At 43.8% G+C, this 995214-nt stretch overlaps 1 protein-coding gene across 2 annotated transcripts; it reads left to right on the top strand.

Annotated features, from left to right (window-relative positions):
- The first annotated feature begins 328784 nt into the window (after positions 1–328784).
- Positions 328785–974280, top strand: OXSR1 (oxidative stress responsive kinase 1). 2 transcript variants are annotated; one of them, XM_069211068.1, is made up of 18 exons: positions 328785–328877; positions 438470–438582; positions 525143–525251; positions 601458–601599; positions 701404–701459; positions 749109–749218; positions 749476–749577; positions 786283–786416; positions 788186–788234; positions 800071–800136; positions 811542–811664; positions 817989–818024; positions 824700–824861; positions 853741–853814; positions 885709–885761; positions 894302–894370; positions 952067–952131; positions 971031–974280. In XM_069211068.1, exons 2-18 carry the CDS (start codon positions 438568–438570, stop codon positions 971103–971105), a joined length of 1440 nt encoding a protein of 479 aa, XP_069067169.1. In that variant the 5' UTR covers positions 328785–328877; positions 438470–438567; the 3' UTR covers positions 971106–974280. The 2 variants fall into 2 exon arrangements, with proteins under 2 accessions (XP_069067169.1, XP_069067168.1); XM_069211067.1 differs by lacking the exon at positions 328785–328877 and adding an exon at positions 329131–329479.
- Positions 974281–995214: the final 20934 nt, after the last annotated feature.

A 995214-nucleotide genomic window follows, 5' to 3' on the forward strand; every position in this document is an offset into this window, starting at 1 on the left:
ATTTTGGCCTCTAGCTCAGCCGGCACCTAGGGAAACCGACTAAACCTGTGCATTTTTTAAAAATAGACACCTAGGTGAATCCAGGATGTGGTGACTTGTGGGGCTCCCGCCAGGTTCTGTTACCCAGAATCCTTTGCCATCCTCAAAAGTTCACAAAAAAAACACTTTTTCCTCACATTTCGGTGACATAAAGTTCTGGAATCTGAGAAGAGCCACAAATTTCCTTCCACCCAGCGTTCCGCCAAGTCTCCCGATATAAATGGTACATCACTTGCGTGGGTAGGCCTGGTGCCCGCAAAAGGAAATGCCCCAAAACTCAACGTAGACACATCACATTTTTACAAAGAAAATACAGCTGTTTTTTACAAAGTGCCTAGCTGTGGATTTTGGCATCTAGCTAAGCCGTCACCTAGGGAAACCTACCAAACCTGTGCATTTTTGAAAACTAGACACCTAAGGAAATCCAGAATGGGGTGACCTCTGGGGCTCTCACCAGGTTCGTTACCCAGAATCCTCTGCAAACCTCAAAATTTGGATAAAAAACACTTTTTCCTCAGATTTCGGTGACAGAAAGTTCTGGAATCTGAGATGAGCCACAAATTTCCTTCCACCCAGCGTTCCCCCAAGTCTCCCGATAAAAATGGTACCTCACATGTGTGAGTTGGCCTAGTGCCCATGACAGGAAATGTCCCAAACCACAACGTGGACACATCACATTTTCCCAAAGAAAACAGAGCTCTTTTTTGCAAAGTGCCTAGCTGTGGATTTTGGCATATAGCTCAGCCGGCACCTAGGGAATCCTACCAAACCTGTCCATTTTTTAAAACTAGACACCTAGGGGAATCCAAGATGGGGTGACTTGTGGGGCTCTCACCAGGTTCTGTTACCCAGAATCCTTTGCAAACCTCAAAATTTGGCAAAAAAACACTTTTTCCACACATTTCGTTGACAGAAAGTTCTGGAATCTGAGAGGAGCCACAAATGTCCTTCCACCCAGTGTTCCCCCAAGTCTCCTGATAAAAATGGTACCTCACTTCTGTGGGTAGGCCTAGTGCCCGTGACAGGAAATGCCCCAAAAGACAACGTGGACACATCACATTTTCCCAAAGAAAACAGAGCTCTTTTTTGCAAAGTGCCTACCTGTGGATTTTGGCGTCTAGCTCAGCCGGCACCTAGGGAAACCTACCAAACCTGTGCATTTTTAAAAACTAGACACCTAGGGGAATCCAGGATGTGGTGACTTGTGGGGCTCTCGCCAGGTTCTGTTACCCAGAATCCTTTGTCAACCTCAAAATTTCGCAAAAAAAACACTTTTTCCTCACATTTCGGTGACAGAAAGTTCTGGAATCTGAGAGGAGCCACAAATGTCCTTCCACCCAGTGTTCCCCCAAGTCTCCCGATAAAAATGGTACCTCACTTCTGTGGGTAGGCCTAGTGCATGTGACAGGAAATGCCCCAAAAGACAATGTGGACACATCACATTTTCCCAAAGAAAACAGAGCTCTCTTTGCAAAGTGCCTACCTGTGGATTTTGGCGTCTAGTTCAGCCGGCACCTAGGGAAATCTACTAAACCTGTGAATTTTTGAAAACTAGACACTTAAGGAAATCCAGAATGGGGTGACCTCTGGGGCTCTCACCAGGTTCATTACCCAGAAACCTTTGCAACCCTCAAAATTTGGATAAAAAAACACTTTTTCCTCAGATTTCGGTGACAGAAAGTTCTGGAATTGAGAGGAGCAACAAATTTCCTTTCACCCAGCGTTCGGACAAGTCTCCCGCTAAAAATGGTGCCTCACTTCTATGGTTAGGCCTAGGGCCCGCAACTGGAAATGCCCCAAAACACAACGTGGACACATCACATTTTCCCCAAAAAAACAGAGCTCTTTTTTGCAAAGTGCCTACCTGTGGATTTTGGCCTCTAGCTCCGCCGGCACCTAGGGAAACCTACTAAACCTGTGCATTTTTAAAAAATAGACACCTAGGGGAATCCAGGATGTGGTGACTTGTGGGACTCTTGCCAGGTTGTGTTACCCAGAATCCTTTGCCAACCTCAAAATTTGGCAAAAAAACACTTTTTCCACACATTTCAGTGATAGAAAGTTCTGGAATCTGTGAGGAGCCACAAATGTCCTTCCACCCAGTGTTCCCCCAAGTCTCCAGATAAAAATTGTACCTCACTTCTGTGGGTAGGCCTAGTGCCCGTGACAGGAAATGCCCCAAAAGACAACGTGGACACATCACATTTTCCCAAAGAAAACAGACCTGTTTTTTGCAAAGTGCCTAGCTGTGGAATTTGGTATATAGCTTAGCCGGCACCTAGGGTATGCTACCAAACCTGTCCATTTTTCAAAACTAGACACCTACTGGAATCCAAGATGGGGTGACTTGTGGGGCTCTCACCAGGTTCTGTTATCCAGAATCCTTTGCAACCCTCAAAATTTGGCTAAAATCACTTTTTCCTCAGATTTCGGTGACACAAAGTTCTTGAATTGAGAGGAGCAACAAATTTCCTTCCACCCAGCGTTCCGACAAGACTCCTGCTAAAAATGGTGCCTCACTTGTATGGGTAGGCATAGGGCCCGCGACTGGAAATACCCCAAAACACAACGTGGACACATCACATTTTCCCAAAAAAAACAGAGCTCTTTTTTGCAAAGTGCCTACCTGTGGATTTTGGCCTCTAGCTCAGCCGGCACCTAGGGAAACCGACTAAACCTGTGCACTTTTTAAAAATAGACACCTAGGGGAATCCAGGATGTGGTGACTTGTGGGGCTCTCGCCAGGTTCTGTTACCCAGAATCCTTTGCCAACCTCAAAAGTTCGCAAAAAAAACACTTTTTCCTCACATTTCGGTGACATAAAGTTCTGGAATCTGAGAAGAGCCACAAATTTCCTTCCACCCAGCGTTCCGCCAAGTCTCCCGATATAAATGGTCCATCACTTGCGTGGGTAGGCCTGGTGCCCGCAAAAGGAAATGCCCCAAAACTCAACGTAGACACATCACATTTTTACAAAGAAAATACAGCTGTTTTTTACAAAGTGCCTAGCTGTGGATTTTGGCATCTAGCTAAGCCGTCACCTAGGGAAACCTACCAAACCTGTGCATTTTTTAAAACTAGACACCTAAGGAAATCCAGAATGGGGTGACTTGTGGGACTCTCGCCAGGTTGTGTTACCCAGAATCCTTTGCCAACCTCAAAATTTGGCAAAAAAACACTTTTTCCACACATTTCAATGACAGAAAGTTCTGGAATCTGAGAGGAGCCACAAATGTCCTTCCACCCAGTGTTCCCCCAAGTCTCCAGATAAAAATGGTACCTCACTTCTGTGGGTAGGCCTAGTGCACGTGACAGGAAATGCCCCAAAAGACAACGTGGACACATCACATTTTCCCAAAGAAAACAGAGCTGTTTTTTGCAAAGTGCCTAGCTGTGGAATTTGGCATATAGCTCAGCCGGCACCTAGGGTATCCTACCAAACCTGTCCATTTTTCAAAACTAGACACCTAGTGGAATCCAAGATGGGGTGACTTGTGGGGCTCTCACCAGGTTCTGTTACCCAGAATCCTTTGCAACCCTCAAAATTTGGCTAAAATCACTTTTTCCTCAGATTTCTGTGACAGAAAGTTCTGGAATTGAGAGGAGCAACAAATTTCCTTCCACCCAGCGTTCCCCCAAGTCTCCCGATAAAAATGGTACCTCACTTGTGTGAGTTGGCCGAGTGCCCATGACAGGAAATGTCCCAAAACACAACATGGACACATCACATTTTCCCAAAGAAAACAGAGCTCTTTTTTGCAAAGTGCCTACCTGTGGATTTTGGCCTCTAGCTCAGCCGGCACCTAGGGAAACCGACTAAACCTGTGCATTTTTTAAAAATAGACACCTAGGTGAATCCAGGATGTGGTGACTTGTGGGGCTCCCGCCAGGTTCTGTTACCCAGAATCCTTTGCCATCCTCAAAAGTTCACAAAAAAAAACACTTTTTCCTCACATTTCGGTGACATAAAGTTCTGGAATCTGAGAAGAGCCACAAATTTCCTTCCACCCAGCGTTCCGCCAAGTCTCCCGATATAAATGGTACATCACTTGCGTGGGTAGGCCTGGTGCCCGCAAAAGGAAATGCCCCAAAACTCAACGTAGACACATCACATTTTTACAAAGAAAATACAGCTGTTTTTTACAAAGTGCCTAGCTGTGGATTTTGGCATCTAGCTAAGCCGTCACCTAGGGAAACCTACCAAACCTGTGCATTTTTGAAAACTAGACACCTAAGGAAATCCAGAATGGGGTGACCTCTGGGGCTCTCACCAGGTTCGTTACCCAGAATCCTCTGCAAACCTCAAAATTTGGATAAAAAACACTTTTTCCTCAGATTTCGGTGACAGAAAGTTCTGGAATCTGAGATGAGCCACAAATTTCCTTCCACCCAGCGTTCCCCCAAGTCTCCCGATAAAAATGGTACCTCACATGTGTGAGTTGGCCTAGTGCCCATGACAGGAAATGTCCCAAACCACAACGTGGACACATCACATTTTCCCAAAGAAAACAGAGCTCTTTTTTGCAAAGTGCCTAGCTGTGGATTTTGGCATATAGCTCAGCCGGCACCTAGGGAATCCTACCAAACCTGTCCATTTTTGAAAACTAGACACCTAGGGGAATCCAAGATGGGGTGACTTGTGGGGCTCTCACCAGGTTCTGTTACCCAGAATCCTTTGCAAACCTCAAAATTTGGAAAAAAACACTTTTTCCACACATTTCGTTGACAGAAAGTTCTGGAATCTGAGAGGAGCCACAAATGTCCTTCCACCCAGTGTTCCCCCAAGTCTCCTGATAAAAATGGTACCTCACTTCTGTGGGTAGGCCTAGTGCCCGTGACAGGAAATGCCCCAAAAGACAACGTGGACACATCACATTTTCCCAAAGAAAACAGAGCTCTTTTTTGCAAAGTGCCTACCTGTGGATTTTGGCGTCTAGCTCAGCCGGCACCTAGGGAAACCTACCAAACCTGTGCATTTTTAAAAACTAGACACCTAGGGGAATCCAGGATGTGGTGACTTGTGGGGCTCTCGCCAGGTTCTGTTACCCAGAATCCTTTGTCAACCTCAAAATTTCGCAAAAAAAACACTTTTTCCTCACATTTCGGTGACAGAAAGTTCTGGAATCTGAGAGGAGCCACAAATGTCCTTCCACCCAGTGTTCCCCCAAGTCTCCCGATAAAAATGGTACCTCACTTCTGTGGGTAGGCCTAGTGCATGTGACAGGAAATGCCCCAAAAGACAATGTGGACACATCACATTTTCCCAAAGAAAACAGAGCTCTCTTTGCAAAGTGCCTACCTGTGGATTTTGGCGTCTAGTTCAGCCGGCACCTAGGGAAATCTACTAAACCTGTGAATTTTTGAAAACTAGACACTTAAGGAAATCCAGAATGGGGTGACCTCTGGGGCTCTCACCAGGTTCATTACCCAGAAACCTTTGCAACCCTCAAAATTTGGATAAAAAAACACTTTTTCCTCAGATTTCGGTGACAGAAAGTTCTGGAATTGAGAGGAGCAACAAATTTCCTTTCACCCAGCGTTCGGACAAGTCTCCCGCTAAAAATGGTGCCTCACTTCTATGGTTAGGCCTAGGGCCCGCAACTGGAAATGCCCCAAAACACAACGTGGACACATCACATTTTCCCCAAAAAAACAGAGCTCTTTTTTGCAAAGTGCCTACCTGTGGATTTTGGCCTCTAGCTCCGCCGGCACCTAGGGAAACCTACTAAACCTGTGCATTTTTAAAAAATAGACACCTAGGGGAATCCAGGATGTGGTGACTTGTGGGACTCTTGCCAGGTTGTGTTACCCAGAATCCTTTGCCAACCTCAAAATTTGGCAAAAAAACACTTTTTCCACACATTTCAGTGATAGAAAGTTCTGGAATCTGTGAGGAGCCACAAATGTCCTTCCACCCAGTGTTCCCCCAAGTCTCCAGATAAAAATTGTACCTCACTTCTGTGGGTAGGCCTAGTGCCCGTGACAGGAAATGCCCCAAAAGACAACGTGGACACATCACATTTTCCCAAAGAAAACAGACCTGTTTTTTGCAAAGTGCCTAGCTGTGGAATTTGGTATATAGCTTAGCCGGCACCTAGGGTATGCTACCAAACCTGTCCATTTTTCAAAACTAGACACCTACTGGAATCCAAGATGGGGTGACTTGTGGGGCTCTCACCAGGTTCTGTTATCCAGAATCCTTTGCAACCCTCAAAATTTGGCTAAAATCACTTTTTCCTCAGATTTCGGTGACACAAAGTTCTTGAATTGAGAGGAGCAACAAATTTCCTTCCACCCAGCGTTCCGACAAGACTCCTGCTAAAAATGGTGCCTCACTTGTATGGGTAGGCATAGGGCCCGCGACTGGAAATACCCCAAAACACAACGTGGACACATCACATTTTCCCAAAAAAAACAGAGCTCTTTTTTGCAAAGTGCCTACCTGTGGATTTTGGCCTCTAGCTCAGCCGGCACCTAGGGAAACCGACTAAACCTGTGCACTTTTTAAAAATAGACACCTAGGGGAATCCAGGATGTGGTGACTTGTGGGGCTCTCGCCAGGTTCTGTTACCCAGAATCCTTTGCCAACCTCAAAAGTTCGCAAAAAAAACACTTTTTCCTCACATTTCGGTGACATAAAGTTCTGGAATCTGAGAAGAGCCACAAATTTCCTTCCACCCAGCGTTCCGCCAAGTCTCCCGATATAAATGGTCCATCACTTGCGTGGGTAGGCCTGGTGCCCGCAAAAGGAAATGCCCCAAAACTCAACGTAGACACATCACATTTTTACAAAGAAAATACAGCTGTTTTTTACAAAGTGCCTAGCTGTGGATTTTGGCATCTAGCTAAGCCGTCACCTAGGGAAACCTACCAAACCTGTGCATTTTTTAAAACTAGACACCTAAGGAAATCCAGAATGGGGTGACTTGTGGGACTCTCGCCAGGTTGTGTTACCCAGAATCCTTTGCCAACCTCAAAATTTGGCAAAAAAACACTTTTTCCACACATTTCAGTGACAGAAAGTTCTGGAATCTGAGAGGAGCCACAAATGTCCTTCCACCCAGTGTTCCCCCAAGTCTCCAGATAAAAATGGTACCTCACTTCTGTGGGTAGGCCTAGTGCACGTGACAGGAAATGCCCCAAAAGACAACGTGGACACATCACATTTTCCCAAAGAAAACAGAGCTGTTTTTTGCAAAGTGCCTAGCTGTGGAATTTGGCATATAGCTCAGCCGGCACCTAGGGTATCCTACCAAACCTGTCCATTTTTCAAAACTAGACACCTAGTGGAATCCAAGATGGGGTGACTTGTGGGGCTCTCACCAGGTTCTGTTACCCAGAATCCTTTGCAACCCTCAAAATTTGGCTAAAATCACTTTTTCCTCAGATTTCTGTGACAGAAAGTTCTGGAATTGAGAGGAGCAACAAATTTCCTTCCACCCAGCGTTCCGACAAGTCTCCCGCTAAAAATGGTGCCTCACTTGTGTGGGTAGGCCTAGGGCCCGCGACTGGAAATGCCCCAAAACACAACGTGGACACATCACATTTTCCCCCAAAAAACAGAGCTCTTTTTTGCAAAGTGCCTACCTGTGGATTTTAGCCTCTAGCTCAGCCGGCACCTAGGGAATCCTACCAAACCTGTCCATTTTTTAAAAATAGACACCTAGGGGAATCCAGGATGTGGTGACTTGTGGGGCTCTCACCAGGTTCTGTTACCCAGAAACCTTAGCAAACCTCAAAATTTGGCAAAAAAACACTTTTTCCACACATTTCAGTGACAGAAAGTTCTGGAATCTGAGAGGAGCCACAAATGTCCTTCCACCCAGTGTTCCCCCAAGTCTCCCGATAAAAATGGTACCTCACTTCTGTGGGTAGGCCTAGTGCATGTGACAGGAAATGCCCCAAAAGACAATGTGGACACATCACATTTTCCCAAAGAAAACAGAGCTCTCTTTGCAAAGTGCCTACCTGTGGATTTTGGCGTCTAGTTCAGCCGGCACCTAGGGAAATCTACTAAACCTGTGAATTTTTGAAAACTAGACACCTAAGGAAATCCAGAATGGGGTGACCTCTGGGGCTCTCACCAGGTTCATTACCCAGAAACCTTTGCAACCCTCAAAATTTGGATAAAAAAACACTTTTTCCTCAGATTTCAGTGACAGAAAGTTCTGGAATTGAGAGGAGCAACAAATTTCCTTTCACCCAGCGTTCGGACAAGTCTCCCGCTAAAAATGGTGCCTCACTTCTATGGTTAGGCCTAGGGCCCGCAACTGGAAATGCCCCAAAACACAACGTGGACACATCACATTTTCCCCAAAAAAACAGAGCTCTTTTTTGCAAAGTGCCTACCTGTGGATTTTGGCCTCTAGCTCAGCCGGCACCTAGGGAAACCTACTAAACCTGTGCATTTTTAAAAAATAGACACCTAGGGGAATCCAGGATGTGGTGACTTGTGGGACTCTTGCCAGGTTGTGTTACCCAGAATCCTTTGCCAACCTCAAAATTTGGCAAAAAAAACACTTTTTCCACACATTTCAGTGATAGAAAGTTCTGGAATCTGTGAGGAGCCACAAATGTCCTTCCACCCAGTGTTCCCCCAAGTCTCCAGATAAAAATGGTACCTCACTTCTGTGGGTAGGCCTAGTGCCCGTGACAGGAAATGCCCCAAAAGACAACGTGGACACATCACATTTTCCCAAAGAAAACAGACCTGTTTTTTGCAAAGTGCCTAGCTGTGGAATTTGGTATATAGCTTAGCCGGCACCTAGGGTATGCTACCAAACCTGTCCATTTTTCAAAACTAGACACCTACTGGAATCCAAGATGGGGTGACTTGTGGGGCTCTCACCAGGTTCTGTTATCCAGAATCCTTTGCAACCCTCAAAATTTGGCTAAAATCACTTTTTCCTCAGATTTCGGTGACACAAAGTTCTTGAATTGAGAGGAGCAACAAATTTCCTTCCACCCAGCGTTCCGACAAGACTCCCGCTAAAAATGGTGCCTCACTTGTATGGGTAGGCATAGGGCCCGCGACTGGAAATACCCCAAAACACAACGTGGACACATCACATTTTCCCCAAAAAAACAGAGATCTTTTTTGCAAAGTGCCTACCTGTGGATTTTGGCCTCTAGCTCAGCCGGCACCTAGGGAAACCGACTAAACCTGTGCACTTTTTAAAAATAGACACCTAGGGGAATCCAGGATGTGGTGACTTGTGGGGCTCTCGCCAGGTTCTGTTACCCAGAATCCTTTGCCAACCTCAAAAGTTCGCAAAAAAAACACTTTTTCCTCACATTTCGGTGACATAAAGTTCTGGAATCTGAGAAGAGCCACAAATTTCCTTCCACCCAGCGTTCCGCCAAGTCTCCCGATATAAATGGTCCATCACTTGCGTGGGTAGGCCTGGTGCCCGCAAAAGGAAATGCCCCAAAACTCAACGTAGACACATCACATTTTTACAAAGAAAATACAGCTGTTTTTTACAAAGTGCCTAGCTGTGGATTTTGGCATCTAGCTAAGCCGTCACCTAGGGAAACCTACCAAACCTGTGCATTTTTTAAAACTAGACACCTAAGGAAATCCAGAATGGGGTGACTTGTGGGACTCTCGCCAGGTTGTGTTACCCAGAATCCTTTGCCAACCTCAAAATTTGGCAAAAAAACACTTTTTCCACACATTTCAGTGACAGAAAGTTCTGGAATCTGAGAGGAGCCACAAATGTCCTTCCACCCGTGTTCCCCCAAGTCTCCCGATAAAAATGGTACCTCACTTCTGTGGGTAGGCCTAGTGCACGTGACAGGAAATGCCCCAAAAGACAACGTGGACACATCACATTTTCCCAAAGAAAACAGAGCTGTTTTTTGCAAAGTGCCTAGCTGTGGAATTTGGCATATAGCTCAGCCGGCACCTAGGGTATCCTACCAAACCTGTCCATTTTTCAAAACTAGACACCTAGTGGAATCCAAGATGGGGTGACTTGTGGGGCTCTCACCAGGTTCTGTTACCCAGAATCCTTTGCAACCCTCAAAATTTGGCTAAAATCACTTTTTCCTCAGATTTCTGTGACAGAAAGTTCTGGAATTGAGAGGAGCAACAAATTTCCTTCCACCCAGCGTTCCGACAAGTCTCCCGCTAAAAATGGTGCCTCACTTGTGTGGGTAGGCCTAGGGCCCGCGACTGGAAATGCCCCAAAACACAACGTGGACACATCACATTTTCCCCCAAAAAACAGAGCTCTTTTTTGCAAAGTGCCTACCTGTGGATTTTAGCCTCTAGCTCAGCCGGCACCTAGGGAATCCTACCAAACCTGTCCATTTTTTTAAAATAGACACCTAGGGGAATCCAGGATGTGGTGACTTGTGGGGCTCTCACCAGGTTCTGTTACCCAGAAACCTTAGCAAACCTCAAAATTTGGCAAAAAAACACTTTTTCCACACATTTCAGTGACAGAAAGTTCTGGAATCTGAGAGGAGCCACAAATGTCCTTCCACCCAGTGTTCCCCCAAGTCTCCCGATAAAAATGGTACCTCACTTCTGTGGGTAGGCCTAGTGCATGTGACAGGAAATGCCCCAAAAGACAATGTGGACACATCACATTTTCCCAAAGAAAACAGAGCTCTCTTTGCAAAGTGCCTACCTGTGGATTTTGGCGTCTAGTTCAGCCGGCACCTAGGGAAATCTACTAAACCTGTGAATTTTTTAAAACTAGATACCCAGGGGAATCCAGGATGTGATGACTTGTGGGGCTCTCGCCAGGTTCTGTTACCCCGAATCCTTTGTCAACCTCAAAATGTCGCAAAAAAAAACACTTTTTCCTCACATTTCGGTGACAGAAAGTTATGGAATCTGAGAGGAGCCACATAATTTCCTTCCACCCAGCGTTCCGCCAAGTCTCCCGATATAAATGGTACCTCACTTGCGTGGGTAGGCCTGGTGCCCGCAAAAGGAAATGCCCCAAAACACAACGTAGACACATCACATTTTTACAAAGAAAATACATCTGATTTTTGCAAAGTGCCTAGCTGTGGATTTTGGCATCTAGCTGAGCCGCATCCTAGGGAAACCTACCAAACCTGTGCATTTTTGAAAACTAGACACCTAAGGAAATCCAGAATGGGGTGACCTCTGGGGCTCTCACCAGGTTCATTACCCAGAATCCTTTGCAAACCTCAAAATTTGGATTAAAAAACACTTTTTCCTCAGATTTCGGTGACAGAAAGTTCTGGAATCTGAGACGAGCCACAAATGTCCTTCCACCCAGGGTTCCCCCAAGTCTCCCGATAAAAATGGTACCTCACTTCTGTAGGTAGGCCTAGTGCCCGTGACAGGAAATGCCCCAAAACACAACGTGGACACATCACATTTTCCCAAATAAAACAGAGCTCTTTTTTGCAAAGTGTCTACCTGTGGATTTTGGCGTCTAGCTCAGCCGGCACCTAGGGAAATCTACTAAACCTGTGAATTTTTTAAAACTAGATACCCAGGGGAATCCAGGATGTGGTGACTTGTGGGGCTCTCGCCAGGTTCTGTTACCCAGAATCCTTTGTCAACCTCAAAATTTCGCAAAAAAAAACACTTTTTCCTCACATTTCGGTGACAGAAAGTTCTGGAATCTGAGAGGAGCCACAAATTTCCTTCCACCCAGCGTTCCGCCAAGTCTCCCGATATAAATGGTACCTCACTTGCGTGGGTAGGCCTGGTGCCCGCAACAGGAAATGCCCCAAAACACAACGTGGAGACATCAAATTTTTACAAAGAAAATACAGCTGTTTTTTGCAAAGTGCCTAGCTATGGATTTTGGCATCTAGCTGAGCCGCCACCTAGTGAAACCTACCAAACCTGTGCATTTTTTAAAACTAGACACCTAAGGAAATCCAGAATGGGGTAACCTCTGGGGCTCTCACCAGGTTCATTACCCAGAATCCTTTGCAAACCTCAAAATTTGGATAAAAAAACACTTTTTCCTCAGATTTCTGTGACAGAAAGTTCTGGAATCTGAGACAAGCCACAAATTTCCTTCCACCCAGCGTTCCCCCAAGTCTCCCGAAAAAAATGGTACCTCACTTGTGTGAGTTGGACGAGTGCCCATGACAGGAAATGTCCCAAAACACAACATGGACACATCACATTTTCCCAAAGAAAACAGAGCTCTTTTTTGCAAACTGCCTAGCTGTGGATTTTGGCATATAGCTCAGCCGGCACCGAGGGAATCCTACCAAACCTGTCCATTTTTTAAAACTAGACACCTAGGGGAATTCAAGATGGGGTGACTTGTGGGGCTCTCACCAGGGTCTGTTACCCAGAATCCTTTGGAAACCTCACAATTTGGATAAAAACACACTTTTTCCTCATATTTCGGTGACAGAAAGTTCTGAAATCTGAGAGAAGCCACAAATGTCTTTCCACCCAGTGTTCCCCCAAGTCTCCCGATAAAAATGGTACCTCACTTCTGTGGGTAAGCCTAGTGCCCATGACAGGAAATGCCCCAAAAGACAACGTGGACACATCACATTTTCCCAAAGAAAACAGAGCTGTTTTTTGCAAAGTGCCTAGCTGTGGAATTTGGCATATAGCTCAGCCGGCACCTAGGGTACCCTACCAAACCTGTCCATTTTTGAAAACTAGACACCTAGTGGAATCCAAGATGGGGTGACTTGGGGGCTCTCGCCAGGTTCTGTTACCCAGAATCCTTTGCCAACCTCAAAACTTCGCAAAAATAACACTTTTTCCTCACATTTCGGTGACATAAAGTTCTGGAATTGAGAGGAGCAACAAATGTCCTTCCACCCAGCGTTCCGACAAGTCTTCTGATAAAAATGGTGCCTCACTTGTATGGGTAGGCCTAGGGCCCGCGATTGGAAATGCCCCAAAACACAACGTGGACACATCACATTTTCACAAAAAAAAACAGAGCTCTTTTTTGCAAAGTGCCTACCTGTGGATTTTGGCCTCTAGCTCAGCCGGCACCTAGGAAAACCTACTAAACCTGTGCATTTTTTAAAACTAGACATTTTGGGGAATCCAGGATGTGGTGACTTGTGGGGCTCTCGCCAGGTTCTCTTACCCAGAATCCTTTGCCAACCTCAAAATTTCACAAAAAAACAATTTTTCCTCACATTTCGGTGACAGAAAGTTCTGGAATCTGAGAGGAACCACAAATGTCCTTCCACCCAGCGTTCCGCCAAGACTCCCGATAAAAATGGTACCTCACTTGTGTGAGTTGGCCTAGTGCCCGCAACAGGAAATGCCCCTAAACCTAACACGGACACATCACATTTTTACAAAGAAAATACTGCTTTTTTTTGCAAAGTGCCTAGCTGTGGATTTTGGCATCTAGCTGAGCCATAACCTACGGAAACCTACCAAACCTGTGCATTTTTGAAAACTAGACACCTAAGGAAAACCAGAATGGGGTGTTTTCTTGGGTCTCACCAGGTTCGTTACCCAGAATCTTTTGCAAACCTCAAAATTTGGATAAAAAACACTTTTTCCTCAGATTTCGGTGACAGAAAGTTCTGGAATCTGAGACGAGCCACGAATTTCCTTCCACCCAGCATTCCCCCAAGTTTCCCGATAAAAATGGTACCTCACTTGTGTGAGTTGGCCTAGTGCCCATGACAGGAAATGTCCCAAAACACAACGTGGACACATCACATTTTCCCAAATAAAACAGAGCTCTTTTTTGCAAAGTGCCTAGCTGTGGATTTTGGCATATAGCTCAGCCGGCACCTAGGGAACCCTACCAAACCTGTCCATTTTTGAAAGCTAGACACCTAGGGGAATCCAAGATGGGGTGACTTGTGGGGCTCTCACCAGGTTCTGTTACCCAGAAACCTTTGCAAACCTCAAAATTTGGATAAAAAAACACTTTTTCCACACATTTCGGTGACAGAAAGTCGTGGAATCTGAGAGGAGCCACAAATGTCCTTCCACCCAGTGTTCCCCCAAGTCTCCCGATATAAATGGTACCTCACTTGCGTGGGTAGGCCTGGTGCCCGCAACAGGAAATGCCCCAAAACACAATGTGGACACATCAAATTTTTACAAAGAAAATACAGCTGTTTTTTGCAAAGTGCCTAGCTGTGGATTTTGGCATATAGCTCAGCCGGCACCTAGGGAATCCTACCAAACCTGTCCATTTTTAAAAACTAGACACCTAGGAGAATCCAAGATGGGGTGACTTGTGGGACTCTCGCCAGGTTCTTTTACCCAGAAACCTTTGCAAACCTCAAAATTTGGCAAAAAAAAACACTTTTTCCACACATTTCGGTGACAGAAAGTTCTGGAATCTAAGAGGAGCCACAAATGTACTTCCACCCAGGGTTCCCCCAAGTCTTCCGATAAAAATGGTACCTCATTTCTGTGGGTAGGCCTAGTGCCCGTGACAGGAAATGCCCCAAAACACAACGTGGACACATCACATTTTCCCAAAGAAAACAGAGCTGTTTTTTGCAAAGTGCCTAGCTGTGGAATTTGGCATATAGCTCAGCCGGCACCTAGGGTACCCTACCAAACCTGTCCATTTTTTAAAACTAGACACCTAGTGGAATCCAAGATGGGGTGACTTGTGGGGCTCTCGCCAGGTTCTGTTACCCAGAATCCTTTGCCAACCTCAAAAGTTCGCAAAAAAAAACACTTTTTCCTCACATTTCGGTGACATAAAGTTCTGGAATCTGAGAAGAGCCACAAATTTCCTTCCACCCAGCGTTCCGCCAAGTCTCCCGATATAAATGGTACCACACTTGCGGGGGTAGTCCTTGTGCCCGCAAAAGGAAATGCCCCAAAACACAACGTGGACAAATCACATTTTTACAAAGAAAATAAAGCTGTTTTTTGCAAAGTGCCTAGCTGTGGATGTTGGTATCGAGCTAAGCCGTCACCTAGGGAAACCTACCAAACCTGTGCATTTTTGAAAACTAGACACCAAAGGAAAACCAGAATGGGGTGATTTCTGGGGTCTCACCAGGTTCGTTACCCAGAATCCTTTGCAAACCTCAAAATTTGGATAAAAAACACTTTTTCCTCAGATTTCGGTGACAGAAAGTTCTGGAATCTGAGACGAGCCACGAATTTCCTTCCACCCAGCGTTCCCCCAAGTTTCCCGATAAAAATGGTACCTCACTTGTGTGAGTTGGCCTAGTGCCCATGACAGGAAATGTCCCAAAACACAACGTGGACACATCACATTTTCCCAAATAAAACAGAGCTCTTTTTTGCAAAGTGCCTAGCTGTGGATTTTGGCATATAGCTCAGCCGGCACCTAGGGAACCCTACCAAACCTGTCCATTTTTTAAAGCTAGACACCTAGGGGAATCCAAGATGGGGTGACTTGTGGGGCTCTCACCAGGTTCTGTTACCCAGAAACCTTTGCAAACCTCAAAATTTGGATAAAAAAACACTTTTTCCACACATTTCGGTGACAGAAAGTTCTGGAATCTGAGAGGAGCCACAAATGTCCTTCCACCCAGTGTTCCCCCAAGTCTCCCGATAAAAATGGTACCTCACTTCTGTGGGAAGGCCTAGGACCCGTGACAGGAAATGCCCCAAAACACAACATAGACAAATCACATTTTCCCAAATAAAACAGAGCTGTTTTTTGTAAAGTGCCTAGCTGTGGAGTTTGCCCTCTAGCTCAGCAGGCACCTAGGGAAACCTACCAAACCTGTTCCTTTTTTTAAACTAGACATTTTGGGGAATCCAGGATGTGGTGACTTGTGGGGCTCTCGCCAGGTTCTCTTACCCAGAATCCTTTGCCAACCTCAAAATTTCGCAAAAAAACTCTTTTTCCTCACATTTCGGTGACAGAAAGTTCTGGAATCTGAGAGGAGCCACAAATGTCCTTCCACCCAGCGTTCCGCCAAGACTCCCGATAAAAATGGTACCTCACTTGTGTGAGTTGGCCTAGTGCCCGCAACAGGAAATGCCCCTAAACATAACATGGACACATCAGCTGTGGATTTTGGCCTCTAGCTCAGCCTGCACCCAGGGAAACCCACCAAACCATTCCATTTTTTAAAACTAGACACATAGGGGAATCCAGGATAGGGTGACTTGTGGGACTCTCACCAGGTTCTGTTACCCAGAATCCTTTGCAAACCTCACAATTTGGATAAAAACACTCTTTTTCCACACAATTCGGTGACAGAAAGTTCTGGAATCTGAGAGGAGCCACAAAAGTCCTTCCATCAAGTGTTCCCCCAAGTCTCTCGATATAAATGGTACCTTACTTCTGTGGGTAGGCCTAGTACCCGTGACAGGAAATGCCCCAAACCACAACGTAGACAAATCACATTTTCCCAAATAAAACAGAGCTGTTTTTTGTAAAGTGCCTAGCTGTGGACTTTGCCCTCTAGCTCAGCGGGCACCTAGGGAAACCTACCAAACCTGTTCCTTTTTTTAAACTAGACACCTAGTGGAATCCAAGATGGGGTGACTTGTGGGGCTCTCACCAGGTTCTGTTACCCAGTATCCTTTGCAACCCTCAAAATTTGGCTCAAATCACTTTTTCCTCAGATTTCGGTGACAGAAAGTTCTGGAATTGAGAGGAGCAACAAATGTCCTTCCACCCAGCGTTCCGACAAGTCTTCCGATAAAAATGGTGCCTCACTTGCATGGGTAGGCCTAGGGCCCGCGATTGGAAATGCCCCAAAACACAACGTGGACACATCACATTTTCACAAAAAAAAACAGAGCTCTTTTTTGCAAAGTGCCTACCTGTGGATTTTGGCCTCTAGCTCAGCCGGCACCTAGGAAAACCTACTAAACCTGTGCATTTTTTAAAACTAGACATTTTTGGGAATCCAGGATGTGGTGACTTGTGGGGCTCTCGCCAGGTTCTCTTACCCAGAATCCTTTGCCAACCTCAAAATTTCACAAAAAAACAATTTTTCCTCACATTTCGGTGACAGAAAGTTCTGGAATCTGAGAGGAACCACAAATGTCCTTCCACCCAGCGTTCCGCCAAGACTCCCGATAAAAATGGTACCTCACTTGTGTGAGTTGGCCTAGTGCCCGCAACAGGAAATGCCCCTAAACCTAACACGGACACATCACATTTTTACAAAGAAAATACTGCTTTTTTTTGCAAAGTGCCTAGCTGTGGATTTTGGCATCTAGCTGAGCCATAACCTAGGGAAACCTACCAAACCTGTGCATTTTTGAAAACTAGACACCTAAGGAAAACCAGAATGGGGTGTTTTCTTGGGTCTCACCAGGTTCGTTACCCAGAATCTTTTGCAAACCTCAAAATTTGGATAAAAAACACTTTTTCCTCAGATTTCGGTGACAGAAAGTTCTGGAATCTGAGACGAGCCACGAATTTCCTTCCACCCAGCATTCCCCCAAGTTTCCCGATAAAAATGGTACCTCACTTGTGTGAGTTGGCCTAGTGCCCATGACAGGAAATGTCCCAAAACACAACGTGGACACATCACATTTTCCCAAATAAAACAGAGCTCTTTTTTGCAAAGTGCCTAGCTGTGGATTTTGGCATATAGCTCAGCCGGCACCTAGGGAACCCTACCAAACCTGTCCATTTTTTAAAGCTAGACACCTAGGGGAATCCAAGATGGGGTGACTTGTGGGGCTCTCACCAGGTTCTGTTACCCAGAAACCTTTGCAAACCTCAAAATTTGGATAAAAAAACAATTTTCCACACATTTCGGTGACAGAAAGTTCTGGAATCTGAGAGGAGCCACAAATGTCCTTCCACCCATTGTTCCCCCAAGTCTCCCGATAAAAATGGTACCTTACTTCTGTGGGTAGGCCTGGTGCCCGTCAGAGGAAATGCCCTAAAACACGTGGACACGTCACATTTTCCCAAAGAAAACAGAGATGTTTTTTGCAAAGTGCCTAGCTGTGGATTTTGGCATATAGCTCAGCCGGCACCTAGGGAATCCTACCAAACCTGTCCATTTTTTAAAACTAGACACCTAGGGGAATCCAAGATGGGGTGACTTGTGGGGCTCTCACCAGGTTCTGTTACCCAGAAACCTTTGCAAACCTCAAAATTTGGATAAAAAAACACTTTTTCCACACATTTCGGTGACAGAAAGTTCTGGAATCTGAGAGGAGCCACAAATGTCCTTCCACCCAGTGTTCCCCCAAGTCTCCCGATAAAAATGGTACCTCACTTCTGTGGGTAGGCCTAGTGCCCGTGACAGGAAATGCCCCAAAAGACAACGTGGACACATCACATTTTCCCAAAGAAAACAGAGCTCTTTTTTGCAAAGTGCCTACCTGTGGATTTTGGCGTCTAGCTCAGCCGGCACCTAGGGAAACCTACCAAACCTGTGCATTTTTAAAAACTAGACACCTAGGGGAATCCAGGATGTGGTGACTTGTGGGGCTCTCGCCAGGTTCTGTTACCCAGAATCCTTTGTCAACCTCAAAATTTCGCAAAAAAAACACTTTTTCCTCACATTTCGGTGACAGAAAGTTCTGGAATCTGAGAGGAGCCACAAATGTCCTTCCACCCAGTGTTCCCCCAAGTCTCCCGATAAAAATGGTACCTCACTTCTGTGGGTAGGCCTAGTGCATGTGACAGGAAATGCCCCAAAAGACAATGTGGACACATCACATTTTCCCAAAGAAAACAGAGCTCTCTTTGCAAAGTGCCTACCTGTGGATTTTGGCGTCTAGTTCAGCCGGCACCTAGGGAAATCTACTAAACCTGTGAATTTTTGAAAACTAGACACTTAAGGAAATCCAGAATGGGGTGACCTCTGGGGCTCTCACCAGGTTCATTACCCAGAAACCTTTGCAACCCTCAAAATTTGGATAAAAAAACACTTTTTCCTCAGATTTCGGTGACAGAAAGTTCTGGAATTGAGAGGAGCAACAAATTTCCTTTCACCCAGCGTTCGGACAAGTCTCCCGCTAAAAATGGTGCCTCACTTCTATGGTTAGGCCTAGGGCCCGCAACTGGAAATGCCCCAAAACACAACGTGGACACATCACATTTTCCCCAAAAAAACAGAGCTCTTTTTTGCAAAGTGCCTACCTGTGGATTTTGGCCTCTAGCTCCGCCGGCACCTAGGGAAACCTACTAAACCTGTGCATTTTTAAAAAATAGACACCTAGGGGAATCCAGGATGTGGTGACTTGTGGGACTCTTGCCAGGTTGTGTTACCCAGAATCCTTTGCCAACCTCAAAATTTGGCAAAAAAACACTTTTTCCACACATTTCAGTGATAGAAAGTTCTGGAATCTGTGAGGAGCCACAAATGTCCTTCCACCCAGGGTTCCCCCAAGTCTCCAGATAAAAATTGTACCTCACTTCTGTGGGTAGGCCTAGTGCCCGTGACAGGAAATGCCCCAAAAGACAACGTGGACACATCACATTTTCCCAAAGAAAACAGACCTGTTTTTTGCAAAGTGCCTAGCTGTGGAATTTGGTATATAGCTTAGCCGGCACCTAGGGTATGCTACCAAACCTGTCCATTTTTCAAAACTAGACACCTACTGGAATCCAAGATGGGGTGACTTGTGGGGCTCTCACCAGGTTCTGTTATCCAGAATCCTTTGCAACCCTCAAAATTTGGCTAAAATCACTTTTTCCTCAGATTTCGGTGACACAAAGTTCTTGAATTGAGAGGAGCAACAAATTTCCTTCCACCCAGCGTTCCGACAAGACTCCTGCTAAAAATGGTGCCTCACTTGTATGGGTAGGCATAGGGCCCGCGACTGGAAATACCCCAAAACACAACGTGGACACATCACATTTTCCCAAAAAAAACAGAGCTCTTTTTTGCAAAGTGCCTACCTGTGGATTTTGGCCTCTAGCTCAGCCGGCACCTAGGGAAACCGACTAAACCTGTGCACTTTTTAAAAATAGACACCTAGGGGAATCCAGGATGTGGTGACTTGTGGGGCTCTCGCCAGGTTCTGTTACCCAGAATCCTTTGCCAACCTCAAAAGTTCGCAAAAAAAACACTTTTTCCTCACATTTCGGTGACATAAAGTTCTGGAATCTGAGAAGAGCCACAAATTTCCTTCCACCCAGCGTTCCGCCAAGTCTCCCGATATAAATGGTCCATCACTTGCGTGGGTAGGCCTGGTGCCCGCAAAAGGAAATGCCCCAAAACTCAACGTAGACACATCACATTTTTACAAAGAAAATACAGCTGTTTTTTACAAAGTGCCTAGCTGTGGATTTTGGCATCTAGCTAAGCCGTCACCTAGGGAAACCTACCAAACCTGTGCATTTTTTAAAACTAGACACCTAAGGAAATCCAGAATGGGGTGACTTGTGGGACTCTCGCCAGGTTGTGTTACCCAGAATCCTTTGCCAACCTCAAAATTTGGCAAAAAAACACTTTTTCCACACATTTCAGTGACAGAAAGTTCTGGAATCTGAGAGGAGCCACAAATGTCCTTCCACCCAGTGTTCCCCCAAGTCTCCAGATAAAAATGGTACCTCACTTCTGTGGGTAGGCCTAGTGCACGTGACAGGAAATGCCCCAAAAGACAACGTGGACACATCACATTTTCCCATAGAAAACAGAGCTGTTTTTTGCAAAGTGCCTAGCTGTGGAATTTGGCATATAGCTCAGCCGGCACCTAGGGTATCCTACCAAACCTGTCCATTTTTCAAAACTAGACACCTAGTGGAATCCAAGATGGGGTGACTTGTGGGGCTCTCACCAGGTTCTGTTACCCAGAATCCTTTGCAACCCTCAAAATTTGGCTAAAATCACTTTTTCCTCAGATTTCTGTGACAGAAAGTTCTGGAATTGAGAGGAGCAACAAATTTCCTTCCACCCAGCGTTCCGACAAGTCTCCCGCTAAAAATGGTGCCTCACTTGTGTGGGTAGGCCTAGGGCCCGCGACTGGAAATGCCCCAAAACACAACGTGGACACATCACATTTTCCCCCAAAAAACAGAGCTCTTTTTTGCAAAGTGCCTACCTGTGGATTTTAGCCTCTAGCTCAGCCGGCACCTAGGGAATCCTACCAAACCTGTCCATTTTTTTAAAATAGACACCTAGGGGAATCCAGGATGTGGTGACTTGTGGGGCTCTCACCAGGTTCTGTTACCCAGAAACCTTAGCAAACCTCAAAATTTGGCAAAAAAACACTTTTTCCACACATTTCAGTGACAGAAAGTTCTGGAATCTGAGAGGAGCCACAAATGTCCTTCCACCCAGTGTTCCCCCAAGTCTCCCGATAAAAATGGTACCTCACTTCTGTGGGTAGGCCTAGTGCATGTGACAGGAAATGCCCCAAAAGACAATGTGGACACATCACATTTTCCCAAAGAAAACAGAGCTCTCTTTGCAAAGTGCCTACCTGTGGATTTTGGCGTCTAGTTCAGCCGGCACCTAGGGAAATATACTAAACCTGTGAATTTTTTAAAACTAGATACCCAGGGGAATCCAGGATGTGATGACTTGTGGGGCTCTCGCCAGGTTCTGTTACCCCGAATCCTTTGTCAACCTCAAAATGTCGCAAAAAAAAACACTTTTTCCTCACATTTCGGTGACAGAAAGTTATGGAATCTGAGAGGAGCCACATAATTTCCTTCCACCCAGCGTTCCGCCAAGTCTCCCGATATAAATGGTACCTCACTTGCGTGGGTAGGCCTGGTGCCCGCAAAAGGAAATGCCCCAAAACACAACGTAGACACATCACATTTTTACAAAGAAAATACATCTGATTTTTGCAAAGTGCCTAGCTGTGGATTTTGGCATCTAGCTGAGCCGCATCCTAGGGAAACCTACCAAACCTGTGCATTTTTGAAAACTAGACACCTAAGGAAATCCAGAATGGGGTGACCTCTGGGGCTCTCACCAGGTTCATTACCCAGAATCCTTTGCAAACCTCAAAATTTGGATTAAAAAACACTTTTTCCTCAGATTTCGGTGACAGAAAGTTCTGGAATCTGAGACGAGCCACAAATGTCCTTCCACCCAGGGTTCCCCCAAGTCTCCCGATAAAAATGGTACCTCACTTCTGTGGGTAGGCCTAGTGCCCGTGACAGGAAATGCCCCAAAACACAACGTGGACACATCACATTTTCCCAAATAAAACAGAGCTCTTTTTTGCAAAGTGCCTACCTGTGGATTTTGGCGTCTAGCTCAGCCGGCACCTAGGGAAATCTACTAAACCTGTGAATTTTTTAAAACTAGATACCCAGGGGAATCCAGGATGTGGTGACTTGTGGGGCTCTCGCCAGGTTCTGTTACCCAGAATCCTTTGTCAACCTCAAAATTTCGCAAAAAAAACACTTTTTCCTCACATTTCGGTGACAGAAAGTTCTGGAATCTGAGAGGAGCCACAAATTTCCTTCCACCCAGCGTTCCGCCAAGTCTCCCGATATAAATGGTACCTCACTTGCGTGGGTAGGCCTGGTGCCCGCAACAGGAAATGCCCCAAAACACAACGTGGAGACATCAAATTTTTACAAAGAAAATACAGCTGTTTTTTGCAAAGTGCCTAGCTATGGATTTTGGCATCTAGCTGAGCCGCCACCTAGTGAAACCTACCAAACCTGTGCATTTTTTAAAACTAGACACCTAAGGAAATCCAGAATGGGGTAACCTCTGGGGCTCTCACCAGGTTCATTACCCAGAATCCTTTGCAAACCTCAAAATTTGGATAAAAAAACACTTTTTCCTCAGATTTCGGTGACAGAAAGTTCTGGAATCTGAGACAAGCCACAAATTTCCTTCCACCCAGCGTTCCCCCAAGTCTCCCGAAAAAAATGGTACCTCACTTGTGTGAGTTGGACGAGTGCCCATGACAGGAAATGTCCCAAAACACAACATGGACACATCACATTTTCCCAAAGAAAACAGAGCTCTTTTTTGCAAACTGCCTAGCTGTGGATTTTGGCATATAGCTCAGCCGGCACCGAGGGAATCCTACCAAACCTGTCCATTTTTTAAAACTAGACACCTAGGGGAATTCAAGATGGGGTGACTTGTGGGGCTCTCACCAGGGTCTGTTACCCAGAATCCTTTGGAAACCTCACAATTTGGATAAAAACACACTTTTTCCTCATATTTCGGTGACAGAAAGTTCTGAAATCTGAGAGAAGCCACAAATGTCTTTCCACCCAGTGTTCCCCCAAGTCTCCCGATAAAAATGATACCTCACTTCTGTGGGTAAGCCTAGTGCCCATGACAGGAAATGCCCCAAAAGACAACGTGGACACATCACATTTTCCCAAAGAAAACAGAGCTGTTTTTTGCAAAGTGCCTAGCTGTGGAATTTGGCATATAGCTCAGCCGGCACCTAGGGTACCCTACCAAACCTGTCCATTTTTGAAAACTAGACACCTAGTGGAATCCAAGATGGGGTGACTTGTGGGGCTCTCGCCAGGTTCTGTTACCCAGAATCCTTTGCCAACCTCAAAACTTCGCAAAAATAACACTTTTTCCTCACATTTCGGTGACATAAAGTTCTGGAATTGAGAGGAGCAACAAATGTCCTTCCACCCAGCGTTCCGACAAGTCTTCTGATAAAAATGGTGCCTCACTTGTATGGGTAGGCCTAGGGCCCGCGATTGGAAATGCCCCAAAACACAACGTGGACACATCACATTTTCACAAAAAAAAACAGAGCTCTTTTTTGCAAAGTGCCTACCTGTGGATTTTGGCCTCTAGCTCAGCCGGCACCTAGGAAAACCTACTAAACCTGTGCATTTTTTAAAACTAGACATTTTGGGGAATCCAGGATGTGGTGACTTGTGGGGCTCTCGCCAGGTTCTCTTACCCAGAATCCTTTGCCAACCTCAAAATTTCACAAAAAAACAATTTTTCCTCACATTTCGGTGACAGAAAGTTCTGGAATCTGAGAGGAACCACAAATGTCCTTCCACCCAGCGTTCCGCCAAGACTCCCGATAAAAATGGTACCTCACTTGTGTGAGTTGGCCTAGTGCCCGCAACAGGAAATGCCCCTAAACCTAACACGGACACATCACATTTTTACAAAGAAAATACTGCTTTTTTTTGCAAAGTGCCTAGCTGTGGATTTTGGCATCTAGCTGAGCCATAACCTAGGGAAACCTACCAAACCTGTGCATTTTTGAAAACTAGACACCTAAGGAAAACCAGAATGGGGTGTTTTCTTGGGTCTCACCAGGTTCGTTACCCAGAATCTTTTGCAAACCTCAAAATTTGGATAAAAAACACTTTTTCCTCAGATTTCGGTGACAGAAAGTTCTGGAATCTGAGACGAGCCACGAATTTCCTTCCACCCAGCATTCCCCCAAGTTTCCCGATAAAAATGGTACCTCACTTGTGTGAGTTGGCCTAGTGCCCATGACAGGAAATGTCCCAAAACACAACGTGGACACATCACATTTTCCCAAATAAAACAGAGCTCTTTTTTGCAAAGTGCCTAGCTGTGGATTTTGGCATATAGCTCAGCCGGCACCTAGGGAACCCTACCAAACCTGTCCATTTTTGAAAGCTAGACACCTAGGGGAATCCAAGATGGGGTGACTTGTGGGGCTCTCACCAGGTTCTGTTACCCAGAAACCTTTGCAAACCTCAAAATTTGGATAAAAAAACACTTTTTCCACACATTTCGGTGACAGAAAGTCGTGGAATCTGAGAGGAGCCACAAATGTCCTTCCACCCAGTGTTCCCCCAAGTCTCCCGATATAAATGGTACCTCACTTGCGTGGGTAGGCCTGGTGCCCGCAACAGGAAATGCCCCAAAACACAACGTGGACACATCAAATTTTTACAAAGAAAATACAGCTGTTTTTTGCAAAGTGCCTAGCTGTGGATTTTGGCATATAGCTCAGCCGGCACCTAGGGAATCCTACCAAACCTGTCCATTTTTAAAAACTAGACACCTAGGAGAATCCAAGATGGGGTGACTTGTGGGACTCTCGCCAGGTTCTTTTACCCAGAAACCTTTGCAAACCTCAAAATTTGGCAAAAAAAACACTTTTTCCACACATTTCGGTGACAGAAAGTTCTGGAATCTAAGAGGAGCCACAAATGTACTTCCACCCAGGGTTCCCCCAAGTCTTCCGATAAAAATGGTACCTCATTTCTGTGGGTAGGCCTAGTGCCCGTGACAGGAAATGCCCCAAAACACAACGTGGACACATCACATTTTCCCAAAGAAAACAGAGCTGTTTTTTGCAAAGTGCCTAGCTGTGGAATTTGGCATATAGCTCAGCCGGCACCTAGGGTACCCTACCAAACCTGTCCATTTTTTAAAACTAGACACCTAGTGGAATCCAAGATGGGGTGACTTGTGGGGCTCTCGCCAGGTTCTGTTACCCAGAATCCTTTGCCAACCTCAAAAGTTCGCAAAAAAAACACTTTTTCCTCACATTTCGGTGACATAAAGTTCTGGAATCTGAGAAGAGCCACAAATTTCCTTCCACCCAGCGTTCCGCCAAGTCTCCCGATATAAATGGTACCACACTTGCGGGGGTAGTCCTTGTGCCCGCAAAAGGAAATGCCCCAAAACACAACGTGGACAAATCACATTTTTACAAAGAAAATAAAGCTGTTTTTTGCAAAGTGCCTAGCTGTGGATGTTGGTATCGAGCTAAGCCGTCACCTAGGGAAACCTACCAAACCTGTGCATTTTTGAAAACTAGACACCAAAGGAAAACCAGAATGGGGTGATTTCTGGGGTCTCACCAGGTTCGTTACCCAGAATCCTTTGCAAACCTCAAAATTTGGATAAAAAACACTTTTTCCTCAGATTTCGGTGACAGAAAGTTCTGGAATCTGAGACGAGCCACGAATTTCCTTCCACCCAGCGTTCCCCCAAGTTTCCCGATAAAAATGGTACCTCACTTGTGTGAGTTGGCCTAGTGCCCATGACAGGAAATGTCCCAAAACACAACGTGGACACATCACATTTTCCCAAATAAAACAGAGCTCTTTTTTGCAAAGTGCCTAGCTGTGGATTTTGGCATATAGCTCAGCCGGCACCTAGGGAACCCTACCAAACCTGTCCATTTTTTAAAGCTAGACACCTAGGGGAATCCAAGATGGGGTGACTTGTGGGGCTCTCACCAGGTTCTGTTACCCAGAAACCTTTGCAAACCTCAAAATTTGGATAAAAAAACACTTTTTCCACACATTTCGGTGACAGAAAGTTCTGGAATCTGAGAGGAGCCACAAATGTCCTTCCACCCAGTGTTCCCCCAAGTCTCCCGATAAAAATGGTACCTCACTTCTGTGGGAAGGCCTAGGACCCGTGACAGGAAATGCCCCAAAACACAACATAGACAAATCACATTTTCCCAAATAAAACAGAGCTGTTTTTTGTAAAGTGCCTAGCTGTGGAGTTTGCCCTCTAGCTCAGCAGGCACCTAGGGAAACCTACCAAACCTGTTCCTTTTTTTAAACTAGACATTTTGGGGAATCCAGGATGTGGTGACTTGTGGGGCTCTCGCCAGGTTCTCTTACCCAGAATCCTTTGCCAACCTCAAAATTTCGCAAAAAAACTCTTTTTCCTCACATTTCGGTGACAGAAAGTTCTGGAATCTGAGAGGAGCCACAAATGTCCTTCCACCCAGCGTTCCGCCAAGACTCCCGATAAAAATGGTACCTCACTTGTGTGAGTTGGCCTAGTGCCCGCAACAGGAAATGCCCCTAAACATAACATGGACACATCAGCTGTGGATTTTGGCCTCTAGCTCAGCCTGCACCCAGGGAAACCCACCAAACCATTCCATTTTTTAAAACTAGACACATAGGGGAATCCAGGATAGGGTGACTTGTGGGACTCTCACCAGGTTCTGTTACCCAGAATCCTTTGCAAACCTCACAATTTGGATAAAAACACTCTTTTTCCACACAATTCGGTGACAGAAAGTTCTGGAATCTGAGAGGAGCCACAAAAGTCCTTCCATCAAGTGTTCCCCCAAGTCTCTCGATATAAATGGTACCTTACTTCTGTGGGTAGGCCTAGTACCCGTGACAGGAAATGCCCCAAACCACAACGTAGACAAATCACATTTTCCCAAATAAAACAGAGCTGTTTTTTGTAAAGTGCCTAGCTGTGGACTTTGCCCTCTAGCTCAGCGGGCACCTAGGGAAACCTACCAAACCTGTTCCTTTTTTTAAACTAGACACCTAGTGGAATCCAAGATGGGGTGACTTGTGGGGCTCTCACCAGGTTCTGTTACCCAGTATCCTTTGCAACCCTCAAAATTTGGCTCAAATCACTTTTTCCTCAGATTTCGGTGACAGAAAGTTCTGGAATTGAGAGGAGCAACAAATGTCCTTCCACCCAGCGTTCCGACAAGTCTTCCGATAAAAATGGTGCCTCACTTGTATGGGTAGGCCTAGGGCCCGCGATTGGAAATGCCCCAAAACACAACGTGGACACATCACATTTTCACAAAAAAAAACAGAGCTCTTTTTTGCAAAGTGCCTACCTGTGGATTTTGGCCTCTAGCTCAGCCGGCACCTAGGAAAACCTACTAAACCTGTGCATTTTTTAAAACTAGACATTTTGGGGAATCCAGGATGTGGTGACTTGTGGGGCTCTCGCCAGGTTCTCTTACCCAGAATCCTTTGCCAACCTCAAAATTTCACAAAAAAACAATTTTTCCTCACATTTCGGTGACAGAAAGTTCTGGAATCTGAGAGGAACCACAAATGTCCTTCCACCCAGCGTTCCGCCAAGACTCCCGATAAAAATGGTACCTCACTTGTGTGAGTTGGCCTAGTGCCCGCAACAGGAAATGCCCCTAAACCTAACACGGACACATCACATTTTTACAAAGAAAATACTGCTTTTTTTTGCAAAGTGCCTAGCTGTGGATTTTGGCATCTAGCTGAGCCATAACCTAGGGAAACCTACCAAACCTGTGCATTTTTGAAAACTAGACACCTAAGGAAAACCAGAATGGGGTGTTTTCTTGGGTCTCACCAGGTTCGTTACCCAGAATCTTTTGCAAACCTCAAAATTTGGATAAAAAACACTTTTTCCTCAGATTTCGGTGACAGAAAGTTCTGGAATCTGAGACGAGCCACGAATTTCCTTCCACCCAGCATTCCCCCAAGTTTCCCGATAAAAATGGTACCTCACTTGTGTGAGTTGGCCTAGTGCCCATGACAGGAAATGTCCCAAAACACAACGTGGACACATCACATTTTCCCAAATAAAACAGAGCTCTTTTTTGCAAAGTGCCTAGCTGTGGATTTTGGCATATAGCTCAGCCGGCACCTAGGGAACCCTACCAAACCTGTCCATTTTTTAAAGCTAGACACCTAGGGGAATCCAAGATGGGGTGACTTGTGGGGCTCTCACCAGGTTCTGTTACCCAGAAACCTTTGCAAACCTCAAAATTTGGATAAAAAAACAATTTTCCACACATTTCGGTGACAGAAAGTTCTGGAATCTGAGAGGAGCCACAAATGTCCTTCCACCCAGTGTTCCCCCAAGTCTCCCGATAAAAATGGTACCTTACTTCTGTGGGTAGGCCTGGTGCCCGTCAGAGGAAATGCCCTAAAACACGTGGACACGTCACATTTTCCAAAAGAAAACAGAGATGTTTTTTGCAAAGTGCCTAGCTGTGGATTTTGGCATATAGCTCAGCCGGCACCTAGGGAATCCTACCAAACCTGTCCATTTTTTAAAACTAGACACCTAGGGGAATCCAAGATGGGGTGACTTGTGGGGCTCTCACCAGGTTCTGTTACCCAGAAACCTTTGCAAACCTCAAAATTTGGATAAAAAAACACTTTTTCCACACATTTTGGTGACAGAAAGTTCTGGAATCTGAGAGGAGCCACAAATGTCCTTCCACCCAGTGTTGCCCCAAGTCTCCCGATAAAAATGGTACCTCACTTCTGTGGGAAGGCCTAGGACCCGTGACAGGAAATGCCCCAAAACACAACATAGACAAATCACATTTTCCCAAATAAAACAGAGCTGTTTTTTGTAAAGTGCCTAGCTGTGGAGTTTGCCCTCTAGCTCAGCAGGCACCTAGGGAAACCTACCAAACCTGTTCCTTTTTTTAAACTAGACATTTTGGGGAATCCAGGATGTGGTGACTTGTGGGGCTCTCGCCAGGTTCTCTTACCCAGAATCCTTTGCCAACCTCAAAATTTCGCAAAAAAACTCTTTTTCCTCACATTTCGGTGACAGAAAGTTCTGGAATCTGAGAGGAGCCACAAATGTCCTTCCACCCAGCGTTCCGCCAAGACTCCCGATAAAAATGGTACCTCACTTGTGTGAGTTGGCCTAGTGCCCGCAACAGGAAATGCCCCTAAACATAACATGGACACATCAGCTGTGGATTTTGGCCTCTAGCTCAGCCTGCACCCAGGGAAACCCACCAAACCATTCCATTTTTTAAAACTAGACACACAGGGGAATCCAGGATAGGGTGACTTGTGGGACTCTCACCAGGTTCTGTTACCCAGAATCCTTTGCAAACCTCACAATTTGGATAAAAACACTCTTTTTCCACACAATTCGGTGACAGAAAGTTCTGGAATCTGAGAGGAGCCACAAAAGTCCTTCCATCAAGTGTTCCCCCAAGTCTCTCGATATAAATGGTACCTTACTTCTGTGGGTAGGCCTAGTACCCGTGACAGGAAATGCCCCAAACCACAACGTAGACAAATCACATTTTCCCAAATAAAACAGAGCTGTTTTTTGTAAAGTGCCTAGCTGTGGACTTTGCCCTCTAGCTCAGCGGGCACCTAGGGAAACCTACCAAACCTGTTCCTTTTTTTAAACTAGACACCTAGTGGAATCCAAGATGGGGTGACTTGTGGGGCTCTCACCAGGTTCTGTTACCCAGTATCCTTTGCAACCCTCAAAATTTGGCTCAAATCACTTTTTCCTCAGATTTCGGTGACAGAAAGTTCTGGAATTGAGAGGAGCAACAAATGTCCTTCCACCCAGCGTTCCGACAAGTCTTCCGATAAAAATGGTGCCTCACTTGTATGGGTAGGCCTAGGGCCCGCGATTGGAAATGCCCCAAAACACAACGTGGACACATCACATTTTCACAAAAAAAAACAGAGCTCTTTTTTGCAAAGTGCCTACCTGTGGATTTTGGCCTCTAGCTCAGCCGGCACCTAGGAAAACCTACTAAACCTGTGCATTTTTTAAAACTAGACATTTTGGGGAATCCAGGATGTGGTGACTTGTGGGGCTCTCGCCAGGTTCTCTTACCCAGAATCCTTTGCCAACCTCAAAATTTCACAAAAAAACAATTTTTCCTCACATTTCGGTGACAGAAAGTTCTGGAATCTGAGAGGAACCACAAATGTCCTTCCACCCAGCGTTCCGCCAAGACTCCCGATAAAAATGGTACCTCACTTGTGTGAGTTGGCCTAGTGCCCGCAACAGGAAATGCCCCTAAACCTAACACGGACACATCACATTTTTACAAAGAAAATACTGCTTTTTTTTGCAAAGTGCCTAGCTGTGGATTTTGGCATCTAGCTGAGCCATATCCTAGGGAAACCTACCAAACCTGTGCATTTTTGAAAACTAGACACCTAAGGAAAACCAGAATGGGGTGTTTTCTTGGGTCTCACCAGGTTCGTTACCCAGAATCTTTTGCAAACCTCAAAATTTGGATAAAAAACACTTTTTCCTCAGATTTCGGTGACAGAAAGTTCTGGAATCTGAGACGAGCCACGAATTTCCTTCCACCCAGCATTCCCCCAAGTTTCCCGATAAAAATGGTACCTCACTTGTGTGAGTTGGCCTAGTGCCCATGACAGGAAATGTCCCAAAACACAACGTGGACACATCACATTTTCCCAAATAAAACAGAGCTCTTTTTTGCAAAGTGCCTAGCTGTGGATTTTGGCATATAGCTCAGCCGGCACCTAGGGAACCCTACCAAACCTGTCCATTTTTTAAAGCTAGACACCTAGGCGAATCCAAGATGGGGTGACTTGTGGGGCTCTCACCAGGTTCTGTTACCCAGAAACCTTTGCAAACCTCAAAATTTGGATAAAAAAACACTTTTTCCACACATTTCGGTGACAGAAAGTCGTGGAATCTGAGAGGAGCCACAAATGTCCTTCCACCCAGTGTTCCCCCAAGTCTCCCGATATAAATGGTACCTCACTTGCGTGGGTAGGCCTGGTGCCCGCAACAGGAAATGCCCCAAAACACAACGTGGACACATCAAATTTTTACAAAGAAAATACAGCTGTTTTTTGCAAAGTGCCTAGCTGTGGATTTTGGCATATAGCTCAGCCGGCACCTAGGGAATCCTACCAAACCTGTCCATTTTTAAAAACTAGACACCTAGGAGAATCCAAGATGGGGTGACTTGTGGGACTCTCGCCAGGTTCTTTTACCCAGAAACCTTTGCAAACCTCAAAATTTGGCAAACAAAAAACACTTTTTCCACACATTTCGGTGACAGAAAGTTCTGGAATCTGAGAGGAGCCACAAATGTACTTCCACCCAGGGTTCCCCCAAGTCTTCCGATAAAAATGGTACCTCATTTCTGTGGGTAGGCCTAGTGCCCGTGACAGGAAATGCCCCAAAACACAACGTGGACACATCACATTTTCCCAAAGAAAACAGAGCTGTTTTTTGCAAAGTGCCTAGCTGTGGAATTTGGCATATAGCTCAGCCGGCACCTAGGGTACCCTACCAAACCTGTCCATTTTTTAAAACTAGACACCTAGTGGAATCCAAGATGGGGTGACTTGTGGGGCTCTCGCCAGGTTCTGTTACCCAGAATCCTTTGCCAACCTCAAAAGTTCGCAAAAAAAACACTTTTTCCTCACATTTCGGTGACATAAAGTTCTGGAATCTGAGAAGAGCCACAAATTTCCTTCCACCCAGCGTTCCGCCAAGTCTCCCGATATAAAAGGTACCTCACTTGCGTGGGTAGTCCTTGTGCCCGCAAAAGGAAATGCCCCAAAACACAACGTGGACAAATCACATTTTTACAAAGAAAATAAAGCTGTTTTTGCAAAGTGCCTAGCTGTGGATTTTGGTATCGAGCTAAGCCGTCACCTAGGGAAACCTACCAAACCTGTGCATTTTTGAAAACTAGACACCTAAGGAAAACCAGAATGGGGTGATTTCTGGGGTCTCACCAGGTTCGTTACCCAGAATCCTTTGCAAACCTCAAAATTTGGATAAAAAACACTTTTTCCTCAGATTTCGGTGACAGAAAGTTCTGGAATCTGAGACGAGCCACGAATTTCCTTCCACCCAGCGTTCCCCCAAGTTTCCCGATAAAAATGGTACCTCACTTGTGTGAGTTGGCCTAGTGCCCATGACAGGAAATGTCCCAAAACACAACGTGGACACATCACATTTTCCCAAATAAAACAGAGCTCTTTTTTGCAAAGTGCCTAGCTGTGGATTTTGGCATATAGCTCAGCCGGCACCTAGGGAACCCTACCAAACCTGTCCATTTTTGAAAGCTAGACACCTAAGGAAAACCAGAATGGGGTGACTTGTGGGGCTCTCACCAGGTTCTGTTACCCAGAAACCTTTGCAAACCTCAAAATTTGGATAAAAAAACAATTTTCCACATATTTCGGTGACAGAAAGTTCTGGAATCTGAGAGGAGCCACAAATGTCCTTCCACCCAGTGTTCCCCCAAGTCTCCCGATAAAAATGGTACCTTACTTCTGTGGGTAGGCCTGGTGCGCGTCAGAGGAAATGCCCTAAAACACGTGGACACGTCACATTTTCCCAAATAAAACAGAGATGTTTTTTGCAAAGTGCCTAGCTGTGGATTTTGGCATATAGCTCAGCCGGCACCTAGGGAATCCTACCAAACCTGTCCATTTTTTAAAACTAGACACCTATGGGAATCCAAGATGGGGTGACTTGTGGGGCTCTCACCAGGTTCTGTTACCCAGAAACCTTTGCAAACCTCAAAATTTGGATAAAAAAACACTTTTTCCACAGATTTTGGTGACAGAAAGTTCTGGAATCTGAGAGGAGCCACAAATGTCCTTCCACCCAGTGTTGCCCCAAGTCTCCCGATAAAAATGGTACCTCACTTCTGTGGGAAGGCCTAGGACCCGTGACAGGAAATGCCCCAAAACACAACATAGACAAATCACATTTTCCCAAATAAAACAGAGCTGTTTTTTGTAAAGTGCCTAGCTGTGGAGTTTGCCCTCTAGCTCAGCGGGCACCTAGGGAAACCTACCAAACCTGTTCCTTTTTTTAAACTAGACATTTTGGGGAATCCAGGATGTGGTGACTTGTGGGGCTCTCGCCAGGTTCTCTTACCCAGAATCCTTTGCCAACCTCAAAATTTCGCAAAAAAAACACTTTTTCCTCACATTTCGGTGACAGAAAGTTCTGGAATCTGAGAGGAGCCACAAATGTCCTTCCACCCAGCGTTCCGCCAAGACTCCCGATAAAAATGGTACCTCACTTGTGTGAGTTGGCCTAGTGCCCGCAACAGGAAATGCCCCTAAACATAACATGGACACATCAGCTGTGGATTTTGGCCTCTAGCTCAGCCTGCACCCAGGGAAACCCACCAAACCATTCCATTTTTTAAAACTAGACACATAGGGGAATCCAGGATAGGGTGACTTGTGGGACTCTCACCAGGTTCTGTTACCCAGAATCCTTTGCAAACCTCACAATTTGGATAAAAACACTCTTTTTCCACACAATTCGGTGACAGAAAGTTCTGGAATCTGAGAGGAGCCACAAAAGTCCTTCCATCAAGTGTTCCCCCAAGTCTCTCGATATAAATGGTACCTCACTTCTGTGGGTAGGCCTAGTACCCGTGATAGGAAATGCCCCAAACCACAACGTAGACAAATCACATTTTCCCAAATAAAACAGAGCTGTTTTTTGTAAAGTGCCTAGCTGTGGACTTTGCCCTCTAGCTCAGCGGGCACCTAGGGAAACCTACCAAACCTGTTCCTTTGTTTAAACTAGACACCTAGTGGAATCCAAGATGGGGTGACTTGTGGGGCTTTCACCAGGTTCTGTTACCCAGTATCCTTTGCAACCCTCGAAATTTGGCTCAAATTACTTTTTCCTCAGATTTCGGTGACAGAAAGTTCTGGAATTGAGAGGAGCAACAAATGTCCTTCCACCCAGCGTTCGGACAAGTCTTCCGATAAAAATGGTGCCTCACTTGTATGGGTAGGCCTAGGGCCCGCGATTGGAAATGCCCCAAAACACAACGTGGACACATCACATTTTCACAAAAAAAACAGAGCTCTTTTTTGCAAAGTGCCTACCTGTGGATTTTGGCCTCTAGCTCAGCCGGCACCTAGGAAAACCTACTAAACCTGTGCATTTTTTAAAACTAGACATTTTGGGGAATCCAGGATGTGGTGACTTGTGGGGCTCTAGCCAGGTTCTCTTACCCAGAATCCTTTGCCAACCTCAAAATTTCACAAAAAAACAATTTTTCCTCTCATTTCGGTGACAGAAAGTTCTGGAATCTGAGAGGAACCACAAATGTCCTTCCACCCAGCGTTCCGCCAAGACTCCCGATAAAAATGGTACCTCACTTGTGTGAGTTGGCCTAGTGCCCGCAACAGGAAATGCCCCTAAACCTAACACGGACACATCACATTTTTACAAAGAAAATACTGTTTTTTTTGCAAAGTGCCTAGCTGTGGATTTTGGCATCTAGCTGAGCCATAACCTAGGGAAACATACCAAACCTGTGCATTTTTGAAAACTAGACACCTAAGGAAAACCAGAATGGGGTGTTTTCTTGGGGCTCACCAGGTTCGTTACCCAGAATCTTTTGCAAACCTCAAAATTTGGATAAAAAACACTTTTTCCTCAGATTTCGGTGACAGAAAGTTCTGGAATCTGAGACGAGCCACGAATTTCCTTCCACCCAGCATTCCCCCAAGTTTCCCGATAAAAATGGTACCTCACTTGTGTGAGTTGGCCTAGTGCCCATGACAGGAAATGTCCCAAAACACAACGTGGACACATCACATTTTCCCAAATAAAACAGAGCTCTTTTTTGCAAAGTGCCTAGCTGTGGATTTTGGCATATAGCTCAGCCGGCACCTAGGGAACCCTACCAAACCTGTCCATTTTTTAAAGCTAGACACCTAGGGGAATCCAAGATGGGGTGACTTGTGGGGCTCTCACTAGGTTCTGTTACCCAGAAACCTTTGCAAACCTCAAAATTTGGATAAAAAAACACTTTTTCCACACATTTTGGTGACAGAAAGTCGTGGAATCTGAGAGGAGCCACAAATGTCCTTCCACCCAGTGTTCCCCCAAGTCTCCCGATATAAATGGTACCTCACTTGCGTGGGTAGGCCTGGTGCCCGCTACAGGAAATGCCCCAAAACACAACGTGGACACATCAAATTTTTACAAAGAAAATACAGCTGTTTTTTGCAAAGTGCCTAGCTGTGGATTTTGGCATATAGCTCAGCCGGCACCTAGGGTATCCTACCAAACCTGTCCATTTTTAAAAACTAGACACCTAGGAGAATCCAAGATGGGGTGACTTGTGGGACTCTCACCAGGTTCTGTTACCCAGAAACCTTTGCAAACCTCAAAATTTGGCAAAAAAAACACTTTTTCCATACATTTCGGTGACAGAAAGTTCTGGAATCTGAGAGGAGCCACAAATGTACTTCCACCCAGGGTTCCCCCAAGTCTTCCGATAAAAATGGTACCTCATTTCTGTGGGTAGGCCTAGTGCCCGTGACAGGAAATGCCCCAAAACACAATGTGGACAAATCACATTTTTACAAAGAAAATAAAGCTGTTTTTTGCAAAGTGCCTAGCTGTGGATTTTGGTATCGAGCTAAGCCGTCACCTAGGGAAACCTACCAAACCTGTGCATTTTTGAAAACTAGACACCTAAGGAAAACCAGAATGGGGTGATTTCTGGGGTCTCACCAGGTTCGTTACCCAGAATCCTTTGCAAACCTCAAAATTTGGATAAAAAACACTTTTTCCTCAGATTTCGGTGACAGAAAGTTCTGGAATCTGAGACGAGCCACGAATTTCCTTCCACCCAGCGTTCCCCCAAGTTTCCCGATAAAAATGGTACCTCACTTGTGTGAGTTGGCCTAGTGCCCATGACAGGAAATGTCCCAAAACACAACGTGGACACATCACATTTTCCCAAATCAAACAGAGCTCTTTTTTGCAAAGTGCCTAGCTGTGGATTTTGGCATATAGCTCAGCCGGCACCTAGGGAACCCTACCAAACCTGTCCATTTTTGAAAGCTAGACACCTAGGGGAATCCAAGATGGGGTGACTTGTGGGGCTCTCACCAGGTTCTGTTACCCAGAAACCTTTGCAAACCTCAAAATTTGGATAAAAAAACAATTTCCACACATTTCGGTGACAGAAAGTTCTGGAATCTGAGAGGAGCCACAAATGTCCTTCCACCCAATGTTCCCCCAAGTCTCCCGATAAAAATGGTACCTTACTTCTGTGGGTAGGCCTGGTGCCCGTCAGAGGAAATGCCCTAAAACACGTGGACACGTCACATTTTCCCAAAGAAAACAGAGATGTTTTTTGCAAAGTGCCTAGCTGTGGATTTTGGCATATAGCTCAGCCGGCACCTAGGGAATCCTACCAAACCTGTCCATTTTTTAAAACTAGACACCTAGGGGAATCCAAGATGGGGTGACTTGTGGGGCTCTCACCAGGTTCTGTTACCCAGAAACCTTTGCAAACCTCAAAATTTGGATAAAAAAACACTTTTTCCACACATTTCGGTGACAGAAAGTTCTGGAATCTGAGAGGAGCCACAAATGTCCTTCCACCCAGTGTTCCCCCAAGTCTCCCGATAAAAATGGTACCTCACTTCTGTGGGAAGGCCTAGGACCCGTGACAGGAAATGCCCCAAAACACAACATAGACAAATCACATTTTCCCAAATAAAACAGAGCTGTTTTTTGTAAAGTGCCTAGCTGTGGATTTTGGCATAAAGCTCAGCCGGCACCTAGGGAATCCTACCAAACCTGTCCATTTTTTAAAACTAGACACCTAGGGGAATCCAAGATGGGGTGACTTGTGGGGCCCTCACCAGGTTCTGTTACCCAGAATCCTTTGCCAACCTCAAAACTGTGCAAAAAACCCACTTTTTCCTCACATTTCGGTGACAGAAAGTTCTGGAATCTGAGAGGAGCCACAAATTTCCTTCCACCCAGCGTTCCGCCAAGTCTCCCGATTTAAATGGTACCTCACTTGCGTGGGTAGGCCTGGTGCCAGCAACAGGAAATGCCGCAAAACACAACATGGACACATCACATTTTTACAAAGAAAATACAGCTGTTCTTTGCAAAGTGCCTAGCTGTGGATTTTGGCATCTAGCTGAGCCGTCACCTAGGGAATCCTACCAAACCTGTCCATTTTTGAAAACTAGACACCGAAGGAAATCCAGAATGGGGTGATCTCTGGGGCTCTCACCAGGTTCGTTACCCAGAATCCTTTGCAAACCTCAAAATTTGGATAAAAAAACACTTTTTCCTCAGATTTCGGTGACAGAAAGTTCAGGAACCTGAGACGAGCCACAAATTTCCTTCCACCCAGCGTTCCCCCAAGTATCCCGATAAAAATGGTACCTTACTTGTGTGAGTTGGCCTGGTGCCCATGACAGGAAATGTCCCAAAACACAACGTGGACACATCACATTTTCCCAAAGAAAAGAGAGCTGTTTTTTGGAAAGTGCCTAGCTGTGGATTTTGGCATTTAGCTCAGCCGGCACCTAGGAAGGCCTACCAAAACTGTCCATTTTTTAAAACTAGACACCTAGGGGAATCCAAGATGGGGTGACTTGTGGGGCTCTCACCCGATTCTGTTACCCAGAAACCTTTGCAAACCTAAAAATTTGGCAAAAAAACACTTTTTCCACACATTTCAGTGACAGAAAGTTCTGGAATCTGAGAGGAACCACAAATGTCCTTCCACCCAGTGTTCCCCCAAGTCTCCCGATAGAAATGGTACCTGACTTGTGTGAGTTGGCCTACTGCCTGTAAAGGGAAATGCCCCAAAACACAACATGGACACATCACATTTTCCCAATTAAAACAGAGCTGTTTTGTGCAAAGTGCCTAGCTGTGGATTTTGGCCTCTAGCTCAGCCGGCACCTAGGTAAACCTACCAAACCATTCCATTTTTTAAAACTAGACACCGAAGGAAATCCGGAATGGGGTGACCTCGGGGGTCTCACCAGGTTCGTTACCCAGAATTCTTTGCAAACCTCAAAATTTGAATAAAAAAACACTTTTTCCTCAGATTTCGGTGACAGAAAGTTCTGGAATCTGAGAAGAGCCACAAATTTCCTTCCACCCAGCGTTCCCCCAAGTCTCCCGATAAAAATGGTACCTCACTTGTGTGAGTTGGCCTAGTGCCCGCAACAGGAAATGTCCCAAAACACAACGTGGACACATCACATTTTCCCAATTAAAACAGAGCTCTTTTTTGCAAAGTGCCTAGCTGTGGATTTTGGCATATAGCTCAGCCGGCACCTAGGGAATCCTACCAAACCTGTTCATTTTTTAAAACTAGACACATAGGGGAATCCAGGAGGGGGTGATTTGTGGGACTCTCACCAGGTTCTGTTACCCAGAATCCTTTGCAAACCTCAAAATTTTGATGAAAAAACACTTTTTCCTCAGATTTCGGTGACATAAGGTTCTGGAATCTGAGAGGAGCCACAAATTTACTTCCACCCAGCGTTCCGCCAAATATCCCGAAAAAAATGGTACCTCACTTGTATGGTAGGCCTAGTGCCCGCAACAGGAAATGCCCCAAAACACAACGTGGACACATCAGATTTTTACAAAGAAAATACAGGTGTTTTTTGCAAAGTGCCTAGCTGTGGATTTTGGCATCTAGCTGAGCCGTCACCTAGGGAAACCTACCAAAGCTGTGCATTTTTTTAAACTAGACACCTAAGGAAATCCAGCATGGGGTGATCTCTGGGGCACTCACCAGGTTCGTTACCCAGAATCCTTTGCAAACCTCAAAATTTGGATAAAAAAACACTTTTTCCTCAGATTTCGGTGACAGAAAGATCTGGAACCTGAGACGAGCCACAAATATCCTTCCACCCAGCGTTCCCCCAAGTCTCACTATAAAAATGGTACCTTACTTGTGTGATTGGCCTGGTGCCCATGACAGGAAATGTCCAAAAACACAACGTGGACACATCACATTTTCCCAAAGAAAACAGAGCTGTTTTTTGCAAAGTGCCTAGCTGTGGATTTTGGCATTTAGCTCAGCCGGCACCTAGGAAGGCCTACCAAAACTGTCCATTTTCTAAAACTAGACACCTAGGGGAATCCAAGATGGGGTGACTTGTGGGGCTCTCACCCGGGTCTGTTACCCAGAAACCTTTGCAAACCTAAAGATTTGGCAAAAAAACACTTTTTCCACACATTTCAGTGACAGAAAGTTCTGGAATCTCAGAGGAGCAACAAATGTCCTTCCACCCAGTGTTCCCCCAAGTCTCCCGATAGAAATGGTACCTCACTTGTGTGAGTTGGCCTAGTGCCCGCAACAGGAAATGTCCCAAAACACAACGTGGACACATCACATTTTCCCAATTAAAACAGAGCTCTTTTTTGCAAAGCGCCTAGCTGTGGATTTTGGCATATAGCTCAGCCGGCACCTAGGGAATCCTACCAAACCTGTTAATTTTTAAAACTAGACACATAGGGGAATCCAGGATGGGGTGATTTGTGGGACTCTCACCAGGTTCTGTTGCCCAGAATCCTTTGTCAACCTCAAAATTTGGCAAAAAAACACTTTTTCCACACATTCAAGTGACAGAAAGTTCTGGAATCTGAGAGGAGCCACAAATTTCCTTCCACCCAGCGTTCCGCCAAGTCTCCCGATATAAATGGTACCTCACTTGTGTGGGTAGGCCTGGTGCCAGCAACAGGAAATGCCCCAAAACACAACGTGGGCAGATCACATTTTTACAAAGAAAATACAGCTGTTTTTTGCAAAGTGCCTAGCTGTGGATTTTGGCATCTAGCTGAGCCGTCAGCTAGGGAAACCTACCAAACCTGTGCATTTTTTAAAACTAGGCACCTAAGGAAATCCAGAATGGGGTGACCTCTGGGGCTCTCACCAGGTTCATTACCCAGAATCCTTTGCAAACCTCAAAATTTGGACAAAAAAACACGTTTTCCACACATTTCGGTGACAGAAAGTTCTGGAATCTGAAAGGAGCCACAAATGTCCTTCCACCCAGTGTTCCCTCAAGTCTCCCGATAAAAATGGTACCTCACTTCTGTGGGTAGGCCTAGTGCCCGTGACAGGAAATGCTCCAAAACACAACGTAGACACATCACATTTTCCCCCAAAAAACAGAGCTGTTTTTTGCAAAGTGCCTAGCTGTGGATTTTGCAATATAGCTCAGCCGGCACCTAGGGGATCCTACCAAACCTGTCCATTTTTTAAAACTAGACAACTAGGGGAATCCAAGATGGGGTGACTTGTAGGGCCCTCATCAGGTTCTGTTACCCAGAATCCTTTGCCAAACTCAAAATTGTGCAAAAAAAAAAAACACTTTTTCCTCACATTTCGGTGACAGAAAGTTCTGGAATCGGAGAGGAGCCACAAATTTCCTGCCACCCAGCGTTCCGCCAAGTCTCCCGATATAAATGGTACCTCACTTGCGTGGGTAGGCCTGGTGGCAGCAACAGGAAATGCCCCAAAACACAACGTGGACACATCACATTTTTACAAAGAAAATACAGCTGTTGTTTGCAAAGTGCCTAGCTTTGGATTTTGGCATCTATCTGAGCCGTCACCTAGGGAAACCTACCAAAGCTGTGCATTATTGAAAACTAGACACCTAAGGAACTCCAGCATGGGGTGATCTCTGGGGCTCTCACCAGGTTCGTTACCCAGAATCCTTTGCAAACCTCAAAATTTGGATAAAAAAACACTTTTTCCTCAGATTTCGGTGACAGAAAGTTCTGGAACCTGAGACGAGCCACAAATTTCCTTCCACCCAGCGATACCCCAAGTCTCCCGATAAAAATGGTACCTTAGTTGTGTGAGTTGGCCTGGTGCCCATGACAGGAAATGTCCCAAAACACAACGTGGACACATCACATTTTCCCAAAGAAAAGAGAGCTGTTTTTTGCAAAGTGCCTAGCTGTGGATTTTGGCATTTAGCTCAGCCGGCACCTAGGAAGGCCTACTAAAACTGTCCATTTTTTAAAACTAGACACCTAGGGGAATCCAAGATGGGGTGACTTGTGGGGCTCTCACTAGGTTCTGTTACCCAGAAACCTTTGCAAACCTCAAAATTTGGATAAAAAAACACTTTTTCCACACATTTTGGTGACAGAAAGTCGTGGAATCTGAGAGGAGCCACAAATGTCCTTCCACCCAGTGTTCCCCCAAGTCTCCCGATATAAATGGTACCTCACTTGCGTGGGTAGGCCTGGTGCCCGCAACAGGAAATGCCCCAAAACACAACGTGGACACATCAAATTTTTACAAAGAAAATACAGCTGTTTTTTGCAAAGTGCCTAGCTGTGGATTTTGGCATATAGCTCAGCCGGCACCTAGGGTATCCTACCAAACCTGTCCATTTTTAAAAACTAGACACCTAGGAGAATCCAAGATGGGGTGACTTGTGGGACTCTCACCAGGTTCTGTTACCCAGAAACCTTTGCAAACCTCAAAATTCGGCAAAAAAAACACTTTTTCCACACATTTCGGTGACAGAAAGTTCTGGAATCTGAGAGGAGCCACAAATGTACTTCCACCCAGGGTTCCCCCAAGTCTTCCGATAAAAATGGTACCTCATTTCTGTGGGTAGGCCTAGTGCCCGTGACAGGAAATGCCCCAAAACACAATGTGGACAAATCACATTTTTACAAAGAAAATAAAGCTGTTTTTTGCAAAGTGCCTAGCTGTGGATTTTGGTATCGAGCTAAGCCGTCACCTAGGGAAACCTACCAAACCTGTGCATTTTTGAAAACTAGACACCTAAGGAAAACCAGAATGGGGTGATTTCTGGGGTCTCACCAGGTTCGTTACCCAGAATCCTTTGCAAACCTCAAAATTTGGATAAAAAACACTTTTTCCTCAGATTTCGGTGACAGAAAGTTCTGGAATCTGAGACGAGCCACGAATTTCCTTCCACCCAGCGTTCCCCCAAGTTTCCCGATAAAAATGGTACCTCACTTGTGTGAGTTGGCCTAGTGCCCATGACAGGAAATGTCCCAAAACACAACGTGGACACATCACATTTTCCCAAATCAAACAGAGCTCTTTTTTGCAAAGTGCCTAGCTGTGGATTTTGGCATATAGCTCAGCCGGCACCTAGGGAACCCTACCAAACCTGTCCACTTTTGAAAGCTAGACACCTAGGGGAATCCAAGATGGGGTGACTTGTGGGGCTCTCACCAGGTTCTGTTACCCAGAAACCTTTGGAAACCTCAAAATTTGGATAAAAAAACAATTTTCCACACATTTCGGTGACAGAAAGTTCTGGAATCTGAGAGGAGCCACAAATGTCCTTCCACCCAATGTTCCCCCAAGTCTCCCGATAAAAATGGTACCTTACTTCTGTGGGTAGGCCTGGTGCCCGTCAGAGGAAATGCCCTAAAACACGTGGACACGTCACATTTTCCCAAAGAAAACAGAGATGTTTTTTGCAAAGTGCCTAGCTGTGGATTTTGGCATATAGCTCAGCCGGCACCTAGGGAATCCTACCAAACCTGTCCATTTTTTAAAACTAGACACCTAGGGGAATCCAAGATGGGGTGACTTGTGGGGCTCTCACCAGGTTCTGTTACCCAGAAACCTTTGCAAACCTCAAAATTTGGATAAAAAAACACTTTTTCCACACATTTCGGTGACAGAAAGTTCTGGAATCTGAGAGGAGCCACAAATGTCCTTCCACCCAGTGTTCCCCCAAGTCTCCCGATAAAAATGGTACCTCACTTCTGTGGGAAGGCCTAGGACCCGTGACAGGAAATGCCCCAAAACACAACATAGACAAATCACATTTTCCCAAATAAAACAGAGCTGTTTTTTGTAAAGTGCCTAGCTGTGGATTTTGGCATAAAGCTCAGCCGGCACCTAGGGAATCCTACCAAACCTGTCCATTTTTTAAAACTAGACACCTAGGGGAATCCAAGATGGGGTGACTTGTGGGGCCCTCACCAGGTTCTGTTACCCAGAATCCTTTGCCAACCTCAAAACTGTGCAAAAAACCCACTTTTTCCTCACATTTCGGTGACAGAAAGTTCTGGAATCTGAGAGGAGCCACAAATTTCCTTCCACCCAGCGTTCCGCCAAGTCTCCCGATTTAAATGGTACCTCACTTGCGTGGGTAGGCCTGGTGCCAGCAACAGGAAATGCCGCAAAACACAACATGGACACATCACATTTTTACAAAGAAAACACAGCTGTTCTTTGCAAAGTGCCTAGCTGTGGATTTTGGCATCTAGCTGAGCCGTCACCTAGGGAATCCTACCAAACCTGTCCATTTTTGAAAACTAGACACCGAAGGAAATCCAGAATGGGGTGATCTCTGGGGCTCTCACCAGGTTCGTTACCCAGAATCCTTTGCAAACCTCAAAATTTGGATAAAAAAACACTTTTTCCTCAGATTTCGGTGACAGAAAGTTCAGGAACCTGAGACGAGCCACAAATTTCCTTCCACCCAGCGTTCCCCCAAGTATCCCGATAAAAATGGTACCTTACTTGTGTGAGTTGGCCTGGTGCCCATGACAGGAAATGTCCCAAAACACAACGTGGACACATCACATTTTCCCAAAGAAAAGAGAGCTGTTTTTTGGAAAGTGCCTAGCTGTGGATTTTGGCATTTAGCTCAGCCGGCACCTAGGAAGGCCTACCAAAACTGTCCATTTTTTAAAACTAGACACCTAGGGGAATCCAAGATGGGGTGACTTGTGGGGCTCTCACCCGATTCTGTTACCCAGAAACCTTTGCAAACCTAAAAATTTGGCAAAAAAACACTTTTTCCACACATTTCAGTGACAGAAAGTTCTGGAATCTGAGAGGAACCACAAATGTCCTTCCACCCAGTGTTCCCCCAAGTCTCCCGATAGAAATGGTACCTGACTTGTGTGAGTTGGCCTACTGCCTGTAAAGGGAAATGCCCCAAAACACAACATGGACACATCACATTTTCCCAATTAAAACAGAGCTGTTTTGTGCAAAGTGCCTAGCTGTGGATTTTGGCCTCTAGCTCAGCCGGCACCTAGGTAAACCTACCAAACCATTCCATTTTTTAAAACTAGACACCGAAGGAAATCCGGAATGGGGTGACCTCGGGGGTCTCACCAGGTTCGTTACCCAGAATTCTTTGCAAACCTCAAAATTTGAATAAAAAAACACTTTTTCCTCAGATTTCGGTGACAGAAAGTTCTGGAATCTGAGAAGAGCCACAAATTTCCTTCCACCCAGCGTTCCCCCAAGTCTCCCGATAAAAATGGTACCTCACTTGTGTGAGTTGGCCTAGTGCCCGCAACAGGAAATGTCCCAAAACACAACGTGGACACATCACATTTTCCCAATTAAAACAGAGCTCTTTTTTGCAAAGTGCCTAGCTGTGGATTTTGGCATATAGCTCAGCCGGCACCTAGGGAATCCTACCAAACCTGTTCATTTTTTAAAACTAGACACATAGGGGAATCCAGGAGGGGGTGATTTGTGGGACTCTCACCAGGTTCTGTTACCCAGAATCCTTTGCAAACCTCAAAATTTTGATGAAAAAACACTTTTTCCTCAGATTTCGGTGACATAAGGTTCTGGAATCTGAGAGGAGCCACAAATTTACTTCCACCCAGCGTTCCGCCAAATATCCCGAAAAAAATGGTACCTCACTTGTATGGGTAGGCCTAGTGCCCGCAACAGGAAATGCCCCAAAACACAACGTGGACACATCAGATTTTTACAAAGAAAATACAGGTGTTTTTTGCAAAGTGCCTAGCTGTGGATTTTGGCATCTAGCTGAGCCGTCACCTAGGGAAACCTACCAAAGCTGTGCATTTTTTTAAACTAGACACCTAAGGAAATCCAGCATGGGGTGATCTCTGGGGCACTCACCAGGTTCGTTACCCAGAATCCTTTGCAAACCTCAAAATTTGGATAAAAAAACACTTTTTCCTCAGATTTCGGTGACAGAAAGTTCTGGAACCTGAGACGAGCCACAAATATCCTTCCACCCAGCGTTCCCCCAAGTCTCACTATAAAAATGGTACCTTACTTGTGTGATTGGCCTGGTGCCCATGACAGGAAATGTCCAAAAACACAACGTGGACACATCACATTTTCCCAAAGAAAACAGAGCTGTTTTTTGCAAAGTGCCTAGCTGTGGATTTTGGCATTTAGCTCAGCCGGCACCTAGGAAGGCCTACCAAAACTGTCCATTTTCTAAAACTAGACACCTAGGGGAATCCAAGATGGGGTGACTTGTGGGGCTCTCACCCGGGTCTGTTACCCAGAAACCTTTGCAAACCTAAAGATTTGGCAAAAAAACACTTTTTCCACACATTTCAGTGACAGAAAGTTCTGGAATCTCAGAGGAGCAACAAATGTCCTTCCACCCAGTGTTCCCCCAAGTCTCCCGATAGAAATGGTACCTCACTTGTGTGAGTTGGCCTAGTGCCCGCAACAGGAAATGTCCCAAAACACAACGTGGACACATCACATTTTCCCAATTAAAACAGAGCTCTTTTTTGCAAAGCGCCTAGCTGTGGATTTTGGCATATAGCTCAGCCGGCACCTAGGGAATCCTACCAAACCTGTTAATTTTTAAAACTAGACACATAGGGGAATCCAGGATGGGGTGATTTGTGGGACTCTCACCAGGTTCTGTTGCCCAGAATCCTTTGTCAACCTCAAAATTTGGCAAAAAAACACTTTTTCCACACATTCAAGTGACAGAAAGTTCTGGAATCTGAGAGGAGCCACAAATTTCCTTCCACCCAGCGTTCCGCCAAGTCTCCCGATATAAATGGTACCTCACTTGTGTGGGTAGGCCTGGTGCCAGCAACAGGAAATGCCCCAAAACACAACGTGGGCAGATCACATTTTTACAAAGAAAATACAGCTGTTTTTTGCAAAGTGCCTAGCTGTGGATTTTGGCATCTAGCTGAGCCGTCAGCTAGGGAAACCTACCAAACCTGTGCATTTTTTAAAACTAGGCACCTAAGGAAATCCAGAATGGGGTGACCTCTGGGGCTCTCACCAGGTTCATTACCCAGAATCCTTTGCAAACCTCAAAATTTGGACAAAAAAACACGTTTTCCACACATTTCGGTGACAGAAAGTTCTGGAATCTGAAAGGAGCCACAAATGTCCTTCCACCCAGTGTTCCCTCAAGTCTCCCGATAAAAATGGTACCTCACTTCTGTGGGTAGGCCTAGTGCCCGTGACAGGAAATGCTCCAAAACACAACGTAGACACATCACATTTTCCCCCAAAAAACAGAGCTGTTTTTTGCAAAGTGCCTAGCTGTGGATTTTGCAATATAGCTCAGCCGGCACCTAGGGGATCCTACCAAACCTGTCCATTTTTTAAAACTAGACAACTAGGGGAATCCAAGATGGGGTGACTTGTAGGGCCCTCATCAGGTTCTGTTACCCAGAATCCTTTGCCAAACTCAAAATTGTGCAAAAAAAAAAAACACTTTTTCCTCACATTTCGGTGACAGAAAGTTCTGGAATCGGAGAGGAGCCACAAATTTCCTGCCACCCAGCGTTCCGCCAAGTCTCCCGATATAAATGGTACCTCACTTGCGTGGGTAGGCCTGGTGGCAGCAACAGGAAATGCCCCAAAACACAACGTGGACACATCACATTTTTACAAAGAAAATACAGCTGTTGTTTGCAAAGTGCCTAGCTTTGGATTTTGGCATCTATCTGAGCCGTCACCTAGGGAAACCTACCAAAGCTGTGCATTATTGAAAACTAGACACCTAAGGAACTCCAGCATGGGGTGATCTCTGGGGCTCTCACCAGGTTCGTTACCCAGAATCCTTTGCAAACCTCAAAATTTGGATAAAAAAACACTTTTTCCTCAGATTTCGGTGACAGAAAGTTCTGGAACCTGAGACGAGCCACAAATTTCCTTCCACCCAGCGATACCCCAAGTCTCCCGATAAAAATGGTACCTTAGTTGTGTGAGTTGGCCTGGTGCCCATGACAGGAAATGTCCCAAAACACAACGTGGACACATCACATTTTCCCAAAGAAAAGAGAGCTGTTTTTTGCAAAGTGCCTAGCTGTGGATTTTGGCATTTAGCTCAGCCGGCACCTAGGAAGGCCTACTAAAACTGTCCATTTTTTAAAACTAGACACCTAGGGGAATCCAAGATGGGGTGACTTGTGGGGCTCTCACTAGGTTCTGTTACCCAGAAACCTTTGCAAACCTCAAAATTTGGATAAAAAAACACTTTTTCCACACATTTTGGTGACAGAAAGTCGTGGAATCTGAGAGGAGCCACAAATGTCCTTCCACCCAGTGTTCCCCCAAGTCTCCCGATATAAATGGTACCTCACTTGCGTGGGTAGGCCTGGTGCCCGCAACAGGAAATGCCCCAAAACACAACGTGGACACATCAAATTTTTACAAAGAAAATACAGCTGTTTTTTGCAAAGTGCCTAGCTGTGGATTTTGGCATATAGCTCAGCCGGCACCTAGGGTATCCTACCAAACCTGTCCATTTTTAAAAACTAGACACCTAGGAGAATCCAAGATGGGGTGACTTGTGGGACTCTCACCAGGTTCTGTTACCCAGAAACCTTTGCAAACCTCAAAATTTGGCAAAAAAAAACACTTTTTCCACACATTTCGGTGACAGAAAGTTCTGGAATCTGAGAGGAGCCACAAATGTACTTCCACCCAGGGTTCCCCCAAGTCTTCCGATAAAAATGGTACCTCATTTCTGTGGGTAGGCCTAGTGCCCGTGACAGGAAATGCCCCAAAACACAATGTGGACAAATCACATTTTTACAAAGAAAATAAAGCTGTTTTTTGCAAAGTGCCTAGCTGTGGATTTTGGTATCGAGCTAAGCCGTCACCTAGGGAAACCTACCAAACCTGTGCATTTTTGAAAACTAGACACCTAAGGAAAACCAGAATGGGGTGATTTCTGGGGTCTCACCAGGTTCGTTACCCAGAATCCTTTGCAAACCTCAAAATTTGGATAAAAAACACTTTTTCCTCAGATTTCGGTGACAGAAAGTTCTGGAATCTGAGACGAGCCACGAATTTCCTTCCACCCAGCGTTCCCCCAAGTTTCCCGATAAAAATGGTACCTCACTTGTGTGAGTTGGCCTAGTGCCCATGACAGGAAATGTCCCAAAACACAACGTGGACACATCACATTTTCCCAAATCAAACAGAGCTCTTTTTTGCAAAGTGCCTAGCTGTGGATTTTGGCATATAGCTCAGCCGGCACCTAGGGAACCCTACCAAACCTGTCCACTTTTGAAAGCTAGACACCTAGGGGAATCCAAGATGGGGTGACTTGTGGGGCTCTCACCAGGTTCTGTTACCCAGAAACCTTTGGAAACCTCAAAATTTGGATAAAAAAACAATTTTCCACACATTTCGGTGACAGAAAGTTCTGGAATCTGAGAGGAGCCACAAATGTCCTTCCACCCAATGTTCCCCCAAGTCTCCCGATAAAAATGGTACCTTACTTCTGTGGGTAGGCCTGGTGCCCGTCAGAGGAAATGCCCTAAAACACGTGGACACGTCACATTTTCCCAAAGAAAACAGAGATGTTTTTTGCAAAGTGCCTAGCTGTGGATTTTGGCATATAGCTCAGCCGGCACCTAGGGAATCCTACCAAACCTGTCCATTTTTTAAAACTAGACACCTAGGGGAATCCAAGATGGGGTGACTTGTGGGGCTCTCACCAGGTTCTGTTACCCAGAAACCTTTGCAAACCTCAAAATTTGGATAAAAAAACACTTTTTCCACACATTTCGGTGACAGAAAGTTCTGGAATCTGAGAGGAGCCACAAATGTCCTTCCACCCAGTGTTCCCCCAAGTCTCCCGATAAAAATGGTACCTCACTTCTGTGGGAAGGCCTAGGACCCGTGACAGGAAATGCCCCAAAACACAACATAGACAAATCACATTTTCCCAAATAAAACAGAGCTGTTTTTTGTAAAGTGCCTAGCTGTGGATTTTGGCATAAAGCTCAGCCGGCACCTAGGGAATCCTACCAAACCTGTCCATTTTTTAAAACTAGACACCTAGGGGAATCCAAGATGGGGTGACTTGTGGGGCCCTCACCAGGTTCTGTTACCCAGAATCCTTTGCCAACCTCAAAACTGTGCAAAAAACCCACTTTTTCCTCACATTTCGGTGACAGAAAGTTCTGGAATCTGAGAGGAGCCACAAATTTCCTTCCACCCAGCGTTCCGCCAAGTCTCCCGATTTAAATGGTACCTCACTTGCGTGGGTAGGCCTGGTGCCAGCAACAGGAAATGCCGCAAAACACAACATGGACACATCACATTTTTACAAAGAAAATACAGGTGTTCTTTGCAAAGTGCCTAGCTGTGGATTTTGGCATCTAGCTGAGCCGTCACCTAGGGAATCCTACCAAACCTGTCCATTTTTGAAAACTAGACACCGAAGGAAATCCAGAATGGGGTGATCTCTGGGGCTCTCACCAGGTTCGTTACCCAGAATCCTTTGCAAACCTCAAAATTTGGATAAAAAAACACTTTTTCCTCAGATTTCGGTGACAGAAAGTTCAGGAACCTGAGACGAGCCACAAATTTCCTTCCACCCAGCGTTCCCCCAAGTATCCCGATAAAAATGGTACCTTACTTGTGTGAGTTGGCCTGGTGCCCATGACAGGAAATGTCCCAAAACACAACGTGGACACATCACATTTTCCCAAAGAAAAGAGAGCTGTTTTTTGGAAAGTGCCTAGCTGTGGATTTTGGCATTTAGCTCAGCCGGCACCTAGGAAGGCCTACCAAAACTGTCCATTTTTTAAAACTAGACACCTAGGGGAATCCAAGATGGGGTGACTTGTGGGGCTCTCACCCGATTCTGTTACCCAGAAACCTTTGCAAACCTAAAAATTTGGCAAAAAAACACTTTTTCCACACATTTCAGTGACAGAAAGTTCTGGAATCTGAGAGGAACCACAAATGTCCTTCCACCCAGTGTTCCCCCAAGTCTCCCGATAGAAATGGTACCTGACTTGTGTGAGTTGGCCTACTGCCTGTAAAGGGAAATGCCCCAAAACACAACATGGACACATCACATTTTCCCAATTAAAACAGAGCTGTTTTGTGCAAAGTGCCTAGCTGTGGATTTTGGCCTCTAGCTCAGCCGGCACCTAGGTAAACCTACCAAACCATTCCATTTTTTAAAACTAGACACCGAAGGAAATCCGGAATGGGGTGACCTCGGGGGTCTCACCAGGTTCGTTACCCAGAATTCTTTGCAAACCTCAAAATTTGGATAAAAAAACACTTTTTCCTCAGATTTCGGTGACAGAAAGTTCTGGAATCTGAGAAGAGCCACAAATTTCCTTCCACCCAGCGTTCCCCCAAGTCTCCCGATAAAAATGGTACCTCACTTGTGTGAGTTGGCCTAGTGCCCGCAACAGGAAATGTCCCAAAACACAACGTGGACACATCACATTTTCCCAATTAAAACAGAGCTCTTTTTTGCAAAGTGCCTAGCTGTGGATTTTGGCATATAGCTCAGCCGGCACCTAGGGAATCCTACCAAACCTGTTCATTTTTTAAAACTAGACACATAGGGGAATCCAGGAGGGGGTGATTTGTGGGACTCTCACCAGGTTCTGTTACCCAGAATCCTTTGCAAACCTCAAAATTTTGATGAAAAAACACTTTTTCCTCAGATTTCGGTGACATAAGGTTCTGGAATCTGAGAGGAGCCACAAATTTACTTCCACCCAGCGTTCCGCCAAATATCCCGAAAAAAATGGTACCTCACTTGTATGGGTAGGCCTAGTGCCCGCAACAGGAAATGCCCCAAAACACAACGTGGACACATCAGATTTTTACAAAGAAAATACAGGTGTTTTTTGCAAAGTGCCTAGCTGTGGATTTTGGCATCTAGCTGAGCCGTCACCTAGGGAAACCTACCAAAGCTGTGCATTTTTTTAAACTAGACACCTAAGGAAATCCAGCATGGGGTGATCTCTGGGGCACTCACCAGGTTCGTTACCCAGAATCCTTTGCAAACCTCAAAATTTGGATAAAAAAACACTTTTTCCTCAGATTTCGGTGACAGAAAGTTCTGGAACCTGAGACGAGCCACAAATATCCTTCCACCCAGCGTTCCCCCAAGTCTCACTATAAAAATGGTACCTTACTTGTGTGAGTTGGCCTGGTGCCCATGACAGGAAATGTCCAAAAACACAACGTGGACACATCACATTTTCCCAAAGAAAACAGAGCTGTTTTTTGCAAAGTGCCTAGCTGTGGATTTTGGCATTTAGCTCAGCCGGCACCTAGGAAGGCCTACCAAAACTGTCCATTTTCTAAAACTAGACACCTAGGGGAATCCAAGATGGGGTGACTTGTGGGGCTCTCACCCGGGTCTGTTACCCAGAAACCTTTGCAAACCTAAAGATTTGGCAAAAAAACACTTTTTCCACACATTTCAGTGACAGAAAGTTCTGGAATCTCAGAGGAGCAACAAATGTCCTTCCACCCAGTGTTCCCCCAAGTCTCCCAATAGAAATGGTACCTCACTTGTGTGAGTTGGCCTAGTGCCCGCAACAGGAAATGTCCCAAAACACAACGTGGACACATCACATTTTCCCAATTAAAACAGAGCTCTTTTTTGCAAAGCGCCTAGCTGTGGATTTTGGCATATAGCTCAGCCGGCACCTAGGGAATCCTACCAAACCTGTTAATTTTTAAAACTAGACACATAGGGGAATCCAGGATGGGGTGATTTGTGGGACTCTCACCAGGTTCTGTTGCCCAGAATCCTTTGTCAACCTCAAAATTTGGCAAAAAAACACTTTTTCCACACATTCAAGTGACAGAAAGTTCTGGAATCTGAGAGGAGCCACAAATTTCCTTCCACCCAGCGTTCCGCCAAGTCTCCCGATATAAATGGTACCTCACTTGTGTGGGTAGGCCTGGTGCCAGCAACAGGAAATGCCCCAAAACACAACGTGGGCAGATCACATTTTTACAAAGAAAATACAGCTGTTTTTTGCAAAGTGCCTAGCTGTGGATTTTGGCATCTAGCTGAGCCGTCAGCTAGGGAAACCTACCAAACCTGTGCATTTTTTAAAACTAGGCACCTAAGGAAATCCAGAATGGGGTGACCTCTGGGGCTCTCACCAGGTTCATTACCCAGAATCCTTTGCAAACCTCAAAATTTGGACAAAAAAACACGTTTTCCACACATTTCGGTGACAGAAAGTTCTGGAATCTGAAAGGAGCCACAAATGTCCTTCCACCCAGTGTTCCCTCAAGTCTCCCGATAAAAATGGTACCTCACTTCTGTGGGTAGGCCTAGTGCCCGTGACAGGAAATGCTCCAAAACACAACGTAGACACATCACATTTTCCCCCAAAAAACAGAGCTGTTTTTTGCAAAGTGCCTAGCTGTGGATTTTGCAATATAGCTCAGCCGGCACCTAGGGGATCCTACCAAACCTGTCCATTTTTTAAAACTAGACAACTAGGGGAATCCAAGATGGGGTGACTTGTAGGGCCCTCATCAGGTTCTGTTACCCAGAATCCTTTGCCAAACTCAAAATTGTGCAAAAAAAAAAACACTTTTTCCTCACATTTCGGTGACAGAAAGTTCTGGAATCGGAGAGGAGCCACAAATTTCCTGCCACCCAGCGTTCCGCCAAGTCTCCCGATATAAATGGTACCTCACTTGCGTGGGTAGGCCTGGTGGCAGCAACAGGAAATGCCCCAAAACACAACGTGGACACATCACATTTTTACAAAGAAAATACAGCTGTTGTTTGCAAAGTGCCTAGCTTTGGATTTTGGCATCTATCTGAGCCGTCACCTAGGGAAACCTACCAAAGCTGTGCATTATTGAAAACTAGACACCTAAGGAACTCCAGCATGGGGTGATCTCTGGGGCTCTCACCAGGTTCGTTACCCAGAATCCTTTGCAAACCTCAAAATTTGGATAAAAAAACACTTTTTCCTCAGATTTCGGTGACAGAAAGTTCTGGAACCTGAGACGAGCCACAAATTTCCTTCCACCCAGCGATACCCCAAGTCTCCCGATAAAAATGGTACCTTAGTTGTGTGAGTTGGCCTGGTGCCCATGACAGGAAATGTCCCAAAACACAACGTGGACACATCACATTTTCCCAAAGAAAAGAGAGCTGTTTTTTGCAAAGTGCCTAGCTGTGGATTTTGGCATTTAGCTCAGCCGGCACCTAGGAAGGCCTACTAAAACTGTCCATTTTTTAAAACTAGACACCTAGGGGAATCCAAGATGGGGTGACTTGTGGGGCTCTCACCCGTTTCTGTTACCCAGAAACCTTTGCAAACCTAAAAACTTGGCAAAAAAACACTTTTTCCACACATTTCAGTGACAGAAAGTTCTGGAATCTGAGAGGAGCCACAAATGTCCTTCCACCCAGTGTTCCCCCAAGTCTCCCGATAGAAATGGTACCTCACTTGTGTGAGTTGACCTAGTGCCCGCAACAGGAAATGCCCCAAAACACAACATGGACACATCACATTTTCCCAATTAAAACAGAGCTGTTTTATGCAAAGTGCCTAGCTGTGGATTTTGGCCTCTAGCTCAGCCGGCACCTAGGGAAACCTACCAAACCATTCCATTTTTTAAAACTAGACACCTAAGGAAATCCAGAATGGGGTGACTTCTGGGGCTCTCACCAGGTTTGTTACCCAGAATCCTTTGCAAACCTCAAAATTTGGATAAAAAAACACTTTTTCCTCAGATTTCGTGACAGAAAGTTCTGGAATCTGAGACGAGCCACAAATTTCCTTCCACCCAGCGTTCCCCCAAGTCTCCCGATAAAAATGGTACCTCACTTGTGTGAGTTGGCCTAGTGCCCGCAACAGGAAATGTCCCAAAACACAACGTGGACACATCACATTTTCCCAATTAAAACAGAGCTCTTTTTTGCAAAGTGCATAGCTGTGGATTTTGGCATATAGCTCAGCCGGCACCTAGGGAATCCTACCAAACCTGTCCATTTTTTAAAACTAGACACCTAGGGGAATCCAAGATGGGGTGACTCGTGGGGCCCTCACCAGGTTCTGTTACCCAGAATCCTTTGCCAACCTCAAAATTTCGCAAAAAAAGACTTTTTCCTCACATTTCGGTGACAGAAAGTTCTGGAATCTGAGAGGAGTCCAAATGTCCTTCCACCCAGTGTTCCCCCAAGTCTCCCGATAAAAATGGTACCTCACTTCTGTGGGTAGGCCTAGTGCCCGTGACAGGAAATGCCAAAAAAGACAATGTGGACACATCACATTTTCCCAAATAAAACAGAGCTCTTTTTTGCAAAGTGCCTACTTTGTGGATTTTGGCATATAGCTCAGCCGGCACCTAGGGAATCCTACCAAACCTGTCCATTTTTTAAAACTAGACACCTAGGGGAATCCAAGATGGGGTGACTTGTGGGGCCCTCACCAGGTTCTGTTACCCAGAATCCTTTGCAAACCTCAAAATTTGGATAAAAAACAATTTTTCCTCAGATTTCGGTGACATAAGGTTCTGGAATCTGAGAGGAGCCACAAATTTCCTTCCACCCAGCGTTCCTCCAAGTCTCCCAATAAAAATAGTACATCACTTGTGTGAGTAGGCCTAGTGCCCACAACAGGAAATGCCCCAAAACACAACGTGGACACATCACATTTTATCAAAGAAAACAGAACCGTTTTTTGCAAAGTGCCTAGCTGTGGATTTTGGCATATAGCTCAGCCGGCACCTAGGGAATCCTACCAAACCTTTCCATTTTTGAAAACTAGACACCTAGGGGAATCCAAGATGGGGTGACTTGTGGGGCTCTCACCAGGTTCTGTTACCAAGAAACCTTTGCAAACCTAAAATTTTTGCAAAAAAATACTTTTTCCTCACATTTCGGTGACAGAAAGTTCTGGAATCTGAGAGGAGCCACAAATGTCCTTCCACCCAGCGTTCCGCCAAGACTCCCGATAACAATGGTACCTCACTTGTGTGAGTTGGCCTAGTTCCCGCAACAGGAAATGCCCCAAAAGACAACGTGGACACATCACATTTTCCCAAATAAAACAGAGCTCTTTTTTGCAAAGTGCCTACCTGTGGATTTTGGCATATAGCTCAGCCGGCACCTAGGGAATCCTACCAAACCTGTCCATTTTTTAAAACTAGACACCTAGGGGAATCCAAGATGGGGTGACTTGTGGGGCCCTCACCAGGTTCTGTTACCCAGAATCCTTTGCCAACCTCAAAATTTCGCAAAAAAATACTTTTTCCTCACATTTCGGTGACAGAAAGTTCTGGAATCTGAGAGAAGCCACAAATGTCCTTCCACCCAGCGTTCCGCCAAGACTCCCGATAACAATGGTACCTCACTTATGTGAGTTGGCCTAGTGCCCGCAACAGGAAATGCCCCAAAACACAACATGGACACATCACATTTTTACAAAGAAAATACAGCCTTTTTTTTTGCAGAGTGCCTAGCTGTGGATTTTGGCATCTAGCTGAGCCATAACCTAGGGAAACCTACCAAACCTGTGCATTGTTGAAAACTAGACACCTAAGGAAATCCAGAATGGGGTGACCTCTGGGGCTCTCACCAGGTTCGTTATCCAGAATCCTTTGCAAACCTCAAAATTTGGATAAAAAAACACTTTTTCCTCAGATTTCGGTGACAGAAAGTTCTGGAATCTGAGACGAGCCACAAATTTCCTTCCACCCAGCGTTCCCCCAAGTCTTCCGAAAAAAATGGTACCTCACTTGTGTGAGTTGGCCTAGTGCCCGCAACAGGAAATGTCCTAAAACACAACGTGGACACATCACATTTTCCCAATTAAAACAGAGCTCTTTTTTGCAAAGTGCCTAGCTGAGGATTTTGGCATATAGCTCAGCCGGCACCTAGTGAAAGCTACCAAACCTGTGCATTTTTGAAAACTAGACATCTAGGGGAATCCAGGATGGGGTGACTTGTGGGTCTCTCACCAGGTTCTGTTACCCACAATCCTTTGCAAACCTCAAAATTCGGCTAAAAAAACTATTTTTCCTTACATTTCGGTGACAGAAAGTTCTGGAATCTGAGAGGAACGACAAATGTCCTTCCACCTAGCGTTCCGCCAAGACTCCTGATAAAAATGGTACCTCACTTGTGTGGGTAGGCCTATTGCCCTCAACAGGAAATGCCCCAAAACACAATGTGGACACATCACATTTTCCCAAAGAAAACAGAGATGTTTTTTGCAAAGTGCCTAGCTGTGGATTTTGGCCTCGAGCTCAGCCGGCACCTCAGGAGACCTACCAAACCTGTGCATTTTTTAAAACTAGACACCTAGGGGAATCCAGGATGGGGTGACTTGGGGGGCTCTCGGCAGGTTCTGTTACCCAGAATCCTTTGCAAACCTCAAAATTTGGCAAAAAAAACACTTTTTCCACACATTTCGGTGTCAGAAAGTTCTGGAATCTGAGAGGAGCCACAAATTTCCTTCCACCCAGAGTTCCCCGAAGTCTCCCAATAAAAATGGTACTTCACTTGTGTGGGTAGGCCTAGTGCCCGAGACAGGAAATGCCCCAAAACATAACGTGGACACATCAAAACTATCAAATACAAAACTAACTGTTTTTGCGGGGGGCACCTGCGTTTTTGGTCCTGGGCTCAGCAGCCATATAGGGAACCTACCAAACCCAAACATTTCTGAGAACTAGACACCTGAGCGAGTCCAGGGAGGTGTGACTTGCGTGGATGCCCCAGTGCTTTCTTACCCAGAATCCTTTGGAAACCTCAAAATGTGGCTAAAAAAATACTTTTTCCTCACATTTCGGTGACAGAAAGTTCTGGAATCTGAGAGGAGCCACAAATTTCCTTCCACCCAGCGTTCCCCCTAGTCTCCCGATAAACCAATACCTCACTTGTGTGGGTGGCCCAGGTGCCTGCAACAGACAAATGCCAAAAATCTGTAGAGATTGAGTTGATAGCACAGCGAGTTGATAAGCACATATTTTTCTTTTATACATCTTTTAGGCTGACTCTGCTTTGGGGACCCGCACAAGTGAGATATCATTTTACCTGGGAGACTTAGGGGAACGCTGGGTGGTAGGAAATTTGTGCCGGAGCGGTGATCCTACAAATAAAAGTGAGGAAAATATGCTTTTTTAAGCACATTTTGAGGTTTGCAAAGGAGTCTGGATAAGAAAATGTTGGGGGATCCAGTCAAGCCACATCACCCTGGACTCCTTGGGGTTTCTAGTTTTAAAACATGTCTGGGTTTGGTAGGTTTCCCTAGTTGAAGGCTGCACCCGGGACCAAAAAACATAGGTGCCCCCTCAACCCCAAACACAGGCAGTTTTGCAATAGATCATTTTGATGTGTCCACATACTTATATGATGGTTCAAACAATGCAATTGTGAAAAGAAACACTTAGGTTAGGTTAAAAAGACCCCTCACCCACCAACCAAGTTGGTGGCATTCTTTATCATCGGGGTCCCACCCGAGACACCTAGCGTGTCACAGGTGTGCTGCGACGCTGGATTACAGCGGAGCAGGTTTTGTTATTTTTACCACACATACTGGTTGGATTTGGCACGAGGGTGAGTGATATTTCAGTAGATAAAATGTTGTTAACAAGAGATTTCACAAAAATGAAATGCACTGTTAATAACTGAAAGGACAAAAAAACTGAACCAATGACTCACAGCTCGTGAGCTGTAAAGCCACAACAAGGCACCAATCGCTTTACAGTCCATTCACACACCTTTCATACATGACATGCACAAGACCATTCACGCCGCCAGCCACAAGCCCAGCACATTACAAGACTCGCATCGACAGACAGCGCCACTCAAGGGCCCATCACTTACATATGCCCACATGCCTGATACAGCAATCACACCAGCTGATGGGAGTGTTTGGACTAGCACCACTCCACGCACACCGCCAGCCAAGCACCACCCCACACACACCGCCAGCCAAGCGCCACCCCATGCACACCGCCAGCCAAGTGCCTCCCCACATACACTGCCAGCCAAGCGCCACCCCACACTTACCACCAGCCAAACGCCACCCCACGCACACCGCCAGCCAAGCGCCATCGTTCGCACACCACCAGCCAAGTGCCACCCCACACACACCACCAGCCAAGCGCCACCCCACACACATCGCCAGCCAAGCACCAGTCCATGCACACCGCCATCACTTTTTTTGTTGTTTTTAAACAACAAAGAATCCACTAATTATAAATATGTACAAAACTACAAACACAAAAGCTCTAACTGAATACATGACAGTAATGCTAACAGTGAAACTGAACATATGAAAATATAAAACATCAGTTTACGCTCACAGTATTTCCCAATAATTCTTCGGTGTGTGGTAGCTCTTGAAACAGCCACTCACACACAGCCCTGGCTTTGAAGCACAATCAGGGCAGTACATCCTAGTCTCCTTCCTAATACCTCTTCGAGCACAGACTCTACATCTCTTAGCAGGAAAGTTTTTTTTGGCCGTGGGAGGAATGTGCTCAGCAAAGTGACGATCTTTCAATCTAGCCACATCCTCCACCAATGCTTCTCTAGGAACTCTTGCCTGTTCCAGCACAACAAGGCTCGCTATGATAGACTCCTGAAATTTCACAAATGTCATCCTTGACTCTGGAGAACTAGCCATGAGCACAACAAAAGCATTAAAAGTTGCCAAGTGGAAGAGGTGAACCGCTAATTTATTATACCAAACATAAGCCTTACGAGCAGCAGTGTAAGGTTCCAACCTCTGATCTACTCTATCAACACCACCCATGTGCTCATTGTAGTCTAAAATGCACACAGGTTTGCGCACTTCATCAACTTGACCCCAAACAGCCACAGGTGAAGTACTCTCATCATGGATGGTAGTTAGCATGTACACATCCCTCTTGTCTACACACTTCAGAGCTAGCAGCTCATCATTCCGCAAGGCACTGCACTGCCCCTTCTCAAGCTTTTTACAGACAAGCTCTCTTCGATAGCCTTTCCAATTAGAGCGGATTGTGCCACAAACAACAGTGTCCACTCTGGACAACTCCTTGAACAACTGAACTCCAGTGTAGACGTTATCTACATATAAATGGTGACCTTTGTTAAACAGTTGTCTACTAAGTTCCCAGACAATTTTCTCACTAACTCCAAAAGTGGGTGGACAACTAGGGGGGTCAATACTGGAATCCCTCCCAGTGTAGACCTGGAAATTATAAACATATCCTGTACTACTTTCAGACAGCTTATACAATTTAATTCCATACTGTGCCCTCTTGCTTGGAATATACTGCCTAAAAACCAAACGACCCTTGAACAGGACCAAAGACTCATCTACAAATATTTCTTTGCCTGGAACATAGATCTCTGAAAACCGATCTACCAAATGATCAAAGACAGGTCTAATCTTAAAAAGACGGTCAGAATCAGGGTGATCTTGTGGCAAGGCTAAAGCATTATCTACAAAATGCATCCGAAGAAGAAGCTCATACCAGTTACAACTCATGATTGCAGGAAATATAGCAGTTGCCATCAAGGGACTAGTAGACCAATGTGAAGACAGTGATGGCTTCCTTATCAGCCCCATCAAAAAAGTTAAACCCAAGAACTTTTTCAACTCATCCAGATTTGTGGGAATCCACCGGCTAGCTCTAGAGTGTGGCCTAAGTCTGGCAGCGTTGTCCCTCAAATACTTGTCTGCATACAATTTAGTCTGCTCAACAATCTCTTCCAAAAATATATAGTCCATAAACAACTTAAAGAAGTTGACAGGCAAAATGTTTTCCGTATTAGCTTGACACCCTGGAAAACCAGTAAACGCAGGCAACTGTGGCTGCTCCATGTTTGGTACAACCCCCTTATCAGGTCTTCCAATGTGAAGCCTTTCAGCTGCTGGCTGCTGCACCATTGGCACATCAGTGTCCTCCTCTAAAACAGGCACTTCATAAGCACTGAGAGTGGCTCCATCATCAGATGATTTCACTCTGACAGAAAATTCACTTCCAGAATCTTGCACTTCTTCCTCTGCCTCAGATGCAGAGTGAGGCTCATAATCATGGTCAGAAGACGACTCAAAAAGCACAGCAACAACCTGCTGAGCATTCAACCTATGGCTAACCATGATCCTTCCTACAAATGCACCACCAACAACCAGCACTGCGTAAGATAAGTAATAAACAAAGTGTAGCTTTATCACTAAGAGTTATAAACTCAAAAACGAAAGCTTGACTCAGCAGCAACTACTCTGCACAGCCACAGCATTCACCAATGATATCCCACTAAAAAGAAAAAAGAAAAGCAAATTAGACATAAGGCAACACAAATATAATTGTGCATAAATCGAAGGACAATTTCACACACAATCCTGCATTCAGTGCAACACCTACAAACATGTCATTCATGCATGGCAACAATACTCCTTTGGAGTAAATTTATTTACTTAGGTAAAACATGCAACTACGCAAACCGTAGGACAACCACTGCCAAAACAGCAACAAGCCACAGCAAAGGAAGCAAAAACTATGAACTAGAACAAAATGGAGAAATAAACTGTTATAATCATAAATGCAAATACTTCGCCAGTTGACAAACACCCCGCCACCAACCATTTATAAATTTTCCCTGGTGTCTAGTGTTCTCTGCTTGGGGACAGATGGGCCTAAAAAAAATAGGCATAGAATATATTGCCCCCTTTGGTGGGCGACCCTTGCCAAAGGGGCCGCCCCCCCACACAAAGCACACACACATGATCCCTGGCGTCAAGTGGATTCTGCCCCCCTTGGAGGCAGATGGGCCTAAAAAAAATAGGCCGATCTGCCCCCAAGAGGGACAGAACTGCCTAATTGTGCTTTTTGCTCTTTGGGGGTGACCCTTGCCCACGGGGGCACCCCCGAACACAAAAAAGAAACAAAAGAAAGAAAAAAAAATCCCTGCCATCTTTATGGTTTCTGGCCCCCCGGGGGCAGAAGGGCCTAAACAAAATAGGCCAGTCTGCCCCAAAGGGGGGAAGAAATGGCATAGATTATATTGCCTCCTTTGGGGGGCAACCCTTGCCCAAAGGGCCACCCCCCCCCACACAAAGCACATACACACACAAATGATCCCTGGCGCTAAGTGGATTCTGCGCCCCTTGGGGCAGATGGGCCTAAACAAAATAGTCCGATCTGCCCCCAAGGGGGGCAGAACTGCCCAATAGTGCTTTTTGCCCCTTGGGGGTGACCCTTGCCCAAGGGGGCGCCCCCCAACACAAAATAAACAAAAGAAAGAAGAAAAAAAATCTCTGGCGTCTTTATGGTTTCTGCTCCAGCAGGGGGCAATAGGGCCTAATAAAAATGGGCAGAAAAAGCATAGATTATATTGCCTCCTTTGGGGGCGACCCTTGCCCAAGGGGCCACCCTACACACACAAAGCACACACACACACACAAATGATCCCTGGCGCTAAGTGGATTCTGCGCCCCTTGGGGGCAGATGGGCCTAAACAAAATAGGCCGATCTGCCCCCAAGGGGGGCAGAACTGCCCAATAGTGCTTTTTGCCCCTTGGGGGTGACCCTTGCCCAAGGGGGCGCCCCCTAACACAAAAAAACAAAAGAAAGAAGAAAAAAAAATCTCTGGCGTCTTTATGGTTTCTGCTCCCCCCAGGGGGCAGAAGGGCATAAAAAAGATGGGCAGAAATGGCATAGATTATATTGCCCCCTTTGGGGGCGACCCTTGCCCAAGGGGCTACCCCCCACATACAAAGCACACACACACACACGCACACATGAGCCCTGGCGCAAAGTGGATTCTGCCCCCCTCGGGGGCAGATGGGCCTAATAAAAATAGGCCAATTTTGAACTGCCCAATAGTGCTTTTTGCCCCTTGGCCAAGCGATTCCCCTTCCAACCCTGACTGGGGGGGGGGTCGTGGGGGTGGCCCTTGGGGGGAGCACTAGCGCTTCCTCTGAGGGCCGGTACCAGGATGTAATGGTTATGTACATGGCGTCTCAGCGCTGCAGCCACGAACGTAACCATTACGTCCATGACGGGAAGGGGTAAAATTGTTTTTTGAATACATTTTGTTGAAAATAAAGTTTTTCAAAGCTTTAAGAAGTGCCTTTAGAGGTGATGAGTATATTCCGGCAAGAGAGGAAGAAATTTGTTCACCAGAAAATACTCTGGCATTTATCGTGATTGAGGAGAAAGGTACGGGAGCGTGCCTTTGGTTGAAACCCCGGGTTAAGATCACAAAGAAAGAAGGTTGTTTGGCTTTTCCAGAAAATGTTACATTTAATTTGATAATTTTGGAGAACCTGAGGCAGAAAATGTACAGTTTAAAACCTCCTCCGAGACCAGCTCAATATGAAGCTTTAGCGATTTGGCTAAACAGCAACAAGCTTTGAAATTCGAGAGAAGAATGAGGAGAGTAGAAAAGACATTAGCAGAAGCTAGATGGGATGAAGAGCAGAAAGAGTGGAGACTAGCTACCCTACAGGGAATTAGGTTATTTCCGGCAAGAACAGCAGAAGATGAAAACGAGTCAAAATCTGAGAAGAAAAAGAGTTCTTTAGTAAATAAAGAACAAAAATTAAAAGAGATGAAAAGAGTTATGTTTAATGATGATGATGATGAATTGGATGAAGATGAATTAGTTTCTGAGATTATGCAAAATCATCCACCACCAGTTTAAGGAGGTCAAGGATTGAGTGAGACTAGAACTAGTGAGAGTCGAACGAGTGGAAGTGGGATTGGTAGTATGAGTCCTACGGCACCATCCACATCGGGGGTATCACAGAATATCCTGAATAGTGAAAAAGTTCAGATGCAGAGTAGTTTTAATGATTCATTGAACAATGGACAGCAGTTAGAGATAAACATTCCTGAGAATTATCCAGAGGTTTCGATTGTAAGGACGACTACTAATTTAGTGTTGTCTACAGGTCAACAAGGGCTGAGTATAATTCAGAAAGAGCCTGTTCAAATACAGATTCCTCAAATGCAGAGCATGAGAAAAATGCAGATACAGAACGTTGGATCTCTTGTTAGTCCAGATCTGATTTCAGTACCTATTACCATGGGTCAGCTTATGCCACTATATGCCCAGAGTAAAAATAGTGAAGTGAGTTCTTTGGTCCAGTTTCAGAATGGGGTTTTGGAGAAATCGACTCCAAGGCAAGAAAAAAACCTGAATGAGACTGGGTCTTTAATAGATTTGTGTCCTGTTGGGAATTCTGGGATCAGATCCTGCAGTAATGAGGAAGAGAGACTATTGTCTCCACAGCAATGTGTAAGTACAGTGCAACAACGTTTAAGTGCACAGTCAAATTAGATTTCTTTAAAAGGTCTATCTACACAAGAAATAACCAAATGGTTAGAAGACCTAAGTAGTTCAAAGACTCAAGAGAGGCAGAATAGGGAGGAAGACTCAAAAGACAGAGTGAGATTGTCAATGGAAGGAAATGAGCTTCTTGAAGGGACAATGGGTGTGAACAGATTTATACTGAAGCGCCATTCAGATACTTGTGTAAGATCATTACAAAGGGAGCAAGAAAGGTACACCAGCAGTTACAAGAAATAGCAGATGAGTATGACATCGATATTACAAAATTTAAAAGCCTGAAGAGAAGTTATAGATTAGATCTTGAAGAAGAATATTTTGTAAACATGAGGTCTGCAGGGATGAAGACACGTCTTAGGGAATTACTTGAAAGAGTACAAGTTTGGAGAGCCTTAGACAAATGGGAAGGTAGATGGGTCAAGAAAAGAGAAAGAACAAAGAAAGGAGATGTGACGCAAATAGAAGAATCAGTAAAGATGTTACCGATGAGAGAAACACCAGGCGGGGATTTTGTACATGTACCCTGGAGTAGGAGTGATATCTTAAGTTTTACAAATGATTACCCAAAGTTGAGAGAGAAGCCAGTAGAATGGTATCAGCAGACAGATAGATTTGTGAAGCTTGCGAAGTGTCTGTGGGAGGACCTGAATACTCTCTTTGATATTGTTGTTCCAGCAGATTTGTGGATTGAGTGCAAAAGGAGTGTGGATTGGCCAACAAGTGAGCCGCAAAAAGATTTGAAAACAGGTGCACCATCCCCAAAAGTAATGAAATATTACTGTAAAGTTGCTGAGTTCCTGAAAACAAAAGTTTCGCTGAAAAATATTGATTGGCAATGCATATATAGAACTGCACAGGAAGCGAAAGAATCAATTTATGCATATGAAAGGTTGTTGAAGGCATTTAAACATTTTAGTGGTACGGAGACAATTGAGAAACAGGATATGTATAATTTCATGTTTAGGTTAGTTGAAGGATTGAGACCAGGAATTAGCTAGATGATTAAGAATCATTTGATCTGTTGGCAAGCCAAACCGATTGAAGAGGTGTCGCAGTATGCAAAATACTGTAGAGATGAGATTGAAATGAAGCAGAAAAATTTGAAAGAGAAAGCAATGGTGATGCAGGTCAAGGCTGTACAGACAGGAATGCAGGGAAATTTTCAGCCGCAGTCGCAAGGAAATGGCATGTTTCAGAGTCAAGGCAGAGGCAGAGGTCAAGGTGAAATGATGTTTCCGGTTGTCAATAAAAATGTGGATTTGAATTCAGTAGTGATGCAGGATGAGCAGCAAAGAAGAAGAGTGTTACCTTGTCATAACTGCGGGGCAATTGGACATTTTTTGTTAAATCAAGGTGTCGTCGTGCAAAGGACAAATGATGTAAATCCCTATCAGAGCATGAAACGACCTAGAGTGAGAGGTCAAAATCAGAATTTCCAGAATAACGTAAATACAATGCAGTGTTTTCAACCTTTGCAGCCGATGCAGCAGATGCAAAATGCACAACCACAGGTTCAACAAGTACAAATGCCACAGGTACAACAATTGCAGCCACAAGTGCTGATGTAGATGGTGCCTGCACAATAAATTCACATACTGAGACACGTTCAAGTGATACAGGCTCCTATGGATCAACAACAGGTGATGCTTTCGCAGGTGGTCACGAATCAGATGTCAAACAAAAGTGAAAAAACAGTTGATCAATTTCCTTTACATAGTGATAATAATGAAATAAACGATGAATGGCCATTGGATAGTTCAGACGAGGAGAAGTATGTGATGAACGCATAGACGACAAAGACAACAACACGCACAACAGCAAGGAACTTTTTGCCATCATTAAAGAACTCACCAAACCCAAATCCTGCGCCACCGACCCTCCAAACTCCCAAGACCTCTGCAACTCCCTCTCCAACTACTTTCACCGCAAGGTCGTGCACATACACGAAAGCTTCACATCGGCGTCTCCCACCATCACCACCACCGAAACAGCCAACACCACAGCACCCTGCCACACCAACATACTCAACTCCTGGACCCCCACCAATGATGAAGAAACCAGCAAAAGCATGAGGTCCATCCACTCAAGCTCCCCGACAGACCCCTGCCCCCACCACATCCTCAACAAAGCCAACAAAATCATCGCTCCCTAGCTGCGGGCCGTCATCAACAGCTCCTTTGAGACCTCAACCTTCCTGGATATTTGGAACAACGCTCTACTCAAAGAACCCAAAGCAGCCCCTGAAGACCTTACAAACTACCGCCCCATCTCTCTACTCCCCTTTCCCGCGAAGGTCATAGAGAAGATAGTTAACAAACAACTGTCTCACTTCCTGGAAGAAAACAACATACTCAACGTCTCCCAGTCTGGATTCCGCAAAAAACACAGCACTGAGACCGCCCTCATCGCATGCACAGACGACATCAGGACCAGAATGGACAAGGGCAAACCCATTGCCCTCATCTTCCTAGACCTCTCTGCAGCTTTCAACACCGTATGCCACCAAACCCTTCGCACACGCCTCTTCGATGCCGGAATGCGCCACAAAGCCCTGGACTGGCTCACCTCCTTCCTCTCCGAAAAAACCCAAAGAGTTTGCCTCCCTCCTTTCCAGTCTACTGCCACCAAGACCATCTGTGGGGTCCCCCAAGCCTCCTCCCTCAGCCCCACCCTTTTCAATATCTACATGGCTCCGCTCCCCAGCATCATCCGCCCCCACGGCCTCAACATCGTTTCATACGCTGACGACACTCAGCTCATCATCTCCCTCACGAGGAACCCATCTACCGCCAAGAATAACCTACACGCCGGACTCCTCGTCATCGCCAAGTGGATGACAGCAAGCCACCTCAAATTAAACTCAGAAAAAAACGAGATCATAATCTTCGGTCCCAACAAGACAGCATGGAACGACTCATGGTGGCCCACCATCCTAGGGCCACAACCAACACCCACCACCCACGCACGCAACCTCGGCATCATACTGGACTCCTCTCTCTCCATGACTCAGCAAATCAACGCCATATCATCCTCCTGCTTCAACACTCTCTGCATGCTATGCAAGACTTTCAAATGGATTCCCCTAGAAACAAGAATAACGGTCACCCACGCCCTCATAAGCAGCAGATTGGACTACGGAAACGCCCTCTACACAGGGACCACAGCCAAACTTCAGAGAAAACTCCAGCGCATCCAGAACGCAGCCGCACGTCTCATCCTCAACCTCCCTCGCCACTAACACATCTCCGCCCACCTCAGATCCCTACAATGGCTGCCCATCAACAAAAGGACCATCTTCAAGATCCTAATCCATGCTCACAAGGCTCTCCACGACACCGGACCGGCCTACCTAAACGAACGAATCAACTTCCACAACCCAACTCGACAGCTCCGCTCCGCCGACCTCACCCTCGCAACAGTCCCCCACATCCAACGCCCAGCACCTTGAGACCCTACCGAGTGAGTAGCGCACTTAATAAATTTGATTGATTGCTTGATTGATTGATGGCAGCATCATTAGAAGTGTATCAGAAGGGTCCTTATGTAAAGGGTAAAGTACATGATCATAAAGTTTCTTTTCTGGTTGATACAGGATCTACACGCTCAACAGTAAGATCTGTAGAAGTTCCAGATATACCTTTATCCGAAAAGACAGTTCAAATTGTAGGAGTTGCGAACAAGCATTTGACTAATACCCTTACAGAACCAGTTATTGTTAAAATTGGTATTTTCGAAGGTTTGCATAGATTTGTTGTTTGCAATTCCAGTCCAGTGTCACTTCTGGGAAGAGATCTGTTGTGAAAAATAAATTGTTCGATTTCCTGTTCAATTAAGGGAATTGAGATTGAGACAAACAGTGATCAGGAAGATTTAATGAGTACTGCTGACAATGAACGAGTGTCTAGAGAGTTTCCTCTGATTCATTTTGATAAACATGTAAATGAGGAGGATAATTCAGTTGATTTGATTAATTTCTTTCCAGTTTTCGAAATAAAAGATCTTCCAGTCGATTTGCAGGAAAGAGTTAAGTTGAAAGTTTGGGATCTTTCAGGAAAAGACATTGGCTTGATCAAGGCAGGAGTAAAGGTGACAGTGAAAGAGAATGTGGTATTTCCACAGATTGCTCAATACCTGATGACAAATGAAGCAATCAAAGGTACAAGACCTTTGATAAAGCAGTTTTTGGAACAAGGAGTTCTGAAAGAAGTGATGAGTTGTCAGTGTAATTCACCAATAATGGGTTTGAGAAAGCCAAGTGGGAAAATTCGTCTGTCCAGGATTTGAGAAAAATAAATGATATTGTGGTCAAATGTTGCCCAATTGTGCCAAATCCAGCTGTGATCATGTTCCAGATTCCGTGTGATGCTGAATGGTTGACTGTGATAGATTTATGCCAAGCATTTTTCTCTGTGCTTCTTCATGAGGACAGTAGACATCTTTTTTGTTTTAAATTCCTGACCAGAGTCTATTGTTGGTGTAGAATTCCTCAGGGTTTTTCAGAGTCACCATTGATTTTTAATCAAATTTTGAATGCCTTACCAATTGACATTAGTGCAGTACATAGATGATCTACTGATTGCATCAAAGACAAAAGAAGGATGCAAGGAGGATACAATTGCATTGTTGAATTTTTTGGGAGACAATGGTCACAAGGTGTCCCCTACAAAATTGCAGTATTGCCAAAAAAGAGGTGAAATATTTGGGTCATTTGATTGAGAAAGGGTCCAGGAGAATTTCAAGGGAAAGAGTAGTGACAATTGTGAAAATGAAAATACCAAGTACTCAGAAAGAAATGAGGATGCTTCTGGGAATGGTAGGATATTGTCGTTAAATGGATTCCGAATTTTTCAGCTATTTCGAGACCTTTGCAAAAGCTGACACATAAGGATGTTTTACATCCTATAATGATGGATGAATACTGTATGAAAGCATTTACTGAGAGTACCCAGTTCTTCAGCTCATGGCTGGTGAATCGGGGAAGCAGCAGAGCACCCGTCATGCTCTGCGGCTGAAGGCGGAGGCGGCCGGAGGGAGCGCGCGCTGAGATGAGGCGCGCTGCTCTACACAGCGGCGGAAAAAAAAGATTAAGGAAGCTGCCGGAGCCGGGCTGACGGCGTCCAGGGCAATGTAGGTGTTATTGGAGCCATCAGCCATCAGGGACGCCGGCTTGGGGGAAAAAAGGAAAAGAAAAAGAGAAGAGAGTCCCGAAGCCCAGCAATTGCAGACGGAGGGGCAGGAAGGAGGTTGCTAGGGACGCCGAGGCTGGCGTTTCTTCGCTCTGTCAACGTGGGGGACTTCCCTAATCTCTACATCATCATCATCGTTTTACCAGCTGGAGGCACTTTGGTTCGGCTCTTGGTTGGAGGATCTTGGCCAGTTTTAATGGAGAAGGAAAGGTGGGATCAACATCAACAAAGGCACAGGAGAGGAGGTGATTTTTCTGGACTTTTTTTTTTTTCTTTTTTTTTTTTGGGAGGGGTTGCGGCTTTAGGGGGCTGTATAAAGAGCAGGGAGTTGCATTCCTGCATTTTGTTCATCTTTGTTGTTTCCCCATCCCCCCCCCTTTTTTTTTTTTGGGTCTGTTTCCAGACCCTCCGGCTTTATTGAGTACTTAAGTGTTAAGGCTTAGGGGGGGAGTATAAAGTATAAGGGATAAGCAGGGGGTAGGACATTTTTTCCCTCCCTTTCTTCCTTCCCCCCCCTTTTTTTTATTTTTTTTTATAGGTCTCAACTCGCCCCACCCCCTCCACCCCCCCTTTTTTTTAGGATTTCTACGGTGTAATCCGATTTCCCCCCCCCCCCCTTTTTTTTTTCTCTTTTTCGCACCAGGGGAGAGAGGGGGGAAAAATGTGGCGGTCTCCACATTTTACAGGACGCTCAACCGCCAGAGCCCCTAGGGTAACCCGGGTTACCAAACAGAAGCGACCAGCCCCCTCGGATAATCACCTGCACAAGGCTCTGGGCTCTGCCCCCCCTCCTTCAGTTTCAGCTATGGAGACAGTCTCTAGTTTGCCTACACCACTCCCTATCAGCCCTCTACCCTTAGAAGCCAATTCATCCAGTACCCCCCTCAGTCTGGATTGCCCATCTGAAGACTCAGGGGCCCTCCCATCAGATCTGGACTCTAGTTCAGGGTTAATTAAGGGCGCATCATCACTGACTCATCCAAATACTGGCAGCGGTTCTGAGATAGCTGTTGATCCAACAGTGAACACTGGATCTGCTTCTAGACCTCTTTTTCCTTTGTTTGAAAGTGGAAGGAACCGTAAGGAGGATCATCTAGCATTCGGCATTACCCACACTTCCCCTGTACAGCCGGTCGACTCGACTTCACTATCTATACAAGAATTGGTCAACAAAGCAGGGCCCGATGCAGTGACTGAAGCTTCTACCTACATTTCCTTCTATAATGCTCCTCCTATTGATTCAGCCGGGCCCAAGGGGTTAAGAGAAGCCTCTGGACAACGAACAATAGTTAGGTCAGACACCGGTGTTCCTGCTGACAACCTACTTCTGCAAATTCTAAGTGAGTTGAAAGCATTAAAAGTCTCCCAGGATGATGCGAATCAGAGAACAGAATCTCAACTGAACCTGATCTGTAGCAACATCCAGCAGCTCAGCTCACGAGTTACAGGCATTGAACAACGAGTTTCTGCTTTGGAGGATACTCGTGTGACGGTGGAACCCTCTTTGGCAAAATGCCAAGCTGACCTGCTAGATCTACAAATTCGTCTGGACGAAGCTGAAAATCGATCACGTAGATCTAATCTGCGTTTTACGGGAGTCCCAGAAGGGCGCGAAAACGGTCAGACGGTCATGGAGTTGGTGACAGATCTGATAAAAAGTCATGTCTTAGCTGGGTCAGAAGATAAGTATTCAGATCTAACAATCATGAGAGCCCATCGGGTCCCGGCGGTCCAGCCATCCAACTCTAAGTATCCTCGAACTATATTAGTGAACTTTGGCGACTTTCGCATCAAGGAACTGATTTTTCAGAAAGCAATCAGAACTAAAACTTTTCAGATTCCCGGAGATTACTCATTCAAGATTTTTTCAGATATGTCAGTGGTGGCAGCACATCGAAGGAGAGAGCTAAAAGAAATGATTCCAGCTTTCCAAAAAGCAGGGGCGCAGGCAGGCCTCGTGCAGCAATCAAAACTTAAAGTGTTTTTTAAGGGCCACTCGAACTTCATTCATACGGTTGATGCCACTAAATCGTTATTGTATACAATTCAAAACTCCGAACAGCCGGCACAGGAGGGGGGGGGGGCGGGGGAAGAACACGAGATAGACTATAAGTATTTAGTGAATATTAGAAATGTCAGTCTCATAGTAGAGGCACCGACCTCCCCCCCCCTTTTTTTTTTTTTTTTTTTTCTTTTTTGTGTTTAGGCTTATAGGGTTCCCTTTTTTTTTTTTACTTTCTCGCAGCGTGGGGACAGACTACTCTAAATTTCTCCCTTCAGCCTCTAGCCTAGGGTGCTATGACAAGGCACCTTGTAAAGAAAGAAGTTGGAAAAAGGGTGGGGGAGGGATGTGGCCCCGGGTCGTCCAGGCGGGAGGGCTCCAGGTGTGGGCCGCTAAAAAGAGGGGGGAGAAGGGAGGGGGGGGAAGAGGGGAGTTTGCATATTAAGATTTTTTTTTGTCATTGTATAGGATTGTCACAATTAATTAAGAGTTTTGTTCACAGATTTAGCGAGACTACAGGCACACAAGTCCAAAATTTAATTAAATGACACAAATATTTTTGCCATTAAGATTCCTATCCTGGAATAATAATGGATTAAACAATCGTAGGAAGAAGTCCGCTATCGAAAAAAGGGTAATTGATCTCAATCCCTCAGTTATATTTCTTCAAGAAACCCATATTCCATTTCATAAAGCTTCGGGGTTTCAAATGTTTAAAAGAATGGCTGATTTTAAAATTCTTGCGGCAGCCTCAGCGGCTCATAGAGGGGTGGGAGTTTTTTTATCTAAAACTCTGAATGCACAACCGCTGGATTGTCTCTCCGACCCTGAAGGACATTGGTGTTGGGTTCAGTGTACTATCGCAAGGGAGAGATTTATTTTTGTTAGCTTCTATGCCCCTCTGACGGATGATCCGGCCCCATATGTAGACCTGTTTCACTCTCTTCTCCAGTTCACAGGGAAAATTATTATTGGGGGGGATTTCAATTTTCTTCAGGACCCAGCTATAGACTCCACCGTAAAAGGTAAGAGACAGTATAAACCTAAAGTAGCCAAGATATTTAGAGATTATGTTAAGGTTCTGGCATTATGTGACCCTTGGAGGAGAGACTCCCCCGATGTAAGGGAATATACCTGCATCTCTTCCCGATTTAAAAGCTCTTCGCGTATAGATTTCTTTTTGATCTCTGAAACTCTGTGTTATCAATCTCAATACGTCCTGCATTCTGGTCTATCAGATCATGCCCTCCTTCTGTTGGAAATTTCATTCCACTCTATAATTAAGCCACTACAGATCAAAAGGTGGATTTTCAACCTCCGCCTCTTGACCGAAGTAGGGTGGGTACAAACATCGCAGGCGGAAATAAGAGAGTTCTTTCAATGCAATCAGGGGTCGTCAACCCCAGCAATAATCTGGGATGCGTTTAAGGCTTACTTCAGGGGCCAGGTGATTGTTAAGGAGGTAGCTGATAGACGGGCTCTGAAACAGCAAACTGCGGCACTGGAAGAGGTAATCCACAAGTGTCTAATTTTTTATTTGAAGGCCCCTTCGGATATTAATATAAAGGCGTTCGAAGCTGCCAAGGAAGCGTTAGCGGGATTTTTTAAAAGAAAAGTTGATATAGAATATGGATTTTATAAGCAGAAAAGCTATGAAGAAAGCAATTTTACGGGAAAATTCTTGGCATGGCAAGCTAGAGATCGTATTCCTGGCAATGTTATTCACGCCTTAAAATGCCCGATTACTGGGGTCAGGCGTACCGAGCCTCGGGACCTTGATCAAATTATGCTGGAACACTATAAACAAATCTATAGTGATGTATATGTTACAGATTCAAGGACTGCTGAGATATTCCTGTTGAGTCTCAAAATTCTCTCTCTTTCAGAGGAGGATCGCAGGGGATTGTCTCAACCATTTACAAAGCTGGAACTTCTAGATGTAGTTAAGGATCTCCCCACAGGGAAAACCTGTGGCCCGGATGGCTTTCCGGCAGAGTTCTACAAGACTTTCATAAATGTATTTGCTGAGGAGTTCTTAGCCCTTCTAAACGGTATATTACAAGGCGGGGATATCCCCAGAACATGGCACACAGGGAATTTGATTAGTTTTCCTAAGAAAAATAAAGACAGGGAGGATCCAAATGCTTATCGTCCAATTTCATTGTTAAACACAGACTACAAAATCATGACAAAACTATTGGCTAATAGGCTTAATCGGGTTATTAATAAACTGGTGCATCCTGATCAAAATGGTTTTGTGGCTGGCCGACAGCTGACTAAAAACACCCATTATTTAGCAGAGGCTCTTGATTATTTTATGACTAATAAAGTCTCTGCCATTATTCTTCTGCTGGATGCAGAGAAAGACTTTGATTTGGTAGTCTGGGATACGCTTTTTTTAATTTTATCCAGCTATAAGGTACCCACTCAAGTGATCTCTTTAATTCAAAGGCTGTACTCAAATGCTGAAGCTAATATTATTATAAACTCAAGGTCTTTGGGACAGCTTCAAATACAATGAGGGACTAGACAAGGGTGCCCACTATCCCCTATTTTGTTTGCCCTCTTTATTGAACCACTCGCCATTAAAATTAGACAGAATACTCAGGTTCAGGCACCGCTAAAATCAATGGGAAAAATTCAACTTTATGCTGATGATATCATTCTGTTTTTGGACACAAAACACTCCTCTCAGGAAGCGACCATTAATATATTCAAAGAATTTCAGCAAATTGGTGGCTATAAGATTAATAGGACCAAGACCGACATCATTCTCTGTGGCACTACTCCTAACTGTCTTCTCCCTGAATTAAGAGGATGTGTAAACCTCAACCCCAAGAGATATTTGGGGGTATTCTATTCGGCCAATATAAGCGATCTTTACGATCTAAATTTTGCTCCTTTACTTCAGAAAACACAATCTTTGCCTTCTCGTTGGAGGCCTCTCCCTCTCTCGATATTAGGCCGCATCGCATTAATTAAAATGTAAATTTTACCACTCTTTAACTTTCTATTTGCAGCCATCCCGTGTGTTTTGACGCAACCCTTTTTTAAAACACTGGAATCCCTATTTCGTTCCTTCATCTGGCAGAACCGAAAAGCCCGAGCCGCCTTAAGTATATTGTATGCCGACAAAGAGAAGGGGGGATTGGCGTTACCCAATTTCAAAGATTACTATTATGCTTTCTTTGCACACTACTATGCTAGCTTTAAGTTAGAATACTTCACGGGCTCCAAATTTGTTATTGATTTTCGGGTTTTAATATGTCAAGAGCATAATATTCGGAACCCAGCTCTTTTGACCAAATCGCCCAAAAAAGTTCGTTATAAAATTTTAAAATGGTTTCTTAAGAGAAGAGCAGATTTTGCTAGAAAATATTCAATTCCTTCTCTACATTTTTTCACCCCACTCTCACAGATTTCTCTAGGTTCAGGGTCACAGCTTAACGAAATGACAGTGAAAAGGTGGGAGCGCGCTGGATATAGTAAAATTGGAGATTTTTGGGTTGAGGGTAACTGGGAAGCCCCAGGGAAAATTATGATTACAGTCAATAATGACTTTTATAATAATAATAATGACTACCAGACACCAGGACCGCCGGAACGCTTTCACCAGCCACCCGCCCAAGTCCTAATGACAAAATGGGATCCTTCTGAACAGCTGGCCCTACGGCACAGGCTAGGCTCACCTCCTGGCGTTCACTCATGGAACCCTCCAGGACCTGGGACTGGAGCTCGGGTACCCTGGGCCTCAGCCCAACCCCATTCCCTCTCCTCTGAGACTGGACATGGGGTGCCTTACCCGCCCCAATACACTGGGACCTACCTGGGACACAAGCCTTTCCCACCACACCTGGTTGGGAAACACCTAGACCACTCTCATTAGGAACACCCCCTAATGCCACACCAGACCCTCTGGTACGCAACCAGAAGTCTGCCTCCTTTGCAAGCTCCCTGGGGTCAGAGAGCTCACCCACTGACAAGTGTTGCGTAACTCTGAAAAACAACAACGAAGCAGGTGCTCTCTGACAATCAGATTAAACAGCCCTTCAAAATTGTTTACTGTGCTACCCTTCACCCATCCATCTAGTGCAATGCAGCAATCCTCCACTAACTCCTCCCAAGACTGGTGGGGCAGTTTCTTACCACCCCTAAACCTTTTTCTGTATTCCGCAGGGGAAAAACCATACTTCACAATTAGTGCATTGTTTACAGTGGAGTACCCCTCCCTGTTACTCTCTTCTAAAGTCAGTAGGGCATCCCTCCCCTCTTCATGAAAAAAAGCACCCTAGGCCAGTTCCCCAATCCTTCTCAGGGATCCTGCGCTCTACCGGAGCCCTCTCATATTCCTTTAACCACTGACGTATGTCACCCCCCTCTTGGAACCTAGGTACCAGATCTATGGGTATGTGAGGAACATTTTTGCTACAGCACTGTACATTGCTGCCACCACTGGACTCCACCTGCAGCGCTGGTGAGTCCAGAACCTTCAGACTGCGCTCTAGTGCGAGTCTTTCTCTGGCAAAGGCCCTCTCTGCCTCTGCCATTCTCTCCTGTACTAAGGCCTTCTCCACCTCAGCCCTTCTCTCCTCAACAGCTAGGCGCGCTAACTGCAACTTCAGGTCCCTCTCTTCCCACCTATCTCTTAGCTCATCAGGCGTCAAGGAATGAGAGGTAGCTCTGCTTCTTACACTGGACCCACCAAGGGACTCCCTATCACTGGGGCCTTCCCTGTCAACTGGCGTCCCCAACTGGTCATTCTCACCCTCCTGATCAGTCTCTCTACCACTCTCTAGAGATGAGGTCTGGGAGCCCTCCCATTGGGAACCCTCGCTACACTCAGGATCCTGTGGGTACCCCCTAAGCACACTCACTCCCTGGGTATATGTCACAAACATTTCAAAGAAATTCAGAGATCTCCTGAGGTCCCCTTCTACAGGCAGCCATCTCTCTCTACAGAACCTCTCTAATTCCTCCTGCGTGTAAAACGCAGGTCCTCTAAATCAAAGGTAAGGCCCATCTTGAAAAGTTACAAATAACTGAAATGTGACAACCACAATACCCAAGCGTGAGAACTGAAAACAGGAAAAATGACCAAAGAGAGAAAGTTAAGAGAAGCCAAACATGTGATGGTCTAAACGCAATCCTTGTAGTGAAATAATGAGTCACAATGGTATTGTGCAAGCGCAAGTCCTATCCTCACCGCTGACGACCAATGTTAGAAATGGGGTTTCTGGTTGGCTAGGGTATGCACCTCAGCCAGGCAGAACTTATCCACTCTAGTCAGGGTAAGGGAGTTACACGTCCAAGATAACCCCAGCTCACCCCCTTGGTAGCTTGGCACGAGCAGTCAGGCTTAACCCAGAGGCAATGTGTAAAGCGTTTGCACAACACCCACAACACACGTGACGCAATATCCCCACCACAAAGGAAAAACAACACCAGATTATATGAAAATATACTGTATTGTACACAAGGCAATTATCAGACCAAACATCACATATCAGTACTATCCTGCTACCTTAGCAGTTGTCAGAACGTTACACATTAGTTACTCTGCAAACTAGCAGTAGTCACACATAACACACAGGTTACTCAGTATTCTGCAACATAAGCAGTAGTCAGGAAAACATGTTATTACATCACAGCACTTGTCATAAGAATATCATAAAATGCCCATAGTAGGAACATTAGAAAACATATGGCAAGTTAGAAAAACATATTAGCAAGCATGTCCATAAAAGGAACATTTGCATACACATACTGTATGTAAAAACATCAAACGCAGGTAGGTAATATATGAATCAAACAAAAGTCTGTAGAAAGAACTTTGGATTGCACCTATATTGGTCCTTTAAACAGTACCTGGTTGGATGAAGGCAGCTCCAGTGCCTAGAAGGCGAACTATGGGGCCCCCGGCGCTCCTATGCGCAAAACGGGGGCCTCCCTTATACTCTGGGGTCAGAGGAGGGCGACATGCACCTCCTCTCTTTTATAGACTGCCCCCTACGGGGACTGTGATTACTGGGGGCCCCCCAGGGCCTCAACTGGCCCTCACAAGGGGGGCCAAAGCCAGCAAAAACAACTTAGGGCAGGAGGGGGGCACCACGCACCCCCTCCGGTTTAATGACAGGCCCCTCCCAGACCCTGCGATCTCTGGGGGTCCCCCGGGCCTCCACTGGCCCTTCCACCAAGGGGGGGGGGGCACAATAATGCCAGTTTGACCTAACAGCAGAAAAGGAGCGTCCTGCTCCTAACGCAGAGGCCAGGGGGAAGGGGGCACTCCCTGCGCCTTCCCCTGGTCCTGCCGTGAAGCCACAAGAAGATCGGACCCCTCCTGGGGCCCGAGCAGACACTTGCCTGCACCCGATGCGGTGCGCGAGTGTTCTTCCAGCTTCCCGGGCCGCTGTGGTGATCTTATTTAAAGGGGCACAATGCAGCAAGGAGCCTACGAGCTCCCAAGGCTCCATAAGCACGCTGCAATCAGCGCTATGTCAGCCGCAACCACGGAGAAGCACCCCTTGTGAAGAAATGGATGCAGGGGTCAGGGGCCACAGCACCCTGCCCCTGGGGAGCAGAATCTTAAGACAAGGTCCTCAGGTGGAGGGCCCAGCAACAGGCCAGCACAAGGGAAAGGCAGCAAGTGGCAAGTCCTTCACAGTGACCAGGCAGGTCACAGGTCAGCACAGCAGCAGCAGTCCATGGCGGTTCCTGGTGAGTCCTTTCAGCCTTTGGTGTCCAGTTCCAAGATGATTCCAAGAGTCTCCAAATTGTGGGGAAAATTCCCCTGTACTTATAGTCACTTCTTACAGTGTTTTACAATGGTAGGGAGAGGAGGTTCCAGCCAGTTACAACTGGTTCTGGGAGTGCCCCCTCTCTCTCTATTTCAGCACAGGCTCCAAACATCAGTGGGGGGTTAATGACCCTATTGTGTGAGGCCAGGGCACAGTCTTTACAAATGCAGGTGTGCCCTGCCTCTCCCTTCTCTCAGCCCAGGAAGACTATTCAGTATGCAGATGCACCTCTGTGACACCTCCACCCTCCCTGTGTACAGGCTGTCTGAAAAGTATGCACAAAGCCCCAACTGTCACTCTGCCCAGACGTGGATTGGAGTCGAGCTGCAAAACACCAGAGTCATAAGCACAGATAAATGCGCACTTTCTAGAAGTGGCATTTCTGTGATAGTAATAAAAAATACACCCACACCAGTAAGCAGCATTTATTATCACCATCACAACCACACCAAACACGCCTACGCTACCCCTCATAAATCAGACAATACCCCTTACACATAAGGCAGGGCATTTCTAATGCAATCCTATGAGAAGGCAGCACTCACAGCAGTGAGACACCAAGTTAGGCTGTTTGTCACTACTAGGACAGGCCATGCAATATGGCACATGTCCTGCCTTTCTACATACATGGCACCCTGCCCATAGGGCTAGCTACGGCGTACCTTGGGGGTGACTTACGTGTAGTAAAAGGGGAGTTCTGGCCCTGGCAAGTAAATTTAGATGCCAGGTCCCTGTGCCAGAAAACTACGCACACAGGCCCTGCGCTAGCAGGCCTGAGACAGGTTTGAAAGTCTACTTCAGTGGGTGGCGCAAGCAGCACTGTAGGCCCACTAGTAGTATTTAATTTACACGCCCTGGGTATAGAGATACCACTGTACAAGGGACTTATAGGTAAATTAAATATGCCAATTAGGTATAAGCCAATCATACCAACTTTAGATGGGAGAGCACCTGCACTTTAGCACTGGTCAGCAGTGATAAAGTGCTCAGAGTCCTAGAGCCAACAGCGAGAGGTCAGAAAAACCAGGAGGAAGGAGGCAAAAAGACTGGGGATGACCCTGCGTAAGGCAAAAAGTCCAGCAAAAGGGAAGATGATATTTGGATAACAGCGGAAGGAAAGGTAGTTCTGCCAAACAGTTTACTGACTCAGATGGCCAGATACTATCATGGTCAAGCACACACAGGGAGAGATGCAATGATTAGGAGTTTTAAACAGTTTTGGTTCAATCCAAAATTTAGACAAGCTACCGAAGTAGTTTTCCATAGATGCATTGTCTGCCAGCAGATGAATGTTGGTAAAGGAACAGTGGTCAACATGGGACACATAGGCATGGGAGGAGGTCCATTCAGCAGGAAGCAAATGGATTTTATTGAGATGCCTGTGTGTGGTGGTTTGAAATATGTGTTGGTGATTGTGTGCATTTTTAGTCACGGGATTAAAGGTTATCCTACCAGGAGAAATGATAGCCTTACAGTGACGAAGTTACTTCTCAGAGAGTTGATTCCACGTTTCAGTTTCCCAGTCTCTTTAGAATCAGATAGAGGAAGTCACTTCTACAATGAGGTGATAACGTTACTATTTTCAGCTTTAAACATTCAGCACAAGCTATGTTGTAGTTACCGCCCAGAAGCTTCAGGACTTGTAGAGCAGATGAATGGAACTCTAAAGCCCCAACTGGCAAAGGTGTGTGCATCAACGAATTTGGAATGGCCAGATGCTTTGCCTTTGGTTCTAATGTCAATGAGGAGTACTCCTGACAAGAAGACTGGCTTGTCTCCTCACGAGATCCTGATGGGGAGAGCAATGAGATTGCCAGGAACACCTGCAAATGCTCTTGTAAGTATTACAGATGACATGGTGTTAGACTGTTGCAAAGGCTTGGCTGATGTGGTCTGATCTTTTTCTCATCAGGTGGAAGCCACAACAGTTCAACAATCTCAAGGTCAAGGTCACAACTTGAGAGCTGGTGATTGGATCATCATACGAAAGCACATGAGGAAGTTGTGTTTGGAGCCACGGTGGAAGGGGCCCTATCAGATCACCCTCGTGACAATGACAGCTGTGAAGTGTACAGGTTTGCCAAACTGGGTGCATGCCAGCCATACGAGGAAGGTGAATAATCCAACAGAACAAGAAGAGGAGCTGTTAAGATTACCAACAGCTAACAGCATTCCAGGTCAAGAGCAAGAAAGAGAAGAACTGGAGAAAATTACTGAGAATGTTCGAAAAGATGTACCAACTCATATGACAGATGAAAAAGAAAGAAGTTTGGAGGAAAGTGAATCCTCTACAAGTGGAGTAGTAGGAAAATCGGCACAAGAAGAAAGAGAAATACCCGTTGAGAGAAGTTCTGATCAGAGGAGGGTGTCCTCAGAAGAGAGCGATCAGAGCTGACCAAGTGGGAGAAAATCTGCTCAGAGGAGGGTGTCCTCAACAGCAGGTGATTTGACATACCAAACGGAACAAGCGACTGACCCCATTGGAAAAGGAATTGAGACAGATCCCGCCCAAGTGGATTTGACTCTCCCTGAACCAGTTGCAGGAACGTCAGAAGAAAAGAGTACAAGCTTGAGTTCGAATCCAATTTTGAAAAAGTTGCTGACAAGAAAGTCATTGAAAGGTGATAACTGGCCAGAAAAAAGTTCAAAAGGAGAGAAGATAAATGTAGTTCCGCCAATTCAGGAGGAAAGAGAACTGAATAAAGGAGAAAATACTAGTGGAGAAGAAGGTGAAGCTAGTTAAAGGCCAAAAAATAAGAGAGTGGCAAGCAAAAGATATTCTAGTCCAGAATGAGCATACGAAACTACCAATGAATGGCAAGAAGAATGTTTGAGTTATTGTTTTGACAAAGACATTGAAAATTTTCATTTTGGCACGTGAAGAACAACAGTGTATGATTGGGAAATAGCTGAAATAGAAAGAAGACTTGAAAAGTCGTGCTTAAAAGAGACATTGGTAACTGACTTTGACAAGCTGTGATACTGATTTTGACAAGCTGCTATACCGGATTTGACAAGAAGATTGTCCTATGTGAATAAACATTTAAAAAAAAAAAAAGATAATAATTTTAGGAGGGATTTCTTTGCTGATAATTTTTTAAATGTTTTGTTTTTGTTTTGTGTGATTCTTCATAGACCATGAGAAACTTTAGTAAAACTGTAGAATTAGTCGTTGCAAATGTGTAGGTATTGGTTTGGTTGTAGCGAGTGTGTTAATATGCTTATTGATATTTGTAGGAGTGATTGTTTATGAGATGAGTGGAGCCAACCATACTGTAGAGATTGACAATTCTTTAGAGACTACTACATCACTGACAAAGTCTACTTGTGACTTATGCTAAAAGTTGCAGTCTTTTACTAACGCGTTTCTATAACCAAGAGTATATCCAATATTTATTTTCCAACTTTTATGTCCTGTTTTCGTTTGTGCCTGTCATTGGTCATTTGAATAAAACAGCCAAGGATAATGACATAGTCAATATGAGAGATTTCTTTGAGCCTACTTTAAATTTTGGTACTGCTTTTGCACATAGGAAACCTGTTTACTAAGACCTGTAGAGAAGACATTTTTAGATAATACAGAGTATTGGAGGAGAGAAATAAATGCGAAGATAAATAAGGGAATTATTAATCGTAGACCTGGGATTAATTATGCTTATACTGACATTGCTAAACAAGGAAAATTAACACTGGATGCTGAGCATGTGGGGAAGCTTTGTCTATATATAGGCCACAGAGTAGTAGTGATAGGGTGTTCGTGGGTATGAGTGAATGTAGACACGTGTTTATGTTTTAGAGTAAATGGGATTTTATGATGAATCGACAAGACTCACCAGTGCCTGGTGTTTACTATATTTGTGGAAGAAATGCTTATTGCCGTCTTCCTAGAGGATGGTATGGCACATGTTATTTGGAAATAGTCTTTCCGAAAATATACCAGCTGGAAGACTTGAGTCAATTTCCTAAATTGACGAGAATTCAAACTAGACACAAGCGAGAATCAATTTCTAGCATTGTGGAAGACTTTTTTGGAGCTATAATTCCTAGGGTGGGAGTAGTTCTGAATTCAATCAAGATAAAGAAGTTGTCTACAATAGTGGATAACATGTTGACAAGTTATTCTGGAGCTATCATTCTTCCAGATACTGAATTAGCTGCTACAAGAGCTACAGCTCTTCAGAACCGCCTTGAGTTAGATATTCATTGGCAAAAGAGGGCGGAGTTTGCAAATGACTTGTTTTGAGTCATTGTTGCACGTATATACCAGATAATTCTAAAGAAGTTAGAGGTTTGATTAATAAGTAACAAATATCAAAGAAGATTTAAAAGAACTAACTGAAACTACTATCTGGGAGAAAGCTGGCAAGGGAATTGCAACTGTGGGTAATTGGTCTGGTAACTAGGGAAAAGGAATTATATTAAAAATAGTCAAATGGTTTTCAATAATTGTGTTTTGTTTAATTGGAATGTGGGGATCATATAAGTTATTTAAATGGGCGAAAAGGAAAAGGTTTAAAAGGAATCAGAAGAGATTTAGGGGGTCATTACGACCTCAGCGGTCTTTTCGCAAGACCGCCACTGGTGGCAGTATTCCGTGCCGCGTATTATGACCGCTGGCAGGCCGCCGTCCTTTTTCGTATGGAAAGCCGCCAGCAGCCATACTGGCAGACGGCGGGAAAGTGGAGGTTGCCCAACCTCCACCGCCACGTCAACAGAACACTGCCCACTGAATCACGTCCCATGATTCGGTGTGGCGGTGTTCTGGTGACGGTGTTCTGGTGGCGGTGCTGCTCCCATGGGTCCCTTCCCCTCCTGGAGGATCAACAGACAAGGTAAGTTGATCGTCCGTTAGGGAAGGGGGTGGGGGGGGTTGTGTGCGTGCATGGGGGTGTGCATGTGAGAGTATAGAGGGGGTGAGTGAGTGAGTGTATGCATGCGGGGGGTGCTGTGTGTATGTGAAATGTGTGCGGGTCGGACGGTGTGCATGTCTGTTTGTATGTGTGCGGGTATGTGTTGTCGGGGTGTATGTGTGCGTGTAGGTGTGTGTATATGTGCATGTTGGGGGTGCGTGCGTGTAGGGGTGTGTATATGTGCATGTTTGGGGTGGGGAGGGGGGTTGTGCCACCTTTGGGGGGTGGCAGGGAGGTGGGGGGTGGGCGGGGGAGGATTTGTGGGGGTAACGGGGGAGACCCCTATCAGTGCCAGGGAAGGAATTCCCTGGCACTGATAGTGCCTACTGCCATGGATCTCATGGCGGTTCCCAACCACCCGAGATCCATGGCGGTATGCAGGGTCCTGATAACGTCGGCGGTCTAGTGACGACCGCCGGGCTGGAGACCGCAATCTCCAGCCCAGCGGTCTTCACCGCCATGGCGGTCGGAATGGTGAAGTGGCGGATGACCATTCCATTTTTTTTTCCGCCGGCCAGTTTGCGGTCTTACCGCCGCTTTACCACCGACCGCCAGGGTTGTAATGACCCCCTTGATGTCCAAATGGATCAATTTTATGGTAAAAGTAAAGGGAAAAAGAAAATTCATGAAATGGTGAAAGAAATTTTTTTTTAAAATTTGGAGAAGAAAATAAAAACATTTATTTGAGAATTTGTATGATGACATTGTTTTACAGGGTTACAAATGACAATCCCAAAATCTCTCTTGTGTGGTAGTGTGGGCAAGCAGTTAGCTAATTAGAGGGTAGTGCTAAACATATGTTTTACTCACAGAGGCAATAAATGAGACACACACTCAAAACGGAACTTGAAACTGCAAGAGCAGAGCTTTTACTGATGAAATGTATAATTGATAATGTACTGATTATTGTTGAACTAATGTGTGATTTTTTTCTAATGAATGCTAACAAAACAGGTGACTTTTGTAAATGGCCACCATAATGCATTTTGTTTTCTACTTAGGCTAACTTTAGTGGTAATAGAGTGGTTTTTCATTTCCTCAATGCTTACTCAAAAGAGTGTTTTTAATAGTTTATAGATGTGTAAACAGCTACCTCTAGTGGAATTTTCTGTTATGTCTTACAAGGTCAGATTTATTAAGTCATTGCTAGAGTTTGACTGTCCTATTGTTTAGAAAATGTCACTAACGTGTGGTTTTCCATCGAGGATGGAAGTAGATACAACATTGGTAGACGTTTCTTCCTGAACATGAGATTTTGACGAGATGGAACAATGGATCCACAGACGAGACGAGAGAGAAGAAATTGTTATATATTGTGTCGTTAATGATTTCGTCAATGAGAAATTGTCGCATGAGAATTTAGTGTACTATGAATGTGTAACTTTTAATTATCTAACCTTAGTTTTATTGGCTAAATGTACAACACCCCATGCCCTGACCAATCACAGGTTTTGTGGAAGTTAATATAACGTTATGTCACTTATTCTTTGGAGCAGACCTTACAAGATTTTCCAGACACTTTCCAGTGATATTTCCAGAGTTAGATTAATGGGGAGTTTTGCAGTCATGTAGACTTGGGGTATTTAGAGATCGTTCCTACTGATGGTGTCCCCTTACTGAAGCAATCTTCCTGTTGTTATATTATGGGTGATGTATAAATTACGAATTGTTATATGTGTCTTTTGTTTTACAAGTACCAGCTGCAACTCGTGAAATAATTGCTGCATAATAATTATAATATTAATAATAATAATATTATTTTTGATATAACCTGAGTTAGTATTTTTCTAAATTTGTGTTTCTGAAATTTTTACATGCAACATGTTAATGCTATTTAGAGGTTAGTGAGGGATTTTATCTTTACAAGCTCATAATTCATATTGACGTTCTTTGATCTATTGCTTCAATGTATATTATTTCACTGGCGTACAGATTTTGGTGTTATTAAGTTGTATCATAACACTCAAGTTAATTTGTTTACTTGCTTTGATGAAACTTAGATATATAAGGCGTTCTAAACAGAAATTGATGATTCTTTATGTGTATCATTTGTGTTTAATTTAGGATAAATAAATGTATAAACCTTCTTAATAAACTGGTTTGGACATTGCAGTGTAATTAGATTATTGATTTCTTGTTTATTGATGTTTATTGTGAATGAATATGACATTTACTATTGCCATCCCCTCTCATCAATGTCATGTCGATCCATGATCCACTATTTGGCCTGAGGTAATAGTTAGGATTTCTCCACCCTACAGCAAAACCAATTGTTAGAAAAAATTGTTACTTTGTTTATAGTATGTTATAGTATGTTTCAATACCAAAATGCTGTTGAAAGAATAAAAAATTATGCAGTTTGAAAAAAATAAGTAAAATACTTGAAGTGTCTTTAAGGCAGTAATGTAGTCCTATGGAGAAAAACACTTGAATTCCATACAGGCATTCTACAGCAACTTACGGGCTCAGTCGTCAGGAGTTAAGCTAAGTATAGGGCACCAACAGGCAGCAACAACAGGTCACCTCAGGAGAGGTGTTTTACAACGTTGGGTGCCTTGTTTTAATGGGAAACCCTCCTGGGGTAAAGAAGCTGCAGGTGAGGACTAAGTGGCCAGTCTGACTGAACCAATCGGAGGGGTTCAAGTCCTGCAATGATCCGGGACATTGGGACATTTGGTCCTCTTTTCCTTGGTTCAGGATAGCCGGGTGCAGAAGTGTCCTCGGGTGTTGGCTCTTTGTCACCAGAAACGGTCTCAGTAGAGGGGCTTGCACAAAGAGGCTGCAGGTGGCACCGGGGAGACCACAGCTGAGGAACTCTGGGTGGGTTTGTATACTGGAGGGCCTGGGGATCATGCTGGCACCATTGGCCCACTTTGTGGGGTGCAGGGAAGTAGTTCTGCTACTCCACAGGAGATCTTGGTGCTTTCAGAAGTGCAGGCAATCCACCCAGGCTTCTGGAGGCACAGCAGCTGCAGGACAAGACAAATTTGGGCAACTGTCGAGGACTGCAGACGGGCTAGCAGGGTCAGGGCCAAGACAGTAGCTGCTCCTCTGTTCTTGCTTTTCACAGCTCTTCGGTGTCCTTTTTCTTCCTGGGTGCAGAGAACATGTCTTCTAGTGTCAAAGCCAACTAAATACAGAATTAAGGGGTGTGCAGGGGAGTAGCCAATGGGCTCCTTACCCTTGGGGTGCCTACACCCCCTATATAAACCCTTCCTTTGGGGAGTGGGTATATTCGTATCCCAGAAGGTCTAGTCGCAACCAAACACAAGATGGTGGAAACCTTACTGAATGTCCGCCTTGGGTAGCCCGCCTTAGGGGTGTGGTTACCCCAGAAGAGGTACATGCCTACTGACTAACTCATTTTCCCACCTCTCCTGGGGCCAAATGGACCTCAGGGAAGGAGGTGGCTACACCCAGGTCTGGGGAAGCAAGGGGGTTTGCATACTAAAGGTGGCAGGGCCTTTAAAGTCCTTAGTCTTGGTATGCAGGTCTGCTAGCCTTCGTGCTGGAGTGAGTGACAACACCCCTCTCTGGAGCAGACTTTGTGTCTGACATCCAAGAGGACAGGTTCTCATCTCCAGGGGGGTCAGAAACATGTCTGTGGTGGCAGTTTGGTTGAGACAAGTCAGCCAACACACTCGGGACTGGTGGGGTTCAAGTGACACCTCTAAGGTGCCTTCTTGGTGCATCTCATAATAAATCATAGGCTGGCATCATCCAGGATTATTAAGATATGGTGTTTTTATACCAAACACCATAGGGTTCAGTGAAGCCATTATGATACTGGGTCACTTGTGCTGATGAGTGTCCAGCACATACCTTCAGGTGGCTTCCCTTTTCACTTGCAATGCTCAGCAATGGGGCTGGACATCACAGGGGCATTTTTGCTTGTGCAGATATGACCACACATTAAATATAATGCACCCTGCCTAAGGGCTCTAAGCCTGCTGTAGGGGTGACTTACCTACATTTAGATGCAGTGATAGTAATAGGGCACGCAATGGGTGCGCCATGTAGTTTTACCTCCTGGCTTGTACCAGGACACACAGATTGCAATGGCTGCTGTGCGCATCTTTTTTTTAGGGGAGTCTGTGAGAGTGACACAATACATGCTGCAGCCCTTAGGGACTCTCTCCTCTACCCATGCCCTAGGTACCAGGGGTACCACTTACAAAGGACTTGCATAGGTGGAGGAGTGTGCCAATTGTACACATTACCTGTTTTAGGGAAAGAGCACTGGCACTGGGGACCTGTTTAGCAGGAACCCAGTGCAGCTCAGTTGAAAAACCTCAGTACCAGTGAGCAAAAAGTTGGAGTAAATTATGTCAAACACGTAATTTTTCTACAATTAGTCCTTTTTCAGTGAGTGCAAAGAAAAGTTGATATTGATAATTAGTCCAACGTGTGGATTTTCCTTAAGCAATTTCAAAGGGAAAGTAGAAATCCCAAAGTTTCTATCAATTTTTGCATTAACAGGTACACATCCTGACACTTTTTATGCAAGTGCAGCTTAAAGCATCTAATTACCTAATACAAATAAAAAGGTAAGTATTAAATAAAAATGTCCACACACTCATTCCAAATGCTAGTTACAAAAGTCTCACTTTTTAAATTCTTGATTGTCTGTTGGCAAGACCTGTTGCTTCTAATATATATATCACGTACTTATAGCAATCTTTGAGTCACCCCCTTGCGCATGACTGATAGCTCTGTTGCCCGTTTCACTTCCCTTCTCTGATTCAATGGTTTTCCTCCATATTTTTGTGTTTCCCTCTCCAGGAGAATTTCAGTGTCACAGTGTTTGGAATGGATAGTGAATACTTCTGCTGTTGACGTCAGACCTTGTTTTCTGTGCCAGCGAGGGTCATTAATTCAAAATCTTTATTTGGCACAATTACAATGGCCATAAAAGTATATAAAAACACCTCAGCAATAAATGCATTACGTGAACACGATGATGATCAATTTAATACAAATACCAGGCTACTCAATTTATGTCCAATACAATAACTTTCCTTAGATCTATGGCTCCTCATTTATAAAGTGCATTACTAAAACAGACTAGAGGGTTATCAAGTGTAAGAACATGGCATAAAGCTATATTTTAATCTCTAATATTTCGTGCAAGAAAGATTGCTTTCAAATAGTATCTTCTCAAGCCCTCATAAAATCCACAGAAAAAAATAAAGTGCTGTGTGCTTTGCATTGAAACTCCATCACACGGACATACAGATGTAGCTAAGAAGCATTTTTTTCATTTCTGGAAAGGCAACTAAATGGTGGGCAGTGACCAACCGCAGTCTGAGACTGTCTGATTAAAACACAGCGGTGTTGAGTAATGATCACCCACCTCAAATAGGGTTGGCATCCTTCATACAAACCATTTGACATATACGTAACAACAGTAAGCTCCTTGCATTCTTCCTGCATCCTACTTTCCTGTCTGTAACTCAGGAAGGAAGCTTTAATTGTACTCTTCTCTAAAGAAAAAATTTGGGGGGGATCGCGCTCAACTGATATATTAAACAATTTATTTACCAGCTCATTTATGTCTGTGAGCCAGAGAATTCTAAGAGGATAATCTAAGGCTAAACAGTCTAGAATAGCAGATTTAGTAAAACCAGTTTCGTTTTTTGCCCAAATTGACAAGCAAAAAGGGGTTTCATCAAAAGTAAATCTTCCTAAAAATTCAGCCCAGCCTCCTTATGAACTATAAAAGAGGAGGCAGAGGCGGGGGTACATAATAGGCGCCCAAGGAAGGAAATCTGTCCTATCTGAAGGGAAATGCAAGGAACGTGACCTCGGGCCACCGCCAAGGGTAACAGTAGACAACCCTCTTTCCTTATATATTTCAACCATTTCCCTGACTGGCCTTCTTCCAATTTTAGATGCAAACCCAAATACTACCTCACACGATTCATCCTCACACAGGTATTTTGGACCTGTTGTGTCCAAGATCCATAATTGCTAAATAGGATCTCTAAATAACAAAAATAATTGACATTCACAATAGGTGAACCCCTAATGAAGAAGGTCCTAGACTTCTGCAGTTTCTTCCCACAAACATTGTGTACGTTTTTGTCTTATTAATCTTCATTTTCCTGTCTTCCATAAAATTCCCGAAAGCATCCATCAATTTCTGCAAGCCAATGGGCATCCTTGAAAGCAGAAGGGTATCGTCGGCGAGGGTCAATTTCTTCCTACCCCTTCCTCATCCCCTTCCTATGCCCCCATTTCAGCCCCTAACACAGCATAGACTTGCTCCCTAGAGTCCCCTTATTTATAGTTTATTTATTTTTTAGCTTTTCTTCCACCAACTGTGCTATAGGCATGTCTACCTTAAAATGGTTCCTAGACTATTCCATGATGACTGGCCACTGATAGCACAACTACAGTGAGCATGTCTGAATTACTATGTTTAACAAATCCCTTTCAAAGTTGGTCACTGCTGTCACACATGCATACACAATGGCCATTTTTTAATAAGTTCTTAAAAAATTAGACAAAATGCATTCAAATATGGGTGCTGAGGACACGTTCAAATCCACGGTGGCCACCTTGAAATGGCATTTTTAAAACAAAATTAATTCACAGATGGCCACTGTGGATGCTTGCTCATCCTGGTCGCTGTCTCTGAAAGCACTTTGTTTTGTTTTACAAATCCATTTCAAGATGGGAGCTGCAGATTTGCTTGCGTTTTGCAGCAGTTATCTAACACAAAAATAGCATTGGCAAAGCAAGTAGGTTTCACAGCTGAAACCGAAAGGCTTTGCTTATGCTTTTTAGGCATTATGTTAGGCAAAGCAATTTCCCAGGTACCAGATAACACATTACTTTTATTTTCCAGTTACCGTTATTTTGCTGTCCTTTAAATTAGGTGCTGGAATTTCAGAGCACTCCATTTTCTTCACAGTAAAATAAATTTTAGTGTTGCTTTCACTGCTTATGTTCCATTATGTGATATTATTTCTAAGTACTAGGCAGCCATATATACTACATACATACTACATTTTGATAGCTATTTACAGTTGTACTATTTTTATCAGAGATGCATCAATGTCACTTTTTTAGTCTGATCTTGCAAGACCTTTTGCCTTTTAATGAAATATTTTTTGGTGCCAGTTTTGGCTTTGGCCACTAAGACCACCATTCAGTGTCAGAGTGAGTGCACTCTCTCTCTAGAGTGTATGTTAAAATTAGTTACACCTAACTGGCTTATTTAACTTTCCAGTAAGGCCATGGTAAGTAGAAGTTAAATGTCACATGTGGGCTGCAGTGTACATTTACAATACCCACATGTGACTGAAAAATGATGGCACCATATTCATCACTGTGGCCTGGATAGCTACAGATTTACAGCATTGCAGAGACATGTTCGAGAAGGGTGCTCTGCTGAGTAGAAAAGTCTATTTTATCTATTTCATTTGTCACTATATGTGTGTCCTTTAGCCCACATGGTGGGTTTAGGGAAACGTGTCTTTTTTGTATGGTCGCTCTCGTGTTTTTGGACTGTTGCTGCTGTTTCTTTTCGGCTCTGAGAGTGCACTGAATCCTGCTAACCAGGCCTCAGTGCCAGTGCCATGATCTTGAAATGTGTCTGTTGAATTGGCTGTACCAAATTGTCATTAGCCAACTTACTTATAAGTCCCTAATATATGGTGTCTAGTGCACCCCGGGCAAGTAAGTTAGAGGTTCACTCGGGGGTTTGCAGGACTGGTTGTGCCACCCTTGGTGTGACACAGATAAAACATGTCTCCCATTCTGCCACTGTGGACTGGAAGAGCTGTGTATCACTGCTAAATCAACTTCGCCATTTAAAAGAATGTCAAAGCCCAATCCTCCCTTTTTATTATTTACGAGTCACCCCTATGGCAGGCCTAAAGAGCCCTAAGGCAGGGTGCAACATATTTTAAAAGCAGAACATGTATTTTACATGTTGTGGCAGTAAAATACCTAAGTGTTGTTTTTACTGCGGAAAGACCTGTTCGCCAATTGGGAATACAGGGTTATACACTGACATCTCAGCTGTGGTAATTCATGAACAGTGCGACCAAAGTTGATACTCCAAGGTATTAAACAACTTGTTACACTGAGCCAGATTTGATGTTCAAATTGGAATTATTGTAACTTGTTGTATTGAACAACTTTTACCAAAGTTGCCACTTTGTTGCCTTTATTCTCATGTGTCCCTGAACAGTTACAGACTGGGCTTGTCCCCAAGAAGTACAAATAACACCCAAAAACGAAAACAATGGCAGCCTGCATGGGAGAGAGGTGTTATCTCTCACTGCCAGGAAGCCACATGGGTGTTGGGTCATAAGACAAGCTTCAAAGCAGAAGTCGCTTTTGAAAAACAAATGGGAAACACCTGGGAGAGGGGCTTCCCTATTGTTTAGATAGATAAACTGGCACTCTGACAGGAGAGTGGAAACCAGTTGCAAACCAATTTTTCAGGGGTGTGTAGCCCCTTGGTAGCCATATATCTGGGTTGGTCTAGGGAGCTCTGCACACTGAGAGAGAGGTCCTGCCATCTTGAGAGTGGGCAGAATGGTGTATCCTAGGATGGTCAAATCGCACACTTCACCAAAAATGGTCATCAGGAGTGGCGGAAACTTGGTAGCCCATTGGCCATCAACCACAACTACCCTGAGGGCATTTTCTGAGTATAAAAAGGGCGCCCCTGGACTGGAGAAGAGGAAAATAAAAGGGCTGGGTGGTGCACCAAGGACCCAGTGAAGGGAGGCTGCAGGAATGTGGACTGCAATATTTACCCCAAGAAATTGAAGGCCACATTTCCTTCCTGTGTAAATGCCCCATAAGAGTTTAAGAATTCGGTGGTGGGAACTCAAACAGGGGGTATTAACCGGATTCCCCCTCAGAGTAAAAGTCCAAAACTGGTTGAGCCTGGTGGCTAGCAAAGAAGGGACTGTGTCTGCAGTGCTGTACTCGTGGAGAAGTTGTTTCGTGAGCTGACCCCAATCTAGAGACTCCAATGGCCAGTTGGCTGGCATCCTGTTAGCAGTTCAAGGCCACAGCAGCTGGAAATGCCTACTGGGGAACGTTGGCAGTCCAGGTCTCTGAATCACCATCACTTGCACCCGTGAGGAACCAGAAATCAGGGCCCTACGGTCAAAGTTGCATTTGAGTCTGCTGGACCCGGGAAAATGGTCAAAGCACACTTTATCACCACAAAGATGAGTTATCACCCAGGAAAATATTTGGCTATTACAGCGATATGGGGTGACTGGTATCCCAGTGGTGAATGAACTTCTACAAGGACTGGGATGGCTTGATGGGACATTGACACAATTAGCTTTATCATTTATTCCCATCTATTCCATCTATTGTAGTATATTGTCTTTTTTTCCCTGTAAGCTGTCTATACTGGATTGTAGGACGGTCTATCACTTGTTTGGTGACACCTAACTGACCATGCTGATTATTCTTAAGAGCCCTTCTCAACTGACGGGCAAGTAGAATCCAACCATGTATTGTTTGCTCATTTTTGTGAAAACTTGTACTTTTCCAAAACTGAGTTTTGGATTAACACATAAACAAGAAAGACCATTATCCATCAGGTCCCTATACCACCTTAATAGACCTTCTCCCCATTCTCGGACAATATCTATAAACCCTGTTGCCTGAAAAATAATTAAGTAATGAAGATGCTTAGGATCTGTGCTAGGGGTTAAGATCATGGCTATGGGTAAGACTTTTTCGAGATTCGGTGCTTTCCCAAAATTAAAAATAACTACAGGTGGCAAAGGTTGCTGCCCTCACAATGCCATAAAATAAAAGAATCAGTCAGTCCAAACTGTCAGGCTAATACAAAGATACAGTTGATTGGGGAACCATGATAGCCAGGTCAAAAACACTGTGGGTCGGAAGTGTCCTTGATCATGCTCCCATTAAGGCGAATCAGGCCCATCTTGGCCAAGCAGTTTCCCAGCACGAAAATCCTTCTTTGAAGGTGTCCCTCCCCGGAATATGGCTGCAGGCATGTTGTATGGATCTAATAAATCTTGTAGTACAATACTGGTACATGTGGGGATGATCTTTGCATTAGAGTCACCAGTCATAACCAAAATTGTATTTGAATATTTTGACAAAGCATTATTTATAGGAATTCCCAGTTTGTCAATCCAATTACCCCAAATATGGGACACCTCTTAATGAATATACAAGTTCAGTAAGAAACAAAGTTTCCCTTTCTATATTATTTACATGCACTGCCACTATTATGATCTGTGTGCCCCACAGGGACCATCACTTCTCTAAATTTGGTTGATATTTTGGTGGAAATAAGAGCCATTAACTCACCTTATAATCTGCCTCTGCCTCAATCATGCCCAAGGCTAGTAGTAGTAGTATTTCATCAAGATAACCACTTTTTTATGCTTTTAAAGCCATGTACGTTCCAACATACTAATTTGAGGTTGCCCGAGAATTCCAAGATCTGTGAAACATCCCCTTATTTCCCCAAATCATTGATGCCCTGTTAACTCATATGGGCTACATAACAATTGGCAGGTCCAGATCCCTGGTCCCAGCCTGAACGCTGAGGTGACATATCATTTGAAATGACAATACCTGTAGTTCTCTGATACATTTACGGGACACCTGATTGGGTCTTGGATAGCCTACATTGGCTGTTGCGTGGGATGTAATAGAGTCTCCCTGTCTAGAAGACAGACCTTCATGTAACTCAACCCTAGCATTGACATTTGTTCCTTAGCTAGTAAAACCCCTACTAACATTTCCCCTTCAATTGCTAGCCGCAGACCTTGACCTAGGAGATCTCCCTCAGCCCTGCACACAATACTGGCTATCAACAGGAGATATAAAATCCACGCTTGTTAGCCCTAGACCCCATTTGCCCATCTGGAAGCCTATATGTAGAAGGGCCGCTGAAGCTATTTCTCAGAGTGAGGGTATCTGCTTAAAACTGGGGAGCAATTTCAACCTATTCTGAGAACATATTTTTTTTGCCTTCTCACCCTTATGGTTTACATAAAAAAAAAAAGAGAATGACCTATGGATTTTGGGGTAACAGCCCCAGAAGGCAATATGATGGTGGAGTTCTGTAACTTCCCCTGAACATAGGGGGCCAACTTTTACCTGGGTGAGATCGACTAACCCTTTTTTATCGCACATATCAATTCAATGGAAATGAACGTTTTGACATAGACCATCATTTATTGATTGTTGTTGCTCCAATTCTAGTCTGACCAGTTCTCAATCGGTATTTGATATAGCCTGTTTTAGACAAAAACACCATTGTTTAATAGCCCAAATCACTTTTGCATAGACACTGGTAATACACAATTCCAATCAGAAAGGTTGTCTGGGAAGACATTTTCGGAAAGAAACTATGGACTTTAGAAACCTGCCATTTGTTTTAGCTAAGACATTTTGGCCCTCATTACAACATTGGCGGTAAACCCCACTTACCGCCGTGCAGAAGACTGCCTACACACCGCTGCGGAAATCCACTACAGCTATTAAGACCCACAGCTCAGGATCCGCCAAAATCTAGACACCCACACAAGTCCGCCACACCAAAGGTCAGTGATAAACTGGTGATAAAATAAAACTCCACCGTCACGCCAACAGGAAAACGCCCACACTATCACGACCCACGAATCCGCACGGCGGTCTTTCAACCACGGTATTCCATTGGCGGTACACACCGCCGCGCTCAAAATACACACACATTTACAAAACACTACCACATTGGACAATTCCAAATACACACACCTGATACACATTCACACACCACACCCACACACCCAATACAATATAAAACACACACCCACATTACCCACAAACCCTTAAAACCAAAAATTTGCCAGAAGCAGAGAGACAGCAAAGCAAAGACCACACCAGCATACAGAGGCACACAACACCATCACACATACACATCCATGCACAAACACTACACATCCCTAAACATCACCCCACACATCACAACACACACCACCTCACACATCACCCACACCACCCCATGGCACCGGAAAGACTCCCCAGGTGGGGGAGGTGGGCTGTGGGTTCCCCTAGGCTAGGGCGAGCCTTGTAGGCAAGGGCCCTTTGTGAGGCAGGCTAAGTGGCACCCCAACCCCACCAGTAGTAAGAGCCATCTACACCTAGTCAGGCTCCTGTAACTTCCATGTGTGCAGCAATCGGGCATAGGCCATGTACCCCATGTCATTGTGATAAATTAGGGAACTCTAAGTGCATGGCGTAGTGCAGAGGGCTGCTGTGTCTGTAGTGTCCGCCAACGGTAGCGGTGTTGCATGCATTGAACATGTCTTTCTACTTTCTTTCCCCCACCCTCTTTGTGCTCTCCCTGTTCCTCTGTGCATTAGTATCATCAGGCGGAGGAGCTGTGCAACCGGAGCCAGGGGGAGCTGCATCCCACATGGCCCTGGACGGCGAGACTACAGAGTCAGAATTCACCTGTGGGACGGAGGGCGAGGGGAGCTCCACGGCGGGGACTGGAGCAGAGACCAGCGACAGACTCCTCTTATGATGGGAGACCCCATGTGGTGGCGGGCCCCTCTGTGCCCCCCGCATCTACAGGTACAGCCACCACCCCCCCTACCAGCACAGCCCTCCCAGCAGCCCCTCAGCGTGTGCCCCGTGGCCGCTCACCCAGGAGGGTGGGCATCTCCTTCGCCCCACGCACCTCAGGCCCTGCCCCAGTCAGCCCTGCTGCCCTCAGTGAGGAGGCCATTGACCTCCTCAGATCCCTCACTGTTGGGCAGTCTACCATTCTGAATGCCATCCAGAGTGTAGAGAGGCAGTTGCAACGGACAAATGCATACCTGGAGGGCATTCATTCTGGCCAGGCAGCCCAACAGTGAGCATTTCAGACTCTGGCCTCAGCACTGATAGCAGCCAATGTCCTTGTGTCCAGCCTCCCCTCTCCAACTTTCTCCACCCAGACCCAATCCCCAGTACCTCAGCCTATCCCAAGCACACCGTCAGACCAGCTTGCACACATCTCAACACACAAGGGTAGCTCTGGCAAACATAACCACCACACATCCCACAGGCACTCACACAAACATCATACCCATGCACACCTACCAACATCCACTGCCTCCACTGTGTCCCCCTCCTCCACGTCTCCCTACTCCCTCCCTGTCACGTTTCCACTCACACCTGCATGCACTACCTCTTCAGCCACTACGTCCATCACCAGCACGCCCATCACCACACACCGCTCACGTGCAGTCACCACCCCCACTACCATTCACACATTCCCTGTGTCCTCTACCAGTGTGTCTGTGAGCCCTCCTCCCAAAGTACACAAGCGCAGTCACACACCCACCCAACAGCCATCCACCTCACGACAGCCTCCAGTCCATTCACCTTCACCCAAAGTCAGCAAACGGACACCTCCTACAACCACTACCTCTTCCTCCACTCCCAAACCCCATCCATCTACCCGTCCCAGTGTGTCTAAAAAACTTTTCCTGTCCTTCCCTTCACCTCCCCCACCCCTTCCGTCCCCTAGGGCCTGCCTTTCCAGGTCCTAACCCAGCACCTCATCCACCACATCACAAGGCACAGTGGTGCCAGCAATATCCAGATTCTGGAGTGTGCCAAGCAATAGGGCTGCCAGTGTCCCAAGGAGCGAGGCCAAGGGCGTTCCCCCACCTCTAAAACAGAAGAAGTTGCCCACAACCCGGAGGGAGAAGGCCAAAACACCTGCCACCGAGGGCTCAGCCAAGACAACAGTTGGGAGTGGCAAGACAGCTGTGCCACCATCCAAGGTGGGGAAGGGCCTGAAAAAGAAAGGCAAGTCGCCGCCAACCTGCACGGCAGACAAGACCGCCACCGGCACCGCCACCAGCACCCAAGATACTGAGCCCTTCACCAGCACCGCAGACACTGTGCCCTTCAGCAGCACTGAGGTCAGTGAGCCCGCGCCCAGCACCACCGCTCAGGACACCGCCGCCAGCACCGAGGTCAGTGAGCCCGCCACCAGCAGCGCCGCTCAGGACACCGCCGCCAGCACCAAGGTCAGTGAGCCCGCCACCAGCACCGCCGCTCATGACACCGCCACCAGCACCAAGGTCAGTGAGCCCCCCACCAGCACCGCTGCCCAATGACCGCCGCAAGCACTGCCGCTACTGAGCCCGCCGCCAGCACTGCCAGCGGCCACGCCACATCCTGAGCCAGTGGCACCACCGCAGACATGGCTGCCATCCCCAGTGGTCATTCGTACAAGGCTGGTGTCCAGTTCCAGGGGCCTGGGCAGCTTCCATTGTGCCCCACCGTCAGTGGAATATCACATCCACTACCTCAGTCCTTGGCAGGATGAAACACTCTGGGCACAAAGCCCCCTCCAGAACCAGTGGAGAAAGGCATCCACTACCTCAGTCCTTGGCAGGATGAAACACTCTGGGCACAAAGCCCCCTCCAGAACCAGTGGAGTATCACATCCACTACCTCAGTACTTGGCAGGATGAAGCACTCTAGGCACAAATCCCCCTCCAGAACCAGCGGGGAAAGGCATTCACTACCTCAGTCCTTGGCAGGATGAAGCACTCTGGGCACAAAGCCCCCTCCAGAGCCAGTGGAGACTTATCCACTTGAGAGTCTGTGGCTTTGCACTCCCCAGGATGCAGCAGTGCGCAAACCACCCACTGGAGAGACTTGAGAGACTGTGGCTTTGCACTCCCCAGGGTAAAGCAGTGGGCAAACCACACACTAGAGAGACTTGAGAGACTGTGGCTTTGCACTCCCCAGGATAAAGCAGTGGGCAAACCACCCACTGGAGAGACTTGAGAGACTGTGGCTTTGCACTCCCCAGGATAAAGCAGTGGGCAAACCATCCACTGGAGAGACTTGAGAGACTGTGGCTTTGCACTCCCCAGGATACATCAATGGGCATGGAGCCCCCTCATGGAGCTGGCGTTGTGCACTCATCCGGCTGAGGTGCCCCCACTTCCCTTTCCCCTGAGGTGCCTGTTTTATTTCGATATGATGCCCTGTCCGTGTTCTCTCCGTTTGGATCGGGTATCTTGCGTGGGCTTCGCCCATGCATTTTGGGCCCAGTGGCCCACGGACTATATAGGTGCAGTACCTGGACTTGAATTGTTGGTGTATATATTTGTTAATAGTGTATATACATTTTTGAGTAATGGGTTTTTCTTGATTACATTCGTTCAAATCATTTCCTTTTGTCCTTGCGTTCTTCCAGGGAGGGTTGGGGAGGAAATGTAACGTTTCAGCATGTATTTGTGTGTGTTGTGGGTGAGGGTGGGGGTGTTGCGTGTTGCGTGTGTGTGTCACTCTCTTTTCTCTCCCCCCTCCCCTGTGTCGTAGGTGCAGTACTCACCGTGGTCGTCGCTGCTGTCGGTCGTGCTCCTGGTAGAGGAGCAGGAAGACAATCGCAGGGAGGATTTGGAGTTCCGGGTCCATGGGGTCCTGGTTCCTCGTGGGGAGTGTAGAGGTGAGAGTTTTCCCTTTTAAGTCCTGTTTCCGCCATGTTTTTGTTTGCGTTGAATCCGCCCCAGAAAAGGTGGTGGATTGGCCTGTCATAATAGTGTGGGCGGTACATTGTCTTCCGCCTGTCTGTTGACGGTGACCGCCAAGCTGTTTGTTTGTACCGCCGAGGCGGCCGGAGTGTTAAAGTGGCTGTCTCTGCTGGCGGTTTCCACCACGGTCGTGATTCCATTTTTTTTTCCGCCAGCCTGTTGGCGGTCTTGACGCCGCTTTACCACTGACTGCCAGGGTTGTAATGAGGGCCTTTGTGTCTATAAAGGAATACATTCAGTTTAGTACATGAGCATAGCAGGCATGTTCACAAGATATAATTGCAGTACCGCCCCTAGCTGTTTCCTTCCCGTTGCATTAAAGAAATCTTTCAGGACAACACTGCAATTTTGCTTTCTCTTCCACTTGTTTGACATGTGGCAACTATGATGGATTTTTATTACACACAATTCCCAAGGTTATTCATGTCTCGGCCTAAATTGACTGAATGCCAAGTGCCAGAGAAAAAGAAAAAACAGAGTGCAAGATTAGCCAACGCATTCAGGACATCAGACTTTAAAATAATGGGTAGACTATTATACAGTAGCCATACCTGCATATTATCCAATAAATATGATGCTGAAATGTATACTGGGCAGGACTGTTGAATCTGGAACAACAGATATATCTGCCATGTAAAAGGCGAACAAAAACATATAAAAAGTGTTGGAAGTGGCCTCTCTGCAGGGTCACCCCCAAACGTTTTGCCTGCCTCCCTCCACTTTTCTGACACTATTTGTGCTGCCTTTAGGACGTTGGACACTTTACCACTGCTAACCAGTGCTGGAGTGCATGTGCTCTCTCCCTAAAAACATGTTTCATACCCAATTAGCATATTTAATTTACTTGTATGTCCCTAGTAAAGTGCACTACAGGTGCCTGGGGCCTGTAAATTACATGCTACTAGTGGGCCTGTAGCACTGGTTGTGTCACCCACATAATAGCCCCATGTCTCAGGCCTGCCATTGCAAGGCCTGTGTTTGCAGTTTTACTGCCAGTTCGATTTGGCATTTAAAAGTACTTGCCAGGCCTTAAACTCCCCTTTTTCTACATATACGTCACCCCTAAGGTAGGCCCTAGGTAACCCATAGGGCAGGGCGCTATGTAGGTAAAAGGCAGGACATGTACATGTGTGTTTTATATGCCCTGGTGGTGAAAAACTCCTAAACTCGTATTCCACTACTTTGAGGCCTGCTCCCTTCATAGGATAGCTTTAGGGCTACCCTCATATACTGTTTGAGTGGTAGATTCTGATCAGAAAGGGGTAACCAGGTCAAATTTAGTATGGTCAGAATAGTGATAGAAAATCCTGCTTATTGGTGAGGTTGGATTTTATATTGCTATTTTAGAAATGCCACTTTTAGAAAGTGAGCATTTCTCTGCACTCAAATCCATCTGTGCCTCCAATCAACGTCTTGGCTGGGCTGGTTGACAGCTTCCTTGTGCATTTTACCCAGATAACCACAAACACAGGATACTCAGTCACACCAGCACTCATCTGCATACCGAATGAGTCTTGCGGGGCTGAAGGGTGGAGGGCCTGACACTTACATTTCAAAGGCTAGTGGCCTGCCCTCACACAAAAGACTGCCAAACCCCCTACTGGGACCCTGACAGATAGATATGTACTGAAATGGGACATTGTGCACTTCAAAACTACTCTTTGAAGCCTCCCCCAGTTCAAAGGCATTTTGGGGTATATAAAATGGGTTCCTGGCCCCACCAATTCAGACACTTCTAGACCTGAACCTGCAACCTGTTAAGAGGAACTGACTGGCTGCCCAAAGGACTCATCTGGACTGCTTTGCTGAGAAGGACTGCTGCCCTGCTGTTTCCCTGCTGCCTTGCTGCCTTCTGACTTTGCTGAAAAGTGCTCTCCAAGGGCCTGGATTGAGCTTGCCTCCTGTTTTCTGAAGTCTCCGGGCCAAAAAGACTTAGGGGGTCATTACAACATTGGCAGTAAAAGCCGCTTACCGCCGTGCAGAAGACCGCCAATACACCGCTGCGGCCGCGGAAGTCCGCCACAGCTATTATGACCCACATTTCGGAAACCGCCGAAATTCAGTCACCCACACAAGTCCGCCACACCAAAGGTCAGTGGTAAAATGGCTAAAACAAAACCTCCACGCCAACAGAAACACGCCCATGCTATTATGACCCACGAATCCACGCAGCGGTCTTTCAACCGCGGTATTCCATTGGCGGTACACACCGCCACGCTCAAAATACACACACATCTCCAAAACACCGCCACATTGGACAATTCCAAATACACACACCTGATACACATACACCCACACTCCCACACACCCAACACAATATAAAACACACACCCACATCACCCACAAACCCCTACAACCAAAAATTATAGACGAAGGCCAGAGAGACAGCACTGATTAGACAATCCCACCACACAGAGGCACACAATACCGTCACCCACACAACATCCACGCACAAAACACCACACACCACCACACATCACTACACTCATGACCACATACACCACCTCACACATCACACACACCACCCCATGGCATGCCAAAGACACCCCCGCTTTTCCGAAGAGGAGCTCAGGGTCATGGTGGAGGAAATCATACGGGTAGAGCCACAGCTATTTGGCTCACAGGTGCAGCACACATCCATAGCCAGGAAGATGGAGCTATGGCGCAGAATCGTGGACAGGGTCAACGCTGTGGGACAACACCCAAGAAATCGGAAGTACATCAGGAAGAGGTGGAACGACCTACAGGGGAAGGTGCGTTCAGCGGTCTCCAGGCACAACATCGCGGTACAGCGGAGTGGCAGACCCCCACCTCCTCCCCCACAACTAACAACATGGGAGGAGCAAGTCTTGACCATCATGCATCCAGAGGGCCTCGGAGGAGTCGGTGGAGGAATGGATACTGGTAAGTCAAATCTTAACTATCATATCCCCCACCCTACCTGCATGCTATCACACACCCCCACCCTCACACCCTCTCCTATCACTCCAAATCCTCACTAATGTACTAATAACACAAACCACACATCCCAACACCAAGCTCTGCATGACACAACTAAGCATGGTCACCACTCACCAAAGCATGCTCATTGCACATACCCAGAACAACCCCCTAACCATCATCACACAAGCTCCCACACAGGAATGCTAGCACTGGGGTACACAAACACCCACCCATTGCACACCATGATACACACAGATGCAATAATCATGCTCTTATGCCCCTGCAGGATCACGAAGGACTGTCACCACACCGGAGGGTCCAGACATCTCCTCTCCACCCACAGAAGAGGCCCACAGTGACAATAGCAGCTGTGCCCTACTGGAGCCTGATGACCAGCCCGGACCATCGTGGGCCTCGGGACAGTCGGATCCCCTTGCACAGGCACAGACCAACACTGACCTTCCACCCTCTAGTAACACCAGCACAGCACCCACCCAGCGGGCCCAAACCTCCGTACCCAGGACAGGTCAATCAGCTGTGTGTCCACCACTACAGGGAACCCAGGAAAACCCACCACCCCAACAACAGGGACCTGGGGGCAATGGTAGTGGGCACACGGTCCAGGGGACGGAGGCACAGGAACACAAGGGAACTGGGTGGGCTGCTGTGCGACAGGGGACGGACAGGCCAAGGGAACCCACTCTCCACGAGGCCCTTTCGTTCATCATGGGAGCATACCACCACTCCCAGGAGACGATGACGACGGTCCTGGACAAGTTTCAGGAGACCCAGCGCCTGCAGGAGGAACAGTATTTGGGGTTCAGGGAGGAGCTCCGGACCATCAGCTACGCCTTGGGCACCATCGTAGGGGTGCTGAAGGACATACAGCAGACCTTGAGGGACACCGTGGCACTCCAAGGGGCCCCTGACACTAGCATGGACGATGAACTGCCCACCACCTCCGCCGGCACTAGTGGACAGGACGCCCCGCCACAGGACCACCACACCAGCACCCCACCCCCTGCAGACGGACAACCACCACGCAAGCGGTCCCTGAGATCCAGGAACAGGACAGAGCAAGATGGCAAGACCCCCGCCAGGAAATGAGACCACCCTGATTGTCCCCCCACCGTCCCACTTTGTTACCCTGTCCATACTTTAACTGCCCCAGCTCCACTTCCTATGCTCAGATGGGCAGTGCACCTGTGAGACTAATAGACTGGACTCTGCCATGGACATTCCTCCACCATCACCCATCACCATTTAACTACCCCCTCCATTTTTGAGCACTTAAATAAACACCCTTGAACCACAAAACATTCTGGAGTCAGTCTATGATTTTGTACAAATGTATTATCAATGACAGTGTCAAAATGCTTTTTTAGTTGTTAAGGCAACATACCAATGTCACACATCACAAGTCCTTGAAGGATGCATGCAGATGACACACGTTGGTAACCACACCTGTGAAACCGTAATGGAAAGGAACAACTCAGTTACCAAATAATCCCAGTAAATTACACACAGGATAGAGTAAGACGTGTGACAGTGAATGTATTGTTAAAAATGAAAATGTTCTCACCTGTGTCTCACTGGAAATATTGCTGTATGACTGAGTCCCTGTTGTCGTTGTCTTCTTCCTCAGCTTCCTCCTCATCACTGTCCACAGGCTCCACAGGCTCCACAGCTGCCACAACACAGTCATCTGGACCATCCTCCTGCAGAAAAGGCACCTTTTTGCCAATGCAAGATTGTGAAGCATCGAGCAGGCGATGATGATCTGGCACACCTTCTTCGGTGAGTAGAATAGGGAACCACCTGTCATATGGAGGCACCTGAACCTGGCCTTCAGGAGGCCGAAGGTGCGTTCGATCACCCTCCTAGTCCGCCCATGGGCCTCATTGTACCGTTCCTCTGCCCTGGTCCTGGGATTCCTCACTGGGGTCAATAGCCAGGACAGGTTGAGGTAACCAGAGTCCCCTAATAGCCACAAACGGTGCCTCTGGAGTTGACCCATCATATCAGGGATGCTGCTATTCTGCAGGATGTAGGCGTCATGCACTGAGCCAGGGAACATAGCATTTACCTGCGAGATGTACTGGTCTGCCAAACATACCATCTGTACATTCATGGAATGATAACTCTTCTGGTTCCTGTACACCTGTTCACTCCTGTGGGGGGGACCAGAGCTACATGGGTCCCATCAATAGCACCTATGATGTTGGGGATATGTCCAAGGGCATAGAAGTCACCTTTAACTGTAGCCAAATCTTCAACCTCAGGGAAAATGATGTATCTCCTTACGTGTTTCAGCAGGGCAGCTAACACTCTGGACAACACGTTGGAAAACATAAGCTGGGACATCCCTGATGCCATGGCCACTGTTGTCTGAAAAGACCCACCAGCAAGGAAATGGAGCACTGACAGCACCTGAACGTCAGGGGGGATTCCAGTGGGATGGCGGATTGGTGACATCAGGTCTGGCTCCAACTGGGTACATAGTTCCTGGATTGTGGCACGGTCAAACCTGTAGGTGACGATTAAATGTCGCTCTTCCATTGTCAACAGGTCCACCAGCGGTCGGTATACCGGAGGATTCCGCCATCTTCTCAAATGTCCCAGCTGACGGCGCCTAGGAAGGACAACAGCAAGGATCGAGTCAACTAATTTCCAGGTATGTACCCACAGTTACACAGAACCCGACACCAAACGCAAAACCCTTCCTGTATGTGTGTTGAGTGTAGGCCTAGCTATGTGTGACGCAGAAGTAAATGGAGCCATGTGGGCCCCTGAAATGGCGGCTGCCTGACCTCTAAACTGGGACAATGGGATTGTGGGGTAACTGCGTTGGCGGTGCACACCGTCGCTGTAGCGGTCGTAGACCGCGGCGCAATGCTGCATTGGTTAACATTGGACCCGATGGGTCCCAGGAGCCAATGAGGAAGTGCGCCGGCGGTGATGATACGCACCGCCGCGGACGTCACTGCCATTTTCTATCTGTTCAATCACTAGATACCTGACCTTCGACAGGAGAGGACCTACACTGCAAGTGCTGCTGTGACCTCGGTCTGGAAGCGACGATGGCTGCTGCGTCTGGGGAAAGGGCCCCTGCCTTCACTGCTCAGGAGTTGGAGAAACTGGTAGACGGGGTCCTCCCCCAGTACACGCTACTCTACGGTCCTCCAGACCAACAGGTTAGTACACAGGGAGCACGTTGTATGGGCTAGGCCTGGGTGGAGAGGGCTGGTTGGAAGAGGGAAGGGGCAGAGTTCAGGCAACATTAATGCATGTGAATGTATGTGCCACATGGCTAGGGTAGGGAGGGGGGCCACGCACATTGACGGTGCGGTTGTTAATGACTTCTCTTCTTCCCTTGTGCATGTCATGTAGGTCAGCGCCCACCAGAAGAAGGACATTTGGCATGCCAATCGCCAAGGACGTCCGGACCCTGGGGGTCCACCAGAGACGGGGCACCCACTGCCGTAAACAATGGGAGGACATTCGCCGCTGGAGCAAGAAGATGGCGGAGGCTCAGCTGGGGATGGCCTCCCAACGTGGGAGAGGTGCCCGTCGCCCAATGACCCCCCTGATGTTCAGGATCCTGGCGGTGGCCTACCCTGAGTTGGATGGGCGCTTGAGGGCATCACAGGAGACACAAGGGGGTGAGTACACTCTCATTCTGCTGACTTTGCACGCAGTGGAGGGGTCTGGGTGGGGAGGTGGGCTGTGGGTGTACCTAGGCCAGGCAGAAATACGTAGGCTAGGCCCCTCCGCAATGCAGGCCATGTGGCACCCTACCCCACCTCAGTAGAGTGCCAAGTACAGGTATAGATGCCCCTGTGGCATCCATGTGTGCAGATGTCCACCATAGCCATGTAGGCCAGATCCCAGGAATTGCATCTGTAGAGGCCAGGAGCACGGCGTAGTGCAGGGGGCTGCTGTGTCTGTATTGTCCGCCAACGGTCGCGGTATGCCATGCACTCAACCTGCCTTTCTTCTGTCTCCCCCCCCCTTTTTGTGCTCCCCCTGTTCTTTTGTTCATCAGCATCATCAGGCGGAGGTACAGTGGCACCGGAGCACGAGGGAGCTGCATCCCACATGGCATGGAGGGCCACACCACGGACTCAGAATGCACCAGTGGGACGGAGGGCGAGGGGAGCTTCACGTCGGCCACCGGATCACCAACCAGCGATACGGACTCGTCCGCCGATGGGAGCTCCCTTGGGGTGGCAGCACCATCTGTGCGCCCCACTTCTACAGGTACAGCTGCCACCTCCCCTACCAGCACCGCCCTCCCAGCAGCCCCTCAGCGTTCGCCCCGTGCCTGCTCACCGAGGAGGGTGGGCATCACCTTTGCCCCAGGCACCTCAGGCCCTGCCCAGTCACCCCTGCTGCCCTCAGTGAGGAGGCCACTGACCTCCTCAGGTCCCTCACTGTTGGGCAGTCTACCATTGTGAATGCCATCCAGGATGTAGAAAGGGAGTTGCAACACGGTAATGCATTCCTGGAGGGCATTCCTTCTGGTCAGGCTGCCCTTCAGCGAACCCTGCAATCTCTGGCCTCAGCACTGATGGCAGCCATTGTCCCTGTGTCTAGCCTCCCCCTCCAACCTCCTCCACCCAGACCCAATCCCCTGTACCCCAGCCTATCCCAAGCACACCTACAGACCAGCATGCACACACCTCAACACACAAAAGTAGCTCAGGCAAACATAGGCACCACACAACCCACAAGGCACACACGCAAGCATCACCCACGTGCAGACACAGCAACATCCACTGCCTCCACTGTGTCCCCCTCGTCGTCATCTCCCTCCTCCCTCCCAGTGTCGTCTACACTCTCACCTGCATGCACTACATCTACAGGCACTAGGACTCGAAGCAGTACACCCAGCACCACACCCCACTCACCTGCACTCACCACCTCCACTCCTATTTACACTTCCCCTGTGTCCTCTCACAGTGTGTCTGTGACACCCCCTCCCAAAGTACACAAACGCGGGCACCCACACACCCAACATCCATCCACCTCACGACAGCCTCCAGTACCTGCACCTGCACCCAAAACACCTAAAGTGACACCTCCTACAACCACCTCCTCTTCCTCCACTCCCAGACCCCCTCCAACTACCCACCCCAGTGTTCGTCAGAAACTGTCCCTGTGTAAAGTTGACCTTTTTGCCCCCCCCCCTCCAATTCATCAGTCCCGTCATAGCGCCTCAGCCAAAAAGCCTCCAAAACCAGTGGTGCCTGTTCAAGGTGTGTGGAGTGCACCAGCCACCAGGGCAAGCAGTGTGACCCGGAGCCAAGGCACTAGCAGCCCACCCCCTGTAAAGGCTCTGAAATTGGAAAGTGGCCGACGGGACCCTGTGAAGACTCCTGGAGGCAAAACAACTCACAGGGGCTCCAGGGGGATTGCAGAGTCACCTGTGACTCCTCCAAAGGTGGGGAAGGGCCAGGGGAAGTCTGCACAGCCTAGTGTGAGCAGCACGGCGGAGAAGGGCGGCATCCTTCCCGGCGGTCGGGATGCCACCGCCAGCACCGTCGTCACTGGTCAGGAGATCACCGCCAGAGTCATTGCCCAGGAGGGCCAAAGTATCGTCACTGGTCAGGAGACCACCGCCACCGCCGGAGTCAGTGCCCAGGAGGGCCCAAGTATCGTCACTGGTCAGGAGACCACCGCTAGAGTCATTGCCCAGGAAGGCCCAAGTATCGTCACTGGTCAGGAGACCACCGCCACCGCCGGAGTCAGTGCCCAGGAGGGCCCAAGTATCATCACTGGTCAGGAGACCACCGCCACCGCCGGAGTCAGTGCCCAGGAGGGCCCAAGTATCGTCACTGGTCAGGAGACCACCGCCGGAGTCATTGCCCAGGAGGGCCCAAGTATCGTCACTGGTCAGGAGACCACCGCCGGAGTCAGTGCCCAGGAGGGCCCAAGTATCGTCACTGGTCAGGAGACCACCGCCACCGCCGGAGTCATTGCCCAGGAGGGCACAAGTATCGTCACTGGTCAGGAGACCACCGCAGACCACCGCCGGAGTCAGTGCCCAGGAGGGCCCCGGCTGCCACAGCCCCGCTGGGCAATGAGGGAACGTCATGCCACACACCAATGCCCAGTCCAGAGAACGTTATGCCACACACCAATGCCCAGTCCACAGAATGTCATGCCACACACCAATGCCCAGTCCACAGAACGTCATGCCACACACCAATGCCCAGTCCAGAACCGTCATGGCAAAGCACCGCTGAACAGGGCATGCACCGCCATGGCAAAGCACTGCTGAACAGTCCAGAGACCGCCATGGCAAAGCACTGCTGAACAGTCCAGAGACCCCCATAGCAAAGCACCGCTGAAGAGTCCAGAACCGCCATGGCAAATCATCGCTGAACAGTCCAGAGACCACCATGGCAAAGCACAGCTGAAGAGTCCAGAACCGCCATGGCAAAAACCTTGCCTTAAGATTCAACCTGATCATATTTGTGTTTGAAGAACTAAAAATGCCATTGTATTATGGCATGATCACTCATGTCTGATGGAATAATCAGCTCCTTATCTACTGCTTGATAAAAAGATCATAAAAGGAACTTACATAAAGAACCGAGAGCGGGAGGAATTACGGTTATGAGAGTGGTTACCAGGGGTGTCACGGCTTACTCTACCATTGAGTATAGCAGCTCTTAAATCTAACAAATCATTTAGTAATGAAACTCCTTTTTTGTCAGGTTTTTTGTTTGCTAGTTGTCCCTCTGGGGTATTCCATATCTCCTCTTGGTCCTCCCAGCACACTCTCTGTATTGCATTTTTATTAAAATTAGTTTTGAAGTGTCCTAGATTAAGGAGACCTGATCTTGCCTTGTTTATCCATTTTTTTTAATCTGCTGTAAAATGAGTTATGTTTTGCCGTGATTTTGACATGGTATGATGCAGAAATAACCTTATCTCCAATACAAATAAACCTTGGGAATCTAAAATGTAAAAATTTAAGTCTACACAGTAAAATTACCAGCCCAACGTTCAAATAACCTTTGTTCGCTCTTTGTGCTGGCCGATTAATGATAAAGTAAGAGTTCACTGTGAAGGTCTTGCATTTGCAAGCCGCCTGCAAACAGACATCACCAGCTGTTCTGGTTTTATTACTCTTTTTTTGTATTATTTAGACCAGCAACAATTCAATCATCAATCCAGTTTTATTGCTAAAACAATTTCGGTATAGTCCTACTTGATGTACTGCTTCCTAAGACTGACAGTAGTCAATCCCAGGTTCCTTACTTCTTCCCTCTAACAGGTCTTGTTTTACTGCTGGTTTGGAAGTGAAAGTTGTATTTTTCTTCATTATTTTCATAAATGAATCCTTAAATGCCACACACCTTTAACTGTTGTTTTTGCAGAAGAGAGTTCCTGCCATTGGTCATAGTTCTTGCACTTGTTTTTGGAAGGTATTAAATCCAGAAGGTAGGTCCAGACCGGATTCTGGACATTGAAAATCATATTATTTCCCATCCTTCTTAGATGGTTGAAGTTTTCTGACAGCACCCTTATGGCTGTTATAGAAACATTTTTGGACCTGGGCATTGATAAATTATACATATATTCTCACAGGCAATACATTTTCTAAATTTTAAACCATGACAGATTTTTTACATTATCCCAGTTGCTTCTGTAATTAAAGATACATAAACTTTAACAAAAACTATGAATTTATCTGCAAGTCAGGTTCTGCCAAGCTGGTTTGTTTGGCAAACTACCCATTCTTTTCACTTAATTTGTTATTATTAGAGTTTTGATTATTGAAATCTTCCTTTTGTGTTAATTCTTGTCAATCTGGATTTTATTGTTTTAATTGATGTCTTAGTTGTTTGCTCTAGTCTTTCTCTATTCTCTGGTTTTTCTTTGTCACCGTGTACACCATGGAAGATTTGTGTGCACTACTAAGTTATTTCAGGATTCCATGTTTTCCAAATTTACTCTTGCTGAACCTTTTTTGTAATTCGCTGTTTCAGTTTCTTGCCTTGCGTTTATTTATCTTACTATAATATTCTGTTTCTTGCTTTGTTGAACAGTATCAAATATTGGATAGACTAATTTGGTATTAACTTTAGTTTGAATCATTTCATTTTTATTGATAGTTCCAGATGGATTTCAATTAAAACATTCTGAAAGAAGTGTACATCAGTTCCAGACTCTGTAGATTTGCTTTGGGATAGATTTTCAGTTCTTAATAATTTCCATTGGAATTGCCTTTGTCCCTATTATACTTTCACATGTATTACAAACTACTTTGTGGTTTGAAGTTTTCCTCACTATAACAGGTGGTGATATCAGGATTATGAGACTCTTTTTATCAGTCAGAGTTGCACCCTGATATGTGCTAGGGACCTGTGTCTTTGTAGCTAAGTTATTGGACAGAAACGTCACATGTATGTCACAAGTATGTCACTTACACGTTGTTGTTTGGACGGAAATGTCACAAGTATGTATCCCTGCACTGCGTGCCTGACTGCTTGTGAAACTGGTATCCTCTTTTTAGCCCTGTTGCTATGCTAACTTGGCCTGTCCCTGCTAATGCAACACCACAAACCTATTCTATGACCGGGAATTATACACCAAGTATGCCATCATAATGGGCACTGTACTACTGTCCCTGCCCTGAAAGTGTCACATAAAGTGGTTGTGACAGCACACTGTGTGTTATGAATCTGCAGTGTGAACAGTCCTTTTTCTCTGTGTCAAAGAGAGCATGATCTATTCACTCCTTGTATAAATGTCAACTGTTATGTGAACATCAGAACCATGCACTGACATTCCTTGTCAGTTTCAGTGTGTGTATGCGCAGTGAGTGTGTAGAACATGTATGGTAGCAGAACTCTGTGTGTGGTATTTATGTGAGTACTGGGACCAATGTGAGCAATTTTTGGTGCATCCTGTTTAGTATGGCACAAGATGGAAAAAAGACATCTTCCATTGACAGTGGATATATATTGTCTACATTCCTGTGGCCAGTGGGACAGAGACAGACACTGAAATTACGAGTGATGGAGACAGGTCTCCCCTTAGAAATTCATTGAGGATCTTCTTAGCAATGTACTGCAGATTAGTTATTTCTGAGCTTTGCTATTTGTTAGATGGTCAGGCTGAGAGTGTGTGTAGTTTCTGTTGTTTAAGGTGAGAAAATTTCTAGACAAGGCCAGCACTTACTTCTGTTCTCCACTACTGCTTCAGGAAGGCTAAAGTCAGCCAGGAGTCGTGATCTCACACCTCATCATGCCCGTGATTAGAGTCTGTGCCACTGCTACCTCCTTTGAGAATCATTGTGCATGAAAGCTATATCTGAGGAGCAGGCAGGAAATTACATCTGTAAAACAACCAACCTAAACCGATTCTGATATCTTAGAAATGAATCCCCTGTCCAGGAATGATGTATAAAGTTGGGATCCAAAGCACCTCACTCAGTTCAAGTTACGAGTTCTTTTTGACCAAGGAATGAAATGCTCTCCAAAGTACTCAAAGAGCTGCTGTGTGACCAGGGCTTAGGTCGGCATGACGGACAGTCTCCTAGAGGTGAGGGGACATCACCAGAAGTCTCCACAACTTGCTAGAGGAGCTGAAGGTCTGCCTAACACCTATAGGTGTACCTTTCTGTTCAGATACAGGAGTGTGCTTGGCAACGCAGAGTAGAGACTGCCCAAGAGGAGAACTCAGCTGTGTTCCCAGTGTGAAACACACTAGAGGTTTCTGACTGCTCTAGGAGCAAAACCAGGGCTGACTCATGTTGAGAGGCATCTCCTAGTCTATCATTGAAGCGTCTACTGTGGACCATGTACTGAAATAAAGCCTAGATGTCATCCCATGCTGTCAGGCACACCTGCTGTGCCAAAAGCCTTGGTGGTTCAGCAACCAAACTGACAATGAATTCCCACGAAGGTGCCGTTGCTGACAAAGCAGAAGGCAAACCAGGCTCAATAGTCAAAGAAGCATCCCCTCCGCTGTCTGATCACATCCTGGAGGCCTGGACGAGCACCCATCAAGCAGGCCTGATGTGCTGCTTCCTCAGCCTGCTTCAGTCCTGAGTGAATCTGTTTTCGCAGTCCCATGTCACTGGATATGCTACTGACAGCACCAGCCATAGGAGTGCCTACCAGTGCTGGCTGACTGCAAAAGAGTGGGCAAATAACCTGGAGTCTTATGAAAGACTTTTGTAGACGCTTAGATCATGTTATGCAGCAGGAACAGTGATGTTGCCTGAGCCAGTGGTTCTCAACCTGTGGTCCGGGGACACCTGGGGGTCCGCAAAGCCTCCTAAGGTGGTCCACGACTACTTAGAAAATTAAATAATATTAACAGATTAGGACCCCAGCTTTCAGTAATGACTCAGTGGGGGGTCTCCGGATTCCAATGATGATTCAGTGGGAGTCCCCAGGGTCTAGTAATGATAAAGTGGGGGTCCACAAAAGTCAAAAGGTTTGGAAGCACTGGCCTATGCAATCCTTGGGTTACACTGAGGGAGTAAAGACCCACCGAACTTCACCTGTGCCTAATCTGTGCATATGACTTAATCAGAGTCAAAAATCTATAAACACAACAACCGCTCCTAGAATGGGGAGATGGCGCTAGTGCAGATGGGTCATTTAACTAGAAAACATAGTTGGATTTGCAACTTTGGGTCCTATTGAATTGTGTTGTATTTACTGAGATAACAAAGTACGTTTGTGTTTGTAAGATAAGCAGTAGACTGGACAATGCATTGTGTCTGTTGCTTAACTTTTGAGTTCTGAGGTCTCACCCCACCACATTACCTTCCTGAGAAGCCTTTGAGTACTCTCCATCACTACCTTCTGCGTCAAGTACAGAAATAGTGATCTTGCCTCAGTTTGCACAGCCGAATAGCATGGATGTCATACAAGAAAATAAAATGTGAAGAGCTACATGGTTAAGCCAGCAAACGGTGGGGGGCCAGGGCAGTACATTTTCATAAAAGCACCCATTGGGCCTGGAATGGACACCAAGTGAGAGAGACATGAGTCAGCAGAAGACAGCGTCCTTTTCGTTTGTACAGTTGATTTAATATGCACCTGCACACAGCCAAGCCGTAGAACGGAGGGTGTTTCAAGAGGGCATGAATGTGGCAACCACTTCCATGTTGGTGGTAGATGGAGGAGCTGAGCATTACTATCAAAGCAACAATGCAGAAGATACTTATTTGGTTGGATATGTAGTGTTAATGACTCCATCAAGAGCATATGTAAAAGAAGGGAGCTACAAAGGTGTTGCTTTTAAATTAATGAGACTTACATTTTGAATTTGCTTTCAGTAAAACGGGCAAATGGGGTTGCCACCTGACTGGTATTTTACTAACAGGGCTGCTAATTTCATGCTAAAGACAGTAAAAAAAAATCTGAAAGTTAGCAAGAGTTGGTGTTTTTCCCTTAGAACAATACTTAAAATGTCTGTTGATCAAAAACCAACTCCTGATCAACTCAGAAAATCAAAACATGAAGAAAATAGTGTATTCTTCTTTATGAAAGATAGCAAACCTAAAAGAACTCTGGGGTCCCTGAGGGCAATCTGGGGCATACATGGCACCTTTACCTAAACAAGCAATACAACAAGAGGGGGTTGGGTAAAGTTAATTAATGATGTCCCTTAATCTGTGCAATTGTCTTGAAAATACTTTTCCGGAGGACATGACACACCCTTGACCTACTGACTGTTACCCTTCTGCAAAAACTGCAATCTGCGTCCAATACAGGTTTCGAAAACCCTTCACTAAAGAGGTAGGAAACCACTTCAATGCAGAATAACCTCATCCTTCTCTTAAAACAAAGGTCGTATATAACCCTGACATTGACCTTAAGTTAGCATCTTCTTGACATGTAAGGCCCCTTCTTGACCACATAGCAGGGGACCCCTGAAGGCCCAGATCTTCCAGCAGGATGTCTCAAAGGGCAATTTGTCTTCTGAGCAACACACGCTGCACATTATCGACTGTCCGGTTCAGATCAATTCTCCTGCAAATAGACTCCAAATTATGTGCTCTAGCCACCATTGAAGCAGACAAAACAGCCAATGGTATGCTATTCGGGGTTCCCTTTTTAGGGGTTGTCACTAAATTAATCAGTACTGTCACCTCACGAGACAAAGCTCAGGCAGCCCTGAAAAAGGTCTTCAAATAAACCTTTTTACAAGGTCAGCAGAGACAGAGGGAGCTCAGCGGCCGATCTTCCTTCCTCCTTCAGAGGTTATCCCAGACATCAAGGTGGCTGGGTTTTGTATTTTTAACTCAAGAATGTACAAAATAAAACAGAATAGAGGACACACTTTACTCTATTTAAGTGTCTGCTGATCAAAAGGCAACGGCTAATCAACCCAGAACATGAAAGCATGAAGAAAAAAGTGTAGCCTTCTCTAATAAAAGATGGCAAACCTATAGGGACAACCCTACCACCACGCTAGGAGTAAGTAATTTTTCAAGACGAAAACTACAGCAAAGGCTATGTGTTGCATGTGTACCCTTAAAAAAGCCAGATCAGAACATAATGAAAATTCTATGTTAGGACCAGAGGCTTTGGATTATACATCCTCTTTCCTGCTTCATTCATTTTAATAGCAATCGTACTGAAAGTATAGTAAACAGTTTTAAGAATTACAACACTCATAATTTTTAAATAAATATCTACAAATTCCAGAATGTGATATTAGCCAATCACAGGCCCAAGTATGGTGTACACACTCATCAAAGCTGTAACCCCTACTTCTTCTTGCTGCTCAGGCAGCCATGATAAGCACAATTTTTCCACTTATATTTCAAATGTTTTAAGCTGTTATTGTGTATTATCTTTATTACAAGCAGGGAGCAGAGTTGCGCTGATTTACTTTGGTTAACCCTGACTTCTTCTTTGTTATTTTTCATTTCTATTGTGTTTCCCAAGCAGGGTGACGTGTTCTGTGCTCTTTTATCAATCTACCTCTCCCTCTCAGATGCCTGCAACTGACCATGAGCGCTATTTTGAGTGGTGAACATCACTTGTGCTACAGTCAGCCACCCAGCATCCGGCTCCTCTTGCAACTCAGAAGATCATGTCTCTCAGTTTGCCCTGACTACCCTTTCACAGTCTTGTCAAGTTATTACCCACCAAGTAGGAGGTGCAAGGTGATACATTCCTCCATCTTTACAAATGTAATCCTTCATGCATAGATTAGCACCCCGCTTGACAGAGAGCAGAGAGCCTGGGCTGCAATAATTACTGAACAAGGTATGTGAACCAAAGTGAGTTTTTTTCCTGTATGCATCATATTTATATACATATTTATTAAAATTCACTCATGCCTGTGAATCATAACCCCCCCATCTCATTTCACCTTCTGATGGTTAGAAGTGACTAACCCAAAAATCTTGAGGGTGATTTCTGGGACGAAAACATTATTTGATACTGCTTTATAGGTCTTTAGGAAGCTATCCCAAGGTAATCCCAGCACTACCATAGCTCTCCTCCCCGGAAGAGCTGAGCAATATATATTTACAATAGACAGGCAAATTTTGGACCAATCGATCCCAAACTATATCAACAGGTCCTTTTCAAAGTCCCCGGGTCCTTTAGCCGAATAACTAAAGTCCTTCCTACACCTAGCTCTGAGGGAAATGAAGACAATTCCAAGACAAAAAAGCCCTCTAATGAAACTGTCTTAAAATGTTTTGAATAGGCCTATTTGGATTCCATGCCCATTTATGCACCAGAGGGGGATGAGCAGGCAGATTCTCATGAGTCAGACGCACAAGACATCGAGGAAGACAACTCTGAGGGCGATCTAGAGCATACATGGTGCCCTTACCTAATCTAATAAAACTACAGGAGGAAGTGGGGGGAAAGCTCATAAACAATGTCCCTTAATCCTTCCAACCTTCTTAAAAATACTTTTGATAAAGAGGATATAATCCACCCTCGCTCTTCTGATTTGTTCCCTTCTGCAAAAACTGTAGACAACGTCCAATATAGGCTTAAAAAACCCTTCTCTAAAAAGATGTGAAACCACATAAAGGTAGAATGACAGCTTCCTTGTCTTGAAACAAAGTTCACAGATACCTGTTAGAAATTAACTTTTACTAATACATTAGTTGCATAGAAGCTAGCATATGGTGATTTACAAGTTTCATTTAAAAGCCTAACACAGAAGTTAACATGAGATGTTGTTAGACTTTTCATCCTTGGCGTAGTCTCCCTGAACTTTTTGCCTCTGTTCCCCAGGTTGTTGATGTGTGCTGGACTCTGATTTTACTGTTTTTGTTAATCTGGGCACTTTACCACTGCTAACCAGTGCTAAAGTGCAAGTGCTCCTTTACAAAATGTGTATGTAATTGGTGTATCCATGATTGCCATATTTGGTTTACTAGTAAGTCCCTAGTAAAGTGCACTAGAGGTGCAAGGGCCTGTAAACCAAATGCTACTAGTGGGCCTGCAGCACTGGTTGTGCCACCCGCATAAGTAGCTCTTTAATCATGACTCAAACCTGCCATTGCAGTGTCTTTGTGTGCTGTTTTACCTGTAAATTCGACTTGGCAAGTGTACCCACTTGCCAGGCCTAAACCTTCCCTTTTCTTACATGTTAGGCACCCCTAAGGTAGGCCCTAGGCAGCCCCAAGGGCAGGGTGCAGTGTATGGTTAAGGTAGAACATATAGTAATGTGTTTTATATGTCCTGACAGTGAAATATTGCTAAATTCGTTTTTCACTGTTGCAAGGCCTGTCCCTCTCATAGGTTAACTTGGGGGCTACCTTTAAATCTGATTAAAGTGTAGATTCCCTTTGGGAGCGGATGGACATGTGGAGTTTGGGGTCTCTGAGCTCACAATTTAAAAATACATCTTTTAGTAAAGTTGATTTTAAGATTGTGCGTTTGAAAATGCCACTTTTAAAAAGTGAGCATTTTCTTGCTTATACCATTTCTGTGACTCTGCCTGTTTGTGGATTCCCTGTCTGGGTCAGTTTGACAGTTGGGCTGGTTGCACCTCACACTAGAAAGTGACACAAAGGGAGCTGGGGTGTAGCCTGCATATCCTGATGAGCCATCTGTGCTAGGAGTGGTCACTTGCACCTGAAAGGGCTGTGCCTGCCCTCACACAATGCAGTCTCCAACCCCCTGGTGAGTGTCTGGGGCCTGGCCTGGGCAAGGCAGGATTTCACAATCCAAAGAGACTTTACTTTGAAGTAGGTCTACTTCAAAGGAGAAACTGGGTACAAGAAGGGCACCCAAAACAACAGACTTTAGAACACTTCTGGAAACAAGAGGAACCTCTGCCTGGAGAAGAGCTGAAGAGCTGAGGAGAAGTGCTGCCCTGCCTGTGACTGTGCTTTGTGGAGCTATCCTGCAGTTGCTGCTGCTGCCAGAGTAAGAGGGCAAAGACTGGACTTTGTGTGCCTTCCATCTTGTGAAGAAATCTCCAAGGGCTTGATTTAGAGCTTGCCTCCTGTTGTTTGAAGTCTCAGGGACAGCAAAGACTTCTCTCTGCCAGTACCTGGAGTCTCTGGAGAGACTCCTGTTCTGACAAGTGGTGCCCTATCCCGTCCCTGGGCCCTTGAAAGGAAAGCTGGTGGAAATCCAAGGAAATCAACTTCGGACCGACGCCGCTGCTGAATCCGGTGACGCCACCTGCACCCAACGCCGTGACCTTTGCTGGAACGCGACGATCTTAGCAGGCCCGATGCCGCTGCAGCCCCACTGAAGTCCGTGACTCCATGGAAGTCACTGCATGACGTCGTGACCGACGCCGCTCGAAGTGCACGGATTCAACGTTTCGCACTGACGCCGCGATCCCCGACTTTGCGCATCGACTTGTTTTCACTCTTCACCAAAGGTACTGTACATGGGGGTCTACGCGACTCCGTGTCGGCTAGTTGGGAACAACTCCGTCACGACGCCATGTTAACACCTCATCGAAGCATGTTTGTTTCTAAGCGCTATTTTTGAGTTTAATCTTTAAAAATTCATAACTTGACTTGTGTATGTCGGATTTTTGTCATTTTGGTCTTATTTTGTTTAGATAAATATTTCCTATTTTTCTAAACTGGTGTTGTGTCATTTTGTAGTGTTTTCATTAAGTTACTGTGTGTGTTGGTACAAATACTTTACACCTAGCACTCTGAAGTTAAGCCTACTGCTCTGCCAAGCTACCAAGGGGGTAAGCAGGGGTTAGCTGAGGGTGATTCTCTTTTACCCTGACTAGAGTGAGGGTCCTTGCTTGAACAGGGGGTAACCTGACTGTCAACCAAAGACCCCATTTCTAACAGATGTAAAAATGTGCACGTTTGAATTATGGTGGTGTTTTGCTTTCATTAATGACCGAGCTGAAAACAATCTCTGGAATGCACTTCTTAGTTTAAAGAAGACATTTATTATTATTACTTCACCAGGAGGTTCTTGAGAGAAGAGATTAGTAGCTTGGAGGCACATGATTAAAAGTAGTCACAGCAACTTTTTTAGGGAAATATATCAAAGTGATTCTCAATTGCAATGCACACAGCAAATATATGTGATTATATTATAGCATAACTTCAAAGCAAAGAATAAAAGTCAAAATTCATCACTGTAGGGCCTATCACTATTCTTCATCTTTCTTATGCCTGCAAGTTGATGACTCCTGTTCAACTGCAAGAAAGATATCTTTCACCCATACGGGAGGTCAGACTGCTGACGTCTGCTCCTGACTGAAGTCTTGGAAAATTCCCCCTCGCTGCTGCCCAGGGACACCCCTTATAATGAAAAAGACTGCTAACAGGCCCTTTCCGCTAATCAAAGCTGGAAAAGAACAAGCTGGAGAGTGGCCAATTCTCCAAAGCTCACTCCTTCCCAAGGCTGGGTAGAGAGGAAAACACCAAAATACACGCTCCCTTATCACGCTAGGGTTCGGTGTGAACAAAATACGAAAAACATAGCTTGGTCTACCATGTGGAAAAACACAGCTCATCTGCAAGGTCTCAACTGCAATGTCTAACGCCACAATAAAGCTCATAGGCAGCTGAACTGAATACAGAATGTAATGTCTAATGCTACGTTAAAGCTAATAGGCAGCTAACCTAAATACAAAATGTAATGCCTAATGCCACGTTAAAGCCAATAGGCAGCTAAACTGAATACAACATGTAATGTGCTACTGGTGAACATTGAACAACTAATATGCGCAGTGGTGAAACACAAAGTCAGTGGTCAAACACAATTAATGGCATTACAGGTGGACAATGTAATCTCCACTTGTTTTTCGACATCACATTTTACCAAGAAAGATGTTGCACATTTAAATGTAATGATTTACTGACATGAATTAACATTAAAAGTGTTATTTTTAAAGACACAGTAAAGATGAAAAGTATATTATGAGTATTAAATGAGCATGAATTAATCATACTTATATTGAATTAAAAATGAATTTATTAACATGAGTTATGTGTGTGCAGAAAAATAAAGGCACGTTTAAACAAATAATGATCGTAATTAAATCATTTGCTTTGCATATATGTCAGACTAGGCCTAAAGATTAATTTTACAGCAGTAATGGAAAAGTACAAATTCATTCTGTTTCATTTGACCTGAATATGGTTTCTAAAATGCTGATGTGTTAGTGAATGTCCTGTTGTATTGAAGACAGTGAAAGTTTTTAGTTAATAACAAATGTAACAGTATTTGTTCTAGCTATAGAACAAGGCAGCAAGCATTGTTGTAGTAACATGAGAATTGTTAGAATCATCCTGTAGAAGCTTGGGATAGATGTTCCAGGCTTCAAAAACCTTAAAATTTAATATTTTGGCGAAACTGTATGAACTCATCAAGACGACATCGCAGCATCCATGAGGAAATCCGGAATAGTTGCAAACCTGAGGGGCGTCTACAATTCCAATTGGATATCGAGCCATCTGCGCAAGATGAGTCAACCCTGAGGTCCAAGCAGAAGTTTTTGTATATTTCTAGTTAGAGAGAAACTTTTGAAACTAGGAGCAGGTGCGTGTGAGTCAGTCAGTAGGTGAGTTCTCTTCCTTGAGTGTTTGTGCTGTCACCTTATATATTCCCATTTACTTATGCTGTTCAGTACTAATATGCCCAATCAGTGCTTGTCCTATGTGCAGCTCATGTTCTGCACTGCCCTGATGCTGCTGTCTTCTGATGCTGCGACGCTGTGAGTGTTCTGAATGACAAATCCTTCCTGCCTGCTGTTCCATGACGAGATGTATAATTCGCAATGTTGTTTCTCCTTGTTTCCTTTTCAGCTTTAATAATTACACCAGTGGATTTGTATAGTTATTTATTACCCTAGTTAGGTGAGTTTCCAAATTATTTTTGCCTCTTCTTTTGCTTTTGCCCGCATGTGTTAGTCTGTCCCCACACATGCAAGTCCAAATTTGTATTCAAGACAAGGATGGCCCAGCCCAATTATTTAATGTTATTGAGTTGGATGATTACTGATGTCACCAACATCTGCTTTGAAATCTGATTTTGAGGTGCATATTATTGTTCTGTTGGTTTGTGTTATTGTTGTGGAGTGTTTAATAGTATTGATGTTTAGTAGGATGAATCTATTTTGACTTTTTGGTCAGCCTAGGATTTTCATGTATGTTTATAATTTAGCTTTGTGCACCATTTATGTTATTTTGGCTTTGTGTTTTTAATAAAGCTTTGAAACTTTATTCAGTTTGGAGTCTTGTTTCCTTTGCCAAATTGGTCATGGTGTGTAACATTGTTTGAGTTGTTCATGTTATTGGTTTATGGTGATTGAACCTGATTTCCACATTCTTCACTGAGTCCAAAGATCTGGTTGACCTCTATGTGCGTGGGACGTGTTGTGGTGTCTCACCTGAGTGTGCGTGGTTTCTGAACTTGAGGCGGAAAGAAATCCTTTGCATGCGCTACAGCAGTTTTGGTAGCAGAGTTATGGTTTTACCTCATGAGAAGGTGAGTTGTTCTTGGTGAAGTGTAGGAGTAGATGAAATTCCAGTGTTGGGTTACAGGTGTACGGTATGTGTTCTGAGTAGGGTTTGCATTTGCAATGCTTTTGGCTAAACTGCGGTGAAGTGTAATGCATGAGATGTTTGGGGAGTCATAGGCCCTCATTCTGACCCTGGCGGTCGGCAGAGAGGCGGCGGTCGGACCGCGAACAGACCGGCGGTCAGAAAAATGGCATTCTGACCGCGGCGGTCACCGCCGCGATCGACCGCCACTTCCCCACTCCGACCGCCACGGCGGTCATGACCGCCGGGCTGGAGTTTGCGCACTCCGGCCCGGCGGTCGTCCCAAGACCGCCGACGGTATCATGACCCTGCCTACCGCCGCGGTTTCTTGCGGTCGGGAACCGCCATGCGAACCATGGCGGTAAGCACTATCGGGGCCAGGGAATTCCTTCCCTGGCACTGATAGGGGTCTCCCCCACCCCCCACTACCCACCCGAGTCCTCCCCCCACACCCTCCACCCCCCTGCCACCCCCCAGAGGTGGTACGAACCCCCTCCCCACCCCCACCCCGACATGCACATACATGCACCCCGACATGCACACACCCCCAACATGCACATATACACACCCCCTACACACACATACACAACGGGGACACATACCCGCACACATACATGCAGACATGCGCACCTGCCGAACAGCACACATTACCCATAGACACAGCAGCACCCCCCGCCCGCATACACGCACTCACACACCCCCTCTACACACTCACACGCACACCCCCATGCACGCCCACATCACACAACACCCCCCCTCCCCCTCCCCTCACGGACGGTCAACTTACCTTGTGTGTTGGTCCTCCGGGAGGCGACGGGAGCCATGGGGAGGTGACCGCCAACAGAACACCGCCAACAGAAGACCGCCACACAGATATGTGGGTCGTAATTCTGTGGGCGGTGTTCTGCTGGCGTGGCGGTGGAGGTTGACCAGTCTCCACTTTTCCGCCGACCGCCAGTGTGGCTGCTGGCGGTTTCCCGGCGGAACGCTCCCAGCGGTCGGAATGCGCACAGCGGCATACCGCCGCGGTCGGCGGTCTTCACCGCGGCGGTAACTCGGCGGTCTCGCGAAAAGACCGCCAAGGTCAGAATGAGGGCCATAGTATTCAAAGTGATTGATATGCCATGTCACCCATGCTCTACAGGTTCATCTGTATGGGACAGGAGCAAGCTATGAGAGCACCATGTAGTACTGCATAGCCTATGTCTCGAGGTAATAATATTAGCTTACGAGGATTATCAGCACAAGAACTAACTGAATGGTTAGACAGTTAGGTTGAGGTATCAGCTGTGAGTAACACACTAGAGGGAGAGAAGACATGGAACATGGCTAGACTAAAATTGGAATTCAATTATATGATCGAGGGAACCCCTAAATTTGACAGAGTGGATGCTTACAATGAAAATGAGTTGTGCTTTATGTGCAAGGATGTCACACATTGTGCAGGGCAGATCTATGGGAAATTAGTTGATATGGCAGTAAAATATGAAATTGAGATTAATAAATTCAAATAGTTGAAAAGGAATTAAATATTAGAACTTGATTCTAGAGACATTGAAAACATGAGAACACCTGGTATGAAAATTCACATTAGCGAATCGATTCAGAGCATTTACACATGGGGAGCATTAGATAAATGTGAAGGCCGATGGGCAAAGAAAAGAGATCAGAAGAAAAAGCTGATTGCACCCTTAATTGGTGTACAGCCGGCTGAGAGAGCTGTAAAAATTATGACGATGAGAGAAATTCTGGGAGGGAATTTTGTTCATGACCCATGGAGCAGAAGTGGCATACTGTCATTTTCAAATGATTACCGGAAGTTGAGGGTGAAGCCAGTGGAATGGAACCAACAAACGGAGAGGTTTGGTAAGCTTGCAAAGTGTTTGTGGGAAGATTTGAACACTTCATTTGAAATTGTGGTTCCAGCAGACTTGTGGGTTGAATGTCAGCGGAGTGTTGATTGGCCAGCTTGTAAGCCGCCAGAAATTCATTCACAGGTGCACCGTCTGAAGAGGTGATGAAACGTTATTATAAGGTGATTGAATTTCTGAAAACTAGAGTTTCCCCTAAAGATGTTGATTGGCAGAGAATCAACAGAACAGCTTAGGAGTCAAAGGAGTCAGTTCATGCTTATTATGAGAGATGGTTGCAAGCATTCAAACAATACAGTGGCCCAGAGATTATTGAAACAAGAGATATGATTCCTTTTGTGTTCAGATTTATACAAGGATTGAGGCTTGAAATCAGCAGGCTTGAAAACATGCAAGTCCAAATTTGTATTCAAGATAAGGATGGCCCAGCCCAATTATTGAATGTTATTGAGTTTGATGATTACTGATGTCACCAACATCTGCTTTGAAATCTGATTTTGAGGTGCATATTATTGTTCTGTTGGTTTGTGTTATTGTTGTGGAGTGTTTAATAGTATTGATGTTTAGTAGGATGAATCTATTTCGACGTTTTGGTCAGCCTAGGATTTTCATGTATGTTTATAATTTAGCTTTGTGCACCATTTATGTTATTTTGGCTTTGTGTTTTTAATAAAGCTTTGAAACTTTATTCAGTTTGGAGTCTTGTTTCCTTTGCCAAATTGGTCATGGTGTGTAACATTGTTTGAGTTGTTCATGTTATTGGTTTATGGTGATTGAACCTGATTTCCAAACTCTTCACTGAGTCCAAAGATCTGGTTGACCTCTATGTGCGTGGGACGTGTTGTGGTGTCTCACCTGAGTGTGCGTGGTTTCTGAACTTGAGGCGGAAAGAAAACCTTTGCATGCGCTACAGCAGTTTTGGTAGCAGAGTTATGGTTTTACCTCATGAGGAGGTGAGTTGTTCTTGGTGAAGTGTAGGAGTAGATTAAATTCCAGTGTTGGGTTACAGGTGTACGGTATGTGTTCTGAGTAGGGTTTGCATTTGCAATGCTTTTGGCTAAACTGCGGTGAAGTGTAATGCATGAGATGTTTGGGGAGTCATAGTATTCAAAGTGATTGATATGCCATGTCACCCATGCTCTACAGGTTCATCTGTATGGGACAGGAGCAAGCTATGAGAGCACCATGTAGTACTGCACAGCCTATGTCTCGAGGTAATAATATTAGCTTACAAGGATTATCAGCACAAGAACTAACTGAATGGTTAGACAGTTAGGTTGAGGTATCTGCTGTGAGTAACACACTAGAGGGAGAGAAGACATGGAACATGGCTAGACTAAAATTGGAATTCAATTATATGATCGAGGGAACCCCTAAATTTGACAGAGTGGATGCTTACAATGAAAATGAGTTGTGCTTTATGTGCAAGGATGTCACACATTGTGCAGGGCAGATCTATGGGAAATTAGTTGATTTGGCAGTAAAATATGAAATTGAGATGAATAAATCCAAATAGTTGAAAAGGAATTAAAGATTAGAACTTGATTCTAGAGACATTGAAAATATGAGAACACCTGGTATGAAAATTCACATTAGCGAATCGATTCAGAGCATTTAAACATGGGGAGCATTTCATGAACACTTCATTTGAAATTGTGGTTCCAGCAGACTTGTGGGTTGAATGTCAGCGGAGTGTTGATTGGCCAGCTTGTAAGCCGCCAGGGATTCATTGACAGGTGCGCCGTCTGAAGAGGTGATGAAACGTTATTATAAGGTGACTGAGTTTCTGAAAACTAGAGTTTCCCCTAAAGATGTTGATTGGCAGAGAATCAACAGAACAGCTCAGGAGTCAAAGGAGTCAGTTCATGTTTATTATGAGAGATGGTTGCAAGCATTCAAACAATACAGTGGCCCAGAGATTATTGAAACAAGAGATATGATTCCTTTTGTGTTCAGATTTATACAAGGATTGAGGCTTGAAATCAGCAATATGATTCAGAATCATTTGATTTGCTGCCAGGGTAAACCGACTGATGAAGTACTGCAGTACGCAAAATACTGTAGTGATGAAATTGAATTCAAGCAGAAGAGATTAAAAAAGAAGGCAATGGTGATGCAGATTGTTTTCCTAAGCAGCAGGTATGCAGGGATTGCCAAGGAGGATGAGCACAGGAGGAATGCAGGGAGGACAACAACAGGGCAATATGATGCCTCGGTATAGGGGTAGAAGTCGCTGAGTTCGAGTAGATCAGGATGTCAATGTTGCTGATATTCAGAATATGAAGAGAATGCTTCCTTGTCATACGTGAAGCAACGTTTAACACTGGAAACAGGAGTGTCCATACAGTAATGCAAATAATTTGGTGCAAGGTGATGGTGTTGAGCAGATGGCTAACAACAGTCAATTTCAATCTCAAAAAGTTCAAAGGCCCTGAAATCAAAATATGAATGTTCATGTGGAGCAGTAATGTGGAGCAGGGCAAACGAAATTTCCCCAACAAGTACAATTTCCCCAACAGAAAATTCAGGTCCCACAGCAAATGCAAGTTCCATAAGCTCCAATGGCATAGCAACGGCTAATGGTTCCTCAGCAGAACGCAAATCAGAGAACTAATGCAAATGTAAATCAGTTAATTACACAATACCCACTAATGGATTTCAGTGATGATGAAGTCAGTGAAGGATGCCTGAGTGAGAGTTCAGAAGAGGAAGAATGTGTGTTGGCTGCCTCAATGGAGGTAGATCAGTATAGTCTCTATGTGAATGCAAATGTCATGGGTCATGATGTCTCATTTCAGGTTGATACAGGAGCAACCCTTCCAGTGTCAGATCTGCAGAAGTCCCTATTGTGCCTATTTCAGTGAAAGATAGTGTGCAAAGTACAGTAATTCCAGTGCAGGGAATAACACAATAGGAGCGATATAAGTTTAATAAGGATGAGAGATTGCTTCATTTAGATGGTGCAAAGGGAGCTTTGTCTTCCAATGTGTATTTTAGTCTTCCATATGAGTGTGGGGACACGATGAATGTGTGATTGTTATGTGTGCACACAGATTCCTTTGTCAGTACAAGAAGGGAACACATATCATAGCTTACCACTAACTTATGTTATAAGTTGCAGTCTACTGTTAACACGTTTGTATAATCAATAGTATATTCAGGATATTCAATCAAATTATGACCTTGTTTTCTCTTTCGTTCCCTTTAATCAGCATTTGAGCAGCTTTGCAAAGACTACGGGCATAGACATAGCAGGAGGATTCTCTGAACATACACTAAATTTTGGTACAGCATATGCACATAGAAATAATTTGACATGTATTCTTACACAAGTAGAGAAGCAGTTTATTAATCAAGTTGATGACAGAAAGAAAGCAATAAAAGAAAAGATAGAAAAGGGTATAGTTTCACACGATTACAAAAATAAATCAGTTCACAACACACCTGACACACAAAGATGCTTAGCTTTAGACTGGCAACATGTAGGGAAGCTTTGTTAAATGGGCCGCAATTGAAAAACGACAATAAGTGTGTAGGCACTAGTGAATGCAGACATGCTTTTGTTTCAGAGTGTGTGGGGATTTTATGTTAAATGGACAAGACACCGCTGTGCCTGGTGCATATTACATTTGTGGGAAGAATGCTTATTACAGATTATCAAAAGGTTGGTATGGCACGTGTTATTTAGGTGTGGTTTCCAAATATTTATCAAGTGGGTTATTTTGACAACATAGCAAGAAAGGAGAAACTTAAGATGAGAACAAGAAGATGAGCAAGTATTTCAGAAACTAACCGGAGATTTTTTTAGCTAATATTCCATCAGTAGGTGTTATCTTGAATGACATTAAAATAAGGAAGTTACCAATCACAGTAGATAAAGTGGCAACTGATTTTGCAGGTGCAGTGCTCCTAATGGACATGGAAATGGTTGCAGTAAGATCAATGGTTTTGCAGAACTGTCTTGCGTTAGGCATTCTTTTAGCAAAAGAAGGCTGAGCCTGTCAAATTTTAAAGACACGCCATTGCTGTACTTACCTACCTGATAGCAGTAATGGAATAAGAAAGTCAATTTCTAACTTAACAAGTTTGAAAAGTGACTTGAATGACTTAAAACCTACAAATATTTGGGAAACAATAGGTGAAGGATTCTCTAGAATAGGATCTTGGTTTGGAGATCTGGGAAATAGGTTTGTGAGAATCATCATGAAACCTTTATTAATAGTGGCTGTGCATAATTTGTGCACTTGAATTTTACAAGGCTTACAAGTTCTGGAAGATACAAAGAGCAAAGAATAAACAGAGGAGGTAAGAGATTGAAAAGGAGAATGAGAAACAGATATTTCAAGAACTTGAGGAAAATTGAATATTACCTAAGGCCTATACCTATGTGTTGCCATACTGCAAGGCTTTGAATTGTCTCATTGTAAATGAGAATGTCCTTTTGTGACAACATAAATTGCAGTCAGAGGAGGAACTGTTAGAGATCAAATTTTACTTATACATTAGTGGCATAAAAGTTTGCATAAGGTGTTTTACAAGATTCATTTACAAGCTTAACAGAGAAGTTAACATGAGATGTAAAAATGTGCACACTTGAATTTATTAACATGAGTTATATGTGTGAAGAAAAAACAAATGCATGTTTAAATAATGATTGCAATTCAATAAGTTGCTTGCATATTTGATTTAGATTGTAAGGTGCGCACTAGGTTTATATGTATTAATTTTCATTAATATGTATTTATGTTTTCTTAGACTAGGCCTGAAGATTTATTTTGCAGCAGTAATGGAAAAGTACAAATTATATTTTCCTAGGTTGCTGATGTGTTAGTGAATGTCTTATTGTATTGAAGACAAAGAACGTTTTTAGTTAATAACAAATGTAACAGTATTTGTTCTAGCATGGGAAGGATGCTCCATGTTTCAAAAACCTAAAAAAATATTTTAGCGGAACTGTATGAACTCATCAAGACGACATCACTCCATCCATGAAAAAATTTGGAATAGTTGCAAACATGAGGGACGTCTACAATTCCAATTGGATATCGATCCATCTCCGCAAGATGAGTCAAACCATAAGGCACGATCACAAATTTGTGTACATTTCTAGTTAGAGAGAGGCTTTTGAAACTAGGAGTCAGTGCATGCGAGTCTGTCAGTCTGTAAGAGTCTTCTTCCTTGAGTGTTCGTGCTGTCACCTTATATATGGCCCATTTACTTATGCTGTTCAGTACCAATATGCCAATCAGAGCTGAACTACTGCCGTTGTCCTATGTGCAGATCATGTTCTGCACTGTCCCTGATGCTGCGGCGCTGTGAGTGTTCTGACCGAAAAATCCTTCCTGTCTGCTGTCCCATGAGGAGAGGTATAATATGCAATGTTGTTGTTCCTTGTTTCCTTTTCAGCTTAGATAATTACACCAGTGGATTTTATAGTTAGTGACCCTAGTTAGATGATTTTCCAAATTAATTTTGTCTCTGCTTTTGTTTTCGCCTGCATGTGTTAGTTTGTCCCAGCACATGCAAGTCCAAATTCGTATTAGGGATAAGGATGGCCCAGCCCAATTACTGAATGTTATTAAATGAGTCTGATGATTGCTGATGTCACCATCTTATACTTTGAAATCTGTTTTTTATATGCATGTTATTGTTCTGTTGGCTTGCGTTGTTCTTTTGGAGTGTTTAGTAGTATTGATGTTTAGTAGGCTTAATCTATTTAGAAGTTTGGGTCAGTCTATGATTTTCATGTATGTTTATAATTTAGTTTTTCACACCATTTACGTTATTTTGGCTTTGTGTTTGTAATAAAGCTTTGAAACTTTATTCAGTTTGGAGTCTTGTTTCCGTGGTCAAATTGATCATGGTGTGTAACATTGTGTTTTTTTGTGTCAATGGTTTATGTTGATTGAATCTGATTACCACACTCTTCACTGAGTCCAAAGATCTGGTCAACTTCTATGTGGGTGGGACATGTTGTAGTGTCTCACTTGAGCCCATGCAGTTTCTAAACTCGAGGTGGGAAGAAGACCTTTGCTTGCGCTACAGCATACCCCTGATATTTTCCTCAAGTTTGCATCTTCTTTACATGTCAGGCCCCCTCTCAAACGTTCTTGATTTACCCTTCGTGGCTAAATATCAAGGGACCCCTTTAGACCCAGCTATACTAGCAGGATGTTTCAAGGGCCATTTGTCTTCTGGCTAATGCAAGCTGCACACTATCTACTAAACTGTGCAGACCAATTCTCCTGCAAATAGACTTCAAATTTTGTGCTCTACTCACTAATGGAGCAGACAAAACAGCGAATGGTATGCTAATTAGGGTACCCTTTATAAAGAAAGTCACTAAATGCAACAGTACAGTCACCTCACTAGACAAAGCTAAGACTGTCCTGAAGACAGCCTTCAATCAAGACCTTTTTAACACCACCAGCAGTGGCAGAGGGCACTCAGCTAGCCAATTTACCTTCCAGTGTATCTTCAGAGGTTAACCCAGACATTGAGGTGGCTGAGTTTTGCACTTTTTAGGGTCGAGCACGCAAGCACTCTGGCCTGTTGTAATCTCTCTGTGGGCTTTTAACCACGCCCACTCTTGCTATTCATTCTTTGTTGTGCTTGTTTTAAATGCTTCATTTTTACTGGTACATTTTGTGAAATGTCCCTCCTTTGTGTGCTGAGTTCGCTCCCAGGCGATTTCACTAAGTGAACATTTTTGTTGGCCATCACACTACGTCATGCTTCCTCCTGTTACATCGTGTGATGGCCCCATCTCTGGTTTGCCTTTCACCCCAGCCGCGATCCTTTCTAGACATTCACACAGGGAGCCAATAACACTTGCACTCACGCTCATGGTGGCCGTGGCGCTTTGAATTGACTGGCTTATGTCAAATGTTTTACTTTTCATTTTCAATTTATGTGGCAAGAGAAGTCCAGTTAGGAATTTATAACGCTAATAGCTCTAACTTGCAAAAACACGAGACCTACTACATTCCAAATGCTTGTTTCTCTTACTTAAAAACTATCATACATGCCAACATAGAAGAAAGTGGGGGATTTAAAAAAAATAATCGTGAGAATGTTTATCAGGTAGGAGAAAGCCAAAAATAAATCATTTCTGGTTCCAAAATAGAGAGACTCCCACCTGAATAGGGTCTACTGGCATGTATGAACTATGGTTGTTGTGATTCTTAATGCTGTTTATTGGACTTTTAATATGACTTCTATTAAAAACGCACATTAAAATAAAGCCGGAGAGGACGCACCATTCACGCCTCCATGTCCTTAACAACTTAAACAGAACTGAAAATTCTTGTTCAACAATACTAGCGAATGTCCGACTGTAGTTTCCCCACTTACTGCCATTAGGCTGGAGGAAGTTTTAAAAGTGTGAATGCTAATGCGAAATTTCCTAGCTATCGTGAAGAAAAGTTTCAATTCTATTAAGGACACGGAGGCAAGGATTATGCAGTTCTTTCTTAACTTTTTATTATACAGCAGGTTCAAAGTTCAACAAAAAAACAGAACTGAACCACAAGTCCCATGAGTCAGTTGCCATAACAACCGTAGGCCAAGGAGACTCCACTAACAATGACTGTATAAATGCCCACAGACACGTAATTTCCCCCTCGACTTAACTGCGATGGGAAACAAAGTTCCTCAAGTGGCCGCTGCCTCAGTTCCTACAAAAAACAAACAAATGTAAGCCATGGAAAACTCGAAGTATTAAACAGATGAAATCTGTTAGAAATCACAGTAAACCAAAGTGCAGGTTATAAGAAAACACCAACAACGGAATAATGCCAATACCATCAGTCACAGTAGAGTGCCAAGTCACTACATATGAGCATGCTTGTACAAAATGAAATAAGAATACCATCGTCGTACCTATTCCAAGCGGTAGGTTCCGGGTGGGGAATACCTACCACCTATGTGAACCGCCTTGGAGGCCATGGCACCTCTTGTCGAATGAGCACCAAAAACTTGTATGTCAATACCCGCTTCTGCTAAGATCCATTGGACCCATCGTGCAATGGTAGGGGAAGAAACCGCTTTAAGGGGCTTCTTTAGTGCAATCAACAGCTGACCTACACCCGAAGGACGTAAATCAGCCGTCATTTCCTCATACGCCTTTAAGCAACGAACAACGCACAGTTTAGGAGCAAAAGGGAACGCTGGGTAAGATGCCGACCTGGTATTACATTTGGTCCTACGGACAACTGTAAAGGTTACGCCCTCTGGAGAAAACACTCTACCCGACACATCCAGGGCTCTGACGTCTGAAACCATTTTGCAAGAAATGAGCCACAGCAACATCGCCAGTTTAGCTGACTACTCCTTCCTGGATAGAAGGTGGTTGTCCTGCCACGAGGATAACAAACGTAAAACCAGATTGACATCCCATAACTCCGAATACCTTGGTTCTGGAGGATGGGAAAGCCTGATACCTTTGAGAAGTTTAGACACCCACGGGTTAGCTCCTACAGGTTGATTATCAAGAAGGGGATGACCCGCCAAAATAGCCGAGCGGAAGGAATTTACCGTACAATAAGACAGACCAGCATCCGCCAATTCCGCTAGGAAATTTATGATATCAGTAACGTGGGCCCCCATGGGATCTGTATGCCTGTCCATACACCAGCGAGCCCATCGAAACCAAGCAGATCTGTATCACTTGCCAGTCCCTGGAGCCCAGGCCTGGGCGATAAAACCTTGAGCCTCCTGCGAAAGTCTGCGATCGCACCATCGAGGCCTGAAATCTTCCAGGCCACCAGATGTAGATGGCCCTGAAGGACCAGAGGATGGAACTGACCCATCGGATCCCGAAGGATCGAAGAAGACACTAGAAGACGGAGAGGGAAGTCGCACGAGAGTTCCCGAAGAGTGGGGAACCAAGCTTGGGAGCGCCACAGGGGAGTCACTAGGATGACGGTCGGTCCCTGACGACGAACTGGGCTGACACCCTGGAAATTAGCAGGAAAGGAGGAAAGGCGTATCCCTGTAGCGGGCCCCGGTCCTGCAGGAACTCGTCCATGGCCTCCACTCCCGGATCTGGGCGCCAGCTGAAGTACAGGGGAAGCTGGGTGTTCCACCTGGGCGCAAAGAGATCCACTGAGCAGGGACCCCACTGAGCCATAATTGCCCGGAAGACCGCTGGATCCAGCTGCCAATCGCTGGAATCCAGGAGGAACCTGGAGTTCCAATCCGCTAGAGCGTTTTGGGAACCCGGCAGATACTCCGCCGTGACCGAGATCTGATGTGAAAGGCAAAAGTGCCAAAAGTTTTTAGCTAGATCCGCTAGGGTCCTCAACCGAGTGCCCCCCAGTCAGTTGATATATTGGACCGCCAACACGTTGTCCATCCGAAGGAGAACCACACAAGAGACCCGGTCCCGGGTCAAGGATTTGTTCGCAAACGAGCCCACTAACAGCTCTAGACAATTGATATGCATGTCGAGTTCCAGAGGGGTCCAACATCCCCCGAAGGAAATATCCCCGCAGCGAGCTCCCCATCCATGTAGGCTGGCATCCGACTCTATGACTAGCTCGGGGGAGGAACCGAAGATGGCCCTGCCATTCCATGCCTCCATGTGGTCCAGCCACCTTAGCAATTCTGTCCTGGCCTTCGAATTGAGAGAAATTAGCTCTGAATACGTGAGACCGCGCCGAAGGTGATGTGCTTTGAGACGCTGCAAAGTCCTATAGTGAAGGGGGCCCGGAAAAATGGCCTGGATCGATGAGGAGAGAAACCCCACCACAAGGGCTAGCTGTCGAAGCGAGATCCTGACGCGTCTCAAGACTATCCGCGACTCCTTCTTGATCTTGGAAATCTTCTGCAGCAGAAGACTGAGGGATGCTGCCTGGGAGTCTATGAGGAACCCCAGAAAAACCATTGTCTGCAGAGGCAGCAGATCGGATTTCTGTTGGTTGATGACAAACCCCAGGTCCTGCAGAAGAGCAATAGTCATGTTCGCTTTGGATATGAGTTGCGGCCTGGATTGATCCATCAAGAGGATATCGTCCAGGTAAATAATGAGGCGAACCCCCTGTGAGCGAAGGAATTCTATCACCGGTTTGAGTAACTTGGTAAAGTACCAAGGGGCTGACGACAGTCCGAACGGGAGAGAGGTGAATTCGAACACTTGACCCCTCCAAAGAAACTGCAGGAATCTGCGATGAGGGGGAAAAATGGGTACTGTAAAATACGCATCCTTGAGGTCCAGACGGACCATCCAATCTCCCGGCAGAAGGATATCTCGAAGCATGTGCATACCCTCCATTTTGAAGTGCTGGTATACGACCCAAACGCTGAATGAACGAAGGTTGATCACTGGACGGAAGCCTGTGTCCTTTTTCTCCACTACAAACAGGTTGCTGACAAACCCTCTTCGGTGTAGAAAAGAGGTACAAATGGCCCCTTTGCGCAACAGTCCTTGAACCTCTGCGTCTATAAGAGCAGCGTCTGTTGCTGAAAAGAGTAAGGGTCTGGGAAGATCCTGTTGAACCGGAGGTCCCCAAAACTCTATGCGGAAACCCGATACAGTCTGCAGAACACACGCATCTGAGGTTATAAGCTCCAATTCCGTTTGAACAGACGCAACCTCCCCCCCAGCTCTTGAGGGGAAGAAGGTGTAATCCTTACCCGAATTGCCTCCTGGGGCATTGGAAGCTCCTCTGGCGATCCTACTCGCTCTGCCTTTCCCTTTTCCCCTGTTGGGGAAGAAGGTTCATTGGCGACCGTCCCGCCATCCCGACTATCTGTAGGGCGCAGGACCTTGTTGGGGCTGGCGGCCGGAAGATCGACCCTTACCTCATCCGGCCCCTCCATAAACCTTACCCAGAAAGATCTTTTTAATTGAGGATTGTGCCTTATCTAGGGCCGAAAACGTGGCCACGAATTTCCCAAGCTCCATTACGAAAGGATCTCCAAACAATTGGCCTTGAGCCACCGCCCCCACCGCCGAGGACGATAAGTCTCCTAACTTAGGGTCAATTTTAATAAGCAAGGAGCAGGGCCTCTCAGCCGAAATGGCACAGTTGGTGTTGCCTAGTAGACAAATAACTCTCTGGGCCCATCCTGCCACAACCTCGGTTTGAAGTGGTGTACCTGACTGCTTGGCGCATTCCGCCAACTGAATAAAATGGGTAAGTGGCCCTACGATGTCCAGGAGCTTGGCCTGGCCTGCCCGCCAGGACCGATCTATCCCCTTCTTAGGATCCCTGATGTACTTAGCGAAAAAGGTGCACATCTTGGGTTCGATCTCAGGGGTGGCCGCCACCTTGTCAGGCAAGGTAGGGCGTGGACATTCGGCCTTAAACCGAGCCCGAACCTCTTTGTCCAAAGGCTGGCGGATCTTGCTCACTACATAGTCCGCCACTTTGCTATCCGGGCGCCATTCCGAGGAGCGAGGGTGGTAAATCCCCTCCGGCTCGAACATGTCAGAATCCCACTCCCCTGGATCCTGCGTATCCGGTAGCGAGGCACCCCAAAGCCAGGGACAGCCAGATTCAGCCTCCTCGACCGAGGAAGAGTACCCCTCGGAGTCCCCTGCGAAGCCAGATTGTGACCCCATAAGGAGGTCCTATTTATGGTGGCGCTTCCCACCTATTATTCCGGGTATGGAGCCCTCCTGGCAAGGTAGTGGAGCCTGCGCGCACGCACTCTTGCTGGGAACATCGGATATGGGCTCAAAATCCCCGAGGTGTCCCGTGGCGCGCTTGCGTGATGCCTTGGGTGATGCACAAGGTGCAACCCTGTCACCCCAAACATGCCCAGCCCTTTGGAGACTTGCTCCGGAAGCTGCGCCACGCTCTCTTTGATGGGAGCCAGAGCCTGAGCGATAGCTTGCGACAGCAACAAGTCCACCCCGGGGGGTAGGGCGCGATGTGAAGGGCCCTCACCAGGGGACATGATGGGAAAAGAGTCATGCTCTTGTATGGGCTGCATACCGGGACCCCGAGTACACTGACAGAATACACCCAATAATAATTAGGGTAGCGCCCCCCCAAATCTGTCAAAAGTCCAAACTAGGACCACAAGCCTATAAAAATATATAAGGACGCGTTAGAGCACGTCTGAAGGCTTATGGAGCGACCTCCCGCTCTGGGGTGAATAACTGACTGCAAACACGGTGTAAAATGGGGGGTTGGAGTGATTCGAAAAAGAGCCTAGGCTCTTAAAACCCCTAGCACGCTAAATTTCGTAGCGCCGAGCGTAAAGTGACTCGGCCATGACCCCGCAATGTTCTTTTTCTCTTACTTAAGAACTATCATACATGCCAACATTTTATAAGAAGAAAGTGGGAGATTTAAAAAAAATAATCGTGAGAATGTTTATCAGGTAGGAGAAAGCCAAAAATAAATCATTTCTGGTTCCAAAATAGAGAGACTCTCACCTGAATAGGGTCTATTGGCATGTATGAACTATGGTTGTTGTGATTCTTAATGCTGTTTATTGGACTTTTAATATGACTTCTATTAAAAACGCACATTAAAATAAAGCCGGAGAGGACGCATCATCCATCCTAGCACGCAAAATTTCGAAGCGCTGACCGTAAAGTGACTCGTTCGTAACGAAACGCACCGAAAACGGGATGCGTGCCCTCTCGAGGGCCTGAGGCACCACCGCAATTGAAATTGCTTGAGCTTCAAAAGGAGCCTCCCGGGCTGCGGCAATGCGTCCTACCAACGAGGTTGCTACAACAACAATCCAGTCAGCAATCGCTATCGAGAAACACACCTAAAAGCCAAAGACACACTTCAAACAGAAGACATGCAGAGAGGCAGAAAGGCACTTATCTGTCACTCTGAGCAGTGAAGAAAGAGGGGTAAATGACTTGTCTGTGGGCATTTATACCGTTGAGAGAGAGTAGCTTATATAATCTATATTAACATGAAATGTTTATGAATTAATGTATGATGATGCCACATAGAAACTATAATCATAGCGATTTTGCTTAAACGTCCACCTGAAATTGTGACCATGAAGAGTGGCCACCAATGTATACGCGAACTAATAATGATGATTAAAATGTTTATGTTACGTTTTAATTAAGCTTGTACTAGCATTTGCGTTATTGAAACTGAGCTGAAATATTCATAGGCCTTAAGTTAGCATGAGCTGGAGTTAGCTGCCTGGCTCTCGTATTAAATGTATTTTTCACTTTTTCAGTGTGCTGACTCACAAGGGGCCATGACGCTGCAATGTTCTTTTTCTTCAAGCTTGGAAGATGAATGTAACCATGTTAAATCCGTCCTCAGGCGCCTTTTTTTACGCCCCTGGAATAAATGTTATAACTGAAGTGAAACAGTGTAGATTAATGTAATGTACAAGGTCAATCAAACCGGTAAATACAATGTAACTGCTGACCGAAAGAGGTGGAAAGAATTATCAAGAAATGAAGTCATACCGGACGTGTCACCTCCCAAGACGTCAATAACGAGGACCAATCAGAGACTTGTAAACCAATATGGGGTGAAGATTAGGATTACCTAATATCCAATTTGATAGGTTAAAGATAGTGGGGTATAGGAGATGTCCAATAGAATTTTGGGGGAATGTTCTATGAAAAAGGGATAAAAACCCATGTCACAGTGAGGTCAAAAAAGCAGGTTAAGGAATGCTATTGAATTTATCCAGAAACTCTGTCACTCTGTTTGGTGACTTGAGATTTTATTAAAAACCATCCTCAACCTTTTTACTGCCCATTTTACACTTTTCCTCCTTATGAGGGAAGTGCCCTTTTCCCCCAGAGATGAGTTCTGACCAATAGTGATCTGACTGGTAGCCTGAGGACGAAGACTGAACCTGTGTGCTGACCTAATCCTTGGAGGGTAATTATGACAATGCATTTGTAATTTGTCTGTTTGCTTTTCCTTTCTAGGTACCAACTGCTTGCTTTTGACAAAGACCATAGCTAGATGTTTTCCAAATTGGTGTTCCAAATTGTTTTGCATGAAGCCCAACATGCTAATGCTAATCAGTGGTTAGGACAGGTGTTTACCAAACTGACGCAAATAGACAAACGACCGAAACTATGCTTTGTTGACTGACGCGATATTGACACTCTGCTAAACTTGATCTATGTTCACGCCGTGTTATGTTCTGATGTTTGTGATTCTCGCCTTAATGAAATCTTATCAAAGTTGCCATATCGAGACTATGCTATTATGTTTCTTGGTGTTGAGATTAACGCATTTGCTGCTAGATTGTAATTAATAGGGAATAAAATTCATAAAATTCTACTAAACTGGTGTGGTTATTCATGGCTGAAAGGTCATGGTAGCGCCCTGAATTGATTAATGACTTTGACTAAGGTGAAAAATATTGTTGTAATAAATATTGATGACATTATTGATGTATTGATTGACATGTCCTACGGTGTTACTCAACTGGGTCAAAAGATTCATTGGCCTAAAACGAGTCCTGATGTGAAATAAATTATCATAAAGGGACGCGTTAACAGTTTCTGGTAGCAGAGCGACGGTTTGGTCCTTTGGGGCCCTAGGACGGAGAATCATTGTTTAAATTGTTTTTCTGTGATAATGCAAATTGGAGGTATAAAGTGTTTCTAAATTCACCATGACTTTCCCGGGATCTCGGAGCCTGCCTAAATGAGTTGGGAATGTTCTCGGTGTCATAGCATGTGTGGTATAGGGTTTTGCGCTTGCTCAGTTTATGCCTTTTTGCAGGTGATTGTGAAATCTGTGTGTATTTAGGTCAGGTAAATGTTGTTTTAGTAGGAGTGGGCGTACTCCGCAGTATGAGGGTAGGGAAGTCGGCGTACTTCATATGAGTGTGGCGCTTTGTGCTCAAAATTATCCACGTGGTTGGTTGTTTTGTACGGACCCGTCGTGGTCTAAGACTCTGGAGTATATTGACAAGTGTAGGAGACACTTGGGTTTATGTTGTAATCTGTGCGGTTTAATAGGTCAATCGGGTGTGGTTGACAAGTCGAGTTCGAGTCAAATGTGTGTGTGAAACCTTCGATGGAGATTTGGCAAGTTCTAAAGTGCACTAGGACGAACCACTGACAAGTCGAGAGTGGGATTTGAGGGTCGAATTCTGCTTGCGTATGCGGGAATTGAGAAGGAGAGAGTAGCGGCCGAGGCTTCAAGTGAAATCTCTGTAAAATTCTGAAGCAAATGTGTTACCCTTCCTGTAGTAAACCGGCAGATTGGTGTTGTTGTTAAAGGTGCTCGCAGTAATTTTGCATTATTTTGTGTGAATTCAGTGAGGGGCGGACGAGCCGCAAGACTTTGTCAGCTCCAGTGTGTGAGTGTGACATCAGTGGTGCCGCGCTGAGATAGGTCTGTTGTCGGGAGGGGTCGCGCACGGATTGGCTGCTCTCCGTGAGGGGCAATAGGTTGAGAAAGGTGGGTGAAGAGTGTCCTGGGAATTAAAGTCACTTTCTGATTAAATACAAATAAGAGAAAAACGCAAAGATGAATTTTGTCAAGGCATTTAAGAGCGCTCTGAAAGGAGACGCATACATTATGGCGACTGATGGGGAGCCTACACCGCCTGAGGGTACTCCAGCTTACATAGTTATGGAGATAAAAGGTGTTGCGCCTTGTTTATGGATGAAACAGTGGCGCAAATTAACAGAGAAATAGGGAAGTTTAGCGTTCCCAGAACATGGGACATTCAATACGAAGGTGCTAGAGAATTTAAGGTGGATGTTAAGTACACAAAAACCACCTCCAAGGCCAGCTCAGTATGAGACATTAGCGATTTGGGATTTAATGGCCCTTAAACATAGACAAGAAAGAGTCCAAAGAAGAATAAAAAGGGCAGAAAAGTCCTATGCAGAAGCTAGGTGGGATAATGAGAACAAAATGTGGAGATGGGGAATAGTTGATGGATTCAAATTGTTCCCAGCAATTACACAGGGTGAAGAGACGCAGGGAAAGAAAGCCACTTGTAAAACAGACAAAGACTCTAGTAAGCCTAAAGAAACTAAGAGACCTTGGGAAGAGGAAGACGATTCAAATGATGAAGAATTCATGGATCGGATATTACATGATCGCCCGCCACCTTATGCGGCAAGCGACAATGTCCCGAGCACTAGTACGGATCCTGGGAACGAGACGCAGGAGAAGGGAGTTACTGATACGGTACAGACTAGTGATACGGGTTTGATACAGAATGGTGTCAGTGTACCCACTGCGCCAGACATGCAGATACAGTTGCAACCTCCACCGCAGATAAAGAGAATATATCCAGACGTCCCGGTACTAGAGACTACTACAAATCTAATAGTGCAGCCAGATCCGATATATACAAAATCGAGGTTAGTGCAGATTGAGTCAACTCCGCAATTGCTGCCCCAGCCGCAGCCACAACTGATACCAGGATATAACCCAGTAGCAGGTCCTCCATTAATAGCTGTTCCGGCTTCAGAGAATCAGACCTTTGGAGTTGCTGCTCCACGAAGTTTAGGACCAGGTCAGACACCCGCTGCAATATCATTACCGATTACTGTTGGTCTACCGGTGCCATTGTATGCACAAGGTAAATCTGGCGTATGTGATCAGGGAGTAATGACCCAAGATGCAATAAGAGGAGGGTCCATAGGAACTCCCCAGTTAATGGCCCCAGGAGAACAGGCAATTGAGAAACCAAGATCCTTGATAGACCCTAGCCCAGTTGAAACACCATTAGAGGCAATACGACAGGCAGGACTAGGTCTGTTAACCCCACAGACAAGAAGTACGAATGCTTCAGAATCGCCAATGATGCATGCAGGGAACATTTCACTGCAAGGTTTTACAGTACAACAGTTGAACGAGTGGTTAGAAAAAATGTATGCTTCACAAAAGACCACAGTGTCTGCAGTTGAACCGGAAAAGATAGGGAAAGATGAGTACCTGAAATTTGTAGGACTGGGGGTGGAAGCTGCTGAACTAGTGGATGGAACAATGGGGGTAAACAGATTAGAGTCGTACACAGAAGCAGAATTGAGATACCTGTGCCCTAAGATTACTAAAGAGGTAGGCAAGGTACATCAGAGATTAGCAAACCTGGCAGACAAATACAACATTGATATTGAGAACACTAAACATTTGAAAAGAAGCTACAGGTTAAACTTTGACGTAAAAGACTTTGAGCACATGAGGTCTGCCGGAATGAAAGCGCATCTAAAAGAAATACTGCAAAGTGCGCAAATTTGGGGTGCATTGGAAAAATGGGAAGGCAGATGGGCGAAGAAAAGAGATAAGGATAAAGGAGACAGTCCGGGGTCGAGTCAGGCTAAAGCTTCACCCGATACGGACTCAGTAAAAATATTACCCATGAGAGAAACAGCTGGTGGAGTTTTGATACATGTGCCGTGGTCCAGAGGAGACATCCTATCTTTTACAAATGATTATCCCAGATTGAGGGAGAAACCGATCAAGTGGTATCAACAAACAGATAGGTTTGTGAAACTTGCAAAGTGTCTCTGGGAAGACTTGAATACCTTGTTTGAGATTATTGTTCCGCCTGATTTGTGGCTTGAGTGCAAGAGAGGGGTGGACTGGACGACGAAGGAGCTGGCAAGGGATAAGGTGACCGGAGCTCCCTCTGAGGAAGTGATGAAATATTATCATAAGGTGATTGAGTTTTTGAAGCAGAAAGTATCGCCGAAGGTGTCTGATTGGCAGAAAATCGACCGGACCTCACAGGAGGTTAAGGAATCAATTCATGCTTACTATGAAAGGTTGTTAAAGGCATTCAAACATTACAGTGGTACTGAGATAATTGAGCGGAAAGACATGAACCATCTCGTGTTCAGATTTGTTGAAGGGCTGAGACCAGAGGTCAGCCAGATGATTAAGAATCATTTGATTTGTTGGCAAGCGAAGCCGATTGATGAGGTGTTGCAATATGCGAAATACTGTAGTGACGAAATTGAGCTGAAACAGAAAAAGTTAAAAGAGAAAGTGATGGTGATGCAGATAAGGGCAGCGCAGGCTGGTATCCAGGGAAATGGAGTTCAACAGATGATACAGCAGCAACCGCAAGTAAATGGTGTGTTTCAGGCGCAACAGAGAGGTCGAGGTCGAGGTTTTGTGAATCGCGGTCCAGACTTGAATACGGTTGTGGTTCAAAATGACATGCAGGGGATGAAAAAGATGTCACCATGTCACGCGTGCGGGGGTGTGGGGCATTGGAAGCGGGAATGCCCGAATGTGGTGCAGGATGGTGCCGTTCAACAAAGCACTAATGTAAGAGGTCCAAAACTGAGAAATCAAAATCCGAACTTCCAAAATAACATGGTACAGATGCAGGGGTTACAGCCCGTGCAGCAAATGCAAATGCCGTGTGTTCAGCCAGCACAAATGCAGCAAGTACAACAGCAGGTTCCCATGGTACCTAGACAGCAAATGCAATTACCAATGGCTCCGATGGGACAGCAACAGGTGATGCTTCCTCAACAGGTCACAGGTCAAGTGATGAGTCAAAATAATACAGTACAGCAATTCCCATTACGTGGTGAGGATGGAATGAATGAGGAATGGTCGGATGATAGCTCAGATAGCGAAGAGTGCAGGCTTGCAGCGTCCTTAGAGGTAGATCAGAGGGGACCCTATGTAGAAGGGAAAGTAATGGGTCACAAGGCGTCATTCTTGGTCGATACCGGAGCTACACGCTCTACAGTCAGAAGTGCAGAGGTACCGAAATTACCACTTTCAGGGCATACCATAAGGGTGGTTGGAGTAGCAAACCAGTACTTAACAAATCTGATTACAGTTCCAGTACAGGTTGAGATCGGCAACTTCCAGGGACTGCATAAGTTTGTAGTCTGCGATTCAAGTCCGGTATCCCTACTGGGAAGAGACTTACTGTGCAAGACAAAATGTTCAATTACCTGTTCCAATGACGGAATCGAAGTACTGACAGTGATGATGAAGGGGATGATGGTCAGTTCTCAGAGTTAGAGACAGGAACCACAAATGAAGATTACCCTTTGATTACATTGTTACCGGTGCTTACAGTGATCGGCTTACCTGCCGAACTACAGGGAACGGTGACAGAAAAGGTGTGGGATTTGACAGGAAAGGAAGTGGGATTAATAAAAGGAGTAGAACCAGTCAAAGTACAAGTGAAGCCAAATGCAGTGTTTCCCCAGGTGCCACAATATCATATGGCACAAGATGTTCTTATTCAAGTGTCACAAATAATTGCAGACTTTTTGAAACAGGGAGTCCTGAAAGAAGTATTGAGCAGCCCATGTAATTCACCGATAATGGGTCTGAAAAAGCCTTGTGGGAAGGTTCGAATTGTGCAGGATTTGAGGAAAATAAACGAGATTGTGGTAAAATGTTGCCCCATAGTACTGAATCCAGCAGTGATCATGTTTCAGGTTCCATGCGATGCTGAATGGTTCACCGTTGTAGATCTGTCACAAGCCTTCTTTTCGATACCTCTTCATGAGGATAGCCAGTTTTTATTCAGTTTCAAATTCCTGGATAAGGTGTACAGTTGGTGCAGAATTCCTCAAGGGTTTTCTGAGTCACCATCCATCTTCAATCAGATATTGAAAAAGGACTTAGAATCCTCAGTACTGCCTTTTAACTCAACTCTAGTGCAGTACATTGACGATTTGCTGATTGCATCCAAGACTAGAGATAACTGTAAGTACGACACAATTGCCTTACTGAATCATTTGGGAAAGAATGGACATAAAGTGTGGCCCAAGAAGCTGCAGTACTGCCAGAAAGAAGTGAAATACTTAGGACACGTAATTGAAAGAGGGTCCAGGAGAATCTTGAAAGAAAGAATAACAGCCATTTTGCAGATGAACCCCCCCAACAACAAAGAGAGATGTCAACATGTTTTTGGGAATGGAGGGCTACTGTCGCCAGTGGATACCCAACTTCTCAATTATCTCAAAGCCTTTGATAAGATTTTGAGCCGTATACCATAGCCTTGTCCAAGGAAGAGCTTGAGTCATTCATGGAATTGAGAGAGTGCATGTGCATGTGCAGGGCACCAGCTTTGGGTATGCCTGATTATACAAAGCCTTTTCTACTGTTTTGCCATGAAAGTGATGCTTGTTCTTTGTCTGTCTTGACACAGGTCCATGAAGGTGCAAATCGCCCGGTAGCATATTTTTCAGCTACCTTGGACCCCGTCGCAGCAGCCTTACCGGGTTGTTTGCGCGCAGTTGCAGCAGTTGGTCAGAGCCTTACGCAGTGTGAAGGCATAGTAATGGGATACCCTCTAACAGTAATGGTTCCGCATTCAGTTGAAATTTTGTTGACTCGAACCAAAACTCAGCACATGACAAATGCTCGCCTTACCAAATATGAGACAATTATTCTGGGGTCACCTAATGTTTCACTGAAACGATGTACTGTATTGAACCCGGCAACTCTACTTCCTGCTGAGAATACTGAAGCTAATAATGAAGAGGAAGTTGAGCACGACTGTCTTGAGGTAACAGAATAATGTACCAAGCCGCGACCTGATATTCAAGATACACAGTTAAAAGAAAATAACTGCATTATGTTTGTCGATGGCTCCTGTTTGAGAGATTCAGTCGGAACACTGAGAGCTGGTTACACTGTATGTACCATAGCTGGTATCATTGAAGCTTCCTGGCTCGAGAGAGTGTATTCCGCACAAGTGGAGGAGTTAGTTGCCCTTACCAAGGCATGCCACGCAGCTGAAAATCTGAGAGTCACTATCTATACTGACAGCAGGTAAGGATTTGGAATTGTACATGATTTTGGCCAATTATGGTCGCAGAGAGGTTTCATGACCTCTTCTGGTTCTCCTATGAAAAATGGTGAACAAATTAAAGATTTGTTACATGCGATTCAGTTACCTCTTGAAATTGCCATGGTGAAATGCAATGCTCATGTTAAGTCACAAGACTTTGGGGGTTATTACAACTTTGGAGGAGGTGTTAATCCGTCCCAAAAGTGACGGTAAAGTGACGGATACACCACCAGCCGTATTACGAGTCCATTATATCCTATGGAACTCGTAATACGGCTGGTGGTATATCCGTCTCATTTGGGACGGATTAACACCTCCTCCAAAGTTGTAATAACCCCCTTTGTGTCCATGGGAAACGAATATGCAGGTCAAGTCGCAAGGTTTTGCGCATTGAACTGTATATCGTTCAAGGATCAGTGGGCATTGTTACAGCAAACTGAAAATGACACATGCTTGAACCTTGCATTAAGGGTGGTTGATACCCTAGATGAATTAAAGACACTACAGGGTCGTGCTAGCAAAGAGGAAAGACGCTCCTGGCAAAGAATGCAATGTGCACAAAGGGCTGACGATTTGTGGGTCTCAGAGGAAGGGAAATTAGTTTTGCCAAACAGTCTTCTCTCACGATTCCTAAGCTCTATCATGGACAGGCTCACCTCGGGAGAGATGCAATGATCAGGTCATTCAAAATCGATTGGGTTAATCCTAAATTCAGACATGCTGCAGAGGTTACCTGCCACATGTGCATCATCTGTCAACAGATGAATGCCGGAAAAGGGACTGTGGTAACTTTGAGTCACATAGGGAGAGCTGGAGGTCCATTTAGCAAGTTGCAAATGGATTTCATTGAAATGCCTGTTTGCGGAGGATTGAAGTACGTGCTGGTGATTGTGTGTGTTTTCAGTCACTGGATTGAAGCTTACCCCACACGTAGAAATGACAGTCTCACAGTTGCAAAGCTGCTGCTTACGGAACTAATAGCCAGGTTCGGGTTTCCGGTCTATATAGATTTAGATTGGGGCAGACACTTCGACAATGAAGTGATTAAACTTTTGTGTGCCGCATTAGACATCGAACAGAAGCTGCACTGTAGTTACCGTCCTGAAGCATCAGGATTAGTAGAACAAATGAATGGTACCTTGAAATCAAGAATGGCAAAGATGTGCGCAGCCACCAATATGAAATGGCCAGATGCATTGCCCTTAGTGCTGATGTCAATGAGGAACACCCCTGAAAAGAAGACAGGACTATCACCACACAAAATCTTGATGGGTAGAGCCATGAGGTTACCCGCAGTACCTGCAAATGCTCTAGTGAATATCACAGATGATATGGTGTTGGACTACTGCAAAGGCTTGGCTGATGTGATTCGCTCTTTCTCTCACCAGGTAGAGGCTAACACATTGCCACCGATCGGAGATCCAGGTCACACCCTGCATGCTGGTGACTGGGTGGTTGTCAAGAAGCACGTGAGAAAGTCGTGTTTGGAGCCGTGCTGGAAGGGGCCATATCAAGTAATCTTGACAAAAACCACTGCTGTGAAATGTGCAGGCGTTCTAAACTGATACATGCCAGTCACACAAAGAAGGTAACATGCCCAACTGATGAGGAACTTGAAGTTTCCGGCACAACAGTTCCAGAGAGGGAAGTCTCAGGGCTAGAAAACAGCCAAGAGGGAACTGAGACTACAGGAGAGCCCACTGAGAACAGCCTAGTCCCTCTAACAGTGAATGAGTTCGAGAGAGGTGACAGTGTGCCTATCTCAGTAGAGGCAGCAGGAGAACTAAATCAAGGAGAGGTTCTCCCAGAAATAGACGGATACGGATTAGAATTTGAACCCGTTACAGATCCAGATGAAGAGGAAGAAGAAGGCAAAGTAGTAGAGAGAGATCAAAGTACACCGGCATCCCCTGAGCCAGTTGCAGGTCCATCAAGAGAAAACACCATACTACAAGAGGAGGGTGCTGTTCAGCGTCCTGAAAAGACAAACCGAAAGAAGACGCATAGGGGAGATAATTGGCCAGAGAAACAAACTGCAAAAGTAAGGAGCGTACCAGGTGAAACAATAACAGAAGAGACTGATACATCTCGAGTAGAGGAGTTGAGTGAAGGGGAATTACAAGGTGAACGCAGATTGAAAAGAAAGAGAACCGCAAACAGAAGGTAAGCAGGTCGTGAGTGGGCATATGCAACAACATCTGAATGGCAACAAGAATTCTTAGCGTTCTGTTTTGATCGAGAAGTACCAGGCCAATACTATGGTACCTGAATTGACTCAAAGAAAAGACTTTGTTAAAATCGAAAAATGAAAAACGAAAGAAAGAGATTTATAAATTACCGGATGAGACATTGATAACCTGATTTGACTTTGAAAAACCTGATTATGACAAGCTGCTAACCTGATTTGACAAAGGGGCCCTGGAGTGAATGAAAACGCTGTAAATACACGCAGAGAAAAAGAGAGAGAAGAAAAAGTTTTATATCGTCCTCAAGTTGATTATTATTCTGCTATCTGATTCTATACAGTACAGACATGGCTTATAATAGAGGTAGTAACAAGAACGGTAAGGTGTGTGGTTGGTTGAGTCTTATATTAGGTATTGTGTGTGCAATAATAATTGTGGGAGTAATTGTGGGAATGCCATGGTTGGATAAGAAAGTGACTAACAATGCTTCAAAACCTGAAACTACAACATTAACACAGTGGGAAAAGTTTGAGCAGGATGCAAGACACTTGCATGAGGGAACTAATTCAAAAGGGGAACTTTCTACTAATGTCTTCTATCGCTTGCTGAATGAGTATGTTGAAACTATGGATGCGAAAAACGGTTATGTGTGTACAAAGATTCCTTCATCAGTGCAAGAAGGGGTTACCTACCATAGCTTACCGTTAACTTACGGGATTAGCTGTAGCTTGCTATTAACAAGATTCTATAATCAAGAACATGTGCAATACTTTTATTCATATCTGGATGTTGTGTTTTCTTTTGTACCTGTGATCGAGTTTCTGAACAAGTTAGCTAAGGAGCATAATATAAAAATAGTTAGAGGTTTCTTTGAACCGACGCTTACATTTGGAACAGCTTATGCACACCGCAACAATCTGACCTGTTTATTAACACCTGTACAGAAAAGCTTCTCAGATCACACTGATGATAGATGAAAAGCATTAAAAGAAAGATTAGAAAAGGGGCTAGAAAAACGCATATATGCAAATGATTATGCTTACACCGCAATTAAAACGCAAGGAAAATTAGCTATAGATGCATTGCATGTAGGGAGGCTTTCTATATATAGGCCAAAATCTGATCAAGACACTTTATTTGTGGGAACGAGTGAATGCAGGCATGTGTTTTTGTTTCAGAGTAAATGGACATTTATGTTAAATGGACAGGATCCAGCGATCCCTGGGATCTATTACATCTGTGGACTTAATGCTTATTACCGTCTCCCTAAGGGATGGTATGGGACATGTTATTTGGGAATAGTCTTCCCAAAGATCTACCCGATTGATGACTTAAAGCAAATACCTAAAACATCTGAAATACAACATGCTAGACAAAAACGAGAGACAGCGGCTGCTGTCATTGGAGATATATTTGGAGCCATAATTCCTCCGGTAGGGGTTATCTTAAACTCCATGAAGATTCAAAGGTTGTCTACTATTGTGGATAACATGCTGACAAATTTTACAGGGGCTATACTCCTGATGGATACTGAACTTGCTGCGGAAAGAGCAATGACTCTTCAAAATCGGCTTGCTTTAGACATTTTTTTATCAAAGAGTGGAGGGGTCTGCAAGATGCTCAACGAACGTCATTGTTGCTCATTTATACCTGACAATAGTAAAAAGATTAGAGGGATGCTTACTAACCTAACCAAAGATAACGCAGATTTCAAGGATTTGAAGGAACCTGGAGTGTGGGAGAATTTTGGAAAAGGAATTGCCAGAGTGGGGAGCTGGTTTAGCAATATTTGGAATGGGGTACTTGCAAAAATATTAGGGGGTCTATTAATTGTTCTGGCCTGTCTATTAGGATTATGGGGAGCATGCAAAATTAATGATAAAATTAAAAGAAATTGGACAAAAAGAACCAGGAGGAATGAAGAAAGTGAAAGGGAGAAAATGTTCAACTAAATTTGGGAAAGTTCACATAAGGGACAAGATGTTGAAATGCGCATTATGCGTAAAGTGAAAAATTAAACGAAAAATCGAAAAGGGAAAGCTTATATAATCTATATTAACATGAAATGTTTATGAATTAATGTGTGATGATGCCACATAGAAACTATAATCATAGCGATTTTGCTTAACCGTGCACCTGAAATTGTGACCATGAAGAGTGGCCACCAATGTATACGTGAACTAATAATGATGATTAAAATGTTTATGTTACGTTTTAATTAAGCTTATACTAGCATTTGCGTTATTGAAACTGAGCTGAAATATTCATAGGCCTTAAGTTAGCATGAGCCGGAGTTAGCTGCCTGGCCCTCGTATTAAATGCATTTTTCTATTTTTCAGTGTGCTGACTCACAAGGGGCCATGACCCCGCAATGTTCTTTTTTCTTCAAGCTTGGAAGATGAATGTAACCATGTTAAATCCGTTCTCAGGCGCCTTTTTCTATGCTCCTGGAATAAATGTTATAACTGAAGTGAAACAGTGTAGATTAACGTAATGTACCAGGTCATTCAAACAGGTGAATACAATGGAACTGCTGACCAAAAGATGAGCAAAGAATTATCAAGAAATTAAGTCATACCGGACGTGTCACCTCCGAAGACGTCAATAACGAGGACCAATCAGAGACTTGTAAACCAATATGGGGTGAAGATTAGGATTCCCTAATGTCCAATTTGATAGGTTAAAGATAGTGGGGTATAGGAGATGTCCAATAGAATTTTGGGGGAATGTTCTATGAAAAAGGGATTAAAAACCCATGTCACAGTGAGGTCAAAAAAGCGGGTTAGGGAATGCTATTAATTTTATCCAGAAACTCTATCACTCTGTTTGGTGACTTGAGATTTTATTAAAAACCATCCTCACCCTTTTTACTGCCCATTTTACACTTTTCCTCCTTATGAGGGAAGTGCCTTTTTCCCCCAGAGCTGAGTTCTGACCAATAGTGATCTGACTGGTATCCTGAGGACAAAGACTGAACCTGTGTGCTGACCTAATCCTTGGAGGGTAATTATGACAATGCATTTGTAATTTGTCTGTTTGCTTTTCCTTTCTAGATACCAACTGCTTGCTTTTGACAGAGACCATAGCTAGATGTTTTCCAAATTGGTGTTCCAAATTGTTTTGCATGAAGCCCAACATGCTAATGCTAATCAGTGGTTAGGACAGGTGTTTACCAAACTGACACAAATAGACAAACGACCGAAACTATGCTTTGTTGACTGACGCGATATTGACACTCTGCTAAACTTGATCTATGTTCACGCTGTGTTATGTTCTGATGTTTGTGATTCTCGCCTTAATGAAATCTTATCAAATTTGCCACATCGTGAGTATGCTATTATGTTTCTTGGTGTTGAGATTAACGCATTTGCTGCTAGATTGTAATTAATAGGGAATAAAATTCATAAAATTCTACTAAACTGGTGTGGTTATTCATGGCTGAAAGGTCATGGTAGCGTCCTGAATTGATTAATGATTTTGACTAAGGTGAAAAATATTGTTGTAATAAATATTGATGACATTATTGATGTATTGATTGACATATTGATTAGCTATCTCGTCCTACGGTGTCTCTCAACTGGGTCAAAGGATTCATTGGCCTAAAACGAGTCCTGATGTGAAATAAATTATCATAAAGGGACACGTTAACAGCATTATTGTTAGTGGAGTCTCACTGGCCTACGGTCATTATGGCAACTGACTCATGGGACTTGTGGTTCAGTTGTGTTTTTGGTTGAACTTTGAACCTGCTGCTAAAAATGAAGAAAGAACTGCATAATCCTCGCCTTCGGTCCTGCATTAGAATACAGCTTGTTACTTTAAAAAGCAAGAGACTCAGCCCAAAACCAAATTGTTGGTACGTTTAGTAGATGGCAAATCGCTATCCTCGTCAGCCTTACGCTCAACCTTTAAACTTGGCAACAGTGATACAACTTAAACACGTTAAAAAAAAACCTTAGTTACGTGTATTACTCTAACCTAAATACCGGTGCCTTTCTACACAACGTTAGCCCCTCTCCGTCTTCTATATGTACGGTAATCAATGACACAAGAGGCGTTAGTCCTCCTATTCTTTTCAAAGCCGCCTCTTGTCCCTTGGGAAGTTTCTCTCTTCATGGTAGGCTGATTATTCCTAGAAAGCACAAACCGGAAGTGATTATAAGCACCGCCCACTTGCTTGCTACCATATACCGCACTGAGTTGATGGGCAGTAGCAGAGGTCACGCTTTAAAATGTCTACTTCAGCAAACAACGATTTAAAATTAACTCAACTACGAGTTCGCCGGCAACTTCTATACTGGACCCTCCGCTCCTATACTGTTTACAAGGATCTGAGTTTAGTAGCCCCCTCCCAGTTTTTATCAATTGCTTTCTGCGTTTGCCAAATAAGAAGGGGGGGAACGACGCCAGTGAAGCTGTTGAAGGGCGGGGTTTGGGAAACCGAAGATCTCTTTACCAAGTGCCTAACTGGTGAAAGAAGAGGCCGCCATGCTTAGTGTGGCAGGCACTTTTTATTTTACAGAAGGAATTTACGCTGTATTGAAGTATTGGAAATAAAAGACTGATCACGATGGAGATCTGTTATTTTTCTCCCGCCAGTGTTGTCGACCGTCAACATTGTAAGATAAAATGACGGCCATTATGCGGTATATTTTGAAATAATGTGAGTTTGAGAGACGTTTATTTAACGATGTACACAAAACAACTTAGTTTACGGTATATGACTGCTCAATAGCATCCCTTTAGAATCAAATAATCTCTCTTCACCTCCTCTTTCTACAATCTGCTGCTAAGCAATGCCTCCCATAACACGATAACCACACCTCAGTGGCCAACTTCCTTATAGGATCAACACAAAAACAGCACCCTCCAACCACCCACCCTGAAAGCACTTCCGCACCCCACTTCGGTAGTGAGCACTATATACATGTTACAGTATAGTAAACATTTTCACCTAGGGTACACGTGAGTTGGGTGGAAATATGATCTGAAGGGTTCAAACAGCACACGACTGAGAAGGGAGTGGGGGTACTGGAGATGAAGTATTTGGAGGAGACCTTATGCAATTAATAGGGTTTAATAGAGGTAAAGGATAAGGTAGGCCAGGATATCAGAAGCTGTGGTCCCAAAGGGTGTTTGCCTCTGCAACCTTCCATTTTAACAATGCTTCTGTTAACGCGTCCCTTTATGATAATTTATTTCACATAAGGACTCGTTTTAGGCCAATGAATCTTTTGACCCAGTTGAGAGACACCGTAGGACGAGATAGCTAATCAATATATCAATTAATACATAAATAACATCAATATTTATTACAACAATATTTTTCACCTTAGTCAAAGTCATTAATCAATTCAGGATGCTATCATGACCTTTCAACCATGAATAACCACACTGGTTTAGTAGAATTTTATGAATTTTATTCCCTATTAGTTACAATCTAAAATTAAGCGCGTTAACCTCAAAACCAAGAAACATAACAGCATAGTCACAATGTGGCAACTTTGATAAGATTTCATTAAGGCAAGAATCACAAACATTAGAATATAACACGGCGTGAACATAGATCAAGTTTAGCAGAGTGTTAATGTTGCATCAGTTCAACAAAGCATAGTCTCGGTCATTTGTCTATTTGCATCAATTTGGTGAACCCCTGTCCTAACCACTGATTAGCATTCGCATGTTGGGCTTCATGCTAAACAATTTGGAACACCAATTTGGAAAACATCTAGCTATGGTCTCTGTCAAAAGCAAGCAGTTGGTACCTAAAAAGGAAAAGCAAACAGACAAATTACAAATGCATTGTCATAATTACCCTCCAAGGATTTGGTCAGCACACAGGTTCAGTCTTTGTCCTCAGGATACCAGTCAGATCGCCATTAAACAGAATTCAGCTAAGTGACAAAAGGGCACTTTCCTTTTAAGGAGGAAAAGTGTAAAATGGACAAACTAAGGGCAAAGATGGTTTTAATAAAATCTCAAGTCACCAAACAGAGTGACAGAGTTTCTGGATAAAATCAATAGCATTCCCTAACCCGCCTTTTTGACCTCTCTGTGACATGGGTTTTTATCCCTTTTTCATAGAACATTCCCCCAAAATTCTATTGGAAATCTTCTATACCCCACTATCTTTAACCTATCAAATTGGACATTAGGTAATCCTAATCTTCACCCCATATTGGTTTACAAGTCTCTGATTGGTCCTCGTTATTGACGTCTTGGGAGGTGACACGTCCGGTATGACTTCACTTCTTGATAATTCTTTGCACATCTTTTGGTCAGCAGTTCCATTGTATTCACCGGTTTGAATGACCTTGTAAATTACATTTACCTACATTGTTTCACTTCAGTTATAACTTTTATTCCAGGGGAGTAGAAAAAGGTGCCTGAGAACGGATTTAACATGGTTACATTCATCTTCCAAGCTTGAAGAAAAAAAACATTGCAGGGTCATGGCCCCTTGTGAGTCAGCACACTGAAAAATAGAAAAATGCATTTAATACGAGAGCCAGGCAGCTAAACTCCGGCTCATGCTAACTTAAGGCCTATGAATATTTCAGCTCAGTTTCAATAACGCAAATGCTAGTATAAGCTTAATTAAAACGTAACATAAACATTTTAATCATCATTATTAGTTTGCGTATACATTGGTGGCCACTCTTCATGGTCACAATTTCAGGTGCACGGTTAAGCAAAATCGCTATGATTATAGTTTCTATGTGGCATCATCACACATTAATTCATAAACATTTCATGTTAATATAGATTATATAAGCTACGCTCTCTCAGTCCCTCCTCTGATGACGTTCGTCATCACATAAACCTTTCCCCTTTGACCTTTCACTTAATTTTTCACTTTACGCATAATGCGCATTTCAACATCTTGCCCCTTGTGTGAAATTTCCCAAATTTCGTTGAACATTTTCTCCCTTTCACTTTCTTCATTCCTCCTGGTTCTTTTTGTCCAATTTCTTTTAATTTTATCATTAATTTTGCATGCTCCCCATAATACTAATAGACAGGCCAGAACAATTAATAGACCCCCTAATATTTTTGCAAGTACCCCATTCCAAATATTGCTAAACCAGCTCCCCACTCTGGCAATTCCTCTTCCAAATTTCTCCCACACTCCAGGTTCCTTCAAATCCTTCAAATCTGCGCTATCTTTGGTTAGGTTAGTAAGCATCCCTCTAATCTTTTTACTACAGGGAGTGCAGAATTATTAGGCAAGTTGTATTTTTGAGGATTAATTTTATTATTGAACAACAACCATGTTCTCAATGAACCCAAAAAACTCATTAATATCAAAGCTGAATATTTTTGGAAGTAGTTTTTAGTTTGTTTTTAGTTTTAGCTATGTTAGGGGGATATCTGTGTGTGCAGGAGACTATTACTGTGCATAATTATTAGGCAACTTAACAAAAAAAAATATATACCCATTTCAATTATTTATTATTACCAGTGAAACCAATATAACATCTCAACATTCACAAATATACATTTCTGACATTCAAAAACAAAACAAAAACAAATCAGTGACCAATATAGCCACCTTTCTTTGCAAGGACACTCAAAAGCCTGCCATCCATGGATTCTGTCAGTGTTTTGATCTGTTCACCATCAACATTGCGTGCAGCAGCAACCACAGCCTCCCAGACACTGTTCAGAGAGGTGTACTGTTTTCCCTCCTTGTAAATCTCACATTTGATGATGGACCACAGGTTCTCAATGGGGTTCAGATCAGGTGAACAAGGAGGCCATGTCATTAGATTTCCTTCTTTTATACCCTTTCTTGCCAGCCACGCTGTGGAGTACTTGGACGCGTGTGATGGAGCATTGTCCTGCATGAAAATCATGTTTTTCTTGAAGGATGCAGACTTCTTCCTGTACCACTGCTTGAAGAAGGTGTCTTCCAGGAACTGGCAGTAGGACTGGGAGTTGAGGTTGACTCCATCCTCAACCCGAAAAGGCCCCACAAGCTCATCTTTGATGATACCAGCCCAAACCAGTACTCCACCTCCACCTTGCTGGCGTCTGAGTCGGACTGGAGCTCTCTGCCCTTTACCAATCCAGCCACGGGCCCATCCATCTGGCCCATCAAGACTCACTCTCATTTCATCAGTCCATAAAACCTTATAAAAATCAGTCTTGAGATATTTCTTGGCCCAGTCTTGACGTTTCAGCTTGTGTGTCTTGTTCAGTGGTGGTCGTCTTTCAGCCTTTCTTACCTTGGCCATGTCTCTGAGTATTGCACACCTTGTGCTTTTGGGCACTCCAGTGATGTTGCAGCTCTGAAATATGGCCAAACTGGTGGCAAGTGGCGTCGTGGCAGCTGCACGCTTGACTTTTCTCAGTTCATGGGCAGTTATTTTGCGCCTTGGTTTTTCCACTCGCTTCTTGCGACCCTGTTGACTATTTTGAATGAAACGCTTGATTGTTCGATGATCACGCTTCAGAAGCTTTGCAATTTTAAGAGTGCTGCATCCCTCTGCAAGATATCTCACTATTTTTGACTTTTCTGAGCCTGTCAAGTCCTTCTTTTGACCCATTTTGCCAAAGGAAAGGAAGTTGCCTAATAATTATGCACACCTGATATAGGGTGTTGATGTCATTAGACCACACCCCTTCTCATTACAGAGATGCACATCACCTAATATGCTTAATTGGTAGTAGGCTTTCGAGCCTATACAGCTTGGAGTAAGACAACATGCATAAAGAGGATGATGTGGTCAAAATACTCATTTGCCTAATAATTCTGCACTCCCTGTATTGTCAGGTATAAATGAGCAACAATGACGTTCGTTGAGCATCTTGCAGACCCCTCCACTCTTTGCTAAAAGAATGTCTAAAGCAAGTCGATTTTGAAGAGTCATAGCTCTTTCCGCAGCAAGTTCAGTATCCATCAGGAGTATAGCCCTTGTAAAATTTGTCAGCATGTTATCCACTATAGTAGACAACCTTTGAATCTTCATGGAGTTTAAGATAACCCCTACCGAAGGAATTATGGCTCCAAATATATCTCCAATGACAGCAGCCGCTGTCTCTCGTTTTTGTCTAGCATGTTGTATTTCAGATGTTTTAGGTATTTGCTTTAAGTCATCAATCTGGTAGATCTTTGGGAAGACTATTCCCAAATAACATGTCCCATACCATCCCTTAGGGAGACGGTAATAAGCATTAAGTCCACAGATGTAACAGATCCCAGGGATCGCTGGATCCTGTCCATTTAACATAAATGTCCATTTACTCTGAAACAAAAACACATGCCTGCATTCACTCGTTCCCACAAATAAAGTGTCTTGATCAGATTTTGGCCTATATATACAAAGCCTCCCTACATGCAATGCATCTATAGCTAATTTTCCTTGCGTTTTAATTGCGGTGTAAGAATAATCATTTGCATATGTGCGTTTTTCTAGCCCCTTTTCTAATCTTTCTTTTAATGCTTTGCGTCTATCATCAGTGTGATCTAAGAAGCTTTTCTGTACAGGTGTTAATAAACAGGTCAGATTGTTGCGGTGTGCATAAGCTGTTCCAAATGTAAGCGTCGGTTCAAAGAAACCTCTAACTATTTTTATACTATGCTCCTTAGCTAACTTGTTCAGAAACTCAATCACAGGCACAAAAGAAAACACAACATCCAGATTTTAATAAAAGTATTGCACATGCTCTTGATTATAGAATCTTGTTAATAGCAAGCTACAGCTAATCCCGTAAGTTAACGGTAAGCTATGGTAGGTAACCCCTTCTTGCACTGAGGATGGAATCTTTGTACACACATAACAATTTTTTGCATCCATAGTTTCAACATACTCATTCAGCAAGCGATAGAAGACATTAGTAGAAAGTTCCCCTTTTGAATTAGTTCCCTCATGCAAGTATCTTGCATCCTGCTCAAACTTTTCCCACGGTGTTAATGTTGTAGTTTCAGGTTTTGAAGCATTGTTAGTCACTTTCTTATCCAACCATGGCATTCCCACAATTACTCCCACAATTATTATTGCACACACAATACCTAATGTAAGACTCAACCAACCACACACCTTACCCTTCTTGTTACTACCTCTATTATAAGCCATGTCTGTATCGAATTAGATAACAGGACAACAACCAACTTGAGGACGATATAAAACTTTTTCTCTCTTTTTTTTTTTTTTTTTTTCCTCAGATGCAAAAAGTCTCTTTTTCTCTGCATATACTTACAGCGTTTCTCTCACTCAAGGACCCCTTTTGTCATATCAGGTTAGCAGCTTGTCATAATCAGGTTCTCGAAGTCAAATTAGGTTATCAGTGTCGCATCCATTAATTTTATAAGTCTCTTTTCTTTAGTTTTTCAGTTTTCGATTTTAACAAAGTCTTTCTCTTTGAATTACTTCAGGTATCGTAGTATTGGCCTGTTACTTCTCGATCAAAACAGAACGCTAAGAATTCTTGTTGCCATTCAGATGTTGTTGCAGATGCCCACTCAGGACCTGCGTACCTTCTGTTTGCAGTTCTGTTTCTTTTCAGTCTGCATTCACCTTGTAATTCTCCTTCACTCAACTCCTCTACTCGGGATGTATCAGTCTCTTCTGTTATTGTTTCACCTGGTACGCTCCTTACTTTTGCAGTTTGTTTCTCTGGCCAATTATCTCCCCTATGCGTCTTCTTTCGGTTTGTCTTTTCAGGACACTGAACAGCACCCTCCTCTTGTAGTATGGTGTTTTCTCTTGATGGACCTGCAACTGGCTCAGGGGATGCCGGTGTACTTTGATCTCTCTCTACTATTTTGCCTTATTCTTCCTCTTCGTCTGGATCTGTAACGGGTTCAAGTTCTAATCTGTATCCGTCTATTTCTGGGAGAACCTCTCCTTGATTTAGTTCTCCTGCTGCCTCTACTGAGATAGGCACACTGTCACCTCTCTCGAACTCATTCACTGTTAGAGGGACTAGGCTGTTCTCAGTGGGCTCTCCTGCAGTCTCAGTTCCCTCTTGGCTGTTTTCTAGCCCTGAGACTTCCCTTTCTGGAACTGTTGTTGCCAGAAACTTCAAGTTCCTCATCAGTTGGGTACGTTACCTTCTTTGTGTGACTGGCATGTATCCAGTTTGGAACGCCTGCACATTTCACAGCAGTGGTTGTTGTCAAGATTACTTGATATGGCCCCTTCCAGCGCGGCTCCAAACACGACTTTCTCACGTGCTTCTTGACAACCACCCAGTCACCGGCTTGCAGGGTGTGACCTGGATCTCCGATCGGTGGCAATGTGTTAGCCTCTACCTGGTGAGAGAAAGAGCGAATCACATCAGCCAAGCCTTTGCAGTAGTCCAACACCATATCATCCGTGATATTCACTAGAGCATTTGCAGGTACTGCGGGTAACCTCATAGCTCTACCCATCAAGATTTTGTGTGGTGATAGTCCTGTCTTCTTATCAGGGGTGTTCCTCATTGACATCAGCACTAAGGGCAATGCATCTGGCCATTTCATATTGGTGGCTGCGCACATCTTTGCCATTCTTGCTTTCAAGGTACCATTCATTTGTTCTACTAATTCTGATACTTCAGGACGGTAACTACAGTGCAGCTTCTGTTCGATGTCTAATGCGGCACACAAAAGTTTAATCACCTAATTGTCGAAGTGTCTGCCCCTATCCGATTCTATAGAGACCGGAAACCCGAACCTGGGTATTAGTTCCCTAAGCAGCAGCTTTGCAACTGTGAGACTGTCATTTCTACATGTGGGGTAAGCTTCAATCCAGTGACTGAAAACACACACAATCACCAGCACGTACTTCAATCCTCCGCAAACAGGCATTTCAATGAAATCCATTTGCAACTTGCTAAATGGACTGCCAGCTCTCCCTATGTGACTCAAAGTTACCACAGTCCCTTTTCCGGAATTCATCTGTTGACAGATGATGCACCTGTGGCAGGTAACCTCTGCCGCATGCCTGAACTTAGGATTAAACCAATCGATTTTGAATGACTTGATCTTTGCATTTCTCCCGAGGTGAGCCTGTCCATGATAAAGCCTAGCGAATTGTGACAGAAGACTGTTTGGCAAAACTAATTTCCCTTCCTCTGAGACCCACAAGTCGTCAGCCCTTTGTGCACATTGCATTCTTTGCCAGGAGCGTTTTTCGTCTTTGCTAGCACAACCCTGTAGTGTCTTTAACTCATCACAACCACCCTTAATGCAAGATTCAAGCATGTGTCATTTTCAGTTTGAGGTAACAATTCCCACTGATCCTTGAACGATATACAGCTTAATGCGCAAAACCTTGTGACTTGATCTGCATATCTGTTTCCCATGGATACAAAGTCTTGTGACTTAACATGAGCATTGTATTTCACCACGGCAATTTCAAGAGGTAACTGAATCGCATGTAACAAATCCTTAATTTGTTCACCATTTTTCACAGGAGAACCAGAAGAGGTCATGAAACCTCTCTGCGACCATAATTGGCCAAAATCATGTACAATTCCAAATCCGTACCTGCTGTCAGTATAGATAGTGACGCTCAAATTTTCAGCTGCGTGGCATGCCTAGGTAAGGGCAACTAACTCTGCCACTTGTGCGGAATACACTCTCGAGCAAGGAAACTTCAATGATACCCGCTATGGTACATACAGCGTAACCAGCTCTCAGTGTTCCGACTGAATCTCTCAAACAGGAGCCATCAACAAACATAGTGCAGTCATTTCTTTTAACTGTGTATCTTGAATATCAGGTCGCGGCTTGGTACATAGTTCTGTTACCTCAAGACAGTCGTGCTCAACTTCCTCTTCATTATTAGCTTCAGTATTCTCAGCAGGAAGTAGAGTTGCCGGGTTCAATACAGTACATCGTTTCAGAGAAACATTAGGTGACCCCAGAGTAATTGTCTCATATTTGGTAAGGCGAGCATTTGTCATGTGCTGAGTTTTGGTTAGAGTCAACAAAATTTCAACTGAATGCGGAACCATTACTGTTAGGGGGTACCCCATTACTATGCCTTCACACTGCGTAAGGCTCTGACCAACTGCTGCAACTGCGCGCAAACAACCCGGTAAGGCTGTTGCAACGGGGTCCAAGGTAGCTGAAAAATATGCTACAGGGCGATTTGCACCTCCATGGACCTGTGTTAAGACAGACAAAGAACAAGCATCACGGTCATGACACAACAGTAGAAAAGGCTTCGTATAATCAGGCATACCCAAAGCTGGTGCCCTGCACATGCACTCTCTCAAGTCCATGAATGACTCAAGCTCTTCCTTGGACAAGGCTATGGTATACGGCTCATCCTTGATCTCTTTACCTGTCAATCTTATCAAAGGCTTTGAGATAATTGAGAAGTTGGGTATCCACTGGCGACAGTAGCCCACCATTCCCCAAAACATCATGACATCTCTCTTTGTTGTTGGGGGGTTCATCTGCAAAATGGCTGTTATTCGTTCTTTCGAGATTCTTCTGGACCCTCTTTCAATTAAGTGTCCTAAGTATTTCACTTCTTTCTGGCAGTACTCCAGCTTCTTGGGCGACACTTTATGTCCATTCTTTCCCAAATGATTCAGTAAGGCAATTGTGTCGTACTTACAGTTATCTCTTGTCTTGAATGCAATCAGCAAATCGTCAATGTACTGCACTAGAGTTGAGTTAAGAGGCAGTACTAAGGATTCTAAGTCCTTTTTCAATATCTGATTGAAGATGGACGGTGACTCAGAAAACCCATGAGGAATTCTGCACCAACTGTACACCTTATCCAGGAATTTGAAACTGAATAAAAACTAGCTATCCTCATGAAGAGGTATGGAAAAGAAGGCTTGTGACAGATCTACAACGGTAAACCATTCAGCATCGCATGAAACCTGAAACATGATCACTGCTGGATTCGGTACTATGGGGCAACATTTTACCACAATCTCGTTGATTTTCCTCAAATCCTGCACAATTCGAACCTTCCCACAAGTCTTTTTCAGACCCATTATCGGTGAATTACATGGGCTGCTCAATACTTCCGTCAGGACTCCCTGTTTCAAAAAGTCTGCAATTATTTGTGACACTTGAATATGAACATCTTGTGCCATATGATATTGTGGCACCTGGGGAAACACTGCATTTGGCTTCACTTGTACTTTGACTGGTTCTACTCCTTTTATTAATCCCACTTCCTTTCCTGTCAAATCCCACACCTTTTCTGTCACCGTTCCCTGTAATTCGGCAGGTAAGTCGATCACTGTAAGCACCAGGAACAATGTAATCAAAGGGTAATCTTCATTTGTGGTTCCTGTCTCTAACTCTGAGAACTGACCATCATCCCCTTCATCATCACTGTTTGTCTGTACTTCGATTCCGTCATCGGAACAGGTAATTGAACATTTTGTCTTGCACAGTAAGTCTCTTCCCAGTAGGGATTCCGGACTTGAATCGCAGACTACAAACTTATGCAGTCCCTGGAAGTTGCCGATCTCAACCTGTACTGGATCTGTAATCGGATTTGTTAAGTACTGGTTTGCTACTCCAACCACCCTTATGGTACGCCCTGAAAGTGGTAATTTCGGTACCTCTGCACTTCTGACTGTAGAGCGTGTAGCTCCGGTATCGACCAAGAATGACACCTTGTGACTCATTACTTTTGCTTCTACATAGGGTCCCCTCTGATCTACCTCTAAGGACGCTGCAAGCCTGCACTCTTTGCTATCTGAGCTATCATCCGACCATTCCTCATTCATTCCATCCTCACCACGTAATGGGAATTGCTGTACTGTGTTATTTTGACTCATCACTTGACCTGTGACCTGTTGAGGAAGCATCAGCTGTTGCTGTTCCATCGGAGCCATTGTTAATTGCATTTGCTGTCTAGGTACCATGGGAACCTGCTGTTGTACTTGCTGCATTTGTGCTGGCTGAACGCGCGGCATTTGCATTTGCTGCACGGGCTGTAACCCCTGCATCTGTACCGTGTTATTTTGGAAGTTCGGGTTTTGAATTCTCAATTTTGGACCTCTTACATTTTGCAATGTACCGTCATTAGTGCTTAGTTGAACGACACCATCCTGCACCACATTCGGGCATTCCCGCTTCCAATACCCCACGCCCCCGCACGTGTGACATGGTGACATCTTTTTCATCCCCTGCACGTCATTTTGAACCACAACCGTATTTAAGTCTGGACCGCGATCCACAAAACCTCGACCTCGACCTCTCGGTTGCGCCTGAATCACAGCATTTACTTGCGGTTGCTGCTGTATCATCTGTTGAACTCCATTTCCCTGAATACCAGCCTGTGCTGCCCTTATCTGCATCGCCATCACTTTGTCTTTTAACTTTTTCTGTTTCAGCTCAATTTCGTCACTACAGTATTTCGCATATTGCAACACCTCATCAATCGGCTTCGCTTGCCAACAAATCAAATGATTCTTAATCATCTGGCTGACCTCTGGTCTCAGCCCTTCAACAAATCTGAACACCAGATGGTTCATGTCTTTCCGCTCAATGGTCTCAGTACCACTGTAATGTTTGAATGCCTTTAACAACCTTTCATAGTACGCATTAATTGATTCCTTAACCTCCTGTGAGGTCCGGTCGATTTTCTGCCCATCAGTCACCTTCGGGACACTTTCTGCTTCAAAAACTCAATCACTTTATGATAGTATTTCATCACTTCCTGAGAGGGAGCTCTGGTCACCTTATCCCTTGCCGGCTCCTTCGTCGGCCAGTCCACCCCTCTCTTGCACTCAAGCCACAAATCAGGCGGAACAATGATCTCAAACAAGATATTCAAGTCTTCCCAGAGACACTTTGCAAGTTTCACGAACCTATCTGTTTGTTGATACCACTCGATCGGTTTCTCCCTCAATCTGGGATAATCAATTCTGCTTCTGTGTACGACTCTAATCTGTTTACCCCATTGTTCCGCCCACTAGTTCAGCAGCTTCCACCCCCCAGTCTTACAAAGTTCAGGTACTCATCTTTCCCTATCTTTTCCGGTTCATCTGCAGTCAATGTGGTCTTTTGTGAAGCTTACGTCTTTTCTAACCACTCGTTCAACTGTTGCACTGTAAAACCTTGCAGTGAAATGTTCCCTGCATGCATCATTGGCGATTGTGAAGCATTTGTACTTATTGTCTGTGGGGTTAGCAGACCTAGTCCTGCCAGTCGCATTGCCTCTAATGGCGTTTCAACCGGGCTAAGGTCTATCAAGGATCTCGGTTTCTCAATTGCCTGTTCTCCTGGGGCCATTAACTGGGGAGTTCCTATGGACCCTCCTCTTATTGCATCTTGGGTCATTACTCCCTGATCACATACGCCAGATTCACCTTGTGCATACAATGGCACCGGTGGACCAACAGTAATCGGTAATGATATTGCAGCGGGTGTCTGACCTGGTCCTAAACTTCGTGGAGCAGCAACTCCAAAGGTCTGATTCTCTGAAGCCAGAGCAGGTTTTAATGGAGGACCTGCTACCGGGTTATATCCTGGTATCAGTTGTGGCTGCGGCTGGGGCAGCAATTGCGGAGTTGACTCAATCTGCACTAACCTCGATTTTGTATATATCGGGTCTGGCGGCACTATCAGATTTGTAGTAGTCTCAAGTACCGGGACGTCTGGATAGATTCTCTGTATCTGCGGTGGAGGTTGCAACTGTATCTGCATCTGCAAGTCTGGCGCATGTCCTTAGGCTTGCTAGAATCTTTGTCTGTTTTACAAGTGGCTTTCTTTCCCTGCGTCTCTTCTCCCTGTGTAATTGCTGGGAACAATTTTAATCCATCAACTATTCCCCGTCTCCACATTTTGTTCTCATTATCCCACCTAGCTTCTGCATAAGACTTTTCTGCTCTTTTTATTCTTCTTTGGAATCTTTCTTGTCTATGTTTAAGGGCCATTAAATCCCAAATTGCTAAAGCCTCATACTGAGCTGGCCTCGGAGGTGGTTTTTGTGTACTTTGGATTAAATGTCCCATGTTCTGGGAAGGCTAAACATCCCTCCTTCTCTTTTAATTTGCGCCACTGTTTCATCCATAAACAAGGCGCAACACCTTTTTCCTCCATAACTATGTAAGTTGGAGTAACCTCAGGTGGTGTAGGCTCCCCATCAGTCGCCATAATGTATGCGTCTCCTTTCAGAGCGCTCTTAAATGCCTTGACAAAATTCATCTTTGCGTTTTTCTCTTATTTGTATTTAATCAGAAAGTGACTTTATTCCCAGGACACTCTTCACCCACCTTTCTCAACCTATTGCCCCTCACGGACAGCAGCCAATCCGTGCGCAACCCCTCTCGACAACTGACCTATCTCAGCGCGGCACCACTGATGTCACACTCACACACTGCAGCTGACAAAGTCTTGCGGCTCGTCCGCCCCTCACTGAATTCACACAAACTAATGCAAAATTACTGCGAGCACCTTTAACAACAACAACAATCTGCTGGTTTACGACAGGAAGGGTAACATATTCACTTCAGAATTTTACAGAGATTTCACTTGAAGCCTCGGCCGCTACTCTCTTCTTCTCAATTCCCACATACGCAAGCAGAATTCGACCCGCAAATCCCACACTCAACTTGTCAATGGTTCGTCCTAGTGCACTTTAGAACTTGCCAAATCTCCATACTCCGGAGTCTTAGACCACTACGGGTCCGTACAAAACAACCAACCACGTGGATAATTTTGAGCACAAAGCGCCACACTCATATGAAGTATGCCGACTTCCCTACTCTCATACTGCGGAGTACTAAACCAACATTTACCTGACCTAAATACACACAGATTTCACAATCACCTGCAAAAGGCATAAGTGAGCAAGCACAAAACCCTATACCACACATGCTATGACGCCGAGAACATTCCCAACTCATAGGCTCTGAGATCCCGGGAAAGTCATGGTGAATTTAGAAACACATCATACCTCCAATTTGCATTATCACAGAAAAAACAATTTAAACAATGATTCTCCGTCCTAGGGCCCCAAAGGGCCAAACCGTCGCTCTGCTACCAGAACTGTTAACGCGTCCCTTTATGATAATTTATTTCACATCAGGACTCGTTTTAGGCCAATTAATCTTTTGACCCATTTTAGAGACACCGTAGGACGAGATAGCTAATCAATATATCAATTAATACATCAATAACGTCATCAATATTTATTTCAACAATATTTTTCACCTTAGTCAAAGTCATTAATCAATTCAGGACGCTATCATGACCTTTCAACCATGAATAACTACACCAGTTTAGTAGAATTTTATTCCCTATTAGTTACAATCTAAAATTAAGTGCGTTAACCTCAAAACCAAGAAACATAACAGCATAGTCATAATGTGACAACTTTGATAAGATTTCATTAAGGCAAGAATCACAAACATTAGAATATAACACGGCGTGAACATAGATTAAGTTTAGCAGAGAGTTAATGTCGCATCAGTTCAACAAAGCATAGTCTCGGTCATTTGTCTATTTGCGTCAATTTGGTGAACCCCTGTCCTAACCAATGATTAGCATTCGCATGTTGGGCTCCATGCAAAACAATTTGGAAAACATCTAGCTATGGTCTCTGTCAAAAGCAAGAAGTTGGTACCTAAAAAGGAAAAGCAAACAGACAAATTACAAATGCATTGTCATAATTACCCTCCAAGGATTTGGTCAGCACACAGGTTCAGTCTTCGTCCTCAGGATACCAGTCAGATCGCCATTAAACAGAATCCAGCTAAGTGACTAGAGGGCACTTTCCTCTTAAGGTGTAAAATGGACAAACTAAGGGCAAAGATGGTTTTAATAAAATCTCAAGTCACCAAACAGAGTGACAGAGTTTCTGGATAAAATCAATAGCATTCCCCAACCTGCCTTTTTGACCTCTCTGTGACATGGGTTTTTATCCCTTTTCCATAGAACATTCCCCCAAAATTCTATTGGACATCTTCTATACCACACTATCTTTAACCTATCAAATTGGACATTAGGTAATCCTAATCTTCACCCCATATTGGTTTACAAGTCTCTGATTGGTCCTCGTTATTGACGTCTTCGGAGGTGACACGTCCGGTATGACTTCATTTCTTGATAATTCTTTGCACATCTTTTGGTCAGCAGTTCTATTGTATTTACCGGTTTTAATGACCTTGTACATTACATTAATCTACACTGTTTCACTTCAGTTATAACATTTATTCCAGGGGCGTAGAAAAAGGTGCCTGAGAACGGATTTAACATGGTTACATTCATCTTCCAAGCTTGAAGAAAAAGAACATTGCAGGGTCATGGCCCCTTGTGAGTCAGCACACTGAAAAATAGTAAAATGCATTTAATACGAGAGCCAGGCAGCTAAACTCCGGCTCATGCTAACTTAAGGCATATGAATATTTCAGCTCAGTTTCAATAACGCAAATGCTAGTATAAGCTTAATTAAAACGTAACATAAACATTTTAATCATCATTATTAGTTTGCGTATACATTGGTGGCCACTCTTCGTGGTCACAATTTCAGGTGCACGTTTAAGCAAAATCGCTATGATTATAGTTTCTATGTGGCATCATCACACAGTAACTCATAAACATTTCATGTTAATATAGATTATATAAGCTACGCTCTCTCACTTCAAATAGTTACTGGTATTTTGTATTTGTTAAGCATTTGGAAAATCTATGAGGTTCGTGTTTATGCAGGTCATTCCTTACCCACTGACAACTAAGGTTGATCACAATAATGGGGTCTAGATAAAAAGATGAACTATCTATGTGAATCTTGTTGTTGCTACTGCAAAATAGATGGGCCAGGCATATTGATTAGGGTTACCTTCTCCAGTCTGCATATGCTTTTATTTTTTTTTATTTTAATGTACCTCTCACTGCATGTCTTCCTGTGATGGTAATGCGGGTGCTGTGGTGTATTTAGTGATAAGTTGGAGAATGTAGATGAAGGATAGATAAGAGAATGTAGAAAAGGGAAAGTGAACTCATAAGCTTGGTTAGAGTGTCTGGTGTCAGTTGCTCCTGGTTCTTGATGGGTGAGGTGCCCTTAATAAATACACCACTACTACTCGCCGTAATTGAGTCTCGGCATACTTCATTCATTCCTACCTTGTTACACTGGCGACAATCGATCACTGGATTATTCTGAAGGAGCGAAGGCACCTCAGCATCGGGGAACTGCTGGATTGTGTCCCTAACAGAGTACAACGAGGTGTCAGTTTCCACAGCACACTCCTGCTGAGATATTGTTGACGAAGAGTAGCAGTGAATTTTGGGCCAGACTGCACTGGGTGGTGTTGGGGGGATTCAAAGGCATAGAAAGGTGCTGTCTGGTGTTGGTGCAGCCAGATGAATTTTAACCTAGTGAGGCCTAGCAGTCGAAGCCTGACTGGTAGCTTATTATTGTGCTTTATGACATAGGCAGTGAAAGGGAGCCCGAGCATAGGAAAATGTACCAACTGGTAACCATGAAGACATTGGGAGAAAACAAGGGACATTTTCTAAAGAAAGCACGTATCGGCTGGTAGCCATAGAGACAACGCAGCCTTCGGAAGAAAACAAGGGCGATTTCTTAAAGAAAGCACATAAGTGTGCGCGCTGCCCCTTTGGATGATTGGGCTTACTGCTGTAAGTAAAACATTTTCTAGCTTACGCGTCAAAATTTTTCAATTCTATTAAGGACACGGAGGCGAGGATTATGCTATCTCCTTCTTTACTAACTCGAAACAGCAGCCAATCAAATTACAGAAAAATCAATAACTACATTTCCCATGAGGCATAAGCCTGACATCACATGGCCCAATCACCTCCCATACCCTTTGTCCATAAATTTCTTGACCTTAAACGTCACTTCCTCTTTCTTTGGCTAAATCCGGCAATAATGTACTTCAGAAACAAAACTTCATATATAGTCAAAAGTTCTCAAGCTCTTAGTCTTAGTGTGATCCAAACTCCGCTGGAGCCAAGAGTCTTCAATTGAATCGGATAACAGATCCATAAAACGATATCCTCAGAGGAATTAACCGAAGGTTTCAAGAGTTCTTCTGATCAGAACCTAAGAAAAATAATATATGCAAAGTAATATCATGTAATAATGTGAGGAAGAAAAAACTTTAATGTTATAAATGTATCTCAGGGTGGGAAGAAATAATGCTTAATATACAATCAATAAGTAAATACAAACATTTGTTACTTAACAGCATTGTTTCCTTGGGAGGGATAATCCTCGCCTCCGTGTCCTTAATAGAATTGAAAATTCTTGATGTGTAAGCTAGAATTTTTTTAATTCTATTTCAGGACCGGAGGCTCCGATTATTCTCGTTTAAAGCTGATTAATAACCACAGAGGCAACATCTAAAACTGGTTTCTGATAAAATTTTCGAAGCGTAGATTCTGACGACCAATCAGCCGCTTTCATAATGTCCTCTAGACGAGAACCTAAAGCATATGTCTTGGACGCCATTGCCCCTCGTACTGAATGAGCTCCAAATAAATTAATATCTATGCCTGCTTCATTCATTAACCATTTAACCCATCGAGACAAAGTGGCTGATGAGACTGGTTTGAAAGGTTTTTGCAGAGCTATGAGTAACTGACCAGTAGTATCTTGTCGAAGTTGCTCTGTAACCATCTCAGATTCTTTTAAACATTGAACTACACAAAGCTTTGGGTTATCTAAGAATATTGGGTAAGTTACCAACCTGCAATTAGTCTTTGTCCGTTTGGTAATGTTAAAGGTAACCCCCTCAGGTGAATACACTCTACCTGTTAAGTCCAAGGCTTTGACATCCAATACACGCTTGCAAGAGATGAGACATAATAACATTGTCAGTTTAGCTGAAATCTGTTTACGAGATAAGAATTTATTGGCTGGCCAGGAATCCAAAAATCTCAGCACAATATTGACATCCCACAAAACGGAATATTTGGTTTGTGGAGGATTAGATAGACGAATACCCCTAAGTAACTTACAAATGAGAGGATGTTCACCCGCAGGTTTTCCATCCAGGTGAGCATGGCTGGCTGAAATGGCCGATCTAAAGTTGTTGATGGTTCTATAAGCTAATCCTGAGCCAGCTAATTCAGCTAGAAAATTAATTATCATTTCAACATTTGAGTACACGGGATTGAGATCCCGTCTATCACACCAACTAGTCCATCTTCGCCATGCAGATGCGTATCTTTTATGGGTGCCTGAAGCCCAGGCTTGCTTGATGAATGCCACAGCTTGTTGCGAAATTCCTGGGGCATTCCATCTTGCCCTGAAGCCCTCCAAGCCATCAGTGTTAGTTTCTCTGAAACGATCATTGGATGTTGATGGTTCTCCAGGTTCAAAAGAAGATTCGGGCGAGGAGGAAGGAGAAGAGGTAGAGCGCAGGCTAACTGATGGGCAAGCGGGAACCAAGGCTGAGCTCTCCAAAAGGGAGTCACTAATGTGATCTCCGCTTTCTGACGCCTTATCTGAGACAGTTCTCTGGGATCATTAGAAACGGGGGAAAAGCATATCCCCGAAACTTTGACCAATCCTGCAGAAATGCGTCGGTCGCCAAGGCCAGAGGGTCCTGGCACCAGCTGAAAAACGTTGGTATCTGTGTATTGAGCCGAGAGGCCAAGAGATCCACTTCGCACACGCCCCAAACTTTGGATATCTCTAGAAAAATTATCGGATCCAGTCTCCAGTCGCTGAAATCTGTCAGGTACCTGGAGTTCCAGTCCGCTATTGTATTCTGATCTCCTGGGAAATATTCTGCCATGACAGTCAGGCGATGACTGATGCAATAGTGCCAGAATTCCTTGGAAATTTCCGCCAGTATTCTGGATTTCGTGCCCCCTAGTTTGTTGACATACTTCACTGCAGAAATGTTGTCCATTCGTAACAAGATGCAGCAGTCCGTCTTTTGAGGGGAAAGGCTCCTGATGGCAAAGGACCCCGCAAGGAGCTCTAGACAATTGATATGAAGAGTCTGCTCCCATGTCGACCAACGACCTCCAGTTACTATCGAGCCGCATCGGGCTCCCCATCCCCAACGGCTGGCATCGGACTCTATCACTATTTCTGGGAGAGAACCGAAAATTGCCCTGCCATTCCAAGCTTCCATGTGTTGGAGCCACTAATGAAGTTCTGCTTTCACTTCGTCGGTCAGGGGAATCTTTTCTCAGTAACTCAAACCCTGTTGCAAGTGTCTGATCTTGAGTCTCTGTAGGGCACGATAATGAAGCGGGAAGATTGCCTGAATCGAAGAGGCCAGAAGGCCTACTATTCTGGCAATGTTCCTCAATGAAATCATCTGGTTGGACAGAGCAGATCTCAATTCTCTCTTGATACCTCGAATTTTCTGAGGTGGGAGAATCAGAAGGGAGAGGATGGAATCTATCCTGAATCCCAAAAAATCTATCACCTGGGAGGGATTCAATAATGACTTCTGCACATTGATAAGGAAACCTAAATCCTTCAGAAGATTGATTGTCCGTTCCAGATGAATCAGGAGTGTATGGGGGTTCTGAGCCATCAGAAGGATGTAGTCGAGATAAATTATCAATCTGACTCCCTTGCATCTCAACCATTCCATCACTGGCCTCAGTAGTTTTGTGAAGCACCAAGGGGCCGATGAGAGGCCAAAAGGAAGCGCATTGAATTCTAGACAGTGTCCCTTCCATAGAAATTGTAGGAACCTCCTGTGAGGGTGGAAAATGGGAACTGACAGGTAAGCGTCTTTCAGGTCGAGACGAACCATCCAATCTCCCTCTAGAGGAATGTCCCGTAGCAAGTGGATTCCCTCCATCTTAAAGTGTCTGTATAATATCCAGTAGTTGAATTCTTTTAGATTTAAAACTAGACGGTGACCTCCTCCCTTTTTGTCAACGACAAAGATGGGACTGAGGAATCCTGATGGATGAGGGGTTGAAAAACTCACTGCTCCTTTGTGTAATAAGGCTTGTACCTCTGAGTCTATAAAAGACTGGTCTGCGAGGGAAAAATACATTTGTGTTGGAGGTGCAAGTTGAACCGGGGTTTCTAGAAACTCTAGATGGAACCCAGAAACTGTCTGAAGAATCCAGGGGTCTCCTGAAATTCTTTTCCAATTTTCCAGGAATAAACCCACTCTGCCCCCAAGACGTACTTGAGAATAATGAATAATGCTCACCTGAATAAGTGGATTCTTGGATCGCTCCCTGCTGACCCCTGTTGGGTCCTCGTCTGTATCTGGGGCGTCCCCCTCGATTGCCAGTGGGGTAGAAGGTGGTGTCCGATTGTTCGGAGTACCAGTTGCCTCTCCCTCTAGGGTAGGGATATTGAGAGCTTTGAAAGGATCCTCGGCCGGGCATACGCCCTCCAAAACGTCCGGCCCTGGCAAAAAGGTTTCTTTTGAATACTTTTTTAAGAGACAAATGAGCTTTGTCTAGGGAAGAGAAAGTAGAGCAAAATTTTGCTAAATCTTTTATGAAGGAAGACCCAAAAAGGAGGCCATCAGCCGATGGGCCAGCTTCCGAAGTTGCCAGATCTGTTAATTTAGGATCGATTCTCATAAGAATTGACTTACGTTGTTCCGACGAAATCGCACAATTTGCATTGCCCAATAGGCAAAGTGACCTCTGAGCCCAACCAATCAAGACATCAGTATCCACAGGTGTACCCGACTCTTTGGCAAGAAAAGCCATGTCTAGGATCTTAGCCAAGGGACCTGTGACATCCAGTAACTTATCTTGGCAAATCCGCCATGATCTGTCTAATCCTTTTTTGGGGTCTTTGCCAAATTATTTCATAAAGGTGACCATAGTGGGGTCGATGTCTGGGGTGTCCGTCACCTTCTCTTCTACATCAGGTCTAGGGCATTCTGCTCTAAGGCGTGAACTGACCTCTTTGTCAAAACTCCTTCTCATATTATCGTGGACGTATTGCGCCACTTCAGAAGACGGGGTGCAGTTGGAGGCTCTAGGATGTATGATCTGAGTGGGATAGAAATCCAGGGTTTTAGATGTGGAAGTTTCTTTCCTGGGCTTTTTATTGGGAATCGGGGACGCCGGAGCGTCTGAGTCGCTGGAGTTGGAATTGGAGTCAGACGAGGACTGTGAGAATCCCAGATCTTTTGAGGATGTTCAGTGGAGTGTTTCTTAAACAATTTGTTAAATGCATCTGCATACAATCCAGTGATCGTGTTCTCATTTCCTTCTAAATTCTTGGTTTTGGCTTTGCATTTAGATTTTTTCTCCTTAGAGGAAGATTGTTGTTCATTATGCCAACCCTGGGATTTGGCATAGTCAAATAGTTGCCCTGAAAAGGGTCCTAAAGCTCTTACCAGGGCGTCGTTAACAGATTGTTGGACTCTGTTATCAAGGGCTTCAACTAAGTTTACTTCTAGTTGATTGCCCAATTCCTCAGGGTAAAACCCTGTTTCATTTTCACTCCATTGAGCCATTAGGAGGAGTGGTAATAGTTTTAACTATTAGAGTAATGAGGGGGAGTTCGAGCCCCTAGCAGGCAAGTAAGCCCAGTTATAGTGTGGAGGGAGCAGCCTGTGTAATGCACTCTAGGCAAAGCCTTGTAGATATTTTACAACCCAAGTTCTTTGTTTTAATGTGAACTGGGCGTCAGGGAGCATAAATACAGCACCGGGCGTCAGGAAAAGGCTTACTAGCGCTCCGCGCGTCTGCAAACGAGCCGGCTCATCAAGAAAAGTGATGAGATCGGCTCGAAAATGCGCGCGCGAAGCACGAGCATGGAAATAGAAAGGGGGACTACACAGAAGTGTATTAGCTCCCGCTCCCACTCCACAGGGCTAAAAGCGAGCAGAATCGCGTCGCTACCCAACAGTTTAAATATAGCAAAGTACAGTTATAGTAAAACACTCTAAACATGTAAATATTGAAGAGAAAGAAAAACGTCACTTATCTGCTGCGGAGCAGCAAAGAAAGAGGAAGTGACGTTTAAGGTCAAGACATTTATGGACAAAGGGTATGGGAGGTGATTGGGCCATGTGATGTCAGGCTTATGCCTCATGGGAAATGTAGTTATTGATTTTTCTGTAATTTTATTGGCTGCTGTTTCGAGTTAGTAAAGAAGGAGATAGCATAATTGGAGCCTCTGGTCCTGAAATAGAATTATAACATAGCTGCAGTAAAACGTATTCACTTATTACTAGTGCGCTTCGTCTGTCACGGTGACAGGCACACCTTTATGGGAACAAAAATGTATTTTGAGAAGAGTGCGCTTCGTCACAGTGACAGACACACCTTTTTCAAAGTTAAACAAAAACTTAAAAATGCAATCTTTGAGTATTACCTCCTGTTAGACCTGGTATCACCAGAGTGGCCTTACACCAGACATTTTGCCTTTTACCCGCTGATTTGTTGCAGTAATTTTTTGTTGGCCTTAGGACTCTAAGCACTTTTCCACTGCTAACCAGTGCTAATGTGCTTCTCCCCTAAACCTGGTATCCATGATGTATCACCTACAGACATATTTAATTTACCTATAAGTCCTTCGTAAAGTGGTACACCATATGCCCAGGGCCTGAAAATTGAATGCTACTAGTGGGCCTGCAGCACTGATTGTGCTACCCACTTAAGTAGCTCTGGAAACATATATCTGGCATGCCACTGCAGAGCCTGTGTGTGTATTTTTACCGCCACCTAGACCTGGCATTCAGAACCTCTTGCCAAGCCTTAAACTCCCCTTTTCTTACATATGTTACCCCAGTGTTAGGACCTGGGGAGACCATTTGGCAGGGTGCTATGTAAGTGAAAGGCAGGACATGTACCGTTAAGTTTTACATGCCCTGTTAATGAAAAACTCCCAAAGTCGTTTTTCATACTGTGAGACCAGCCCCTCTCACAGGCCAGTATCGGGAATCCCTTACAATACTGTTAAGATGTAATTACTGATCAGAGAGGAGTAGCTGCATCATGTTTAGTATCATTGGAATGGTAATGATAAATGCTCTTTACTGGTGAAGTTGAATTTAATGTTACTATTTTAGAAATCCCACTTTTAGAAAGTGGGTGTTTCTCTGCTCTCCCTGCCCCTCGTGCCTACAGCCTGTCTCCAATACACATCTGACCTGACCAGGAGCCTATCTCCAATACACATCTGGCCTGGGCTAGGTGACAGCTACACTTGTGCATTCCATCCAGACACCCACAACACAGGACACTCAGCTGCATCTGCATTCATCCGCATACTGATGGGTCTTCCTGGATAGGTGGTTGGGAAGGGCTCCCACTTACATTTCAAAAGGATAGTGACCAGAGCCCAAACAATCAGGCTGATTACCTCCCACTGATAGTATGGAGCCGGGGCTGGGTTAAAAGGGGGACCTGTGTTGTTCACAGAAACCTTTTGAAGTCATCCCCCACATCAAAGGTACTTTTTAGTGTAAGTACTGCGTCTGTGACCTCCAAAAGTCAGTACACTTCTGTTCTGAAGAAACCTACTGGAGTAAATATATGGATTGGTGCATGCTGTGTGCCAGGATCACCACCTTGCCTGGATTGACTGTTCCTATGAACTGCTGCTGCACCTTGTTGTGCTAGCCTGCTGATCTCTGTCGTGAAGCTCAAGAATCAACAGCTAATCTATCCCCCCCAGATCAACCCGCAACCTAGGCCCCACCTCTGTAATAATTGGCTACTGGCACGCAATACTCCGAGCCCTGGGATGGGAGGGAAGACTAATCCAAGTCACCCACCTCTGGGACTCAAAGACACTGGGCACAATGGACAACCTCCCTGGATTTACAAAAGGGGAACTCATCGGGATATCAGAAATCGGGGGCCTTTCACCACACAATGAAGTCATGGCATTTAGCGATCCACAAGAGGAGTATAAGTTAGCTCCCTCTGAATATTATTGGCATCTCTATGTCCGACACGTGTTGTACTCGGCAATTCCTAAGGGGTTGGAGCTCCCAGAATCCTCTCCCCTGGAATGCAGACTACTAGAAGAACACTTACATAAAAATGCCATTTCCTTCACATAAAAGACAATAATGAATAACTCTCCGGACCCGCTCAAACACCTTAAACTACAATGGGAGAGAGATGTGGGAAGCCTAGAAGACGAGAAGTGGGAAGAAGCACTGGCATCCCCGAGGGAGGTGGGAATCTGCTCAAGGTTTAGATTGATACAGCTGAAAGTCCTCCATAGGACATACCTGTCATGCACACGTAGGAGCAAACTGGGCAGAACACCAGATGGCTGTTGCCTCAGGGGATGCGGGCTGGAAGGGTCCTTAATACACATTCTTTGGGAATGCCAGAAATCAGACACTACTGGTCATCATTAATTGAATGCTTAAACAACCTCTGTGATGAGGAACTGTCTCCGTCGATAAAATGGTGTCTGTTAAATATATGGGAAACCACAGATCTCAGAAAAATCGGAAAGGCTGTGGATAACAGTGGGCATGGTGATTGCAAAGAGAAATATTGACAGACTATGGGGATCGCTACAAGCACCATCGCTGAGAGACTGGAAACTAGATATGGATTTGTGCATACTGGCAGAGAAAGTAACATATGAAAGTCGAGGGTGCCTGCAGAAATGGACGAAAATGTATATAAATAGGTAAAGAGTGTCTATTTTCCTAATACTGTGTGGAATCTTTTTGTGGTGTTCTTATTTTGACTACTATGGGGGGATTGCACAAACACCTTCCAAGCCTGCCTGCTCTGTACAAAGCTACCAGAGTGTGAGCACAGGTTAATTTAGGTATTTTTTTTTACTTAACCTGACCAGGATTGTGGTCCCTACTTGGACAGTGTGCATGCCGCTGCCAAGTAGAGACCCACTGTCTAACACCTCCTATAATACTTATTCTTATCTCGATTACAACCCTAATTTCCCTCGGCAAATACATGAGAGCTTTATAGGCTGTTGGAAGATATCCCGTCTTTTTACGCTGGGCCGTTTCTATGAGGAAGATGGTCTTCTTTCTTTTGAGACTTACCTCAAAGACTTCCCTGGTTCTGGATTCTTTCTCTGTATTCAGCTCCGGCCCTTCCTCATGGATCTGAAGCCATATGACCTTAATTGTTCTTTGAACGCCTTTCTCAAATATCTGTGGTGTGATCCATCAAAGAAGGACATTAGTCTGGCCTACAAAATGATTCTAGTGACTGAAGTCCGACGGCGGCTTGATCTCCTCCAACATCTGACCGACAAGTGGAACCAACATCTCGGGGTTGAATTTACCATCAATGACTTAAGGTGCACAAATGTTTTTTCCCTTACAATTCTGAATGTATCCTGGGTTAAAACTCACCAGACTAAAATTATCTACAATTTATATCACACTCCTTACTGTTTGTAGATTATCACTCTTAAGCAAGATTCTAAGTGTTTTTGAAGTGCCAGAGATCAGGCGGATTCTGTTCATATCTTTGCCAATTGCCCTGTTAGTTCTAACTATTGGCAGACAGTTTTCACGAAGCTCAATCGATTTTGCCTGAATACTCTGAGATGGGATCAAAATGAATTGTTTTGTGTCAATCACTTCATATTCCCAGTTATTTAGGAAGGATCTATTTTTTTCACTATCGAATTGGCTCAACTGATTTTGGCCTGTCACTGGCCACTAGTTCAGACTCCCAATCCTATGCTTTGGTGGCATGAAATCGTCAACACTGGCCTTCTTGAGAGCCTGATAATTGATAATTATGAGTGTTGAGCAGTGCTTAAGAAGAAATGGGATACATTGAGGGGACTACTGTCGGGCTTCCAACCTGGCCATGACCACCTATCACCATAGTAGACTTCCTTCTTTATTTATTTTCGCTGTCTGTGCTTCATCCGGATTTCCAGTCACATCCTCCACAGTCTTGTGTACTTGAACGATATATTTTCTTTACTATCTAATGATTTTTGATTGTGCTAGACATTGTATCTTGCTTGTCAAAGAAACAACTTTACAAAAGAAAGATTTCTTTTTGCCATTTTGGCTTAGTTTGGTAGGTTAGTTTAAAAGTAAAAGTATGTGCCTGATTAGATTGCATCAGAGGCAGAGATGGCAGCAATACTAACTCTGTGAGGCAGGAATAGAGCATTTAATACATCTAGGAGTTCTATCCCAGCGTGGGTGGGTATGGAGAGGCCTAAGTGGGAGGCTACTAACTGGGTAGCGGCTTCAATATTAGCTTGCTCTTCTCCACATGGGAGAGCAAAGGGAAACAAGCGCCTTCTGGAAGAGAGAAGGCAGGCTTGTTGATGGGAGAGAAAAAGCAAACAATTTTCTTATCAGTCAGACAGGTGCTGGCAGATGTACAATTGGGAGGCCGTGGGAGAGTGACGAGCCCCAGTGGTCCTCTTTGTGAAGGATGTGCCACACAGGGCCCATATTGTAAGTGTTTATTGTGCATGGGGCAGGCCCCAGGTAAAAAGGACAAGAGTGCTGTTGGCACCTGTATTTATAAGCGGCATGGAGGACTCTGCCAGAAGGGGTACAAGAAAGCAATTTAGCCAGCGGTAGGACATGTGGCATTGCTCAGCAGCCAGCAGGTGTAAAGAGTGCATGAGCATGTGCCATGCACAAGAAAGTGTGGGGAAGAAGGAGGACAAGTAATACATGGACTATATATAACAAAGGCAGCACAAACATTGGGGAACTGAGTCCCTGCACAAGAAGAGAGGGCATTGTCCCCGTTATTTATGGGGGGAGTTGCAACAAGTTGATAACACATCACTGCTTACAGCAAAGCAAGGCAGGCAGAAGTGAAGGCTTCCTTGATCCCTAGGCTTGAAACCAGGGACAACAAGGGTTATGTTGGCACTCAGGTGTGAACAAAGGGCACATGGGCATCTAATTGGGGAGCTAATAGAAGAGGCTAAAAGAAGAGAGCAGAAAGTGACAGACAGCGCAAGCCGTGAATAGGTATGGATACTGCCCAAGAACAATAACAGTGCGATGTGACAGACTGTGTGAGTGCCCCTTTAGACAGGACAATAGTCCCCTTGGTTGGAGTGATATGGGGAACAATACGGGAACAACCTGACAGTGGAGGCCAGGAAAATGCAGCGGCACCCAGTCAGGCCTGAGACAGCCTGGAAACACTGGTCTGAAGGGAGGGAGTGGTCTTGAACAGCCCTCCCAACACTGTGATACATCAAACAACGTAGTATGATAGGATGTGGCAGTTGATTGGACTATTTTTAATGGGGAAGTGAGTAACTGAGAAAGATGGATGGAGAGTGTTGGTGGGGACACTGGGAAAGAACAATGGGCTGATCTTTTAGAGTTGGACTACGAAGAAGATATGGAAGAATTAGGAGGGTGAGATATCTAGTTGGTTTCATGATAAAAACAATTCAAGTATACCTACAGGCTCAAAGCTGAACAAGATTGGGAGTAGGAGACCTAATGAATTTGCCCTGTCTGAAGTTTTGCAGACATTCAACCAGGTTTCTTTTAAAGACTGAGAGAATGGCCTTTGGCAGTGGAAATAGAACAAAGGGGGTGGATGAGCAGCCACAGAGAAGAGAAGTGAGACTATAGTCTGGTGGGTGTTAATGGTAGAATACTTGGGAAGAAGTATGAGGAGAGAAGAAAACAAGGTGTGTGTCAAAACATTCCATTGCGGTTGGGGTGACACTATGAGGGATAAGAATGTATGTGATGGGGTAAGAAGGCACACAAGGCAGTGGACACTGGGGATATTGATGTAGTACAACAGAAGGAGGCATCAAAAGATCTTAAGACGCAGCAGTCTGGAGGAGGTGGAGCTGAAGTAAGTGAGAGAACTGCTGCAAAAAAAGTTGAGCATGTGATACAGGCTGAGCAGGATAAGTATCAAGGTAACAGAAAGGTGAATGTTGCATGGGAAGACAGTAGCAAGAAGGGGGCCAGTGCTAGAAAAAAGTTAACTTACATGGGCATTTCCTTGTCATTGGGGTTACATTTATCAACTACTACTGTACAAAAGAGATGATCTGGAAAGGGAAATCTATAGATATCTTTAAAGTACTTCACAGGGAGATACCGTCCAAAGAAGGGTTGAAAGAAGAGGCGTGGGAACTGGCAAACAGGCCTCGGAATCTGTCACAGCATATACATTAAGATTAGCATTCTTAATATAACCTAGTGTTTACTTTGAAAAATATCCAGACTGGGAGGTAGCCATAATTAAAGTAAGGACACTGTGTGGGAGGCACAGATGGATTTTGGACTCTTCTCATGGTACAGATATGATGAGTAGTTTTGGGCGAGGTTTACCATCACACCAGATAAACCTTGGGGCGAGTTAGATAATGAGTTATGGGTGCAAACAAAAGTACCTACATGACCGGCTCCACTGCATACTGCCAGTGAGTGCAAATGAAGTCACCTACATAACCGGCTTCTTCACTGCATAATGCCAGTGGGCTTCCAGTACCTTACCAGCCTTTTCTGAGGCATCACACCATTGGGCATGGTTGGAGTTGGCAAGCAACAGGCAAGTTTTCAACTTAGCCTGGGGGTCAATAGGGGTTGCCGCAACAAGAACTCTTACATGTATAAGCTTGAATGCTCACGTTGTGGAGGCATTTTTATAGTGTCTGGGGAGTCCACTTTTCAAGGTGTGGGGCAACAAAGAGGAGGAAGTGGGGGGGCAACAATTTATTCAAAAGGGCTTTTACTCCAATTAAGTTACACGTCCTAGAAGAATGGTCGGCGTACTACCCTAAAGGAGAAGATGCAGCATTATTGGCTCGGGGATTCAAAGGAAGTTTTAGACTAGAATACTGTGGCCCTAGATTGAGATGTTCTGCTGCCAACCTAAAATCTGATGTAATGCCACACATTCTCAAATACAAGATCTTGAAAGAAGTGGAAGAAGGAAATAAGGCAGGCCAGTTTTGTGATTGGCCAATGGCAAATTTGATGTTTTCTCCTTTAGGCATGGTGTCTTCAAAAGTCACTGGGTAACTCAGTATTATTCAACATCTATCATGGCCTGAGGGGCAACCTGTTGATAATTACAATAGCCAGAGAAGATGTTATTGTTTAATTTCTGTCAGTTGATATGGCCTTCAGTGTGGTTAGGAGTGGTGGGTAAGAGGGAGAGTTAGCTAAGTGTGACATTAAATGAGCTTTTAGGTTGTTTCCAGAGCATGGTTTGCAGTTTGAAGTCCTCTGTATCTTTTTTGAGGGGGCATTTCTTTGTGGAAAAGGTACTGCCCATTATTGTGCCATTTCCTGCAAACTATTTGAGACATTCAGTTGATTTTGCAGTGGTGTTTCTCATCTGGAACAGCTCATCATTGGGGGGGGGGCCTTACTTGGGCGACTCTTTGTAGGGCACCCTCTGTCTGGTGAATGCAAGAGAGGTTTAACTGAATTTGAGAGAATGGTGCAACATCTGGGTGTGTGTTTGGCATCTGAAATAACAGAAGGGCTAAATATGAGCCTACTGTAGTGGAACTGGGCAGGAGAATTTTACAAGGTTGGGTGCGAGCAAGGAATGGAAGGCAGAAGGGAAGAGAGCATTGTTGACTGCAATATTGACATTGATTATTCAGCAATTGGGTCAGATTTGCCTTTAAGTATATAAAAACTCGCTATTTAAGTTATGTATGTTGTGGCTGTTTTGGGGGAATTCATAGTATCAGAGTTGTTGGGTACTGCCAAGTTCCCTTGTATTATGTGTGAATATTTGGAATTCTGGGGTAAATGTTTGTTTCTGTTCTTGCAAAGATCTAAGATGGATCAGTCAGGGAAAAGAAGAGTAGTTTGGTTGAGAAAAAGTTAAGGGCCTGCAGTGCACTGGTTCATTTTCAAAGTTTCATTGGTTAAGTGCCTGACAGCATTTCAGCTATTGGACGTTTTGCTTAAGATACTTAGGGTGCTGGGTAGAGATGCATCAGGCACTCCTTTCGCATTGTGGTGGTCTCTGAAGCCCTTAGCTCAGATTGTGCAGTACATTAGGAGGCTCTTTTGATGATACTTGCTGAAGTAAATGTATTTCCAGTTTGTTAATTTCATCGCAGGATGTGTGCTAGGCCTTTGACTGCACTATTGTCAGTATGGATCATTGGACACTACTTTATTCAGATCACTGGCAGGATATTGGAAACAAAAATATTGTGTGGACAGAATATTGTGCCAAACATATCGAGGACCAAAATATCGATAAGGTAAGTGCAAATAGATAAGTATATAGTCACTATTCTTAACTCCACATCTACATACCGTGAATATATATATATTGCCAAGGTACATATATGTGGAGTTATATAGGGTAAAACTTTGCTTCTCTATAAAAACTCATCTTCACAATACTTTTGATCTCGATATTCTTGACACAATATTTTGTTCCCAATATTTTTGTTTCTGATATTCTGTCCAAAAATCCCTCTTTGTCAACACCAGGACAGTGTGCGCTCTACGGGCAGCTTAATGCAGAATGACAAACCTTATGCAATGTAATAATTCATGCATTGTGTGCTGATATTGCATACTAACTTTTTGCATTACAGGTATTTATCTTGAAATGTCTTTATCTTGAAATGTCTTTAATATTGTTTGCAATGTATTGTTCATGTTCAAGCCTTTCATGCAGCCTGGCTGGGTGTGGCAGGTGGGCGGGGCTTGGGTCTATATAAGGAACCCAGCCCAGCTCCACGTGCTCACTATTCAGAGGTACCGGTGCAGAGCAGCAGCATTTTCCAGAGATCCTGTTCCGGAGGCCTACTTGGACATTTCCTGGCCCTGTCCTCATTATCTTGCTGATCTTCAAGCAGGGCGGTAAGGCGGAGTTCGGGATAGACCTCGACTCTGTTTTCTAGAAAAGTTTGAGTTTCTGGCTTTGTGATTTTACTGTGTGTGCGGTTTACTCTTGGCACTCAACCCTTGCAGTTTGGATCGGCAGAGTGCGCAATCATTTTCAGGCATTAGAATCTTGATGGTTGATTCGGCAACAGTCTGCGCGATTCATTCTTGGCAATTAACCCTTGCAGTTCCGATTGGCAGAGTGTGCGATCATTTTCAGGCATTTGGATCTTGATGGTTGAATCGGCAACAGTGAGCGCGATTCATTCTTTGCAATTAAACCTTGCAGTTCGGATTGGCAGAGTGCGCGATCATTTCCAGGCATTTGAATCTTGATGGTTGAATCTGCAACAGTGTGCGTGAATTATTCTTGGCAATTCACCCTTGCAGTTCAGATTGGCAGAGTGCGCGATCATTTCCAGGCATTTGAATCTTGATGGTTGAATCGGCAACAGTGTGAGCGATTCATTCTTGGCAATTAACCCCTGCAGTTCAGATCGGCAGAGTGCACGATCATTCCAGGTACTTGAGACTTGATGCGCAGTCTGGCAATAATGTGCGCAGTTACTTCTGGGCAATTGATTCTTGTAATGTAGATTAAACAGAGTGTTATCTTTCTAGACAGAACAAGTTGAGTCAGTTTGCCAATGCTACAGAATCATTCATGAATCATATAGCAGTTACTTCTTTGGGAACAAATGTACTTATTGACTGTTGTTGTGATGTAATTGCTATTTTAGAATTAGCTTGAGAAAGTTCAATGTTCAGAGTATATGATTATAAAAAGGTCATGGTATTGAAAAGTTCTTGATCTCTCATGTTATTAGAGCATAAAGAGTTAAAGCAAACTTAATGAAGATTAATGTGAATTACCTTGCTATTGTGTTCTTAACTCTCGCTTCCACAGGTCTCCTTCCCGCTGTTCCCAACCTAAACCCCATCCCCTGCTTGGCCATTCTTTAACTCTGTGCTATAACCAGTAGTAGAGTTTGGAGCTGCCAAGAGGTGGACATATTGGGAACAGGCGGAAACCCAGAGGATCTGGTCTTGCTGACAGAATAGTGAGCCCACTAATTTTTATTCTCCTGGTTTGTGCTAGGTTTCGAATATGGCCACATTGGATGAGTTACTTAAGATAATTACGCAGTTTCAAGTGGATGTAGTCGAATCTAAAAACATAGCAACAAATCTAGCAGAAAGGGCGGATCAGTTACAAGACAGAGTGGGAAAGAGGGAGCAAAGTAAGTTTAATCCTACTCCTTAAGGTTCAGGAGGGAGTCCTCGAACTAACATATCACTCACAGTTCCCACACCCATTCCTTTGGCTCCCCCAGAAAGGTTTTCAGGAGATCCTCAGAAAGTACAATCTTTTTTCACTCAAGTAGAATTGCACTTCACCTGTAGACCAAACACCTTCCCTGATTCCCAATCCAGGTTGGCCTTCTTGATTTCTTATTTGACTGGAGACGCGGCCACCTGGGCAATCCCTCTTGTGCGTCGAGATAATCCTTTGCTGTATAACTGGAGAGACGTTGTACAGGAATTTGAAATAGTCTTTGATAGAAGAACAGTTACTCTGTCCGCAGACCGAGAACTGTTAGAATTGCGACAAGGAAATAAAGATCTTAGTGGTCATTGCAACCCTGGCGGTCAGTGTTAAAGCGGCAGTAAAACCGCCAACAGGCCGGCGAAAAAAAAAATGTAATTAGGACCGTGGCGGAAACCGCCAACATAGACATCCACTTTAACGCTCTGACCGCCACGGCGTTACAAACAAACACCGCGGCGGTAACCGCCAACAGACAGGCGGAGGACAATGTACCGCCCACAGAATTACAACAGGCCAATCCGCCACCTTTTCCGGGGCGGATTCACCGCAAACAAAAACACGGTGGAAACAGGACTTGGAAGGGGAAACGCTCACCTCTACACATCCCACGAGGAAACCGGAACGCCATGGAACCGGAACTTCAGATTCTTCCAGCCTTTATCTTTCTGCTCCTCTACCAGGAGCATGAACGCCGGCGGCAAAGACCACTGTGAGTACTGCACCTACGAAACAGGGGCGGGGGGAGGGAAAAAACAGTGACACACACACGCAACACTCCCACCCTCACCCACGACAACACACACACTAATACATCATGATACATTACAGTTACACCCCCCAACCTCCACTGGAAGAATATAAGGACAAAAGGAAATGAGTTGAATGATTGTAATATATCCAAAGACAGTAATCAAAAATATATACATATATAAAGATATTCACACTATAAACAAATATATACACCAAGAATACAAGTCCAAGGTATCCCACTATCATAGTCCGTGGACCACTGGGCCCAAAAGGCATGGGCAAGGCCCACACAAGATACCCAAACAAGACGGAGAGAACACTGCTGGGGCATCAGATAGAAATAAAACAGGTACCACAGAGGGAAGGGAAGGGGGGGCACCTCAGCCGGATGAGTGCACAATGCCAGATCCACGAGGGGGCTCTATGCCCACTGTTCAATCCTGGGGAGTGCAAAGCCACAGTCTCTCAAGTCTCTCAAGTCTCTCCAGTGGATGGTTTGCCCACTGTTCAATCCTGGGGAGTGCAAAGCCACAGTCTCTCAAGTCTCTCCAGTGGGTGGTTTGCCCACTGTTCAATCCTGGGGAGTGCAAAGCCACAGTCTCTCAAGTCTCTCCAGTGGGTGGTTTGCCCACCGTTCAATCCTGGGGAGTGCAAAGCCACAGTCTCTCAAGTCTCTACAGTGGGTGGGTTGCACACTGCTGCATCCTGGGGAGTGCAAAGCCACAGTCTCTCAAGTGGATAACATTCTCCACTGGTTTCTGGAGGGGGATTTGTGCCCAGAGCGCTTCATCCTGCCAAGGACTGTGGGAGTGGATGTGACACTCCACTGGTTCTGGAGGGGGCTTTGTGCCCAGAGTGCTTCATCCTGCCAAGGACTGAGGTAGTGGGTGTCTTTCTCCACTGGTTCTGGAGGGGACTTTGTGCCCAGAGTGCTTCATCCTGCCAAGGACTGAGGTAGTGGATGTCTTTCTCCACTGGTTCTGGAGGGAGCTTTGTGCCCAGAGTGCTTCATCCTGCCAAGGACTGAGGTAGTGGATGTCTTTCTCCACTGGTTATGGAGGGGGCTTTGTGCCCAGAGTGCTTCATCCTGCCAAGGACAGAGGTAGTGGATGTCAATCTCCACTGGTTCTGGAGGGGGCTCTGTGCCCAGAGTGCTTCATCCTGCCAAGGACTGAGGTAGTGGATGTCTTTCTCCACTGGTTCTGGAGGGGGCTTTGTGCCCAGAGTGCTTCATCCCGCCGAGGACAGAGGTGGTGGATGTCAATCTCCACTGGTTCTGGAGGGGGCTCTGTGCCCAGAGTGCTTCATCCTGCCCGTGCTGGCCTCAGTAGCGTCGGAATCATTGGCGCTCACTGGCCTGCGGTGCTGCTGGCGGCAGTGTCCTGGGCAGTGGTGCTGGTGGTGGCGGTGTCCTGGGCAGCAGTTCTGCTGGCGGCAGTGTCCTGGGCAGCGGTGCTGCTGGCGGCGGTGTCCTGGGCAGCGGTTCTGCTCGCTGTGGTGTCCTGGGTAGCGGTTCTGCTGGTGGCGGTGTCCTGGGCAGCGGGGCTGGTGGCGGCGGTGTCCTGGGCAGCATGGCTGGTGGTGGCAGTGTCCTGGGCAGCGGGGCTGGTGGCGGTCTTTTCCGCCGTGCATATCTTCCCAGACTTGCCGGTTTTTAATGTGCCCCTTCCCCACCTTGGATGGTGGCGCAGCTGTCTCCACACTCCCAACTGAACCCCTGGGAGCGGCTTTGGTGGCTGATTTCTTTCCCCTCTCCCACCGGGCACTGGCCAACTTTTTATGCTTTACAGGTGGGGGACTGTCCGTGCTCTGGCTCCTTGCCACACTGGCTGCCATGCTGCCTGGCGCACTCCAGAAGCCGGTTACTACTGGCACCATTGGTCCCGCCGATGTTATGGCTGAGGTGCTGGGTTGGGACCTGGAGAGTCGGGCCCTAGGAGACTGAAGGGGTGGGGGAGGTGAGGGAAAGAGGTCAAGGTTGGACAGGAAAAGTTTCTTAGGAACACTGGGACGGGTAGCTGGAGGGGGTTTGGGAGCAGAGGAAGAGGTAATGGTTGTAGGAGGTGTACGTTTGGTGACTTTGGGTGAAGGTGCATGGGCTGGAGGCTGTTGTGAGGTGGATGGCTGTTGGGTGGGTGTGTGGCTGCGTTTGTGTACCTTGGGAGGTGGCCTCACAGACACATTGGGAGAGGACACAGGGGACATGTGAATGGTAGTGGGGGTGGTGACTGCACGTGAGCGGGGTGTGGTGGTGGGTGTGCTGGTGATGGACATAGTGGCTGAGGATGTAGTGCATGCAGGTGTGAGTGGAGACGAGACAGGGAGGGAGGAGGGGGATGAGGAGGAGGGGGACACAGTGGAGGCAGTGGATGTTGGTGTGTCTGCATGTGTCTGATGCTTGCGTGAGTGCCTGTGGGATGTGTGGTACTTATGTTTGCCAGAGCTTCCCTTGTGTGTTGAGGTATGTGCATGCTGGTCTGATAGTGTTCTTGGGATAGGTTGTAGTACAGGGGTTTGGGTCTGGGTGGAGGAAGTTGGAGGGGGGAGGCTAGAGACAGGGACAATGGCTGTCATCAGTGCTGAGGCCAGAGTCTGAAAAGCTCGCTGATGGGCTGCCTTACCAGAGTGAATGCCCTCCAGGTATGCATTGGTTTGTTGCAACTGCCTCTCTACACCCTGGATGGCATTCAAAATGGCAGACTGCCCAACAGTGAGGGACCGGAGCCATGAAATGGCGGCTGCCTGACCTGTAAAGTGGAACAAGGGGATATGAGGTAACTGCGCTGGCGTTGTACACCGTTGCAGTAGGCGGTCGAAGACCGCGGCGCAATCCTGCATTGGTTAACATTGGACCCTATGGGTCCCAGGAGCCAATGACGATGTACGCCGGCGGTGACGGTACGCACCGCCGCAGACATGACCGCCATTTTCTCTCTGTTCAATCACTTGATACCTGATCTTTGACAGGAGAGGACCTACACTGCAAGTGCTGCTGTGACCTCAGTCTGGAAGATACAATGGCTCGTGTGTCTGGGGAAAGGGCCCCTGCCTTCAGCACGGAGGAGTTGGAGAAACTCATGGATGGGGTCCTCCCCCAGTACACGCTACTCTGCGGTCCTCCAGACAAACAGGTAAGTACACTGTGAGCATGCTGTAGGGGCAATGCCTGTGTGGAGTGGTGTGGATGAAAGATAGCGGGGGATGAGAATGAGGCGTGCATGAAACGAGGGTGAGTGCATGTGCGTCTTGATCCAGTTGGACAGAGCTACTGTCATCACTGTGGGCCTCTTCTGTGGGTGGAGTGGACATATCTGGACCCTCCTGACCGGTGACGTTGGGTAGGGGTCCTGCAGGGGTATAAAGGCATGATTATTGCATCTGTGTGTGCCATGGTGTGCAATGGGTGAGTGACCGTGTACCTCACTGCTTGCATTCCTGTGTAGGACCTTGTGTGATGATGGTTTAGGGGGGTGTATGGGTATGTGCAGTGGCCATGCTTTGGTGATGGGTGTCCATGCTTTTTTTGTTGCATGCATGGCTTGGGTTTCGATGTGTAGTTTGTGATACTGGGACATCTGTGAGGAGTTGGAGTGATGGGGGTGATGGTGAGGGTGGGGGTATGTGATGGCATGTAGGTAGGGGGGTGAAAGTAGTGAAGAGTGACTTACCAGAGTCCATTCCTCCAGCTACTCCTGCGAGGCCCTCAGGATGCAGTATAACCAACACCTGCTCCTCCCATGTTGTTAGTTGTGGGGGAAGAGGTGGGGGTCCGCCGCCAGTCCTCTGAACTGCGATGTGGTGTCTTGAGACCACGGAACGCACCTTCCCCCGTAGGTCGTTCCACCTCTTCCTGATGTCATCCCTAGTTCTTGGGTGCTGTCCCACTGCGTTGACCCTGTCCACGATTCTTCACCATAGCTCCATCTTCCTAGCTATGGTGGTGTGCTGCAACTGTAATCCGAATAGCTGTGGCTCTACCCGGATGATTCCCTCCACCATGACCCTGAGCTCCTCCTCAGAGAACCTGGGGTGTCTTTGCGGGGCCATGGGGTGGTGTGGGTGATGTGTGGGGTGGTGTGTGTTGTGATGTGTGGGGTGATATTTAGAGGTGTGTTGTGTGAGGTGCTTGGATGTTGTGTGCGTGATTGTGTTGAGTGCCTGTGGATGCTAGTTTGTAGATGGTGGTGTCTCTCTCTGGCCTTCAGTCGCAATTCTGGTCGTATGGGTTTGTGGGTGATGTGGGTGTGTGTTTTATATTGTATTGGATGTGTGGGAGTGGTGTGTGTATGTGTATCAGGTGTGTGTATTTGGAATTGTCCAATGTGGATGTGTTTTGTAAATGTGTGTGTATTTTGAGCGCGGCGGTGTGTACCGCCAATGGAATACCGCGGTTGAAAGACTGCCGCTTGGATTTGTGGGTGGTGATAGTGTGGGCGTATTCCTGTTGGCGTGATGGTGGAGGTTTTGTTATCGCCAGCTTATCACTGACCTTTGGTGTGGCGGACTTGTGTGGGTGTCTGGATTTTGGCAGATTCCGGGCTGTGGGTCATAATGACCGTGGTGGAATTCCGCGGCCGCGGAGGTGTGTTGCCGGTCTTCTGCACGGGGGTAAGCGGCTTTTTACCGCCAATGTTGTAAAGACCCCTCTTCTATCTTACTTGGCTAACTTTAATCGCCGGGTAGCAGAAACGTCCTGGCCAGAGGAAAAGAGATCGGCCCTGTTCTATCAAGGGCTCAAAGATGAGTTAAAAGACATTCTTGCACAAACTGACCCTCAACCCACGGAGTGTCAAGATCTGATAAATCTTGTTTTAAGGTTAGACCATCGTCTTGCAGAACGACCAGGAACACGTAAAAAGACTGAGAAAAGTTGCAGGCGTGTTCATGAGCATAGAGACTCACAAATTCATGGAGACCATAATCATGAACCAATGGAAATAGGAACCACCAGGCAGCCCTTAACAAAAGAAGAGAAAGATCTTCGTAGAAAGAACAGACAATGTCTGTATTGTGGTAGAAAGGGCCATTTCGCTAAAGAATGTCCAGTAAAACCAAAAAGTAAACAAACCCCTACCAAGAAAGTTGTAGCAAATACACAGGCCAATCAGGAAAACTAGAACACCCAAGATGTAAGGAAGGGTTGCTCTTGGGTGCAACCGTGGACCCTGCACAAGATGCTAAAAGTGTCAGAGTCACCAGATCCTCGGGGTCTGCGCACGTTCCCAACACGTCCACCACTGAACAGCTCCAAGACTCTGATAGATAAATCACAGAGGCTAAGAGAGTTCAAGGGGGGGAGAGGGGATTAGGAAGGGAAGCAGTGGGGAAGGAGACCTGTAGTAAGAAAAAGGTTAGAACACACAATATGAAAATTATATCTCCTGAAATCAATACTAGACTATGATTCTAAGCATAGTCATTCTGAAAACATGAACAATCTAAGAATTAAGTTTAAAATGACTACGTTTCAAGATGGCCGGATACCTGTAAGGGAATCAAGATGGATTAAATGAAAACTTTCTTATTCAAGTACTTTCCTTTACATGATAATCAGAAAAACGTTCTGACTAAATTTTAAACCAGTCATATAAATCCTTTTTTGAGAATGGATTCTAGGACCATACAATATTGCATCTAGACACTCTGATCTTCTGTGTACTCTTAAAATGTTTCAACACAAATTGTGCATATTGTAGATTTATATATATATATATATATATAGTAAACACCATAAAAGGATTGTGCACCATGAATAACACAATATGGATTCAGGAAAAACAAATCACATAACTTGTCAACTCGAATATTACATGATAAATATCTTAGAATAGTGGCATACAATGAACAACATGAATTAAACTCGAGGAGAGAATCGTGCGTCTTGCCGATTCGTAAACCACGATGTAAATACCAAGAAATAACAGCTCACAATGAATAACAAGATCAAAGTACAATTAAACGAATCGTGAGTCTTTTGCCGATTCTTAAGCCACCATGTAAATGTCAAGAAATGGTAGCGCACAATGAACAACAAAGTTAAAACACCATAAAGCGAATTGCGAGTCTTGGCCGATTCTTAAGCCACCATGTAAATGTCAAGAAATGGTAGCGCACAATGAACAACAAAGTTAAAACACCATAAAACGAATTGCGCGTCTTGCCGATTCTTAAGCCACCATGTAAATGTCAAGAAATGGTAGTGCGCAACAGTTAACAAGATTAAATTATCATGAAATGAATCGCGCGTCTTGCCGATTCGCAAGTAACTCTGCAAATGTCACAAACACTCAAGCGCATATTTCACATGCGCAAAGTACTCTGTCAAATCATAAAATAATTAGGCCCAAGAACATGAGAGTTCTCGATAACGGCGTCAGGAGGCCAGCCCAACCACCATCTTACCGCCCAGAACAAGGATCTCCAAATGAAGAATGAAAGTCAGATGTCTGGAAGATCAAATAGGCCACCGGGATAGGAGCTCAGGAAGTAGCTGCTGCTCTGCACCGGGACCTCTGAATAGTGAGCACTTGGAGCTGGGCTGGCTCCTTTTTATAGAGTCTTGGCCCAGCCCACAACCACACCCAGGCATGTTGCAGGGAAAGTCTCTAGAAGGCCCTGGAAAGGGACCACACCCTAACACACTCTGAAAGCCTGCAGCAATACATTGCAAATGAACAGCATTTGTAAGCACATTAAAAATAAGTCTTCAGGATTGAACTCTGCAGTGCAAAAGGTTAAACAACAACATATCAGCACAATGCATAAATTACGTTGTTTTGAGAGTGCTGGGTTTTTGCATTCTAGTCGCCAACAGAGCGCACACTGCCCTGGTGTTGACAAAAAGTGTTTTACTTGAGTCAAGGCTTTTAAAATTAGATCTAGAAGTACTAGTGAAACAAAAGACTTATCTAAAGAAAGCCTTAGTAGATTCTGGGGCTACTGGTAATTTTATCGATGCACAATTGATTAAAAAATGGGGGATCCCATGTAAGAAGAATAAAAAACACCAGAAATAATACAAGCTGTAGATGGAAACTCCTAGCTCGAGGTCCGGTGACTCTATAGACCTTTCCCTTGTCCGTGATGTGCAAAGGGGGAAATCAAGACACCAAACATGTAGAGAAAATAATCTTTGATGTAATCCATGCTCCTCAGTATGGAATTATTCTAGGAATGCTGTTACCATAATCCTTTAATAAACTGGCAAGAAAGGAAAATCACGTTTAAAGCATTTCGGTGTAAAGAAAAATGTGTCCAAACATCAAGTGGCACAGATTCCCACAAATCCCACATAGCCACAGCCGCTGAAAAAGATATAACGCTGCCTTTGCAGTACTCATCCTTCCTTGATGTTTTTGATGAAAATCTTGCCACCGCACAGGCCTTATGACTGTCAAACTGATCTGACTCCTGGTGCTATACTCCCTAGTTGTCGTGTGTATGCCCTGTTTGAACACAAAAATCAATATCTAAGGAACTATTTAGACCAATTTCTAGCTAATGGATTTATCCATGCTTCCAAGTCTCCTGCAGGATCCCCTCTTTTTTTGTTCCCAAGGCTAATAGGGATCTTAGGTCTTGTATAGATTATAGAGGGTTAAACAAAATCACAATAAAGAATCAATACCCATTACAATTGATCCCTGTCCTGTTGGATCAAGTTAAAAAAAGCCAAAATTTACACCAAGATAGACCTAAGAGGAGCTTACCACATAGTCAGGATGAGAGAAGGCGATGAGTGAAAAACCGCCTTTAAAATTAGATATGGTCTATTTGAATACACAGTCATGCCCTTTGGACTTTGTAATGCTCCAGCAGCATTTCAATTCTTTTTGAATGATGCCCTTAGAGAAAATCTAGATCTATTTGCAATAGTTTATATTGATGATATTCTAATCTATTCTGTTAACGAAGTCGAACATGTACAACATGTCCAAAATATTCTCACAGCCCTTCGGAAACATCATTTATATTGTAAATTGAGCAAATGTGAATTTCATGTTACCACCATTGAATTTTTAGGGGTCATCCTTATCCCTCAAGGCATGTTCATGGCAGAAAGAAAAGTGCAAGCAGTGTCCGACTGGCCAATCCCAAAAACCGTTCAAGATGTTCAGTGCTTCCTTCGTTTTGCAAATTTCTATCATAGGTTCATAGATCACTTCTCACAGACAGTGGCACCAATCACCAAGTTACTACGAAAGAAAGAACCATTTGTATGGTCTCCAGAAGCTGACAAGGCTTTTTCAATCTTAAAGGAAGCCTTCTCCACCGCCTCAGTCTTGGCTCACCCAGATACTGAACGTCCATTCATAGTAGAAGCAGATGCTTCAGATGTGGCAATTGGTGCAGTGTTATGACAACCCAACAAAGATAAGGGTCAGCTACACCCTGTAGCTTACATGTCCCGAAAACTAAACGAAGCAGAACAAAATTATGTCATTGCTGAGAAAGAACTTCTAGCAATCCTTGATGCCTTTAAAGAGTGGAGACACTATTTGCTAGGCGCTAGATACACTATCACAGTATACACAGATCATCGTAATCTCCAGTTCATGAGTTCAGCTAGACTTTTGACTCCTCGATAATTACTATGGATGCTGTTTTTTGATGAATTTGATTTTGTGGTAACCTTTCGCCCTGGCAAAGATAATCGCAAAGCGGATACCTTGTCCAGACAAGGCTCTACCATGTTACCCACACTGCAGCCCCCACGAGCTATCATTGCTCCAGACAAAATCCTTTGTATCCTCAAAACTGAAGATTTTTGTAAAAATATTTGTAATTCTTTCACCATCGAAAAATGGCAGAAATGGGTTCAAGCAAACCCCAAAAGATCAATCAAACAAGGCCTACCTTTTCATGATGCATGTTTATTTGTTCCTACTACCAAGTTGCGCAAATTAGTGTTTCATTGGTTGCATGTTATACCTACGGCAGGTCATCCAGGTATTCCTAAAACACTTGAACTAATCCGACAATATTTTTGGTGGCCTACTTTGACAAAAGACGTCAAGCAAATGGTGACTAACTGTGAAGTTTGTGCCAGTACCAAGACAAGTCATTCAAAACCAAAAGGACTGTTACATCCTCTCCCAACTCCGCTCTGACCTTGGGAACACATATCAATAGACTTTATTACAGGACTGCCAGTTGTTCAACGTCACTCAGTAATCCTTGTAGTGGTAGATAGTCTCACAAAATATGCACATTTCATTGCTTGCAGGAAATTGCCTACCTCCAGTGAATTGGCAACAATAATTTTAAATTGAGTGGTCCATTATCATGGATTACCAAAAATAATTATTTCCGATCGAGGATCAAAATTTGCCTCTAACGTCTGGAAAACATGGTGCAAAACACTACAAGTTACATCTACATTATCTACCAGTCACCATCCTCAAACAGATGTCCAAACTGAGGGACTCAATCAAACATTGAAACAATATTTGCGTGCTTACGCTGAAAAATCACTTCATTCTTGGGTATCAATGCTTTGGTTAGCTGAACTGGCCTACGATAATTCATATCATACTTCTACGGGAGCGACTGCCTTTTTTGGTCTATTTGGTTATTACCCATATACCTTACCAATCACAATTCCACAAGAAAGTTCACTTACACCAACAGTGTCAGAAACAATACAACAACTCCATAAAATCCAGAAACAAATCCAACAACATCTGAACAAAGCAAAACAAAAGTATAAAAAATATTATGACAAAAAACATTGTGAAGGACCACAATATAAGCCAGGAGATAGAGTGTGGCTTTCCACACACCACATTGATTTCAAGAAAAGACATATGTTTAATCCCAAATTTATAGGTCCTTACACAGCTCTTCAACAGATCAATCCAGTAGCCTACAAACTACAGTTACCAAGATCACTACGTATTCATCCAGTGTTTCATACTTCTCTCCTGAAAAGAGCTATCCAGAAAACACGTTCTCGACCAACTCTGATACTGGTACAAGGAGAATTGGAATACGAAGTAAAACAGGTTCTGGATTCAAAATTAAGAGGTCGTACTCTCTGGTATCTAATATCATGGAAAGGGTACGGTCCAGGGAATGACTCTTGGGTCTCAGCATCTGACATTCATGCTCCACGACTAGTGCGGCATTTTCACCGCCTAAACCCAGACAAGCCAGGCCCTAGAGCGCGTTCGGGAGGGGGGAGTACTGTCAACACCAGGACAGTGCGCGCTCTATGGGCAGCTTAATGCAAAATGACAAACCTTATGCAATGTAATAATTCATGCATTGTGTGCTGATATTGCATACTAACTTTTGGCATTACAGGTATTTATCTTGAAATGTCTTTATCTTGAAATGTCTTTAATATTGTTTGCAATGTATTGTTCATGTTCAAGCCTTTCATGCAGCCTGGCTGGGTGTGGCTGGGTTTGGCAGGTGAGCGGGGCTTGGGTCTATATAAGGAACCCAGCCCAACTCCACATGCTCACTATTCAGAGGTACCGGTGCAGAGCAGCAGCATTTTCCAGAGCTCCTGTTCCGGAGGCCAACTTGGACATTTCCTGGCCCTGTCCTCAATATCTTGCTGATCTTCAAGCAGGGCGGTAAGGCGGAGTTCGGTATAGACTTCGACTCCGTTTTCTAGAAACATTTGAGTTTTGGCTTTGTGATTTTACCGTGTGTGCGGTTTACTCTTGGCACTTACCCCTTGCAGTTTGGATCGGCAGAGTGCGCGATCATTTTCAGGCATTTGAATCTTGATGGTTGAATCGGCAACAGTCTGCGCAATTCAGTCTTGGCAATTAACCCTTGCAGTTCGGATCGGCAGAGTGCGCGATCATTTTCAGGCATTTGGATCTTGATGGTTGAATCAACAACAGTGAGCGCGATTCATTCTTGGAAATTAACATGTGCAGTTTGGATCGGCAGAGTGTGCGATCATTTTCAGGCATTTGAATCTTGATGGTTGAATCGAAAACAGTATGCGCGATTCATTCTTGGCAATTAACCCTTGCAGTTCGGATCGGCAGAGTGCGCGATCATTTTCAGGCATTTGAATCTTGATGGTTGAATCAACAACAGTGTGAGCGATTCATTCTTGGCAATTAACCCTTGCAGTTCAGATCGGCAGAGTGCGCGATCATTTCCAAGCATTTGAATCTTGATGGTTGAATCAACAACAGTGTGCGCGATTCATTCTTGGCAATTAACCCTTGTAGTTCAGAACCGCAGAGCGCGCGATCATTCCAGGTACTTGAGTCTTGATGCGCAGTCTGGCAATAAGGTGTTGAATTGAATCTTGTAATGTAGATTAAACAGAGTGTGATCTTTCTAGACAGAACAAGTTGAGTCAGTTTGCCAATGCCACAGTATCATTCATGACTCATATAGCAGTTACTTCTTTGGGAACAAATGTACTTATTGACTCTTGTTGTGATGTAATTGCTATTTTAGAATTACCTTGAGAAAGTTCAATGTTCAGAGTATATGATTATAAAAGTGTCATGGTATTGAAAAGTTCTTGATCTCTCATTTTATTACAGCATAAGGAGTTAAAGCAAAGTTCATGAAGATTAATGTGAATGACCTTGCTATTTGGTTCTTAACTCTTGCTTCCACAGGTCTCCTTCCCCGCTGTTCCCAACCTAAACCCCATCCACCGCTATAACGGCTAGTACAATTTGGAGCTGCCAAGAGGTGGACATATTGGGAACAGGCGCAAACCCTGAGGATCCGGTCTCGCTGACACTTATTTACTGGGTGGAGAAGCAAGGGAAAAAAAGACATTTTGGAACTGGCCTAGGCCTACAGTTTGATTCTTTTGATGTGAGATGGTGGGGTAAGAATACCATGGGGTGGATTCAGTTATTGTCATGGTTGTCAGAGATAATATCTGCATGTGCATATCCCGATATATTGCTGATACACCTCTGTAAAAATGACCTAGTTTAGATATTGGGTTTGAGTCCACTTAAAGCTTAAAAAGGAGGACTTGAAAACTATTGCAAAGTCATAGGCAGGTACAAACATTATTTAGACTGACTTGGTTCCAAGAGGGGTTTGGAAAGGTACGAGAAAACAGTTTGCAGTAAAAAAAAAATTGAGACACAAACTAAACAGTAATGAGACGTTTTTGTGAAACGGAAGGCGTGACTGTTTTGCAACACTAAACTACAGGTAAGACGGTATTCACCTATTTTGTTTAGGTAAATGCTATTTGATGAGCATTACAAAACATTGGTAAAAAAGCAGGAGGTTTACTAGTGTATGTTTGGGTTGGTTTAGCGGGGAAATTTGCCATGGTTAATGGGCAGGATTAAGTTCACTTGTATTAGTGTGTTTTTAAGACTAACTGCAAAGTTGGCCCAATAAAGCAGCTAATTGCTTTCATTCTCTTAGTCATCATTGCATGCCAAATCTCCCTATATTTTGTTAAGAGCAGGAAGCATTCTTGAAGCATTCTATCTGGCAATGAGCTGGGAATTGCTGAAAATTGCATATGAGGTGCTTTGCAGTTGCGATAGACCCAATAAATGTCAACAACTACGTTCCCTTAGATGACGCAGAGTAGTGTAGACATTACAGGGGTCTCAGATGTGGACTGTTTTTTTTAAAACTCTGACTCACATGGCGAGAGACAGTATTTCTTCTATTGAGTCACCAGGGAGGAGGAACTATGGCGGTCATTCTGACCGCGCCGCCCGCCATGTGGTCACCGCCATCTGGCCGCACCGCGGTCAAAAGACTGCGGCGGCCATTCTGGCTTTCCCGCTGGGCCGGCGGGCGCCCGCCAAAGGAGCGCCCGCCGGCCAAGCGGGAAAGGCCCTGCAACAATGAAGCCGGATCCGAATGGAGCCGGCGGAGTTGCAGGGGTGCGACGGGTGCAGTTGCACCCGTCGCGATTTTCACTGTCTGCTATGCAGACAGTGAAAATCTTTCTAGGGCCCTGTTAGGGGGCCCACGACACCCGTTCCCGCCATCCTGGTTCTGGCGGTGAAAACCGCCAGAAACAGGCTGGCGGGAAGGGGGTCGGAATCCGGATTCTCCCAGCCGGGGGTAATCCGGCAGGAAACCGCCGGACCCGGCTGGGCGACCGCGGCTAGGTATACAAAAGGAAGCACCACCAGCCTGTTGGCGGTGCTTCCGTGGTCGTCGACGGGGTCAGAATGACCCCCTATATCTTCTATTGTAACTATTTTGTGTTACAAGGCCACAATGTCTTGAGAAGCAGATCATCTAAAAAATCGAGCAGGTCAACCTGAACCTTTTGGAAAAATCTCTGGTCCAAGAGGTACAATGCCAGGAAGCCCTTTTGACATTATAATGGTCTTTATGATATTCAGTTTTAGTCAAGATAATCACAGCATCCAGTGTGAGGACCCCATGAGTGACCTTAGTACGAAGGTCTCCTTTCACAACAAAACAGATGTAATCTTCAACAAATAGAGGGTTTGTCTACGTAGTCGGCAGAGGAAACATTGAATAATCCTGTAGTTGCAACCCACACCACTCAATACACAGTGGGCTTACATCTTACCTTTTGGGTTGCTGAATATGGATATGAGAGCTTGGTGATCACAAGATCAATGAGCAAGACTGTTCCATACAGGAACATAGGAAAATGTTCGCACTCTCTCACAAAATAAAGACTTTCCTTTGCAGCCTGGAACTGTGCTTTCTCATGCTTCTTCAGGGTTTTACCAGCACAGGCAATGACGTGTTAATGAATCATTAGTCAGACTTTTTCCCTATAGACTTTCATTGAAGGTGAGGCAATTTTAGAAGGGAGACTGCAAAAATAAAGCAGTTTTTTTGCTTAAAAATTGTTGACAGGGTAAACGCAGTGGGACAGCATCTAAGAACACGGGATGACATCAGGAGGAGGTGGAATTACCTACGGTGGAAGATGTGTTCCGTGGTATCCAGACACCAGATTGCTGTACAGAGGACTGGCGGTGGACCCCCCACCTCCTCCCCCACAACTAACAACATGGGAGGAGCAGGTCTTGGCAATACTGCATCCTGAGGGCCTCGCAGGAGTAGCAGGAGGACTGGACTCTGGTAGATCATATTTTTACTACCTTATCCCCCCCCACCTGCATGCCTTCACATACTCCCACCCTTACCCTCAAACCCATCACCCCAACAACCCACAGATACCCCACCAACACAACCCACACATCCCAAAACCAAGCCCTGCATGTAACACCAATGCATGGACACCCATCACCCAAGCATGTCTAGTACAGAGACTCACTCATGCACCAAAATCACCAATCACACAAGGACCAAGTCAATAATGCAAGCACTAGAGTAGAGGGTCACTCACCCATTGCACATGATGGCACACACAGATACAATAACTATGCATTTACACCCCAACAGGACCCCTACCCAACGTCACCGGACAGGAGGTGCCAGACATATCCAGTCCCACCACAGAAGAGGCCCACAGTGATGACAGCAGCTGTGCACGCCTGCCCCCTCAGGAAACACCAGCACAGCACCCACCCAGCGGGCCCATCTCTCTGTCCCCAGGACACGTCAATCAGCAGTGTGTCCACCACTACAGGGAACCCAGGCAAACCCGCTAACACAGGACGATCAGGGACCTGGGGGCAGTGGCAGTGGGCACACGGTTCAGGGGACAGAGGCACAGGATAACAGGGAAACTGCGAGGACTGCTGTGCGACAGTGGGGGGACAGGCCCAGGGAACCGACACTCCACGAGGCACTCCCCAACGTCATGGGAGCTTACCATCATTCCCAGGAGACCATGGCAACTGTACTGGCCAAGTTTCAGGAGACCCAGCGGCTGCAGGAGGAACACTACCTTGGGATCAGGGAGGACTTGAAGTCCATTAACACCACCCTGGTCACCATTGCAGGGGTGCTGGCAGACCTTCTCAACACCAGGAGGGACACAGTGGCACAACAAGGGGCCCCTGACACTAGCCTGGACGATGAACAGCCCTCCACCTCCGACTAGTGGACAAGAGGCACCGCCACAGGAACAACAGGACACCAGCACCCCACCCCCCTGCAGATAGAGAACCACCCCGCAAACTGTCCCTGCGATCCAGGAACAAGACAGAGAACATTGCCAAGACCCCGCCAGGAAATGAGACCCCCCTGAATGTCACCCTTCTGTCCCACTATATCACCCTGTCCATCCTTAAACTGCCATTGCTCCACTTCCTATGCCCCTTTGGACAATGCACCTGTGAAACAAATAGACTGAACTCTGTCATGGACATTCCTCCACCATCATCCTAGCCCATTTTACAACCACCTCCACTTATTTGCACAGGAAAAAACACACTTCAATCACAAAACAATCTGGAGTCAGTCTGTGCTTTCACAAATGTGTAATTGTAATAACTATGGAATATAGCAATGACAATTTACTTGTTCACATACCAATTGTAAGGAAATGCCTCCTTGGCATGGTTACCCCCTGACTTTTTGCCTTTGCTGATGCCAAGTTATGATTTGAAAGTGTGCTGAGGCCTGCTAACCAGGCCCCAGCACCAGTGTTCTTTCCCTAACCTGTACCTTTGTTTCCACAATTGGCACACCCTGGCATCCAGGTAAGTCCCTTGTAACTGGTACCCCTGGTACCAAGGGCCCGATGCCAGAGAGGGTCTCTAAGGGCTGCAGCATATCTTATGCCACCCTGGGGACCCCTCACTCAGCACAGACACACTGCTTGCCAGCTTGTGTGTGCTGGTGGGGAGAAAATGACTAAGTCGACATGGCACTCCCCTCAGGGTGCCATGCCAACCTCACACTGCCTATGGCATAGATAAGTCACCCCTCTAGCAGGCCTTACAGCCCTAAGGCAGGGTGCACTATACCATAGGTGAGGGCATAGGTGCATGAGCACTATGCCCCTACAGTGTCTAAGCAAAACCTTGGACATTGTAAGTGCAGGGTAGCCATAAGAGTATATGGTCTGGGAGTCTGTCAAACACGAACTCCACAGCACCATAATGGCTACACTGAAAACTGGGAAGTTTGGTATCAAACTTCTCAGCACAATAAATGCACACTGAAGCCAGTGTACATTTTATTGTAAAATACACCCCAGAGGGCATCTTAGAGATGCCCCCTGAAACCATAACCGACTTACAGTGTGGGCTGACTAGTTTTACCAGCCTGCCACACACCAGACATGTTGCTGGCCACATGGGGAGAGTGCCTTTGTCACTCTGTGGCTAGTAACAAAGCCTGTACTGGGTGGAGGTGCTTCTCACCTCCCCCTGCAGGAACTGTAACACCTGGCGGTGAGCCTCAAAGGCTCACCCCCTTTGTTACAGCACCCCAGGGCACTCCAGCTAGTGGAGTTGCCCGCCCCCTCTGGCCACGGCCCCACTTTTGGCGGCAAGGCCGGAGGAGATAATGAGAAAAAAAAGGAGGAGTCACTGGCCAGTCAGGACAGCCCCTAAGGCGTCCTGAGCTGAGGTAACTCTGACTTTTAGAAATCCTCCTCTTGCAGATGGAGGATTCCCCCAATAGGATTAGGGATGTGCCCCCCTCCCCTCAGGGAGGAGGCACAAAGAGGGTGTAGCCACCCTCAGGGCTAGTAGCCATTGGCTACTAACCCCCCCAGACCTAAACACCCCCCTAAATTGAGTATTTAGGGGCCCCCAGAACCTAGGAAAAGAGATTCCTGCAACCTAAGACGAAGAAGGACTGCTGACCTGAAAGCCCTGCAGAGAAGACAGAGACACCAACTGCTTTGGCCCCAGCTCTACCAGCCTGTCTCCCCAATTCAAGAAAAACTGCAACAGCGACACGTTCAACAGGGTCCAGCGACCTCTGAAGCCTCAGAGGACTACCCTGCATCTAAAAGGACCAAGAAGTCCTGAGGACAGCGGCTCTGCTCCAAAGAAGAAACATATTTGCAACAAAGAAGCAACTTTTAAAGAACACACGTTTCCCGCCGGAAGCGTGATACTTTGTACTCTGCACCCGACGCCCCCGGCTCGACCTGCGGAGAACCAACACTACAGGGAGGACTCCCCAGTGACTGTGACCCTGTGAGTACCCAGAGTTGACCCCCCTGACCTCCCCAGCGACGCCTGCACAGGGAATCCAGAGGCTCCCCCTGACCGCGACTGCCTGCTTCAAAGAACCCGATGCCTGGTAAAGACACTGCACCCGCAGCCCCCAGGACCTGAAGGATCCGACCTCCAGTGCAGGAGCAACCCCCAGGTGGCCCTCTCCCTTGCCCAGGTGGTGGCTTCCCTGAGGAGCCCCCCTTGCCTGCCTGCTTCGCTGAAGAGACCCCTTGGTCTCCCATTGAAACCTATTGCAAACCTGACGCCTGTTTGCACACTGCACCCGGCTGCCCCTGTGCTGCTGAGGGTGTACATTTTGTGCTGACTTGTGTCCCCCCGGTGCCCTACCTAACCCCCCTGGTCTGCCCTCCGAAGACGCGGGTACTTACCTGCTGGCAGACTGGAACCCGGGGCACCCCCTTCTCTATTGAAGCCTATGTGTTTTGGGCACCACTTTGACCTCTGCACCTGACCGTTCCTGAGCTGCTGGTGTGGTAACTTTGGGGTTGCTCTGAACCCCCAACGGTGGGCTACCTTGGACCCAACTTTGAACCCTGTAGGTGGTTTACTTACCTGCAAAACTAACAACCACTTACCCCCCCCAGGAACTGTGGAAAATTGCACTGTGTCCAGTTTTAAAATAGCTTATTGCCATTTGTGTGAAAACTGTATATGCTATTTTGCTAATTCAAAGTTCCTAAAGTTCCTAAGTGAAATAGCTTTCATTTAAAGTATTGTTTGTAAATCTTGAACCTGTGGTTCTTAAAATAAACTAAGAAAATATATTTTTCTATATAAAAACCTATTGGCCTGGAATTGTCTTTGAGTGTGTGTTCCTCATTTATTGCCTGTGTGTGTACAACAAATGCTTAACACTACCCTCTGATAAGCCTACTGCTCGACCACACTACCACAAAATAGAGCATTAGAATTATCTCTTTTTGCCACTATCTTACCTCTATGGGGAACCCTTGGACTCTGTGCATGCTATTTCTTACTTTGAAATAGTACATACAGAGCCAACTTCCTACACCAGTGTAACACAGCTGTAGGCCAGGAGTAAACAGAGCAGAGGGCACAAAGTGGGACCCAGATCTGTGAAATGGAAAGTCAAAGTGATAAGTCAGGGTCCATACACTGGGTGAAAATGACAGACTTATGCTAGCTCAAACAACAGTATGAGATGTGGGAAGCAGTTACATCTTCTTACTTGTGTCTCACTGGAAGTGTTACATGATGATGTTGTTTCGGTTGTCCATATCCTCTTCTTCTGCCTCCTCTTCTTCACTGTCCATAGGCTCCACAGCTGCCACAAGAACACCATCTGGCCCATCCTCCTGCAGAAAAGGCACCTGCCGTCGCAATGCCAGGTTGTGCAGCATACAGCAGGCCATGATTATCTGGCACACCTTCTTCGGTGAGTAGTATAGGGAGCCACCTGTCAGATGGAGGCACCGGAATCTGGCCTTCAGGAGGCCGAAGGTGCGTTTCATTACCCTCCTAGTTCACCCATTTGCCTCATTGTAGCGTTCCTCTGCCCTTGTCCTGGGATTCCTCACTGGGGTCAGTAGCTATGACAGGTTGGGGTAAACAGATTCACCTGCAAATGTCGATGGATATCTGTTAAACACACACTAACCCTTAGGGACAGCCCCATACCCAGACACCTATGTCAACTGTATTGGGACCTTGGGCTCACCTATTAGCCACACACAGTGCCTCTGGAGTTGCCCCATCACATAAGAAATGCTGCTATTTCTCAAAATGTAAGCATGATGCACAGAGCCAGGATACTTGGCATTGACATAGGAGATGTACTGGTCTGCCAAACACACCATCTGCACATTCATCGAATGGTAGCTCTTCCGGTTTCTATACACCTGCTCATTCCTGCGGGGGGTACAAATGCCACATGGGTCCCATCAATGGCACCAATGATGTTGGAGATATGTCCCAGGGCATAGAAGTCACCTTTCACTGTGGGCAAATCCACCACCCGAGGGAAAACGATGTAGATGCGCATGTGTTTCAGCAGGGCAGACAACACTCTGGACAACACGTTAGAGAACATTGGCTGGGACATCCCTGATGCCATGGCCACTATTGTTTGAAAAGTCCCACTGGCCAGGAAATGGAGTACAGACAGGACCTGCGCTATGGATTCCTGTGGGATGGCGGATAGATTAAATCAGGTCTGGCTCCAACTGGGCACACAGTTCCTGGATTGTTGCACAATCAAGTCTGGATGTGACTAGGATGTCTCTCTCTTCCATTGTCGACAGGTCCACCAGGGGTCTGTACACCGGAGGATGCCGCCATCTCATAACCTGCCCCAGCAGACGTGCCCTATGGAGGAGAACAGCGAGCAGAGAGTCATCCAACACTAAGGTATCACAATTTGTTATTTGCAGAAACGTTATTAATCCGCAATGTGCCGGTATCTGTCTATATTCCCGGACCAGATATGAGTGACACAGTTAACATTCATCCCATGTGGCCTCCTGAATTGGCGGCTGCCTGACCTGTAAGGTGGGACAAGGTGATATAAGGTAACTGCGCTGGCGTTGTACACCATTGTGGTGGGCGGTCGAACACCGCGGCGCAATTCTGCATTGGTTAACATTGGGCCCTATGGGTCCCAGGAGCCAATGACGATGTACGCCGGTGGTGACCCTACGCACCGCCGCGGACGTGACCGCCATTTCTGTCTGTTCCATCACTTGATACCTGACCTTCAACAGGAAAGGACCTATACTTCAAGTGCTGCTGTGACGTGTGTCTGGAAGCCACGATGGCTACAGTGTCTTGGGAAAGGGCCCCTGCCTTCACTTCGGAGGAGTTGGAGAAACTAGTGGATGGGGTCCTCCCCCAGTACATGCAACTGTACGGTCCTCCAGACAAACAGGTGAGTACACTGTTAGCATGCTGCATGGGCAATGCCTGTTTTGAGTGGTGTGGATGGAAGATACACGTGGGGGGGACTGAGGCCTGCATGTGCGGATGGTGAGTGTATGTGCGTCAGGGCATGGGTGGGAACTGGTGGGCAATGAGTATGATGGTCCGGACGGGTAAGTAATTTCCTTTCCCCCTGTACCATTCCTCTAGGTCAGCACCCACCAGAAGAAGGGTATTTGGTGTGCCATCGCCAAGGATGTCTGGACCCTGGGGGTCTACCACAGATGGAGCACCCACTGCCGTAAAAGATGGGAAGACCTGCGCCGCTGGAGCAAGAAGATGACGGAGGCCCAGCTGGGGATCGCCTCCCAACGTGGGAGGGGTGCCCGTCGCAACATGACCCCCTGATGTTCCGGATCCTGGCGGTGGCCTATCCGGAGTTGGATGGATGCTTGAGGGCATCACAGCAGCCACAAGGGGGTGAGTACACTCTCATTCAGCTGACTCTGCGCGCATTACGAGGTGTCTGGGTGGGGGAGGTGGGCAGTGGGTTCCCCTAGGCCAGGGCAAACTTGTTAGGCAAGGTCCCTTGTGAGGCAGGCTATGTGGCACCCCAACCCCACCAGTGGTAAGAGCCATCTACACCTAGTCAGGCTCCTGTGACTTCCAGGTGTGCAGCAATTGGTCTTATGCCTCGTACCCCATGGTCAGCTGAAATTTCTAGGAACTGTCAGTGCATGGCGTACTGCAGAGGGCTGCTCCATGTGTGTTGTGTCCGCCAACGGTAGTGGTGTTGCATGCACTGAACATGTCTTTCTTCTGTCCCCCCCCTTTTTGTGGTCTCCCTGTTCTTGTGTGCAATAGCATCATCTGGCAGAGAAGCATTGGCACCGGAGCAGGAGGGAGCTGCATCTCTTTTGCCCCAGGCACCTCAGGCCCTGCACCAGTCTGCCCTGCTGCCCTCAGTGAGGAGGCTATTGACCTCCTGAGATCCCTCACTGTTGGGAAATCTGCCATTGTGAATGCCATCTAGGGTGTAGAGAGGCATTTGCAACAAACAAATGCATAACTGGAGGGCATTCATTCTGGCCAGGCAGCCCAACAGAGAGCATTTCAGGCTCTGGCCTCAGCACTGATGGCAGCCATTGTCCCTGTGTCAAGACTCCCCCCTCCAACTTCCTCCACCCAGACCCAATCCCCTGTACCTCAGCCTATCCCAAGCACACCATCAGACCAGCATGCACACACATCAACACACAAGGAAAACATAAGCACCACACATCCCACAGGCACTCACACAAGCACCATCCCCATGCAGACACAGCAACATCCACTGCCTCCACTGTGCCCCCCTCCTCCACGTCCTTCTCTTCCCTCCCTGTCTCGTCTCCACTCACACCTGCATGCACTACATCCTCAGCCACTACCTCCATCACCAGCACGCCCATCTCCACACACCGCTCACGTGCACTCACCACCCCCACTACCATTCACACATCCCCAGTGTCCTCTCCCAGTGCGTCAGTGATCCCTCCTCCTAAAGTACACAAACGCAGGCACACACCCACCCAACAGCCATCCACCTCACAACAGCTTCCGGCCCATGCACCTTCACCCAAATTCAGAAGACGTACACCTCCTACAACCACTACCTCTACCTCCACTCCCAAACCCCCTCCATCTTCCCGTCCCAGTGTGTCTAAAAAACTCTTCCGGGCTAACATTGACCTGTTCCCTACACCTCCCCCTCCCTGTCCTTCACCTAGGGCCAGGCTTTCCAGGTCCCAGCCCAGCACCTCAGCCACCACATCCGCAGGCACAGTGGTACCAGCAACTGCGAGGTCATCAAGTGCGCCACCCATCAGGGCTGCCAGTGTGCCACGTAGCGAGGGCAAGGAAATTCGGCCACCTGCCAAGGTGAAAAAGGTGCCCACATCCCAGAGGGAGAAGCCGAAACGACCAGCCACCAGGGCTCAGCAAAAACAAAAGGGGATAGTGGGAAGACACCATCAAAGGTGGGGAAGGGCCAAAAGCAGAAGAGCAGGTCAGGAGAGGGCATGGTGGCACCGACTGAGGGACCAGTGTCACACCTTCTGTCCACGACCACGCCAACCTGTACGGCGGCGAACACCGCTAGCTGCCCCGCCATAGGCGTCTTGAAATACGGTGGGCGGTACTTTGTCTTCCGCCTGTCTGTTGGCGGTTACCACCGCGGTGTTTGTTTCTACCGCCGTGGCGGTTGGAGTGTTAAAGTGGCTGTCTATGTTGGCAGTTTCCGCCACAGTAGTAATCCCATTTTTTTTCTGCCGCCCTGTTTGCGATATTACCGCCGCTTTAACACCGACCGCCAGGGTTGTAACTATCTGTTTGAGATCTCTCAGGGTCGAAGGCCGAGGCAAAATCTTGAAAACACCCAGCTTAAAATCTTCTCAGTAATGAACAGTGGAAGTAACATTCGAAGAAGCTGATGATGACATAAGGGTTTCAACTTCCTGGCTGTCTACCTCCTTGTGTAGTGTAAAGATGTGTCCACACAACTTCAGTATAGGCTCTCAGAAACTGCATTTTTTCTAATTGAGTGTGAGTTTGCATTGACTTCTGGGAGAGCACCACAGACTTTCCAAGTGTCTAAAAGGCATCTTTCTAACTTTACATATTTTGTCCCGAAAAGCCTCTGCTGAAAATAAAAACACCAAAGATGAGGTATTTGTTTTAAAAAAAAAACTTTATGTGTGGCAAAAGGGGTGATGCAGATTGGTGACTCCTGCCCTCTGCCTGGTCGGTGTCACACAAGAACATTGCTGTTCGACGGGCTGATAGGAACTGAAGGTCACACCACACAAGAAGAGGCCGCTGTCAGAGAAGCATGTGTGTTTTCAAGGGCCGTCTTTTTTTAACAGTTTTCATTAACCTCTGAAAAAAAATCAGCATTTCACCAAAGTTACGTTTACTTGCAAATTAATGATAAACGGAACAAAATCTCGATGATTTAACTTGCTTGTTCAGACAGAGTATTTAATGCGCAGCAGCATCACTGAAGTATGTCCTTACTTGGCAGCTGTCTGCAAGGGTCTCACCAGCCGTATCCCCATGTTCGAGCTTGAGTCTCCAACAAGTGCGACAGATGCGCATCAAGTGAGATGCTACAGTATCTTTTCTAACAACACAGCTGCTAAAGATGTAAAGCAGCCTAACACCTTTTATTTTTGTTTCTTTCAAAATGTTTTTTTAAATCTTTATTTTACGTTTTTATTTAAAAGTGAGGTAAACTGGCTGCAAACACTGTCATTCAGTCACACACTTGCCACCCATTTTTGTAACTTATGTTTCCCTAAACATGGTTGTTCACCATACGCTCTTTCAAAATATCAGTCCATTCTTCTGCTAACCAAATTTTATTTAAAAATAAATAAATACTACAGCCCAGGTGTTTGAAAGTGTGGGCGCGTAAATAGAATACGATCAAGAGATTCCCAAAAAGTTTCTGTTGCTACTCACATAGACCCCATATGGAAAGGTGAAACACATCAGGCTATTGGAACTTTCCGTGTCTAACTAACAGCACACAGGTGTGGTGATTTCAACCTCTGATGAAGCGCAAGGCGAAATGCATTGAGTAAAAATCAAATTCTTAATAAAATATGAGAGGCTGTAGTATGTGATTAACAGCATTATTTAACTGCATTTAAAAATCATTCAGCGGTGAAAAGGGAATGCATGGTGTATACTCAAGTAAAGAGACCTTGGCCTTGTTGTATCAAAAACTTTTCACCATTCTGTATCTATGGAGAAGTGCGTTGATACAAAAGGGCCCTGGAGTAAGAGTACTAGAGCACCCTAGCATTGCACCCAGAGAAATTGAGAAAAAGGCTTTTCAAAAAGTGTGAGTAGCATGCATTGGCCATTTCTAAAGAAACGTCTAAGAGGAGCAAGTGCACATTTAGGGGCGTCTAAACTCTAGAAGAAAGGCTGGCTGAAGGTGTCATACATGGCATGAAGCCATATGGAAGCTAGTGATTTAGTCTCCAGTTCATCTATGGAAATCTTGGGGCAACTGATGCATTTAAAACACACTGGGTAAGTAACTTAGGCCTTATTGTTTAAATGTCACTTTGAGAGTACCTCCAATAAAGCTTTTGAAACCATTGATGCAAATCAAGAAACAAAAAGAGAGTAGCGTAATAATGGTTCGAGGGCAAGTACAACAAACTTGGGAAACAACAAGTCCACCTCTATGCAAGATGCAGAACTATCAGTAAACAGCAGCAAGTATCCACAAAAGAAGATCAAACTGTTCCCACTATATGAAAGTTATTAGATGTACCGACCGTGGGTAGGTCTAACATAGAGCCCCCCATTCCTGTTGGGGCTATATCGAGTCCACCACCAAGTTAAGGCTCAAGTACCCCCACAGAATGTATCCCCGAAGTAGGAATCGGAGAGGGGGGGGTCCCTATATACACCGGGCAAAACTGCCTAATATTACAGTTAGACCTGAGCCTTCAACCTGTAACAAGTGAGCAGATCGAGACAGCCAGCAATCTGACCTGACTGACGCAAGCCCTAGGACTACACGGGATATAACCAACTCCCTCAGCTACAGGATAGAAATGAAAAGCAAAATGGGAGGTACCATTGCAGCCAGGCAACCATCTGACCACCATTTTCCAGCACCTGGCCACCAATTCAAAACAATCTTCTCACCACTATATAAGTTGAGAGGGAGGCACAATATCCTCAATCTGGGTAACATCCTGAAGCTATTACAATTAGTACCCTCTCTTGACAAGATAACTACAGCTGAAATGGATTAAATGAAATTTCTTGCTCCCCTGAATGGAAAGGATCAAGACTCCATCCTTGTAACCTGGGCAGGAAGTTTACCAACAAAGCTGGTCCTCCAAAAAAAAAGAACGCTTTTTGGCATGGGGTATTAAAATATAACTATGCCCCCTTCTGTAGCCTATGCAGCGCCACTTGCACTATTAACGGGTACTTTATGTGAAGACAATCAAGGAGCATCCAAACAAGCATACTCGATCCTTAGGAATTCTGGAGGGAATTTCTCCACAGCAACACCCTCAGTTAATATTGATGAAGTTAGATAGAGGCTGGCTTAAGCTGCTTTACATGGTAACACCAGTGCATGACACAGGAAAGCCGGCAAAAATAATAAATTCAATAATTTTCAAGTCTTGAATCGATTGGAAAATTTAAACATTTGCTCTTGGAACATTAATGGTGTACAGACCAAAAACAGGAAAAGAACCTCACAGACCTTCTAAAAGGCAATCACTTAATTTGCTTACAAGAGACATAGGCTCTTCAACCATTTGCTGTGGATGACTTCACAGGCTATTTAACTCCTGCGATCAAATCTAAGAAATCAGGATGTCCAAAAGGGGGTTGGCAACTTTTATAGCTGTACATCTGAAGATTCACAGCAAACTGGTGGACTCAAAGGATGAAAACATCCAACAATTAAGCACATGCACTGGCACCATGGAAGCAAGAACCTGCTACTACTGTTAAATTTCTATGTGCGTCCAGTCATAAGAATTAGTAGCATGACTGTAACAAACTCTCAAGTATTCTGTTTGCCGCTCTGCAAGATCAACTACCTCCAGATGTTTTAGTCACAGACTTTAACATGAACCTGCTGGCTGCATTTCTCTGAGATGACTCTATAACTCAGCAAAATTATCTATGGTCCGTCCCCGTACAGTCCACAATGTGCACAAAGCAGGAGAATCAAAGATGCCAAGGCATTTACATTAGTGAAAGATTTAGAATCCCTAGGACTATGGATACTAATTGGAAGGTACCATTAAGACACACACCCTAAATCTATTTACTATTCGGCTTTTTCATCCTCCGTACTAGACTATACCGCCCCAACACTCCCATTACTTTGCCTAATTACTTCCTTTAAGATAGTCAAAACAACTTACAGTGACCATGGGCAACAGCAAATAAAAATTAACGTGCAAAACCAACTTCATGATAAATTGCTCTCTCTACCGGGAGAGCTTGGGACAATCAACTACCAGAAGCTCCATTGGTCTGAGGAGAATATACAAAGTATTGGGCTCTCAGCTCTAAGCCTAGCAATTGACTGTTTTAGTAATTCCCCAGCTAACCCGATTATCAAATGGTCAATGTTCAGTGACTAATTAATAGGCGAACAACACAACCATGGTGGACCATCTTCGTATCGACATAAACAAGTACAAAGCAGGTTCAAGGACTCCACCTTTTATCAGACCATCAGGAAGGAGTGTAACCGTAATGGGAGATACGCTAAGAAATATCCCGCTAACCTTGAATTACACAGATCTTTGAAAAGCTTAAATAAGTTTTATCGGAAAATTATATGGGAGGAACAATCAGCCTGAAAACAAAACTCCTGGGCAAAAGCTCTACATGTAGCAAAAAAAGAAAATGTCAAGGTACTTTTGGCAAATGATTAACAGTTTGAATGGAGCCCCTGTCACGGCAACTAGTTCTAATTCAACAGAAGATAGATGGACCAACTTCCTAAAGGATAATTTTAAATCTTCACCTGACGTAGCCCCTTTGTCACTAGACTAGACCATCAGGACCAGCTTACAAGTACTTCTTTCCATAGTGCGGAACCCACCCCATACACTTTCGTGGAAGAACAAACATGTAGAGTCATCCAAAGGGGATGGGGCCCCAGGGCCTAACGGTCTGCCACAAGCACAATTTAAACAAGCCCATTATGTTGGGCAGCTGTTTTGACAACAGTATTTAACAGTGCCCTCCAACAACAAAACATTCCAGATTCGCGGAAGGGCTCCATAATCAATCCAATTTTTAAGAATGGGGACCGACATCACCCAGTGAACTACTACCTGATAACCCATCTAGATATAGAGGGGAAACATTTTGCTAGCTTATTACTTATGGATTTGTTGCAGTGGGTTGACGATAACCGTATTGTCCCTCCCAACCAAACCAGGTTTACTAAAGGAGTTGGCATGTTGACAAACATTCTGGCACTATCCCTAATAACGGATAAGCTTAAGTATCAAAAGAAACCCCTCTATGTATGCTATGTAGACTATAAGGGTATGTTTGATTGTGTGAACCCCAACCTTCTCTGGCACAAGTTGTCATCAATGGGTATCCCGGCTCACCTTCTTAAAGCACGTCAGCTTCTGTATACGGACACCTGGACAAGGGTGAGAATCTGAGACAGTTCCACCTTGTTCAGGAAAATATACACATCTAAGGGTGTAAAGCATGGTTGCGTTTTAGCTCCATATTTGTTCAACCTTTTCTTAGCTGAGCTATCTCCTGCCCTCGATACAGTAATTCTCATGCTCTCAAACCTGGGTCTATGTTTATTTCAAACTTACTTTATGAGGATTGTGTGATCCTGCTCAGCCAAACTAAAATTGTCCTTCAACTTTAATTCATAGGAAACTGTCTTTATTTTCTTCGGTCAACAGGATGACAATACATTTGAAGAAATCAAAGATAATGGAACTCAGCAGCAGGAACAAGAAAAGCCACAAATGGTTCCCACATGGTGAGCAATTTTATAGATATTTAGGGGTACTCTTCGATGAAAGAGGTTCCTTTTAACAGCAGAGGAAAGATATGCTCAGGAAAGGGAAAACCTTAACTCTCGCTTTTCCTACCCTACAACGAGCTCTGGCAGATACAAGTTTTTTACCTCTTTTGAAAGTAATTGTAGCAAAACTCTTCCCTAGCATTTTGTATGGAAGTGAAGCTCTTTGTGGCGGAGATGGAGCACTTCTAAATCTAATCTTAGCCAAAACCTTTAGATCACTCTTCCACCTTCCCCCAAATGCCTCGCCTGCACAGATAAGGCTTGAGTTCGGCTAACCGAATCAATCTATTGCAAGGAAAGGAAACTACAAAAAAAACCTAGAGAAGAGTCAGGAGTGCTAATGAATGCCAACTGTACCATGCACAGTTGGCATATTTGCAGGAAATGCAAGTAAATTAAACAGCACTAGCCCGCCTTTACCTTGATTCAGCAATAAAGAACTTAGGCATTCGTAATACATTGGAAATTTCCCCACCGCCTAACGCCTTAAAAAAAACTGGTTAATGGCTTGGTGAAAAAATCTTCCATGCTAGCACACAAAGCAATCCTATCCTCGAGATCACACACCTGAACAATACTGAACAGCTATAAGACTCTGAAGCCTCAACTTTATCTAGAGACTGGGTGGCCCAGTTATCTAAAAACTTACTTTATGTGCCATTGTTTTGGCCTTCTTCAAGGGGAATTGAATGGATTGTTATGGAAAAAGTCTGTCTCAAAGGGGTCGTTGCAGACTGTGTTCCTTTGGCGAAGAAAGCATTATACATATTACTTCTCCTTGCCCTGGCCTACTTCAAGAAAGGAGACAATTGCTGAAAGCCCTTTTTAATCAATGAGGGATTCAGACATGTAGGAAGGCAGTAACTGCAAGTCTAAATGGTACAGACCCTATCCTGAATTTTTGCTACACAAAGATCAATATGTACAAACACTTTTTCCCATAGACACAGAATGGGTAAAAAGTCTTCGTACATCTGGCTCACAATTCCTAAGGCTGGGGGGGGGGGTTGTACACTACTATCATTGCCCAGTGATTAATATTGCTTGTACCTTTACTGCATGTTTGGTACTTTGCACTTTGTGATAAACATGCACTCTGCTTTAAGCGTGGTTGTGTTCGTTAGGCAGACCAACCTATAAGGTGGTACGTAAGACGATAATACGCCTTTTTAAAATGTTGCCTAAAATATAATTATATCACAATGCACTGGAATCAAATTTTAAGTCATGTCATATGATCTTAGAATGTATTGCTTCAACATGCTTCTATTAATTTTTATTGTTAAAGTTTTAATTAACTGCACAATAAACTAATGACTACCTACATGATGCAAAGAATGCATTTCATTGAACACTTGGACAGCAGTATTGGTCGTCGCTGGTGGAGTAGTGAGGACTTTTTGAGTAACTGCACGACACATGATACAGCCAGGCCTTCATCATAAGTTTCACGGCACTGGAGGGGTACAAACAACATCACACAAAAGGTAAAAAAAAGAACAATTAATTTACACTTGTTTTAGTTTTTACTGTCTATCTGTGTTAAAATCCCTCTTGGGGAGATAAAACTGCTCACGTAAAGTGAATACGGCGTCGGTGCTTTGCAATTACGAGTACATTTCCAAGGAATATGGATTCACTGGCTGACCCAGTTTTACTGGGTGAAATTCTTCATTCATTACGCTGTTCTGGGTGGTTAACATTCTTAATACGCATATGTGTCACCTACTGTAAGCACCTACTGTGTGGACCGTCTTCGCCCATCATCACCCGGAAGAGGTTGGGCTGGGCACTCTTCACGTCGCTCTAGAAGTAAGTGCTAAATTCAGACTTGAATAGCATTGATGCCTAGTAATGACGGTTGCATAGTTTAGATCCATACTAATGGCCATGGGCAAGCGGAAAGCTGCAGATGCTCTTGCGTATATACGTGGCCCAAAAAAATCCATCAACGCTTAATTAACAAAGCTAGCAAGGAGAACAATACACTAAAGGATATTGACAGCTTGATAGAGGAAGTGGAAGCCATTTTGAGAAGTAATTTAATTACACCTTCTGCAATCTGTGACCTCCAGTAAAAAAAATCCCTGATATGTTCAAGAAAAGGGCTCAGCTACCTAATATCATAACCAAGGCTGGATCAGAGGAGGTAGTCCAACATGCTACTGAAGCATTAACTCATGCATTGACTGCTTACCAGTGTGATGGCTTTATGGTGCCTCAGTGTGATAATGGAAGTGCTGTTGTGGAAGAATTGGCCTCCTGCCACCCCCTAAGTCCTGAGGTTGTGGTGGTTCCTAATCTCTTGTGCTTCAACTGGTACGGCCCACTTGCAGAGGTTGGGGGCCCCTGATGACGATGTTCCTTCTGCTTGCGCTGGGAAGCCAGCTGGGGGTCCCTATGATGATGCTTCCTCTGTCTGTACTGGGAAGCCCGTGGAGGCAAACTCTCAGCCAATACATTCTTGGGCCAAGGAAGCCTGCTGAGACCTTGCTGCAGTCCCAACTTGGCATCTGTACACCTGAAACTAGAGGAAGTCAAGAACCTGGTACTGTTGCTGTTGGATAATGTAATGGGGGGACCTGGTCAGCCTTCTAGCTGCAGGTGCATGGGGCTGTTAGTGAGCAGGCCATTGCCTACCTCAGGGGGAGGGTCCTCTGGCACTGTTGTGCCTGACGTCTCTGGTGATCAGTCCCTGGGTTCTATCACAATCACTGACTCGCCCCCTATCAGCCAACTTGCTCCACTTGCTGAGGGAATAAAGTCCTCCTCTGGGGCAAAATGGTGCAAGTATGATCCTGTTGTAAAGGGGAGTGCTTCTGCTGAGCAGGGCTTCCCTGTTAAGCCTTATTTCGCTGCCCATACAAAGGACCCTTGGGGTGGGCTTGTACTCCGGTGCCTGCTGTGGATGATATATTTAGGGTGCAAGAGGGAAGACCACTAGGGTGTTCTCGGTATTTGTCAGACGTAAGATCATCAACAATAAAGCAACAGACTTAGGGTGAGGGGAAGACAGGTTGAACTATTTTAATGGTCGGGCTGCCAAAGATGTCACCAGGATTCCTGGAAACTCAGGATTCCCTGATAAACAAGGTTATCTATTGACTGAGAGTCCAGTGCAAATGCCTATTTGTCATCAGAGCAGATATTGTAGAAGTTACAAGACATAGGCCCTCATTACAACTTCGGCGGCTGTGGGACTTAGGACCGCCCTATTAGAACTGATTTCTGAATTCTGCCCAAAATCATGTGGAACACCAACACCAGTCGTGATGGCGGTGAAGAGGCACTGCTACGCTGAAAGGACACCACCACCCTGAAATGACCCATAACATGGCATGATGGTTATCCTGATGGGGGGCGCTGCCGGCGGTGGAATCGTCAGAACCCGTCCCTTCCTGGATGACCCCCTCAACGGATTAGGTAAATGGATCGTCTGACAGGGTAATGAGGGTGTGCGTGAGTGAGTGAGTGCATATGTTAATGTCGTGAATACGGGGTTGGTGGGGTGTTTGTGGGTGCGTGTCTGCATGTGTGAGTGATTGTGGATGCGGTGAGGAGGGTGAGTGAGTGTTTGTGGATGGGGTGGGGGTGAGTGAGTGTTCGTGGATGGGGATGAGTGAGTGTCCGCTGTGTTCGAGGTGCTCACCTCCAGCCCGGCAGACCATGGAAAAGAGGTGGGACGGGCAGAGTATCGGTGGTTTGGCTTTGGCCAAACTCATAATTTGGCAGTCTTCACCCTGGGCCTGACGGTCTTTGGACTGCCAGGGTTGTAAAGAGGGCCATAGTCCGCAAGGGTCAAATTTCTATTCTTTTTAATGATAAGTTGCTAGTGACTAACCTTATAGATTTTTAATTGTGCACTCGCTATCTTAGAAATCCTTGTGGGGTGCGCATCAGGCTAAAACTATCTCCGCCTGTTACTGCTACACCTAGATTTCCCAGGGAAATAAAAGATGAGAAGGTTGCTCATGGCCAACCGTACGCTCCTGCTCTGGTAGATAGTAAGCCCCCTGACTTGAATGCTATTGATTGACTATCCACTAACTCTCATGTTGAAATTCTACTGGAGGCCCCTGTGAGTAGGGATGGTGTGTCGTGTGGGTCTGTCGATTGTGGGACAGGGGAGGTAGTCCAGAGTAGTAGGTCTAATACTAGGGAGGATTGTGTTAGACTATCTATCTTGTCTTAGAACTTGGCAGGGCTGAGTAGCAAATTAATGGACCCCAAGTGGGTTGCTTATGTTAATAAACAAGATGTATGCATTTTTCAGGAGACTTGGGCATTTTCTCCACTCTCCTTGGATGGTTATCTACCTTATCATGTAGAGGCCCAACCTTCTCCTGGGGGGCAGTGATCGGGCTAAGGGAGGCCTTATTATATTAATAAAAAATAAGACTTTGCAGTGTAGTCACTCAGCCCTAACAATAGACTCATTGGATCTATGAGGTATCCAGCTTGATTTACAGCAAGGCTTTAGGCTTGCAATAATCAATGTGTATGCTAGATCAGTGTCACAGAGTGTAGAGTCTCAGATCTTGGCCCAGTTGATTGAATTTACAGATACATTGCATCATTCTATTAATCTAGTGGTCGCTGGTGATGTTAATTGTTCCTTTGAACCCTCTCCTTATAGCAGCGATTTGACTCCAGATGAGAATGAGTATTGGGGTATCCCACGATTAATGGGAAAATGACTGCCTATTTATCCGCGTGCGGCCCTCCAGCTAACAGTGCAGTGTCTTAAGCAAGGGCTTAGGGCCTGTAACTGCACGCTCTCCGATCAATGCAACACTTTTACCTTTACGCGTGGCCAGCTGACCAGCATTATTGATTATTTTTTAGTAGATGTTAGACTGTGGCCGATGCTGGATGAGGTTGATTTTTTTCATGACAGCGATCATAATCCTTTACTTCTTGCGTAGTGATCTATTTATGAGAACAAGAATAATCATTCCACTTCGGTGCCTGAGCCATTACTGGCCAATGATTATAAATGTGTTACCTGACCAAAGGTGATGTCAAAGCCCTGTCTGTCAAATGAGATCTATAAATTATGTGTTGTTGCTTTATCTAACAATGAGAGCTTGAGGCCGAAAACATTCCAATTCTTGGTATTCACGAGACCCTGGTTCTTGAACTACAGGGTGTTTTTTATAGTAAAACCACTACCAAGAAGACTGTCTCTACATACACAAAAAATAATAAGTGGTTTAACAAAGATTGTCTAAAGGCTAAATCAGCTTTAAAGACAGCGGTTGTGTCTCATTCACAGGAGTTGATTAGGTCAGCCAGAGCTGTTTACAATAAAGCCTTAGCGCAGGTGAAGAAAAATTGGAGTGATATTGTTTGGCAGAACTTGCTTGAAGCAACCAGCTTAAATGACAAAAGGACTTTTTGGAAGTTATTCTCCCAAAATCATAACGAGGGAGGCATTTTAATCATTATTACATCCAACCAGAGAGTTGGGTTAACCACTTTTCCAACCTTTACGCTTTATATAGTGATAAAATTAGAGGAAACTCTTTTACTCTGAGGTAGATTGAATTGAACCCCTTGTCAGGAGGGCCCGGGGTGGGCCATAGTAGCCCTGATAAATGCATTGTTTTTTCCCTGGGAGAAACTACTGCTGCAATTGCTTCTTTGAAATCTTCCATAGCCCCTGGTCCTGACAAAATACCTGAGGCTCTATACAAATCCAAGGCAATAATCTGGTGTACTTTACATAAATATGTTAGACAATGCTTTAACAGCAGTGGGCCCTATCCCTGCTACCTGGAAGGGTGTTGAAATTATACCTATCTACAAAAAGGGCGAAGTGAGCTCCCCTGCTAACTATAGACCTATCAGCCTTATCAACAACTTACAAAACATTTTTGCAAAGCAGGTCTTGGATAGGCTTTTAGAGTGGGTTGATGATAATCATGTGTTCTCCCCCCTTCAGGTGGGGTTTAGACCCAAAACTAGTACTGTAGACCAAGTCTTCCAGCTGGCTTTTTTATATTGGAAATATTGCCAAACAAAGTTTGTATGTCACTTTCATGGACATTCCGTCCGCTTTTGATTTAGTTCCCAGATGGAAATTATGGGAGGTTTTAGATAAAGTGGGTATACCCAGGAACCTAATTAATCTTTTAATGTGGCTCCACGAAGTTACATATGCCCAGGTGAGATGGGGCAAATGGGGAGAATTAACTGATCACCTCCCCATATAGCAGGGGTTCGAAAAGGTTGTGATCTGGCACCCTTGCTATTTACTTTGTACATAAATGGGGTGGTGCAAGTCCTGTCTTCTTGTCAGAATGAGGCCCCCACTTTAAATGCTCAAAAAACTCATATACTACTCTTTGCAGAAGACTCCCTCCTAATTTCTAAAACTCTGAAAGGGCTGCAGAGTCCTGTGGAGACGTTCACAGCTTTTTGTGCAGATTATGGGCTGGAATTGAATATTAGTAAAACAAAACTGATGGCGCTTAGCCCTGGACCACTCAAGAGATACACAAATCTTATAGATGGTGTTCCCTTGGACAGGTTAGTTCCATAGACTATCTTGGAGTCAGTATCTCCAACAATTGTAAATGGGCGGACCAGACAAGTAAGAGCACTTTTATCCTGTAACATAGATCAGGTGCCATTCTGTGGTTGTATAAGAGTACCAGCGCAAGAGCTGTATCCCCGGTCCTGAAGATCTATACGGCAAAAGCAGAGAATGCTGCTACCTATGGTGCTGAGGTGTGGGGCTATTGGGAAGCTCAGAGATTATGTGTGAGTGAGAATAACTTTGTCAGAGGATTACTTGCATGTCCACAAAGTACTCCTCTGGTTCCTATTTATCTTGATCTTGGTCTTAATAGGATTTTAGATATATTAGTTTTAAAACCCTTGTTATATTGGATAAGGATATGAACTACCCCAGAACCTAGTACTTATACAACCACACTTCTTGCTTTCTTAAAAGGACCTAATGTAGCCCCCATCCTATGGTTTAAGCATGTGTCAAACTGGTTCTGTATTTTGGGTCTTTGGAGTTTCTCAGAGAATCCTCAGGGACTAAGGAAAGCCCAAATGTTATCCCTGAAATCAGCGTATTGGGCCTATGTTAGGAACAATCATCTTTTTATTACAATTCATGGGCGACTGACAAATCAATTTCTTGACCTTTAGTGGTACCCCCGGTATGAGCTCTTTCTAGAAATTATTCTTGATCCCCTTGACAAGAGCTTATACATTAACTTTTGCTATGGGTGTTTGCCACTAATGTCTTTAATAAGTAGCTGGAGGGTAACATCTGTATCGAATACCTGCCCAGCCTGTGGCACAGCCCCTGAAACTGTCGAACATCTTTTGTTCTTTTGTACAGCTTACGCTGTTCCTCGGCGTAAGTGGATAATACCCATTTGCCAGAACCTGGGCAGTAGACAATATGTTACTGCTTTTAGGATCTTAAAAAGTTATACTTCTACTGCTATGGTGTTGGCAGTTGGCAAGTTCCTTGTGGCTGCATGGTACATACGCACTCGTTTTTAAAAAGATTTCAAATTAATTATGTTAATAACCAGTGGGCACGTATGGTGCTCACATGCTAGTTTTGTCTTACGCCTGACAACACTTGTCCCGTGAGGGTGGAAAACTCTTTCTCGCAGTTGAACAGGGGTCAGCAACTTGCTGGCATAAGAAAGATGAAGAGCAGTGACAGGCCCTACGGTGATGAATTTTGACTTTATTCTTTGCTTTGCAGTTATGCTATAATATAATCACATATATTTGCTGTGTACATTGCAGTTGAGAATCACTTTGATATATTTTCCTTTCATTGCTGTGACTATTTTTAAACGTGTGCCTCCAAACTACTAATCTCCTCTCTCAGGAATCTTCTGGTGAAGTAATAATAAATGTCTTCTTTAAACTAAGAAGTGCATTCCAAAGATTTTTGTCAGCTCGGTCATGAGTGAAAGCAAAACATTTTGGCGTAGTTGATTGCAGGATTCGCAGGGGAAAAAATGTTTAACAAGTTAAAGGAATAAAATTGATTATTCTAGAGTGATTGTTTCACGTTTTGCCCTAAACTATCCTGAAGAGCATAGTTCTGAAGTGTGAAGCAAAATATTTTGGCGTAGAGTCATCAGTCTGAGAGGGAATTGGAGATTGGAAGTGCACGATTTAAAAGTGTATTTTTTGTTGTTGTTGTTTAGAGAATTAAAGGAAGCACCGCAAACCATGTTTGAAAATGCATGTGAAGTTAAACTGCCTCATGGTGCTGTGACAAACATGTTTTCTTGATTACCAGGACTTTCTAAGTTTTGGGAAGAGTGCTTGGAAAAAACAAAAGTGTTTTCATATTTAGAAAAGGTGCTTTTTGAAAGGAATGATGTCCCTTTTGTTCTTGACAGAAGGGTTTGGATACTTTTGTCTGCTTACAGAGAAATACATGAGAGATGTAAACAGTTAGAACATGAAAATAAGAATTTACAGGAGCAAATTAGCCAGAACAAATTATTGCAAGATAAAGCTGAAATTCATAAAGCTGTTACAGGAGAATCTGGCTTTTCACATTCCAGTAATGAGGAGGTTAAAAAGGTGGGGCCAGTGTGCGCCTCATGAGCAGAGTGTAGCCCACAGTTTTTGGCAGGAGTTGAAGTGCATTCTTTAAAAGATTTCACTGAACAAGAAGTTGACGATGTTACCGGTATATTCAGACCACTTTTGCAGAGTACGATATGTATAATTAATTCAGACAAGGCAGAGGTACTGTCGCAAAATGTGCAGTTTCTGGGAATTCAGTGGAATCCACAACATAGACAGATGTTGTCACAGGTAAAACAAAAGATTTTGGAGTTTGCTACTATTTGCACTAAGCAAGAGACACCGAGTTTCATGAAATTGTATTGATTTTTGTAAACAGTATAGCCCTCATCTGAGCAAAATCTTAACCTTTTGGTACAAAGTAACTAGGAAAAAACATGAGTTTGAATGGAGTGAGGAGCAGCTGTGTGCTTTTAATTTGGCAAATGAAATAATTCAACAGACTTCAGATTTGTGCGCAGTGCAAGAGGGAAAAACTGAGTTACATGTAAGTGTTCAGGAACAATATGCAAACTTGAGTATGTGGCAGAAACAGGGGAGGACAAGGGTGCCCTTGGGGCTTTGGAATAGAAAACTACTTGACCTTGTGGAGCGCTATATTCTCCTTTTGAAAGCAGCTTTTGACTTGTTATTGGGCTCTAGTGAATACTGAGCAAATGACATTAAATTATAATGTAATTCTGAAACCTGAACTACCAATCATGCAGTGAATGATGAGTTCACCTAAATCTCACCGTATAGGACAGGCACAAGAGGCTAGTATCATACTTTGGATCTGGTACATAAAAGACAGGGCTCAAGTAGGACCGACAGGTACTGCAGCCCTAAATGAACAAGGGTCACAAGCCCCTATACAGGATGAGGAGAGTGTGAAGGGAGTACCACAGGTAAAAGAGTCACCAGTGAAATGGAGTGCCGCGTTTGAATTCTTGTCCCCTGAGGATAGAAAGAGTGTTTGTTTTATTAACGATCCATTGAAATACGTGGGAACCAAAAGACATTGGAAAGCAGTGTTATACAATCCAGTTACTGAAAAGCCGTTGTCTACCACAGGAGAAGGAAAAAGTAGCCAATACGCAGAGTTGTACAATGTGTGTCAGACTTTAAAGCAAGAGCTGCCTGAGACGTGCCATTTTCACACTGATTCTTGGTTCACTGCCAATGGATTAGCCGTTTGGCTTTCCACATGGCATGCGCATAACTGGTTCATTCATTCAAAGGAGGTGTGGAGCAAAGAGTTGTGGCAGGAAATTTGGGAAATGTTAGAACAGAGTAAAGTCATAGATGCTCATTGTCCCATTGACTCATTAGAACGCTGATTCAATTCCCTTGCAGATGTTAAAGACAAAAGTGCAGAGGCAGAAGTGTCAACCCAGAATTCTGACTTGGTGGGGATGGCTAAGTGGGCGCACCAGAAATGTGGACACCTGGGAGAAAAAGCCACTTACAAGTGGGCAGAGATTAGAGGGATGCACATTACCCTAGATTTGATCAAAACTGTGATTTTGCAATGTCCTATTTGTCAGCACACACAACAGAGATCTGTCCCACAAACAGTCAAAGATCAGTTGGGGAGAGGAAAGTTACCAGGACAGATATGGCAAATTGATTACATTGGGTCACTACCGATTAGTAGCGGGTGTCAATACGCCTGCACCGTAGTGGACACTTATTCTGGATACTTGATTGTTGTCTCTTGCAAATGTGCTACTCAGCACAATACTATCAGAGCTCTCGACTTGTTAATGTTATACTATGGAGTACCACTCCAGATCCAGAGTGACACTAGGTCATACTTCAAAGGCAATTTGGTACAGGACTACTGTTCCCAGCACAATATTGAGTGGATATATCATATTCCTTATTATCCACAGGCCTCTGGACTGTTTGACAGAATGAATGGTTTACTGAAAGCTCAATTGCAAAAATTATCTGATGAAACTTTGAAAAACTGGAGAGAGCATTTAAATGAAGCCCTCCAGATTCTGAACAATAGACCATTAACAAATGCTGAAACACCTCTGATGCAAATGTTAACTCCAGCTTTGCAAATACAACCACATGTAGCCACCAATACCATCACATACTGGGAAATAAAACCTGGAGCGTTAGCTCCTTACAGAGCCACACCTGAATCTGCAGGTCTTGACTTACATGCTTTACAAGCTTACAGACTGAAACCCCTAGACATAGCGTTGTGTGAAACAGGTGTTGGAATATAGATTCCCCAGAGCATTTTTGATTGATTGCTTCCAGATCTGTGTTGGCCCTTAAAGGTATTCCAGTTTTAAGGGGAGTGATTGATGCAGATTATCAAGGAGAAATCAAAGTTATAATGATAAATAGTGGACCATCTAATTTATTCATACAGATTGGAGACAGAATTGCCCAACAAGTGCAGTGAATGGAGGTTTGGTAAGGAAGGAGTCTGCCCCAGCTCTTCTGACAGTGCAAGAAAAGGGAAGCTGTGGTGCAGCAGATAAAAACCTCAGTGCTAAGGTGTGGGTTGAACCCCCAAATGGCCCTCCAGAACCTGCAGGACTTTTAGCAAAGTACCCCAATAACATCCTGCTGCTTATAAAACAAGAAAAGGAAAAAGGAGAGCAAATTTCAGATGACAAATGTTATTTGCAAGAAAAGTCATACTTGTTTCTTTTGCAGATCCTTCTACGACTTACCACTGACCATGAGTGTGCTGTGTGGCCTCCCTTTGGGCGTTTGCGTGTGGGGTCGGGGGAGGGACCCCACCTCCAACCTGAACCTGATTGATAACCTTTGTGCAACGTTCTTGCTACTTTTAAAATACAAAACCTATGGATCCATTTTGCGCAACTTGCGCCTCCGGTTCAAGTTCTACATGGGATCAATATAGAGTACCATGGATGTTCTGTAAACTTGTTTGATTACATTCTTCCACTGGAACTAACTCATGGCTTATTATCTGATGACTACTGCCAGTCTCATTAAGCAAAATTGCCAGTTAGCTGTCTGTTTTTCATGTGGAAACCTGAATTTCACTTACATTCCAGCAAAACTTTCAGGTGGACTGTGTACCTTTTCATGATTAGAACTCATGATGTTTCCATCTAATTCTACACCAACTTGCTATATTAGAGACACTATTCCATCAGGTATTATCCCAATTAGAATATATATAAGCTTCAGTCTTTTCATTGTAGATGTGTCTGATTTGAAAGTTTATAAGATCGATACGTTAATCCACTTCCATTGCTTTACAGTGTTTCTTTTATATCATTACATTATGTTGCTGTATGCAATTCAAACCTGATTTGCTTATAATGTTTTTGTTTTTTCTTTGAAATAAGAGAAAAGTAAACAAAAGTCATTGGTCAGAGGGTGGAGATGTAGTGAAAACAAGTATGTTTGACCACTGACTTTGTGTTTCACCACTGTGCATATTAGTTGTTCAATGTTCAGCAGTAGCACATTACATTTTGTATTCAGTTTAGCTGCCTATGGCTTTATCGTGGCGATAGACATTCCGTTTTGTGTTCAGTTTAGCTGCCTATTGGCTTTATCGTGGTGTTAGACATTGCAGTTGAGACATTGCAGATAAGCTTGTGTTTTTCGTATTTTCTCTTACCGAACACGATAGCATAATAAGGAAGCGCATATTTTGTGTTTTTCTTTAGTGCAGAAAACAGATTGACCTTGAGAGGCATGTCTCGAAACAGCAGTCAGCTTTCAACACATTCCTGTCAAGGTTTACCTAAACAAGCCAGCATTTTTTAATAATTCACATCTGAGAGGGAAGGGCCTTTCAGAAGAATTTTTCCCATGATTATTTAATCTATAAAAGGCGTCCCTGAGCAGCAGTGAGGGGAATTTTCCATGACTTCAGTCAGGATTGGACATCTAATGCCTGACAACACTTGTCCCGTGAGGGTGGAAAACTCTTTCCTGCAGTTGAACAGCGGTCATCAACTTGCTAGCATGAGAAAGATGAAGAGCAGTGACAGGCCCTTCGGTGATGAATTTTGACTTTATTCTTTGCTTTGCAGTGTTGCTATAACATAATCACATATATTTGCTGTGTACATTGCAGTTGAGAATCGCTTTGATTATTTTCCTTTCATTGCTGTGACTATTTTTAAACGTGTGCCTCCGACCTACTAATCTCATCTCTCAGGAACCTTGTGGTGAAGTAATAATAAATGTCTTCTTTAAACAAAGAAGTGCATTCCAGAGATTTTTGTCAGCTCGGTCATGAGTGAAAGCAAAACGCCCACTACCAAGTGCATTGTTATTGACAGGTTAGTTAAAGGTTCCCTCTGGTTTTCTTCTCTCCACCCCAACCTTGCAGATGTTACGTACCTGCCTGAGCCATGCTCCTCCAGAAACGTGGCCAAGAGTCTCAGCAGTCCGACGATGTCCTTCATCAGTGTAGCGGTCCCCTCCCGTTTTCCAAGCAGGCTGTACTGCATCCTCGGCTCCTTCAGGAAACAAGACTTCTCCAGCTCACATAACCAGGATGGTCTCTCTATGTGATGCGGTGTGGGTTTCTCCTCTTTCCCTCAAATGCTGCAAGGCATTTTCACTTCCTCCTCCTTGTGATGTGGCGGTGTCTGCCTTAAACATTTCTGGAGGTGTGGCCTTTCTGCATCTGCCTTCTGCCCAATCTGCTCCCTGATAGGACCCCGTCCAAGAAGCGGCTCTCGGACTTTCCGACTGTCAGTAACATTTTAAAGGGCCAGTGGGTCAGATTGCCCTGTAGAGAATGGAGAGCGTCCACCATAGTTTCCATGTTTACCAGGGAGTCCTAAGTTAGGAGATCACTCCATCACATGCTGGTAGCCTATTTTGAAAAAAAAACAGTGCATGGTGTTTGCATGGCTGCCTTGCACAACAGTTGTTAATGGTAATCAAATCAGTGAGAAGTTTATGTTGTTTCTTACTACTCCTTCACTCATTGTTTGCAAGATGTAAGATCCACTAATTATTATACGTATGTCACATCAAGCATCTGTGAAGGTATTCTACGATCACAAAATCACGTTTTAAGATTTGAGGGAACTAATTTCTGAATGCACAAAGTGTTTTCTAGAAAGTGTATACCTTATGCCAGGTTTTTCACGCTACCTTTTGCACTATGAATCACGGGTATTGTATCTAATGGGGTTGTATCATTTAATTTTTTTAAAGTAATAAGCATTTCTCTTGTACCAGCAACACTTTTCCAAGTATGGGTAGGGATTCTGCTACCTTTGATAATTTTATTCCACTACACTGTCACCAAACTTTATAGAGTACAACAGATATTAAGGGCCCGATTTAGAATTTGATGGCAGTGCTCTATCCATCAGGGTGGCAGCGCACATTTCTTCCGCAATTCTGAGGGAGTATCGTCCGTCATATTCAGAAATCACTGTCAGCCCAGTAGTCATCTCTGTACATTTAAATAAACCTCTGTTATGGCGGTTCCTTTCATTGTACAAAAAGTTTGGTGGGTGTGATAGCGCGTCCGAACTTTGATAAGTAAACTCACAAGGAGACACGCCTAGGCCGATGAACCTTTTGACCACGTTCGGAGACTTCCCAGTACGAGATATCTGTCTGGCATCGCAAAATCAATATATCAATAACCCAATCAATATTCTTAGTAACTAATCAACAATCAACAAGTTAATCAATAACATTTAATAAGAATCAATAAGTGAATAAACCATGACCTTTCAGTTAGGAATAACCACACAAATCTAGTTAAGTGTTGGGATATTTATTCCCTATTGGTTACAATCTAATAGTCATCTCCGTTAATCTCATTAGCAATCAGTCTCATTAGTAACTCTTCAGATTTTGTAATTAGAACACAGTAAATCAATGCATAGAGAATATTCATTAAGCATTAACACCTCATTAATAAGAAGCAGCTTAGCAAAGTCTCAGTAGTGCAAGATTCAACAAAGCAAAAACTCAGTAATTTGTCTATTTGCATCTGGTATTTGTGAACACCTTAACTAACCTCGAATTAGCATCACCATGTTGGGCTTCATGCAAAACAATTTAGCAAACACAAATTTGGATAACATCTAACTATGGCCTCTATCAAAAGAGCAGTTGGTACCTAGAAAGAAAAGGCAAATAGACAATTACAATTTTCATCAGATAGTTACCCCTCCAACGAATCAGCAAAGACAGGACAGGGCAATGTCTCAGTATGGCATAGCTAAAGAATAAGGCTCTTCCCTAATATGGAGGAGAAGTAAGCATCAGGTAAGAATTGGATAGAGGATGGTTTAAAGTATCAGGAGGAATAAACTGCAAAGTCTCAAAAGAATCGCCTAAATGCCTCAGTAAAATGGCAAAGTATGGCTTGGAGTGTAATATCTGAATAATGGCTGATTTCTCCTTGGGTTATGTGGTTAATTCAAAACTGTCAAACTAGCCCTTAATTCCCCATTGGATAATATTTGGTGCATCATTATCTCTGTCCAATAGTTCTCCACGCATTTCACTAGAATTTTCCACAGAACACAGTTCTCATGTTGTTGATTGGCCCATGTTATTGACGTCTTCATCGGTTGGAATGTCAGGTAAGAAAAGTTACACTTTACACTCCAGTCAGTAGTCCCATTGTTTCTCCTACTTCAGGCAGCCTTGCACCTGTTACAAATTACACTGTTGCATTCAGCAAGAATGTCTCCTTGAGCAAATCGGTTCCCATGAGGAAGAATTTACTACTGCTACACACACATCTAACTTCTGGAAAAGTACAGCGTCGTGTCCTTCAGGAAGACAGCACATTGCACGTTAGGAAAAACACCGTTTAATATGAGACCAGGCATCTAGGCCCAGACTCTTGCTAACTAAGGCCTAGTAATTTAGTTAACAAACCCCTAATATATGACTCTAATTATAATATGCTAATACAAATTCAAAACATTAGTACATTATTAATTCATCATTAATAAGTTTCATTAGTCTTCGTATACATTGGTAGCCACTCTCCGTAGGCACATTTCAAACACGTACTTTATTTTTCTACGTTAACACATTTTCTATGCAGCTTCATTACACAATATATTGGAAGCTTTTCATGTTAATATGGCTTTTAAAAGGCACACTCCAACAATCCCTCCTCTGTTGACTCTTGTCATCACACAAACCTTACCCCAGAAAGTTTACATATTAAAATTCTTTCATCTCAATTTCCTCTCTTAATCGTTACCCCTTTGATTTTGCCTGAATAATTTTCCCTTCGTTTTTCTTCCCTCCTCCTATTATTTTTCGCCGTTTTCAATTTTATTCTTTTACTAATTTTACATGCCACCCACAATCCAAATAAGCAAGCTATGACAATCAATATCCCCTGTATTATTTTAGACAATATCCCATGCCGAATACTACTAAACCAATTTCCCACCGAAGCAAGTCCCTTTCCAATCTTTTCCCAAACACCTAGTTCTTTCAGTTCCTTCAAGTCTATATTATCCCTAGTCAAGTTAGTAAGCATACTTCTAATCTCATTACTATTATCTGGTATGTAAGCACAGCAGTGACGCTCATTAAGCATCTTAAAAACTCCGCCATTTTTCGCTAAAAGAATGTCTAAAGCAAGCCTGGTTTGAAGAGTCCTAGCCCTCTCTGCAGCAAGTTCAGTATCCATCAGGACTATAGCCCCTGTAAAATTTGTCAGCATGTTATCCACAATAGTAGAGAACTTTCAAATCTTTATGGAGTTTAAGATAACTCCCACTGAAGGAATTATCGTCCCAAATATGTCTCCTTCTACACCAGCAGCAGTTTCTCTTCTCTGTCTAGTACGATTTAATTCAGACAATTTCGGAAACTTTTTCAAATCGTCAAGTTGATATATCTTTGGGAAAACTATCTCCAAATAACATGTCCCATACCATCCCTTTGGAAGACGGTAATAAGCATTAAGTCCACATATTTAGTAGATCCCAGGGATCGCTGGATCCTGTCCATTTAACATGAACGTCCATTTACTTTGATACAAAAACATATGCTTACATTCACTCGTTCCCACAAACACATTGTCATAATGCAATTTCGGCCTAGATATGCAAAGCTTACCTACGTGTAGTGCATCTAAAGCTAGCTTCCCCTGTTCCCTAATTGCACTGTAACCTTCACTACTAGCAAAGGCTCGCTGCTGCAATCCTTTTTCCAATTTACCCTTCAATGCCCTGCTTCTATCTTTTGTGATCTAAAAAGCTTTTCTCTACAGGTGGAAGCAAACATGTCAAGTTAATGCAGTGTGCATAAGATGTACTAATTGTTAATGTCACCTCAAAGAACCCTTTGACTAACTTTATACTATAGTACTTAGCTACCCCATTCAAATCCTCTATGATAGGCACATAAGAAAACACAAGATCATGGTTCGAGTAAAAATACTGGATCTCTTCTTGGTTATAGAATCTTGTTAGTAACAGACTACAACTTATCCCATATGTTAAAGGCAGACTATGATAGGTATCCCACTCTTGTACTGAAACAGGAATCTGTGTGCACACAAAGCAATCCTTTGCATCCATTGTGTCAACATACTCCCTCAGCAAGCAATAGAAAACATTAGTGGATAGTTCCCCTTTTGCATTAGTTCCTTCATGCAAATATCTCATATCCTGCTCGAACCTCTCCCAAGCTGTTAGTGCAGTGGTAGACTCAGGAATTGTAGCATTGTTAGTCCCCTTCTTATCCATTTGCGGCATACCCACAACCACAACTATGATGAATATCACACACCCAACACCCAAACCAACCCCCAAATATTCACAACGCCTACTCCCTCTATTATCCTCTCTAATGTTAGCCATGATCTGTAAAGAATCAGAAAGTGAAGGATGGTTAATTCAAACAACAACAGGGGACAGTTAGAATGAATTTTCCTCTCTTTTTTTTTCTCTTCTTCGCAGCAAAAAGTCAAACAAGCGAAAATCTTCCTATTTACAGCTTGCAGTTGCGTTCCCAGGATCCTTGTCAAATCAGGTTAGCAGCTTGTCAAAATCGGTTTCAAGTGTCAATTCAGGTTATCAGTGTCTCATCCGGTAAATTCTCAGTGTCTTTTCTCAACTTTCTCTTCCCTTTAATTAAGTTCATATGCCAATTCAGTCTGTTTGGCCGGGGTCAGGTACCAAAGTACTGACATGGAATCTCTCTATCAAAGCAAAACGCCAAGAACTCTTGTTGCCATTCAGCTGCCGTTGCATACGCCCATTCAGGACCCGCGTACCTTCTGTTTGCTACTCTCTTTCTTTTCAACTTGCGATCACCTTGCAACTCTCCTTCGCTTAGATCTTCTCTTCTTGTTGTGTCAACCTCTTCTTCTATTACATCTTCGACAACACCTTTCCCTTTTTCACTTGCAATTCTGGCCACTTATCTCCTTTCAGTGTCTCTCTGGTCTTTGATCTCTCCTGTGGCAGCCCTTCACTCTCCTCTGGCTCTATGGTGTTTTCTCTTGATGGACCTGCAATTTGCTCAGGAGGATTCCGAACACTCTGACTCTCTTCCGCCTCAACTCCTTCGCCTTCTGGGTCTGTCAGGGGCTCTAGCTCATTTCCATATTTGTCTGCTTCTGGGAGAACCTCCCTCTGATTTGGCTCTCCTGCTGCCTCAGTTGAGATAGGCTCACCGTCACCCCTCTAGGTCTCTTCTCTTTCGTCTATTACTGGAGTGACCAAGCCGTCCTCAACGGGCTCTCTTTCTGTCTCAGTTCCCCTTCTATCACTCTCCAGCCCTGAGACTTCCTTCTCTGTTGTTGGTACTTTCAACAACTCAACTTCCTCATTAGTTGGACACGTCACATTTTTCGTGTGACTGGCATGGATCCATTTCGGATTTCCCGCACACTTCACAGCAGTAGTAGTCGTTAGTTTTACTTGATATGGCCTCTTCCAACGTGGCTCCAAACACGACTTCCTTACGTGTTTCTTGATGACAACCCAGTCACCAGCTTTCAGATTGGGTCCTGGATCATTTATCGGTGGCAGGGTGGTAGCTTCCATCTGGTGAGAAAAAGAGCGGACCACATCAGCCAGACCCTTGCAGTAGTCCAACACCATATCATCCGTGATATTCACAAGAGGATTCGCAGGCACTGCGGGCAGTCTCATAGCTCGGCCCATGAGAATTTCATGAGGGGACAGTGCTGTTTTCTTGTTAGGTGTATTCCTCATTGACATTACCACCAAAGGCAATGCATCGGGCCATTTCAAATTCGTGGCTGCACACATTTTCGCCATTCTCGACTTCAGGGTACCATTCATCTGCTCCACTAGTCCTGATGCTTCAGGGCGGTAACTACAACACAATTTCTGCTCAATGTTCAATGCTGCACACAATAGCTTAACCACCTCGTTGTTGAAGTGACTTCCCCTATCTGATTCTAAAGAGATCGGAAACTCGAAACGTGGTATCAATTCCCTAAGCAGCAGCTTCGCTACTGTGAGACTGTCATTCCTACGTGTAGGGTATGCTTCAATTCAGTGACTAAAGATACACACAGTCACCAACACATATCTCAAACCTCCACACACGGGCATCTCAATAAAATCCAATTGCATTCTGCTAAATGGACTTCCTGCTCTCCCAATGTGGCTCAAATTCACCACTGTTCCTTTTCCCACATTCATCTGTTGACAGATGATACACCTATGGCAGATTACTTCTGCAGCTTGTCTGAACATTCGGGTTAAACCAGTCAATTTTGAACAACCTGATCATGACATCTCTCCCAATATGTGCTTGACCATGGTAAAACCTCGCAAATTGTGACAGGAGACTGTTCAGCAAGACCATTTTCCCTTGATCTGAAACCCACAAATCATCTCGTCTTTGTACACATTGCATCCTAACCCAAGAACGCTTCTCATCTTTGCTGGCACGTCCCTGCAACAATCTCAATTCTTCTAACGTATCAATCACCCTTAATGCGTAACCTGTGCATGTCTCATTTTCTGTTTCAGGTAACAATTCCCACTTATCCTTAAACGATATACAGTTCAATGCGCAAAACCTTGCAACTTGATCCGCATATCGATTTCCCATTGAAACAAAGGGGGTCATTACAACCCTGGCGGTCTTTGACCGCTAGGGCTCTTTCGGAGGAAGCACCGCCAACAGGCTGGCGGGGCTTCCAGGGGCATTACGACTGCGACGGAAGCACTGCGGTCGCACCACCGGGACCAGCGGTTTCCCGCCACATAAGTCCCGGCGGTTTAAATCCCCCAGGGCAGCGCTGCTTGCAGCGCTGCCCAGGGGATTACGAGTCCCCCTCCCGCCAGCCTTCTCATGGCAGTAAGAAGCGCCATGAAAATGCTGGCGGAAAGGGGAGTCATGGGGCCCCTGGGGGCCCCTGCACTGCCCATGCCACTGCTGTGCACTGGGCAGTGCAGGGGCCCCCTGCCACGGCCCCATGGAGCTTTTCACTGCCTCCTAAGCAGACAGTGAAAAGTGCGATGGGTGCAACTGCACCGGTCGCACAGCCGCAACACCGCTGGCTCCATTTGGAGCCAGCTCCTGTGTTGCGGCCGAGATCCCCGCTGGGCTGGCGGGCAGAAACCAGGTTTCCGCCCGCTGGCCCAGCGGGGATCTCATATTAGTCCCAGCGGGGGTGCGGCCGCCTGGCGGTTCAACCTTGGCGGGCGGCAACGTTGTAATGAGGGCCAAAGTCTTGTGATTTCAGGTGAGCACTGCATTTCACCACGGCAATTTCAGGAGGTAACTGAATCGCGTGCAACAACATTCTTTCACCATTTTTCACTGGCGAACCAGAAGAGGTCAGAAAACCCCTCTGTGACCACAGTTGGCCAAAGTCATGGACAATTCCTAATCCGTATTGGCTGTCAGTATAGATAGTCACTCTCAGCTGGGCAGCGGCATGGCAAGTTCTAGTAAGAGCAACCAGTTCGGCCACTTGAGCAGAATATACTCTCTCAAGCCAAGACGCTTCCAGGATACCAGAGATCGTACATACAGCGTATCCGGCTCGCAGCACCCCTACTGAGTCTCTCAGACATGAGCCATCGACAAAGATAATTTGGTTGTTTTCTTCCAATTGGGTATATCTGGCCTCGGTTTGGTGCACATTTCTGTTACCTCAAGACAATCATGTTCTACATCTTCAACATTTTCAACTTCTGTGTTTTCATTTGGAAGCAAAGTTGCCGGGTTCAACACTGTACATCTTTTCAACATTACATTTGGTGACCCCAATATAATCATTTCATATTTTGTCAATCTGGCATTCGTCATGTGCTGCGTTTTGGTATGGGTCAACAGGATCTCAATTGAGTGAGGGGCCATGACTGTTAGAGGACATCCCATCACTATGCCTTCACACTGTGTGAGGCTTTGACCAACTGCTGCTACTGCACGCAGACAACCTAGTAAGGCTGCTGCAACTGGGTCCAAAGTAGCTGAAAAATATGCTACTGGTCGGTTCACACCTCCATGGACCTGTGTCAGAACAGACAAAAAACATGCATCACGTTCATGACAAAACAGTATAAAAGGCTTCGCGTAATCAGGCATACCTAAAGCTGGAACCCTGCACATGCTCTCTCTTAATTCATTAAACGCCTTCATTTCTTTCTCTGTCAGCACTATGACATCTGGCCCTTCTTTAACCGTCAGTCTCACCAAAGGCTTGGAGATGACTAAGAAATTCAGGATCCACTGACAACAGTAACCTACCGTTCCCAGGAACATCCTAACATCTCTCCGTGTCGTTGGGGGATTCATCTGTAACAGTGTAGTTACTCTTTCCCTGGATAACTTCCTTGACTCTTTCTCAATTTGATGACCCAAGTACTTCACCTCTTTCTGGCAGTATTGCAATTTCTTGGGGGACACCTTGTGCCCGTTCTTCCCCAAGTGGTTCAGTAAGGCAATCGAATCATACTTGCACTCATCCCTCGTTTTGGATGCGATCAACAGATCATCAATGTACTGCACTAGAGTTGATTGAAAAGGCAATTCCAACGGCTCCTTCTTCAGTATCTGATTGAATATGGAAGGTGATTCAGAAAACCCTTGAGAAATTCAACACCAATTGTAAACCTTATCCAGGAACTTGAAACTGAAGAGAAATTGGCTGTCCTCATGAAGAGGCACAGAAAAAAATGCTTGGAACAAATCAATTACTTTGAACCGCTCTGCATCACATGGAACCTGGAACATAATGAAGCTGGATTTGGCACCACTGGGCAGCATTTCACCACTATGTCACTGATCTTTTCAAGTCTTGGACAATCCGAACCTTCCCACAAGTCTTTCTCAATCCCATTATTGGTGAATTACATGGACTGCTCATCACTTCCTTCAAGACTCCCTGTTTCACAAAGTCTGCAATTAATTGTGCAACCTTTATAAGGACATCTTGCACCATGTGGTACTGCGGTACCTGGGGAAACACAGCAATTGGCTTCACACTGACTTTAACTGGCTCTACTTCTTTAATCAGTCCTACTTCTTTTCCTGTCAAATCCCACACTTTCTCTTGGACTGTTCCCTGCAAGTCTGCTGGGAGATCAGCCACTGTGAACATCGGGAAGAAGTTAATCAGAGGATACTCCTCGTCGGTAGTCTCCATTTCAGGCTCTGAAACCTGCTCCTCTTCTCCCTCATCATCACTGTTCATCTGAACCTCAATCCCCTCATTTTAACAGGTGATAGAACACCTTGTCTTGTAAGTCTATTCCCAGTAGGGACACAGGACTCGAATCGCAAACCACAAACCTGTGCAATCCCTGAAAAGTGCCAAGCTCAACCTGTACCGGATCTGTGATCGGGTTAGTCAGGAGCTGGTTTGCCACTCCTACTACCTTGACTGTACGTCCCGAAAGAGGCAGTTTCGGAACCTCTGCACTTCTGACTGTAGGGCGTGTAGCTCCTGTGTCAACCAAGAACTAAACCTTGTGACCCATTACTTTCCCCTGAACTTAGGGCCCTTTCTGATCTACCTCTAAGGATGCTGCAAGTCTACTATTCTCACTATCTGAACTCTCATCCGACCATTCATCATTTATTCCATTCTCACCGCGCAATGGGAACTGTTGCACTGTGTTATTTGTGACTCATTCTTTGACCTGTGAGCTGTTGAGGAAGCATCACCTGTTGCTGTTCCACTGGCGTTAAAGACACTTGCATTTGCTGTCTAGGTACCATAGGAACCTGCTGTTGCATTTGTTGCATCTGCATCGGCTGTAAAGTGGCATCTGCACCTGCTGCATGGGTTGAAAACCCTGCATCTGATTCATATTATTTTGGACGTTCGGATTAGGACCTCTCAGCCTTGGTCCTTTCACATTTTGGAATGCACTGCCATCATTGCTTTGTTGAACAACACCCACCTGCACCATCATCGGGCACTCCCGCTTCCAATGTCCAACGACCCCGCAAGCATGACAAGGTAACATCTTCTTCATCCCCTGCACATCATTTTGAACCAGTACTGTGTTCAAATCCGGACTTCGATTCACAAAACCTCTGCGACCTCTGCCTCTCACTTGAGCCTGAAACATCCAGTTTCCTTGCGGCTGTTGCACCATCTGTTGTAGACAACCTCCCTGCATCCCTGATTGTGCTGCCTTAATTTGCATCACCATTGCTTTCTCCTTCAGCTTTCTCTGCTTCAACTCAATTTCGTCACTACAATACTTCGCATACTGCAACACCTCGTCAATCGGCTTTGCTTGCCAGCAAATCAAGTGGTTCTTAATCATCTGACTAATCTCAGGTCTCAACCCTTCAACAAACCTAAACACAAGGTGATTCATGTCCTTCACCTCGACAACCTCTGTACCGTTGTAGTGCTTTACCGTCTTCAACAACCTTCTCATAATAGGCATGTATCGACTCTGGCTTCCTGAGCCGTCCGATCAATCTTTTGCCAATCAATATTCTTCAGCGAAACTCTCTGTTTCAGGAATTCAATCACCTTATAGTAATACTTCATTACCTCAGGAGACGGTGCTCCTGTGACTCTATCCCTTGCCGGTTCCGCTGTTGGCCAATCCACACTTCTCTTGCACTCAAGCCACAAATCAGCCAGAACTGTGATCTCAAAGAGAGTATTCAGGTCTTCCCAGAGACATTTCGTAAGCTTCACGAACCTGTCCGTCTGCTGATACCATTCTATTGGCTTCTCCCTCAGCCTGGGAAAATCATTCATAAATGACTGAAGATCACCTCTAGTCCACGGCACATGAACAAGAACCTCTCCAGCGGTCTCTCTCATTGGTAACCTCTTTACCGTACCAGCATCCTGTGAAGCTTTTGCTGGCTGCTCTAAGCAGTCGCTTTTCCTCTTGTCTCTTTTCTTCGCCCATCTGCCTTCCCTCCTCTCTAATGCTCCCCAAACTTGTGCACTCTGCAGTATTTCTTTAAGGTGTGCCTTCATCCCAGTAGACCTCATGTGTTCAAAATCCTTCGGCTCAAAGTCTAACCTGTAACTCCTCTTCAGATGTTTGGTATTTTCTAAGTCTATTCCATAATTATCTGCCAAATTTGCCAACCTCTGGTGCACCCTCCTCACTTCTTTGCTTCCGTGTATGACTCTAGCCTGTTCGCTGCCATGATCCCTTCAACAAGTTCATTTGCCTGTATGCCCAACCTTACAAAATTCAGGTACTCTTCCCCTTCCGTCCTCCCTGCTGCTGCAGGAGTAGACTGTGGTGAATTTAACTTATCTAACCAGTCATTCATCTGTTGGGCTGTCAAACCTTGTAGTGAGATATTCCCAGCCTGCGCTATAGGTGTCTGCGGCATGTTCGCATTTGAGATCTGCGGTGTCAGCAGTCCCAAACCTGGTTGTCTCATAGCATCCGGAGGAGCCCCAATTGGGCTAAAGTCTAACAGGGACCTAGATCTCTCAAATGTCGGTTACACTGAAGTCATCCCTTGAGAGCTCCCTACGAACCCTCCTCTTGTCATCTCTTGGGTAATTATCCCCTGATTGCATACACTAGGCTTCGCCTGCGCATACATTGGTACTGGCGGACCAACTGTAATGGGCAAGGATATGGTGGCTGGCGTCTGCCTGTTTCCCAAAACCTGTGGAGTATTAACTCCCATATTCTGGTTCATTACTGGTGCCATGGCTGACTGCAGTCCTGTGACCGAAGTGTAATTCGGAATCATTTGGTGCTGCACCTGGGGCAGTAAAGGTGGAGCTGGATCAGTCTGAATCAGCTTTGGTCTTGTATATGCCGGCTCCGATGGCACCATCAGATTTGTGGTAGTCTCTAAGATTGGGACATCGGGGTAAAGCCTCTGAACCTGCGGTGGATGCAACTGGGATTGCATACCTGGAGCAGTGGACCCACTAATACTCCTCTGCACTGGAACTGGTGTGGAGACCGGACTAACCTGTACCGGATTCGTTGTCACTTTGTCTTGGGTCGAACCGGCAGGACATGTACTAGTACTAGGTCTGTTGTCATCTATTGCATATGGCGGTGGTCGTTCATTCAGTAACTGATTAAGGAACTCATCATCGTCTAAGTAATCCATCTCTGTCCAGGGCTTCTTACCCTTTTTGTCTTTGGAAGGACTTTTATCAGTCTTACAAGCGGCTTTCCCCCCTTTATTTTCACCTCCTTGAGCTATTGCTGGAAACATCCTTATTCCGTCTATTGTTTCTCTCCTCCAAACTCTCTGTGCACTATCCCACCTAGCCTCTGCTAGTGTCTTTTCTACTTTCCTCGTTCTCCTCTCAAATTTCTGTTGCTGTTGTCGTATTGCCATCAATTCCCAAATTGCTAACGCCTCAAACTGTGCTGGACTCGGAGGTGGCTTTAGCTCATTTAGCATCATCTGCAAATTTTCCAAAACCCTTATGTTGAACGTTCCGTGCTCCGGAAACATCAAACACCCTTCTTTCTCTGTCGCTTTGCACATTGCTTTAGCCAAAGACATGGCACGACACCTCTTTCCTCCATTACGGCATAAGCCGGTGTATCTTCTGGTGGTGTAACCTCCCCTACACTCGCTGTAATATATACGTCTCCCCTCAAAGCGCTCTTTAAAGCCTTGAAAATTTTCATTTTTGCATCTTTTATTTCGTTCACAATCGAATCAGGAAGTGACTTCTTTAATTCCCAGAACTTTCTTCGCCTACCTTCTCAACCAATTGCCTCTCACGGACGGCTGCCAATCCGTGCGTGACCCTTCTCACTAACCGACCTATCCCAGCGCGGCTCCAATGACGACACACACACACACACTGCGGCTGACAAAGTCTTGCGGCTTGTCTTCCTCACTCTCGATTCACACAAACTAATGCAATATATTGCGCGCACCAACAAGAACTCAAATTTGCCAGTTTACTACAGGAAAGGGTAACACAATTGCTTCAGAACTTTACAGAGATTTCGTTTAGCCTCAGCCGCTACTCTCTCCTTCTCAGATCCTGCACTCGCAAGCAAAATTTGACCTGCAAATTTGACTCTTGACTTGTCAATGGGTTGTTCTAATGCACTTTAGAACTCACCAAATCTCCATCGAAGTTTTCATTCACTCACTTTGACTCAAACTCGACTCGTCAATTTCACCATCGACCTATTAAACCGCGCAAATTACAACATAAACCAAGTGTCTCATACACTTATCAATAAACTCCGGAGTCTTAGACCACGCAGGGTCCGTACATCACCAACAACCACGTGGACAATTTTTTTAGCACAAAGCGCCACACTCACATGAAGTTCGCCGACTTCCCTACTCTCATACTGCGGAGTGCGCACACTACTACTAAAATCATCATTTGGCCTAAAATCCTCACAGACTTCACAATTCACCTGCTGTATGCATAAGCTGTGCAAGCGCAAACACTACTTCATTCACACTATCACTAGAACGCCAGAAACATACTCAGACTCCCTTCAGCAAGCTCCGAGATTCCGGGAAAGTCATTTGGGACTCAGGGGCACATCATCTCTCCAATTAGCATAATTGAAAAAGAACAATTTTCCCAAAACCCAATTTTCTAATACACCTTGCTTACTTCCAAAATACGCTCATCAATTCATCAATTCCTACCGGACCGCTATAAACTGTTATCGAACCATGATCTTTCACACTGGGGCCCCAAAGGGCCAAACCATTACCTCTGCTACCAAAAACTGAAAGTTTGGTGGGTGTGATAGCGCATCAGAACCTTGACAAGTAAACTTACAAGGAGACACGCCTAGGCCGATGAACCTTTTGACCACGTTCGGAGACTTCCCAGTACGAGATATCTGTCTGGCATCACAAAATAAATATATCAATAACCCAATCAATATTCTTAGTAACTAATCAACAAGTTAATCAATAACATTTAATAAGAATCAATAAGTGAATACACCATGACCTTTCAGTCAGGAATAACCACACAAATCTAGTTAAGTGTTAGGATATTTATTCCCTATTGGTTACAATCTAATAGTCATCTCCGTTAATCTCATTAGCAATCAGTCTCATTAGTAACTCTTCAAATTTTGTAATTAGAACATAGTTAATCAATGCATAGAGAAAATTCATTAAGCATTAACACATCATTAATAAGAAGCAGCTTAGCAGAGTCTCAGTAGTGCAAGATTCAACAAAGCAAGAACTCAGTAATTTGTCTATTCGCATCCGGTATTTGTGAACACCTTAACTAACCTTGAATTAGCATCAGCATGTTGGGCTTCATGCAAAACAATTTAGCAAACACAAATTTGGAAAACATCTAACTATGGCCTCTATCAATAGAGCAGTTGGTACCTAGAAAGAAAAGGCAAACAGACAATTACAATTTTCATCAGATAGTTACCCCTCCAACGAATCAGCAAACAGAGTCAGTCTTCGTCCTCAGGACATCAGTCGATTCACCATCAGCAAAGATAGGACAGGACAAAGTCTCAGTATGGCATAGCTAAAAAATAAGGCTCTTCCCTCATATGGAGGAGAAGTAAGCATCAGGCAAGAATTGGATAGAGGATGGTTTAAAGTATCAGGAGGAATAAACGGCAAAGTCTCAAAAGAATGGCCTAAATGCCTCAGTAAAATGGCAAAGTATGGCTTGGAGTGTAATGTCCGAATAATGGCTGACTTCTCCTCGGGTTATGCGGTTAAATCAAAACTGTCGAACTAGCACTTAATTCCCCATTGGATAATATTTGGTGCATCGTTATCTCTGTCCAATAATTCTCCACGCATTTCACTAGAATTTTCCACAGAACACAGTTCTCATGTCGTTGATTGGCCCATGTTATTGACGTCTTCATCGGTTGTAATGTCAGGTAAGAAAAGTTACACTTTACGCTCCAGTCAGTAGTCCCATTGTTTCTCCTACTCCAGGCAGCCTTGCACCTGTTACGAATTACACTGTTGCATTCAGCAAGAATGTCTGCTTGAGCAAGTCGGGTCCCATGAGAAAGAATTTACTACTGCTACACACACATCTAATTTCTGGAAAAGTACAGCGTTGTGTCCTTCAGGAAGACAGCACATTGCACGTTAGGAAAAACACAGTTTAATATGAGACCAGGCAGCTAGGCCCAGACTCCCACTAACTAAGGCCTAGTAAATTAGTTAACAAACCCGTAATATATGACTCTAATTATAATATGCTAATACAAATTCAAAACATTAGTACATTATTAATTCATCATTAATATGTTTCATTAGTCTTCGTATACATTGGTACCCACTCTCCGTGGGCACATTTCAAATGCGTACATAATTTTTCTACGTTAACACATTTTCTATGCAGCGTCATTACACAATATATTGCAAGTTTTTCATGTTAATATTGCTTTTAAAAGACACACTCCAACAGTTTGCCGCCATTGGTTTCAACAGCTGCTCACCAAATGTTTTCAGGTTTTTTGTTTTTCTGAAACAGACTCCCAAAGAGGGGGTTGGTGTTAGAAGAACAAAAAGGTAGTGACCTCTAGCCCTAGGCGTTTTCTCCCATTGTGTGAGGGCCAATATTTTTTATTGCCCCCCCTTCCAGGTTTTTCCTGACGGTGACACACAGCAAAAAAAAGGCATTACATTGTTCACCCTTAGTAGGTGGAAGTTGCACTGCCCTTCCTTTGACAGCCCCAAATCTATTGGGCTGGTGGGGAAGGTTTCCATCAAGGGGGCAATGGTGGCTAAGTGAACAGAAAATGTCAGACCTGCTCCTCTCTAAATGAGGAGGGCGGACCGGGGGTTTGGAGAAAGAGGGTGCACCCTCTCCTTTGAAATGGAGTACCCTGTCCACTAAACTCTAAATCAGGCCCTAATTTAGGCTTGATGATCAGCTGTGTCGAATCTATCAGAAGGGTTGAAGAGGATAAGAAAGGAGTGCTCATCCTTGCTGACTGTTAGCAGGATGCTGTCTAACACCAGGATAGTTCCTTAGTGCTACATCAAGAGCTGAACTCTGACTGGTAGGGCATGTAAGAGAGTGTTCTTTTTAATTTGTTGATCCAACTGACTGGTGATTACCTGCTCAGTAATCTTGCCAAGGAAATGTAGGTGATGAGTGAGACCATTAGAACGTTAAGCAGAGGGGGGAGGCTTCAGAGGAGATGGATTTATCAACTGAGAAAGGCCAAGGTTGTGAAGGTTCCACAGGTCATTAAAGGAAACTATTGCATGGTTGGACTGGTAGGATGACAGTCATTGAGTGGAAGTCATTGTTGCTCTTTCAGAATCTGTTCATTTTGTCTAAGAATGTTTTAGATGTTTGTCAATTAAACGTTTTGTCAATGAGTCTAGTATGGATGGATGAAGTATTTGATGGCTTTGAAACATGCTCTGATTTAAGCAATGACTGTGTTGAAGGTATGGAAGTATGCAACATTTGCAGCAGTAATGAGTTTCTACAAGTGTGGCAAAGTGCCTTGGGTTTGTAAGGGTTGAAGAAGTTGCATTTGATGTAAAAAGCATCTGTTATCTTTTTTTCTATTTATTTTTTATTGTACCGTACCAGAAATATCAACAAATCTATCTACAAAAATAGTAATGACATCAAGATCAGCTTATCAATGCATCATGGTGTACAAAAATAATATATAAACAAAACATAGAAACAGATTTAATTGAAGAGAATATCCCACAACTTCATGAAGGCTTCCTGAGAAGGATAATGATTTCAACCCAGTCGTAGTCCACAAAACTGTAGCTAAAAAAAATTTAAAAAACATATACACATAAAACAGGTAATTGATCATCATTAAATATCAGCAAACAACTCATACAAAAAAAGATGCTACCTTAATGATCTCAGCAACCAGCTAGAGATCGGGCCCTAACGCTTTTTGTGACTTCCCTTTACAGTCATATAATGAAGTCTCCATATAATAAATAGTCAAAAACCTGGCCCTCCAGGAGAGAAACAATGGGGGATCAGCAATAAACTATTGAGAGGTGATGCATAAACGGGCAACTGCCATAGCCACAAACAAAAGCCCTGAGTTGGATTTCAATATCTCGTTCTCCTCAGCGGGTTCAACCACCCTAAGAATCATCAGAGCTGGGGTAATACGGAGAAGGGCCTCCAAGATTTCACTCAAGAAATTCCCAAAAGAAGTAAAAAAATCATGCAATTTAGAGCTAGTATAAAACATGTGAAGGGAACCCGCCTCCTGGGCACCACATCTACTACAACTGTCACATTTGCCCCTGAACCTGCTACCCCATTCAGCCACCTTTGCCAGGGTGTAATAAAGATTAGAAATTGTCATATAGTGCTGACTTCTTAGATTTGCAGTTGTTACCAATGCCCTATTCCCCAACAACTATCCCTAACCAAGACTCCCACTTGGAATTTTGTACTTCAAGATCGTCAGGAAATACCTGTAGAAGGACATCGTAAATAACACCAATCCTGGCTTTCTGTTTAATAGCTTCCAGCAAGGGTATATTTGTAACTGATTTGGGATCTCTAAGATGTTTCAACAGAAAATCCCGAAGCTGTAAGAACTTGACAAATTCAGATTGAACCGCTACTAAAGAGCTATAAATATACGCATTTGCCCATTACAGTAGAACTCCCCCAATGAAGTCACGCCAGATTGCACCCATTTATTGGCAATAAAGTCTCGGAAAACTGGTGGGAGTAGTGGGTGAGTAGTCGTAGAAGTATCTAAATTGTGCTTTGGAGTACCTACAGACCGCTTTTCCTGCCACCATACTCTGAATGCAGCTTCTATTATTTTAAATCCGGTATTTTTGTAGTAACTGTGTTCAAGATTGCGCCCAAAATAACCACTTGCTAGATTCCCGAGACTGACCTCATAAATCATAGGCGATTCAGCAGCATTAACCCCCTTCAAAATGTCAGAAAGCAAAATACCCATATGTGGAAGCATGCAAGGCCAATAATCAGTGCTTTAAATGGAAAAAAATAAGTGCAGGTACTCACCAAAAAGAGTGGTGGACTGGGGTGGAGTTTGGGGTGGGCATAAGGGTGGTGCTAAGGGCGGGGCAAGGGGCGGGGCTAGGTGTTTGGACATTCTAAGGTTTATATGCCAGAAATCTGCATGCACTGTAAGAATGAACGATGTATCTGTCGATGTATGAGTTATTACACTAATGGCCATTTATATAATACTTATATAAGAAGTGGTGATTGTTAACCAAAGTAATCCTTCTTTAGCAATCTTAGAATAACAATGTATTGAGGAAAAAACAGCAACATTCCCAATGTATGCCTTGCTGTTTTAATGTATTTCCTTGATGCAGGTTCATGAATCATTAAGCTATATCCCAAGGATTTTAACGACAGGTAACACACGGATCTCTGCGGCAAAAACAATAACCAACTGAGCTACCTACATAAACAAATCTGTGATCTGCATGTTTCATTCTGCGCATTATGGCAGACAGCATTATGGAAGACACGTTGATCCAGCCTTCCAGGGGTCCTCTGATAGAGCCAGCTCTGTTCTGGAGAGAGTCTCGCCCTGATGACCTTGACTAATTCTTAAACAGACTGTTTTAAATAGTGTTTTCCTTTAATATATTTTTAATGTAGGTGGTGTTTGCATTTTACAGGCAAATGTTGTGTTTATGTTTAATGCAACCTCCATAAAAAAGTTTATTGTATTTCAAAACAGTACCTCATACATGAGAAAAGGGAGGGTGTCACTGAGATTATTTATAGTAATAGTGAGCTGATGCTGTGTTACAAACTTAAAATCAGGTCACTTTCCCAGAATACTAGATGTAAACACATTTAGAATTTCGCCGAGTGTGTCTGTGCACTGACAGTGTCCTGGCCAAAGAGGGCACAAAAGAGCTGAAACTGGATCATAAATTCAAAGCTGTTCCAAACAGGGGCACCCTAAATACATTTGGCCCAGGGCCACAAAACCTTAAGATGTCCCTGACTTAAACATCCATTTCATACTCTGAATCACCTTCAGTTTCACACAAACACAAGATCCACATGTCATTCTCACAGGCATAACTGTGCTTGCAAACTTGCACAGTTTTGGCTTTTAATTTCCATTTCTCACATGCTTTCTGCTTTCTCCCATTGTGAAGCATTTTCGTTTTTTTCTTCCTCTGCCTTTCCCAAATGTCTCTTTTCCTCGCAGTAAATTCTTGAGGCAGAAAAATAAGTGGCGGCCCTAAAAAATAAGTGCTGGTGCCCCGCACCGGAGAAGAAACCACCGGCTCAAATTAAGCACTGCTCACATGTTGTCTTTTTACACATACACTGCCGGACAGTGGCAGCTCTCAAAAATGTTGTAGATCCTGCACCAGAAGCAGTGCCCTGAAGGATTCAGTATTCACCATTAAAAAAAAACACCAAAAAATGGTCATTGTTGATCTTTGCTGGTAGTCCCAAGTGGCCTCCTATGTAACATTTTAAATCCATCCCCAATTTTTACAATACATGCTTTATTGCTGAGATTTTTTCAATCTCTTGCGTAGGATGAAAAAAAGAACTACAAATCCCAGAATGCACAGGTTTGGCCTCTAGAATTCAAAAATGTATGAAAATGTCACATCTTCCATGGAAAATCTTCCATGTAACAGTTGGTTTGGATCTGGTTTTCCATCTAAAGCAGGAGGTTGCCACTTGTAGAACGCTAAAAAAATCCTTTATTTTGCCTCTAATGTCGTTTTTCTTTGAGGTTAATCGGGAAAGATGGTGGAGAGGGTAGAGATTTTCTTTCACGCAAACGCCTTCACATTAAAAACGCTGATGGGTGAAAATGTGCAGGCATTTTAAACAACGGGCTTACTAAACAAGCTGCCCTGGCCTGAACAATGCTTCCCACACCCCTGCCCATTAGGTTTCACAATCACCTTTTAAGATGAAGATAGCGCCCTGCAGCCACACCCTTCCCCTCCCCTGGTAACTTCCAATGCAGCTCAGATAGCTCACCAAGGCCTACAAACAAGAGCCACTGCTTCGGCGCTCTTACAGCAGCTCAGCCCCGGCTTCCACTCTCCGAGAGGCATTTGAAACTGAAACTGCTGCCGAGGCAGGAATTAATGAGCAGCACCACTTGTCAATACCAGGACCCCTGTGAGTACCGGTCCATTTAAAGCACTGCCAATAATATAATGTAAAGCGCGGGCCAGCCCATCCCATCCGAAGGTGGGGTAGAATCAGCCATTTACCAGCTCTCCTAGGCCTATTATACCCCCACAGAAACCTGCTACATATACTATCTAAGAGAGACAACCAATATTTATTTAATTGTAATGGAATTGTTCTAAAAAAGTATAGAACCTTAGAAAGGATGCTTATTTTCAGTACACTTGCCCGCCAAACAATTGTCAAATGCAGGCGACCTATCTTTTCCAACTTATACTCGATTTTACATAGCATTGGTGCCATGTTTAACTCAACAATCCTGCCTACTTTGATAGTAAGTCTAAATCCCAAATACACCGCCTACGCAACTACACATGCAACCTTTAAGTTTATGCCCTCTGTGCATAATATTTGTGTTTTAGATTAATTTAACTTATGGCCCGGATGGAATCGAAATAGCCCGTCTGTGACTTGAGCTCAAGGAGCGCCAAAGATAGGTCTGTTGAAAGGATATTGATGTTGTCTGCTTATGCCAGAGTCTTCTAACAAATCTGATTAATTACAACAGGTTTGATTTTGGGGCACTCCTCGAGTTGTTGCAAAGCATGAATAAAAGTGGAGAGCAAGGGCTCCCCATGTCAGATTCCCCTTGAAATGATGAAGGTGCCTGACTATTGCCCCATAAGCCTAACCCTTGAGTCCTATACATGACTCTAACAGATTGAATAAACTTGCGAACAAAACCTTTCCAAATTAACACTGCTCATAAAAAACACCATGATACGTGATCAAAAGCTTTCTCAGCTTCGAGTAACATAAGTCCTAGAGGTAGCCCTTTCACAGATGCTGTGTCAAAAAATGTAATCACTCTGCAAACATGGTCAATTGTGCGCTACCAGGAGTAAACCTGTGCTGACTCAGAGAAACTAATGAGGCAACCACTCGCCTAAGTCTAATGGCCAGTCCCTTGCATAGATTTTCCCATCACAATTTAGGAGGGGAAATCAGCCTGTATGAGGCTAGTTGTTCCGGGGGTTTTCCCTTCTTTCTTTCTAAGAACCAGAATACTACTTTTCTCCCATGAACCCAGAGTCCTCCCCAGCTGAGTCTTTTGGAACGTGGCCAGAATATCCTTCTGATTCTCCCGGAAGAACAATCTGTAAAACTCAACTGTGATAAAGAGCCTTCCCCTTGCCAGCAGGCAGATAGCTTCGTAGATCTCCTCAGTAGTTATGGGGGCATCTAACAAGTCCTTCTGCTCTTTAACCTTGGACGTAGGCAGTCCATGAAGAAAGTCTGAGGAACTAGTCTCTGAAGGAGGGGACACTCCAGTGTACAAAGTTGCATAGAAATCCCTGAAGGCTGCCAGAATGTCTGAGGGAGTTTCAAGTCGGAGGCCAGACTGAGCTTCTATAGATACAATCTGATTAGCCACCTCTCTCTGTCTAATACGCTTTGCTAAAAGTACCCCCCATAGCCTCTCCAATTTGTAACACTGTTTCTTATGTAAATGGTACTTGACTGCTGCCTCAGCTCAGATTGCTTATTAATTTGTGCTTTGAGGCCACTTTTTCGAAGGAAAAGCATGCATGTGAGGATGGCTGTTGCTCGCCCTACCGCTCCCACGGACTTCCAGGGGTATTCTCACCTCTCAGTGGCTCCTGCGGGAATGAGACCACCGTGGATCCATACGCGGCTACAGACACCTGCCCCAGAACTCATCTGCGCACTATGAGATCTCCTGCCTGCCTTTGCGATCGGTGATATCTGGAGGGGCCGTAGATTTTTACTCTCTGTGCTTGCACGACTCTGGCCCACACAGCAGTGATGGCGCTTTTGAAGCAAGTGCAGGGATGGAGGGGCCACAGTGGTGGTGCGGCCTGCGCTGAGTCACGCACTGAAATCGGAGTAAGGAAATTAGAAGCACCTGTCATTATTAAAAAAACAGGTCAGAGAACTAGCTCAGGGTCCAAGGAGTCTGCTGAAATAGTGGCAACGAGAGTGCCTGGTTGGGGACCTTGGGCCAAGATTTTTGGGAAAAGTACACATGGCGGGGGCCCAGCGATACACAGTGACACACTGAGTAATGGTCAGGAAGCTTTGACTGCAATAGTGCTGATACATTTTGGCACTAATCATCTGCACCTCCCAGGAGGAGGTGCTCAGGAGGAGGGTGACCTGGTCTCATCTTCTCGTGTACAGGCTCTAGGTATCAATCGGATGCCTCTGCCCTCTGTCACTCTCCAAGATAAACTAACCTCAGAGCCAAGTAGTATGGGGTTCTTCGTGGTTGAAGGGATGACCTTCCCCCACCACCAGTTGGACATATTGTGAGATCAATTAAAGCGGATTCTGTGGTGGTGGCTGATGAATCCACACTGTCGCTATGGGGGGCAGGGGACACAGGGGGTTCACGGGACACCCAATACCTGTCTGCCGCTGCACTAACCCTGGCTACCTGTGGGAGGGAACGTGTCTCTGGAGATATATCTGGCTCCTCAAGGCTAGCGGGGACACAGGAAGGTATACCGTGTTCTTTGACTCATTTGAGCCATCCAACACACTCCTCATCCCAAATCAGGCAGACAACAACTATACTGAAGTACCTCACCTACAATCGGGCTTTAGAGAGCAAACCCCTCTTAAGTGCGACCTGATCCAGAATCCATGGATAAGTTATTTTCCCTCTCAGACTGGTCTGGTGATGCGAGCCAAGACAGCAGCCAGGGTAGATCTAGTCAATCTAGTCTGGCAACAGACATGTGTAGCTTAGGAGAGGATCAAGGTGCCCCATCTACAGATGCCCTTGGTGATAATACTACCAAAGTCAGGAAAAAGGGGAGGAAAGGACCCCCCTCGCAAGCAAAAACTATATCCGCTACAAAAGATCTATTCTGGGATTATTCAGATTCTCCAGGTTGGTATACAGGTGACCTTGGTATAACAGTAGCAGTTTGGCGAGCCAGGAATCTTTCACATTGGCAGTAATTTATCAGAGTAGAATGGCTGTCCGGGACGAGACACGCACAGAGAATCGCACAAATCAGTCAGCATGGCAGAAACTCCAGGGAGCAATTAGGTGGGTTGCTAAAACCTGCTTAGAATTTACATCTCCTTTGGGAGAGGTTGAGAGGAGAATTGTTTTACTGGAGGGAGGTGTAACTTCTCAGAAGATCTCAGTTGGGGCCTTAGAATCCCAGATGATTGATACCCAGTGGAAACTTGAGAACTTTGAGAAAAGGCTAAAACGTAAGAACTTGAGAGTTCTGGGGATCCCTGAAGGCCAAGATGGGGAGGATCCCCGCAAATTATTTGTTACCCTCTTCAAAAAAGCATTTCCGGAGCTGGATAAGTGGGACTGGGATCAAGAAATTCAACTAGCTCACAGTTTTTTTTCAGTTGAATGTATAATCATCTTGCAAAGTAGTAAAACCCAGAGCTGTTCTGATATACATAGGGAATTTCTTGCTTTGTCAAGCTATTTCTGTTCTGGCACGCCCAGACCATAAACGTTCAGGAGAGGGGTGTTCGTTTTTTGTTCAACCAAATTACTACCAGTTTACAGTTGAACGTCGCTGGTGCTTACGGCAATTAATTCAGCTTTTTCAGGCAAAGGGCAAAGGGCCTTCCTCCTGCAGTCAGCTAAATTAAAGGTACTTTGGCAGGAGAAATCTCTTTTTTTTTTTTTTTTTTACTTCTGAGCTAAAGGTGCAGGAGTTTCTTTAGAATGTAGGTGTATGATCGTTATAGGCCTTGAACTCCATAGGTCGCTTATACCCCGAAGTCAATGTTAGTTTTTCTGTTTCAGGCTGTTAACTATATTCAGGGATATCATTAAAATTTTTGATGTTCTATTTTTGTCGGCAGCTGGGGCACGATTGGGGTTATTCTTGTTATTGCTCTGTAGCGCCGAGCTTGTAGGGAGGGTCAGCACTCCATCACAGACCTGGGAGGTCCATCTGTTTTCGTGAGTAGGGGGTGAGGGGTGGTGTTTGAGGGGGTAAGGGTTTCAAGGAAGGGAGTGAGGTGGTAGTAGGGGAGGGAAGATTGGCAGGGTTGGGGGTATGTGTTGGATGTGAGGTACACGAGGGAGCTTTGGAAAAGTACTGTAGCAGTTCAAGGACAGTATTCTGTTTATGGAGCCTGGTTTTGGGTTGGGATAGTAATGCAACCATATCTAAAAGGCCTTGTAACCATGGCATCAACAGATAGGATACGTATTGGCTCCATGAACTTTTGTGGCCTCAATGATAGAAACAAATGGACTAGTGTTGCCCTTACTCTACAGTATATGAAGGTTGATTTAGTGTGTCTGCAAGAGACACATCTCCCCTGGGACAAATGCCTCTGGCTAGAGGACCTGGGTCTCTCCTATCTAGCAGCTACGCACCAGGGCTTTTCATCATGAGGGGTGGTGATCCTGGCTAACAAAACACTTTGCGTGTGTATGCAGGTTAAGGAGGATAAAAGAAGTCTTAGGGCAATTATAAACTGCAAGATATTTGGGAAAGGTCTGACGATCTGTCGGTTTATGGCTCTAACACAGATAAGGCAGATGTCTTGGATTTTTTTAATATAGAATTGGCTCTTTGGCCTCAGCCTTTAGTGTTCTGCGGGGATTTTAATATACATTTAGGCATACATGTAGACGTACTTGGGATGAAGTGTTGGTATTCCGAAAGGTACCAGGTGTACATAAGGCCCTGCACCGCCTGGTGAAGGATCAAGGTCTGGTTGACATATGGCTTAAGCATAAAGCCCCTGAGCCGGGCTTTACATTTTATTCTATCCCTCATAATAAATTAGTCTGACTGGACTATTTTTTTATATTTTCGCTTTGCGCTGGGCAGGCTTCAATTGAGATTTTACTTTGGTTCATATCTGATCATAATCCTTTAATTCTGGAAATCCCTCATGTAAGCAGGGGGAACCCTAAGAGATCATGGTCTTTTGCCAGAAAATTATTATTAGATCAAGCATATAAAGATCATATGTCTAAATGGATTTCAGAATTTGTTATCACTAATAGAGGGAGTGCCTCGTCAAGGTCAGTCTGGGATGCTTATAAAGTGGGGTGAGGATAAAACACTTAGTTTTTCTCTTCATGAGCAACAGGCAAAGTGAGATGCCATCTGAAATATATTTGAAAGGATGAAGCTGGTAGAACGTCAGCTTACTAGCTTATTTGTATTCTGGCGGGGCAGCACTCAACCCTTCTACAGCAGGAGCCAGCAATCCTCAAAGCACAAATTAAGAAAGGCATCTGTTATCTATAGATCCCACATTTACTGACTAAGAGACTAAGATTTCTTGGATTGGCCTACGACTTAGGGTTTGGGATTTTTGAGGTAGGTTTTCATGGTTGTGCCAGTATTTACAGTAATATGGAGCATGAGGTTCAGTGCCTAGTGGTCGGTGGGAATGCCTGACTTAGGGTCCGATACAGCAGTCATTGTTATTGGATGGCATCAGCGTGGTAGGCCTTGAATAAGTGGTATTGCTGCTTAGTGGCCACAGTAGGAAGATATAGGATGAGGGAGTTGTATGGAAATTATGATGTGGTTTGTTCGGTTTGTGGGTGTTAGTGGCTGACAAATGATGGTATGCATGGGGAAAAGATGAGATTGAAGATGATATCTTTTGGGGTTCTGGTTAAAAAATGTGTTTGATGTTGGTCAGAAGATACAGGAGTGCTTCTTTCATGGTTTGAGTCACAGTATCTCCAGGAAGGAGGACGTTTTTTGAAGATGGTATTTGAATAGTTGATGTAGGCTGAGCTGACAGGGTCTGAGTTATTTGTGCTGGATCTGTGCTGAATGATTCTAATTTTACTTGAGACAATGGGAAGTAAGAAGGGAGGAGCTACATTGACTGGAATGTAGAATGTTGTTGCCAAACGATGAATGTGGACTTAGACTGTTCAATGGGTCAATGCATCCACTGTAGAAATGTGCAGGACTAGAAAATCAGTGTTGCTGGTTTTGGTTTATTTATTTGTTTGTGGTGTTAACGCGTCCCTTTATGATAATTTATTACACATCAGGACTCGTTTTAGGCCAATGAATCTTTTGACCCATTTGAGAGACACCTTAGGACGAGATAGCTAATCAATATATCAATCAGTACATCAATAATGTCATGAATATTTATCATAACAATACACTTCACTTTAGTCAAAGTCATTAATCAATTCAAGATTCTACCATGAACTTGCAGCCAGGAATAACCACACCAGTTTAGTAGAATTTTATAAGTTTTATTCCCTATTAATTACAATCTAAAAGGCAGATGCGTTAATCTCAACACCAAGAAACATAATAGCATAGTCACGATATGGCAACTTTGGTAAGATTTCATTAAGGCAAGAATCACAAACATCAGAACATAACACGACGTGAACATAGATCAAATTCAACAAAGTGTCAATAACGCGTCAGTTCAACAAAGCATAGTCTCGGTCGTTTGTCTATTTGCGTCAGTTTTGGTGAACACCTGTCCTAACCACTGATTAGCATTCGCATGTTGGGCTTCATGCAAAACAATTTAGAACACTAATTTGGAAAACATCTAAGTAAGGTCTCGGTCAAAATAAGCAGTTGGTACCTAAAAAGGAAATCAAACAGACAAATCACAAATGCATTGCCATAATTACGCTCCAAGGTTTAGGTCAGCACACAGGTTCAGTCTTCGTCTTCAGGACATCAGTCAATTCGCCATCAGTCAGAACTCAGCTCCGGGCAAAAAGGGCACTTCTCTCATAAGGAGGGAAAGTGTAAAATGGACAAATCTAAGGGCGATGATGGTTTTAAGTAAAGTAACAAGTCACCAAGCAGAGTGACAAAGTTTCTGGATAAAATCAATAGCATTCCCTACCTAATTCCTCGACTCCCCGTGACATGGGTTTTTATCCCTTTTTAGTTGTACATTCCCCCAAACTTTTATTGGACGTTTGTTATACCCCACTATCTTTAAACTATCAGAAAACTCATTAGGTCACCTAACTCTTCACTCCATATTATTTTACAAGTCTTTGATTGGTCCCCATAAATGACGTCTTCAGAGGTGGCACGTCCGGTATGATTTCATCTTTCTGTAATTCTTTGCACATCTTTGGTCAGTAACTTCATTGTCTTCACCGGTTTGAATGACCTTGTACATTACATTAATCTACATTGTTTCATCTCATTTATTCTGCAAGCAAGGAAAAAGGCTATGAGAACGGATCTAACATGGTTACATTCGTCTTCTAGTTTGAAGAAAAAGAACATACGGGGTTGTGTCCTTTTATGAGTCAGCATACTGCAAAATAGAAAAATACATTTAATATGAGAGACAAGCAGCTAAGCTTCGGCTCATGCTAACTTAAGGCCTATGAGGATTTCAGCACAGATTCAATAATGCAGTCATTAGTATAAACTTATTTAAACACAATATAAACCTTTCAGTCATCATTATTAGTCTATGTATACATTGGCTGTCACTCCCCGTGGTCACATTTCAGGTGCACGTTTTAGGCCAAATTATTATTATAGTTTCTGTGCAGCATTGTCACACATTAATTCATAAACATTTCACGTTAGTATAAATTATATAAGCTACGCTCTCTCAGTCCCTCCTCTGATGACGTTCGTCATCACACAAACCTTTCCCTTTGACCTTTCACATTAGTTTTTCACTTTACGCATAATGCACATTTCAACATCTTGTCCCTTGTGTGAACTCTCCCAAATTTCATTAAACATTTTCTCCCTTTCATTTTACTCCTCTTTGTCCAATTTCTTTTAATTTTGTCATTGATTTTGCATGCTCCCCATAAATCTAATAGACAGGCCAGAACAATTAATAGACCCCCTAATATTTTTGCAAGTACCCCATTCCAAATGTTGCTAAACCAGCTCCCTACTCTGGCAATTCCTTTTCCTAATTTCTCTCACACTCCAGGTTCCTTCAAATCCCTCAAATCTGCACTATCTTTAGTTAGGTTAGTAAGCATACTTCTAATCTTTTTACTATTATCAGGTATATATGAGCAACAATGATGCTCATTGAGCATCTTGCAGACTCCGCCGTTCTTTGCTAAAAGAATGTCTAAAGCAAGACGATTTTGAAGAGTCATAGCTCTTTCCGCAGCAAGTTCAGTATCCATCAGGAGTATGGCCCCTGTAAAATTTGTCAGCATGTTATCCACAATAGTAGACAACTTTCAAATCTTTATGGAGTTTAAGATAACCCCTACTGAAGGAATTATTGCTCCAAATATGTCACCAACGACAGCAGCCGCTGTCTCTCGTTTTTGTCTAGCATGTTGTAATTCAGACGTTTTAGGTATTTGTTTTAAGTCATCAATCTGGTAAATCTTTGGGAAAACTATTCCCAAATAACATGTCCCATACCATCTCTTAGGGAGACGGTAAAAAGCATTAAGTCCACAGATATAATAGATCCTAGGATCCTGTCCATTTAACATGAATGTCCATTTACTCTGAAACAAAAACACATGCCTGCATTCACTCGTTCCCACAAATAAAGTGTCATGTTCAGATTTCGTCCTATATATACAAAGCCTTCCTACATGTAATGCATCTATAGCTAGTGTGCCTTGTGTCTTTATTGCGGTGTAAGCATAATCATTTGCATATGTGCGTTTCTCTAACCCTTTTTCTAATCTTTCTTTTAATGCTTTGCGTCTGTCATCAGTGTGATCTAAAAAGCTTTTCTCTACAGGTGTCAATAAGCAAGTCAGATTGTTGCAGTGTGCATTAGCTGTCCCAAATGTAAGTGTCGGTTCAAAGAAACCTCTAACTAATTTTATATTATGCTCCTTAGCTACTTTATTCAGAAACTCAATCACAGGCACAAAAGAAAACACCACATCCAAATTAGAATAAAAATATTGCACATGCTCCTGATTATAGAATCTTAATAGCAAGCTACAACTTATCCCGTATGTTAATGGAAGGCTATGGTAGGTGACCCCTTCTTGCACTGATGAAGGAAAATTTGTGCACACATAACAGTTTTTCGCATCCATGGTCTCAACGTACTCATTCAGCAAGCGATAGAATACATTAGTGGAAAGTTCCCCTTTTGAGCGAGTTCCCTCATGCAAGTGTCTTGCATCCTGCTCAAACTTTCCCATGGTGTTAGTGTTGTAGTCTCAGGTTTTGAAGCATTGCTAGTCACTTTCTTATCCACCCACGGAATTCCCACAATCACACCTACAATTATCATTGCACACACAATACCTATTATAAGACTCAACCAACCCCACACTTGACCCTTTTTGTTACTACCTCTATTATAAGCCAGGTCTGTAAAGAATCAGATAGCAGAACAATAATCAACTTGAGGATGATATAAAGAACTCTCTCTTTTTTTTTTTTCTTTCTCTCTGATGCAAAAGTCTCTTTCTCTCCGCGTATATTTACAGTGTTTCACTCTCTCCAGGACCCTTTTGTCAAATCAAGTTAGCAGCTTGTCATAATCGGGTTTGCAAAGTCAAATCAGGTTATCAGTGTCACATCCGGTAGTTTGTAAGTCTCTTTCTCAGCGTTTCAGCTTTTAATTTCAAATTTTAGTTTTAATAAAGTATTTTTCTTTGATGAATTTCAGGTACCATAGTATTGGCCAGGTACTTCTCGATCAAAACAGAACGCTAAGAATTCTTGTTGCCATTCAGATGTTGTTGCATATGCCCATTCAGGACCTGCGTACCTTCTATTTGCGGTTCTCTTTCTTTTCAACCTACGTTCGCCTTGCAATTCTCCTTCACTTAGATCCTCTATTCGGGATGTATCAGTTTCTTCTGTTATTGTTTCGCCTGGTGCGACCCTTTCTTTTGCAGACTGCTTCTCTGGCCAGTTATCTCCCTTAACACCATATCATCTGTGATATTCACAAGAGCATTTGCGGGCACTGCGGGCAGCCTCATAGCTCTACCCATAAGGATCTTGTGGGGTGATTGTCCTGTCTTCTTATCAGGGGTGTTCCTCATCGACATCAGCACTAAGGGCTATGCATCTGGCTATTTCATATTGGTAGCTGCGCACATCTTCGCCATTCTTGATTTCAAGGTACCATTCATTTGTTCTACTAGTCCTGATGCTTCAGGGCGATAGCTACAATGCAGCTTCTGTTCGATGTCTAACGCAGCGCACAAAAGCTTAATCATCTCATTGTCGAAATGTCTGCCCCTATCTGATTCAATAGAGACCGGAAACCCGAACCTGGGTATTAATTCCCTAAGCAGCAGCTTAGCAACTGTGAGACTGTCGTTCCTACGTGTGGGGTAGGCTTCAATCCAGTGGCTGAAAACACACAATCACAAACACGTACTTCAATCCTCCACAAACAGGCATCTCAATGAAATCCATTTGCATCTTGCTAAATGGACCGCCAGCTTTCCCTATGTGGCTCAGAGTTACCACAGTCCCTTTTCCGGCATTCATCTGTTGACAGATGATGCACCTGTGACAAGTAACCTCTGCGGCATGTCTGAATTTTGGGTTAAACCAGTCAATCTTGAATGACCTGATCATTGCATCGCTCCCAAGATGTGCCTGTCCATGGTAAAGCCTCTCAAATTGCGACAGAAGGCTGTTTGGCAAAACCTGTTTCCCTTCCTTTGAGACCCACAAGTCATCAGCTCTTTGTACGCATTGCATTCTCTGCCAGGAGCGTTTTTCCTCTTTGCTAGTACGACCCTGTAGTGTTTTAGCTCATCTAGTGCATCATCCACCCTTAATGCAAGGTTCAAACATGTGTCATTTTCTGTTTGCGGTAACAATTCTCAATGGTCCTTGAACGATATACAGTTCAATGCACAAAATCTTGCGACTTGATCTGCATAGCCGTTTCCCATGGACACAAAGGGGGTCATTCCGACCCCGGCGGGGATGCGGGAGCACCGCCAACAGGCTGGCGGTGCCCCGCAGGGCATTCTGACCGCGGCGGTTTGGCCGCGGTCAGACCAGGAAAACCGGCGGTCTCCCGCCGGTTTTCCGCTGCCCTGGGAATCCCCCATGGCGGCGCAGCTTGCTGCACCGCCATGGGGGATTCCGACCCCCTCACCGCCATCCTGTTCCTGGCGGTTCCGACCGCCAGGAACAGGATGGCGGTGAGGGGTGTCGTGGGGCCCCTGGGGGCCCCTGCAGTGCCCATGCCAATGGCATGGGCACTGCAGGGGCCCCCGTAAGAGGGCCCCACTTTGAATTCCAGTGTCTGCTCAGCAGACACTGGAATTCGCAACGGGTGCAACTGCACCCGTCGCACCTTCCCACTCCGCCGGCTCCATTCGGAGCCGGCTTCCTCGTGGGAAGGGGTTTCCCGCTGGGCTGGCGGGCGGCCTTTTGGCGGTCGCCCGCCAGCCCAGCGGAGCGGCCATATGGCGGTTCCCTCTCTGAATGACCCCCAAAGTCTTGTGACTTAACATGAGCATTGCATTTCACCACGGCAATTTCAAGAGGTAACTGAATCGCATGTAACAAATCCTTAATTTGTTCACCATTTTTCACAGGAGAACCAGAAGAGGTCATGAAACCTCTCTGTGACCACAATTGGCCAAAATCATGTACAATTCCAAATCCGTATCTGCTGTCGGTATAGATAGTGACTCTCAGATTTTCAGCTGCGTGGCATGCCTTAGTAAGGGCAATTAATTCTGCTACTTGTGCGGAATACACACTTTCGAGCCAGGAAGCTTCAATGATACCAGCTATAGTACACACAGCGTAACCAGCTCTCAGCGTTCCGAGTGAATCTCTTAAACAGGATCCATCAACAAACATAATGCAGTCATTTTCTTTTAACTGCGTATCTTGAATATCAGGTCGGGGCTTGGTACATAGTTCGGTTACCTCAAGACAGTCATGCTCCACTTCCTCTTCATTATTAATCTCAGTACTTTCAACAGGAAGTAGAGTTGCCGGGTTTAATACAGTACATCTCTTCAAGGGGACATTAGGCGACCCCAAATTGATTGTCTCATATCTGGTAAGTCAGGCATTAGTCATGTGCTGGGTTTTGGTTCTAGTCAACAAAATTTCAACTGAATGTGGAACCATTGCTGTCAAGGGATGTCCCATCACTATGCCTTCACACTGCGTGAGGCTTTGACCAACTGCTGCAACTGCGCACAAACAACCCGGTAAGGCTGCTGCGACGGGGTCCAAGGTAGCTGAAAAATATGCTACAGGGCGATTTGCACCTCCATGGACCTGTGTTAAGACAGACAAAGAACAAGCATCACATTCATGACAAAACAGTAGAAAAGGTTTCGTGTAATCAGGCATACCCAAAGCTGGTGCCCTGCACATGCACTCTCTCAATTCCATGAATGACTCAAGCTCTTCTTTAGATAGGGTTTGGGTGTACGGTTCATCCTTAATTTCTTTGCCTGTTAGCTTTATCAATGGTTTTGAGATAATTGAGAAGTTGGGTATCCACTGACGACAGTAGCCCACCATTCCCAAAAACATCCTGACATCTCTCTTTGTTGTTGGGGGGTTCATTTGCAAAATGGCTGTCACCCTTTCCTTCGATATTCTCCTGGACCCTCTCTCAATCAAGTGTCCTAAGTATTTCACCTCTTTCTGACAGTATTGCAGCTTCTTTGGTGATACTTTATGTCAGTTCTTTCCCAAATGATTCAATAAGGCAATTGTGTCATATTTACAGTCATCTTTTGTCCTGGATGCAATCAGCAAGTCGTCAATGTACTGTACTAGAGTTGAATTGAAAGGCAGTACTAAGGATTCTAAGTCCTTTTTCAATATCTGATTAAAGATGGACGGTGACTCAGAGAACCCTTGAGGAATTCTGCACCAACTGTATACCTTGTCCAGGAATTTGAAACTGAATGAAAACTGGCTGTCCTCATGAAGAGGCACCGAAAAGAAGGCTTGTGACAAGTCTACAACGGTGAACCATTTGGCATCACACGGAACCTGAAACATGATCACTGCTGGGTTTGGCACTATAGGGCAACACTTCACCACAATCTTGTTTATTTTTCTCAAGTCCTGCACAATTCTAACCTTCCCACAAGGCTTTTTCAGACCCATTATCGGTGAATTACATGGGCTGCTCAATACTTCTTTCAGGACTCCTTGTTTTACAAAGTCCGCGATTATTTGTGACACCTGGATAAGAACATCTTGTGCCATGTGATATTGCGGCACTTGGGGAAACACTGCATTTGGCTTTACTTGTACTTTGACTGGTCCCACTCCTTTTATCAGTCCCACTTCCTTTCCTGTCAAATCCCACACTTTCTCTGTCACCGTTCCGTGCAATTCAGCAGGTAAGTCAGTCACTGTAAGCATCAGGAATAAAGTTATCAAGGGGTAATCTTCATTTGCGGTTTCTGCTTCCAACTCTGAGAATTGACCATCATCCCCTTCATCATCACTGTTTGTCTGCACCTCAATTCCATCATTGGAACAGGTAATTGAGCATTTCGTCTTACACAGTAAGTCTCTTCCCAGTAGGGACACGGGACTTGAATCACAGACTACAAACTTATGCAGGCCCTGGAAGTTGCCAATCTCAACTTGAACCGGATCTGTAATTGGATTTGTCAAGTACTGGTTTGCTACTCCGACCACTCTTATGGTTCGCTCCGAAAGTGGCAATTTCGGAACCTGTGCACTCCTAACTGTGGAGCGTGTAGCTCCAGTATCAACCAAGAATGAAACCTTGTGACCCATTACCTTTCCCTCTACATAGGGTCCCCTCTGATCTACTTCTAGGGACGCTGCAAGCCTGCACTCTTCACTGTCTGAACTGTCATCCGACCATTCCTCATTCATTTCATCTTCACCACGCAATGGGAATTGCTGTACTGTAATATTTTGGATCATCACTTGACCTGTGACCTGCTGAGGAAGCATCACCTGTTGCTGTCCCATTGGAGCTAATGGTAATTGCATTTGCTGTCTAGGTACCATGGGAACCTGCTGTTGTACTTGCTGCAATTGCGCTGGTTTTTATCACGCGGCATTGGCAATTGTTGCATGGGCTGTAACCCTTGCATTTGAACCACGTTATTTTGAAAGTTTGGGTTTTGATTTCTCAATTTTGGACCTCTCATATTTTGCAATGCACTGACATTAGTACTTTGTTGAATGACACCATCCTGCACCACATTTGGGCATTCCCGCTTCCAATGCCCCACGCCCCCGCAAGAGTGACATGGTGACATCTTCTTCATCCCTTGTACATCATTTTGAACTACAACAGTATTCAAGTCTGGACCGCGATTCACAAAACCTTGACCTCGGCCTCTCGGTTGCGCCTGAATCACACCATTCCCTTGCGGTTGCTGCTGTATCATCTGCTGAATTCCATTTCCCTGCATACCTGCCTGTGCAGCCCTTATCTGCATCACTTTCTCCTTCAACTTTTTCTGCTTCAACTCAATCTCATCACTACAATATTTCGCATTATGCAACACCTCATCAATCGGCTTCGCTTGCCAACAGATCAAATGATTCTTAATCATCTGGCTAACCTCTGGTCTCAGCCCTTTAACAAATCTGAACACGAGATGGTTCATGTTTTCGGCTCAATGGTCTCAGTACCACTGTAATGTTTGAATGCCTTCAACAACCTCTCATAATAAGCATGTATTGATTCCTTAACCTCCTGTGAGGTCCGGTCAATTTTCTGCCAATCAGTCACTTTCGGCGACACTTTTTGCTTCAGAAACTCAATTACTTTGTGATAGTACTTCATCACCTCCTCAGAGGGTGCTCCGGTCACCTTATCCCTTGCCGGCTCCTGCGTCGGCCAGTCTACCCCTCTCTTGCACTCAAGCCATAAGTCGGGCGGAACAATGATCTCAAACAAGGTATTCAGGTCTTCCCAGAGACACTTCGCAAGCTTCACAAACCTATCTGTTTGTTGGTACCACTCGATCGGTTTCTCCCTCAACCTGGGATAATCATTTGTGAAAGATAGGATGTCTCCCCTGGACCACGGTACTTGAATTAGAACCCCACCCGCTGTTTCTCTCATTGGTAGCATCTTTACTGATTCTGTATCTGATGAAGTTTTGGCTTTACTCGATCCCGGAATGTCACTTTTTTCCTTGTCTCTTTTCTTTGCCCATCTGCCTTCCCACTTTTCTAAGGCTCCCCAGATTTGCGCACTTTGCAGTATTTCCTTTAAATGTGCTTTCATTCCGGCGGACCTCATATGCTTGAAGTCTTTTGAATCAAAGTCTAACCTGTAACTTCTTTTCAAATGTTTAGTATTCTCAATATCAATATTGTATTTGTCTGCCAGGTTCAGTAATTTCTGATGTACCTTGCCTACTTCTTTAGTAATCTTAGGGCACAGATATCTCAATTCTGCTTCTGTGTATGACTCTAATCGGTTTATCCCCATTGTTCCTTCCACTAATTCAGCCGCTTCCACACCCAGTCTCACAAAGTTCAGGTACTCATCTGTCCCCAACCTTTCCGGTTCTACTGCAGTTATTGTAGTCTTCTGTGAAGCATAGGTCTTCTCTAACCACTCATTCAACTGTTGTACCATAAAACCTTGCAGTGAAGTGTTCCCTGCATGCATCATTGGTGACTGTGAAGCATTCGTACTTATCGTTTGTGGGGTTAACATTCCTAGCCCTGCCTGTCTCATTGCCTGCAACGGTGCTTCAGCTGGGCTAAGGTTTAACAAAGACCTCGGTTTTTCAACCGCTTGCTGTCCTGGGGCCATTAACTGGGGAGTTCCTATGGACCCTCCTCTTATTACATCTTGGGTCATTACTCCCTGATCACATACACCAGGCTTACCCTGTGCATACACAGGCTTACCCTGTGCATACTCCAAAAGTCTGATCCCGAGAAGCTGGGGCAGGTATTAATGGAGGTCCTGCTGCTGGATTATATCCTGGTATCAGTTGTGGCTGCGGCTGAGGCAGCAACTGCGGAGTTGGCTCAATCTGCACTAACCTCGATTTTGTATATATCGGGTCCCCTTCACTCGCCATAATGTATGTGTCTCCTTTCAGAGCACTCTTAAAAGCTTTGACAAAATTCATCTTTGCGTCTTTTCTTTTGTTTGTATATAATCAAAAAGTGACTTTAATTCCCAGGACACTCTTCACCCACCTTTCTCAATCTATTGTCTCTCACAGACGGCAGCCAATCCGTGCGCGACCCCCCCTCGACAACTGACCTATCTCAGCGCGGCACCACTGACGTCACACTCACACACTGCAGCTGACAAAGTCTTGTGGCTCGTCCGCCCCTCACTGGATTCACACCAAACTAATGCAAAAATTACTGCGAGCACCTTAACAACAACAACACAAATTTTCCGGTTTATACAGGAAGGGTACACATTCGCTTCAGAACTTTACAGAGATTTCACTTGAAGCCTCGGCCGCTACTCTCTCCTTCTCAGTTCCCGCATCCGCAAGCAGAATTCAACCTGCAAATCCTACTCTCGACTTGTCAATGGTTCGTTCTACTGCACTTTAGAACTTGCCAAATCTCCATCGAAGGTTTCACACATACAATTTGACTCAAACTCGACTTGTCAACCACGCCCGATTGACCTATTTAAACCGCACAAATTACAACATAAACCCAAGTGTCTCCTACACTTGTCAATATACTCCGGAGTCTTAGACCACGACGGGTCCATACATGAACAACCAACCACGTGGATAATTTTGAGCACAAAGCGCCACACTCATATGAAGTACGCCGACTTCCCTACTCCCATACTGCGGAGTACGCCCACTCCTACTAAAACAACATTTACCTGGCCTAGATACACACGAACTTCACAAATCATCTGCAAAATGCATAGGCTGAGCAAGTGCAAATTCTACACCACGCATGCTATGACGCCGAGAACATTCCCGACTCACTTAGGCAGGCTCTGAGATCCCGGGAAAGTCATGGTGAATTTAGAAACACATCATACCTCCAATTTGTATTATCTCAGAAAAACAGTCTAAACAATAATTCTCCGTCCTAGGCCCCCAAAGGGCCAAACCGTCGCTCTGCTACCAGAACTGTTAACGCGTCCCTTTATGATAATTTATTACACATCAGGACTCGTTTTAGGCCAATGAATCTTTTGACCCAGTTGAGAGACACCTTAGGACGAGATAGCTAATCAATATATCAATCAATACGTCAATAATGTCATCAATATTTATCGTAACAATACACTTCACTTTGATTAAAGTCATTAATCAATTCAAGATTCTACCATGACCTTGCAGCCATGAATAACCACACCAGTTTAGTAGAATTGTATAAGTTTTATTCCCTATTAATTACAATCTAAAAAGCAGATGCGTTAATCTCAACACCAAGAAACATAATAGCATAGTCACGATATGGCAACTTTGGTAAGATTTCATTAAGGCAAGAATCACAAACATCAGAACATAACACAGCGTGAACATAGATCAAATTCAACAGAGTGTCAATAACGCGTAAGTTCAACAAAGCATAGTCTCAGTCGTTTGTCTATTTGCGTCAGTTTTGGTGAACACCTGTCCCAACCACTGATTAGCATTCGCATGTTGGGCTTCATGCAAAACAATTTAGAACACTGATTTGGAAAACACCTAACTAAGGTCTCTGTCAAAATAAGCAGTTGGTACCTAGAAAGGAAAAGCAAACAGACAAATCACAAATGCATTGTCATAATTACCCTCCAGGGTTTAGGTCAGCACACATGTTCAGTCTTCGTCTTCAGGACATCAGTCAATTCGCCATCAGTCAGAACTCAGCTCCGTGCAAAAAGGGTACTTCCCTCATAAGGAGGCAAAGTGTAAAATGGACAAATCTAAGGGCGATGATGGTTTTAAGTAAAGTAACAAGTCACCAAGCAGAGTGACAAAGTTTCTGGATAAAATCAATAGTATTCCCTACCTAATTCCTCGACTCCCCGTGACATGGGTTTTTATCCTTTTTTAGTTGTACATTCCCCCAAAATTTTATTGGACATTTGTTATACCCCACTATCTTTAACCTATCAGAAAACTCATTAGGTCACCTAACTCTTCACCCCATATTATTTTACAAGTCTTTGATTGGTCCCCATAATTGACATCTTCAGAGGGGGCACGTCCGGTATGATTTCATCTTTCTGTAATTCTTTGCACATCTTTGGACAGTAACTTCGTTGTCTTCAATGGTTTGAATGACCTTGTACATTACATTAATCTACATTGTTTCATCTCATTTATTCTGCAAGCAAGGAAAAAGGCTATGAGAACGGATCTAACATGGTTACATTCGTCTTCTAGTTTGAAGAAAAAGAACATACGGGGTTGTGTCCTTTTATGAGTCAGCATACTGCAAAATAGAAAAATACATTTAATATGAGGGCCAAGCAGCTAAGCTTCAGCTCATGCTAACTTAAGGCCTATGAGGATTTCAGCAAAGATTCAATAATGCAGTCATTAGTATAAACATATTTAAACACAATATAAACCTTTTAGTCATCATTATTAGTCTACGTATACATTGACGGCCACTCCCTGTGGTCACATTTCAGGTGCAAGTTTTAAGCCAAATAATTATTATAGTTTCTGTGCAGCATTGTCACACATTAATTCAGAAAGATTTGATGTTAGTATAAATTATATAAGCTACACTCTCTCAGTGGCATGCACCATATAGGCACTTCTATTATTTTGATTGTAGAAATAACACAAATATTGTCTTATGGGAAGATGTCCTCCCACAAAAATGAGGCAGGGACTTTTTCCAAAATACACACTTTAGACATAACTTTAGTGATAATTTCAATCTAGTTATAGTTCAATTGATAAGCCTCCTGTTGCCCTCTGTGTGTTGTCGACATGTTCAATCCAGAATATTGCTGAGATAAGGATGTTGATTATGTGTGTAAGGGTGAGGAAGAGCTAGGCTTCCAAACTAAAGAGCACATCTGGTTTGTACGTTGATTTGTTGTCTACAATTTCTGCTTTGTGTTGCTCTGGTGAGTGGGCACTGAAGAGTAGAATGTCTTCTTTAGTTTCAGTATGTTTACTGTGGGAGGTAATGATTGGTATATGTAAATGGTTGCCTGGATTCAGTGTACATGGGTGGTTTGTGCAGGCAAAAATGTTTTATGTATGATGATAGTGCTAGATTTATTGCTATAGAAAGAACACATTGACAAATTCCCTGGGACAGCCGTTGGTAGTTAAAGATGCTGGGCTTCTGGTCTTTTACCCTTTCCTGGACCAAAGAAGAGGTTTCCCTTATCTTCATCTGTATTTTAGATCAGACACCTGGGTGAGGACGTTCTGTATAACCAGGAGAAGAGGAGCCTTGCCAGTTAATGCTACTGGGTGTTAAGGCTGCTGCTACCGAGCTGAGAAGTGAGATCTCCCGCTGTAAACGTCTGTAGTGGTGGCAAGAAGCATCCTGGCTTGCGACTAGCTGCTGCCTGGTAGGGGAGTGTCACTTGTTCTCTTAGTCTCTAAATGGGAGGGCCTCCAGTTAAGGATCTCAGTAATCGTAAGAAGTCAAAATATTCCCTGGTAAAGCACCATTGTATCTCTATCGTAGGGGTATTTATAAGGGTATCAAATATGCACCTGTCCTGTGCTTTTATTTTAGAAATCGTCGTTTTCACTTGTGTTCGTTCAATTGGGTCAAATGAAATGAACCAAGGTTACAACGTACAGAAAGTAGTAGGTTGCTAAATGAACACTGAGAACAGAAACACTGCGACCTTGGTGATGTGGAGCCATCTTGTTATCTTACTTATTTGGCATGGTGAGGTGGCAGTAGTACATGAACAATGCTGCCCTTTATCGCCCTCTCCCCGCTGAACATCACAAAGTTCCAGTAAACAGTTGTCATTACATAAACGTCGACATACATTCTCCACCTGACTCCATGTTGGCAAGACACCATGTTTCCAGTTCTGCCTCTTCACTTGCAGCTGTTCTTGCATATGTTGCCTTTCTCCTGGCTGACAGTAGCACTGTTATTAGGGGTGCAGGAAGTACTGCAGCACTCACAGATAACCTTGAGCAGTTCAGGTGGAGAATGGTCCACCGAAAGGACATTTTCTTTTTGGCGCCATCCATTGTGTTATCAAACCCAGACTTTCCAACTGCTGATTACATTGGCAACTGTGTTAGCTTTTCCTCTCTCTGACTCCAAAGTACGGCATTCTGTAACTCGACACCCTGGCAGTGTGGAATGAATGGGCTATTCTGAATTATTGCTTCTTTAAACATGTCATATTTTCACTAAGGATTGACAAAATAGCAAACCACAAAATCATTGTACTTTGTGACATCACAGGGAAGCCCAATTTAATACTGGCAACCGCGGCAATTACCTTCCTTCTTTTATACTGGCAGGAGAAAATCGATTTCTGCATATTGTACCATTGGCAGACAATATAAGTTTTGTGTAAACAGTTTGAGTGATGTTGGTATTGAACAAAGGGAAAAAAACAAAGGTCTTCGGTGAAATGCTTAAATCGTCTCAGCCTCTAGCAGTCGCGTGGGGCCTCATTCCAGTCTGTTTGTTCTGACACCCACGGCGCTTCAGAGACCAGCTGCATCCAAGGCAACCTTGTTGATGCTCCAGTAGAAAAAGACGAGCTGTATATAAGAACACAATGTCTTTTTCAACGGCGTGTTGTGTATAAATCACATTACTGTATCACCACATTTTTTGACACCTGTTTGTGAAAAATCCGCTCTAAAATACTTGATTGGACCTCCATTCCTGTCCCCTCTAACTTAAACAAAGTTTGCGTATTTGGTAACTTCCTCTTTGAGGGATCCTGACACGTTGGCCTGCATTCACCTAGGGTGGCCACTTGGTATGGAGGCAAATTCTGGACAGGACTGTAAAAAAAATCAGGACAAAGGGTCAAATTTCGGGACAAAAATGCAGGACAAAGGGTCAAAATTCAGGACAAATGTCAATTGTACAGACACATCCAAGGAGAGACCACACAAGATAACTTTATCAATACATGTATTTACTATTTTCTACATAGCTTTATTTATTCACTATGGTCTTTATGTGATTGCCTCTAGGAATGCTACATTCAAGTGGCACATTATGTCCTTGTTCAATAGTAAATTAATGCCCTTGAGCATGGTGTCAAGGGCATCTGCCCTATCCAAATTTACCCAATCTTTCTTAGAGAAGAAGCAACAGCTACATTTTGATTATGTTTTTAAACATTTTAAAACCTATGGCAGTGGTTCCCAACCTTTTGACTTCTGTGGACCCCCATTGAATCATTTTTGTAATCCAGGGACCCCCACTGAGTCATTACTGAAAGCTGGGGTGATAATTTGTTAATATTATTTAATTTTTGAAGCAGTTGCGACCCCCTGAGGAGTATTTGTGGACCCCCAGGGGTCCCTGGACCACAGGTTGGGAACCACTGACCTATGGCATACAGTTTGGGAAACACTACTAACTGGGAGAGTGACCTGGCCAAATCTCTGCATGAAGATAACTGGGCTAAAGTATTGGAATATCCCCAGAAAGTATCATGTTGCTTCTGTTTTAAGAATATTCAATTTAAAATTCTGAACTGAGCCTACCTAACAACTGCCGGAATTACCAAAATATACCAGGGAGCCGCATTTGTCCTTACTGTATGCAATTAGATGTCAATTTACTTCATATGCTCTGGTCTTGCCCCACATTCTTTCATACTGCCAGAGAGTTCTCGAGGTGCTCTCAACTGTGGTGGGCCGTGTTCTAACAAATTCCCCAGAAATGGTCCTACTGGGCGTTTTCCCCACCATAAGTTCAAGAAACCCTCCACCAAATTCCTTGACCTGGCTCTTCTTCTAGCAAAACTCAATATCACACTGCACTGGAAGGATTCACTTCCTCCGACTATGGTAAGTTGGGCCAAGGTCTTCCTCGCTTGGTTTAGAACTGAGAGCACCCTGTTACACAGAGAGGAATGAGCAGGTGTGAGGAAATATTTTGATGGAGGGCTTTAAAGACTGCACCAAGGATGATAACACTCCCCCTGTAAACCACCCCTCACATTCACTCTGTTTTTATGTACTAGTTGTTCTTGCCACAACTAGGCAACTACACAAGGCAGTGGTCTAAGGGTGCTTATCTCTGACACACTGTCATGATTTCCCTGCTAGGATACTTTCTTCTAGTATCCACACAGTTCGTTGCTCTGCTTCCCTATGCCAATAGGTAAAGCAGTGTCAAATGGGCAGGGGTGGGGTGGAGGAACAGTTTATTATGGATCAGTTTGTTACACAGAAAAATGTAGAAATAGTGTACTAACTCTTCATAAATGTATGTAGCCCCACACTGTTCTTCTGTAAATATACGATGGGATCAGTTGCTACTTACCTGGCTTCTATCCTGTTATCCAACCTCTTTTGGCATACAACAATAAAATCTTTAAAAAAACATACAGTAGTGTTTCAATTTTGTACATTAGATCACAATATTTACATTTACATGAAGTGAAAGTTTCTAAACATGAAGTTTAAAACATTCATTAACCCTCCCTCTTGACAACACCATGAGTGAACACAGTGAACCAAATATATGGTGCACCTTACATCATGGCCAATATCATTGTTATGGATGGTGGAACATTACAGGCTAATAAAACAAACAAGTGCGTTTTTGTACACAGTCCATCTTAAACTGAATTACTTGAAAGGGCTCTCAAATATCGCTATCAAGTAAATTAGACACAAAATCAATTGATTTAGATCACACAGGTTAGTCATGCAGAGAATCCAGGATTTGAACCCAGGCTTCCCAGACACACATAGTGGCACTTAAGCCACTGACTAGATTAATTTATTTTTCACAATCTCCTTTAAAACTAGAAGACAGTGCTTTGGTACAATTCTGTAAAATTAATAGTACACTATGTTAAATAAAGACATGCCACAGGATAATTTGACACAATAACTAAAAAAGAACAAGCATTGGCAAAGCCAATAGGTGTTGCCTATACAAGAACTATTGGTTTTGGCAATGTGTTTTGCCATGTTGTACACCAGTGTGGCTGCTGTTCAGCATGGCCAAATGTTAGTGGTGTGGAGTGGGATAGTAGAGTGTTGTAGAGTGGTTTTGTTGGAGTGTCGTGGAATGGAGTAGGGGAGTAAAGTGTAATGGAATTCAGTAAAGGGGAGTAGAGTTAAGTGGTTCAGTGGCATAGAGTGTTGTGGAGTGGGGTGGAATAGGGTAGAGTGTGTGTCGGATTAAAGTGAGGTAGAGTAAAGTGGTTTGGTGTGGGGTGGATCGGATTGCAGTGGGATACGTTGAAATGGGGTGAGGTAGATTGAATTGTGGCAGATTTGATTGGGTGAATTAGATTGGATTGGGTGGGTGGTTTGGATGGGAGTGATAGGGCTGGGTTATGGTAAATTGGGGTGGGATGGACTGGATGGGAGTGGGGAGGATTGGATTGGATTGGGTGGATTTGATTGGATTGGGTTGGACTGGAGTGAGGTTAATTGGGATGGAGTGTGGTGGATTGGATTAGGTTAAGGGGGTTGGATTGGAGTAGGGTGTCTTGTTTTGGAGTGGGAAAGATTGGAGTGGGGCAGCTTGTTTTGGATTGGAGTGGGGCAGATTCTTTTGTATTAAAGTACGGCAGATCAAAGTGAGGCAGATTAGAGTGGGGCAGAATGTTTTGGATTGGCATGGGGCCGATTGTTTTAAATTGCAGTGGGGGAGATTGGAGTGGGGCAGATTGTTTTGGATTGGAGAGGGGCAGATTGGAGTAGGGCAGATTGGAGTGGGGCAGATTGTTCTAGAGTGGTGAAGATTGCTTTGGATTGGAGAGGGGCAAACTGGAGTGGGGCAGATTAGATTGGGGTGGGTTGGAGGATTGGAGTAGGTTGGTTGGATTGGATTGCGGTGAGTGGTTTAGATTGGAGTGGGGTAGATTGGTATGAGGTGGAGTGAACTGAGGTGGATTGTAGTGGGGGAGATCAGAGTGGGGTGGATTGGGGTGTACTGCAAGATTATGTGTTAAAGCATAATTTCAGAAATTACACATAATAAAGAACCAATGTGGCTTAGCAATATTTTGAACAAGTTAATCGTCATCTGTTGAGAACAGCGCCCAGCAGCAAAAACAAAAGAAAACATGAGTGCAAAGTGAGAAAAGACGACTCAGCAAAATAAAAGTTATCTCTAAAAAAATAAAACATTACAATTTTGTTTGTCCTGCTGGGCAAATTTTTGCCAGTCAAGCCTTCTGTTTGCAGGGTACTAGAACTTTAAAAAAAACAAAATAGTATGTTAATCATGTCAGGAGAAGTGGACGGGCACTGATTAAGTTGAATCAATCAGGGCTTTGTCCCTGCTCCACACAGAGGAGTGGAAATGATGATTGACCTGCAGTGACAAAGTACGAGGCTTTAAAAAAGAGAGCCTCACAAGCCAACAAATGGTAGGCAACAGGTGGACTCCAAGCCCTTTACTATACACAACAGAGCAGTGCTTAATTTGTGATTTAAAAAAGTGCTGGTGCCCGAAGCTCTGCTCAGAAGCCAGCGGCCGGTGCACTTAAATATCAGTGTGCCAATACCAAGGATGGTAGTCTTTAATCCACTATCAGACAGTTCATTACACTTTTTCTTGCTCTTGCGGGTTCCTGCTTCCTTCCTTTGCAGTGGTTTTGCGGTTTTTCTCTATTTCAGTCTTTCTAATCTGTGTGTGTTTTCACTGTTTCACTCCGTGAATATTTGATGCGGGCAAATAAGTGCGCGTCCCAAAAATACGTGCTGGTGCCCCCCACCGGCAACCACCAGCTTAAATTGAGTACAGTAACACAGTCTCACAAGCGAGACGCATGCACTAGCACATGCACTCACAGGCTCAACTCTAAAAAATGGTACATAATGAAGGCAAGGGAAGGCCGGATACCATATCCTAATAACACTGGCTTTTCTAGGCATTACAGGGCAGACTTAGCAAGGTTTTGCATTCCATTCCGCCACTTAAGGTAACGCAAAATATAGAATTTACCTTGCCACGCAGAGGCACCCCGCATGGCTTGGTAAACCTGTGATAATGGAGAAGCACACATGTTTGCCTTGCGTTACATTACACCAAGATGGTGTTACTTGAGTGAACTTGAATGTTCCCACGCATTCACCAATGTATTCTAAGGATTCCCAGATTTACCAACATTGGTAGACCTAGGAATGCGTTAGAATAGTACACCTTTCCAGGGCAGGGGCAACAAGGAGAAATATCTTTATTTCTCCTTGTTCTTTCCTCCTTCTGAGTGAGCTGCATTTTGCTGCACACTCAGAAAGAGTAACATGCCTCTAAGGATTGTTTTCATTATCCCATCCTTCACAAAAACAATACTGCTTATAAACACAGGCACCCTTACACCATGGTGCAAGGGTACCTGCGTGGGCACTAGGTGGCAGATTGCGCACTAGTACAGATAGAGGACAGCAATGTGTCATACTTTGTTAAGGCATATTCCTGCCCTCTCCCTTCATTCAGCGCTGCAAGTTGTTTTGCTGTGTTGCGTGAACATAATATTAAATCTGGGCCTAGCAAATTATTCAATGGGAAATGCACTATCTTATGTCATGAAACCTCTATTGGTTAATGCAACCACAACAGATGCCTATGTATCCAACCAGAGGCTTATAGAATTGAATCATTTCTGGTGAAGTGGGAAAAAGTGACATATTTGTGGAGCTATGAGGTTCTTGAAAGCACTCTCAATGTGTAAGTCATCATTTAAATGTGCATTACACAGAGTATAATATAGTCTGACACAAAATGTGCCTATAAATTTAGGTTAAGATCAAAATAGCTAACATATATTTCAGTAATATACAGATTACACCTTTTGCAAGCCCTTATTTATAACTGTCCACTATAAGCATGCACTCCACAGCTTAGCTTTTAGCACCCTTACAGTACTTCTCAAAAAGAAAATATTTTGGTCACAGGAAACTTCAAGTGATTCCATCAATGAAGGCCTCTCCTGGCTCCAGACAGGGGTGCAGCACCAGTGGGGGTGTTTGGGTGTTTTGCCCCCAAATATATTTCCAGAAAATTGTTGGGTAGAGGTGCTGTCAGTCAGGTGTGGTGAGGTGTCTGATTTTGAAGGAAATTTGACATACACACAGATAAAAACGCACACAACCTTCCTCACTCTCTGCTTTGAAAGTCTTAAAAAATGTTGGTTATTTTACAAAATATTCTGTTTTCTCTCAAGTAGTACCCCTACCAAACCACATTTGTCTCATTTTCCACTGATTCTTTAAGCCTTCATGTGCTCTGCTTGTTATAATGTATTTTCACATTATGTGCCAGCATGATTGTTGTAAAATCTGAAAAAAACCCTCTCTCCACCGCCTCCAATCTTATAGATCAAGCACCACGCCTGGCCCCAATGGGACTCTTAGGATTGCAGATTTAACTAAATGCAGACATTTGCTTTTCTCTCTGGGAAGCAGGCACCCTGCTAAGAAAGCTTGTTGTTTGTTCATGTGTCTGCCCCTCCCTCGTGAAAACAGAAAAAGAGACTCCCTTCCTTCCACTACATCTGGGGAATACTCATTTTTTTTTTGTCCTTTGGCTCAAAAGCCAAAATTACAGACAAATGCCATCCGTTAAAACTTTTATAACTGGCAACGGACATAAGGATGAAATTACGGGCAGTCTGTGAAGAGTATGGACAGGTGGTCACTTTACATTCACCCCGGAAGTGCTTCCCCTCCCACGACCACACTCTACAATACAATATGCATTTGTAATTCTGAAACTACTGCTGGCTATAAATTAATGGAGAATAACATGCAGAAGTCTGTATTCCAACAGTATTACCTTCATGCTTTTCATCATCTCCGACAAAGAATTTCACCCATGTGATCCACGGTGGTCTGCGAATCTTGTAATCCTGATGGGATATCTATTAATTTGATTTCAGAAATAACAAAATTATTGTTTTATGGGAAGATGCACCCCCACAAGAATGAGGTAGTTGATACATAGCCTAGAGATAACTTTAGAGATAATTTCAGTTTTGGGATAGTTCAATTGGTTGGTTGGTTGTAAATGTTATGAGGAAGTGTATTTTTTATTATTTTTTCTTAGTTTCACTCTTCGATGCCGCCTTCATAGACATTGAACAGAATAGAAGATTTTGAAACCTTACATATGTAGTCTTACATATTCTTGATTACCTATCAAAGGGGTAGGTGAAACATTTTGCTCCACCGACAGAATTCTCAGAGTTTTGCCCTCTCCGGGCTCCATTTTTTCTCAGATGCGGCTCGCTAACTCTAAGTTGGCGAGCAGGACTTTGCTTCTCCCAGAGTGATTTTCAGACACTGGAATGCCTCCCAGCAAGATTGTGGAACTCTGTGGAAACTCGCTGAGTTTTTCTGTAACACCGTCACATTTCATGAAGTAAAAACTCCACGAGATCTGCCCAGGCCTAACCTATCATATCCTAACCTATCATAGTCAGTTAAAGTGCACTCTAGTTTGTACAAGCCTTAGATTTCTGACTTTAACTAACCTATTTGCATTATATTTCTAATTCACATTTCACAAAGCACCTAATGTATACGAGGAGATGGAGCCAAGTAGCCAAGGCTCCCGACCTGGCTTTGACTCAACATTCTGTGATTCCGGGCAAATTACTTAATTTCTTGAGACCCAAAAAAACAAATGTCTGCAACATAGTATTTTTGCTTTGTAAAGCACATTAGCCATAGGATTAGTTTTGTGCTTTGGAGTACTGCAATAAATGTACTTTTTATGTTCAATTGTACTAGAAGTATTAGTGCAAATGTAGCAGTTTACATTACATTGCCTAAACAAAATTCCATCTATAGGTCATGAAATCAACAATAATGTCAGCATCTAAAAGAATGTGAAAGTCATCCCTTATCAGTGGTGCTGGAACACTTTTTATAGTGCGAGTGCTGCTATCAGTGCTACATCAGTGAACTCATAGGAATTGTGAAAAATCCAAGCGTCACACAAAATTTTAAAAATAAGTGATGCCTATTCAGCAGGAAAGTGGTAAGGGTGTGTAGTATGTAGTTGGATGTGCATTTTAGAGCCCACTTTTACAAATATATTACCAAAGCATGGTGTGGTAGAGCAGTGCCATAAACAGATAGCACACCCCCCATTGAAATATTTTAGTGATAAAAACGATGTCGTGAGTAGATAATGTGTAAAAATCAGGTTTCAGTGAACATTTGTCATCAGCACATCACCAAGTAAAGTGTCTTGATTCGTTTCTTTTTTTATTTTATTAAAATCTTTGTTTCCATCACACGTTGGAATTAAAAAACTTGCTTATCTTGTTCTTACTATTAATATATTTTACAATATTTGTACAGTTCATTTATAGGTATTTAAACGTTGTTGTGTATTTGAACCTGTGAGATCCTACAGCCTTTACTCCCACATCAGCAAGATTGTCACATAGTTCACTTTACAAAATCCTGTCACTTTGCAGTGAGAGAAAGACAATTACAAACAACCTCCTTGTTAAAAGAATAAGCTGCACTTTGCCAGAAGACATTCTGACATTTGACTCCTGTCTCTGAATGCACAGCAAATATGACTAGATAAAAATAACATTTAAAGGCATCTTTATTGCTCACTCATCTTCAAACTCCTGCATGGTTATTTTGGGGGTGCTGAAGCACCCCCAGTACCCCTACTTCCAACGCTGATGTCCCTTATTATAGGCATCCGTTTAAATATATGGAAGGGCCTGCCATATTACTTAAACACAACCTTCTTCCACCTCCAGTTTGTTTAAACAATTTTTATTTAGACTTTTTTTATACAGTAGTATTATATATTGAATGTAATTCGTAGAACATACTACAGTACTTCTGCCTTACATTGGCACAGATGTGGTAAAACCGAATGTCACAACAATACCCAGTTAATGTTAAAAGTCAGTTTTAGTCGCATTGATCAGTTTCAATATAATTGAATATGAAAAAGTCTAAAAAGACTACTGCCAAGGAAAAAATGGCCAGCATAGATGCGGTGGTGTGAAGTTATATTTCTCATGTCACAAGAGACATATTAGTGATGACAGACGTATTCAAACCATAGGAAAGTCACACTATGTTTTTCCTCTACATGTGGTATCTCACTAATGCAATGAAGTAGCTATGTACTTAGTAGTAGTGTTTGTTCGTTTTATAAACAAATGAGTCATAAGTGTTGTCAGTATGAGGTTTACAAAGGTCTTGTCTACATTCATGCAGAGGAACCCATATCTTATTAAAAATATTCATAGCATTTTGCACTTTGTATTTCACTCTCTCATATCAGGCTAATTGAAAAAGCTCAGTTAGCCATTTATCATGTGTCGAGGGAATTCTGGTTTTCCAGTGGTGCAGGATGCATACTTTAGCCGCTGCAAGTGAGGTGGTCATCCATGAGGAGGAGATATCCAAGAAAGCAGTTAGATCATGTAACAGGGCCAGTTTCATGGAAGGTCAAAAGGTAATAGGTTATTTTGAGATAGAATGATCCAAATCTCCGACCTATAGGTGGAATTAATGCCAATAAACCTGATTTAGATTATTTATGAAGCCAAAAATGGTTTTACCTTAGCAGTCTCCTGCCTGAAATTGTCTTTGCTTCAATAGAATTCTTAGGGGGAAATACTGCCTCCTGATTTTGTTGTCTGAACTGTTGACATGTTTGAGGTAGAGATGAGTGGGCAAATCCATAGAATATGGCTAGGACCACTGGAATTTTGCCATTATGCGGCTTTTTTCGCATACTTATGGATATGCCATATTTATCACACTATCCATCATCTGCAGCATAATCTGCAGATTTTAACAAAATCTAGCTCAAATGCTTTCAAAAGTTACTGAAAATGTAGCGACATGGGTTTGTGCACAGTGGAAGGCCCTTTGCAAAGTTTAACTGGTCATCTTTTGGTTAGTTACATCTGTATTTGATTGTTAACCTGGCACTAATGAGGTGAAATCTTAGCCCAAACAGTAAAAATGACAAAATAATGAAGTAATTATGCCACATAATTTGCCTTTTCTTGCTGTATAATTTAGTGAGCGCTGCAGCATAATTTGGTGTTCTCTTTTGGTATGTAATTCCAGTGGCCCGGAATATGGCATAGTGTGCCCTCTTCCTGGTCACACCTCCAGCATTGTGAATCTTATGCCAGTCACCACTTGAGTTAGTGTGCTGGTGTCCACTACCAACTGTGCAATATTTTATAGAATGTTAATTTTAATCAAGATTCTCACAGTCCTTGATCATGCTTTTCTAATAACGTGGATTATTCCTCTTCTCTGTGCTCCATGACAGGGTATTTGGCATTTATTTTGGGTGTCATTCAACATTGGAGTGGAGTGTAATTCAATAATCATGGCATTATAGAGTCATTATTTCACCTTTGTGTGTGTCCCTTAATTTGATTTAGGTAAATGGTGGTGAAGTGTTCTTGTGGAATGTGTCTGTCTGATCAGAATATGGGAGGCAGTGTTTTAGTTGTCAGTATCACAAGATCTGATTTTCGGTCTACTCCATATTGGAAAAGTAGTTCCTCCAGTGGGATAATTTTCTTATTTTTGAGTAAGTGGCCGATGATCATAATTCCCTTAGCTGCCTATTCTCCAAATAACTAGGGTGGCCATCTATATTTACCTTGTCATTATTCCAGATCCAGGTGTGGGACTACCTTCATTGTTTTGTGGGCTGATATCCATATTGTTAGTAAGCGTAATGTCCTTGTATTCAAACCTTATGGGTAAGGCATAGTAGTAATATGTGTATCCTCTACACCAAAGTGGTCCAGTAGTGCTCCAACAGGGTCCAAGAATGTGGGTGTGGTGATATATGCAAAATGTGGTCATTTGAAATAGGTATTGGGCTGTATAATCCATTTATATTTGTGTGAGTTTCAATCATGCGCTGCTTAGCAAGTTTAACACAAATTATGGGCCTCATTACGACTTTGACGGTCCTTTCATAGGACCGCCAAAGTCGCTGCAGGCAAAAGACCGACAGTACTGGAGGTCTTTTGGCCTCCATATTAGGAGTGTTCCACTGGCCCAGCAGAACACTCACCACAACATTGACGTCAGCTCATAATTGAGCCGGCGGCAATGTTGTTGTGCATTGGGTGCAACAGCACCCGTCGCGCATTTCACTGCCTGTAATTCAGGCAGTGAAATTTGCTATGGGCCTGTGCATGGGGGCCCCTGCACTGCCCATGCCAAGTGCATGGGCAGTGCGGGGGGTTCCCAGGGGCCCCCAACACCCCATTCCGCCAGCCTTTTCATGGTGGTGTTAACTGCCATGGAAAGGCTGGTGGATGCTTTGCTTTGCTGATACTCCTTGCCCTCATAAACTGGTGCCCCGCAACTCAGCCTCCTGGAAATGTGCGCTATGCAATTGGATCTCACCTGCGCCCCTAACAGTTGAGGAGCATAGAGCTCTACATGAGGGGAAAATGAAGTCAGATCAGGCAAATATTTGTGGCCCAAAGGATGGCAGAAAATTGGAATCTTTTGCCCTTATTAATGTTAGATCGCTCCCCAAGCATAAACTTGAAATTAGTGGGAGGAGGAGCCAAGATGGCGGCCGGGACGGTCGCTTGATCCGAGCGCTCCGTTCCCGGCCACTTCGGGATATCCTGGCAGGCGCCCCCCCAGCGGCCTGACAGGGACGGCCGGGACGGCGGCGCGGCTGGGGGAGACCGGGGCATTCAGCTCGCGCTGCGAGCGCGCTCCGGACCCCGCGGGGCGAGTCTGGGACTCGTCGGCCCGCGCCGAGAGAGGTGAGAGGCGGGGGGAGCTGCGGCTGCGGGCCCGGTCGCGATTTCACCGGGCGCGGCCGCTGCCTGCCTCCCCGCCTGCTTGAGACTGGGAGAGCAGGGGAGGCGCGTCCGGCGGAGGATTGTGCAGTCTTGCACTGCCGGGCGCCCTGGGACTCCGTCTTCAGGAGCTTGGGCGCCATCTTTGATCTCGGCGTCCGGCGCGGAGAAGGGCGGCAGAGGAGCAGTGAGGAGGCCCGGCGGGGCAGACGCGGAGCGGCGGCGGCTCAGCAGGCAGCGGGGAGTCCAGGACCAGAAACTTGGTGTATCTGAATAAAAAAAAAAAAAAAAAAGAATTAAAATATTAATAAGGCGAGGAGGGCGCCCACGAGTAGGGGAACACCAAACTTCGCGGAGGGGGTAAACCTAGGGAGCGCCCCCCCCCCCCTCACTCCACCGCTCCACCCACGCAACTGGGCAAGACAGAAGCGCACTGCGTGCTCCTGGGAGCACAGCTTATCCACCACAGGCAGAATGGACGGCTGGGCTGGACTGTAGATGCGTGGACTGTTCTGGACTTTCTAGCAGTGGGTCCCTGCCACAAGGGTTCCTAGCTGCACAAGGCATATTCGCAGCACCCCGCGAGCGCCCCAACCCGGGACCTTTCCCGTGCCTCGGCACCTCACCCAGCCGTCCAGCAATTCTCCCCTCTATCTGAGGGAAACCTCTGACACCAAGCCCCGCCGCCACACAAGAAGAAACAAGCGCTCTTCCCCAAGGACAGTATCCCCTACACATTTCGACACGCCTGGCGGACAGCCCCATGGGAACGCTGAGTTAGACCTTTGAACTTATCAATGACTGCAGTATTTGTCACTGAACACACAGGCCAAAATTAGCCGAATCAGGACTGGATGCTTCTTTGCTCTACTGTCTAATCGCAAGCACATCAGTGCGAAACCCCTGCGGATTGGGAGGCACCCCCCTGACAGCCAAAATGGCCGGGAGGGCCAAGTCAATCAAGAACCCAGATCGAACAACCCAAGCGATAACGCCAACAGATCAACAACTTGGCCCATCCTTACAATCTCTGGAAAACACACTTCTAGCGCATTCAGCCCAGTTCGAGAAAGTATTGCAGGCAATACTGGACACTAAGTCATCACTGGAGGGCAGAATTGACGCAGTCGTGCAAGACCTGAACCTCCTGCGAGTGGATCATCGCAGCCTAGCCGAAAAAGCAAAAACAACTGAAGCTGAGATAGCTGAACTAACCCCAATAGTGCAAGGGAATCAAAAACAAAGTCAGCGCATGGATGAAGAGCTGAAGATACTCTGGAGAAGATCCGAGGAAATGGAGAGCAGGGCGCGCCGAAATAACGTGAGATTTCTGGGATTCCCGGAAAGTATGCGTCAACCGGAATCAGAAATTTCCCTAGAGCAGTGGCTAATTAAAGAGGTGTTAAGTGGGGCTCCATCCAAGTTTTTCTCAGTTGAAAGGGCTTACAGAGTTCCGGGCAGGTCTCCGGCCCCTGGCCAGCCCCCCAGACCATTGATTGCCAGGTACTTAAACTACAGAGATCGAGATGCAATATTGCAACAATTCCGCAATAAGGGCCCGTTCAAGTATGAAGACTCGAACATCAATGCTTACCCTGACTTCACGCAAGAGGTGCAGAATCGGCGTAATTCTTTTGTTAAAATCAAGCAACGCTTACGAGAACAGAACATAAAATATGCCCTGCTCTTCCCAGCCAAGTTGAGAGTAGTGATGGAGGACCGTACCCATATATTCACCAGTACCGAGGACGCCTGGACATGGCTCCATGCCAAGGGCCTTGCACACCCCCGAGAAGACGCAGATGAGGACGAGAAATGGGGGAGATCCACTGCAGGGACGAGATCCAAACGGCGTACCAGAGGCCAGCCCAATGTCCGGCAAGCAGCAGAGGAAAGAGCAAAAGTGCTTAAAGAGACGCCACTACACATGCAAAGCAGCAATATAACTCCCGGTGGGCTTGTGGAGCTGGAACTGGATTCAGACACAGCCAGCTCCGTATCCACAGTAACTGGAGAACTAGGTGGGCCGAAGGTCACTCCGAGATCTGCGGATGATCTATAAACTAGTCGCTCAGATCCAGAGTGAACACTAGGGATGGCGCTCGTACCAGGAAAACCTGCAGAGACTCCACGACACTGCCGAGTTGCGGGGACAGAACGCTTCCAACAATATACATCTTTGATATAAACACTAAGCTAAGTGACTTGGGGCACTAACAGGTGGCAAGAGGCGGGCGGGTGGGGCCAGAAGGAACGGAAACATGCCAAGGGGGGGCGCCTGAGTATATTGGCAGATTTGGGGCCTGGTTGCGGCGTTGGGGGGCGGTGTTGGACCGTCCCGGGGGTGGTGGGTGTGCCGCCTGCCGTGTTGCGGGTCCATTATATCCTGTGGAACTCGTGGTGCGGTGGGTGGTGTGTCCGTCACTTTTGGGGCGGTTTGGCGCCGTCCTCCGGGGTTGTGGTCGGGCCCTTAGTCTGCGGCATGATGTGAGCCCCTTACAAGAGCCACATCTGTAAGATATGAGAATCCCACTAAGTAAATCCAACTGGATAAAAGTTATGTTACGCATTTTTAAGTTTTGTAGTTTCATTGTAGTTGTAAGTAGCATAGGGGGTTTAACCAGGGGGGTGGGGGTTAGTAGTTTAGTAGAAATGCAGCGATCGGAATCACTTAATGCACTAAAGATGGACCTGCACCCGTTATATCTAAATGTTAGCAGCAGAAAGGCAGAGACCAGATGGGCCAACATTAAAACCCAGGCTCATGTCACAGCAACATATCCCCTGCACCCTATAAGATGTCTTCTAGAAGCAACATGGGGAACCAGTATATTATACTAACATGGAATGTCAGGGGCCTAGGGACCCCGAACAAACGGGCTAGAGTGCATGCTCGACTTAAGAGACTAGGAGTGCATATTGCTATTCTGCAAGAGACACATATGCTGGAGGGGGATCTACGAGACATGCGAGTGAAGTGGGGGGGCCAGCTGATTGGCACAACATATTCGACCTTCGCGAGAGGGGTGCTGATCTGGATAGCAGCGGGAGTTCCATTCCTCTTGTCAACACACAAGATAGACCAGGGAGGGAGGTACGTAGTAATGGAGGGCAGATTAGATGGTAGACAAATGGCTGTGGTCGGGGTATACGCCCCAAACAGCGGCACCATAGGCTTTCTCACCACTCTCACCCCAACGTTGCTGACCAACCCCATACCCCTTGCCATCTGGGGTGGGGATTTTAACAGTACCCCAGTGGCAGCATTAGATAGAACTAGCGCCCACCAGAGCGCATCACCTAATAGGAAGCTCGTAAGTCCCCTGCAAGAATGGGCAAATGTTATGGGCCTATATGATGTATGGCGGTTAGGCCATCCAGAGCAAAAAGAATATTCATTTTATTCGGTCCCACACAATACCCACACTAGAATTGACATAATATGGGGCACTCGCGAAATAGGGGCGCTGATAACTGAATCCGAATATTTGGCAAAGACAGTCTCGGACCATGCGCCACTGCGGGTAACCCTGAATTGGGGCAGGGCACGTCAGGTAATACCCACTTGGAGATTCCAGGCGGAAGCTCTACAGGACCAAGCATTCGCTACATCACTGGGGGAAACTATAGGCCAATATTGGGAAATAAACGCTATGTCTGCAACAACCCGGGCGATAGAATGGGATGCCCACAAAGTAGTGGCCCGCGGAGTATGTATGTCCACTACGTGGGGAGTGAGACGCTCCTTACAGGCGGAAATTAGCAAACTTGAGAAGGAGCTGCGGGATGTGGAAAAAGCGGTAGCACGGGGGGAAATTACCAGTATTGCCCTGAAAGAAAAGCGCTTAAAATATAATGAGGCAGATAGCAGGCTCCGCTGCCACGACTATAAATATTACTTAACCAGGTTGCAAACGGAAGGAGATAGATCAAGCAGAATGCTAGCGTGGCTACTACGTGAGGATAGACAGCAGGCCCCGATAGGGGCCATCCGGGCGGGCGCGCAAGAAATGGCTACTACACAAGCAGAAATAAACGAGGTGTTTAGGAATTATTACTCTAACCTATACACTAAACGTACTGCGTGCACGGCTACACAACTAGAGGCCTTTCTGGCGGACTCCTTCCTACCCCAGCTACCACAACCAGATAGAGATGGAATTGAAACCCCTATAACAATAGCAGAAATAGAACTAGCCCTTGCACAGCTACCCAGGAACAAAGCGCCTGGCACTGACGGTCTCCCTTCGGAGTATTATAAAGCCTATTTACCCAGTTTGAAATCTCATCTGCTAGGAGTGTTCCAAGAGGCGTGGACTACAGAAAGCTTGCCCACATCTCAAAGGGAGGCTCTGATAGTAGTACTCCCTAAACAGGGTCGAGACCACACAGATGTGAAATCTTATAGACCACTATCGCTGCTGAACACAGACTGCAAAATATTAGGCAAAATATTGGCCAACAGGTTGGCCCCCCTCATGCACTTACTGATACATGCAGATCAGAGTGGCTTCATTCCCAAACGTAACACCTTCCTGAATATTCGAAGATTGCTGGGCATAATAGGAGACACCCCCAAGAATGCACAGGAGGAAATGGTGCTCTCATTAGACATAGAAAAGGCCTTTGATACGCTCGAGTGGGACTTTCTGTTGGCCACGATGGCCCGTATGGGAATAGGCCCTAACTATATCCGCTGGGTTCGGACATTGTACTCTAGCCCGAACGCGAGGGTGAAATCAGGCGGGGTGATTTCTGATAGTTTCCCGATCTCTAGGGGGACACGGCAGGGATGCCCCTTATCCCCGCTACTGTTTGCCATAGCAATGGAACCATTAGCGGCAAAAGTTCGCCTCATGGAGCATGAATGGGGAATTATTAGGAACGGGGTACATCACACGATTTCACTATATGCAGATGATGCGTTGATATATATCAGGAACGGCTGTGCAGTTATCCCATCTGTAATATCTTTACTGGCTGAATTCGGAGGCCTATCTGGCCTTGTGGTAAACTGGGAGAAGTCGTGTGTCTTTCCCCTGGTAAAAAGGGCTCCTAATAATCATGATCCCCCAGAGACAGGACATCTTAAGTGGTGCCCTACAACATTCAAATACTTAGGGATAAACATATATCATGCCACGGAAGACTTAAGAGATGGGAACCTGGGGAAGGCGCTAACATCTATAAAAGGCTCCCTACAATTCTGGAACAAGCTCCCTCTCTCGCCACCCGGCAAGGTGGCGATTGCTAATATGTTGATTCTACCTAGGCTTTTATATTACTTTGCGGCCCTACCGATAATTATTCCCAAAAGATTCTTCAGCAATCTAAACACAGCATTGCTGCAGCTCATTTGGGGAGGTAGCAGAGCGCGAGTGGCGCTACCCACACTACAATGTCCGCTGGACAATGGTGGCCTAGGAACCCCGAATTTTGAAAAATACTATGCAGCCGCACAACTTCAATGGGTCCAATATTGGATCCACAGACCAGAGCAAGCGGAACCTATGAGCCTAGAGCCTCGGCGGAACGGGACCCCCCTTTTAAATTGGCTGTCGACGAAGCCCCCCAAAGTGGCACTGGTCAACCCACTGCTTGCAGCTGCGTACGCGTGCTGGGCTAGATACGTGCAAAAAAGAGCGGATAAGCTCCCATACTCTCCACACGTACCGCTGAATTACCTGTTAGTGGGGAACGCAGCCAGAATGCAAGCTGCAAAGCAGTGGAACGAAGCAGGAATACTGACCGTAGGGGATTGCTACGAAGACGGTAAACTAATGACGTTCGAGGCCCTTCAGGCCCACACGGAGATAAATCCGGGACAGTTCCTGACATATCATGCCATATGTCACGAAATCAGGAAAATTTGGGGAATGGGCACCTCGGAACCAGAGATCTCCCCTGTGCTTCACCAGCTTCTACAACACAGCGATCAAACTAAAACAATATCCAATCTATACAGAATCCTCAACAAGACCCCTGTTACACAGACAGGGAAAACATGGGATAGATGGAACGCAGTACTCCCCACCCCGATCCCACTGGAAGACTGGCCTAAGGCCCTATCCCACATCAGAGGTGTGTCAAGGAATCCCAGATTTAGATATACCCAATTCAATTACACGCATCAAACATATCTTTCCCCAGCCAGAATAAAGCGCATGTTCCCTGATGCAGCATCAATGTGCCCCAGATGCAGATTGCCGTCAGCATCCTTTTTCCACATGGTATGGGATTGCCCGAATATACAAACGGCCTGGGCGGAGGTGGTAGAGGAGGTATCTGGGCTTACGGGACTGGCACTGGTAGCAGACCCCGGGTCCTGCCTGTTGGGACTTAGGAAGAGACCCAAAAAACAAAGACATTTACATAAATTTATAGACCTGGCCTTTTTAATGTATAAAAGGTTAATAGCAATGCATTGGAAAGCCTCTATGGCTCCCGATCTGAAATCCTGGCACTCTCTAATAACACGCTGGGCGCGTACTGAATATCAGGTACTAAAAAGAATGGTGCGTGAAGGGCGGCAACACACAGGTTGCTCTACATGGGAGGATATGGTAACAAAGCTGGAGGCCAAAAACGATGAAAAGCCTCCTTAAATTGGGGCGCGCGTATTCGCAACAACCACAGCATAAATTCACCTGCACCCCTCATCACGGGAACAGAATTCATAAGACACCCAGACAACACAGTGCACATGCATCACACCCGCCCATCTCTCTAGCAATAAATGCCCACTAAGACTATGTCACCACAGTGGTGGCGCGGCGCGGGGAGCAGAAAACCAGGGGAGCCACTCGCATACACTAACCTAGTTGATGCCCCTTCCCTCAGACACTCAGGGAACCCATGCACGTAAAGCAAGGTCCACACTGGTCTCCAACGAATGCCTATATAAAATAAACAGTGAAGGATAAATCTAGGGAGGGTGCAGCCAGGAATGATATTGCAAGACCAGAAGCGTTCCGTGAAGCGCATAGAGGGGTTGTGTGTATTTGTTTCAAGACTTAGATAATTAATCATCGTTTTGGTTTATCCTGTGGTTGCAAACTGAACAATTTGTATCATATTTCGAAATATAAAACCAATAAATATATTTAAAAAAAAAAAAAAAAAAAAAAAAAAAAAAAACTTGAAATTAGTGAAGTTATTTCCAACTACAACATAGACTGCCTTTTTATAACTGAAACTTGGGCAAGGCCTGAATCTGACCCTGATTTTATAGAGGCCTCTCTGGTAGGTTACTCCATCTACAGGTTAGATAGGATAACAGGTAGAGGAGGGGGATTGGCCATTATCCGCAGGTCGGATCTCACATGCACTTGGAATTGCACTAGTCCCTTCTCAGATGTATGTGAAACTATGTTTTTTAAAATCCCACAAGGCCACTTTATAGTTTTGGAAGGGCTTCTTATCTATCGCCCTCCTGGATCCCTCCCAAAGTTCATTCAGAGGTGGACCGACCTGATAGAACCTCTTATTATGGCCCCGAAGGCCATTTTATTAGGGGATTTTAATATTAATTTTGATGAAACTAGCAATCCTTTGAGTGCTGAATTTCTTAACCTTATGGCATATTTGGATTGGGTATTAAAGGGGGGTCCAGCCACTCATATAGCTGGCCATACCCTTGATGGGATTTTTACCCGTCCTGAGGAGCAGTAAGAGCTTATGACGATTTCACTAGATTGGACGGCTCATTCTCTCTTAACTTTCAAATCTATTGAAAGGCAGCTTCCCCTGGTACCTAAACCCTCTAATAAACTCATAAGGCAATGGAATAGCATTAAAGTCGAGCACTTGACAGCGGCGCTAGGACATGGTTGGAACAAGCCGAACATGCTCACTTTGCCGCCGCTTGTTCGCTTCAACCAGGGAATAGCCAAGGCCATTAATTCTTAAACCCCCTTGAAGGTTTATGTACCACGTGCTGCAAAAAAAAACAACCAACCATGGTTCTCTAAGGATCTCAAACTCCTTCAAAGGAAATATTGACAACAGGAGCGCTGCTGGAGACTTTGTCCTATCTCTAGTGAGAAAGTGAATTTAAAAAGCACTTTAAAAACCTACAAAGAGGCTTGCTTCAAGGCTAAATCTTTATACTACACCTCAAGAATTAGAGAGGCTGCTAATTCCACCAGAGAGTTGTTTACATTTATCAATGCTCTAACTACTCCCCGCTGGTACGTCTGATCTGGAGAACTCCCAGGATTTTTGTAATAAAACAGTTACATTTTTTTAAAGTCAAATCCTGAATATTCATGCTAATTTTACTCCCTGTAAGGCTCAGGTGATTTCCCCACCTACTGACATTACGATTAATGCTCCCTTTGTCCCACCCCCTGCCTCCCATGACAACCCTCAACTACTCTCAAGTTTTAAAATCCCCTCTTACGATGTAATCTATAAGTTGATCCACAAAATTAAATCAGGCTCCCCGCTAGATCCCTGTCCCCCGGCCATCTTCCAATTGGTTCCTGATTTGATGGCATCTGCATTAGTTCCTATTTTTCAGGATATTCTTTCTACCAGCGCTTACCCGAATGTATGTAAAGAGACTATCATTATCCCCCTTAAAAAAAGGAAACTGGAAAGGGTGATGACTTAACCAATTTGCGTCCTATAGCTTTGCTTCCTTTCCTGGCCAAAATTCTTGAAAAATATATTAACAAAGGACTGGTCAATTTCCTGCTAGAATCGGGGGTTTTAGATGTCTCTCAACATGGATTCCGAAAATCCCACACTACAGAATCCGCTCTTATCTCTTCATCGGATTCCATTTGTAGATTGGTTATTGAGGGTCAGGGTGCCTCTTTGATATTGTTGGATTTATCCACAGCATTTGATACCATCGCACCCCATTTTCTGTTAGAACGAATACATCAGGCAGGTATTAGGGATCAAGCCCTTAAGCTTTTAGAGTCTTTTATAACCAATAGGTGGACGAGGGTAAGCAGTGGAGATTTTAAATCCCCGGCTTACCTTTTGACCTGTGGGGTTCCGCAGGGCTCGGCTTAGTCCAACTTTATTCAATGTCTATGTCGCCCCACTGGCTGAACTTATACGCTCTTTTGGTTTCATCCCTACCTCCTATGCGGATGATACACAACTTATTATTCCAATCAATAAAAATGCGGAGGAAGTTATGGCCTGTTTTAACCCCTTCGCTGCCAGGCCTTTTCCCCCTCCTGTGCCGAGCCTTTTTTTGGTTATTTGGAGCAGTTCGCGCTTAGGCCCTCATAACTTTTTGTTCACATAAGCTACCCACGCCAAATTTGCGTCCTTTTTTTCCAACATCCTAGGGATTCTAGAGGTACCCAGACTTTGTGGGTTCCCCAGAAGGAGGCCAAGAAATTAGCCAAAAAACAGTGAAAATTTTGTTTTTCTCAAAAAAATGGGAAAAATGGGCTGCAGAAGAAGGCTTGTGTTTTTTTCCCTGAAAAGGGCATCAACAAAGGGTTTGCGGTGATAAAATCACCAGCTTCCCAGCTTTCAGGAACAGGCAGACTTGAATCAGAAAACCCAATTTTTCAACACAATTTTGGCATTTTACTGGGACATACCCCATTTTAACGATTTTTTGTGCTTTCAGCCTCCTTCCAGTCAGTGACAGAAATGGGCATGAAACCAACGCTGGATCCCAGAAACCGCAACATTTTTGAAAAGTAGACAAAAATCTGAATTCAGCAAGGGGTAATTTGTGTAGATCCTACAAGGGTTTCCTACAGAAAATAACAACTGAAAAAGAAAAATATTGAAATTGAGGTGAAAAAAACATCAATTTTACTCTACGTTTTACTCTGTAACTTTTTCCAGCAATGTCAGATTTTCGAAAGCAATATACCGTTACGTCTGCTGGACTCTTCTGGTTGCGGGGATATATAGGGCTTATAGGTTCATAAAGAACTCTAGGTACCCAGAACCAATAAATGACCTGCACCCTGCAGGGGGTTTTCAATCTATGCGGGGTATACAGCAATTCATTTGCCGAAATATAAAGAGTAAAAAATAGCTATCAAGAAAACCTTTGTATTTCCAAAATGGGCACAAGATAAGGTGTTGAGAAGCAGTGGTTATTTGCACATCTCTGAATTCCGGGGTGCCCATACTAGCATGTGAATTACAGGGCATTTCTCAAATAGATGTCTTTTTTACACACTGTCTTCCATTTGGAAGGAAAAAATGTAGAGAAAGACAAGGGGCAATAACACTTGTTTTGCTATTCTATGTTCCCCCAAGTCTCCCGATACAAATGATACCTCACTTGTGTGGGTAGGCCTAGGGCCCGCGACAGGATATGCCCCAAAACACAACGTGGACACATCACAGAAAACATAGCTGTTTTTAGCAAAGTGCCTACCTGTAGATTTTGGCCTCTAGCTCAGCCGCCACCTAGGGAAACCTACCAAACCTGTGCATTTCTGAAAACTAGAGACCTAGGGGAATCCAAGATGGGGTGACTTGTGTGGCTCGGACCAGGTTCTGTTACCCAGAATCCTTTGCAAACATCAAAATTTGGCTAAAAAAACACATGTTCCTAACATTTCTGTGGCAGAAATTCTGGAATCTGAGAGGAGCCACAAATTTCCTTCCACCCAGCTTTCCCCCACGTCTCCCGATAAAAATGATACCTCACTTGTGTGGGTAGGCCTAGCGCCCGCGACAGGAAACGCCCCAAAGCGCAACGTGGACACATCCAAATTTGTGAAGGAAAACAGAGGTGGTTTTTGCAAAGTGACTACCTGTAGATTTTGGCCTGTAGCTCAGCCGCCACCTAGGGAAACCTACCAAACCTGTGCATTTCTAAAAACTAGAGACCTAGGGAAATCCAAGATAGGGTGACTTGTGTGGCTCGGACCAGGTTCTCTTACCCAGAATCCTTTGCAAACCTCAAAATTTGGCTAAAAAAACACATGTTCCTAACATTTCTGTGGCAGAAAGTTCTGGAATCTGAGAGGAGCCACAAATTTCCTTCCACCCAGCGTTCCCCCACGTCTCCCGATAAAAATGATACCTCACTTGTGTGGGTAGGCCTAGCGCCCGCGACAGGAAACGCCCCAAAGCGCAACGTGGACACATCCAAATTTGTGAAGGAAAACAGAGGTGTTTTTTGCAAAGTGCCTACCTGTAGATTTTGGCCTGTAGCTCAGCCGCCACCTAGGGAAACCTACCAAACCTGTGCATTTCTGAAAACTAGAGACCTAGGGGAATCCAAGGTGGGGTGACTTGTGTGGCTCGGGCCAGGTTCTGTTACCCAGAATCCTTTGCAAACCTCAAAATTTGGCTAAAAAAACACATGTTCCTAACATTTCTGTTCCAGAAAGTTCTGGAATCTGAGAGGAGCCACAAATTTCCTTCCACCCAGCGTTCCCCCACGTCTCCTGATAAAAATGATACCTCACTTGTGTGGGTAGGCCTAGCGGCCGTGACAGGAAACGCCCCAAAGCGCAACGTGGACACATCCAAATTTGTGAAGGAAAACAGAGGTGTTTTTTGCAAAGTGACTACCTGTAGATTTTGGCCTGTAGCTCAGCCGCCACCTAGGGAAACCTACCAAACCTGTGCATTTCTGAAAACTAGAGACCTAGGGGAATCCAAGATGGGGTGACTTGTGTGGCTCGGACCAGGTTCTGTTACCCAGAATCCTTTGCAAACCTCAAAATTTGGCTAAAAAAACACATGTTCCTAACATTTCTGTAGCAGAAAGTTCTGGAATCTGAGAGGAGCCACACATTTCCTTCCACCCAGCGTTCCCCCACGTCTCCCGATAAAAATTATACCTCACTTGTGTGGGTAGGCCTAGCGCCCGCGACAGGAAACGCCCCAAAGCGCAACGTGGACACATCCAAATTTGTGAAGGAAAACAGAGGTGTTTTTTGCAAAGTGCCTACCTGTAGATTTTGGCCTGTAGCTCAGCCGCCACCTAGGGAAACCTGCCAAACCTGTGCATTTCTGAAAACTAGAGACCTAGGGGAATCCAAGATGGGGTGACTTGTGTGGCTCGGACCAGGTTCTGTTACCCAGAATCCTTTGCAAATCTCAAAATTTGGCTAAAAAAACACATGTTCCTCACATTTCTGTGGCAGAAAGTTCTGGAATCTGAGAGGAGCCACAAATTTCCTTCCACCCAGCGTTCCCCCACGTCTCCCGATAAAAATGATACCTCACTTGTGTGGGTAGGCCTAGCGCCCGCGACAGGGAACGCCCCAAAGCGCAACGTGGACACATCCAAATTTGTGAAGGAAAACAGAGGTGTTTTTTGCAAAGTGCCTACCTGTAGATTTTGGCTTGTAGCTCAGCCGCCACCTAGGGAAACCTACCAAACCTGTGCATTTCTGAAAATTAGAGACCTAGGGGAATCCAAGAAGGGGTGACTTGTGTGGCTCGGACCTGGTTCTGTTACCCAGAATCCTTTGCAAACCTCAAAATTTGGCTAAAAAAACACATGTTCCTCACATTTCTGTGGCAGAAAGTTCTGGAATCTGAGAGGAGCCACGAATTTCCTTCCACCCAGCGTTGCCCCACATCTCCCGATAAAAATGATACCTCACTTGTGTGGGTAGGCCTAGCGCCCGCGACAGGAAACGCCCCAAAGCGCAACGTGGACACATCCAAATTTGTGAAGGAAAACAGAGGTGTTTTTTGCAAAGTGCCTACCTGTAGATTTTGGCTTGTAGCTCAGCCGCCACCTAGGGAAACCTACCAAACCTGTGCATTTCTGAAAACTAGAGACCTAGGGGAATCCAAGATGGGGTGACTTGTGTGGCTCGGACCAGGTTCTGTTACCCAGAATCCTTTGCAAATCTCAAAATTTGGCTAAAAAAACACATATTCCTCACATTTCTGTGGCAGAAAGTTCTGGAATCTGAGAGGAGCCACAAATTTCCTTCCACCCAGCGTTCCCCCACGTCTCCCGATAAAAATGATACCTCACTTGTGTGGGTAGGCCTAGCGCCCGCGACAGGGAACGCCCCAAAGCGCAACGTGGACACATCCAAATTTGTGAAGGAAAACAGAGGTGTTTTTTGCAAAGTGCCTACCTGTAGATTTTGGCCTGTAGCTCAGCCGCCACCTAGGGAAACCTACCAAACCTGTGCATTTCTGAAAACTAGAGACCTAGGGGAATCCAAGATGGGGTGACTTGTGTGGCTCGGACCAGGTTCTGTTACCAGAATCCTTTGCAAACCTCAAAATTTGGCTAAAAAAACACATGTTCCTAACATTTCTGTAGCAGAAAGTTCTGGAATCTGAGAGGAGCCACACATTTCCTTCCACCCAGCGTTCCCCCACGTCTCCCGATAAAAATTATACCTCACTTGTGTGGGTAGGCCTAGCGCCCGCGACAGGAAACGCCCCAAAGCGCAACGTGGACACATCCAAATTTGTGAAGGAAAACAGAGGTGTTTTTTGCAAAGTGCCTACCTGTAGATTTTGGCCTGTAGCTCAGCCGCCACCTAGGGAAACCTACCAAACCTGTGCATTTCTGAAAACTAGAGACCTAGGGGAATCCAAGATGGGGTGACTTGTGTGGCTCGGACCAGGTTCTGTTACCCAGAATCCTTTGCAAATCTCAAAATTTGGCTAAAAAAACACATATTCCTCACATTTCTGTGGCAGAAAGTTCTGGAATCTGAGAGGAGCCACAAATTTCCTTCCACCCAGCGTTCCCCCACGTCTCCCGATAAAAATGATACCTCACTTGTGTGGGTAGGCCTAGCGCCCGCGACAGGGAACGCCCCAAAGCGCAACGTGGACACATCCAAATTTGTGAAGGAAAACAGAGGTGTTTTTTGCAAAGTGCCTACCTGTAGATTTTGGCTTGTAGCTCAGCCGCCACCTAGGGAAACCTACCAAACCTGTGCATTTCTGAAAACTAGAGACCTAGGGGAATCCAAGATGGGGTGACTTGTGTGGCTCGGACCAGGTTCTGTTACCCAGAATCCTTTGCAAACCTCAAAATTTGGCAAAAAAACCACATGTTCCTCACATTTCTGTGGCAGAAAGTTCTGGAATCTGAGAGGAGCCACGAATTTCCTTCCACCCAGCGTTGCCCCACATCTCCCGATAAAAATGATACCTCACTTGTGTGGGTAGGCCTAGCGCCCGCGACAGGAAACGCCCCAAAGCGCAACGTGGACACATCCAAATTTGTGAAGGAAAACAGAGGTGTTTTTTGCAAAGTGCCTACCTGTAGATTTTGGCCTGTAGCTCAGCCGCCACCTAGGGAAACCTACCAAACCTGTGCATTTCTGAAAACTAGAGACCTAGGGGAATCCAAGATGGGGTGACTTGTGTGGCTCGGACCAGGTTCTGTTACCAGAATCCTTTGCAAACCTCAAAATTTGGCTAAAAAAACACATGTTCCTAACATTTCTGTAGCAGAAAGTTCTGGAATCTGAGAGGAGCCACACATTTCCTTCCACCCAGCGTTCCCCCACGTCTCCCGATAAAAATTATACCTCACTTGTGTGGGTAGGCCTAGCGCCCGCGACAGGAAACGCCCCAAAGCGCAACGTGGACACATCCAAATTTGTGAAGGAAAACAGAGGTGTTTTTTGCAAAGTGCCTACCTGTAGATTTTGGCCTGTAGCTCAGCCGCCACCTAGGGAAACCTGCCAAACCTGTGCATTTCTGAAAACTAGAGACCTAGGGGAATCCAAGATGGGGTGACTTGTGTGGCTCGGACCAGGTTCTGTTACCCAGAATCCTTTGCAAATCTCAAAATTTGGCTAAAAAAACACATGTTCCTCACATTTCTGTGGCAGAAAGTTCTGGAATCTGAGAGGAGCCACAAATTTCCTTCCACCCAGCGTTCCCCCACGTCTCCCGATAAAAATGATACCTCACTTGTGTGGGTAGGCCTAGCGCCCGCGACAGGGAACGCCCCAAAGCGCAACGTGGACACATCCAAATTTGTGAAGGAAAACAGAGGTGTTTTTTGAAAAGTGCCTACCTGTAGATTTTGGCTTGTAGCTCAGCCGCCACCTAGGGAAACCTACCAAACCTGTGCATTTCTGAAAATTAGAGACCTAGGGGAATCCAAGAAGGGGTGACTTGTGTGGCTCGGACCTGGTTCTGTTACCCAGAATCCTTTGCAAACCTCAAAATTTGGCTAAAAAAACACATGTTCCTCACATTTCTGTGGCAGAAAGTTCTGGAATCTGAGAGGAGCCACGAATTTCCTTCCACCCAGCGTTGCCCCACATCTCCCGATAAAAATGATACCTCACTTGTGTGGGTAGGCCTAGCGCCCGCGACAGGAAACGCCCCAAAGCGCAACGTGGACACATCCAAATTTGTGAAGGAAAACAGAGGTGTTTTTTGCAAAGTGCCTACCTGTAGATTTTGGCCTGTAGCTCAGCCGCCACCTAGGGAAACCTACCAAACCTGTGCATTTCTGAAAACTAGAGACCTAGGGGAATCCAAGATGGGGTGACTTGTGTGGCTCGGACCAGGTTCTGTTACCCAGAATCCTTTGCAAATCTCAAAATTTGGCTAAAAAAACACATATTCCTCACATTTCTGTGGCAGAAAGTTCTGGAATCTGAGAGGAGCCACAAATTTCCTTCCACCCAGCGTTCCCCCACGTCTCCCGATAAAAATGATACCTCACTTGTGTGGGTAGGCCTAGCGCCCGCGACAGGGAACGCCCCAAAGCGCAACGTGGACACATCCAAATTTGTGAAGGAAAACAGAGGTGTTTTTTGCAAAGTACCTACCTGTAGATTTTGGCTTGTAGCTCAGCCGCCACCTAGGGAAACCTACCAAACCTGTGCATTTCTGAAAACTAGAGACCTAGGGGAATCCAAGATGGGGTGACTTGTGTGGCTCGGACCAGGTTCTGTTACCCAGAATCCTTTGCAAACCTCAAAATTTGGCAAAAAAAACACATGTTCCTCACATTTCTGTGGCAGAAAGTTCTGGAATCTGAGAGGAGCCACGAATTTCCTTCCACCCAGCGTTGCCCCACATCTCCCGATAAAAATGATACCTCACTTGTGTGGGTAGGCCTAGCGCCCGCGACAGGAAACGCCCCAAAGCGCAACGTGGACACATCCAAATTTGTGAAGGAAAACAGAGGTGTTTTTTGCAAAGTGCCTACCTGTAGATTTTGGCCTGTAGCTCAGCCGCCACCTAGGGAAACCTACCAAACCTGTGCATTTCTGAAAACTAGAGACCTAGGGGAATCCAAGATGGGGTAACTTGTGTGGCTCGGACCAGGTTCTGTTACCCAGAATCCTTTGCAAACCTCAAAATTTGGCTAAAAAAACACATGTTCCTAACATTTCTGTAGCAGAAAGTTCTGGAATCTGAGAGGAGCCACACATTTCCTTCCACCCAGCGTTCCCCCACGTCTCCCGATAAAAATTATACCTCACTTGTGTGGGTAGGCCTAGCGCCCGCGACAGGAAACGCCCCAAAGCGCAACGTGGACACATCCAAATTTGTGAAGGAAAACAGAGGTGTTTTTTGCAAAGTGCCTACCTGTAGATTTTGGCCTGTAGCTCAGCCGCCACCTAGGGAAACCTACCAAACCTGTGCATTTCTGAAAACTAGAGACCTAGGGGAATCCAAGATGGGGTGACTTGTGTGGCTCGGACCAGGTTCTGTTACCCAGAATCCTTTGCAAATCTCAAAATTTGGCTAAAAAAACACATATTCCTCACATTTCTGTGGCAGAAAGTTCTGGAATCTGAGAGGAGCCACAAATTTCCTTCCACCCAGCGTTCCCCCACGTCTCCCGATAAAAATGATACCTCACTTGTGTGGGTAGGCCTAGCGCCCGCGACAGGGAATGCCCCAAAGCGCAACGTGGACACATCCAAATTTGTGAAGGAAAACAGAGGTGTTTTTTGCAAAGTGCCTACCTGTAGATTTTGGCTTGTAGCTCAGCCGCCACCTAGGGAAACCTACCAAACCTGTGCATTTCTGAAAACTAGAGACCTAGGGGAATCCAAGATGGGGTGACTTGTGTGGCTCGGACCAGGTTCTGTTACCCAGAATCCTTTGCAAACCTCAAAATTTGGCAAAAAAACCACATGTTCCTCACATTTCTGTGGCAGAAAGTTCTGGAATCTGAGAGGAGCCACGAATTTCCTTCCACCCAGCGTTGCCCCACATCTCCCGATAAAAATGATACCTCACTTGTGTGGGTAGGCCTAGCGCCCGCGACAGGAAACGCCCCAAAGCGCAACGTGGACACATCCAAATTTGTGAAGGAAAACAGAGGTGTTTTTTGCAAAGTGCCTACCTGTAGATTTTGGCCTGTAGCTCAGCCGCCACCTAGGGAAACCTACCAAACCTGTGCATTTCTGAAAACTAGAGACCTAGGGGAATCCAAGATGGGGTGACATGTGTGGCTCGGACCAGGTTCTGTTACCAGAATCCTTTGCAAACCTCAAAATTTGGCTAAAAAAACACATGTTCCTAACATTTCTGTAGCAGAAAGTTCTGGAATCTGAGAGGAGCCACACATTTCCTTCCACCCAGCGTTCCCCCACGTCTCCCGATAAAAATTATACCTCACTTGTGTGGGTAGGCCTAGCGCCCGCGACAGGAAACGCCCCAAAGCGCAACGTGGACACATCCAAATTTGTGAAGGAAAACAGAGGTGTTTTTTGCAAAGTGCCTACCTGTAGATTTTGGCCTGTAGCTCAGCCGCCACCTAGGGAAACCTGCCAAACCTGTGCATTTCTGAAAACTAGAGACCTAGGGGAATCCAAGATGGGGTGACTGGTGTGGCTCGGACCAGGTTCTGTTACCCAGAATCCTTTGCAAATCTCAAAATTTGGCTAAAAAAACACATGTTCCTCACATTTCTGTGGCAGAAAGTTCTGGAATCTGAGAGGAGCCACAAATTTCCTTCCACCCAGCGTTCCCCCACGTCTCCCGATAAAAATGATACCTCACTTGTGTGGGTAGGCCTAGCGCCCGCGACAGGGAACGCCCCAAAGCGCAACGTGGACACATCCAAATTTGTGAAGGAAAACAGAGGTGTTTTTTGCAAAGTGCCTACCTGTAGATTTTGGCTTGTAGCTCAGCCGCCACCTAGGGAAACCTACCAAACCTGTGCATTTCTGAAAATTAGAGACCTAGGGGAATCCAAGAAGGGGTGACTTGTGTGGCTCGGACCTGGTTCTGTTACCCAGAATCCTTTGCAAACCTCAAAATTTGGCTAAAAAAACACATGTTCCTCACATTTCTGTGGCAGAAAGTTCTGGAATCTGAGAGGAGCCACGAATTTCCTTCCACCCAGCGTTGCCCCACATCTCCCGATAAAAATGATACCTCACTTGTGTGGGTAGGCCTAGCGCCCGCGACAGGAAACGCCCCAAAGCGCAACGTGGACACATCCAAATTTGTGAAGGAAAACAGAGGTGTTTTTTGCAATCTGCCTACCTGTAGATTTTGGCCTGTAGCTCAGCCGCCACCTAGGGAAACCTACCAAACCTGTGCATTTCTGAAAACTAGAGACCTAGGGGAATCCAAGATGGGGTGACTTGTGTGGCTCGGACCAGGTTCTGTTACCCAGAATCCTTTGCAAATCTCAAAATTTGGCTAAAAAAACACATATTCCTCACATTTCTGTGGCAGAAAGTTCTGGAATCTGAGAGGAGCCACAAATTTCCTTCCACCCAGCGTTCCCCCACGTCTCCCGATAAAAATGATACCTCACTTGTGTGGGTAGGCCTAGCGCCCGCGACAGGGAACGCCCCAAAGCGCAACGTGGACACATCCAAATTTGTGAAGGAAAACAGAGGTGTTTTTTGCAAAGTACCTACCTGTAGATTTTGGCTTGTAGCTCAGCCGCCACCTAGGGAAACCTACCAAACCTGTGCATTTCTGAAAACTAGAGACCTAGGGGAATCCAAGATGGGGTGACTTGTGTGGCTCGGACCAGGTTCTGTTACCCAGAATCCTTTGCAAACCTCAAAATTTGGCAAAAAAAACACATGTTCCTCACATTTCTGTGGCAGAAAGTTCTGGAATCTGAGAGGAGCCACGAATTTCCTTCCACCCAGCGTTGCCCCACATCTCCCGATAAAAATGATACCTCACTTGTGTGGGTAGGCCTAGCGCCCGCGACAGGAAACGCCCCAAAGCGCAACGTGGACACATCCAAATTTGTGAAGGAAAACAGAGGTGTTTTTTGCAAAGTGCCTACCTGTAGATTTTGGCCTGTAGCTCAGCCGCCACCTAGGGAAACCTACCAAACCTGTGCATTTCTGAAAACTAGAGACCTAGGGGAATCCAAGATGGGGTGACTTGTGTGGCTCGGACCAGGTTCTGTTACCCAGAATCCTTTGCAAACCTCAAAATTTGGCTAAAAAAACACATGTTCCTAACATTTCTGTGGCAGAAAGTTCTGGAATCTGAGAGGAGCCACAAATTTCCTTCCACCCAGCGTTCCCCCACGTCTCCCGATAAAAATGATACCTCACTTGTGTGGGTAGGTCCTAGCGCCCGCGACAGGAAACGCCCCAAAGCGCAACGTGGACACATCCAAATTTGTGAAGGAAAACAGAGGTGTTTTTTGCAAAGTGCCTACCTGTAGATTTTGGCCTGTAGCTCAGCCGCCACCTAGGGAAACCTGCCAAACCTGTGCATTTCTGAAAACTAGAGACCTAGGGGAATCCAAGATGGGGTGACTTGTGTGGCTCGGACCAGGTTCTGTTACCCAGAATCCTTTGCAAATCTCAAAATTTGGCTAAAAAAACACATGTTCCTCACATTTCTGTGGCAGAAAGTTCTGGAATCTGAGAGGAGCCACGAATTTCCTTCCACCCAGCGTTCCCCCACGTCTCCCGATAAAAATGATACCTCACTTGTGTGGGTAGGCTTATCGCCCGCGACAGGAAACGCCCCAAAGCGCAAAGTGGACACATCCAAATTTGTGAAGGAAAACAGAGGTGTTTTTTGCAAAGTGCCTACCTGTAGATTTTGGCTTGTAGCTCAGCCGCCACCTTGGGAAACCTACCAAACCTGTGCATTTCTGAAAACTAGAGACCAAGGGGAATCCAAGATGGGGTGTCTTGTGTGGCTCGGACCAGGTTCTGTTACCCAGAATCCTTTGCAAACCTCAAAATTTGGCCAAAAAAAACACATGTTCCTCACATTTCTGTGGCAGAAAGTTCTGGAATCTGAGAGGAGCCACGAATTTCCTTCCACCCAGCGTTCCCCCACGTCTCCCGATAAAAATGATACCTCACTTGTGTGGGTAGGCCTAGCGCCTGCGACAGGAAACGCCCCAAAGCGCAACGTGGACACATCCAAATTTGTGAAGGAAAACAGAGGTGTTTTTTGCAAAGTGCCTACCTGTAGATTTTGGCCTGTAGCTCAGCCGCCACCTAGGGAAACCTGCCAAACCTGTGCATTTCTGAAAACTAGAGACCTAGGGGAATCCAAGATGGGGTGACTTGTGTGGCTCGGACCAGGTTCTGTTACCCAGAATCCTTTGCAAACCTCAAAATTTGGCTAAAAAACCACATGTTCCTAACATTTCTGTGGCAGAAAGTTCTGGAATCTGAGAGGAGCCACAAATTTCCTTCCACCCAGCGTTCCCCCACGTCTCCCGATAAAAATGATACCTCACTTGTGTGGGTAGGCCTAGCGCCCGCGACAGGAAACGCCCCAAAGCGCAACGTGGACACATCCAAATTTGTGAAGGAAAACAGAGGTGTTTTTTGCAAAGTGCCTACCTGTAGATTTTGGCCTGTAGCTCAGCCGCCACCTAGGGAAACCTACCAAACCTGTGCATTTCTGAAAACTAGAGACCTAGGGGAATCCAAGATGGGGTGACTTGTGTGGCTCGGACCAGGTTCTGTTACCCAGAATCCTTTGCAAACCTCAAAATTTGGCTAAAAAAACACATGTTCCTAACATTTCTGTGGCAGAAAGTTCTGGAATCTGAGGGGAGCCACAAATTTCCTTCCACCCAGCGTTCCCCCACGTCTCCCGATAAAAATGATACCTCACTTGTGTGGGTAGGCCTAGCGCCCGCAACAGGAAGCGCCCCAAAGCGCAACGTGGACACATCCAAATTTGTAAAGGAAAACAGAGGTGATTTTTGCAAAGTGCCTACCTGTAGATTTTGGCCTGTAGCTCAGCCGCCACCTAGGGAAACCTACCAAACCTGTGCATTTCTGAAAACTAGAGACCTAGGGGAATCCAAGGTGGGGTGACTTGTGTGGCTCGGACCAGGTTCTGTTACCCAGAATCCTTTGCAAACCTCAAAATTTGGCTAAAAAAACACATGTTCCTAACATTTCTGTGGCAGAAAGTTCTGGAATCTGAGAGGAGCCACAAATTTCCTTCCACCCAGCGTTCCCCCACGTCTCCTAATAAAAATGATACCTCACTTGTGTGGGTAGGCCTAGCGGCCGTGACAGGAAACGCCCCAAAGCGCAACGTGGACACATCCAAATTTGTGAAGGAAAACAGAGGTGTTTTTTGCAAAGTGCCTACCTGTAGATTTTGGCCTGTAGCTCAGCCGCCACCTAGGGAAACCTGCCAAACCTGTGCATTTCTGAAAACTAGAGACCTAGGGGAATCCAAGATAGGGTGACTTGTGTGGCTCGGACCAGGTTCTGTTACCCAGAACCCTTTGCAAACCTCAAAATTTGGCTAAAAAAACACATGTTCCTAACATTTCTGTGGCAGAAAGTTCTGGAATCTGAGAGGAGCCACAAATTTCCTTCCACCCAGCGTTCCCCCACGTCTCCCGATAAAAATGATACCTCACTTGTGTGGGTAGGCCTAGCGCCCGCGACAGGAAACGCCCCAAAGCGCAACGTGGACACATCCAAATTTGTGAAGGAAAACAGAGGTGTTTTTTGCAAAGTGCCTACCTGTAGATTTTGGCCTGTAGCTCAGCCGCCACCTAGGGAAACCTACCAAACCTGTGCATTTCTGAAAACTAGAGACCTAGGGGAATCCAAGATGGGGTGACTTGTGTGGCTCGGACCAGGTTCTGTTACCCAGAATCCTTTGCAAACCTCAAAATTTGGCTAAAAAAACACATGTTCCTAACTTTTCTGTGGCAGAAAGTTCTGGAATCTGAGGGGAGCCACAAATTTCCTTCCACCCAGCGTTCCCCCACGTCTCCCGATAAAAATGATACCTCACTTGTGTGGGTAGGCCTAGCGCCCGCAACAGGAAACGCCCCAAAGCGCAACGTGGACACATCCAAATTTGTAAAGGAAAACAGAGGTGATTTTTGCAAAGTGCCTACCTGTAGATTTTGGCCTGTAGCTCAGCCGCCACCTAGGGAAACCTACCAAACCTGTGCATTTCTGAAAACTAGAGACCTAGGGGAATCCAAGGTGGGGTGACTTGTGTGGCTCGGACCAGGTTCTGTTACCCAGAATCCTTTGCAAACCTCAAAATTTGGCTAAAAAAACACATGTTCCTAACATTTCTGTGGCAGAAAGTTCTGGAATCTGAGAGGAGCCACAAATTTCCTTCCACCCAGCGTTCCCCCACGTCTCCTGATAAAAATGATACCTCACTTGTGTGGGTAGGCCTAGCGGCCGTGACAGGAAACGCCCCAAAGCGCAACGTGGACACATCCAAATTTGTGAAGGAAAACAGAGGTGTTTTTTGCAAAGTGCCTACCTGTAGATTTTGGCTTGTAGCTCAGCCGCCACCTAGGGAAACCTACCAAACCTGTGCATTTCTGAAAATTAGAGACCTAGGGGAATCCAAGAAGGGGTGACTTGTGTGGCTCGGACCTGGTTCTGTTACCCAGAATCCTTTGCAAACCTCAAAATTTGGCTAAAAAAACACATGTTCCTCACATTTCTGTGGCAGAAAGTTCTGGAATCTGAGAGGAGCCACGAATTTCCTTCCACCCAGCGTTGCCCCACATCTCCCGATAAAAATGATACCTCACTTGTGTGGGTAGGCCTAGCGCCCGCGACAGGAAACGCCCCAAAGCGCAACGTGGACACATCCAAATTTGTGAAGGAAAACAGAGGTGTTTTTTGCAATCTGCCTACCTGTAGATTTTGGCCTGTAGCTCAGCCGCCACCTAGGGAAACCTACCAAACCTGTGCATTTCTGAAAACTAGAGACCTAGGGGAATCCAAGATGGGGTGACTTGTGTGGCTCGGACCAGGTTCTGTTACCCAGAATCCTTTGCAAATCTCAAAATTTGGCTAAAAAAACACATATTCCTCACATTTCTGTGGCAGAAAGTTCTGGAATCTGAGAGGAGCCACAAATTTCCTTCCACCCAGCGTTCCCCCACGTCTCCCGATAAAAATGATACCTCACTTGTGTGGGTAGGCCTAGCGCCCGCGACAGGGAACGCCCCAAAGCGCAACGTGGACACATCCAAATTTGTGAAGGAAAACAGAGGTGTTTTTTGCAAAGTACCTACCTGTAGATTTTGGCTTGTAGCTCAGCCGCCACCTAGGGAAACCTACCAAACCTGTGCATTTCTGAAAACTAGAGACCTAGGGGAATCCAAGATGGGGTGACTTGTGTGGCTCGGACCAGGTTCTGTTACCCAGAATCCTTTGCAAACCTCAAAATTTGGCAAAAAAAACACATGTTCCTCACATTTCTGTGGCAGAAAGTTCTGGAATCTGAGAGGAGCCACGAATTTCCTTCCACCCAGCGTTGCCCCACATCTCCCGATAAAAATGATACCTCACTTGTGTGGGTAGGCCTAGCGCCCGCGACAGGAAACGCCCCAAAGCGCAACGTGGACACATCCAAATTTGTGAAGGAAAACAGAGGTGTTTTTTGCAATCTGCCTACCTGTAGATTTTGGCCTGTAGCTCAGCCGCCACCTAGGGAAACCTACCAAACCTGTGCATTTCTGAAAACTAGAGACCTAGGGGAATCCAAGATGGGGTGACTTGTGTGGCTCGGACCAGGTTCTGTTACCCAGAATCCTTTGCAAATCTCAAAATTTGGCTAAAAAAACACATATTCCTCACATTTCTGTGGCAGAAAGTTCTGGAATCTGAGAGGAGCCACAAATTTCCTTCCACCCAGCGTTCCCCCACGTCTCCCGATAAAAATGATACCTCACTTGTGTGGGTAGGCCTAGCGCCCGCGACAGGGAACGCCCCAAAGCGCAACGTGGACACATCCAAATTTGTGAAGGAAAACAGAGGTGTTTTTTGCAAAGTACCTACCTGTAGATTTTGGCTTGTAGCTCAGCCGCCACCTAGGGAAACCTACCAAACCTGTGCATTTCTGAAAACTAGAGACCTAGGGGAATCCAAGATGGGGTGACTTGTGTGGCTCGGACCAGGTTCTGTTACCCAGAATCCTTTGCAAACCTCAAAATTTGGCAAAAAAAACACATGTTCCTCACATTTCTGTGGCAGAAAGTTCTGGAATCTGAGAGGAGCCACGAATTTCCTTCCACCCAGCGTTGCCCCACATCTCCCGATAAAAATGATACCTCACTTGTGTGGGTAGGCCTAGCGCCCGCGACAGGAAACGCCCCAAAGCGCAACGTGGACACATCCAAATTTGTGAAGGAAAACAGAGGTGTTTTTTGCAAAGTGCCTACCTGTAGATTTTGGCCTGTAGCTCAGCCGCCACCTAGGGAAACCTACCAAACCTGTGCATTTCTGAAAACTAGAGACCTAGGGGAATCCAAGATGGGGTGACTTGTGTGGCTCGGACCAGGTTCTGTTACCCAGAATCCTTTGCAAACCTCAAAATTTGGCTAAAAAAACACATGTTCCTAACATTTCTGTGGCAGAAAGTTCTGGAATCTGAGAGGAGCCACAAATTTCCTTCCACCCAGCGTTCCCCCACGTCTCCCGATAAAAATGATACCTCACTTGTGTGGGTAGGTCCTAGCGCCCGCGACAGGAAACGCCCCAAAGCGCAACGTGGACACATCCAAATTTGTGAAGGAAAACAGAGGTGTTTTTTGCAAAGTGCCTACCTGTAGATTTTGGCCTGTAGCTCAGCCGCCACCTAGGGAAACCTGCCAAACCTGTGCATTTCTGAAAACTAGAGACCTAGGGGAATCCAAGATGGGGTGACTTGTGTGGCTCGGACCAGGTTCTGTTACCCAGAATCCTTTGCAAATCTCAAAATTTGGCTAAAAAAACACATGTTCCTCACATTTCTGTGGCAGAAAGTTCTGGAATCTGAGAGGAGCCACGAATTTCCTTCCACCCAGCGTTCCCCCACGTCTCCCGATAAAAATGATACCTCACTTGTGTGGGTAGGCTTATCGCCCGCGACAGGAAACGCCCCAAAGCGCAAAGTGGACACATCCAAATTTGTGAAGGAAAACAGAGGTGTTTTTTGCAAAGTGCCTACCTGTAGATTTTGGCTTGTAGCTCAGCCGCCACCTTGGGAAACCTACCAAACCTGTGCATTTCTGAAAACTAGAGACCAAGGGGAATCCAAGATGGGGTGTCTTGTGTGGCTCGGACCAGGTTCTGTTACCCAGAATCCTTTGCAAACCTCAAAATTTGGCCAAAAAAAACACATGTTCCTCACATTTCTGTGGCAGAAAGTTCTGGAATCTGAGAGGAGCCACGAATTTCCTTCCACCCAGCGTTCCCCCACGTCTCCCGATAAAAATGATACCTCACTTGTGTGGGTAGGTCTAGCGCCTGCGACAGGAAACGCCCCAAAGCGCAACGTGGACACATCCAAATTTGTGAAGGAAAACAGAGGTGTTTTTTGCAAAGTGCCTACCTGTAGATTTTGGCCTGTAGCTCAGCCGCCACCTAGGGAAACCTGCCAAACCTGTGCATTTCTGAAAACTAGAGACCTAGGGGAATCCAAGATGGGGTGACTTGTGTGGCTCGGACCAGGTTCTGTTACCCAGAATCCTTTGCAAACCTCAAAATTTGGCTAAAAAACCACATGTTCCTAACATTTCTGTGGCAGAAAGTTCTGGAATCTGAGAGGAGCCACAAATTTCCTTCCACCCAGCGTTCCCCCACGTCTCCCGATAAAAATGATACCTCACTTGTGTGGGTAGGCCTAGCGCCCGCGACAGGAAACGCCCCAAAGCGCAACGTGGACACATCCAAATTTGTGAAGGAAAACAGAGGTGTTTTTTGCAAAGTGCCTACCTGTAGATTTTGGCCTGTAGCTCAGCCGCCACCTAGGGAAACCTACCAAACCTGTGCATTTCTGAAAACTAGAGACCTAGGGGAATCCAAGATGGGGTGACTTGTGTGGCTCGGACCAGGTTCTGTTACCCAGAATCCTTTGCAAACCTCAAAATTTGGCTAAAAAAACACATGTTCCTAACATTTCTGTGGCAGAAAGTTCTGGAATCTGAGGGGAGCCACAAATTTCCTTCCACCCAGCGTTCCCCCACGTCTCCCGATAAAAATGATACCTCACTTGTGTGGGTAGGCCTAGCGCCCGCAACAGGAAGCGCCCCAAAGCGCAACGTGGACACATCCAAATTTGTAAAGGAAAACAGAGGTGATTTTTGCAAAGTGCCTACCTGTAGATTTTGGCCTGTAGCTCAGCCGCCACCTAGGGAAACCTACCAAACCTGTGCATTTCTGAAAACTAGAGACCTAGGGGAATCCAAGGTGGGGTGACTTGTGTGGCTCGGACCAGGTTCTGTTACCCAGAATCCTTTGCAAACCTCAAAATTTGGCTAAAAAAACACATGTTCCTAACATTTCTGTGGCAGAAAGTTCTGGAATCTGAGAGGAGCCACAAATTTCCTTCCACCCAGCGTTCCCCCACGTCTCCTAATAAAAATGATACCTCACTTGTGTGGGTAGGCCTAGCGGCCGTGACAGGAAACGCCCCAAAGCGCAACGTGGACACATCCAAATTTGTGAAGGAAAACAGAGGTGTTTTTTGCAAAGTGCCTACCTGTAGATTTTGGCCTGTAGCTCAGCCGCCACCTAGGGAAACCTGCCAAACCTGTGCATTTCTGAAAACTAGAGACCTAGGGGAATCCAAGATAGGGTGACTTGTGTGGCTCGGACCAGGTTCTGTTACCCAGAACCCTTTGCAAACCTCAAAATTTGGCTAAAAAAACACATGTTCCTAACATTTCTGTGGCAGAAAGTTCTGGAATCTGAGAGGAGCCACAAATTTCCTTCCACCCAGCGTTCCCCCACGTCTCCCGATAAAAATGATACCTCACTTGTGTGGGTAGGCCTAGCGCCCGCGACAGGAAACGCCCCAAAGCGCAACGTGGACACATCCAAATTTGTGAAGGAAAACAGAGGTGTTTTTTGCAAAGTGCCTACCTGTAGATTTTGGCCTGTAGCTCAGCCGCCACCTAGGGAAACCTACCAAACCTGTGCATTTCTGAAAACTAGAGACCTAGGGGAATCCAAGATGGGGTGACTTGTGTGGCTCGGACCAGGTTCTGTTACCCAGAATCCTTTGCAAACCTCAAAATTTGGCTAAAAAAACACATGTTCCTAACTTTTCTGTGGCAGAAAGTTCTGGAATCTGAGGGGAGCCACAAATTTCCTTCCACCCAGCGTTCCCCCACGTCTCCCGATAAAAATGATACCTCACTTGTGTGGGTAGGCCTAGCGCCCGCAACAGGAAACGCCCCAAAGCGCAACGTGGACACATCCAAATTTGTAAAGGAAAACAGAGGTGATTTTTGCAAAGTGCCTACCTGTAGATTTTGGCCTGTAGCTCAGCCGCCACCTAGGGAAACCTACCAAACCTGTGCATTTCTGAAAACTAGAGACCTAGGGGAATCCAAGGTGGGGTGACTTGTGTGGCTCGGACCAGGTTCTGTTACCCAGAATCCTTTGCAAACCTCAAAATTTGGCTAAAAAAACACATGTTCCTAACATTTCTGTGGCAGAAAGTTCTGGAATCTGAGAGGAGCCACAAATTTCCTTCCACCCAGCGTTCCCCCACGTCTCCTGATAAAAATGATACCTCACTTGTGTGGGTAGGCCTAGCGGCCGTGACAGGAAACGCCCCAAAGCGCAACGTGGACACATCCAAATTTGTGAAGGAAAACAGAGGTGTTTTTTGCAAAGTGACTACCTGTAGATTTTGGCCTGTAGCTCAGCCGCCACCTAGGGAAACCTACCAAACCTGTGCATTTCTGAAAACTAGAGACCTAGGGGAATCCAAGATGGGGTGACTTGTGTGGTTCGGACCAGGTTCTGTTACCCAGAATCCTTTGCAAACCTCAAAATTTGGCTAAAAAAACACATGTTCCTAACATTTCTGTGGCAGAAAGTTCTGGAATCTGAGAGGAGCCACAAATTTCCTTCCACCCAGCGTTCCCCCCACGTCTCCCGATAAAAATGATACCTCACTTGTGTGGGTAGGCCTAGCGCCCGCGACAGGAAACGCCCCAAAGCGCAACGTGGACACATCCAAATTTGTGAAGGAAAACAGAGGTGTTTTTTGCAAAGTGCCTACCTGTAGATTTTGGCCTGTAGCTCAGCCGCCACCTAGGGAAACCTGCCAAACCAGTGCATTTCTGAAAACTAGAGACCTAGGGGAATCCAAGATGGGGTGACTTGTGTGGCTCGGACCAGGTTCTGTTACCCAGAATCCTTTGCAAACCTCAAAATTTGGCTAAAAAAACACATGTTCCTCACATTTCTGTGGCAGAAAGTTCTGGAATGTGAGAGGAGCCACAAATTTCCTTCCACCCAGCGTTCCCCCACGTCTCCCGATAAAAATGATACCTCACTTGTGTGGGTAGGCCTAGCTCCCGCGACAGGGAACGCCCCAAAGCGCAACGTGGACACATCCAAATTTGTGAAGGAAAACAGAGGTGTTTTTTGCAAAGTGCCTACCTGTAGATTTTGGCTTGTAGCTCAGCCGCCACCTAGGGAAACCTACCAAACCTGTGCATTTCTGAAAACTAGAGACCTAGGGGAATCCAAGATGGGGTGACTTGTGTGGCTCGGACCAGGTTCTGTTACCCAGAATCCTTTGCAAACCTCAAAATTTGGCTAAAAAAACACATGTTCCTCACATTTCTGTGGCAGAAAGTTCTGGAATCTGAGAGGAGCCACGAATATCCTTCCACCCAGCGTTGCCCCACATCTCCCGATAAAAATGATACCTCACTTGTGTGGGTAGGCCTAGCGCCCGCGACAGGAAACGCCCCAAAGCGCAACGTGGACACATCCAAATTTGTGAAGGAAAACAGAGGTGTTTTTTGCAAAGTGCCTACCTGTAGATTTTGGCCTGTAGCTCAGCCGCCACCTAGGGAAACCTACCAAACCTGTGCATTTCTGAAAACTAGAGACCTAGGGGAATCCAAGATGGGGTGACTTGTGTGGCTCGGACCAGGTTCTGTTACCCAGAATCCTTTGCAAACCTCAAAATTTGGCTAAAAAAACACATGTTCCTCACATTTCTGTGGCAGAAAGTTCTGGAATCTGAGAGGAGCCACAAATTTCCTTCCATCCAGCGTTCCCCCACGTCTCCCGATAAAAATGATACCTCACTTGTGTGGGTAGGCCTAGCGCCCGCGACAGGGAACGCCCCAAAGCGCAACGTGGACACATCCAAATTTGTGAAGGAAAACAGAGGTGTTTTTTGCAAAGTGCCTACCTGTAGATTTTGGCTTGTAGCTCAGCCGCCACCTAGGGAAACCTACCAAACCTGTGCATTTCTGAAAACTAGAGACCTAGGGGAATCCAAGATGGGGTGACTTGTGTGGCTCGGACCAGGTTCTGTTACCCAGAATCCTTTGCAAACCTCAAAATTTGGCTAAAAAAACACATGTTCCTCACATTTCTGTGGCAGAAAGTTCTGGAATCTGAGAGGAGCCACGAATTTCCTTCCAACCAGCGTTGCCCCACATCTCCCGATAAAAATGATACCTCACTTGTGTGGGTAGGCCTAGCGCCCGCGACAGGAAACGCCCCAAAGCGCAACGTGGACACATCCAAATTTGTGAAGGAAAACAGAGGTGTTTTTTGCAAAGTGCCTACCTGTAGATTTTGGCCTGTAGCTCAGCCGCCACCTAGGGAAACCTACCAAACCTGTGCATTTCTGAAAACTAGAGACCTAGGGGAATCCAAGATGGGGTGACTTGTGTGGCTCGGACCAGGTTCTGTTACCCAGAATCCTTTGCAAACCTCAAAATTTGGCTAAAAAAACACATGTTCCTAACATTTCTGTGGCAGAAAGTTCTGGAATCTGAGAGGAGCCACAAATTCCCTTCCACCCAGCGTTCCCCCACGTCTCCCGATAAAAATGATACCTCACTTGTGTGGGTAGGCCTAGCTCCCGCGACAGGAAACGCCCCAAAGCGCAACGTGGACACATCCAAATTTGTGAAGGAAAACAGAGGTGTTTTTTGCAAAGTGCCTACCTGTAGATTTTGGCCTGTAGCTCAGCCGCCACCTAGGGAAACCTGCCAAACCTGTGCATTTCTGAAAACTAGAGACCTAGGGGAATCCAAGATGGGGTGACTTGTGTGGCTCGGACCAGGTTCTGTTACCCAGAATCCTTTGCAAATCTCAAAATTTGGCTAAAAAACCACATGTTCCTCACATTTCTGTGGCAGAAAGTTCTGGAATCTGAGAGGAGCCACAAACTTCCTTCCATCCAGCGTTCCCCCACGTCTCCCGATAGAAATGATATCTCACTTGTGTGGGTAGGCCTAGCGCCCGCGACAGGGAACGCCCCAAAGCGCAATGTGGACACATCCAAATTTGTGAAGGAAAACAGAGGTGTTTTTTGCAAAGTGCCTACCTGTAGATTTTGGCTTGTAGCTCAGCCGCCACCTAGGGAAACCTACCAAACCTGTGCATTTCTGAAAACTAGAGACCTAGGGGAATCCAAGATGGGGTGACTTGTGTGGCTCGGACCAGGTTCTGTTACCCAGAATCCTTTGCAAACCTCAAAATTTGGCAAAAAAAACACATGTTCCTCACATTTCTGTGGCAGAAAGTTCTGGAATCTGAGAGGAGCCACGAATTTCCTTCCACCCAGCGTTGCCCCACATCTCCCGATAAAAATGATACCTCACTTGTGTGGGTAGGCCTAGCGCCCGCGACAGGAAACGCCCCAAAGCGCAACGTGGACACATCCAAATTTGTGAAGGAAAACAGAGGTGTTTTTTGCAAAGTGCCTACCTGTAGATTTTGGCCTGTAGCTCAGCCGCCACCTAGGGAAACCTGCCAAACCTGTGCATTTCTGAAAACTAGAGACCTAGGGGAATCCAAGATGGGGTGACTTGTGTGGCTCGGACCAGGTTCTGTTACCCAGAATCCTTTGCAAATCTCAAAATTTGGCTAAAAAAACACATGTTCCTCACATTTCTGTGGCAGAAAGTTCTGGAATCTGAGAGGAGCCACGAATTTCCTTCCACCCAGCGTTCCCCCACGTCTCCCGATAAAAATTGATACCTCACTTGTGTGGGTAGGCCTATCGCCCGCGACAGGAAACGCCCCAAAGCGCAAAGTGGACACATCCAAATTTGTGAAGGAAAACAGAGGTGTTTTTTGCAAAGTGCCTACCTGTAGATTTTGGCTTGTAGCTCAGCCGCCACCTTGGGAAACCTACCAAACCTGTGCATTTCTGAAAACTAGAGACCAAGGGGAATCCAAGATGGGGTGTCTTGTGTGGCTCGGACCAGGTTCTGTTACCCAGAATCCTTTGCAAACCTCAAAATTTGGCCAAAAAAAACACATGTTCCTCACATTTCTGTGGCAGAAAGTTCTGGAATCTGAGAGGAGCCACGAATTTCCTTCCACCCAGCGTTCCCCCACGTCTCCCGATAAAAATGATACCTCACTTGTGTGGGTAGGCCTAGCGCCTGCGACAGGAAACGCACCAAAGCGCAACGTGGACACATCCAAATTTGTGAAGGAAAACAGAGGTGTTTTTTGCAAAGTGCCTACCTGTAGATTTTGGCCTGTAGCTCAGCCGCCACCTAGGGAAACCTGCCAAACCTGTGCATTTCTGAAAACTAGAGACCTAGGGGAATCCAAGATAGGGTGACTTGTGTGGCTCGGACCAGGTTCTGTTACCCAGAATCCTTTGCAAACCTCAAAATTTGGCTAAAAAAACACATGTTCCTAACATTTCTGTGGCAGAAAGTTCTGGAATCTGAGAGGAGCCACAAATTTCATTCCACCCAGCGTTCCCCCACGTCTCCCGATAAAAATGATACCTCACTTGTGTGGGTAGGCCTAGCGCCCGCGACAGGAAACGCCCCAAAGCGCAACGTGGACACATCCAAATTTGTGAAGGAAAACAGAGGTGTTTTTTGCAAAGTGCCTACCTGTAGATTTTGGCCTGTAGCTCAGCCGCCACCTAGGGAAACCTACCAAACCTGTGCATTTCTGAAAACTAGAGACCTAGGGGAATCCAAGATGGGGTGACTTGTGTGGCTCGGACCAGGTTCTGTTACCCAGAATCCTTTGCAAACCTCAAAATTTGGCTAAAAAAACACATGTTCCTAACATTTCTGTGGCAGAAAGTTCTGGAATCTGAGGGGAGCCACAAATTTCCTTCCACCCAGCGTTCCCCCACGTCTCCCGATAAAAATGATACCTCACTTGTGTGGGTAGGCCTAGCGCCCGCAACAGGAAGCGCCCCAAAGCGCAACGTGGACACATCCAAATTTGTAAAGGAAAACAGAGGTGATTTTTGCAAAGTGCCTACCTGTAGATTTTGGCCTGTAGCTCAGCCGCCACCTAGGGAAACCTACCAAACCTGTGCATTTCTGAAAACTAGAGACCGAGGGGAATCCAAGGTGGGGTGACTTGTGTGGCTCGGACCAGGTTCTGTTACCCAGAATCCTTTGCAAACCTCAAAATTTGGCTAAAAAAACACATGTTCCTAACATTTCTGTGGCAGAAAGTTCTGGAATCTGAGAGGAGCCACAAATTTCCTTCCACCCAGCGTTCCCCCACGTCTCCTGATAAAAATGATACCTCACTTGTGTGGGTAGGCCTAGCGGCCGTGACAGGAAACGCCCCAAAGCGCAACGTGGACACATCCAAATTTGTGAAGGAAAACAGAGGTGTTTTTTGCAAAGTGACTACCTGTAGATTTTGGCCTGTAGCTCAGCCGCCACCTAGGGAAACCTACCAAACCTGTGCATTTCTGAAAACTAGAGACCTAGGGGAATCCAAGATGGGGTGACTTGTGTGGCTCGGACCAGGTTCTGTTAGCCAGAATCCTTTGCAAACCTCAAAATTTGGCTAAAAAAACACATGTTCCTAACATTTCTGTGGCAGAAAGTTCTGGAATCTGAGAGGAGCCACAAATTTCCTTCCAACCAGCGTTCCCCCACGTCTCCCGATAAAAATTATACCTCACTTGTGTGGGTAGGCCTAGCGCCTGCGACAGGAAAAGCCCCAAAGCGCAACGTGGACACATCCAAATTTGTGAAGGAAAACAGAGGTGTTTTTTGCAAAGTGCCTACCTGTAGATTTTGGCCTGTAGCTCAGCCGCCACCTAGGGAAACCTGCCAAACCTGTGCATTTCTGAAAACTAGAGACCTAGGGGAATCCAAGATAGGGTGACTTGTGTGGCTCGGACCAGGTTCTGTTACCCAGAATCCTTTGCAAACCTCAAAATTTGGCTAAAAAAACACATGTTCCTAACATTTCTGTGGCAGAAAGTTCTGGAATCTGAGAGGAGCCACAAATTTCCTTCCACCCAGCGTTCCCCCACGTCTCCTGATAAAAATGATACCTCACTTGTGTGGGTAGGCCTAGCGCCCGCGACAGGAAACGCCCCAAAGCGCAACGTGGACACATCCAAATTTGTGAAGGAAAACAGAGGTGTTTTTTGCAAAGTGCCTACCTGTAGATTTTGGCCTGTAGCTCAGCCGCCACCTAGGGAAACCTACCAAACCTGTGCATTTCTGAAAACTAGAGACCTAGGGGAATCCAAGATGGGGTGACTTGTGTGGCTCGGACCAGGTTCTGTTACCCAGAATCCTTTGCAAACCTCAAAATTTGGCTAAAAAAACACATGTTCCTAACTTTTCTGTGGCAGAAAGTTCTGGAATCTGAGGGGAGCCACAAATTTCCTTCCACCCAGCGTTCCCCCACGTCTCCCGATAAAAATGATACCTCACTTGTGTGGGTAGGCCTAGCGCCCGCAACAGGAAACGCCCCAAAGCGCAACGTGGACACATCCAAATTTGTAAAGGAAAACAGAGGTGATTTTTGCAAAGTGCCTACCTGTAGATTTTGGCCTGTAGCTCAGCCGCCACCTAGGGAAACCTACCAAACCTGTGCATTTCTGAAAACTAGAGACCTAGGGGAATCCAAGGTGGGGTGACTTGTGTGGCTCGGACCAGGTTCTGTTACCCAGAATCCTTTGCAAACCTCAAAATTTGGCTAAAAAAACACATGTTCCTAACATTTCTGTGGCAGAAAGTTCTGGAATCTGAGAGGAGCCACAAATTTCCTTCCACCCAGCGTTCCCCCACGTCTCCTGATAAAAATGATACCTCACTTGTGTGGGTAGGCCTAGCGGCCGTGACAGGAAACGCCCCAAAGCGCAACGTGGACACATCCAAATTTGTGAAGGAAAACAGAGGTGTTTTTTGCAAAGTGACTACCTGTAGATTTTGGCCTGTAGCTCAGCCGCCACCTAGGGAAACCTGCCAAACCAGTGCATTTCTGAAAACTAGAGACCTAGGGGAATCCAAGATGGGGTGACTTGTGTGGCTCGGACCAGGTTCTGTTACCCAGAATCCTTTGCAAACCTCAAAATTTGGCTAAAAAAACACATGTTCCTCACATTTCTGTGGCAGAAAGTTCTGGAATGTGAGAGGAGCCACAAATTTCCTTCCACCCAGCGTTCCCCCACGTCTCCCGATAAAAATGATACCTCACTTGTGTGGGTAGGCCTAGCGCCCGCGACAGGGAACGCCCCAAAGCGCAACGTGGACACATCCAAATTTGTGAAGGAAAACAGAGGTGTTTTTTGCAAAGTGCCTACCTGTAGATTTTGGCTTGTAGCTCAGCCGCCACCTAGGGAAACCTACCAAACCTGTGCATTTCTGAAAACTAGAGACCTAGGGGAATCCAAGATGGGGTGACTTGTGTGGCTCGGACCAGGTTCTGTTACCCAGAATCCTTTGCAAACCTCAACATTTGGCTAAAAAAACACATGTTCCTCACATTTCTGTGGCAGAAAGTTCTGGAATCTGAGAGGAGCCACGAATTTCCTTCCACCCAGCGTTGCCCCACATCTCCCGATAAAAATGATACCTCACTTGTGTGGGTAGGCCTAGCGCCCGCGACAGGAAACGCCCCAAAGCGCAACGTGGACACATCCAAATTTGTGAAGGAAAACAGAGGTGTTTTTTGCAAAGTGCCTACCTGTAGATTTTGGCCTGTAGCTCAGCCGCCACCTAGGGAAACCTACCAAACCTGTGCATTTCTGAAAACTAGAGACCTAGCGGAATCCAAGATGGGGTGACTTGTGTGGCTCGGACCAGGTTCTGTTACCCAGAATCCTTTGCAAACCTCAAAATTTGGCTAAAAAAACACATGTTCCTAACATTTCTGTGGCAGAAAGTTCTGGAATCTGAGAGGAGCCACAAATTTCCTTCCATCCAGCGTTCCCCCACGTCTCCCGATAAAAATGATACCTCACTTGTGTGGGTAGGCCTAGCGCCCGCGACAGGAAACGCCCCAAAGCGCAAAGTGGACACATCCAAATTTGTGAAGGAAAACAGAGGTGTTTTTTGCAAAGTGCCTACCTGTAGATTTTGGCCTGTAGCTCAGCCGCCACCTAGGGAAACCTGCCAAACCTGTGCATTTCTGAAAACTAGAGACCTAGGGGAATCCAAGATGGGGTGACTTGTGTGGCTCGGACCAGGTTCTGTTACCCAGAATCCTTTGCAAATCTCAAAATTTGGCTAAAAAAACACATGTTCCTCACATTTCTGTGGCAGAAAGTTCTGGAATCTGAGAGGAGCCACAAATTTCCTTCCACCCAGCGTTCCCCCACGTCTCCCGATAAAAATGATACCTCACTTGTGTGGGTAGGCCTAGCGCCCGCGACAGGGAACGCCCCAAAGCGCAACGTGGACACATCCAAATTTGTGAAGGAAAACAGAGGTGTTTTTTGCAAAGTGCCTACCTGTAGATTTTGGCTTGTAGCTCAGCCGCCACCTAGGGAAACCTACCAAACCTGTGCATTTCTGAAAACTAGAGACCTAGGGGAATCCAAGATGGGGTGACTTGTGTGGCTCGGACCAGGTTCTGTTACCCAGAATCCTTTGCAAACCTCAAAATTTGGCTAAAAAAACACATGTTCCTCACATTTCTGTGGCAGAAAGTTCTGGAATCTTAGAGGAGCCACGAATTTCCTTCCACCCAGCGTTGCCCCACATCTCCCGATAAAAATGATACCTCACTTGTGTGGGTAGGCCTAGCGCCCGCGACAGGAAACGCCCCAAAGCGCAACGTGGACACATCCAAATTTGTGAAGGAAAACAGAGGTGTTTTTTGCAAAGTGCCTACCTGTAGATTTTGGCCTGTAGCTCAGCCGCCACCTAGGGAAACCTACCAAACCTGTGCATTTCTGAAAACTAGAGACCTAGGGGAATCCAAGATGGGGTGACTTGTGTGGCTCGGACCAGGTTCTGTTACCCAGAATCCTTTGCAAACCTCAAAATTTGGCTAAAAAAACACATGTTCCTAACATTTCTGTGGCAGAAAGTTCTGGAATCTGAGAGGAGCCACAAATTTCCTTCCACCCAGCGTTCCCCCACGTCTCCCGATAAAAATGATACCTCACTTGTGTGGGTAGGCCTAGCGCCCGCGACAGGAAACGCCCCAAAGCGCAACGTGGACACATCCAAATTTGTGAAGGAAAACAGAGGTGTTTTTTGCAAAGTGCCTACCTGTAGATTTTGGCCTGTAGCTCAGCCGCCACCTAGGGAAACCTGCCAAACCTGTGCATTTCTGAAAACTAGAGACCTAGGGGAATCCAAGATGGGGTGACTTGTGTGGCTCGGACCAGGTTCTGTTACCCAGAATCCTTTGCAAATCTCAAAATTTGGCTAAAAAACCACATGTTCCTCACATTTCTGTGGCAGAAAGTTCTGGAATCTGAGAGGAGCCACAAACTTCCTTCCATCCAGCGTTCCCCCACGTCTCCCGATAGAAATGATATCTCACTTGTGTGGGTAGGCCTAGCGCCCGCGACAGGGAACGCCCCAAAGCGCAACGTGGACACATCCAAATTTGTGAAGGAAAACAGAGGTGTTTTTTGCAAAGTGCCTACCTGTAGATTTTGGCTTGTAGCTCAGCCGCCACCTAGGGAAACCTACCAAACCTGTGCATTTCTGAAAACTAGAGACCTAGGGGAATCCAAGATGGGGTGACTTGTGTGGCTCGGACCAGGTTCTGTTACCCAGAATCCTTTGCAAACCTCAAAATTTGGCTAAAAAAACACATGTTCCTCACATTTCTGTGGCAGAAAGTTCTGGAATCTGAGAGGAGCCACGAATTTCCTTCCACCCAGCGTTGCCCCACATCTCCCGATAAAAATGATACCTCACTTGTGTGGGTAGGCATAGCGCCCGCGACAGGAAACGCCCCAAAGCGCAACGTGGACACATCCAAATTTGTGAAGGAAAACAGAGGTGTTTTTTGCAAAGTGCCTACCTGTAGATTTTGGCCTGTAGCTCAGCCGCCACCTAGGGAAACCTACCAAACCTGTGCATTTCTGAAAACTAGAGACCTAGGGGAATCCAAGATGGGGTGACTTGTGTGGCTCGGACCAGGTTCTGTTACCCAGAATCCTTTGCAAACCTCAAAATTTGGCTAAAAAAACACATGTTCCTAACATTTCTGTGGCAGAAAGTTCTGGAATCTGAGAGGAGCCACAAATTTCCTTCCACCCAGCGTTCCCCCACGTCTCCCGATAAAAATGATACCTCACTTGTGTGGGTAGGCCTAGCGCCCGCGACAGGAAACGCCCCAAAGCGCAACGTGGACACATCCAAATTTGTGAAGGAAAACAGAGGTGTTTTTTGCAAAGTGCCTACCTGTAGATTTTGGCCTGTAGCTCAGCCGCCACCTAGGGAAACCTGCCAAACCTGTGCATTTCTGAAAACTAGAGACCTAGGGGAATCCAAGATGGGGTGACTTGTGTGGCTCGGACCAGGTTCTGTTACCCAGAATCCTTTGCAAATCTCAAAATTTGGCTAAAAAACCACATGTTCCTCACATTTCTGTGGCAGAAAGTTCTGGAATCTGAGAGGAGCCACAAACTTCCTTCCATCCAGCGTTCCCCCACGTCTCCCGATAGAAATGATATCTCACTTGTGTGGGTAGGCCTAGCGCCCGCGACAGGGAACGCCCCAAAGCGCAACGTGGACACATCCAAATTTGTGAAGGAAAACAGAGGTGTTTTTTGCAAAGTGCCTACCTGTAGATTTTGGCTTGTAGCTCAGCCGCCACCTAGGGAAACCTACCAAACCTGTGCATTTCTGAAAACTAGAGACCTAGGGGAATCCAAGATGGGGTGACTTGTGTGGCTCGGACCAGGTTCTGTTACCCAGAATCCTTTGCAAACCTCAAAATTTGGCTAAAAAAACACATGTTCCTCACATTTCTGTGGCAGAAAGTTCTGGAATCTGAGAGGAGCCACGAATTTCCTTCCACCCAACGTTGCCCCACATCTCCCGATAAAAATGATACCTCACTTGTGTGCGTAGGCCTAGCGCCCGTGACAGGAAATGCCCCAAAGCGCAACGTGGACACAGCCAAATTTTTGAAGGAAAACAGAGGTGTTTTTTGCAAAGTGCCTACCTGTAGATTTTGGCCTGTAGCTCAGCCGCCACCTAGGCAAACCTACCAAACCTGTGCATTTCTGAAAACTAGAGACGTAGGGGAATCCAAGATGGGGTGACTTGTGTGGCTCGGACCAGGTTCTGTTACCCAGAATCCTTTGCAAATCTCAAAATATGGCTAAAAAAACACATGTTCCTCACATTTCTGTGGCAGAAAGTTCTGGAATCTGAGAGGAGCCACAAATTTCCTTCCACCCAGCGTTCCCCCACGTCTCCCGATAAAAATGATACCTCACTTGTGTGGGTAGGCCTAGCGCCCGCGACAGGAAAGCGCCCCAAAGCGCAACGTGGACACATCCAAATTTGTGAAGGAAAACAGAGGTGTTTTTTGCAAAGTGCCTACCTGTAGATTTTGGCTTGTAGCTCAGCCGCCACCTTGGGAAACCTACCAAAGCTGTGCATTTCTGAAAACTAGAGACCAAGGGGAATCCAAGATGGGGTGACTTGTGTGGCTCGGACCAGGTTCTGTTACCCAGAATCCTTTGCAAACCTCAAAATTTGGCTAAAAAAACACATGTTCCTCACATTTCTGTGGCAGAAAGTTCTGGAATCTGAGAGGAGCCACGAATTTCCTTCCACCCAGCGTTCCCCCACGTCTCCCGATAAAAATTATACCTCACTTGTGTGGGTAGGCCTAGCGCCCGCGACAGCAGACACCCCAAAACGCAACGTGGACACATCACATTTTTTCATTGAAAACAGTGCCTAGCTGTAGATTTTGGCCTCTAGCTCAGCCGGCACCTAGGGAAACCTACCAAACCTGTGCATTTTTGAAACCTAGAGACCTAGGGGAATCCAAGATGGGGTGACTTGCGGGGCTCTGACCAGGTTCTGTTACCCAGAATCCTTTGCAAACCTCAAATTCTGTCTAAAAAAACACATTTTCCACACATTTCGGTGACAGAAAGTTCTGGAATCTGAGTGGAGCCACAAATTTCCTTCCACCCAGCATTCCCCCAAGTCTCCCGATAAAAATGATACCTCACTTGTGTGGGTGGGCCAGGTGCCTGCAACAGAATAAGGCCCAAAACTTGTAGAGATAGAGAGGATAGCACAGCAAGTTTATAAGGACATATTCTTTTATACATCTTTAGACTGATTCTGCTTTGGGGACCCACATAAGTGAGGTGTCATTTTACTTGGGAGACTGAGGGGAACACTGGGGAGTAGGAATGTTGTGCTGGAGTGGTGATTTTACGAAGAAAAGTAAGGAAAATATGCTTTTTTAAGCACATTTTGAGGTTTACAGAGGAGTCTGGGTAAGAAAATGTTGGGGGATCCACGCAAGCCGCACCTCCCTGGACTCCTTGGGGTGTCTAGTTTTAAAAAATGTCTGGGTTTGGTAGGTTTCCCTAGATGAAGGCCGCACACAGGACCAAAAACATAGGTGCCCTCTCCCCCCCAAACACAGGTAGTTTTGTAATATATCGTTTTGATGTGCCCACATACGTCCGTGATGTGCCAAACACTAAAATTTTGAAAAGAAACACACTTAGGTTATGTGAAAAAGACCCCTCACCCACCAACCAAGTTGGTGGCATGCTTCATCATTGGGGTCCCACCTGAGGCACCGAGCGTGTCACAGGTGTGCTGCGACGCCTGATTACAGCGGAGCAGGTTTTGTCATTTTTACCACACATACTGGTTGGATTTGGCACGAGGGTGAGTGATGGTTCAGTGGATCAAATTTTACTAACAGAAGAGCTTTCACAAAAATGAAATGCACGGTTAGTAACTGAAAGGCAAAAAACTGAACCAATGACTCACAGCTCGTGAGCTGTAAAGCCGCGACAAGGCACCAACCGCTTTACAGTCCATTCACACAACTTTCATACATGACACACACGAGGCCATTCACACCGCCAGCCACGGGCCCAGCACATTACAACACTCACATCGACAGACAGCGCCACTCAAGGGCCCATCACTTACATACGCCCACATGCCTGATACAACAATCACACCAGCTGATGGGAGTGTGTGGACTGGTGTTTGGCTGGCAGTGTGTTGCAGTAGCCAACAGCAAGTCAATATGTACACTCTCAGCCAAGCCCCACTCCACACACAATGGCATCATTTTTTTTTTTTTTTTTAACAGAGGCACCCCTAACTAAGTAGAAAGAATCAAAAAACTACAAACACAAAAGCTCTAACTAAGAACATGACAGAAATGCTAACCATGAAACTAAACACATGAAAATACAAAACAGACATGAGTTTACACTCATGGTTGTTCCCAGAAATTCTTCTGGGTGTGGTAATTCTTAAAACAAGCACCGACACACAGCCCAGGCTTTGAAGGACAATCTGGGCAGTACATTCGAGTCTCCCTCTGGATACCTCTTCGAAAACACACTCTACATTTCTTAGCTGGAAAGTCTTTTTTGGGTGTGGGAGGAATGTGCTCAGCAAAGTGGCGATCTTTCAATCTAGCCACATCCTCCACCACTGCTTCTCTAGGAACTCTGGCCTGTTCCACCACAATAAGGCTCTCTATCACTGACTCCTGAAATTTCACAAATGTCATCTTTGACTCTGGAGACCTATCCCTAAACACAATAAAAGCATTGAAGGTTGCTAAGTGGAAGAGGTGAAGTGCTAACTTCTTATACCAAACGTAAGACTTACGAATAGCAGCATAAGGTTCCAACCTCTGGTCAACTCTATCTACACCTCCCGTGTGCTTATTATAATCTAAAATGCACACAGGTTTGCGCACTTCAGCAACCTGGCCCCAAACAGTCACAGGGGAAGTACTCTCATCATGGATGGTACTTAGCATGTAGACATCCCTCTTGTCTGAAAATTTCAAAGCTAGCAGCTCCTCGTTCCGCAAGGCACAGCACTGTCCTCTCTCAAGTTTTTTACAGACAAGCTCCCTTGGATAGCCTTTCCGGTTAGAACGGATTGTGCCACAAGCAACTGTGTCCACTCTAAACAATTCCTTGAACAATTGCACACCAGTGTAGAAGTTATCTACATACAAATGGTGACCTTTGTTGAACAGTCGTCTACCAAGATCCCACACAATTTTCTCAGTAACTCCAAAAGTGGGAGGACAACCAGGGGGGTCAATATTGGAATCCCTACCAGTGTACACACGGAAACTATACACATATCCTGTCCTACTTTCAGACAGCATATACAATTTAATTCCATATCGTGCCCTTTTGCTAGGAATGTACTGCCTAAAAACCAAACGACCCTTGAAGAGGACCAAAGACTCGTCCACACTTAACTCTTTGCCTGGAACATAGACCTCCGAAAACCGATCTACAAAATGATCAAGTACAGGCCTAATCTTAAAAAGACGGTCAGAATCTGGGTGATCTCGTGGCAAGGCTAATGCATTGTCAACAAAATGCAGCATCCTAAGAAGAAGCAAATACCGGTTACGACTCATGGTCGCTGGAAATATAGCTGTTGCCATCAAGGGACTAGTAGACCAATACGAAGCCAGTGACGGCTTCCTTATCAACCCCATCAAAAAAGTCAAACCCAAAAACTTTTTTAACTCCTCCAAATTTGTGGGAATCCACTGGGCAGCTCTAGAGTGTGGCCTAAGTCTAGCAGCGTTGTCCCTCAAATGCTGCTCCGCATACAAATTAGTCTGCTCAACAATCTCTTCCAAAAACATATCATCCATGAATAACTCAAAGAAATTGATAGGCATAAAGTTCTCTGTATTGGCGTTACACCCTGGGAGACCAGTAAAGGCAGGCAACTCTGGCTGCTCCATGTTTGGGGCAACCCAGACATCAGGTCTTATAACGGGAAACCTTTCAGCCCCAGGTTGCTGCACTATTGGCACATCAATGTCCTCCTCTAAAACAGGCCCTTCATCTGCACTGAGTGTGGCTTCATCATCAGAAGATTCCCCTCCAACAGAAACATCACTGCCAGAATCTCTGACTTCCTCCTCTGCCTCAGATGCAGAGTCCGTCTCATAGTCATGATCAGACTGTGACTCAAAAAGCATACCAACCACCTGCTGAGCGGTCATCCTGCGGCTAGCCATAATCTCTCCTGCTAAAATTAACTGGACAAATTCACCACCAACAACCAGCACTGTGTAAGACAAGTAACAAAGTGTAGCTTTGTTAGTAAGAGTTATAAACTCACAAACTATACCGCTCACTTGCCTGAAAAAGCTTGATTCACCAGCAACTACACAGCAATCACCAATGATATCCCACTAAAAATAAAGAAAGAAAGGCAAATTAGAAATAAGACAAAACAAATATCATTGTGCACAAACCTAAGGACAATTTCACACACAATCATGCATTTAGTACACCCCCTACAAACATGTCATTCATGCATTGCAACAATACTCCTTTGGAGTAAATTGTTTTTACTTACCTAAAACATGCAACTGTGCAAACTGCAGGTCAACCACTGCCAAAACCGCAAGGAGCCACAGCAAATAAAGCAAAAGCTTTGAACTAGAACAAAAAGGAGGAAAACATTTTTTATCACAAATGCAAAGACTTCTTCAGTTGACAAACACCCCACCATCAAACATTTAGAAATTGGTGCCTAAGTGGATTCTGCCATAGGGGCAGATGGGCCTACTAAAAGAATAGGCCTGTCTGCCCCAAGGAAGCCAGAAAATACCTTTAGTAGTGTGTCCCCATGGAGAGCGACCCTTGCCAAAGGGGACAGCCCTCAAACAAACAAAAAAACACACACAACACTATCCCTGGTGCCTAAGTGGCTTCTGCCCCCCTTGGGGGCAGGTGGGCCTAAGAAAATAGGCCCATCTGCCCCCAGGGGGTGTAGAAATGGCCAACAGGTCAATGCCCCCCTTGGGGGGGCGCCCCGTGCCCAAGGGGACGCCCCCCCACAAAAATAAACAAATTAAAACAAATCCCTGGCGTTCTAGTGGTTTCTGCCCACCTTGGGGGCAGACCAGCCTAAAAATAATAGGCTGATCTGTCTCCAAGGGGTGCAGAAATGGCCTGGGTACATGTGCCCCCAAAGTGGGGGGCGACCCTTGCCCAAGGCCCCCCCCCATCCACTAACACACACACACACACACACTATCCCTGGTGTCTAAGTGGCTTCTGCCCCCCTTGGGGGCAGGTGGGCCTAACAAAATAGGCCCATCTGCCCCCAGGGGGTGTAGAAATGGCCAACAGGTCAATGCCCCCCTTGGGGGGGCACCCCGTGACCAAGGGGACGCCCCCCCCACAAAAATAAACAAATTTAAAAAATCCCTGGCGTTCTAGTGGTTTCTGCCCCCCTTGGGGGCAGACCAGCCTAAAAATAATAGGCTGATCTGTCTCCAAGGGGTGCAGAAATGGCCTGGGTACATGTGCCCCCAAAGTGGGGGGCGACCCTTGCCCAAGGCCCCCCCCATCCACTAACACACACACACACACACACTATCCCTGGTGTCTAAGTGGCTTCTGCCCCCTTTGGGGGCAGGTGGGCCTAACATAATAGGCCCATCTGCCCCCAGGGGGTGTAGAAATGGCCAACAGGTCAATGCCCCCCTTGGGGGGGCGCCCCGTGACCAAGGGGACGCCCCCCCACAAAAATAAACAAATTAAAACAAATCCCTGGCGTTCTAGTGGTTTCTGCCCCCCTTGGGGGCAGACCAGCCTAAAAATAATAGGCTGATCTGTCTCCAAGGGGTGCAGAAATGGCCTGGGTACATGTGCCCCCAAAGTGGGGGGCGACCCTTGCCCAAGGCCCCCCCATCCACTAACACACACACACACACACACTATCCCTGGTGTCTAAGTGGCTTCTGCCCCCCTTGGGGGCAGGTGGGCCTAACATAATAGGCCCATCTGCCCCCAGGGGGTGTAGAAATGGCCAACAGGTCAATGCCCCCCTTGGGGGGGCGCCCCGTGACCAAGGGGACGCCCCCCCACAAAAAAAACAAATTAAAAAAAAAACCTGGCGTTCTAGTGGTTTCTGCCCACCTTGGGGGCAGACCAGCCTAAAAATAATAGGCTGATCTGTCTCCAAGGGGTGCAGAAATGGCCTGGGTACATGTGCCCCCAAAGTGGGGGGCGACCCTTGCCCAAGGCCCCCCCCCCCATCCACTAACACACACACACACACACACACAATCCCTGGTGTCTAAGTGGCTTCTGCCCCCCTTGGGGGCAGGTGGGCCTACAAAAATAGGCCCATCTGCCCCCAGGGGGGGCAGAAATGGCCAACAGGTCAATGCCCCCCTTGGGGGGGGGTGCCCCGTGACCAAGGGGACGCCCCCCCCACAAAAATAAACAAATAAAAAAAAAAACCTGGCGTTCTAGTGGTTTCTGCCCACCTTGGGGGCAGACCAGCCTAAAAATAATAGGCTGATCTGTCTCCAAGGGGTGCAGAAATAGCCTGGGTACATGTGCCCCCAAAGTGGGGGGCGACCCTTGCCCAAGGCCCCCCCCATCCACTAACACACACACACACTATCCCTGGTGTCTAAGTGGCTTCTGCCCCCCTTGGGGGCAGGTGGGCCTTACAAAATAGGCCCATCTGCCCCCAGGGGGTGTAGAAATGGCCAACAGGTCAATGCCCCCCTTGGGGGGGCGCCCCGTGCCCAAGGGGACGCCCCCCCACAAAAATAAACAAATAAAAAAAAATCCCTGGCGTTCTAGTGGTTTCTGCCCACCTTGGGGGCAGACCAGCCTAAAAATAATAGGCTGATCTGTCTCCAAGGGGTGCAGAAATGGCCTGGGTACATGTGCCCCCAAAGTGGGGGGCGACCCTTGCCCAAGGCCCCCCCATCCACTAACGCACACACACACACACTATCCCTGGTGTCTAAGTGGCTTCTGCCCCCCTTGGGGGCAGGTGGGCCTAACAAAATAGGCCCATCTGCCCCCAGGGGGTGTAGAAATGGCCAACAGGTCAATGCCCCCCTTGGGGGGCACCCCGTGACCAAGGGGACGCCCCCCCCCCCACAAAAATAAACAAATTTAAAAAATCCCTGGCGTTCTAGTGGTTTCTGCCCCCCTTGGGGGCAGACCAGCCTAAAAATAATAGGCTGATCTGTCTCCAAGGGGTGCAGAAATGGCCTGGGTACATGTGCCCCCAAAGTGGGGGGCGACCCTTGCCCAAGGCCCCCCCCATCCACTAACACACACACACACACTATCCCTGGTGTCTAAGTGGCTTCTGCCCCCTTTGGGGGCAGGTGGGCCTAACAAAATAGGCCCATCTGCCCCCAGGGGGTGTAGAAATGGCCAACAGGTCAATGCCCCCCTTGGGGGGGCGCCCCATGACCAAGGGGACGCCCCCCCACAAAAATAAACAAATTAAAACAAATCCCTGGCGTTCTAGTGGTTTCTGCCCCCCTTGGGGCAGACCAGCCTAAAAATAATAGGCTGATCTGTCTCCAAGGGGTGCAGAAATGGCCTGGGTACATGTGCCCCCAAAGTGGGGGGCGACCCTTGCCCAAGGCCCCCCCATCCACTAACACACACACACACACACTATCCCTGGTGTCTAAGTGGCTTCTGCCCCCCTTGGGGGCAGGTGGGCCTAACATAATAGGCCCATCTGCCCCCAGGGGGTGTAGAAATGGCCAACAGGTCAATGCCCCCATTGGGGGGGCGCCCCGTGACCAAGAGGACGCCCCCCCACAAAAAAAAACAAATAAAAAAAAAAACCTGGCGTTCTAGTGGTTTCTGCCCACCTTGGGGGCAGACCAGCCTAAAAATAATAGGCTGATCTGTCTCCAAGGGGTGCAGAAATGGCCTGGGTACATGTGCCCCCAAAGTGGGGGGCGACCCTTGCCCAAGGCCCCCCCGCCCCCCATCCACTAACACACACACACACACACACACAATCCCTGGTGTCTAAGTGGCTTCTGCCCCCCTTGGGGGCAGGTGGGCCTACAAAAATAGGCCCATCTGCCCCCAGGGGGAGCAGAAATGGCCAACAGGTCAATGCCCCCCTTGGGGGGGGACGCCCCCCCACAAAAATAAACAAATAAAAAAAAAAAACTGGCGTTCTAGTGGTTTCTGCCCACCTTGGGGGCAGACCAGCCTAAAAATAATAGGCTGATCTGTCTCCAAGGGGTGCAGAAATAGCCTGGGTACATGTGCCCCCAAAGTGGGGGGCGGCCCTTGCCCAAGGCCCCCCCCATCCACTAACACACACACACACTATCCCTGGTGTCTAAGTGGCTTCTGCCCCCCTTGGGGGCAGGTGGGCCTTACAAATTAGGCCCATCTGCCCCCAGGGGGTGTAGAAATGGCCAACAGGTCAATGCCCCCCTTGGGGGGGTGCCCCGTGCCCAAGGGGACGCCCCCCCACAAAAATAAACAAATAAAAAAAAATCCCTGGCGTTCTAGTGGTTTCTCCCCCCCTTGGGGGCAGACCAGCCTAAAAATAATAGGCTGATCTGTCTCCAAGGGGTGCAGAAATGGCCTGGGTACATGTGCCCCCAAAGTGGGGGGCGACCCTTGCCCAAGGCCCCCCCCATCCACTAACACACACACACACACACACTATCCCTGGTGTCTAAGTGGCTTCTGCCTCTCTTGGGGGCAGGTGGGCCTAACAAAATAGGCCCATCTGTCCCCAGGGGGTGTAGAAATGGCCAACAGGTCAATGCCCCCATTGGGGGGGCGCCCCGTGACCAAGGGGACGCCCCCCCCACAAAAATAAACAAATTTTAAAAAATCCCTGGCGTTCTAGTGGTTTCTGCCCCCCTTGGGGTCAGACCAGCCTAAAAATAATAGGCTGATCTGTCTCCAAGGGGTGCAGAAATGGTCTGGGTACATGTGCCCCCAAAGTGGGGGGCGACCCTTGCCCAAGGCCCCCCCCCATCCACTAACACACACTATCCCTGGTGTCTAAGTGGTTTCTGCCCCCCTTGGGGCAGATCAGCCTAAAAATAATAGGCTGATCTGCCCTCAAGGGGGGCAGAAATGGCCCTAAAAGACATGCCCCCCAAAGGGGAGCGACCCTTGCCCAAGGGGGCGCCCCCCCCATCCACTACACACAATCCCTGGTGCCTAAGTGACTTCTGCCCCCCTTGGGGGCAGATGGACCTAAAAAAAATAGGCCGATTTGCCCCAAGGGGGCACCCCCCCACATAAATACACATAAAAATAAAAAACCCTGGTGATCTAGTGTTTTCTGCCCCCCTTGGGGGCAGATCTGGCTAAAAAGTAGCCAATCTGCCCTCAAGGGGGGCAGAAATGGCCCTAAAAGACATGCCCCCAAAGGGGAGCGACCCTTGCCCAAAGTGGCGCCCCCCCATCCACTACACACACAATCCCTGGTGCCTAAGTGGCTTCTGCCCCCCTTGGGGGCAGATAGGCCAACAGTTCTCTGCCCCCTTGGGGGGGCGCCCCTTGCCCAAGGGGGCACCCCCCAACACATAAATGCTCATAACAATATAAATCCCTGGTGATCTAGTGTTTTCTGCCCCCCTTGGGGTCAGATCTGGCTAAAAAGTAGGGGCGCAGAAATGGCCGTAGTAATTGCCCCCTAAAGGGGAGCGACCCTTGCCCAAGGGGCCGCTCCCCGGAAGACAAAAACACGAAAGAACAACAAAACAAAAAAATCCCAGGTGTCTAGTGGGCATTCCTGCTGCCCGATCGCAATGCGATCGGGCAGCAGGAATGCTCAAAGAGACACCGGGGAAAAGGAAAAGCCTTTCCTTTTCCCCGGTGCCTCTTTAGCCCCAACCCCCCACCCACCGGGAAGAGGAACTCACCTCTTTACTCGTCGCCGCACAGGAAGCAAATGGCTTCCTGTGCGGCGAGGATCCCATAATGAAGTCAGCGCGCGATCGCGCGCTGACATCATTATGGGAGGGTGGGGGGGTCGGGGGTGGAAGGGGAAGGGCTTCCCCTTCCATCCCTGACTTTGGGGGGTGGGGGGGAAGCACACAGAGGGAGCGAGAGCACTCCCTCTGGGCTGTGTGCCGAGGACGTAGTGGTTACGTCCTCGGCACAGCAGCACTGTGCCGCGGGACGTAACCACTACGTCCGTGGCACAGAAGGGGTTAATAACTGCATGTTAGCAGTAAATAGTTGGATGAAGGCCACTGGCTGAAATTGAGTTGCGAAAAAAACGAGATTCTCTGCTTCGGTATTAGCAGGAAACAGTGGACTCCGAGTTGGTGGCCCAAAGAGTGTGGCACTCCCCCCATCCCGGGTTCCACCTCAAGGAATTTAGGCTTACTTTTTGATGACCATCTTTCTTTAAAATCTCAGGTCAACCATATGGTTAAAACTTGTATGTGGATTCTGAAGAAACTAAAGAAAGTCTTTCCATATATTCAGAAACAATGGAAAATTACAGCCACTTTGGCCCTTGTCCTGTCCAGATTGGATTACTGTAATGCTCTTTTGCTCAATCTGGACAAGGGATCCATTAATAAACTGTAGCTGATGCAGAACACGGATGCTAGAATGTTATTGAACCTTCCGCAATCGGCCTCTGCCAAAAATAGCCTCAAACATTTACATTGGCTCCCAGTAGCCCAACGGATCATTTTCAAAACTCTCTGCATCACCCATAAAGCCGCCCATGGGATCGGCTCCAAGTATTTGACGTCCAAACTACAGTGGTATAAACCTGAAAGATTGCTTTGATCAGCTGGTACCTATCAAATTCAAGTCCCCCGCACCAATAAGGTGAAGTGGGGTGATAAAGCCTTTTCAGTTGCGGACGCAAAGAACTGGAATCTTCTCCCTCTTGAATTAAGGAAGGAGCACAATTATCTTATTTTTAGAAAACGGATCAAGACTTGGCTCTTTCCACGATAAGTCATGACCCTGATCTCTCTTTCATCCTCAGAGCTTACACCTTCCCACCTTTGTTAGCGATTCGATGCCATTGGGCCGGAATGCGCTCTAGAAATGCGTTATACATACATACCTACATAGGGTCATGTAATCGACAAGGCAGCGCTGCTTGCAGCGCTGACCTGGCAGATTACAACCGCCAGGAACGCCAGGCTGCAGGCTGGCTGCAGCCTGGCGGTGTCGGCGGTTTGACCGTGGGGGCTCCACCACGGTCATAATGGAGCGGTCAGACCACCATCGCTAGGCCAGCCAGTCTTAAGACTGCCAGCCTCGTAATGAGGCCCTATGTCCCCATTCCTTAAAAATGTTTCATGTCTTGGTCAATTTGACTTAATAGTCATTGGGGGCCAGTAAAAGTGAACATACTGAAAACTTGATTATATCTAACAGCAACCATAATTTTAACCAGTTAAATTCAGCCACAGAAAGAGAAATTTAGGGCCAAGTGTACTAACATTGTACTAACATTAGGAATATCAATTTCCGAATTGCGATTCTCTTTGAATCGCAATTATGACATTGGTATTCCTAATGTAGGAAACTCTTCTGAGTTTCATTAGTGATTCTTAGTGGATCACAAATAGACCTACCTCATGCATATTAATGATGTGGGTGCAATTTGCAACCCATTAGGAACTGCAGCCATCGCATAGATGGTTGCCTGCTGGGGTCCGTGGTACCACTGCCTGCTCTTAAAAAAGATTATTATTTACATTCTCAAAGATGAAGGGTCCCCTAGCAACCCCTTCCCCTTTGCACATGAGTTACCACCATTTTAAACCCCTACTCACCCCCTTGTTAGCTTGGCTCAAGCAGCCCGGCTTATCTCAGAGGAAATGTGTAAAGTATTTGTACACACAAACACACACACACTGTAACACAGTGAAAACACCACACAAGCAGTTTAGAGAAATAGACGAAATTTAGCTGAGCTAAAGAAGACCAAAATTACAATCGTCCAACATACTCAAGTAGATATATCACTTTTTAAGGTTTAAAGGAGTCTTAATCCTGAAGAATTAATGGTTGTATCCTTATAACACACAGTACCTTGGATGCGTGAAAAACAAAGAAAATGCGTGCGGCAAAGGAGGTGATGCATTGATTCTTTTCCCCTGGACGAGCGGCGCGTCAATTCTTTTCCCGGTGGGTTCGCGATGCATTAATTCTTATCCTTGCAGGAAAGGCGATGCATGCAATCCTTACTGTAGCGCAGCATTGATGAAGAAAATGACGCCCAGGGTTGATGCATGGAAAATCCAGGAGACAGGCGCTGCCTTGATTTTTCAGCTGCTGTATCAATTTTTCTGCCAGGTGTGTGGATTTTAATTCAGGTCACCAGCTTCCACTAGGAGGGTCCAGGAACTGGATTTGGCACTATTTAGCTAGTCAAGACTCTCAGCAGAAGAGCCCCGGCACTGGCAGACGAAGTCTTTGATGTCCCTGAGACTTCACAACAAGAGGCAAGCTCAGTTCAAGCCCTTGGAGAACCTTGGAAAGCGGGATGTAGAAATCATAGTCCAGTCATTTCAATCGCAGGGCAGATGCAGCAAGCAGCAGGCCAGCATAGCAAAGCAATAGGCTACGTGGTAGTTCCTCCTACATCATCCAGCTCTTCTTTCTGGCAGATCATCCTCAGTTCTGAAGTTGTGGTCTCAGAGGTCCAATACTTAAACTCATTTCTGCCTTTGAATTAGGCAAACTCAAAGTAGAGTCTTTGTGGTGCACAAGACCTTGCCTTTCATGCCCTGGCCCCAGACACACCCCAGTGTGTTGAAGACTGCATTGTGTCACGACAGGCACAGCCCTATTCAGGTGCAAGTGTCAGCTCCTCCCTCCACTCTAGTACAGGAAGACCCATCAGGATATGCAGGGCACACCTCTGCTCCCTTTGTGTGACTGCCTAGAGTTAATTCACAAAAAGCCCAACTGTTATTGTGACCCAAACATGTATTTCACAGCCAGGGAGAGGCACAGAATGGTTAAGCAAGAAAATTCCCACTTTCTAAAAGTGGCATTTTGAAACACATAATTTAAAAACCACTTCACCAAAAGATGTTGTGACAGAGCACAGGAACCACTACATTGCGGGCCAATGATTGGGTCCTCCAGGGGGACTCGAAGGAACCTATTCAACGCTTGCACGGAGGAACGTGCTTGTGTCACCAGAGGATCCAATTCGCCAGGCAGAGCTGGAACGGGAAAAAGGAAGAACGCCGAGAGACAAGAGGAAGAGGAGAGATGCGAGGTGGAACGCCAGAAGGAGAGGGAAGCCCCAGGAGAGCCGGGCCGACACAAAGAAACCAGAGCAGAACAGGAGAGCCGGGGAGCAGCCACAAGGAACGGGGAGAGTGGAGAAGCCAGCCACATCCCTGAAGGGACATGGCTATTCCAGGTATGTGATCGCTTGCGTGGTCAACTATTGGAGCTGGCAGGGAAGGTCGGGAGGGACCGGGGAGGAGGGTCAGTTCAGTGGGAATCATGGGCACAAAGAGGTGGAAGCGGCAAAGATCCCCAATAGAGATTCAAGAAAGGGGGAGGCACGTCCTGAGCACTTTATTTATTTTCTTCTATATAACTGTACCAACTAAACAAACTTAGAAGGAAAAAAAGAAAATAAAAGAAAAAAAGAAAATAAAAAATAAAAACTACTGAAAAACCAACACCGGGCCTTTTGTTATCAGTGATCAGAGAGAAACCTCATGTGTTCACAAAGAGGATTCCCCTCTCCCCCCCACCCAACCAAATAAAAAATAAAAACTACTGAAAAACCAACACCGGGCCTTTTGTTATCAGTGATCAGAGAGAAACCTCATGTGTTCACAAAGAGGATTCCCCTCTCCCCCCCACCCAACCCTGGAATCACCCCCAACCTGAATGTCATACTATGAAAGAAAAGAAATGAAAAGAAGTGAAATACAGAGAAACACTTGCCTGACAATGGCTTGTCATTTGTTTTTCTCCCCTTCTCTCGCTGGCTACTTGGGAGTGGATGGAAGAAGAAACCATGACGTCCTATGGAGATAAAATAAAGAGGCTGTCAAACTGAGAAGGAAATGAGAGACATGAAATAAAATACAGCGTCACAGCATAATCTAATGGCAAATTAGAACTCTGTATTAGGGTACAAATAAAGACCTTCTGTCCTAAGTTGTATTGATTCAACATAATAGGAGGTTATTCGAGTGTCTCACTTCCCATAGAGAATTACGAGCATTAGTGTCTCCATGCTTTGCAGCAAAAAGTGCCTTTGTGTACCTACATGTGTAGTGTGTTACCAGTCTCTTTCTGCAACATAGTGCTTCAGGAAAGTATCTTTACGTCCCTGTTGGAGTATTATGCCCCTGTGTTTCTAACTATGTTATAGAGAGATTGCTGTGATTGCAGATAGTTTGTGAGTATTTACCCATGTCCACCTACAGTGTGAGTCCTACAGAACATTCCCCACTTGCCTTTGATGCAGTCTATGTCCTTAACTTGCACTGGATTAAGCATGCATGGGTTTCAGTTGTCAGAGGACCCAGTGCTCTGAGTTAGGTTCTAGCAGCCCTGAAAGCCCTGTTTTTTCTGGGGTTCAACTCTGTGTCCTAGGTTCCAGTTGTATGCAGTTCACTCCTCCCTAGGCTGGTATTTTCAGGGTGGGCTTTCGTTGATCATGTCTGGGAACCTCAGTCAAGTAAGGCGCAGAGAAACCAGCACACAACTGCTTCTGCCCCTAGACATCCTGGTCCATTGGAGCTGCCTGTCCAGTGTTTTCAATCTCAACACATTTACAACCTGCAACAGCCCCTTGGAAAAGCCACTCCTTTTTGTTGCTGGAGATTCGGGAAGCAGCGCCTTGCAGTTCTGCACAAATTCTGCCTGTCAATGGTGTTAGGCTGGATTTCTGATAGGATCTCTGGTGTGCAAAACACAGCTGCCAGGCAACAACCTGCCTAGAGAACCATGAGGAAACAACCATCTTGCTCCAGGCTTTGGCTCCGCCCCTTCTGTGTCTATTTTTGAACTGTCCAAATATCATCTGCATTTTATACTATTTCATTGTGAACACAACCTTCATACCTTCTTTTAGCTCATGAGTTTTCACTAAGGTTCATAATAGAAGGATGAGCGAATGGTGTTAAGAGGTAAAGGAAGGGCTTTATGTTGAACAGGCCCCTCTGAGTCCCTGACTGAACAGTAATTACAAACTGACACTGAAACTGGTCCATATCAGTCTCTATATTCATGTCCTTAACTTTAGAGGCTGAACAACAACAGTACAAAATGTTAAGGGAATTCATGTCAGCAATGTAGGAACTTTTAACATTTCACATGTTTTACCTAAACTTGCATCTGTTTGATTTTTTCCCAGATGATATGTTCCTGTAGTTTTTTTTTTTTGTGCACCAGTTTTGTTTACTGTGAACTGAGTCGCCCTTAGCTGTCAGTCTGAGTTCAGGCTGTGGATGGGTGTTTCTAAGAGGCTATGAATGAGACCTCTTGAGTTGAGGATAAAGGCAAAGTGAGTTTCTGATGGTGCCTGTTAGAGGGACATGAAGCTGTTCAGAACACAAGCTCATCCAACCCTCTTCCTCTCTGCAGATTGCACAGAGCATTGGTCACGCATGCCAATTGTAATTGTTCTTCTATGTGAAAGTGTGCGAAGGAGAAACACAGCTGTCAAAATACTGGCAGGGCGGAAGTAAAACAAAGTGAAACACTTACAGGTAAAAGGGTATGTTGTGTGCTTAGTGGAAATGGTGAAGGATGTGCACTGACGTATACGTAAGAGGATGAAAAGAAGGTGCTGACGAGGAAAGAGATAAGGTGGTAGATATGCAGATAGTAGATTTCAGAAAGCTGTGGAGAGAAAACGTCATAAGTGCCTAAACATAGAGACTCAACCCTGTCAACTTTCCCAGGTCCATCCGTGAGGTGCTACATCACCAGGCCTGTTTTTGTTTCTTTGAATTCTGGGACTTGTAGGCTTCCTTATTCCGATATAACATAGGACTGCAAATCCCAGGAGTCAAAGTAAAAACCCGGAACTGTAACATTGCGCATGGGTCTGGGAAACTTGGTGGCTATGGACACGCCAGAGGAAAGTGATTGAGCCAAATTTAGTACCCTTTCCTCAGACCTTAGTATTTTTAATTCACAGTCTTATATGTTCAGAAATTTAAAAAGTGTCATTCTAATTTTAGCTTACGTGTTAAGCCATAAGTTTAATTGTACATGACCCTTCTCTTGGACAGGATTCCTATTTGCGCTTCTCAGGCAACACCCTTTTAGAGTCCCTCCACTTTTTCCGTTCCACTCAAAGCCCTACGTAAAGGTTGTTAAGAGGTAAAGGATGTATTGGTACCTCACCATCCATGCAAAGTCCATTAGGCACATCAGACTAATTTACATCGGCTAACATAAAAAAAATGACTTCTTGCACACAGTTTCTTTGGTTGGTAAATAGTTCAAAGCATTTGCAAGCCCAGCAGTTACACAGTTTCACGTTTTTCAGTTAACTTTCCTAGTTTGGTAATTCGCTCTGGCAAACGAGGAACTAACGACGAGAAATGTAAAGCAGTTTTGTTCAACAGCATGGCGCCTTGTACATTGCTGTTTATTAGGTAAGTTCGCGTTCTAGCTTTTTTTATTAGCACGTTAGTTACAATTATTCTTTTTGTGATATGAATCGGAGGAGACACGGCGGGGAGGTGGAAGCTACACACACACACGTTAAATGCTCGCCTCTGCGAAGTCGTCATTTTAAGTCAATTTGCGCTGAGAAGGCAAGGTGGCACCGATGGAAAGACTAACTATTAACGCCCAAGGCCACACTAAAAATGGCGCCTGCGTCCTCCCGTGGCGTCTCTTCGTGGCGTCATCGCGCCGCTGGCAGGGCATGGCCGTGGAGAGGCAAAGTTTGTCAGTGAGAGTGAGGGCGCTGGAGCGGTGCGGGTCGCCTTCTAGGTCTTTCAGGAGCGGTTAGCTGAGGCGCCACAGGCCCAGGGCTAGCCTCTGGAAAGGTGCCTGCTGTTTTGTTTTTAATTTATGCACGTATCTCAATTTTAAAAATCCGGGACCAGTGAGCGCGGCGCCTTCTGGGACTCAAACCCCTCAGACATCTCCTGAGACACAGAAACGACTGCAGTGATGACAGAAGAGTCCAACATTAGTGCTATGCCCTGGTCCATCAACAGGGATGATTATGAACTTCAGGAGGTGATCGGTGAGTACAGGCCGTGACCCCTCCTTCAACATTTAAAGCCTCACAGAATGTGTGACAGGTCAGACAGCTCTGTTATGTTACCAGGGCCCCATCCACACTCTTAAACATGGTCTGGTGACATCCCATTCTAATCCGATATATGCTGCCAAGGTTTCCCACGCACATCTCCGAATATGGGCTGGTGATAGTTATAAAATCCAAATATGTGCTATCAGGGCCACCTGCTGACAAATGACAGCTCAAAGTGTCCCTATGCTGGCCTGCAATGTCCTATGACCTCAGTAGACACACTCTGTGCTGACAAACGTTTCTTATACTGTTTCTTATACACATGGTCTGGTGTCGGGCTCCAAAGCCACCCTGTGACCATGACCTTCCTGCACTCACCCCTACACCTCAGTTGATGATGGCTTAAAGAGGTCCTTCGATACTGGGAGGCTCTGCAACCCCCACTCCTTACACACACCACTTGATGAAAGCCCACATTGCCTTCATTTGTGCTCTTAAGAAATTGACCCTACGTAAAGACCCATGATATGATGCCTGGTCATGTTGCTCCCATCCCTGTTATAAGACTCAATCCCAAAAACGCACCACACCCTTAAAATATGACTGAACTCTTCCTGTCCCACATACCGCTGATAGGGCACCTAGCCCCTCTGTATTAGTACTTCCTAACACCCTTTAAGACTGTAAAAATCACCGTGATAGCGTACCATTTCAGAATCCTTCTTTGTAATTAAGGCCACCACCCTTTGAAACTGTTTGTGGTGACAGATATGGTGTCAACTTTTCCAGACACACATAGGCTACTGAAAGATCTCAGACTTGTTCTGTTCTAGAAGTCCCTTAGCCCCAGAATATTCAACCGTGATACTATAACCAAATCATAACTGTTCTAGCAAGGTTTAATCCTCAACTCATAATCATAACACACACGCTTGTGACAGGCTCAAGTGTATTTTTCTGCAATAGAAAATAGATCCCAATAGCCCTCTAAACTGGCTAATAACATGGCAGTCACTGGTGTGCTACCCGTTCCTTCTCTCCAAATACAGAGGAGAGAAACAAAATATTTCTTGTTGTTGGCTACTGCCAGCATTTCTCCCGTGCATTAGGACAGTGACAGGTTCCAGATCCTGTCCTTGTGCTATTAGGAACTGATGACACACCCCTAAAAATATATTGATGACAGACCACCCTCGCTGTGCTGCTTGATAGTGCTCTTTGTGAGCCCAGAAACGGGCGAAATCAGGCCCCTAAGCTCCTTTGTTTTGTTGGTGTCTACTCCATACCCAGGTGCAGTCTATCTCGTTTCTGTAAAGAAAGGATGACTAGACTCCTGCTGTCCTGTCTTAGTTTGCTCTTCACAGTTGAAGAACTGACAGCTGAAATTCCGCTTTCTCTCCTTAAGTGTTTATTTCCTGCCAACACCACACACGGGATCTAGTGACATGTGATATGCTGTTAATGTCGACTGCCTACTTAAACGTAGACCAGTGATAGTCTTCACTTCACTTCTGGCCACCTCTTCAAACAATCCAATGCTGACTTGTGACTTGTTCTTAAAGTCTGGGATGACAGGGCCTCCCTTCTTCCGCTTCTATACTGCTAGAGTTGAACAGCTCACCTCTTCTCTAAAGAGTTTTAGTGGTAGGCATCAGTCAGTTCTGTCGTTCAGTCGGTCTGTCTCTCTTTCTGCTCTGGTTCTGCTCAGTAGTGTGATATGCTTAAATTGTCAAGGTGCCCATCGTTCTGTTGACTTGGGTTAGCCTCTATTAAATGACATAAGAATTAGTCTTTTTTTCCCTGCACCCCACATTCCCGTCGTTTTCCTAGTGTTTTGCTATCCCGTCGTCAAATAGAGACTTCTTGGAATTTTTGTAGTGTCTGCATGTCCCCCTAAGCTTTAGAAGAATCTGCTGTCTCTTGAACTATGAATTCAAGTGAAACGCTCAAATACTATCAGTCCTGACAGTATACCAGTTCCACCTTCAAGTGCTCGGTGACAAATCTGAGAAGAGCCCTAAGAATTCGTTCTTAGTCCTAGCATAGCTTTCCTCCAACTCACGTAGGGCCTGTGACAAGTCCACAAGGCCCGCCTTCCCTTACAGAGATTATCTTTGCTTAAATGGGTGAGGAGTTCTAAGCAGTCTAGACCTTGCAAACAGTCACGCAGTAACCGCTTTTTGACCTCTGTAACAAGAAACTGACAGTTGCTTAATCATTTTTTGTGACAGTGGTTGATTGTGGGCCCCACTTATGGTTTCGCATTTTACACTTAAAGATAGGACACTGGGATTTTGTAACCCTTCATTGCCTCGTGACACGTTATTATCCTTAAATCAATAGGATGACACTCACCTGGGCTTCCCCAATTCTAGCTTTAGTCTCAATTCTTATACCTTAATTCCATTGATGGAGCGTCTGATAGATCCTCGGGTTTATTTGAGGTCTTGGCCTCCTCTCCTTCTAAGCCCTCTTCCTACAGAGTCTTGGTGATTGGCAGTAAGGATTGCCATTGTCTCTTTGGCCCCAATCATTTCTTCTGTTCATGTTTTCATTTGACACAGACTGGTGGTGTTCTAATTGTACCCACTGCCCAAACCTGTATGATCGGGCTATTGCAATCTCTTGCCTTAACTGTCTCCCTTGTACACGCACTGTTGGCATTCCACGTTCTGTCAGTCATGAGGCACCATATTTCACCACAGCAGTCATTCTCACTTTTCATGTCTCTGTCCCCCAATAATACTTTCTTTTTTAGTTTAAATAATGAAATTATCTGAACTATAGAATATCCATATGCTCTAGTTCCTTTTCTGCTGTAGCCCTACTCATTAAAACAACTATTTGCACTCTCCTGTAAAATTCCCTTCCCGCCCAGTCAGAGAGAACCCTCCACTAAACATTTCCCACTCTTGTGACATAATGTCCTCAAAATAGCGCCTAGCAAGCGTTTCTGAAGGGTTGGCTTTTTAGTTGGCCCTAGTACTTTTCCTCAGTGGCAGGTGCATTTTATTGGCAGTTTAGAGGTACCTAAGATTGCACCGCCTTTGGCAACTTGTTATTTGGACTTGTTAATTTTTCGTGTTCTTTGCCACAACTGACCCGTCAGTGCAAGTTGTCATAAAATAATTGTATAAAAGGGATGGTGGTCAAACTCCAGAACTTTTTGTCTTCTGCATGTAAATGACTGCTGCCTATCGAGTATACCACGATGGAGATGTCAACGCTCAGTTAAAAAAGCGTAGAGCTGTATTTTGGTGTTTTTTCTTTTTTCCAAGTGTCTCCTAGGGGAACGGATACATTGTGAGATGAAGTGATTCATCAAGGCTACGCACGCTTGTGGGTTGTGATTAGTGCTGGGTGGGATAAGTGTAAAACCTGACATCTCATTTCTAGGTGCTACAGTTTTACTTAATAAGGTCCCTGATATCCGGCAGTGGCAGACGGTGTGGGTGGATGTGTTGGGCTCGATAGTAAATGTACAGTCATTGACTCCGTTATCAGGCTGTCTACACTAGCCGCATGGAGATGGAAAGTGCTTCCATCAACATTTCACAGGAATTTCCCCAGTATTATTTGGCTGGAAGCTAAATTGAAATCTTGGGGCTGCTTTGGGCGGGGAGCCGTCGGCAGTCCTTCCTTTTGTATGACTAATACATTCACAGGTATTTTCGAGGCAGTGCACGCTAACGTGTGGATAAAGCTGTATTTTTCAGAATGTTCACGCATATTCATGAGTCTCCCACCAGCCAGCAGCTACATTTTTTTTGTTTGATCAGCAGTCGGTATTCATTCTACAGTCAGATGCACATCTCCCCTGCTTTTCCTGTCTTTGTCAGTGAAAGCCAAAAGTAAAGAAGGCATTACTGTTCTCCCCGATGTTTGCTTGCAAAAGTACGTGCTACGCGGTCCATGTTTGTTGCTTACCCATCAATTACAATATGAATCCCTCATACCCCTGAAAATATGTAAAATATTTTCTTGCTTGTTAGTATCTGTCACCTCATATGTACGGCAGATTGGTAATCTGCGAAATTATTTATGTACACAATGAAGTCTACTGACTATTCTGCAATGAGATGGAATCGTTGCATAAAGCAGATTAACCGAAAATGCGCTTTTTGCCACAGCCCAAATGTTGCTACTAAATACGTTTGTGGAATATGAACTTTGTAATTGCTGTTCCCCCATTATACCTGAATTCGACACAGTTGAATAGTTTGGCACACCTTATTAGTTTAACGAGGATGTTAAATTACCAAAACAGTGGTTTGAAACATGCTTTTTATAGGTGGTGAGCGCAAACTAATGTTTGAATGTGTGTTGCATGCATATTCCATTGCTCAGCAAGCTTTGAAATGCAGCTGTACAAGTAGCAGGTTTAAAGCTCAAATGTGGTGCAGTCCTGTGACCTCAGTGTTGTTTTGATTTTGCCAAGTCCAGGCATGACTGCTCGTTTCCATTGATGGAAACGTTTGTAAAGTCATACTCATGAATACGACTGGAAAACTAAAGGCAAATAGTGCGCTAACTCAGAGCTGTTTAACAATATAATCTATCATTCAGTTACATTTCATATGTGATCAGGTGGGGCAGAAGGATGGATGAGAAGCACGTCTGTTCTGGAAGTAGGTAATATTGGTGTGTACTCCATTTTGCATTTGGGTCCTATGGTAGTGATCTTCTCTCAAGTGACTTTACACACACTGTTGACAAGGCAAAATACAAAGCAGTTGGTTGTGTGGGACAAGTACTAGAAGGAAAACTCACTGTTCCTTCTATTCCCTCCCAAGTCGGGTACTAATGTCTGCTTCTGTACATCTTGTAGCAAGGCTGAAAGGTAGACTTTATAGGTTGCACCTGAAAAATAGTACCTTGACATTTGAATTTTATTCCATCTAATAGCTAGTCTTTCTGAATGAAATGTAACTTTTTAAAATAAACTTTTATCCTCCCTGTGGAGGGCATGTCAAATTTGTGCCATTTTCGTTTCGAAAGTCTTTTAACGTGTGTTGAAACATTGTTACACACACCAGATCACACATACGGGAATTTGTCCGAATATCTGTCACCGTGACTACAATTTAACATATGTAATGCCTGCAGTATGTCCAAGTAAATTGGAACACGTTTTTTTTTCTAAACTCCATACTGCCTGCTTGAGGGTATATTGATTTCAGTTGATAGTAGCAGGAATAATAAAGTGCTCACTTTTCTCTGCCACACTAGGTCCTTATAATCAGTCAGGTCAATTAAACTCTCACACCCTGCCTAATATTAGGAATTCCTTTTAACTGACGACCGTTTACTCCCGAGGGCTTTCCCACAGCTTAGTCAGAATTCCTCCCAGGATATCGCTGAACTCTTCTCAGCTTGTAAAGGAAAGCCTAACAAAAGATAAGGGAAATAGTTAAATCGCATGCGTCACAAAATTTACAACTGTTTTTTGTGCAAGTGTCATAAAAGGGGGAAACTAATCTTTAATGAAAGTGGTCGTCATGATTTGAACATTATTCCAGTTTGCTTTATCAAGGAAGAATTTCATTGGAGATTTTCTTGCTAAATTCCTAACATTTTTTGCACGATTGCAGCAGGTCAAGCATAGTTGGAAGGTAAATGATGAGGAAGGTAGTATTTTTCTGCTTGCAACTTTGTTACCGAAGCATTTATTTTTAGCAAAACCTTGATAATTCGCTTTTTTTTCCCCTTGCCAAAGGGCGGTAATGCTCCATGCATAAGAACGGTCTTTGTAGATTTGCATGTTTCAGACCAGCAATAAAAATTATGTTCTGTTAGTGACGTAAATACTAAATAAAAGGTACGCATACAAAGGGTTAGTCCGCTGCCAAGCCTCCACGTGCGATCACATAAATCTCATTGTATTTTAGCCCTGAGTGCACTCTTTCCATTATGCGTTACGCGTGGTCCATGTTTGCTCTCAGAATCTCATTGTGCATTGTCACATGGTACTGCTTGTTAATAAAGCAGAGCAGTCAGTGTAATGCAAATGAGATGAAATCCGGAAATCATGTGATCCAAAAGACTTGTTTGTGGAACTGGCAACACACCACGCTCTCACAGTGACCATTGTTTGAAGATTAGTAAGTAGTAGGTAGCTAATAAAATCGTGTGTCTGACATGTTTATTTTACACTTTTTTAATACACTTTTGGATTGTGAAAGTTATCACTTCGCTGAAACAATTTGCTTCCCCAAAAGAAGGGTTAAAACTCTTTCTCTAGTAGCTGGAAAATTAATGTTTTCATATGAAATTGTGAGCAGATCTCTGGACAAGTGGTTACTACGTAATCATCCTTTTTCACTTTGAGAATTTGTTTTCTTAGAGTGAAGGTGCTATTTGTACACTTAGATGATAGGCACTGGAGAAAAATCGGAGTGGGCATGTTTTATTTTAAAATCTTTTTTTATTTTACTTTTATTTTTAATACATACAACTTGTGATGGAGGACTGAGATGCACTTATGTTTTCTCGTAGTGGAATAAGATTTATATTTTCCAATTAACACTTTCTGATCCTGTAGCCAAGCAGTGGTTGGCCAGTCGCACATGATTTGGCTGGTTTTTGTTGGATATTGTTTGTCTTGTTTTCTGTAGTACTCTGTAATCCTTCCAGGTAAAGTTCTTAAGTTTGAACTTTATTGGTTCTACTTCTTTGCCTGATTGGAAGTTTCTGTCCAAGTTCACTCATCCTAGCTCCCTGAGGCCTGTAATTGGGGAGGTCAGTAGCACTGCATGAAAACTATAAATAACATAGATGAATCTGTGCAACAAGAATTTACTCCCTCTCCTAGAAATTCTCCGAGCAGGGAAATATTCCAGAGGTGCTGCTGCGGACAGTTTGTAAAATGCATGAAGTTTGCCAACCACCAAAATCTAATGTACTAATTTTTTTGGTGTACCACTCTGGTATTCCCACTTACACACTGAAAAAAAGTCATAGAAATATTTGATGTTATTAGTTCTAAAAACTGCTTTATAATCTAGAACCTTTTTGGCCCTTGCAGAAACATAGACACTCACTAACCCAGATCTTGCATGTATTTTATAGTTTATCCTGGATTAACATTAAAAATCTGATAAAAGTTACTAAACCAGACCCAATTATTTGTTGTAATCTTCACATTTGCTTTATTCTCATTTTAACGACGATTAACTCTAGATTCACAGAAAATGCCTTCTTATAACTGTTGCAGGTTCTGCGGTTTCATAGAGCAGAAAAACAGCCAGAACGCCATGCACTTATTAAGTGGTTTGGGGAAAAAAAGATGGCACTAGTCAAGAATTCAGTGTTGGAAAAAAAAAATGCTTGTGTCAGAGCCACATCAAAATAACTTGTAAGTGTTTGATTCAATTTTTTTTTTTTTAAAGTTGGGAATCAACACAAAGTCGTAATTCCTCCAATGATTTACGTAGATTTCTGACCAATTTTGGGATTTCATGGTAAACTGCAGACTGACGTGGAAATCTGGGATTTCCATTCATACCCTACTGGCTTATATTTGGTATTGAGTATTGCCTGGAAAGCAGGCATTCATCAGAAGTAATAAAGCGGACAAGTGCTTTTGCTCATGGAACGTTTGGTGGAGGGGAGGGGGTAAACATTCACCTGCCCTTCTGGTGTAAATGTTGGCGTCAAATGTAATACATTTTTTAAAAGTAATATTTTCAGTAGATGCAGACTTATACTGCTCAGAATAACGGGGGCAAACAATGTAAGATAATTTTATTGTGCTTTGGGTAGTGTTATTAGGTTGTCTGACTAACTGCCCAATCTATTTATCATAAAGAACGCTTTGCCTGTTAATTTCCCCTCAATTATTCTGATAAATAAATCAATTCACTGTATCAGCAATCTTTTCAGTTTGCAATTGTATGATATAAAACAATACTGCACAGGCTTTTGAAATCAAAATTAACCCTCAGGACACTCTCTAGGTTATTTTACATCTAGGATCCCACTCAATAACCAAAGAGCTTCCTTGGCTACCAAGGTTGGGCTCGTCCATTTACACTAGGTATCTGGACAAGGACTCTATGATGAAGCATGCTACTTGAAATCTAAGTGGGTGATATGTCCTTTATATACCATAGAATGATCCCTTTGGGTTGGTATGGAGAGATAGGTTAAACATGGGAGGGGTTCCCTCCTGGAGTGTTTATTTTGAATAGGTGTTTCGGAAGGTGAGTGAACCCTGTATTACTTCTCACGCCCTCCTTCTTGGAATATAGTGTAAATCTACCTCACTTGCGCATAACAAAGCCTCTGCTTGAGCACGCTCACAAAGGATTTAACACTAGTCGTTTGTGTCCCCAGATAAGCTGGTGCCAGGGCAGGGAGGCAGGAAAATTTCAAGCACCTCTGGGGGTGGAAACCTCCAGAACCTTCTCTCACTCCAGAGTGGGCACAAAGTATACATAATGGACCTTCAGACCCAACTCTTCAGTATACCTTTAGACCTGTGGAAGACTGTGAAGGACCCTTGTAATGCTCTGCAAGACCGACTCCTACTCTGCTGCCTGAGTGAAAAGACTGGACCTGCATCTTGAACCCAGGACCACTAGAGTGACTCTGAGGGCTAGTTGGCTGGCCTCCTGATGAGAGACTGAAGGACAGAACAGGCTCCAAATACCTTGAACCAATCACCTGGACTCTGTCTGTTGTGATTCCTACCATCCCAAGTTGGGCCACCACAGTCCTGGACCCTGGGAAGGGGATGAGAATGTGCTCTGCCAGCCCAGCTGTTTTCCTTTGAGTAGAACTGATGCAGCGTGATGCATCTCCGAGTTACGCTTTGGAACTTCTGCAACGCGATGCATCCCTGCCACCGGAATTTGCATCGCAGCTTTCTTCTGAACCTCATCTGCGCGACATATCCTTGATGCAGGCCTTCACATTGCAAGCCCCTTGTGGACAGCTTCTTCGATGGCGGTGCAGGACTTTGCATTGCAGCCCCATAGATTCTTCTGAGCTACCTGTGCGCGGTACAAGTTGAATGGAGGTCTTTGCATAGCAAGCCTGTCATTTTTGGCATCCTGACGCATTACTCCACTTTACAGCCACACAGTTTCCTCAGAACCGCCGCTGCTCAATGCATCCTCAAAGCAGGATCTCCCAATACTCCGCATCCAGGATTAAAAGTACTTTGTTCAGCGGGCCTACGTTGATCCCTCTATATGGCCCGTGCTTCATTGCAGTCTGCCTTAACCTTTGACTTTGTTTTGGACTGGCACAACCAGATGACCACAGTTGGCGCTTTGTGCTTCTAGGCATTATTTTCAATTAAAACTTTAAAATTGCATATATCTGGTTCCACTGATTGAATTTTTGTTGTTTTGGTTGCAAATAAGTTATTACATTTTTTACATTATTTTTATAATTTGGTATGGGGTTTTTCTTGTGTTGTCTTTCACTTTATTACTGTTTGTATACTGCATAAATCCTTTACACATTGCCTTTAAGTTAATTCTGGTGGCTTTGTGCCAAGCTACTAGAAAGTTAAGCACACACTATTTTGGAAGCTTAATTGTGTTTCAACTTGACAAGAATTATGGTTGCTGCTTGAGTAGGGCTTTACCCCCTCAGCCAGTAACCCAGTTTGCCACACTATCTATCTTGATTGATTCCAGCTTATCTGATCCGTAGACTTAACTGGTTCAAAAGTCTGGTCTCAGATTAGTTATTGGTTTGAGCTAGAGACCACATTCTGCATTCTACATTCTCTCTTCATTGGATGTCGGTAAAGGAATACATACTTTTTTCCCCAAACTTTTTGTTGGTTTTTGTTGCCTTTCCAACTGATCCAATACAGACACAAAATCCAGTACAGACATAAAATCGTAAAGAGGAATCAAAGCGGATATTGGGTGTGGTTTGCTAAAGAACGGTACAGAAAACATAACATAGATTCAAACAGAAGGCACCCGGTACTGCTATTCCCTTATCTCCCTATACACAATTTCACACAGTCCCTGCCCTTCCCTCCCGCTGTTCTCCCCTTCCTAAAATAGAGGAGAAAGTGTTTGCGATGTATCCACCACAGTATGTGTGCTCGTCGCATCCTGTCTATGGTACACAGTGTCATATGTGCTCAGTCCGTTAATTCAGTTGCTGCACTCTAGCAAACAGTGGGATCTCTCTCTGCGAATCAGTGAAAGAGGCCCCCAGCCCTCCATCATGGGGGGGAGCTAAGCTAGGGGCCCCTCTGTTCTGGTATAACCCCAGGGGATGCCACTTGTTTTCAAAGGCCAGGTGAGACCCATGTATATTGCAGATCAAATGTTCCATGGACGAAATATTCTGTAGTCTCTGGTGCCACTGTGTTCATGGTGGGCCATCTGGTTTCTTCCAGTTATGGGCTATAGAGTTTAGTTGCGCCAAGGCACTAAAGGCACATAATCCTTTTGTCTCTGAACGTTAGATTATGAAGTTTGAGGCCTAGGAGTAGCAACTTCAGTGTCATCTGGATTGTGGGGACCTCCTGGAGCAACTTAGACACCCCTGTGTGCTAGTAGTAGCTGCTACAGTGACGAGATGGTGCCTTGTGTGCCAGCTAGTTTGGGTAACTGTAATGTCAAGGGTGTTTTTGATCTAGTGGCTCTGTCCCTCATAGAAGGGTGAGCCACTTAGTGTTTCCTCTGGGAATAGCATAATTGCTCACTTTCAGAAACTCAGTATGTGTCTTTGCATTGCTGAAAGGATTTTGGCATCCGGGGCTCATACATAGCTGCAGTAATTGTAAACCACCCCCACGCCCCTTCAGCTGTGGTAGGAATGACTGTCAAATGCAGGCATGTTTGCCGGATGGCGATGGATTGGAGTGTAAGGGGAAGGATAGGTCACTAGCACAGGTGCACTCGGATATTTATTCCAAGTCTTCAGTGTTATGGCTACTGGTGTGCTAATATAGACGTTTGGATTTCTATTACGCTTCTCCAACCATACCAAGTTTCACAAGAACCTATTGAACTTTGAACTGATCCATTCCCCGCCAGGTTTTCTTGGAGCATAGCAGATCATTCCACCACCACAGGTAACTGCGCAGCAGCATTACTGTGGGAAACACTGGGACTACCAAGCCTTCTTTGTCCCTTGGTTGGGTCCTAAGTTTCTGATGGAGTATCCAGACTTTGCCCTTCCATTAAACGTCATCAGTTTACGCTGGATAGATTTCAGCTAAGGGAGTTCCAGGCAGATCCTGAGTTCTTTGAAGATGAAACTAATCACTGGATGGTGTTCATTTTGAGCATCTTGTTACACCAAAGCCAGGGGAATATCAGGTGCCCCCAGGAATTGATGTCTTAAGTAATAACAGTAAGCAGGGGCGTGTAATTTGCAGTAAAAAGATCCTTCACTGGTCTTGTGAGGTTGACAGCGATATAATGAATCAAAGTTTTAGCCCAACAAAAATGACAGCAGGTATTATGCTCACTACCCCCTCCGTTGCCAGGGTTAAGTTGAGTATCTCAGAAATATAATACCTGATACCTTTTCAAAAGCTTCCAAGAGGAGGTTTTCTACCACCCAGATTGAGGTGGCCAAGGATGCTAAAGTCAAGAGCACATCATTTGCTTAGAGAGAAATTTAAAATTCCCTCAGCCCAAAGTTGATGCCTGTAATGGCACTAGTCTGCTCGATTAAGCACGCCATGGGTTCAAGAAATAAGGCAAACAGGAGGGATGACAGGATTCATCCCTGTCTAGTACTTCTCGTTAAGCTAAATGGTCTGGAGAGGTGGCCATTCAAAGTGACTGTAGCAACTGGATCAGCATAGTTAGAAAAGATCATTGGGGGAACTCTGGTTCCTGGCCTATTTTCTTTAGTGTGAGATGCAAAAAAGACCAATCCACCCTGTTGAAAATCTTACTCTCATCGAGAGATAGTAGAATCACCAGTGTGTGTTTAATTGAGACATTCTCAGTCTGGTGGATGGCTATTCTCATGTTGTCATAGTCCTGGCAGCCCTGTGAAAGCCACTCTGATTTGAGTGCACTAGAGTGGAGAGAACTGCATTTAGCTGGGTTTGCCAAAATCTTTGTATACAGCTTAGCATCGATGTTCAGCAATGCTGTATGGGGTTAGGAGGCAGAGTACCTATCATCTTTGCCAGGCTTCGGGATGACTGTCACCACAGCTTCTCTCACCGGCGGAGCGATGGCTTCTGCAGTTGCACAGTCATTAACAGGGTCATACGTTTTTTAAATTAATTGGGAGGAGTTTCGTAGAATTTGAGCCGTGAAGCCATCAGGCCCTGGTGTTTTATTGGATTAGAGGATTTTAATGGCTCTAGGAGGATCTATCCCTCCAGTGAGTGGTGATGAGCATCCATGAGTCTAGCCAGTGAGATTGACTCAAGGAATGTTTCCCTGGCCCACAGAGGTGCGAAAGTGCCCCTGAAAATGTGCTCATAAAAAGTATGGAATGTATTGGCTTTCTTTTCATTATCTTAATAGTCAAGCTCCTGACTTGACCCTTATTTCATGTACATGCTCTTTTTCCTGTTTGATTCTCAGGAGCTTGGCTAACGAAGTGCCTACTTCATTACTGGTTATATAGGACTGATTTTAAAGGTGAAGTATAGTGACCTCTGCCTTATTGGTAAAATACATTCATAATTGACCCCTGGCTGGTGTCAGTGCTCGAGTGACCTGATGAGAGGGTTGGTCCAGTTGTGCCCGCTCAAGCTCTTTAATCTCATCTTTGAGTTTCTGTACTTTAAGATTATGCAGTCTTGCCCGTACAGTGGCCGCTGCTATGAAGTGCTCTTGTATTACTGCCTTAAATGCACCCAACACTGCTAGGATGGCGAACCCCCCGACTCCCTCATTTTGTTCAAAGTGTTCCTCTATTTGTTGGCCTGTTTCACTTTTGGTGACTGGGTCCCTGAGTAGACATAGGTGCAGTCTCCAATTTCTCTGAGGTTTCCCGCGTTCCAGGTCTAGCTGGATCCTGACTGGTGCATGATCAGAAGCTGACATAGGGCCGATAGCTGCAGCGCTATTAAGTCACTCAGTAAGATGTAATCAATTCCAGAGAGGGTGCAGTGGACATCCAGGTAAAGGGTCTAAGTCTTGTTTTCTGCATTGAGCAACCTCCGGGCATTTTGTAGGCCTTTTTCAGCCCTTTAGAGAAGGCTCCTTTGTTCCCGTCTTGACCCCCTTCCCTTTCTGTGCATGCATTCCAGACCATTATAAAATCTCCGTTCAGGATGATGGCATTTTACGCCACTGTTGCTGGCTACCATAGAAAGTCTACCAGAAACTCCTCGGGCAGAGTTCGGCGCATATGCCGTCAACAGGGTGAGATTTGTCATAGCGTGCCCAACGAAAATCAAATATCCGCCCTCCTAATCCATGAAAGTGTGTGTGATTGATAAGGGGTGATTATATTTCAGATATATTGCCATACCCTTTTGTTTAGTGTTGGCCAAACAATGGTAACTTGTGGGATACGCAGAGTGTTTCATTTTTCCTTGATTTTTATGCAGTAAGTGAATTTCTTGCAGACAAATGATGTCTGGGTCAGATTGTCGAAGTGTGCTCCAAACTGCTCTCCTGCATATTAAGTGAGATGAGTTGAATCATGGATGTGCCTAAGTTGGTGATGTGCAAAAAATAAACAGATTTATGGACTCTTAAGTTACCTCTGTGTGACGAGCCTACTGGTGTTTCCCTCCCCAATTGTTTCACACTTCCCACAAATATTCTAAAATTAATCAGCAAGTGATAACAAAAAGGCATAAGGTACCTTAGACCCAGTGTAATGCCAGGTCGGAATTACAGTGCAGTAGGTGAGGGCAGCCATCATTGATGCCAGGTATGGAAGCAGGAGACCTATCTTCCTGACTCAGCTGAGCCCCACCGGAGAAAAATAGGTTCACTCAGTTCGAGCCATCCCACCAGGAGAACTGTATGGGTCTCCCTCCTCCACCTGCTTGCCTAGTGTCAACTATAATTCACAAGTGTGCATGTCCATTCAGCAAGTGTCACTTCATTGTTTCCTACATACCCTGGTGAGCACCACCCCCTGTCCAGTTCTCCGCGGCACAAATCTCAATACAACAGGGACCTCTCACCACTGAGGCCCACCATTGAGCTCCCCCGGTCTCTCCTAAAGGTCCTAATGCATCACATCAGCAAAACAGGGTCTCATTCCCCCCTCCCACCCCCCCATCATTCTCCTCCAACCACAATACTTGCTGAGCCATACTTACTGAGGATGTCTTCGTGTGGACCTGTAGGTGTTCAAGTGTGCAAGGATTATTGTATACCCACACCTCAAAGGAGAGCTGCGGTCTTCATGCCCAGAGCCATTCTTGATCACCTTTAGTCACTTCCTGAGGTAGACCAACTATGTCTCCATAGGCAGCTCCAGTCTTCCAGGGGCTCCTGAATCCACCCCTCCGACTCACTGCTAGTGTCCATTATTGTCTCTCCGATATGGGGGAGGGGGTAACCAGTTGAGCCTGCTGGTACTCTTCCACCATCTCCCTGAAGACCCAGGCCAATGCTCCCTATTACTGGGCCCCAGAAGAGGTGTCAATCATGATACCCAGGCAGGCATGGGGCGATGTACCATTTGCCTCCCAGCTCAAAGGCCAGGCCTAAAAGAGTGTTAAACTGATCTGTAGCATAGTCCATTCTTGCTGAGCCTCCTAGTGATGGGTTGGAAAGCAGGACTCCTCTGCAGGCTTAATTGAGACTTATCTTGATAGATTGTGCAGGAGTGGAATCAGACCACGCCTACTCTTTTAGTGTGCCCAAGGAACTTATCTTTCTACACGTAGTATTGAAACTTGATAAGGACATCACTAGGGCAGTGGTTCCCAACCTTTTGACTTCTGTGGACCCCCATTTTATCAATACTGGAGCCCGGGGACCCCCACTGAATCATTATTGGAACACGGGGACCCCGAGGAGTCATTACTGATAGCTGGGAACTAATATTATTAAATGTTTTAAGCAGCCGCGGACCCCTGAGGAGGCTTCGTGGACCCCCAGGGGTCCCCAGACCAGAGGTTGGGAACCACTGCACTAGGGCATTGCCTCTGGGTAAGAGTCTGAAGACCCACTCGGTGTGGTGTATCTGTCCGCTATTTCTGGATGCTTGGTCCCCCAGCAGTAAGGACAGCATTCCCACCATGAAGGAGTCGAGTTCAGCATCCAAGACCTCCTCGGTGAGTCCCCAAATGTTTCTTGAGAAATTTTCCAGGTCTTTAAGTTTCTCCACTGTAGTCTTAGGTTGGTCTTCCGTTGCAGCAAATTGCTCCATGGTAGTGGCATGTTGCAGCCATCACCTCCAGGTGTGTCTCTGTCTCTACAATTCAGCACCACACTGTATCCTCATCAGTTCTAAGGTGTGCTATCTTCGTTCCAAGGTCCCAAAGTTATTATGTGGGGCCCTGCTGAAAATTGTGCTGGAGTTTGTCGTGCAGCTCAGACTTAAAGGCGTGGAAGCTCTTGAGGAGGTAGACTTTAGTCAGCACTGTTGTCCTGGTAGGTTTATCACCCCGCACTGTGTCCTCTCCTGGTTGAAGGCTTATTGAGTATTTAAGGAGGGCACCCAGTTAGTGTGTGGGTGTGGGGAATAAATCTATAAGGTGTCACTTCACTATGTGGGCTCCCTGGGTGATCTTAGCTAGGAGGCTTCCCTACAGCCCTTGTCTCCATATGTCCAAACGAGATCTCGGATGTGGATGCATGCATTTTGCCCCACAGGCATCACGCAACCCCATGTCGGGGATTATTCTCTTTTACGCTAGGGGGCAAAGTATTCCCTACGCATAGCTCATGGCCCCCGTTACTCACAAGTCTCTTCAGGGCTTTGCTGGTACTCCTGCCCTTCATTGGGCATTTAATCACTGCCCTCTCTATCAGCCCGTCCCCAGGCACAGTCCTAAAACAGTGGGGCTCCAGAGCAGGCCTCGGCCTTAGAAGTCAAAAAAGGTCCATTCTCCTTAGGTTTCTGAGTCCCAGGGCTCTACCAGCATCCAGGGCAGTCTGCCAGCACAGTCACTCTTCATTGGCTGCCATACCTGACTCTCTGAATCGGGGCCTGCACCCCTAAGCTGCAGCGCTCTACTCCAAGCGATGCAAACTGCAGGGGCCCAGTCCGCCCCCTGATCGGAGGCTCCACATTCACCTGTAACCTGGGCATCCACAGCAGCGCGGCCCAGTACCGCCCCGATCACTCCAGAGGGGATTGCTCCTCCTCTGCTTCTTAGCATTGGGGCAGGGAGCCTCTCTTTGTAGCTCCATGGCCTGGCCAACTGCCACACCCTTCCTCCTGTCTCCTTGGTCTCGGACTCTAGTCGCCACAGCAAAACACCAAGAAGGCAATTCAAGGTCGCGTATGGGGGTTTGTAATGGTGGATGGGGATAGAACATGCTTATTGGGCGGCTGGCCAGTGGGAGCAGTGCTAAAGAGTGTCTCATCTCTCTGCCATCTTGGCCATGCCCACATATATATTTTTCCTTTTTAGTGTACAAAGCTGAATGCACTCTAAAGCAATCTCTGCTTAGAAACTGTTTTGCTTAGTGCTATCAGCCTATCTTTTGAGATCTGGAGATCTCTCTTTCGGGTGTTTGATGTTTTCAGTGCTCCTGGACGCTAAGGTGGCACAAACTACCTGTCCATCTTAAGAGATGAGGGAATCCTAAATCTTCTCAGATTTTAGAAAAATGCTAAAAACCTGGTTTTTCCCATAAACAATAGGGCAAGGTTCATGAGCTGTAGTGTGTTTATTTTTTAACCAGATTGTTTGTTGTTTTTAGGAAATAATATGGTAAGAAATCAAAACTTGCATCACTATACTACCAAGCATTTTACAAATTAGGTAAGTTTGCAATACAAGTGCATACATCTAAAGGTACATGCACCTTGACCCCTGCTGTTGAGTAGTAGTTGGGCCACATGTCCCATTTTGTTGGGGGCAGCCCCTATATTTATTAACACATTCCTAGGCTCTAGCCCACGAATCCATTCCATGCATCCTTTCCTGTATAAGGGAAGCGCTAACACCATGCCAGAGGCACAATTTACGAGAAAGTTTAAGCGCCACTGGGGTTGTGGTAGCCCAAGGAACCCCCCCCCCCCCCCAAAATCATCCATCCGTCCATGAGTCCAAAAGAGTGCCATTCTTGGGTCACTTGTAACCATTTTGCCCACCACTCTGTGAAGCTCGATTAGCTTTGATTGAATGATTGAACCAGTATCCCTGTGTAATAGGACATGTCCCCACCACGTGGTAAATGATAACCAACGCTATAAAATTAACCAAGGCTTTGATCCCCAGTCTTGGATGCAGAACTAAGCCTTGGGGGGCTATAGTAGACCCTGTGCAAGTACTTAAGCTGAATGAGATAGTCTTGCAGAGATCGCCAATATGCGCAGAGCCATTCTTGTCTCCACCCAGTCCACATCTATAGGGCTAACTTGTCGCGCAGAGCCACCACAGCATTAGGGATATTGCCTACCAGAGATGCCTTTGCTCCCTATAGCTAACAGCATGACTTCTTTCACAGGTGGATTATGGTTAGAAAGTTTAATAAGGATGAATCTGTGTGCCTCCAATTCATGGCATAATTGTAAATATCAATTGAACTGTGTGTGATATACTGTATGTCCACACCAGAAACGAGAGGCTTGACAGAGCGCCCTTCTCGGACGTCTACAAGCTTGAAAATGCAGATAACATTTCATGCTTAAAAAATGGCCAGTTTCACCTTACGTTCAAAACATGTTTCCTCTCACAGTTGCGATTCTGCGGTCAGAACTCGGTTATTTTTCATCCATCTAAAATTCTGATTGGAGCATGCCAGGGTTGTCCCGGTAGTCAGGGGTTTTGGGGGGAGAACTGACACATATGCGTCTCATATAATAAGTGTAAAAGGCCATGTGGTTCTGGTGTGCACAAGCTCCACCGCCATCATAGGGTCATCACAGTAGAAGAATAACCAGTCATTCATGGGGAGGATTTGGCTCGCCCAGTAATAGAGTTGGCTTTCAGTACACTATTTGAAGTTACCTGCTTGCCCAAAGAATCCTTAGCATTGCTGTTCATAGTGTTTGGAAAAAGGAAGATGGTATTTCATATGGAAAATTCTGAAGGATGCAGAGTAGCCGAGGAAGAGAGATCATTTTAAATAAAGCCCCCAACCTGGCACATTGATAAGTAGCTAGTTCCTTGATTCTATGTCTTGCTTAATGTATGCAAGCAGATGTGTTGTATTTAAATCTCATGCTCGCTGCTTGTCGAGTGTCAGTTGCCTAGGTACTTAAAGCGGTCTGAGGCCCAACGCAGGTCTTCTGACCTCTGAAGGTCACTGTGGTCATGGGACACTGGGAAGTGGGTAGTCTTTGTCCAGTTCATAGATAAGTGTGACGCTTCTCTGTAAATTTGCAGCATGCAGTTAAGCGAGGTAGAGACTTTAGGGTATTGCTAATATATATAAGTAGATTGTCTGTGCTTAATGAAAGCCTGTCTAATCTCGAGGATGGTCATAAGAACCTGCGCATTTGTGCATCATGGCAAATAACTTCTCTCGAGGTTCTAGAGTTAAGGAGAACAGAAGCAGTGACAAGGGGCACCTTTGTCAGGTGCCTCTTTTGATATTGAAAGGTCCAGATATTATGCCAGTGACTTCTATGTGTGCTGTAGTTTGTATGTAAAGTAGTTCTGCTGATGTGCACAAAACTGGGCCAAAGTTCGCCATGTCCAGGAGGCGGAACATAAAGGACCAATGCACTGGCCTTCTCGAAGTCTATGAAGTCTAGGGCCCGCTGCTCCCTGCAGACCATTTTACCTGGCCAGTACAGTATTATGTTGCCTCAGGTAGATTTGTGTGTCAAGACTGGATATGAAGCCATTTTGCTCATAACCCATCTGACTCTATTACTTTTAACAATCTATTGGTTAATACTTTGGCAAGTATCTTGGCGTCCGGGATAATTAAGTATATGGGGCAATGTGATTCACGGTCGCTTACCTGGCTTCAGTATAACAGATATAGTGGCTCCTCTCAGGTCCTGTGATAACATCCCACTATTATGGTCTTCCTCATATACTCAAGAATAGGCTGCAGTACTTCTCACAATTCAGTATATTTTATGTTTTTGTTGCCAGCACCAGGAAATCTCTCCTTGGGGTGACAGGTTTGTGGTTTCTAAGTCATATAAACGTAATTACTGGATGTACAAGGTTGTTCGGATTTGGTTACAGTAATATAAAAATCATTCCAGTGCCCACTGGATAATTAAAAAAAATAAAAAAAAAAGCCAAGAAATACCAAAAGAAATTCATCATGTGATGTACTGACTGCAGCAAACTTTGTTTCTGTCAGCCTTGTCAAATTGTGGAAAACCTAATGAGAAAAGCTGGCCTGGAAGATGTGTGTGGACTCAAAGTTGGTGGAAGAAACATTAGCAACTTTTGGTATACTGATGACTTACCTCTCATAGCTGAAAGTCACGGAGACCTAATGACCTTTATAGTGAAAGCATTGAATAACCACTAGATTGAAAATATGGCCATAGTGAGGATGACAGGCCAGCATATCAATCAACTTAAATGATGATGGTAAAGAATTAGAAGTGAAGAACAGCATTTGTCTTCTGAGATCAACCATCGTCAATATAAAGGTTCCATGAGTCAAGACATACACAGCAGATGAGCAAGGAACAGAGCTGCTATGAAAGACTTGAAAAAGATTTTCAGAAGTACAGATATGTCTTCAAGAACAGAGGTCAGGATTGTACAAGCAAGGGTATGCCTTGTTTCACTGGGTTGATGTGAAAGTTGAACAGTTAAGAAACCCAACAGGCAGACCATAGATGTTTTGCCTATCGTGCTGTAGTAAACTTCTAGGAAAACCATGGACATCCAGAATATATCCTTGATCAGATCAAGCCAGGACCACTTTAACTCAAACATAGCTTACCAGATGAAAGTCCTCATTTTGGACACACAAAGTGGAGCACCAAACTATTATGCTCGGAAAAACCAGAAGACAATGAGTAAGAAGATGACCAGCATTAAGGTGTTTGGGCTTGGTCCCAACAACGTTGAACACTTTTAAAAAAAAAAAATTAAAATTTGAAGACTCAAATAGAAAACGGGGCATTCTGAGATAGTCCATTTGATCGCCTGGAGCCATCGGCTTGATGGGGCCTTTTGACTGACTTATTGGCTGGCATTGGTAGCACCTATTGATTGAATTCTATTGTTGGTTGGTGATTGATGCAAATAGCACTGATTCTGATAACAACCTTTAGGTTCTGTTTTAACCAAAAGTGTCATTTGGATGTAGACAAAAAGCAAAACAAGCATTGACAGCACCAGTAGGCCTCAGGTCTAAAGGGGTAAGCTATTTGCTTTGCCAGTCCTTTTAATTTTATTGTCCACATGCAAACGCAGTGGATTTGCTGCTGAAGCAGGCACACTTAACTTGGTGGAGGGCTTTGTTGAAACGATAGGTTTAAAAGTGAAAAGAAAGCCTAGTGTGCACAAGCAGTTCATGATGAATACAAGTACTGTAGAGAGCAACTTTTAATGCATGCCTGTTACGTGGAGGCCTCGATATGCGACACGAGTGCTCAATGTGCTGTTGTTGCTAATGATGAGACATGGCAATAGTTTCCTATTTCAAGTTTATATGTAATAGTAATTGTGAACTTTTACAGTAAAAAAGGCGAATTTTATTATGCAAATGTGGAAAAATCGGCCTCTGGTTTGAAGGCTTGGAGACCGTTGTGGCTGCTTAAAAAGGGCATACATTGGCCTTGTACAAGGTAGCGATCCGAATTATTTATCATTTGCTGAAATGGGTTCTATTTCAAGCAAGTCAGTTAATCATATTGTTTTTGTATTTATGTACAAGGGGGCTTTTGGCTTAATTGCCAGTGGTCGGCAATCCTGTTAGAGCAAGTGTTCGTGCTAAAGGGCCTCATTCTTCAAAATGCAACGCTGAAACCTGCCTAGTGTATTTGCAGGCACTTCACACATTTAGCCTTTATGCCCGCAAGACGGCTCCAGCATCAATGGTTAGTCTTGTGAAATTGTTAAAGAACCATTGAGACCTGCTAAAATGAATACCACTGTGTGTTGCCTTGAAATACTTGGGTTCAAGAGATTCAGTCTTACGTATGAATCCTTTTCTGCTGCGACTTACTTACCTATTAAGTTTTTTGTTTTTAACTGTATAGAGCAAACACCTTAGTTATACTTTGAACGATAAAAATAACCACTTATGTTGCAGTGCAGTTAAAATAATTTTTGTCGAAAATAAACACACTGAACTCGGTCCTTCCACTCACTCTCCTGCAATCAAGGCACAGCTAGGAGTGCGCAGATATTCATTGTAAGCGAAATAGTTTTGCTTTTAGAGATGACAAGCAAAGGCAAATGTCATGGTCGATAGGCATAGCACGTTTAAAGTAGCCTGAGAAGTCAAGATGGGTCGGTGAGTTAAGCAATTGCTGTTTATATCTTTGGGTTTAGGCTAGGTTCACAAAAATCCGACAAAATGTTTGCGGGTGTGTAGCCGCATTTTTAACATTGGCTACCTTTGAAGTCAGGAACTCTAGGCAGGAGGAAAGAACAGGTTGCAAGAGCAGCTCCTGCTTGCATTTCTTTCTATCCCTCCTTGTATATGAGAGCCCTGGGGTGTACACCGCCTGCTTTGGTGGTCGTCAGTTCTCATACACCAGGTGGAAAGGAAGCCTTCCTTGTATACAGGCTCAACCCCCTTCACCCAAGTTACTTATGGGAAGCAGCACCCTTAAAAACTGCGTTCATTGCACATCTGAACCAAGCAGCACACAGGACTTAAAATGCCTGACAGAACTTGTGTGTCCCCTATCAGTATTGCTGTTTCTTCTTTAAGCCCTGTACCAACAACGCAGGAATGCCATGGGCTATTTGAGTGTATGACACACATTGTTTTGTGAAACCTTAAGGTGCCTTTATCGGCACGTTTAACTCCAGTTTGCATCCAGGGCATTTGCTGGAAAAATCACACCTTTTTAAACCCACAGAACATTGAGGATTTTATATATAAATTGTGAATGAGTTGTTTGCAAAATGTGCTTCTTTCCCCACGTACAGTAAGGCAAATGAGGAAACATTTTTAATCTTCTCCCTTGTGTGACATATAGGTCATGATTTTGAATCCTGTCGTGCACAGCTCAGGGTTTCATCCTTTTGAGGCTGACCAGGTGAATAGCATTAAACCTGGTAATATTAGTAACCACATTATGTACGGTGCATAGAAATGGCAAAACTGTGGTATTATATGCTATACAAGATCCCGGTAGTTGTCATCACAAATACTGTGACTTACTTGTTTTATTTCTAAGTATAGTTGCTGTCCATATGATAATTTCGAGATGGCAACATAGTTCTAAAAGAAATATTGAACAACTGTTTATTTGTATCATTGGTTCTGTTGATTTTGAAGGACAGTTTTTATATTTGACGAAAATCTTTGTAAAGGTTCACTTTTTCCTACGGTTTTCTGGGGTTTGAAGTAGTTGAGCAATATGGCTGCCTCCAGTCATAAGTCATGGCATTGGTAGTGCAAGTAACTGATGGTAAATCGATGCACATTTAAGAGTCATGGGATATGTGTAACATGTCGACCATCCTTTTCATCTTCTCTAGGCAAATGAAGACGAGGACCAATTTTAACATGGCTTTAAACTAACATTTAAAACAGCCTTTTCATAAATCCTACTAAATGTCAGTAATGGAACAGACGAATGAACTATGTTGAGCATTTTTATTTTTTTCCAGATCCGAGTCCTTATATTAAAGGATGTTGGTATTTTATTGAAATATTATATCATTTTCCTTCAGTTTAAAATCTGACTAAATGTTTAACAGAATTACCCGTACTTGCTAAGATGACAGTTAATACCTAACTGTATACTCTATATGATGGACATCCTAAGAAACAAGACAATAAATGTGGCCTAAAAGTGGGAAGAAGTATTATGCTATGAAGATTTCTTCTGTGACAGTACTAATCTTCCATCTTCCATACTCTATTCTTACTGCAAATAAATGTTTATCAACCCTTAAGAGTAACCCTATCGACAAGTGTACCAGTAATGTTCGCAGTTCACTCTACCTCGTGTTCACAGGGTTCACAGCAGCAGTGATTTTGTGTAACTAGCAAACATTACATTTATTGCAGAAACCATACAGAAAATGAGCTCTTTAGGTTACAAGCATTTAGATTTCATTTGCACAAGAACATCAGTACACACTACTATACATTTTGCTGACACCAGCCAGGGCTTGAGCTGAGTGGGTAAAGGGTGGTAGGGGGGGTAATTGGAGGGTTTCCCGTCTCAAGGTCCACTAAATGGGTGACCTTAAGGATCCCTGACCCTAGTGCAGTGAGTAGTATCCCTAACTATCAAGGCTTCTTAAAACTGGTGCTAAAAAGAACAAGCACTGGAAAAGCCAATACGTCTTTCCATTTTGATTTGTTGGCTTCACCGAAGTTTTTTGCCTATGCTATGTATCATGAACCAAAAAAACGCAAAGAAAAGTGCAGTGACGCAGCTGTTGCTGGTGAGCACATCATTGCATAGGGGCACATGCATGATGAATTATGCGTGTACATCACTACACATGCATTTGCCTGTCGAGTGATGCGGGTGCCATTTTTCTACGTATTGTTCCAAGATGATGTACAAAATCTGGCTTGGTAAATTAAAACAAAAAATGTATTTTGGTTATGTAAAAACATGTATAGCACTGAGAAGCATCCGAGCAGCACATGGAAGCTGATGGGTCTTAAAAAACAAAAATATATATCACAAATCTCCTTTGGGCTTCAGAGTGGCAAAGTAACAAATGACCGCTTCCAAAGCCTCAAAAAATAAAATCAAAGCCTTTATTTGATTTACTGCAGTTGTGGTGGGAGCGGTGGGAGAGGTGGGTGGTGGGAGCAGCAGATGGGAGGGCAGTGGCGGAAAAACAGGAGTGGAGGCGAAGGAGCAACAGAGATCTGGCAGCTGACATGCCTCCCGGGGGGAGGGAATAAAATCTAAGTATTTGCTATGACCACGAGGGATAGGAGCGCAACGGAGAAATGAGTGAGGGAGTGTGTGCTTTTTGTTTTTTGTTTTTTGTTTTGGTGGGGCAGCACATGAAGAAGGCAGGAGAACTCCTGGACTCTGAGACGGCTTAATGGAAAAAAAGTAGTTTATAAAATATGACCAGTGGAAGTATGCAAGTCCGCCAGTCGAAAGGATGGTAACAAGGCTGTGCTCCAGGGGAGGGGCACACACAAGAAGAGGAAGTCATGTTGTTAGATAAGTAGGTAAAAGGGTTACAAAGCCAAGCAATGATAACCAGTGGCAGCCTATAAACCCACTGTAATTTTTTAGTATTGTCCATAAGCGGTCTTTCGCTAACCAGCATCTTAAGAGTTGTCTGAATCCAAGAGCTAAATGGACCAGTAACTCTCCCTCCTCCCCCCCAAAAAAAGGGAGTATGGCACAGCTGCACGGTGTAAGGATTTTGTCCTTGCAATCTTGCGCTTATGGTTTTCACTTGGCCATTAGAACAATGCTCTACTTAGCCTTTGGCCTTTAACAGTCTGCTCCCATTTTCCTAATACTCTCCATTTTTTTTTCTTCTTCTTCTTTTTTTTTTTTTTTTTTTAAATAAGCGGCAAAGTGTCCAGGTAGTTTTGGTCAGCTGACATTTAGAACTTTTCCATGTAGAAATGTCGAGTCATTCTGATTGCAGGTTTGGGCAACATACAGTGATTCACAATATCTTTTCAGATTTCTCCGGGATCAAAAGGCCAGTGAGCACCTCTAAAAGATGATCGATTTTATTCATCTTTGTCTTTTATGACCTGTAGGAATGGCATTTCACTGATTTTCTATAGAGATACAATATAGCCTGTAACTAAACGCCCTTAAGAACAGTGACCAAAAATCCTCATGGTGTCTTCAGAATAACAGCGGTATGAACCTCCACATCTGTATCTTTTGTTTCTTCTGGTAGACATTGTTGCCATTTTGTGTTCAGTCTGGCTTCTTAGTCTCTCTGAACATTGGCTTCATGTAATAGAAATGGTGTTTGTCAGATGGGATGGTGTGTGGCAATTTATCCCGTAAAACAGAGTCTCAACCTTCTTTTCAGATGGCAATCTTTGTTGTGGTCAGATTGAGAAATTGTTAAACAAATTAGCAAACCTGCAGGAGAACATGGAATGTTTTTGCCGTTCTTTTTAGAACTTATTTAGATTTTATTTTGGTGAAGGGAGGTAAAGAAACAGGACGAAGCCTAATAAAAGTAACTTCTCTTTTTGTTGAAAATATATTGAAACAGTTAATTAGAGTGTAAGAGCCTCAAACATAGAGCAGAACCTGCAGGTACATTGTAATGTTTTGGGCATACCCACATTTCCTATTGTGATGTGTCATGGAAGAAATTAAATTAATCCAAGTTCCCCATTTAGTAATACTTGAGTTTTTTTTAAAATCTCTGCGCACACACAATAATTATACTTGTATACTGAGGACTTAGGGTGTCACTTAATGGGATGGAGAGCTGTGCTCCGAGGTTTGAAGGAGTAAGCCTTGTGCCCTTACTATTGAGCCAGGCTACCTTCTGCTCACCAAGCTATGGGGGACTGACCGTGGTGGCATCAGCATAATATTACAGTGTAACTATAGGCCAGTTGTCTGCCAAAGAGTATTGCTTACTTAGCTTCTCTATGTTAAACTGGTCTGCCATTCCCCTGAAACTTGGTCCTTCAATCCATCCATGTAGGACATGAGTGCACATTTATGTCTGCTTTTCCATGTGGTCGATAGGATATGAATGGAATAGATATTCTTGGAAAGAACATTTCAGACAGCAGAGTAGATTGCAGAAGTCCTCCAGAGCATGTACAGATCCTTTATAGTTGAGCAGACTATTTAGTATAGAGGGCAGGAAACAGGGAGTTCCTTTGGAAACAAAGGACTCCTTTGTAGTTGAAGGATAGCCTTTGCCCCCTCCCTGAGACATTCTTCTCCGTGGGTGTTGCCGTGACAGTATTGAGAGGTGGTTGAATGAGAAAGCTTCTCCTTCTTTTCTACTTTTCTTTTAGGTCTTCTCTGATTTTGAGCTTTCAGTTTCTTCCTACCTTCTAAAGATACTAGAAGACAAACTGGCTTGATAATCTGGGAGGAATACATGAAGGTCACAAACTGCATGTAACTGGTCTCAGAGCTGGACATATGGCTTACACAAACTGTCTGTGACCTTGGTTTACATCATTCAGTGTGCTAAGATTTTTCATCAACTAGTGTCTTATAAGCAGTGGAGTCCCATAGCAGCTTATTAGCTGTGGTCCCCTAACTTACTGTCAGTAAGTCTCTTAACCATTTGTGCATGCGTTCTGCATAATCTACTTCTAAAAGAAGTTTTCTATCCTATGTCCAGGTTCCACATGGCTTAACCAAGCCCCTAATTGCATAAAGGGTTATGATCTGATAGTATCTTAGGAAATATTTAAATTCCAACCTGTACGGCCACAGATACCAGGAAATATTCCATACATACCAGTTTGTTGCTAGGGAAAGGAAAAAATGTATACCCGGGGTCTGGGTCCTTCTGTGTGTCCCATACATGAACCAGGCCATGATCTTTGGCTAGTTATTGAACTGCTCTAAACACAGGTGGCTTCCTACCGGTATACATATGCCCGCCGATCTTCCCTCTGCAACAGGTATATCTAGATTAAGATCCCCGCATAAGATGAGGGGCATTGGCCAGGATCGCAACTCCAGGTTAAGGTAATCGATCAGAGTGGGTTCATCTGCATTAGAGCCATATATGGAGCATAGGGTACCTTTCCCTGTGCCTACACATAGTGCCAAGATAACCACCTCCCTAATTTATCATCCAGGCTTCTATTTACTCTGTAGGTGATTTACTTGCAAGAATATCTACACCCCTCACCCCACCCCCTGAGTTATACTGCAGAGAAGCAGGTCCCCAGGTCCTCCAGCAACTTAATTTTCTCCCAAGGAATGTGGGTCTCCAGTATGCAGATAATATCAGGCTTCTTGCTCTCAGGCCCAGTGTCATTTTGACCCTCTTACGTCTGTCATTCAGACCACATGTATTAATCATGCAGATGCGTAGGTTGCTCATATTACTCGGATTGCTCTGAGGCATTTGATAATCTTGCTCCAGGTATCAACCACGTATGGTTTCATTGCTACTCTTCAATTCTCCAAAATATCCTTAATCACCCCATCCTGCCATTCCCAAAAATTCTGCTTAGTGTGCCCTAACAACTTTCCCTGCTGTGGAAAATGCTTGTATCCCAACCCTCTCCCTCCCGCCCTACCTTCACCCCCCTCCTACCCTACCTTCAGCCTCCGCCCACCCCTCCAGCAAGCACCTCTCACCACCCAGTTGGGACAGTTGGACCTTCTATGGCTTGTTGATGGATGTGTCCTCCCCCACAACAGAAAGCTTCAGCTCATGTAAAGTGTGCCCACAAACTACCTTCTGGTGGTTAGCCTCACGTAGTCCCTCCAGGCTGAAGGTCATCACAGTATCATTAAGCTACCACCATTCTTCACATCGTTATTGCAATTCTTACCCCTCCAGGACTTTACTCAAGAAAGTAGTGGATCCCCCCGTCATCTATAGCTTTTCTTAAGGGATAGGACACTTCAGGCTCTACCAGCCCTATATTACCCAAGGCTTTCAAGAAAATCTTTTGCTTTGACCTCAGAAGTGAAAAAGTAGGTTTTGTCCTACCAAATGCTCTTTAACTTAGCAGGGTTCATTAGAAATGCCTGTGCTCCTTTAGATTGGAAAGGCTGGATCATCTTCCTCATGTGCGACTGCCTTTCCACTGTTATGTGACAACAGTCTGGTCTGACAAAAAATGTGTGTCTATCAGCCGTCCGTTTTGAGTCGGGACGGCCTTTTTCGAAAATAGCCTGCCAGAGGAGAAAGTTGCCTAAGAGTACTAAAATTGCCCTTGGCTTGCCACCCTCTTGCACAAGGCGCTGGTGTTGGGAAACCTATGTGCTCTCTGGACCTCCGAGTCCCAATTGCACTCTGTTAGGTCCTGAAAGGCATTCTTCAATAGATCAATAATGAACTTTCGAGCATCGTATTTAACTGCCCCTTCCGCGACACCAAAGATCCTCAAGCCTCAGTCTGTTTTAAAACTTCTCGATCTTCCATTGGGTATCTGTCAGTTGTGCTTCATGCACTGCCGCCACCTTCTGAGTGGTAGTTATGTCTGGCTTTATAGTAGTACTCTATTATCAATTTCAGTCAGTTTGTCAGAAAATTTGGAGCATGCTTTTGCAACTTTTCATATGTTGCCTTGAAGTTTTCTGTTGGTGCCTGTGTCCTACAACTTTCACCTCTATTTTCCTCCTTCTGGGCCATGATTCCGTGATTGCTACCCTCCAAGTTAGCAGAATCAGCTGTAACCATACACCCCACTGTCTGTGAAGATGACCAACGGTTTTCCTGCCTTGGCATTGCTGAATAATCCCATTTTAGGCCAGCCTTGTGTCCATATTCCAGATTCGCCCGGTTGACTTTAACAGTTTGCCCCGGGGCCTTATCGCCAGAATTGTCAGAGAGGGCCTTCTCTCCTTCACTCATAATGCTCCAGCAGCTTACAGTACTGCCTCGGACTCTCCTTCTCATCCCCTCATCTGTGTCTTCACTAGACCAATCAGATTGGTTCGACAGTGAAAAGAAGTGTTCCACTATGTCGACCTCTGCCCCAGTCTTGACCAAAGCATTTTTATTACTGTTTTGTGGCTTTTCATTGCGGTCACCGGCATTCCCCTAAGTAGCTTCCCCAGCCTTCTGACTATGGGTTTGTCCACAGTAGAGCTCTTCAGGTGCTTCCGTCCCTAAGCTATGGATGTTTTTGCCTTGCGCCTGGTTTCAGGACCCCCACTTATTTCAACATCAACCCCCTGCATCGAGGTATTCATCATACTGCAAGGGTCCCCCATGTCCTCCATGTTAGTCAGTTGCAAGGCACTTTGACTTAACACAGTGGGGATGGAGGGGGGAATAGAGGTTTGGGCCAAAGTACTCACTGTTACCATTGTCACCATTGTCACGGTTATTGTTGTTGCCTCAGTCACTGACTCCTCACAAACACTAGGAGCCTCTTGCTGGCTAATATCCAAGCCCTGGTGCCTCGACACTGGCAATACTTCATACATCTGAGGAGGCTGGTAGGGCACTTTATCAGCTGTCAATGACCCTTGTGCCTGGTTGAGTTTTTTTTTTTTTTTTAGAGGTCCTCTGTCGACTGGGCAGAGTCTGGTCCCCTGGGGCCTGACTTTTCTGATGCTTTGTCTTCATTAACCTCCCTTCCTCCCCTATCTAGGGAGAGATTTACCTTGTCCTGCTATGCTCCTGCTGGCGTTTCCTGTCTGGGTTTTCAAGGCCCCCACTGTTTTGGGGCCCATCCGAGCTGCCAAGGGCTGGAAGCTCTGTCGCTGCTTCCTATCTGTACAGGTCCAAAATCGTCCCAGAATGTGCTAGGCCAGCCAAGCAAAGGTAGAAACACACCACCCTCGGACCACAGCTGGTGGACGTCGCACAGCCGACAAGCATAACGGCCGGAGGTAGAGCGATCTCACGTTGGCTCACACTCAACGGAACACGCCAGAGGGAAGGGTCCGTATGGCTACCTCGCAGTCACCACCCTGCTCCTGCTGCTCCGCCGAGTCCAAAGACACAAAGAATGAGTATCCTGAGGTTTAACTGATGTACGCCTCAATGGGGATCATCTGACCTACCAGCTGTTTTTCATGATAGTGCTGGTAAAAGAGTCACGCTACAAGGAATCTCAAGAATGGGAGATTTGTATGTGGGAGATGTGTAATGTTCATTTAGTGAGCTGCAGGATAAATTTGGCCAGAGATAACATTTTTTAAATATCTGCAGATCAGAGATTTTATTGTGAAGTTGGATAAGAAACAATTTTCACCTGCAAAGTCTCCCATCATTGAGGCCATAGAAGATGCTAATATCTGACAGCTTTATGGCTTATTAATCCAGACCATTTGTATGATTTAGAGACCCAGAATATTAAGTGGGAAGAGAGACTGGGGGTGGTGGGATTGCTGCTCGAGTGCTGTCTGGAGGTTTGCAGGGAAACCCTTTTAGCTGCAGGACTGAAAGTTAGCATTACAAAACTGTATTTGATTTGTACTATACCCTGGGAAAGTTATTTAGATGGCATAAGAGAGCCAACTCCAGTTGTCATAAGTGCAGGGTTGATCAAGCAGAAATTATGCATGTGCTTTATGCATGACCAAGGTTAAACAGCTACATCCAAGAAATAGGGGCCTTCACTGGGATGATTCTCTGAAAGCAGATCAGCATTACTCCTCACGTAATGTTGTTAGCATTTAGTAAGGATGGCAGGATATCTAAAGGCGAAACTTATCTGATCTTTGTTGTGATGGCTGTAGCCCACATGTGTATAGCCTCAGGATGGATAAGCTTCGATCTACCAACATTCTCAGAATGGAGATCACGATTTCTAGCTATGTACAATATGGAGAAGGGCTTGTACGAGTATAATGGTCGTAAATCAATGAAACAAGGAGGGCTAATCTGGTCACCAGAGTCAGAGTGGACTAGGAATTTAATTAGGGACCCTATCTCTGAGACAGAATGCAGCACGAGGCACATATGGACGTAAGGCACTTTAAATTATTAAAATGGAGCATGTCATTTGATACCACCTGAGTTGGGTGATTTAAGGCCTTGATCTGATCATCTTAAGACTCCGTATATACGCACTTAAGCATGAGGCCTCTTAAATGTTAATTTTCAGCTTCTTAATTGTATGTATATTATAGGGATATATTCATATGGCACATTGCACTTTAGATTTGAGGCTGTATTCTGAGAGTCTGTACTGTATTTAACAACTTTGCTGCTAAACCTTCAAGCATGGATTCACTGTATTATGGCACCTTATTGGCGAAAATTTTCAGTTTGTATGATGTCTAAGTACCCTGCTGTTACTATCGTGAAATTTGATCTTGCATTGTCCCTTGCAGATATTAAAAAAAAAAAAATCTATACATTTTTTTTTCAAAAAGCAGTGGAGACTGACCAACTCTTCTGTGCTTCAGAAGAGTTACTGCTGCCAACTCCCCTTTTCCAGATTCGGGAGTGGAAACTAGGAGATTTGCGACCTGCCAGGACTCCCTTGAGACTACCTTCAGGGAAGTGGCTGACTGACGGCTAAGGATGTGTGCTAGAGGTACCCTTGCATGAAGTGTGAAAAGGAGTACGGTGAGGAACATGGGCAGGAAGAACTGGAGCAGCCCTGGGAACGATCTGCACTATCTGGCCATGTAGTGAGTCCTTGAGGCCCAGACTCTCCTGCGTACAGTATACCTAATAGCAGCAGTACAGGAAATCACAACCGCATATGGATGGCGGTGTCCACAAAAGAAGCAGATGTGCCTCAGGAAGATTGATGCTATATCCAGATCAAAATTGCAGTCTGCTTTAATCAGTAGTGCTGCCACTGGAAATGGGGAGATGTTCATCAGTGGGTAGTGGGTAGTAGGTTTGTGTTTGGACTACTGGAAGATCCTGAGGTGAGTACAGCTTCCCTTCACATGTATTCTCATAGACCTGCCAGCACTAGCCAGAGATATGCTCTCGTATGCAAGACAGAGGCTGGGAAAGCGAAGGCATTGGTCAGGCCCAGGTAAAGGGCATGCTAGGACCAAGTCAGTGTGCTCTCTCCTAGTGGCCTGTGCTCACTGTGGCAGTGCAGCTAGTACCCACAGCCAGCAAAATCGAGCCCTGCCTAAACAGACTAATTCAGTGTACACTACAACAGTGAGTCGTTGTGAAGAGAACTTACTTTAAGACAGTTGAGAGTCTATCAGAAGCCTAGGTACTTTGGGTGGGGAGGTCAACGGTAGATATATCTTGCACTGATTGTATCTGTGCAGTATCTTTCTAGTGGTGGCAGCCAACCCCCAGTACCAGGTGGTGTCCCCATATAATAATTGCTCCCTTGATAACTACCTACTGTATAGCTGCTATCTGTTTTATGTTCAGTATTGTGATGTGTCTTGAAAGTTTAGTACCGCTTCTTTTAAGTAAAGGCCCTGGCTGGACAATGATTAATTGAATGTTGTTATATGCTTTGAGTTCTGACTTTCAACCCACCTTCCTGAGTAACCCCTTGGACGACACAAATTTGCTACCCTGAGGGTCGGATGCTAAAGGAGAGTACTTGGTGCTCAGCTTTGGGCTCATTAGTATGGTAAGCCATACGCATAGCATGAGTGGTAAAAGTCTTTTGTTCCAGTTTGTGCCCAGTAACTCTGTATTTCTCTAAGACACCTGAAAAAGTCCCCACTAGGCTAATTTCCCCTATTTAGCTATAATTTAACAACAGTTGATGGAGTCGGAGCAGATTCATGTTGCAATTACAGCTGCATCGTATGCTTCATTGAAAGTTAGATTTTATGAATAAATGTGGATTAAGATCTCCAAGGTGTGTTCACATGAAACAATTTGGTGTCCGATTCTATCTCTAAAAACCCAAGTATGACACACACGTGCCACTAATGTTTGTGCTCATAGCTTTTTTTTTTTTTTTAACCACTACTCATACTTTTAAGGAGACACTGGACTAAGTGGAATTGCTGGTCCTGGTTTTGAGCAGCTCTACTAACCATGCAAAGGTAACATTGTGTTGGAAATTCTTCCCTTTCAAAATATAGGTCACTACGTTTCTGTTTTAACGATCTTGTCAATCGTGATTGAGTTGTTGAGTGTGGATTAGATTTCTTGCAATAGGCAAATGTATACGATTTGATAGTAGGGGAGCAAACATTTGTAGTTACTGACATAATGGCAGAATACTACAATGTAATTCAAAGCCTTCTGGTAGAGTTTCTACAGTGAAACAATGTGGCTGTGCAAGAGGGAGATATTTTTCTGTGAATCCCTCCTTAATATCTTCGAAGACCCATGTTTTTCTGCAGGGGAGTCTCCAAGAACAACTCAATTTGATTTAAACTTTTACTCATGTGAGTCCCAAACCTTTCAAGCAGCATTTAAGTGTGGTGCCAACATTTATCTTTCTATACAGAGCATGTGTAGAATAGTGGGATAGTGAGGCCCGTTGCTCTTACAAAGAGATTCTCTGCGTTTCTCCGGCCTAGAAAGACTTAAAAAGCCTTTATGGATATATGGGAGAAAGGTTGTTTGAAAGGTTATAAGCTACAAATAGCAAGGTGTAAAGCGTTAATTTTAATATTGGGTCAATCAACAAATTGTACTCTCTTGGTCCATCTCTCTAAGCCCTTCTAAAGGATATTGCACAAGATTATGTTTATATAAGGTATGTATTGATTTAATTAAACTCCTAAGTATTTAAGTTGCTCAAAATGAAACCTTTTTCAAAGAAAGTCCTTTCCGAAATGTTTCATTGTTTTAGACTTATTTGTAGTTAATTTTAAACCCTGGCATGATGAAATATTCTTCAGTTTTATGTTGCGTGCATCTACGACATGTAATGAACTTCAAGTGTCCTTTGCAGTCCTCAAGCTTTTAATTGTTGTTTTTTTTTTTTTTTTTAATCTAATCCTGCATGCTAAGGCATCTATGTAATATTTGGTGTAATCAGAGCAGACTGGCTTCCACTCTGGATTTGGAACATCACTAAGTCGGGGACTCAAGCCCAGTGAGGTTCCCCCAAGCCACCTGCTGCCAATTCTTGCTACTGATACTGTCCTATTGCCCTCTCCTCTCACTCTTCCGCAGCCCCAGTAAATGAATATCCAGCCAGATACTCGCTTTTATAATAACAAATAGTAGTATTTATATGAGTCCAAAGTGAAATACTGCATAAATAGCCTAAGGATGATAGTGTAATATTGTCTGGTTATTCTTAACACAGATTAGGCACTGCTAGTGAATACAAGTCTTGGAGGTTGCACAATGGCTTCATAGAAATCAGTCTCTCAGTGCCATAGTCCCAAGAGCGAGTTTCCCCAGGGCTCTACAGGCCAGCGATCAGTCTTACCCAGTCATGTTAGCATTACAATACGGAAGCTTTCGGGAGCTTTCAGCAGTCCACCATGGTAGTAGACTGGAGCGAATGCTGGTGATGAGCGATGTTTTTGATGCTGCTGGCAAGGTGATTGGGTGTCCATGGTGCTCCTCCAATAGTCTGGTAAGTTCCTCTGATCCCACCGGAATGCCCTGGGTGGCTACTTGGGTTTCTGATGCTCAGACAGTTACCCTGGTTGCACGCTGTGCAGGCCAATGGCTTTTGCTCTTCACAGCAGCCCCTTCCTGGATCTGGTGCCAGGCTTTACACAATTATATATGCTTACATGTTATATTCACCCGTTTTGAAATGGTATAGCCCCGTCCTGTGAAAATTTAAACTTGCATTTTTGTTTTTGCATTGGTCAAGGGCAGGGTTTCTTTGTTTGGCTCCGTTTCTAGACACAAACACAGCAAATAAAAAAAAAATACTATAGACGTTTATAACAAATAGGAAAGGAATCCATTGGGTATTTTTTTATAAAGACCTTAGAGGTCTGGGAGAAGCCATTTGCCTGTTGACAAAGGTATACCGAACATAAATATTGAATACAGTAGTTTGATCAACTTTACTCTGACATTAATAAATTGCCTTAGCTCTTCTGCTAATATTCTTATGTGCTTTAGGTATGCCTTTCTCTAGTTTGCACAGTTTGTTGTTTGCCCTGCTCACTGCAGCGTTTTGTAGAGCGAAGACCAGCTTACCAGGCACACCAACAGCTTCTTCCCCCACCAGATAAATGTGGATTATGGGGAATGTCACAGACCTGCATGACATTTTGAGAGGCTGCTCCTATCGGGTGGTAGACCAGTCCCCCCCCCCGCCCCCCCCCCCCTCCCAAAAAAAAACCTGCCAAACATTTTGTAGAATTTCACATGGAATTCAGGCGTGCATCATAATTTCAGTAACTAAAAATACCCTCGTTTTTTTACATAGGTGGCAGTGATGAATGGTGGATAACGGGTGCGAATTATTTTTCTTTTGGTAACCTTCCACGCAGATACATTTCACACTTCTTTACTCCATGTTGTCTAGTTACAGTGAATGTGCAAAGTATGTGAACATCCGCTATACAATACTTGCTTGACCAGTGTTGGTTATTGCTTTGATCGGTCACATCTGGGCTGATGTGACTTAATGTTTCAGTAGACCCTTCAGGGTGTGCTGGTTACTTGATGAAATGGTTGGTCATTTGGCTTAAGGCTGACTTCTGAATGCTTCCGTGAATACATGCGTCTTTTAAGGCTTTCATGGAAGGATTCGGCACATTTCCATTTTGCATTGCAAAGCACTTCTAAAGTACATTATATTTAAAAAAAACATTCATGGTGGAACATTAAAGGCATTCAGAAGGTGAATAAATAAAAACATAAACACTGATGTCAGGAAGGCCAGTTCATAAGTATACATTTTTCTGCAGGAGAATCAACACCCGAATGGTCAGCAATACATTCACATATAGTGTATACTGAACTTTGGATACAAAATGAATACACAGTCAATACTTAGAGGCAGTGAGTCATCTGCAGGAATAGAAAGTATGTGGTGTAATATAATTGTGATAGATGGCATAATATTGGTAAACCTTCATAAAAGAAGATAAACACCCCCTCAGACAGTTAAACTCCACACCACTGCCCCCCAAACCTTTCCAGCTGCCTTCTCCGTGGACCTACTCCTGTTCTAAGCCAATTTTTAGATTTTCAAATTGTTTTGGCGGATAATGCAATTCATCACCAAAATCACCTTCCAACACCTCAATTTTCATAGTAACCTCTGTTAACTATGGTGCGCTCCAACATAGCAGGAGGTACACTACGTTTAAAGAGGTTTTTAAGTCCAAGAGCTAAATTAGGATTGATTGTCCAGGAAACAAAACGTTATGGCATGTGTCAATTACTGTAATTTCATGTGCATGTAACTCGTGATTCTGTTATCACAAAACCACATTTGCCCAGTTTTTTTTTAGAGAATTGCAATCTCTCCAGTAATCTTGGTACCAGTGAGTTTATCATCGAGTATTTTTCCCCCTTGCTTCTAAAACGTGCCTGTGCATTGTTTCATTGGCTTGAGGAAGTAAAATGATGTTATCTTGTATAATGTGGAATACTGATGCAATAGAAAAAACTATCCCCTAACAAGGCACTTTCTTCATATAGTTCCAATTTATGTTTACCTGTCAAGTGTCAAAGCTTTGAAAACGTAATTATAGCTGTATGAGGCACTTTTTGTTAATACTATGAGTTTTTTTTAGATGTATTAACAAAGTGTACGTCCAATAATGATGGTGCGAGTATCCTCATGTAGATGGATGGAAAGGATTGGGCAGAGCAGGGTAAAGAGGATCAGATATGTATTTGTATGCTTCTCATAGCCTCACTGTAAGTTTCCAATGAAAGTCACCATGTAAGCTCAATAGAGGCTTACCCCACCATGTAGGCCTCAATTGATCTCATTATCTAAAAGCATTCTCCTAAACCACAATATAAAATTAACATTGATTGAAGCATAAAATATAATAATAATTAAGAAAATTCAATTTTATTATATTGACGTTTTCAATTAGAGTTGAACCTTGCTTGAACTGTTATAGTTAAAATTAAACCGTTATTGCTAACTAGAAGTGACAACTACAATATATAGTTACCAGATTTGAAGATGGTGCTTTAACATACAAAGTTTCCATAATGTTTTGCCTATTAAGACCTTCATATCTTTATTTTTCACTTGCTGGAGATGTAACTTCAATCAGTCAGTGATTGTTCTGTGTAGCTTAGTTATTTCTTTAAGTTTAGCATCTAAACTTGTAAATCTATTCACTAACTTTAGCAGCTTCATTAAAGCTCATCCAATAAATTGGGAAGGAACTATTTTTAGTTATTTTGTGGCCTCCTTGCTCTCTTCCCACTCAGACTGACACCCCCTTTCACATTAGTTGTGTTCTGTTTTCCATTTCTCGACGACTTTTCTAAATACTTGACTTTTTTCGCTCTCCCTTTCCTACTGTTTGCCATATTCACCATATGCCATGATTAATTGCTGTACTGCGCTGTTTTTCCATGTCCCTCCTCTTGCAATTTTTACTGACTGCATCCATGAAGGATTTCAGAAAGACTTTGCTTTCTGCTCTAATGGTTTCCACAACATCATATGGAGGGTTCATAGGTAGTGGTATTAATTTATTTCATTATAGCTCCTAAAACAATTTTAGGTTTGAGCTTGGTGTTCACTTCTGCCTAGGGGGTAGAATTGATTTAGCTTCATAGGTACACCAAATATGATCATAGAGAAGGATTGTTGGGACCTGGGACTGCTTTTGGAAGACGTGTGGTTAACAGACTTGCCAGGTTTTCATTATGATTTTGGATTTGATCACTGGACACTGTGCATTATTTTTGGTCGATACTGTCTTTGGTGCTGTCTCAGGACTCGGTTGCATGTGAAATCCAATGGGATAACCGTGTTATTCACTTTGTCTACTTAGCTTTCTATGATGTAAAAAGTCAGCCACTTAACGTTCACTCTAGAAGGTGGTAGAGTTTGTAACTCTGCTGCATCATGACAAAGATAATTTCAGTTCATTGAAATGATATCAGTTAGAACGTTACTTAAACTCAAGAGCAGGTATTGAAAAAATGTAAAGGTCTTACGTCCTCTGAGCCAAGCTACGTCACACTTGTGGTGCTGTGTGTTATGGCACTGCATGAAAACATAGGAGTTTTATCTTGCTGGGGAACGTTTTTGGTTTCCCGTGCAATCTTAATTAACTCTTAGCTTTACTATTGTCAGTTTATTGCAGCTGTTCAATAGAAAGGTTTACCATACAGAAGGTTACACTACATTAAGTTGGCTATGAAATGTCAGCTCTAGTTCGGGTCCAATTGTGTAAAGATGGAAAACTTGGAGGTCTAACCCTGAGGTGGCAGAGAAGCCACAGAAAATAGCTTAAAACCCAAGTGCTTCAAAATCCTTTTCCCAGAAGGAATAGGGTATTCCATTGCTCATGCCATTGGTAATGTTTAAGGATGTCACAGACTAGTTCACACGCTGAGCTGTCCGGGGTTCCATAGCAGTAATTCACGTGAAACACATTGTTTCAAAGAGAAACTGACCGACTGAAATTAAAACTGATACCAGTGTTGGATTTATTGACTTTGGCAATGCTTGTTTATTTTCATGTTTTCCATAATCTCATTGAAACTGGGTACACTTATTTTCCATTATGAATTTTATGGGAAATACTAGCATGCATCAATTCATTTTACTAAATGATGCTTCAAAGAAATGGTACCAAAAATTTCTTCACAGTTTAGCAAAATATTTTTTCCTAGTTGCATGTTTTTGTGAACCTTTTACTTCGAAAGCAAAGAATCCTCAATCTTGCTTTCAGGCTTCAGCAAATATTTGCATTTAATCCAAGAGCATTTTGGGAGTTTTATACGCAGCCTCTCATTGTTAAACTTTGCAAGCGTGTGTGTACACTATTTTAATTTTTTTTGGAAACATGGTCAATACTGCAGTCTGAGCTTAAAACATTTATTTACAATTGTCATCCTAGTAATAAAGGCGTTGCATTAATGAACCCAAATACAAGTTCGAACAGATTAAACATATGGTCGCAATAATTATCTCAACTGTAGACCATTCCCATCTGTGCTTCATAATTTGGTACTGTAAACTGGCAGCCATAGTGTTTGTGCAGAGGGTGTGTGCCCTGATCACATCCACATAAAAATAAGTGATCTTCAGTGCCAGGACTGGCAGGCCAATACTTAACTTGCAAATGTTTTTTTGTTTGTTATTTTTTTAGTCATACTTTTTGTGCTTAAAATATGTGATTAGGGTCTAGTAACCTAATCAAATAGTGCCTTTTTCTGTGCTCTCAAAGAATGTAAAATATTTAAACAAAAAATGTGTGTGTAACATTTCTAATTAAACCTTATATGTAGTGGTTATGTTTTTTATTGTTTAAATTGTAGACATATGGCTGGCACGTTTAGGTAGTAGCATTTTTAGGTTGAGCCTAAGTGTTCGACCTCGTGTATACTTCTTATGGCTTACAGTGATTTCATTTGTTGGTTGCAGTGTCCTTTAAAAAATCTTTCTCGCTAGTGGTCAGTTTTGCCTTTTCCTCCCTCCTTTTACTGTTTCAGACCAGTGACCAACTACTGTATTATTCCACTTTGGCTTCTTTATCTGTTGCTGTGACTTTTTTTTTTTTTTTTTTGCTTCCTTTTCACTGTTGGTGTTTTAGGCTGGTAGCTGTCTGTTTTATTGCAGTATTCCATTCCTCCCACCTCCTCCCATGTTGCTGACATTTGTTTGGCTTTATTCCAGTGCTCTGCTTGTTTAGCTGTGCCTCCCCAAATAAGCTGATTTTACAAAAGAGAAACCGTTGTTTAGCTACTGCTCACAAAAGCCACAATATGCCCTTTCTCATAAAATAGCTAAACCTAGAAGCAATAATGTGAAACTTGCTTTGTCCCGCAGCCTTACTCTCCCCAGGGATCCTCCCTGTCAGCATTCAGGACATTGCACACAGGGCATTGCTTATCTCCTTTAATGGGGCCATAAATCTTCTTAGGCTGCTCTGCTATTGTTAGCTTCATTTTAGCTTTGTTAAATTTTGAGACCTGAAACTCTTGCAGGACTTTTCCTTCTGTTAAAATAAAAAGAAAAAAATTATCGAGCCTTATTTTCCAATTTCTGTTCATATGTTTCTGATGTCAGTAGCTGCTGGTGACCACCAAAACTTGGAAGGAAAAGAAGAAATTATGAGATGGGTTGACCAGTTTATGTGGCAAGAAAAGTCCAGTTTCTGAATTTACTACGCCAGTAGCTCTTACCCAAAAAATGCTAGACTTATTGCATTGCAAATGCTTGTGTTCTTTTAATGTTTGTGGTATATATTTGCAGTAATAAAAAAAAAAAAGTCAACTGTTGCCCCAGCTTGCCAAAGTCCGATCTATTAACTGTGCCAATCCTTGTTTTACTTACTCCCATCCTGGTTGCCTCTGCATCCTTGCAGCTCTGTTGTATATAGGCTCAGAGAAATATTCCCAGCTAAGGCTGCTTACTCTGCTTCTTATAGGCTTGTTAAAATGTCAACATATACAGTTGTGTACAGCTCAGATCCTCGAGCTGTAGTGTCTGGTGAAGTTGTTGTGAGCAGTGAAGTCAATCGTTTATCTTTTCAGAATAAGCGATAACTAAGCAGGTCACTATTCAGGAATTGGTGGCAACGCAGTATTCTGTCCTCTATTGTCATCCTGCCAGGAATTGCTGTCTTTTCCTTGAAATTGAGCCATCAGACCCCAAATCGCTTTAATGTGAAGTTACCCGAAAATACTACTTTGTCTATTGTCATGTAAGCAAGACACAGTGGTCTAAATAACATAAATGTTCAAGTGTTCTGCAAATGTCTGAAGAAGCACAGCTTCTTGACTACTAGAGAAAGTGCAGCCAACACCTTTTCATACACTCAGCTTTGCCACACAGCCGCTGTTTAGTTCATCCTTTGAAAAATATTAATGCATGGGACCGATTTAATTTGGGTGAGTGTGTTTGTGCTGCACGGCAGGACTGGATGGGGGGCAAATTATGTGCTCTTCAGCACAGCATTGAATGTTTGAACTTGTGGTTTTCGGGGTGGCTTGGTGAACTTTGTGTCAAGTTAAATGTAATATCTAAGCCATGTTTTGTTTTAAGTTAAGTGCAGCATGCTGGAATGACAGAGAACACAGTATTTATATGACTTGTAATATCCCTCACCTTCAAAGCTGTCGCCAGATCCAAGATGTTCTGTACACATAAGGCACAGTCATCTATGCTCAGTCAGCGTCTCACGAGCGGATGTGAAAGTAACAGCAGAGTCCTGTATTTTTATTAATTGTTACAACCTCCCATGTCCTCCAGTAGTTTCTTACCATCTCCTATTTCCCAACAGCAGATTGCCGTTCCCTCACACGCGATTACCAGCACTTCTCTCGTGTCATTCTTGCCACATTGCAAATCATGTTGGCCTCAACCAGCAGCTCAAGTAATTCCATATTCACCAATGTGTGCTCTCCATTCCTATGCACAATCTGCTGGTGCTCTGGTACCAGAGACCAAGGATTACGTTCTTGTGTGTCCATACCAGCACTTTGGCCCCCACAAATTATAGCACTTTGGTCAGGACAGCCATGCCCAAGCACCATTAGTAGATTACCTTCTGGTGGATTGGTCATTGGGAGAGAGGGATGCAGACTTGTGGTTTATGTAGAGCTCAGTAGTGCAAAGTGAATAGTAACATATTTAAAATGTAGAACTGTCTGTTGTCTTTTACCTACAAGACAGTACAAAGTACCCCTTTCCTAACTGCTTAAGAAACGAGCCTTGGCAAAGCCAGTCGGACTCATTTTATAATGCTGCACAGATCCACACCCAAACATTATATAGTGTGTGGAAAAAAACAAAAATTAAAGTGGGAAGTGAAGGTGAACAAAGAAGCTTTTATGGTCAGTTAGATTAGCATGGTGCAGCTTCTGAACCCTCACAAAAGCTGAATAGAGTGGGGGAGCAACAGACGAAGAGTGGTGGGGTGTGCAACCTGTGCCCAATGTTCCACCCTAATGGAACTGATCCATCCTTGCAAAGCATGGGAAAATAAGTTGGTGCTGTAAAATAGTTTAATATTATTGTAATATTATTGCCGAAATGAAAATGGTGCACTTTACTGCCATTAAAATATGCATCACGTTACCTGTATCTTGACTTATTAAAACTTTGTGGCATGTTTCAGTACATCATCTTGCCATGATAGCTCAGTTTTACACCCTAGCACTGTTAAATTGTGGACAAAATTGATGGCACCTTTCTTACTAAATATTGTACCTAATGTTACTTTTAAAGAAAAATCCTAAGATGGTATATAACAATTTTATGGAGTACACTGTCCTCCATTGTGCTTCAACAAACTGCTTTAACAAACTTATCTACATGGTCTTTTGCTGAAATAAGGCAAGACTCAGGTCTGCTGATTTATCCCGGGGCCTTGTTGTCTAGTATACAGAGTTCAGAGCCCCTTAAAGCACTTGCCTCCTAAAGTAATCCCATCGCAAAGAGTATAACACAATGTGTTGTTTGTAAAGCGCACTCATAGGTGTCTAATGTGAAATCTGCGGACACGGTGTTTCAGTGATCCTCATTGTGAAGCTTCATTATTCTTCATTTTGCTATGTGAATCACACTTCCTTGTGGCAAATCATTATTTCAAAGGAATAGTTATGTGGCCAAACCACCTTAAGCAGTGTTTTCAGTGGGGTTTTGTGGAAGTTAAACAAAGTAAAGATCTGTGGTTCCCAACGCCAACCAACACTTTAATGTTCACTGTCATTTCACACTGACTATAAATCAAATGAAGACCTGAGATTCCGACTAATTCAGGTCACACATACTTTCCTCTAAATTATGCATTTAAATCGACACTTTTGTGTAAAACATAATTTTGAATCTCATTTTATAGTCATTTTAGGTCTTGTGTGGATTACTGTAGCTTGTTTGCAGAGCTTATACCATAGAAGCACAGAGAGATTAGGTCAACCCTACTAAGTTCAGTAGTTGTGTCATTCCGGATGCATGGAATTTTCTTACAGTCCTAGCGGGATGCACGCTGTGAATTTAATGCTAGATCAAATATGGCTGTGGCGTCCATTACGTCCACTTCTTCATCGTGGGTATTTGCTATGCCTGTGGTGCAACCTGATTTTTGTGGGTATGACAGTGTCATAACATTTCAGATGGTGGGCATTTTCATGGCGACCAGAGTACGTGGCTTTCTACTATCTGCATGGCAGCACAGTACAGCCCTCACTTTAAGGCCCAGACGGGCTGACAAGATTACGAAAATCAAAAATCGAGACAGTTGGTAAACATAGACAAAGGAACTACAGTTTCATATCAACTGAGGAACACAGGATGACTTAAATGATGGTACTCATCAGCACTGAAACACAGACAACAAGCCACTAAAGGAGTACATTAAATGCTACTCTTAAACCCACTATTGTGTCTGTTTAATGTCATTGTTTCTACTAGAAGCTGCTATCCAGTCCTGCCTTCAAACACACAAAAATGTGCCTCCCTCAGTTTCCAGTCACCCGTGTCTGAAAACCAGGACATGTGCTGAATTTGCAAAATCTGCTGGGGCAGCCGATGACAAATCGGAACCGTCCTGACACCTGGTCACCCTAAGCCCAAGTCAAGGGAATCAGTGTGGCATGGAAAGTTGAAATAAGTGCTTCCGGCCTCATCATAGAATTTAGTATGCACAAACTCCCTTTGCACCCGGTTGTGGTGGGCTTCCTTTTCAGAGCTCGTCAGTTAGGTTCCGTAATTGGTGTGAAAGGAATGTGTCTGCAACGTGGGGCGTAGCAAGGTTTTACCGATCCAATTGTATTGTGTTCAACCTTTGTATCACAACTCCTTATAGACCGACCCTCATATCGTTCATTTGAGTACTACAGTAAGCATTTGCTTTGCATTTAATAGAAGAGTCGCAAAACTCTGTCAAATTGCTCACATTGGCATCCAATTTGATTTTACTGCAAGTTTATTGGATATTGCGTTTTGTTCCTGCTCCAGGAAATTTGTATTAACAGCTTGATTTTATTTAGGTAATCCTAAATTATCTCATTTGCTTTTACCACTAATGGTTCCGGAGATCTTTATACATTGGTCCCCCCTGAACTTTTATTTCATATTTATTTTTAGGTCGAGTGCGCAAGAGTTTTTTGACCTGTTGTAAGTATTGTGGGCTTTTAACAATGCCCATCACTTTCACTTGTTTGTGGGCTTGCCTTTCAAAAATCACTTGATGTAATTGGTAAATGCTTTACGTTTGTCTTGCCTTGAGGCTCTTTTTGTCACGCCTGGCAGACTGCCCCCATTACTTGGTTTATTGCACGATAGCCGATATACTTCAGAGTGGGCAAACTATTTATTTTGTCTCCCCCCCCTTCATGCTGGCCATGGCATTCACAGCGCGGACAGGCACAACAGCGTGAACTCCATTGGCGGTATTGGAGTGCTGGTCACATTGTAAACTGTTACCTAATCACTCATTTCTTGTGGCTCTCCACTTAAAACACTTGAAATTGGTGAATGCTTTATGTAAAAGAGAAATCCTCAAATCAAATGCGGCTCTCCCGGCACAGCAGGAGAGCCGATACTACAATATTCACTGCGCTCGGTAAAACTTGACCCTTAATGCTTTGCAAGGCATTACTTTTAAAAAACATTTTTGCTCATAACTCAGCATGTGGTGGCCCAAGGACAGTGGGGCCACCACCAAAATGTTCATGACAACGTGCTATTTCTGTCTTCATCTTCGAGGTCTCACACTTGGTTAGTTGGGGACTCCAAAATAATAACCACTCCCACTATTCAGCTTCTGTTTAAGCTCTTTCATGGCTGAAACATTTATTTTCACAACTGGGAATAGGTTGTTTTTTAAGGGCCTTGTTTGTAATATAATTGTTTGTTGTAGGCCTGCCACTCCTGAATATGTGTAATGCACAATGTCTAGGGGCTAAATATGTGGTTACACTGCATTATGTATTGCCATTTCCTTTTTGTGTGGTTATGCCCTCTAGGGGCCAACTATATAGTCACATGACTATTTCTTGCAAATGCTATTTTCATTGTGGTGACCTCTAGAGTCTGTTCCAAGTATTATAGTCATCTCCGCATATTAAAATATTCAGCACAGAAACCTGCCCCATAATGCTTTGGAAGTCATTACATTTACAAAATATTGTTGCTCATAACTCAGCCTTTGGTGGTCTTAGCACAATGGGACCACCTTCAAAACATTGTACGCAATGTGCTCTTTCTGTCTGCATCATCTCTGGGTCACCACACTGTTAGTGAGGACTCCAAAATAAGAACCCTTCCACCATTCATTATCTTTTAAAGCTTTCTCATGGCTGGAACTTTAGTTTTACAGCTGGGAGAAGTTATGTTTTAAGGTCCTTGTTTGTAATATTATTGAAATAGTCCTGCTAGCCTTGAAAATGTGTACTGTGCTATGCCCTCTAGGGGCTAAATATTTGGATGGTTGCACTGCATTACTTTCTCCCTTTCTTTTTTTTATGTGGTTATGTTCTCTAAGGACTGACTGTATGGTTACATGCCCTTGTTTCTTCCAAGTTCTATTTTTATTGTGGTGTCCTCTAGGGGCTGTTCTGAGCATTGAAGTCAGCATACTATAATATTCGTGGCATTAAAACTCTGAGCATAATGCTTTGCAGGGCATTACTTTTACAAAACTTTCTTGCTCATAACTTAGCCCGTGGTGACCCTAAGACAATGGGACTACCTTCAAAACACTCTTTCTGCCTACATCATTAGTGGGGACCCCAAAAGAATAACCCCTCCCACCATTAATTTTTTTTCAGTTTTCTCATGGCTAGAACTTTTGTTTTTCAGCTCGGAGAAGGATTGTTTCAAAGGCATCGTTTGTAATATTGCAGTAGACCTAGCTCTAAAATGCCCTCTAAAGGATAAGTATAGGTTTACTCTACATTACTTTCTGCTATTGTTTTTCATGGGCTTATCCCTACTAGGGGCTCACAATATGGTTGCATGACCAGGTTTCTTACTAATGATTTGTTTGTTATGGACATTGCAGTCTAATGTTAAAAGTTAATTTCTGGTAAAGATTTATATGGTAATTGTAATATGTTTGAATAATCTCTCCTTGTTACAATTATGACCATAATGTATGCCAAATTAACATCCTTATTACAGTGACTTTTTGAACGATATTGGTAAGTTTGGGTGACCCTTCTACTTTATTTCTCCTCTGTGGCAGTCTTGTGTCTTTATTTGGGTAATTGTTTTAGCCAACCAGAAACTCTGAATGTGAGGTTGTGAAAGTAGTATTCTATTGGAATTATCATGGCAGATTTAAATTAGAATGCTAAACGGCAACATTTTCATTTTTTTTCCCACAGCTAGAGAAAGAAGGTAAATGGAAGTGCTTTTGTTATATTCAGGGCCGCTGGAACTATATGGCACAACGAAATTTTGAGGCAGGGTTGAACAATGTATGTGGCAAGAAAATTCCAGTTGTTTATTTAGAATGCCAGTAGCTCAAACTGAAGCAAATGTGAGACCTATTGCTTTTCAAATGCTTGTTAGGTTTCTTGTATATACTAATAATAAAAACAAGCCGCCATGAGCATCAGCAATATGGAAAGACACAAAAGGAAAAAGAAGTTCGCTTGCAGTCAAACTTATCAGCAAAAGTGCAATTAGCCATGTAGCACGGTCGATGGCCAACGCAGTAACAAAACCTCCCCAAGGTGGGACAAACATAAACCATTTACCAATGTGATCAAAGAATTTTTGAAGGGCAGGGCCCATGAACGAGTGATAATGATGGGCGTGAGGTGGGCGCTGTTAAAAGCCTAGATACAAACCAACGCGTCGGAAAAGCAGCGCATGCGTGCTGCTATGTTTGACCTAAAAAAATCTAAAAACGGGCTCAGCGCCCACTCCTTACTTACTTATACTCACCATTGGTTGGCTCTGACATCACTCTTTTCCTTGCTTCTTATTGGGCAGCACCTCTTTGTTCCCCTTTCTCTTCAGTTCTTCTTTTCTTCCTAGGAGTTTGGACGAAGTACAGTTTCCACTTGCACAGGTTTTTTTTTTTTTTTTTAATTATTTTTACTCCTACACCTCACAAGTGCATGTGTTTTCAGGTCCTCTCTGTCCCTTCCAACCTTGGTCCGTTCCGCCTATTACCGCTTCCTCTCAGTCTCCCCATCCTGCTTCGTCGTTGGTCCCTTGTTTTGATATTGTCCCTCCACTTTTCTCCACTGTCAATAAAAACCAAGCGCTGTGATGAGGTCAGAGGGAGCCGCGCTGTAGCGCTTTGTTTTTATTTACTTCAAACCATGTTACTCAGCAGCCCAAACTGCTGAGCAACATCTTTATACGGTTGTTTGTTGACCTGTTAGTGGAGCACAAGTATGTTTATAAGCTTCTGCATTACTGATTGCGAGAGCGCCACCTGAAATTTGGATACTTTTTGTCTGCTAAAAAGAAAAGGCTACGCAACGTGATACTTGGAGCTGAAAGTCTCAGCGGGATGTTTGTCAAAGCCTATTTTACCCAGGTGAGAGGGACTGCTCACATGAGATGTGTGGTTGGGTAGCCATGGGCTGGGCATGTTACTAAATACTTTTGAGTTTACCGCTTTCAATATGCACTCCACATAGTTTAAACTCTGCACCCATTTTCATTGTGGTAACTATTTTAGCAGCTGATGAAAATTATACTAACTACCTATCATGTCTGTCAAACTGAGTTTGCTCTTACTCTTTTGCTCGTGTTCGTGGCAGCGTCTGCTTCTGGCCTTAAGTGGTGATTGGACATCTCGGAGATGGATGCGCACTATCAATCGAAACCATGGAATAACTGCATGATCCCATTATAGGGCTTGACAGTGAAGTTCCTGTCCTGAAGTTTCACTCTTTAACGTTATGGATTGATAAGTATGAAATGAGGAAAGGTACGCGGCCCACCCTAACAAGTTCTGTCGCTAGATTGGCAATGTACAGCTACCGCTAGCCTGCAATCATTTAACCAGCTGTCTTAACCTGAATCAACGCTATTATCAAAACGCTATAGAACTGTTCGCATTACTTCTGTGTTAACAGCACCCCCTTTACATCGCTGTAAAACCAAGAAATGCTATATATCCGCTACCTTTCCTCCTCGATGAAAATTAGTTTTTCTTTCATTATTTGCCTCAGTTTAAAAGAGTTATCAGGCAGTTCGTCAGTTAATCTTGCCGAAGACGTGTAGGATGAGTACATCTTTACACATTATCAAGGCTGCTCGTTTGAAATCTCTGGCAGGCCCCTCTGCTAAAATAGATGCAATAAATATGATCACTGCACTGAGAGGTGTTCGGTGGGGACCTTCTGGCGGGTGTTCGGTGGGGGAGGTGGCAGCGGAGGTGGAAGTGCGGCGAGCGAGAGGGAGGTGAGCAGTGCACAGTGTTACGTCGTTGTAAGGTCGTGACATTGTGAGTCTGTCAGGGTGCTACTGTTCCCACAGGCTATACATTATAAATATATGTGGCAAACATTCTTATCACTGTAAACACAAGGTCACACACGACCACTTTAACAACCAACTTTAACCAGACCACACATGTTTCTGTGGCCAGATTATCTATAACCTCAAGGCCTAAGTATGCTGTAATGACCAGACCACATATCCCCTACCCCAGGAGGTATTGTTTGCTTTCTGCCTTTCCGCATGTGCCACGTACAGGAAATACTATTTAACATCTTTTGTTGGTCTGTTTATGGGCGAGCCCAAAGTGCTCCGTCCATTCTGTAATCTCTTTGGGCTTGAAACCACTCTCATGCCAAGCAAGTCACTTACATTGGTTTGTGAGCTTGCCTTTTAAAATCCGCTTGCTTTCATTTGTGAAAGGCATGCGTATGTCATGACTTTTCCGGTATTTAGCCCACCTACACAGCACTGGTAAAGTACCAAAAACATACGAGGCTCAATGTTTACAGCCTGGAGTCCGGACTACTGTATATGTTTATTTTCCATGCAGCGCGATTGCGCTGCATTTTGTTTTTGCTTTACAACGCTAATAGTCCTATCTCGAACAAATGCGAGACCAGTTGCATTGAAACTGCTTGTTTTACTGTTGATTTCCCTTACATTTCCAACATTGTCAGCAGCAAGCACACATGCATGCAGTCTCTCATGCCTTGCAAAACACATATATTGCTTGTCTTTACATATTCAAAGCTGCCCCAATTTACAAATGTACGTCACTTTTTTTAGCCGTCTGATTTGATCGTGGGGGCCACATTTATTTTGGTGCCCGGGCATATTTCTTGTCCCGTTCTGACCCCGCCCACTCGTATGTTTTCCTCAGACTCGTCATAAAGAGCAGATGTATCAGTGTTTTTGCTCCACATGCCTCCCCACCCTAGAAAGGCTCGACGTCCAGAGAACAGAACGTGTTTTTTATATTAACTTAATAAGGCCGATAGTGAGCTCTGAAACCACATCCTTGTTAAAAGTATCACAAAGGTATACCGCAGTTATTTGTTTTAAAGTAGTAGTTGACTAGCACAGCCATTTCAAAATCTTAGCACCTGACCACGGAACAAGGCTATAGGGAGTGACTTTTATTAAATAAGCAGTGTATGATATTTTGAATAGAATGCTTGGGAGTTTGTAAAGAAGAGTTGCAGTTGTCAGAGTAAGAGTTAGTCTGCCATGATTATTCATCCACCATGCCCAGTAATAATTTCACTTCTCCAGATCAAGTGTTGCGCCCTCCATTCCATTTGTCTGTACATTTCCCATTACAATTGGTCGTGGGAAATAGAATAAGTTCCAGCCACACATGCCCACCCTCCCCTTAAACCACAACACAGTAGCAATACCTGGTGTTAGTCCAACCCCCGGTCTTCCAAAAAGTACAGACTTACACCACACACATTGGCAAAGCCAATAAGTCTTGCCTATGAGTACTTTTGGCTTTGGCAGCGTTTTGCAGCCATAATGTACAGGAGTGCTGATGCTTTGTAGTGTGGCTAAAACTAATTTAAAAAAGCATCATGGTGATGTTTATAATTATTTTTAACCATGATGAAAAGCTGCTATCCAATATGGCTACAAAAAATTGCCAAAGTCTTCAATGCCCATGCTGACTGTACAGCATGAACAAAAGACAGTGACAGCGCCAGTTGTCTCCAAGGTGAAACCTGTTGGCTTTGCTTTGCCAGTGCTTGTTTTCCCCCTCACTCTCTGTTTTCCTAATTCTTCAGTATAATGTTCAATATGCGCCTTACCTTGCGTTCAATCAGTTTGGCTAACACCCTCACTCACTTCTTTGTTTTGATTATTGATACTTTTATAACATTAATTTATTGACTCCGCTTTAAGCATGGTACTTCATGATCAGTAGTTTTGGTCTGGGAACTTTAGCACTGCCTCGCCGCCTTCTGAAACATTGACTACATATCAAGTCGCGCTTGTTGAGATGGTCAGCTTTTTCATGTTAAAGAATTGTAAGCTTTGAAGCGTTTACTACGCTTTCCAGATGCAAACCTCTTTTGCTTTTCTGCATTTCATTTTAATTGGACGAACGGTTAGGCATTGGTCATTTTTTTATTTTAAAAAATCGTCCTATTTTTAATCCAAAGGACAACACTCTTGTGATTGTAACATAACCCTGTTAAGTGCCAAGCCTGGTAGAATAGCATCAGAAAACTGACTCCTGCTTATATGTATGTTTTGTCATAGTTCCAAAATGTGTTCATGTGCTGCGATATATGGTGCCTTTAGGTAGCTGTGACATGTCTTTTTGGCCTGGAGTCATTTCAGCACAATAATCTCTGTGTCCATTCCAAGTTGTAGGTGCACTTCACAGACAGGGCAACAAGATTTTTTTTAAGGTCTTTATGCAAACAGCCGCATGTGCTACCTGTTGCAAGATGTATTGTTACCTCACAGTGGGCTTGGAGCCTGACCATTTCTTGGTCTTGTACGGATGACAAGATTGCGGTGTCTTTTATGATGCTTTATTATAGGAACAGCCACAACGCAGTCCTCCCTCGCCAGCCAGCACTGACTGACACATGAACTCCACATCCAGCGTAGGACATTACAATGAATGTGAAATCATCAACATTCTCAACTTGAAGCAACCAACTCATTACAGAATATAGTACATCTTCTTCCCTTATAAATAAAGAAACAGAAAAACACATAAGCACACAATATACAAAAGCCAAATATGAGCATTACAAAATAACTAATACCGTATCTATCATATTTCCTCACATATTCAGAAGACTGACCTATGTGTCCTTCTTTTCTCTTGCCCTGCTCTTGGCTCCATTAATACCCCACAGTTTATTTTTCCCTCAGCATCTACACCCACAGCAATCACTCTTGTACAAACAGCACTGGGATCTCTTCAATTGATCTTTCCTAGAATCTCATTGTCACCCATCAGCATAAATCTCCTACAACCGCTCTCCTTGTTGACACCTATATCTTGTCTGTGCCTACATGACTAGTCTTAGCATAAAATACAGCTCTCCTCAGATTCCACTTCTAATTCTCCAACACCACAATGTACTGATGTCACTCTTTAATAATGAATGGCCCACAAAACTTCTTCAGACCATCTTCTATACGGCCAACTTCTCCTTCACCAAATCACCCACTTCAATACCACTGTCCCATCCTTCCCAGGTGATGAATAACCTCCCCCCCCTCATCTTATAAAGACTTCGTCCAAGCTGGTACCATTTTTGTGCCAGCTTTCCTTACTCTCTTTGTATCAAACATACTTTTTCCAGTTACCTACACTCTTATTCGGGTGATAAATTGATACTAGATCCAATACTGCTTCCTTGACATTCTTGCTACTAGCTACCGTCATTGCACCCATACCCATGCAGTTAGCCCTTTCCACAAAGCCATTGGCTTGTGGATTGTACTGACTTGTACATTAATGCTTGTTATCACACACTACCAAAAAAAATACTTCATTTTGTCAGATGCTAATTGAGTGCCATTATCTAAGATCTATGTAAAAGACAAACTTTCTTCCCTAAAAGCATTTTCAGTAGCTTGATGGTAGCGTTCTAATATTTTGTTTGATAAATTTCACAGTGAGCCGTTTAGAATGAACATTCATCAAGACTAATGCAAATTGAAGAGTCCATCTGAGGATTTGGGGTCTACTATATGGTGTGGCTGGGTAGCCTTACCATGCAGTACATGCACAAATACCGTCTTATGTCCTGTCCGGTACGTTGACTCAACCTTAAACTCACTCTGGGTAGCTGTGACTATGAGCAGTAAGGCTTAGCAAAGGAACAATGTGTAAACCATTTAACACCACCAAACAGTGAAATAAGAAAGTCACACAACAGAGACAAGACACCAGTTTCTGTATCTTTAGAGACCTTGGTCATCAATATATACTGGAGTGTTCCGGAGATTGTCTTTTTTAAAGGAATAAATAACTTTACTGTCCACCTCAAACAAGCTTTGGTCAACAAAAACTTTCGAAAAGTTTAGAAAAGTTAGTTTGGCAACTCCATCCCGAGTTGGGCGACTAAGCCAGACAGAACAGAGGGCCTGTGGCCCAGAGAGTATAGTTAGGGCAGTTAACTGGCCTCCAGAGCATTTTTAGAGCAAGAACCAAACTTTTCAGGATGACCTCCATATACGATAATGGAGTGGCCCTGATGGAGGGATGCAGGCTCAAGGATCTTCAAGGATGCTCCTGATGTTGTGCAGTCCATGGGATTGAAGTCTGGTTGAGTCCTCTGTGTGGGGGTACGGGTGAGTCTGTACGATGCTAGCCACAGATTTCGGAGTACCACACAGTCCTCTTTACAGGCTTTCAATGGCTGCTGATGCAGATCTTGCACTTTTGCAACACAGTGGTCACGGTGCAGATCTCTGGTGGAGGCTGGTGTTTCTTTAGGATTACGAATCCGGTCACCACCAACACTCGCGGGTCTGGCTAACAAGGGTGCAACTTTTGGCTACTGCCCAATTGTCCTTAGGAGTGTCTGACGTCCGGTAGTAGCAAGACTTCTGCAGTGGCTTCCAAAGGTGTGACGTTTTTTCCTGCAGCTTTGATGTCCCCAGTGCTATTCTGGGAGGCCAGCCAACTGACCCTTGGTGTCTCTGCTTAGGTCTGGGACACGGATCAGTGTTTCACAATGCTAGGCATACAGAACAGGGTCCAAACTCCAGCAGGTGCAGTCTCTCCAACCTCTTTGTGTGCTTCTAACAGGTGCAGTGGTCTACTTCTTGTCCTCTTTCCAAGTCCATCGAGTACTGAGGGTCAAAATGCCAGGGGTGCCATATTTATCTCAGTAAAGTGCCCTGAAGGAACCGCACAATCACTAACCAATGGGCAACTGGGAACCGTCCAACCTAGTGACAACGTTTCTGTGATGTGTGGCATCTAGCTAGCTCAGAAGGCCACATTCTTGCCCCTTCCTCGGTTGTGTAGATCGCAATAGCCCACCCTAGAGGAATGACTAGCTAGGGGCAGCGCACCCATGGTATAATTGGTTTTGTGGTGCGTTTCCTGCCTCTGGCCCTGTCCTCTTGCTGCCTTCAAGGACAAAAGGCAACCTGCTCAGGGGTGTTGGGCCAGGTGGCCCACCAAAGGCAGCTTCCCCGTTAAACCATGCCTTGAAATTAATCCCTGAGTGGTCATGAGGTGACCCCTCACTACTGAGGCTCTGCCTTTGTCCTTGAGCCAGGGAATCGTTCACAGGTCTCCCTAAGTAGTCAGAAAGCTGTCTGTGTGTGTGTGTCGCTGTGAGGCCACTGGACGAGCAGAGCACAGAGTGGTCATTTTTCTAGAAGTGACTTATAATTAATTAATATTCGCATCAATTCTCATCCAAACATCAGGTTGCATTTAATGTCACGATTAATTTGAGACCTCTCATTACCTGGCTTGGTAGTCCCAGCCAAAATTTAGCTGGGTGGAGATGCCATGTGCTAGCCAGTGGGGCTACCTACTTCACCCATAGCAATATTACAGTTTGGAAGTGTTGCTTTCAAGACATATCGTAATACATTGCCTTACTTACAAAAGAATAGCTCCCTGCCATAAGTCTCCATAACTATTACTCAGGGGAGACTTGTATATAATGAAAAGGGGCAGTGCGGCTTTGCATAGGTTAGGATGGCAAAGTCTAACTGACAGCAAGTGCACTGATCTTCTAGTCTGCAGTGGCAGGCTGAGAGGCATTTTGCACCTTGTCAAATGAAGGTTGGCACAAGCAGTGCTGCAGCCCTCAGTGGACACTCTGCCTTACATGTCCTGGTTACCATACACTAGTGACTTAGTAGGCAAGGACTTGCCTATTGGGGAAAATCCAATTCAACATATTTTTACATGGGGGGGTCAGAGCAATGGCACTGAGGTCTGGGTAGCAGGCCTTTGTGCACTCTGAATCGAAAAACCAGAAGCATCAGTGCAAAAATATGGGTTTGAACATGCAGAAGAGGCATTTCCTTACACCCTTCAATACTGCTAATGGTACAATTAAATCCATCCACACAGGACAATCAGTCACTATATCACACGCTTGATTACCTGCTTTTAAACTTTTCCCACCTTCCGTGCAATCACTACACTGTTCTATCTATACATCCACGTCGCCATCAGTTCCTGCCCACCAGAAGTTTTCTCTCAAACTCCTCTTTGTCAGCATTAGGCCTAAATAACATGTGCCAACATAAACAATTTCCTTCTCAAACTTTCTGGTGGAACAAATTTGTCCCCTCTCTTGATGACCTTACCATCCAGCACAGATAATTTGTTTACTATCTTAATAAACGGGCAAACTCATGTACACGCTACACTTTCTCTTTTGTTTCTTTTCACAATCAACTTCACCACTTCTTTCAGAACACACATCATTTCTTTGTACCATTCTTCTTCTTCTTCCACAGCACTTTGGGTAGAATCTTTTACATCCCCAACTCTTGCTACACCATCCATCATCTATGCGGTACTCCTAAAGGCTAACCTCGGTTAAAACTTTATTGCGCCTTCCAGTAAAAGTATTTTCTTGAGTGGCTTATGATCTGTTCTGGGAATCACTTGTCTTCCCCAAATATAAGTCCTGAAATAGTTTGTTCCCCGAGCCGGAACCAATGCCTCTCTCTCAATCCCAGAGTAACTTCTCTTGGTGTAAGTCAGATCTTGAGGCAAAAGTGACCATTCTTTCCCCACTGGTATGAACTTGAAACAACTGCTCCGACCCCCATATTGCGTTGGCACCTAATGTAGCAATAGTTTTTTTTTAATGTTCACAAAGGCTTGATCTAACTAACAGTTCTCCCACACAAAATTACAACCCTTTCTCAATGACTAAAATTCTCAGTTTCATCAGCAAAATGTTTGAATATTTGGAGAAATATTCTCTTAGTCCCAAAAAGGACCTTAGCTGATCTTTATCCTGAGAGGCAGGAGCTTCCTCTATAGCTTTCAAGCAAATCCTTTTTAGCTCTCACACCATCCTTAGAAAAAGTATACTCAAGAACCTCAACCTCCTCTACAAGAAAGTCTTGTTTCTCCTTCTTAAAAATTATTCCAGATTCAGCAAGCCTGTCCAATACCTGTTTTGAGGGTAACAGTATGACTTTAAATTGTTTTACCTAACACCAGGATGTGCTCTTGATAAAATATTCCTCTAAATACCTCTTTCATTATCCTTTAAAAGACGCTTGCAGTGGTTGATAATACTAATGGCATCTCATTGAACTGGAAAATGCCCTTCATAATTATAAAATCTGTAGGCGGCTTGGAATCTTCATGTAACTTAATCTGATGGTGTCCACTTTTTATATCAAATTTACTAAAGAATCTTCCTCCTTCAAGCAGTAAAACAAATACATTAATATTGGGCAAAAGGGTACTGGTCAACCACAATAATTTAACACTGCGAAGATCGACACAAATTCATAAATCTCCATTTGCCTTCTCTGTAATTACAACTGGAGAAATTCTGTGATAAGTCTCTATTGGTTCAGTAATGCCTCCCTTCACCATGTCAAGAAGCATTTTCTTGACCTGTTTCCTTGCAACAATTGGTATCTTTCTTAGCTTATGTTGGACTGGAATGGCATTGGGTTTAATGACAATCATATGTTTGTAACTCGTCAGTTCTGTTAAGTATCAGCAAAGACTTGTTTATGGCAGTCAACAATTTCATCCATGAAACATTCTTCATACCGTAATCTGGTTGGTGGCTTTCGGGTTGATGGCTGTGCGAAGATCATATTGATCTAGCCAACCAAAATTGTGGGACTACTTACTGCCACACACACTCCCCCTCCCCCCCCACCCCTATTATTTGTCTTGAATTTTAATACTAGTCTACATTTAAAAAAAAACAAAAAAATCTGTTTGTTTTTAAACACCAAATACGTATAGATACAATTCCAAACTGAATTGTCAATTTGCACTCTTATTATATTTCCCTAGTTGATATTCACTTACACATCAATATTCTTGTGCAATAATAAAATGTTTGTCATTACACGCAATTGAATATATATCTGATAGTAAAGAGGAGCAAATTAAATTTAAGAAAGAAAGAAAGGAAATAGAAAAACAAATTAAATATTTGCTCAGAGGTTGTCGCGCCCCGGGGAGGAAACCTTTCCCCAAGTGGGTAGCCCCGTATATTATCAATCGTTCCAATGATTCGAACTTGATTGACCCGAGGGAAAAGGAGAGATCGGGTACTGTGGGGATTTTCGTGGTGCTTGTATAACGTAGTGTGGATCCTATGGTCAGAGCATGTGTAGCGTGAGCATATGGTGTCTGTACTGATTCTGATTCCCCCTGTAATGTCTGTTGCCTACTTCTCATCGGTAGTGGACAAGGTGTGTCTGTGTCTAGTTTCCCGCTATGACCCCCATGCTGCGCACAGTTTACATAGGTTCAATTTGGTCTGAGGTATTACGCAACGCTGGTGCTCCAGAAACGCGCGGCTAGCGCCCGCTCTTGGGCTTATCCCCGGTCATCCCCCTAGCATTGTGTTTACTTGTCTGCCAGTGTCCCAGGGCGGTCTTGTGTCATCTTTAGTTTCCATTTTGACAATGAAAGTGTTCCATGTATCTAACCCCTTGATCAGAACCCCTTTTTCTTGGAGGGACTGTAGCACCTGTGCTTCGGCTCGCGCCCAACGCAACAAGTCCTTCTCCCATTGATGTTTGGTCGGCACACTTGGTACCTTCCAGTGCATTGCTTTAAGGCGCTTGAATAAGACGTACGCTAGATCAATACATCTGTGTCTATTTCCATCCTCGAGGCCTTCGCCAGATCCCCAGCAAGCAAGATTCGGGCGTGGGGGATAAAGGTACGTCCAACCAGTCAGCAACCTGTGATGTAATGTCATGCCATGTTTTCAACACTGGGGGGGCATTCCCATGTCGTGTGAAAGAAGATGGCGTCAGAGACTCCACATCTCAGACATTCCAATGATGCCTGAGCGAACATACTTCTGAGTCTGTGTGGTGATAGGTGTGTTTGGCAAAGGTAATTAAATTGTGTGTATCTAAGTCTAGGGTTGCAGGACACTTCATTTGTCATTGTCAATGCTTCGTGCCATGCGTACTGTGTCAGCGGTGTTGCCAAGGACCCCGTCCCATCTTCCCTTAGCCTGTTCCTGGTTTTGCTCCGAGTGGGCCATCAGGATCTCATATATCTTAGATATATTAGTAGTTATATCCAGATCGTCAATTAAATCGTGTAGAGTAGGGGCCGTCAGAGGTTCAGTGTACCCACATTTCCATGTGGACCGTATTATCTGTCGCAATGCGCCGTATGCTATGAAGTAACCTTGTCCCAAGTCATAGGTACTTGTCAGTGCTTCATAAGATAGAAAATGTCCTTCCATATAGATGTCCCCCACTGTCTGTATGCCTTTTGCTGGCCATGTTGTCAGGCCTAGTCTCCCTGCTTTCTTTTCTACATTGGTGACCGCCAGTAATGGTATCCTAGGGGAGTATTTCGGGGTCCTATTTCCATCCAGAACAAAACGATGCCATATCCAGCGGGCTACTCTTAATAGAATATTGTGCATGTGCCGCGAACCATCGCTAGCCAGTAGCCAGCGTAATATGTTAGTGTGTCCCAGGCTGGTATGTACCATCTGTGCCTCCGTGCATGTAGGATGCCGTATCCATTGCGTCACCCATTTCAATTGCGCGGCCGCGTAATACAGCTGGAGTCTGGGCACACCCATGCCACCCAGCTCGAGCGGCTGATATATTTTCATTAGTGCGACCCGTCTGCGGCCATTCCCCCACACCAAGTCGGACAACAAACTGGATAGAGTCTTAAAGAAGGAGCTAGGAAGAATCAGTAGTAGTGCTGAGAAAAAGTACAGTTGTCGTGGTAGTACTATCATCTTTGCTATGGCTGTTCTGCCCAGTGGTGATAGTGGAAGCGAGCAACAGAAGGGCATGGAGCCCACTGATGGATCTGATCGCATGACCCAGGTTACCCTCTCTAAGGTCCACAAGATTGTGGAACACATTCCACTTTTAAATATGTGGGGGTGAAGATCACAGGCCGAGGGTTCCAGACGAAGGGGCTCCGGCACCGCTCGCTTCGGGAATAGGCAAGACTTCGACCAGTTCACCTTTAACCCGGAGAGGTCACCAAACTGATCTAATAATCTAAGTAGATCCGGGAGGGACTCATTGTAGTTTCACAGGAATATTAGTGCATCATCAGCATATAATGATACGATGTGGTATGTACCACCATCTAATACGCCCCAGTCTGCTGCTGAGTACCTCAGCTGTGCAGCTAGTGGCTTGATCGCCAGAGCGAACAATATCGGGGACAACGGGCAGCCTTGTCTCGTGCCCCTTCCGATCTCAAACCTATCAGATATTGTTGCGCCAGTCTTAACCCTCGCCGACGGTTGAGAATACAAGACCCCAACCCATCTTATGAACGTCTTCCCAAATCCTATTTGTTTCAGTGCTTCCATCAAGAAGGGCCATCCCAGGGTGTCAAATGCTTTCTCAATGTCTAACAACACTGCCACCCTCGTGTGCTCTCCTACTGGGGTGTCTGCCATCAGTCTAAGGAGGCCCCGTATATTAATGAAGGTGTTGCGGCCAGGTTTGAAACCCGATTGATCTGAGTGCACTAAGGCCGGTATCAATGGGAGACACTGGTTAGCCAGTACCTTCCCCATTAGTTTGCAATCCGAATTTAATAGTGACAATGGACGATATGAGCGGACATCCAGCGGGTCACGGCCCGGTTTGGGTAGCACCGCTATAATTGCCTCCCGCTGGGACTCAGATAATCTGCCTACCTCGAGGGCCTCACTCATCATTTCCAGGTATGGCCCTAAGGTTTGCCCCGGGAAGGTGGTAAAGTACTCTGCTGGCAAGCCATCGTTGCCAGGCGCCTTACCATGAGCCAGCTGCCGTAAGGCCTGTTGTATCTCCTCATGGTCTGTTGGGTTCTCCAGGGTTTGCACTTGTATATCATTGAGATGTGGCAACTGTAGCCCGTGAAGAAGTCCCTAAACTGTTCTGGTGGTATAGGACTCTTTGAAGGCATCATTTATCTAAGGCTGAGTGTTAACTATGACCCCCGTATCCAGTCGGATAGCTCATATGGGAGTGCGTCTCTGCTCGCCCTTCAGTAGCCATGCTAGCAATCTTCCCGAGCGATCCCCCTTCTGCATGCGTGCAAGCTATGTAATGTTGATAATCGTATTGTCTCAAACGGGGGTCTGCCTCATTACACTGTGCCCACACCCGCCCAAGGTCTGCACTCTTTGCAGTGCCCTCCGTGATCCCACATTCAATCACACGCATTTCACATTCATATTTCTGGAGATCCAACACCAGTGATCGCCTCATACACCCCGCCATTGACAAACATCTCCCCCTTACCACCACCTTGTGTGCATCCCACTCGTTAGCGCGGGATGTTGATGTGCCACCGTTCAGTGTAAAGTAGGATGCTATCTGGTCTGCTAATTCCTTGCGGTATGGTGGGTCTAACAGCACACTGGGTTGGAGACGCCAGGATAAAATGCGTGAGTGCGGTTTACCCCATTGAATGTTTGCTATTAACAGACAGTGATCTGATATAACCCTTGCCATGTATGTGGCATTAGTGAATCTGTGTATCAATCCCTGATACCGTGGAATAAAAGGAGTACTCCCTATCCAGCGGGTATAAGTGTCTCCATACGTCCTAAAACCTGCACTCTGAAATCCAAGATTGCAGTGTATGAAAATTCGTCCTAACTGGAGCATCTGTTAACGAGGGGTGGGATCTGTCCATTTCCACATGTGGTACAGAGTTCATGTCTCCTCCCCATATACTTGGTAGGGTAGGATCCCTTGTCAGACGTGAGGTGGTGGACAACAGAATTCACCCTGCTTGACGTTTGGGGCATAAAGTCCCACTATCACCAATGGTTTCCCGTCTAGCAGGCCCTCCAATTGAACAAATCTTCCCGCCTCGTCCACCAAACTACGCATCACCGAGTAAGGAAACCCTGGGGCGATCCAGACCAAGACTCCCTTTGCATATGTTGATGTCCCCGTGCCGTGTACCAGACCTGCCCATCTCAACTCAATAGATTTGAGATCCACTGAGGTGAGGTGCATCTCCTGCAATATGGCTATGTGTATGCGGTGACGTTTCAGGTATGCGTGTATCTTGCCTCGTTTAGCCACTCCCACCATGCCTTTGACATTCCAGGTTAAGACATTGTAAGTAGTCATCATATATTATGAATCATGAGGTATCTCCTTTCATACTCCAAGATGAGTCCGTCTGCCCCTGCCAAGCGGACAGATTGTCTCCCTCTCCCTGCCCTCCGTTCCTCCCTCCACTCCCCCTCCGAGCTTTAGGAAAGAATACTGAAAAGAACGGATTATGCAAATCAATACTAAAAAGATGAGCAAAATAAACATTGTATAACACATGATAAGTCTTCCTGGGTAAAGCCCAGGTTGAAACATTGCGGCACAGCCTGTGCCTAATTGAGTGTCAGTTCAAACTTGATCCATTCGGGGACCCGGGTGGGGGTTGAGGTGATAGGGTGTATGGGCCTTAGCTGTGGCCCACCTCATCCGAATTACGGCCCTGCGCTGCCATAGGAGAACTAGTGTTGATAAAAATTAGAGCTGTCCCACCTCTCCTGCGAGGTCCGTGATATCACCTGCAATTCCCAATCATGTCGGCTGTTGGGCTGTCCGCCATGGGCTACATCTTCTCCAGACGGGAGCTTGTTGTTTCAACCCATCCTTTTCCTCCTCATACTGCTGCTAAGTATTTCAAACCATGGCTAGCAAGGGGCAATCTCAAATGTCGTCAGCCGTGCGTGTGGTGAGATCCGGACCACACCGCAGTGGAGAAGGGAGTGAACTAGATCCACTACGGATTGAGACAGTCTGTGAGTCCTGTTTCACGCCTAGTGGTTAGTTTCAGGCATGCAATTAGGCTAATTTCCTTTAGGGTCTGTGCTTGATCAATTGCTGCTTGCAATTTCAATGGACCTCTCACCGTTCCTTTCTTTTTCTTCCTGCGGGAGCGGGGTGTGACCCACTCTTCCTATTCGGCATCCTCTTTAGAGGGGTCAACCAGGCCCTTGGCATGTAGCCACGTCCATGCATCTTCGGGAGTTGGGAAAATAAGGGATTTTTCACCAGTTACCACCCGGGGTGTGCCGGGATCAAGAGTGAATAACTGATATTATTTTCTCTGAGCAGCTGTTTAACTTTGAAGAACGATGCACGCTTACGTTGTACCTCCCCTGTGTAGTCCGGGTAAGCCGTGATATTGCAGTTTTCCATTCTCACTGGGCCTTTAGATCGAATATTTTGTTCTCCATGTTCGCAATATCTGGCTGTGCTGCATTGAGCGCCAACTCTGTGCTGTCGACCCTGCCTGACAATTTACGGTGATCAGCGCGAAGCAACGTGACCTCCAGCGCGACAGAATCTATTTTCCCCTCAAGCAAAGTTTTTTTTTTTTTTTTTGTGTCCAGAACTGCTTGCAGTAGTTTGTCAAACTGTTGGGAGTGAGCACGCAGCGTCTTCCCCGCCTGAATTAGGGTGGTGACCTGTGCTCCTGGTGTGCTTGTGGCGAAGGAGGCCTCATCCCCCGCGGCATTAGTCGCCTTGACTTGTTTTGGTTTAACCATGCCTTGTCTGGATGTGGTAGCCACCAAGGTGTACGTTGTCCCGAACTCACCCCCTCGGGAGCTCCGAAGTTCGAGATTTATTGGAGTTACTTAGACCGTTCTCAATTATATATCCCAAGGGTCTTGTGTTGCCTAGTGAGCTCAGTTTTCCACCCCGTGGTTCATGCAACCTCTTGTCCCTATCGATCCTCCCGCTCCTATGTGGCAAAGTCTTATGGGATTTCCCGTACCGGGTCGTGCGCGCATTGAGTGTACCCTGTCGCTCACGCTGGTCCGGAACCCGTCAACAGGAAGAGAGGATTGAGCCGTCGGAGCCCGGTGCTTTTTTTCTGTGGTGTTTCTCGTTTCGTGCTAGCTCAACTATTTCACTTGTGTTCCCTTTATTTACATATTCGGGGGTTCTCTGCTTTTCTGTTTACTTCTGTGCGCCCCCAGGCCTTGGCCCCTCCCGTCCGTTGTGTGGAGGGCCTCTAATTCCAGTGCCGTTCGCCTGCTCGCAGCGCCGCTGCCAATGATCGATAAGGCCTCCTGTAACCACAGGCGCTTTGCTGTATTGGGGGGGGGGGTGTGCTGCTTCCCCCCCCTTGCCTGCCAGGTCTGTCGGTGTCTTTGCCCTCACCTATATTGTCACCGTGGGTCTGCAAAAGTGCCACTTCTTGGCCCTCTCGACGTCCCACCGCACCTGCTCGGCACAGCGTCCTCCACCGCCTCCGTTCTGCGTCCCGGCACAGCGCTCGGAGACCCGGTGCGCCACACTCCTCCAGGTACCCCCCCGGACCACATGGTCGCTACGCAGGGGCACTTGCACCTAACTCGCCTCCGGGATTCACCCCGGTTTCGGCTCTCGTATGTGTGATGAGCGCGGCCGTGTGGCCTCGCTCACAGCGATTCTCTCCAGCGAGGGTTTCCGTCCACGCTAGAGGCCCCGATCCGCCCGTCAGTGCCGGCGGCCAGGTCCGCCTCCGTGTCTAATCTCTTCCTCCAGTATTAGGGGGTCCACACAACGTTATTGTTTCTGCAAGGCCACGCAGGTACAGAATTTTTCTCTTTTTGGCAGGCCTCTCCTGCAAGAACAAATACTTGGGGACAATGGTATAAAGTGAACCAGAGTCCTCCATGAGTTGAACACTCATTTTGACTTTAAAATCAACTTTTGATCTGCAAAGTCTGCCAGCTCCATCCTTATTGTCACACACATAATTCCTTCCATTTTCTGACCCACTACATTCTCATTTTTCGTCCACATCATATTTTCTTGTATCACCACAATTCTGATTTTGGAATTTGTCTTACAAATATACGCAAAGTGTCCTTTGCTTCCATACTTCTTACATTCTTCTCCCTTCGCCAAACAAGATTTAGACTGAATTATGGAATATACTGCCATACCTAGAATAACGTGTATTAAATTGTCTGTGCAATGTTCCACCTTTGTTAAAGAAGTTACTCCTGTTAAGCGCATACAAACGTTCTTTGTCATCTTTGTCCACAAACGTGACTTCCTCAGTTTTGTTCTCTCTCCTTTCCTTCTCCCTTATGCAATAGTTAGACCGTTCAACCACTCCAGCTATCTCTTTCAAAGAAAGGTATTTAGCTTCCCAAAGCCTCTCTTGCATTTTTTGCTATTGCACGGAATAATTAATTGGTCAGGTGTCATTTCAACAGCCATCACATCAAATTGACACTTAATTGACATTTTCCTTAATCTGGAAACAGTCATCTACCAATTCACCCTCTTTTTGTGATTGAGTATAAAATGTAAACCTTTTCATAACCACATAGTCCTCTTTTGCTAACCTGCGTTCCAATCTTTGCCTTGCTTCTTTGTAGCCATTGGCAATATGTTGACCATCCTGATTAATGGTGATGGATAATTACTTACAAAATATTTGTCCTTCTTTGCCAGGAGTACTTAAAAGAATAGCTTTTTCCCTTGCCTATCAAGTGTCTCGAAATAGTTCTCACAAATATCCATTCGTCCCTTCCCGAGTCCAAAATAATGGTGGAGGTATTATTCCTGTTGAATTTGCTGATTTCTTGCTGTGTAATATAATTTTCACTTGTAAATCATAGACCTTCAAAGTTTTACATTAATAAAGGAATAAAAAGGTGGATAGACCTATTGGTGTGACTACAGAATTGATGTACTATTACAGAGCTTTGAGCAACATCCAAACAGTGAGAGTAGATGCTCCTAAATTCGAGTGGGACGATTTCACACTGGGTAATCTCCAACTAGAAATTGGAGAACGCATGATAAGCACAGTCACCATCTTACTAGGTGCATTTGCTACACAGCAGCTTAATTAACACCCTGTGCTTGCCCTCATACAGTGAATTGTTGTTCTCCTTGAGCAGTGACTCTAGCCCGCTGACGGAGTTAAACAGCGCTCACTTGCTTCCTCTCAATAAATAAATATTTTTCTAGATGCGGTGTTTACATTACGCCAAAATCTTCCGGCAAGCTTACACTTTCACCAATGCGCCTCATGCAGGTAGGGGTTTGTGGCAAGTAGCACAAAAAACATTTGTGTTTAGGCTTACCGTCAAGGAGTCACACAGTAGGCTTAATGACTTAGAGGCTGTGCTGGTCCTCTTCGTCAAATCTTGTAGGGAAGTCAAGATTGCTGTGTCTTTTCTTTTATGAAGCTTTATGGTAGGAACAGCCACAGTGGTGTCGTCCTTCACGAGCCAGCACCAACTCGCTTACTTGGAACTACCACTCAAGGTTAGAATATTACAATGAATGTTACATCACCAGCTTTCTCAACTTTAAGCAACCAACTCAAATACAGAATATATAGCACTTGGCTTTATAGTTTCTCATTTGTTTGCCTCTCTCTTTTTTTTTAATAAGTTTTCATAAGCTTTCCTTCCTCTTCTGTTTGTCTTTCTCCTGGAGCATGGATGCATTAATGTGTCTTGTATCCACCAATTTTTTAGGGCCTACCTTTTCTTGTTTTTTAAGCACTCTGAGAGGGCAAGTTTTTTTCCAGCTGTCTACCGCATGTACTTCTGCCACCCTCCATTTTCTTCTCCATTCCCCTCTCAGCCGCCTACGTTGTCTGTGTAATTCATCCAGGCATCCTGTTAACCCTCTGTTGTCCATTTGCTTGCCCCAGGCCTTCCTGCCCACCCTTTGTTGTCTGTGTGCTTTCCCTGGCACCTCCCTCCGTTGCCAGTTTGTTTGCCTGAGACCCTCCCTGTCATCTGCAGTTCTGTGTGCTTGTCCCAGCCCCCCTACCCTCTGTTGTGCGTGTGCTTGTTCTAGGACCTCACGTCTAAGCTCCATTGTCTGTGCTCCCTCTAGGCCTTCCTGCCTAGCTTTTGTTGTTTGAGCACTCCCTATCCTCTCTTGCGTGTCCTCGACTGGCACTCCCCTCATACCCTCCCTCCATGTTGCCATGTTCCCCAACCCTCTCCACCATTTGTTGATGGGGTGGGTAGAGGAAAAGCAAGAGGAGATAGGGGAGGACAGGGCTAAATTAATGTATAAAAATAGGTATGCCTTGGCCAGCCTAATGTGCCTTTGTTTTTTGTTTTATTAAAAAGTTTATTAGCGTAGTCAGTGCTTTTTTCAAAACTTATTTGTAGCTACACTGCACAACATGGCTTCAAAAGTTTGCCAAAGTCAGCAATGCTTGTGCTCTAGCGCATGAATTAAATACACTGGTAGAGCCAATAGGTCTCAAAACCTAGACCTATTGGCTTCCAATGCCTTCTAGGTTTGGCTAGAGGCAGAGGCCTTATACGATATGAAGAGAGAGAGAGAGCGAAAGAGTTCGACTGTGTGAGACAGAGAGGGGGCAAAAGTTTAGCATTCCTGAGCCATTGAATGTTGTAAATCATGTAACAGTGAGCCATTGCTTCATTGTAGTTGTAAGCACTATTAGGTGTTCAAAGGAAACCCAGAAATTACTAGGGACCTGGGGCATACATTTTATTCTGGAGGACAGTGGTTCTTAATAAACAATCAATAAATACATTTCTATTCAAATGGTATTTTAATCCAAGTACAAAAATTAAAGTACTATTTAAAACAGCAACGCAGTGGGTGCTTAGTTTAGAAATATGCCCAGTGCTGTCCTATAAGTGATCACGATTTCACTGGTGAATATCAATGTGTGTTTAAACACAGACCCTAGGGGCTCTGTATCAAAATAACTGATTGGCCTATTCTTGTTCTCTTGATACTTACTGATCGCAATGTATCCCTTGTATCATTTATAAGAGCACCAAGCACGTTTCTACACTAAGCACCCACTGTGTTGCTGCGTTTAATGCTGCTTTCATTTTTTTAACTTTAATTAAAATACCATATGGATGTCATTTTCTGGAGTCATTGTTTATTAAGTCTCATGACATGGATTTTTTTCTCCTCAGAGGTATGCAACCACTTTTTTCGCACAATATTTGTTAGTCTGCATCAGGTGGGGCATCCTATTTCTTTCCTCCCTTATGTTGTGCTGATAGGTTCATCATCTGTCCAGAAAATCCCAGAATTGCTCCCTATACGTTCTTTTAAACATCTTTGATTTTTGTTTTTTGCTGTTCTGTGATTACATGCATAATACAGTTAAAAAGGACATTAAAAATCAAAATTCCCTGACTCCCAGAAATCGACGATTTAAACTGTTACTATTGTTCATATCCTGCCAGGTTAAGTCTAAGGTGGTTAGGTGTTGTTACCCACGTACAATTACAAAACGTCCAAAGGATGAGATGAGCATCAACTCCTATTTTAAATAACCTCATCTGTTGGAGGCAATTTCTCAACTTTTGCAATCCTATTATTATTTGTTCGAAAAGTTGTTGATTTTCCAGTTTCTCATTGTCATTTCTTTGCCCAGTAGCAAACGTGTTGTGATCTAAAGTTTCACATTTCTTATAAATGTCCCATGTTGACTTATTCTTCACCATAAAAGCTGGACTTTTTATATTGATTCACAGTTGATATATTTCATCACAGAAAGATTACAACTTTGTGCGGTTAATCATACCTGCATTTTAATTTATGCTCCTGCATGGCCACTTCTGACTACTCATTGCGACACCTGCAATAGAATCAAGCCCTCCGCTGTGTAAAGACAATTTGCATATTAACAGTTGTTCCATGAACACTTAACAAGTACATGTACCAACACTTAACTTATGTTGCATCGTAATTCATTGTTTCCAACCCAGCCTGCACTTGTTTAGCATGTTGATTGACTTTGCTTATCAATTTCTGTATGCTGGATACCAAGTGGAGACTTTTGGATATTCTTGGTGCCTCCCCACAGTGATCCACTTTGTTTGAACCCATACTGCTGATTATTTTAGTATTATTAAAAGCAAGATCACTGTGGTTCTTTAATTCTGCATGTGGTGAGAATATTTAAGAGAGGAAAATGATTTATACTGCCCATTTTCTGTTATCTGATTTTAAGAAGGTTATCGTCTTTAACCAGTTTTCGAACATTCAGGTTAATTAAACATTTGCTTTATCCATTTCCATTACTTGTCTGACAGACGTGTACTCAAAGGAGAAAGTTTCAAACTTGATGGCATCAAAATTTTATTTTCTGAACCAGCATGGCGAAAAAATACATCTTTATCTGCCTAGTCATCTGGAAGTTTCTGAAGATAAGGTATCAGGAAGTTGAAATGCTGACAATAGCACAAAAGCATAATTGCATTCTTTTGAATGGAAAAAATCTGTTAAGAACACGTGCCCTTCCTTTAGGGGTTCTTTCCTAATTACTAACATTCCTTTACATATGAACCTATGGTAAAGCTTCACGACCGACGTCCTATTGATATCCACCTTGACCGTCAGCAAAAATTCACTACGTTATGCAGAAAAAACCTCTCTACCTTGACCACTATTGCATACATAGTACAAAGCACCCTTGAAAAGAATATCTGCAAATGAGAATGAAAGCAATCAAGGTTTCTAACTACAAAAACACTTAAGTAGTAAATTGCTGATGGGTGCAAAAGTATTTCACTCATAATTTAAAGAGCAGGGGTATAAAAGAAGGAGTTTTGTTAAGTGAGACGAAACCTTGGAAATCCAACATGCAAATGCATGAACATTTGCTTGTGTGATTATCATATATCTGCTTATGGATGAGACTCATCAATTCAACAAGTGTACTCCTTAAATCACCCAAATCTCATTCCATTATTCTCGTAAAGCTATGAAAAATCAGTAAAATGGCACTGGAATTACCATTAATGTGTACTTAAAAAAACATTGGTATTATGTTAGCTATTGTAAACTTTGCATTGGTATCATACACACTTCTGTTTGTATACCCATTCTTCGTCATCCTTTGAAATAGAGCATAATATCTTTAATAACTTTTTTCCTTTTTCTCCCATTTTCTTTTTTTCCTCTCTAACATCGTTTTGTCAGCATTTAAATGACCCAACAAACGTGAATAAGCTATTATGAAGCAAACTCATAAATCTTAGATTATTAATGTATTAAAACCCCTTCTAGTATTTTGGTGAATGTTTGAAACATTTTGACTGTGCCTGGCTAATCGGGTATAGTAGTTGTGTAGGATGTTTATATGGGTGAGGGTTACCAGAAAGGTCATTTTGATCCAGAGGCTGCTTTTTGTGAGTATGGTAATGGTATGCAGTTTACGGTGTTACCATAATACCTGTATGGCATTCCATGCTTGAATCTTGATCATTTTAGGTAGTTGTATTCTGAGGAGGTGCTTGTGAGCAAGCTAGTATATCTATGTTGCTTTCATGCTACAGGTTGTTTAAGGGCATAGCTTTTCAAACCCTTTTGGCTATATCTATCATATCTTTGCAGTGTTGTAGTTGCTGGCTGTATTTCATTTAGAGTCTCCTATGTTTGTTTGACTCTGATAGTTTCCTGTGATCATCTCTCACTTGACTGTCATTTACTTCTGTTTTGGCCACTAATGTTTAGCTTGTGGTCGTTATGGCTGCCAGGATCATGTTCAATGTGACCTTCTTTGACCTACCTTGTTGCAGCCTATAGGGTGTCAATCGTTCTGGAAGTAGCCTGCTTCATGGCCTTAGGTTTGCCCTTCTTGGTACATGGCTAAGGGTTGCTCCAGGAGCGGTTTTGCAGTCGAGCACCCCAGCGGCTGCACCTAATCTCCTGGCTGGCTTGATGGGGTGATCCATCATCACTATTTCCACTCGTCTCCCCGTAGTCACTGTGTGCCACACTAATACTGCAAAGTCATCGATTTGAGGGGAGCGCATGTTCACCAGGCCTTTCATAGCATAGTATTGTTTGGGGACCACCTAACTCTGCGAATGCCCACCAAGCTCATCTGTGTCCCAGCCAGCAGCGTCTCTCTCCCCTCATCTACTGAGTGACGAATGGGACGGACTGATTCCAATTCTATACCTCTATAGTCTGCCCATCCCTTTCCGATCTTGGGGTGTTTTGTGTTGGAAATGGCCCTTTTTGCAGGGTTACCCTTACATTTTTTCATTCTTCCTCCATTTTTTCCGATATGTTTTTGCTGATTTTAGGACTCTGGGCACTTTACCACTGCCGACCAGTGCTAAACTGCAAGTGCTCCCTGTCTAAATGGTATTGGTGATTGGCTTGCCCATGATTGGCATATTTGATTTACTAGTAAGTCCCTAGTAAAGTGTACTGTCTCCCCTCGGCCTGTAAATCAAATGCTACTAGTGGGCCTGCAGCACTGATTGTGCCACTCACACGAGTAGCCCTTTAAGCATGTCTCAGACCTGCCACTGCAGTGTCTGTGTGCATTCCGTTTTGTACTGCCAGTTCCATACTTGCCTGACCTAAGCCGTCTCTTTTACTACATGTAGGTCACCCCTAATGTAGGCCCAAGGCAGCCCCATGGGCAGGGTGCAGTGTATTTAAAAGGTAGGACATGTACTGGTGTGTTGTACATGGTCTGTTAGTGAAATACTACTAAATTGCCTTCACTGTTACAAATCTTTTCACTCCCATAGGATAACATGGGGATTGCCTTGAAATATCTTTTAAGTGCAGTTTCCTATTGGGAGTAGATAGTTGTAGAGTTTAGGGTCTCTGAACTCACAGTTTAAAAATACATATTTTGGTGAAGTTGGTTTTTAGATTGTAAGTTTGGATATGCCACTTTTAGAAAGTGGCCATTTTCTTGCTTAACCATTCTGTGCCTCTGCCTGCCTGTGGGATACATGTCTGGATCAGGATGACATTTGGGCTGTTTGTGAATTCACTATAGACCGTCACACAAAGGGAGCTGAGGTGTGCCCTGCATATCCTGATGGGTCTTCCTGGGCTAGAGTGGTGGAAGGAGCCGACACTTGCACCTGAATAGTGCTGTACCTGTCCTTACATATCCAGTCTACAACTCCCTGGAGTTTGTCTGGGGCCAGGGCAGGAAAGGAAGGGTCCTGTGCACTACAAAGACATTCCTTTGAACTTTGCTTACTTCAAAGGCAGAAATGGGTATAAGTATTAGGCATCTGAGACCACAACTTCAGAACACTTCTGGACTGCGGACGTTCCGCCAGGAAAAAGAGCTGGATACTGTAGGAGGATCAAGCACTCTGCCTGGTGCTGTGCTGAGCTGGCTTGCTGCTTCTGTCTGGGAGTGAAAGGACTGGACTTTGCTTTCTACATCCTGCTTTCCAAGGTGCTACAAGGGCTTGAACTGAGCTTGCCTCTTGTTGTGAAGTCTCAGGGACATCAAAGACTTCATCTGCCAGCGCCTGGGCTCTTCTGCTGAGTGTCCGGAGTTGCCAAGTGGTGCCAAATCCAGTCCCTTGGAAGTGGAAGGTAGTGACCTGACGTGAAAATCCACACACCAAGGCCGTTGCGGCAGAAAAATCAACGCAGCACCTGTCTTGTGGCTGCAAAATCAACACATCGCCTGCTTAAGCGCAGATCCATCGTTAACGTGCGTCTGGATTTTCCACGCATCATCCCTGGGCATCATATTTTTCATTGACACTGCACCGCACGCAGAAATCGACGCATTGCCAGCCTGGCTGAAAAAGAATCCACACATCGCCTGTCTGGTGGAAAAAGAATCAGCGCATTGCAAACCCAGCGGTAAAAGAATTCACGCATCGACTGCCCAGTGGGGCAATAATCGATGCATTGCTTGCTTTTCTGACGCATCATCGCCTTTGTGGCCCGCACCATCTTTGTTGATGCATCCAACGTACTGAGTGTTATAAGGTTGTAACTACTGATTTTTCATCATTGTCTCTTTTAAACCTTTTAAAAATAGTGAAAACTTTATTTGTTTATGTTGGATTTATGTGGGTTTGGTCTTGTCCGATAAATATTGGCTATTTTTCTAATCTGGTGTGGAGTACTTTTGTGGTGTTTTCACTGTTAGTGTGTGTGTACAAATACTTTACACATTACCTCTGAGATAAGCCAGACTGCTTGTGCCAAGCTACCAAAGCTGGGGTTATTTTAGGGCTGACTAGAGTGAGGGTACCTAGTTGGACAGGGTGTAAACTGACTGCTAACTAGAGACCCCATTTCTAATGAGCCACCCTTTGCTTTGTACACCGTGACCTGTAATCCCATACAGCGGTCCCTCTCCCACTTCCACACTGCCAAAGCCAGGAGGACCACCGCCCTACACTCCCTGGCCATATCTCATTTGATAATCTCAGTCCCAGGTAAAACAAGGATAGTTTATACCTTTCCCTGCGTACGTCGTCCGTGAGGTGGAGGAGGGAGATTATTGGGTCCCTAGTTATCTGCCACAACAGAACCCTTCCCAGACATATCATCACTCCTACCAGAATGAATCTAACTCTGGACAGCTCCACACTGTGTGGAGAAATGTGCTCTCGCATGTACCACAGCGAAGACTGGCTGTGGAAGCGATCACCCCCATCTGCCCGAGTCAATGAAATGTACAGTAGACCCTCTAAAGATATTTGAATTGGATCAGCCTTACATGGCATCCCCAGCACTTCCATCCAATTATGACGCCAATTTCTTCACCCTCCAGGCCGTGCTGAGACCTTTTTGGCTATCTGGGGTAGTTTACTCGTACAGCTCAATAACCTTTTTTCTGCTTCAGATATCCATTCCAAATTTGCCTCCTTTTTGTTTTTTCCTGTATCCTGGGAATTCTAAAGATACCCAGGGTTCGTGGATTTCCCTGAAGGGGACTGAGAAATTACGCAAAATATAGCAAAGTTAGTTTAAAAAATAATAATAATAAACACGGAAAAAGTGCTCCAGATATCAGTGGTTTTTTTTTTGTTTTTTTGTACTAAAAATTGCATCCATGAACTGGTAACTGTAATAAAGTCATGATCTTCCCAGCTTTCAGGAACATGCAGAACTGAATCAGAAATCCTAAGTTTGTACCACAGTTTTTGCATTTTTGTAAGAGGTAGTCTATTGTCCCTATTGTTTGTGCTCTCAACCTACTTCCAGTTTGTGGTGGAAACAAGTGTGGCACCCATGGGTGATTCCGAAAAGCTATAAATTGATAAAAACTAGACTAAATTCTAAATTACGCAAGGGGTCGACCCCTCAAGGTTTTCCCAAGAAAAAGAACTGTTGAAATAATTAAATATTGAAAATGAGTATGAAAAAAACTGGCATTTGTGACATTTTCATCTGTAACTTTCTGACACAATGACAGATTGACGAAAGCAATATACCATTATGTCCGCTCAACCCCTTTAGTTGCGGGATATATAAGGTTTGTAGGTTCTGTAAGAACCTAAGATACCCAGAGCAAAGAACTGAGCTTCAGTGTACATTGGGTTTCCGTTGAGTACCAAGTATAGACCAGTTCTTATAGTGAAGTAGGCAGAATGACTAATGGTCATGAAGCAGTGTGTGTAGTGACCAGCAGCAAGTCACTACTCACACGCCGCCAGCCACATGCCGTCTTACACACACCGCCAGCCAAGTGCCATTTCACACACACCGCCAGTCCGCCTCCACTGCCAGCCAAGCGCCAGTCCATGCACACCGCCAGCCAAGCGCCAGTCCATGCACACCGTCAGCCAAGCGCCAGTCTAAGCACACATCTGATATTTTTTTTCATTTTAACACAAAAGAAAACACAAGCCAATTGGAAGTAGATGCAAAACTATACTTACAAACACAGCAGCCCTAAGTAAATACATCACACTAATGCCATCAGTGAAATCTGAATAAAAATATAAAATGACCTAGACCAGTCAGTTCACTTTTACTCTCACATTTGCTCCCAATAACTAAGTTGCTTGTGTTATAATTTAATGCATGCAGGCACAAATAGTCCATGATTAGACGGACACTAGGGGCAGCCAGTACAACTCTCCTTCCGCATGCCCACTCGGACACAGACACCAAGTCTCCTACTGGCATGGTTTTTTGGGTGTCAGAGGAATGTAATCAAGAAAAAGTAGACCTCTTTAAATCTAGCCACATCCTCCACCACTCCAACTGTAGGAACACTTGCCTGTTCCATTACAACAAGACTGCTGAAACTTAATATATGTCATCTTTGAATCTGGGGAACAATCCTTGAATAAAAAAAATAAAAAAATTAAACATTGAAGCTTGATAAATGGAATAAATGGATAGTTAACTTCTTATACCAAATGTAAGCCTTACGAATAGCAGTGTAGGGCTCCAACCTCTGTTCTACCGGATCAACACCACCCACATTTATTGTAGTCTAAAATGCACACAGGTTTGCGCAGTTCAGCAACCTGACCCCAAACAGTCATAGTTTAAATACTTCCATCAGGATGGTAGTCAGCATGTAGACAGCTCTCCTGTCTGCAAATTTGACTGCTAGAGGTTCATCACTACACAAGGCACTGAACTGTCCCCTCAAGATTGTTTATAAACAAGCTCTTTTGGGTAACCTTTATGGTTAGAGTGGATTGTGTCACAAAGTGTCCACTTTGAACAATTCCCTGAACGATTGCATGCCAGTGTAGAAGTTATCTACGTATAAATGGTGACCTTTGAATAAAAGTCCTCTACCAAGTTCCCACACAATGTTCTCACTAACTCTGTAAGTCGACGGACAACCACTGAGAGTGGCTTCATTAGGTAATTTCCTTTTGAATAGAAAATTCACTTCAAGATTCTCTGATGCAGAGTCAGTCTCATAATCCTGGCCAGAGGAAGAATCGAAAAGCATACCAACAACCTGCAGTGAGGTAATCCTGCGGCTAGCCATAATCCTTACTAGTAAAAGTAGCTTGACCAATAAGTCAACAATAACCAAAACTGTGTAAAATAAGTAACAAAGTGTGGCTTTAGCAAACGGAAAGTAAAATTACTGGTAATCTGTAAGGAAAAGTCAATCATTACAAAGCACACACAGACCTATATCATCGAAAACTATACCACTCACTTGCCAGAGACAGCTAGACTCCTAATCTGTATAGGCACAGCAAGCACCAACGATATCTCACTATAAAAGAAAAACAAAAGAAAATTACACACAAGACAGCACACTTAACATCATGCACAGATCCAAGGATAATTTCATACACAATAAAACAGAAGCTGAATATTCTACATTAATAATTCATCAAACAAAAAACACATTTGTGCGGGGGAAGTGATACTCATTTAGAGTAAACAGTACAAAAAACATTTACTTACCAAACAAATGCAACTGCAGAAACTGAAGGGGTCATTCCCCTAACAACAAAACAATTGCTGGTAGTCTAGTGTGCTTACACCCCCCCAATATGTAGACTGGTCTAAAAACTCTAATCTGCCCTCAGGGGTGAGGGGAGGGGGAAGGTGAAGTGACATTTGCCCAACAACAAGAAATCCCTGGTGATTTACTGGGTTTCCAAATAGCCCTCTCCTGTGGCAGATAAGTCTAAAAATTGCTGATTTGCCCTCTGGCATTGGGGGGGAAGGGGGAATACCCAAATAACTTCTTCTCAAGGGGAATGCCCCTTTCCCAAGGAGTTGCTCCTGAACAACAAAAATATTCCTGGTGATTTAGTGGGCTTCCACTCCTCCTAAGTGCAGATCTGCCTAAAAATGTCTGATCTGCCCTCTGCGGAGGAATAGCCAAACCAATTCTCCCCCAAGGAGAGTGACCCTTGCCCAAGGGGTCTCTCTCTGTAATCTATTCACCCTAAATAAATCTCTGGTCTTCTAGTGGGTTTCAGTTTCCCTGGGGGCAGATCAGGTGTAAAACAGCTGCTGATCTGCCACCCCAAGGGGGCCAAAATTTGGATACATATATTGCCCCCTTGAGGAGCGACCCTTGCCCAAGTATGTCGCTTCCCCAACACAAAAAAAATCCCCGGAGGTCCAGGAGTTTGAGTCCTGCTCCAAGATTGCCACCCTCACTGCAGTCATGGAGCAGGAATCCACTCTAAATAGGTACAAGAGGAAATGAAAAATGTGTTCCTTGACCTCTTGTCTGTTTCCAACTCCCCCCCCCCCCCCCCCCCCCCCCCAACCAACACCAAATCCCCTGGGGAAGGACTTGCCTGAAAAGGTCTTCTCCCTCAGACGCACGGCAAGCCAAATGGCTTCCAGCACACCACTGCTATATTTGATGATGTTGGCGCGCCCTGCATGCACCGACATCATCGGAATGCTGACAGGGTGGTTGGGGGTTGCAGCGGAAACAAAAGCGTTTCTTCTGCCGTCCCTGGTGAGGGTTTTAAAGCGGTAGGCCACATGGGGGAGTGCCAGCGCTTCCACTGTGGGTGGATGCGAGTACAGAATGGTTCCATCCTTAGCACACTTCTCCTACTGTGGCTGAGGACAGAACCGTGCCGTCCTCAGCACAGAATGGGTTAGTCACAAATGACGAACGTTTTGTTATCTTATGGATTTTTGAAGCCCCTTACATCTTTCTTATTTTAACTTTTTTGTAAATTTCTTTTCTTGGGCTGTTAAACGTTTCTTAATGAACTTCAACCCTAAAATGGAAAATAATACCAGGTGATGACTAAGTGCTGCATGTACATCTTAAATATTTGCAGTGCCTTGTTGCTGAACTAAAAGGCAAGCGTGTTACTTTACACTTTTATTTTTGTGTAGCTTCTAATTACTGCTGTAGGAGTAAATGTTCACAGCATTCAGATAATTCCTCACTATAAACCAAACACACTTGTGGATCTTTCAGAGAATGGAGAGAAGCTTCCTAATCTTGGCTCTCAAGTTTAACTTGGATAGCCTTTCATGGTGGACTCGACGAACATCTGTGCCAAACCCAACCCACTCTGGCTCTCTTCATCCCTTTCAAAAATGTTTGTCAAAGACTGTGCTAACCGAGTTATTTGCAGTTGCTGCAAAATTTGCAAACAGAATCACTGATAGTGGTGCTGTGTTAGTCCACTATAAATGGTGATGATCCTAAAAACCCTTCTAGAGATAAAGATCCAAAGACTGAAATCCACATAGATAGCACTGATCCTGGAGTGAGACTGTTAAAAGGCTGTGTGTGTTCTGCTACTTTCAAGGGCAGCAGATTATCTTGCTGTGCATTGGTTTAGCAGGGGTGTGGAATTTATAAAAATATCTACTTGTCCATGAGACAAGTTGCTTCATAAATCTACTTGTTCCTTTGGTGCCACATAGTGTGGACAAATCATGGCAGCAGTCCAAATAAGGAGCTCTGATACGTCTCTCTGATTATGCCAGGGTTCATACTATAGTAGTTTGAATACTAGCAATTCACTGATTTTTGCCACTTTCCTGCTGATCTGCATACTGGGAAGATAGCGGTAAGCAATAGTCCTAGGGTTGAAGTGCCTTTTTTTCCTCTGTGCAAACCTACTAACTAATTTTCAAGGGGGTTTCTCCAGCTCTTCTCTAATCCTTTTATGATACTGAGAAAGAGTTGAAATGTTCTCCTGACAAGGGTAGTAGTAAAAGGGTTGTAAAAAAGTAGTTTGACGAAAAGTGAACTTTTAAATGCTCAGCAGATTATCCATGAGCAAATCTACACATGTATATTTGCTTATGCTAAAATGTAGTTCACAAATATTTTCAATGAGGACCATTTCTTAGCCTTGTTTTTTAAATTAATGAAAGCTGTAAACCTGCACCTATGCAAGGACATATATCAGGGATGCCCTTCTGTGACTTTCTCTATGAATTGGGCCCCTAACTAGGTCTAGCATTAACCAAGACCTTTTTGTTTTTATTAAAATGTTAACTGTATCAGCTGGCTTCAGTGCGACTGACAGTATTCTGCTCTTTCATAAGGAGCATATCGGCACACAAAGTAGTTTCGTTCAGTGTCAGAAGATACTATGTCAGTGAGTGCATTTTGAGACCAAAAGTATTTTTGCTTTTTGCCAATATTTGTTATAATGGTAAGGGCCTGGTAGCTTCCACAACATTAAGGATTTACAATAACCAAGTCAAAACAAGACACGCATTGCCAAAAACCAAAAAGCTGACCACTAGTGTCAGACCTGTTGGCTTTTCCAATGCTGGTTTATTTTTGTGTTTCCCATAATCTTGTTGAAACTGGTTACATTGATTTTTCTGTTATGAATTTTTGGGGAAATTCTAGTATGTATCAACTCATTTTACTTAATGATGCTTCAAAGAAACGGTACCAAACATTTCACAGTAGTTTAATAAAACATTTTTTCCTAGTTGCATTTGTTTGTACACATTTCCTTTTGAAAGCAATGAATCATCAATCTTGCTTTCAAGCTTCTGCAGATATTAGCAAATAATCAGAGCATTATGGGAGCATTATATTTAGCCTCATACTGGTTAACGTTGCTAACGTGTGTACACATTTTTATACTGGAACCACTGTCAGTAGTGCAGTCTGAGCTTAAAACATTTCCCTAGAGCTCACCATAATAATAAAGGCTTTGTATTAATGAACCATAAATACAAGTTTAAAGAGCATTAAAATGTGGACACATGTTAACTGCAAACAGTGCCCTTCCCAGATCTATAATGTGGTACTTTTAACTGCAGGAAAAGGGTTTGTACTGTAGGAAGTTGGGCCTACTTGTCCCAAGGACAAAATAAACATGAAAACTTGTCCTTGAACTCAAAAAGTATGGCTGAGTACTCGAGCTATAGGAATTCAACACCCCTGTTTCAGGAATGCAGATCTTTCTTGTCACAAGTTCCTTGCTGGTAGTTATTAACGCCTGTAGTTAAGCCATAAATCTCCTGGTATGGGTTTCTGAAAAGGAAAATTCACAGGCAAGGTTGCTTTAAGTAAATAGCTTACAGCTTGATTAAATTATGTATGACACTAACCATGATCTTGATATTTCCCATTGGGCTGTTCACTTGTGACTCAGTTTGAGTGAAATTGCTTTATGTATTTGAGGAATAAGAACATGAAATATGGGTAGCAGGTAATGAAAAGTCTAGGCTGACCGCTTTGCTCCTACACAGGCATGGAGTTTAAAAACATATTTATGCACATTTGAATGTCCTACCTATTGGTCCAGGTGCTACGTCAGATTAATTTTCAAAAATGTCAATCTTTTGTCCATTTATTTCAATGATTATTCTATTTAATTTTTTCTGATGTCCCTGCTCTGGATAATTTTGTTTTTTGCTTTTGAGGACCTTAAACCTTTACTTAGTCCTTTTCTTGTTGTCTTTTGTAACAGAAATCATGGTCGTTAAGGGTACTATAATAATATATGGGCATTGTCGAGGCAGTAACTGTTTTTTTGTTAAATAGTTGTGTTAGAGAACAAAGTCTCCTTAGAGTAAACCTGCGGGTGGAGTATTTGATGCTGTGCTTGAGATTCGCTATATAGTGCAGTCAGTTTGCAGCACAGCCGACACCATGGAGGAAAGCATATGAAAGGGTGAAGTTTAAAATGATCAAGAGGAGAGGGTTAATTATTAAGTGTTATCTGGTAAGTTAGGTGATGTCAAAGAGAAATGGGTTGCCTTCGCATTTACTTGAAAGCCCAGCTGATTTTTTTTTTTTATTTTTTTTTACTTTGCACATTTGGTCAGATTTAAACAGTTTTCTGTGGGTTGGCCTGACTCACTTGGGTTAGGTTCTCAGGGAGAATAAAGGTCTTAGAATTTTATTCATTGTAGTTTTGCTTTCATAAATTGGACATGTACTTACCAGACCGGTTTCCTACTACACTTAGGAATACTCATCTGTTAACTGTTCTGCTAAGCGTGGGCCTAAAACAAATCAGATAACTCGAATATTAAGTAATAAATATCTTTCAAATTAATATTTGTGTAGAATATTTTATTGTGATGCTCATGACTGTACCCTTAAGTAACTTTAATAGAAAAAAAATGCTGGCACTCATGCTGCTCTTAAGATCTTGATGTTTATTTGTATTACAGTGTTCTTAACAAGTAATGTATTTTGTATGTCCTATTTCCTGATCACTGCGATTACTTTTTAAATGTTTTTTCCAGGCATTTGTGTTGGGTTGGAAAGTTGAAAGTGTGTTCACATGGCATCAGAGTTCTCCTTTCCTTGATGAATAAAAAGAAGATCCCTTGTAGATAGTAGTCTACCCTCATAAATATATTGGCCTATATTTCATTTTTTTTAGCACATTGATGATAGACCAGTGGCAGTTTCTTTTAAAACAAACCTTGAGTAACTCTATGAACACTCAGTTGGAACTGGTAGAAATGTACTTCTGGTTTGTAAAGTGAAACCAGCACATTTCCATCAATTAAGCAGTTCACTGTCATTCTTTTGATAATCATTCCATTACTTGATAAAGTTCACCGAACTGCTTATGTATTAAGGGTTTCTTCGAGTTTTGCTTTTTACTTGACTTCCACCTTACTAATTTTCAGGTGGGTGATCTGTTTTTAGTTATATTAAACTAGGGTAAATCTATGTGATTTAAACTTAGTCCACTAATGTGGCCATATTCTCAGCACTCATTAAAGATGGAAACTGCATTCAAATAGGTAATTGAGCCCAACCACCTGCCCCCTCGGCTGACCGACTGCCTCCCTGGGGTATTTTGCCCCTGTCACCCGTCACGCCTCTATGGGGTGGTTTGCTACAACCACCTGTCCTGCATTTGCCCCACCCACCTGTCCCGCCTCTCTGGGGGCGGTTTGCATCACCTTCTCACCCCGCCCCCACCCACCCATCCTGCCTCTCTGGTGGCGGTTTGCCCCCGCCCACCCCGCCTCTCTGGGGGCAAGCCCCACCCATCTACCAGTCCTGCCTCTCTGGGGGCGGTTTGCCCCACCCATCTACCAGTCTTGCACCTCTGGGGGCGGTTTGCCCCACCCATTTATCAGTCCCGCCTCCCAGGTGCGCAGTTTGTCCCACATCTTCCTCCGTGGAGGGGTTTACCATCCCACCTACTCGTCCCTCTCATTGGGGCGACTCCCCCTCACCCTGTTAAGCGGCTTGCCCACCCTCCCCACCCGTCCTCCCTCATTGGGGTGACTTGCCCCCCCTCACCTGTTGGGCGGCTTGCCCCCCACCCGTTCCCCACCCTCTGTGGGGAGGCTTGCAACCACCCACCCACCCACCTATTCCCCCTCTTTGTGGCCACTTGTCACTGGTCTAGTCCCATCGACCTGTCTCCCTCCATGTGACTGCTTCCCTTCACCCACCTTCACCCTGCCACGTGGTCACTTGCCCCCATCCACCCTTGATGCTTTCTTATTTCTCTGTAAATAAATGTGACAATGTAATTATATTTCATGCAAGATGATCCATTGTTTTAAAACGTGATGGCATCCTTTGTTTCGTGAATTGCAATAACTGATTGAGGTCGGCAGGCATGAGACAAGTATGTGCCATTGACCCTGTCACCATGCAGGGTGCCTTTGTGGTAGATAATGATTTAAATAGCGACACTTACCTGCTTTCTGGCCTGAGTTGACACTCAGTAGTATAGGTTTGCCAGACAGCATGCATGTGTTGAGGCAAAAACTGGCACTCAGTAGTTCCTTCCAGGCCTCAGTGGTAAAGTGTTAAGGATGTAGACATCTTGAAAGGGATTGGATCATTCAAGAAAGATAGCACAAGTGAGGTCTCCTATGACTCCGGCAACAAGGCAACTCAGCCCCACATCTGTGAGCGCTTAAATTACCACTGATAATTATGTAGCATTTGTCTTGAATATATAAGATGTATTAACGTTGAAATTACGAGCAACATAAAAAAATTGAAAAAAATGTACGTTATATTAAGTATTTGCCTCTTTAAGAGGTAGAATTAATAGCTGAAATAATGATTATTTTTTGTTTTCTGCTGGGCCTCAAGCAGACAAGGATACCGCGAGAAGTTGTCTATCTGCCAATGTACCAGTAAAAGAAACAATTAGATGTTCTTATGTCTGCTGTATAACAAACTTCTTTTGTTTAAGTCACAAACTTGTTCTGTGCATGTATTAATGAAATGTATTTGTCTCAAGGAAATTGTGCAACACAAGAATGTTTCCACATTATTATGTATCTACTGTCCAGCAGCAGCGTATTTGGAATGTGCCGAACAAAAGGGCCTACTGACTGTAGTCGGAAGCAAGTCTGAGATGCTGCAATTAGTACTGTTTGAAGTTATGTTAAAGGAAAAAAATCCAATTTATGATTTGCCAACTCGTATTGTGTCTTTTCTAATGTATTGTCGATATCTAATGTTTTTGTAATTGGAAGTTCTTTCTTCGACTGATCTTTCCGACCAATAGTAAACGTGTGTACTTTAATTTAATGGACTGCTCTTCTCTTTTGGTCTTTGATGCATTCATTCTGATGGATTCTCATGGTGATCTGTCACTCTGACATTTCATTCTTTACAGGTTAGTCTACTGACGTCTTGGTACTTTATTATTTTCGGAGTTTGTCATGCCTGTTCAATACTGAACTAATACTCTGATGGTTTAGTGATCTTATAGTCCACATTCTAAACCGCCCCCCTTACCCTGCTCCTACCCTAATGCTGACACTGTTGTCCCCCTGACGAAGCTGTACTGCTGACTTTCCTTAGGGATAGGTATTTATAAATGATCTGTGCATTATTTGTCCTTTGTTTTTCAGGTACCAACTACTACTGTTTTAATACTGCTGATGTTTTGATAATGCCATAGTTAGATATTTTCCAATTTAGTGTTATTAAAACGTTTGCTTGAAGCCCCACTGCTAATCTGAGGCTAGTGAGACATTTCTTTAAGCCTAAGAACTGAGATTATTTTGTTTGCTGAACAAATTTATATTATATCTCTTTATCAAATATTGCTGCTGTTTAAATTAGTGTTTTCGCTGTTGAAATGATCGTTCTTGTTGCTCTGTTCAAGTTAAAATTCTTTAATCGGTTTGGTCAGCCGGTGATGTTTCTTTATCTGTACCATTTAATATAGAGTAATATACATTCTAATTGATACCAATGGTGTGTGTATTTGTGGCCAAATTGGTGTTGGTGCGTTCTTTACTGACTCTTTATTATTTTGACTTGTTTATTATTACTGAGGTGCGTTATAATACCCCTCATATTTGAACGAGTCAAAGGGTTTATCAACCTTAAGCAAGCTGACTGCTTACTATTTTAACACACAATAGATAAGCCAAGGCCGTGCTAACAGTTTTGGTAGCAGAGCTTGATCGTTTGGTCGCTTTAGATTTTATTGTTAGGTGTTTTTGAGTTGAGATTTGTTGAATTTAAATTGATGGAGAAGATGTGTCCCTAAACACCCACAGTGACTTTCCCAGGTCCTCGGAGTTTGGCTATGTTGGTGGGGAGTGTTCTCAGTGTTTTCAGTGTTCTATTGTTGGGTTGAATTAAGTAGATTATGGACTTGCACAGCTTTTGCTAATCACAGGTGAATTGAGTTGTTTGTGAGGATTTAGGGAGTTTGCTTACTCCAAATGACTTTGTAGAAGGGGTTTGCGTACTATGAAGTGTGGCAAGTAGGGAAGTCGTCGAACTTCACATGTGTGTGGTGCTCAAAAATTGGTTGTTGGTATACAGCCCTCGCAGGTAGGTCTAAGACTCCAGAGTATATTAAAGGTGTATTGAGACACTTGTTTTTTGTTGTAATTTGTTTGTTTAGTAGGCCAATCGGGCATGGTTGGCAAATCGAGTTTGTGAGTTCAGTCCAAGTGTAAGGTCTTTTCGACTGAGATTTGGCGAGTCCTATGTGCACCAGGTCAGACCATTGATCAGTTGAAAATAAACCTTGCAGCTCGAATTTTGCTTGTGAATCTGGGGAACTGAGAAAGATAGAGTAGCTGCTAGAAAGTGAGCCGTCAGTGAAAATCTGTGAGGTTCCTGAAGTGGTTCAAGTGCTCACAATAATTTCACATTTGTTTTGAGTTTAGGAGGACAAGCCACAAGACTGTCAGCTGCTTTGTGTAAGTGTGACATCATATGTGAGCCGCGCTGACAGATTGGTTAGTGAGAAGGATCGTGCATGGATTGGTGGACAACCGTGAAGCGTAATTGGTTGAAAGTAGGCAAAGAGGATTGTGGGATTAAGTCACTTCCTGATTATTTGCAAAATTTTATGTCAAAAATCAAGTTCTTCGCAGCATAAGAGTGCAATTAGGGGAGATGAATATATTCCAGCTAGAATATTAGAAATATGTCTGCCAGAAGATACTCCTACATATATCGTGATTGAAGAGAAAGGTACCGGAGCGTGCTTTTGGTTAAAGCATTGGTGCAAAATCACAAGAAAAGAAGGGAGCTTAGCGTTTCCTGAAAACTGAACATTTAATTTGCGTGTTTTAGAGAATTTAAGACAAGTAATGTATAGTTTAAGACCTCTCTGCCAAGACCAGCTCAGTACAAAGCGATCTGGGAGTTAGTGGCCAGACAACAGCAAATGTTGAAGTTTGAGAGAAAAATGAGAAGAGCAGAGAGGACACTAGCAGATGCTAGGTGAGATGATGACCAGAGACAGTGGAGATTAGATACCTTACATGGTATTGGGATGTTTTCTGCAATTTCAGAAGACAATGAGAATGAAGCAAATAAAGCTTCTAAGAAATTGAAAAAGAGTTCCTCTTCCACTGAAGAAAAGGACAAAGAAGAAATCAAGAGGCTAAGAAGTCTAATTCCTGATGAGGGGTCGGAAGATGAGTTTATTTTACAGTTGTTGAGAAATTGTCTGCCACCATATGTGGCACAAGAAGGTCCAAGTACTTGTGTGAACCCTGCTGCACTGACACCAGTTGAGATGCAACAGAGTCCAGTACAGTGTAACCCTAACATAACTGAGACCTCAGTACAGGTTAATCTTAATGTGTCCCAGAGTTCAGTGCAGACTAGTCCTCTAGTGCAAGTACCGATACAAAGTAGCTTCAATCTGTTGACTGATTTTGTACAGTTGACACAACATAGTGTTCCAAGGATTTATCCAGATGTGCCTATTGTAGATGCGACAGCTAATCTAATAGTTCCAGCAGGACAGCTTTATCAGAAAACAATGTTGGTCCAGACAGAGCCAACTCCATTATTACTGCCTCAAGTGCAGCCAGAAGCAATTCCGAAGTATACTCCTTTGACTAGTACACAGGCAGATATTTTCGTATTGATGACTCAGAATACAGGTGTAACGCAACTGCTAGACCAAATCCGGATGCTGTATCTATATCCGTCACTATTGGTCCAGTGATACCATTGTTTGCCCAGGGAAATGATGGCATACGTGGTCAGGGGATCTTCAGCCTGAATCGAGTGGGAGGAGGACTTAATGATAATGCCAGAATAGTCTGTACTACCCATACTTTTGATGGAACAAGGTCAATAATAGACCTGAGTCCTGTTAGAGCTCCTCTGAAAGTTAAAACATGGGCACATATTACCACCAACATGAAATTACAGACACCCCAGCCTCCGAATTTAAATGTACAACAGTTGCCTGGTACTCCGCCTAATAACATCTTGTTACAGGGTTTGACAGCTCAGCATTTAACTGAGTGGTTAGAAAAGCTGAATTCTTCACACAATGTACCTAGTGGAGGCAACTATATCAACTGTACTAGGCTTTCATTAGAAGTGAGTGAACTCGTTGAGGAAACCATGGGTATAAATAGGTTGGAGTCTTACACTGAAGCAGAGTTGCAATACTTGTGCCCGGGAATCACAAAGGTGGCAGATGAAGTACACAAAAGGTTCAGAGATAGCAGACGAACACGGGATAGACCTTTAAAAAATTTAACATTTGAGAAGAAGTTATTGGTTAGATTTCGGGGCAAAAGACTTTGAACACCTGAGATCTGCAGGGATGAAAATGCACCTTAGAGAATTAATTCAGAGAATCCAGATATGAAGAGCATTGGACACATGGGAAGGCATTTGGATGAAGAAAAAAGTCTAAGAAAGGTCCTGATACTTCTCTTAAAGAAGCACAGCAAAATAGGGAAGCAGTAAAAGCCATACCAATGAGAGAGATTCCAGGAGGGAACTTTGTACATGTCCCTTAGAGCTGAAGTGCCATTTTGTCATTTACAAATGATTACCCCAGGTTGAGGGAGAAACCAGTAGAATGGTATCAGCAGACAGATAGGTTTGTGAAACTTGCAAAATGCCTGTGGGTGGATTTTAACACTCTTTTAGCGTTAGTCGTTCCAGCAGACTTAAGCATCGAATGCAAGAGGAGTGTAGATTGGCCAACAAGTGAGCCATCAAGAGATCCAGCAACAGGTGCACTGTCTCCTGAAGTAATGAAATATTACTATAAAGTGATAGAGTTTCTGAAAACGAGATTGGCAGCGCATACATAGGACAGCTCAGGAAGCGAAAGAATCAGTTCATGCATATTATGAAAGGTTGCTAAAAGCATTTAGACATTACAGTGGTACTGAAACAATTGACCCCAAAGACATGTTTCACTTTGTAATCAGATTTGTTGAATGACTCGGACCAGAAATTAGTCAGATGATTAAGAGTTGTTTGATTTGTTGGCAAGCCAAGTCGATTGATGAGGTGCTGCAGTACGGGAAATGCTGTAGTGATGAGAATGAATTGAAACAGAAAAAGTTGGAAGAGTAAGCGATCGTGATGCAGATAAAAGCTGCACAGACTGGGATTCAGGGGAATTTTCAGCCTCAGCAACAGCAGGGAAGCATACAGTTTCCGAATGTTGGCAGAGGTAGAAGTTGTGGTGGTATGGGAAGTGTTAATCATGGTCCAGATTAGAATACTTTTATGATGCAAGGAAAGCCACAAGAAAAGAGAATGTTACCTTGTCACGCTTGCGGAGGAATTGGGAATTTGAAATGGCAGTGTCTGATGGTAAATCAGGGAGGTGTTGTTCAGCAAATGAATGATGTCAATTAATTTCAAAATGTGAGAGGACCGAGCATGAGAGGTCAAAATCAAGCTTTTCAGAATAATGTGAATCGATGCAGGGTTTCCAACCTTTACAGCCTATACAAAATGTACAGCAATTACAAGTACAAATGCCTCAGTTACAGCGGATTCAGCCCCAGGTGCAGATGGTGCCTGGACAACAAATTCAAATGCCTAGACAACAGATTTAGGTACCTCAAGCCCCTATGAATCAGCAGCAGGTGATGCTTTCTCAGACGGTCACAGGTCAAAGAGTGAATCCGAGTAATAATAGTGTACAACAATTTCCACTTCATAATGAGGATGGAATAAACTAAGATTGGGTGTCAAAGTTCGGATGAAGAAGCATGCGTGATGGCCGCTTCTTTAGAAGTGGATTATGGATTATGTGGATTATGTTGAAGGAAAAGTGAATGGTCCCAAAGTCTCATTTTTGGGTGACACTGGAGCCATACGCTCAACAGTCAGATCTGCAGAGGTTCTAGATCTGCCCTTATCAGGGAAGTCCGTTCAGATTGTACGGGTTGCGAATCCGAATTGAGAAAGGAACTAGGAAAATTTCCAGAGAGAGTTGCAATTATTTTGCAAATGCCAGAACCAACTACGCAGAAAGGTATGAGAATGTTTTTGGGAATGATGGGTTACTGCTGCCAATGGATCCTGAATTTCTCTCGAAGCCCTCACAGAAGCTGACTCATAAGGATGTTTCCAATCCTGTAGTGTTGGATGACTCTTGAACGAAAGCATTTACTAATTTGAAAGAGAGTTTGTGCCAAGCTCCAGCCTTGGGAATGCCTGATTACACAAAACCTTTTCTGTTGTTTTTGTCATGAACGTGATACATGTTCTTTGTCTGTCCTGAATCAAACTCATGGCGTTGTGAATCGCCCAGTGGCATATATTTCAGCCACTTTGGATCCGGTCGCAGCAGCACTACCCGGTTGTTTGCAGTCCGTTGTAGCAGTTGAGCAGAGCCTCGCTCAGAGCTTCATGGTTTCAAGGAGTGTTTTCAGAAGAAGTGGCGGAACTGGTGGCTCTTACTAGGGCATGCCACACTTCAATGCAACTGAAAGTGACTATTTATACAGACAACCAATATGGATTTGGCACTGCATCATTTGGGTCAATTGTGGTCACAGAGAGGTTTCCTAACTTCTGGTTCACCAATAGGAAACGGTGAGAGAATTCATGAGTTTTTAAAAAGAAATCAAATGCCTGGAAAGATTGCTATGGTGAAATGAAGTGCACATTAGAGGTCACAGGATTATGTGTCAATGGGTAATGCATATGCGGATCAAGTCGCAAAGTGTTGTCCCTTGAACAGCATATCCTACAAAGAAGAATGCAAATTGTTACCTGAAAATGATGATGTTTATGCAAATTATGTTTTGCATGCTATTGACAATTTAGAAGAATTAAAAGCTCTTCAAGATAACGTGCCAAAAGAAGAGCGCAGGGAATGGATCAAATTAAAACCTGTCCAAAGGGACGATGACGTTTGGGTCACGGGAGAAGGGAAAGCAGTGTTGCATAACAGTCTATTGACTCAGATGGCCAGATACTATCATGGTCAGGCTCATGTGGGAAGAGATGCAATGGTCAGATTGTTTAATCTGTTTTGGTTCAATCCAAAATTTAGACAAGTTGCCAAAGCAGTTTGCCACAGATGTGTCATCTGTCAGCAAATTAATGTGGACAAAGGAACAGTTGTTAATGTGGGTCACATAGGCATGGCGGGAGGACCATTCAGCAGAATGCAAATTAATTTCATTGGGATACCTGTGTTTGGGAGTTTGAAATATGTGTTGGTGATAGTGTGCATTTTCAGTCATTGGATTGAGGCTTACCCTTCAAGGAGAAATGAGTTACTTCTTAGGGAGTTAATTCCATGTTTTGCTTTTCTGGTCTCTTTAGAATCAGATAGCGGAACAATGAAGTGATTACGTTGTTATGTTCAGCCTTGAACATTGAGCAGAAGCTTCATTGTAGATACCGCCCAGAAGCCTCGGGTCTTGTAGAACAGATGAATGTTACTTTGAAATCGAGATTGGTGAAAATGTGTGCATCCACAAGTCTGAAATGGCCAGAAGCTTTGCCATTGGCTCTAATTTCAATGAGGAGCACCCTGAAAGCAGGATTGTCACCCCATGAAATCCTCATGGGAAGGGCAATGAGGTTACCAGTTGTACCTGCAAATGCTCTTGTGTACATTACAGATGAAATTGTGTTGGACTACTGCAACGGTCTAGCTGATGTGGTTCGCTCTTTCTCTCATCCGGTGGAAGCTACCACACTGCCACAGCCTCAAGATCAAGGACACAACCTGAAGGCGGTTGATTGGGTTGTGATTCGAAAGCATGTGAGAAAACCGTGCTTGGAGCATAGCTGGAGGGGACCATACCATTTAGTATTAATAACTAGCACTGCTGTAAAGTGTGTGGGGCTTCCCAACCAGATCCACTTAAGACACACTTGGAAAGTGAATAGTCCAACGGAACAAGAAGAGGTGTTGAAATACCTCCACGTAGACTCATTCCAGGGCATGACAGAAGAAGCAATGAGCTGGAGACAGAGCCTGAACATACTCCAGTTGACCTGCTCACTCCTGTAACAGACAAAGTGGAAGAAATCCTGGAAGGTGAGGATGAGATGCCCTGAACACCTTCAAATGAAACAGTAAAGAAACCGGTCCAGAAATAACAGGAGGAAGAACCGGTCCAGAGAAAACCTGGTCAGAGGAGAGTGTCCTCAGAAGCAGATGGTCTGAGGAACCAGACTGAACAAGTGACTGATCCTAGCGAGAAAGGAGTTGAGGCGGATCTAAGCCAAAAGGGTTTGACTCCGCCTGAACCGCTTGCGGGAACGTCAAAGAAGAAGAATTTGATTCCAGTACTGAAAAGAGCTTTAACAGGAGGATCTCTGAAAGGTGACAACTGGCCAGAAACAAGATCAAAGTCGTCAAAGAAGACTAATGTGATATCAGCAGTTCAAGAAGAAGAAGACGACGCCATCAGAAATGAAGATTTGAGTGACGGCGAATCAAACAAAGGTCGAAAATTAAAAAAGAGAATTGCCAATCGAAGATACTCAGGTCTTGATTGGGCATATGTAACTACCAAAGAGTGGCAAGAGGAATTTTTGGTTTGATAGAGGCATTCCGGATCTATATTTTGGCACATGAAGAGAAAATTAATGAACATTTTGTTGAAAAGATTGCGAATTTGAAAAGATAAATGTAAAGACTTTGTTGAAAATATTTTTAAAAGACTTTGATAACCTGATTTTGACAAGTTGCTAAACTGAATCTGACAACTCTATCGATTTTGATAAAAGGGGTTTGGTGTGAATGAAGCTGTGAATATTATTTTGAGAGAAAAAAAATTGGGGATTGAAGAATTGGAAATTTTTGTTTTTTTTGAAGCTCTGGTTTTTGCTGCATAGCCATATTTTTGTATTTGTTTCTACTTTTTGATTCTTTACAGACCATGGATAACCAAAACCAGCAAAACACTAAGAATAGATGTTGTAAATACATGAGTATCGGTTTGGTGATAGTGCAGTTGTATGTTTGGTATTGATTGTGGGTGTGATTGTTTTTTATAAGAATGGAGCCAACCATACCGTAACTATAGAAACTGCATCGTCAGAACTAGTACCTTCTCCTTCTGTAAAAGATAGATTTTAAATAGATGAGACATTTTTGTATGTACAGGGAGAACTTTCTTCTAATGTCTTCTATCGCTTTTTTGCATGAGCATGTTGATATTATGGATGCGAGAGATTGTTATGTTTGCACACGGATTCCAGCCTCTGCTGTGGAGGGAATTGACTATCACACTTATGGCATAAGTTGTAGTCTTTTACAAACACAATTCTATAACCAGGAGTATATCTAATATTTATATTCAAATTTTGATGTTGTGTTTTCTTTTGTACCTATCATTAGAGAGCTTAATAAGGTAGCCAAGGATAATGACATTTCAATAATGAAGAATTTCTTTGAACCTACTTTAACCTTTGGGACCTCATCCACCCATAGGAATAACCTTACCTGTTTACTTTCACCCTTACAAAAGAACTCTTTAGATTACACACAAGATAGAAGAAGAGCAGTCAAGGCTAAGGTAGACAAGGGATTAGTTTCACGTAGTCCTGGGATTGACTAGTAAGTTACTGACATTACTAAATGAGGGAGACGATCTTTAGATGCACAACATGTAGGAAAGCTTTGTGTGTATATATAGGCCACAATCTAGGGTTGATAAAATATTTGTTGGAACGAGTGAATGTAGGCTTGTGTTTTTGTTTGAGCCCATGTGGACATTTATGTTGACTGGTTAGGACCCACCTGTCCCTGGTATGTATTATATCTGTGGGAAAGATGCTTATTACAGTCTTCCTAAAGGATGGTATGGCACATGTTGTTTGGGAATAGTTTTCCCAAAAATGTACCAACTTTTGATAACTTGAGTAAATTTCCTAAAACCAGTTTTTAGCATTGTTTGAGACATATTTAGAGCAATAATTCCTTCAGTGGGAGTTGTTCTGAAGTTTATCAACATTCGACAGTTGTCTACAATTGTGGATAACATGCTTACAAGTTATTCAGGAGCGATTATCCTTTTGGATTCTGAGATGGCTGTGGTAAGAGCTATGACTCTTCAGAACCGCCTTGCGTTAAACATTCTCTTAGCAAAAGAGAGCGGAGTTTGTAAATTGCTAGGTCCGTGTCATTGTTGTTCCTATATATCGGACAACAGTAAAGCAGTTAGAAGCTTGGTTAACAATTTAACAAAAGATGAAACTGAATTAAAAGAACTAACTGAGCCCACTGTTTGGGGAAAAAGCTGGCAAAGGGATGATTGCTGTGGGAAACTGGATTGGCAACTTGGGGAAAATGATGGTGATGAAAATAATACAAGGAGTTTCAGTTATTGTGATTTATCTAATTGGATTATGGGGTATGTATAAATTGTACAATGTGATCAAGAAGAGAAAATTAGAAAAGAAACGGGGGTAGGATTTCAATTGAAAGATTATACAGGGAAAATTCAAAGAAAAAGACAAATTATAAAAATGTGAGGGAAATAAAATGTTGAAATCTGTGCAAAATGTATTTGAGATGCATGTGTGATGACATAGTCATCAGAGGAGGGATTGTGGGCATTGAAATTAACATTGATAATTATTTAGCATTTTTTTCTTGAATATATAAGATGTATTAACGTTGCGATTATGAGTAACATAAAATGTGCTTTTCTTATTGGCCACCATCAAGTGCGAAAACGTGCACTTGCACTTTAAAAATATGTACTACCGTTATTTTAAGTATTTCTGTCTCTTTAGGAGGTAGAATTGATAGCAGAAATAATATGAGTATTTCATGTTTTCTGCTGGGCCTCAAGCAGAAGAGGATCCAGCTAGAAGTTGTCTATCTGCCAACGTACCAGTAAAAGAAACATTTAGATGTTCTCATGTCCGCTGTATAACAAACTTCTTTTGTTTAAGTCAAACTTGTTCTGTGCATGTATTAATGAAACGTATTTCTCGCAAGAAAATGGTGCAACACAAGAATGTTTCCACATCTTTGTAACTCCTGATCAGCAACAGCGTATTTGGAATGTGCTGAACAAAAGGGCCAACTGACGGCCGTTGGAAGCAAGTCTGAGATGCTACAATTAGTATTGTTTGGAGTTACGTTAATGGACAAGGATACAGTCTGTTTTGCCAATTCTTATTGTGTCTTTTCGAATGCATTGCCGATATCGAATGTTTTTGTTTTGTTGGATATTCTTTCTTCGCCTGATGTTTGCAACCAATAGTAAACGTGTGTACTTTAATGAACTGCTCACTGAGAGCTGGTGGTTCTCTTCTCTTCTCTTTTGTTCTTTGATACATGCTGTCCGATTCTCAGGCTGATCTGTCACTATGACATTTCGTGCTTTACAGGTTAGTCTACTGACATCCTGGTACTTTATTATTTTCTGAGTAGTCCAAATTCTAAACCGTCCCTATTACCCTGCTCCTATCTTTATGCTGACACTGTTGTCCCCCTGATGAACTGAAGCCGTACTGCTGACATTCCTTAGGGATAGGTAATTATAAATGATCTGTGCATGATTTGTCTTTTGTTTTTCAGGTACCAACTGCTACTGTTTTAATACTGCTGATGTTTTGATAACGCCTTAGATGTTTTCTAAATTATTGTTAATAAAACTTTTGCATGAAGCCCAACATGCTAATGCTAATCTGAGGCTAGTAAGGTGTTTCTTTATGCCTATGAACTGATATTTTGTTTGCTGAATAAATGTATTATAACTCTATCTCAAACATTACTGCTGTTAATGAGTGCTTTCGCTGTTGAAATTCTTGTTCTTTTTGCTCTGTTCAAGTTAATATTCTTTAGGCGGTTTGGTCAGCCTGTGATGTTTCTTTATCTGTACCATTTGGTGTAGAGACTCATTTTCGTGACTTTAGCGTTGTTAATATAGGGAAATAATCATTCTAATTGATACCAGTGGTGTGGATATTCGTGGCCAAATTGGTCATGGTGCGTTCTTTACTGACTCTTTATTATTTTGAATTGTTTTATTATTGATGTGCGTTATAATACCCTACAATATTAATTTAAATGAGTCAAAAGGTTGATCAACCATAAGCAGGGCCGACTGCTTACTTTTTAAACACACAATAGCTAAGTTAAGACCGCACTAACATATCCACTTGAATTCACAGGGCAAACTCTTCACACATTTATCGTCACCGTACAACTTCCTGCATGTTCTGATGGACAAGAAGGAAAGCTGATCCAGACCGCCTTTAGAACTACGAATTTGTCTTGTTTATTTACATAAACCATGGACAGTTGTGTCTCATACGTTTCTTCCTCCCCAGCTTTACAAGGCTGCCTCAAATTCCTCTCTATGTTCACCTTCCTGAAAAGGATTGTCAATATAAGCTTTCTCTGAGGATGCTACTGTCAGGCATGTTCACTTCGTAGGTAGTGAGCCTGTGCACCTTCATTTTTGCCTCTGTGTGTTCCAAAGGAATCTACTTCAGAGGTTGGCTGTAATCATGACATATAGGGGTTGCCACTAATTTCTTTGTGTCTAGCTCCTGCATGTTTCTTGGTGAGGCCACAATGTCAATTGTCATTCACTGTATTGGAAAGGTTCCTTTTTTTTTGTAACTGGTCTCCCCTATACTCACTTAATGCCTCCTTTCTTTTTGGTTTTGCTGGTCTCCTCCACCCACCTTTTGTGCCTCCCCAGTTGTCCACTGTTAACCGGTTATATAGCAAAACAGTATTAAACGTTGAGTTCCAGGGTCTGAAGTTACAGGATGGGGATGGGAGATGCAGTGGCCGTGATCTCGGTTCTGAGGAACTTGGATGAGGAACTCTTTGTTGACGTAAATAACAAGGGTTGTGCTATCAGCATCTTTTATGTTGGTACTAGTGTGTGCACTGTTTTTTGCACGCAGTGACGCATCATTCAAAACCCCCTTTAAGAGTACATTGCATTATTTCATAAACCGTGAACTTCTCAGTTCAATGTCACAACGTAACTCTGTGGTCTGTTCCTGAAAGGCATAGAGGATACCATTCAGTGAGCTGCCCCTCAAGGTTGGGATCGATATATGCTGCACGAAAGGTTTCCCATGATCTTTTCAGGAGTTTACATCACAATTTTCTGTATTGCTTCTGCTTCTTTTAAATCCTTCACAAATCTGGAAATTATTTCGATAGTTCCCACTTTATTTGCAATCTGCACTGTGATTTCAAAACACGTTCTATCGTTTCATTCTTTTAATTGGAACCGATTCTCTGCGTTGAACCGCTGTTTGGATACAATGAAACTATTTTTCATCACTGCAAACCATATAACAGGAATTCACACACCCAACGTAGAGGCTTTAAAAAAGTTACATAAGCCAGTTCCCTTCATCTTTGTTACCTTCATACTGATTGTATGCCTGTCCGTAATGTCATTAGTTGAAGTGACACTGATGTCAGAGACATCGCTCTGAGATTTTGTTTGACATCATTGAATCTGAATTTTGCATTCCCATAGCTACTGCTTGTAACTTGTATGCGTTGGTATTTATAAAGCACAAATCCAGCTGGGTGGCAGTAGAGCGCTGTAAATCAGTTTGATGAGTATGCATTTACATGCCAGGAAAACAAGTGATTTTCCTAGGATCACTCGTTTTACAGGCACGAACCAGGTCGCCAAATTCCAAAGTTGAATTTTATCCATTAGACCGCATTTACTGTGGTAAAATTCACTATTAAACGACTGCAGAGGGCTGCCTAGCATCTGAATAACCCTTGTTACAACTATGCGGTCACTAAATAAACATTAATTATAGGTTTTATTTACGTTACCACTGGTTTACACCTCTGAATGCAGTGAGGCATGTTTCTCATGCTGGTGTTAGCTAAACATCTTTACACATCTCAACCCAAGTGTAGTGCCCTGATTACGTCGAAGGCTCCTGAAAATCTTTCAGAGAAAGGTACGTAGACACCTGTCTCTGGAAGTTGCTATTGGGTTGAATTATTGTTTGTCACATAGTGAAAATACAGAACACAGAGGAAAAGGCACTGCTTTGATGTGAAGACCTGTTATGTTACTGAAAAGTGTAGAGTATGCTGGAAAACTCGCTCTTTGAGAAGTATAAACAGTTTAACGCTCTTGTGGCCAAACGCTTGGGTACAATACATGTTCCAGTAAGAACAATGTTTTGGTCCACCTAATATAAAAACCTACTTTAGTGAAAATTTAGTTTGGCTAATCTGAATTTTGAAAACGTTACAGCAAGTATCAGTTAATGGCCACCTTATTTTTTTCTTTTCCAAATTCTTCTCTCTCATTTCTTAATCTATATTTTCTTTATTTTGCTCTAAATGGAGTATCGTCCACAAACCGGTAATAAAGGAGAGCATTTGAATCCTCCTGTATACATCAAAGTATATTAGAACATTAAAATGTTTGGAGCTCCTCTGAAAACAATGGAGTTCTCTGGGCTTCTAATTCCCCAGAGCTCCAATATTCCAATGATTTTGTTCACAGCTGTTGCTGTGAGCAAAGGCCTCTTGATGCCCGAGGGGATCCCTTCGGACTCAGTGAGGCCTTTGTATTTTTTTAGAACATTTTGCCCTCTAGTGGCAGACTGTTGTAATAGACATATAACCCTCCGTAGCTGGGGTATGCCGGTATTAATGTCCTGCGCCCTTGTTAAATGCCCTCGCCTTGGGCCTTTAACGCTAGAGCTGACCTTTTAATAGCCGGTATAGCACGCTATGGCAGGGTATGGAGCTATAATGTCATCAGCCATCATGCAATTCCCACTCATAGTATTCTTGTGTTCTTCTCTTTACTTGTTAAATTCCACGTGTCTTCCATTCCACTTAGGATTTCACCATCATTCTTCTCTTGATAAGTTCTTTTTGTTGTCCCCGTAGAATCCGTGTAACTGTAATGTGTTTGATAGTGACCTTCAGCATAATTATTACTCTGTTATATCCTCCCCCTTTTAGTTGGTTAGATCTACCCACTTATCAATGCTTGTAGCACCTGAGTTGCACATACAGTATTCATCTAGTTCTAGTTTATCCATTCATCTCTTTTCTCTTTACTTCGAAGCAGTGCAGCATCTGTAAAATCAGTTAGTCTTTGCAACATTACCAGTCTAGTCTGCCAAGACTCAATACCATTGGCTCTGGTACATTTCATCGGCTCCCTCGCCTGTTATTTCCCATTCCCTTGGCTCCCTCGCCTGTTTTTTCCCATTCCCTCATTACTTTGAGCTAGTGTTCACACTATTGTAGGTTTAGCTAATGGATCGATACGTTTCTGCTACAACATCTTCCTCAGAGATGCTAATTTTGGTCTTGTTTTAATGTTTTTGATTTGCCAAATCGTAGACATAACTAGCCAGCTTTGAAAATTAGATGATGCTGGCTCATGTAACATTTTGGGGTTCTCTGAGCTTTTAGAAGTCAAAAGGTTTTTGGTAATGATTAATCCACCTTTTGACAGTAGCTCCCTTTAATTTATTTATGTAGGTTTTTGTATAGCACCACAATGTGGCCAAGCACTCACTTTGAAGCCCTGGATACACATCAGGATTGGAGCCCTAGTTAGAGTACTTAGTTAACAGCACATATGGGACCTATCCTCTTTCATGTATTCAATTGGTGCCCATCTTGTGGATGATTCTTAGTGAAAATGCTTGCCTTGATACTCTGTGTTGAGTATCTTCCTGAATAGCAGGTGGTTGGATTCTGTCCTCATTCATCTTTCAATTGTACGTCTGTTTGCCACACATAGATTATTTAATGGAGTTAGTATTGAATGCCCCATGTAATCTTTGTTAGAACGCCAGTCTGGGTAGTGTTGTATTATTTATGTATCTAACCCCATGTGATCAATCCATATGCCAGGTCATCATGGCTTCCTTTGGTGCAACTAGTTTGACATCATCTAATGTGATTTGTTTTTTTCATGCATTAAGTAGCCAATTTTGCTTTGCATTAAATGTTTTACTAACAGTAAATAACTGTTTTCAGAACTTTGTTCTGGAGACTTTGATTTTCTCTTTGATATATATCCACCTTCTGGCTGACTTTGCATTATGTACAGAATTGATTTGTCACTGACTAATTAGCTGTTGGATAAACCTTGCAGCTGGTTTGGTTATAGATAACCAACCTGATTATGGATTTTTCCTCTTTATTAACATGCGTAAATAAGCTTTGATGAGGTGTTCTAGGTTATCCCAAGCTTATGCCTGGCTGCGTAATGCTTTTTATGAATTGCACTTTGGATTGCATTTAGGAGTATATGTATTTTTGTTAAAAACTGTTACGCCTAGTATATTGTACACATCTACACCTTCTATTATTTACTGGAGATCATTCTTCTAAAATACTGTACTTTTTTTTAGCGTTGGAAGCAAAGAACCCCTGACATTAAATTTGAAAAGAAAACAATTCTCACCTCCATAACTTGTCGTTGGTTGGAGGGCGCCACAGTAGATGGAGTAACTTCAACTCTCCAACATAGCCTGTGTCATTCTGGATTATATTGGGACATACTTGCCCTCGTCTCGCTTACCCAGTGATGTGGCACAATTCTTACATTATTTGGCTCCATTTTAGATTTTCATAAACACCGGTTTAACTTTTATTGTATTGTCAGCTGCTTAAAAAAAGTAGCAGTAATTCCCTAACGGACTAGCCACTGTCAGAAGGCAGTTTTCTGGACAACATGTTAACTGTAACTTAGTTTGAATCTTACCAGCAGTATAAACAATTTGTTTAATCCTCAATATGTTTAACAGTGGCTGAAATCCATAGATGTTTTGAATAAGAACTCCACAAAATGTTCACAAACTAAGGGCAAGCTTTGAAGATAATGCTGACTCGGCTGTGTAGTGTGCATAGTTAAGGTGTTTAGGGGTACAAGACAAGTATTTCTATAGTAAAATGTTAGGTATATCATCCTGTAATTAAATAGAATGCAATGCGTGTGAAATCTTGAGCATAAGTGCTATGCCCCCTTCAATGACTAAATCACCTTTTAACATAAACATATTTGTGCTCTCAATAGCAACCTTCCCAAAAATTGTTTCTGAGGGAAGAAGGGGTTGTCATCATGTTCGTGGCTGATCGGGCACTGTCAGACAAGTCTTTGTGCGGTAAGACACCGGAAAGCAGAAGAGAACGAGCCACCACGTGGTACTATGTGAAGCTTTGATTGACCAAGGGGATCTCATGGCAACAGGAAAAGTGGGCAGAGGCGAATTTGTTGTGTCCAGCAGTAGTCTGTCTTTAGGGAGTGCAGAACCTAGGCTTAGACCCAGGACATAATTGTGGCTGCCTGCAATGATGGCTCATGCTTGCTCGACCTCTGCCAAGTTGGTGGTCATTTAGAAAGCATTGACAGGAGGTGCTGTCACAGCGGTTATGATCAGTGCATATTGTTGTTTGTGTCATGCTGATGCAACCAGTTTTATTTTTTTATTTTGAAAAAGAAAATCCCAAAATGCGATCTTATTTAAAAAAAAAAAAAAAACTACTCCCCTCACCATGTCCAGTCATCTCCCATGGCGGGTCAAGCATTATTTACATGTTACTAACTCTCACCTCCTGGGTTTGCTTGATGGTGACACGGTAAAAAATGTCTACATGTATGCCCATTTAAGTGGGGCGTGAAGACTTGTTGCCATTTCTCCGACGGCCTTTACTCCCAATAGACGATGTAGTAATTTGGCCACGATGGAGACAGAGTAGTCTCTGCCATAGCCAAACACATGGTCTGTCCGAAATTATTTTTTTAGGGCAATGGTTCCCAAACTTTTGATTTCTGTGGACCCCCACTTTAACATTAATGGAACCCAGGGACCCCCACTAAATCATCATTGGAATCCGGGGACCCCCGTCTGAGTCATTACTGGAAGCTGGGGACCTAATTTGTCAATATTTGCTAATATTTTTTATGTTCTAAGCAGTCACGGACCCCCTGAGAAGGCTTCGCGGACCCCCAGGGGTCCCCGGACCACAGGTTGGGAACCACTGTTTTAGGGGGTGGATGGATTCCTTTGCTGCTGCATTGGAGTTCCCTTCCTGCCAACATATATATATCTGGCACATAGTGCCAAGTGCACAGAGCTTGCAAGCCACTGTATGGCTTAATAAGCTCTGGTAAGAAGCAGTTACTATAGGACTCAACAAACAGTCTTGAATAAGTTATTTATATATATATAATTCTAATACTATGTACGTGTATGTAGATATTGGAAGAAGAGGAGAGAGAGAGATCTGGGTTTCTGGTAGAAGAATCCATGTCTCTAGTCAAATTGTAATCGAGTCTTCAAGGTGGGATGTAGGATCAGTTGGTTCAAAGAACTAACAATAAAAATGTGCAGGAGAAGTTATTGCTTACCAGGAATTTAACATTGGATACGACAGTAGAGACTGTTCAGCAGTTGCGTGAGACCTTTCCATGAACTAAGGCATTGGCGAAGAGGGTCAAACACAAGTTTAGGAAGGTTAGATGCACGGATATAAGATATGGAAATATGAAGAAACAATTTTGTGGTAAACTAGATTGTTGTTCAAATCAAGTGAAATGTTGTGTTATAGGTTGAAGAAATGACAATACAGTAATCAATAAAACATGCCCAGCAGTAACACAAATTCAGAAGTCTAACGGAAAAAGCATATGCACTAGCACTTTTTATGAATTCTCTTTTTTTTTTTTAGGGTATTTTTCTGATCACATTAGAGCTCTGGATATGCTAGTGCTTTCATTACGCCAGTTATAGCACAGATTTGATAGAAACTTCTAGCTGCAGATTCCATACCTTAGAACATTCCCCAGGATTCAGACTGGATCCTGAAGATTTTCGAGCAGTCCCCCTGCACGCCGGTAGGTTGCGTTGAAAGTGACATGCCTGGTACCTATATAGGTGCCACTCCGGTGTGCTGACCTCAGTTCTTTCCTTCCCATGCCTGTAAGCGATGATCTGGTTTGAGCTACCCCATAGTTACTTTTTGAATTACTTTTTTTAAATTTTTTTTAACGTTTTGTTGAATTGTTTTGAGAGAAAGGTTTCTCCTGATGTGAGGTATGTCGTCCAAGACACTGTCTGGTTTCAAACCATATGGGGCCTTTCACAGGTAAATGTCTGACAGACCCCCCACTTAGTGTGTTTGTGGCGCTTGGAGCGTGACCACAGCTCAAAGACCTGCGAGGACTGCTGCGCCATGCATCTGAAAAAGCACTCACTCAACCTCCTCACCCCCAATGTCAATCCACTTCACGATGCTTGATCACACAGAAGGTCCTGGGACCATTTCACAGAGCTCTTCCCGACAGTCATCGCACTCAAATTAGTCCGGGAATTCGCGCAAGTCCCACAAATATAAAAGTCTAACAACAGTTCTTTGACTTTTCCGTGTCTGTCGAAGTCTTCCAGCGAGGCTTGGGAGCGCCGGCCGTGCAAATCAGTGGAACCTGAACCCGGGTCTGCTCTATACTTTCCTGATTTTTTTTTTTGCCAGAGTGACCCCTGCCAGCTCCTATGGAGTGCTTCAGACCCCATGGGTGCGGGAGGGACCCCTACTGCACCCACGCTGATGGGTTCACCCTTGGTGCCAGCCTGGCCCCATGGATCCCCTGCTGGATCCAGAGTGGACCTGCCAGCAAAACCGAGACCTTCATCATTCCTGTGTTGATGCCCCCGTCACTGTTGATGCCAGTCCCCATGGTTATTCCCGACTCAGACACACAGCCGGTTAAGTGTTATACACTGTGGACTCCGGTGCTGACCGGTCCCATGCTTCCCAGGGCAGAGCCATTGCCTTGCTTGTTTGATAGGCCTAGAGGGGGAGATGAATGGAAGGGGTCCATGGGCCCTTGAGGTTAACAGCTCCCTGATGAGGAAGAGGATAACTGGTACAAGGAACTGATGGCGGCCACTGGGTTGGAAACCTCACTAAATACTGGTCTTGTCTCCTTTTACTGTGACTACCTCCCCACTACCACCACTCGTCCCAGCTGCTGCTTCCAAGGCTCTTTTGTTTACCCTCGACCATCAGGGGGATCCAGTGGGGGAGGCAGGATACACCATTACCTGCCCCACTGACAGTAACATCAGACCGCTGGGTCCTACAGATTGCCAAAGGGGCTCGTCCCTCCCCTGTGTGACGATACCACCACCCATGCCACTCAGTTATGATTGGCTGACTGAGGGCCATCTCTGCTTGCTCCGTCTAGAAGTGCAGGCTCTCATGACCAAGGAGAGAGAGAGAGAGAGAGAGGGTGCCTGCATTAGAAGTAGGTTGTGGTTGTTATTCCCGCCACTTTCTATTCTCAAACAGAGGATTTCAACCTATCCTAGACCACCTTCTTAAACTCTTCCTGAAAAAAAAGGAGGAGCTGAAAATGCTTTTGCTTGCCCAAGTCCTATCTACCCTGAACGCGCTAGACTGGATGGTAACATTGAGCTTGCAAGACACATTTTTCTATATCCCTTTCCTACCTTCCCACAGACGTTACCTGCGGTTCATGATGGGCCACAAGCACTTTCAGCTTGCTCTGCTCTCTTTCGGCCTTACTAGTGCCCCTTGGGTGTTGACGAAAGCGTCTGTGGTAATTGCGGCTCATTCAGTCTTGCCCTACCTCAGTGATTGACTGTTGAAGGCAGTCCTGCACCAGGCATTCCTCTCCCACCTTCAGACTACGGCGATCCTCCTGCACTTGCTGTGGCTCACTATCAACGTGCTTAAGTTACAACTGACTCCCTTTTAGACACTCCCTTTCATTGGTGTAGTTATGGACACAGTGCATTTTTTTAGCCTATGCTCCAAAGCAGCGAGTCAAGATTATTCAGGCTATGATTCTGATATTTCAGCCTTTGTCATGGGTTTCCATGAGATTGATTCTGAGATTTTTGGGTCTCATGGCCTCCTGAAATCCTGCTAGTTACTCATGCCCATTCGTTCATACAGGTTCTTCAATGGGATCTGAAGGCCCAGTGGGTGCATCATCAGGGGAATCTCTGACATGGTCCAGATCGCAGAGAGAACTGCAGAAGATCTTCAGAGGCAGACCCCCCTCTTCCCAATCCAGATCTGACTGTAGTGACAGATGTCACTCCTGGGCTGGGGTGGCCCTCTGGGAGAGTTCGAGATGAGGGCACCCTTGTCAACCTTCGAGCTGTTCGCTTGGCATTGAAATACTTTCACCCTTCGATCAGGGGAAGGCCGGTCAGGTACTTACGGCCAACATCCTGCTCATGTGGTAGTGTAACAAACAGTGCGGGATGGGGCGTCGGACCAAGTCAAGAGGCCTCCGACATGGCTAAAATGTAGGTTCAAAACTTGGCATACTCTCTGAATGCCAGAGCGGACTAACTCAGCCTAAGATGCCTAGTGCATCACAAATAGCGCCTCCATCTGTAGGTGGTGCAAGGTCTCTTTCAGCAGTGTTGAGTGCCTTGGTTAGATCTATTTACCACCACAGAGCATATGCAATGTCAGCAGTTTTGCACGGTGGATTTTTCAAGGCGGCTCTTGTTTAGAGGCGCTTTTCATCTTGAGCGGAGCACAGGCCTCTTTTATGCCTTTCCACCAATACCACTCGAGCCCAGTCGTTCCTGATCTTTTTGAGATCTCGGGCAGAAGTCCTTGTGGCTCCGGATTGGGCATGGAGTCTGCTATTCCAAGCTGTTTAGTATGACCATCGGTCCTCCAGTTAGCCTGCCTCTTTGAGAACATTTTGTGTCCAAACCTGCGCACTCTTGACCTTCATGTGTGAAGATTGAGCATTGACAGCTTTTGACCGTCCTCTCGAAGACTGTGATGTTGTTCTGGCAGCCATGCGTCCCTTCACCAAGTCTGTGCATGCCTGGCATTTGGATAAGTTTGTGTCGTGGTGTGCGTCCTACAACATTGACTCCATTTCCTGCACCTTTAGCTAGGGTTATTTTGTTTGATTTATCTTTAGGCCAGCAGGCCTCTGCTCTGGACACATTTAAAGGTCATCACTCAGCCATTTTGGCATTTTTATGGCTGCAAAACAAACTTTCTCTGTTTGTAATCTATTGTGGCTAGGTTCTTTAAAGGCCTGCAGCATATTCATCATACCTCAGTGGAACCTCATCATTTGACTCTTTTTTTTTTTTTTTTTTTTCTGTGTGCGCACCATTTGAGCCTCTGTGCAAATTCCCCCTTAAGCTATTAATCATCAAAACTTGCTTTTTAGTGCCCATAACCTCTCCCAAGAGGGTTTGTGAATTACAGGCACCCTCTGTGCACGCTCCTTATACCACCTTCTTCCCGGACAAACTGGTTCTCCGGACTCGTGCTTTCTTCCCTCTGAAGTTATAAGCCCCTTCAATGTAGGCTAGAGCATCATCCTGCCTACCTTCTTTGCGCTGCCTCATTCCCTCCAAGAAGGAGAAAATCCACTGTCTGAACATTGTTCTATCTCAGCCACACAAAAGCATTCTGTATGGATCATCAACTCTTCATGGGCTATGTAGAAGTTATAAAAGGGAAGGATGTTCTGAAAGAGACCATCCCAAGATGGATCGTTCTATGCATTAAAATCAGCTGCCCATTGACCAAGAGACAACCCCCTGAGGGCTTGCAGGTTAACTCCACCAGAGCCATGGTTGCAACCACTGCATTAGCCTGTGGCGTCCCTCTCCTGCACATCTGTTAGGCGGCAACGAGGGCATCCCTACACATGTTCACCAGACACTACTGCCTGGATAGTCAGGTGCATCCTGACCAGCACTTTGCCTGTTCAGTCCTGCTGGACTTTCTGATTTGTTTGGCTTTACAGACCCAGGAGATATTGCTTGGGTATCTATTCTCATTCAAGGAATCTGCGCCTAGAACTCTTGGTAAGATGAATAAGTTACTTACCTTTGGTAATGCTTTATGTAGTAATAGCTGCAGATTCCTTAGCGGCCCTCTCATCCTTACCGCTCTGCAAACCAATTACGGTGTAACGTGCACCCTTCTCAAGGCCTTCGCGTGTCACTCTGGTAGTCTGTTATCAAAATAGCTCTGTGTGCCTGGTGTGGAAAGTCGTGAAACTAATTGACATGAACACGTCGAGCTGGTACCTATATAAGTACTAAACATATCACTTCTGGCATGGAGCTGAACGACGCCACCTACCGGCGTGCAACTTTGCTGCTAGAAAATCTTCCAGATCCACTCTGACGTGTGGGGAATATTTTAAGGGGAGGAATCTGCGGCTAGATATTCTCTACGAGGTATGATGTTACCGAAGATAAGTAACTTGGTCTTTCGGCTATAGCTGATAGATTGTACAATTGCCTTGTTTGTTAGTGAAGTTTCCGAAGAGTGATCTTGTGAATTGTACTCTTCACTTGATTTCACACAATGTTAATGTAAATAAACCAAGACCCTACTTGCAGTCAGGTGCCTAAGTTGCAACAGAGCACCATTGAGCCCTTTCATTGTGACTGTTTGCACTTCATCACACTCAGTGCCTCAGTTCCTTTGTCTTGGGTGTCACCATATATCAGGTACTATTGTAAATACTAGAAACATACATATTACAACTAGATAAAGTTGTATCAGGATCAAAATGTCATGGACCTGAATCTCAACAAAATTTACAGATTTTTTTTATTTGCCTTACATGTTCATGTTGGTTTTGCACTCAAAATTATTTGCATCAAGGGGCTAAGGTATGTACCACCCTTGAATTGTCACCCAGAGTACCACTAAATTGCCTTGATCGAGACCTTAAGACCTTGCACTTATTCATCTCATTCAATTAATTTAGTTGGTTTTATTTGTATGATTAATAAAACCTATTGCAATGTTTTAATTTAGTTATAAAAAGACGGTGGTACAGTTTGTATCATATCTATCAGCTGAAACAAAAAAATCGTCGTAACTGAATATACTGCCACTTCCCCAAAATTCGGTGAGTACACATTATAACAAATCACAAACACTTGCAATTCATAGGTCTAATAAAGCTTTCTCAAGCTGTTTAATACATGTATATCAAGGCACAGACACCACAAACAAACTATTACCCACACAGTAGGGTATAAACAGCGCTATCCGAATTGCTAAATCTCAAACCACGGCCACGTTTCACTATTGTACACTTTCGAGTCAAAGTTGAAGATACAACCAAGCCGTAGGCCCTTGTGTAATTATGAAGCAGATAAATCAGAGGTGCTGTCAATCTAAATAATGTTTTGTTGGTAATTAGACAAGCAAAATGTCAAACTTTCAGCGTTGTGCCAGCAACATTATGTAACGTTTGCATTTTATAGATAAAAAGATCCGCTCTACATTTCATTTCTAGCCATTACTAGTCCTCTAAATAATCTCCTGCTCTCTGCTTTATGCCAGTGATTTTTGTATATCAAAATTAGTGCTTTGTGTATAAGAATGTAACAGTGCACTTAAGTGTTTTCTCTGGCTAATACTGCTTCTCTGCTAGTTCATCACAGGAAACATGGTTTGGATGTAGTCTTCTATATATTTCAGCATAGGGCTATAATTTCTTGTTGCGGGCGAGCAAAAGGTCACCCGAAAGTGGGGCTTAAAATGCCTGCTTAGCATATAATTCACATGGGGCTATTTCTTGAATTCCTGCTTAAATTTTACAAATCTCGCTGCCAAAATTGGATGCTCTACTTTTGAGACAGGCAGTCACATCGGGTCTAATGGAGCATACGCCCAGTAACTGGAATTGTCATTTTAAAAGTGCCCGCCTTTCTATCAACAGAACTGGGCAAATTCAGACAATTTGTTTTAGTCTGGACCAGTGCCTCCTCTGTTGAGCAGGTTCAAATGACGGGGAGGCGCTTCGTATCTGTTGAACATCTTTATCTGTTTTTCCTGAAAATGGGGATAGGTCTTTGAATTCTGCTTTCTTTTTTCAAAGATAGGATACTTTTTATTGGATAATCTGATCATCAGAAGTTGATTGCCTAGTAGTCTGTTTTTCCTTGCTTTCCGAAATCTTTCGTGTTCTCATTTTATTGGTGGCTTCCTTTGGGCGTCACTTTATGTTTCAGGTTTGAGGTGCTTGTCTCCAGGGGGGCTGCATTGTAGGTTGAGCTCGGTGCTCACCATTTCGTATGTGGCATGAGGAGTGCCTACTTCAGGACTTGTAGTGTTTGTACTCTTATTACTGCTGGTTATGTACCCAAGATCTGGTCGTGCATGTATTTTTGCTGTGCACATCATCATACAGGTGCCCAGCGTTGATGATTGGGAAGTTTTCTGTGATTCAATACTTTGGGAATCCTTTGGTGCGATTAGTGCATTGGGAGCCTTGGTGTGTACCCTTCTACTATGGTTGTTTGTGAGACTGCTGGGCAAGTTGCAATAGCACATGGTAGAGGTGGGAGGTATATAATTCCGTTTTCATTGGCTATTCCACAGACTTGCTTCCATGTCTTCTACCGCACAGAGATGGGGCCATGGTTTGCATCTTAAATCTGTAAAAATTGATGCTAAAATATCTGACAAAGTGGAGAGTTTATTAAGAATTGTTGAACAGGTGCACTTTCCAAATACTGAATACTCCTGGTTAACTTTTCCTGAGGGCGCCACTGACCCTGCATGATAAGGGTGTGATCTGCGTCAAGCTGGTCATCTAGATATTCTATCCTTTTTTGATGTCCCATTATTATTTTGCCCTGTAAGGGATTGAATTATGAGTGTCAGGACCTATATAATTTGCCTTCTTTGCATGTCTGAGTTAAAAGTATCTGTAAAATTGATTTTTTTTATAGCTGAATTTCTTCCTGTAGTATGGTATAACTCCATTGGAGTTTCTTACCCTGTATCACCTAAGGTAGGAAAGCCTATGGTGTCTCACTCCTTAAAGCCAGTGACCGTTACTCTGTTTCAACCAGTTCCTGTGCCATAGATGTTTCTTTTTCAACCATATATCAATTTTAGTGCATCTCTTTCAGCACTGCATGTTGCATTGTGGGTAACGAAGAGCTATTGGCGATTGTTTTACTGTTCAATCAATGTTTGTAAAGCACAGCTACTCACCTGTGAGGGTATCAAGGTGCTAGGGGAGGCCTCATCCAAAGAGCCCCGTCTTGAGGTTCTTCCTCAAGATGGGCAATGAGCTTTGTCTGCGGTGCAGACTGAGGTTGTTCTAGCTCTTTGCTGCGATGTAGGTGCAGGATCGTCCTCTGGCGGTGGTTTTGCAAATAGGAGGGATGGTGGCAAGGGCCAGCTGGGCAGAGCGGAGGGATCTGGCAGGGGGTAGAAGGGGGGACAGTGGTTCAGGTAGGCCGGTCTTGTGTTGTGTATGGCTTTGTACATGCGGGTGAGTAGCTTGAAGGTAATTTGTTTCTCGACCTGCAGCCAGTGGAGGGTCGTCGGTTGTTGGGAGATATGTTCTTGGTGTGGGAGGTCCAGGATGAGTCTGGCGGCGTTCTGGATGAGTTGTAGTTTTTTGATGATTCTAGTTGAGGTGCCGGTGTAGAGGGCTTCGCCGTAGTTGAGCTTGCTTGTGACTAAGGCAGGGGTGACTGTCCTGCGGCAGCTTGCTAGGATCCATCTGAAGATCTTCCGAAGTTTGCGGAGTGTGTGCCAGCAGGAGGAGGCAACTGAGTTTACCTGTTGGGTAATAGATGTGGAGGTTCAGAATTCATCCCCACCAAATGGATGTACCCCATGATCTGTATGACTAGTTGGAGTGCTGGATCTTCTTGGTTCTCCCATAGCCCGTCATTCTCCACCAATAGAATGGATACCTGATAGTGAATAATTTTCCCCATTCTCATGCCACTGTCATATACAGATTATGTACATTTATCAAATTTAATAGGTGGTTGGTAACCTCTCCCCTTACCAGGCTTTCTCGGCCTGCCATGAACCACAGAAATGATCGCTTCTCCCCTTAGTTGGCAAAGGAATTGTTTTCTTGTTGTATATGGGCAATTTTGTAGGGTGTATAGGAGTCTGGACAGTGTATTCATTGTATGAGGTTCTCTGCCAATAATGGTTAGGGGCAATCTACTCCATCCTCTAAAGTCCCGCTCTAAGGTCTCATAGTGAGGCTGTATATTCACCCCATCTCTCTAATCTAAAAAATCATGAATACTCCTAAGTATTTAAAACTATCTACTTTGAATACATCGTTTATTCAGCCAGGCTACTACCAGTTCACATCTGGTTATCAGGATTATGATAGATTTATTCCAGTGAACCATATACCCAGAAATATCTGTGTAAGTAGCTACTGTTTTCATGAAGTCATCTGCCTGTATAAGAGATTCTATCATCATGTGCCCCAGTGGCTGTTTTGTTAAACTGAAAAGAAGAGGGGAGAGCGGTCACCCCTGCCTAATACCTCTATTTTTATAAGCCAGACACTACTCCTTCACTCTCATTGTAGCTTGAGCCACTATGTGCTGCTGAAGTCTTAATTGTATGCGCTTAGTGATCTTTCCATAACTGCTTTAACGTCTTTCACTAACTGTCAGACCCTGTGGTGCACAAGTGTCCGGTTTGTAAGGTCAGTTTGGACCTTCTTTTTTATTGTTTGGGGAGCATAGACGTTCATGAAGGCCCGTTTTCTCAAGTGGTAGAATTTAGTGAGGTGGCAAAGATTGCAGATTTTACTAGAAGACGACTGTGTACATAGTAGCAACCAAAATGATCTTCCAGTAGAGAAGCAGGTTAACAGTTGAAAGAAGAATTTCTAAACGTCGGAATGGTTAACGGATTATTACTTTTGACTAAAGAAAAGGGAATGACATGAAGTGTAAATACTGTGTATACCCCAAACCTTTTAAAAACAGAATGTGTAGTATACTTTTGTTATGTTTTATAGGAGATGTGTGTTCAAGTGGTAGAATGGTGTGTATGCCACTTTGTAATAGAAGAGGTTCTCTTTGGAATCATATTCACCAATTGTCTGTAGGGCCTTCTGATTCTTAAATGAGTTTTTTTTTTTCTCATTAATTGATAAATCCACTTTTAACATCCGTGTTCAACATGAACTTATCTTTAACACGGCCATGGTTTTTGAAGCCATTGATGCAGCATTCACTTAGTAAGAGGAGTAAACTGTATCCGATGCAAGGCAACCAGGTATGTGGTTGCAAAACTGTTGGTTTTGACTAATTTTTCTGAAAAAACTGGACTCAAAAGCTCAAATGTATGTACTGTATATATTACAACTGTAGAGGCCCGTTAATCTCAGCCTTCCTTTGGTAATTCAGCACAAGGTTTAGGTCCGAGAAATGTAATTGAGCATATTGGAAAATATCTGGAACAACTGCTAACCCCCTTCTATAATTTGTGTTCTCTTTCAGGAAGTGGAGCCACTGCTGTTGTGCAAGCAGCCTACTGCATTCCAAAGAAGGAGAAGGTGGCAATTAAGAGGATAAATCTAGAAAAATGCCAAACCAGCATGGATGAGCTTTTGGTAAATCAATTTAGAAATGGCTGACTGTGTCCTTAATTGAAAGCAAAGGCTGTTTAATGTTCTGCACAATCTGCTTGTACTATCCACAAGGACCTCAAAAGCAGTGCAACATGATCTAGTTTTAGTTTGTACCTTCCTTCCGTTGTTCGGTCGAGCGGAGCAGCGTGCAAGCGCTGATTTTCAACGTGTTATCTATCTGTGGGCTTTAACCATGACCACCTCACGCACATCGTTTTCATTGGTTTCTCCGCTTGCCTTTCAAAAATCTCTTGATGTTGTTGGTAGCTGGATCGTTACTGCCTTCCATACTTACCCTGTTACATGGATAATTGCACGAGAGCCAATATGTTTTACTTTGAGCAAACTACTTCTTTTCTTCTTTTGTGTCTCCTTTGTGCTCATAGAGCTTTGACTCGGCTTGCACTGACATCGATCGAGTTTCCCATTCCACTGTGTCCTCAAAATATGCTAAGAAAGAGATTCCTTTCCATGTTAGCTCAGTGCTCAAAAAGTTTGTCGGCGAGTGGTCTAGACGGTATTTTGCATGCCTGTGTGAGCTTTGCAGTTTAAAATTCTGAGCTCATGTAAGCGAAAGCGAGAGAAAATTAATCGTGTGTACCCCAAAACTGGCAGTGATGTCGAGAATTAGGTGTCCAGTGTTCTGAGCGGACACGGTGTGAACATTACTTTTGCGTTCCATTCTCAGTAACTTGGAGGATTTGTGGATGCCTAGGGGCCTTCTGTAATTCTGGGGCTTATCCGAGAACTCTCCCTTTGGTGCTTCCAAATCCTCATAGGTCCTCTGATGGGGTGCCCTGTTACTGGTTATTCCAGAAACTTTGCGCGCTTTCCTCGCCCGCAGGGATGTCCAGCCAGCGCCTTGACACAGTGGGGGCACAGACATGTGCCGTGATGACCTCCCCCTTTCGTGGCTGGAAAAATGAATACAGGGCAGAAGGCAGCAGTCGAAGAGCAGTTACTTACCCTTGTCTGTGATAACAGCGGACTTCGGCCAGATGAGCACCACCAGAAAATACCAGGGATATATACTGGTGAAAGCTGTGTGCACTTTACACTCAACTAAGGTAATCACTGCCAGGAACGTAAAAAGCCTCCCGCAAACCGTTATGATTTATATCATCCTGATGATTGACAGGCATGTGGTTTCACCATAAAACCTAGGCAACAGGTGCCGACACGAGGTGCTTCATTTTACATCGCAGTATTGCAGAATATATACGGGTGCTTAAATGTGTGCGTCTATCATTTGGTTGTTATTCACTTGCTCTAATATGATGACTCTGGAGATTCAGAATTGTACATTATCCGTTTCCTTCAGTTGAATACCTCGTGCCTACAAGTCTGTTATGTTATTAACTTTTGTGTAGCGAACTTGTCGCTTCTGAAGGTATCCAGGTCTGTTTGTTAAAGTGAGGTGTTCTCCAACTTCATTTAGCCCCTCGACGCCCTCATAAGTGTGGCCTTTTAAACGTTTAGAGGTGTTGCAAGTCCTATTTTAAAGTAAAATATCAAAGCAAGTACAATTAATCTGGCCCATTCCCCCTACGATTTACTATGCCAATCTAGGAACTTGTTAAAGGCTGCTAGTTCTGTTATACGATTATGAAAATAATTAGGAAACATTTCACTGTTTTGCTAGAGTGTAAGAGCTATGTTTGTGAAAGCACGTTGTGATCTGTTTTCTTAGTTTTTGAACTTGGTAACCCAGTCCACACAATTACACTCCACACCATGCCACATAATTCCAATCAGCATAATTTCACTCAAAGCCACACACTTCCACAGCACACAATTAAACTCTACACATTTCCATTCCACACTGCATAATTCGACAGCAAATCACATAATTAAACTCAACAAAATTACACTAGATACATCCAAACGAAAGCACAGAATTCCCCATCATGCCACAAAATTCAACAGCACACCACATAATTAAAATGCACTATATACCACTCCACAACACAAAATACCATTCCACGTAATTACACTTAATGACCAGAAATCCCACTCTACATAATTTCAGTAAAATCAATACCACATAATTACTATCCACATAATTCCATTGCAGATCATTGTAGGAGGCTGGCCTCGTTTTTAGTGGGTACCTTGGATACTTACACCAGGTCCAGTTATCCCATATTAGTGAAGTAGTAGTGTTCTAGCAGCTTAGGCTGATAGAGGTAGCTATAGCAGAGCAGCTTAGGCTGAACTAGGAGACATGCAAAGCTCATGCAATACCACTTACAGTTACACAATACGTATACACAAGTACAGACAATACCCAGTGTTATAAAAAATAAAGGTATTTATTTGGGTGACACTGTACCAAAAATATCTTAGAGACAATGCTCCTTCTGGAGATAAGTATTATACACAATATATACACAAAGTTAGACAAGTAAATAGTCATAGAACAAAGCAGACAATAGGAAATTGTATAGAATGCAATGGGAGAAAATAGGTTGAGGGGCAACACAAACCATATACCAAGAAAGTGGAATGCGAATCACTAATTCCCCCCAGACAAGTGTAGTGTGTGCAGAATCGCTGGGAGAATAAGAATACAGTAAAGGTAAGTAAATTACCCCACCCCAGAGCCCAGAAAAGCAGGAGTAAAGTATTGCAAGTTTCCTTAGGACACACTACACCTCGTGATTGGGATTTTGCAGTAACCAACCAAGTCTGCAAACAACAACTGCTGGATTCCTGGACCTGAAGACCTGCAAGAGAAGGGGACCAAGTCCAGAAGTCGAAACAAGTTCCAGGAAGGACCGGAGCCCTACCCAGAAGAGGGTGCATAAGAAGAGTCCACTGTTAGTTGAAGACTGCAGAAATGCACCCTAGGAAGATGCCAGCAGGTTCCTGCGTGATGCAAAGGATGTCCCACGACGTGAAGATGGCTACAGATGTGATTTTGTGTTCGAAGTCACAACAAGCCTTGGTTACGATAAAAGTGCGTTTTGCGTCAAAATGGCACTGGCTGGACCCCGGAGGGAGCTGGGGTCCTCAACTCTGTGTGAGGAGGAAGACGGGGCTCTCTGCACTTTAGAGAGCCCTCAGGATGCCAGACAGCACCCATGGGAGTTCCAGGACATGGGGGACAAAGGAGGGGCAAAATGCGGTTGGTGCAGCACAACAAAGGAAGGTCCCACGCCACTGGAGAACAACTCAGCGAGTTGAGTGTCGCAGGATGGAGTGCTGGGGACCTGGGCCAGGCTGTGCACGAAGGAATTGTGCAAATAGTGTGCAGAGGCCTCAGGAGGTGAAGAAGGCGCAATACACAGGGGTACCGTTGCTCTCAGGGAAGGCAAGGTCTTATCTCCTCCAAATTGCATCAGTAGGACCTCAGGACAGTTTGTCGATGGGGTCCAACCTCTGTGTCCTTAGGAGCATGCTCGTCGCTGTGAGAGGAGTCCAAAGGTACTGGTCGTCGTCTTAGAAGGTGCCTGCTGGTGCAGTGGAGTGACTCCGTCACCCCACAGAAGATTTCTTCGGTCCTTCTGGTGCAAGATGAAAACAGGGAGTCCTCAGAGCGTTCACACCGTGAAAACTGTTGCAGTTGCTGGCGGCTGGAGCTGAAGTTGCAGATTAAAGTATCCCTTGTGGATACTTTGTTGCTTTTACAGCGGTTTCTGGAGCAGGCTGCAGTTGATCCGAGGTCAGAGGAGGATGAAGTAGTTGCAGAGGATTCCTGAAGGAAACTTGCAAGCAGAATGTGAAGAGAACCCCCAGGAGAAACCCTAAATAGCCCTGAGAGGAGGATTGGCTACGTTATCAGATATGGACCTATCAGGAGGGGTCTCTGAAGTCACCTGCTTGCATTGGCCACTCTGAGCCCTCCAGAATGCCCCCACACTTTGCAAAGCAAGATGGCTGAAGTCTGGGACACACTGGAGGAGCCCTGTGAACCACCCCTGGGGTGGTGATGGACAGGGGAGTGGTCACTCCCCTTTCCTTTGTCCAGTTTTGTGCCAGTGCAGGGGACAAGGGGATCCCTGAACCAGTGTAGACTGGTTTATGCAAGCAGGGCACCATCTGTGCCCTTCAAAGCATTTCCAGAGGCTGGGGAAGACTACCCCTCCAGCCTGTAACCCCTATTTCTAAAGGGGGAGGGTGTAACAACCTGCTGTCAGAGAAAATGCTTTGCTCTGCCTTCCTGGGACTGGGCTGCCCAGACCCCTGGAGGGCAGAACCCTGTCTGTGAGATGGCAGCTGCTTTAGCTGCAGTGCAGGCCTCAGAGAGCTGGTTTGGCAGTACTGGGGGTCCATGGTGGAGCCCCCAGGGTGCATGGAATTGGCTCCCCAATACCAGATTTGGAATGGGGGGGGGGACACAATTCCATGATCTTAGACAGGTTACATGGCCATATTCAGAGTTACCATTGTGAAGCTACATATAGGTATTGACCTATATGTAGTGCAAGCGTGTAATGGCGTCCCTGCACTCACAAAGTCCTGGGAACTTGCCCTGAACTATGTGGGGGCACCTTCGCTAGTGAAAGGGTGCCCTCACACTTAGTAACTTTGCACCTAACCTTCAGCAAGTGAAGGTTAGACATATAGGTAACTTATAAGTTACTTAAGTGTAGTGAAAATGACTGTGAAATAGTGTGTGCACTATTTCATGCAGGTTGCAATGGCAGTCCTGTGTAAGGGTTTGTCTGAGTTCCTTATCGGTGGCAAAAGAAATGCTGCAGCCCATATGGATCTCTTGGAACCCCAATTCCCTGGGTACCTAGGTACCATATACTAGGGGCTTATAAGGGGGGGTCCAGTGTGCCAATTGAAATTGGTAAATGAAGTCACTAGCCTACAGTGGCAAATTTAAAACCAGAGAGAGCATAAGCACTGAGGTTCTGATTAGCATAGCCTCAGTGACACTGTCAATCACTACTGACAACACACACATTAGGCCACAAACTATGAGCACTGGGGTCCTGGCTGGCATGATCCCAGTGAGACAGGCAAAACACACTGGCACACACTCACAAACAGGCCAAACTGGGGGTAACCATGCTAGAAAGAGGCTACTTTCTCACAATCATGCCACGTAATTCCACTACACAAATGCACTCCACGCCACACAATTCTACCATACACAATTCCACAAGTAACAAGTCCAATCCAACCCACATATTTCCACTCCACACCACATACATCAACTCCAAACCAAAACAAATGGGTAAAAGACATTGTCATTTAAAATTCCAATAGCTTTACCTCTCACAAACGCGACCCCTTTGCGTTGCAAATGCTTGTTTTTCGATTGTTATACTTTGGCAATTCTGATAACTTAAAAGGTCACATTTGAATGCAGATAGGTGGCACCTGGTACATCTAAGTTTCCTATTTCTGTGGCTACTCGACTCTGGCTTTGCCTTCCATTTCACTATAACAATTGGGTTACTACTTTTGTCTATACAGCATCGTATTCTTTAGTTTCAGGAATAAACCTGAATATAAGTACAGTTGTTGCAATTTATGTGAAAATGTTGGTACAACAGAACATGCATGCATGTATGTGTGTACGGCTCCTTGCTACCATTTTGTCAAAGAAACAGTGAATAGGATAGGGAGTATTGCAGATGCCGTTCTTTATTTTAAAGAGCCATACTTTTCTTATGACTGCTATTTAAGATGTACAGTGGCACAGGCCGAAGTTTAAAAAAAAAAAAAAAAAAAAAACGTATGTATCCTAAAACAAACAAACACCCTCTACTAACATTTCCTGTATTCATTGCAGTCTGCTCAACTGCATTTTGGGGAGTGTGAGTCCTCATCATGATTAATATTAATTCGAATTACGAAAATTCATAAAAGAATAACACATAATAAAGATACAGCGCATTTGTTACAGTGCCTTGTTACAATATATGAAGTCAGCATCATACCATAATCAAATTAAGGAACTATTAACTTTAGCAATCTAAAAGTACATAAGAAACATAAGTGCAAGACTGTTACAAAGTGCAATGATCACCAAGGTTAAAAACAGATAAGTTAAACATATTGCTTTCGATCTTAATCTTAACAATAACATGTCAAAACTGTGGTGAGTACAGATACCTGATCAGACTAGAGTACATGTGGAACAAACAGAATGAAACAATCAGTTAAACAGAGAATCACAAACATAAACAAGCGTTTGCAATGCAACCGGTCTCGCGTTTGCTTGAGCTAGAGAAATTAGCGCTGTAAACTCCTAATCAGACTTTACTTGCCACATACATTGAAAATGAAAATAAAACAGTTTCACATAAGTAACTGGACTTTTCTTCCCATGTAAACTGAAAAGTTAAAGTTTCACATAAGCAAGCTGATGGCCGCCATTAGTGCAAAGCAGACACACAAATGGAAATAAAAGTTATCGTAGTGAAACCTATCTGCAAAAGTGCAATTATGCATGTAACCGGCAAAAGTGCAATTAATTATGTAACAGGGTCGATGTCATACAAAGCGCTTGACTTCTGCCCAGCGAGATCATGCTGCGAAAAAAGAGAAAACGTAGTCCAGAAACCGGACGGAAAACGTGGAGCCTCGTATGTTTTCAGTACTTGGTCGCTGCGCTCGAGGATGGCTAAACACCGGAAAAGGCATGACTTATGCATGCCTTTCACTAATGAAAGCAAGCAGATTTTAAAAGGCGAACTCACAAACCAATGAAAAACACTGGCGTGACGTGGGCGTGGTTTGAAGCCCAAAGAGAGATTACAACACGGGACGGAGCGCTTTGCGCTCGCCCGTACAAAGGAGTCAATTGGAACGCAATATTAAAAATGATCATCACTGTAAACAATCAAGTTGTAAAAATATTCATTTTGTTTCACAGGTGCAATATGAACATTATACTGTGCGGCATCAATGCAAGTTCTGTCAGGCTTTAGAAAGAGATAATTTGTTAAAGGCATTAAAAAAAAAAAAATTTGGAGCCAACCAAGATTATCTCCACTATTCTATTTCGTATGTTAACCTTTCCAGGTAAGTAATAGATTTTTCTCTTGAATGCAAGCGAGATACATGAGGAAACTACATAGCATAAATCAACATCATCTAATTTACATAAAAAGATAAGTGTTTTGCTGCTATTGCTACCATAGGGTTTATCAACCCTTTTAGCTTGTTGATCTGTTGTATCCCCTAAACCCCTATGTTCATCTTCAGTCCCAGTAACCCCCAGTTGTCAATCCTGTTCGCTATGACTATAAAGTGGGGCAAATCTACTAAAATGAATCAAGGGTGTATCCATTCTGGGCTTACATTAGTGGTACAAAGACGAAAACCCTTGATGTTGCAGAACTTTTGCCGGTGGTTTATAGAAGAAACCCAGTGCTCCATCTGTTATCTTCCCATTAACCTTATGCTGTCTACGATGCAGGTTTGACCGAAGTGACTTTAAGACCGCTGGGTGCTGGATGTTGACTACAATGCAGTCACCATGACCTATTTTCCACGAGTACCCAATCCAATTCACCCTTCTCACAATTATTATTTCATGATATAAAAAATAGTGTTAAAGATACGGTCCGACCTCAAATGGACTACTTTGTTTTTTAAGTCCTTCAATTTTTCTATGGAGTTTGAATCAAGCTTGGGGCATCGTTCAAGATCATTATTACATAGGAAGTCGAATCTGGCAGTAAATGTGAAGTATACGGGGGAGGCACTGGGGTTCTTGATTTGGTTTCACTCTGATGCCATGCAGTAGCCACTTCCCAAGGTATTGCTGGAATGATTCACGGAATAATAGGGTGCCCCTTAGGAATGTCTTTAATTTGATGTGCATTATTTGCTCTAGTGAATGGTGGCACATAGTCAAGGCCCTCTGGTACTGGATTCTCTAGTTCATCAATAGCATTCTCTATGGTAGCCTTAGGTTCAATTTGCAATTTAACTCCATTCTGAATAGTGCCAGAGAAATCTTTAACAGTATTCTCCAATATTGTAACTCTTTCCTTGACTTCTCTTATTTCAGGTAGGAGCTTCCTTTCTATATTATCCAGTTTTGCGTGGACTTTTTTTTAATCAGCCCCAGGTTCATTGCTATAACCAAGTCCCTCCTCCTTTTCAGTAACTTTTAAATTGCTACCCTTTTCACTAGTACCTGAGGCCCTAGTGTACTTTAGAAGAGAGGTTATATTTACTACCAGCTTTATGATTATTTGTTTTTGCCTGTGGTGATTTTGAATCATGATTAGGTGAGAGTTCAATTATTTCCAGTGAAAGATTTGAGACTCAGGGTGCCTGTGCAATGATGTTTGAATTTATTTGTGCTTGGACTGCATCGGAAAAAACATGTATCTCCTATAGAGGATGGAATTAACTTACCGGTCGCTTCTACTATTGCACTGCACAAGGCCTTGTTAGCTGTGTGTTTGGTCACAGCCAATCTCTCTTCCTCATTGGCAGTGTCATTACAAATCTTGAAAGTCTGTTTATACAATACTACTTTTCTTCTCATATCATTATACCCATTATTAAATTCCTTGCACATATATTCCGTTACTGTGTAATTTACATATCTATTTATTACTCTAGTTTTACTGTACCAGAGAAAAACAAAATAAAAATAAATAAAATATAAATAATTAAATTAAAGTAAAAATATATGTATTAATAATAAATAAAAGAAAAATATTTTTTTTTTATATATATATATATAAAAAATATATAAATTTACTCTTGTAATCTTTACTAGGTCTCACCATCACCCTGTGTCTCTATCAATCTATCCTCCATCCCCACTTTGACTCCTCCCAAACCCATTCTACTACTTTCATCTCCAAAATAACCCTGCCTAAGCTCTTCCCTCCTCTACCATATCTAGCTCACCCCCAAACCTCAGTTTACTACCATGATCTCCAAACAACCCTACTAAGTTCTCCCTCATTTAGCTCACCTTTGACTCATCCAAAACCCCTCCTGCTGCTATGATCTCCCTAACCCTTTCCACAGACTCTTTCCTCCTCCATTTCTCCTTTACTCATCCCAAGCCTTATCCTATTACTATAAACTCCCAATCAACACTTCTGGATTCTTCCCTCCTCTATCCCTCCATTGCTCTAGTCAATCCAACTAACAAACTCACATATTCTCTGCTCAAATTAACTCGTAATACTAATACTGTCTTCATATTTCCCTATACTAACCTACCACTAATTGCTTTTGGTTTCTGGAGTCGCGTGCTACTCCCCGAAAAGTGCTTCAACACCTCATCAGGGGTAGTAAACGCTATATAAATACTATTACAATACAATTATTTGTTAAGCTCATTGCATCCATTAATTAGTTAAAGCCTCAGTGGTTTTTAAGGACTTCAAACATTTCCCAGGAAGGCCTTAAGTTAGTTTCCGCTTACTCATAGTTGGATTTCCTCTGGGTACTAATCCAGACACTCTACCCTTGGGGAATAATGATAATAAAAGGAAAGTTCTTAATACAATCACAAAAACTTGAGCCAGGAAAGTGGGGGAGGGATGGGCGGTGGCGGCGATTGAGGGTGTGACAGGGTTTGGGGGGGGGGGGTTTGTCTTGGCCTTGTTTGGGTGTGGGTGGGCTGCTCTTGGCTCGGTCTTCACCTGGGAGCGTCCTGCACTGTATGACTGAAGAGTTGATTAAAAGCACCTGTGTGGCATGCTCGTTAAGGCGTGGCAGCCTCCCTCGCTGCTAAGGTCTATGGTGCCCGTAGTCCAGGGCCCTGTATGCTCACTCTCACTGGTGGTCAACTCTTACCCCATTCACCGTCTAGCTTTTCTTGCTTACTCCCTTTCCACTTTATAATCACCTGTCTACAGTTTTACCCTATTGCACTCAACTTGTATTCAAATTCACCCTCAGTCAGCACTGTCTCGCTTCCACCCCCCATCTCTTAGATATCCATAGCATTTATTCCCTCAGTCCACATCATCCATCTTTCTTGCTGCCCACCCACTCTTTCTTTGATATTTGCACACTTTAAGAAACTTCATTAATTGGGGTGGTTGACTACTCACCTCAAGGAATATTCCCAACCCTTGTCAGGGCGAACCCTTAAAGCCACTAAATTAATCTGAGCTCAACTACCTGTTAGTTGCGGCACAGTGCTGACAGACATAACTTGGGCCAATGTGTAAAGTATTGATGCATGACCAAAACAGTTATGAAATCAAAATGCAAAACAATACAAATCCAAAGCAGAATTAAAAGACAGAGTGCCGATTAATAAACGAAATGGAAAACATCCAAGTAGGGGAACCGGAGATATCCATTAAAAAAAAAAAAAAATTAGGAAGAGTATGAAGAAGCATGAAGTGCTAATGATAGTCAGTGTGGTTCTAGGCTAAGACCTAGGCACATTCTGAGGTTGAACATGATGGAGTGCGGGCTGGATACACCAACCAGGTTCATCCTGGTGAAAGATTTTACCTTCTGAGTTTAGTCCTTTCAGGCACAATCAAAGGACCTCAGGGGTTTCACTTAGAGACTCAGAGGGTGTCAGGCAGAGGTCAGCAGCAGGGACCAGTTCAAGTCCAGCTTCCACTTGTCAGCTGGCAGTTGCATGAAGGGCCTCTTGTTGTATCCTTAACGCTTGAACAGGAAGTCAGCCACCTGCATCTTGGAGTCCACTTCTTTGTTCTAGGCACAAGAGGGAGCAGGTACAGTCCTTTAGGGTTCCTCTCAGGTCAAAGACAGGATGTCCAGCACTGATCTGTTCTTCCTCGGGTCCAACAGTGTTCTGAGGTGGGTGCCTTGAGGCACCACAATTCTGTCTGGCACAAGCTAGTGCGTGGGAATGACTTTGGAGCACGTCCTAATCAATGGGTTAAACCTTCACAGGGCTAACCCGATCAACTTTGGACCTCTTCAAGATGGCGGAAGTCTTCGGCCACTCAACTTATGCTCTGTGCGTTGGAGACGTGTGTGGGGAATGTACTGTAATATTACTAATGTCCTCCCAGCCAGACTGTGGATACACAAGAATTGATTTGCCTTGTAAGGAATTGAATTCCAAGTGTGTTGGCATCTGCTTTCCTTTTAATTGAGACCTGTTAAGCAGCGTTTGGCACTGTAATGTGTAAAAGGATGCTCACAGCCCCAGCCTTCATATTCTGTCAGATTCAAGGGAGTAGTTTCTGCTCCTTCAGATCAGCCTTGTTTACTCCTGGGAGGCACTTTGCACCTTATTCAAATGTGAATTACTGGCTAGCACAAGTGGGAGAGCAAATTAAATTTATCATTTGCCTCCAGGAAGTTCAGGCAGGAAAAAAGTAACTTTCTAAAACTTTGTTTCTTTAGTATTTATTGAAATCTGACTGCACCATTGAATTGTATTTTTAATAACTGTTGAAAAAGTTATTTAATAATTTTTTTTAGTGAGTCCCATTCCTGAGATACAGTATTAGGATTTTTAATCTGTACTCTGGTTTTGTGATTAGCACAGCTAAACCCGCCACGCGAAAAATAGCTTTTGGGTCCTAGTTACTGTAAGGACAAGGTAACATTACATTTCTGTGTGTCCTACTTTTAAATACCATGCACCCTGCTGTGTGGGGCACAAGGCGTACATGGGGTGACTTATTAATATTTAAAAGAAAGGCTATAAAATGTCAAAATGGTTTCCTTTGACAGGTTGAATTGTAGCATTTAAACTGGCAACGTCTGGTTACAAAAGTAGTCCTGGGAGTCCTGTTTCAGACTATGTAACACAAGACTAAGATAACCCTGTATGCCCACAAAGACCAGGATCACTATATATTACATAAATATTAGTCCTGTGGGACTCATTCTACATTTTGGAAACCTAACAAATCAACCATCTAATGCAACATAAAGTTCCTTTTACATTACATGAATGTTGAAAAAAAGAACCTGTATTGATAGAGGTTTCTCTAAATTGCTCAGGTAATCAATTCATATGCATTGGTGTGTGAGCAATTGAACACAGTGCAGACAATGCAGGGCGCAAAAAGTGAAATTTTTTTTGCAGCAAATGACTTAAGACACTGTACAACTCCCCCCTGGTTTTGCACATTATTCATGAGCATACATAGTAAAGTGCTGTAAAACAATCCAGAGACCCTATTAATATAATTTCTTTGAAAATCAACAGATGATTGTTGATGTTCCAACCCCGTATGAGTGTTGGAGACTCCTCAGTAACAAATCAACTGACTATTCAAACCACATGTGAGTCCAGATAGGGGTCTAGTACAGTCCATATTTTCCTTATCAATTACTCACAGCCTATTATGAATACTTTTTTTCTCACTTCTGTCGTAGCTGATCCAGTAGTGTTACACAGTACTACAAAATAACAGTTCTTACAAAAAAAGTAGGTATTTATTTCCGCCACTCAACTATAAATGTGAAAAAGATTAGCCTGCCCAACGTGAACACAACCAGTACAAGTCGCCTGTTATGAGGGATTCTGTCTCACTTATATTGTAGCTAAGCCAATAGTACTGCACAGTAACAATCCACAAGTGGTGAATGCATCTGCTTTACAGTCTGCTACCATGAATTCTCAGTATACATCAAGGCTGTTTTTGATGGTCACTATAGTTGATGGCACAATAGATACTGCAGTCCACTAGTGACATTAACTTATAGTCAGGTTAAATATTCCAGTTAGGAACATGCCAATCTTTACACGTTTAAAGGGTGAGCACAGGCACCTAACCACTGATTATCAGGGTTAAAGTGCACACAGGTTGACCAGCCAAAATATCGTGCAAGCAAGAGGCAGAAAATCTCGGGTGAACCACAGAAAAGCCAAATTGGCAAGTTTCAAGTCGAGCTTTATTCCAGCACCAAACCATAAAAGCACACATAGAAAATAATTAGATAAAACATTAACACAGTTGTAAAAATAAAACACAAGATTGGAGCCCAAGTCCTCAATATGTGCAACTGGGTTCACAATCAATAAGAGGAGTCATGGCATGTAACATCACAATCATAAAACAGCCAGAGAATATCAAAGTGGATCATGCGTAAAGCAAAATATTAGAACCCAATTTCTCAATAGATGTAACAGGATACAAACTCTTAATCAACAAGACAAGTCATGGCATTTAACATCACAATCCTAAATCGACCTGAAAATATCAGTGACTTGTACGTGAACATTGTTACCCTAAAATGTTTTATAAAGGATCACCGTCCAATGCAGTGGTGGGATTAAAATTTCCCCACAACTTGGTACAGGGTTTAGAAACTCAGCAGGGTTCAAAGGACAAGGTCAGTGTTGATTTGTAAGATGAGGTTTATGCTTTATGAAGCTGGAGCCTCACCCCCGACTACAAGACTAACCTGCGTCTTTTGTCTTAGAGTCCACATTCCCAATAAAAATCTGCTTACAGAAAAAGAAATTCTACGACTTATCAAATCTTAAAATCCTGGCAGCCTCTTTGTAATTGCTGACTTAAGTTCTGACACAACAGGAGTATCCAATTCCTTCTACAATGTGTCAATTCTGGGCAGAAAAACAGGTCATGCTCAACGGTTTCCTTGCGGTATCGGCACATTACAGATTGGGGCTTCATGGCGGCCCCCTTAGAGTGTGCCCAGGTTGCAGTGAAGTATCCAAGAGGCAGCGTGTCATACCTTAACTGTATGTACAGCCGTTTAGCTAGGGGCGGTTACATTTCGTTCAAGAAATCCTCCCACCTACATAAATCTACAATAATATTTAGAAAGGCTTCTGTCAGAGACACATAGCTAGTCCGGGAAAGCAGGGCTGAGTCTAAATTGCTAATATGCTTGCTTGACCGCTGACTTAGTTATAGATCTGGCTTTGCCTTGGGAGCATCAGACTCTTCAGCCTTATTCCCATACCTTAGCCACGGAATGCTGCTAGAACCAGCTAGAGATTAAATCTCCTCTAGACCCCTGCAGTAGGGAGAGATCGCTGGTGTAAATCAGATTCTTCTCCAATATAGCTGGGTGCACAACCCTAATTTATCTTGGAGGGGGTCTCAGCCCTAAGTACATCCTGAGTGGATGCACGGGGGTGCTATGGGGAGGCCAGTCAACTGTTTCATAAAGCAATTTTCCACTGCACTTAGCATGTTCATGCTAAGGTGCCCCCACTGTTCTGCTTCATGACAAGCTGTTCCCAGAGCCTGGATGTTATAGTTTTGTTGGTCTTGCTGAATAGGGCGGGACTGCGATGGTAATAATGTTTTAATAATGCCACCCACAACTTGTTCTAACTTTAGCCTATGCCTCATAATATGAGTATGCTATCCCGATAGCGTTGTACCCAGATAGTCAAATGTACATACATGTTCTAGTGGGGTTCCCGCTAACCTTGGATTTGCTTTAGATGAACTTCCAGGGTTCAAAATCATATACTTCGTTGTGTTTACGTTGATATCTAGACCACTTTCTTTACAGAAACTTTCACAACTAGCCAAAAGATTCTGCAAGCCCATTGGTGTTTTAGGGTAGAGTAGAGTATCGTCCCCAAACATAAGTGCAGGGACCTTCTGATTTGCGGACGTTGGTGCATCACTATCACATAGGTTTAGATAACAATTAAGGCCATTAATATACAATAAAAATAAAGATGGGCTTAGGATACACCCTTACCCCTCGATTCACAGGGATGGTATCCGTCAGTTCACCTAGGCTATGCATTTCACTTGTGCATAATTATCAGCATGGAGACTCACTAAGATTTCTAATATATACCTTGGTACATCCAAAGCAGCAAGAACCTTCCACAGGGTCTCTGGGAACTTAATCAAAGGCTGAGTGGAGATCTATGAAAACAACATATAAACGGTTGTGGCCCAAAGTGACGTCTTTCCAGTACAGCATTTGCAGCCGAAACACCTGATCTAGAGTTCTAGTGGACTCCCTGAACCCTGTCTATTAGCAGAGTTAAAGCATCATTTGAAGACATCCAGTCCTGTAGCCTGCCCAACACTACCTTGCTAAATAATGTTTGCGCACAATCGATGAGGCTAATTGGCCTGTAATTGGTAGGGGAATTTCCAGAGCCCCTTTCATAGATGGGAATCATTTCTGCCCACGTGGGTAGAATAGGGGCCCCCTTCATAATGGCAGTAAACACAATTGAAAAATAAGCACTCCATACCCTTGGCAATCAAAAACAAGTCACCCAGAATCTTGTCAAGGCCTGGGGCCTTGTTTGGTGAGATCCTACCTATAGCTTTTCGCAGTTCTTCGGGTTGAGATCTCCAATGTCAAGGGTTTGGTTTGTCATTGGAGAAAGGCTGGCCAGGGAGCTTTTGTCCTCTCTTCTAAAAACTTCACCACTCTTTCTATCAACTAGGGGGCCAATTGCTCCCCATTTGGAGAGTAGAGGCCAGAAAAGTGCTTAACCCAGTCACTAGTGAAGATGTTAATGTCCAAGGAATGTGCTTCATCCCGTTTCCCAATCAAAACCAAGTTCTAGAAGGAGCGATTATTCTTGGCTCTAGTGGCCTCTAAAAGGCCTGCTCATTTTTCCCTTTCCCCTTCTCTTTTGAATCTAATAATGCTTTTTTTATAGAAACATCTAGCAGCCAAAATCTGGGATCTATCCTGCCTCTTCACTGTATTGACCAATATGGCTCAAGTTCTTCTGCATGCGTTATTGTACCGGAGATGTTGGAGCCTCGCCCCACTCTCTTGCCCACCCTCTTTACAAAAATAACTATTCCCTTAAATTTAAAAATAACCGATTATTGGTTGATACACCTGCCTCCAAATTCTCCCTATCACCCCCTAGAAGGTCTGCTCTTAACCATCCCTCCAGGCAGTCAGCAAACTGGCTGTGGGTCCCCTTCAAGTCCTGCTGCAATTGCACCCAACTGCACTTCATTCTACGTTTATTGTTTATGAGTACCAGCCTGCTGTCAGTAATCTTATCTAATACATTAGTATGAGTTGCTCTAAGAGGCGGTGCACCGCAAAATGAGCAAATGAATATATAATATAAGAAAGGAACCGAAGTCCAATGTTCCGATAGTGCAGATGAACAGTCCTTTTTTTAATGTTTCATAGCAAGTCCGAAGTGTTGATTCCAATTCCAAGTGTTGTAATTCCACCACTGACTGGATACCGTTGATGCCCTGAAGAAGCCCCTCTGTTGGGTGAAACGCGTTGGCTGTTCATCCCGAGTGTCATTTAATTCGTCTATGGAATTGCAAGAACACATGGCTTTTTTACTTTATCACCCTTGGTCCTAACTTGTTCATATATGGAATTGTGTGGAATCAACACTTCGGACCTGCTATGAAACATTAAAAAAAGGACTGTTCATCTGCACTATATGAACATTGGTTCCTTTCTTATATTATATATTAATTTGCTCATTTTGCGGTGCACCGCCTCTTAGAACAATTTCTAGTGGGGCTGCTTCAGCCCTGTTTAGTTCCTCTTTGCAGCAGGAACTTTGGTGAAGTTGCACGCCTACTGAAACTTAATAGCATTATTGTTGTTTTCTATTTGAATTTTTTCACTATTGGGTACTAATAGGGATTGTGCGTTGCTTATGAGCTTGCTGCAATTCTTGTCTGTCTGTCTTTTTACATTAGTATGAGTCTTAGTAGTTATGGTCAGTGTTGATGACAGGGCATTATGGTCGCTATCATGTCAGTTAAGTCTTTCCAGGCTCTCACATCCAACAATACATAGTCAATAAAACCAGTGTGGTTGACTGTATTAAATGAATGCACTCCTTCCTTCTCAGAGAGAGTTCTCCCATTACATGCATGCAATCCCTGATTTGGAGTAAGGGGATTGATTTGGATCGCTTTGGTGGACCACTTCTTAATAGGGGCAATTCCTAACGCGGGTATATACCAGGCAGTATACTCTTGGCCCAGGAGGGACAGCTGTCAATCATGAGAGGATCAAATTGGCAATTTAAATCACCACCCACTAACTTCCTTGCTGTTGCAGGGATGGAGGACATATGGGCATTCTCTAAAACAGTGGACTCCAGTGTATCACCATCTGACCTTGAATATACATTATAAATAAAATATTGCTGCACCAGAGACAGTGAGTCTAACACAAAGCAAGTCTGTTTAGTCAATCTCAACCTCCCTGAGCTGGCCTGCTTTAGCAGATTTCACCTGTGTTAGGTGTCTGAAGGCCTACCCATCCCCAAAGAAGTTGCCACCTTGGCAAAGTTAACATATTCTGGAAAATACATAGGCTCCAGTCCCCAGGTTTCCTGGAATAAACAGGTGATATAATCATTTATGAACTCACACCACTCTGGATCTAGCATTTTTCAGCCCAAGCCCGCAAACGTTCTGCAAAATTAACTTAGTAGACTCTAAGTAGACTTAGTACAGGTGTTCAATAAGTTCTTTATTGCTGTGTCACCTTCCCTAAGATATTTTAAATCAAATGCCTCATTACTTGTATCCAGATGGTCCGAACTAAAATGCTCCTCTATCACCAGTGAACATTTTATGGAAGGAAGAACACTGGAGAAACTAGAGGGACTTCGCACATTAGGAGGCTTTAATTGCAAATTGTCTTCCATGAGTCATTTACCATCCTGTAAGGATTCAAACTGATTATAAGTGGGTATTGTGAAAACACTACCACCTCTAAGCACAGGAGATTTGGATTGGACAAAGGAAGCAGGCGGTTGCTGCAACTGCCTGGTGGAAGTCACATAATGTTGAACAAAGAACTTGTAAAAATACTCCATGGGAGTGTCTCGATATTGCAGTTGCCCTCAGGGTGATTATGTACTTCTCCAAAAAGCACTGACCGAGCCAGCGAGGGAAACCTACAATTAACAATTATGCACTCCCCTTCACTGTCCACTCTACCAGGTCCTAGCCAGGTAACCCGTCAGGTAAAAAGTATATTGCAGGCCTGAGCCACAGGGAAATCTTTATATCTTAATATTATTAAAAAACCTCTTCCTACAACTCTTTTTAATCAGAGTGCAGATTCTGAACTCTACGTAGAATTGCAACATATGGGCATGAGTATATTGGGTGATTAATTCTAGGTAGTCTTTTTCCCCACCGGGAAAAATACAGCTCAATGGTTAGTTTGAGTGATAGGGTCGTTGCACCCTGCCCTTTCATCACTACACTGTAGCTGTTTTTGTTGTGGTTGATGGATGATAGTGGGTGGGCAGTATCTGGAGGATTGCCAGTCTGCCAGGGAATGTATGATGTGGATCCCTTCACATCTTGGTTTGAACCGACTGGGTGCTTATTGCTATTGATTGGGCTCCAGTCTCTCGCAGACCCTCCCATGATGATCCTAGAGGCACTAACAGACAGATTGGTTCCTTCATTTGACTGCACTCTATCATGCCCTCGCAGTGACAGTTTCAGTTCAGTAGACTAAAGGCAGGCATAAAAAGAGCTAAATTCAGCCCACAGAAGCTCTTTAATACTACCCATACAATCTGTAATAACTCCCTCGATCCATGCAGGTTTATGCATGTAAGAATCAAAAGTAGAAACTTCACTAGAATTCCCTACTGGGGCCTCAATATCTCAAATCGCCTACCAGCGTTTGTGGTGGGGCGGTGGTAGATTGATACAACGTCTATTAGTTTGCTTGGCTTTCCCTGGTTGCTTAGGAGTGCGGCTGTTTCACAGAACCTCGGGATTAGGACTCCTACTTGTACTATGTTCTAGCAGAGTAAAGACTACATGGTGAAATTAACTACTCACTTGGGTTACAAGTTTGTGGGGGGTAAGGTGCCCCCCCCCCCAGGATAGCCCAGCCTGTAGAGAGAGACACCGTTCAGTAAGCCATAGCTCCGTACTAAGGACCCCAGTGCCCTAAAAAGCATTTTCTCAATAGAAGTGCATTTAGGAAAGGGGGGAGCGGCGATGTGGGTCAAGATTCTGCAGCTTTCCTCTTATCAATCCTGGTGACTAAATAATGGGAGCAAGGACACCAAACAGCAGTGGTCTTTTCTAGCTGCGCCCTTTCGCTCTAAACCGTACCTAGTTTACACCAATAACACACCACCTTGCCTCCCACCTTGCCAAAGAAAGTTCCCTATTATTCCTAGACCAGCACAATAATAGCCCTAATTAGTTGGCACTTAACATCCTCACTTGGTCAGTCAGCCTGAGAAGGGAAAAACTACTGAAGCCGGAGCAGAATTGCAATAAGGCAGTCTCTGGACAGGTACCTCAGAAGTCCAGTTCACTAACGGTCAGGCAACGACCCCCAGTCCAGAACCAGAGCTGTCGGACCTTAGGCACCTGTGCAAAATTGTGAGGGTCTCTCACCATTTAAATCGACAGATGTTAGAGGGGTGGCCGAGCCCAACCATGTCTGGCCACGGCCGAGCGTAGACAGGCCTACTCTTGTCCCGGTCTTCACCTGGGCACACGCTTAGCACGTCCCGTGCTGCAGGGGCCTTTGAGTGCTATATTGCGAGGTGATAGATCTGGCCCTGCCTCCCAGCATATTGTGACTCCTGGGGGGCAAAGTCCCACCCCAGGAAAGCCGTGTTTGTGTCCATCAGCATCAAGGCAGATTTAGTGCGTTGACCATTTCCATAGACACCTCTTTCACAGGCTGAAGTGTGTGTCTCAGCTACTTGGCTGTTCACTAGGTGTTGGCCCCATAGCATGAGGGCTGCCACAACAGTTACCTGGAGAGTCTAGCCATACACCTAGCACTCAGAGCCTTATACCAGGTCATTCAAAGGAAAGTAGTCTTTAGCAAGTCTGACATGATCACCATGTTTTACCCACAAAAACTGGGTGAGGCACGCTCACTAGCTCATTGCACTAGCACATGGATTTGGCATTTGGTGATCTGCAACAACATATGGTTCCTAGTAGGACACCTTCTGAAGGTGGACAGGAACTTTGTAGACCTGACCAGCATCAGCAAGTCCACAAGTAGGACCCCATAGAAATGTCCAGCATTGCAGCACCCCGCAAATAGACTTGTTCACCATATCTGAAAAAATAAAATATTCCAACTTTGACTCTAGGGAGTGCATTGTGGATTAGTCAGGGATCTTTGCCTACACTATTACCCTCCTCCCCCCTCCCATGTGGTGAGGCAAATGAGACAAACATTCCTTACACACTCATCCTAGTGTCTCCAACCTGAGCCAGACAACCCTGGTATGCCGTGCTCCTGGGGTTGTCAGTCAGACCAAAAGAGAAGTTGCTGCGCAGGCCAGACCTTCTTACAGACAGACAAGTTTAGATTCGACACCCTGACCCCACAGTAAGCTCAACCTAGCCATCTGTCACTGGCCTAAGGTCTTAGAATTTTGAACCTCTCCTAGAATGTATGGCCATACTACAGGAAGTGCAAATGCCCACTACACAGGCTGATTGTGCCACACAATGGAAGAGGTTTGTACACCACTGTTTCCAAACACCTGGATCCCTTAAAGCCTAAGGTCCGGGACATAATCTGATATTTTTTACATTAGCGAAATCAGGCTTTGCCTACACATCAGCATGCCTAAGCTTAGCTGCCGAAATGGCCTACACACAAACCAGGAACATTCATTCTTATTTAGGTTTATAGTAGTCAAAGCTTTCATGTAGGGTCTTAAGAAGGTCATATCTCAGAGAACCCTCCTGCTCCCATGTGGAACCTTAACGTTGTTCTCACGAGACTTGTGTGGCAACCATTTGAACTTTTACACTTGTGCCACCTCCAGTTCTTTTCCTGGAAGGTGGCCTTCCTTGTGGATCTTACTGCTCTTGGACACATGAGTGAAATGGAGGCACTCCCTTTACAAGAACATTTCATTCTGTTTCACAGCAATAGGGTTATTTTAAGAACTAATCCTAAATTTCTGTCCAATTTCGTACCACTTGTCCAACCTAACCAAACTATGAAGCTCCCACTCCTAGTTCCCTAGCCAGAATCCCAAGCAGAAAAAGCTCTGTACATGCTAGACATTAAAATCTCTCTAATGTAATACATATAAGGGCCAAGCCCTTTTGTAAGTCTGAGCATCTCTTTGTGGCCTTTATAGAGCCTCGCAAAGGCCATCTCGTAACTAAAACTGGCAGAGTTGGAACCGTGCATCCAAAACTGCTACCATGAAGCTAATAGAGATCTGTCTGTTCTGCCCAGGGCTCACTCCTCCTATAAGAAAGGAGCAACCATGGTTTTATTTGACAGCATTCTGCCATCTGCAAAGTGCCAACCTGGTCAACTTCACACATATTTACCAAGCACTATTGTGTGGACATCCTACCATACAATAGGTTATGGTTGGCCAGGCGGTGTTAAGAACTTAGCTCCAGACTTCTACATCAGTCACATGTTATCCATTGCTTAAGAAGGTTAGTGCTTATACAAAGCATGTGTATCTACAGCCCCACATGTTAATCTGTAAGCATCTCTTTGTAGCATATAGCGCTGTAAATTTACATGCGCCTGTCCTCCTCCCTGGAAACCTGTGTTGATTGCAGATCTCTTCTCTTATTAACTAGTTGACACTGTGCAATACACATAGTGTACCATGCAATGCTCACTTTACACTCCATGCACATTCTTACTCGCTGTGTGAAAAACAGTGTAAGATGGAGTCTGTGCCCAGGTGCATTGTCCACTAAGGGAGGAGTCCCAGCACATCTGGTGACTTTAAAGACGACTTCGAGGAAAAGCAACTTTCAAACGTCTGAGGCCAACACTGGATGACAGGAGCGCATATGAATCTACAGTACTACTCAATACTACACGGTGCTTACAGGTTTAGTAACATTTTTTCTCATACTTTGAGACTCGTAAGTACCTTCAGTGTGGTTCATGTACAGAACACGAATGCTCAGTTTCGTACATCTTCGTGAATAACTGAAACTTTAAGAAACCTAAAACATTGCTTGCTTACCAAACTTACTTCTTTTTTTTTTTTTTTTTTTTGTCCTCATTTCGCCACCCATGCTTTGGTTAAAAGGAAAAGGGCAAAAGCCGAGGCACTTATGGTATGAGTCCAGATGTGCTGTCCACATCATTGCTGGGCCGCCCCACCTGTTCTAGATATTGCACTTTTCCCAATCAACTGCCATCGACAAAGTCTTACTATTTTCTTCGAGACCTGATCATAACCAAAGCAACACCCAATAAGGTGAGGGGAGTTCTAATCATTGGACTGAAATTCCAAGAGGAGGAGACCAAACAAAAAAAAAACACAAAACATAAGTTATATAACTGAAACTACTCAACATTTGTAAGCTACTGATAAACATTTTGCCAATCCACCCAAAAATTATCTCTTCTAGTCAGAGGACCGCATTGTTCCACTTTACACAATCGATTCGCTGATGATTGCCAGCCTTTAACAAGGGGGGGGCAATGGATCCACCCATTTACGACATATTTCCCGTCTGGCCAAAAGCATTAATACAAACAACAAGTGCTCCTGTTGTGCTGATAATTTCTGGTAATTTATACCCGGGTCACAAACCCCAAACACCACCATAAGAAGGTTTATTCTTACGTTTACATCAAAAATTGCGCTCAGAATATTTCCTATATCCTCCCAATACTTAGTCAACATTGAACATTGCCAAAACATATGAACATCATCTGCATTATCTTCCCCACACCGCGGACAATATTTCTTGAATTTCCCAATAGCTGTTAATCTAGCAGGTGTCCAATAAACCCTATGTAGTGAAAACAAATGTTTTTTCTTCAATCCCGCAGGTTTAGTAGTAAACCATAGTTCTGAACAAGACTTCTGCCACAAAGCTGTGACTTCTAGGGTTGGAAAGATCCTTCCCCATTTCAACAAAGGAAGGGAAGGGGCGTCGTCTACTGATTCCAACAGAGCATGATACCAAAAGGCAACTTCTTTTTTAATAGTTGTCTGGTTTAATTTCTCTTCCCATGAGCTCCTCCCTAATTCTCCTGCTCGTCGAGAATTAACCCAACTAGATAACTGAAGATACTTGAATTTAGAAGTTGTCCCTCTAGTACACTCCTGAAATGCTGACCAGGTTAACAAACCAGAACCTTCTATAATCTGACCCATTCTTACCATCCCGCTAGTTCTCAAAGGAATTGATAGTTTATTGATAAGACATTCAGGACCGGGAGAATCCCAAATTGGAGCGGAACTACAATAATAAGGTATCCCTAGCACTTTCCGAAGATGGATCCAAACATTACAAGCCTGTTTGGGGAGCTTCCAACGCACCTTCTTGAAATACTTTGGGTGACCAAATTTATATAAGAAATAGTCCGCACCTCCCTCAAGATGTGCCGTCAAAGCTCTCCAGACCAATGAATACTCTTGACTTCTTATTCCATAACATTCTGGTGTTTTTTAATTGAAAGGCCAAATAGTATCTAAAAAAATCTAGAGATGCAATACCCCCCCACACTTTTTCTTTCTACTCATCTTTTTCCAAGAAATCCTCACTCCCTTGGAAGCCCAAACAAACGAGGATAAATCTCCCTGTAATTTTTTAAACCAGCTCCCCTTAAACTCTAGTGGGATTGTGTTAAATAAAAAAGTAAACTTTGGAAGTATACACATCTTCAAAATATTAGATCTTCCTATTATAGAAAGTGGAAGAACAGCCCACGCCTTTAATAGTTTTTTAGTTTCCCTATAGGTTGTGTCAAAATTTAACTTAGCTACATCATTTAGATCATTTGTGAACCAAATTCCCAAGTGTTTGATCTCTTGTTTAACTAAAGGAGAAACATAGGCCAAGTTCCAGCACATAATATCCGTTTTTTCTGTATTTATACTGTAACCTGAAAATCTACCAAATTGCTCCATCAACGTCTTGACAATAGGTAAAGTAGTCGTCACATCACTAGTGTATAGCATAAGATCGTCCGCATACAATGCTACTTTCTTTTCCCAATCCCCTTTCCGAAACGGGGGGATGTCCTTACAAACCTGTAATAAAATTGCCAAAGGTTCAATGTATAGATTAAAAAGCAAGGGAGATAAAGGATACCCCTGTCGAGTCCTAAAATCCTAAATTCCTGTGATAACTGACCATTAACCAAGATTCTCGCCAAAGGGCATCTATACAAATCTCTAACAGCCCTAATAAAAGGAGTACCCAACCCCGCTTTTTCCAGCGCGACCCCCAAGAAGGACTAGTTCACACGATCAAAAGCTTTTGCTGCATCAAAAGTCAGAATCGCTAATGGAGCCTTTTTTTGTTCTGCTAGGTCTACTGCAGCAAATAACTCGTGAGTGAACTCGTAGAGTTGTCTACCCTTCATAAATCCCTTTTGATCCAGATGTATCAAGTTACCCATAACTTTCCCCAGTCTCCTAGATAAGATCCCTGTATACAGTTTGTAATCCGAATTCAACAAGGAAATCGGTCTGTATGATGAACAAGACATTGAGTCCTTACCCGGTTTTAACAATAAACAAATTATAGCTTCTCTCCAAGAATTAGGTATCTGTGCCCCTTCTACAAGCATGGAGTTGAATAACTCCAATAAAATCGTAATAAGTTCTTCCCCCAGTACCTTGTATAACTCATTAGGTAGATTATCTGGGCCAACTGCTTTCCCTTTCTTCAAAGCTTTTATGGCATCGGCAAGCTCAGCCCTACTTATCTCGGAATTCAGTACCAGCTTTGCCGAATCATCCAGAACTGGAAGATGCATTTCTTCCAAAAATGTTCTAATCGACTCCTCTGAATTTACCAAACTTTCTGAATACATTTCTTGAAAAAAGGACACAAATGCCCCCTCAATCTCATCTTGCTCCACACAAATCTGATTCGTAAAATCTGCTTTAACCGATAAAATATGCCTTTTAGAAAGATCTGACTTACCCTTCCAAGCTAACAATTTACTACAACCTTCTCCATATTCGAAATGTGCATATTGACTACTTTGCCACTTTAACCTATTACGCTTCTCCAAAAAACAATCTAGGTCGATCCGAACTTTATCCTCTTGGCGTATCAGCTCCTCAAGTAATTCTTCCTTCCCTTCTCTTCGTGCATTATGAATTAAAACTTGAAAAGTATTTAAGGATGTTTCCATGTCCCCCAACTGCTTCCTTTCTTCGCGACGCTTGTATATTGCCAGGCTCACAAGCCTCCCTCTGATATAAGCCTTATAAGCGTCCCAGACATACCCTAAATTTGCTGTTCCTCGATTTAAATAGAAAAAATCACTTGTGTCTTTCTTCAACACCTCTACTATCGAATCATTTAAGAGTAAAAAGCGATTAATTGTAGTCCTAATGCCCTTACTTACGACCCTGATACCCAAATGTAATTTTACAGCTGAGTGGTCCGAAAGGTGTGCTGGATTGTGAGCTACCTTTATCACCTCTGAACATAAACTCTTATGTAGTAGAAAAAAATCTATTCTAGATCTATGTCCATATTTTTTATTGTGGAATGTGTATCTATCTCCTTCACCCCCTTTCCAGTGCCATATGTCTATGAAACCTAAATCCCGCATGGCTTGCTTCACCTGTGCCCTTGTTTTGGGTTAATTGACCGTACCCCAGGGGGTTGATTTATCAAGAGCGGGATCTAACAGTATATTAAAATCCCCACCTAGTACTACTGGGTACCTAGCTAAAAGTAAGATGCTAAACAGGTCTTGAAAAGGCGTCGGGTCATCCGAATTTGGACCGTAATAACCTGCAACTGTTACCCAGTAGCCACATACACACACTTCTACCACTACCCATCTGCCCCTGGAGTCTACTTGGACCTCTCCTATCTTAAACCTTAAAGAATTTTTAAACAGAATTGACACACTTTTAATCGCGCTAGGTTGGAAAGAACATACACTAAATGAAACCCAATTCAGTCGTTTAACCCAACTCTCCCACTCCTCTCGTTGAAGGTGAGTTTCTTGCAATATAATAATATCCTCCTCAGCCAATCTTAAATATTCAAAAATCTTCCTCCTCCTCTGTAGCACCCTTAGGCCATTAACATTCCAAGAAAGAAATTTTAATCGTAGATTACCATACTTAGTCATACCCAGAAGGAGAAAAAAAGGCTTGAACACAAACCCCCCCCCCTCCTATATAAACAAGTTATAGGGACTTTCCTATTTTTATCATTTTCTACCCCCCTAGCCCAAAACCAACCCCTACACCCAGTGCCACCCTCACCCTCCACCAACACCGACACACACCCAAACCCCCCCCCCCCCCCCCCAAGGGAACCCTCCCTATCTCTCCTAGGATAACCATCCTGTTATCCCTTATTCGAACTCTCCGTCGGACGGGAATTTCCTGGATCTCACTGAGACGCCTTAATCTGTTCTATGAAAGTACTAACCTCTCCCGGATCTCTCATATTATACATTTTGTTTTTCCACATAATATGTAAAGCAGCTGGAAATCTTAATTGAACCGTAGCCCCAAGGAAACGGAGCTCCCGCATAAAATTTCCCAATTCCCACTGCCTATCTAATGTTGCTTTAGAAACATCCGATCTTATGCGGAAGGACCAGTCTCCCCTGGAGAAGGCTCCAACTTTAAGGGCTTCAGACAGGATTCTCTCTTTAGTTGTATATGTACTAAAATTTACCAAAATCCTCCTGGGGTTTTTCCTTCCGGGGTGCTTCTTGAACGGATCCCTATGGACCCTTTGGATATCTTCCTCTAAATTAAGCATTGCTATGCTTGGGATAGCCTCCTTGATTAGAACAATCACGTAGGTTTTGATATCCTCCCCTTCCAGTCCCTCAGGAACTCCAGAAGCCTTACGTTGTTTCTCCTCATGTTGTTCTCCAATGATTCAAGCTTATCCTGCAACATCTTTTCTCCGCGTTTTAACTGAGAAATATCTTTAGATTGTGCTAACAACCTCTCCTCCTGAGCCTCCACCACAGTCTCCAGCTTACCCAACCGGTCTGATAACAAATTCATTTTACTTTCCAAAACTTCACAGGCTTCCCGAATTGTGGCTTGATTATTTTCTGAGATCTCAAATTTCTCCCTAATCTCTTTAGTAAGAGAAATTAACAAAACCTGTACATCTGTGCTGTGAGACACTGGACCGCCAGAGGGGGTCCCCCTTGACTCCGACAATGTTAATGAACTGGAAGAATCCCCCCTCTGTTCTTCTAACTCCTTAACTACTTGATCTGACATATCTTTATCCAAACTCATGGCTTGTTTTGATGCTATCAAATCGGCTAAAATGGGTTGAGTGTTTATCAAAACCTGCGGGGGGGAAGGTTGTGTTCCGGAAATACCTTGTAATCAACGACTCACCCTTTCCCAGAGGCTCCCTTCGGACTTCCTCGAGGTGGAGTTGGGACGGATCTAATTGTGACGCTGAATGCTCAATCCCCCTTACTGAACCGTCACCACAAGTTTCTAAACCTGTACTCGCGATAGCTGCCGCTATGGTCTCTTGCAGCTGGGGATTGATACTCACCCCCCGGGGGCCAGGTTTACCTTTCTTCACACCTACCAAGTCATTTTCCTCTGCCCGGACACCCCTGGGGTGACGCTTGACTGGCGACATACACCGGGAGGTTCCAACGTTGACCCGTTCTCCTCTTATCAAACTTCCATTTAAATTCCTCCTAGTTGAAAACCCCGGAGTCTCTGGCAAGCCTCCACGAAGAGAACAGCAAGAGGTGTAGGATCTCCCGCGTCGCACACCCCTCACCGCCTCTGCCCAGATGTTGGAGACCGATACTTCCTTCCAGCCCACCGCCTCACCTTCTTTCGCTGGAGCACGCGCTTCCCTTCTTCTATCCTCCGTTTTCTTAGTAACCCAACCTGGGCCAGGGGAGACAGTGCAAACAATTTTTTTTGCTTTTGCTAGATCGGTGGTAAAAAAACGCCACAATTATTCTTTTAATCGTTATACGTGCCAATATATTCCGAAAAGAAACTTGTTAAATCCACCAAGAATACATATACGCACTTAGAAGCCCGTAACAGTGCTACAATCTGGAACTAACCGACCTCTTGCATGTCTTTAGGAAGAAGAGGACGCAAAATTTGAGAGTAGTAACATATAGTCCATAGTTTGCTAAATTACACCCAATCTAAAACCCCACCTCTCAAAAATGGGGAATAACCGGTTGAATATCACCTTTGAAAATCGAAAAATGGTTATGTAGCCTTCCTAGTAGCTAGTGGCTACTCTCCGCTCTCTAGTTAACATAGAGCTAAATGCCTATGATATGGTCCTTAATACAGACTAAGTTAATAGAGAGGGAAGAAAAACTTCAAGTTATTTATTCTTGGGTGAAATAGGGTGTAATAGGTATAATATATATTATATGCAAAGGCATAATTAAGTTTCTTAAGTCTTCCCTAGCTCCAACTCGAAAAAACAATAGAACAGCGAGGAGAGAGAAAGAAAAAAAGAAAACCTACTCCCCCGTGCACAGCTTGCACAGCTTACACCGCGGGAGCAGGGACAAACCTCCCCCTCGAGGAAACCACTCCGTTCCGGGCCACACGACGAGAAGACGAGAACATCTACTAAACAAATCCTGCTCCGCGTTGTTTTCCGTGAGTAGAGTTCTCGGCCGGAATCTGTGCCCGTATCCTTTACCCTCGAGAAGCCTGCCGCTGCCAAAGAGCAGCAGCAGCAACGAGCGGCTTCGCGAGCGTCTGCTCAACGCTCCAGGCACAACGCAATGCGGCGTTACGCCTTCCGACGTCTCCGTTTCCCCGTCGGACGAGGAGCTCGCGGCTCAGTCCTCTAGCTGACCGCCATGTTCCCCCCGCTTCAAACGTACTTCTTTGTATTGAGTTTTTTCTTTAACCTTTACTGTAATATCTAAGATCAGAGCAATCCTGTGTTGCATGAGTGGTTATCATAAACATAAGCTCTAAAATTGCTCTCAGGAGTGTATAGTCCACAAAATTGCCAATTGAAAGGTAATTTCAGGAATCTCATATGGAGGCTTTTTAGACAGATTTGTCTTTTCTGGCCTTTTTATTGCATTCTTTGTTCAGGCAGGGAGGAGGAGATTGTGGAAGTGATTCATGTGAGACTCATCCTTTTAATGTCTTATCAGTTAAAACCTATACAAAAATGAACAAACACTGGTGTTGCGCATAATAATTAGAAAACCTTTGTGTACACATTCAGTTGAAACAGTAGATAAGGTACCTTCCTCTCTTTATTGGAGGATGGAGGTTGGGAAGAATTCCTATGGTTCTATAATCGTATTGGACGATTGATCCTGCCAGTGAGCCAGAAATTAATCTGGTGGTAGCTTGGACAGTAATGGAGAGGGGGGAGCATGTATGGGATTAGCTTCTGGGTCTTGAGTAGCAGCATTATCTAAAGGTCGTTTTACCGGGCTGTTGTCCCAGCCCCTTACTGTTAATTTTCTCACTCCTCATCTAGCCAAATGCTCCAGATCACTGCCTTTTTCTGCCTAATTAGTTCATTTGGAACCTTCTACTCTTAATTATAACCTAATGGTTTTCTATTTTTTGGGGATTTTGCTCTATTTTATAGAGGAGACTCGTTTTACTAACTTCATTGCTTATCTCTATATTTTAAAAATTAATGGATTCCCCGGACATTAATGAATTGCTTTTTTGGCCTTTTCCACTCTTTTTCTGTTTTCTGTGCAGGTCATCGGAGAAGGTTCTACTTTGTACTAAACCGTTCAGTTTTATTCGTGTAACCAGTAGTGAGCCCCGGTCTTCACATATTTAATTTTAAAATTGGTTGTTTGCCCAGCGATTCGTTCATTATTTAATTGCCAAGAGGTCTTGAAAACGGTTCTTTTACTCCCTTCAAAAATATTAATCTCCTAGCTTCTTATACTGGAAGCTTTCACTGAAGCTGTCTTAAGTAAAGTATTTAGTCCGAGAGATGATGAGTTACGACAAGTTTTTATTCTCAGGCCAGCAGCGAACGCGTAGGTCCCTAGACTGTTCTGGATCGGTCACCAATCCCACATGGAATGCCGTGACGTCTCCTAGAACACTTATCGGTGTTACCGCTTGATGACAGAGAACGGTACTACACAGGAGACATAAGCAGCCTGGTCTGTCCATGTCTCCTTAAAACCAATTTCCTTTCTTGACAGTAAAACTGATAAAAATATGAAAATCCTATCATTGTCCATAACTTACAAGAGAGATGACTCAAGTGACATATGAAGTCAGAAGACAAAAACATTCTTGCTCTGTCAATGTCTCATAATATCACTGCCCTATGGGTTGAGCTTAGGTAGTGCTCATTCTCTGTCTACAAGACATTTTGTATTCAGTCAGTGGGCTTTTAACCACGCCCATTATTGCCATTCTGATTTGTTGTGCTTGTCAATATTCTTCCTTTTTATTAGTGCATTTTTTCTAAATGTCCCTCCTTTGAGTGCTGATCTCGCTCCCAGGCGATTTAACTAAGTGAAAATTTTGTTGGCCATCACACAACGTTCACGCTTCCTCCTGTTACAGCATGTGATACGCCCCTCCTTACACTGGTTTTGCCTTTAATCCCAGCCACGATCCTTTCTCCACGTGGCTTGTTCTGCTTTGTGTCGTATGTGCCTGCTCCTCTCTTGTAGTCTTTTAAGAGTGTTCTTTTCCACACTGCCAAACTTTGCCCATTTGTCTCTATCCTGTCTCATTCTGTCCCAGTGAGCGATGTCTAAAGTGCACTTGAAATCGCGCAGGCTGTGAGTGAGGACATTTGTACGACAGGCTTCCTGACACACTGGGAAATGAACCAAAAGTGGAATTTGTGCGCGTTTTTGTGCATGTTCCTGCTGCAACATTAGTGCCTGGAATAAACTGCTGACAAACATCTGCATCAAGATAATCCACCTTTATGTCTGAATAAAACTATTTTTCATACTTTCTCCATCTGCTTACGAATTTGGCCAGGAAGTGCCATGATGTTGATCTGTTCATTCATTCATTTATTCATTCATCAGAAGTTGCTGTGAGTGCTGATTTTGACAGCTCACACACCTCCATGTCCACAACTTCAAGCTATTTTTTTTGGTTGGCTTTGAGAGATGATTTCTTTCTCCATCGTCCAAGCTTGGGAGACTCATTGACATGCCATCCACGCCTCAGATCGGTACTTATTGCTCCAGGTCGCCGGATTAATCCTAATACATACAATAGCCCTAATCAGTACTCCAAGTCTGGCTAGATTATTTTACTTGTCACAGTTCTTACTTGTGATGCGGGTCCACCACTCATACAGAAATTAAAACGACCCCATCTCATCCACCTTAGATAGGTTACCCACCTAGAAGTCCAATCACCCCTTTGGAAATTACAAATGCTCTTATGTGAGCCGGGAGTGCTGGCAGTGTTTAAAGATTTTGACTAGGATGAGTAGGGCTAGGTGTAATGATGATTACTGTAAAGTAATCAAGAACATTTCTCTACATCCCTTAACCCATTCTTTTCTTATGATAAGTACCAAAGCTAAAGTGAGCTTACTTCTGGTGCTCACATAAGATGTACCAAACCTAATATGGTGCACACACATGTAGTGACTTTATGCAGACATCATGAAAGAAGATCTAATTTCTGTGTTTCTTCCAGATGCTGTTTTTATTTTGGTGTCCTCTTGGGGCTGTTCTGAGCATTACAGTCAAGATACTATAATATTTGCAGCACTTGCAAATTCATCCCATAATGCTTGGGGGCATGGGGGTGCGGGGGCATTTCTTTTACAAAACATTTTGGCCCATAACTCACCGTGTGGTGGTCTTAGGACAATGGGACCACCAACAAAACGTTCAGCACAACACGTTCTTTCTGTCTAGGTCATCTCTAGGTCGGCACACTAGGTTGGGGGACCCCAAAATAGTAAACTCTCCCACTATTCAGTGCCTTTTTAAGCTCTCTCATGGCTGTAACTTTTGTTTTATAGCTGGGAGTAGTTTGTGTTGAAGGGCCTTGTTTGTAATATTATTGTAGTAAGCCTGAAAATGTGTAATGCACTACGCCCTCTAGGCGCTAAATATTTGGTTACACTGCATTACATTCTGCCATTCTATTTTCCTGTGGTTAATGTCTCTAGGGACTGACTATATGGTTACGTGACCATGTTTCTTACAAATGGTCTTTTTATTGTGGTGCCCTCTAGGGGCTATTTTGAGCATTACGGTCCAGAGACTCCAATATTTTCTGCACTCGGAAAATCGGCCCATTAATGCTTTGCAATGCATTTTAAGTTCTCTCATGGCTGTAACTTTTTTTTTTTTTAACCGCTGGGAGTATTTTGTGTTTTAAGGACCTTGTTTGTAATATTATTGTCGTAGGCCTGAAAATGGGAAATGCACTACACCCTCTGCATTACGTTCTGCCATTGCGTTTTTATGTGGTTATGCTATCTAGGGGTTAACTACTTGGTTACATGACCATATTTCTTACAAATGCTACTTTTATTGTGTTGCCCTCTCTGGGCTGTTTGGAGCATTACAGTCAAGATACTACAATATAATAAATAATGGCAATATTTTCATTTTTTTGCTGCAGATAGAGAAAGAAGGTAACTTGAAGTGCTTTAGTTAAATGCAGGCCCATTGGAATTATGTGGCAGAGAGGACCAAATTATGTGGCAGGGTTGACCAATTTATGTGGCAAGAAAAGTCCAGTTGGCTTCTTCCCCTGAGCCAGCTTATATGAGCACCATGGATCTGCTCTTGACCATATGCCTTGTCTCGCCTTCCTCCTATGGAAGACCATCTCCTGATAAATTGTAAATCCTTAGGCAATCCTATGATGCTTAGTCCCAGATTACCAAATTGCCAGCATTCTTGGTATGACCGTGTCACCCCTGGTGTAGTGTGGACTCCCGCAAAATAAAAAATATTTTCACAGTGTAGACACTAATGGCATTGACACCACCCCTTGCTCCCGGTGTAATGGAGCTAGAATAGTTATTCACCTATTGTGGATACCTTCAGTATGATGCTACCCATTCCTGTTAGAATAATGTACATCAAATAAAAGTGCAACTCTGACATATATAAATAATTTCTAGCATGGTATGGTAATACTTTAGCACTGAAGGTATAATCTATCAAGGTGTGGTAAAACAACTAGTTCAGTGCCGATGTTCAAGCACCAAACACATTTATTACAAATGAGGGATAAATAAATTTCTGTGGTGAGTTACCACAAAGCACCACTAGCTACCTTTATTTTTAAATCTAAACATGAAATTCATTTCTGCTAAAGCAAATGTCAGATCACTGCCTTTTGCCGAAGGTTGTGGTGTACGGAGAGGTTTTTGCTTATCATTCGGCCCTTGAGGTAATTATCTTGTTTGCCAGACATAAAATCCCATGGTTCAACTATGTACCTGGTTTGATAATGTCTCTTGTTCTACAAGAACAGGATTGGAACCCTTGCAATATCTAATTGAGCAGATGAAAAATATTTACCGGAATTATGTTTCGGAAAAGGAAACCACTAGTTCTGTTGAGAAATGCATGAGGAAAAAGTTGACAGGCAGTATGGTCTTATAATGGTGCTAGCGCGCCTTGTCCTTAGTAAGTAAATTTACAAGGGGACGCGTATAGGTTGATGAATCTTTTGGATCGCATACGGTATCCTAGTCAAGTATAGCAAGTAAAAGAAATCTTCAACAAATCAATCCAATCAACTTAAAATACCATGAACTAGTCTAATCAGAAAAAAACACCATCTGAAAGTTACTTCTGTTTATTCCTTATTAGTTACAACTCTAATCATAAACCTTTATTCAACAATATCATGATTTCCCATTTTTATTAGCAACATAAGCAATGAATTCTCAGCACTTTATTAATATACAACCAACGTTAAACAAAGCATACCAATTCATGAGCAATCAAATAATTCAGCAGTATGTCAGTCAGTCTAAGTCAGCCTACCTATCTCCAAATTAGCATCAGCATGTGGGTCTTCATGCAAAAACAATTTAGTCAAAATCATTAATTTGGAAAAATCTATCAAGAAGAGAAAAACATTATAAAACAGCGCAGTTGGTACCTAGAAAGAAAAAGTATTCATTAGTCAGTCAGGTTATAGCTACCTATCCAAGATAGATCAGCAACGAGTCAGTCTTCATCTCCAGGTCATCAGTCATCAATAAGACTTGGGCTCTTATTGAAGCAAGCCCAAGTTTCCGCACTTCGGACAGCATCTCCTGACGTCATCAACTCTCGCCTCTCCGTTCTGATTTTTCCCCTCATGTCATGACTTTTTATTAGGGTTTCTCAGTTTGTCCCACAATTTGCCCATTGGTCAACCTTATCATGGGTTATGACTAACCTATATTTTTTGTTTACCTCTTGTCTACGTTATTTTGAGAGTCAAGTTCCATTAACATGATTGGTCCCCTTGTCGATGAGTACAGCATCTGGTTCTTCGGGTAACAAAATTGTTTCTCCCAAGTCTGTAGCTCTACTGTTCAAGTCCTGGGAAAGTACATTTAGCCTACTCTACACATAATTGTATCAATTTGTTCTGATCGTCTCCTGTCCGCTGGTGAGTTTGCAGATTTTGCTAGCAGTGTTTCATGGTGAACTCTGTACAGTTCAAGGTCTCTTTTCTCCAGTTCCAGTCTGCGGCAGCTCATCGCGTCTCCACGTTGAAGCAAGCAAGGCCCGTGCCGACCAGGCCTCTGGTATAGCTAATTTAAGAATATGAAGCATCATAACATAAATTTATATCTCTAATTTTAACACATTAGTACAACTATTAAACATTCACATTATTTAGTACTGTTAATGCAGATGGTGACCACTCCCCGTGGGCACATTTTGCACATTACACGTTATTTTCAAATACTGTTAATCAAATGTCAAATTTTCTCAGTCAATATATGCAACTCATTAGCATATTCTCATATTAGCATATCTGCTGCAACAATGGTTATATCTAGATATAAATGTTTCCTGTGTGTGTGTGTGTGTATATATATATATATATATAAATAATATATCAACTTTATTCTGTAGAACATACCTTAAATGTACACATTATTCATCACAGTCAATCTCAATATAGAATCACTACCATCAATAAATTGAGTCAAAATAAAAACTCATTAAAAAGTAATTATCACCTATATCAAATAAACTTTTAGGTGCAAGAGTTATTAAAAAAAAATACATTCAGAATAAGATGTAATTATCAATCATCAGTTTTCAGTTGTTGATTACCCAACATGTAATTCATTATTACTGCTGTGGGTACATGGCTCCTAATACGATTTCACCTTATATGTATCTAAAAACTTTGCTTGCTTCTACCAAATACGGAGAAGACAACGACTAAGTGAATACACAGTAGGTTCTCGGTATGTGCAGGGCCATTTGTTATTGGGCAACCCCTAGGGTTAAGCAAATATTTCAGAACCATTGACGTATATCCCGGTAGCCAGGGCACACAATAAAAGTGATTCAGTGACTCTGGAGCTGATTCGCATACTTGGGCATATTACAGAGGCCTGTCTATTGTTCCAGGAACTAATAAATGTTCTCAGAGGCAGACAGCCATACCTAAACCTTAAAAAAAGGCTTTTAGCAAGGGAGGGTGTTTTAGTATCCAGAAAGAGCTCAAATGCCGGGACAAAGTTGATCTAAAAAAACCTATCCGTTAGATGACCTGAATGGTCCCTGCTGAGTTGATGCTGCAGGACGTAATGCCAGTACTCAGATTTTAAAGCCTGCCTATCCGCCTTACAAATTCTCTCTGAAGTATCCCAAAGTTCAGCTAGCTTTAGTCTCTTTCACCAACTGTAACTGAACCTCATCCACGGTACCTTTTTATAACAGGATCCAACCTTATTAGGTCACGTAGACCATCTCTATAAACAAGCAATTCTGTAGTTGTGCAGATACGTACCCAATATAAAAAGGGTTTTGGTGGAACCAAACAGAAGCACAATTAATGCCAAAAAAGCAGGATACGTGGCGTGTTAGTAGCAAAAGCAACTAAGGCCCTGATTTAGTTATTTTTTGACAGTGCCAACTTGTGTGTATCAATGTAGACTCAAATTTTGGTGCAGAAAATTGCAGCGCTCAGGGCCTTAGTGCGATAGGCCACTAGAGCTGGAGAAGTATATTGGTTATATGTTGCTTTATAAAATGGTAAAATTGCTTTAGATCTAAGTTGTAATATAAAGGAGCTCTTGTCAATTTGAAAATCCCACTTACATTTGTCTGACAAAATAACTCCCAGCTAGTCAAAGCAAAACATCTTATCTTTTTCATTACCAGGTTTATCACTTCAAGAAGATCCCTTGCCAAAGACCATATATTTGCTTTTTGAACGATTTAACTGTTAATTCGCAGAATGCCATGAATTTATTCAACAGATTTGAAAACCCATTGGTGTTTTAGATATTAATAGCAAGTCATCAGAAAAGAGGAGATGAAGAATTTTTTTCCCCATTCAGGGAGAGTGAATCTTTTGCACATAGCCTCATAGTCTCAACCACATCATTTATATAGGGTAAACAGAGTACAACCTTGCAGCACTCCACATAAAATTGGGATTTGGTTCATTTATTCCCCCTGCTCTTCCTACTGAACCTGAGCATAATTCCTATTGTGTAATCTAATCAAAATATTAATAAGATCGCTGGGGACACCCATGTTCATTGATACCTGCTAAAGGGTATCACGGGGAATTAACTCAAAAGCTGCTTGAAGATCAACAAAAGCTACATGGAGCTTCTGTTTGCTTAATAGTACCTGCTTCCGGTATAGGAGGGAAAACCTAAACACCTGGTCTGGAGTACTGGTTTTTGCCCGAAACCCCGTCTGTATGGGTGATAGGATCTACTCACTGTTGGCACAGGCTTGTAGCTTAATTAGTACTTGTCTTGAGAGTATTCGGTGGAGATTATTTGTTAAACTAATAGGCCGATACTTGGCAGGACAACCAGCATCCGCTTTTTTTAAACACTGGGATAATTTCGGCCCCTCTGCAGGTATCTGGGATCTTGCCACCCTTTGCAGTCTCTTAGACAAAATGTTCACATAAGCCCAGAGCTGGGTTTCAGACTTGTATAAATCCACAGGAATTCGGTCAGGGCTTGGTGCCTTTAGGAATTTTGAAACGGTCCCCTCCAGACTAAATACAATTGTTTTACCTGTATTGGGAGCAAGAATTACTTGATTAATATTGGAACCTCCCTGTCCCGCTATTAAGGAATGCTCATTAGAGCTGTTTTTCGAGTATAATTCACAAAAGTGATCCTTCCATTTATCAGGTGATGTATGAAAGTGCCTAGGGCTACAGTACTCTCTACCCCATGCACAATTAATGAAAAGAATGCACAATCATTCACGTTAAGGGTGTGCATGAGATCTTGGCAGTTATTTTTGCCCTATTTGCGCTTAGTTACTTTAAGTGCAGACTTATACCTAAGACGCACAGTCCTAATTTTCCCATGATTGCATTCCCTAACAGTCCGTCTCAGCATTTGCTTTGCTTGCTTTGCTTGCTTGCATTCATGGGTGAACCACTTACGGACATTTCTAACTGTTCTGTTTTTGCCCTGAAGCTCCTTATGGAAAATTACATTTAGTTTTCCAAAAAAGATCTTGTGAATGCCTAGAATAGAGAAGGGATCTGTACTAGTTTGTTCAAAACCAGACAAACTGTATAAAAAGCTGGTAGATCTCTGGATGCAATTTCTGATTCGCCATAGAACTGGGCCACACAACTCTACAGCAGGTATTTGCAACAATAGGTTCAGGAGCTTCAGCAACTCTAAAGAAAAAATGTCTATGGAACTTCCCCCAGAAGAGTAGCAATCAGAGGATTATGATCTCTATCTGTAGAACTTGCAACCTTTGTATCACGAAGTACGGCTGTTGCTTGATATCTAAGAAAATGAAATCAATAACGCTCCTTTGACAGCCTCTTTTAAAGGTAGCTGCCCTGCTTGAATCTGAACAGGACAGGTTCTCCCATTACCTCCTCACAAACTATGGTCAACCACTATAGGAGATGCTTGCAGGGCAGTATTAGTAGAGTAATGCTGTGGGTTACCTGCCAGGCTGGGAATTCCCCAGAACTCATTCTCTTCCTACTTTACCAAACTGATGACGAGAATTAAGGCTCAAATTATATATTAAAATCACCAGTGCCTATTACTTTAGCTTCCTGCTGGTAGGTTTCAATAGGGCTATCTAACATAGTTGAAACAGGTGACTCTCAATTTATAGGCATTGAGTAAGCTTAAACATTCAGTAGCACCAAAATCAAGCCCCAAGGAAACTTAAGTTCGATGCCCATTGAACCCAATGAGTCTATATTGTTGGGCTCGTGCAAACAAGCAGCGTCATTATTTACCAAAATCATTAGACCGTCCATTGCCTGTCCAGTTTTTACTGAGGGAATTGCTGCCACACTCTAGGTGGTAAACCCACTTAGGAAGACCTTAGTTACAGCCCAAGTTTCCTGAAAAATACATACGTCATGCATCCCTATGAGAGAAAGCCAATCCTGATCAACCAGCTTAGTTTTAATCTCGACCAGGTTCCACGATCTTAGGTAAAGTTCTGACTTGTCTACAATTTTTAATGGAGAAGAAGAGTCAATACTTCGCTTGTTACCAGCATTGTTACAAGACCAAGCTAATGGTTCATCAATATTAACCACATTTGCCGCTACTGCAGATGAAAAATTCTGCTATGTTACCATTGTACAGGGAGTTGGTAAAGAAAGTGAGCCCAAGGCATCACTACCAGATTGTTCTTGGCCAAGCCAATCCATCATATTAAGATCAGAGACTGCACCATTTTCAGAAGAGGAGAAGGATTCGAAATGAGTAAACTCAAGAAATCGTGCTGCATTGTTACTGAATTGTGCTGCAACTTTGAGTTTTTGTAGCAAATGTTTGAGTTGGGGAGTGTAATTTAATTCTTATTCTTCTGGAGAAGCAACCGCTTTTTGACTAACTCGGAGCTCATATTTAATGAGTTCCTTTACCATCATTAGACAGATTAACCTTTGTACAATCTAAAAAATATATTTCCCCACTGTATTATTCAGCATGCACAATGTCTGACCTAATAATAAGCAACCCCTCCTAAGCTAGAACCAATGAACAACCTTATTAATTAATGAGTCAGTGTCCTCAAAAACCTTCTGTCCAAGCCTTGGTACCGATGTCAGAAATACAGTGCATCTTTGGGGAATGTGTTTGTCAGGCGATGCAGGGGCACACCATTTATCAAATGTGAGCCCCTAACCACAGGGGAGTGAGAAACCGGTAAACTGTTCCTTACATGTTGGGTATGATGATTCAAATCTTGCAAATTTTAAACGCCCGTCTTGAGCTGCATTGACAGTGTCAGATATTAAATTCGCAGTTTGCGGTCTCAGAGTTGCTATTTCCACGATACCCATTGCTTAACTCCGGGACAGTTAGAACGTCTCTGCTTCGCATAATAGCAGAAGAACATGGTGGTCACCTATTAGGAGGGATTAAGATGTTCGGTGTTGCCCATATTTCAAGTTCATTGGTCCTGCCTCGTCAGGTAACTCCTGTTGAAGTTTTCCTTTGCTAATATGACAGGTACAACTGAACTTGTTCTATTTCCTGCGATAATCGAAAAGTAAGGCCTGAAACAATCTCTTTCTCATCTAGTTTTTGGTGAATCATAAAGAATTCCTCGTTTACCCCGACCATTTCATTTCAATGAAAAAGCCTCGACCATCTAGGTCACTCGTTTGCGAAACCCCTGCTTGTACAGCAATCGAACATCGAATGGTTAGCACTTCATTTGCCAGCACTGAATACCTATTAGAGCAAGGAGCATTAGGAAGAACGATTATTTTGGGGGATGTGGCAGTTCATGTTCTGCCAGCTCTGCCACATCTGGGGGTTTATCTAGTTGCGGTTCACAATCTAACGACTGTAGATCAGTTAGGCAATTTCCTCAAGTCCCAAAGCGGAAAATATTTGCACCCTGGTTCTTGTTTGGAATAGTCGACCCCGGCTTAATTTTTCGCATACCCTCTTAAACATATCAGGCACTCTGGAGATACACGCAACCGTTTGAGAAGAAGTATTTAACAGACTCAACTCCTCAAATAAGATGGTCAGTGTCATCCAGGGTGCAAATATTTTCCGCTTTGGGACTTGAGGAAATTGCCTAACTTGACAGTTTCTTTGGCTTCCTTACATTAGCTTTGAGCAGCTCAGGCTGTTCACGCTTTCACATTTTCTCCCTACCGATTCAATAGCAGCAACTGGAACAGCCGAAAAGAGACAGATAAGCCTTCCTTTTCACTTACAGTTAGTAACTGTTACTGTAGAATGTGACGCTATCGCAGATGGCCAAGGTGTCGTCCAGTCTCTGCCAGGCGAAGACGGGCCCGATCTTTGCTCAGGCGCATCCAGCGCTGTGTGACCCACTTGCACTTTTTAAAGGGCCTCCTTGCATGACAATAGTATTGGTGCTATTCTCTGCAGCAAGGATGTTTGGGGCGTGAAGTCCAGAGCCCTCCGGCCACCGTGAAAAGGTGCGTCAAATGGTTATAATTCTGTAATTTGCATCCTTACTCATTAAATTTATTTTGTATGTATTTAGTTTATTGCTAAAACTGCTGTAAATGTTCTAGGATTTTAAGCTTATTTTCAAGTATATTCTGAGCTGGTCTTAGTATTTTTACCGTGAAATTGTGGTAAATAGTTTATTGCTTCTTTGAAGTTTTGTAATTGTATCTTTTTTGGTTTTTAACTTAGTTTTATATACTTTTTGAATTGTTTTTATTAAGTGTAATTACAGCACTGTGCAGTTTTGAGTACATTTTTTGTTCACATATCACAGTAACATGATCCCACTAAAGGTGCTATGCAAGTGTCTGACAACCCTGGGATCAGCAAGATTTGGTTAATGCAGGAATAATTCAAACAAATTAAGCAGACACAAGCCATAAGAGTCAAATCTGAACTTGAAGGGGACATCCTACAGTGAGAGGAGTCCCTCTCCTTTACCATCACCACCAGCCTTGTTCTTCCACCTCCGCAATGGAGATAAATTGATCTCGATCTCATTCCCCCCCCCCACACACACACACACACAAACACACCATCTCTCATCAACGATCCGTTAAGCACAGAAAGTGGGAGGAAGACAGGCCACGACACAGAGGGTGTTGTCCTGTAAAGATCCAAACTGGCACTTCAGTCATGGTGATCTCACCCAGGCCACCTCCTATCTGTCCAGCAAGCCCTCCCAGTCTGCTGCAATTGGTGTCCTATGCAATCCTTGCACCTCTTTCCAACGTAGCACCACTATCTGAACCCTGAACCCTACTCCACTTAAGTGTTGCCACACACCAGTGTCCCAGTGTGGGGAGCACATCTGCCGTCCAGCTCCTGGTGATTAACCTTGCACCATTAGCATTACCAAAACCAGAAAGGGGTTTGCAGCCCTCCCCGCTCTCCTACACTTGAAAAGCCATGAAATAGAGGTCACCTCTCCCAGTTATGTGCGTTAATATTCCTGTGATCTCGAGTCATAAGTCGAGACCCGCAGGGCAAAGCCAGAGCATGTGTGCCATGTCAGTATCTGGGGCCTGACACATTGGGTGATTGGAGGGGGAGCCCAATATTATGTGAACTTTGGATGGGGTGAGGTAAGCTTTGACAGTATGTTAGGCTGGATGTACTGAAATTTGATGTTACTGGAAACTTTGCGCAGGTGAAGAAATGCGCTGCCCCACTCCTGTGTCAAATCTCGGCCTATGTCTCTCTCCCAGGCCCTAAGAGGTGTCAGCAAGGGGTCTTGTGCAGTGTGCGATGGTGCTTGCATGAGCCACCTCATCAAGTGGTGACCGTCGCCTATGGTGTACAGCTTATGGAACAGAGGGTGCTGCTCAGGTTCGGTGTCAGTGGTGCACCACAGACTGCAGAGTTCAACTACCAATCACCCATGAGCCAGGAAATGTCCCACTGGGAGGTCATTATCAGCTTGTAATTGGTCAGAGGGGATGAGTACACCATTGTGGAACAAGGTGCCTATTGTCACGTCAGCTGCCTTCCATGTCTCCAAGCTGTCTCTCCAGACCAGAACTCAAAAGTTTCAGAGGGAGTAACGAGTGAGCTGGCCACTGCAACTGTCACCAGATAATGTTGTTTAAAGTTAGGGTCCCCCAAGGCCCTGTTTTCTCCACTGGCAGCTGCATCCTGTAGAATGCAGTACTGCACCTGCCTTTGTTCCAGAGGAAACCCCCAAACCTAGTGTGTAAGGTGTGGGAGGTGCTCTGGTGTTCACTCACCAGAAGGTTGTGGAAAGTATATAGCAGATGGGGAGGTATCACCATTTACGACAGCAACAACCTGTACTGTGAGTGGAGGGGTGCACCAGAACACTAACTGGGGATGGAGGGAGGCTCGTGTCAGATTGCCATCAATAAGATCTTGGGGGCTGTGACAGATGTTAATTCCTAAGCACGGGAAGGTATGTGGCTCAAAGTGCTTTGGGTACATGTCCGCTACAAGTTGTTGTGGCAGGCATTCTGGACGAATCGCAAATATATAGGTCTTGGACCATTTCACCCCCAGTCCAGAGACATTCAGGAATTCCAATAAGACATTTGTTATGTCTGCAATGTCCTCCCATATGTTGCTAACGTAGATCAGGACATCGTCTACATAGAGAGAAACCACCTGTATCTCCCCCTCCAGTGGCATGCCACACGCCTAGCCTCTGTCTCAGCTGGTGCACCAGTGGCTCAATCGCCAGAGTGAGGAGGAGTTGTGAGAGGGCATCCCTGTCTCACGCCCCTGTTCAACAAGAAGGGGGCAGAGAAGCATTGTCCTATTTTCACCCAGGCTGTATAGGCCATGTAAAAGAGCCTGATGAGTCGCTGTAATCTGCCATCTATGTCCCTGGAGGCTATTGTTTCAAACATCTACTCCCTGTTGACGGTGTGGAATGCCTTCTCTAAGTCCAACACTACACAGGCCACATAGGGCCAGCACGCAGGGGCCAACTCCAGCACCCTATGGAGCCTTTGTATATTAAGGGTGGTTTATGTACCTGGGATAAAGCCGTTTTGATCTGGGCGTTAACTGTGAAGGTGTTCCAGCAGCAGTACCACCACGATTTTACTAAGATTTTTTAATCAATCCCAAGCATGAACAAGGGATAGTACAGTAGTTCCAGTGGGTCTCTCCAGGCTTCAGAAGGGTAACTGACAGTGCGTCGTGTAAATTTTGGGGGAAGCCTAACCTCCATCAAGGCTACCCACTACAAGTCTAGTAGCTTGGGGACCAGAAGGCCTTTGTATGCATTATAGAACTCAGCTGGCAGGCTGTCCAGGCCCGGGGTCTTATAGGTGGGCATCCCTCTAATTGTTACTTGGATCGCTTGCTTGGTTATGGGAGCGTTCAGTTCTTCTCTGGTGGTTCGTTGACAGGAAAGACGACCTAATTGAGGGCCTGATGATTCCCAGGGGTGGCAGGGTGGGAGTAGGGTGGCAGTGTTGTAAAATGCACAATAATGAGCGGTAAGCGCCCTATGGATGTCCTCCTGGGTGGTAACTAACCAGGTCGGGATCACAAGCGTCTTAGTGATAGGGGCAGTTGCCATTGTGTTTTTCAGCAGCAACACCAACAGCCAGCCTGACTTGTCGTCCTTGTTGTGCATTTTGGCCTGACTAGCTCAAAAGTCCAAATGTCGCAGTTGGGCTGCTAATGGTGGATGTTAGTAACTGAGATTTGGCTTGCTATGGTTTGCACCCTGTCTAAGTAGGGACCCTCACTCTAGTCAGGGTAAGGGAGTCACATAGCTGAGATAACCCCTTCTCACCCACTTGGTGGCTTGGCACAAGCAGTCAGGCTCATCTTAGAGGCAATGTGTAAATTAGATGTGTGTGCGCCAAACACCCGACATACACACACACACACACACACACACACACCCAACACACACACACACCCAACATACACACATACACACACACACCCAACATACACACATACACATACACACACACACACACACACACACACACCACACACACACACACACACCACACACCCACACCCAACATACACCCACACCCAACATACACCCACACCCACACCCAACATACACACACACACATCCAACATACACATACACGCACACATAAAACATATACACACACATACAACATATACACACACACACACATCCAACATACACAAGGAAAGATATCAATTTTAAAAGGTTTCAGTGAGTCTTAATCCATAGGAATCAATGGTTGTAACTTTTTAGCACAGAATACCTGAGATGCGTCAAAAACAGATGATTTGGACTGCAGGGGAGGTGATGCGTTGATTCTTTCCTCAAAGGAAAGGCGATGCGTCTATTATTTCCTTGCAGGAGAGGTTATGTGTTGGTTCCTTATTGGCAGGGGAGGTGATACGTTGGTTCTTTCCTTGAAGGAAAGGCTATGCATTGCATTCCAGACACACAGCCTCAGTTCCTTACTGCAGTGCGGGGTCAATGAGAAATTGACGCCTCGGGGATGATGCCTGTAAAATTAAGACACGCTGTGTGTAGGGAGCCATAGGGAAACAGGTGCTGCATAGATTTTCTGCTGTGGGGTGTCAGTGTGTGGATTTTCTCCTTCAGGTCACCAGGTTACACTTACAAGGGCCCGGGACTGGAGTGGGCACCACTTGACAAGTTAGGACTCTGGAGAAGAGCCCAGGCACCGGCAGATGAAGTCTTTGATGCCCGTGACACTTCTTAACAGGAGGCAAACTCAGTCCAACGCCTTGAAGAACTTTGGAAAGCAGGATATATAAAGCAAAGTCCAGTCCTTTCACTCCTCAGACAGAGGCAGCAGGGCAGCGCAACAAAGCAACAGGCAGAGTGGCAATCCCTCCTAGGGCATCTAGCTCTTCTTCCATGCAGACTGTTCTCAGACCAGAAGTGTTCTAACTATGTGGTATCAGAGGTCTAGTACTTACACCCATTTCTGTGTTTGAAGTAAGCAAACTTCAAAGAGAAGTCTTTGTAGTGCACAAGACCCTGCCTTTTCCTGCCCTGTCACCAGGCATACGCCAGGATGTTGGAGACTGCTTTGTGTGAGGACAGGCACATCCTTATTCAGGTGCAACTGTCGGCTCCTTCCACCATTCTAGCTCAGGAGGACTCATCAGCCTGGTGATGGGCTATCAGGATATGCAGGGCTCTCCTCAGCTCCCTTTTTGTGACTGTCTGAAGTGAATACATAAAAAGCCCAACTGTCATGCTGACACAGACCGGCAGAGGCACAAAATGGTTAAGCAAGAAAATGCATACTCTCTAAAAGTGGCATTTTCAAACTTAAAAGTCAAAAAACAACTTCACCAAAAGATGTATTTTTAAATTTTGAGTGCAGCAAGATCGCCTACGGTGTGGGAGACTGAGTCTGACCCACTGCGGGTGACACCTGTTGCTCTAAATCTGGATTTTGCTCTGGCTAACTAGCAGTGCTTCATCGCCACCAAGAGATAGAGATGATTGGGCAGCCGAGCACATGACATATTATACTTCTCAGGGAAGTCGTGGTCACTCAGGTCGCATTCGGTCTCATATAAAAATTACAATAAGAAGCAGTATGAGTTTTAAAGACTGGTTTAATAAAACAACTGTATTTTAGATAGCAAAGCGTGAGCTGCAATAACCAGGACAACACAACATGACAATAGTAAAATGGTGACGAGGACAGTGAAGCATAAGAATAACGCTATCATATTGTCACTAGCATTTATGGACTATTTCCTATTTAAGTCATAATCTGAGAACAGCATGTTAAGCTCTAACTCTGCCTTTCAGGGGCCCCTGGGAGGACATTAACCCTCATACCTGAGCAAAGGCTTGTAGTCTGCGTTAGCATCTGCAGCGAAGCAATCAGCATACATTCGTGGTTCCCTCGCTGGAATCTCCCTCTTAACGTGTAATGGGACTAGGAAGTGTTTTTATAATAACACAGCTGATGTTTTAAGAAAATGTCCCTACATAAGGATTTGTATTTTGTACGAATGTTGGAGACTAAACTTCTACCACGTTACCAGCAATGTACCAAACTGTAGCCTTGACTGAAGCACAAAGTTATAAAGAATGTCTTGTTTGAGAACACAGTGCTGGTCTAAGCAAAAACAGTTAGATAGATTAAAATAAAACTGGTTATTGTAAAAATAACAATGCGAAGCCGAATAAAAATATATCTAGGTTAAAGTGCACAGTGGCCTAGTGTGTTAAATTAACATGCATGGAGCTATAACCAAAATGGCTACACAACACCCTCCCCTTGTCAGTTAAAGTGGTTCAAAGCCAAAACTAAAATTTCATTTGCTAAAAGCTCAACCTAAGATATATATAAAAACCAAGTAAATTTTGACAAGTTAAAAGGACACACAAGCATACTACGTGGCAATTTAAAACATGAGCCTGTGGCTTATAACCGAATTCAACGGACATGTCAATTTAGAAAAGTTCCAAACTAAGTACGAGCCATAGAGAACAGGAGATCTTCCACTTCGGCAGGTGTCAGAGCCGGAAAGTCCCCGCCAAAAATGATCAAGGAGCAAGTGTGTTCCATAGGCCCAGTGTCAACCAAGGCGGCATCCAGTGGAGTGCCCATTGATGAGTTTTTGGCAACTTCCTCCAGGAAGGGTAACTCATAATTAGCTTCACGTAGCAAACGCAACCTCAGTGCGCATGTCCGCTAATGAACCCTTAGCGAGGACATCAACAGATCAGCATCTATTGCCGGGGGGCGCTGCTGTGAAAGACAAACTTCTAGTGCATGTTCCAAAGAGCACCAGAGGCACCGAAACACGGGCTGCACGCAATACAGAACCGGTCTGAATGACAAAGACCAGTCACACTCCAATTGCTCCAGGAGTGTTGCTCCAAAATGCTGCATCATATGCTCACGAAACAGCTGCGCTGATGGGAGAGCTGTCATTTCTCCTTGTTACGGCAGGACAGCCATTGTGCATAAACAGCAACAGCAGGATGCCAGCTAATAAAGCCAAAGTTATCGGAAATCCCCCAAAAATACTTCCGAAAATTGAGTGGATAGCAGAAGGTATCAAACCGAATATGGAGGAGAAGGTGTGAACGGAACCAGAACCAACAGATTTGTAAAAATGTGCGATTCCAGTCGTACTGGGCGCATTAAATATTCGTCCCACGAGTTCACCGAAGTGTCTCGGAAAGTTCGTATTTAACAGGGACTGTATTTCTGCTGATGACCTTTTCACTTGAAGTGTGTAGGTCTTGCGCGCAGATGTAAGGGCCACATGCTTTTGAAACAGCGAAAGCCTTGAGTCTCCTCAACTTGTCAAAATTCGTGTTTGAAGTAGAAATGTAAGGCCAAATATCAGCTACCTCCTTAAATTTAGTGGGGGTAAACAATACGTTCCCGCAGCATGTAACAACCTTAGAGACCGAAACAACATAAACTATTCTGGCCCGCATGCCACAACATCTTTCACTATTGAGAAGGACGTAGCTGCCATTTGAAAGCACCTGGAACGTGGATCTAATCAAAGGGACTGGGACTCCCTTATGATAACAAGCCAAGTTTGCAGTTGAGGCGTTACACGCCCCATGCAAGGACAGCTGTTTACAAATCATTGAATGGCTGACTGACGTCTCTCATTCACTGCCGCTAAAAAAGACCTCTTTCATGCCATTTAAGCATTTGTATGAGAAGGAAGGCTGCCACACCTCATGGATGTAACTATCTCCCAGCTTTTCATATCTGCCTACCAGAATGTGTTTTAAACAGGAGGTGAATTGTAGTGTGGAAATAGGCAGATTAATAACCCCATGTATTAACCACTCAGCCAATGCTATTTCAGCCACGGTAAATGGCAATTTTTCTAATTTCTCTATGTTAAGAATGACATAAGTTGCTTCCTTTTTAGCCATTAGTTGTTGTTGTCATGTTCGATTAAAAGAAGAAAATATCTCTCTTGCAATGACGTGCTGCCATGGAACGCGACCCGCCTTCAGTGTTTAAAGCGTCCAATCTAACTGCATAATGGACCTAATCTGACTCTGTCCATGGTATAAAGAAGACACATCAGATTGTATAATGTCTATAGCAGAAGAGACAGTGTTGTTAATTGTATATATCCGGTCGGACAAGGTGTTAATCCCATTTTCCACAACGGCTAATGCCTTTTTTAGATTTTCCAGATCTATTTGTGTTAACCGGGCAGCAGCATCTTGTTGGGAAAGTTTCCAAATTTCATTGTATACTGCATATAAGAAACGCTTCCTACGTGGTGTTCTAGGGCCTGACAAGAAATCTTGTAGGTCAGTGGAGTTAGACAGGAGACTGAGGTGTCCTCTAACTGCATCTAGTGAGGATGATTTTAGCCACTGCTGGTATAATTTTCCCACACTATATGTTGTAATTATGTCTGCATACTCTGGTGATATATAGCGAGGGTCTGGCCTACTTGTCCTAAAACTCCTCGAAGAGTTAATAAAACGTTAATAAAACGTTGATGACACCCATTGGTATCTATTGGCCACAATAACCACCAGGATGTGTCAGTGAAGCATTAACCGTACCATTCTGGAACCACTCCTCGAGCACATCTTCAGTTACATTCGTATATTTTTGCCATTTGTAAAATTTTGCAGGGGCAGGTATACTGGCATGTTTAATTCCCTGATTGTTGCTAAGCCTAAGCAACTCGTTTGTTGCACTGTTTCATTTAAAAAGATCATTTGAATAGGAATAAGACCTGCTTTAAACAATGTTTCTTTTCCCTTAATTTGCCAATTTTTTGTTCCCCAAACACTTTTCAGATCAATTGATTTGGACCAATATTCATAGCCTTCTATCGATAGCCGGAAACAAGGATTCTGAATATATAAATTTCGTATTGGTCAATAACATGTGTATATCCTTAGTAGGTGGTACCTTAAAATAATATAACTAGGCATTCTTTTGATTGTACCCAGAAAAATATGCAGACTTTTCAGAATATGTTTTTGAACTCCCTTGTGGTGGAGTTGGGCAATGTTCCCATTGCGAGTAATTAAATACAGTTTTGGGACTGCTCGCTCTAAATGAAATGGTGCCCATAGTAATTATAGCAAAACATATCACCATAATTTTCTTTAAATTGATAAACATCTTCGTTTTCAAAGACAGTATAATATTCCAATTCAGTCATCAGAGAATCAACTGTTTTCATATCCCAATCATCAAACAATGCCTGGTATCACTATATCATTCATTGATAATTTGAACACATACGGTATTTGAATAATTTCCGTGGGACCATATATATCAAACATTACTTTGTCCCAAACAATCCCATCAGGAAATGGCACTGTGAAAATGTTCACAAAGGATAAATCTCTTCGGACTTTGTAATAAAAAATGTGGTTTCAAAACCTCCTCCACCAGTTCAACTGTTAATCCATGGAAAAATAAAATGTTTATTTAAACCAGTTTGTTAGCTTACGTGTACTTGACAAATCAGCTATCGAAAAGGTGAATGAGTCTGAGAAATCACTGTTGAAGTCTGCAAAATAACCAGAGGCAGTTCTTGCAAATGGCGGAGCCGTTGTCAGTGGTGGAGTTGGTGTTTCATGGCACACTATAGACGGCACCATCCGTTGGGCTTGAAGTCTAGTTGGCTTGGTCAAATGTTTCTAAGTTAGTTGACGTTAGTGGAACTAATGCAAGATCATCTTCCACCCTCCCCATGCTCAGAGAGGTATTGGTGTTGGTGTAAACTACTTGTAGAGGAACCTCTTCGTCAGTAGTGAGAGGGATTTGGGAACTACTGGATGTTCCTCTTGGTTGTCTGTGCAGGATCGGCCACATGGTATAGTTTGAGATTGAGTGATGAATGTTTCTTGGGCAGTGAATTAAAATGCTCTAGGGTTAGTATGAAGGCCAGAAGCCTGCATAGCTTGGATTACATTCTCTAAATTACCCAGAGTACAGGTTTCATATCACTCTTTGAAAGAGGCGAGGATCCTCCCCGATTTTTAGAGATTAGAGTATGATAGCGAGGAAAAAGGCTGACTCCGAGCAGGCATTGGCCTTGGTGTCCATCACCACTGCTTCAGAGAAGGAGGAGGATGTGGCATCCAAAGCAGATCAGGTGCTGTAGTAGTTTGTCAGTACCAGAGCAGTAGTGGCAGCCTACTCTGAGTGAATGTTGCAATGTACAAGTTGAGTGCCCTATGCTTGTGGTACTTGGAAAGGAATCTCAGAAACAGGTCAGCAAAGGAGTGAGTGGTTGAAAGGCATTATGTTGGCTGAAAAGATGGACTGCTTGATTGTGAATCCGTGAGGCCTGAGCCTGGAGCTAGCAAGAAGTTTGTGCTTCCCCTAGGCCACAGGATTTTCCAAGTGTCACTGGCCGACAAAGTGCTCTTTTGGGACATGTGCATAAAGAAGACTTGAGATATGTTGGAGTCTTTGTTGCAGTAGACAGGGATGTACAGAGGCAGGAAGAGGTTCTGTAGAACCTATGTTACTTGCCTATTGATTAGAAAGTGAAACAAAAGGCACATTCAGTTCTACTGCCAATTGTAGGTGTTTTATTTGAGCAGGTGAAAATTAAAGGCGTTGGTTCATTTGACCCTTCTCCTCCTCACATTTGGCACTAAAGGTTTCTTGGTCCCTGTGGATCATCTCATCAGGTGTCCAGAGGAGGTAATTCTGAGGAGCACAGCTACAAAAGTGGTTAATAGGGCACCCCTCTGGTGCTTTCTTTTTTAGGGCCTGATTCCTAAAACCGATATTTACCACCAAAGATTAAACTGTCTTTTCTTACACAAGAGTTGATGTACCATTTCTCCATGGCATACCACCTGAAAACATAGGGGTTTGTGAACGTTTTAACAAGATACTTAAGAGCACTCTGCCAAAGGGTTATTGGAAGGGAGTAGGATCTTCACTTAAAGGGAAATTCTACAAAAGTGGATAGGGTTACCTTCATTGAAGCGTCTATTTGGCTCTCAACGCATGGTCCACTGACCTTAGCCAGAGGAAGGTGGGAACGAACTTCAGACTCTCCTCCGAAGGTTGTGCAGGACTGTGTGGTTGGCCCTAGGAATTTGATGCCAAATTCCATGATTTATGGGAAGAAAAAGCTTCTGCCAACCCAAGAGTGATGGAGTGGTATGTCACCAAAACAACACTAATTGGGTACCAGGAGCACCATAAGGTGCTGATGCTGAAGTCCATTTGTCCAAGAGCTTGGGAGGATAAGTAGAGTAAGTACTACAAGGAAGATGGTGTGTGCATTTCTGAGTTAAACTATTTGTTGATCACAGGTGCCACAAGGGAACTTAAGCTGTACCTTTGGAGAGATTTTATATTGACCATCATGATGATAATAGAGTTGGTTGTGGAAAAAAGTAAGACCCTTCCTGATCTGCAGCTTGGAGATCTGAGGGATAGTTCAGTGGATAAGATCTATCTTGCCCCTTAATTAACGTCTGAGCAGCAGAAAGAGTGTAAAGAAGTGCTTAGACAGTTTTCCCATACTTCTGGATTGACCCATGTCTGTGTTCAGGACATAAATTCAAGGGATAGCTTGTCCATGAAGGGCAGTATTTACAGACTCTCCAACAGAGTCCAAAGTGCTTCAAAGCAGCAGTTAAGATGTCGAATGTGGGAGTAATTGAGTGTTCCTGTGGTCATTGAGTCAGTCTAGTAGAATAGGTGCTCAAGCAGTGACTACACACTAGAATTTTTATGTGACCTACTGGGCCCACAATGAAGTGACCAAAATAGACGAACACCAGATTCCCATAGGTGATAAGCTTCTGGACCACCTGGATGCGGCACACTTCTTGGGGTCGTTTGGTCTGAACAGTGGCTGTTGTCATATCGCATTTGCAATAAAAATGCATCCTCTATGTCAGAGAGATTTTACTTGATTTAATGGAGATTTCTAGTTGCAGATTCCTCATCCTTGGCATATTTCCAGACATCAGACTGTGTCCCGAAATTTTAGAGTACAGGTGAAGTTATTTGGCTATACATGGCGTGTTGGTGCTGGAAGTGATGTGCACAGTGCTTATATAGGTGCCACACCAGTCGGCTGACCTCAGCTGAATTTCTTTTACTGTTTTATCAGATTAGCACAGTTTGCCTTTTTCCCACTGTTGTTGGAGAATGTCTCAGAAGAAACTGACTCGTTTGAAGCATTGTGGTGCAGGTCACAGAGAGAATCTGTGTATCTGTGGTGCCTGGAACATGACAATGATTGAAAGGCCTGGGAGAATTGCAGGACTAGGAAACCGAAAGTCATCCCTGAGTGGTGGGCCATGTAGCTGCTGGTTGCGCGTCACACAACTGCACACCACTCCATGTCCTGCTTGCGACGGCGGTTTTGTGAATGCTCTCGGAGTTGCTAGTCAGTGCTATTCATTTTTGCAATCTCTAACTTCTGAGGTAGGTCTGACAAGGAGTCCTAGAAGTCGAAACGCCGGTCCCACTGATTGGATGAGGTGCCGGAACAACACCACAAACCCACTCCTTGCTCCCAGGTCACCCCTATGGAGCCCACGCCAGACACTAGATCTGCTCCACACTTCCCCTGAGTTTTCCGGATGCTGAGCAACCTTTGCCCAACTACAAGAATTTAATGAGGCCCTAAGCCTCATTTTTTTGGTAGGCGGACCCCGCTGTAGTGCCTTTGGACCCTATGAGTTTGGGAGGGAATCAGACAGACTCAGTCAGAGGGTCCACCCTCACTGCCAGTCGATCCCTTAAGATCCATGGGTTGATCTGGATCTGCCCTGGCCATGACTTTGGAAGCTCTCTCTAGCGACTGTTCCAGTTGTGCTGTTCCCGACGCCTCTCGGCGGAGCTGACCCCATTCATGATTCCCGACTCTAATACAGAGATGGATTGTATGCCGCCCAACTCTGACCCTGGCAACGACCAGGCTCACATGGCCTGAATCTGAGATGAAGCCCCATTTCTCCAAAGGGCCCTTTGAGGAACACTAAAGAAGGGATCTGAGGATCCCTGTGGCTGTACACCTAGTATGAAGTCCTGGCTGACTCCATTGGTCTGAACACTTCACCGACCCTGGCCTACTCTCTCCTCCCACAGTAGGTATGAAGGAGTGAGCTTACTTTGTGATTGTGATCCGGAGGGCAGCTGAGGTCATGGAACTTCAGCTGCCTACAGTTGAGGTTAAGACCAATATCTTGGCTGTCCCCACCTCAGAACCCCAACTCCCTTTCAATGAAGTACTCACTGACATCCTGCTCGGGGTGCGGCCAAGGCCTGCACAGGCACTCCTGTTCACAGGACTATCTCCAGCTGCCATTGCCTCGCTCCTTCGGACCAACCCTTCCTCACCCGGCCCAGATCTCAACGTCCAAGATAAATCCTAGTGCGTACCACCGGATTGGGAATCCAAGAGGCATGGATACCTTTGTAAAGAGGATTTACTGTTCCACCACCCTGGCACTGTGGTCCGTGAACACTCCATGCTTATTTAGTCGCTATTCTGATGTGTGGGACACAGTTGCACATGTGGGGTCTATGGTCTTGGAGGAGGTTCGAGCAATACTCTTGCAATCTATTGCTGAAGGGAAAGATGCAGCAAAGTACACAATCATATATGGATTGGATACAACTGACTGGCTGGACAGAGGCGTTTTTCCAATGCTGCACTCCAAAATCACAACTGGCTGACGACAACTGGCTTTTTGGAGGGATGTCAAGTCCTTCATTATGGACCTGCCATTCGATGGGACTTACCTTTTTGCCAACAAGGCGGATTCAACACTTGAGCACTTTATGGATAGTAGGGCCACTGCTAGGTCGTTGGGGCTAACCATGGCAGCCACATTCTGCCCCTTTCGGTAGCTATGGGAGGGTCTGTCAGACACATTAGTTCGCCCTAGCCACCTTGGCCAGCATGCACCCACTCATCATGCAAAACAGCGTCCAGGAAGTTAAAGAAACCATGGTGTCGTGCCTTCATTCGTACGTTGGTGTCAGACGGTGATACCTTAAGACATTTTTGCCACATCTCTGGATTTTTTTTAAAGATTCACAGTTAAAAAAAAAAAAAAAAAACTAGCAATACTTCTTGAAAAGACTAAAGTTGCAGCTGGGGCTTCATGTTTTTTCAAGACACTTTCTAATTGTAATTTGGTAGCTGGCTTTTCAAAATACATTGTCAAGTGTTCATTTAAAAAATGTTCACTCTCATAATCTCGAAAATGGTAGGATAGAAGAGTTCTTTGCATCACTGTGGACATCGGTGGCATGAACATCCTTAAAATGTTTATCCTTGGCAGTTCGCATAAGTTGCATTTGATGAAAATAAATAAATAAATTGCCGCCAGTTTCTGTGCAGCCTGGTATGATTGCCACCTGTAGTCGTTTTCGCATTTGCTTTCAGCAATAGAGTGATGAGTCTTTCTTGTATGAACTACTTTTTAATCATGGACTTTCTCATGATATGTAAGTAGGGGAAGTATTTGCGCATAGATTTTAACATGCTCGATCACAGATTTTCTGATGTTTTTCAAGGCCACGCACTTTTCATGTGCATGTAGTGCACCACGTTTTATTTTGATTTGGACACCGAAATCCCTCATGTGGGCGTTTGTTGTTTTTAGAAAGGTGGGTTATGTAGTAATATTAAACTTCTGCTTCTTCTTTGTTAAAGTAGAACTTCACTGATTTTGGTGCCCTCTTTTGAAGGTCTCATACTAACGTTAGTTGAATACACAAGTGATTTGTGACACTATTGAGAATTGATTTGCATCTGCGTGCAATGGCTGCTGTTAGCTATTCACCCTGTAGTTATAGGCCCGAGCTCTAGGATGGGGATGTAATTGCCCTGCAGATTATTGTTCCGCAGGTTAAGGCAGTAGGGCTATGAACACCCCCAGTAAAAACAAGCATTTGCAGTGCAACGGATCTCGCATTTGCTCGAGTTAGAGCTATTAGCCTTGTAAACTCCTAAACGGACTTTTCTTGCCACACAAATTAAAAAAAAAAAAAAAAAAGAGCACAGTCACGCTATGTAAAACGAAGCACGATTGCGCTGAAAGTGAAAATGAGAAAATGGCGCTCGATCGCGCTATGTAAAACCCAGCGCGATCGGGCTGGTTGGAAAATAAAAAGGTAAAGTAGTCCAGAAACCATGATGAAAACGTGGAGCTTCGTATGTTGTCAGTAGTTGCCTGGTGCGCTCGAGGAGGGCTAAACACCAGAAAAAGCATTACGTTTGCATGCCTTTTACTAATGAAATAGACCGAATTTCAAAAGGCAAGCCCACAAACCAAAGAAAGTGACAGATGTGGCATGGGCGTTGTTAAAAGCCCAAAGAGAGATTACAACAGGAACGGAGAGCTTGTGCGCTCGACCCTAAAAGTTGAGATCACTGCTGAGCGGGAAATATGTCCTATATGAAGAGGTTGGGGAAAAAATGGTTCTCTCTGTGATGGTGTATTGGCCTCCTTAGAGACCACCTCTTAATACACGGTTATATGGGCTCCTCCCTTTCATTTTCCAGAGTCGAAAGTTCAATGAGTCAAAACTCAATTTTTCTTAACAAAAAAAAATAAGCTTTAAAACTGTCCCTTATCACATCTACAGATGCCACAGTATTGAGACAGTCGATGTTTTTTTTTTTTTCTTCCCACAACTAGGCTTCCTGTGTTGTTGTGGTACCAGATGTCCTCCGTGGATAGATGTGAAGGTTCATGCACCAAAGAGTATCTTGACTTCCCCTGACATCGCAGTACGCATTTTTGAGTTCCACTAGTGATATGGCAGCCTAGGTTGATGCAATCATATCCGATGCTGGCACCAGTCTCCTCCCTCCATCATGAATCAGTAAACCACAGCAAACCCTTACCAATGCTTGTCTTCGAAGGACAAAAGGACTATCGTGCTGTGGCAAGGAAATTTAGAAACATCCTGGAGACCTCACCCCCAACCATGTTCTTCCTCTGTGGCTGAGCAATTTAAACTTATTGAGAGTACAAAACAGAAACTTAGAATAAAAAATGAAAGCCACTGAAAAATGATAGGCAGAGTAATAGTTGTAGGTATGTTTCATAACGTAGCTGCCTCTTTAAGCACATAGCACCCATGACTCTCCACTGTTCTCCCCAGTTATGTGACCACTGACAGCTCCGGCGATTTTAGGCTACTACCAGAACTCTTTTCAGTGGAGTTTAGATGGGGGATGGAATATTATCTTAACAGTTGCTAGCAGGTTTGAGTCTGACAATTGTCAATATCGTTGCAGTTCTGATGCTTGAGGGTGTGATACAAAAAAGCTTGATATTTCCCCAAAACAGGGATAGTACTGCTTCCATTTTCTCACAGCATTCTCGCCAATAGGCAGAAAAGGTTGCTATGCAGACACATTGGTGTGACTGTGTTTGGTACAGGAGTGGTTGATGCTGGTGGTTCAGCTCTTGATAGTTTCACAGTAGTAAGCTAAGTCATAGGTATGGAACTGTGGCCATTGCTGATTACAGTACCAGGGGAATGGTGCTCTACAAGTATGCAATATAAGTTGAATATGATATTAACAGACCCATATCTGAAAACCTGTACCTGTACCTGAAAATCAGTACCTGTGTGTACTGGGGCACCATGCAAAAATTTTACAAGATTACTTATTACCTCTTAAGTACAGGTGAGGGATAAAATGCAGTACTAATAGCTATTTTCTGGAGAATAATACTGAGTCTGTAGGAGGCATGATTTTACTTGAATCAGATAAAGCCTAAAAGGAAGTCAGAACGTCTGTCACTCGACACCTCTACTGGAATGCAGCCTCCCAAGGATCCATCTATTGCTGTTAGGATTCTTCTTTTGTAGTGCTAAAGATGTTGTTTTTGAAGAGGTTAATCCTGCCTAGGGTGCTGAGGGACAGGACAGGGCAGCTTTAGTGGCTTTTAGAATCTACGTTCTACCTGATGCAAGCAACCTGGTATCAAATGTGCTCTTCTGTATTTTTAGAAAAACAAGCGAGACACCCCACATCTGACATGCCGATATGAGGCAGTAATTCACTTTACTATTGATCTCAAGCTTCCAATTACTGACAAGGCCTAAATAGACAGAAAGTGGTCTGGGTTTGCTCGTGCTCAAAACTAGAGGGGACTTGGTCATGGCAGTTGATAAGGCTGACTTGCACTGTCAAGTGGCTTATTTGGCAATATAACTATTGTCGTTAAGTTCCCTGATCAACTATTAGTAGATGAGAATAATTCAAGCATTCCACTGCCAGGTTTTTGTTTATCTTCCTCCTCAGATGCCCTAAGTGTAGTGGGTATACCGAGACATGCTCAGTGTTCACTGTGTTGTTGAACTCAGACTGCACCTCACTGTAGAGGCCAAAATAGTCCAAAACTGGTCTGGGGGGCTTATGTTCCAGTCTAGAGGGACTTGGACTGAGATTTGACAGGTCTCTGTCTGTTGGAGCAGTGCCAGGAATGATTAGCACATGGCTTGTCTATGTCTGGAGTGGAATAATGGGCAGAAAAATGAAAATAAGGATTGAAATGTGGTCTGAGCAATTACGTTGCAGAGGTGAATTTAAACATTGCATCATTTATTTTTTTGTTTTATGTTTTTCAACTCTGCATTCTTTCAGTAAGGAGTGTTCAGAGGATGTTATCTCAATAGCTCATGCCCACTTAGATAAGACCATTTCACAGTATATGCTTCCATTACTGTTAAGCTGTCTCTTTTGATCCAAGTGATTTTGAATGAAGGCCACTGCTTGTAAATGTAAGCACAGCGTGGTCTGAATGAAGTTCCCTTTCATTCATTCTACCCTCTGTCTTCCTATCTCTATTTAGAAGTCTATAAATGGAGAGGAAAGAGGCAAGGTTCTGGAAGTTGGCAGGCACAAAGGAGAGGTCTTGGAATGGGCTCATAAACTGGCATTAAGGGACCTAAAGACTAGCCGTCCAAGAGCTATGAGTCTATGAAAGAGACTGTCATATACAAGGCCTCTTAATTCAGCCTCTAAACACCCCACCTTTCTCTTTTGCTGCCCTTTAAGATAGTATTTTAGGGCTACACATGGTGGGTAATTTATTACAGCTCCTTTATAGTGTTGTGAATAAAATGCGTGCTGCATAACATTAGTCTGTCTAAGCTCTGGGAAATATGCAATTCACTCCACAACACGGACAATGCTCAAAGTAAACATTGTTGCTTTAAACATGACTTTAACAGCCAGAGACAATTGAAGGTGCTTTTTTATTAATCTTTGTAGTGAATATCTGTGTAATGTGGTTCACATTAAGAGTATGCATGAATTTGCGTTTGTAACCTTCATATAAAACTAGCTCCAAGTCAGCAGAGTGCAGTACAGGGTCGAAGGAAGAAATGCAGTCAGTGACTCATCGGGGAGTTTTGGGGGCAGTGAGCAAATGTGAACTATTTGCAGTGTTGCAATGTAGTTCTTTAAAAAGGGGGTCTTCTCCTAAAGTGAAGAAAGGTAAATTCTTGATGGATATCTGGATGTTGTTCCTAGCTATGTATGTGCAAGTGGAGAGGGCCTGTCCTCTAGTTAGGTCTTGCCTGGACAGCGTGCATGTGCTGTCACTTGAGACGGTTTCTTTAAAAAAAAAAAAAGAAAAAAAAAAAAAACCTCTAAAGGGGCTTTTATCCCACCCGTTACTTACCATTGGTTGGCTTATTGATTAGTTTTATTTTCTTCCTTTTCATTGGTGAACATGTGTCTCCGCATGTGTGCTTTATTTTGTCTCAGTGTTTTTGTTTTCTTCCCTGAAGCATGGACCAAGTACAGAATGATTTCTTGTTAAGTGCCCTACCGTGATGCTTCTGCTTGGATTGTGGTACCTTTTTGTGAGTGTATATTATTTGTTTGACTGTAAATTTTACAGGCTTCCATGCAGTCATATCATTTTTTTTTAATTATTTTTTTTTAACCAAAACTTTCTATTAATTTTCAAAGGTTTAAACAATATATACAGGACTCAAAAATGACCATACAAGTTAACTAGGCAGCCATTATGGAATAACCAAAGTTTGAGTACCGCCTCCCCGGCCCCCATCCCCCTCTCACCAACTGATAATTGACACACCCCTACGGCCAACCTCTCCACCCATCGTCTCGGTCCCTCCTATGTGTCAGTCCACCCCAGTCGTTGGCTCCCATAACTCACACCAAACTTCATCCCCTCGAGGTTTCCCCAGACTTTCTTGTATTTACGCATACCCCCACAATTTTCATATGTCATTTTTTCCATGACCCTGCACAGTTCCATCCCTTTCCGCCAATCATGGGCAGTGTGGGCTTCTGTGATGTCCTTGTTAGCTACGATCTAGCCCAAATTGACCAAAAGCCTAGTGTTTGATGGGATCTCAGAGTCCATCCAGACCCCTAAGCACACTCTGGACACGGTCAATGGTAAGGGTATGCCTACGGGCCTTCACCAAGGGTATTGGTCCCTCTCAGAAGGGACAAAGCGTTGTGCAATCCTGCAGTGAATGAAAAAAGGTGCCCCGCTGACCACTCAGCTGAAGACAATGACCATCCACAGCCCTACCTTTTTTATACAGCAGAACCCAGGTGTAATATGTCCTATGTAGTATCAGGTGAAAGTTGACCCAAATGGCCACTCCCTCCCCCACGGGAACAGTGAGGCATCCCTCCAGTCCTCATCCTGACGGTCTGCCAACATTCCCGCAAGTGTGTGAGCTCCCCCTGCGTGTTCCTCATCACTGTGGCATATGTGAGGGAGAAGGCCGTGGTAGTCTTTTGACCATCCAGCACGCTTAACGTCAGCCGGGAATCTTCCTTGATCTCCTCCTCTCTAAGGATCCTAGCCTGCAACGCAGGGCTTAACTGCAAATACTAAATATTTGAGAGGGGGGCATATCGTATTTGGCTTGCAAATGTGCAAATCGAACCATCCTATTAGCGTCACAGACGTCCTCCAGGTCTCAAAGACTGATCAAGTCCCATTTCTGGAATCCTCACAAAATCTGGAATGGGGCGCATGCTCACCCACAATGCTGTGTGCAGCATCAAACGCCACTAAAAGCCTACAGATAACCCCTAGGTCCCAGTACCTCCCAGTCTATATAGATTGCGGTGTCTGGCAGAGGGACTTAAGTGAATTTATTAACATTCTGCATTTGCGCCGCCTCGTAATACCGTCTGACATTCGGGAAAGCGATGCCCCACTCAAAAAACGATCTCCCCAAAGCTGACATCGCAATCCTCACTGAGCCATCCAATCAGAAAAGGGATCTCTACAGAGATTCTGTGGTCTGGAAGAACGTCTGGAAGTGTAAAGGGGTTATTCTGCAATACGTAGGTGAACAGTGGCATTGCAGTGATCTAGAACAATGCTGCCCTGACGGAAGCGAGAGTGGCAGGGCCCTAGAGTACTTTATGTCCCCACTTTAGTCTATGCAAGAAGGGGCCGACATTATCACTGTAATGTGTATTATACTTACAGGAAACCCATATACAGAGGAACTTAAATTGCGCGGGGGTTTCATGTAATGGTAAGAGGAGAGCGCCTCCTGCCGACCATCCCCCAACGGGGAATACCAGGGATTTTGCCCAGTTTATTCTCAGGCCTGAGTAAATGCTGTAAGTTGTAAATGTATCCCCCAGGCTTTTCACTGAAATCTCCAGGTCCAAGATGTACAGCAGAATGTCATCTGCATACAACGAGAACCAGTCCTCCTGTTAATTGCTCCAAGGCAACCCCACACCTAAATGCCCACCCTTATCAATTCCGCAAGCGTCTCTGACAAACAGCTTTGGTAAGAGGGGACAGATCTGCTGCGTGCCCCTCCCAATAGGAAAATCCCAGAAGAGAATCCCTTGCCTTTATAATTACTTTGGGGCAAGTGCACAAGAGGCGAATCCACCTGAAAAAACAACAAAAAAGGGCAAGAAATGGAGTTGAAAGCTTTACGCGCATCTATTGCAAGAGGGTTCTCCAGCCCTCCTACTGCTGCAATTTGTTATGGAGGCGACAAAGGTTCAGTCTAGTCAAATGGTGAGGGATAAACCCATTGTGGTCTGGGTAGATCAGGTCCAAGATCATATCCTGCAGTCTGTTTTCCAATGCTTTGGCAAGAACCTTGGCATCTGCATTTATAGGAGAGATGGGTCTATACCGATCCCACTGCTCTTGGGCTTACCCTACTTAGGAATCAGAACAGTGGTGGCCGTGAGGGGATCCCTCAGCAGCTTCCCTGTTTTATAGGCAGAGAGTTGCATCTCAAGGAGTGGACCAAGCTATCTTCCTTGCCATCTTCTTAAAAAAAAAAAAACTCCACCAGGTGACCATTTGAGCCTGGGGATCTTACAGTGTAGAGCTGCATGACTGCCAAGAGACCTTTCTCTCGTGTGAGCTCAGCTAAGTCTCAGAACCACCTGCAAGGGCAATCTTGTGCAAAGTCCTGGATATCTGACTCTGAAGCCCCTGATCGGCCCACATAAAATGTTTACATATGGCCGGCCATTGAGTTTGCTATATCATTACTCCCTGTGTTCAGAAACCCATCCGGTGCTATGATACCTGCTATGTGGCTCAGTTCTCGATCACCCTCACTCAGCCGTGCCAGCAGTTTCCCTGCCTTATCCCTCAGCTAATAGATAGATAGATTTTTACTTAGTGATATGCTACTGCTTATCCTCCTCCGTGACCAGGGAATGGAATTCCTCCATTTTGGTCATGATGCCCACCCTCGACTGCAGACAGCTCTGCATGATAGTCTGCCTCTGTGTTCAGAATTTCCTGATCCACTACTACTAGTATGTATTGGTTCCCTGAGGCTGTGGGAGGTTCAAGTGGACCCACTATGTCCACACAATGAGGTGCCCACTCCCTCTTTTCCCCTAACTCGTCTGCGATATGCGATAATGACCCCTTGAAGGGTAGCCTTATATTCCTTCCTTCAGATCAGCACATTTGTCTGAGTTTTCCTTAAAGTAGTGCTCTGTTGCCTTACCCAGATGGGCCACGACTTCCTTGTTCAACAGGTGCCAGGATGTCATCCTCCAGTTTGTTCTTCTCCTCTGCCTGGCCGTTCCTAAGGTAACACTCAGTGAGGAGGCAGTCCGAAATCCCCTGTGCCTGAAATTCCACTGCCATAAACCTATGAAGGGTCAGTAGAGACATCAAAAAGCAATCCAGGCACGAGTGAGTAGCATGCGCCCCAGAATAATGAGTACCTGTCCCCACCATGCAAGGACTACTATATGTCACCCAGCCCCTTGGCCTTTACAAAGCCACCCAGTTTCCCTGCATGGGAATTGCGGTATCACTAAGGATGAGATCTGTCCAGCTTGGGATGCATCGTCATATTGAAGTACCCCCCCCAAAAAATAGTCCGCCCCTGCGGGAGATCCCAGAATAGTTGACCTAGGAATCGCAAGGATTTTGCATGGTGCCCCGAAAGGGTGTGGGGGTGTGTGTGTGTGTGTGTGTGTGTGTGTGTGTGTGTGTGTGTGTGTGTGTGTGTGTGTGTGTGTATATATATATATATATATATATATATATATATATATATATATATATTTTTTTTTTTTTAACTCATTGCAATCATAACGCGAAGTCATTCTGAAAATCTAGTTCACTCGAGGCTTGTGATCATCTGGAACATTGAGACTATGTTTACGAGTGGATGTTCTGGAACGCTGACATAGATATTTTGAAGGAAGAATTATGTGATTTAATCAGGGTTTATGTATATGGCTGCACGTTTGTTTTTACGATTATGTTACCATGCGGACTTTGGCAACATTAACTTTGCAAATATACATAATTCGAACGTGAAATTACCCTGGTGACTTAATTTCATTTAAATCACTCACATGAGTTGAATTAAAAGTGAATGGCAGAGTAACAGTAATCCCCTTGTAACCGTTTTCAGCTGCAGCCAAAGTGAGAACTATAAGTACCAGCATGCCGCCTGTTATTCATGATGGCGGAAACCACTTGAAAAAGATGGATGTCGAAACGCGTTGTGGTGCCAAAATGCTTTATTGTTTGGAATAAATATTCAGCTGATTTCATCTCCGGGAGTGCAGCGTCTCTCGTGTGTGTGTGTGTGTGTGTGTGTGTGTGTGTGTGTATGTATGTATATATATATATATATATATATATATATATATATATATATATATATATATATATATATTATTCACTACTAAAGACTCTGCCTCCCATATGCCTGCGACCACTGTGTAATGGCTTAGATCATCTGAGCATGTCCCAATTACTTGAAAGGGGAGGTATTTCCTGAGCAAGATCATCAGCCCTCTGGATCCCACCGGGGAGCCAGAGTATCCCACAACTGCATATTGTTCCCTGCCCAGGGGGGCTCAGTTGGACCCCTCTAAGTGCATTTTCTGGAGAAACACAATATCCACATCATATTGTGAGTGCCTTGGCCACTATTTCCATTTTGATCGCACTACCAAGCCCATTAAGGTTCCACGTGAGAAAACAAAGGTATTGCGTCTGCAATGCAGGGTTTCTCTTTGTATCACACCTAGGGGAGCTGGTCTCAGGCCGAGGGCGCACCCAAATCTGGACCCTGTTCCCACCTTGGCTGCATGCACAAAAGCAAAAACCACAACAACTCCCCACCCATCACACCCTACCATGCTGTGGTCTTGAAACTGGCCGACACTCCAATGCATGATATGTCTGTTGCCCAACACACACAAAAAATACGGAGCCACATTAAATACAGTCCTCAGTCCCATACTGCTGTGCAGTTGCCGAGTCGGCCCTTCTCCAGCCCACAAGATACCCCGTATTACCGGTCCTCATTCTGCTTCCTCGACACACTGACTCCATGGACTGGTGGAGTTTCCAGTGCCTACCGACCTATCACCCTCTAACCCCAAGAACTCCAACAAATAATAGCACACTTTTTCCTCTGAAGTCATCGAGGTGGCCCAAACCAGATTCTCCTCAGAGCAATCCACCTGGTTGGTCCCTTGGGCCTCCCACCGGTTGCCAGTCTCCAGGAAGGTTTGACGTTCGAGATCCGCCACCACCCTCGCTCTCTCCGTCAGGGCGTGTTCTTTGAGGTGGTTGGCAACCTCTTCTGCTGTGCCTTCCATCGTTGCCTCTGTTCCTGCCATCACAGGACTTGAACACGTTCCTTCTCCGCTAGTATCCCCACCTCTCCAACCAATCCTAGGTATCATCCACTTTAAGAGAGCACACTGGATAGCTAACTTGTGACGGTATTGCTTAACTGCCCAAAAAGATTCCTTTCGACACTTGACTGCAATTGTGTAGTCAGCCGTGCTTAATTTTCAAATAAGAACGTGCCTGTGGCCAAAGCTTTCCTCTGAAACAAGCGGCTGCTGCAGTTAAATGTGCGAGCACAGAATGCTAAAGCAGCGTAATCCTGAAGCCATCTCAGGCCCCTCTAATCCATATACAGTCACTCTCTGCCGCTTCAGCTCACTCTTGCAGTTTTCTGTTTGATCCCTTTGAGACGCTTTTTCGTTTTTCTCTTTCTCCATCTTTACCATGTGTCTTTTGCTCACAGTAACTGCTTTAGGCAGAAAAATAAGTGCCGGCCCGCATAAATAAGTGCCGGTGCATCGCAGCAGAAAGCACTGGAAGCCAGATAACTTGTTCACCTGTGTACCATCCACTGCTTACTGTCCATGTGCTCTCGCCGCCTGCAGTGTGGCATCCCATTCATGAAAGTTTATCCACCCGGGACCATCTTTGCACGAGAGGGGGAGGGGCTCTCTCCATCATGATCCACTTCGAGGCTCCCCTGCAGTACCTCAGATGAAAGCAATTTCTCTAGGCAGTCTAGCTCATTATTTAGCTGTTTTTATTCCATTTAGTTCTTTTAGTTTTTTTCCCATGGTGCTGCTTCTCTGCTTCCTCGTTGTTTCCTTTCCAGATTTTTCAAACCTTGACTTTTTAGTAAGCCGGTTTTCTCCAACCAGTCTTGCCAGAGCCTCATAACAAAACAACACCACGATTTTATAAATTTAAATTAAATTATAGCATGCAGAATTCACTAATGGTGCATTTGTTTATGACTGTCCTAGTTTTGGTTGCATTTCATGTAATGCCGCGTTCCTTCCCAATATGGAAAGGCCAAGGTAAGTTGCATGTTTTTCAGCTGTATGAGCTTTCCTAAATGTATGTGAATGAGTGCTTTTAGCAGATTGTAGCTTGTACACCTCAATCACATGCCTACCCATACTCATACCGTAATTTTATACACAATAATAGGCCATGATAACAAACCCTACCATATAATAGCCGACCATATCATACTGTACAGTAACAGGGCATTGCACACCATACTACACAATAATAGGCTATACCATATAATATACTATACCAGTGGTTCCCAACCTTTTGACTTCTGTGGACCCCTACTTCATCAGTACTGGAACCCGGGGAATCCCACTGAATCATTATTGGTATAAGATGGCCCACTCATTGAGTCATTACTAAAAGCTGTGGACCTAATCTGTTAATATTATTAAATTTACTAAGCAGTCACGGACCCCCTGAGGAGCCTTTGCAGACCCCCAAGGGTCCCCGGACCACAGGTTGGAAACCACTGTACTATACTATAGAGTGACAGATCCCACCATATAATAATTTTACCTCTGCCCTCTCCTGAACCCTCGTCACCCTCCCTTCCATTTACCTCTACCCACTCCTGTACCCTGAAGTTACCCTCACCTCCCTTTACCGCTATGCACACTGAGCCCTCAAGTCACTTTCAGACCCCCAAGTCACTTTCATACCCCCCACTCCCTTACTCCAACCCACCCTTGAGAACTCAAGTCACCCTCGTTTACCTATCACAGAACCCTAAAGTCACCTGGAACTTACTTCAACTCTCTTAAATAAAATAAAAATGATGATGAGACTTTTTTGTTATGAAGCTCTCTAATTTCCTTATTTACTGCAGTATCCTCAGTAGGAAATGCTTTCAGTTTTCCACTTTGATTCCATTATGGTGGCGTTCAGTTGTGCCACATTTTTGTCGTGAATTCAAAATGTTAGCACTCTGTTTGCTCAGTAGTAAACTGAAAGTTTCTGATCACAAGGGAGTTAACTGAAAGGCTGCTGTTGGTGTTAAAAGTGCATGTTTCAGTCCACTTGTCAGAATGTTTAAATTAAATGAAAGAGAAAGATATTTGAGAACTCTTGAAACATGTCCTAATTTTTCTGTCTACAGCAATAGCTATAATTTCTATGACAAAATGAACACCCTCATTGTGTTCCTTTCTAAATTAAATGTTTTGAGTTTTGCCAGTTTTATTCAATCAAGATGGCTGCAGGTGTGCCACAGTTGGATCATAAGTGTTATAAATGGGGTCTCTAGTTGGCAGTGGTTTGCACTTAAGTTTGCAAGTAAGGACCCTCCTGCTAGTGAGGGTAAGGGAGTCACACAGTTAAGATGACCCCTGCTCACCCCCTTGGTATCTTGGCTCGAGCAGGCAAGTTTATCTCAGAGGCAATGTGTCAAGCATGCACACAGACATACATACACACACACACATACACACTCACACCAACAGTTAAAAAAAAAAAAAAAAAAGCCAATATTTGTCTGAGTAAAACAAGGCTAAAATAACTAAAATCCAACATTCACAAGTAAAGATTTGAATTTTCAAAGATTAAATCGTAGTAAGGCTAAAGTAAAAACACAGTAACTTCAACTGGGGCTATCACGACTTCTTGACGGAGTCATTCCCAACAGTCTGACAACACTCTTGAGGGAGTATGGACTGGTAACAGAGTCACAGTGACTCCAAGTAGAGTACATCAGAAAATGAGGAAACAAAGCTGTTGCACAGAGACAGAGAGGTGAAGTGTTGCTGGGGCCGGTGCAGCGTTGGTTCCTTATTGCTACTGAGGAAGTGAGGTGTTGGTTCCTTACTGCTAAGCAGGTGAGGGGAGGCGGTTCATTACAGTTGCAGGGGAGGTGATGCAGCGTTGGTAGCAAGGTGTCTGTTCCTTACGACAATGCGGGTGTTGATGAGCCCAGCAGATCAAGACGCTAGGCGTCGATTCGCAGTGTTGCAGTCATACCACTGGGCCACAGGGGCTGCGGCAGAGTCAGTCAGGTGCCACAGACGTTGGTGACATGGTGCTCTGGACTCGCTCTTTGGCAGGACTTCGGGGGGTGCTTTGGCGCAACTCTGTTTTGTTCACCATCCTAGACCAGGTCACGAAGCAGGGAGTCTAACTGCTTAATCCATGCAGCCGGTGTCTTAACAAATAGATTAAGAAAATAATGTAGCAGAATGGGTAGCATTATCATTTTGGCTAATGAGATCTGAGACATTATCGGTAACTTCAGGGACTTCAAGGAGGACACACAAGATCTGAATGACCCAAGCTCAGTGCTCAGGTTAGCATCCTGTAGATCTGCCAGGGAGTGGAATATCCTAATACTCAGGTATTTAAAGGAGACGGGGGCTCAGACCAACCCGTGTGGGACCATAGGTGGCTGGTGAGTGTCTGCCCCTAAGTGTAATAAATGTTTTGGTGGTGTTAACATGTAGGCCAAAGTACCTAGCAAAGTCCTCCAATATAGACATTGCATTTGCACCCAGTGAGAGCCATCATTTAAATAGACGAGCAAGTTGTCAGCATAGAGGGATATAATATGCTCTTGAACATCCAGTGAAGAGCTCCTGTTCTGAAATATCGCTGCCAGTGACTCAATTGCTAGTGCAAAAAGAAGGGGTGACAACGGGCACCCCTGCGTGGTGCCTCTGTGAATTGCATATTGGGTGGAGACAATGCCGCCCGTCCGCACCCTGGCCGTGGGAGAGGCATAAAGTAGCCCTACCCACTTCACCCATGCTTCGCCCAACCCCATTTTCCGCATAACGGCAAATAAGAGATGCCATCTAAGAGAGTCAAATGCCTTTTCAAGGTTGATGGACATTAGCATCAGTCACAGACTTTGCAGTCAGTGGGGACCACAGCTCCAGTGCAGGCAACGGCCTGGAGACAGACAGCGCACTGGTTCCAAAGTCGCTCTAGAGTCAATGTGCTTGTTTCTTCCTTGGTATGCCAGAACTCACTCCCTGGGCCGAGGGACTGGATTTGGCACCACTTGGCAAGCCTGGACTCACAGCAAGAGAGCCCAGGCGCTGGCAAGTAAAGTCTTTAATGTCCCTGGGACTTCTTAACAGGAGGCAAGCTCAGTCCAAGCTCTTGGAGAACCGTTTGGAAGCAGGATGTAGAAAGCCAAGTCCAGTCCTTTCACTCTCAGGTCAGAAGCAGCAGGAAAGTACAACAAAACAACAGACAGAGTAGCAGTTCCTCCTACAGCATCCAGCTCTTCTTTCTGGTAGAATTACCTCAGTCCAGAAGGATTCTAACTCTGTGGTGAGAGAGGTCCAGTACTTATACCCATTTCTGTCTTTGACGAAGGCTAAATTCAAAGAGAAGTCTTTGTAGTGCACATGACCCTGCCTTTCCCTGCTGTGGCCCCAAACACACTCCAGGGGGTTGGAGACTGTGAGGACAAGCACAGCCCTATTCAGGTGCAAGTGTCAGCTCCTCCCACAACTCTAGCTCAGGAAGACCCATTAGCCTGGTGATGGGCCATCAGGATATGGAGGGCACACCTCAGCTCCCTTTGTGTGGCTATCTAGAGTGAATAAAAAACAGCCCAACTGTCATCCTGACCCAGATGTGTATTCAGCAGACAGAGGCACAGAATGGTTAAGCAAAGAAAATGACCACTTTCTAAAACAGGCATTTTCAAACTAACAATTCAGAAACCAACTTAACCAAAAGTTTTTTTTTTTTTTTTTTTTTAATTGTGGGACACCAGAACTCCATTTCTCTATCTTCTCCCAATGGGAAATTATACTTAAAACATATTTCAAGGCAATTTGCGTGTTACCCTATGGTAGAGATAGGCTTTGCAATAGTGAAAAACAAAATGAGCAGTATTTCACTATCAGGACATGTAGAACACACCATTACATGTCCTATTTTGAAATACCCTGTACCAGGCCCATGGTTCTACCTTGGGCCTACCTTAGGCGTACCTTACAGATAATAAAAGGGGAGGTTTGGTCCTGGCAATTGGGTACACTTGTCAGGTGAAATGGCAGTTTAAAACTGCACACATAAGACAATGCAATGTCAGGCCTGAGACCTGTTTACAGGGCTACTCGTGTGGTTGGCACAATCAGTGCTGAAGGCCCACCAGTAGCATTTGATTTACAGGTCCTGGGCACACAGGATGCACTATGCTAGGGACTTATTAGTAAATCAGGAAGCGTGCTGAAAGAGGAGGAGGAGGCGGCGTCACTGGTGTGCAGGGCAGGAGCCCTTCACAACTTTAATCGCGCTCCCCCAACCGCGGGACGCCCGCGGACGGCGCCCGGGCCAAGGGCAGGCCCGTCTTGCGCCCGTCAGAGGCTTGGCTGGGCCACCCCCCTTTCATCTCCAGTGGAGGGTGACTATTTATATATCTACTAATATTGGGGAGCAGTTTGGAGCTTTTTTAGTGGGTTTTTAATAGTTTTAATAGTTTTAATTTTTATTTATTAGTTTGTTCTGTTTGTTGTTTTGTTATTGAAACTTTTTGTTGTAAAAATGGGCAGGAAAAGAGGTCCGTTAACTGGTCCTATAGCGGGTGGTGGTGGCGGTAGTAGACAGGGAAGTGGCACCACCACATTGGACTCCTTCCTCGCAAGAGCTGTCGGAGTTGTAACGAAGGAGATTGATCTGGCAGAGAGGCGGTTATCCATGGAACTGGAGGACTGGCGTCAGGCCCCAATAGATAGTGGTCCGCGTGAGGTTGTGGATGTTGAGGTGACTTATCCGGGGGGAGCCCAAGGTACTGTTATGGCTGCTGTTGAGCCTGCTCAAATTGAGCTAACAGAGACAACTTAGGGTTATGGTGGCCAAGGCCCCTCCAGAAGAAGCAAAAGACTTTTATTATCTTCTTCCCCCGGCCTGCTCCATGGATAAATGTAGCCCTCCCCTGAGGAAAAAAAAAAGGTCTTAAAGAAATCAGTGCCCAAGTCGAAAACATCTCTCTTGGAACTCCCTAAGGGTACGAGCAGTGACCCTGCACCTTGCCAGCATCTGGGTTGTGATGTTACTATTTTATTGTCAAAACTTTGTGAAATGATCCAGGAGATTTTATCCCCCGTTGTGGCGAAGTTATCGGCCATAGAAGAGGCTGTTTCTCTGATATCTGTTTAAGGAAGTCAGGGGAGGCACTGTGTAGGTAGATGTGTGGCCCCGACCAGGCGATCCCATCCCTGTGAGGAGTTACTCCTGCCGGAGGACACTGCGGGGTCACTGGGGCCTCTGGGAAAATCATCTCAGCTATTGGTTAATCCTGGAAACTCTGGGGGTCAGGTCGCTCGTGCTGAGATTGCGCCGGCTGCACCGACTTCTATATTAAGGGCGGATAGGATTGTCAATAGGCTTAGCTGTAGTAGGCAGCCTGATCCTGATTTTGTGGTAGCTGGGGGGGTTGACCAACAGCTGGTTGGGAACAATAATTTGAATCTCCCGACAGCCAGGCCTTCTTTGGCCTGTTTGGATCTCCCCCCAGCTTGTGCCCCCTATGTGGTGGTGTTGACGAATGTACCTGCTCTTGCTCCTGGGGTAACTGAGGCCACGGCCCAACTCACAAACAAGGTTGGATATTGGCTGAGTAAGAACTGTGATTTCTCATGTAAGGATTTCAAGGATATTCTGTTTGCCAGAAGAATTGGATGGGTCGGGCCCAAAAATAAGGTGGGGGATGAAGATTGTATTATTATAAATGTTAGATACCCAGCCCTGACTCAAAGGCTCCTTTCTACTTATCGACCTGCTGTATTTAGAGCTGGTACAATAGGTATGGCTCCTTTGGGTTATTTTTATGACCACATGCGATTGAGTGCTGGGGTGTCTCCAGGCTCTGGTAGGAATCCCCCCCCCCCGGGTCAGAATAGCCTCCAGGTAACCAGCAGAAGAACTGTCACTAACAGTAATTTATCCTTGGAAGGGGTAGACTGACAATGCGCCGTGACCCAGGCTATACGGGAAGAGGTGCCCCCACAGTGTAAACTTATTTCATGGAATATTGCGGGCTATGATGCTAAGTTATCTGATCAGGCGTGGATTAGGTGTGTGACTAATTATGATGTGATCATGCTTCAGGAAACCTGGTCAGAGGGGTTGTCTGTGTGGGATGGGTATAACAGATTTGCAATTCCAGCTGTGCAGTCTCTTGGTGGCCGCTCAAAAGGTGGTCTAGTTACCCTAATTCGCCTCTCTAAGATAGTGGGTGCTTTTCAAATTAACTGCTATCACCAAGGTATATTGCTGGTATGGGTAATTTTCTCCAATAATTTTAATATTTTACTGGTAAACTTTTATAACGCTGTGTGGGATGTGGGGTGCCAAATTGGGGCCCTGTTCTCAGCTCTTCCGGTTTTGAAACGTAGAATGGAGGAGCTGGGGCTAGAATTCTGTGCTATTGTCTCTGGAGACTTTAATGCTAAGTTGGGGAGGCTTAGTACTGTGGTTAATCCCTTTATTTGTGACTGCGAGGATTTTTTAGTGGATAGTCTGCAGGACTCCAGAGGCAGGGTTCTAATTAAGGAACTCAGGAAGATGGGCCTTCTGAATTTGTGTGATATAGAAGCCGTAGGCACTCATCAACTCCCAACCTATGTGGGAAGAGGATCTGAATCCACTATTGACTATATTTTTATGTCTCCACCTATGAAAGACCTGGTGATTGGGGGTGAGGTGCTGGGGGAGTGTCAGTGATCATAATCCCCTTATAGTATCCTTTAAACTCCCTGGGGCCCTACGTAATTTAGGACGAGGTAGGCCTGTAGTAGTGGAAATAAAGGACCAGGGTAGGCGGCTTGGGTGGAAGCAAGTGGATTCCCCAAAAGTTGTAGAAAGGGTGGTGGGGGAAAATTTACATTTATTTATGGACACACTCCTGACAGAGGCTCCTAATCCTAAAACTGTTATGGACGCAATAACAGAAGTAAATGCAGCAGTGAGAGACTGCCTTTTTTCAGTAGACAGCCAGCGTAGTAAACGTAAAAGTGGTTGGTACGACAAGACCTGCTATGTTGCAAGGGCAAACCTGAAGATGGCCACTAAGAAACATCCTAGAGATTGGGTCCTCGTAAAAAAAGCTAGAATGAAGTATAAGAGGGCCCTGAGAGACAGCAAGATAAAACACAAAGATAAAGCCTGGGAAGAGTTAGAACGTGCCATAGCTCTGAAGCATCCTGGCCTGTTTTGGAGAGTGGTAAATAGAGGTTCCTTTAGAACAGATACATCGGAGGGCCTTGGCTGTAACATCGCCCCGGAGGCATGGGTAATTCACTTTTGTAGTATTTTTGAGGGTACTCCCCTAAGAAATAACCGGGAGAACGAGTATGATATGGCTCCCAACCTAGCAATTAGGTTTTCACTCCAGGAGGTTATGGATGTGATACAGAGTAGAGCGAGTAATAAAGCTCCGGGCCCGGATTCGATCCCTATGGACTTGTATAAAGCTAACCCCCAGTTATGGGCACCTTTTCTCCTAAATGTCCTTAATACAGCAGTTACTGTGGGTATTCCTGCCTCTTGGAGACTGGCATGTATTGTCCCAGTGTTTAAAAAGGGCGACCAAAATGATCCTAAGGCCTACCGCCCTATTTCTCTACTGGACTCTTCTGTGAAGATTCTGGGACGGATTATTTTAAGGCGTCTGGAGTCCTGGATGATAGGGAATGATATTTTAAGCCGGGACCAGTATGGTTTTAGGGACGGTCTCGGCACGCAAGATCAATGTCTCAACCTATTGATGATGATCGGCAAATACACGCAGGCCAGGAAAGGTACGCTCTATGTTGCTTTTATGGATCTTAGCTGTGCCTCCGATAAGGTGAACCGGTCTCTATTATGGGAGAGGTTAAATCAGCTAGGGTTGGATCCCAATATTGTAGAGTTGCTCCGATATCTACATTCTGGGACAGTCGCAAATGTGAGGGTGGGGTCTAATGGGGAATGCTCAGAGGCTTTTAAGCTTTCAAGGGGTGTGCGCCAGGGGTGTGTTCTGGCTCCTGCTTTGTTCCTTCTATATTCAAATGGATTGTCTGATTTTCTGATAGAACATTGTAGGGATGTTCCAAAGGTGAATGATACTGATAACCCTGTGCTGACGTATGCGGATGACGCAGTCCTCATGGCCCCCACTATGAATGGTCTCCGGGAAATAGTTAGAGCTTATGTCTCCTTTATGTCAGCTTTGGGTTTAGAGGTCAATTTTAAGAAATCACATTTTATGGTCTGTGGAAGACCCTTGAGTAGGGTGGGGGAGCTAAGGGTGGAGGATCAAATTATTAGTAGGGTCCATGAGTTTCCATACTTAGGGATTATTTTTGATGAGAAAGGATCTTGGAAACCTTGTATTGCCAGAAGGAGTGCGCTTTTCCACGCAACAGTTGGTGCGACTTTTGACTTTGCTGTAAGGGTAGGTAGTAAACCTATCAAGCCTTTGCTTGAAATTTATAGGCGGAAATGCCTCCCTGTCCTGCTGTATGGTGCTGCACTTTGGGGGTATAGGGACACCCGAGCCCTTACGGTGGAAGAAAATCAGTTCTGTAGAAGGCTATTGGGAGTTGGACAAAATATCCCTGGTTTTAGCCTTCATTTGGAACTGGAGCTTGAGTTTGTGCAGGACACTATTCAGTTGGCTCCCCTTCCTCTATGGATCTCAATTTGGAGTAACGAACATGCCACTCTTAATAGGGATATCTTAAGGGATTGTTTGGCTTGTGACAATGTAAAGAATATTCCCTGGCTGATGCACATAAGGAAGATGGCTCGTGATTTGGGGCGGCCTGAATTGTTTGATTATCCTGAGGGCCTGACCAGTTGTGATGATAAATGGGTTAAGGATAATTTTTTAAGAATCCAGGAGAACAGGAGGGAGGGGGAGACCTTAGGGAAAAAATAGATCAGGGATTTCATCATGTTAAAGATGTGGGTAGGTCCTGAGCGCTATCTCTTAGAGATAAAGGATGTGAGGGAAAGGTCTCTCATAACCCGTTTCCGTTTGGGGAACATCAGAAGTAATCTGTGTTTCCCGTTTGGTCAGTATGGGGACAAATGTATTAGACCCTGCCCCTGTGATGGGGTGTCCCAACAGACCTTGTCCCATTTTACATTGTTTTGTGTTTTTTATGCACCATTTAGAACTCGATTTTTATTACCTCTCCTAAGGCCCAAGGGTTTTGTGCAATATCGTCCTGCTTTTATGTGGTTGCAGATGGCCTCAGATGTATTGGTGTGGAAGGGGCTGGGATCATTGCTGAAAACAGGTCAGAAAAATAGGAGGATGAAGGCAAAAAGTTTGGGGATAACACTGCAAAAAGGGCCAGGTTCAACAATAAGTAAGACTGTTAGCGCCCCTCTGGCGTTTTAACCCTCTGATGCTTGAAGATATTCCCTTCAAGGAGTCATTACTAAAGGCCATTGCAGAACTTTTCGATCACAATCAAGGAACGGCCACTACCAGGCTAACTGAATTGGAGGCCCTGAAAGGGGTGATCGGAGGGCCCTGAATAGGCCAGACCTGGGGGGGGGGGGGCAGGAAATGGCCGGAGGAAGAGCTTAAGGGGCTGGGGGATAGACTTCAGAAGCTATAACCGGCTAGGGCTCAAAGAGAGGTTAGGTGACCTTCTTGGGGACATAAGAGCAGATTACTTTAAAGAGCTAGACCGCCTCCGTTGTTTAGATTACAATGATTACTTCACGAAAGCACACAAGGAAGAAGGCAGAGTGGGGAGGCTGCTTGCCTGGTTAGTTGCATCCCCAACTAGGGGGAAACCCATTACACAACTGTTGAGGGCTGATGGACTCCTAGTATATTCGCCAAGGGATGTTAATGAGACCTTATGAATATACTATGAACACTTATACTGCCACCCTGGGGACCTTACTGAGACGGAAGTGACTGACTACCTGAGCCCGACTGATAAGAAAAAAAAATGATGATCCTGTCACACAGGGCACATTAGGTGGGACAGTGACAGTGCAGGAGATTCTGCCGGACATCAAGGAGATGGTGCATGGGAAAACCCCCGGCCCTGATGGGCTGCTGGTGGAATTTTATACCGCCTTTTCTGCTATGCTTGCTCCCAAACTGGAAATACTATGTGCAGAATCGTTTAAACTGGGGCAGTTGCTGATGTCTACTAATGACGCACTGGAGATACCATTTCCCATATCGGAAGGTCTGGGAGTCTGGCCTCTCCATGCTCAACCTAGACTTCAAAATACTGAGTACGGTCTTGGTCATGAGACTAGCTCCACATATGCAGACCTTGATTCACCTGGACCACAGTGGGTTTATCCCGTTGAGAAACACCTCCCTCAGTTTACACAGGCTATACCATGTCATGTATCACCTGGTAATAATGCTTTTCCCGAATACAATGCTAATGTCCATCGACCTTGTAAAGGGATTTGATTCTTTTAGATGGTATTTCTTATTTGCTGTTGTGCATCAAATAGGTTTGGGCAAAGCATGGGTGAAGTGGGTAGGGCTTCTTTATACCTCTTCCACAGCAGGGTGCGGACGGCAGAGTAGTCTCACCTCTATGGGAAAATCATGAGAAAAACTTTTTTTCTCAAACATGATTCATGAAACCTCGAGAAGGCTTTTTCCCAGGATAAATTCACCCTAGAACACACCACAATTCCCAACATTATTATGGTACTATCAACAAATGATTTATACTGTAAGTTAAATCTGTTATCACCCTTTATATGTTCTCCAATATGTGATCCTCAGAATCTGCCATTCACTACAATGCCTTTCAGCGGGGTGCTAGCATTTATATTGGTCTCAAGATGGCTGCCAGCCATTGCTGGTCAAAGTACTGACAGCCAATCAAATCTCACTGTGAGATCTGTGCTTAGGTTCCACCCAAATATACAAATTTGGTTTTCTTTTAACTATCTCAAAAACTACTGAACCGATTTACATCAATAACAAAAAGGGCACCTTCTGGATCGAGAACTTACCTTTCTGTCAAATTTGGTGTAACTCCGTCCAGCGATTCAGGGTGTAGTCGTATCTAAAATATATATGGGAATTAATATGGTAAACACACTTTTTTCTTTAACCTTCTGCCCCCGCCCACTCCCCTTCACAGCCCCAGCTAGACGGATCACTCCGAAAATGTCCATGCACAACAAGACCCTAGAGGATACTTTTATGGGGAAATTTCTAATGAATATTTGTCAAACGGCGCCAAAGACATAGCCTAGTCAAAAAATGCTTTCCTATGGAAACTAGGTCCTAACTATAGCTACTAACTGGTGACCCCAGTAGGTAATTACTATAAATATATATATATTCAGTTTGGTAAAGACTCCGTGGTAACGTCTGTTTCCCCTCAGGCAGGCCAAAAATGTTTTAGGAGCACTGTTTGTTGTTTTATGTCCTTTAGTATGTTTAGAAGAGACCTTCGACACTTTGACAGTTTGCCCCCTTACTTTCCATCTCCACCGAACCTCCCTATACTTTGTCTTGCATGACACTACATGCACTCACTTGTGAGATATTTTGTTCACTTAGGGGACGTAAGGGGCAAGATGTACGAAGCCTTTTGCATGTCACAAACAGCGAAAAACGCAGTTTGCGGCATGCAAAAGGCCGAACGCGATGCTGATCCCCAAATTGCGAGTCGGTACCGACTCGCAATTTGGGGATGCGACTCGCAATTAGGAAGTGGTGTTCCCTTTCTATTTGCAACCGCATCGCCATTCAGAGTTGCTTTGTGACTGCGAATGCGGTCGCAAACCAACTCGCAGTTACCACCAGTGTCACACTGGTGGTAACTCATTCGCAAAAGGGAAGGGGTCCCCATGGGACCCATTCCCCTTTGTGAATGCCGAAAAAAAAAAAAGATTTCAGAGCAGGCTGTGGTCCTATTCTGGAAAAAAACGAAACCAAATGGTTTCAGTTTAGTTTTCATTTTGCAGCTCTTTTTCCTTTAAGGAAAACGGGCTGCAAAATGAAAAAAAAAAAAAAAAAATGCTTTATTTACAAACCAGTCATAGACATGGAGGTCTGCTGACTACAGCAGGCCACCATCCCTGTGAGTGCAGGGACTCGCTAAGGGGTCGCAAACTGCGACCCACCTCATGAATATTGATGAGGTGGGTCTTTGCGACCCCATAGCGAGTCGCAGAAGGTGTCTGAGACACCTTTCTGCATACAATTTTGCGAGTTGCAAATTGCGAGTCGGTCAGACTTGCAATTTGCAAGTCGCAAAATTGTAGTTTCCTACATCTGGCCCTTAGAGACAGCCCATTGCTTACCATTGGTTTTCCCACCAGCACGCTCACTTCCTTGCTTCTCTTTAATCTTGCTCTGAGTAGCATAACAAGTGTGTTCGTCCCTACACTGGAACATGGCCCAAGTACTGCTTGCCCCTTTCAGAGGTACTTTTTTTCTTTTACTTGCACCACCTTCCTTCCTCTCCCATCCTGCATTGTTGCTTGCCCTGTCCGCAACCCTTCTCCTGTGTTGTGGCTTGCCTGGTCTACCCCTCCCTCGTTGTTGCTTGCCCTGTCCAACCCCCACCCACCTCCCTCTCGATGCATGCTCCCTCTTGTGCTTCCATAACAAAGCACCTGACAGTTATTCCAGTGGGTGTCCCTATACTACCAAGATGCAAATGGCATCAAAAAGGCTCTGCATGGGGTTTTTGGTGCGGTGCTCGTGCAGGGCCAAACTTTTGAACTTAGACATAAGAACATTTTACATTTTTTCTGTTTTTTTGTGTGTGCAGGAAATTAATAATCTCGCACTAAGAAAAGAGATCACTGTCCCTCGTGGTCAGCACTGGCTGAGTCATAGTGCTCCCCCCCCCCTCTCCCTTTTTAAAGTTTCAGCCATGCTACACATGGCTAAAAGAAATGGTGAACTTGTCAGCCAGATATGCGGTTGTACCGTCGTGATGGCTTTGTAGATGATGCCGCTGGTTTTGTATATGGTGAAGGCTGACGAGAGAGCTAGTGGCCTTCCGTTAATGTGGGATGACGGGGTCTTATTTCTTCATGTGTGATTAAATGTGCTGGAACGTGTAGCATGTGATTATAGGAGCTTCCTTTCGTGAAACATTGCCTATCCTTGTTCTCTCAAGTTTACCTATTAAATGTGCTAATAGCTCATTTAGTCCAACATTTTTTGTATTCTGTTACCTGTAGTCCTAAAGTGTATAATGGGGTAAACAGGATTACAAGTACCAGGGTGCTTCGGAAAATCTTGAACTGGGTGAACTTCTATTTGGAACTCTGAAACTTGAGAGCTCTGTGGGTACTTGGTGCCCTTAGACAGCAGAAAACAACCTAATCAACATAACACGTCTGGGCTCAACTGAAACCATGCTCCTCCTGAAAGCCTATTCTTTCAGAAACCATACTCCTTTAAGTCCTAGTTGCTAACCGAAACCGACGCACACACAGACACTCTCACAAACACACACTCCCTCAGGCACACTTGCCCACATACCCTTAGACACCGACTTCCCCATGATCCCTTCCAGCTCCCGCCTCCCCGGGTGTCCGGTCACTGCTGCTTGTCTTAGGGGTACGCTTTTCTGTTTTTAGGAACGTATGGTCAACCATGTTTCAGGATGTGTTTTGATCCATAATGGCTTATTCACGGTAACATATTTACAGTGTTTCCTTTGACCACTTGATTGTGTGGGCTGCACATATGGTTTTCCCGTTGCAGCCTTATTTGCAGTTCAATCGCGTGCCTTAAATGTAACGCTATTGATAGCACAGAAAAAAAGCTTTTGTCCTTGTAGTATCGCATTCTTAATTAGGCGTCGGAGGAGCGTTCAGTGCCTTAGTTTCGAAATGGCCCTTCTCATCTAACATGCACTCTACACGGGCTGGAAATACTCGAGTGTTGACACTATTATTTATTCATAAGTAGGAGGGCGAGTGACAGCCAGTCGCAATTGGGGCTTCACAGCAAGTCTATAAACAAAACATTTTTTGTTTTGTTTGTATGGGTGACGCTCTTTGTGCCTTTGTATTGTGGCACTCTCTAATTACTGATGCTGGAAGTGCATTCTTGCATTGGTTTGCTATCTAACATCATAATTAATTAAGACAAGACCATGAATGTTGTTTGCGTGGTGTTAGGCAGTGAGATGTTTGAAGAGTTTAAATCTTTTGCTTCTGTAAGCATCATGTAGCACAGTCTACATCTTTTTTTCTGCCTACCTCTCTTTCCTTATATTTATTTGTGGCTACGTGTGTCTCTCCAGTCTCTCTTTATACCCCCTCTATCCTTCTCCTCACTCAGTCACTCTCTTATGAATTGGAACACAACGTGCAAATCTTGTGATTCACGTTACTGTACTTATACTAGCTGTTGAGTGCTGTTGCTGCCCTGTAATGGTATTTATACATTTTAGTTATGAAAAGTTACGACTTTTAAGCAGTAGCTCCTCGATGTCGGTTTCTGTTTTAGGTCTCAGCATACCAGACCGTGCAGCTGTCTGGTTTGCTAAAGACATCTTGGGGACTTTCAGAAAGTTGACCTAGGCATCCATTCTGCTCCATTGGCTTTTGTAACTCACGTTTTTAGGCCTTATTTGTCTTATGCTCTCCGGGTTCAGTTAATCATGTTATCAGGCCTTTATATCTTGTTATCTCCTCACATCTGCTGTACATTCAAAGACTGGGGTCCAATGTCAGGCGCTGCGTTCAAGGTCACTTGTTTACTTATCTCTCTCTTACGTCAAAGTGAGAGGATTTATGTGACAAACTTGCTGGATGCTGTGGTTGGGAAATAGTTTTTTTTTCTAGCACACAACAACATTTAAATGAACTTTGTAAGTATTTCAGATTTATGAAAGCACAAATGAAGCACATTTCATTTCTTAAGTGAGTTAGAAACAAACACTTTAATGTTATCAAAACAGATCATTACACTAGATGATGCAGTTTCCACATATTTTCATCTGTACACTAAATAGATTAGTAAACCTGTATGTCTGTGCAAATGTTATGGACATTTCAATTGAAAATGTATTACTTGTAATGGCATAGTGCTACCACACCATGAATACTCCACTCTACACCACTCTACTTTACACCATTCCAAGCCACTGCACTTTGCACCACTCCACTCTGCCACTTCACTTTACTTAACTTCATGCTACGCCTCTCTACTCAAACCTGTACCACTCTATTCTATGCCAATGCATTCTTCACCGCTCTACACCACTTCACCCCTGCACTATACACCAATCCAGTCTAGGCCGCACCAATATACTCTGCACAACTCCACTCTACGCAGGAAAGGTGCTGTCTTGGCAAAATCGGGAGAGCATCCTTTTCCATCTCAAAACGTCTCTGACTTCTATTTGCATGTTTGTGTGTGACTACTCTGGGTACGTGGTTCACATAGACTGGTATTTACAGCTTGCCTTCCTGAGATAGGTTTATGATACAAATTGTGCTCATAAAATGCACAAGAAGAAGGAATATTGGCTTTATTGCTGCTTGTTGCAGATTGTAGCAGTTCATACTTGCATTAGCCTTGATACATGGACTCCAAATGCTAGCACCAACAGAATATTTGTTTGCCAATTTTAAAAGTACAAGACCTAAACAAGTTTAGTTAGCGGTGTGCACTGCAACTCAGAACTCTGCTGGTAATGCAGCAGCATGGCTGACAAAGCTCCCGTTTGACTTGTTTTGTGCCCTTTATGCCTGGAGTGAAATGTCCCTGTTTCAAGGGTCTGTATTCAGTATATTAGACATGCTCAAGAGTCTTGCTCAACACTTGCCCAGTCGGTGAAGTGCCTTGTCAAAGAAACGGATGTGTGAGGTGTCTCAGGGACCTTTCCTCAGTAATTAGCCTCTGTGGCTCCAATAGCTGGCTGGGAGACCCCTCTTCCCCCAACCTGGTAATACTCTATACTTACCTGGTACTCCAGACCTGCCTTCACACACTGGTATCTCCAAGTAGGTGCTGCCCTCTCACTGTGTGCCTCCTGCCTAAAGAAAATATGAGTGACATTGAAGACCCCTATGTTGAGAAGGAACAAGGGACTTACCTCACCATAGATGGTGACTTCTGCAGGATTATGGACGCCTCTATCTGATCGGTGATAAAGCAGGAGGTGGCCCCCCTGGCGCAGGAACTTACTCAGTTCACGGAAAACTGCACCAGACCTCCCTCAGGCAGAAAGACAATTCGGGGCCTACGCCCCCTTTACCTCCAGGTCCAGTCACCACTTCTGCACTGTCTAACCCCAAACATAAGAGGGCCAATGAGTCCGATGTCGACAAGGACGCATTTGATTGCCTGAAGAAGGCCTGTATGGCACACTCTCCTTATGGGATCAGATGCCTCAGTACCAGAGGCCCCAGGGTCCCAATCCCTCCTTCCGCTTCCAGCCCCATACTCTCTCCCTCTTCAAGATTGCCCATCCTCGGATGGGGCCCAGGATATGGTGTGTCGTCCCTGGCACCCTTCTGCCCAAGCTCGTACTCCCGAGTTCCAGGCCAAAGACCCTCCCCAAGGGACATCTGACATGCTGGACCTGGACCTCCCTCCCTCCCCCTTTCAGTCAAATGGACCCTGGCTGACAAGGTAGCGACTTGCATCATGGGGCGGCTGCGCAAGCCACTTGACAAGGAAGTCCACAATCGCCTCTGGGAGGAATGCCACTGCCTATCCCTGGCTGACAAGGTAGCCCTGACCCCTGAGGTTGATGAACGCATGGCCACCTTCCTGGGTAAAGTCATACTGACTCTCAAAAAGGTATAGACCGGTCCTGACGGGCTTGCCAGGACAAACTTCTGGGCATCTCAGGGCCCCTGACTCGTATCCTAGACAAGACGGAGGACGATAAGACCGCCGGCACTCTCATTCCCTAGATGTCCTCTCCAGCTGGGCCCAGAGAGCCCTCTCTTCCTGGGCAGCGCATACTGCGCTATCGCCACCGAGAGGCGGCGTCCACTCTTTATTAAGATTGATCCTAAACTGGGAGATCTTGCCACATCTGAGGCAGGCCCCCTTGCCCAGGGAGGTTTGTTTGGTTACCCATTTGCTGGGCAAATTTTGCAGACCTTTATGTCGCTTGACCAGGCCCAAACTTCGATCAAATGTATCTTTACCCCCTGGGTTTTCTCTGGGGATGGCTGAGGCAGGGGGTTGCTCAGTCAGCCACTCGCAACCCCAAGCCCCTGGCAGGAGCTATGCTCCAAAAAGAGGACAATACTAGGAAGCCTCCAAGTTCAAATCCTTCTACCTCGACCAGGGCCTAACCCAGAGGATCATGGAGCAGCGGCACCCCAACTCCCAAGGTGAGTGGTCAACTATCCTTCCACCACAAGCTGGGGGGGGGGCAGGCTAAGGAGGTTTCTGTCCAACTAGCAAGTTCTTAACTCTGACATGTGGGTGCTCCATACAGTGCAGGGGCTACACTCAATGCAGACCCCCCACGTCAGTGTTTTCGGCTGTAGATATGGCTCGGGTAGATCCGGAGGTGGCTGACCTCTTGCACAAAGGGACGATTGTGGAGACTCTTCTCCACCCAACAGGTTTCCTCAGCAATACCATTCTGGAGGACAAGCCGGACGGAGGTCAGCAGCCGTTAATCAACTTGAAGGAATTCAATGAGTGGCCGATCTACCGCCACTTTAAGATGGAAGGGATCCATCTCCTCCAGGACATCCTTCATTGGATGGAGTCTCTAGACCTAAAGGACGCCTATTCAGCCGCCTCCATCTTTGCCCCCCACTGCCGCTTCCTCAAGTTCCAGTGGAGGGGACAGTTATTCAAATTCACATCCCACCCCTTTGGCCTCTCGTCCGCGCCCTAGTGCTTCACCAAGGTGATGTGACCCATGGTGGAATTTCTCCGGGCTCGAGGCGTCTGGCTCTTTGTCTACTTGGATGACCTCTTTCTTAATGAGGCAGTTGCCCCATATCCTGATGTCACACCTGCGTATGGTGATAGTCCTCCTGGAGTCGCTTCGGTTCATCATCAGCAGGCAGAAATCCGTCCTTACTCCTTCCCAGTTCCTGGTGTTCCCGGGTTTTGTAATGGATTCGGTTCGGGCCACCCCCAGCCTTCCCTCACGAAAAGTCAGCAAGATCAGACACAAATTGCACAGAATGGTGGTCAAACTGTCCACCTCTATCTGGCAGGTTGTCAGGACTGTGGACCTGTTATCCCCCTCCATTCATGCCATATTCCTGTTTCCTCTCCACTACCGAGCCCTGAAACGCCTCAAAGTGGTCCATCCTGGGAAGGGACTGACCTACTCACAAGTGGTTCCTGTTGTCACAGGAGGCACACAAAGAGATACGATGGTGGCTCATCCATGGAGGCCTGGATTTGCCAGGTGATCGTTGGTTCCTCCCCAGACCTGCGGCTCGAGTTGGGGAGCTTCCTGTGGACCCTTTACCACTGGAGGACCATGGTCATCTCGAACACTCAATGCACATCAGCTGCCACATGCTCCTCACAGGCTCGTTCGCAGTCATAAGTTGGACCATAACTCAGGCGAAGTGCTGTGTTTTCCTGAAAATGAACAATGACGCAGGCAGTGCGATACATAAGCCATCCGTGAGGCACTCTCTCCATAGCTCTGTCTGACCTAATGATGTCCTTCTGGGAGTACTGGCTGGCAAACCAAATTTTGGCGATGACAGAACACTTCCCGGGACAGTCCAACCAGGTGGCCGACTGGCACTCCAGGCATCTGAGGGACATGAGTCTCTGGCAACTGCACCCTCTGCACTTCGGCGGCCTCCAAGCCCTTAGGGGTCCGTTCTCAATAGATCTCTTTGCTTCGCCGCTTGATCATCAGATCCCAAGATATTTCAGTTGGAGACTGGATCCAGGACTAATCACCACAGGACTGGCACCTGGAGCAGGGATATTCGTTCCCTCATTCGCCATGATCACGTACCTGTTGATACAGGTTGGGAGACAGCAGGCAGGCCTGGTACTGGTAATGCTGATATGAAAATCGCAAGTCTGGTATCTGGTTCTTCTGGAACTTTCTTGGGATTTTCTAATCCCTCTACCCCTCCGTCCGGATCTCCTCTGGGATCCGGACGGGTATCCTCACCCTCAGGTGAGGACAGGGTCTCTATCAATTATGGTATGGAGGATTACCAGGAATTTCGAAACGGGCTCCTCGCTCCTCTCTAAGGCATGGGTGGACAGTACCATTAAGCGCCATGGGTCAATGTGGTTTCGATGGCTGCGTTTGTGTCGCAGCAGACACCTGGATCAGGTGGGGTCCGATGTTGTCCATGTCCTGAATTTGTTGGCATCAAAGGGCCTGGCCTTCTGGTCAAAAATACTTTAAGGTCTGCAATCTCGGTGGGACATATGCTGTTTGGGGATCATACAGTGGGGGTACACCCCCTGATGAGGAATCTGATACAGGTTATCCACTTCTCTCTTCCACCAGAACCCAGATACTCTACATTGTGGGACGTCAACAAGATATTAAGCCTGTTCCTGTCATAGCACACCAACAAATACCTCTCTAAAAAAGAGCTTTCGGCCAAACTGAGCACCCTCTTGTGTCTTGCAGACTGGTCTCGGATGTATGGGATTTGGACATTACATGGAGAGTGTTTACCCCCAAAGGGGTGACCTTTCACATTTTTTAAAGAACGAAGTGCAGTTCCTGTGTGGCCTCTTACCCTTCATTTTTAGATTCCCGAAATTGTGTTGTCTGCTGTATTAAGGTTTATGAGGCCATGACGGATGAGGTCTGCCCACACAGAAAGTCCCAATTGCTGATTGCTCTTAAGAAACCCTTTTGGGCTGTGTCCTCCAACCGTGGCTAGATGGGTCCGCTGGATAATGCAGGAGGCCGATATCCATACTAAGATATTTGTGGTCCACTCTGTCAGAGGACTATGGCCTCCAAAGCTTTTTTCCTCAGAGCTCTTCTGGAGGACATTCCCAATGTGGCGGACTGGTCCTCAGACTATACATTTGAGATTCTACTTTAAACTGATCCCCAATATGGCGTTGCTGGTGGTGGGGAAGGTTTAAACTAGTGTAATCCTCGCCTCCGGTCCTGACATAGAATGAAACATTTCTTAGTTAACATAACAGAAGGTTTCAATTCTATTAAGGACACGAAGGAAAGAATTAACCCAACCAATAAATGCATGCATATCTCTATCCCGACTCCCCCTCACCCCCCTCCCAGCTCTCTCCATCGTAAAGGTAGGCATCTACGTATTTTGAAATTTGATCATGGTTAAAGGCTGCATTCATTTGCTTCACTATTAATGTTTGCCTTAAGATTCATGTGTTGTGTTCGGGAGAATTATAGTTTGCACAGTCATTGGTGGAGTAATTTTATCATAAGATCTGACAGTTCCAAGCAGGAATGAAGACTTGCTTAGTCGATCTCGGTCGCAGGAAGAAAGAGGAGGAGGTGGCAACAACTGACTATGTTGGCATTAAAGACTGTTGGTTGACAATGTGTTTACTTAACGGTTACCTTTTTTCCCCAAGTACTGATGGGACATGAAGTTTTTCTGTTTATCTTGGCTTGGCTGCTTGCTAAATAAAGTGAGGAAAGTAAAGCATAATCCTCGTCTCTGTGTCCTTACTAGAATTGAAACTTTCAGTTACGATAGCTAGGAAATTTTTCATTATGTCATGTTTTCAATTTTCAAAGCACATTTTGCCTCATACATCAAAAAGAGGCAATTAACATTAAGATTTACTTGTGAAGCAGTTGTAAACTCTTTAACCCCCTTTTCTCCCCCGACATTGCTTTGCTGCTTCTTCTGTCAGCTCCCCAGAAAGATTCCACCCCACAGCTTTAGGATTTCAAATTCATTCTCTTTATAGAATGTGGTTATTCCAGTTTCAAACTTTGTGAAGGATGACATTGCTGCATGCAAACCCCCTGCCTCTACAATGTATGTAATTCATGCACTGATGATGTTCAAACTAAACTAGGACTACTCTTAACTTTGGTTCCAAGAAACTAGTCCACCTGTCTTTTGGTTACCAGTTGTATAGCGGGTCTATTTACTTGATAACCCCAGTTTTAAATGCTCTTCATTTGTCTGGGTTCATACATTTATCAGTAATACAGTTCTTGGGTCTGTTCAGGAAATAGGTGTGCTCATCGCTCTCGTTTCCTAAATTTATAAATTACAATTAATAGTTCCTTTCCTGCCCACCCCTGTACATTCTCCTTCAAAAAATTACTACTCCATATAGTTTCTCAGGCTGTGGTGAATTTCTTCAGCAGTCAACTTTACATTACAGATGGCGTTAATATAGATGGCTTCCTATCTTTTAAAAAAATTCTTCATGTATAATGTGAAAATCACTCCAGATTATATTACAAGTAATTTCTACATATTCAGTTATTAATTCTTGCTACTCTGACCTAGTTATGTTGAACAGTCTTAAAATGATCCTAATGTTCCGACTTGTCAGGGCACTTTGCAGAATATCAATACTGCATGAATTGTCCAAGTATTTTCACTGCCCAGTTGTTCACAACCTACACGTGCAGCACCAGTTTCTGACTATTTAGTAGTGGTTTGCCCTGTGTGGAGCTTTGGTATTCATATGCAGTTCCCTTTTTTAGCCTAATGTCTATGTTTTATCCATTTCGCTTTACAGAAAGAAATTCAGGCCATGAGTCAGTGCCATCATCCTAACATTGTGTCATACTACACCTCGTTTGTAGTGAAGGATGAACTGTGGTTGGTGATGAAATTACTAAGTGGAGGTGAGTGTTTCTCATTCTGGTCATAAAATGTACCCTCCTGCTGCTGTTCTCTTAGAGACAATGTTCTCAAGAAAACTGGTGACGATCACTTTAGGGTATGTTTTAGTCTTTGAAATCGTTTGCCTCTTAGACTTGATCTAAAAGTGTCTAAGGTAAGGATTGCGTTGATAAGTTGTGTGACTGTTTTTATTTTTTTATTTTATTTTTTTAAGTTTTATTCACCACATTCAGGTTGCTCTTTTATTAAATATATTGCAGGGTGCCATATCATCATAGCGTGTCTTCTTTTGTTCTGCATATTCTATTTTGTAGACCTGGAGATCAATATCGTTACAACAAACAAGATTGTTTAAACGTGCCTGTGACTTTGTCAATACTTTCTTTTCATTGTTTTTTGTAAAGCTTTATTGTTGCGGAAACCTAGTGGGCCTTTATCAATCTGAAAAACAAAACATTGACAGACCAGAAAAAAAGTTTTAGGTCTCAAAAAGCACAGATTGCCTTCTTAGTCTCCGGCACTTGAAGGCACTACTTTGTGTGTGGTTGTGCTCTTTGGCAATGCGCAGAATGCCCTCCCCTTCAGGGAAATTAGCCAATGTCTATCGTGGGAAGACCCATTTCCACACGCCTTTGTGCTGTAATGGGTGGAAGAAAAATTTGAATACCACAATAATAGACGAATGGGTGAAGAGGGCTTACTGAAAGCCCGTGTAAACAAATATTTTACAGGTATCATTTTGGTAAAATTAAAAGGTCTCGGCTAACAGATCTAGATCCAAAAAGTAGTTTGCAAATCCTACTTGCCTGAAACACCGTCACATGCCAATAAACCTTAAAATACACCTTCTGGAGAGAGATTAAATAAATCTGGAATGTTCTAAAAATTAACCCGCTTTTGAACAGTTGTAGTTCTGTCTAGCTTTAGTAATGAAATACAGTGGGTGGGCAGGGCAGCCGTTTGTGGAAGACTGCTTAGCACTGCTCATGGCTGTATTTCTTTGTGTATCTAAAATTTGGGGCCTTGATCAAAACTTCTGTGACAGCTCACTGACGTGCCAACTTTAAGTCTCAGAAGGAATACCAAGTGTGGTTGTCATTTGGACCTCAAGGCGCCCCCTTGGTCTGGCCAGCAGTGCTTCAGACTGCATTCAAAGCACTCGGGTGGTAAGATGCTTCTCTGTTCTGGTTGTTGTGCTCAGAATCAGTGTCCTGCTGTCAGTACTACTTTCAGAATTGAGCCATTCTGTCTAGTCTCGCTACATCTCCAGCAGCCAATCCTGGGTGAACATCGGTTGGTTCAGAACTGTCAGCGTAAATTGTATTTAGGCCGGTGCACCGTCTGGGCTTGCATAGATCATTTAATTTGTAACATTCTCAGTGTGTGCTTAAGTTCAGACTTGACATCTAAAATACAATCCACTGAGTGGCAGGCACCACTATTACTGACCAGCTTTCCCTTCTGTGCCCAGAGACTGGGTCACAGTAACTGTGCATGTCCCTGCTGTTTTGCGCTGGCTGTCGGAGCAGTGATGAGAAATCGGGCTGCAGCCTGCAATGCTAATGTTTGAAAGGATTTTTTATTTTTATTTTTTAATAACTATGCCATGGTTTGCTGAAGCCTTGGTCATTGAGATTGATGATAATTTTTTGCAATGTGTTGCATGCATTGTGAGTCTTTGTGTATCACTGTTAGCGTATCATGTTTGTGTGTGGGTGCCTGTCTGTCTAAGTTGTCAGGGTACTCCTAGGCCTGCCAGCGATGCCTTTCTGTGCTATGCTTTCTATTTTTATAGCCTGGCTGATGTACCTACTATTTTATTATAAATATAGTTGCTTATGTGCCTGTCTGTGTGTCTGAGACTTTTTCCTCTGCTCAGTATCCTGGTTGTTTGCCCGCTGCGCCTTCTTATGTGCTTCTGCCTATGTACACTTGGATTACTGCCGCAATGTAGAAATTGAACAGTTTCCCATCATTGTAAAGATTAAGCAAAATGTACATTAATGATTCTTTTGGAAATGGGCAAAAAGGTTAATTTCCGATAGTTTGTGGAAACTGGAACAAAATGTTCATTACTGTAAGCTTTGAGGAAATAATAAAAATACATTCTGATGTGACAGATTGGCGAGCTAATGGAACACAGACCGGTGTTGGTAAAGAAAGAGGATACTAGCCCTTAAGATCAACTGAGATGAGAGAAGACAGTTTACTACTGGAAAATAAAGCTGTGGACAGCGATAGCAACCATAGTCTCACTTGGTATTCTGCCATATTGGCTAGACCATTACTGAAAAGTAAGGTTCTTGTGTAGGATAAAAATCGAGCAATTTCCCATATTGTACAATCTACAAGTGTTTTGAGTTATTGCTGGACGAGATTGGAGAAAAATGGAAGAGGAATCAACAGAAAATTTGTTTTTGGGTTTTCATCTGAGATGATTTGTCAGTGATTTGGTTATACTGCGACTATAAGCAAAGAAGCAGTTGTCAATTAGTGAGATACTCTTATATCAAGTGTAGTATTCTTGGCATGGAGGTGATGTGAGATCTTAGAGTATTTTAACAGTAATGTCCATTGTGTAAAATAAATGTTAGAGAGAAGAGAGAGTCTTGAGGGACCCTTTTTGGAAGTAAGGAAGTGCTTAAGGACTTGCCATTATTTATTTGTTGAGCTCTGTTTTCCAGGTAGGTGGTAAATCATTTAAGGAGCCAGACCCCTAAACCCATTCTTTTCCTACAGAAATTCAGGAAAGTTGAATGGTCCACGTTGTGCCTGGTATGCGCCATGGCCCACTTTAAGCCATAAGCTTCTGTGAAGAACACCTAGGCACAATAAGGAAAGCATGCCTAGTGTTCACTTCTTTGTTTTTACTGCTCAGCTTGTCTTAGGCCAAGTTTGAAGTGGAGGATGATGACGAGTAATTCTCAAAAACTTTGCTGAGCCTAAACAGCATCAAGATGATGTAATCTCCTAGTGCCATCCCAGAGGTTTATCACTACTGAAGAGGATGAATAGCATGCAACTGATAAAAATAATAGTTATGACTTGCATAAGAATGATAGGAAGGATTTTAAAGATGCTGAATAGCAGGTAGGTGGTACTTAAAGTAAACCCTGTGACAACAATTTTGAACGCTACAATGACAAGTTAGACTCTGAGCCAGGAAATAAAGAACTCTATCACATTTGTTAATGTTCTCGCACCTCTCCAGAAGAGCTGGGGGAATTATTGCCTGGAAATGCGGTGGTAATAGGCCTCATGGTGTACATAAATTTAATATATGATGCGACGGATTAAAAATTATTGACTGGCGCAGGAATAGTTCAACTTATACCGAGTGATGCTGGAAAATAACTTTGCACTGATCGTAGATGTTGGAATAAACAAGGAACCCGTGAGCACAGTTGGACTAAATTAGAAAAAATTGCATATTTGCAACTTGTCATGCTTTTAATGATGTATGCTTTGAAGTGATGCTGATCCATTTGAAGTTCCTCTTGAAGCAGGGAGTTCTGAACGTACTTGCTGGGGTGATGAGGTGCAGGCCCATTTGTACCCAAGTACAAATACAAACAACAGTATAGGATAAAGATATGGAGGATGTTTTTGTTGTTGCAACATCGAAAACAGTGACTCTGCTTCAGAGGGAGATGTAGGACCTCTAAACTAGATTTGGGTTATTGCTGTAGAGCACAATTTATGGATTTCCCGGCACAAAGATTACATATTACGACAGTACACTGACTAGATTGAGTCTATACATTTGTTAGGCAATTTCTCTAATTTAAAAGTTATACATGAGGAGGTTCAGCAGTTAAAACTACCTGCCACAAAGTGAGGACTACTGTTTACATTTAATGTGGGTTTGACACAACTTCAAAGGACAGTTTTTTTTTTTTTTCTTTTTATGCTTCAGCGCCCCCACCTCAGACTAACTCCTCTTCTGCATTTAGGGGAAATGTAATGGTTTTCTCACTGCTAGTGACTGTTTTCTTACAGGTTGTGTGTAATTTCAAGTCGATCTGAGACATTCCCTTCTTCAGGGAGCCATTGATCAAGTTACCACAAAAATGTGGCTGATGTTTAAAGATAATTGTGGGGGCCAAAGGGCCGATATCTTCCAAGATAATTGTGCATAGGTGCTCAGAGATTTAACCCCTTCGCAGCCAGGCCTTTCCCCCCTCCTATGCCAGGCCTTTTTTTGCCTATTTGGAATAGTTCTCGCTTAGGCCCTCATAACTTTTTGTCCACATAAGCTACCCACGCCAAATTTGCGTCCTTTTTTCCAACATCCTAGTGATTCTAGAGGTACCCAGACTTTGTGGGTTCCCCTGAAGGAGGCCAAAAAATTAGCCAAAATACAGTGAAAAATTCGTTTTCTTTTTTTAAATGGAAAAAAGGGCTGCAGAAGAAGGCTTGTGGTTTTTTCCCCCTGAAAATGGCATCAACAAAGGGTTTGCGGTGCTAAAATCACCATCTTCCCAGCTTTTAGGAACAGGCAGACTTGAATCAGAAAACCCAATTTTTCAACACAATTTTGGCATTTTACTGGGACATACCCCATTTTTACGTTTTTGTGTGCTTTCAGCCTCCTTCCAGTCAGTGACAGAAATGGGTGTGAAACCAATGCTGGATCACAGAAACTTAAACATTTCTGAAAAGTAGACAAAATTCTGAATTCAGCAATGGGTAATTTGTGTAGATCCTACAAGGGGGTTTCCTGCAGAAAATAACTGAAATAAAAAAAAATTGAAATTGAGGTGAAAAAAACAGCAATTTTTCTCTACGTTTTACTTTAACTTTTTCCTGCAATGTCAGATTTTTGAAAGGAATATATGGTTACGTCCGCTGGACTCTTCTGGTTGCGGGGATATATAGGGCTTGTAGGTTCATCAAGAACCCTAGGCACCCAGAGCCAATAAATGAGCTGCACCTTGCAGTGGGTTTTCATTCTATACCGGGTATACAGGAATTAATTTGCTGAAATATAAAGAGTCAAAAATAGGTATCAAGAAAACCTTTGTATTTCCAAAATGGGCACAAGATAAGGTGTTGAGAGGCAATGGTTATTTGCACATCTCTGAATTCTGGGCTGCCCATACTAGCATGTGAATTACATGGCATTTCTCAAATAGATGTCTTTTTTTACACACTGTCTTGTATTTGGAAGGAAAAAATTTAGAGAAAGACAAGGGGCAATAACACTGGTTTTGCTATTCTATGTTTCCCCAAGTCTCCCGATTAAAAATGGTACCTCACTTGTGTGGGTAGGCATAGTGCCCACAACAGGAAATGCTCCAAACCACAACGTGGACACATCAAATTTTTTACAGAAAACCGAAGTGTTTTTGCAATGTGCCTACCTGTGGATTTTGGCCTCTAGCTCAGCTGGCGCCTAGGGAAACCTACGAAATCTGCGCATTTTTGAAAACTAGAGACCTAGGGGACTCCAAGATGGAGTGACTTGTCGGGCTCTCACCAGGTTCTGTTACCCAGAATCCTTTGAAAACCTCAAAATGTGGCTAAAAAAAACACTTTTTCCTCACATTTCGGTGACAGAAAGTTGTGGAATCTGAGAGGAGCCACAAATTTGCTTCCATCCAGCGTTCCCCCAGGTCTCCTGATAAAAATGGTACCTCACCTGTGTGGGTAGGCCTTGTGCTCGCCAACAGGAAGTGCCCCAAAACACTATCTGGACACATCGAAATTAGCAAATAGAAAACTACCTGTTTTTGCAGTGCACCTGCGTTTTTGGTCCTGGGCTCAGCAGCCATCTAGGGAAACCTACCAAACCCAGACATTTCTGAAAACTAGACACCTGAGGGAGTCAAGGGAGGTGTGACTTGCGTGGATCCTCCAATATTTTCTTACCCAGAATCCTCGGCAAACCGCAGATCGAGCTAAAAAAATCAAATTTTTCCCACATTTCTGTGTGGGATAACTGCACCGGGACAAATTTCCTACCACCCAACGTTCCCCTCAGTCTCCCGGTAAAAATGATACCTCACTTGTGTAGGTGGGCCAAGTGTTTGTGACAGGGAAGAGCCAAAAACACGTCGAAATTGAGGGGGGACCAAAGTGGGTCCAAAAGGTCAGTTTGAAAAAAAACATTTTTAGGCTGACAAGTGCAGCAGAAATTTTATCGGTATAGATGAGACAATGCTGGGTGGTAGTAATTTTGTGGATTACTGCAGATTCCTGAAGGTTCCATCACAAAAATGTGGGAAAAATGTTTGCTTTCCAGCAAAGTTGCAGGTTTGCAGGGCATTGTGGGTAAGGAAATGGTGCGGAGTGCATGTGAAACACACCATCCTGGAATCAACTAGCTGTTTAGTTTTCAGACGTGTCTAGGTCTTGTGGATTTTTGTACATGGCAGCGTCCCAAAGTAAAAGAAAAGTGCAGCTATCACCATTTCAATTGGGACGATTTTGAGAGTTACCAAGCTCTCATGGCCCAAATGTAAAACAAAAAACAAAAATAATCAAATGTCCTCTTGCTTGCCATGGGATAAGATGTTTTAGTGTGCTGGGGAGAGCTGAAAGACTGTTAGCCCCTTCAATTCGGGTGGGGGCATAACCAGGCGCATACTGGTTGGTAGCCACCACCCCACTATTTTCTTTTATTTTTTGTATTCCCTGGCATCTAGTAGATTTTCTGTCCCCCCGGGGTGTGGAACGGGGGGTAATTGCCCAATCTGCCCTCTGGTGGGCAGAACAACTTTGGCCCCATTTATTTGGGGTGGGGTTATGGCCATACCCCCAACCTCTTATATTGAAAAAAAATCTTCCCTGGTCTCTGGTGGGCTTTCTGCCCCCTTGGGGGCAGATGGACCTTCACAAATAGGCCAGTCTGCCTCAAAGGGGGGCAGTTATGGCCAACAGTAATGTTCCCCCATTGGGAGAGACCCTTGCCCAAGGGGCTGCCACTCCAAACAAAACACACACATACACACACACACACCAATCCATGGTGTCTAGAGGTTTCTGCCCGCTTTGCCCAAGGGGTCGCTCCCCAAACATAATTTTTTTTTTTTAAAACAAAATTATCCCTGGTTTCAGTGGATTTCTGGTGATCTCGTCCAAGGCACCGGGGAACCAGCGCCTTGGAAGAGATCACCTCGTCCTGGGCACACAAGTGGTTAAGAGGATTGTCTTGATTTGGCAGTGGTGTTTATGGTCTACATTGAAAACTTTCTCAGAAGGTTGACCAGATTAATGGCAATGAGTTTGTGTATGGGTTAATGTTTGGGATGTTTTGTAAGGGGAATCTCTATTTTTCAATTTTCTTAAATTAATTGAGACCTTTAGAAACTGATTTTTCACTTGATTTATTTCGAGTCTGAAAAATGTCAATGTGGCATTGTATTGTTTTGTTTGTAATTTCTAATTTTAGTTTTTAGGTTTTCCAATTTATCTATAAAGTTGATTGAGCCCCAGTCTGTAGCTCTAAGTTTTTTCTTTTCCTTATTAAATTCTCTAGAGAACCATTGGTCTATCTTTTACTTTATGATTTACTGCGTTTTGAGGACTCTGCTTCAGTGATAAAAAAAAAATGCTTTCTACCTATTGAGCTGTGAGCACTTATCCTTCTTGATCGGATAGAGCGGAGTTATATCCAGTAAAGTGGATGCGTTTCTACGTTTTAAGTAGAATGATCTGACCAGTTCTTTAGAATTTCTAGATTGATCTATGGGACTAATTCTGAAGGAAAGAATAGTGAAGGGGATTAGGAGTGATAGTCCTGGCCCAGTGATGTACCTTAGTAAAAAGATTTTCATTTTTGATTTGTGTTTTTGTATCATTAGAGAAGTAAGTTAGCTTGGGTAGACATTGCTAATCCAGACAGATTTTTTAAAAATATTTTTTGTGGACAACATTTTCGAAAATGGGGGATGTGTACACTGATGTAATATTTCAGGAACCATGAGCCCTATATACCCCATTTTGGTGTCAAAATATAGGTTTTGGTGGTCAAGTAGTCTTAAAGAGATGGAAAATAACTCCCCAGGGCAACCCTTCCGCCATTTTCCAAAATGGCGGCCCTATAATAATGTGTTTTAACCATCATATTGGTAATTGATTTTAATATTGTTTTTGTTTCAGTTTTTCCATTGATTCAAATTCTAAAACCTGAGCAAGGCAGGTGGCATCAGAATATTTTTACCTTCAATAGAGTGTTGCTGACTACAAAATCTGAGGGCTCCTCCAACAAATAAAAATGTGTCATATGCCAAACTAATCCGAAAGAAAAGCTAAAATCAATTACGGCTGGACAGAGGAGAATTTGTGATGCTGCAAAAATATATCAAGGCGAAGTTCACAAGATTGAAACTGATGGGGTGAAGAGGATCAAATATTTTATAATTGTCACCACAAGTGCTACAAATTGTATGGAATGGAAAAAAAGCCGGGAAAAAAGCGTAAAATAGCAGAAACCAGTGCATCACAACAAGAATTCAAGTCTTCGGAGAAAGCGACGACAACCAAACCCAGTGCCCATCCACTTTGAAGATTGATGGCTATCTCTTGTCCACCCTCACAAACTGATCAGGAAGCAGAGTATGTTCAATGTGATATCTGTGACTTCGCCAGACCAGGGGCCAAAGGGAATGATGAAAGATCAAAGTACAGAGTATGCGAGTCCCAAAGGGCAAACATGTTTTTGTCTGCAGCTAGTTTCTTCCAAGATGAAGTTTTCATCCGAGTAGCTGATCTAAACTGCGAGATGGTTGTATTTGCAGCAGATTGTATGCCCACCGAACTGCATGCGTGCGTACATTCATAAATATGAAAGTACAGTGAGCTCCCAGCAGCAATGCAACTGCCAGCCTTCAGTTAAGTTTGCATTTGAAAAAGGAAATCGTTTTAAAACCACTCTTCAGTGCTGTCTACAATTTCAACCTCAGTGAGATCCGAGAAATAATGGTTAACATTAATGAAACTGTATTGATCCATAATAATGAAATTAAGTTTTTCGTGGTGGGAATGTACAGTGACAGAATTTGTTTTTGTCAGTCTAACAAACAATGAGCCACTTATGGTGTTCTCAGCTGATTTAACTCCTGAAGTTCTTCCTGCCAAAATAAGGTCACAAGATGCAGTAAAATAAGCAGGAACCATTTTAAGAAACATCTGAAAGATTTAGAACTTAATGAAAAATTTTGTGATTTCCCCAGAGCTCTGCAAATCCTGGGAGTCAACAAAAATGCCTGATGTGGTCTTAACATTTTTTACATCGTTTAACATCGGCAAAGCAAAACTGTTACAAACTTCTTGAGTTTGGAACAGAAGCCAACAACTTTTGGTGATGGCTTTTACTATATAAGCGAAGAAGTGTTAGACAATCCCATGAACCGTCAGGCTTATGCTGTGCGAATGTACGGTCTTTTCTAAATCATGTTTTATGAATTACATCACGGCAAAAAGAAAACTCCGCTATGCATTGTGACTGTCCATGCAATCTATGACAAGTGCAAAAGTAGAGAGCTAATCCCTTCAATGAATGGGATTGTTGCATCAACAAGTTATAATGACATAGTACGGAGCAGGAACCTGTTAGCAGCTCATGTTGTAAAATCTTGTGACTGCTTCAGCAAACCACTTCCAAGTCACCTCAGACTGTACCAATGAAGTACCTGCTGGAAAGCAAGTTTTGTCAGCTGTAGGCATGAACAAACAAAGCTGCAAATCTAAAACCAAATTGCCTTGTCAACGTGTGAAAAAGTACTACAAGCCATCAACACGTGCCAATCTACCAGAAAGTTTCTAAGTGGCTCCTTTCCTACCAAATGCTGCGATCCGCAAAGCTGATTTAACTGATTTTCTCATATTGCATGTTCGTGTGGACTGAAAGATGAAGAAAAGCCAGTTTCTCCGTGGGCTGGAATTCATGCCCTGATCTCCCAGAATACCATCCAACTGAAGACTGTTGGATTTTTACCAGTAACACCATCTCCAGTCACAAACTCTGCAACAGTGTACATAGCTCTAAAAACAAATTCCAAAATGTGCATGCTTAGCTTGAAGACCAGCCTATCCTACCAGTTTTCTGCGATTAAGGTGTTTTCCTTATTATAGCTGACATTATTTTTATGAGCAGTCCAGTAGAATTTGATTATCTTTATCCATTGTAGGGCGTTTTCCACATAACAAAAGTTGCGTTGCGGTGTGCAGGAGGTTCTCAGTGGATGTGGCATAGACAATGCACTTATTGAGGCTGAAACCTTTGGAAGCAAAACTGTCCTGTCCGAATTGATCAAAACTCAATATATTTGTTCATTACAAGGTATGCTCATCATGTCTGAGGCTTTAGAAACATTATGTTGGAATGCTTTCTGGAACAAGTATGACAAATTAAGTTTTGCTTATCTCAGAAGTGAACAAATCAGAAAACCAAGTTCATAGTTTGCCAAAGAATGTGAAGAAAAATCAGAACTTTTCAAGTAAAGGGGAAATGTTTTACACAGGATGGCTCTAGTGCAAAATTTGGTACATGCTGATTGAGAAGGTGAAAGGGAGCTGCATATGAAGACTGTAGAGTCACTGATTACTGTGTTTTGCGAATTAGCTTGCATAAACTACCTGAGATATAGGTCCTGGTATTTGGAAAGAGTGAATCTAGATGTGGAAAAACATACCTTTACCGAAAATTCATCCAAGGACATTTTGTGGTTAAAGACAGAGATGGAAGGTTGTGCTGTAGCTTCAAATATGAAGCTGGAACAGACGATCCAGAGATCACAGAAAAGCTCCAAGGGAATTATTGGTCAGACACGTAAAAGTGAATATGTTGTGAAATGGCAGTTAGTTTACCATTAAGTCCTTTCTATTTGCAATGTTTTCAGAGAGATGACAAACTAAAAATTATTGGACCATTGTGAACGTGTTCCTCACCACAACCTTGTGGTAACAAGAAGGGAACGTTTTAATAAACATGTTTGATAGCCTTCTTCTTTCATGCAGCAGTGAGGAAACTTCTTTGAAATGACTGAGATTGTGCGACTACAGAACTTCATGACCAAACAATATGTGGATAACGATATAAAGAAACATCTACTAGATGTCCTGGAACATTGATCGAAAATATACGCAGAACGTACGGAGGAGAGATTTGTATTGAAAGAGAAAAAGCTGTTTGACATAATCACTAAAGCTAAACTTCCACGCTTTAATTGCCATAGTAAGAGTTTCGCCCAACCAGCCACTACAAAACAGGTTACAAAAAAGCTTTCACAAGCACATGGTGAAATGGATGTAGCAAAAGAAAGGGGTGAATGTATCTAGGACATTCTGTTACATGATCTCCTTCCAACAAATGCATTGTTGATGGCGATGCTGCAACCAACCCAGTGAAGCACAGACTCGTACAAGAGCTTGAAAAAAAAGCCTTTCACCTGAAGAATTTCAATTTGAAAAGGTGTGCTCATTGTAAACTGCTGTTGTTGTGGACTACGTCACAATTGCAAATGTTCAAGATTTCATCCGTGCGAAACTTTTGAGAGGTCGCTGAGACTGTTCTACAGATATCAAAGCCATTGACAGTTATCTTGAATTTATTGTCAGTGTGTGTGAGAACCAGACTGTCTACAAGTGGAACAATTGACCTAGTCTGCATGAAAAATGTGACATCTATACTTGTGCAACTTCATAAATTCTGGTCATCAACATCAAACGAGTAATTTGGAAATGTTAACTCGCTAAAACATTGCTGATGCTTCTGCAAGCAGAATGATTGTTAGTGAGGCGTTGATGCCTGCAGAAGGTATGGGCCACATTGTTCAAGAACTTAACAACAGATTGGAGGATTCTGACCTTCGTTATGTGCCACATGTTGAGTGGACTATTGGAAATGGTTCTAATCGAGTCATTGTACTGTCAAATTACACAGATTTTATGATTGTGCTACTTAGATTTGCTGCATTGTTCATAAGTCTAGAATTGTCAGAGTTATGGATACGTTATGGAACAAGCATGAAAAGACAATCCCTCTTCATATTCTGTTCAAGAAACTTGACTCAGAAATGCCCAGTGTTTTTATCAAGGCACATATTCTTATGGGTGATGATAGAATGACCATATTGGAACAAAACTTGCAGCTTTAACTGCTGAACCTGTGAAATTTCTTAAAGGATTTGCTGAGGCAGAAGAATGTGAATTTAAAGACTTAGAAAAATAACTTGTGCATGCGTGGGTGGAAGTTCTTACTGTCACACATTTGACTATCTTTGGTACAAGAGTTCAGTTCCACTAAGTGACCTTCCACCCACGTCATATTCTGTGTGTGGACACATTAACAGTGTTGTTCTTGATCAGAAGGTGTGTAAATATTTTGGATCATGTATGTAGAGAAAGATCCGTGTGAATTTGGTTGGGAAGATATTGATGGGGTTCTAAAACCCACAAAGTTTCTAAAGCCTCTACCCACAGAACTTACACGTACTTGGAAATCCTGTGCTACAAAAAGAGGTCCATGTTGATATGCTGTTCTCAAATGTTCAACATTCTGCAAATGTACCATGAGTGTTTGCCGAAACAAATAGTCAACTATGAAAATGTGTCTAAAGCAGGAGTGATGATTTTTTTTTCATATTCAATTCATAAACATAGTTTGGTATATACATAAAGGATTAAAAACCATTATTTGTTTAATTTCTATGTGTCTCTACATCGTCTATTATAGCTGCCATTTTGGAAAATGGTTGCTCTGGGTCGTTCTTTTCTGTCTCTGTAAGGCTACTTGAACCCCCCCCTCCCCCCCCAAACCTTTGTTTTTACACTAAAATGAGGTATATAGGTATCATGGTTCTTGAAATATTACATCACTTCAACACATCCGCCATTTTTTAAAATGTTGTCCAGAACAATTCGGCACAGATTAGCAATGTCTGCCCAATCTAAATTAGTTCCCTAATGATACAAAAAAGACAATCTCTGGACAACATATTTTTTTTACTGAGGTCTATCAGGAGGCCAGAATTATGGTCAGCATGCAAGAATTGGTTGGTGATTTTAATGATCTCACTGCCCAATAACTGAGGTAGGTAAATAAGCCTTTGAGGCAAGTTGACATTGAGTAGAGTTGCATGAGGTCATTGTTTCTTAGCAGTGGAAAGATTTGTGAGACCGGACCAGTTCTTCATGCCTCTCTAGTGTCAGCCTTTCAGAAAGCTGTTGCTATCAGAGGGTATTGTTTATTTCATGATAAAACTCTATCTGATGATTAAGATAAGGATTAATAATCCAAATCAGTCTATCAGTTATTTATTTTTCAAAATCAAGCCCCCTTAGCTTTTGTTGAATCATATCTTATTGTTATTGATGGGTTTGACTAAATACAATTCTTAATTTCTTTTTTGCCTTCATTTTTCCTGCCAAATAACTGGTAAGATATAGCTCCCTGTGCAGTTATTTTCAGTGTTGGCCAATGTTACTGACCACGTGTAAAATGTAACCTTTAGCCATAGCATTTGACATTTATCTTATTCTTTTTTTATGTATTCTTTATTGGTTTTCACAAGAAGCAAACAAGATAATAGAATTTTCCACAGGTTTGCATACCTCAGTTAATGGAAGGATTGTCGACAATAAAAAAAAAAAAAAGGAACATTCCCTCACGCCCTCCGCCTCCCTCCACTTCACTCTCATTATCCTTATGGACGAGGTAACAATCATTCTCCAGTGTTTTGACTTTCCTTCAAAACATTGAGTCAAGGCCCTGGTTCCTCAACCCAGGGTGCATTCTGCCTCAAACACCAGTGATCATTCATGTTGTCCCAGGTCTCTTATATACCATAACGGTCAGATCTTAGCTCCTTTAGTCCTATATTTTAGTGTACAGTATGCTATTGCTCAGTAAGGCTGTTACCCACACTCTCATCCGGTAACACTTCCAATTCTCCATCATTTTCTTGTGCATTCCTCAGGTCTGCCAACATTGCCGCCCATATCTTCAACTTTCTTATCATGCCTTACATGTTTCAGGTGCTCTTCTTCCACCACAACCAACTCTGATACATCCCCAAGCCAATCTGTGAAACTGACGGGGGCTGCATCCCTCCATTTTATTGCAGTACAGCTTTTAGCAAAGAAGACACTCAGTAAAAGGAACTTCCTACTTAGTTACTTACCCTCTAGGATTGGCACCAGGTCCAATAGCACTGTTTGCAGTTTAAGATGTAGATATCACCCCGTTGCCACATTAAGGCTTTCCACCACTGTTTTCCCGTATGTTACTATAGAAGGGCAGTTTCTCACCACATGAATAAATGCCGCTGAAGGGCTTCCGCATCTACTGCACCAATATGGTCTGTGTTCGTAAATGTAATGTAGTGTTTTTGCTGAAAGGTGGGTTTGGTGGATAAAACTGTATTGGATTCATTCAAACGCAGTATTCAAGCTGACCAATTGTGTACCCATACCTGAATTAACTTCCATTGTTTGGTGGATAGGGGTTCACCCAGAACTCTTCCCCCATTTGGCACATGCCTGTGGTATTAGGTCAGTCTTTGTGAAGTGCTCACATGGCATATTAGCCTGCGTCGACCCTCAAGGGGGACACACAATCCTCTGCGCCTAAATATAATGGGTAAGGACTGGATCCCATGGGAACCTTTCAGCAGCTGTTTGATTTCTCAAGAATTTGACATTTTTGGTGACAATTACAGCATTTATTTATCACACATTCTAGTGATCTCCCCTGAATTTGTAGTCTCCATATATGTTAAATTTACAGAGGAAATGCAAACATTTGTAGGGCAAACACCACAAACTAATCTTTTTTTCACAAAAAAGAGCAGAATACTGCACCTGCAGAGCCAGTGTCTTGGAAGGCCACACACTACCCAGAGTTTCCCAGGGAGATGCCTGTCCAGTTAGGGGAATTTTACGACACTATGCATGCAGTCTTCGGGGCCCGACACTCTTGTCCTTCTTAAGTCTCCATAGAGCCACGGGGTACCCTGGCTGGGTTACTGCCAGCTGGTTTGTCCTCAACGCCAGCTGGGCCTTTAGGATCGATTCCCAGATACAGAACAGTGCCTCCCAGGGTATCACCACCTACCCCGGCTCCATTCTGACAGTTGCCTCTTGATGGCGAGGCAATTGTCATTCCCAATGCTGAGCCCATCACCCCTACATCCCTGTCAATTGGTCTTTCCTCTGTTTCAATCATTCTGTGACCCCCCTCATTGGGGAGATTAAGAGGTGGTGTATGGTCCTTTGGAGAAGAACCCTGCTGATTAAGACAACTGGTATCAGGAGCTGGGCGATGCCAGTGGCCTTGACACCTCACCAGACTGGCATATTGTCCCTGTCAGCCCTTGGAGGAAGACCAGTCATTTGCCAAAGTGATGCACAGGGCTGAGGAGGTCCTTGACCTTCAGCTCCCCTCTGTCGAGGTCCAGTCATATGTCTTAAACTAGGTACTTCAGGTAGAGATAGGCACCCCAGAACCATTAAAGCCCTCACAGACTCTCTCCTGGTGCTTCGGCTAAACACTGCACAGGGGATTCTGTGCACCACATGATTGCCAGACTGCATCATCCTGCCACAGGGGAACCAGCCTTTCTTTCCCAGCACTCCTCCCCAGAGAGACAGCCATCCAAGGCCAAAATCAACCCAATCGCGTTCTCTTCCACACCACTAGATAGGGAATCCAAAAGGCTGGATACCTTCGGAAGCGCATGCTTTCTCCCACCAGCCTTGCATTGCAATTGGTGAATGCCGCTTTCCTCTTGGGCCACTATTCCCATGCATTGTGGGATTCAGTCACACAGCTGCTTCCCATGCTGCCAGAGGAGGGCTGTGCCATCCTCAACCAGGCTTTACTGGAATGCAGTGATGATGCTATGTTCGCCATATGGTGTGAACTGGGCATCACCAACTCCCTTGATATGGCCATGGCATCCACAGTGGCACTTTGCCACCACACTTGGTTACGGTCCACTGGGTTCTCGGAGGATGTTCAGTCAGAATTGATTGACATACCTTTCAATGGGTCCTGCCTGTTCAGCGTGAAGGCTGACGTGGCACTCAAACATTTTTGTGCGAGAGCAGGGTCACCGCCTGATCTTGGGGGCCTCTCTCTTTCAAACCTGCCACAACAGCAGTCATTTCTTCCCTACCATGGCCATGTCAGAAGAAATGTTGGGCATCCACAGTAGCAGCCCACCCTGGTATAACAGCCGGCCTAGTCACAGTGAGCTGCCCAACCCCCCAGCCCTTTGGTTGCCTCAGCTTCTAAACTTCTTAAGTGTTCCCTCTCTTGAGCACATGCACCCTGTGGGAGACGGAATCAGATCTCATCAGCCCCAATGTACATCATCCACCCCAGCCCATGGTTGTTCCAGGTGTGTGTGTGTGTGTGTGTGTGTGTGTGTGTGTGTGTGTGAGATATATAAATCTGCTACTTTTTGATACCCAAGTAAGGAGGCCTCCATCCCATCTTAAATCTGCACTCTCAGTTACTTCCTCTGGATAGAGAAGTTTAAAATGCTGATGTTGGCTCAAGTTTTTTTTTTTTGTCTGCCCTGGATGCCAGAGTATCACTTGTAGAGTTGGCTTTGCAGGCTGCTTATTTGAATATCCCAGTATTGCTTGCCCCACAGACATTAAATGCAGTTCACAGTGGGCCACGAGCACTTTCAGTTCGCTATGGTCCCTTTTGGCGTCTGCAGTGCCCCCCTTGAGCAAGTTGATAGTGGTGGTTGCAGCAGTACTGCCGAGGACAATGATCTTCACCCTACCTTGACAACAGGCAATTGTCTCCCACCTCCAGACTATGGCGATTCTCCTGCATTTGCTGGGGTTCCATCAGTGTGGTGAAATCGCAGCAGACTCCTTCTCAAACGCTTCTGTTCATCTGAGCCAGGCTGGACATCTTGCCGCTTCGAGGCTATTCTGTGGAGCGGGGAGACCAGGATATTCAGGCTATGATACCGATTTTTCAGCTTCTAACCCAGATTTTGGGGATGTTGACTCTGAGGCTGCTGGACGTCGTGGCCTCCTGCTTCCTTCTGGTGAAACATGCACGCTGGCATATGCGGGCTCTGCAGTGGAACCTAAAGTCCCAAGGGGCCCAACATCATGGCAGTCTATCTAATGTGGTCCAGATATCAGAGAGCACTGCAGGAGACCTGCAGTGGTGGAAATAAATTGTGTTTGGGCCGATGGCAGACCTATCTCCCTTCCCCACCAGGATCTCAAAGTGGCGTTAGATGCATCCCTTCTAGGCTGGAGCGGCAATCTGGGAGAGGTGGTGATAGGAGGCCTCTGGTCTCTTGCAGAGTCCCATCTCCACATTGACCTTTTGGAGCTGAGGGCGATTCATCTGACACTGAAAGCGTTTCTACCGTTAATCAAAGCAAGATTGTTTCAGGTGTTCATGGATATCACCAATACCATGTGGTATTGCAACAAGCAGTGGGGAGGGGTGTGTGGCGTCGTGGACCCTGTGCAAGAGGTCTCTTCGCTTCTTTAGCTGGCTGGAGCACCAGGGCAGTTTCTTGGTTGTTCAGCACCTGGTGGGCCATTTGAATGCCAGGACAGACGAGCTCAGATGAAGGAGCCTGGCAGATCACAAATAGCATCTGTATCTGGAGGTAGCTCACTCTTTTTCTAGAGTGGGGCGCGGCTTGATCTCTTCACCACTGCCAAGAACATGCAATAGCATTACTTCTGTATGTTGGTATTTCTAAGGAGGCTCTTGCTTGAAGACTTTTCTTCCTCTTGAGGGGTGTTCAGGACTCATGTACACCTTTCTGCTGATACTGCTACTGCCCTGAGTTCTGAAGATTTGGACCGACCATACTCAAGCCATCCTTGTGGCTCCAGGTTAGGTTCAAAGGGTGAATATCCAGATCGCCTGAGCCATGAGTGTTGCTACTCTGATAAGGCTGCCACTTTGGGAGGACTTCCTATCACAGCAACAGGGCAGGGTCCTGCACCCGATCCTGTGTACCCTTCAACTTCATGCATGAAGATTAAGCTGCAGCAGCTGAGTGTTTGATCTCTCTCATGAAATTTGTGATGCAATTTTGGCAGCCATTCATCCTTCTACCAAATCTATCTATGCTTGCCTTTGAGAGAAGCTTGTGGCCTGGCGTTATATATGCAAAGTGACTCCTCTTTCTGTACCGCTGTCAGAGGTTTTGTTACTCGTTCTTTCCCCGTGCCCGGCAATGCCTTGCCCTGGGCACTTTCAGAGTTTATTTGTTGGCCATTTCGGCCTTCCTGTGGCTGCCAGAACAGCTGTCTCTTTGTAAATCACAGTTTGTGAAAGGTTTGCAACCTCTCTTTCCTTCTGCCCTATTTTTCATGCCCCAGTTGGTTCCAAAAGTTAAGCTTACACTTCTGATGTGTACTTCCATAGAAATTCTTAACTTTTATGGCTCCTAACCATCCAGTCTGCATTTCTGGTGGACCTTACATTGGCCATGAGGGGTCAGCGATCTTCAGGCTCTTTCAGTGAATCCTCCATACACTGTTTTGTCTGGATAACCTGGTCCTTAGAACATGGGCCTCTTTCCTTCCAAAAATAGTTGCACCCTATCATGTTGGCCAGAGCATTACTCTGACTGCTTTCTATGCCCCGCCTCACAATTCCCCCCCCAAAAAAGGGAAAACTCCATTGGATACATCCAAATGAGCTGTCGTTTTATATTGATTTCATGAAACGGCTTTGGGTAGATGATCAGCTTTTAATTGGCTAGATTATGCTATGTGCTTGCGAAGAAACAACCACCGAAGGGCTGCATACCCATTCCATGAGGGGCAAGGCTGCCACCACTGCATTAGCATGAGTCCCAGTCCTGGACATCTGTCAGGCAGCTGTGTAGGCTTCTCTACACACCTTTGTCAAACATTAAATCCTTGTCAGCCAGGTCCGGCATGACAGACATTTTGCCTGTTCAGGACTTCTTCGTCTAGGCAATTCAAATTCCACCTCCAGAGAGATGTTGCTTGGGTTCATTTTCTAAGGTGAGGAATCTGCATTCAGGAACCTCTATTGGATGAACAAGTTACCTTCAGTAACGCCTTATCTGGTAAAGAGACTACCTAACCGCAGGGCTCTCACAAACCTTCCCATTCTCCCCACTCTGTGAACTGTGCTCTTTACTAAAAGATCCTGCTAGTTCAGGTACACTGGTCACTACATTGGTGTTAGCATAGCTCTGCTTTTTTGGTTTGGAAACAGTCACCAAAGGAAGTGCTGTCAGCATGCCTGGCTAACCCTTTTAAATGCACTGCAACATTATTTTTGACGTGGTTGATGTGGAACCCATCGACGCCACCTACCGATAGGTGCTTGAGGTATCCCAGGGATAGATGCTTAACTTTGAGTCCTAAAATTCAACTCTAAACTTTTTGTGAAAGTGTATTGATGAAGTAAATCTTGAGATTTATCAATTAGTAACTTCTGTGGACTGCATGGAGATAACCTCTCCCTCCAGTCACCTTCTCAAAGAGGAATGTTTTTAAGCTCTCAGTAGAGAACTTGTTGCTGGCTTTAGTCAGTCTGGAGATGAAGTGTATGGTATTGTTTGAAAGAATTGGCAGATTAGGTGTCCCATCCACTTGAAGGTGTACTGTTCCCGAGAGTTTAGGGCAAAGTATACTAGTGGTTGACTGTTCGTCATCTTCCCATATTCTGTGAGCTCTTGGTGTTATGAATTTGGTCGACTGCTGGTGCAAGGACAATTGAAGGCTTGTTTGAAGGTGATAGAGAGATTGGTTTCTTTGAAGAAGAGTATCAATGCCTTGTATTGCTACAGTGTTTGTCTTGTGACCTGCATGGTATTATCAAGCATGAGATGTAATCTGTGCTCTACGTTAATTTTTTTCATGTTGTGCTGAGAGAGAGCGAGATATCAGAAGTGGTTAGTTTCAGCGGTGCTCGGAAGGTATTTGAGTTTGTGTGAGCCGGTGTGGATGGACCTTGTTGTGGTACGTTAAAGGCACTTCATAATTGCTAGTCTGGTGTCCTAGGGTCGTTGGTGCCTGGAACAGGAATTCCTGTCGAAGCCCCAAAAAGGAGACAAACCTACCTTCCCTTCTGGCTCCTTAAAGATATCCATCCAGTGATTCAAAGGCTCTTGGCGGCAAGTAACACTACCCCTGGAATTAAAAAAGTGTACAACTCTATTACCCTTGCATCCAAATTATTCACGTAGATGGTGCCACCTCTGTGGAACTGCTACTCTAAATAAGGCAGAAATAAAGATTTCGACAATTCTGTAGAAAGCTAAACTAATTCTTTTTCGCTCATCTGCGTTCCTAACTCTCCATTTTCGTTCTCCTGATCACTGAGATATATTCCTTTTTTCTTTGTTTAGTTTGAATGTTTCTTCTACAGAGATGTTTAGACGTATATTTATTGATTAGGGGTCCCTTTGTTCTGTTTCTCTGACGATCACTGCACCTTGAAATCGTATAAAATCCAGACATTTAGTATAGTTAACAGAGGTACTATGTAAAAATCATAAATAGGTGGGATACTTTTTTCGTATTTTACATCACGTCATCGCCCCAACTTTTGCAGTCATTTATTTCCCGCTCCCTCACATGTAAGATTTTCCGTTTCAGAAATGTAGAGTAAATCACAAATCTGTATTGCAGAAATAAACACACTGGTGTGCAGCTTGTAATTTTTTGCAGATGTAGTTTTAACAGTTTATTGTGACTTAACTGTAAAGCTGACTTTGTGGAGTGTTCAGTAGGTGACACAAATATTCATGGTTGTGTGTACTAATGAGCAAGCAGGCCATGCACTTCTGGAACCTGTATAGTTGGCACAAAGCATTACAAAAGGCTAGACTGTGCTGAGTGGGAACTATTGATTTGTATATTTTTGCAGAAACACCAGAGTCATCATGGAAAGGGGTGGGGGGGGGGGGGGATTTATGATTAGATTATTTGATGGCACTTTTCTGATGGGTGGGGGGAGAGTAAGGAGTATGATAAGGTGATACAGGGAACAATAAATGGTGGATCAGCACATATAATGTGCAATCCTACAACGTGCAAAACAGTGAACACACAGCACACCCCTACCCCCGAAAAGATTAAAGAAACTTTATAGTTAGCTGTGATAAAAACAGCCTGTTTTTGTTTACTTTGAAATTCACTGAAAATAAAAAAACAAAGTTTAAAATATCGTAATAGTTAGGGCCACGACTTCAGACAAAGGGGAAGAGGCTCCACGGACCCCTACAACCCGGAGTCTGATTAGGCCCTGGGGATCTCGTCCTCCAGCACCGTTTTATTTACTTATCTTTTTTAATTAAAGGAGATGGGAGATGTTTGGCCTACATAGATAGTTATTAGTGTGGTTTGTGAACAACTTCTTGGCTTCATTCTGAAGGCTTCCCTCTGAATACATTCCGTCCATTTCATACCATTTGCTTTGTATTTTGTAACGCACATCTGTTTGCTTCCTATTCCTTAGCTTTATTTTTTTAGGCTGCCCAGCTTCAGTTCTTCCCACCTGTGGAGCATAACCTATTTTCTGAATTCTTCCACCAGTGCTCACTTTCTGTAAGCAGGCCTTTAAACCTCGTTCTTAGCTTACCACATTTGCTGTGTATTCAAAGACGGAGTTCAAATGTCAGGCTCTATCCTCCAGAGGAGCTTGGTGTTTACTTTTTTTTTCTCGGACTTCGAAGTGAGGGGATTTATGTTACAATCTTGCTGTGAAAAGAACTCTTTTTTTCTAGCTCACAAAATGTAAATGTATGTAAATGAACAATGCATATATTTTAGAATAAGTAAAAAAATTAGGAAAACCGAAATTAAGCACATTTTTGTAATTCTGAAATGTGGAAACAAATATTTTAATAGTCAAACCAAATCAATACACTAGGTTATGTCATTTCCACTTATTGTTTGTGTGCTGTATGGTTTTATCATTAAAACTGTATGTGCAAATATAATGGTCATTTCAATTGAAAATGTGTTGTCTGTAATAGCAGTGCGCTACCACATGCGTACTCCCGGCTACACCACTCCACTCTAAACAATCTACTCCACTTTATGCCACTCTGACACTCTAGAACACACCACTCCATTCGATGACACTCCACTCTGCGCCCCACTCCATGGCAAGCTACTCCACTCTATCCACCACAATGTACTCCACTGTATGTATCTCCCTCTGTGGCACGACAGTCTACAAAATCTACTCCACAACTGTACAGCTCTATGCCCCCCTGTGCCCTTCCAGTCTGTCACCCTATCCTGTGCTGCACTTCACAGCTAAGCTCTGCGTCACCCTGCTCTACTATACAACACTCTAATTTACTCTGACGCTCTACTCTGCAACAACCCACTTTCTTCTACCTCACTCCACATCACTCACCTCCATGCCACTAAAACTTTTGACCATGCTGAATTACAGCCATACTTGCGTACAACATGGATAAATACATTGGCAAAGCCAATAGCTCTTTCAAACGCAAGACCTATTAACTTTGCCAGTGCTTAAGTTTCACCTAGACGTTTTGCCCTGTCCCTGCAAGACTTTTGTTGACATATAGTGGCTTACAGTAAGCCCATAGCTCCACATTTGTTAGTTTCAGCATTGTTCTCATTTGCTTTGCTCCTGTTGGTCACAACAAGTGGACGTCATGTCCTCTGATTGTGTTTGGTCCTCCCCATGGACCAAGTTCGTGTCCATTCATTGCTCATGTATTTGGAGCTACTTTTTTGTGTTCCTCCCCTTCATATGAGTGTGTGTTATCAGTCTGTCTTCCATATCCCAACCTATGTAACTTCTATTGCCTTTCTCAGGGGTGTGGAATTCCTACAGCCCGACGCCCAGGACCTATTGTTTGGGGTCAAGGACAAAATGTTGTCATGTTTATTTTGTCCCAATGTTTTTTTTTGTCCTTGGGACAAATAGGCCCAACCCTTTGCAGCACAAACCCTTTATTTTCCAGTTTACACTACTGTATATATTAGGGAAGGGCATTGTCTGCGAGTTCATATGTTACTGCTGTTCGAACTTGTATTTACGGTACATTAATGCAAAGCCTTTATTATGGTGTGCGCTCTAAGGAAATAATGTAAGCTTGACTGCACTACTGACAGTGGTTCCAGTATAAAAATGTGTACACACATTTACAAACTTTAACAATATGAAACTATATATATAATGCTCTGTTTAGATGCAAATATTTAGAGAAGCTTGAAATCAATACTCCAGATTTGTTGCTTTCAAAGTAAAATGTTCATTAAAAAAAAAAAAAGGTTTTGCTACACTACTGTGTAATTTTAGGTACTATTTCTTTAAAGCATCATTTAGTAATGTGAGATGATGCATGTTAGTATTTGCAATAAATATTCATAATGAAAAATCAGTGTAACCAGTTTCACAAGATTATGATCAGCATGAAAATAAGCACTGGCAAAGCCAAAGGTCGACATTGGTGGTCAGTCTTTAGTTTTGTTCATGATTAATTACGGTTGTGAGAGCTGCCGGGCCCTAACAGTCATAAACATTGGCAAAAAGCAAAAATATTTTTTGGGCTCAAAAAGCTCACATTTCCACAGTGGGTCCTGGCACTGAACAAAAGTACTTTGTGGTGCTGATATGGTTCTTGTGAAAGAGCAGAATGCTTTCACTCAGTTGAGCCGGCTGATAGATAGAGATAGAAATTTAATAAAAACCTAAGGCCTTGGTTAATGCCAGACCTTACTAGGGGCACATTTCTTGAAGAAAATCACAAAAGAGCACCCATAGTATATGTCATTGCGTTAATGCAGATTTACACCTTTCATGAATTTATACGAATTTACAGATGTTTGCAAGGATATTGTACTCCCAGAAAATATTTATGAACTTAATTTTAGCATGAGTCTATGTAGATGTGTTGATTTGCTCATGAAAAAATCTGTTGAGAGTTTATAAGTTCACTTTCCCCTTCAATCACTTTTTCCCCAATCCTGGAAGAAGTTTTTCTTTTGCCCTTATCAGGAGTAAATTTCCAACAGTTCTCAATAAGGGAAAGGATTAGAGAAGAGCTGTGAAAACCCCTAAAGCATGCAAGTTAGGTTTGCACAGACTCAAAAGGGCATTTCAGTCCTGAAACTATTGCTTTTCACCACCTCCAACTCCAGTATGTGGATCTGCTGAAAGGTAGCAAAATAGGGGAATTGCTAGTATTCATACTATGATATAATCCCATGCATAATCGAAGAGGCAATTATCAGAGCTCTTACATAATTAAATTGCTGCTATAATTTGTCGCCGCACTACGTGCACCATAGGGACACATGGAATTATTTACAGGACAAGTATATTTGTGAAGTAATCTGTCCCATGGACAAGTAGATATTTTATTAAATTCCACACCCCTGCTCCCACCCCATGTTGCTTTTTTTTTCTTTCTTCCATCTCCACTTTATTGTTACTTCTTTTCTCTCACACCTCCCCTTCCATGTTGCTTCTTTTCCCCTCTGACCCCCTGCTGCTGCACTCTGCCACTGCATTCTACTGCACTCTGCACCACTACTTTATGCCACTGCACTTCACTCTGCAACTGCAAGCTGCGCCACTGCACTATGCACCCCTCTAACCCACTCTCCTCTGCCACTTTGCCACTGCACTAACCTCGGTACCACTGCACTCTACTCTGTACCACTCTAATCTCACTAGTGCACTGTACACTCTACACTACTCTCCTCTATGCTGCTCTGCTCCTACTACTCTACTGCACTCTACACACACTCCCCTGCTCTGCACGATTCTACCACTGCACTCCACACCACTCTCCTCTGCACCATGCTGCACCACTGTGCCACTGCACTCTACGCTGCTCTACACCCCTCTGTTTTGCTGCACTGTATACCGCTCTCTGCCACTGTACTTTATTCCACACTTTACACCACTCTTCTCTACCACACTGCACCACTCTACTAGGCACAACTCTTCTACAACACTGCACTCGTCTCTTCTCTGCACCACTCTACCTTATGCCACTGCGCTCTACGCCACTCTGCCATTGCTCTCTATGCCACTCAACGCCACTCGTCACCACTCTGCGCTGTCACTCCACACTGTGCTAATCCACGCCATTCTACACCATGCTTCTTCACACCACTGTAAGTCATGCCACTCCACACTCCTGTACAACATGGCTAAAAGACCTTGGAAAAATTCAATAGCTATTATTTTACTGTTCCAAGCTAGGGGTCCATCATCCCGAAATAGGAAATAGTAAAAAAGAAAAAATTGCTTCCAAGTCCTGCTGTATGTTTGCTGATGCATGGTGATGGTATACATAATCCTGCTGGTCCATAGTAGCGTCAAGACATACAGGCATGTACTCATTTTAGCATGAGCCAATATAGATGTGTAGATTTGCTCATGCAAAAATCTGTTGAGAGTTTATGAGCATTTTTTGTCCATGCTCTTCAACATAGAAAAAGAAGCATGTTATAAAGTCGAGCAAAGCAGCACGCAAGTGCTACTTAGCTCGATATGTTGTAATCTATTCTGTGGGCTTTAACCCATCACTTTAATTGGTTCCTGGACTTGCCTTTAAAAATCCCTTGATATCGTTCGTAAATGCTTTACATTTGTCCGTCCTTGAGGCTGGTTTGTTACCGCCTTGGAGAGTGACCCTGTTACATGGATTGTTGCACGATCTGCCAAGAAACTTAGTGTGGCACACTATTTTTCTCTTTTGCCTCTCTGCTTCACACTGCGTGGCTGTATGTTGTTTCTTCCTCTTCCTTGTTTTCAGTCATCTTGCTATTTCTTTGTGATGACAGTGGGCTCTTTTTTTTTTTTTTTTTTTTTGCAGTTTTATATAGCGACAAACTAGATAAAAAGGTATTACAGCGCTTTACATGAGCACCGGTTACATAACTTAAGAACACATTCATTTGTTGGTAGCAAGGGGAGATTAAGTGATTTATCTAGAATCACAGGATGTTGAGCCAATGTTGAGACTTGAACCATGTTCCCAAGATCCAAAGACGGCAGCTCTGGCCCTTTAGCCACATCCCCTCCCCTAGGGTTCTTTGGTGTGTGTTGAGGCAGTCTGGGAATAACTCGTTTTTCATATAGCTCTTGGTAATACAGGTTCTGCCATTTCATAGCGCTGCAAAGCAGCTGCCATTCTTATCAAAATCTCTATAATTCATTAGCATCAACCTTGCAGAGATGAAGAGGTGAAAAAGCTATGTCAGGATTGTAAGATGTGACATTCTCGTTCTGTCAAGACCTTTGCAGTGGGTGCATTAACCAACTGACTTGAGTAGAGCTTAACACTAGGTGATAGCACGTGCTCTTGATAGCCTCTAGAGGGTCACCAAGCACATCGGTTAGTTCTACGGAAGAAGATGGCAAAAGGTGTTGTCTTTAAAATGGTGGAAAAGGAGTCGAGACTCCAGACCCAAGCACTTTACGGCCTCAAGCTTAATTTAAAAAAAAAAAAAAAAAAAAAAAATGTAGCCTTTGAATGTAAATTTGGGCCTCTTCATAGAGTTCAGTTAGTAGAGGCAGCCATTATCCTAAACTGTAGCGCAGAGAAGCTAACTCAGTGGTGCCATAGAGAGCAGCGTTTCATAGTGCTCAAACTCAGTCAAGTCTTCAAATTTTGAGTAGCCACCCCAACAGAGATAATGCTCACTTAGGAATCATCAGTCAGTGCACAAATGTATACACTGAAAAGGCACTGTCAATGTCCTGAGATTCAGGTACACATCTGTTCTACAGAGTCCACTCCTGAGCTGAGGTCTGTCATCATACTATTAAAATAAGGCAGTACTTTAAATGAACACAGAGTACTAGCCTTTCTGTATTTCCATTTAAAACACTGAGCCAAGGTCACAGATGTCGCACCTCTGGAACCTATCCTTTTGGCCCATTAACCACCGAAGCTCTGTTTCACCAATCTGCACACATTTGAAGCCTCATGTTCAGTTAAGCTGCAGCCTCTGTTCTCCTTGTATACAGTCAAATGTTAGGCTGTTATTGCCAATGTAGAGAAATAATTCCATTAAAAGGTCACACACAACTATATGACTGTCCCCTTTGATTTGCTCGTAACTCTTTTGAACCCCTTATTCTCTGGGTCAGATGCTTTGAAGGTGCCTCTTTGTGACTTGTTTGGTGCTTTAAAAGTTTAGGTAAACACACTAGAAAGGGTTGCATATATGAGGAGTCACAGCCAGTCTGTAGGAATGAGGCAAAAACACTCCCAAGATGGCGGCCATGTTGTGTCCTCTCCCAGCGACAGGACTGGGAGGGTTGCTGTGGCACCTGGCATACATCCACTGCACTCCAAACCAAAACACATAGTTAAAACGCATTGTCATGTACAACAGCAATAGCTCTAACTCTCACAAATGCGCAGCTTCATTGCATTTCAAATGCATGTTTTTTTCTTGTGGCTGATGTAGGGAAGCATCAGTCAAAAAATAAATAACAAAGCAAATAGATTTTAAAAGGCTTTACTATTGTTCATGCTGTGCAACATTTGTAATTGGCATTGTTATACTGCTTGAGCGGGTAAGTCTAAAACAGGAAGAAATACAGCATTATAGTATGCAAATAGTAAACAATCCTAAGTATAACACAAGCACATAAAGCTTATCAGGGGGTTCACCGAGGAAGCCAGAGAGCACATATCGTCACCCAACTATTGCTCACACTTAAGTTAGAATACACTGAGGATATATTTCCTTTAGGCCACAAAAGTTACAAGTGGGTGAGTGTCCGGTGAGTTTGTGATAAGCCACTCTATCACAGTCTATTCCATCAGGTAAACCTCCAGTTTTTCCTCTGTAGATATTTTTCTCATATGAATCTCTTCCGACTTTATTTTATCATAATTTTGGTGCTTTGGATTATTACCTATTGACAGTGGAGTCTCAAAAATGAACAACATAACCACCTACAGCCTTTAACGTATCATTGTCATGAAGGTCTGTTTATTCTTCTCCTTTGAATAGAACTTTTACTAAATCCTTTATCATCTTTTTTTTTTCTAAAAGTAAGTCTAAACTCACATCTTGTTAAAGAACTGTTAATTATTTAAAATGTTGTTTTCATTTTGGACATCATATTTTTGGTACTGATATCTCTTGCCTTGTATTTGTACTACCTTGGTAGACGGAACAATTTGAAAGAAGTTGATATATGGACAAAAATAAAAATGGTAGACAGTTGCCTAGGTCTACTATAATTAACTGATAAACAGAACTGAGAAAGAGCGTATAGTGTTGCAACATATATGTACATATGAGCAGTTTGCTGTGTCAGTTGTTTGTCCCATATTTTAGGTCTTTTATCCCTACAGTTTCTTGGAGCGACATGGGATAAAAGGGGGTGGGAAAAAAGTGGAGCATGTCATACAACAAGGTTGAGACTTCTGAATCCATGTATTATTAGCAATAGTCTCCCCGAATTGGCAGGCTGTGTTAAAACCTACCTGGGGCTCACCTTTCTCCTAACTCCCCCACCCCTTCAAAATATGTTCAGTCTGTCAGTACAACGCTCTTAGGTAACTGAAAAGTGTCACCCAACACTTAACGAACATTTTCAAGACGTTTTAATCCTAACAAACCAATATTCATCCTTCTGGCTCTTTTTAATACTTGTATTTCCAGAGACAATGCATCTGCTAACTAGTTCTGTTCTTCCTTTGGTAGGAATGGGTTGGCTGCTAAAATCTACATCCAGGCCTCACTTTTAGTCATCTCTGCAGATTTCTCTTCCCTGCTGTCACATAGGTTTCTCCTCTTTTAATATCGTTTAAACACAAAAACATACCATTGTCAACACATTTACAAATTCTTTGCTACCAGCTATTTCGTGTTTCTTCTGGGGCTTGACGTTAACATTTATTTTACTACAATATGACGGGTGCTGCAAGGCGATTGTAGTGTTCCCTGCACAATCTATCTCCACCCACCTTTTTGACAATTTGGTGCTTAGTAATTTAATCAATATAACGTTTTTTAACTACTTTATTTTGAATCAAGCAGACTTTTAAAGGCCCACAAAATACAGTGTACTGAAATCTTTGTTCTGTGGAACGAGCTACATAGGTGCTGCACAAAAATCTTCATTCTATACTGAATAACAAAAAACATATTTCCTCTACTGAAGCTTCCGAAATAATCTTTACTTCCTGAATATGCCTTTTGAAACTTATCCTTTTTGCATTTTAACAAATCTGTATACCCTTATCCAGTACTCTGTTGGCCCAATAACTTGGACTCTTGCCACTCCATCCCACACACTGTCCCCCAAATGTGTATTCCCAGCTTAGCTCCCCCCTACCCCTCATACTGTTTCTTTTTCGTGCACCAGTGTTTGTACCTTTTTAGGTCTGACATTAACCAAGTCATTTTGAATTTACTACAGTGTTATTTATAATCTGTTATAGGGGGTTTCGGTCTGCACTCTTTGTCCATTGGTATATTTTTGTATCGGCTTACATCATGGAGAATTGGGTCAGCCCACTTTATCCATTGGCTAAGTTCACTGTGAGTGTCAGCATTCTGCTATTTGCTGACAAAATAGTTCCGTTCAGTGGCAAGGACTACTAAGGCAGTTTGTGCTTTTAGCGACCAAAAATATTTTTTGCTTTTTGCCTATGTTTTTTATGTGATAGCCCAGCAGGTCCGCAAATTATGTTGTACAAAAACCAAGACAGTGCAAAAAAATCATTGTCAAAATACCAGACTTATACAGTTTGCCAGTGCTTTTATGCCTTTCAGCTTTGGGCCGTAAACTACTGCAGAATATTATAATGAAATAAATTCAGGACACAGATACTAAAAATCGTATAACCAAAAATTGTGACCTATCGCTGTTTTGTTGAAGAAACAATATCTTTATTTTATGTTAGGTGTATTTGTGAAGTGCACTAGCACCCTTGAGGGTATCCAAGCACTGTGCAGGTGTGTGTGTGTGGTTAGCCCTGGCTAAGGTAGAGATACTATTTGAAGAGCCACATCTTTCTTTCTTACCGAATGAGTTGATGGGAGTGGTGATCCCTTTTCTAGGCTTTGGAGTTTTATGGCTTCTGTTATGGGTTAGTAGCCTGCTGAAGTTTGTAACCTTTTGAAAACTATACATATCCGCTTTGGCTCTGTTCTCAAACACAATGGCCTTTTCCTATAGTTATCTAACAAACTGTGTTCACAAGTGTACATGTAAATTGTCCAGAAGCTCTTTTAATATGCTACAAAACGACCTATAAAGTCAGTTTGCCTGTGGATTCAGCAGTTCAGGATTATCCTGATAGCCTTGCAGAAGTTATTGACTTGGCTTGCCAAGCTCTAAATCCCATTTATTTACCGAGCTGACCACTCTTTGCCACCATTTGATGTGATAGTGTTGCCTCATTATTGTTACATGTACATTGTGCTGAGTTGAGCTGTGAAGATTACTTCAATATTCCAAAATAAATAGCCACCTCAAATTTGCACATAGAAACGTCTGGTGATTGGTGCGGGCGCTTGGCTTTTTTCCACTGTAACTCCAGTTATGATGCTAATTGATATTGCCACTGTCACACTCACTACTTCATTCAGGCACACCTTTCTGTCCTTTCCATGAATAGAGAAGGAGAAAGGAGAAAAACAGAGGCATCCTGTACCTTGTTATTGTACATTAAAAGCCATCTTTTTTCTTGAGTTGTATACATGTACATAATTTTATTTATGCTAGCAATAGGAACTATAGTTAGTTAGGTCAGAGTTTCCATTGATGGCTTTTGTTGTTTTCCTACTGTTGACTCCATTCCTAGAATCTATACAAAAGTTTCTAAAAAACAAACAAACAAAAAAGTCCGAATATGATATGGTCTGGCCTGTTTGCTACATATTTGTCAAGGATTGAAAAACAGCTGTTAAGTGGTGTTTTCCATTTTAGCTTCCAAAGTAATATGTCTGCAAAAGAAAAGTTGCAGATGGCATTACAGTACTCTTGGCAGGAAATTGAACATTATGCAAGGAAGTACTCTTACTTGGTTTGGTGTAAATAGTTATTTTATGTTAGGTGTATTTGTGAAGTGCACTAGCACCCGTGAGGGTATCCAGGCACTGTGCTTTACTTTCTTACCAAATGAGTTGATGGGAGTGATGATCCCTTTTCTAGGCTTTGGAGTTCTAGGGCTTCTGTTATGGAGTAGTAGCCTGCTGAAGTTTGTTCCCTTTTGAAAACTATACATGTCAGAAATTTGTGAGACATTAGCATTTTAAAAACGCCCTCAGGGTGGGCTTGAAAGGGTTAAAAGGTTAGAGACATCTGGACCATTAGTCCTTGAATGGTTCTTTATCTGGGTTTGTGGTCAGTCTGCGGACAATGACTCTTATTCATAACTTGAGTTTTACCTTCACTGCTTCAAAATTCCACCTCTGTCCCATGCGGAGACTGACCTTCATAGGCGTGGAACCAGCTACAAACCACAAAAAGGCTTTCCGCCTTCTCAGAGGATAGTGGATATTTTGAAGAGGTTTCTAAGATTTTTGACGTGGGTCTTATTTATGCATCTGTGTAGCCTCATGGCCTTCTGCATTGTGTTGGTTCCTGGTAGTGGGTGAAGTCATAGTAACTCCACCATCCCCAGCCTCACAGGTGCGGATCTCCCACTCTGTTCATCCGGATCTGAACTGTAGAATGGACCCTCATTCCTTTTTGGTTGATCGTCCTTTTAAACCCTCCATAAGTTTAGGTTACAGTGCTTACAGATGCCTCCTTGTTGGGCTTTGGTGCACATTTGGACAACATGACACTGTTGGGGCCTTAAGTTGGCCTCAGGTCAGTGCCTACAAATAAATGTGCTTACACTGCAGGCGGACAGTCTTGTAATGAAGGCATTCTTCTTTCTATCTCAGGGAGCTACATTGAGATTATATTGGAAACACTGTTGCCATTCATTATCTTAAAAGACTAGTTTGTGAATTATATCACTAAACACCCTGCGCATAAATCCGAATGAATAATCCAGCATGCAAGGAGTTTAGGGTGTTGGGTGATTTATTGTGAGAACTAGTACCAATGGAGGGATGAGATTAACCACTTACCCCACTTTGTAGGATACTGTGTTTGAATGTTGACCAAGGGTCTGTATATTTTTTATTTAACATTTCGCCTTCAGAATGGCCCTGTAAACTGGATAGACGTTTAGGGACCAACATGTCAACGCACTGATAACCACATTTATTCAATCATAAAGAGATTAAAATCCTCAGCCTCTCCAGATGTTTCTTATGGACTGGAAGGAGAACTTCATAGAGTGGGTGATCCCCGTGGCACTCCTGATCAACCATTATAGGACTCACAACTGATGATCTGAGTTGCACTCTAGGAAGTGTGATTTATGGGTATCACTGTTTTGACCCAGTGTTTATTAACTGTGCTGAATGTAATTGTGTTTGAAATCCATGATATAGAGAAATACGTCGTATAACTGAAACAATCTGTTACCTGTTTTTTTGGCATTTACTAAGAATAAAAAAAAAATTCAAAAAACTAACTGGACCCCAGCACGACCCTTCCAACCCCACCCTGCAAACCTCAGCTTTAAGGAAAAAAAACGAAAGAAACTCGACCCCTGCCATGAGCTGTAAAATAGGACCCAAGCATGACCCCCCACCTCCGACCCCCAGACCTTCTAAAAGAAAAAAAAAAACTTGTCCCCTGCCCTGAGCCCTAAAACCGTACCCCCCTCCTGCCTCAAGCCCTAAAACTTTACACCCTTCAGCCCCAAGCGCTAAAATCATAACCCCTCCCACCCCAAGTTCTAAAACTGTTCCCCCACCCCCCCATAAATCCTAAAAGCCCTTCCCAAGCCCAAAAAAACCATAACCCTGTCATAAAACCATACTCCCTTCCCCCAGCCCTCAAACCGTACCCCCACCCTAAAACCATACCTCACCTCAATCACATGACGACGAGCCAGCTCTTCTGAGGCACTGCGCAGGTTGTAAAGAGGAAACTGGAGGGTCTCTAGGTTTCCTCTAACTACGATGTTCGCCTTGATCATGCTGGTGCCTTTACCTTGCATATGCTCTCGCCACCAGTACAACGCCTATCCCTGCATAAATGCTTTTACAACGAAATTCATTGTAAAGGCATGCGTCATAAAGGCATATGTGTTGTTAAAAAAAAAAAAGATTGGTAACGGCCATGTGTGGTGATGGTGCATGTGTGGCAATGGCTCTGTGTGGTAGCCACTGCTTTGTCATGGCTGTTTCCCCCTTCTGTTGACCTTCGGTACTTGGCCACCTCTTCCACTTCAGTGCGAGTCATGACTCCATCCCAATTCCCAAGCTGTGTGGTCGCATTAGTGGAGACGAAGTGATGCCTCTTAGTCATTTTGCTTTTCTGATAAAGTTGCAGATGTCATCTTGGCAGCCAGGAATTTTGTTGCAAACTCAGCGTACACAGATCGCTGGGTTAAGGTAATTTAGAGGTTTATATTATTACATTTATCGGCCGCATTCAATATTGCGGCATTAAATAGTGTGAACCCTAAAATATTACTGAAGAAAATGGGGGGAATAGGGATGGAAGGCAGCTTCTTAGACAGGATGGAGTAATATCTGACTGACAGGTACTAGGCTATTGCGCTCCCCCCCTTTCCAATCTAAATTCAGAGAAAAGAAGTCATGGTGTCCGAAAGGGCTCAGCGTTAAGTCCCATTCTTTTTAATATTTACTTGCAACCACTGTGGAAGTTAATTAAGTCATAGGGGATTACCTTTGTCAATTACGCAGATGATACTCAGATTATTTTATCATTGGACAATAATAGTGCATCCGATCTGGAAAGGTTGCACACCTGTCTGTTTGCGATAGTAAGATGCCTTACGGAAGCAAGACTAAGTTCCTCTCCTGTAAACCAGCCAAAATGTAATTACCCCTCTCATGTAATTTCTGGCCTTGGAGCACATCTGAGAGCATTGACACAGCTCAAAGTGTTCACAGTTTGGGAGCCCTAACAGAAAGTAACCTCACAATGAAAACCTGTATAAATACAATAGTAGCAATGTGCTATGGTTAACTAAGAAACTTCAGGGAAATCACAGCCTTACTACCTCAACCAGCAAGGAAGATGGTGATACAAAGTGCAGTGTTTAGCAGATTAGATTATTGTAATGCACTGCTACTAGGTGTCCATGACTATTTATTGAAAAGATTGGACAGGGTCATAAGAGTGGCAGCTAAGCTTGCGCTCAAGCAATCTAGATTTGACTCCGCCTCAGGGGCCTTAAGAGAGCTGCATAGGCTACCGCTGAAAGAAAGAAATATTTTTGAAGCAATGTGTATTGTTTTTAATTAAAGCTATAAATAGAGTTGGTCCATCACTCCTGTAAAAGACGTTTTGCTGTTATAGGCTGCAGAGGCAGCTAAGGTCTGCAGCTGCAAATCTGATTATGTATCTAGATATAAGAAAGTTCAGCACGGTGACAGATCGTTTCAGGTTAAGGCTGTCCAAACTTCTGGCCTTCCTTAGGAAGGAGGGCAATTTGTAGAGTTTCAGGAGAAAGTTAAAAACCTGACTCTTTACTAAGCTGTAGAATTGCCAAGGGTACTGTGGTATTTCAGGCTGTGCTAATCTCTTTGTGTTTACTGTATGTTTTATCGCCATGATACCTGTGAGGTGACTGTGCGCTTTATAAATGAGTGTTAATAATAATAATAATGATAATGATAGAGGCGCAAGCTGGAAGGTATCTGTCCCTTTAAAATCTCACCTTTTCAACTTCTTGGTATATGCGCTGTTCCTTTCACAGCATGGTTAGGTGCTGTCTTCATTTAACATCCATCTGTCAGCCTTGTCTGGCTTCGTATTTCTGTCTGACCAACCTTCCATGTTCAGATCATCACTAGTGGTTCAGTTTCTAAAGTGATTGTTCTACTGGTTTCCTCTCACTCACATTATTGTTCATCCGTTGTTTTAATTTTCTTGATGACATCCCCATTCCAGCCAGTGTACAGTCACCCACTTTGATTTCTTGGTCTGAAGACAGTTTTGTTGGTGGCAGTAACTTCAGTGCAAAAAGTCAGAACTTCTGGCCCTATCACTTTTTCCACACTTGACCGTTTTCTTCCCGTATATTTGTTCACACCTTACCCTTTTTTTCTTACTCAATGTGGTTGTTGCATTTCATGGGCTCAGTCTGTTACCATTACATCTTTTTAACCTCCTTCACATCCTTAAAAGGAGGATGAGCGTCTGCATATACTTGATCCGTGTTTGCAATATCAGCCACACTCGTTAAGGCAGGATGGATGATCCGCTATTTGTCCTGAGCTAAAAAAGGACAGGGAATTGATCAAGAGCACCATTTTCTGCATGTCATCCTCTGTGCCAAGATCTGCTACCACTTGATCAAGAGCAGGCACTCTAGAGGGCGTGCATGTCCATTTCACTAGAGCCAAAGCTGACTCCACAGTCCTCTCCAAGGTGTCCCATATGGCGACATCTGCCTGGCAGTTGCATGATTTTTACCCAGCACTGCTACCCCATATCTGTCATAGGGAAGCAGGATGAGTACTTTCATGTCTTCTTTGGCTAATTGACAAATGTTCATCCCATTTAGATGGAGATTTTGCTTTGGGCTTGTTTACAAGGTGAGGAATCTGTAGGATGATATATTCAACATAAGAAAAAGTTACTTGCCTTTGATTGTTTTTGGTATGCATAATGTTGTGAAAGATTATTTACCATACTTCTGCTTCCTTTGACGCACCAGTGCCATGGCTAATAAGATCCCAATATATACACACGTTATGTGCTGTTTGTCGCTGTTCTGGCTCTCTTGGTTCCTCTCTGTACACTATGATGGGGCATGGATATAGTTGGAGAACGGATGCCTGTTTAACAGTTCGTACCTAATTTGCTTCAGGTTGGTCATGTCCATAGGCCAAGTAGTAATGTCTGGTGGCACAGCCACAGCACGAACTATATGGTGATACCTGGTGGAACTGGTAAGCTATTACTGGGGAAATGCCTTTCTAGACTAGTCTTAGCTAGTTCATAATGTGAGGAATCTGCAGGAAGGCTGTTTCCACAAAATAATATTGTGACTAAAGTAAACTTTTTTTGTGTGTTGTTGAATGATCATTTTTTGTTTAGTTTAGGAGATCATAATTTCTGTTTTCGTGTGTTATTAATCATAGCTTGGAACTGATGTGGGGCTTTTGAAAGATCCACTGGTAATTAAAAGGGTTTATGTGTAAAATGGGCTTGAAACCACAGAGACTACTCCAGATAAAGAACACCTGATTCAGGTTCTTGAGGCAGGTGTTCTTCGTGTTTAAATTATAATGAGGTGATTGCAGATAACCTGGTATTAATAAACTTTAAAACGTACTCTGACATATTTGCAGGTCTAATTCTTAAAAATCATTATGCTGCTAAAAATTTAATTCTCTACACTACTGGTAGCCCGTAGAGAGTTTTTGTTGTGTTTTCAGGTTGGTCTTGTTTGTTTCTCTTGTAAATGGAGCAGGTGCTGTTGAAGTCTGTCAGTTAACTTGTATTTGTTTGAAGGGCACGTCTATGATGCCTTGCTAATACTGTGCAGCACTGAGACAGTGATTGTTGCAATTGACTCTAGAAGTTCCTCTGGGTTCCGGCCATGCAGTTGGTGGCAGAGCTCATCCCATTTCGAGTTAGAGATGACGTCCTTAAAAAGGTTTTCAAGTTGTTGTTACAGTGTGACCAATGACTAACGGTGATGGTTTTTAAACGTGTATTTGTCTTGAACTTGAGTTGACGCTTGTCCAGATGGTATCAGAACTTAAGCCAGTTTATAATAGGGGCTCATTTATGTGGGTATGCAGAGCCCGATCCCTGCATGCTTTGTTTTTGGCACAGACAATTTTCCATTTGTCTGCTTCACTGAGTCAGTGAATTGCAGTTTGGGTGAGACATGATCTTACATTCTTAAGTTTTGGTTCTGTATCGTTTGGAGCTATTAAAATTGTTCTTGACTTTTGCAATACTGTGCTTTTGAATGTATCAAAGTGCAGTAGGGTCTGTTTCCACAGTCATTTTTGTATTTTATTTTTTTACTATCTGTGTTTACAGTGTTTGTATTCACTAAAAACTTGGGGCAAGTTAAATATTCTAGTTTTTGTAGGCTGCCAAAATAACTTCAGTTTTGCGGCATGAATCTTTTTCTGAATTCAGCAGCTTTGCATCATTCGCCATCTAATAGTTGAGTCCTGATATGTTCTTGTGCCCCCCCCCCCCCCCCCTTCCCACCCCCACTCCATTTTTGTGGGCGTCGTGACTACCACTTGGTGGTAAATCCATCCCCTATGTGACATCAGGCGGTGCCCCTAATGTTCCCATATGTAGTTGCCATCTTCAGATTCGATTTACTGCCGTTTGGTCTGGAAGCATCACTGAGGAGCTCCGAAGATTTTTTTTTTAAAAAAAAGTCAGAAAATCAACCAAGTTGCTGAACACTGCAAGGAAACCAACAGAGAAGGGAGGTGGGGTGAGCCTTCTCGATTTTGATTGGGACGCTCCACACCCCCCCATTAAGAACCACGTGGTCGGAGAATGAAGAGAGGAGAAGCAGAAAAGGGCTGAGGAAAACACTTTTTAAGTTCTGCCCCAATTGCCATCACAAATTTGCACAAAGAGGCCCCCACAAAGTCTGCAACCATTGTCTTCCGAAGGACCACAAGGATGAGTACTGCGAGGCCTGTGCTGAGTTCGTACCAAAGCACTGAAGGTACTATATTGACAGAGGTTAGAACACTACACCATGGCGAGCACTCGGAAGACACAGGAATAGCTTAAAGATCTAGGTTTAGCCAGCGACGAGGAGGAGAACTTAAGGGAGGCCAACACAAGGAGAATAGTCAGATGTTGAAATCTGCGCTGCCGACACTGTAAAGAGGCAAGTGTTAAATAATGCGGTGAAGGAAGCCAAAAAGAAGAAAAGGAAGGTCGCTAAACCGCTGAAAGGTGTGGATGCTAAGTCCCTGGGCACAGTCCTTGAAGGTGGCCCCACGTTCGAAACATTTGTCGACCGAAAGTCAGGAAAAAGCAAAGAACCACGTTGATCCCAACCAAAGGACACTGATGGGGACAAGACACTGTTGAAAACCTCAGTGCAACCATACACTCAAGAGGGAGCGAGAGATCAAGGCTAGGCCTCGGAGACAGGAGGAGACCTGTCGAAAATGAGACCAACGCAGATGCTCCGCGCAGAACAAAAAGAGGACTTGATGCCAAAATTGGTGCCCTGTTACAAAGAAAGGAGGAGTTCCACATACCTAAGAAGCTGAGGACAACCAGTTTGCCTTGGAGGCCCCAACAACCCCAAAAGGAGCAGTGGTGTAACAGAACTTGAGGGCCCCCCCTGCAAAGTTCATGGAAGTGACCCTCTTGAGTCTCCCCACCCAACCTTGTCAGAAGCCCATGCATAGTGACCAGTCAGTGCACAGCGTGTGACTGCGTGCTGCTGGCCCCCTGGACCTTGGTGCCCCCACCCCTCCGCACCACTGGGGCAGTGTGGGTTAATGTTACACCACTGAGCAGGAGGAGTTCTATGCACTCGAGGAGGTCAACAACACAGCAAGGTTTGACAGCCAGAACCAGTTTGAGGAAACATGGCAGGATCTAGATGCCAAGTCTTCAGAGTAGGGGTTTGACATCTTCCCCGTTGCCATCTCCACCAGTTGACCTGTCCCTCTACAACAGTCCCATCAAGAGGTCTGCTGATACATACGTGGTGCAGCTGGAGGAGGAGAATGAGGAAGCATATTTCCTTCTTGAAACATTAATGCCCTCACAAAAGGGAGATGTATTCTTGCCCATGCTCCCTAACATCCTGGACCAGGGGAAGGAGGCCTTTTGTGAGCAAGCCACTGCAAACGTGGTAACATTGAGAGTGGAAAAGAATTATGGGCATTCTGCTCCGGACCCAAAATACATAAAGGGCAATGTTCCAGGATACTCAATTATAGAAGCAACCATTAGGAAGAGAAACAAAGCCCCTACATCCATAGGGCCTCCGCCAGAAAAGGAAAGCAAAAAGGCTTGACTTGGTTGCAAGAAAATGGAGAGAAAAGAAGCGACCCAATGGAGGATTGCTAACTCCATCGCTATCTTAAACCGCTGTGGCCACCAGCAATGGGATGAAATAGAGGGCCCTGTGCAACACCTTTCAGAGGAATACCGCAGGAGGGCCAAGGTGGTAATACAGGAAGGAAAGAACATTACCAATACCTACCCCAAGTCTGCACTGGATGCAGCAAATACTGCCAGCAGGTAAATGCACATGGAGACAACACTAAGGAGATACTCCCGGCTCAGGGTATAATACTTCAAACCGGCGGTACAAGCCTCGGTCGTAAACATGCCATTCACAGGGGACGTCCCGTTCTGTCAGGCGGTGGATGATACTTTGCAAAAGTTAAGGAAGGATAACAAGACGGCAAAGGCAATGGGGGATCCTCAATTTTCTGGTTCCTTCAGAAGAGGAGGTAGTGTTAAAAGAAGACCTACAGACGCCCTTCATTTTTGGGCAGGAACAATAGCAACCCAAAGCAGGAAACATCAGGCCACCCAGCAAACATAATACCAGTAGAGCAAAATCCAGCGAGATGGCCCTATTGAGGAAGAGCAAAGAGAAGAGGCCAACCTCCCAGAGGGGAATGACCAACAGGCAAGTGACTCATGCAGCGTTCAAACCCACCACTATACATCTGTGGGGTGGCATAATAAGGGGATTCCTGCAAGTGTGGGGGGACAATTACATCAGGCAGTTGTGTTTTGAACATAATAAGACATTGATACTGCATGGAGTTCATCAAAGAACTTCCACAAATTCCTCCAAAACTAAAGAGCTTTGGGGTGCAATAAATCCTACAACTCAGGTCAGTTAACTCTTACAAAAAGAGCCATAGAATAGGTCCCAGGAAGAGAACCTAACAAGGGAATATATTCTACCTACTTTCCAGTGCCAAAGCAAGATCAGACTCCGAGACCAATCCTAGACCTCAGATTTCTAAACAAGTTCATCCAAACACAACACCTTAAGATGACAACACTGCCTGTGTAATTGCACTCCTAAGGGAGGGAGATTATACGGTGACCCTGGATCTAAATAATGTTTACCTACACATACCTATGAACCAAAGACACAATGTATCCAGATTAGTTCTGGACAAGGTACATTATCAATTCAGGGTGTTACCATTTGGCATAAAGTCTGCACCACGAGTATTCACAAAGTGCTTAAAGGTGCTTAATGGTGGTAGCAGCCCACTTAAGAGGACAAGGAATCCATGTCTGTCCATATCTAGAAGATTGGCTAGTGAAGGTACAGTCAAAAGAAACATGCGACAAACACATGCAAACTGTGTTTGCCACACTGCAATGCTTTGGCTTAAAAATAAACCACAAGAAATCTTCACCACATCTGGAACAAGTAAAAGTGTTCCTTGGAGCTACCATAAACTCCAGGACTGCGCAAGCATTTTCACTCCAGAAGAGAGCAGAAGCAATTGCCGGGCAGACTCTCCTTTACCAGAAGGGTTGGTCTCGGAGGGTGAGGACGGTCATGAAACTCATGGGCGTGATGGCATCATGCATCCTATTCATACTGCATGGGAAATTGAATATGCGCTCCATTCAGGAATAGATCTGCAGTGAATGGTTGCAAACTAAAGGGGACTGGGAGAATCTAGTGGTTGTCACAGTAAAGGTTACAAGGGAAATACAGTGGTGGCGTTCAACAAATGTAAAATTTACAAGACCATTCAAAACACCAACTTCCATGGTGATCATAACGACGGACGAATCCCACAAGGGTTGGGGAGTGCACACAGGCAACCTGAAGGTACAAGGCTTATGGAACAGCACAAATGTAGTAAAAACATCAGTTATGTGGAGCTGAAGACAGTATTCTTAGCCCTAAATGTTTTCCAGGCACACATAACAGGTCAGACTGCATTGAAAACAAACAACTCAACAACCATGTTTTATCTCAACAAGCAAAGAGGAACAGAATCCTTCACCCTGTCCAAAGTAGCCCAGTTTAATATAAATGTTGTGCTTTGGCACAAATCAGTCTTGCCATTTTTATTTTTTTATTCACCAATCCAGGTGGCACCTGCCATCTTGGATCTGTAAATTAAAAAGCACTAAGGAAATGGTCTGGCACCATTTTGCTAGCTCGCCACACATCACACCTCCTTTTTTTCTTCTTTTTTTTTTTTCTTCTTTTTTTCTTCTTTTTTTCCATTGGTCCACAGCATCGGTAGAAAACATTTTGCTTCCCCCACCCACCTTAGATGCTGTACAGCATTGCCAAAAGTAATTGGCACAGCCAATAGGTTTCAGAGGGGAGACCTGTAGGCTTTGCCAATGATTGTTTCCTATTGTAGCTTTGGTTTTTTTCTCAACAAAACAATTTGTTTTTTAACCAGATACAGATCAGTTACTGTTCCCCTAAAAAAACATTTTACAAAGAATCTTTACATCGGCCAATCAGAACAGGACAGTATAGGCTAAAAAGCATGTATAAGTACATAGTGCAGTGCAGCTTTGTACTATACACAACCATTTCTTAGAGAAGTATAATTGCTAAGCCTCTGCTCCATTGTCTGTTTTGACATTTTTTTTTCTTTTTTTTTCCTGAATTATTTTGTAGGCAGCTCAAATCTACAGCTGTCAAGTGAACCTGGTACAAGTGTGCATATTTGCTTACTTGCTGTTGTCATTAAACGGGATTCACCTGTCCCGTGGTGCATGAGGCCATCAACTGCCTTGTTTTTAGACCCGAAAGGTTCCAGTTTACCTAATTTGCTTGTCTGAAAGGTAAAGGTTTAAAAACATTAAAATGTTTCACGTCAAAACCTTTTCTATGCTTGCACATTGTGTTATGAAGTCTGAGGATATCGAATATGCCACTACAGGGGTCTGGCTTGTACAAAACCCTTAAGTGCATGCTGGTATAGACGCATTTTACCCACTGTAAGGGCTGCTATAACTCTTCGCCTGCCCATTTTGTTTAACCCCTAAGCTGCTAGGCGAATTCAGCAAAAGGCCATATGTGTAGATCCCGTAAGGTTTTCTCAGGAAAATAACTTGAAATAAAGAAACATTGCATGTGAGTAGAAAAAAACTGCCATTTGTGCCGAGATTTTCATCCGTACCTTTTTGTCACAATGGCTGATTTACAAAAGCAAAATACCACTGAGTCTTTTATACCCTTCTGGTTGCAGGGATGTATAGGGTTTGTAGGTTCTCTGACAAACCAAGGTACCCAGGGTCAACAACAAAGCTGAACAGTTCAATGTTTTTTTTCATTGAGTTCAGAGTGTAGACCAATTTATATTGTAAAATATGTAGAGTGAAAAATTGGTATAAGGGAAACCTATATATTTATGAAATGGGCACAAGATATGAAATTTAGGAGCAGTGGTTATTTGTAGATCTCTGAATTTGTGGGTATTTGTACTAGCGTATGATGTAAAGGGTATTTTTCAAAATGTCTGCTTATACACTGACCTACATTTGGAAGGCACATATAGACTGACATCCAGTTGGTAGTAAGTTATCCTGCTGTTTTATGCTCCCACGTGCCTTCTAATAAAAATGATACCTCACTTGTGTCGGTACTCTTGGTGTCTGCAACAGAAAATGGGTCAAAACACAACATGGGCCATCACATTTTTCCACTGAAAACTGACCCTTTATTCAGTCAAGATAGCTCTACATTTTGGACCCTAGCTCAGTTGACAGCTTGAGCAACCTAGCAACGTGTACGTTTTTTAAAACTAGACATCTATGGGTATACAGGGTGGGGTAACTTGCGTGACTATCACCAGGTTTCTTTTTTGCTCAGAATCCTTCGCAAACCTTGACGTTGACTTAAAAAAAAACACTTTTCTCACATTTCTGTGATGCAAAAGTTCTGGAATCTGAGGGAAACTACAAATGTCTGTCCACCCCGCATTCCCCGAAGTATCCCCTTAAGAAAAAGAAAAACGTACATCACTTGTGTGGCTGGGCCTAGTGTCTGTGACAGAAACCGATCAGTCTAGGGCTCGGATTAATGTTAGTTTGAGCTGTTCCTGTTGCAGGCAATAGGCCCAGCCTCACAAGCAGGAATGTGTTTTAATTGACATAAGTGGGGTAATGCAGAGTTGTTGGAATTTTGTGGATTCTGGAGGTTTCCATCACAGAAATGGAAGGAAAATGTATGATTTCAGGCTAAGTTTGAGATTTGCAGAGCATTGTGGGTAGGAAACACTTGTAGGAGCCACACAAGTTTTCAAAAATGTCTGTTGTTCATAGGTTTGCAGGGGTGGCGCCAACGCATGGCCCTAAATACAGCTCCTACCCCTGTTGCTAGTCTCTCAACATAGCAATTTAGTGCCTTTTGTGTAATTTTTATCTTGGCCCACCCACACAAGTGGTGTACCATTCTTAACGGGAGATGTGCGAACTCCGAGTGTTAAGAAACCTGTGGCTTCCCGTACAATCCAGATCTTTCCATCACAGACAAGTAAGGAAATTGTGTGTTTCATACTAAAGTTTGATGTTTGCTGGCCCTTTCAGGTAAAATTACCTGGTGACAGATAACCATGCAACTCATGCACCACTAGACTCCCCTGGTTGTGTAGTTTTCAAAGATGTGCAGGTTTGCCCCGGTGACTGCTGAGCTAGGACTCAAAATCCATAGCTACTCGAATTGTTAAAAAAAAAAAAATCTTAATAAGGGCCATATTTACATTTTGACCTGCCAAATTAAGAAATTACCACCAAGCTAAGCTGGTGGTCAATTAAAAAAATATTGACAGGAGCCGACGAAACGTTAGTTCCTGCTTGTGCCTTTTTACGTTTGGCGCACCATTCCATCAACATAATGGATCTGTCCGCATTTAAAAAAAAAAATAATTCAAAAACAAAATCCCAAAGCTGCATTGTCTTTTTGAAAAGAAAGAAAAATGCTGCTCTCGCCATGGGAGGCATCTCTGATGTAAAGAGAGGCATTAGACAATTATCACTGGCCCTTACCACCATGGTTTTTCAGGTGGTGACGGGTATTGAAAACTGACCTGTATGTCTGCACATCTAAATTAGGTGGGTGGACACAGAGGTCAGACGCAGATGGCCCATACTCAATCGGGACATAGCAGGGGTGCAACCATGCCACAGATGGAGTAGCTTTCCTCACACTCCCCCAATGCTCCATCCACATATATATCAGGCGACCAGACCATTGCTTCACTGTAGGAATACTCTGTTGCCATATCTTACTGCAAATCTGGTACTAATATGTCAACCTTAATCTGCTACTTACATTGGTTGGTTTTAGCACCTCCAAAAATGCTAGCTTCAAAGCACAAATGCTTATCAAATGTTCTGAATATTGAAAATAAGACTACAGATGCTGAGCCCTAAAGCTGCGTCAAGGCACCAACTGCTTTATGGTCTATTCACACGCCATTCATACAAGCTTTTCCTATCCTCGGCAATGGGCCCAGTCTATTAGATCAGTGCACTCACATCAACATACTGCTGCCATGCTAGTGCCGTCAAGTAACCGCCTCCCTTCTGAACATAACCAAATGCGTGCCTAGTGAACCTCTACTAATAGCTCCCATGACAGCCACATGAGGCTCAGGAATACGTGTGTTATGTGTGTCTTTATCACACTTACTGTGGTAAATCAAAATTCCTCCAGTTTGTTGGTGAAAGTTGTGAGTGCCCGAGTATGCTTCTGAGGCCTCATTCCTTGAACTGAGTGAGCACATCCACCTTTAAAACTAAGGTAAACATGCTGGGGAATACTGTCTAAGTCCCCTAAGGAGAACCTCATGAACTATGAAGAACAGTACTTTTTGACACACAGGGTAGTCGGTGAGAGCATAGAATATATCAAGTCCACTGTTATGTGCACTGCTGTGACTGTAATGCACGTCATACATACACTGACGGATGATGAACATGGCAAGCAGGGCAAACATTTTACTCATATGTGTAGCGTTGGGTGCAGAGTTCTCAATAATGTTATGTTTTTTTTTTTGTAAAACGCACCATCGCCTGTGAGAGTATCCTGTTGCTGATGCAAGAATAGTCCAGGCTGATCCATGGAGTAACCTAGTCGAAGAGCCAAGTGCTCAGCATCCAGTGGAATGCACTAATTGTAGAGGCGGTGCTTACATGTAGAGGCAGGTAATTCTGCCCTTTTGGAGCCAGTTAGGAGAAGTCTGTTCTCCTTGTCCTGGTGCTGCCTATGCTGAGCAAAGGTGTCTGGAAGGTTTCTGAAATCTGAGGCGGTATTGAGGTATGCGGGACCAGTGCATTGTAAAACTTTGAATGTTTATTCCAGGAGTTTAGAAAGAGCTGTGGACTGGGAGTCAGTTAAGCTGTTTCAGGTACCAGGTGTGTGCATGTTGGGATGTTGAGAAAGGAGGCTGCCTGCTGCGTTCTTTATGGTTTGGAGTCACCTGCTTAGTTGAATAAGGGAGTAATTCAGTATTGGCTTAACTGTGACGCAAGTGGGTTTGAATCCATCAGTGAAGATGAAGTGCTGGCATGTGTATCTGTACTCCTTCACTATCTGCTTTCTATCTATGCAATGTCCCTGTGAAAGCACACCTAGCCTAAGCTTTTCTTGCTGGTTCATGTCTCGGTCCTCATCAGAGTCCTGACTAATCCTGTATTCTTCTCAAGTGAACCTTTGTCACCAGCTACTTGATACTCAACTCCTTACAGTTTGTGGGTGCAAGTTGGGGGTGTCCGAGTATGCCTCTGATGCCTCATTCCTCAGACTTGAGTGAGCATATCTACCATTGAAACTGAGGCAAACATACTGGTGAATAGTGCCTAAGCTCCCTAAAGTAATAAGCCAAGCAAATGTCCTGTGGGACTCGTTCACAATCACTTATACTTTTGCTTTGAAAGTGTGGAAACGCAATTAGTAACTTGTATCATAACCAATGTTCTTGAAAAAGCGTACAGGACACAATAGCTTGTGAGAGGATTGCTTTCTCATCTTTAATGTAAGGATAATATACATTTCATTATATATCCAAATTAGTGCAGACGACATAGTGCTCAGAGAGTGGACGTGTGTGTATATATATATATATATATATATATATATATATATATATATATATATATATATATATGATATAAAATCTTACGCAACCTTGGGATCTGTGCAGTCTTGTTCTATGTCTTTGTGTGTACACTCACACAAAGACATAGAATAAGACTGCACAGATCCCAAGGTTGCATAAGATTTTATATCAAACAAACATAAGCGGAGATCCTGTATGTTGATGTATGGATTCTCCTGGTGAAAGCAACTTACCGAGGGCATGTTGACGTTTCGACCGATGATTAGTATTCTGGTGTCATCAGAACAAATGTTGGCTGACATAAGTTCCCTAGGAACCGTGGAATCTTGGGAACCTTAATAAGGTGTCCTGTAAACAATATGTGCAAGAAGACTGACAGACTCAGCTATACATACCGGTATGCTCGGTTAGTTGGACAGATCCAGTGAGGTAAACAAATTATTCTTGAGAAGTACAACTTTGTATTGTGTGGGGAAAGTGGTCACACCCACACATACAAGAGTATTCCTAGACAAAGCCAAAAATGCTTAACTGGCACTCTGTTACTTAGACAGTCCCGTAGAGGTAAATGGATTAGTGGGGGAAAAGCACACCTTTGCATTGTCATGTTGCCATATCATCTGCAATCACCCCTGTAGGCCTAGTGGTTTTCCTGGCTTTGGATTGTGGTTGCGCCGTGATCCACTGCAAACCAAAGCCAGTAAAACATGCCAGGAAGGCATCATTGGAAAGGGGAGACTTTTACGAAGTCGCTCGAATCCTCCTTTGCTTTACATTTTTGGTCCGAAACTGAAAAAATATTACACTTGTCAGCACTACTTGTTCTCTGCCCATCTGAGTCTAGGGCTCACTACTCTGTGGGACTCCTCTATTATAGGTATTTATTTCAAACAAGCTGTGAACAAGTCACTGAGCTTCCTTTCACATTTGCAGGATAGGAATCAGTTTGCTATGAAGGCTTATGCATGTATGGTCATAAATGGTTGGGTGCACCCAACCTACCAGCATTAGTAGGACACAAACTCAAACTTTAACTTTGTGTGAGATTAATTAAAGGATGGTCAACTTTCCTTAAAGATATGACCCCCTCGCTGAAAGTTCTATTGGGCATCTGAAACCTGTTGTCTTGTGGGTAGAGACAAGTCTCTATAAGATGTCATTTGTACTTGTTCTAAGTTGATTGACGGACACAACCCCTTTTGCACGAGCACCTTAACATTTTGCAAGTAAAAACATGCAGGCAAACCTTGATTCAGTGTTTACATGAGTGGTATTCACAACAGTCATTACATTTTGTGAGATATGGATTGTTTATCTGTATGTAACAGCCTTGAAAGAAATATATAGTTGGCAGTTTTCCTAAATATTCTATACTAAAATGTGAGTAGTCGTGTAAAAAACAATTTTTATCCTAGCATTTTAGGATTTCCTAATTGTTTTGTAAGTTTGTCACGTACGTGGAATATGTTTTTATTAGTATTATATAGATCAAAAAGGTACATGGAGAATAAGCATTTTATATACGTTATATTAATTTTCATTTTAAGAGTAGGCACTTCATCAGGCCTGCTCGTTTTAGATTCCTTGTGGGGCAAATTTGCTATGGTTTTTAATAACTATGCAAATAATTTTTAATTTGATTTAATTTTGTTTCAACCACTTTTGCTTTTGAATGGCCTTGGCAAATTATTATTTTTTTTAAATATTTTTTTTTATATTTACCAAGCCATGCTTGTACATCAAATGTAATATAGAGAATAATCTCTAGAATAAGGCTAAGTGAGTTGTCCATTTTACTTCGTCAAGGATCGGACACCGCAAGATTCATGCCCCGTGTTCTCTCCTCCAATACCTGCTTGTAAGTGTGGCGTCTTTTGAAAGCCCCACACCGAGACCAATCCAGTTGCTATGACAGATGTGCATGATGATAATGATGTACGTAGCATCTGACACATACAGGTTGTGTCTGTGATGGTATTCGTTTTCTGTGGGGGCCACCTTGTTATGGGTCTGATGTTAATGTTATACGTTAGTCAGTTATAATAATGGTGTCTTTTTGATTCCTGAAGAGCATGTGCTTGAATTTTTTTTTTTATATAATTGGGGTAATTATTTAATGTTACGTGTACTACTTAATATCCAGAAGACTAGAAAATGGCAGGAAGGACTATTGATCGTGCTGCGTAGGTCTTCAAAATCAAATACCAAGGTTTTAGTTTATATGTATTCTTGTGACATTTCAGTAATACTAAATATATGAAACATGCTACATTTTAACTAAGACTAGATCATGGGTATGTGTTAATGTATTTGGCCTATTGCCTTTTAAGTATTGTAATCTGGTGTCACGGGATATCCTTATTTAGTCCTTTTAGGGAACTTTGTAATTTGTAGATCAATTACATTTCTAGTTCCAGTAGAATTGATTTGGAGTTTATTTGGTCTTCATGTATTCAGATATTGTCAATGATAGTCCAGTTTGTCGTTCTCAGAATGACATGCTTCAAGATAGTGATGTGTTTGTTTTGTACTTGACCTGGCATCCCTTATAGTGGTATGGTATTCATTAATACGGACTCTAATTTTTCTATTGGTCATCCTTGCTTACATATCAACCTACACCACACAGACTGTCCTTCATCTGTATTCACTTGCCTATTGATAAATAAGAGCTTTTAGTCTTTCCAGATCAGGCTAAGCTAATGGGCAAGATACACACCTCCTGTGGGTGTCGTTCTACTTTTGTTATAGAGTTCAGACTTTTGGGAGGATTCACAAAGAATGACAGAATAATTCATGGAAATCTCTAATAGAATTCAAGGAGACTCCTGCTGGGGAAAGTTATCTCCTCGACTTCTCAGAGCGTGATGGAAGAAATACTTGCAATAAGTCCTACCACTGGCAGTTACTCAGGATAGCATTCCAACCCATTGTTCTTTTGCCCACCATGTCACCTCAGATTGGACCCAGCCGTTTACAAATCAATTTTGACCCTGCTGCAGTGGGAACAGTTTACTATGAACTGGCAGGCCAGATCCTCTCGGAACCAGAATACAACTAACATATTATTTTTGCTCACTGTGCAGCTGGAACCAGACTAGGTCCAACTGATGAGATTCTAACCAGTGGTTAGACTTAAGGTAAGCATTCCTCCAATCATCTTTTGTTTGTTTGGAAATTAAAATGTCGCAAGAAGTAAAATCCACATCAGAAAATGCACATTTTCATTTGTGCATGGATTATTGTTTTTTTAACTCCTATAGAGAAAATGTTTTCCGGTCTAGGAACCCCTTCATCCTGCTCACCCTTGAAATGTAGAGGTGTTATCGCCCCTTTAACTCTGGAAAGGCACCTAGCGCCTGCTTTTACTGCGTAGTGTACATGTTTTCCCAGGATTGAAAGTTACCTGCAAAATATTTGTTTTAGAAAAAAAAACACATAGAAGCTTTTGTTGGGACTGTTCTGCCCTTCGTGCTCTGTTTCATTATTAATGTCCGAAACTAATCCAAGCTTTCCAACCATCACCATTTTAGGGTTGAGCCTGCGTCGCTAGCGAGACGCTTTAGGTATTAGAAAAGGGCTTGGAGCCCTATTGATGTCACGTCAGTGTTTTTCATTGGTTCATGGGCTTGCCTATTAAAATCTGCTTGCTTTCATTAGTCGAAGGCATGCATACATCATGCCTTTTCCAGTGGCTAGCCCTCCTCGAGCGCATCGACCAAGTACAGAAAACATGCGAGGCTCGCTGTTTTCTGTCCGGCTCGTGGACTACTTTTTCTCTATTTTCCTAGCGCAATTTCGCTTGCCAGAAGTCGAGCACTTTACACAGTTAAATGCACTTTTTCGGGTTACGTACATAAATGCACTTTTGCCGATAGGTGAAAAGTCGGGTTAGGAGTTTACAACACTGTCAGCTCTAACACGAGCAAACGCGAGACCCGTTGCATTGCAAATACTTGTTATTGTTCTTAGTGAAATGCGCTCAGTGCAGCCGGTATGCCCAGACATTGGTCCTGTAGCCTGCTGTGCCATAGGACTCATGTTGCACCTCACTGATGAAGACCATAAATGGTAAAGATATTCAGAAATACTTGTGGCCCTGTGCGGAAGAGGGTGTGTGGTCTAGTGGTTTTGACTGTACTGTGCCTTTGGTGCAAGGTCAAGATGGTCGGTATAATGCTGGCCCCAGTGTGTAGTGGCAGAATCACAAAAAATAAAATAAAAAAATGATTTGGAATGATGACCTGAAATGACCAGTGGTTGAGATCATTTCAGGCATTCCACCCAGTGCTTTCTGTATATTCTTATAAGCTATCCCAGCTTACTTCAGACAGTTTGTGCTAGTGACTTAGTTTGGAGCTGTAGGCTCAGATAACATAGGTTCGAATTTTGAATCCCACAATGCATTGTGTGAGTCAGTTCCAATTAGTTTGCTTTCTTTGAGAATGTGAAAATGAGCTAAATGCCAGTATGAAGCACCACGTTCAAACAAGAAGCTAAATTTGACACCGAGATGTACCCTGTCCAGACACACGTGATAGCTAGTAACATCAAGGAAGAGGAACAGTTGGAATATCTCAAAATATGCATTTTTTTAAATGCTGTAGCACCAGTGAGTGTTAATGTTGAGGGCAACGTTTATTCTGTTTTCCATGTATTAAAAAAAAAAAAATCCCAAAATTTCCAGTGCCTGTGAGTATAACAGAAGCAAGAAAGAAGTGTAAATTTCAAAGGAAGTGATTACACATACGCACTCCAATAATTGAAAATACTTGAAGTGACCTTTTTACACTGATGTATTCACTCTTCGCTCCTCAGATCTGCGTCCTATGCCTGCTACATCCGTATAAACCGCGTTTGACCTATCAGCAAATACCTTCATTTTGGCTAAATTGGGAATGGATAGGGTAACTAGCAGTTGTAAGTGGCAAGGTAGTGTTAACAGAAGTAGGTAGTGTGCAGTGCTTCAGCGCTTTCTGCCAGGGATGTATTCCAAAGTGTTTCTGCTAGCAAGATAGTTGTCTTTCATGGCTCATCAAGGAGCCGTTCACAGTATCTGCCTCTACTGCACAATCCTGCTAGTGCCTAGCAAGCACTCCCGGCTTTTCTCCCACCTTTACTGAATATCTTTCTCAGCCCAGCCAATCATACTGAGGGGTTATGATTGACTGGAGAGGTGGTGCTGTGATTAACAGGACTGCATTATCGCTAACTTTACAACGTCAGAACTTTAGGTTTGGGAAAGAGCTGTTTAACCCTTCACCCTTTCCGTATTGCTAAAGTGTGCCTGGTTGAGTTTCCACAGAGTGTTAGAATTATTCATTTATAAAGTGACAGTTCAGTTAGTGAAAGGTGGAATCTAAGTGGTCATTCCGGGGTGAAGGTAGCTTCCTCTCAGTTCCCTCAATTGACATAATAAGCCATACACAAAGGTGATGCGTGAAATGCTTACAGAATTCTCATTCCCATCCATTGTCTTTACCTTTTTCAGCTTCATGCCAAATAAGTAAAGCTGACACTTTTTACCAATTAAAGGGCCGATTAGGTGAATTGGTGCTATATGTGAGTCCCAAAGGATGACAGCCCTAGACTTAGCATTATATGAAAACCTAGAGAACCCACATAGAAAATCCACAAAGGAGTATCTACACTGGACAACATTGAAGTCCAAAGTATGAAGGTTTATTTAAGAATTACAGTCATTACAGAAAATAAAAATACTGAGTTAAATTCAAAATACTCTATGCAAACAAACGTGAGTTAGAAAAGGCAATGGAAGAAGAGTCCTATTCGAATCAGTTGCCAGCATCAAATATGGTCTAGCACAAAGCAAATAATAAAATTAAGTAGCAAATAGTTATAGGAGTTGCTCAGTTTATAGGGCAAGAGAGAATCTCTAGTTACTACTTCAGTAAGAAGCCTAACATGGAGTCCGCCGTCAAGTTGGGCAAGGAAAAGACCTGGCTCGTATCCAAAGTCAGTACTTGTAGCATTACAGCCGAACGGAACCAGGCCCTAGACATGGTGTGAAGAGGCACCAACATGGGTTGTACTGATAATGATGCATTTATATAAATCACTCAAAATTTACATGAAACATTACATAAAACAAGCTCACTTTAGGAACCCCCTCAAAATGAATGAACAAGTAAGAATTTTAATTTACAAACTAGTGAAAATGGCATTGTATTACTAAATAGCCGCCTGAAAATATGAATAAAATATAGTTCTTCTAGTAAATATATCAACCTTGAGCATTGAAACATTATATATGTGATGTGTTTTTCCAGCAGTAAACAGACTTCTACTGTGAATTCGTAAATTGTTAATTAAATTATAGACTATCGCAGAACCGAAACGTAAAACTGATTGAACCACAACTACTTTTACAATCATACGCAAATTAGTATTGGTCCTGTTAGCCACGCCATGTCCCCTCTGAGGTAGAACACACCAACCTAAGAATGATTTCACCCTCACCTTGGCTCCTTAGTGAGGTGGTGTAAGACAATAGTCTCTCCTTGCTGTCCTCATGCCCTCTTACTTTAAATTGTTGTCACGCCCTCCCTCCCGCCTCTTCCTCCCTCCGGCCTTCACTTCATTCTTTCCTCACTTGGTAGATGCTTAGCTCTGTCCATGCTTTCCCACCTTCTTATGTTCCTTCGTCCACTCCTGAGTTTCCTGTTACTGTGTTTTGAGGTGACCTTTGGGCTACCTTAATAGACTTCGCCTAAAGTCAAAATAAAAACCCTGCCCCTATGCAAGTATTGACTCTCATCACTTAAGGACATATTAATCGGAGAGGGGTGGAGACATTCTGCTGAACACATTTCTTTGGCACTACACAATTGATTGTGATATTTTCAGTGCTTAATTTGTAAATAAAAACGTGCCGGTGCCCAAAGTCTTCCTCTTAAATACGAGGCTGCAGCAATTAAATACGGGAACAAGGAATACTGAGGCGGCGTAATCCTGAAGCCATCTCGGGTCTCTTCAATTTATATAAAGCCACTCCCTGCCCCCTCAGCTCGCTCTAGCAGCTTTCTACTTTCTCCCTTTGCAACGTTTTTTCGTTTTTCCATTCCTCCGTCTTTCCCATGTTTCTTTGCTGCAGCAAAAGCTTGAGGCAAAAGAATAAGCCCCATCCCGCAAAAATAAGTGCTCAGCACCGGAAACATCAAGCACAAATTAAGCACTGGATATTTTTATATTGGGAAACTTAGTCCTCTGGTCGAACAATTTCGGATTCTCAAAAGCAGGGGTGTGAATTCTGGGTCGGGGGTGTTTGGACTGTTACAACCTTTAATAAATTTATTTTATTTTAAATAGTTGGGTACAAGTGCTTTCAGTCGGGCATGGTGAGGTGCTTGTCGAAATTCACTAGGGATTTTTACATATGCGCAGGAAAAAATATGCGCGCACACTCTCTCTTCCTCTCTGCTATGAAAGTCTTCAAAAATGTTGTTTATTTCACAAAATATTGTTTTCACTTGCATAGTACCCGCATCAGTCCACAATATTTTTATTTTCCACTACTGCTCGAGTCCCTCTTGTGCCCCCCTGCTTGTCATACAAGCATTTTAACATTTTATGCCAGCGCCAAATCTGAACGACCCCCTCCCCTAAATGAAACATTTAGCTGGGGACAATATAAAGGGAGTTCCCACATGTCACCCTCAAAGCCCGATATTTTGCACAGAAGGGAATCCCTGCCCTTAAAGTGCACGTAAGATGATAAAAACAAACAAACTACAGCGGAGTTGAAGCCGAAAATATATGCAAAGATTTAACCTTACGTTTCTGTGGTTACCGTGAGCAGGATTGTTCTATGGGATTTCAGTGCCCTTTGTTTTTACGCATCCCCGCCCTATAATTTGCATTTCATGCCGTGGTATACCGAAGTCATGGTAACAAAAACAATTTCAGTGATTCCTAACAGTCTTGCCGCTTTATACAGTAAATATTTTTTGTCGCTTTCCAGCTCAGTGGCGCTCATTTTAGCGAACCTGGCAGGGTGAAAGTCTTCACTACCCCCTCCAGGATTGAGATCTGTGACTCCTCATGCACACACATGGATTTAACAGATGCACTAGTCTTCTGACATTCGGCACGTGCTTTTAGCTGCCGCCAGAAACTGCCGAGAAACACATCTATAAACTCTAAACACATCTATAAACTCTAAACACTGGAATAAAACATGTTACACTTCCAGGGACCTTGGTTCCCTTTTCCTTTTCCAAACATTGAAGTCCACTAGTTCTTAATTAAAATATGAAGCCAGCTCCGAGATATGTGCACGTTGAATCTGATTATTTTGTCACTCATCTGCATTCTTTCCAATTTAGGGTTGTGCCATGGTCTGCTATGCCAATTGTGTATCGTATTTCCGCAATCTGAATGGTCCCTAAGTACTTTCAAACCCAGGCTTCTATTTACAGTTCTGGGATTCTTGATTATGAACCTTAATGGTCTGTTTGTTTTAATAGCGTATAGCATTGTTGGATGTTAGAGGTATTTAGTAATAGCGCAAAATTGTGGAAGATTGATGTATTCTTTAGTTTAGGAATACATATACTGACAAAATCGGAATCATTTTCTTTTAACAAACAGGGTCCTTATTCTTGAAACACATACCTAGTTAATTTGAAACTGCTCAGTTAAAAGTTTCAACATTTGCACATTGTGATGAATTGCTTAATGTATGTTCTTGTGAACGGCGAGATACAAGACTTTGTGTGTAATTTCTCGAGAAAATCACGCAAAATCTAGGTTGCTAGTATCTTGAATGAAAAACTACTTATGATGGAGTACCTTGAGTACAAAATACTCACAACATACAGGCATGCGACTGATGCGAGCAGAAAATGTCTGTGTCGCTGATTACCCGTCCTGGTCACCTTTTCTGAGTGAACCAGACTGCTGCAGGGTGAAAATTATGCTATATTGTGTAATGAGAAGTGTTGCAAATGTGAATATTTCACCACAGCTATAAAAAAAAATTGCACAGACCATTTTTTTTGCCAGCTTTGTAGTGAGTTGATGGCATAGTAACACTTTGGTTTAGTTCTTTAAATACGCTCTTTCATAATGGAGCACTATCTGTATTATGTGTTGAATTTAAGATACTGATGGTTCATTCTTTTTTAACAATGTTATTATGCATTTTCAAGAAAAGGCGGGTGAGCATGACACACTACAGTTCCACTGGAAGCAGTAAGCATAACTCAAGGAAAATGGGAGGCACAGCCCACATACTCATGGTTACACTGAGGAACTCAATTGAAGCACGACCCTGCCCAAATAGGACACTGGATAGAACGAAACCCATTGTGTCTCCTCAGACAATCCTGAAAAGAGGAGCTGGGGGGAGAAAATAAAAGAGGAAAGTGAGGCAATACCAAATGAGGCACTCGTTAAAGTGTAAGTTGCATCCCCGTAGATCCCTCTTCTGAATCAAAGGAGGAAAGATGTGCATGTCAGATGCACGTAGTGATTTTGACACTGTCATATGGAGCCCTTCTGTCCGTTTCAGGCGCTTTATATGAGTGGTAAAGGGACGCCATAGGACGTCAAATTTAGCCATTTGATGCGGATGATAGTCAATTTTTCCCTGATGTAGAGGGACCACACCTTCCCCCACCACATATTCAAAGAAGGAGGTAGTGGTTGTTTTCACATTAGGAGGACATACCGCTGCACCACTAGGAGCAGGTGGGAGAATAAGCTGCCTCAGGTGGGAGTTGTCATGGGTAAAATTTTATCTGCCCCCAGGTTGTCCATGAGGATTGTAAGTGGGTCCAGTGGTAGTAGAACATTTGTGACGGGTCTGTGTTGTGTGCTGGATCTCTACCCCAAATGTCCGAATTGGTGGGCAAGACCAACATTTGTGTAAAAATGTGCCTGGTTCTCCACACCCCCTCCAGCACAAATCTCAACCACCAAACATCTTGGCAAATCTAACAGGCATATGAGGTACCAGCGGGTCAGTACTATATATGCATTCTCCTTGTAACTGATGCAGATTGACAGTTCAGCCTCTCTTTGCAGTATAAGCCCCATGTGTCATCAGATATATCTCAGGGGCCAGTCCTCTTTCCCATCGTAATAAATAGGTGTGTTTTTATGATGGTCAATTATTCAATAAGAAAAAATAGTAAAATGTTTATAAATGATCTACTTCAACATAAATTAACATACTAGTAAATACACAAACAAGAGGATATATCAGTCATGCTTCAAGCATCCTGATATTGAAATATCCGCCTCTTCTTCCAATCAAGATCTACAGTTCACATCCAGGACTTCTCACCTTCAGGAAAGCACTTACATACAATACACGGTTCAATAACCTCTTACACCAAGCAAAGTGCAACCCGGCATTAAAACATATAAAAACATCACAACCCTGTGTAGAGGTGATGAGGGAAATAGTAGAGCAAACAAGGGCCCACAAGGCACAATTGTCTCACACCATGTGGTATCCAATTAATAGCGTCTTCATAGTCTGTTTCTGACCCTGATGCCATAGTCAGCCAAGGGAAAAGACTCCCACAAAGGTGATAGAATTCTGTCATTCCAAAATTGAGCAGATGTCTATGAAAATAACTCGCCTCCGCTTTAACGGAGGAGAGAGAATTTGGAATCGCCAGTGTGGCCTTCTCCTGCTCTCTGGGGCGGAGGGGGGGGTTGTGGAAACTGGTAATGTGACATCAATCTCTGTGACTTTCGGTGTAAGGCAAAATATTTTCTTGTAACCGGACCTGTGACAAGTTGTTCCAGTTTTGGGTGCACTTGAAGGAGATGAATGACTTCTGGGAAAACTGGTTAGTTCACAGATCAGTGGTCGAAGATCTTTCAGCAGAGTCCTGTGGATGTGGCAAGAAAATTTCACCACCTGCACTTCATGCGGAGAGGTCCATTTCTGACATTAGAGTAGGTTTCATATACCATGCGAGAGCATTGTTGAAATCAATTAAAGGACTGCAGTCACACTTAAACATCAAAACTGAGAATATTGCAACATCTGTCAGAGACTAAATTGTTGGGTTTAACGAACAGAGTTCTGGGTTGAGCAAAACCAAGAAACATTGACAATGACGATGGACAACCAAGAAGGAACAGTAAAGACTCAGTGGAGGAGTTTTTTTCTGTAACAGCAGGAGACCTGCAAATTGTGTTATTGCTGCTATAGTGGAGTTCCAGTCTTTGATTTGATCTTTGCCACGTAGCGTGTAGAGATCGTTTTGCTTCTACTTTGAAATATCTGCCTCTGCGCGGTCTCAGGGACATTTGGAAGGCGAGATAATTAAGCCTAGAGCGGTGAAAATACATATGAAGTCCGAGACATACATAAGAAAAGGACTCCGCAGCATTTTAAATTGTATTTTTGTTTGGTTTAGCAGCCCCTATTCCAGTGCATTTATTTTGAGTTGCTCCATACGATAGACATCAGGTAGGACGGTTGGAGATATGTCTGCTGAATTGGTGTAACGAATGTGTTTTGATGGGGTTGCAGATCACTTTTGCATGAGGACAGGATAAGTGGTTTTGCATATTACCAGCATGGTGGTGGTTTATATAGTATGAACATTCACACCCATTTTTATTTGTTTTGAGCACGGGTACAGGCTTACCAATTCCCTGTATAATGGTCACATGATTGATTACATATTCATGTTTGTATTTATGTTCAGATCCAATACATGGCGTAGCGGCCTTTTTTGACATATTGCCCTGATGAAGGTGGCATATATTGTAAATCCACCGAAACACGTGTCTGCAACAGCATCGGCAACAAACATTCTGCATAATGAGGGTCAAAGGCAACGACAAGGGGTACAACCATTAGCCAGATCAGTCATGGCATTTTGATTCATACACCAGGATGAGGCCGGATTTGATATATATGAACTATTCTTTATTACCGTCATTCTGCACCATGATATAGATATGTATTAGGGACATCTATTTCTGAAGGAACTGGAATTCTACCCTTGAATAAATTAGCGATTGATGATGATTTTGACTGTGGCTCAGTTTTGAATAACGAGTCACATAAAACTTATGTTTGGTCATTTGTTTAATAATATGGTACATGAAGTGTATATTGGCTAGTATGTAATATGTTTTATGTGAATGAATTATGTTTGTTTATATGTATGTGATAGTTTGTCCTTCTTTGTTGGTGGTGTCTTGGTCTTATTTTTGGTGTCAGTTGGTTAATATTTATATTTTGTCTTACAGGTTGCCTCATAGTATTATAGGTTTGAGATTTGTCATATAAGGAGGAATTGTTGTATATCAGGTTTTTTTTTGCTGTCTTAAATTTTGTGATATTAGCATGTATGTTTTGTAAAAATAAACTATTGATGTGTTGATATTTGGTTTAATTAGAATATAAAATAAGTACGTGGAGGGGGCGGAGTGTGCCGAGCCAAAGATGGCCGCACCTTAGCTGAGCTCCGCCGGCTACCGTACAATCCTACACAATCCTGTGGACTACGCCCATGTTTTCGAACCCACTGGAGAAGCAACCGATGCCTGATCACCGGGGGAGATAAGTTGGCTGTGCTGGAACGCCGGTGGGGCTCGGAGAAGAGAGCGAGAGAGGAGGGAGGAGGATTGGTCCGTGCGGGCCAAGGCCTAGGAGTGGTGAGGCAGCGCTGGATCCGGCCTGAAGAGACAGGCAAGAAAGCCCCCGTGGCACAGCCCTGCCGGGAACGGTGTTGGAATCACACCGGAGTGTGGCCCCGGCCGGATAGACTTCCACGGAGGTGCCAGGGGGACACGGGAGACACGCGGTAGTGCGCTCCTTACAAGCGGTAAATAAATTAACCAGACTACACGAATTTGAAGGAGCCGTGGTTTGTCCGGGAGTGGCTCCTTAAAGCGATGGATGCGGCCTAAAGGGCGAACAAACAACAAACGTAAGACGACTGCTGTGGGCACTGATTGTGGCGCGCTGGCCAACACCGGGCTGGGACTGGAACGAGAAGGCCAGTAAGGCGGCGCGGTCAGGGAGAAGACGCGCCCCAGTGGAACGAAATAACAGCCAATCTACAAACGAGCTGCGCTGACTCCTTGACAGGGCCCCGGGCGAGAAGTGACTGGGGGGTTGCAATTACTGGAGTCCGCAATACTCACTAGTGCAGTTACGAAGAGCTGACCACGCGGTAAGAACATTTTCTCTTATCAACGTGGGAAAACACGACAAAACCCAACCTAAAATACAATTCGAGAGATGTAAAACTATGAGTCAAACTGGGAAGGGCGCGGAAGCAAGAATAGAGGAGCCCCCTGAGATCCCACCCCAAGATGAGCCTGAACTACGACATATCCTAGCAGCGATGCCACAAAGCCTAGCCCAAATAGACGGCAAAATAGACTCTCTATCATATCGTGTGGATAGAATGTCGGAACGACTAGTTAAACAAACGGACACAGCGATAACTAAATTAGCTACAGATGTTGAGAGATGGATACGTCTCCCACTATCCCTATTGGGTAGAATAGCACTGATGAAGATGGTGGTGCTACCACGCTTCCTTTTCATATTTCAAAGTATCCCAATGGTACTACCCAAGAAATATTTTTGCCACGTTGAGATCACTCCTAATAAAATTAGCCTGGGCAGGTAAACAGCCCGAGTGAAGTGGAGTGTGGTGACTTTGCCATATGAGCTTGGTGGCCTAGGCACGCCTGATTTGGAGACCTATAGCATGGTGGCTCGGGCTGCGGTGGCGCAGACTTGGCTCCATGGCTCGGAAGATACCCCATTCCTTAAGATAGAGCGGGAATTAGCATTGCCTGCCCCGTTGCAGAGTAGACTGCACCAGGCCCCCGGTTAGGCAATATAAAAAGCTGGCATCTCTGAACTCGGTGGCGGGGGCATGGCACGAGATCAAGGACAAACTGAAGCTGGCCACGCTATACTCACCACAAATCCCAAAACATTGCTGTGCCTGGTTCCCACTGTGGCACGACAGTAGACTGATAAATACCCTAAGGGAACTAGGAATCCACACAATAGGAGACCTCTTTGAAAACAGCAAATTGAAGGACTGGGACAGAGTAAGGGAAGGAACCAACGTGACGACACCAGTTTCAATATCATAGGGTAAAACATGCATTAACACAAATACTGGGTAACGATTTGCAAGAACCCCCTGAGATCACATCGCTTACTATGGTCCTACAGGGAGACTGTACGAAACTATTGGTGTCCCATTTATATGCATCTATTCAGGAGGCTAGAGCCCAGGAACTTTCAAAAGCCCGCGTGGAATGGCAGAGATTTAGATGTACAGATCACTGACAGACAATGGCATTACTGCTGCGAAAGGACACGATCTATCTCACTAAATGGCAGACATCGTCTCATTCACTTTAAATTCCTTAATAGAATATACTACACCCCAACCCGTCTACACAGATATGGTTTGCGTGAAAACTCAGACTGCCCCAGATGTGGGGTAGAACGAGACGATTTTTTGCATATGGCATGGGAGTGTGGAAGTGTGCAAACTTTCTGGAAAACAATATTTGACGAGCTGACAGCCATAACTAGTACACAAATAGACACTGAGCCACTTTTGGCACTCGTGGGCTGGGATGCACATTTGCCAAAAACTATTCGAAAATTGGTGGCGATGGGTCTGCTATTAGCTAAGAGTAGAATTGCAATGAGGTGAGACCGGGGACCGATCCCTAAGATAGATGAATGGCACAGAGATATGGCTTATTACTGCACTACACAAACAGACAATTATAACGAATTACTCCCTCCCACAAACAAGCCAGCCAAAGTTTGGGAAATATACAAACAGTACCTTATAGGGAAGGAAACGGGGGAGGCGGAGGACGAGACTACCGATGGATAAGCAAAGTGTGATCATAAATGGAGGAGTGCTTCGAGACCGCTGGGGACCTGTAACCATAACAACGAACCTCAGTGCTGAAGCACTTCAGAAAGAGAAAATGTCTACAGATAAAATGTAGTATGATGCTTGAACTGTATTAGTCTGCAAATATATCTTACTGTACTTGTATCTGTAAAAGCATAATAAAAATTAATTTTAAAAAAAAGTACGTGGAAGAAATAGGAGAGATTCATGTTTTTTACTTTGTGTATCTGGCAAACTAACTTAAAAAACATGGGAGGACCCAGGGATAACCCTTCAAGCTTTATCCTAACGGGGTGAAGTGGAATTTGTGCCTGTATGTTCATGTGCTGCTTTACTTTGGACTCAAGGGACCAACAGCACAGACGTGCCAAAATGAAGAAGGGGTTTGCTGCAATGCAGCACTCTCTGCAAGTAAACATTGCTTCATAAGCTGTGTCAATTACTTACTGTGTGCAGTGAATGGGACCGAAGTCTTAACCTCCCTTCACGTGATCCTTTAGTGAAACAAGTATCAAAACTTCGAAACTGTAAGCCTCTTCTTTTATAGGCACCCCTCTTTAAATACTGTTTGAGATCAAGAAAGCCTATTCTGTTTAGAGCAGCACGTCCACTAGGTTGTAATGTCACGTTCTAAAGAAGATTACCATGGGCTCATAGGTTTTTCTCTTTGCACAATCAAGGGTCTCAGTCTCTGCTTTTTTTCATAGGGGGATCTGGTTGTAGAAAAGATTTCTTTGATCTGTTTGGAGATGTCAGAATGCTGGTGTCAGTTTTAAGCTCCAAGATATTTTACTAGACTAGCCAGTCTTTGAACTCCTTGAAAGTCCTGAGGGGGTCCTATCAACTAATAGTCCAGCAAAGGTGTACTGCATTTACTGGATCATTCATGTTGGTCTCTTGGCCCTTTAGGACTCGCATGAAATAATCATTATTGCCAAATTCTTAAAAGAGCTACTCATGAAAAAAGTAGGTGCCTCACACTCTTGAATGTTATGGCCCACTGTGGCCTACAACTCTTCCGGCTGCTCAAGTCCTAGTACTTAGCAGAGTCCATGAAGTTCGAGGACCATCTGATATTATGCCAGTCTTCTTTCTCACTGCCTGAGTCTCTCTAGGCCATACACTAGATTGGTGTTTGTCAGAACTTTTAGCATTGCATGTGTTTTGCTTCAAAAAAGGATAAACCTATGTTGATAGTCTAGTAGCTCAACTGTGTCTTCCATGTCTGAGACTCCATTTTATTAGAGACATGATGCTAGTAGCCCCTAAAGGCTTTATATTTTTATCTTCAGTTTCCCATGTCCACCAGCTACACTAAAAATGTATGGTACTTTGGACAACTTTTCTATTTGATGCATTTTTACCTCTGCGCATGAGTGGGCTTCTGCCTGTCCGTTTCTACTTGTCTTGGGTGAAAAGATTTTTAGTTGTTTCGTTTGTACCTAAGGTTCCTTTCTTTTACTTAATTATCTAGATGTTTCCAGACCTTTTGCCACATATTCCTGTTAATTCTGCTTGATCCTGCATAAAGTGGGTATAATGAGGGATCTTCATTTCTACTTGGTGCAATTGTACTTTCAGATTGTATAGTTCCAAACCTAGACAGCAGGATGACACATCTTTAGCCTGTTGTATTATGTAATTCCACACCTCAAAGGTCACCATACATGTGCTATTTGCCAAGGCAGTGCCTAAGAGAAGCAAGCTAACTGGACACATTGACCAAACCTCTTATATTCCAGAAGCATTCCGTTCTGGTTTCTCTTTAACCTTTATTTTTTTGTTCATATTAGGCAACTGCATTGTGTTGACAGAGCAAGGGGGTAAGGCTGATTATATATGAACAAGTACATATTGCTTATATGAGTATCCCATTTTCTTGTCTTGATCTCCCTTTCTTTTGTATGAGGCACCTACTTTGGTCTTCACTATTGATCCATTTGGCAGTAAAAGAGACTTGTCACAGTTTCTTGGTACTGACACACTGAGCCTCAAGTAATATGCCACAGTTCGACAATGCCCAAGAGACCAAGAATACCTACATGTCACCATGAATCATCTTGCTGGCCGTGACATCTGTCAAATGCCTGCTCACTTGAAGTGAGAAGTTAGTACACAATTCCACCTTCCCCTTTTGGTCATCTCTTGGGGGCTCCCTCTCACTTAACAAAATTCAGGCTGATAACTCTCCCTTGATGCTCTATATCCACCTCAACCACATTTCACCTGTACAAGAGCTTAATTGTTCATTTGGTTTGAAAGTTTGATTTCATGGGCAATATATTGGTTTAATGTGATCACTCTGGTCATAAGCAGCCAGAGAATGAATTATTCTAGATCACAGATGTACATGCAGATTGATCAAGGGTGATGCCTTTGCAAAAACTCACTGCCATATTGTGATGCCTTTTGGTGACTGGTTCATTCTCAGATTCCTTGAGCACCTAACTGAATGTGATAAATTATAACATGCAAGGCCAGCTCAGTCCTTTTAGGTTCGATCTTTTTGCGAGCCATTCTGAAATTCCCCCAGGAACTGATCTTGATTCATACATTGCACAGATTGCATTCTTTTAATCACTAAGGTCCATATAAGTCTCTACTTCCCTCCCACCTCCTCAGACTTGTCCCTCAACCTTTAGGGATGCTTCTAAGCTTAAAGCTATTTCACTGTCGAGATTGACAGAGCTGGATACTGATGCAAGCAAATGCACTCCGTCAAAGGAGTGAGCTTGAAAATGTAAACCCCACAGAAATGTACTTTCAGTTTTGGAAAAAGCTCTTTTTACTGAGGCACTGGCTCACCTTCTGGGTAATCAGGACATTTATGCTCCGCCGGCTACCTTGATTCATTGACAAAACCTGTGCTTCACATAGAGCCCTACATCTTCATGAAGTGCACAAAACAATGAAAGAAACCCCACTTAAAAAAACATTTTCTACGTATTTTTTACTACAAATACAGGACTCACAAAAATGTGTGGTTTGGGAATTATTGACATATTCTTTGAAGATGAAAACTTTTCCCTCACACAATGATCTAAATAAATCAGTGGTGTCTCACACAGACATGTTAATGATAATGTGATCAAGATGAGCTATAGTTAAACCTTTGCCATTAATTTAACACTGTGCCTTATAGCTGTCCAGACAGATCCAGGAAGAGGAGATAATTAAGCTCAGCACTTTTAAAGAAGTGGCTGAGCAAAAGCTGTTGATGCCCTGCGGCACCTGAGAGGTTGCTTCTTGTTCCATTAACAGAGACTGTATGTCGGCCAGCGGGGTCATTGATGTTTTAAGACTTATGCACAAAACCAATTCTAGTTTTCATTTAATAATTGGGCTATTCCATATTTAAATTAAAGGGCATTCTTTCATCCCAGAGTGAGCTTGGATTGGCTCAGACTCGCAATCCAAGGGGAAGAACCTCAGGAAGACACCAGGTCATGACTACAGGCTTCAGCAGAAGTCCCTGTGATTTCCTCAAAATCCAGGCATCCCTTCCTTTCGATCATAGGAGGCTCATGTCACACCTGTATGTGACAAGAGTGAATTTTTCTGCTATCCACTTAAGTCCGAATAACTATTACTCAATGTTGCTCTCTGTGGTCAACAATCATTGTGCTATATCTCTGTGATGCACAGTGATTATGCTCCAGAGTAGTCATATTAACCGATATTGAGGAAACCTCCACCTCCATTAGTATCCTAATGACTAGACAAATGTGGTGAGGATCGTTATGGAAGAAGGCCAAAGAGCCAGTCCTAACATTAAAGGGGATAGGTTTTCTACTCCACTACTTTCTCATATAAAAATAAGGCCTGAATGGAAAGTAGTGGATGTATACAGTATAAACCAGTTCTTACCTCTGCATCATTTTACAGCGGTGATTAATTACTCTTGCCATGGTAATCTTCAGGGCCATGCTTCCCATTTCCCTTTCTGGTAAGATTACAGATTATCTCACATAAGTATGTTTAAGAGAGAACACTACACCACACACTCATTTATCCCAAAGACTGCCTTGAAAGTTTTAACCTAAATAATGGGTCCATTATTTGTCTTTTTTCATTCCTAGCAACCGGCCATTCTTTCCTGAAATATTACTGGAGGCATTGTCTGATTGTAGTTTTTTAATTTAATTTTTTTAACTTTTGGTGTACTGACGCATTATTCTGCCTTGCACATATTTATGTTTAAAGGTACAGAGAGTTAGTGGATTACATACAACCGTACTAAAGCCTGATTTCAAACACAGGTCTCTAATTCACAATTTCAGCTATTTGTCCACTAGAGCAAATAGCTACTCAAAATAAAGGTCACTTTACTACTTCCATTCCCTAACACCCTCCTATGCATCCGTGATAACACTAGGGTATATTACAATGTATACAATCACACAGATCTTTAAATGGAAAACTAACACGAATACACACATGGAGTTAAAGGTGCGTGACTGTGTACCGAGTGTATTTGCTTGGCAGTGGTGCATAAGCCTTTGTAATTAGGTGTTTCAAAAGTTGTTTATAGCACAGCCACTAGTTATAATTGTACCTCGAGGCTGTGAATAGGAAAGAGCCCATGGATACGAGTTGTGATATTACCATGTTAAGATAAAAGGAGTGACAGGAATTCCACGTATTTTATTAAGTAAGGCTGGACAAGGAGAACAACACAGCCTGAGCCTAACTCCACTTCATCTGTATTCTACCTCTACATTCTACACTTACTAACAATTACTACACACCACAAAGGTAACCTGTTCTTTTCTAGTGCACCTTGGAAGTAGCAAAGTTCCCATGACACTAAGCATGACTTAGTGCAGTGTTGTTCACTCTAAAATAAAATCTGTTCACTTATCTCAGCAGCAACTAAAAATGTCATATTTGTGGCAAATGTGTGACAATCCTAGGACGTAGTGTAAGTACTTAATGATTACATCTGACTTCCAGTCGTATTCTTGGTAGACATTTTTTAACATCATTAACATATCTATTGTGTTCACTCTGATGAATTGTTATTGAAAATCTTTTAGATGATTTTCAAGCAGCTGTATTGTAAATGTCATTTAAGAACTGACACGCACTACCTTCATTCATCAACATTTAATACTAACCCTAGGGTCATAACGCACCGCAAGCTGGCAAATGATTGCTTGTTGCAGTTATTTACCATACACCTTACTCAACCTAAAGTAGAAACTTTATTCCCCAAAAAATCTATACTCGTGGCACATTATTTAGGGACCTACTGTCCCATCTTTATTTTCTTTTGCAGAAAAATATATATTTTTGAGTAAGTTTGTTTTTGTGCAAAATATTTGTGGCTGGACATCTGCAATGATTTGCAAACCAACATTCGTTCGAGAAGCATTTGTGCACTGATTTAAAACTGATTCCTGCTATGTACCGTTGCTTTAGTGTGTAAATATTGTGAAGCATTTTGGATTTCTGAATTAAAATATTTGAATCCCAGTAGAATTAATGAAAAAGCCCAATTGGCATATACACTATAAGGACTGGTTAGTTTGAATTTGAGGAGAAGGCCCTTGAAATAATTGAGAGGGCTGGAACTAGTAGCACTGTATAAAATGTCAAATACTCTCCTAGTTCCACAAATAAGAGCAGTATTTGATGTTATAATCGCCAGAGAACGAGTTCCACACTCGTTTGAGAAGGGAGAGGTTGATAACCTTACTCAAAATAAGCAAAGCGCTTGAGATGGGCGTTTCCTATAATCCTGTAACCCTACTCAGTGTTGATTACATAATCTTTAGGAAAGCTTATGTCACATGTTTGGGAAGGCTGGGTCACAGGTGGTAGCCCCAAATCAAGCTGATTTTCTGTCTTGTGACTTATGAGAGGGTTCACATACGTTTTGTACAAGAAACTAAAATGTACTTTGGCCGAAATCTAGGGTTCGTAAAGACATTTTATACTGGGTTTAGGGTCTGGTTCCATCTTTCTAATGGAAATCTACCACTGCAAGCACACTCCTGGTTGCCTTTGGATGTTTCTTTCTGATTATGTCAATTGTAATGGCCCTATATAAGGAAGTGAATGTCACCTTTACTTGTTGGCGCATTTTTTTACTTAAGAAGCTTCTGTGAAAGTAAAGGGGTGCGATTTACATGAATTCCAGATTTCATTTGTGCTTTGTTACTTTTGAAATTGTAGAACCCATTCCTTTGGTATTGCGCAAATGGCCTCATCAAATGTGATTAACAATTCCTCATATATTAATCTCCCATATCCTTGCTTCCAGATGGAGACATCAGTTTGACAGTCTGTTGAATAGTGGGCGAAACCCACCGGGGAACCTATAGAGCAATAGGGTGTCTTCACCTAATATAGCTTTATATTCTGCCCTCATTTTAAGCAAATATGAACCATCTTCTTGTAACAATTGTACACACACTAAACAATGTGGTTAACAATTCTTTGCTTGATACTTGTTCGTCCCCTAACTTTGTATTTGTACCTTCAAATCTAAGAACCACCCGACGTTAATTGCATTGTCGCCAAGAAGTAGCATTCCATTTCTGGTACCTGTTTAACTGTCTTCATCATATATATATTATAGTGTATCCGGTTTTATTCTGACCCACTATCCTCCTCAGAGAACCAGAGTCGTCATACTATCTAATTCCCAAAATACATACGAGTATGTGATGCATGCTACAGTAAGTTAGGTGGAGAGATCTGAGGAGTATTACACTTTTAATCCGTGCCACATGTCAAGAAAGCGACAAGGGCAGAGACTTGCAAAATATAGGAGATTTCTTTAAGCTTTTGAATCACTTCATTTGTATCATTGCATGCCGACGCTCTGAGGTGACGTACTTAATTAAACCCATTGACACACAGAATAGATCTTATTCAGAAAACAAATAGTAAAATAGCATTACAGGGTTGATGAGTAAGTATAATTAGTTAACCGTGTCAAACATAAGGAGTGGAGCTGTGCAAGGTCACAGTGACATTGACCATGAGTCAGTGAACAAAGCAGTACTACACATATTACTTTGTCAACCTGCACCAGTTAGCATATGAATATGCAGTACATAGAATGAAAACACGATATGGCTTCACTTCCCAGTCAGTGCTGTATAGTAAGATAGAGAATGGGTGAGGTACAGTGTCTCAGTCATAGTCACAATGTCCTTACTGGCACAGCACTGGGATTCAGGACATAGTTAATCAAGTCACTGGTCAAAACTTTAGAAATAATGTACCCAGTGAATGCTGGAAGTTCCTTGGGTATCATAAGCATGTTTAAGGATTTACAAAACGTGTCTTAATGTAGAATTTCCTAGCTTTCATGTAGGAAGGTTTCAGTTCTATTAAGGACATAAGGCAAAGATTATGCTTTGCTCTCCATTTATTTCCTCAGCAACCGCAGAAAACAGCAAATGAAACCATGAATCAAGCAAAGGATTAACAAATCCCAAGAGTCCAACTATAAACTTGAAGTCCACCAATAGCTGGCTCTTCCTCTTTCTTCAAGTCAAAAGAACCATTAATAAGCTTCCTTTAGCGAATCTCTGTTTTCTGGTCCACTCCTGCAAAAACAGAATTTGGGGCTACTGGTCTCCTCAAACGTGCTACAATACAGAGAAACAAACAAACAAGCCATCATCAAAGAAACAGGCAGGAGTCAACACCAGCAGTTAAGATATTACTGAAACAATACTTAGCCCAATGAAGGGTCCATTAACACAACGCTATGGGATGGGTTAAGAGACTCCCTTCTGCTCCTGGATGTGATAATCCTTGCCTCTGTGTCCTTAATAGAACTGAAACGTTCCTTCATGATAGTGTGGAAATTTACCATTGTATGTCAAGCTGTACCCAAAACACCTCTGAATGTGAGCACCTTAGATGCCATAAACGCCCTAGCTGAATGATCTCCAAAATATGTGGTATCAATGCCTCCGATATTATACAATGTAGCCATCTAGCAGTGGTAACTCAACAGTTACCGGATCCTTGGTGGTCTGATCTCTTCTGTAAGAGACTCCTACACCCTGAGACAATAAACCGCACAAAGCTTGGGGTGATCTAGAAATGCTGGATAATGGTTAGCCCTGGTATGGTTACATGATACAACCACGCATGGTGGAACCATGCATGCCTCAACGCAGTCGGAACCACAACCGCCTCTTTTCCACGCATGCCTTTACAACGAATTTAGATGTAAAAGCATGTTTAGTAAAGGCATATGTGGAAACGGCATGCATGGTTGACATACAACCCTGCCTCTTAACCTAAAAAAGTGCCCCCCTCCTCCTGCCCTGAGGCACAAAACTACCCCTACCCCCAATAAGTAAACTAGCCTGACACCCCCAACCAGCCCTGAGCCCTAAAAACCTTCCCCCACCCCATATAGCTAAACTACCATGATCCCCCCCACCTGCCCTGAGTTCTAAAACCTTCCCCACCCACCAAAGCCCTAAAAAAAAATATACGAACCCCCACCCGCCCTGAGCTCTAAAACCTTCCCCACCCCTAATAACTAAACAACCATGACCCCATCCTGCCCTGAGTACTAAAACCTTCCCCACCCCTAATAAATAAACTACCCGACCCCCCACCCACCCTAAGCCCTAAAAAAAACTACCCCAACCCCTAAAAACTAAACTACCCCTAGAACCCCCACCTGCCCTGAGCCCTAAAGCCTTACCCCACCCCTAATAAGTAAACAAACCCCACACCCTAAAAAATAAACTACCCAGACCCCCTCCACTACCGCCCCTAACAAACTACCCTGAACCATCCCACCCAGCCTATGCCCGAAATCCACCCCACTGCTAAAAAACTACCCTCAAACCCTGCCCCAACCCCACTTACCTCACTGCGTCCTCTCCCGATCCTTCCTTCCTCTTCTCTCTCCTCCCGCCCTTCCTTAAACCTTCCACCACCCCTAAAAAAATAAAATATCTTGCCTCCCCACCCTCACCCCTAAAAAAATAAACTACCTGACCCTCCCCACCCACCCTAAGCACTAAATCCAGCCGCACTTACCTCACAGCGCCCTCTCCCAATCATTCCTCCTATCCTCATCATTCCTACTCTCCTCCTGCCCTTCCTTCAACCTTCCCTGCCCCTAAAAATAAACTACCCCGCCCCCACACTCTAAGTCCCAAAAAAATCTACCCCAACCCCCACCTCGCCCCTAGAAAAATCTACCCAGACCCCCATCATAATCTCTTAACCCACCTCCACTCCTAAAAACTACCCCCCCAAATCCTGCCCGAGCCCCACTTACCTCACTGCGTCCTCACTCGATCCATTAGACTGCTCTCTGCCTTTTTCTCTGCCTTAACGACGCATATGCATAGTTTGGCACATGCGTGCTTAAGGCAGGGAAAAAGGCAGTTGTTGTTCAGGCAAGTGTTGTTCTGCTTGCATGGGAAACTTCCCTGGGGTTTACAACGTGTTGCTCTGGACGTTTCCCTCCTGGTACTGGTCTTGTTGTTCCAAGACACTGCAAAAGTTACACCATCCAGCATAAAAATTCTAGAAGATATGTCCAGTGCCTGGATGTCGGACACTTGTTCACATGAAATTAAAATCAAAAGCGTTTCCAACTTACCTGAAAGTTCTTTGCTGAAAAGGAAAACATTGTCCTGCCATGATGGTGAAAAGATGTAGGACTACATTGACATTCCATAGGTGTGTATAGCTGCACTCGGGTGGGGTTGGGGGGGCCTGAAGAGGCAGATAGTCTGACAGCCCTCAATAATTTAGAAGCCAAGGGATACTCCCATACTTAAAATCCATGCCAAGGTTCGTGGCCTGTGAAAATGGTTGACCAAATTAAATTGATCATGCGGTACACCAAAACCGTGTGGTTAAACTCTGAAAGAAAATTGAGCATGTGAACTATGTTTGCCCCCACCAAATCCAAATTCTGACCCAAAGAACAATGGGAACAGTGTCTCCAAGCTTACCTACACTGCTTAGATGTGGAGTCACCCCCTATCATCCCAATGAGACCTGTAGCTGGTTGCAAAAAGGCCTAGGGATCTCCATTGTCTCCTGTAATCTTCCAAGCCATGAGCCTCTCCACGACCAACGGGTGTGAGTTGCACCAAGCATCCATCAGCATGTTCGGGTAAGAAGACTTCGAGAATTCACAAAGTTCCAGAAGAACTGGAAACCATGCTTGAGATTTCTACACCGAAGTCGGCAGTAAGGTAGTTGTCAGCTATCACCTGACCTGGACAGTCATTCCAGTAATCACAGAGAAATGGGGAAAGCGTACCCCAGAAACAGACTCTGTTGCTTTGAAAAAACATCTATTGCCAACGCCAGTGGATCTGGTCTCCAGCTGAAGAAGTGAGAAAGCTGGTGGTCTAGGCAAGAAGCCAACAAGTGCTCCTGGCATGGACCCCATTTGTCCATGATCATCTGAAACAGAGTTAGATTCAATTTGCATGCACTGGATTTCTTCAAGTGTCTGGAGTTCCGAACTGCAGTACAGTGGAACTTCCCCAAGTAGAAGTGTCAAAAGTTCTTGGAAAGGTCTGCCAACACCTTTGAAGTTTGTTCCAAAATGATTGATGTACCAGACTGCTGATACAATGTCCATCTTTTAAACGATGAAGCACAATACGTTGTCTCTTGTGAAAGAACGCATTGCAGAGGACCTAACCACAATGAGCCTCCTCAACATGAAAGGCCTGTGTCTGATTCCATATTACCTTCTGGCACCAAGCCCAAAATGGCCCTGCTGTTCCAGGTTGTCATGTGGTCCAAACACCATTGAACCTCTGTCCTAACTTCCTCCATCAGTTAGAGAGGTCCCTTCTTAAGTCGGCTGCCTTTAACATCTGCAGGGCTTGATAATGTAAGGGGTCCAGGAAAAGGTCCTGAATGAATGAAGTTAGTCGACCAGTGATCCAGACAAGATCTCAAATGGACACAAACTCCTTTACCAAGGTGCACCTCAGTTCCTTTCTTATTAGGGCCAATTTTTTGTGCAATAGACACGGGACCTGTTGTACTGAGTCGAAGATAAAGACCAGGGAACCACATTGATTCAGTGTGAGTGATCTTTGATTTACTGTCAATGACTACAAAACCCAGCTTTTGAAAGAGATCTGATTTCTCGATAGCCAAGTACTGGAGGCGCACCTCCCACTCCTAGTGCAAAAACAAAATATCGGGCAGGTAAATTATCATCCAAATGCCCATGTAACGTCGTCACTCTACCACAGGCCTCATGACCTTGGTGATGCACCAAGGAGTGGCGGAATGTCTGAAAGGAAGTGCTACAAACTTGTACACCTGGCCTTCCCACTGGAACTGCAGAAACCTGCAGTGAGGAGGGAAGATAAGCGTCCTTTAGATCTAACCTCACTCATCCAGTTACCTGGTCGAAGAATGTCTCATAAGAGATGCAGACAGTTAAGAGAAATGTTTCCAGGTCCTTTATTAAAGGGTCTCCAAAGATTCCGCTGTCCGCAACAGGGCTGGTTTTGGATGTGGCAAGTTCCCCGTAGTTTGAGATATATCTTAATTAAGTTAACACCTCCTTTGGGTCAAAATAGTGCAATTGGAGCTCCCAAGAAAACATCTCTCATTATGCCCATCCTGAAAAACCTTCAGGTGATATGATACTACCCATTTCCCCAGCTTCCTCAGCCATACCAAAGTTTGGTCAGTGGCCCCAAGATGCCCAAGAGTTAATCCTGGCATGCCTTCCAGAAGCAGTCAGTCTCCTTGCGGTTTTGGATGAATTTGCCAACAACAGTGGTTTTCTCCCCATCAGTTTTGGGCGTCAACGCAACCTTTCCCTCAAGGGAATGAATGTGGGCATTCTGACTTTAGGTGGCCTTCCTTGTCCATTGGCTTGCAGATTCTATGTCTGTCGTACTGTGCTAATTTTTCTGCCAAAACCCACTCTACTGAGCACGGGTAATTGATATCGTCCAGGTTCAACATACTTACCAAATTCGTGAACCCATCTGGCACCCCTCCTGAATTATCTAGCTAGAGTTGCTTGACACTGCCCTCTGGTCTGCTAGGCCCTGTTTCGGTGTCTGCTGTTGGGAATCAGGATCTTGACGCAGAGACCCATCTGGTTCTTTGGTTCAATGGGGTACATTCAGCCTGGGTGGGGCACAGGGAACTGTTGTGGTTGCGATTCGGCTTTTTAGCAATGCCAGTCCGAGCCTTTCAAAGGTGTCACAAGTTGAAGATGACCTTGATGCGGGCTTAGAAGCAGGTTTAGGCTTCACAGTTGTTCTTGGGACCTCAAGGAATCAAAGGTCTGAGAGAGCCACAGGTCTTGTCCCTTAGGGGGGGGTTCACACTGCGACATGCCCCAACCATCAAAATCTGCCTGCTCAAGGGCATCAAGGCATGAGCAACTGCTCTCTGCACGGTAGCATCCACCACATCTACAAACTCCTCCTCCAGGGTCATGGGAACAGATACCTCTGCCAATCCAGAAACCCCCCACTCCTGCCATTGTAAGATCAGAAGTAAAAAAAAAAAACTGCAAAGTGGATAGAAGGCACCTCCGCAACAATAATAATGATAATATTAATGCAGGGGCAAAACTGGCTTGGTGCAACCGTTTCATGCTTCTCCCTGCTGCAATAATTACAGTGTCAGTGGTATTAAAATGTAGAAAAGGGAAAGTGTAATTTCCCTAAAATTATGCAGAAGAGCCAGAGTGTTGGCTTGTAGTCCCAACCAGTTAATGAAGGAAAGAAACGGGTGAGTGAGGATGCCTCCTCTGCATGATGCGCTCCTAGAACTGCGAACGGGTCACCGCACCTCTCAGCGAGAGCAGAGGTCGGGAAGCAAGTGTCTCCTCACTGCACGCTGTGCCTCTAGAGGCATGACCAAGGCACTGCATCTGCTGGGAGCAGCAGAGAATAGGAAAACCTCAGCGGCCTTTGACAGGGCACAGGTGATGTCCAAGGGCCGGTACGTACCTCCCTGACACTCCTCTAGTGTGGAGGCATAAAGCACTGCGCTCAGAGCCTGGAGTGCGAGAATACCCAAAGAAGAGGTGTGATCTCTGATGGGCATGAAGCCAGTTAAAATCTCGGAAACCCACAGGGAAGTCTTAACAAAGGATTGCCATAGTCACCACCACAAGCAAACCAGCACGTAATAAGGCGCATTAAAATTATAATAGTATACAGCACTGCCATGCCCAAACACCACAAGAGCATTCCTCAAGGAAAAAGCACTTACCTGGTTGGTGAGCAGCGAAGAAAAAGGAAGTGCATTTTCTTGGGTTTGTTCCTATGTTAGGGCAAAGCCAGCTGATTGGTGAGCTTCAAGTTTATGCTTGGTCTCTTGCAGTGGCAGCTGCCACTGAACAGGGGTGGCAGGGGGAAGAGGGTTATAAAAACAAACACTTACCTGCTCCTTTGGGAGATGCGTTAGTCTCCTCGTCCCAGCAGCACACAGACTCCCACACCCCCCTCAGCCATTTACAATGCTGCTGTCACCAGCATGACAGCAGCGTCATGATTGTTGAGAACGGGCTGCTTTGGTGTTCACACAGGGAGTGGGACCATATGCACTTTCTCCTCCCGTCTATGCAATGAAGCCAGGTGGAGAAACGCAAAGTGTGCATGTCTGTTTAACCATCCCAGCACGGCCGGCCAAACAGACATGCGGACTTATAGGTGCACATACCACTCCTTCTCCAGTCCTCATCCAGCTGGGATGCGCCCCGCCTTAACCTGACTCAGATGAAAAATAAATGGAAATTACATTGCAGAATCATTTTATTTTTCCTTTTAGTGAATGCAGTGGGGCAACGCTTCTCCGCCTTCGAAGAGGATCTGTAGCCGGTCTCTTGGGAGTTGTATGCCTTCACTTGTTTCATGGCTTCCTTTGCCGTTTTCTGTGGCTGTTGAGCAAATAAATGGAGAAAGAAAAGCATAATCCAAGCCTCCAGTCCTGACATAGAATTACTGGTATCCACGTGTACACAAATGATACCCGATTAGTCTCATACACTCAGTCTTAAACTAGTACGAGTCAGGAAGTAGGGAAATCTGAATGTGGAAACAAGGTTCCAGACTCTAGCAACATTTTTCATGATATGTACCCAGTTAGATTATTTGTTTATCACGGTATTTACACATAGTGGATGCCCTCTTCTAGTGGCTTTCTTGCAGTTTAGCTCAACAAGGATTCGAGGAACATCTCACTGACTAAAAAACTTTATAGCCGTCTCTTTTAATTTTTCGTGGCTGTAGTGCACACTCCCTGTGGACTAACTTTATGATAACCAAGAGTCAGACCTCGTTAGTCCAATCTTCATTTAAAAATGAGGGAGCATTTTTTTCAGTTCTGTGGAGTTGTTAAAGGAGCAGCTTGAATGTGAAACTGACCTTCGATTTAAGGTTTATTTTTGACTTGGAAGAGCAGGGTTTTTAACCTATTATTTCAAAGTTGTCGTATTGCTAAAAGGCAGCAGAATGCCTACATTGCTCTACTCCAGGTGCATACACTTGCCTGTGTCCTAGATACAGATGCCTCCTTACTTAATGTGCAGACAAAGACCTAATGACGGCAACAAATGTAGAAATAATCTACTGACCTCAAATATTCAGTTTTAAAAACCTCATATTCCACAGTTCTTTCACAAAATCGTTTGTGAATGTGCTTCATAATGCTTTTCCATTACCATGTACCTCTCTCGAATTGTGTATTTTTGTTTTGAATAATTACTTTGCTTCAAAATGAATTCTATTCATACAGTGAATTGCGTTCGTAGTACTTCATGTAGTAAGTGCTGCTTCAAATAATGAATTTGAAAAAACATACTGGAAAACAACGCAAATAAAAGTTTGAGTGATGAGAATTCATCTCGGTTAATTTAGGGACATAATGTGTCACAAGGTGCATAGTTATAGTGCTAATCAAGTACTACATAGTCATCTCGGGCAGCCTCAGTTTAGTTTGCTTGTGTTTGTTATTTATGCTCTGAAATGTATGAAAATCAGCATTTATAAATTTTCAATTTAAAAAGGCTGGCTTTTAAATTCCTACTTTAGCCATATTAGTATTAGCTAGAAAAGCAAAATTATGTTATTATTATGCTTCTCAACTCTAGATATTAAAGTTCATCAGTATTCCAAACTACAGGGTGAGTCATGCACAGACTTTACAGGAATTGCCTTTATCAAGTCTTGTTTACATAATTTTCCTCAAAATCACTTTTTTTTCTTTCCACAGGCTCAGTACTGGACATTATAAAACATATTGTTGGGAAAGGGGAACACAAGAATGGAGTTCTAGATGAACATAGTATCGCCACGATGATGAAAGAGGTGTTGGAAGGCTTGGATTACTTGCACAAAAATGGACAAATCCATAGGTATGAAATTATTACTACACAGACACTGGGGTAGGGAAGTCGTTTTCTAACCAATGTAGTGAAATGTTCATAATGTTCGATTTTTTTTTTTTTTTTTTTTTTTACATTTGTGATGACAGGAGGCCGTGGACAAATCTTTTTTTTTTTGAGAGGGCAGAATATATGGTTTCTACAACTACTTACTGCTGTAGCCAAAGTGATTTTGCACATTTGATTGGAAAATTATTTTTTTCAGAATGTAAACTGTAGAACCTTAGGAATATAGCCCTCACTTTTTCAGATCAACGTTTTGAGTGAAAGTTCAAAATAAGACCTATCCAGGTGATTTCTTTTTTGCAACAAATTACATATTCCATCCTCAAATGGTTCAATTAATTTTAAAGCAGTTCTATGCATGAATCCATGAGTGACTCCAACTTATGGACACGAGGGTGCATTTCGGGCTAACACATATGCAAAATCCCAGCTTCTGTTATTTTGCACTAACAATGCATAATTGTGCTTAATTTTTGAAACATAAATTACCTGTATTCCTTCCCGGACTACTCTCAACATAGATTTGGGTGGGTGGAGGTACTCGCATCAAGATATTTGAAGAAGAAAAGGACCTGGGATAGATGATAATGTCCATTTGTTGAATTACTACAAAAGCAATTGATTGGAGGATTCAATGTTAAATTAGTGACTATGTTCACCTGTGGTGACCAGACCCACCTCAGTGTGTTGCTTTTTGTGGAACGAATAAGAGCACTTTTGTAGTAGTTTTCTGCAAGCTTACCATTCTCAATACACACCTTTACTGAGATGAAGGTGGGTAGCTCACATACTTTATTTTCCATGAAAGGATATGTAGTTTTTTTCTGTGAAAGGTGTTTTTGTTACCTGTATGTCCACAGTGTGAGCAATTTCCTTAACTTGCTTCTTTAGACTGTAAAACTTTTCCCTTCATAGTGGCCCGATTTGGGGGGGGGGGGGGGGGGGGAAACCTAACACAACAGACCAGAACTGCCAAAACTACTCTAACCAGCAGGCCCCAATTGAGGCATCCTTCATTAACCATCATTCACCAGAACTGAGCCTGGGTTACCAAGGAAGGCTTGCAGAAAGTACTGTTCCGACTTCATTTCTTTGAAAACATCCTTTTTCCCTGTTGTCCCCCTACTCAGTCACAGTTATTCACATTGTTTAAATCTTCCTTTATGACCAAGAGGGCTTTCTTTGTAATCACACATTTTTGCACTTATTTCTGGGAACATGAAACACAGTTTTGTCACCCCAAAATATCCTATTCTGTTTGATTACATTTCTCTTGTATCCATTGATTTAAGAGCCAACAACGCATTTCCACCCCTGTTGGTTTCAAAATTCTACTTCCTCGTAGGGAGTCTGTAGGCCCACTGAACAAGGGACTCGGAGGAGAGATGGGCACAAACAAGCTATATATATTGAGTGAATCCTTGACCTGTATCCCCCTCTCTTGTTTGCTTTAAACTCATCCTAAGGCTAACCGCTGTGTTTAGTACATTCTTGTGTTAGAGACAGATCTTTAGTGTGAGCTACTGAAATGCTTCTTTACTGCCCTGAGTGTATTAAATTACTTTAACCCATGAATTTGAGATGATTCCTCTTTTGAAGACTTCTTTTAATGTGTTGTCCAGATGTGTGTTAGAAGCTGAGTACTTTTAAATGTTCAAAATCTTCATTTAAAAGGCAACACTCAAATTTGACTAGGTGCCCTACGATGCAGTCTTTAACTCCCACTGCCAAAAATGTGACTAGCCTTGGTGGTGTAGTTTAAACATTTATGAAACTGGAGACATTCAAGGGGAGTTAATAAATAATAGCCCTGTGTGTGTGATTCTAGTCCTAGTTCAGTCAATATCAACACTAAGGTAGGATACATATTAAGTACCCAAAACCGTTTGCCTAGATGAAAGGCATGTAGATGCGTAACACCATTCTAAAAAGCTCCACTTTACTTTTTTACCCAGTGAAACTGAAAGTTCATGAATAATAAAGACACACATTTTCTTATTAACCGAGAATGCCTTTTTTGAAAATGTGTGGATTATAATGTAATGAAAAAGATTATATATAACTAAGTAATAAGTCTGCAGACTTCCATCTGCGGGTAACCAAGCATGTTAGCGAGGCAGGGAAATCCAAGCTCTTATCAGGTGAGGTGATGTGAACTAGTACCCCAACAGACACCGCCCATAAATCATGTCTGGTCAGTGCTTTTACTTACAAAAAGGGAAAGTACTTTATTGTGCACACATTGCCCAATACTACACATTAATTTCCAAATACATGCATGACAGCTTTTGGAAATACCTATGGTGACATCGTCCTAAGAGTTTACACCTTAGCGAGCCCTAAATCCTAAGACCATGATACCCCCGCCCAATAAACTGGATGCGATATAATGAGGTGTTCAAAATGCAGGCTTTCTAGTTTTGTCACGGGCTCCACATTAAGAAAAATAGAAGTATGTTGTAATAAACCAATGCATCGCAATTAAAATCACTAAGGATGGCAATATCCTACAGTGACATTCATTAGGGCATGTAATGACTCACTGTTAACTTAATTTGTTGATGAAGCATTTCAATGACCTTCATTAATATCTGTAATTCCATTACCACAAATAAGACTTATAATGATTCATTGTTAACATAGCCAATGTCAATAAAAGATTTAAATTAACAAGTGTCTTTCTATTTTTATAGTTACTGCAGTGCAGCTGTCCAATGCACCAACATGGTGGCCTAAGCTCTTGAAGTGCTTGAAAACAATGGAAAGTTCTCCCAGGGTTAGTGATATTCACTTTGCGAGATTTAGAGTGATTAAGAGAGTCTGAAACAAAGAGCCTTTCCACTGAAGGTGGTCTACCTCTGTAAAACAAGGAGAAGGATTAGGAACACCACATGTTCCATTTTTCCCCATTGGGCAGACTTCTCTCCTGGGCCCTGTCTCACCACAGGGAGCATTTCAGTTTGAAAAAGATTGGCTAAGCTGGTTGGTCGTGTGTGGACATCAGCAGGAGAATGCTTCAGCCCAGTTGCACTGAGGACCCTGAATGGCCGATTTTACTCAGGCAGGCCGGGCTAAATCACTTTTTCCTGACTTTGATTGATTGCGTTTGGTGGTTCTGGACTCGGCATGCTCCTGGTGATTGCCTCTACGCACTAAGAGCATGTATTTCAGGCCTCCTATCTTCTGAACCCTTTCAATCCTTGTGAAGCTTTAATTTATTATTTCAATACTCTCCTTATCAGACAGGACCTGTCCTTTGTCTGTGGGCCTGATGCTTCTGCGTGACCAGGTGTCTTCAGCAGCAGCCCCAGGAGTCTTAAAGCACAGAGTGCTCTCCCTGCCAGCACTTGCAAGTACCTGTGGTTTTCTTAACCCTTACAATTCATTTGAGTCTCAAAGTCAGGTTTTCCTCCTTTTGGAGGTCACACACCTGTAGGTCCAGTCCATAGATGATCAGGGGAGCCCTCCAGATACCCCACTTCCAGCTTGCCCATTTCTGCTGTTCCCACAGTTTGTGGCGGGCAGTGCTATTGGCCCTGGAGAAACCAAGCCTGGTGAGAAGTCCTTGAATCTATCCTTGCATTAGGGTTCAAGTGTCCTCTAGCTGGGCATCCCTTTGGCGTTGCTTCCCCCAGTCCAGACTGTTCTCAAAAGCCTCTCTCTTACACATAGGTTTTTAAGTGGGGATGGAAAGTTCCAGATGGTATGCACCTCTGCCCAGTCATAGGGTGACACATTATCACCCTAACTGTAGAGCCTGTTTTCGAAATTTCTAAGATAGTGCCATCAAGTGATCTGTTGAAAAACCTTTTCTTAGAGCCTAATCTTTGCCCCTAACTGCTGCAGCTGCCTGCTCCCTTCCCATCAAAACTTCAAAGGGCAACTCAGCCACTCCTGTGACTGGCTCCAGAGATCTGGCTACTCTGCTTTGCTTGTGTGTGGCTGAGTCTTCCCAGGCCAGGTGCAGTGTGAAAAGTAAATAATACATGCAAATTCCATCCCCCACCCTCACTTCTGCCTGGTACAAGCCTACTTAATGGCAAATGGCCATATTGTGTAGGTAGTCATTTAATCTTCGAGCTGGCTAGCAGAGTAATTAAGTTGGCCCAGCATGGTGGGGGGGTGTGGCTTGGAGAACACAATTTGATTATAAAATGACAGCAATAACATCACTCTGAGATAGTGCACCCATAGAAGTCATCATTTCGACTCCAATCCGAATCCTTTGTTCGATCTCAGCTGTGGCCTGCCATAATGTTACACCTGTACCTGCAGACACTGGAGATCATTCAACGCGAACACCTAGCAAACAGTTCGCACTGCGACAAGACTGGAACACCAAGTAAGAAACCCTCTCCTACACAAACACGATATCTTTGCAACATGCAAATATAGTATATTCTCGGGCATTAGCGAAATGAGTTTAGAAAGAATCACCACATGGATACAAGGCTGCATACTCATTCCAAAATGGTGACCCTTTAAACATGCCCGATCAGGGTGACTTATATGCAGTTATCTTACACTAAACTGCTTGAAATTTGCTGCATAATGACTGCAGGGAGTCCTCGAAGCTATCTCATTCAACTAAGTATTGAAAAGAGAGTGAAGATCATATTAGGTTGTACAGTGACTTTTACGATGGCGGCCCGCTCCTTGCCTGCTGTCTGCTTTACACACTGTAAAAACACTGACTAATAATTGCCTAGCCTTCCTCTCACCAGCGCGCAATGTCTCCCTGGCAATTTTACTCAAATTACACCACAGAGCTGCCTCAGACTTACAAGTCAAGACTTTAATGTCATTCAAAATATCAGACCCCACCCAGCTCCTGACATAAGTTCTGAAGCACGGAATCAGATAATACGCTGGTAGAATTGGTTTTAATAAGTACTTGGCGCTTCTCTCGACTTGTGCACTGCAGCATGTTTTTATTCTATCTAACTACAACATCATTTAATTAAACTGTGCGCAATGCCAGTGCTCGGTACCAAGAACCAGTCACATCTGAATTGCAACTTACACAAAGAGCCACCCAGTGAGTCTCCATCTAAATGCACCAAGTGCGACCTCCTACCTTCCTTCACACATTTTCTGTCAAATGGCTGACTACTGTCTCTACTCACTAGCTCCAAACAGCTCGGAATATGTCCACAGAGTAAGCATACCTTGTGAACTTGTACCTACAAAATATAACCCAGATATTCATTAAAAAACCTAGCTTTGTGGGTCATCAGATGTGTGCTTAACTTATCAAAGATATGGCTCTGACACCCACAGACTTCGTTACGGTCTCTGCCCTCAAATATGGATAACATATAAAGTACTTCACTAAACTGAAATTCCCTACCAATACAACATGAACCTGGGGCCATACATATGAATCAGCATCATTCTCATAGGGACTAACTCTATGCTATGCTTACATTGATGGTTGGAATCTTTAGGGTCACATGCACCATGCAATGACTTCAATCATGTAACTGAGATACTTACCATCTTCCTTAGGTCTTCCTTATTATTTACTTCAATGATTGCCCTCAAACAAACCTCAGAACAATATTAACAGGCTTTACAAGTGGCTAACCTCAGACATAAGAGTAGCTCTGGCTTCCATACTCATTGGCACACCGGTCAGCAACTGTTTGCTGTAGCTACTAGGATCTACATTGAACAAAATGGCATAAAAAGAACCTGAAGCTAGTCTAAAAAGAGTTAAAGCGGGCTTTCTAAATCCTGAATCGCCAAATCAAATCAAAACAAGACTCCACAATGGACATTTTGTCTTTAAAAACTGGCAGATGTTCATGACTTGGCCAAAGCCACGAAGGACAACACAGATGCAGTGCAGAATGAAATATGTGAGATCCGCATGGACATTAAACAAATCAAAACATGGATTTCAGAGAGTAGAATCTGAAATCTAGATACCAAATCACACAATAACATCTCAACCCTTAATAACAGAACCCAACCCAAATCATAGCCAGACGACTTGTCACTGGAAGACAGAAACAGAAGGGGAAACGTTTGCATCTTTGGCATCCCTGAAGGCCAAGAATATTCTGCTGGATCCTGCGTACTATCCCTTGAAAAATGGTCCCTACAAAATGCAGACAACCCCTTTAACAAAGACTTGAAATTTGAACGAAGCACAGAAGCACCGTACACAGCGGCCAGTCATATAACCACTCAGATATCAGCATATAGAATTATTTCTTTCTTGAGGAAACAATCACATACAATGGAAAAGCAACAAGATTTTCATCTCACAGGACTATTCTACGTCCTGTGAGATGAAACAAGGAAGGTCTTTCTGGCCCTATGACCCAGATTGAAAGCAATGAACTGCCTAATCTCCTTTACAGGCCGTTCGAAAATCTCGAGTGATAATACAGAGACCTCTCATATCTTCAGTGATCATCACTCTCCAGAAATACTTAGATGAGAAGGAAGATGCAGACATGGATACATCAACATACAAGTTTGGTCTCACCAAAGGGCAAGCGCCGACTCTTACTTTGGAACAATGTTTGCCAAATAACATGCGTTCAGCTTTACTAGACATTCCATTTCTCATAGTATCATCACATTACTATTGTTCCTTAAAAGACACAGCAGAGCCTAAGCTGCAAAGTGCCCTCACCTGGTTGCTGCCTTCTCCTTATCTAAAACCGTGAGACGTTCTCTCTAACGTGGGTCCTACACGCAGGTATGGACCATACATAACATAATGTTTGAACTATTGTTGGAAGTACTTGCGCAACAAGGGAACCTAATTTGAATGTTTGTTCAAGATCTATGTAGTTGAAAACATTATCTGTAAAATGAGTGCTTAGAACAGTAAGTGGTCAGTTACATTACTGTCTGATATCCAGATGTTACCCCTAACTAATTCATATAATATACTGCATGTTACAAGTTCACTCCATGCTAACCTTCATGTTATAAACTTAAATTACATCTAGGTAGTTGTCATTAATGTTCATTTGTGATCCCCTTGAAAAATGCTATGTTTATGCTAGATATTTATACAATGAATACACAATTGTACGTTCTATCAACTCGTTTACCAATTTTCCGTCCGAGATTACCATTGCTGAATGGAGTTTCACAAATTAATATGCCAGTATTTTAAGCATGTAGGCTCTTTTTGCTGTTAATTTTCCATAAAGAGGCATTTCTTTCTCGCACCATTCCTGTTGTATACTTTAGGGGGAGGCTGTTTCAATAGGGGTGGGGATTGGTTGTTTGTGTTTTTCAGATTTTGTTTTATTATTTTATGCTTTTCAGTATGCCTTCTTTGTGTCGTAATTCTAGGAAAAAAGGATATGTAGTAAGGCGAATGAGTATTCTAGACCAAACATAACGATACACGCAATATGACCAGGGTACACTGCCATACCATGAGCAAAATAATGGAGGTCCATTAATAGCACTCTGTTTTCAACCCAGGTTACTTTACCAAACTATAATCGATATTTGATGACTCATCTATTGAAAAGCTTTCATCTCTTCACACACAAGTCCTCGTACAAACTACTAGTTCCTACTTGGGAGCCATACTCTGTTTATACCAATTTAATGACTAATACTCTGCAAAATATTAAGATAATTTCATTAAATGTGAAAGAGATTATCTATCCAATTAATACAAATTTTTTTTTTTTTTAAAAGGACAATCCTTGACTATTTGTTAGCTTTGTGGAGACCTAATTCTCCTTCAAGAGACCAAGGTCAACTCTACATATACCTCTTCATGCTATAATTAACAGTTCTCTGATATAGCACGCTCCAAAGCTGTTAGTAAAAAAAGAATGGTGTCCCTTACCCTGCGTGCTAAGAAATCGGATATAAATAGGTTTTCTAATTTATCGGACAAACAGGGTAGATGGATCATATCCAAAATCTCCTAAAATAACTATGAGTTCTTTGTAATCAACGTATATGCTCCATCAACAGGCGAGCCTTCCTTTTAGAATGACCTGTCGAACCTGCTCAAAAACATCCTGGTCTCCTCAACTATTATTGTTGCAGGTGACTTCTACCTTCTAACTAAACCTACAATAGACAGAAATTCAAAGTTGTCTTACCGTCCCAGCAAAAGCCATAAAGCACTTTTAAATCTATGTTCAAGGTTCAATCTTCTTGATGCAAGAAGAATTCAAAACCCGGATGAAAAGGACTATACTTTCTACTCATTCCCAAACAAGTCATACTCCCATATTGACCATTTACTAATCTTTGGCCGTCCCATCAGACAAGTCGACCAAGCAACAGTCGAACTTAGAGTGATATCAGATCCCTCCTGCATAACTATGTCCATCACTGACACCTCTCCAGAAGCAAAACAAACACAATGTAGATTTAACCTCTAAGCTGATGGACCTTTCCCTCCAGTGCTGAGCCTTTTTGCCTATTTGGGGCTCCATAACATGTTTTTCTACATAAAGTATCCACGCCAAATTTGAGTCATTTTTTTCCAACATCCTGGGAATTGTAAAGGTATGCACAATTTGTGGATTTCCTTGGAGGAGACTGAGAAAATTGGTAAAATATAGCAAAATGTTGAGGTTTTTTTTATTAGAAAAAAAGAAAATTATGCTCCAGATAAAAGTGGCAGTTTTTTTTACCCCCTAAATATGGCATCCACAAGTGGTTTGCTGTATTAGAGTCACCATCTTTCCAGCTTTCAGGAACATGCAGAGCTGAATCCAAAAACCTAATTTTGTACCACAGTTTTGGAATTTTTCGAAGAGGTAGCCTATTTTTCTGATATATATTTTTTTTTTGGGGCTCTCAACTTACTTCCAGTTTGTGGTGGAAACCAGTGTGAAACCCACGGGTGATCCATAAAAGCTATAGATTTCTGAATAGTAGACTAAATTCCAAATTCAGCAAGGGGGATATGTGTAGATCCCTCAAGGTTTGGCCAAGGAAAATAACCAAAAGAGCCAACAACTGAGGTCCACCATACAATGGTTCTTCGAGTACAGTGTATAGACCAGTTCTTATAGCGAAATAGGCAGAGTGAATAATGAGTATCAAGGATGTCTATGTATTTCTGAAATGGGCACAAGATATGGAGTTTAGGAGCAGTGGTCATTTCTACATCTCTGAATTTGTGGGCACCCATACTAGCATGTGATTTGGAGGGTATGTTTCAAAATGTCATCTTTCTTATACACGGCTTAAATTTCAAAGGCACAAATTCAGCAAAATCCAGTAGGTTATAACAAATGTTCTGCTATTATATGCTCCCACAAGTCTGTCAATAAAAATGGTACCTCACTTGTGTGGGTAGACCTAGTGCCTGCGACAGGAAATGTCCCAAAATGCAACATGGATGCATCACATTTTTCCATCGAAAAGTGGTCATTTTTTTTTTCCATTGTGGGTAGCTTGAGATTTTGGACCCTAGCTCAGCCAGCACTTAGGAAAACCTTTCTAACCTGTACATTCTTGAAAACTAAACACCTAGGGGTTTCCGGGGTGGGATGACTTGCGTAGCTCTCGCCACATTTAATTACCCAGAATCCCTTGCAAACCTCAAACTTTGATTGAAAACACATTTTCCTCATATTTCTGTGATTGAAAGTTCTGGAACCTGAAGGAAGTAGTCACAAATTTCCTACCCCTCAGCATTCTCCCACGTCTTCCAATAAAAATGTTACCTCACTTGTGTGGGTAGGCCAAGTGCGCACATGAGGGAGGGGTCCAAAACTTATTGTGGTGATGATAACAATGGTGAGTGTACTAATTAGCCTAGAGATTGGCAGTCCTGTAGGAAAACCTTTCAAACCCAGAAATGTCTGAAAAGTAGACATCAAAGGGAGTCCAGGGAAGTATCGCTTGTATGGATCCTCCAAGCCCCAGGCACACCAGTGGGGAAACGTTTTTATCGGGACAGGTTAGGGATCCCTGGGTGGCAGGAAGTTTGTGGATCTCTGCACATTCCTATAGTTTACATCACAGAAATGCAAGGACAAATCATTGGGGAATCCACACCTCCCTGGACCTCCCCTGAGTGTCTACTTTTCAGATATGTCTGGGTTTGGTAGGTTTAAATGGCCACTGAGCCTGGGACCAAAAATGCCGGTGCCCCCCATATAAAACCAGGTTGTGTGTTAGATAATTTTTATATTCTACAATATGTTTTGGGCCCTTCCTTTTTGAGGGCACTTGGCCTGCCCACACAAGTGCAGCACTGTTTTTCTCAGGAGACTTGGAGAAAATGCAAAGTTGTTTTTTGCACTAACCCCATTTTGTGCATAAGGCTCAAAAATATCTTCAACTCCTCCAGCAAAGTGGGAGTCCATTTTCATGCCCTAAAACTGGGCCCTAGAGTGCCTCCGTGCTCCCTCAGAAATTGTTCCGCACACAAATTTGTTTGCTACACAATTTGTTCAAGGAAGTCAACATCCAAAAAGAGATGGACTTAGTCAATTGGCAAAAATTTGGCTGTACAGACTTTACTTCCAGCGTCGCCAGTGAAAGGCAGAATTTAAGGCTAAACTAAATTGGGGTGCTGCCAAGAGAGCACTCTCTGTGATTGCCCCCTCATGTGCCTGCTCTCCAGGTTGGTCTAACCTACTACTGTTGTCCCGCTGCACAGACTGCTTGTGAAGGAACAGCACGACTGTCATCATCATGTCCCTCAGAATTGCTGGTAGAGGAGTTGTCGGATGGGACTCTGCCAACTGAAAAATCACTTCTAGATTCTGCTCCATTATCCCTTACTGTGATAGTGTCTCAGTATCATAACCTGAGTTAAGGCTTGAGCAGGTGTCATCCAACGATTAATGTAGCAAGAACATAATTGCAAGAGTTATCTTGACATATTTTATTGCTGCCTAAAAGCTGTACAATTTTTATATATATATGTTCGATGGCATGTGTAGCTCCAGATACACATGCTGTGCACATCCCGCCATCTGGTGTTGGGCTCGGAGTGTTACAAGTTGTTTTTCTTTGAAGAAGTCTTTTCGAGTCACGAGACCGAGGGACTCCTCCCATTTCGACTCAATTGCGCATGGGCGTCGACTCCATCTTAGATTGTTTTTTTTCCGCCATCGGGTTCGGACGTGTTCCTTTTCGCTCCGTGTTTCGGGTCGGAAAGTTAGTTAGAATCTCGGAAAAAACGTCGGTATTGTTTGCGTTAGGTATCGGGTTAGTTACAACAGATCAACACCGAATTTTGAAGAGCTCCAGTGGCCCTTCGGGTTTTTTTTCGATCCCCTGTCGGGGCCTGGTCGGCCCGGCCACGTGTGACTTCAAGGCTGATGGAACGGACCCCATTCCGCTTCTGTCCAAAATGCCATAACAAGTATCCGTATACGGATCAGCATCTGGTCTGTAACTTGTGCTTGTCTCCAGAGTACAAGGAAGATACTTGTGAAGCCTGTCGAGCGTTTCGGTCGAGGAAGAAATTAAGAGACCGAAGAGCCAGAAGACTGCAGATGACGCCGACAGGACAAGAGCATTTCGAGGAGGAAGAGGAAGCTTTCTCTATCCACGAGTCGGACTCGGAAGAGCTCGAGGCCGAAGAAATGCCGAAAACCGCGAGTAAGACGTCGAAACATAAGACTCACGAGAAGTCAACAAAAGCCCAGGGGACGCCACTGCCAACAGGCCATGGCTTAACCCAAAAAATAGGTGACCGATCCAAGGCACCGAAAAAGGGCACGCTTGTGTCAAAGTCATCCGACTCCGGTCGAGATACCGCCACACAGCAATCTCGGACCCGAGACATCGGCTCAGAGAAATTTCGGCACCGGGACAGCGGCACCGAACAAGTTCGGCACCGAGACACCACCACGCCGAAAATTAAAAAGGTTTCTTCGGAGCCTAAAAAGACGTCCGAAAAAGTTTTGGTTCCGAAACATCCAGCCTCGGAGCCGAAAACAGGTTCCTATACAGAGGAACAAGGATTGTCCTCCCAAATGCAAAAGCATAGATTCGGAGAGGAGCTTGAAGCAGTAGAGCCAGACTATACTCAAAGAAGGCTCCACATTCAAGAAGACACAGGGAAAATAACCACTCTTCCCCCAATTAAAATAAAAAGAAGACTTGCCTTTCAAGAAAAGGACAAGCAGCCACAGGCAAAGGTAGCAAGGAAAACCACTCCACCACCATCAGTGCACACATCACCGGTAGCAACTCCTCCACTGATGCACTCCCCGACTCATACTAAAATGAGTCAAGATGATCCCGATGCATGGGACCTTTACGATGCTCCAGTAGCGGACAACAGCCCAGACTCGTATCCTGCCAGCCGTCTCCACCTGAGGACAGTACATCTTACACACAGGTGGTGGGAAGGGCAGCTGCTTTCCATACGGTCACCTTGCATTCCAAACCAGTTGAGGATGATTTTTTGTTTAACACGCTATCCTCCACTCATAGCCAATACCAAAGCCTACCTATGCTCCCAGGAATGCTAAAACATTCAAAACAAATCTTTCAGGATCCTGCTAAAGGCCGAGTCATAACCCCAAGGGTGGAGAAAAAGTACAAGCCACCGCCAACAGATCCAGTTTATATTACAACGCAGTTAACACCAGACTCAGTAGTTGTCGGGGCAGCTCGTAAGAGAGCGAACTCTCATACCTCGGGGACGCACCACCTCCAGACAAGGAGAGTCGCAAATTTGATGCTGCGGGCAAAAGGGTTGCGGCACAAGCAGCAAACCAATGGCGCATTGCCAATTCACAAGCACTTTTGGCAAGATACGATAGAGCTCACTGGGATGAGATGCAACATTTCATAGAACACTTACCCAAGGAGTTCCAGAAAAGAGCACAACAAGTGGCGGAAGAAGGACAAAGTATCTCTAATAATCAGATACGGTCTTCAATGGATGCTGCAGATACGGCTGCAAGGACAGTAAATACTGCAATAACAATAAGAAGGCACGCATGGCTGCGCACGTCAGGGTTCAAGCCAGAAATTCAACAAGCCGTGCTAAATATGCCATTTAATGAACAGCAGTTGTTTGGGCCGGAAGTCGACACTGCTATTGATAAACTCAAGAAAGACACTGATACAGCAAAAGCCATGGGCGCACTCTACTCCCCGCAGAGCAGAGGCACATTTCGCAAAACACCATTTAGGGGAGGGTTTCGAGGGCAACCTACAGAAACCACAACATCACAAACAAGGCCCACTTACCAAAGCCAATATCAGCTGGGAGGTTTTCAGGGGCAATATAGAGGGGGACAATTCCACAAAAATAGAGGAAAGTTCCAAAGCCCCAAAACTCCTCAAAATAAGCAGTGACTTACAAGTCACACATCCCCATCACATAACACCTGTGGGGGGGGGAGACTAAGCCAATTTTACAAACATTGGGAGGAGATAACAACAGATACTTGGGTACTAGCAATTATCCAGCATGGTTATTGCATAGAATTTCTCAAATTCCCTCCAACAGTCCCACCGAAAACACACAGTATGTCAAAACAAAATATAGATCTTCTAGGATTAGAAGTTCAAGCATTGCTCCAAAAAGAAGCAATAGAATTAGTACCAAAACAAGAATTAAACACAGGAGTTTACTCACTGTACTTTCTAATACCCAAAAAAGACAAGAGTCTAAGACCTATACTAGATCTCAGAACATTAAATACGTACATCAAATCAGACCACTTTCATATGGTTACATTACAAGAAGTAATCCCACTGCTCAAACAACAAGACTACATGACAACACTGGATCTAAAGGATGCATATTTCCATATACCAATACATCCTTCACACAGAAAGTACCTAAGGTTTGTATTCCAAGGGATACATTACCAATTCAAAGTGTTGCCATTCGGAATAACAACTGCGCCAAGAGTTTTTACAAAATGTCTGGCAGTAGTAGCTGCACATATCAGAAGGCAGCAAATACATGTGTTCCCGTACCTAGACGATTGGTTAATCAAAACCAACACGCAAATACAGTGTTCACAACACACAAAATATGTCATAGAAATCCTACACAAACTAGGTTTCTCAATCAACTACCCAAAGTCACACCTTCTGCCGTGTCAAACACAGCAATACCTAGGGGCAACAATCAACACAGTAAAAGGGATTGCCACTCCAAGTCCACAAAGAGTCCAAACATTTCACAATGTAATACAAGCCATGTATCCAAAACAAAAGATACAGGTCAAAATGGTAATGAAACTGCTAGGCATGATGTCTTCATGCATAGCCATTGTCCCAAATGCAAGGCTGCACATGCGGCCCTTACAACAGTGCCTAGCATCACAATGGTCACAAGCACAGGGTCAACTTCTAGATCTGGTGTTGATAGACCGCCAAACATACATCTCGCTTCAATGGTGGAACAGTATAAATTTAAACCAAGGGCGGCCTTGTCAAGACCCAGTGCCACAATACGTGATAACAACAGATGCATCCATGACAGGGTGGGGAGCACACCTCAATCAGCACAGCATCCAAGGACAATGGGACATACAGCAAAGACAGTTTCATATAAATCACTTAGAACTGTTAGCGGTATTTCTAGTGCTGAAAGCATTTCAACCCATAATAACCCACAAATACATTCTTGTCAAAACAGACAACATGACAACAATGTATTACCTAAACAAACAGGGAGGGACACACGCGACACAGTTGTGTCTCCTGACACAAAAAATATGGCATTGGGCGATTCACAACCACATTCGCCTAATAGCACAATTTATTCCAGGGATTCAGAATCAGTTAGCAGACAATCTCTCTCGGGATCACCAACAGATCCACGAATGGGAAATTCACCCCCAAATACTAAACACTTACTTCCGAATTTGGGGAACACCACAAATAGATCTATTTGCAACAAAGGAAAATTCAAAATGCCAAAACGTCGCATCCAGGTACCCACAACATCAGTCTCAGGGCAATGCACTATGGATGGACTGGTCAGGGATATTTGCGTACGCTTTTCCCCCCTCTCCCACTCCTTCCATATCTAGTACACAAGTTGAGTCAAAACAAACTCAAACTCATACTAATTGCACCAACATGGGCAAGACAACCTTGGTACACAACACTACTAGACCTTTCAGTAGTACCTCATGTCAAACTACCAAACAGACCAGATCTGTTAACACAACACAAACAACAGATCAGACATCCAAATCCAGCATCGCTGAATCTAGCAATTTGGCTCCTGAAATCCTAGAATTCGGGCACTTAGACCTCACACAGGAATGTATGGAGGTCATAAGACAAGCTAGGAAGCCTACCACTAGACACTGCTATGCAAATAAGTGGAAAAGATTTGTTTATTACTGCCATAATAATCAAATTCAACCCTTACACGCATCTGCAAAAGATGTAGTAGGATACTTACTACATTTGCAAAAGTCAAAACTAGCTTTCTCTTCCATAAAAATACATCTTACTGCAATTTCAGCTTACCTGCAAATTACGCACTCAACTTCATTATTTAGGATACCAGTCATAACAGCATTTAAGGAGGGCCTAAAGAGAATTATACCACCAAGAACACCACCAGTTCCTTCATGGAACCTCAACATTGTCTTAACACGACTCATGGGTCCACCTTTTGAGCCCATGCACTCTTGTGAAATGCAATACTTAACGTGGAAAGTTGCATTTTTAATTGCCATCACATCTCTAAGAAGAGTGAGTGAAATTCAAGCATTTACCATTCAAGAACCATTTATTCAAATACACAAAAATAAAGTAGTTCTACTGACAAATCCTAAATTTTTACCAAAAGTAATCTCACCGTTCCACTTGAATCAAACGGTAGAATTACCAGTGTTCTTCCCACAGCCAGATTCTGTAGCTGAAAGAGCACTACATACATTAGACATCAAAAGAGCACTAATGTACTACATTGACAGAACAAAACTAATTCGAAAGACAAAACAACTATTTATTGCCTTTCAAAAACCTCATACAGGAAATCCAATTTCAAAACCAGGCATTGCTAGATGGATAGTTAAGTGCATTCAAACCTGCTATCTTAAAGCTAAAAGAGAGCTGCCTATTACACCAAAGGCACACTCAACCAGAAAGAAAGGTGCTACCATGGCCTTTCTAGGAAATATTCCAAGGAACGAAATATGTAAGGCAGCAACATGGTCTACGCCTCATACATTTACCAAGCACTACTGTGTAGATGTGTTAACTGCACAACAGGCAACAGTAGGTCAAGCTGTACTAAGAACATTATTTCAAACTACAACTCCTACAGGCTGAACCACCGCTTTTGGGGAGATAACTGCTTACTAGTCTATGCACAGCATGTGTATCTGCAGCTACACATGCCATCAAACGGAAAATGTCACTTACCCAGTGTACATCTGTTCGTGGCATTAGTCGCTGCAGATTCACATGCGCCCACCCGCCTCCCCGGGAGTCTGTAGCCGTTTAGAAGTAGATCTTGAACATTTGTACATTTGTAAATATATTACTTTAAAATTCATTATATACATACGTATTCACTCCATTGCATGGGCACTATTACTAGCATACACAACTCCTACCTCACCCTCTGCGGGGAAAACAATCTAAGATGGAGTCGACGCCCATGCGCAATGGAGTCGAAATGGGAGGAGTCCCTCGGTCTCGTGACTCGAAAAGACTTCTTCGAAGAAAAACAACTTGTAACACTCCGAGCCCAACACCAGATGGCGGGATGTGCACAGCATGTGAAACTGCAGCGACTAATGCAACGAACAGATGTACACTGGGTAAGTGACATTTTCCATATATAGAGAGAGAATGAGATATATGTGTGTATATATACACAAAAATAAATCTATAGAGACAGAGACTCGGACTCTTTCTCTCCATATGTATATGTAAAAAGATCACTTTTATATGGATATGTGGTTTTCCTGGGGGCTGATTGCGGGTTCTCACTAATATATATATATATATATATATATATATATATATATATATATATATATATATATATATATATATATATATATATATATACATATATATACACACACACACACTCACACATTACCTAGTGTTGGTCGCCACTAAGTAGTTATAGTTAGGACCTAGTTTCCAAAGATGGAGCGTTTTTTTGTTTTGCCTATAACTTTGGTGCGCTTGATGAATCTTCACAACATTTTTTAAACGGATACTCCTCGAGGAGCTGCTCATGGCCCTGGGGACTGCCTGCCCCGTGGCTGCGTCCTATGCCCCAGAGTGCACACCCCTGGGACATAGCTGTTTGCTTTCGCCCAGATAGCCCATAAAGGGCAAAATAAAAGGAGGAAAAAACATGGTGAAGGTCACAGAGTTGAGGGTTCGGCTCCAGATGTATCCCTAGTCATCCCCCTCCTTTTATTTCTTTTCAGCTGCAAATGTTTAAGGTTCATACTGAAAGGTCATCTGACTCTTTTTAATTGACAAATGCATTTTTCTTTTCAATTTGTGCAGAAATACCTCAATCTAAGTATATTAAACATTAAAGCCTAAATAACTCTCTATCTCTCTCACTCTTTCTCTCTCTTTCAATCTTTTTCCCCACACATACACCCACTCAGACCTTTAGGCACCCATTCACAGACGCACTCAGCCCCTGGTGCACCCACTCACAGCCCCCCTCAGACCCTCACACCCCCACTCACAGAACCACTCACTCATGCACCCACTCACAGACCCACCCGCTCACACACCCACAGGCTCACTCACGCACCCACTCACTCTCACATACCCACTGACACCCTTATACACCCACCCACAGACCTGTGCAGACACTAATGCATCCAGTAAGACGCTGATGGTTGGATTAACGTATGGTAATGAAAATTACTATACATAAAAAAACAAGGTCACAGAGACATTATAGTTAGGAAATAGAATTTAAACAAACATAGCAATTCACTTTAAAAACCAAAGGTTACAGGGACGTTATAGTCAGGCTCACATTTTGAACGTACCAAGCCATACAAATCATAGCAATTCGCCAGTTATAGTTAGTTATCTCAAGTAACTATAACTTGTGCCCTAACCTAACTATCACTCGTGCCCTTGCCATTCACTGCTAATTACCCCACTAATTATGACACTCATGACATCTTTGGCAACATCATTGATAATATCAATGTAATATTTGCTGTACAAATTTTAAGGGAAAAAAGCCTGCATCTCGGGGGCTTGAGTTATAGTTACTTGAGATAACTAACTGGTGAATTTCTGTGATTTGGTACATTTAAAATGTTAACATAACTATAATGTGTCTGTAACCTTTTGTTTTTAAGGTAATTTTCTATGTTTTTTTTAATACATATCAGTTTTTTTAAAAATAGATGTGTTGGTTCCCTTTGGGGGGGCTTTCGTGGCTGCGAGTGAGACCAGACCACACATGTATTTAAAAAAAAAAGTTGCCTCCACAGTGGTCAGCCCTGCTCCTGGACACTCCTGTCAGTTACTTTTTTTTCTTTTTTTAAAATGTTAACCCCGTTGGTTGGGGCGAGTGGGGGCGGCATTTCCACGAGGCCTGACAGCCACCCTACCCCCAGATGACATCACTGTCGCCTAGTGGGGTTTCTTGGCCTAGGATCGCAGCGCCAAGCTCTTCAGTGTCCCCCCTCGGGCCTTTTTTAATTAACAAAAATAATCCTCTTGTGCAAAGCACCGGACGATTTTTAAAAAACCCAGTGGTCGTGACCCACGTGTGCGTGTGACGGCCATTGCACGCATTAAAGAGGGTAATGATGAGATACTTAAACACCAAAAGAATGTGCAAGCTATTGAGGAATCAATCCAGAACATCCTCAAAGACAGTAAATCTACCAATACCTCTGAGATTACTAGGTGGGAAGCCCTGAATGCTACATTAAGCGGGGTAATTATCAAAATTAGACCTTAAATGAACAAAGAAGTAAATAGGAAAATCTTAGAATTAGAAAAAGGCATCTGAGCTAGAAAAATGTCACATCCCCATTAAAGGGACCACTAAAGATAACAATATAATAATGAGATTATCCAAACAAAATACAAATACAACAAAATAATAAGTACAAGAGCAGGCATATGGGTCCACAATAAAAAAGTATCACTCTGTGAAGCCAACAAAGTGGGTAAAGGTTTTTAGTGTTTTACCTAAAACACTGACTACAGAAGTATTCCTGCAAGGCCATTAAAGACGACAAAGTTGCTGTCCATTCCAACCCAAAAATAATATCAGAGGTCTTTAATCTTTTTTACTAAGCACTCTATAAAAAAAAAAAATCTCCCTTGATCATAAGAAATGTGAAGAATACCTTAAAAAAAAATAAAAAAAAAGCTATCCTTCAGAACCGACGATGAAATAAAAACGATTAATGGACCAATTACAATAGAGAAAATAGCTTGTGTTATTAAGACTCAAAACGTGCTAGGTTCCTGGCTGTGATGAGTTTACTACAATTGTTTTTAAAACATTCTCACCAGCAATCACTCCCTCCCTAGCAAATCTCTTTGCTATTTCGCAAAATCTGCACAAGTGACAGGCATCTCGCAAAAACTACATACCAATTCCATTGATTAATCTAGACTTCAAAATGTATGCCATGATACTCTCAGCCAGACTCCACAATTACATTTCAAAACTCATCCAACCCGCACAGATAGGATTCCTGAAGAATTAATACACCTCTACTTTATCACGTATTAGAAAAAGCAAAGCTGTCAAAGTCCCTGTCAGTTGCAATCACACTCGATGCAGAAAAAGTGTTCAACAAAGTTGCTTGGAAATGTTTATAACTGGTCCTGAATAAGTTCAACCTAGGCGAATCCCTTATTCGAATGATATTGTCCTTATTCCACAATACGATAGCTAGGATAAGAACCAGGGGGCTTCATATTGAATACATTTCACTTGAAATAAGGGACAAGACAAGGCTCTTCCCCCCTCACCGCCTCTCTTCCTCTTAGCTCTAGAACCTTTTCTACACCATCTGCAGGAAAGCAAAGGAATAGCAGAGATATCGTTTGGCTAACAAAACATAAAATTAGCTGCATAAGCAGACAATATATTAATCACTACCGAAGACGCCCCTTCCTCTATTGCCGCATTAATGGCATCAATCAAAGAATTTGCAGAGATTTGAGGCTACACACTCAATAAGGATAAATCCGAAGTTAAACTACTTAATAAGATTGTTAATAAGGATATCCTGTACAACTCAGGCCTCGCATGGCAAACAGGTTGTGTTAAATATTTAGGAGTAATTCTCTATGACCTCATAACTACACTACAGATTAACGAAGAACCATTACTGAAAAAGATTAATAAGCTACTAGATGGATGGTCACCTATGTTTCGGTCATGGTGGGGGTAGGGCAATCTCTAAAGAAGATGAACTACCTAAATAGTATGCCCTATGCCCCTATCTGAAGACTTCCTATCTAAGATAGATAACACCTTCAACAATTTCTTATGGGTAAGCAAAAAACCTAGAATATCACTCAAAAAAACTCACTTTCAAAAACTAAAAGTGGCATAGGCCTCCCTAACTTTAGGAACTACCAAATGGCGCATTTATTCTGAAATGCCACATCCTGGTTTTTGGAAGAAACAAGCTACCTACCTGTCTGGCTACATGTAGAACAGTCAATCCTAAAAAACAAACCCATTATCACATACCTAACAATGCGTAACCCCCACCTTCACTCTCTACATATATTATGGATATCACCAGGAGAGTTACCCTTGGAGTAGATAAACTTGATGGTCAAACTGTCCTATGGACTGATTTGTCAGAGAAAGGAATTGACTTGCTCAAAGACATCCTTGATTATAACTTTCTGCATCCCTTCTTTATTTTACAATCCTGCTTCGGATTAGAAACACAGACTGCTATAAATTATTGCTATTAAGAGTCCAGATATCAAAATACCTTTCGCATAAAAGCAACCCCTCGCTTTCGACCCTCATAAACATTTTACACATCGCAGGTTATGTTGTTTCAAAGGTTCAGTAGCTACTCCTTCCTAAATCATACGGAACCAAATTCCAAGAGAAGAGAAATGGGAAAATGAACCATCCAAAATTAACATAACATTCGATTGGAACCATATATATCGAACCACCTTTTCAAATAAGATATCACTGATGCTCTCACAAACCAAGTACATGGTCATTTATAGATTCTGTTGGACTCCAGAAAGGGTTCATAAAGTGAAACTCTCACAAAACCCCAAATGCTGTAACTGTAACGCCCATTTAGGCAACCTAGCTCATATGCTCTTATATTGCCCAATCCTCCAGATTTACTGGAATAACATTTTTGCATTTATTAAAAACATCCATCATATTACTCTCACATGTGAATTCTCCCTTATACTTTTTGGACCGCTGGACCGTCAATTAAAAATCGAGGGAGATCGGGATCTACTAAACCTAATGTTAAATTTTGCCTGCAAGCTTATTCTCACTAATTGAAAGAACTTTCCCATAATCTCATAGCACGTGTTGCGAATGGCTTGCATTTCTGAGAGGTGCAGACAACATCTCTCTACAGAGCTCCCCTTGGTGCCCATCTCACAGACCCATGTAGACGTCAGTAAATGCCTCAACAACCCACTTTGAACTTCCGTAAACCCAACCACTTAAGATGGGTTACAGACTTGTAGATCTGTGAAAAAACCTGACCCTAACTGCCCCATACTTGCGACCTCCATTAGCTAAATCCAATCAGATCTTGATCTTGAACCACTCGCCACCGCTACTGACAGGAATTTCTGCTCCTGGTGTTGACTGTTCTCACTGCTCTGCATAGAAATAACAACTTCATTATGCGGTTATATGTGCAACGGGGAAATGACTCTTTAAAATAAACCAATCCTTCTAAGGTTTATCTTTCTGATCGTGTATGTTCTACCCAGATGTTTATTTTCATGTGTAATCTGTCCCAGTTGAAACGTATAACATTCTCATGTGATCGATTACGCACTTCTATTTTGCACCTACTTCTGTTTTGTACCTACTTCTATTGTGCCTCCCATGATTGCCTATACCAATGATATACAGATAGTACGCACTTATACTACGTTGACCAACTGTCCCTTTGTTTGTATTATGCATAAAATCCAATAAAAAAATTATTTGAAATAAAAAAAAAACTTGGCCCTGCAGGGTGATTCCTGATGCCCGAATCTAATTGGGATTCGAGTCTGGGAAAAAAAAAAAACTTGAAGTTCCACAAGTAGTGCACATATGTGAAAATTCATGTCATGTCTGCATTCAGTATCCTGTTTTTCCTTAATATTGTTGCATCAACCAAGCCTCTAGGCTTAATTATGGCAACTTAATACTTTGGTGCATTTTACACCCATAGTGTATAATACAATACGTAATAAGACTTGGAGAGACACATCCATGGCTGAAGTTTTGTAAACCAATTAGTCAAAAAAGCAAGAAATAAAATACAAATCCAAGGGGTTTAAATGGGATGGAAGACATTTCTCGCATACACCTTACCAGGAAGTGGGCTTTAAGTGGGGCGAGCTACTGATTCCTTTTGAGGGTGTTGGTTTTGTGCTTTTGTCTATGCCCTGCTTTACACACCCTACACATATCTATAGAAACCTTACTTTTACTTTTGTGATTGCACGATACATGCTTCCTCTCTTGACCCAACCATGCACTCCAACTGTGTTTAAAAAAAAAAAAAAAAATTGTACTGTGTATTTGACTTGGGTGTACCACTATTGTACTTTTGCTCTGTTTATATTTTTAAAGCATATTGGCGCATGGATGCAATTGTTTTTAGAACAAATGATTGCTAGAAGGTCCTCCACTAGTATATGTTTGCTCATATCAGCTGATGGCACTGTGCAGACTAGTTTCTCTGATTATACATTGGTTCCATAATCTGCAAAAGATTGTGAGCGTTTAGAAACAGGTTTGCCCAGCATTAAATGAGACTTAAAAACTTGCATTTACGTTTGAACCTCTCTTCAGAGAGACTTTAATACTTTGGTTTTAATAGGGGAGAACTTTCTTTTGTATAACGTTTCTTACTACAGATGTGAAGTACTGCAAATGGCAAGTATTACTATTTTTTTTTAAATTGCAAATAGCAGGTGTTAATAACTGTGCTTATTGAAGAATCGCCACAATCTTCTATCTTGGCACAAACAGTATTATACAATAATTATTGCACCTGTAATACAGGGGGCCCGTCGACAGACCATAAGGTACCTAAATATATGGGCATATATGTCCACTTTATTTTGATTTAGGAATAAAATTCTCTAAAGGAATTAAACCAATGGCTGACTTAGGTACATCCTCGTGGTAATAAGTGGAACTGATTGGTCCACTGGTAAAGAGCTAAAACTCTTCTCAGGAGGATGCATGTGTGCTTTTTTGATGTAATTAGTGAAGGGGACGAGCTGCGAAGTATTCCACATGTAAGTATCACTTACAGAACCAAGCTATCAACTGCAGACTACTCGAATCATTGATTTAAAAATCTTAATGGGAGAACACAATCTGAATTGCCGCTTGATACTTTGCACCAGCACATTATAAAAAAACAGTTATTTACTCTTTGTAAGATCTGTTACCATGATCATCATTAGATTTGAAAGTGACTGATCCAGGTTAGAATCCTAGTAGCTGGATTTGCGTTTCTGTAACTAGACAGAATTAACATTAATTTCTGAGCAAACAGGCAACGACTAAGATAAGGGTTACTAACAACTCGATGAATGGTTAATGACACTAAAGTCGAATAATGGTTGGATTCTCCCGTATTGCAGAAGTTTCTTCCTGGTTAGCCCAGTATATGATGCATTTGTCGACATCTCTGTTAACCTCTTAGCTGCTGGGCCTTCTCCACCCCTACCCCCCGGCCCACATGCAGAGCCTTTTTTTTTGGCTATTTGGGGTAGTTCGTGCTTAGGCCTTCATAACTTTCTGTCCACATAAGCTATCCACGCCAAATTTGCATCCTTTTTTCCAACATCCTGGCCATTCTAAAGGTACCCAGTGTTTGTGGGTTCCCCTGGAGGAGACCAAGAAAACCAAAATACAGCAAAAATTTTGTATAAAAAAAAATAAAAATAAAATAAAAATGGGAAAAAGGGCTGCCAAAGAAGGCTTGTGTTTTTTTTTCCCTGGACATGGCACCAACAAAGGGTTTGTGGTGCTAAAATCACCATCTTCCCAGCGTTCAGGAACAGGCAGACTTGAATCAAAAAAACAAATTTTTCAACACAATTTTGGCTTTTTGGTGGGACATACTTTTTTACTATTTTTGGTGCTTTCAGCCTCCTTCCAGTTAGTGACAGGAATGGGTGGGAAACCACGACTGGATCCTGGAAAGCTAAGTATTTCTGAAAAGTGGACAAAGTTCTGAATTCAGCAAGGGGGCAATTTTGTAGATCCTACAAGGTTTTCCTACAGAAAATAACAGCTGAAATAAATAAAAAAATTGAAAACGAGGTGAAAAACATCAATTTTTCTCCATGTTTTACTCTGTAACTTTTTCCTACAATGTCAGATTCTTTAAACCAATATACCGTTACGTGTGCTGGACTATTCTGGTTGCAGGGATATATAGGGCTTATAGGTTCATCATGATCCCTAGGTACCCAGAGCCAATAATTGAGCTGCACCTTGCAATGGGTTTTCATGCTATACCGGGTATACAGCAATTCATTTGCTGTAATATACAGAGTGAAAAATAGGAATCAAGAAAACCTTCGTATTTCCAAAATAGGAATAAAATAAGGTATTGAGAAGCAGTGGTTATTTGCTCATCTCTGAATTCCAGGGTGCCCATACTAGCATGTTAATTACAGGCCATTTCTCAAATAGACGTCTTTTTTTACACACTGTCTTACATTTGGAAGGAGAAAATGTAGAGAAAGACAAGGGGCAATAACACTTGTTGTGCTATTCTGTGTTCCCCCAAGTCTCCTGATAAAATGGTACCTCACTTGCATGGGTAGGTCTAATGCTCGCGACAGGAAAGGCAACATGGACACATCACATTTTTACATTGAAATCTGACGTGTTTTTTGCATAGTGTCTAGCTGTAGATTTTGGCCTCTAGCTCAGCCGGCACCTAGGGAAACCTACCACACCTGCGCATTTGTGAAAACTATACACCTAGGGGAATCCAGGATGGGCTGACTTGTGGGGCTCCCATCAGGTTCGGTTACCCAGAATCCTTTGCAAACCTCAAAATGTGGCCAAAAAAACACTTTTCCTCACATTCAGTGACAGCAAGTTCTGGAATCTCAGAGGAGCCGCAAATTTCCTTCCAACCAGCGTTCCCCCAAGTCTCCAGATAAAAATGGTACCTCAGTTGTGGGGGTAGGCCTAGCGCCCACGACAAGAAATAATACCCCAAAACACAACGTGGACACATCACATTTTCACAAGGAAAACAGAGTTGATTTTTGCAAAGTGCCTAGCTGTGGATTTTGGCCTCTAGCTCAGGCGACACCTAGAGAAACCTAGCAAACCTGCACAGTTTTGAAAACTAGACACCTAGGAGAATGCAAGATGGGGTGACTTGTGGGGCTCTGATCAGGTTCTGTTACCCAGAATCCTTTACAAACCTCAAAATGTGGCCAAAAAAAGCACTTTTTCCTCACATTTCGGTGACAGAAAGTTCTGAAATCTGAGAAGAGACACATTTCCTTCCACCCAGCGTTCCCCCAAGTCTTCCGATTAAAAATGGTACCTCAGTTTTGGGGGGGGGAGGCCTAGTGCCCGGCACAGGAATAGATCACACAACGGTCAATGTTGGCCCTTATATAAGGCAACTGTTGACCCTAGGGTGATCCATTTCTTTTGCAGGCACTAGGTATAGGCACTCAAGTGATGTAGTGTTTTTATCAGGACAGGTGAGGAATCACTGGGTGGTAGGAATTTTGTGGATCCCAGCATATTCCTCTAGTTTGTGTGACAAATGCTAGAAAAATAGAGTTTTTATTCAACATTTCAGCTTTGCAGGGTATTCTGGGTAAGAAAACTTTGGGGATTCCACACAAGTCACACCTCTGTGAACTCCCACAGATGTCTAGTTTCCAGAAATGTTTGGGTTTAGTATGTTTCCCTATATGGCCGCTGAACCCACGACCAAAAACACAGGTGCCTGCCTTACAAAACCAGTTTGTTTTGTGATAGATAATTTTGATGTCTCCAGAATACAGTTTGGGCGGTGGAATTTGGGTCCGAACTAAATTGGGGAGCTCCCAAGAGAGCACCCTCTCTGTGCTTGCCGTCGCATTCACCTGCGCTCTGGGTTGGGCTAACTCACTATTGCCCTGTTGCACACTGTGCTTGCGAAGGGACAACAGGACTGCCCTCATCTCCTCCCTCATAATTTACTGGAAGAGGAGTTATCCAATGGGACTCCTCCGACTGAAAAATCACTCCCAGAGTCTGCGCCATTGTCCTAACCCTCAGATGCTGTCTCAGTATCTGCTGTCTCCGATCCTATATCAGAGCTGTCCTCTATAACCCGAGTGACGGTGTCAGCAGCAGTCATCCATCAAGATGCCATCTCTACTATTGGCTAACCTGTTGCTCTAAAACACTAGCCTACGTAGACAGTCACAAAATTGCTGGTGTTTGTGTGATATGTGCAACAGTAGAGGTCACCTTACCTGCGCTTCTTCCCTCAATCACCCCGTTCTTTCAAGACACTCAAATAACACCTTGTCACGTACCATTCGTCACAGTCTTTAGCACCTCCTGTGCCCAGTACAACAATCATTATTGGTGCTCCCACTCCCATGTCGTCCTCCTAGGATGCACTCATTACCACCCACCAAAAGTGCCCTTCATCTCTCCATAGCACCCCCACCCCGCACATACATTTCATTTGTATTATAGCGCGGGTAATGGCTGATTTTACTAATTTGCTCAGCTATTTACATAAAATACAGATTTGCTCTTTGCAGTAGGCATATAAACCTTCTGCACTTCTTTATGGTACTTAAACTGCCACTAGACAAAAGTCTGATCCTTCTGTAGCAGAAACATAGTCACAAGACTTACTTGACTTTTTTTTTATTGCTGCCTAAAAGCTACAGTTGAAATGTGTCAGTTGAAGTATGTGCATTGCCTGTTTTCCGAGGGGGCCGACACCCTCCAAGTGAAATCCCTGGTGTCTAGTGGTGTTTCCTGGCCCTCACCGAGGGCCAGGAAACACTTTCAGGAAGGCCTAGTATGAAAGGGAAGAGTTTCCCCTTCCATACGAGGCCTTCCGGAACGTCAGGAAGGCCGTTTGGGGCCGTTTTCCCCATCGAAGCAGGAAGCGGCTGCTCCGATGGGGAAAGCAACAATGTGATGTCACGGAAGAGCTTCCGTGTCTCCCGGGGGTTTAAAAAAACAAAACAAAAATCCTCTGGTGCGACGCACCTGAGGATTTTCTAACCCCCACCCTGGTGTCGGCCACTGGTCGTGACCCGCACCAGGGAGGTAGTGCGGGCATCGGCCAGTGGCCGAAGCCCGCACCTAATGGGTTAATGTCTTGCAGAGGAGTAGTGGACAAAAACGGGGAGTAACACTCAATGGCAAAAAATTATCTGGGTGGTGCAGTGGAGTGCAGAGCCATAAAGGAACAATGGCTACTAGCTGTTACGGATAGATCATATTTTCCCTAATTTCATAGATCCCTTTATAAAATGCTAATTGTTCATTTTAACAGTCATTTATAGGGTTAGGTTGGAGGCTCTTCAAATTAGTTTTAGAGAAGCAGATTGGAACATATTTGGAATTTGCTTACTAATAGGCATAGTCATAAACCTACCTATACTGAGCAATGTAGCTCTGGTGAGCATTGTATTAGAGCTAAAGGATAATCAGAGTTTAGTTTGTTTTGCAACACAAGACTCCTTTGAGTGAAAGGCCTGTAGGAAAGGAAAGCCAGAGTTAAAGATATGAGGCCCTTTACATTTTTTGGTGTGATCCTGAGATTTGAGTTGCTGGATTAACATTGCTGTTCAACAAAATCCATAAGGCAAGAAAACCACGAGTCTGAGTAACTACTGATATTTCTGATGTTTGCATTGGAAACACCTTTGATAAACGTATTGCAAACACTTTTTACTGCCAACTAGGGAGAAACCACTCAATGTTGGATTGCCAGCCATGGTTTCAGATATGTAATACACATTTCTAACCGGGATTTTGATTATGCATAATAATAATGAAGAACTTTGGTCTGAAGAGAATTATTTTTGCATTCATAAACTTACAGGCCACCTTAAACAACATTGATCTTTTCCTAGCAGGCATCAATATCAAAGTAATAAGACATTGATATCTAAAAAGATCTTGTGAAGACCATATTTGTTATATAATAATAATGCCACCTGTTTTTCTTATGGACCACAGTGCGAAAGTACCAGTTACTTTGAAGTAAACAAGGACATAAGCCGGGGTTGTTTACTGCTCTCTGCCATCTTTAATAACCACTTGGAATTCCATCTCAAACACTTCACACTTCATGTTCCCAAGTAGTTGGGGGGTACTTCTATTGTATGGGTACTCTTTGTTGATGTTGCAGACTTGCTGGCCAGGTCTAAAAACAAGTTTCAGCTTTTTGAATTTTACAATCTCAACAAAAGTCCACAACCCAACAAGTGAAAATGAAAGTTGATTCTAGTTGCGAAAGTATATATCCAGAAGAAACATTTGGTTAATAATGCCAGCATACTCTCTGCATCTAAAGTTTCATAATTCTGGTGTATGGATCTGGTATGCCTTGAAAATTTGCATTACCTTCAACAAATGTGACAGTGTTCTCAGTGGACTTTTTAGTGCTTCACCGCCAGAACCATCAAGTGCAAAATTAGAAGTTAGTACTCGGTATAGGGGTATAGGGCTGACTGTGGAAATCTAACATGAACAACTAATTTTTGCTCCCAGACTAATATATTTGGTCTCAGCAAACTTTACTAATCTCGCACGAGGTTTAGGGGCAATGGAAGGTCTCTGTGTTTATGCGATCGGATGCAAGTGGATCAATGTGCTGCTCTTCTTGAACGCTTACCGCTTTTATTATGAACTAAGAGATTCAGACAGGTGACTTTCTGAAACAATTTGTAATTCTGTCTCTGGAGCGCAAAATAGATAATGCAGTATTGTACAGTGTCTTTTTTTGTGCTGCAAGCCAGGACGTGAATAAGAAGTTAATAAACACTATATAGCTTAGTTGGATTCTAATGGGCAGGCAGCTTTGTTTACTGACTTTGACCTTTGAAATAATTGAGAACTGCATACTGAAATAACACAGATCCTATATCGGCGTGGACCGCTAAAAGCAAAATGTAGCAGATATAATTCTAGTTTTATGAGTGGAGTAGAGATAACAGTTGTACCTGTATATGCAGGCTTGTTTGGCACATATGTACATTTTTATATAATTAGCTGGATGATGATTCTGTAATGTAAGAAAGGTTTCTTAACGTTTGATGTCGGTGCATAGAAGGACCTCACTGTTCCAAAATAACCACTTCGAAAGGTGTAAAAACAAATGGCAGGATCCTACAAGACCTAAATAATGTTCTGATCTTTTTTCATAGCATGACCAAAACTATTGAATGCATTTCACTGAGACTAAGAAATGAAGTGTTAAATGTGGCTGCTAGAAACTGTTTACACGTTATTAAAAAAATATTGTGCTGCATTGTAAAGGACATGATGAATATTTACAAGTTAATATTGCAAGTTATGCTTGGTGGAGTTGAGTCTTGGGATCTCGGGTGAAGACTGCCAATGAGGAATAGCATCTGCTTGAATTCAGTCAAGGTGAAGATGAGAACAGATCAGTTCAGGATATAATACAATACCTAATTTGATTATACCTGAAATAGGTGCCACCTTTCAAACTGTTCACCCATCATCGCATCCTTATTCAATGTAACTCTTGAAAAGGAGACAGATAAACCCAGACGTGAGTCCTTACCCGCTCCATTGTTTTTTTAATTTGGCAATGTTTAATTATGTGTAGACTTATTTAGACATTGCAGTTAAGTTCTGTTACTGTTTTAAAAATGGAATCAAATACGTGATGTGATTGTTAGAAGTGTGGGTTTTGAAGAGTATTTGGAGTCCATGCCCTTTTGACACATTCTTCCAGCTTGGTTATAAATGACAAAACATGTTAGTGATGGCCCATTACAGAGTGGTTTACTGCTGCTCATTTTTTTCTGCTAAACAAAGCCCGGTTTTCAGCATAATGCTTCTTTTAGCCTGATCCTGGCGTCCCCACCCCCATTACTTGAAGCCTCCCCAGTTTGAAAACCCTACACCACAACATGGGGCAGTAGGTCAGCCCACTTCAGCCATTGGCTAACTTCACTGACTGACATCAATTTGCTCTTTTGCAAGGAGCACCTACCAGCACATACAAAGCATTTATCTTAAGTTCCAGGGACTATAATGGCAATGTGTGCTTTTTCAAACCAAAGACATTTTTTGCTTTGAAGCTTCCCCAACAATAGATTTTTGCAAAAGTCTTGCAAAATGAAGGTTTAGCATCCAAAAAGCCGGGGGCCAACCTAATACCACTTTTCCTATTGCACCAAGCTGAATCATACCAACTAGGGCACTTGTGTATGAGTAGTATGTTAGCAGCCTGTGGATCCCTGTATTTCACCACTTGCATAGCGAGGCACCAGCTGCACCATCAATACGCCAGACCTACCCTGGTCCAGCAGGCCTGATACGTAGCCTGAGATTTGGCATGCAGTGACACCAAGGTAAAAGTGGAGCAACAGGTGTGGGAGGGGCTAGAGCCATAGCCTAGACTAAAATGAACCACCTGTTTTTTATAGTCCCTTGGAAATGCTGCTAAATAGTTTCTTTTTGAAACGACAGTGCCCTGGTGTATTTTGGAGACGAGTGTCGAACTTGGTGCTGGAGTTGCACCAGTGTCTTGCTGGAGGCGACTGCCACTCGCTTGGTTCCTTCCTGCACTGATGCCGGTCTTCGGGTGATAGGGTTGAACATGCTGAACTGGTGCCCCTTCTGCATTTAGCTTTCTGGGTGTCCCTTCCGCATTTGGGTTGTCTCAACCATAAAATGCGTGGCTCTTTTTGGGCGTCTCCAGCAGATCTGTTTGTTTTATTTGAGGATGACAGCAAGGTGCACGCTTTCGCCAAGGGCTGGATGTGAATGTTTCATCCTCCAACTTCTGGGCCTGGAGTTTAAAATCATGGGACAGATGTGGAAACAAAACATGCTCCCAGCCCACAGCCAGCGTACCTGTGTTGGTGAATGTGCCTTTTTATTCTTTACAGAAATCAGCAGGCTGGAGAACTGGTTTGGAGTGGATTCTGTTTCAAGTGCCTCTTTACCCTGTTCTGCAGACAGATCCATTATGTGGGGTTATGCTCCTCACAGCAAGGTGGTCTCCAGCCTGGAGCACCCACAAGAGAAGAAAAAAAAAAAGGTGTTAACTATCATCACCTGGCTCTGAACAGTGACCAGGAAGGAGACAAATGGGTCTAAAAAGTCCCTTCTCACTCAGAAAAAGACTGCGACCCCCTTCCCGCTCACCATCCACCAAGTGGCAATGCTATAGGAAGATTAGTCAGGAGCCACTCTTAGCAAAATTACCTAATGGATTTTCTGTGGCAGCTTTGTCTCCCTTGTCCTCACTTCACTGTCTAGGTCTCCTCCCTCCTGCATCTCTCCTAAAACACCTCCACTGTCTGAGAAAACATCACCCTCATCTTGTACAAAAGAACAGGCCAGGGGCTTTCAAACTGGAACTCTCAGGCCTCCATCGCTCTGCAGCACATATATATATATATATATATATATATATATATATTACACACATACATGCACATACATACATATACTCCACATATGCAAACATGCGCAATATGCACCTGGATGGGAATAGGTGACAAAACGGGCTACAAATCTGAATGCGCATTGGCAAAACACACTCAGCCAGTGCCAAATATCTTTTTTTATAAATGGAAAAAAAAAATCCAAAATACAAAAGTGAGGGAAGATCCTTAAATACGACATTTTCCTTTTTTTTGTCTGTCAACTCCTTGTCCATCATACAGACCCCGTATCAAGGTTGGAATATTCCAGACTGTTTAAAATGGCTATCCGATGATTGTCACGTACACGCAAGGGCTTTTAATGTTTAATTAATGTGTGTACACAGCACTGCATGTTTCAGCTGTCCGCCCAGCATTTGGTAGACTCTTTATAAGGTTTCTATCTACAGCTACACCCAATTCCTGTAATTTAACATTACCTAATGTCCTCCAGCTTATTTATCTCAACAGCCATTCACAGGGACGTTGCTTGGTCAGTAAGATTTGAAAATACATTATACGTTGAGCAGGAGACATCAGATGGGCCTGAGGAGCAATGGAAAAGGAGAGGAATGTGGATTGGTAGGAGTGCTAAGGGAGAAAACACAATATTTTGTAAAATAACCAACATTTTTGAGGACTTTTAAAGTAGAGAAAGTGTGGGGCTGTGTGTGTGTGTGTGTGTGTGTGTGTGTGTGCGCGCCTGTGCAGGATTCTGGTGAAGATCAACAGATATTATACCAAACCCGACAGAAGGCACCTGTACCCAATTATTTATCAGAAAATATATTTATTGGGGTTGGTGTAACACCCCAACACCCCTTCTGAAGCGTTGCCCCTAACCAGTCACCTGAAATCACATTCACATAGCACCCATTAATGATCGCATCTAACCAGTACTAATATAACTATCGCAAAATAACTGAAGTAATTGCATACAATATTCTTGAGTGCACGGCTAATCGCAGTAACCACTGGATTAACTGCCAACCTTCGGTTCCGGGATAGCGTGCTACTTGGGGTAAAGAACTTCTACGCCTCATCAGAGATATTAAGTGCTGTATAAATGCAATTACAAGACCTACTGTATCTTGGATTGGGACCGATAATGTTAAAACTTGTATACTACTCTTTGGGCCAGATGTAGGAAAGAACCAATTTGCGACTTGCAAATTGCGAGTCCCTGCGACTCACAATTTGCAAGTCGCAAATTGGTATGCAGTACGGTGTCTCAGACACCGACTGCGACTCGCTATGGTGTCGCAATGACCCACCTCATAAATATTCATGAGGTGGGTCGCAAATTGCGGCCCCATAGCGAGTATAGGCACTCGCAAACATGGAGGCCTGCTGTCGTCAGCAGACCTCCATGTTCGTGACTGCTTTCAATAAAGCAGTTTTTTTTTGTTTTTGTTTTTTAAGTGTAGCCCGTTTTCCTTAAAGGAAAACGAGCTGCACTTAAAAAAAAATCCGAAACCTTTTGTTTCGTTTTTTTTTCAGAGCAGGTAGTGGTCCCTTGGACCACTACCTACCCTGAAAAAATATTTTTGGGTCCATTCACAAAGGGGAAGCGGTCACATGGGGACCCCTTCCAATTTGCGAGTGGGTTACCATCCACTTCAAGTGGATGGTAACTGCGACTCCATTTGCGACCGCGTACAATTGCATCCCACTGCGAGTCGCAAATAGGAAGGGAACACCCCTTCCTATTTGCGAGTCGGAAATGCATTTTGCGAGTCGGTTCCGACTCGCAAAGTGCATTTCTGCATAGCAAACTCAGGTTTGCGACTCGCAAACGGCGATTTTCGCCGTTTGCGACTCGCAAACTGTTTGCTACATCTGGCCCTTTGTTCGGTTTTGCTTTCTTTGTGGCCAAGAAACACAGTAGATAAAACCATCAATTGATAACACAATAAGATCATGTAGGAAAGCAGAGTATTATGTGGTATGGGAGTTAGTCCTCACCATGTAATACTCTCAGTAACCTAGAGATGGTCTTTGGATTCGCACTAGTAACACCTTAGCTCAGTCCTGGTAGTGTGGCAAAGAGCAGTCAGGCTTTACGTAGACGAACATGTGTTAAGCATTTCACAGCACAAACATGGACACAAAGTAATTGATACGACTCAAAAGAAATATGACACCAATTTATGTAAATGGGGTTTAATTTCAAATAAATTTAAATACCAAAATAACACTATAAGTACAGTAGACCCAGGGATGTTGGTTTTAGAAGCAATGGAAAATCACTGCAGAAATGACATTCAAACGTTGCATTGACGATAGCAAAATATCATGTGTTGCAAAAATGCACTTAAAAGATGAGTTGCATGGAACCCTTGGGGGGGGTTAAGCTAGTGCAGTCCCTGGGAACAGATTACAACTATCACAGCAGTTTTACCTGGCCTGTGGCGTCCGGCCGCAGAGTTGTCCTGACTGTCCATGGTGCTGAACGGGACTCACATTGAAGTCGATGGCAGGGATGCCACAGGTGACAAACGACCACTTAGTCGAGTTGCAGGGAACCCTTTCAGGGTTAAGGTGGTGCAGGCCCTCGGACCAGGCCACAACAGTCAGTTCCCTTCCACCAGGTTCTCATGTCAGGTGTGTCCCTTAAATCCAGGATTTAGGGGAGTTGGGGGGTGTGGAGGCTAGTGGCCAAAGGCCAGATAGCTCCTACAGCTATTCCGCCCCTGAGGTGACCACATCCGTTGGGACAGGGTACCTTTACAGGGCTTGAAAAATCTACTCAATTACTTGCTATGGCAAGTTGTATTTTATGAGGTAGAGCTATTTTGAAATCCTACTCGCCCCTTCTGGCTGGTGAGTGGTCAAGAACAGGTGTTCTGTTCAGTCAGAAACTGAATTAGCAATTAAGATGCCTTTAAATCATATTCTTGTCACATTTGCTCTGTGTTCAGAAACAGAGGTCAAAAGTCTGTTTTTCTTCTTGCAATGCAGATACTTTTCCTTGTCACTGTAGAGTTCCAGGATTTTGTAAGGTGAACTCTCTGACCTATGTGAAATAAAAGGCTGTTTGTATCAGGTTTTTCCTAACACACATCATTTATATAACTAAGTCAACTTTACAAACATTTCAAAATATATTTCAGTAGCTGTTAGATCATTTTTTGTACTTCTGTGTGATGGAAAAAAATATTTTAAAAGGATTAAAAAATCTGATCACTTTACCTTTATGATGTGCAAATGATAAATGTGTTCTGAAACTCATTTTTCACAGATTGTTGTTAATACACTATATAGTTTTATCAGTAAAGCTGCAAGTTAGTGGGAAGGTTTTTGGTCCTTTCTTGGAAATTAAAGGTCTGTAAATGACCATGCACTACCACATCATGCTTTAGTAATATATTTATCAAAAGTGAGTGTTTAAACATAAACTGAGAAACACGCCTGCCCTGATGGCAAAGCTATTAGTAAACTAAGAGGCAAGTCATGCATGGATCATGTGTACCCTATCTGTGGGCTGGATTTATTTTACATGTTGTAAACATTTAGTGTATTTAATCAAACAAAAAAGAGTTCTTTTTACAGCAGAAATGTGGAACTCACATATTGGAAGGTGCACTCATATGTGAGAATGAAGAAAAAGGCGACTGTAAAATACAGTATTTGCCTAGGATCACACAATTTGAGACCCGTTTCCAGGTCAAGTACATTACAGTTAAGTAGAGTAGATTATTCAAGCTACTTGACCTGCAGGTCTAGCAACATTTTTGTGATTTTTTTCGAGGCCTGTTTAGCTACCCAGAACCCTCTATTCTGCCACTCCTAAGATGACAGAGATCAAAATTTAGTGCACAGACTGGGCTGCTCACCCTAGAGGTGTGGTAAACCTGCTGGGTGTGCGCACGGTCTTGCATACCTGATTTCCTGCCTCTCCACAAGCAAATGTGCCTAGGCGCAGGGGGAGGGCTATTTCCCCGCTGGAGGACAGCACAGATGGCTATCAGGGGTGATAAATCATTTGAAGCGCACCACCCTGATGGCTCTATTCACTAGCCCGGCTGGGGACGGGAGGTGTGACCTCCTGCCAACCTTAGCCTTTTGTTTCTGACCTCTGGGAGCGCCCAGGTTGCCTTGCAGGAGGTCAGAAACCTGTATAGCGGCAGCAGGCGTGGTAAAAAGTGCAGGCTGCTTGGCCAGAGATCAAAGGAGGGTGGCAAACAAGTAAACTCTAGTGTGCCACCTGGGTGCATGCCAGTTGTTCCTCAACACAAAATTCATGTTGGGGGAAAGAAGGCACATTGTTTGACACCAAACTCGACATATCTAGGCAGTACCATAATAGAGCTAGCAGCCACGTTATCCTATGGACTGACCTGAACTAATAGTGTACCTTAATGGAAAGGATTCTATAGAGACACATAAGCTCGTGCTTAAATGCCTGCACCTCAGATATAATGCACCCTGCCTCCTGGGCTGCAGAGGACTTCCATAGGGGTGTCTGACATATATGTAAGTTAGTGCATGGGACTGTGCCACTCATGGTGAGGGCGTAGTCAAACTCTAGCGGTTTGCAACGCCCTGGCAGTCTGCAATGGCCCTCCTGCCATCAATAGTTTGCCTGGGCCACCTAGGATGGCACAGCCTCATGCTGCAGTCCTGGGACCCCTTTACCACCTGTACCCTAGGTACCATCTACTTTGCGTACAAAGGGCTAAAGTTTTGCCAATCAGGGATTCACCCAGACGACATGACAATTTAGAGCGAGAACTCATACACTGGGGCCTGGTTAACGGGTCACACTGCACTATTAGAGTTGAAAAAACAGCATCTAGGTGTTCAGATGAGGGCAAAAAGTGAGGTCACATCTGCAGAGAACTAAATTTTCTTACAGGTTGTTACATAAAAACAAGAGAAAAGGGCATCTGTGTCCGATGCAAGCCATGCTCCCCAACCAACTTGCCCACAATAAAGCCACTTGTTGACAGATGCTGGCGGTGATAGCAAGGAGTAAAAAAAAAAAAAAATCCTTGACCTCAAACTACTCTGAAATGTGGGTAAATTCACAATTCCACAGTAGCACACAGACAAGACATTTAATTGTATAACTCTTCTGCCAAGACTAGGATGCATTTTTACCATTATATACATGTTTCTTGCGTCTGTAATCATCCTTGACTAGCCTGTGTTTACTCTTCTGATTTTGCTTTTTAGTTCTGGTGTTAGTCAAGATCTTGTGATTTTACTAAGATTAAATGCACAATATACTTATTTGCAGCGGATTCCATCCAGTTCTCTGGAAGACTGTTATTATTATTCATATTTTTCACCCACCCCCTATAGCATACAGCATTGGGCAGTTGGGGGATCCCACTTAACCAGTTGGCGAACTTCTCTGTGAGGGACCGAATTCTGCCCTTTAACAAAAAAGCACATCTACACACAACATAGTTCCTTCCAGTGCAAGTTACTACTATGTGAGGCCAAAAAATAATTTTACTTCTAGCCTATTGTTTTTTTTTCTTTTGAGATCGTAGAGGGACCAGCAGTTTCCGCGGTAATAAAGTTGTGCAAAAACCAGGGCAAAACCAGCTTTGTTAAAGCCAAAAGGCTGGTAGCCTGTATCAGCCTTATTAACTTTGACAGTGGTGGTTGTTGTACTACTCTTGATGCTGCCCAGATGTTGCTTTGCACCTTTCCCAAGTTACGAAGCTTACGCAGGAGCAAGACGTTTATGGTTCTCTTTTTAAATAATCTTCTTTTTCAATTATTTTCTTTATAACTGTTTCATATGTTTGGCATAAATTTAGTTTGTCCTTTAGGTGCTGATAATATCAAAAGGTTTTATTTTGCACGCCATTGTTAATTTGAGCAAGAAATTATTTTGTAGGCGACGCGGATGTACCAGTTACCTGTGATTTTTGAGGCTGCGGCATGTTTAAGAGCATTGTCATTTCTAAGTTAATTGGGACTGCTTTTACTGTACTCGTTTTCCGCTAACTGTTGCAGTGACAGCCACCCGGAGCTATTTTAGTTAATTTAAGATAATATCGTTATCACACTGCTCCTGGTTGGTCGATTGCTTTAGGATCCAGGTATAAACTGTAGTTGAGTAATCGTGCGGCTTCCACTATTTGAAGTTCTAAAATATGAGAGAATCCCATTAACCAAAGCTAATTTCGCATTCTGTGTAGGGCCTTCATCAAATAGGACATTTTTAAATTTTGACTTTAGTTCACTTCGTCTGAGACCAGTGGTGTGCTTGTGGACAGTGCTTTAAATGGGCCAGTACTGAGTACCGTCATTTTTTTTATTTTGAGAGGGCGAGTACCTGCACATCTTAAGAAAAACGTAATTATTTTCATTGGAGAGTACCAGCACTTCTCAGAAACAAGCACTTTAATTTTTCCATTTCAAGCACTGTGCAACATTATGGAAGCACAGCTGAGCGTCTTAGCGATCTGCAACAGAAGGCAGACTGCACACACCAGACAAGAGTCGATCCTTATTAGTGCAGAAATCTGAAAGTGCTAGGCTTTTCACCCTGGACCCCAGTCAACTTAACTTTGCTCCCATATAGGAGTGTATTGTATTGTACTGTAATAGTATTTATGTGCGCTTACTACCCCTGACAAGGCGTCAAAACGATTTTCGGCGAGTAACATGCTACTCCGGAACCCAAAAGGAGTTAGTAGTGGATTGAGTGTAGGGAAATATGAGTACAGTTTTAGTATTATTATGAGTTATTTGAGCAAAGGATATGTGAGTTTGTTAGTTGGATTGACTGGAGTAATGGAGGGGTGGAGGAGGGAAGAAATCCAAAAGTGTTAATTGTGAGTTTATAGTAATAGGATTTAGGCTTGGGTGAGTAAAGGGAGGAGGGAAAGGTCTGTGGAAAGGTTAGGGAGATCATAGGAGCAGGAGGGGTTTTAGATGAGTTAAAGGTGGGGTAAATGAGGGAGAATTTAGTAGGGTTGTTTGGGAGATCATGTAGTAAACAGAGGTTTGGGTGAGTTGGATGTGGAAGAGCAGGGAAGAGCTTAGGCAGTGTTATTTAGGAGATTTGGGATGAGTCAGAGTGGGAATGGAGGGTAGATTCATAGAGACATGACATGTTAATAGGTAGACAAAGTAAAGCTTACAAGAGTTAAGGATATAATTATTTATAATTTATATATATAGGTACACACACATGTTGATCATTATTTTTATTTAATGTATTTATTTTGTATTATTATATATTTTTTAGATTTATAATTTGAATTTTATTTATAGATTTTATTTTTAATTTTCTCTAGTACAGTAGGACTACAGTAATAGATATGTAAGTACATAGTGAGGGAATATATGTCCAGTGAATATAATAATGGCTATAATATGAGAAGACAAGTAGTAATGTATAAACAGACTTTCAAGATTTGTAATATTTGAAGTTAATTAATGATTGTTCTTTTCTAACATTTATTTATCTTTACTCAATTTGTGAATAGCCAAATACCTATAATAATAAACATTTGATCAGTGTGATATAAAATAAGAGCAGGGATTCATAAGTATCTAATATAACAACTTATCTAGGACTATGCAATGACGTAGGAACATGTTAAGCATAGAATAAGATACACACACACACACACACATAAATATATATCTATATATATATATACACACATATTTACATACATATACATATTTAAACGATGAGTAAATATACATTAGTTAAACTGGCTTAGAGTATGTGTGTAGTTTAATGTTATGACGTAGTGATACATATTTTCTAAATTACTATATATAATTAGAATATACAAAATCAGATAAATATTTATCAACACTGGTATATGCAGCCCATAGCTGTTTGAATATGGTGGTTATGAAGGAAAGAGCCAACTCTTGAGTAGTCTTCTGAAGACAAGATAGTTATCTATGGATCTTATAGTTGGGGGTAATGAATTCCATAGTTTGGCTGCTTGAACGGAGAATATACGCCTATAGTCTTTTTCTTGTATGGTGGTGTTCTAAGGCGGGGTGCCAATCTTGAGCGGAGGTTTCTTTGTTGAATGTATTTGGTTATTTTGTTTGATAAAAAGCGGTCCTGTTCCATGTATAGATTTGTGGGTGATACAAAGCAGCTTGAAGGTGCATCTTCTGGCAATGGGTAACCAGTGTAGTGCTCTCAAGGCAGGGGAGATGTGGGCTTGTGGCTTTAAATGTAATAGTAGCCTGGCTGCGGAGTTCTGAATAAGTTGTAGTTTTTCATAATAGATAGAGATGATCCATGGTAGAGGCCATTGGCATAATCCAGTTTGGATAGTACAAGCAAGATAGTAGCCTGCACCTTATGCAGAAATCCGAGGGGGTGGAAGATGCGCCGTAGAGTCTTCAAGGTGATGAAGCTTATTCGTGCTAATTTGTCCACTTGGGCATTCATTGATAACTTTGAGTCCATGGTGATTCCAAGGTTTTTAACTTCCTTGGATAATTGAGAAGGTGGTCTGAGATAGTCAGGCCAGGCGCACAGTGGCTCATAATTTTTCCTGTCACCACGTATGAGTATTTCTGTTTTAGAGGCATTTGGTTTGAGATGGCTCCAAGTCATCCACTGATCAACGGCTCTGAGGCAGCTGAAGATTAGTGGTTTTTCAATATTTTTGGGGCATTCTAATTTAATTAGTATTTGTGTCATCTGCACAGTTGTACCATGTGAAATGAAAATCATTGATAAGTTATGGTAATGATATCATGTAGATGTCGAAAAGCAAAGGTGAGATGATTGATCCTTGGGGGACCCCAGCTTTTTTGGTAGGTAAGGTTTGGACATGAAGTGGGGAGAATAGATGATATTAGTTCTTTTTTGAAGGTAGGATGTAATCCGGTCGAGAGTAGACCCTTCTATGCTGGCTTTGTGGAGTCTTTGAATTAGGGTGTGTTTTTAAGATTATCGCAGATTGCTATGAGTGCCGATTCAGTGCCTCTTCCTGGGCGGAATCCAGTTTGGTAGTCTGAAAGTATAGAATGGTCTTCAATGAATTGTGACATTTGGGTGAATTCTGCGCTTTCTATCAGTTTGCCCAGGAAAGGTCCATTTGTGATTGGTCTGTAGTTCTTAGGGTCTTGCAGGTCTGTTTGTTGTCTTTAATAACGGTCGTATGAATGCCTTTTTCAGGTCTGCAGGAAAAGTTCAAGTTGTTGATGATTGTTCTTACAGGTGTGGCAGCAGAAGTAGATAAAATAATGTTCTTGAAGATGTGTGGTGGGCAAGGGTCAGAAGGGCAACCGGAAGGTCTACTTGCTTTGACCAAATCCATAAATTCACCTTGTGATGATGATTCCTTTTGAGATGTTTTATTGTCAATTTTATGGTCTTTATTGCTACTACTACCTCAGGCAACACACCTTAGCCAAAAGGCTTTCAAACTGAACATTTCCAGAAATATTCCTCACTGATGTACCTATGTCTCTTAATAATAATGTGGGAGTCAAACTAATAGTAAAAAAAGTCTGGCTAGCAAACCAACAAAGGTCCCTAGTATAGCTTTATACCAGGCAGGCTCTCAAGTCATTGTTTAAGGCACTTATATAGATGGCCTTGGTGAGCGTAAAGGAACTTTTGGGGACCAGCCATGCTGGTCCTCGTTGATTTCAGAAAAGTCTTTGGCCTGGTCCTTTGGCTCCTTATGTTTCAGTTCCTCTGAAGGATGAATCTCGGCCCTTGCTTCCTTGGGAACATAACTTCCCTGTAAGAAGAGCCATAGGCATAGGATAATGTCAATGGAATGCACATCTACCCATTCCAAATTGAGACAGGCACTCACCAGAGATGTCCTCTCTCTCCTCTGCTCTTCACTCTAATGAGGGAGGTCTTGGCCAAATGGAAAATGAGGGATGCCCAGCTATTGGGGTTTCAGTGGCTGGGAGGTGAGGAAGGCAGAGTTTTGTAGACTGATGACATGCTGCTATTTGCATAATGACTTATCTTGCTAGTGATACTGAACAGATTCCTGCACGTTTATATTGAGTCCTCCAGTTTAAAGTGAACTGGCAAAAATATGTGGCGCCCATTTACAAAATTTGCCGCAGGCACTGGTGCGTATAGCTGGGGACCACTTTAAATACCTTGGTCTGATGGTGTCTCTTGAACAACAGAAAGGCTGGGACTTAAATATTGTTTCCCCCGAAGCAGCACAGGAGAGGATGTGGGAAATGTTCTATCCCTCCTTTTCCAACACGAAGTTGAATTCCACTGCAAATTTTCTAAAACCATGACCTTTTTAGACTTGAGCTTGTTACCTTCAGTTTCATTACCATCAGATGTCCGATCACCTGCTGGTCTTCTGGAAAATATTGTTGAGTGTGTTGCTCCAAGATTGCCTAGCTAGCTTTTTGCTCACTAAGGTAATACTTGAAAGGAAGAGTCTTTAGCTTACCATGGAATGAAAACTCGGTGGTTGATACCTTTCCAGAATCAAAGTTTTTCAAAAGCACGTGTACCAGTTATTTGAGATCGTGTTAAACCCTGCCTTATTTCATGGAACTCTTGCAAAGAGATTAAAGCATCTTGACTTGAAAATGGCCACTGTTTTCAAGATAATTTTGGCAGTAGTGAGAACCTGTATGTTCGATGGCATCTGTCGCTGTAGATACGCATGTTTTGCATAGCTCGCCATCTGGTGTTGGGCCGGAGTGTTACAAGTTGTTTTTCTTCGAAGAAGTCTTTCGAGTCACGGGACCGAGTGACTCCTCCTTTTGTCTCCATTGCGCATGGGCGTCAACTCCATCTTCGATTGTTTTTTTTTTCCGCCATCGGGTTCGGACGTGTTCCTGTCGCTCCGAGTTTCGGAACGGAAAGATAGCTAATTTCGGAAGATTTTCGTCGGTATTGTTGCGTTCAGGATCGGCGTAGTTAGATTCAACACCGCGTCTAAGATCGAAGAGCTCCGGTGCCCTTCGGGGTAATTTTTTCGATCCCCCGTCGGGGCCTGGTCGGCCCGACCGCGTGCAGAAGAACGCCGATGGAACGGACCCCGTTCCGTTTCTGTCCCAAATGCCACAATAAATACCCCTATACAGACCAACACTTGGTCTGCAACCTGTGCCTGTCACCTGAGCACAGTGAAGACACCTGCGAGGCCTGTCGTGCGTTCCGGTCCCGAAAAACACTCCAAGACCGTCGAGCCAGAAGACTTCAGATGGCGTCCGCGCCAACAGCCCACCGGGAGTTCGAGGAACAAGAAGAGGAGGGAACCTTTTCGATCCAAGAATCGGACTCCGAAGGATTCGACGATACACAAACCGTGAGTAAGACGTCGAAAACCACTCAGAAGAAGACTTACAAGGCCCAGGGGACGCCACTGCCACCAGGCCATGGCTCGACCCATAAATTCGGTGACCGACCGTCGGCACCGAAAAAGGCCCAAACAGTGCCGAGATCGTCCGACTCCGGTCGAGACACCGGCACGCAGCCTTCTCGGGACCGAGAAAGTGCTGGAGACAAGCATCGACACCGAGATGCCGGTGTAGACTCGGCTCGACGCCGAGACAGCGGCACCGAAGAAGATCGACGCCGAGAGGTTTCGGCCCCGAAAAAGAAAAAAGTCACCTCGGAGCCGAAAAAAGATGCAGACAGGGTTTCGGTGCCAAAACAAACTGCAACCGACCCAGTTTCAGGCTCTTATTCAGAAGAGCACTCGCTAACCTCACAAATGCAAAAGCATAGGTTTGAGGAAGAGGTACACTCAACTGATGTAGACCATACGCAAAAGCGTATTTTCATACAGCAGGGGACAGGAAAAATAAGCACCCTTCCCCCTATTAGAAGAAAGAGAAGATTGGAGTTCCAAACTGAACAAACACCACAAACAAAAGTGGTGAAAAAAGTTACCCCACCACCCTCTCCTCCACCTGTGATTAACGTCTCACCAGCACAAACTCCATCACATTCCCCAGCTCACACCACCATGAGCCAGGGTGACCAAGATCAAGACGCATGGGACTTATACGACGCCCCAGTGTCAGATAACAGTCCGGAGGCATACCCTACGAAACCATCTCCACCAGAGGACAGCACTGCGTATTCTCAAGTGGTGGCTAGAGCAGCACAATTTCACAATGTAAGCCTCCACTCAGAACAGGTCGAGGATGACTTTTTATTCAACACACACTCCTCCACCCATAGCTCCTACCAAAGCCTGCCTATGCTCCCTGGTATGCTCCGGCACGCAAAAGAAATCTTTAAGGAGCCGGTCAAAAGTAGGGCAATCACACCAAGAGTGGAAAAAAAGTATAAGGCGCCTCCTACAGACCCGGTTTTCATCACTACACAGCTGCCACCAGACTCTGTCGTTGTAGGAGCAGCTAGGAAAAGGGCCAACTCCCACACATCTGGAGATGCACCACCCCCAGATAAAGAAAGCCGCAAGTTCGATGCAGCTGGTAAGAGAGTCGCAGCACAAGCTGCAAACCAGTGGCGCATCGCTAACTCCCAGGCACTACTTGCGCGCTATGACAGAGCCCATTGGGATGAGATGCAACATCTCATTGACCATCTGCCCAAGGACCTACAAAATAGGGCAAAACAAGTGGTTGAGGAGGGACAGACCATTTCCAACAACCAAATCCGCTCCTCCATGGACGCTGCAGATACAGCTGCACGGACAATTAATACATCTGTAACTATCAGAAGGCATGCATGGCTCCGAACGTCTGGATTTAAACCAGAGATTCAGCAAGCAGTTCTCAATATGCCTTTTAACGAAAAAGAACTGTTCGGTCCAGAAGTGGACACAGCGATTGAGAAACTCAAAAAAGACACTGACACTGCTAAAGCCATGGGCGCACTCTACTCCCCGCAGAGCAGAGGGAATTACAGCACATTCCGTAAAACACCCTTTAGAGGGGGGTTTCGGGGTCAGAGCACACAAGCCAGCACCTCACAGGCAACACCGTCCAGTTACTAGGGACAGTACAGAGGAGGTTTTCGGGGACAATATAGAGGAGGGCAATTCCCTAGGAATAGAGGAAAATTTCAAAGCCCCAAAACCCCTACTACTAAGCAGTGACTCACATGTCACTCACCCCCTCCACACAACACCAGTGGGGGGAAGAATAAGTCATTATTACAAAGCATGGGAGGAAATCACTACAGACACTTGGGTTCTAGCAATTATCCAACATGGTTATTGCATAGAATTTCTACAATTCCCTCCAAACATACCACCAAAAGCACAAAATTTGACAAAACATCATTCCAATCTCCTGGAGATAGAAGTGCAGGCACTATTGCAAAAGAATGCAATCGAATTAGTGCCAAACACACAAATAAACACAGGAGTTTACTCACTGTACTTTCTGATACCAAAGAAGGACAAAACGCTGAGACCAATCCTAGACCTCAGAATAGTGAACACATTCATCAAATCAGACCACTTTCACAAGGTCACACTACAAGAAGTATTACCATTGCTAAAACTACACGACTACATGACAACTTTAGACCTCAAGGACGCGTATTTCCATATACCAATACACCCATCGCACAGGAAATACCTAAGGTTTGTATTCAAAGGAATACATTACCAATTCAAGGTACTGCCTTTCGGATTAACAACCGCACCAAGAGTCTTTACCAAATGTCTAGCGGTAGTCGCTGCACACATCAGAAGGCAGCAAATACATGTGTTCCCATATCTAGACGACTGGCTAATCAAGGCCCATTCGTTAATAGAGTGCTCAAATCACACAAATCAGATCATACAAACCCTCTTCAAACTAGGGTTCACCGTCAACTTCACGAAATCCAACATTCTGCCGTGCAAGGTACAACAATACCTAGGAGCCATAATAGACACAACAAAAGGAGTAGCCACTCCAAGTCCCCAAAGAATTCAAAATTTCAACACCATCATACAACGCATGTATCCAACACAAAAGATACAAGCAAAGATGATATTACAACTCCTAGGCATGATGTCTTCATGCATAGCCATTGTCCCAAACGCAAGACTGCACATGAGGCCCTTACAACAGTGCCTAGCATCACAGTGGTCTCAAGCACAGGGTCATCTTCTAGATCTGGTGTTAATAGACCGCCAAAATTACCTCTCGCTTCTGTGGTGGAACAACATAAATTTAAACAAAGGGCGGCCTTTCCAAGACCCAGTGCCACAAAACGTAATAACAACAGATGCTTCCATGACAGGGTGGGGGGGAGCACACCTCGATCAACACAGCATACAAGGACAATGGAACGTACATCAAACAAAACTGCATATAAATCACCTAGAACTTCTAGCAGTTTTTCAAGCACTAAAAGCTTTCCAACCAATAATAGTTCACAAATACATTCTCGTCAAGACAGACAACATGACAACAATGTATTATCTAAACAAGCAAGGGGGGACGCACTCCACGCAGTTAAGCCTGCTAGCACAAAAAATTTGGCGTTTGGCAATTCACAACCAAATTCGCCTAATAGCACAATTTATACCAGGGATCCAAAATCAACTCGCAGACAATCTCTCTCGAGATCACCAACAGGTCCACGAATGGGAAATTCACCCCCAAATTCTGAACACCTATTTCAAACTCTGGGGAACACCTCAAATAGACTTGTTTGCGACGAAGGAGAACGCAAAATGCCAAAACTTCGCATCCAGATACCCACACAAACAGTCCCAAGGCAATGCCCTATGGATGAACTGGTCAGGGATATTTGGTTACGCTTTTCCTCCTCTCCCTCTCCTTCCTTACCTGGTAAACAAACTCAGTCAAAACAAACTCAAACTCATATTAATAGCACCAACTTGGGCAAGGCAACCCTGGTACACAACGCTGCTAGACCTATCAGTAGTACCCTACATCAAATTGCCCAACAGGCCAGATCTGTTGACACAACACAACCAAAAGATCAGACACCCAGATCCAGCATCGCTGAATCTAGCAATCTGGCTCCTGAAATCCTAGAATTCGGGCACTTACAACTTACCCAAGAATGTATGGAAGTCATAAAGCAAGCCAGAAGGCCATCAACCAGGCACTGCTATGCAAGTAAATGGAAGAGGTTTGTTTGCTACTGCCATATTAATCAAATACAACCATTACACACAACTCCAGAACATGTAGTGGGTTACTTGCTTCACTTACAAAAATCTAACCTGGCCTTCTCTTCCATTAAAATACACCTTGCAGCAATATCTGCATACCTGCAGACTACCTATTCAACTTCCCTATATAAGATACCAGTCATTAAAGCATTCATGGAGGGCCTTAGGAGAATTATACCACCAAGAACACCACCTGTTCCTTCATGGAACCTAAATGTTGTCCTAACTAGACTTATGGGTCCACCTTTTGAACCCATGCACTCCTGCGAAATACAGTTCCTAACCTGGAAGGTTGCATTTCTCATCGCCATTACTTCCCTAAGAAGAGTAAGCGAGATTCAGGCGTTTACAATACAAGAACCTTTTATACAACTACACAAGAATAAGGTCGTCCTAAGGACTAATCCTAAATTTTTGCCAAAGGTTATTTCACCGTTCCATCTAAGTGGAACTTCCAGTGTTCTTTCCACAGCCAGATACCGTAGCTGAAAGGGCACTACATACATTAGATGTCAAAAGAGCATTAATGTATTACATTGACAGAACAAAGAACATCAGAAAGACTAAACAACTATTTATTGCATTTCAAAAACCTCATGCAGGAAACCCAATATCAAAACAAGGTATAGCCAGATGGATAGTTAAATGCATCCAAATCTGCTACCTTAAAGCTAAACGACAGCTGCCCATTACACCAAGGGCACACTCAACCAGAAAGAAAGGTGCTACCATGGCCTTTCTAGGAAACATCCCAATGCAAGAAATATGTAAGGCAACCACATGGTCTACGCCTCACACATTCACCAAGCACTACTGTGTAGAAGTGTTATCCGCACAACAAGCCACAGTAGGTCAAGCCGTATTAAGAACATTATTTCAAACTACTTCCACTCCTACAGGCTGAGCCACCGCTTTTGGGGAGATAACTGCTTACTAGTCTATGCAAAACATGCGTATCTACAGCGACAGATGCCATCGAACTGAAAATGTCACTTACCCAGTGTACATCTGTTCGTGGCATCAGTCGCTGTAGATTAGCATGTGCCCACCCGCCTCCCCGGGAGCCTGTAGCAGTTTGGAAGTTACCTTCAACTATTTGTATATGTATCATCTCAACCTTAAATAGGTACATACTTAGTCACTCCATTGCATGGACACTATTACTACAATTCAACTCCTACCTCACCCTCTGCGGGGAAAAACAATCGAAGATGGAGTCGACGCCCATGCGCAATGGAGACAAAAGGAGGAGTCACTCGGTCCCGTGACTCGAAAGACTTCTTCGAAGAAAAACAACTTGTAACACTCCGGCCCAACACCAGATGGCGAGCTATGCAAAACATGCGAATCTACAGCGACTGATGCCACGAACAGATGTACACTGGGTAAGTGACATTTTCATTCAAAAGATGCCCATAACCCCTTCGCTGTCAGGCCTTTTCCTCCAGTGCCGAGCCTTTTTTTGGCTATTTGGGGCAGTTCGTGCTTAGGCCCTCATAACTTTTTGTTCACATAAGCTACCCACGCCAAATTTGTGTCCTTTTTTTTTCAACATCCTAGGGATTCTAGAGGTACCCAGACTTTGTGGGTTCCCCTGAAGGAGACCAAGAAATTAGCCAAAATACAGTGAAAGTTTTTTTTTTTTAAATGGGAAAACAGGGATGCAGAAGGCAGCTTGTGTTTTTTTTTGTTTCTTTTTTTTCCCCCTGAAAATGGCTTCAACAAAGGGTTTGCGGTGGCAAGATCACCATCTTCCCAGCTTTCAGGAACAGGCAGATTTGAATTGGAAAACCCCATTTTTCAAAACAATTTTGACATTTTATTGGGACATACCCCATTTTTACTATTTTTCGTGTTTTCATCTTCTTCCAGTTAGTGACCAAAATGGGTGAGAAACCAATGCTGGATCCCAGAAAGCTAAACAGTACTGAAAAGTAGACAAAATTCTGAATTTAGCAAGGGGTCATTTGTGTAGATCCTACAAGTGTTTCCTACAGATAATAACAGCCGAAATAATAAAATATTTAAATTGAGGTGAAAAAAACAGCCATTTTTCTCTACGTTTTACTCTGTAACTTTTTCCTGCAATGTCCGATTTTTGAAAGCAATATACCATTACGTCAGCTGGACTCTTCTGGTTGCAGGTATATATAGGGCTTGTAGATTCATCATGATCCCTAGGTACCCAGAGCCAATAAATGAACTGCACCTTGCAATGGGTTTTCATTCTATACCTGGTGTATAGCAATTTGTTTGCTGAAATATACAGAGTGAAAGATAGGTATCAAGAAAACCTTTGTATTTCCGAAGTGGCCACAACAAAAGGTGTTGGGAAGCAGTGGTTATTTGCCCATCTCTGAATTCCGGGGTGCCCATACTAGCATGTGAATTACAGGGTATTTCTCAAATAGACGTCTTATTTACACACTGCCTTACATTTGAAAGGAAAAAATGTAGAGAAAGACAAGGGGCAATAACACTTGTTTTGCTATTCTGTGTTCCCCCAAGTCTCCCGATAACAAATGGTACCTCACTTGTGTGGGTAGGCCAGGTGCCTGCAACAGAATAAGGCCAAAAACTTGTAGAGATAGAGGGGATAGCACAGCGAGTTGATAAGGACATATTCTTCTTTTATACATCTTTAGGCTGACTCTGCTTTGGGGACCGACACAAGTGAGGTGTCATTTTACTTGGGAGACTGAGGGGAACGCTGGGGAGTTGGAATTTTGTGCTGGAGCGGTGATCGTACAAACGAAAGACAGGAAAAAATGCTTTTTTAAGCAAATTTTGAGGTTTGCAGAGGAGTCTGGGTAAGGAAATATTGGGGGATCCACGCAAGCCGCACCTCCCTGGACTCATTGGGGTGTCTAGTTTAAAAAAATGTCTGGGTTTGGTAGGTTACCCTAGATGAAGGCCGCACCCAGGACCAAAAACATAGGTGCCCCCTCTCCCCCAAACACAGGTAGTTTTGTAATATATCATTTTGATGTGTCCACATACGTCTGTGATGTGCCAAACGCCAAAATTGTGAAAAGGAACGCACTTGGGTTAAGAGAAAAAGACCCCTCACCCACCAACCAAGTTGGTGGCATGCTTCATCATTGGGGTCCCACCCGAGGCACCTAGCGTGTCACAGGTGTGCTGCGATGCCTGATTACAGCGGAGCAGGTTTTGTCATTTTTACCACACATACTGGTTGGATTTGGCACGAGGGTGAGTGATGGTTCAGTGGATCAGATTTCACAAAAATGAAATGCACTGTTAATAACCGAAAGGCCAAAAAACTGAACCAAGACTCACAGCTCGTAAGCTGTAAAGCCTCGGCAAGGCACCAACCGCTTTACAGTCCATTCACACACCTTTCATACATGACATGCACAAGACCATTCACGCCGTCAGCCACGGGCCCAGCACATTACAACACTCGCATCGACAGACAGCGCCACTCAAGGGCCCCTCACTTACATACGCCCACATGCCTGATAAAACAATCACTCCAGCTGATGGGAGTGTGTAGACTGGTGTTTGGCTGGCAGTGTGTTGCAGTAGCAAACAGCAAGTCAATATGTACACTATTTACACCCTCAGCCAAGCCCCTCTCCACACACAATAGCATCAGTGTTTTTTTTTTTTTTTTTTTAAACAAAGAAACCCCTAACTTATTAGAAATAATTACAAAACTACAAACACAAAAGCTCTAACTAAGTACATGGCAAATGCTAACCATGAAACTGAACACATGAAAATAAAAAACAGACATGAGTTTACACTCATGATTGTTACCAGTAATTCTTCTGGGTGTGGTAAAACAACCACCCACACGCAGCCCAGGTTTTGAAGGACAATCTGGGCAGTACATTTGAGTCTCCCTCCTGATACCTCTTTGAAAACGCACTCTACATTTCTTAGCTGGAAAGTCTTTTTTGGGTGTGGGAGGAATGTGCTTAGCAAAGTGGTGATCTTTTAATCTAGCCACATCCTCCACCACTGCTGCTCTAGGAACTCTGGCCTGTTCCACCACAATAAGGCTCTCTATCACTGACTCCTGAAATTTCACAAATGTCATCTTTGACTCTGGAGACCTATCCTTAAACACAATAAAAGCATTAAAAGTTGCTAAGTGGAAGAAGTGAATTGCTAACTTCTTATACCAAACGTAAGACTTACAAATAGCAGTATAAGGTTCCAACCTTTGATCAACTCTATCTACACCTCCCATTTGCTTATTATAATCTAAAATGCACACAGGTTTGCGCACTTCAGCATCCTGGCCCCAAACAGTCACGGGGGAAGTACTCTCATCATGGATGGTACTTAGCATGTAGACATCCCTCCTGTCTGAAAATGTCATAGCTAGCAGCTCATCATTCTGCAAGGCACTGCACTGTCCCCTCTGAAGTTTTTTACAGACAAGCTCCCTTGGATAGCCTTTCCGGTTACAACGAATTGTGCCGCAAGCAACAGTGTCCACTCTAAATAATTCCTTGAACAACTGCACTCCAGTGTAAAAGTTATCTACATACAAATGGTGACCTTTGTTGAACAGTCATCTACCAAGTTCCCACACAATTTTCTCAGTAACTCCAAAAGTGGGAGGACAACCAGGGGGGTCAATACTGGAATCCCTACCAGTGTAGACATGGAAATTATACACACATGCTGTACTACTTTCAGACAGCATATACAATTTAATTCCACATCGTGCCCTCTTGCTAGGAATGTACTGCGTAAAAACCAAACGACCCTTGAAGAGGACCAAAGACTTGTCCGCGCTATTTCTTTGCCTGGAACATAGACCTCTGAAAACCGATCTACAAAATGATCAAGGACAGGCCTAATCTTAAAAAGACGGTCAGAATCAGGGTGATCTCGTGGCAAGGCTAATACATTGTCAATAAAATGCAGCATCCTAACAAAAAGCAAATACCGCTTACGACTCATTGTTGCAGGAAATATAGCTGTTGCCATCATGGGACTAGTAGACCCATAAGAAGCCAGTGACGGCTTCCTTATCAACCCCATCAAAAGAGTCAAACCTAAAAACCATTTAATCTCCTCCAAATTTGTGGGAATCCACTGGGCAGCTCTAGAGTGCGGCCTAAGTCTAGCAGCGTTGTCCCTCAAATACTGCTCCACATACAAATTAGTCTGCTCAACAATCTCTTCCAAAAACACATCATCCACAAATAACTCAAAGAAATTGACAGGCAAAAAGTTCTCAGTATTTACTCTACACCCCGGGAGACCAGTAAAGGCAGGCAACTCTGGCTGCTCCATGTTTTGGGCAACCCAGAGTTCAGGTCTTCTAACAGGAAACCTTTCAGCCCCAGGTTGCTGCACTAATGGCACATCAGTGTCCTCCTCTGAAACAGGCCCTTCATCTGCACTGAGTGTGGCTTCTTCATCAGAAGATTCCTCTCTGACAGAAACTTCACTGCCAGAATCCCTCACTTCCTCCTCTGCCTCAGATGCAGAGTCTGTCTCATAATCATGATCAGACAATGACTCAAAAAGCATACCAACCACCTGAGCAGTCATCCTGTGGCTAGCCATGATCTTTCCTACGAAAATTAACTGGACAAATGTACCACCAACAACCAGCAGTGTGTAAGACAAGTAATAAAGTGTAGCTTTATTAGTAAGAGTTATAAACCCCAAAACTATACCGCTCACTTGCCTGAAAAAGCTTGCATCATCAGCAACTACTCTGCACAGACACAGCAATCACCAATGATATCCCACTAAAAAGAAAGAAAAGCAAATTAGAAATAAGACAACACAAATATCATTGTGCACAAATTTAAAGACAATTTCACACAAAGCTGCATTTAGGTCACCACCTACAAACATGTCATTCATGCATGGCAACAATACTTCGTGGGGGTAAATTGTTTTTACTTAGCTAAAACATGCAACTGTGCAAACCGCAGGTCAACCACCGCCAAAACCGCAAGGAGCCACAGCAAAGAAAGCAAAAGCTTTGAACTAGAACAAAAAGGAGGAAAACAATTATCACAAATGTAAATACGTCAGTTGACAAACATCCCACCATCAAGCATTTAGAAATGTGTGCCTACGTGGATTCTGCCATAGGGGCAGATGGGCCTACTAAAAAATAGGCCTATCTGCCCAAGGAGGGCAGAAAATACCTTTAGTTGTGTCCCCAGGGGGAGCGACCCTTGCCCAAGGGCCCACCCTCAAACAAAAAACAAACCACACACACTATCCCTGGTGCCGTCATGGCTTCTGCCCCCCAAAGGGGACAGAAATGGGCAACAGTTCAATGCCCCCATTGGGGGGGGCGCCCCTTGCCCAAGGGGACGCCCCCCCACATAAATAAACATATTTTAAAAAATCCCTGGCGTTCTAGTGGTTAAAAATCATAGGCCGATCTGTCCCCAAGGGGGGCAGAAATGGCCTTGGTACACGTGCCCCCAAAGGGGGGCGACCCTTGCCCAAGGGGTTGCCGCCCCTCCACTAACACACACACACTATCCCTGGTGTCTAAATGGCTTCTGCCCACCTTGGGGGCAGATCAGCCTAAAAATAATAGGCCGATCTGTCCCTTAGGGGGGCAGAAATGGCCACAATAAACATGCCCCTAAAAGGGAGCGCCCCTTGCCCAAGGGGCCGCTCCCCAACGCTAAAAATGTAAAACATAAACAAAAAAAATAAATCCCTGGTGTCTAGTGGCTTCTGCCCCCCTTGGGGGCAGAAATGGCCATTGAAACATGCCCCCAAATGGGAGCGACCCTTTCCCAAGGGGCCGCTCCTGACACACACATCAATACTACAATAAATAAAAATAAAAAATCCCTGGCGTCTAGTGGCTTCTGCCCCCCTTGGGGGCAGATCGACCTAAAAATATTAGGCCGATCTGCCCCCAAGGGGGGCAGAAATGGCCATTGAAACATGCCCCCAAATGGGAGCGACCCTTGCCCAAGGGGCCGCTCCCCAACGTGTAAACAATTCACAATGTTAAAAAAAAAAAAAATCCCTGGCGTCTAGTGGGCATTCCTGCTGCCCGATCGCAATGCGATCGGGCAGCTGGAATGCTCAGAGACACTGGGGGAAAGGAAAAGCCTTTCCTTACCCCCGGTGCCTCTTTGGCCCAAACCCCCCACCTGCCGGAGGAGAAACTTACCTGTTTCTCTGTACTCGCACTGGAAGCAAATGGGTAATGAGGTGATCGCGTGCTGACGTCATTACGGGGGTTGGGGGTGGGAGGTGGTGGAAGGGAAAGGTCTTCCCCTTCCATCCCCGGCTTGGGGGAGTGGGGGGCACCCCACAGAGGGAGCGCAAGTGCTCCCTCCGAGCTCCGTGCAGAGGAGGTATTGGTTACGTCCTCGGCACAGGAGCAATGTGCCGCGGGACGACGTAACCATTACGTCCGCGGCACAGAAGGGGTTACGGAGTTTTGTTAGTTCTTTCATAATTCTGAAGAAAACTGTCAAATTAAGAGTGGCTCACAGTTATGGTCCTTAAACAAAGAACAACAAAACAGATAACAAAGAATTGGGATCCACTTGTGGCTCATGACTTGATACCAACCCTGTTCTGCATTTCTTTCTCTACGGTGAACACACCCATGCCTCAGCTTGAAGATAGGACAGCTTACCCCTGGGGCAGTTGTCATCTTGAGTGCCTACAGTTATGAAATTAAGAGGCTATATGCTGCTTAAAATGTAAGCCTTAGGCTGTTGACATTGTGAGTTTTACAGAGCAAAATAAGGATATAAGAGAAGCAATAAGTCTGTGCTGATCCTTCAGCAATAGGGTAATCTCTTGCTTCTCATTGGGTTGTGATGTTTAGATAACAACACATGCAATGTAGTACATAGGGCAACCCACTGTTTGCTTTCAGGTTTAGCAGAAAAGACAAGTGTCACAGATCCTCTTAACCCATTTTAATTAATTGTTTGCTGGCTTAGATACTTGCACAGACATGTATATTTAAATGCTCTAGCGAGTTGAAGAACAGAAAAATCGACATCAAGAGCTCCATCTGACACTGACGTCTCTATCTACAATACTTGTGTTGATAAGAGCAGAAAAGCCCAAAGACCTCAAAGCCTGGCCAGCGATACATTCTTAGAAAAGATAATTGGTGGCATCTCTGTCGATGAGACATGCAACAATATCACAGTCAACAAGACATGCAACAACTACCCTCAGAAACCTCTCTTAACAGCGTTGCTATAGACAAGACAACAGTTAACGTTACTGTTGACGGGACAACTGTTGACCAGACATCTTCCCTCCCTTTAAATCTGTCTACACTGATGAACCTTCCTCAGCCCAGATAACACATTTCAGAATCTGGGTGCCTTCAAAAAATTATGCTGCATCCGGTTTTTCCTATTAAAGTATCAGAAGAAACAACTACAAGGCTTTTGGACATGATAGGGTGAGATGATGACGGTCCATTTGGCCCTGCGTACAGTCCTGGCCAGTTGAGAGTAAAATTCCAGATATACGATGGGTACCAAGAATATCCTATATCCACACCACATGAAAAGCCACATAACTTGAGGTTGTCTGAACCTTTTGAAGAAGATTCTCACCCATTACGTTGCAGTCAAACCATGAATATGAATCATATTATGAAAACCTACAATTTCATGACCCATATATTATCCATATTTCAATAACCCTTGTGCGGGCTCTGAGGGTCATGTGAGACTGTTATAAACAATTTCCTGATAAGGCACAAAACCAAGTTATGCTTGCTCATAAAGCACTGCAACCAACAATTATAGCAGCAAACTCTATGGCTATTCTAGGCAGTTTCAACGGATATATGTGATCTGATCTGGCACCACTGTCAGACCACTTAGGAAAAGAGTTGGGCTGTGTCGTTTTAAGGGAAGGAGAAGGAATATCTGCAGATATTGATTCATCAGTGGGTGTTGCAACTATATGCTTAAGACATCTTGCCAGAATAGGTTCATTGAAAAGTCAAGAATGGCTTGGCAGGTCATCATTTAGACCAGAGGTGCAGAGTAAAATGCTAGATCTGACATTCAGTATTTAATCTTTTTTGTGAAATATGTGGACCAGGCACTGCAGGGCATAAAAATTATCACTGAAACTTCAAGATAGCTAAGTGTTCAACAACAGCGCATGCAGCAAACCTTGAAGGAGGAGAGGACACCCATTCTGTACAAGAGGATACCAGCAATACAGGTTCCAGCCATATTATATGCAGCACTAATCATATGATCAACAGTACCAGCCTCAGTACAGACTATCCTCAGTGGCATTCTCCAGAACCATTCCTAGATGAAGAAGTGCCACATAGTGCATATCACAGGACACTGGGAGGAGGTGCAGACGACTTAGATGCCAGTCACCCCATTCAACAAATAACTACAATTTCGCCAAATATTTGGGAAAATTTCCTTTTTGCATAGAATGTTGGAGAAGTATTTTGATGTACAGATGGGTTCTTGATTGGTAAAGACTGGCCATACCTTATAGATCGAAGAGAAACTTCCAAGAACACCTTCAACTAGAATGCAGTGCCTGTTTGGAGAAAATGAAATAGGAAATTCTCTCCATGATAGAGAGGGGCAATAGAGAAGGTCCCATATATATGACAGCCCAATGTTCTACTCAAAAAAACAAAAGTTCAGGGTGGATATTCTCCATCTAGTAAGAGAATTAGAATTTATAACAACCCAACACCTACAGGATGTACACTTTCATATCCCTGTTTAATCCAACCACTGGAAATAAGCACTTTTTGTTTTAGGTGGTAAGTTGCTAGCCTCAGTTCAGGGTGCTGCCATTTGAACTGAAGTCAGCCCCAAGAATGTTTACAAAAAGTATGCCGCAGTAGCAGCTTGTTTAAGTGAACGGGGCCACCATGTTCTTCCCTAGTTGGATGACTGACTGAAAAAAGGCCCAAATTTCAGTTCCGTAAGGGATTCAATTCAGGCATGGCTGGAGAAGTTTGAAAGATTGGGCTTCTCAGACAGTAGATAGAATTCAATTCTGGTCTGAATCCACAGACCAGGATCCACTTTCTGTGGGCAACACAAGAAAAGGAAGTGTTTCGTTCCCAAGAGAGATTGCTCAAATTGAAAGATGTAGCAATTCGGATTCAGTCCATGAAATGATTTACAGTACACCAACTCAAACTTCTATAAGGCATGCTCGCCTCCTGTACTGCATTAATTCAATTTTGTGGACTACAGATGAGGTTTCTTCAAGAGGGTCCCAACCTACCAAAGCGTCCAGCTAGAAAGATCCGTGAAAGTTAAGATCAAGATAACATTGATAAAGGAAGCATTGCTATAGTGGAAAAAGATGGTCAGTATCGCAGTGGGACTCAGTTTAATACAACCCGCAGAATTCATTATGGCAATAGACACATCCATGGAAGGATGGGGTGCCCATCCTGCAGGACGTAGCTATCAATGGCCGGTGAACTGAGGAGGAAGGGTAATTGGTTATAAATCTGCTAGAGCTTCAAGGAGTATGCTTGGGTTTTCAATTCTTTCTCCATAGAGTGAGAGCATTGTCAGTGTTGGTACACATAGACAATAGCACAACAATGTTTTATATAAACAAGCCAGGAGGTGCAAGGTCAGAAAGCCTGTCAAAAGAAGCCCTGATCCCCTGGAAATGGACACTTCAACACAAGATAACTTTAACAATGGAATATTTACTAGGACAGGACACCGACTGGGTGTATGCCCGAAGTTGCAGTGTCCAGGAATGTCAAAAATGGGAAATACATCAATCCTAAATTGACAAAGTGTTCAATAGCTGGGACAGACTCTTGTTAGTCAGCAAACAGTATTGTTTTATTCTGTCTAGGGGTTTTACTATACATACTAATACTGCAATCACTGTTTTTAATGCAACTTACACAAATCGGCTGGCATGATTTCCCTTGATACTGAGAAGGCTCTTAACATTCTGTCTGGCCCTATCTTTGGGCTGTTATGACTAAGATGGGATTTGGGGCAAAATATGTGCAGCGTGTACCTTTACTATATGAGGAACCCAGAGCTAGGTTACTTATCAGCGGTGAAGCTTTAATGGCATTTAGGATTCAATAGGGCATCTGTCAGGGTTGCCTTCTTTTACCCACTACTTTTATTTAGTTTATCTGGAACATTTTATAGATAGGATCCATAATAATACTTCTCTCTCATCTATAGAGGTTAATGGGTTTAGGCTGCACATAACTGCTTATGCCATCGGTGTCACCATATACTCAACCAACGCTATTTCTGATGTCTGTTATTGAGTAGGAGGCACTAAATATTGGTAAGATTTCTGGATGTGAATTGAATATGAATAAAACACAAATTATGGTATACTGTCCTATTACTATTCCAGATTCATGGATGATTTCTTCTGCGACTTATATTGGCATTGCAATTGCATGCAATATGCAAGACGTTTTTAAGCTTAATAATGAGGTATTGCTTTCTAAAATCATTCCATCCGTGAAGCTCTGATATCTACTTCCCATTTTTCAGATTGGGAGATGCAACATTGTGAAAATTAATGTGCTGTAGACCGTTCTCTATTTGCTGTGGGCTGTCTTTCTTTGAGTTTCTTATTCTTTCTTTAAGTGGTTAGATCCTACTATTGGAAATTTGTTTGTGGAGTATGAGAGCTAGACTGGTTAACAAATGGCTGAAAACATCATCTACCAGATTTCCAACAGTACTTTTGGGCTGCTTCCAAAGAAGGTATTCATTGCTTTGTGTCATCGAAGTGTGATCCTAAAATAATTTACATTTATGAAATAAGCTTGGGGACAGAAGCGTGTGCTGCTTTTTCAGATTTTACCCCAATTATTTCAAGTGGATTTGATTTACGGTGGTGCAGGATGCTTGGTTTATTTGGATGAACTGAGGTAAGAAATGTAATTTAGGGCAAAGTCATCCCTACACATAAGTTTATAAAAGCAATCTTTCTGCCAATTTTTCATGATCCTACTTGTCGTTTATGAAGTAATCTGGGTCTAAAACCTATTGATCAGTTTTTTTTTCTTAGCTGATACCGTTGGTTCCTTTTCTGATTTGCAAACAGTTTTTGCACTGCCTGCTAAAAGTTTTTTCTAAGTATCTCCAAGTTTTAACCAAGTAATTAACCACTGTAGTCAGGGAGCATAATTTATTTGACTTGATGTTTAAGGGAGAAGACACAAGTGGCACTCTGAGAGCTGTACATTTGTCAGTGAGTCCAGGGAAAATGATCTAGAAATAGTGGCTGGAAAATGTTCTGATTGTCTAGGGTGTGAGGTGGGTTCGCCAATGATTACTTCAGCATTTATTATATCCTCCACACTGGTGGGTCCGGGGGCCCTGGGGGGTCCGCGAAGCCTCCTCATGGTGTCCGCGACTGCTTAGAAAATGAAACAATAGTAACAGATTAGGTCCCCAGCTTTCAGTAATGAGTTAGAGGGTGGGTCTCTGGAGCCCAATAATGAGTCAGCGGGGGTCCCAGGGATCCAGTAATCATAAAGTGGTGGTCCACAGAAGCCAAAAGGTTGGTAACCACTGCTCCACCCATTAGGCTGAAATAGCAAAAATATTAAATGATTATAATGCAATATTATACACCTGAGGGTTTAGCAAAATGGGAGGGTGAATATGAGGGTATAATCCGCTGCCCTAGATGGAACCTTTTGGCAGCAAATATTGTTCATACGTTTGCGGTCTGCTCCACAGTCTATGGCTATTGAGATGAAATTTTCCTTTGGCTCTCTAACAGGCTAGGATTTAAGGTAGAAGTGGGTGTATTGAATATTATACTTGGTTTAAATCGGAGAATACCTTACTATAATATGTCGACTCTACTTTTGCCCATCATTATCGTTAGAATGTGTGTTCCTGGAATGGAAAAGTCAGTCTCCACCTGCCTTTGATTCCCAGCTCATTACGAAGCTCCACGACTTTGAACCAGAAGCTTCTGGACTGACAAATGAATGGATATGGGCTATATTAGGCTTTTCTGTACTTGAGTTGAGGACAAACATGTCCATATGACTAATAGATCATTCGGTGCCTTTCAGGGATGTGATATTTGTTCGGATAATCCTTTGTATGACTCCCTATGTTTTTCATCTTTTATGCTATGTAACGAAGTGTGGACCCTCTCTGAATAATAATTATAATTAAAAAAATATATAGAATCTGGGACAAAACAAACATTGATAGTTTTGCAAGCAGATGAATGTTTCTAGGGCTGGAGGGGAAAACCTTATCAAATCAGGTACATTTGAGTCTGCATTTCTTATGCTGCAAGTGTTGAGAAAGATAAGAAGGAATCTATGTTGAATAATCATGAGTGCACCAACATGACAAACTGTTTTAGTTTAAGGAAGTCCCAGAGATCCCAATGGTGTTGTGGCAGAACCTTCTAACCATGGCCACTGGCCAATCAGATATTTGCAGAAGAATTTTAGTGCAGGCTAAATCTTTCAAAGAATAGAACTGCTGTGCTACATGAACAAACTGTTCTTGGTCTACCTCACAGGATTTACATCCTTTATTCTTTTTTATGCCACATCAAATTCTTCCATACTTACTCAGTTTTGCTCACTCATGACTGGCTCATGCATCTGACAATTTTAATTTAGCAGGTATTTCCACTTCAGGAGGGAACTTAATAAACCCTCCCTTTGTATCAATAGACAGATCAAGGTGTTTGCGAAAGATTTGTTCAGATCTTACCCTTCTACATGGAGACCCCTCATACTTTGGCATCTCTACACAGTACTGTCAAAACATATGCAACAACGATTCAAATCTATACACAGGTCAGGGAGTAGATTTCTCTCATGGCAAGTAGCTTTACTTCTAGCATTGACTTAAGGGTGGAAGGTCAGCAAAATACTGCTCTTTACAATTAGAGCTCTATCTCCAGGTTTGCTGTGACATGGTGTTGAGAACTTACCCGAAGTGTATACCTAACGTGCTTTCTGACTTTCATATAAATCAGCTACTTAGACTAAAAAACATTATTTGCAAATTCAAGTGCAGTTTCAAAGAGAACCTTCTATACTCTAGACTTAAAAAGATTTTGACATTCTACTTAGACTGGACCAAAAATGTTAGAAAGTCAGATCATCTTTTAATTGCCCTTAGGAATCCATTTAAAGAAACTATTTGTAAGCAAAGTATAGCCAGCTAGGTTACATCTGCTATTTTATTTTGCCACACAAAAGCCAGGTGTAGACCACTGCACAGCAACAGAAAAGCTCACTCTACTAGGAATATTGCGAATTCTGCTGCTCTGTTTGATAGAGTTTAATTAATGAACCTTTGCAGAGCTGCAACATGGAAGAATGTACACAATTGTATATATTTCTGTCTGGAAATGGCAGTACAGAAGGATGCAGCATTAGTCCATTCAGCATAATGTCATCTTTGTCATTGGGATGTGATATACTTTGATTTTCCTCCTTCCATGGTCGCAATTTATTCTGAATATTATGTCCTGGTTGTTACTCCAATTCAAGCATGGGAATCTATGAACAATTCAGTACTGGAAAAAAGTTACTTACCTTTAAAGGCAGTTCTCTAGTATTGATATTGTTTATAGATTCACATGTCTCACCTAACAGCATTGGCCTTTCACACAAGTGCTTCAAAATCTGAAGGATGGTGGACTCTCAGGGTGTTACCTTCAGTCTGATTGGCTGAAAGTTTCTCTTTTAAATGATGTGAGTAGGCTACTTCACAGCCTCTGGTTACAGCCTCTAGCCCATGTTTAACATAGACCTGCTATTATAAAGATTGTTTCGGACTCTAAGCTACTTAATTTCATATCCATATCTCTACAGGCTACGCATCCAACGGAGAATGCATCAAAACTGACTGTGCATAAATTCTGACAAGTATTAGGTTCAAGTAAACCTGCCTCATTTTTATTTGAATAGACATCCTCTTTGGACCTTTTGTCGTTTCCTTTGCAAAGTATCTGCAGTGAGGGATGCCCTTTTTGTACACCGATCACTGGTTATCCACAAAATCCCCAATGGTAAAACACCTTCAACAACTTGCTTCCTCCCAAGAATTCTGTTGCTGCTACACCTCCTTCATATGACTTTTATTTTCTCTACTGTGGGAATTTCAGGATTGATCACTAATATTTAGGTTATGGGGGGCTTGTGGCCAAGATTGAGTACATCTCCACTCAATTCTTGTGCAGGATCCCAATGCTACATTGCACCAGAATTGCAGTCGCTCCAATGGCTTTTGACTAACAAACTGATTTTATACAAACACTTTTGTCTTGTGCTTAAGGTGTCCTAGTAATTGTCCAGGTTGATGGATCCCTTCACCTAGAATTTGTGTTGCGGAATAACTTTCAAAGTGAGATAGAAAAAACACAGTTGTAAATTATTAGTAGATTAAGCACCGTACCATCAAAGCACCTTGCTCAAAACTGCTGTTGCTTCAACTGCCAAAGCATAAAACCCCCAGAGGAATAAATGCTGGTGGCATTCCAGTTGAAGACAGGGTTATAATCTGAAGTCCTTTCCACACCTTACAGACGCCTAGATCTGGATACTTTTCCTAAAACAGTGGTTTCTCGCTTGCTGCTGGACAGGGGCGGCTGGTGTGCCCCTAGCCTTTTCTGGCCTCTCTACCGAAGCATATATTTAAATACATTATTAAAGTAAAACCTTTTCTGCATAACATTTTCAGAGTAAAAGTTGTGCACTTTTAAAAGCACCACTGCACCTGTGTGAGTATGTGGCTGAAAGCTACACAGTAGTGCTGATAGGGCTTGCCCACGTAAAGCCCTTACATTTTCTCAGAACGCAGTGACGTCCCTGGCTTATCTCATCCTCCACCAAGAGCACTGAATAGAAACCATCCCGAGCATTTTTCTGTTCAGCCCTGGTTTCTAAAAACTTCACGCTACTCAGATGCTATTACTCCACCCTTACCTAAACACTCAAGTGGTGGGGTGTGGTGAGAAAACCTTATTGACCACACCCCACTCTATGATGTAAAGGTCGGTTGAGAAGCATGTTACCAGAGGTCACATTTTATTAAGAGGCTGTGGCATTTCTCAAAAGAAATCCCCTTTACCAGCATTGCAAGGATTCAGTGGCAGGTGAATGGAATACATACAATAAATATCTTCATCCAGGGCTCTCTGGGAGACACCAGTGTGACCTGAAGACCTCAAGCCATAAATATGCCAAAGACAACCATGCACACAAGTAAGTTGGAGCTCTTTCTGTTTACCGAAAATAAGAAAAAATCTGTTCTCTCAGCTCTCCCGTCCCTTCCCTTCACTGCCTCTGTAGGTGACTGCATCTATTGAAGGCAGTAATAGTTCCAGTAATTTATCATAGCTAGTTATGCTAGTTTTATTTCTTCTGCAGACTGATGTCAGGTGATATGTCATAATAAACATGCAATCTGCAACTCAAAAAAAAAGTGTAGATTGTATCACTGAACTGCTGGATACTGGATGGGTGAGGCTATGTGTGTTTGTTTGAGTAAGTGTTTGCAGGGCTTGAGTGAGTGGCTGAGAAAATGTGGGTGTATGTGTATAAGAGTTGTATGAATGACAGTGGATGGCTTAATGTGGATGAGTGAATGGGGGTAGGCGACTAAAGGCACTGGGTGAGCAGGTGAATGGAAATAAGTGGGTAGTGAGGCTCACTCACAAGGTGCAATTCAGTCTTGTATTTGTGCCCTACCACTGCTTTCAGTCACCAGTTACCACTGCAGTCTGAGTGATGGGACTGAAATCTATGGGTGTGACTCACTCTGCAGGAATATGTGGCTTTTTTTTTAACATGCCAAGACGTTTCACATTTTTAGATGAGATTAGATCACTGAATTAATGGATTTTATTTAAAAAGATAGTTTTTAAATATGAACCTATTAGAAACATTATGCCCCTGACACAACAATAATGCCATTAGTGAATTATGGCAAGTCATTTGTCAAGTACAGCCAATATCTGGCCAAGATTCATGCCCTGCATGGAAAACGTAATCTAATAAATTATACACAAGAGGTTTTTGCAGAGCCGGAACTTCTGTATTTCAAGCATCTCTTATATGTGATAATGAAGAGAGAGGAGGCTTCCTTGAATAACATATCTGCATAGAATCATAACGGTTGGTTAAGTGGGGAAACTGGAATTGGCCCCAAATATTCTGTATTCACAGTATGCAATTCAGGCACTGGATACCTTTTCCATTTTATTTCAAAGGTTAATGATCTGTCTTTAATCCTTTCCACAAGAGGTTCGAATTTATGTGGCAAGCAGAAGCTACAGGAAGGCTTGGTTTGATTTGAACGTCAAGCTCAGCCTGAGCCAGGCATCTGGCTCAAGTCTTGAGTCCCTTGGTGCCCTCAGTTTTATAGTGGTATGCATGCAGCGTAATTCTTCAAGATATGGCCACTCTTTCAGGTTTTTGAATATTCAAGACTACATGGTCAAAATTGCTTTTTCACCACATAAAAAAAAAATAGCTTTAAAAAGCAGCATTTGCCCTTCTTTTTTAAAATTTCTACTCTTTTGAAAGAGCGTGGCCGTTTTCTCTTTAAAGGTAATACCCTTCATGGAGAAAATCTTATATTTGTGATTGTAAATATTGATTTAACAATATGGATGGCTCGTCCAGAGGTAGACATGCCTTTTACGACTAGCCAGATGATAAACGCTTGCCAGCTGGGCTAAAGCTTGCTTACATTATGTTTCAATCTTAAAATACGTTTTTCCTAATATAAAACACTATAATTGTCACTTAATTTTACACCTTCGCAATTATGTTGTCCCTTCAGATTATTTTTATCACACAAAATTGAAAATAGCAATCCTGTTTTTTTTTTTTCTTTCTTCTCGGTGATGTTTTTATTCTCCCTAAAAGGAGCTTTGGCATTGGAATGACAGATTTCTACAGTACAGTTTAAGCTAAGAAAGACAGTTTTGCTGCTGATATAAATTACACTCCTTTGGTAGATGTCTCAACGCTGCTGAGATTACCAGTTTCACATCCCAGAGGCAATATTTCTTCGAGGGAAGACCAACCAAATGAAACATATTCCTTCGTAACTGGGTAAAGCACAGTGCGCTTTTGTTACCCAAGTGCTCGATGGCAAATACTGAAGAGCTCTGCTTGTTTCATCCTTAGGTTGTGAGGCAACATATCAAATTCACAGTGTTTAACCGGTATTAATGGGAGCCTTCTTTCGGTTCCCGATGTTATCGTTAGCCACACTTGCCTCTTTTGTACACCTGGGCCTCCCGTTTAATTCACACTGAGACAGCCCACAGATCACCTTTCCAAGTATAAACTCAGCTAAGTCGGTGTTGTACTCTCAAGGACACATGAGATTTAGAAGACCAAGGGGAAACATTATTCCACCCAAATCGTTTGACTGGTCTCCTGTACAGTACTTAATTACTCTGAATAGGAAAATGGTATTCTGCTAGGCTTATTTCGAGTGCCTTCTAAAGCAGCATGACGTGTTTGTTTCAGCCACTGCATCTGCAACCATGATGCTCTCGTTTTGCCGGTCGACCTTCCTCTTATCAAGTTTATGTGGTTCCTGATCCCTTACCTGAAGCTGAAATCATGGGGGTGTTGGTATGCCAGGTACAATAGCCTCCAAGTGGTTTAAGATTGTGCTGTGTACTATTCAAAGCAAAGTGATTTTAGAAACTTAATATGCAAGTGACTCATGTACATGGAACTGTAGGGCACTCTGTGGTTATAGGGCCGTTTTCGGTGTCGAAGAACCTCAGGTGCTGTCCGTTGTAAATTTCATAACAGATGCCGAAGACAGGCTAACTTACCCCAGAAGGTTGAACACAGTAGAGGGTTTGAAACTTTGTTAATGCACGGCACAAGTAAATACACCACATAGATACAATATCCTCCCAGAGCAATGGCTTTTAAAAAGACATTCCCAGATTTACATTTTGGAACGGATAGCTTAAGTATGGAATGTATCTAAACATAATTTTTCTGCTTACATGATCAAGAGCTGTAGTTCAAATAACAAGGAGGTCTACAGTTCCTGCAATAAAGGTTTGGTGGCTCAAATCTGGTTTCATGAATTTCCTAGTTTCAGCTGTATCGCTGTGGATCGTGTTTACGATGTTATGTCAATGCAACAAGGTGTCACACAGGACAGGATATTACAATATATGAAACTTGATCTCTGCCAGAAGTAGGCCGTGGTTGTTATTCCCGCTACTTTTTGGTGCTCAAAAATACAAGGGCTTACGTCCTATCCTAGACCTTCGGGCCCTTAATCTCTTCCTCAAGGAGGAATTCAAAATGCTCAGTCCCTGTCTGCCTTAGACCCAGGAGACTGGATGGTAACGTTGGACTTGCAGGACGCTTATTTCCAAATTCCAATCCTGCCAGCCCCCAGATGTTACTTTCCACTTGTGGTAGGTCACTTTCAATTTACCGTGCTCCCCTTTGGCCTTAACAGTGTCCCTCGGATGTTCACGAAAATGATGGCGGTGGTTGCAGCTCATCTGCGCAGATTTGGGGTTTGTCTTCCCCTGCCTCGACGACTTGCTGTTGAAGGCTGACTAGCCCCAGAAAGTCATCTCCCACCTTCAGACTACGGCGAACCTCCTGCTGGGGTTCACTATTAATGTGCCGAAGTCACACCTGACTCCTTCTCAGACACTCCCTTTCATCTGAGCTGTTCTGGACACAGTGCAGTTTCGGGCCTATCTGCCCAAAAAGCGAGTCCAGGATATTTACGCTATGATTCCGATCTTTCTGCCTCTATCTTGGGTTTCGGTGAGATTGACTCTGAGGCTGCTGGGCCTTATGGCCTCCTTCATACTGCTAGTGACACATGTCAGATGGCATATGCGGGCTTTGAAGTAGGACTTGAAGTTCCAGTGGGTGCAGCATCAGGGAAATCTCTCCGACATGGTCCAGATCTTGGAGGGGACTGTGAAAGACCTGCAGTGGCGGCTTTCAAATCGGCATTGGGTCAACGGCAGATCCTATCCCTTCCCCAAACAGATCTCTCCATAGTGACGGACGCGTCACTTCTGGGATGGGGTGGCCACATGGGAGAGGCAGAGATCAGAGGCCTCTGGTCTCGAGCAGGGTTTGGGCTCCATATAAATTTTCTGGCGCTCCAGGCGATCAGGCTTGCATTGAAAGCATTTCTTCCCCCTTTCAAAGGGAAAGTAGTGCAAGTGTTCACAGACAGCACTACCGCCATGTGGTACTGCAACAAACAGGATGGAATAGGGTCCTGGACCCTTTGTCGTGATGCACTGCGCCTTTGGACATAGCTGGCACATCAGGACATCACCCTGGTGGTTCAACATCTGGCAGACTCTCCGAACGGTAGAGCAGACAAACTCAGCTGTCGATGCATAGCCGATCAAGAATGGCGTCTCCATCCAGAGGTGGCGCAAGGTCTCTTTCAGCAGTGGGGAGAGCCTTGGTTAGATCTGTTCACCTCCACAGAGAACATGCAATGTCAGCTGTTTTGCGCATTGGAGATTTCTAGGCAGCACTCGCTCTGAGACACTTTTCGTTTCAAGTGAAGCTTCGACCTCCTTTACGCCTTTACCACTTCTGTCCAGAGTTCTCGAGAAGATCAAGAACGACCGGGCCCAAGTATTCTTGGTGGCTCAGGACTGCCCACAAGGAGTATGGTATCGAGAGCTATTGAGCATGGCCACCCATCCTCCACTCAGACTGCCCCTTCGGGCGGATCTTCTGTCGCAGCAGCAGGGGAAGGCTCTCCAGCCGAACCTGTCCCATCTCTGACTTCACGGATTGCGATTGAGCAGCGGCAGTTGATGGCTTTTGACCTTCCACCCGAAGTCCGTGATGTAATCTTGGCAGCCAGGCGTCCCTCCACCAAAACGGTGTATGCCTGTCATTGGCATAAAATTGTGGCATGGTGTACCAGCATATCTGTTGGTCCCCTCTATGCTCCTCTTTCTGAGGTTCTTTTGTTGATTCATTCATTCTCTGGCCCAGAAGGGCTCTGCTTTGGGCACCCTTAAAGATTGTTTATCGGCTATCTCTCCCTTTCTTAGGTTGCCTGATCAGCCTTCACACTGTCTCCTATTGTTAGTAGATTCCTTAAGGGCCTCACCCATTTGTTTCATCCCGCTCCCTTTATCATGCCTCAGTTGGACCTCAATCTTGTCCTTACTTAATTAATGTGTATTCCCTTTGAGCCGATGCACTATTGTCCATTACGGCTGCTTACTCTGAAAACTGTTTTTCTTGTTGCCATCAGTTCTGCTAGCAGAGTGAGTGGGCTTCAGGCTCTATCTTCTAAGTCCCCATTTTTGTCTGTGCACCCTGACAAAGTGGTGTTACGCACTAAGGATTTCTTTCTTCCTTCCAGAACTTGTTACACCTTTTCATTTTGGCCAGGCCATCACTTTGCCTACTTTTTATGCACCTCCACATCGTTCTCATGAGGAGGAGAGACTCCACCACCTGGATCCAACAAGATTGTTGGCGTTCTAGCTCAATCGTACTAAAGATTTCCAGGTGGACAATCAGCACTTTGTTGGATATGTGGGTGTAAAGAAAGGGAAGGCGGTGCAAAAATGTACCATCTCACGATGGTTGGTACTTTGCATCAAAATGTGATACGCTTTGGCAAAAAAGCAACCCCCTGAGGGCTTGCACGCTCATTACACCAGAGCAACTGCTGCTTCCACAGCGTTAGCACACAGAGTTCCTGTTCTGGATATCTGCCAGGCAGCTCCGTGGGCATCCTTGCACGTTTACTAAACATTACTGCGTAGACAGTCAAGTCTGTAGGGGTGGCTACTTTGATCCTTTGGTCCTTCAGGACTTTCTAGTATGATCTTGCTGCGCAGCCCACCTCAGAGGATGGCATTGCTTGGGTATCCATTCTAAGTTAAGGAATCTGCAACTAGAAGTCTCTATAAGATGTACAAGTTACTTACCTTCGGTAACAAGATATCTGGTAGAGACATATTCTGGTTGCAGATTCCTTACTGACTCACCCAACCTCCCCGCTTACGAACTGATTTCTAGGGACAAGGCTTCCCCATTCAGGGCCTTAGCTTTGCTGCACCAATTTTAGTGTTCTTCGCAGCACTGAGCTTTGGAATGAAAAGTCGTGATGATCTTTGGTTTTTGGGAGCTCTGCAAATATCATGCTCAATCTTTCATCCCGGGTCATTTAATGATGTTTTGAATATATTTATTTTTTAAATACTATCGATGTACTAGTTCATTTTGCCCTAATAAATGAGTTCAAAATTGACAGGATGCATTCTTTATTTGGTTTTCTGGCTGCTCATAAGAATCATGCATTATTATGTATATAATTACTTATTTGTTTGTTTCTAATTGACAAGCCATTCTGCCTCATGCATTAAAGAAAGCATTGATTATTGACTCATTCTTTGTGGACCGAATTAGAACAAGTTTTAGAATTTACTTACAAACTATTTGTGCAATCAGTTATTTTGCATCTGAGCACATTTTTTTTTTTTTATTGTAGTTCCTCTTCTGTTTATGTGAAATACTTTACATTTTAAAATCTGCCCTTCTGAATGTAGTGAAACCGCCAAAATCATGATCATATAGAAGATGTCGGGGATAAAGATCTGTCTTGAAAAATGATGTGGGCGCTCCTGAAAAGTGAAAAATTTGTTGAATGTATTGTGTTTGTGAAAGCCTTTGCACATTGTGGTCTACATTTTTTTTTTTATTGCTGGTAGATGTTATTGGGAGGGACAATTCTGCTCTCTCTGTGATAAACTAGGTTGTAATTGAATGAGAATATTTATTCAGGTGATACCCTTTTGTGGGACCTTACGTGGCGATTTGTTTTCTGTAGAGAATCATTCAGTGTTTTGCAAATCAGTTATTTATTTGTATTTTTCAAGGGAATTTCATACACACAGTTGCCACGGAGATGGCCTATTGGTGCAGCCAGCCAGAAAATTACCCTCACCCACAACTCATATATGCAAAGCATTCATGTGCCATACTGGAATTAGATAATTTTAGGCTTCTCCAAAAACAAGGGGGCATCCCATTGTTGCAGTCCAAGCAGAAAAATGTTCTATAACAGAACGACTTGCACTGAAAAAGCTAGTTTGGCAGAATGGCAGTTTTTAATTTTATTTTGGGAACCATTAGGTATTGCAGGTTCACCCTGGAAGAGCCTTTTGTGGGGTGCGAGGGGGAGGGAGGTGCAGTTGGGGACGGCAGGGGTTTGATCGCCTATACACATTTAAATTAATGTAATGCCTGTGCGGCAATACCCTTGTGAACTATACAAATTGCCTTAAACGTATTGTACTCATTGTCTGCTAACCAAGCAAGGCACACAGTGTAAGACAATTTATGAAGTCAGTGTTTTTGAATGAGGTATTGGAGGACTACCAAAGGAAGCACTTCTGATGTAGTCTCTGAGAACCCTTACTGCTGTTACTGTCTGTAGCGTTGTGAGACTACGTGCGCTACGACACCTGTGGTTCTAGGTGGACTTGAGAGAGAGATCCCATAACTTGCTGAGGTGTGGTTATGATGTAATCTGTGAATAATGTGTGATTGTATGCTGAGGAATAAAGATGTCTAATCCAGAGATCTGTGTGTGGCATGTTCTTTGGCATGCTCGCGGGCTGGGGAGGACAGTACAAATGGCGACGACAGTGGGATACGTGCCACAAAAAAACAAGTCTCCTCTTTCTGACAGTTTGCAACAACACAGCAAACTGCTTGTGTATGCCACATGTGCTCAATTCAAAGAGAGAAGCAGGTCAGAATTGCTGTGTGTGGATTTGAAACCCCACCCCAGCCTTTATAAGTTGGTGTTTTCAAAGAAGGTAAAGCTGTGTTTCAGATGTGGTTTTTCATAACCCCACAAAAGTACATGTCTAGCAATAGGACAGGCACGCAAAGGTGAACGAAAAGCAAATAACTTCATAACAGTTTGCAAAGTGAAAGAGAAACCAAACTAGTCACAGCAAGAATAGAAAATAGATGCCTGTAAATTCCAGAGGCATTCTCGCCACCCCCACAAGACCAGCAAGCAACACCAGGTACAGCAAGTAGAAACCAGTCAAAGTTGATCATTGTCAAGCTCGTCCTGCAAAGGCTTTTCAATGTCATTATCAAGTGCCACTGAAGATGGATGTGCGATGATGATGACGCCAGGTGCATGTTGGATTAGCTGCATGCAAGGATGACCAAAAGACAGAGATCTCATCAAACGAAACAAACAGGTTCATTTGGACACAGACCCAAGATACAGAAGGAGTCAATGGTTGCCCTATAACCATCATCGACAGTGATGTGTCAATTAACATTGTGCCCGTCAAGAAATGTAATAGCCTGTCTCTCGAGCCACGCCTCAACCCGTCAAACACGAAAGTATACACGTGGGCTACTTCCAAACGTTGCAGTCAATGGTCATTCACCTAAATGATAGAAAGCGGTGTCCTTCAAGTGCCAATTCATGTACTTCAAGGAACTTTGTTCAGTGCATGCCTGCTCAGTTTTGCCATTGCTGCTGACATGGGACTGACATCTCTCAATTACAACCTACACACTTAGTCTGAAATTTTGGGTCAGTTTCCATCCTTGTTTGTTGACCTAGACTCAAAACAATGAAAGTGCAACTGCACATTAACTAGGACATTCAACCTGTTGCCTAGCGGCGTTCCAGAATTGTCTTCCATTTGCAGAAAGGCTCTTGAGAAAGAGCTGAAAACGTTTTTGAAACATGAAATCATCCAGCGGTACACCATGGGTTTCACTCCTAGCGATGGTGCCTAAAAAGGATGGTGGAGATGCAGTGCTCATCTGTGTTTATAAGTGCCTGGGCAACAAAGCAATTAAGAGAGAAAGACATCCTGGTCCACACATAGTGGACATGATCATTCAACTTAACAATTCCAATGCCTTTCTCACCTTGACCTGAACAAGGGATACCACCAACTCGACCTGGAAGGGAACTGCAAGTGCATCACTATTTTTTTGGCTCGTGTTGGTTTGTTCAGATTTAAAAGATTGAGTTTTGGAGTGTTTTCAGCTGCAGAAATATTTCAGGATGTCATACATTGAATATTTTTACCTGTCACATAATGCTTTTAACTACAGTGATGACATATTGGTGTTTAGAGCAACATGAGAGTAGCATGATAAAGTTCTTACATAAGTGTGCCAATTACTTGCTGATGCAGGTCTCACTCTGAACGCAGCAAATTTTGAGGTTCACAAGAACAAGCTTAAATTGTTTGGGCACATATTCTCTGATGGGGAAATGACTCCTGACCCAGTGCAAGCATTGTCAGCAAAGGTGCACCCCACAAGATGTCACCATGTTGCAATCCTTTTTGGGCATGGCTAGTTTTTGCTCAAGGTACTTTCGTAACTTTGCTAAAGTGAGTTCCCTATTGAGGGAATTGACAAAACAATGTCCCTTTTCAGTGGTCTGCTGAATGTGATCAAAGTTTCAAATGAATAAAATATGAGATTGAAAATGCAACTCTGATGGCCTACTTTGACCATAAGATACCGACTGAGAGGACTGTGGATGCGGTCCCTGTGGGGCTGGGGCAATTCGTGCTCAACAAGTAGACATCCAAATGCTCAGACACATTTTGACCTATGCCAGTCAAAGCCGATCTGATTCAAAATGTGCCTATTCTCACCCGGAGAAGGAGAGCCTGGCTGTAATGTGGACCTGTGAACATTTTCATTTGTTTCTCTACGGAAGATGCTTCACTAACATTACAGACCACCAATCGCTGCTCACTATTTTTAGAAGCCCAAAAGTCAAGATGCCCCTTGCATTGAGAGGAGGAGGTTGCAACTGCAAGAGTACAACTATGTGATTGTACACAAGCTGAGTAAAGATCAAAAGGATGCTGATTACTTTTCAGGAGTACCTCCACAAAAAAACTGTTTGGCATCCAAAACAGTTGAAGAGTACATTAATTTCATTCTGAGGCCCAGCAGTCTTATCCATCAAACAGATTATTGCTGATAAGAACATAATCATTCTCAAAGACCTCACTTCAACTCAGGCGTGGAAGATGAGTGTTTGACCTCTTGCAGACGATATTGAGTTTCAGAAAATCAAAAACTGTCTAACAAAGGAAGATATTGTGTTGAGAGGCTTAAGAATCGTCATACCTGAGAGCACAAGACAGCAAGTCATTGAACTAGCCCATGGAGGACATTGTGGTACTGTAGCCACCAAGAGAGCCCTAGGAGACAGAGTATGGTTCCCACACCTAGACGAGCGAGCTGAGAGGGAACTAAAGGAGTGTCATTGTTGCAGCTGCCTTTGCCCTAAAGTAACGCAGCACCCACTGACCATGTTGGACCTTCCTACACAGGCTTGGGAAAGAGTTAACCTTGATTTCTGTGGGCACTTAGGAAATAAACATCTCATGGTAGTCATTAATGAGTATTCATGTTTTCCTTTAGTCGAGGAATTGTCATCCTCCACCCATGAAAAGGTTTTTGAGAGGTTGGATGACATCTTTGCAACGTGGGGTAGCCCCTCCATTCTCAAATCTGACAATGGCCTGCCGTTTAGTAGCTGAGAATTCAATAAGTTTTGTAGTCAAACTGAAAGTCAAGCACCAAAAAAGGACACCTCTGTGATCCCAAACCAGTGGTGTTGTTGAATGATTCATGGGCACCCTCAAGAGGGTAATTGAATGTGTATTGAAGGAAGGAATCTAGCTGAGTTAAGCCTCCTTGCTTATCACTTGACTTCTCACTCCACAACTGGAGAGAGACCGGTCACCTTGCTATTTGGGAGAGCAATCAGAACCAAATTCACACAGTGGACCTTAAATGCTGATAAGGTTTGTGTTCTGGACATTTCTCGAAATTGCAAGATGAAAATGCATGCCGATCGGCTTCAATGAGCTCAGGAAACAAACTTTGATGATGGTGACTGGGTCCTGGTCAAGTAAAAACAAAAGCAGAAAACAGACACTCATTTGCTGTTGATCCCCTGAGGGTGGTGACGGCCAAATGACACATAGCACCAGCACATAGTCCTGGAAAGTCCATCTCATGGGACTCATCACATTGTTTGTTTTGCCTGTTCAGGATGCAGCGTCTAACACCTAGACACAGCATTGCATCAGAATTGTACTTCCAAAACTGTATGGGTTATTAAATAAACAATGCACTGATCCAGAGGAGGCATTCTGGCCACGACTGACCTGGGACGCATGCTATGCAGCTTGACTGGCGCTAATCTACCAGTCTGCTGAAAAGATTGCCATCTACACCTCAGGCTGACTTCAGACACTGTCTCCAGGTATGGGATTGGGCCTCTTAGATTGGGCTAGGCAGAAGTGTATTCCTGATATGCTCTCAGCGAAGACCTAGTACTAGGTTGAAACCCCTAGAACATCTAGAACGACATACACCACAGTCGAGGGATACAAGGGCGCATGCTGAGGATTTGTCCTGCAGTGGCAGTTCTGATGGGCTTTAATGCAGGTCTTTGCAATGGGTCCAATCCACGCAGCAGTGGTGATTCTGCTCAGGTTTGCGCCACACAATGGAGGAGATACTTTAGTTTGGCTGGATCCACAGTGGCTGGCAGGGCACCTTAAATCCTCTTCCAAGGGTTCAGGACTGGGCTGGCAGCACTTGGCAATGTAAACTAACAGATGGCAGAGCGAAGGTGTAGGTGCAAGGTTGTTTGAAGCCTTTTCTGTCCCTGAGGCTTCAGGTCAAGAGGTCGGCAAACTAGCCCTTTAAATTGCTCTGGAGTTCTGGGTTCAAGAACTCAAGTCCAGTACTTCTCACCCAGGCTAGACGGCAGCAGCTCAGCACAACAAGGCAGCAGTCCTTCAGTTCAGCAGAGTGGCAGTCCTTTCAGCAGCACAGCATTCTTTCTTCCTGGCAGAGTAACTACTGGTCAATATGTGTACTAAAGAGTTGATGTCTGAGATCCTTCTTTTGTACGCAGTTGTGCTTTTGCAGTGGGGAGAAACATCTGGATGCATGCTGTTAAAGTGCACAGGTGCACTGCCTACCTGACCCTGGCTCTGGACTGACTACATGGGCTACACAGCCCTTTGTGTGGAGACAGGACAGAACCTATTCAAGTGTATGAGGGGATGGGCCCAGTGCCTCCCTCCCATCCTGCCAGTGATCCCATCCAGTCACACCTAAGCTCTCCATTGTGTGTGGCTGTCTAGGAGGAATACACACAGCCTAACAGTCAACAACACCCAGTCACGCGACTTAGAGAGGCTTCTGGCGCCAAATGGCTAAGACAAGAAAATGCCAGCTTTCTAAAATAGACATTTTCAAAATTGGAATTTAAAATCTGACTTCACTATGGGTTAGGATTTTTCATTACGATTCCAAAGGCACCAAACATGAACTAGTTACCTGTTCCCATTTGGAAATTACACTTACAAAATGTAGTAAGGTAACTCCAATGTAATCCTGTGGGAGAGGTAGAGCTTGCAGTAGTGAAAAACAAACTTAAATGTTTTTCAGTACCAGAACATGTAAAACTTAAAATTACATGTCCTACTTTTTAAAATACACTACGCTCTGCCCTTTTGGCTGCCCAGAGCCTCCCCCAAGAGTGTCATATATATATATTAAAAAGGAAGGTTTGGACCTAGCAAAGCCTTTATTTTGCCACGTCCAAATGGCACTTTAAAACTGCACACACAGACTGCAGTTGAAGGCCTGAGACATGCTTAAAGTGCTACATAAGTAGCTGGCACAATCAGTGGTGTAGGCCCAATAGTAGCATTTAATGTACACACCCTGGGCACAGGTAGTGCCACCTTACTAGGGACTTGCAAGTAAATTAAATATGCCAATTAAGTGTAAAGCAATTGAAGTTGGGTGGCTCGGTCTACGGCCTTTTCATACCTAAAATCACTGGTTATATTTTCAATGATCAAATTCTGTAAATAACAGCTATTTTTACTGCCTGATTTAATATTACTCAGGGAATCTCCTCTCACCCAGACTATAAAATTAGTTACTTACATCCCCTTTCAGGTGATTTCATGAGAGGTGCACAGTGGAAATATAGAAACCTTTTTATCTGCACATTGTACAACTACTCTCTGTGCCCTCAGGTACACAGGGAGGGTCTAAAAACAAAACAGCTCGTCGACTTTTGGTGGTCGTGTAGAACAAATGAAGATTGGTCCTATTTATCAAATTAATAATATTGTCACAAGGCCTATAGGTTATGGAATAAACTTATCACAAAAAGGAACATACGTCGGGGAGGATGATTTTCTTTATTGAATATGGGTACAGTATATTTTGTATTCATATTTAGATAGCCAGCCCCACATTCCCCTTTGAAATATCCTGTCCCCGTTGACGTGATAATGTGTGAAACAAATACGGATTTATCTAATGAATCTGCTATGTCTGCTGCTTTACTCTCTTAATATTTTAAACCGGTTTGGTTTCCCCTGTCGCTTGCAGAGAATGTTGAAACATGACTCATCAGCCCAAAAAAGATTTCCAGCAGTTGCGCGTGCACACATGGCCTGCTTGTCATTCTAACATGCATGTATTATAGGTAATACAACTTACTTTTAGTTTTCAGAAATAGTTTGTAGTGCATGACTCGTGCAAGCTTCACGCTCTGCTACAAACGCATAAAAACTCTGTTTACAGATTAAACAAACTATATTTATTCTTAGCGGCCAACTTTTGTTCATTCGTGCTACCGGTTTGTCTGCTTTCTGTGTGGTCAGTTGTCCATTAACTTTGACATGTTTATTAGTCACATTTTGCATATTTTCTAGTGGATCTTTAGTACATTGTAACATACTTGCAAGGTAGTTGGTGATTTCCTATTGCTAGTATGTGCTGCTGTTTTCCATAGGATAATTACTACAGTCCCTCTCTCCACATCACCTTTCATTAGCTTCCTTACTGTGCACTAGGAGTCTGTTTTTCTATTGAGACCAAGAGTGCTTGGGATGCCTGTGGTAACGATGGAGGTCAGTCATTGACGCAACCTGGTTCTCATCTATTCTAATGTGTTAGTGATACTGTGTAGATACGACGAGTACCGATGTACACATCTCGTGCACTGAAGCTTTTTTTTTTTTATCGATATGCTGACCGTGAGAACGTTAGTGTAAATAAACATATATTTTGCTTGACTAGGATACGGATGACCAGGTTATTGGTTTGCCCTTAGGTGAAAACCATCTCTTCAACTCATTCAGGAACAAATTCTGATGCTAGAAATTTAGACTAAGGACTCTTACAGCTAAGCCTGTTTATACCATTTCCTAGCATATTACGTTTCATTGCAGTTACACAAAATATGACAGTGTTATTCATAAACATACCAAAGATATAAAACAAGGTGAAGCAATTAGATCTACTGTTTCATAAACTTGGTAATTGCAGTGCTGTAAGGCCTTTCCACCCATCCTCTTGACCTGCAGTCATAAAGCAGTTTAGGTGCAGCAAATGCTGCCCTAATGGTGGATGGTCCTGTTCTTTTTAGGGTCGAGCACGCAAGTGCTCTGGCCTGATGTAATCTCTGTGAGCTTTTAACCACACCCACTCTTGCTATAAATTCTTTGTTGTGCTTGTCTTAAATGCTTCATTTTTATTGGTGCATTTTGTGACATGTCCCTCCTTTTTCACTTTCTTCCTGTTACAGCAAGTGATAGCACCTCCCGGTTTTGGTTTGCCTTTCATCCCAGCTGCCATCCTTTCTAGACGTTCACGCAGGGAGCCAGTCACTCTTGCGCTCATGCTCTTGGCGGTCATGGCGCTTTCAATTGACTTGCTTTTGTCATCTGTTTTACTTTTCATTTTCTATTTATGTGGCAAGAAAAGTCAGTTAGGAATTTACAACGCTAATTGCTCTAACGCAAGCAAACGCGTCATCCATTGCATTGCAAATGCTTGATAAGTATGGGTTTGGACCTTCTTTCAGTGAACAAGCATAGGTTCCTCGGTCTTCTATATAAGACTAGTTTCCTATCTGAAGATGACTGTAGTGTTTTTCACTTCTATGCTTCCTGAGAAAACCCGAAATACCTTAATCTGCCATTTTTGTGTACCAGTATAGTCTAAGTGTAAGTGGCTTATGAAAGTATGAGGAAGGATGCCACCTAACCCTAACAAAGAAGTAACTGGGGCTTAGAGAATAAGATAATCTTTATTTGAAACTGTTGACATTTTTAGTTCCTTAGTTATTTGCTCTCCTCTCACAGGGTTAAATGTTAATGCTTGCAAGTTATATTTAGATGCTATTTAGAAATACAAAAACACAGTTATAGAGTCTTTATGTTGCATCTTTCTCAAGACATATTTACCTGCACTGGATTGCATGCTTCATTTTATGTGGCTGCCAGATTCATAGTACCTTCAGAATATTGGTTTAGTAATTTTGCTAAAATCTCCCTTCAACCACAGAGCTTCATGTGACTGAGGTTCCTGATAAAGAACATTGGCTTCCGAGGGACAGGCCCCTGTGCCTGCAGAACTTGTGGTCTTCAGGCAGACTACTTAAATATTCTGTCCCCTACAGCAAGGGATATCAAGTTCATTTCAGAACCTATACGCTACACTGGCTTCCCATGCACAAACTGGCCTTATTCAAGACTTTGGGATTTGATGATAAAGCCTTGCACAACATAGACACACGGTACCTTAACAAGAGACTGTCTTTCCACCAACTGTTTCAGCAGCAAAGATCCACCACTTCAGCTGAAATCCGCCATACAGCAGCTTGCAACCATTCTTTCGATTTTAGTTGGTGAGAATAGCAAGCAGTCTGCATAATGTTTAGAGTTTAAAATTGCTCAATTAGAAGGGGGCATTTTTGTCATTGATTTTCGATGTTTAAGAAGTACTCAGTTCACAAACATGGGATCAGGCTCTGCATTAATTATTTGTGTACATGCCATAGCAATGCATGTTTCGAAGAAAGGAGCAGTATGTATCTATTTCCAACGTTCCTTGGAAGGCGAATGCATCCTGCCGGGAGTAACACACTGCTGCAATGTTGTGAGGGCATAATTCATCCTACCAATGAAAACAACTTTCTCCAAATTTGTCCTTTACAAAATGCCATACTAGTCATGTAAATCCTGAATGAGAAAGTAGACATTTTGTGGTGCCTCTATATGCTGTGTGTGTATGTATCTGTGGTAGTCTGCCATATAATTGTCTGATGTATATCTTTGTGTCCCTACATTGTAGAAAAATAGTGTGTGTCTCATGAGGGCAGGTTATGCACAAACCATTCCTGTCCTCATTAGATCTTGCCTACCATACAGCACAAATTCAATTTTTGGTCACAGCCTACCAGGCAGTGCAGCTGTCTGGTTTGCTAAAGAGATCTTGGTGGCGTTCAGAAAGTTGACCTAGGAATGCATTCCGCTCATTGAGTACCATTCTCACGTTTGCTTTCCATTTGCTGGCTTTATTTGCTTTAGACTTTCCAGGTTCAGTTTGTCCCTCCCATTACCTAATCTGTGTTTACAGTATCCTTCCCCAAACTCTTTCTGTCAACAGGTCTTTAAATCTTTTTGTTATCTCGTCACATTTGTTGTGCATTCAAAGACAGGTCAGATGTCAGGCGCTGTCTTCAGAGGGTGTTTGTTTACTTTTCTTTCTCTGACTTCATAGTAGGAGGATTTATGTTACAATCTTGCCAGGTACTTGGGAGTGGGAAATCATTTTCTTCTAGCTCACGACAACATTTAAAAGAACTGTTTACGTATTTCAGAATATATCAGAATCATAAACGCACAAATGAAGCACATTATTTCTGAAGTGTTGCAAACAAATACTTTATGATCAAAACGAATGATTAAAATAGGTGATGCAATTTCCACACATTTTCACCTGTGCCTTGTATACTTTTATGAACAAAGCTGTATGTCTTTGCAAATGTAATGGTCTTTTCAATTGAAATTGTGTTGTCTGTAATGGTAGTGTGCTACCACACCATGAATACTCCACTCTAAGCCACTTCACTCTACCCCACTCCACAACACTGCTCTCTACTTTGCACTACTCCACTTTACACCACACCACTGAACTCTACTCCTTATTGCTGTTCCCTTTACCACTCTGCACCAATATATTGTTCGCCACTCAATTCTTCACCACTCCAGTCTTTGCCACTGCGGTCTACACCACTCCATTCTGAGCAACACCAATCAACTATACACAGCTCCCATCTACACCACTGTACTCTGTCACTCTGCAACACCTCACTCTGCCAATACACTCTACTCTGTAAAACTCAATTCTATGCCCATGCACTCTAACTCAATTCACTGCATGCGCTCTAATCTACACTGCACTCTGTTATTGCACTCTACACCACTTTACTCTGCCAATCCACTCTACTCTGAAACATTCTACTCTACACTACTGCACTCTATGCCACTCTACTCCGTTCTATTCCACTCTGTGCCAGACCACGCTATGCCACTGCACTGTGTGCCACTCTACTCTGAACTACGGCACTCTACGCCAATGCACTCCAAACAACTGCACTCTCACTGCACCCTAAGCCACTGCACTCTACTCTGCTTCGCTGTACTGTATGCCACTGCTGCCTTTGCCACTCTACACTAGTGCAATTTGGCACTCAGCTCTGCACCATTGCTTTCTCCACCACTGAATTATAGGCCACTCTACTCTGTACTAATCCACTGCACTCTATGCCACTGTACTCTACTCTGCACCACTCTATACTACTCTACACCACTCTGTGCTACTCTGTTCTGCACCACTCTACGCCACTGCCTTGTATGCCACTCGACTTTCCTCCGCACCACTACCCTCTGCCACTCGACTCTGGCCCACTGCATCACTCAACTCTATGCCACACCACTCTGCTCCATTCTACACCTCTCTGCTTTGCGTTACTCTGCTCTGTGCCATGCCACTCTACTATGCACCACTTTAATCTATACCACTGCATTCTACAACATTGTATTGTATTCCACTGTATTCAATGCCACTGCACTCTACGTCACAGTACTCTGCAAAACTCTAAGCCAGTGCACTCTACATCAGTCCACTCTGTGCTACTGCATTGTATGCCACTCGGCGTGACTCCACACTCTTCACCTGTAACGATTTAATACTCCAGTATATAGTGGCAACAATATTGTGATGTACAACAGATTTTGCACATAAATTACTAAGGATGGGTTCTGACCATAAGATGTAAACGGGGTGTGAGAGCATGAGGATTAAGGGGCACACAGTGGACTTAATAGGCCCTTTCTAAGGTTCTTGTTAGGGCTTTGCCAACTGTGTCCCAGTCCTCTGTGCTGTCAGGCAGGTATGAGGCAATCCTGTATCTTAGGGTTGGGGCTCGTCTTCCAGCACCCAGGGCCCATTGTATGGAGGTTAGTGGATATGAGGATTGCAGTGTGATTATGAACGGTGGGGTTGGAGGAGTACACCACAAACGTAGCAAAGTGATTGGTGCATACTTATCAAGAAGACCTCACCTGCATTTGAAGAATAGATGCTTGGGCAATCTTTCTTTTGTCTCTGGTGTGAATTAGAAAGGACTGCTTTGTGTTCTGGTCAGCTTCATCTGTGCAAAAGTGGGTCTTCCAGTAGGAAAAGATAGCAGCAGCTGGGACAGACAACTTTGCTTTTATGGTTTAGTTCTAGCTTTGAGGAACCTGCAGCTCCATTCTGAAGAAAGCACCCCATCAGAGACCACACAGGTTTGGCACAGATTTAACTCTTCAGTGGTCTGCTGGGAAACTCCGGCAGCTGTTGTAATAAGGGGCAGCAGTCCACTACTACTCAGTGCGTCCTGCTATTTTAGAATCTCAAATCAGTGAGGTTTTCCTGCTTCTAGAAAGCTCTTATCACTGCTGGCCTGTTCAGTCTTCTTGTGCTTCTAGCAGGCCTTGGGAGGGCCATTTGGTAATGGGCTACTAAACCATGGCAGCTTTTTAAGATGGCTGCTCTGGCACTAAATACGTATCTCACAGAGACTTCTAGCTGCAGATTCCTTACCTTAGAATATTCTCCAGGCATCAGACTGCATCTAAATCATTTTGCGCAATCCCTCTGAGTGGCGGTAGGTGATGTTGTTCAGCTCTGTGTGGCATCATTGACATTGTCCTCGCTGGTAGTGACTTGCGCGGCGCTTATAAAGGCGGCACCCCAGCGTGTATACATTAGTTCTTATTTTCCACCAGCACGATCCGGACATGCTCGATTCAGCCATTTTCTGACTGGATTTGTTCAGGTTTTGTTGACAACTAGTGTTCCTATTTTTCAGTATGTCTCTGAAGAAACACAACTGGGTTCAAGTCCTGTGGAGCCTGCCATCGACAAATGTTGGTTGGTGATGGGCCACCCACTTGCTGTGTCAGTGGTGCCTGGAGATGGACCATGACTCCACGACTTGCGCGGAGTGCCAGACCATGAACCGGAAGGCCCTCAGCAAGTGGGCTTTGAAGCTCTTCGGCATGTGACTCCATGCTGCTTGAGGTTCCGTTTGTGAAGAAGGTTTCATGACCACTCCCGCTTGCGTCACTCCTTGCCGCAGTCCTACGCTACTTCTGGTAAATCTCAGAAGAAAAGGTCAAAGAAGTAAAATCTCTCCAACTTCTCTGCATTGCTCCCACTCTTAGGACGACGCAATGGAACAATGCCACAACTCCAGACTCCCTTTGCAGGTTGTTCCTGCACAGCCGGCGTCTGACACTGGGTCTGCTCCACTCTTCCTCAAGTTACCAGGAGCCGGAGGACATCCCCACCTACCCCTACACAGCTCGTGAATTCTACAGGCCCATAGGGCCTCATCTTTAAGTGCCTGAGCCCCTCTGGTACACCGTTGGGGCCCATGGGTTTGGGAAAGCCTATTTTCGTGTGGTGAGAAGCCTAAAAAAAAGTTGTCAAAACCAACAGGTTTCACCATTGGGAACCTAATGGCTTTGCTGATGGTTTTTAAGCCATGTTTTACAGTATCTCTAGAAAAAAAAGCGAAAAGAAGCACTGTGATGCGAAAGCAGGGCTATTTTGTAGGCGTGCTCTCACCATACATGTTTAGGCCTACATCGAGGCAACCACGTTTTTTTTTAGCAGAGATGGATTGGTAAAGTAGAAAAGAAGTAGTGCAACAGAGGCAAAACAGATTGCAGACAAGGAACAGAAATAAACTAGGGAAAAAGCTGCAGGTCTGCCCTCGGTGCCATTTGGCGCCACAGGAGCTATGTGACTCTGTGCTTATCAGGCTCCTAAGGCCTGAATTGGAGATGGATCCCTATTCTCCTGCAGGGGGAACACCGAGGAACACAAATGGAGGGGGATCCAAGGGATCGCTGTGGCTATTTCACACCCTAGCAGAGTTCATGGTCGATAACACATAGTATGAGGTCTTGTCTGACATCAGTGATATTGACACCTCACCAGACACTGGCCTCCTCTTGCTCTTCCTGGCACCCGCTGAGGTACTGGACCTGACGCTGCCTATGGTTGAGGTCAAGACTAATGTCTTAACAGGTGCTTCAGCCTGGGTTATCCTCCTCAGAACCTTTAACACCCTTTCATGTAGCCCTCACAGATGTCCTATTTGGGGCCTGGTCCAAGCCCTGCACAGGCACTCCTGTTCACAGGACCATTCCTCATTACCATCATCCCTCTTCCAGTGATCCAGCACCCCACTTCTGAGACCCTGGTGGTCCAGGCCTTAACATCCAGGATAAATCCTGGTGCATTCCCTACTTCATCATCAGATAGGGAGTTCAGAAGACTGGATACCTTTGAGAAGAGAATTTTCTTTTTCACTAGCCTGCCACTGTGGTCCGTGATCACAGCATGTTTATTGCACTGCGAAAGTGTTGCCCATGGTCCCAAATGAGACTCTGGGCATACCCTCTTAAGCAGTCGCTGCCAATAGAGATGCATTAAAGGTCATGAACAGATAATTGGACTAGGACTGACTCACTGGTCAGAGCCATTGCTTCAACTGTGACACTTTAACTTAATTACTGGCAGAGGACTACTGGCTTTATGCGGGATGTCCAGGCATCCCTTATGGACATGCCCTTTGTTGGGACTCACCTTTTTGGCAGCATGGTGGATAGAGCTTAGGAGCAATTTAGAGACTGTAGGGCCAATACCAAGTCGTTGGGGTTCACCGTGGCCAAAGCCACGTCTCTAGCAGGCATTGTAGTTCTTTTGTGGCTGTGGATACAGCTTCTGCAAACTCCCGTGAGGAACAGAGCCAGAGGTCAAGCCAATTTGTTTCCCACCCCTGGCAACTGCAGCTTAAAGGCGTCTTTAATTTGCCATTTTGTCTCCATGGGCACCTGGTTGGTGGCAGGATATGGTACCACCTGCGCCAATGATGGGACTTAACTTCAGGCAAGTGGGTACTTCAAATTGCCTAGCCTGGCTTTGTGCTCCTATTCCAACAGACCCCGCCACCTTTGCCACCATCTTCCACAAGCATGTTCAATTCCATGTGCTCCCTTTTGGCCTCACCAGTGTGCCTCGGGTGTTCACAAAGGCGATGACGGTGTTTGCAGCACATCTGCAGAGGTTAGGGGTTCCATTCTTAATCTACTTGGATGACTGGCTGTTGAAAGCGGAATCACCCCAGGCAGTCGTCTCCGACCTCCAGACTACAGCAAACCTCCTGTTGAAGTCACACCTGACTCCCTTTCAGATGCTTCCTTTTTATCAAAGCTGTTCTAGATACAGTGCAGTTTCAGGCTTATTATCCACAAAAACGAATCCAGGAAATTCTTGCTATGATTCAGATGTTTCAGCCTCTATTCTGTATTTCGGAGTTGTGGCTGCCATCTGGGAGAAGCAGAGGTCAGAGGACTCTTGTGGAACCTCAACACACCAGTCTGCTGCAGTTGAGAACAATTGGCCTGGCATTGAAAGCGTTTCTTCCTTCGATCAAAGGAAGGCTAGTTCAGCTGTTCAGACAACAATACTGCCATGTTGTATTGCAACAGGCAGGGAAGGGTTGTGGACCCTGTGTGAAGAGGCACTGAATCTGGACACAGGCGTTACATTAAGACATTTTACCTGTGGTTCAGCCTTTTGCTGGTTCTCTAAACACCAGTGCATTCTCGACTGGTAGAAGCCTTTCCACAGACCGTCAGTGCCTTTCAGATTGCAAATGGCATGTTTTATCCGGAGGTGACTCGGGGTCTCTTCAGAGATCGGGGAGAACGTTGGTTAGATCTGTCCGCCAGTGCCGTGAATGTGCAATGTCAGCACCTCTGTGCACTTCAGTTTTGAAGGCAGTCCTTGTTCATATACTCATTGCCTTGAGTAGAGCTCAGGATTCCTGTATGCCTTTCCACCAATACCACTCCAGTCCAGAGTTCCCAAGAAGATCAAGAATGACTGGGTCCAAGCTATCTTGTTGGCCCCAGATTGGCCAGGAGAACTTCTGAGCATGGGCATCTGTCCTTTGATCAGACTGTTCCTTAGGGGTAATATCTTGTTACAGCAGCAGGGCATGGTTCTGCACCCAACCCTGTCCACTTTCCACCTACATGCATGGAGATTGAGTGGTGACAGTTGAGTGTGTTTAACCTGCCTCCCAAAGTGTGTGATGTCATCTTGGCAGCCAGGCATCCCTGAACAAAAGCAATTTATGCCTTCAGAAGGGATACGTTTGTGGCTTGGCGTTTAATCAGATCTGTTGATCCTTTGATGAAATCCTTATCTGAAATTGTGCTGTTTGTTCTATCCTTGTCCTGGCAAGGCTGTGCTTTTGGCATGATTAAAGGGTACCTTCGGCCATTCCGCCTTCCTGCAATTGCTGGATCAACCTTCCCTGTTCAAGTCACCTGTTGTGATTAGTTTCCTTAAAAGTCTGGAACACCTTTTCTCCTATGCTCTTCATTATGGGCAGTGGGACCTGAATTTAGTCCTCACCTTCCTCATGTGCTCACCATTTGAACTGCTGCACAGCTGCTCTGTAAGGCTGCTGACCATCAAACTGTCTTCCTTGTGGCCACCACACCTGATAGGAGGGTTAGCAAAGCGCCAGGAGGGTTAGCAAATTGCAAACACTTTCCATTCTCTATCTTAAGATGTGTTACGCAATGACGAAGAATCAACACTGAGGACTTACAGCTCATTCTACAGAGTTAAAGCTGCAACCTTTCCATTAGGTAGAGGATTCCCAGTTTTGGACATCTGTCAGACAGCGACGTTGGCATCACTGCACGCACGGTTTGCCAAACACTACTGCCTAGACATGAGGTCCAGAGAGATAGGCCCGTTCGGTCTTCCAGGACCTTTTAGTAGGAATAATCTGCAGACCCACCTTTGGAGAAAGACTGCTTTTGTACCTATCCTAAGGTAATGGAATCTGCAGCTAGAAGTCTTTTTCAGATTAACAAGTTGCTTACCTTCAATCTCACCTTATCTGGTAGAGAGAGACTCTGTCGAGTCACAAATTTCTTACTAACCCTCCCTGCTCTGCAGGCTGTTGTATTCCTCATCAACAGAGATCCTTGGAGGCATCACTTGGCACACTAGTCAGTCCTATTCAGGTTGGTTCTGTGCTTTGGGTAAGAAAAACAATCCAGGACGGATAGCAGTGTGATATGGTAGCACCTATGTAGGCACACGTTAGACCTGGAATCCTTGTTGTGGTTTCTCCCAACTTTTTGCCCTCTGACTTCCTGTTTGTCTTACTTCATTTTTGCTGGTTTTTGGATCCTGGGTACTTTACCACTGCTGACCAGTGCTAAAGTATAGGTGCTTTGTGCTCTAAACATGGTACCATTAGCTTTTCCACAATTGGCACATTTAATTTACTTTTAGGTCCCTAGTAAAGTGGACTATACGTACCCAGGGCCTATAAATTAAATGCTACTAGTGGGCCTGCAGCACTTATTGTGCCACCCACCACAGTAGCCTTACAAACATGTCTCAGTCCTGCCACTGCAGAGCCTGTGGGTACAGTTCTAAACTGCCATATCGACCTGGCAAGTGCACCCACTTGCCAGGCCCAAACCTTCCTTTTTATTACATGTACGTCACCCCTAAGGAAGCCCAAATTAGCCCCCAAGGGCAGGGTGCAGTGTATTTAGAAGGTGGGACATTTCCTTTTAGATGTAACATGTCAGGGTAGTGAAAAACTGCTCATTTCATTTTTCACTGCTGAAAGACCCATTTCCTGAATAGGTTAACATTGGGTTACCTTGAGGCACCCTTTAAGTGTAACGTTCAATTGGGAAAATGTAGAAATATGGAGATTAGTGCCTCTGGACTCACATTTTAAAATTACAATTTATGGTGAAGTCGGATGTTAAACTGTAGGTCTGAAAAGGCTGCTTTTAGAAAGTTGTCATTTTCTTACTTTAACCATTCTGTGCCTCTGCCTGCCTCTGGATATACTTATGGGATTGATGACAGCTGGACTTTATGCATTCTTGGGCTAGATGGGTGAGAGGGGTGTCTCTCTTCACACAGAGGGCTGTATACCCTCCTGTGGAGTGTCTGGAGCCAGGGAAGGAAGGGAGGGACCTTGTGATCATTTAAGGCTTCTATGAAGTCTCTTCCACTTCAAAAGCACATTTGGGTATATCAGGGGTGTGGAATTTAATAAAATATTTACCTGTCCATGGGACAGGTTGCTTCATAAATCTACTTGTCCTGTAAAAAAATATATACTTGTCCCTTTGGTGCCATGTAGTGCGGCAACACATTATGGCATCAGTTTCACTACATAAGAAGTCTGATAATAGCCTATGGGTATGCCAGCACTAATACTATAGTATGGCCTGAATACTAGCAGTTTCCTTATTTTGCCACCATTCCACAGATCTGGGGCTGAAGGAAGCAGTAAGCAATAGTTCCAGCGACGGAGTGCCTTTGAGTCTGTGCAAACCTACTAACTTTCTGGTTTTAAGGATTTTCACCAGCATTTCTCTAATCGTTTCCCATCCTGAGAGAGGCTGGAAATTGACTCCTGACCAGGGTAGAAGTAGAAGTTTTTCAAGGGTTGGGGGAAAAAAAGTGGTTGGAGGGAAAATGAACTTGTAAACAGTCAATAGATTTTTGCATGTGCCAGTCTACACTTGCACATTTTCTCATGCTAAAATACAGTTAACAAATGTTTTCTAGGAGCACGATTTCCTGGTCTTCTTTGTTAAATTCTTGTAAATTCATGAAGGCCATAATTCTGCACTAATGTAAAGACATTTACAATGGTGCACTTATGTGACTTTCTTTAAGAATTGAACCCCTAATTAGGTCTGGCATTAACCAAGACCTTTTGTTTTTATAAAAATTCTATTTCTCTTTGTCCATTTATCATCTGGCATTACTGCGCGTTCTAGATAATATTTCTCTCTTTCATTGAGAGCATATTGGCACACAAAGTAATTTTGTTCAGTGCCTGGAACTAATGTGGCAATGTTTGCTTCTTGAGAAAAAGTGCAAAAAATGTTTTGTTTTTGCTTTTTTCCAATGCTAGATACAATGGTGTCGGTCTGGCAGCTCCCACAACAACGTTTTACTAAAGCCATGTCTAAACAAGAAACATATTGACAAAACCAAAAGACTGACCACCAATGTCACATCGGTTTGCTTTGCCAATACTTGTTTATTTTCATGTTTCCCATAATCTTGTTGAAACTGGTTACACTGGTTTTGCCTAATGAATATTTTTTAGAAACACGTTTAACTAAATGATGCTTCAAAAAATTGTTATCTAAAATTTTGCAGTAGTTAAACAAAAGTTTTTTTCCTAGTTGCATTTGTTTTCTAAACAGCTTATTCTGAAAGCAAATTATCAATCTTGACTACAAGCTTCTGCAATCATTTGCATCTAATCAGTGAGCATTCTGGGAGTATTATACGTAGCCTCATATTGTTAAACCTTTCCAACGTGTGTGTACATTTTTTTACTGGAACCACTGTCAGTTGTGCAGTCCAAGTTTACCACATTTAAAGCACTCAACCTAATTATAAAGACTTTACATTAAGGAACCATAAATACAAGTTTCAACAGCATTAAACACGTGGACATAAATATTACCTCAACTGCAGGCAGTTCCCTTCCCTTTCCTTTAAACTGGAATCCAAAGAGTTTGTGCTGCAGGGGGTTGGGCCTACTTTTACCAAGGACAAAATAAATAGGAAAACCTGTTGTCCTGGACCTTGAACAATATGTCCTGGGCATCGGGCTATAGGAATTTCATACCCCTAGGTCTATGTACTGGTCCCCAAACATAACTCTACTGAAACCAAGGACATTCTGCCAGGAAGGACTACTGTGCTTCCAGGAGGGACTGTCACTCTGTAACTGCATTGTTGTGTTGGACTACTGCTTGCTGTGTGTTTTGCTGTAGGAGGGACTGCCTCTTTGCTAGTTTTGCTGTGTTGGCTTGGTGCCTGCTGCTTCTTTCCTGGAGTGAGAAAGACTAAAATTATTATCTACATCCTGGAACCAAGATTCTTCAAGGGCTTGTTGGCTTGCCCCTGTTCCCCGAAGACTCAGGCTACAAAAGACGACTTGCTGGAGCTTATCATGCTGCTTGCAGGTCATCTGGCTGATCAACACTGCCCGTGACACAGGAGGCACCAGAACCAACCACGCGCTGGTCCTGGCGAGGAAAGACTGCTGCGCCAGCCCTTCTCTTCTACCATGGAATGCACTATTGCCTGTTGGGCACTGGTATGCAATATAAAGAGTGCTGATCCAGTACTATCCCTATGCTCACTCTGCTGTGACAGTTTTTGTACAGTGTTGGAATAAAAGTTCCCTGATCTCCACTAATGCTTTTGAATTGAAGGGTACTACCGGGTTGATTATGCGCACACCCCACTCTTTCCAAGGGGCACAGAGCCTACCCAATCATTCCTTTAACCGTGCGCTTGGCCTTTGCTTGTTCTGGTCCTCGTTAACTCTCAATTTCCTTCACGACAGATGATGTTCGGAAGTCCTCCGAAGTGACTCCATCTTGACACTGTGCTGTAAATTTAAATGTGAGATGTAAATTTAAATGTGTGGTTGAAAACAGAAAGCTGATTGGAGGAAGAATGTTTGGGCTACTTATGGGTCAGTTGCTTAATGCCTTTGAATGGCAACTAATGCAAGTGAAATTAATGTCACTCTGAAATCAAAAAAATAATGGCTGTTTTATTGATCTGAAACAATGAGACTGAATTTGCTCGACTAGGATTTGGCACCCTGAGACCCTTCGATCACATGCTGATTTTTTTGCAGCATGTCTTAATGTTGAACTACTTCACTATTCAGCCAAAAATATTTTAAAGACGGTTTTCACAGTGACCTGTGCATTACTAGTGTGTCCTGCTGTGTGGATGGTATTCATGGTTCTCCAGTATTGGATCTTTCATAGATTCACATGCTTGAATCATCCCCGTCATCGAGGTGGGAGCCTCACAGTAACCTGAAATACACATAGCAGTACACTCTATACACTAGGCCCCAAGGGCCTCCCTAGGTTCTTTTATAGTCTATCCATGTCGTTTTGCAAAAAAGACCCAAAGTTGAACCTCAGCCAATCAGGCGTCGACACCCTCTAGAACACTCCCAACAGAGGCTCTTTCCCTCAGATTTTCTAGTACAAGTGTGAAGATAAAAGTTTATATATAAGGGGAGCCTCTGCAGGGAGGAGGTTGGGCCGCATGTGAATCTATGAAAGATAGCAATACTGGAGAACCACAGTTACAGGTAAGTAACCAATTTTCTTCTCCAGTATTGGATCTTTCATAGATTCACATGCTTGAATTAGAGTAGCGAGCAGTAATATAGATTAAATAGACATATAGCCATATTTATACAATCCTAACCAACATGAGAATATCAATAGAAATGAGAACAATAGTACCTCTAGTTAGTGCTCAATGGTAACGTAAGCATGTTACTCTGTAATTAACCATCAGTCATAATAAGCACAGATCACTGCTTTACAACAAATATGTGGCATGCTATGATAATCAGGCTCTAGCATAAACATAAGAAATAAAACAGATTAATCTTGAATAAAATAAGAAAACCGTTGTTCACCTTACCCTGGTTGTGGAGGCGGGATGATCCAAGAGGCTCACCTTACCGAAACAAAAGACTGCTTGGCCCACTGCTGTGTCCATGGTATTTGCTTCCTCAAGGCAGTAGTGTTTCGTGAATGTATGCTGGCTGGACCATGTGGCCGCTCTACAGATCTGCCGTAGGGGTACCCCAGCGAAAATGGAAGCCGATGTGGCTACCGCTCTTGTTGTGTGGGCTCGTACCATGCTATGGAGAGGCTTACCAGCTAGGTATGACGAAATTGGATTGCCAGGCCAATCCACCTAGCTATAGTCTGTTTGGATACTGCAAAACCCTTTCTTGCATTTCCAAGGCTACGAACAACTGGTCTGACTTGCGTATGCTCTGAGTCTTTTGTAGGTAAAATTTCAGACATCTTTTAACGTCCAGGGAATGTAGTGCTTTTTCTGCCACTGTCTGCGGATTAGGAAAGGTGGTTTTCAAAACAACTGGTTCATTTAGATGGAAAGTTGAGGGCACCTTCGGAATGTACTTAGGATTCGTTCTCAAAATCACACTAGTAGTGGTGAACTGAAGAAAAGTCTTTTTAATGGTGAATGCCTGTATGTCACTCACTCTCTTAGCGGAGGTAAGAGCCAGCAGCAACGCCGTCTTCCATGAAATGAACTTTAACTCCGCTCTGTGAATGGCCTCAAAAGGAGGCTTCATGAGCTGCCCCAGGACCACGTTTAGGGACCACAACGGTGGAGGCTTCTGCACTGGTAGTAAAGTACGAAACAGTCCTTTAAGGAACTTCTTTATAATTCTGATGGAACACAAAGAAACCGCATCTTTAGATCTGCGGTATCTTGAAATTGCCACCACGTGCACGCGTATTGAGCGTATGAGAATCCAGACTTTGCCAGGTGTAACAAGTACGGTAATACCTGTTCTGGAGGGGAGGAGATCGGGTGCATCCCTTCAGCTGCGCACCACAGACAAAAACGCTTCCATTTTAGCCTGTTGGTCCTGTTGTTAGTATCCGCCCTAGCCCTGGCTAGAATCTCTCTGCATTCAGAAGAGATGTTTACATTGGAGTACTCATGGAACTCAGGAGCCAGGCCGATAAGTGGAGAGATGACGGATCCGGATGTCTGACTTGGCCCCGGTGCATCGTTAATAAGGCTGGTTTCTGTTTGAGTAGCACATGTGGTTGTTCCGAGAGCATGAGAAGCTCCGTGAACCACACCTGTCTGGGCCATCTCGGTGCTATTAATAGGATTTGACAACCCTCCGCCTTCATCTTGCTGATGACTCTCGGTATGAGTGGGATCGGAGGAAAGGCGTAGGCATAAATGCTGGACCATCTTATCGAAAACGCATTCCCCCACGATCCTCTTTGGGGAAGCCAGCTTGCGTAGTTGGGGCATTTTCTGTTCTCGAATGTGGCAAACAGATCGATGTTTGGCTTGCCCCATAACTGGAATAGCTGATTCAGAATCTCCTGATCCAGTTCCCACTCGTGGTAGGGGATTATTGTCCTGCTCAGGGTGTCCGCCAGTACGTTGTTGTGTCCTGGGACATGCTCCGCTTTCAGAGAAATGGTGTGCTTTATGGCCCATTTCTATATGTTTTGAGCCTGCTGCGAGAGCTGTAGAGATTTTGTGCCACCCTGTTTGTTTAGGTAAAACATGCTTGTGGTATTGTCTGTTCTTATCAAGACATCTGAGCCCCGAAGCCTTGGTAAGAAAGCTTTTAGAGGTAAATCTATTGCTTTGAGCTCCAGGTGATTGATGTGGAGCTGTCTGTCCTTTTGGAGTCCAAGACCCACTTATAGGAAGATCTTGAAGGTGTGCACCCCACCCTTCGAGGGAAGCATCCGTCGTCACGATATAGCGAGGCACCTGATGAAGAAACGTGAGACCTCTGGACAAATTTGCCGGTGTTGCCCACCAATCCATGGCTGCTCTCATCTCTGGTGTGATGAGAATTTTGTCCTCGAAAGATCGCTGAACCTGGTGCCATTGTAAATCCCCTTGCAGGGGCCGCATCTGCAGTCTGGGACCAGCGGAATGCATGATGATATCCTTCCCAGCAATGACTTGTTAGCGCGAACTGAAACGCACTTTTTTGCTGAGAGGTTACGGGCTGACCTGTTGAGCTTTCATTTTCTTTCCTGCTTTCCTTGCATTGGACGGTGTCCAGTACCGCTCCTAAAAAGATAAATGTCTGCGTTGGATGAAGATGCGATTTCTGGTAGTTGGCGATAAGTCCCAGATCGTCGAACAACTGGAGGCAGAGAGATATGTGACGCACCACTTGGCATTTTGAAGGTGCTTTTATGAGCCAGTCGTCGAGATAGGGGAACACCTGTATGCCCGACTGTCGAAGATGAGCCGCTACTGGAGCCAGCATCTTTGTAAAAAAAATTCTGGGGGCTGATTTTAAACCGAAAGGTAGGACCCGAAACTAGATGCATACCAGCTACCTTGAACCTGAGGAATTGTCGGTGGTTGTGGTGTATCGGAACATGAAAATATGCATCCTGGAGGTCTAGGGATGCCATATGATCTCCGGTACTCAGGAGGTGCAAGATGTCCTGCAGTGTTACCATCCTGAACAACTGTTTCTTCAGAAACTTGTTTAGCGACCTTAAGTCCAGAATGGGGCTCCAGTCTCCGGAGGGTTTCTTCACCAGAAAGAAGCGTGAGTAGAACCCCTTGTTCCTGTGAGGAGCAGGGACCAGCTCTATTGCTCCCTTGCGTAGCATCACTTGTACTTCCTTGAGGAGTTGGGCTACTCGTGGAGGTGGAGGGCCCGACGGCGGGACGGCCGGTGGTTTCTGAATAAACTCCAGAGTATGTCCTCTGACCACTACGTCCAACACGCATCTGTCCGATGTTATGACCTCCCAACGAAGGAAGTGAGAAGTGATGCGACCTTGGAGACCCTGATAGTGTAGGAAGCTGGTATGCCTAGCTGGTCATTTGTTCCTGCTGATATCTCTTCCCTGTGGCGCTATTCTTCCTTTCGCCGGGTGCCGATATGCCGCGGTAGGTGGTAACCGGTAATGTTGTTGATCTTGGCCGTACCGCTGTCTGGGTCCTGTTGAAGAGGACTGATACTGGGGTCTATGTTGTTGAAAACCCCCTTGAAAGGAGTAATTTCCTCTGCCTCTTGCCCCACGAAAGGGCTGCCTGCGGTACTGTAAGGTACCAAGCGATCTCGCCGTGTCAGTATCTGTCTTAATAGATTGTAGCATGTCGTCAACATACTTCCCAAATAGACTCTCCCCATCATACGCCATATCAAGGATGCAGCTCTGGACTTCTGGGTGGAAAGACGTAGACTTGAGCCATCCCTGCCTATGTAAGACCGCTGCTCCTGCGAGTTGGCAGAATCCTGTTAAGGAAATGTCCATGGCACAGTCAATGATTTCCGCTGCAATCCGCTCACCCTCTTGCAGCACCTTCCTTGCTTCCACCTTGACATCCCCAGGTAATAAATCCACGTAAGCTGACATGTCCGCCCACATCTGTTGATCGTACATCCCTAGTATGGCCAGGGAGTTGGCCACCTTTACTGTAATCGCCGCTACCGAGGAGAACTTTTTTCCAATGCTAACAAACCTCCTCCCATCCTTGTCTGGAGGCTCTGCGATAGGTGCCGAAGGGTTCTTCGCCCTGCGTTGTGCAGCCTGGGATATTACTGAATCTGGCTTTGGTTGCGATATTAAACAGGCTGGAGTGTTGTCATGGGCCTTGTATTTCTTCTCCAGCTTTGGCATCTGTGAAGGCACTGTGGCTGGGTTCTTCATTGCCTTCAGTCCCTCTTGCCATAGGAAGTCCACTATTGGGATTGCTCTTAAAGATTTCCTTGATTGTTCTTTGAAATCGTATGAGAAACAATCTGTTTCTTGGGAAACAATAGGCAAGTCGAATCTCTTGGCCGCCCTTTCCATTAAATTGTGGAAACCTCCGATGTCCTCGGGGGGCGAATCAACTGGTCTTGCTGGCGGCGGCAACAGCGTGGGAATGAGGTAGTCATCCCACTCACTAGGGGTTGCCTCAGAAATTTCTCCTTCTTCCCTCACTTCATCTGATGAGATGTGTTCATCCTGTGGCGGTGGTACCAATGAGACACTTCTTTGCGGCGTTCCTGGAAGGCTAGTAAAAGGGGCTTGTATTGGTGTCCGTTGACTGTACGGCCTAGATGGGGTTGCCGTCGTTGAAGGTGGGAATCGTCTGGTAGTCCCTGAGCATACCCTGCAGATTTGTCACCAGAGACCTGGGCATGGGGAAAGATGGTTCCTGCTCCCCCGTTGGGTATGAAGAGCCCTCCTGATATACCATTGAGGAATAATAGAGCTGCTGTTGTTCTTCCTCCCGTCTTCTAAGTCTTGGCACTTTACATGCAGCTGAAATGGGCTACTGGCTGCACTGAACATTCCCTCATCCTGGGAATAATTGTCGTCATCATCTAGGAGATGCTGCGGTGGATATGGCAAGACTTTGCTTGGAGACGTATGGGTTGGAAGGATTGAATATGTCCTTTCTCCCATGGAGATAAAGGAAAGAGGGAGGAATGTTGTGGACTCCTGCTGTGCTTCGAAATCTCTGGAAGGGGGCATGATGGTCGACGGTTGCATAGACAGAACTTCCATCCCTGCTGCTGACATTGCAGCATCTGTTGCCGACAGTCTTCTCGTCGACTGTGTTGCCGCCGACGGGACTCTCGTCGACAGTTGTGCATTGACGGATCTGTCGACGATGGTGGTGTCGTCGACGGGTCTCTCGCCGATGGATCCCTCGTCGATGGTTGTCTCGTCGACGGCGCAGGTGTGCTCGTTGACGTTGTTTTTATCTTTCTCGACGACAGGTGCTTCGTCTACGGTAATGCTGTTGTCAACAGGTAAACCACTTCTGCTTCCGACAATGCCTTTTTGAATATCTTGGCCGTTATGATCGTCGTTGTTGACAGCGGTGACGACGTTATAATCATCGGAGATACTGCCGTCGTAAAACGTGGATGTCATCGTCGTTGCTGTGACTGTCGACGGTGTCGTCGACGGGACCTTCGACAAACGTTTCTTGGTGACATCAGGGATAGGCCTTACCGGGTCACTCGTCGGCGATAGTGACAGAGAGGCACTTTCTGTGGGTGCCTTTTTTCCTCACAGGCGTTGTAGGCTCTGAACAAGCCTTTTTTAAGTGTATTGCCTGGTGTTCTGATCTGGCAATAGTCTGCTCTTGATGCCCTTGTTTCTCCATAGATTTATGCTTTGTCTTTTTCAGCATCTTCTTTGGGGGTTCCTCAGGTAGTTTTCCTTTTTCCCCATGACGTTTGAGGGAGCGAGATGATGCTTCACTCATCTGAGGATGGGTTTTCTGGCTTTCTGTCCCTGGAACCACAACAGAAGCCTACCCTCACGGTCCTTGAGGGTTTTCTGACCAGAGGTGCAACAGATTTTACAGTCTCTCACCTTGTGGTCAGGATGGAGGCAGTAGATACACTTTCTGTGGGGGTCATCAACGTGAAGTCTCTTCTTCCCACAGCTGCCACAAACTCTAAACAGACCTGCGGAGACATGCTAGAATTGTAAAAGCAAAATTTTCTGAGAGAAAAAATTCCTGTCAGAAAGGTATACTGAGTAGAGCTCAGGGAGACTCCCTTCACACGATGTGGGGTAGAAAATCTGAGGGAAAGAGCCTCTGTTGGGAGTATTCTAGAGGGTGTCGACTCCTGATTGGCTGAGGTTCAACTTTGGGTTTTTTTTTTTTTTTTTTTTTGCAAAATGACATGGATAGACTATAAAAAGAACCTAAGGAGGCCCTTGGGGCCTAGTGTATAGAGTGTCCTGCTATGTGTATTTCAGGTTACCGTGAGGCTCCCACCTCGACGATGGGGATGATTCAAGCATGTGAATCTATGAAAGATCCAATACTGGAGAACCACAGTTACAGGTAAGTAACTAATTTTCATATGTCAGGAGAAAGACAGATAAAGAGCAGGATAGGAAGATCAAAGAAGACAGGAAGAGCTAAAGGAAACGAGGACATAAGGGAAGAAAATGAAATGAACAAACAGATGGAGAAAGCAATGAAAGTAAGGAATGGAGAAACAATGGGAGGGTTCAACAAACGAAAGAAGGGAGACGGAGAGTGGTAAAGAAAGTTAACGCAGCAGTGGATGTATTGGAAAAGTGAAGGCACAAACGCAGGAGGAATGGGACAAAAGACAGAATGAAATATAGGATGGAAAAATGAAAGTGGCGAAACTTTCTCATGCTATTTTTTTTTACACTTTAATGGTGCATTGGCAGGACTAATACCGAGGCAAACGTAGTAACTCTATTCCAGCCATCACAGTAAAATGAAACTTGTAATTCCAGAGTGATACTCCATAGCAGAACATCAAAACAAGTAAAATTGTTCCTGTTGTGGAATGGTTCTTGCTCTGGTCTATATGATTTTTCTCTCCCTTCATGCTGCTCTCTCGTTTCTTCATGCTTAAGCGCTTCTCAAGGGCATGTTTTCCAGCTGTCACCCTTGTGTGTTTCTCTCCTGCATCCATCACAAATCAGTCTTTTTTTCTCTTTCTTGCTCTGTTCTCCTTATCTGTGTGCTTCTCTCCACATCCCACGCTCTGTTACTCTGTTTTACCGTTGTGCTTTATGGCGTTCTCTCCCTTTTGCTTTTCTCCCTCCACCTTTTATGTGCTCCATTTCCTTTTCCTCCCCCAAAACGTTGCTTCTGCCTCCAAACACGTGTGGCCCCCTTTTTTTCAATCTTTTTTGGCACTTTCTCAATATAATTATCTTTTTTACTTGTTTATTCAAGTGACACCCACCGTCTTGGTTCGGTAAATAAAAAATTAATCCAATTGTGCCCATGACTATCTGTTGGTGTGTGCATGCCTCAGAATATGTGAGCATGTTAGTGGAATGACATGACTGCAATAGAGCTGTTTGGGTTTTTTTATTTTTAAGATGTTGCAGAGTCCTGACGCCGTGCAGCCCACTAAAGGCAATTGGCAAAGCTATTAGGTACCGAAGCCAATAGTTCCCAAAGGAGGGACCTATTGGTTTTGCCAGTGCTTGTTCAAGTTAGTGGAATACATTACATACCCTAACTTTTAGTTTTAGTTGCTTATTGATCAAACCGTAGAGCCTAAATACTAATGTTAATACCAATTATGCTGCTTCTCAGCGTAGAAGAGTGGATTTAGGGAATTGTTTTTGTTAACCTACAGTTCTGTTTCGTGATGACATGCCCCATTTGGCATCAAAGGAACTTCAATAGGTCAAAAGCTCCTGATTTTCTTCTTGTGGTGCCATTAGTAATCCACTGGTAATTATTGGACGTGCTGGTGCGGTGGCCAGAGAGAGTGACTTTGACTGATAAAGCCACAACGATTACTGACCATTTTAAGATTCACTCCCAGGAGTCAGGGAAAATACTCGGGTGCCAGATTTACGGGTCTACATTTTTTTTTGCTGATTCTCGGCCTGTTTTCACACACATTACTGCTGCTTTCAGGAAGGGAATAATATGGTTGAAGATTAAGTAGGTTTTACCTGGTGCATTCCTGCACCTGGTAATACTTGTATTCGGGCGTTTGTGGTATTCCCCCACCCCAGGGGACACCTGTCTTCCCCTTCAACCCTCCCAGGACTTAGCTTCAGGGTGAGGGGGTGTTTATATATAAACGAATGTTGTGATAAATAGTTGGGTACAGGTGCTTTCAGTCGGGTATGGTGCGGTGTCAGTTGGATTTCACTAGAAAAATTGACACACAAAAAAACCCATACCCTCTCTTTGTTTGGAAAGACCTAAAAAAATGTTTATTTCCCAAAATAATATGCTTTCACTCACACTTAGTACCACTACCATTCTGCGTTCCTCTTCCTTTCCGCTGCCACTTAAGCCCCGCGTGTGCTGTGCTGGTCTTATAATGTATTTTAACATTATGTGCCAGCGTGACTGTTGGGAATTCTGAAGCATGTAGAGTCCAGCTGGACTCGTTCTAGTGTTTCTGCCAGCCACTCTGCTGAGGGCTGGTCTTACAGATGTAACCCACACCCACCCAACACAGGCGTCACCAGTGAGGTGACCCTGCCAATAAAAGGGGCCGGGCGCACGTGCCTGAGGCCAGTTTATTACCACCGTGTCTGCGTCCCTTCATTTACAAGCTTGAGGGCCTAGGGCCCCACATTACATTGGCGACGAGTGGGATCTGAAACCCCACGTGGTCGCAGACATGGATTCAGCAGCAACTCAGTGAAGAGGAGAAGTGAGGCCGTTGCAGCCCCAGCTCCATTGGTGCCAAAGAAGGGGGTGAGTGCTGTCGATCACAGCTTCCCGCAGCGCTGCCAAAAGGCATGTGGTGCAGAAAATACTAAAGCGCTGTGAGGCGCGCAGTGCTGGGTCACTTGTGCCACCCCGAAGAAATTGCCCTGAGCCCGCCCCCCCCCCAAAGAGTCGGAGAGAGCGCGGCCCGCAGGGCTGCGGGGTCCGCGCAGCACATGGGGAAATGGCGCTGTTACGTGCTGTGGAAAACTGAAGAGAATGTGCCGAACTATGACTGGGGCCGGTTGCCCCTGACCAAGCTACACCCCTGCTTCCCCCATCTTAAGCCAATCTCTGCTGTGGGGACTCGACTGCGCCCAACTCATAAAGGGTCCCTGGATGACCAATCGTTTGTTAATTTTACAATGTGCCTAAAGGGCTATTAGAAGGGTATTGCTAGTTGCATTTTTCTAAATTAATATATTGAAAAGAAAGTCAGTGTGAGTAACGTGCAAGTTGGAAAATCTCTTTTAAGCAATTGTTAACCCTCATTTTTTTTATTTGCTTATTAGCTTGATGTGTAATTTTATAGTAGGGTGTTTGATGCTGGATACTTTGAAACTCGGGTGCATAATTAATAGTTTTTTTGATTACCTGCAGGGACTTGAAAGCAGGAAACATTCTTCTTGGAGAAGATGGCTCTGTGCAGATTGCAGGTACAATTTCACGTATTTTTTGGCGTGTTCAAATCTTTTGCCTTTGTGTAGCAATCATAACTTAGCTTGAATACTTTTTGAGTCCTCTTTCTCACATTATGCTTTTATAACACATTCAGCATTCACCACTTGTTGCTCAATTGTGTTTCCTTAAGCATGCCTTAGTTGGGAGTGTTTGAATGGCCTGTCAAAACTGTTTGCTCAGCAGTTTAGTTTTCCAGCACCACTACCGTCGTTAATGTAGCTGCTTCACTACCAAGTAGCCTAACCGAGGCTTTTTGGCACAATATAAAACGGAAATAAATAGGTTAGGCATGAAATATTATCTAAATGTTTACTTATGTGCACTGACAACCAAAATAGTCACTTACGAAGGTCCCAACAAAATTGACCGTTTTCTTTTTTTATTTCATTTTCTTTGTATTTTCTTTCATTGTGGTGATAGCTTTTTTTTCGACATAGGGGTAAATTTGAGGCAGCTTAAATTGGCTCGCAAGACTGCTGGTTATTTTTTATTGCATTTAAAGTATATGTATAGAGAGGGGCTTTAATCAGCGGGCTTTATCAATTGGTCAGTTAAATTGTAATTTACCTGTTGCTTCAACCCATACCGTACAACATGGGGCAATGGGTCAGCCCAGTTATCCCATTGACTCCCTTCACTTTAAGTATTTAACCGTTCTTGTGCATATGCTTCACATCTCCTAAAATAGTTGCTTTCACCTGAGTGACAAAGGGGATTCAAAGTGTGCCTACTTTATTTTTACGCTAAATTTAAACACAAGCTATTTATTTTGCCTACGACATGAGTGCCTAGTTAAATTACGATTTATTTTCCAGCTCTTCTAAAATTGTTAAACTGTAGATGCCTGAAATTTGAATTCCTGGTACCATGGTCATTTATTCTTGACTCCTTCACAATCCTAATCAGTGACATTTTTCTTTTTTTTTTAAACACATTTTTATTGAGTTTTGATACACAAGACACACAGGTCTAATTATAAAACAGTTGGCAGCAAAGAGTAATGGAGAGTCAAGTGCACAGTGTACTATAGAACAAGCACAACAAGCAATAAGGTATTACCTCAAAAGCATTATGTCGGTAAGTTCAAGCATACCCACCACTTGCCCCGTATCCATTCATGTTTAGAAAGACAATTCCTGGCTTCCTACAACGGCTTCCCCTGCTGTGTCCACCAGTCCATAGCCCCACACCCTGTCTCCAATGCGTTCGCGTCGGGGGCTTGGGTCTCTTCCATTAGGCGTGAATACCTTCTTGGCCACCATGCTAGCTGAGCCTAAAAATGCTTGATCCGCTCTTGACCACACTACGCCCTTCAAGATCTCCAGCAGCAACATCAATGGTGAAAGGTCCACCTCTCAGTCCAGTTCCTCTGAAAGCTCCCACACAGTGGTAGACCAGTAACTTGGGATCTCAGGGCAAGACCACACCATATGATAAGTCAACTGGGACATGGGGGCACTGGTGGCAAGGGGGACTCGGGAGGAGTCCAGCCTGGTGCAAACGGTCGGGAGTGAGATTTGCACAGTAAAGATAATAGGTTACTATTAGGCGTAGCCTGGATGAGGTCGTGGTGTCTTGAGGGGCCATCAGCACTTCACAGCAGTTGTCACCCTCCAAAGGCCCCAGCCAACCCTTCCTTCGGGTTCTTAGATGGTTAAACATGCCGGGAGCATTATTGGTCAGTGTACGATAGGTATGAGAGAGCCCACACTCACCCAGTGCACCCATGTGGAGTTAAACTTCTAGGGGGCTGAACTCGGGAGGAGGGTGTCCCTTGGTATGTGGGTGTGTAGCCTTTTCCTTAATTGCAAATACTTGTAGAATTGTGAGGAGGAAAGTGTGAATGTTTCTTGAACCCCTGAAAGAAAAATGTTAGTCCCTGTCCATATATCACCCAATTGTGTGATATCACAGTATTCCAGCCCTCAAAGCCTCTTAGCGCTGCCACATCAGACAGGCAAGTTCCGCATCTCAGGGGAATCTGGAGTGTAAGTTTGGAACCTATTTAGTGTGGCAGAGCGCCGCTCTCCAAACGAGGAGGACCACTCAGGTTACCACGGGGATAGTGCTTGGAACTGGAGTTCCATATAGCATAGCCATGAGCTTGGAGGCAAGCTCCACCTGGTAGGTGTGATCCGATCAACCCCTATTGAACCTGTCATTGGTTTTTTTAGGAGTTTTGAGGCCCGGTAGTAGAGATGCAGGTTGACCAGACTCAGGCCGCCATCATATGGTGCCCGCTGACAGTGAGTAAACACTAGGTTTGGTCTAGAGTTGTGCTAGAGAAAAGACATCGCCATTGTGTCTAAATCTCAGAACCAGCAATGAGACAACCTTGGCAGCACCGTTATCTTGTAGAGGGCATTCCTGCCCATCATGTTCAGTGGTACGAATTGCCATTTTTTGAGGTCCTCCCTGTTTTTACGATTTAGTGGGTGTAGTTCTGGATGAAGTGCAATCCATATACCCAAATAGCAGAAGCTCAGTCGTCTCACTGGTATATCCGTCTCCCAGCCGACACAGTTTTGCGTCTGTGGTAAAGGCATCAAGACACTGATTTGGCCGGGTTACGTTGCAGTGCAGATGCTTCTTCAAAAATCTGGAGGCTGCGAGGGCCACTCATTTCGAAGTCTGCCAGAAATTGGAGAACGCTGTCCACATTCAGTGCAACGTGGTCTTTGTGTCCCATATCCCATTTCCACCCCTGCACCTATGCTTCACAGTGAAGGAGTCAAGCAAGAGGTTCAATTGTTAGTACAAAAAGGAGGGGGACAGAAGCAGCCCTAACGGGTCCCACATTTTATGAAAACATTGTCAGAAACCATCCTGTTGATCTTTACTCGTGCATTAGGGTTAGAGTAGAGCATACGAACAAAGTCACAGAACCGGGATCCGAATCTGGCTCTCTTCAAGACACACTCCAGACACCTCCCAGTCAACTGCATCAAGCGCCTTCCCAAAATTAGTAAGGAGTAAGGCAAGTTGGGACTTCCGAAGATGATGACTGGCAAGCACCACATGGAGACACCAAAGGCAATGTCTTTGGCTCCTGGTTGGCATAAAGCCACACTTATCCAGGTGGAGGGGTCTGGAGAACTCGCTTGTGTCGAGTGGCCAAAATTGATGCGGAGATCTTGACCTATCCGTTGATAAGAGAGATTGGGCGATATGCTGTGCATCAGGCCGGAGGAGGCTGCGTCTTCAGAAGGACAGCAATGGTTGTAGTATCAATTTTGTGGTGGAAGGAACCAGCTCCGGATACCTCGTTGTCGAGAGCGAGCAGTCAGGGGTTGAGAACCTCTTTGAATGTGCTGTAAAATTTCGTGGGTAACCCGTCAGGTCCCAGGGTATTCTCCGATGCAATATCCAAAACGGCTGCTCCTATCTCCTCTGCCAATATAGGTTCTGCCGATATGGGTTGGCCCAACATCAGTGTGTTAGATTGTTACAAGTGAGGGAGGAGCACTAACTCCTAAAGATGGGGTTTGGACTCAGTCTCTGGTCCACGGACTGCAGTGTGGAGATGACTGTAGAAGTCAGCAACAGTTTGAGCTGTGTTGCAAGCAGTGTGCTGGAAATGTTTCTTGCCGAGTATTTACGGTTTTACCCAACTCGCTTGGGGTTGGGTGGTGAGCTAGTACAGCAATTTACCATTTTTGTCTCCCCAACCATATACTCTGGCAGTTGAAGTATGCCAAAGTTGTTTTGCTGCTTCATTTAATAGGAGGTGAATCTCAGGGTGCACAGCTCAAGCTGCCAATGAGTAGCACCTTGGGGATCAGTGGAGAGGTGCGCCTCTAATCACAGAGGGCTTGAGCCTCTAGCCAAGTCATGCACTCGTTCTGGGCCCTTTCTTTTTCTCTAAACTTACTTTTGGCATAGCCCCTAATAGTGGCTTTACTGGCAACCAATAAGGTGCCCCTGGTGCATATAGAACAGTCACTGGTTTGGAAGTACTCCTTCTGTTCGGTGTCAAGTGCCCGCGTATAGGCCTCGTCTTGTAGATACCAAGCATTTAGTCTCCACCTGGGATGTGGAGGGTCTGTAGCTGCGCTTAGGCAGAGGAGAATAGGGGCATGTTCAGAATTCCCAGGCAGACGATTCCGCATTTGGGACATGGTGAGACCATCTGTGTCTGGCATTAGAAGCAAGTCAATGCGTGATTGCTTGTAGTGGGCTGCTGATGTATGGGTGTGCTGCTGTTGCTTAGCGTGTCATACCCTCCAGATGTCACAAAGACCCATGGCTGGCAGACACACATCTCGAAAGGAGACGGCCCCAGAGCAATGTTGTGCCAAGGGAGTTGCTGGTGGAGTCTTTCTCCTCTAATCATTGTAAGGCCACAAGAAAGTGCCAGTACCACAAACGCCAGCTCTGTAAGAAAGGCATTCAGTGCTGCTGGAGGGGCGGATGCCCATTCAAAGTTTACGGTGCACCCTGCCATGGTCCCGGTTAAAGCAAGATAACACCGTGACAGGTCTCTCACCGTCTGAGTAGTGGCCATAGGGGAGGAGTGGCTGAGTTGTAGTGCCACACCAGGGGAGCTTCTAGTGTACCCACAGTGGTATGCTCTGTCATAACCTTGGTGCAGCAGGAGGGGGCAGTGACTACCCATAAGGTAGGTCTCCTGGAGCATCCGGACAGAAGGAAGGAACTGATTGACATACTGGAGGACCGCTGATCATTTTATGCGATCCAGCAGTTCATTGACATTCCAGTACATAATGTGAAAGGCCATTGTGTCTTTATGTCAGTGTAGTAAAATCAGATCAGTTGTAGTGGTCGGGTTATCAGCCGAATCGCCCGCAAGGAGTCACTTGGGGTTAGTGTAGTGCAGTGATGTGCCCAATATCGGAACCTGGAGTGGTACGGCTCACTAGGAGGTCTGAGTTTGACTGCAAACAATAAAGAATTCAAACTCACAAACAAAGCAACATAAAAGCCCTCCCCCTCACATCCCCGGCCATACATCAACCCCAGAAGCATATGTCTCCCTTAGACTGTTAACCAAGGCGAAAACCAACTTGTAAATAGGTGTGGGGATGTGGACCCTCATCATTACCGGATCAGAGTCAACCAACAGGAAAGTTAGAATAATAATCATCAGAACCGGTCCGTGTCCCTTGTCACGGGGATCTGAATTAAGGCTGAGAGTCAAAATGTTAGGGCTCTGAGATAAATCAGATTCGGCTGTGGGTACAAGTGTGAGGTGCTTGGGAGGCCCTTGGGAGGCTTCCCCCTCTCGACCCGATAAGGCACCTGGTTCTTCGCCTAGTGAAGATGAGTCTAAGGGGCGCAGTGGTGTCCCCGACACATGGAGATGTAGGGATGGCAAGACCGCTCCCCCATTACCGTCGCCTCTGTGGATGCGGGGTATGGATTCGGTCAGATTTGGGGCTCCACTAGCTCGTGCCTCTACGGGGGTGGAGGGGGTGACCACCTGGCCAGCAAAGCTGTTTCTCTTCTTTAAGCCATTTCCATGTAGTCTATCAAAGAAGTACCTTTATCGAGCATGGATATCTTTAAGCTGTACCATAATCCGCAAAATGGGAATATTCGACAGGCACTTTGATCACTCAAGTCCTGCATGAACTTCAGGAAAATGCTTCCACTCTTGATGAGTTGAGTGGCACTACTCAAGATGATAGCCCTCCCTAGATTGTTATTTCTTTTCTGTGCTACCACTCTGGATTTCTCAAAAAATCTTCAAAGACCTGAACATCTTAACTATAACTTTCCTATGGGGATCAAAACAGAGGAAGGTGGCCCTTTTCAAATTACAACGGCCGCCTGGAGATGGTGGTTTTGCGGTGCTGGAATTTGAATCCTGCTATTTAGCTGCACAGTTGCAGTGGTTCACAGAATAGATTGCAATGTGCCAAATGCCTAATAGACCTGTGAGACGATTTATGCTGCCACTGCAGCGCTTAGTGAGAGTTCTACTGGGAATAGGCCGAACAGTAAAGGGTGAAATGCAGGAATTTGGAATTATCTGGCGGTGCTGGACCTGGTGTCTGCAGAAAACACAGACCTAGCCCCATATTCACCTGATCTATCCCTGACAATGCTGAAAGCACTGCCACACAGAGGTGGTTGGTCGGGGATGACAGCAGGGACGGTAGCAGGGGTAACAAAAGTAGGGGACCTATTTAACAGGCGAACTCCAGCCCTATGGTGCTTTTCTGGAGGAACACCGACTACCCCAAGGACACTTCCTACTCCATAGAGCGATCACAATGGCAGTCCGAAAACACTAGGGGGGCTGACCTAGCACAGCCTCATGCTTGGCTACCAGATATGTCTGTATAGGTGGGCAAGATAATGGCAGTCACTTGCCTCTATAGAACAGTTTGTGGTGATTTGTTCCTACGATTAGACACTCTAAAGTCAAAATGGGAGGAGTGGGCCCCTATACCAGAAAAGGATTGGGTGGACGTTTTACCTAGGACCCTGAAAATATCCTCAAATGCCCTCTTTAAATTAACTATCTCATCCTTCATACAGCATACCTCACGCTGAGCCACATAACTAAATACTCTCACACAATGGGGCAGATTCTCCACAATGTGGGGCGGCAGGACATATGTTCTGGGACTGGCCTCACTTGGCGATATATCATGCAGAAGTTACAAGAGTAATGACAGCCGTCATGGACAGGGAAGTCCCTTGCACAATGAAACATTGCATCCTGTGATGGTTTCCCCACACCTCCAAGACAAAGTAACCAGTACATTCCAAAACCTCGCGTATGTTCTGGTGAAGAGAGAACAGATGCAACACGGAAGGCCCCGGGAGGCCTGCGCATAAAGGTGTGGAGGATGGAACTTGAGAGGTGGGCCATATACAAGGGGGAAGTGCTGCAATTGGAGGTGAGACGAGGACTGCGTCCATTGGACATGGCACATGCCTGGGAGGCACTAGAGGAGAGCTTGAAAGAATGAGGCACAGATCAGAGTCTCATCGGTGGCTCCTTCTTCAGCCTTGACTCCGCCCCAACTTCAATAGGCCAAGGAACAGGAGGGCAAGTGAGAGACCAAGATCTAGGACAACAGAGACACACAGGTCTCCCCCCTCCATCCCCTCACCTACACTTGTCATTATTCCTTACCTTTTGCATGATACTTACAGACCACCAAATAGAGACATAACTCCTTCACATACACCGTGGATGTGACTCAAGGGAGCTGGGAGGAATAGGGAGGGGTAAAAAGATGCAAGTGCACGATCAGCTGGAATATTGCATGACATAATGTATGATGTTATGAAACCTAATAGCAACTGCAGTATGTTTGTAATATCAGAATTTGCAATCAAATCTGTTTAATACAAAAAAAGAAAAATATAAGCGAGGTTAAGTGCTTTGAGTTTTTGTTTTACCACTGGGTAGGAGCGACTCTGCGCCTGTACCTCTCTGATGTAATCCGGGAAAATAAGTATCTTTGAGTTCTTTATATTAAGGTATCATGCAATCATGGGTGAGTGCAGGGCTTCTGGGGCTGTATGGGCATCAAGCCCTGTGGGCTTTCTCAACAACAAACCAGGGGGACAGCTTGTCAGGTGGCATCCAGGGTTTTATCCAATGTTCTATGAATTCCCAGGCTTGTGTTGGTTCCTCACCCTCGGGTAAACCAACGAACCAAAGGTTATTGGATTGTGAACGATTCTCAGCATCCTCTGCACTATGGTGCAGTTATACTGTGCAAGAAAGTAGATGGGAGACCATAGACTTCAGTTCAGATATCTTATCTTCTGCTGTAGAAAGATGACCCTCTGCCTCTGTAATCCTGGTAGTGGCATTGTGCAGGTATGGGTGCAAAAGGGCCACATCAACATGAACTTCGCTGATTTTGGTTTCAACAGCGGCCTGAGATGAATATATGGCCTGTAGGATTGTGGCTAGGTCTCCTTCTTTGGATGTCATTTTGTCTGCTGAGGTCACTTATGTGGCCCTGGGGTGTTTTTGTCGATTCGGACTTGAGATGAGGACGGGGAGTGGACTTAGCTTTCCCCATGGTGCTGGCAAGAAATGAAGAGTTCAAATAGATAAAATGATGAGGGGCCCAGCCCGGTGGTTGTTGGACCCAAGGGAATGCCACTTAACCGCAAGGTGTGTGCCAGGTCACACAGCCATAGAGAAGCTTATCAGGGAGGGCCCAACCCTGCCATGGACACCCTGGGAGGACCCAACGCAGCCCAACCAGCTTTTGATGGTCATATTGTGAGGTGCAGACTGCCCAAACTCACGATGGTGAGTTTGTTTACAGATGCTGTGTAGTCTCAGTGAGGTATGAAGAGTCAGAGAGGGGGCTGTGGCCGTCACAGGGAGGGGCACCAAGTTGTCTTCACAGGGTGAGGATCTACAGCCTTGCCTGGGGGAACTATCCAGGGGCCCTTCACCTCGAGTGATTCTGATGATCTTTTGTTGTTGGGGCCCTAGTGCTCTCAGGTGTGTGTCTTTACCCCAGGCTGGTCCTGGAGGGCCCAGTGTTACGGCACAGGTCACTTCCTCTAAACTTCCCAAAAAATCTTGGAGCAGCAGGATCGTCTGCTTGAATTCTCCCTACTTGAAGGGTAAGGTGCTGGGCCGCAGCAGGGTAAAGACTATCAAGGGGCCCTTTTTGGAACAAAGACTTGTCTCAACAAGGGTGCCCCTTCCTGCCCTAATCGGTCCAAGACTGAGGACCTCAGCCGTGTAGGACACCCCCACCTCCTCAGCCACCGACGCCTGTGGCACTGGCTGAGTCCGATGTCCGTCCTCTCCCACCCCCAGGAACCATCTCTATCCACAAGGCTGCAGCAGTCCAGGAGAGGCGGACAGCGTGTAGCAGCACCATCCCCACAGCAGGCCAGGTAGAGCTCCCCCAGCACCAGGACCAGCTCCAAGATGAGACCGGGAGCACGTCTCCTCCACCCAGGAGTCATGGGCCAGGATCTGGCAGCCGAAAGGCTGCACCATGGGGTCAGATCTCCTCCTCCGATGGCACACAGGGAGATCACAGTGTTGTCTTGTCACTGGAATTCCCCCCGTAACAAAGTCTTCGGGGGCAAGGATCAACAGGGCAGTTTTCGGGATGGCCCAGAGTAGAAAGTCCAGACATGATATGGCCTTTGGATTTTTAGGCCCCCATTGGTGCAATCCGCCCTCTTGCCAGTGCGACCCTTTATTGTGGCTGGAATTAGTCAGGTGCGCTCCTCAGATGGTAGACTTGCCCCTCATTATCCTCCGGAGCACCATGTATTGCCAGTAACAGCCAAGACACTGGGCGAGCGCCTCAGTGGGAGGTCTCACCAGGATCAACAGAGAGCAGCGTGCTCTCAGTGTCATAGCTTCAATGTCTGGAGGGTTGGAAAGCCTGTCTCAGGCTCTCGCTGGTTGCGGGCTAGAGTCAAACACTGATGCCACAGCTCTGGTAACGGTGGTTCAAGGGGCATTTCAGGGGCACTTATTGCCTCAGGAGGTGTCCTGTTTGGCAGCAGAGGGGTATTGTGCTCTCAGTGCAACAAACCTCTTAACGCATCAAGCCACGCACTACACTATCCGCTTTTTTTCATATTTAGTGCAAGCACATGGCAGCCATGCAAACGAGGTGGCATATGTTTTTCCGTTTTAGTTGTGTGGCATATGCTTACAATTGAAAATTAAAGCTAACAATTGCACTAGTTTGCTAAGACCAGACCTATGAGTTGTGCTAGTTTTTGTTTATGGCTTTTGCAGGCTCCTGCCTATGGGCATGTTGAGTTCGGGTATGAGCTTCCTTTTTTGGACCGCGACCTTGTGAAGTTTTATTGTTGTTATAGCATACTTTAAATGTGCTATTTCGGGTAAATATTTCTGTCTGGGATTTAATGTACAGGCTGCATCTTGTTGGGTATTAGCTGTCTTCACATTAGAGATCCTTCTATATTATGGAGGTAATTCATATAGTTCAGGTTCTCTAATTCAATTTGCAACTCTCTAGCCTGCTAACAGACCCGTGCATTGTCATCTTCTTAGCCCCGCGTTAAAATGTACATGTAATATCACTTCTAAATAAGTATTTTACCTTTTCGTTCGATTTCTGTATAACTTTTTGCAACCGATTACAGTTGTCAAACAAAATACAGTAAACAATGTACAAAACATCTTTGAAGTGAATTCGTTTATTAGATATTAATTTATTGTACTTAAAGTACAATGTAAACAATTTTTTTAAATAGTTTTTGAAAATATTGTTTTGCTATCCAGCATTGCGACTCTGCCTGCTGCTTGCTTACGTTCCCCTGTTGAGAGTGCCTGTCAGTTTCCATTGCTGCAAACTGTTATAAGAATGAAGCACAAGTGTACTTGTGAATAATTCTTGGACTACCCTAAATTTAGTTTATCAGATGATTTCCAAGTTCTCTCGCTCATCTGGAGTATCTGGCTTAGTAGGGAAGCATGTCCTTCAGACCGGAAAAAGTCGGATGCCATTTAAGTGAACAAAAAGAGGCATATTTTCTTCAAGAACCAGGATACAAGTATAAACGACAAGCACCTCAATAGGAGTGGCTGTCCTCTCTCCTCAACCTGCCTCTTTACACAAATCTAATGGTCAGCCCTCACCCTCACCTACACACTGCATGCCACATTACCTCGCTAACCAAGGATAAAGTAAGGGCATCTGGCCTTTCCGTTCTCGCTATGTTTGTAACTAGGAGCCTTCGAAGAGCTCAGGGAGAGTGTGGCTGCAGTCAGAGTACATGGCAAGTCGTGCAGAGCAGCCCTGTAGGTTGACTTCTTCACAACACTGATGTCCATGTTTTTTATTTCCTCTACTCCCTTGACGGGCTCTTGTGTGCCGAGAGCTGAAGTCTGGAGTTTGTCAGTGGTGTAAGATTTTTTTGTTGCTCTGTACATCAGGTATTTGTTGTCTCTTATCTGTGGCCTGTCTACGAAGCCTATTTGATGCACAGACTGCCGCGTCCTACTTTTAGAAGTGCAACTTTTATTTTAACAAATATTTATTTTTGCTAGCAAAAAAATTCAGGATCCAAGAGATAAACCACAATGAGAAAATAGGATTAATTTGATATTATTACCTGTACTGCTCAACCATGCTTTCAATTATGGAATGTAGTCTTTGACATTTAGCAGTAGCATTTATCAAAAGGTAATTCACATTCCTTACTGACTCACACATTACCATAGGTTTTCACCCTAACCTAGGATGGCTTCAAGCTCAAATCCACAGTGGACTCGGACAAGAGTGGAAAGGAGCCACCAGCCGTTCCTCTATACCTATGAACGGCTCACAAAACGTCAGAATTAAATTGAGAAGGGAGCTCAAATTGAGAACAGTGGAGCAATACACAGCTTGAAGGGAGGGATAGGTGTGCCCTGTTAGTGACGTATATGTGTTAGTTGAACTTCAGTGGGAGTAACTAGGCCGACCTTGGTGCGGTGTAACAGAAATGCTCAGGCAGCAACAAGCCTTTGGCCCACTTGCTTTTTGATGAAGAACTTTTAGTATATTTTTTTTTCAGGAAAAATCAGTGAAACAGGAACTCTGACTTTTTTTTTTTTTTTTCCAAACAACCTGGATGGGAAAAGCTTGAGCAATTTAGTTTGATTTGCCCCTGGGTCATAACCAGTCACAGACTGGTTTTATTACTTAAATTGTGGTGCTCCACCTGTTCAAAAGAGAGCTGACTGAACCTGAGAAGTAAAGGAAATGTGTACTTGCTGCTTCAAGGTTTTCAGATGTAATTTGTGGTCTGTGTAAAAAGTGGATTGGATCTCTGGGGCTGAAAGGCTGCAATTAGAGTAGTTAGCCGCTTGCTGGCCCCTAAGGAGTTCTGGGTCCAGGTCTTGGTTGTGGAGCACGGTTACCCTGTGAACATTTATTTATTTGGTATCAGAGTGCAGATCGTCCTTTCTACTGGAGGAACTATATCCACCAGGAGAAAAAACTGTGGGCTAGTTGCAGATTTATATTTCTCCTGCCTACCGTTGTGACCACACACAGCTCCCGTTGCTACAGAAAAATCCTACAGACTAAATGCTGTCTGGCCATTTTGATGCGGACCTGTACTAGAGTTGTGATGTTGAATCCTCTACAACCTTTAATCACCTATTTTGTGTCTGAGGATGAGGATTGACATTTCACATCAAGGCAGTGCTTTTAAGTAGAACATTTGCTCTTTGGAAAGCATTTTTTAAATAAGGGCATTGATATCTTTCTGTGCCAGAAACAGATGCACTGCAGTTCCCATTGTGAAGGAAAACCTGATAAATTAAAACTGTGAATAGCTGCTTGCTTAAAAAGAATTGTGCTGCAAATGGTGGCCCTTCTATCGATTTTGCTTACATTTTGTAACACACTACATATTTAATTCATACAACTTTATTTTTCTTATGGAAGCTATGCTGCCGAACTACCAAGGGCTGCAAGGAAATAAACACAAATCTGTTTGTTTCTTTACCCCATAATAACCATGCTGTAACAGACAAATGTGGCAGATGCCATGCTATAACAGCATTAGGTAGCATGAATGTATCTTTTAAGGATGTATCAGGCACCATATTAAGCAGACTTTTAAAGGTTGTCGGACATAATTTTGAAATCAGTCCAAGTCTCTAGCACTGCCCCACCAGAGCCAGAAGATTTATTGTAGCTCAGTTAGGAGTCTCTCTGCTTCTCCAGTGCTGCTATAGATTGACTAGGATTCTAGGAAACCGTCTAGACACATTGGGCAGGCAAACTGACATGACAGTTGAAGGTGACAGGCCACTCACAATAGGATGACAAACGCTCCCCTTTTTACATGGAAACACAAGGGATTGAGGTAAACAATAAAAGTGTCTGGCTAAACCTCTCTAGATGTGAGTTATTTAACCAGAATTCTTTAATCGTGGTTCCAGTCACCTTGAACTTAGCCACCTTCAGGAAAGATAAAATTTGAGTAATGTTAATAATCTTCTAGGAAATTGTGATATAATGCAGTACATAAGTATGGACGTGGAATTTATTAAAATGGCCCATGGAACAGGTTGCTTCATAAATCGTCTTGTCCTGTAAAAAACTACTACTTGTCCTTTTAGTTCCCTGTAGCTCTGGGACAAATTCTGGCAACAAGCTCATTATATAAGAGCTCCAACAATAGCATCCCAGATTATGCCAGGGCTAATACAATAGTAGGGCTTTAATACTAGCAATTTCCTTATTATGCCACCTCTCTGTAAATACTCTGGGCCGGAGGTAGCGGCTAAGCAGTGGTTGAAAGGTTGGAATGCCCTTTTGGATCTGTGCAAACCTACTAACTTGCATGTTTGGAAATTTACTCCTGGACAAGAGTAGAAATAAAGCTGCTTCCATGGCTGGTGAAAAAGTGGTTGAAGGGAAAGCTAACTTGTAACCGCTCAATAGATTTTCACACGAGTTAATCTACACATGCATATTCGCTTGTACTAAAATACAGCCCACAAATACTTTCTAGTAATACAGTTTTCTGGTCTACATCTGTAAATTTCTGTGAGTTCATGAAATGCTTTAATCTGCGCTAGTGCAAAGACATACCATGGGTGCACTTTTGTGACTTAACATAAAAATTGGGCCCGTAATTAGGCATGACATTAACCAAGACTTTTTGACTTATTAAAATTCTCTCTCTCTATCCATCTGTTGGCAGGTTTCACGTGGTAGCAATCTTCTCATTCACAAGGAGCACATTGGAACACTAAGTCATTTTGTTAGAGCCAGGAACAACTGTGATAATGTGTTTTTTTTTATTTATTTTTTTAGACCAAAAATATTTTAGCTTTTCGCTTTTTGCCAATGTTTGGTACGGGGTGAGGTGTTTGGCAGCTCCCACAACAAATTTTTACAAAGGCCTTGTCAAAACAAGACACACATTGAAAAAAACCAAAAAACTAACCACCAATGTTGGACCAATTAACTTTGCCAATGCTTGTTTATTTTCATGTTTCCCAGACTATTGCTGAAACTGGGTACGCTGATTTTCCATTATGATTTTTTTGGGGAAATACTAGCATGCATCAATACATTTTACTAAATGATGCTTCAAAGAAATGGTACCTAAAATTTCACAGTAGTTTAGCAAAACATTTTTTCCTAGTTGCATTTTTTGTGAACATTTTATTTTGAAAGCTAAGAATCATCACTCTTGATTTCAAGCTTCTGCAAATAATCAGACCATTCTGGGAGTTTTATACGTAGCTTCTTATTGTTAAACTTTGCAAACATGTGTACGCTGTATTTATATTTTTTACTGAAACCAGTCAGTAGTGCAGTCTGAGCTTGCAACATTTATTTACAGCACTCATCCTAATAATGAATGCTTTGCATTAATGAACCGTAAATACATGCTCAAGCAGCTTAATCATATGGACACAATTATTATCTCAACTGCAGACAATTCCCTTCTGTGCTCCAAAATGTGGCACTGTAAATTGGCAGCCAAAGGGTTTTTGCTGCGGGGTGTTGGGCTTACTTGTCCCAAGGACAAAGTAAACATGACATCTTGTTGTCCTTGACCTCAAACAATATGTCCTGGGTGTCGGGCTATGACAATTCAACACCCCTGCATGAGGCCTACGAAGAATACTTTGTGATTGATTGAATTTAACTACTACAAAATGAACCTTGTTTTAAATATTTAATCAGTATTGCCACTAAAACCTAAATTATTTATTGTGTATTTACTCACTCTGCATACTATTAATTGCTGAGGTTAGACTCAATTGTATCCTCTATCGGGGTCTAGTTGGATTAACAAAACTAAGGAATGCTGTTGTTCAACTTGATCCTTGACCGAAGTAACATCATAGTAGCTTTTCTCTTCTTAATACTAACTTACCTGTGCTGCCATTATTTTTCTTGGTATTGGGCTTTCTCTGGGCATTTTTTCCAGGGGACCACTGTATTGGGCGGGTAGGTAATACCAGTAAGATCGTGTCTGCCAGACAGCACATGCACAATTTTAGTTTTTAATGACCGATCAAAGTGGCTTCCGACATCTTAGGTAGGTAAACAAAAAAAGAAAATGAAGGAAAATGGCCCCTGCATGTGTGATGACTCAGACTACAGAATGACATATTTGCATGCATCATTGCGTCTTTTTATTTTTTTAATTGCGATAAGGTTTGTCAACATGCATTACATGTTACAATTGTCACCTAAAAATCTGATCAGAGGCTCGGGAAAGCACAGGATTCCAAAGCTTTTATATCAATGTGGATTTTGTCCAGTTCAGTTGGAACATTCTGTGAGGCATGTTTATAGTGCAGTGAATTGGCTGATTTCAGCATAACTTTGCAATGTCCTAGTGTCTGATACTGCATTCATGAGGTCATCATATAAACATTACCTGTCACCTTCTAACCACCATAGACTTCAGAAATCACACTTTATTTAATTGATTTTGGTATTTTTAAGCTCATTCATAAGCTTTTTTAAAATTTAAAATTAACAAATGGGGGCGGAGCCAAGATGTCAGCAAGGTAGGAGCGTCGTGGTGGAGCTCCGCTATCACGATAAGGCTGTGAGCGGCTGGTGCTGCCTAGAGCATCCACTGGAGTGTCATCCAGGGCTCCGGAGCGGCGAAGGGCCCCTCAGGGGGCCAGCGGAGCCCGCGGAGTGACGAGTTGCTTGATGCTGCCCCAATCAAGATGGCCATGTGAGGTGCGAAGCAGACGAGGCGGCTTCGGTGGGGGTGAGTGAGCCCCGCTGGGTTCCCCCTTTTCTTGCGCACAACTGGAGCCTTGCCATGCCCCCACCCCCGGTGCTGTTGATGGGATAAAGGATGGGTGCTGACGGACCTTGCCGGTAGGCCTGGCCATTCGCGGGAGGAGAAGAAGCGAAACACGCACCTCATGGGCCAAATCTGGACCCGAGAGATCTGCGAAGGGGAAGCGGCGGGGGGAGGCTGGAGGAAGGAGTGCCACCGCGTGACACCTGGTGACTAGTGCCTCCCTGCGAGTCTGATGAACTTGCGTTCCCGGAGGACCGCAGGACTTGTGCTGAGGCCTGGAATCGTGTGCTTCGAGGCGTGTTGTCCCTCCCCCTTCACCCTCCCTCCTCCCCACCCCCATTATTGGAGGAGCTGAGTCAGCACAAAGAGAAGGAGTAAAGATAGTGGACATAAAGTGAGACACCTACTGCTTTACAGTGCAGCACTCGCACAGTAGCTTGATGGTACGTGAGCAAGGGTCTGCCTGGGGGAACCGAACTGAATGCCTGTGAGAGGGTCCAGACCCAGATGAGAACTAGACAATAGCTGTAGGGCCGGAGGAGAGCCCACTGGAGAGAGGGAAAAATAGAAAGTGAATGGGCCCTCTTAAAGAGCACCTAAACACCAGCAGAGCCACACAGTAAAAGGCATCCACTTCCCTTGAGGCACTGAGGAGACACTCCTGGCGCTGGGTGGATCGGATTGGCGGTCCACCTTCCCCCACCAACTGAAGCCCACACCCCCAAAGGGAACTTACGGGGTGGTTGGAGTGAGCACCCTAAACATAATTGTAAGTGAAGGGGCATGCCTGGAGTAGAATAAAGGGGGAAAGCTGCGCAGACTGACTAAGTGGCTTCATCCATACACAAGGAATTATGGCGAGGCAATGGCAAAGTAAGAAGGAAGGCAAATCAAAGAAGCTCTTTGTGAAGACCCCGGCAAAGAGGCAGGAGCATATCCCAGGAGGGGCGTCACAAGATAAGACCCAATGATCGCGAGCAGGTGGAGGAAGACACTACCTCAATAACAAAGTAGTTTCTGGAGTATTTGTTCGGCGGACTCCGTGGAGTTATTGCTAATCTTAGACAGGAGATTGCCACTACAACCAAAGAACTCAAAAGGGAAGTAGCTGAACATAAACAGAGTGTGGGCACGGTGGAACGCTCCCATGATGCACAAGTGGAAGAACTGGACCACCACAGACAGGAACTCCTCACACTTCAAGAGAACAATCGTGAACTGCGATACTGGCTGGAAGATCTCAAAAACAGGTCGCGGTGCTCCAATATACCTATAAGGGTGTCCCCATGCAGGCGACACCGGGGCCACTGGAAGACTTTGTAACACGCTTGTTTCGGCATGTTGTCCCGGAACTCTAGGACTAAGAGAATACTGGACTGCACACATAGAGTGGGCCGACTGTCTCTGGCCCCTGGCCAAGCACAGAACATACTCATGTGTCTTCATTATTACAAACAAAGAGAACAAATCCTTGCAGCAGTCCGTGATTTGAGTATAATAAACTTTGAGGGCCACAAAATATACTTATATCAAGATCTCTCACGCCAAAGAACGCTGCGACCTATCAGAAGCCTGCTCCAGGAGAAGGGAATTCCTTATAAATGGGGGCACTCCTTCAGACTGCAATTCATCTGGCAAAATGAAATGCGCATTATTAGGACACTGGAGGAGGCAGAATCTCTCACGGACATGACTGAGGCCCTGATCCGGCCCTCCCCACCCCCCTGATGATTCAGATTGAGCACAAGAGGAAGCTGAAGGGCCGGAATGCAAGATCCAACAACTTAAAAGTAAAGTCCATAAACCAACTGACAAGGAAAGCAAGAGGGAGAGAGCAAACCTACGGGGCAGCCTATGGCGTCAGGAATGTACCTCAGACAATGAAGCAGAACCGTGATGCCAAATGGAGTGGACATACATAGAGTGGGTGAGGGGGCGATGCAGATGAGAAGCCGCCCCTTCTCGCCTCTGTGCTGTCTCTTCCCTTACACTTGCACCCTACATGAGGAAATATCGGGCTCCTTGGACGGACAGATATCAGCACTCAAGAATAATGAAGGTGGGCAAACAAGATGATGGCAGAGTCACCACAAGGTGGAGAAAGAGGAGACGAAGAAGTACCTGGTGCATGAAGGTGTAATCCCCCCCCCCCCCCCCCAACGGACATGGTGTAGCTCCCAGGTCGGGAGCTAAGTCAATGTTTGTTTTTTTGGTTTGTACTGTTTCCTGTTATGTTGCTTAACCAAATCACATCTTATTGTTGGATTCTGGAAATAACACCACTGATCACCACTTCCATTATGCGTGGACCAGACACACACAGCACCCCGTGCTAAATATCCCCACACACATGCATGTCCTTTGAAGTAATTAGCCTCAATGTTTGAGGCCTTAATGCTTGAGTGAACAGGCAAGCCCACCTCCCATATCTCAGGGAATCTAAATGTGACATATGCTTACTACAAGAGACGCATTTGCCTCAAGCAGACTGGAAGAGGCTGAAATCCCGCTGGTTCGACCGTCAGGTCCACTCCTCGGGACCGGGGAAGCAGGGACGAGTGGCAGTATTGGCCACACTCTTCCAAGGGAAAGTGTTGGGCACCCAGGTGGAGAGAAGTGGTAGGCTTATCTCCTTACACATAGACATCCATGGGTACAACATAACTGTGGCATGTATATACGGGCTTAATGAGCGGCAGGATGGGTTTCTCCGGGAGGACTTCGGCCAAGAACTCATGAGAAAGGACGCTGACATCCTTATAGAGGGCGGCTTTAATGTGGTTCCTGATACCCTCATGGACAGGTCAGCACAACTTTATGGGCAGACGAGAGCTTTCAACACTGGTTGCAGGAAGGTGGCCTAACAGACGTATGGCACACTAACAACCCAAGTCAACTGGAGTAAAGATTTGTCTCTGCTGCACACAGACATATGCAAGACATGACCTCTTTCTAGCCACCCCGGCCTTCTACATGCAATCAAATAGACAAAGATTGGAGTGGTGGGCATCTCTGATCACGCCCCACTTACACTGCAACTCACAGTACCGGCCCCACAATGGGGTATTAGGTTGTGGAGACCCAACACTATGCTCTTTATTCATGCAGAGGTGTGCACAGAAATAAGAGACCTGAGTAAGTCTTACCAGCCCTTAATGACATGCCAGAGTCTTCGGTGGTTGCGGTATGAGAAGCACTGAAGTCCGTGGTGAGGGGCCACTTTATATCCCTAGCAGCATATGCTAATGCTGTCAGAAAGGAGAAGCGCCATCAGTTAGAGGCAATTGTAAAAGAATTGGAAGAAAGGCACAGAGGGGTGGGCCCCGGGAAGGCAAGATGTCAGCTAGGAGTGGTGCATAAAGAATTAAGGGCCTTAGATATGGACGCAGTGGAGCATGCCATGTTACGCACAAAGCAGATGTACTATGTGGGCAGGGAACAAAGCGGGACGACTACTGGCCCATAGACTGCATGCTATGGCAGTGCAACGTCGAGTAACTGGGATCCAAACCAAAATGGGTGAGGCCGTCACAGCAGATGGGTTAATTCTGCAGGAATTAGAGAAATTGTATGCCTCCCTTTACACACAGGAGGGAAGGGATGCAGAGGCAATCATAGGCTATTTGGATATGATTCCCCCTTACCCGGCTCTCAACAGAGATAACTGACGCACTACACACAGACTTTACCCTTACTGAAGTTTTACACACTATACGTTGCCTCCCTGTGGGGAAGGCTCCAGGATGGGTTTGGGTCCAAATTCTATAAACTCTTTGGGGACCTCCTAGCGCCCATACTGGCATGACTCTTCAATCATTTAGTGGACACCAGAACACTTGCCCCCTCGATGCTAGTAGGAACGATCCCAGTCATTCCAAAGACTGGGCAGGATCCAGCTCTCTGTTCTTCCTATAGGCCTATCACGTTGTTGAACGTGGACGCAAAACTATTTACCAGTGTCCTGGCGAGCAGACTCGATCCCTACATGCAGGGGCTGATAGACCCTGACCTGACTGGGATTATCCCGGAGAGGACTTGTGTCGATAACACTATACGGCAGTGCCACCTTTTAAATAAGGTGCAGTGAGCTGACATACAATCTCTATTGCTATCACTTGACGCAGCGGAGGCCTTTGACCGAGTTCATTGGGGCTTTCTGTTTGTGGTCTTACCCTGCTATGGTCTAGGCCCGAGATTCTGAAAATGGGTGAGGTGTAATTACAGCTCCCCCCCAGAGTAGAGTGAATGTAAACGGGGGCCTATCTGCCATCTTCCCTATACCCAGAGGGACCAGGCAGGGCTGTCCGCTATAACCCTTGCTGTTGGCTCTCTATAAGGAGCCCTTTGCGGAATCCATACGGCTTAATCAAACAATTCATGGTATCCCAATGGGGGAAACGAATACACAGAATCGCACTATATGCAGGCAATGCCCTGCTCCATTTGTCACAACCGAAAATGTCCCCTTTAGCAGTCCTAGGGGAACTGAGCGCCTTTGGGTATGTGGCCAGCTTTAAGGCCAACTTGTCTAAATGCTCCATCCTCAACTTAACAGTATCTGAAACAGAAGTAGAGGCGCTGAGGCTGATCCTGCCTTTTACGTGTGCTAAGCAAGTAGTGAACTATTTAGGTCTCCAGATCTGCACTACCCCGACTAACACAGTACAGCCCTGCGGAGTGAAACAAGCGACGCACTGGCCAAGTGGAGAGGCTATGGACTCTCATGGTTAGGTCGCATAGCAGCCATAAAGATCACACTCTTACCCAAAGTACTGTTTCTCATACAAAGCCTGCTGTGGACTCCTCCAAGTGGGGCGCTAGACACTGTGCAGAAGTTAATCTGGGAATATATTTTGCCTGGAAAAAGGCAAGAGTAGCGCGGATGCAGGCCTATCTCCTGCAAGCAGAGTGAGGACTTGGGGGGTCCCTCATTTGGCTAGTTATTACCAGGCTGCCCATTTACATTATTTATTGGAATGGTCGAGGGACCACACAGAGAAGCATTGGTGCCTCATTGATCAATCAGTGGCTGGGCAGCACATTTGAACAATGCCCTGGCTTCCCTGGGGGCATTGACCACTGGGAGTCTATATCTCTCCTGTTCTAAGGGCCACAATGGATGCCTGGGACAGGGTGCAGACGCGTAAAGGCTTGTCTTCCCCATATCTCCGCAAATGCTGATTATCTGCAATTGTGACTTCCCCCTAGCTCTCATGGGAACCTCATTCCAAGACTGGAAGGAATCCAATTGTAAACGAATTGGAGACCTCTGTGATGCCCAAGGCATTATGGATTTCGCTCAGTTGCAGGTGGTGTACGGCCTGCCGCAAAATGCTTACTGGCAGTACCTAGCAATACGACACTGGGTATCCATTTCAGCGATCAGGCCACATGCGAGCAGACCGCTCCTCCCCTTTGTGAAATGGCTTATAACATGCACCAATGATAAGAAACTCATATCTGATATATATGGTTTCTTCACCACTCTGTCAATTTTGCTGCAGTCCCCAGCGAAACACAGATGGGAAGCGGAATGTGAACGCTCCTTCACAGACAGGGAATGGGGGGATGTGTTACACCGAGCTCGTGTGACAGCGCGCAACATGAACACTAAGGAATTCTTTTTGAAAATTGCATACTGTTGGTACTTCACACCGGCTTGGGTAACTGAGTGGCGGAGGGGCAGCACGTACCGATGCGGGCGGAGCAGTGGGCAGCTAGGCACGTTGATGCATCTCCTGTGGCAATGCAGCCAAAAAGCCTCCTTCTGAGATACCATATTAAAGGCTGTTGATGATATTTATGACACTACCCTTCCACGATTCACTAGCTATGTGCTGTTGGGGCTTCCCAATCCACAGACTTACCCTCTTAGAACTCTGCCCGGCAGGGCCATCACATTACTGCTCAAGGCAGCTAAACAGCTACTTATAGCTTGGTGGGGTTCCAAGGTGATCCCCACTCTGAAGGATTGGCTACACAAACTGTGGGACTTAATGGGGATGGAGAGGCTCACAGAAAAGGCTACAGCCATCCTGCCCACTTTTGATGAAACATGGGGCCCTTATGTTGCCTACATTGCCGACAAATTCAGAGAGCTGACATGCCCACATTATCTGCGCGTACTATGCCTGACTGCACCAGACACACGCCTGACTATAGCAAAAACAACTACATAGAATACATTGGTTCACTAAGGGTGATAATTATGATCTGATAATGCGGTCATCAAAACTAGAGATGCTGCTATGTTTATCTGTTTGTATGTTCTCTATTCTACTGTTATATCTACCTCCACCGACCAGTGGTTGTAGGTGGTGCTGTTGTATACTGCTAAAACCTTACTGATAATACAAATATTTAACACCTAAAATAACAAATGATTTTTCAGTCTCAGGTGACCTCTTATATCGTCCTCCAGGGCCAGAACTTACATTTTTCATCAGTTTGTCAGAATCCATAGCCCCTTATGCTCTTCAATGTGCTATCATTCATGTAGTTGGAGAGTTTAATCTGTACCGCAATAATTTGAAGTGCTTTCTGCTGTCAATACGATTTATACCCTGGAAGGTATTCGGCTCCTTCAACGGGTCACAACTCCCACTCTTAAAACTGATCACATCCTAGACCCTATTTTTTTTTTTTTACCAACTTTGCAAACATAAGATAGGCCCTCTTCTACTTCTGACATGGTCCGAACACTATGCAACTTTTGTTCATCTTGCTTTGTGTGCTTGGCCTACTTCCAATATGAGATCACATTTCCAAGTTGAACTTTTTGAGTTTGGCAATCCTTTTCGCTCTAAAACATGGTTCCCAAATATTGGGAAGCAACCAGACATGCCCGCTAACTTGTGGCTTTCTGGCACTTATAGGCTGTTGGACTAGAAGTTTCCTCCTGAATTTATGCTGCATTTATTACTTTAAGTACTGTACATTCTTATTAATTTTAACCCAGTAGTAAATGTATGTTGGGAAGAGATTTTATATTTTACATCTGTTTAATTGGTTATTGCTGCAGGAATTTTTCGCTTTTCCATTCTGCATCATTCGTTTTTTTTTTTGCTGGGGACATAATGCTTGAGCCTGCTAACCTGTCACATATTTTAGAATTACATTGGTTTTAAAATATTACTGCTACTAAACATTGAACTTTACTTTGCCTGTTTGCTTTTTGAGGGTAGAACCTTGAGCCTGTTAGAGCTCCTGTTTAACTTATTTCGTCAGGGGTTGTACGTTTTTCTTCCCTTGACTTCCATTTTTGCGTGGCCATGGTGAGAAGCAGGTCAGCTGAATAATGCTGATGCTGCCAATGTGCTCAAATCACCATAAAAATCTGGCCCAGGTGTGGGTGTGCCACCAGCTCACCAAAGGCAAGCCAGTCTGCGCCTGTTCGCGCCCGAACTGCACCTTGCACCAGAACCCATAGTCACCTTCTTCCGCAAAAGTATATGAGGGACCAGCTTCTCCTGTGAAATAATTCAGGCAGGAATGCGGCTTGTAATTTTTTTGATTGTGGTGAAAACTACTACTGTTAAGCATGCAATAGCTGACAGTTTTGTTACATACCGATAACAGCATCCAAAGGTGGTCTGATTAACGCAGGACACACTGCCTTTTTTGTTACTACTCATGATTGTGCAACTAAGCCTTGCTGTGTTTTAATTAATAACTATTCTCTAATTAAACACAAATATGATTTATTTGAATACCTAGACACACACAAGCCAGAGATAGCCTTTTTTATGGAGACATGGATAGATAAAGCGCTTGGCCCTGATTTTGTAGCAGCGTTCCATAAGGCTGTGCTATCCTAAGAGCAGACCGCACTTCAAAGCATGGTGAGTTTTGGATGTAGTATATTGCGATTTCTTGGAGATTCTATGCGAGGCATTAGCACTTAGAATGTGAAACCCTTATGTTTAAATGCAGACTCACTGATAATTGTTATAAATGGTCTGTTAATCTTTAGATCACCGGGTCCTCAAAGTAGCTTTTTAGAGACAGTTAATGATTTTCTTGAATCCTGTACATTTTATTCGAATTTCACCATTTTAGGAGATTTTAGTTTCCACCTAGAAGATTCTTCTAATTTGAAAACTCAGCAACTCATTGATATTTTGAGCTGTTTTGGATTCAAACAAATATAAATGTGCTCACACATTCATTAGGTCACACCGCAGATGGCATTTTTACTAGCAATTCGGACCTTAAGCTAGATACTGTGCTCCCACCCACGTGATCTCACCATAATGCCATCAGTTTCTTCCTTAACCTTTCCACCTCATGTGACCAAGCAGGCTCAACTATCCCTTTTATGAAAACTAGAGCTTGGAATAAATTGAACAAAATGAAACTCATAGCATCTTTGGAAGTTTTGAAACCTTTTACTGTTGACCCTTGCCTAGATTAAAATATTTATTTTAACTGGATCAATTCTGTATCTGCTGATGTAGTCCCTGTTAAAACATAAACACTTTAGAAATCAACCACCTGCCTCCTGGTTTTCATCCAGGTTAAGACTTTTAAAGGAAAATGGCATATGCAGGAAAGAAAATGGAGGAAAAACTATTGTCCTGTTGAGAGAAACATCTATAAACAAACTTTGCAAGAATAAAAAATTGATCATTTTAGAGAAAGCAAATAATTTGACTGAGAGAATTACCTTGGCAAACAACTCAACTAAAGAGCTTTTTTGGACAGCCTTTCCAACTCTAACACTACCAAATCCATGACTCCTAGACAATCTGTTTGTGATAATTTGGCAAATCTTTTTAAATCTACAGGCGAGGGCATATACTCTGAACTTAATTCTTGTGGAAATACTCATCACCCTAGGTTGATTTCTGTATTCCCAGGCACAAGGAGGAAGGTGCTTAGAGATTTCCCTCTTCTGGCGGAAGATGAAGTGATAAAATTAATCAAAATCACCAAGTTTGGGGCACCTTTTGATCCCTGCCATCCGCGACCCTCCCCTCACCCCCCATAATCCTGCAAGAGATAGCAACTATGATACTAGGCCCTTTTACCAAGTTACTGAATGGTGTCATTTTGAGTGGCCTTTTCCTAAGGCCTGGAAAAAAACATCTTATCTTTCCATTGTTAAAAATACGTCTCTTGACACCGGTGAGGCCAAAAGCCATCGTTCCCATCTCACGTCTTACAATTTCAGCTAAAATCCTGGAAAGACATTTTAACTCGGAATTATCTATTTTACTAGATAAATACAATGTACTTGGAAGGTGCACAACATAGGATTGGGAAAAACCATAGCACAGAATCAGCACTCATTTGCCACTGAAGAAGTTTGATCAGTCATTGACAATGGAGGAAAGGCTGAGGTGATCCTGTTGGATCTATCCACATTTTTCAATACAGCCAATCATGCAGTGTTAACAGATCGACTCAATGCCATGGGTATTGAAGAATCTGCCTTCAAGCTGTTAAATTCATTTCTTTCAGCTAGAGAACAATTTGTTTCACTTGGTGATTTTACACTGTATCCTTTCTCACTCCCCTGAGTAGTTTCTCAGTGTTCTTCCTTTAGTCCCACCCTTTATAATATTTATGTTGTCCCCCTCACCAGGCTGATTTGCTCCTTTGGCTTCACCACAATCTCGTATGCAGATGGCACACAAATCGCGGTGTCCAACTCAACCAATGTGGAGGACACAGCCAAACAGTTCAATAACTGTATTAATTGAAGTAGTTTGCTTGATGAGAGACAGCTGTCTTAAATTAAATTCAGAGAAGACAGAGGTCCTTCTGTTTGTGAAGGACACTTCTTTTTTGGCCTTCGTCCTGGTGGCCTAAACATCTGGGCCCTCGCCCAGCTGCCCCCACATTGGGACAAGTTAACAGGTCTTCGCGCCCCAAACAGGCAAGTATCGCCGTTGTACGTTATCCAGGGAATGCACAGGCCTCAGTCATGTTTCAGGCAGTCAGCAAGCAAAACTCTGTTAAAAGTGGTCTGGCTCCTAGACCAAATTCTCAGCCATTTTAGAAGTGGTTGCAGCCTTATAAAATCGTTTATAGTGCCATATAAATGGCTGGGGGCTGATGATAGCCTTTTAATAAAACTATTTTCAATTACTTCTAGGCTACACTGATCTTTAATGATGCATAACCCAGCCCCATAGGAGGTTACAGTGCAAAATCTGGCTTTATAGTTGGCCGAAGTTCCTTAATTGGCTTGTGGCCTTATCTACAGGCAAAGTTAAAAAGAGCCTTGCTGGCTTTAGAAAAAGCAGCGGCTCTGCTGGTCTTTATGGGGCCCCATGCTAAATGAGTATTGAAGGAAATACCCAGGTATGAAAATGAGGGCACATTGCTAACCATGGAACTAATAAATACAGAGGCGGTGCTGACTTTTTTTATCTGAACCAAAAATCATAACACGTGTCTTGGCCTGATTGACCCTCAGATCTAAACTGGTCATAAACTGACCAAAAACTGTCCAGCAAGCATTGTAAGTCAACTGTAGTCCTTGCCATTAGGATAGTACAGTTGGCATAAATGTGGGGGCAGTCGGCCCTTAACTCCATCAGATTTTCCTCTAGGCCATTTTTAAACAGTGAAAATAGGAAAAATGCCAAGAAACAGCCTTGGCGCGTGCCTTTTGTTAGGTTAAAGGCTGAGGTAGGCTCTCCACCTGGGTCGTATCTGACGCTGGCAGTGACCTCATTATGACGCTCTGTCAGGAAATTAACAATATACTGTTTGACCCCCAAGTCGGTTAGAATACTCCTGAGCTTGGACCTGTTGACAGAATCAAAAGGAGTACTAGGTTTAAGAAAAGGGCAAGTACAGCATTTCCTTCCTAGCCACTGTGTACTTACTTATAAATCAGATATAAATTAAGAGACTGCTCCCCAGTGCCTAGACCTGGGTGGGTGCTGAATTGAACCTCTGATAGCACATTGCGTTCATCAGCCCAAATCTGAAGGCGATCCAGCAAGATACATCCGTTGATCTTGGCATTTGAACTAATCAAAGATATGAGGCGGTAACATTACGAGTCACCTTTCAGGCCTTTTTTAAATATTGGAACAATAATGGGATGTGACCAACCTTTGGGTGGGCCAGTCACTAGTTCTTCATTAAGGACATCGGTCAAGAGCGGGCCCCAGAATGAGATATTAGCCTTGAACATGTGAGGGTATCTTGTCTGGGCCTGGGGCATGCCCAACCTGGCAGCTGGCTGTTGCCAGGAGGACCACACTCAGTACTATCTCAGGAGCAGCCAAAGGTGTCACCCGTAGCTGAGAATATACAAGGGACCGTAAGGGCCGCCCAGCTAGATTGTTGATAAAACAGTCCGAGCTCTTGGTCAGGGCCCTCGTAAAGCTTTGTGAATTGAGTGACTTTTAGGTCAGGCGGGATCACAGTATCTCTATCAGGCTACTGGGTTTCTCAAAGAAGTTATGATTAACAATTGCCCACAATCCCTTCATATCCCTTAACTCACTAGCTTGTAATTTGGAAGAGAAGTCTTCTTCTCTAATGGCAATCTTCCTAGCTTTGAGAGTGCTCTTATAAATGGATCTACAGCTTCCAACTACTTCCTGCTCTCTTGGTGTCTCCTTTAGGGCAGCAAGGCACTAGTTATGTTCCTTAGTGCCGTCAGTCGAACCATTTAGTGGGTGGTATGCTGCCTGACTTAACTGGGACCTAAAGCACTTCATGGGCCGTACTGCAAACTTTGTTGAAACTCTCCAGGAGCTCCACACCATTTCCCTACTTAAAATCCTCAACTATACATTTTTGTAAAAACCCAGAAGTGGGGAAGCCACAAGTTGTGTGAGAAAGGTAGTTTCATCAATCTTGGCCCAGCTCTTAATCACGCCACGGTTCCTAGAAAATGCTAAAGGGACGGGGTAATTCATGACAGCCATGGCAGCAAAGTAAGAGGCATGCAGTGAGAGAGCCAGCAGTCTATGGTCACTCAGTGGAGAATCGGCAAGTCTATAATCCAACGCCCAATCTCGTGTAATGATTGTGAGAAAAGAATAGAGTGAATGTAACTCTGGGTCCCCCTCCCAACATAAGTAGGCACAGTAATTGGTTCTGTACTTAAGGAGTCAAGAGAAAATTAGATTGAGTTTGTTCAACAGAATATTGAGTGCATCCCCTTGAGGACAGTCAGCAAAGTGGGTAGAGGGGCCCCCAAAATCTGTCACCAAGCCACAGACCTTAGCAGCATGGAACTGACAGGATCTCATATTAACATCCCCCAGTAGTAACACAGTGTAATCCCTTTGAACGTTTCTAATGCAATTATCAATATTGTCGGACAGTGAGCTTACAAAGTCCATGTTAGAAATATCAACCAATGTTTACCGATAGAAAACAAATTGACTGACACTGGAGCAACATCATCAGGTAGTGCACATAACCACAGTTTGACCACAATACCTGGGCAGGAAAACGGAGGAAAATAAAGGTAACAAGGCCCCTCCTGGCCTGACCCATAGCTCCTGCACTGGCGGTGTAACATAAGTAGTGTATCCATCCATGAAGACCGGGTCTGTGAGCAAGGTCTCTTGTAGGCAAATGACTTCCTAACAGTCAATTCAGTTAATCCAGTCTTGCTTACCCAGCTTGCTTGCTAATGCTTGACCCATGCTCCGTCTTCAAGTTACAAATGGCTTCAGGAGTGGCAACATCAGAGTCAATCCAGCTGGTCCAGGTTTGAAATAGGAGCAAACTTGGAGGTCGGAACAGGGTCTCCGGATGGCAGCAAAGTGGGTAAGCCTGGTTGTCTGGCGAAATATCCAAATGGGAGAGACTCAATTACAGCAGTGGGGGCCTCAGCAACACTTAGCCCATTTGGAATATCAGCAGCCACCGTCCTATCGCTGAAGTTGATCACAATGCAGTCGGAGGCATCAGGCTTGGGAGAATTACCGACCCAGGGGACTCGACTGACCGGGTTGATATGATTGTGAAGTAAAACAAAGCCTTCAAGTCTGATATTGGCCCAATGAACCACCTCATTCACCTGTTGCTCGTTGTCCTCCCACATACCATCATTCTCTGAGAATATCTAGCTGTAGGGCTTCCTCTGCACCAGCGACCCATAGAAGTCTGTTCAGAGTGCAACACCCAGCTATCTTGGGTTATCTTTTTGTGGAGGAAATCAACAATCCTTCTGCTTTTGTTATTTAAACATCCGAGTGCTCCTATGCCGGTACAACAACAAGTGGGGAAGAATCACTCATTTCCTTAGGTCCTGCCACTGGAATTTTGTGAACTGCGCCCTCTTGTCCTATCCCTCCCTGCATCTCCAAAAACCTTGAGTTCATAGTCTTGTTCCATTGATTGCTGGGCTAATCCAGTGAGGGAAAAGTTGTTACAAAATTACCAAGCTCCTTTATCAATGGATCCCAAAAGAGGCCTTACCTACGATTGACTCTGCCTCAGTGCAGGCTAACACTCTGTTTAGGGGGGTCTATTTTAAGTAGTGAAAGGTGTCTATTTATGGACAGGGAACAATTGATGTTTCTGAGGACACACACCGTTCTTTGTGCTCGTCCTATTCAGATGTATGGGGATAGCAGATTACCAGTTTCTTTGGGCTCTTATGCTTATTCTTTGTAAGTTGGATGAGTAAATCTTGCCGCTTATCCTGGCAGACCGACCAAGAAAGTGCTATCCACTTTTTGGGATCCTTGACAAATTTCGTAATACATGTGGTCATCTCCCTATTAATTTCTGGTGTTAGTGCATCTTTACCTTTGAGGGCAGATCTCAGATATTCTACATAGAGGTGGCCCCTTACCGTAGTCCAGTTGCATTCTTATCCTGCTGCTAATATATTGGGCCACTTTGTATGTCAGGGTCCACTCCAGTGAGTGTGGGTAATAGACGTCATCTTGATACAACATGCCTCCGGTTTCCTGGCCCCCGTCTAGTTTCCTGAGGAATCCTCATCTAACCTGGGTCGTATAGGACCCACCCTTCTGTATCCAGGGTCTTCTTGTACGTCTTTGTTTCCTATCAGAATCCTCATCAGAGTCTTGGTTCTCAGAATCTTCCTCATCCCCAAGGTCCCCCCATTTGGGGTGGAGCATACTCTCCATTGGTATGGCCAGGGTCAAACTCGTCCCCAGCGTCCTCTAAGAGCAGCATACGCAGAGGTGTGGAATTCTCATAACCTGACAGAAGAAATGTTGTTTGAGGTCAAGGTCAACAAGATTTAATGTTTACTTTGTCTTTGGGACAAGTAGGCCAAGTCACTGCAGCACAAACCCTTTTTACTGTGCCTCATTAAGGAGTATGGAAGGGAATTGTCTGCAGTTAATGTAATAATTGCGTCCATATATTTAAGGTGTTAAAACTTGTATTTATGGCTCGTTGTTGCAAAACCTTTATTATTAGGATGAGCACTGTAAATAAATGTTGAAAGCTTGGGCTACATTATTGACTGTGGTTTCAGTAAAAAAATAAATGTGTACACACTTTAGCAAAGTTTAACAATATGAGGCTACTTATAAAACTCCCAGAATGCTCTCTTATAAATACAAATATTTGCAGAAGCCTGAAAGCAAGATTTATGATGCTTTGCTTTCAAAATGAAATGTTAAAAAAAAAATGCAACTATGATTTTTTTTTTTTTTTTTGCTAAACTACTGTGAAATTTTAGGTACCATTTCGCTGAAACATAATTTAGTCAAATGTATTGATCCACGTTAGTATTTCCAAAAAAACAATAATGTCAAATCGGTGTACCCAGTTTGAACAGAATTATCGGAGCATGAAAATAAACAAGTATTGGCAAATTCAAAAGGTCCAACATTGGTGGTTAGTGGTTTGTTTTTTTTTCCTATTTTTTAATTTGTCTTGCTTTGTAAAAACTTTTGTAAAATTTTATTGTAAGGGTTGCAGAGCCCTCACCACTGTACCAAACTTTGGCAAAAATATTTTTGGTCTCAAAAAACATTAACACAGTAGTTGCCTGCACTGAACAAAATTACTTTGTATGCCAGTGTGCTTCTTGTGAATGAGCAGATTGCTACCGGTCACAGTGAAACCAGCCAATAGATGGATGGATAGAGAGAGAGAATTTTAATAAAACAAAAGGTCTTGGTTAACGCCAGGCCTGATTACAGGCCAGATTCTTAGAGAAAGTCACAAAAGAGCACCCATGGTATGTCGCATTTCATGAAATCACAGGAATTTACAGAAGTAGACCAGAAAATCGTATTACTAGAAAGTATTTTTGGACTGTATTTTAGCACAAGCAAATATGCACGTGTAGATTTACTCATGTAAAAATCTATTGAGTGCTTACAAGTTCACTTTCCCTCCAAACACTTTTTTCCCAACCATGGAAGAAGCTTTAATTCTGCTCGTCAGGAGCGAATTTCCAAACATGCAAGTTAGTAGATTTGCACTGACTCAAAAGGGCATTCCCAGCTTTGAGGTACTGCTTAGCAGCTACCCCCAGCCCAAGTATGTAGATCTGTGGAAAGGTGGCAAAATAAGGAAATTGCTAGTAATAAAGCCCTACTATAGTATTAGTCCCGGCATAATCTGGGATGCTATTGTCAGAGCTCTTATATGAGATTTCTGCCAGAATTTGTCACAGCGCTACTGGGAACCAAAAGGGGAAGTAGATTTTCTTTTACAGGACAAGACTATTTATGAAGTTACCTTTCCCATGGACAAGTAGAAATTATAGTAAGTTCCACACCCCTGATATGCCTTTCAAGGAAGACCTTTCTCAGTCTTTCAAAGGCGTCAGAAGGGTAAGACTTTGTTAGCGCTTTGGCTTTGGATTTTCTGGGCATCCCGGTATGCTTTGGAGTTGGACAAGTTTTGCAAGTACTTAGCCTTTCCCCAGCAGGGGATTCTTTGTGAGTGTACTGTCATCAGAATCTGTCTGCTCAAGACTCAAGGGCTCCAAAGCAGGAGAAACTGCCCTCTGTAATGATGTCTCTGTAGCATCCAAAAAACTCTATTCCAGAGGCAGGGCCACATGGTCATCCAGCATGTCTCCAGCCTCAGTCTACTTTCTTGTTCCAGCTATAATGTTCTGCTGAAACAAATATTCTCATTCGGATACTATAAATATCTGGATAGTAAATAAGCTCCTTTCTGACCTCAGTCAGTAGACTGTGCCTCCACCCAACTGCACCCTTGGATACACTGGGCAGAAAACTGGTAAAGAAACGAGTTACTAAACTCCCCACAAGTGTTCCCTGGTGACATTATGTATACCACTGTTTGTTTATGCAGCACAAAAGTAAATTCAGTTGGTATTGCTCGGGGCAGTGTGTGCACTCAACTGGTTCTCAGTAGACTGTTGAATACCAGTTAGTGGCGATTCAGTCTGTCTTGGTTGCCACTGCCCTCTAGTGTTCCGCATATCACACAGTGTTCGCTTGCTGGATTCAGTGAATTTGATGTATTTTAAGCAGCTTACGTTGTTCGCCCCTTTTAAAGTTGCTCACAGTGTACCAACATGACCATCAAGTGGTCAATTCCGACTCCGAGACAGAGCAGCAGGATGTTGATGAAAATAAAGCAGCACTCATCTACAGTCCCCTGTGGAATAAGACAGACAATAATAAAACACATGTATCTACCATATAAAAAAACTATAAGCAAACGCACTTATCTGGTTCCCTTGTTTGCTTTTTGATGTTTTGTATAGAAGAGAGGCATTGTTACAGGTAGACTCTTTGTTCCTGTTTAGGACTCATGAGGTTTGTTGTCCCAGAACGTTTCTTGTTGAACAGTGATGGTTGTTGGGCTGCTGAGCTAAAGATGAAGAAAGGTTAATGCATAATTAGAGGCCACTTTGCTTTGATCTAGAATAGAAAGCACATGCACCTGCCTCTTACAGTAAGGGACGCAGTTCTAATAATAAATGTTGCTTTGATAAGTAGGGTTCATGCTGTTTTTATGTAATGATTACATTGCTCTACTTGACTTCTCTGCTGCTAACGTAAGGTTGAGGTAATATCTTTTGTCTGATGTTTTTTATGAGTAAATTTCACCCATTGGTAATTACTCAATTCCATATTGGAGTCCGTACTTTGTGTCCACTTTGCCACACCATACAAGAACCACACTAATGGAAATCCGGTTTAGTCCTGCTCCAGTAGGAACAATCTGGCCAAACTGTCAGGCCAGGTCCCCTCTTAATAGCAAACAACATCGCCTACTGGTTTCAGCCTATCTGGACCTTATCAGTAAGGTGCAGCATGCTTCCTATCGCAAAGAGTGACAAAACAGAAAGTGATGATGAGTTGAATGCTTGAATTGTTCTCAGCCACTGGTAGTCATTCTGGACCATTTGATGTCAGTTGGTCAGTTTCGACTATCGATGTTTTCTTCCTTTTTTTATTTTATTTTATTTTTTTAACAAATTTCACTTTTTGGCTGTTCAAATGATAATCCATGAGAGCCAAAGTATCCTGCAGCTAAAACATTGAATTGACAAGCTTCTGCCAACAGTTTAGGGCACTGAAAAGGTTGCAAAAATACTGGATACTTTAGCGTCTCCTGTAGCTTGAGGCATAGACTTCACAGGAGCTGTCCATTGTGGGCCACCAAAATTGATAACTGAGTAGATTTGTCAAGGCACACATACCGATATGACACTTTAGCTGAATTGAATGACTAAAATAATCTACGTTAGACTGAAGTAGGTTGCATTTCTCTGTGCTGAACACCAATCCTTTTTGAGTCAACATTGAGCAAAACCCCCGGAAGCACCTCATAATGAGACAGTGCCCACAGTGAAAATCAAAATGTTATAATGGAAACATTTAACTCCGTTTTCTTTTTCTTCAAAAGATTGAACTTCCTGCTCTTAGAAAACAAAGGCAGACGAAGCAGGACCGAAAAGCATTCTCCTGAATTAAAAAGGCTTTTTTTTCTTTAGATCAGAAGTAGAAATCACTGTTCTACATCAAGCATGGATGTAATTTTCCTTATCTGCTGCAAAGGATGATTCTTAATGACTATGTATGCACTGAGGTCATAGCACTACCCTTAAACACAGTTCTTGCAAGCACAATGGGTGAGAAGATTGTTTCTTTAGAGATCTCTTGGTCCTTCATTTTCTCTAGAGTGAATTGCAGTTCCTTCCTGATACTAATAGGTACTTCTCTCTGCTTCAGCTTCACAGGGGTGGAACATTTTGGACAGATTCTTTGTCTCCCTTAATTTAGTAGCACACATTATGGAAAGATTGAAAGCTTGCATATTCATGCCGAATTCTTGTACCGTCTGGACAGACTTTGGCATACATGGATGCACAATTATTTGTAACAGTCTCTGGTCTCTCCACCCAAGGGTTTTGCCAAGTGTCCCATCCTACCTGCAATCCTTCCTTAGGGATGGACAGCATTTGAATAATGTTAGTTTGAAAGGACTTCTATTCACATCAGTAACAGTTGAGTTTAGATTCACGCATCTTTTCTTTTGCTACTTCTGCTTTGATATACGTGTTATTGATCATGCACTCTTCCTTAGACATTTTCATTTTTTATTGACTTCCTTTACTCATGAAACTGACTGGTGTAGCTTTCACTGTAGCAGTCACCTCAGATAAGGTAGGATCTCCTTTGACTCAAAGTTGCTCTAGTGTTGACCATTATTTGATCCCTGAGCATCTTGTCTGTTAACTCTTTCTGAAAATGAGAATAGAAGTTTTTCTTTATAAAGGTACACTAATGTGATGTTTAACGTGTTTCTACTGTAATCACAGCCTTATTAAAACTATCATATTTTCTTTTCTCCGCCACCGGAATAGGCCTGCGTAATGTCCTAAAGTGCCTGGAAGGCAAGATGTTCTCTTTATTACAGGGGAACAAAGATAAGGTATAGCTAATCATTAGGCATCTCAAGATCCCAGCATCCCCAGAAGATCTGCATGGACAAGTGGAGAGAGAAAGTCAGGAAAGGACAATACAGCAGATGGACAGGAGAAAGAAAAACAACGAAAGAGGAGAGTGAAAATGCCAGTTGAACACCAGCATAATGAGAGGTTCCGAGGCAAAAGCTGTCTGACTTTCCTGAGACAGAATGGGACTGGTGTTCTGGACACACATGCTTGTGCATGTGCAAATACTTGCCGGGCAGCCACTGTGGCACGCTGAACTGGGAGGTGTGCACATGAGTTCACCCTTAGTCAAATCAGCCAGTGGGAGGTGAACCTTCAGTTTTTTCTGCTTTGTGATTGTTCCCCAGGTAAGGCTTAAAGGCCAGGGGTGACAGCATGGCTGCCAATCCATTGGTCTCTAAAACTATTTACAATACACGGTAACAAAGTTAATCATATACAAATGCATCAGGTATAGTATTTTATTGTCGTAGGTGTGTTCAAGTAATGATAGTACGGTAGGCTGGTATTGACTTTTATTACAGTTCGGTTTCACTGTATTTGGAAAAGGTTCCTTCATTTGATATTTAGCTAGCTGTTGGACTGCAGTTGGATAAAATGACCACTAACACTCGTTAGTAGAAGCTTTTTGTTGATAAAGCAGTATTTGAGATCAGGGTATATCCGCAAGTGAAAACTTAAATTGGTGCTCCCGTTATATTGCTAATAAAATCTCTCATCCTAGTAACAGATGTGAAAGTCAAATCAACATTACCAGTAACATTACATAAGATGACTCCAAGTTTGTCATTAAGAGTTGCAGCTTAATTCTGATGGCGCTGGTAACTGCAGTTATGGTATCTGCAGGAACACTGTAGATCTGTTTACTTCCACCTGGAGACCTTGGCTGCTGAAAGTGTCTGAGATTTGTGAAAATCTAGGCTAAAATGAAGAATTACTGAGTGGTAGTCTTAAGACCCCAATAATTTAGAAGGCCATGTATGTGGCAGTAGTAGTCCTCTGTCGTTTGCAAATAGTAAACCCTTATTTTTATAATCATCACTTCATATAATGCTTTTGTTTGCAATTAAGTGTAGTAAGCGATTGCTTTTGAGGCCAACAAACGTGAGCTCCTCACTACTCCCAACATTGTAAATGCTTTATATCGATTCAGCACACACACATTAGTGGCTAAGTAGTGTAGCGCAGAAGCTCAGCACAGGGTTTGCTGTGTGCTGACAAATGTCAATAGTTGTGAAATTTTACTGTTAGAACATTTCCATACATTCATAGAATTGAATTTCTGTAGCAGAAAATTAGCAGTCAGCTTTGCGATTGCTTTAAAGGCTTCTTTCTGCCAGACTTGAGAAAGATAAGAATCAGTACCTTTTTGAGTAGCTGTCATCCACACAATCTGTGCTCCCCACTATCACCTTGTCTCTATCACTGTCAAGCAACTTCTGCTCATCAACAGTGGGCTTCTCCTCAACACCTGCAGCAGCTTGGCCTGGAAAGAAAGCAGTAGGAGCACCACTGGCAAGAAACCCGAAGGAGCAAGCTGCCGTTGGCAGTATTGGAACACTAATTGTGTATGGTGGAGTGAGAGAGATAGCACTGGCTCGCGCCACCGGTACTCAATAGAATCCACTTCATTCTCGGGCACCAGGGGCATCTAGCTTCCCTCATGGTCCAGCTGAGGCTCACTTCAGGGCCTTGATACTGCCTCTTGGGCTCTAGTGAGAGGGCTACTGATAATTATGCAGCATGGGAAAAATCTTGCCCAAGCTCAGGTGTCCCTCTCTGAGAACGGGGTGTATGGGTTTGAAGAAGGTTTCGGACAATCACTGGCTGAGTCCCTTTAATTTGCTGAGGCATCAACTTACACAGGGGTTCGTGAAGGAAACTGGTGGATACTCAACATGTATATGACAGTGTGTATCCTCACCCGACCTTGACTCCAAAACCTACTAATAACACATCAGTTACAGCAACTGCATATGTGTCCTTTGAGTCTTTTAGGCATTGTTTCAGTTCTACTGTGTTGAAAGGCAGACGCCGATGTATACATAGCATGTGTAGGGCAGAGAAGTGATTGTCATAAAGTTTATTCTTCCATACCCTGTTCTAAGACGAGGCCTGGCTGCAGCAAATGCCTAAAAAAGTGAAACTTAGGGGTAGCTGGATGAAATATACTACATAAGACTGACATTAATTGAACTGAATGCTGCTAAGGTCAAACCTGTCTAGCATTGGTAAAGCTAGTAGGTCTCTCCTTTTGGACCCATTGACTTTGCTTGTGCTTTTCACGTTTCCTGTGCAGTAACAGAGAAACATAATTGTGATGATTAGATTGTGTGGTCAGAGTGTGCATACATGTCATGACACTGTTGACCTCTGTGCCATTCCGTTGGCTGCACATGCTTGATAGATTATGCGTCACCATGCATGCACCTGCCTACCGAATGACATGGACTCTATTTTATTTATTTGTGTATTTATTTTACCATTTCATGATGGTTTAAGCTACTTGGAGTTGATCACGAAAAAACACTTCCATATAAAAGGGTTTTTCTCAAAAGTGGTGTCGGCCTGCAGGCAATGATGGCAGCTGCCCTTCTATCTAAAAACAAAAATTGAAAATATATATATAATTTAGGCCCACAAGGGGTGGTCGAGGAATGGGTAGAGGGGTAAACAAGGGTAAGTGGGTGGGAAGCAGTACATAGGTTTGAGGCCGGGGAAGGGGAAATAAGCTTTTTTTTTTTTTTTTTATAAAGAAAAAGAGGTTACAGGGAAGCAATGAGGCGCAATGGGTGGACAAAGGAGCAACATGGAGTGTGTGTACTGGGGGTGGACGTTGAACATGAAAAGAAGCACACACGGAAGAATCAAGTGAAGGAGGAGGGAGCAACACATAGCAAAAGGGATGTTTATTTGAGAGAGGAAAACAGCACATCAGAGAGAGCAAGAAAAAGCATCCACCCTCATGGAGTGATTAGAGAAAAAAAGTACTTCCCTAAATGCGAGCAGTGGAAGGATTCAAGTCATCCTGTGAAGGGGGTGGTAAAGAGCAGGAAGGCAAGTCATTGAATAAGAAGCAAACAAATGAGTGACAAAGTCAATCAGCGTTGAGCAATGAGTGGCCTCGAACCCCACTGAAAGTTTTGGTATGATCCACCAGACGTCTTTCCGAGAGAGCAGATCTATGCAAAATGCACCATGTACCCTGCACAATGTAAATAGTCTTAGTGCAACAAAGCACCTCAGTTAAGTCCCAGGGGTCTGAAAGTAGTGCTGTTGCACAACTTTGGCAAACATTGGCTCAAATAGATATAGGTTTTGCAGCATGGAGCTTTTCTGGATTCACATACTGTGCATTATTCTGCCATCTAGTGGCTCGATTCGGATTCTATACTGTATTAGCAGTCCTTCTTTCCTGTTTTTTTATTTTTTTTTATTTCCTAATTCAGCCTTTCCTGACATACGCCCTCCCAGAAGCTCCCATGCGAGGTAGCAGTCTTTAGATTCTTTATTTCCTGCCAGTCTGGGAGCATAGCTGAAGGCTTTCTAATGCACCAATAAGAAGCTTTGACAAAAGGTTGTTGAGAAAGTATCAGAGGAGACCACCAAAAAGAGGTACTGGATAACAATTCATCAAATTTACAAGTAAAGAGTGAACCTGAGAATGTCTGGACAGGGGGCTCTCTGTTTCGTATGATATGGAGAAGACACTATTCCAATTCTGTCCTAAGTGCCACCATAAATTCGCCCAAAGAGACAATCAAGTTTCAAGTATGCAACCTCTGCCTTCCAGTGGACCACAAGAGCGATGACTGTGAGGCCTACGCAGACTTCAGGCCGAAGACTTTAAAGGCATGAGGTAAGCACACTACGCCATGCAGAGGCAGAAAGAGACTCCATCGCTGATAGACCTGGGGTTCTCAAGCAAGGCGGAAGATAATATCGCCAAAGTGGCCAAAGGCTTGGATGCCGAGATGAGTATTATCTACATGGAGAAGTAGCAGCGTAAATGCAAAAAGAAACGAGCCCAGACAACTATAAAAAAGTTTACTCGGGGAGAGTCTTGAACATCAGACTCACAATCACAAGGGCCTACCACAGTGTCAAATTTCACCAACTGAAGGCAAGCAGAGACTGAAGTGCCCATCTGGTCCTACAGCAAGGACACAGCAGGTAGATACACATCCGGAAAGATGGTCAAAGCCGGGATGTGTTGATGTCGAAAGACTATCGAAGTTGGGAGGGTCCGAAAAAAGGGTTGAGTGATACCCTGAAGAAGGAAGCCTTGATGGCAAAGAGGAAATCGACGCTGAAGATGAGCCACCGACATTGAGCAAAAGAGGCGTCTTATCACAAAAGGAGTTTGACGCATCCCTTCTAGAATTTAGAATTCCAACAGAAATTTTGATTGAAAACAAATTAACAAGGACACCAAAGAACTAGAATCAAATATGACATCAGAGCTGCAGGAAGAGGAGGAAGAACACAAATTCTGGCAATGATCCTGAGACCATGGATATGTTTCAGGAAACAGAAGGGTCTGATTACATGGAAGCTCAGTGGCAGGACATAGAGACTGATTCCCCTTGAGGGAGGTTATTGACACACATCCATCAAATGCACACCCTTCCTAGTGCGGGTCACAACCAGTGGCCGATGCCAGGGAGGGATTTTTCTTTTTATTTAAAACTCCCTCTGGAGACACAGAAAAGCTTCTGTCTCTTCCCCCACCCACCCCTCTGTGGCGTCAGTGTGCCATGATGTGCCCTGACGTCACAATTTGTTTTCCCCACTGGAGCAGGAAGCAGCAGGTAAGGCCTCTTTCTGCTCCTGTGGGGAAAACAGGCTCAAAAGGGCCTCCCCAGTCTTCAGAAAGGCCTTGTTCGAAAGGGGAGATTGTCCCCTTTCAAACGAGGCCTTCCTGAAATGGTTTCCTGGCCGTGGAAACCATACAGCTATAAAAAAAAAAATATATATATATATATATATATATATATATCACTTTTGTCAGTGTGTTTGTGGTTTCCCGGGGGGCTGTGATCAGCTCCCAGGGAAACCACACCCACATATAAAAGTGATATATATTCACTAAAAGTTGTCTCGCAGTGCGAGTCTTCAAAGTGATGCACATACTCCAACCAATGCGTTTCAACTGTAGCTTTTAGGCAGCAATAAAAAAAGTCAAGCTAACTCTTGTGATTGTTTCTGCTAGAGAAGGATCAGACTTTTGTCTAGTGGCAGTTTTGATCTCATAAAGTAGTGCAGAAGGCTTATATGCCTGCTGCAAAGATCAAATCTGTATTTAATGTGAATAGCTGAGTGAATTAGTAAATCCAGCCATTACTTGTGCTGTAATAAAAATGAAATGTATGTGCGAGGGGGGCTATGGAGCGATGACGGGTATTTTTTCTCGGTGGTAGTGTGGGAATCCGAGGAGGAGGTCATGGGAGCACCAATAATAATAGTCTGACTGGGTGCCGCAGGTGCTAAAGACTCTGACGATGGGTATGTGACAAGGTGAAGTAATAGTGTGTTTTTTGTGTTTTTGGGTGTCTTGCGAGAACGTGCTGATTGAGGGGAAAAAGCAAAGGTGAGGTGACTCACCTTTACTCTTGCACACAACACACACACTCACACCCTCACCCCCCTCCCCAGCAATTTTGTGACTGTCTACGTAGGCCGGTATTCTAGAGGGTACAGATTAGCCAGTAGCAGATATGGCGTCTCGAGGAATGGCTGATACTCAAGCCCTAACTAGGGTTATAGAGGACAGCTTTGACATAGGATCAGGGACTGAGACAGCAGATATTGAGACAGCATCTGAGGGATAGGACAGTGGAGCAGACTCTTTTCAGTCAGGGGAGTCCCATCCAGCATCTCCTCTTCCAGTGTTTCTGAGGGAGGTGATGAGGACAGTCGTGTTTTCCCTTTGCAAGCACAGTCTGTGCAGCGGGACAACGGGTTAGCCCAACCCAGAGCAGGTGCATGCGGTGGCAAGCACAGAGAAAGAGTGCTCTCTTTGGAGCTCCCCAATTTAGTTCGGCCCCAAATTCCACTGCCCAAATCATATTGTGGAGGCATTAAAATTATTTATCACAAAACAACCTGGTTTTGTAAGGCAGGCACCTGCATTTGTAGTCCTGGGCTTGGCGGCCATTTAGGGAAACCTTCCAAACTCAGATATTTCTGGAAACTAGACACTTGGGGGAATCCACGGAGGTGAAATGTTGAAAAAACTAAACTTTTGTTCTTGCATTTCTGTCACACAAACTACAAGAATATGCTAGGATCCACAAAACTCCTACCACCCAGTGTTTCCTCACCTGTCCTGATAAAAACGCTACCCCACGTGAGGGCCTGTACCTACTGCCTGCGTCAGGAATGAATCACCGCAGGGTCAACAGTTGTCATGCTCATGTAAGGACTAACATTGACCGTTGTGTGATCCATTGCTGTCAGATACTAGACCCCCCACACACAAAGCGAGTTACCACTTTTATCGGGAGACATGGGAGATTGCTGGGTGGAAGGAAGTTTGTGGCTCCCCACAGATTCCAGAACTTTCCATGGCTGAAATGGCAGCAACCATGTTTTCTTTAGCCAGATTTTAAGGTTTGCAAAGGGAGTCTGGGTGACAGAACCCAGTGGGAGCCCCACAAGTCATCCTATTCTAGATTCCCCTAGGTGTCTACTTTCCATAAACATATAGGTTTGGTAGGTTTCCCTCTGTGCTGACTGAGCTAGAGGCCAAAATCCACAGCTAGGCACTTTGCAAAAAACGCATCGGTTATCTTTAGAAAAATTAGATATGTTTATGTTGTGTTTTGGGGCATTTCCTGTCGTGGGCACTAGGCATCTCCACACAACTGAGGTACCATTTTTATCGGGAGACTTAGGGGAATGGTGACTGGAAGGAAGTTTGTGGCTCCCCTCAGATTCCAGAACTTTGCAGTACCGAAATATCAGGAAAATGTGTGTTTTTTTTTTGTTTTTTGTTTTTTAGCCCAATTTGAGGTTTGCAAAGGATTCTGGGTGACAGAACCTAGTGAGAGCCCCACACGTCACCCCATCATGGATTCTCCCAAGTGTCTGCTTTCCACAAATGTATAGGTTTGGTAGGTTTCCCTAGGTGCCGGCTGAGCTGCAGCCCAAAGTCCCCAGCTAGGCACTTCGCAAAGAGCACATCATTTTTCAATGGAAAAATGTGATGTGTCCATGTTGCGTTTTGGGTTTTTTTCTGTCGCTGGCACTAGGTCTACTCACACAAGTGAGGTACCATTTTTATCGGGAGACTTTGGGGAATACAAAATAGAAGAGCAAGTGTTATTGCCAATTGTCTTTCTCTACACTTTTGCCTTCAAAATGTAAGGCAGTATGTAAGAAAGAAGTCATTTTGAGAAATGCCCTGTAATTCACATGCTGGTATTGACCCTCGAATTCAGAGATGTGAAAAAAAACACTGCTTCTAAACTCCTTATCTTGTGCCCATTTTGGAAATACAAAGGTGTCCTTGATACCTATTTTTCACTTTTTATATTTCAGCAAATTAATTGATATATACCCGGTATACAATGAAAACCAATTGCAAGGTGCAGCTCATTTATTGGCTCTGGGTACCTAGGGTTCTTGATGAACCTACAAGCCCTACAGATACCTGCAACCAGAGGAGTCCAACAGACGTAACTATATATTGCTTTCAAAAATCTGCCATAGCTGAAAAAAGTTACAAAGAAAACGTGGACAGAAATGGCTCGTTTTTTTCAACAGTATTTTTTTTATTTCAGCTGTTACTTTCTGTAGGAAAACCCTGAAGGATCTACACAAATGATCCCTTGCTGAACTCTGAATTTTCTTTACTTTTAAGAGATGTTTAGCTGTCCGGGATCCACCATTGGTTTCACACCCATTTCTGTCACCAACTAGAAGGAGGCTGAAAGCACAAAAATAGTGACAATTGGGTTTGTCCCAGTAAAATGCCAAAACTGTGTTGGAAAAATGTGGTTTTCTGATTCAACTCAGTCTATTCCTGAAGGCTTGGAAGATGGTGATTTTATCACTGCAAACCCTTCGTAGATCCCATTTGCAGGGAAAGAAAACAGATGCTTTCTTCTGAGCACTGCCCCCCCCTCCCCTTCCCAATCAAAGAAAACGTTTTAGCTTTGTTTTGGCTAATTTATCGGTCTCCTCCAGGGGAACCCACAAACTCTGTGTACCTTTAAAGTCCCCAGGAAGTTGGAAAAAAAGGACGCAAATTTGGTGTGGATGGCTTATGTGGACAAAAAGGTATAGGGGCCTAAGCGCCAACTACCCCAAATAGCAAAAAAAAGGCTCAGCACTTGGGGGAGGCCCAGCAGCCAAGGGGTTAAACATCACACTATACAGATTTTGCATAGAAATGAAAAAGCAACCACCAGCAATGACCAAGGAAAGTGGTCTACACAAAAGAGGAAACATCCATTCTTCTGCAAAGGATAAAATAATAGTTGCAAAATAAGGGAGTAGAAAAGGTGCCCAAGAACGAGACCAGCAAGGGAAACTACTCAACATATTTCTGAATACCAAAGAAAGAGAGGTTCCCTACATCCCATACTAGACCTTTGCTTCTTAAACAAGTTCATAAAGACACAAAAATCCCAAATTACAGCACTGCAAGATGTTATACCTCTGCTACAACAAGGGCATTAAATGGGAACTACAGATCTAAAGGATGCTTATCTACTCATCCCAATGAATCACAGACACACAAGATATTTGTTTTGTGGTGGACAGAACACATTACCAGTTCAAAATGCTGGTCTTTGGAATAAAACCAGCACCAAGAGTGTTTGCAAAGTTCCCCGCAGAAGTAGCAGCACCGTTAAGAAGGTAAGGGTTACCTGTATATCTGTATTTAGATGACTGCCTTGTGAAAGCAAGCCTTCTACGCAAATGCAAAAGGCACTTGGAGATAGTTATATGAATGCTTTTCAATCTGGGGTATTCAACAAACAGAGAAAAGTCATCAGCAAAATCAGAACGAGAAAATAGCTCCCTGGGACCAAGAAATAACTCAACGAAGCAAAGGCTTATCATAGCGAAAAGAGAATAGTGTCAGTACTTCAATAAACTCACTGTTACCAGAAGTTTCCGTCTCTGACAGTGAAGACGGTGAGAATAATGATGGGGAAGATGACCTCCTACATTCCTCTCAAACCATATGCAAGGCTGTATATGAGACCAATCCAGGATTGTGTGCAAAACCAATGGTCACAATCTGCAGAGAGTTCGGAAGATCTAGTTATTGTCACACAATAGGTACAGGATGAGATCCTGTGGTGGAACAGGTACCATTTACCAGCTTGATTACCACTTAAACACCAAACTCTCACAGTAACCAATACCACGGATGCTTCACATATGGGTTAGGGAGCTCATATGGAGGGACTCATTCAGAGGTATTTCAAAGGAACAGGAAGCGGTACAACATACCAATGCACTGGAACTAAAAACAGTGTTCCTAGCCTTTAAAGCCTTATGAAACACTTGTGGAGAAAGTCATTATTATTTCAAACAGACAACTCAACAGCAGTGTTCTATCTCAACAAACAAGTAGAAATACAATCCTTTGTACTATCAAGCGTAGCTCAAGTAATCCTGAGGTGGACCATCCAGAGACAAATTAACATAATGGCAAAACATCTTCCGGGAAAAGGCAATGTAGAGGCGTACAAGCTGAGCAGGCAATCATCCTCCACCCGGGATGGAGAACTCAGTCAAACAGTACTCAAATGGTATTCAAACAATGAGGAACACTAGAAATAGATCTGTTTGCAACACCAGAAAATGCTAAACGCCAATTCTTTGTTTCCAGACACCCACACCACCACTACCTGGTGCATGCTCTGTCAATAGATAGGTCATGGATATTTACTTATGCTTTTCCCCTGATCCTTCTTTTACACAAAGTAATCAGCAAATGCAAACAGTCCCAAATGACGCTGATACTCCTTGCTCCACAATGGATAAGCCAAACTTCGTTCTCGGATCTAATAGAGATAGTGCAGAACAATAGACCGAGATTACTGGGGTAACAAGATCTAATATCTATGCAACTGGGGAGGAGGTCTCCACCCAGAACCAGAAACCTTGAGTTTAGCAGTTTGTCTTCTGAAGACTTTAAAGTATGGACATCTTGGTCTGCCAGAGAACACTATGGCGATTCTCAGAGAAGCAAGAAGGCAGACAACAAGGGAATGCTAAATGGGAAAGGTACTTGAATTGGTGCCAAAACCTTGGCCTATTAAAGGACAATGCAAAGGTCACAACAGTCTTAAAATAGGTCAAGCACCTACTAGACTGGAAACCAGCTTATGCTTCATTAAAGATCTCTCGAGTCATCCCTTAGCACCAACCTCTTCAATACGACGACTCTAGCCGACAGAGTCCGAACCCACAATATCAACATAATGTCCTACGCCAACGACACCCTTCTAGTTCTCAGAGGACTCCATTCACCACCAAGACTAACTTTCACAACTGCATAAAAAATGTTGCAACCTGGATGAAGGACAACTGTCTGAAGCTCAACAGGGACAAGACAGAAGTACTGATCTGTGGTAACTATACCTCCCTCCGGAACAGCACCTGATGGCCCACTGAACTCAGACCCACCACTACACTAAAAGACCATGCCTGCACCCACGGCATCATTCCGGACAGAAAATTCACCATGAAACGACAGATCAACACAGTCTCCTCTACCTGCTTCACACTCTCCTCCTGCTCCAAGAATCTTCAAATGGCTCCTCATAAGCAAGAAAAAAATAGTCATGCAAGCCCTAATCAACAGCTGTCTTGACTAACGGCAATGCATTGTCTGCAGGAATCACCACTGATCTCATGAGAAGGCTCCAGATGATACAGAATTCTGTGGCCAGATTGATCCTAAACCTGCCCAAACTGACGCACATCAGCCAACAACTGAGAAACGTCCACTAGCCTCCCTGTCCAGAAAAGATACAAATTCAAACTACTGACACATGCCTATAACCACCTACACAACCTAGGACCAACACACATGAACCACCGCCCAAACTTCCACCAACCATCAAGAATCCTTAACTCTGCCTCCCTCACCCTTGCACAGACACAGCCCATCTGCCGTAGCCACTGCATTTTTCCCACTTCGCTGCTAAGTCTTGGAACCCCCTCCTCCTCTGAACATCACCCTCGCTGACGAACTTCAGGCATTGACTCAAGACCTGGCATTTCGACTAAGGCCAGCAACCCAGTGCCTACATTAAATGTGCTATACAAATACTGATTGATTGATTGATTAAAAGATACATTTAGCAGCGATAGTGGCCTCTACAAGAGGTCACATAGGAAGGAGTTGCTTAAAAAACCTATAATCCAAAGACTTCTGTAGGGGACAAACGGATAGCTCCACCTTGAAGGGTGCCAGCACCAACTTGGAACTTGAACTTGGTACTAACACAACTAATGAGGAAACCTTTTCACAAGACCTCTCTAAAAAGGATCACTTTGAAGACTGCATTCCTTATCGCAATAACATCTCTTCATAGAGTACGTGAATTGTAGCACTCAGTCCAAGAGCCATACATGTAAATACACCAGGACAGAAGTCATGAGGACAGCTCCACAAATATGACCCAAAGTCATCTTGCATTTCCACATAAATCAATCATTTCAAATGCCAAGCTTTCTCCAAGGACCACAAAAACAAGCTAAGAGAGCATTCCAACCATTAGACGCAAGAAGTGCTATCATATGTATGTATATGTGTTTATATATATATATATATATAGAGAGAGAGAGAGAGAGAGAGAGAGAGAGAGAGAGAGAGAGAGAGAGAGAGAGAGAGAGAGAGAGAGAGAGAGAGAGAGAGAGAGAGAGAACGAACACACAAAACAAAACGATTCAGAAAGGGGAAGCAACTGTTTGTCATTTGCAGACAACAAAGGAAAACCAGTTACAAAGAATACAGTCTCCAGACGGATTATGCAAACAATCTAAATGTGCCATACAACTGCGGGAAAAGAACTACAAACTAAACCAATGGCACACTCTACTTGCAAAAAACAGCAAATATACCATTTACATGTATTTGCATGGCCGCTACTTGGTCATCAGTGCCCGTGTTCACAAAGTGGTATTACATAGCCATACAAGGAAACTCAAGTGGGACAAAAGGTATTAAAACATTTATTTACAAACTCAAGCTCCTCTTCAACCCAACCACTACAAAGATAAAAAAAAATTGTGAATCCAGTAAAGATCAATGCTGCAAAACGAAGCAGTTCCTTACCTGTAGGAGTAGTTTTGCAGCCTGAAGAATTTTCTGGACTCACATGTGACCGCCCACCTCCTCAGAAGATTAGGGAGCAACAACCACAAAAAAAAAAGAATCTGAAGATGGTGCCCACGTATGGGAGCTTAGATGTAGGGCTTATGACATCAGAAGAGACCGGATTAAGCACCAAATAGTAGGACGGTGGAAGCCCAATACCAAAAAAAAGGAAAAAGACAAGAAAAAGTCTACTACTACAGTGGAGAATTACAAACCCAGCCACTAGATGGCAGAATAATGCAGAGCATGTGAATCCATAACATTTTTCAAGCTGTAAAACTACTCCTGTAGGTAAGAAGCAATGTCGTTTTGGGTATCACACCAGTTAAAATTGACAGCTCGTCAGCTGTATCCCATTGTATAAACTGTCACCTATCTTTTTAAAAGCGCTCTAAAAATAATTTACCTCGGAGGCTATCAAGAATTCCTGCAGCTCACTCTTAAAAATGCATGCAAATTAATTACATGTAAACAGTCCTTTCATTTATGGTGGTATTCTGAATATTAAGCCTTACAAGTGCTCACACATTGCTAGAGTATGGAAAGTTTGTTTTATCATTGTCTACTTACTCTTTAATTGTGGCAGCTAGGGTAAAGAATGGCCGCTTGTCTTTGAAGTATACAATGTTGGATTTCCACGTGGCACAAAAGGTGTACCTAAACGGTGTTTGTTTATGTTGGATCTTTCAGACTTCGGCGTTAGTGCTTTTTTAGCAACTGGTGGTGATATGACGAGAAATAAAGTGCGAAAAACATTTGTTGGCACACCATGTTGGATGGCCCCTGAGGTTATGGAACAGGTATGTTTTCTCTTTTATATTACATAACAGTAGTTAATGCCACCTGCTATCCCATCATAAAAAAAGATCTCGTCCCAAAAAAATCAACTGCGTTATGGAAATGTTCTGAAATATTTTGCCATCAATGTTCAACACTGATGCATGTTAAAGTGGAGAGGTATTTGTACCCTCGCACAGGAGCAGCATTTTACCAGGTATAGCATTTGGTTCTAAATACAATTTAAGTGACTGCCATGTTTAATCTGTTTACTTTTCAGGTCAGAGGCTATGACTTTAAAGCTGATATTTGGAGTTTTGGAATAACGGCTATTGAGCTGGCGACTGGTGCAGCCCCTTACCATAAATACCCACCAATGAAGGTGAGCACACCCTTTCTTTTACTAAAATAAACCTTTGCAGAACAGTATTTTAACAGTTATGCAGTTTTCAGTTCAAGAGCATAATGGTGCTCCTTACATGTACCTGCACTCTCACCACTAAACTATAAATCACCTATATTTGGAAATCCTCCCTCAAACCAAACAAAATGTGATACCGAGAGTTTTGGGACACTGTGAACAGAGTAAGTCCTCCTTTATGAATTTCGTACAACATTTGAAAAAAAGAGCCTAGTAGTCCCAACTCGTTCTTTAAAGCGTCAAGTCTGCCTCAAACGTACTGTCACATTGATAAATTCCTATCGCATCCAGAGGTTTGTTAACCATTTGACATTTGTCTGTCATCTTAGCTTGAAATCTTGTTGTTGGAATGTTTTATCCTTTAAGTTCTTTTTTTATTTTGTGAACGCTATGGGTGTCATGTTGGCATCTTTATCCTCCAAACTTTCTCTACAATATAATGAATCACTGTCATTTTACTTCATATATGTATTTTATTATATCTATTGAAGGGTAACGTATGTGCCCAATTTACCAAATCCCCATGAAATTTTAATTTCAAATTTTCATGTGAATGTAACACCTAAATATTTACAATTCTCAACTTCTTCTAATATTGTGATATCTAATTTTCATTTCAATTTATTTTTAGTTTTCCATTTTTCGGATATCACGGTCTTTGTTTTTATGATATTAGTTATAAAATAATTTGCCTCTCAATATTTAGGGAAGGAACCCAGTGACCTTTGGAAACCTATTTGGATTACATCCAGAAGTTCTGTATCATCTTCATAAAAAGATTACTTGAATGTGGGTTCTACTTAGTTTTGGTGGAAATGCCTTTATTGTTCGAAAAGGGTTTAGAGCATCCTTTACTCAAGCCATTAGGTGGGTAAATTATCTTTATAACTGCACCATTAGAACCCAGTTGTACTTGGGTCCATGCTCCAACGTGCAGTTTAATTCTGAATCTTAAGAGGCCCCTTGGTATACTCGATGCTTCCATTTTCTCCCACAGCCCATTTTGGTCTATAGAGTTAAATGCAGCGGATAAGTCTACAAATGCAGTGTATAGATGTCCTAATTTTGTTTTTATATTTTTTCTGCAAGGACTCATAGGGAAGTGCAACCATCTAAAATAGAATGATTAGGTCTAAGTCTAATTTGCATAATTGGCAACATTTCAACGATACAGTTTTCCAACTACTGTTAAAAGTGTTTTTCCTAAATATGTTTCTGAATATATTCGTAAAGGTGTATGAGCCTATACATTCCAGGACCTGTTTGAGCTCATTTTGTATACAATGGTATTCTAATGCTTTCTTTCAAAGTATCTAAAATCCAATTGAACTTAATTGTTGCATGAAAAGAGTGGACGAAACATTTTTAGTTTTCAGATCTGAGGTGGTAATCACATCATGTCTGCTGCTATTCAATCTAGGCCCTCTGCACCTGAAGGTTTTATGCTTTTTATGTATGCTTCGATTTATTTTTCTGATGGTGCTTCATTTGTCGTATTTGCTTTATCATCCTTTAGTTTGTAAACTCGCAGCTCCCACTAGTGGTATCTCAGTGGGAATATACATATCTTTATCAGTGGCCTCCATATGGCTCTGAGTCATATTTCTTTGGATATTAGTACCACAATTATATTTTTATATAGGATACAGATTTCTAGCAACAGATTACTTTACCTTGGATTAATCATCAGTCGTCAGACTGGATCTGGAAATTTTCAAGTAGTAGTGCTGCACGCATGTAGGTGGCATAATTTGGCTCTGCAGAGGCTTCTGCGTTACAAATGAAGTGCACGGGGCCTATATAGGCGCAATCCCAGTGTGCTGATTTCAGTTCTTTTCCTTCTGCGCCAGGCCGCGCCGATTGCGTGAAGAGTTAAACCCAGCTAATTTTTGACAACTTTTTCTCGACCTTTTGTTGACACGTTTTTTGAGAATTTCCTCTCTTGGTGTGCTATTTATGTCCCCTAAGAACCAAGCTGGTTGCAAGCCATGTGGTGCCTGTCCCATATATGTAGAAAATTGCATGCTAGCAATGTAATATCAATGGAGTCTTAGGATTCGAATTCATATCCAAAGGGAATATGTGTATGGACTTTTAACCCTGTCCCTTTGGTGTTGGAAGGGGTACCTCTCTGATTTGTTTCAGTTGATGAGCTAAGCCTCCACTTCCTGAGCCAACCCCAGCAATCCAAGAGGCTGCCCACCATTAGAAAAAAAAAATTCTCTTCTGCCAGCCTAGCACTGCAGTCGGTAAACACAGTGTGCCTTTTGTGCTGTTACACCCATAAAATCTGGGTTTTGGTTACTCAACTTCTGCCTGTGGTCTCGGCCTAGGCCATACTAACTCGGGTTATTGCTGAAGGGAGAGATACAACAAAGTTCACCATCGGGTGTGGACTGAACACAAAAGGCTCGCTAGGCAGAGCAATTTCCCCATTGGTGGTCCTTAGACAGAACTACTGGTTTTGGGGTATGTCCATTCCTTGCTCATGGAAATGCTCTTTGATGGCTCTCGCCTTTTTGCTGAGAAAGCAAACTCGGCACTGGAGCTCTTAAAGAATAACAAAACTATGGCTAGGTCCTTGGGCCTATCCATGGCCCATAGCCAAACCCCAGTCCGCCTTTTGACTCTTCCTTGGCTACAGAAGGAACTTCAAACCACGTTCATTCCCTCTCAACCACCAAGGCCATCAAGCTTCCAAGTCTATTTGTGGCAGAGTGCCTGGTTCCCACAGACTGCGTGGGGCCACTAACCAAAGGCGAGGCCAGTCGCCCGATCCCCCAGCAGCCACAGCTTCCAAACCTCTTTAGTTTCCCCTCACACAATCAGTGGCATCCAGAGGGTTGGGGGAGAGGAAGGAGAATACACCTTCACCTGCACCACTTGCAGTCGATTATATCTGACAAGTGTGTTTTATAGGTTGTCCAAACTTGGCTACTCCTTGCACTTTCTGGGCATACCTCCACCCATGCCCCCACCTACTTATGACCGGCTGACAGAGGACCATCTCTCCTTGCTCCATCAGAAAGTGTTGACTCTCTTGGCAAGCGGAGCCAACAAGAGGGTGCCAGCATCAGAAGTAGATCAGTGTTGCTATTATTGTTACTTTCTGGTGCCGAAGGAGGACAGAGGCCTTCATCCTTTCCTAGACCCTCAGCTTCTCAACTTCATCCAGAAAAGGAAGCTCAGAATGCTCACGTTGACTAACATTGACTGTGGATTCTCAATATTAAATTAAATAGCAGCCTTTGGGTTGCAGGACTCCTAATTCCACATCCCTGTCCTTCATGTCCCCACAGGTGTTGCCTGTGGTTTACGGTGGGTCAAGAGCACTTTGTTTGCGGTGCTCCCAATTGGCCTTACCAGTGCCCTTTGAGAGTTTACCATGGTTATGGCGTTGTTGCAATACATTTGTGATGGTCTGGAGCTGCAGTCTTTCCTTGTCTCGACAATTGGCTGTTAAATAGCCTTGCCCCAGGCAGTAGTCTCCCACTTCAAGACTGTGGTGGACCTCCTGCATTCGCTGGGGTTGACCATCAACATGCCAAAGTAACTCTTGACTCCCTAATAGACGCTCCCTTTCATCTGAGCAGTTATGAACACAGTGCAGTTTTGAGGCTATCCTCCCGAGCGGCGGGTCCAGGATATTCAGTCTATGACACTCATGGGGAACAGGGTCAAGACTGATTTGCATAAGGCTGGGTCCAAACTGGGGTGGCATGGTAAGCAAATGAAGGATGGATTAAACCCAGATCTGTGACTGGGGGTGAGTGTTTGAAAAGTTTCAACACTCCGTCCTTCATCCTTTTGTGTTGCTATGATACTGATGGTTCGGCCTCTGTCCTGGATTTCAGTGAGACTGACTCTGAGGTTGTTGGGCCTCATGGCCTCCTACGTTCTTCTAGTGACACATGCCCGTTGGCCTTGGAACTCTCTGCAATGGGATCTAAAGTTCCAGTGGGCACAGCTTCAGGGGCGTCTCTCTGACATGCAGTGGTGGCTGACTAACCTTGATTGGTTTAGCAGCAGACCCCACTCCCTTTCCCAGCCAGAGTTGACTGTAGGGACAAATGTGTAACCCCTGGGCTGGGTCGGCCTTCTGGGAGAGGTAGAGCTCAGAGGACTCTGGTCTCAGGCGGAGACTAGGGTTCACATCAACCCGCTGGAGCTCCAGGCGATATAGTTAGCATTGAAAGCCTTTCTTCCTTCAGTAAGGGGAAGGCTCGTGCAGGTGTTCTGACAACACCACCGGCATGTGGTCCTGCAACATATAGGGCCGGTGGGGTCATGGACCCCTTGTCAAGAGGCCCGCGTCACTAGACATGACTGGTACGTCAGGGCATTTCTTTGGTGGTTCAACACCTGGTGGGTTTTCTAAACTTAAGGGTGGACAACTCAGCCGTCAATGTCTAATGGATCACGAATGGCATCTCCATCCAGAGATGATGCAAGGTATCTTTAAAAAGTGGGGAGAGCCTTGGTTAGATCTGTTTGCCACTGCCAAGAATGGTCCGGCTGCCTCTTCAGGAGAATTTTTCGTAGCAGCAGCAGGGAAGGGTCCTTTGCCCAAACCTATGACTTCTTGTGTTGAGATTGAGGGTAACTTTCCTCCTGCAGTCTGCAGTGTGATTGTGGCAGCCAGATGTCTCTTCCAAGATGGTCTACGACTGCAGTTGAGACAAATTAATAGCGTGGTGTGCATCTAAGAACTTTGACCCCTTTGTACCCCTTTTCAGGATTTAATATTTTGTTCTGTCCTTGGTCCAGCAGGGCTTTGCTCTGGCACAATTAAGGGCTATTTATAAGCCATTTCGGCATTTTCCAGTTGCCAGGCCAGCCTTACTAGTTCAAGCAACCTATTGTGACCGGGTTTCTCAAAGGTCTCCAACATGTTTCCTCTCAAACTATTTATCAAACCTCAGTGGAACTTAAATCTGGTCAGACATTTCTGATGTGCGTGGCTTTTGAGCAGCTGTATAACTGCCCACTCTGTTTGCTAACCATTAAGACTGCTTTCTCAGTGGCCAGAAGCATCGGCCAAGAGGATCAGTGAAATGCAGGCACTATCTGTGCACCCTCGCTATACCACTTGTACCCAGGGAAGCTGGTTCTGAGAACTTGCTTTTCTTCCACAGGCTGTGACAACCATTCAAGTAGGCCAGAACATCACCTTGCCTACCTTCCTTGCTCTGTCTCATCCTTCTAAAGAAGGAGAGATTCCACCATCTGAACCCAAAAAGAGCATAGTCATTCTACATTGATTGAACAAAAGAGCTCTGAGTGGACAATCAACTCCTTATAGTCTATGTTGGAGCTAAGACATGAAAGGCAGTGCAGAAATGGACCATCTCACAATGGTTAATACTCTGCATAAAGATCTGGTATGCCCTGGACAGTAAACAACCACCTGAGGATTTGTAGGCTTATTCTACCAGGGCAAGACTGCAACCACTGGCTTAGCTTGCGGAGTCCCAGACTTGAACATCTGTCTGGCAGATACATGGGCATCTCTGCACACATTAACTAACCACTAAAGCCTGGATTGCCAGGTCCTTCATGACAGGCATTTTGCCTGTTCAGTCTTGCTGGACCTTTAGGCCTGACATCCACTTAGCAGACCCAACTCTGGAGAGGTAATAATGGGTATCTACCCTAAAGTAATGAATCTGAGACTAGAAGTCTCTATCAAATGAGTAAGTTTCTTACCTTCAGTAAAGTCTTATATCAGAGACACTATCTAGCTGCAGATTCCTTATCAAACCCCCCATTTTCCCCACTCATCAAACAAATCACAGTATAAGGGTCAACCTTCTAAGATCCTTAGACATGCATACCAGTCTGTCAGTGTTCCTTGCAGCTCTGCGCTTCAGACTTGGAAAGTTCCGTAAATAAACTAAGGTCAGAACGCTGGTGGGGGGGAGGTAGGGGTGTTGATAGAAGCCACACACACCACTTCCTCTGCCGACAATGTGGAGCTCAACACTGCCACCTACTGATGCACATGGGTGCTGCTTGAAAATTTCCAGATCCAGTCTGACCCCTGGGGATTATTCTTAGGTAAGGAGTTTGCAGCTAGATGGTCTCTACCAAATAAGGTGTTCCAGAAGGTAATTAACTTGTTCTCTCGTAGGGGATTTCCATGTATAGTCATAAGCACGGAATAGTTCCGCGCGCCTGTGGGGACCCCGGAGCACTGATGTGAAGTATATTCTTAAGTGCAAATACCAGCCCTTTGAAAAATGGTCTGTCAAAAAAACACTTAAGAATAACACTGTGCAGCCTATGTGAACAGCTACACAGGCCAAATTGTTAAAAAGAAAAACAGTTGTAATGTAAATTCACAATTAAACATCTATTTATTCTAGAAATGTAATAACAAATACATTCTCATATTCCATTTACACCTCTCATGAGAATAAAACAATGCAGGGCAGTGTAGCCCATAGGCTGCCATTATACAGAATGTAAATAGAGCTGTGCCTTTAAGAAAATAAAGTCTTCCTGTTTCCCGTCATGCACAGCAAAAGGCAGTTGCCTCAGTTCTTTTTTCCGGCTCCTTTCTGACAGGACCCTGAAGCATTGAGCTCTACCTCACAAAGCCTTTTTGTGACAGAAATTAATTCAAAATCTTTTGAATTTCAATTTCACTCGACGTTTTTAATATTGAGTGATCATTTCCTACTCTTTTCTGTTAAATTCTGACAATTTTGAGGTTTTTCTAGTTTAGAAATGCCTTCACTTTTTGATAAATGCCCTTCTTGTGGCAGAAAAAAGGCTAAAACAGATCCACATCGGGTCTGTATAATTTGCCTTCCATCCAGCCACAAACCGGAGTCGTGTGACATCTGTAAAACTTTCTCCAGAAGAACTCTTCGTGATAGGGAGAAAATCCGACTTCAGGCGAGAGAGGACAGGAGAAAAAGTGGTCATTCTACCACAGAGCGAGGAGAAGGTCAGTCTTCTACCAGGGCCCACCCTGTTTCCTCTATAACTCCTACCAGACCTGCTCAAAAACGGCACAGATCTCCGACTACGTCGAGGGCGTCGGCGTCGAGACAGGGAACGGCGCCAACATGCTCGCCGTCGAGGAGTGGTTCACCGGCGAGGAAGAAGCATAGTTCACCGTCGACAGCCATTTCGCCGTCGAGACGGCGTGGACGCTCGCCGTCGAGAGGATCTGGGTCGCCGTCGACACGGCGAGGACGATCGCCGTCGAGGGAGAGTGCTCGCCGTAGGAGACGTTCCATGTCACCACATCGACGTTGAGGTTCGTCGTCGAGAGGTTCTCAACGGTGAGAGGGATCGACGTCAAGAGGCACTCGCCGTCACCGCACTTCGACGTCGAGGAGTGTGTCGACGTCGAGGCGACAATCAAAGAGACCTAGAAGGGTTTATACCACGTCGGAATCCTCGGCTTCACTCATCCTGCTTCCAGCGTCTCCACAACTCTCTCCTCAGCAGTCGCCGTTGCCGCAGACACCAGTAACACCTACGGCTCCTCTTCCGGCTCCTCCTTCAGAGTCTGTTCTGAGGACTCCAACGCGATCCATAAGGCATTCTGGACATTCCTCTAGACGTTCATCTTCCTCTCGGCACCACCGTCATGAGTCACGGCAGAGATCTCAACATTCACATCATAGACATTCTTCTTCGTCTACACAGGACTACTCTCCAACCCTATCAGACTCACTGTCCCCGAGAGTGTCCCCTATAGATGTGAATACATTCCAGGAGGTCTTAGTGCGAGGGGCGACCAAACTGAATATCCCGTTGGCGGTACCTGCCCCATCGACATCAGTAATCTTCGAGACCTTGCATCAGAGGACATCTTCGAGACCTTTGCTTCCACTGGTTCTGGGTCTTATTGAACCGGCAATGGATATTTTTCTTACACCGGCCGCGACGAAGTCTGCTCTTTCCAGACTTATTAAGAAGTATCGTCCACCGGAACAAGATCCTCTATTCTTGAGGTCGGACCCAGTACCGGACTCAGTAGTTATAGTAGCGGCAAAGAAATTGCACTCTACATCACCGTCTTCATCCTCACCTCCGGATAAAGAGAGCAGAAAAATCGATGCTGCAGGCCAAAAAGTATGCTCTACTGCAGCCATCACAATGAAAGCAGCCAGCGCCACTGCTTTATTAGGGAGATACGATCGGGCCCTCTGGGACTCTATAATGCAGTTTGCGGAGCATCTTCCTAAGGACAAAAGGGAAGATTTCCTGGAGGTCGTGGGTGAGGGAGCCATGGTTTCTACCCAGGTAATAAGTGCTGCGGCTGATTCTTCGGTACTATCCGCACAAAACTATGCTCACGGAATAGCGCTAAGAAGACATGCATGGTTGCGATTAACATCTGTCAAACCAGAAGCACAGCAGAGAATACAGAATTTACCTTTCTCAGGCTCCACTTTGTTCGGCTCTCATGCCGATGACGATATGGCCAGGATGAAGTCTGAGCTAGATACCCTAAAAGCGGTAGGCATGGAACGCCCAAAAGAACAACGAAAGGTGTTCCGTCCATATCAGCGAAGACTTTTCACCCACAGGTATCAGGCACCACACTGGATGTCTTCACGCCCCCAGCAGCAGCAGCATCAGCATCAAAGGGGCTTCTCCACCCAACGAAGGTCTACAAGGGGTCGTTCAACACCTCAAACTCAGACAACTCGACAGGCTCCCGCGTCTAAGCCCTGAATCATCGCTTCCCCCTCCTCCGTTATCCACTCCGGTAGAGGGAAGTATCTCAAATCATCTGGACGAGTGGCTACACATCACATCAGACGCCTGGGTATTGAATATTGTGAGACATGGTTACGCTCTCAGATTCACCAGTCCTCCACCATCTGTTCCACCCAAACCAGCCAGCCACCACCTCGAAGCTCTTCAGTTAGAAGTCACTATTCTATTACAAAAAAGAGCCATAGAACCGGTCCCGATCAGCCAGCAAGGGAAAGGGATTTATTCGAGGTATTTCCTGTGCCAAAAAAAAACAAGCAAGAGTTTCGTCCCATTCTAGATCGAAGGACAGCAAACAAGTGGATTCGCAAAGAGAAATTCACGATGCTATCCTTGCACCAAATTTACCCACATCTTCGTCAGGGCGACTGGCTCTGTGTGATAGACCTTTGCGACGCTTACTTTCATATTCTGGTGACCAAGAAACATCAAATTCCTAAGGTTCACCGTCGGAAAACGTCATTACCAATTTGCGGTTCTACCCTTCGGCCTCAAATCAGCGCCGAGAACGTTTTCCAAATGCATGGCGGTGGGAGCCGCCCACTTGAGGAAACATCAAATATTTGTCTACCCCTATCTAGACGATTGGCTCATAAAGGCCTCCAGTTATCTAGAGGCGCAACAACATTTCAAATGGGCTCTACAGCTGTTACAGAATCTCGGTCTTCAAGTCAATCTCCTGAGGTCCACAGCAACGCCTGTTCAGAGGTTGCATTACTTAGGGGCCATTATAGATACCAATCTAGGAAAGGTGTTTCCTTCGGAGGAACGACGATTATCGATTCTCCAAAAGTGCAAACAACTACAGGAAACTCCACAGACCACTGCAAGAGTAATAGCTTCTCTACTGGGCTCGATGGCGTCTTGTATCCATCTCGTTCCCAATGCTCGCCTCCATATGAGACCCTTACAGGAAAACCTGGAGGATCAATGGTGTCAACTGATGGACGATTGGGAGAGCAAAGTCCTCCTTTCTCCCCACGCCCTACAGTCCCTCAAGTGGTGGTGTTTACCCAACAATCTCTTGGTGGGGATTCCGTTCCAACAACAGCCTCCAGCTCAAACCATCGTTACAGATGCGTCACTGCTCGGATGGGGAGCGCACATGGAACATCTTCGAGTCCAAGGCAAGTGGTCACAGAGAGAGAGTCTCTATCATATCAACCTTCTGGAGCTTCGCGCAGTCCACCTTGCGCTCAAAGCCTTCCTTCCCTCTCTGAGAGCAGAAACTCAACGTGGCCACTATGTACTGCGTAAACAAACAAGGAGGCACCAGGTCCAGGATTTTATCCAGAGAGGCTCAGACAATCTGGCATTGTCTTCTAGCCAGGAACCTGTCGCTAGTGGCAACTCACCTGCCTGGCATCCAGAATGTTCAAGCGGATGCCCTCAGTCGCGTAATGGACGAGAACCACGAATGGGTGCTACACGACGACGTCGTTCGTTCCATTTTCGCACTATGGGGTACCCCCTCTATAGACCTATTCGCAACCCCAGAAAACAAAAAATGCCAAAACTTCGCCTCCAGATATTACCATCCAGGGACACTGGGGAATGCCCTGTGGATAAGCTGGTCAGGAGCATTTCTTTATGCCTTTCCACCGCTTCCCCTGTTTCCGGCGGTCCTCCAGAAGTTATCCAATGCTCAGTCCAAAATGATCCTAATTGCTCCGGAATGGCCACGCCAATGGTGGTTTTCAGAGCTTCTTCACTGGTCACTCAAACCACACATCAGGCTGCCTTATCGTGCGGACCTGCTCACGAAGTTCAGAGGGCAGATATCTCATCCCAACCTCTCATCGTTGAGTTTGGCAGCATGGCTCCTGAGCTAGTGCAATATGGACACTTGAACCTACCTCAGGACTGTATGGAAATCCTGAAAGAAGCAAAGCGCCCTTCCACACGATCGGCTTATGCAAGCAAGTGGAAGAGATTCTGTGTGTGGTGTTTAGACAACAACATTGACCCGGTATCCTGTGAAGAGGAATCTATCCTGCCATACTTGCTAAGTTTGGCAAAATCGGGCTTACAACTGTCATCAATAAAGGTACACTTGGCGGCTGTAACGGCATACAGAAAGAGCCCTTCACAAACTTCCTTTTTTTGGATTCCAATTATTAAGGACTTCCAGGAAGGTTTAAAAAAAGGTCTTTCCTCCCATTAGAAAGCCATCTCGTCCATGGGAACTGAATGTTGTCCTATCGCGTCTGATGCTACCTCCATTCGAGCCAATACATAAGGCATCACTTCAACATCTCACATGGAAAACTGCTTTTCTAGTGGCAATCACTTCAGCGCGTAGGGTCAGCGAAATCAAGGCCCTTTTCGCTCAAGAGCCCTACACGTTTTTTCATTCTGTGAAAGTGGTAATGAGGACTCATCCAAATTTTTTTACCAAAAGTCGTCTCCGACTTTCATGTGAACCAAACCATTTCATTACCAACTTTCTTTCAAAATCACTCCTGCTGAGAGAACTCTGCACTCTCTGGATGTAAAGAGGGTTTTGAAATTTTACTTGGACAGGACAAAATGCTTACGTAAATCACAACAGCTCTTTGTTAACTATGGCCCAGTTAGAACAGGGTTGGGCACGTCTAAGCAATCTTTATCCAGGTGGATTGTTTCATGTATAATGTTATGTTATCAGTTAGCGAACAAATCCCTTGTTGGTAGGCCAAAAGCCCACTCTACTAGAGGGAAGGCAGCTACTGCAGCCTTGATGAGAAATGTCCCTTTTGCAGAAATATGCAAGGCTGCCACTTGGAAGTCGGTCCATACCTTTACTCAGCATTACTGCCTTGATACAGACGCTAGGGCAGATGCGCAGGTTGGACAGGCCTTGCTTAAGAATTTATTTGCATGATTCATGTTTTTTGTCAGTATTCTTCTGTCTACTCCACCGCGGTTATGGGGATGGGCTTGCTACTCTATTCAGTGCTTATGACTATACATGGAAATCCCCTACGAGAGAAGGAATGGTTTCTTACCTGTAACTCCGGTTCTCTCGTAGGGGTATTTCCATGATAGTCATAAGCAACCCTCCCTCCTCCCCGGTGGAGTTGACATAGAACATGTTGCCATAAATATTATCGATGTTGGTACTCCAACAAATGTTTTGTTCCTTCATGTCAGGTTACAAGCCTTCAAAAAGAACTGAGGCAACTGCCTTTTGCTGTGCATGATGGGAAACAGGAAGACTTTACTTTCTTAAAGGCACAGCTCTATTTACATTCTGTATAATGGCAGCCTATGGGCTACACTGCCCTGCATTGTTTTATTCTCATGAGAGGTGTAAATGGAATATGAGAATGTATTTGTTATTACATTTCTAGAATAAATAGATGTTTAAACGTGAATTTACATTACAACTGTTTTTCTTTTTAACAATTTGGCCTGTGTAGCTGTTCACATAGGCTGCACAGTGTTATTCTTAAGTGTTTTTTTGACAGACCTTTTTTCAAAGGGCTGGTATTTGCACTTAAGAATATACTTCACATCAGTGCTCCGGGGTCCCCGCAGGCGCGCATAACTATTCCGTGCTTATGACTATCATGGAAATACCCCTACGAGAGAACTGGAGTTACAGGTAAGAAACCATTCCCTCCTCTTCCATAGATTGTTAATTCATAGGTTCAAGAATATTTTTTTTCTTCCTTTTAAAATTATGGTCATCCCCATAATTTTTTTTTTTTATTGCAGTTTATTTTTGTTTGACCTTTCTGATATTGTTTACAGAACTTAGCTATAGCACAGATCGTTTGAATTTCACTTAACTTGCTTATTTAGATTTAGTTTCACTCAGCGATCCACCACTTCGTTCCTGTAATTTTTACGCTTAAATAAGATTTTTTTTTTTTAACATCATATTGCCCAAATAGTGTCAAACTCGACTTCCCAATTTAATAACCTTTCATTTTAAACATTTTATTCATTTGTCCCTGTTATCCTGTGTTTTCAAATCTCGAGTTTCTGGCACATTTTCCATATATTGTACTTTTGTGGCAAAGACTCTAATATTAACTTGGGACTATGATTACAATTGAGGTCCCCCAATATTTTAAAATATTTTATTCAATGTACCAGATGAAGTGATACTATAGTATAATCCATTAAAGAGCTTCTTTTCCCATCATTAAAGGTATCCACTGCTGGTGATCACTTAGATACCTTCATTTCACTACTAGGAGACCACTGATTTTGCTTAATAAATCTAAGTACTTCCTATTTATTAGTTTTTTATTCATTACTATTTGTGGTAGTATTTACTTCTGATCTTCTTGATTACGTCAAAACTTGTCTTCAGTGAGAAAATAGGGAATTCTAGCATTGAAATGTTCTGTTAACAATACCAGGAGTCATTGGACATTTTAGCTCAAGGTCTTTTAAAATTATGTGTAATTAATTAAAATAACCATTTTAGTGTTTATCTGTGGTTATTTGCATTTTCATTATAATCAGATTGTTTACCATTCCTGCATACATTTTCCTACAACCCCAATTAGATCAGTGATCTTTATTATCATTAATTTGTCTTGCGCTTCATAAAGTTGCGTTACCTTGAGTAGTAATATTGGAATCTGTATCATTAATCCTCTACAATGTTAACCACTATTTATCCTTTTTGCCTCAACACTTAGTTGTATGGGATGGTTGAATACCTGTTTAGACAATGTCCCTGTCTCTTGCAAGACTTTAACTTTATTATCTATTTCCATAAAAAAGGCCCAATACTTTTTTGTTCCGTTTTATGCTGACTAGATTTCAACAGGCTATCTTCCATTGCTTGTTGTTAGGTTGCATAGTGCTTGAGAGGAGGCATCTTGGGGTTAATGTTTGTAGCTAACCAGTTCAAATTCATAAGTACGTTTTTATCTAGATAAATAACACTGTTTCTCTTTTTTCAATTATTCTATTTTGACTTGGTTTCAACTTTTTATCATAGTTTATTGCTATTTGTTTATTAAGCATTGTGGAGTGATCAGCCCGGTTGTCATTATATGTATGTAGCAAGTACATCTGTAGATACACACTGTCTGCATACACTTGCTGTCTACGGTTAGGCTCGGATGTTTGCAACTTGTTTTTCTTCAAAGGGGTCTTTTGTGTCACAAGGAGGAGTGACTGCTCCCTTAGTTGGCAGTGCACGTGGACACTGGGTCCATTGTTAGATTGATTTTTCTGCCATCTGGTTCGGACGTGTAATGATCTTGCTCTGTGTTCTGCGCCTGGTAGTGCTTACCGCTGGCCTTCTCGATGCTTGTGTTATGAAGAATTGTACCAGATTATTTATCCTGCTTTTTCTTCAATCGACAAACACTGAAAAGCAGACTCACTCTGGCGCACATCTGCAGGGACCTTCGCCCTTCATCACTGGTACCCCATTGACAAGAATGGCAGGTCAGTGATTGAAAGGACGCCCTTCCACTATTGCCCCCAGTGTCAGTGTGAGTTCAGCTGTATCAACTGCCATCTAGTCTGCAATCTCTGACATTCTCCCGAGCACGATGACACCATGTGCCAGGTTTGCTTCTCTTTACGGTTGAAGAAAACTCTTCAGCACTGACGAGAGCAGAGGTGGGCCCATTGGAAAATGCTGACCCTGGAGGTCAACGACACAGCAGCATCTTCGGGGACCACAATGTCTAGATGGAGGAAAAGGCCAGTTCATCAGAGTCCCAGCTGGTACAGTCCAGTTTGGAGGCAAGCTAACACTCCTAATCCTAGGGGGAACAGTGACACATGAAGCTCAGTCACCGAAAACTGGAAGACTTCGAACAAGTGTATGGTTGGCACCCACCAACAACCCACAGCCACACAACGAACACGCGGACAGGTACCACCGCAGCTGGGATCAGGAGTCAAGCCCAGAGACTCAACAGCCTGATGGGAAACCACTGCCTTCTGGCCATGGTCAGCTGAAGCCTTCGGATCCATTGATGTACCTCGGTCTGGCTAGGAAGGTCTTGCATACATCGCTGTCCACTTAGGAGGAGACTGTACCCAGGGATGACCCGTGGGGTGAATGTAATATTGATCTCCATAGAGATACAGACCCTGATCAGTATCCAACCAAAACTCCCTCCTCGTTTGCCCATTGACACTGCCATGTAGTCATACAAAGGGCTGCTAAATATCAAGTTGATGTGCATATTGTGCAGAAAGACAACTTTTTGATCAATACAATATTGAAGACCCAATTCACCCTTCAGTTTATTCTGATTCTTAAGATCGTGTCTGAGGTTTTCACAGAGCCACTTAAGGCTATGGTCATTAGACATAGGATGGACAAAAAATATAAGCCCTCACCTAATGACTCTCCCTACATTTGTGACCATGTTCCTCCAGATTCACTCGTAGTCCATACAGTGGGAACAATTGCCAATGCCTGTGGTACAAGGGATGTGCCAGTTCCTTATAAGGAGGGCAAAAAAATAGACTCAGCAGGTAAGAGTGACCGTACAATCAGCCACACACTGGAGGGTTGCGAAATACATTTGCCTGCTCTCCTGATCCGACAGGGCGCATTCAGTTGAGAAGAGGAACTCGTCAAACACCTCCCTGAGTAGCAGAGGCAGTGTGGACAAGAGCTTGTTACAGAGGATAAAACCATTTTGAATGTCACCATTGCTGTGCTGTATGCGCAGCTGACAATGGAGCATACACTGGAACCAGGTAGCTAATTCCCATATCCTGGGCAGACATCAGGTCTGACTCTGCAGCATCTTTCGACGGTGAAAGCCAGGTTTGACTGCAGGTAGACAAGATGTTTCAAAAGCTTAGAAAATACATGGACACAGCTAAAGCTATGGGAGTCATGCAGGCATCCACCTCTAGGGGGGTCCTTCTGGAGGTCACAGTACATGGGAGGGAGTAAGACTTCTTGTCCAGACACTCCTGCCTCCTATCAGAGGCAGCAACAACAGTGCCACCAGCAGTCAACATGGGGGTATTCTAGTGAGGGCTACAGAGGTAGCAACACCAGAAGTAGGGTTAAAGGAGGCTCGACAAAGGGAGCCAATTCATCCACGCTGTGACTCCTTTCTACTTATCCTAGACCCCTGCCCAAATCCCTGTATCTATCGGGCAGAGACTGCAGGGATTTCTTCCTCATTGGGAAGCGATCACCTCTGACCAGTGGATTCCCTCCATCACAGAGCATGGCTACTGACTGGAGCTGGTGCAACCCCACCAAACGTTCCATCCCCAGGCATACCCACTGCAGAACACCAGGTTCTTCAGGAAGAAGTCCAGGTGTTCATCCTCAAAAGGGCTATAGAACCAGTGCCACTGCAGCACCACGCCAAAGGTCTGCACTTCCTATAACTTTCTAATCCCCAAAAAGGATGGGTCTCCGAGAGGCATACTCTACCTCAGGCCCCTTGACAAGTATGTCCTCTCTAAACAATTCTACATGGTCATTCTGCAGGATGTCATCCCTCTACTACAGTTACGCTAACGCATGACTGCACTCGATCTGAAGGATGCCTGTTTCCACACACCCATCCATCCTGCTCATCGTCGCTACCTTCATTTTGTGGTAAGTGGTCAACATTATCAGATCAAAGTTTTTTGCTTTTGGGGTCACCGCTGCCCCCAGAGTATTTACAAAATGCCATGCTGTCCATCTCGGAAGGAGCGGCATTCACATATTCCCCTACATATATCATTGGCCGATCATGGGAGGAAGCAAAAAAGTGTCTGGCTCAAACCCAAGCCACTACATTCTTCCTCTTGAACAGTTTAAGCTTCACTATAAATACTGCCACGCCCCTTCAGGTCAAGCCTTTTCTGGAGGCCGTGCTCAGTTCAGTGACTGGCAAAGCTTATCCCAGTCAGGCACGGTTACAAGCATTTCAGCAGAAACTGCATTACTTTTCAGCTAAATTGTCAATTAACATTCAGAAAAGTTTTGCACCTTCTCAGGATGATGGCCTCTTGTATAGCTATAGTTTCCTACACCAGAGATCATGTGCATCCGCTTCAACAGCTATCAGTGAAATGATCTCAAGTGGAGGGCCACAGGGAGGATTTAGTGTTGATACAGGCCAACACCCATTGGTTGTGGAAAAGCAGCAATGTTTCGCAGGGCCAGCCTTTCATGGACCCTGTTCCGCCTTTGACCATCGCCTCTGAATAATCGCTGTCAAGGTGGGGAGGGCATCTTCAACGACTGACTGTTTAGGAGTAATCAGCTCCACTACAAAGGGACCTCCACGTCAATTACCGTGAGCTCTGGGCCATCCAGCTAGCTCACAAGGCTTTTTTCCAGCAGGTTCAGCATAAGGCAATTCTGATCGACAGACAACATGACCACCATGTATTATCTCCAAAAGTAAGAAGGTACGCACTCACCACAATTATTCAACAAGCATTAGTTGGTCAAGCTGCTCTAAGAACTTTGTTTCAGTCTTTTTTGTCATCCACCGGCTAATAGCCAAGTAGGGGAGTACTGCTTTAAAGCCTATGAATAGCATGTGTATGGATAGTCACACTTGCTACAGATAGACTGTTACCCTGTAAGCATCTGTTTTTAGCATGTAGTGCTGTGGATTCACATGGACCACCCACCTTCCCGGAAGTCTTTGATTGTTGTGGATGTATTTTCTTTCACTACAACTCTTCCTTCATGGTCTGTAAACAGTCCTATCTACTGCTCCATCTTTACGCTCACCTGCTGTACGAAAAATAATCTAACTGTGGAGCCAGAGGCTATGCTATTGCTAACTAAGGGAGGGGTCGTTGTTATACCTTGTGACTCCAAAGACTACTTTAAAGGCACTAAAAGAAGGATGTATGCAGAGCTTGTGAATCTGCAATGCTACATACTATGAACAGATACCTACAGACAGTGTACGTAACGTATTCCTTTCATGTGGAGGCCAAACATCAAAACACATCTTCCTAATATCAGCTTTCAATAGTTCTTTGGTGGTTCTCTGAGAAGAGAAAGTTGATTTGACTTCAAAAATATAATATAATCCATTTTTATTTTTTTGTGAAACATACTCTTCATATAACTCAATCTATGTTCTACATGTTAAGAATAGAACACAGAGAATTTTTTATAACCTTGAACAATTTCCTACCCTTTTCACTTTGATAACCATGCGTGAATCTTCTTCTTTTCTCCTTTATTTAGTATTTTTTATAAAAATTACTATTTTCTTTTTTGTTATTCTGAACCTTCCCTTTACCATAAAAATTGTAAGTTTGGGCCCATTTAATTTATTTTTTTTGTAAGGTCATTCCATTTTTTTCCTTCTCTCTTGTTTTGGAAACATCCCAGCAACTTTGGTGTCTGTTTCCATAAGACCCATGATATCAGTGTTAGACTTGATCTGTCTTGCTGGGTTCATTCATACAAACATTAATAGTTTTAGTATCTATGTTGGCGTGATCTTTATTAGTGCAAATCTATATATAATGTGTTTGTGTCTCCTTATCGTCTTTAAGAAAATCACTCTTTGTGAGAACCTTCAATAATGATGGAAAGAGACCTAATTAGTGATCTGAATCATTTGCAATTGTCTTCAGTACTTTTAACATAGATTCCAAAACACTTTGTATTGATATCAACACCTAAACAGATTACAAGAGTCTATTTCATAAATATTCCTTCTGATGTCATGCACTTTTATTCCTGAAGTTTCCTTTTTATCAAGAAGACAGTTGACGAGAAAAGCAGACATTTTATTTAATATAGCCCCTTTATTAAAGTTTTATCAATTGAAGAACTGCACTTCAAACGCCAGTATGTCATTGTTTGTTTGCAGCAATTTTATCTGATTCATTAAACATAATGGCAAAAAAACTGTCACTTTGATTGTTTCTCTATCCACCTTCAGTGATAGTCCTGGCATTATTGCCATTTTACGTCAATCACATCAATTTCTGTAAAGACAATTTGTAAGATTCCTAGTCGTGTAACCCCATATTTCCTTTCAAATATTTGTTAGGGGCCTTCCTAATTGATGTTGGCATGTTCAGACATTGGATCTTCTTGTTACATTTCTTTCTGCACTAGAAATGCACCTAGTCTGTTTCTTTGAGGTTGTAATTAAACTGATGTTTCATAAGATTAGTCTAACTTTTTTTAATTTTTTTTTATAAAAGACAAGTTTTTAAATGCTTTCAGGTTATGTCCTGTGGTTTGCAAGGGTTAGGTCAACATTTCCCATAACATTATTCTCAAATCTATTCTTATCTAATTATACTACATGTTTAAACAGGATTTTGTAAATGTGAGATCTGTGATGGTGTCTGTAAATTGATCCAAAAATACATAAGTAGATGATTGTGACATGGTATTGAGTAGAGTGTTGAACATGGCGGAGGCTTAGCCATCATAAATGCAGCAGATGTATTGGCACCAGGCCTATCGACGTGATGGGCCTACTGCACTATCTACTGTATACAGTAAATCATTATGTAATTATGTCAGTATTTACTAGCCAACTATGTGAGAGGGCCCTGTTTTCCTTACTTGCATTAGGCCTCATGTCACTGTTGCTATGCCACTGGATCATGAGTTTATGCACTTTAAATTCAGACAATAGCTTGTATTGAGCATTGCAAATCCGACAGCTGCACGTTGCCAGAATGCTGCATTTGATTAGGTATTGGCTGGTTGATATCTATACAGGAAAATAGTAGCTAGTACCAGAGACAAGCCTCATTACAGTATCAACCCACACATATCATTATCCCTTCCTCTAATAGCAGTCTGTGAAGTCCAGATTTATAATAAAGTAGTGTTCACCTAGCGCGTAGAATACATCTGCTCTTAGAGACATGCTCCTAAAAAGTCTGCGTTTGAATAATTCACTGCAGAAAGCTGAGTTTGTTCATATTAATGTTTCTCATCTCTGCAGCTAGCAGGATCACACTCGCTTATAGGGCCATCAGGTAATGGCCAGCAGGCTGGACTCATAGCTTAGCGTGTGGACGTTTTTGTGGCGATTTGTGGGACTGTTTATGGTCTATTGGGCTGGTTTTTAGGTTGAGCGTTAGCAATTGACTTGGTTTATACTTTTAATATGCCTATACGGTGGGTTAAAGCAATTTCGGTTAAAGCAAAGGTCGGTTGCCCTAGTCCTTTAAAAATTATTGCTCACTAGTGGTCAGTCTGCCTTTTTCTTCCTCCATTTTCTGTTTCAAAGCAGTGACCTAATACTGTATCTTTCCAATTTGGTTTCTTTATCTTTTGCTGTGAGGGACTAGTTTTGACATTTCTTTGGGGCTCCCTTTTAGGCTGGTAGCTGCCTGTGTTTTATTGCAGCATTCCGTTTCTCTCACCTCCTCCCATTTCCCGGATATTTGTTTTGGCTTTTTTCCAGTTCTGTCCACTACCCTGCTCCTGAAATAGGCTTATTTCACTAATAAGCTTGTTTTACCACAAAAAAGCTCCTAAAATAAGCTTTTTTTTTTTTTCTAAATAAAAACACCATATGCCCTCGCATCGCTGAGAGTCTGTCTCTGGCTCTCTCGAGGGCCTCTCCCTGCCAGCATTCACGACATGGCACACAGGGCATTGCTTATCTTTATTGGGGACCATAAATCTTCTTCATTCTGCTCTGCTAACTTCATTAGAGCTTTTTTTGTTTTTGCTTGTGTGCGCTGTTGCCAAAAAATGAAAATTAACTTGTTCGAAATGTGCGAAACCTATTGCATTGCAAACGCTTGTTTGCATTATAATCTAGAATTCCAAGTCCATTCTGTAGGAACCATCCTAGTGACGTCGCCCCCTACCATACTGCCTGCTTTTGCGTGTGACATTCTCCTTTGTGAACAGCTCCAAGAGAGGAGCCGAGTCACTCCTCAGGCGTTTAGTCGTGGACACATTTCTCAAATTAAGAAGCAGCAAGGAAGGTTGACGGCTGAGGTGCTAGTGGAACAAGCTAAACAGCTGCTCAAATCTGTGATAAACAGATAGGTGCCTAAAGCCACCACTATGCAGGTCATCGTGCCCTGCCAAGGCACTGCTGTGCTGGAGGGCGACCGCCAAGGAGGCGTGATGTCGCCACGCTCCCGCTGCCTACTGAGAAAACAACCATTAGCGAAGCAGAACGCGCAGCAACCCACTAGAGGCCTTCAGCAAGGCCACTCGAGCGTTTTAATTTAAAAGTACGGGCCGTTAAAGAAAACATGTCCCTCACACAAGTCTCTGAGTAGCACCCCAAAGCCCGGGAGGGAGGGAGGTCGCCAGAGCACCGGCACGATACCCTACCCACATCTTGATTGCATTTTTCACTTGCGGTTCCTCTTTGGCGTTTTGATGAGATGGACGTCTTTCATGACTATCTTTGAAGTCAGCCAGTTGAAAGCAGCAGCTTTATGCATTCCAACATTTCGAAACAGACAAGAGGGAGACCATGAAAAATCGGGGAAATTTATCTTCCCATTGACTACCATTGAAACAAGGGCACTTATAGATGGAATAGCATTCAAATACAGCAGTTTTTGGCATAAAACATTGGAATTCTCTCTCTTCAATCGGGTCTGTTGGCATATATATATATCTTTTATAACACTCAAGGGCAGATTTTGAATTATGGTTATATCACTCTCGTGGCACAGCCTCAAAGTAAAATCATTTTTGTTATTTACTAAACCATGCAAAGCCTCTTTGCTTGTTTTTGCGTGGTTTAGTCAACACAAAGTAATGCAAGGCTTACGTTGGGAAGGCGTTCCATAGGTGGAGCTTTGGTGTTCTCATGCATGGATTGGGGCGCGTTCCCAAATGTACACAGACTTGTAAACCTGGGAATCCGTCAAAAAGCTAATGTCACAGACCAAAACAATTCCTGCAAAAAAACAATCCTGCTTGTAGCACATGCACCCTTGCACCATGGTGCAAGGATGCCTGCGTTGATGCTAGGCGGCACACAGTGCGCCAGTGAAGGGGACTTCAGAAAAGTGCCATATCTTAGTAGATATGGTGCATTTCTGCTGTCTCCCTTTCATGCAACACAGTGCATGCTGCCGTTTGTTGTGTGAAAAAAGAGTAAATATACCCCTTACAGGACCTAGCCAGGAGCCATTGTAATTGAAAACGTGGTATAACACACAGGGCCGGATTCAGTGTTGGTCACAATCATTGTTGGCCCCTCCCCACTGCCTCTTTCTCCATGGATTCCCTCAGTACCACTCTCCTACAGTGCCTCTCACCTTTCCATAGCCCTTCTCTCATTTAATTTCTTTCATAGCTCTACTTATTCTAATGTAGGTTGTCAGAGCACCTTATATCACCGGCATATTATAAGAGACAATGAATCCTACAAGTGTAGAAATCAAATTATAGGAAAAGTTATATAAGGCAATGAGGGTTATAAGGTTTATGTGTTACATATGTTGTGTTCTTGGTGTGGGGAAACACAAACTCACAATTTAAAACATAACACACTGGTTGGGGTTGTATAGACTAACAAGAGGATCTCTTTGGCAAAGTAGTAACCCATTGAGTTAACTACATAAAATACAAACCCGTCATCTGCATGTTACATGTTCTTTACATCAGGGGTTAAAACCCTCAGTGCTACTTCACGATGAGTCAAAACTATGACTATTCACTGGGAATTTGATTGTTTCGTGTAAGCCTATAAAAAATAACGTTGACTGTGGTGAGGCTAGATGTAGTCATTAATTGGAAGATGTATGCTGAGAGTAAGTGAAAAGGTAATCGGAAATGTGTGGTGGAGAGCTAGCTTTGATGAGAAACTTTAATGTCTGATGAGAGGTGGCAAATGATTGACAGGTGCAGCATAAAGTAGTACATGCTAGGTGTTTTGGAAGTGCAAGGGAACATTGGAGCCGTTACTGATTGCCAGCTCGAGCTTGTGATTGTTTAAGAATTGGAGCTGTTAAGTACTTGGCAGGTTTGTTGCAGAGCTTCAAGAACCGAGTGATTGGCATTTGTGCTCGAAATAAGGAGATGAAGTTTGAGACTGCGAGTAATTAGAAGAAGTGATAAAAGTTGGTGCCTGTGTATCATTTTAATGGATGATTAGTGTTATGAGTCAGGTAGTGTTTGGAAGGCGTTGTAACATTTGTTACTGTTGTACGCCTGGAAGGTATGAAGAGATCTGGGCTGGTGTGTGAGTGGGAGGTATGATGAACGTTGTTACTGGTCCATGATCGAAAAGTCTGATGGGAGATGGAGTCAGTGTGTGATGAGGGTTGACGCAGATTCTTCATCTGAAGCTATGATAGTTGGAGTGATTACAGGATGAGAGTGGAAGATGTAATGTGAGTTGGAGCTAGTAAAGGAGGAATTAAGGTAATGGTTGATCTGGTAAGTTATTGGGAACATGTATTGTGAGTTGTGAGTGACTGGGAAAGTGTGATGCAAGTATCAACTTGTGAGTTATTGGAAAAGTTGAACATGAGTTGTCATGAATGATTGGACGTTGTGCTGCGAGTTGTAGACCGTGGGAGATGGGAAGGGTTGGTGAGAGTAGGACATGAGTAAGTATTGGTAAAGTTTGAGTTGTAGCTGGCATGTGGTGGGTAAAGATGCAGTGTGAGTTGTGAATGACAGGGAAGGTGCAATATGAATTATGGTGACAGACTGAAAGGTATCTTGTGGGTTGGACCAGTGAGTGATTGGGAAGGCGTGACATGAGTTGTGGTGCATATAGGGAAGTTGTAGCGTGGTCTAGAACTGGAGACATTGTTAAGTGTTGGTGAGAGTAGGACTGATGATTCACTGGGAATATGTGACTTGGAGATGGTGAGTAATGGTATAGATTCAGTATCTGTTGTGAGTAATACAGAAGGTATAATGCAAGTTAGAGCAGGTGAAGGATATGGAGGTTCGGTGTATATCTGGAAGGATATTTGTGAGAGCAGAGGGCATAAACAATTAGTTTATCTGCTGTGTGTCAAACCATGACCCAAAACCAAACATTTCCGCTGCTCTCATTCCAGTCATTTTGCTGCTACCACAGGACTCTATAATTAAGTACAAAAACCCATCTCACGATCTTCCTTTACTTGAGCTCAGCCTTTCAAAAGCTTCCATCAACCCTCAAGTTTGCTGCCTATCATAATCCTGATCCATCTTCGGGTTTTTCAATGTATCAATGTCCCTACATACTAGGTTGTCCTTTTGACTTACATGGATGTTCTGGTTATGCTTCCCACTGACATACAGTGGAGAGGAGTAGTTCTTGGCTGACCACGGTTAAATTAATATTATTTTTTTTATAGAAAAAAATGCTGGTCCCGTTAAGGTTAATTTCTGAACAAATATCCAGGTCCTTTAAACAATGGTTGTGCTTTTCACAAGGCATCAGGTTTGCTACCCTTGCATTAGTTCCATCGTGATCCATGATTTCATCTCAGATTATTGTTGCTGTTATCCTGGTCTCACTGCTTTTTCGGTCGAGCGTGAAAGCGCTCTGACATGTTGTAATCTATCGCTGGGCTTTTAACCACACACACCTCTTGACCATCACTGTCACTCGTTCATGGACTTGCCTTTCAAACATCCTTTGTTATCATTGGTAAGTGCTTTGTTTCTCCCTCTTTGGGGCAGTTTTGTTACTGCCTTGGCCATTGACCATGTTACATGGATAATTTCACGCTTGCTGATACTTTTGACTGCAAGCAAACTTTTTTTCCTTGTGGGTCTCTCCTTCGCCGTCACGCTAATGGCGACCATGGTGATTTTAATTGACTTGCTTAGGTCAACTGTTTTACTTTTCATTTTCAATTTGTGGCAAGAAACGTCCTGTTAGGAATTTACAAAGCTAATAGCTCTAACTCGAGCAGACGAGAGACCCATTACATTGCAAATGCTTGTTACTTTTGGGTTCCCTGATATTACCTCAAACATTGCTTGCCCCAAGCTCCAATCCATGCAGTCTTCCATACCTTGCAATACACTTACACACACTATCTTTAAAGGTAAAAACTGCCTCAATTTGCAAACAGTGGCCACCTTTTTTAGCAATATAATTCTATAATTGGAGCCACTTTTACTTTGGCGCTTGGCCTATATTCTGCCCCACTCTGACCCTGGCTGCTACAATAAATAGGGCCCAAAATACATAAAAAAATGTATGTTTGCATTGTATATTTTAAGTGTTCCCAGTTTTAATGTATGTAGTCCAATTTCAGTGTTCTAAACATTTGCCTCATTGTTCTGCATGATTTACAGTGTTACTTATTTTAAAATGTTGTAATTATTTACCTTTGAATGTAGTCTTTTAATGAGGCATTTTATAGACATTAGAGATGAAGTGTTTGTATCATTTCCTATTGACAAAAAGTGGGAGAAGTAAAAAAAAAAAAATTCAGTTCCAAACAGCAACTCAGTGAATCTCACTACCCAATAGGAGCACACAACTATTCATTTTCAATGAGCTAAGCCCGCAGTTAGCTTCCTTCGCCTATACAAATATACTACAGTGCAGTTAAATGGATGATTTTAAAAACTGTCTACCAAAATGATACTGTTTTTAAAAATGAAGTAAAAATTAAGGCAAAATTAAGAACCCGAGAACATGGGTGACCCGAGGAAATGTATTTGGAAATGAGACGCGGGACCTAAGTTGGGATCTTTCACTATTTTCACATTTTAAACAATATATTACACATTAAATGTCTAAACACCCGTGCTTCACCGCAAGCTGCAAAGTACTGTTACAAATAAGTAAAACTTAGCATTTCATGTATGTTTTAAGCCCTTAAAGATAATTTACTTCAGCCAATTCCATGGGAAAGGCTTTAAATTCAATATCGCCTATTCTAGGTCTGTCGCACCAGTGAGAGCCTCTATTTTGTCATTAATACAGAATCTTAGTATTCTAATTATTAATTGGAATTCAGTGCTGAAGCTAGAGTAGAAAACTTTAGTGGATCAGCTGACAGACTGCTGTTGGAAGTATTTATTTTAGAATTCTGGAGCTCAAACCATTATTTCCATGACAGAGTTGAACTCCTCGTTTTGTTTTTTGCCTGAGCCACCTCGACAGGAAATGCTTCAGTTTGTTCCGTTTCTACAGCAGCAACATGGTATTCAGGTGTGCCTCACATTTGTTGTGACTATACAATGTTATCTATGTGGTTTTTCATTAGAAGTCTGTAGTGAAGGTATAGTAGAACACTGGGGAATCAACTGGCAGACTGCTGCTGTTGGATAAACATGCATCACTCTACATTGTCAGACTTTTTTCTCACACCTATATGGAAGATGCTTGAGAATTTATGGAAAATATGTTCATTTTAGCTTTTGGAGCTCTAATTTTATTTTCCATGAGACAGCCATCAGAAAAACAGATTTTGCTCACAGGTTAAACCGATCACAGCAGAGAATCTACACTTGTCACATTGTCCATGCGAACCAACACTACACTCTTCGCTAAAACATTTTTGAAACACTTCAAATTATTCAGACGTGCTAACAATTCTAGGCAATTCACGTGAAGTAGACTCTCCTGCCTCGACCATCTTCCTCCTGTCTCTACGTTGTTCAGGCGGACCCACCAACCTAAAGAACTTACACCTGTTTCCGAAATAAACTCTGCCACAATCCTAACAACTGCCGTGCCATTCCAGCTCTCTGGGATGAGAAGCTACCACTCCAGATCTCTTTGATCTTCTGAAGGCAATCGCATTGAATCTGCATCCCATAGACCTTTTTTCAACCTACTGCCTCCATCCTCTGGAGAACTCTGTAGTGCAAGGGACCTGGAGAAATTTCCTGGATCGAGGAGGACAGGAGAGCGATAGTCTTTGCCTAGTCCCTCAGAGTTACTACTCACTTTACTCAAATATCTTACTTCCTTTATCTTTTTCTGAGGCAAAGTAACTGGGTTTGAAGAGTGTCCACCTGAAACCCTAGGAATTCCAGAGATTAACTCGGTATCAAAACTGATTTCTCCATGGTCACGGTGAATTCTAAGGTCTCTAGAAGTTCCCTCGTTATATGTAAATACACTAGAAGTTCTAATTTCACTTGGCTCGTCAAGAGTATATTGTCCAAATATAGAATTCAATTCTTCTCTCTGAGAATAGCTATCACCAGTATTAAGTCCTTGGTAAAGCACGAAGGGGTGGAAGACAAACCAAAGGAAAAACAGCAAACTTGGTAAACAGCACCCCACCATTTGAATCTGAGTTATTTCTGCAAACCCTTCTCCTTAGGAATCGTGAAATATGCATCCTTTAAATCTAGTTTAACTAGCCAGTCCTTTTCTTGTAGTATGTACTGTAGAAGATGGATGCCTTCCTTCTTGAAATACCTGTCAACTAATTATGTTTAGCACTCTTAAATTTATCACAGTGTGCCAACCTTGTCTTTATTTTTTACCCAGAACATTGTGCTTAAAAAAACACCTTGTTAGGATCTACCTTACTCCAACATTTGAGAAAACCTCCACGACCATCAATTCCATTTTTTATTTGTTGAAAACAATCTCTTGAGGTTAAAAAAAAAAATCTGAATAGGGGTTTCCCAAAATACTATTTTGGAACCTGATACATTTACAGAACCCATGGATCGTTTTTTCCTTCTACTCATTTCTGAATAGTTTGTCTCCTGCAAATCTTTGCATGGAACGAACCAGAACATATTGTCCACTTCTGTTGGCCCTTGCAAAAACACATTTACCAAAAACACGCCTCATATTATAGCTTTACTTGCTGTCTTATGTACCTGTGCCCCTGCTGTCTGCCACTCCCCATCATCCAAAGGGTTATCCAGGTCCTTGTACTAATTATGATGAGACTTAGCGACGTTGGCTTACCTGTCACCCTCGAGGGACGCATAAATTCAGGAAAACAGGCCCCTCTGTGATCCTGTGTCCAACAGGACTCGCATCGTCTGGGACTCCACCGGTTTGTCTGGGTATCTGGTCCATGTATCACGGGCCGTGCAAGACATGGATGCATTTTATAAATATCCTCCCAGGCCAACCCCTAATAGCTTGCCCACCTCTGCCAGAGTAATGAAAGTACAGTTTAGCTTTAAGACCCTTGCAGTTCTGCAGTTTCCCTCAGCCCACGGCATTATGTTCATGGAGTCTTTTAGGCGCAAAAAGGGCTTGAGCAACCAGAGTGGGAGCATCTTCGTGTATGAAAAACATTTTAATACATATATCACTGCCCTTTCCAAGGCCAAAGTCACCTGTGACTATAAAAGCTGAGCTCTCCGGGACCCTACGTCCTCCCATCAGGACTTTAGGGAGATGAGTTAAAGGTACCAAGCCCTCCAGCAGCTTTTAAAATTTTTTTTTTTACAATTGGATTCTTCCACACACCATAGCGCAGCATATTGAATTAATCCTGTAATGCATTTGGAGGTCTGGTAGCCCCAGTCCTCCCAGCTTTTGGTCCAGTTTCAAAGTCTCCAGTTTTACTCTGCTGCGTTAGTCTGCCGAAACCAACAACACTAGGAGTCCATCCAGTTTCTGGAACAATGGTGGTGGTAGCATGCAAAACAAGTTCTGCATCATGTAATAAAACCACCTTGGTAATAAAACCATTTTGCCCAGTGCCACTCGTCCCATGACCGACAGCGGTAAGGTCTTCCAAAAATCTACAGATTGGGTAAGGTCCTTCAGCGTATGGCCCATGTTCAGGTCATATTGCACGTGGTCATCATGCGTCACCTGGATTACCAGGTATCCAAAGCGACTAGACTCCCAGGGGAGTTCCACTGCCGAAGGACGGCAAACATGAATGAAGCAGAGAAGATAACATTATGAAATGTGATATTGTACCCCAATGCATTCCTGTAGAACAGCTAACCCTACTACGTTGCTAGTAGATTTTGGGGTGTTTTCACTGGAAGGACATGCTTAATAGTAAATTTTACATGCCATGCTTCTTAATATCACACACCGTGCCTTATGGGCAGTGAGGCCAACTTAGGGGTGACTTGTTAACATTTGAAAGGCGAGTTTAGGCCTGTCAAAGTGGTTATTTCGACCGCTCGAATTTACAGTTTTAGAACTGTACAGTCCGGCTACAGAGGATAGGCCTGCAGGCATTTTTTAAACTCTTTGTAGTGAATGACACAATGACTGCTACATTTTGCTTGTGACATTTAATATACACACCCTGGATACACTATGAACTAAGGTCTTATTGGTAATGTAAATATTCCAGTTAGGTGTATGATTATTTCTTCATATTGAAAAGGGCTGCATAGGCACTTTACCACTGGTTAGCATGGATAAAGACTTTTATGACCAGTAATAGCAGTCACTACAAAAATCATGGGGTACATTATGCAAAAGATGGTCATTTCCAACAAATACCTAACATAAGTGTAAAGAAAGTTAAGTCAGAAGAAATATTACTATTGAAAGAATAGCTGCATTGTATTTTGTGTCACTAGTCATATGGAAAAGTATTTCACACCTGTTGCTGCGGTCCAAGATGGCCCTCAATGGAACAAGAAAGCTCTGTTCAGCTAAATGCATTAATACCTTCCCTGCCATGAACGTAACGGTTATGTCCTTGGCTGAGGTGCCAAGGCCGTAACCGTTACTTCCCTGGACTGGGTCATGGGGGGGCAGGGATGGAAGGGGAATCGCTTCCCCTAACACCTCCGATTTCCAAACCCCCTCCAGGTTGACGTCTGATGACAGCTTGCAATCGAGTGCTGACCTCATTAGAGGCCGCCCCATCTCGCTGGAAGCTCAGCTTCCAGCGCGATAGAAAGAGAAATGCATAGGAAGAGAAATGCTTTGCATTTCTCTTCCGATCCTAGGGCTGGGGGGGCGGTATAGAGACGTGAAAGGAAAGGCCTTTCCTTTCATGTCTCTTTGAGCTTGCCCACTAGACACCAGGGATGTTTTTTTTTTTCCCCCTTATTTATGAATAAGGGTAGCGGCCCCTTTGGCAAGGGTCGCTCCCCAGGGGGGCAATATATTATTAGGTCAGATCTGCCCTAGAGGGGGCAGAAGCCAGTAGACACTTGGGAGGTTCTTTTATGTTAGCAAGGGTTGCTCCTCTGGGGGGCAATTTTTTATTAGGCCATTTCTGCCCCACGGCAAGCAAGAGGACATTAAATTATTTTGGGCTTTGGTTTTACATTTGGGCCATGAGAGCTTGTCTAACATCGTCCCACTTAGAATGGTGAAGGCTGCACTTTTTGGACTTTGGGGCGCTGCCATGTAGAAAAATCTACGAGACCTAGACACATCTGAAAACTAAACATCTGAGTGAGTCCAGTGTGGTGTGCTTCACATGCTCCCCACACCATTTTCTTACCCACAATGCCCTGCAAACCTTCAACTTTGCATGAAATCACACATTTTCGCCACATTTTTGTGATGGAACCTTCCAGAATCTGCAGGAATCCACAAAATTCCTACCACCGAGCATTGTCACATCTATACCGATTTAAAAAAAAACTCTGCCCCACTTGTCAGCCTAAAAACGTTTTTTAACCTTCTCCAAACTGCCCTTATGGGACCCGCTTTGGTTCCCCTTCAATTCCAACCTGTTTTTGGCTTTTCCCTGTCACAGGCACTTGGCGAGAGAGACTGAGGGAGAGGTTGGGTGGAAAGAAATTTGTGCTAGTACAGTGATCCTACACAGAAATGTGGGAAAATTAGGGTTTTTTTTTTTTTAGCTTAATTTGAGGTTTGCTGAGGATTCTGGGTAAGAAAACACTGGGGGATCCACTCAAGTCACACCTCCCTGGTCTCCCTCGGGTGTTTGTTTTCAGAAATGTCTGGGTTTGGTAGGTTTCCCTAGATGGCTGCTGAGCCCAGGACTAAAAACACAGGTGCCTTCCCAACCCTCCCCCAAACCCCCTCCCCACAGCCCCGCAAAAACAGGTAGTTTTGTATTTGATAATTTTGATGCGTCCAGAGTGTGTTTTAGGGCATTTCCTGTCGCGGGCACTAGGCCTACCCACACAAGTGAGGTACCATTTTTATCTGGAGACTTGGGGGAACACAGAATAGCAGAACAAGTGTTATTGCCCCTTGTATTTCTCTACATTTTTTTTCCTTCCAAATGTAAGACAGTGTGTAAAAAAAGACGTCTATTTGAGAAATTACCTGTAATTCGCATGCTAGTACGGGGACTCCAGAATCCAGAGATGTGCAAATAAGCACTGCTTTTCAACACCTTATCTTGTGCCCATTTTGGAAATACAAAGGTTTCCTTGATACCAATTTTTCACTCTTTATACTTCACCAAATGAATTGCTGTATACCCGGTATACATTGAAGACCCATTGCAAGGTGCAGCTCATTTATTGGCTCTGGGTACCTACAGTACTTGATGAACCTATACGCCCTATATATCTCCGCAACCAGAACAGTCCAGCAGACGTAACAGTATATTGCTTTTGAAAATCTGACATCATAGGAAAAAGTTAGAGTGAAACGTGGAGAAAAATTGCTGTTTTTTCACCTCAATTTCAATATTTATTTCAGCTGTTATTTTCTGTAGGAAAACCTTCTAGGATCTACACAAATGACCCCTTGCTGAATTCAGAATTTTGTCTACATTTCACAAATGTTTAGCTTTCCGGGATGCAGCATTGGTTTCACACCCATTGCTGTCACTAACTGGAAGAAAGCTAAAAGCACAAAAAAAAGTAAAAATGGGGTATGTCTCAGAAAAATGCCAAAATTGTGTTGAAAAATTTTGTTTTCAGATTCAAGTCTGCCTGTTCCTGAAAGCTGGGAAGATGGTGATTTTAGCACTGCAAACCCTTTGTTGATGCCATTTTCAGGGAAAAACCCACAAGCTTTCGTCTGCAGCCCTTTTTTCCCTTTTTAATAAAAAAAAAAAAAAAAAGGACATTTCCGCTGCATTTGGCTAATTTCTTTGTCTCGTCCAGGGGAACACACAAACTCTCTGGGTACCTCTAGAATCCTTAGGATGTTGTCAAAAAAGGACGCAATTTTGGGATGGGTAGCTTGTGTGGACAAAAAGTTATGAGGGCGTAAGCGCGAACTGCCCCAAATAGCCAGAACACAGGCCTGTCACCTAAGGGGGAAAAGGCCTGGCAGCGAAGGCGTATTAAGAAGAGCATTGTTGTTTTGAAGTTTGCAGTTGGGTATGCTTGTGCTCACTCTTCTCGTCATACAGTCATGCATTTGCTATTCTCTGTAGCTTTCATACTTGCCCATTTCTGTTATGGTTCGAGGAGATGAGTGCGTGTACAGCAGCGTGTCATTACGGCACAACAATACGTATGGACTGGGCCACTTTGTGTGTCACAGCTGCCTGGAAGAGGAGGAGGAAATTGGTGCAGCTTGTCGTCCTATGAGCTGAGCCAGTGGTCTTAAGCCTTTTCACTTCTGAGGACCCCACTAAATAATTACTTGAACCCGGGGAGCCCCAGTCAATCATTATTTGAATCCAGGGACTCCCACTGCGTCATCACTGGAAGTCAGGACCTCAGCCTAAGCATTTTCGATTATTTTAACCACAAAAAATACAGAAATGAGTATTCATCAAAACAATACAGAAATGATTAAATTTTATGTAATTCTCAAACGGTTGTAAAAAAATCAAATTCTTAATTTTAATAGGTAGCTTGAAGGTTTTACAAATTCATTTGGGGCCATTCATTGTCTGTACTGTTTTGTGTTGGTGCACTTGCAATGCTTCCAAGAATCAATCAGAGTGTACTAAATTAGTTTTTAGCCTCCAGTTTCAAATTCCTTCACATTTACAATACTTTTTACATTTTTCAGTTGTACATTTTGCTTCTTTAAATTTCTATGAACCTGTTTCTATTTAGTTTTCTTAGCAGTCACAGAGTAGGCTTCGTGGGCCCCCCATAGTTCCCAGGACCACAGTTAATTTCCACTGCTCTAAGCATTTCATTGCAAGGAGATGAGAAAATGAGAAAAGTTTGGAAAAAAGTTCCTGAAAGGATTTGCAGCAACACTCAGTTGAGCATGCAAATACTTTTTGCTGTTTTCCTCACTCTGCAGTACACTCTGCAGTACATGTGACTGCAGTAAACTCTGCAGTACCTTAACACTTTACGGTGCCCTACTACTCGCCTCTTGTACCGTTGTAATGACTCAGTAATTGGCTTCTGGCATCATGGATCCATGTTTCAGCATATTGTAGTGCCTGATGCTGGGCTAGATTTGTCTCATGTAATTTATGTGAATTTGCTGTTTTTTCAGTATGAACCTGAAAATTTAAGCTTCGATGATGACTGTGGTTGACAATTTGCCACTTAGATGAAATGTGGAAATACATCCACTGTTGCCAACAAAGAAATACAATGTTAACAGCACTGTCCAGGTGTGCCACAAGAGATAGCTTTGTCATTGGGCAAAATGCAAAGCAGCCTCCACTTGCCTCATACTGATAATAATTTCATATTTCCTCTGATTAGTCACTTCTCACGACAATTTTAATCAAAGGGCTTTTGAGGGAGGCGAGCTGCAATATTCTCCATAATATATGCTTGGGAAAAGTCCAACCTGGAAGGTTGTGTAGTGGAGGCTTTATACTCTACTGCGCTAAACTTCAGGCCTATCGCCTAATAAGAAAAAGGCTGACTCCAAGCTCCTGTGTAAGATCCTTATTGAACATTGCTTCTCCCTCATCTGTAAAGGTTGCAATTGTAGAGCATGCTGCCGCGCTGAAGTGATTTTGCCCTTCTAAATCATTTGATAATTGAATCCAACACTCTGCACGTGTAAGGCAGGTATTCCTTTAGGGATTCATTTTTTTATCCCCTGGAGGGCATCAAATTCCTTCCTTCATGCAGGATCAATTAGAAGAAATCTCTGACAAATTTTGAAGAGGTATGCGGTCGTCATTCAGTGACCCTGGTAATCATCTGCATGAGTTACCCATTTATGTGATCCTGCTCGCCTCTATCTATGAAAAACGTCTTAAGGGCTATTTTGCTGGAAGCATTACATCTCATTCAGACTTTCTTAGCACTAGCGTGCCCAAAGTGATCATTTAAGTTCCTACTCTATCCTCTTGGATGTGTTAGTCTACCATCAACATAACTCAAAAGACGGAAAAGTAAATGGCCTTTTTCCATATGAATGCAAACAATCCAACACTAGATACTCGATGTGCAGTAGAAAAGTGTAACAACCTTCCAATGGTCCAGCCCCATCGGCCAATAAGAATTGTATTACTCTGTGCTCAAATATTAATAGGCCTGCTGCTGATCTTAAACAAAAAAGAGTGAAACTGAGTTATACAGATGGTAAAGAACAACATTGAAAGTGTTGGAAAATCTACTAATTTAAACACCAAGTTGCTTCAGTCTAATAAAGTAACCTCGCGGAGCTCACCTTCTTCCTGTCTATCCATTTTCATTGTTTTCACAATGTCACTTCACACATTGAGGCGTTTCGAGCAGACAAACTATTCCAGAGATAATAGCCGTGAGAACAAATCAGCCCTAATCTTTGTCACATAAGTTATTAATTTTCCCAAACCACTAACTTTGAACAGGTTTAGGATTCTTGTTCTACTTAGGTTAATACTGCAACTAAAAGTTATCCGTTCATCGAACACAGACTTGTCAGCTTTCCTAAAAAACTACATCATCATGTCTTGGAATCCTTCGTGGTCAAATTCTTTCCAGCAACATTTCTGAATAGGATTTTGAAGCATTTTGGTAAGTTATGAGTGAATGGTGGTGACGCACGCTTCCCATCGAGGTTAGCTGTCTCAGTAAGCAATGGATGAAAGACTGCTGTACATCCCATAAATAACAAAACATCATATTGAAGGATGTCACTCTGTAACAGACTTACCTGTTGAGTCCTACACCCATATTTGTTCATGGGCCTTGGTAAATAGGCTTGTTGAACATTTTAGTGATGATGCAGCAGGCGTAGTGCAACAGGATAAGCAGAGCACGCATCAGTCTGCATCGCTTCACTTAAGACCTTACAGCCTTGTCTTGGCCAGATGCTGCTTTACTTAACTGTTCTGAAAGTGACTTTGCTTTGCCTCCCAGATAGAAGTATCTTTTCCGGGAATGTCGTTTTGATTTTGAATGCACCATAGAAATTAGAGACCAGTATTTTTTTTATTCTCAAATTGACATCTGTCTATGTTAGGATGCCTGGCTGATTACACTGTAAGTTGTTTGAACTGATCTTTTTCCGTTGGGGCAAAACAGAATTTTAATCGATTATCTCATCAAATCAGATATGCTGACCTTATTCGTTTTAGTAACGAAGATATTACCAAGCTCAGCTGGCAATGTTTACCTTTACTCTCATTATTTATCTATTTCCTTCCTAGCTTGCCCATTTCGAAAGTGATTGAAACACTTACCATATTTTTTTTATTGTGATTAATCGTTCGAAGTGCCCCTTTAATGATAAAATTATTGATGGGGGTGGTCCTTGCTGGTTGATACTATGGAACTTTTTCATATGCTCCAGTATTGAATTTTTCATATATATTTAGCAGTAAATTATGTTAACATGGACATAGACTTCAACCTGTGTTTGTTTAGTAACACGTCCACCTCATTTTACACAACTTGAACTGCAACAGTCAATGAGGTGGAAGTGCTGGGCTCTCTGCTCCCCTTTGAATGCACCATAGCTCAGATTTCTGAAAAAGACACAAAGATTAGCTCCGGTAATACTCTAGCCTGATTTAGGCTCAGTTTGCATGGATGTTTATAGAGAAGATTATTCATTTTACCAACAAAGAAGAGTTAATTCTGCCATATAATGATTTACCGCTGCGAACTAAGAATAGTTGCAAAATTATACATAGTTTGAGAGGCTGTGTTAGCAAAAATATTACTGCCCCTGGTCAATCCAGAGTTTTGGTAAAATCTTGAGTTAGAACATAGAGCTTAAGTATAATAAAAGCACAAGACAAAAAGAGACAAAGGGTTAAATGTTTAACTTCTTTAAAGACCATGGCACGCCTGTGTTTTGCCGTTTAATGACTGACTGCATGTCTCCAATGAACAACTTAAACCCATCCAAGAAAGTTATGACTGTACTGGGAATCTCACTTTAGCACTCTTCACAATATACAGGTGCGTTTTAATCCACTGGACTTTTCAATGCAAAATATTTTTGGAGTATTGATTACCATTATGCCTTTGAAGTCAACTAAGCAGGGTGACTGAATGGCCTGGGATCGCCTTCCAGCGTTTTCCAGAATGATGGGAATTAATTGTATATGTAGTTTTTAAAGTAATCTGATGCACACGTCATATATTGCAAGCCTGGTTTGGCTCAGTTTTCGACCCCTTTTATAAAAACTAAGAAGGAAATCCTCCACTGTACTACTGTTAATTGAAAACGGTGTTCCCATCCAGTAATAAAGATCAGGCCTCTATAAGCAATATCCATCTTATTCCAACTGTCTGTACTTGCTCCATTCATTTGCGATACACACGCTAAAACACTTTGCTGCCAAATCGGGATTGCGAAAAGAATTTATTATTTAGCTGTAGCTAGCTCTTTTTACTGAATTTAACTGACTGTTGTAGAGTCCGTCTCAAGACTGGTGTTGGTGCAGCCATGTTTGAGACTAATAGTCTTTACATTCAAATTGTGGTGCTGGAGTGTACTGTGGTGGTGGAAGAAAGACTCATTTATCATTCCTCTGTTAACCAAACCACTAACCTACCTGAAAATAAGAGGAGTTCCTTTAATTACTTACCACCCCGTTCTAATCACCCTCACCCGCCCTCAATTTCTTTACCCTCAACACCCTCTCCTCCTCAGCGCCCTCATCCTCTTCCTTACCCTCACCACCACCACCGTTTTAGGTAATGGAATGTGTATTTATGCGTCTTTTAAAACCTCCAAATTATTTATTAAATTGGAACTGAAATGTTATAGTTTAATGCATCATTGTGCAAAAGGTAGCTCTATAGCATTTCGTATACTGTTTCACTGCTGGCACACTTTGCCATTGTGGCTGTCCTTGTCTAAATTAGACTAAAGATTTCAAACAGATTTTGTACACTTTTTTTTTTAGGTTTTAATGTTGACGCTACAAAACGATCCTCCTTCACTGGATACTGGTGTGCAGGATAAGGAAATGTTAAAAAAGTATGGAAAATCGATTCGAAAGATGATTTCTTCATGCCTTCAAAAAGATCCCGAGAAAAGGTAAGAAATGTTTGCAAATGAGTTAAAACGCAAAACGTATGTGGTCTCCTAAATCATTGAGAACCCAGCACTTGAGAATGATGTCCTTCATTTATATGTCGGTGTAATTTGCTGGTAAACCAAGGGCTAACTGCTCTTCTCACTTAGCTCATATAACTGTTTAATTTGTCCAGTGTGTTGTTACCTACCGCACATTGGCACTATAAACTATTCTCATGGAGCCAATTCAGACTGCCATTTTTAAATACTCCCTCCTATGATGTCTTTGGCGGGATAAAACTCCTTATGTGTGGGTTTTATTTCGGCAAAATGATCTTGTTAGCTGATTTGACATCATGCAGTGATTGCTCCCCCCTTGATGAAATCACTGTACTCATTCCTTGTTCTGCCATCAGCTCATCAGTAGATCAGAATCCCTGCTACGGGTCTAGGATAAGGGCAAAGAATGTAAACTATAGAAAATAAACAGTGCTTTCATAGACTTGTTTGCTTCCTGCCACTGCCTTCATGACCGAGGACCAGAGGTAGCACTGGGAGAGGCAACGGTTCCAAAGAACAAGCCACAGGAAGCAATGTCTTACCCTGGCTAAACGTATATGACGTCCATGTTGAAGCGTCCTCTTTTACATGAGATTTTCTGGTAACGAGTAATGGTGCAGAGAAAAACCATGTAGGAGGGTACTAACAGGAACTCTTTGTTACTGGTTACATAGTTAAAAGGTATATGTGCAGGAACGTCTACTACAACAAATAAGATGAAGAAATGAATGCTTGAATTCATCTCAACCACTGGCAATGTCTCAGGGATGCATTCCATTCTATCGTCGTTCATTTATTATGCCACTGTAGACCGAGTAGCCAAATGAAAGTCAGTTTTATTCCTAATCCAGTGGTAACTGTCCAAAAGCAGATCTTCGATATAGCAGCCTCTATCGCAGTAAGGCAAGGCACTAGGCCAGCGCGAGTCCGGGTGCTTCTAGCAGGCCTTTATCTCGTCATTCACACGGATGTTCTCCCGAATTGCCTATTAGTGGCTCAGGACAAACAACGGTTGAATCTCAGTGCAAGTGCTGTGCAAACACTTCAAGTCAGTTCTCATTTTACATCTGTCCCATAGCAAAAGTCTAGAGTATAGTTCTCAGCCAGGAGCAGCCCCACCTTCCCTCCTCAGCATTTACACCAGTTCTGACCGACTACCAGGGCATTTCTCTTTGGATTTCGAACACCACAAGCACTCTCCTTCTCGAGTGGATGTGTCACAGATATTACAACTTCACCTGTATTATTTAATGTCCCAGCTCAGTATCCAGAGGCTGGCTGGGGTGGGGTTGCCATCAGTTCGTGTCCGAATATCTGTTTATTTACCTTACTTCTTAAACACGCTAGCGCATTTCGACTATGGCTCTTCAAACGTTTTTTAAATGTTATTTATTTTATTTTTCCCCCGTTCACTGCCTGTTTCAAACTTAATTTTGCCATTTGTTTCTACAAACCCCTATATTGAGCTACAATCTTAGGCTGGCTGCTCGATCAAGATTTAAATTTCCCGACCTGGAATGGAATTGTATATTTATTGTTTCATAATATTTGAGTTGCAGTAATTCGGCGTTTTGTAAGACGCAGGTATTGTGTTTTTCCGTGATGCGAATGGTTGTGTTGGAGCAGTAATCCTAGTGCACCCCCAGATTGTCATTTCGTAATCCAGAGTGGTATGCCATACTGAGTTGTTCACTGATTGTAGCCAGTAACATGCATTTTTCACTCTCCAGGCCAACTGCAGCAGAACTTTTGAAACACAAATTCTTCCAAAAAGCAAAGGTAAGACTGAAGCATTAGATTTTTCTGTATAAAGAGAAAGAATTGCTCATTTAACAGCAATAATTTATTAAGCAACGTGTATCTGGTTGCTATATTGTATTGTTTAGTTGAACGCGATCTCTCTGCACTTGAAAGTGTATTGCTGCATCTGAAAACTATCAGGCTCATGATGTATTTACACTAATTAAGGTGCACTATTTAAGTCGATGCTCTGTCTCCAGTATAACATTTGCGTGCTGACTACTGTCCTGCTTGTGAATGAGGTAGGTTTCTTGTTAGTCGATTTAAATCAATTATAGTTATCATAATCTTCTTCCTCCATACCAGTCTGACCAGAGGCTGCGCAGCGCTTTACGATGTGGGAAAAAGTCATTGTCCGTCCCAGTAACTTAGGGTGTCCAGTCCTACGAGGCAAATCCTGTTTCTGTAGAATCAGAGGGATGCGCAGGCAAAAGTCGAGCGTATTCAGTGTCTAGAAAGCAGCATGCAGTGTTATTATCCAGACACTTGCTAGTTCTTAACCGCAGTTTCTTCTAATCATAACATTCCCTTTTACTTTTAGTCTTATATGTTCCATGTGCTATAATATTAAAGCAAACATGAACAAGCAAGTTATAGCAAGATAGTAATGTCACAGTTTCCCACCTTTATTTCTATATACATGGAGCAGCTGAGGCATCTGAATACTGAACTGAGTGTCCGGGTTCTCCATAATGCAGGTAACAGCCAGCTTTCCCTGTGGTTGTCATCCCTGCCTTTTAAAGAATATTTTATTGGTTTGTGCTGCACAACAAACATGAGAAACCCGTAAACCTATCCCACCCTACCCATGGTACATTATCTTAAGTTGCCAATATATATTGGGTTTTATTGAGCTTATTGCAGTTTTTTTATGTTGAAGTGAGCTTCCAGTGTCTATTGAGTCCAGCCCAGAGTATCCCTCTCCTACTATGTGTTCCACCGGAGGGACCATAACCTCCCATTTGGGCGACTATTTTACCCCAGCTCAGTGTCCCAACCACCCCACATCTTTTCATATTTCAGTTCACGGGCCTCTACCTCGATATGTTTTCTTTTCAGTATCCGACATTGGTCCACACCCTCCAACCGTTCCTGATGTAGAGGAAATGTTCCCGATCCCCATTTCCTGGCAATATCTTGTTTGGCTACCATATTAGCCTAGGGTTAACCAATAGTTTAAGATATCTTGGATTGGTCTGTTTGACCCGAGATTCCCAGCAAGGCCATTCCCTAGTGAAGCTCCAGGGGAACCTCAGTGGCACCCTCTAGTGTCTGTCTCACCGCCCTCCTGAAGGGCTTGATCCTAGGGCAACTCAAGAACTTGTGGTAGATTATACCCTCCTGTCCGCAGCCCTGCAGGCACTCCATATTGTCCAGCTCTACCCAACCTGTGAAGCAGGGTACGGATATAGAAGACCTGATGTAGAATTTTAAGCTCAATTAGTCTAAAAGATGTAGGTATAGCCACCTCTGCTGAAAACATAAGTGCCTCCCTCCAGTCGTCCTCCACAGTGCCCCTACAGTCTCGTGTCCATCGTTCACAAAGGTCATCTAAGAGGGGTTGTGTGTTTCTCATCAATGTATTATATGTTAGGGATAACACTTTTTCTGGCACTACACATTCCATTATATCGACCATAAAGGGCAACATTATTTCGTGCCTTTGTGCTGCCTGAGCTCCCAGGAAGTGTGACCGTTTGCCCATACTTTTGCACAGGGCCTTTCATAAAGCAAGCTGACCCATCTCCGGAATTTGGAGTCAAAGCCCATCTTCTCTAGGGCTCCGAACAGATACGGCCACTTTACTGAATCAAAGGCCTTATTTGCACCAAATGAAACTATATCCCGTCCACTGTTGGAGGATTCCAACAGCACCAAGATGTTATGGATCCATTAAAGATTCAATGCAGTTGAGCGATCAGGGATAAACACATTCTGATCCAGATGCACCAGAGTTGTTATGACCTTCTTAAGTCTATTAGCTTGGCCAAGATTTTAGTGTCCACATTTAACAGTGAGATCGGGCAATAGGATTTGCACCGATCACTGGGTTTGCTGGGCTTGGGGATCAAGATAATCGTGGCAGACTTCCTGCCTGCGGGGAGTTCTTCAGTCTTAAATGCCTCTTAAAAGGCTGCACATACGTGGGGAACCTTCCATTTATTAAGTTTACAAAAGAATTCCACTGCGAATCTGTTGGGACCCAGGGACTTTCCGGCTTGTAGTTGACTCATTGCTAAGGACAGCTCTTCCTCTGATATGTCCACCTCCAGTCCAGCACTTTGATGGGGGACAATCTCACCATAGGGCAGTCAGCGATAAAGCTCTGGGGGCAGATTTATAGAAAGTTGGTGCTGCTTTCCCGGCACCCCTTAGCGCCCCCCTACTGCCACCATGTGTGCACTGTATTTAAAATATGGTGCACCATGGCGCAGGGTAGGGAGCAATAGCGTCGTTCAGTGTGACGCTATTGATGTACTCTGCAGGAGTAGCGCCAAACTGTTGGCGCTACTCTTGCAGAGTACATAGGGACCGATTCTAAAGAATGGAAGCCCAAGCCCCCTTTTAATGCCTGCTCTTGCGACCTCCCTAACGGGGGAATGCCCCCTTTGTATACGTTATGCCTAGCGCAGGCATAATATGGCGCAGAGGGTTACAGAGTGGCACAATCCATGCAGTGAGCTACTCTGTAAATACAGCGCAGGGATTTTGGCCTTGTTGGGCCACATTAACGTAAAAAATAATGACGTTAATGTGGTGCAAGGTGGTGCTAGGGGGATTATAAATATGCTCCTGAACGTCCTCAGGAGCTACCAGTTGGGTATCATAGAACTTGCCAGCTGTATTGCTAACTCCTCCTCTATGCTTCTAGAATCTCTCACCGTCCCTCTTGTGGATGTACACAGTTGTCTAATATATGTACTGTCTCTCTCTACTCCCTATCCACTCCAGTAATTTACCTGTCTTGTTTCCTGCCTCATATAAGCGTTTTTTATTTTAATAGGTACATCTGCTTTAATTCGTCCTGGGCGACTACTTCATATTCTTCCTTTTTTAGGGCCTCTGCCCTTTTCCCTTCAGGAGTTGGGGAGGCCTCATGGCTTTTTTCCTAATGTCAATAATTCACTCTCCAGGCTAGTCAGCCTCTGTTGCCTTTTCCAACAACCCCTGCTATGAGGACCCCTCTTATAGTGGCCTTATATGCCTCCCAGAGAATCACTCAAATCTGTACCAATGTAGCGACCCTTTATTTTCATCAAAGTACTGTTGGGAGGCCTTCTCCAAGCCTTAGGCAGTCTCCTTATTCATGAGGAGCTAGGTCTCCGTCTCCCCCCAGGGTGATTTAGCCCCAATTGTCATTCGCACTCCGATTGGGGAATGGTCTCTAATAACTTTGGCTAAATATTCTGCTACCCCTAATCTAGACAGAATCCGTTGTAATGAAGAAATAATCTAACCTGAAGTGGACGTCAAGGGAACCGGAGTAAAAAGAGTAGGCCCTATCTTGCCCGTGTAGGACTCGCCACACATCAGAGTCCCAGAGCCTGTGCAGGCCTCCTCAGCCTACCCCTCGTCCTGCCATTTAAATATAGCCCCATTTTTTGTCTGTCTTACTCTGTGTCTGTTTGCTTATCAGTAGGGGTCCAGAATTGTAAAGCCAAAAACTACGACATTTCCCGAAAATAGGACTACAATTTTACTTCATCCAAGCGCACAGAATGGCAGCGCTCATCAGCGTAGAATTACTGTAGAGACACTAAGAGCATAAATAAAATGCAATTTTTAAGGCCAGTGTAATGCCTGTTAATTAAATTGATTTCTGTTAACACCTGCTAAGCATCTCTGCTTTGGAAAGTGAAAAAAAAAAACATTAACTCCTACCGTTTTCAAGCGACCTTCTTTAAAAACCAAGACGGGCTACATTTCCTGAAATTTGACAGGACAGGTGGTGAAAACCCGGTATTGTGTCGGCAAATCTGCGACGCCTGGTCACCCCACAAGTGTCTGCTCTATGACTGACAATATGCACTCAAGCCAGTCCTCTTTTCACCCGTACGGGTCATTTGGGTATGACCTGGACAAAATGGTTAAGTCTAAGCTCTTGTCCCCAGCTATATCTATCGCCAGATCCCTTGATGATAGTTTGTCCTAAGAGCGTGCCTGCATTCCATGGGTCATCCGGTTGTTTTAAAACAGTGTACACCTAAATAATGCCATGGCACGACAAGAGTCCACCCTGTTCTTTCCTCTGTAAAATAATGGAAACTGCTGCTAAGGGCCAAGAGTGTTTGCGCCATTATATTCATGTGAAAACACAGCAAACTGCAGTTTTTCTAGCATATCTTGAAGCTAAATGAAATGCATGGTCTAACGTGTGTAGGTCTTTTAATCCAATAAAATGATTTAACTCTAAACTTTTGTCATGAAATCTAATGTTAGTAGTCAAACTACGAGGTGCTTTTCAGACTGACCACTTTCAATTACATGCTGAATGTGGTAAGTGAACCTTGTACCCCATAGAATCTTTTCTAAATTAATGACTTTTCGGTAATGATTGCCTATATACGTGAAGAAACCAGGCAACAGGTTTAACAGTTATCTGATCAAAACAGTATAGCTGCAAATATGGTGAGGCAGAGCAGAGGATTTTTGAGTAACAAACCATCGCATGTTGGTAGTGATTCTTTGATCCATCCAGGCTGTCTCTGGTTCTCCTAAAGAGCTCCCTGAGGGAGGTGCAAGGGCCTCACTAGCATTGCTTTGGTGCACATTAGATCAAAGGTTTTTGAGACAGCGCAGGGAAGCCTTCTGCAGGTGTGTTACAGCAGCTTTAATTGTGTTAAAGAGATTAAGTTGCAATTCTACAGTTTGGACAGGCGGCTCAGGATCATCGACAGTGGTTTCTTAAGCGATCAGATGTGATAATCGCAAGTACTTTGCAAAGTTATTTGCTTTGAGAAGCAGTGCTAAGGTGCTAACCACAAACCTACAGATAAACAGCTGCATACTGCCCAGATCTGAGAAGGCCAGAGATGCCATTGCCTTTTCAAAGCAGTTTTTATTTTGACCAAGAACAGGCGCTGCACCAGAAGGAGTGTTAAAAACTCTCGTCTTCCAATGATCATCAGTTATCCATCTTTATTCGACGTTTCTTTTTCCATAAGCTATCCCTTTTTATTTTTATTTGTGTCTAATTTGATGTTTGTGCAATAGCTGCGTAGCCATACATCGTTCTGTCGTCAAGTTTAAGAAGTGACAATGTAGTAATATGTTCTAGCTGTGCCCTGTAACACTATTAAATGATTTCTTGACTTTATAAGCCTGTTGGTTAAAGATTGCCCTATACTCGCTATATTTGCTGTATATTAGTTGACAGTGAATACCAACCAGCTCTAGCACTTAAAACGATGGAGGCAGAAATACCATAGTGAAATAAGATCAGCTTGAATATGTTGATACGGAAAGGTGGAGGTGCGTGAAGAAAAATAGCCTCTGCATTTCTTTAGGTGTTTATTATTCTTAGCCACCATGGCTGTGTACACCCCAAATAACTCAACTGTATCATTACCCTGCTGCCTTTGGCTAGTTTTGTGCTATACAAATGCGACATACATGCATACATATATTTTTAACCTCAGCATAAATATAGCAGTATATATTCAGCTTTGGCTATTTCGCACATACACATTCTTGAATTATTCCCTGTTCCTGTCCTCTGAGTTCCATAGTGAGGTTTCAATGGCAGTAGCAAAAACATTGCACTGAAAACATTAGAAGTTAATTAGTAGCACTATTACATTATAGGAAAAGAGCCATTCTCCAGACATTGAGGTGAAAGTGCACAGACTTCCACACATCCCAGAAGCTTCCACACTTCAGATTTGTACTGCACGTTGTGAGGAAGGAAGTACCTCTCTCTGCTGTGCCCAGGGACCTTTCAATCAACTGATTTTACCATATTGTCACCTAGGTTTGACCTCCTCAGGCATCATTTTGAAGTATCCCCTGGAATTCTGCCTGCAAGACAATATTTTCTGTTAGAATGGCTGAATCACTGAAGAAATCCTTTTAGGGCGTGTGACAAAAAGGCTTTTTATGTTTGACCCACACTCAAACTGTATTTACTGTCTTCACGTGCAGCATAAAACAATACTGCAAGATTTGCTGCAAATGTTCAACTGAAATTCTGAATAACACGGACGGCATCTTCTCAGGTGGCTGCAGAAGGAGGCCAGTGACCAGTTACTATTCGATGAGTCTGTTCTAGGACCATCCAAACAAAGTTTTAAAAAAAAAAAAAAAAAAAAAACACAAAAAGACAATTTTAGGGAGAAAAATTGCTTACAAACCATCTGGAAAAGGATTTCCAGAAAAGCCACCTCCATTGACTTTGAATAAATCCACCAAGAAACCTAAAAGACTCCCCAAATAGTCTTGTGAGGTACAATCCAAAAGGAAGGAATCTGACAAACTTTTGACCACTGTCCTGCAATGGCTCCTTCAACGCATTCAGCCACTTTCGCTTCACCCATGAGTTAACTACCATTGATGGTCTTATCGACAGCTCCGCCGTAGTGGTCCCATCTGCATTGGATCTGTAACAATAGTTCTTCCTACAACAACAGCACCAGTAGCTTTCCCAACAATGACACTGTCAACACCTGCCACCTCATATACCTCGGTGGCACAGATAACAATACCACCATTGACACATAAGAGAAAGGCTGGTCCTAGCCAAGAAGTCCTTGCCCCCACTGTGAACATGTCACTTAGAAAAATAACGGATTAGCTTCCTAAAAGTATGTACACTCAGAAGGTGCATTGCAGGATGAAGGACCTTTTGAAACGGCCACTAGTTTTGTAGAGTACTGTGAAAATGTGAAGACAATGACCGAGATGATGACTACTGCTATCGGCAGCTGGATGAAGCTGACTGCAGATATTTACAGGAAAATGACTCTGGAGCTATGGGCATTCATTACAAAAGACATTATGACAGGGACTTGAAGGATCCATCCGACCAGGAACCACCCATGGCTGAGGTTCAGGTGGGCCATATTAATCTGTATCAAGTGATGTAAGACATAACTAGGGGTTTCAACATCCTACACTTCATGTGGATGTTCCTTGGCATCACCTCCATCAGATTTAGCGCAATTAGCGCCTGCTCCTCGACCACAGATTCATCCTTCTCCACAAATGTTGCCTACACCAATATTGCTTCTGAACATGTATACAGATACCTCTGATGCACAGTATTAGGACAGAAGGAGTGCTCTTTGAATGTGACTGCGCCCTCTGATGAGGGGGATGACAAAATTGGTCAGGTAACAAGTGTATCTAGTCTCATGCTGGCTCACATTTGGATAATATTGCCTGTTTAGTGGAAATGGTGTCAAAACTATTGACTTTTCTGAAACTGATTTTCTGCTGCAATTGGCATCCAAGACATTGGTGAAGGCAATCCCAGTTGTCGCCCACGAGTGAAAAGAAGCTATACCTGCTTCAGTTTCAGAGACAAATCCCTACATTGGACAACAAATATAGAGTCCTGGTCAACTCAGCAGCTTGCCACGTCTGTCACCCTAAGGGTGATTTGAAGAGTGGGAAAATGGGCAGTTTTTGGGGGATGGGGACAGTATCAACCGTGGCTGTGACATTGTTTAAATGTGCAATTTTTGGGCATTTTGTTTGATTGCAACCTCCTCTCTGGAAGCCATGCAGAGGAAGTCCGAAAGCCTCAAATCTGACACAGAACACTTTCTCCAGAGGTGCTGCAGTATCAACTGTAGCCTATTCGCGGAGGAAGGTTCTTCTAGTGCAGAGGTGGTCCATAAACATACATTTCCTACAAAATCAACCCATGTTTTGTCCTACTAATGTAGAAGCCTTACTTTTTGATTTTCTCCAATAGTCCTGCCTTACTGAGGTTTCACTTCTTAGAGATCTATAAGGAAGTCCTCCAGATAGATTAAACAAGATTCATTGTATCGTAATTGACTCAATGCTCGCCCCAGCTAGCGTAGTTCTCCTTACATTCCGCTTGGCCCTCTGGATGATATGATTTCTGACTTCTGTGCTCAGTAGTAAAAACATAACAGCAGACGGATGGATTTTGGTCTCAATGGAATATGGATACTCTGATTTGTAGAGCTGTCACTGCAGAGGATCACTCATCATCTGCACTCCTTGCAGGCAGTGATGCTGTCAGTACTTCCCAAAATGGCCCTGGAGCCCGTTCTTCAATCACAGCAAAGAAAGAAGTTTTATTCCAGGTTCTTCAGAAAAAATTAGGAGAGTGGCATCCCATCCTGGTCCTCCAGCAACACATCAAATACCTAAGGAAGCAGCCATTCAGAACGCAAGATTGCAGACATCTGAAATTTGTGAGATTCAAAATAGCCTGGCGCCATTATCAATTTAAGGTACTTTTCTTTGGTCTCAAGACAGTGACACAGATATTTATATAGTGGTTGGCACTAGTGTTCCTATGTCATGAAAGATATCAAATCTTCCTGTATTTGGACCAGTGTTTGTTCAAGGAAGATAGCTTTTGAGAAGCAGACATGTCCACAAAGGAGTATATGAAATGATCTGGCAATCTCGGTCTGACAAACAATATAACGAATTTCAGCCTAAGGCCCACATCTTTAATCCTGTTTCTAGGGGCCCTCCTTAACATCGAGCATGGCAAAGCCTCTCTGTTGGTAGAGGATTTGTGTCTTCAGTCACTTACCTGCTTGACCCAAAAGTTGAAAACCTCTGTTCGTCATTGCTGGGTTACATACAACTTTTTGCAGGCTGTGGATGTGACCTCTATAAAAGTAGTTGCACCTTGGCCAGTTGCCCGAAGTTACCGATGTTCCAACAGTCCAGTTCAAGTCTCAGTTAAGTTCAAAGCTGCCTTGACTAGTGATTGGAGTGATTAAATCTCACAAAGGGTTTACTCTTTCACCTGAAATAACCCAATTCATCAGGATATTAGACGCATCATGGAAGTAGTGGGTGCCCAACTTCAGGAACTGGAACCAAGGGGTTGATGGGCGATCCAGGAGAAGAATCTTGCCACTGATGTCCGGGAAATCTGAGCTGTCCAAAACTAATTACAATCCATTCTTTCCAGATTGAGAAATTCACCAGTCCTGTTTAGATGGTAAGTAAAGACAACACCCCTGTGGTGTTCAATATCAGCAAATAGGGTGGCACAAAATACTGTCCACTGTCAATGGTACCATCAAACATGAAATTCTGATACTTCGCCAGCAAGCAGTTGCATTAAGCTGTTTAGGTTGATATTTTTTTTAAAACTTATTCCAGAATACTTACATATGCCTTTCCACCTCTTTTCTTCATCATGATGGTTTCCAGCAAGAGAGCATCCTGCTGACTGGCTCTAAATGCTTCCGCTTGGGTTCACCAGTTTTGGTTCACAGACCTCGTTTAACCCTCAAAAGGTCCATTTATCCTTCTGAGAAAACAATCTCCTTTTGAGGGGCAATGGACAGATTATACATCATGACCCTGCATCTCAGAACTTATGGGTATATCTACTGAACACCTGGAGTTTGCACTGTCGGCCATTCAGCAGGATTGTTGAGATATTCTAGCCCAAGACGGGGCTGCTTCCACTTTTAAAACTTATCAAGCCAAATATGATCATTCCTGTCTCTTGTTTCAGAGCCCCAGTCTGCATCCAATTTCAGTACAACTGCATCACATTACTCCATAGCTCCTGCATCTAGCTCTAATAGTACTTACATATGCCTCCATTAACGTGCATTTGACAGCTAAATCGAGGTTTAAGCGATCCCCAGATGCTCCATCTTTTTTTTTTTTATCAGCAGTTAAAATCAAAGAATTCCTCATAGGTATGTTCAGGGCCTGTACACCTATCGGGGATCTTCTTGGCCACTTAACAAAAGATTAATTAGAACCTGTATACAAGACAGGTATTACGTTTATGTTATGAAAAACAGCTGTTTTGCTAGCCTTAACGTATGCTACACGAGTCAGCAAAATGCAGGTGGTTACAGTCGAGCATCCTTTCTGACGATTTTGCAAGGTCAGTGATCTTCTGCGTACCATCCCAAAGTTTATACTCAAGTGTGGCACTGATTTCAACCTAAATGAGCCAGTTATGCTCAAAATATTTTTTTTCAAGATCCAACAGAAGTGCAGAGGAGAGGCACAGCACTTCTTGGATGTATGTAGGTATTCGAAAATCTGGTGCGACCAAATGTGATCTAAACAATCTGACAAGCTTTTTGTAGCCTTCGGCCATTGTCAAGAATGGTGCCAGCTCTCAAAATACTGGCAAGTGAGCTGAATTGTTATAGCTGTTATTTCCTGTCACCTGGAAGCTGGTTGTCCCTTCTGATCTATAATATCAGCTCACTTAACCTGAGATGTTGCAGCTACAAAGTGCTTTATGCAGAAGTACATCTATCTGACATATGCTGAGCAGATACATGCAGAATTTGCATTACCATCACAAGTCATTACTGTCTGGATACTGATTCTGCATTAAACTCCGCTGTCAGCTAGGTGGTGTTTCATCTATTCCGTTAAGGTGAGCCTCTTCTTTGTGATTTTAGTTTGAAATCGTGTTGCACAGTAATATATGCATTGCATATGTTTTTAAATAGTGTATTCAGTACTGCTTGTTATTCTGATTCAAGCATGTGAAACTAAAAGATCCAATGCTGCAAAAGAAAATAGTCGCATGTGACCTCGGTTCTCAAGCATTAGTATCTTTCACACATTCAAATGTGGCCCCCTTCTCCCTGTTTAAAAGCACTAAATATTGCTATCCTTTCACACAAATGCCTTCGAACTCGGATGTAAGGAAGACCTCTAGGGTGTGATTGGAGTTTAGTGCACTCTCAGCACAATGAGTGGAGCTCAGTTTTTTTTGTGTTTTTTTTTTTTTTTTTAAATGGGATGGTGCCACTAAAGTGCCTGCTACTACTGTGCCCAATGCAATCTCTATGATAATGCTATTGAAAGATCACTGTGGGACTCGAGCATCACCACTGGGAATGATTCAGTCACGTGAATCTATGAAAAATGCCCTTGCTAGACAACAGTAGTTATAAGTAAGTAACTTTTTCTTTCAAATCACCTCCATATCAATATATAATTTAAGAAATAGTGTGACTGTTTAAAAATATGGAGGACAGTAAATGTGACCATCAAAAAAACTCTTCTCTCACCTTGCCGCAACAGCCCAAGAACTTCACTGATCTGATAAGATGTCTTAATGCTGCTGCTTTTGAAGCTTCTTGTGCTGTGCAAATCATCCCCAGGCAGGATCCATCTTAGGAAGTAGTCCTTGGGTTTTATACATCAAGTGCTTCAAATGTTAACTGGGATTCACAGATTACATAGACTATAGTACACGAGTAACGTGCAGCTTTTGAAAGATTTGGAATGAGTCATTTAACAATAGTACTCAAACTGTTTTTAGACATCTGTGTAATGTAGTACCTGAAGGATGTTATAGGTTGAACTTTTCTATCCCTCTTTGTTGCACACAGATCGGCGCCTCGGGCTGAGTTCACATCACTGCTCTTGGGCATATTTTTATAACCGCATTCAACCACTCCCTAAACTGTTTCCAGTGATTTAAATAATAAAGGATTTATTGGGTCGGCAATAGGTCTTGCATAAAAAAATATTTATTTCTTAGAGTATATTGAAAGATTTTGATCCTTATTTTGTTTGAACGTTGATCCCTAACACACATAAATGTTGAATTTCTGATGGGACATAATACACGTATGTATAAAAATGCAAATCTTGTTTTATATTTTAGAACAAAGAATTCTTACAAGAAAAGTTAATGCAACGAGCTCCCACTATTACAGAACGTGCCAAAAAGGTATGGTATCCATTTATACATTGTTTACTTTTGAAAGTAGAAATAAACAATTGCTTAATAGACAACATTTTTGTGAAGTACTTACGAGATTATTTTCAGTCTGTCATATTTACTTGTACAGGGGTGTGGAATTTATTAAAATATCTACTTGTCCAGGGGACAGGTTGCTTCTCAAATCTACTTGTCCTGTAAAAAGATCTACTTGTCCCTTTGGTGCCATGTAGTGTGGCGACAAATTATGGCAGCAATTAATAGCCTCTCTGATTATGCCAGGGCTACTACCATAGTAGGGCTTGAATACTTGGAGTTTCAATCCCTACTGTAGCAATTTCCTTATTTTGCCACCTTTCTGCAGATCTGCATACTGGGGCTGGAGGAAGCAGTAAGCAATAGTTCCAGGGCTGGAATGCCTTTGAGTCTGCAAACCTACTAACCTGCATGTTTTAAGGATTTTTACCAGCTTCTCTCTAATATTTTCCCATAATAAGAAAGGTTGGATATTTACTCCTGACCATGGCAGAATTAGAACTTCTTCCAGGGTTGGGAAGAAAGTGGCTGGAGGGAAAATGAACTTGCAAATGCTCAATAGATTTTCACATGAGCAAGTCTACACATCGTATTTACCCACGCTAAAATACAGTTCACAAATATTTTATAGGGGTACGACATATACCATGGGTGCACTTTTGTGACTTTCTTTAAGAATTTGGGGCCACAAGTAGGTAGGTTCAGATTTGTGACCTGCAAATTGTGAGTCGCAAATCCGAATGTAGGATGGTGTCCTTGACACCATCTGTGATTTGCAAGGGCTTCGCAAATGCCCACATCATGAATAATCATGAGGTGGGTCGCAATTTGCGACCCCCTCACAAATGGTGGCCTGCTGGAGACAGCAGACCACCATGTCTGTGACTGCTTTTCAATAAAGCAGTTTTTTTTGTTTTTTTTTGTAATGCAGCCCGTTTTCCTTAAAGGAAAACGAGATGCATAACAAAAACGAAAAATGAAACGTTTTCGTTTCATTTTTTCAGAGCAGGCAGTGGTCCGCAGGACCACTGCTTGCTCTGAAAAAATGTTTACAGTGACATTCACAATAGGAAAGGGGTCCCATGGGGATCCCTTCCCTTTTGCGAAAGTGTTAGCACCCATTTGAAATGGGTGCAAACTGCGATTGGTTTGCGCCCGCGTTCTCGGTCACAAAACAATCCTACATTGCACTGCGAGTTGCAATTAGGAAGGGAACACCCCTTACTAATTGCGAGTCGCAAACCCGTTTTGTGATTCGGTAACCAGGTTACTGAATCGCAAAACTGGGCTTGTGCATCGCAATGTGCTTTTTGCACGTCGCAAACAGTGAAAGTCGCTGTTTGCAACATGCAAAAAGCTACCTACATGTGGGTCTTGGTCCCAAATTAGGTCTGGTGTTAACAAAGACATTTTGTTTTTATTAAACTTCTATTTCTCTCTCTTTCGGCTGGCTTTACTGTGAGTGATCGCATTCTGCTCTTCCACAAGGAGCATATTGCCACACAAAGTAGTTTTGTTCAGTGTCAGGAACTACAGTGGCAATCAGTGACGTAATGAAACTGGAGGGTGCCCCTTTGCAAAGAACATGGAGGAGCCCCCTCTCCAGACTCACTCAGGGCAGGTGCTGTGCTGACGGGGCCCCCTGGAGGGCGGCTGCGGGGCCTTTGTTATGCCGCTGGTGGCAACGTGTGCTTTAAGAGTTCAAAAACGTTTTGGGGGGGTTTTGCCAATGTTTGTTACAATGTTGAGGTTCCTGGTAGCTCCCACAACAATAAAGTGTTACAAAAGCCATGTCAAAAAAAGACACGCATTGATGAAACTAAAAGACTTATAAAAATATGTCAGATCAGTTGGCTTTGTCAGTGTTTGTTTATTTTCATGCTTCCCATAATCGTGTTGAAAATGGTTACATTAATTTTCCATTAGAAATATTTTTGGGAAATACTAGCATGCATCAACACATTTTACTAAATGACACTTCATTTGCATATAATCAGAGAGCATTCTGGGAGCATTATACTTAGCCTCTTAGCCTAAACTTTTCAAACATGTGTGTACACGTTTTTTTTTTTTTTTTTGTACTGGAACGTCAGTAGTGAAGTGTGACCTTAAAACATTTATTTACAGCACGCACCCTAATAATGAAGGCTTTCAAATAATGAACCATAAATACAAGTTCGAACAGCATTATCTTTTGGAAACACATTACCTCAACTGCAGAGAGTTCAACTCTCTGTAAACAGGCAGCCAAAGGGTTTGTGCTGCAGGGGGTTGGGCCTACTTGTCCCAAGGACAAAGTAAACATAAAAACTTGTTGCCCTTGACCCCAAACAAGATGTCCCGGGCGTCGGGCGATAGGAATTCCACATCCCTGCTTGTAAGTGGACCCCCGAACAAGTTGCTGCAGTGTCTTTACTTTGGTCTCATAGGTAATAGGTCAAACTTTGAGTGCAGAAATAGGGACATATGCATATATTGACTCCAAATAATGACCTGAATGTGCACCAACTCCAGAATATCAACTGCCGCTGTATTGTCAAAGTAAGTATTTTAGGGAACAGTTAATGTAGTATTTTAACTTAACATCTACTAACCTTGACAACATAGTGCATGTCAATATTTGGAGACAATATATGTGCAGGTTGATATTTAAAACTCAATATTTTGTCACAACAACAAGCTCCCTGATACCGGATTGTAATTCTGGGCATGGATGCATCAGTGGTGATTATGGTGTGGGTGCTCATGGCTCTCCTAAAAAGTCATGGTGAAAGAAATATTTCAACATAAGAACCCCACTTGCATGACAGAAATGGACACACCTCAACACACTAGTATAAATTGTGATTTCATATCCAATTTTGGTGCTTTGTCCTTAGGGTTGAGCTGCCATACAACCCCCTTGAGCACATGTAGTTAAAACTTAAACGAAAGGAACCATTCTTAGGTAATTAGAGGCCATAATCCACCTGTTCCCACATGAAATTGAGTACTTCCTGCAGTCTTCGGTGCTTAGTTGGTGTATTGCTGTGTAAAAATCCAAGGAATTTAGACAAATGTTATGGGAGTTAATTTTAGTTTTTCAATCTTCATTGGAAAAGATAGTGTCAGCCCGCCAAATTTGTTTCATTCCCACATAGGACTTCACAGGGATGCAAAGAACATATATAACAATATTTACAATTAAAAACATCCAAATCACCTAATCCCACAATTCTAATAACACTCAACAAAACATTCCCAGCTATAATCGGTAAACCTAGAAATCACATACAAGGTTACTGTTATAAAGACGACACAGAGGGATTTTAGAAGTAGACTTCTTTGTTAGGGTCTCCACACTCCACTTCAAAACAGCTCCCTGACAGTTCTTCACAGGATAGAATTCTCATGTCCTAACATTCTAAGGCAGGCTGCATTCCTCAACAGGAGGAATATACCAACATGGGTGTACAGGTAGGGGGGGAAGCAATAGTGGACAAACCAATGTGCAGGAAGAGTGAATAATGACTAATATGTTTGAATTGATTAGAGGAAACATTTGATGAACTATATATATAAACTAATTTAACACATTATAACACATGCTATCCTCAGCATCTTGATTAATCTTCTCCAAAGATTGCAACAGATATTGCATAATATCCGATTCTCAATCGGACCCACCATATAATTATTCCCCATCTATAATATTCAGATCAGTGGTAGTACATTACTTACATCGGCTCAGAGCATCAGTTTATGTATTGTAGCCCCAAATGGCTTTAAAAAAAAAATCAGTGTTGGTACAAAAGTGTCTTAAAAGAAATCTACATACATCAATTCCTATTATTGCTTCCCTCAAACATATCAATTGGAGAAGTGTTTTCATTATTTAACTCAATTTTTATTGTCCCCTCTAAATTAAACTGAGACACCTTTCCAAAATGTATTATCACCCCTTGAAAGGTCTCCTGTCATTGACCTTAAAAGTAATTTTAGCCATTGCTATTTGTGTGTGTGTGTGTGTGTGTGTGTGTGTGCGTCTACTAACTGTATAAATTTGCCAACATAACAGTATCCTTATTGCTTAGTTTCTTTAATAGATTAATAAACTTCCTCATTATCGTCTTGAGAAAAATGTAACACTGTAGCATCCAAACATTGTGTGTCTAAAAATCAAGAGAATGCACCTTTGTCACTGTATGTCCTAACAATGACTGTTAAGAGATCGGTACAACAGTTTCTGCCAACTTGAAATATGCAAGTACCCACCTTTAGTATCCTGGCATAATACCAAGTGTCCAATAACTTTATACATGTATCAACTAAACGGTATAGCCAATAATTCAATGTCATTATTGCATAATAAACTACGTCAGTGTCATTTATTGTATCAGTAAAAATAGAGTCCCAGAGTTCAGCAGCGACCAATTTAGCAGTATTACTTACCCAAGCACTGACCACCTCTGTAGCAACCATCCTGGTTTCACACCCACCCAATATCACATTACTTATATCTAGCAAGCCGCAACCACATAAACTATTTACCTGTTACACACTCCACACAAACGGACTGTTAGTTTCTGAGTTCCTCCGTTTTGTGCTGTCTCCTAACACCGATCAACAAATCTGAATTTCTCACCATCATAGAATATTCCCTCATCTATCATGAGTGTAACCATCAAAATTTTACCCAACCTATATACCATCAATGCACTGGATTATACAAAACATAAGTGTGTCAAGTCATGTCCCAAAGCACAACATTGGATATAGAACACTTTTCTGAACACCTCCATCTACTGCATTCCCCAAGGTTAAATTATGTTTACACAGTCTCCTGACCAGCCATCATCAACAAAACCACACCCCAGAGCCATAGACAAGCATATTTGCGAAGTGTTTCAAGGTTCAGCCATATTGGAATGTCTCACCTTCATATTCAACAGATCCTTAGTACTTCACATATCCTCAGTATTCTCTCTTCCATCCATGGACATCAAGTCACCCAAAATGCCAGGGGTAGCCAAAGTGGCATCAGACACCATTTCATCTTTACTTTCACTCAAACATGTATCAAATCAAAATCATATCAGGGTTTATGAGGCTTGGCTACTCACCCGTAAGGGTCTCAAGGTGCTAAAGGGGTTTGTCCTCTGAGCTTCAGTCAAAGCGGCAGGTTTTAAGGTCCTTCCTGAATTGGGGTAGCGTTGGTGACTGTTTAAGGTGCAGGGTGTTCCAGCTCTTTGCATCGACATAGGCGAAGGATGTCCCACCAGCCGAGGTCTTCCATATGTGAGGTACGGTGACTAGTGCTTTTTGAGCGGGGAGGTCTGGTGGGGGAGTAGAAGGTGATGCAGTGGTTGAGGTAGGCGCGTCCTAGGTCGTGGAGGGCCTTGTAAGTGTGGAGGAGGAGCTTGAAGTAAATTCTCTTCTCTATAGCAAGCCAGTGGAGGTCTCTTAGGTGATTGGAGATATGTTTGTGGATGGGAATGTCCAGGGTGAGCCTGGTGGAGGTGTTTTGGATGTGCTGTAATTTTCTGATGTTCTTTTGAGTGGTACTGACATAGAGGACGTTGCCATACTAGAGTCTGAGGGTAAGTAGAGCATGGGTTACGGTTTTGCAGCAGTCATTTGGGATACATTTGTAGATCTTCCGGAGAAGTTGTAGTGTGCAAAAGCAGGAGGATGTGACTGAGTTGACTTGGTGGGTCATGGTGAGCAATGAGTCTAGGATGATTTCGAGGTTCCGTGCGTGGTTTGTTGGGGGTGAGTGGGTGATGAGGGTCGATGACCACAGGAGTCGTCCCAGGCATGGTTACACAAGCTCACGTTCATACATACACACACACTGTCTTTTACGTGTGCATACTCTCACCGCAAGCATGCACACAACATACACTTAAAAGTGTTTTTTTTCTTAACTCAGTTACCAAGGAGGGTCATATTCCAGTTAACTGTACTCCATTTTGTATTAAACAAATAGTGAATAATACATCATTCACTATTAGTGTAACCCAAAAAACTGAGTGAAAACAAGGCTGTGGAACCACAAGCAAGGTCGAGCTACCCCTGTGTTCCTGGTACTGATGTCGCACCTCTGAAGACAGGGGTCGCAGAGGCAGTGCCAGCGGTCGCAAGGGGGAAGTTAGGGGTCGCAGCTGCGACCCCTCAATGACTTCCATGAGACCATCATTGAAAAAACAAAACCCTAAAACCGCAGGTGAGCCTGTTCACTGCCTACTTCAAAATACTGCCATATTTGAATGTCTCCTCAATACATTATAGACTGATAAACCACCTGCTGGTTGATGATTGTGAGGACAGCCATTCTGCTCCCAGCTTCATGCTTGAGGTTCGCAGCTCTTGAGGAGCCCCGTCCAGTAAAGGTTGTCTGCAGGGACCTAAGGCCATATGTACTAAAGCATTTTCCCATAGACACAGAATGTGTAAAATCCTTTGATACATCTGGCCCTTAGTGCAGACCGCTGTGGTGTAGAGGGCTCCCAAATTCTTCAGGGAACCACCAGACCACTGGGGCCCTCCTATTCAGTCTAATGCCAGTGAATCTCTGTGAGATATGAAATGCTCTATGGGGCGGTGGGGGCTTTATCACAATCTTTAGGTGGGCCCCCATCACTTTGCGTTGCGTCACTGAGTTGTCTGTGTATACCCCAAGGCATCACATGCTGTGTTTTAGAAAAATGCCAGAAAGCAGTGTTTGTATCTCAGAAGCTGTGCAGAAGTGGCTCTTCATATAGACCGGTTTGGTAGTCAGTGAAAGAAATGAGCTCCTTTCTCGTGAGTGAGAAACAGACAATTTTTGATGTTTGGCTGCTTCTTAGCGAAGCTCTGAGCAGCCTCATTGCTGACGGGGGAACTAAACCTGAGAGCAGTACAGGATGAACTACAAAACTGCCAACGAGTGGATTTCGTTTGGATGAATTTTCAGATGGAGCTCATTATTTAAAATGCATGGACAATACATTTCCCATTGTTGCCTTTTTCCTTCTGTGTTGAGCAGAGGCGATTTTGAAAAATGTCATCGCAGTTTGCTCTTGCATAATTATAATAATAAAACAAAAAACATCCCAGCCCTACTCGCTAGACCCTGAGATTGATATGGACTGTTTTGAATAATGCATCTCACAAAGTGATAGCAACGCTGTCCTCGGTATAATGGGAAGGTTAAACTGTTCATCTGTATCTTACAATAGGAATTCTCGGCTGCTACTAGTACGTTGGATCAACACCTGTGTCCGGCGGGTGTCGCCTCAGGCACACAAATTGTTTTGCAGAAAAAGAACAAAAACTATGATTGAAACTTAGGCATGTGCACGGCAGAATTTATTTTATTTAATTTTGTCTGTATCTTATGGACTGTTGAAAGAGCCACTGATGCAATTAGGTACAGGGACCACATTTTCTACCATGGGGCGTATAAGACATATACCCATGCATGATGTGGTGTATTGCAAAATGATGCACCACTTAACCCCCTATGTGGCTAGGGAGGGGTCCCTGATGTCCTCTTTAGGTGGCACGAGTGATTTTACTACCCAACTTCAGCCTTGTAAGGAGGGCCTTCTCACAGATAAACATTGGGCTTCAGCCATACTGCCCCTCCTTCCCTTCCTGGGATATTAGTACTCCTACCTACATGCTGCAGTTCAATTTGGCTTTCATATTTTCAGGACATGCATGCAAACACTCAACCAAAGTTGTAAATACTAACTATGAATGAGATCACAAGTTTACGCGTTTAGTATGTTTTGTTTGATTTGGTTAATTACATTATAAACTGCCCTTTTATATGGATACATTTAACCAGGGAAACACATGAGCTTTAACTTGACCAGTGGGAATTTTATCACAATTTGCTGCAAAACACAGCCATCTAGTGTATTTTTTATTTTTTTTGTATAGCTTTTTAAAAAACCAAAACAGGTTTGGTAACCTCGGTAAGGAGTGAAGTTGTGCTCTTCCTGATCCTATACTTTTACAATAAAGTGTTTATTCATATATCACTTACTACCCCTGTCGAGGTGTCGAAGCACGTTTCAGCTGGATTAAATAGGATAATGGAGGGTTAAAAGATGGCAGAGTCTACATAGTGTTATTTGGTAAATCATAGTAGTAAGATGAGGTTTGGGATGAGTAAAAGGAGAGCTGTAGGGACGGAAGAGTCTTTAGAAATTGATTACAAAGATCATACTAGTAACACAAGGTTTGGGATGAGTCAAAGGCGGGATACATAAAGGGAGAATTTAGAAAGGGTTGTTTCGGAGATCACAATAGTAAATGAGGCTTTTGGTGATCAAAGGAGGGATAGGCAAGGGAAATTCTGGAAAGAGTTATTTTGGAGATCATAGTAGTAGAATGATGTTTGGGTAAGTCAGAGAGTGAAGGCACAGGCTATATTGAGATAGGTATAGGGTGAGACCTAGATTAATGCATTGGATGTAGTCAAAGATTTTTGTTTTCTTTTACAGTAGAAGTAAAGTAATATTATATAGATACATAAGTACATAGAGCGGGTATAAATGTATAAGGAAGAGAATATATAGAGATTTAAGTAGTATTTTGTAACTCAGACTTTCAAGTGTTGCTGTACGTTCAGCTAATTTTTTTGTGAATTTTTATAGCTAATATATTTTTTTATTTTATATTTTCTTCAATATTTAAATAGTGAAGCACTTGTAGAAAAATAGTTATACTATTTACATATTGTGATAGATAAATAAAACAGAGACCCATAAGCATATATACAAATAACTTTTATGAAAACGTGCATTGACGTAACTGTGTATTGACGTCTATACATATTAAGCATAGAATAATATATATCTATATATACCCATGAGTAATATATAATTTTTTAAGCAGTCTTCAAGAGTATTTATATAGTTTAAAAAACATAATTATACAAATTTGTACAAAGAAATACACCTATCTAGATACATACAATCAAAATATAAATGTTTATATATATGTATACAGGGCTATACTTTATATTAGTGTTTGAGTATGGTGGTTATGTAGGAAATAGCCACTCTTGAGTAGTCTTCTGAAGATAAGATAGTTATATGTGGATCTTATGTATTGGGTTAATGAATTCCATAGTTTGGCTACCTGGACGGACAAAGATGTACCACCTATGTTTTTTTTTCTTGTATGGTGGGACTTTGAGGGAAGGTGTCAATCTGGAACAGAGGTTTCTTTGTTGAATGTATTTGGTGTTTTTATTCCAGATGAAAAGTGATCCTGTTCTATATATTGCTTTGTGGGTGATAAAAAGCAGAGTAAGGGTGAGTCTTCTGGCTACCTGTAGGACCCTCAAGGCAGGAGAAATGTGGGCTTATGGCTGTACATGTAGGAGTAGTCCTGCAGCACAGTTCTGAATCCATTGTAGTCTTTTCATAGTTGGTCATTGGCGTAATCCAGTTTAGACAATAAAGGAGATATTGTAGTCTTGACCTGGGGTGGAAATCCCAGGTGGATGAAGATGTGTTGCAGAAGAGTTTTTATAGTAATGAAGCTTGATCTTGAGCTTGATCTTGCTAACTTGTCCACTTCGGCATTCATTGATAACTTGGAGTTCATAGTAATTCCAAGGTTTCTTTCTCCCTTAGTTAATTTAGAAGGTGGTTCCAGGTCACCAGGCCGGGTGCAGAGTGGGACATAATTTTTCCAATCGCCACATTTTAGTATTCCAGTTTTGAAAGGGCTCAATTTAAGATGGCTACATGTCATCCATTGATAACCAGCTCTGATGCAGATGAAGATTTTTAAGTTTCCTATGTCATTGTGGCTTTCCATTTTAAGGAGTGTTTGTGTTGTCTGCATATTTGTAGCATGTGAGATGAATGTTTTTCATCATTGTCTGTAATGTTTACTTCTTTGCAGCAAAAACATGTGGTTAATGTGTTTTTGGCGAGCAATGGTTTGTTGTAACTTTTAAGTTTGGGACACAGTCTTTACATCGATGTCTGCAATTGTTTTACAAATCCAACTTCAAGCAATTGTTTAAGGACTAAAAGTGAAGAAATACAACTCCACTAATTGAATTGTAATATGCACATAAGGAGACTTATTAAATAGTATGTCTCGGCATAGTGCAGCAAATCAGGATATATATATATATATATATATATATATATATATATATATATATATATATAATAAACTGGAAAAGAACGCGAGTCAGCCCCCAACGCAGCAGGCTGTAAGAGGGTCGCGAACCCTATATAATCAACAAATTACTTCTTGAAAAGAAGAAAATGTTACAGCCACTCGTGTCACTAACAAAAAATAAATTTAATATGGCAGAACAATCAAAACAGCAAAAAATAACTCTTTCTCTAACGCGTTTCAGGAGACATGGCTCCCTTGTTCAGAGACATCTTCAGCCCCATTTCTCTCTCCATTTTACATGCTGCTCAAAACATCAACATAAAAAACGGACTCAATTTCCTTTATACACTGATGGCCGCCGTATTTAAGTATACTACAAGTACCATGGATATAACCTCACTTATACATGGAATACACCCTATTCTCAGTATTCATAGTGTTATTGAATGTTGTGGTATTTATCACTCAATCATTTATATACTTTCACTTCCTATATAATTATAACAATTAACTTTTTATGTGTTCTCAAAATGGAAAAATTGCTTCATATTCTAAATACATCAGTTCCACAATATTTTATATAGTGATAAATACCACAACATTCAATAACACTATGAATACTGAGAATAGGGTGTATTCCATGTTTAAGTGAGGTTATATCCATGGTACTTGAAGTATACTTGGAGAAAGAGTTCTTTTTTGCTGTTTTGATTGTTCTGCCATATTAAATTTATTTTTTGTTAGTGACATGAGTGGCTGTAACATTTTCTTCTTTTCAAGAAGTAATTTGTTGAATATATATATATGTTCGATGGCATGTGTAGCTGCAGATACACATGCTGTGCACATTCCGCCATCTGGTGTTGGGCTCGGAGTGTTACAAGTTGTTTTTCTTCGAAGAAGTCTTTTCGAGTCACGAGACCGAGGGACTCCTCCCATTTCAACTCCATTGCGCATGGGCGTCGACTCCATCTTAGATTGTTTTTTTTCCGCCATCGGGTTCGGACGTGTTCCTTTTCGCTCCGTGTTTCGGGTCAGAAAGTTAGTTAGAATCTCGGAAAAATCGTCTGGGTAAGTGACATTTTCCATATATACAGCTTGTCCCTCCTATTACCCACGTTTCATTTTATTTTTCTTTATTGTGTTTCTGATTTTGCTCTTAAATCAGTACAAAGTGCAGTTAACATTTTAACCCAAGGACATATTTTTACTGATAATTACAAACAGGTGCGGAGCACAATTGGATTCTTTTTTCTCTTCAGGTCAGGAGAGTTCCTGGGTCCAGTGGGCGTCTTCATAAAACAGAAGATGGCGGCTGGGAGTGGAGTGACGATGAGCTGGATGAGGAAAGTGAGGAAGGAAAGGCCGCCGTTGCAATGCTTAGGGTGAGCCTACGAAATTAAATCATCACTACTAGCAATGTTTGTAAAACAACTGCTTCTCTTTTGTGTCCAAGATGTTTAATTTTATTTTCCTCAGATTGGTCTTAAATGTATGTCTCTTCTACTGATGTTTCGTTCAACAGTCTGTAATACAATTGTTATGTATGTTCTCCATAGATTGACATAATTAAATCATCCCTGTTGTTGTAGTGGTGTAGTGGGAGTATCATTAATAAAACAGTAGGTGAACTACCATAGTCCCTAATGGCAATGAACAGTCACTGCCATAGCCTATCAATGTCCTTTTCTAAAAAAAAAAAAAAAAAAAAAAGATTTTTAAAAGAACTAAACTTGAACTATGACCAATCAGACAACAGCACCCTCTAGAATACTCCCAACAGAGGCTGAATCCCCCAGAGATTCTACTGCATGCTGTGTGAACGGTGTCTCCTTGAGCTCTGCTCATATCTTTACTTTTCCTCAGTAATCGGTCACCAGATTAGTTCCCAGCTTGCACTCCCTACAGATGTTGACTGGGCAATATGTCTCAACTCAGCAAAAAAAAAAAAACTTTTCAGAACCTGCAACACCTGTGGGAAGAAAAGACTTCATTCTGACGACCCCCAAGCAATGTATAAATTGCCTCCATCTGGACACAAGGTGAGAGAGAGACTATAAGATGTGCTGCACCTTTTCTCATAAAACTCTAAAAGACTTTTACTGTGGCTGCCGAAATAAAAAACTAGAGTGCCCCTCTTCTGTGGATAGTGATGCTTCTTCACAGACTTCTTAGCCCCATAACAGGCCTACATCCAAAGAAAAGATCTCCTCAGAACCACCTACAAAAGGGGTTAAAAAACCTAAGCTCATCTCTGCTGGACACGAAAAGAGTCAAGAGCACCACTCTTCATCCTCTAAAAAACATTCATTTTTCTCACAAAAGGTTAGTTCTAAGCCTTCTGCTCCTTTTATGAAGAAGGCACTTCCAAAAAGTGCTTCACAATCCCTAACATCGACGACAGAGATGAGGGATCATCCATTAGAACCTATAAAGAAATCCATGTCGACAAACGCACCGTCAACAATACACTCGTCGACTACTGCATGCACAGTAATGACGACAGCCACATTGACTTTTACCACAGTGGTCTCTCCCATGATAATCTCTTTGCAGGGATGATCATTATTGATGATAGTGGCAAAGATCTTTAGTAAGACACAATCGATGGCCATTCTTCTGGGCTCTCAGTCGATAACAAAATCTCCGTTGACGATGCAATTCTCGTCAACATACTCTCAGGTACTACCTAAGACGACAGTGCCATTGACGATTGACTCGTCGACGGTGATCCTGTCAACAACGGACCTGTTGGTGATGATACACTGGTCGACGATACCCTCGTCAGCGATGCCAACCACTTCAACTTCCCCGATACCATCGACGACCGCTCCCATCGACGATGCCTTCAACATCGTTTTTTCCGTCGATGAAGAAAACACCTGCAGATGAACATGAAAACTCAAAAATCATCAGATTTCCTCCATTGAATTTGATTTTGCTAAAGGGAAGCTCTTCTGCATCAACTATTTTGCCAATACCTACCTCTTCAAACAAGCTATTAGCATACCCACCTGCACACCTCTTGGATGAATATAGTGATGATGACTCTGAGGGCGGAGATCCTTTTGGAGTAGCTAGAAGTCCATCCTGACTGCATGTAAAATATTAAGACTTTGAAGATGAGGAGGAACAGTATCAGGATGACTACTACTCTGCGAAGGAGCACACAGAGCCTCATCATCCACAATATTATCCACAATATAATCAACAAGATCCTTCTATTCCAATGCCGCTGTCACTGGTAACAGACCTGCAAAATATGCTCCATGATTATCGAAAGTTTCCATCCTCAGCTCCTTTTACACCAATGATACAAACACCTAGACCGGTGCCAATACTACAAACCCCTACATAAATACAGTCAAGGGTTATGGATGCGCCTGCCACCCTTGTACCGGAAGTATCCTCTCCCTAAGCCCAACCTCCACGGGAAGATGCTCAGTCCACAGGTGTAGACAGAGAGGAGGGAGAAATATGGGATACTCCCTCACAACCAAATGAATGGAAGGATTACCCAATTCCCACGCCATCCCCACCCATAGCAGGGCTGGTAGATTCACCTCCAGAAGACCTAGGCGGATTCCACAGTTTGATGGAAAGAGTGGCCAGGCGTTTTGAACTCCCACTGGTTACTAAGGAAACAGACTTCTTTAAAGAACCAGCTAAAAGGTTGGTAAGGGCTTTCCCGATCATAGATTTGATATGGCAGGAGGGGCGTAAAGCCATGAAAACCCAGCTACAATATCTGCAGAGACACCTCGCTTGGAGGAGAACATACAGTATATAGCTCCTGAAGATTTCCCAACTTGTTTGATTGGACATCCAAAACCAGATTCCGTGGTGTCTGGAGCAGAGCGACATCGCTCAAAGCACGCCTCCACACCAATTTCTTCTTCTCCCAATGGGGCTGGGCATTGGCTAGACAATATTGGCCAAAACATTTCCACTATGGCAGCCACTGTGGTAAGAGCAGCGAATTCTCTAGCAATATTGGGCCGTTACACCCACCAGACGTGGTCCGTTATGTCTATATATACATATATAGGCCTGCTACCAGGAGATACCAAGTTGGAAGCTAGAAAGATACTCCAGGAGGGGGGATGAATCTCAGCAGAAATAATTGATTGTGCTATTGATGACTCAACAACAGGATTTAGCCAACTGGCAGGTGTGGCAGTTCTCCGCAAACCGGGATGGTTAAAGTTCACCTCGTTCCGGCCAGAGATGCAAATAAAATACTGGACATACCATTCAACAGTGAGTCCCTCTTTGGCAAACATGTGAGTGATGCCTTACAGTCCATCAAGGTGGGCACAGATACAGCAAAATCTCTTGGACATTGCAGTACAAGGAGCAGCCCTTTCGGGGAGCTAGGGGAAGAGGATCTTACTCCTTTCGAGGTGGTTATAAACCCTACAGACAGCAATTTCAATTGGGCCAGACATTTATCGCCCCCAAATGCACAACGCCAAAGTTATAGACTACCACCAGCAGCAGCATATAAACATCCCACAAGAGAAAAACATTCTGCCTGCGGCAGAGATACAAGAAGGTACAATGACCTAGCATTAGTGCCGACTTCGCTCTCCAGCAACCAGAATTGGAGGCCACATTGCAAACCATTGCCATTAATGGTCCAAAATAACATCGGACAGGTGGGTTCTAGATGTGATATCCAGGGGACACACCCTGGAATTCCTCCAGAGACCTCCAAATATCCCTCCATCAGGACCACCACCAACCCCCCACAGTTAACACAACTCCTCAAAGAGGTATCAGGCTGCTAAAAAAGAGGGAGCAATAGAAGTCGTTCCACCATTTCAGAAGGGGCTGGGGTTCTATGCCTGTGTCTTTTTAGTCAGGAAACCATTGGGACATTGGTGTCCCATTCTAGATTTGCGAACAATTAAACAAGTTTCTAATGAAACAATCATTTTGAATGGTAACACTTCAGGATATATTGCACCTCCTAAATGCTGGAGATAATATACCATCGTTGGACATCCAAGATGCATATTTACATATCCCAATACATCCAAACCATTGCAAATATATCCCCTTTCAGGTAGCCTGTACCCATCTACAATTCAAGGTCCTGCTATTTGGGCTGAAGTCATCCTCCAGAATATTCACCAAGACGCAGGCCCCAGTGGCGGCTCACCTCATACAGCAGGGAATCCAAGTCTTTCCATACTTGGACGATTGGCTTATAAAGGCTTCAACACACCAGCAAGCAGCAACGGACACATACATCTGCCTCTTGTTATCTGAAAACCTGGGCCTCACGATCAACTATCAGAATTCGTAATTCAACTCCACAATGAAGCTGAGCTTCTTGGTGGCCGTTCTTTACACAATACAATACATAACAAAGAATTTCCTTCCCAGGACAGTCAGCTGAAGATTCGTCAGCTACCTCACAAGCTCCCTACAAGAAAGTACATTTCAGTATGGACCTACAAGTCATCCGTGGGAATGATTTCCTCTTGTCCAAACTTGCTGACTACAGATGCGTCCACTTCAAGAGGAACTAGGCAAACAGTGGCTCCAAGCACATGGGTTCTTTGAGGAACGCGTTCAGATAACATCAGAAATGAAAACAGCCATGTCTTGGTGGACAATACAATCAGATCTAGCCAGGGGGCTTGCGTATCTGCAACAAATTCATAACTTAATCATAACGACAGATGCTTCCCTGGACGGGTGAGGTGCCCACCTCCAAGATTTGCAAATCAGGGACGAGTGGAGTTCAACACAAATAAAGCCTCACATCAGTCAACTAGAACTAAGAGCTTTCAAACTTGCACTCAAAGCTTTTTTACGAGGTATATGCAAAAGGACTTCGTCTGTCCTTGTTTTCTTTGATTCCATCACCAAATGCTTATCTCCTTTGAAAGAATCCTGTGTGTCTATACTCACCAACTAATCAAGTTCTACTTACTGCTGTTCTCTAAAACAGAAAGTAAAACAGAGCTATGCATGTTTGCCTAGAGGTTCTTGAGTGATGAGCCAAAGCAAGTTTGTTCAATGTTTGTTTATGAGGGCAAGAGTCATGTCAGATTTTCAGGTAAACCACTATGTAAATAGTTTGCTCATATTTTTTGTAGGACTTAAGTTATTTGACCTCCCTCCTCATCCTGCAGTACCAAGAAATTTTTACTGATGTCACAGTTCACCTTTTTGATGATTTATAGTGGACATGCTTGTATAGTCCAAAACGCTCATATGCGTCACTGTCTTGACTTCCGTCATGACAGCGATATCGGTACTGGCACATCTACAGTGTGCAAAGTTCCTCTCGGGATAAGTGTTGTGTTCATAGAAATGTCCGTGCTGAAGCACTTACCAGAACTCTTAAAAAAATATACTTTGCCAAAAAAGCAGTCTTATATGGACTTTGATGAAATCATTATTTTTTTCAAGTGAGTTCAGAAGCACGACTGCTGCTGGTATTTTCTCAACATGCAACCTCCTGGTTGCACAGTTTCAAATACCAGAGGAACTGTGCGAATCCTGTAGGTTATTCTTTTTTTGATAGTAAAATTAAGATGGGGAAAGGCTAGGTCTGCTGGAGATAAGTTTTTGTGTAACTTGCCATGACAGGGCCCTGTCCCAGGAAGATAACTTCAGGTTAATATACATTTGGCAGAAAACTGGGAATGAGATCGAGCGATCCATCTACAGGTTACATGTGCCCACCACAGTAGAATATGTGAAGTTGTTCATGTAGTATTATAGGATCTGGTTTGCCCAGGGTTTTGTAGGTTCCAAACCCTCTGGAATATCTTATGGCTTAACTTGTTTCTGAGATCTGTGTGTGGAATATGTTGATCACAAGGTTGAATCCTAACAGAACAAACATATCCTTTCACCCTTCTAAGGCTGACATAAAAAAATGAGAATATTAGGAGCGATTCCTCGAATTGGGCGGTAGGACTTAAGCACCTTTTGGTTATTTATTTATTATACGGTTATTACACCTCTCTTTACTGTCAAATGGAAAAACATTTTTTCGAGCCTTCGAGAAGTATCTGTTTCTGAAAAAGTAAGAAGCATGTACAGGTTTTGTCAGATATAGTTCTGAAAGAGTTCAACCTAAAGATTGGTAGTTGGGAAGAACAAACAAATTCACAGAGGTCTGTAGCCATGTTTTCATCTATGGAAATGTAAAGGACACACTGCAAACGTTCACTGACACATATCCTGAGTGCAATTGATTCTTAGTGTTTTTTTCACAGACCGGCGCAGCTGAATGGACTAGCACACGCCATCTGTGAATATGCTGGTTCAATGTGCAAGACACACCTCATAATTGCACAAAGGCACAAATCATCTGCGAGGGAAGAGCGTCCTCTATATACTTTCTCTTTGCTTGTAGGCTGAATATAGCTACTCTCTTTTGCGAAGGAGAAGTCCTGGGACTCAAAAATGGGCACAAAAAAAAACGAAAGCGCCACTGCCTTGAGCACCAGTCTTAAATCTCTATATGTTTTAGGTCTGCACCTGTGGAGATTTCCAGATTGATATTTTTTTTTTTTATTGAGGGCCAGTATTAATAGCATTATTTCATGTGTTAGTATAATTGTATAAAAATTGTTTGCACTCTGGACTGTATGCACTGTTTTGTGTCTGTGGCAACAGTGTATCACTAGTTACAAACTCTAAATACCCACCTGAAAATGTACTTTTTTTGTTTTGCTTTCTAGTCGCCAAGAGTGAAAGAATCTTTACAAAATTCGGAGGTAAGTCTATTTAATCTCTCACCTTTGCTTCTCTTATTAATAAATGTCATTGTATAAAACCACAGAATTTGAATACAGAACTGGACTGCCAGGCTCTGTCAATTCCCTCCTCTGTTTAACACAACACGTTGTACTTGATCTCCATCTTTGCATTGCTGTTTCCATGTTTTTGTTATGCTCCATTATTGATGGGCTGTACTTGTATCTTCCACATAAGGCATTACCATGTATGTGTACTTTGATAACACTGCTCCTTTTTGTGTACATGCCTCTTTTTGAACACCAGCGTTCCTCTTTCTCACCTCAAAGTTTCCATTGTAGAGTAATTTTACTCATGGAAATGGAGCACAACTTTTCTATTAATACGTGCCGGGTATGAATGGTATAATGATATTGGGATCCAGAGTTCACTGTACATAGGACTGTTGTAGGCATGCAGGATTTGACAAGTAAATCTTTCTGTCTTTTAGAAGACAGTGGAGCACTTTGCATCCTGTCTGACTGGACTACAGCAAATTCCAGTCCTGACACTTGGTCGCTAGATAGACAGTGTTTCTTGTAGCAACAGAGGTGTACCTTTCTTGTTGCAAAAAGGATCTTAAAATATTAGAACCTGGTATTGGCAGCTGCTTTAGGGGGTGCCTAAGCTACTTAATACAACATATGTCCTCACGTAAGTGGTGTCAACCCACTAATAGGGGTTAGCCTAAAATACAGCAAACAATGAAGCAATTGCCTCTTTACTTAAAAGGCAAATATGGTCTTTTTTTGAATATCGTTATTTAGCAATGAGTCTCTACATTTTTACTTTTAGCATCATATTAACAGCTTACTGCAAGCTTGCGGAAACTCCAACAAGCATTGGTGGACCTCCAGTGGCTTGGGGATCCCCACCTGGATTTATGAATGAGACCACTACCCTCTGAGAATTATTGATCTTTGTAGCAAAGTCTCCGATATTAATGTGCATGGACAATCGCTTGTCAAGGTAGTGTACCTAAAAGTGCTGAGGAGGACAAAACTTCTGGCCCTAGTTCCAATCCCTGGCGTCTCCCAGGTTCCAAAGATTCTTTAAAAGCCTGGATGATCACCTGTCAAACTACTGCCTCTTCTTATTTTCCCCAAAGAATATGATAATCATTAAGTACATAAAAACTGGGAATTTACTTTCCTAGGTCACCCAGAGATCAGTGTCTACTACTTGCAGTGCATGAATCCACCCACATCTCTGTGGGTAATAAGAAATTGACACCTAGCACTGTTTTTCCAGGTTGCTTGACCTACAAGTCTACAGGGAAGAAAAGCAAGTAACCCTCTCATGAATTCTGAAGGGCAGCTACATTTTAAAATAAGGCAGCCTTCCAGGTGTATTACTGGTGAGCCACTGATTTTGGGGAAAATACTTGATCAAAGAACGTAAATTCAGCTCGACATGTCAAGCAGTCATTGTTTTCTAGTTCTAAGCTAGCTGAGGTATTTTGTCTATTTGCAGAACCCTTTAGATTCCATTGATACTGTTTCACCATTGCAGCATCTTTTTAGCCTAAAGTCTCACAGGAGACTTGAGCGTTTTGGGAGCAACATTGCAATAAGCTCCTTTACAAAACAGAATCATCCACTGTCTGTCCCTGTAGAGTAAAATGGACTTAGGTTTTCTGCAGTTTTTCCAGGGAAAATCTAGGTATTTTTAACTGAAGATTTGTTGTAAAAGTTTCATTTCATAAAGATTTGAGTGCAAAGTTAGCAACTTGGAAATCGTCAATCATCCGTGCAGCCTTCTTTCACCTGAAGACTTGATTATGGCCGTATCTCTTCCACAACTGTTTTACGATATCTGCAAGGTACATTCATTGTTTGCCCTGGCATAAGGTTGATTCAGCATAGTCTATCTGTTCTGCAGTCGTTTCAATGCTGGTCACAGTGTTCCCAAATGTGAATCGTGAATCACTGCACCCATTATGGAGTTACAAACATACATTGTTTACATGTTGTAAAGGCTGCCGTTGAAACTCTTCTCTTCCTTTAGTGACAGTGTTAGAGTGGATGCTGGGGTTTTTACCCCTTCCTTTCTAAGGAATAAACTTACAGTGCACATGGATGGGTACACTATGGAGAGCTTATGTAATGATGTAGCTGTCTGTCAAGATTGTAGTGTAGGTACATGTTTATCTCAGAGTAATGGGATCTGGCTGATATCCACCAACACCTGGGTTAGCAATACACCATAACCAGTTCTTCTATTTTGGCTTTGATTGGAAGTGGGAGTTTTACTACACAAATCTGGACATGTTAGTAGGTTTTAGACTAGAATTGCTTTTAGGTATTCCTGCTCCCTTGTGTGGTATTGGCGATAAAACATTGCGATCTCAAAATAATTCACTGGACACTACATTCCCCTGTGTGGTTAGGATTTTAGAATGGCACAGCAAGCATGCAGTATCAACTATCATGCTTCCAGTACATTTTACAAACCATTTAAACCTTAGGAATAATCATATGCAATTCAAACATCAAGTCAAGGGAAATAGTAAAATTCCACTACTCACATTGGTTTATTTCAAAAAGTTGTTTTCTGCATTAAATATGTTTTGTTTTCATAGAATTACAAAGCACATATTATAACAAGATACCTGAAGTACTTCATTTCACTAGCTTTATGGATGGCACTGCCCATATTGATTATATCACTTACTAGGGCGTCATGTTCAGGGGTGTGTAATTTATTAAAATATCTACTTGTCCAGGGGACAGGTTGCTTCTCAAATCTACTTGTCCTGTAAAAAGATCTACTTGTCCCTTTGGTGCCATGTAGTGTGGCGACAAATTATGGCAGCAATCTCATTATGTAAGAGCTCTGATAATAGCCTCTCTGATTATGCCAGGGCTACTACCATAATAGGGCTTGAATACTTGCAGTTTCAATCCCTACTGTAGCAATTTCCTTATTTTGCCACCTTTCTGCAGATCTGCATACTGGGGCTGGAGGAAGCAGTAAGCAATAGTTCCAGGGCTGGAATGCCTTTGAGTCTGCAAACCTACTAACCTGCATGTTTTAAAGATTTTCACCAGCTTCTCTCTAATATTTTCCCATAATAAGAAAGGTTGGACATTTACTCCTGACAATGGCAGAATTAGAACTTCTTCCAGGGTTGGGAAGAAAGTGGCCGGAGGGAAAATGAACTTGCAGATGCTCAATATATTTTCACATGAGCAAATCTACACATGCGTATTTACCCATGCTAAAATACAGTTCACAAATATTTTATAGGGGTACGACATATACCATAGGTGCACTTTTGTGACTTTCTTTAAGAATTTGGGGCCACATGTAGGTATGTTCAGATTTGCGACCCGCAAATTGCGAGTCGCAAATCCGAAGGTAGGATGGTGTCCCTGACACCATCTGTGATTCGCAAGGGCTTCGCAAATGCCCACCTAGTGAATAATCATGAGGTGGGTCGCAATTTGCGACCCCCTTGCGAATAGCGGCCCTCACAGGGATGATGGCCTGCTGGAGACAGCAGACCACCATGTCTGTGACTGCTTCCTTAAAGGAAAACGAGATGCATTACAAAAACGAAAAATTAAACGTTTTTGTTTCATTTTTTCAGAGAAGGCAGTGGTCCGCAGGACCACTGCCTGCTCTGAAAAAATGTTTATAGTTACATTCACAATGGGGGAAGGGGTCCCATAGGGACCCCTTCCCTTTTGCGAAAGTGTTAGCACCCATTTGAAATGGGTGCAAACTGCGATTGGTTTGTGCCCGCGTTCGCGGTCACAAAACAATCCTACATTGCACCTCGAGTCGCAATTAGGAACGGAACACCCCTTCCTAATTGCGACTCGCAAACCCGTTTTGCGATTCGGTAACCAGGTTACTGAATCGCAAAACTGGGTTTGTGCATCGCAATGTGCTTTTTGCACGTCGCAAACAGCGAAAGTCGCTGTTTGTGACATGCAAAAAGCTACCTACATGTGGGTCTTGGTCCCTAATTAGGTCTGGTGTTAAAGACATTTTGTTTAATAAAAACTACTATTTCTCTCTCTTTTGGCTGGCTTTACTGTGAGTGATTGCATTCTGCTCTTCCACAAGGAGCATATTGGCACAAAAAGTAGTTTTGTTCAGTGTCAGGAACTACAGTGGCAATCAGTGACGTAACGAAACTGGAGGGTGCCCCTTTGCAAAGAACATGGAGGAGCCCCCTCTCCAGACTCACTCAGGGCAGGTGCTGTGCTAAAGGGGCCCCCTGGAGGGCGGCTGCGGGGCCTTTGTTATGCCACTTGTGGCAACATGTGCTTTTAGAGTTCAAAAAAATTATTTTATTTTTTTTGCAGTGTTTGTTACAATGTTGAGGGCCTGGTAGCTCCCACAACAATAAAGTGTTACAAAAGCCATGTCAAAACAAGACACGCATTGATAAAACTAAAAGACTTATAAAAATATGTCAGATCAGTTGGCTTTGTCAGTGTTTGTTTATTTTCATGCTTCCCATATTCGTGTTGAAAATGGTTACACTGATTTTCCATTAGAAATATTTTTGGGAAATACTAGCATTCATCAACACATTTTACTAAATGACACTTCATTTGCATCTAATCAGAGAGCATTCTGGGAGCATTATACTTTGCCTCATAGCCTAAAGTTTTCAAACATGTGTATACACAGCTGGTTTTTTTGTACTGGAACCAACGTCAGTAGTGAAGTGTGACCTTAAAACATTTATTTACAGCACTCACCCTAATAATCAAGGCTTTCAAATAATGAACCATAAATACAAGTTCGAACAGCATTATCTTTTCGAAACACATTACCTCAACTGCAGAGAGTTCCACTCTCTGTAAACAGGCAGCCAAAGGGTTTGTGCTGCAGTGGGTTGGGCCTACTTGTCCAAAGGACAAAGTAAACATAAAAACCTGTTGCCCTTGACCCCAAACAAGATGTCCCGGGCGTCTGGCAATAGGAATTCCACATCCCTGATGTTACAAAATAGCTTAGGAGAGTAAATTATGCAGAATTTGTACTATCCAGACTTGGAAAACCTAATTCTGTATAATTGCAGAAATATATTGTACAACTTTGGACACCAAATTGCCTTCATTACTACTGTCAAATAGCATGGGCTCTTGATCTCAACTGAATCGGTAATAGGGAAAGCATGGCTTATTTTTAGAAATGTAGTCTTGTTCCTTCCTCAGTATCCTCCTTGGTTAGAAACGTTAAGTTGCTTATTTAATGTAATTCCGATTGTTTTTTTTTTTTCATTAGGGGCATTTTGTGAAAATCACTGAAATTAGTTTATCTCAAGCTATACTTATCACAGATTAAGTTGTACCCTTGATCTTTTATGTGGCCTACAGAAACTGCGAGATACCAGTTTTCCTCCAAGACTACCAGCAATGTAGGATGAGGTGATATTTCGATGCATTGGATTCAAGATGTTTTGTTAACTGTCACATGTAAACATGAGGAAAAAGATCTGTTCGCTTGTATATTACGCAAGGAACTTTTATTCAACTTCTAGTCAAAATATGATGTAAATGCCATTTGGTTAAAAAAGATAGCAAACTAGATAAATACTGGAGGGTGTGGGTGGAAAAGGCAACTCACTGCACTTGCCTTGGCAATGCTTCAAAGGGGGAGGTAGAGATTATATATTGGAAGTAGATCATATCTCTACCAAGGAAACAAAGATAAATTGTTAGGAGTACCACTGGAAGACCAGTACGTCTCCAGACTGACAGCATTATGCTCAGAGACCAGTCACTCACCTTAGATGCTTGCTACAAGAGAGGGAGGAATCTATTAGTAGAGGAAAACACCTCCCCTTAATTTTGAGTTTATATCACATTTTTCAAACTGCGTGGCTCCTGCTTGAACCCATGTATGGCTCTACCACAGGCATCCATTGTGCACAAAGAAGCTTATGGCCCAAAGCCAGGCAGATGAGGATACATGGGTGAAGTATTTGGCATACACCCTACATGTCTGTAGAGACAGAACCTTCTCAGGTCACATGTGGTGCGTGCAATGTTGATTTAACTCTTAACCTAAGTAATGGAGCCTAAGGAATAAAGGAAGGTCAGTTTAAGGTCGAAGTAGGGCAGTGAAAAGTCATAAAGAAAATTCAACGATATTGGGGCGGGGGTAGATCAGACCTAGGCATTTATACATATGAAGAACATTGCCTAAAGCTGCAGCATTTGTTTTCTGTACATAAGCACTGCTATACATATTAAGAAATAACTAAGCCATGGCCTAGAATCTTATGTGACATCTCCTCTATAAGGAGAGAAAGAGAGAGGCCAGAAAGAAAAGGGAGCCAAATGGCAGAGGTGCTTTTGCATGCATGCAATTCATTTTAGAACAAAATTACTCATACCTTTGGTCCATTCAGCATCTTATCACTTAGAACACTTGAGATGAATTCTCAATACATGCATTGTGGTTTATATCGTATTTAATGGTTGTTTGTTTATACCATAACGATTGCATAGTAAGTGATTTTTGAAGGTATAAATGTACGGCTTTCTGAGAAGAAGCTATCGCATAGAATTACCTTTCACACTGATTCTGCATCATTTGAGAGGAGGCACGCACTTAACAGCCAATATGTGCAATATCCTGCCAAAAACACAGAAGACATTTTCATTGGTCTTACTAACTGTCTTTACCAGCTCTTTCCAGCAGGAGAGCCCACGGGTACCTTTCTTCAAGCACCTCCTTCACAGCCCTCTATTCAACTACCTCAACCTGCAGGCCAAGCTTCTGCACAGCCTTCGCAAGTCACAGTCCCGCAGCCAACCGCAAATGCTTCAGTAGCTTCATCAGCAGTGCAGGTAAGCCAATCAAGAACTAGCTGCTGGCAAACTTCTTGGGCATATTTAGCTTACCTTTTAAGCCCTGCCTTGAGCACAAACTCCAGGTCAGCACCAGAGATCTGTAGAATTGGATTTCTGTGAAATTACAGTTTTGTTGATAATGGCAAACTAGCTAAAACTAGTCTTGTCTTGGTTTTGAGGTTTTACTTTTTAGACTACTTTACTCTTAAAACGGCAAGAGTTTGTAAAATTAGACACTAGACATATACGTTTTAACCGAGCGCAACTTGTGAAGTTTGCGGCGGTTTGTGACACAGAACAGTTAGCCTACAAAGGCTTTTAGCCACAGGGATCTCTACATGATTTAAATGATTGATTTGATGGTGTATGCAAGTCAGAAATATCCATGTAACTAGCACTGGCAAAGCCAGTAAGTCTCACCTATTTGAGATCTGTTGGCATTGTCAGTGTTTTTTAGCCATGTTGTAAAGCAGCATACTTGATGGGCAGTATGGTGAAAAGTGTATTTTTAAAAAAGTGCTATAACGCAGCCTATGCTGGGCGAGTTAGTGTTTTTTTTCTTCACTTTCAAAGTTGCTGCATAGCAGCCATACAGCTGTACTACATGGCTTAGCAAACACTAAAAAGCTAAATAATAGAACTATTTGGCTTTGTCCATGTTTTCCGTGCCTTGTTGTACAGCTTTGTGGCCGATGTGCAGCATGGTTGAACGTGAATAAAAAGTGCTGTACAGCGGCCAGCATTGACCACTTCATAACACTGTTTTTTTTTTGTTTTTTTTAAATACTTTTAGCTATGCTACAGACCAGCTGTGCTGCTGTACGACGTGGCTGAAAAACATTGACAAAGCACATAGGGAAGGCTTGTTGGCTTTGCCAGTGCTTGTTAAAGTTGCTGTTATAAAGTGTAAAACACTGTAACATTGTAATTGTCTGCGATTTGAGTTCTTGTCTCCTCAGATGATGATGATAATAATAGTAATAAGACTGGCACAACTGAAAGATGTGTGTTCAAAAACATCACTAGTAAAATAGTCACATTAGTGAACATTTTTTTAAATTCCAAATTTGTATTGGAAATATATGGGGGATATGTTTATTTGGTAACTTTATTTTTATTTTTGTGGCATATGTTTACAATAAAAATAAATCCCCTTGCACCAAATTTGCCAAGGGATAGACCTTTTGGCTGTGCCAGTGCTTGTTAATTAATCTACTCGTGCGATTTCCTTCCATAGCTTCGATTGCTATTTCCCGAATTTCTGCAGACCTCTGATGTAGGGTGACCTTGTGTGCCAGATTTGCCTAGACAGGCCTGGCTGTTCAGCTGTTGCCCCGCCTGATTCCAGCAAAATTGGGTTATGTCCCAGTTTTCAGAGTGGGTCGACTGAAAACCGATGGAGCCACTTTTTTTTATATGTTATAAAGCAGGGCTAGTTAGCAGCTGTTGTCCAAAAGCAATTTAATTAACAGGTGTGACAGTGGATTTAAAAATTCCACATCTGATAGCGACTTCTAGCTGCAGGTTCCTTACCTTTGAATTTCCCAGGCCTCAGACTGGATCAGGAAAGTTTTGTGTGAACAATAAAGCTGCACGCTATTGGGTGGTTTTGTTTGGTTCTGCGCATGGTCGTTGGCACTGAAAGTGCAGTTGCGATCACCTATAAAGACGACACCCAGACGTGCTGACATCAGTTCTTTTCTTTCCTCACCAGTTATCGCTGATCTGGAGAAGAGCTACCCCTCTCTTTTTAACAGTTTTTTAAAACTTTTTGTTGACTATTTTTTGGAAGTGAGTCAAGAATGTCTCCTAGAAAGGCAGGCTTCACACCGTGTGGCACCTGACACCGTGCAATGCCTGTTACAGACCCCAATTTGGTCTTTTTATGGTGTCTTGAGCACTACCACAATTCAAAGTCATGCTCGGACTGCCAGGCCATGGTGCCAAAGACTGCTTGCGGCCCAGGCGGTCAACGCCACCCAGCGCGACTCCTAGATTTCGATCCCCCATCGAGAAGGTGGTCACGGGACCTCTCCAAGACCCCCAAGTCCTCTGTCTCACTCATGGTCCTCGGGACTCTCGGGAAGAGGCACAAGAAGTAGAAGTCTAAGCAGACTTTAACTTTGCCTCGTATGTCGGTCAATGTGACAAGTGAGGAACATTGGCGTTCCAGGCACGGTTCTGCAGAGCCGTTGCCACATCTGACTCCACTCCTTCTCGTTTCCATGAGCCAGAGCGACCCCTCTCAGATTAAAGACTTCTACAAGGCCATGCGCTGCACATTCGAGCAGGCCAACCCCTCCAGAGTGCCATCGGCCCCACGGAGTCGAAGGAGGCCCCATCAGGTTCTGCGCTGACGACTGTGGCCTCAGCTCCAATGGGGTGTCCTGGATCTGGATCGGCACCAGCTGTGCCAACTCAACCTTCTCTTATCCCCAACGACTCAGAATGACATGGATGGATGCTGATTCAGGCAAGGCCCAATGGGGTTAAGTCATTATCTGAGCATTTGTCTGATCAGACAGGCATGATGGAAGAGTGGAAGCAATCACTGAACCCTTTGGAATACCAGTTATACACCCGTAGAGAAAATGTAGACTGGTATGAGGAACTAGGAGTTGCCAGTGGACTAGACACCTCTCCAGATACTGGTTTGCTCTCTCCACCTACTGTGGCAATGGAGGAGAGACCTCCTTACACAGTGCTGGTGAAGCGGTCAGTGGAGGTCCTTTCCTCGAACTCCCATCAGTGGCAGTCAAGAATAACTTCTTGTTTAAGTGCTTCAGCCTGGGGCTTCCTTATCCGAACCCCTCTTGCCCTTTAATGAGGCACTGACAGTCCAAGCCCAGCACAGAGGCTTCTGTAAACAGGGCAATTGCCTGCTGCCATTTCCCCGCCCCAGGTTATCCTAGTTTCCTCACCCAACCTCTGAGAGCTTGGTAGTCGAAACCTCAACTTCACATTTCACTCCCTGCTCCTCTCCCGGACAGGTACTCCAAGAGGCTAGATAGCTTAGGTAAGAATTTTTTTTCTTTGGCCAGCCTAGCATTGCAGTCAGTTAATACCGCATGCCTGTTAAGCTGTTACTCCCATACCTTTTGGTATACGGTTGTGCAAGTGCTGCCACATGTCTCAGAGGTCTCCTGGCCATACTCTCCCAAGCTGTAAAAGATGGGAGAGATACAGCAAAGTTCACCATCAGGTGTGGTTTGGACAAAACTGACTCGCTGGGCAGAGCGGTTTCATCAACAGTGTCCTTGAGGCGCCATGCCTGGCTGAGAACATCTGGCTTTTCGGGGAATGTCCAGGTCAACCTCACGGACATGCCATTCGATGGGACTCATTTCCCCGCACAGAAGGCAGGCTTGACAATGGAGCAAACTGTGATCCAGTCCTTGAGTTTCTCAGTGACACCTCACCCCCAGTCTGCCTTTCGCCCCCTTCATGGCTACGGAAGGGGTGTACCACTGCACCAGCCCTATGCAAGCCATGCAGGCTGCCAAAGATGTGCCAGGAAGTGGACGCAGTACGTCCCGACCCTGTGGGTCTGGTAGCCAGAAGTCGTCCACCACCAACCCCCAGTAGCTGCAGCCTCCAAGCCCTCCTAGTTTTGTACTGCAAATCAATGGGTGCCCCGTTGGAGGGAGAATCCAACATCATCTGCTCCACTGGCAGTCCATTACATCTGACAAATGGGTCTTGCAGTTTATTCAGAGGGGCTACTCCCTTCCTTGCCAGTGTTTCCCTCACCAATACTGCCAGCACAAGAACAGCTGGCGGAGGATCATCTGACCTTGCTCTGAGAGGAAGTTACAGCTCTTTTGGCCAAGAGAGCTATAGAAAGGGTTCAGATATCTGAAGTAGGAAGTTGTGGGTATTCCCGCTACTTTCTGATTCACAAAAAGAACAAGGGTCTTCGTCCTATTCTAGCCATGTAAACCCTCAATCTCTTCCTCAGAAAGGAGAAATTCAAAATGCTCACACTGGTTCAAGTCTCGTCTACCTTATACCAAGGAGACTGGTAGCATTTAGACTCACATGATGCGTATTTTCACATCCCCATTCTACCTGCCCACAGGCATTCCCTGCAGTTCAAGTTAGGCCACGAGCACTTTTGGTTCACCGTGCTCCCTTTTGGTCTTTGTGGTGCCTCTCGGGTGTTCACCAAGGTGATGGCAGTGGTCGCCGCTCATCTGCGCAGCTTAGGAGTTTGTCTTCCTCTACCTCGACGACTGGCTGTTGAAGGCGGGATCTCCCCAGGCTGTTGTCTCCCACCTCCAGACTGGTGAATCTTCTACATTTGCTGAGGTTCATTATAAACATGCCCAAGTCACATCGGACTCCTTCTCAAATGATCCCTTTCATCTGAGCTGTTCCGGACACTGTGCAGGTTTGAGTTTATCCTCCCAAGCATTGAGTCCAGGATATTCAAGTTATGATACTGATGTTTCAGCCTCATTCCTGGATTTTGGTGAGATTGACTCTCATGGCCTCCTGCATCCTGCTGGTGAATCATGCCAGATGACATATGTGGCTTCTGCAGTGGAACCTGAAGATCCAGTAGGCGCAGCATCAGGGTAATCTCTGACATTCTCCAGATCTCGGCGGGAGCTGCAAAGGACCAGGCAGTGGTGGCTTACGAACTGCTTTTGGGTCACAGGCAGACTCCTTTCCCTTCCCCACCCAGCTGTGACAGTAGAGACAGATGAGTCATTCCGAGGATGGGGCCACCATGTGGAAGAGGTGGAGATCAGAGGACTCTGGTCTCCGCTGGATCCCTGACTTCACGTAAATGTGTTAGAGGTCCGGGTGATTCGGTTAGCAGTGAAAGCATTTCATCCCTCTGTCAAGGGGAAGTTAGGGCAAGGGTTCACAGACAACGCCACCACCATGTGGTACTGCAGCTAGTAGGGCGGGATGGGTTTGTGGTCCCTTTGTCAAGAGGCCCTGTGCCTGTTTACATAGCTGGAACAGCAGGGCGTAAACCTAGTAGTTCAACACCTGGCAGGTTCTCTAAATGCCAGGGTGGACAAAGTCAGCTGTCGATGCCTTGCGTATCACGAGTGGCATCTCCATTCAGAGGTGGCGCAAGGACTTTTTCAGCAGTGGGGAGAACCTTTATTAGATCTGTTCTCCTCTGAAGAGAATGCGCAATGAAAGCAGTTTTGTGCTTTGGAGTTTCTAAAGCGCCACTTGGTCTAAGACGCTGTTCGTCTCAAGTGCAGTTCAGACCTTGTGCGCCTTTCTGCCCAGAGTTCTCAACAAGATCAGGAAGGCCTGGGCACAATTCATTCTTGCGGCTCCAGGCAGGACAGAGGGCCTAATTACAACTTTGGAGGATGGTGTTAATCCATCCCAAATGTGACGGAAATACCACCTACAGTATTACGAGTCCATTATATCCTATGGAACTCGTAATACGGTGGGCAGGATATCCGTCACATTTGGGACGGATTAACACTGTCCTCCAAAGTTGTAATCAGGCCAGAGTGTCTAGTATCCCGAGCTTCTGAAGATTAGCATTGATCTTCCGATCAGGCTGCCCCTTTGGGAGGATCTTCTGTCGCCAATTGCAGGGGAAGGGACCTCCACCTGAACCTATCAACTCTCTGCCTTCTTGCATGGAGATTAATCAGCGGCAGTTGATAGCTTTTGACCTTCCTCCCGAAGTCTGTCAAGTTATCTTGGAGGCCAGGCAACCGACCACCAAAACAGTATACACCTACCATTGGCAACAGTTTGTAAAATATTGCACAGAAAAGCCTATCAACCCTCTTTCTGCCTCTCTTTCTGATATTTTTCTCTTAATTTGTACTGTTGCCCAGCCCAGCTCTGCTGTGGACACTCTTAAGAGTTATTTCTCTGCTCTGTCCGCCTTCCTGCGGCTGCCTGACCAACCCTCTTTTAAGTCCCCTATTGTTAATAGGTTTCTGAAAGGGCTTCTACATATGTTTGCTCCTTTGCCCTTCATCATGCCCCAGTGAGATCTGAACCTGGGTCTCAAGTGTACTCCTTTCGAGCCACTTCACAGCTGTGCCCTCTGGCTCCATACCATCAAAGCGGCCTTCTTAGGTACAATAACATCTGCCTGGAGGGTGACTGAGCTGTAGGCTTTAGCATCCAAGCCTCCTTATCTTACTGTTCCCTGACAGTGGTTCTTCACACCCAGGCCTCTTTCCTTCCAAAAGTGGTGACCCCATTCCTTCTTGGGCAGTCTATTACCCTGCCCACCTTTTACGCTCCTGCACATCCCTCTAAAGAAGAATAACAACTCCACCGACTGGTCCCAAAAAGAGCATTGTCATTCTACCTTGACCACACAATAGAGTTCCGGGTGAATGGCCAACTCTTTGTGGGGTATGTTGGAGCTAAAAAAAAGAAAATGGACAGGCAGTACAGAAATGAACTATTTTGCATTAAATACCCTTGTGATCCCGGTGGGACTTCAAGTCCCAGGATCCTCCGGACTCCCTGCTGCCTGGGGACGGTCTCTCCAAGCGGGCGCTACAAAGCGTGCCGCGCACCGCTCTTTAATTTTAGTTTGGGACCTTTGGTTACTTGGATCTGGACACTACGCAGTAAGTAATGGGGAAGCGGAAGGCAGATGACATCTCTGTGCCACTCTGGTGCTAAAAAACATAAGAAGCGAGCCAGTAGGAAAGTAGATGACCCTCCCAAGCCTACTAGGAATCAATTTCAAACTATTGACTCCCTGTTTGAGGAAGTAGAGGCAATATTGAGGAGCCCATCTATTACCGCCCCCCAAATTTCTGCCACTTTACGCACAGGAAGATCCCTGATCTCTTTAATAAGAAACCACGGACGCCTCATCTGACTGTGGAAGTGGACCTTCATTCACCTCCTATAACCCAGGCTGCAATTCCCTCCCCATCAAAGAGGCATATTTCGAACGCTGAAGCTGTTGAATGTACCCAAACTAAGGACTCCCCGCACTCCGGCTCTAAGACTATAATTTCTAGTGACATTCCCAGATTTTTACCCCTATCTGCTTCTAGTGGGAGCCTAGGTTGTCCTCTATCCCTAATTTTAGCTGAACCCGATATAGAGGAATAGGACTGGTTGACCCAGCATAAATAGGTACCCGAACTGGCAATTATCTCCCAAAAGCTGGACGATTTAAAGTCCTTGGTAGTGGTAATCTTGGAAAAAAAATCTGGACTATCTGATCAGAGGGTAACATGTAATTGCAAACTGCCCAGCACGAATGACCACAACCCTGTGCCGACCGGGGGGGGGGGCTAACATGCTAGCAACATTAGATACTAGGGATAGCTCAATTATTTTCCCCAAACGCTTAAAGTCGGGGGCGAAGTCCACGAGCACGGCAACGAACAAAAAGGGGAGTTGCCCATCCCCTCCTATCGACACTCCCATTGATACTAGGAGTATGACCAATTTTGCCTAAAAAAACAATGATCAGAGCCTTCCCTGTAAAATCCCTTCTTTCAAGGAAGCTAAGGATGGGATGGGCGTACAGGTGCCTGCCAGTTCACTCAGAGTTTTACATCGAGGCCAACCTAGACTAATTCAGGCAACTGATTTAAAGGAGAGACACGACCAGAGCAGGAAGGATGCTCATATCTACATGACAGGGGTCCCCAGGTTGCCTGCCGGCTACAGAGAGTCTTCTGATTCTCTCACTAATAAAGTTGTTTATTTGATTCGCATACAGAGTAAATGTCTCTGTTATTCGGTCTGATATTCGGGAGGTACGCAGACATGCCCAACCAGATTCAGATTTTGATTATATTTCAATTCTTCTTCTCGAGACCACCATGGTCGATAATCTTATGGCCTTCAATTCACGGACTAGCCGTCTGAGAACTGGCAGAGACACCGGAATTGGCTCCGTATGCACCCTCCGGGGGGTAAGATACGAAGGAGTGATAGTTCATTTAACGTTCTTGTGGGAGGGGCTCAAGCTCCTCCTGAGAGCAATCAACCTTTTATGACCGAGATCCCTTCCCCTTTGTTATCCGATTTAGGTTGACTAAATGCTGCTCCACCCACAGAGCTCCCCATTGTAATTACTACGGCCTGTAGAGACAAACGACCAGGGGTTTTGGAGCTCACTGCACCCCTGAGAGCCAGGCCAACACTTGTGCTTCCTGAACTTTATATTATGTCTTGGAAGGTGGCTTGAATAGAGAAAAAGTTGGAAGATCCTGATTGGGTCAACCTCATTACCAAGCAAGATATATGTGTTTTTTCAGGAAACTTGGACAGAAGAGATGAAATATGTTGACAGGTTTACAACATATTTTTCCGCAGCTCAACCCGCCTCCGGAGGCTTTGGTAGACCTATGGGTGGGCTTATCTTATTAAATAAGAAATTGAAATGTGATCACTCTGTACTATCCCTTAACTCATTAGACCTATTGGGTGTTAGACTTACATTCCAACCTGGTTTTATAGTGATCTTGGTCAATGTGTATGCGAGGTCCATCCCCCGTAGCATGGAATCCAGGGCACTTGCTCAGTTAGCTGAGTACATGGAACTTCTGCATCCATCTAATTATCTGGTGGTTGGGGGTGATATAAATTGTACTCAAGAACCTTATAGGTAGTCTGACAATTGAAGAAGATGAATCCTGGGGTATTCCCCAAACGAAGGATGATACTCCCAGCATCGGCTCTTGTGTTGCTATGCAGATGGCTTCCTTTTGCATATGATTTGGACTTAGAGAATGTAATGGTCGGACGAGATCTGACCCAAATCGTGCTCCCACTTTTAAGCGAGGGCGTTCTTCTAGCACTATTGATTAACTCCTGGTTGATAGTAGGCTCTGGTCAAATACTCTGGATATGAAGGTGGAACCTCGCTGTGATAGCGACCACCACCCTATTCTATCCAATCAAGCATTCGGGAGAGCCCAGCATCTAGAGACCTCTGATGTCCCGATCCCCTGTTTGAATCGTAGGCAAACCCGCGCCAGTTGGACAAAAGTTATATCTAATCCATTCCTGATTAAGGAAATGTATTCCTCCTTTTTACAGCTGTTCTCTAGTTTTGATGAGCAAGAGGTTGACAGTATCCCAATCCTGATCATCCATGTTGAATTGACAAATATTATACAGAGGATTTTTTTATAAAGAAACCACTTCTAGGCATACTCCCGATATCTCTCAATCTAGAGAATGGTTCAACCAAGATTGAGACCATGCAAGGCTCAATCTTAAATTGGCCCTCCAAAAGCATTCACAGGAGGAGATCAGGTTTGCCAGACATAGCTATACCAAGGTCCTGGATTTAGCAAAGAAAAATTGGGAATTTGAGATCTGGCAGAAGCTGCTGGATGCAGTTAAAAATCGAGATGAGGGTTCTTTTTGGAGGTTGCAGACCAACAGGCATAGAGGGGGTAATGACACTATAAACTTGCACATCCAGCCAAAAGGATGGATGGCCCATTTCTCTGAGATTTATACCTCATCCACACAGCAGGACCCTGTGGATCATAGGGGTGATGAATGCAGGCTTCTTATTGAGGGCCCTGTGGAGGACACTGTTTTCACAATTGCTGAAACTACAGCAGCTATTAATTCTTTGAAATCCGCCAAGGCTCCTGGTCCTTATAAGATACCGGGGGGACCTGTTTAAGTCTGAAACCGTCATTTGGGCGTGGTATATAAATACATTGTCGAATGCCATAGCAGCAGGTGGCCCTATTCCTGATTCGTGGCTCGGAGCAGAAATTATCCCTATCTACAAAAAAGGAGACGTGGGACTGCTTGCTGGTTACCGCCCAATTAGTCTTATTGATAACTTACAAAAGATTTTTTCCAAGTAAGTCCTAGATAGGCTTATGGATTGGGTTCAAGCTAACCAGGTTTTATCCCCCCTCCAGGCCGGCTTTCGCCCAAGAATTAGTACTATGGACCAAGTTTTTAGGCTCTTCCTGCTACTTTGGAAATATGTTACTCTGGCTGAACAAAACTTGTATGTTGCTTTTGTGGACCTAAAGTCCGCTTTTGATCTCGTCCCAAGAGAGAAACTGTGGGAAGTCCTAAACAAAATTGGTGTCCCGGGGAATCTGGTGTACCTAATTCAAAGGTTGCATGAGAACACCTATGCTCGAGTAAGATGGGGCAGTCAGAGGGAACTAACCGACCGTATAGACATCAGGAAGGGTGTACGCCAGGGCTGTGTCCTTGCACCCACTCTTTTTTCCTTGTTCATTAATGAGGGGGTGCAAGTTGTAACCGACTGCCAAAATGATGCCCCTTCCCTGAACAATTCAAAAGTTCCAATCCTTTTATTTGCTGATCACTCCCTTCTGATCTCCAAAACACCTATGGGCCTTCAGGTTCTCCTGAATAGGTTCAGTGTGTTTTGTGCTGATCATGGGTTGGAGCTTAACTCTAGCAAAACCAAATTTATGATTTTTGGTCGTGGTCGCACCAAACGGTGCACCATTTTACACAATGAGGTCCCTCTGAGCAAGGTATGCTCCATTGATTACCTAGGGGTGAGAATTAGTAATAACATGAATTGGCAGGCCCAGGTGGAAAAAAAAGCTCAGCTCTTTTAGCACATAGATCAGGGGCAATTCTGCGCTTCCAAAAGTCCACTACTGTGAAAGTTGTTTCCCCAGCCATTAAAATTTACCTAGCGAAGGCTCAGAGCGCAGCGGTCTATGGCGCAGAGATTTGGGGCTGTATTAAAACTAGTAAATTATCTGTTGGGCAAAATAACTTCATAAGATCTCTTTTGGCATGTCCTCGCAGTACTCCCTTGGTTCCAGTGTTTATGGACATTGGGTTCTCCCACATGTCTGACGTAATAGCTCTAAGGCCTTTAACTTTTTGGGTTCGTATCTGGACCACCCCCGAATAAGTTGTATACAAGGAGTCTCTACAAGATCTACTGGATAGACCAAATGTACTTTCTATCCCGTGGCTCAATTATATTTCGGATTGGTTCTATACTTGGGGCCTTAGTGACTTCTGGAGCCAGCCCCACAATTTAAGGAGGGCTCACAAGGAACATCTGAAATCAGTTTACTGGTCCCATGTTAGGAACAACTATCTGTTATGTACTTCATATGGTAGGTTGACATCCCAATTTCTCGATTTCAAGTGGTACCCTCACTTTGAACCCTTTCTAGATTTAATTTCTGATCAACTAAGCAAAAGTTTGTATGTTCGGTTTAGGTATGTATGCCTACCTCTGAAGTCTTTTATTACCCATGGTGTTCTACTTCACTAACCGATCAATGTCCAAGTTGCAACGGCCCTGCAGAAACTGTAGTGCACTTTGTTTATTTGCCCCGCTTATGGGTTTGCTCAGCGGAAATGGCTCCGCCCCGTCTGCAGGAATATGGAGTTGAGAACGTGTGAAGATGCCCTAAGATTGATGATGAGAGATTGTTCCTCCTTTTTAATTTGTGCGGTCAGCAAGTTCCTTGTGTCCGCATGGTACATACGTGCGCTCCTTTTAAAAAATCACAGTGATTTGTTTTTAATTGAACATCGATCTTAATTTATTTAATTTAACTATTGTTTTATATAATAGTTTTAAGTCTAATGAGATTTTTATTTAATTAATAATGAGGAAGCTAAGATCGATGATTCTTCCTCATATATAGGAGGCGAGATACATGTGAGATCAACGTCAATATTTTATTGTACAATTGTTGATTTTTTATTTTTTAATCTTTGATATTATATTTATTAAGCACAGATCGTGGTTTCATTGATGTAAGTTACCGCTTTGATGGTTAAATTAGACCGAATAAAGCTTGTGTGTGTGAACTGTGAACTATTTCGCACTGAGTCATTCTCTGTATCAAGATCTGCTATGTCCTCCCTAAAAAGTAGCTTTCAGAGGGCTTGAGGACCCATTCTACCAGAGGAAAAGCTGTGACTGTGGCGTTAACTCGTGGGGTCCCAGTCCTGGATTTCTGTCAGGCAGAAACTTGGGCGTCTCTGCGCACATTTGCCAAACACTACTGCCTGGACAGTCAGGTCTGCAGGGACAGGCCTTTTGCCTGTCCAAACCTGCAGGACTTTTAGTTTAGGAAAATGTGTCCGCAAACCTACAGCCAGGAGGATGTGGCTTTGGTATCTATTCAAAGGTAAGGAATCTGCAACTAGAAGTCTATCAGATGAGCAAGTTACTTACCTTGGAGTAGGAAAGTACCCTCTTTCTTGGCATGGTTACCCCAATTTTCTGCCTTTTGTCATTGTGTTTGACTGTGTTCACTGGGATTCTGCTAACCAGGACCCCTGTGTTTATGCTCTCTACCTTCTGTTTTGGTAACTTGTACCATTTTCACCCCACGTTTCCATACTGGTGCCCCATGTAAGTCCCTGGTATATGATACACAGGTACGCAGGGCATTGGGGTACCAAAGGATCCCCATGGGCTGCAGCATGTATTATGCCACCCATGTGGAACCATGCATAGTGTTCTGCAGGCCTGCCATCGCAGCCTGCGTGAAAAGGATGTATGCAACCATTTTCACCTTAGGTCACTGCACCAGGTCACTATAAGTCACCCTTACGGCAGGACCTACTAGCTCAGAGGGGATGGCGCAAGTACCTGTGTGTGAGGGCGCCCTTGCATTAGAAGAGGTGCCCCCACTAACTCCAGTGTCATTTTTATGGACTTTGAGTGTGCAGGGATGCAATTTTACACGTGTACTGGACATAGGTCACTACCTATGTCCAGCTATGTAATGGTAACTCCGAACCTAGACATGTTTGGTATCAAACTTGTCAGAATCATACCCCAATACTGTTGTCAGTATTGGAAATATGATTCCATGCAATCTATGGGCTCCTTAGAGGAACCCAACATTGCTCCTACTAGTCCTCAGGGTTTTCCAGGCAGCCCAAGCTGCTGCCACCCCTCAGACAGGTTTCTGTCCTCTTTCTGCTTGAAAATCTCAAGCCCAAGAAGGCAGAACAAAGGATTTCCTTTTGGGAGAGGGTGTAACACCCTTTCCCTTTGGAAATGGGTGTTATATGGCTTTTGAGGGGTAGCCTCCTCAAGCCACTGGTATGCTTTGAAGGGCACATTTGGTGCCATCATGCATAAACCGGTCTACACTGGTTCAGGGACCTACAGTCCCTGCTCTGGTGCAAAACTGGACAATGGAAAGGGGAGTGACAACTCCCCTGTACATCACCACCCCGGGGGTGGGATTCTGTCATCTTGAATCCAACGTTGGCAGGGCCCTCTGGGAGCATCTGAGTGGCCAGGGCAGGCAGGTGACGCCTGAGCCCTCTCCTGATAGGTGCTCACCTGGCTAGGTGACCAATCCCCCTTTCAGGGCTATTTAGGGTCTCTGACTTGGGTGGGCCCTCAGATTCGACGTGCAGGACTCCTCTGCAACATTTACTTTGACTTCTGGCCACTGGAACCGCAACTGAACTTCACAGGAACCTACAATCTGCAACTACAGTGACAAGACTGCTCTGCAACATTGTTTCTCTGGCTCCTTCCGGCAACTGCAACGTTTCCCCGGCTGTGCATCCTCTGAGGGCGGAAAGTAACCAAGAAGGAATCTCCTTTTGACTGAAGGAGTTACTCCCCTGCTTCCACAGACACCTACAGCGAACGACGACCGGCTGCGTGGATCTCCTCTCATCCTGAGGTGCGTGGATCCTGCATCACGGGTGGTGGTCTGGAGTAGCTCTCTTGGTCCTCTCTGCCAGTTGTCCAACTTTGGTGGAGGTAAGCCCTTGCCTTCCCACGCAGGACAGTACCCACATTGACTGCGTCTCTTGCAGCTGCCAAGGCTTGTTTGCATCTCCTCCTGATGGGGGGTACTGTGTTACTTGCCTTTGTGGTTTTCTTGTATTTCCAGTTCCCCTCTACACATTCCACTTAGCTAGGTGGGGTACCTGTGTTCACATTCCATTTGTTTTTGTTTTTTTTAGTATATGGTTTGGGCTCCCCCCTAGGGTCACTATTATCTAACTGCATTTGTACTGTTTTCTAACCTTTTCTATGCTGATTGCTGTTTATTATTGTATATAATTAGTGTATTACCTTCCCTTCTTTGGAGGGTTGCCCTTCGAGTATCTTGTGGTATTGTGTGACCAAAAATAAAGTACTTTTATTTTTGTACAACAGGGTTTTCTTTCATGTGTGTAAGTGATGTGTGACTACAGTGGTTTTGCATGAGCTTTGAATGTCTCCTGGCTAGGCCTTGGCTGCTCATCCACAGCTACCTCTAGAGACCCTGGCTTCTAGACACTGCCTACACTACATTAATAGGGGATACCTGGACCTGGTATAAGATGTAAGTACCTTAGCTACCCACCACACACCAGGCCAGCTTCCTACACTTGGATAACGCATTTTCTGGTAGAGACAATATATAGCTTCAGATTCCTTATAGACCCACTCATGCCTCTCCGTTCTGCGGACAAATTTCCAGAGCTATGGTGGTTTCATTTACAGGGCCCTAGTTTTGACACTCATCCGTCAGTTCACTTCATGACTGCTTCTGGGCTGGAAAGTTGTGAAACGATATTGATGTCCACACGCCTAGGTGGTGCCTGTATAGGTGACAGCGACGTCACTTCCGGAGGTGCCACGCAGAACTGAACAGAGGCATCCTATGGCATGCAGGGGTTCTGCTCATGCAAAAGTTTCTAGATCCAGTCTGATGCCTGGGAAATTAGAATTTAAGGAATCTGCAGCTACATATTGTCTCTACCAGATAAAGAGTTACCAAAGGTAACTTGTTCTTTATTTTCTCAGTGCCCCTTCTGATTTTCTAAGTTGATGCGTGCTGTCATTTTGGGCCTTCTAGGCTGATCAGAAAAAAATTAAAATGTTATTCCTTCTATTTCAGTGCAGTGTACCGGTTCTTGTATTTTAATATCTGGTTACCCTACTCTGAGGACTTGTGATGTTTTTTTTTTTTTTTTTTTTTTTTTTAACTTGATGGTGAAGTGGGCCTTCCCGCCTATCACATGTGTTTCCTGATACCAGCCTCTCCTGCTTCAACGCCCCTCGAAATCTGGTAACCAATTCGGTGGTGGTGAATACCTGCTGGGTGAATTAGTCTCCCATACTTAAGGCTGCAAGAGCAGCTTGACTGAACAAGCGAGGATGGTGTTTTTTTGGGGGGAAAGTTGGAGTTGCTAATACTGTAGTCACTCGCTCAGCACTCTCGGCCTCTTGCGCTTTTAGTTGAGCTTTTAGTTGAGCAGAAAGCCATCCCACGCATAGCGCGAGAACCTAGATCTTGGGGATTTTGGTGCTGCGCCGAGGAGGCGAAATAGTGTAATTTAAAATAATTTGTCGAAGGTGTCGGTAGACTGCAGGGCACCTGCAGAAGATTTCCCCTTGAGTCCCACTGCAGTGTTTGTCACAGAGGCTTTTCATTAATCTTGTTTTAATTTTTGCGCAGTGGTTCTGCTTTGAAATTCGTATTTTTTGTCTTGTTATAGCGTTGAAATATCCCAAGAATGTTGGCTCTGCCGCAAAGCCTATTCATAGGTGATTTCAATTGCATTGTTACTACAAAAAATCAAAAATGTCAATGTGGTAGATAACTTAAATTTCAAAGACGCAGATCCTACGACCGAGTATGCGGCTGGGGAGTTTCTCGCACGATCATTTTAAATCGATTGTACGCAGCGACAGTCTGACTTGGTTAACGTTGCACATCCCCGGAGGCTGGGGAAACGCGACACAATTTTGTAGGTCGAGTTGGGGTGTATGCATTTTTAAATTGCACAATTGTAATACATTCCGCATATACCAGGCTCCTGAAGGTTTAATGATCAGCCGTGATCACATGATTATAAGTCAATGGAAGAGCCTCTGCTGAGTTTGAAAACCAAGGAGGTCAAGATAGCGTTTGAATGAGTCTAACCCCGAAAGAAGCAGGCCCGTCTCCGTTTGATATTTGTCGGTTCCCTCTATCAGTTTGTGTAATGTATCACAGCTGAGGGACGGCCATTTTTATCCACCTACAACAGCTCTGCGTTCACACCGAATGCTATCAATTCATCATCCGTGTGCTTAGAAGACGTGATCAGAGTGATCTTCAGATAACTGGCTGTGGCAGAAAATTTTAGGGATGCCACCTTACAGACGAGCTGTGTACGTGGGTCTCCGAAAGGCAGGGCCTCTTTTGCAAGCCCCCTAGTGAACATAGGGTCAACATCTGCAAACTTAGATTTCTCTTTATTAAAATCTTGATCAGTATATCCTGTGTGCACAATTGGTAACTGCCAAAAGAGCAGGTGAAAAATCCTGTAGAAAGTAGTTTTCGTGGGAACAAATTATTTCACAAAAGTACGTTTTTGTATGTAGGTTTTTAACCCTAGCATGTACTTCCACTGCAGTGCCTACAGTGCATGCCGCTATAGTTAGTGTTTTTTGAGGGGTGGGGTGAGGAGGAGAGGGTTCTATGTAGTGCTTAGACCGCTTCCAACTCTCTCGGGGCACTTTGAGGAACTGTAAACCAAAAGAGACCAGAAACTCAATGAAGAGATTTTTGCAATAGACAGTCATGGCGACCTGTGCAAAAGCCCCAGGCCGTGAATATTGATATTTTGCTGTACCAAAATGTTATATCTACTGCATGTCACGGTTAATTGTTTCATCCTGTATTGAGAATATTTATTTAGTGCTAACACAACTCTGAACTCAACAGATCGCTTGCTGCACGTTTGGCCAAAAGAGTGGGACAACAAATATTCCAATAATCCAGTTGGTCATTGGCATATTTTGCCTACTCTGTCCTGCGGGGAACAGGCCAGTTTCAAACAAGATTTGCGCGCGCCCATGGTCACCTTAGTCCCCCAAATATGGGCAATCAACCTTCTGAACTGGGCAACTGGACTCTGTAGGGCTAACGGTTGTAGGCTTAGTACTTCTATTTTCTATAATAACTTGTGCTTTAAAGGGCAAAATACATAGTTTTTTCTCATTTTCCTTTAGTTTTTAAGCCCCCCCCACAACTTATTTGGGAAATAGCAGCAGAGACTCAGCGTTGCACGATTGCAATAGAGGTGGCCCTTATTTTGAACAGAAAACGTAAGGAATGTTCAAACTCTCTCGTCGCTTCATTCAAGCTTCCGTGCTGTGAGTGCATGTTAGCCTTAACATCCTGATGTTCGCCAAAAAGGGCAAAACGGGTCCCTGATTGACGAACATCGCTGATCACGTTCTTCTTTTGGCGCATGAGTTGTGTTCCTAGTGCCACTGGTGATGGTCATATGCTTCCAGTCATTGTAACTAAAAAAGACGCTCCTTGTGAATGTTTTGCACACACACAGCTTCTGCTTGTGAGCACCTCCTAGGCTGTAAACTTTTGACTGTCTGAATTGGAAGAAGTCTTCAGGAATGTTTGTGGAATGAAAGAGCTAAATAACAAAACAAGGCGTGAGTCGATGATTTGATCGATTTGATCGATTTGTGCTGCCTGCAGTGTTTTTACCAATGGGTCTTACTGCTTCTTCACCATTGTACATGCCGCCAAGGTAGCACATTTTGGTAAGTACCAAAACCTACTGGGTTTAAACTTTCTATTTGTAAAAAAAAAAAAAAAAAAAATCATTTGGTCTCATCTCCCTTAGCCTTCTCTTGTAGTGAAGGGCAAAATGTTTTTCTTAAATTAGTTAGCGGTGTTCATATGGCTTTAACACTTTGTAGTTCGGTCGAGTTTACGCTATGTAAAAATGCTTGCTTTGTACCTTTCCTTATGCTGGACTGCAAAATGTTTTCTTAAATTTGTGTAACTACTGCTCCTATAAAGCATTCCAATACATTGGAGTCGGGTATAGTTCGTACTATCTAAAAATGCTAAAAAGTCAAAATAATTATAGTACCTCAATCACATCGCGAGCAGAGGACAGGCACTAATAAAGCCTTATCAAACTGTACTTGGTCCATGTGCCACAGAAAGACACACAAGTGTCTCAGGAAAGGACCCCTTTGCAGCACTGCCGAATTGGAAGGCAGCAAAGAAGAGTGCTAATGATGCCAACAAATGGTATGTAATGGATGGGCTGACAGTCCCTTTTTCGATTTTTTTTAATACAGTAGGTCGCTAAGCTTTTAGAGGAGGAGTTGTTACATCTTTTCTGTAACTAGTATTTTTAAAAATACTTAACTGTTATCATTCCTCTCCCCCCCCCCCCCCCAAACAACAGTGGTTCATGCTCTGTAGAGAAACAGAGAGCATGCTGAATTACCCAAATAAGAAAGCTGGTTTGTGCTCGCCCTGAATAATAAATATATAGTATGCTACTTTTTTAACAAACTATTGCAAGGCATACGTGCATAGTTGACAAAGCGTTTTACATTGTTTACACTTACATAATGCAAACCTTACAACTAAAACTAATGAATCGGTGGGCTCCTTCGAAGATTAGTTTACACTGAGATGTCTGGGCACCCTACCGAGCTATAGAGAAACATTTCGAGTTTTGACCACAAATCAAGAGACTTAAAAAAAAAAAAATGATGTGTCCTGCATAGTATTTGGAACAGTCGAAGCAACATAAGTGGCTTGAGACTGGCGTCCTTGCAGCTACTGAAGTAGCACTTTACAATGTAAATCTGGCATAGGGGGGTTTACTGTAGTCACCTTTTACCCTTAGCAAAGTGCGATGCTGTAAGAAATGTTCTCATAGATGGAAGATTGTATGAAGTAGTGCTCGCAGGGTGTTCACGAAGATTGTAACAGATATATTTGTATGTGAATAGTTTTTTTCTTTAAATACTTTGGAAATAGAATGCAGTAGGACAGAAAAAAATAAGTGTAATTCTAAATATTCCTGATGAGAGGCACACAAAAAGAATTGCGTTCTGGCACTCCTAAGGCTGAGCCAAATTCTCATCAAAACCTGAATTTCTTTGTAAAATAGCCAAAAACAATAAGTTGCAACATATTATAAGGATCATCAGTGTTGATAGGAAATCTGATGTCAAATGATCTGAGCAGTCCTTGAGATAGATGAACATAAGACTAATAATATAATAAAGTGGCTGACAAAACCTTTATGGAAGGCCAAATGGCACTACAGAAAACAAAAGGAAGCAACACCATTGTGAACCACATGACTCCCATACCTGAAAAGAAAGACGTCAAATCAGCTCATGGCCATTTCCTAACAACATCTTTGAAACATAAGTTAACGTAGTTGGGGTTGTCTTCTCAGCAGATCTTGTGAAAAGAGGCAGGCCTGACGTAACTCACTCTCTCTTAACAGTCTGCTCCAAAACTCAGAGCGCTCAAAACTTTTCGGCATGCAGTCAAAGTCAATTGCTCTCTCTGCCGTGCAGATTTGGAAGTCCTTTTCTATAGGCAAACATACGCCTCAACAGCTTTCCGAAATTTCACGTTGCTGAATTTCCTGAAGCAACTATGAATTGATTAGCAATTTCGAAATATTTTATTCAGTTTTTAACTTTTTAATTGGTGTAACGTTTAAGTTTACAGCATGTATACATGTAGATCAAATGCTGCACATATTCCTGCTGCCTATTTCTGGGTTCAGAACATTACAGGTTATTTTTATTCAAAGGGGGAGTTTATTTCAAAGGGGACCCATAATCCATCCCCCTGAAATTCACAATGCACCAGGATACAGACTCTTCCTCATTTTGTTTTTTATGTCGTTGGTTTGGACATGTTATGACTTCTCCATTACCGCTGTCCAGTAATTGAAACTTTGGCACCAGATAACTAGAGTGAACTTCCAAGGTGGCATAAAGCATCACTTAAACAGTCTTACCTACTTATGGATCAGCAGAACCTGGTGCCAGATAATATGTTGATGCCTTGTTTGAGAGAAGGGTATGGAAAACTATTTTAAGTTCTACCTATCTTGCAATTGCCAGTTCCTATGATCGTATGCGCATTATGTCTGTACCTGTATGGAAATGCAGTTCTACAACTCAAACCTTCTGCCACGTATCACAAGGGAACCAAAGGCTTAAGTCTGCAGATTTGGAGGGCACAGCAGTATAGCTAATGCTTGTGGGGACTGCATTCCGATTTCTGTGTTTCCCCCTTCGGCTCTGGCTCTGGAGATGTAAAACTCCAACAACCCCAGAGAAACTTGCACCCAGGATAAAGACTACACATAGGGTTTTGAGGCCTGACACTGTCGGCTGGTCTCACCACCCCTGCCTCAAAACTCCAAACCCATATTTTGGGTGAAGACCTCTAAAGGAGGGAGACTCTGTCGTTGTAAAGAAATGCCTTAGCCAAGCCACCACCTTTGAAAAAGGTTCTACATTGGACTGTGCCACTGTATCCAAGACTGTTTGACACTGAAAGGCACCTTCCACTCCTTAGTGTACTTGAGGTCAAGATCCACAATATGTGAGTCTTTATAACACAAGACTTCAGCACCCAAGCCAGCTTCAAAGTCAAAGAACACATAGACCCTGTGTACACGTTAGGACTATACTGACGCATTGACCTCACCGCAGCATGACAGAGAATGATTTACATTGACCCAGACACAGGTCATATTGTTGGTTTTTCACCTCAGGCTACACACCCATGTCATAAAAAGCCTGGCTTTAATTCTGAGGGGAAACGGAAATCACCATCCAACTTACCACACCACTACAACTCTCCCCACCACACCATGCTCATTTAGATTCAGACAAGCAACACTTAGCACTTTCAATGTCCTCATTTAATGAATCATAGACAATAGAGCAGCAAGAATGTTCATGGCATTATTACAAAGTAGACATGTAGAACGACTCTTCTTTGGAGTCGTACCCAGTAAAAGCACCCTTTAGAAAAACCATCAGAACACAATGTTATAGGAAGAGCAGAAGCGCTCGACAGGATAAAGTTGAGAGAGAGGATGATTTCCTCATAGACAATGACAGACCGTGTTTGACCATTCCGAAAACCAAGCTAAAATTCTCTGGAAAGAACTTTAAAGACCCTGTCAGAGTGCAGCTAAATACACAGAGTTGTTAAAAAAAAAAAAAAAAAAAAAAAAAAATCAACCTCACCCCACAAGATCCCATAATCATCCATGTACAAGTCCCGCCCGACTACCTGGACTAAGCAAAAAAAATTGAACTCTTCATGGCAACGTCTGAGGTAAGGCTAGAGTTGCCCAAGGCAGAGGCACCTCTGTCATCAAACACTGACCTTCCTTTAATCCCCTTCGACCACTGAACACCTGCATGGAGAGGAATGGTGTTACACCTTTGTAGCAGGGAGTAGATAGCTTGGATAATTAAGCACTGTCCATCATTGCCATCAGATATTGCCTTGAAATTCACACCACCCCTCCAAATCTGTCACACAGTCAAAAGTTAACCAAGTGTCATGACACTGATCTAGGCAAGAGGGACCCAATCACTGACCTTGCATTGAGATCCTTGTTGGGTGCACGGCCTACGGTTGTTGACCACCCTAAAGTGTGTGTGTGTGTGGGGTAAGTGGCTGTAAGTGGGTCATGTCGAGGTGTTGTGGGGATCTATTTGAGCATGTTGCGCGCATACGTTTTTTTTTGTTTGCAAAATAAATACATGCCCAAATAAAGTTAACCACAATGATAAAAAGCTGGTAATGGAGCAGTTGCAAGCACTTCTTCTTAAAGACACACACCAGGCTCATTGTCAGTATCTAAGGTTGGTGTTAAATGGAACACATTACCAATTCATAGTGAGACTGTTAAGAGTTATCTTGGTACCAAGAGTGCTTCTCAAATGTGTAAAGGTTGTGGTAGCTTACTTAAGACATGGCCAGAGACAAGTTCTTGGGGCAGTCCGGTAAGTCGAGGCATAAGAAGAAAAATAAGAAGTCGAAGTGCTCTTTGACTTCTCCTTGTCCGTCGACCGATGTGACGATGGAGCGTCGTCATTGTAGGCCTTTTTCACGGGATCCTGTGCCTGGGCCCACTCCACACCACCTCAAATTTCTGGGAGCCAGAAATTAGAGAGTTTTATGAGGCCATGTTCCTTGTTACTGGGGAGTCTGACCTTACTGGTGCACCTTCGGGACCTGTGAGGTCAGAGGGGCCCCATCGGGTTGCGTGCCAGGAGTTCTGTCCTCTGTGCAAATGGGTTCCCAGGTATCCAGTGCTGGATCCTGACTGGTACCGGTCACACCATCTCAACCTTCCCCGGTGCCAGTTCCGGCGCCGCGGGCGGCTATCGGTGGTGACATCCCAGACTCTGACATGGAGCCGGATGGGCCCCATCCCATTCCGGTGCCACTAGGAGCTTTGCCTCCTCGTTCCGATCCGGAGTCCTATTTCTCAGGTTTAGGCCTCGGGGGAAAAAATGGGAAGTGTCACTGGACTCTTTATACCAGCCCTATGAAGGTGAAAATGAACTGGCATGAGGACTCTGGTAAAGCCAGCAGACTGCACACCTCTCCAGGTACTGGCATGCATTTTCCTCCTGCTGTGGAGGAAGGAGCTTCTTTTGCAGTGGTGGTAAGTAGGGGGGGTGAGGTCCTGGACCTGCAGCTGCCCTTGGTGCAGTCAAGACTAATCTCTTGACAGAAGTGCTGCATCTGGGAGCTTACACCTCGGTTCCCCTACTCCTGTTCAATGATGCCCTCACTGACGTCCTTCTTTGTACATTGTCCAAACCCAGCACAGGGGCTCCTGTGAACAGTATGGTTGCCTGCTGCTATCACCCCCCTTCCCCAACCAGTGGACCCAAGTTTTCTAACACAAAAACCCTCCCCTGAGAGCTTGGTGGTCCAAGCCTCCTCCTAAGGCACGTTCCCTACCACTCCCCCGGCGAGGGAATCCAAAAGGTTTGAATCATGTAGGAAGAAGATGTTTTCTTCTGCTAGCCTTGCTTTGTAGTCTGTGAATACCAAATGCCTTTTGGGCCGTTATTCCCAAAGGTAGTGGGATACGGTTGCGCAAGTGCTTCTGCAGGTCCTGGAGGAAGCCCAGGCTGTGCTCTCAGGCTGTTGCCGAAGGAAGAGACTCAGCAAAAGTTCATGATCCATTGTGGACAGGACATGACTGACTCGCTACTTAGAGCAGTTTCTACAACAGTGGCCCTGAGGCGCCACGCCTGACTGGGGACATCTGGCTTATCAGGGATGTCCAGGCTTCTCTGATGGACGTGCCTTTGGAAGGCACCTGTCTCTTCGGAGACTAGGCAGACTCATCACAAGATCGCTTCAAGGATTCTCTTACTAGGGCCAGCCTCTGTGTGGCCTAGGGACCCTCCAACCTTGTGGGTCTAATTACCAGCGGTCTGGTCTGTGTGCCCCCCCCCCCACACCTCGTCCCTCTGCAGCAGCCTCTAAACCCTCCTAGTCTGCCCCCCATACACCCCAAGTACCAGTTGGAAGCAGGATTCACCATCACTTGTCGCACTTGCGATCCATTACTTCAGACAGGTGGGTTTTGCAAATAGTCAGAAGGAGCTACTCCCTCCCCTTCAAGATTACCCCTCCAACCATGCCACCATGTGATGATCAGATGACAGAGGATCATTTGTCCCTTCTCTGCAAGGAAATTGTGGCTTTCTTGGCCAAGGAAGCCATAGAGAAGGTTCCAGTGCCAGAAGCAGGCTATGGTTGCTATCCCTGCTACTTTGTGGTCCTCAAGAAGGACAAGGGTCTTCGCCCTGTCCTAGACCTAGGAGCCCTCAATCTCTCCTTAAAGAAGAAGAAGTTTAAGATGTTAATGTTGACTCAGGTCTTGCCTGCCCTTGACCCAGGCGTATGGATGGTATCGATAGGCTTGCAGAACACTTATGTTCACATCCCATCTTGCCTGCCCACAGACATTACTTGTGGGTCACGGTAGGCCACGAGCACTATCAGTTCACCATGCTGTCCGTTGGCCTTACCAGTGCCCCTTGAGTGTTCACCAAGGTGATGACAGTGGTTGAAGCTGATCTGCAGACATGAGAAGTATCAGCCTTTCACCTATCTCGATGACTGGCTGTTGAAGGTAAACTCACCCCGGGCTGTCGTCTCCCACCTCCAGACTCCGGCGGACCTCCTGCATTCGCTGAGGTTCACTGTAAATGTGCCATAGTCACACCTGACTCCCTCTGACGGTCCTTTTCATCAGAGATGTTCTGGATACAGTTCAGTTTCAAGCTTATCCTTCAGAACACAGAGTCCCCAATGTTCAGGATATGATACAGATGTTTCAGCCTCTATCCTGAATTTCAGTGAGAATGACTGAGGCTTCTGGCCTCATGGTTTCCTGCATCCTGCTGGTAACATGTGCCAGGTAGTATATGCAGGCTCTGCAGTAGGACCTGAAGATCAAGTGGGCGCGCAGCATCACGCAAATCTCTCCAACATAGTCCAGATCTCAGAGGGAACTGCAAAAGATCTGCAGTGGTGGTTGACGAACTGCAGTCAGGCCAGATGTAGATCCCTCTCCCTTCTCCAGATGTGACAGTAGTGACAGATTCATCACTCTTGGGATGGGGTGCTCAACTGGGAGAGGTAGAGAGCAGAGGAATCTGGTTGCCAGTGGAAGCAGAACTTCACATCAACATGTTGAAGCTCCTTGCGATCCGACTGGCATTGAAAGCCTTTCTCCCCTTTCTCAAGGGAAAGATGGTGCAGGTGTTCACGGACAATACCACCATGTGCTACTGCAAGAAGCAGGGCTGGGTAGGGTTGTGGATCCTTTGTCAGGAGGCTCTACACCTCTGGTCTTGGCTGGAACAGCAGGGCATATCTCTGGTGGTTCAACATCTTGTGGGCTCTCTGAATGCTAGAGTGGTCGAACTCCGCAGCAAATGCCTAGCGGATCATGAATGGCGTTTCCATCCTGGGGTGGCATAAGGCCTCTTTTAGCAAAGGGAGTTCCCTGGTTCCAATCTGTTTGCCTCTGCCGAGAACGAGCCGTGTTAGCAGTTTTGCACACTGAAGTTTCCAAGACGGCAATCGCTCTGAGACGCTTTACATCACAAGTGGGATTCCGGCCTTCTGTATGCTTTTATGTCCATACCACTCCTGCCCAGAGTTCTCAACAAGATCAGGAACTTCTGTTCAAGTAATTCTTGTGGCTTCTGTCTGGGCACAGAGAGCCTGGAATCCTGAGCTGCTGAGCAGGTCCATCAATCCTCCTATCAGATTGCCCCTTCGGGAGGATCTTCTGTCACAGCAGCAGGGGAGGTTTCTTCACCCAAACTGGTTCACTCCCTGCCTTCTTGTGTGGAGATTTACTGGTGGCAGTTGATAGCTGTTGACCTTTCTCCCGAACTGAGTGTGTGTAATCTTGGCAGACAGGCGCCCCTCCACCAAAACCTTATATGCCTGTCATTCGAGGAAATTTGTGCCATGGTGCACAGAGAGTCCGTTGTCCCCATTTCTGACCCTCTTTCAGAGGTTCTGTTGTTCATTCTTTCCCGTGCCTAGCAAGGGTATGCTTTGGGCACTCTTAAGGAATATTTGTCTGCTATTTCTGCGTTTTTGTGGTTGCCTGATCAACCTAGTCTCCTATTGTACAGAGGTTCCTCAAAGGTCTTACTTGTCTCTTCCCTCCTCCTCCATTCATTATGCCCCAGTGGGGTCTGAATTTGGTTCTGACCTTTTTGATCTTTGCTCCCTTTGAGCCTGTCAACAGTTGTCCTCTCAGGCTTCTCACATTGAAGTCAGCCTTCCTTGTGGTGATTACATCTGCCTGCAGAGTGAGTGAGCTGTAGGCCTTGTTATCTAAGCTCTTCCTTTCTGTGTATCCTGACAAAGTGGTGCTTCCTTCTATGGCCTCCTTTTTGCTAAAAGTGGTCACACCTTTTCACGTAGGCCAGCCATCACCTCACCTACTTGATATGCACCCCACATCCTTCTAAGGAAGGACTGCCTGAACCCAAGAAAAGCATTAGAGTTCTACCTTGATCAAACAAGAGAGTTCCTGGTGGATGACCAACTCTTTGTAGGGTATGTGGGGGCCTGGAAAGGTCAGACAGGGCAGAAGTGGACCATCTACAGATGGGTTGTGCTCTGTATTAAAATGTGCTACGCACTGGCCAAAAATCAACCCAGAGACATTGCACGCTCATTCTACCTGAGCTAACGCAGCTGCGACTACTGCGCTAGCATGTGGAGTTCCGGTCCTGGATATCTGTCAGGCAGCAGCGTGGGAATCTCTGCACCCATTGACCAAACACTACTGCCTGTACAGCAGGTCTGTAGGGACCTTGCACTTTTCCCATTCGGTTCTGCAGGACTTTCTTGTTTGAAATTAGTTTGTAGACCCACTTCGGGATGTTATTGCTTGGGTATCTATTCAAAGGTAAATAATCTGCAGCTAGAAGCCTCTATCAGATGTACAAGTCACTTACATTCGGTAACGCCTTATCTGGCAGAGATTATAGCTGGCTGATTCCTTATCAACCCACCCATCCCCCCGCTCTGCAAAAGGATTTCTAAGGGCAAAGACTCCCCTTTGAGGGCCCCAGTTTCGACACAACAGTGGTCAGTGTTCTTCATGGCTCTCCTCTTCTTGTGTGGAAAGAAACTGATGTCGGCACGCCAGGGTTTCGCATACAACAAACGCAATGTCATTTCCAGCACTGCGGACGCAGAGCAGCTTGACGCTACCTACGGGCGCGCAGGGGTACTGCTCACAAAACTCTTCCTTGAGAATTCAAAGGTAAGGAATCTGCAGCAAGCTATAGTCACTAATCAGATATAGGGTTACCAAAGGTAAGTACGTTTTCTTTCCTCTATACTGCTTAACTTCTGCACACATAAACCCACCTTTACAGGAGAAAATTCAATCTGAGGTTGAGTCTGTCTCACCTCAAAACTTCTTTTTAAGAAAAACAGCTTGTAATGTTTCAGGCACAACAAGAGGTGGCAGGAGTGTGTACAGCATCAGGGCTCGAAAAATCTGACAACTCGCCATGGAGAGTTTTATTTTATGAGGTTGAGCCATTTTTAGATTCCACTTGACCCTTCTGGCAAGTGGACAAAGAATGGGTGTTCTATTCAGTCAGAAACTGAATTAGCAATTAAGATGCCTTTAAATCTTCTTCTTGTCACATTTGCTCTGTGGTCCAAGACAGAGGTCAAAAGTCCGTTTGTCTTCTTGCAATGCAAATACATTTCCTTGTGACTGCAGAGTTCCAGGATTTGGAAGGTGAACTGTCTGATCTAGGTGAAATGAAGTGCTTTTGGTATTAAGTTTTCCCCAACACACAGCATTTATATAACTAGATGTAATTTACAAACATTTCAAAATATATTTTAGTAGCTGTGAAAGACCATTTTTTGTACTGCCGTGTGATGATAAAAATATTTTATTAGGATGAAAAAAGTCAGAATACTTTCCTCGGTGATGTGCAAATGATAAAAGTTTTCTGAAACAGTTTTCACAGATTATTGTTAATACACTATATAGTGTTATCAGTAAAGCTGCAAGTTAGTGGGAAGATTTTTGGACATTTCTTGGAAATTTACTGCCTGTAAATGACGGCGCACTACCACATCATGCCTTAGTAATATATTTGTGAAAAGTGAGTGTTTAACCATAAACTGAGAAACACTCTTGCCCTGATGGCAAAGCTATTAGTAAACTAAGAGGAAAGTCATGCAAGGATCATGTGTACCCTATATGTGGGCTAAATTTATTATACATGGAGCAAACGTTCAGTGTATTTAACCAAACAAAACAGGATTTTTTTTTACAGCAGAAATGTTGAACTCATGTATTTGATGGTGTCCTCATATGTGAGAATGAAGAAAAAGGCGACGTAAAATGCAATAGTTGCCCAGGATCACACAATTTGAGACCCGTTTCCAGGTCAACTACATTACAGTTAGGTCGAGTAGATTATTCAAGCTTCTCAACCAGCAGGTCTAGTAACATTTTTATGATATTTCAAGGCCTGTGCATGTCACTCCACAACAACTCCCCACTGCTGTTTGTGGAGCACTGGACTGGTCTAATACTTTAAAGAAAGAGCTAAGGGAGGGGGTAACTTTTAGCCGCCCAGTAGTTAAACCTGCAGTCATTTTAGCTGGTGGGGCTTGAAAGTTTGAAAGAGAAACCCCTCCCTCACTTCGCAAATGTGGAGGTAAAGAAAGTTCAGGGGCATTACCTTTTGCCTCGCGCTTACTTTTTACCCCAGCACCCACAGGAGGTAGTGCTAAGGGAGCTGCCAAAGAAGCTGGAGAGTCCAACCCGGCCTTCGAGGAGGACAAATTCTGCCCTTGTGGCAGTGTTCTTTAACTGTATAACTTAGTTTGTTCGATAATGATGTAAACATTTGGACATCATAAGGATTTAAAATCAATAAAAAAGGTTCCTTTCAGATTTCTCAGTTTTAAGAACCAATGGTGCTAGTTTTTATTAAAGACAAAGTCTCGTATTCTAAAGGGAATCATATGTCTGCCAGAAACCATTATACTAAGTTGTGACAGGGTTCATCCAAAGAAACTCCTAAAAAGTACTTCAGGAGCATCATTCTGTGAATTCTGTCTATTAACAGCCTGTTTCACCATTGAGGACATCTATACTTGTAACCAAGGTTACAGGAAAGTGGAGTGGTTGCAGCATGAAAAGGAATATAAAATTTAGATAGTAAAATGTTGTGCGTCTTTAATTACTATGAAAGGGAGAAATTATGTTCCATGACACTATGCCGTAGAGCTCAAGGTCTAGTAGTTTATCAAAGTTTGAGGCTGCATATTGATAATCACATTACTCACATTTGGCCTCCTGATATGAATGTTTTAATAGTGTTTTTTTATTTCTATAAGCACTCAGGGTTTTAGAAGGCATTTATTACCATCCTTGTGTGAATGTCCATGCATGTTAATAGAATATAAATAGTATTTTTTTCGGCTCAAATAATACCTTGAACTACAGATTATACATTACACTAGTTATACATTATAGATGTGACTTATCCCATTTTATTTTTGAGATTTTCTGAAATAAATGATCCTCCTTTTAGGCTCCTACTACAACCGTTGTGCCTCCAGCCCAGGAAGAAGTAAGAACAGTAATCAGTCTTGTATTAAGATTAAGGTAAGTGTGCTGCCTAAGGTTTGATGGAAGTTGATGGTTTACTTCTTATGTTAGATAATATTCTTTTATCTTAATGCCATTTCTTTGGATTGCATTCTTGCTTTTTTAGAGATGCTGAAAGTCTGAAAACAGTACCTTAATTCAGCGTCATTAGGAGCTTGTCCAGTTTGATAGTGTTAAGTCTGAGAAGTAGCACTTTAAGTATCTTTCACTATGTTTCTCGCTAATCCAAGCTAAGATAGGATTCTCTGATTTTAGTTTCTATATAGTCATTCTGATTTGTTATTCTGTAATGACAATATAACATTAACCCTTTCGCTGTTAGGCCTTACGAGGGAGTAAGCAATCCGACGAAATCTAAATCAGGTCCCAAGTGCTTTCATCCACCTTTGAATTTGTGGTGGAATCGGGTGTGAAACCCATTATGGATCCTAGAAAGCTATACATTTCTGTAAACTAAACACAGTTCTATGTTCAGCAAGGGGTCCTTTGTGTAGATTCTTCAAGGTTTCCCCAGAGAGACTCAGGGCCTGATTAAGATTTCGGCAGACAGGTTATTCCGTCTTAACGATGATGGATATCATGTCCGCCGAAATATAAATCCCATTAGTTCCTATGGGATTTATATTTCGGCGGATGGGATATGCGTCACAGTTGTAACAGGGCAACTGTTCTGCCAAATTCTAAATCGGGCCCCAAGTGTTAAACTAAAAAAATATTAAAAATGATTAGCAAAAACCAGAGATTTGTGACAACGGTTTCATTTGTAACTTCTCGTCACGATGGCTGATTTTATAAAAAGCAGTATACGATTACATCTGTTAGACCCTTCTGGTTGCAGAGATATATAGGGTTTGTGGGTCTTCCAAGAACTTGAGGTACCCAGAACCAATAACTGAGCTGTACCTTGCAGTGTTTTATCATTGCGTACCAAGTATAGAGCAATTCATATAGTAAAATATAGAGGATGAAAAATAGGTATCATGCAAACCTGTGTTTTCCGAAACAGGCACAAAAAATGGAGTTTAGAAGCAGTGATTATTTGCAAATCTCTGAATTTGTGAGTACCCTACTAGCATATGAATTAGAGGATGTTTCTCCCTCTACAGTGGCTATGGAGGAGGGAGCTACCTATGCAATGGTGTTGAGGAGGGTAGCTGAAGTCCTGGACTTTCAGCTGCCGTTGGTGGCAGTCAAGACTAATCTCTTGACAGAGGTGCTGCAACTGGGAGTTTCCACCTCGGATCCTCTGCTCCTGTTCAATGATGCCCTCATTGACATCCTTCTTGTACCTTGTCCAAACCCAGCACGGGGGCTCCTGAGAACTGTATGATTGCCTTCTGCTATCACCCCCCACCTGGGGACCCCAGTTTTCTAACATAACAACACTCCCCTGAGAGCTTGGTGGTCGAAGCCTCCTCCTAAGACTCGTTCCCTACCACTCTCCTGGAGAGGGAATCCAAAAGGTTTGATTCATGCAGGAAGATGTTTTCTTCTGCTAGCCTTGCTTTGTGGTCTTAATACCGCATGCCTTTTCGGACGTTATTCCCACATACAGTTGGATATTGTAGAGCAAGTGCTGCCACAGGTCCTGGAGGAGGCCCAGGCTGTACTCTCTCAGGCTGTTGCTGACGGGAGAGGCTCATGATCCGTTGTGGACAGGACATGACTGACTCGCTAGGTAGAGCAGTTTCTACAACAGTGGCCCTGAGGCGCCACGCCTGGAGACATCTGGCTTATTGGGGGATGTCCAGGCTTCTCTGATGAACATGCTTTTCTAAGGCACCTGCCTTTTCACAGACTAGGCAGATTACTCGCTTCAAGGATTCACTGACACACTTGGAAGGCACAAATGCAGAGAAATACAACTGGCAACAATGCTTGTTATGCTATTTACTATTCTTCTAATTCTCCTGATGAAAATGGTACCACCCTTGTGAGGGTAGGCCTAGTGCCTGCAATAAGAAAGGGCCCAAAACGCAACCTGGGCACATGACATTGTTACACTGAAAACAAACCCTTTTTTTGCAATGTACCTAGCTGTGGATTTTGGGCCCTAGCTCAGCTGACACCTAGAGAAACCTAGCAAACCTGCACACTGACACTTGGGAGAATCCAAAGTGTGGTGACTTACGTGGCTCTCACCAGGTTTTCTTACCCAGAACCCCTTGCAAACATAGACAAAAAACCAACACTTTCCTCACAGTTCTGTGACAAAGTTCTAGAAACTGCAGGGAGCAATTCATTTCTTACCACCTACCATTCCTCCAAATCTCTCGATAAAAATGATACCTCTTGTGTGGGTAGGGCTAGCGGCTGCGACAGAAAAGTCCCCAAAACGTAACATGAACACGTTGCATTATTTTACTGAAAACTGACCCTTTTGTTCTTTTTACAATGTAGCTAGCTGTGGATTTTTGGCCCTAGCTCAGCTGGTACCTAGGGAAACGTAGCAAACCTGTACGTTTCTGGAAACTAGACACCCAGGAGAATCCAGGATGGAGTGACTTGTGTGACTCTCTCTCCAGGTTTTCCTACCCAGAAGCCTTTGCAAACCTCACACTTTACCAATTGGCATTTCTGTGATGTAAATGTCTGGCATCAGCAGGAATCAACAAAATTCCTTCTAGCCGGCATTCTCCTAATAAAAATGCTGCCCTACTTGTGTGGCTGGGCCTAGTGCCTGCGACAGGAACAAATCAAGCCAAGGTCAATTAGTGTCCATTTGCGAGGAGACTCATTGATGTTAGATTGATCGATTCTGGTCTCGGGCACTAGGCCCAGCCATACAAGTGGGACACCATTTTTTATTGGGACAAGTGGGAAAATGCTGAGTGGTAGAATTGTTTTGGGGATTCCAGATTCTGGAAGAATGGGTCACAGAAATGAAAAGAAAACGTGCAATTTTGGTCATGTTCTAAGTTTTACAGCGCATTGTGGGTAAGAAAGCTGTGGGAGCCATGAGAGGCACATCACTCTGTACTCCCTTGGGTGTTTAGTGTTCAGAAATGCCTCTATTTGACATGTTTTACTGGGCCCAGAAACAGCAACTGTCCCTTTTATTGATGTTGCCACATTGTGTCTTGGGCACCGCAATTTTGCGGGCACTAGCTTCACCCACACTTGTGAGGTACCATTTGTATCCGGAGATATGTGGGAACTCAGGGTGGAAGGAAGTTTGAGACTCCCAGGAGATTCCAGTACTTTGAGGCACTAAGTGAGCCATCCTGGAGTCTTCCTGGTGTCTAGTTTATGAAAATATCTTGTGTTGGTAGATTTTCCCTAGAGACAATGAACACCCTGGCAGAGAAAAACAGAAAAGACAAGGATTCAACCACTTACACGCCATTCACACACCCATTCATGCGTGACACACACCCACATATAGCCATTCGCACCACCAACTGCGGGCCCAGCACATTACAACACTCAGATGAACAAAAACACCATTCAAGGACCCATCACTTACATACGCCCACAGAACTGACACAACAATCACACCGCCTGACAGTTGACAGTGTGTGAAAACTGGCTTTTGACTGGCAAGTGTGTGTGTATTGACCAGCAGAAAGTCACTACAAACACTGCCAGACAAATGCCAGATCTCTCACACCTCTAGCCAAGCGCCAGTGTACACTCACTTCCAGTCAAGCGCCAGTCCCCACACACCCTGCCAGCCGTGTGCCAGACCACACACAGCCAGCCAAATGCCAGTCCTCAGACATCGCCAGCCAAGTGCCAGTCTACACACCCTGTCATCACATTTTTATTTTTTATAAAACAAACAAGAAAACTCACACCAATTTGAAGGAGATGAAAAACCAATTAGGACTACAAACACAACAGATCTAACTAAATACAACAACCTTCCAAACCTGAAACTGAACAAAAAATATAAAACAATACAGACCAGTCAGTTAAGAGTTGCTCCCAATACCCGAGTTGCATGTGGTACAATTCAAAACATGCGGGCACAAATAGCTCAGGACTAGAATAGCACTTAGAGCAGTACCTACAACTCTCCTTTTGGGACAAAGGCACTAGGAAAGTTTTTTTTGGCTGTTGGAGGAATGTAATCAAGAAAGTAGTGATCTTTCAATCTAGCCACATCCTCCACCACTCCAACTCTACGAACACTTGCCTGCTCAACCCTCAACTACATCAAGGCTGCCTGTTAGAGGCTGCTGAAACTGAACAAAAGTCATCTTTGAATCTGGAGAGCAATCCTTGAATACAACAAAATCATTGAGGGTAGCAAATTAATCAAACGAGCTGCCAACCTTTTATTCCAAATGTATGACTTACGAACATCACTGCAAGGCTCCAAGCTTCGAACTACACCACTTGTGCTTTTATGTGCTAGTCTACAATGCACCCAAGTTTGTACACTTACGCAACCTGATCCCAAACAGTCACAGGTGCGGTACTTTCATCATGATGTTTGTCAGTATGTGCTCCTGTCTGAAAAATGTCACAGCTAGAAGTTCATCACTTCGCAAGGCACTGCAGTGTCCCCTCTGGAGCTTTTTACATACAAGCTATTTAGGGTAATCGTTATGGTTAGGGCAGATTGTGCCACATGCAACAGTGTCCACTTTGAACAAATGAACACAATTGTAGAAGGTATCTACGTATTAATGGTGACCTTTGGTAAAAGTCCTTTACCAAGTTCCACACAATTTACTCACTGGCTCCAAAAGTGGACGGACAACCAGAACTGTTATTAGAAGAATCCCTACCAATGTACACAGTGAAATTAGACCTATCCAGTACTACTTTCAGACAGCATACACATAAATTCCATAACATGCCCTCTTGCTAGGAATGTACTGCCTAAAAACCAAATGGCCCTTGAACCGGACCAAAGACTTTTCCACTGCTATTCGTTCCCTGGAACATAGGCCTCTGAGAATGGTCTACAAAATGATCAAGGACAGGTCAAATCTTGAAGAGACTGTCACAATCAGGATGATCCCGTGTCAATCCTGAAGCATTATCAACAAAATGCAGCATCTGAAGCAGAACAAAATACCGATCATGACTCACGGTTGCAGGAAATATAGCAGTTGCCTTCAAGGAGCTAGTAAACCAACATGAAGACATCAAACAGCTTCCTTGTCAAACCCTTTGAAAAAGTTAAACACAAGAACTTCTTCAAGTCATCCAGATTGTGGGAGCCCACCAGCTAGCTCAAGAGCAGGGCTTAATACTGCAACTGTTGACCCTCAAATACTGTTTAGCATACAGATTAGTCTGGTCAACAATCTCATCCAAAAATACTTTGCCCATAAACAACTGAAAGACATATATGGGTCAAACATTTTCAGTATAGACTGTACGCCTTGCAACACCACTAAAACCCGGCAGCACAAGCTGCACCATGTTTGGTGCAACCCAAAGTTCAGTACTTTCAATGGGAAGCCTTTCATTCCTCAGCTGCAATACAGATTTCCCTTGCTGCACTATCAGCATATCGGTGCCCTTCTCTAAAAGAGGCATCTTCTCTACACCAATAGTGGCTTCATCATCAGAGAATTCCTCTCATAATGAAAATTCACTACCAGAATCTTGGACTTCCTCCTGTGCCTCGGATGCAGAGTCAGTCTCAGAACAGTGGTCAGAGGACGATTTGAAAAGCAAATGTACAACCTGCTGAGCATTAATCCTGTGATTAGCCATAATTCTTACTAATACAAATAGCACAACTACTAAAGTCAACAGTAACTAACACTGTGAAATAAGGAAATAAACTGTGTCTTTATCAAACCAAGTAAAACTACTGACACATAGGAATCTGGAAGGAAAAGTCAATCAGTAAAAAGCACACAAAGACCTTTATACTCAAAAACAATACCACTCACTTGCCAGAGACAGCTGATTTAGGTTCAGCTGCACCTACTCTGCACACACACAGCAATCACCAAAGAGGTCCCACAGCAAAGGAAAAACACGTATTACACAGATCACAAAGCAGCTTGGAATGTGCACAAATCCATATGTTTTTTTAAAAAGATAATCACACAAAAAGCAAGAGATTCAAATATTAGTATACTAGTCAAATCAATAGACAAACAGGTCAAGGATACACATTTGATGAAAGGTTTACGAAATGAGTTGCTTACCAACCGCAACTCCACAAACAACAGATTTGCCAAAGCAGTGCCCACAAACAGGATTCACCGCCAAGACAAAGAAACGATTAACACTACAATAAGAAAATTAAAAGTGAAAATAAAAATATCAAAAGACACTGATCCTACTGATAGGAGGCGTGACAAAGGCAAAAAAAAGACACCACCAGATGAAGCAACCATTGCCCCAGAAGTTGATTCCCCACCACGTACAAATCCTTACTCCTAGGTGACTCAAGTGTTACCACCCACCCTGAGGCCCAATTCACTCAAAAAGACCCCCCAAAATAAATATGTATAGGTCATATACAAAATCCCTGGTGTATAGTGGTTTTATTTGTCCCCCCGAGGGCAGATTGGCCTCAAATCACCCAATCTTTTTTCGGGGTGGGGGCGAGGTTTAAAAAAAATATGGTTCCCACGGGTCACACCCCTTCAAAACACCTTGCATGCAACTTCTTTGGTGCAAACCTCTGGCCTGTATCTTGGTCCTGCAAAGGGGGGAAAAAATGACTACCTTACTATGAAGGGAACTATGCCAGAGTTAGATGGGGAGCAAGGAGTGAACTTACCTCACCTATACCTATAGGGCGTGGAGTTCGACAGGGGTGTGTACTTTCGTCAACTCTGTTCTCTCTGTATATTAATGATGTGGTTGACCATTAACCAGTGAACATGACTGCCCCAAAATTGAGGGGCTGCTGTGTCACGCACTTCTTTTTTCAGATGATAGTTTTAATTTCTCGATCTCCTGGTGGTTTGCAGAATCACTTAAAATGTTTTGCAGATTATTGTGACAGCCACGGTTTGGAAGTTAACTCTACATAAACAAAAATAAATTTGAAACCGCATAAATCCTTTAGGGGAGGGTTTTACATGAAAGGAGAAAGATTGCAATTGGTCAACAATATTGACTATCTGGGGGTGAGGGTAGATAAAACTGTGAGTTGGAAGTCACATATAATGAAATCAGAACTCACTCTTAGTGCTGCCTCCTTGGCTAAACGCAATAAAGCAACCACCCCCAAATCAGTTTCCCCGGTTATTGAAATTTATAGGGCTAAGGTTCAATCTGCCACTTAGTATGGTGTGGAGTTATGGGGCATTGGAAATTTGCAAGGTTTGACAGCTGAAGAGAATAACTTTATTAAATTACACTGTCTGTCCCACTATTTGCTGATACTGGTGTGCAGAGGATTTGGGATTTAGCGAGACTGAAGGTTTTGCTTTATTGGATAAGGTTATGGTCAATTCTGGGACTGGGGCCCTACAGGCTAATTGTATCTGAAGTTTAGGCCCATAAAAGAATCTCAATAATCTCCTGGCTCTAGTTTATCAAACAATATATGTATAATATTTGTTTGGGCCATTACTGGAGTGATCCATATTTAATCAATCAAAATGCTAAGCCGTTAGTTAAAGAGAAATACTGGGAGTGGGTAAATAATCAGTACGTGTTGAATGGCCAACCAGAAGGCCTGGTAGAATTTCTTTTGACCTTTTAAACCTTGGTCTAAATTTTAATCTTATACCCTTCTGTGCCGCGGACGTAATGGTTACGTCCTGCGGCACAGTGCTTGTGTGCCCGGGACGTAACCATTACGTCCTGGGCACAGAGCCCAGAGGTTGAGCTACCGCTCCCTCTGTGCCCAGGACGTAACCATTACGTCCTGGGCACAGAGCCCAGAGGGAGCGCTAGCGCTCCTTCTTTGGGGTTCCTCCCCAGCCCCCCCAAGGCAGGGATGGAAGGGGAAGCCCTTCCCCCCCTGACCCCACCCCACCTGTGACATCAGCGCACAAGCGCGCTGTTTGTCACAAGGTCTCCTCCCATCAAGCTGGAAGCTCAGCTTCCAGCGCGATCGGAAGAGAAATGCAAAAGCATTTCTCTTCCCATCACGTGGAGGAGGCCGAGAGACTTCAAAGTGAAGGAAGGCTATTTCCTTCCCTTTGAAGTCTCTCTCAGCGTTTTGGCAGCCGGATTGCAAGCAATCCGGCTGTCAAAACGGCCACTAGACACCAGGGATGTTTTTTTTTTTTTTAAATGAAACTGGCATGAGGGAGCGACCCCTTGGGCAAGGGTCGCTCCCAGGGGGAGGGGGGTTTGGGGGCCAAATTTATTTTAGGCCATTTCTGCTCCCCAAGGGGCAGATTGGCCTATTGTATTGTAAATTGTATTGTAATCGTATTTATATAGCGCTTACTACCCCTGACGAGGCGTCGAAGCGCTTTTCGATGAGTAGCACGCTACTCTGGAACCCTACAAGAATTAGTGATGGATTAGTATCAATTAATAATGAGTACAGTTTTAGTATTATTATGAGTTAATTTGAGCCGCGGATATGAGAGTTTGTTAGTTAGATTGACTGGAGTAATGGAGGGGTGGAGGAGGAAAGAAATCCAGAAGTGTTAATTGGAAGTATATCCTTAATTTACTCAATCCAAAGGTTTGGGATGAATAAAGGGGGGTGGAGGGGGGAAGAGTATGTGGAAGGGTTAGGGAGAGCATAGTAGCGGGGTGAGATGAATGCAGGAGAATTTAGTAGGGTTGTGTGGGAGGTCACAGAGGTAGAGTGAGGTTTGGTGAGTTAGATGTGGAGGTGGAGGGAAGAGCTTAGGCAGAGATATTTAGGAGATGAAAGTGGTCGAAGGGATTTGGGATGAGTCAGAGTGAGAATGGAGGATAGTTTGATAGAGACATGACATAAGAGTGATGAAAATGAGAGCAGAAATTCATAGATATCTAGTATAACAACCCAAAAACCAGGAGCCATGCAATGATCCACAAACATGCCAAGCACAGAAACAACATATACACATACATACACATATATATACATATATATTTATACACACACATGAATACACACACATATGCACATACAATACATAATTAGAATCATGGGTAAAAAATACTTAGTCAGACAGGTTTAAAAAGAGTGTGTGTATTTTATTGTTATGACAGTAGCAATACATATTTTCCAAAGAAACTATAAATAAATAGAAATATACATATAATCTGAAAAAATATTTATCCACATAGGCATATGCAGTTCATAGTTGTTTGAAAAAGGTGGTTATGAAGGAAAGAGCCAACTCTTGAGTAGTTTTCTGAAAACAAGAAAGTTATCTGTGGCTCTTATAGTTGGGGGTAATGAATTCCATAGTTTGGCTGCTTGGACGGAGAAGGATGTACCACCTACAGTCTTTTTCTTGTATGGTGGTGTTCTAAGGTGGGGTGCCAGTCTTGAGCGGAGGGTTCTTTGTTGGATGTATTTGGTAATTTTCTTTCTGATAAAAAGCGGTCCTGTTCCATGTATAGCTTTGTGGGTGATACTAAGCAGTTTGAAAGTGCATCTTCTGGCAACGGGTAACCAGTGTAGTGCTCTCAAGGCAGGGGAGATGTGGGCTTGTGGCTTTATACGTAGTAGTAGCCTGGCTGCGGAATTCTGGATATGTTGTAGTTTTTTCATAACAGATAGAGATGATCCATGATAGAGGCTATTGGCATAATCCAGTTTGGATAATACAAGCGAGATAGTAGCTTGCACCTTGTGTGGAAATCCGAGGTGGGGGAAGATGTGTCGTAAAGTCTTTAAGGTGATGAAGCTTGTGCGTGCTAATTTGTCTACTTGGGCATTCATAGTTAGCTTGGAATCCATGGTGATTCCTAGGTTTTTCACTTCCTTGGATAATTGAGGAGGTGGTCCGAGATCTTCAGGCCAGACGCACAGAGGGTCATAATTTTTCCAATTACCACATATGAGTATTTCTGTTTTGGCAGTATTTAGTTTGAGATGGCTCCAGGTCATCCACTGATCAACGGCTCTGAGGCAACTGAAGATTTGTGAGTTTTCAATGTTTTTGGGGTCTTCTAATTGAAGTAGTATTTGTGTGTCATCTGCATAGTTGTAGCGTGTGAGATGGAAATCATTGATCAGTTCTGGTAAAGATATCATGTAGATGTTAAAAAGCAAAGGTGAGATGATTGACCCTTGGGGGACCCCTGTTTTTGTGAGGTAGGGTTTGGATGAGAAGGGGGGCGAGTGGATGATATTCGCTCTTTTTTGGAGATAGGAAGTAATCCAGTCGAGAGCAATCCCTTGTATGCCGGCTTCGTGGAGTCTTTGAGTTAGGGTGTCATGGTCAACCGTATCAAAGGCAGCTGAGAGGTCCAAGAGAAGTAGTGCAGCAACTCCATTTCTGTCGACTGTGTTTTTAAGATCGTCCCAGATTGCCATGAGTGCCGATTCAGTGCTTCTTCCTGGGCGGAATCCAGTTTGGAAGTCTGAAAGTATAGAATTGTCTTCAATGAATTGTGACATCTGGGCGAATGCTGCTCTTTCTATCAATTTGCCGAGGAAAGGTCCATTTGTGATAGGTCTGTAGTTGTTGGGGTCTTGCGGGTCTAGGTTTGTTTTCTTTAATAATGGTCGTATGTATGCCTTTTTCAGGTCTGTAGGAAAAGTTACTGAAGTTAAAGAGTTGTTGATGATTCTTCTTACAGGTGTGGCAGCAGAAGTAGATAGCAGGATGTTCTTGAAGATTTGTGGTGGGCAAGGGTCAGAAGGGCAACCAGAAGGTCTGCTTGCTTTGACCAAATCCATAAATTCATCCTGGGATATTTGTTTGAAAGACTGTAGAGGTTGGGATGGTTTATTCTTAAAGGGTATTTTAGTAAAGGGGTTGGTGCTGATGGTTTTCTTCTGTTTTAAATAGGAGTCCAATGTGTCTGCCTTGGTTGTGTAGTGAGTTGCCAATTTGTTTGTGAAAGTGGTGGGATGACTTCCTTCCATGCATGTGGGTTTTCGAAATTCATTGAGAATTTTATAAAATTCCTTGGTTGTAGATTGAGCATTTAGAATTTGGTCTGAGTAGTATCTTTTTTTAGCTTTTTTGATTGATGATTTGTATATCCTGTTAAGTTTGTGTAGCTGCAGTTTGTCTGGACTGTTGTTTGTTTTGAGCCAGGTCCGCTGCAACTTTCTGATTTGTTGCTTTATCTTTTTAAGTTCTGTGTTTCTCCAAGGTGTTGGTTTTCTTTTGTCATGTTTAGTTTTTCTGAGTGGTATTAGGACATCAAAAGCTTCCTGTAGCCACTCATAAAGTTTTGGTACAGAATTGATTGTATCTAGATCTGTGTTTGCTGTTAGTTGTGTTTCTAAGTGATCCAAATTGAGTTTGCTCCATGGTCGATAGGTGTATGTATGTAAGTGGTTGTGGGGTGTGTTGATTTGTGGAGTTGTCTGCCGGAAAGTTATCAGATGGTGGTCTGACCAGGTGGTTGGTGTGATGCTATGAATAGTAACGAGTTCAGGCTTAGCAAAAATGACATCTAGGATGTGACCAGCGATGTGTGTGGGATTGTGTACAATCTGATGTAGGTTCAATGCGAGTAGGCCAGTGGTGATAACTTTTGGATGGGGCATATTGGGTTTGTCAAGCCAAATGTTTAGATCCCCAAGAATGCATAGATTGGAGTATAGTGTAATAAGGTTTGAGACTGTGTCAAGAAAAGCATCAGGGAAAGTGGAGTTGTTAGGTGGAGGTCTGTAAAGGAGGAGAAAGTTACAGGAGGAAGTTGGAGTAGGGTGGCATCTGGTAAGGAGGGCTTCACAACCTTGTATGGAGATGTTGTCTGTTTTACTGAGGTTTATTGCCTGTTTGAATATAATAGCTAGTCCACCTCCTCTCTTGCCTATACGGTTTTGTGTGATGGTTTGATAGCCCGGAGGAAGGGCTTCGTGCAACACTGGTGCCATGTCATCTCCCAACCAGGATTCCGTAATGAATAGTATGTCAGGTTGTGTGTCTGTGAGCAGGTCGTAGATGTGGTGCTTGTTTTTTGAGAGTGATCGAGCATTTATGAGCTGGCAGTTTAGACAGGGTGTGTTAGTGGTAGTGTTGTTTTGTTTAGTAGAAGGGTATGTAGTATAATGTGAGCTTGAAGCAGGAGTGTTGCTAGTTGTGATAACTGTTTGAGGCTCACAATAGTCTTGTTTTTCAACATAGTGTTCCTCTTCCAGCAGGTTAAGGAGGCATTTTGTTGGGTCTGTGTGTGTGGGTGGTGAACTTGGTGGCTGAGAGAGCCATGAGGATTGTAGTGTTTTTTGTAGGGTAGTTTTATTATGTAACAAACAAGGGGATGCGAGGTTGCTATGAGTGGCATGTTTTTTATTTTGTTTGCGTTTGTTTAGTGTGGATGGAGTATGGGTTAGGGGTGGTGGAGGAGCATGTGGATCATGATGTAAGGCCCTAAATTGTGCAATGGAGGAGAGGCGAGTGAATTAAGGTTGCTGGGATGGGGTGCTTGTGGTAGGTGTTTGTGAAGAGTGGGGGGGTAGGGGTGGAGATAGGATGGAATTTGTATCCTTTGTGTAGTCCTGGGGGTGGGAGTGGGTATGATGATGAGTGTAATGTAAGTTTGTGTTGCTTTGATGTGCTGATGTTTGTGGTTGGTATTGTTTTTGTGGAAGAATGAGAGGGGATATTGGTGTAGTAGTTTTTGGTGAGGGATTTGTATGTGAGTTAGTGCTGCTAAGTGGAATTTGAGTGTTAGATGGGGTGTTGATGTGTTTTGGAGATGAATGTATGAGGTGTGTAAGAGGTGATGGGTGTGTGTCAGGGAAATAAGTATTAGTTGAGATGACCGGAAGGGGTAATATGTGTGGTGGAGTGAAAAGTGGGGATTGTATGGTTGTGTGTAATTGGTGAGGAGAGGGGAAGAGTGTTTGTAGATGATGTGTTTGAATGCAGGGTTTGGGCATTGTTATGAAGACAGGCGGTCTGTGTGGAGCGAACAGCGGATAGTGTTTTTGGTTAGTATGAGCAGAGAGTGTGTATCTGGGAGACTGAAACTGAGAGAATTGTATGTTGTAGTTTTGTATTGTGTGGGTGATGGCAGGTAGTGTTAGTGGGAGGGGACAGAGTAGTGTATGCTGTGAGAATGAAGGTGTTTGACTGTAGTAGTTATGGGGGGTATGTGTATATGTGTTGTATGTAGGGTATTGTGTTGGGTGGTGGGGCAATGCAATCCGTCTGTGGTCAGTTTGTGATGCATGAGTTGGATATCTTTGCAGATAATGCATTTGCATGTTGAGGGATGTGTTGGTGTAGAAACCATTCCTGGGGGAATATGAATAGTCCCTAGCTGTCCCGAACAGACAGCTGCCCTTGTCCTCTCCGCCCTTTGCCTCGACGCCCGGGCTCACACGCCCTGAATCCTGGCCTATTATAGCCCTACCGGCCTATAAGAAGCTCGTCCTAACCCTAGCCAATCCTGTTTTAAACCCTGATTTAGCCAACTAATGGAAGACCCAGCCCTATCCACCAATCACAGCCCTAGAACCAACAGCCAATCAGAATCCCAGCCCTATCCACCAATCATAACTGCATCCCTGGAGCTAGCAACCAATGAAACACCATCTCCCAAAAACCAATCACAACAGCATATGCAACAACCACGAGGAACCTATATAAGGAGCAAGTTAACTAAACTCCAGTCCCTGTGGCCTGGGGGGAGGCTACTGCTGCTCTATTCAGTATCTCCTTGGATACAGACAGGCTGAATCCACACTTCCAAGCTAGCAGAGTCTACTTTCCAGGTAAGGGGGAGATTGTTTAAGAGACAAACACTGCAATAGTTCTGGGCGCACACTCTAAAATCGGGCTTTTTTAAGGCAAAAATACAGGGGGGCAGACAGCTTTTAAGCACAATTTAAATCACACAAACAGATTAAAAACAGTCTCCTAAAACCACACTCTGAAAGATGTATGTAGTCTTTTTACTAAGAATAGGGGTGAAAAAAAGGGGGGCAGAGGGGGGGGGGGGGAAAGGGGGGGGGAGCCACAAACTAGCAAGGGAATTCACACAGTCACGGCAAAAACGATTTTTAAACAAACACCACTTTAAAAAAGGCCAGGCTGCCTGAAAACACAGAGAGTCCACAGTAAAACAAACACTTTTTGAACAATTAATACTATTTAACTAGAAAATATCTTTGGGCTCCTTACTATTGTTATTAGTATGTTTTTTTTTTTTTTTTTTTTTTTTTTTAGATGGGGAGCGACCCATTAGGCAAGGGTCGCTCCCCTGGGGGGCAAATTGTATTTAGACCATTTCTGCCCCCCTTGGGGGCAAATCGGCCGATTTTAGGTCAATCTGCCCCCAAGGAGGGCAGAAACAACTAGGCACCGGGGATCTTTTTTTTTTTGCGCCAATGTCACGCAGGGGGAGTGACCCCGTAGGCAAGGGTCGCTCCCCGGGGGGGGTTGGTGGGGCAAATTTATTTTAGGCCATTTCTGCCCTCCCTGGGGCCGGCTGATCTAGAGGCCAAAATCCACAGGTAGGCACTTTGCAAAAAACACTTCTATTTTCTGTGAAAAAATGTGATGTGTCCACGTTGTGTTTTGGGCCATTTCCTTTTGTGGGCACTAGGCCTACCCACACAAGTGAGGTACCATTTTTATCGGGAGACTTGGGGGAACGCTGGGTGGAAGGAAAATTGTGGCTCCTCTCAGATTCCAGAACTTTCTGTCACCGAAATGAGAGGAAAAAGTGTTTTTTGGGTCAAATTTTGAGGTTGGCAAAGGATTCTGGGTAACCGAACCTGGTCAGATCCCCACAAGTCACCCCATCTTGGATTCCCCTAGGTGTCTAGTTTTCAAAAATGCGCTGGTTTGCTAGGTTTCCCCAGGTGCCGACTGAGCTAGAGGTCAAAATCCACAGGTAGGCACTTTGCAGAAAACACCTCTGTTTTCTGTGAAAAAATGTGATGTGTCCACGTTGTGTTTTGAGCCATTTCCTTTCATGGGCGCTAGGCCTACCCACACAAGTGAGGTACTATTTTTATCGGGAGACTTGGGGGAACACAGAATAGCAAAACAAGTGTTATTGCCCCTTGTCTTTCTCTACATTTTTTCGTTCCAAATGTAAGGCAGTGTGTAAAAAAGACGTCTATTTGAGAAATGCCCTGTAATTCACATGCTAGTATGGGCACCCCGGAATTCAGAGATGTGCAAATAACCACTGCTTCTCAACACCTTATCTTGTGGCCATTTTGGAAATACAAAGGTTTTCTTGATACCTATCTTTCACTTTTTATATTTTAGCAAATGAATTGCTGTATACCTGGTATAGAATAAAAACCCATTGCTATGTCCAGCTCATTTATTGGCTCTGGGTACCTAGAGTTCTTGATGAACCTACAAGCCCTATATATCCCCGCAACCAGAAGAGTCCAGCTGACGTAACTGTATATTTATTTCAAAAATCTGACATTGCAGGAAAAAGTTACAGAGTAAAACGTGGAGAAAAATGGCTTAGTTTTTTTCACCTCAATTTCAATATTGTTTTATTTCAGCTGTTATTTTCTGTTGGAAACACTTGTAGGATCTACACAAATGACCCCTTGCTGAATTCAGTATTTAGTCTACTTTTCAGAAATGTTTAGCTCTCTGGGATCTAGCATTGGTTTCTCACCCATTTTGGTAACTAACTGGAAGGAGGCTGAAAGGACAAAAAATAGTAAAAATGGGGTATGTCCCAGTAAAATGTCAAAATTGTATTGAAAAATTGGGTTTTCCAATTCAAGTCTGCCTGTTCCTGAAAGCTGGGAAGATGGTGATCTTGCCACCGCAAACCCTTTGTTGGTGCCACTTTCAGGGAAAAAAACACGAGCTGCCTTCTGCAGCCCTTTTTTCCATTTAAAAAACAAAACAAAAACATTTCACTGTATTTTGGCTAATTTCTTGGTCTCCTTCAGGGGAACCCACAAAGTCTGGGTACCTCTAGAATCCCTAGGATGTTGGAAAAAAAGGACGCAAATTTGGCGTGGGTAGCTTATGTGAACAAAATGTTATGAGGGCCTAAGCGCGAACTGCCCCAAATAGCCAAAAAAGGCTCGGCACAGGAGGGGGAAAAGGCCTGGCAGCGAAGGGGTTAAATGGATGTGTCTGCCCCGCCGCAAGCACTGACATTGTTAATCAAAATGAGGATGGGATCACTATTGGTCAATGTTTTTAATGCTAAGTGGAATTGTAAACAACCAAATTTAACTAAATGTACACTCTTTGGTTATAGTGTTGAAAATGTAGAACATTTGTTATTCTTTCGTCCTGCATATGCAAAACCTAGATGGCAGTGGCTTAGGCCACTATGTATTTTGCTAGGCACCAAGCAGCATAACGCGGCATAGTGCATCCTGAGAACAGATTGCAGTGCCAGTATAGCAATGAAGATTGGCTACTATCTCCAGGCAGTATGGAGAATACGAAAAATTGCAGGATTATTACTCCAGTGGTCTAGGTGTTCAATGCTATGTGGAAGTATTTGAACATCTTTTTTTTATTGGTTTTATGTTTTGATTTTTAATGTAATAACTTATTGTTTGTAAATGTAATTTTAATATATAAATCTTCATGCAATGTTTTTTTTGAACAAGTTTTATGGGCTTTGCTCAAAATAAACTATGAAACTGAACTGACTGTCTTACTTTCCTTATGGGTAGTCCTTCAATCCCTCGGAGACAGGGAAGGCCTCTAGGCACCAGATCTCACTTCAGCCACGTTTTCTACATTGCCCAGTTTACAGTGTTTAGCTTGGCCCACTTGAAGTTGGGTGTTCTGATTTTTGTGTCCTTGAAACCAGAAAACATGAGGCCACATACTTGACCTTGGAATAGCAGTTGTTAAGTCCTTCAGACATGCAGTGAGTCCTCGTCTGTCTGGCATCTTTCTCCCTGTGGGCTTTCCTCTTTGTGTCCTTTCCACCTCATGAAACAGTGGTGTGGAATTTAATAAAACATTTACTTGTCCATTGGACAGGTTGCATCATAAATCTTCTTGTCCTGTAAAACATCTACTTGTCCTTTTGTTTTTTCTGTAGCGCTGTGACAAATTCTAGCAGCAATCTCATTATAAAAGAGCTCTGACAATATCATCCCAGGTTATGCCAGGGCTAGTACTATAGTAGGGTTTTAACACTACCAATTTCCTTACTTTGCCACCTTTCTGCAAATCTACATACTCGGGACCCGAGGTAGCAGCTAAGCAGTAGTTCAAAGGTTGGAATGCCCTTTTGATTTCTTGCAAGCCTACTAACTTGCATGTTTGCAGATTTACTCCTGACAAAGGCAGAAGTAAAGCTTCTTCCATGGTTGGGGAAAAAAGTGGTTGGTGGGAAAGTGAACTTGTAAGTGCTTAATAGATGTTCACATAAGTAAATGTACACATGCATATTTGCTTGTACTAAAATACAGCCTACAAATACTTTTGTAAATTCCTGTGAATTCTTGAAATGCAGTAATCTGCACTCCTGCAAAGACATATCATGGGGGCACTTTTTTGACTTTCTTTAAGAATCGGGCCCGTAATTAGGCCTAGCGTTAACCAAGACCTTTTGTTTTATTAAAAATTCTATCTCTCTCTCTAGCCATCTGTTGGCTGGTTTCACTGCAAGTGGTGGCAATCTGCTCATTCACAAGGAGCACATTGGTGCACAAAGTAGTTTTGCTCAGTGCCAAGGACTACTGTTAAGGTGCTTTTTGTGAACCACAAATATTTTCGATTTTTGCCAATGTTTGGTACAGTGGTGAGGGCTCGGCAGCTCCCACAAGACACACATTGAAAACACCAATGTCAGACCTGTTGACTTTGCTGCCGCTTGCATCTTTTCATGTTTCCCTTAATCTTGCTGAAACCAGGTACACCGATTTGACATTATGAATATTTTTGGGGAAATAATAGCATGCATCAATACATTTTACTAAACGATGCTTCAAAGAAATGGTACGTAACATTTCACAGTAGTTTAGCAAAACATTTTTTCCTATTTGCATTTTTTTGTGAACATTTTATTTTGAAAGCAAAGATTCATCAATCTTGCTTTCAAGCTTCTGCAGATATTTGCTTTTAATCAGAGAGCATTCTGGGAGTTTTATAAGTAGACTCTTATTGTTAAACTTTGCAAACATGTGTTCACTCTTATTTTTTATTTTTTTTGCTGGAACCACTGTCAATAATTGAGTCCGGGCTTACAACATTTATTTACACTCTCATCCTAATAATAAAGGCTTTGCATTAATGACCCATAAATACAAGTTTGAACAGCTTAAACATATGGATGCACTTATTACCTCAACTGCAGACTATTCCTTTGTGCTTCATTATGTACTGTACACTGGCAGCCAAAGGGTTTGTTCTGCAGGGGGTTGGGCCTACTTGTCCCAAAGACAAAGTAAACATGAAATCTTGATGTTCTTGACCTCAAACTATATGTCCTGGGCATCGGGCTAAGAGAATTCCACACCCCTGCTGATTTGTTCTGAGGCGGTGGTTTTTTGAGCTGCCAGATTTATCCTGTGAGCTAACTAATGCATGATTGGCGGAATTTCGCCAACCAATCCTATTTTCCTACAGTCATTCTCCTTTTGCAACACTTCTTTGTTGCCTTGCGATAGTTACCTAGGTGCGCCTGTTTCAAGATGGAATAACCTTTCTGCCACCAGACAGGCTTGTCTTCACCTCCTTAGCTAAACCTAATTTTGATTAGCCCGCCTACCATCCAACAGTTCAAAACTGGTTCTCTCCCCCACTGTGACAGGAAACTGGGTTTCTAGGAGGACCATGAGAATGAATAGGAGAAATCCTGCCTAACCAAAAGTCAACATAGGTAGTGCTAAGGTTGTACTTTGTTCTGCCATCTGTTCCTTTCCCATCCTAGATGGCTAAACCTCCTTAGTGATCAGGAGTTAGCACTACCCTCTCTTTCCTATGCTTAGAGGCAGCCCATAATCTTCTGAGCCAGGGTTGTTAATTCTACTAGCCAAGAGTGTGTATTCCAGCTCTGGAGGTGCGATGTGTGACAGAGCAAGTTTTATGCCAGTTGTGGCTCAACCTAAAGAACAAATAAATATAACTGATGGATACTTCAAGTAGCAGATTTCTCAACTTTAGACTATCCCCATGAGCTCAACTGCATCTGAAGACTTCTTCAGGAATGCTACGGTGTATCAGTGGTGCTGTGTGTTTCAGAAGAGACTCCCTGCCATCTTAAAAGTGATAGAGCGCCACTCCTGCCTTCTTAAGTCAGTTTGTTTCTTTCTGCGCCCTTTATTATTGATCAAAGCTTTGCTTCTAGCTTTTTAAGGTCTTCTAACTACTACTTAAAGTTTTTGCATTGTGAATGGCAGGATTCAAACAGTGCACAAACTGTAGAAAGCAGATGTTGTTCACGGATTCTTAAGTACATCTGTAGTGCCTGAGCTCCAGGTATAACTCTATATTAAGCGCCATGGGACCTCGTGCATTCCCTGGTTATTGGGTACTGGGAGGTGAACCTCCGTCACTGAACACAAGAAAAGGCCATGGTCCAAGCATGGATCTTGCTCAGAGTCGCAGACCCATTTACAATCCCAGTCTCAAGGCCACTTCCATGAGAAATATTCTACTAGTTCAAAAGTCTTCCCGGAAGTCCAAGGCAAAGCCTAGACTCGCACCAGAAAACCAAGTGGGTCTTGATCTGATCCCACTACTTAAAGTATATTGAGAGGGTGCAAGGGCTTTAAGATATAGATTGCACTTCTCCAATGTCCCTTGAATGCAACCCAGTCCCTTAATTGGGCCCAGATATGGCACTTCCCCCAGATTTCTGAGGCCACCATTCACCATACAGCAAATAAATGACAACAGAGAGATCATGCTTCCGATGACCATGATCTGATGACCATGATCTGATGTCATTCCACAGAGCTGCAGGGCCCTCTAGTCTGACTTCTGCTGGAGGGACCACTTCCTATGCCATCTGACCCAGCAGGGCCCCTTCTAGGTCCAATCAAACAATGGTGCTGACTCCTTTCCTGGCCCCATAGTCCTCACGGGTTCCTTCCATATTGGTGCCGACATTGACTCCATTGGTTCTGTGTGATAATCCAGTCCCAAAACTGATCTTTGACCCTGAACCGAGAGCTCCGATCCAGCCCTGTGTTATGCAACAAAATTACAGAAGCCCAACCGATGATTGTACAGCTGGATTCCAGCCCGATACGCCTGCTTTGAGGTCAGAACCAGCAAAGGATTCACACGGTTTGGTGCAGATTTGGACCCAGTGCAAGGAGGACTTGGTGCTTCTTGACACTCATGTGGAGGAAGAGGACATGTTGCATGCCCCTCTCCCCCCATTATTATATAGAGAATTCATTGTATGCAAGGTTACAAACTTCCAGCAGGCTGGATAGATATCCTGAAAGAGAGCTGGACCCTGTGCCACCAGTGGGAGAAAGACCTGTGTTTGTTGGGATGTTTTGGAGGTTGTCCGAAGCAATAGAAATGCAGTTGCCCACTGTAGAGACAAAAACAAGTATGTTGACTAAAAGTCTCTGACCAAGGCCAGCTTCTTATGAGACATCGTACATTTAATGAAGCTTTTACTGAGGCCCTTTTGACTACACGCTATTATTGCTGCTCATGCCTGCCCATCAGTCATTTTGTGGCTAGGCGACCTACACTGGCCCCCAGTGATGTAGACTTCCTAACTAAGCACCCAGCACTTGAAAGCCTGATTGTTTCAACAAGTAGGGTAATTCCAAATAACCATCCGATCAACCCCTTACCGATAGGCAGTTGAAAAGAATAATTCTTTCAGATATTGAACTTTTTCTTTGGCCAGTCTACCACTTAGTGCTGTTTTCCTCCTGGGGTGGTACAACCACTCACCATGGGAAATGGCCAGTGGCATTTTTCTGGCCAACATCACATCCTCACTGGCCCAAACAATGCATGATGCTGAGGACTTGGCCAAGTATGTGCTCTGAGCTAGCTTGGACATTATGGAATGCATCTACATAGCTATTGGTCCCAGTGTCATGGCCATGGTTAGGAAGTATGCCTGGATGCAATCGACCTTGTTTCTTGAGACATGCAAGTGTACTTAATAGACTTGACCTTCAATTGGTCTAGAATATTTGGAGAAGAGTTTGATTCTGCTCTAGAATGATTAAAGGATAGTTGTGCTACAACATGATCTTATGAGCTATTTACACCAGCCAAGCAATTTCCCCATCAAGCCCGGAAGTTTAGAGCTATTCCCAGGGGCTAGCTTTTACAGACTGCACCAGCCTTCCCAACATGTACCATAACAGCGGACCTAGTTATTTTGAGGCCACCGTTGTGGCACTGACGAAACCTGTTCAAACCAGCAGGGTCAGCAATCCTCCAGCACGTCTTCCCCTGCTGCACCGCTACAAAGCCACTTTACTTTGCCCTCGCTGACTCGTGCTTGGCTGGTAAGAGGCACAAAAGTTCCCCTTTGGCTATATAGTCATCTTGTCAGACGTGTGCCATTCATCTCCTTCCCACCTTGCCTTCCTCTCATACTGGAACAACTGCTGGAGGATCACTCTACAATTGTGATGCTGTAAATCTGTGTTCTGTTGTTCAACAGTGACATTGAGCAGGTACCACACTTGGAGAAGAGAGGAGGATGTAACGTGTGTTACTTACTCATTCTGAAGAAGGATCAGGGTCTAAAGCTTATTTTGGATCTTTGCCAAGTAAACGCATTTCTGAGTATGAACAGGTTCAAAATGCTAGTTGATAGCTCAGATCCTGTCAGCTTTAGACCCATGTGACTGAATGGCATCTTAAGAATTACAGCACACTGATTTCCATATATTTGTCCCACAGATCCACGGGCATTACCTGTGATTCATGGTTGACAAGGAGCACTTTCCTTTGACTGGTGTTCACGGCAGTGATAGAAGTGGTCGCTGCCTATCTTTGAAGGTCAAGATTACACATATTTCTCTTCCTTGAGTACTGATTGCTAAAGGCAGGCTCACCACAGTCAATCGTAGACGACCTCTGGATGATGGCTGATCACCCAGGGTTATGTTTCACCATCAAAGAGCTAAAGTCACATTTCTGTCCCAAGTAAAGAGTTTAATTTGAGAAATTTTGGGCCTGGTTGCGTTTGGGGCCTTTCCTCCATTGCAGGGAATATGTGACATTCAGGATATGATTATTATGTTTCGTGATCAGTCCTTAGTTTCAGTGAAGATGGCTCTCTTGGTCTATGGCATATGCAGGCCCTGCATTGGAACCTCAGATCCCAGTGGGCCCAGCATCAGGGATGCCTCTCCATCACCATGCAGCTGTTGAGGGATACAGCACAGAATTTGCTGTTGTGGTTCACAAAGACTAACCTAACCTGCCACAGGCCACTGTCCCTCGCTCAACCAGAGTTCAGGTTGGTGCGTCTTGTCACTGATAGCTAGGATTGAACTATGAGTTGTGTCTTCAGCCGTAGGTGGAGCAGGGACTCTTCAAGCAGTGGGGTATGCCCTGGCAAGAGCTGTTTCTCAGCATCGATCACACAGTTTCAACACATCTGTGCGATGGACTTTGTGCCAAAGCACTCACCAGGTGACACATTTTGGATAAAATGGGAGGAAGTACGCCTGTACACATTTCCACCATTATCTTTCTTGCCTTGTGTTCTATGGAAGAGCAGGACAGACTGTGGCCAATTCTTTCGGAATGCCCTGGATACGGCCAGGAGAGAGTGCTAGCCAGTATTTTTGAGCCCGAGCTTTTGTCCTTCAATCAGGCTTCCAGTTTGACAGGACCTCCTGTCTGAGCAACAGGGCAGGATAGTACATTGATTAAGCACACCCTGCACTGCCATACACGGAGATGGAGTTTAAGCAGTGCCAGTTAATGTTTAACTTGCCAACCAAGGTACTTGATGTCATTGTTACAGTTTAATGCCTGTCTATGAAATCAATTTATGCTGGGCACTGGGAAAAATTTTGTTGCCTGGTGTGGTACCCGAAACACCGACCACCTACAAGCAAAACTTACTGGTATACTTTTGTTTGTTCTTTCTTGCATGCAGCAAGGCCCTGCGGTGGGCAGAGTGAAAGGGTGTTTATTGCCCCTTTATATTTACCTGACCAAATTATCTTTGTCACCAGTTAAAATGTTCCTCCTCCCATCCACCCACCCACCCCCCAGCCATTTGTTATACCTTAATTGGATATTAATTTGGTCTTCATATTTCTCATTTGTGCGCACAGCGAGCTTATGCAGTTCTGTTCCCTAATCCTAAAGGCACTTAAAAATTTCTTGTGCTTTGCTCTTATGTCAACATGCGTCATGATTGAATTGCAAGTGCTCTTGGTGCAACTGCCCTAAACCACCTTTTTTCCAAACAGATTGGTTCTGAGGAATCAGGCTGCCCTCTGATCAAAGCTTGAGACACCTTTCCATGTTGGCCAAGTGATGACTGTCAGCATTTTCTTGCCCAGAACCCTAACCTCTTGAAAGAGAGGGTCCACCACCTAGACCTTAAAAAGGCACTGACCTTTTACATTGACTGCACAAACGACAATTGCCTTCGGTGATGAGCTTTTTGTGAGGTTTTCTGGTGCATAGAAAAACATGTTGTTACATGCAAAAGAGGAACCTCTTACGGTGGATAGTCCTACATCAAATTTGGTTGCACACTATCCTAGAAGCAGTTCCCTGAAGCCTGCAAGCTGAGCCCATAAAGGTCAAGGCTGCTTAATTGACTTTGGCAAGAGGGATGCATGTCGTGGATATCTGCTAGGCTGCAATGTGTGCTTCAGTGCATAAATTCATGAAACACTGCTAACTTGACTGTCCGGAATTGAGATCACTTCACCTGCTCAGTTCTGCAAAGCTTTTTGGTCTGAGTTCACTCCCAGACTCTGTCTTTGGGCATGCTCCTGTGGTGTCTTTTCTAAAGGTGAGGAATCTGCAGTTAAAAGTTGTTGTGAGGTTACTTTAGTAGTTACACAGCAAGTTATTTTAGCTTAGGCCTGCAGCTTGTGCCCTTTCACTTCGATACATAGATTTTTACTTTCCTTGCCATTAGAGCAAGAGCTTCATTTTAGTGGAGATATTTGTATTATTTTATCAGCTGTTCTTTCGCGCAGAATTCTGTTGTTCATTTCTCTGCAAAATATTTTCACTCAGTACTTTGCTCAAGGCTGAACGTGATATGTTACGAGTTATTGCAGGCACAAAGCATTTATCATATCACCGACTCTTATACACAGAAACATACGTTTGTCACATCAGTGCAGTTTCTCAGAACACCAGACATTTTATTATATATGTCACTGCCCCCAATATGATAGAGGGGAATTTCAGCCAGTTGCCATCATATGCTACACTCCGATTTTGGAGGTTCTGCTTAGAACTGACGCCTTCTACGCCTCCATGTGGTAGGACTCTCAGTATTCCAACAGACCTCCTCTTCACCTACAAACACAGGTATAGGGGACGAGTTCCTTCTGGGGGCATCATGGGCAGATTAGGGCTTACACTGCCACACTCTTGATTAGAATATTAGTAGTGCAGATAGTGATTATAGGACTATTATTATAACAGTATGGTGGAACTTTTCCTATGTGTCACTTTCCTTGTTACTACTTTGCTTTTAGTATGTTTTATCATCCTTATATTCGCAATTCATGCCTTTTTACATAGAATGCAGATGATTCAATAAAATGTATTGAACCTAGTCCTGCATCTGTTTGTATGTGTGACTCACAAGTGACTGAGAGAAAGTGGTAAGATCTATTCCACGACGGCTTTCCCTGAGAAATCTAGATGTCCCGCGAAGGGCTGCCACAAATCACCTTTACTCTTGGGTACTAGTGAGGTGCTTCTAAGTGGCCTGAAGGGTTTGGCAAACAGCTGTCAGCCGGCGCAGGACCAGACTCAGTCCCCTGCGCTTGGTGGTGCTGCCACCCAAATCCAGAAGTTTTGTTATCATAACAGGAGTCTTTATGACTAAGTATCTATCAGAAGAACAAGTTTTTAAAAATAAATACATTTATTGGTATTTTCTCTTTTATCAGTTTTGATTTAAACAATACAACAACATAAGAAGTATAACAATCAGTGCATATCAATAATTCAATGAAGGGATGGTCTCACAGTTGTGGTCCTGGCGGCATGTTCACAATGACAAGAAAAAAAAAAAGGGCACGTTGCCAACTAAGCAGGGCCCCTCGCACTCCGATGCCCAGGCGACCCACCAGCCCACATGGAAAGGGACCATCTAGTAAAATTGTTAGTCACCAAAGATCACAGTGTCACTAATATAGTAGTGCCCAACATCACTCCCCTTCACTAGAACCATCCATGGAATCATGTTCATCATCCGCTGTAAAATTATGGCATACTGTAGGAACTGGTCCGGCCCCACCTTAAAGGTTTTCTGAGCCTCTGGAATTCGATAAACACCTCCAAGAGGTACAGGTCCCCACCGGTCTGACAACCCCCACCTCTCCAGCGATCCATAAACATGTCTGCATCAGTAGCCTTGAATGGGGCAAGGTCCCAAATGCGCATCTCTCTGTCGAATGATGCCCTACCTAACACTTTACCCATAAATCCTCCTAGATTGCCGCTGTCTGCTTACCCACAAAAAAAATATGTTCTCCTTAGATCACCCTCCCCACATCAATTGTTGCGTCGTGTATCACCACCCAACGTACCTAGGAATATCCTCTTCTGCCAGTTGTCTGACACTATCAGCCATCGTGCAGCATGTTGTAAATTGGCCGCTTAATAGTAGTAGGGCAAGACCGCTGTCTTTCAAATCTCGTTTAAGAACCGACAAGGCCACTCTACTTCGGCATCCGGCCCAGACCAGGGAGATCAGCAGGCTGATTGTGATTTGGCTTGAGTCGATTGTCGCTGAGCCAACGCTGCGACTCAAACCTGGAGCCCCAGTTTAAAAGTTGCCAGCTCTGCCAGTCAGGCCACTTCTCCTAAAGAGAGAGAAAGTAAAAAAAAAAAAAAAAAAAAATGATGAGGGGAGTGGGTTAAGAATCAGAAAGAGTGATTCTGGAAGTGTAGTGTTTAGAAGACACGAGGCTTGAGGTGGAATAAAAACTAGGCAATCCTGGTATTCTTATCCACTGCATTTGACAGTGGTGCATCGGGCTCCTAAGAAAGGTCTCGGTTCCATATATTCTTCCCAAATGAAGCACTGATTTGAAGTCTCTGATTACACGCAGGCAACCCATATGTTCGCTGGAAAGTGAGTAGTCTTCATTTTGCCTGAGGACACATTTGGGAGATCTGGACCTTTTTGTTATATCAGAGGACACACTCAAACACCCGCCTCCCTTCCCCTTCCCTTTTCTTTTTTTAGATGAACATTTTGGCTCTTTAGGGGCCCTTGCTTGCATGTAGCACACAGAGAGGTGGTTTGTATGCTCTAGTTTATGCCAGTGCATTATTACATCAAGCGAAAAGATGCACTCCTTACTTGCTGCTTGTGTCTTTTTTACAAGCAGGTGGTTTAAGTCTTTAAACTTTAAGCATGGATCTCAGCTCTGGGACTTTAGTAATTCTTAACTAGTCTGCTAATCTGTGACCTAAAATTAATGATGAGTCTTTAGGTCTATTTCTGCAGTTGAGTTCCAAATAATATTAACAATGTGGACAACTTTACAACTTTACAACAGCTGTTCTTTCAAATTTCTACGATTTCACAACCACCTTATGGCACTCCATTTCACCTTTTTGTTCAGTCCAAAGGCTGAAGTTCAGTGTGATGTATTACAAGGAAAGCACGGCAGAACTACTTTGTTTGCAATTTAGGATGTACACAATGTTTTCTGGTGCTTCATCATCATAGATCAATCATTGTGCCTACAAAGTGTTACTATGCCTGCCTTTTTCTATGCACCTTTCCTCACATTTGCCACACCTTACATTTTCCGCAGATACACCAGTATACTTTCCATGGAGATGCTGATGATTCTATCCAAGGGTCTGATAGCAAAGTACCCGAGGCCAAGCTGGGGATGGGATACCATTCCTAGTCCCAAAGAAGGATGGAGGCTTTAGACCACTTCTAAAGCTCAGGTTGTTGAACTTGTTTCTTGAAAAGATCAGAGTGATAACACTTGCACAAGTTCAGCTGGCCTTGGATCGTAAGGATTGGATTGTGTACTTGGCCCTTCATGTGCCAGTACTGCTATTGCACAGGAAGTATCTCCGATATGATGCGCAAGCCAAACACTTAAAATTTACTGTCCTGCCTTTCGGCATTACATCATCCTCCTAAGATCTGTACGAAGGTCATGTTGGTGGTTGCAGTTTGTGGACACACATTGACAGCTGTCTGTTGGAGGTGAGTTCAAGTGTCATCACCGACAGGGCACAATGTCGTCATCCAGTAGGATTTTCCATCATATTGAGTCCAAATCTTCTATCTTCTCAGGCACTGCCCTTATTGGTGATCATTCTGAATACTGTTGCCTAAAAGGCTTTTCCACCTCCACAGCGAGTCCAGGAGATTTAGCCTATAATCCCAGTGTTACAGGCAATAGCTACTGTTCCAGCCTGTGTGGTTCTGAGGTTTTGTGGTCGTTACCATTGCATGTTCTTCCACGCTCTCAGTAACACAGGTAAGCCTTTCAATGGCACCTGTGTCTGCTCTGGGGTCAACATTGGGGAATCCTGACAGACAGTATCCGTATCTCTACGAACGCGGCTCAGCACTTTCATTGGTAGATGACGGACGGCAATTTGGTAAGTTGCAGGGTGGTCTCCTTACCCCGGTCAGACATTGTAGTGATTATGGATGCATCAGCTTTCAATTGGGGAGGTCATCGGGACAATGTGGAGGTCAATTGTCTACTGTAGAGCAGTACCATTACATAACTCAACTGGAGTTACTTGCAATCTGGCAGACTTTCAACTAATTTATGTACTTCTGGTATATAACCTGTCTAACTGCAGACTCCTCAGTGCCTCGCTGTCCTGGAATGTAGGATTGCTGGAGTCTATAAATTTACAGATTAGTTTTTGCACACTGCCAGTGCAACTTCGATCTTGTTAGCCATGCTCCACAAGTAAGGCCATGCAAAAAAACAGTAGACAAACTGACGTCTGCATAGAGGGAGATGGTCCTGTATGTTGCTCAGTGTTGTCATGTTAGTAGGTGAGACCGTCATGATGAAGGCCAATGACACCACCTACCGTTGTGCAGAAGGTTTTGGTATGCGGTATGGCATCTGTGGCAGAGCTGTTGCAAGTGTTTTGGGATCCAGCAGCATCTGTGGAAACTGACATGGTGAGAAAACTGTAGTTCAAGTATCCCCCAGAAAGAGTGTTACTGAAGGAAAGTAACTTTTTCTTTTAAAGTTATTCTTTTTATCTTCTTTTAAGTCAGTATTCATATGCTTAGGTCTGTAGATTAAAACCATAGCTTCTTTGATGGCAATACTGGTGAGACCGTCTTGACTGTATGTCTTTTTTACCGCTCTTCTATTCTGCTGTTTTATCATGAACAGACAACTTGGCAGGGCTCTCCACAAGCAAGTGAAGTGGCCCTTATTTATCCACCTGTCTTGCATCGATTTCACAGAGAGCCTCTTCTTGGGTTTCCGGTGGTACCCATGCTCTTTTTCCACTCCCACCGTGCTCCCTAATTCTTTAAGCCTTTCACTCTGGACAGGAAAGAGACTGTCACTTCCTGCTCATAGTCACTGCTTACATGTTGCTCGCTAAGCCTGGTCTTTCCCACCGCTGTCCTAGATACCACAGGTTAATCCATGTCCCCAGTTCTGCAATCTTCTTATTAACCTAAAGTCTGAATAGTAGATTCTGAGCTCTTGCACTGAAAGATTACTACTTTGCTTTATGAAATATTAGTACTTCTATGTCCCTATGAAAGATCAGCACTAGTAACTTCTAAGCACTTGCAGTATGAACACAGAATTTGAAATGTCACGTTTTTTCCTTTGGATGATCAAGCATACACTTGTCACTCGGTGTTTGTTTCCTCTGTTTTTCCCAGCCAACATTGCTGGCCATCCTGTATGCTTTTACCTTCCCAGACTTCTTCAGGTACACACTACATTAAGTGCTTCAATAGTTATGTCTGGGAACACAGTAGTGATTCAAATCCTGATCTCTCTGGTGCACTCAGAGAAGGGTCGCTGCAGGTGTTACTGCACTGGAAGGTACACACAGACAGGAAAAAGACAGCTGGTATGTGTCTTGTTTAGCTTAAATTAGCTGTTGAAATTTAACGTCCAGGGCATTTTGGGAGATGTGGTAGAACAGGTCTGTCTTTACCTGCTGTTGTACCTGACAAAGTTCTAGACCGACCAAAACAAGAAGTCATGGATGACCATGGGTTGACATGTAATTATGCATAAACGTCTTTCCAGCTGCTGATGTGCCTCGTGAACAAGACAGCTAGCCATTAAAACTAAACTGTTCTTAACATTGCTAGCTCTTTTCTTCTCTTCCACCCTACTCCCACCTTGCCACTTAACTCTTCTTGTGCTCAGCCATTGCTCTTGATGACGCAGGATCTTCCCCTAGGCGGAAAGAGGACCACTAGCACATTCCATTCTCCCCTCTATGCCCCATACTGTGCCTCTCCTGTTCTTGGTGTCCACAGTAAATTTATTTAGGTTACATAATATCTTCTCTCCAAGCACACATCATAATGGCATTTGATCAAATGAGACAAGAAAGGAACTGTGACAAAATCCCTCCTCCCCAGTCCTCCTACCACCCTCCACCCAGTACCTCCTCCCAAGCCTTCCATCTGTGCTGCACTCTGAGATGACAGAGCCTTGAAGCTCAAAGGCAGCTGGAATTAGATTGTCATGGATCTATGACACCCCTGCTCAAAGCATTGGTTCTGTCTCTCTTGTTTTTTTAATTAGCCCTCTATTATGTCACCCAGACGGCCATCTAGATCCATAACCACCTGCACCTTCATAGTGGAAATGTAGACGCAGCAGGAACTTATGGCTTTGGTGTGGAGACATCCCTAACTTATGGATGGAAATGAAATTATGTTCACTAACACTGCATGAGCGTTTGTATTTGAGGCTTGACAACTGAGTGAATGGAAATTTAGTGTGGCAATAAGTTATTACACATGGTACAAAAGGGTAAAACCTGGACTTGCCCTCTGTGAAGGAGGTATGCACCTGGCTCTCCAGCAACCCTAGCCCTGGCTTGACTTTACAGGCAAAACATATGCTAGGCCAGTCTTAATGTTACTCAAACCGTGTTAAAGGGACATAATTTTCTGAACGCAGCAAAAGTGAAACATGAATGTTTATTATTAGTAGATTGATGTGATATATGGAATTGGTAACAAGAAGGCTCTGCTGCACTACCAGAATGAACATATTTATCAATTGATTAAAAAGGACATTTAAAAAGCTACCAATAAAGGCCTAAATATTATAACTAAAATCAGCATTTAGTTTCAGAAAGAAGTTTGTAAACTTGACTTACCCAATTTTGATGTGCCCTATTCTTTGCTAAATTGCTCCATCTGCTCTGTTCCTGCTACTCAGAATATTAAAACAAGGATCCGTTTCAAAGTGGTCATGACTAGTACATTGGACTACTTAGTCCTGTCCTGTTGCATGAGCTGATGTATTTTGTAATTTTTATTTGATGGATGTATGGCATGCTTACATTGCCACTGTCGCCAATACACTTTTAGTTTTATTGTGCACCACTTTTTGTCTGATTACCTCCACATCTCTGAGGGCTCTGCTTGTGTGATTGCAGATTGCATGATTTTCCCCATACTTTGGCTGATCATGGCAGTGCGGAGGTGACGGTGGCGCTGGGGACCTTTCTTTGACCACCTGTCTTGAGATTTAAATCTCATAGCCACCCAGATGTTTTTTAATCCACAACAACTGAACATCTTCAGCTGTATTTCGATCCGAACAAAGCCACAGAGATGGCAGTTTCTATCTGTTTGGAAAGCATAATAGTATTAATTGAGAGGGCTGTTCATTTCTGTGGAGGTGGAGGAGGGTCCAAGGATGCCTAGGATGGACCTGGATAGGATTCAGAACTTTGCTGTAGTGCTGCAGTCGGACTATGCGAGAACACATAATGACCTTTTGCTGCGGCAAAGGGCAAATAAGTAGCACTTTGATGCTGTGAATAGGGAAGTTAATTTGTGTTCCATCCATGAATGTCATTTTGGTATGCCTAGGACAAAACAATGGTCAACCCTTGGTGCAACATGTTTGAAAGGAATTGGTAAGCTCTTCCTCTGAATGTCCACTGTTTAGAGCCAGACCTGGTGGTCAGGAGTGGTGTGTCAATTTGTCTGCAGTGTGTACAGTACCATGCATATTTATGCACTCCAACCACAGATTGTTTGTAGGGAAGAAGTCGCTGGTGACCCTTATCGGTTAACCTTTGGTGCGATTGCCTGGGCTTTCTGAGATATTGTGTGCCATTAAATCTTTGGCTACCTGTTAGCTCATTGAGTTCAAGGGCTATGGCGGTGGTTCACCACTTGATATATAATTTGTGTCAAACTCTGTTTTCACTGATGTTTATCTAAGGTATGTTGCTAGGGACGATGTAACTACCACACTTTAATTGATTCCTTTGATAACATACATGAGTAATCTGGGTTTTATTATGAACCTTCTCTTTTTTTCTTTCAATGAAAAATTAAAACAGTATAAAAATGTTTATTAGCCATTCATCTATCAGTGTTGATTAAATTCAAGTATTTATGAAAGGATCTATGAAAGTAGTTAATTTACCTTTTTGATATTAAAACATAACCTGTGTATAATTTAAACGTTTTTATGTAACCTACAGTGCTCTCTAAAGCTCCAGTTTATAGTTCCCTGATATGATATGTAAAATATTGTAACTAACGTTAATCTCTGTCTCTATATATGCATTTAAAAATGTTTTCTATTCAACAGGAATTCAAAGAAAGAATTAAATGATATAAGATTTGAATTCACTCCAGGGAGAGGTAAGCTAGACAATAGAACATACCTAAATTAATTGGTATAGTTAGACATTTCAGCCTTGTGAAATCTGATCACACCAGCCTTCCATTCTGCTCTAGACTTGGTTGTAAAACTGATCATGTAGTGCACGTTTCACAAAAGTGAGAAATCCATTCCTAGGAATAAATCTGCATTTAGAGTATGTTTCAGGCTTTTATAGGAATCCGGTTACTGAAGACTCTGAGTCCTTTTAAAAATGAATGACAGTTGTAAACTTTCTGGAATACTCCACATCACAAACTTTCCTTAGCAAATTTCAATCTAGAAGCTCACATGCTCCTGGTTGAAAACCTGCATGAGTAAATTATGTGGAATTAATCATTTACACAGTTCCTTTCTCCACAGAGATTATTTTCCTAAGGAGAAATTCCTACCTCCGGCAAGCCTCTGATTATGGGATTGTTTCCCTTTTTCACTCTTAAAAGGCACTAACTCTTGCCTCAAACATCAGATATTGTACACATGTTTAAATGGTGACACACTGCTTGCCAGAGGTAAGTGCAAACCCAGAGTGTTTGTAAATGTTCACCTATTCCTGTAGTTACACTACACCTTAAATTATGTTTCTGGAAAACTTGGCACAAATTCCACCATCAAAGGTGATTTTTCGTAAAGTGAAATTACACAAATTCTGAATCTGTGAATTGTGAGATACTTTCCACTTGGTTGCACAAAAAAAAATTGTCCAGTGGTCCAGAACAGTTGATAAAGCATGGAACCCACTAAGTGTTCCTTACCGTTCATTATTTTACTGCAGAGGTAATAAAAAAGGTTTAGTTGACTACATTTATGTGAATATGTATATTTATCATACTTATATGAACTATAGAGTACATGTGCTTAGGTTGATAACAAATCATATGACCGTAGTTGTAGTTCTGGTTACTCTACTTGACACAATTGTCTGAAACTGGGGGAAAAAAACCTCTCCCAATGTCTCCGTTCCTCTATCTGCACACATAGGGAGTACTACATGTTAACAAAAGTGGTTTGTATTTGTGTATCCAAGTGCTTTGTTCCAAAGATATTTACAAAATCTTCTGATTTGGGAGGCATTCTATACAAGATTTATCATGAGTTCCATAAATTCGTAACTATACCTTCATTTCTGTAACTTGAAATGTACTTGTTTTAGCGTGGCGTCTTCCCCAGCCTGGGTACCTGCCAACAACTAGGCCACACAGAGCTATAAATCACACCTCTTTATTCCTCTGGGCACACATGTGGACTCCCACATTCTAAACCAAGCTTTCATTTCATTACATTCCAATTTAGTGACTGTCGCACTGATACAGAGTCTCCTGGGATCCAGAAATGTTCTGTTCTAAATCATTCAAGACACTACTTCCCCCCCTGTGTTAAATGAACATTTGTTTTGTTTTTTAGAAAATCATTAGTAATACACATGTATATAAAAACATATAGAATTGTACCTCCTCAATCAATCTTCTTGCCATTTGTATCATCCAACCTGAGTGGATTACTGGAAGCTGTAGGCTGTCATCTTCAGGGACAAAGATTAATAAAGATGGCAAGGAATCATCAACAGTCACTGAGTTTTCAGAATCAGTCTTTCTTTCACCATCACGAGTTGAAGACAAATGAAACACAGGCCTGAAGTGAGAAGAGTCTCTGGTAATAGACTTTCCAGGATGCTGGGCAGTCACTATGTGTCCTTTGGTAGACACCACTTGGAAAGGTTTAGCATCACAACGAGCATCAGATTTTCTTTTGCGTATCTGTCAAACGATCACTACAACTCCTTTTCTGAACAAGAGGTCTTTTGCATATCGCCTCTTGTCTACATAAATGTTCATTTTCTGTTTGTTATCCAAGTCCCTGGTACGAATCATGTTTCAATTTTTATCTCTTACAGTAGTCCATTGGAGCAGCTTGGTTGTCATTGCTTTCCCAAACAAAGTCACAGGTCTTCACCCGTGTTCAAGTGAGGTGTTGAATGATAAGCTTGTAGAGTAGAATTCAATACTGGTTTCAAGTTGAGTTTCTTGAGAGTTGCATGCTGCACTGCTTTCTTTAGTGTACTTATAAAATGCTCAACAAGTCCATTGACGTGTAACCATAAAGGTGTGAGCTTTTGATGCTCTATGTTCAGATGCTCCCAAAATTCTTTCAAATCTTTACTGTTGAAGGGAGGACCATTGTAAGATTTGACAATGGTTGGTATGCTCCATGTTGCATAGATGCCATCAAGTTTTTTTGATTACTCGTTCATGAGTTGTGGATAAGACAACTTCAACCAAAGGCACTTTTGATCATTTATCTGCAGTCACCATTAAATAATCTCCATTATCAAGTGGACCAAAGAAATCAATGACTGTTCTCTCTCAAGCATGTTAGGGAGTTCTAACCTGTTCAGACTATGTTGAGTAACTTTGGTTAACAGACAATTGCATATGTGACAGGCCTTTCCTTTTCCTTTTCAACTTTCTCATCTAGGTATGGAAACCAAACTCTGTTTCAGAGAGCTCTCTTTGTGACATGACAACAATGCCCGATGCCCTTTAGGAGACACTTCAGTCACTTTTTGTCTCAAACCCTCTGGAATCAGGGTCCTCGATCCTTGTTATATAACTTCTTCCTGAGTTATGGACAATTAATCTTTGACAATTTTTGTATTTTTGATATTCACTATTATTACTGAGACGTCTAATGTGTTTATTCCAAGACTGATGTTTAATAATGTTTTTTAACTTCATCAGGCCACTGTCATGACTTGTGACAGTGACAATCTGAGCTAACAATACAGCAGAGGGTGTACTTGACTTGACAGTGAAATCGATGTAGGCCTGAGCCGTCCTGGATGGACTACTGTTACTTTTTCTGGGTACTCTCGAAAAGCAGTCAGTGGGATTCTGATCCTTTCATGGACAATGCACTATTGTATAATCGTACTCCTAAAATCTCAATCACCACCATTCAATTCGAGGAGACATCTTGGCATTTGGATTGCCAAAGATGGTCAGCAAAGCTTGATGATCAGTCACCAGCATGAACTGTTTTTCTTACAGGAGCACATGAAAACGTTCACAAGCCCATACTGCAGCCAAACTTTCTTTCTCAGTCTGTGAGTAAGCCTGTTCTGTTTGAGACAGACATCTACTAGCATAGGCCATAGTATGCCATTTAGCATTTGGGCGTACACTGTGCTGTAAGTATAGCACCTAACCCGACTCAGTTAGCGATGACCACAATCTGTGTGAAGCTTTGGATTAAAGTGCACCATTTCTGAAGAATTTTCAATGGCATGTTTGATTCTCTCAATACTTTTCTGACATTCGTTTGGCCATTGAAACAAAAGTTTTTCTTCATCAGCTTATGTAATGGAGCCCCAACAGTGCTTAAACAGTAACTAGCCATTCCAAGAAACAAACACACCATTGAAACATCTTGTGGGGGTTCAGTATTTGTCAAAACTTGTACTTTTACAGGATCAGGTGTCATTCCCGCATCGGAAAAGATATGGGCAAAGAATTTAAATTTTACTTTATAGACCTCAAACTTGTCGCCATTCAAAGTCAAACCGGCATCACTGAGTAATTGACATACTTGTGAGAGAGCTTTATCATGCTCCCTCTGTATAGCTCTGAAAACTAATGTCATCGCTATAATTGAATGCATTCACAGCAAGTTGTATGACACACCGAATGATAGCTTGGAAAGGTTCCGCAGGCGATGATGCACCAAAACTAAGGGCCTGATTACAACTTTGGAGGAGGTGTTAATCCGTCCCAAATGTGACGGATATACCACCAGCCGTATTACGAGTTCCATAGGATATAATGGACTCGTAATACGGCTGGTGGTATATCCGTCACATTTGGGACGGATTAACACCTTCCTCCAAAGTTGTAATCAGGCCCTAAGTCTCTTTTATCTAAAAAAAAAAAAAAAAAAACAGGCATGTGTAGAAAAGGTTGTAATATACCTGCAGTTTTCTTCAAATTGTAACTGTGGATAACCTTTGTTTAAATCAATTTGAGGGAAGACCTTGGCACCGTTCAATTGCGTTATGTGAGCAATGTGCGGATCTTGAAGTCGTTCTCATTCAATTGCTTGGTTTGCCAGGTTGTGTTGCTTTACACTTCAGAACAACAGAACTATGCGCTTCAGGATAGTTTAGGGCACAACGTGAAACAATCACTCTCAAACACCTTAATAAGTAGAATAATCAAGTTTATTTATGGTACAAGTTCTCATATAGCAAAACTGACCACACTAAAATATCATGAAAAATAACATGAGAATAACTGCAAGAATACAAGCACTCTGTGATATCATGAAAAATAACATGAAAGTAGCTGCAAGAATAAATGCATACTACACATACACACACAATATGCTCAAATGATTATAAAATGAAAGGCTTCACCGAAAAGAGATTCTGCATCCCTCTGCCGTACATCAAGTCAGGGAACCCAAATCGACTTGCGCAGGTAGTCTCGTTTGGGACAATCAGTCCTCCTGGCTTTGTGTCTAACCCAGAAGAGTTGTGCCCTAAACTATCCTGAAGTGCATAGTTCTGTTATTCTGAAGTGTAAAGCAACACACAGGTGCATGTCTGCACATGCACAGCTCCTTCATGGTCCTTTTTGGGCACTGCTACTGTGGGAGAAACCCATGCTTTGGACCTGTGGAACATTCAACAATATCATGCTTAAGTACCGTTTCAAGTTCTCTCTCAACAGCTTCTTGTAAATGAAAAGCAGTTCATCTATGTTGTTGAGCCATAGGACAGAATTCCTCATTAATATTCAGTTTTACTTTCATAGTCTTTAACTTTCCTAAATCATGAAATAATGAAGGGACTTGACTTGCTATTTTGTTATGAGCATTCATGTTGTAATTCACAGAACTCAGTTCCATGTCACCAGTCGTATTGAAACTGAGCAAGTAGGCACATGCCGCTGCACCTTGAAGCAAATGGATTGGTACTTGTACCTTTGTTTTTCCTATGTTTCACTGTCACTATCAATGAACATTTTATCTTCATGGGTGTAGATGCAGCCCAGGTATACACTTTGATCTTTGACTGCGTAAGCCGCGTTAATGGAGGCAGTTCATTTTACTTCTCTTCGGGCATTATATTTGTCGATGATGAAAGGTATTGAACATACTTTTATTTTCAATATAATCTTTGGACAGTGTTTGTATGATTTTGTTGCTTGTACATGTTGACTGTTCTTTGACTGACTTTATTCTTCACATGCAACCAGTCCAACATGTGCACATTTTTCTGAAGAGCTGTTTGACGATTTTTTATAACAGTCAACTTCGTTTAGTATCTAGTTGCCTCAACTGATGTCGCTACTTGGCGTGTGTCGAACGTTGCTTCTGGTATGTTCTGGCAGCCAAATTGTCTTCGCACTATGATATACTTACTTTTTCCTTTGCTCCACATATCGTCACTAAATGTTTCTCTTTACCACAGCATTGGCATATCTGTCCAATGGCGGGACACTTTCCTTCAGGTGGAAATGAAAATCCACAACTGAAACACACCTCTTTCTATGTGTAGACATAATTTTGTTGTTCTTTTGTTTTGAATTACTTCTCACGCTCATGACTGTGGGCACCTCTGACTTCCATGTCAACGGCTTGTTTCTCAGCATTTTTCTCGGTTCTGGCAGCCCCTCACACACGCTGCAGACTAAGAGTTTCTTTCAGCATTCGTTGTCTGAAAGATTCGGAAAAGCATCCATTAATAACTTTAAGCTGCATGGCTTCTTCATCGATTGTTTTATCAACTCTTTGACGTTCTTGACTGAAAATGTATTGTTTATAATTGACTTTTGGTACTGGATTTAACTTGAGATTCAACACATTCTTAATCTGACGGTATGTGACCACTTTGTCAGTGCTCAGCATTTTCTTTAACTTCTCTCACACCGTCTCCACCAAGATTTTTTAGATATTTGATCATCTTTCTGTTAGCAATCTCTTCAAGTGCATCAAAGAAATCTTCAAATGTCTCTATCCAGGCATTCTATCTATTGCCAATATTTTGCCCTTTGGCAGTATCCAAACGTAGTGGGGATTTCAGGAAGGCAGCAGCATTGTAGACCAGTTTTGGACTTACTGACATTGAGAGTACATGCTCTCGGATACTGTAGGATGATTAGGTTTGTGCAAACTCTCTTTAAAATCTTTTGACGTTTGAGCTTCAGGGTTGTCCTTAATATTAGTTGGAATGGTATCTTCTTTCTAAGCTTCCATCTTCAAACTTCTCAGACCCAACTGTTGCCTTCAATGCTTAACTCTTAGCAGATCTATGAAGTTATTCTGAGCCCCACTTGGTAGCTTGATGAGCAACTGCTTTAAGTATGGACAGCTATGTAAGCTCAACCCAGAGCACCTGTTCTTGAGCCACTTCATTGACTCCTGTGTCACTATGACTCCCTGTAGCGGGCTTGGTTAGTCATCTACTTCATTCTTTTTAGATTTCAACTTGTATTCTCTTACACCTGGTTGAGCTCTGTCTGATTTTTGTCTTTAACTGCTCTGTGTAAACTTGGTTGAATCCGCCTTCGGAGTTAACACTCCATATAACTTTATTTTGTGTGGTGTAGCGTGGTACCTTTTTGTATGATCATAGCTGTAGCTTTGTGACCACGATGTGTACATTTCTTAGTGAAGGTTTCTTTCCATTCACATGCTTCACACCGGCTGGAGTTCCGCTTTGACTCCACCTACGCCAGCTGTCTATTCGGCACTTCAAAAAAGGCACATGTGGCATGCACTACAAGTTTGCTTGGACCATGGCAAACTCTCCAGGAGAACAGTTTCCTCTTCAGGTTACTTATCCCATCATCATGCCAGTTGTAGCGTCTTCCCCATCCTGGGTACCCGTCACCGACTCCGGTTACACATGTAGCTGGAAATCATAGGTCTTTATTACTCTGCAAGCACCTGTGAACTTCCACATTCTAAACCAAGCTTTCAGCACATTCCATTCTAGCAATTACATTGCACTGAAAATGGAGCAATGGAGTCTGCTGGGAGCCAGAAAGATTCCGTTCTAAATCATGCAAGACACTACACGTTTCATGTTGAAGCTGATGAAAAATGAAGTTTTAGCAACTTCATTTATTTTTAAACATTTTTTTTTAAAAGGTAACCTTATATTCATTTTATGTATGTTCTTAACCTGTCTCATCAGGGAATATGCAGCAGATAACCTTCACTTGATTTTGATAATATTGTGACCCTTTGATCTCAAACGTTAAGTAAATCACTGAAGCGATGGGAAGACCGATGATCCCTCTCTCTCTGTACACTTAGAGCAATACGAGGCAAAAAAAAATGCAGGACATTAAAAAAATTCCAGACTCACTGGAATAACTTGATCAAAGCACTGACTAAATGTACTATTTAGATCTTCCTATACCCAGAAGAACAAAGATTGGCACCAGAACTGCTGTTACCCAGGCCTGCTTTCATTTCTTTCCTATGGTTTTGAGATTTCAATAGAAATGTGCACTTATTAATAGAAACCAACAGCTACTTTTTGTCCAGGTTTATAGAATTTAACAGCAGGTTTGCCTCTACGGGCATTTAGCCGGTCTATTTGACCTCTTTTAGCCAAGACTATTTTGTCCCCTGTACCCCCAGCTGTTGGCACCTCTTCTAGTTTTTAGGGATTTGGTATTTAGTAAGCTTGTTGAAGTGGTGTCTCTGACTGACGCTTTTAAAAAGTGTAACTACTTACGCACCTAACATGGATTTTGTATTCTGTACTTAATCAGACTAATTCCTAGGTGAGGGTTCACACCCAGTGCCATCTCAACATAAACAAGTCTAGCTTCTCCCTCTTAATCCATCTCTGGATGTCTGTCCTGCTTCCAAGTAGATGTGGTACCGCTCACACAAAGGGACCAGGCTAGAGAGACGTTTCATGCACAGTTTTTTGGTACACATGCTTGAGACCTGTCCTTCATCAACCCAGGATACTTTATCATCACCTCTCCTACATAGTTTTGGCACTGGACTGAAAAGGAAATTTCGAAGAGACCAGCTGAACTAAGCTATGTTGTTAGAAATGTGTTGACGTTTCCAAAACATATTCTGTCAATAGCGCACAGATATGGTTTAAACTCAAGGTACTCTTGTGTAATTGCATATACACATTTTTTTATGTAGCACAGTCAGTCTTTCAGTGTGTTCTTTACATTGTTTCAATTTTCCTCTTATTGTCTGCATTAAGAGTATACTATTGAAAGTAATGAAATTTACAAATCGTTCTCACAGTACCATATGTTTATCTAATTTGTATATAAAGATCATTGTACTTCTTGTCGTACAAGATATATTCTATTTAAAAATGAGTTAAAAAAATATACCCAAATGTGCATCCATGTGGTGGGTATTTAAAAATGACAAAAAGGACTATTTTCTTACTCCGACGTCTTTAAGACTCCGTCCCTTCATTTGTAAGCTTTGTCACCGCATTATGGACACCATTGAATAACTGTCTGTCTTTTTTCAGATACCTCAGATGGCGTGTCTCAGGAGCTTGTCTCGGCTGGCCTTGTGGATGGCAGGGACCTTGTGATAGGTGACTGGAAGCCTTTAACTTGTTTTTCTTCTGTGTGCTGCATTATTTATGTTGTTATTATGAAATGTCATTTTTTGTAAGAAGTGTTAAAAAGCTTTAAATAAGTTGTAGGCAGGTCATTCACTGAAACCAAATCTAATATATATATATTTTTACATGTTTTTAACTTTGATGAATAACAGCAGTGCGTTTAGTTACAAGACTTCCCATCCAAGTGTATTTACATTTCTCTTTGGCGTTGGGATAGCTTTGTTTTAACTGGTTTCAGAGACTGAGGTGGTCTGCGACTGTTTATACAGAGAAAAACAAAACATTATAGCTGAAATGCCTGAACATTTTTAATTCACTCCCAATTACAGAAGTCTCTTCCATGACCCATGATTTTTGTTCAATTTACTATTCAAGACTGGGGCCATCAATGTATATAGCACACTTGACTTTGCCCCAAAAATGACCTTCCAGGCTGCTAGCCCAGTTTTTACTGATAGTGTGTAAAAAAAAATGTGTCCACTGCAATTAAGTACGAGTGGTTTAATTTAAATAATGCATTTCCATTGACCAGTTTTTGGTTTTGAGGAATATCTTTCACTTCATTCTCAAGGAGGCCTACAATGGTTTCAGTTTATTGTAGATTTGGGATGAAAGATAATCTAGAAATACTGTTCTTAGAAAGATCTTAAACCTTCCTTACACCAAATGATTGTTGCACTGGAAGTTTTCTATGTTGTGTTAGTGGTCTTTGCAAATGTGAGTAATTGTCACAAGATCACAGAAGAAGGGTATGGTAAAAAAAGAGAATAGCTTGGTTTAAGGTTTTTGACTGGATTTCTTGGGTTTATGAAAATGTTCTGTGAATCTTGCCCACATGTTCAGATTTCAGATTAAAATGCAGAAGTCTGCTGGTTGGTACAAATGAAAGAAAACAAGGAAGCATATTTTGATGTAGGTCTGGTCAGGCATTGGCAGTATCATGTCGGTTTCAATCAAAGCTATATAATTGAGTATTAATTGGATGCACAATCAAAACCTGGCCCATTTCAAAATTGTTTGGCCTTGTTTTTCATCACGTACTTTGGAGCAAAGATCAAGATCTGTTTTTAGGGTCGCACATGCTCTGGCCTCTGTTGTAATCTCTCTGTGGTCTTTTAACCACGCCCATGAGTTTGGTTGGTTTGTGGGCTTGACTTTTAAAATTTGCTTGATTTCATTAGTGAAAAGCATGCAGACGTTTTGCCTTTTCTGGTGTTTAGCCCTCCTCGAGAGCACCGGTGAACTACTGAAAACATACGAGGCTCTGTTGAGCAGATGCGAGACCCATTGCATTGCAAATGCTTGTTCTACTTTATTTTGGAATTGTGTTATCAGCTGTGTGATGGTACTAAAATCCATTGTTTTACTTTATGCGGTACATTTTCACGGCGAGCCCCACACTGCATCAAATTCTTAAGTTGAAACTACTTCCTGGTTATTTTCTTTGTGCAGTCCACTTTCTTGCCAGTACAGATTATTATGAAAAGTCTTTAACTTCAGACAATAATGTTCCCTCTACCCTCAAGGTAAAAGACAATGACCTAGTTGACAGGCTGAAGGCCCTTCCACAATAAATAACACTAGCTTATTTCGGCCCATTTGAAGATGCACTCCATGGACCTGTGTGGTGACAGTTGTTGTGGTAAGTAGATGGGGCCTCAAACTGTTGGGTTGGGGATAGTTTTTGAGGGGTGTCCCCTTTCACACTTCAAATCTCCAAACCTCTAAAAAGAATAACCTGCTTGGAGTTTGTGCTGGAGGCCATGTTGGGATCTTTCAAAGAAAGTCCCAGAGAACAGGATGTTTCATAGCAGAATGCAGAATCTCTTAGTTACTTTATACTTCAAGTTCTTTCTTCCTACTCTTCTAGGGAAAGTGGTCCTTGTTTACAGGAATAACCTGATAAGATTGCTCTTTCAGCATTAAAAAAGATTTTAGAAATTGGGTCTCTAATTGGCAGAGGTATGCACCCTGTCCAAGTATGGACCATAGTTCTAGTCAGGGTAAGTCACAACGCAACCTAAATTATCCTGTGCTCACCCTCGGGTAGCTTGAAACAGAGCAGGCAGGCTTAACTTGGAAGGTAATGCATAAAGTATTTGTGCAATAACTTGTACAATAGCATAGTGAAAACACCACAAAAAGTACTCTACACCAGTTTAGAAAAATACATCATATTTATCTGAATAAAAAAACAGGAAACCAATATTCACAAGATAAGATATTACTTTTTAGAGGTTTAGCAAGTCTTGTCCATAGGTCAATATATGTATGTTAGCACAAAGTACTGGGGATGCATAAAAAATAATGACAGGGCCGCAGTGGATGTGATGCATCGGAAGGTAATTCGATGCATTGATTTTTACGACATGGTTGAGGTGATGCGTCTATTCTTTCCTCGCTGGCAAGGGATGTGTTTATTTCCAGGTGGGCAGCCTTGCCTCCTTACTGCGGTGCAGAAATATTTTGATGCTAAGGGACGATGAGTTGAAAATCCAAAATGGGCTGTGAAAATAAAATGGGCACTGCATTGATCCGGTAGGCGCTGTGGCGATTTTCAAGCCACCAGACATGTGATCTATCAATTCTGTAGGCTATGCGTTGATTTTTGCAGGCATTCAGTTTTCTGACGCAGTGGATTTTCTTTCTCTGGTGAAGTCTTTATTGGTCATGAGACTTCTTAACAGGAGGCAAGATAAGTCAAAAATCCTTGGAGATCACTTGTGGAGGTAAGGCAGAGTCCTTCCAGCAGAGTCAGGGAGCAGCAGGGCAACAAGCAGGAGAGCAGTCCTTCCAGAAAAGCAGTTCAGATGAGTCCTTAGGGCAGCACGGCAGTCCCTCTGACAGAGTCCAGTTGTAGTTCCAGAAGTGTCTGATTTGAAGGGGTCATAGACCCAGTATATATACCCAAATGTGCTTTTGAAGTGGAGGAGACTTCAAAGAGTGGTTTTGAATGCACCAGCTCACCTTTCAACCCAGTCGTGTCTGCCAGGAGATCTGTTGGTGGTTATCAGTACTTTGTGTGAGGTCAGGCCACTAGCCTTTGAAGTGTGAAAGCACCTCCTCCCTTCCTGCCCAGGAAGACCCATCAGTATGCAGATGCAACTGAGTGTCCTGTGTTTATGGCTGTCTGGTGTGTAATGCCCAAGTGGAGCTGTCAACCAGCACAGGCCAAACGTGGATTGGAGACCTGGCTGTAAGGCACAGAGAGCAGATTGTGCAGAGAAATGCCTACTTTCTAAAAGTGGCATTTCTAAAATAGTAATGTAAAATCCAGTTTCACCACTAAGCAGGATTTCTCACTACCATTCCAACCATACCAAACATGACAATGCCACATATAGGCATATAAGGGAAATCCTAATGCTGGATTATGAGAGGAGCAGGCTTCACAATAGTGAACAAGCATTTGCAACGCAATAGGTCTCATTTTGAATAAGTTGGGGTCCTTGGTTATTTGGATCAGGACACTATGTAGCATGGTTCAAAAGAGTCCCAGTTTATTTTAGCTTAAGTGACAAGGGATACGGTCTTGGACCGTTGTTATACAGCTTGATTGTCCTTCACAGGGGCAGAGCTCCTTGTTAACACTGCTTACTTTAGGCTGTGCTGAACCTCACACTCGGCCTGGTATTTAAGTATTTCAGGCAACGAGATCTACGTTGGCCCTTGGTATTTATTCTACTCTCCCTCCTTTTTCATAAAACTCTGACTTTGCACATAAGTAATGGGGAAGCGGAAGGCAGATGACGTCTCCGCGCCACACTCTGGTGCTAAAAAACACAAGAAGCGAGTCAGTGGGAAAGTAGATGACCACTCCAAGCCTATTAGGAATCAATTCGAAACTATTGACTCCTTGTTTGAGGAAGTTGAGGCAATATTAAGGAGTCCATCTATTACTGCCCCCCCAATTTGTGCCACTGTCACGCACAGGAAGATTCCTGATCTCTTTAATAAGAAACCATGGGCGCCTCATTTGACTGTGGAAGTGGACCTTCATCCGCCTCCTACAACCCAGGCTGCAATTCCTTTACCATCAAAGAGGCATATCCCGAACGTCGAAGCCGTTGAATGCACTCAAACTAAGGACTCCCTCCACTCAGGCCCTAAGACCACAATCTCTACTGACATTCCCTGCTCGAACAGATTTTTACCCCTATCCACTTCTAGTGGGAGTCCAGGATGTCCTCTACCCTTAATCTCAGCTGAACCCAATATAGAGGAACAGGACTGGTTGATACAGCCTAAAGGAGCACCTGAACTGGCAATTATTTCCCATAAGCTGGACGATTTAAAGTCCTTGGTAGTGGTAATCTTGGAAAAGATTTCTGGATTAGCTGATCAGAAGGCAGTATGTAATTGCAAACTGCCCAGTACGGATGACCATAACTTTGAGCCGACCGGGGGGTTAAATATGCTAGCAACATTAGATTATAGGGACTGAACTATTTCCCCCCAACGCTCAAAGTCTGGGGCGAAGTCCACAAGCATGGTGATGAACAAAAAGGGGACTTGCCTATCACCACCCCCTGTTACTGGGCGAATGCCCAACCTTGCCTTAAAAAACAACGATCAAAGCATTACTTGTAAAATTCCTTTTTTCAAGAAAGCTAGGGATGGTATGGGCGTACAGGTGCCCATCAGTTCACCCAGAGTTCCAAATCTAGGCCAACCTAGACTAATTCAGGCGATTTATTTGAAGGGGAGACATGGCCAGAGCAGGAAGGATGCCTATATCTACATGACAGGGGTCCCCAGGCTGCCCGCCGGTTACAGGGAGTCTTATGACTCTCTCACCAATAAAGTTATTTATTGGATTCGCGTACATAGGAAATGTCTCTCTGTTATTCGGTCTGATATTCGTGAGGTACGCAGATATGCCCAATCTGATTCAGATTCTGATTATATTTAAATTATTTTTTTCGATTCCACCATGGTTGATAACCTTATGGCCTTTAATTCACGGACTAGTTCTTTGAGAGCTGGTAGAGACACCGGAATTGGCCTCTTTATGCACCCCCGGGGGGCAAGATGCGAAGGAGTGATAGCACATTTTACGCTCATACAGGAGGGGTCCAGGTTCCACCCAAGAGCAATCGACTATTTACGATTGAGATCCCTTCCCCTTTGTTATCCGACTTAGATTGACTAAATGCTGCTCCACCTACAGAGCTTCCTATTGTAGTTACTACGGGTTGTAGAGACAATCTACCAAGGGATTTGGAGCTTACTGTACCCTTGAGAGCCAGGCCCAAAATTGTGCTTCCTGAACTTAATATTTTGTCTTGGAATGTGGCTGGAATAGAGAAAAAGTTGGGAGATCCCGAATGGGTTAGTCTCATTACAAAGCAAGACATATGCTTCTTTCAGGAAACTTGGGCAGAAGAGATAATACATGTTGACGGGTTTATAACATATTTTTCTGAAGCTCAGCCCGCCTCCGGAGGTTTTGGTAGACCAATGGGTGGGCTTATGATCTTATTAAATAAGAAATTGAAATGTGATCACTCTGTATTATCCTTCAATTCATTAGATCTATTGGGTGTTAGACTTACATTCCAACCTGGTTTTATAGTGATCATGGTCAATGTGTATGCGAGGTCCATCTCTTGTAGTATGGACTCCAGGGTACTTGCTCTGGTAGCTGAGTACATGGAACTTCTGCATCCATCTAATTATCTGGTGGTTGGGGGTGACATAAATTGTCCTTTTGTATCCAAGAACCTTAAAGGTAATTTGACATCCGAAGAAGATGAATCTTGGGGTATTCCCCAAACGAAGAATGATACTCCCACCATCGGTTCTTGTATTGCTATGCAGATGGCTTCCCCCTGCTTACAATTCGGACTTAGAGAATGTAACGGTCGTACTAGATCTGATGCAAATCGTGCTCCCACTTTCAAGCGGGGGCACTCTTCTAATACCATTGATTATCTCCTGGTCGACATTAGGCTCTGGTCAAATACTCTGGATATGAAGGTGGTACCTCTCTATGATAGCGATCACAATCCCCTGTGCCTTATTCTATCCAACCAAGCATTTCGGAGAGCCCAGCATCTAGAGACTACTGATGTCCCGATCCCCCGTTAGAACCTTAGGCAAACCTGTGTCAGTTGGCCAAAAGTTATATCAAATCCATTCCTGATTAAGGAAATCTATTCTTCCTTTTTACAATTGTTCTCTAGCTATGTTGAGCAAGAGGCTCATAGTATCCCAATCCTGATCATCCATGTCGAATTGACAATATTCTTCAGAGGATTTTTTATAAGGAAACCACTTCTAGGCATACTCCTGATATCATCCAATCTAGAGAATGTTTCTATCAAGATTGTGACCATGTGAGGCTCAATCTTAAATTGGCCCTCCAAAAGCACTCACAGGAGGAGATCAGGACTGCCAGACATAGCTATACTAAGGTTCTGGATTTAGCAAAGAAAAACTGGGAATTTGAGATCTGGCAGAAGCTGCTGGATACAGTTAAAAATCGAGATGAGGGTTCTTTTTGGAGGTTGCTGACCAACAGGTATAGAGGGGTCAATGACATTTTAAACATGTACATCCAGCCCGAAAGATGGGTGGCTCATTTCTCTGAGATTTATACTCCACCCATACAGCAGGACCCTGTGGACCATAGGGGTGATGAATGTAGACTTCTTATTGAGGGTCCCGCGGAGGACAATGTTTTTACAATAGCCGAAACTCCTGGTCCTGATAAGATACCGGGGGACCTGTTCAAGTCTGAACCTGTCATTTGTGCGTGGTACATAAATACATTGTCGAATGCCATAGCAGCAGGTGGCCCTATTCCTGATTCGTGGCTTGGGGCAGAAATGATCCCTATCTATAAAAAAAAGGAGATGCAGGACTGCCTGCTAATTACCGCCCAATTAGTCTTATTGACAACTTACAAAAGATTTTTTCCAAGCAAGTTTTAGATAGGCTTATGGATTGGGTTCAAGCTAACCAGGTTTTATCCCCCCTCCAGGCCGGTTTTTGCCCAAGAGTTAGTACTATGGACCAAGTTTTTAGGCTTTTCCTGTTACTTTGGAAATACGTTACTCTGGCCAAACAAGACTTGAACGTTGCCTTTGTGGACCTAAAGTCTGCTTTTGATCTCGTTCCTAGAGAGAAACTATGGGAAGTCCTAAACAAAATTGGTGTCCCGGGGAATCTGGTGTACCTAATTCAAAGGTTGCATGAGAACACCTATGCACGAGTAAGATGGGGCAGCCAGGGGGAACTCACTGACCGTATAGACATCAGGCGGGGGTACGCCAGGGCTGTGTCCTTGCACCCACTCTCTTTTCCTTGTTTACTAACGAGGTGGTGCAAGTTGTAACTGACTGCCAAAATGACGCCCTTTCCCAGAACAATTTAAAAATTCAAATTCTTCTATTTGCTGACGACTCCCTTTTGATCTCCAAAACACCTATGGGCCTCCAGGTCCTCTTGAATAGGTTTAGTGTGTTTTGTGCAGATCATGGATTGGAGCTTAACTCTAGCAAAACCAAATTCATGATCTTTGGTCGTGGCCACACCAAACGGTGCACTATCTTACACAATGAGGTTCCTTTGAGCAAGGTATGCTCCATCGATTACTTAGTGGTGAGAATTAGCAACAATATGAATTGGCGGGCCCAAGTGGAATAAAGCTCAGCTCTCCTAGCACACAGATCAGGGGCAATTCTGCGCTTTCGAAAGTCCACTTCTGCGAAAGTTGTTTCCCCAGCCATTAAAATGTATCTAGTGAAGGCTCAGAGCGCAGCGGCCTATGGTGCAGAGGTTTGGGGCTGTACCAAAACTAGCAAACTATCTGTGGGGGAAAATAACTTTGTAAGATCCCTTTTGGCATGCCCTCGCAGTATCTCTTTGGTTCCAGTGTTTCTGGACCTGGGGTTCTCCCACATTTCTGATGTAATAGCCCTAAGGCCTTTAACTTTTTGGATACGTATCTGGACTACCCCTGAATTAGTTGTATACAAGGAGTCTCTACAAGATCTATTGGATAGACCGAATGTACTTTCTATCCCTTGGCTCAAGTATATTTCGGATTGGTTTCATACCTTGAGACTTAGTGACTTTTGGAGCCAGCCCTATAATTTAAGGAGGGCACAGAAGGAACACTTGAGATCAGTTTACTGGTCCCATGTTAGGAACAATTATCTCTTATGTACTTCATATGGTAGGTTGACATCCCAATTTCTCGATTTCAAGTGGTACCCTCATTTTGAACCTTTTCTAGACTTAATTTCTGACCAACTAAGCAAATGTTTGTATGTCCGGTTCAGGTATGGATGCCTACCTCTGAAGTCTTTTACTAGTTCATGGTGTTCTTCTTCGCCAATCGATCAGTGCCCAAGTTGCAATGGCCCTGCAGAAACTGTAGTGCACTTTATCTGCCCTGCTTATGGGTTTGCTCAGCGGAAATGGCTCCGCCCTGCCTGCAGGAATATGGGGTTGAGAATTTGTAAAGATGCCCTCAGGCTGATGATGAGACTCTTCCTCCCTTCTAACTTGTGCGGTCAGCAAGTTCCTTGCGTCCGCATGGCACATACGTACACGCCTTTTATAAAATCATAATGATTTGTCTTTAATCGAACATTGTTCTTAATTTATTTAACTTAACTATTGTTTTTATATAATAGTTTAAAGTTTACCGAGATCTTTTCCTAATCAATAATGAGGAAGCCAAGATCGATGGTTCTTCCTCACATATAAGAGGGGAGATACATGTGAGATTTTATATCAATATTTTATTGTACTATTGTAGATTTAGATTTTTTTTCTTTTGATATTGTATTTACTATGCACAGATCGTGGTTTTATTTGATGTAAAGTTATTGCTTTGATGGTTAAATTCGACCGAATAAAGCTTGTGTGAACTAGAATAAGTTAATTATCTTTTGACAACAGCGCATACCAGCATAAACAAAACAAGTGTAAACTGATAAGATGACAACAAAATTAAAAAAAGTTTGCTTTAAAAACAAAAAAAGCTTGCAATTTTGTTTGTCCTGCTGGGCACGTTTTTGACAGTCACAAGCCTTCTGTTTGCTGGGCACTGGAAGTAGGATCAAAATAGTACCTTGATCACATCTGAAGCATCAGACGGGCACTAATTAAGTTGAATCAATTGGTGCTTGATTCCTGCTCCACAAAGAGGAACAGAAATGATGCCAGGCTTGCCTTGACAAATTACCAGGCTGTAAAAAAGAATGCCACGCAAGCCAACAAATGGTGAGTGACAGGCTGGCTCCAAGCCCTTTACTGAAAACAACAGAGTCTTGCATGCTTGATGCAAGCGCGTGCTCGCACAGACTCGACCCTAAAACGACTTTGGGTGTTATTCATTACCAGTACATGTAAAACTTAAAAGGATATGTCCTGCCTTTTGCCAACATAGCACCCTGCCCTGTGGGCTACCTAGGGCCTCCCTTAAGGGTTACTTTTATGTAATAAAAGGGTAGTTAATGGCTTGGCAGGTAGTTTAAATACCAAGTCGAAGTGGGAGTGAAATTGCACACTCAGGCCTTGCAACAGCAGGTCTGAGACATGGTTAAGGGGCTACTTATGTGGGTGGCACAATAGGTGCTGCAGGGCCCACTAGTAGCATTTAATTGACACGCCCTGGGCACATGTAATTCACTTTACTAGGGACTTATAAGTAAGTTAAATATGCCAGTTGGGTATGAGCCAATGTTACCATGTTTAAAGAAGAGTGCACAAGCATTTTAGCTCTGGTCAGCAGAGGTAAAGTGCACAGAGTCCTGAAACCAGCAAATACGAGATCAGAAAAATGGAGGCAGGCAAGAAGTTGGAGGAAGACTACCCTAAGGCTGTCGGATCTAACAAAAGGTTATGCACATTTTTCAGTCTACCTTTCCCAGGAAAGGATGCTGACTGCTTCCTTTATGACTTACAAAATGCACAAGAATTCAGTGGAGGTGAAACCAGTTATCGAAAATATACAGGGCCTCCAAGTCTTGCAGAATCCAGCCACAGTGTTAGCAGTATATAAGGTGTTGGATACTACTCCAGCATGCTTAGTAGGTCATCCAAAAGCAGATTTATTTCAGTAAGATTTTATTTGCATTTATCCCGACAAGTGACAGGACCAGTATTTCAAAGGAGTTTGTAGAATATATCCAAAATCAGATTCAGGCGTTATTATACAAGTGGTGCTTAGAAGGTCTGAGAATCAGTCAACCCCCTGTTCTGAACCTTCCGTTTAAGTCGGAAAGGGCATGTCTAACATTGGGAAAAGAATCTCTAGACAGTGTCTGACACTACAGTCAGAGCTGGAAACACTGGCTATTCTAACCCATTTTGACAAGCAAATATGGTCTGATCTGGCACTGCTGTTATACTGTTTGCCAGGAGATAAAAGTATGAGGCTATAACCATTTTAATGCCTGGAAAGTGAACATTAGCAGCTATTATCGATGCATCTATGGGTGTAGCAACTACTTGTTTCATGTAGCTAGCTCGATCTGCCACCTTAGGAAGACATGAGTGGGTCTTCTATATATTGTTTACACTTGATTTGCTGAGTAAAATACTAAATATGCAATTAAATATATTATCTCATTTTGATAAATATGTATAGGTGCTGCAAGGCTGAAAAATATACACTGAAACTGCAAGATCTCTGGGAATTCTAAATCAGTTCAGACAGCATCCCTTTTGACCTTATAGGTGGGAAAGGACACCAGCCTATACAGTTGGATACCATCAGTACAGATATCAGCCATATATTGTACAACACCAGCTATATAGTCAGCACTATCAGCCTCACTACAGGCCAACATCAATTGCATACTCAAGAACTTCTCTTAAAAGAAGCACCATATTTCAAGAGGAGGCAGCACTTACAAAACGGCAAGTGCCAATCACTTCGTTCCACAGATTACCACACAAGTAGGTAGGAAAATTACCTCTTGCACAGAATATTGGAGAAGCACCAGATGAGTCCTTGATTTAGTAGACAGTGCCGTAGTTTAGAATTTGAGAAACATCCAAGAACATTGCCAACCAGTATTAAACATCTTCATCTGCAGAAATTGCCAGAAGAAATTTTCTTAAGTGCCTATAGAGTAGGTCCTCAGATTGCAGCAAAATTCAGGATTCTACTCTTGTTTCTTTAATCAGGAAAAAGTCAGGAGAATGAAGAACTATTGTAGAGCTGTGGCAGCTCAATTATTTTTTTCCCTCCAAAAATCAAAAGTCCGGGATGGTATCCTTGCAGAATATTCTCCATCTAATAAGAGTATCAGAATTTGACTACCTTAGACCTGCAGGGTGCATACTTTTGCATTCCTATTCACCTCAGCCATCTGAAATATTTGCGTTTCCGGGTGGCCGGTTACCACTATCAATTTAGGGATTTGCTATTTGGATTGCAGTCAGTCCCAGGGATATTTGCAAATTGCATGTCAACATTATTAGCACATTTAAGGAAATGGGGTCAACTCTTTGGACGACTGATGGACAAGTTGCAACATACAGTTCAGGCAGGAATTCAACACAGGCATGGGTGAACTTGTTCTAAAGATTAGGCCTCACAGTCCAAAAGATTGTCAACTAGTCGACAACAAAAAGTGCCTGCTTCCCAAAAGAGAATACACCAAATTGCACGATTTAGCAGCTCAAATTTGATCCAAAGCTGGGTCACAGTGTGCTAATTTAAAGCCTTATAGTCACAATTTCTTCCAGTCTTCCTTTTTGTTTATTTCAAGAGTGTTTTATTGGGATTTTATACAATAAGAATAATAAATAACATAAATGCAAATAAACAATACATTGTATGGTACCATCAAACAGTAGTTTGGTATATAGCTTGAGGAGTCGGTCCACATTTATAAAAGTAGAGGTTAGAGATAAGTGTATTTGTTTGCAATGATGAGGGTAAAGTGTATATATTGTGACGGAACGGTTTTTCATTTTGTGGTGAATGACTAAAGTACCTCAGTTGTAGATGAATGAGACAGAGTAAAAGAGCGGAGGTAAAAGAAGATAAGGTGATAGGGGCGAAAAGTAGGGAGTACCTGGGAAAGGAGGGTGGGTAGGGAGAGGAGGGAGTGGGGAGAGGAGGGGGGGGTGGGATAATGAGTGAATACATGAATGATCAAATGATCGTGGTTACATAGACGAGTGAGATATAAACTTGTCTAGTTTGCACCAGAGTTTACCATTGTTCATTGGTGTTGCTTCAAGTAGAACTTTAGTGAGTTACAGGCAGTTCTGGTGAATTGCACCCATTCCCACCATGTGTGGGAGAATAGTTTGGATGAGTCTTTCCTTTCATTGAGGATAACTTTAAGGCCAGTTGTGACTAGAATGTCCCATGTGAGAAGGTCCTCTTTGTTTAATGCCTGTTTAATGTCAGTGGGGAGGATGCCCAGTGTAACAGAGGCTAAAGTAGGAGTCCATTTTGTATGAAGTATTTGAGATATTGTATTACTGATATCCGGCCAGAACTTTTTGGTGGAGGTGCACTCCATTAACATGTGTTTTAAGTCTCCTGTTTATCCGTATTTGATCTTTCATAGATTCACATGCTTGAATATTCCCCGTCATCGAAGTGGGAGTCCCATGGTACCTTAATAAAGCAATATATATCAGTATCATAGGCTATAATGGGAATGACAAGTCAGTTTAAAAGCCTATCTACATCCTTTTTTTTATTTAAAAAAAAGGAACAAACTTCACTTATAACCAATCAAACGACAGCATCTTCTAAAACACTCCCAACAGAGGCTGATTCCCTCAGATTTTCTACTGCACGTCGTGTGAAGTGAGTCTCCTTGAACTCGACTCAAACTACTTGTTTTAATCACAGTTCTCCAAAGGAATTTACTTCTGGGGAAGCATTAGTTCTTCCACCTATTTATTCTTGACTGGAAAATATGTCCTATACTTCTAAAAAAAAAAAAAAAAAGGGCTTATCTACCTGGAGATACCTTACCTTCAGAATTTCCTGCCATCAGCTCGGAATCTGGAACTTTTGCAGAGCAATAACCTTGCGCGCGGCATCGGGTGGCATTGTTCGGATCCGCGTGGCGTCATTGGAACCACCTGTGGCGTCACAGTCTCCTATAAATGCACCACCAGGCACGCGTATGTCAGTTTTTTTCCGTCCGCACAGGTTAAAGCACAGATCCAAAATCGAACTACACTCTTTTTTGACAAGCCTTTTTCGACCTTTTTGTCGAGACATTTTTGCGTCTGTGCAGGAATGGCTTCTAGGAAGATGAAGTTCAAGCCATGTGGCGCCTGCCACTGCGCCATGTCAGCAACGGACCCCCTTCCAGGTAGGTCTCTGGTGCCTGGACCCAGACCACGACTCAGTCGTGTTCGGACTGCCGGGCCATGGCTCCGAAAGCTTTGAGGGAGCGGTCCCTGAAGCTCATTCCGGCCTGGCAGGCGACTTCGGCTGGTGCGACTCCTCGGACATCATGGTCCCGGTCGAGGAGGAGGTTGTGGGACTGCTCCAATATCCGTAAGTCCTCTTCATCCCATTTGAGGTCCTCCGGGCACTCGGGGAAGAGGCACAAAAAGATGATGTCCAGCATACTTCGACTTCACCTCTTCCATTGTCTGACGAGATGAGTTGGAAACATCGACGTTCCAGGCACGGTTCTGCAGAACCGTTGCCAGGGCCTACTCCGAGGCTCCCTCCACTTTCCGGGAATCAGAGCGACCCCCGCTCAGCTCAGAGTTCTACGAGGCCATGCGTCTTGTATTTGAGCAGGCCGGACTGGTATGAGGTGCTAGGAGAGGCCAGTGAACTGGACAGCTCTCCAGATACTGGCATGCTCTCACCTCCTACAGTGGCTGTGGAGGAGAGTGCATCGTATGCAATGGTAGTTTGCCAGACATCTGAGGTCCTGGGCCTTGAGCATTCCTCAGTGCAGGTCAAGACTAACATTTTGATGGAGGTGCTTCGGCCGGGGGCTTCGTCATCAGAACCAATGTTGTCCTTTAATGAGGCCCTCACCGATGTCCTGCTGGTGACATGATCCAAACCCAGCACAGATGTGCCTGTAAACAGGACAATAGGCCACTGCCATCATCGCCTGTCTCCAGGTGACCCTCGCTTCCTCATGCAACACCGCACCAGGCAGAGCTTGGTGGTCCAGTCCTCCACTTCCAAGGGCGCCTTCCCGTCCCTGACCCGTCTTCCCAACCCCCACCCTCTCCCCTCACGGATAGGGAGTTCAAGAGTCTGGACCATTTGGGACATAAGATGATTTCTTCTTTCAGCCTGGTATTGAGGTTGGTAAACACCTCATGCCTTTTGGGCTGTTTTCCCCATACACTATGGGATGCGGTGGTGCAGGTGCTCCCTCAGCTTCCAGAGGATGTGCGGGCCACTCCCTTTCAGGCAGTTAAAGATGGGAGAGATGCAGACAAGTTTACCATCAGGTGTGGTTTGGACACAACTGACTCGCTGGGCAGGGTGATTTTCTTAACAGTGTCCCTTTGGCACCTAGCCTAGCTATGTACCTCTGGCTTCTCGGGGGCTGTCCAGGTAAATCTTATGGACATGCCCTTCAATGGGATCTGCCTTTTTGGGGGAAAAGGCAGACTCCGCTCTGGAGCACGTTAAGGACTCCCGGGCTACGGCCAAGTCCTTGGGCCTCTTGGTGACCCCTTGCCAACAGTCTGTCGCCTCTTTCAAGGCTTCAGAAGAAGCGAGGTACCACGCCATCCACAGATCATCCACCCTCCTCTGCCAGGACAGCATCCTATGCGGGGACGAAGTCATGGTGCCTTCAGACTCAGAGGGTCTGGCCAGAAGTCATCCACCACCCAGCCCCCCACCTCCACAGCATCCAAGCCCTCCTAATATGATTCTGCAAGACCTTGTAGGTCCAGTTGGAGGAAGGATTCAATTTCATCTCCCTCACTGGCGATCCATAACGTCGGACAAATAGGTCTTGCACATCATACAGCAGGGATATTCCCTTCCCTTCCAGTCTTTTCCTACCCCAGTGCCTCCCTCAAAAGAATGGTTGGGGGAGGATCACTTGATTTTGCTCTGCTAGGAAGTTACGCCTCTCTTGGCCAAGGGAGCCACAAGAAGGGTCCTGATATCAGAAGTAGGCAGTGGTTGTTATTCCCTCTACTTTGATACCCAAAAAGAACAAGGGCCTTTGCCCTATTGGATTTGCAGGACGTCAATCTCTTCCTCAAACAGGAGAAGTTCAAAATGCTCACTCTGGCTCAGGTCTTGTCTGCCCTACACCACTGAGACTGGATGGTAGCATTGGACTTACAGGATGCGTATTTTCACATCCCCATCCTGCCTTCCCACAGGTACTACTTGTGGTTCAAGGTAGGCCACGAGCACTTTCAGTTTACTGTGCTACCCTTAGGCCTTACCAGTGCCCCTTGGTTGTTCACCAAGGTGATGGTGGTGGTCGTAGCTCATCTGCGCAGGCTAGGGGTTTCAGCCTCCCCCCTACCTCAGCGACTGGCTGTTGAAGGCTCCTTCAACACAGGCCGTGGTTACACACCTTCAGACTACAGCGAACCTCCTGCATTCACTGGGGTTCACTATAAACATACCAAAGACACACCTGACTCCCTCTCAGACGCTTCCTTTCATCTGAGCTATTCTGGAAATAGTGCAGTTTTGGGCCTATCCTCCCTAGCAGGTGAGTACAGGATATTCAGATTATGATTCCAATGTTTCAGCCTCTGTCCTGGATTTTGGTGAGAGAGACTCTGAGGTTGTTGGGCCTCTTGGTCTCCTGCATCCTGTTAGTAAAAAAAACATGCCAGATGGCTTTGAGGGCTCTGCAGTGGGACCTGAAGTTCAAATGGGCACAGCGTCAGGTAAAACTCACTGACACGGTTCAGATCTCAGAGGAAACTACAAAAGATCTGCAGTGGTGGCTAGTGAACTGCGATTGGGCCAGAGGCAGACTCCTCTCCCTTCCCCATCTAAATCTCACAGTAGTGATAGATGCATCCTTTCTGGGATGGGGCGGCCATCTGGGAAGAGGTGGAGATCAGAGGCCTCTGGTCTCCAGTGGAATCTGGACTCTGTATAAACTTACAGGAGCTCCCGGCGGTCCAACTAGCATTAAAGGCATTTCTTCCTGTTGTCAAAGGGAAGATAGTGCAGGTGATCACGGACAACACCATCACAATGTGGTACTGCAACAAGCAGGGCGGTGTGGGGTCGTGGGCCCTTTGTCGAAGTGCAGTGTGGCCATACTGAGTACATGGGCTGGGAGTTCATCATTAAAAACTCTACAGCTCCATGATGGCTTCACTGAAGTTTGGTATCAAACTTCTCAGCACAATAAACCCACACTGATGCCTCCCCATCAGTACACACAAGCTGCAAAGGCTGTGTGCATGTGCTTGGTGAGGGGTCCCCCAGGGTGGCATAATACATGCTGCAGCCCTTGGGGACCTTCCCTGGCCACAGAGCCCATGATACCATGGGTACCTTTTGCAAGGGATATACTGTGTGCCAGTGGTGTCAATTGTTGAAGCAGTGGTACAGATTTAAGAAAGAACACTGGTGCTGGGGCCTGGTTAGCAGAATCCCTGCACACACTCAGTCAAGTCAGCATCAATATCAGGCAAAAAGTGTGTGTGGGGGGGGGAGGTGAGGGGAGGTTGTATCCATACCAAAAGGGCACTTTCCTATATCATTCCATCAGATTGGGGAAATACTGACAGAGACAAAGGCCGACACTACAAACAGAACCTATAAATTCAAATGGAAACGTTTCTGCCATTGGTGCTTATCCTCTGACTTCCATCCAGTTGCGGCACCGTCAGAACAAATTCTCCTGTATTTGCTACACTTAGCCAGATCCGGATTGTCTCATTCCTCAATAAAAGTACATCTGGCGGCAATTTTAAGATTCAGATGCACCAATAATGTACTGCCCTTTTGATCTTCTTGTATTATGAAACAATTACTCTAGGGATTCTTCAGGGCTTTCCCACCTGTGCTAGAAAACCCCTGCCCCCACCCCACCCCCCTTTGTGGCACGGCAAATGTAGTCCTGGGACAGTAATTGAAGCCGCCATTTGAACCATTTAAAAAACTAGTAGTATAATCTTACTTGGAAAACTGCAATTTTATTGGCTCTCACTTTCTCGATGAGGTAAGCGACATCCAAGCTTTTACCATCACGCAACCTTTAATTACAGTTTACAATAGACAGTGCTATCCTGCGAACAAACCCTGAGTTTATTCCGAAATGACCATCGGACTTCCACTTAAATGAGCCAGTGGTTGTTGGAACTTTTTTCCCAAATCCTCAGACACCAGCAGAGAACTCTCTGCACTCTCTAGACGTCAAACGGTGCCTCAAGTTCCATTTGCACAGGACCCATCACATAATAAAATCACACCAGTTATTTCTAGCATACAGAGTTATCAGGAAAGGTCTCTCACTAACCAAACTATTGCTAGATGGATTGCTGTCACTATACAGTTTTGCCATTCACAAGCCGGAAAACCTTTGCAGGACAGATTAAGAGTCCAATCCACCAGAGCCATGGCACATCAACAGCTCTTTTTGCTGGAGTGCCACTTCACCACATTTGAAGAATGGCAACATGGTCCAGCAGGCACACATTCAGAAAGCATTATTGCCTGGATGAGAGCCATAAAACGAATGCGGCTGTGGGACAGGCAGTGTTACGACATCTCCTAAAATAAGGTGAGTCTTTCTTTTCCCTCCATCCGCTAGTCGTGTTTTACGATGACTGCCATATGTTTTCTTTGCTGTGTTGCTTGTTGCTCTGATTCAAGCATGTCAATATATGAAAGATCCAATACTGGAGAAGAAAATAAATTACTCACCTATAACTGTAGTTCTCCAGTATTGGTATCTTACATAGACTCGTATGCGACCAGCCCTCCTCCCCTTAGAGGCTCCCCTCACTCATATGAATTATTAAGATCACACTAGTGCTCAAACATCTGAGGGAATCAGCCTCTGTTGGGAGTGTTCTAGAGGGTGCTGTTGTCTCATTGCTTATAGGTGAAGTTTGGTCCTTTTTTAAAAAGGATGTAGATAGGCTATTAAACTAATACTTATATATACTGCTTTATTAAGGTAACGTGGGACACCCACTTCGGGGAATATTGAAGCATGTGAATCTATGAAAGATACCAATACTGGAGAACTACAGTTACTGGTAAGTAACATATTTTCTTCCTTCTCACAGCTCCGGCATGTGTCGCAGGATCGGAGGCCTAGTTTATAAAGTTTGGCTGGAGTCCAGTGGGCCATATTGTCAATCCAGCATGTGCTTTGTGCATAGTGATGGAGTTATGTTGGATTGAGGGTACTTCAGGTAGATGGGCAGTCCAGTGAGACCTTTGGAGTGTTGTTGGAGGCTGATAGTTTCACACTTGCCTTGTGTAGGTTTATTTAGTAAAATGTTTGTGGGGGATCGGAGTAAGTACAGTTTGGAAGCTAGGTGACCACCTTTGGTTAATGTTTCTGATATGTTGGATAGGTCATGGGGAGTTGGAGGTTTGTTTGGCTATAAGTGATCTTAGTTTAAGGAAATGGTAAAAGTCTAGGCTGTATAAGTCAAATTTGTCTTCAGTTTGAGAGAACGGAATGGGTTCTGAGGGTCTGCTAATATCTCTCATCAGGAGACAATTTTTTTCTTCCCATTTCTCTATATACATCATTCTCCCTTCTAATTTTAAGTTTTCATTGTGCCATAGCGAGGTTAGACATGAGTGTTTAATTTTGTTGGGTAGTTTGTTGCCAATTTTTTGGAGTGCCTGTGCTGTGCTGGATAGAATGTTTATAGAGTGGTGTGTTTTAATTTTTTTGACGGTTAGAAATGAAGTGAGGGATAAGGGTTTAGCGAGGGTGATTTCATTAGCGAGCCATGGCAAGGAGGGGTTGGTGGTGGTTAGGAGCCAGTGGCTTCCCTGTTTCACTAGAAAGGCATATTGGTATCTCCCGTATTCGGGTAAGTTTAGACCGCCAAATTTGTTTTAGGAAGTCTCATTTTCTTTAGCTCAATTCTGGGCTTTTCAGACTTCCAGAGGAATTCAGTGAGTAAAGTGTCTACTTTAGTAAAAAAAAAAAAAAAAAAAAAAATGTGTCTGAGTGGTATACAGGGGACATGCTGAAAAAAAAGTTAACGGGGAGTAATCATCATTTGGATACATTCTATTCTACCCTACCAAGTAATGACCTTGGTTGACCATTTGTCTAAGCTATCTTTGATGTTATCTAGCGTCTTTTTTTCTCGTTGAGATCAATAGAGTCTTTAAGGTTATAGGTGAACCATATACCCAGGTATTTTATTTGATCTGGATTCCATTTGAGTCCATAGGGGCTGATGTGTGAGCTGTTGCAGTTCACATTGAGAGAAAGAGCCTCTGTCTTTTTCTTGTTGAGGCAGTACCCTGAAAGCAGTCGGTGATGCTGGATATGATGTGCGGCTAGGCTGAGTATGCCTGGATGGTAAAAAGGAGCGTGTCATCCGCATAGGAGCTGAGTTTTTGTGGCCCTGATGAGAAATGGATACCAGGGATGAATGGGTTTTCTCTGATCAATTTGAGTAGGGGTTCTAACGTTAGTAGAAATAGTAGGGGATAGAGAGGACATCTGTTAGAAATGGGGTCTTTGGTTGGCAGTCAGGTTACCCACTGTCCAAGCAAGGACCCTCACTCTAGTCAGGGTAAAGGAGAATCACCCTCAGCTAACCCCCACTCTTGGTAGCTTGGCACGAGCAGGCAGGCTTAACTTCAGAGTTCTAGGTGCAAAGTATTTGTACCAACATAAACAGTAAATTAATGAAAACTACACAAAGTGACACAACACAGGTTTAGAAAAATAGAAAAGATTTATCTAAATAAAACAAGACCAAAACGACAAAAATCCAACGTACACAAGTCAAGTTATTAATTTTAAAAGCAAAAGAGTCTTAAATCCTTTTGTAAACAGGTAAAGCACTGTTAGCGTTGAAAAGTACTGGGGTAGCATCAAAATAACACGCACGGGTGAGTGTGCATCGAAAAAGGTAAGCAGTGTGTCGATTTGTCACCCGCAAGTGAGATTGTGCGTTGTTTCTCTTTCGGTTGGGTCGGCATGCGTCGGTTTTCCTCCCTGCAGGAGAGCGATGCATTTATCCAGGCAGCACTCGGGTCTGGGAAGGCTGTGCATCGTTTTTCCGCGCCCAGCAAAGTTTGCGTCCAAAATCCTGATGCACGGTGATAGCAAATCAGCTCTGTGTGGGTTGTGACATTACCAGCCTCCGTTAGCGATGCAGTGTGTCGTTTCTCCAGCTGCGAGCGTTGATCTTCCAGCCGCCCTGCAAGCGTTGGGTCGATCTCAGCCGCGGAGCCGGTGGCACGTCATTTCTTCAGCTGCGTCTCAGAGTTTGCGTCAGAAATGTTCCCGCACGGCGGTCGGTGTGTGGATTTTCAGTCTTGTTCTGCCAGCTTCACCTGTCAAGACCCCAGGAACTGGATAGGGCACCACTTGACAGGGCAGGAGTCTCAGCAGAGAGTCCAGGTGCTGGCAGGGCAAGTCTTTGATGGCCCTGAGACTTCAACAACAGAAGGCAAGCTCAGGACAAGCCCCTGAAGATTTCTTCACAAGCAGGATTGCACAACATAGTCCATTCTTTGCCCCCTTTCACCAGGCAGAAGCTGCAACTGGAGGATAGCTCCGCAAAGCACAGTCACAGGTAGGGCATCACTTCTCTTCAGCTCTTCTCCAGGCAGAGGTTCCTCTTGATTTCCAGATGTGATCTAAAGTCTGTGGTTTTGGTGCCCTTCTTATACCCATTTTGGCCTTTGAAGTAGGCTTACTTCAAAGGAAAGTCTCTCTTGCTTGTGAAATCCTGCCCCGCCCAGGCCAGGCTCCAGACACACAGCAGGGGGTTGGAGACTGCATTATGTGAGGGCAGGCACAGCCCTTTCAGGTGTGAGTGACCACTCCTCCCCTCCCTCCCTCCTAGCACATCTGGCTCTTCAGGATATGCAGGCTACACCCCAGTTCCCTTTGTGTCACTGCTTAGAGAGAGGGGCAAACAGCCCAACTGTCAAACTGACCCAGACAGGGAATCCACAAACAGGCAGAGTCACAGAATGGTTTTAGCAAGAAAATGCTCACTTTCTAAAAGTAGCATTTTCAAACACACCATCTCAAAGCCAACTTTACTAAAAGATGTATTTTTAAATTGTGCGCTCAGAGACCCCAAACTCCACGTGTGTCTGCTCCCAAAGGGAATCTACGCCTTAATCATATTTAAAGGCAGCCCCCATGTTAAACTATGAAAGGGATAGGCCTTTCAACAGTGAAAACCGAATTTGGCAGTATTTCACTGCTAGGACATATAAAACACATTAGTATGTGTCCTCCCTTATACATACACTGCGCCCTGCACATGGGGCTACCTAGGGCCTACCTTGGGGATGTCTTACATGTAAGAAAAGGGAAGGTTTAGGCCTGGCAAGAGGGTACACTTGCCAAGTCGAATTGGCAGTTTAAAAATGCAGTGGCAGGTCTGAGACATGATTACAGAGCTACTAATTTGGGTGGCGCAACCAGTGCTGCAGGCCCACTGGTAGCATTTGATTTACAGGCCCTGGGCATCTCTAGTGCACTGTACTAGGGACTTACCAGTAAATCAGATATGTCACTCACGGAGATCCAATTAAATACACATTTTGTATAGGAGCACTTGCACTTTAGCACTGGATAGCAGTGGTAAAGTGCCCAGAGTAACCAAAACATCAAAAACTGAGTCCAGCACACATCAACAACCTGGGAAACAGACAAAAAGTTAGGGGAGACCATGCCAAGGATGCCCCCCCGCAGCTGAAAGTGGGGAGCAACTACCCATGCTCATGGGAGTTCTCATCACTAAGGTGGAAGAATCTGGACAGACCATCAGCATTGGCGTGTTCTGTGCCAGGGCGTTGTTCCACCTTAAAATCCATCCCCTGTAGGGAAATGGACCACCTCAACAGTTTTGGATTCTCAACCCTCATCTGCATTAACCATCTGAGAGGGGCCTGTGGTCGGTCTGAATCCGGAAGTGAGTCCCACACAAGTAGGTCCTTAGCTTCTCCAGCGCCCAGACCACAGCAAAAGCTTCACGTTCTATGGCACTCCACCTGTGTTCCCTGGGAAGTAACCTCCTGCTAATGAAGGCTACAGGTTGATCTGTGCCCTCTTCATTAAGCTGTGAGAGTACTACTTCAATACCATGCTCTGAGGCGTCTGTTTGCACAACAAACTCCTTGTAGTAGTCAGGTGCCTTCAGCACAGGTGCGGTGCACACGGCAGCCTTCAGGGCATCAAAAGCGGTCTGGCAAGCCTCTGTCCAGATCACCTTCTTTGGTTGCTTCTTAGAAGTCAACTCAGTCAAGAGGGTAACAATGGTACCATACCCCTTGACAAACCTGTAGGAGCCAGGGAGGCCTAGAAAGGCTTGCACCTCAGTCTGTGTTTTGGGAGGCTCCCAAGCCAGAATGGTGTAAATTTTTGGCTGTAGGGGTGCCACCTGGCCACTCCCTACATGGTGTCCCAAGTACACTACAGAACCCTGCCCTATTTGGCACTTGCTTGCCATAATAGTGAAGCCTGCCTTCTGCAGGGCCTCCAGCACACTGCAGAGGTGTTGCAGATGTTCCTCCCATGTGGAACTAAAAATGCAATGTCACTCAGGTAGGCGGCACTGAACTCATCCAGCCCACTCAACTCCTGGTTGACCAACCTCTGAAAGGTGGCAGGGGCATTCTTCATCCCAAATGGCATCACTTTAAATTGAAGGTGCCCATCTGGGGTATAAAATACAGACCTCTTCTTGGCCCCCTCAGTCAAGGCAATCTGCCAATACCCAGACGTTAAATCAAATGTGCTGAGGTAGGTGGAGCTCCCAACCGATCTACGAGCTCATCAGCGCTGGTCTTGCTGACCACATTGAGACCCTGGTAGTCCACACAGAACCGGAGTTCTGGGTTGACACCAGGTGCAGCAGCCTTTGGGACCAATACCACAGGGCTGGCCCAAGGAAACAGGTTCTCCTGTGCGAGACTCCCGAAGTGGGCAGTTTGGTTTCTTAGAGCCAGAATGTAGCTAAATACATCCTGAGGGGGTTTACTAGGAGCTTTTTCAAAGCCTCCTTCACCAGACTTAAAGGTCCTCTCACAGGGTGGCCATAGATCAGCTCATAACGACTAAACCCAAGTCCCTTTTGAGGTAGCTCCTGTAAGCAAACAGAAGGCATGGCAAGAAGACGTCCCACTTCCGCCTCAAGGGCTCTGTCAGGCCCATAATCATGCCTTTGAAGGTGCGGTTAAATCTCTCAACCAGACCATTGCTTTGGGAGTGGTAAAGGGTGGTAAAATTGTAGGTTACCCCACACTCCTTCCACAGAGACTTCATATACGTGGATATGAAGTTGGTACCCCTATCAGATACCACTTCCTTGGGGAACGCCATGCAGGTAAAAAAAAAAACATCAATGCACGATCCTCCACAGGGGAAGTGATTGACCTCAGAGGAATGGCTTCTGGGTACCGGGTGGCATGGTCCACCTCGACCAGGATGAACCTGTTGCCCATGGCTGTCTTGGGATCCAGAGGCCCCACAATCTCAGTACCCCCCTTTGAAAGGGTTGGTATTAACAGGAAAAGGTTGGAGGGGAGCTGTACATTTCCTCCCACTCTTGCCACTTGCCTGACAAGTTTGGCAAGGCCTACAATGAGCATCTGAGGGCCTGCACATTAGGGGCCAGTAAAAGTGGGTGACAAGCCTCTCTAAGGTCTTGTCCTGTTCCAAATGTCTTGCTAAAGGCACATCATGAGACAGCCCCAGTAGGAAGGCCCTAAAGCACTTGGGTACCACCAGCACACGGGCCGACTCAAACTCAGGAACATTAAGCTCACTATACAGGAGGTCGTCCTCCCAGTAGATCCTTGCCTGCTGCTGCAAACCCTCCTTAGTGGGGCATGTCTTCTGTGCTGCACAGAATGCTTCCCTGGTGACCCCCCCACCCCCCTTCCTGCTGCCACTGCAACAGCTCAGGACCTCCCCCAGTTCAGCCACCTGTTCCCCTGTAGGCTCCGGGGTGTCACTCTCAGGCTCTGCCTCCTCCCAGTCCGTGGGAACTTCTGGGGCTGGTTTCCTGCACCCTCTGCCCTTCCTCATTTTGGCGGGCCCCTGGGCCACTGTTTCAGGCTCCAGGGGCTCTTGACCACCCTGACGGGCTGCCATTGACCTGATAGATACACATACACCCATCCAGGCAGACCCAATATCTCCAAGTGTGACCTGTGTTCCACCTCCTTCCGAGGGGAATCCTCCAGGTCATTGCCAAGCAAACAATCTACAGGCATGGTTGGACTCACAGCTACCTTCAAGGAACCTGAGGACCCCCCGCCCCACATTCAAAGGGAACCTGCGCCATGCTACACAGGTGCTCTGAATTGTCCACTGCAACTACTTGGTGAAGTACAGGGGGATCAATCTGCTCTTCAGACGCAAGGTGACTCCTCATTGTAGTTACACTGGCTGCTGTCTCTCTCAGAGCCTCTACCCTCTGTCCATTGATGGTCACCCACTGCCTGTATTACTTAGTGTTCTCAGTCACTAGGGTTCTCTGGACCATCTCACTGTCCCCTAGTGAGACAAGGGTCATCAGAGTTGGCACCCACCTGGAACCAACTCCTCCCCAAGCGCTACACTAGCCAAACCCTGGGACTGCGCACCAGTGGGTGCCGGTTCACTCTTGGGGCATTTGGGGGTCCCCCCCTCACATGATCCACTGGGTCACATGCATAACACTTATGTGGCACCCCCTGCCACAGGCTCACTTTGGAGAACCATGGCTTCTTCTCACTGGGGGGCTAGGAGTCTTTACCCTGGGAATCAGATTAGGGCCCTTTAGAGAATATCGTAGAGTACTGAAATACTGGCATGTCTGAGACTAGGATTGGTTTAATGGTTGGAGAAGAGGAGGCTGGGACATGAGTTTCGCCAATTAAGATATAATTGATGCAAGAGAATGTATTGTACGGATTGGAGAAAAATGAGTAATCTTTCCTTGTGAGATTGAATAGGCTCCGTATGTCTTTAAGTTCAAGAGAATTGCACACGTTTAACATTTGTTTATGGGATTTGTGATTTGTTGGGTTTAAAATGATATGCTGAATTCCTGTCAAGGATGGTATCCGAGGGTAAATTGAAATCTCTTCCTACAATCATTCTGCAGTTGGGAGGTAAAGTTGAGTTTTTTTTATTGAGATTAATCCAAAAGGTAGGATTGTCATTATTGGGGGCATAGATGTTCATGGCTATAATTTCTGTGTTCCTCTGTAATTTAGTTAGAGGCCATCTCCCTTTGGTGTCTGCTTCATAGGACAGGATAGTGAGGCCAGAGGCTTTCGAGATCAGGGTGATCATCCCATTTTTTTTGTTCATGGCTGGGGCCCCTATGTCCCTAACCAGGGGTGTGGAATTTAATAAAATATCTACTTGTCCATAGGACAGGTTGCTTCATAAATCTACTTGTCCTGTAAAAAAAAATCCACTTGTCCCTTTTGTACCGCGTAGTGCAGTGACAAATTATGGCAGCAATTTCATTATATAAGAGCTCTGATAATAGGCTCTCTGATTATTCAAGAGCTCATAGTATAGTAAGGTTTCAATACTAGCAATTCCCTTATTTTGCCACATTTCAGCTGATCTACATACTTCAGCTGGAGGTAGTGGAAAGCAATACTTTCAGGGTTGGAATGCCTTCTGGAGTCTGTGCAAACCTAACTTGCATGTTTAGGGGGTTTTCACCAGCTCTTGTCTAATCCTTTCTCATACTGAGAAGGTCTGGAAATTTACTCCTGGCAAGGGGAGAAGTAAAACTTCTTTCAGGGTTGGGGAAGAAAGTAGGAAAGTGAACTTGTAAACGCTCAACAGATTTTCATGTGAGCAAATCTACACATCTGTATTTGCTCAGGCTAAAATGAAATTCATAAAGATTTTCTAGAAGTAGAATTTCCCTGCAAACCTCTGTAAATTCTTGTGAGTTCATTAAAGGCGTAATTCTGCACTAATGCAAGTACATATACTATGGGTGGCCTTTTGTGATTTTCATTAAGAAATGGGCCCCTATTTAGGTCTGGCATTAACCAAGACCTTGTGTTTTTTTTTTTAATTAAAATTCAGTGGGCTTCACTGTGAACATTAGAAGGTTGTCATTTTCTTCCAACCATTTGGGGTCTATAGCCTGTAACATTTGTCTTAAAGCTAGGTGCGGTTGACAGTTGGCCTTTGTGTATTCTTCCCAGACTGTGATATGAAGGGGGACTAGTTGCTGTCAGAATGGGCCATCTTGTAAGGCCGGGAGGGTCCTAGCTGTCACCTACCATCCTTGCACTTCAAAGGGGTTTGTCTCAGCACACATAGAAAGAACTTCACACTAGTCAGTTGTCACAGCAGACCTTTCGGGCCCAGGGCAGGACAAGAAAGTACATTCCTGAACCTGATGTGGAGATGAAGTGTAGAAGTTCTCCTACTTCAAAGCTGGGATCAGGTGTTAAGATTGTACCCTTAGACCAAGCCTTGAGATCACTTCTGGACCTGTGGAGGACTCAAAAGAAGGGCCATTCTGCTTCTGGTAGGACTGCCCTGCTGCAAGGAGGACTGCCCTGCTACCTGAGGAAACACGACTGGAGTTGCTCTTTGAATACAGCGCCATCAAAGTGACTCTAAGGACTTAGCTGACTGGCCTCATGTTCTGAGTTGCAGGGACATAGCAAGCTCCAGAGACCTGCCCTGTTGCCCAGACTCAACTGGACCTGCATGTGCCCTGCTGCTGACCTCTACTGGAGTGAACCCCAGGTCCTTGCAGCTCTTGATCGGTGGCCTCATCAGAACCGATGCAGTGTGATGCATCCTGACACAGGACCTCCCATTGGAGCACCTTGCAGCTCCTCATCAGAGACCCCATCGGAACTGACACAACTCGACACAGCGTGACGCAGGACCTCACATCTCAGTCTAAGTATAAACAGGTATATTGCGCAGTGGACCGAACCCAGTCCTGTGCCCAGCCATCACGGTCATCTTCAACTTGTGACTTTGTCCTTGTTCAGCACGATCAGTTAACGCCCATTTGGCATTTTGCACTTTTTGGCACTACTTTTACCTAACACTTTGAAATTTGCATATTACCAGTTCTACTGACTGGATTTTCATTGTTATGGTATCATTTTATTTATTGAAGTGTACTTCTATATTGGTGTGGGATTTTTTCTTGTCCTGTTTTCACTTTATTTCTCTTTGACGTCTGCATAAATACTTTACACATAGCCTCTAAGTTTACCCTCCCTGCTTTTGTGCCAAGCTACCAAAGGTTAAAAAAACAGTTAATTGGGTGACTTTTTGTGGTTCACATAGACAAGGGTTGTAGTGGTTGCTTGAGAAGGGTTTCACCTCTCTCAACCCATAACCAAATTTCTCACAGTCATCTAAAAAGAGACTGCTCCAAGATGGCTTGGACCATCAATAGGAGCAGACAGAGGGATCCTTCAAAGACTGTCAAGATAACAGTATTGATAAAAATAAAAAATAAAGATTGCTATGGTGGACAGAGATGCAGCGGCGGCTCCTTCGCAATGACCTAACTGTCCATGCAGGTGGGCTCAGGAGGGAAGATGCCTGCATTTATATCTGCTAGAGCTTTGAGCAGCGTTCCTAGGTCTGCAGCCTTTTCTTCCAAAATGAGAGCATTTTCTGTGTTAGTTGTGGTATTGTCTGTGTGTCTTACATTTTACATAAACAAGCAGGGAGGAAGATAGGAAAACCTGTAGAAGGGAAGCCCAGACCCTATGAAAATGGGCAGTACAACGCAAGATATATTTAACAGCAGAACATCTGCTAGGGCAGGACAGTGACTGCTTGGATGACCTGTGCTCTTAAAGGATTATCACAAATGGGAACTATATCAATCCCAAGTCGACAAAGTGTTTAAAATCTGAGAAAGCCAAACATCAACATTTCCACAATAACCATAAATTGCAAATGTGAGTACTGTGCAAGCAGGTCGAGGTTACCAGAGTCTTTGGTGAATACCCTCTCAACAGCATAATCAGGGACATTTGTGTACCGATTTCTGCCAATTCCGTTTATCCCTCAAGTGCTGAGGAAATGAAGAAAAGAACCATGCCGAATAATTCTGGTGCACCAGCAACGCGAGGCAGTTTTGGTTTACAGAAAGAAGACAAAGTATTATTTGCCATCCTGAGATTCATTTTCTGGACAAATGTCAGCACTGCAGGGAACCTTTCCAAGTGCAAAGAGAAAATCCAGTTTAGGGAATTCAAGAGAAACAGACAGACATGAAAAACTCCTTTAAGAAAGTTCTGCAAAGCCAGAAGAGTGGGGGGAAAGGGAAACTTCTACCAAGGCCCCAGTTCCTGTCTTTGAGAACTGCACAAGAGTGAGAGCCAAAGGAGATATCTGCAAGGAAAACAGAGTCATACCTTATTGATAGTGAAATCCATGACATCAAGCAAGATAAATTGAGTACTTGTCAGCAAAAGCGGGGTGAGCAGGTTAGGCATTTGACACAGAAGAAGTGTAGATGTTTGACCTCAAGAGAGACTACTGTGTTGAAGCACCACTCTAGGCTGAGGTATAACAAATCTTCAGTCTTTCCACACCAGTCTCCAGAACAGTGAATTCCAGGAGACTGCATGGATATTGGTCTTGAAGTACTTACGCCCACACTTCGCATCCAGACCCACTACTCTTGTGGTGGCGGTGCCAGTCTCCTTCTCCATGGGCTGAGTCACAAATTATACGTGGCTTCTCCATTTAGTACTTCTACACCAAGACCAGATTCTCCAGTAATTCCAGCTGCAGGTTATCCCCAAGAAGTGCCACCATCAAGACTCTGCACTTCTCCTGCTTCAGGAACCTCAAGGAGATCTAAGACTCAGAGATCACGTTCTTTCTGTAGGTCACCTTCTAGGAAACATGGTAGACCTCAACCTCATCAAGCTCTCTAGACTAACTCGGTCTGCGAAAAGTTTCTGAAGACATACTTCAAGAAAGTATTTCTTGTCTTCATGCTTTTCATTGAGATCAAGAGCAGAAGGTATTCTCCAATCTAGGAATATTCACCCCCGGCCAGTAATTCTCCCATTTATAATATCAACACTTTTCTGGAAATATTGATTAGAGGCTGCAACGATCTTACTGTACCTGTACCTGCCATTTGTACTACTACTTTGGTAATATTTTAAACCTTGCACCACAGCTTCTACTGGTTCGGAGTCAGCTCAAACCTGCAGTGGAGCAATTCTGTCTCCTGACACAGCCACACCATCTTGACTTCTGGAAAAATGCAGAATTATCTCCTCTCTAAAGCATGGTGTAAGATTTGGTCCATAAATCACGATGAGTCGTTGAATTCACGAAGTAGCTTTATTCAATTACAGAAACCCCATCCAGCTCAATCAACTGCCAGCTTCTCCTTCTCCTCCTTCCACGTCATCCACTCTCTCTCTGCTGGATTCCACCATCCCTTCACAATTCTACATTCTACAAGCTATGACATCTTAAACATTCTACAAGCTATGACATACTACACTCCTCCCCCCTTTACAAACCAAGATAAACAAGAAAAAGAGAAAGGAAAGAAAAAACACAACAGTATATACACATTATCTCAATACATCCTTACATTTTAATACCACTACACAATTTAAATTCCATATCTTGAAATCCTCCGTTCTTACTGCATTGTTGAATAGTCTCACTACCCTTAAAGGTTTAACTTTGTTGACATTCCTTCCTTTACCCACAGGTTTGCGAATTAACACCCAATCTCCAATATTAACTTTGGTTGTGTGAGTTGACTTCCTGCGATCAAAATATTCCTTCCGCGCTTTTATTTTTTCCTCTTCATCCCGTTTCCAAGTCCCATTAGACACCACCACTCCAGTTCTTGCTCCCATGTCATTGACCCGCCTAGGTGACACCAACGTATTAGGATGTCTGGCTCTGAGTAACTCAAAAGGTGATTTCCCAGTAATGGCATGAGGCGAGACTCTGTATGCTTGAACCCGCTTGATCACTTCTTTCTTCCAGTTCAATCCACCAACTTTAGCTAAAGCTATGGTTTCTTTCAACACCCTATTAAATCGTTCCACCATGCCATTGGTTTCGGGGTGGTATAACGCACACTTTTTATGAACTATAGCACAATCAGCCAGATACTTTTCCATTTCCTTCGATACTAATTGTACCCCATTGTCAGTAAGAACGCTCTTAGGCAGTCCTTCTCTCCCAAACACTTCCTTGAGAAAACCAATTACTTGTTTAGTCTCAATACTCCTCGTAAATCTAATCTCGGGCCACCTGGAAAACAAATCAACTAGCACCAACAGGTACACATCACAACCTTCCCCACGGATAGGCCCTAGAATGTCTAAGGCAACTTCCTCCCACGGCTGAGAGGGGCGTTCCCTTATTTCCATAGGTTGAATCCTAGGTTTCACAGTCTTCTCACTCATGATACATTGCATACATTCTCTGATTGACCTTTCTACCTGGGAATCCATGCCTGGACACCAATAAGTCAAACCCAATCTCCCTTTGGTCTTGGACATTCCCTGGTGACCTGTGTGAGCAAGAGAAACAAGCTCCTGCCTCAATGTGGTGGGAGGAACTAATTTCGTACCTCTGAATAGAAACCCATCATCGCAGGACAACTCACCTCTCACATGCCAGAATTTTTGTGTTTCACCTCCTCCTTCATTCCTATTATTCCAACCTTCTTTTATTAAGGATATCACTTTCACTATGGTGTCCTCAGATTCACATTCTCTCCGCCACCTTTCCTTTGTCACGACACTTTCATCAAATCCATACTCCTCAATCTCACACACCATTTCCGTTTCCCCATATGTTTCTTTCACTTCTTCCAATTCATTTGCCAATACTAATCTTGACAGTGTCTCCGCTACCTTATTTTGTGCACCTGGAATATACTTTATATCAAAATCAAAATCTTGTAGCGACACGACCCACTTAGTGATTCTACTAGAAACTGCATCCACCCCTTTCTTTTTATAAATTTCACAAAGGGGCTTATGATCCGTCCTTACCTCAAATTTATTTCCCCACAACAAATTCTTAAGTTTTCTCACTGCCCAATGAACAGCAAGCGCCTCTCTCTCAATAACACTGTAGTTTAATTCTGCATCTCTTAAGGCTCGTGACAAAAATAATACAACTTGATTATTATTTTGGCCACCTTGCTGTAACACCGCCCCTAAGCCTTTCGCACTTGCATCAGTTATTAAGATCGAGGGCAAATTGGGATTAAAATTCTTCAATCTGGGAGCTTTCACAATTTCCTTTTTAATTTCTCCAAATTCTTTTTCACACTCTTCATCCCACACAAATTCCACTCCTTTCCGTAATAACTTTCTCATAAATACACTTTTCTCAGCAAAACCCCTCACAAATTTACTGTAATATTCAGCCATACCTAAAAATTTCATAAGTTCTTCTTTATTCTGTGGCGATTGTAGTCTGTCAATAGCATCTACTAGTTCCTTTTTTGGAGATATGCCTTCACCAGTTATAGTGTGACCTAAATACTCTATAGATTTTCTACAAAATCTACACTTATCCATCTTGACTGTCAATCCGAATTCCTCCAACCTTTCTAAAACACTAACAACCCTCTTTTCGTGCTGTACCTGATCTTTCCCGTATACTAACACATCATCTTGATACACTCTCACACCAACCAGATCTTTCAATACCTTCTCCATAATTCGTTGAAATACAGAGGCCGCAGACACCAAACCAAATGGTAGTCTGGTATACCTAAAAGTACCAAATGGTGTAATGAATGCGGTAAGATCCTTGGATTTCTCAGTCAATCTAATCTGATGATATGCAGATGTTAAATCTATGGTAGAAAACACCTTGGCACCTTGTAAAAGCAACAACATATCAGAAATATTAGGTATGGGATACCTATCCACAATCACATTCTTATTTAATTCTCTTAAGTCCACACACAAGCGTATAGTCCCATTCGGTTTCCTGGCTACGACTACTGGCGCCAACCACTCAGTTCCTTCAACTTCTTCTATAATTCCTTCTTTCCGAAGCCTTTCGAGTTCCAATTTCATGTCCTTACGTAGAGCAACAGGTACTCCACGAACTTTGCTGCATACCGGTTTCACACCCTCCTTCAGCCGAATGTGATGCACATAATGTTGAAGACATCCTAATGTTTCTTGAAATACCAAAGGAAATTTTTTCCTTCGTCCCATAACAAAGTCACTGTTAGTCATGAGATTCCGGTCGATAGAATTTCCTTGATCACCAATAGTGTTGATAACCATTTGATCCCTTACTTTCACCGGTGGATCACTATTTGGATCAAGAATAACCCCCAAGTCTTTCTGGTGGAACCAACTGAGTACACTGTCTCCTTTCTTAGAAACGTAAATTTTTGCATTTGTGAATTTTCGTTTAAACTCAAGGTAACCCCAAAAGTATCCATGGAGCTTAATTGGTTCACCACCATATGCAAAGGGTGTGATATCCGGTTTGAACAGCTTAACTTTGTTTCTTAGTTTTCCCATATAGAATTCCATTGAAATAATTGTGATCTTGGCACCAGAATCGAACAATACTCTAGTTCTTTCCCCATCTATCATGACTTCATCAATTGGGCCTTTCCTTCTTTTTTTTCCTTCTCCCTCAACTTGCAGAATAATTTGGCCACATTCAAAGTCATCATATTCCCCTGCATCCATCTCATTCTTAACTTCAAAGACATTGTTTTTTCCACTTTTTGTTCTGCACACACTGGAGTAATGACCTTTTTTTTTACACAACTTACATATCACTTTTACAGCAGGGTAGTTTTTGTCATTGGCCATATGACCCTGTCTGCCACAGCGAAAACAATTTCCCATAAACGCATTTTTCCTTTCTTTTTTTATAGTTCTGTCCTTCTGATCTTTCTTTGTTTCTCGTACTATTCTGAATAATATGTACAGTATCATTTTTACATTCCTCTTTTTTGATGGTCTCCACACATTTGAGAGAATGTTCAATTTTCTTAGCCAAAATCAAAACTAGTGATGGATCATCCTTTTGCCAAATTTAATCTCTTACTCGTTCTATGTTACAGCCTAACATAAATTGATCTCTGATTCTTTCCTCTGTCAAAATTCCAAATTTACATGAAGATGCCAGTTTTCGTAATGCTGTAACATATCCCTCCACCAATTCATTTTCTTCTTGGTTTCGTTTTCCAAAGTGATATCTTTCAAGTATTGTGCTAATTTTAGGAATATAATGCCTATCTAATTTTTCTATACAACTTTCATATTCATTTAGATCTTCATTAATTATGTCTGGAAGATTATCGAAAACCTCCTGTCCTTCTGAACCTAAGCAATGCAATAGCAGAGCAGTCTTCCTTTCCACACTAAGAGATGCGCCACAAACTTTGGAATATCTTTCAAATACTTTTTTCCACTTCTGCCATTTTATAGGTGGCTCTCCTGGTAAAGCGAGAAAAAAAGGGGGGGCAGTGACATTGTGCATTGTGTCACAGCTGTTTTTGTTCCCGTAGTAGCACGTGCCTCATCGGAGGTTGGAGACAATCTGGTAGAAGGTTTGCCTTTACCCAGTAAGTTGTAGAGTTATAAAGTAATCAGCAGCGCAGACAAAGCAGTTCCTTTAAAATTGATTCACACACAGAGGAAAGATTAACAAATAACACCTATAGTCCCCGTGTAAATAGGCTTTCACACCGCAGTGCTAGAAGGACGCTGCGTGTATTTATAATATGCACAGCTGAACACGTCCTCGCGTATTCTGGTTTTAAATCACATTGACGGAAGGACGCTGTACTCGTTGCTATGACCACCAGTCAAGCGCGAGTCCAGCGCGTGTTGACAACACGCACAGCTGAGCGCGTTACCGGTTTCCAGGTATGCGCTCGTCGAGCAGAAATGCTCTTCGACAGATTTCAATCGTTCCCTTCAAACTAGCAACGGCGAACGAAACAGTTCCAAATAGCACTCGAAGTCCGCTCACCTGACAACGCACCGGTTTCCAGATACACGCTCATCGAGTCGCTCATCGAGCAGAAATGTTCTTCAACAGATTTGATCGTTCTTTTTATATTAGTAAAGGCAAACAAAACAGTTTCGAATTGTACTCAAAGTCCGCTCACCTCTCCATCGGTTTAAAAATATCTGCGTTGTTTTTGTAAAGCTGTTGAGGCTTCTGTATTTAAGAAAAATCAATCCCACGTCGTCGCCAGTGTAAGATTTGGTCCATAAATCACGATGAGTCGTTGAATTCACGAAGTAGCTTTATTCAATTACAGAAACCCCATCCAGCTCAATCAACTGCCAGCTTCTCCTTCTCCTCCTTCCACGTCATCCACTCTCTCTCTGCTGGATTCCACCATCCCTTCACAATTCTACATTCTACAAGCTATGACATCTTAAACATTCTACAAGCTATGACATACTACACATGGTCCTTTGTTTCTCAAGTTGGACTCTCCTCTGGGCTAGGTCAGTGCCTCTGCAGAATAGAAGAATCATGCTACTTCTTGTTCTACTGTTCTTCCCGACAAGGGCAAGCATGTGTTTTCTATGGGATAGAAAGTCTGTGCCAGCCCTCAATGGACCCAAATACCGCAAGTAGAGCAAAGATAGCTGTATCAACAACAGAAGCTGCAAGCTAGACATTAAGGTGTGCACTAATCTCCAGCAAACACTATTATCCCTCCCACAGAAGGAAGTAGTGTTGCCCCACTTCCCTCTGTTCCTGTATTTACACTCTGTGCGGTTGAGCAAGACAAATGGGTGCGCAATATGGTTATTCTCAGTGTCAGAACCCCTTCACCAGCATTAGCTCCAAATTCAAATCAATTTGCACTGAGCGCACTTCAGCCTTAGGTCAGTATCTTTCGCTAAGCAAGGCATGGGTCCTTTTCCCAAAAAAAGGAATAGGATTTTTTATTGAAGATGATAGGACCTAAAAACAAATTCTGACCCATTCTAGACTTCAGGGCCGCAATCAAAATGGATAGGGAAGGTGAAATTAAGAATGTTATCACTCTATCAAGTCCTTCCCCTGGGTCCCTGGAGGAGACGGTCTGTCAAGTGCTGGATAGGAATTTTGAGTTCTTGGTGAGAATGTTTGTGGATGATCCTCTGTTGAAGCCCTTTTGCCACCTAGTGAACTGGATACATGAAGCTGGAGTGTACCCTCGTAGAAATTAGCCTGTAGAAGGTAAAAGCTGGTGGCATAACAAGCTTCCCTGGATTATGCCAACTAAACAACATACAGGAGTTGGTAATGAACTGCAAACCTGGTCAGAGTTAAGGATAACAAGGAAGAAGCGAAAGAATGGAAAAGGGGAATAAAGGAACATTGAAGAATCATATAATAATAATACTCTGGAGCAAAGAGTGGCCGAACAGAACCTGGAAGCATTGCGACACACCGTAAAGACCAACTGGCTGGTTCAACATTTACACCCAGAAGAGATAGACATGCCACAGAAACAGATTCCTCGATGAAGGTTTGGCAGACTAAGATAGAGCTGAAGAATATGGTGGCTAGGAGAATGTGGGCAAGAGATGGGGAGTCTTGGCCAATAGACCTTGCCTGAATTCCTAAAATGGCTTGGTGTTCAGTGAACACCAAACTCTGGGCCTCAATCCACCTATCAACAGTCCCCTAAGAAGGCACAACATAATAGAATCCTCCCTGTGACCTGAGCCAGAGAAACCCAGGCCATGGGACGAGAGGACAGCACTCAGCAGAGCACCTGCCAGTGAGTTCTACTGTTAATACGTTCCTGATTCAGGTGCATACGGGACAGACTAGGCCGTAGATCTTAATGATTCTAATTTATTTTTCTTTTGTACCTAATCATTGGGAGTTTTGTTTTGAGAAACAAACACCACCTGCACAGACTTCAATTCCTCCTCAATTCCACCTCTAGTCAGCACAAAGAATGTTTTTGAAGTGCATGAGAGTGCTGGGGGCACATCACAGGAGATCTGTATTCCCATTTAGACAACAGACTGATCAAAGCCTTAGCCTAACAGCAAGCTCTTCAGCATTTCCATGTGGCCATCTCCACTCTGGGTCATCTGGATCCACATGCCAATCAAGAAAAGTTTAAATAAACTGTGCAATACAGGCCAACCTTGGAGTGATGTTCAACACCCTAAAAGTAGAAGGGATACTTTGGAGAAAAATCTTTTATTGCTCTGCCTGAACTGTCAAAATCTTCTGAAGACTATTCGCCTGACAAGGTGAGAGATTTTATCAACATTGCAGTATTTACCAAGTAATGGGTCACCATAGGTTGTGAAAGAGCAATAAATAAAGATCCCTTTACATTTTGTATTTATCTTGTCACATTTGCTGTGCTTCATAGACTGGGTCAAATGGCAGGGTAGGTCTTCTGACAAATTGCTACTTATTCTATTAACATAGGGATTGCGTTAGCTTTTTCTTTGAGTGAGAAAAGTTTTTAAAGTGAACTATGCAGCAGTCTTGCTGGGGTACAGTGAGTATGAAAGGAAAAGCTTTAGGATGTCATTTTGTTTGCAACAGAACTTCTACATACATGAAGATGAACTGTGCACATATTCCAGAATCTATGAGCAATAAGTAGAGCAAAAATGAAGGGCATTTTTTTAAATAATTCTTATGTGTGATGGAAACAAAGATTTTAATAGGATCAAAACAAATCAAGACAATTTTACTTGCTGGTGCACAAATTATAAATATTCACTGAAACCCAATTTCCACATATCACCGTTTGTGTGCTATATAATTTTAATCAATAGAACTGTACTGAATGTCTGTGCAAGTGTAGTGGCTGTTTCAGTAGAAAATGTGCTGTGTTTAAATGACTGTACTACCTCATGATGCTTTAGTAATATATTTGCGACAGTGTGCTCCAAAATGCACCACCAGCTAACTACTGCTCCATTACCGCTGTCCTGCTGAATACATTTGCTATGCTAAGGTTTTTCACAATCCTTGTGCCTCTGATGAAGTAATATTGATGCCAGCACACACACTCTGAATACTGTTCCAGCCTCCACTTGTGCTGAACTATGTCCCCAAGTCTAGTTTTAAAACAAAACCTTGCAAATATTCCCAAGCAAGTCTCTGGATGAACGCTTCAGTCATTTTGCTGCTGTTCTTTAGTTCATAAAGCCATTTCAACAGAGAATATTCCTACTATACGTGATCAAATACAGTCATCCCTCTTGTGTATGACTTTCACACATAAATTTAGAAATATGGTTGCACTGCGGACTTTGGATCTCGGGAGCCAGGTTTGATTCCAGGTGTTGGCTTTGTGCAAATAACTTAACCTCCTGTCCTCAGAATAAAATTAATCTGACCTTTTGTCATGTAACCTGGTGCTCATGTAAAGTGCTCCAGTGGGCAGTGTTTGCACTATATAAAACTGATATTTATATATATGTGTGTGTGAGTGTGTGTGTGTAGAGATATATATATATATATGTTCGATGGCATGTGTAGCTGCAGATACACATGCTGTGCACATCCCGCCATCTGGTGTTGGGCTCGGAGTGTTACAAGTTGTTTTTCTTCGAAGAAGTCTTTTCGAGTCACGAGATCGAGGGACTCCTCCCATTTCGGCTCCATTGCGCATGGGCGTCGACTCCATCTTAGATTGATTTTTTTCCGCCATCGGGTTCGGACGTGTTCCTTTTCGCTCCGTGTTTCGGGTCGGAAAGTTAGTTAGAATCTCGGAAAAATCGTCGGTATTGTTTGCGTTCGGTATCGGGTTAGTTACAACAGATCGACACCGACTTTTGAAGAGCTCTGGTGGTCCTTCGGGGTTTTTTCGATCCCCCCGTCGGGGCCTGGTCGGCCCGGCCACGTGTCTCTTCAAGGCTGATGGAACGGACCCCATTCCGCTTCTGCCCAAAATGTCATAACAAGTATCCATATACAGATCAGCATCTGGTCTGTAACTTGTGTCTGTCTCCAGAGCACACGGAGGATACCTGTGAAGCCTGTCGAGCGTTTCGGTCGAGGAAGACATTAAGAGACCGAAGAGCGAGAAGACTGCAGATGGCGTCGGCGCCGACAGGACAAGGGCGTTTCAAGGAGGAAGAAGAAACCTTCTCCATCCACGAATCGGATGAGCTCGATCCCGAAGAAACGCCGAAAACCGTGAGTAAGACGTCGAAACATAAAACTCATGAGAAGACAACAAAAGCCCAGGGGACGCCACCGCCAACAGGCCATGGCTCAACCCGAAAAATAGGTGACCGATCATCGGCACCGAAAAAGGGCATGCATGTGGCGAAGTCATCCGACTCCGGTCGAGATACCGCCACACAACAATCTCGTGCCCGAGACAGCGGCTCCGAGCAGACTCGGCACCGAGACAGTGGCACCGAAACGGTTCGGCACCGAGACACCACGACGCCGAAAATAGAAAAGGTTTCCTCGGAGCCCAAAAAAGCGACCAACAAGATTTCGATTCCGAAACATCCAGCCTCGGAACCGAAAACAGGTTCCTGCACAGAGGAACAAGGATTGTCCTCCCAGATGCAAGGACATAAGTTCGGAGAGGAACTTGAATCTGTTGAGCCAGACTTCACTCAAAGAAGGCTCCACATTCAAAAAGACACAGGGAAGATAAGCACTCTTCCCCCAATTAAAATGAAAAGAAGACTTGCCTTTCAAGAAAAGGACAAGCAGCCACAGGCAAAGGTGGCAAGACAAACAACTCCACCACCATCAATGCACACATCACCGGTAGCCACTCCACCACTGATGCAATCCCCGACTCATACTGCAATGAGTCAAGATGATCCTGATGCATGGGACCTTTATTATGCTCCTGTATCAGATAACAGCCCAGACTGTTACCCTGCGAGGCCGTCGCCACCTGAAGACAGTACATCCTACACGCAGGTGGTCTCAAGGGCAGCTGCGTTTCATAACGTCACCTTGCATTCAGAACCAATTGAGGATGTCTTTTTGTTAAATACACTCTCCTCCACTCATAGCCAATACCAAAGCTTACCTATGCTCCCGGGAATGCTAAAACATTCCAAACAAATATTTCAGGATCCTGTAAAAGGCAGAGCCATAACTCCAAGGGTGGAGAAGAAGTACAAGCCACCACCAACAGACCCTGTTTATATTATGCAGCAATTAACACCAGATTCTGTGGTTGTTGGGGCAGCTCGCAAGAGAGCAAACTCTCATACCTCGGGAGATGCACCACCTCCAGACAAGGAGAGTCGCAAATTCGATGCTGCGGGTAAAAGAGTTGCAGCACAAGCAGCAAACCAGTGGCGTATTGCCAATTCACAAGCACTTTTGGCAAGATACGATAGAGCTCATTGGGACGAAATGCAGCATTTCATAGAACACTTACCCAAAGAGTTCCAAAAAAGGGCACAACAAGTGGTAGAAGAAGGACAAAGTATCTCCAATAATCAGATACGGTCATCAATGGACGCAGCAGATACGGCTGCAAGGACAGTAAATACTGCAATAACGATAAGGAGACACGCATGGTTGCGTACGTCAGGATTCAAGCCGGAAATACAACAAGCTGTGCTGAATATGCCCTTTAATGAACAGCAGTTGTTTGGGCCGGAAGTCGACACTGCTATTGAAAAACTCAAAAAAGATACTGATACCGCAAAAGCCATGGGCGCACTCTACTCCCCACAAAGCAGAGGCACATTTCGCAAAACACAATTTAGGGGAGGGTTTCGAGGTCAACCTACTGAGGCCACAACCTCACAAGCAAGGCCCACTTATCAAAGCCAATATCAGCGGGGAAGTTTTCGGGGGCAATATAGAGGGGCACAATTCCCAAAAAATAGAGGGAAGTTCCAAAACCCCTCAAAACAAGCAGTGACTTCCAAGTCACACATCCCCAACACATAACACCTGTGGGGGGGAGACTAAGCCAATTTTACAAACATTGGAAGGAAATAACAACAGACACTTGTGTACTGGCAATTATCCAGAATGGTTATTGCATAGAATTTCTCAAATTCCCTCCAAACGTCCCACCGAAAACACACAATATGTCAAAACAACATATAGATCTTCTAGGACTAGAAGTTCAGGCATTGCTACTAAAAGAAGCAATAGAATTAGTACCAAAACACCAGAAAGGAACAGGAGTTTACTCTCTGTACTTTCTCATACCCAAAAAAGACAAGAGTCTGAGACCTATATTAGATCTCCGAACATTAAATACCTACATCAAATCAGATCACTTTCACATGGTGACATTACAAGACGTAATCCCACTACTCAAACAACAAGACTACATGACAACACTAGACCTAAAGGATGCATATTTCCATATACCAATACATCCTTCACACAGAAAGTACTTAAGGTTTGTATTCCAAGGGATACATTACCAATTCAAGGTGTTGCCATTCGGAATAACAACTGCGCCAAGAGTTTTCACAAAGTGCCTAGCAGTCGTAGCTGCACATATCAGAAGGCAGCAAATACATGTGTTCCCGTACCTAGACGATTGGTTAATCAAAACCAACACGCTAGAGAGGTGTTCACAACACACAAAGTATGTCATAGAATCCCTCCACAAACTAGGTTTCTCAATCAACTACACAAAGTCACACCTTCTGCCGTGTCAAACACAGCAATACTTAGGGGCGACAATCAACACAGCAAAAGGGATTGCCACTCCACGTCCACAAAGAGTTCAGGCATTTCACAATGTAATACAGACCATGTATCCAAAACAAAAAATACAAGTCAAAATGGTGATGAAGCTCCTAGGCATGATGTCCTCATGCATAGCCATTGTCCCAAATGCAAGGTTGCACATGCGGCCCTTACAACAGTGCCTAGCATCACAGTGGTCACAGGCACAGGGTCAACTTCTAGATCTGGTGTTGGTAGACCGCCAAACATACACATAGCTTCAATGGTGGAACAGTATAAATTTAAACCAAGGGCGGCCTTTCCAAGACCCAGTGCCACAATATGTAATAACGACAGATGCCTCTATGGTAGGGTGGGGAGCACACCTCAATCAATACAGCATCCAAGGACAATGGGACACTCACCAAAAACAGTTTCACATAAATCACTTAGAACTATTGGCAGTATTTCTAGCGCTAAAGGCATTTCAACCCATAATAAGCCACAAACACATTCTTGTCAAAACAGACAACATGACAACGATGTATTACCTAAACAAACAGGGAGGGACACACTCAACACAGTTGTGTCTCCTGGCACAGAAAATATGGCATTGGGCGATTCACAACCACATTCGCCTAATAGCACAATTTATTCCAGGAATTCAGAATCAGTTAGCAGACAATCTCTCTCGGGATCACCAACAGATCCACGAATGGGAGATTCACCCCCAAATACTGAATATTTACTTCCAGAGTTGGGGAACACCACAAATAGATCTATTTGCAACAAAGGAAAACGCAAAATGCCAACACTTCGCATCCAGGTACCCACAAGATCAGTCTCAGGGCAATGCGTTATGGATGAGTTGGTCAGGGATATTTGCTTACGCTTTTCCTCCTCTCCCACTCCTTCCATATCTAGTAAACAAGTTGAGTCAAAACAAACTCAAACTCATTCTAATAGCACCAACATGGGCAAGACAACCTTGGTACACAACATTACTAAACCTCTCAGAAGTGCCTCATGTCAAACTACCAAACATACCAGATCTGTTAACGCAACACAAACAACAGATCAGACACCCAAATCCAGCATCGCTGAATCTAGCAATCTGGCTCCTGAAGTCCTAGAGTTCGGACACTTAGACCTTACACATGAATGTATGGAGGTCATAAAACAAGCTAGGAAACCTACCACTAGACATTGCTATGCAAATAAGTGGAAAAGATTTGTTTATTACTGCCATAATAATCAAATTCAACCCTTACACGCATCTGCCAAAGACATTGTTCCTTACTTACTACATCTGCAAAAGTCAAAGCTAGCTTTTTCTTCCATTAAGATACATCTTACAGCAATTTCAGCTTACCTGCAAATTACGCACTCAACTTCTCTATTTAGGATACCAGTCATAAAAGCATTTATGGAAGGTCTAAAGAGAATTATACCACCAAGAACACCACCAGTTCCTTCATGGAACATCAACATTGTCTTAACACAACTCATGGGTCCACCTTTTGAGCCCATGCACTCTTGTGAAATGCAATACTTAACATGGAAAGTTACATTTTTAATTGCCATCACTTCTTTAAGAAGAGTAAGTGAGATTCAAGCATTTACCATACAAGAACCATTTATTCAAATACACAAGCATAAAGTAGTTCTACGGACAAATCCTAAATTTTTACCAAAAGTCATATCACAGTTCCACTTAAATCAAACAGTAGAATTACCAGTGTTCTTCCCACAGCCAGACTCTGTAGCTGAAAGAGCACTACATACATTAGACATCAAAAGAGCGTTAATGTACTACATTGACAGAACAAAACTAATTTGAAAAACAAAACAATTATTTATTGCTTTTCAAACACCTCATACAGGAAATCCAATTTCTAAACAAGGCATTGCTAGATGGATAGTTAAGTGCATTCAAACCTGTTATCTTAAAGCAAAAAGAGAACTGCCTATTACACCAAAGGCACACTCAACTAGAAAGAAAGGTGCTACCATGGCCTTTCTATGAAATATTCCAATGACCGAAATATGTAAGGCAGCTACATGGTCTACACCTCATACATTTACCAAACACTACTGTGTAGATGTGTTAACGACACAACAAGCCACGGTAGGCCAAGCAGTACTACGAACATTGTTTCAAACAACTTCAACTCCTACAGGCTGAACCACCGCTTTTGGGGAGATAACTGCTTACTAGTCTATGCACAGCATGTGTATCTGCAGCTACACATGCCATCGAACGGAAAATGTCACTTACCCAGTGTACATCTGTTCGTGGCATTAGTCGCTGCAAATTCACATGCGCCCACCCGCCTCCCCGGGAGCCTGTAGCCGTTTAGAAGTTAATCTTGAACATCTGTATATTTGTAAATATATTACTTTAAACTACATTATGTACATACGTATTCACTCCATTGGATGGGCACTATTACTAGCATATACAACTCCTACCTCACCCTCTGCGGGGGAAAACAATCTAAGATGGAGTCGACGCCCATGCGCAATGGAGCCGAAATGGGAGGAGTCCCTCGATCTTGTGACTCGAAAAGACTTCTTCGAAGAAAAACAACTTGTAACACTCCGAGCCCAACACCAGATGGCGGGATGTGCACAGCATGTGAATCTGCAGCGACTAATGCCACGAACAGATGTACACTGGGTAAGTGACATTTTCCATATATATATATATATATATATATATATATATATATATAATCGATGGCAGGTGTAGCTGCAGATACACATGCTATGTACAGGTCCTGCCATCTAGTGTTGGGCTCGGAGTGTTACAAGTTGTTTTTCTTCAAAGAAGTCTTTTTGAGTCACGGGACCGAGTGACTCCTCCTTTTCGGTTCCGTTGCGCATGGGCATTGTCTCCATCTTAGATTGTTTTCTTTCCGCCGTCGGGTTCGGACGGCCTTCTTTTCACTCCGGTTGTTCGAGTCGGAAAAGTATTACAAACTCTCTAAATTAGTCGGTATTGTTTTCGATCGAGTACCATCTATCATCAACACCTGGTACCGGCGGACACAGATCTCTACTTGCCCTTCGGGGCACCCACACCCAACTTGGGCCTGGTCGGCCCGACCAAAAGTCTTGTCGAAGTCTCATGGACCGGACCCCGTTTAGTTTCTGCCCTCGGTGCCACGCCAAGTATCCTTACACGGACCAACATCTAGTGTGTAAACTGTGTCTATCTCCAGACCACCGAGAGGATACTTGCGAAGCCTGCAGATCCTTCTGCTCAAAAAAGATTCTGAGAGACCAAAGTGCACGAAGGTTAGAGATGGCGTCCCGAAGCACCGAACGCCTCGACGCAGAAGGAGAGGAGATGATCCACACCGCAGTCTCCGTTCAGGGGTCTGACTCTGAGCACGAGTCTGACAACGACCGACCGATAACAGCGGGGCAGCACGTGAGTACGCTTGCCCCGACCCAATCCAAGCCCAAATTCAAGGCCTCGGGGACGCCACTGCCAGAAGGCCATAGCTCCACCCGTAAGAAAACTACTGATGACCAAGCAACATCTTCGGCATTGAGAAAGGCCACACCAACTAAGCCTTCGGACTTGAGCCGAGGCACAAGTTCCGAAATTCTCAAGTACCGACCCATCGAGTCGAAGCCCCGAAAATCCCTCTCGGAGCCGAGGCCAACAAGTACTTCAGGCCTTTCGATCCCGAAGAAGCCGGCTTGGGAGCCGAAAAAACACACATACACAGAGGAGCATGGACTTTCCAAGCAATTGAAAAAAAGCCATAAACTTGCCGAAGAACTTACGCAAATGGAGTATTTTGATGAAAAACAGGCCAGAATCCAAATTCATAAAGACACTGGCAAAAATCCTCACTGCACCTCCTCTAAAAACAAAGAGGAAACTGGCCTTTCATGGACATTTGGACACTGATCAGCCACCAGCTAAAGTGCCAAAACCAAGACAGAAATCTCCGCCTCCTCAATTTTCACCTCACCAGTCTCCTCCTCATTTTCCTCACCTAACAGTCTCCCCGCCTGCTACCCCCACTGCACAGTCTCCAGCGCACTCTGTACAGTCACACCGGGATGACACTGACCCATGGGACCTTTATGGTGATCCCATTTCAGACAATAGTCCAGAGTGCTATCCATCAAAGCCATCACCTCCAGAGGATAGCACCTCATATACACAGGTTTTAGCTAGGGCAGCGGCATTTCATAACGTAGCCATGCACACAGAACCTCTTGAAGATGATTTTTTATTTAACACGTTGTCCTCAACTCACGCCACCTATCAGGGTCTACCCATGCTTCCTGGCATGTTAAAACATGCACATCAAATCTTCCAGGAACCAGTTAAAGCAAGAGCAATTACTCCAAGGGTAGAAAAGAAATATAAGCCGCTGCCTTCAGACCTAGCATTTATTACCCAACAGCTACCCCCAGATTCCGTAGTAGTCAGCGCAGCAAGGAAGAGGGCTAACTCCCAGTCCTCTGGGGACGCACCCCCTCCAGATAAGGAAAGAGAAAAATGTTATGCTGCGGGTAAAAGGGTGACATCACAGGCAGCTAATCAATGGCGTATAGCCAATTCCCAGGCGCTAATGGCCAGATACGACAGGGCCCACTGGGGTGAGATGAAAGACATTATCCAACATCTCCCAAAAGACCAACAGAAGAGAGCCCAGCAGGTAGTAGAGGAGGGACAGGCAATTACCAGTAATCCGATCAGATCAGCGTTAGACTCAGCAGACACAGCCGCAAGAACTATTAATACGTCGGTCACCATTAGGCGACACACATGGCTTAGGTCGTCAGGCTTTAAACCTGATATTCAGCAGGCTGTTCTAAACATGCCTTTTAACGAACACCAACTATTTGCTGCACAGGTTGATACAGCCATTGACAAAATGAAAAAAGACGGCAACACTGCAAAAGCTATGGGGGAGCTTTACTCAACTCAATACAGAGGCTCATTTCGAAAGCCTCAGTATAGGGGAGGCTTTAGACCACAACCATCTGAGCCATCTACCTCCCAATCCAAACCCTCTTACCAGACACAATACCAGAGAGGGGGTTTCGGGGAACCTACAGAGGACAATTTCCCAGATCTAGAGGTAAATATCAACCCTCAAAGCAACCCACACATACCAAACAGTGACTTCATCCACATCTTCCCTCGCCACACTTCCCCTGTGGGAGGAAGACTACAAAAGTTTCACACCTACTGGTTACCCATCACAACAGACAATTGGGTCTTATCCATTATCCAACATGGTTACTGCATAGAGTTCACACAAACTCCTCCAGATATACCCCCAAAACCACACAAACTCTCATCTCAACACATTTCAATGTTGCAAACAGAGGTACAGGCACTATTACTCAAACAAGCCATAGAGCTTGTGCCACATCATCAAAAAGGAACAGGGGTTTACTCCCTTTATTTCCTCAGTCCCAAAAAGACAAAAAATTGAGACCAATACTAGAGCTCAGAACTCTCAATCGCTACATCATATCAGAACACTTTCACCTAGTAACACTACAGGATGTAGTCCCACAGTTACAAAAACAAGATTTTATGGCAACACTGGATCTAAAAGATGCGTATTTTCACATACCCATCGATCCAGCGCACAGAAAATATCTCAGATTTGTAACACAAGGAAAACATTACCAGTTCGAAGTGTTACCTTTCGGGATAACAACAGCTCCTATTTCAAACAACTTCAACTCCTACAGGCTAACCACCGCTTATTGGAGGAGATCTGCTTTGTAGTCTATGCATAGTATGTGTATCTGCAGCTACACATGCCATTGAACGGAAAATGTCACTTACCCAGTGTACATCTGTTCGTGGCATGTTCCGCTGCAGATTCACATGCGCCCTCACTCCTCCCCGGGAGCCTGTAGCCATTTAAGTTACATTTAAATTTGTACATATGTGTATATATATATATATATCTCTATTCCATTGCATAGACATCTTTTTCTTTACACTCTATCACTCCTACCTTACCCTCTGCGGGAAAACAATCTAAGATGGAGTCGATGCCCATGCACAATGGAGCCGAAAAGGAGGAGTCACTCGGTCCTGTGACTCGAAAAGACTTCTTCGAAGAAAAACAACTTGTAACACTCCAAGCCCAACACTAGATGGCAGGACCTGTGCATAGCATGAGAATCTGCAGCTGAACATGCCACGAACAGATGTGCACTGGGTAAGTGACATTTTCCATATATATATACATAGATATAGGTGTGTATATATGTGTGTATATATATATATATATATATATATATATATATATATATATATTTTGTGTGTGCACATGTTCGTAGCATGTGTGGTTGTTGTTTTTCTTCAAAGAAGTCTTTTGAGTCCCTGATCTCTGTGAGTCTTACTGGATGTAGATGCGCGTGGTCATGATTCCATAGTTAGATTGTTTTTCTCCGAACGTGATCAAGTGTGTTTGGTCTCGAGTTTGTTGGTTCACTTCATGGCTTTGAGTCTGCAGACTTCCTCTCCTCCACCAACCCTTCCCCCCCCACCCTGCCCCCCCCGGCCCAAGCTACCTCATCTCAAGAACAAACATTCTGTGACATGTATCATCTTGACTTTTGCACCGGTTCCATCTTTCGACCCCTTTGATGATGGGCCTCAGCCCCCAGGGCCCTTCGGGATGCTGCATGTTCCACACTCCCTTCGGAGAATGAAGACGCTCTTGAGGTGATGAAACTGATGCCTTTTAACCACTACCCCCACTTTCACTCTAAATCCCTGATCTGACTGCCATGCCGTGTGCAGCTTATACCTCTTGCAGAACCACAATGAGAGCTTCTACGAATACAGCAAAAATAATCTATATCAGCTCTGAGATTAAGGGCACGCAGCTGGATAGGCCCAGTCCACTTCAGAGACCCCTGACATCCTTGGGGAAGTTGATACCATGGACGCTGAAGAGGAGCAGCAGCAGGCTCCGAGTCATCTCAACTACCTGTCCCCCAGCCCATCCGAGAATATATTGACTCAGAAGCTTAGGAATCCAGTGCAGAATTATCTCAGGAGTTGAAAGTGATGCACCTGTGGATATTCCATCCACTTTGGTCGGCTCTGGCCCACTCAATGCATGGGTACACTTGATGACCCTGCCCAACCACTTCGCATAAGTTGTTGCATGTCAGAGCTCATCATGACTCCTCCAGAGGATAGGCTTTGAGCCTACCAGTTTCACAATACTATTTACATATTCTAACACACCTGTCTCACACTACAGGCAGCACTCACAACCCTCAGACTACCAATCTCACACTAGCACAGCAGCACTCACATGCCTCACAGATTATCGTTCTCACACTACTGACAGCACACTCAAATACCTCACATAATAACATTCACATTGCTGAAAACATTGTAGCACTGTCAGACATGAACACCTGTACTACCGATGGCAATCTCACAGCACTCAAAGTACCTGTCTCACACTACCTATATCATTCTTATGCTTCTAACAGATTAGCAGTCAACTACGGACAGCTCTGACACATCTCTCAGATTAGCTGCCTCACGCTACCTTGAGCACTCATACCCTTCATCCATTAAAGACTGCTACTCTGTGACGGAAGTGAGAACGCTCCACACAAAAGCATCACATACTAACACTCACATCTCTCACAAACTAACCGTCACACTACAGATGGCACTTTCACAACCCTCCAAATAGCCGTCTTGCAATACAGACAGCACTCACACCTCTCACAAACATGCACCCTCACTCTACTGATGGGCCCCCCTCAGTCTGCTCACAAAGGAGCAGTCTTACACTACAGACCACTCCTTCATAATCCTCAAAATGTAGCAGTTGCACACTATTAGAATCTTCTCTTATACCCCAGAGTAGTAGTCTCAGGCACTTGCACACTACCAAACTAGTATTAAGACACTAATCACAGCATTCTCTTACCCTTAATACAGTATTAGTCAAAGTACAGACTGCACTTTTACCTCCCTCATAGACTAGCAGTCATACATCACTGGAAGCGGTATTTAGACAGAATATCGTAAACAAAAATATTGTGGGACAAAAAATATTGTATCAAGAACATTAAGGACAAAACATTGTGAATATAAGTTTCTATAGGTAAGCCAAGTTTTTTTTTTTTATGTATGTGTGTGTGTGTATATATATGTATGTGTATATATATATATATATATATATATATATATATATATATATATATATATATATATATTTTTTTATGTACGGAGATGTGAAGTTAGGAATAGTAAATCTATACTAATCTATTTGCACTAGCCTTCTTGTTATATTGGCCCTAATTCACACTGTATTCAGTCCACACAATATTTTTGTTTCCCAGATTCTGTCAGTGAGCCACTTGAAGCACTCACGTTGACTAGCATTTTCACAAAAAATCTACCACAGGATGGGTAGGAAAAATTATTTTCCTGTTAGAAAAACCCTCATCCACCGGGGTTACCCCTTGGTGGCATGCTTCACCATTGGATTTCTTCTCGTTCCGCTACTGAGCGGGATGTGCTACAACCTATGGGTTACGTGGGAGCACTGATGTAGTCTCGTCAATGTGAATCACAGGAGGGTTAGGAGTGGTGGGGTCTTGGGTGAGTTAAAAATACCTGTCTCCTAGTAATTCCAATGATTTAATAGGTCTCTTGGAGGCAGTATGATTAAAAAGGGGCTGCGGAAGTGGGGGATGTTATGTACCTGACTTCCTAGTCCACATGTTTCAGAGCCTTACCCCAGGCTCCTCTTCAGGACCAATGTTGACTCCCTGGTGCCACTCCTTGTTTGACTACCTCTAATGAAAACATAAATAATACATGCTCTGTGATAAGGTGCAATTCACCCAACTGATGTGGTGTCCCGCATTGATACCTGTGGAAATGCAAGTGAGACATAGTTAGCATAGACCCCATTTGTAATGGGCCGCTATATATGTTGTTTGTGGGTGTGGTGCCACCTGTTTGCAAACTGCACCCACTCGTGGGAAACAGCACTTGTGAATATCAGGAATGAGAGACCAAAGTACTCTCACAATACAAGACATACTGCATTTAAAACTTTTAAACATGTAAACACGTGAATCACACCAACAGCACACATGTGGTGCATGTGTAACCTACTCAATAGTATTTGGACTCTTATACCATTTTCACACCACTAACACCACTCTTACACTCTTCACACAAGCAGTCTCTCACTGTTAGCAGTAGCACACTCCTCATAGCCCATCGGTCTCATGCTGCCAACCGCGCTCTTACAACCCTCAGTCTAGCCATGACCCAACTGGAAGCACTGTCACACCTCACAGACTAGCAGCAAAACCAATAGGTTTTGCCTATAACTGAAAGTGCCTCTTTGTTGATTGGTGAGTTTGTGTGTGGTAATGTCGAGTTTCAGAAGTATGCCACAATTTCTTGGCTAATTTGCTAATCTTTCAAGGGATTTAGAATCTGCAGCAAGTAACAGTACAATACGTTATTTGCATAACTCCAGTAATATTTCTCATGGATTCTCTTTTTCCTGAAGATTCTTCATACCCACATCTCTCCCATCATCATTTTCATCATCCCTTCTCGCCCATCAGCACCTCAAGTGCACCTTTTTTGTGCTTTCCTTGTCCCTCTTTTGGAATGAAGCTTAAGAGGCACCTTGGGCATAGTTCTACTGTGCCATGCCTTATATCCTAATTAAGGATTCTTCAAAGACAAAAAGGCATGTCTAGGTTTTATTTTGTTTCCCTTTAAGCAAAACTCAAATTTCTAGACTTAAGATCCAGCCAAGTGCTTGAGAGTCCCTCAAGAAAGACCTTTGCTGTGAAAATTAACTATCCATTAGAAACATTTATTTTTTTATCGACATTATTTTATTATATTTCAGTAATAAACAAGTACAACAAAGATACTCGACATCAATTTAAACATTACAGCCATCTTTCATCATAGAACATATAGTAGTGGTGAATCCCAAAGATAACCATTCTTTGCATAATGCATCAGCTGATATTATTCTAGTGTCCTCTCCTTCCATCTGTGTGAACCTCAGCATATGTATCTCAGTGGTCTCTCAATCCCCGTATCTGAGGACTCGTCCATCGAGTCCCCATCGTTCCAATCAAACCTAGTAATGAGCAATCACCAGGTTTGCAGGTCTTCAGTAACCCGTTTGACTTGTCTACATTGACGTAGGCATACCTCCTCCGCCACCTCCCATTCATTAACATCCCGCACCCAAACCTTCTGACTGGGTCCTGCATGCCCCATCTATGATATAGCAACTCTGTTTTGCAAGTAGTAGGCTTAGTTGTTTAAATTTTGATTCCATTTTCCTGCCCTTACGTTTCTTAATATCACCCAGTAGACAAATCACTGAATCTCACCCCACGGTCACGCCCCCACTCTCCCAAATCGTTGCACCACTTTGTCCCAGAAGGTATGAATTAGCAGACAGGACCAGGCTAAATGAGGAAAAGTTGCAGTTTGATTTTTACAGCGATGACATCCATCTGTTCTAACAGAATCGTTTTAAGTAGTAATAGAGGTTCAATTAATGTAATTGAAGTGTATCCATTTGAATAGTGCATTGCATGATCCCAACTGTAGAAATGCACATACTCTCTTCCACTGTACGTCCCTTAATGGTGTTCCCAGGTCCTCCTCCCACGTCACCCTGGCTGGGAATGGGGCCCAAGGTTTATCTGTGATTGTGGCCGTGTATAATTGTGAAACTAAGTGACTAAAGCCTCCTAGTTCTAGCAGTGCCCAGAACAGAGAAGATGATGATGGGGCCTTCAGATATGTAGACCATACCTCGCATACTATGTCCACCATGCTGGTGTACAGGAGGAATTGTCCTTGTCTTACATCAAAGGTGTCTCGAGCCACTTCAGATGAGATGAATACCTCATTGGGATTAAAGTCTCCAATTCACTTGCAGCCCCCTCCTACCATGTGCCAACGTCCACTGAAGCGGCCAGGTTTCGGGACAGCAGAAGATCCCCAAAAATTAAACTCTTGTGCAAAGGGAGCTTGTCCCAATATCACTCACTGCTCGCTCCTGCAATGAAGCTGATAAGATAGGGAACTATGCTGTCATCCCTACCCTGCTACATGTCAGTTGGTAAAATGGTGTGACTAGACTCGTGTGGAAGTAAGGTCTTCTCCCAATCGTCCCCCTCTGCCAGCCAGTGGGCTGCATGTTGCCATTGGGATGCTAAATAGTACATTTCCATATTTGAAACGCTAAGCCCACCTGCCTTTGTGGGTAGATGTAAGATGTCCTGGGACACATTGCCCCCGCCTCCTGCCCAGATAAGAGTTGTACGTAAGACGTTTAAACACCTAAAGGCTGCTCTCTGGAGCATGTCAAATGAATTTTGTAGAGTATATATGCAGTGTGGCAAGATAACTATCTTTGCCACCCTCCCGATGAGAGACAGCTGAAGTATGTTCCCGAATTGTATTTGACTTACTCAAAACCTCCATTATTCAGTCAATATTATGCTCCTTCCTCCTTCTGACCATATTTGCCACTAAAATCCCCAGATATTGGAAATTATCAGTTTCCCAGCATCGGGGTAGGGGTGGCAACCGTAGCCAGCAGCCCCAGCGGAAACACCAAGGACTTGCACTGGTTAATACGTAAACCAGTAAGCTCTCCGAAAGCTTTAAGACACCTCAGGAGCAATGTTAGTGACTCCATTGGGGGCCTCAGGTAGAAGAGTGTCTCATCTGCATAAAGACACACAAGATGATTTACCTTCTTCACTCAATTGCCCCCACACCACCTTTTCATTTTGCGTCTGTATGGCCAAGGGTTCCAGTGCTATGGAGAAGAATAGAGGAGACAGCAGGTATCCTTTACACGTACCCCTATGCACCGCCAGAGAAGCCGAGCACAAATTTCCCTGTCTGACCCTGGCTGTGAGCTCCTTATAGAGTAATTGCACTCGTTGTCCAAACTCCATTGCCTTCCGCAGGGCCATTAGTATTTCCACTCCACTGTATCGGGTGCCTTGTGAATGTCAGTGGAGACCACTACCAATTCCTTCCCCTGCCCCCGACATCATGCATGAGATGTATCAGTCTTCTAAGGTTCACATTGATCCTAGTAGATCAGGTGGGTAATCACTGAACGCAGAGCAAGTACCTTGCACAAGACTTTCATGTCAGTATTAATAATTGTGAGTGGACGATAAGCTGACTGATCAGATGCCTCTACCCCGGGTTTCAGAACCATGACTATGCTACCCTCCAGCATGGTCGGCGGAAGTACTCTTCTCGAGTGCCTCCACATACACTATCAACCAGTTGCTGCGCCATCTCTGTGTTGTATGCTTGATAGGATTTGGCTGTAAAGCTGTCATTACCAGGTGTTTTCCCAGTCGGAAGGGATGCTAAAGCCATCCTGACCACCTCTAACGAAGATCCATGGCTGGTTCCTGTGCCACATCCCTCCCCACCCGTGGGATCTGCAGTCCCATCAGGTAATTGGAAATGCACTTCTGATCAGGGTCAGATGCTCTCTGAATACTTCAAGTATACATTGCTGAGTGAAAGTGTCTCCCCCTCCAGGCATTTTAAGATGAAGCTCAGGATGCCATGGCGTCTCTTGGCGAAGGATCCATGCTAAGAGCTGGCCCAAACCGTCTCCCTATGTAGTAGTTGACAAGAGGACCTCTGCATGTAATGTTCAAGTCTGTCCCTAATAGATGTCACCTGTTGTACCATGTCATTCTTCCTCTCCTGTCTTCTTCCATCATCTTGAGGTAAAGCCTGAATGTCTGCCAAGGCTTTTTCCTTACGGAGAAGTTCTGTTTGTAATGTCCGTCTCACCCTGCAGGAGAGGCCCACGCATCTGCCCCTCACCACAGCTTTCATCGCCTCTCACTCCATTGCGCTACACTGTTGTAGTCCAGTCATATTGAGATAGTCTGTCTTGTAGTATGTTGGCCGGGAAGCCCCATGTATTGGTTAACCTGAAACTACCCCCCACTCAAACAAGCATGTGACGGGTGCCTGGTCGGACAGAGAGCGCAACAGGTGTGTTGACTTCTGTACCCTGTGGGCCAGTTGTGGTCACCAGCATGTGATCTAGTCTGCTAAAAGTTCAATGTGTGGCCGAATGGCAGTTGTATTCCCGTTGTCCTGGTGAGTGTCCCTCCAAACGTCAGTGAGCCCCAGTTATGTTTTGATTTCCCAGCTGTCATTCTAGGTTTAGTGCACTGATAGGGAGGATGGCAAACAAGATCGCCATCCACTATACAATTAAAATCACCAGCCGTAGTCATATCAGTCCAAGATGCTGGTACCATCACATCTCACATTCTGATGTAAAAGGATTCATCATCTACATTTGGCCCATATGAATTGATAAATACTACGTCCTTTCCATCTAGCCTGCCCTGCACTAGTACATAGCGTCCCTCAATGTCTGCTTCCATGTATGGCAATGTGAATGGAACTGCTGGTGCAACCCACACTAGCACCCCTCTGGAGAATGAAGAATATGTGGCCTAATATGTCAGACCTCTCTATTTCTTTGCAAGGTTTTTGGCTTCAGCTTCTATTAGATGTCTCCCCTGTAGGCAGGCTATACTAACCTCATGTCATTTAATGACTGATAGCACCCTATAGCGCTTGTTGTATGAGTTAAGTCCTCTCATGTTCCAAGAGAGAAATTTGTACCTAGCTGCAACTGTCATTATATTGGTTTATCTGTTGATCTGTGTAAATTCCCATATGATGAGATGGCAGCAACCTCAATGGACAAACATCTTACAACTTTGTTGACTCCCACCCAGGACCAATAACGTTAGTGATGAACCAAGTACATGTCCAGTAAAATTGATTAGCAAGGCACTCAGCCTTCCCCTTCCCACTTCAACTGGCAAACTCCATTTCTACTTCACCCCGATTGCTCTATTAGGCCAATGGAAGATAAAGAGAATATTTAACAGTGAGCGCACTCAAGCTCATGCATACTCCGCACTGCTGACTGTCTGGACGGTTCGGTACTCTACATTCCAAAGCTCTTGACCTAATTGCGTCAGCTCAGTCTTTCATTCAAGCCTCCTTTAGTCATCCACAAACTTTGAGTCAAACTCACTTTGCGCAGCCTGTATCCCATAACCCCACCTTGCAGCGTAGCCATTCATATGTCTCTTAAATACAGTGGCTCATGAGATTGCCCCCCTATACCCACTCAACGAGATTCAGAGGCCTCATATGCTTGTGAGTGTATAACGCTGACCTTGGCCTTCATATGCCTTCATGCAAAAGAATCAGGTACTGCCTCTTTAGTGTTTTGTGGTACATTAGAAGGCCCTTCTTCCTACGAGGATATAGTCTCCCTTGCCTCTTCTTCCCACTGGTTGACTGAGGTTGTCCGAGCTCACTGCTGCCATTGTTCCATCTTCACAGATCACCACTCTGCCTGAGCCTGCCACTTCCTGTGTAGTCTTTCTCCACCCCCTCCGATCCCTGCTACCATTAGCCTCTTCTCGGTCTGTTGTGAAGGAATGGCACATGTTCCTCTAGTGATTGTCCTATAGGCTCACCCTCCATGTCCAGCCAGGACCACATCTCCTCTGGCTGCTCAAAGAAATGGGTCTTTCCTGCGTCTATGACTTGCAGTTTCTCTGGGTATAAAAGTACGCACCAACAACCCATAATTCAGAGACATTTTTTCACTTCTAGGAATGTCTTACAACGTTTTTGCACGTTGTGTGAAGTCAGGATATATGGCAATATTGCAGCCCTCAAACTGTGATGTCCGTGTCTCCCTAGCCACCCTCAGGATTACATCTCTGTCTTTATAGTTCACTGGCTATAAATGCTCAGGGAGGGGCGCCCACCTGGGACATCAACGTCAGCACTCTGTGTGCATGCTCAGTCACAAAATCAGATGACAGACTGTTTGGTTTTATAGTTTCTTGTACCCAGTTCTCTAGGAACCGCTCTGCTGATTGTCCCTCGGTGCGTTTCGGGAATCCTGGGAGACATAGGTTGTTTCTGCACGCCCTTCCTTCAGCATCCTTAGTTATTTCTTCTGCGGCTGCTGCAATCTTGGTCAGTTGTGTTACTTGTGCCTTAAGGAGGTGACTCTCTGCCTGAAGGGTCCCATTGTTTGTTCCTGGCGTGCCCACCTTATCCTCCATTTTGCGTAAGCCCGCACGGAGCGGGTTCACCTCTACCATCACTCCTGCTATCTGTCCTTCTAGTGCCAATCTTGAACTCTGGATGGCCTCCAGTAGGGTTGCGCGAGAAGGTTCCTCTTGACGATCTGGCGTGTGTTCCGTTGCTTCCTAGCTCTTTCTAGTAATCTGAGGGGTGACTTGTCGAGGGGTGGCATATTGCATCATGATATTACCCTAGGCTTGTTTCTGATGTTTGTCCTTTCCCATTGTAGCACCCCAGAAGGTGTCCTTCAGAGCAATTTTAGGACTTTAACACTACTTGACAAGTCAATTACATGTAGCTAATATGCACTTCTGGTTGGGATTTGTCATGAACAGGGTCACTGTGAGCACACCGCAGATACCTCGCTGGTAGTATAGGTAGTGTTCGTCACTAAGGTTTAAACATACTATACAAAGTTCTCAGGGTTCTTCCGTTCACCTCCCAGCACCAATGCCGCAGGGGACCCATCTCGCCCACTTCTTGCTTCTTTTCTTACTCTCTGCGTTTGCTTAGCGCCTCTTCCATCAACTTATTACACTGGACAAAGTATTATCCGTCTCATCATTACTCACTGCTTGTTGTTGTTGCTATGGTTCTTGCTCTATTTGAGCGTCTTCTTCCTCTGTGGCCTGTGGAATCTCCAATATTTATACTGGGCCTAAGGATGTGCGTGCTGCATTCAATGCATCAGTAGTAGATCCCTCGGCTCATTCCCGCTGTTACATCCACGTGTGCCTTCTTGACTATTGTAGTCTGTGCAGTGTGTGACCTCCTTTTGTCTGTGCCTCGCCTATATTGCTGCCTGCAGTGCCCATTCTGGGCCAGGAGCACTCCCAGCAGGCTCCTGTCTCCGTATCAGGTCACCGCAGTGGGTCTAAACTTTCCTCAACGTACCATGGCAACGCCACACACTTCTCCCTCTGCAGCCGGCCCCTGCAGACACACCTCTGTTCTGCCAAATCTATTTAACTCTGTCTGATTTCTCCTCTGCTCCCTTCCCTGCTCCTTTTGCTTCACGATCCTCTCTGGTCCGAGCAGAGCTAGTCTGGCAGCCTTTCCAGCCACGCGCCCCTCATCGTGGTAACTCAGGCTCACTACTGTTGCATCCGATCCTCCTGAGGCGCCGCCAGTTCACCCGGAGCAATAGAACACAACTCCTTCACTCACGTGGCAACACCTGTGTTCTAGTTTCCTTCCCAGTTGGCTGCAGGATGCCTTTAGCACACACCAGGCCAGCAGTGCCACATGGGTCCTCACTGCTGAGTGTGTGTCGTAGCATGTTGCAGCAATCAGTCATCCTCCACTGTGCCCAGATGAGTAAGAGTGAGCCCGTCAGCCCCTCTGACTGTCTCCACAATCCCAGCGAGTCTGCTGCATTGCAGGAAATCTTTTAATTTGCTTCTATCTTCATGATGTTGTAGGATAATGTGGTCAGGGAGCCGGAGCTCCCTTGAAGTGCGTCTCGTTGGCCATCTTGCCAACCCACACTTCCAGAAACATTTCTTAAGTAAGTAAGCATTTCTCTGATGAAATAGTGCAATCTAGAGCTTAACTGTAACTAACCGGGAAAGTAGCTATGCTTTTATTTTAAATGAATGCAAAGCAGTTTCACTTAAATATAGATATTATGTCTGGGCTTGGAACTGAAAAGCATGTACTACTGTGCTTACCTCCTAGCAAGCTGTGTAAGACATCTTCATAATTTTGTCTCCTCTCCAGTTGCAGCCAATTTGCAAAAAATTGTGGATGATCCTCAAACAAACAAATCTGTTACTTTCAAACTGGTATGTAAAAAAAAATTCACATAGTCAAATGAATGCCATATTTCTTCACAATTGTAAGATGCTGTTTAAATTTGACACACATTTGTGATTGCATCAGAGGGAGATGGTAAGTTGCTAAAGATGCTGAACATACCCTCCTTAAATTTGTTGCGGAATCAGTCCCTTGGCAATGGAACAAGACTGCAGCCACTGTGAGACCTCACAACTTCTCAGAAGGAGAATTACAAGGCTGGGATGATGCACACTTGGTCTTCCTGTGTTTTTTTTTTTTTCTTCTTCAGTTTGGAATGTGATGAGGACCTGTTGTGGAACTGGCCTAGAGAACGGATATGGGTTTTAGTCCTTGACTTTGAGTGGGAGAAGCTTTTTTGTGATTTCCACCTGTTTTGCAACATACAGTTTGACATCACCATTCCACATCACCTTCAGATACATCAGGGCACCCTCCTTGCTTCGAGTCGTGTGCCTACCATAGACACCTGAAGCACACCTCATGTGGATCCATCACAGAAATCTGCTTGTGACATTCCACACAAGGTTTAAAGCCTAGAATTTAAGGTGACCTCCCCCTTGCACATTAGAAAAAATATGTAAAAGAGCTTGAAACTGATGAAAAAAGAGGAACTAGCTCCAGATCCACATTGGAGGGTGCAGAAAGAAAGGAACTGATGTCAGCACACAGTAGTGGCATTTATATATGGCTCTGGAGTCACTTCCGGCATGGGACAGAATTGATGTGGAGCCAAAACCTCCACCTGTTGGCAAAACTTATCAAAATCACCAGATCCACATTGGCAGCAGGGTATATTCATAATTTGAGGGATCTGTGGTTAGAGTATGCACCAGAAAGAGCATTAGCAAAGGGTAAGTAGCTTGTTCATTACTACAATCTTTTCATTCAAATTCTCCAGCTTTAGAAGTCTTTATAGCAGAGGCCACAAACAGGTGCCTAATCTGCAGATAAAAGTCAAGGCCATGTCTTGCCACAAACCTAAGAATTGTTCTTTCTAATTGTCTTTTATTTCATGTGAACATGTTAAAAGAACAGCATTTCCTTTCCTGCTCTGTGGCAGAGCCCATTCTTGGAAGGAAAATGCAGCTCCGTGTCAGTTTTTTCTGAACAAAGTCAGACTTTTAGGAACCAGCTTTGGTGCAGTCTAATCCTATCCTTCCTGTACTTACTGAATCCTTCTGAACTGTGCCTTACTCCAGCAGGGTCAGTTTAAAAGATCCTTAATGAAGTAGTCTGCTTTGGTGCCTGGGTTTGGCATTGTTTTTCCAGTACTCAACTTGTGTCTGAGTAAGCAGTTCCAGCAGCAACTTTGCTACCTACTTCAGTGATATATATGGTTTTATGTTGGCGAAGAAAAAGAATGCCAGATTGCCTGTTTGAGAAATAAGTGCACACATAAAAACATCTCTACCGTAAGCCTTTCATCACCTGTTTGGTTCAAATTGCCTTCCATCACCTTTTTGGCTCAGCTTGAAAGACTTTTGTCTTTTTAGCACTTTTAGGCCAGGGCCGGAAAACCTTTCCCCGATTATTGTTCAGAATCCTATTGGTACGGACACCTTTCCTGAAGCCAGAGTTCTCAGTTGTGCTGAACTCATCGTGGAGGAGAAGTCTTCTTTTACTATGGTCATAATTTTTCAAAGCTTTATTTAATTTTTCGTACAATGAACATAAAGCAAAACAAATTAGAGTTGAAATAAAAACATGGTAACAGGAAGAGAAAATAAATGCCATCAATCAGTGCTAGCAGAGGTAATGTAAGCACTGCCTAGTTATTAAAGACACAATATCTAAAATACAATTACGTCATCATGCAGGTAAAGGAACACAGTCAGACTGGAGGCACACACTGCCCCTCCAGCTCCCATAAACGGCTACAACGTGTACATCTGCGGGAGTGTAAATAGACCCTGTGAATTTATAGTGAACTGCTCTAAGATGACCGTTCAGACACTTTTTGGGTTTGCTGACAGCAGTACTTCCGTTGTGCGTCAGTTAATTGCCTATTCAAATCAATCATCCATCTTTCCGTAATATTGAGAGAAGTAATGGGTTTGGCTGTCATCGATATACTGCAAATTTTGGACACTCCTGTTTTGTGCCAGGAGCAATAATTGGGTAGGAGCTACAACAATTCCGAGGATTCCTCTTTAAAGTCTCTCAAACACTTGAATGTCATTTTTAAATCTATGAAATAAGGAAAAAAACTACTGTTCTTTTAGTAGACTTAGCAAGTTCCACGGGTGTTGAGAATTGTCTACTATGAAATAATTTACCCAGCGTAGTGACCCCTTAACTGCAAACTGAAAGCCAGCTTTCAGATGGAGACTTCTAGCTGGAGATTTCTTACCTTAGAATATTCTCCATACGTAATACTAGATCAATAAACTTTGGTGTTCAGTACTCCTGAGCTCTGGCGGGTGACATTGTTCAGCTCTGTGTGGTGTCATCAGCACCGAAATTGTGCTCAGTGCCTAAATAGTCTACACCCCATCACTGGGTCGTCAGTTATTTTCTTTCCTTGACATTCAGTGCAGATCTGGAGAGAGTGATCAGTCACTGTTTCACTGACCCTTTTACAACCTTTCCAGGTATGCAGGATGTCCACCAGAAAGGCAGGTTTTAACCAATGCCGCACTTGACACCAACTGATGTCGGTGATGGACCCGCACTCTGTTTTCCTTTGCTGCCATAAAACAAGGTCGCAGACTCGTTGGGCAGAGCGATTTCATTGCCAGTGGCTCTTAGGCACCATTCCTGGTTGAGAACCACTGAGTTTTCGGGGGGATGTCCAAGTTTCTCTCTTGGACATGCCCTTTGATGGCTCTTGTCTGTTCGGTGAGAAGGGGGGCTCAGTGCTGCAGTGCGTTAAGGACAGAAGGGCTACATCCTCGTCCTTGGGTCTTTGTATGGCCCCTTGCCAAACCAAGTTCACCTCCCCCCCCCCCCCCCCCCCACCCTTTGTGGCCATGGAAGGGGTTTCCAACGACATCTTCACACTCCCAACCACTAGGGCCTCAAGTTCTGCATTCTTTTCGTGGCCGACGGCAAGATTCCTACAGACCACCTGGACAGGTAGCTAGAAGGCAGACTAGTCCATCAACCTAGCAGCCTTCAAACTCCTTTAGTTTGTTTGTCCTCCAAACATCACGAGCATCCATTGGGGGGTAGGATACGCCATCACCTGCAATACAGGAGGTCAGTGGCATCTGACCACTGGATTTTGCAGCTTGTCCAAAGGGGTAAACCCTCCCCTTTGTGACCACCCCTACTCTCATGCCACCTACTTTCAACAAGCTGCCAGTGGTCCATCTCTCCTTGCTGCATTAGGAATGTTATCTCTCTTTGCCTCATGGGACCTAAAGAGAGGGTACCCTCATCAGAAGTAGGTCTGTGACTGCTACACCCGCTACTTTCTTCTGCCCAAAAGGGATGAAGGCCTTTGTCCTGTTTTAGACCTGCGCCTTCTCCACCTCTTCCTGACAAAGGAGAAATTCAAGATTCTTGCGCAAGTCCTGTGTGCGCTGGACCCAGGAGACTGAACGGCTGTGTTGGCTGTGCAGGAAGCCTATTGCCACATTCCTGTCCTGCCTGCCCAAAGACAAAATCTACGGTCACGATGGGCCAAGAGCACTTATAGTTCACCATGCTTCCCTTCAGTCTTACCAGTGCAACTCAGGTGTTAACCAAGGTGATGATGGTAGTTTCTGCGTGCCTCTGGAGGTCAGGAGTTCCGGTGTTCCCCCTCCCTCTGGAATTGGCTGTTGAAAACTGGCTTGCCACAGGCAGTTGTCTCCCGTTCCAGACTATGGGCAACCTTCTGCACTCACTGGGGTTCACTATCAACATGCTGAAGTTACGCCTGACTCTCTCTCAGGTGCTTTTTTTTCATCTGAGCTGTTCTGGACACAGTGCAGTTTCAGGCCTATCCTCCTGAGTGGCGAGTTCAGGCTATTCAGGGTATGATACTGATGTTTCAGTGTCTAACGTGGGATTCAGTGAGATCGATCCTGCGACTGTTGGATCTCATAGCTTCCTGCATCCTGTTTGTGGCGAATTGTAGATGAGGAGAGGTGGAGTGAATATAATTGCTGAAATTCTTCACCATGAGGGTCTTTATTCATAAATATCAAACTCTCCACTCACATGGGGGATCCGGAAACACTGTCTCTACAGAGAAATAACGTCTCCAACAATTAACAGTGTCTACATAAAGGAAATTCTTTTTCTATTCAATCCTTGCACAGTATCACCTGCGTTAATTAAATTGCCTTCTGGTAACAGCCTCAAATACTCAAAACGTTCCTCCATCTGTGTTTTATTTGTGGAAATTTTATATTGAGCAAACTCGACCTGAAGGTATTGGAGCACTTTAGTTCCAATTTCTGAAAACAGGGCCATGCGATAAATGTATTGAAATCTGTCAGGACAGATAGCGGAAATCCAGGGCGTCTAGTCACCCTAAAGAACAATATACTGTCAGTCTCTCCTAGAGATGCATCACCAAGTAACAATCCTCCTTGTAATGTTGCTGGGGGTGGGAAGTTCAGCAGGACGACATGACTTGGAGGTATATATTGGAATCATAAAAAGAAAATACCCATAAGCTCACTGGAGCTCCGAACAGTATGCCTATCACTGCTGTAGGTTGTCTTATTAGGTGGAAAGCAAAGATCCCTCTCTTTAACATAACATGTACATTCCCATGGTGGCAAAACGTCACCCCATTTATTGGCTGAAGTTCAGCTGTTGGGGGACCTATGTGTCTCCTAGTGAATCCACAGTCCTGTACCGATCAGCTTCGTAAACACTAAGCAGTGACCGGAAGTCTGCTGCAAGTGGGAATGGCTGACACTGCAGTCGTAGCCCCGGGGGTCAAGTTCGAGACAAACTCTTTTCATAACAGAAGAGCACAACATGTAGGGCACTTTGCAAGTAGATACAGCCTCAGGACCACTTTAATCACCAATGAGGTTTGTCTTAACTCTCTTTTGTACCTGTTATCTTCAGTGGCGTTCACAGTGAGGCCGGGATGCTGCCCTTGCAAGCCTAATCACCCCGGCCTGAACCAATCCTGTGTGGCACACAGAGCTTGTGAGCAGCCTTACAAAAGCACCTACTATATTAAATCAACCTGGCTATTCATCAGGCACATCGACTGATCGTGGTTGGGGGGGGGGGGGGGGGGGGTTACTTTCCATGTGCGAGTCATAATGCGAAATAGTCTGCATCCACTTGAAACTTTTCTGCTTCACATTCCACTGTCCCATTTGAATTTGGTAGTCGGGGTTGAACCGCAGCATTATGAAAGTGCAGCTATCTGAAAGTGCGTCTGTATAAGGAATAGATAGTATTTTTTTCAAGAATGTGATGGAATGCATGAAACATCTTTCTGGAGAATTTCCTGTAGTTCCTAATCCAGTACAATAATCTAGAACGGTCCTATGAAAGCTGATGTGTGTACCCTTTGAGTATTCTGTGAAACATAAAATATATGTCAAAGAAGCTAGCATTTGTATCTTGGACAGTTGTGTTAGTCAGTGTCAACGTTTTTCGTTCAAATGTTATTTGCCAAGGAAAGGAATATGGAGTAGAAACCCTTCTTTTATGTTTAACCCCTTCGCTGCTAGGCCTTCTCCCTCCCCCAGACTACTTTTTTTTGGCTATTTAGGGTAGTTCGCGCTTGGGCCCCCATACCTTTTTATCCACATAAGGTATCCACTCCAAATTTGCATCTTTTTTCTTCCAACATCCTGGGGATTCTAAAGGTACCCACCAGGGTGTGTGGATTACCCTCCAGGGGACCAATAAATTAGCCCAAAATACAGCTACATTTTGTTTTGTTTTTGGGAGAAAAAAAGTGCTGCAGAAGAAAGTGTCTGGTTTATTTTCCCCCTGCAAATGCCATCAATGAAGGGTTTGCAGTGCTAAAATCACCAGCTTTCTGGAACAGGCAGACTAGAATCAGAAAAACACATTTTTCAGCACAGTTTTGGCATTTTACTGGGAGACAGCCCAATTTTCCTATTTTTGTGTCCTTTCAACCTTTGTCCAGTTAGTGGTTGAAATGGGTGTGAAACCAATGGCGGATCCTGGAAAGCTATACATTTCTGAAAGGTATACAAAATGCTGAATTCAGCAAGGGGTAGATCCTTCAAGGTGTTCCCATAGAAAGTAACAGTTGAAATAAAAAATATTGAAATTGAGTTTGAAAAAAAGCCTTACGTTTCTACATTTTTGTCTGTTACGTCTTCTACCTATGTCAGATTTTCAAAAGCCACATGCCACTGGACCTTTCTGGTTGTGGGGATATATATAGGGCTTATAGGTTCACCAAGAACCCTAGGAATCCAGAGCCAATAACTGAGGTATACCTTGCAATGGTTTTTCATAGTGGACCGGATATACAGAAATTAATTTGGTAAAATATAAAGAGTGAAAAATAGGTATCAAGGAAACCTATGTGTTTCCAAAATGGGCACAAGATATGGAGTTTAGAAGCTGTGGTTATTTGCACATTTCTGAATTTGGACATTTCTCAAAATGACGTCTTTCTTACACACTGTCTTACATTTGGAAGGCACAAATGCAGAGAAAGACAATTGGTAATAACCCTTGTTTAACTATTATGTATTCCATAAGGGGCCGATTAAAAATGGTACCTCACCTGTCTGGGCAGGCCCAGTGCCCGCAACAGGATAGGGCCTAAAACGCAACATGGATACTTCACATTTTTTCACAGAAAACTGACCCTTTCTTGCAATGCGCCTAGCTGTGAATTTTGGCCTGTAGCTCTGCCGGCACCTAAGCATACATAGCAAGCCTGTATATTTATGAAAACTAGACACCCTGGGGAATCCAGGATGGGGTGACTTGTATGGCTCTCACAAGGTTCTGCAAAACTCAAACTTTGTCTACAACCTATTTACCTCACACTTCTTGATGGAAAGTTCTAGAATCTGAGGGGAGCCACAAACTTCCTTCCACCTAGCATACCCCCAAGTTCATTGGTAAAAAATAGTTCCTCACTTGTGTGGGTAAGCCTAGTGCCTGCAACAGGAAACAGCCCAAAACACAACGTGGACACATCACATTTTTTCATCCAAAACTGACCCTTTCTTTTTTTTTTTTGGTATATGCCTAGATGTGGAGTTTGACCCCTAGCTCAGCAGACACCTAGGGAAACCTAGCAAGCCTGTATATTTATGAAAACTAAACACCCTGAGGAATCCTGTGGCTCTCACCAGGTTCTGTTACCCAGAATCCCTTGAAAACTTTAAAATTTGTCTTAAAAACACATTTTCCTCACATTTCGGTAGTGGAAAGCTCTGGAATCTGAGGGGGAGCCACACATTTCCTACCACCCAGCGTTCCCCCAGGTCTACTTCAATTTTGTTGATGGGCCAAGTGCCTGCGACAGGGAAGGGCTCAAAACGTATTGTGGACACATCAAAATGATCACAAAACAACCTGTTTTTGCAAGGTGGGGGGCACCTTTGGTTTTGGTCCCGGGTTCATCGGCCATCTAGGGTAACCTACCAAACCCAGACACTTCTGAAATCTAGACATTTGTGGGAGTCCAGGGAGATGTGGCTTGCCTGGAGCCTCCAAAGCTTTCTTTCCCAGAATCCCCTGCAAACCTCAAATTTAGCTAAAATATCAGATTTTCCTCACATTTCTGTGTGGGAGCACTGCACCTGCACAAACTTCCTACCACCCAGTGTTTCTCTCCAACTCCCGATAAAAATTATACCTCACTTGTGTAGATGGGCCAAGTGCCTGCGACAGGGAAGGGCCAAAAATGTGTAGAAATTCAGGAGGAACCAAAGCCGGACCAAAAGGGCGGTTTTCTTCATATGTTTTAGGCTGACTCTGCTTTGGGCACCCACACAAGTGAGGCACAGCTTTTGTTGTTACAGGTGTGGCAATGCTGGGGGTAGGAATTTTGTGGGTTTCTGCAGATTCTGGATGTTTCCATCACAGAAACGTAGGAAAAATGTGTGATTTCTGGAGTAGTTGGGGGTTTGCAGGGGATTGTGGGTAAGAAAATGGTGTGGGGTGCATGTTAAGCATACCATCCTGGACTCCCCGAGGTGTTTAGTTTTCAGAAGTGTCTGAGTCGGGTAGATTTTTCCAGGTGGAAGCGTACCCAAGTCCAAAAAGTGCAGCCGCCCACCACTGCAAGTGAGGCAATTTTGGAAGGATGGGGGCAGAAAGGCTGTTGCACCCTTCAGTTGAGGTGGGGTCATAACTGTGCCCTCTATTTTTATTTTTTTATTTTTTATTTTTATTTTTTTAATTCCCTGGTGTCTAGTTGGCTTTCCTTTGGGGGGTAATCGTGGGTAATTACCTCCAACTGCCCCCCAGAGGAGCAGGAAGGCTGTGTCCCCCAATTACTTGTGGAATGGGCATGGCCTTAACCATGGTGGGGAGCCCCATCCCTCTTTTTGTTTAAAAAAATTATATACATATTCCCTGGCGTTTAGTTGGCTCATCACCCCCCACCCACCCGGGGAGGTCAGATTGGAGGAAATTAACCCTATATGCCTATCAGGTGGAGCATAAAGACTTTGGCCCCCATTCATGTGGGGTGGGCAACCCCCGACTTTTTCTTTTTCTTTCTTAAATTTCTTAAATTCCTGGTGTCTAGTGGGCCTTCTGCCGTTGGGGGGAGTTTGGGGGTAATAACCCGTATTGCCCACCAGGTGGGGCAGAAGTACTGTGCCTCATTGGGGTGGGGGACATTCCCATGCCCATTCTGGGCAGCCCCCATCCCTAGACGTGTTAAAAACAAATCCCAGGTGTCTAGTGGGCTTTCGGGGATAAAGGGGTGCAGAAAGGCTTTGGTCACCATCAGTAGGGGGGGGGGGGGGAGTGGGCATGGCCATTCCCTTGGTGGACAGCCCCCATCCCTCTTCAATAAAATACAAAAAAATCCCCGGTGTTTAGTGGGCTTTTAGCCCTCTCCAGGAGACAGATTAAGGGTAATAACCCCATCTGTTGTTCCAACCCCATCGAAGAGGGTGGCAGAAAAATTGTGTTTTTATTTTTGAGGGGGTAGAGGCGTTGCTGTGCCCATTCTGGGCAGACCACACCCTTTCCTAAAAAAAAAAAAATCCCTCATACCTAATGGACTTTCTTTCGGCTCATTTCACTTTCTTTTTCTCTGAATGGAAAACAGCGCGCCTGTAAATTGTCATTTCAGTGAAAACTTAAAATATCCGGGGGCGCTGGGAATGATCTTTCCCAGTTTTAGAGGCTGTTTTAATAAAAGCAGATCCCTCTGGATGGTCGTATGCAGAGGACGTAAAGGTAACGTCCTGAGCACATGACCACCAGCGCTCGTGACGGAACCGTTCCATCATGCAGCCCTGCCAAGTGCCACGCATCTTGTGTTAAAGTAATGTTTTTTCTTTAATTTTCCTACATTACTTAGATTGTCACGCAAAAGAACATGTCCTGTAGTGCAATTAAAAGAAATCTAGTTTCAGTTTCTCACTTTGCTGAAATGCATACAATCTAAGTACCAAGTACTGTTCAGTAAAAGCCACAAGGTGGCAGTGATGTACGGCAGGAGGTATTGGATTCGCGATATGTTATGAGAAATATCACACTATCACAGAAACTCGTATCCGAACCAAGCAAATCTAAAGAGATTTGACGACCTAACCACACACCAGCCTAATTGATGTAGAAAAGCACCCGCTACTCAAACCATGGTATCAAATAGATGTGGCTATCCAACCACAAAATGAAGCTTCAAAATATATGCCAAAAACTTGGTCAGTCTAAACTGGTAGAAGAGGGGTCCTAATTGGAGAACTGTACAGGGAGAAGAAGGTGGAGACTGGACCAGAACTGTACATTCTGTGATACTAAGTAAACCATCTAAATTACTCGTGCTAAATATAGACCTATCTGATTCTCATGTAAAGTGCTTCTGGGTCAATTCATGCTACCTTTACCCTTATGGTGGCTTATTTTCTTTTTATCTGTAGGCTCTTTACTATTATCATTGTATGCCTGTCCATGCTTGCTTTTGGTGGCAGGAGTAATCGCATCAGAAGCTGTTAAATCAGGGCTCTGTGTGCCGAGATTGCACGAATGTATAAATCATACGTGGCACCCTTTGCTCCAACCACCATTACTGCCCTCTGCACATACTCCAAAGCATCACTTCTCCGTATAAAAAACAAGCTATTGTGAGTTTTTGTCTGCTAACTGAAAAATAGTAATATATAGTTACGAAGAAGGTAACTTTTTAATTGCCATTTGTATATCCAACTCTTACGTTCTGGTTGTTTATGTGTATTTATAAAGCGCTCTCTCATCCATGAGTGGCAGTATGGCTTGGGGAGCCATTTTCAGATTTGGTGCTTGAATGGCAGTTGGTGCAATTTCCTGATGAGGATTGGTGTTGTACAATGTCAAATGCTGCAGAGAGGTACAGGAGAATGAGGGCTCCCATTTCTCTTCTGTCTTGGATTAAGTGTATGCCATCTGTGGCTGAGATGAGTGTTGTTTTGTTCTGTGGTTGGACCTGAATCCAAACCTCGTGGCATTGAGGAGCTTGTGGTTGCTGCAGTCGGCAGAAGGCATTGATTTGTTTCTCTAAGATCTTTGCCAGGTATGGTCAGAAGGAGATGGGTCTGTTGTTGGAAAGCGAGGCAGGGTCAGCAGATGGTTTCTTGAGGAGGGGCATGATGGTGGCATGTTTCCAGGTGTCTGGGAAAGTGGCTGAGTCAATGGAGGCATTGTGGATGGGTGTCAGTGCTTTTCTGATCAGTAGGAGTCCTTTTGTAAAGGCGTGGTCGGTGACAGGGTCAGATTGAGCCCCTGAGTGGATGGTCCACATGGTAGCAGCGATTTCAATGGTGGTGGCAGGCCACAAGGTCAGGGGTTCGTTCATAGGCTGTGATGGGAAGTTGATTTGTGATAACTGGGTCCGGTTGAGGGCCAGAGTTACTGTATGTGGAGTTGCTGTATATGAAAGTGACTTCTCTTCCTATTGTCCCATTATACATTGCCTTCTGATGATCAATGTATGGTTTCAGTCTGCAGCTGCTGAGAATAAAAAAAGAGGAGGGAGTTTATAGTCAGATGATAGATGCCTAGGCTACTGATTAGGAAGAATCTCGAGTAAATACAGGGTTCGCTCTCAAAAATATAATGTTGGCTGAATGAGCTTGGAGTAGCCCATGTTTTGGACAAGTACTTGCTTGGAGCATGCCATAAAAAGTGCTTTAGATCTAGTGAAGTGTCTTTGCACACTGAATGTAGTTTTATCCCCATTTGGACTGCAGCAACGGATGGTACTAGATCTAATCCATCTGACAGTGACTCGTCTTAGTAATCAATTAGCCTGCAAATTGTTCCTTCAAAACTCAGAAAAGGCTGATAATTAGAATGCCCAATCCAAAGTTCTGTAAAGGTAAAAGTGCAGGTTTAGTTCTGCTGGAATGTTTGCCACTAGGGTTGGTTGAATCTTAAGGATGACATCATCTCTGTACAGTAAAGTGAATGGTTATGAGGTACAGGACCTTGCAATTCGCTTGTGTACATGGCCAGCACCTTTTGGTAAAGGGGCTTCATTTCGTTTGAGACCATAGGGCTTTTGCATCAGAAACGGGTAGACTGTGGAGTGCCTGATCTGAGGAAAATTATGGCATTAGCCCATCCGGTTTCATTTGATGATCTCATTGGGTGTCTTACAAGATTACCCATGCCTGTTTCTATAAGACACAGTAGCCAAGGTACCCATCAACATACCTGTTTCAGCCATATGGTGGGTGGTGTGGTGACAGTTGTGACTTTCAAGTTCATGGATTTCTCATTTGAAGTACTTCAACTATTTCCTCCTGTGTTTAGATCTGGTGGAGCACTCCAAGTGTCTGCATGATATTCAGGTTATTTGGTTAGAGCCAAAGTGAGCAAACAATAATTTGTCATAAACCATGAACTCAGGTTAACCAGTAATATGGAGAGGTGCAGCATGGCCATTCTCATTTGGAAGCTGCAGATGTTGTCCTAAAGTAAATAGAACAATTGAGAAACACATTTGGTGCTCCTTGAGTGACTGTAAACTCAGTAATCTCAGATTTTTCTGCTGGGACTTTGAAATCAGACAAATGGGGTGTCATACAACTCTGCCTGACCACCTTAATAACTTTTAAGGGTTGGATGTGCCCCACCCTTCCACTCCAAAATTATTGAGGCTGGATGAAAGTAAATTTAGAAGCATACTTGATAAATATCTGGCCTTGGCGAGCAGAACACAATTTGGATTCTTGTAGTGTAGAGGAGGTCTTCTGCCTTGCTTGCAGTGTATCTCCATAGTAATTCAGTGTCATCTGTGTGAGCTCTACATCTGAATTCAGCTCAAGAGGAGTACAAAAATGTTCACAGATGTTCCAAAGTGGGACTAGCCCAAGTGTACGTGTGACAAACCTGAGTGCAGCTGGAGGTGGGGTGTAACTGTAGGGGAGAGGGTTTGGCAGGGATGGGTGTAGCAGGAAGGTTAAACAGGGGGATGTCACACAGAAGCTCAATTTACAGGCTCTTAAATATGTGGTGTGAAAGTTTCCTAACTTTGATTTGAGGGGTGGGGTCCGTTACCCTGGATTGGTGGTAGAACAGAGGAGAGGTGTGGTGAAAGAGGGGGTGGCAGGAGGCAATCCGGAGGTCCCATGTGTGTGAATAGTACTACATGAGCGCAGTACATGAGAATGTTCAGGATCATGAGATGGGGGACCTGCGGCAAGGTGGGGAAATGTACTCAGTAAGAGAAGAAGGCAGGACAGAATTGGGCAAATCATCTGTGGGTTCCTCAAAAGGTGGAGTCTGCCGACAGCGAGAAGGGCTCAGTGAGTGAGAAAGCGGAGGTCACCAAGTGCTATCGCTTCGTGGTTTGAGGAGAGGGGTTGGGGAGGGGGACATCTTTGGTATGTGCCCTTAACTACACCATAATTTTGACATGAAAAAGATGAAATGTGCGGTCCGTATGGAGCAGTACATGATAAGCTACTGGGGCAGTTAACCGATGCTTTTAAAAGCATGACACCTGATCCAAAAAAGGGGGGGAGGCACAACATTGCAGTCAGATTACATAAGAACATTGGAATGCCTTTCTTGTAGTGGTCCTTTCGTGCTGGGTTGGACGCCCAGGCTTTAGTTAGTTTCACGACTTGCACCTTTAAACGCACAGATAGATTTTATCAATTGTCATTTATTTATGAGTGCCTCTTTTTAGTGCATTTTCATATTTGTAATCATCTGCCTCCTTGTAGGAAGACAGAGTACGTACTGCACATATTTATCAGCCTTTGGCACAAGACTCATTCTGTGCACATAATACATGATAAACCAGCTTGGATTATCATCTCAGGAGACAGTGCATATCCTCTGGATGTATCGTTACATTAGGCCTACTTCCACAAACTGTTTAGTGTTTATAAAATAAACAACACAGAGGCCTAAGTAGGACAGAGGTCATTCCAGTCATGACTGTCCTGGGATTTACATCATACTACAGCCAGCTTTGCTGATCCTGACCCTGCAGCTCCTGAGAGGATTGCCCTTCAGACAACAGGCAGACTCCTGCTATTCAATTCAGGTATGGGTTCGGGGTTCCTCCCTTCGAATGTGACCAGCAGATAGGTTACTACCACTATGTTCTCATACATAGACTAGACAGGAATCCCTAAATTTTCTAGAACCATGCAACATGATGGGGTTGTTTATATTTTTTTATTCTCATTGTAATGATGATCACTGCATTATGTTTCATCTGCCTTATCGCAGCCCATGCTTAATATACTAGGATGCAGTTGCTTCAATATATATATATTGAAATTCAGTTTGCATCTCTTGCCTTGCCTTTGCATGTGTGAGTCTTTGGGTAACTGAGCGGAAGGAGTATGATCTGTTTCCAAGACTTCCCTGAGTATTCAGAGTGTCAGGTTTAGGTTGCCACAAATCACTATTACCGTTATTGGGGAGGGTGAGGTACTGCGGGCTAGCCTTGAGTTAGGCCAACAGCATTCAGATGGTGTAGAGTTGAATCAGTCTCCCACAAGTGGTGGTGCTGCCGCCCTAAACACTCAATCTTATTACATTATAAGAGCCATAAGAGACAGTGTAGCAAAACTACAATAGAGTCAACATGGAGCTGGTTCTGGTGGACACAGATCAGCATGTATGGTCTCACACTTGTATGAACGGTAGTTATAATATTGCAGGGCCTGACAAAAGAGGAATATAACATAGGCATATGGACAGGAGAGAGGCCTGCACCCCTGGTCTCCACAGCTTTCTGATGCGGCTTCATTCAAACTCAAGGGCCACAGGGAAAGCCTGTGTTGACGCACCGTAGAGCTAGAGACAGAGTCAGTGGTGCAGGGCCTCTCCGGGCGATTCAGTAGTAAGCGTGCCCTTCTGTTCAGCTTGCCACAGCAGGCTCCGGGGTGCTGGAGCAAAAGTGCTGGATGCGGCTTGCAAACAGATGAAGCGGTCTCTCATGCGGTCCTGTCGCTTCCCACCAATGGATGCGTGTGTCCCCTACCCTCCCCCTGCTAGGGCATCACTGTTTGGGGAAGCCTTTGCCCCCACGGAGCTTACTGTGAGGCGGCCATCTTCTCTGGTGGTCCAATCCTGTCCCCCACGGGAGAATTCCTTTTATTCAGTACTGATTACTGGCTGATAAATTGTAGTGATAAATATTGCTCTTTCCAAACCTAAGGGACTGTCAAATTAATCAGATAATAAGTTCCTCAAACCACTACCCGCAAGTTATACACAAAATGCTACAACTTTTGTCGGAGAAGCATCGTATAACTATTGCTGGAGGGGTATTCTTTGCAGACCTTATAGAATTGCCTTTGGATTAGATACTTCGAAAGCCAATGTAAACGATTTACAGTCTACAAAATTCAGCCATGCTGACTCGCTCTTAAAATGCCAAAAACTGTTACTAGTTCAAAGGTCCAATGCAGCTATCCCTGGCTTCTGGTGCAACAGTCCCTTTTCTTTGAAGAAAGTGTTTTGAGTTACGAGGTACTGTGACCTCCTGTGTTGGCAGTACTGTGACCCCCTGTGCTGCTAATGTGTTAGCACATTACCAGCAAGTGGAGGGGTTACAGTACTTTGTAACTTGAAATACTTTCATCAAAGAAAAGGGACTGTTGCATGGTCATCAACTCTGTTGTTAGATTCTTTTCTTACACCGTCGGGTTCAGACATGTGCTCTGGTTCAACACCATTGCGGTGCATTCTTCACAGTTTACACCTACCATCTCTCGGTATTGTTATCGATCACGCTCCTATTTTCCCTTCTGTGTGATTCAGCAACTAATGAATCAACCAGGTGGTTTTCCATCGACCTTAGACCCACATGGGCCTTCGGGGCTTTCTTCGGTGTTTAGGCATATAAGGTCTGCAATCTGTCTCTCTCCCCCACACACAACAAGGCTGATTGCATTGCTTGCTGCTTCTTCCTATGTGACCGGCAGTCTTGACATCTCAACATGTCACAGAGGCGCCGAGATGACATACTAGACGTTTTTAACACTGAGGACATCAAGTGGGAACCATGGACAAGCATTGGTCATGGACGAAGGGACCTTCATCCTCTGACAGCTCTATCTCTGACTTGGAAATCCAAGATCTTTCACCAGCATAACCATTGGTAAGAAATGTAACCCCCACCTTGCAATGACTCTACGCAGATCAGCCCTTACCAAAGGGTTGAACAGCTACTGAGACAGACTGCTAGGCTACCACTGGTATGAGTGGAACTGGGAGACTGCAGATAAAGGATAAATGGTATGCCGAAGAAGTCATAAAACATATAAACATGTTGGAGTTAAAGACCATCTTCATGGCACTGTAGGCTTTTGAGGCAAATGGGTGAAGGTAATATTAATAGCAAGAGACAGTACAACAGCAATGTTTTTTTCAACAAGCAAAGGAAATTGGATCATATTCCCTGCCAAAACTAGCAAAGGCTATATGGAAATAGACGAGTTACTGTAGTCCACCAGAGGACAGTTAATGTAAAGACACATAGGTAAAATAGATAAGTGAGCATATTGCATGAAACAAGCAAGCAAAATCTTTACAGCTTGGTGAACACAAACCATTGACCTATTTGGATCAATAGAAAAAAACAAAAATCTAACATTTTACAACTAGGTATCTTCACCCAACAACCCCGGGCACTGCACTGTCACTGAATTGATTAGGGATGTTTGCCTATGCTTTTGCCTGATGTCTATATTGGCAAAGATGCTCATGATTCTAATAGGCCTGATGTAAGCAACGGAGCCTTGGTGGTCAAACCTAAAAACAATATCTAACAACTATCAGAATGGCTTCAGAAGAAACAGAATTTGCAAACCTTAATCTCCCTAAAATGTATTTAGCAATAAATAAGGCAGCCAAAGACTGGCTTTGTGCAGAAATTATGCTAAATGGCTAAGATTCCTCCATTATAACCAGAAACAGGATTCCAGGGATAATATAACCAGTAAGACCAACGGTATCTGTCACCTAATACTCTTGTTAGACTGCAAATTGCCATACACATCTCTGAAAGTATACCTCTTGGCGATAGTAGCCTGGGTCACGATTACAAGCTTGTCAGACTACCAGTAATTATAAGGTTTCTAAAAGGAGCAAAGAAAACCTGCCCTCTCACCCAAATAGAAATCTTCCACTACCATACCAACGTGGAACACAATTCTGATGTAATTACTAAAACCAGCTTTTGAACCGTTGCACAAACCAAATCTAAAACAGTGTTAACAATAACCTTTTTGCTAGTAATCACTTAACACGTAGGGCAAGTGAATTACAAGAGCTGTAATACAACAACCACATTTTAAGGTACATAAAGATGAAGTGGCGATAAGAATGAACTATAGATCTATTCCCAATGTGGTATCCAGTTTTTCCATTAATGAAACAATCAAACTTCCAGCTTTTTTTTAAACCGAAAGTCTCCAGCAGCAAGGCACTACACTCATTGGGTATCTGGAGGATATTATTTACTACATATAAGCTACAAAGGCCATTAGAAAGACCTGACAGTTATTTGTTGCACATGTACCACAACATATAGGACTGCGGGTGTCAAAGGGTTTTATAGCCAGATGAATAGTGCAAACAGTACAGTTGTTACGCAATGGCAGGTAAGACATTACAATGTAAACCTAGGGCACTTTCAACAAAGACGAAAGTAGCAACAGTAGCATATGTGGACAGTGTCTTGTTAAGGGACTACTGTTTAGCTATTCAAGCAAGGAAAGTAACATAAGTAGGATAATTGGTGTTGAAACATAGGTTCGGTTCTGCCTACCCTGAACACACTCCTGTAGGAGGGAAGAAACCACTATATAGTCTGTGTAAAGCATATGAATCTAGACTTGGTTCACGCTGCAGAAGAATCAAGTTACTTGGCTGTAACAATATATGTGATCCCTTCTAGATCCATATCCGCCCTTCACCCCCCTATTGAGGGGAAGGGGCACATAAAAAATACTAAACTATAACAGAGGAAAAAAGAAGTGGAATTTGAAGGCAATGCACGGTCGACGTCGTAGACTCTGCCTGTTGACGATGCCTAAAAAGAAAAAAAGTTCTACCAAATCAGGGTTTTCTGCCCCCAGCCACTAGATGGAAGATTTATGGGAGGCAGGTTAACCTTGAAGAGTTCTCGCTACTTTTTACAGGTAAGTATCTAGAATCTTACCTCATGCTGATGGTTGGTATGGGGCAGGCATGCTCCAGATAACTTGCCCGAAATACACACCTGGTGTGGGTCAGCTGCTGCATACAGTTAGCGATAGGGTGCACATGGCTTAAAGCTGAAGAGTACTACCATCACTGCAAAACAAAAACCTCAAAGATCCAAAAACGTATGTTGCAGACACCCTACGTAAGAACTTGCTGAACTTGGATTAAGCATATTGAACCCGCACCATTCGATAGAAAAGGGGAGGCATTAAATGTGTGTCTTACATTTGAATTTGCTGGGCCTGGATGTAACTGTGTCTGTAAGGAAATTCCGGTGGATTCTAGCATGCGGTGCTAGGAAATTTAAATCTACAAACCGCATTCACTGTTTGCTCATTTCTTTTAGTGCAATATAAAAGGTGATGTACTGAAGCCCTGTACATACTTTAAGTAAATATTATTGTTCTGGGTTGTGGCGCTCACTCTGCTACCCCAGTAGCCTATGCTGCTTTAATAAGCATGTTTCAGATATTCTTCCTTTCTCTCGCTCTTAGCTCAGCATGTTTGATACAACTTGCCGGTCTTTTAAAACAAATCTTGGGCGACTTAACACATGCAGTAGTTTACGGATGTTTAGATGCATTCCATGTCCCCATACTTCGACTCCATGCTTCATCCCCAACTTCACACACATAATGGAAAATGTGGCTTGGAGAAGAGGTTCAGGATTCTGGGATTCATGTCGACATGATCAGTGTTCCAATACAAGCACTACAGTAGCAGTTTTGTTTAATTGCAAAATTAGTGCTTCAGATTCCACAGCAATTAGCTGAAGTAGAGTAAAGCTTTAGGGGGGTTTAGCTCTTACTGCAGAGATTTGGTACAGTATGTCCGCAGGTCACAGGTGCAGTTTCAGTCGTTGCTGACTCAGTACCTTACCTCGAATCTCATTGATTAGTACAGAGTTGGGAGTGACAATACATTTTGTTGTGTGTTATAAAAATGGTCCGTGTTTGTATTACGAATCTATGAAAGATGCTGTACTGCAAAGCTAGTGTTGCACGTAGGTAATATTTATTTTCTACCTTTTTGTTTACATGCTGTTTTAATGAGTTTGTGAAATGTAATACCCTGAATTCATTTTCATCTTACACAGGCATCTGGTGTCGAGGGCTCAGATATCCCAGATGATGGTAAACTTATAGGATTTGCACAGCTCAGCATCAGCTAAATCCCAGAGCACAAGATGACCCTCTGAGCATCCACACGTTCATCTTTATGACACTTCTGTTGGCCTAAAGATACCACTGCTGCCAAAGAATTGAACTTCGGCCCCAAACAAGGAGCTGTAGCATTTCCCAGAGACTCACAATCTTACAGTGTAACTCGACAAAGTTGCTGAAAAAGTAAACCATTTTGTGTAAATAAGGAGTGATTGGTAATGCAACGCTGGAATGTGTTTCATGTCAAACAAGCAGAGCACACATTGGAAAATGCATGTCACCCTTGCTTGTTATTAATTTACATTAGAAAAATACTACTGAGCATTCATCCGGGATCCCACCACTATTCAAATGCTAATTCTCTGTAATGTGGTTTCAATGGCTTGCGTTAACCTTGAACTGCAAATAAAAAAGAACAGCAGAACAAAATTTCTGTCATCTCAGATTTTTAACTGAAATTGTAATGTAAAGTTGTCCGATACGGTAGCTCTGTTATTTTCACTTTGTCAGCTATGTTATGAAGAATAAAATACCGGTGCCTGAGAAATTCCATATCCCAGTAATAGTGATAACTTTATTCTTAGAAGGCACTGAGTTACATCAGTACAAGTTCCTTTTTTGTTGTTCACTAACATCATTAGGAGGGGCACCATGAATTATTTTCGCCAATGGCATGAAATGTGTAAACTTACAGTAAAATAGATTTGGACCCTATATGTGGTAGTCTGGAAAAGGACAAGAAAAAGATGTCTTGAAAATCCTACTTTCAAATGAAAAGAGGCACATGTCATATGTTGTGTTTATTAATATTGTGCCATTTGACACCCAGCTTTATTGTTCAGCCAAACCAAGAAGAAAATTAGTCAATAAAGTTAATATAGGATTTAAGGTGTGTTTCCTGTACTAGATACCAGTGAAGTGGTAACCCATCACACATATCATTGAAAGAGTTACTTCTGACATACAGCAAAATGTAATAAACCATAAAGTGTTTCATGATGTTTTAGTCTGTTCAGTATATCAAAATTACATGAAGCCAAAACCCTTAATTTGCTTCCTTCAGTCAAATTGTCATGCATGCAACTCTTTATTCTAATGTGATCCTTCTTTCAGTTGAAGCAGCAGTATTTATTTTATATTGTGCTCAAATTACAAACGAAAAACAAATTAATGGAGGTCAATTGTGCTCCTTTGTCATTCATGAAATTCACCATGTTGAAAGCTAGTTAAGTTATTCGATATTCGGCAGCCTGCAAGGAAGCTATCCACAACCATTTTATAGCAATAAGTAAAAGCCAATGTAAAGATGTTATACACAAATGAGTCGAGCCATGCTGTTTAAATGTCTAGGGTCCTTCAATAACTTGTTACCAGAATTCTGTTTGATTGGGATCCTATTATGCTGATCACATCCTTATGTCTTAATTGTATGTGGTTCTCACACACTTTGTTAATGATACATCGTGCACTTGTTTAAAGAAAACACAAATACTACAATGTGAACAATCAGTGGTGGTAACTTTTTTTTTTTTAATACTCTGTCTCACAGTTGGCCTTGACGTGTGCAACATGCTTTGAACTATTTTATAAAAAAAAAAAAAGCGTTAGGAGGTAATGTAACATATACATAGGAATGTTTTTGTTTCCATGGGGATACAGTCCATTTTCAAATGTGAGTGTTACAGTGGGACAATTGGGCAAATTATTTCTTTCTAAGTCTTTAAATAATATATATTTATATATTTTCTCTGAGCCCCTATGGGAGTTTCCTGAATTGTGCATATTTTTTATACCACAGGTGTTTTTTGAGTCTTTTAGTAAAAAATGGATACTTTCCAAATAAGACTTCTGATTTTATCGAAGCATTCTAAAGGCTGAAATTACAAAGTTTTGAGTATGTTCTTGTAGATAAAAAGAATTCAAAAGACAGAGTGGGTAAAACGCAGGGTGGTTACTTTAGCTGATGCTGTCAAATTGTAACACCATTTCTTACATCTGAAGTAGATTGGTGAATGTTGTTTATTCTGCATCAGTGTACTGTGATTAAAGTGTTCTGTTACACACCTTCATTATTTTTGCAGCGCTGTAAAACAACTGTATGATTGAAGCAACTTGATTTCATTAAGATATCCATCTGAACGTTGTCATCCCTGTTTGCAGCATGCTTTGTTGTGAATCTGAGCTTTTGTTGTTAGTTTGATGCCTCGTGTGTGCTTCAGAATAGCATTGCTTGAGTAGACATATGGGCCTGTGCACTCTTTCTCTAGAAAAGGGTCTAATTAATATGTTTTTCATCTGAGAGTTAGTCAGTCCAGAGTTCAGTATTACCTTCCCTGCATCGCATGGCATGGCATATGCACTTATTTGATCCATTGGGCTGAAGTGCTAGGAAATGTTGAAAGACCGCATCTGTTCAAGTGAAGTAATGCATTGTACTGTCTGTATTGTTTCTGGCCAACTTGCCCCACCTGGCTTGCTTTTAAAAGAAGGAAATGCATTAAACATTGGTCTCTGTCCAGTGTGAGCGAAAATATCACGTGACTTATATCTGTAGGACTTGACAATTGGTAGCTATCCGAAGTTCTCATGTAACTTCAGCGTTTGATATTTTGTTATGAAATCAGAGGTACAAGTGCCAATGCTGTTCATTACACACAATATGATTTATTTTTTTAACAATGCAAACGTGTTCATTTTTAGTAACCTCTAACTTTGCCCCTAGAACTGGTTCGTGTAAATGAATACTTAAGCAATGAAAGATTTATCTGCACATTTGTTGGGGGCGTTATTGCATGGCATGGGTGATGGTGTGAGGTGAATAGCCAAATCCCATTTTTTTGAGTCACTTAAGAAGTGGAAAAACTGAGTTCAACCTCGCCTCATACCATTTCGAATGGATTATGAAATGGCTGAAAACAAAGGTGTTTGTTGAAATGTATCTAATTGTTCTGGATAATATTGACGTTATCTGTCCAGTGTTCATTAGTGATATATTGCAAATTGTGTTCTGAGGCCATTTCATAATGCGATGCAAATGGTATGCAAAACCAGTGTTACACAGCCTGGTGTAATGTAGAATATAATTAAGGATGTAAAATATTCTGACTTTTTTCCCTTTTTTGACTTTGTATTTTACTGCATGTTTCTCCTAATTATTTTTAATCAATAAAGAGCAAACTGTCAGTTGTTGTATTGCAGTATTATTTCTCTAACCTCTTTTCAAGCTTGGATTACAGTAGAAGACCCAGACGTTGTAGATATGTATGATTCATTTAGAACATAACTGTGCTAAATATTCTTCCAAGGAAAATCTTGTTACAATTGGTAATAAAGGCAATTTGTTGAGGAACATAAATGCCTAGAGTTGTACTTCTTTTTGTAAATTATTTCAGTAATACACAACATCACAGAAATGCCAAACAGACTTCTCGTTGTAAGAAGGTTAACTCAGTTTAATATCATGACCTGTGAATAACAGGGGTGCTGTGGACCAAAACAGTGATGGTCTTCTCATTTAATAAATGGGGATTTACTATATTGAAACTACACACATGATCATTCTTAGCAGGATGACCATATGTGCAGAGCAGTGTAAGTAAATGCTGAAGCTCTGCCCAAGGACCACTGCCTTTACTGTCAGATAGCCATTTTTCTGAGGTACTTACAGGAGACCATTGGATATCTACTCCTACCACACCAATTAGAGTCTGCTGGGGCCCCAAAATGTTCTGGTGTTTGAGAGCCACTGTTCATGGGGAGGTTTCTCCCAAATCATGATCTTATTCAGGCTTTGAACTATGTTGGCAATATGCGGTGCTGCTGCATTGTACCAGTTCTGTTCTGTGTCCCATTGGATCACAACCAGTTCAGGTTAGTGAATGATTTAGTATATGTATTGGTATGGAGGACCTCCAAAATATGCAGTAATACAAGCTATGGAGTTAAGAAGACACGCCAGTGGCATTTTGATCAGTGTGTCACCTAGGTGCATAGCCTGACTACAATTTTCCAGAATATCTTTTCTAGGATTTTTTTTTAGAAACTTTGAAACATGTCAATTTCCAAATGAAGAAAAGATGCTGTTCCCTTGAGTGGTACGTTCGATTGATATAAAGTAAACTGTTGGGGGATGAGGAATTATTGTGCTAATTGTTTCAGGGTTACATGGCCTATGGTCTTTGCCCAGGGCTCACACTCTGCAGGTACACAAGGCAGTCTTACAATTAACATGTAGATCACATCCCTCAAAGCACCAGTACGATAACATCAAACCCCCCCACTCCCGAGCCTTCGGCCCAAAATGAGTCATATTCCCACCTCCTGTTTATAGGACAACCAAGGGCCCCACATCTCATATTGTTGGTGGCAACCTCTGCCTTTAAATATTTATCTCTGCAACAGGGCACATAAGCTTATTCCCATCTTCCACATCTTAAGGGTGTGGTTTTCTGGAGAGTCATCAGTCCCAGCAAGGCCATCTTGGGGTGTAATTATAGTGGCCTGCCCACCACTGTCCCTAGGGTACACTTGATCCAGTACCAGAGTTGTCTGTTGGACGGGCAATGTTTTGCTTGGCCACAAAATACCCTATCGCTATGAACTATCAACAGTGTCTTAGGCCAGTCTCCTCCTCCATCAGTCCCAGCAATGCCATCTTGGGGTGTAATTATAGTGGCCTGCCCACGACTGTGACTAGGGTACATTTGATTCAGTACCAGAGTTGTCTGATGGATGGGCATTCCCAAATCAAATACAGGAGCATACCTCTTTCCCCATCCCAGCAGATACAGCGGGGATCTGGTTTCCTCCCCATCCCCCAAAGTGGCACGTGTGTGAAATATACTCTGTGAATGTATATTAAGTCGATGAGTCGTAGTACGGCAGAGTAAGCCAACTCTCTCCAAGCAATTCAGGTCTCTTTTTGCTCACCAGGTCTACATCATCCTGCCTTTACCTTATGCAGAATCTTTGAATCACATAGAAACTCCATAATGTGTGATATAAATCCCCCTCTTTACGTCAAAATGCCCACACACTGATGATGAGTCCCATGGCATTAGCTGCATCGTCTTAGGAGTGAACTAGTCTGAGGAGATACCTGAATCTGATTAATCTATAGCTGGTTGAAATGGCTACTTTTCTTGGAAGTTAAGGGTGTCTCACCAATCTTCCTTGGATAACCCACCAATGTCAGCCTCCCTAAGTGGCTGGAATGTGTCCAGTAAATTCGCAACCATGGACCTGTGGACCTAAGAGATTTTTTATTAACCTCCAGAATGCCCATTTTAACTTGATTTCCAGTGTGCTACTTTTTGGGATTATGTCACACCTCTTCCCTCTGCAGGTCCTTTATTTCCTTTCCTGAAAGTCGTTCACACCTCTCACCAGAAGTGCAGAAGTCTGTGTCGAGGGCAGCAACTTGTGAGCAACAGTAATGGCTACTGGAAGCTTTTGGGCAACAAAGTGGAAACATTATAAATTTACCTTTTGTGAACTACCAATAGTAAATTTGACTTGAGCCACATATTAGGTTTAATGCAGTGATTCTTTTGATACCTTTAATTACCATATTAAAAACTACAGTATAGAAGTAAGCACAGCAGAGTTATTAGTGTGTAACTTGATACTTGCCAATGGGGCTACTGTCCTTTCCTCAGTAAAAACAAATATGTGGGGTTTTTACTGTCAGGCCATGTAAAAAGCTGGTCCTTCTTAATCTGCAGCACCCCTACCTTAGGCCTCAGACCTGCCTTGGCGGTGGCATATATATATATATATATATATATATATATATTTTTACTCCAGTGTTGGAACTTTCATAGATTCACTTGCTTGAATACTTCCCCGTCGTCGAGATGGGAGTCCCCGGTGGAATATACAATCTAGACCTGAAGATGTACATATACAATACATGTTCTAGGCCTCAATAGAATAACCTATCATAGTTGCTTTGTAAAATAGACCCAAACTCAAATTTGAACTCAATCAGATTGCCTCACCCCTTAGAACCTCCTGTGAGGAGCTGCTTTCCCTCAGATTTTCCACCGCACGTTCTGCTAAGGAGTCTCTTTTGAGCTCTGCTCAATATTTTCTCTCAGAAGATCTACTACGTCAGTTCTAGGACATTTCTTTTCTTCTCTGGTGCTTCAAACTGGCTGCTGTGTCAGAGACCCCAAGGAAAGGCCTTTTTTTAGGTCCTGTGCGTTTGCTTGAAGAAAAGATTATATGTGGATGATCCACATGAGGAATGCATTTACTGTCTATATCCCAGTCACAAAACAAAGGGCTGCAAAATGTGTAGAAAATTCCCTACAAAGACTTTGAAGGAAAGAGAGAGTCGCCTGCTGTTGTGGCTTCAGAGAGGTAAGACTGGCCACTCAGCCTCTGATGAGGACAGTGCATCCTCCTCTATTTCTGCTCCTAAAACACCTGTGAAGAGAAAGCAGGAGGGCTCGGGTATTCAAGAGCCACCTAAGAAAATGGTGCAAAAGCCAGCAGACACACCTGCTAAAAGTCATAGCTTCTCACAGAGGAAGAAAGCAGGCACAGAAACCCTCACAAAATCATTTAAAAGACTGCTTCTGAACCGGCTGCTCCACCTCCTAAGGTAATCCACAAGTTCAAGAAGCCAACTTCAGCACCGCCGATGGCGCGATCGTCGATGGTACTCTGGTTGATGGATATTTCATCATTGACTCCGGTGGTAGTCACTCTTTCAGTGTCGACTGCAGCGGTTGCAAGATCCTCATCGACGACGCTATCATCCTCGTCACCCCATTTCGTCAACACTACTCGTCGACGACAATCCCGTCGACGCTCGATCTCATGACGACGCTCCCGTCGACTGTTCCTCTGTCGATGACACCTCTGTCGACGGCGCTCCCGTCGACGGTACTATCGTCGTTGGTACTATTGTCGTTGGTACTATCGTCCAGACTATGAGAACATTTCCAGCAAAGCGGCAAAGACCATCAACATTGACATTGTATCACTCGGCGGAGCATTCTCCTCTCAAGAGGCTATCCCATGCTCATTTGACACCGTCTGTCACATCACCAAGCAATGTGTCAAGGCTTTTGCCATTTAGGTTTTTAGATGGAGACGATGATGAGGAATCGGATCAGGATGCATTGTTTGGAGTAGCTAGGAGTCCTTCCCAGTTGCATGTTAAATGTCAGGAATACACTGATGATTACTCCTATTATGATCAGCATTATTACAATCCAGTCCCATAGCAACAACAAGGAATGGTGTGCTTGCCCTCTGGTCTTGCTTCCAACCTGCAGGCCATGCTGGCATATTATAGCGAGCGCTTCCATCCTCAGTCGGCAATAGCTCCTACACCAGTAGTGACTGTACCATGTACTCCAGTGCCTCTACCAGCTCTTACTACTGCGCCGCAAATTCCTCCTCAAGCTCCACAGAGCCCTCAAGTCCAAGCCTATTCGAACGAAGCAGCTGAAGACGGAGAAGTTCTTTGAGACCAGGATGAATGGGATGATTATGGACTCCCAGCACCCTCTTCTCTGGAGCCAAAGGCAGTTGAATCCCCTCCAGAGGATATTGGCTCTTTTCCAAATCTGTTAGAAAAAGCGGCTGCGCGTTATGAACTCCAAATGCCATCCACACAGCAGGATTGCTTTTTATATGACTTTAAGGAGCCGCATAGGAAATTAGGCAGAGCAATCCCTATAATAGATCATGTACGGAAACAGGGATTAAAAATTATGCGGAACCCAGCGACGGTGCCAGCGGTATTGCCTAAGCTGCACAAGAAATATAAAGTGACAGAGGATGCTCCTGCTTGCCTGGTGGATCATCCAAAACCAGATTCAGTGGTTTCTCAGGCTGCATAGCGACTCTCCAGAAATCCTCAGCACCTCTAGCTGCACCTCCAGACAAAAATGGTAGGCGCCTCGACAACATTGGTAAAATATTTTCTTGTGTGTCTGGCATTGTGGTCCATGCCGCAAACTCCCTGGCAATCCTGGTCAGATATGACAGGCAGCTATGATCGGACATTTCGTACTCTGTCGATGATCTTCCAGATTCCAGCTGGTCAGAAGCGAGAAAGATCCTCATGGAGGGTCAACGCACATCTGCAGAGGTGATTGACTATGCTTTGGACATTGCTGCTATGGGGTTTCGGCTACTGGCTGGTTCAGCTGTCCTAAGGCGTCAAGGGTGGCTTAAGGCCACAAATTTTAGACCGGATGTCCAAACCAAGAACCTTGACCTCCCTTACAATGGACAAGACCTGTTTGGTAAACATGTGGACGATGCTCTTCAAGCAATTAAAACAGATACGGATACTGCCAGGTCTTTAGGATCACTGCAGTTTAAGAGTACACCCTTTCGAGGAGCCAGGGGTAGAGGACACTCTTCCTTTCAGATACCCAACCTATTCCTCCCAGTACCAATCTTCTAGACCCCAGTACCACCAGAGACAACCTGCGGCAGCATACAACAGACCTCCTAGAGGGAAGTCGGGAAGACAATCTAGGGACATCTCCTGCAGCCAATGACAGCCTCCAGGGGCCAGCTACCTCTCCTCCTTTGACACATCACCTGCAGCGTTGGCGTCAGATCACAAAAGACAAGTGGGTTCTGGACATAATAACTTTTGGTCATCTGCTAGAGTTCACTTGCATGCCCCCCGAGACTCCGCCTTCCTGGGAACGTCAACAACATCTGCATCTTCTCCTTCTGGAAATAGATGTCATGTTATCCAAAGGGGCGATAGAGGTAGTCCCTTCTTCTCAAAAAGGAAGCAGTTTCTATTCTCGCTTGTAGGAAAGTACCATCTTGCCTGGCATGTTACCCCCATATTTCTCTGTATGTATGTTGTTTTAGTCCATGTGTCACTGGGACCCTTCACATTGGCATACTGGTACACCCATATAATTCCCTTGTATATGGTACTGAGGTACCCAGGGTATTGGGGTTCCAGGAGATCCCTATGGGCTGCAGCATTTCTTTTGCCACCCATAGGGAACTCTGACAATTCTTACACAGGCCTGCCACTGCAGCCTGCGTGAAATAACGTCCACGTTATTTCACAGCCATTTACCACTGCACATATATAACTTCTAAGTCACCTATATGTCTAACCTTCACCTGGTGAAGGTTGGGTGCAAAGTTACTTAGTGTGTCGGCACCCTGGCACTAGCCAAGGTGCCCCCACATCGTTCAGGGCAAATTCCCCAGACTTTGTGAGTGCGGGGACACCATTACACGTGTGCACTATACATAGGTCACTACCTATGTATGGCGTCACAATGGTAACTCCAAACATGGCCATGTAACATGGCTAAGATCATGGAATTGTCACCCCAATACCATTCTGGTATTGGGGGGGAGAATTCCATGATCCCCCGGGTGTCTAGCACAGAACCCGGGTGCTGCCAAACTGCCTTTCCGGGGTCTCCACTGCAGCTGCTGCTGCCAACCCCTCAGACAGGTTTCTGCCCTCCTGGGGTCCAGGCAGCCCTGGCCTAGGAAGGCAGAACAAAGGATTTCCTCTGAGAGAGGGCGTTACACCCTCTCCCTTTGCAAATAGGTGTGAAGGGCTGGGGAGGAGTAGCCTCCCCCAGCCTCTGGAAATGCTTTGATGGGCACATATGGTGCCCATCTCTGCATAAGCCAGTCTACACCGGTTCAGGGATCCCCCAGCCCTGTTCTGGCACGAAACTGGACAAAGGAAAGGGGAGTGACCACTCCCCTGACCAGTACCTCCCAGGGGAGGTGCCCAGAGCTCCTCCAGTGTGTCCCAGACCTCTGCCATCTTGGTGCATTACCACTTGGAGCACTCCCTCCATTGTCTTACGTTATTATGGACTTTCTAAGAAAACAATAGCTTATTTTTGGACAGTGCGCTCTTTCCTTTACACAGCCACAATTCTTTTGCTTGGATTCAGAGGTGTTGGGGCACAATGGACTGCTCTGAGTGGCCAGTGCCAGCAGGTGACGTCAGAGACCCCTCCTGATAGGTGCTTACCTCTTTCAGTAGCCAAGCCTCCTTTCTTAGTAGCCAAACCTCCTTTTCTGGCTATTTAGGGTCTCTGCTTTGGGGAATTCTTCAGATAACGAATGCAAGAGCTCACCAGAGTTACTCTGCATCTCCCTCTTCACCTTCTACCAAAGGATCGACCGCTGACTGCTCTAGGACGCCTGCAAAACCGCAACAAAGTAGCAAGACGACTACCAGCAACATTGTAGCGCCTAATCCTGCCGGCTTTCTCGACTGTTTCCAGGTGGTGCATGCTCTGGGGGTAGCCTGCCTTCACCCTGCACCAGAAGCTCAGAAGAAATCTCCCGTGGGTCGACGGAATCTTACCCCTGCTAACGCAGGCAACAAAAGACTGCATCACTGGTCCTGTGGGTCCCCTCTCATCCTGACGTGCGTGGGCCCTGGAACACAGCAACACTGTCCAAGTGACTCCCACAGTCCAGTGACTCTTCAGTCCAAGTTTGGTGGAGGTAAGTCCTTGCCTCCCCACGATAGACTGCAAAGCTGTGTACCGCGTGATTTACAGCTGCCCCGGCTCCTGTGCACTCTTCTAGGATTTCCTTCGTGCACAGCCTAGCCTGGGTCCCCAGCACTCTGTCCTGCAGTGCACAACCTTCTGAGTTGTCCTCTGATGTCGTGGGACCCCCCTTTGTAACTTTGCGTGGACTCCGGTTCACTCTTCTTCTAAGTGCCTGTTGGGGTACTTCTGTGGGTGCTGCCTGCTTCTGTGAGGGCTCTCTGAGTTGCTGAGCACCCCCTCTTGTCGTCTCCTCCAAAAGGCGACATCCTGGTCCTTCCTGGTCCTCAGCAGCATCCCAAAAACTCTACTGCGACCCTTGCAGCTAGCAAGGCTTGTTTGCGGTATTTCTTCGTGGGAACACCTCTGCAAGCTTCATCGTGACGTGGGACATCTGTCTTCCAAAGGAGAAGTTCCTAGTCCTCTTCTTTCTTGCAGAACTCCAAGATTCTTCCATCCGGAGGCAGATTCCTTGCACCTTCATCCGGGGTTTCCTGGGCTCCTGCCCCCCCTGGACACTGTCGCAACTATTGGACTTGGTCCCCTTGCCTTCCAGGTCCTCATGTCCGGAAATCCGTTGTCAGTGCACTGCTGGTGTTTGTTCTTCCTGCAGAATCCCCCTATCATGACTATTGTGCTCTCTGGGGGTAGTAGGTGCACTTTACTCCTACTTTTCAGGGTCTTGGGATGGGGTATTTTGGTAACCCTCACTGTTTTCTTACAGTCCCAGCGACCCTCTACAAGCTCACATAGGTCTGGGGTCCAATCGTGGTTCGCATTTCACTTTTGGAGTATATGGTTTGTGTTGCCCCTATACCTATGCTTGCCTATTGCAAGCTATTGTAATTCTACACTGTTTGCATTACTTTTCTTGCTATTACTTACCTAATTTTGGTTTGTGTACATATAACTTGTGTATACTACTTACCTTCTTACTGAGGGTACTCACTGAGATACTTTTGGCATATTGTCATAAAAATAAAGTACCTTTATTTTTAGTAACTGTGTATTGTGTTTTCTTATGATATTGTGCATATTATATAAGTGGTATAGTAGGAGCTTTGCATGTCTCCTAGTTCAGCCTAAGCTGCTTTGCCAGAGCTACCTTCTATCAGCCTAAGCTGCTAGAAACACCTCTTCTACACTAATAAGGGATAACTGGACCTGGCACAAGGTGTAAGTACCTCTGTTACCCACTACAAGCCTCCTACATCGCTTCTTCCTCATCAGGTAGAAGTCTTGTTTGTGGAGGCCCATCCTGGATCTGAGGCAGCTCAACAAATATCTAAAGAAGCCATCCTTCCGCATGGTAACATTGAAGGATGTTTTGCAACTTCTCAACAGAGGGGATTTCATGGCTTTCCTAGATCTGCAGGATGCCTTCTTCCACATACCCATTCACCCCAAGCACAGAAAATTCTTCAGATTCATGGTAGCCGGCCGGCACTTTCAATTCAAAGTGCTGCCACTCGGACACAAATCCGCTCCCCGGATTTTCACAAAATGCTTAGCCCCTGTTGCAGCATATCTGAGGAGTTTCAAGCACCAGCTATTCCCATATCTGGACGACTGGTTAATGAAGGCTCCAGACATCTACACTCTGTCACTCTCTCAAGACCGCCTTACGCCTATTCCATCAACTAGGTCTCACTCTCAACAGAGACAAGTCCCATCTTCAGCCTACCAGAAGAATAGTTTTCCTGGGAGCTATACTGGACACGACTCAAGTAAAGGCATTCCCAGCAGAGGAACGACAACTCAAACTCGTTACCCTAGCCGATACAATTCGAAGAAGAAAGTTTCTTTCAGTTCGAAAGTTCTTCACTGGGGATGATGTCCTCTGTACCAATCTAGTTCCCCACTGTTGCCTTTTGATGCTCCCTCTTCAAGAAGAGCTCGACAAACAGTGGAAACAAATGCAAGGTTCCTTTGGGGACATACAGATAACGGCAAGTATCGTCGACTCCCTCGATTGGTGATCAACACTGGCAAACATCTCCAAGGGTTTAGGATTCTTAGCTCAGGTCCCTCCGTTTACGATAACGGATGCTTCGATGGAGGGATGGGGTGCATGCCTTTGGGATCTTCATGTGAGCGGCAGGTGGCCCCCCTCTCATGCTACTCGTCACATCAACCTCCTCGAGCTCAGAGCTGTGTACCTGGCATTGCAAGCTTTTCTGCCAAGAATCCAGGGCTCATCGGTGCTTGTCCGAACGGACAATATGACCACCATGCACTACATCAACAAACAAGGAGGAACTCGGTCTCATTTGCTCTCCACAGAAGCTCAAACCATTTGGACCTGGTGCGTTCAACATTCAGTGCACATACGAGCAGAACATCTTCTGGGAGTGAGCAACACCACAGCAGACTCACTAAGCAGGCTTGGCACATGTTCCCATGAGGGGGAGCTGAATCAGAGGACGCTGGATGCAATATTTCTCAGGTGGGGAATACCAAACCTAGACCTCTTCGCGACGTCCCGGAACACGAAATGCCGGTTTTATGCAAGCTGGCATCACCAACCAGGGTCGTGGGGAAATGCCCTTTCGATAGCATGGTCAGGGATTTGTGATTACTCTTTTCCTCCGATACCTCTTCTTCTGTGGGTAATCAGCAAGATCAAATCAGAACCCGGCCAGATAATCCTAATTGCTCCACCCTGGCCACGTCAACCGTGGTACACAGAACTTCTGTTGCTGTCCTTGTGTCCTCCCATCAGGTTAGCACCTATACCAGAGCTACTATCCATCAGCCAGGGCCAAGTGAGACATCCGGATCCCAAGTCCCTCTGATTATATGCATGGCTCCTGAGTTCAATGAATTCGGCCATTTGAATATTCCTGTTGACTGCCAAACCATTTTAGCTAAAGCACGTGCTGATACCACCAGCAAAACGTACAAATTAAAATGGAAATGGTTTTGTTTATGGTGTGCCCTAAATGGCATTCTTCTGCTTACATCTGCTCCAGAGCAGGTCTTAACGTATCTTCTTCATCTGGCGCGCTCTGGTCTTGAGCATGCGTCCATTAAAATGCATCTATCGGCTATCTCCAGGTATAGACGGCTTCCTAAAGGACCATCCCTCTGGCCTCATCGGCTTATCAAGCAGTTCATTAAAGGGCTGTTCCGATCTTTTCTTCCAGTCAAAGCACCGCCTCCAACTTGGCAGCTAAATACAGTCCTGGGTCAATTAATGAAGGAACCATTCGAGCCCATTCATAAGTCAGACATTAAGTATCTCACCTGGAAGGTAGCGCTTCTCTTGGCTTTAACATCTGCTCGTAGAGGAAGCGAGATCCAAGCATTTACCATACTGGAACCCTTCCTGAGGTTTGCGGACAATAAAGTCATCCTGCGAACAAACCCTAAGTTTATCCCCAAAGTGCCGTCAGACTTTCATATTAATGGGCCAGTAGTGCTAAGGACTTTCTTTGCATGGCCTCAGACTGGGGCAGAAAGATTGCTGCATTCCTTTGTCGTCAAACGATGACTTAAATTTTATCTGCAGCAAACATCCTCGATCCGGAAATCAAATCAACTATTTTTGGCATTTAGTGCGCCCAGAAGAGGGCATCCTGTTACTAAACAGACTATTTCTAGATGGATCTCAAGCGCAATAGCCTTTTGCCATCAAAGGGCTGGAAGACCCCTGGACGCCAGAGTACGTGCGCATTCTACCAGGGCAGTCTCTACATCCTGGGCATGTGCTCTTCTCTGGAGTGTCACTGCCGGACATCTGTCGAGCAGCCACCTGGAGAACGACACATGCCTTCACGAAGCATTACTGTTTGGATGCTGAGGAACTCCGAGATGCAGCAGTGGGTCAAGCAGTCCCTAGACATTTGTTCCGATAAGGTGAGCTGTTTGTTTTCCCACCATCCGCTTCTGATATAATATCACACTTTCTGTTCAGTATTAATGTACCTCTCATGCATATTAATTTATATTTCGGAAGGTTAACTTTTGTTGCTTTGCATTTACCTGTCTAAGGCGAACAATATCTTCTGATGAGATGAACAGTGTTGGTCAGTCCAGAAATTGTATTGGGTACTGCTTGCTACTCTTATTCAAGCATGTGAATCTATGAAAGTTCCAATACTGGAGTAAGAAATAAGTTACTTACCAGTATTGGAAGCTTTCATAGATTCACATGCGGCCCACCCGCCTCTCCGGGGGAGCTCACCTTCTCTCTTTTCTCAGTGTTTATTATTACAGCACATATGCTCGGAAAATCTGAGGGAAGGCAGCTGCTCACAGGAGGTTCTAAGGGGTGTGGCAATCACTACCCCTGCATCCCGCCACCTACTTTCTTTACCGAATTGCTTTCACTCATTGTAGGAAAGTCAATTTTTTTGTCATGGTTACCCCCACTTTTTGACTGCTACCACTATGCCTGTTTTTACTTGGATCCTGCTAACCAGGAACCCAGTGATTCTGCTCTCTCCCTCTAAATTCGTTGCCTAGGACTTTGCAAAGCCCACTATTGGCATTCTGTTGGCCCTTTATAAGTATCTAGTGTATGGAACTTAGGTACCCAGGACATTGGGGCACCAGGGCTTCCCCATGGGCTGCAAAATGTGTCTGCAGGCCTGCAAGAAAAGGTGCATGCACCCTTTCACCACAGGTCGCTGCACCAGGTCACTGTAAGTCAACACCTATGGTAGGCCCTCCTAGCCCAGAAGGCAGGGTGCTGGTCCCTGTGTGTGAGGGCACCCCTGCCTAAGCAGAGGTGCCCCAACAAACTCCAGTTTCATTGCACTGTAGGTGCAGGGAAGCCATTTTACCTGTGTACTGGACACAGGTCACTACATAACGATAACTCCGAACCTGGGCATGTTTGGTATCACACATGTTGGAATCATACACCAATACTGTTGCCAGTTTTGGTTGTATGATCCCATTCACTCTGAGGACCCCTTAGAGGACACCCCAGTATTGCTCCTACCAGTCTTCTGGGGTTTTCCAGGCAGCCTATGCTGCTGCCACCCCTCAGACAGGTTTCTGCCCTCCTGCTGATTGACTAGCTCAGGCAGGGAAAGGCAGAACAAATAATTTCCTGTGGGAAATAGGTGTTACAAGGCTTGGGAGGGGTAGCCTCCCCAATCCACCGGTTTGCTTTGAAGGGCACATTTGGTGCCCTCCTTGCATAAACCAGTTTGCACCTGACCAGGGACCCCAGGTCCCTGCTCTGGCACAAAACTGGACAAAGGAAAGGGTATTGACAACTCCCCTGTCCATAACCACCCCAGGGGTGGTGCCCAGAGCTCCTTCAGGTGGCCATTTGATTCTGCCAACTTTAAACCAAGATGTGCAGAGGTCAGGCAGGTGACCTCACAGACCCCCTCCTGATAGACAGTCACCTTGCTAGGTAATCAAACCCCCTCTCCGCTTTAGGGCTATTTAGGGACTTCTTTGAGGGTGGGTCCCCAAATTCAAAATGCAAGACTCCACCAGGACTCCTCAGCATTGTCTACTTAGACTTCTGGCTACCGGAACTGCAAATGGACTCTTCAGGAACCAACAAAACTCCAACTCTTGCAACAACTTCACTTTGCAACATTGTTTCTCTGGCTCCTTCCAGCAACTGCAACATTTCCCCAGCTGTGCATCCTCTGGGATCGGCAAGACTTCAGCCTGCCCCAAGGAGCAATAAGGAATCTCTCTTGGAGTGAAGGATTCCTCCCCCCCCCCCCTTCCCCACATCTGCAGGCACCAACTGTAACGACGTTTGGCTGGGTGGATCTGCTCTCCTCTGGAACTTCATGGATCCTGCACCACAGGTGGTGGTCCCCTTGGTCCTCTCTGCCAGCTGTCCAACTTGGGAGTTGGTAAGCCCTTGCCTCTCCTTGCAGGACAGTACCCCTGTGGACTGTGACTCTTGCAGCTACCAAGACTCGTTTGCTCCTGCTCCATGGGACCTTCAGGCTCTGAGTAGCCCCGGCCTCCAGCACGTCATCCTGCCAAGCACAGTCTCCTCTCTGCTGCTCCAGCGACGTGGGGCTCCTTTTCTGACTGGGCCTCACTGATAATTACTGTGTCTGCTGCCAGTGGGTTGACTGGGGGGGCTGCGACTGCTTCTGTTGGTTCTCCCAACTGCTGAGGGTCACGTCAAACTCCCCTCCAAGGGTCGAGTCCCCTGGGCCTTTCTGGTCCTCTTCAGCCTTGCAACTCTTCCTTTGCTCTCCTTGCATTTGCCAAGGCTTTTTGGTGGTTCTTTTGCATCACTGACCATCTACGACCTTACAGCCAATGTGGGACACTATCTGCACCGCTCCAAGGGCTAATCTTCAGCTCCTGGGCTCCACAGCTGGTCTTCTCCCCTCGTTGACCTGGTTCAGCATCCACAGAATGGTGGGTAGTGTCTCCTGCCCCCACTGGACACACCATTGTGGACTAGACTCTGTCCCCTTCTTTTGCAGGTCCTCTTCTACTGGAATCCACCTTTGGTTTCTTTTTGTCTTGTCTTGTACAATCCTTTTCCCAAGTCCTCCTGTTAGTCCTTGGGAAGACCAGGTACTTATCTTTGCTCTCCTGGTCGCTGGGAGTCACTCGGGTACTCACTTCTTGGGGTTCCTAATTCTTCCAGCTCCACTCTAACAACTCCACATCCTTGGATGGGGGACTGTGTCTCACATTTCACTTTCTTAGTATATTGTTTGGCCCTCCCTTAGGGCCCTTTCTATTTTCACTAAGTATTGCCAATGCTTGTTGTTTCTATGCTAATTTCTGATTGCTATTATGTACTCACCTCCAGTTGGAGGGACTGCCTATAAGTAATTAATTGTTGTGTTACTATAATAAAGTACCTTTATTTTTGGAACACTTGGTGGCTCTTTCATGTGTGATAAGTTGCTGTGTGACTATAGAGGTATTGCATAAGCTTTGCATGTCGCCTAGATAAGTTGTGGCTACTCATCCACAGCTACCTCTAGAGAGCCCTGGCTTCCTAGACACTGCCCACACTTCACTAGTAAGGGATACTTGTAATAAGGTGACGACGACATAGTTGTCACCACAAACCAGGCCAGCTTCCTATACACATAACTACCTTTGTTTGGGTAGGGAAAGGCCCTTGAAAAATGGGCTAACATTCAGCTATATTACTGGGCCTCACAACATTAACCGAGGAGACGGGGGGGACCCAGCCACAGGCTGGAGTTGGCTCTGCCATACCCCTATTGACTGTTCTCATTACTCTATAGCCGGGCACTCCACACTCCCTCCAACAGCTTACGCAGGTCACAATTCATTGTTGGCATGTGACACTATGCCACATGAAAAGGTATAACATTCTCACCGGGGTAACCCCTCTTTGGCAAGGTGGAAAAAGCGTGTTTGGTAGGGTTTCGGCAGTGGGAGTTGGTATGCATCTATACATTCGGAGATGTGTGGACACATGCATTCCAGGACCTAATTGAAGACTTTAGCCTACACACCACCCAGTTCTATTGTTATCTCCAGCTGTGTCACGCTTTGGAGGGCAATAGAGACTGACTGACAGCTCTCCCAGAATTCGAAAAGTTGAATGCAAACTGGTAGCTGACAAGCTGGAAATAGGGGGCATATCGTGGCTACATAGATCTCTTAATAAATACACCAGACTTCCTAGGGGCACTGAGGACCAGGTGGGATGAGGATGTGGGGCCCATTACGGATGATGACTGGGTGGAGGCAAAACATGGCCTTGAGGGCCTCTATGTGCCTCAGCCGGATTCAGTTCTCGTATTTTCACTGGATGCAGTTCTCGTATTTTCACTGGATGTATTATTCTCCCAAGTGACGAGATCGAAATCCCACGCGTACAAGGGGCAATTTCTCCTCCTGCTCCTTTAACCACATGATTTGGCCTGCCGGGGGGTACAAGCATATTGGGCAGCCATCAATAGGGCTATTAGGTGATGGTGGGAATACCCCATCCCCCTTGATCCCAAGATTGTTCCAGGAATAATGGACTCAGAGGAAGATCCAGAGCTGGCTGCTCCCTGATCACCACAGCATATATGGTGGCCAAGAGAGACCTTGCCAGACACAAAGGGATGAGCAGGCCACGCCAGTTCACGAGTGAGTCAGAGATATGGACTCCTGCGCAGCAATGGAAAAGTTGGTATATAAGGCGTGGGGGGGGGAGGGGGGCTCACAGAAACATTAAAGAATAAGTGGCGTATGGACCAAGGACAGGGAACAAACTGGCTGTGACCATGGATAAATGCCAAAGTGTTTTTCCATTTTCCACAGTACAGTGATATGCTTGTTACTGTGTTAGAGACTTTCATTATATTCTTTGATTTGTTTAACTCTGCTAGTATCGCATGTACTGATGAGTTCTGTAATCGTGGCCTGAGCTTGGTGTCCATTCTGATTTTGTTGCTAAGATCAATAAAACGTGTTATAAAAAAGTTTGTTTGCTTCTACCAGGCTTGCTAGGCTGTAATGGAAAAAAAGAGTGGGCTTTTTTTTAGAATACAGTTTCATATTGATTACATTGACTAATTACTCTTTTATGGCTTTGTCTTTTAGGTTGAGAATGCACATCATAATATTACAAACCTATAATGATTTTAAAAAATATATATTTTTACAATCCCGCAAGAATCTTATGAGTAGCCCACGAGAACCTGCCACACGATCTATCGCGAGCACTACGTGGGGGAAGATTTTCGCTCTTGCGGACTGCTTGTCAGTGTGTTTTCCCATAAAAGTTTTTTAAGTTCAGTATAGTTATTTTTATGACCGTTATCATATACCTTTACCTTAAAATTTAAATGATAGTTAAGCATGATGTATTATTTACACATTTTTCCTAAACTTGTTTTACAAACCCACAAGCCTCTCGTGAGACATCCTTGAGAGGTCCACGAGCGCATAGACACACCCATAAAATAGAAAGTACTCATTGTCCTTTTCTGTTTTTTTTGGAAAAAGCTTTGGATGTTCAACCATCTCTTGCTGATTAACTTTTTTGGGCAGCTTTTCGGAGGGTATCTTGGACACTTTTTTCACCTAATGTCATCATCTGAGAGTAAACAGGAAAAAAGGCCATATTCAGCTGAGCTTCCTAAACAGGTTAAATAATCTGCAGTGTGGAGGTTTTTTAAGATACTACCAGGTACTAAGAATGTTTTCTCAAGAATAGCCACCTGTAAGCTCTGCAAGAAGTTGTTCTCCTGTGGAGCTTGAAAACAATATTCATTTGGTACCACAGGCATGTGGCGCCATGTACAATCCATGCATTCAACAAGATCCCACGAGCAGAGTTGCAGAGGAGCACATCTGATCAACCTGGAGACTCTGTGCCCCCTGAGGTGGAAGCAAGGGAAGAAGACTTGAACCCTGCATACCTTCATAAAATCTGTTACTGACAGCTTGTGTGACACCATCATTTTTGCTTCGGAGACAAGCTGCCCTGCTAGGGACAGCCTAGTTAAAGATCACAAATGCCCACCCAAGCCGTAAGGTTTTTTTATTTTATTTTTTTTACTCCTTTTTTTCTTTTCTGTCCAAGTTTACAGTTCCTCCTTCCCCTCCCATGTTTTTGATAGACATTGATGTTTTTTGCCTTATCTGAAAGAATTATCAAATTAAAAAGAATAAAAGTATTCGAAAACCAAAAGGCTCTTTTAAAAGCAACCCTAAATCCCAATTATTTGTTGTTTTTTTAAATTACAACTCCCTGTATTTTAGTAGAAGTTTTTCTGTGGGACTGATGCGGAAGCAGCTGTAACTAAATATCGCTTCCCCACCTTTCTCATATTTGTTGCACTTAGTGCCCATATATCTCGTTTGCAATTACATACTGGATAAGTGTGCAATGTACAGTGTGCAAAGGAAGTACCCTTTCTGCTGAGGCCATGTCTTTGTCTTGTGTGATGTAAAGACAAAGTAGCATTTGCACTTCCATTTCTCATTTAGATAACTTTGAATAGTCATGGAGTGATATTTTCGGTATCTCAGTCTGATTGTATAATCATTAAATAATCCTCGCTACTGGTCGTGTGGACCTTTGATCACCGACTGAAAGAGGTAAGAAGCTGTTACAAGCATCGGAATATATATCAAATATTAAATCTTCAAATTCAGTCAATAATGAGATTTAGTGCGAGTTAAAGGGTTTTATTTTCAGATCTTTTAATTTTTCATCTCTTATTATTCGTCTGGTATAAAGTTTTTAACTTTAAATCATCAAGTTAATATAGTCCATCAATCGATATTTGTTATAAAGTAAACAAGATATATTTTAGTGTAGCAGCCAATATAGTAATAATACAACAAGTGTTTCCCAGAAAGGAAATTCCCTATACTAAATCAATCTGGTTTAGGAGAGAGAAAAAGGAATCCGTTCAGATGCCCACAAATAGATCTGATGAGAGAAATCAAGGCATAAGCATAAAGCTTTTGCATAATAACCTGGAAAGTATTCGCAGCTTAAGATCAGCAAATCATTGAGAGAAAATCTAAGAAAGCATGCCTCATGAAGACAAACATCAGAAACTTAGAGTGAGTCTCCAGTCAGAGAGTCAAGGAAGCAGTCCCAGGATCCGCCTAACTACTCTAGGAGCACAGACTAATATAAACACACAAATTCCATGTTATAACATTATTTTCTTTATTCTTTTCGATGACAAATAGTATTTCAGTATGCTCCTAGGAACAGGTTCACTCGATCCTCTCACCAGGGCACAACAGCCTTTCAGAAATTAGTCCTTGATTTAGAACACATACGATTTGCATGATTCATCTTCCTGTGGTTTCACCTTCACATTGTGTGAACCTCATTGTCAATCATCTAATACAAACAAATGTCTATTCATTAGCTAATAGTAGATTTCAGAAGTTTTAATAACTGCAGCAAAGTGAAAAAAATATATTTGACAAACAACTTGTTCAATGCCAAAACAGGCCTTTCAGTATTAATTCATTATTTTTCAAACAACGTGGCATTGTCAGTTATGTTAGCTTAACTTAATATTTTCATCTTCATTGCACAGGCCTAGAAGATTTAAGTATGGTTACCTAGTACAAATTGCATTTAATCGCACATTTATTTTAACATAAGCTTTTGCATTTTATTTTAATAGAGCATTTGGACATTGAATTAAATGTGATGCATCAATAGCATGCTATGGGTAAACTGTGTTCTCTGTTCGGCCTCTTCCACAGGATAACAGATGTGTGTTTCACGACATTTATAGCCTCTGACCTGTCCAGTGATGCTTCTCTCTTGTGCAACAGCTGTTCCTACTACAGTAGAGCTCGGAATTGGTCTCTGTATTAGCACAGTCTCTGAATACAGGTGTGTAGTGGAATATGTGGAAGGAGTGGCCTGTCCACTCAGATCTGTCTCTGGTGTCTGCATTGCTGGATAAATGTAGTAGGTTATATTGAAGGACAATGGCATTCCCTAACACTTCTCTTTTGATTGAGAATGTGTGTGCAGTAGTGTGTGGGTAGAGACCAGCTTCTCTGCTGATACCTAAATGTTTGATGTTAGGTATGATAGGTGTGAAAAGAGTGCCTTCTTAAATAAGACCTCTCTTCAGAGTGGTGAGTTTTTGAAGTCTGGTATAAAGAGACACTGACCTCTTTTGTGAGACTCCTCCCCCAGGGTAATGGGTGTGGATAGTAGGATGTAGAGCGTTACTTCAGTCTCTAGTAAAACATCTCCCCTGGTAAATAGGTGTGTGTAGTGCAGTGTGTGAAAAGATCAGTGTCTGCATTGAGGCTGCTCAACAAGGTGATGGGTGACCAGAGACCTTTTCTGACTGGTGACGGTGTATGTTAGCATTTGTTAAGAGCCAAAGCTTTAGTGACACCTCTTTACAGAGTAAAAGCTGTTTGGATATCTTTTTATAGCAACACTAGCCACTGCAATCACATTATCATAAGGTTCTGATTCTCTGTGATAGAGCTGCATGAAAAACTGCTTCTTCTTGTTAAACCTATATACAGGTAAATATTTCACTTTTATGGGTGTAATAATGCTTTACTAAGGAACTCTGCAAAGTCCTTTTCTGAGTTGGAAATAGGGTGCACTGACAGCTCGGTACCCAGTAAAGGGTATGTATAGAAGAGTTTAGAGAAACGCTAGGCCTTGTATTATACCATTATAATTTTGTGTGTTAGGTTGAAGTCCGTATTATGGACAGTTGTGCAGGCCCTGCACCTACAGCGCTGTTTGTCTGACTTGTTTTCTAACTTGTCAATAAACTGTCCATTTTTTCATAGCCTCCTTCCCCTCTCATTTGGTGCCATATAGATCATCTCAGACTCCCTTCTGCTGTGGCCCACTGCAACAGGTCAGTTGCAGTGAATGCTCTACTCTGGACTGCCAGACGGGCAAACCCCTGTGAAGATATGACAAGATCTTGTTCACTACCCCGTCTGATTGCAGGTATCGATGGAGGAATATGCAGAGAGGCTGGTGGTGCCCACATGAGAGTAGGCAGATGGCTCCAGGGCAGTGAGGTGCTGGATGTGTCTACCCCGACTGGGGAGTGGTGGATAGGTGCCTGCGGCGGAGAGACGAGGTGCAACTGACATTGGGGCTCCTTCTGCCCACGAGCGCCAACTGAGCAGTGCTCTCATTGCCTGACTCGGGAAGTCAGAGGGCCCGGCGGAGGGGGTCAAGGTGAGGGAAGAGGACGGCACTGCGAGGGATCTCCTCTGCCTAGCTGATGTCTGTGGTTCTGCAACAGATATAAACTGTCTGAAGCATCCAGCCTTGCAGCCAGTAACATCATAGCTTCTTTTTTTAAATGTTGTAGTGGGATTGTTAGCTATTGGTGATCTTAATATTATCTCAGTCTTACATTCTTCACACAGCAAATGATCTCTTTCGCAGTAATGAGCTTTTAATTTAACTTGATTATTTTCAGAAAAAAATGTGTAGTTTGTTTCTATTGTTCTGTAGTTTTTTAAAAAGTTAATGACACTTGTACTGTACTAGTACACACGTTTTACTCTCCCTGTCAATCCAGCTTTCGAGACTTGTGGGATTGTAAACATAGCTCATTTCAGGCTCGCTGTAAATTTCCATGTGACTTTCACAGGATGATACGAATCCACACACCAAGTTCACTTACAGAAGCTTACACTCTACTATCCTGAGAACCTTGCGACGTTGTAGCAGAAATTCAAACTCAACCAATAGGAAACCTCAGACTCTTTAACCAATAAACTGTGCACCATACAAACAGTACTTTCTCACAACCTAAATGTTTACTTTTGCCTCCCTCCCATTTTTCTCTTATGTAACTCCATGTTCTTCCTGAATATTATTTATTCTGCTTAGCGTTTGTCATGACTGGCGTTCACATACTTCATCATTGTTCTCCTCTGGCTTTTGAGATGCAACTTCATCTACAGGTCTAGAGAACATGCCATTAACTGTGGAATTGAAAAAAGAGCTTGGATTGCCAAAGGTGGACATTACTTGGATTGGCCACAGAGGTATGAAGTTGCATTAGTTGTTACCAATGGTTGAGAGTATTTTGGATTGTGAGCACCCAGACCTCTTGATAGTACACTATTGTGGCAATGACCAGGCACAATCACAGGGTTTGCTTTTGAAATCCAAATGAAGGAGATCTTT

This window comes from Pleurodeles waltl, chromosome 10, assembly GCF_031143425.1.
Source record: "Pleurodeles waltl isolate 20211129_DDA chromosome 10, aPleWal1.hap1.20221129, whole genome shotgun sequence".
Lineage (NCBI taxonomy): Eukaryota > Metazoa > Chordata > Amphibia > Caudata > Salamandridae > Pleurodeles > Pleurodeles waltl.

What these genes read in the sequence shown, in the direction of transcription:
- OXSR1 (XM_069211067.1), top strand. Translation starts at nt 329,404, where the DNA reads ATGACAGAAGAGTCCAACATTAGTGCTATGCCCTGGTCCATCAACAGG. An exon ending in TGAACTTCAGGAGGTGATCG is followed by an intron (nt 329,480 to 438,469) that starts GTGAGTACAGGC and finishes GTTCTCTTTCAG; the next exon opens with GAAGTGGAGCCACTGCTGTT. An exon ending in AAAAATGGACAAATCCATAG is followed by an intron (nt 601,600 to 701,403) that starts GTATGAAATTAT and finishes GATTACCTGCAG; the next exon opens with GGACTTGAAAGCAGGAAACA.